Source organism: Pleurodeles waltl, chromosome 2_2, assembly GCF_031143425.1.
Source record: "Pleurodeles waltl isolate 20211129_DDA chromosome 2_2, aPleWal1.hap1.20221129, whole genome shotgun sequence".
In the NCBI taxonomy this organism is placed as follows: Eukaryota; Metazoa; Chordata; class Amphibia; order Caudata; family Salamandridae; genus Pleurodeles; species Pleurodeles waltl.
In genome coordinates, this window is record NC_090439.1 from 833,917,904 (window position 1) to 835,071,336 (window position 1,153,433).

Here is a 1,153,433-nt window from a genome sequence, read left to right on the forward strand (position 1 = left end):
CAGTCACTAGTAGGATAGATTTTTTTAAAGCAAATGCGTATATACCATGCGGCCGCAAGGAACTTGCTAACCACGCAAGTTAAGACAGGAGAAGTGTCACTCCTCAATATCCTAAGGGCAACATTACATTGTCTTATGCCCATATTCCTGCAAACTGGACGTATCCCTTTTTGCCGAGAGGAGGCATAAGCTGGACAAAAAAAACATAAAATGTGCTACAGATTCAGAAACACAATTACAACTAGGACATAAATCAAGTGTTGCTAATAATCACCATCTACCGGTAAGAGACTTTAAAGGTAAACACCCAAATCTAAAACAAGCAAATTGTGAGGATTCTCCCAAAAAGTCCCAAGTCCTTGTTTATAAAGTTATAATTCATTGACAGTTGTAAATTATATTTTTTTATGATGCACCATGCTCTGTTTGCCAATTTCTAGAAATGTCCATTCCTTACTAATCCCCTAGGATAAAAACATTATTATAGCCATTTCTGTTCATCTAACATATTAGATTTGCAGTAAACAAAACGGTTAGAGTTTAACTGCAGATTAAGATGTGTTCTGTTTGTAAGTACCCCTTTGATGATTAGAATTTGATGGCGGCATGCAGTAGTCATGGAGTGATAGGTTGCCACCTCAGGTTTTTTCAGGTAGCTCTTCAGACTGTTTTCTGAGACGATAGCATCACCCAACCCACCAACTCTCTACATGTACACAGCTGTTCACTCAACAGTACTCCACCCCCTTTAAAGTGTCTGCTACTGCTAGGAGACAGAGGACCTGAGTTAGAGTTTGGCGCACAGGTTCTCTGTCACAATCATTATGGATATCCCATCCACTGTATTACAATTCCCATAGGATATAATGGGATTGTAATTCTGTGGAAGGGACATCCATCACGCTTCTGACTGAGTAACCCTATCCGCCAAACTGTAAATCAGGACCATAGTGATTAAACTCTAAACTTTTTCCTTTCCATTCTTTCTTTTCTTATCCCCTCAACTTTAAGTCTTTAATCCAACAAAAGATCTCTTTTCACTCACTAATGCTGACCTCCTCCAAGATGGAGACCCACTAATTCACCTTACACCATATTCAAAAAAATATTTAGTCCAACTGATCCCCTCATGCTACATCCCTTTTTTAGCTCCAGCGTTTACCTAGTATTCTTTATGTCCACCACATCCATGGTGAGGTAGCAGATGCGCCCCTTAAGATCTCCTTCCATTTCTTGATCTGTGTGATCAGGGGCTCGATCAGTGCTCCACTAATGCTTAAATGTGGTTACTGTAACCTCATCCCTTTCAATCTACCTCAGTTTTATTCACATCCTTGTTCCTGTTGGAGCTGGGTCAAGGATGTTTACATATGGCTGGTTCTAATCTGGGGAGGCATGGTGGGCAAACGAACAATGGATTGACATGCTATCCCAGGCAATTGACGGGAGTAGATGAATTGCAAACATTCCTCCCATTACCTTTTGTCTGTTTGATCTCAGTTGTTTTGTACAGGGAAGAATATTGGAGTCTTTTAAATCAAATACAATATAATATTTTATGCAGTACCTCACTTGAAGGCATGTATTTCAAGGTACTCTCACATGTGAAAATGAAGAATAATTAGGTAAGGTGTAATAAAATATTTACCTAGTGTTGGACAGGCCTTTTGGTAGTGATACCTAGATTTCGCTGTCCTTTGCTAAATCCATTATTGTTAACTTTTAGGACTGTGCACTTTTCCATTCTAAACAGTGGTAACGTGTGTGGGCATTCCCTTTTAAACATGTTAAAATTGGCCTACATCTAATTGGTATGTTTAATTTACTTTTAAGTCCCTAGTATATGGTACTCCATGTAACCAGGACTTGTAAATGAAATGCTACTAGTGGGCTGCAGCATTCTTTGTGCCAGCCTGTAATGCAGTTTTAAAGTGCTGTTTCAACCTGTTTAATACATATAAATCAACTTGAAGGTAGGCCCTAAAGGCCTATAAGGCAGAGTGCATAGCATTTAAAAAGTAGGAAATTTTTTGTGTTCACATTTTACATGTCCTGACAGTGAAATCCTAAAGTTGTTTTTCACTCTTGTAAGGCCTATCTCTCTCATAGACTATCACTGGGTTGCCTCATTTTAATTAATAAGTTCTAATTCAGGTTGGGAGCAGATAGAGAAATAATGTTTACACTAAATGAATTGTAGTTTAAAATCCTCTTTAATGGTAAAGTTGGATTTTAGGTTATAATTTTGAGAATGGCACTTTCAAAAAGTTGGCAGTGTTTCTGAGGCCTTTCTAGGAGTTTCCAGCTGCCTGGGCCTGATAATGTTTCCCTCATAGAGAATGTGTATTGGGCCCAGTCAGGAAACAATGGGACCTGTGTGCAGCTTGGAGAGGGTCTTCCTGGCAGGATTGCTGGGGAAGAGCTGTACCCTCACACTCAAAGGACACTGACACCAGGCCTGCCCTTGCTTTTGTCACTCTACCAGGTACCAGGACCAGGGAGAGAACTGCCCAGAACCACGTTTGGGGTAGGCCAGGGAATAGCCCACATGAAGGCTAGCACCATGGATGAAAAGAAGATCCCCAGAGCAAAGCATCAGAGCACGACTGGATCTGTGGAGGTTTCAGAAGAAAGACTGTCCTGCTGCTTGAAGGGCTGCCGTGCTACTTGAAGGTGTGCCTTGCTGTCTGAAGAAGAAGTATTGTACATGCTTGCCTTTATCCCATGTTTCCATGCTACCCAGAGCCACTCCAAGGATCAGTTGGATGGCCTCCTGTGTGAGCTACAGGGGCACAAAATGCTTACAGAAGACTGCCCTGCAACTGCCCAGTTGACCAGCATGAACTGGCCCTGTCTGATCCCTGATGCTGGCCTCTGCTGGAGTGAGTCCTGATCCCCTAGAGCAGTCCCCCAGGTCTTGGACCTTTGTCTGGCATCAGAGTGTACTCCTTGCTGCCTAACTGAGGGTTCCACCAGATGTGATGCAAATTTTTGCAGGGTGCTGCAAAGCCACACAGCTACAAACCAAAGGCTTCTCCAGATCAGATGCCAAGCAACATGAAGCTTTGCAATACCACGCCATGCAGAGCCCGTCTGAAGGCTTCATCTGAACTGATGCTGAGCAGCGAGGAGTACCTCACAACCTCATCCCCAGCTGAAAGCTCCATCAGAAATGACACCAACGACACCAACTCCAGTTTTACTGACTGGAATGTGATTGTTTTGGTGTAATTTTATTTATTAAAAATTGCTCTATTGTTCTAAATTGGTTTGAGACTTTTCTTGTGTTTTGTTTTCACTTTATTACTGTTTTTCTGCTGCATAAATACTTTACACATTGCCTCTAAGTTAAGCTTGACTACTTTTTGTCAGTCTACTAAAGGGTTAAGCATGGGTATCTTTTTCTCTCTCGCTCATATTACATCAAACGCTAATTCTTTGTCTTTAATTCTTGGAACATGAGGCTAGAGCGTGTGTTGGCAGAGGGAAGGCATGTGAAGGCTTGGCTCGTTTAGGGCTCTAGTATCCAAGAAAACCTTGATCTAAGCCAGAGAAAGGCATCTGGCTTGAGCCTTCATTGACTCACCTCCTCTATCAGAGAATGGAAATGAAGGGGACAAAGGTATAGGATGAACATAATTTGATCATGATAAAACAATTTGGTGAAACATGAATGTCAACACCACATTGCAAGCCTTCTTGTTTTAAGGCCCATAATTTCCTCACTACAGCAGATTTTAGTAAGTGGACTCTGACACCAGGTGTTCTCTCCCTCAGAGTTTAAATTCAATGATGGTTGAGCTACTGTCCTGTTTTCTCATCACATACTTCCTATCAGTGTCTAATTTGATTTAAGTTCTTCCTTTCTCTGGAAACAAATAACAACACAGACATGTTCAAAAAGTGATTGCCCAAGAACACACAATTACCCACAAGGGGAGGCCAGGATTACTAAAAACATGTCTTCTGGTTCCCTGATTTCCATCTTGCTCATTAAACAACAACTAGGGTGTGAGTGGTTCCAGTGGCGAGGCTCAGGAACTACTCTCACCAAAGAAATGTTGTGCAATCTGCTCAGGTATTTTTAATACAGAGTTCATAACCAATATATTTTGGTAAAATGGTAAAGTCAGATTAAACATCAAGTTTCTTAGTACCTTGGCTAAAAATGTTCCCACTGTGCCTCATCTAGTGATGGAGGTTGGGTGTATGGGTCTGCCCACCTTTGTGAATTGCACAGCTTGTCAGAGATTTTTATAGCAGCCACTACCTTAACAGAACCTTCTTGTAAGCACTCCTAACGTTTAGAGGCTTGGAGACTAAAGGCATATGGAGTTTGGAAGATGTAAGAGTCTATTTCATACCAATTCAATATTCAGATTATTTCTGTTGCACACTTGACTCACTAAAGGTAGTCATAGCAAGCAGGGAAGGCTACTTTCCAAGTGCAGTAGGGGGGTCAGCAACTCAGATACGTCATAACAGTACTGTCAAATCCGATAACCTTCAAGAGACTAGTGGGTAAATTTAGGTGCCAGTATGAAATGGAACCCTCAAAGTAACTCTAGGACTCGCTGTTCTAAGCTCACATTACAACCCCTGTACCTCGACCCATGAGGGCATCAGTGCGGCTCCCAGTCACACCACAGGTCATATTTTTTGGCCTTCGGGAAAATATTTGCCACGGTGTACCCCATCTTGGTATGTATAGTCGTCATGAGGCACTTATTTGTTCCTTCTACAATGGTTGTTCCTGGTGGTACCTGACAAGGCGATGTGTTTTTGTAGCTGCAAGCTAAACATGCAGTCATTATAAATCCTTGATTGACAATTGTAGAAATGCACTCCAAAATATTCAGCAGTGTCTTACTATATTTCAACCAACATCAATGCGTTTTTGTGCTTTTTTTTTTTTGCCTTGACGAATAGTGATAGAGTGCTCTACATTGCTGGCTTTTTAAGATGTTACATCATACTGTAGAAACTGAAAACACTCTCTAGTGATAGCTTCTTAAACGAAAAACTACATATTATCGCGCAATCACTTCTGTTTTTAAAATGCATTGACACTTATCCATGCTATAAAAACAGAAGTGTTTTAGAGCTGTGCAACGCATTCAGTGGATAGCAGTTCCAGTCCATTGTGACATTTCATCTCATCATTCTCGCCGTGCTTACATTACCAAAAAATTGTATATATTTTGGTACTGGGTGTAGTTTTTGTCGTTCAATGTGAAGAAAAACTCGATAAGATGAAATGAAACAAATCGGTAGAATGCAGGGATGGGCTATATAAGTAGCACTTTAGTAAGAGCCCACTTGTATTATTCAGTCTTTCCTTTCAGAAGCTGTCACAAGTGTGCAATTTTACTTTTTACTCTATGATGTAACTAGCAGTGGGTGAAATACTCGTTTTTTCCATCTTCAGTAAACTGATAGAAATTGTTGGCAATTCAACTATTTCCGTATCCACCTATCCTAGTTTCAAACAAGCACTGTGAATGCCAATAGGTCTCGCCTATGCAAGGGCTACTGGCTTTGCCAATGTGTTTTACCCATTTTGGACACCAGCATGGCTGCAGTTCAGCGTGGCAAAAAGTGGTGCGGAGTGGAGTGGCTTAGAGTGGAGGGAGTAGAGTGAAGAAGGTTAGAGTGAGGATGACCATTACATTTGCACAGATTTACAGTTTTACTAATAAAACTATACAGCACATAAACGATAATGTGTGGAAATAGCATCACCTAGGGCATTGATTTGTTTGGATCGTATTAAAATATTTTGTTCCCACCCTACTTCAGAATTACAAAAAAGTGTGCTTCATTAGAGCATTCCTAATTCTGATATATTCTGAAATATATGCACAGTTCATATTCAGACATTTAAATTTTGTTGTGTGGTAGAAAAAAATAACATTGCACAGCCTTCCTTTATTACTTGCTAATACACAAAAGCCTCTCACCTTGAAGTAATTTCAATTCAAATACGTTATTCGGTTTCAACAAAACCATAAAAACACATTAACACAAGTTATAATAATACAATTCATGGAGTACAACCAAAAAAAACGGAATAAAAAACAGTTCATCTTAACAAGTGGTTGACATTGATCATCATGCCTACTGTAATGTAAACAGCTCACAACACACTCTCAGCACAGCTCGAATATGCTGTACCATCTTAAGTGGCAGCCACAGATACAGAACCATTCAAGGTGTATATTATAATTGTAAAATTGTAAATCAAGTTCAAGATCCATATGTACACACGCGCACACACAGAACACATTAGCCTATGTTCACATAATAAATAAGAGCACATCCCCCGTACCCTAATAAAACATTTCTTGAGCTTCTTAACCTCCACTAAAAAAATGGCTACAGAGTGGCATATCAAAACCGAATACAGTTTTTAAAGATATACCAGAAGTGGTATAATGAACTTTCTTATTAGTGTCATATAAAAACTACCAAAAAACATAAATGTAAGGTAAATTGCTCTGAAAAATTATCACAGAGGCAGGGAGGAAAATACATACCCGTCAAATGTGTCTCAGCAAAAGCAAATAAAAGATGTACAATATTAAGACAGAATCTTGTTAACACAAACTTGTGATCATATTTTTTACCATTGTAATGTAAGGTTGGATACCTGGCTGGGTAAGCAAAAGGCTGTGTGAGCAACCACATTAACTTTTTTAAATTCAATATGCTTACTCCTGGCAAGTTCAAAGAATATTGCTTTCAATCCCTTTTTGCTCCCACCAACTAGAGTGTTGGGTTCTGAGAAAACTTTTATATCGTCCATCTCCTCGAACGTGTTCCTAATAAAATGTAACCAGGGGATTTTACCCACACCAGCTAATGCCAAACAATCCTGAATCCTATTCAAGCAAGCTGCCGGCTTAATCCATACTGTTCACCACAAAAGTAGCAAGCATTTGCAACGCAAGGGGTCTCGTGTGTGCTCATGTTAGAGCTGATCGCGTTGTAAACTCCTAACCCGACTTTTCATCTATCGGCAAAAGTGCGTTTATGTGCGTAACCCGAAAAAGTGAAATTAACTGTGTAAAGCGCTCGACTTCTGCCAAGCGAAATCGCGCTAGGAAAATAGAGAAAAAAAGTAGTCCACGATCCCACAGAAAACAGCGAGCCTCGCATGTTTTCTGTACTTGGTCGCTGCACTCGAGGAGGGCTAGCCACCGGAAAAGGCATGATGTGTGCATGCCTTCCACATTGTAAGCAAGCAGATTTTACTAGACAAGCCCACAAACCAATGAAAGACACTGACGTGACGTCAACAGGGCTCCGAGCCCTTTTCTAATAACTAAAGCGTCTCTCTGCGATACGCATGCACGAGCGCATGCAACGCAGGCTCGACCCTAAAAAGGTGCAAGGTGAATCCTGCCCTCAGTGTATGGAATATCCAGTTCTTTATGACTGATAAAATTTGCACAGCTAGGGGTACTGCCAACATCCGTTTCAAACATTTGTCTTCTACGTGCTGGAGTGTTAACACAACCAACAATCCACTACACCATAAGAGGCTTCCAAAATACCTCTGCTGCTGTATATGGTGGACATCCCCTTCAGTGGTTTCGTACCAGTCTTTATGGCAAATATAAATACAGCTTCTGTGTTTCTCTCAAAGGACATCTTCCTTGCTACTAGCTAAGAGTTCCATTTATTCTGGCATTTAAAGGGTAGGCCCAAATAGGGAAAAGTATCCACCGAAGCCATCTTTTTTCCTTTAAGAAAGTGCGTACTATTCTTCTTCCAGGCAATACTAGTAGTCATTCTAAAAGACTTTCCTTGATTTAGACTCGGCCCCAAATCATCCATAAACATAACTAAATTATCAAGTAGTGTTTGAAGGGCATTTAATGTGCTAGCCATCAAGACGGCATCATCCGCATAAAGCAAGATGGGCAATGAACGGACCCAACCTGTGTCATATCATAGACTCTCACCCAAAAAGTTCTCAATGTTATGAATGTATAGAGAAAATAAGGGGCTAAAATGCAACCATCCTGCTCCCATTTTTCCACATTAAAAAGCTCTGTGCACTCTCCCTTTCTTCCATATCTAACAAATGCAGTGGTCCCTGTATACAATTGCCATAGGAGCTAGATAATTGGCTCCTCTTTATCCATATTCATCAATAGGCCCCATAATTTGTAGCAATTGATATTGTCAAAATCGCATGACAGATCCATAAAAGCCAGGCATAGGGATCCCATTTTAGCCTGGGTTTACTTGCTAATAGGAAGGTACAGGTACAAACACTGCTCTATCGAACCTAATTTCTTCTGGAAACTGTATTGAAAATCGCATACAACATTCTTCTCTTCAGCCCAGGCCTCTAGTCCTGTCAGGAGAACTCTACCCATCACCTTAAAAGTGGAGTCTAACAGGGAGATTGGCCCATAACAGCATGGCTCTTACTTATTGCCCTTGTTTAAAATTGGGACTATCACAGGCCAGCTCTCCACCTACCTCTGTTTGCCCTCAGCCAGCTCCAATATCTGCGTTCTTCCAGGCCCTCTCTCCTCTGGTGCATTCTTCTCCCTCCTTCTACTTCTGCGTCACTCTCATGTCGAGCCTCTTCCTGCTCTCTTCCCCATGCTTTTTGCTGCACCTACTCTCTGTCCCATCCTTTTTGCTGCTCCTGCTCTCTTTCCCACCTCTTTTACTGCTCCTCCTCTGTTCTGCCCTTTTTGCTGTTCCTGCTCTCTTTCCCACCCTTCTTGCTGCTCCTGCTCTCCTTCCTGCATTTTTGCGACACCAGCCCACTGCCTGCTACTGTCCCTCTCACCTCCCAGGAACCACTTAATGGCCAAAGTCAAGCCCGTCTGTGCCCGGAACGCACCCAGCACCAGGACCCTGGTCCAGCTGCCACCCACAGCTACACTTCTACCACCCTCTGCGCTCTAAACCCTGGACGACGCCACAAACAATGCCACCATGCTGCACCATACTCCACAATAGGATCTTTCACCTGAACCCTCCACATCATGCACACCCCCACCCCTCTCAGCAACACCCAACCCACTTGACGTGCAACATCAGCTACCCACCACCAGCTCGCATGCACCTTCCTCAATGCTCTTTCACTCTGCAGGCATGCCACCAAGGTATGGGACCTTATCAATAATCCTGCGCCCAGTATCGTCTTCCTAACAGAGACGTGGCTCAACCCCACGTCAGCCCCCAGCATTGCCACTGTCAAACCAATAGGGTACAAAATCATCCACCACAACCACATCAACAAGCCAGGTGGAGGAATCACCATCGTCCACAGAGACTCCATCAAATGCACCACTGCAACGAACACCACCATCATGGCAATGGAACACCTCAACTTTACTATCCAAACAGGTGAGAAATCCACCATTAAGGGAAACCCTCGCATACCATCCACCAGGTCCTCAAACTACATTCTGCAACCTCATCACTGATGAGGTTGCTGCACTTTCCATCATCTTGAAGGACTACATGTTCCTGGGCGACCTCAACTTTCACCTTGATAACATAACCAACCTTAACTCCGCCAACCTCCTTGACAGCCCGAACAACATCGGGCGCATCCAACTCGTACACAACCCCATGCATGTCCCATATTCACCTCCAGCAACCGCATCAAATACAGCCACACCACCAAACTCACTTGGACAGACCAATAGTGCACTTCTTCATCAGAACCCCCATGCTTTCCCACCCTACGCAACCCAAAGCTGCTCGTCACAGCTGGAACAAGGCCTCAGAGACCAACTGGAACAATATCCTCACCCTCATTCCACCCAAACACTACAACACTGTGAACCAGGATGTCAGAAGCTTCATCACCTGGATCCCTGACTACACTGAAATCATTGCCCCCATCGAGAACAAGAAGCACAGAAGATTCACCAAGCAGGCCAGCTGGTACAAGGAGGACTCTGTACAGCCAAGTGCCACTTCAAGCACCTCGCGAGAAGGTGGCGCACCAACAAAGACCCATCCGATAGAACCACCTACAAATCAGCAGTCGACCTATAATACTGCCAACTAAGTGAGAGGAAAAAAAGCCCTGACATCACGCATTGAGCCTAACACCCAGTGACTGTAAGGAGCTCTTCTGCATAGTCCAGGAATTCACCAACCCTGCAACGGCGAAAAGGAACATCTCTCTCTCTCCGGATCTATGTGACAGCCTCGCATATTTCTTCCACAACAAAATCGACAAAATCTACACAAACTTCAACCCCCAACTCAAGCTGGAATACTTTTTCAATGGCCATGCCTCCACACAAATGGCCATTTCAAGGCTAACCACCTGGAACCACCTCACCACTGAGGACACCATCATCATCATGAAATCCATTCACTCGGGCCTACTATAAGACCCATACCCCATCACATCTTCAACCTAGGAGCATCCAGGATAGGCCTCAAACGTTCCACCCTATTCAACACCTCACTGGATTCTGACACCTTCCCAGAAAACTGGAAGCACTCAGAAGTCAAACTCCTGCTGAAGAAACCTTGAGTGGACCCCAATGACCTCAGCAACCACAGACCCATCTCTCTGCCCCCTTTCCGTACCAAATTAATTGAAAAAGCCATTAACCAACAACTTCAAATCTACCTGGAACACAATCACCTCTTCGACATCTCCCAATCCGGATTCCGTAGCAACCACAGCACAGAAACAAGCCTGATTGTGGCCACAATTGACGTCCTGGCCCTCCTTGACAAAGGAGAGACAGCTGCCCTACTCCTAGATTTCTTAGCAGCCTTTGACACTGTGAGAGGGCGGTTCTGACTGTCAGGTCTGCCCAGATTTTTTGCTTTTGGATCACTTGTTTTTTTACCTTTTACTGCAAGGGAGCCTCATAGTTTGGGACTCACCCACAGTAAACTCATGGTAAAATAGACTGCTTGTGTTTACCGCCGGTGCCACCTTGTTAAGCTAAGGCTATTTGTGACGCAGCAAGGGTAGGAGGCCCAGGGCTGGTTACATGGTATCACGTGTGCACATCCATGTGCACCCGAGTGAGGACTGCACGGGGCGGATTCTGTCGTGGGCAGCCCAAGAACTGCACCTAGGTAGCCTGGCGCAGAAGGGACCATGCAGAGTAGGTGGTGACCTGGAGTAGGCCTTATGAGATGGGTGTACACATGTGAGGGTTAGGCAGTGTGCTTACTGTCTTTATAGTAGTGACACTCCATTCTATGCCAATGGGAAAGGCTGTCCTAGGGTGCACAGACTCCAGAGTTGCACCAATGTACACTATAACATGTATGAAAAGTACGATGCAGTAGGTTACAAAAGCATATCTGTGCAGCTTACGGGTCATCCAGGAATGTCATCTTTCTCTGACTCAGCTCAGGATCAGGGGCCAGGCCTTTGTGACCCTGCTGAGCTGGATTAATTACTGTTCTCTCCAGCTGTAGGAGCAGGGCCCTGCATCAGTCAGCTAGCTGTCATTCGGTGTCAGGAACCCGGCCTGGCCCAGACCCCTCAACAAGAGGGCTACTTGGAGGAATTGCTGGGAGAGGCGCTGACAGGAATGTCAGGGAGGAGGGGGGTTGAGACCCTCACAGCATATGTGGCAACTGACTCATGGACAACGCCATTTTGAGCTATTCTAGAAGACTGTGCAGGAAGGTTGGGACAGGAGCGGAAAAGTGATGTGGAACATCAGGATAGGTCAGAGGTGCAGCCTTGCTGCACAACAGTCTTGCACAGGGGAGAAAGCAATTTTGGGTTTGCTTTTCTGTAGAACATTGGGACTGAAGATGGGTGTGATGGACAACTGAAAAAGAAGAACCCCCTTACTACTCACTGGGGCAAGGACTCTGCCCCTGAACGACCCCCGAACCAGTGAGGCATACCCAAGGACCAGATAAGTTGGTCCCCTTACTCCCCCTGAGGGACTGTTGGGCAAGAGACTGGGTGTTGGCGCAAGGATGGCAAGCTGCCCAGAGAGAGAAAGGCATCTAAATAAAAAGCTGGCACAGGGAGTCATTGAGACTAGCTCCCCATCAAGGTGGAGACCTTTGAGACCAGGAGGCCCGAAGAAATAGTTGCAAGTGGCAAGGGCTTGCCACCAGGAGTGAAAAGAGACCGAAATCATCCAAATTAGCCCACAGGGGCCTGAGTTATGAATGCCGGAAGGCTTGTGACCTTTGAACTTTCTGGTGCAAACGGCAAAGTGCGTGGGGCTCCACCACTGCTCCGGTCTGTGCCCCCAATGTGGGCCACGGCCTGGGAGCCTCCTTCAAAAATGTAAAGTTGGCTCGGGGAAGCAGCATTGCGCTCCGGCCAAAGTGAAGGAGGGGCCCAGGACCCCATCCCTGGGCCCGAAGACTGAAGTGAAGTCGGGGAGTGCTGTTGCCCTCCCCATGTGTGAGGAGACCTCTTTTTGCATGGTGAACCGTCTATTTTTTATCTGATGTTGATGTGTTCTAGAAGTTGGTAGTGCCCAGGGTCCCTGCTAACCAGGTTCCCTGGGCCAGAGCTCTTTCCATAAATCTGTTGGGATTCTTGGCACAATTGCATACACTCTTAAATATCACTGTAAGTCCCTAGTAAATGGGTATACCTGTACCCAGGATATGGGATATTAAGAGAAGGCCCCTGAGGGCAGCAGCACTGACTGTGCTACCCTCTAGGGCCCTGCACCCAGATTACCTCAGCACTGCCAGTGCAGGCTGAGTGTCCTGGTGCAAACCTAAAATACAAACTCGACATGGCACACTCCCAATGTGCCCTGTCCACCCCACACTGCATATTTTATGCGTAAGTCACCCCTCTAGAAGGCCTTACAGCCCTTAGGTAGGGTGCACCATACTATATTTGAGGGCATAATTGCGTGAGCAATATGCCCCCACTGTGTCCTTGCCAGACCTGGGACGCAGTGAGTGAACAGAGCAGCCATTTTAAATACACGTGCTGGACACTGGTCAGACATAGGTTCCCCAGCTACATGATGGCCACTCTGTACCCTGGGTTGTTTGGTATCAAACAACTCAGAATATTAAATCAAAACTGGGACAAGTGTTGGATTTAATCTACCCAGGGGTCACCTTAGAGATGCCCCCTGCAAAAGCTAACCCTAACTGTCTTAGTTGCTGACTGGTTCCATCTAGCCTGCCACTCCAGACAACCACTATGCTCTTCCTGGGGAAGAGCCACAGCTCTCTGGTTTGTAAGACAATGCCCTTCCTGGGTGGAGGAGCTAATACCCCCTCCCTCAGGAATGTGCAACACCCTGGTGGTGAGCTACAACCCCTGAAACTCGAGCTCCCAGGCGTGCTGCTAGCAGCAGAGGGCTTCCTCTTTTGCAAACTCACACTTTTGGCAGGAGCAAAAGATGGAAACCAGACAAAGGATAGGAGGAGTGGCCTTACTGAGCATGCACCACCCCTAGGGGCTTGCAGGCGAAGTGGACCCTCAATCTCGTTTTCCTCCATGTTAGATGGTAGGAAAATATCCAATAGGGTTTAGGGAAGTGTCCCTTCCCACAGGAAGTGGTCACTTTAGAGGGTGTAACCACCCAAGGGTAAGTGTCCCATTGGACACTACCAGGTTCCCCCTAAAACGCACACTAAATTCAGTATTTAATGGGCTCCCCTAGACCAAGAAATTAGATTCACCTGGAAGACAAGAAGACAGCAACAAAGGACACGCCAAGACGAGAACAGAGGACCTGCTACATCAGAAAAGGCTCCAGGAACCTTGCTCGCTGCACCAGTGTCCTGACAATCGCAGATGCGGAGGAGCTAAACACTGAACTGATCTCAAAAGACCCCAAGGACCTCCAGGCTTCGCAAATAGCCAGAGAACTCCCTCCTGAGTAGAGGCACCACTCAAGAAACCACAGGAACTTGCAAACCGGTGAGAGACACTTCACCGACTGGACAATATCTCTGCGTCCAGAAGCTGCAGCTGCACTTGACGGTACATCAACAACAGCCCGGAAGAGACCTGCAACTGTGCCCAGATTGGTGGCACAACCCCCTCCCGTGGCCTAGTTGTGGCAATACCCCAGGTATTGATCTGTGCACATCGGACAATACCAACGACAGCTCCCCCAGAACTGCAACTGGACCAGGAGGAAGCCCTAGTCGAGAGACTTCAGTGTCACTCTGGATCTCCCACCAGAGCGCCCGTAACGTCCTGTGAGACCACGAGAAGAAGACTCACCTTCAGCTCCAAAGGGTCCCTTTGCGCACAGGATCCAAGACCTCCAAAACGTCCTACACCTGGCCGCCCTGAGCCTTGCATTGCGGGATTTGCTGTGTGCCCCCGGTCCCCAAACCCTTGCGACCTTAGCAGCCTAAGGGGACCCACAAGTACCCTCCTTAAACTTGCAGACCAGCCCGTTTTCCAAGTGGCCCCTCCAGGTGACCCAGTGCCAAGAGGTTTTCAAACGTTGCTCCCGCCGGAACCGGGAGACGCCTGAGGCTCTCCATCTGGCACAATGTGCCCACCACCCACTCCCGCCACCCTGCAAGAGAAGCGACTGGTAACCCAACTGTACAATTTTTACTCCATTTTTAAAGGTGACTGTGCATTGATTCCAATGGTGCGTAATTACGCACAGAAAGACTAATGTTTTCAAAACTTCAAAAAGCTATAGCTTGAAAAGTACTTAACGTAATCTAAAGATCTTGGTCTTAAAATTTATATAAAAGTCTGAAGTATTTTTTTAATAAATTCTGATCTCAAGTTATTCATTGAGTGTGTGTGGTGCATGTTTTGATTTGGGAGTACAGCACATCTCCTGGATTAGCCCAGTTGCTTGACCAGCTACCTTAAAAATTGGAGTATTAGGTGGTCTAATTTTTACCTCTGGAAACCAACGTTAGGTTGCCCGGATCCTCTGCATAGTGTACTCGATTTCGAACACCATATAGAGGGCCAGCCTCCTACACCATGAAGATGGCACAGAGGCCCAGGACCCCACCTCTGTTCACTGAGCCGAAATACAGCCGGTGAGCGTGGGGACCCCATCACTGGTTGGAAGTGGAGGGGGAGTGCCGTCGCACCACACCATGCAGCTAGGAATGTGGCTTCCAGCATCGCATCTGCCAGACACAGGAGACGAGGCTGGGAAGCACTGGCGCACCTCCAGGTGCGGCCTGCTTCCAGGTCACCTCCCTAATGTCTGCCCGCCAATGTGGAGAGAGCTTCATGAAACTAAATGAGTGCCCACTCCTGCGGCTGCACTCTAGTGTGCAGGCTGGGCAGAGAAACATCAGGAGAGGCCGAGGGTGGGCTCCCTGCGCCTCTCCCTATCGACACCTACTGCATGTGGGGTGTCCGGGTGGGACTGGACACCCCAAAGCCGGAATCCACTGTGGAATGAGGCTGCGAATGAAGACATCTGAGTGGCTCTCCCCGGCTCATGCACACTCCAGGAGGAGCGCCCTATTATCCCCTGTGGAAAAGTAGCCACTCATAGTGGCATTGTGGTTCCTCCAGGAGATCCCTGCAGGAGGAGTGCATCCCCCCCCCCCCCGGAAAGTTACAAATGTCCCCACCCTCAGTTTTGGGAGACTTGAAAAGGATCACCCCTCAAGGGTCCCAAAGTGTTTTTAAGCTTAGTCCCAGCTGGAACTTTTGTTCAAGGTGGTGGAACTGCACCCTTTAGGGGTGAAAATCATGACTGCAGTCCTTGTTGATGTAGGAGGGCCCGGAGTCGTGTAGGGCCTTGAACGCGTGGGTGAGTAGCTTGAACTGGCATCTCTTTTGAACTGGGAGCTATTGGAGTTTTTTAAGGTGAGGGATGGCGTGAGTGCAACAAGGGAGATCCAGGATGAGTCTTCCTGCGGTGTTCTGGATGGTCTGGAGTCTTTCAATTAGGTGGGACTCATTCCCACATATAGGGTGTTTCTATAATCCGGTCGATTGGTGACGAGGGCTTGGGTGATGGTGCATCTTGCGGTTTGGGGAAGCCACATGAAAATTTTACGTTTGTTGTCCAGGATGATACCGAGATTCCCAGCCTGCTCAGCTGGGGTTGGAGTGGGCCCCAGTCTTGTCTATATTGAACATGAGGCAGTTATTCCTCATCCAATTGGTGATGCTGGTCATGAATTGGTGGAAGTTGGTCCTGGTGGTGGTGTGGTTTTTGGAGAGGATGAGTTGTGTGCTGTCAGCGCAGGATATAATGTTCAGTCCGTGGGAACTGACTATGTTGGCAAGGGGGGACATGGAGATGTTGAAGAGGGTGGGGATGAGTGATGAGCCTTAAGGGACTCTGCAGATTATTGGTTTGGGTTTGGAGGTGAAGTGAAGAAGGTGGACTCATTGTGTTCTGTTGGTGAGGAAGGAGGCGAACCATCTGAGGGTGCCTCCTTGGATGCTTATGTCATGATGAGCATGTGGAGGGAGCTGGTGTCTGTTGGAGGGTGGGTCATTAGTTGTGTGGCCTCCACAAGTAACGGGTCCACATTCACCCACCATTGGGAACCAAACACCCCATTGTAGCGATTATTCTAGGATCACGAAAGAGAGACTATTGAATGCCCTGAGAAGGAATTACCCAGCGTCTCAACAAAGCCTCTTTTCCGCCAATCCGTCAAGAGAAAAATGTCTGTTTGTGAGGCTGACCCAAACCTATGTTAATAGCATGTGTATTGTGTACAGCGTGGGTGGTCTAGGCACCCAGGATCCACTAGGGAAAAATCTTGTTTGATTATGTTAAGTAGCTTGGATGTTTTTGGCTTCAGCTGCTTCTTGGCTTTGTTGGAGGTATCCTTCCTCAGATTTTGTATAAATTTAAACTTTCCTTCTTTCACCAGTGGCCCCTATACCTGTATTGCGAGATTATAGATTTGCTGCAAAGACTCAGTTTCAACTGATATAGGGCCATAGTAATTCAGCAGCTTTAGAACACTACCTGCTACACAGACCTTTACCCAGATCCACTTGCCCTTGATATCCCTTAATACTTCCTTTATCTGCCAGTCCACAAAGTTAGAAAATAAAATCAATACTCATCTCATTGCAACCCCTGCAGAGGCGGAATACACCTGTGAATATTTCCCAGGATTGATACTTTGGGGCAGTGCTTAATAAATAAAAACGTGTAGGTGTCCAAAGCCCTCCTCTTAAACATGGGGCTACTGCAAGTAAATGTGTGACCACAGACTACTGAGGCAGTGTAATCCTGAAGCCATCTCAGGCCTCATCAATCCGTTTACAGCCACTACCTGCCCTTCAGCTCACTCTTGCAGGTTTCTGAGTTCTCCTATTATGACACTTTTTTGTTTTTTCTCTTCCTCCATCTTTCCCATACATGTCTTTTGTTCACAGTAAATGCTTGAGGCAGATAAATAAGTGCCGGCCCTCAAAGATAAATGCTGGTGCCCCGCACTGGAAACAACAAGCACAATTTAAGCACTGCTTTGAGGGTATTATTCTTGAAATGGATTTCCTGAAGAAATATTACCACAGGGTCACATGAAGTTAATCACTTCAACAAGGATCCACATTAATGCTTATTCTCTAGGCCATTCACATTACAAGTAATAATTTTGAAATGTTGTACAGTTATCCCCTTAATTAACTAAATCTTCCAACTTCAGAGTCCATAACCAACAAAAAAAAACTTACTCTTGCTGCATTTCATTCGGAACTTATGGAGAACAAAAAACTCCTTCTTGTTGCATTTCATTCATAGTTTCACTTAAAAAAATACTTAAGAAGACATTTCCCTCTTTTATCCTGGTCTTTTTTTACTGCACTCGATCCCCATGATCCACCCCCACACATACCCATACCCCACCCTCTTTTCGAGGGTTGCCCACCTTCCCCTCTCGAGGCTCCCTCCCTGTAGCGGGTGCCATGGAACAACACCTGGTGCCCCTCTTGCGACCCACCCCGCAACCAAAGAATTAAAAAAACATAAATTTAAAAAAAACTCTTCTTTGCCCTGGCAAAAAAGACAAATCCTCCCCCTCCACGTATGGTTTTGAAATCTGGAACAAGAAGGCCTAAGCCTCTTCAACCGCTGTACACAGATGAAATTGACCATTGATGAGGACCTTTAGTTTAGATGGCTGGTCCAAAGAAGCTTGAGCTCGTGGCTAGAGAGTGATAAAAATATCCTAATGGCACCACAGAGATCCCACTGTCTTTTGTGGGAAGGAGGGATAAAAGAACAAGGGCCTTTTTTTTGCTAGCTGTACAGAGCTAGTATTTACCACTAAGCAGTACTCTTTATATATTTGAGGGTTCGCCCAATCAATGGTACGGAAAACCATTATTGAAGTTACAAGAGCAACATTTCAGCTCCCTATAGTCCTCTTTCCCTTGACTAGGTATTGTTTGTTTGATAAAATCTACAGATGCAGATGCTGTAGCTTCCAGGGACTCGATTCTATTAAAAACCAGCTTAAAAGAGTCTCTTACAAAAAATTTCAAGGAACGTAGTGTCCTGTCCTTGATTTCTTCTAAAATCTGTTTAAGACATAACATGTCTGTCAAGTTTAGATCAGAGACTCCTGCTCCTTCTTTGCTCTTCAGCATCTTCCCTTTGGGGGAGCTCCAAGATGAACCCTTTTCCCAACTATGCATCTTGTTTTGGGTGCATCTTTCAGCCTCTTAGCCGGAGCAGCCCATGGTTATCCCCTGGCGATACTGGTTCAATGGACTTCGGGTCAAATTGTACACATTTTTGGCCCCTAATGTATGGCCTGCTAAGGGATTGCGCTATACACTTTCCTCAAGGGTGAACAGTCATTCTTATTTGCCACCTCTTTGACTGCTGGATGGGGAGTCTCTCTTCAACGTTACTAATCTCATTAATGACCCCCCATAGCATTACTCAAAAAAAGTAATAATACTGGGTGTCACAGAAATCTCTTTATCTAGTTGGAGAGCTGCCCATTTTCTTTTCCCCATTATGCCAACCTGTCACCACATAACACTGGCAAACCTAATGAAAAAAAAAAACATAGGAGGGGTGCTCCGCCCTGTCCTCTAACGGCTGTTGCCAAGCACAGATGGGCTTACTCTTGGCCCAGTCTAAACCCAGGCACACACCAAAGTGTGTCCCATGCCATGGGGGACAGTGGCAGTTTTTCAAAGCGCCACCCAGCAGTTGTGCTGGTAACTCTGCCTTCGTGCCCCAGGTACAACTGGGCCACATAGTCCAGGCCCCCCAACACCGCCAAACCAGATTGTGTCCCCTTGCCAACGCTCTCTTGTTATCTCAAGTGTCATCCCAAAATCGAACTACTGTGCCTAGTAAAGCAGGTGAACCTGGTGGAGCTGATAAGATCTGCACAGGAGTCACCATTAGACTGATCAAGCTGTTGTGCTGTTAAAATTTTGAGATTAAGGGGTTAGGTCGCCTACGATACAGTGCAGACCTGTGCAATCAGTGCAGGCAAAACAGCTCAAGCAGTTGCAAGATGACCCTCTGCCTCCTGTCAGGCAATGATTGCCACAGGCTGAAAGCTGATAGCAGGGTGGAGTAGGGGGAGGCGGTGACAGGCGCATTGTCACCAAGACAGTGAAAAACAATAGCAAACCGGGAGCGCAGGATGGTACTTCCTAGTTAATGCAGACCAGACCTGACTTGGGCTTCTTCCTCTTGTGCCCAGCCCTCATCTCCCTTCAGCAATGGGGTTGCACTCCATACACCACAGTGTCTCTGCCTCGAGCCGACTTTTTCAGCGCCTGGCAATCGAATCCTGGCTCCTGATTCCCATCTGTGGCCAGCGATATCACACCATGCTTCTCCCCGAAGCCTCCTCTATGGTGTCCTATTTGAAGCAGCAGGAGCAGCAGGAAAGCAGGAAAGGGAGTGGCCTGTTTTTCAAGTCCCAGGGACTTTGAAGTCAGATAAAGTAAAGTAAACACCAAGCTCCCTAGAAAGACAGAGACTGCCATTTGACCTCTGTCTTTGAATGCACAGCAAATGTGACAAGGAAAGAACAAAATGTAAAGGCCTATTTACAGAAAGCAAGCACTCGTGATACGATACTGTAAAAAGGCTATGCTCCACAGGAGGGACAAAGACATACTGGACAGCCTTAAACAAATAAACTAAGCCAAATAAAGCCAGTAAATTGAAACCAAGCAACTGTGAGTTACAAACCACAAAGCCAATGGTAAGTAATGGGCTGAATGCATTTCCAGTGAAGCTTTCCAAATGTCCCCAAGAAGTCTTTGCAAACCAGACAGCTGTGCTGTGTGGTAGGTGTTGAATTGAAGAATAACGAAGGTAAATGACTTAAATCTCTTTATTGATTAGGTTCTCCAAATGCGGCTCACCCGCCAACAACACTCCGCACGGCACTCCAACACCCAGCTCCTTCAACCGTCTTGATGACTTTCATGGGTTTTGACCGTCTGTTGCCACCAGTCAGTGACCCAGGACATTTTATCAAAACCAAGTCCCCAACATTCACATTAGAGGCTTTTACTGCATGGCTACGATCAAAATGGAGATTACTTCTCCTCAATTTAGATAGTTCTTTCATCTTCCTTTGAGCTTCTTCAACAGGACGTCTATCAGAATCTAAAAATGTATTGACCCAACCTGGTTCAAGAATAGTGTTGGGACACCTTCCACGAAAAACAAACAAATGGAGAAACACCAGTGGTTGTATGTGGTGTGAATATGTACACACCAACCCTCTTAATGACCTCATCTTTCCAGTTAATGTTGTGAGACTTAGCCAAGCCTATGGTTTCTTTCAAGGCTCTATTAAATCTCTCAACCATACCATTCGATTCAGGATGGTAAAGAACACATTTCTTGTGCTTGATGTCACACAACCGAAGAAAATTCTCCATTTCTTTGGAAACAAGCTGAACCCCATTGTCTGTCAACAATGTCTCTGCTATGCCTTCCTTCAAAAATAAATCTTTCAGGAAGCATACAACATTCTGAGTCACAATACTTCTCGAAAAATTAATTTCAGGCCAACCAGAAAACAAATCAATAACAACAATAAAATATGATTCCTGACCATTACTATGTATAGGTCCCAGTATGTCTAGAGCGATGTCTCTCCAAGGTTTCTCAGGATGATTTCTCAATACCATGGGTTGAACTCTTGGTTTCATGCTTTTCTCACATACAGCACATTTAACACACTCCCTTAACAAATGTTCAATTTGAACATCCATACCAGGCCACCAATAACTAGACCTCAATCTCTCCTTGGTCTTGGAGATACCTGAGTGACTCTCATGAGCTATATCCAGCAATTCCTTTCTTAGTTTGTCTGGTGGCACCAGCCTAGGACCACGTAACAACAACCCTTTCCTGGTTGCCAGTTGATCCTTAACAAACCACAAATCTGTGCACAAATCACCACCTTGATGTTTGTACGTCCAACCACCCTTGATGAGGTCAATCACTCTCTGTAGTGTAGAATCATCCTCCAATTCACTACGCCACCTGTCTTCTGCAATCACACCTCAATCAATCTCACAAACTAGATCTACCTCATCCACACAACTTCCATCATTTATCGACCCAGTATCATTCTCAGACACTAACCTAGAAAGAGTGTTAGCAATGATATTCTCTACACCTGGAATATACTTCACTTCAAATTTAAACTCTTGAAGATCTACCACCCACCTAGAAATCCTAGAGGAGATAGAATCTATCCCTTTCTTGTTGGAAACCTCACACAAGGATTTGTGATCTGTCCTTACGATGAAAGTGGTGCCCCAAACAGATTTTTCAGTTTCTTAATGCCCCAATGAACAGCAAGCACCTCCCTTTCAATTACAGAGTACTTCCTCTCAGCACCTTTAAGACACCTTGACAAGAACATAATAGTGTTCTGCGGCCCACACCCACCTTGTTGTAAGACAGCACCCAGCCCTTTGAGGCTAGCATCAGTTGTAATGAAGGAACTTTTCTTTGGCTCAGAATTCCTGAGACAGGGAGCTGAAGATAGCTTGGCCTTGATCATTTTAAACTCTTCTTCACACACATCACTCCACACGAAATGTACCCCTTTCCTCAAAAGACCTCTCATATTGTACGTAATCTCAGCAAAATTCTTAATGAATTTATGATAATACTCAACCATTCCTAAGAATCTCATGAGCTCCTCTTTCGTGGAGGGAGAAGACATTGCCTGAATGGTATTTACTAGGTCAGACTTATGGGCAACACCTTCACCAGATATAGTGTGACCTAAATAATCGTTTTGGAACCATACTTACACTTTTCCAACTTGACTGTCAAATTATGATCACTCACTCTCTTCAACACTTGTCTGACCCTAATACTATGTTCAGCATGATATTTACCATACACCAGAATATCATCCTGGTATACACAAACCCCTTCTAGACCTTTAAGCACCCTCTACATGACTCTCTGAAATACGGAAGCAGCCAAGACTAAATCAAAAGGAAGCCTGGTGTACCTGAAAGTACCAAAAGGTGTTATAAAAGCAGTGAGATTCATGGAATCTTCATCAAGCTGTATCTGATGATAAGCTGAGGCCAGGCCAATGGTGTTGAAGACCTTTGCATCACCAATCATCATGAGCAATTGGGCAATATTGGGGAATGGATATCTATCCACTATCAAAAGAGGGAACATCTTTCAAAATAATTGGATTTTATGCGGCATCCGTGAGGCTCTGCCCTTGGAGGCTGTGATTGGCTCTGCTCGCCGCCAGATCATCGCCATATCTGGGACCTTTCCTGAAGGCATTTTTCTTCCTGCGGCGGAGGTTGATGAGAGACAGTCTGGTGCTCTTCTTGCTGCGTTGGTCGAGGAGACACAAGACGAAATGGTGGGCAGAGGCTGCTGCGCACGTGCATTTTCTTTTGCCTAACATGGACGTGGATGCCTCATTCACACGCTCCAGCTGGTTGCTATGTGTACATAGTAAAGCCTTTGGAGTGCTCCGTGCAGCATCTCCGTCAAGAGGATTCCCTACGCCGTCTGCATTTGCTGTTGCCATGGTTACATGGCACCCGTGGCCAGGAAAGTAAAACGATTACAGCGTTTCACAGGGCTCTCAACTGAGTGAAGTCTTTTTTTTTTTTTTGCTTTCTGCCTCCTGTTCTTGTTGCCAAGTTGACATGGCAACCATGATACTTTAAGCTGAGTTCTGCGTTCAGGTTTTTTTGGGAAATTCTGGAAGTGTTCTTTTCTACAGGGAAACCTTGCACATCTTCCTGCATATTTTATAGAACTTCTACCCCTTTGAGTGGATCGCTGATTTAAATGTGTACTTTGTTTATCTTTAAGTACTTTTACAACGCTGATGTGCACAGCTTCACAGTATAATCTTGCACATCTTTCTGTGTATTTCATTCAACTTCGAACCCTTGGGTTGGTGGATCACTGATCTGCACTGCTGGTTATTTTTGATGTGTACCTTGTGTACCTTCAAGTACTTTTCCACGCTGATGTGCACAGCTTAAGTGTACATTGCTTATGAAATAATCTTTCTTCTGTTATTTTATTCTTTCGTAGTTTACTCATTAATATTGTATGATGCAAAACGTCACAGCTCCCCCATTCTTTCTTTCCTCCCAGGGTGAACCTCCTATCAAATGGGCAAAGTGGAAAAAGGTGTTTGAGCGTTATGCCAAAGTGTGTGGAACTTCGCTGAGTGCGGAACGTCGTACTTCATTATTACTTCACTGTTTGGGGACGGAAGGTCAAGAGGTGTTTGATCACCTTCCTGACGTCCCTGATAGTGAAGCGGTAGATCTCAATTAATTTGAGATTTGCATACGCAAGTTAGATATTCACTACTTGCCCTGAGTCAGCACCATCCTAGAACGTTATTACTTCGGTAAGAGATTGCAAAGGGAGTGAGAGACAATTGAAGATTATATGACAGATCTTAGACGTCTTGCTTCCTCTTGCAAATGTACTTCTTCAACCGATGAGAGGATAATAGATCAATTTATGTTAGGTTGTAACATTGAGATGGTTTGTGAAGAATTGTGGCTTAGGGATGAGCCCTCTCTTGAAGATGTTTTGGTGGTTGCCAAAAGAATAGAACATTCTTTAAAATGTGTGGATGCGATAAAGAAAGATTCCTCTAGTGTGGTTTCTGCTGTTATGGACAATAAAAACAAAACGTTTCCTTCTAAGAAGAAAGTATCTGGTTCTTCTCTCACAGGTGGAGAAAAAAAATGTTTTTGGTGTGACAAAGTGGGGCACTTTGCCAATGATAAAAAGTGTCCAGCTCTTAGGGCGGCTTGTACCTTTTGTAAGAAGCAAGGGCACTTTTCTTCTGTTTGTAGATTGATGAAGGCTAAACAACGGATATTTGAGGTTCTTGCTGACAATGATGAGCATTTGGTCCAGGATGATTTTGACTGTGGACAAATTGTACTTCAAATAGGCAAGGGTAGAGGTCCTCTTGATTTTATTTTGGTTGAAGGTAAGGAGACTAATGTCGTTTGATTCCAGTGCGAAAATCACGATTGTATCTAATGATTTCTTCTGTCGTTATCTTAATGCCAGCATTACTCTTCTTAAACCGGACATCAGACCATGTGATTATGGTGGAGAAGTGATACATTTACATTTGCATCGATATTTTCTGGGGTTAATTGAGTATAAAGGCCGTGTTACTTCTGGGAAAATTTATGTTTCGAAAAAAGGAGTCAGTATTTTTAGATAAATGACTTAAATCTCTTTTTTTGATTAGATTCTCCAAATCCGGCTCACCCACCGACAACTCTCCGCATGACACTCCAACACCCAGCTCCCTCAACCGTCTTCTTACGAACCCTCACACAACAGCTCTGTTCCACCCCACCGTTCCAGGATAGATTTCAGATCACTACAGTAGGCTTCGACCTAATGAAAAAAAAGGGGGAAAGAAGGTGAAATAGCCTGTAGAGCATGTATTCTTAGTTCTACTCAGAGAGGAATGCACAATCGAGGATTTCTTGTGCCTCCAACACAGTCAGGGGCTAGGAAATATAATGACCTTAACTGTAATTGCAATAAATTAATTTCACTAGACGGCCTCCACCCAGAGAAGTGATCTCCTGATCCTGAATTATCTACTATTCCCCCTCAATGGAACATGTTGTTTATGGATGGAGAGGCCTTACTTATGTTATTGTGGCATGCTTCATCCTTGGCTGTCTGCCCTGCTGGGTTAAGATGATACTGACCTGACGGTCTCAACCTTAACCCGAGAAAACTTTTGTTGGGAAAGGAGCTCAGAATAAAGTATGTCTTGGTGAAGGCAGGGAACCAGATTTTACTAGATTAAAATTGTCTCAGTGCGCATCCTAAATATGTCCTTTATTAGTTGGCTTGCACATGGTAGGATTCAACCTCTGGAGCAACCTAAGAGGGGTGTCAGGGACTTCTTAGGATTCACCACACCCCCACAACAGTTGATGTCAACATGTTTCGGCCCGTCACAAAAGAATACCCGACTGGAGTGAGAAAAAACTTTTTTATTTCCAGGAACAGGGTCCTGGGCCTTCGTCGGGGCATTTCCGTCTCGGAGGTCCCTACTGTCTGTTATATATGTCAAAAACATACAGAAAAGGTAAGACTAATTCTTTCCTAGTTTTTAGAAATACACCCTGCAGAATTCATGGATACACTTCATCAGTTACTATGAGGGGTACCCTCACCTGTAGTTACACACTCGTTAAGGTGTAGATCCTGTTTCTTACACCTAAAGCGATGACTCCATTGTGCTCCCACATCCGCAAACTTCCCTGCTGGAAGTTGCTTTTGAAATGCACTGTCAGAGATCTGGGCATTCTATATATCTTAATGCAGTTATCAGTAAGATACATTCATTGCTAGGCACTGTACAGTGCTTTTAAAAGCAACTGTTCTTTTGGCTTTATTCATACCCGTGGAACAGCAGATCAGCCCCAATTCCGCTCTGCTTGCAGAAAAAAATGTGTTGAAATGTCTCGTTTTTACCTACTGCTTTGGAGTGTTCCCACCTCGAGAGGTAATATCTTAAAATGGCTGCTGGCGCATAGAATTCCATCAATATTAAGCTTAATAAGGACTGAGATCAAATACAAATAACATAGATATATGTAGTTTTGCATCCTGTTGCAAATGTACTACTTTGGCAATATGTGTTGATATATACTGTTTTAGAAATAAAGTGGTAGTCTTATTTTCAGAGTTCACATCGCTCACAGACCAGAGGACCGTCAAACTATCATAAAGTCAAATAATTGAGTAAAGATATTAGTGAAATATACATATACACAAATTACATTGAGATATTGAGGAAGCGCGTTCCATGTTGATCCAGCCAGCCTCACTGCTCGATTTATGAATCCAGCCGTGCTTAATTTGGGCAAAATGTAAAAGGCCCGACATTTCATGACGCCGGGAATAACGTGCCTGCCCCCCAACTGATTATGATCAAGAATTTGGGCGCTGGTGCTCTGTATAATATATAAATAAATAACTAAATAAATAAATAACCGTCTATGGGCTATAGCATACAGGGCGATCCTTGTATCCCAGGGAATATGCGACAAAACGCTGTATATAATACGTAGAACCCCAATGGTTTATCGTTTCATTTTCAAGTGACGATTTTTAATGACAGTACACAAAAAATAATCTCTCCAATGTTCCAGTGTCAATCATCCATAAATGTAATAAATAAACAATTACATTTATACAGAAAAATCGTAGACTCACAAAGGCATATCATGTGTCATACATGTGTATTTTCCGTGTGAAAAATTGTAAATAAAATGCACATTAAATCATAAATCGTTGCATGTAGAATAATGTTGAAAAAACGCGAGCCCAATTAGAAATATTTACAAAACAAGTGGATGCCAAAGTTAAAAACATTGCATCATTTGGCAATTCTGTTGTCATCAAATATAGAATGTAACAGACTCTTCGGAGCTGGAGGGCTTCTAAGCTCATAATACCGGTCCAAGGAGGATCGCCTTAGTGAGAGCTCCTGCCTGGTGCTCCAACTGTGAACTGCGTTCAGAAGAGGGATCACTGAATTGTGAAGCCACTTCAAGGCGTCAACAAATCATGCTCGAGATATCTCAGGAGTAGGTCAACTCAGGACAGGTCCTCGCGGGCACTTACTCGTTTAGCGGTGCTTGGAAAAGAGCCACAGACACGAAGTGAAATTCTTTGATTCATTGCCATTAGCAAGTAGACGAGTTTTAGCGCACGTGCGATCTATAAATGATATCAAGACATAGCATATAGCATTTTGAAGTTTAGCACCTGAAACATGAACCTGATATTTAAATCTGACTGCCGGGAAACCCCACGTTTCTCCTAGGCAGTACGTTTTTCTATCTCCACGGTAATGCCGTAATTAGCTGGAAGCGCTGACTACAATGAAAATAATACACACCTTTGAATCGTTAAATACATCAACGAGGTGCTCACGCCCTGCTCACTTGTCTGATTATCCACAGTATTCAACGCGGATCTGACATCCCGGGAATCCTGCAGGGGCCTCAGAGCTGGTGTGATACCCTGTAGCGGCTTGGCGTGCACTTTGACTGTAAGTGGATTTACGACGTACTGCACCACATATTCTGCCACACTGCACCAGAGCAGGCTGCCTTGTTCGGTGTGTTACACCGTCGTTGATCGTCAGGCAGTAAAGCGAGTCGCAGGATCTAAGAGTGAACATACAAGTACATATCGCTCATGTCAAAGCCTGTAGGGTTCTTCGTATTTATTTCTCTCATCGTCCCAGAGTTTATACACAAGGTTCGCCGGCTGTAATTGCCTGTGAAAATGACCAGCTATGAAGAAATAAAATGCTAACACGCTGTCATATCGAACACCTTTAAACCGGTGTGGCGTCTTGCGTGCTGCTGGATTCCGCCGTAGTTTTATATTGTGCACATCCCTTGGTAACAGCGACGCGTGCCTGTGAAGCACCCTCAGTATGTCCAAATCAAATTTATATACTTTGGGCCGCTGCCTAGTGTTTTCATGCATTGTATGTCTGGTCACGTGTTTAACGGGTTAAAGTATGATAATCCGGCATATATCACGTGACCAGAACACCTGTCCTCATTATATACAGTAACACATTGAGAGGAACTGAGGCCAAACTGGAGGTGAACACTTTTCTCCGCCTGCGCCTCCTGTTGACACAGTGAAAGTTTCCGTGCTGCAGCACCTTGGGTTTTTCAAAGAGAAGGTCGAGGCCAAGCTTATACAGTTGACTCAAACAACAAAACCCGGGGCCTCGAGGAAGGCTACCATTCCTGAAAAGATGACTGAACGCAGCAGGACGGGCGCGAAAATGTCCAAGCGTGCGGCGTGTGTGTGGCAGCGGATCTCTGCCGTCCGCGCCACAGACCTGAAGCTCTGGTGTGCAAGAAGGTTTCCAGTCCTGGAGTGGGCGCCGCACTACAGCCTGAAGGAAAACTTACTCCCAGATACAGTGTCCGGGCTGCATCTGGCGGTGTATCAGGTAACACAAGGTAATTGTAATACAGATACGTTTACAATTTCACAAGTGATGTGTGCCACACAATATGGCGTTATTGTTTTTGCGTAGTTTTTATTTATAAGAATTTGCTAAAATATTAAAAGTTGAAACGGACAACTTATTAGATAACAGATACCGGGGACTGTAAAGCATTTGTTAAGGGTGCACAGTTCTTGCTAAACATCGTAATCTCATAATGGGTTATTCCCTATGTGAAATAAATGTTGAAAATAAAGACACAACGGAATAAAAAGAATCCACACAAAGTACATTTCTTCTTAACAAGACTCCAATTGATGTTTTCTATGTATTTGTTCAGACAGGCCATCCGTGAACACTGATGCTTTACAATACCCCGAGCTTCCATGGAATGAGGAAGGTTAACCTGCAGTCACCTGGCTCTCCCTCCTCCAGTTTCTTTCACAACGCTGGGTTCTGTAGTTAGATGCATCTATCAGGGTCCAGGGGAAGGATGACCCTGTACCTGTAGCCTACTGTGAGAACGCACTCGTCTCAGGGGAAACACAAGAACAGGCGAAATTGGGCCGGGGAAGCAGTAATAACGTGCAACAAAGGCCCAGAGAACGAGACACCAGGACAAGAGATAAAAAAGGAAGAGCGAGAAAAGAGAGTAGATCTGCTCCAATCACAAGAAGTCACAACAAATATAGGGTGACACCGGCTCTGCTAGATCCAAGGAACTCAAATTAGTCCCCAAACAACTTTTGTTGCATATCATCCGTGGCTCCCTGGAACATGGATCCTCTCCTGATTCCTTAAACATTGGACATCCCATCCCTCCCCTGATGCTAATAATGTATTCCTTTAATTCAGAACAGGTTGAAACTACAGACCGTTCTCTGGGCCGCCATCTTTGAAAGATGTGCCACAAACCACAGAGTAGAGTACACCACAAAATGTCAACCTTTGGGTATTTCAGTCAGTTGTCGCTGTGGCTATATTATGGAAGCCCCTGTCCTTAGAATTGTTGGACACTGCAGTTGTCTAACAAAGGCCGTCCTTGTATCTTAATCCTTCTGCATCTTGTAGTTGCCTTTGATAAGGTGAATCATGACAACCGTCTAAATATGCTTCTCAAAGGAAAGATCGATTTCAGTATTGTCAAACAGACTCTTACAAGTTAAGGTAGGAAATTTCCCTTCGGAAGGCTCCTCTGTTCCTTTAGTCTCCCCAGAGCTCTATACTTAATGTGCCCTTTACATTAATCTCTTTGGTGACATGTTGACCAACCTTGGAATCTCTTTCCACTGATATGCCGCGGACACTGAGCTTTATGTGAAGATTGACTGTGCAAAAGGTGTATCTGTCTATTTGTCTCACTGAAATAATGGTGTGGATGGCTCGCAGGCTATGCTGAGAACCCCCTCAGTTTAGAAAATGGCAAGCTCTCAGTGGGTCGTTCCCTCCCAAAGCTGATGCCGCAGCCCCTCCTGAGTGGTCAGGGAATCTTCTATGTTTGAGGTTCGACTTTAAGATTGTTATCGTAGTGAAAACCATTGGCTGCCCCCTTACCTTCATGCCCCCTCAATAATTAGCATAAAGCTATTGCCAACAGTACCAAATACTAGTTCCAAATGATTCAGAAAATGAGACATTTCTTCTCTAAATCTGATCTAAAATCATCTGTGCAAGCAATGGTTATCTCCATGCTTAGCTACGAAAATGCTCTGAAACTGGAGTAGCCCACCCCGATTCTGTCTTTCACTTGCTGAACATCTTGTTTCCACCATTCTGAATTATGACCTCATCTCCCCTGCTTATGCCTCGCTACAGAGCCTAGCTTTGTAAAGTAGCAGCATGTTCATGTTCAGAGTAGCATGCATCATCTAGGAAGCTCTCCTTGCGGAAAATCTCAGCGATCTGACATGAAACTAAAAATCTGTAGTGGCTTGAGGTAACTGAGGAGATACTTAATAGAAATCCCTCAGTTGTGAAGAAAACACTCACCAACAATCTTTCTCAGGCAATGCTCCTGGTATCACGAAGAGGCCGCTGATGGCATTAAGCAAGCCCCGTGTCTAAATGTTTCAAAATACATCTTAAGATTCATATACTAAGTAAACTTCATATCCTATAATCCAATAAATGATGTTTGCTTGCCGTGTGAAACCATGTATGTCTATACTATCTGTCCTAGGTTATACAGTTTGCAAGTGAAACTTGAAGTATATAGTTTCTTTGTCTTACATTTGAACATTTGACATTGCCTGTCCACATTTTGCCAAAGTGTGTGTTTATTTTTCACTTTTTCAACATTGCAACCATTTTATTATATAGATTTATTTTTCTTTTTTCTCACACCAACCCTGCCTTTGTCGAATATTGTAATTTATCCAATACGTTGCCGTTATGTACATAGACCCCTGCTCCATCATTTGTGTTTCATAATACTGTATAAAAACTGCCATTTCTTCTGTAAAGCTCTCAAAGGCTACTTTGTGGGCCTGGGTCATGCTATATTAAACATAAATAAGTATTTGTAACGTTAAAGCACTTAACCCCCTGGACGATTCCCACCCTATGAAAAAATAACAAAAATAAATAAACTGATTTGAATATTATAGCGGAGTTGAGCTAGTGCATTGATGGCTTTATTCCATTTGTATTTTATATGTGAAACAAAGCCCTTGAACACACACTGGAAGCTACTGTATATGATGAATTTAATTTGCAGTGTAGCACATTTGTAAACCATGCTTTGAATTGCAAAAGACAGCAGAATATTTCAAACTAGAGAGTACTCGTATTTGTCTGTTCTATACTTCTTAGAAATAGGATTAGAAACTAAACTCCCATGATTGCCCAACATACAGTTATGTCCTCCACTGTAAGGCTACCTGTGGCTTAGCAATGGGACCATTGGTGAGGTATTTGGGCCCATACGAAATTTACCATAGTTGGAATGAAGTGGCCCCTCAGATCTCAGGCTAGTTAGGTCCCTGAGGCCTACTCTCAATTGGAGAGGGCATGTTACGTGAAAATAATCCACTCACTTAAAACCAGAAGAGTCTTTAAGGATTTCTCTTTAGATCATGTGTTGATGTTATGATGACTAACTTGAGCATCACTTCTATAACAAAAAAAAAACTGAATATGGGTCATTTTTTGGGCATGAGTTAGCAAGAACAATACGTGTTATGTACTACAGCATGGAGTTAGTATCGCTAATAAATGCAGCTATAGCAGTGTAGCGGGAGGACCACGCTGCAATCAACAAAAATGAACTCTGTATTTAAGAAGCTCAAATGATATATCGTGTGTTTATGCATTTAAAAAAAATGTTTTACTGAAGTGTGTAAAGCTGAAAAAACTGGTTACTCATATGGTATGGTTTGTGTAAACCATGCATAATCTTGAAGTAAATAAATACTGGAACCTATACATATAGCCTTAAAATCCTAGGGTGACAGTTCTTTCCTTTTCACTCTCACACTAAATATTCATTGAACCCGCCGTGCCTGTCTGCGTGGGTTACATATGTGCAGTGTATCTGCAGTGATGTAGGGGAGGTGGAAGGGGATCTTTTGAAAATAGAAGATGAGTTGAGAAGATGGAGTTAGCTTCCAGCCACTCTCAGTAGTAGTCGTGTGTGGGGACAAGTGATTAGTAGGTGTAGTTAATAAGAGTTTTAAAAGGTTTTGTGGAATGCGGCAGGATTGTTGAACTATCCTGATAAAACTGACTTTTTAGATAATTTGAGAGCTGATGCGGTCTGCATCCAGGACACATTGTGTTTGAATGATCGTGCCTTAGATTTTCTCGGGGGATACTACTGAGCAATAATTTTAGTTGGATCTAGAGTAGTTTCTCAGATTCCCAGGCAGTAAAACTCTCTCCTGTGCAGAATAAGATCGCTGATGAGTCAGTGTTATTGGTAAATGCTACATTTCTCCTGACCAAGCGCATAATTCTCTTTTTTCTGCCTTTTTGTCCTTTATAAATGCGGTGGTAGGCCAGGGAGGTGTGCATAAGTTGGGGACCTGAATTGTAAACTTTTTAACTATTCAATCAGCCTATTTTCTGATCTAGAGAAAGAAGAGGCTTTGGAATATTGGTTGTTTGCTTCATCACAAATATAAAAGCTGATAAAAGAAGTGTTCTTCTACTCCTGGATATATTCAGAAAAAATGAGCTTATAATAGTTAATGGTAGAATTGATTTTGACTCCCCAACACACTTTACCCATAAGTCAGCAACCAGGTGGTTTATAATTGACTATATAAAAAACGATTCTGGAAAAATCTGTTATCCACAACTCCACTAGCGATCATAAAGCAAATTCTTTTCTGGTAGAATTCTGTCCCTTAGTGGTGGGTCCATGGAAGCTAAATAGGAATGCAACACGTTTTAGGAAAATAGGTAGAATCCATTGGAGGACAGTTTTGATTAATGGAGTAAAAGGGCTGTTGGAAGAGATTATGATTAACAGGGTGTCCGGGGATGCTGATGCACTTTATATACTGAGACCATGAGACAGCTCGTAAGTCAGGACAATAAAAGAGAGATGACCACCAAAACCCTGCAGAAGCCAATTTCAGCCTTAATCAAAGAAATAAATAGATTAGTTTGAATTACATTTTCCTCTTTCTCTGTGGAAAGAGGGAAATTAATATCTTCCCTAAAGAGGAGAAGAAGGTGATTAAAGAAAAGGATGAAAAAAGCAGACTATGACCATGAATGGATTGAACTCAGAGAGGCAGCTTGCTGCATGAATATGAGAAAATAATGGGAAATTATTTCTAATTGCTGCGAGACAACAGCAAAATCTCACCCCCTATCCCTATATAGGAAGACCAATGGAGCAGATATATTTCCAAGTTATATGTGGCAAATGATAGGAAGGGCCCAGATACTCAAGAGGCCATTTATAGTTTGGAATTAGATTTGGTAGCTCATGCCTCCCCTTCGCCCGAGCAGCCTGAGATCTTCATTCGTACGATGATACATTTGTTGCATTGGATCCGGATTAAGTACCAATCTCAATTATAAAAAGTGAACCTGAATACTGGGGAAATTTCCTGGCTCTTGACTTTGCACATTGTTAGTCTCAGGCTGAATTTCCTCCATGATGTTTAGGAAGCGTGATTCCCCTATATAAAAAGGGGGCCTGTAACTTAACTAAATAATTATAGATACATTGACCTCCTAGATGTGGTAGGCAACCTTTCTGTGAAAAGCATCTTGGCACATTTGTTTTCCTGGGTGGAAACTGAAAAGATCATTCCATTAGAGCAATCTCGTTTTAGAAAATAATCACTTGAGATTAGATAATATCACAGCCCTTTAACTCTTAACCAATAAATGTGTGAAAATTAGAGGTTCCCGACTATTTGCGTCCTTATTAATTTCTTAGCTACATTCAATAAAGTTGACCACCCTACGTAATGGAGAAAGTTATATGATCTTGGTATTCAGGGCTAGCTGTTATGTTTAGTTATTGCATTACTTTCTGCCACATGGTGCCACATGTTGATGGGGGGAGACAAAGGGTTATCCTTTGTAATTCTAAAGTAAACATGGCCTGGAACAGGGCTGTCTTTTGACTCTGTTGCCTCTTTTCTCTTTATATGTCTGATTTGCCTCCTTTTTACAATATTAGTAATGGTGATTCTCCAAAAAAAGGGGGCATATCGGTTTCTTGCCTGCTATATGCAGATTACATTGTGATTCTGGATTTACAATGTTTGCAGAAATTTATGTGTACACAGTCTTTGAAAATTGATGTCTCTAAAAGTAAGATTCTGGTGTTTAAAAATACAAACTCCCAGAAGTATTATTATAATTACAATTGACACCTGGGTGAAGAAAAACTAGAGGCGGTTAAGTCATATCCCTTTTTGGGGGAAATCATGTTGAGTAACTTCAATGACTTGGATCATATTTCCCAGAGATTGAGTAAGGGTAGATCTCAGGCCAATGGGCTAAGAGCCTTTTATAATGCTGTGGGGAGAAGACACTTTGAGCACTTATTGTGTTATGTTATGTTTTGTTATGTTGATTTGTAGAGTATGGCTAATCACCCATGAGGGTATCCAGGCGCTGAGTAGGGCAAGCCTGAGGTGGAAGGAGAAGATCATGCCTGTTCTGTCTGGAAGAGCCATGCCTCGAGGTTCCTGCAGAAGTCCATGAGGGAGTGGGAGATTCTGAGGTGTTGTGGGAGGTTATTCCAGGCCTGGACTGTGAAGAATGAGAAGAAGCATCCTCCGGTTCTGGCCTTCTTGATGCGAAAGAGGTGTGCTTTTGCCTGGGACGCTGATCAAAGGTGTCTGGTGGGTTGGTAGAAGTTGAGGCGTGGTTGACGTACTCTGGGTCAGTGTTGTGGAGAGCTTTGTAGGCTTAGGTGAGTAGCTTGAACTTACATCTTTCGTGGACTGGAAGCCAGTGGAGATTGTTGAGTTGTGGAGAGCTATGGTTATTTCGCAGGGTGTTCAAGATGAGTCTGGTGGCAGCATTTAGGGTGGTTTGGAGTCAGCATAGAACATGAGCCGGGATTCTGAAGTCGATGGCATTTCCATAGTCAGGTCTGCTTGTGATAAGAGCCTGGGTAACTGTTTGTCTGGTGTTAAGGGGGATCCACTTGAAAATCTTGTGTAGCATTTGCAGGATGTGTAAGCATGACAAGGCAATGGCGTTGATCTGTCTGCTCATGGAGATATTGGTGTCCAGGATAACCCTGAGGTTCTTGGCATGGTCCGTAGGAGTGGCTGTAGGGCCAAGTTTGGAGGGCCACCAAGAGGCGTCCTGGGGTTGTGGTTGTTGCTGAAGATAAGGACTTCTGTTTTGTGTGTGTTGAGCTGGAGGAAGTCGTTTTTCATCCAAGCAGCAACATTGGTCATGCAGTTGGGAAAGTTTGCTTTAGTGGTGCTGGTTGAGTCAGTAAGGGAGAGGATGGGCTGTGTGTCATCAGCGTAGGATACTATGTTAATGCTGTGGGCTCTGACGATGTCCAGGAGGGGCGTTATGTAGATGTTAAAGAGTGTTGGGTAGACTGACGATCCTTGTGGGACTTCACAAATGAGTTCCTTTAGTTCTGAGGTGTAGGGGGGAAGTCTAACTCATTGAGTTCTGTCCTTGAGGAAGGAGGACATCCACAAGAGGGCAGGTCTGCAGATACCCAAGTGCTGAAGCTTTCTGATAAGTGGGATGTGAGAGACAATATCAAAAGCTGCATCAAGGTTGAAGAGGATGAGTGCAGTGTTTTCTCCTCAGTCAGGAATGCTTATTATGTAATTGGTGGCTGAAATGAAGGCTGTTTCTGTGCTGTGGTTGGTGCGAAAGCCAGATTGAGAGCTATCTAGGGTCTCATGGAGTTCTATGTAGTCTGCGAGTTGGGTATTGATTGCTTTCTCCATGAGTTTAGCTGGAAAAAACAGGAGCGAGATCGATCTGTAGCTACGAGGGTTTTGGAGTCTGCTGTTGGTTTCTTCAATAAGGTGTTGACTTCTGCATTTTTCCAGCAAGGCGGGAAGGTGGTGGTGGTATCAAGGTGTTGAAGATAGCGTTGAGCATGGGGGAGATGATGGTTCTTCCAAGGTTGTATGTGAAGTGGGAACATGGGTCTGAGAGGGCTCCTGAGTAGATGGTATTCATCAGGGTGGTGGTGTCTTCATTTGAGAGGGGCTTCCAGTTGCTTAGCTGCTGGTTGGCGATGAGGGAGGTGTCCTGCTGGGCATTTGTATCAGTGGGTCAAATGTGCTGTCGGTCTTGGCAGTCTTCTGTTTGAAGAAGTTTGAGAGGTCCTTGCAGAGTGCTTGGGATGGGATGATGTTGTTGGCAGCTGCAGATTTGGAGAACTCCTTGATGATGGTGAAGAGTTCTTACGTATTGTTGGGGCTGGCTTCGAGTCTGAGAGTTAGGGCCTTTTTCTTTGTGTCTCGTAGTTTTTGGCAGTAGAGCTTGAGGGCGGCATTATATGTGGATCTTGCAATAGTGTTTTTGTTGAATCTCCATTTTCTCTCAAGTTGTTTGCAGTGGTGCTTGGACCTCCTATGGTTGTTCGTGTGCCAGCTGGGTTGTTTGTTGTTTTTGGAGGTCTTTCTCCTGGTGGGATTTGGCGCAGTCAGTGAGCCATTTATTTAAGAGCATGGTGTTGACATTGAGGTTCCAGGTGTGGCTGGGTGGGTGTTCCTGTAGGGTCTTGGTCCAGTTTTCTTCGGATAGTTTGCACCAGTGTCTTGATGGAGCTTTGGGTTTTTCTGGTGGGGTGGCTTGGTGGGTGAGTATCTTGAAAAGTATGACGTAGTGGTCAGATCACGCGAGTGGGGTCATCTGGGTGGTGGTTATCCTGTTGTTGGAGGAGAAAATAGGTTTGAGGGTGTGGCCCGCTGTGTGGGCTGGTCCTTGGATGAGCTCAGTGAGTCTGAGGTTGCTGAGGCTATCGAGTGTCGTGGAGTTGTGGTCCAGGTGGAACTTGAGGTCTCAGAGGACTGTATTTGGTTGATGTGATGGAGAGGGGAGCAATGAAGTCTGCAATGTGGGTGTAGATTCCACTCGGGGGCCTGGAGCATGGTAGACAAGGAATCCCTTCAGGGTGGCATTGTAGGCCATTCGAATTTTGACGTGGATGTGTCCATGAGGTTGACGTCCGAGTCTGTGGACGTGGTGCAGTCTGCATATAAGGCGAAAATCACCTGCACCTTGCTTTATGCAGCACTTGTATTAATTGATGGGAAGGAATAGGATTTCTTAGACAAGAAAGAAGGGCTAATTTTGAGGAAAGTATGTGGTTTTAATACACAGGTGGCTTCCAGTAATTAGATTAGAATGTGGGGTAAAGAGTGCCTTTGTACAAGGCGTCTCTGCAATTATCCACTGGGTTATTAAGCTTTTAAGTAGTGACGAAATGTCATTAGGAAATTTTATGCATAAAGAGATCTTTGAAGTAAGCAAAGGCAATCCTTGTTCTATAGAATTTGTATTTATGCATTAAGTATGTCTGATGTAAATCAGGCGTATGTATTCTCCTGGTCTGAGCAGCAGCTAAAAGCATGATTCCTCTAATCGAGCCTGTCACGTAAACACTGATCCCTGTAGGAAAAAATGCAAATTGAAAGTGATAGTGAACTCCTTAATTCCAAGAAAGCCTCAGCAATACTTAACATGGAATGTTGACCACGGTGTTAGACATTGCTGGTCTCTACCGTCTACCAAGGTGTTAGACGTTGCTGATCTCTACTACATCAGTTAATGACTTTAACTGCTAGCTGGCATCAATTGCTCAACCGGGATAATATATGTAACTTCTGTAATTATGGTGCCCAAGATCTAAAACACGTGTCATTTGTTTGTCCTGCACTGTTTCTCTATTGCCATACATTTTTGAGACCCCTGTTTCTGAACTGTCGTGTTCAAACAACGGGTTACACTTTATATTAACTATTATCTCCTTCTAATGAAATGTTTTGAATGCAAGTTTTTAAGTTTACATTTCTATTGATTATAATGTCATGGTTATTTATCAATGCTGTTGTTCTTTTAATGTAATGTATGGATTGCACAATTTAAAACTTGGTATGTCTTTTTTATTCTGTGATGTTTGTATTGCATTGATCTTGTGGACCTCATGAGTTCCAAATCTTGAAATGAAACTTGACTTGACTTGATGTAGGGGAACGGGTCAAACGGATTAAAATGGCAAGAATCAATATGATCAAATACAATGGTTTCCTTTGCCTTCTATAGACATGCAAATGTAATCGTGTGTTTCTAAGTAATTAGTGCATCCCTCTTATATCAGCATATAAGTCAATACTTACTCAGACATATGGGCACATTACGACCCAAGTGGTAAAAACCTCCTGCTGCCACGGCGACAGCCCCCAAAAGACCGTTGCTGCCTGCTACCAGCCGTCTGCCCTATTATGACCACAGCTGGATTTCTTCCAGAAATATGGCGGAAATCCGGTTGTGGCCATGCCGGTAGATGGCGGGCAGGAGCGCCACGCCAGTAGACCGCCGCAGACCGTATCATGACCCATGATACGGGCTGGCGGTGTTCTGCTGGCGGACACTGCTGCTGGCAGCAGCGCCCCTCCCATCTCCTGTCAGAGGACCCCCTGACAACAGGTAAGTCAGGTGCTCCGACTGGGGAGGGGGGTGTTGTGTGTGTGTGTGTATGTCTGTGCGTGTGTATGCGGGTGTGTGTTGCGTGTTGTATGTGTGTGCATGTATGGATATGTGAGTGCGTGTATGTTGTGTGAATGCATGTGTGCTTGTATGTATGTCAGTGTGTATGGATGTGTGTGACTGGATGTATGCATGCATGGATGAATGTGGGAATGAGCTTGTGTATGCGTGTGTTCGTGTGTGAATGAAGGTGCATGTATGTAGTGGGGAGGTCTGGAGAGGAAGGAGGGTTTGGGGGGGAGAATCTTGGGAGGGAAGCAGGGAAGACCCCTATTAGTGACAGGGAAGGAATTCCCTGTCACTGATAGTGCCTACCTCCATGGTTTTCGTGGCGGTAAGCTTGCCACGAAAACCATGGTGGTAGGCGGGGTCATAATCCCGCAGGCAGGCAAGTGACAGCTGCCGGGCTGGAGACTGAAGTCTCCAGCCCAGCCATCATTACCGCCGTGGCGGTCGGTGTGGTACATTGGCAGTTTGGCTTTAGCCAAACTGGCAATGTCTTAATATGGAGAAAAGTACCACCAGCCTGTTGCCAGTACGTTCCTCCATATTAACGCTGTCCGCCGGGGTCATAATGACCCGCATAATCTCTTCACTTTTCATCTTCTTGCGGGCATTGGTTCTGTAGCTTCCAGCAGTGCTGCTGGAGCAATTTTCAGAGTGGGGATGCTGTCATTAATGTTGCATCACTAAACCCACAAGGGTTATGAAAAATCCAGGAGTCACATAAAGAACAAGTGTTGCAAATGAGCCAAGCCCATTGAACAGGAGAGTGGTAAGGGTGTAGTGTTTATCTGGTGGTACCTTTGGGAGTACATTGTCGCAAATATATTACTAAAGCATTGTGTGGTAGTGCATTGTCATTTACAGAGAACACATTCTCCACTGTAATAGCCACTAATTTTGGCCAGAAAAATAGTTTTACTGATATAACTACATTGCGCACAAATGATAATGTGTGCAAACAGAGTTTCAGGGAATATTTGTCATTTGCGCATCACAAAGTAAAGTGTCTTTTGAATTTTGTTTAGATCCTAATAACATCCTTGTTTTAGACACACTTCAGAATTACAAAAAAACATTAATTTTCACTTTTGAACTTCTGGTACATTTTGAAATATATGTACAGTTCATTTAATGTTATTTAATTACTTTTAGAAAAAATGACATCTTACAGCCTTTTTCACACAATCAAGATTGTCGCATAGTTCACTTTACAAAATGGTCTCACTTTGCAGTCAGAGAAAAACAGAAAACACAAATCTCCATGTTAAAAGAATAAGCAGCAATTTGTTAGAAGACATAGCCCGACATTTGACCTCTGTCTTTGAAGGAATGGCAAACCTGACAAGATAAAAACAAAATTTAAAGGCATCTGTATTGCTCATTCACCTTTGGAACCCCAGCATGGTTATTTGTGGGGGTGCTGCAGCACCACCAGCACCCCCACTTCCAGAGCTTATGACTTCCAACATGCAGTCCTGTTTTTTGTTCTCTATACTTTGGTGATTGCTTTATGGTATGCTGATATCAGCCTCTCTGGATTTCTGATCTGGGTTTCTGATCACCACACCCACTCAACTACAGTAAACTCAAGAAACCAATTATCCTGCAATGCCAAAACTGTAAAAACAAATCCAATTTGACCAGTTTAGTTTTTACATCAGAGTAATGTAACTCTCCATCCACCCAATACTTTTCTCCAGAACAGCCTATTTGCACACATGAGTGAGTGGGATGGAAATGTGAACTGAGGTAAAAATTGAGACTACAAAGAGTTCACACTATTATCACACTTCAACTTAATGTGATGGCTCTCAAAGAAACAATATTTTCTCTCTAATGACCCAGTTGTGAGAAAGAGTGGGAAGAGAAAGTCAGTATGCAATTGCATTTTTTCAGAGCCTTGAATAACTCGACATTGTTTGTGTTGTAGTTGTTTTGGTACCTGTGCGCTGTTCAAAACTGAGATCCAATATCCCTATAATAGTGATACAGACTTCATCACTGACTGATCCCTTTTAGGTCTGTTTTTTTTTTTTTTTGATAACCAACTTTAATTGATTTATATATCTAACAGCATGTTGCATGCAGGAAGACACATTTCATTTTCTCAGTATCACATTTAGGTACAGATTCATAGGTTAACAGGTCCATTTGATACATGGGTTGAGCAGAGTGTTCATGTTCCGGTCGGGCCCAGCCATGCATCCCAGATCTTATGATATTTTCCCTCACATCCCCTTGCCTGGTAGACGGGTCGTTCCATTTGGGCGCACCGATCCATCCCCCTCCTCCATTGCTGTAACGAGGGGGGGCCTCGGATGCCCAGCAATGTCCCTTTTTGCAATAAGTAGGGCCGTACCCACAAGTGTGCCTGTCGCCTGGGATCTCCCAATGTCTTCCATCACCCCCAGAAGGGCCACTTTGGGGGAGGGCTCCAGGGTGAGAGTCAGCAGAGTGGAGAGCTTATTTAGGATGTGTCCCCAGTATCGTTGGATCTTGGGGCAGGACCATGAAAGAAGTCTGCAGGTGAGTAAGAGCATCTGTTGCATTGAGAGTTTGGTCTGAGCCCAGCGCAAAAGAGTCGGGCCCGGGTCAGATAGGCACAGTGTAGGTAATACATTTGCACCATATTCAGTCTGGCTGGAATTGCGAGGACACGCAGTGCCATCAGTGTGTCCCGCCAGTCCTCCTTGTCTAAGGGGCCCAATCTAAGTTTCCCAGCGGGCCTGTAGAGGCTGGAGAGGTGGTGAAGCGTTCAGTGCAAGGGAGAGATAAATCTGCGAGATCCCCCCCCGCACCCAGAGTCCCCATCATTACCTTTGCCTCCACAGGACTGAATTCAGGTATATGAGCATTATTGTTAACCTGGGCCCGCAATGCATGTCTTAGCTGTAAAAACTTGTGGAATTGTGTCTGGGTCAGGGCGTATGCTTCTTGGAGTTGTTGTAAAGACATCATGTGTGTGCCCTCCCAAACGTCTCCCACTACCGTGATGCCTATGGCGTCCGATTGTGTAAAGCCTCCTAGATTGGCAATCTCTCGTAACCATGTTCCCCCGCCATAGAGGGGTGTGCTGGGTGACCCGGCCCCACCACCCTGTCTGTCTTTGAGCTGCCCGCCAACCATACAAGACCTGGCAGGTGACTTCTGGTGTGGCCTTGGGAATCGGATTTCTGTAGAGCAGGTCCATAAGATGTGAGAACCCCATTGTGGACAGTTCTAATCGGTAAGTTGGATCGTCCCATCCCCCTGTGAGCCATTCATTGATAGTGAGTTCCTGCGCTGCCAAATAATAGAAGTATAAGTTAGACATAGCTAGACTGCCGTTGTATACACCGCCCTAGCAAGTGTCCCAGGATAGGCGCCGTCTACCCTTGCGCCATATGAAGGAGCGAGCCATAGCGTCCACCTCTGGAAACCAATGGCAGGGGAGGTGGAGATTTTGGAGGACATACAGGAACGGGGCAGGACAAGCATTTTATAGAGTGCTATGCGACCCTTGACGTTTAGCGGCAGGGTCTGCCATTTTCCCAGTTCCGCTTTCACCTTGCGGGCAAGAGGGGTAAGGTTGAGGGCCCAGGTCATAGACAGGTCAAGAGCCACCTTCATGCCAAGGTACATAAAGCTTAAACATCGGATAAGAATGGTAGTTTGCCAATCAACCAGAGCGTGAGACTCTGAGAGTTCCTGGAATTCATCTTAAGACCAGAGGCCTCTCCGAAATGCGCAGCAACTGGAGACGCCTAGGGCTGCCTATCTCTGGTCGTGATAGATAAAGCAGGACACCATCGGCATAGAACGCTATGCGATCCTCCTCCCCACCCGCCCATCGCCAGCCTCCCAGGAAGGCATCTCGATGAGTCATTTGTGCGAATGGTTCTATGGCTAGGGCGAAGAGGAGAAGGGACAGGGGACAACCCTGTCTAGTGCCCCTCCTGATGGGGAAGACCTCTGACAGCATCCCATTTACCAGGGCACGGGCTGTCTGTGTTTGGTATAGTAGCTGAACCATGCGCCGGAATGGGCGCCCCAAGCCCGCTTTCCAAAAGACCAAGTCCAGGTAGCCCCTGTCCAACGTATTAAACACTTTTTCAAAGTCAATTAGGAGGAGAGCCAGAGGGGAAGGGAGTGCTTGTCTGTGTGCCAGAGCAACATGGAGCCTTCGCAGGCAATGTCTGGTGCTGGTGGCTGGCATAAAGCGGCATTAGTCAGGATAGATCAAGTGGCGTAGAACCGGCCTTAGACGAGTAGCCAGTATATTGGCGTAAATTTTAAGTTCACTGTTAATGATATCGGACAGTGGTCTGTACAGAACAAAGAGGGGGGCCCTCGACTTAGGCAGAACCACTGTCGTCACCTGGTCCAAGTCATGAGGGAAGGCACCCCACTAGGTCTGGGTTTTAACAGCATAGCTGTCAAACTGATCTGTAGCTAACAATAAACATACAATGGGCTTTGGGTCAGCTTATTTCAAGCATTGGCTTTGTTTGCCTAGCCTCCTTAATCCACTGGCTAGCAACTTTGACAGATGCAACTTGACTCATCCCCAGTGTAGTATTCATATGTCACCTAAACCCATTTGGATTTTTGGATGTATCTTTCTATCTGCACTCCTGTGCTTGCATTGAATTGTACGAGGGACACCTTCATATAGCACTCCCAGTCCTCTGCTGCTGGCTGTTTCTCAAGGGTCTCGTTCTATTGTGCCAACTTTCTGTACAAAAAGCCCAGACCTGTTGGCTTTACTACTCTTGCTTCTTTCCTTTCATATAGTGTAAAATGGTCTGCTCAGTCTTCAATCATTTTAATCATCACTTAACATACTACAACTCTGACATGTTACAAAACATTGCATTGGAGCAAAAATAGCGCAAATCCATCTTGCACTCTTTGATGTCTTGTGCACTGCAAAACAGAGAAAACAAATGTTGCCCTAATCCACAGAAAAGAAACAGTTTTGCACTTAAACACACTCAGCTTTTGAAACCATTATTAAATAAGTATTATGCATTGTAGGAAATTGGGTTATTAGTTGAGAGGGGTGAGAGCGACACTCATGTAATAACCTCAATCCTTGTCAGGGTGAACTATAAAAACCTTCTGGTAGCTTGGCACAAAAACAGTCAGGCCTAACTTTGAGACAATGTGCAACATATTTATGCAGCACTCAAACAGAAATGATGTGAAAACACAGCACAAGAAATATCCCAAGCCAATTTTGAAAAATAAAGTAACTTGTAGAGTAACTTGTATTAAATAAAATGACACTATCAACTTCCAATCAGTAGAATGAGAGATATGAAAATTCAAAGTTTTAGGTAAAAGTAGCACCAAAAGGTGCAAAGCACCATCTGTAGGTATCTGGTTGTGCTGGAATGGGACTCAGTCACAACTGCAGGCTGACTGAATTGAAGCACAGGTCAGGTACAGGATCGGTTCAGCCCGCTGTGAACTGTACTTTATGTCCTTGATGTGAGGTCTGTGAAGCATTGGTTTGCGCGGCTTCACGTCACTCTGCATCAGTCCCGATAGAGCTTTCAGCTGGGTGGCAAGCCATTGCATGGCTTTGAGTTGCTCAGCGTTGGGTTTGGCTCAAGTCTCTGTGTAGGGAGACAAACAGCAGGCAGGCCCAGGTGAGGGCTGCATTTGCCAGTGACAGGGCAGGCATCTTCAGATATCAGTAAGCTGGTCTTCAGTGACTTAGGCTACCCTTTTGAAGCTCAGGAAGGGCTCAGTACACCCTTAAGTCATTCTGCTCAGGAGAGGATCACTTTTCTCCATAACCAAGGTCATTTTGTCAACTGTGTGGAAGGAATATTACATTTTCTTTTTATATACAATTTGTAAGGTAGCTTGGTCGAGCAGTTAGGCCAATCTTGGGGAAGTGCAAAACATTTGTACTCACAGCATTAATCTTGCAACTCACACACTCAAATGAATATCTCAATACCAATTTATGAAATACTACAGAGTTTTATGTAATTTTTAAGACAAAGATTATCAAAATTGTACTTTTTGAGATATGAATTTTTGAAGTTTTAATAAATAAAAGACTTTTTGTGCATAATTATGCACCATAGGAATCAATGGAAGATCACTGGTAAAAATACATATAAAATCGTACAGTTGGTTTACTAAGTTCTCCTTTTGCAAGTTGGTCGAGGTCATCAGTGGGCACACTGAGCCAGCTGGAGAAGTTTGGGTGGCTCCCGATTCTGGCAGGAGCGGCAGTGAAAAGTCTCTGGAGCTGGTGCAGAGCCACTGAGGGGGACCACTTGGAAAAGCGCTGCACAGGTAAGTTTAACAATGGTTTCTTGGGGTCCCCTTGAAATGTTGTGGTCGCAAGGGGCGGAGGACCCTTAGAGCACAGCAGGTTCTTCGGTGCAGGGAGGCCAGTTGCAGAACGAATCAGGGAGCCAGGAGCTGTGTGCAAGGATTCCCTCAGGAGCAGGAGGTAAGTTGGTTCAAGGGTTGTTTGACATGGCTTCCTCTTGGTTCTTCTTCAGCCCCGGGCGGGCTGGTTTTCTTAGCGTCTTCAGTGACTTCTTATAAACTTGAAGAAGTGATGTGGTGGTCAGAAGGGTTTGGACAACATAATATTCTGCTTGGAAATAAATGTCAATTAAAAAAATGCATTCTTAAACAAATACATATAAAAATAGGACAGTTCACTTTGCACTGTTACTATCTACTTAATGCTGTACAAATGGCAATTACTACTTAGCTAAGTCAAGTCTTTTACATTTGAAAAGTATTGAAAAGCACTTCCTCTATATCTTATTCTAAGTATATAGCTCTAACAGTGGGAAATCAGTTTGGTATCATGTTTTCCCTGTGTCAATACTGTTTGGTCTATTCTTTATTATACACATTGCAAACTGGTACAAATTAATCTGCTCTTTTTAAAAACAATGCAAAATATTACGATACCATTCCAGATTCACCAAATGTAGGCATTCAAGTTGGATGTACTTTGGTCAAATATAAATACTGATGAAATAAATCAGGATTTACTGATTTTTCAGAATCCGATTCAGTTAATGTGGGCATCTGCACCAACTAGGTGGACATTTCCACAATAGCAGGTCTCTGTGGGAAGAATGTAATGAATGGAAGAGAAATATCTCACAGCAGGGTGAAATCTCTTTGTTGTTTTACCAACTTTTTCCATTGTTTTTTTTTTATGAGGGAAGCACTCAGATAATTACTCATGTGTGAGTGCATTTTCAGTGAGAGAGGCGGAACCCCCTACATAGTATGGGGATTCTAATGGAGGTAATCTTCCCAACAGACAATTTTTTTTCCATATGGAGAGAAAAAAGAAAAGTAGCATTAATGTCCAAAAGGACTTTTAGACCGTGCTAACTATTGAGTGGACATTTTGCATAATCATGGAAATCTAGGACTTGTGTTGGGAAGGGATCTTGTGAATCCAATACACTTGGTAATTCTACTCCAGAGGTACACTTGAATACACAAATAATACATTTCCACTTTTGTTCATTTTTAAAAACAAACATTTTCTTCCAGTTTATCTGTGCCCTATACTTGGTATAAATGTAAGCCACTTCCAATTGTTTAGTAAATTGCACCCTAGATGACTAGTTTCTTAGTGAAGTATCTGTAATTAGATCCTTACTTATGCACTCTTTATCTTACAAGAAATACTGTTTTCCTCTTTTTCCCCATTCGTCTAGATATCAAATATTATAGAAATATATGAGAGGAAAAATCTGTATCCATCACTGTACAAATTTAACTTTACTTCATAAATAGATGATGCTCTAAAAGATTCCAAATTCTCCCTTTTACCCTTTTTATTGTCCTTTCCCCTCTCCCTTCAATTTCAATTGTATGAATACATTGTTCAAATGTACTTTCCTCTACCAACACTTCCTTTTAGGAAGCCTGGACTCTTCCTCAACTTCATTATTTCTGCCTGTGCAGTAAATATTAAAAGGGAAAACAAAACATTCCAAAGATTATCCATCTACTCAAAATTCCTCATGAAAGAGGAAAATACATTTACAGTTTTTAACTTGTTCTCAGTATTTTTGTAATTTCAAACATTGAACAAACATATATTTTAACCGACCACCTTTTTTTAACCTTGCATATCAGCAGGTGACTATTTTTATCATTGTGAGATCTTACAACGTTCACATTTTCTGTATTGCTAATCAGAACTTGAGTTGCTACTCTCTTGTTCTTTTGCTTGCATACACCCCTGCAACTCTGCAATATTGGTATCATTTAGGATTTTGGTTTCATATGTACAATTCTTATAACATAGGTAATTCATATTCTTTTATATTTTGTAAAACTAGTGACCTTTTACAACTCACTTTCAGTTCATTCAAAATTCAAAGTATTATATTGAATCTTGTTATCCTTTATTTCTACTCTAGCTGCCCTCATTTTCTATATACTTCCAACAATCTCTGAAAAGTTTATACCATTGATTAACCAATGCTTATTGTTATATTGCCCCATTTGAGTTGTATTCCATATTTTCTCAGTCATCCATTTTTTGCCCTCCCAGTAATCTTGACACGAACTGCTCGTTGTCTATGTCTGTGGCCCAGTGGAAATGCGACGAGGTCTTGGTTCCTATAGGTTCTGCCTTGATCCAAGTAGGGGCGACCCTTCCTGGTAGCCACGGTGCTGCTGATGGAGGGAACGCCAAAGGCAGTCTGTGCCCTCCAGAAGGAGTCCCAGAGGGAAAAAGCCCAAAAAGGGAAAAATCCTCTAAGCAGGAACTCCGGGAACAAAAACAAAAGTAAAAAGTAAATCTGAACAAAAGATAAAATGACAATGAAAAAAGCTGGGACAGGCTAAGAAAAAATATAACTGACGCAGAAGAAACAGGAGCAAAGATCACCACCCAAAGGAAGTGTTGCAGCGCAAAGAGAACAGGAATCACACACCCTATATACCCAAAGAACAGGAGGTGACCAACAGGAAGTCAAAGACACCGTATTGGTTTGGGAATATAGCATAGAAACCTATAGAAAAGTCACCATGTTTAAAAAGGTTCCAAAGGCATGCAGGGAGAAGGAAGGCATGCTGGGACGGAGAAAGGAACATGGCAACTAAAGAAGGGCATAAATACAGGGAGAAACAAGGAAAGAAGAAAAGAAGAAAGAAAAAGGAAGCATAAGGCAAGTGTGTGTGTGTGGAGGGAGGCAAGAACTAGCAGGGGTGCGCCGCGCCTGTAACTCGTCGAGGCCCCATGCCCAATTTGGGGCCTTGATTAAAATATGGAATGGCAGGGGCGCGGCACGTCCTGCCACCGTGGATCGCGTCCGCGTCCCGAGCCGAATGATCGGCTCGTGCCGCGGCGTGACAAATCTGTGCACCCATCCTGTTAATCCACGTTACCAATGAGCTGATCGATTAGAACATCATTAATTAGAGGGGCTACACCGTTCCCTTCCCACTGTCCTCCTTTAAATTCTTTAAGCAGAGTTCTATATTTGGCACTCCTACCTGCATCACATTGTTATCCTTTGTGGGCACCTCCTATTTATGTTCTCATTATGTATAACATAGTATTTCTGCATCTCTAACATAAAAACATAGATAGCCTTTGACCCCTGTACTTCTTTTAATGTAGAGAGATATTACAAATGTAGCCATGTAGAACCAATCAACTCCTACCATGGGAAGGACTTTTGTCAGGTCATATTATTATCTCAGTCCTCTCACAACCAATTCATGTCTTACTTTTCATTTGCATGAGTCAGGGTAAGTCAGAGACACACAAAGTTAACCTGTGTTCACCCTCTGGAAGCTTGGCACAGAGCAGCCAGGTTTAACTTAAGAGGCAATGCATAAATTACTTGTGCAACACAATACACAGTAACACAATGAAAACACCTCAAAAAGACTCCAAACCATGTTAGAAAAATAGGTTATGATTTTATAAATAAATCAAGACCAAAACGACTAAAACCCAATAAGTCGAATTTGAGATATTAATTTGTAAAGAATAAAAATGTCTGTGGTGCTTAGAAGTAATAAGTGCCCATTTGGGATATCTGGTTGAGCTGGACCGGGGCAAAGTCAAGAATTCAGGCCGACTGCAATGGAGCGCCGACCAGATAAAGGAGCCACTCAGGCCCACTGAACACACTACCTTGATCCTGGTCACAGCAGCGTGATGTGGGGTGCATCCAAGCGATACGTTGGTGACGATTTTCTTCATGCAATGGCGTCCTTCCGTCAGTTCTGATGATGATGTGATGATCTAGAGATGGTGGATCTGTAGATGATGCCTGGGTTTTTCCACACATTCGAGGGGATATGTCGATCTTCCCACATTGCAGCGGCAGTAATGCAGCAGTTCCGATGCAGCAGTTCTTTAAGCAAAGTGATGATTCAGAGTGCGATGCACCAACCCTGGTTCCACAACAGCTAAATGGGGCAGTTCTGCTTCCAGCAGACAGGTTCTACTGGAGCAAGTACCTGGGTCCATTTCCACTGGGCCAGGCACAGGAGGAGGGGATGAGCCTTTGATATTTCTGAGACTCAAGCAGCAGGAAGCAAACCGATAAGCCCTTGGAAATCCCTCTGGTCCCAGGCAGAGTCCAGCTCTCCCTCAGCAGAGTCAGAGAGCAGCAGGCAGCAGGGCAGTACAGCAGAAAAGCAGTACTTTCAGAGCAGCAGTCCAGCAGCATGACAGTCCTTGTAAGCAGCACAGCAGTCCTTTTGTCAGAGGTTCTTTACAGGTCCGGAAGTGTCTACTTTGGTGGGGTTAGAGACCTAGTACTTATACTTTGTGGTGTCTTTGACATGGGGGTGACTTCAAAGAAAGGTCTTTGAAGTGCGCAGAGGCCCCTTCTTCCTAGCCCTGTCTCCAGACCTACTGTAGGAGGTAATCAGCCCTTTGAATGGGTAGAGTACACTGCCCTTTCAAGTGTAAGTCCGCGCCTCCCTCCCTTCCTACCCGGGATGAGCCATTAGAATGCAGATGGGCACTCAGACATATCTACCCTTCTTTTGTGTGTGGCTGTCTAGAGAGAATGCACAATGTCAAGCTGTCATCTACCTTAGATGTGTAATAGAGACAGGCTACAGGCATGCAAGGCTTGAAGAGCAGAGAAATAGCAACTTTCTAAAAGTGGTGTTTCTAAAATAATAATGTTAAATCCAATTTTATCAGCATAGAGTATTTATGATTGCCATTCCAATGATATGAAACACAACAGAAGTACTCTTTCTCAATTAGGAATTACAGCTTAAAAGTGTAATAAGGAATTCCCAATGTTAACCTATGAAAGGAGTAGGCCTCACAAAAGTGAAAAGCTAATTTAGGTGTTTTTCTTTACCAGGACATGCAAAACTTAAAAGTACATGTCCTACCTTTCACAGCACCCTGCCCTATGGGCTACCTAGGGCCTAACTTAGGGGTGGCCGATATGTAATAAAAAGGGAGTTTTAAGGCTTGGCAAGGTTTTTAAATGCCAGGTCGAGATGGCAGTGTAACTGCACACACAAACTCTGCAGTTGCAAGTGGCTACTTGAGTGGGTGGCATAAGGAGTGCTGCAGTCCCATTAGTAGCATTTAATTTACATGCCCAGTGCACAGGTAGTGCATTTATTGGGGACCAAAAAGTAAATTAAATATGCCAATTATGGATGGAACAATCAAATCATGTTTAGGGGAGAGAGCACATGCACTTTAGCACTTTTCAGCAGTGGTAAAGTGCTCATAGTCCTAAGGATAACAAAAAAGATTTCAGGAAAAAGTGGAGGGTAAGAGGCAAAATGTTTGTGGTGACCCTTTGGAGAGGGCAATTTTTCAACTATGCCTTTACATATCATGAGCCCTATTTGTAATTCTACCCCAGTAGTCTTCAAACAGTTCAATCCCATGCTCCTATTTGTGTAAAGTTATGTAGTATGTTGCCCCCCAAAATGACAATCTAAATAATTTAAGTGGGTTTCAGAGCACATCCTCTAACACAACTATAGGACGGGGTGGATATCTTATTGACATCAAAGTATTGAGTGATGCATGTCGATAGATCTTCCAGAAATGGGGGATAAAGCAGCGCTTCAGTCTGCAGCCGCCAGTTGGGAATTCTTAGGCATGGTCTGCCCTATTGGAGAACTATTTGCAACGGACAATGGTCCAATAGAGTGCGGTCCAGATACTCTAGTTGGGGAACCTGTATCCCCAGTCAGTCAGTACTTACAATCAGATCTAGTCTGGTGTGGATGTCATGAACCAGGGAGTAAAATGAATATTCATGGTCTGACGGGTGCCCCAGGTGCTACACATCATGTAGGTTATGTTAGACCATACAGCCTTAGGGTGGTCACCCCTAACATTTTGCCTGCCTCCTTTCATTTTTTGGATACTGTTTTTGCTGGTTTTTAGACTCTGCGCACTTTACCACTGCTAACCACTGCTAAAGTGCATATGCTCTCTCCCTTTAAACTTGATACCATTGGATCATACCCAATTGGATTATTTAATTTACTTATAAGTTCCTAGTAAAGTGCACTATATGTGCCCAGGGCCTGTAGATTAAATGCTACTAGTGGGCCTGCAGCACTGATTGTGCCACCCACTTAAGTAGCCCCTTAAACGTGTCTCAGGCCTACCATTGCAAGGCCTGTGTGTGCAGTTTCACTGCCAATTTGACTTGGCATTTAAAAATACTTGTCAAGCCTAAAACTCCCCTTTTTCTCCATATAAGTCACCCCTAAGGTAGGCCCTAGGTAACCCATAGGGCAGGGTGCTGTGTAGACAAAAGGCAGGACATGTACCTTTGTAGTTTACATGTCCTGGTAGTGTAAAACTCCTAAATCAGTTTTTGCACTGCTGTGAGGCCTGCTCCTTTCATAGGCCAACATTACGGATACCCTCATATACTGTTTGAGTGGTAACTGCTGATCTGAAAGGAGCAGGGAGGCCATATTTAGTAAGGCCAGAATGGTAATACAAAATCCTGCTGACTGGTGAAGTTGGATTTAATATTACTATTTTAGAAATGCCACCTTTAGAAAGTGAGCATTTCTCTGCACTTAAATTCTTCTGTGCCTAACAATCCACGTTTGGCTAGGTTCAGTTGACAGCTCCCTTGTGCATTCACTCAGACAAACTCCAAACACAGAATGCTCAGCCTCACTTGCATACATCTGCATTTTGAATGGGTCTTCCTGGGCTGGGAGGGTGGAGGGCCTGACACTTACATGTCAAAGGACAGTAGCCTGCCCTCACACAAAGGACTGCCACACCCCCTACTGGGACCCTGGCAGACAGGATTGAACTGAAAGGGGACCTTGTGCACTTCTAGGCCACTCTTTGAAGTCTCTCCCACTTCTAAGGCACATTTGGGTATTTAAACCGGGCCTCTGCCCCTACCAACTCAGACACTTCCTGGAGAAGAGAACCTAAACCAGAACCTGCAACCTGCCAAGAAGGACTGCTGACTTGCTGTTGCCCTGCTGCCTTGCTGCTCTCTGGCTGTGCTGAGAAGTGCTCTCCAAGGGCTTGGATAGAGCTTTCCTCCTGTTCCCTGAAGTCTCAGGACCAAAAAGACTTCATCTCTACAAGAAGAACTCCCTGTGCAGCACAAATTGACACACATCCTGCCAGAAACGATGCACAGCCTGCATGGCAGTGAAAAATTCACCGCACGCTGAACTGGAATGACGCAGCTCGACTTCGCAACGAGAAGATCAATGCAGCACCAGCATAGCAACCCGAAATTCAACACACAGCCCACTTGATCGATGCACAGCTGAGCCGGAATGATGCAGCCCGACTTCCAGAGAGGAATCGATGCAGCACCTGCCGCGTGGTAGAAATTTCCACGCAACGCCCATCAGATCGACGCAGCCCCTGTGACTTCGTCCTGTCAGCTCGGGATTTCAACGCATCGTCCCCGTGGCGCCCAAAAACCCTGCAACCCAATGAGGATCCACGACCGAGCACCGGAAATCGACGCACAGCCATCCCTGTGTGGAAAATAAACTATGCCTCGCCGTGTGCAGACCTAGAAATCATCGCACACCTCCCTGTTTTCTCCGCATCTCCTCCTCTGCGGTTCTTTGCGGAGATTTTGAACGCAAACCAGGTACTTTGTGCTTGCAAGAGACATTTATTGCTTTCAAGAGACTAAAGACACTTTATATCATTTTTACAGTGATATCTCAACATATACTTTATAATCGTTTTGACCTGCATCTTATCAGATAAATATTATAGATTTTTCTAAACACTGTGTGGTGTATTTTTGTGGTGTTCTACTGTGTTATTGCCTGATTTATTGCACAAATACTTTAGACATTGCCTTCTAAGTTAAGCCTGACTGCTCAGTGCCAAGCTACCAGAGGGTGGGCACAGGATAATTTGGATTCTGTGTGACTTACCCTGACTAGAGTGAGGGTCCTTGCTTGGACAGGGGCCAACCAAAGACCCCTTTTCTAACAGGTGCCAAGTCAGCCAATTGTTGAAGTGTTGCATTGCCCTAATACATGTTGCATTTGAAAAGGAGGGAGAGAACGTTCCCAGTTCCCATCTAGCACAGAGTTGAATCCCCACCCCAAAGGCCTGGCGCATGGGGATCCCAGAAAAGCGCAGGGGTAAGCTTATTGAAAAAATCTCCACTAGTGTTAACTGGGCCCTGTTTAAGAGTCCCTCCAGTATTACAGATCTGCCCTTGGCATCTAAACTGTGTTGATACATCGGACCCCTGGAGCAATCCATATAAACGCTCCTCGTGCACGTGCCATAGACCTGTCCCTGCCACTCTACGCAAACCTTCTGGAGTTCTGTGGCTGTGAGATGCGTTTCCTGCAACATGGCAATGTGTATGGCAGCGGTTGAGGTAGGTATACATTCAGTATTGTTTAGCAGGGGTTAGCAGACTGCGCACATTCCATGTTATCAAATTACTCTGTGGGGTAATACTGTCCGTGCGTGTTCCCATTATTTGGAATGGTAATGCGTGTTCCAAGCTACGAGCTGATGCTCCAAGTCGTCACGCACCCCATGTCTAACACTGCCCACACTGCCCATCGTAACCCTCTCTACCACTGATATGCACACCAAATATGCCTGACTGTAAATAAAAGTTCCATGAAAACAAACAACAGAAACAACATAACAATTGTTCCCCCTGCCCTCCAGATCAGGTGACTTCTGAGTCCCTAGCCATATGCCCTCAACAAATAGGCAAAAACCAAGGAGACTTCAATGGGCTTAACATGTCCACTTTGGAGTCTCTGTGGAACATAGAAAAGCTAGTGCCCAGCTTCACCATGGTGTGAGCCTGATTAGGAGGACTCCATATCAAGCCCACTCAAATCTCAGCAGATTATCTTGAAGATGCCCAGTTGTGGTACTAGACCAAGTGTACAGGAATGCACTTTTGGGAATGTGTTGAGGACACAGAGCCACCCTTGCCTGAGCAAGACTCTGATGGGTATTCTGCTTGTAAAAGAGCAAATGGATTTGTGCTGTAGTGTGATGCCTCTTTCACCACTCTTGCCTGTTCCACCACTACCTGATCCCAAGAGGATTGGGTTTTGATGGATCGCATTTTCGTGGTCGAAGTTGGGGCACCAATCATTCTGCTACAGTTGAGATCTCAGGAGGAGCCTGAGCCAGTCCCTTGTGTAGCCAAGTCCAAACGTCCTCTGGCGTGGGGAAGATATGGGTCATCTTGCGTCGACTGTCTTGAGTTTCACTGGCAATAGAAGTGCATATTTAAAGTTCAACTCTCTGAGGCATTGTTCGAACCTCACGTAGGAGCCACGGAGACATTGCTGTTCTCCTGTAAAATCAGGGTATGTCTTGATCACAGTATTCTCATAGTGCCAGGAGCCCTTCACTCGAAACTGTTGGAGCACCAAGTCGTTGTCCTGATAATTGAGAGGTTGGGTAATAATGGACTGTGGTGGGGCTTCCCGTGGGGGGTGGGTGAGCCTACCCAGTATCTGATGTACTCTCTCCAGAGAAGAATTTAGGCACTTTGTCCACCAGTACCGTCTACATCAGCCAGGTTTCGATGAATAACTCCACATTTGAGCCCTCAGATCGTTCAGGGAATCCCAGCAGGTGAACATTATTGCACCTTGAGTGCCCGTCTGAATCTTCTCCCCTGTGGCATAAAGAAGCCACCTGCCCACTCATTGTTTACAACTGCACCTGCAACTTTTGTACCATGAGTCTCAAGGCAGTTAGGGTACACTCTGTTTCATCCACCCGGTCAGCCAACTTTCAATGTTTGTCCCTCAACAGATTCACATCTAGGGAGACGGTGTCAATCTTGGTCTCCAACTATATTTTAGTGTCCAGAATTGCTTGAAGCACTTCCTCACAGTCAGTGGAATGTGCGTGAAGAGTAGCTTTGAGGCGACACAGAGTATCTAGGGCCTGGTCTGCAGGGATAGAGAGCGGCACTGGGCCATTGAGATCCTGTGGTAGAGACTTAGCAGGCTTAAGTTTCATCATCAGTATTTCCTTCATCGTGGCTCCTTTTGTGGAATTAGGAAAACAGCAGGTGTGTTAGCTCTCTTCTCCCCACAGTGGCACACACCCAAAGTCCAGCTGTAGAGGAACAGGAAGTTGGTCCTTGCCCCTAATCACCTGTGCCCAGACCGAGGCCATTGCCAAGTTTGAGTAAAGCCTGTGGCATCATGCTCTGCGGCAGGTATCCGGCACCTTTAACCACGAAGTCTGATCCGTAAGCCTCTGTGCTATATCAGTGTCAATAGCCCCCAATGTAATGTGCAATGTGATGGGGCAATCCGAGAATGACCTGGTCGAGACAAGCGTCCACCTTCGGACTAGCAGCACAGACCTAGGCACCACTGGGGTCTGTAGATCAAAAAAGGCAAAAGGAGCATGCATCTGTGTTAGAGGGTAACTAGTGCAGGATTCATGTATGCAACACTACTGTCCAATAAGCAAATTCTAGGACGATCAGGCACTGTAGGGGCAAGCGGTGTCCAAGAAGGTGGTAACACACTGTGTTGCCTCGAATATCTGCAGATCACTAACACCTTACACCATGCAGCATGTCCCCAACCATTCCCAGTTAGTCAGGGGCTTTGAGAGAGGAGGGTCACGGAGGCCTATGAACCATGCTGTCCCTCAGTTCCAAGGCTAGGAAGACAAACAACGGGCCAGTCACGGGGCATCAGGAGGTCTGTTATGCAGGGATCAAGTCTCAGGGAGCTGGAAGTGGAAAGCATCACTTTAGGGGACTCACCACTGTGCTCACATGCAGGCAGCTATCAAGGCATTGTCTGGTCCACACACCTCTCCCGCAGTGGAGGTCAAAGCTCCTATGTCGGACAGCCAGGTCCATGTTGGCGCCACTGCGTCCCATCGTACATGGGACCATACCATTGTCGTAATCGAGTGGGGGACATCTGCTCCGCGCAGTGCACCCTTACAAATCTTCCCAGGGCCCAGGCCTTGACAAGTGAGAGAACACACATGCAGGGGGGAGTGGTCAGTCTTGGTGGACTACTTAAGGAAATTGGAGGAGGCTGTCCATTCTCTCCCTTCCCCACGGCTTCTTCTTATTATGGACCATGTACGGCAATGGGACCACGCCACCAAAAGCCCCTCTCAAGGCCTCGCCCTTGAATACCACTCTGAGTTGCCTAAATCACTCGATTGGAGACAACGTGCACTCAACATCTCCTCAATTTGTGACCTCGGAAAAAGCGGGCAATCTGGGAAACAAATATCACTGAATTGTGGCTGGATGGGGAAGTTTAATGGAGGATTTTGCATGGGCCAGCCTCGGAGCTTGTTACAGTGCATCCAATGCGGCCGCCACCTTGTCCACGCCCCCCATTTACATTACCCCTTAACATTTATTTTCATTTATATCCTCACCCATTATTATCTTGTGCACATTAAATGGTTCATCTGCTTTCTCTTTTCCATTCGTGTCCTTGTCTGTCTTCAACAATGTCCTCCACAACCTGGTTTCAGTCTTCCTTCACCTCTCCTTTTTTATTGACCTCCGGATCTAATATTGAATCACTCTTCCTCAGGTCCATCTGCTCCCTTGATTTGCCCTTATAATGGTGGCATATTCTCACCACCCAATTTGGTCCTAAACTATTTTCCAATGAATAACCTTTGGTATTCATGGACTCTACATTTGTTATCTCCTCAAGAATCAAAATAATGTTTCATATTGTTTCCTCTAATCTTTCTCTGCATCTATTATTTTAGCACTTCCTCTCTCAAAGTCTTACTTCACTGCAATTTCTAACCTTGGAGAACTCTGTGCAATCACACACTGTTTTTTTTTTTTCAACTAGCAAAACAATTTACTCCTGTGGAAGAACGCCTTTCCACTACACCCCCACCAAATGTTTGGGTAGGTCTCTCTCTTTCCCACTCTAGAAGAAGAATTGCACCAGCCCCTGAGTAGTTTAAGACTGCCCACAAAACCCCATTTTCTTGCTATCTCCATAGTCCTAAAGCAAACCACGCGTTGCAGCTTGAAGGTCCTTCTGCACGTAAAAGCATTATGCCTACAATGAATGTTTAATTCCTGGCAGGTGTGAAAGGGTAATTCAGTTGTAAATATAGGTTTACAAGCAAATTCACTTTTGGGAAAAGGCTACAATGTGGCTTTGCTCAACTTGTAGTGCTCCTTATGTATAAGTTGCCCTCCTATCCCTTTTTATCTACATCTTCCTTTTCTTTTCTGGGCACATGTCCACTATGCCCTACAATTTTCCACCTACTTACTACTTCGCTGGCTCATGGCCAGCTCCACCTGAAGCTAATGTTTCTGCCTGTGGCATCTCACCAATATGTTCCATAGGTTCTTTATGCCGCTCCTGAGCAGCTGCCCTTCCTCCCATCATGACATCTTGCGTCATCGGGCATGATATGGCCAAACTATCTTGACCCTATGTTACAAAGTAAATCAAGAGCTACGTTTTCCTTTCTCTTCATTTGCAGCATAGTTCTTTAAATTATAGGTTTTTTCAGTCTTGGATGAGGTGCTAGAATGCTCTGTGAGAGAAGCTGTCACTCTCAAAGAAAGAAGTATACAAAGAGTGTAGGAGGGAAACAAATATTAGGGAGGTTTCTAAAACAAAATGAAGTCACCCAGGTCCTGATGTGCAAAACTTTTAATGGTCATCAGCCCTCAGAATCCGTAAGTCTGAGGGTTTGCGACTGTTGAAACACGTTTTGTAATTTACCAATAGAAGTGGACGAATCACTGAAAGCTCAAGCCTGATGCCTGGCTCTGGTTCAGCCCGAGGTTGTCTTGGACGACCTAGTTCAACACGAGCCGAGCTTTCATGTAACTTCTGCCTGAACCCACGCTGAATCCTCAAGTGCCGAAAGTGTGAAACAAACCATAAACCATGGATGTTAAAAATGACAGAAAGAGAGAACCATTTGCTGGCTAAACTGCATATTGTGAAACCCGAAAACTTAGAATCAAGTCTGGCTTCTCTGCTCTACTAAATTGTGTTATGCAGACAAATATTTTATTTCATCAAACTTTCCTTTTCTTCCCTATCACATATGAAGACAGCTTCAAATACTTGAGTTCAGGAAGTGCGTTGTAGAAACACCTCTTGTGGTTGATTTAATAGACCACGATGCTTATCCATGTCTAATAACAACTTAGGCCACCTATTTAGTGCGCATGACAACTGACTTGCCTTTTAATTCACTAAAGGTGTTGTTGATGGGGCACCTGGCAGGAATGTCTCTAAATTTGATGCTCAAAAAATAATTTTTATGAAATGTCTTTCAGTGCAGGGATGCAGTCTGATATACTAAGGTCAAACACTTCAGCGTTTTAAAGAAATACACTTTTTTTAATTTCTAAACATATTTTTCATGATGTTTGAGCCATGATTTAAATGGCAACATGGCTCAGCTGTGGTTCAACTCTCCCTGTTAATTTTGTTGGCTTTCCAACCTCTATTTACTAAACCATATTAACAATTTGGAAAAGTTTTGCAAATCATTAAATGGGTTACATGAATATTAAGGAATCCATATCTGGAAGTGGTGTGATAAGCTCGTCCCTTCCAGACATCGATTCCTTAAGAGATTAATTAATATTTTGCAACTGAAATCTGGTCACAAACATTAATATTTTCCCACCAATTCAAAATTGATGATAAGCCGCAAACGGGAAGCGATCCCAGGGAACAAAAACATGGATCACTACTTACTCCTAAAAAAGTATTTTCATTTTGTTTCAAACGTGTCCCGTTTTCCTTTCAGGGAAACGGACTGCATTTAAAAAAAAAAAAGATTGCTTTATTTCAAAGGCAATCACATACATGGTGGTCTACTGACCTCAGCAGGTAACCATGCCTGTGATTCTAACTAATCCTAGTGGGTCACAATATCCGACAGGTCTCATGCATATTAATGAGTTAAGTCAAATTGCGATCCATTACGATTTGGAATTTTGTGAACCTACTTAATAGTAGATAGGTAAGTTCACCAAATCCCTTCCCATTCGCAAAAAGTTGGTGCACAATTTGGTACCACCTTTTGTGACTGGAAAGTCGTACATCAGGCACACAGTAACAACTCGGCTTGCATCAAGAAATACTGTTCACAGACTATGGAGCAAAAACATGTTGTAAGGAATAATATTCTCCGGCATAACTGATCTAGATCCAAATATCTTCTAGGGCTTGGTCCCTAGTCTAGATAATATCAAGGAGTAGATTCCCAATTATATATAGCTGAATGAGCCCTCGGTGATTTAACACAGTTATGCAATTAGTGTACCAAGGGCCTGATTCACAATGATTTTTAGCCACCTAAGTTCTATGCAAAAAGTCAATTTGTGAGAGATAATTCCACATCCTGATTCACAGATCCAGGATTGGTGGAGATTACTCTTGCAAAATTCACTAGTGAACTTCAAAAACCACCACAGTAGTACATTTTGTGCATTTGTAAATGCAGGAGAGGTGATAGAAATGTCTCATAAATAACAGCGATCTGTATTGGAAAGTTTTAAATACGGACTGTCAGAGGTATCTGGTGAATGTAGAGAGAGGACTGTGCTGTTCCTAGATTCTAATTGATTAAGTTATTTGTGTTAAAACCTATTATGTATGCACATTTGAACTATGGATGGTAGCAAGTCATGGATACCATAGAGTGCCTACTGCTCAGTGAGTAGTGAATAGGTGCTCAAAACATAAACAGTTAAAAACTGTGCAACAAATCTTCATATGCAAAGAAACAATTGCTCCTACTTCATTTCAACAGTTCAAAGTTCTTTCACATAGAGTCACTTTGGTTACTAGAGTTGTCGACCTTTCAACCTCAAATGTCTCCAATCGGGTGAGGTCGTCACAGGACATTAGAGAGAGGGGGCTACCCATCTGGTATTCTAAATCAAAATAGGCAAAAAATAAACAAAATAGTTAAAAATAAGTAGCTTCAATGCATAGATTAAGCAGAGCTCGCATGCCAATGTCAGTGAGGGGTTCAGAGTAAACCAGTAGGCCATTATATGCACACAAGCAATTTAAAACAGAATATTCTGTGCCCCAGTGAGCAACTCAGTCACGCTTAGAGATTAAAATGCATCACATGATCAGGTTCAGAAATATCCAGTTACTATGACTTCCATGAGGAACTCTATTTGTGAAGTTTTCACTTGACAAAACACTGGCTATACAGCAATGTTCTCAGGTGGATCATGCAGACCTCATATGACAGTGTCAGTGTGAGGTTTACTGTAAACACAAGTCAAGATTTAATAAGTAAAGTACTGTACACTCCTGGTCAATTTTAAACCAAAGGATTCTGTATAAACCGAAGGATTCTGTGTCATGCTTAACCATTGGCAAACGCCATCTGATCAGGTTTAGAAGTATATACATAGCATCGTGCTATGACACCTGAGTGTGCCTCAAAGTGTGAGGATTTCACTCTGCAAAATACATGACTGAAGCGTACTGCTACCAGATAAATTGGCTGGATAAGCCATCTACTTTTGCTGCATGTTCAACCAAACCTTATGGTGAGGGAGAACAAAATATGTGCAAATTAGTCAGCAGCAGTTTATCCTTGGACCACACAGGGCATCAAATCAAAGTAATACTCTGTGTTCAAAATAAACTTGATCTTCGAACTGGTTAGACCTAGCAACAAAGCACACTGGCATGGACATTTTATAGAATGTCCCTCAGGGTCGAGGGAAGGGCAGAAGTCGAATTACTTTTTACACTGTGAGGTCCAACCTATCTAATTTCCATATCTTTAGCATTTCCCCCATGCCATATCATGCTCTATAGATACGTTCAGTGTTGTTTGCCCGTTCTGTATAGAATAAAGTACATTTTCTTTCTAAGTTGAAGCACTGGATAGACAAGCATATTATTAGGTGTTTTTTTTATGTTGCTGAGTTCTGAGTCTCTAACCCCGTACCAAATCCCTGAGAAATCCTTGGAATGCTTCACCCCCTACCTTGAGAATCAAGTGCTACTTAAGTGTAGTTAGTGCTCAGTTTTCAGGGCCATTGTAGTTAAGCCACTGGACACCGTAGACACATTAACTCACCTCGATTAAGGCCTACTAAACCCCTGAGTGCCTTGTGGCTCTCAAACCAGTTCTGACAGTTGAACATAGTGACTTTCATTGGTAGGGAATCATTTGAATGCAAGTACCAAGACGCTTTGCTGCTCATTGCACAAGGAGGTGCTTGCACAGGTGGAGGGGGGAGGAGTTAATCACACCCCCAGTGCTAACAGTGCCACACACTCTCCTGCAGCGCATGGCCATTCTCTGTGGGGATTGAAAGTCCCAGGATGCTTTGCTGCTCATCGGGCTAGGAGGTGCTTGCAGAGGTGGAGGAGAGGAGGCATTCACAACCCCAGCACTCCTAGCACCACAAACTGTCCCACAGTCCAGGACCATTATCTGTGGGGACTGCAAGTCCCAGGACGCTTTGCTGCTCATCTCGACCAGGAGGTGCTTGCACAGGTGGAGGGGGAGGAGGCAATCACACTCCCAACACTCATTGCGCCATTAACTTTCCCACAGCGTGAGACCATTCTCTATGGGGATTGCAAGTCCCAGAACGCTTTGCTTCTCAGTGCGCAAGGAGGAGGTGCTTGCACAGGTGGAGGGGGAGGAGGCAATCAAACCTTCAGCGCTCACAGTGCCACAAACTCTCCTGCAGTGCAAGCCCATTCCCTGTGGGGGCTGCAAGTTCCAGTATGCTTTGCTGCTCATTGTGCCATGAGGCGCTTACACAGGTGGGGGGTGGGGAAGAAGCAAGCATACCCCCAGCACTCATAGCACTACAAACTCTTCCGCAGTGAGGGCCGAGTGCTGGCTGCACCCGGGCTAAGCCGGGCCCAAAGGCGGACCCATCCTGCACCCATCAGCAACAGGAAGAGGCAAGACGGGGCCACCCCCCTTCGTTCTATTTTGGATGTCTTTTTACATCTTTTTTTCCTGCCCAGGGGGCCGTAGCCTTGTCCTTCATAGCTTTCTTTGTTTTTCCCCCCTTTTGTTGCGTGCGTTTGGGCCAAGGTTTGTTGTTGCTACTGGGAACCAACCGGGCCATTAGAGCTTGGTTGTTAGGGTTGTGAGGGCCTATACTCTAGTTTGGCGTGGGACCAGGGGGCAGTTGGTGTTGAAGTGTGTGTGAAGAATGGTGAAAAGAAAAGTGTCCTCTGCCAAGGTGCTGGCCCCGCTGGCTGCGCCTCATGTATCCACCATTGAGGGCTTTTTGAATCAGGCGGTGGGGTGGTATCTAAAGAAATAGAGTTGGCAGAAAGAAGGCTCTCTTTGTCCAGAGATAGGCTTCCCTTACCCTCCCACTCTTCTCCCGATTGTAGCAGGGCCGAGGGGACATCTGTTGACCAGCCTGTTGTTTGTGACGTGTCATGTCAGGGGGAGGGTTGCTAGGGGAGGGATGGGGGAGACCCCAAACCGTATTTCTCCGGTGGTGAGCCCCAGATGAAAGTGGAAAAAGGCATGGTCCAGTAACAACTCAATGCAATTCCTGGGTTAATGCATCCACCCAAACCGACCATACTTCTACCTGGTGAGAGGGAGGCCAAGTTCTGACTGGAGAATTAGTGTCTGAACTCAAGGGGCTAGTAAACGCAAAACTTGATCCAATTTTGTCCAGGCTTATCCTCCTTGAGGCGTAGATGATGAAGCTTTTGGCCCACACAAATTAGGAAGAAGTTTGTTGCAGGAGAAGTCTGCGCCAATAGTGCAGTCAAATTCTACCAATCCTGTTCATCTTGCCCCAGGTCCTTGTTCTAGCAGGACGTCTGTGGACAGGGGCTAATCCCCAATTGCCCCTAAGCCTTGAGTCTCATCAGTGGAGTCTCAAGCGGCCCGTCTCTCCCCAGCTTCAGTGAGAAAGGTAGTCAGTTCATGTAGCCCTGGTGCCCTCGATCTTGCAGAACCCTGGTGTTGTGCTCCATTCGCCTCCAGAGGCGACTCCCGATGTTGTTGTTCTAGAGAATGTTTCGCCTCTCTCCAATTGAGTCCCAAAAACCTTTTTCGAGTTAAAAAACAAGGTGGGGCATTGGTTCAACTTGCACTCTTATGGATGCTGTGGGCTACTAGAATCTATCATAATGGCCCAGAGGGTTGGGTGGGTGGGCCCAGGGCCCAGCCAGGAAAATATGGGCGGGGGATTGTGTGGTAGTTAATTTTAACAACTCTTTGACCGCTGCGGCTGTTTTGGCTGCTTTGCCCCCTTTGAGGATTGGTAACTGCTTGGCATAATTGGTCTCCCGTTTCTTTTATAAGCCAGGTAGGGTTTGCCCTCCCCCTGTGTTTTAGGCCCCCAGGGTTAGGGCCCTTCCATTCAGTGTGTGTACTGTACCTAATTTACCCTCACCCTTGAGATTTTCAAATAGTTACCCCCCTGAACAACTTAGAAGTGTGTGATTGACCATGTTCTCCTGATCTCCCCACGCTGTCTCCGGTGGCTAGTACAACCCTGTGGCTATTCCATTATTACTTGATGGGTGTAATCTCTTGTTGTGGAACATCACAGGACTTTCAGCTAAGTTTACTAATCCAAGCTGGGTGCAGTTTATTAAAATTTACCTGATCATTTACCTCCAGGATACTTGGGAGGCTAAGATCAACTTTTTCCTGGAGGGTTATATTACATATTTTTGCCCAGTGGAATCCTCAGTGACAGGAAGGTCTGGGGGAGTGGGGGGTTGATCATATTATTGCAGTGGCGTTGTATGGGTTTATCTGTGATCTGCATTGGGGAGCACAGCTGTTGCAGGGGCTGTTGATCTCAATGCCAGATTTTTCTCTGTTAGTTTTAATCAATTTTTACAATGCCAGGGGGGTTATGATACGCTCACTAGTCTTTCTTGTGTGAGTTTGTTCCTGAATGTGTTGCATGAGAGGGGTTCAGGGAAAGAATTAATGGTGGTTATGGGAGTTCTTAATTGTCACTTATGTGACTCTCCCCTTGATTCTGATGTTTTGAAACCTAAGTGTTCTTTCTGAGTGACTTCACTTTTACCACTCAAAGGAGGGCCTTAAACTCAGGGCAATCTTGGACTCCCACAATTTGTTTTTCACTATGGATAAACTGGTTTATTTTTTCAATCCTATTATTGTCCCTACCTTTAAAGGAAAAGGTTCCATGTCATTTATAGACTTTATCTTTGTCTCTGCTCCATTGTTTCAGTTTATCTCCAATTGTATCATTACTCACAGCCCCTTTAGTGACCATAATCTCCTGAGTCTGACCCTAGATGTTCCTATGGCTCCTTGGCCTGTGCAGGGGAGGTTTTCAGGGGGCTTTCCATGGTAGATCAGGGTAGAAGGCTTAATTGGTCCCGGCTGGATCCTCAGCACTGTAAAACCTCCCTTATTGCTAAATGTAAGCAGGTGTTTGTTACATGTCTGGATATAGATGCCACAGGAAGGGGAGTCTTGCAAGCATTTGATCGTATAGCTCAGGGTGCCCATAACCTGTTGAGTATAGATACCTCAAAGAAGGCCCCCCAAGTCCCAAAATGATGAAGACTGTGTGAGGGGTCCCTTTGGCTCCTGAAGCCTGCACTTTAACAGTCCCCCAGGGATAGGTGCCCAGTTGTGGAGTGCAGACAGGCCTATAAGAAAGCTTTAGCCAAATGTAAATCCACTCTAAGGGAGCTGGCTTTGGAGGAGCTTTGTCAGGCATGTGAGAGCAGGAAGAGCTCCCTCTTTGGGAAAGTAGTAAACAGGCCATGTTTTGCAGATGGTTCTGGACCTACTTTGTGCCATCATACCCCGGAGCAACAGTGGATTAACCACATTGAAGGCGTTTATAACCAGAAGAGGAGGGGGGAACCATTGACAGGGAAGTAGGGGTCCCAGTTAGTGCCCCACTGTTTTTGTTCCCTGGAAGAAGTCAATCAGGGTATTATAGCTTCATCCTGCAATAAGGCCACTGGCCCAGATGGAATTCCCCTGGAATTGTTCAGTACCGAAATGGCAGTGTGGGGGCCTCTCCTGACTCAGGTTTTGAATGCGTCCGTCCGTGTGGAGGTCATGCACTCGTGTTCTACAACTTTGATAGTGGTGATCTTTAAGAAGGGGGACAAAGACAATCCCCAATGTCACCACCCCATATCGCTAATTGATGCAGCTGTAATGGTGTTGGGGAGGGTAATTCTTAACAGGCTGTTGGAATGGGCAGAGAAGAACAACATTTTGAGTGATGCTCAATATGGCTTTAGGTTGGTAGGTCTACCTCTGACAATGTTTGAACCTGTATTTGATAATCAACAAATACACTGTGGCATGGTCTGAATCTTTGCATCTACCATTTATGGGCTTGATATCCACATTTGATAGGGTTAACCATGTCAAATTATGGGCTCTGCTCGCTAGGGTGGGGGTTGACCTGAATATTGTGTCTCTTTTAGCGGACCTGAACTCTAACACTTCTGCAGCAGTGCTTTTTTCACAGGATGCATGTACCCGGTTCTTTCCCTCTAGTAGCGGTGCCTGCCAGGGGTGTATTCTTGGTCCGTTCCTCTTTCCTTGTATGTGAACAGGCTGGAGTCTGCCCTCCTCTCTGTTAATGTGGACAGCCCTAGGGTAGGTGCCAGATTCCTTTCAGTTCTTTTATACACAGATAATGCAGTCCTTATGGCCCACACAGACAGGGGGTTGGAAGTACTTCTGGATAAGTTTGTTTCATTCATGGGGCACCTAGATTTGTCTGTTAGCTTTTCAAGATCCTACATTATGGTTGTTGGCCCTAAGTCCACCAGCTCTAAGACATTTAATGTGGCGGATCACCCCTTGGGAAACGTCTTGGCCTTTCCTTACCTGGGAGTTTTATTTGACCTACAAAAAAATTGGAAGCCGTTATTTGAGGGTAAAAGGTCTGAGCTTCTTAAAATCATGGTAGCAGGATTTAGCTCTGCCCTAGGCTTGGGTCCTGGTTACCGAGGGTACTTCTCAAGATTTACCAGTCAAATTGTGTGTTACAATTATGGTATGTAAGTGAGGTGTGGGCATATGGAAACTTGGCTAAGATCCATATTGTGAAAAAACTATTTTTGTGTCAAGTAGTGCAGGCTCCTCATTGCACCCCTGCATTCTCAGCGCATGAGGAGTTGGGTGTTAGTCATGTGTCAAACATAGCTGCCCCTAGCCCTCTTCTGTGCTGTATCAAGGTCTGGACCAGGTAGGATCTGAAGTTGAACTGTTTGATTCTTGCTGACTGTCTATCCCTTGACCAGCTGCTTAAAATTCCTTGGGTAGCGTATGTAAAGGCAGCTTTTGCCTCCCTTGGGAGACTGGATTTCCATTGACCGAATCTATTGTCCTCCTGTGATATGAAATCTGTCAGACGTTGTTCATGGAGCGTGCACAGTTGGATACAGAACAGCGGGAGCTGCAGAAACCCTAGGTGTGGGGTCACATGCTCCTCAAAACCTTTCAGGGCATGGAGCCTTTTCTATCTCCGGTTCGCTGCCAGCAAGATAGGTTTCTGTTGGCTAGGTTTAGGTTCAACTTATGTCATCGTTTATTTGCCTCTCTATCTGGCGGGGCCTCATTTGATTGCAGGTTGCCCCGCTGCTGCGACAGTAGATCTCTGCAGGACCCAATACATTTTGTTATGTTTTGTAGTTATTTTAGCAGGCCCAGAAAGCAATTTTTAGTCCCAATGTTGAAGTTGTTGACTTTCCCCCAAGTAAGGCTAGCCTTGCAGATGCTCCCCAATGAATTTGTTATGTTTGCTTTATTGTGTTTTTTACGTGCTGCCTTGAAGTCCAGGAGATCACACCCTGATTAGTTTTTATTGATTTGTACTTTTATGTGTAAATGTTTTATTGAGACGGTTTTATATTTATATGTATTCTTTTATTGTTGCTTTGAACAACCGAATAAGGATTATTTGATTAATGGGTCAAAAACAAAAAAAACTCAAAGCTTCAAGGGGCTGTATGGTGAGGTGTTTCTACATGAAGAATAACCTTTTAGAAGAAAAAGAATACAAATATTTCCACAGGATTTACCAATGCAACATTTTCAAGTTCAAGTTTTATTAAAGATTCAGGCCCTTGATACAACCCTGGCGGTCGGTGATAAAGCGGCGGTAATACTGCCAACAAGCCGGCGGTAACAAAAATGGAGCTATTATTGTGGTGGGCACAGCCAAAACAGACAGCCACTTTAACACATCGACCGCCACGGTGGTATCAACAAGCACAACTGCGGTAACCCCCAACAGCCAGGCGGAAGACAATGTACCGCCCCCAGTAATATGACACACCTCTCCACCACCTTTTCTGGGGCGTTACCAACGACATCAAAAGCACAGCAGAAACAGAACACAGAAGTCAAAGGACTCACCTCTAGAGAATCAGGGAACAACCACGACACCATGGAGCCCAAGTTGCACATATTCCCCATGTTCGTCTACCTTCTCCTGCACTACGACTACCAACGCCGGCGAAGACGACCACGTTGAGTACTGCCGCTTAGCACACAAGGGGGGGGAGAGAGTGACACACACACGCAACACCCCCAACACCATACACACAACCAGATGCAGTAACATTACATACTCACTTTGTACCCCTCAGGAATAATGCAAGGACAAAAGGAATTGATGAAAATGAATGTAATACGATAAAATGTCAGGAGAAAGTGCATGAAAATACAAACGTATATACATATTTACAAATGTTGGGACACCGCCCAGTCCTTAGTGTCCGTGGGCCACAGGGCCACATCACATAGGCCAAGGCCCAACCTCACTCCTGCAACAACACGGAGAGAACACTGCAGGGGCATCAGGTCGAAAATACACAGGCACCTCAGAGGGATGGGAAATGGGGGGCACTTCATCCGGGAATTGGTATAACGCCACTGGTCCTGGAGGGGGCTACATGCCCTGTGCGATGTCCTGAGGAGTGCAAAGCCACAGTCTCTCAAGTGGGTGGTTTGCCCACTGCTTGATCCCGGGGAGTGCAAGGCCACAGTCTCTCAAGTGGGTGGTTTGCCCACTGCTTGGTCCTGCGGAGTGCAAAGCCACAGTCTCTCATGGGTGGTTTGCCCACTGCTTGGTCCTGGGGAGTGCAATGCCACAGTATCTCAAGTGGGTGGTTTGCCAACTGCTTGGTCCTGGGGAGTGCAAAGCCACAGTCTCTCAAGTGGGTGGTTTGTCCACTGCTTGGTACTGGGGAGTGCAAAGCCACAGTCTCTCAAGTGGGTGGTTTGCCCACTTCTTGGTCCTGGGGAGTGCAAGGCCACAGTTTCTCTAGTGGGTGGTCTGCCCACTTCTTGGTCCTGGGGAGTGCAAAGCCACAGTCTCTCTAGTGGATGGCTTCTCCACTGGTTCAGAAGGGGGCCTTGTGCCCAGTGAGCTTCATCCTGTGGAGGATGGGGTGAGTGGATGGCTTCTTCCACTGGTTCTGGAGGGGGCATTGTGCCCTGTGAAGCAGATCTTGGGGAGTGCAAGGTCTCTCGCCTGTGTGTCCCACCTACAGGATTTGCAGGGCCCAGGACACACCACAGCCCATGGAGGCAGGACTACACACTGCCCGCCGGCGGTGACGTCTGCTCAGTGATGGCAGTGGCGGGGCTGGTGTCAGGGCTGGCAGAGGTGGGGGGAGGCTCCAGCCCATCCCCTGCAGCCTTGAACGGCTGCCCACTGGGGCTGCTGATGCTGGCAGTGGTGATGGTGGCAGTTAAGGCAGTGGTGGGGGGAGGCTCCCGCCCATCCCCTGCAGCCTCGGACGGCTGCCCACTGGGGCTGCTGATGCTGGCAGTGGTGCTGGTGGCGGTGCTGGCATTGGTGGGGGGGATGCTCCAGCCCTTCCCCTGCAGCCTTGGATGGCTGAACCGCCATGGTTGGTGGTGGGGGCTCAGAATGAGTCCCAACACCACGCCTCCTGTCCTTCCTGCCTGCAGGCCCCTTGCCCTTCCTGTCAGCAGCCAGGATTGCTCCTTGCCCTTTGCTTTCCCAGCTGGTGGTGCCACCTTGCCCTTCGCTCTCCCAGCTGCTGGTGCCTCCTTGCCCTTCGCTGCCCTTCCGCAATGCACCTGGTGCTGGCACACGTTCTATGCTTCTGGCTGGTGGCTGGGATCCTCTCCCACCTGCAGTAGTTGTGGACACTACTGTGGCGTGGACTGTGTGGCTGAGGTGCTCGCCTGGGTTCTGATCACCCTGGCCCGATGTGAAGAACGGGGGGGGGGGGGTGGTAGGGAAGAGGTCAAAGGTGGAGAGGAAAAGCTTCTCAGGGACATTGGGGCGGGAAGAGGGTGAAGGTTTGGGAGTGGAGGAAGAGGGAATGGTTGTAGGAGGTGTCAGTCTGCTGTGTTTGGGTGCAGGTGTATGGGCTGGATGCTGTTGTGAGGTGGATGGGTGTCTGAGTGCTTGCGTCTTTGGGAGGAGGGGGCACAGACACAGTGGGAGAGGACACAGGGGACGTGTGCTTGGATGTGGGGGTGGTGACTGCCAGTGAGGGGTGTGTAGTGATAGGCGTGCTGGTGGTGGAGGTAGTGGATAAGGATGTATTGCATGCAGGTTTGAGTGGAGACGAAACTGGGAGGGAGGCGGAGGATGAGGAGGAGGGGGCCACTGTGGAGGCAGTGGATTTTGGAGGGTCTGATTCTGGATGGTGTTTGTGTGAGTGCCTGTGGGTTTTGTGTGGTGTTTGTGTTTGCCTGAGCCACTCTTGTGTGTTGTGCTGGGGGCATGCTGGTCTGCCTGTGTTCTTGGGATAGGCTGGGGTTGAGGGAATGGGACTGGGTAGAGTAAGTTGGAGGGGGGAGTCTAGAAATAGGGACAATGGCTGCCATCAGAGAGGAGGCCAGAGCATGTATTGATCTCTGTTGGGCCGCCATTCCAGAGTGAATGCCCTTCAGGAATGCATTTGTTTGTTGCAAATGGGCTGCCAGCCCCTGGATGGCATTTACTATGGTTGACTGCCCAACAGAGATGGATTGCAGGAGGTCAATAGCCTCCTCACTCAGGGCAGCAGGGCTAACTGGGGCAGGGCCTGAGGTGCCTGGGGTGAAGGAGATGCCCACCCTCCTGGGTAAGCGGGCACAGGAAACTCGCTGAGGGCCTGCTGGGAGGGCGGTGCTGGTACGGGGGTGGCGGCTGGAGCTGTAGTTGGGGTGGCCACAGAGGTGTCCACCACCACCAGGGAGCTTCCATTGGAGGAGGTATCACTGTCAGACCTGTCCCCTCCTGTCTCTGCCGTGGTGCTCCCCTCGCCCTCCGTCCCACTGGTGCCCTCACCGTCGGTGGATTCGGCCTCCTGGGCCATGTGGGATGCAGCTCCCTCCTTCGCTGGTGCCTCTGCCCCTCCGCCAGATGATGCTGATGCACAGAAGGACAGGGTGCCAAAACAAAAAGGGGGGGGTAGAGACAACGGATAAACTTGGTCAATGGCAGCACCTACACCACCGTTGGTGTACACAACACACTCACACACAGGGAACAGCCCTACGCACTAGGCAATGCACTAACAGTCACAAGGCTAGACACCAGCCCATTGATAGGGACACCAAATGCCAATAGCAGAATACCTGAGACCCACAGAGCCCTGCACAGTAGTGGATGCTATTAACTAGGTTGGAGGTTGTTCACATCATACCCTGGCCAACATGGGACCTACCCTTCAATGTCCGACCTGGCCTATGGGCACCCACAGGCCCACATCCCCTACCCGGATGCCACCCCACATTGCGCAAGTAGTATATTGTGAAACTGTGCTCACCCCCTTGTGGCTGCTGTGATGCCCTCAAGCGCCCATCCAGCTCCAGATAGGCCACCCCCAGTATGCGGGCCATCAGGGGGGTCAGGGTTCGACGGGCACCCCTTCCTTGTTGGGAGGCCATCCCCAGCTGGGCCTCTGCCGTCTTCCTTTACCAGCGTCTCAGGTCCTCCCACCATTTCCGACAGTGGTTGCTCCGCCTGCCGTAGACCCCCAGGGTCTGCACATCCTTGGCGTTGGCAAGCCGTATACCCTTTTTCTGATGGGCACTGAACTGCAGAAAAAAACACATGGACAAAGGTATCAGTCAGACCGCCCGGCATGTTACACTCATGGCCCACCATAGCCCTCACATCCCCTTACGCACAGACATTGCCCACCATACATGCAGCACGCTGCCCAGGACCCTTACACCAACCCCCCCACACGAGGCCCTCACACACAGCACTCCATGCATTCATGCCCCCTGCATCGTGCTCACAGTGTACTCACATGTTGGTCTGGAGGCCCATACATCATTCGGTACTGGGGTAGGACCCCATCCTCCAGTCTCTCGAATACCGGTGAAAGCAGGGGCCCTTTCCCCAGTGACTCGAGTCATGGTTGGTTCCAGACACAGGTCACAGCAGCACTTGCAGTGTAGGTTCTCTCCTGTTGAAGGTTAGGTAGCAAGTGAGTGAACAGATAGAAAGTGGTGGTCACGTCCGTGGCGGTGCGTACCGTCACTGCCGGCGTACATCACCATTGGCCACTGTAACCCATAGGGGGCCAATAATAACCAATGAGGAGTTGCACGGCGGTACCTGACCGCCTCCCGCCACGGCGCACAACGTCAGCGGAATTACCTCATTTCCACATGTCCCTCCATTCAGGACAGGCGGAGGCCATTTCAGGGGGGGAGCAGGCTATGGTACCAAACTGCGTCTCAGTACACATGTGCTCCATTTGGGCTTATACAACAATATGCAGTTAACGCACAACATGCAATGCAGTGTAGTGTTTGGAAATATGGTATACTGACCAGCTGCTCACTGTTTTGCCCCCTGGATTACAACCGGTGCGGATGAATAGGGGATGGAGACATCCGCCCGTGTACAGCCCCCTGGTGGACTTGGCAACAATGGAGGACAGGCACATTATCCTCACCTATAGACTTGACAGGGCCACAATCACAGAGCTGTGTGCCCAATTGGAGCCTGACCTGATATCTGCTATACGGCACCCCACCGGGATCCCCCCTCTTGTGCAAATCCTATCTGTGCTCCATTTCTTGCCAACTGGTTCTTTCCAAGTCACAGTGGGCTTGGCAGCAGGAATGTCACAGCCAATTTTCTCAAACGTGCTGACCAGAGTGTTGTCTGCCTTGGTAAAACACATGCGCAGCTACATCGTTTTCCTCCAGGTGGAGGATTTGATCACAGTGAAAGCTAACTTCTATGCAATGGGACATATACCCAACATTATTGGTGCTATTGATGGTACACATATTGCATTTGTCCCACCCTGGAGAAATGAGCAGGTGTTCAGGAATAGAAAGAGCTTTCACGAACGAAGAATGTGCAGATAGTGTGCCTAGCGGACCAGTACATCTCCCATGTCAATGCAAAAGTATCCTGGGTCTGTGCATGATGCCTTTATCCTGAGGAATAGGGGCATCCCATATGTGATGGCTCAACTCCAGAGGCACAGGCTGTGGCTAATAGGTTGGTCCTGGTTCCTACCCAGTGGATGTTGGTGTATTGGTATGGTGTGGGCCCTCAGTGTTAGTGTGTGTCTAACAGTTGTCCCTCGATATTTGCAGGTGAATCTGGTTACCCCAACCTCTCATGGCTACTGACCCCTGTGAGGAATCCCAGGACAAGGGCAGAGGAATGTTACAATGAGGCACATGGGCAGACAAGAAGGATTATCAAGAGGACCTTTGGCCTCCTGAAGGCCAGGTTTTGTTGCCTCCATCTAACAGGTGGATCCCTGTACTACTCACCCAAGAAGGTCTACCAGATCATCGTAGCATGCTGCATGTTGCATAACCTTGCCTTGAGACGCCAGGTGCCTTTTCTGCAGGAGGATGAGGCTGGAGATGACTGTGTGGCAGCAGTGGACCCTGTGGACAGTGAAGATGAGAAGGCTGAGGATGAGGACAACAGAACTGCAATAATGTGACAATACTTCCAGTCACACACAGGTAAGACAGTGCAACTTAACATTTAATTGACAGTTTTGTGTTTGACATTGTCACTGGCAGACTGATTTTCTCACTTCTATGGCCACTCACTGTACCCTTTGGCATCTCTATTTGCAGATATTTGTGCCCCACTCTGGCTCCTGGTGTGTTGACTGCCGCCAACTACAGGTCATAACTATGTATACATTACTGTACAGTTAAATTGCAATGTTTACAGCTTGTTAAATTAATACATAGTTCAATCATTTGACAGACTCCATACTTGTATTTTTTCCAAGGGTATTTATTTAAGTGCTAGTAAGTGGAGGGAGTATTGCAATGGGCTGGGGTGATGGTGGAGGAAAGTCCAGGTTAGAGTCAAGTCTATTTGTATCACAGGTGCATTGTCCAAGGGGGCATAGGAAGGGGAGCAATGGCAGTTCAAGGTGGACAGGGTGACAGAGTGGGACACAAGGGTGATATTCAGAAGAGTCTTATTTCCTGGCGGGGGTCTTGGCAATAGTCTCTGTCTTGTGCCTGGATCACAGGGACCGTTGGCGGGGTGGTTCTCCTTCTGCGGGGGGAGGGGTGCTGGTGGCCTATTGGTCCTGTGGCGGGACCTCCTGTCCACTAGCGGCAGCGGAGGTGGAGTGCTATTCATTGGTGTGACTAGTGTCAGGGGCCCGTTGGTGTGCCGCTGCCTCCCTCATGGTGTTGGCCATGTCTGCCAGCACCCCTGCAATGGTGACCAGGGTAGTGTGGATGTCCTTCAGGTCATCCCTGATCCCCAGGAACTGTCCCTACTGCAGCCGGTGGGTCTCCTGCAACTTGTCCAGTATCTGGCCCATTGTCTCCTGGGAATGGTGGTATGCTCCCTGGATCCCTGCAAGTGTCTCCTGGAGAGTCGGTTCCCTGGGCCTGTCCTCCCCATCGCACAGTAGTCCTCCCAGCTTCCCTGTTGTGCTGTGCCTCAGTCCCCTGAACTGTGTGCCCACTGCCACTGACCCCAGGTCCCTGATCGTCCTGTGTGGGGTGCCCTGGGGTCCCTGGGGTCCCTGTAATGGTGGACACACTGCTGATTGACGTGTCCTGGGAACAGAGGTGTGGGCCCGCTGGGTGAGTGCTGTGCTGGTGTTTCCTGAGGGGGGAGGCTCTGTGGTGGTATGGGACTGTGCCTTGTTAACCGACTGTCCGAAGATCCCTGATGGGCCAGGTTGGTCATCGAGATCCAGGCGTCCAGAGCTGCTGTCATCACTGTGGGCGTCTTCTGGGGGGGGGGGCTGGATGTTGCTGGCACCTCCTCTCCGGTGACGTTGGATGGGGGACCTGTGGGAATGTAAATGCAGTGTTATTGTTTCTGCGTGAGCCATCTTGTGCATGGGTGTGTTGCCCTCTATGGTTGTTATTGCCCTGTCAGCTTTGCCTTGTGTGAGTGGTGATTTGATGGGCTAGGTGATTGTCTATAGTGTGCATGCTTTAGTGATGGGTGTCCATGCAGGTCTGTGATGGGGGTCCGTGCATTGGTGTTACATGCAGGGCTTGGTATTGGGATGGGTGGGTTGTGAGGTGGGGTGTATGTGAGGTGGTGGAATGATGGGGTTGAGGGTACGGGTGGTGGTATGTGATAGCATGCAGGTGGGGGGGGTAGTAATAAAGATTTAACTTACCAGAGTCCAGTCCTCCTGCTACTCCTGCCAGGCCCTCCGGTTGCATGATTGCCAAGACTTGCTCCTCCCATGTTGTTAGTTGTGGGGGTCCACCGCCAATCCTCTGAACTGCAATTTGGTGTCTTGCTACCACAGAACGCACCTTCCCCTGTAGGTGGTTCCACCTTTTCCTGATGTCATCCGTTGTTCTGGGGTGCTGTCCCACGGCGTTGACCCTGTCCACGATTCTCCGCCATAGCTCCATCCTCCTAGCGATGGATGTCTGTTGCACCTGTGATCCAAATAGCTGTGGCTCTACCCAGATGATTTCCTCCACCATGACCCTTAGCTCCTCCTCTGAGAACCTGGGGTGTCTTTGTGGTGCCATGGGTGTAGTGTGAGTGCTGTGTGTGAGGGTGTGTGGGGTGATGTGTTGGGGTGTGTGCTGTTAGGTGCGTGGATGGTGTGTGGGTGATGGTGATCTGTGGCTCTGGTTCTGTGGGTGCTATTGGTCTATCTCTCTCAGTTGGTAATTATTTTAGCCGTAAGGGGTTGTGGGTAGTGTGGGTATGTGTTTTATAGTGGTGTGGGCATGGTGTATGTGTGTCAGGTGTGTGTAGTTTGAATTGTCCAATGTTGTTTTGTATGTGTGTGTGTATTTTGAGAGCGGTGGTATGTACCGCCAATGGTTTATGCGGTTGTATGTCCGCCACGGTGATTCGTGGGTCATAATGTTGTGGGCGTAGTTCTGTTGGTGTAACGGTGTGGGTTTTGCTACCACCAGTTTATCACTGGTCTTTGGGCTGGCAGACTTTTGTGTGTGTCTGTATAGTGACGGATTGCTATCTGTGTGTCATAGTATGGGTAGTGGTATTCCGCCGCACCAGCGGTATGTTGGCAGTATGTTGGCGGCAGTCAGCGCGGCGGTAAGGGGAATTTACCGCCATTGTCATAATGAGGGCCTCAGTTCTTACAACGAGATCTACAATATATAAAATGTATCAATTTAATACAAATTTAAAAGGAATTTCAAAATGTAAAATGTTTTCCACGCATTCATTTATTCTCTGGACAATCTATCAATACCAGAGCAGCTTTTGCTGTTCTAACGCCACACCTTTTAAAAAGTGTTTTTTCAAAATCTCTGTTGATAAACCCTTAGTACAGGACAAACAAATATAACATGCTCAATCGTCTGTACATCAGTGTAGCAAACATGACAAATTCTTTCATCCCGGGGTATAGTCCACCAAGCATCTATTACTGTATTTAACGGCAAGCATTTCAACCTATATAACATTATACTCCTTCGCTCCTTATGTTCCAGGTTCCAATTTAAGTATACGTGTGGAGTGGCTGGTTCACAGGATTGGGTAACACTATAAAAGCGAGGTTTTACTCTACATAAATTCATATCATACAGCATTGAAGTTCTTCATGTTGCACTTTACAAGGGTTTTAAGGTGGACATAGCTCGTATTCTGAATGTCTAATTTAGACAACAAAATTAGCTGCAGTGAAAATTAAACATTGGTTTAAAACGATCCGGACTGTGCAAAGAAAACAAGACATTCCATGGCTACAAAACTCCGTAAAGTGTTTTTGCTGGCATGTAAAATACATTGATACCCTCTTAAAATAGCAGCTAAACCTCTTATATACATGCTCACGGGCATAGTTCTTGCCTTAATGCCTCTATTGAAACTATGGAATTTAAAGTGCTAATAGTGCTATGAATCTTACCTTCCACCTTATACATAAAGTGCCAATGCTTAACTTTTATTGTCTCAATGGTGAATAAGAGTTGAGGGAACCTTCATTTTGTATATGGTAAGGAGATAGTTAAAATGCCTATAGCCTGTTGCCTCATAAAGTGCCTTTAGTGCATTCCCATGAGCATAAGCCTTATTCGATATATGGGCAATATGGTCCTTTACGGCCAAATTTGCTGATATAATTCTTCCCAAATAGAAATATGACTTTACTACCTCTAGTGTATTGCTATTAAAAGACCACTTATACCCTTTGTGAGTTGGGCAGCCTTTTGGACCGCAGCTCATGACTTTGGTCTTGTTTATATTGACCTTCAGAAACTGGGCATCTGAATAGGAGGACAGAACATCAAGACGCTTCTGAAGCCCTTTAGGTGTCAAGTCTAGCAAAACAACATCATCTGCATAAAGCAGAGTCCCCAAAGAATAGGTACATAATATTTGAGCATCCCCATCAGCCTTACTCAACACAATGAGCAGATTGGTTATATATAAGGAACAAAGCAGGGGCGCCAACAAGCAACCTTGCTTTAGCCCATTTCTGGTTGAGATCTTCGGAGTCATGCTCCGCCTACTGCCTAGTGCCTAGCATAACATGACACCAGGTGCCTGTGTGAAGGGCGATAATAAGTTTTAAGAGACCCCCTGGTATACTCATGGCATCCCTCTTTTTCCAGAGAGTCTGCCTGTCTATGTGATGAAAAGTTGTTGAGAAACCTATAGAGGCTGCTTAGACAGGCATCTTCCTCCATTTCATATACTTTTCCAATAAAAGATCAATCACAGTTATATTATCTAGGGTCAAGTAACCAGCTCTAAAGCCTGCCTGCTCCAAAGGAATAATGTTTTTTTTCTCCACCCATTCTAACAGATAAGATAGGATACATTTAGCGAAGATCTTTCCTGTGGCATCTAATAAAGTATTTTGCCTGTAATTGCACTGTAGATTTATATGGCCCTTTTTGTGTAGTGGCAGTATAATACAACCCCTCCAAGAAACAGGTACCACCCCATTAAAGTAACATTAATGAAAGAGCATGGTCAAATTGGTTGCCCAGTGATCCAGATCAAATTTTCTAATAGTAATAGGTAATTGGACCTCTTGCCCCCATATTTCTAGCAGCTTTAAGATAATGCAAGACTTCCTGCCTAGAGGTGGGGAGAGGGAGAGGCACCGCTCAGCTAGTACCCTATCTTTGGACTCTATAATACTGTTTAAGGAGGTCTTGTTCACGACATAAAGGGAATGTAAGGAAATGCCTCCTTGGCATGGTTACCCCTGACTTTTTTGCCTTTGCTGATGCTAAGTTTTGATTTGAAAGTGTGCTGAGGCCTGCTAACCAGGCCCCAGCATCAGTGTTCTTTCCCTAACCTGTACTTTTGTTTCCATAATTGGGACACGCTGGCATCCAGGTAAGTCCCTTGTAACTGGTACCCCTGGTACCAAGGGCCCTGATGCCAGGGAAGGTCTCTAAGGGCTGCAGCATATCTTATGCCACCCTGGGGACCCCTCACTCAGCACAGACACACTGCTTGCCAGATTGTGTGTGCTGGTGAGGACAAAACGAGTAAGTCGACATGGCACTCCCCTCAGGGTGCCATGCCAACCTCATACTGCCTATGCAGTATAGATAAGTCACCCCTCTAGCAGGCCTTACAGCCCTAAGGCAGGGTGCACTATACCATAGGTGCGGGCACCAGTGCATGAACACTGTGCACCTACAGTGCCTAACCAAAACCTTAGACACTGTAAGTGCAGGGTAGCCATAAGAGTATATGGTCTGGGAGTCTGTCATGCACGAACTCCACAGCACCATAATGGCTACACTGAAAACTGTGAAGTTTGGTATCAAACTTCTCAGCACAATAAATGCACACTGATGCCAGTGTACATTTTATTGTAACATACACCCCAGAGGGCACCTTAGAGGTGCCCCCAGAAACCTTAACCGACTATCCGTGTAGGCTGACTAGTTCTAGCAGCCTGCCACACACCAGACATGTTGCTGGCCACATGGGGAGAGTGCCTTTGTCACTCTGTGGGTAGTAACAAAGCCTGTACTGGGTGGAGATGCTTATCACCTCCCCCTGCAGGAACTGTAACACCTGGCGGTGAGCCTCAAAGGCTCTCCCCCTTTGTTACAGCACCCCAGGGCACTCCAGCTAGTGGAGTTGCCCGCCCCCTCCGGCCACGGCCCCACTTTTGGCGGCAAGGCCGGAGGAGATAATGAGAAAAACAAGGAGGAGTCACTGGCCAGTCAGGACAGCCCCTAAGGTGTCTGAGCTGAGGTGACTCTGACTTTTAGAAATCCTCCATCTTGCAGATGAAGGACTACCCTTGGGAGGAGGCACAAAGAGGGTGTACACACCCTCAGGGCTAGTAGCCATTGGCTACTAACCTTCCAGACCTAAACACACCCTTAAATTTAGTATTTAAGGGCTCCCCGGAACCTAGGAACTCAGATTCCTGCAACCTAAGAAGAAGAGGACTGCTAAGCTGAAAAACCCTGCAGAGAAGACGGAGACACCAACTGCTTTGGCCCCAGCTCTACCGGCCTGTCTCCCCACTTCTGAAGACACTGCTCCAGCGAAGCCTCAGAGGACTGCCCTGCATCTAGAAGGACCACGAACTCCCGAGGACAGCGGCACTGTTCACCAAAGACTGCAACTGTGAAACAAAGAAGCAACTTTGCAACAACTTGCGTTTCCCACCGGAAGCGTGAGACTTGACACTCTGCACCCGACGCCCCCGGCTCGACTTGTGGAGAACAATCACTTCAGGGAGGACTCCCCGGCGACTGCGAGACCGTGAGTAGCCAGAGTTGACCCCCCTGATCCCCAACAGCGACGCCTGCAGAGGGAATCCGAGGCTCCCCCTGACTGTGACTGCCTGCTTCTAAGAACCCGACACCTGGTAGGGACACTGCACCCGCAGCCCCCAAGACCTGAAGGATCTGAACTCCCATGCAGGAGTGACCCCCAGGAGGCCCTCTCCATTGCCCAGGTGGTGGCTACCCCAAGAAGCCCCCCCCCCTTGCCTGCCTGCATCGCTGAAGAGACCCCTTGGTCTCCCATTGATTTCAATTACAAACCCGACGCTTGTTTACACACTGCACCCGGCCGCCCCCGTGCCGCTGAGGGTGTACTTTCTGTGTGGACTTGTGTCCCCCCCGGTGCCTTACAAAACCCCCCTGGTCTTCCATCCGAAGACGCGGGTACTTACCTGCTGGCAGACTGGAACCGGGGCACCCCCTTCTTCATTGAAGCCTATGCGTTTTGGGCACCACTTTGACCTCTGCACCTGACCGGCCCTGAGCTGCTGGTGTGGTAACTTTGGAGTTGCTCTGAACCCCCAACGGTGGGCTACCTTGGACCCAAACTTGAACCCCGTAGGTGGTTTACTTACCTGCAACAACTAACAAACTCTTACTCCCCCAGGAACTGTTGAAAATTGCAGTCTAGTTTTTAAATAGCTATATGTGATTTATGTGAAAACTGTACATGCTATTTTGCTAATTCAAAGTTCCTAAAGTACCTACCTGCAATGCCTTTCATTGGAAGTATTACATGTAAATCTTGAACCTGTAGTTTTTAAAATAAACTAAGAAAATATATTTTTCTATACAAAAACCTATTGGCCTGGAATTGTCTGAGTGTGTGCTCCTCATTTATTGCCTGTGTGTGTACAACAAATGCTTAACACTACTCCTTTGATAAGTCTACTGCTCGACCACACTACCACAAAATAGAGCATTAGTATTATCTCTTTTTGCCACTATCTTACCTCTAAGGGGAACCCTTGGACTCTGTGCACACTATTCCTTACTTTGAAATAGTGCATACAGAGCCAACTTCCTACAGGGAAATTAAATATTCTTGCAATTCCAAACTGGTAATATTATTTATTTTTGGCTTAATGAAAGACCCACTATTTTCCCCAATAATTTTCCAAAAGGCATTTGAATTTTTGTTATTTTACTGCCTCTGTTATCTTAATCCAGATATTATCGCAGCTATGCCTTTTTTGGATTCCTATCCATCTCATTCTTCTTCTTTTTGGACAAGAAATCCACTTGTTTCATTCTTTAGAATAATGAACAAATTGCCTTCTTTGCAGCTGGTTAATAAGCTTATTGAAGGTGAACATTTTGTTAAAGTTATTAGGTTGTTTGTATGTTTTTTACTAGAACTACCTTTCAGATGCAGAGATCTTCTCACTAGTTTTCACATATCCTCCTCAAATACATGAACTGGTAACTAGCTCGAGGGGGAGAAGCCCTCAATGATTTTCCCTAAATCTGTGAGCGATTGTTTATCTTTCTTAGTCATAAGACCTTTCTGTTAGCAACACTAAGCAACACATCATCGCTCATCATCGTTATCAGGGATCTGCCAAGAATGGCTATCCTCAGGTTTCCACGTGATGGTAAGAAGCAGAATATTGTGGCAACAATTTTTACCAAGAGGAACTTCCACTTGTGTACGTTTTGCACATGTGAATATCCTTGGAACTCTAAGACTAGTCTGAATTTCCAGGTGTACTTCTTTGAATGCAATAAGTCAGTGTTTCAATGTTTTACTTGTTCTAGAGCATAATAATTTAAAGAGATTCCTTTGCTCAGTTGTTTACATTCATAGGGCTGTTTCTCAGTTATGTCCACCTCATCTATGGAAAACATTTGTTTGCCTCCATCACCCCTGTACATACCTCATACTGTCTCTCAGGGTTGTATGCACTGCAGGAATGTGCCATAGAGCTCTAACATTGTGCTCTGGATTGAGCGAGAGTGATGCACTCTTCTGTCTATCATCGCCACCACCATTGACAATGAGAATATGCAGATCAATAGTAAAAAGATGAGAGAAAGTGAACTAATAATTGGGACTGGTTAGTCTGCCACCAAGAATAAAGGCACTAACTTGTTACATCATGCAAAAGTTTCAATGATTTTATACCTGCGCTAAACCCCTTGTAGCTATTGCATGGAGAGGACAGGCTTAACTTAGAGAAAATATGTAAAGCAGCAGTTTGTAACCTTTTGACTTCTGTGGACTCCCACTGGTCTACTGGAATCTGGGGTCTTCCAATGAGTCATTATTAGAAACTGGGGACCCCCGGTCATAGCAAATTCTATGATTTAAACCTCATAACAATGCTCAAAAACATAGAAATGAGTAAGCACCAAACAGATGCCCAAACATTTAAATATTTTTGTTAAATTAACGATCAAATATAGAAAACAAATTGAATTTTCAATTTTTTCTCCTTATTCTTATACTTTACTAGTTCTAATTAATTAATTTTAATATTATTTAATTTTGTAAAACAGTCACCGACTCCCTGTAAAGGTCTTGTGGGCACTTAGGAGTCCTGAGACCACAAATTAAGAATTACTGGTGTAAATCATTTAGAAGTGCCAAAACTGTTAAAAGGTCAAAAACATAACAGAATAAAAATCCAATTTATTAAAATATAGTAAAATTTATTATGCAAAATTACACCAAAATGTCTAAAATCTAATAAGAGGAACGGAGATATGAATTTAAGAAGATTTAAAGGAAAATATCACCAAAAAGCACTAAATGGCAATGGTAGTCTATGATCCTGAAAGACCGGGACCTAGGCAGGAATTTAGGTCGACAGCCATGGAGCTCTAGTTGGATACACCAACCAGGTTTGTCCAGCCTGAGATTTTACCTTGGGACTAAGGGCCTGATTACTATCTTGGTGGAGGGGAATGTTCCATTACAAAAGGGACAGGTATGCCTTCTGACATATTACGATCCCATCATATCCTATGGAGATCATGATACTGTGGACGGAATATCCTTCATGTTTGTGACAGAGTATTCTGTCCGCCAAGATCGGTATCAGGCCCTTAGTCTTTGTAATGAAAGTCAAAATCCTCTAGCAGGGCAAGGTTGCAGCCTGTTTCCGAGAAAAACTCCACAAGGCCAGATAGTTGTTGGACAAGGTCCTGCTAAAGTTGCTGGTTTGGATGGAAAAAGCTCTGAGTAAGAAAATTAAAATGTCATGCACAGAGAAGTCCTCTGCTTTGTGAGACACCTTTCATGCTTTGCCTTGTCAAGATTACTACTTTCTGACTTAATCTCCTTTTGAAGTTCAGAATCCTCCAGCGGGACAAGGTTGCAGGCTGCATTGGACAATCAGGAGGTGTCCAGCCACTAGGATGGATATCTTCTCACTGAGGGACCACTGAAATGATTTGTTTCTGCAGAGAAGCTAAGTGGGAGAAGCCTGTTTCTTTAACCCAGTGAACTTTGTTCCTTTGGCAGATTGGCCTGGGTGGTTCAGTGTTTTCCAGAATACGTCTCTGAATTCACTGAATTGTTCTCCAGCAACCTCTCAAGGATGCAACTATTCTTTTCTCAAACGAAATCTAGAATCCAAGTAGGAAAGTCCTAGCTGCAGCAACATTGTAGCATGATTGTCCAGCAAGGACGCCATGAACCACAAGGAAAGGTATACCCAATGATCCAAGATGGCTGTCACCATCTTCAAACAATGTGAGAGTTCAAGGACTCCTGGGAAAAGTAGTTGATCAATGGGACACTGTCACCAAGTGCGTTCTCCACATATGCAAAGCCTTATAAATGCAGTGGTGAAACTCTGTGAATAATGTCTCTGGGCCCAAATACTTCTGCTGGGGGAGAATGCAGTCACTCACAATCCTTGTCTTGGAACATAACCACAAAGGTTTCTAAATTGGGAACTGTCACAAAATCAGGGGGAGGAGATTAGGGAACGGATACTAAGGAATTAGGACCCTGTTGAGTCAGAGCATTTCACTCATTTGCTGGTTCTCCACCATATTGATTTAGGTATTAAACACTGTTAGAAATGGGGTCTTTGGTTGACAGTCAGGTCACCCCCTGTTCAAGCAAGGACCCTCACTCTAGTCAGGGTAAAAGAGAATCACCCTCCGCTAACCCCTGCTTACCTCCTTGGTAGCTTGGCAGAGCAGTAGGCTTAACTTCAGAATGCTAGGTGTAAAGTATTTGTACCAACACACACAGTAACTTAATGAAAACACTACAAAATGACACAACACCAGTTTAGAAAAATAGGAAATATTTATCTAAACAAACCAAGACCAAAACGACTAACATCCGACATACACAAGTCACGTTATGAATTTTTAAAGATTAAACCTAAAAATAGCGCTTAGAAACACAAAATGCTTCGATGAGGTGTTAACGCGGTGTTGTGACGGAGTCTTTCCCAACAAGCTGACTCCAGCGGCGCCGGACATGAAGTCGCGTAGACCCCCAAGTACAGTACCTTTGGTGAAGAGTCAAAACAAGTCGATGCACGAAGTCGGGGATCGCGGCGTCTGTGCGAAACGTTGAATTCGCGCACTTCGAGCGGCGTCGGTCACGAAGTGGTGTGGTGACTTCCACGGAGTCGCGGACTTCAGTGGGGCTGCAGCGGCGTCGGGCCTGCGAAGGTCGTCACGTTCCAGCAAAGATCATGGAGTCGGTTGCAGGCGGCGTCACCGGATTCAGCAGCGGCGTCGGTCCAAAGTCGTCCGAAGTCGATTTCCTTGGGTTTCGACCAGCTTTTCTTTCAAGGGCCCAGGGACTGGATAGAGCACCACTTGTCAGAGCAGGAGTCAGTCCAGGTGTTGGCAGAGAGACGTATCTGCTGTCCCTGAGACTTCAAACAACAGGAGGCAAGCTCTAAATCAAACCCTTGGAGATTTCTTCACAAGATGGAAGGCACACAAAGTCCAGTCTTTGCCCTCTTACTCTGGCAGAAGCAGCAACAGCAGGATAGCTCCACAAAGCACAGTCACAGGCAGGGCAGCACTTCTCTTCAGCTCTTCTCCAGGCAGAGGTTCCTCTTGATGTCCAGAAGTGATCTAAAGTCTGTGGTGTTGGGTGCCCTTCTTACACCCAATTTCTCTTTTGAAGTAGGCCTACTTTAAAGTAAAGTCTCTTTTGAATGTGAAATCCTGCCTTTCCAAGGCCAAGCCCCAGACACTCACCAGGGGTCGGAGACAGCATTGTGTGAGGACAGGCACAGCCCTTTCAGGTGTAAGTGACCACTCCTCCCCTCCCTCCTAGCACAGATGGCTCATCAGGAAATGCAGACTACACCCCAGCTCCCTTTGTGTCACTGTCTAGTGTGAGGTGCAACCAGCCCAACTGTCAAACTGACCCAGACAAGGAATCCACAAACAGGCAGAGTCACAGAAATGGTATAAGCAAGAAAATACTCACTTTCTAAAAGTGGCATTTTGAAACATGCAATCTTAAAATCAACTTTACTAAAAGATGCATTTTTAAATTGTGAGCTCAGAGACCCCAAACTCCACATGTCCACCCGCTCCCAAAGGGAATCTACACTTTAATCAGATTTAAAGGTAACCTCCATGTTAACCTACGAGAGGGACAGGCCTTGCAACCGTGAAAAACGAATTTTGCAATATTTCACTGTCAGAACATGTAAAACACATTACTATATGTCCTACCTTAACCATACACTGCACCATACCCTTGGGGCTAACTAGGGCCTACCTTAGGGGTGCCTTACATGTAAGAAAAGGGAAGGTTGAGGCCTGGCAAGTAGGTACACTTGCCAAGTCGAATGTACAGTTAAAACTGCCCACACAGACACTGCAGTGGCAGGTCTGAGACATGATTACAAAGCTAATTATGTGAGTGGCACAACCAGTGCTGCAGGCCCACTATTAGCATTTGATTTACAGGCCCTGGCACCTCTAGTGCACTTTACTGGGGACTTATTAGTAAATCAAATATGCCAATCATGGATAAACCAATCACATATAATTTACATAGACAGCATATGCACTTTTCCACTGGTTAGCAATGGTAAAGTGCTCAGAGTTCAAAAGCCAACAGCAACAGGTCAGAAAGAATTGGGAGGCAAGAGGCAAAAAAGATTCAGGATGACCCTGCATAAGCACAAAAGTCCAACAAACACTGACAAGAAGTATCCAGATGCTGGTAGTATTGAACTGGGAGGAGTAAGTTGTGCAGAGTTGGGAATCCACGTATTAGAGTAACGAAGATTAATAACGACTAACCTGTACAATTGTTTCACCATTAAGATCCCCCCATTATTGCAAGACTCTTTGAATTCTTAAAGACACCCTCAGACTATTTCATTCAGTGTGATTAAACTGTACTTTCAGCAATTAGTGATTACAACCATGGATATACACAAACTGTCCTTAAAATCCTCCTGTGTTTAAGGTTCCTTGAGCAAACGTTCTTTAGGATGTTCTGTTTTCCAAGTTCTTTCTTGCCAACTATATAAAGAAAGAGGGTCCACTGATAAGCCTCACAGACCTTGGAAACCAGTGCTCCGTTTAACAACACTCACTGGTGTTCTCATGGAAAATAACAAAGATGAGTATCAGTTACTGGCCAATGCAAATTGCACTTTCAAAATTATGCCTTCATCCATAGTCAAAATCCTGCTCTATTTTCCAAAAGAGCTTGACAATAACTCAGAGCCTTGAACCTCTTGAATTCTCAATATTTTCTGCAGGCTTTCCATGCAAGCTTGTAAACCTGTATGGACCACTCCAGGACTCACTCACCTCCTTCTGATTTCCTCAAGAAAGATCGCCTTCCTCCGTTAAGGGTACATTTCTGGGAAAGTGCTGCATTGATAAGCTGTTAGCCTCATGGCGCAGTCCCTTTTTATAGATAAATGGAGTGTTGTGGAACCTCCTTCCCCTCTGAAATCCAGGATGGCCGTCACCATGGAGAGAATCTTTTTTTTCAGTCCTCCTTTGTGAGCAAACAAATGTTGCAAACCACAGCATTTTCTGCCACACACACTTTGAGTAGCGTTAGCCCAACCACCACTTATGGCAATGGCTCCAGGACCATCAAGCCTAGCTCTGGTGCATTAACATCCTTTGTGGGCAATGTCGAATCTTTGTGGAACCCTGATGAGGCAGTGGATGAAGGGTCATGGTCTGGGACCCGTAAGTGACTGTACTGGATTTGTTTGCACCTGATGAATTTGAGACACACCACAGCCTTCCCTTCTCTGAAATGATCTCAGTGACAGCAGCTTTGAAGTATTGCGACACTACTCTCACAAAGCCTGACATGCTTCTTGACAGATTATCACCTTTGTACCTAATGTCCTGTTGACTGACCTATGCAGTGATCCCATCTGTGTGGCTTTCTGTTTGACACCTCCTCCATGGTGCCTCCCTCCTCCTTTTTCCCTCCTGAGTTTTGTATTATGGCTCCTTTTGACCCTCATCATCAATCTTCTCCCCTCCATTTGCATCACTGTCAAGAGGTTTGCAACAATTGAGCTTCCTTCACCTTGTTTGCTTGCCAGAGGAAACCGCAGATCTTTCACGTAGCCACTATGCCACTCACCACTGAGTATATAAATGGGAAAGCAGGCTGTTGTCTTTGAAAAGGGTCAGTGAATTAGATGAAAAATCCAAACAGACAAAATAAAATTTGAGGGCAAAATAAGAAGTAAGAAGGAGTACATAGCAGCCAGTTAGAAGTATTCCACGCACAGGGACTGTAGTTTCTGAAGGCAGGGCACAACAGGACTCATAATAAAAATGGGTTTGAGCTGTAACTTCATTAATAAGGAAAATAGAAACAAACAAAAGGGACAAAAATCAGAACTGAAAATAGTGATGATCATGATAAAGAAAAGGGAACTATACCTTTGAGATTCAGATTAATGAGAAGCTGAGTCCTCTATGTATTAGTAAAAGAAACAATTACATAAAGGAATTCTGGCAACTCTATTGGATAGAAATCGACTAATGCATACAATGGGGGCATAATGAACGGGAAAACAATGCAATTTTATGCGTGGAACGTTCACGTAGTGATTGCTTTCAAGGCTATGAAAATCACAGAGGAGGTAAGATGCCTTGACGAGGATCTGGCCATAACGCATGAAACACACAACTTACGTGTTGAGAGACTCATGAGGAGTGCGACCCGCTTCAGTGTTCTGGTAGCTGCAGGAATTAGACTTGCCTGTAACATTTCCTAGAAATGTTTACAGTAGCTCCGCAGGGAAACTTACGCAGGCCCATAGCCTCCAAGAAAGGAGTGCACCACAGCTCACAGTTCTGAGAGTGAATGTGACCCGTGAATGCCAACAATAGCCTTTTTTTCATTCCCTGCTTCCCCTTGCCATAGCGTATGATCATGCGATGCTGAGGCTCAAATGCTCGTGTGGGGGTGGGGCTAATGTGCAATTGACTAACAGATAGATTGCAGCTGGGTATCAGTCATATGTTTCCAATCCACTCCTTCATAATGCCATTTTCTCTTATCTATATCAATAATAATCCACCAATATTAGGGGGTCTGCACCATCACCAAGGACTCTATTCAGGGAGGAGTCTGCCCCTCTTCCATTGTTATAATTTGGAGGAAGTAACCATTCCGTCCTCCTTGGCAGTTTTTGTTTATTATTGCGACTGCACAAGCTTTGAGTATTTGAGTACTGTATGACTGTAGGCAACAATATCTAATATATTTTGCACTGTCATACCAGTCGGGTCTACACAGGGAACCATGGCATGAAACGGTATTATTAAGCTACTGGAGAAAGAGACCGACGTCTTCCTGTGCACTGGTGCTAAGCACTCACACATTAAAGACATAGGGGGTCATTACAACATTGGCGGTATAAGGCGCTTACCGCCGTGCAGAAGACCGCCAATACACTGCGGCGGCGGCGGTAGACCGCCACAGCTATTATGACACGCATAACGGAATCCGCCGAAATTCAGACACCCACACAACACCACCACACCAAAGGTCAGCGATACACTGGCGGAAACACATCCTCCACCTCCACGCCAACAGAAACACGCCCATGCCATTACGACCCACGAATCCACGTGGCGGTCTTTCAACCGCGGTATTCCATTGGCAGTACACACCGCCACGCTCAAAATACACACACATCTCCAAAACACCGCCACATTGGACAATTCCAAATACACACACCTGATACACATACACACACCACTCCCACACACCCAATACTATATAAAACACACACCCACATCACCCACAAACCCCTATGACCACAATTCACGAACGAAGGCCAGAGATAGCACAGAACAGACAACCCCATCACACAGAGGCACACAACACCATCACCCACGCAACATCCAAGCACAAAACACCACATACCACTACACTCACCACACTCATCAACACATACAAAACCCCACACATCGCACACACCACCCCATATCACGCCAAAGACACCCCCGCTTCTCCGAGGAGGAGCTCAGGGTCATGGTGGAGGAAATCATCCGGGTAGAGCCACAGCTAATTGGCTCACAGGTACAGCACACATCCATAGCCAGGAAGATGGAGCTATGGCAAAGAATAGTGGACAGGGTCAACGCTGTGGGACAGCACCCAAGAAATAGGGAGGACATCAGGAAGAGGTGGAACGACCTACGGGGGAAGGTGCGTTCCACGGTATCCAGGCACCACATCGCGGTACAGCGGACTGGCGGCGGACCTCCACTTCCTCCCCCTCAACTAACAACATGGGAGGAGCAAGTCTTGTCCATCTTGCATCCTGAGGGCCTCAGAGGAGTCGTTGGAGGAACGGACACTGGTAAGTCTAATCTTAACCATCATAGCCCCCACCCTACCTGCATGATATCACACACTCCCACCATCACACCCTCCCCTATCACCCCAAATCCTCACCTATCTACCCATGACACCAACCACCCATCCCAACCCCAAGACCTGCATGACCTAACTAAGCATGGACACCCATCACCAAAGCATGCCCACTGCACAGACCCACAACACCCCCCAACCATCAGCACACAATCCCCCACACAGGAATGCCTGCACTGGGGTTCACGAACACCCAACCATTGCACACCATGAAACACACACATGCAATAATCATGTACTTATACCCCCGCAGGAACCCGAAGGAACGTCACCACACCAGAGGGTCCAGACAACACCACTCCACCCCCAGAAGAGGCCCACAGTGACGACAGCAGCTCTGCCCCACTGGATCTTGATGACCAGCCCGGACCATCGTGGGCCTCAGGACAGTCGGTTCCCCTTGACCAGCCACAGCCCAACACCGAGCTTACACCCTCTGGTAACACCAGCACAGCACCCACCCAGCGGGCCCAAACCTCCCTACCCAGGACAGGTCAATCAGCGGTGTGTTCACCACTACAGGGCACCCAGGCTAACCCACCACCCCAACAACAACAGGGGCCTGGGGGCAGTGGTAGTGGGCACACGGTCCAGGGGACGGAGGCACAGGAACACAGCGGAACTGGGAGGGCTGCTGTGCGACAGAGGGAGAACAGGCCAAGGGAACCAACTCTCAACGAGGCCCTCTCCTCCATCATGGGAGCATACCACCACTCCCAGGAGACGATGGCCACGGTCCTGGACAAGTTGCAGGAGACCCTGCGCCTGCAGGAGGAACAATATTTGGGGTTCAGGGAGGAGCTCAGGACCATCGGCTCCGCCCTGGGCACCAGCGTAGGGGTGCTGACGGACATTCAAAAGACCTTGAGGGACACCGTGGCACTCCAAGGGGCCCCTGACACTAGCCACGACGATGAAATGCCCACCACCTCCGCCGGCGCTAGTGGACAGGACGCCCCGCCACAGGACCACCACACCAGCACCCCATCCCCTGCAGACGGACAACCAAGCGGGCCTTGAGATCCAGGAACAGGACAGAGCAAGATGGCAAGACCCCCGCCAGGAAATAAGACCACCCTGTTTGTCCCCCCACTGTCCCACTTTGTTACCCTGCCCAAATCGGAACTGACCTAGCTCCACTTCCAATGCCCAGATGTGCAATGTACCTGTGAGACTAATAGACTGGACTCTGCCATGGACATTCCTCCGCCATCACCCATCACCATTTTACAACCCCCCTTCATTTTTTTACACTTAAATAAACACCCTCGAAACACTAAAAACAAATGGAGTCAGTCTATGATTTGTAAATCTGTATTATCAATTACAGTTTCATAATGGGTTACCCATTGGAAGGCTAACATACCTATGTCACACATCACAAGCCCTTCAAGGATGCAAACAGTTGACACGTAGGTTACCACATTTGTGAAACTGAAATGGAAGGGGACAACTCAGTTAACAAATAGTGAGTGAAATGTCGGTACAGGATAGAGGTAGATGTGTGAAAGTTAATGTAATGGTAAAAATGAAAATGTTCTCACCTGTGTCTCACTGGAAATATTGCTGTATGACTGACTCCCTGTTGTCGTTTTCGTCTTCCTCAGCTTCATCCTCATCACTGTTCACAGGCTCCACAGCTGCCACAACACCGTCATCTGGATCATCCTCCTGCAAAAAAGGCACCTGGCGTCGCAATGCCAAGTTATGGAGCATGGAGCAGGCGATGATGATGTTGCACACCTTCGGTGAGTAGAATAGGGATCCACCTGTCATATGGAGGCACCTGAACCTGGCCTTCAGGAGGCCGAAGGTGCGCTCGATAACCCTCCTAGTCCGCCCATGGGCCTTATTGGAGCGTTCCTCTGCCCTGGTCCTGGGATTCCTCACTGGGGTCAATAGCCAGGAAAGGTTGGGGTAACCAGAGTCCCCCAATAGCCATACACGGTGCCTTTGGAGTTGACCCATCATATCAGGAATGCTGCTATTCCGCAGGATGTAGGCGTCATGCACAGAGCCAGGGAACATAGCATTTACCTGCGAGATGTACTGGTCTGCCAAACAGACCATCTGGACATTCATTGAATGATAACTCTTCCTGTTCCTGTACACCTGTTCACTCCTGCGGGGGGGGGGACCAGAGCTACATGGGTCCCATCAATGGCACCTATGACGTTGGGGATATGTCCAAGGGCATAGAAGTCACCTTTCACTGTAGGCAAATCCTCCACCTCAGGGAAAATGATGTATCTCCTTACGCGTTTCAGCAGGGCAGACAACACTCTGGACAACACGTTGGAAAACATAGGCTGGGACATCCCTGATGCCATGGCCACTGTTGTTTGAAAAGACCCACCTGCACGTCAGGGGGGATTCCAATCGGATGGCGGATTGGTGACATCAGCTCTGACTCCAACTGGGTACATAGTTCCTGGATTGTAGCACGGTCAAACCGGTAGGTCACGATTAAATGTCTCTCTTCCATTGTCAACAGGTCCACCAGCGGTCGGTACACCGGAGGATTCCACCATCTTCTCAAATGTCCCAGCTGACGGTGCCTAAGAAGGACAACAGCGAAGAAACAGTCACTATTCCTCCAGGTATGTACCCACAGTTACACACAAGACTACACCAGACACAAAACCCTTCCTGTATGTGTGTTGAGTGTAGGCCTCAGTATGTGTGACGCAGTTGAAAATGAATCCATGTGGGCCCCTAAAAAGGCGGCTGCCTGACCTCTAAACTGGGACAATGGGATTGTGGGGTAACAGCACTGGCGTTGCACACCATCGTGGTAGGCGGTCGTAGAGCGCGGCGCAATGCTGCATTGGTTAACATTGGACCCTATGGGTCCCAGGAGCCAATGAACAGGTGCGCCGGCGGTGATGATGCGCCCCGCCGCGGACGTCACCACCATTTTCTATCTCTGCAATCACTAGATACCTGACCTTCGACAGGAGAGGACCTACACTGCTAGTGCTGCTGTGACCTCGGTCTGGAAGCGACGATGGCTGCTGCGTCTGGGGAAAGGGCCCCTGCCTTCACTGCACAGGAGTTGGAGAAACTTGTGGATGGGGTCCTCCCCCAGTACATGCTACTCTACGGTCCTCCAGACCAACAGGTTAGTACACAGGGAGCACGTTGTAGGGGCTAGGCCTGGGTGGACAGGGCTGGCTGGAAGAGGGAAGGGGGCAGAAGTCATACTACAGCAAAGCATGGGAATAAATGGGCCACATGGTCAGAGTATGGAGGGAGCCACACACATTGATGGTGCAATTGGTAATGACTGTTCCTCTTCCCTTGTGCATGTCATGTAGGTCAGCGCCCACCAGAAGAGGGACATTTGGCGTGCCATCGCCAAGGAGGTCCGGACCCTGGGGGCCCACCAGAGACGGGGCACCCACTGCCAGAAGAGATGGGAGGACATTCGCCGCTGCAGCAAGAAGACGGCGGAGGCTCAGCTGGGGATGGCCTCCCAACGTGGGAGGGGTGCCCGTCGTACCATGACCCCCCTGATGTTCCGGATCCTGGCGGTGGCCTACCCGGAGTTGGATGGGCGCTTAAGGACATCACAGCAGACACAAGGGGGTGAGTACAACCTCATTCTGCGGACTTTGCGTGCAGTGGAGGTGTCTGGGTGGGGGAGGTGGGCTGTGGGTGTCTCTAGGCCAGGGCGAGTTATGTAGGCAAGGCCCCTCCGTAATGTAGGCCATTTGGCACTCTACCCCACCTCAGTAAATTAGCAAGTTGAGGTATAGTTGCCCCTGTGGCATCCATGTGCGCAGATTTCCACCATTGCCATGTAGGCCATATCCCAGAAATTGCATGTGCAGAGGGCAGGAGCGCGGCGTTGTGCATGGGGCTGCTGCGTCTGTCTTGTCCGCCAACGGTAGCGGTATGCCATGCACAAAAATTCTCATTGTTCTGTCTCCCCCCCTTTTCCTGCTCTCCCTGTCCTTTTGTACATCAGCATCAACAGGCGGAGGTACAGTGGCACCGGAGCACGAGGGAGCTGCATCCCACATGGCCATGGAGGGCCACACCACAGACTCTGAATACACCAGTGGGACTGAGGGCGAGGGGAGCTTCACGTCGGCCACCGGATCACCAACCAGCGACACAGACTCGTCCGCTGATGTGAGCTCTCCTGTGGTGGCGGCACCATCTGTGCACCCCACTTATACAGGTACAGCCGCCACCCCCCCTACCAGCACCGCCCCCCAGCAGCCTCTCAGCGTTCGCCCCATGCCCGCTCACCCAGGAGGGTGGGCATCACCTTCGCCCCAGGCACCTCAGGCCCTGCCCCAGTCACCCCTGCTGCCCTCAGTGAGGAGGCCATTGACTTCCTCAGGTCACTCACTGTTGGGCAGTCTACAATTGTGAATGCCATCCAGGGTGTAGAAAGAGTGTTGCAACATGGTAATGCATTCCTGGAGGGCATTCATTCTGGTCAGGCTGTCCTTCAGCGAACCCTGCAATCTCTGGCCTCAGCACTGATGGCAGCAATTGTCCCTGTGTCCAGCCTCCCCCCTCCAACTTCCTCCACCCAGACCCAATCCCCTGTACCCCAGCCCATCCCAAGCACACCTACAGACCAGCATGCACACAAGTCAACACACAAAAGTAGCTCAGGCAAACATAGGCACCACACATCCCACAGGCACTCACACAAGCATCACACCCATACAGACACAGCAACATCCACTGTCTCCACTGTGTCCCCCTCCTCCTCTTCTCCCTCCCAGTGTCATCTACACACACACCTGCATGCACCACATCTACAGGCACTAGGACTCGCACCAGGACACCCAGCACCACACGCCGCTCACCAGCACTCACCACCTCAACTGCCATATACATGTCCCCTGTGTCCTCTCCCAGTGTGTCTGTGACACCCCCTCCCAAAGTACCCAAACGCCGGCAATCACTCACCCAACATCCATCCACCTTACGACAGCCTCCAGTACCTGCACCTGCACCCAAAACACCTAAAGTGACACCTCCAACAACCACCTCCTCTTCCTCCACTCCCAGACCCCCTCCAGCTACCCATCCCAGTGTTCGTCAGAAACTGTCCCTCTGTCAAATTGACCTTTTTGCCCCCACCCCTCCCCCTCCAATTCATCAGTCCCGTCGTAGCACCTCAGCCAAAAAGCCTCCAGTACCAGGTTTTTGGAGTGCACCGTCCACCAGGGCAGGCAGTAGGACCCGGAGCCAAGGCACTGGCAGCCCACCCCCTGTAAATGCTCTGAAATTGGAGAGTGGACGTGGGACAACAAGTGAAATGGGATTGGTGAGTCAGCTGTAACTCCAAAAAAGGTGGGGAAGGTCCAGAGGAAGTCTGCCCAGCCTGTTGTGAGTGTCACGGCGGAGAAGTGCGCCATCATTTCCGGCGGTCCGGACACAACCGCCAGAGTCAGTGCCCAGGAGGGCCCAAGTATCGTAACTGGTCCAGAGACCACCGCCAGAGTCAGTGCCCAGGAGGGCCCAAGTATCGTCACTGGTCCAGAGACCACTGCCAGAGTCAGTGCCCAGGAGGGCCCAAGTATCGTCACTGGTCCTGAGACCACCGCACAAGACACAGCCCAGGAGGGCCCAAGTATCATCACTGGTCCTGAGACCACCGCACAAGACACAGCCCAGGAGGGCCCAAGTATCGTCACTGGTCCTGAGACCACCGCACAAGACTGAGACCACCGCACAAGACACAGTCCAGGAGGGCCCAAGTATTGTCACTGGTCCAGAGACCACCGCAGCAGTCACAACCCAGGCGGGGCCAGGATGCACAGCCCCGCTGGGCAATGATGGAACGTCATGCCACACACCAATGTCCAGTATGGAGATCGTCATGCCACACACCAATGTCCAGTGTGGAGATCGTCATGCCACACACCAATGTCCAGTGTGGAAATCGTCATGCCACACACCAATGTCCAGTGTGGAAATCGTCATGCAACACACCAATGTCCGTATCAGAACCGCCATGTCAAAGCACTGCTGAACAGTCCAGAACCACCATGTCAAAGCACCGCTGAACAGGGCAAAGACCGCCATGGCAAAGCACCGCTGAACAGTCCGGAACCACCATGTCAAAGCACCGCTGAACAGGGCAAAGACCGCCATGGCAAAGCACTGCTGAACAGTCCTGAACCCCCATGTCAAAGCACTGCTGAACAGTCCTGAACCCCCATGTCAAAGCACTGCTGAACAGTCCAGAACCGCCATGTCAAAGCACCGCTGAACAGTCCAGAACCGCCATGTCAAAGCACCGCTGAACAGTCCAGAACCGCCATGTCAAAGCACCGCTGAACAGGGCAAAGACCGCCATGGCAAAGCACTGCTGAACAGTCCAGAACCGCCATGTCAAAGCACCGCTGAACAGGGCAAAGACCGCCATGGCAAAGCACCGATGAACAGGGCAAAGACCGCCATGGCAAAGCACCGCTGAACAGGGCAATGCACCGGGTAGGAATGAATGGCCCACCACATCAGGCATCCTTATCCCATGTGCAGCTGGGACAGTGACAGGACACTACCTTTCACGGGGAGACTCATCGAGTCTGGGCACCAGTCACCCCCCAGTACCAGTATGGACCTGCATCAACTTGAGAGACTGTGGCTTTGCACTCCCCAGGATGGCACAGTGGGCAACCCACCCACTGTAGAGACTTGAGAGACTGTGGCTTTGCACTCCCCAGGATACATCAATGGGCATGGAGCCCCGTCGTGGATCTGGCTTTGCATTCATCTGGCTGAGGTGCCCCCCCTTCCCTTCCCCCTGAGGTGCCTGTAGTGTTTCTATCTGATGCCCCGGCAGTGTTCTCTCCGATTGTGGTCAGGTATCTATTGTGGGCCTCGCCCATGCATTTTTGGACTGGTTGTGCACGGACATTGTTGTGTACATATCTGCAATACTTCTCGGATTGTATATGTAAATATGAGTGATTTTGGAATACATATATTTGTATATTTTTGTATGACATGTATAGTGGCACATTACAAAGTTTGCCCGAAATTCGCATTGTCTTTGCATTCTTCCGGGGGGATTGTGGGTTGTTACTGTTATGTTTGTGACTGCATTGGTGAGTATGTTGTAATATGCGAGGGTGGGGGTGTTTGGTGGGTGTCCCCCTAACTTTTGCCTCCCCTCTCCCCCGTGTCGTAGGTGCAGTACTCACCGGTATCTTCTGCGCCTACGTCGCTGTTGGTCGTGAAGGAGCAGAAAGACAAGGGCAGGTAGTATTTGCAGTTCCGGGTCCATGGAGTCGTCGTTCCTCGTGGGATGTGTAGAAGGTGAGCGTTTTCCCATAGCAAAAGCTGTTTCCGCCGTGTTTTTATCCACGGTGAATCCGCCCCGGAAAGGTGGCGGATTGGCCTGTTGTGATACTGTGGGCGGTACATTGTCTTCCGCCTGTCTGTTGGCGGTGACCGCCGCGCTGCTTGTCTGTACCGCCGTGGCGGGCGGTGTGTTAAAGTGGCTGTCTTTGTTGGCGGTTTCCGCCAGGGTCATAAATCCCTTTTTTTGTCCGTCTGACTGTTTGCGGTATTACCGCATCTTTAACACCGTCCGCCAATGTTGTAATGACCCCCATGCTGTTTCCTATTAGTTGAACAGCTTTCTTTGAGGGACCTCTAGTTTACCCCCAGAGAAAATTGCATGAGATACACACGATTAAACACTAAAACAACATTACATTTAAGTAGATAAGTTAACATTTAGTTAACAAGATACAGCTACAATCTTTACAATTACACTAAAATTAACAATGTGGGCTATACATATCAAGAGTTGGTTTGAAAATCTAAAAACTCTCCAATAAGAAAGAATTGGCACTCATAATCAATGCAAGTCAATGGAATACAGTTGACTGGGGGCAAGGAACCCTGCATGGTTGGCCAGCGATTGCGCATAATCAGATGATATCTGTTGGTTCACGTAGTCAATGGCTATGGAGGAACAAGACGCCCCTTGCTGCAGGCTAGGGTGTGTGTGAAATGTGTGTAATTTGCTTTTCTGCAATTATTCAAAATTTTGGCAAAATTAATGCAAAACTGCCATTTGCCCATATATGTTAGCTTGAACTGTGTCCTTGCATCCACTTTCGACTTGAGGACACATTTTGCTCTAAAAAATATAGTGCAAAACACAAAAGGACAGCGAACATCAGCCTTTCACGCTCTGTCACTCATGTTGTTCCCATGAGTTTGTGATAAATTTTACCATGAACGGCACCTAATCATGCAATGTAGTATAATAGCGTAATTTGGGGAATTTCACATAGCAAGAGTAATGTTAATTTACCAAAATAACACCGATTATACCAGCAGAGCATAAAGGAGTTCAAATTTCGCCCAGCCCTATGTTTTGAGTTTGGTGAAAGCTGCTGGCTTGTCTTGGCCACACATTTTACCCTCATACTTAACATTTTTCTGGAGGTCGAAAATCTTCAGTACAAAAAGCTGGAATGTATAGCCCAACAGGGCTCCATAAGACCAGCTGCATTATTTTTAATCTCAAAGCTACCTTGAATTTACAGCCTAAGGCTTAGAGTGGGTCATAGCTGCAAAATGTAGCATGCAAGGCTGCATCTTTTTTTTGGGCAACTCTGGCACTTTGTCAGAGTCCCTCAGAAGTGAATTCACAACTTTTTGAAATGTTTCTATAACCTTTTCCCTGGTGCTCCAAAAGCCAACACACGTTCAGATAAAGCCTCTTAGGTACCAGTCAATGGTTTCAGATTGAGGGAAGGCTCGCTGCAGCTCCTACTCCATCCTTCCACGAGGTCTTCGGCTGGCTGAAGAAACGGAGTTGCTGGTAGCCTAACTGGCTTTCTTCAAGGAATACACAGCATCTCCTTCCCTGGACCTTCTTCACTCTCCAGCTTTAGGTAAGTAGTTCCAAAAGGCCCGTGGGTTCTCCTGGGGAGGATCTGTAACCTGTTGTCCTTTTAAATCGGCAAATGCTAACTTCTTCAGCCTTGGGGACTGCTTCTCTGCCTCAGAGAATAAAGACAATTCTCACCAAAGTCCTCGAAAAGGATGATAGCATTTTGTTCCAGCATGCAGCATCAAAGTCTTCTCCTCTTCTTTGATTCCAGTGAGCTCCCACCCTGAGAAACAAACTGAGCTGAGCAGGCAAAGTATCCGACATAATTTGTGTAATTTTTGCCGTCTATCTGTGAGTTATTTTAGCAGTAGTTGAGCTGTCTCATCACGAATGCCCTCGTCCACTCCACTCAATACATGTTTTTTTTTTTACTATAGATAGATGCGGACACCCCAGACCAATAAGTCATTCAAAATTAAGTTTGTCATTGTTGGACACTCTGGGTAGCAAGATTTCCGTTTCTGCTCCGTGCTGGTGGAAATTTTTTTTTATCTCACCAAATGAAATGTGCATAGGCGCTGGAAGCGGGGGTGCTGCAGCACCCCCAATACACACATGCTGAAGTTCAGAAGGTGAATGAGCAATAACAATGCTTTTAAATTTTGTTTTTATCTTTTCGCGTTTACTATGCGTTTAAAGACCGAGATCAAATGTCAGGCAATCTCTTCTTACAAATTGCTGCTAACTCTTTTAATCTCAAGCACATTTTTTATATTTGTGTAGTGTGATGGAAACAAGGATTTTAATAAGATCTCAACAAATCAAGGCACTTTAATTTGTGATGTGCAGATTAAACATATTTGCTGAAATCTGATCGTTTGTATGATATATAGTTTTATCAGTAGAACTGCATGTCAGTGTGAACTTTGTTACAATTTCAACTGAAAATATGTTGTCTCTCAATGACAGTGCACTACCACACGAGTGCTCCAAAATGCTCCACTGGCTACGTAACACACCCTTACCATTCTCCTGCTAGACTGACATGGCTCATTTGCTACACTACCTTTGGAAAATGGCCTCTCTGGGTCCCCTCAAACTTTTTGCCTTCCTCCTCTTCTTTTTCTGACCTCATTTTTGCTGGCTTTAGGACTCTGGACACTTTACCACTGCTAACCAGTGCTAAAGTTCATGTACTCTCTCCCTTTAACATGGTAACATTAGTTCATCCCACTTGGCATATTTGATTTACTTATAAGTCTCTAGTAAAGTGCACTACGTGTGCCCAGGGCCTGTAAGTTAAATGCTACTAGTGGGCCTGCAGCAATGATTGTGCCACCCACATAAGTAGCCCCTTAGCAATGTCTCAGGCCTGCCATTGCAAGGCCTGTGTGTGGAGTCTCACTGCCACTCCGACTTGGCATTTAAAAGTACTTGCCAAGCCTTAAACTCCACTTTTTATACATATGTCACCCCTCAGGTATGCCCTAGGTAACCAGTAGGGCAGGGTGCTATGTAGGTAAAAGGCAGGACATGTACATATGTGTTTTATATGTCCTGGTAGTGAGAAACGCCTAAGTTTTTGTTTTCCACTACTGTGTGGCCTGCTCCTTTCATAGACTAGCATCAGGACTGCCTTCAGATACATTTTGAGTGGCAGCTTCTGATCTGAAAGGGGTAACCAGGTCATATTTAGTATGGCCAGAATGGTACTAGAAAATATTGCTTATTGGTGAGGTTGGATTTAATATTACTATTTTAGAAATGCCACTTTTAGAAAGTGAGCATTTCTCTGCACTTCAAACCATCTGTGGCTTACAGCCTATCGTCAATCAACAACTGGTCTGCGCTCGTTGACTGCTCCATTGTGCATTACACCCAGACAACCAGAAACACAGGACACTCAGTCACATCTGCATTCATCTGCATACTAAATGGGTCTTCCTGGGCTGTAAGGGTGGAGGGTCTGACACTTACATTTCAAAGGCCAGTGGCCTGTCGTCACACAAAGAACTGATAAAACCCCCACTGAGACCCTAGCAGAGAGGACATGGCTGAATTCTTGGTATATAAACTGGGTCTCTGACCCCGCCAACACAGACACTTCTGAACCTACACCTGCACCCTGCCAGAGGAGCTGCCTGGCTGTCCAAAGGACTCATCTGGACTACTATGCTCAGAAGGTCTGCTGCCCTGCTGTTTTTGACACACACCAGGTACTGTGTGTAATAAAGAGACAACTGTTTATTTCTAAGGATTGAGACTCTTTTAAACCTTTTAAAAGTGATATTTCAACTTGTGCTTATTGGATCTTTGCCTTTTTGACCTTCTTTTACTCAGCTAAATATTATCTATTTTTCTAAATCTGTGTGGTGTATATTTGTTGTGTTTTCACTGTGTTCCTGTATGATTTATTGCACAGATACTTTACACATTGCCTTCTAAGTTAAGCCTGACTGCCCAGTGCCAAGCTACCAGAGGATGGGCTCAGGATAATTTGGACTGTGTTGTGACTTACCCTGACTAGGATTGTGGTCCCTACTTGGACAAAGGTATATACCTCGGTCAACTGGAGACCCCATCTCTAACACTACATTTTTGCATGGCGTTTCGATTTTTCATGATCGCTAGGACTACAGTAATGTAACCTTGATGGCAACACCCCCACTCTGAAAATTGTTTTAGCAAAAGTGGAAATGTGTTTTGTAAATTGTTTGCAAATGCCAGCATTCTTATTCATTGGAACATGGATTTGGTTGTCCCTAGCCTACACTTGTAAATGTGCATGATTACGTGCTATTTTGCGTGCAAATGGGCGCATGTTAATGTTGAAGCATGAGATGGAGGACACCTGAGAAGAACAATATCTGATGTAAATGAACCTGTGTAGACGCAATGAACCCAATAATATTTATTGCTGCTTTAAAAAGTCTGTGGCATGTTTGCTCCTAAAGTCAGAAGATGTCATGTGTGTCAGTTTGTACTTCAATACCGGGCAGATGTGGCCCACACCATGGCAGAGAATGAGGAAATTGTTATCCCTACACAGGTTGAAACATGTTCCTGTAATTACCCAATCTCTATTATTGAGCATTTTTCCAGAATACAATTCTCCAAACTCAAGGACTAAGACTATGGATGCTTGATCGTGCTATGAAGGATTAAATGTTCCCAACCAACCATTGTGCAGATAGCACAGAATAATCCCCTGTACTAACCTTCCACCCAGGTGAAACTTTTGTCTTCTCTCTATTATCATATGGACAGTGTGCTTTAAGTGGCATATACATTGCATCCTCCATAATTCAGCCCTCAACGATCGCTGTAACAATATTACTGAACGAGTTTCATGGATAGATGGGTTATTGGCTTGAGCAAGGATTGCTACCTGGATAAGGACATCTTTGAACAGCAAGATTCTCTGTAGCATGGAACCAACAACTCTGTGAACGCCCACTTAGAATGATGATCAGCATTCATGTACAACACCAGACGTGTGATAGAGAGGTATAATCAGCTCATGGAATGGAGAAACCTAAATCACTCACTAAGAACGTCTTTGAGTTGCACCACACAAATCTTAGGTTGGTGAGGCTGGAGAATGCCAGGTGGCATGATGGTATCCTGCAACCCATTTCAGTCCTTGCTGTCCAGATCCTAATCAATCAAGCAAGACCAAGACATGTCTAAGGTAACATAGGCACATGAAGGACTCTCAAACATCACAAACCTACCAATTTCCACTCCACAACCTGTTTCAGGGCCATTCTCTACAAACATTTCATACACTTACTAGAATTACCATCACATACTGCTCCCCTTCATGTTTTGCATGTATCCCAACCTTGTAAATCTGTGACGTTGCAATCCGTGTCACAGTACAACTGGTTACACACTAATTTATGAAATCCATCATCTCTTGTGCACTTGCATCTATGCATGTTAATCTTTGTTGCATAATATAAAATGTGTAACAAATGTACGGACATATGCAACCAACTACAATAACACAGTCACTGTACCACCAACAGACATACTCACACAGGATGCACAACAAAAACACAAATAAGATAATGAAAATTAAAATGTGTCTAAAATAAATGTACCAAAATGCATGAGAATTGTTAGACCCTTCGCATGTTTGACATATAGGGAGACTACACGAACAACGAAACGAAAATTACTGCCTGGGCCCAATGGGGAACCACCAACTTTGAGGAGTGAGAATCCAAATGAGTGTCCAATCAGAAAACAATTGTCAAACGTAAATGTAAACTCAAGCAATTCTAACCAAATGTCCCAAGAGTAAACACAAATTGATCGCCAAGAAATGAATCAATCAATAAATTATTCAAGGATTTATAAAGTGGGGAACATCACCTGTGAGGTTCTCAAGGCACTGGACTAGCTAATTGCTTAGTGGTGATCTGCTCATTCGAACAGCCAGGCCTTGAGTCCTTTCCTGAATTGCCTAAGAGATGAGGCAGTCCTGAGGTGCAGAGGCAGGTCATTCCAAGCTCTGGCTGCTAGGTGTGAGAAGGAACGTCCTCTGCTGCTGTGCCAGCAGATCCCAGGGATGTCTGCGAGGGAGAGGGTGACGGATCGTAGGTGTTTGGTCAGTTGGTGGAAGGTTATGCGTTTGATGTATGCTGGTCTGTTGTTTTGCAGGGCTTTGTATGCATGGGTCAACCTATTTAACTGGAATCTCTTTTGGATTGGGAGACAGTGTAGCTTCTTGGGGTGGGGTGTGATGTGGGTCCATCTGGGGAGGTTGAGGATGAGTCTTGTTGCTGAGTTTTGGACTGACTGTAGTCTCTTCATGAGGTGTGCTGTGATCCCTGCATCGAGTGTGTTCCTGTAGTCCAGCCTGCTGGTTATGAGGGCCTGCGTGACAATCCTTCTGGTGTTGACTGGGAGCCATCTGAAGATCTTGCGGACCATGCATAGGGTGTGGAAGCAGGCAGATGAGTCTGCGTTTACCTGTTTCTTCATAGGTTGCTTACTGTCCAAGATGATGCCGAGGTTGCAGGCATGGTCTGTTGGGCAGGGGGTGGGAAGAGTTCAGCCGGCCACCATGAGTTGTATCATGGCAAGGTTGAGGTAGTTGTCCTTCATCCAGTTTGTGACATCACCATATATCTGTGTCAGTTGGTTCTGGCAGTGGAGGGTCTTCTGACAGCGAGAGGATCAGCTGGGTGTCATCGGGGTAGCAGATCATGTTGAGTTTGTGCAATCGGATGGTGTTGGCCAGGGGGGTCATGTACGTGTTGAAGAGGGTGGGGCTGAGGGATGATCCATGGGGGATGCTGCAAATGATCTTCTTGGGTTTTGAGGTGAACAGTCAGAGACAGATTCTCTAGGGTCTTCTGGTGAGGCATGAGGCAATCCATTTGAAGGCACCTCCCTGGATTCCAATGTGGTGTAGTCTCTTGATCAAAAGGTGGTAGGAGATGGTATTGAAGGCAGCTGTCAGGTCCAGTAGGATGAAGGCTACCGTTTTACCATGGTCCAGGAGGGCCCTGACGTCGTTGGTGGCTGCAATCAGGGCTGCCTCGGTGCTAAGGTTGGTTTGGAATTTGGATTGAGAGGGGTCCAGGAGGTTGTTCTGTTCCAGGTATTTGGTGAGTTGCTTATTGATTGCCTTCTCTAGAACCTTTGCTGGAAAGGGGAGCAGGGAGATGGGCCAGTAGTTCTTTAGTTCTGCTGGGTTAATGGATGGTTTCTTCAGGAGGGGTGTCACTTCAGCATGTTTCCAGTCCTCCGGGAAGGAGGCCGAGGTGATAGCTCTTTGTTTCTCGTTCCTCAACAATTCCATTATCACTGGCTGGACGTGGATGTTCCTTCTTTTCTCTGTCTATCTCATTGACTGACAGTTCTGTGACCTCCACCACCTTCTCTGGAAATGGGTTGTTGACTGCTGAGGGTGAAGACACACAGGGACATAGAATATTGTGGTGACATGGAGAGACTGACAAAGAATGCAGGAGAAGATGAATGGGGTAGTCTTTGGAGGACACGAGGCAGGCCATGCCATGATGGTGGGCAGGCTGAGCATCCTGCAGGTCACAGAAACCCCTCTCTGTCAGAGCAAAGTGATTTATGGCCTGCAGGATGGCAGTTTTTTCAGCCACTTACCTGCCTCAAGAGCTCCTGGTATGGCTCCAGGATACAATGGATTGGGTGAGAAAGGGCTCACTGGAAGGCCTTGTGAGTGTCTGAGGTGAAATGCACTTCAGCAGCTGCTTTTGGATGGTAGAGGGGAGCATGGGTGTGGCAAGGTGGGCTCAGGCTGTGATGGTAGTTGAGCCTGGTCCCCCAAAATTATTACTCGTTATGTACCCGGTAACCCCCTTTTTCAATGTCCTCAATGTATGTGGAGGTCTAAAGGATACTTCTCCCACCTCTGTGTCAGCCATGGGGGAAGTTTCCTTGTGCAGTTCCCAGTGGGCACATGTTCCTATTTCTAGCTCCTGCTAGGTGTAATGAAAAGCATAACTGCTAAGAGGGGAAACGGGTATTGAACTACCCACAATCCATTGGCATGTTCCTCATTACGACCATTCTTGAGTGGGAATATCGGTTCGAAGACAGGAGATGGTATAGTGTAGCTGTCAGAAGTGCTAGAGTCTGTCATCTTCTGCAGTCAGACTTCCTGTAGGACACTGGGCCTTTGACGGGTGAAAACCCTTCTGAAGCAACAACCACAATTGATATCAGAGTGAACCACAAAAAGTCACTAAATTCACCTGTGTTTAACCTTCTGGTAGCTTGGCACAAAAGCAGTCCGGCTTAGCTAAGAGACACTGTGATAATTATTGATGCAGCACACAACCAGTAATAAAGTAGAAACATAACACAATAAAAATCCCATACCAATTTATAAAAATAGAGAAAAATGTAAGAATGATTTGACAGCAAAGTAACATAAATCCAATCTGTGGAACCTGAGTTAGGAATGTTTGAGGTTTGTAGTAAAAAATAGTGCTGCGTCAATCGTGGGCATCTAGATGTTTGAGGAAAGGGTAAAGTCGAAAGTGAATGCAGACCATGATGGAGTGAGGTTCAGATACAGAAAGTGGATTGGGTCCGGTATCGGCCTACCTTTTAACTTTGTCTGAGAAGGTACAGTTCTGCTGGGCAAGGCTGCTGGATGTGTCCAAGGAGGAGGCTCATCATAGGGGAGCCACTGGACAAAGTCATAGTGAAGATTTCTACTTTCAGACCTTGTCACTTTTTTGGAAGTCAAAAATCTCTAGCAGGACAAACCTTCAGGCTGTAGCTGAAGAGGGCTCCAAGAAGCCAGATAACCTTTCTGCGAATAGCCCCTTTACAGGATTTGCTGCTGCGGAGAAGAACATAGCGAGAGCTACAGAGAACTCAGGCTGACCAGTAATGCACCTTGGGCTGATCAGCAAGCAGGTTAGGCCCTGTTTTCTGTCACCTCTCGGGGCTCTTTTTTGGGCTGGAAAGTCCCAGGATTAGTTTTTTGGCTGTTTGGGCACCTTTAGCACAACTTCCAAGGGTCCAGGACTGGATGGGTACCATGTGGAGTCTAGGACTCGCTTCAAACAGGGTCCAGGTGCAGGGTTCAAGTTGGAGCTTTTTGTGTCCCTGTACCTCAAAAAAGAGGAGACCAGCCAACTAGCCCTTCCAGTCACTCTGGTAGTCCTGGGTTTAAGCATTAAGGCAGTCCACAAGCAGCAGGTCAGTCCACCTAGGGTACCAGGCAGGCTTCAAGTAGCAGGGCAGCCCTCTGGTAGCAGCAGGGCAGTCCTCTCGGGTACAAAGCATGCCTCAAGCAGCAGGGCAGCCCACTGAAGTACAGGGCAGGACTTCTGAGTGTCCCCTGAAGTTCCAGGCCCTATTTATATACCTGGTGCCAACCTTAAAGTGAAAAAAACACCCAGCATTTTCCCTCACTGTTGGTTCTGGAATTTCCTTCCTCCCTTCCCAGGCTCCAAGAGGACCAGGGTGGCAAAAGGCTTGTGTGCAGTTCTTTGTGAGTGTGCAGAGGCAGCTCCTTTTAAATGAGTCATCTCAAAGCCTGGGAGGAATACACAAAGGTCAGCTGGCACTCTGATCACAGGCATGTGACCCAGGACTAGGGCTGCTAGCATGAAATAATTAAGTCAATAAAATGGCAACTTTCTAAAAGTAGCATTTTCAGAATTGTGACTCAAAATCCGACTTTACCATTGAAGAAGATTTTAAATTATGATTCTTTAGAGACCAAACGTGACATTTCTATCTGTTTCTAAACTAAAGTTAACATTTATAATTTGTAATAAGATACCCCAATCAGAGAGAGAGGTCTTACAGTAGTGAAAAACTAATCTGGGAGGTTTTCACTACCACAACATGTAAAGCTTAAAAGTACATGGCTAAACTTTTAAATACACTGCACCGTGCCCGATGGCATGTTTAGGGCCTACCATAGGGGTGACATATTTGCATTAAAAGGGGAGTTTTAGGCCCGATAATGTGTTTATTGTGCCTTGTTGAATTGGGAGTTTGAAACTGCACCCAGACTTCAGTGGCAGGTCTGAGACATGTTTTAAAAGGCTACTCAAGTGAGTGACACAACAAGTGCCGTAGGCCCACCAGTACCATCATATTTTCAGGCCCTGAGTGCATGTTGTACCAGTTTACTACGAACTTCTAAGTAAATAAAATGTGCTAATCCGGTGTAGGTCAATTTTACTACATTTTAAGGAGTGGGCCTGTTGGACTTTTTGCCAGGGAGGGTGGAGGTGTCACAGAGGTGCATCTGCATACTGAATAGTCTTCCTGGGCTGAGAGAAGGGAGAGGCGGGGCACACCTGCATTTGTAAAGACTGTGCCCTGGCCTCACACAACAGGGTCGTTAACCCCCACTGATGTTTGGAGCCTGTGCTGAAAGGAGAGAGGGGGCACCCCCAGAACCAGTTGTAACTGGCTGGAACCTCCTCTCCCTACCATTGTAAAACACTGTAAGAACTGACTATAAGTACAGGGGAATTTTCCCCACAATTTGGAGACTCTTGGAATCATCTTGGAACTGGACACCAAAGGCTGAAAGGACTCACCAGGAACCGCCATGGACTGCTGCTGCTGTGCTGACCTGTGACCTGCCTGGTCACTGTGAAGGACTTGCCACTTGCTGCCTTTCCCTTGTGCTGGCCTGTAGCTGGGCCCTCCACCTGAGGACCTTGTCTTAAGATTCTGCTCCCAGGGGCAGGGTGCTGTGGCCCCTGACCCCTGCATCCATTTCTTCACGAGGGGTGCTTCTCCGTGGTTGCGACTGCCATAGCGCTGATTGCAGCACGCTTATGGAGCCTTGGGAGCTCGTAGGCTCCTTGCTGCATTGTGCCCCTTTAAATAAGATCACTGCAGCAGCCCGGGAAGCTGGAAGAACACTTGCGCACCGCATCGGGTGCAGGCGAGTGTCTGCTCGGGCCCCAGGAGGGGTCTGATCTTCTTGTGGCTTCACGGCAGGACCAGGGGAAGGCGAGGGGAGTGCCCCCTTCCCCCTGGCCTCTGCGTTAGGAGCAGGACGCTCCTTTTCTGCTGTTAGGTAAAACAGGCATTATTTTGGGGCCCCCCCTTGGTGGAAGGGCCAGTGGAGGCCCGGGGAGGCCCCCAGAGATCACGGGTCCCAGGAGGGGCCTGTCATTAAACCAGAGGGGGTGCGTGGTGCCCCCCTCCTGCCCAAAGTTGTTTTTGCTGGCTTTGGCCCCCCCCTTGTGAGAGCCGGTTGAGGTCCTGGGGGGCCCCCAGTAATCACGGTCCCCGGAGGGGCCTGTCTATAACAGAGAGGAGGTGCATGTTGCCCTCCTCTGACCCCAGAGTATAAGGGAGGCCCCCGTTTTGCGCATAGGAGCGCCAGGGGCCCCATTGTTTGCCTTCTAGGCACTGGAGGTGCCTTCATCCAACCAGGTACTGTTTAAAGGACCAATATAGTTGCAATCCAAAGTTCTTTCTACAGACTTTTGTTTGATTCATATATTACCTACCTGCGTTTGATGTTTTTACATATGTGTATGCAAATGTTCCTTTCATGAACATGCTTGCTAATATGTTTTTCTAACTTGCCATGTTTTCTAATGTTCCTACTGTGGGCATTTTATGATATTCTTATGACAAGTGCTGTGATGTAATAACGTGTTTTCCTGACTACTGCTTATGTTGCAGAATACTGAGTAACCTGTGTGTTATGTGTGACTACTGCTAGGTTGCAGAGTAACTAATGTGTAACGTTCTGACAACTGCTAAGGTAGCAGGATAGTACTGATATGTGATGTTTGGTCTGATAATTGCCTTGTGTACGACACAGTATATTTTCATATAATCTGGTGTTGTGTTTCCTTTGTGGTGGGGATATTGCGTCACATGTGTTGTGTGTGTTGTGCAAACGCTTTACACATTGCCTCCAGGTTAAGCCTGACTGCTCGTGCCAAGCTACCAAGGGGGTGAGCAGGGGTTATCTTGGACGTGTAACTCCCTTGCCCTGACTAGAGTGGGTAAGTTCTGCCTGGCTGAAGTGCATACCCTAGCCAACCAGAAATCCCATTTCTAACAGGACCCAAGCACTTTAGCATTGGTTATCAGTGGTAAAGTGCACAAAGTTCTAAAGCCAACAAAAACGAGTTTCAGCAAATACGAGGGAAGTAGGCAAAAGGTTGGGGAAAGAACACCCTAAGGCTGACAGGTGTAACGCTTCCCTTATGTGCTTTGCTCTGCTCTTCCCTATTCCATTTAATTCCATAAATGAGTTTGAGCTCAGTATTCTAGTCCCATTGTATCTATAATCGTGACACTAAAATTGATTTTGAGTGGGGAGATAAGCATTATTATTACCTCCCTAGTACGAGATAAAAACAAAACTGGGATGAGAATTATATCCATCAATGTATTCAATGTTGACATATTTCCGCATCAATAAAGCACTGTTGGATTAAGTGCATTTGTCAGGACATCAGTCAGAAAATGTCAATGCCAAGGTTGTCACTACATGTCCATACATTCAAATAAAAGGAGAAAATATCAGTAAATTTTCATTCCTGCAGCTGGACAGTAACTCCATTTCAACTCACATTCTACAGTATGAAAGTTATTCGGTTAGTGATGTGTATCTAGAAAAAACTGGTGGAAACAGTCACACACATTGCGTATGTAGTGTGTATCATAGAGAAGTAGTTTGACCATGAAATGTGTCATGAATGTTTACCCTGGCTCAGGGCATAGCTCAATGCCTTCTCTTATGTGTTTGTGGTGTCTAAAATGCACAAACAGAATTTCTCAGAATTAGTGTATGATTTTTAGACAGCTGTGAGGAAAGTAGTTTATTATATGGTATGGTTGTGCAACCCCACTCTGCAATAAAGGCACAATTATGTGTCAGGCCCAGTTAGATTTATTTGTAAAAGCTTAGCTGAGTCTTGGGTAACTGTGGCTCAGAACAGTTAAGCTTTATCAATGAAACACGTGTAAAGCATTAAGAAGTACCCAAATAGTTGAATAGGAAGAAAATGCAACACATTAAAAATTGACTGCTGGGTTCTGGAGATAAAAGTTTAATAAAGAAACAACAAATCACAGCTTTTCACTCAATGCAAAAAAATCATTGAAATCTACCATGACTCACGGTTTAGGGCTAGCCACAGCAAGTAACTTGAAAACGGCTATAATGGCATCCGTGTGGAGACAAACTCAGACGGGGAGCCAGTCACAGGGACAAAAAAGATCAAGTTGAACAGTTGCCTCTGAGCTAAACCAGTCTCCACTTCAGTTCAGGGTCTATGGGTGAACCACCACAGAACTCAGTGGAGTGGTCCTTATGCAAAAAAATGCAGTATCCTGAAGATGCTCAAGGATGCTTAGGATGCTGATCCGATGTTAGGGGTCTTTTTATGGCCACCCCTTATTCCATGAGCATGGGGACAACTTTAGCCTCAAGGATCGATGTCCCATGAAGTCCAGGTGAAGTCCAGTACCAAACCTGTTGCCACTGGTCTCTAGTTACAGCAAAGCAAGTGGTTCCCTTTAACTGGCAGTAACTTTCGTGCTAGGACACCAAACTGCACTCTACTGACTCTCCTGAATCCAGCAGACTTGGTGCAACTTATGAGGGTTGGGACTCAGTCTCCCAGCATCTCAGCATCCAATAGTGATCAGGTTTCTTAGCGCTGGGCTCTCCAAGAAGCAGACTTATCAGCTTTTATGTCCGTGTGGCTGTACCAAGGAGTCAGCCAACCAACTTGTGGAGTCATGTTCTCTGTCTGGGGCTCGGGATGACTTTTCCTTGAATGGGACACCACAGACAGAGTCCTTTCTTTGCTAGACCAAGGTGCAGCAAGTGCAGTCCAGCCTTTGGTTCAGCCTTTCTTTACTGAGTTCAGGGAAAAGCAGGATATTCTTTGTTCTGTCCTATCCCCATTATAGATGTGATGTAAGGTTTGGGTGCCAGGGGTTCCACTTTATGCCAACTATGAGCTTCGGGTGATGTAGTGACTAACTAGCTAATGGGCTACCAGGCCTCCTCCTGCCTGATGAAGACTTCCTGTAAAGTGTGGCATTTAGCTGGCCTACAACGCACCATCCTACCCACTCCCAACATGGAAGAGCTCTTCTCGTGGAGTCTGGAGCATTTTAGCGCAACCCACAACTGTGGCTAGCTGGGGACTACATGCCCTTGGGAAAAAATAGTTTGACAATGGCTTCTCCTTATCTGCCTGAGATGCCAGCCTGTATGCTAAAACAAAAAAGCATTCCCTCTCGTGGGTGACTACCATTTGCACTTCAAAGGTAGCTTTCCCTCTGAAGCTCTCCTTTTAGGCTCACATACAATCTGGACATTCTACCAGAAGCAGGTCACACCTCTACAATTGGCAGATCCTTTGTTCCTCTTCCTGAGAGTAATTTTCATCTCTCCCCAGGAGGACAGAAGTCCCTCTCATTCCATCAGCTTGTATGCATTCATAAATGGCTATGGGAATCTTTGGGCAAGAAGATGGAAACTTTCTAAAGTTGCCATTTGTGTTAAACTTACATTAATTTGACTTGAGTAATGAGTCTGGTTTAATGTAACGATTCATTTGATAACTTGAAGTACCATGTGAGTTGTCAGGATGTAACTCCATACCTGCCAATGGGGTTCCGAACCTAGCCTTTCCACACTAATAACAACAATGTAGGGTGCCTACTGTCAGGACATGCAAAGTTAACAAAAACACATGTCCATCTCTTTAGGGCTCAGTGGGCCGGCTTAGAGGAGACTTATAGTTATTAAAAAGAAAGGTCTTGGCCTTGCCATTGGTTTAAGTAGCAAAATCGAGTAAGCAGTTAAAACTGCTCTGCTAGCTGGCAGTGGCAGGCTGGGGGTCATTCTTTGCTTTGTTGCACTTGTGTTGGCCCAACAAGTGCTACAGGTCCCCCTGGTACAATATACTAAGGACTTATAAGTGAGCTAACGTATGTCAATAGTGGGTGAGCCAAATAGATATATTGTTTTAAGGGTCAGAGCACTGGCACTGGATCCTGGTGGTAGGACTCAGTGCACTTTCACAGTCGAAAATCCAGCCTCATCAGTCTAAATACTGGGGGGAAGGTCATGCAAAAAGGGGCATTTTATCACTAGCACACTTCAAAATAGAAAGAGGCAACCCTTGCTTGCTGTTTTTGAGCTGTGCTGTCTGAAAATCATGTTCTAATTTGGAAAAATATTGGGTTAAATTATTGCACTTTAGACAGTGGAAGCACATAAACACAGATGATGGTCTCTGTTGAGCCACAGCTGCTGTTTGTGATATGGCCCCCATCTCCTACTTCTAAATCATCTATGCTTCCAAACACTACTTGTTGGCATACAGAAAACAACATCAAACCCTCACAGGAGCTGACACAACTTCACCCACTTCTTCCACAACAAGATCACAACAATATACAGAAACTTTGAACCCCCACAGACCCATACCCGCACCATATCTTCAAACTTGGAAAGCAAAGGATTGGCCAGGAACTCACCACCGTGCTCAACACCTCTATCAGCACTGCAACCATTCCTGATGCTTAGAACAAGCCAAAGTCAGTCCACTACTAAAAAAAAAACCCTGCAGAACCCAGAAAATCCCAAACTACTGGCGAATATCCCTCCTCCCATTCCCAGCAAAGGTGCTGGAAAAGATCCTCAACGAGCAACTCATTACATACCTGAAGCAGAACCAGCTACTCAACACTGCTTAACCTGGCTTCCGCAGCAATCACAGCACCAAAACTACCCTGATTGCAGCCACCAATGACATCCGAACCCTTCTCGACCAAGGAGAAACAGCAGCTCTGATCCTCCTCAACCTCTCGGCAGCCTTCAACCCTGTATTCCACCACATCCTCGCCAGAAGAACCCAGAGGATACACCTCCCACCTTTCAACTCCGAACCCAAGGAGATCATCTGCGTTGTTCCCCAGGGTTCATCTGTCAGCCCCATGCTCTTCAACGCATTTATGACCCCGCTGGCCAACATTTTCAGATCCCACTGTCTCAACATAATTTCCTACGCAGACAACACCCAACTCATCCTCTCAATAACCAAAGACCCCTCCACCACCAGAGCCGACTTCCACAGATGCATTACAAACGTCGCTGACAGGATGAAGAACAACTACCTGTAGCTGAACACAGACAATAGAGAAGTACTGATCTTTACAACAGCAGCAACACATGGAACGACTCCTGGTGGCCATCAAACCTAGGTCCACACTCACTCCCACCAACCATGCCAGAAACCTCAGAATCATCATTGACAACAAGCTCACCATTACATTTCAGATCAATGCCGTCTCACCCCCCTCATCTTCCTCATTTTGTGCATGCTACATACAATCTTCAAGTAGCTACCCCTCCACATGAGACCCACAGTGACACAGGCCCTCATCACAATCTGACTGGACTACGGCAACACCCTCTACAGAGGAATCGCTGCACAACTCCGAAAGGGACTTTAGACCATACAGAATGCCACAGCCAGACTCATCCTCAGCCTTCCCCAACGAACCCACATCACACCCCACCTCAGGCAACTCCACTGGCTCCCTGTACAGAAGAGATGCCAATTCAAGCTGCTGACCCATGCACACAAGGCTCTACACAACCAATGACCCGCATACATTAACCACCACCTGAATTTCCACCAACTGTCTAGGAGACTATGCTTTATCTCCCTTTCACTTGCCCATACTCCCGCATCTTTTGAAGCAGAAATGGAAGATGATTCATCTACCCCCCCTGTTGCCGTTTGTCTCTGAGTCTTGGACACCGATTAACCCTTTCAGTAACCACAACCCCCTGTGCATCACTTTTTGTTTGTCCTCACAGAAGTTTGACCAAGGGTGAGGGCTGCTGGGGTCATCAAACTCACCAGTCAGGGGAGGAGGCTTAAGTGGTCACAGATTTCCCAGGTGGACCTGTATCAGTCCCTGTAATGTGGATGTGACACAGAGTTTGCCACCTGTGTACCCCAGACAGTAACACCGAGGACATTTTGAGGTCTTTTTCAGAGATTTCTAAGGTAGTGACTGGTTTCCTGGCAGCCCCCTTGCAGTGCAGAGTAATGGTGGCCCTTGACAGTTTGACTCTGACTGTTCCAAGGCTCTAAGGGAGCTTACACATATTCTGAGTGTTAAGCCAAGGGTCCCTGTCCTGGTTAAGCAGTGTTGTGGTGTGTACAAAAAGGAACAAGTCAGGTGAAAACATGAGGTAAGGAAAGAAGTCTGGGCTAATCTAACCGATCATGGAACTCTGAACAGCAGCTCCAAGTTCTGGGGCATTATTAATGGTTCTCTTTTTGCCCCAGAATTGGCAGATACCTGCAGGCGAATATAAGTGAAGATTCCTGGGTTGCTCACTTTGAGTATATTTATAGTTCAGTTCCCCTTGATCCGGGTGGGGGAGTTTATGAACTGACTGAGGAAGCTAAGCTGACCTTCTCTTGTGAGAAAGTGAAAAAGGGAATTTTGGGCTTATCCTCTAAGAAGGCCTCAGGCCCGATGGTATTCCTCCAGATATGTATGTGAATGAGGTGGGCCTATGGGTGCCTGTTTAGACAGCACTTTTAACGCGGCTGTGTGTGTAGGTCCCCCTCAGTCATGGGCACTGTCCATCATTGTGCTGATCTTTTAAAAGGGGGACAGGGATAGTCCATTATGTTATAGGCCTATCTCCCTACTCGACTCAGTGGTCAAGGTTGTGGGGTGCATCCTGTTGGAGAGACTTTCAGTCTGGGCCGAGGGAAACCATGTGTTGTCAGAAGCACAGTATAGGTTCCGTGCAGGACGGTCAACCGTGGACCAATACCTGAATCTATAGTTGGTTTTGGGAAAATATACAGTGGCCCACCCTGGATCTATCCACTTGGGATTCATGGATCTCTCCTCCGCTTTCGACTGGGTGAACTGGTCTAAATTGTGGCAGATTATGCTCTCTCTAGAGATGGAAAGGGATATTATTTTATTCTTAAGAGAGCTCCATAGGGGGACCAAGGCCGCAGTCTGCTGTTCTAAAGTCCTGCAGTGTTCTTGCTGCTTCTGTATTGAGAGAGGTGTGCGTCAGGGCTGTGTTTTGCCCCCCTGTTTGTTTAATTTATATATTAATCAGTCAGAGCAACACGTGGGGGAGGTGAAGGCAGATTGTCCCCATGTAGGTTTGCACAAGTTACTGTGTTGTTCTACGTGGACGACAGCATACTCATGGTCAAAACTGCGAGAGGTCTGCAGACTCTGTTACATTCCTTCACTACTTTCATGGGGGTTTGGACATGTCCATCAATGAGAAGGAATCTTTTGTGGTGTTAGTTGGACCTCGCTCCACTGAAATGGCAAGGTTCACCGTAGGAGATTGCATAGTTCCCAAGATGTATACTTCCCAAGACCAGAGTGTTTTCTTATCTGGGTCTGTTCTTTGACTCAGCTTTAAGTTTGCACCCTTTACTTAATAAGAAGAGAGAGGATCTTGCACGTGCCAGTGCTGCAAATTTTAGTTTTACCTCCAGGTTGAGCAATAGACCGGTCAGGGCTCTTTTGCAGATTTATAGGGTCAAGTGTTTTTCACAAGTTATTTATGGGAGTGAGATATGGAGTTATATTAACCTCATTAATGCAGGTAGAGGAAAACAAGTTCATACGGCGGCTTCTTTGTCTTCCACAATGTATTTCTGCGATGTCAGAAAACAACAAATTCGGTGTTCGTTTCATCTCTGACCTGGTAGGCTTTTGCGCACTTGCTTTTTGGTTGAAGGTATGGCTAAGGCTGGGGTTAAGATTAAGAAAGGAAATTCTAAGAGTCTGTCACCCGACCACCCACTTTACATCTCCTGGCTTAAGTACTTTAGGGAAACCTTTCAGAAATTAGGGAGGGGTGATCTTTTTAGTTCTCCAGAGGATATCTGCAAGGCCGATTTTATCTGGGTTAAAGAGTGCTTTTTCAGGAATAGGTCAATGGAAAGAAAGGAGTTGTAACTCGCCAAGCCTTACACTCAGCAACATATTTTGTTAAAGACCGCGCCAAGAATAGACATGATTGTTGTTTGTTAACAAAGTTTAGAATGGATTTACTTCCTTTTTTGTTGGCCTATCCTCTGGGAATAGAGGCCACAAATTATAACCCTATGGTTGTGATAACACCTCTCCACAGGATACTTTGCATTTTACCATGTTTGTTTTGTTCTACAAGTTGCCTTGCAGGGTCTATCTTGTACTTGTCTTGAAAAGGGCTCATTGTTTGCAAGTTAGACTGGCCCATTTGTATTTACAGATTCTGGGGGGGGAGATATTATCTTGAGCGTACTTAGCTTTTTAGGTCAACCTGGTGTATACTTAAGTATACTTATACTGTGGAAGGAAGCAATTTCATTTGTTGGATGCAGTGCCCTTTAAAAATTCTTGCACGCTAGTGGTCAGTTCCGCCTTTTTCTCCCTCCTTTTTCTGTTCCAGACCAGTGACCTACAACTGTATTGTTCCACGTTGGTCTCTTTATCTGTTGCTGTGACTGACTTTTTTTTACATTTCTTTTGTGCTCCCCTTTCACTGTGGGTGGTTTAGGCTGGTAGCTGCCTGCGTTTTATTGAAGCATTCTGTTCCTCCCACCTCCTCCCATGTCGCTGACATTTGTTTTGGCTTTATTCCAGTGCTGTCCTTGTAAGGGGCTTCTAAAATAAGCTTATTTTACTGAACAAATGGCTCCTAAGATAAGTTTATTTTACTAAACAAACACCATAAGCCCTCGCATCCCATCACAGAGAGTCTCTCTCACTACAGGGCCCCTCCCTGCCTGCACTCATGACTTTGCACACAGGGCATTGCTTATCTTTTTTGGGGGCCATAAATCTTCTCAGGCTTCTCTGCTAACTTTGTTAGAGCTTTGTTGAAATGGGAAGCAAAAACGTTTGTTTTAATTTCTGAAAGAGGCAAACCATGCTGACAACTTGGATGTGAGCCAGCCTCAGGCAGTAAACCTAGGCCAAATAGCTCCCGAGCAACCAAGTTTCTGCTTTGGCCAAAAGGAGAATGCATTTAAATAAAGGGAAAGATTGGAAGGTCTGTGCATCTATAGCCCTGCACATGGGTGTAGTCTAGAAGCAGGGAAGACTAATTGTATTTTAAAAATGATACTTGTAATGGATGTATAGAAAATGGTAATTCATGTTTGACAGAAGGCATGCAGGCCTACTGGCTAAATTGTTATCTGGGGTCCCAAGAAACAAAAATCTTAATCCCTATCGCCCAACTTGACCAAACTGTGTGATACTTGTCTAAACATTCTCTTTAACCCAGATCCCTTTTCAGCCAAAAACTGGGATACTGTTGAAACACTCCAACCACAAGTATTAAGGAATATAAACTAACCAAATTCCATGTATTCCTCACTACACTAAATCTTATCCTTGGTCTGTAAAAGACTGAAGGATCATTAGATATTTTACATGTTTCTAGCTGTTACATCCTTTTAAATCTGGAACATCGCCACCCCTTTCTCCCCCCTATGAAATCGGGCTTTAGTTTGTTTGCTAACAGTGTCCCTTTGTTTTTTGGTAAAGATGCAGTGTGGTATTTGGTGTCTGGGCCCTGTTATTACCAGGGTTCCACCCATGCTGTGCTTTTTAGTAGTCGCCTCGCCAGGTGATGGGAGATGGGTGGGATTCTGGCGAGCCCGCCCTGTGCTGGCAGCTGCTTCATGTGAACAGGAATGCAGGGAACAGGTGTGGGTTTATCTGTCTGCTCCCTTCGGACTCCCCTTAGTGGTACCCCTTAGCCTAGGTAAACCACCTGTGTGGCGTGTAATTCTGATGCAGATGTCTACATTTCTTACATATTCTTGGCAGTCCCTCGTGGAAGTCCTGCCTTCCGCATTGCTCTGGTTGCAGAGAGAAATATAACTGTTCGGCATTGCTGCGCACCATGTCAGGTTAGAAAAGAGAGAATAATACAAAATGTATCCAAACCAAGAAAATATGTAGTTGTTCCATGGCAAGAATTTTTTGGTTTTCAGTGCTCATGCACATTTGACTCATGCCCTATGAGTCAATTTAATCAAAGAAAAAAATGAGGATGGAACAAGTCTTTCCTTCCTACAGTGACAAAGCACAACGCAGTGTCTGTATTAGGTTGTAATGCAGTCCTGGCATTTTACCATACTGCAGCTAAATATTCATTCACATTCATCAAAAGTCTACTTTCAAATATATTCTTTCCTTTCAAAAAAGTGTTTGAACGTAGCGTTAATGAAATGATTGACCAGTGTCAGAAGCAAGTATGGTAAAGTGTCCAGGAAAGGCTCAAGGATTTTTAGCACCTAAGGCAGAATAGCACTTTACCTGCTGGAGTGCTCCCTACGCATGAAAATTTGGGACACTTTGCAGTGCTTTGGCACCTCTGGTTGGCTGCTGTCTTACCTAGTGATAGTTCATTATCGACTTGCTCATTTGCGTTGACTGAAAGGGGCGAAGAAGCTTGGCCTATGCACTAGGCGATTGAGAAACAACAGCTCACAAAGAGGGTGTTGCCTCCACTCATTTTGATAAACTCTGAGTGCCTGACCTGTGATTCCCTACACGTTAGAGGTTAAATCAGTGGTTTTCAAACATTTTAATGCCCCACCTCCCCAGTGGGGTACCCCTCAGACATTTTCACAATTATTCTATTAAGTTGGCAGTGTTTAAATATGTCTAGACACATTAACATTGCAGCTAAGTTCTGTTACCTTTTAAAAATGCAATAAATGTTTTCTGCTTAAACAAAAAAAAAGTGTTATCTGCATAATGCCGCTTTTGGCCGGGGCCTGTCGCCAACACCTGGACACCCCTGCCGGGATCACTTGATGCTCCCCAGTTTGAAGACCCCTGAGTTAAATCATAGGCAGAATAAGTTCTTTGCCGGGGCTGTGTTGCTCAAATCAGAGGAGGGTGTCTAATGTAAGCAGAAATGGGTGTCCCGTAATTCCACCTTGCCAGGTTGTTACTAACAGTATAGGCATGTTTAGATATCCAGGAGTTATAAAGAATGGAGCTTCATTGATGTTAAAGACTGGTCCTGTGGAGTGCTGTGCTGGCTTCTTCATATTCAAGTAAATGTACCTAAAGGCCTGGGCAAAGTGATTAAACTTCAATCACAATTCCCTTAGACGGCCCAGTGGAGTCTTAAAAACATATAATAGCAAAAAATGAATGCTGAAGAAAGTTCCACCACTGACACCATTATGACTTGTAAGCTATGGTCCTTTAATTTAAGAACCACTTCAATCCATTTAGTGGCGTTTGATTTAGATGGGAATGTGTTTGGTTGCTCAAATTATGTGATAGGTTGGACTCAATTATATAACAACAAAAGACAAATTAAACGATGTAATGCATCAAATTTTGTGAAAGTATTACTTCATTTTTTGTCCTTTTTTCACATTAAAATGATCTGGGCAAAGGTATCACTTCATTAGTAAACATGTAACACCTAAATGCAGTAATAAGCAACTGGCCTTCCACACTGCAACGAAACACATCACTCTGTTTCTAGTAACTTTTGATCAGTTTGCGAAAAAAACTGTTTTTTTAACCTGAAAATTATGCACCAGATGGATTATGTGGCAATGCGGCAAATCCATACCTGCGTGAAAAATGTCATGGCCCCAGAATGACATAATTTCAGTGGCCCTGCCTACCAGTTATTGTTAATATGTTCAAGAGATTTTGCATATTACTTAGTGTTAATTATGAGCTGCAGATCTATACCTTATTCACACCTATGTGTCGAGCAAGTGGATGCCATCTATAGAACAAAAAATTCCCCAGATGAAGCTTTAAAGAAGGATGGGGGAAGAGGAGTTTTTTAAGGTTGAGCGCGCAAGTGCTCTGGCCTATTGTAATCCCTCTGTGGGCTTTTAACCACGTGCACTACTGCTATTCATTCTTTGTTGTGCTTGTTTAACTGCTTCATTTTTATTGGTGCATTTTGTGAAATGCCCCTCCTTTGTGTGCTGAGTTCCCTCCCAGGTGATTTCACACAGTGAACATTTTTGTTGGCCAACAGACTACGTCACGCTTTCTCATTTTACAGCATGTGATGACCCCTTCTCTGGTTTTCATCTCAGCTGCATCCTTTGTAGACATTCACACAGGTAGTCAATATCTCTCGCGCTCAAGCTCATGGCAGCCATGGTGCTTTGAATTGACTCTCTTATGTCAAATGTTTTACCTCTTAATTTTCAATTTATGTGGTAAGAAAAGTCCAGTTAGGAATTTACAATACTAATAGCTCTAACTAGAGCAAACCTGAGACCCATTGTATTGCAAATGCTCGTTAAAAGTTGCACTGAGACAAAGGGAAAGCATGGAGTATGACTATGACATGCTTTAGGGTGTTGGTGATGTACTGTACTGCTGATTTTGCACTTTTTTTATCTGTTTTTAGATTCTTGATATGTCATTTTTAGGTATTTTTTATCTAATTTGTTGTATTTTACTGGATGTTTGTCTTTATGTTGTTTTTATGGTTTGTGCATCTAAACCAAATAAAACTAATTGGATTGAAACAGGGTCATAGTTGCATGCAATGGATGTAAACTCCTTATGGTATATAAATTGCATGCCTGCTTACCAGGTAGGAGCAGCTTTCTGTTTCTTTTCATGTCTGTTCCTTTTCCACTTTTAACTGTAGATATGTAGAATATGTTTGAGGCTGCTTCTCTACTTTGCTTGAAGATGTCACAATGTACATATTTTTCGTGCTGCCACAGGGACCATTTATGGTTTTGGAAGATCCAACATGGAATATAGTTATAAAAGTTAGTCCCTGTGTTTTTTTAATGTTTTATCGTGGTATTCTAGAAATCTTTAAAAATGCTCTGATTTTTCATGATTATTTTATGCCGTGCACCTCTAATGTGGCCTTTAGTGAAACCACTCCTAACATTAAAAAGTGTTGAAACCAATATTATTTACTTGAGCACATTTACCTTTTGCCGAAGAACGTTCAACACAACCTCTACCTGTAAAAGACACATAATATCTTGTGATAATGCCTTTAGAATAGTCAGCTATGCAACCTCTGTTCACAAGTTGTGAAAACATTTAGAACAACAACAGTATGGTTTCTTGTGACGCATATAAGAATCCTTCTAAGAAGATGTCATTTGCTCTCATCATTTAAGCAGCCTGTGTTTGTGTACATAATAAATATCCAGTTGTATGCCGACTTAATAGCAGACCATCATTACTATTGGAGTCACTTTTTCCAACACTATCCATGTTTTGACCTTCTAGACTGTGTGGGTGTTGCTTGTAATGGGTCACCAGATTTGTCATCAAGTGATTCAGTGTATGCTGCTTTTAGGCACTAAAATGTAAGACTTTATGGGTCATGTGGACATGTAATTGAATATCTAACAAAAGTGGTGTGGCAGTTCATGAATTCTTTGTGTTTCCATAAAATCAGCAAACCAACAGGTATTGTTTTGGTTGTAGTTATGTGTTTCCATTTACTTCAATTCGTCGTACTCAAGAGGTATGCCAGAGTGTGAGCTGTTCCCAGTATTGGCTAGGTTTGGACTGAGAATTCAAGGAGAGGAGCCAACTAAGTCTTCCAGTGACGCATCAAGGATGGGAACCACACTTTTGGTTTCAAAAGTCCCTTCATTGCAACAACAGCACAGTGACCCTGGACATGCCAAATCAATGACATCCTTTAACAGTGAATAAGGGAATAACAGGCAAGTGCTGATCTGCAGTAGACAATTAAACCATTCCTGTAGCATGACACCTCACCTTTCTGATGACTTAACACCCTAATTTACCCATGGTCACTATGCTGTTCAGCTTTCTTCTCTCTGTAGAGATCACTCCTTTGCAGTGTTTAGATGAGCTCAAGTCACAGAAGCCAGTGTAGAGTCCTTATGGGAGGTTTTAATTATACTGATTGTGTTTGTTGATGTGTCAAACGTGCACCATACATTTGGTACATCATGTCCTGGATGTGAAGGGCAAGAAGATTCTTTGAAATTTCTGCAGGGTCACCTGAAATGTGTTGCCTTTCCGCGGAACCCTATACTTGTTGGCTACGGAACTTTGTGCACCAGTAGTAAAGTGGGTGTGCTCCTCCTTTCAACTTGGTAACATTGGTATACTCTTGTTTGGCATATTTAACTTACCTGAACATCCCTAGCACATGGTACCAAGGTATACCCAGAATCTGTAGGTTAAATGTCACAACTGAACGGCAGCATCTACTGTGCTATTTACTACAATGACACTATAAATATGCCGCCTGCAAGCCTGCCACCAGTATTTTGTCTGTGTAGGTTTCAACTACAGATTCAACATCTCAAAATAACTCCTTTTGGCAGGCTTAAGACCTCCTTTTAAATACTAATAAGCACACCCCAAATAAATCTTACAACCCGTTAAGTCATGGTGCGTGGTATTTAAAAGAAGGACATACAAAGCTTTAATGGTAAAGACGTCCTTACAGTGACTAGTACCTCAAAGCTATTTTCACTGTAACAGGTTTGGTTGCTGCCAAGTAAAGTATTGGGATACCATATTATGTTCACTACGTTTTATCTCCACCTAGGAAACAGCTACAAATTTGATTTATTGACCTTTTGAAATGTTTATTACAGGCCCAATTCACTGGCGAAGTCAGATCTGCAATAAATATTTTAGAATGATGACTTTTAAAAAGTCACCTTTGTTCTGCCTGAAGTCCCTGGAAGTTAGATCTTCATGTTTCTCTCCCCCTTCTACCAGGCAGTAATCTGCATTTCAGTGGCAGTGAATAAAGTGTAAACTATCTCCCAGGACACAGACAAAAGGTCTTGGGTGTGGGGAGGTGTTGCTGTGCCCCTAACAGGATGACCTGTGGAGAGGGCCCAAGGCTTCATTATGTTCAAAGTGGTCTATCTTATCAGAAACATATCTAACACCCAACCCTGCACCCTTTATTTTGCCCCCCAGCAAAACCGGCTTCCGTCACAGTGGGCCTCTTGCTGACATCACAGTGCCAGATCCTGCTGGAGTGTCAAAACCTGCCTGACGGGGCTGCTGAGGTTTTTCATATGACATCTGGGGAATACCTCTAAGAAAGTAAATAGAATGCCAAAACATTGTGTGTATCCACTCTGTGGTGGCTCAAATCTCAGGTTTTTCCTACAGACTTCAGCCTCTGAGGTTCTTGGGTTTGCAGGGAATGTCTAAAACTAGATTTTAGTGTTAACTGTAGGAGGACACTATGGTTTACCATAGTACACTCCCTAAACCTACCTCCAGCCCTCAGAGCCCAAGTTTAGTGTTCCAAAGATTGTAGTCATCTTGAAAATGTCCAAACTGGGTAGGGTTAGCCCCAGGAAAGGTTAACTTATTGGTTAGGGTGCCCACATGGGTCATTCCCACTCACTAGCTCATGCATGAATGCAGCATTTCCAGGCACCTAGTTAAGAGTGCTCTTGGACCTTTATAAGATCAGAAAATGCTGAACCTACTGTCTGAGACCTGAGAAAAGCCTAAAGGACTGGACCTGCTCTCCTTCTTGTACCCAGGACAAAGAAGTGGATTCCAAGAGTCATAAGGCTGACCTCCTGTTCAAGCTACAGAGAAACCACAATCTACAAAAGGTATTTTCCTGCAACTGCCTTGCTTAACTGAGGCAACTGGAATTGGACTGGACCAGGTGTCTCCAACCAGTTGATTGTGAGCTACCAGGAGCTCCCAGACACCTTCATAATAGCTCGCAGCCTTGAGTTCATTTTTAAATAAGCATTGGTCACATTTTTCTTTGAAAGTTTAGGGAAGGCTGTGTTTACTTTACATTATCATCGGGCTGCGGATAGCAGAGCCTGATAATGAGCAGTGCTTAGATATATGGGCTAGGCAGGAATACAGATGTGAAGCACTGATGTATTTAATGCTTAAATAAAAGTCCTTGTCAACTCAATATTGCAGCGTGAGAATGCAATTTAAATGGGAGAAAATGAAAAGTTACCTTAATGATTAAACCTTCATTTTAATTTCCCCCCAGTTTGAGGTGTCACATTAACAAGCAGCAAGTCATTTGCTCCAAGTGACCAGTAGACCCTGTGCCATATTTATTACTGAAAAATAGTCATTCTTTATAAATGTGCGAAATTTAAAGTGAAGAAAATGTTTTCTATGAAAGATTAAGCCTTAATGTCTTACTCCACTTTCAATTAAGCCAATTACATCTTAATGTTTATGAAGCACATTCCATCACTCAAAATTCCTCCCGTTCAAACATACATATTTTTCTGTTATAAATATTGCACCATATCTACAGGCCACTGGGTGCATGATGCTTGGTGTTAGTAAATGTGACACTTGGAAACGGGAGAAGATTTAAATGATAAACTGCATAGAATCCATATAAACAAAGTTAACTCTTCAATTTAATTTTCTCGACACAGTGCCATATGAATAAGTGAAAGGTACAGCCATTTTTTTTATGTGGGAGAGATGTAAAGTGCAGAAAAAAGTTCCATATTCTGAAAATTGCAGAACATTTTTCTGCACTTTAAATTTCTCCCATTTGTGTTATACATGTATCAGTTACACATATGGCAAAAGGTATGTCCTGTGCCACAAGGACATACAACACTGTTTCTCAGTCACCTGTACACATATATCCCAATCAGACACACACATGCTCATACATCCCCACAGCCCACGCTCTCACTGACACATATGGCAGGCCTGTCATAGTGCCCCCTGTCAAAGTATTTTGTTCAAACCATTGTATCTGGCTCTGTGGACCTTAGGCTTAAAGTCAATTAAGCTGGGCGTTGGGGCATCTGGTAACAATGTGTGAGTTGATAAGCCCTCAGTAGCTCACAATGATTTTTACTGATAAGAAGTAGCTCCCACTACAGAAAAGGTTTGAGACCCTGAACTGGACCCTCCTGTTGGCCTTTGCCTGCAACACTGTGAATCTCTAAATGGCCCCCCTAAGATCATGGGGAGGAGGTTCTTTAGAATTGTACTCCTGTGGCGTATTGGGGTTAAAAGACCAAAGTTAGAAGGTAAAATATTTTACCAGAGTGAACATGATTTGTGTATCCAACCCGTGCTCCACTGCGAGCAGCGTCAAATTGCCCTTGGGTTCTGTTCTACAGGGACCATTGACTATCATCAGCACTTTGTGTTTTTGGTGGTTTTCTACTCAAACAATTAAAAATGCATATCTCTGGTTCCTTTTATTGAATTTGTGTCATGTTGGTGTCATTTTGTTTATTACATTTTACTCTATTGTTCTTATTTGGATTGAGATTGTATTGTTTTGCATTTTGACTATTACTATTTTGACACTGCATAAATACTTTGCACATTGCCTTAAGTTACGCTCGTCTGCTCTGTGCTGTAGCTATCAGGGGCTCAGTTCAGGTTAATTTAGAAACTTGGAGGGTTGTGATTATTCCTTGTGGTGGGCAGTCCCTCACCCCAGATAATAATTTGTCTTGCACTGAAGTATTCAGGTAGTATCTGGAAGCAGGCAAGCAGGTGCTCCACCAATGATAACACATGGGATGGTACTACCATGTAATAGGGCAGCACAATAGTGTTCACAGGTTTTCCAGCAAAAAAGTATTCACTTACTGTATTGAGCAGGCATACAGATACTCCAGCAATGATGACTCTGAGTGACTGCTATGACCCGTAACACTGGAGTGTGGTAATTAGTTGCTCAAATAGACTGATTTTATTCCTGGTGTTAGTTTAGACATTCAGGAACCTGAACAATTGGTACCACTTACATGCAGTAATGGCCAAAAAGTTGTATTGCAGGGCTGTGCTGGGGTCACTAGGGCTGATTCTACCAGGGGACAGCAGAGGTAGCGGGTCTTCCAGGACAGTTTGAAAACTCAATACTCAGGGTCCTTCACCAATCATCAACCTTTCCCTTGAGTGCCTCTGAAACAAAAGCATTGCACTTCTTGTCCTTGGCTCCTCGCCAAGGTCACCAAGTATTGCCGCTAAAACAACAGATGACTACAGTCACAAATTTTTATGTAGAATTGTTTAGCTTGAATGCCACTCAGACCAGTCAAACGTAGCTAATCAAGAAGCATGAGGCTGCTTTCTCTCCAGTATAATGATTTCGTGAAATGCCTTCAGCTTCTATAGACAGAACATGGGACTTTTCAGGGAGGCACGTCTTGTTTTTTTTTACTTGGTCAAGCATGTCTTAGCAGCCTGGATGCACCTCAGGGCATTTCCACATAGGTGGGCAATGGAAGTCTCTGAATAGCAGTAGTCATGGAGTAAATAAGCAGAAAGTGAGAACGAGAATCTGTGTGGTTTTCTAATATAACACAGCACTCTCTGAGCTAGTAATTCATGTTATGATAACTAAGGGCCACATGTACGAAGCAAAAAATTGCAAGTTGGAAATAGTGACTCAATGCGAATCACTATTTCCAACTTGCACAACGTGATGTAAGAAAAAAACGCAATTCCATTTTGCGATTCGGTGAGGAGTCGCATTGCAATTTGCAAAATCGCAATTTGCGATTTCCTAAATTGCACATGGGTGTGTCACAGAGTCACAAATTGTGACTGTGTCACAATTAGAGAACGGGTGCAAAAGAAAAGAGAAAACACACTTCCTGGTGCTGGATGATGACATCAGAACCAGGGAGTACCCCCCATGGAAGTGGGAGGAGTCTAGCCAGCACATACAGCAGAGGCACACCCAGCTGAGAGGAGCAACTTCAGCCATGGCAACTCAAACTAAGGAGGCAACCACTACAAGGAGGAAAAGAAAGGTGAAATTCTCTGAAAAGGAGTTGGAGGTCCTGACTGAGGAGTGTTGCCTATACCATGAGGTCCTGTTTGGCAAGGCAGCAATGAGTGTCCCTGACACACGAAAAAAGGAGATTTGGCTGGGCATACAGAGCAAGATTAATGCCATAGGAGTCAGCTATTGCACCATCGAGGAGGTTTGAAAAAGATGGTACGACCTCAGGTCCAGAACCAAGGAAAGGGTGGCAGAGCGGTTTAGGGATGCGCACGGAACAGGTGGAGGACCATCCACAGTTCCACCTCCTACAGCTATAGAGAGCATGGTGGAAACCACTCTAGAGCCAGAAGCTGTCGGAATTGGGGACCTGGACAGTTCAGCACCTGGAACCTCCAAAAGTAAGTAGCAAATCTCACTTATTTACACCATTCAAGGCACAATGCACACAACCACAGTCCACAAAAGCATGCATCATCCAAATTTGTTCCATGCCTATATGCCAACCTCAAGGACAGTGCATTATGGGCAATGTAGTACAGTAGTCCAACTGTTTAGGAATATTTATTTTGATACACCACACATCAGGGAGGCACTTACAGTGTATCCCCTGTGTCCCACAGGTTTCCCTCAAGTATCCACCGATGACCCTAGTGTGGAGGTAGATGACGATGCCACCATGACTGCAGACGAGGCAATCAGCATATCTGCAGGGGAGTGCAGTACCACACTGATTGTCCACTATGCACCTGAGACCACAGAAGAGACAGATGTGGACAATGAGGTATGAAACCTGACACCGGGGCCACAGATGGGTGTGAGTCGGCCACTGCAAACAGCTGGGTCTGGGTGTAGACGGCGTCGTCAAACACATGATGCAGGTGAGGAGAATGTCACAACTGAACAATTCCTTGGACTGGAGGTACCCCCTACTGAGCAGTCACCGCCTGCAAAACAAACAAATGCGGATGATGAACCGGAACCTGCTCAGAATGCAACAGACCCTCACACAGGTATTTGCCAATGTTGAATCTCAATTTTCCAACATGAACACCAACATGGTAAACCTCACCACCGCCATCAATGACCTGTGTAGGGAAATGGTTGCAGATCGGGCCCATGCAAGGCGCAGAGAGCGCAACACAGATGCACGTTTGGACCGGCTCAGTCTGTCCATTGGCCGCCTAGCCACCACAACTACCTGCCTGTCAAGGCGCACTGTCACGCTACAGGTGGAACTAGGCCATTTTGCTGGCGATGTGGCAAGGGGACTAGGGCGCATTACTGCAGCAGTTGACCTCATACATACCTCCCAGGCAGCAAGAGGTATTGGTGACACCCCTCAGGACAGTGAGGACATATCAAGCATAAGCAGTGTTTCTGTCTCAGATGCCCGCATCCTGCGTAGTACCAATGCCTGCCAGTTTACAGGGGACCAACCAGGCACAGGCCATGGTGGACGTAGCCGTAGGAAGGTGTGATGTTGTCTCCCTGGGTTTAGCCTGAGGCACATGATATTAATGTGTCAGACTTTGTTAAATTTTACTTCTTTTCTGATAGCTAAATGCCAACATTTCAATAATACACTCCTGACATTAAAGGAAAGTTCTTATTTGCACAACCTGGCTATGTGTGTCTTACATTTGTGAGTGCTGTAACGGTTGCAATGTACCTGCCAAAGTAGTGAGTTGAAATGTGGTCCCGTCTCTGTCTGCCTTCCATAGCGATGCTGCCATCCCCAGGCTGTCGTTGTGGTGGCTTTTGCTCCTCATCCTCGAATCTGTGTCATCTAGGGTGAGATGTAGCCCACGTCTGGTTGCTATGTTGTGTAGGATGGCACACGTCGTCACAATCTTGCATGCAATCTCTGTTGCATACAAGAGTGCGCCTCAACTTTTGTGCAGGCATCGATAACGTGACTTTAACATGCCAAAGGTCCTCTCAATGACGGTTCTGGTTTGCCAATGTCCAATGTTCTAGTGCCTCTCATTCTGATTGGCAGGTGTTAGATATGGGGTGAGTACCCATGGCCTCAGAGCATATGCACTGTCACCCTTGGAACAAAACAGCAGATATAAGCATGGCCTCACATGGTTATGCAGTGACACGTATTTATGACATTGGTGTGTACTACACAGTACCTAATAAATATCCTTCACCAAACTCCCCACGTTCTAGGCGTTGGTGTATCCCGCTGTGCCTGAATATGTATGCATCATGTGTGCTCCCTGGAAATTTTGTCACTATATCAGTTATGACATGGGCATCACATACCACCTGGATGTTGAGTGAATGAGTACATTCCCTATTGCGGAACACGTATTCCAGATTTGCAGGTGGACATATGGGTATATGTGTCCCGTCCGTCCACACACACCCTATTACATGGGGAAAGTTTGCAATTCTGTAGAAGTCCAATTTGGTGTTGTGTATTTCTTCCTCATTCCTGGGTAGGTATAGGTATCTGGACATGTGTGTGAGTATGGTATCTATGAACGGTCACAAAAATCGTGACAGGGCACTTTGGGACACCCCACCAGCAACTGCAGTCACCCCCTGGTAGCTACCCGAAGCCAAGAGGTGCAGTGAGCAGAGCACTTTCACATGTGTGGGGATGGAGCAGCTGCGCAATGTCTGGAGTTCTAGCTAAGGCTTCAGCAGTTTAATAATCTATGATAACTGCGCTGCTCAGTCTGTATTTATCATATATTTCCTCCTCAGTTTGTTGAAATATGGTCTGCCTGGTTCTGTATATCCTCTCCTGTCTCCACCTCCTTCTCCTCTGGTGGGCAGCCTGGACTCGTCTCCTCCATACAATCACATAGAGTGCAGCCATTTTGAAAAACCCTGTGCCTTCTGGATCTGCTTTTATACTTTAGTTCTGGTTACCACTTGTTTTGAATCAGTGCTAATCAGGGTGTGCAAAGCTGACTTTTTGCGACTATTCGCAATTTGCGACTGCCTTGTACATTCGGTTTGCGACTCGCAAATTGCGATTTCTTAATTGCGAGTCGCAATCTTGAGTCGCACATTTTTGCGATTCGGTAATGGGTCGCTATTTGGGACTCCGAAATGGCATTGGAACATAGCATTTTGCTTTCTGCATGGTCGCAAATAGCGCTGCTACCGATTTACGAGTCGCAAAACGTACGTACATGGAGCCACTGGACAAAGTCACAGTGAAGATTTCTACTTTCAGAAGTTGTCACTTTTTTGGATGTCAAAAATCTCTAGCAGGATGAAGTTTCAGGCTGTAGCTGATGAGGTCTCCAAGAGACCTTTCTGCGAACAGCCCCTTTACAGAATTTTCTGCTGTGGAGAAGCACATAGTGAGAGCTACCGAGAAGTCAGGCTAACCAGCAATGCATCTTGGGCTGATCAGCGAGCAGTTTGGACCCTGTTTTCTGTCACCTCTAAGGGCTCTTTTTGGCTGGAAAAGTCCCAGGATTTGGTTTTTGGCTGTTTTGGGCACCTTTAGCACAACTTCCAAGGGTCCAGGACTGGATGGGTACCACTTAGAGGCACGGACTCGCTTCAAACAGGGTCCAGGTGCAGGGTTCAAGTTGTTGGAGGTTTTTGTGTCCCTGTACCTTAAAACAGGAGACCAACAACCAGCACTTAGGGTACCAGGCAGGTTTCAAGTAGCAGGGCAGCCCTCTGTTAGCAGCAGGGCAGTCCTCTGGGGTACAAAGCATGCCTCAAGGAGCAGGGCAGCCCTCTGAAGTACAGGGCAGGACTTCTGAGTGTCCCCTGAAGGTCCAGGCCCTATTGATATACCTGCTGCCAACCTTAAAGTGGAAAAACCTTCCACCATTTCCCCCACTGTTGGTTCTGGAATTTCCTTCCTCCCTTCCCAGGCTCCAAGAGGACCAGGGTGGTGAAATGCTTGTGTGCAGTTCTTTGTGAGTGTGCTGAGGTAGCTCCTTTGAAAAGAGTCATCTCAAAGCCTGGGAGGAATACACAAAGGTCAGCTGGAACTCTGATCATAGGCATGTGACCCAGGACTAGGGCTGTTAGCATGAAATCATTAAGTCAATAAAATGCCAACTTTCTAAAAGTAGCATTTTCAGAATTGTGACTCAAAATCCGACTTTACCATTGAAGAAGATTTTAAATTACAAGACCAAACATGACATTTCTATCTGTTTCTAAGTAAAAGTTAATATTTATAATTTGTAATAAGATACCCCAATCAGAGAGATAGGCTTCATAGTAGTGAAAAACTGGGAGGTTTTCGCTACTACAACATGTAAAACTTAAAAGTACAGGGCTAAACTTTTAAATACACTGCACCGTGCCCGATGGGGTGTTTAGGACCTACCATCGGGGTGACATATTTGCCTTAAAAGGGGAGCTTTAGGTCAGATAATGTGTTTATTGTGCCACGTTGAACTGGGGGTTTAAAACTGCACACAGACTGCAGTGGCAGGTCTGAGACATGTTTTAAAAGGCTACTCAAGTGGGTGACCCAGCATGTGCTGCAGGCCCACCAGTCCCAATTTTCAGGCCTATTAATTTTCAGGCCCTGGGTGCATGTTATACCAGTTTACTAGGAACTTCTAAGTAAATAAAATGTGCTAATCAGGTGTAGGTCAATTTTACCACATTTTAAGGAGTGTATATCTAGTGAAAACTGGTGGAAGCAGTCACACACATTGCGTATCTAGTGTGTATTATAGAGAAATAGTTTGACCATGAAATGTATCATGAACATTTGCCCTAGCTCAGGGCAGAGCTCAATGCCTGCTTTTATGTGTTTGTGGTGTCTAAAATGCACAAACAGAATTTCTCAGGATTAGTGTGTGATTTTTAGACAGCTGTGAGGAAAGTAGTTTATTATATGGTATGGTTGTGCAACCCCACTCTGCAATAAAGGCATAATTATGTGTCCGGCCCAGTCAGATTTGTTTGTAAAAGCTTAGCTCAGTTTTGGGTAACTGTGGATCAGAACAGTTAAGTTTTATCAATGAAACACGTACAAAGCATTAAGAAGTACCCAAACAGCTGAATAAGAAGAAAATGCTACACATTAAAAATCGACTGCCGGGTTCTGGAGGTAAAAGTTTTGTAAAGAAACAATAAATCACAGCTTTTCAGTCAATGTGATGAATCATTGAAGTCTACCATGACTCACGGTTTAGGGCTAGCCACAGCAAGTAACTTGAAAATGGCTATAAAGGCATCCTTGTGGAGACCAACTCAGACAGGGAGTCAGTCACAGGGACAAAAAAGATCAAGTTGAACAGTTGCCTCTCAGTTAAAGCAGTCTCCGCTTCAGTTCAGGGTCTATGGGTGAACCACCACAGAACTCAGCGGAGTGGTCCTGATGCAACAAATGCAGGATCCTGAAGATGCTCAAGGATGCTTAGGATGCTGATCCGATCTCAGGGGTCTTCTTATGGCCACCCCTTGTTCCATGAGCATGGGGACAACTTTGGCCTCAGGGATTGATGTCCCATGAAGTCCAGGTGAAGTCCAGCACAAAACCTGTTGCCACTGACCTACTGGTCTCTGGTTACAGCAAGGCAAGTGGTTCCCTTTAACTGGCAGTAACTTCTGTGCTGGAACACCAAACTGCACTCTACTGACTCTCCTGAATCCAGCAGACTTGGTGCAACTTATGAGGGTTGGGACTCAGTCTCCCAGCCTCTCAGCATCCAGTAGTGATCAGGCTTCTTAGCGCTGGGCACTCCAAGGAGCAGACTTATCAGCTTTTATGGCCCTGTGGCTGTACCAAGGAGTCAGCCAACCAACTTGTGGAGTCACGTTCTCTGTCTGGGGCTCGGGATGACTTTTCCTTAAATGGGACACCACAGGCACTGTCCTTTCTTTGCTAGACCAAGGTGCAGCAAGTGCAGTTCAGCCTTTGGTTCAGCCTTTCTTTGCTGAGTTCAGGGAAAAGCAGGGTATTCTTTCTTCTGTCCTATCCCCAGTATAGATGTGATGTAAGGTTTGGGTGTCAGGGGTTCCACTTTATGCCCACTATGAGCTTAGGGTGATGTAGTGACTAACTAGCTAATGGGCTACCCAAGCCCCCTCCTGCCTGATGAAGACTTCCTGTAAAGTGTGGCATTTAGCTGGCCTACAATGCACCATTCTGCCCACTCCCAACATGGAAGTCCCTTCTCTTGGAGTGTGGAGCATCATAGTGCAACCCACAGCTGTAGTTAGCTGGGAACTGCATACCCTTAGGAAAAAAATAGTTTGACAACGGATTCTCCTTATCTGCCTGAGATGCCAGCCTGTATGCTAAAACAAAAAAGCAGACCCTCTCGTGGGTGACTACTATTTGCACTTCAAAGGAAGCTTTCCCTCTGAAGCTCTTTTTAGGCGCACATACAATCTGACCATTCTACCAGAAGTAGGTCACACCTCCACAATTGGCAGATCCTTTGTTCCTCTTCCTGAGAGTCATTCTCATCTCTCCCCAGGAGGATAGAAGTCCCTCTCATTCCATCAGCTTGTATGCATTCATAAATGGCTACGGGAATCTTTGGGCAACAAGAAGGAAACTTTCTAAAGTTGCCATTTGTGTTAAACTTACATTAAACCCGACTCATTCATTGCTCAAGTCAAATTAATGTAACGATTAATTTGATAACTTGGAGTACCATGATTAGTAGTCCCATTTGGATGTGAGTTGTCAGGATGTAACTCCATACCTGCCAACTGGGCTCCGAACCCAGTCTTTCCACACTAATAACAACAATGCTGGGTGTTTACTGTCAGGACATGCAAAGTTAACAAAAACACATGTCCATCTCTTTAGGGCTCAGTGGGCCGGCCTAGAGGTGACTTATAGTTACTAAAAAGGAAGGTCTTGGCTTTGCCATTGGTTTAAGTAGCAAAATCGAGCAAGCAGTTAAAACTGCTCTGCTAGCTGGCAACGACAGGCTGGGGGTCATTCTTTGCTTTGTTGCACTTGTGTTGGCACGACAAGTGCTACAGGTCCCCTGGAACAATATACTAAGGACTTATAAGTAAGCTAAGTTATGCCATTTGTGGGTGAGCCAATTAGATATATCTTTTTAAGGGTCAGAGCACTGGCACTGAGACCTGGTGGCAGGACTCATTGCACTTTCAGAGTCGAAAAACCATCCTCATCATTCTAAGTGCTGGGGGTGAAGGTCATGCAAAAAGGGGCATTTCATCACTAGCACACTTCAAAATAGAAACAGGCAACCCTTGCTTGCTATTTTTGAGCTGCGCTGTCTGCAAATCATGTTCTAATTTGGAAACATATTGGGTTAAATTATTGCACTTTACACAGTGCAAGCACATAAACTCAGATGATGGGCTCTTTTGAGCCACAGCTGCTGTTTGTGATATGGCTCGTAAATCCTACTTCTAAGTCATCTATGTCTCCAAACACTACTTGTTGGCATACAGAAAACAACATCAAACCCTCACAGGAGCGGTGGCAACTTCACCCACTTCTTCCACAACAAGATCACAACCATATACAGGAACTTTGAAGCCCAACTAACATCTACAGACTTTCTTGGCAGATACGCCCCCATAGTAACCAACACAAACCTCACACTGACCACCTGGAACATTCTTTCCACCTAGGACATCACCTCCACCATGAAATCCATCCTTTCGGGAGCTCCCACAGACCCATACCCGCACCATATCTTCAAACTTGGAAAGCAAAGGATTGGCCAGGAACTCACCACCGTGTTCAACACCTCAATCACCACTGCAACCATTCCCGAATCCTAGAACAAGCCAAAGTCAGACCACTATTAAAAAAAAAACCTGCCGACTCCTGAAAACCCCAAAACTACAAGTGAATATCCCTGTTGCCATTCTCAGCGAAGGTGCTGGAAAAGATCCTCAACAAACAACTCATTACATACCTGAAGCAGAACCAGCTACTTAACGCCGCTTAACCTGGCTTCCGCAGCAATCACAGTACCAAACCTGCCCTGATTGCAGCCACCAATGACATCCAAACCCTTCTCGACCAAGGAGAAACAGCAGCTCTGATCCTCCTCAACCTCTTGGCAGCCTTCAACCCTGTATTCCACCACATCCTCACCAGAAGAACCCAGAGGATACGCCTCCCACCTTTCAACTCCAAACCAAAGGAGATCATCTGCGTTGTTCCCCAGGGTTCATTCCTCAGCCCCATGCTCTTCACCGCATTTATGACCCCGCTGGCCAACATTTTCAGATCCCACTGTCTCAACATAATTTCCTACGCAGACAACACCCAACTCATCCTCTCATTAACCAACGACCCCTCCACCGCCAGAACCGACTTCCACAGATGCATTACAAACATTGATGACAGGATGAAAAACAACTACCTGCAGCTGAACAGAGACAATAGAGAAGTACTGGTCTTTAACAACAGCAGTAACACATGGAACGACTCCTGGTGGCCATCAAACCTAGGCCCACACTTACTCCCTCTGACCATGCCAGAAACCTCAGAATCATCATTGACAACAAGTTCACCATTACATTTCAGATCAGTGCCATCTCCTTCCCCCTTTTCCTTATTTTGTGCATGCTACATAAAATCTTCAAGTAGCTACCCCTCCACATGAGAGCACTGTGACACAGGCCCTCATCACAATGCGACTGGACTACGGCAACACCCTCTACAGAGGAATCGCTGCACACCTCCGAAAGGGACTTTAGACCATACAGAATGCCACAGCCAGACTTATCCTCAGCCTTCCCCAACGAACCACAACCCACCTCAGGCAACTCCACTGGCTCCTTGTACAGAAGAGATGCCAATTCAAGCTGCTGACCCATGCACACAAGGCTCTACACAACCAATGACCCGCATACATTAACCACCACCTGAACTTCCACCAACCATCTAGAAGACTACGCTTTACCTCCCTTTCACTTGCCCATACTCCCCGCGTCTTTTGAAGCAGAAACGGAGGATGATCCTTCTCTCACATTGCAGCAAAAACCCAGAACAGCCTCCTCATGCACCTCTGGACCATCACCCCCCTTCCAAAATTCCAAATGGCCCTCGGGTCTTGGCTGTTCGAATAAGCCTCTGGGATCTGCAAGCACCTGTATACCCTATCGGGTGACTAGTTGTGCTTTATAAATTCTGATTGATTGATTGAATGACAGAAGAGCCTACTTGTTGGTGATAACTTGTACCTCTAAATCACCTATGCTTCCAAACACTACTGGTGTACAGAAGAGCCCACTGGTTGGAGATAAAGTACTCCTGCAGTATGTCAATACATGCTTTCTAGGTTGGATCTTAATCCCACGTTCCATTCAAAGGAACAAACTGTGAATCTTTAATTGAATTACTTTTTGTAGCTACCCCCCAGTTGCTGCTTATCTCTGAGTCTTGGACACCGATAAACCCTTTCAGTGACCACAACCCAGTGTGCATCTCTTTTTGTTTGTCCTCACGGAATTTTGGCCAAGTGTGAGGGCTGCTGGGGACATCAAGCCCACCAGTCAGGGGAGGAGGCTTAAGTGGTCACAGATTTCCCAGGTGGACCTGTATCAGTCCCTGTAATGTAGATGTGACACAGAGTTTGCCGCCTGTTTATCCCCAGGCAGTAACACCAAGGACATTTTGAGGTCTTTTTCAGAGATTTCTAAGGTAGTGACTGGTCTCCTGGCAGCCCCCATGCAGTGGCAGAGTAATGGAGGCCCTAGACAGTTTGACTCTGACTGTTCCAAGGCTTTAAGGGAGCTTACACATATTCTGAGTGTTAAGCCAAGGGACCCTGTCCTGGTTAAGCAGTGTTGTGGTGTGTACAAAAAGGAACAAGTCAGGTGAATACATGAGTTAAGGAAAGAGGTCTGGGCTGATCTGACCGATCATAGAACTCTGAACAGCAGCACCAAGTTCTGGGGCATTATTAATGGTCCTGTTTTTGCCCCAGAATTGACAGATACCTGGAGAGGAATATAACTGAAGATTCCTGGGTTGCTCACTTTGAGTATATTTATAGTTCCGTTCCCCTTGACCCGGGTGGGAGGTTTACAAACTGACTGGGGAAGCTAAGCTGACCTTCTCTTGCGAGGAAGTGAAAAAGGGAATTTTGAGCTTATCCTCTAACAATGCCCCAGTCCCGATTGTATTCCTCCAAAGATGTATGTGAATGACGTGGGCATATGGGTGCCTGTTGTGACAGCACTTATTAACACAGCTGTGTGTGTAGGTCCCCCTCAGTCATGGGCACTGTCCATCATTGTGCTGATCTTTAAAAAGGGGGACAGGGATAGTCCATTATGTTATAGGCCTATCTCCCTTCTCGACTCAGTGGTCAAGGTTGTGGGGGGCATCCTCTGGGAGAGACTTTCAGCCTTGGCTGAGGGAAACAATGTGTTGTCAGAATCCCAGTATAGGTTCCGTGCAGGAAGATCAACTGTGGACCAATGCCTGAATCTATAGTTGGTTTTGGAAAAATATACAGTGGCCCACCCTGGATCTATCCACTTGGGATTCATGGATCTCTCCTCCGCTTTTGACCGGGTGAACTGATCTAAGTTGTGGCAGATTATGCTGTTGCTAGCGATGGAAAGGGATATTGTTTTATTCTTAAGAGAGATCCATAGGGGGACCAAGGCCACAGTCCGCTATTCTAAAGTCCTGCAGTGTTCTTGCTGCTTCTGTATTGAGAGAGGTGTGCGTCAGGGATGTATTTTGCCCCCCTCTTTGTTTAATTTATATATTAATTAGTCATGGCAACATTTGGGGGCGGTGAAGGCAGATTGTCCTCAAGTAGGTTTGCACAAGTTACCTGTGTTATTGTACGCAGACGACAGCATACTCATGGTCAAAACTGCTAGAGGTCTGCAGGCTCTGTTACATTCCTTCACTACATTCATGGGGGGGGTTGGACATGTCCATTAAATAGAAGGAATCTTTTGTGGTGGTAGTTGGCCCTCGCACCACTAAAACAGCAAGGTTCACCCTAGGAGATTGTATACTTCCCAAGATGTATACTTCACAAGACCAGAAAGTTTTCTTATTATCTGGGTCTATTCTTTGACTCAGCTTTAAGTTGGCACCCTTTACTTAATAAGAAGAGAGAGGATCTTGCACGTGCCAATGCTGCAGTTTTTAGTTTTACTTCCAGGTTGAATAACAGACCAGTAAAGGCTCTTTTGCAGATTTATAGGGCCAAGTGCGTTTCACAAGTTATTTATAAGAGTTAGATATTGAGTTATATTAACCTCATTAAATTCCAGGTAGAAGTTCTTACAGCGGCTTCTTTGTCTTCCACAATGTACAGGGAGTGCAGAATTATTAGGCAAATGAGTATTTTGACCACATCATCCTCTTTATGCATGTTGTCTTACTCCAAGCTGTATAGGCTCGAAAGCCTACTACCAATTAAGCATATTAGGTGATGTGCATCTCTGTAATGAGAAGGGGTGTGGTCTAATGACATCAACACCCTATATCAGGTGTGCATAATTATTAGGCAACTTCCTTTCCTTTGGCAAAATGGGTCAAAAGAAGGACTTGACAGGCTCAGAAAAGTCAAAAATAGTGAGATATCTTGCAGAGGGATGCAGCACTCTTAAAATTGCAAAGCTTCTGAAGCGTGATCATCGAACAATCAAGCGTTTCATTCAAAATAGTCAACAGGGTCGCAAGAAGCGTGTGGAAAAACCAAGGCGCAAAATAACTGCCCATGAACTGAGAAAAGTCAAGCGTGCAGCTGCCACGATGCCACTTGCCACCAGTTTGGCCATATTTCAGAGCTGCAACATCACTGGAGTGCCCAAAAGCACAAGGTGTGCAATACTCAGAGACATGGCCAAGGTAAGAAAGGCTGAAAGACGACCACCACTGAACAAGACACACAAGCTGAAACGTCAAGACTGGGCCAAGAAATATCTCAAGACTGATTTTTCTAAGGTTTTATGGACTGATGAAATGAGAGTGAGTCTTGATGGGCCAGATGGATGGGCCCGTGGCTGGATTGGTAAAGGGCAGAGAGCTCCAGTCCGACTCAGACGCCAGCAAGGTGGAGGTGGAGTACTGGTTTGGGCTGGTATCATCAAAGATGAGCTTGTGGGGCCTTTTCGGGTTGAGGATGGAGTCAAGCTCAACTCCCAGTCCTACTGCCAGTTCCTGGAAGACACCTTCTTCAAGCAGTGGTACAGGAAGAAGTCTGCATCCTTCAAGAAAAACATGATTTTCATGCAGGACAATGCTCCATCACACGCGTCCAAGTACTCCACAGCGTGGCTGGCAAGAAAGGGTATAAAAGAAGGAAATCTAATGACATGGCCTCCTTGTTCACCTGATCTGAACCCCATTGAGAACCTGTGGTCCATCATCAAATGTGAGATTTACAAGGAGGGAAAACAGTACACCTCTCTGAACAGTGTCTGGGAGGCTGTGGTTGCTGCTGCACGCAATGTTGATGGTGAACAGATCAAAACACTGACAGAATCCATGGATGGCAGGCTTTTGAGTGTCCTTGCAAAGAAAGGTGGCTATATTGGTTACTGATTTTTTTTTGTTTTGTTTTTGAATGTCAGAAATGTATATTTGTGAATGTTGAGATGTTATATTGGTTTCACTGGTAATAATAAATAATTGAAATGGGTATATATTTTTTTTTGTTGAGTTGCCTAATAATTATGCACAGTAATAGTCACCTGAACACACAGATATCCCCCTAACATAGGTAAAACTAAAAACAAACTAAAAACTACTTCCAAAAATATTCAGCTTTGATATTAATGAGTTTTTTGGGTTCATTGAGAACATGGTTGTTGTTCAATAATAAAATTAATCCTCAAAAATACAACTTGCCTAATAATTCTGCACTCCCTGTATTTCTGCGGTGTCCGCAAACAACGAATTCGGTGTTAGTTTCATCTCTGACCTGATAGGCTTTTACGCTCTTGCTTTTTGGTTGAAGGTATGGCTAAGACTGGGGTTAAGATTAAGAAAGGAAATTCTAAGAGTCTGTTTGTCACTCAACCACACACTTTACATCTCCTGGCTTAAGTATATTAGGGACACCTTTTAGAAATTAGGGAGGGGTGATCTTTTTAGTTCTCTAGAGGATAGCTGCAAGGCTGATTTTATCTGGGTTAAAGAGTGCTTTTTCAGGAATAGGTCAATGGAAAGAAAGGAGTTGTGACTCGCCAAGCCTTACGCTCAGCAACCTATTTTGTTAAAGACCGCGCCATCCTCTGAACCCTATTTGTTTTTTGATAAAAATAGCCATGATTGTTGTTTGTTAACCAGGTTTAGAATGCATTTACTTCCTTTTTTTGTTGGCCTATCCTCTGGGCATGAATAGAGGCCACAGATTATAGCCCTCTGGTTGTGATAACACCTCTCCACAGGATACTTTGCATTTTACCATGTTTTGTTCGTTCTATGAGTTGCCTTGCAGGATCTATCTTGTACTTATCTTGAAAAGGGCTCATTTTTTGCAAGTTAGACCGGCCCATATCTGTTTCCAGATATTGGCCCTCATTACAACATTGGTGGTAAAATTCTCTTACCGCCGTGCAGAAGACCGCCAACACACCGCCGCGGCCGCGGAATTCTGCCACAGCTGTTATGACCCACAGTTCGGAATCCGCCAAAATTTAGACACCCACACAAGTCTGCCGCACCAAAGGTCAGTGATAAACTAGCAATAACAAAACCTCCACCGTCACGCCAACAGAAATACGCCCACACTATCACGACACACGAATCCACACGGCGGTCTTTCAACCGCGGTATTCCATTGGCGGTACACACCGCCGCGCTCAAAATACACACACTCTTACATAACACAGCCACATTGGACAATTCCAAATACACACACCTGATACACATACACACACCACTCCCACACACTCAATACACTATAAAACGCACACCCACATCACCCACAAACCCTTACGACCACAAATCATGAACGAAAGCCAGAGAGAGACACCACCATCAACAACACTAGCATCCACAGGCACACAACACCATCACCCACATAACTTCCACGCACCTCACACAACACCCCACTACATATCAGCACACACATCACCCCACACACCACCCCACACATCACCTACACCACCCCATGGCACGGCAAAGACACCCCAGGTTCTCGGAGGAGGAGCTTAGGGTCATGGTGGAGGAAATCGTATGGGTGGAACCACAGCTATTCGGATCACAGGTGCAGCACACCTCCATTGCAAGGAAGATGGAGCTATGGCGAAGAATAGTGGACAGGGTCAACGCAGTGGTACAGCACCCAAGAAATCGGGAGGACATCAGGAAGAGGTGGAACGACCTACGGGGGAAGGTGCATTCCGTGGTCTCCAGACACCACCTGGCGGTTCAGCAGACTGGCGGGGGACCCCCACCTCCTCCCCCACAACTAACAACATGGGAGGAGCAGGTCTTGGCAATTCTGCATCCTGAGGGCCTCGCAGGAGTAGGTGAAGGAATGGACTCTGGTAAGTCAAAGCTTTACTATTACATCCCCCACCCTACCTGCATGCCAGCACATACCCCACCCTCACACTCACCCCCATCACTCCTACTCCTCACAAATATCCCACTATCACAAACCACACATCCCAACACCAAGCCCTGCATGCAACGCCAAAGCATGGACGCCCATCACTAAAGCATGCCCACTGCACATACCCATACACCCCCCTAAACCATCATCACACAAGGTCCCACACAGGAATGCTAGCACTGGGGTACACGGTCACCCAACCATTGCACACCTTGACACACACAGATGCAATAATCATGCCTTTATACCCCTGCAGGACCCCTATCCAACGTCACCGGACAGGACGGTCCACACATGTCAATACCACCAACAGAAGAGGCCCTCAGTGATGACAGCACCTCTGTCCAACTGGATCTAGATGACCAGCCTGGCCCATCGGGGACCTCGGGACAGTCGGTTCCCCACACCCAGTCACAGGCCACCACAGACCTTCCCCCCTCTGGAAACACCAGCACAGCACCCACCCAGCGGGCCCATACCTCCGTCCCCAGGACACGTCAATCAGCAGTGTGTCCACCACTACAGGGAACCCAGGCTAACCCACCACCCCAACAACAACAGGGACCTGGGGGCAGTAGTAGTGGGCACACAGTCCAGGGGATGGAGGCCCAGGAACACAGGGGAACTGGGAGGGCTGCTGTGCGACAGGGGCGGACAGGCCCAGGGAACCCACTCTCCACAAGGCCCTCTCCTCCATCATGGGAGCCTACCACCACTCCCAGGAGACTATGGCAGCGGTACTGGGCAAGTTTCAGGAGACCCAGCGCCTGCAGGAGGAACAGTATATGGGCTTCAGGGAGGAAATTAGAACCATCAATTCCACCCTGGGCACCATCGTAGGGGTGCTGAAGGAAGTACTCAACACCAGGAGGGACACTGTGGCACTACAAGGGGCCCCTGACACTAGCCTGGATGATAAACTGCCCACCACCTCCTCGAGAACTAGTGGACAGGAGGCACCGCCACAGGACCACCACACCAGCACCCCACCCCCTGCAGAGGGAGAACCACCTCACAAACCGTTTGAGATCCAGGAACAAGACAGAGAACGATGCCAAGACCCCCGCCAAGAAATGAGACCACCCTGATTGTCATCCTACTGTCTTACTTTGTCACCCTGTCCATCCTTAAACTGCCCCAGCTCCACTTCCTATGCCCATTTGGGCAATGCACCTGTGAGACTAATAGACTGGACACTGCCATGGAAATTCCTCCGCCATCACCCCTCACCATTTTGCTACCCCCTCCAATTTTGAGCACTAAAATAAACACCCTTAAAGCACAAAACAATCTGGAGTCTGTCTGAGATTTCGGAATACTGTATTAGCAATAACTGTGGCAAAAAGCTCTCATTTGTAATGTCAACATACCTATGTCACACAGCTCTAGTCCATGAGGAATCAAAGCAGATGTCACACTGTGGGACCCTGATCTGTGAAATCGTAAGGGAAAGTGACAACTCAGTGACCATACACTGGGTGAAAAAGACAGACAGTAGAGAGGTAGTAGTGTATAAGTGCATGTAGTAGGGAGGTTTGTATTCTTACCTGTGTTTCACTGGAAATATTGCTGGATCACTGAGTCCCTGTTGTCCATTTCTTCTTCCTCTGCTTCCTCATCTTCACTGTCCACAGGCTCCACAGCTGCATCAACACCGCCATCTGGACCATCCTCCTGCAGAAAGGGCACCTGTCGTCGCAAAGCCAAGTTGTGAAGCATACAGCAGGCCACGATGATCTGGCACACCTTCTTTGGTGAGTAGAATAGGGATCCACCTGTCATATGGAGGCACCTGAACCTCGCCTTCAGGAGGCCGAAGGTGCGTTCGATAGCCCTCCTAGTTCGCCCATGTGCCTCATTGTAGCGTTCCTCTGCCCTTGTCATGGGATTCCTCACTGGGGTCAGTAGCCATGACAGGTTGGGGTAACCAGAGTCACCTGCAAATGGCGAGGGACAACTGTTAGACACACACTAACCTGGAGGGATATCCCCAGACCCAGACAACCATTTCCACTGACTAGCTTCCAGGTGCTCACCTAGTAGCCACACATGGTGCCTCTGGAGTTGCCCCATCACATAAGGGATGCTGCTATTCCGCAGGATGTAAGCGTCATGCACTGAGCCAGGGAACATGGCATTCACATGGGAGGTGTACTGGTCTGCCAAACATACCATCTGTACATTCATCGAATGATAACTCTTCCGGTTTCTGTACACCTGTTCACTCCTGTGGGGGGGGAGGGGACCAAAGCCACATGTGTCCCATCAATGGCACCTATGATGTTGGGGATATGCCCCAGGGCATAGAAATCACCTTTCACTGTAGGCAAATCCTCCACCTGAGGGAAAACAATGTAGCTCCGCATGTGTTTCAGCAGGGCAGACAGCACTCTACACAACACGTTGGAAACCATAGTCTGTGACATCCCTGATGCTATGGCCACTGTTGTTTGAAATGACCCACTTACAAGGAAATGGAGCACTGACAGCACCTGCACTTGAGGGGGTATTCCTGTGGGATGGCGGATAGCTGACATCAGTTCTGGCTCCAGCTGGGTACACAGTTCCTGGATTGTGGCACGGTCAAGCCTGTATGTGATTATCACATGCCTTTCCTCCATTGCCGACAGGTCCACCAACGGTCGGTACACCAGAGGATGCCGCCATCTCCTCACATGTCCCAGCGGACGGTGCCTATGAAGGACAACAGCGAGCACAGAGTCAAACAACTCCGAGGTACGTACCCACAGCTTACACAGAACACCATTCATACTCAAAAAGTGGCCTGTATGTGTGTTGAGTCTAGGCCTAGGTATGTGTGACGCAGTTGAAAATGAAGCCATGTGGGCCCCTGAAATGACGGCTGCCTGACCTCTAAAGTGGGACAATGGGATGTGAGGTAACTGCGCTGGCGTTGTACTCCGTCACGGTAGGCGGTCTGCAAGTGCTGCTGTGATCTCGGTCTGGAAGAGACAAAGGCTCAAGTGTCTGGGGAAAGGGCCCCTGCCTTCACATCGGAGGAGTTGGAGAAACTCGTGGATGGGGTCCTCCCCCAGTACACGCTACTCTACGGTCCTCCAGACAAACAGGTAAGTACACTAGGAGCATGATGTATGGGCTATGCCTGTGTGGAGAGGGGTGGATGTAAGAAGGAAGGGGGGAGAGTGCGGCGTGCATGAAACGATGGTGAGTGCATGTGCCACATGGCAAGGGTAGGGATGGGGGCCAATTACTTTGACAGTGCAGTTGGTAATGAGTTTATCTTCCTCCTGTACAAATCATGTAGGTCAGCGCCCACCAGAAAAAAAATATTTGGCGTGCCATCGCCAAGGACGTCCGGACCCTGGGGGTCTACCACAGACGGAGCACCCACTGCCGGAAAAGATGGGTGGACATTCGCCGCTGGAGCAAGAAGACAGCGGAGGCTCAGCTGGGGATGGCCTCCCAATGTGGGAGGGGTGCCCGTCGCACCATGACCCCCCTGATGTTCAGGATCCTGGCGGTGGCATACCTGGAGTTTGATGGGTGCTTGAGGGCATCACAGCACCCACAAGGGGGTGAGTACACTTGCATTCTGCTGACTTCGCGCGCAGTGGAGGGGTCTGGGTGGGTGAGGTGGGCTGTGGGTTTCCATAGGCAAGGGCGAGTTCCGTAGGCAAGGTCCCTCCATAAGGAAGGCCCTGTGGCACCCCACCCCACCTCCGTAGAGTGCCAACTACACCTAGTCATGCCCCTGTGTCATCTATGTGTGCAGATGTCGTCCATAGCCTTGTAGGCCATTTCCCAGGAATTGAACAGTGGAGCCCAAGAGCGCGGTGTAGTGCAGGGGGCTTCTGTGTCTGTCGTGTCCGCCAACGGTAGCGGTAATGCATGCACTCAACATGTCTTTCTTCTGTCGTCCCCCCCTTTTTGTGGTCTCCCTGTTCTTGTGTGCATTAGCATCACCAGGCAGAGGAGCAGTGGCACCGGAGCAGGAGGGAGCTGCATCCCACATGGCCGTGGAGGGCCACACTATGGACTCTGAGTTCACCAGTGGGACGGAGGGCGAGGGGAGCTCCGCGGCGGGGACAGGAGCTGAGACCAGTGACACAAACTCGTCCTCTGATGGGTGCTCCCTTGTGGTGGCGGCAACATCTGTGCCCCCCATCTACAGGTACAGCCGCCCCCCCCTTCCAGCACCGCCCTCCTAGCAGCCCCTCAGCCTTTGCCCCATGTCCGCTCACCCTGGAGGGTGGGCATCACCTTCGCCCCAGGCACCTCAGGCCCTGCCCCAGTCACCCCTGCTGCCCTCAGTGAGGAGGTCATTGACCTCCTCAGGTCCCTCACTGTTGGGCAGTCTACCATTTTGAATGCCATCCAGGGTGTAGAAAGGCAGTTTCAACAAACAAATGCATTCCGGGAGGGCATTCATTCTGGTCAGGCGGCCCTTCAGCAAGCTTTTCAAACTCTGGCCTCAGCACTGATGGCAGCCATTGTCCCTGTGTCTAGCCCCCCCCCTCCAACTTCCTCCACCCCGACCCAATCCTCCGTACCCCAGCCTATCCCAAGCACACCTACAGACCAGCATGCACACACGTCAACACACAAGGGAAGCTCAGGCAAACATAAGCACCACACATCCCACAGGCACTCACACAAGCATCACATACATGCAGACACACCAACATCCACTGCCTCCACTGTGTCCCCCTCCTCCTCGTCTCCCTCCTCCCTCCCAGTCTCGTCTACATTCACACCTGCATGCACTACCTCTACAGCCACTACGTCCCTCTCCAGCATACCCTCCACAACACCCCGCTCACGTGCAGTCACCACCCCCACTACCATTCACACGTCCCCTGTGTCCTCTCCCAGTGTGTCTGTGACACCCCCTCCCAAGATACACAAACGCAGGCACACACCCACCCAACAGCCATCCACCTCACGACAGCCTCCAGCGCATGCACCTTCACCCAAAGTCAGCAAATGAACACCTCCTACAACTACAACCTCTTCCTCCACTCCCAAACCCCCTCCAGCTACCCGTCCTAGTGTGTCAAAAAAACTTTTCCTGTCCAACCTTGACCTCTTTCCCACACCTCCCCCACCCCGTCCGTCTCATAGGTCCCGAACTAGCACCTCAGCCACAACATCTCCGGGACCAGTGGTGCCTGTAGTCACCGGAACCTGGAGTGCACCGGCCATCAGGGCAGCCAGTGTGGCACGGAGCCACATCACAGAAAGTCCCCCACCTGTGAAGCATCAGAAGTTGGCCAGTGCCCGGCGGGAGAGGAGGAAGACTCCAGCCACCAAAGCCGCTCCCAGGGGTCCCGTGGGAGTGTGGAGTCAGCTGTGACACCTTCCAAGGTGGGGAAGGGCCACAAGAAACCCAGCAAGTCTGGGAAGAGCAGCACGGCGGAGAAGACTGCCATCATCCACCCTGCCCAGGAGGCCACCACCAGCACAAGCCCAGCTGCCCTTGAGGCCACCACCAGCACAAGCCCAGCTGCCGAGGCCACCGCCAGCACAAGCCCAGCTGCCCAGGAGGCCACCGCCTGCACCAGCCCAGCTGCCCAGGAGGCCAGCACCAGCCCAGCTGCTGAGGAGACCACCGCCAGTACCAGCCCAGCTGCCCAGGAGGCCACCGCCAGCACAAGCCCCGCTGGGCCACGAAGGACCGCCAGCAAAAGCTCCGCGGGGCCACGAAGGACCGCCAGCAAAAGCTCCGCGGGGCCACGAAGGACCGCCAGCAAAAGCTCCGCGGGGCCACGAAGGACCGCCAGCAAAAGCCCAACGGGGCCACGAAGGACCGCCAGCAAAAGCCCAACGGGGCAACGAAGGACCGCCAGCAAAAGCCCAACGGGGCCATGAAGGACCGCCAGCAAAAGCCCAGCTGGGCCGTGAAGGACCGCCAGCAAAAGCCCCGCTGGGCCATGAACGACCACCAGCTGCTGAGGCCCTGCAATGGAGTCCGCCGCCTCAAGCACCGCTGAGCAGGGCACCGCCACCTCAAGCACCGCTGAGCAGGGCACCGCCGCCTCAAGCACCGCTGAACAGGGCACGCCGCCTCAAGCACCGCTGAACAGGGCACGCCGCCTCAAGCACCGCTGAACAGGGCACGCCGCCTCAAGCACCGCTGAACAAGGCACCGCCGTCTCAAGCACCGCTGAACAGGGCGCCGCCGCCTCAAGCACCGCTGACCCATGAGCGCCAAGGGCACTGACGCTACTGAGTCCGTCATGGGCAGGATGAAGCACTCTGGGCACCATGCCCCCTCCAGAACCAGTGGAGATATCCATCCACTACCTCTGTCCTTAGCAGGATGAAACACTCTGGGCACCATGCCCCCTCCAGAACCAATAGAGAAATCCATCCACTACCTCTGTCCTTAGCAGGATGAAGCACTCTGGGAACCAGGCCCCCTCCAGAACCAGTGGAGAGATCCATCCACTACCTCAGTCCTTAGCAGGATGAAGCACTCTGGGCACAAGGCCCCCTCCAGAACCAGTGGAGACTGTTATCCACTTGAGAGACTGTGGCTTTGCACTCCCCAGGATGGAACAGTGGGCAAGCCACCCACTGTAGAGACTTGAGAGACTGTGGCTTTGCACTCCCCAGGATGGAACAGTGGGCAAGCCAACCACTGTATAGACTTGAGAGACTGTGGCTTTGCACTCCCCAGGATGGAACAGTGGGCAAGCCACCCACTGTAGAGACTTGAGAGACTGTGGCTTTGCACTCCCCAGGATGGAACAGTGGGCAACCCACCCACTGTAGAGACTTGAGAGACTGTGGCTTTGCACTCCCCAGGATGGAACAGTGGGCAACCCACCCACTGTAGAGACTTGAGAGACTGTGGCTTTGCACTCCCCAGGATGGAACAATGGGCAAGCCACCCACTGTAGAGACTTGAGAGACTGTGGCTTTGCACTCCCCAGGATGGAACAGTGGGCATGTGGCCCCCTCGTGGATTTGGCGTTGTGCACTCAACCGGCTGAGGTGCCCCCCCTTTCCCTCGCCCTGAGGTGCCTGTTTAGTTGCTGTCTGATGCCCCTGCAGTGTTCTCTCCCTCATGGTCGGGGATCTTGTGTGGGCCTCGCCCATACCGTGTGGGCCCAGTGTTCCACGGATTTTATTGGAGAACTACCTGGACTACTATGCTTGGTATATATTTTGTAAATGGTGTATATATAGATTTTTGCCTACTTGATTTTAATATATTACAATGGTTACACTCATTTTCTATTGTCTTTGCATTCTTCCAGGGGGGTTAGAGGGGTGTAACTGTGATGTTTTAATATGCATTAGTGTGTGTCTTGTAGTGGGTGGGTGTAGGGGTGTTGCGTGTGTATGTCCCTGTTTTTTCCCTCCGCCCTCCCCTGTGTCGTAGGTGCAGTACTCACCGTGGTCTTCGCCGGCTTTCGTGCTCCTGGTAGAGGAGCAGGAAGACTATCGCAGGTAGAATTTGGAGTTCCTGGTCCATGGTATCCTCGTTCCTCGTGGGGTGTGCAGAGGTGAGTGTTTTCCCTTCGGAATTCCTGTTTCCGCCGTGTTTATATCTGCAGTGAATCCGCCCCGGAAAAGGTGGCGGATTGGCCTGTTGTCATACTGTGGGCGGTACATTGTCTCCCGTCTGTCTGTTGGCGGTGACCGCCATGCTGTTTGTTTGTACCGCCGTGGCGGTCGGAGTGTTAAGGTGGCTGTCTTTGTTGGCGGTTTCCGCCACGGTCGTAATTACAAATTTTTTACCGCTGGCCTTTTGGCGGTCTTACCGCCGCTTTAACACCGACCGCCAGGGTTGTAATGACCACCATTATCTTGAGCGTACTTAGCTTTTTAGGTCGACCTAGTGTATACTTAAGTATACTTATACTGTGGAAGGAAGCAATTTCATTTGTTGGATGCAGTGTCCTTTAAAAATTATTGCTCGCTAGTGGTCAGTTCTGCCTTTTTCTTCCTCCTTTTTCTGTTCCAGAGCAGTGACCTACAACTGTATTGTTCCACTTTGGTTTATTTATCTGTTGCTGTGACTGACTTTTTTTAAACATTTCTTTGGTGTTCCCCTTTCACTGTGGGTGGTTTAGGCTGGTAGCTGGCTGCGTTTTATTGAAGCATTCTGTTCCTCCCACCTCCTCCCATGTCACTGACATTTGTTTGGGCTTTTTTCCAGTGCTCTCCTCCTACGCAGCTTCTAAAATAAGCTTATTTTACTAAACAAATGGCTCCTTAGATAAGCTTATTTTACTAAACAAACACCATATGCCCTCGCATCTCATCGCAGAGAGTCTCTCTCTCTCCAGGGCCCCTCCCTGCCTGCACTCCTGACATGGCACACAGGGCATTGCTTATCTTTATTCGGGGCCATAAATGTTCTCAGGCTGCTCTGCTAACTTTATTAGAGCTTTGTTGAAATGGGAGGCAAAAACGCTTGTTTTAATTTCTGAAAGAGGCATACTATGCTGACGACTTGGATGTGAGCCAGCCTCAGGCAGTAAACCTAGGCCAAATATCTCCTGAGCAACCGAGTTACTGCTTGGGCCAAAAGGAGAGTGCATTTAAATAAAGGGAAAGATTGGAAGGTCTGTGTAGCTGTAGCCGTGCACATGGGTGCAGGCTAAAAGCAGAGAAGACTAATTGTATTTTAACAATGATACTTGTAACGGATGTATAGAAAATGGTAATTCATGTTTGACAGAAGGCATGCAGGCCTACTGGTTAAATTGTTGTCTGTGGTCCCAAGAAACAAAAATCTTAATCCCTGTCGACCGACTTGACCAAACTGTGTGATACTTGTACAAACATTCTCTTTAACCCAGATCCCTTATCAGCCAAAAACTGGGATACTGTTGAAACACTCCAACCACAAGTATTAAGGAATATAAACTAACCCAATTCCATGCATTCCTCACTACACTAAATCTTATCCTTGGTCTGTAAAAGACTGAATGATCATTAGATATTTTACATGTTTCTAGCTGTTACATCCTTTTAAACTAGGAACATTGCCACCCCCGCCTCCCCCCATGAAATCGGGCTTTAGTTTGTTTGCTAACAGTCCCTTTGTTTTTTGGTAAAGATGCAGTGTGGTATTTGGTCTCTGGGCGCTGTTATTACCGGGGTTCCACCCATGCTGTGCTTTTTAGTAGTCGCTAAATGGGCGGGATTCTGGCGTGCCTGCACCGTGCTGGCAGCTGCTTCTTGTGAACAGGAATGCGGGGGACCGGTGTGGGTTTATCTGTCTGTTCCCTTTGGACTCCCCTCAGGTGACATGGTTCCGCCTAGCCTAGGTAAACCGCCTGTGTGGTGTGAAATTCTGATACAGATGTCTACATTCCTCACACATTCTTGACAGCCCCTCGTGGCAGTCTCCCCCTGCCTTCCGTATTGCTCTGGTTGCAGAGAGAAATGTAACTGTTCGGCATTGCTACGCACCATGTCAAGTTAGGAAAGCGAGAATAATAAAAAATTTATCCAAACCAAGAAAATATGTAATTGTTCCATGGCAAGAATGTTTTGGTCTTCAGTGCTCATGCACATTCAACTCATGCCATATGAATCAATTTAATCAAAGAAAAAAAATGAAGATGGGACAAGTCTTTCCTTTCTACAGTGACAAAGCACAACATGGTGTCTGTATTAAGTCGTAACGCAGTCCCGGCATTTTCCCATACTGCAGCTATGTAAATATTCATTCACATTTATCAAGTCTACTTTCAAATATTGTCTTTCCTTTCAAAAAAGTGCTTGAATGTAGCGTTAATTAAAGGATTGACCAATGTCAGAGGCAAGTATGGTAAAGTGTCCAGGAAAGGCTCAAGGATTACCTGCTGGAGTGCTCCCTATGCATAACAAATTGGGACACTTTGCAGTGCTTTGGCACCTCTGCTTGGCTGCTGTCTTACCTAGTGATAGTTCATTATGGACTGGCTTGTTTGCGCTGACTGAAAGGGGTGAAGAAGCTTGGCCTATGCACTAGGCGATTGAGAAACAACAGCTCACCAAGAGGCTGTTGCATCCACACATTTTGATAAACTCTGAGTGCTTGACCTGTGATTCCCTACACGTTAGAGGTTAAATCAGTGGTTTTCAAATGTTTTAATGCCCCACCTCCCCAGTGGGGTACCCCTCGGAAGTTGGCAATGTTTAAATATGTCTAGACTCCTAACATTGCACTTAAGTTCTGTTACCTTTTTAAAATGCAATAAATGTTTTTTGCTTAATCAAAAAAAAGTGTCATCTGCATAATGCCTCTTTTGGCCGGGGCCTGTCGCCAACACCTGGACACCCCTACCGGGATCACTTGGTGCTACCCAGTTTGAAGACTCCTGAGTTAAATCATAGGCAGGATAAGTTCTTTGTTGGGGCTGTGTTGCTCAAATCAGAGGAGGGTGTCTAATGTAAGCAGAAATGGGTGTCCCGTTATTCCACCTTGCTAGGTGATTACTAACAGTATAGGCATGTGTAGATATCCAGTAGTTATAAAGAATGGAGCTTCACTGATGTTAAAGACTGGTCCTGTGGAGTGCTGTGCTAGTGTGGCCTAAGTGACATTTTTTTTTTCTGGCTTAGTTAACACTTCTTCATATGCAAGTAAATGTACCTAAAGGCCTGGGCAAAGTGATTATAAACTTCAATCACAATTCCCTTAGACAGCCAAGTGGAGTCTTAAAAAACATATAATAGCAAAACATTAATGCTGAAGAAAGGTCCTCCACTGACAACATTATGACTTGCAAGCTATGGTGCTTTAATTTAAGAACCACTTCAATCCATTTAGTGGTGTTTCATTTAGATGGGAATATGTTTGGTTTCCCAAATTATGTGATAGGTTGGACTAAATTATATGGCAACAAAAGACAAATGAAACAATGTAATGTATCAAATTTTGTGAAAGTATTACTTCATTTTTTTGTACTTTTTTCACGTTAAAATTAACTTGGTAAAGGTATCACCTCATTAGTAAACATGTAACACCTAAATGCAGTAATAAGCAACTGAAAGGTTGTCAGCCATTGGGAAGGGCCTTTCACACTGCACGGAAACACTTCACTCTGTTTCTAGTACCTTTTGCTCAGTTTGCGCAAAAAAAATGTTTTTTTTAACCTGAAAATTATGCACCAAATGGATTACGTGGCAATACGGCAAATCCATTCCTGAGTGGAAAATGCCATAGCCGCAGAGGGACATAATTCCAGTGGCCCTGCCTACCGGTTATTGTTAATATCTTCAAGACGTTTTGCCTATTACTTAGTGTTCATTATGAGCTGCAGATATATACCTTATTCTTACCTCAGTGTCGAGCAAGTGGATGTCATCTATAGAACAAAATATTCCCCAGATGACGCTTCAAAGGAGGATGGGGGAAGAGGATGCCCACTGAGTTTTTTTAGGGTTGAGCGCGCAAGAGCTCTGGCCTATTGTAGTCCCTCTGTGGGCTTTTAACCACAGCCACTACTGCTATTCATTTTTTGTTGTGCTTGTCTTAAATGCTTCATTTTTATTGGTGCATTTTGTGAAATGCCCCTTCTTTGTGTGCTGAGTTGCCTCCCAGGTAATTTCACTAAGTGAACTTTTTTGTTGGCCAACACACTGTCACGCTTTCTCATGTTACAGCATGGGATGACCCCTTCTCTGGTTTTGGTTTGCCTTTCATCCCAGCCGCGTCCTTTCTAGACATTCACGCAGGGAGCCAATATCTCTCGCGCTCAAGCTCATGGCAGCCATGGTGCTTTGAATTGACTCGCTCATGTCAACTGTTTTACCTCTTAATTTTCAATTTATGTGGCAAGAAAAGTCCAGTTAGGAATTTACAATGCTAATAGCTCTAACTCGAGCAAACCTGAGACCCATTGTATTGCAAATGCTTGTTAAAGGTTGCAGTGAGGCAAAGGAAAAGCATGGAGTATGACTATGACATGCTTTATGGTGTTGGTGATGTACTGTACTGCTGATTTTGCACTTTTTGATCTGTTTTTAGATTCTTGACATATGATTTTTTTAGGTATTTTTATCTAATTTGTTGTATTTTACTGGATGTTTGTCTTAATGTTGCTTTTATGGATTGTGCCTAAACCAAATAAAGCTAATTGGATTGAAACAGGGTCATAGTTGCATGCAATGGATGTATATTAATAGCATGCCTGCTTACCAGGTAGGAGCAGCTTTCTGTCTCTTTTCATGTCTGTTCCTTGTCCACTTTTAACTGTAGATATGTAGAATATGTTTGAGGCTGCTTCTCTACTTTGCTTGACGATGTCACAATGCACATATTTTTCGTGCTGCCACAGGGACCATTCAGAGTCATGTTCTTGGAAGATCCAACATGGAATATAGTTATAAATGTTAGTCCCTGTGTTACTTTTATGTTTTATCATTGTATTTTAGAAATCTTTAAAAATGAGATGCTCCGATTTTGCATGATTATTTTATGTCATGCACCTCTAATGAGGCCTTTAGTGAAACCACTCCTAACTTTAAAAAGTGTTGAAACCAGTATTATTTACTTGAGCACAATTACCTTTTGCTGAGGAACGTTCAACACAACCTCTGCCTGTAAAAGACATATAATAACTTGTGATAATGTCTTTAAAATAGTCAGCTATGCAACTTCTGTTTTCACAGGTTGTGAAAAATTTCGAACATGACCAGTATGGTTTCTTGTGACGCATATAAGAATCCTTCTAAGAAGATGTCATTTGCTCTCATCATTTAAGCAGCCTGTGTTTGTGTACATAATAAATATCCAGTTGTATGCCGACTTAATAGCAGACCATCATTACTATTGGAGTCACTTTTTCCAACACTATCCATGTTTTGACCTTCTAGACTGTGTGGGTGTTGCTTGTAATGGGTCACCAGATTTGTCGTCAAGTGATTTAGTGTATGCTGCTTTTAGGCACTTAAATCTGGGACTTTATGGGTCATGTGGACATGTAATTGAATATCCAACAAAAGTGGTGTGGCAGTTCATGAATTTTCTGTGTTTCCATAAAGTCAGCAGACCAACAGTTATTGTTTTGGTTGTAGTTATGTGTTTCCATTTACTTCAATTCCTCGTACTCAAGAGGTATGCCAGAGATTGAGCTGTTCGCAGTATTGGCTAGTTTTGGACTGAAAATTGAGGGAGAGGAGCCAACTAAGTCTTCCAGTGACCCATCAAGGAACGGGAACCACACTTTTGGTTTCAAAAGCCCCTTCATTGCAACAACAGCACAGTGACTCTGGACATGCCAAATCTATGACATCCCTTAACAGTGAATATGGGAATAACAGGCAAGTGCTGATCTGCAGTAGACCATTAAACGATTCCTGTAGCATGACACCTCACCTTTTTGATGACTTAACACCCTAATTTACCCAAGGTCACCATGCTGTTCAGCTTTCTTCTCTCTGTCGAGATCACTCATTGCTGTGTTTAGATGAGCTCAAGTCACAGAAGCCAATGTAGAGTCCTCATTGGATGTTTTAATTATACTGATTATGTTTGTTGATGTGTCAAATGTGCACTATACATTTGGTACATCATGTCCTGGATGTGAAGGGCAAGAAGATTCTTTGAAATTTCTGCAGGGTCACCTGAAATGTGTTGCCTTTTTGCTGAACCCTATACTTGCTGGCTATGGAACTTTGTGCACCAGCCCCTGCTACCCAGTAGTAAAGTGCTTGTGCTCCTCCTTTCAACTTGGTAACCTTGGTATACTCTTGTTTGGCATATTTAACTTACCTAAACATCCCTCGCATATGGTACCAAGGTATACCCAGAATCTGTAACTTAAATGTCACAACTGAACGTCAGCATCTACTGTGCTATTTACCACACTGACACTATAAATATGCCTGCATGCCTGCCACCAGTTTTTTGTTAGGTTTCAACTGCAGATTCAACATTTCAAAATAACTCCTTTTGGCAGGCTTAAATCCTCCTTTTAAATACTAATAATCCCACGCCAAATAAATCTTACAACCCTTTAAGGCATGGTGCGTGGTATTTAAAAGGAGGACATAAAAAGCTTTAATGGTAAAGACGTCCTTACAGTGACTAGTACCTCAAAGCTATTTTCACTGTAACAGATTTGGTTGCTCCCAAGTAAAGTATTGGGATACAATATTAAGTTCACTACATTTGATCTCCATCTAGGAAACAGCTACAAATTTGATTATTTGACCTTTTGAAATGTTTATTACAGGTCCAATTCACTGGCGAAGTCGTATCTGCAATAAATATTTTAGAATGATGACTTTTAAAAAGTCACCTTTGTTCTGCCTGAAGTCCCTGGAAGCTAGATCTTCATTTTGCTCTCTTCCTTCTACCAGCCAGTAATCTGCGTTTCAGTGCCCGTGAATAAAGTGTGAACTTGCTCCCACGACACAGACAAAAGGTCTTGGGTGTGGGGAGGTGTTACTGTGCCCTTAACAGGATGGCCTGTGGACAGGGCCCAAGGCTTCATTATCTTCAAAGTGGCCTATCTTATCAGAAACAGATCTAACACCCAACCCTGCACCCTTTATTTTGCCCCTCCAGTGAAACCGGCTTCTGTCACAGTGGGCCTCTTGCTGACATCACAGTGCCAGATCCTGCTGGAGTGTCAAGACCTGCCTGAAGGAGCTGCTGAGATTTTTCATATAACATTTGGGGAGCACCTCTAAGAAAGTAAATAGAATGCCAAAATATTGTGTGTATCCACTCTGTGGTTGCTCATATCTCAGGTTTTTCCTACAGACTTCAGCCTCTGAGTTTCTTGGGTTTACAGGGAATGCCTAAAACTAGATTTTAGCGTTAGCTGTAGGAGGACACTATGGTTTACCATAGTACACTCCGCAAACATACCTCCAGCCCTCAGAGCCCAAGTTTAGTGTTCCGAAGATTTTAGTCATATTGAAAATGTCCAAACTGGGTAGGGTTAGCCCCAGGAAACGTTACCTTATTGGTTAGGGTGTCCCCATGGGCTATTCCCACTCACTAGCTCATGCATAAATGCAGCATTTCCAGGCACCTAGTTAAGAGTGCTCCTGGACCTTTATAAGATCAGAAAATGCTGAACCTACTGTCTGAGACCTGAGAAAAGCCTAAAGGACTGGACCTGCTCTCCCACTTGTACCCAGGACAAAGAAGTGGATTCCAAGAGTCATAAGGCTGACCTCCTGTTCAAGCTACAGAGAAACAACAATCTACAAAAGGCCTTTTCCTGCAACTGCCTTGCTTAACTGAGGCAACTGGAATTGGACTGGACCAGGTGTCTCCAACCAGTTGATTGTGAGCTACCAACAACACATGGCAACTCATTACTTGAAATAAATGCACATTCTAAATATATAAGCAAAAACTTATGAGTGCTCATACACTGACACACATCGTTGCCTTGATGTGTAAAGCCAGGTCTGCTAAAAGTAGACCGGTTCTAATAGTGAAAAAAACAACTCAGTGGGGCACATCAACACGACAAAGTCTACATTTGAAGATAATTTGATATCTTAAAGAGAAGACATGGGAAAATCAAAAAGAAATCTAACTAAAATACTTAATATATTATCTTCCTTTCCTGAGAAATGTAAACAAACTATTCCAAAATATGTCCATACAAATAGAAATTTTAATACAAAAAAAGAAAAACTTATTTAGCACATAACAAATATACATATACACAAAACATATAAAAAAACAATAGAAAGCCATCAGCCGACACGTGTTTCGTCCTGAATGGACTTCTTCAAGGCTGAGAAAATCATAACAAACAACAATCAATAACAACACATATACATGTACAATTATATACAATAATTAAAATATATATACATTTAACATTTTGTTCTTAAATTTTCCCAAAACACATCAAACACAGTTTTTTAATCAATTAGACGCACAAACTCTTATATGTATAATATGTTTAAAGTATGGCACTACATTTCAATCTAAACAAAAGACTACAAAGGAAAGGAAGAGAACCACCACCACGCAACCTTAGTGGCTAAGTGTTTTTTTCTCTAAACATCCGAAAGTATAATATAATATACTTTCCATGTCTCCAAAAACGGGTCCATTACAACCACAGCAATATTCAACCCTGCCACATGCAAACCTGAGTGAAAAGAAGATTCTTTTTTGTTGGCATAGATCGTTTAGTGTCCTAAATTTCCCTTTTATCGGCAATAAGCCGCTTTCTATCAGAACCAAACCCTCCTTGTGTAATGATAGGGAAAGAAAATCCCATACATAAATACCTTTGAATTATTTTTATGTCCGTATGTTTCTATCCCTTCTACCATCCTCTACAAAAAAGGGAGGAAAATGACAATTTAAATGCTCTCCTTCTGCTTATCAAAAAGTGTTTTTCCAGAATGTAAATATAATATTTTGTAATGTCATTACTGACCTGTTTGAAACCACAGTCAGTCCCCTCTTTTTTTTCTCCCCTTTTTTTCCTCTTCAAAATCACTCTAGAAGGGGCATCGCAGACCTCATGTGTTGAGGAACCAACTGCAATACAAATAATCGAAAATATCTCTGGTATTCTCTCTAAGAGAAACTCCATTTCAATATAATTATCATCCACCCATCTAGTAAACTCTATACCTATATTTCTACCGTTATCGTTACCGTTCAGTAATCGAGCAAACACTCCAATGAGGTTCCATTTTTCTATTCAATTACATGGAACACACTTCCCCTTACCTATAAGACAATCTTTTTGTTCTTTTAATTCGTTCTAATTCCGTTTTGTAATATATCGTGGCCAAAAACATCGAGGGCACCGTTTAAAACCTCCAACTTATACGAAATAAGGGCAAGCCCCTCGCCGACATTTTAAACGCCGCGCTCGTACTGAAAAAGGGCTTGATAAACAGAGCGGACTTACGCCTGTCCATTAGCGACACGGCGGCCATTTTGAAGTGGCTCATATTCAATACCCACTAATACAAAATATGGACGAATTAACTATGTGTCCGACGGCCATTTTTTAATGTTGATTTTGATGTATCCTGTCTTATAACTGATGCATCGGCCATATTATTAAACCCCTTATGAGTCTTCACGCTTTGTAGATAATGTGTGTAAATTTCTTGCCTGCATTTTCAGCGCCACGTTTATACTCAGATAGAACTACTGAACAAAAAAAGGGAACTTCTGCCTACCCACTATAATCACGGCGGCCATTTTAGAAAGATTCGTATTAAGTAGAAGTTACCACACACTACGATCGGCGGCCATTTTTAAATGGCGATCGACATATATCGTATATCGATCTACCATAAAACATTTTTACAGAATGCCATTAAAATAATGAAAATCAAACTTGATGAAAAGATATGAGTAAAATCTATATATCGCATTTTGAGCGCCGCGTTCAAATTCTGAAAAGATTACTGAACAACAAAAACAGACTTACGCCTATAGATTAAAGCCACGGCAGCCATTTTGGAATGGTTTGTGTTCTGTAGGAGCTATCACACAATAAGAACAACAGCCATTTCTAAATGGCAAACTTCATATATCATGTATCATTCTAACATATACCATTTCTATAGAATGTTACTAAAGTGATAAGGTTTGGACTTTATGAAAAGATATTAATTAGATCTATTTGCCAACAAAAAACAAGAAAAATAAAAATTATCAACCATCCAATGTCATAATGGCAACAAAATTCTTATCCCAAATATATGTAGAAATAAATCACATAAGTGAACATGCAAAGTCAACAGGTATCCCCAGTATGTCGAGAATACGAAAAAGAAAAAGGAGATCTGTAACAGATTGGGGTATAAAATGTCTATCACCAAAGTCAGTAACTCATACCATTTGTATGCTATTCTTCATCGATAATATACCAAATATATAAATTCAAAGGAAATGGTACAATTCGTCATCCAAGTTCATACCCATTTCAATCGTTTTTAATTTAATAATCCATTTTGCTTCATTTTTACGCAAATCCAATGTTCTATTGCCACCCCTAGCATTCGTTGGGATGTGATTTATACCCATGTATTTTACTGATGGTACCTCCATTCCTGGATGTTTATCTTTAACATGCCGTACTAGTGGTGATGTTGTGTCATGATTTCTTAAGGCTCTGATATGTTCTTGGATACGTTCCTTCAAGGGCCTTATTGTGCTGCCCACATATATCAGGCCACATATACATTCCAATAAATATACCACAAATTTCGTATTGCAATTGATAAGAGTGGAGATTATATACTTATCACTAAATTCAGTAGTTTTATGCATTGCCATACTGCACATATTGCAATTCCCACACTTATAGAAACCCGCAATGTTATTGGGAAGCCATGTTGTTTTGCTTTCCATTAACGGTGGTAAGAAACTTTTGCAAACTTCATTTCTAATAGTTTTACCTCTTTTGTGGATCATTTTGGGTTTCTTAGGAAGTAGAGCAGCAAGTGTCTCATCTGTCTGTAGAATATTCCAATGTTTACAAAGAATGCGATATATATTGGGACTATTCTGGCTATACGTAGTACAGAAACTCATTCCTCTATATGATGAGCTGTCTCGCACCTTCGTCTTTTGACTCAGTAGGGTGGTTCTACATGTTTGATCGATCTTTTTCCTCGATGTTTTAATAGTACGTTTGGAATAGCCTCTTTGTGCAAATCTGTCTTCCAATTTGTTTAATTCTATGTTACATACATTTGGATCACTACAATTCCTTTTCAATCTAATCATTTCCCCAAAGGGAATCGCTGAGATTTGAAGTTTGGGGTGCGCACTTTCCGCATGCAATACAGAATTACAGGCTGTTGGTTTACGGTAGACTTTTGTATGGATCCGATTGTCTGTGATGGATATCTCTAGATCCAAAAAGCAAACCTTGCTCTTACTAAATTCATACGTCATTTGAATGTTAAAGATGTTACAATTGATATATTCATAGAATTCCATTAGTAGTTGTTCAGATCCAGTCCAAATCATTAAGACATCATCAATATATCTTCCCCAGAAGAAAATGTTATCAGTAAGTAAAGCAGGGCCCTTTTTCCAAACATGTATTGCTTCAAAGAAACCCATGTATATGTTTGCATATGATGGAGAGAACCGTGAGCCCATGGCTACTCCTTGTGCTTGTTTAAACCATTGTCCCTCATGTAGAAATACATTATTTTCCAATGTAAATTCAATCATACACAGTATCATATCCGTGTGTTCCATATGAGATGCTGATCTTCCGGACAGAAAATTCCGCACTGCTTCTAAACCTTTATCTTTAGGGGTACATGTATATAGAGAAGATACATCTAAGGTGACCAGCATCATGTCTGGAGTCCAATTCACGTCCTCCAGCTTAAGAATAACATCCTTCGTATCCTGTAGATATGAAGGAATGTTTTTCACAACCGGCTGTAAATAGCTATCAATGAACTCGGAAAGTCTTTCCGTAGGTGCTCCTATTCCCGATATTATGGGTCTGCCTGGTGGTGAGGTGGCATTTTTATGTAATTTAGGTAATATATATATACATGGTGATGTAGGATAAGGATTGAAGATATATTTGAATTCCAAATCCGAAATTAAACCCTGATTACACCATGAGAATAACAATTTTTCCAGTTCATCAACAATCATTTTAATGGGGTTACATTGTAATTTTACATATGCACTACTATCCGCCAACTGTCTGTCTATTTTCCCAAAACACATGAAACACAGTTTTTTAATCAATTAGACGCACAAACTCTTATATGTATAATATGTTTAAAGTATGGCACTACATTTCAATCTAAACAAAAGACTACAAAGGAAAGGAGGAGAACCACCACCACGCAACCTTAGTGGCTAAGTGTTTTTTTCTCTAAACATCCGAAAGTATAATATAAGATACTTCCCATGTCTCCAAAAACGGGTCCATTACAACCACAGCAATATTCAACCCTGCCACATGCAAACCTGAGTGAAAAGAAGATTATTTTTTGTTGGCAACTAGTTAGCTCTATCTAAAATAACAATGTTTCCCCCCTTGTCTGCCTCTTTAATCACTATATCATGATTACTTCCCAGTTCCTTCAAAGCCAGTCTCTGTTTTTTCGTTATATTGAATGATTTATGAAAGTTACCACACTTGATTTATTTTTGAAGTTTAGACAAATCTTCCTTCACCAATCTCCCAAACACGTCTATGGCGTTATTACTAGGTAACTTAGGGGTGAATCTAGATTTAGGTTTGAGGCCACTATTTAAGGATGTATCCTGAACAATTTTAAGGTCGTTTAATAAATCTAACCTATCCATGTTATTATAATTCATGTTTTCCAGAGTAAGTAAAAGCTCAATATCTCCAATATCTTTGATGGTGTAATCACTTGGTGTAATACTCGTTGTGGTATCGGATATTACTTCTGTATGTACTTCAATCTTATCTGCAAAATATTTTTTAAGCTTCTGTTGTCGAAGAAATTTGAAAAAATCAATATGTACTTGCGTCATATCACAAAGATTGGACACACAGAAGCCCAATCCTTTACCTAACACCTTTAGTTGTTCTTCAGTGAGAATATGTTTAGATAAATTCACAATTGAAATGCTGCTGGCAACAAAAAAGAATCTTCTTTTCACTCGGGTTTGCATGTGGCAGGGTTGAATATTGCTGTGGTTGTAATGGACCCGTTTTTGGAGACATGGGAAGTATCTTATATTATACTTTCGGATGTTTAGAGAAAAAAACACTTAGCCACTAAGGTTGCGTGGTGGTGGTTCTCTTCCTTTCCTTTGTAGTCTTTTGTTTAGATTGAAATGTAGTGCCATACTTTAAACATATTATACATATAAGAGTGTGTGCGTCTAATTGATTAAAAAACTGTGTTTGATGTGTTTTGGGAAAATTTAAGAACAAAATGTTAAATGTATATATATTTTAATTATTGTATATAATTGTACATGTATATGTGTTGTTATTGATTGTTGTTTGTTATGATTTTCTCAGCCTTGAAGAAGTCCATTCAGGACGAAACACGTGTCGGCTGATGGCTTTCTATTGTTTTTTGATATGTTTTGTGTATATGTTTATTTGTTATGTGCTAAATAAGTTTTTCTTTTTTTGTATTAAAATTTCTATTTGTATGGACATATTTTGGAATAGTTTGTTTACATTTCTCAGGAAAGGAAGATAATATATTAAGTATTTTAGTTAGATTTCTTTTTGATTTTCCCATGTCTTCTCTTTAAGATATCAAATTATCTTCAAATGTAGACTTTGTCGTGTTGATGTGCCCCACTGAGTTGTTTTTTTCACTATTAGAACCGGTCTACTTTTAGCAGACCTGGCTTTACACATCAAGGCAACGATGTGTGTCAGTGTATGAGCACTCATAAGTTTTTGCTTATATATTTAGAATGTGCATTTATTTCAAGTAATGAGTTGCCATGTGTTGTTGATTGTATATGTTCATATTGATTATTTGCACTTCGAAAAGTACTAGATCATTATTGTAGGGGTTGCAACATAAACACTCCAAAAAAAATGGCGATGTTTGAAGATGAGAGAGATAAGATCTTTCATGCAATGTTTTCACATAATCCAAACACTAGCAATGTTACCCAAGGTACAGGCAATCGTCTAGAGGGTATGAAATCTAAATACCTACGTTTAGAAAAACTTAAAAAACAGGAACTATCCCGATGGTGGGACACCACGGTTTTGAAGAAATATATTACAGAAAAAAAGGTTCCTCGAGGCCTGAGAGTTATTATATTTCCTACTTTTGACGATCTGTCAGTACAACATATGCTGGAGTGGGAACAGTTACTCTTTGAGACTTCGAAGGGCATGATGACAATTTTAATACAACATGCAGAGGAAAAAAGGGAAAAACTACTAAAAGACATACAGGAATTAGAGAATGAAATTAAGGCTTTAAATTTACCAGATGTCAAAACAAAAAATGATAAGATTTTGAAAGAAATGCTTGACAAACATCAAATGTATATTAAGAATAAAAAATTGTCAAAATTACGAAGAGATGACGGAGATTATGAAAGTGGCAGAATATATACGTTCGCCAGGAGATTTGATAATCTCATTTACAAAGGGCAAGCTACAAATACAAAGGGCACATTGGGAGTTATGACCCATGAATCAGATTTCTCAATTACATCAGATGAATCAGATAGTACGAGCATATCCAGTGATAATACCAATTCAAATCCCAATGTTGACCGAATGCCCACTAATAGTTTCTTACAGGAAGCAAAAAGGTACAGATTAGGAAATAAGAAGTATGCTTACAACCAGCCTTTTCAAAATGTAGGGCCAAAACACGGAGAGGCAAAAGGAGAAGAGGAAGCCAGAAATCAGCCAGTCATAGGGATGCAGACCAGAGCAGCAAGGAACAAAATCAAGAACAATTAACATTTGCATCTAATAAAGAGATATCAGATGCTGCACAGGATTGTAGCAGCAATTCAATTGTGAATTTATCTAAACATATTCTCACTGAAGAACAACTAAAGGTGTTAGGTAAAGGATTGGGCTTCTGTGTGTCCAATCTTTGTGATGTGACGCAAGTACATATTGATTTTTTCAAATTTCTTCGACAACAGAAGCTTAAAAAATATTTTGCAGATAAGATTGAAGTACATACAGAAGTAATATCCGATACCACAACGAGTATTACACCAAGTGATTACACCATCAAAGATATTGGAGATATTGAGCTTTTACTTACTCTGGAAAACATGAATTATAATAACATGAATAGGTTAGATTTATTAAACGACCTTAAAATTGTTCAGGATACATCCTTAAATAGTGGCCTCAAACCTAAATCTAGATTCACCCCTAAGTTACCTAGTAATAACGCCATAGACGTGTTTGGGAGATTGGTGAAGGAAGATTTGTCTAAACTTCAAAAACAAATCAAGTGTGGTAACTTTCATAAATCATTCAATATAACGAAAAAACAGAGACTGGCTTTGAAGGAACTGGGAAGTAATCATGATATAGTGATTAAAGAGGCAGACAAGGGGGGAAACATTGTTATTTTAGATAGAGCTAACTATGTTCAAGAAATAGACAGACAGTTGGCGGATAGTAGTGCATATGTAAAATTACACTGTAACCCCATTAAAATGATTGTTGATGAACTGGAAAAATTGTTATTCTCATGGTGTAATCAGGGTTTAATTTCGGATTTGGAATTCAAATATATCTTCAATCCTTATCCTACATCACCATGCATATATATATTACCTAAATTACATAAAAATGCCACCTCACCACCAGGCAGACCCATAATATCGGGAATAGGAGCACCTACGGAAAGACTTTCCGAGTTCATTGATAGCTATTTACAGCCGGTTGTGAAAAACATTCCTTCATATCTACAGGATACGAAGGATGTTATTCTTAAGCTGGAGGACGTGAATTGGACTCCAGACATGATGCTGGTCACCTTAGATGTATCTTCTCTATATACATGTTTCCCTAAAGATAAAGGTTTAGAAGCACTGCAGCATTTTCTGTCCGGAAGATCAGCATCTCATATGGAACACACGGATATGATACTGTGTATGATTGAATTTACATTGGAAAATAATGTATTTCTACATGAGGGACAATGGTTTAAACAAGCACAAGGAGTAGCCATGGGCTCACGGTTCTCTCCATCATATGCAAACATATACATGGGTTTCTTTGAAGCAATACATGTTTGGAAAAAGGGCCCTGCTTTACTTACTGATAACATTTTCTTCTGGGGAAGATATATTGATGATGTCTTAATGATTTGGACTGGATCTGAACAACTACTAATGGAATTCTATGAATATATCAATTGTAACATCTTTAACATTCAAATGACGTATGAATTTAGTAAGAGCAAGGTTTGCTTTTTGAATCTAGAGATATCCATCACAGACAATCGGATCCATACAAAAGTCTACCGTAAACCAACAGCCTGTAATTCTGTATTGCATGCGGAAAGTGCGCACCCCAAAAGTCAAATCTCAGCGATTCCCTTTGGGGAAATGATTAGATTGAAAAGGAATTGTAGTGATCCAAATGTATGTAACATAGAATTAAACAAATTGGAAGACAGATTTGCACAAAGAGGCTATTCCAAACGTACTATTAAAACATCGAGGAAAAAGATCGATCAAACATGTAGAACCACCCTACTGAGTCAAAAGACGAAGGTGCGAGACAGCTCATCATATAGAGGAATGAGTTTCTGTACTACGTATAGCCAGAATAGTCCCAATATATATCGCATTCTTTGTAAACATTGGAATATTCTACAGACAGATGAGACACTTGCTGCTCTACTTCCTAAGAAACCCAAAATGATCCACAAAAGAGGTAAAACTATTAGAAATGAAGTTTGCAAAAGTTTCTTACCACCGTTAATGGAAATCAAAACAACATGGCTTCCCAATAAAATTGCGGGTTTCTATAAGTGTGGGAATTGCAATATGTGCAGTATGGCAATGCATAAAACTACTGAATTTAGTTATAATGGTAGTGATAAGTATATAATCTCCACTCTTATCAATTGCAATACGAAATTTGTGATATATTTATTGGAATGTATATGTGGCCTGATATATGTGGGCAGCACAATAAGGCCCTTGAAGGAACGTATCCAAGAACATATCAGAGCCTTAAGAAATCATGACACAACATCACCACTAGTACGGCATGTTAAAGATAAACATCCAGGAATGGAGGTACCATCAGTAAAATACATGGGTATAAATCACATCCCAACGAATGCTAGGGGTGGCAATAGAACATTGGATTTGCGTAAAAATGAAGCAAAATGGATTATTAAATTAAAAACGATTGAAATGGGTATGAACTTGGATGACGAATTGTACCATTTCCTTTGAATTTATATATTTGGTATATTATCGATGAAGAATAGCATACAAATGGTATGAGTTACTGACTTTGGTGATAGACATTTTATACCCCAATCTGTTACAGATCTCCTTTTTCTTTTTCGTATTCTCGACATACTGGGGATACCTATTGACTTTGCATGTTCACTTATGTGATTTATTTCTACATATATTTGGGATAAGAATTTTGTTGCCATTATGACATTGGATGGTTGATAATTTTTATTTTTCTTGTTTTTTGTTGGCAAATAGATCTAATTAATATCTTTTCATAAAGTCCAAACCTTATCACTTTAGTAACATTCTATAGAAATGGTATATGTTAGAATGATACATGATATATGAAGTTTGCCATTTAGAAATGGCTGTTGTTCTTATTGTGTGATAGCTCCTACAGAACACGAACCATTCCAAAATGGCTGCCGTGGCTTTAATCTATAGGCGTAAGTCAGTTTTTGTTGTTTCGTAATCTTTTCAGAATTTGAACGCGGCGCTCAAAATGCGATATATAGATTTTACTCATATCTTTTCATCAAGTTTGATTTTCATTATTTTAATGGCATTCTGTAAAAATGTTTTATGGTAGATCGATATACGATATATGTCGATCGCCATTTAAAAATGGCCGCCGATCGTAGTGTGTGGTAACTTCTACTTAATACGAATCTTTCTAAAATGGCCGCCGTGATTATAGTGGGTAGGCAGAAGTTCCCTTTTTTTGTTCAGTAGTTCTATCTGAGTATAAACGTGGCGCTGAAAATGCAGGCAAGAAATTTACACACATTATCTACAAAGCGTGAAGACTCATAAGGGGTTTAATAATATGGCCGATGCATCAGTTATAAGACAGGATACATCAAAATCAACATTAAAAAATGGCCGTCGGACACATAGTTAATTCATCCATATTTTGTATTACTGGGTATTGAATATGAGCCACTTCAAAATGGCCGCCGTGTCGCTAATGGACAGGCGTAAGTCCGCTCTTTCTGTTTATCAAGCCCTTTTTCAGTACAAGCGCAGCGTTTAAAATGCCGGCGAGGGGCTTGCCCTTATTTCGTATAAGTTGGAGGTTTTAAACGGTGCCCTCGACGTTTTTGGCCACGATATATTACAAAACGGAATTAGAACGAATTAAAAGAACAAAAAGATTGTCTTATAGGTAAGGGGAAGTGTGTTCCATGTAATTGAATGGAAAAATGGAACCTCATTGGAGTGTTTGCTCGATTACTGAACGGTAACGATAACGGTAGAAATATTGGTATAGAGTTTACTAAATGGGTGGATGATAATTATATTGAAATGGAGTTTCTCTTAGAGAGAATACCAGAGATATTTTTGATTATTTGTATTGCAGTTGGTTCCTCAACACATGAGGTCTGCGATGCCCCTTCTAGAGTGATTTTGAAGAGGAAAAAAAGGGGAGAAAAAAAAGAGGGGACTGACTGTGGTTTCAAACAGGTCAGTAATGACATTGCAAAATATTATATTTACATTCTGGAAAAACACTTTTTGATAAGCAGAAGGAGAGCATTTAAATTGTCATTTTCCTCCCTTTTTTGTAGAGGATGGTAGAAGGGATAGAAACATACGGACATAAAAATAATTCAAAGGTATTTATGTATGGGATTTTCTTTCCCTATCATTACACAAGGAGGGTTTGGTTCTGATAGAAAGCGGCTTATTGCCGATAAAAGGGAAATTTAGGACACTAAACGATCTATGCCAACAAAAAAGAATCTTCTTTTCACTCGGGTTTGCATGTGGCAGGGTTGAATATTGCTGTGGTTGTAATGGACCCGTTTTTGGAGACATGGAAAGTATCTTATATTATACTTTCAGATGTTTAGAGAAAAAAACACTTAGCCACTAAGGTTGCGTGGTGGTGGTTCTCTTCCTTTCCTTTGTAGTCTTTTGTTTAGATTGAAATGTAGTGCCATACTTTAAACATATTATACATGTAAGAGTTTGTGCGTCTAATTGATTAAAAAACTGTGTTTGATGTGTTTTGGGAAAATTTAAGAACAAAATGTTAAATGTATATATATTTTAATTATTGTATATAATTGTACATGTATATGTGTTGTTATTGATTGTTGTTTGTTATGATTTTCTCAGCCTTGAAGAAGTCCATTCAGGACGAAACACGTGTCGGCTGATGGCTTTCTATTGTTTTTTTATATGTTTTGTGTATATGTATATTTGTTATGTGCTAAATAAGTTTTTCTTTTTTTTGTATTAAAATTTCTATTTGTATGAACATATTTTGGAATAGTTTGTTTACATTTCTCAGGAAAGGAAGATAATATATTAAGTATTTTAGTTAGATTTCTTTTTGATTTTCCCATGTCTTCTCTTTAAGATATCAAATTATCTTCAAATGTAGATTGTGAGCTACCAGTAGCTTCCAGACACCTTCAGAGTAGCTTGCAGCCTTGAGTTCATTTTTAAATAAGCATTGGTTACATTTTTTCTTTGAAAGTTCAGGGAAGGCTGTGTTTACTTTACATTATTATCATTGGGCTGCGGATAGCAGAGCCTGATAATGAGCAGTGCTTAGATATATGGGCTAGGCAGGAATACAGAGGTGAAGATGTGAAGCACTGATGTATTTAATGCTTAAATAAAAGTCCTTGTCAACTCAATATTGCAGCGTGAGAACGCAATTTAAATGGGAGAAAATGAAAATGAAAAGTTACCTTAATGATTAAACCTTCGTTTTAATTTCCCCCCATTTTGAGGTGTCACATTAACAAGCAGCAAACCATTTGCTCCAAGTGACCAGTAGACCCTGTGCCATTTTTATTACTGAAAAATAGTAATTCTTGATAAATGTGCGAAATTTAAAGTGAAGAAAACGTTTTCTATGAAAGATTAAGCCTTAATGTCTTTCTCCACTTTCAATTAAGCCAATTACATCTTAATGTTTATGAAGCACATTTCATCACTCAAAATTCCACCCATTCAAACATACGTACTTTTCTGTTATAAATATTGCACCATATCTAAAGGCCACTGGGTGCATGATGCTTGGTGTTAGTAAATGTGACACTTGGAAACGGGAGAAGATTTAAATGATGAACTGCATGGAATCCATATAAACAAAGTTAACTCTTCAATTTAATTTTCTCGACACAGTGCCATATGAATAAGTGAAAGGTACAGCCATTTGTTTTATGTGGGAGAGATGTAAAGTGCAGAAAAAAGTTCCATATTCAGAACATTTTTCTGCACTTTAAATTTCTCCCATTTGTGTTATACATGTATCAGTGACACATATGGCAAAAGGTATGTCCTGTGCCACAAGGACATACAACACTGTTTCTCAGTCACCTGTACACATATATCCCAATCAGACACACAAATGTTCATACATCCCCACAGCCCTCGCTCTCACTGACACATATGGCAGGCCTGTCATAGTGCCCCCTGTCAAAGTATTTTGTTCAAACCATTGTATCTGGCTCTGTGGACCTTAGGCTTAAAGTCAATTAAGCTGGGCGTTGGGGCATCTGGTAACAATGTGTGAGTTGCTTAGCCTTCAGTAGCTCACAATGATTTTTACCGATAAGAAGTAGCTCCCACTACAGAAAAGGTTTGAGACCCTGAACTGGACCCTCCTGTTGGCCTTTGCCTGCGACACTGAATCTCTAAATGGCTCCCCTGAGATCATGGGGGGGAGGGTCTTTGGTCTTTTAACCCCAATACACCACCGGAGTATAATTCTAAAGTTAGAAGGTAAAATATTTTACCAGAGTGAACATGATTTGTGTATCCAACCCGTGCTCCACTGCGAGCAGCGTCAAATTGCACCTAGGTTCTGTTCTACAGGGACCATTGACTATCATAAGCACTTTGTGTTTTTGGTGGTATTCTACTCAAACAATTAAAAATGCATAACTCTGGTTCCTTTTATTGAATTTGTGTCATGTTGGTGCCATTTTGTTTATTACATTTTACTCTATTGTTCTTATTTGGATTGAGATTGTATTGTTTTACATTTTGACTTTACTATTTTGACACTGCATAAATACTTTGCACATTGCCTTAAGTTACACTTGTCTGCTCTGTGCTGTAGCTATCAGGGGCTCAGTTCAGGTTAATTTAGAAACTTGGAGGGTTGTGATTATTCCTTGTGGTGGGCAGTCCCTCACCCCAGATAATAATTTGTCTTGCACAGAAGTATTCAGGTAGTATCTGGAAGCAGGCAAGCAGGTGCTCCACCAATGATAACACATGGGATGGTATTACCATGTAATAGGGCAGCACAATAGTGTTACAGGTTTCCCAGCAAAAAAGTATTCACTTACAGTATTGAGCAGGCATACAGATACTCCAGCAATGATGACTCTGAGTGACTGCTATTACCGTAACACTGGAGTGTGGTACCTAGTTGCTCAAAGAGACTGTTCTTATTCCTGGTGTTAGTTTAGACATTCGGGAACCTGAACAATTGGTACCACTTATATGCAGTAATGGCAAAAAAGTTGTATTGCAGGGCTGTGCTGGGATCGCCAGGACTGATGTTACCAGGGGACAGCAGAGGTAGCGGGTCTTCCAGGACAGTTTGAAAACTCAATACTCAGGGTCTTTCACCAATCATCAACCTTTCCCTTGAGTGCCTCTGAAACAGAAGCATTGCACATCTTGTCCTTGGCTCCTCTCCAAGGTCACCAAGTATTGCCGCTAAAACAACAGATGACTACATTCTCAAAATTTTATGTAGAATTGTTTAGCTTGAATGCCACTCAGACCAGTCAAACGTAGCTAATCAAGAAGCATGAGGCTGCTTTCTCTCCAGTATAATGATTTCGTGAAATGCCTTCAGCTTCTATAGACAGAACATGGGACTTTTCAGGGAGGCACGTCTTGTTTTTTTTTTACTTGGTCAAGCATGTCTTAGCAGCCTGGATGCACCTCCGGGCATTTCCACATAGGTGGGCAATGGAAGTCTCTGAATAGCAGTAGTCGTGGAGTAAATAAGCAGAAAGTGAGAACGAGAATCTGTGTGGTTTTCTAATATAACACAGCACTCTCTGAGCTAGTAATTCATGTTATGATAACTAAGGGCCACATGTACGAAGCAAAAAATTGCGAGTTGGAAATAGTGACTCAATGCGAATCACTATTTCCAACTTGCACAACGTGATGTAAGAAAAAAACGCAATTCCATTTTGCGATTCGGTGAGGAGTCGCATTGCAATTTGCAAAATCGCAATTCGCAATTTCCTAAATTGCACATGGGTGTGTCACAGAGTCACAAATTGTGACTGTGTCACAATTAGGGAACGGGTGCAAAAGAAAAGAGAAAACACACTTCCTGGTGCTGGATGATGACATCAGAACCAGGGAGTACCCCCCATGGAAGTGGTAGGAGTCTAGCCAGCACATACAGCAGAGGCACGCCCAGCTGAGAGGAGCAACTTCACCCATGGCAACTCAAACTAAGGAGGCAACCACTACAAGCAGGAAGAGAAAGCTGAAATTCTCTGATAAGGAGTTGGAGGTACTGACTGAGGAGTGCTGCCTACTCCATGAGGTCCTGTTTGGCAAGGCAGCAATGAGTGTCCCTGACACACAAAATAAGAAGATTTGGCTGGACATACAGAGGAAGATTAATGCCATAGGAGTCAGCCATCGCACTATCAAGGAGGTTTGAAAAAGATGGTACGACCTCAGGTCCAGAACCAAGTAAAGGGTGGCAGAGCGGTTTAGGGATGCGCACGGAACAGGTGGAGGACCATCCACAGTTCCACCTCCTACAGCTATAGAGAGCATGGTGGAGACCACTCTAGAGCCAGAAGCTGTCGGAATTGGGGACCTGGACAGTTCAGCACCTAGAACCTCCAAAAGTAAGTAGCAAATCTCACTTATTTACACCATTCAAGGCACAATGCACACAACCACAGTCCACAAAAGCATGCATTATTCAAATTTGTTCCATGCCTATATGCCAACCTCAAGGACAGTGCATTATGGGCAATGTAGTACAGTAGTCCAACCGTTTAGGAATATTTATTTTGATACACCACACATCAGGGAGGCACTTACAGTGTATCCCCTGTGTCCCACAGGTTTCCCTCAAGTATCCACCGATGACCCTAGTGTGGAGGTAGATGACAATGCCACCATGACAGCAGATGAGGCAATCAGCATATCTGCAGGGGAGTGTAGTACCACACTGATTGTCCACTAGGCACCTGAGACCACAGAAGAGACAGATGTGGACAATGAGGTACGAAACCTGACACCGGGGCCACAGATGGGTGTGAGTCGGCCACTGCGAACAGCTGGGTCTGGGTGTTGTTGGCGTCGTCAAACACATGATGCAGGTGAGGAGGATGTCACAACTGAACAATTCCTTGGACTGGACGCACCCCTATTGAGCAGTTACCACCTGCAAAACAAACAAATGCGGATGATGAACCGAACCCTGCACAGAATGCAACAGACCCTCACACAGGTATTTGCCAATGTTGAATCTCAATTTTCCAACATGAACACCAACATGGTAAACCTCACCATCGCCATCAATGACCTGTGTAGGGAAATGGTTGCAGATCGGGCCCATGCAAGGCGCAGAGAGCGCAACACAGATGCACGTTTGGACCGGCTCAGTCTGTCCATTGGCCGCGTAGCCACCACAACTACCTGCCTGTCAAGGCGCACTGTCACGCTACAGGTGGAACTAGCCCATTTTGCTGGCGATGTGGCAAGGGGACTAGGGTGCATTACTGCTGCAGTTGACCTCATACATACCTCCAGGCAGCAAGAGGTATTGGTGACACCCCTCAGGACAGTGAGGACATATCAAGCATAAGCAGCGTTTCTGCCTCAGATGCCCGCATCCTGCGTAGTACCAGTGCCCGCCAGTTTACAGGGGACCAACCAGGCACAGGCCATGGTGGACGTAGCCGTAGGAAGGTGTGATGTCGTCTCCCTGGGTTTAGCCTGAGGCACATGACATTAATGTGTCAGACTTTGCTACATTTTACTTCTTTACTGCTTGCTAAACACCAACATTTCAATAATACACTCCTGACATTAAAGGAAAGTTCTTATTTGCACAACCTGGCTATGTGTGTTTTACATTTGTGAGTGTTGTAACGGTTGCAACGTACCTGCCAAAGTAGTGAGTTGTAATGTGGTCCCGTCTCCGTCTGCCCTCCATAGCAATGCTGCCATCCCCAGGCTGTCGTTGTGGTGGCTCTTGCTCCTCATCCTCCGAATCTGTGTCATCTAGGGTGAGATGTAGCCCACGTCTGGTTGCTATGTTGTGTAGGATGGCACACGTCGTCACAATCTTGCATGCAATCTCTGTTGCATACTGGAGTGCGCCTCAACATTTGTGCAGGCATCGAAAACGTGACTTTAACATGCCAAAGGTCCTCTCAATGACGGTTCTGGTTCGCCGATGTCCAATGTTCTAGTGCCTCTCATTCTGATTGGCAGGTGTTAGATATGGGGTGAGTATCCATGGCCTCAGAGCATATGCACTGTCACCCTTGGAACAAAACAGCAGATATGAGCATGGCCTCACATGGTTATGCAGTGATACGTATTTATGACATTGGTGTGTACTACACAGTACCTAATAAATATCCTTCACCAAACTCCCCACGTTCTAGGTGTTGGTGTATCCCGCTGTGCCTGAATATGCATGCATCATGTGTGCTCCCTGGAAATGTTGCCACTATATCAGTTATGACATGGGCATCACATACCACTTGGATGTTGAATGAATGAGTACATTCCCTATTGCGGAACACATATTACAGATTTGCAGGTGGACATATTGGTATATGTGTCCCGTCGCACACCCTATTACATGGGGAAAGTTTGCAATTCTGTAGAAGTCCAATTTGGTGTTGTGTATTTCTTCCTCATTCCTGGGTAGGTATATGTATCTGGACATGTGTGTGAGGATAGCATCTATGAACCGTCACAAAAATCGTGACAGGGCACTTTGGGACACCCCACCAGCAACTGCAATCACCCCCTGGTAGCTACCCAAGGCCAAGAGGTGCAGTGAGCAGAGCACTTGCACATGTGTGTGGATGGAGCAACTGCGCAATGTCTGGAGTCCTAGCGGAGGCTTCAGCAGTTCAATAATCTATGATAACTGTGCTGCTCAGTCTGTATTTGTCATATATTTCCTCCTCAATTTGTTGAAATATGGTCTGCCTGGTTCTGGATATCCTCTCCTGTCTCCACCTCCTTCTCCTCTGCTGGGCAGCCTGGACTCGCCTCCTCCATACAATCACATAGAGTGCAGCCATTTTGAAAAACCCTGTGCCTTCTGGATCTGCTTTTATACCTTGGTTCTGGTTACCACTTGTTTTGAATCAGTGCTAATCTGGGTGTGCAAAGCTGACTTTTTGCGACTATTCGCAATTTGCGACTGCCTTGTACATTCGGTTTGTGACTCGCAAATTGCGATTTCTTAATTGCGAGTCGCAATCTTGAGTCGCTAATTTTTGCGATCCGGTAATGGGTTGCATCGCTATTTGGGAATCCGAAATGGCATTGGAACATAGCATTTTGCTTTCTGCATGGTCGCCAATAGCGCTGCTACCGATTTGCGAGTCGCAAAACGTACGTACATGGACCAACTGGACAAAGTCACAGTGAAGATTTCTACTTTCAGAAGTTGTCACTTTTTTGGATGTCAAAAATCTCTAGCAGGATGAAGTTTCAGGCTGTAGCTGATGAGGTCTCCAAGAGGCCAGATAACCTTTCTGCAAACAGCCCCTTTACAGAATTTGCTGCTGTGGAGAAGAACATAGCGAGAGCTACAGAGAAGTCAGGCTGACCAGCAATGTATCTTGGGCTGATCAGCGGGCAGGTTGGGCCCTGTTTTCTGTCTCCTCTAAGGGCTCTTTTTGGCTGGAAAAGTCCCAGGGTTTGGTTTTTGCCTGTTTGGGCACCTTTAGCACAACTTCCAAGGGTCCAGGACTGAATGGGTAGTACTTGGAGGTGAGGACTCGCTTCGAACAGGGTCCAGGTGCAGGGTTCAAGTTGTTGGAGCTTTTTGTGTCCCTGTACCTTAAAACAGGAGACCAGCCAGCTAGCCCTTCCAGTCACTCTGGCAGTCCTGGGTTTAAGCATTAAGGCAGTCCACAAGCAGCAGGTCAGTCCACTTAGGGTACCAGGCAGGTTTCAAGTAGCAGGGCAGCCCTCTGGTAGCAGCAGGGCAGTCCTCTGGGGTACAAAGCATGCCTCAAGGAGCAGGGCAGCCCTCTGAAGTACAGGGTAGGACTTCTGAGTGTCCCCTGAAGGTCCAGGCCCTATTTATATACCTGCTGCCAACCTTAAAGTGGAAAAACCTTCCACCATTTCCCCCACTGTTGGTTCTGGAATTTCCTTCCTCCCTTCCCAGGCTCCAAGAGGACCAGGGTGGCAAAATGCTTGTGTGCAGTTCTTTGTGAGTGTGCAGAGGCAGCTCCTTTGAAATGAGTCATCTCAAAGCCTGGGAGGAATACACAAAGGTCAGCTGGAACTCTGATCATAGGCATGTGGCCCAGAACTAGGGCTGTTAGCATGAAATCAGTAAGTCAATAAAATGCCAACTTTCTAAAAGGAGCATTTTCAGAATTGTGACTCAAAATCCGACTTTACCATTGAAGAAGATTTTAAATTACGATTCTTTAGAGACCAAACATGACATTTCTATCTGTTTCTAAGCAAAAGTTAATATTTGTAATAAGATACCCCAATCAGACATATAGGCCTCACAGTAGTGAAAAACTAATCTGGGAGGTTTTCGCTACCACAACATGTAAAACTTAAAAGTACATGGCTAAACTTTTAAATACACTGCACCTTGCCCGATGGGGTATTTAGGGCCTACCATAGGGGTGACATGTTTGCATTAAAGGGGGAGCTTTAGGTCAGATAATGTGTTTATTGTGCCAGGTTGAACTGGGAGTTTAAAACTGCACACAGACTGCAGTGGCAGGTCTGAGACATGTTTTAAAAGGCTACTCAAGTAGGTGACACAACACGTGCTGCAGGCCCACCAGTCCCATTTAATTTTCAGGCCCTGGGTGCATGTTATACCAGTTTACTAGGAACTTCTAAGTAAATAAAATGTGCTAATCAGGTGTAGGTCAATTTTACCACATTTTAAGGAGTGTATATCTAGTGAAAACTGGTGGAAGCAGTCACACACATTGCGTATGTAGTGTGTATTATAGAGAAATAGTTTGACCATGAAATGTATCTTGAACATTTGCCCTAGCTCAGGGCAGAGCTCAATGACTGCTCTTATGTGTTTGTGGTGTCTAAAATGCACAAACAGAATTTCTCAGGATTAGTGCATGATTTTTAAACAGCTGTAAGGAAAGTAGTTTATTATATGGTATGGTTGTGCAACCCCACTCTGCAATAAAGGCACAATTATGTGTCAGGCCCAGTCAGATTTGTTTGTAAAAGCTTAGCTCAGTTTTGGGTAACTGTGGCTCAGAACAGATAAGCTTTATCAATGAAACACGTACAAAGCATTAAGAAGTACCCAAACAGTTGAATAAGAAGAAAATGCTACACATTAAAAATCGACTGCCGGGTTCTGGAGGTAAACGTTTTATAAAGAAACAATAAATCACAGCTTTTCAGTCAATGTAATCTACCATGACTCACGTTTTAGGGACAGCCACAGCAAGTAACTTGAAAACGGCTATAAAGGCATCCTTGTGGAGACCAACTCAGACAGGGAGTCAGTCACAGGGACAAAAAAGATCAAGTTGGACAGTTGCCTCTCAGTTAAAGCAGTCTCCGCTTCAGTTCAGGGTCTATGGGTGAACCACCACAGAACTCAGTGGAGTGGTCCTGATGCAACAAAAGCAGGATCCTGAAGATGCTCAAGGATGCTTAGGATGCTGATCCGATGTCAGGGGTCTTCTTATGGCCACCCCTTGTTCCATAAGCATGGGGACAACTTTGGCCTCAGGGATCGATGTCCCATGAAGTCCAGCACAAAACCTGTTGCCACTGGTCTACTGGTCTCTGGTTACAGCAAGGCAAGTGGTTCTGTAGTGTGGTCAGTTTTATGTATCCTTTGCGAGTTAGCTTCAGGCTTTAGGCCTTCGTGCACTTTGCCCTGGATGTATTTTATTCCTTTGCTCGCAGCTTAGAGCCTCTGTGCACTTTGCTCTAAATGCTTTTTATTCGGCTTTGTACTGTTATTTTTCAAATCAACAGTTTTGGACCAGTATTCATACTCCTCAACAGATAGTTTGGATACAAACAAATTGGAATACAGTAATTTAGTAGCAATCAATAATTTGCTTATTAGCATGCGGAGTGACTCTAAAATAACACGACTTAGCACTTTGTTGATGATGCCCAGAAAAATATGCAAATTTGTCAGAATAAGTTTTAGAACTCCCCTGTGGAGGAGTCGGGCAATGTTCCCATTGCATATACTCAAATATTGATTTAGGGCTACTGGCTTTATGAATAAAGTGGTGTCCATAATAATTGTAACAAAACATGTAACCATAATTATCTCTAAACTGGTAAGCATCTTCATTTTCATAGACAGTATAACTTTAACTGGCAGTAACTTCTGTGCTGGAACACCAAACTGCACTCTACTGACTCTCCTGAATCCAGCGGACTTGGTGCAACTTATGAGGGTTGGGACTCAGACTCCCAGCATCTCAGCATCCAGTAGTGATCAGGCTTCTTAGCGCTGGGCTCTCCAAGGAGCAGACTTATCAGCTTTTATGGCCCTGTGGCTATACCAAGGAGTCAGCCAACCAACTTGTGGAGTCACGTTCTCTGTCTGGGGCTTGGGATGACTTTTCCTTAAATGGGACACCACAGGCACAGTCCTTTCTTTGCTAGACCAAGGTGCAGCAAGTGCAGTTCAGCCTTTGGTTAAGGCTTTCTTTGCTGAGTTCAGGGAAAAGCAGGGTATTCTTTCTTCTGTCCTATCCCCAGTATAGATGTGATATAAGGTTTGGGTGCCGGGGGTTCCACTTTATGCCCACTATGAGCTTAGGGTGATGTAGTGACTAACTAGCTAATGGGCTACCAGGCCCCCTCCTGCCTGATGAAGACTTCCTGTAAAGTGTGGCATTTAGCTGGCCTACAATGCACCATTCTGCCCACTCCCAACATGAAAGTCCCTTCTCTTGGAGTGTGGAGCATCATAGTGCAACCCACAGCTGTGGCTAGCAGGGGACTACATACCCTTAGGAAAAAAAATTGTTTGACAACGGCTTCTCCTTGTGTGCCTGAGATGCCAGCCTGTATGCTAAAACAAAAAAGCAGCCCCTCTCGTGTGTGACTACGATTTGCACTTCAAAGGAAGCTTTCCCTCTGAAGCTCTTTTTAGGCTCACATACAATCTGGCCTTTCTACCAGAAGTAGGTCACACCTCCACAATTGGCAGATCCTTTGTTTCTCTTCCTGAGAGTCATTCTCATCTCTCCCCAGGAGGATAGAAGTCCCTCTCATTCCATCAGCTTGTATGCATGCATAAATGGCTACGGGAATCTTTGGGCAACAAGATGGAAACTTTCTAAAGTTGCCATTTGTGTTAAACTTACATTCATTTGACTTGAGCAATGAGTCGGGTTTAATGTAATGATTCATTTGATAACTTGAAGTACCATGATTAGTAGTCCCATTTGGATGTGAGTTGTCAGGATATAACTCCATACCTGCCAACGGGGCTCCGAACCCAGTCTTTCCACACTAATAACAACAATACAGGGTGTTTACTGTCAGGACATGCAAAGTTAACAAAAACACATGTCCATCTCTTTAGGGCTCAGTGGGCCGGCCTAGAGGTGACTTATAGTTACTAAAAAGGAAGGTCTTGGCTTCACCATTGGTTTAAGTAGCAAAATCGAGTAAGCAGTTAAAACTGCTCTGCTAGCTGGCAACAGCAGGCTGGGGGTCATTCTTTGCTTTGTTGCACTTGTGTTGGCACAACAAGTCCTACAGGTCCCCTGGTACAATATACTGAAGACTTATAAGTAAGCTAACTTATGCCATTAGTGGGTGAGCCAATTAGATATATCTTTTTAAGGGTCAGAGCACTGGCACTGAGTCCTGGTGGCAGGACTCATTGCACTTGCAGAGTCGAAAAACCATCCTCATCAGTCTAAATGCTTGGGGGGAAGGTCATGCAAAAAGGGGCATTTCATCACTAGCACACTTCAAAATAGAAAAAGGCAACCTTTGCTTGCTATTTTTGAGCTGCGCTGTCTGAAAATCATGTTCTAATTTGGAAACATATTAGGTTAAAATATTGCACTTTAGACCGTGCAAGCACATAAACTCAGATGATGGGCTCTTTTGAGCCACAGCTGCTGTTTGTGATATGGCTCCTAAATCCTACTTCTAAATCATCTATGTTTCCAAACACTACATGTTGGCATATAGAAAACAACATCAAACCCTCACAGGAGCTGTGACAACTTCACCCACTTCTTCCACAACAAGATCACAACCATATACAGGAACTTTGAACCCCAACCAACATCTGCAGACTTTCTTGGCAGATACGCCCCCACAGTAACCAACACAAACCGCACACTGACCACCTGGAACATTCTTTCCACCTAGGACATCACCTCCACCATGAAATCCATCCTCTCGGGAGCTCCCACAGACCCATACCCGCACCATATCATCAAACTTGGAAAGCAAAGGATTGGCCAGGAACTCACCACCGTGTTCAACACCTCAATCACCACTGCAACCATTCCCGATGCCTAGAACAAGCCAAAGTCAGACAACTATTAAAAAAAAAAACTGCCGACCCCAGAAAACCCCAAAACTACCGGCAAATATCCCTGTTGCCATTCTCAGTGAAGGTGCTGGAAAAGATCCCCAACAAGCAAATCATTACATACCTGAAACAGAACCATCTACTTAACGCCGCTTAACCTGGCATCCGCAGCAATCACAGCACCAAAACTGCCTTGAATGCAGCCACCAATGACATCCGAACCCTTCTCGACCAAGGAGAAACAGCAGCTCTGATCCTCCTCAACCTCTCGGCAGCCTTCAACCCTGTATTCCACCACATCCTCACCAGAAGAACCCAGAGGATACACCTCCCACCTTTCAACTCCGAACCCAAGGAGATCATCTGCATTGATCCCCAGGGTTCATTCCTCAGCCCCATGCTCTTCAACACATTTATGACCCTGCTGGCCAACATTTTCAGATCCCACTGTCTCAACATAATTTCCTACGCAGACAACACCCAGCTCATCCTCTCATTAACCAACGACCCCTCCACCGCCAGATCCGACTTCCACAGATCCATTACAAACATTGATGACAGGATGAAAAACAACTACCTGTAGCTGAACACAGACAATAGAGAAGTACTGATCTTTAACAACAGCAGCAACACATGGAATGACTCCTGGTGGCCATCAAACCTAGGCCCACACTTACTCCCTCTGACCATGCCAGAAACCTCAGAATCATCATTGACAACAAGCTCACCATTACATTTCAGATCAGTGCCGTATCCTCCCCCTTTCTTCCTTATTTTGTGCATGCTACATAAAATCTTCAAGTAGCTACCCCTCCACATGAGAGCACTGTGACACAGGCCCTCATCACAATCCGACTGGACTATGGCAACACCCTCTACAGAGGAATCGCTGCACACCTCCGAAAGGGACTTTAGACCATACAGAATGCCACATCCAGACTCATTCTCAGCCTTCCCCAACGAACCACGACCCACCTCAGGCAACTCCACTGGCTCCCTGTACAGAAGAGATGCCAATTGAAGCTGCTGACCCATGCACACAAGGCTCTACACAACCAAGGACCCGCATACATTAACCACCACCTGAACTTCCACCAACCGTCTAGAAGACTACGCTTTACCTCCCTTTCACTTGCCCATACTCCCCACGTCTTTTGAAGCAGAAATGGAGCATGATCTGTCTCTCACATTGCAGCAAAAACCCAGAACAGCCTCCTCATGCACCTATGGACCATCATCTCCCTTCCAAAATTCCAAATGGCCCCCGAGTCTTGGCTGTTCGAATAAGCCTCTGGGATCTGCAAGCACCTGTATACCCTATCGGGTGATTAGTTGTGCTTTATAAATCCTGATTGATTGATTGAATTACAGAAGAGCCTACTTGTTGGAGATAACTCCTACCTCTAAATCACCTATGCTTCCAAACACTACTGGTGTACAGAAGAGCCCACTGGTTGGAGATAAAGTACTCCTGCAGTATGTCAATACATGCTTTCTAGGATGGATCTTAATCCCACGTTCCATTCAAAGGAACAGACTGTGAATCTTTAATTGAATTAATTTTTGTATCTACCCCTCTGTTGCTGCTTATCTCTGAGTCTTGGACACCGATAAACCCTTTCAGTGACCACAAGCCAGTGTGCATCTCTTTTTGTTTGTCCTCACGGAATTTTGGCCAAGTGTGAGGGCTGCTGGGGGTCATCAAGCCCACCAGTCAGGGTGGTCACAGATTTCCCAGGTGGACCTGTATCAGTCCCTGTAATGTAGATGTGACACAGAGTTTGCCACCTGTGTATCCCCAGGCAGTAACACCGAGGACATTTTGAGGTCTTTTTCAGGGATTTCTAAGGTAGGGACTGGTCTCCTGGCAGCTCCCATGCAGTGGCAGAGTAATGGTGGCCCTAGACAGTTTGACTCTGACTGTTCCAAGGCTCTAAGGGAGCTTACACATGCTCTGAGTGTTAAGCCAAGGGACCCTGTCCTGGTTAAGCAGTATTGTGGTGTGTACAAAAAGGAACAAGTCAGGTGAAAACATGAGTTAAGGAAAGAGGTCTGGGCTGATCTAACCGATCATAGAACTCTGAACAGCAGCTCCAAGTTATGGGGCATTATTAATGGTCCTGTTTTTGCCCCAGAATTGGCAGATACCTGGAGAGGAATATAACTGAAGATTCCTGGGTTGCACACTTTGAGTATATTTATAGTTCAGTTCCCCTTGACCCGGGTGGGGGGGTGTTACAAACTGACTGGGGAAGCTAAGCTGACCTTCTCTTGTGAGGAAGTGAAAAAGGGAATTTTGGGCTTATCCTCTAAGAAGGCCCCAGGCTCGATGGTATTGCTCCAAAGATGTATGTGAACGACGTGGGCATATGGGTACCTGTTGTGACAGCACTTATTAACGCGGCTGTGTGTGTATGTCCCCCTCAGTCATGGGCACTGTCCATCATTGTGCTGATCTTTAAAAAGGGGGACAGGGATAGTCCAATATGTTATAGGCCTATCTCCCTTCTCGACTCAGTGGTCAAGTTTGTGGGGCGCATCCTCTTGGAGAGACTTTCAGCCTGGGCCGAGGGAAACAATGTGTTGTCAGAAGCCCAGTATAGGTTCCGTGCAGGAAGATCAACCGTAGACCAATGCCTGAATCTATAGTTGGTTTTGAAAAAATATACAGTGGCCCACCCTGGATCTATCTACTTGGGATTCATGGATCTCTCCTCCGCTTTCGACCGGGTGAACTGATCTACGTTGTGGCAGATTATGCTGTCGCTAGCGATGGAAAGGGATATTGTTTTTGTCTTAAGAGAGCTCCATAGGGGGACCAAGGCCGCAGTCCACTATTCTAAAGTCCTGCAGTGTTCTTGCTGCTTCTATATTGAGAGAGGTGTGCATCAGGGATGTATTTTGCCCCCCTTTTTGTTTAATTTATATATTAATCAGTCAGAGCAACACTTGGGCGAGGTGAAGGCAGATCGTCCCCAAGTAGGTTTGCACAAGTTACCTGTGTTATTGTACGTGGACGACAGCATACTCATGGTCAAAACTGCTAGAGGTCTGCAGGCTCTGTTACATTCCTTCACTACTTTCATGGGGGGGGTTGGACATGTCCATCAATGAGAAGGAATCTTTTGTGGTGGTAGTTGGCCCTCGCACCACTAAAACAGCAAGGTTCACCCTAGGAGATTGTATACTTCCCAAGATGTGTACTTCCGAAGACCAGAGAGTTTTCTTATTATCTGGGCCTATTCTTTGACTCAGCTTTAAGTTGGCACCCTTTACTTAATAAGAAGAGAGAGGATCTTGCACGTGCCAATGCTGCAGTTTTTAGTTTTACCTCCAGGTTGAGCAATAGACCAGTAAGGGTTCTTTTGCAGATTTATAGGGCTAAGTGTGTTTCACAAGTTATTTATGGGAGTTAGATTTGGAGTTATATTAACCTCATTAAATTCCAGGTAGAAGTTCTTACGGCGGCTTCTTTGTCTTCCACAATGGATTTCTGCGGTGTCCGCAAACAACGAATTCGGTGTTCGTTTCATCTCTGACCTGGTAGGCTTTTGCGCTCTTGCTTTTTGGTTGAAGGTATGGCTAAGGCTGGGGTTAAGATTAAGCAAGTAAATTCTAAGAGACTGTTTGTCACTCAACCACACACTTCACATCTCCTGGCTTAAGTATATTAGGGACACCTTTTAGAAATTAGGGAGGGGTGATCTTTTTAGTTCTCTAGAGGATAGCTGCAAGGCCGATTTTATCTGGGTTAAAGAGTGCTTTTTCAGGAATAGGTCAATGGAAAGAAAGGAGTTGTGACTCGTCAAGCCTTACGCTCAGCAACATATTTTGTTAAAGACCGCGCCATCCTCTGAACCCTATTTGTTTTTTGATAAAAATAGACATGATTGTTGTTTGTTAACCAGGTTTAGAATGGATTTACTTCCTTTTTTTGTTGGCCTATCCCCTGGGCATGAATATAGGCCACAAATTACAGCCCTCTGGTTGTGATAACACCTCTACACAGGATACTTTGCATTTTACCATGTTTTGCTCATTCTATGAGTTGCCTTGCAGGGTCTATCTTGTACTTATCTTGAAAAGGGCTCATTTTTTTGCAAGTTAGACCGGCCCATATCTATTTCCAGATACTGGGGGAGATATTATCTTGAGCGTAGTTAGCTTTTTAGGTCGACCTAGTGTATACTTAAGTATACTTATACTGTGGAAGGAAGCAATTTCATTTGTTGGATGCAGTGTTCTTTAACAATTCTTGCTCGCTAGTGGTCAGTTCTGCCTTTTTCTTCCTACTTTTTCTGTTCCAGAGCAGTGACCTACAACTGTATTGTTCCACTTTGCTTTCTTTATCTGTTGCTGTGACTGACTTTTTAAAAACATTTCTTTGGTGTTCCCCTTTCACTGTGGGTGGTTTAGGCTGGTAGCTGCCTGCGTTTTATTGAAACATTCTGTTCCTCCCATGTCGCTGACATTTGTTTTGGCTTTATTCCTGTGCTTTCCTCGTACGGGGCTTCTAAAATAAGCTTATTTTACTAAACAAACACCATATGCCCTCGCATCCCATCTCCGAGAGTCTCTCTCTCTCCAGGGCCCCTCCCTGCCTGCACTCATGACATGGCACACAGGGCATTGCTTATCTTTATTGGGGGCCATAAATGTTCTCAGGCTGCTCTGCTAACTTTATTAGAGCTTTGTTGAAATGGGAGGCAAAAACGCTTGTTTTAATTTCTGAAAGAGGCAAACTATGCTGATGACTTGGATGTGAGCCAGCCTCGGGCAGTAAACCTAGGCCAAATATCTCCTGAGCAACCGAGTTACTGCTTGGGCCAAAAGGAGAGTGCATTTAAATAAAGGGAAAGATTGGAAGGTCTGTGTAGCTGTAGCCGTGCACATGGGTGCAGGCTAAAAGCAGAGAAGACTAATTGTGTTTTAACAATGATACTTGTAACAGGTGTATAGAAAATGGTAATTCATGTTTGACAGAAGGCATGCAGGCCTACTGGCTAAATTGTTGTCTGTGGTCCCAAGAAACAAAAATCTTAATCCCTGTCGCCCGACTTGACCAAACTTTGTGATACTTGTCTAAACATTCTCTTTAACCCAGATCCCTTATCAGCCACAAACTGGGATACTGTTGAAACATTCCAACCACAAGTATTAAGGAGTATAAACTAACCAAATTCCATGCATTCCTCACTACACTAAATCTTATCCTTGGTCTGTAAAAGACTGAAGGATCATTAGATATTTTACATGTTTCTAGCTGTTACATCCTTTTAAATCAGGAACATTGCCACCCCCGCCTCCCCCATGAAATCGGGCTTTGGTTTGTTTGCTAACAGAGTCCCTTTTTTTTTTGGTAAAGATGCAGTGTGGTATTTGGTCTCTGGGCGCTGTTATTACCGGGGTTCCACCCATGCTGTGCTTTTTAGTAGTCGCCTCACCAGGTGATGGGAGATGGGCAGGATTCTGGCGTGCCTGCCCCGTGCTGGCAGCTGCTTCTTGTGAACAGGAATGCGGGGGACCGGTGTGGGTTTATCTGTCTGTTCCCTTTGGACTCCCCTCAGGTGACATGGTGCCGCCTAGCCTAGGTAAACCGCCTGTGTGGCGTGTAATTCTGATGCAGATGTCTACCTTCCTCACACATTCTTGACAGCCCCTCGTGGCAGTCTCCCCCTGCCTTCCGTATTGCTCTGGTTGCAGAGAGAAATGTAACTGTTCGGCATTGCTGCGCACCATGTCAGGTTAGGAAAGAGAGAATAATAAAAAATTTATCCAAACCAAGAAAATATGTAATTGTTCCATGGCAAGAATATTTTGATCTTCAGTGCTCATGCACATTCGACTCATACCATATGAATCAATTGAATCAAAGAAAAAAAATGAAGATGGGACAAGTCTTTCCTTCCTACAGTGACAAAGCACAACATGGTGTCTGTATTAAGTTGTAACGCAGTCCTGGCATTTTCCCATACTGCAGCTATGTAAATATTAATTCACATTTATCAAAAGTCTACTTTCAAATATAGTCTTTCCTTTCAAAAAAGTGCTTGAACGTAGCGTTAATTAAAGGATTGACCAATGTCAGAGGCAAGTATGGTAAAGTGTCCAGGAAAGGCTCAAGAATTACCTGCTGGAGTGCTCCCTATGCATAACAATTTGGGACACTTTGCAGTGCTTTGGCACCTCTGCTTGGCTGCTGTCTTACCTAGTGATAGTTCATTATGGACTGGCTCGTTTGCGCTGACTGAAAGGGGCGAAGAAGCTTGGCCTATGCACTAGGCGATTGAGAAACAACAGCTCACGAAGAGGCTGTTGCATCCACACATTTTGATAAACTCTGAGTGCCTGACCTGTGATTCCCTACACGTTAGAGGTTAAATCAGTGGTTTTCAAACTTTTTAATGCCACGTCTCCCCAGTGGGGTACCATTCTGATTTTTTCACAATTATTCTATTAAGTTGGCAATGTTTTAATATGTCTAGACTCTTAACATTGCAGTTAAGTTATGTTACCTTTTTAAAATTCAATAAATGTTTTTTGCTTAAAAAAAAAAAGTGTCATCTGCATAATGCCTCTTTTGGCCGGGGCCTGTCGCCAACACCTCCACACCCCTGCGGGGATCACTTGGTGCCACCCAGTTTGAAGACTCCTGAGTTAAATCATAGGCAGGATAAATTCTTTGTTGGGGCTGTGTTGCTCAAATCAGAGGAGGGTGTCTCATGTAAGCAGAAATGGGTGTCCCGTTATTCCACCTTGCTAGGTGATTACTAACCGTATAGGCATGTGTAGATATCCAGTAGTTATAAAGAATGGAGCTTCACTGATGTTAAAGACTGGTCCTGTGGAGTGCTGTGCTAGTGTGGCCTAAGTGACAGTATTTTTTCTGGCTTAGTTAACACTTCTTCATATGCAAGTAAATGTACCTAAAGGCCTGGGCAAAGTGATTAAACTTCAATCACAATTCCCTTAGACGGCCAAGTGGAGTCTTAAAAAACATATAATAGCAAAACATTAATGCTGAAGAAAGTTCCACCACTGACAACATTATGACTTGCAAGCTATGGTGCTTTAATTTAAGAACCACTTCAATCCATTTAGTGGTGTTTCATTTAGATGGGAATATGTTTGGTTGCCCAAATTATGCGATAGGTTGGACTAAATTATATGGCAACAAAAGACAAATTGAACAATGTAATGCATCAAATTTTGTGAAAGTATTACTTCATTTTTTTAAACTTTTTTCACATTAAAATTATCTGGGTAAAGGTATCACCCCATTAGTAAACATGTAACACCTAAATGCAGTAATTAGCAACTGAAAGGTTGTCAGCCATTGTGAAGGGCCTTCCACACTGCTCGGAAACACTTCACTCTGTTTCTAGTAACTTTTGATCAGTTTGCGCAAAAAAAATTGTTTTCTAACCTGAAAATTATGCACCAAATGGATTACGTGGCAATGCGGTAAATCCATTCCTGCATGGAAAATGCCGTAGCCACAGAATGACATAATTCCAGTGGCCCTGCCTACCGGTTATTGTTAATATCTTCAAGACGTTTTGCATATTACTTAGTGTTCATTATGAGCTGCAGATATATACCTTATTCACACCTCAGTGTCGAGCAAGTGGATGTCATCTATAGGACAAAAAATTCCCCAGATGAAGCTTCAAAGGAGGATGGGGGAAGAGGATGCCCACTGAGTTTTTTTAGGAATGAGCGTGCAGGTGCTCTGGCCTATTGGAGTCCCTCTGTGGGCTTTTAACCACGTCCACTACTGCTATGCATTCTTTGTTGTGCTTATCTTAACTGCTTCATTTTTATTGGTGCATTTTGTGAAATGCCCCTTCTTTGTGTGCTGAGTTGCCTCCCAGGTAATTTCACTAAGTGAACATTTTTGTTGGCCAACACACTGTCACGCTTTCTCATGTTACAGCATGGGATGACCCCTTCTCTAGTTTTGGTTTGCCTTTCATCCCAGCCGCGTCCTTTCTAGACATTCACGCAGGGAGCCAATATCTCTCGCGCTCAAGCTCATGGCAGCCATGGTGCTTTGAATTGACTCGCTCATGTCAACTGTTTTACCTCTTAATTTTCAATTTATGTGGCAAGAAAAGTCCAGATAGGAATTTACAATGCTAATAGCTCTAACTCGAGCAAACCTGAGACCCATTGTATTGCAAATGCTTGTTAAAGGTTGCAGTGAGGCAAAGGAAAAGCATGGAGTATGACTATGACATGCTTTATGGTGTTGGTGATGTACTGTACTGCTGATTTTGCACTTTTTGATCTGTTTTTAGATTCTTGACATATGATTTTTTTAGGTATTTTTATCTAATTTGTTGTATTTTACTGGACGTTTGTCTTTATGTTGCTTTTATGGTTTGTGCATATACCGGTAGTTGCATGCAATGGATGTAAACCCCCTATGGTATATTAATAGCATGCCTGCTTACCAGGTAGGAGCAGCTTTCTGTCTCATTTCGTGTCTGTTCCTTGTCCACTTCTAACTGTAAATATACAGAATATGCTTGAGGCTGCTTCTCTACTTTGCTTGAAGATGTCACAATGCACATATTTTTCGTGCTGCCACAGGGACCATTCAGAGTCATGTTCTTGGAAGATCCAACATGGAAAATAGTTATAAATGTTAGTCCCTGTGTTATTTTTATGTTTTATCATGGTATTTTAGAAATCTTTAAAAATGAGATGCTCCGATTTTGCATGATTATTTTATGTCATGCACCTCTAATGAGGCCTTTAGTGAAACCACTCCTAACTTTAAAAAGTGTTGAAACCAGTATTATTTACTTGAGCACATTTACCTTTTGCTGAGGAACGTTCAACACAACCTCTGCCTGTAAAAGACATATAATATCTTGTGATAATGCCTTTAAAATAGTCAGCTATGCAACTTCTGTTCACAGGTTGTGAAAACATTTAGAACAACAACAGTATGGTTTCTTGTGACGCATATAAGAATCCTTCTAAGAAGATGTCATTTGCTCTCATCATTTAAGCAGCCTGTGTTTGTGTACATAATAAATATCCATCTCTGTTCTGTTGTATGCCGACTTAATAGCAGACCATCATTACTATTGGAGTCACTTTTTCCAACACATTCCATGTTTTGACCTTCTACACTGTGTGGGTGTTGTTTGTAATGGGTCACCAGATTTGTCGTCAAGTGATTTAGTGTATGCTGCTTTTAGGCACTTAAATCTGAGAATTTATGGGTCATGTTGACATGTAATTGAATATCCAACAAAAGTGGTGTGGCAGTTCATGAATTTTCCGTGTTTCCATAAAGTCAGCAGACCAACAGATATTGTTTTGTTTGTAGTTATGTGTTTCCATTTACTTCAATTCCTCGTACTCAAGATGTAGGCCAGAGTGTGAGCTGTTCGCAGTATTGGCTAGTTTTGGACTGAGAATTCAAAGAGAGGAGCCAACTAAGTCTTCCAGTGACGCATCAAGGAACGGGAACCACACTTTTGGTTTCAAAAGCCCCTTCATTGCAACAATAGCACAGTGACTCTGGACATGCCAAATCTATGACATCCCTTAACAGTGAATATGGGAATAACAGGCAAGTGCTGATCTGCAGTAGACCATTAAACAATTCCTGTAGCATGACACCTCACCTTTTTGATGACTTCACACCCTAATTTACCCATGGTCACTATGCTGTTCAGCTTTCTTCTCTCTGTCGAGATCACTCACTGCTGTGTTTAGATGAGCTCAAGTCGCAGAAGCCAATGTAGAGTCCTCATGGGAGGTTTTAATTATACTGATTATGTTTGTTGATGTGTCAAATGTGCACTATACATTTGGTACATCATGTCCTAGATGTGAAGGGCAAGAAGATTCTTTGAAATTTCTGCATGGTCACCTGAAATGTGTTGCCTTTTTGCTGAACCCTATACTTGCTGGCTATAGAACTTTGTGCACCAGCCTCTGCTACGCAGTAGTAAAGTGCTTGTGCTCCTCCTTTCAACTTGGTAACATTGGTATACTCTTGTTTGGCATATTTAACTTACCTAAACATCCCTCGCATATGGTACCAAGGTATACCCAGAATCTGTAACTTAAATGTCACAACTGAACGGCAGCATCTACTGTGATATTTACCACACTGACACTATAGATATGCCTGCAAGCCTGCCACCAGTATTTTCTTAGGTTTCAACTGCAGATTCAACATTTCAAAATAACTCCTTTTAGCAGGCTTAAATCCTCCTTTTAATTACTAATAAGCCCACGCCAAATAAATCTTACAACCCGTTAAGGCATGGTGCGTGGTATTTAAAAGGAGGACATAAAAAACTTTAATGGTAAAGACGTCCTTACAGTGACTAGTACCTCAAAGCTATTTTCACTGTAACAGAGATGGTTGCTCCCAAGTAAAGTATTGCGACACAATAGTAAGTTCACTTCATTTTATCTCCATCTAGGAAACAGCTACAAATTTGATTTGTTGACCTTTTGAATTTGTTTATTACAGGTCCAATTCACTGGCGAAGTCATATCTGCAATAAATATTTTAGAATTATGACTTTTAAAAGGTCACCTTTGCTCTGCCTGAAGTCCCTGGAAGGTAAAGCTTCATTTTGCTCTCTTCCTTCTGCCAGCCAGTAATCTGCATTTCAGTGCCCTTGAATAAAGTGTGAACTTGCTCCCACGACACAGACAAAAGGTCTTGGGTGTGGGGAGGTGTTACTGTGCCCTTAACAGGATGGCCTGTGGACAGAGCCCAAGGCTTCATTATCTTCAAAGTGGCCTATCTTATCAGTAACAGATCTAACACCCAACCCTGCACCCTTTATTTTGCCCCTCCAGCGAAACCGGCTTCCGTCACAGTGGGCCTCTTGCTGACATCACAGTGCCAGATCCTGCTGGAGTGTCAAGACCTGCCTGACGGAGCTGCTGAGGTTTTTCATATAACATTTGGGGAGCACCTCTAAGAAAATATATAGAATGCCAAAACATTGTGTGTATCCACTCTGTGGTTGCTCAAATCTCAGGTTTTTCCTACAGACGTCAGCCTCTGAGTTTCTTGGGTTTACAGGGAATGCCTAAAACTAGATTTTAGTGTTAACTGTAGGAGGACACTATGGTTTACCATAGTGCTGAAGTAAGCCTCAGCAAGGCCTACTAGTGCAAGGGGTTCACCTTTCTCTGCACAAAGTCCTCAGACCATGTAGGAAGAAGTTGGCACAGAAACTGAAATAAAAGACAAATGTTTATTAACCTCATGAGGTGGTACTGCAGTTCAAACAGCACCCTTCGGTAATGTTTGAAGTAGCACACTGAACTGAGAGAGCATGGTCCTTTTATACCCACGCAGGGGCTAAAAGGAGGTGGTACAATTATAGAAGCAAGACTTCTATACATATAAGGTCATGTGGAAATGCACAGTCGACAGGTAGGAGGAGCTAACAATTTTCAAGGACTAACAGCTGCAGACCTTACTGAGCATGTGCGAAAGTGGGAGATGCTAAATATAACTTGTCACTAGGCAGATTTTCAAGAGTAGTTAACAGAAAGGTAGGACAGAGCACATGGTAAGAACATGGCAGCATGTGGCAAAGAAAATGGCTGCCATGAATACAAAATGGATTCTGCAAAATGTTCACAATAGTTACTAAATACAAGATGTCTTCTGCTAATGCTTAATCTAATCGCTGCTAAACTACAACAGACGACCCTTTCAGCATTAGCTGAAGACATTAGTCTTTCTGGGATAATCTAAATATTCATCTTGTATATTTATGGTCATCATTTCAGCTATTTCCTTATCTAACATGTGTTGTGCTTTCATTTCTGTAATATTTCTTTTGGTAGGCACACAAGCAGTAATACACATGGAGCAGAACATTGGACCACACTGAATACAGATACAGCATGTGAAAAATATTGCAATCATTACACACACCTGACCTTCCAACAGGTAGTTGGTAATTTCCATAGTTACCACAAACAAAATATGTATTATGTGAAGCTGTACAACTACTATTATTTACACCCTTAATAGTTAAAATCAAGGTACAATCGCTTATCCCCACTGGAATTCGCCCAATGCTATGTATACATAAATCTGCTTTAGTTTTTGTAACAGAAATCACAAATTGTTCTTTCTTGTCAAAGTCTCTTATATTTGTGAAGACATATGGTATTGAAACATTGTCCGGTTGATACTCTTCCCATTCCCATTTAGTTCCTTTGGCTTGGGGATACCCATCTTTGTCTTGGTAGCATACTTTATTAAGGTGAAAAAGTAGTCCGCCCTCTGTACGTTTTCCATATGCAAACAAAAGCGTGTACCAAGCTTGACAAGAACCATTGTGTGAAAAAGGAAGAGGAATGAAAGGTGTTCCTCCTTTCTTTTGATGCGCAGGTATCATTCCACATACCCAACATTTAGTAGTATTTGTAGCATTATGAGTATGATGCAACATCTGAATGAAGGTATTATTGAAGTACGATTGACGGTGCTTCTGCTCCTGATAGGGAAGCGTAAAGTAATAGTGATCCTCTGGTACTGGAGTAATGGCAACAAAAAACTCACGAGCAGGAGACTTCTTTTCAACAAACCAGGTGATTATTGCTATAACCACCAAAACAACAACAAACCCCATAGTACTAATGATGAGTTTGTTATTCATTTTAGCAACATTGATAATTGACCCTTTCAGAAATGAATTAAAAACAATTGTTGGAGCTCTTATCCCTGGGCAGCCGCTGATTTCTTCACCACGGGCCAAGACGGGTGTCACTACTCTAATGCATGGCTGACCCCCCCCCCCTTGCCACATTGGCTCTCCGTTTCACTAACCCAGGGCAGTAGCTCAACCAGTTTTTTTCAAAACATCTTCAGATTCTTTCCTCGGTCTCAAATTATATTGCGACACTCCAGAAGTCGGATGGTCCCTGGAAGACCTCTGCAGATTCGTCAGGTGATATAGCACGGCCTTTCTCCATAGTCAAAATCTCTCGATGATCAGTCAGCACAGCAGGTTCCACCAAGGTAGGTAGCACTCTCTTGCAGTGAGTACTATGGACACAATTCTTTCGGTTCATCACTCAAATTGCTGTCCTTGTCGCAAGGAGCACCTGTTCTGGGCCTCGCCACCTTGGTTCCAAGCTGCTTGATCTTTCAAAGGACTTAATCATCACCTGGTCGGAGTTCATGGCCTTCACCTGTAGATCTGTCAGGAAGTGCTTTTCGAACCTGTAGATGAATAGAAACCAAATTTTCGGTTAACTGTGCCAAAGAATCATTCATCAGGACACAAGGTCACCTTTGCTTGGTGGCTTAAGAACTCCCCAAATGTTCATTGGCCTCCCAAACACTATATCTTAGGGAGTAAGGCCAATTCGAGAGTATGGCACTGACCTAATAGACAATAATGCCAACAGTAATGCATCCGTCCAAGTTAAGGATGTGGAAGCCTGTATCTTCGCTAACTTCAGCTTCAAAGTAGCATTATACCTTTCCACCAACCCTGCTGATTGTGGGTGGAAAACCGCATGGAACTTCTGTTTGATCCCTAAGCCTTTCAGGACATACTTAATAACTTCCCCAACAAAATGAGGTCCGTTATCATTCCATAAAAGTCTGCAAACACCAAACCTAGTGAAAAATTCTTGCAAAAGCACCTTTGCTGTGGTAATGGCAGTATTATTGTAATAAAGTGAATCCACACCAGGTGAAGATATATGGTAGGAGGTATTTATTACAGCCTCAACCAACAGCCAGCATATCAACTGTCATGCAGAGAACCCTGCGTGACAGAACCTCAGAACAAGCTGGTTCCATGCCCAGTGTTCTGGCATGGAGCCATGTTACATCATTACACTTCTTCCTCTTTACATTAGAACAGAAATAACATGAGAACAAAAAACACATTTGAACAGAAAGAAAAAGAGGGTAGAAAGAACTACACAAAATCACGCAAATGTAAAGGAAACCTGCGTGTTCTGACACTCCTACGAGTATTATCAGACCTTAAATCAATGTCAGAGGGAAAACAATAAGAAGTATCATCTCTCCTGTCGGCCACACCACACCCCCCAAAATGTGCTACACGACTATGATTCCAAATGCGACCATCATCCGTCTTGACAGCATTTTTAAACAGCTTAATGATAGTTTTTGGAGAGGTATATTTTGACCAATTTTGACACCCAACAGGAGCTTTGACCTTTACTTTATCTCCAACCTCAAAATTTGTAACTTTTGCATTATTCCTTTTATCAACATAAATCTTCCTTTTGCTTTGCAGAGACACTTCTTTGTCTCTCCATTCCCCAATACCATTGTTTTTCAAACCCTTCCCAGCAACCATCCAGCCAGGACACAAACAAGTATTTGGAGACCTTCCCCTGAGCAGTTCAAAAGGAGTCTTCCCCGTTGATGCATGAGGAGTGTACCTGTAAGCTGTTATACGACCCTGCAGTTCTTTTCTCCAATCTAAACAGTTTACCTTTGCTAATTGTATACTCTCCTTTAAAGTCCTGTTAAATCTCTCCAAAGCACCATTCGCCTCTGGATGATATAACGCAATTTTTTTATGTACAATTCCACATTTTACAAAATACTCCTCCATCTGAGCAGAACAGAACTGCGGACCATTGTCAGAAAGAATAGAGTTAGGAAAACTCTCGCGTTTGAACACAGATTCTAAAAAACTGATCACAGATTGAGAAGTGATCTCTCTCACCAAACTCACCTCCACCCATCGTGAATACAAATCCAGCAACACCAACAGGTAAGGAGTCTGATGTTCTCCATGCAATGGCCCCACAATATCGATAGCTAATTCATCCCATGGACTTTTTGGTAAACTTCTACAAACCATAGGTGAGCATCTTGGTTTGAGTACCTTATCACTAGCTTGACAAGGTGTACACTCCCTAACAGTACGTTCCACCATCAAATCTAATCCAGGCCACCAGAAATCCTGACGGATGCGCTCTTTGGTTTTAGAAAGGCCCATATGCCCTTCATGAGCCATGTTCACGATGACTTCTCTCAAACTCAATGGGGGAATCATTCTTGTGCCCCTCATGAGAACACCATCAACAACGGCTAACTCATTCGCAACTAACGACCAAGGTTTAACCAGACTTCGAGACTTATGCTGATCCAAAAGAGACATCACAGAACACAATTCACTATCCTTTTGCAACTCATCCCTCCATTCATCTTCCTTTACAGCCCCCAGCGTAACATCACAAACTCTTATGCCACACTCAGCATCACATTGATCATTTTCATCCTGAGATTTATCATTCTCTACCACCTCCACCAATCTCGACAGACAGTCTGCCGTTACATTTGTCTTTCCCGGAATGTATTCAAACATGAAGTTATACTCCTGTAAGGAAATGACCCATCTCCTGATCCTCGAGGAAATCGAGTCCAACCCCTTCTTCTCAAAAATTTCTTTCAGGGGTTTATGATCAGACCTGACTACGAAAGAAGATCCCCACACAAATTTTCTGAACTTGTTTATGGCCCAGAATATTTCCAACGCTTCCTTCTCTATAACAGAATAACATATCTCTGCCCCTTTCAAGCATCTTGAAGCACAAGCTATTAGCACCTCTTGGCCCTTCCTGATCTGAAAAAGAAGAGCACCCAGCCCCTTTATACTCGCATCAGTAACAATGAAAGTGGGATTCCCAGGTACAAAAGCTTGTAAGTTTGGTGCATTCCTGAGATCATTTTTTACTTGTTTAAATTCTGTACCACACTCTTCCGTCCAAACAAACTCTGTATTCTTACACATCAACTTCCTTAGATTTACTGTCTTATCTGCAAAATTTCGTATAAATTTGTTATAAAATTCTGCCATACCTAAGAATGAAGAAACCTCATCTTTTGTACACGGTTCTTTTAACATTTCGATAGTGTCCACCAAATCCTTTTTAGGACTCACCCCCTGCCGTGAAATATGATGACCCAAATAGTCCAGTTCAGTGACTCCAAATTTACATTTGCTTCGCCTAAGAGATAACCCAGCATCAAGCATCCTTTTAAGCACAGCATGCACCCTCTCATCATGTTCTCTCACGTTTCTCCCACATATTAATACATCATCCTGGTAGCACTTTACGCCTGAAATGCCTTTAAAAAGATCTTCCATAATCCTCTGGAATACTGAGGCCGCAGAAACCAGCCCAAACGGCATACGCAAAAACTTGAAGGCCCCCATTGGCGTAATAAAAGCCGTTAATTCTTGACACTCTTTACTCAACGGAACCTGATGGTATGCTGATGCCATATCCAGAGTGGTAAAATAGCAAGCACCATCCAACGATGATACTAATTCCTCAATATTGGGAAGTGGGAACTTGTCAACCACCACTTCTTTATTTAAGGCACGAAGATCCACACATAGACGGATTTCATTATTTGGTTTACGTGCCACAACAATGGGAGCTAACCACTCCGTTGCCTCTACAGGCTGTATAACACCAGTGGACAGCAATTTATCTATCTCTTTTTGTACAGCGTCTTGGACACAAATGGGAATGCGTCTAACTTTTGCCACAACTGGTACTGCGCCCTGTTTCAACTTAATATGGTGATTGTACCCCTTTAAACACCCCAAGGTGTCACTGAACAATTCACCAAAAGCTCTCACAAACTTGTTTTCGTCACCCTCAATAGATTGTACCTGAACAGATGGATGTGCATTAGGATTGAGAATGACACCCAAGCGTGCTTGATGACTCCAGCTCAACAAATTATCACCCCTCTCAGCAACATAAATCCTAGCATCAGTGAACCTACCATTGTACTCAATGCAGTCATCAAAATAACCTAATAACTTAATTGGCAACCCACCATAACCCGTAGGTTTAATATTAGGTTTGAACAGTTTCTTCCTTCCTTGAAAATTCTTCATAAAAAAATCCTTTGAGAGAAACGTGATGTGAGAGCACAAATCAAATTTCATTTTGACTTCTAACATTCCCCACCAAAACCCACTCAGAGGGATGTTCCACCTCACTCTCACTAACTTGAAAACTGACTTCCTTTATTTCTGATCTAGAATCTCTCCTATTCCTCATCCTACAATTTTTTCCAAAATGTCCTCTTTTTCCGCAAACATTACAAGTAATCCTATTAGCAGGACACTCACTTGCATTAGCCATGTGTCCAAATCTTCCACATCTGTAGCAATTTCCTTGAAAAGGTGTTGCAAACCTCCTATTCCCCTGTGTCTTTCCTGCGCTATTTTCTATTACAACACCTTTCTCACGGACACCCTCATACTTTTTTTCCTTCTCATCTTTTTGTATGACTTGACACTCCACTTCTTGTGCTTTTACACTGACCTTGTCTTCTTTATGTGCTTTACTTAGTTCTCCAACACACTTTAACATATGCTCTACCCTTTTTGCAATACTAACAACCTCATCCAACGGTGGCTCGTCCTTTAGCCAGAGTTCTTCCCTCACTTTATCACTGCAACACCTCAGCACAAACTGATCTCTAATCCTTTCTTCTACCAACGCCCCAAATTTACAACTTGAAGCTAACTTCCGTAAAGCCGTAATATATTCTTCAACACTCTCCTCTTTCCCTTGCTCCCGCAAACCAAAATGGTACCTTTCCATAATAGTACTAATCTTTGGCAAATAATGTAAATCTAGTTGTCTTGCACATATTTCATATTCATTCAACCCCCTCTGATCAGCTTGCGACAATGGAGGTAGATTTTCCAACACCTCCTGTCCTTCACCCCCTAAACAATGTAACAAAAGTGCCTGCTTCCTTTCACCACTCAAATTCGTACCACACACCCTGGCATAATTCTCAAAAATCTTTTTCCATTTCTTCCACTTAATAACCGGTTCTCCTGGATCTGACAAGAAAAACGGCGGCGCCGTAACATTCTGCATACTCACAAGAGGTGTAAAACACTTCTTCCCCACAATATATTCCAAACCCTACTAGTTGCTAAAAGTACTTAAAGTCCAAAAGGTGTGCCAGTCACTGTATGTCCCAGCACGATGCCGCTATATCAAACACGTGTCTTCAGGTGTGTTTGTCACCGCAGAGACGACCTTTTCAGTTTAATTCATTTTACAACGCCCAATACTTGTATTCCACAAGTGCAATAAAGTTTCCAAAGAAATGTATATTCCCGTGACCACAAACCAATATAGTGATCCTTATCCAGTCTCCGTCTAAGTTTCAACTTCCAATAGACCGTCGATGTTCTTCTTCGATGTCCTCCAACAATTGCGCTGTAAACATTTTTTTTAACAAAAATAAAAAAATTCCTTCTTCCTCATCTAAGATGGCCGCCACGAAACATTTGGTCCGTTTTCTTGAGGCAGTTGGGCTTGCTTTCTCTTTGAGCAATCTCGGATCGTTTTCCTCACTCAAAATGGCCGCAACCAAACATCCAGTCTATTTTCTTCAGTCAATCTGGCTTGTTTTTCTCCTTCCACCACACTCAAGATGGCCGCCAACAATTCCCACAGCTTTCAGTCCTTTTCCAATTGCTCACTGACCTTCTGACGTCGTGAAGCATACAGAGACCACTTTGATCCTCAGTAAATGCTCAAACAGCTTTCCACAAAGCCCCTACAACCGCAATTTCACACTTTTCTCCGCTAGAACATGCTGCAAGACGCTCGATCCAATCCCAGCACGTCTCTGTAAGTTATCTCCGTTTTTCTCTTAAATAATCCAAGCTCTTCCTTCTTTGTTGTTGTTGAGGCTGTCCCTTCCTCTGTGTTCCTTTCTCCGCCCAAGCGTCGCCAGTGTAATAAAGTGAATCCACACCAGGTGAAGATATATGGTAGGAGGTATTTATTAAAGCCTCAACCAACAGCCAGCATATCAACTGTCATGCAGAGAACCCTGCATGACAGAACCTCAGAACAAGCTGGTTCCATGCCCAGTGTTCTGGCATGGAGCCATGTTACATCATTACAATTATCCTTTGTGGGGTACGCCTCTATCCATTTACTGAAGGCACATACCACTACCAAGACATACTTTAAATTGTTGCAGTGTTCAAGCTGAATATAATCCATTTGTAGAACTTCAAAAGGTGCAGTTGGTGTAGCAAACCCTCCCGCAGGAGTACGTGTCCCTTTTCCAGGATTGTATTGTAAACAGATCAAACAAGACTGTACTACTCTCTTAGCTGTACTGGAAATTTCTGGATGCTCCCAAACTTGCGTAAGCAACTTCGTTATTGTTGAAGCTCTAACATGTGCCAGCCCATGTGCCATCTGAACCATAGGTTTTACAAAAGCTATAGGCAATTTCCATTTATCCATCTGCTTAGTCCGCCAACAGCCCTCATCATCCAATTCTCCTTCTTCAGACCATTGCTCACGTTCTTTCACAGAATCAGATTTCGGTATATCTAATATGTCTTGTCTAGCATTATGCCAACGTTCAGCTTGTGAGTTCACTACATACATAGAAGTAGCACTTCGCTGCATCGCAGTCTCACGTGCTACGCGGCCGGCAAGGGCATTACCTTGCCCTATTTTATCGGTCACTTTCTTATGTGCACTACATTTCACAATAGCTATTTTCTTTGGATATGTCAATGCAGTCAAGAGGTTATGCACTAATTCTCCGTGCATTATCTGCATCCCGTGGGATGTGAGAAAGCCTCTCTCCTTGCAAAGCAAACCAAAATCATGAGCCACTCCAAAAGCATAGTGGCTGTCTGTATAAATGTTCACACATAAGTCAGTACTAAGCTCACATGCTCGTGCCAAAGCTATTAGTTCAGCTCGCAGTCTCACATTCATCTGTCCATGGGAGGGGCATTGGAGTATCTTTAGTCAAAAGTGCTAGCAAAGGTTTGACATTGTGTGAAAACCCTAATATCCATTGCCTACAAAAAGAAGTAAGACCAAGGAATGCATGAACATCTTTCTGAGTAGAGGGTACTGGTGTGTCTAAAATTGCTTGAATACGATTTGATGTGAGTGCACAGCCCTCCTTAGACAAAAGGTGACCTAAATAGGTTACCCTTGGTCTACAATATTGCAATTTCTTTCATGACACTTTATGATGGTGTGAAGCAAGAAAAGAAAGTAAGGACAAAGTGCACTTTTCACATTGCTCAGGGGTATCAGCTGCCAACAAAATATAATCGACCGATTGTATGAGAGCCACACCTTCAGGCTAAACAAAAGAATCAAGTTGTCCAAAGTCATAGTACAAGAACTAATTGCTCCCTCAACTTCCTCATAAAAGGCAGCTGTATTTTTCCACGGGTTAGGTAATGCTGTTTTAAGTACCACTATATCTTCCCTATTCCAAGGAGTATACACCCAATTATAAATAAAATAACCCTTAGCATCAACAGAAGTTTCATCATCACTTGTACCTGATCCTTTAGGAGGAACATACAAAGGCGCAGCCTCCCGCATTGGTTTCACGTGAACTATCATAATCTTATCTGTTCCAAAGATGGAAGCTTGCACCCCGCCGGTCTGAGATGTCCGTGCAACTACGTCCACGGCCCTTTTCTCCTCTCGCAAACGGTCTGCTGCAACACATAATTTCACCAAACGCCTGATTGCATCAGCCACCTAGGAGAAGACAAAAAGACCATCACGCATTTGCTTATGATCAGCTGCAAAATCATCCGGCTCTAACTCATCAGAATATTTCCAAAATAGTTCAATAACTTTTGTGCCAAATGCCTCAGTAAAATATAGCTGCTCCTTTTTCATCCACCCATTCATGTTATCTAAAAGTTCAGAAGCAGAGACAACGCTACGAATTGTTTTACGAGCAATAGATCTAAGCTCAGACGCACGGTCAGCAGGCAACATAGAGCGACTGTCCCGCATCTTCTGTTGCTCCGAACTGGAGACCTTAGCTAACTCATGAGGGGCAGAAGGAACGACATACGGAGGTGGAGGGCAATCTAATAACAATAAATCATCATGTGGTTTATTAAGGTTAGACTAGAGAGGTTGCCTAACGGTGTATTGGCCAGTTACCTGTAATTTACGTTCTTTCTCTTCTAGCTCCTTTAAGTCATTTATTTCTTTCTTTCTCATTTCCAATGCATTCACATATACATTCTTCCGCTGCTCTTTCTCAAGCAAGGCTTGCTCACGCTTCACTCGTCCACGCACTTCTTTCTCCCACATTCGCACACAGTCAAACATATCTTGCCTAGACTTTCGCTTACACATACATTGTTCCACATACTCAATCTTTCACAAATCAAATGACCCATGCATAGGCCAACGTAACTCAGGATCCACAAGAGTGTATTTATTCCATAATGTGCTGTACATTATAGAAAAAAGACCATATTTAACATACATATCTCTAATAGGCGTCCCCTCTGGGGGTGCCGGTTGCGATTCTTCCAGTCTCAAATTGGTACCATTACAAAAGCAACACATTCTACGAAGTGCGCTAAAAACAGGCATGCCAAAAATAGTGCAGAATATGCAATATTATAAACAAAGTAGCACTTAAGGTGCCGTTCAAATCAAAATTAAATTGGAGAAAATTCTCCTCATTACCTGCCTATATAAATTGCAATTTATATATCAATTCAAAGGACACAAATTGACTAGTCACCCAAAACACGAGAGCCACAGTAAGTAGTGCTAAACTACATTACCAAACAAAGGCATCAAAACCCACAGCAAGTGGCGTAAAACGGCTCTTACCAATCACAGGGTGTCCAGGTTCCAACTGCCAAGTTCTAAAATCGACCAAATGGTCACTGCATGACGAATGAACAAAAAGGATCTCAGTCGAGGACCGGCGCCACCTGGATGGTCAAGTCAGAAGGAAGGGAAAAACGCTGTGGTTGCCAAGACTCGGGTCTCCTCAGGCATTGATCGTCCGCAACGAGATCCCAATACTTTGTCGCGACCAATCCGTTGGGCATCCGAGTCGCCGATGAGTCCCTGTTCAGGCGCCAATTTGTTGAAGTAAGCCTCAGCAAGGCCTACTAGTGCAAGGGGTTCAACTTTCTCTGCACAAAGTCCTCAGACCATGTAGGAAGAAGTTGGCACAGAAACTGAAATAAAAGACAAAAGTTTATTAACCTCATGAGGTGGTACTACAGTTCAAACAGCACCCTTTGGTAATGTCTGAAGTAGCACACTGAACTGAGAGAGCGTGGTCCTTTTATACCCACTCAGGGGCTAAAAGGAGGTGGTACAATTATAGAAGCAAGACTTCTATACATATAAGGTCATGTGGAAATGCACAGCGACAGGTAGGAGGAGCTAACAATTTTCAAGGACTAACAGCTGCAGACCTTACTGAGCATGTGCGAAAGTGGGAGATGCTAAATATAACTTGTCACTAGGCAGATTTTCAAGAGTAGTTAACAGAAAGGTAGGACAGAGCACATGGCAGCATGTGGCAAAGAAAATGGCTGCCATGAATACAAAATGGATTCCGCGAAATGTTCACAATAGTTACTAAATACAAGATGTCTTCTGCTAATGCTTAATCTAATCGCTGCTAAACTACAACAATAGTACACTCCCCACACACACCACCAGCTCTCAGAGCCCACGTTTAGTGTTTCAAAGATTTTAGTCATCTTGAAAATGGCCAAACTGGGTAGATTTAGCCCTAAGAAACTTTACCTTGTTGGTTAGGGTGTCCCCATGGGTCATTCCCACTCACTAGTTCATGCATAAATGCAACATTTCCAGGCACTTACTTAAGAGCACTCCTGGACCTATATAAGATCAGAAAATGCTGAACCTACTGCAGTAGACCTAAGAAAAGCCTAAAGGACTGTATCTGCTCTCCCTTTTGTACCCAGGACAAAAGAAGTGGAGTTCAAGGATCATAAGGCTGACCTCCTGTTCAAGCTACAGAGAAACAACAAGCTATAAAATGCCTTTTCCTGCAACTGCCTTGCTTTCCTGAGGCAACTGGAATTGGACTGGACCAGGTGTCTCCAACCAGTTGATTGCGAGCTACCAGTAGCTTCCAGACACCTTCAGAGTAGCTCACAGCCTTGAGTTCATTTTTAAATAAGCATTGGTCACATTTTTCTTTGAAAGTTCAAGTAAGGCTGTGTTTACTTTACATTATTATCATCAGGCTGCAGATAGCAGAGCCTGATAATGAGCAGTGCTTAGAGAGATTTATGGGCTAGGCTGGGGTACAGAGGTGAATATTTGAAGCACTGATGTATTTTGCTGTAAATAAAAGTCCTTTTCAACTCAATATTGCAGCGTGAGAACACAATTTAAATGGGAGAAAATGAAAAGTTACCTTAATGATTAAACGTTTGTTTTAATTTACCCCCATTTCGAGGTGTCACATTAACAAGCAGCAAGCCGTTTGCTCCAAGTGACCAGTAGACCCTGTGCCATATTTATTACTGAAAACTAGTCATTTTTTATAAATGTGAGAAATTTAATGTAAATAAAAAATTTTCTATGAAAGATTAAGCCTTAATGTCTTTCTCCACTTTCAATTAAGCCAAATACCTCTTAATGTTTATGAAGTCGTTTCATCACTCAAAATTCCTCCTATTTAAACAAATGTATTTTTCTGTTATAAATATTGCACCATATCTACAGGCCACTGGGTGCCCGATGCTTGGTGTTAGTAAATATGACACTGGGAAACGGGAGAAGATTTAAATGATAAATTGCATAGAATCCATAAAAACAAAGTTAACTCTTCAATTTAATTTTCATGACACAGTGGCTTATGAATAAGTGAAAGGTACAGCCATTGCTTTATGTGGGAGAGATGGAATGTGCAGAAAAAAGTTCATATTCTGAACATTGCAGAACATTTTTCTGCACTTTAAATTTCTCCCATTTGTGTTATACATGTAGCAGTGACACATATAGCGAAAGGTATGTCCTGTGCCAGAAGTACATACAACACTATTTCTCAGTCACATGTACACATATATCCCAGTCAGACACACAAATGTTCATACATCTGTTCTACAGAGACCATTGACTATCATCAGCACTTTGTGTTTTTGGGTGCTATTCTACTCAAGCAATTAAAAATTCATATCTCTGGTTCCTTTTATTGAATTTGTGTCATGTTGGTGTCATTTTGGTTATTACATTTTACTCTATTCTTATTTGGATTGAGATTGTGTTGTTTTGCATTTTAACTTTATAAGTATTTTGACACTGCATAAATACTTTGCACAATGCCTTAAGTTAAGCCTGTCTGCTCTGTGCTATAGCTATCAGGGGCTCCATTCAGGTTAATTTAGAGACTTGGAGGGTTGTGATTATTCCTTGAGGTGGGAAGTCCCTTACCGCAGATAATCATTTAATGTCTTGCACAGAAGTATTCTGGTAGTATCTGGAAGCAGGCAAGCAGGTGCTCCTCCAATGATCATTACACATATAGAGAGTCAGGGAGATTGGAACCAAACAACTTTTAAGAAATCGACCCATACTATCTCCCTAAATGTAAAGCCAAAAAACACAAAACGGTATGGGGTTCAATTATAATGAGGAGCTATACCCAAGGGAGATTTTCCTGGAGCTCCTAAACCTAACTGGGTCTATGAATGGTGATTAAGTGCTGTGAAGTGGTGATGGGGGTGTTTCCTTTACGGACTAGGTGGTCTCACACACTATATAGTGTCATGCTTCATCATTTGACCACCTAGCCCACCCAGGTAGGACAATGCCACCTGGGCGGACTCAACCTCACCGTTAAAAGAACGGGAGGGAGTGCATACATTTTTTATTTTCTGGAAATTGTGGGATCCAGCTAAGCTAGGGAAAAATATAAAAACGCCTAGGCAGTTACCAGTGTGCAATCTACACTTTTAATAATGGTGTCTGCTGGTGTGTTAAAAGCAAGGATGGGACACCTTTGTGAGAACTAGGACTCACTGGGTCACCTATCTAAAAATGTCCGACATGTTTCTGCCCTCTACAATGAGCCAAGGAAGGTCTGGGGGCATTCTTCAGGCCCTAGGATCCCTTAAAGTCATGCATTGCAGAGACAGACATCCAACACTCAGTAAGAGAGTGGGTAAAATAAAGTGAGAATTAATGCGGCCTACCTGAAGCGAGGAACTACCTAGCATAGGCCTAAGGGAACAGGAACGTAATTAACGAGATTATCCTGCAAATCTTGTTAGGAGAGAATATAAAAGAGCACGGAACAACAATAGAGACCAGTTGATAGTTAGAGCAGCTCTGAGCTGCGAGAGTCGTCTTGTGAATCCAATTGCTCTGGAAAGCCCTGAGCCATAATCACTACCTTAGGAATCTATAGGGAAAGACAGGATTGTATTCCCCACTTCAGGGATTTATCAGGACATAGCAGTACTGGGTTCCCTCTGACCATGCTTACCAACATGACAGAGGGACTCACTTTTGATGATGAAGAAGTAACATCAATTCTGTCAGCACCATCACTTCTTGGTGATACAGCCCTTTCTAAAAGCCTGTCTCAGCTAGGGGACTGGGATACACTGGTAGAACTTAAACGGACACAGGTGAAGACCATTATGCATGGGGCCGTTCTAACCGAGTATTTATGTAGTAACACAGCACCCAATGGGCTCATCGTCTCCAACGAACCGCGTATCTTCCTAGAGGACCTAAAATTCAGAAAAGACTGGGCTTTGATTGCATGGAAATGCACACTGGACTGGCTTACACTGATAATTAAAACAGCAACCAGACTCTCTGAGGCTGTTCTGATACAGATCAAAACAAGTGAGAACAACCTCAAAACAGGCTCAAACATCCTTTCCTTTAAGAAACAACTGGAGGAAACTAAGAAGAGTATGAATGAATATAGGGAATATCTCACCCAACAAAAATTCTCTAAATTTCAAAAAGACCTTTAACAGTTCTCACAAGAGAAAGTGAACCCGTATACTAACCCAGAATATGTGGCTAAAAGCAACAACATGTCCGACTATTCCTCCAGTAGGAATACCAGTTCAGACACTGACAGTGATTCATCAGTACGTACACGACAGCGCCATGGACGCCGTGGACAATATCGGGGAGATGGAATTATCCACCTATGATGCCCCCTTATCCCCCTCTTAACAACCAACAATGGGGCTGGCCTGCTCATTATGGACCCCCAACCAACTATCAGCCCCCACATTTTTTAGACAGAGGCCAAGGGAGGGGAAAAGGGAAAAGGAAAGGGGTACATTGGAGACCAAGAGACGAGTCTCTCGAGACACAACGAGAGAACACCCCAGGGACAAGCAAAACGTAGCAACCTCTGAGATGATAGGTGGGAGCAACAATATTATACATTTAAGCAATAGAACTATTGACAATCTTGAGTCTAAGGCACTAAACAAAGGCCTTAATTTTGTCCCCACTCCCAAAATAGACCTTTTCAAGACTAGAACAGAAATTGCAAAGTTGTTTCGCAAAATCCGCCTCAAAACATTTTTCTTAGAAATACATTTTGTTGAACCAGAGCGAAACACAGGTCTACGTACCAAATCTACCTTCTGTCCAACAACTGGATAAATGCCTTCCGAAGTACTTGCCTTTGAAAAATCGGTGTCCCGCAAAATCAGCGGTTTTGCAGAGAGCACGAGCAACATATTCCACAACATGAGTTCAGACGAACTGGCAGCATTAAAGCATCTAACTTCTGACCCCTCTATCATTATTAAACCAGCTGACAAAGGTGGGGCAATGGTAATTTTACCACTGACAATGTATAGAGAAGAGTTCCAGCACCTACTAGAAAATGCACAACATTTTAAACGTCTGTCCCGAGATCCTACCCCAGACATCCAGGAAGAAATTGCCTTCCTAGTGAATAGAGGAGTCGAGAACGACTGGCTGACCAAACAAGAAGCAGCCTTCCTGACACAATCTAATCCCAAAATACCCTATTTTTACATCCTTTCTAAAATACACAAAGGGAAGATCCCCCCTCCTGGAAGGCCCATAGTGTCCGGAATTGGCTCTGTTCTTGAACCACTCTCCCAGTTCTGCGACTTCTTCCTTCATCCACTTGTGAAGCAGATCCCCACCTACCTGCAAGACACAACTGATGTCTTGGTTCTCCTAGACTAAATGCCCTCTGATAAAAGTGCAGAACTCCTGATTACATTGGATGTTGAATCACTTTACACCAACATCCCCCAGGAGGCAACCCTGGGGGTCATATGCGATCTCCTGGAAGCAAACAGGAGTGATTCACGGACACCCCCAGAATTCATACTAGATCTAGCACACCTTGCATTGACAAGGAACTACTTCGAATTTGAGAACAAATTCTATCTACAGATACAGGGGATATCCATGGGCAGCACCTTCGCCCCTAGTCTGGCCTGTCTGTACCTAGACAACTTTGAAAGACAGATGGTACTCCATGAGGATAACCCCTACCTGGAGCAGATTAAACTTTGGAAGCGGTATATTGACATTCTACTCATCTGGACAGGCTCCAGAGATGAGACCCAGGCCTTTTCAGCCTGGCTCAACACGGCAAACCCGTTTCTTAAATTCACTATGACTATCGGCAAGAACCAGCTGCCTTTTTGGAATCTTCTAATTAATGAAAGCAAAGGGTCTCTGGCAACAGAGGTCTACCACAAACCTACGGACCATAACAATTTGTTACAATTCAAGAGCTACCACCCAAGGTCCCTGAGGGAGAACCTCCACGTGGGTCAGTTCCTACATCTACGACGGAACTGTTCAAGTCTCTCAGACTACGATAAACATGCTAATAATCTGTCCACCAAACTACAAGAAAGAGATTATCCTGCATATCTTGTTAGGAGAGCATATAAAAGAGCACGGAATAACAATATAGACCAGTTGTTACAACCCCGTGCCAACAAACCCAAGACGGAACAGATAGTGTGTGTAACCACGTTCAACCCACTACCTAATAAGATCCAGAGGATTATCAGAGACGATTGGGAGATCTTAACATGGTGGTCTCCCGTTCCAGCAACCGCTGCACGCCTTTAAAAGAGCCACCAATATACGCGATATGGTGGTCCATACAAGACCTACCATGAAACCTCCTAACAAACAGCTGACTCTCTGGCACCTACCTCCCCCAGTCAGCCACCATCCGTGTGGCAACTGTAGTGTGTGTAGGTTCACACAGAAATCCACCACGGTGGAGCTCAGTCTAAAAACACCATGGGTGCTAAAGGCACTTACAAACTGCACCAGCAAGAATGCAATCTACATGATCAAGTGCCCCTGCCAGCTCAAATATATCGGAATGACAACAAGGAAGGTCAGCACCCGTATCTGTGAACACAGGAGCACTATAAGGTGTAAACGTGACGCCACAAAACTCAGGAGCCATTTTGTCACAAAAAATCATTCCCCAGACGATTTGAAATGGACTATTTTAGAGCAACTGCCACCCACAACCAACAACATGTCACAGAAGTTACTCTACTAAGAACAACGCTGGGTCTGGAGACTACGCACAGACACCAACGGACTAAATGACGACATTCCGTGGTCTTCACTTAACAAATGACCATACCCTTGTAACACATGCTAGCAATGTAGCATCTTGATCTGGGTATCCGTGAAAAAAGTACCAACAACCACTGGCCGGGTACATTCTGGTCTTCTTTCCCTTCTTTTCTTTCCCCACCCACCCCATTTTGTCCTCCTGCCAACCCTTTCCCTTCTCCCCCCCTTGCTCTTTCTTGCCCCTTTTCCGCGTCTCCACCTCCCCTGCTCTAGCTGTGTCCCCTTCCCTCCCTCTGTTTTGGCCCTCTTATCCCCTGCCCTCCTTCTCCCCTGCTCCTTTCTGCTACCCCTCTTTTTTCTCTATCTTTTCTCTCTTTCCCACTCCCTCCCCTCCCTCGAAGAATCCCTCTTTCTTCCCCCTTTTCTTTCCATTTTCTTTCTATTTTTTTCATTTTTTTTTCTTCTTCTTTCTTCTCTCTCACTCCCCGTTTCCCCAGGTTTCTCCTCTTTTTTCTTCTTCTTCCTGTTCTTTTCTTTGTTTCTTCTCCTTTTCTTTCTTTACTTTCCTTTTCTCTTGTCTTCTTTTATTCTCCCTCCCCCTTTCCCCCTCCTTCCCTGCTTTCCTCCTCCGGTGACACCACTCCTGTCTCGCGACCGCGAGAGGAGGCATTTTACTCCTTCCGAGGCTGGGAACTACATTTCCCAGCCTCCCGAGCGCTCCAGTGCGTCGCGTGTACTCCACATGCGAACGCTGAGCGCCGAACCACTCCCCGGCAGTAATCCGCCCGGGGCTGGCTTGAATGAGGACGTGCACCGCGTACCTCATCATCACTTAATTGCTCTTACTACTTAAACTGCCACCACACTGGACCACCTACCACAAGCGGTCCAATGAAGGGACGGATTAGGCGCACAGTGAGCGCCTTCTTTGATGCAGTGAGTGCCGGAGCATCTCCTCCTCTCCTTCCTCGGAGATCATCTTCCACGCTACAGATAAGCACTATATTGACTGGGTGTTTGTTTGTTTGATTGTTTTTGCATTCCCTTACCCAACGGCCGTCTCCCCGCCACGGGGGACATATGGTTGGGCATTTAAGTATTTAATGCTAATTTGATTAGACTGTATCCGATTTTGACCTCATATTTGGCATATGGCCTACCATACTCTTTTCGTAGGCACTCACTAAGCTGCACCAATGTTGACACAAGCTCTATACTATTTAGCTCCTTCTATCACGCTATCTTCCAGAGGTATTTTTCTGAAATGACTCTCATTGAGTATAGCAACTGACCATACGCTCTTGATTTCGCCATAGAATTGTGATTTTCTTTTTTTTTTGTATATACTTACTGCCGTCCTTGCCTACTTTTTTCCCTTTCCCTTAGTGTGTGACTATAAGGGGACACTCCCCCCTCCTGGACTCTTGGGGCAAGTAGCCTTTAGACTTAAGATGTTATGTTCATTGTAGATACATGTTACACTCTTATACATTGCATGACTTTGGTTTGCTGTGTCACCCCTGTGTGTGTTTTGCTGTGCTTTGTGTCACAAAACGTTAATTACGTTCCTGTTCCCTTAGGCCTACGTTAGGTAGTTCCTCGCTTCAGGTAGGCCACTTTATTTTACCCACTCTCTTACTGAGTGTTGAATGTCTGTCTCTGCAATGCATGACTTTAAGGGATCCTAGGCCCTGAAGAATGCCCCCAGACCTTCCTTGGCTCATTGTAGAGGGCAGAAACATGACCCAGTGAGTCCTAGTTCTCACAAAGGTGTACCATCCTTGCTTTTAACACACCAGCAGACACCATTATTAAAAGTGTAGATTGCACACTGGTAACTGCCTAGGTGTTTTTATATTTTTCCCTAGCTTAGCTGGATCCCACAATTTCCAGAAGAATAAAAAATGTACGCACTCCCTCCCGTTCTTTTAACGGTGAGGTTGAGTCTGCCCAGGTGGCATTGTCCTACCTGGGTGGGGCTAGGTGGTCAAATGATGAAGCATGACACTATATAGTGTGTGAGACCACCTAGTCCGTAAAGGAAACACCCCAAAAAAGAATATTTAGCTGGACATACAGATCAAGATTAATTCCATAGGAGTCAGCCATCGCTCCATTGAGGAGGTTCACAAAAGAAGGTACGACCTCAGGTCCAGAACCAAGGAAATGGTGGCAGAGCGGTTGAGGGAGGCACACGGAACAGGTGGAGGACCATCCACAGTGCCACCTCCTACAGCTATAGAGAGCATGGTGGAGACCACTCTAGAGCCAGAAGCTGCCGTAGGAATTGGGGACCTTGGCAGTTCAGCACCTGGAACCTCCAAAAGTAAGTAGCAAATCTCACTTATTTATACCATTCAAGAAACCATGCACACAACGACAGTTCACAAAAGCATGCATCATCCAAATTGGTTCCATTCCTATATGCCAACCTCCAGGGCAGTGCATTATGGGCAATGTAGTACAGTAGTCCAACTGTTTAAGAATATTTATTTTGATACGTCATATATCAGAGAGCCACTGACAGTGTATCACCTGTGTCCCACAGGTCTCCCTCAAGTACCCACTGATGACCCTAGTATGGAGGTAGATGACGATGCCACCATGACAGCAGACGAGGTAATCAGCATATCTGCAGGGGAGTGCAGTACCACACTGATTGTCCACCATGCATGTGAGACCACAGAAGAGACAGATGTGGACAATGAGGCAGGAAACCTGACACCGGGGCCACAGATGGGTGTGAGTCGGCCACTGCGAACAGCTGGGTCTGGGTGTAGACGGCATCGTCATACACATGATGCAGGTAAAGAGGATGTCACAACTGAACAATTCCTTGGACTGGAGGCATCCCTACTGAGTGGTCACCGCCTGCAAAACAAACAAATGCGGATGATGAACCGGAACCTGCACAGAATGCAACAGACCCTCACACAGGGATTTGCCAATGTTGAATCTAAATTTTCCAACATGAACACCAACATGGAAAACCTCACCACCACCATCAATGACCTGTGTAAGGAAATGGTTGCAGATCGGGCTCATGCAAGGCGCAGAGAGCGCAACATAGCTGCACGTCTGGACCGGCTCAGTCTGTCCATTTGCACCTAGCCACCACAACTACCTGCCTGTCAAGGCGCACTGTCACGCTACAGGTGGAACTAGGTCATTTTAGCAGAGATGTGGCAAGGGGACTAGGGCGCATTAGTGCTGCAGTTGACCTCTTACATACCTTCCTGGCAGCAAGAGGTATTGGTGACACCCCTTAGGACAGTGAGGACATATCAAGTATAAGCAGCGTTTCTGCCTCAGATGCCAGCATCCTGCATAGTACCAGTGCCCGCCAGACATCAGGGGACCAACCAGGCACAGGCCGTGGTGGACGTAGCCGTAGGAGTGTGTGATGTTGTCTCCTTGGGTTTAGCCTGAGGCACATGATATTAATGTGTCAGACTTTGTTAAATTTAACTTCTTTACTGCTAGCTAAACACCAACATTTCAATAATGCACTCCTGACATTAAAGGAAAGTTCTTCTTTGCACAACCTGGCTATGTGCGTCTTATATTTGTGAGTGCTGTAATGGTTGCCACGTACCTGCCAACGTAGTGAGTTGCAATGTGGTCCTGTCTCCGTCTGTCCCCCCATTGCGATGCTCCCATCCCCAGGCTGTCATTGTGGTGGCTCTTGCCCCTCATCCTCCGAATCTGTGTCACCTAGGGTGAGATGTAGCCGACGTCTGGTTGCTATGTCATGTAGGATGGCACATGGCGCCACAATCTTGCATGCAATCTCTGGGGCATACTGGAGTGCACCTCCACTTTTGTGCAGGCATCGATACTGTGACCTTATCATGCCAAAGGTCCTCTTAATGACGGTTCTGGTTCACCAATGTCCAGTGTTGTAGCGCCTCTCATTCTGATTGGCAGGTGTTAGATATGGGGTGAGTATCCATGGCATCAGACATATGCACTGTCACCTGTGGAACAAAACAGCAGATATCAGCATGGCCTCACATGGTTATACAGTGACACGTATTTATGACATTGGTGTGTTCTACACAGTACCTAATAAATATCCTTCACCAAACTCCCCATGTTCTAGGCGTTGGTGTTTCCCACTGTGCCTGAATATGTATGCATCATGTGTGCTCCCTGGAAATGTTGCCACTATATCAGTTATGACATTATGGGCATCACATACCACCTGGATGTTGAGTTAGTGAGTACATTTCCTATTGCAGAACACATATTCCAGATTCGCAGGTGGACATATGGGTATATGTGGCCCGTCCACACACCCTATCACATGGGGAAAGTTTGCAATTCTGTAGAAGTCCAATTTGGTGTTGTGTATTTCCTCCTCATTCCTGGGTAGGTATATGTATCTGGACATGCGTGTGAGTATGGCATCTAAGAACCATCAAAAAAATTATGAAAGGGCACTTTGGGACACCCCACCAGCAACTGCAAGCACCCCCTGGTAGCTACCCGAGGCCAAGAGGTGCAGTGAGCAGAACACTTGCACGTGTGTGGCGATGGAGCAGCTGCGTAAGATCTGGCATTCTAGATGAGGTTTCAGCAGTTCAATAATCTATGATAACTGCGCTGCTCAGTATGTATTTGTCATATATTTCCTCCTCAGTTTGCTGAAATATGGTCCGCTTGGTTCTGTATATCCTCTCCTGTCTCCACCTCCTCCTCCTCTGCTAGGCAGCCTGGACTCGCCCCCCCATGCAATCATGTAGAGTGCTGCCATTTTGAAAACCCTGATGCCTTCTGGTTCTGCTTTTATACTTTGGTTCTGGTTACCACCTGTTTTGAATCAGTGCTAATCTGAGTGTGCAAAACTGACTTTTTGCGACTATTCACAATTTGCGACTGCCTTGTACATTCGGTTTGCGACTCGTAAATTGCAATTTCTTAATTGCGAGTCGCAATCTCGAGTCGTAAATTTTTGCAATTTGGTAATTGGTCGCATCGCTATTTGGGACTCCGAAATGGCTTTGGAACATACCATTTCGCTTTTTGCACGGTCGCAAATATCGCTGCGACCGATTTGCGAGTCGCAATACGTACGTACATGTAGCCCTAAATGTTCTAATGGAAACATTTAAATTAAAGTAACTGAAGTTTGAAACAACTGGCTTTGGTAGCTTTAAGGAACTTAATATACACGTCCTGCAAGGACTGCATAATTAATACATTTCTTGAAGGCGCAGGGAGCCTTTCTTAGTGTTCTATCTTGAAACAGCGTGAATACAGGCCCCTATGTTCTGCTGTTAGTCACGTGCCAGGAGAAACACTTATCTGTATTTAAATGATGAAAGCTGTTCCACTCTGAAAATGAAAGCTTTAGTAAACAAAACAAAGGATTAAATATTGTCAATTAACCGATCATTTAAGTGCCGATTGAGGCGCATTAAAAAAACAGAAGCACAACATTGTGTCTCCTATTGCAATTTAAGATCTTTTTGAGATACTACACCTTGTTTAGGTTTATTCTTAATTTTTCGATATTTCTATTGGTTTCCCATTCACAAAACAATATTAACCGCTGACATACTTTCTTGACTTGTTGCTATGGTAGCATCGATATTTATGTTCAATGACGACAGACAAAGTGCCGATGTTGTAGGCACTATTTCCTAGGGTACGGTAGGTGAGATGTTGGACATTTTTGAAGCGTAAAATGGGTCGAAAAGTTATTACAACGTTAGATGGCGAAGTGGAGCTACCATAGTTTGAATTGCCCTGACATTTGGACGAGGGGACGGCATGCTTTCACTGATATCCAAGCACCAAGGCGGCTACAGGAATCGGCCAAGATGTTGGGGCAACCAAAAAACAAAGGAGGAGCCAGGATGGACATGTTCACCATGAACTTTCACCAAGTGTTGGCTGCATTGAGTCTTGACGGAGATTGCATCGTTCAAAAGGGTCACATTTGAGTCATATTGCAACTGCACACATCCACACAGCCCAAATGTGCTTCCATTGCTGAATTACCACTTTAGTTTTCTTTCCGAAGACCCTGAGCATACCTAAAGGGAAGCAAAGAAGCGACGTGAAGGAATGCGAGGTGGCGAACTAAATGGCAATTGCATAAGCCATGCAACTAACTAGGCTAGGCACCTTCGTACAGGGCTGAAAGCTTTAAACGCACCGTGTTTCAACCCAGAAGTGTATAACTACTTCAGAGCTACCTGGAAACTGGTTAGTGGTCTAGTCTGTCATTTCCAGTCTCTTCCTCCAGCCCTCTAAAGTCTCCTATTCCTTCCCCTGCATTTGCACCTGGATTGGTAAGGGAAGTGTGCCAAATACTGCCTCCTTTTTTGTTTTATGCATGCTTTTTACCCTGACAGTACCTGGAGTCAAGACAAGTTTACTACATGAGCACAGCTGATAACTGAGAAGTACTTTCATTACGTATCTGGGTGTATGCAGCGCATACCAGTGTAGAGAATATTCTCTTCATGTAAATATTCTTTTAGCATGTTGTGGCAGCGCTTACCACATAAAGTCACTGTTACCCATGCCAATTCTGCATCCTGAGCCAGAAACTGATAAACTGTAGTGTGTCACAAATCAAAAGCAAGAACACTAGAGGAAGGACACCGGTTTATTGTCAGAAAAATGGGGTGCCTTGCAGGAAAGATAAGCATAAAGATGAAGCTGAACAACATGCTGAGAACATTGTACAAGTTACAGAGACTCTCCGAAAATCTGTGGAATATCTTTTCACCTACTTATGTATCACATAATTCCAACTTCTTTTTGGACCATGTACAAATTCATTTAATTATACCCGTCAATATTGTGCACAATCCACCTTAAGTGTAGGTGTGCCCATTTCAGTGGCATCCCGTCATTGGACCGATGTGTGAAGCTAACCTTAATCAAATCTGCTCATACTTCTCAGCTGATACCGCCATCTCCCCAGCAATGACGCAGTAGGATTGCATGTTTATTTTGAGCAACCTTTATTGTTTGATTTCTGACATAAAAATGTATTTGTTGGTCATACAATTACTGCAGTGGAACATGACCATGGAGAAGGAATTTTTTGTCCATGTTGTCTGAGGTAAACTGTTAAAATGCATCTGAAGTAATCAAATATTGTTAGATTTGTGATGTCATCGCTATAGGGCCAAACAGTAAATGTGCAAAATAAACACTAACTTCTCTTCCTTCGTTTATTAAACATGGCTGCATTCTGCGTAGCAAGTTAGTTATAGGCTCTTGGAGGAGGTCGGTGTAAAGATAAGGATGGAAAGGTATGGCATGTATTTTTCAGATGTCTCTCCGGAGCTGCCGCCCCCTCCTCCCATCATTACTGAGAGTACCTAGCTCTAGGTGTGATGCTGTATGTAGAAGTGTTGTGTGACATTTTCTTTTGTATAATATCTATAAGTTTGCATTGTTTCTCTTTAATGGACATTGGGGGTTATTCTAACTTTGGAGGAGGTGTTAATCCGTCCCAAAAGTGACGGAAAAGTGACGGATTTACCACCAGCCGTATTACGAGTCCATTATATCCTATGGAACTCGTAATACGGCTGGTGGTATATCCGTCACTTTACCGTCACTTTTGGGACGGATTAACACTCCTCCAAAGTTAGAATAACCCCCATTGTTCCTAATTCACCGCAAAGTCATAGTCTTCTGTACATCCCAGATTCTGTGCAACACCGAGACACACAAGTATAACCTTATCAAATATGGGTACTAGTATCACAGGCTCCTCTGTGTAGACATACTGTAGTCAGAGGCCCCACCTTATTTGATATTCCTCTTAGCTTTGGTCATTACCATCTGTAGCAAAGGCAGGCATGGCAACATCGGAGACAGGTCAGACTGGACTGTATGTACTTACAAAGTAAATGACAACATACATGTATGTGCATCCGTAGTATTCATGCCACGATTCCAACAAGTCACCGGATGTCCGTAATTACGAAGACTGTCTCTTGTATTCTCATTCACTCGAAATTAATTTGGCGTCATAGATTCCACTATACTTCGACTGTACGATAGCATTATAACAAACAAACAATTTTATTGATTTCAGGGCAAATTTAAGTGCTTTACAAAAATACATATCCGTATGACTAAACCTAAATTGTTGCCTTAAAGGGATGAGCTGTTAGAATACAGCAAATAAGTTTAAACAGAAATCATTCGTGTTTTTACCATTGTTTCTGTATTACACTTTTGGTTTTAATCGATGAACACGTGGTTTCATTTTCTGTCTTCCACCACACCCTCCTCAAGAGACTTCACTGCATCTGCATACAAGAAGACGCCCTCAAATGGATCGCCTCCTTCCTGACAGGATGCACCAAGAGCGCCTGGATGTCTCCCTTCACCTCCGCTCCGAAGAGCATCATATGCGGCGTACCACAAGGATCATCCCTCAGCCCCACTTTGTTCAACACCTTCATGACCTCCCTCGCCGACATCGTCAGATCCTAAGGACTCAATATCATCTCTTATGCAGATGATACCCAGCTCATCCTCTTGCTCACAGAAGACCCCTCCACCACAGGACAATCATCTGGAACGCAATTACCAACGTAGCCGACTGGATGAAAACAAACTGCCTCAAACTCAACTCAGACAAAATGGAAGTGTTGATCTTCGGGAGAAACACATCCAAATAGGACCATGGCTGGTGACCATCCGAACTCGGACCCACTCCCACTCCTACGGACCACGCATGCAACCTCAGCTTTATCCTCAACAGCAAACTCACCATGAAATACTTAGTCAATGCAGTCACCTCCTCCTGCTTCCACACCCTCCGCATGCTCAGCAGGATCTTCAGAGGGGACCCAGTCAACACCAGAATAGTCGTCACCCAGACCTCGTCACCAGCTGCCTCGACTACAGCAACACATTCTACTCTGACATCTCCTCCCAGCTCCTCAAGAGACTCCAGACCATACAGAATGCGGGAGCCAGGCTTGTCTTGGACCTCCCCACATGCACCCGCATCACCCCCACCTCAGAAACCTCCACTGGCTCCCTGTCCAGAAGAGATGCCAGATCAAGCTCCTCATGTACGTCTACAAAGCTCTACACGATCAAGGACCAGCTTACATCAACTACCGACTAAGCCTCCACCAGCCCACCAGACACCTGCACTCCTCCTCGCTGGCCCTTCTGCACGCACACAGAATTTTGCACAGCCACAGAGGTGGCCGCTCCTTCTCCTACATCACCTCCAAAGCATGGAACAACCTACCCCTACTAAACATCACCCTCACTTGCAGATGGTATGTTATGTTGTGCTAATGAGATATATAGAGCGCATCATTACCCTAAGGTGTTGTGGCGCTAAAGAAGCAGAGCTGATATTGGCTGATAGGTTGAGACGTTGGCTGGGGGAGAAGGAGCTTAGACTTCGGACACCCGAGCTTGGAGCGCTGATGCAGTGTTGTTCTGCTCTGCGTCCTCACTCTCAATACTGGGGCCCTCTCAGGCTCCACCAGGCCCCCCAGGAACCATTGGACTTACAAACCAGTCTGGGGCTTGCAGCCTGCCGCTGCTCCCTGAGCCACTCACTTGGCAGCAGAGTGGCTGTGAAGCAGAGCGGAGTGTGGCATGAGCAGTGAGGCGGCGGGGCGCCTCGTGGAAGACCTGATCGTTGGAGCTTTGGATGAGTTGAAGCAGGCCATGAGCTGCAGTCTTGTGCCATGGCTCTGGCTCCCCGTGTGTTTGAAGTGGCAGCATAGAGCCTCAAGACAAGACTCAGACAATAGGGGAAATGGGGTGGGCAGAAAGCTTAGGCTGCAGGCAGCTCGTGCTGGGCGGAGGTGGCTGGCATTAGCCAGTGCGGCTTGCACAGGCTGAGCTGTCCTGCCCTGCCTTGCCTTGCCCTTACCCGCACACCATAAATTCAATTTCCCCTCATTTACCTGGCTCGCAGGTTGTGTTGCGATATCGGCATTAAAAAAAAAAAAACTCTTGGGAATATCCTTTGGAGAGATCTGCAGTGTGTTTGAGTCTTCCCTTTGCAATTCATTGGCTAAGCTCCGAAGGAGGCTGAAGGGGTTGTAAGAACTTTGAGGACCATGAGGTCCGGCAAAGTAAGAAAGGAGTCTGCAATTATTCAAAAGCGCAAGAAGTGCTGATGGAGTGATATAATGTGCAATGTCAATGACCAGCCGCTGCTGGATCAATGGGATGGGCTTTAACTTTCAGTTTTAAGCCCCGTTGCACCAGCGCCCCCATGGACTTCTGCACTAGATGATGAACTGCTTAATACAGCAGCCTTGAAATCTTTGGATCCCATTGTAACTAAGCCCCAATCGTCTGGTACTGTGCTGAGTTCTTCTGTGTCCCATGAGTCACCCTTGTTGGCTTATTTAAAAAAAAAAAAACTCCTGTTGTTAAAAAGGTGGACGGCGGTGGCATCCAGCAGTCTGTGAGTCTGAATGCATCTTTGATAACTGGTGCACACGGAGGCCACAGCAAAGGGGCCCCAGGCCACTTGAAAGACAAGCACAAGTACATTCCTCTTATTGCCAACTATATTTGTGGGTCACCCTGGCCTAGTAAGTAGCCTAGAGGTTGAGAAGTTAGCCATTGATGCATCGGCCTCTGAGGAAAAAACAACTCTATTGGTGTTACAAGTGTTCAATTCAGCCGCGGATTTGCTGGAGCATGAGGTTTCACCAGTAGTTCTCTCAAGTGACCTTTTCTTTGATGCCTTGGAGGTGGTTTCTTCCCCATTTGTGCCTTCGCTGCAGAATGTGCAAGTTTATCAAAGCCTTGTTTGCCAGCAGGATGATAGTATGGACCTTATCACCAGCCCACCAGCTGCACAATGAACTCACACCCCGACTGGCAGCATATTACCATTGTTTTCAAAGAAATCACCAAGTGCCGCTGGTATAGGCAATTCTCAAAGTGAATTCAATGGAAAAGAGCCAAATCGTCAATCGCTTTTGGATTTATCTTGCTTTCGTACACTCTGTGGAGTGTAGAGATACGCAGCCTAAGCCAGTGACCAATACTGTAGCTGATCCTTGTGGCCTTGTTTGGTCTCAGATTTTGCAAACTTTACAATCCACTGTCTTGGCTTTAAACTATCACTAAGAGCACAAGCATGCACTAATTTGGTCCAAACGGCTTGCTGTTGCTCCCCGATTATAGATAGTCTGTCATCCCTTCCAATTTTTCTAAGCTCAGTTTTGTCTGAAATTAAGAGATTCACACCTCATTTAGAGCCATCAGCCACTTCTGTGAATTTAGGGCATCATAAACACTGGACGATTACTTCTATCCTGTTAAGAGTTTCATAAATAACAAATTGAGCCAGCATAAAGTTGTTGGGGTTCATGAGCAAGGTACTTTGATCAGCTCATACTGACAAAAGGGCCATTCTTTCTGGAATTGAGCCCATAGAACCAGTTTGGTCCCTTCATCATCACTGTGTTCCACGAGCTGACTCATTTAAATCGTCTCCATCAATAGCCGATCCACTGGCGCAGCTCACATTAAATAAGAGAGAAATTAAAAGGCTCTGTAAACAGCGGAATAAAAGGCGGAGACTCTCTTTAGCTGGAAATGTAAATAAATGTCAACAATTGGTCCATCATGACTCACAACAGCATCCGGAGTCGATAAATTTGATTGTGCCAATACGTTCATCTCTGGCCAGTCCGGGTGGTCCGCAACCATCAAGCAAGTCTGCGCAAAGCTTACTGGCCAATACCCCAATTAGGGGAGAAGGAATCACACATGAAGGAGCATTGGGCCCCTCCATAAAAAGTAAAATTGATGACTCTGTAACATCAATCGCCATAAGTGTTAAGGGGGATAGTCATGTAAATACCCCAGAAATGTCAACAAACCATATCAAGGCTAACAAAACAATTAGTTGTGACATAGTAAGACCGAGAGTTAGCATCCCTTCTGTGATGCCCCTAAGACCTAAAGAAGGTTGCCTCCCCCAGTAGATCCAATTTATCAAGATACTCCCTCTCTTGTTGATCGCTTGCAGTTGAGGCGAGAGGGACCTAGAGGTGACACTAGGCTGGTGGGCCAGATTCATCCAAGGCCATTAACCTGTCAACCAACGCCCCTTCCTGAGTGCTTAACCACAAAGTTACTTTTTAAGCCTGAATATCGTTTTGAACGGAGGGAACTTTTTACTATTATTCACGGCTTTTCCGGAGTTGGGTGGCATTGGATCTTGCGATATTGTCTCTATTGAATTCCTTCCTTTAAAGGGCTCTCAGACAGGGGAAGCCACTGTGGTGACACTAGTCTCTGTTGCCCTAACACAGTCAATCTTCACTAGACAAGATGTATTTTATTCTTGCAGTATTGCGATCAGCCCCTTCAAGAATCCTGGTAATCCTCTATTGTTTATTAAGTAAGTTGACAACAGAACAAAACCAAACGACTACCGCACATTCCTATATTTGAGAGTATGGTTGTGGTGCTCAAACATTCTAAACACGTCCGTTGTCAAACGTGTGTATAGGTACAGGAAAAACCTGTGCCAACAAGTTAATATTAATTAAAAAATGTGTGCTCCATTCTTTTTTTAATTAATCCTCTATTGTTGTCTGAACCAGCAAGTTCAAAGGCCCTCCTTGAGTTGAAGCCATTATAAATTTTGAAAGGTGCTCAGGGGAGTTTCATCACACCCAGCTGCATAAGAAAGACTGAAGCTGGTAACCCGTTGGCGACAAACGGGGACTGGTTGCCCACATCCTTATTTCATCGGCGGCTTGAATTAACTCCGTTGGTAGCGCCTCCTAAGCCACAGTGCGAATCTTTGACATTATGTTCTTGGAACATTAACGGGGTTGCTCAGAAGATTCAATCTGCGGACTTATTGTCGTTCCTTAACCACCATGAAATAATTGTTCTGCAGGAAACCTGGGTTGAGGCAAGCTGTCTGGTGCCAGGGTTTTTGGAATTCTGGAGCGCTGCCTGCAGAGAGTATAAAAGTGGTTGTGTTAGGGGTGGGATATCCATCTATGTTGCTGTTAAATTAAAAGGTTGTACCACGCCACTTATCCTGGAGTAGAACTGGGGTCAGGGCATTGAGATCAGTAATTGGAGACTGCAGCAAACCCTCTTTTTTGATACATGTTTATATTGGTCCTGGAGTAAAGGAAAAAAGGGGGGAGTTTAATCACCCGATACAGATTTTGGGTGACCTAGCTGGTGATCAACCACACGCTGATTGTTTGGTAACTGGGGACTTTAATACAAATTTGTTTCAAGGTACCTCTGATGTTTTTGAGGGGCCCGATCTTTGTCATTATTTGTTGGTACTTGAACAGTTGAAACCAAGGGATTGCCCTCACAGCTCCTTGGGTAACAGGTGGTACTGCATTTAAATAGCATGGGATATAAAGTACTGAATGGCAATCTGCCACAAGACAGCCCCCCAAGTTGGATGAGATCTAATGGGCGGACAAGTGCAATGTGGAAATGTTCCCTTTCATTGGAAATGTTTTGATATCCACTCGGGCTGAGAGTGACCATTGCCCTCAGACCATGGTTATAAAATTCGGCCTTCATCACCATGCTGTGGCTCGGGTGGTTGGTGATGGAGCATGTATTGATACTCTAAAGCCTATAAAAGGGAGCTCCACTATTAGTGGCACAGTAATGGCTGAATGTATCAACTACCTAGACTCTGAAGTGGCTGTCAGTGTGTCTCCAACTAACTTATTGGCCAACTTCATCTCTTTCTTGTGGCTAAGATTTCATCAACCTGCAAATAATTATATTTCAATTACGCAGCCTGCCATTTCGAGGGAGACTGAGGAGCTAAAGAAAGCCCAGAATAAAACTGCTAGGGCATCCAGAAAGAGCCCAGGCTCAAAAGTCTTACTGACTATATTCAAGGAAACGCAGAAGGTGTACAGGAAGGCCATTTATGAGGGGAAACGGAGGCATTCTGATCTCTTTTGGGCAAAGCTTATAAGTGCCAGTAAGGAATCAGACTCAAGAAAATGTTGGTCCTTTATTAATAAATCGGCAAAGGGTCAAAGGGGGTTTGGCAACATTAACATCTCGGAGGGTGATAGGGCATCCTTCCTTGCCAGCCACTTTTCTGCATGCATGCTCGAAGAAGAATTGCTGGGTAAGAGGGCACAGAGCCCCACTGTGGCACCGTTCAAATTCTCGCATTTACCCTTGGAGCCCCTGCATTTTCAATCTGAAGCTATGACTTATTCCTCGCATTGACTCTGTTGTATCATCTCCAAGGTAAAACAAGACAGGGCCCGGGCTCCAGTGGCCTTCCACAGGTTCTGTTTAAGCAGAACATAACTTTTTGGGTGGATCGCCTTACGAACCTCTTTGACTACTGTGTGATGTCCTCTAGAATTCCAGAGTCATGGCATGGTGCTATAATTCATCCATTATATAAAGGTGGCTCAATGTCAGATGCAGCCAAATATAGGCTAATAGCACTGCTTGATAATGAGACTAAGTATTATGCAAGTCACCTGTTGGAAGACTGGCGATCCTGGGCTGAGTTGAAGGGGTTAATACCAGTATGTCAAACTGGTTTTACTGCTGCATCTGGTACATCAACCAGTTTATTAGTTCTGTCTGTTCTGATGGCTAAGGTAATGTTATCATGCTCTGTGCTGCACTGCTGTTTTGTGGATTTCAAGGCAGTATTTGATTGTGTCCCCAGGGGTTCTTCCTGGGCCAAATTACAAAAATTTGGAATTCCATCTGTGCTCCTGGGGGTTATAATTGAGTTTCACACTGACACTTGGGTCCGCATTAAACTTGGAGATGACCCCTCCCTCGCAACGAAAATCCCCACATCTCATGGTGTGAAGCTGAGATGTGTGCTTGTTCCCTTGCCTTTTAATCTGTTTATTGCAGACCTGTCAACAGTTTTTGATGCTTTCAATTGTCATCTACCCAAGATTTGTGGTCCCCAGATCAGTCAATTGCTTTACGGTGACAATGTGGCAATAGTTAGCTACACTAGGGTAGGCTTACAGTGGTTACTTCACCAACTAACAATTTATACAGCTTCAAATAATTTGGAAGTGAATCTGTTAAAAACAAAGGTGGTCTCCTTTGGTAGGAAAAGGCTTTCGGGAAGCAGCTGGAATTTGTTTTTTAAATATTTTTTTATATTAGTTATTACAACATATTCAGCAAGTACAGAACACTGGGTGTGCGTTACACATGTAAATGCTAAGTAAAGGAAGTACAATAAAGGAGGGTGAGGGTAGGGGGAGGAAAGTCCTGAAAACTGTGTAGCTTGATTGAAGCATCTGACATTAATCAATAAACAATATAATCATTATGGAAAAGTGCAAATTATCATAGTGTTTACAGTATTCAGTTTCAGAAGACTAAGGAATGTGTATGTAGTGTCACTAGTGGCACACGTCAATTGGATGTGCAGTGGTACAATACCAACTGAATTTTGCCTGTGTGTCTGGATGGAGAGGTGCCAGGCAGTCTGATATTACAACCTGGAAAAAAGCTGCCACTGTAAGAGGTGATAGAGCTTGCCCCCGTATATGACAGGGGTTCCTACAGAGGGGCAACGGGTGTGAGATTTTACAGGTATATGTGCTGTCTGCAATGAAGCGTGCTCCGGAGGTGCACTACTGGGACGTCAGGGTCTTCATGTGCTGACGCTTATTATCATTGTTCAGGGAGGACGGGTATCATTCGTGGCTTCAGTCCTGACTATGAAGGTGTCCCAGATCCTGTGTCCTACCACAGCTAAACCCCAGTCGCTTAGGGAGCGAAGTGGCTGTGACTCGGCCCTGGTCCACTGCAACAGCCCTCCCAGCCACTTGTTGATGTCTGGGGTGGTTGGTGCCTCCCATTGCATTGCTATGAGGCATTTGAAAAGGACAAAGGCCAGGTTTGTGAACCTGTGTAGTTGTTTGTCACCCTTAGCCTTGGTGCGGATGCCGAGTAGGTAGGACTCCGGGGTAGGGAATAGCACGTGGTTTGCCAATTCCCCCACCAGTGTAGTGATTTCCTGCCAGGCCCGTTGCATGGGCGGGCAGGTCCACAACACGTGGTAGAAAGTGGCTTCCTGTTCTCCACAGCATGGGCATTCATGTTTCATGTAGGGGAACATGGGGTGGAGCCGGTGAGGGGAAAGATACGCTTGGTGTAAGTAATTGAATTCGGTGAAGCAGAATCTCGGGTTGCAAGACACACACTTTACCTGTTGGAGTGCCTTAGTCCAGGTGGATGGAGACAATAGATTAGGGAGGACCACATCCCATCAAGTCCTTGCCCTTGTCTGACCTGTGTCGTTACAGTTAAGAAGGGCGCTATACAACAGGGATATGGCTTTTATGGGCCCCAGGCCTGATGATAATGTGTGGAATATAGGCAATGTTGAGGGTTCTGTGTTGCCATTCTGCCATGTATTATGTATGAGCTGTATCATGGCTCAGTAGGTTGGAAACCGTCCAGAGACTATGTTGTAGGTGTTCTCTATATCCGTGTATGTCATAAGTAAGCAGCTATAAAAAGGTCCCCAACCGTATTTAGTCCAGCTGCCAACCACGGCAGTAAGGTATGATATGTGTTCAAATCCCTTGCACCCTACATACTGAGTAACAGGATCCTGGGAGAATAAGGTGGTATTGGGCCTCTGTTCTATACAAATCTACGCCAACATGTTCGAGCTGTGTCCATCAGGTTATTACAGTGTAGGGGAGGGCATGGGTGGTCTGTCAACCATGTCAACATGTCTGTCTGACCTAGTCTGTCGTGTACCATTGCCCTCTCCGCTGTGGGGGTTGACCACCCCAGCCAGGTGAGAGGCCATTGTAATTGTGCCCCCACATAAAGAGCTCATAATTAGGCATACCTAGGTCCCCTTCCTCGAGTGGATGATGCGTGGCAGCTAAGGCGACCCAACGCTGATTGTTCCCCCATAGTACTTCTAGGATCAGTCCATTGAATGAAGGAAAGAATGAGCGGGCAGCACCAGTGAGAGTGCAGTGAAGTAATATAGCAGTCTAGGGAGTATTATCATCTTTTACAAACCTGTGGAAGGCCACTGGAGCCAGGGCCCATAGTGGTAATGAACCCAAGAACGGCAGCGAACCACGGATCAAATGAACCGCTCGTCCCAAATTGACCTTCCTGAGATCCTCAGCGGTGTGATATATTTGGATGCCTAGATATTTAAAGGTAACGTGCCACCATGGCAGTCGAGATACCGGGAGAGTGGGCCTTAAACGTTCCAGAATAGGAGTCAACAGGAACTGGCAGGACTTTATCCAGTTCACACTGGATAAGTTCCCGAATAGATTGAGTAGTTGAATGATCACCAGCAGTGAGGACGTGCTCTTACGCAATTATATTAATGCGTCACTGGCATAGAGGGAGATAATGTGGAATATGCCCAGGTCCGGAATTCCCAAGTGCTGCACCATAGTCGAAGGTGAGCAGCCTAAGGTTCACTTGCTATCGCAAATAACAGTGGCATTATCGGGCATCTCTGTCTAGTACCATGGAAAATAGGGAAGCTATCAGAGACGACTTGACCAGTTTTCACACGGGCTGTGGGATTGGAGTACAATATACTAATCCAGTCCAAAAGTCCCGGACCAAAGCCCATGCAGTGCAGTGTCTCCTTTAAATAGGGCCATCCAAGAGTGTTGAAGGCCTTCTTGATGTCAATGACACCGCTACTCTGTCATGTTCCCCGCTTAGGGATCCATTCAATAAGCACAAGAGCTGTCTAATGTTCAAGAAGGTGTTCCATCCCGGGATGAAGCCCGATTGATCTTCATGAATCAATTGACCAATCAACAGGAACAATCGGTTTGCAACCACTTTGCCTAGCAATTTACAGTCTAAATTAAATAACCACAGGGGCCTATATTAGTGCAAATCCAAAGGATCCTGACCTGGTTTAGGCAGGACCACTATTAGCGCCTCAGGTTGAGAGTCGGTGAGATGATCCCTCATTTATGCTTCATGCAGCACTTCCAGAAATGGTCTGGCTTGGTGATCAGAAAATGTGGAATAATACTCTACTGGTAACCTATCGGTTCTGGGCTCTTTGTTGTGTGCTAGTTGGTGCAATGCGGTCCGCACCTCTTCAATACTAATGGGTTTGTCAAGATCCATCTTTTGTAGGGGGGTGAGGTGGGTCAGGGGGAGATTAGTGAAGAAGTCCACTAATTGAGTAGGAGAGGGCTCAGGCCCTGCTTAATAGTCCTGAAAGGCATCATTGATAGATGCCTGAGTATTGACCACAACACCAAAATCCAACCTAATAGCCCCTATGGGAGTGTGGCATTGTTTGCTGCAAGTCAGCCGCTCCAGCAGCCTACCAGATCGATCCCCCTCCGCATGGAGCCTAGTGAGATAATGTAGGTAGTCATGCCTACGCAGACGTGAGTCTACTTCCTTGTGTCGAGCTTGTAACTCTCTGAGCATATCTGGGCTTGAGCTACCCCGCGCCACATCTTGTTCCAAGTTGCGCAGATCCGTCTCTAATGAGGTCAGTTCACTTACCAAGAGGCATCTGACTCCCCCAGTGGCTGAAAGGCAGTGGCCCCGCATGACCACTTTGTGGGCATCCCACTCCAAGGCCTGCGATGAAGCCGTTTTCTCATTGAGCTCAAAGTATCACAAAGTATCAAATTATCAGCTCCTGGCAGAATGGAGGGTTGGTTAGCATTTGAGGCTGTAGGTGCCACATTGATATGCTCTTGCACGGTCTGCCCCATTGAAAGTTTACCTGTAGTGGACAAAGGTCAGACAACGTCCTGGCCAGGTATTCAGCCTGCAGGACATCTTGAGCCAGATATGCCGGTCCCAGAATCAAGTCTATTTTGGTATGCTGTCTATTTACTGGGGAGTAGAAGGAGTATTCCCGCTCCTGTGGATGTCGTGGGCGCCGTATGTCTTGCAGCCCTCTATCGGACATCCAGGAACGGAACTCCTATGACGTAGTTCTGCTTGGTGCACATGACAGTGGGGGGGAGTTGGGAACTATCCATTATCACATCAGGTACAAAGTTGAAGTTGGCCCCCGATATACAGGTAATGGAAGGGTCCTGGAAAAGTGTAGGTGTGATGGATGTCAAGAATTCTCTGTGTTTCGAATTGGGAGCATATATGCCGGCTAGAGCTAAAGGCGTGCCATCTAGTGAGCCTTCCGCCAGTATGTATCTGCCCTCCTTATCTTTAGTGAGATGCTCCAAAGTGTAAGGAACATCAGGAGCCACCCAGACTAGAACCCCCCTAGCGAATGCTGATACTGTTGTGCCGTATGCTTGCCCCTTCCATTTAGTTTTGAGTCTTTGCAACTCCCCTTCAGTAAGGTGTGTTTCCTAAAGTATCGCTATGTGTGCATTGTGACGTTTCAAGAATGTGTATATCCAATGACGTTTGGCTTGTGTCGCCTTTTCCCTTACAATCCATGTTAACACGTTAAATCGTATGACCCCCATATGTGCGTGAACGTGTATACTGCGTTGTGTGCCTGGTACCTGTGTCCGACATCTGATGCGGTGTCACAAATTAATGACCTGAATTGGTCTGCACCCCCATCTCCGTGTCCTCATCCATCCGGGCCACCCAGTGTCTGTATCAAGAACTGTGAATGAACATAAAGAACCACATTAACATCAACCCCCCTAGGCAGATGGTCAACGGGCCCATAGCCACCACCCCTCTGTAATCCCAACGGGAACCAAAACCATTGGAGGGTTAACAATTGTCTATTCGGAAAGCCATGTTTGTGGCGTGAGTGTTCAGGTGGGATACTCAGAGCCGTTCTGGCCCGTTTCTAGTGCAGTCGTACCCTGCCCACTCCAGATCCCCATTGATCGCCGGACTTTTCTATTCATTTGGTGATTGCCGGGACCCCTTATTGCTGTTATGCCAGGAGTCAGCAATTTTAGTGTTAAATCACTGTTGGAGTCATAATTCTGCGAGTAAGGCCATGTTGAATCCCTATTCTGGTAAGGGTGCCTATCCTTCTTGGCCTAATTATTCACTAGTTCCTGTGCCAAGCATGAAGCAGCACCTTCACCGCTGTGGAGAGATGTCCTCATCCAAGCGCCAGGCTATGCCAGACGTGGAAGTGAGATTAAAGATCTTCTGCTGTGTGTTGAGTGACATCTGGACCCTGTAGAGAATTGATTGTCGTGCCCCTGGACTGTCCTACTGACGAGGTGGTGTCTGAAGTGTGGTCCTCGCAGAGGGCAGCGTTTGAGTTTGACATATGTTGAGTTGCTTCAATTAGTGCTTGAGCTTGGCCCTCTGCTGCTTGAGCCTTCCTTGGGCACGCCCTGTCACCAGGTCTCTTCTTGCACCGGGATCGGGGAGTCAGCCACCCCTCAGACAGGAGTTCCCCTCGGGTCAATCGTGCCAGGACCTTGGCATGTAGCCACGTCCAAACATCGTCTGGAGTAGAGATGTGGGTTTTCTCCCCGACCACCTTAGTCGCACTGACCACCTTAGTGGCACTGGAAATAACAGTGCATATCTGATGTTGTGTTCACTGAGGTGTTGTTTAACCTTTACATATGAGTGTCTCTTGCGCTGTACTTCCACCGTGTAGTCAGGATAAGCTGTGTTGGTGATATTTTCAAACATCCATGGACCCTTTGTCCGGAAGCACTGGGGGATAAGATCTTGGTCTCGATAATTGAGGAGACGGGCCATTAGCAGTTGAGACAGAGCACCAGGCGTAATGGTCTGCCCGGTATCCTATGTGCTCACTCGATCGAGAAGAAGGCCAGCACTTTGTTCCCTAGCACTGTGTCTTCAACCACTGTTCGAGGAAGAGTTTGGCATTAGGATCTTCTGCTCGCTCCAGGAACCCCAGGAAGCGGACTTTGCTCCACCGCAATCTTCCCTCTTCATCTTCAACCCAACGTTGCAGAGAGGATACCCCTGCTTGTACTTGCGATACCTGAATCTGAAGTTCCTGAACCGTTGGTTGCATAATTGCTTGGGATGACTTAGTATCATCCACTCTGTCGGCCAGTTTACGGTGGTCCACACGGTGTAAATTGACTTCCTGCGACACAGAGTCAATTTTTACTCTCTAAGGCAGATTTAGGCCCTCATAATGAAGATGGCGGGATACCCTGCCGCCAACCGTGCCGGCGATCAACAAAAGACCCCCAGTGTTGGCAGCCGGCATCCCACCAAATAATGACGCATGGTGGCTCACTGCCATTGATGGTGGTGAGGCCCACCATGTGCCATGCTGGTGGTCATTGGCAGGGGGTGGATGCTGCTCCACCCTCACCTCCACGTCACACCCTACACGCCACGCCGATTATGAAGTAGTTTTAGGCATGGCGGTGTATGGAGAGGCGACGATGGTGGCGGAGCAGCATCCAGGGAGCCCGTTCCCTCCCGGAGCAGCACGACGGATAAGGTAAGTGCTCTCCGAGAGGGAAGTGGGGAGGGGTGTGTGTGTGTGTGAGTATGTAGGTGCATGGGGGTGTGCGTGGGTGTCTGTGGGGGGGATGTGTGTCTGGGTGCATGTATGCATGTGCGCATGTCTGTGAATCTGTGGATGTGGGGGTTGGGGGACCTGTTTTTAGGGGTGGGGCATGGGGAGGGCCGGGTGGGGGACCTACATGCGGTTTTGGGTGGGAGGGTTGGGGGGTCGGTTTTCGGGGTTTGGGTAGGTGTAGTGGGAAAGGGGGGAGGGGCCTGGCATGTCACATACTCATAATCATTCCTGTCACCGTATGCATTCCGCCAGGGAATCCCTGGTGGAATGGGGATCGTACTGCCTGTTCTGCCTCCACTACCGGGCTGAATGTGCTCACAGTCGGCTCAGCGGTGGACTGTGGCCTAGTGGTGGGTGGTAGTGAACTGACTGCTTTGCAGCCAGTTCACTACTATGTTCAGAATATGGCAGTCTGCCGTTGGCAGTGATGACTGCCACTGCCGGTGTGGAGGTCCAGACCGTCATGTTCATTATGACCATCTTAGTGTCTAGGACAGCTTGCAGAAGCTTCTCGAATTGGACAGAGTGAGCTTGAAGCGTGCTTGGAGGCCGCAGATGACACTGGCATGGTCCCCTCTGAGGACAGGGAAAGCCACAGTGCTTTGGGTTTCTCGACTAACGTCCATATACCCAGTGGCTCCAGATCGCCGGTCCCAGCTTCACTGTCCTGGTGTTGTGGTCCAGTGAACGACGCCCAGGGATGACGGGCAGAGTCACTTAAGCGGCGCCAATTGGCAGCTGCGGTCACCTCCACGGGTCAGGACCCACGGCAAGAGGGCCAGTGCACCAATGCCCCCGGTGGCAGAGCCTCCAACTCCCGGCGTCCACCACAGCCACAACTCTAAAGACAGGAATATTACTGCAGTGCCTTTGGTCCCTGTGGGCTGATTTGGTCCTGGCGTCTTGGGGTCCTCCTAACCCCCACCACTGCTCTCATCAACCCCCATGCTGGTGTGCAGAGCAGCGGGCTTGTGCCCCTGGTGTAGTTATCTTCCTGGGGACCTGTGGGCAAGTCTTGTGGACCTGGAGCAATCAATCCCCCTGGTGTGCCCCAAGACCAACACCAGCCGCATTGGTGCTGGCTATTAAAGGTTTTCTGTTGATCTGCTGCACAGAGTGTCAATAAAAATGACCCAATCACCCACCGCCCATTGTTTGTTGAGGCGAGGCAGTTCTGGTGGGCATTCAGACTTTGGCTGATATGATATTGACTATAGTGGCCACCCCTCCTCCACTATAGGGGGTCTCTGCTCCTGCGGCCTATGTGTTTTAGCGATCCGTGGCGGCCCTGTCTGTCATGTCCTCTCAAGTGCACCAGAGCCAGGGCGCATACATAGCATGGTGAGTGGGCCGCGTCACAGCTCGCAATCCAGATCGGGGCCCCTGACAGCTGCAGCTGGTTCTCCCCGCAGGCGTCACTTCCCACTCACCACACGTTTCTGCGCGGCAGTGCTTTAACTCTTTGACCTCCAAGGGAGCCCCATCTCCCACCGCTGCAGCGCTGCTTGATCCCCAGCCTGCGTCGGCAGTCCAGGACCGTGGAGATCTCTCCACAGTGTCCACGTCCTTGGCTCTCCACCCCTGAAGGCAGTATCCAGGCCCCTCCGCACCACACTTTATGGTAGATGGCGGGCGTGTGCTGCGATCCGGCCGCTATCACCATCTCACTGCCCTGCCCGAACGTGGGCTAGTGCTGTCGGTGAGTGATCCGGTGTCCACGGGCCCCAGGAGACTCTGTTTTCGACTATCTGGGGATCCGGGTGGGGTTATTGCAGCAGGATATTGGCCGGGCCAGGAGCGGAGTTTGCTAAGCATTCGCTCTGGTCGCCATCTTGGCCAGGCCCCCAGCCACTATTATGAGAGCAACAAACTCACTTCAGACCATTGTTATAAATATTTAGGGGTGCATCTTGATGCCAGGGGTAGCTTTGTTAAGAGAGAAAGGAGGTTAAAGTAAAAGCTTTGACCCCTGCGGTGTTTCTTTTGAAACTGTTTAAAACTCTCAGAGGGCCAAATTTGTTACCATTGTTGGAAGTCATGGGAGCAAAGATCACTCGGTCATTGACCTATGGCCAGGAAGTCATGTCCGGTAGTGAGACCTGTTTGTTAAATATGTTGGCCACTAAGATTTTTAAGAGGGTCTTTCACCTGCCGAAATCCTCATCCCCTGCACAGGTTCGGCTTGAATTTGGCCTCTTACATCAGTGGGCAGTAGGTGCTGGTACTTCTTTGAAATTATGTCATAAGCTACAGAGGGCAAAAGTGGGCAGTCTGGAGTCATTTTTATGGCTCTAAATTAGTGCTACTGAGACAAAAAGGTCACAGACTCACTTTTAGGACGACTGCAAATGGTTATTGAGAGTAGAGGATCTTTGGGCTGATAATCCATCACAGTCGCTATTCAAAATTGGTATGGTCATTCCATGCAGATAGAGCCCTTCTTGCTAAATGTAAACATGCTTGGGCAGTAATCAATATGTACCAGCCAACTGCTCTAGTTGGCTATCTCTCTTGCACTTATGGTATTCGTATGAAATAGAAATTTATTGCCCTTGGGATGGGAAACGGTTGCTTTCCCCAGGGGTTGGTGTAAAATGGCTGTGGCAGTTGGGAGGAATCTTTTGAAAATGTGGTATGTCTGTGCCCAGCTTTGTGGAAAGAGCTTTTATGGCCATATGTACAAACACTTTTTCCCATAGACACAGAATGGGTAAAAACCTTTGCTACATCTGGCCCTTAGTTCCTTGTTGCGAAATAAGTGGAATGAACTGGGGGTCCTCTCCTGTGGGCAGGCCGGTACTGCGTTTTTAGATCCAGATAATATGATGTTGAATGTTTCGCTGACCAAATTTATTAATGCTGCCCAAAGCAAGTTTGCTAGGGGCATTGCGAGCAGTGGCATAAGAAAACTCTTTCTGCTTCTTTGGCTTTGTTTGAATTTTGCACAGTTATTGAGTTTTAGATTTTTATGGCTGCCATCCTACTGATGGACTAACTAAAGCACTTTAAAGATTTATGTAGCACTTGAATGTGAATGTGTTTATCTCCCTTGGAGAGGGTACATGGCAGGCACGGAAGCACTTTAAGGACTCATGTAGCCGTTCTAGTAATTAATATGTGCAATATGTCCTATTCATTATTGAAATGTATCCTTTTGGTGCAAACATTTTTTGCTGATGAATTCTCTACTGTTCCTCTGTGTGTAATTAATGCAATTGAGTATTTTATTGTGACCACATCACCTGGTATTAGAGTTGTGTTTTATTGATATTTTATCTGTGTATGTGTCACGAAGAAGAGGTTTTTTTTGTATTTGTAGTGACCGACTATCAGTGGTTTAAATTGTAATGAATTTTAATATCTGTACAATAAACTCTATTTCTGTTGTGGCTGTCCTGAGAACAGTAACGGGTCAGCCCAAACAGTTATTGGGAAAATAGCCAGGCCTTTAATTCCTTCCTGAAAGAGAAGAGGAGTGGTAATGCTCTGATGAATGGAGGAAGGCTGTTCCACAATCTGGCAGTTCCAGTAATGAAACTCCTGCCTCTTCAGTTGGCCTTCCTAAATCTTGGGATTGCTATTTGCTTGGCATAGGAGGAACGAAGGAGCCTGGTTGGGTTATACCACTCCAGCCTTTTGTTTAAGAAGTCAGGCCCTTCCTTGTGTAGAGCCTTGTGAGCAATGCATAAGGCCTTGAACTTGATACAGCTCCTGACAGGGAGACAAATTGATTCGGATATAGAGTGGAGCTTGGGGATGCCAAGGAGAATCCTGGCAGCTGTACTTTGGACCATTTGACGTTTGTTGAGGTATTGTTTCTGCAGACCCAAGTAAAGTCCATTTCAGTAGTCAAGTTTGGATAAAATTAAGGTAGTGACAAGTTTTTCTGCTGGAGATTGGGATAAAAGGCAGAATTTTCTTCAGCATTTTGAGTGTAAAAAAAGCGGAAGACACCACCGAGTTAACCTGACTTGCATAGCTTAGTTTACTATCAATATGGACGCCTAGGTTTTTGGCCTTTGAAACAGGAATGGGAGCGGAGCCTAATTCCTTAGGCCACCAATTTGGGGCACCAAGTGGGTGCTAAGTTTCCAAACAGTACTACCTCAGTTTTATCCGAGTTAAGCTTCAGACAGTGGGTACTGATCCATAGACTGATAGTATGTATACAGTCATGGAAGTGGGATGAGACTGCTGGATTGTTGTGAAAAACTGACACTACAGTCTGAGCATTTCCAGTATAAGAAGGTTAATGTAAAATTAAATGTTTTAATTAGAGAGTCCAGTTTGGTGACATACACATTAAAAAGAGGAGACCCCTGGGAGACTACGCATGGCAGAGTAAAGGGGGAGGATTCAAAGAGGCCCAAAGCCACAATGCTTTCTCTTCCAAAAAGGAACGAGTTGAGGAGGGCTAGAGCTTTATCTTTAACACCTAAGAGTGTGTGATCGAACGTGTCAAAAGCCACTGACAAATAGAGGAAGATAAGAGCAGCAGTGCCTCCTCTATCTAATGCCACCCTAACTTCTTCCATTGCTTTGATCAGGGCAGTTTCCGTACTATGCGCTGGTCTGAAGCCAAATTCAAAAGGATCCAGTAGGTGAATGTTATGGACAAACTGGGAGAGCTGGACATTCATTTTCTTCTCAACAATTTTTGGCGGCAGGAGATCAGGCAGTTATTTAGGGGTCTGTGGTATTAAAATTGGATTTCTTTCAAAGGGAAAGGATAGAAGCTATCTTCCACTGAGAGGGAAAAGCTCCTGAGAGGATCATGGAAATAAAGATAGTGGCAAGATTAGAGGCAATAGTTTCTAGAGAGAGCGTCAATGTATCAGTGGGTGGCAAGGGTTCTTAGGAGGGCCTTATTTAGCTGAGATGATCCTTTTGCATACCAAATCCGATGAAATCAGCTGAAATTCTAGAAAGGTTTGATCTGGGTTCATTTGAGAAGATAAAGTGCATGTTATAGTATTGTTAGATGTCTCAAATTTGAAATAGATTTGGTTTACCTTGTCTCTAGAGCCCTGGGCTAGATCATCACCGGATTGGCTGTGGCTAATTTCTTGGCTGGGTAAAGCAGAAATTTTGGAAACCACTTGGAAAAGCTCCTTTGTGGAGTTTTTAGCGGATTCAATTTGCAGGGTGAAGTTGATGCTTTTCTCTTTGTATAAAAGTGTTGTATAGTTGGCCAGTGCTTGTTTATATGTCATTTTGTTCGCCTTATTATACTGTGCGCACCAGGGCCTTTCCAGTCTTCTACAATTTTGTTTTTCTAGTCTGAGACTTTTAGTAAATCAAGGAGCTGAGGGTTTGTTTTTGGGTCTCAGTGAGATTTTAGGAGGAGCTAATATGTTAAATACTGAGTTGAGCCAATTAGTAAAGTTCAATGAGGCCAACTCTGTGTCAGATGGTTGTGACTGAAGCAGTTGGGCTTTTAAAATATCTGTGTTAATCTTACTCCAAGCCCAGGTGGTAGAAGGACATTTGGTGAGGGGGTCAGAACTGAGTTTTTGTGACATGTCAAGATTGAATAGAATTAGAAAATGGTCTGTCTAAACTAAGGGAAGAACTTTTTTGATAGTAATGCCTGGATTGTTGGTAAACAATCCATCTAAGGTGTGACCCGCTGAGTGGGTCGGTTTATCAATCCATTGAATCAGATCTAGGTTGTTCATGAGTTTGATAAGAGCTGCAGAGTCTCTATCAGATTAGGTTTCCAAATAGAAGTTAAAATCCTGGAATACTGTGATATGTTTTGCAAAAGCGTAGATTAAAGAATGAAGCCCATGTTAATTACAAATTTAGGTCTTGGGACGGGTGGGCGATAGAGTAGGATCACATGAAAGGATTGTTGATTATTGAGTTTAAAATTGAAAAGATACACTTCAAAGTCCTGTGAAGGTATAGCTTCAAAAGTGGCCATCAAGTAATCGCGAAACATCACAGCTAGTCCTCCTCCTTTTTTGGTTGGCCTGTTTTGTCTGTGTACTAAGAAGCCTTCCGGAACTGCAGTGATGAAGTCTGGGCTTGATGCTAAGTCTGCCCATGGTTCGGTAATTACCAGTATGTCTAGATTCTGGTTGTCGATAAGGTTGGCAATTTCTAGCTTGTGGATAGGACGGGAGCGTGCATTAATCATGTTGCAGCATATTGTGGCAGTTGTCTGAGTGGTGAGAATTGGGTAGGAGACTGAGGGGTTATGTTGCACATTAGGAAGTTGGGAGCTGTTGTGGTTAGATAAATGGAAGCCACAGTTGAGGCAAAGCACGTGGATGCCAGTAAGAGATGAGACAAGAATTCCAACCAGGTGCTTTTAGAGGAAGGTACACCCTAATTGAGTGCCAAGATTGCCTCACCTGTGTAAGAGCGTCTATTTATATGAAAGATGCTAGGAGGTGCAGGGGTCCTGGTGCTCAGCGCAGTCAATGGACGGATGGGGGCAGACGGGCTTGCCTTTGGTGCGCCTGTTTGTCCATTTAAATGACCCTCCATAGAGGGGGTTTGGCAGTGTTCCGGTCTTGCGAGGCGTGAGGATTAAAACAGATGGATAAATTAAAACGTGCACAGAACTGGGGTCAAGCAACACCTGCCGGTAACACAGGCTCCCCTTGCGTTAGCTGCTACTGATAAAGTACATGTTATTTCAAACAAATGGTGCGAAGCACTAATTAAATGATAAAACAAGTAAAAAAGGGAGAACACTGCCTTCTAAGATGGAGCCCACCAAGGAGCCAGGCAACTCCAAAACATAGCACCTAGTGTGCATACAAGGAAGAAAATGCGGCCTGTAATGGTGCGCTCAGAAGGAGACTCAGGAACGGGCTCTTTGAAATAGGCATTGCTCCCCAGCACCCAGATACCCCAAAGGGTGACAGTGCTGCGCTCTACAAATACTGATCGATTGAGACTGTGGAAATGCATTTTCCACATTTGGAAAGAAGGTGGTGTGTGTGCTTGTCTCTAAAAGGAGGTCATTCACATTCCACAAGCCACTTACATAAGTACCATGAGAAAGGCAGGCAGAGTTTTATTGTTATTGTAGTTAATGATAAAGCGTAACCCTTTTGCAGGACCTCTGAGCACAGGAGGTGTGCCCATTGCTTTCAACTGTGACTGTATATGCCTTATCCTCTGTTCTCTTTTTATTATCTGCGTCCTTTTGCCTCTCTGGCAATATCGCATTGTTCTTATAAGGGTGTGTGGTGTTTGCAGGGTCGGACTGGCCTGTAGGGCATCCAGACAGAACCCAAAGGGCTAGTGGGCCAGTTTTTTGTCTGTCTGTAGGCCTATTTTATTGTTTGCTAGGATGGTTATTACTGTTGATTTCCCTGATATTAAAACAAACATTGTCTGCAGCAAACTGAAATCCATGAAGTATTCCATACCTTGCAAAACACTTACAAGTTAAAAACTGTCCCAATTTGCAAATATGGGCCACTTTTTGAGTTACCTAATTCACTAAGGGGGGCACACTTATTTTTGTACCTTGGCCTATTTTTTGTGCCGCTCCGACCCTGGTGTTTGGGCTCTGCTGTCTGACTGCAACCTAGTGTATGCTTATCCTTAGCTCAGGTAAGTCCAGTTGCAGGTCCAGGCAGGAGCCTCACTGTGTGTCTCCCAGAGTCCATGTCTCCTTGTATGTGCATGGTGTCTATGCCCATGCTTGTGCACATCCATTAGTGCATCAGTGTCACTGCTACACAGTCAGTGTCTTCTTGTCTTTATTACATTTTGTTCGTCTTATCTGTTTCCAAGTGTCATTTTCGCAGTGGTGTTGTCCAGTTGCCTTGTGCCAGTGTCTGTGAATGTTTCTGTGTCTACATGTCTTTGTGTTTGACACTATCTCCTTGTCCATGCAGGAGACCTGGTGTCTGTATCTCAGTGTTTCAGAGCCTGTTTCCTATCGTGTGGATACAGCTATCTGTGTACCACTGTACCACTGTACCCATGTCCGTGTGTCTGTTCTCAGTGCCATTTTCCCAGTCTCATTGTGCAAGTGTCTTTGCCACTTTGCCCATGACCCAGAGTCATTCTTGGTACATATGGCATGTGTGTAATTTCAGACCCTCTGCTTTATTGCATCAATATGTCCATATTCCCCATAATTAATTTCACCCCTTCACATAGTGTGGACATTAAACCTGACTTAAAGACTTGCACAGGGCCTTTGAAGATCAAGGGGGTCATTACGACCTTGGCGGGCGGCTACCGCCGGCCGCCAATGCGGCCGCACTCACGCAGCCCCCATTATGACATTCCCGCCGGCCCAGCGGGAATGAGGCCGCAACATAGAAGCCGGCTCCTAATGGAGCCGGCGGTGTTGCGGCCGTGCGACGGGTGCAGTTGACCCGTCGTGCTTTTCACTGTCTGCTATGCAGACAGTGAAAAGCTGGTCGGGGCCCTGTTAGGGGGCCCCTGCACTGCCCATGCCAGTGGCATGGGCAGTGCAGGGGCCCCCAGGGGCCCCAGGACACCTCTTACCGCCAGCCTCTTCCTGGCAGTACAAACCGTCAGAAACAGGCTGGCGGTAGGGGGGTCATAATCCCCAGGGCAGCGCTGCTTGCAGCGCTGCCCTGGGGGATTATCACCGCCTTGGCTAAAACGGCGGTAAACCGCCGGCCTCGGCGGTGTGACCGCGGCGCTACCACCGCGGTCGTAATAAGGGCCTCCGTACCGCCAGCCTGTTGGCGGTACGGACGCCACATTACCCCTGGCGGTCTCTGACCGCCAGGGTCGTAATGACCACCCAAGTCTCATACCTTCTTGAAATTAGCTCTCCTAACTAGAATCAAGAGGCTAGGACAAAGATTTATTGAGAGGAAGAAGCAACTATTCTGGCGTTTGTACAGCAAGTACTGAGGGATTTTTTTTAGTTCTATACAGGTAAGCTCTTCTTAGTCATGGTCGATTTTGAATTACTAGTTCGCCAAACATTGTTTTGAAAGGGGTAACTAGCATGCTGTGGGTAGGTGATCCTAATCCAGGCCTTAATGTATTGATATTACCTACAGAGTAAACATTTTTTTAGAATAGGCCCTTTTGTGATAATTGTAATAATAAAAGTCTTGATTTATCAGCTGTTTGGTGCTTTTTAAACCATGAGAATTGGAATTTCAGTTTTTATTCAGTGGTCCACAATATTTACTCCCTTATCAACGCCTTTTCAGTCTCTTGTCATTTTATAAAGAAAGTGCGTGGTGCGAATATTGTGATTAGTATCTCGAATGTGACTTTTTCATGACTTATTGATTGAGAACCTAACTTTTAATTGCCGGCTAGTGGATTATTTCAATGGAGAAATGAATGCCTTTAGAAACTAAAGATCTCTTACTTAATTCATCTTTTTGGTATGTACTGAAGTCTTTCTTTTGTAACAAAAATGCTTCTACATGCTATTTTTTAAATCAGTCTTTCTATTTAAGAGTAGATCAGACCAGATTGATGGTTAACAATAACAATAAAGACTATTGAAGGTTAAATATTGTCATCACACTTCCATTAGCATCATTCTAACTCTAAACTCCTCTCACCGCCCTCTAAAACCTGTGAAAACCCTTGAGTCTTCCTTGTGGTCGGATTGAGTTCTACAATGCAATTTGAATCGTAGCTAACATCATGCTTCATTGGTCTATCCGCTCATTATGTTATGCACCTGGCCCTCTATAGTATTCCTGGTAGGAGAACAAACGTAATTCTTTAAATCTGCGGGGAATGTCCAACTGGGAGACCAGTTGGCAGGTTTTGCAGTAAGAATTACCATATATTTTCAAATTCATTGTATCTCCCCTAATGCATCAGATACTCTTTCCATAGCTAGGATGTTCCAAAGCCAATAGCGCCTTGCAGCCCTGAGAGAGATTCCTTATGTCTCCAGTTAAAAGCTAGCCTGGCAGCTCCTAGGCATTTCCACATAGAAGCCCCGTTTGACTTTTTCTGTTAAGTAAGTATTAGGGAATCTATGTATATGTGAGAAATTGGGTTGTTGGTGGAGCAAGCAACAGCCACAATCTTCATGAACGTGAACCACAAAAGTCAGTAAATTAACCTGTGCTTAACACAAAAACAACAAAAATCCTATCAGTAGACCCCAAGTTATACAGTTTCAAAGATTTAAGGTAAATATAGTGCCTCAAAGCACAAAGTGCCACTTGCAATTGTCTCGTCGTGTGAGACCGGATGAAAATCACAAGTTTCAGGTCGGATACAGCAACCAGGTTAGTCCTGTTGAAAAAGTCACCTTCTAAAGTCCAGCATGAAGAGTTCCATTCTCAGTGCAGGAGGCTGTGAGAAGCAGGGACAGCACCAGGGATGGTCGTCGCTGTGAAACCAAGAGCAGGCTGGGCGTCGAGGACAGTCGTCGCTGTAGTTTTGTGTTGGCCGATACCGCACACTGTTGTTGTAGTAGTAGCAGGAAGTGCAGATCTTGAGTTGCTGGTCATCGTTGGCGGTCGCTGTAGAAGGAAGAGTTGAGTTTACCAGAGCTTCTCAATGGCCATTGGCACGGGCAGCAAGATCCTGCTGCGAACAGGAATGTTCACGGTCGCAAAGAGACCAAAACTTTACAATTTAGCTTTTTCTTTAAAGAAAAGCTCAACTAATGCCACAGCAAGGACCTGGGAGGCACCTTTTGGAGATCAAGAACTCTCTCCAACAGAGGCTAGCAGGGCTCAGGGAGGTCTAGCTGCAGGTACAGGCAGGCACAGTACAGCAGGTCAGATGCACAGTTGCAAGAAGGCCTTTGAAGCTTGTTGTATCCCCAGCCTATATCATGGGGCAATGGGTCAGCGTACTTCAGTGACTGGTTACCTTCACATTGAGTGACTGCATTTTCCTCCTTCACAAGGTAGTTTCCTTCAGTGCCAGTGTTTATTTCTACTTTATAATTACTTTAGTGTTGCCCTTGTGTTTAGCGTCTGCGGTGATAGCAGGATGCTTTTTAACAGAATGTAGATGAGAGGCCAGGCCTCATTGTAGCTTTAATAGTTCCTGTCTTCTGACAATGATATTGTACCTTCTTCATGAAGTGTCCTATTTCACAGCATAACTGATTGCATCCATTTGAAATATGTTCTCTGTTAAGTTATTCTCTGTTTATTACGCATGCAGTACACAAACCAAAAGCTTGAATGTTATACATGTGAATTCATAAGTGGACAATTCTTCAGAACATGTGTATTCTTGACTCAGTTTCACCAATGGTTCTTTAATAAACTTTGCTCAGCCTTTATCGGGGTTAATTTGCAGCACTTTCTAACAGTTTTTTGTAGTTCATTCTTCCTTCTTTATTTGTTTGTTTCCTTCTTTCTGTGTTTCTTTGTGGCTTTCATTCTATCTTGCCTTTGTTCCTTCCTTCTCTTAAATGTATTTCTTGCTTGCTTTATTTCCTCCTTTGCTTTCTTCTCTTCACATCTTTATCCTTCTTTCCCTCTTCATTCGCTTCTCTTTCTTTCTTTCTTTCTCGCTTTCTCGCTTTCTCGCTTTCTTGCTTTCTTGCTTTCTTGCTTTCTTGCTTTCTTTCTTTCTTGCTTTCTTTCATTTTTTCTTTCCTTTTTTCTTTCTTTCTTGCTTTCTTTCCTTCTTTCTCTAAGGCAAGAGGCTGGCTGCCAATTCTGGAGAAATTGGCTTTTTAGGTCTATGTTAGCCAAGACCTTTTGATTTTAATACAGTTAGCATATCACATAGTTACTCACAGGATTTTTCAGGCACACTGCATCTATTTGTCGGTAGGGGTGTCATTCACATTTTAATCAAATCCACTAAAGCATTCATCAAGGGCAATACATCAGCCTTCTTTAAACTTTGGCTGACTTCACTATGAGTTATGGGTTGCTTCTCTTTCAGAATGAGCAGATTGCAGCTAGGCAACCCCATGCCACCCCTCTCCATGGCCCTCTGAAGATTTTGGTACTCTTGTTGAGACAATACGCTCTGCTGGACATAACAAAGGAGTTGCTTGAGGTCTTTTAAAAACTGTAAATTTACTATCACTGGAAGGCTTGAAATAGGTAAAGTGATCTCAGTAAGAGGTTCATTTTGATAGTACTCATTTGCCCTCAGCACGAAACATATAGAATGGAATTTTATTAGGTCACTATACAACGCTGTCATACATTTCTGCTAGTTTGCCTTGGACAGATTGTGAACTTTGGGAAAAATTTGGATCCAATTCTTTTCAATAATATTAGCGAAAAGTTGTAAACAACTGAAAGAAAATGCGCACTCATTGAGAAATAGTTGAATTTGAGGAATCTTACACAAGGAATGAGATTTCTGATCTTGAGAAGGAGATAAGATAGGTCTGGCTCCATCCTATGTCATTGATTTACTTCATCCTTCACTTTTTAAATCTGTTGCCTCTGACATATTATTGTTCACTTTATTTAGTGTACTAGTAGTTTTGAACATAACTAAAGTATTGAAGCATACCGCAACAATGGTTGATATGGAATACTCTTTAAAAGGTGTTATTTAAACATGTTGGATTCCGAGTCTTCCTAAAAGATAGGAGGTATTAGACGTGGCCCACTTTGCAGGGTCAACCCCAAACCGTTTGCCTCACCTCCTCCATTTTTTGCTGAATTAGGTTTTGTTGGCTTTAGGGCTCTCTGCAATTTACGACTGCTAACCAGTGTAAAGTGCTTATGCTCCCTCCTTAAAACATGGTAGAATCCGCTTATCCCCAATTGGCATATTTAATTTACTTATACGTCCCTAGTACAGTGCACTACATGTGCACAGGGCCTGTAAATTGAATGCTACTAGTGGACATTTGCCAAACTGATTGTGCTACCCACTTAAGTATCCCTTTAACCGTGTCTCAGGCCTACCCTTGCAGAGCCTGTGTGTGGAGTTTTAATTTAAACTCACATGCTGTCCTGACCCCATTTATACACATCCGTCACCTCTACGGTAGGTCATGGAGAGCCGCAGGGGCAGTGTATCTAAAAGGTAGGGCATGTACTGTTAGGTTTTACATATCTTGGTAGTGAAAAAGACTTACATTTGTTTTTCACCACTGAAAGGTCTGTCTCTCAAATAGGATAATATAGGAGTTGCCTTATTGCATTTTATAAGTGTAACTTCCAAATGGGAAGAGATACTTCTTTCAAGTTTGGTGCCTCTGTACTCACAATTTTAAAATCCTAACTTATGGTGAAATCGGATTCTAAATTGCAGTTCTGAAAATGCCACTTGTACAAAGTTGTCATTTTCCTGCCTTAGCCATTTGGCGCCTGTAGCCTGTCTCTGGTCATATGACTGGGTGTAGTTTGCAGTTGGGCTTTGTGTATTCCTCCTAGACAGCCATACCCAATTGGATCTCAGGTGTCACTTCATGGGCTATCCAGGGCAAGATGGGAGGAAGGAGCTGGACACAGCCTCACTTACACTTGAATAGGCTGTGTCCTGTCCTCACACAAAGGGCCTAACAACCCTGCATTGTCACTCCAGGCAGCTTGGAGCCTGGGCAGAGGAGGAAGGGAATTCCTTGCACTTCAAAGCCAGAAGCCCCCCCCCCCTTCCAGAACCAGCGCACCAAAGAATAAATACTGGGCCACAGACACCACCACTTCAGTACACTTCTGGACCTTTGGATACTCTGCCAGGAAGAAGGGCTACTGTGCTGCTAAAGGACTGCCACTCTGCCAGACAGCTGTAACTGTTTTGCTTGACTCCTGCTTTGCTGCACAGACCTGCTGCCCTCTTTCCTGGGCAACAATGACTGGACCTTCATCACTTTAACACAGAACCCAGGGTGAATCCAAGGGCTAGTTGGCTGAGCTTCTGATCTGAAGCCTCGGGGACAGAACGGGCATCCAACAACCTTGCACCTGCACCTGAACTCTGCCATCTGTGAGTCTACTCTGCCACATGGTGCCACCCTAGTCCTGGGCCCTTGGAAGTGGGCCTGAAGTGCTTACCAGCAGAACCATTGGATCCCCTCTTCTTAGGGGTGCATCTCTGAGCAGAACCAACGCATCTCCTCTGCTGAGCGACACATCTCTGAGCAGAAGTGATGCATCGCCACTGTTGCGCAAAGACTCACATAACTGCTGTAACCCAGCATCTTGGGTTTGCTGCATCACCTTCAGAACTGCCACTGCACAATCCCCTCCCGAGCAGGTCCTCATATCTCTCTTCGGTGGCAGGCTCGATGACAATGCCAAAGCTGCACATCGCAGCCTCATCGGTCATCAGACCCGACGCATCTCCTTGACTGTGCAACACATCTTCGACACTGACCTTCACTTTGCAAGGCTCATCAATGGGATCCTTGATGTCGACGCAACAGGACCACGTACCACAGCCTTGCCACATCTCAAAACTCATCCATCACCTTGGCTGCGTGACACATTTTTGCCTTGGATCCACGTAATGCTCTGCAGCCATGTACATTGTTCACCAGGCCTAGCTGGGTTCCTGTGGCCAGCCTGTGCTCCATTGTGGCTGGCCTGAACTTGTGAATTTGTCCCAGTCCAGTGCAACTAGATATCCCTATGTATGCTTTTAAGCACTTTCTTATAGTTTATTCTTTAAAAATTCATAACTCCAGGTCTTCTGATTGAATTTTTGTTGTTTTGCTCTTGTTCTATTTATCAAGTTAATTTCTGTTTTTCAAACCTGGTGTGGGGTCCATTTTGTGTGGTGCAATGCTTGTTGCTAAGTTTTGGTCCAACCCTGAGAAGTACCGTCAGGTTCAGGGACAGCCACAAGCTCTGAAATCAGTCCTGGATGTATTTCTTAGATTATGCCAGCAAGGCACTGCAGGACTGGGTGAGGGGCAGCAAAGTTAATGGCTTTACTGGGTTGGTTATTCTGATACTAAGAGAGTACATGATCAGTATCTGTTTCCAGAGCTGTGCCAGCACCTGACAGCAAGCTGGCTGACCCCAAAAAGCTTGCTGAGGAGAAGGACCTCTGGGTCAGCACCAGAGTGTCTAAGGAGGTCCCTTGGGGTGACCCCAAAAAGGGTGATTCAGGTCACCTCCAGCAGAGTGAGGGGGAGGTTAAAGATGACCCAGACAAGCTCCAGAGTATCAGGAGGGGAAAGGGTTCCCATGCTCCATCTGAGAAACAAGAGGGTGATTCTGGTGGTTGGTGGCCCAGGACAGCCCTATTTCCAACCCTGCTGCTTTGAGCGATCCCAGTTTGGACACAAACAGGGGGACTCTGTCTGGCCAAAGAAACCACCCACTGGTGGGACCTATACAGGGGTGGCCAGTGTGGCCTTAAGATTCCTATAGACTGCATTTGCGGAAAGAATTGCCCCCGGTGGCAGGAAAACTGGGAGGTGAGGCTGTCAAGGGTGCCCTGACAGTTCAGTTTTCTGGGGTATACCTGCCAAGCAAAGGGTACAGGAGCCCATACGTAAGTGCAGAGTAATGGAGGATTCACTTCTCTCCCCTGTTCAGCCTCATCATACAGACCCTGGGCTGCCTGGCCAGTCTCGGGATAACACCCCTGAACTGATGGGAGGTATAGTGGAAAAAGGGGGCAAGGCACCTGGGACTACTGCCCCCAACTCCAAAAAACCATAGAGGTTAGAGATCCCTGGGTGGCCTTGGCCCGGTTGTTGACACTGACAACTGTCAGTGACCTCTGTTAGTTGTTGTCCGTGTGTTGGTCTCCTAGGGATGGGACAGATGTCTGACCCAAAGGGTAGAATAGGCCACCTCACTTTGTTGGTCATGATGGAACAGTTTGCCTACTGGAATGCACCTGTGAGCAAGTTGAGGTTAGGTGCTGTATAGATGGGGTCCAAAGATGAAGAGAAGAGTTCCCCAGGGGTCAGTTTAGTGGTTCAGGAGAGCATAAACAGAGGGATCCAACTGAGTTCAGAAAGGTGTAGATCTGACAAGTGCCCCTGAAGAGGACCATTGCCCATGTTCTATGACCTAAGCAGGGAAGCCTTCAAGATACTGATTAGTCTCCCCTGGCTTTAGGCTGCAGGGGGGTCATATTAGACCTAGGCTTTTCTGCAGGGTCAATGCCCATGTTCTGTCACCTAAGCAGGGAATCCCATCAAGATATTGGTTAGTCTCCCTAGCTGTAGGGTGGAGGGGGTAATATTTGACCTGGCCTTTTCTGCAGAGTCATTCCCAAACGTTTTGCCTCACATCCTGCATTTCTTGCTGAATTTGTTTTTGTTGGCTTGGGGGCTCTGTGTACTTTATCAATACTAACCAGTGCTAACGTGCTTGTGCTCTATTCTTAAAACATGGTAAAATTGGCTTATCCCCAATTGACATATTTGAATTACTTGTAAATCCCTAGTAGGGTGCAGTACTTGTGCCCAGGTCCCTCAAATTAAATGCTACAAGTGGGCTTGCAAAAGAACACAAGATGGACGGAATGCTGAACAAATCAAACATTCAACCCCAGTAACAGATCTGGGTACACTCCATTGTTTTTTTGCTCTCCACACCATCCTAGTTTGGACCCAGCCATATGCAAATCAGTTGTGACGCTGCTCCCCATGGGAACAGTCCAGCCTGAAATGCCAGGATAGGATCTCCCTGGACTGAAAGGAAGCAACCTGGGACTGGTTTTGGAGTACCACCCCTCATCAGCCATACTAGCTTGAACCCAGTGGCACACTGAGCACGGGGTCCCACGTCTGGGCATTCCCTTGCCACTTAGAGCAACAAATGCAAAAAGAACAGATGAAGGACGGAATACTGAGCAAATCAAACATTCACCCCAGTCACAGATCTGGGTTTAATCCATTATTTTTTTGTTCACCACGCCACCCCAGTTTGGATCCTGCCATATGCAAATCAGTCTTCACCCTGCTCCCCATGGGAACCTTCTAGCCTGAACTGGAAACAAGCATCCTGGGACTGGTTTTGGGGTATCACTTCTCATCAGCCAAGCTAGCTTTAATCCAGTGGCACAGTGAGCACAGGTGCAATAGGCACTGGGGTGGCATGGTGAGCAAAAGAACTATGGATCTAACTCAGATCTGTTGGTGGGGGCCAGTGCTTGAAAAGTTTCAGCACTTCGTCCATCATCCTTTTGTGTTGCTAAAGTCATTGTATGTGGCCAGGGTATGCCCGGACATGGGTCCCTTGCTTGCTGTGCCACTGGATTCAAGTTAGCATGGCTGATGAGGGGTGATACCCTGAAACCGGTCCTGCACTCTATAACTCCATTGACATTCCCTACTAAATGTAAATTCTGTAAAGCCATCTTAGGACCCCATGACCTGGAGGATGAGAGTAAGAAATCAGTGCTACCTCCTCCTGTATCCAACTGGATCAATATGTAACTGTAGATCACTCTCAAAACATAGTAATGAGATCCTCACTCTCCTTGAATCTAAATCCCCGGACTCCTTGTTTCTTACCGAAACTTGGCTAAATGAAAGCTTGGCCCCTGTTATTGTCATGTCCCTTCCTCAGGGGTACTCAATTACTAGGTTTAATAAGAAAGACAAAAGAGGGGGAGGAGTAGCCCTTATCTTTAAAGATAGATATAGCTGTATAAGCACATCCATTTATATTGGAGTGAATACTTTTTGTTGCTCCATGAACTTCTGTCCACCTTCACACTCTCTGGGATCCTTATCTCTCGGTCCCTGGGACCAGCAACACAATTTGCATCAGCTTTGCCTGAAATTGCTGCAGAAAGCAGCATAAGTAAGGCAAATTTCTCCTTACGAGGTGACCTCAATCTGCATTTCGAAGATAGCAAAGATACTATGGCAACCAGACACAAGACCTTGCAGCATTACAGCTAAATCCAATTACGAGGACTGCCACACATAGCCAGGGTCACTTATGGGATTCCATCTTCCTTAACCTTTTCAGTTAGATACAGAAGAGGGAATCCCTGTCCCATGGTCAGACCATTTTGGTCAGACCATTTTATCATCCCCTTCCGGCATAGCCTTCCTATAATAAGGTGGGAAAAACTTATTATGGCAAGATCAGAAGGCCATGGAAAAAGCTCAATAGGAGTAAATGGCGCATTGCAACTAAGGAGCGAGACACGACAAACATGTACACCAATTTCGAAAACTGGCTAAGAGAGTCTCTGAACTCTCATTTCTTTTAAATCTCTGACCCCAAAATGGAGGGATGGACCGGCTCCATGGTGTACTCCGGAGCTAGCGGGGCTCAAGAAAGAATCTAAGAAAATGGAAAGAAGCTGGAGGAAGGAGTATGACCTGGGCAACAAAATGATCTACAGACAATCAGTAAAAAAATACCAGCAAGCTATAAAACAGACCAGGGTCTCTTATTTCAGTACTAAAATTGAAAAGGCCAGTAATTCATCAAAACAGCTAAACAAACTAGTCAATGCCCTCATGACAACACTGACCCATATGGCAGCCCCCCGCCCCCTTCCGCTGAATGATGCAATATGTTTGCCCTGGCTTTTATAAGCAAAGTAAAGAATATGTTAGATTCCTTTCCAAAGGGATTATCCTCTTGTCCTGCTCCCTTTGAAGAACCAATAATGACAGCTCAACTTACCTCCTTCCCGCCCCTAAATTCAGATGGTCTTTTTATCATCTTAAAGTATCTAAAATCTGGCTCACCATTAGACCCAGCACCCCCAGATGTCTTCTTAACAGAAATCAAAGATCCTAAACAGGCCCCTGGTATCCAGTAGTGTTTCCCCTGCATGAAGCATGCTATAGTCAAGCCTCTGCTTAAGAAACCACAGACAGACCCCCTGACGGTTGCAAATTACAGACCAATCTCAATGCTTCCAACAGCCAGTAAAATCTTAGAGAAACATGTTAATACATTTCTTTGTAACTTCCTAGAAAATCACTCTATTCTTCATACTACTCAAATAGGCTTTAGACCTGAAAACAGCACTGAGACCGCATTGCTGGTGGCCACTGAGGAGCTTTAGGTCATTCTTGACTGGGGTGTTTCAGCGACCATGATCATGCTAGGTCTCAGTGCTGCTTTTGACACTTTTCCTACTGCATCCTAATCCAAAGGTTGGAAAATGCTGGTATTACAGGTCCTGCACTTAAATGGATCAAGGCTTTCTTGAATAGCAGAAGTTTTCAGATTTGAGATGAGCCCTTTCTTTCAGCCTCATATCCTATTGAATGTTGAATTCCACAGGGCTCTTCGCTAAGCCCAACCCCTTTTAATGTATATGCCCTTCCGCTGGCAAAAGTTGTACAGGCACACGGCTTAGAGCTCGTTTCTTATGCTGATGATGCTCAGCTGATTCTAACACTTACACCTGAAACTAAACACGCATCTACAAGCCTACACATCTGCCTTAAAGAAGTAACTGAGTGGATGTCAGCCAGCATCCTCAAACTCAGTGGGGGGAAGACAGAAGTGCTGGCAATAATACATCTTGCTGGAACACATTGGTATGGCCCCAATGTTTGGGAGAGCGGCCAACTCCTTCTACAGCAGTAATAAGCCTTGGCTTTTGGCTGGACAGTAAACTCATATGGAGACTCAAACCAAAAAGGTGTCCACAACCTGCTTAGGATTACTATGAATACTAAGGAAAATTATACAGTGGTTTCCTCCCTCATCTAAGGGGATTGTCATACAAGGACTGATTGACTCCCGACTTGATTATGGCAATTCCTTCTTTTTAGGAAGTCTTGCACAGTAACTTTTTAAGATCCCTAAATTTCACTCTGCAGCCCTGGCTTTGGCGGCACTACATTGGCTTCCTGTGCAAAAAGGGATCCATTTTAAAGCCCTGTGCATGGCCCACTGAGCTATGCAGGGAAAAGGTCCTCTTTTGTTGCGAAAAATGCTGTGCCCATACGTATACAGGAGATCATGGCACTCTGAGATTTTTTCTCTGTTGACCATTCCTAAAATAAGGAAAGTAGGTGCGATGGCCGCTCTTTTGCCTTTCTCACCTCCGAGCAGTGGAATCCTCTCCCGGTCAAATTAAGACAATTACAGGAAGAAACTTCCTTCAGGAAACAGCTAAAGTCCCATTTATTCTAAATCTAGGCTAGATTCGCTCTCATCTTAAAGGTGTGTTTTTCTCAGCTGTGCAAAGCCTTTTGGGATAGCTGTGCACCATATGAGACACCACAAATAGAATAGAAGAGAATAGAATAGGATGATTGTTTCCGGTCCAGGGAGGACTTGGCCTGGAAGTTTGGGCTTGATTGTTCCCATGGGGAGCAGGGTCAAGGCTGGGTCCAAACTGGGGTGGCATGGCGAGCAAAAAAATGATGGATTATACCCAGATCTGTGACTGCAGGTGAGTGCTTGAAATGTTTCAGCACTGCGTCCATCATCCTTTTGTGTTGCACAAGTGGGCTTGCAGTACAGATTGTGCCACCCACCTAATTAGCCCTGTAGCCATGTCTCAGGCCTGTGTGTGCATTTTAAACTGCCATGTTGATTTGATCTGGCAAAATTAACCTGTTGCCAGGTCCGACGCTTCCCTTTTGCACTTATAGGTCACTCCTAAGTTTAGTCCTGGACAGCCCAAAGGGCAGGGGAAGGTATTTAAAAGGTAGGACATGTACTATTAGGTTTTAGATGTCCTGTAGTGAAAACATCTTAAATTAGTTTTTCACCAATACAAGACCTATCTCGTCCACAGGATAATATTAAAGTTGTCTTATTACATTTTATAACTGTAACTTCCAAATGGTAAGAGAGGATTCCTTAAAGTATGGTGTCTCTGGAATCACAATTTAAAATCCTAACTTATGGTGAAGTCAGATTTTAAATTGCAGTTCTGAAAATTGCACTTTTAGAAAGTTGGCATTTTCTTGCCTTAGCCATTTGGTGCCGGCAGCCTGCCTCTGGTCACATGACTGGGTGGGGACTGGCTTTGTGTATTTCTCCAAAACAGTGACAGCCACACACAATGGGAGCTTCGTTGTGACTTGATGGGCCATCTAGGGCAGGATGGGAAGGAGGAGCTGGGCACAGCCTCACTTACACCTCAATTGGCTGAGTCCCACAAAGGGCCTAACAGCCATGGATTGTCCCTCTGCCACCTTGGAGCCCAGGCAGAGGAGGAAGGGAATTCCTTGAACTTCAAAGTCACTGTCTAGAAGCTTCTCCAACCTTCCAGAACCAGGGCACCAAAGTATAAATACTATACCTCAGACATCACCACTTCAGTACACTCCTGGGCCTGTGGATACTCTGCCAGATAAAAGGACTGCTGTGCTGCTGAAGGACTGCTGCTCCACTGGACTGCCATTTTGCTGAGCTCCTGCTTTTCTGTGTAGACCTGCTGCCTGCTGTTCTCCTGCCTGGATGAGAAGGACTGGACCTGCATCTCTTTAACCCAGAACCCAGAGTGGCTCCAAGGGCCCCCTGACCTGAAACCTCAGGGATAGAACAGGCTTCAAACACCCTTGCACCTGCAGCTGGACTCTGCCATCTGTGAGTCTACCCTGCAAAGTGGACCCTTGGAAGTGAGCCTGAAGTGCTTACCAGCAGAACTGACACATTTCCTCTACTGAGTGGTGCATCTTCAAGTAGAACGATGTATCACTGCTGAGTGGAATAGACCCAGCGCAAATACTAACATCACCACCATATCCCCACATCTTGGGTTCAACACATCACCTTTGGAACTGCCGCTGTGTAACACCTTCCGGAGCACGTCCTTGCATCTCTTCTCGCCGATGAGGCTGCTAAAACTCCACATGGCAGCCTCATTGGTGATTTGAACCGATTCATCGCTTATACTGCACATCGCATACCTGACACCAGCCTTCGCAATGCAAGCTTCTCTGATGTGATGCTCGATGCAACCGGACCTTGGAACCGCAGCCTTGCCACATCTTGGAACAAATGCATCACCTCATCTGTGCACTACATCTTTGCCTCAGATCAAGGAAATGCCCTGCAGCCAGGATCTAAGGTATTTAGTTCAGTGGGCCTAACTGGGTCCCTGCTGCCTGCCCACATTCCTTCGTGGTCAGCCTGAACTTGTGACTTTGTCCCAGACCGGTGCGACCAGACATCCATCATTGGCGTTATCTTCTTTTAAGTGCTTTCTGACAGTTTATTCTTTAAAAATTCATAACTCCAGTTCTAGTGACTGGACTTTTGTCATTCTGGTCTTGTTCTATTTATTGCATCAAGTTCTGTTTTATTAACCTGGCGTGGGATACTTTGTGTGTGGTGTTTTACTGTTTGAAATGTTGGTCAAGTACTTTAGTCATTGCCCCTAAGTTAAGCCTCACTGCTCTGTGCCGAGTTGTCAGTGGGTTGAGCACAGGTTAATTTGAGGTTTGCTTGTGCCTTACCCTTACTAGGATTGTGGTTGCTGCTTGACGAGGGCTCAACACCAGTCAACCAATAACCCAATTGCTAACAGGAGCTTTAACCTGAGGCTAATAAGTATCTGAATGTTCTGTTGCACAACATTGTTTATAAGAATGCAGAACAGTACTAACAATTGGTAATCTTGCTGGTGTGGACTGTTGCTGAGTTGAAGAAGGTATTGAATAATTGTTATCTTGTGAATGTACAACCTGTTACATTGGCACAAGCAGGATGTGAAAGATTGTGTTTGGTTCGAACGACAAGTGTTCATTCTAGGAGCCATCACTGCTCTAATTTTATTCAAGGACCCAAAAAAGAATTCTTATCTGCAGATGTGAAAGATGGTTTATAGTTGTAATGCAATACTTGCAACTCAGACATTCACCTTAAGACAGCAGCATAAATGATAATTCATACACTTCCATGACCTGCTCATAATCTCACACATGACATCACTAATAACATCTCAAATTACATCATTGAGAGCAGGGCGTGCCCTAAGTAACTAACGTGTGCACAGTCCACACTGTGTATGGCCAAAGAACATTCTTAGTTGTTTCTGTAGAATCACGTTTTTGGAGGGTTTATGAGAAATAAATTGGAGTCTCTGCACATATTGCATTTTGCAATGCTTTCCTAGATACTTATCAAGCTTGTGGGAGGAATGGGGTATGGATACAGGATGTGGCCATAGGCCAAGATTTCCATACCACACCAAAGGCCTGGAGGAGTGTGTTCTGTGGATTGATGGCTTTGTAGGGAGCGGAAAGGGGTGTGACAGAGTTGGAAGTTATATCTGTGGTTTGAGGTTGTGTCCACTGCTTAGCATTACGTCATATTCATTTCCTTGGAAGTGTAGAGTGTGGTCTTCAACATAGCTGTGCTCTCCTCTTCTGCACACAATCTGCATCTCATATTATTTTTTGAGATGTTATCAATGATGCGATGTGTGGTCATGGGCAATGGGTGGTGTAGGAAGTGAGTTATGGTTTTCCCAGTTTCAGTATTGTTATTAGGTTTGACAGTGTATCCATAACGTTGATTTAAATGTGGTTTTAACGGAATATATGTATGTGGTCTAAAATTCTATCTATCTATCTATCTATCTATCTATCTATCTATCTATCTATCTATCTATCTATCTATCTATCTATCTATCTATCGTCACGCAGTCAGCGCAGCGATAGCAACTGTGTAGTTCTGCATTCCATTTTGAATACCTTCCATTCATATTGAATCGTATTGAATCATAGAGGCCTGAAGCCATGGCTTTATATTCTCTTCTGCCTTAAACCGTGACCATAGGCATAACGTCTTTTCTTTGCTTGCACCCTCTCACTTTCTTAGTTGTGAAATGCAGCAATACAATGGGGCCTTTTTAAAAAATGTGTTGGCAGCACTAGTAATAATCACTTTTACTGGCACACACCCACATTGTCTCTCCTGTAAACTGAAAAACCATCACAGTTTACTGTTCGTCGCTGAATCTTGCTGCAAAACCGGTTTAATGCAAATGAGCAGATAATTAGTACAATATCAACTAATGTGTCTCAGCAGCGAGGTAATTGTAATTGCTTTATTTGCAGGTCTGATATTTGCTTGTATGTCCTCAGTCCACCCAGTATTTGGACTGTACGGATCGATTATTCCTTCCGTGGTTTACGCCGTGTTTGGGACGGGCCGTCATGTTGTAACAGGTAAGAGTAATGACTTTGCAGCATTCAGCGCTCTCAAGTAAATTAGAAGGTCAAAAAGTGCTACATAAAACTTTGTAAAACATATATGCATTATTGTAAGGTGCCCCTTGTAAAGGTAGGGAACAAATTAAGGATCACATTTACAAATGCTTTTAATTTCTTAAAAGTATGTTTGTGACTGAAAATGGCTGGGCATATGCCAGCTGTGTATTCACAAAAGTGAAAGTATGTCAAGAAGATATAAATCTACTCACTCTGTGTAGTTGTACTCTAGGCAGTGCTTGAAATGGAAAAATAGAAGTGCAGGTACTCTGTACAAGAGTACTTGCTTGTTTCTGAGAAGTAACTTAAAAGTATTGCGTTTTTCTAAAATAGAAGTGCAGGTACTCTCCTTCGCAAAATAAAAAAGTGTCGGTACTCAGTACCGGACAGCACCGGCCCATTTAAAGAACTGACTCTACGACTACATGCCACTACGAGACAGTAATTCCCTTGAGTGTAAAAAGTTGTGCACTCACAGAAACATGTAATTTTGCGAGCTCTTCACCAACGATTTCCCACCCTGGAAATGGCCAGAGGTTTACTTTGGAAGGGGCTGAGTAAATCCCCTTACAGGTTGGGAAGGAGAATAGAACATCCCCAAACTTTGTGCAGCTGTAGAATAATAACATTCTTGGTGGGGAAAAATATTTCCTCAGAGGACAAAGAAATGTGAAGTGGCAGAGATCACCGCATGGTAAAGTATATGAAAACTTACAAACGTTTTATAAACTAAAAAAATATTACAATTATTTTGATGTTAAACATTACTGTGAAATAATTATATATATATGTGTGTGTGTGTGTGTGTGTGTGCGCGCACAAATATGGAGCTGAATATAATTGCTACAGCATTATTAACTTAATTTTGAATTGTCTTTAATTAATGTAACTGTATTGAAGTAAAATGAAATAATTTTTCTGATATTTTTAGAAGCAAAAATGTATTATCCTTATTTATAAGGTCTCAGTACCAAAAAACAATAGTGTAGCTGCCGTATTTTTCTGAACTTTAAATAAAAAAATTAATTCACCTGAAAGTAAAAAAAAAAATATTATGCATTAATAATTATGAAAGGGATGTATAGAATGTATTAAAAGTAATTTCATTATATTGTAATACCATTAATTTTACAGTATTTTTAAATGCGAAAAAGTTATTAAAAGATTGATAGTTAAATTCAAAATCTGGACTATTTTAATAAAAAAAATATATATATTTATTTACATTTCTCACTATTTTAAATAATTTAATTTAATTTAACATTATTTCCCATAGAGTTTTATTTTTAAGTTCCTAACTCCATTATTTTCTGTGGGGGGGTGTTGCAATACCACTGGGTGGCCATGTGCAGTGCTGGAATTACTACTGTTTGTTTAGTAGTAACTTACACTTGTAAATTGAGTGGAAAGGTGTAAATATACACATTTGAGTTACTTTGAACTTGGATTTTGTGAACAGCCAAAAGCAATAATGTTACTCAAAAGTGTAACAGTAAATTACACATGTAGATTTACTCACAGGTGTCAGTTACTTTTGTGAATAGCCTCAGGAATATTTTCACCAACAGGGATCCAAGCGCTGAGGCTAAAAAGAACACTGGTTAAGACTAGAATCTACCTTTACACCACCAACCAGTGAACCCCACCAACTCTGAAGTTCTGGCTTTTGAGCAGGCAGCGACAAAAGAGATGGATGAATTGATTAACAACACATCAAGCCCTTATCAGAACTTAACTAGAAAGGAGAGACTGGCATTCCTACAAATACCTCAGGAAAATACAAATCTGCTATTGGGGGGTACTAGTAATTGTGTCCATAAAGATGTATTGGAATTAATACAAGAAGCTGTTTGTTGATGAAAGGCTCTACAAAAATAACCTAAGATTCTACATTCGATGTAGTGGATGAAGTGACATACATGGTGGGAGTAGCCACAGATGATAACTGAGTTACAATGCTGAGGTTGAGATCCTACTGCCCAAACAGCCATGCACGCCTTATTTCTTCATTCTGCCAAAGGTTAAAAAAAGAAGGCATTCAGGCCCAGGGAGACTACTTGTTTTAGGTGTCGGCTCAGTTCCCGAACAACACTCTGCTTTTGTGGCTGGTTCTTGAAACCTTTATTAGAAAGATTGTCTTCTCATCTGAAAGACAGAAAATAAATGTTGATCATACTGGAAGGTGTTTAATTCAATCTAGAAAATAAATTAATGATCAGTATCGAAGTTGAGACACTCTAAAGACTACATGAGAAGAATCCATGAGGGTAATGGACTTCCTTCTGTTGGAACTCCACTGGGGTCACTTGACACCACATGAACTTGTGCTGAGTTGTGCCAATATGGCCTTGTCAGGAACTATTTTGAATTTGAAGGGAAGTATTATCTTCAAACTCACAGAAGAGCAATGGGTAGTACATTTGCCCTGAGTCTAGTCTGACTGTACATGCATGGTTTTGATACCAAAAAAATATATAACAACAGCAATCTATTCACTAAGCCCTTCAGCATCTGGAAGATACATAGACAACATCTTTGGTACTTGACATGGCAGTAAAATGGCAGCCCGAGAATCTGCACGTTGGTTAAATGAAATAAATCAGTTCTTAAAATTCATGTTCACCATGAGTTCTAGATAATGGTTGTTCTTGGATCTGAGGAATTTTGCACAAAAACACCCTCAAATCTGAGGTTTACTACAAACCGACTGACTGTAAAAATCTATTGAATTTAACAGCTTTCATCCTAAATCCCTCAGAGAGAAGATGCCATTTGGCTTATTCCTCAGACAGAGACCAAACTGTACTGACATGATTGACTATGAAAGACATGCTAAAAAACTCACAGCCAAGCTATGAGACAAAGATTACTGTAGTACTCATCTTCACTTTTATGTTGTTTATCATCTCAAGAGTAAGTACCTTTACCAATGCTTATTTAGTTATGAAAGGTTTATTTTCTATTGCTACTATGTTCTGTATCGTTGGGGAGGTCGAACTTAATCTCAGGTTCTAGATTCCTCTGGCGGCATTTGAGATTCTATCTTCTTGCTGTACAGTCATCTTTTGTGTCTGTCGTGGACCCTCAATAAAGGTCACATTTAAACTACATTTTCGCCTGAAGAATTATTTGGAAGACAACCCTCCCACCTCCCTACAATTACCCATAACTAATTATTATGATAGCTAAAAAGAGGGCATTGGACAAGAACTGGGAACACTTGCTATAATCTCATGCAAAAAACATCAACAAGCAAACTAATCTAATTTAATCTAATCTGATCTAATCTAATAAAGTTATGAGATTGTCAACCCATCTTGGCGTATTCTTACTTCTAGGAATTTTGGCATTAGATAACCCCATGTTCTCCTTCTGGAAAGGCAGTAGCATAAGGGATATTCTAGTGCTAACAGAACCAAATATCTCCAAGGAGAAAAGTTCCCAAAAAACGTTAAGGGACTTAGGCCCTCATTACAACCCTGGCGGTAAATGCCGCCTACTGCCGTGCCAATGGCCGCCAACATACCGTGACCGCGGCGGTATTCCGCTACGGGTATTATGACCCACACTAAGAAATCGACCACTATACAGACACCCACACAAGTCCGCCAGCCCAAACGTCAGTGATAAACTGGCGATAGCAAAACCCACACCGTTACACCAAAAGGAATACGCCCACAGTATCACGACCCACTAATTACCGCAGCGGTCTTTCAATTGTGGTAAACCATTGGTGGTACACACCGCCGCGCTCAAAATACACACACACTTACAAGACACCACCACATTGGACAATTCAAACTACACACACCTGACACACATACGCACACCACACCCACACATTCACACCACTGTAAAACCCACACCCACATTAACCACAACCCCTTACAGCGGAAAAAAAGATAGCAAGCAGAGAGAGACAAGCCAGGAGCACCCACTCAAACAGAGGCACAATACATCATCACCCATACACCATCCACACACCTCACAACACCCCACACATCCTCACACATACCACTCACACCACATCCATGGCACCCCAAAGACACCCAGGTTTTCAGAGGAGGAGCTAAGGGTCATGGTGGAAGAAATCATCCGGGTAGAGCCACAGCTATTCGGATCAGGTGCAGCAGACGTCCATTGCTAGGAAGATGGAGCTATGGCGGAGAGTCGTGGACGGGGTCAACACCATGGGACAGCACCCCAGAACAAGGGATGACATCAGGAAGAGGTGGAATGACCTACGGGGGAAGGTGCCTTCCGTGGTTGCAAGACACCAGGTAGCCGTACAGAGGACTGGCGGAGGACCCCCACCTCCTCCCCCACAATTAACAACATGAGAGGAGCAAGTCTTGGCAATTATGCATCCTGAGGGCCTCGCAGGTGTAGCAGGAGGACTGGACTCTGGTAAGTCAAATCCTAACTACTATATCCCCCACCCTACCTGCATGCCATCACAAACTCCTACTCCTACCCTCACCCCATCACTCCACCACCTCACATATACCCCACTATCACAACCCACCCATCCCAAAACCAAGCCCTGCATGTAACACCAATCCATGGACCCCCATCACAGCGCTGCATGGACACCGATCACCACAGCATGCCCATTAGAGAGAATCACCTAGCCCACAAAATCACCACGCACACAAGGCAAAGCTGACAGGGCAATCACAACCATACAGGGAAACACACCCATGCACACGATGTTACACACAGATGCAATAACACTGCATTTTCATCCCCACAGGACCCCTACTCAACGTCGCCGGAGAGGAGGTGCCAGCAACATCCAGTCCCCCACCAGAGGAGGCTCACAGTGATGACAGCAGCTCTGCACGCCTGGATCACAATGACCAACCTGGCCCATCAGGGACCTCTGGACAATCGGTTACCCTGCCACACTCCCAAACCACCACAGAGCCTCCCCCTCAGGAAACACCAGCACAGCACCCACCCAGTGGGCCCATGCCACTGTCCCTAGGACAGGTCAATCAGCAGTGTGTCCACCGCTACAGGGACTCCAGTCAACCCAACAAATACAGGACAATCAGGGACCTGGGGTCAGTGGCAGTAGGCACACGGTTCAGGGGACAGAGGCACAGGACAACAGGGAAATTGGGAGGACTGCTGTGCGACGGGGAGGACAGGCCCAGAGAACCGACTCTCCAGGAGGCACTCAAAAACATCCTGGCATCATACCACCATTACCCAGGAGACCATGGGCCAGATACTGTAAAGTTGCAGGAGACCCAGTGCCTGCAGGAGGGACAGGACCTGGGGATCAGGGAGGACCTCAAAAACATCTACACCATTGCAGGGGTGCTGGCTGACATGGGCAAGACCATGAGGGAGACAGTGGCACACCAACGGGCCCCTGACACTAGCCATACCAAAGAACAGCCCTCCACCTACACCGGCGCTAGTGGACAGGAGGCCCCGGCACTGGAACAACAGGCCACCAGCACCCCATCCCCTGCAGAAGGAGAACCACCCTGCAAACAGTTCCTGTGATCAAGGCAGAAGCCATAGAGCACTGCCAAGACCCCGCCAGGAAATAGGACTCTTCTGATTGTCACCCTTGTGCCCCACTCTGTCACCCTGTCCACCTTGAACTGCCATTACTCCCCTTCCTATGCCCCATTGGACAATGCACCAGTGATAGCAAGAGACTGGACTCTATCCTGGACTGTCCTCCACCATCACCCCAGCCCATTGCACATCCCCCTATACTTATGAGCACTTAAATAGACACCCTTGGAACAAATACAAATCTAGCGTCTGTCCAATGATTCAAATATGTATTAGTTCAACATAATCAAATCATTGCAAGTCATATGTACAGTTAAATATACTTAGGAATGACCTTTGGTGGGCAGCAGTACACATAGCAGGAGGCAGAGTGGGGCACAGATATCTGAAAATAGAGATGCCAAAGAGTACAGTAAGTGGCCATAGACATAGGGAAATCAGGCTGCCATGTACAATATCCAACAGAAAACTGGAAAGTTAAGTGAAGTTACAGTGTCTTACCTGTGTGTCACTGGAAGTACTGCTGAATTATATTACTTCTGTTGTCAACATGTTCTTCCTCTGCCTCTTCTCCTCACTGTCCACAGGCTCCACCGCTGCCACAAGACCATCTCCAGGCCCATCTTCCTGCAGAAAAGGCACCTGGCGTCTCAAGGCTAGGTTGTGCAACATGCAACGATGATCTGGCACACCTTCTTGGGTGAGTAGTACAGGGATCCACCTGTCAGATGGAGGCACCGGAATTTGGCCTTCAGGAGGCCAAAAGTCCTTTCAATAATCCTCCTTGTACGCTCATGTACCTCATCGTAACTTTCCACTGCCCTTGTCCTGGCATTCCTCACTGGGGTCAGTAGCCATGAGAGGTTGGGGTAACCAGAGTCACCTGAGAATATTGAGGGACAACTGTTAGACACACACTAACCCTTAGGGACAACCCAATACCCAGACACCTACTTATATTGGGTTGGGACCTTGGGCTCACCTATTAGCCACACCCGGTGCCTCTGGAGTTGGCCCATCACATATGGGATGCTGCTATTCCTCAAGATAAAGGTGTCATGCACAGAGCCAGGATATTTGGCATTCACATTGGAGATGTACTGGTCCGCCAAACACACCATCTGCACATTCATAGAGTGATAGCCTTTTCTATTCCTGAAAACATGTTCATTTCTCCGGGGGGGGGGGGGACAAATGCCACATGTGTACCATAAATGGCACCAATGATGTTGGGGATATGTCCCAGGGCATAAAAGTCAGCTTTCACTGTGCCAAATCCTCCACCTGGGGAAATACGATGTAGCTGCGCATGTGTTTCAGCAGGGCTGACAACGCTCTGGTCAACACGTTGGAGAACATTGGCTGAGACATCCCTGATGCCATGGCCACCTTTGTTTGGCAGGAACCACTTGCCAGGAAATGGAGCACTGACAGGACCTGCACTAGAGGGGGGGATACCTGTGGGCTGGCGGATAGCCGACATCAGGTCATGCTCCAATTGGGCACACAGTTCTTGGATTGTGGCCCGATCAAGTCTGTATGTTATGATAACGTGTCTGTACTCCATTGTTGCAAGGTCCACCAGGGGTCTGTACACCGGAGGATGTCGCCATCTCATATTCAGCTTCAGCAGTTGAAGCCTATGGAAGAAAACGGTGAGCAGAAGGTCATATTCACACATCTATTGCACTAATGATGATTTTGTTCCTTTACAGAACCAGTATGTGAATCCGACAGTCAGTTGCTGTGCCAGTGTCTGCTGTGACACAGTTAGGTTCCATGCCTTGTGCCCCCCTGAAATGGCGGCTGCCTGACCTGTGAGTAGGGACAAGTGGAAATTAGATAATTCCGAAGACCACCGAGCAACTTTGCATTGGTTATCATTGGGCCCTATGGGTTCCAGGAGCCAATGGCGATGTATGCTGGTGGTGACGGTACGCACCGCTGCGGACGTGACCACCATTTTCTCTCTGTTCACTCACTTGCTACCTGACCTTCAACAGGAGAGGACCTACACTGCAAGTGCTGCTGTGACCGGTGTCTGGAAGAGACAATGGCTCATGTGTCTGGGGAAAGGGCCCCTGCCTTCACTGCGGAGGACTTGGAGAAACTGGTGGATGGGGTCCTACCCCAGTACACGTTACTTCATGGTCCTCCAGACAAGCATGTGAGTACACTGTGAGCATGATGCTTGGGCCATGAATGTATGGAGTGCTGTGTGTGTAAGCCACATGTGGGGGGGCATAGGGTTCCTAGGTAGAGTGCTGCATGCGTGGTGGTCAATGTATGTGCGTAAGGGGATGGGAGGGATATGGTGGGCCATGAGTATGACAGTCCGTACGGTATTACTAATCCTTTTTCTGCTGTTTTTTCCCTTCAGGTCAGCACCCACCAGAAAAAGGGTATTTGGCATGCCATCGCAAAGGAGGTGCGGTCCCTGGGGGTCTTTGGCAGGCAGAGCATCCACTGCCGCAAAAGGTGGGAGGACCTGCGCTGCTGGGCAAAGAAGACGGCAGAGACCTAGCTGGGGCTGGCCTCCCAATGAGGAAGGGGTGCCCGTCACACCATGACCCCCCTGATGTTCCGCATTCTGGCGGTGGCCTATCCGGAGTAGTGGTGTTGCTGGCATTGACCAAGTGTATCCTCTATCCCTCCCCCCCCTTTTTGTTTGGTCACCCTGTCCTTGTGTGCATTAGCATTATCTGGCAGAGGAGCAGAGGCGACGGAGAGAGCTGCATCCCACATGGGCCTGGAGGCTGAATCCACTGATGGTGGGGTCTGGAATCACGACCGTGGCGGAAACTGGCAACATAGACAGCCACTTTAACACTCCGACCGCCACGGCGGTATAAACAAACACTGCGGCGGTAACCGCCAACAGACAGGCGGAGGGCAATGTACCGCCCACACTATTACAACCCACCAATCTGCCACCTTTTCTGGGGCGGATTCACTGCGAACAAAAACACGGCAGAAACAGGACTTTGAAGGGAAAACGCTCACCTCTACACACCCAACGAGGAACCAGGACACCATGGAGCCGGAACTCCAAATTTTACCTGCCATTCTCTTCCTCCTCCTCTACCAGGAGTACGAACCCCGGCGGCGAAGACCTAGGTGAGTACTGCACCTACGACACAGGGGAAGGGGAGGCAAAAAACAGTGACACACACAAGCAACACGCAACACCCCCACCCCCACCCTCACCCACTACAACACACACTAATACATGTTGATACATTACAGATACACCCCCGACCCCTCCTGGAAGAATGCAAGGACAAAAGGAAATGAGTCGAATAATTGTTATATATTCAATTACATAAATCAAAAATATTTTCAAATATATACATTTATACTATATACAATTATATACACCAAGAACACAAGTCCAAGGGATTTCACCATCACAGTCCGTGGATCACTGGGCCCAAAAGGCATGGGCGAGGCCCACACAAGATACCTGAATAAGACGGAGGGAACACTGCAGGGGCATCAGATAGAAACAAAACAGGCACCTCAGGGGGAAGGGAAGGGGGGGCACCACAGCCGGTTGAGTGCATGACGCCAGATCCACGAGGGGGCTCCATGCCCATTGATGTATCCTGGGGAGTGCAAAGCCACAGTCTCTCAAGTCTCTACAGTGGGTGGTTTGCCCACTGTTCCATCCTGGGGAGTGCAGTCTCTCAAGTCTCTACAGTGGGTGGTTTACCCACTGTTCAATCCTGGGAAGTGCAAAGCCACAGTCTCTCGTCTCACAAGTGGGTCGTTTGCCCACAGTTCAAGTCTCTACAGTAGGTGGTTTGCCCACTGTTCAATCCTGGGGAGTGCAAAGCTACAGTCTCTCAAGTGGATGCCTTTCTCCACTGGTTCTGGAGGGGGCTTGGTGCCCAGAGTGCTTCATCCTGACAAGGACTCAGGTAGTGGATGTGAATCTCCACTGGTTCTGGAGGGGGCTTGGTGCCCAGAGTGCTTCATCCTGCAGTGGCGGCCTCAGTAGCGTGGGAATCATTGGCGCTCACTGGCCTGCGGTGCTGCTGGTGGCGGTCTTGTCCTGGCCAGCGGTTCTGCTGGTGGCGGTCTTGTCCTGGCCTGCGGTGCTGCTGGCGTCAGTGTCCTGGGCAGCGGTTCTGCTGGTGGCGGTCTTGTCCTGGCCTGCGGTGCTGCTGGTGGCGGTGTCCTGGGCAGCGGTTCAGCTGGTGGCGGTCTTGTCCTGGCCTGCGGTGCTGCTGGTGGCGGTGTCCTGGGCAGCGGTTCTGCTGGTGGCGGTCTTGTCTTGGCCTGCGGTGCTGCTGGCGGTGGTGTCCTGGGCAGCGGTTCAGCTGGTGGCGGTCTTTTCCTGGGCAGCGGGGCTGCTGCTGGTGGTTCTGTCTTGGGCAGCGGGGCTGCTGCTGGCGGTTCTGTCTTGGGCAGCGGGGCTGCTGCTGGCGGTTCTGTCTTGGGCAGTGGGGCGGTTCTGTCTTGGGCAGTGGGGCTGCTGCTGGCGGTCTTCTCCTGGGCAGTGGTGCTGCTGGTGGGCTTGTCCACCGTGCTGATCTTTCCAGACTTGCCGGTTTTAATGTGTCCCTTCCCCACCTTGGATGGTATCGCAGCTGTCTCCACACTCCCAACTGTACCCCTGGGAGCGGCTTTGGTGGCTGATTTCTTTCCCCTCTCCCGCTGGGCACTGTCCAACTTTTTATGCTTGACAGGTCGGGGACTGTCCGTGCTCTGGCTCCTTGCCACACTGGCTGCCCTGCTGCCTGGTGCACTCCATAATCCGGTGACTACTGGCACCACTGGTCCCACCGATGTTGTGGCTGAGGTGCTAGGTTGGGACCTGGAGAGTCGGGCCCTAGGAGACTGAAGGGGTGGGGGAGGTGTGGGAAAGAGGTTAAGGCTGGCCAGGAAAAGTTTCTTAGGAACACTGGGACGGGTAGATGGAGGGGGTTTGGGAGTGGAGGAAGAGATAGTGGTTGTAGGAGGTGTACGTTTGGTGACTTTGGGTGAAGGTGCATGGGCTGGAGTCTGTCGTGGGGTGGATGGCTGTTGGGTGGGTGTGTGGCTGTGTTTGTGTACCTTGGGAGGTGGGCTCACAGACACACTGGGAGAGAACACCGGGGATGTGTGAATGGTAGTTGGGGTGGTGACTGCACTTGAGCGGGTTGTGGTGGTGGGTGTGCTGGTGATGGAGGTAGTGGGTGATGATGTAGTGCATGCAGGTGTGAGTGGAGACGAGACTGGGAGGGAGGAGGGAGACAAGGAGGAGGGGGACACAGTGGAGGCAGTGGATGTTGGTGTGTTTGTATGTGTGAGTGCCTGTGGGAAGTGTGGTGCTTATGTTTGCCAGAGCTTCCCTTGTTTGTTGAGGTGTGTGCATGCTGGTCTGATGGTGTTCTTAGGATAGGCTGAGGTACAGGGGTGTGGGTCTGGGTGGAGGAAGTTGGAGGGGGAGGCTAGAGACAGGGACAATGGCTGCCATCAGTGATTCCAGTCTTAGTATTATTTATCTAAGTTTCTTTCTTTCCATCAGATCCTTGAATCCCTATTGACTAAAGGATATCCATTGTTGCTGCCTTGATAATGAAACATTTCCATATTAGATACTATACCATACTGCTGTAACAGTTACTTTCCATAAAGAAATATAAAATATTAAGATCTGCTATTACCAATTTCACAGAACACTTGCATAAGTTTGGGACTAATAAGGGAAATCAATTTATAGTATGGTCCTCCTATATAGTATTCTTCTATTCTATCTATCAGTCTACAAGCACTTTACTTTTTGGCACCCAATAGCTATACCAATGCATCCTTTAAACAATATATTCTTGTATTGGTATGTCAGTAATCCTTCTTTGAGTATTATTGACTCTTTAGATTGAGTTTATTTAGGCATGGTTTGTTCTCTGGTGGTATGGACTATCACTTGTATTGTCAGTACTCTATTTTCTGAAACTGACTAAGGGTCTCAATATATAAAAGTATATATACTTAATACAACAATAAAAGCTATAATTAGAACTTATCGGTTTACATATCCTATTGATATAATTCTTTTCATTAGATATCATGTGAATCTGTGACATATACCCAGAATTGGGCACAAGACGGTACTAGAATGTCCGGCTATTGGGACTGCACCAATAATGGTTTACAACATTTGGAACTGCCCTGATGAAGGTGACCTCCATAATAGAGGAATACCGAAACCTGCGTAGGCTATAGGTTCCTTTTGAATCTAATTTGAGACTACAATATTATCATCATACCTTATGGACATTCACTCCTTCTAGATCTAAGTATAAGATCGTTATACCAACATTGTTGGATCTGTATCAATCTCTAAGTCTGTTATGTTGGATAACAATATGTAACCTTTGGATTCTATTTGGTTATTGTATTAAGTGTATGATATTCGGATTATTACATTGCCATTTTTTGTAACTTTTGCACTTTGCACTTTTTTGAGGTTTTAGCCCAGCATGAATGTGGAATGACTGAAATGGGTGAATGTTAATGTCCTTTCTTTGTATTTGGTTTTATATCTTTAATATGTTGTCAATGAACTGAATAAAAATATATCTTATTGATAGAGCTATTATCCTGTCAGTCTATCCTGTCTGTAGCCCAAAACTGTACATATATAAATTGTTGCAGTATATGACATACAAAATTATGGACATTGATATTCTTAGTGATATGGCATTTGAGGAATATCATTCCCATAATCAATTTTTGTGGTTCATAATTTAGTTTTACTCTCCAGTAGTTGCCATCAGTGCTGAGGCCAGAGTCTGAAAAGCTCGCTGAAGGGCTGCCTGACCAGAGTGAATGCCCTCCAGGTATGCATTGGTCTGTTGCAACTGCCCCTCTACACCCTGGATGGCATTCAAAATGGTAGACTGCCCAACAGTGAGGGACCTGAGGAGGTCAATGGCCTCCTTACTGAGGGCAGCAGGGGTGACTGGGTCAGGGGCTGAGGTGCGTGGGACGAAGGTGATGCCCACCCTCCTGGGTAAGCGGGCACGGGGCAAACGCTGAGGGTGGTGCTGGTAGGGGGGGTGGCGGGCTGTACCTGTAAATGCCGGAGGCACACATGTGGCCGCCACCGCAAGGGAGCACCCATCAGAGGAGGAGTCCGTATCGCTGGTGTCAGCTCCTGTCCCTGCTGTGGAGCTCCCCTCGCCCTCCGTCCCACTGGTGACTTCAGACTCCGTAGTGTCACCCTCCAGGGCAATGTGGGATGCAGCTCCCTCCTGCTCCGGTGCCACTGCTCCTCCACCTGATGATGCTAATGCACACAAGAACAGAGCGACCACAAAAAGGTGGGGGGGGACAGAAGAAAGACATGTTGAGTGCATGCAATACCGCTACCGTTGGGGGACACGACAGACACAGAAGCCCCCTGTACTACGCCGTGCACTTGGAGTCCACTATTCAATCTCTGGGACACGGCTTACAAGGCTATGGCCGATCTCTGCACACATTGATGTCACAGGAGCCTGACTAGGTGTAGTTTGCACTGTACACAGGTGGGGTGCCACAGGGCCTGCCTTAAGAAGGGACCTTAACTACTAAACTCACCCTGGCCTAGGGGAACCCACAGCCCACCTCCCCCACCCAGACACCTCCAATGTGTGCTGAATCAGCAGAATGAGAGTGTACTCACCCCCTTGTTGCTGCTGTGATGCCCTCAAGCCCCCATCCAACTCCGGGTACGCACTGCCAGGATCCTGAACATCAGGGGGTTCATGGTGCGACAGGCACCCCTCCTACGTTGGGAGGCCATCCCCAGCTGGGCCTCCGCCGTCTTCTTGCTCCAGCGGCGAATGTCCTCCCATCTTTTCCGGCAGTGGGTGCTCTGTCTGTGGTGGACCCCCAGTCCGGACTTCCTTGGCGATGGCATGCCAAATGTCCTTCTTCTGGTGGGTGCTGACCTACAGGAATTGTACAGGGGAAAAAGAGAAGTAATTACCAACTGCACCGTCACAGTCATTGGCCCGCATCCCTACCCTTGCCATGACGCACATGCACTCACCGTCATTTCATGCACGCATCATTCTCACCCCCCCTATCTTTCATCCACCCCACTCCACACAGGCATTGCCCATACAGCATGCTCACAGTATACTTACCTGTTTGTCTGGAGGACCGTAGAGTAGCATGTACTGGGAGAGGACCCCATCCATGAGTTTCTCCAACTCCTGCGTGCTGAAGGCAGGGGCTCTTTCCCCAGACAAACGAGCCATTGTCTCTTCCAGACTTAGGTCACAGCAGCACTTGCAGTGTAGGTCCTCTCCTGTCGAAGATCAGGTATCAAGTGATTGAACAGATAGAAAATGGCAGTCACGTCCACGGCGGTGTGTACCGTCACCGCTGGCGTACATCTTCATTGGCTCCTGGGACCCCTAGGGTCCAATGTTAAACAATGCAGAATTGCGTCTTGGTCTTCGACCGCCTACCGCGACGGTGTACAACGCCAGCGCAGTTACCTCATATCCCATTGTCCCACCTTACAGGTCAGGCAGCCGCCATTTCATGGGCCCACATGGCATTATTTTTGTCACACATACCTAGGTCTTGCCTAAACACTCATACAGGCAAATGTCGAATTGCTAATCATTTCTGAGTAAGCTGTGTTTACGTACCTCAGAGTTGGTTGACTCTCTGCTCGATTTTCTCCTCCATAGGCGCCGTCCCCTGGGGCATGTGAGGAGATGGCGGCATCCTCCCGTGTACAGACCGCTGGTGGACCTGCCGACAATGGAGGAGCGACATGTGATCATCACCTACAGGCTTGATCGTGCCGCAATCCTAGAACTGTGTGCCCAGTTGGAGCCAGATCTGATGTCAGCTATCCGCCATCCCACAGGAATCCCCCCTCAAGTGAAGGTGCTGTTGGTACTCCATTTCCTAGCAAGTGGGTCTTTTCAAACTACAGTGGCCATCACATCAGGGATGTCGCAGACTATGTTTTCCAATGTGTTGTCCAGAGTGTTGTCTGCCCTGCTGAAACACATGCGGATCTACATCGTTTTCCCTCAGGTGGAGGATTTGCCTACAGTGAAAGGTGATTTCTATGCCCTGGGACATATCCCCAACATCATAGGTGCCATTGATGGAACACATGTGGCCTTGGTACCCCCCGCAGGAGTGAACAGGTGTACAGAAACTGGAAGAGTTACCATTCAATGAATGGGCAGATGGTGTGTTTGGCAGACCAGTACATCTCCCATGTTAATGCCAAATTCCCTGGCTCAGTGCATGATGCTTACATCCTGCGGAATAGCAGGATCCCTTATGTGATGGGGCAACTCCAGAGGCACCGGGTGGGGCTATTAGGTGAGCACATGGACCCAATACAGTGGGAATAGTTGCCTGGGTCTGTGGGTGTCCCTATGAGTTAGTGTGTGTCTAACAGTTGTCCCTCGCCATTTGCAAGTGACTCTGGTTACCCCAACCTGTCATGGCTACTGACCCCAGTGAGGAATCTCAGGACAAGGGCAGAGGAATGCTACAATGAGGCCCATGGGCGAAATAGGAGGATTATAGAGCGGACCTTCGGCCTCCTGAAGGCCAGGTTCCGGTGCCTGCATATGACTGGTGGTTCCCTATTCTACTCACCAAAGAAGGTATGCCAGATCATCGTGGCCTGCTGTATGCTTCACAACTTGGCTTTGTGACAACAGGTGCCTTTTCTGCAGGAGGATGGTCCAGATGGAGGTGTTGTGGCAGCTGTGGAGCCTGTGGACAGTGAAGAAGAGGAAGCAGAAAAAGAGGACATCGACAACAGGAACACAGTGATCCTGCAATACTTCCAGTGAGACACAGGTAAGAAGACAACACTGCCTGCTACATCTAATTTAAATCTACTACCTCTCTACTGTCTGTCATGTTCACCCAGTGTATGGTCACTGAGTTGTCACTTTCCCTTATGATTTCACAGATTTGGGTCCCACTGTGTGACATCTGCTTTGTTTCCTCATGGACTTGAGCTGTGTGACATAGGTATGTTTACATTACATTTGAAAGAACATTTAACCACTGTAATTGCTAATACACTATTTTGAAATCACAGACAGACACCTGATTGTTTTGTCCTTTAAGGGTGTTTATTTCAGTGCTCAATATTAGAGGGGGTTGTAAAATTGGTCAGGGGTGATGGTTGAGGAATGTCCATGGCAGAGTCCAGTCTGTTAGTCTCACAGGTGCATTGTCCAAAGGGGCATAGGAAGTGGAGCTAGGGCAGTTTAAGGATGGACAGGGTGACAAAGTGGGACAAATGGATGACAATCAGGGCGGTCTAATTTCTTGGCGGGGGTCTTGGCATCGTCTTTGTCCTGGATCTCAGGGACCGTTTGCGGGGTGGTTCTCCCTCTGAAGGGGGTGGGATGCTGGTGTGGTGGTCATGTGGCGGTGCCTCCTGTCCACTAGCGCCAGCGGAGGTGGTGGGCAGTTCATCGTCCAGGCTAGTGTCAGGGGCTCCTTGTTGTGCCACAGTGTCCCTCCTAGTGTTAACGAGTTCCTTCAGCACCCCTACAATGGTGCCCAGGGTGGAATTGATGGATTTGAGTTCCTCCCTGAAGCCCAAATACTGTTCCTCCTGCAGCCGCTGGGTCTCCTGAAACTTGGCTAGTACCGTTGCCATCGTCTCCTGGGAATGGTGGTAGGCTCCCAGGATCTTGGAGAGGGCCTCGTGGAGAGTGGGTTCCCTGGGCCTGTCCTCCCCCTGTCGCACAGCGGCCCTCCCAGTTCCCCTGTGTTCCTGTGCCTCTGTCCCCTGAACCGTGTGCCCACTGCCACTGCCCCCAGGTCCCTGTTGTTGTTGGGGTGGTGGGTTAGCTTGGGTTCCCTGTAGTGGTGGACACACTGCTGATTGACGTGTCCTGGGGACAGAGCTATGGACCCGCTGGGTGGGTGCTGTGCTGGTGGTTCCAGAGGGGGGAGGCTCTGTAGTGGCTTGTGCCAGTGTGAGGGGAACCGACTGTCCCGAGGTCCCAGATCGGCCAGGCTGGCCGTCTAGATCCAGTTGGACAGAGCTGCTGTCATCACTGTGGGCCTCTTCTGTGGGTGGAGTGGACATGTCTGGACCCTCCTGCCCGGTGATGTTGGGTAGGGGTCCTGCAGGGGTGTAAAGGCATGATTATTGCATCTGTGTGTGCCATGGTGTGCAATGGGTGGGTGACCCTGTACCCCAGTGATTGCATTCCTGTGTAGGACCTTGTGTGATGATGGTTTAGGGGGGTGTATGGTTATTTGCAGTGGCCATGCATTGGTGATGGGTGTCCATGCTTTGGTGTTGCATGCAGGGTTTGGGATGTGTGGTCTGTGATATTGGGACATGTGTGAGGAGTTGGAGTGATGGGGGTTTGTGATGGCATGCATGTAGGGTGGGGGATGTAATAGTTAAGATTTGACTTACCAGAGTCCATTCCTCCAGCTACTCCTGCGAGGCCCTCAGGATGCAGTATAGCCAAGACCTGCTTCTCCCATGTTGTTAGTTGTGGGGGATGAGGTGGGGGTCCGCCGCCAGTTCTCTGTACCGCGATGTGGTGTCTTGAGACCACGGAACGCACCTTCCCCCATAGGTCGTTCCACCTCTTCCTGATGTCATCCCGTGTTCTTGGGTGCTGTCCCACTGCGTTGACCTTGTCTACGATTCTTCGCCATAGCTCCATCTTCAGCTATGGAGGTGTGCTGCACCTGTGATCCGAATAGCCGTGGCTCTACCCGGATGATTTCCTCCACTATGACCCTGAGCTCCTCCTCAGAGAACCTGGGGTGTCTTTGCAGGGCCATGGGGTGGTGTGGGGGATGTGTGCGGTGATATTTAGAGGTGTGTTATATGAGGTGTGTGGATGTTATGTGAGTGATAATGTTGAGTGCCTGTGGATGCTAGTATTGTTGATGGTGGTGTCTCTCTCTGGCCTTCTTTCTTGATTTTTTTCATAGGGGTTTGTGGGTGATGTGGGTGGGTGTTTTATATTGTATTGAGTGTGTGGGAGTGGTGTGTGTATGTGTATCAGGTATGTGTATTTCGAATTGTCCAATGTGGTAGTGTTTTGTAAATGTGTGTGTACTTTGAGCGTGGCGGTGTGTACCGCTAATGGAATACCACGGTTGAAAGACCGCCGCATGGATTCGTGGGTCGTGATAGTGTGGGCGTATCCCTGTTGGCGTGACAGTGTCGGTTTTGTTATCGCCAGTTTATCACTGACCTTTGGTGTGGCGAACTTGTGTGGGTGTCTAAATTTTGGCGGATTCCAGCCTTTGGGTCATAATGACTGTGGCGGAATTCCACGGCCGCGGCGGTGTGTTGGCGGTCTTCTACACGGCGGTAAGCAGCTTTTACCGCCAATGTTGTAATGACTACCATAATTCCTATTACCCTAAATGTGTGCATGTCAGTGGTATACTATTATCACATGCCCATTTCATCAGTTAATATTTCATACATATGTAACACCCTAATTCCAGCACTTCCTATCAATATCCTTATGGTTAAGTGGTTACCAGGTTTCAGAGCACCCAACTCAACCTCTTTGTCTACATAGATTGAATTAATAATATCTAGAATTACCATTTTCGAGCGATACATTACAAACAACACATAAAGGAGCTGAGTCTTTATAAAAATGTAAGTCATCACTTTCAACTGATGATAATATATACTACTCCTTATTTTACCAGACATATCTCTCAATTACATTGTTGAGCATTTATAGTGGATGAAACACCTTCAAAAAAAGTAATGGCACCCCAGCCTTAGACGCTGGCCATTGTGTCCTTTTTGCCTACATTTCCAAGAAGAGTAGGACCCGATGTCATACGCCTACGTGTAACATGTGATGTGTGACAGAACGTTCTACACTGCCAGGGCACCGTGAATAGGAGTGCATTAAACATTGGGCATGTCCTACAGGTAACAATTAATTCAGTAGAGGGAAGGCACCATAGGTATGATGGCAGGACATGAACGCTTGATTAAGTAAACATTGATTTGACCATCTAATTCCGGTGAGAAATATTTAACCCCTTCTGAAGTCGTATATGTGAATTATGGCACTTGCAGCTTTGAAATTATTTTGTCTGTCTTTTTTTGTGGACTATATGCTGCAGTCATTTATATATACGTATAACAAGACATGTCTGTGTGCACATAATTATATAAACAAATTCGTTATTTTAATACATTTAGAGCATAAGTGTAATGAAGCTATGTGTTCATTCACATCCCCGCTGCCACCAATGAACATTCTAGCATTTCATTGAACCACCCAAGGCAATTGGTGTAAGATTACACTTTGGTGAGGCATAAACTCTGCTAATAAGTATGAATGTGAGGAACCTCTAGCCCCTTGCTAATTGCCATACTTTTGCAAATAATGTCTGATTTCTAACCTTTCCGTCCCTAAGAAGTAGGTGACTAAAGAGGATGTCTGTTAAGACATCGTAAGATACAACTGGATTTCCTGACGTATGTGCCCTCCAAGAGTCTTTCCACACACAGAATCAAGTAGATATTGAATAAGGTGAAGCCAGACTTGAACCTTGTAGTACTTGAAAGTGTGGGAATGAAGTTAGACCATGACCTCACCTCCTACAGTGTACCTATAGAATGAAACACAAATAATCAGACCAGTACTTTTCATGTGGTATGCCGTGCCCAAGATGGCAAATGGGCACTACGTCGTCATCCAGCACACAAAAGCATCATCAGCACGTGGATAGTGGCTGGGAAAGAAAGCAGATTAATATGAGCTAAGAAGATAGTGAGAGGACAGTTAAGCTTGGAGTTGAAGAACTTTCCTGGTAAACGTTATTGGTAAGAAACCAAGCATTGTCTAAGTTTACATAAAGTTTTTTTCAAGAATACAAGAACTGCCCAATAGTAGTACCAAATCTATATTTCGGCCACAGGCCACAAAAGTACAAACATAAAAATAGTGTAAAAAGATAGAGTGCACAGCTGAGTAGCGATACTTTTCAATGTTTAGAACATTAGTTTTGACTGCAAACCACGTATAAGGTGTTGTATAAAGACTAGGGTAGAAGACAGAGTTTCTAGAAAGAATGTGGAAGGTTGAGGGGTGGAATGCTGGGGTTGGAGGTGAATTGGCAGTTGCTGCTCCGTGCCCACCCTGTTAAGATGTGTACTTGTTTAATAAACATTGTTCAACAACGTATTTCAGCGTGGCTACCTACTTCAATTTGGCGATGAGTGGAGAACCCTCGAGGTCACAGGGTGGAGCACCTTTCTTTTCTACGCGCTTCTGTCTGGAGAACATTGCCTGGGGCTGTTGATTGGGAGCAGCATGGTGGGGCGTTTGGACGTCTCCGACCACTGGATTTCAAAGCGGCAAGTGTGTCAGCAAGTTTTCCTAATTTCTATTCTGCGGTAATTTAACTCTAAAAGCGCCATCTTCACTCGACATCCAGCGTGAGACACCTTTCTGTTAGAGGTCTCATGCGTGACGTGAGCAAGCTCGCCTGTGAACTCCTCGTGCGCTGACGTAGTCGTCCTGGCACCATTGCCTGGGAAACAGATGACTGCAGCGATGCGCACCAGTTAACGCAATTTACGCAGACTTGCCCTGGCAACTGGCAAACATCTCTACTTCGACCTGTCAGCATCGTACCAGCCTGCCAATTACAAGTCATCGGAGTTCTTCTTTATTTACATGGTGCACAAACATGGCGATGAGTCAGTGAAAAGTTCTGGATTGGCGAATAGTTTTTTGGTCTTCGACGGTGATTTGCACACCAATTTCTCGGAGACTCAAACGTATATGTTTCCTTCATTGGAGGTTTTAATTGTTTCTTTTTCAAAAGTGAATTTCTACTTATCTGGTATAACAATACAATACGTTAGTCTGTGACTTTGATTCTTGTATTCGTAATAATGCATCACTCAGTTATGCCTCCTATTCCATTTTTAGCATCTGCGGGTTTACCCCCAAGTTGAGTGGGAGCAATGGAAAGAAGGTTTTGAGGCATATTTAGAAGCCATTGAAGCAAAAGTATTTACACAAAAAAAGAAATGTGCATTATTGAGGCATTCGTTAGGCATGGAAGGTAGAAAAATATTAAAACACTTGCCCCAAATTTTGGTTACTGGCGAGGTTGATGAAATAGATGAATATGAGTCAGCTATGAAAGCTTTGGATGCGCATTTTAAGAAAACAAAATTGTCATAATGTAACGTCATACGTTTTATATGAGACAACAAATGCCCGATGAATTAATAGAAGGCTTTGTGGGTGATTTAAGGGTGTTAGCTTCAACATGTGACTTTAAGATTTTTAAAGATGAGGTAATACATGATCAAGTAGTTGAGAAGTCTAACAATAAGAAAATTCAGGAAAAACTCTTGACAATAGACGATCTCACTTTGGAGAAGGCAATAGAAATTGCTAGCACCATTGAGGCGAGGACGAAATTCATGGAACTGATGAGTATTAAATCGGAAGTACACAGGGGGTGATTCTGAGCTTGGCGGGCGGCGGTATCCGCCCGCCAAGCGGGAACCGCCAGAAGACCGTACCGCGGTCAAAAGACCGCGGCGGTCATTCTGGGTTTCCCACTGGGCTGGCGGGCGACCGCCAAAAGTCCGCCCGCCAGCCCAGCGGGAAACACCCTTCCCACGAGGACGCCGGCTCAGAATTGAGCCGGCAGAGTGGGAAGGTGCGACGGGTGCAGTTGCACCCGTCGCGAATTTCAGTGTCTGCTAGGCAGACACTGAAATTCTTTTTGGGGCCCTCTTACGGGGGCCCCTGGCAGTGCCCATGCCATTGGCATGGGCACTGCAGGGGCCCCCAGGGGCCCCGCGGCACCCCCTACCGCCATCCTGTTCCCGGCGGGAGAACCGCCAGGAACAGGATGGCGGTAGGGGGTGTCAGAATCCCGCGCTCCGCCGCCATGGAGGATTCTCAAGGGCAGCGGAAAGTCGGCGGGACACCGCCGACTTTCCGTTTCTGGCCGCGGCTGAACCGCTGCGGTCAGAATGCCCAGCGGTGCACCGCCAGCCTGTTGGCGGTGCTACCGCGGTCGTTCGCCCTGGCGGTTTTTACCGCCAGGGTTAGAATGACCCCCATAGTGTTCAGACACAGAACATCAACAAACAGATTGATAAAAAAAAAACACCTTACAGAAACAATAAAAATAAATCTGTGGAGTGCTATCGTTGTGGTAGTAAAGGACATTTAGGCAATTCTCAATGGTGTCTGGCTACAGACAAATTCTGCAATAAATGTAAGAAAAAGGGTAATTTTATCAAAGTATGCAAAAGGAATTGGGCTAAAGATCCTGTTAATAATAAATCAGTGAATGCCGTAGAGGAAGGTACTGAATGCCTAAGTTACTCAGATGAAGATGGTGTAGTATTTGTAGTACAAGAAAAACAGGATATGGAAAAACCTGTCAAGAAACCTTGGTGTTCTGTTGCTATCAGTGGGGTTATGTTTGACATGATGGCTGACTCTGGGTCTTTGTTTACATTAATTAGTGCTGATGAATGGAGCAAAACACAAAAAGGGGATTTAATGAAATCGAAGGTGAAGCCGATAGCTTATGGGGGTGACTCTATTGATGTTGTAGGTGAGTTTGAGGCAACTTTGGATTTCAAAGGAAATCAAACAAAGTCAACAGTGCATGTGGCACCCAATGGAGGGAATTTATTGAGGTGGTTGGATCAACGGAAATTGGAGACTGTTTTAGATCCCAAAATTCAAGAACAAGTTTTACTACATAAGGATGTAGTTAGTTCTGTATCAGTGGATCACAGTCTTTGGGTTGAGAAATTTGCAGAGGTATTTACTAATACTCTAGGCAAAATTAAAGGATTTTGTCATAGTATTCAGTTGAAAGCGGGAGTAGAACCTGTTGTTCATAAACCTTGACATATTCCAATAGGGATTAGGGAGGAATTAGTGAATGAGTTACAGAAGTTGTGTGATCAAAATATCATCGAACTTATAGAGATTTCTGAGTGGTTATCTCCGGTGGTTCTGGCCAGGAAATCGAATGGAAAATTGAGGATGTGTATAGACTTAAGGGATCTCAATGAGAGAATTTGGTTGGATAGACATCCCTTGCCTAATATCATGGAGATGTTGTTCACTTTAAAGGGAGAAAAAGTGTTTACAACTCTTGACTTGTCGTCAGCCTACCATCACGTGGTGCTGCACAAAGATTTGCGTCATTTAACATCTTTCATCACTCCTAATGGGGTTTACAGGTTCAAACGCATGCCGTTTGGGTTGGCGTCAGCCTCATGGGTATTTCAAAGGGTAATGGAAGCCATGTTTAAAGGAACTGATAAAGTAAGGTGTTTTCAGGATGATATTTTAGTGTGGGGATCTAATGATGAAGGATATGATGAGACCTTACTTAAAGTATTGATGGTTTTGAAGGATAAGGGAGTAACATTAGAGATGTGCAAATGTCATTTTGGAGTGGAGAATGTGGAATATTTGGGGCACAAATTATCAGAGAGGGGGTAGAACCAAAGGAGAGTCTAGTTAAAGCTATAAAGAACTTTCCTTCTCCTCAGAATAAGTATCAATTGAAGTCTTTTTTGGCCTGTTAGAATTCTATGCACGTTTCTTCTGAAATGTGCAGAACGAACCAGAGAGATGCGATTATTGTTGAAAAATGGAGTCAAGTTTGAATGGATGAAGGATTGTGAAAATGAGTTCAATGTGATATGAGATGTTGCAGAAGCTGTTCCGTTGAAACCATTTGATACGAAGGATCAGAGTATTGTAGTGACTGATGTCAGTCAGTTTGGCTGAGGAGCTGTATTGATGCAATCCAGGAACGGTAGAGAAAAAGTTGTTGCTTTTGCATCTGGTGCATTGAGAGGGACTGAGTCAACATATTCAGTTATTGAGAGGGAGGCTTTGGCATGTTGGTGGGGGGGTTAATTACTTCAGAAAATATTTATGGGGTACTGAATTTATATTGCGGATGGATCACAAACCATTGTTGAATCTATTCTCAACCAAAGGAGCTTCCAAGGCAATTCCTAGGATTGCAAAGTGGCATAAGATGCAAGAATTCCAATTCCGTATACAGTATATTCCAGGTGCTAAAAACATTTTTGCAGATTGTTTATCTCGTCTTCCAATTGCATCGGATGTGATGGAAGTGGATGATGATTTCTCTGTTGTGGCTTGTACAATGTTAGATGAAAAGGAGTGTGGGATGGAGGAGGAATGGAAAGAAGCTGTGCTAAAAGATAAAGTATTACAAATATTGAGCGGATGGTTGAAGGTTGGGTGGCCCAAAACCAAGGTCGATGAAGAGGTAAAGGTCTACAAGGAGATTTTTCAGGAATTGAGTTTAGTGGAAGGTGTTCTGAGACAAGCACATTTACTGGTTGTACCTCAAGTTATGCATGGGAAGGTGATGAAATTGGCACATGAATATCATATTGGAATGAGTGCTATGAAAAGAATGATCAGGGATACTTTTTGGTGGCCAGTCATGGACATGGACATTAAGCATTGGGTTAGAGAATGTTTGTCTTGTGCATTCAGTGATAAGTCACAAGTGACTGTACCCAGTCCTGTGGAAGCAGTTCCTGTACCAGATAAAGCATGGCGTAAATTGGAATTGGACATTATTGGACTAATTAATATGCTCAACAATAGCTGTAAATTTGGTATTGTCCTAGTGGATTATTATTCTCATTGGCCTGAGGTAAAGTTTGTTAAAACAGCTGACACCAATGCAGTAATAATATTTCTATGTGACTTATTCATGAGAGAAGGTATTCCTTGTCAAATAGTCACCGATAATGGTGTGCAATTTACCTCTAGGGAATTCAAGACCTTCATATGTAAATGGGGTGTGGAACACGTTACCTCTTCTCTGTATCATCCTAGGAGCAATGGGCTGGTGGAAAGGTATGACTGTGTGATAAAAGATAACGTTCAGTTATCACTGGTGAATACGTTGGATTGGAAGGAGGAGGTGGGAGAATTGGTTTAGGCTCTACGCACCACTCCCAATGTTGCTACAGGAGTGTCGCCATTTGCGTTGCTCAGAGGAAGGGAGGCCATAAACAAACTGGTTCGTCCATGGATGAATGACTTAGTTGTGTCTGAAGAGGAAAGAAGAAAGGTAGTGGAAGGGCGGGAGATTGTTCAAAACAAATGTGTCGGGAAAGGAAGGAAAATGTTTGAAGGTAGAGGAAGGTGATTGGGTACGAGTCAGATTACCAGGAATTATAGTCAAAGGAAATTCTAAATTCTCATCCCCGAAAAAAGTGGTGTGTGTGAAAAAATGTGTGGTTAAACTGGATGATGGCAAGTGGTGGAACAAAGAGAGGTTAGCTGTACAACGTAATTTGGGTTTCACCCAAGAAAATGACAATGTGAAAGGGATCAAATGTACAATAAAAGATAACAAGATTAATGATTCGGGTGGAAGAAGGTCATTAAGGAAGAGATATAAACCAGCATGGTTGCATGATTATGTAGAATAGTATATTGTGGATCTTTATACTGTGTATATAATTAGTACTGTATCTATTCGTATTTATGCAAGTTAAGTATAGTGTATATAAAAAAACTTTTTTTTTTTTTAAAGGAGGGTGATACCAGAAGTAAATATAATGTTTTATTAACGTTATTTAAACTTAATGTTTTACTAATGTTATTTCTTGTTGAAAAAGGGGGAAATGTGTTGTATAAAAACTAGGGTAGAACAAAGAATGTCTAGAAAGAATGTGGAAGGTTGAGGGGTGGAATGCTGGGGTTGGAGGTGAATTGGCAGTTACTGCTCCGTGCCCACCCTGTTAAGACGTGTACTTGCTTAATAAACGCCGTTCAACAAAGTATTTCAGTGTGGCTACCTACTTCAACAGGTAACACAGGTCAATATACATAGGATTACCCTGATCTACAATGCAACTCCAGCAGTCCTAAAACGTAGCCCAATTAGGTGCATTTGGATTAGAACAACTCTTCATAGTTTGAAACATTTATACACAAGGATGGCATCAATAAATGATGGAAAGTGCTTTCGTGTTCTGGCATTTGGAAAACCAGAGCATAGAAGCTGAATAGTGATCTAGGTCAGCAAGAACTCACTAGCTACGATAGAAGAGTAGGAGAAGATAACACAGACAGGAGGACAAAAACCTCTTTTGGGTCCACTGTGTTCTCCTAGTAATGCATTAAAAGGTCTAACTGACAAGGCCTCCATTGGGACAGTAGCCCTACTCTATGCCAGCTGTTATAGTGCCAAGAGTCTGGTGTCTAGTATCTGGCAAGAGACTATAGGATCCATTTGGATGATTTATAACATTCAGTAACTGGTTCTGGGGAGCCGACCTTAGCCGTATATACCCACACTGAGCCAACATAATAAAGGTAGGTATCCTGACCGTTGGTATAAAACTTAAAATCTAAAATCTAGGATGTGGATTCATACTGAAGGTCTGCAGTTTCTGCCCCATCGATTCTTGCGGTACTACAATTGACCAGGACAATTGGCAATTTGGGACTGTGTTGAAAGTGCCTTCCTCCGTTTATCCACACCCTCCCCAGACATTTTGCTACAGCACAAGCAAGTGTGGGACTCAGATCTGATTTTAATATTCTGAGGGCTGCATCGTGAAGGCATGTACCCAAAAGCCTGCAAACTGGCTTGATCCATGTTAATCATGAGCGGGCATAGGCTGCACAGGAAAACAGAATATTTGCCACAGTTTCCTTAGTCTCACAACATGGGCAGAGTAATGCAGTATGCTATGGTGTAGACCATTTGGCAGTGAATGTTTTTAGTGGTAGAGATACTGTCCTAAATCGAATAAACAATTTCCTGTCCACAGGATCTGTTATGATGTTTAGGTATTTCTCGTAGGCATTGATGGATTTGAAGTTATTAAACTCCCTTGTTAGTTCCCCACTCATGTTTTGTTGTGTGTCATTCTGGGAAGCCTTCTTATAGTTGGTCTTTGGATGGGATAAAGCCCAGGTGTCAGGAGTTCCAAGCCTCATGCAAGCCCAGAGTGGGCAGGGTTCTTTTGGCATAGCCAAACCAGGCTATTTTGTGTGCTTTGTCCAGCTCAACTATTTCCTTGACCGTCTCAGTGTAGTGTGTAAGCTCTGGTGTGGTAAGAATTATTTTCCAAAACAGAAGTGGCTGCTGCCTGGATTTTGCTTGTATTGGTTTGCCACCCATGCCTAACCTTAGGGGGCTATAAAGGAGTGCTAACTGGTAGTAGTGTTAATTTCCTGAGGTACTTATTTTCTGTCCGTTAGTTCTATTGTATTGGAGAGCGCTCACAATTTGGCTCGATAGAGTGCAGCCCCCACCACCTTTGCATTGTATATCTGCAGGGCATGCCTGACTGGTTTGCTTTGAGAAGAACAACGTTCTTTCAGGAAGGCACTTACAATTTGCCAATGTTTCATACCCATTTTGTCAATGTGTGGTTTCAAAGACTTATTGCCCATCAGTTTAATGCCCAAATAGTCAAATCCCTCCACCCTTTCGAATTCGGTCCCCCACCATATAAATCTTCTCCCGGTAGAATTTGTGTGGGCTTATCACCATACATTTCACACTTGTATAGCGCACTACTCACCCGTTAGGGTCTCAAGGCGACATACCGCTGTGGAACCCCTCCTGGCTTTTCCCTGTGAGGCACCCACTCCTGGGCAACCCCCAGGGTGAAGCCAGGCATCCAAGCACTGTCAGGGCCGTTGTGGAGATTAAGCAAGCTATTGCCCAGAGTTACAGAGTGGTCTTAATTAGATTAGGCACCGAGGCAAGCATTCTGGTTCAAGGGAATTGAGCCCAAGACCCACCGAGGCGGGAATTGAACCGTGGTCCCAGGCCAGATCTCTGTATCAGGGTCTGCCGCTCTAATCATTGTGCCACACTTCTCCATATTTTGTCTTATTGGTATTTATCTCTAAATCACACATGGAACAAAGGGCCAGATGTAGCAAAGTTTTGCGAGTCGCAAACGGGCCGAATCGCTATTTGCGACAGTGCAAAATCGGAAATGGGATGCAAAAAGCCCATTTCCGACTTGCAAAAAGCGATGGGACCCGTTTGCGACTCGCATCCATTGCGACCCCATTTTGCGACCCGCAAATACCAAGTCGCAATTTGCGAGTCGCAAACCTTATGCAATTGCAACTCGCAAATTGCGACTAGTCGCAAAAAGCCCAGTTTGCATGTCCCATTTACCACTAACTCAGAGCAGGTGGTAACCATTACCAAAGTATAAAAGGAGACCCAGAATGCATCTGGGTTACACGAGATGGCGGATATATACCTGATAGCAGTGAGAAGGAGAGTCCACGCAGCCCAGCAGAGGAGGAGGAGGGGCCACAGACAGGGGAAGATATATAGAACAAGGCAGACTCTTTTTCAGCAAACTGAGGAAGAGATCTTTGACAAATACCGCCTTAGCAGCGCAGCCATACTAGAATTAATAGATTTACTCAAACCACAGCTAGAACACCAGACTCTGCGTGGCTGCGCCATCCCTACGCATGTGCAAGTGCTATGCTCACTGCACCTCTTGGCCTCAGGGAGCTATCAGGGGGTCATTGCTGTGGCAGGTGGGGTATCCCAAAGTGCAGTGTCAAGGTTCCTCAGGGCCTTCCTAGATGCCTTAGTCACGCACATGTCCCACTTCATATACTTACCAAGGAATGAGGCAGAAATGAACAGCACCAAGCTGGACTTTTACCGCATTGCCCACTTTCCCCATGTCATAGGGTGTGTAGATGGGACACACATTCAAATATGCCCCCCTGCTAATCTAGAACACCTTTTCCGCAACAGAAAGTGTACCCACTCACTTAATATTCAGGTTGTTTGTGACGCCCATTATGTCATCACGGACATTGTAGCTAAGTTTCCAGGCAGTACCCATGACTCATACATTTTTAGGCATAGTGGGATACATCAACGCCTGGAACGTGGGGAATTCGGAGACGGTTACCTCCTAGGTAGAGCCACAGACACTTGCAGACATACACGCAGGTCACTGTGCACGACAATCTGGACTTCCTAACAGTGTACTTTTTGTGCCCAACAGGTGACAGTGCATATGCTCTTAGGCCTTGGATCATGACTCCGTTTTTAACACCCAGCAATGATTCAGAGAGGCAATACAACAGTGCACATAAGAGGACCAGGAACCTCATCGAGCGCACCTTCGGACTCCTGAAGGCAAGATTCAGATGCCTCCACCGCAGTGGAGGTGCCCTCCAATACACCCCCATTACCGCATTCAAAATTGTGGTCGCATGCGCCATCCTCCACAACATAGCCACCCGACGTGGGCTACCTCTCACCCCTACAGACCCAGATCCTGATGATGAAGAGCAAGAACAACCACATCGCCATCATGGCGATAGGAGTATAGCTAATCAAGGCAGACTGAGACGGGAACACATTGCAACACAATATTTTGGACGGTACGTGTCAACTCCCACCATACTCACCTATGGACCAAAAACTCCATTTGTTAAGTGGAACAAAAATAACTGTTTTATTAGTGCATTAATGAAACTATTCACAAGTACGGATTGTCCATGGGCATGAAAATGCTAACCAGGCATGTGGCACATTCACGTCATGTGCCACATTTTATGGTCCAGGGTGATCTCTAAGACCTTCTGCCCCTCCTGCCAGCCTGGCTGGTCCCTGGTGCTTCCGTGGTGCTCTGCCTGCCACTCCTGAGCACCCTGCTGTCAGTGACAGAGACACTGCTCACTGTCGAGCCCTCCTCACTGTCCTGGGGTGTTTCCCCTGTGCCCCTCGACATTTCCCGTGTCTCCATCATTTCTATAATGTGGGTCAGACGTCCCAGGCCCCTAGCCACATCCCCAGCGAAATGGCCCATCTCCACTTGCAGCCCAAGTGTCCTCCTCGACAGGCCTGTGGTGTTCATGGCGAGCCTGCCGATGGATGTGGCCATCCTGTCCAGTCTGTGCATGAGCTGACGATCTCTGCGCCGCCCACCCTCGGCCTGGGCCAGTAGTCCTCCCGCCAGTTCCCTCATGGCAAGGGCAAGGTCCCCAGTGTTATTGCAAATCATGTCCATCCTTGTGTTGAGGTGCTGCATGCTGGCATGGTTATTGCGCACGAAGCGGTGCAGCACACCACTAATCCTCCCCAAAATTCTATTTTGTAGGCGCTGACCACGCAGCAGATGTGCCTCACTGGTGCTGGGAGGAAGTAGCCCGGATGCAGACTGCAGCCCTGATGGTATGGCCCTGCGACGCCTGCGCAGCGGTGGCTGCCCTGTGCTTCCACCTGTCTCATCTCTGCCTGTTGCTGGGGCAGCCTCTTGTGGAATTGTTGCAGCAGGTGTAGCTACTGCAGGGATGCTGCTGACCGTGCAGGTGTGGGTGCTGGCGGGTCCTGAGGTGTCCTCATGGGCCTGGCTGCTTGGAGTGTTGGTGGTGTCTTGTTGGAGACCTGTGGGACATGGGGAACAGACTGTCAGTGTCTACTATCTATTGCACACTTCATAATAAACATTTGCCTATGAACTGCCTACTTGACTACATTTCCCATAATGCATCATTCTGGCATTTGCTACCCTGAAATGGAGCTATCTTGGTTGTGCATGCCCCTGTGTACATGGTGGGTGGGGGTATGGCATTGATAGGGGTACAGGCATATCACATGGTACTCACCGGTTGATGTGCTGGGCTCTGAGGTGTCCAGGTCCCCAAATCCAGACACTGCCTCCTGCTCCAAGGTTTCCTCCACCCTTTCTTCCAGGGGTGTGGGTGGTGACACAGACGATGGTCCCCCTCCTGTGCCTCTCATCTCCCGGAGCCTTTCAGCCACCCTCTCCTTGGTCCGGGAGCGGAGGTCATACCACCTTTTCTTGATGTCGTCTATGGTCCTATGGCTCACCCCCAGGGAATTAATCTTGTCCTGTATGTCCTGCCACAGCTGTTTCTTGGTGGCTTCAGGAACATTGAGGGCTGATCTCCCAAACAAGTCATCATAGTGCTGACAGCATTCCTCTGTCAGCACCTCCAGCTCCCTCTCAGAGAATTTCAGCTTCCTCTTCCTTGGTGTTCCCTCCATGGCAGCTGCTGTTTGTCCTGTGTGAAATTCGGCAGTTATAAAAGGGTGTGGTCCTGCCTCCTCCCAGGTGTATTAGTAAACTTCCTGGCTGTGATGTCATCATCATGTGCCAGGAAGTGTTTCCAGAGTGTTCTGGAGTGGTTTCTGGAGTGTTCTGCTGCACCTGTAATCAATTTTCAAGGTAATCGCAATTTGCGACATCTACTCGCTAATTGCGAGTTCGTTTTTTGCACACTCGCAAAAAGCGACCCCGCAATCTGCGGACTTGCACACTGCGTTGCGAGTCCGGGTGCGAGTCACTATTTCGGCACGTTTTTTTTCCCTGCATTCCAATTTGCGACTCGCATTTTGCGAGTCGCATCAACTCGCAAAATGCGAGTCGCAAATTTTTGTTTTGCTACATCTGGCCCAAAGTTCCCTAAACTGGCTTAACAGTTCCTGCAAAACAGCAAGGGACTTTGAGACCAGCAGCGCGTTGTCGGCGAAGAGTAGTGTAGGATTTTTGTTTTTCTTGGCAAGAATAGAGGCATCCGTAGTACTCTGACACAGAAAGTGTACAACTCTGTTAAAGTATAGGGAAAATAGTGATAGGGTGAGCACGCATCCCTGGTGCACACCATTGCTGACTGGGATCTGGTCTGTGAGCTGCTCTTGTTCCCCCACTGGATTCAGGGAGTCGGACAACCAGGGCCAAAATCTCCTGCAGCATTCCCAGATCGCACAGGGTATTCCAGAGCTTCTGCTGAGGTACCAGGTCAAAAGCTGATTTCAATTCGACAAAGGCCACATAAAGATGGCCTATGTTGATCAGAACTGTTTTCCAGTACAGCAGAGGAACCTTAAGACCTGATCTATTGTGCTGGTATGCTTTCTGAATCTTGCCTTCATGGGAGAAAGGATGTTTTTGTCCTACAGGAACTGCCAAATATTTAGTAATATGTACTTTAGCAAGGCTGCAGTAAGGAAAAGATGAGTCTAAGAATTTGACACTTTTGAATATATTTGCTGACAGCAAAGTGAATTTAATGTTGTCAGCAGCTATTTTTCCATTCTAGTTAGTAGTTGACACAGGCGTACAAAAGGAATTTGAATAATTTATGCACAGATCTTCATAATGTTTTTGAGAAATATAAATAAATTGCATTAGCTTTGTTTCAAGAATGACAATTTGGATGTTTATAAAGGATTCATGCCAGAATTCTACCATCTGAAATCATTCTTTAAGGATGAATCATGCCAAACTAATTTTAGAAAAGGAAGAGTCATGAACATTTACATAGGATGATGAGTTGCGTACCAGAGACTGGATTTCCCTTTTCGCAATTTTTACTTTTGTTTTTAGAGATACACATAGACTTCTGGAGAGCCACTGTACCAACATCTCACCAGAATCTGAACGAAAGATGCTCGGTAGGATAGAAGCCAATGACCAGGAGAAAGAAACGAAAAACTGAATGAGTGTACTGGTCAATAGTAAGATGTTAACCTGTTTTACTGGAGGTGGTTTAGGACTGGTCTTGCCCAATCAAGCCTTAAGGAGTAAAAAACTGAGATGAAGGGTGGGCATGGTAATGGTATCATTGTACGTTAAAATCCTCGAAAAACAGTTGTTGGAATATTGAATCGTAGATTGCGAAACAAAATCAAAAATGTGTTCCAAGTGGATGGATTTTACCGGTAGCATCAAATTACGCACACGGAAAGAAATCTGGACAAGTCTGGCAACAGACCACAATACAGTTAAGTTTTTAACATCGGAGGTGAATGGTTGTGATACACATCTGGTCACAAAATTATTTTGATATACAATTGCGAGAGAAACGTTATTATGGTTACGTCCATCAGCCCTGAGAGTAGAATACCTAAGAGGAAAGATTACTGCAAACAAAGAAGGGGAATTTTAATAAAAAATCAGTAGGAAAAATAACGCCAGGAGAAAAGGAAGACATAATCTCAAAATAGAGATTGTATTAACCCCTTTGCTGCCAGGCCTTTTCCCCCTCAGGTGCCAGGCCTTTTTATGGCTATTTGGAGCAGTTTGTGCTTAGGCCCCCATAACCTTTTGTACACATAAGCTACCCACGCCAAATTTGCGTCCTTTTTTGTCTTACATTCTAGGGATTCTAGAGGTACCCAGAGTTTATGGGTTCCCCTGAAGGAGACCAAGAAATTAGCCAAAAGACAGCAAAAATTTCGTTTTAAAAGAAAACATGGATAAAAAGGGCTGCAGAAGAAGGCTTGTGGTTTTTCCCCTGAAAATGGCATCAACAAAGGGTTTGCGGTGCTAAAATCACCAGCTTCCCAGCTTTCAGGAAGAGGCAGACTGGAATCAGAAAACCCAATTTTTCAACACAATTTTTGCATTTTACTGGGACATACCCCATTTTTACTATTTTTTTGTGCTTTCAGCCTCCTTCCAGTTAGTGACAGAAATGGTGGATCCCAGAAAGCTAAACATTTCTGAAAAGTAGACAACATTCTGAATTCAGCAAGGGGTAAACTCCATAGATCCTACAAGGTTTTCCTACAGAAAATAACAGCTGAAATAAAACATATTGAAATTGAGGTGATAAAAACAGCCATTTGTCTCAACGTTTTGGTCTGTAACTTTTTCCTGCAATGTCCTGCAATGTCAGATTTTTCAAAAGCAATATACTGTTACATCTGCTGGACTATTCTGGTTGTGGGGGTAGATAGAGCTTGTAGGTTCATCAAGAACCCTAGGTACTCAGAGCCAATAAATGAGCTGCACCTTGCACTTTTCATTCTATACCAGGTATACAGCAATTCATTTGCTGAAATATAAAGAGTGAAAAATAGGTATCAAGAAAACCTTTGTATTTCCAAAATGGGCACAAGATAAGGTGTTAAAAGGCAGTGATTATTTGCACATCTCTGAATTCCGGGGTGCCCATACTAGCATGTGAATTACAGGGCATTTCTCAAATAGATGTCTTTTTTACACACTGTCTTACATTTGGAAGGACAAAATGTAGGGAAACACAAGGGATAATAACACGTGTTTTGCTATCCTGTATTCCTCCAAGTCTCTCAATAAAAATGGTACCTCACTTGCGTGGGTAGGCCTAATGCTTGCGACAGGAAACGCAACATGGACACATCACATTTTTACATTGAAATCTGACATGTTTTTTGCAAAGTGCCTAGCTGTAGGTTTTGGCCTCTAGCTCAGCTGGCACCTAGGGAAACCTACCAAACCTGTGCATTTGTGAAAACTAGACATCTAGGGGAATCTAGGATGGGGTGACTTGTGGGGCTCTCACCAGGTTCTGGTACCCATAATCCTTTGCAAAACTGTAAAATGTGGTCAAAAAACACTTTTTCCTCACATTTTGGTGACAGAAAGGTCTGGAATCTGTGAGGAGCCGCAAATTTCCTTCCATCCAGCGTTTCCCCAAGTCTCCTGATAAAAATGGTACCTCACTTGTGTGGGTAGGCCTAGCGCCCGTGACAGGAAATGCCCCTAAACACAACGTCGACACATCACATTTTCCCAAAGAAAACAGAGTTGTTTTTTGCAAAGTGCCAAGCTGTGAATTTTGGCCTCTAGCTCAGCTGACACCTAGGGAAACCTACCAAACCTGCTTGTTTTTTAATACTAGACACCTAAGGGAATCCAAGATGGGGTGACTTGTGGGGCTCTCACCAGGTTCTGTTACCCAGAATCCTTTGCAAACCTCAAAATGTGGCCTAAAAAACCTGTTTTCCTCACATTTCGGTGGCAGAAATTTCTGGAATCTGAGAGGAGCAACACATTTCCTTCCCCCCAAGTCTCCCGATAAAAATGGTACCTCACTTGTGAGAGTAGGCCTACACCCACAAAAGGAAATGCCCCAAAACACTATGTGGACACATCAAAATGATCAAATACTAAACTACCTGTTTTTGCGAGGGGGCCTGCGTATTTGGTCCTGGGCTCAGCAGCCATATAGGGAAAACTACTAAACCCAAACATTTCTGAAAACTAAACACCCAAGGGATTCCAGGGAGGTGTGGCTTGCATGGATCCCCCAATGTTTTCTTACCGAGAATCCTCAGCAAACCTCAAATTTAGCTAAAAAGAATCACATTTTTCCCACATTTCTGTGTGGGATCACTGCACCGGGACAAATTTCCTACCACTCAACGTTCCCCTCAGTGTCCTGATGAAAATTATATCTCACTTGTGTAGATGGGCCAAGTGCCAGTGACAGGGAAGAGCCAAAAACATGTCAAAATTGAGGGGACACCAAAGCGGGTCCAAAAGGGCAGTTTGGAAAAAAAACATTTTTAGTCTGACAAGTGGGGCAAAGTTTTTATCAGTATAGATGAGACAATGCTGGATGGTAGGAATTTTGTGGATTCCTGTAGATTCCAGGAGGTTCCATCACAAAAATTTGGAAAAAATGTGTGATTTCCAGCAAAGTTAGAGGTTTGCAGGGCATTGTGGGTAAGAAAATGGTGCAGGTGCATGTGAAGCACACCACCCTGGACTCACCCAGATGTTTAGTTTTCAGATGTGTCTAGGTCTTGTGGATTTTTCTACATGGCAGCGTCCTGAAGTCCAAAAAGTGCAGCCCTCACCATTCCAAGTGGGACGATTTTGAGAGTTAGCCAAGCTCTCATGGCCCAAATGTAAAACCAAAACCCAAAATAATCAAATGTCCTATTGCTTGCTTGCCGTGGGATAAGTTTTTAGTATGTGGGCGCAGAGCTGAAAGACTGTTACCCCCTTTAGTTGGGGTGGGGGCATAACCATGCCCATTCTGGTTGGTAGCCACCACCACACTATTTTTTTTTTAATTTAATGGCATCTCGTAGACTTTCTGCCCCTCCCCCAGGGTGTGGATCGGAGGTAATTGCCCCATCTGCCCAATGGTGGGCAGAACAACTTTGGCCCCATTTATTTGGGGTGGGGTTTTGGCCATACCCCCACCCTCTTATTTTGAAAAAATAAATCTTCCCTGGTCTCTTGTGGGCTTTCTGCCCCCCCTTGGGGGCAGATGGGCCTTCCAAAAAATAGGCCGATCTGCCCCCAAGGGGGGTAAATATGGCCAACAGTAATGTGCCCCCATGGGGAGCGACCCTTGCCCATGGGGCTGCCCCACCAAAACAAAACACACATACACACACACACACACACCAATCCCTGGTGTCTAAGTGGTTTCTGCCCCCTGGGGCAGATCGGCCTAATAGAAGTATGCCGATCTGCCCCCAAGGGGAGCAGAAATGGCCTAAAATAAAGATGCTCTCCCAGGGGAACGACCGTTGCCTAAGGGGTCACTCTCCTTGCCTGAAATTGATGCAAAAAAAATAAAAATCCCTGGTGTATAGTGGTTTCTTCCCCCCTTGGGGGCAGATTGGCCTTGTAAAAATAGGCCGATCTGCTTCCAAGGGGGGCAGAAATGGCCTAAATACAATTTTCACCCAGGGGAGCGACCCTTGCCTTACAAAATTAAGTAAACAAAAATAATATATATATCCCTGGTGTCTAGGGGTTTCTGCCCCCCCAGGGGACAGATCGACCTAATTATAATAGGCCTGGGGCACAAAAGGCCTAAAAATATTTTGCCCCCCTGGGGAGCGGCCCTTGCCTAAGGGGAAGCTCCCTTTATATATAAATATGAATTTTAAAAAATTCCCTGGTGTCTAGTGGTTTCTGCCTCCCTTGGGGGCAGATTGGCCTAATTAAAATAGGATGATCTGCCCCCAAGGGAGACAGAAATGGCCTACATACAATTTGCCCCCCAGGGGAGCGACCCTTCCCTTAGGGTCACTCCCCACATATAAAAAAATTAAGTAAACAAAAAGAATAGATATATATCCCTGGTGTCTATGGGTGTCTGCCCCCCCAGGGGACAGATCGACCTAATTATAATAGGCCTGGGGGCACAAAAGGCCTAAAAATATTTTGACCCCCTGGGGAGCGCCCCTTGCCCAAAGGGAAGCTCCCTTTATATATAAATATAAATTTGAAAAAAATCCCTAGTGTCTAGTGGTTTCTGCCTCCCTTGGGGGCAGATTGGCCTAATAAAAATAGGCTGTTCTGCCCCCAAGGGGGACAGAAATGGCCTAAATACAATTTGCCCCCCAGGGGAGCGACCCTTGCCATAAGGAGTTGCTCCCATACATAAAAATATAAAGTAAACAAAAAATATATATATCCCTGGTGTCTAGGGGTTTCTGCCCCCCCTGGGGGCAGATTGACCTAATTATAATAGGCCGATCTGCTCCCGGGGGGACAGAAAGGCCTAAAAATATTTTGCCGCCCTGGGGAGCGGCCCTTGCCCAAGGGGCCGCTTCCCTTATGCGTCAGTATAAAAAATGCGAAGCATTTCTCTTCATGGTTCCAGCACGATGGGAGGTGACCTCTGATGAGGTTTGCGTGCTGCCATCATCAGACATCACTGGGGAGATCGGGGGGGTCGGGATGGAAGGGGAAGCGATTCGCCTTCCATGCCTGACGGGGTGGGAGGCCCACGGGGAAGCGCTAGCGCTCCCGCCGTGGGCCGGGTGCAGGATGAGCTGGTCTCATCCTCAGCACACGAGCGCCGTGGCCGAGGGCGAGACCAACTCGTCCAAGGCACTCAAGGGGTTAAATAAACAATTCAGCAAAAAATCATTTAAACTGAGGTGCGTGCATCTGGCAGGCCAACAAAAGAATTATTCTCAGCGTAGACAATGAGCCACTCAGTGTACTTGCCACGTACTGTAGGCAGATACTTAAGCATGAAAGAATATGCATAAGAATAGGTTGAGACTGCAGGCACATTTTACACACCGTATTATTGAACAAGACGTTTGGGAGGTGCCTTCAGCTTTAATGGCCTAATGGAGTAGTTCTTAATAAGACATATTTTGGTGGCCCTGTATGCAAAAGATTGGAAGTTTAGTACCCAATTCCTACTAATTCAAGTGGCGTGATGCCTAACAATACTGAAATATGGCCCTCATTACAACCCTGGCGGTGGGTGATAAATTGGCGGTAATACCGCCAACAGGCTGGCGGTAATTACTGCCAAATTATGACCATGGCAGTGACATCTCCGATAGACAGCCAATGTAAAATACCGACCGCCAGGACGGGAGCAACGTTCACCACGGCGGTAGCCACCTACAGCCAGGCGGAACACAAAGCCCGCCCACTATATTTTGAGACCCGATTCTGCCATCTTTTCCAGGGTGATACCAACGCCATCAAAAGCCTGGCAGAAACACATCACAGAAGAGAAAGGACTCAACATTGGAGACACAGGGAAGAGCCAAGCCGCCATGGAACCCGAACTGCAAGTCTTTCCGATGATCTTCTACTTTATGCTCCACCTGGAACACCAACACCGGCGAAGACGCCGACGGTGAGAACAGACGCCTAGCACACAAGGGAGGGTGGGAGGAAAACAACAGTGACACACACATGCACCACACACACCGACATATGCACGCCATACACACAGCCATATGCATTACAAAAACAATCTGACCACGAAAATCTGCAGAATAATGCAAAGGCAACATGAATTTAGGAAAATGATTGTAATCAGTCCAACAATAAAATGAAAAATCCGATTTGGCCATGATACAGATCTGTACACGTGTATAAAAAAGGGAAACTGCCAAGTTCATAGTGCAAAGGGCCCACATGGCTAAAGGGCACAGCCCCGGGCCCCACTCGAATCCTGCACTAATCCGGATAGAACACTGCAGGGGCATCAGTTGTCAAATAGGCAGGCACCTCAGGGTGAAAGGGGGACACCTCAGCCGGATGCGGGAACAAGCCCACTGGTCCTGGGGAGGGCAACATGCCCATTGCTCTTTGCCCTGGGGAGTGCAAGGCCACAGTCTCTCAAGTGGGTGTCTTGCCCACTGGTTCTGGAAGGGGCAACATGCCCATTGCTCTTTCTCCTGGGGAGTGCAAGGCCACAGTCTTTCAAGTGGGTGTCTTGCCCACTGGTTCTGGTGGGGGCAACATGCCCATTGCTCTTTGTCCTGGGCAGTGCAAGGCTACAGTCTCTCAAGTGGGTGTCTTGCCCACTGGTTCTGGAGGGGAAAACATGCCCTGTGCTTTGTCCTTGGGAGTGCAAGGCCACAGTCTCTCAAGTGGGTGTCTTGCCCACTGGTTCTGGTGGGGGCAAGCCGCACAGCAGCCCTTGGAGGCTGGACTATATGGCGTCCGCCAGCGATGATGGCTGCACTTTGGTGGTGTTTGTGGGAGTCTCCTGCTCAGCCCCTGCACCCTCCGATGGCGGCACTGTGGTGGTGGTTGTGGGAGGCTCCTGCTCAGCCCCTGCACCCTCCGATGGCTGCACAACCACGGCTGACGGTGGGGGCCCTGCGACAGCTGCTGGTTCTGGTGGTGTTTGGCTGTCAGTTTCCGCTGGCATAGATTGCCTCCTCTCCTCCTGCTCATGGGTTGGGGATCCCTTACCCTTCCTGGCACTGGTGGATGGGCTCTCCCCTCCTCTGCCTTCTGGTGCAGGCTCCTTCCCCTTCTTTGCAGCTGCTGCAGGCTCCTTCCCCTTCCTAGCTGCTGGTGCAGGCTCCTTTCCCTTCTTAGCAGCTGGTGCAGGCTCCTTCCCCTTCAGTATTGTTTGCCTGGAATCCCTACCACCACAAGTAGGTGGTGCTTCCACTGGGCCCGTGGACTGTTTCCCCGAGGTGCTTGGCTGGGTCCTTGCTACCCTCCCCATACGTGCAGGTCGGGGGAGGAGTAGGGAAGAGGTCAAGTTGGGCAAGGAAAAGCTTTTTAGGGACGTTGGGGCGGGAGGAGGGAGAAGTAATGGGAGTGGAGGATGAGGGAGTGGTTGTTGGAGGTGTTTCTCTGCTGGATTAGGGTGCAGGTGCATAGGCTGTATGCTGTGGTGAGGTGGATGGCTGCTGGATGTCTTAGTGCTTGCGTTTGTGTTCTTTAGGAGGGGGGACAGACACAGTGGGAGAGGACACAGGGGACGCGTCCATGGATGTTGTGGAGGTGTCTGCCAGTGAGTTATGTGTTCTGCTTGGTGTGCGGGTGATGCTGGTAGTGGATATTGATGTAGTGCGTGCAGGTGTGAGTTTAGACGTAACTGGGTGGGGGGTGGAGGAGGAGGAAGAGGGGAGACAGTGGAGATAGTAGATTTTGTTGTGTCTGCAACTGAATGGTGTTTGTGTGAGTACCCGTGGGATGAAGTGTGGTGCTTGTGTTTGCATGTGACACTCTTGGGTGTTGTCTTGTGTGCATGTTCACCTGGCTGTGTGCTTAAGATAGGTTGGGGTTGAGGAGAATGGAACTGCGAAGTGGAAGTTGGAGGGGGGACGGTTGAAACCGGGACAATGGCTGCCATCAGAGAGGAGGCCAGAGCCTGAATCGATCTCTGTTGGGCCACCAATCCACTGTGAATGCCCTCCAGGAATGCATTTGATTGCTGCATCTGGGCTGCCAGCCCCTGGATGGCATTCACAATGGTTGTTTGCCCTACAGAGATGGATCTAAGGAGGTCAAAAGCCTCCTCATTCAGGGCAGCAGGGCTCACTGGGGCAGGGCCTGAGGTGCCTGGGGCAAAGGAGATGCCCACCCTCCTGGGTGAGTGGGCACGAGCAACTCGTTGAGGGACTGCTGGGAGGATGGTGATGGTACAGGGGGTGGTGGCTATACCTGCAGCTGGGGTGGTCACAGAGGTGTCCGCCATCACCAGGGAGCTCCCATCGGAGGAGGTATCAGAGTCTGTATTGTCCCCGCCAGTCTGCGCCATGGTGCTCCCCTCGCCCTCCGTCCCACTGGTGCCCTCAGCATTGGTGGACTCTGCCTCCAGGGTCCTGTGGGATGCAGCTCCCTCTGTCAGCGGTGCCTCTTGTCCTCCTCCAGATGATACTAATGCACATAAGGACAGGGTGACAAACCAAGAAAGGAGGGGAGAGAGACAAAGGATACACAGGGTCAGTGATTGCACCAACACCACCGTTGGCGTACACAGCATCCTCACAGACAGGCAACAGTCCTACGCACTATGCATGGCACTACCAGTGAAATGGCTAGTCACCAAGGAATGAGGAGGGGCACACACCACTAATTGCAGCACACCTGGGACCCACGTAGCCCTGCCCAGGAGTGAATACTAACAAGCTAGGTAAGCAGCATTTTCCATTCAAACCATTAGCCACCATAGGACCTACGCTGCTAGGTCTGGCCTAGGGGCACCCAAGGACATACAACCATCACCTGGATCCCACCCCACCAGTCGTAAGCTGTAATGATAGCCACTGTACTCACCCCCTTGTGGCTACTGTGATGCCCTCAAACGCCAATCCAGCTCAGGGTAGGCCACCGCCAGTATGCGGGCCATCAGGGGGGTCATGGACCGGCGGGCACCCCTTCCTCATTGGGAGTCCTCTGCGGTCTTCTTTTGCCCAGCGTCTCAGGGCCTCACACCATTTGGGACAGTGGGTGCTCCACCTGCCATAGACCCCTAGGGTCCGCAAGTCCTTTGCAATGGCATGCCATATTCCCTTCTTTTGATGGGCGCTGACCTGCATAGGCAATACAGACAGGAGAACACCATTAGACGTACAGTCCAGCCTGTCACACAAATGGCCCAACATACCCCTTTTCATCACTATTGGCACACACATAGCCCAGACCACAACATGTACATCGCCAAGAGGACATCCACCCACCCCCCCTTACACGAGGCCTTCACACACAACTCCAAGCATTCCAGCATCGTGCACAAGGTGTACTCACCTGCTGGTCTGGAGGCCCATACAGCAGTCCGTACTGGAGTAGGACACCATCCACCAGTCGCTCCAACTCCTCAGAAGTGAAGGCTGGGACCCTTTCCCCGGTCACACGGGTCATTTTAGGTTCCAGACACAGGTCATAGCAGCACATGCAGTGTAGGTCCTCTCCTGTGGAAGGTCGGGAAACAAGTGAGGAATCTGATAGAAAATGGCAGTCACGTCCGCGGCGGTGCATAGTGTGACCGCTGGTGTAGATCACCATTGGCCACTGGACCCCATAGGGCCCGATATTAACCAATGAGGAATTGCACAGAGGTTCACGACCGCCTACCGCCACGGCGCACAACGTCAGCGGCATTACCTCACTTTCACTTGTCCCTCCACACAGGACAGGCGGTCACCATTTCAGGGGGGGTGAACTGGCCTATCGATTATTGCTGCGTCACAGGATCAATAGGCACATACTTCACTAATTACACTGTCCTATTACATGTCGGCAAATTGTAGAGTGCTGTTGTGGCTCCATTGTTCAGTTTGTGACAGCCTCCTCACTCTTGTGTCCCTTAGATGTCTACTGCTGCGGATCATAGGAGATGGAGACATACCCCCGTGTACAGACCCCTGGTGGACTTGGCTTCACTGGAGGACAGGCACATAATGCTCATCTATAGACTGGACAGGGCCACAATCACAGAGCTGTGTGCCCCATTAGACTCTGACCTGATATCTGCTATCCGTCACCCCACTAGGATCCCCCCTCTTGTGCAAGTGCTATCAGTTCTCCATTTCCTTGCAACTGTTTCTTTCCAAGTGACAGTGGGCTTGGCACCAGCAATGTCACAGCCAATGTTCTCAAACGTTCTAACAAGAGTGTTGTCTGCCCTGATAAAACACATGCGCAGCTACATTGCATTCCCTCAGGTTGAGGATTTGGCCACTGTAAAGGGCGGATTCAATGCAATGGTGCGATTGACGGAACACATATTACATTTGTGCCCCCGCCAGAATGAACAGGTGTTTAGGAATCATAAGAGTTTCAACTCCATGAATGTGCAGATGGTGTGCCTGGCAGACCAGTACATCTCCCACGTCAATGCTAAGTATCCAGGGTCGGTGCATGATGCCTTTGTCCTGAGGAATAGCAGCATCCCAAATGTGATGTACCAACTACAGAGGCACAGGGTGTGGCTAATAGGTGGGCCCTGGTTCCCACCCAGTGTATGTTGGTGTATGCCTATGGTGTTGGCCGTATGGGATAGTGTGTGGCTAAATATTGTCCCTCAATATTTGCAGGTGACTCTGGCTACCCAAACCTGTCATGGCTGCTGACCTCTGTGAGGAATGCCAGGACAAGGGCATAAGAACGTTATAATGAGGCACATGGGTGAACCAGAAGGATCATTGAAAGGACCTTTGGCCTCCTGAAGGCCAAGTTCAGGTGCCTCCATCTGACAGGTGGATCCCTGTGCTACTCACCCAAGAAGGTCTGCCAGATAGTAGTGGCATGCTGCATGTTGCACAACCTGACACTCAGACGGCATGTACCTTTTCTGCAGAAGGAGGAGACTGAGGATCCCCCTGTGGCAGCAGTGGACCCTGAGGACAGTGAGGATGAGGAAGCAGAGGATGAGGATGTGGACAACAGAATATCAGTGGTATGTCAGTACTTCCAATGACACCCAGGTGAGACAGTGCAACTTTACATTTCTATGAGTATTGTATTCTGTGTGGCATTGACATGCTCTCATTACCCACTTCTTTGCCTTACTTACTGTTACCTCTGGATAGTAATTTTGCAGATGTTGGTGATATGACACATTCTCCTGGTGTGATCACAGCAGACAGCTACAGGTCATTAATTCTATGTTCATTCTATGTACAGTTCATTTGTAATGGTTGTAGCTGTTTCAATCAATACAAATTTGCAATACATGAATTACTAGTAGTTGATTTTTATCCAAGGGTGTTTATTGTAGTGCTAAAATCTAGAGGGGAAGTGCAATGAGATGGGGTGATGATGGAAGAAAGTCCAGGGTATTGTTCCAGTCTGTTTGTAGCACAGGTGCATTGTCCATGGGGACATAGGAAAGGGAGCAATGACAGTGCAAGGTGGACAAGGTGACTGAGTGGGACACAAGGGGGACAATCAGGAGAGTCTCATTTCCTGGCGGTGGTCTTGGCAAGTGTCTGTGGCTTCTGTCTGGTTCGCAGGGAACGTTTGTGGGGTGGTTCACCTTCTGCAGGGGGAAGGGTGCTGGTGGCCTGTTGGTCCTCTGGTGGGGCCTCCTGGCCACTAGCGGGAGCAGAAGTGGAGGGCTGTTCAGGTGACTGGCTAGTGGTAGGGGCCCGCTGGTGTGACACTGCCCCCCTCATAATGTTGGCCATGTCTGCCAGCACCCCTGCTATGGAGATCAGGGTTTTGTTGATGGCCTGCAAGTCCTCCCTGATCTCCTGATACTGTCCCTCCTTCAGCCGCCTGTTCTCCTGCACGTTGTCCAGGATCTGGCCCATCGTAGCCTGGGAATGTTGGTAGGTTCCCAGGATCTCGGAGAGTGCCTCCTGGTGAGTCGGTTCCCTGGTCCTGTCCTCCCCCGGCGCATAGCAGTCCTCCCAGTGTCCCTGTTGGCCTGTGCCTCTGTCCCCTCAACTGTGTGCCCACTTCCACTGACCCCAGGTCCCTGATTGTCTTGTGTGCGAGGTGTGGCCTAGGGTCCCTGTACAGGTGGGCACACTGCTGATTGACGTGTCCTGGGGACAGAGGTGTGGGTATACTGGGTGGGTGCTGTGGTGTTGGTTCCTGATGGGGGAGGCTCTGTGGTGGTCTGTGACTGTGCTTGGGTGTCCGACTGTGCAGTAGTCCCTGATGGGCCAAGTAGATCGTCCAGATCCAGAAGTCCAGAGTTACTGTCATCACTGTGGGCCTTTTCTGTTGGGGGACTGGATAGTGGTGGCACCTCCTCTCCAGTGACATTGGCTGGGGTACCTGTGGGGATGTAAATGATGTATTATGCTTCAGGTGTCTGACATTTGAACTTCTGTAGCTTCCCCTCTACGGTTGTTGTTCCCCTGACAGCTTTTGCTTGTGGATGTTGGTGTATAGTGTTTATGTTAGTTTCCTCTGCTGTGCATGTTTTGATGAGTGTCCATGCAGGGCTGGGAGGGGTGTCCATGCATTAGTACGGCATGGAGGGCTTGGCATTGGGATTAGTGTGATGTGATGGTGGAGTGTGTGGGATGGAGTGGAGTAATGGAAGTGAGGGTGTGTGATGGCATGCAGGTATGGGGGGTGTTAATTGTGAAAAGTTGACTTACCAGTGTCCAGTCCTCCTCCAACTCCGGCCAGGCCCTCAGGATGCAGTATTGCCAGTACCTGCTCCTCCCATGCTGTGAGTTGGGGGGAGGAGGTGGGGTCCACCGCCAATCCTCTGGATAACGAGCTGGTGTCTTGCTGCTATGGAACGTACCTCCCCCCGTAGCTTGTTCCACCTCTTCCCGATGTCGTCCCTTGTTCTTGGGTGTTGTCACATGGCATTGACCCTGTCCACAATTTCTTCGCCATAGCTCCATTTTCCTTGCTATTGATATCTACTGCACATGTGCTCCAAATTGCTGTGGCTCTACCCTGACGATTTCCTCCACCATGACCCTTAACTCCTCCTCAGTGCAACGGGGGTGCCTTTGTGGTGCCATGGGTGTTAAGTGATGTGTGTTGGTGAGGGTGTGTTGGGCAATGTGTTGGAATGTGTGATGTGTAGTGCATGAGGTGTGTATTTGGTGTGAGTGGTGTGTGTGTCTTGTTGTGGCAGTGGTCTTGGTGTCTGTCTGGTGGCAATGATTTGTATTCGTAAAGGGTTGTGGGTAATGTGGGTGGGTGTTTTATAGTGGTGTGGGTGTGGTGTGTGTATGGGTGTCAGGTGTGTGTTTTTTTAATTGTCCAATGTGGTGGTGTTTTGTCTATGGGTGTCCCTTGTGAGCACGGCGGTATGTACCGCCAATGGTTTACCGCCCTTGAATGTCCGTCGTGGTGATTCGTGGGTCATAATATGATGGGCATTGTTCTGTTGGTTTAACGGTGTGGGTTTTGGGGCTGCGACTTTAACACTGACCTTTGGTCTGGCTAATTTGTGTATGTGGCTGTATTCTGTTGGATTGGTGTGTGTGTGTGTGTGTGTGTGTCATAATACGGTGAACGGATATTCCTCAGCGCCGCGGTAAGTTGGCGGCCGTCAGCACAGCGGTAAACGGCATTTGCCACCAATGTCATAATGAGGGCCTATATATTAAACTTTAATAAGGTCACAAAAATAGTTGAATATGTCTTGCAAGGGATCCTAAAAATCCTTAACATAATACTGGGGAGAACGGGAGAGAGTAATAGGTACATGTAGGCATAGGGCGAGAGAGGTGCAGAGGGAGAAATAGAATAGACAAAGGCTTAATAGAGAGAAAGCTCACTTTCCCAGAGGATCTTTCGGAAGGTGGGGCCCTGGGCAATGGCCCACCTGGCCCATGCCTTTAAACGTCTCTAAAACAAGTACACACTATATCCACTCAGCATATCTATTTTCCCCAGGTACTGCCAAGGCTAATAACAAAGATAACTTACATATGTGAGCAAGTTACATATGTAATTTATCCTTACACTTTTGAGAAACTTTACTACATTTGGCTATCTGAAGGTAAAGTTACCCAAAAGTGTAGACTTACACAATTAATAATATCAAAATATAACGTTTAATTAATTCTATAGATCAGTTCTAATAATTAATGTTTAATACAAATAATATTTTTTTTACTGTTGGTGGGAATTCGTTTTTTTCAATTTAAACTTCAGAATTAAGTTAATAGTGCAGTAGCATTTTTTTATTTGTTCTACATTTAAAATAAACATACAAAACGAGTTTACATTAATATTTAGCATAATCATATCATTACTAATTTATAATAAAGACTTATAACCGTTTTTAATTTCCCCTCTACTTTATGTTTTACCGTGGGGAAATATCCACCCAACTGTAGAGTCTCACTTCAGTGAAATTTAAGGAAAAGTTTATTTAATTCGAAACAAAATTAGTAAAAATATTGTTATGTTAAATATTAATGTAAATTATTCTATATTTATTTTAAATTTTAAACAAAATAATGAAAAGGTTACAGCAACATTAACTTTTGTATCAAATCCTTAATTAAATAAAAAACTAAATTCCTCCCAAAGTAAAAAAATATTTTTACTATGCATTAATAATTATTAGAAGTGACATACAGAATTAATTACAAGTTATTCAATTGTATTTTATTAAAGGTTTATGTTACATTATTTATTCATTAAAAAAGGTTGTTAAAATAATTTAATTAAATTTAACATTATTTCCAATAGATTTTTATGGAAGTCCTTACCACCATTATTTTCTATGAAAGGGTCTCGCAGCACCAGATGTTGGCCTTGTGTGCGCTGGATGACAGCTCTGAGTTATAATAATTTGCTATTGTTTTATGTCCCTTTTTGGCTGTAGAACTTTAAAATGCAGTTTGTGAATAGAAATGGGCTTACTGAGTTTTGGGTCGGTGAATCTCCCTTCTCTAACCTCTCCCTAACCATTTCTAAACATCTCCTTACATAGCCCTAGCCCCCTCCCATTCAGAAGTATGTATGCCCCTTTTTCCAGCTGCTCCCACAGCTCCTTTCATATTTACTACTGAGTAAACAAAAATGTAAATGTCAGGATCACCCCACAGAAAAGATAGGAGAGGTTGAGGTGGAGATTTACACTCATAGGTTTGTGAACAGCCTTTTGTAGTACATAAGTAGTGCTATTGTAGTACTGCTAAATGTACTACAAAATGTAGCTTGTGAATGAGCCTCTGCATGTTTAAATATAAGAGTGACTACATAATGGCATAAGACCCAGGTCATATTCACAAATCAATGGACAATCATGTGAAATCAGAGCGGTCACAAAAAGTAGTGGGAAAGAACTGGTAAACTGATTGTCATTGGCCTCGAAGAGATACAGGGCAGTAATCAACCTTGGTATGGACAAAGCTAAAAACCATGCATGATCTTAGTGCCAAAAGGTGACAAAGAAAGTTATTGTGCAGAAGCTAGATAACCAGGTGCTCAGCATGCCACAGTACATGCTTCCTACTGGGAAACAGAAGTATTTTAGCTCCAATGACTAGTGAAGGCATGTCACCTTTATAATAGAAGTGTAGGTGTTTGACCATGTAGAGCAGTAGATGGGATCATGGAAATCGCGGAGCATGGAAGAGCCTTTTAGGCAGTCTACTTGTGTGTGCATAGATATTATGGTATGTAATGTTATGTGTATTTGTATAGTGCACTATCACCTGTGAGGGTAACCTGGCGCTTAGCAGATGTGTGTGTCTAGCCCTGTCTATGCTATGTGGTAAAATGGAAAGCCAGGTCTTCAGCTTCTTGCAGAATTCAAGAAGACATGAGGAGGCTCTTATGTGGAGTGGGATGTCGTTCCATGGTTTAAGAGTGATATAAGACTCTTCTTCAGCGAAACACTTTGGAGCTACACCAGTGAAGAACTGAGAATTTTGCTCCTCATCATGGGGACTCTGTTTTAGAGAGGGCTAAAAGAAGAACTAACTGGTACTCCAGATGCCACTGCTTTCTCTGGATTCTTATATCTCATGTTACTAACTGAACACAGAATTGAGGAGATGAGATTTGATAAACATAAGGGCCAGTCCGGATCTTCAACTGTTCTATCCCAAAGTTTCAGAATACCTGAGCCAAACACTGACCTCGAAACTTCACTCTAGGACGAGACCAGGTAAATTGGGTTTATTAGGGATCCTCTTTCCAATGCGAAAAAGGGCAGACAAGGCAAGAATGGCCCCTCCATTTATACTGTGGAGACCCAGGTCACCTGGTTAGACAATACCCTGACCGGCCTCCAGATTTCAAGAAAACACCAACTGCCGTCATTTATAAAGTAGAATAGGTCAGGAGATTTGTTTTCCCTAAAAATGAAGAAGTCACATTCTTGCAAATTATCTTGAATTTATGTTTGTTATATTCCTTCAGATTATTCTCGTAAACTTTGTCTCCCTCCCAGCCTTGTAGGTTTCAGGGGCTTTGGGAATGTATACAGATAAGGAATGGTCCTCGAAATATCAGTTGTCGACTAGAAGGAAGGCTTCTCCAAAGCATGTGCAGACCAATAATGGTTCTTCCTTGACATCGGGACTTGTGACTTCCTTTTTTATTTTTTATTTTTTTTTATTGGATGCCTGAGATACAGTTTATTACATTAATTACATCAATTACATCCGCAGGGGAAGAAGAACTCTCCTATACAATGAAATAACAAGACACCAAAGGTGAAAGAGTGCAGCTTAATAGATACAGCTGAGGGAAGTAAATACATAAAATACAATGTGCGTATTCCTCAAGCTCATACAATTATGCTCCCTACCATTGTTTTATTCCATACTGCCAACTGTTTAGTTCTGATCCACTCACCGAGCAATCCCCAGATTACATGCCCCTTCAGTCTTGCTTGCCCCCCCTTCCATTGATACAATGACCACTCAAGCTGATATATAGTGAGGAGGCATTCCAGCCATGCTGGAGGTTGTGCATCCAGCCATGCAGAGGCTATACATGACCGATAAATAGCCATTGAAACAAAAACAAACTTAAAGATCATAGGCCCCGCACATCCAATTGCATCAGATACGCTTAAAACTATAATCTCAGGTGTTAATTCCATATCCTGTTTAACAACTTCTTTCTTGTAATTCCCCTGCTAGTTAGCAATGGACACATAAATTGGAGTGCGGCTGCCAACTGATATAGTTTGATATTTGGTAAAGACCATCCCCCCATCTCCCTTGGTAAAGTCATGTATTTACTAGCTCTCCTAATATTGCAATACGACCAAATAAACCTCATCACACGCTGATCCATTGCTTTAAACCAAGATTTTCCAAACTCCAAGGGAATTGCACAAAATAAATAGAGCACCTTGGGAAGAAACATAATTTTAACCATATTGCATCACCCCATAATAGACATGTGTAAGTTATTCCATATGCTAAAATTGTATTCAGTTTTTTTTAAGATCGGCGTCAGGTTGATCTGTACAAAATGCTCCACATTACACTGTAGATCTAATAATAATTTCCTAAATAGACTGCGTGGTCCACCCTTCGAAAATCGCTTGTCTTAGCATGCTCTTTCACCACTATCTGAGTTGTATCTTTATTCATTAAGTAGCCAGATACCTTCTGAAAATTATGTGCTACTTTTTCGATTTCCAAGAGAGACGAATCCGAGTTAGTCGTGACAATGGCAACATCGTCAGCGTAAGCTAAGATTTTAGTGTCCCAGCCATGACGGGTTACTGGCATAATTACTGTGTTCTTTTCTAGTTGTCATAGCAATGGGTCAAAATAGAGTGTGAATAACAGGGGGGAACATGGGCACCCTTGTCTAGTAGCTCGTTCGATTTATATGACCTTTGATTGATCTCCCAGCATTTGTATCTGGGTGTTTGGATGCTTATATAAAGCTTTGATTGCAGTAATGAAGCTACTGCCCAATCCATATACCCCTAGTATTTACCACAGATCCTTCCAATTAACCCTTTCAAATGTTTTTTCGGCATCCAGCAGAACCATTGCCATGGGTTCTTCTGTGACATTGGTTGAATCGAACAGTGTAATAACTCTTCTGATATGGTCGGTAGTAACCCTCCCAGGGACACACCCATGCTGGTTCTGTGTAACTAGCTTCCGGATACAAGCAGATAAGTGGGTTGCAAGAATTTTAGAATAGATCTTCACGTCACTGTTAATAAGTGTGTTGGATCTGTACGAACTCAGGCTTAGCGGATTTTTACCCTTCTTCAGGAATACTATTATATTGGCGGATTAGGATTGCCCCCTTGCTGTACTTGAATAAACAGTTCTAACATAATCAGCATCAGCAGGGCCTTAAAGTGCTTATACAGTTCTAACAGGATTGCATCCGTTCCTACGGCTTTCCCACTGGGTAGCTCTCGGATCGCCTCTTCTAATTCCTCCATTGTAACCTCATTTCCTAATCTCTTCTGTTCGTCAGGGGTAATCCTACAGGTCTCTACAGTTCTTAAAAAGCTATACTGTACAAAGCCTGTTCCTCTACTACAGGGGCGGCTTTATATAATTCTGCATAGTACCTACGAAAGACTTCCCTGATTTGGTCACGGTCTGAAACTAGCTTACTCTGCCTATCTTTAATTTCTCTGATTAAACCGGAGGGTGCCTTCTGGTGAGTACGTACCGCCAGTAGGCGTCCCACTTTCTCGCTATACTCATAGCACTCCTCACGTCTTGCAAGGTATTTTTACGCCAATCTATCTGCCGTCCTTTTATTAATTAGTGGTTTTGCAATCGTTATCTGCTGTAGACCATCATTAATATCCCTGCCACATTCAACAGCTATAGTAAGTTGATTTTCTGCATCTCGAAGTTTTGTATATAATTCTTGGATCTGTTCTGCTGTATGTTTCTGTCGTCTTACACTGAAGTTTAGCGTTTCCCCCCTTAACCCTGCTTTCAATATATCCCATACAATTTCTGCTGGGGCGGACCCTCTATTTATTTCTAGAAACTCAGCCATGCTTTCATGTGGTGCAGGAATGCAGGATCATTCAACAGTCCTTTCTCAAAAGTCCAGCCCTTCCTGCAGCTTTTGATATCCTCCCTCTTAATTTCCAAGATTAAAGGATTATGATCTGACATAAACCGTGGATATAGTTCCATTTCTGCCCCTTCAAGTAATTCGGGAGAACCAAAAAAATAATCCAACTGGGCCAGTTTCCTGTGTGGGGCTGAATGATAAGTATACCCCGGTTCTGGTCCCCTCAATATTGGCCAGACATCCACTACTCCTACTTCCTTTTGTAGGGTATGAAGGGCTTGAAATACTCTGGGTTTACGCCTGAGTAGCTTTTACTATTAACCTCTAATATGTTTTTTAGTCCATTAAAATTCAAATCACGGCATATAAAATAAGGTACTGGCCATTCTGCTAATTCAATTGAAAGGAATTCTAAAAGTGTTGGATCATCGAGCACTGGACCATACAGAGAGCATATGGTAAAGCTCCCTTTACTCAACTGGCACTCTACTACTTCCAAGCTGATCCGCCCTGCACCGGGCAAACTCGCACTGTTTACTATTTGTTAAAATAGCCACCCTTATGGTTTTAACATTTTGTTCAGTACACACCACTAGCTTCAGCCCAAAAGTATCCAATATAGCTTTGTTGCAGTACTCAACATGAGTTTCTTGTAAACGATATATATCAGTTTTTAATGTTTTCAAAACCTCTGCTTTTTTCCCTCTCTTTCAGGGGTTATTTAAACCAGATATGTTTATAGATACTAGCTGAAGTTTAGCCATTTATATATATGCTATTGCTCAAAAGGTTCCCGGGAACGCCACATTCACACATGATCCTTCTATTCCTCCTACGGCTGTGGTTAAGATCCATTTCAACAGCCTTCTCACCTTCTCCACCCCTTGTTATGCCTTCCCTCATTCTATTGCTCTTCATCTTCTGTGCTATTCATATCTCAGGTATCCTTGTTTTGCACCCCATACTGCCCCATCAACCACCACCCTTCCCAAACCACCCATCCCTTCCCATCCTCACCCTCTCCCCTTCCCTACCACCACCCATGCCCCCCCACCGCTAGAGACAATCAGACCCCCTCCAGTCTGAATGATGTCTGTCGTGGTGTCGTCCAATAACCCCCTCCCGCCGAGCTGCCATACTTAAACGTGTATACTTATACTATAGTCATCTTCACACATTTTTTTTAACACATTTACACAGAGACCTATCAGTTCTGCACGTTCTGTGTGCTAATTTCATTTAAATGCAATTTTGCCTGAATCTCCGAAGCGAATACTTTAGTCCGTCCCTTGATTATAGTTTTCAAACGTGCCGGAGCGAGTAAAAAGGCCTCCACGCCAGCATCCTGATAGGGCTTGATCAGCTGTCCTAGTCTCCATCTACGCTCTACAGTAACATGACAATAGTCTGGCTGTGTAAAGAAGGCTATGTTATCCACTGTTTTTGGAGCATTAGGGCGCGCTTTTTCAAAAATCGCTTGCCTTACCAGAAAATTACAAAAGAAGACTAGAATAGCCTTTGGGTATTTGGAACCAGTTCTGGGCTTCCTAGATTGCCTGACAGGAAGAAACCTATGGACCCTTTGCACTTCCTTTTCCCAATCCCATTTTGTTAAATCGGGAAAGGCCTTCCGTGGTAAGTCAGTCATAAATTTCCTGATGTCGTTGCCCTCTACCCCTTTGTCAATGCCTAGAAATTGCAAGTTATTCCTCCGCTGCCGGTTCTTGGGGGTGGTGACTGCCAGTGAGGGTCGTGTAGTGATAGTCGTGCTGGTGATGGAGGTAGTGGATGAGGATGTAATGCATGCAGGTGTGTGTGGAGACGCTACTGGGAGGGAGGTGGAGAAGGAGGGGGACACAGTGGAGGCACTGGATGGTGGTGTGTCTGCATGTGGATGGTGCTTGTGTGAGTGCCTGTGAAATGAAGTGTGGTGTTTGTGTTTGCCTGAGCCACTTCTGGGTGTTGATTTGGGTGATTGCTGGTCAGAAGGTGTGCTTGGGATAGACTGGGGTTGAGGGGATTGGGACTGGGTCGAGGAAGTTGGAGGGGGGAGGCTGGAGACAGGGACAATGGCTGCCATCAGTGAGTTGAATGCTCTCTGTTTGGCTGCCACGCCAGAGTGAATGCCCTCCAGGTATGCATTTCTTTGATGCAAATGCCCTGCTACACCCTGGATAACATTCAGTATGGTTGACCGCCCAACAGAGAGGGATCTCAGGAGGTCAATAGCCTCCTCACTGAGGGCAGCAGGGCTGACTGGGGCAGGGCCTGATGTGCCTGGGGCGAAGGACATGCCCACCCTTCTGGGTGAGGGGGCACTGGAAACACGCTGAAGGGCTGCTGGGAGGGCAGTGCTGGTACGGGGGTGGCGGCTGTACCTGTACCTGTAGTTGGGGTGGCTACAGAGGTGTCCGCCACCACCAGGGAGCTGCCATCGGAGGAGGTGTCGCTGTCGTTACTGTCCCCTCCTGTCTCCATCGTGGTGCCCCTCTCGCCCTCTGTCCCACTGGTGCCCTCACTGTCGGTGGATTCGGCCTCGAGGCCCATGTGGGACGCAGCTCTCTTCATCGCCGGTGCCTCTGCTCCTCCGTTAGATGATGTTAATACACACAAGGACAGGGTGACAAAACAAAAAAAGGGGGGGGAGACAGAGAATACACTTGGTCAATGCCAGCAACAACACTACCATTGGTGTACACAACTCACAGGGAACAGCTTTATGCACAAGGCCATGCACTACCAGTTATAATGCTAGTCACCAGCCCATGGGGTACAATGCCTAACCCCATTAGCTGCACACCTGAAACCCACAGGACCGTGCCCAGTAGTAGATGCCCACTAACATTATTAGGGTTGGAGTGCATCTGAGTTTGCCCATCATGGAACATACCCTGCCATGTTCACCCTGGCCTAGGGGCACCCACAGCCCACATCCCCCACCCAGGTAATACCATATCGCTCGCCAAGTCATGATTCTGAATCTGTAATCACCCCCTTGTGGCTTCTGTGATGCCTTCAAGTGCACGTCCAACTCCGGATAGGCCACCGCCAGGATGCAGAACATCAGAGGGGTCGGGGTACGACGGGCACCCCTTCCTCGTTGGGAGGCCAGCCCCAGCTGGGCCTCTGCCGGCTTCCTCGCCCAGTGGCGCAGGTCCTCCCACCGTTTGCGGCAGTGGGTGCTCCGTCTGTCAAAGATCCCCAGGGTCCACACCTCCTTGGCCATGGCACACCAAATACCCCTTTTCTGATGGGTGCTGACCTGCAGAAAAAAACAGCAGAAAAGGTATTAGTCACACCGTCCGGACTGTAATATTCATGGCCCACCATATTCCCCCCATCCCTTATGCACATACATTGACCACCATAGATGCAGCACTTTGGCCAGGACCCCTCAGACCCCCCCACACGAGGCTTATAGACACAGCAATCCATACATTCATGCCCCACGCATCATGCTCACAGTGTACTCACCTGTTTGTCTGGAGGACCATAGAGTAAAGGGTACTGGGGTAGGACCCCATCTACCAGTTTCTCCAACTCCTCTGAAGTGAAGGCAGGGCCCTTTCCCCAGACACTTGAGCCATTGTCGCTTCCAGACACAGGTCTCAGCAGCACTTGCAGTGTAGGTCTTCTCCTGTTGAAGGTCAGGTAGCCCCACCTCCTCCCCCACAACTAACAACATGGGAGGAGCAAGTCTTGGCGATCATGCATCCTGAGGGCCTGGCAGGAGTAGCAGGAGGACTGGTCTCTGGTAAGTAAAATCCTTACTACTTTGTCCCCCACCCTACCTGCATGCCATCACAAACAACAATCCCTAACCTCACCCCCATCACTCCACCACCTCACATATACCCCACCATCACAACCCACCCATCCCAATACCAAACCCTGCATGCAACACCAATGCATGGACTCCTAGCACAGACCTGCATGGACACCCATCACCACAGCATGCACACTAGTGGCAATCACTTAGCCAAACCAATCACAATTCACACAAGCCAAAGCTGTCTTACTAATAACAAACATAGAGGGAAACATACCCATGCACAAGATGGCACACGCAGAAACAATAACACTGCATTTACATCCCCACAGGACCCCCACTCAACGTCACCGGAGAGGAGGTGCCAGACACATCCAGTCCCCCCCTAGAAGAGGCCCACAGTGATGACAGCAGCTCTGCACGCCTGGATCCTGATGATCAACCCGGCCCATCAGAGACCTCTGGACAGTTGGTTACCCAGGCACAGTCCCAACCCACCACAGAGCCTCCCCCCTCAGGAAACACCACCACAGCACCCACCCAGCGGGCCCATCCTTCTGTCCCCAGGACACATCAATCAGCAGTGTGTTCACCACTACAGGGACCCCAGGCAACTCCACAAACACAGGACGATCAGGGACCTGGGGTCAGTGGCAGTGGACACACGGTTCAGGGGACAGAGGCATAGGACAACAGGGAAGCTGGGAGGACTGCTGAGTGGCAGGGGGAGGACAGGCCCAGGCAAACGACTCTCCACGAGGCACTCACTAGCATCCTGGGAGCATACCACCATTCCCAGAGACCATGGGCCAGGTACTGGCCAAGTTGCAATAGACCCAGCGGCTGCAGGAGGGACAGTACCTGGAGATCATGGAGGACCTGAGGGACATCCACACCACCCTAGTCCCCATTGCAGGGATGCTGGCAGACATGGCCAACACCATGAGGGAGGCAGTGGCACATCAGCGGGCCCCTGACACTAGCCACAATGAAGAACAGCCCTCCACCTGCTAGTGGACAGAACTCTTTTGTGATGACTCTAGGATGTGAAAATAACAAAATACATATTAGGTGCTCTTATAGCAGCGATATTCTCGAGGTGAAAAAGGTTCGAGACACACTAAGGATTGAATTCATCTGACTCTACAGTTTCTAAAAACTCACCTGAGGTGTTCCAATATGAGGGGCCTTTCTTAATAGGTGGACCTTCCTTAGATGCTGGGGACTTCCTTTTGCGAACCGTCTTTTTAATGCCCCCTACCACGTTCTGGCTCGTTACCATGGAAGTCGCTTGTACCACAAGGGGGCCCAGAGAAAAAAAAAGATTACAATGTTACATTTACAATATAATGCACTGCCTATACAGACGCTCTGAGGGTTCCTTCGACGTTGTTTTTATGGGGTCTTTTTAGGTTTTCACAACCTTTACACAAGGAGTCCTTTTGTTTTACCTGCAAAAGCTGCATCCTGAGATATTGTGTTTGGACAATCTTGGGCCCGGAGGATTTGTTGTAGAGCCCCCAACTGCCAGCTGTAGTTATGCATCATAACTTATAAAAACACACAAACACATAGGAAGCCATTAATGGTAAAATAAAAAAAATAACAATCAAGACAGCTTTGTTTAGGACGGATGATGACCCGAATCTCTGATCTATAAGACCTCCATTACCGATAACATTGTTAGGACCGCGCGGTCCTAACAAAGCTATGGGTAATGGAGGTCAGGAGACTCTGGCGGTGCACGGTCAGAGTCTCCCGGACCTCCATTAAAAGATAATGGTGTTAGGACCACGCAGTCCTATCAAAGTTATCTTATAATGGAGGTCCGGGGGACTCGGATCGCACGCGACCAGAGTCCACCCAACCTCCATTAAAAGATAACGTTGTTAGGACCCGCACTGCCCTAACACTTATATGCATAATGCCGTCCGGGCCAGATGCTGGGCGCGGTGCGTGTTACCGATCAGCATTACAGGCAGGTGTTAGGACCCACATGACCCTAAAACCTAAATCTGTAATACTGGTCGGGGACACGCAACATGCTCGGCCCGTGTCCCCAACTGGCATTACCGATATTGTTATTAGGGACCAGGGGTCTCTACCCGGCCCTCTGCCAAAACCTCAGCAGCAACATTGGGGGCTGGGTTGAGACCCCAGGCCCTCCTCACAACACTTGCGTAATGGCAGTCGGGGTCCAGGGACTGCCATTACCAGTGTACTGTTAGGGGGCTGGGGCCCCGGCCCCCATTAGAGATGGCCTGTTAGGAACTCTGCCAGGCTCATACAATGCGGTCTTCACTAACCCGCACTACTGCCGATATAGAAAACATAGTTCTGATTTTTGCAGCCGGCTTATTAACCCTCTGCACTACTTTATAGGTAATCAAAACAACCTCTAAACAAAACTCAGGCATGAACGTTAACTACATTAACATTATAAATGCATCTAAAGACAATTTACAGTATGTGTTTTTATATTGTTAGTTTCATAAGTTATTGCTAAACATAGCAATCCCTGAGACCTGCGCCACCTTGTGCACATCACCACCAACCCTAAAGTAGACACTGCTAATAACCTTTTTAAAACATACAGTGTTTGATAAACCTATTTTATAAAAAAACAACAGAGTAATACAATTGTGTTGGCCTAAACTACATAGCTAAGGATTACAATATTAAAAACATTTTAGTCATCATGTATATTAGCCTATGAATTTAGACACTTCTATTTTTACCACAACCATTGTTTTTACGCCTTTAAACATACTGTACACCTCTACAAATTAAACAGCTCCTTTTCAACAAAATATAAATGTATGTCTCAAAATGACCTGTACAAAAACATATCATTTTGCTCTGCTAGGTATAGCTAAAAAAGGTTCGGCATAACGTCTATGTTAAACTACAATAGAACATATACGGGCACCACATAGTCTGTGCTGTGTCCTTCATATTTTTCTCCTTGAGGGGTTCTGGAAGCCGAAGCTCTACGTAAACTGCCAATATGTAGTTCAGAAAAAGAGCCCAGTGAATGTAGGGGTGTTTTTATATGTCCCTCATTGTGATAATTAAGCATAGGTTTTTGTGGAGGGTTGGGATTAGAAATAGACATCTGTTTTAGGGGGGCATTGCTTGTCTTCTGTCTATTTCAAAACTTTTTTTAAATTGACTGGTCACTTTATACTTTGACATATGCTGAGCACCTTTGAACCCAGGTTTGGGAACTGTTAGGACTACATCTGTTTTAGGCTTGCAATGTCTGTTTATTTCAAAACTTTTTAAAATTGACTGGTCACTTTATACTTTGACATATGCTGAGCACCTTTGAACCCATGTCTGGGAACTCTTAGGGCTACATATGTTTTAGGCTTGCATTGCTTGTCTTCTGTTTATTTAAAAACCTTTTTTTTAAATTGCCTGGTTACTTTATACTTTGACATGTGCTAAACACCTTTGAATCGATGTCTGGGAACTCTTAGGGTGACATCTGTTTTAGGCTTGGATTTCTAAATTGATTGGCTGGCTTTAACACAATCAATATTTGCCCAGCCCCTCTTTTTGGATTAGCCAGCAGTGTGGAGGTTTGGCCTTACACTCCCAATGCTCTGCCCTGTGAGGAGGCCCCCAAGCAGCCACTTGGTCCTGAATGTCTGACATGTCCAGACCTGTCCTCTAGGCTCTGAAACCGGTTGCACACCAGCGGGCCCTCATTTTACAGAGCCCATAGACCTAAACACAGGGGCTAGCACCCTGGCACATGACTAACACGTGACTCCCTGATGTCCCAACCCACGTGACACACATACACCTACGTCAGGGCCTACCTCAGCACAGGGCGAGGCACCCACATCATTGCCTACATCACCACGGGGTGTGGTACCTGTCAAAAGCTTGATGATGGAAGGTATCCCCCTATACTACTCTTGTCCTAAATAAATGGCTGCTAAGTTTAATGCAAATAATATCTTACCTTTTGAGTAGGCAAGTGCACTCATCTTCCTTGTCAAAACTCCTGTAATTAATTGCCCTGGATAATGCTGTCTTTTTAAAGTATATTAAAAGCAAAAAATGTTTGAACATCTTGTGGTCTATGATATGTTCTTGCCTACATTCTTCATTGTAACGTACTGTTCCCAGTAGTATCAAACACACTTTTATTACACTACTGCTATAAAAGTTCCGAATTTTACCCAACTACCGCCCTATATCTCACCTGCTTTTGTTGGCTAAACAACTGGAACATGTTATCTTTTTCCAGTTAGGAGACCTTTTAACAAAACACTCCATTCTTCACAAATGTGTTTTTGTCCCGATTAACCACCCTGGGGATATGCGGGCCATACACTGCCAAGGTACATGCTACTCTTCCACAATACCGTATTGATCACAGCACAAGACAGTGCTTGTGCCTGGGGTAGCAGAAACATACCCTCCATGTCTCAATGGAAGACTGGCATGGACTGGTGCATACAGGCGAAACGCACGGTTAGGGCAGGGTTATCCCATGAAATCTGATGAAGAATGGGTGCTAGGGAAGAATACTGGTGCCTTGGTGGCTGACACATGGCAAACTGAACTACGAGATTGAGCCCAAGGCCCAAATATGGATGCTGTATGATGTCACTGTCGGATGTTTCTTTTACATTACTGTTGTAAACCACTAAAAAGATTTAAAAAAATGTTTTCAGCCGTTCCTTAGTACTGACGTAGTTTTGTATCTACTTTAATAATGATCTATATTGTTGTGTGGAGAATCATTTGCTGCTGTGATTCCTTTAACCTCTCAGCAGCATTTGACATGGTCAGTCACAATATTCTTCTGAATAGACTTGTTTAAATTGGTATTGTGCCCGCAGCTTTCTCTTTCATAGCTGATTTTTATGACTTTATTTTCCTCATCACAAGGACCCTAGATTTCAGGGTGGCCCAAAGGGTCTCAATTTTATCACCCTTGTTACTTAACATATATGTGATACTTCTGGCTTGTTGCATATGAGCTCTTGGTTTTGAGTTTCTCTGTGTTGGAAATTATTTTAGAGATTCAAGGCAACATAGCTACACAGCTTTACTGCTACTTGTCCAGTATACAGATCTGATAACACAGAGCTCCCCTGCCCTTTCAGGCTGTCATCATTCTGGGACCTTCATTTTTGCCCTTTTTCCTTGGGCCCACAGCAGCTTTGTCGACATGTTTTTGGAATCTTTTAGTACAGATGTATTTTGCCATAGCCATGATTGATTGAAGCAGTAGTTAAACTTACTTTTTCAAACTTCATTCCTTGAAACTACTACTTTTGTTTACATTTTCTCACAAAGTGCAAATTGTCAATGCCTTTACAGCAGTGTCTTCAATATTGTAAATATATGTATCTTGACCAGCTTGTGTATCTGATTCAAAAGCTTAAAGTGTTTCATAATTCTGCCACTAGATTAGTGGAACATCGCAAGCCCAAAGATCATGGCCTTCATTACGAGGCTGCCGGTCTGCGACTGCTGTTGTGGTCCGACCGCACACTTTAAGACCCTGGCGGTCAGCCCGCTAGGCTTCCACCAGCACCGCAAGGATCCATGACCCTGATGGCCTGGAGGAGATCGTAATCTGCCAGGGCAGTGGTGCATGCAGCGCTGCACTTCACTGTGGATTACGACCTTGTTCTCTGCCACCATGAAAAGGCTTGCGGAGAGGCAGGGAGCCACGGGGGGGCCTGCACTGCCCATGCATTTGGCATGGGCAGCGCTCGGCCCCCCTACCAAGCACATTCACAATATTCACTGTCTGCCTTGCAGACAGTGAACATTGCGAGGGTGCAGGGACACCCTACGGGCTACAGCATTGCCGCCCGATTACAAGCCGGAGACAATGCTGTAGCCTGTTTCCCACCAGGCCGGTGGGCAGAAACCTAGGCTTGGCAGCCTTTTCATGACGGTCAAACTACCATGAAAAAGCTGGCAGAGAACGAGGTCGTAATCCGTAGGGCAGCGCTGCATGCAGCTCTGCTCTGGCAAATTAGGAGCTCCACTTGCCGTCAACCCATCGGGATCACCAATCTTGGCAGAGACAGCAGTACCCTGGCAGTCTTTATGTGGCGGTCAGACCTCCACAGCAATGGTGGTCCTGAGGCTGACTGATTATGACCACCAGCCTCATAATGAGGCCCTTTGTCTGAACACCGCCGTTGCCAAGATATGGAATGCTTTATCATCAAACCTGAGACACACCCCTCAGTCTATTATATTAAAACTACCAAAACATGGCTGTTGTTATAAAATTATTAGTTTTCCTTCTAGTTTTCCGCTTTACTTATTGCTGGTTTTCTTGGCACCAAGATACCCCTGTCGGGATGAAAGTCACTGAGTACAAACCAATTAACTTAAGTGAGTTCTCTATAGCTCCCAAACTTGCACAGCTAAATTGGATTTTAGCTTTCAAAGGCTTCTGGCAGATTTGAGTGTCACTGGGCGAACTGACCGGTCTAGAAATTCCTCACAATATAATAGAAATTAACATGAGGACTGTGGGCTACATTGTGGACGAGATTAGGATCACCTATCAGAGGCATTCTGGTATCTCTGAAAAAACACAATGCTTGGTCCGATTATACTTCACAAACAATCGCCTGCACACAGGCTGTGTGCCGCCTGGGAGTAACGTTCGAAGGGTTGTTCTTCCTCTGCAATGAAACTTGATTGCACAACTAGAGAAATGTAAGTTCAAATTCATAACCTGGTCGAGAGGGCTATTTGCAAAGACACATACTAAGATCCCTGTCTTCTGGAGGGAATTTTGCTTTTAACAGTCTTGAGGAAGTCTTTATTTTAATAGTCACGATAAGGTAGCTAGACAGTGTTGTTTAATAATCCAAAGTCTGCATCGGGTTTCAGTTAAACTACCTTTACCCTTTTTGAAACTTCCACGTCAGACATCAGGCTGATGTGAAATGCACATTGAAACACTGCCTCAGAAAGGCTTTTCCCTCTTCTTACCTCAAAAGTGAATGTTGGTCTAACACTTGGGTCCAGGCTAGGCTTCACCAGGATATGTATCTCGCAATTTCACCCAATTTACCTGCACCTGCTTCGTTCCCTTCTTTTGGATGTCTCAACACATTTGAGCTATAGGTTCAACATCTTTGAATGATAGGTTTGATATGTTCACATTGGTGGTACTAATTAAGGGCCAGATGTACTAAACTTTTTGCACGGCGCAAACAGTGAATTTTGCTGTTTGCGACATGCAAAAAGCACATCACAATGCCCAAACCCCGTTTTGCGATTCGGTAACCTGGTTACCGAATCGCAAAACGGGATTGCGAGTCACAATTAGGAAGGGGTGTTCCCTTCCTAAATGGCGAGTAGCACTGCAATGTTGTATTGTTTTGTGACCGCGAACACGATCGCAAAACAGTCGCAGTGAGCACCCATTTCAAATGTGAATGGCATTAAAAACATTTTTCCGGAGCAGGCAGTGGTCCTATGGACCACTGCCTGCTCTGGAAAAATGAAACAAAAACGTTTAATTTTTTAGTTTTGTAATGCATCTCATTTTCCTTTAAGGAAAACGGGCTGCATTACAAAAAAAAACTGCTTTATTTAAAAGCAGTCACAGACATGGTGGTCTGCTGTCTCCAGCAGGCCCCCATCCCTGTGAGTGCCGGGAGTCTCAAGGGGGTCACAAATTGCGACCCACCTCATGAATATACATGAGGTGGGCCTTTGTGACCCCCTTGCGAGTCGCAGATGGTGTCAGGGATACCATCCTACATTCCGATTTGCGACTCGCAAATTGCGAGTTGCTCTGACTCGCAATTTGCAAGTCGCAAATCGGAACTTTCCTACATGTGGCCCTAAGTGTTGTTTAGACTCATAACCAATTGCAGCTCATTCCACCTTAACCATGCTGAACACCTTTTACAGCTGGCCCTTTGGCTTAAGTATGCAACTGGCACACAGCAACTTTAAGCCACTATGAGAAAGTCATCCTTTTTTCCCTGTTCACCCCCTGTTTTGGACTGATACTTGTGGTTACCGACTCTGACTGTGCTCTGGGCTATGCTGCCCAGAGCCAGTGTTCTGGATAAAAAGGTATATGGTAATTATACATAATTACAATTGGTACTGACAACCTTCCTGTAAATCCCTAGTATATGGTAGGGCGTGTAGGTTTAGAGGCCCAGCAGATTTAATTCACTTAAGTGTGCGCTGCTATGTGGCCTGCCGTCATTTTAAAAGTGAGCCCTGCTTTGCAGGCTGCTTTTAAATTAAATGTATATGCAAATTCGACATTGGAATCAAAGGTTCGTCCTAAGTCTTAAACTATCTTATTTTTAAATATAAGTCACCCCTAAGGGCTCCACTAGGTGCCCAGGGGTAGGGTGCCTTGCAACATTAAGAAAGAGCATTATAAAATATGTTTTATATGCGCTGGTGAGAAAAAAACTGCTCATTCCATTCCCCCCCTTGCAGTACACTAGTTCCATAGGCTAACATGGGAATACTTTATTAAAGTATAACTATTGATAGGAAAGAGTCACAAATGTCATTTGAAAATTTAAAATGATAGAATAAATCCAGCAACTTGCCATTGTTAGATTTATTATAAATACCACAGAAAAGAAGTTATAAACCCGGATTTTCTGATGAGCTAAAATCCAGCCTTCCTGTAGCCCTGCTCTGATTGCCAGCCTCTGCCAAACTGAGCCAAGCTGTCTTAATGAGGTCTGAGGCGGCCTGCATAGAGACCAAAGGACATCTGGTGGGTGGAGATCTGCAAGCTGCAGAGCAAAAGGCAGGATGTGGGCTGGGTAGCTAAACTGATCTTCAAAGTGGGAATGACAGGACACAGGTCTACCCCCACTAACTGGACCTTATTGGTGATTGTGGTCTTATTACTGGGGATGGGTACCTACCAACCCCTTTTAATTTAATAAACCACGTTCCAATGGCCAACTGCACCAGGCTTGATGAATACAGCCTTCTGGCTTGGCCCACTAATCGTGGTTCAAACCAAGTTACAGTAGGAAGGAAAATATTCCCCTGACAATATCCCTACATCAGAGATATTCAGGTATTTTTGTACTGAGCTCCTCCTGAGAACATTAATTTGATTGGGCATCTACAATTGACCTGAATTACATTTAGTCATAATTTATATCTAAGTTGCTAAACATTACAAGCGATTAAAACATTATGCAGGAGCCTTGAGATATTTCCTCTAAACAATATATGGAAATTGATATTTACTAGTGGTTTCCAATTTCTTACAGTAAATAGAAAATATGTCACATATTGCGGAGGAGCACCATTAGAAATGTCCAGTAATTGAGAAATATATTACTCTTTAAAACCCATTTTGGCAAGTAAATTTGCAAAACACCCCTGTGAAGCATCCAATTCAGCTTCACCTCTGAAATCCTGAACACCCGCCACCCCCCATGGGCATGGGTGCTCTGTCTAGGCTACTTCGGAATGTGACTGTGCTCAGTCTCTCACTTAGCATGGAAATTGATTTTCCCACAGTTGGGGTCAAGGTCATAAGTTGCTGCTTACTGTGATGCAATTGCAATTGCAGAGCATTTGATGTCACTTCTACACTCCCTGTGATTTTGGTGACGTGACTGTATTGATTGCTCCTCAGGTGTGGGGTACTGAGCATTCTTAATATTTCAGCAGAACATTTGCTTATTAGGCTCAAAAAATCTAAAACATTAACTTTCTTACTCTTATTAAATCACATAAGTTTTCTTTTGTTTCTGCTTTTCTCTATTAGTGATTTGTGGCTGGTAAAATCCCCTTGGGAAAATAGTGTTACTGCATCCAGCATTTTTTTGCTTGCTGCGATGTTGCCTCCCCATTCTGAGTTTCTCATGTTGCAGTAGAGAATAACATGTGTTGGAGTGTGACCTTTAAAATTAATATTAACATGATAAGTTTGCAAATTAATGCATAATGAAAGCTGCATAGCAAATGTGTTACAATAATACTAATGCACGCGTTTGAAATGTGCCCACGGGAAGTGGCCACCAATGTATACGATGACTAATGAAACTGATTAATAATTAATTGATAATGTATTCATATATGATTTTATATTAGCACTAAGAGTTATGTATTAAGGTTTTGCTAAATTACTCACTAGGCCTTAGTTAGCAAGGGTTCGGGCCTAGCTGCTTGTTCTCATATTAACCGTGTTTTCTAACGTGCAATGTGCTGTCTTCCTGAAGGACACGAGGTTATACTTTTCCAGAAGCTAGAGAGATGTATGTAACCATAGTAAATTCTTTCTCATGGGACCCGACTTGCTCAAGGAGACATTCTTGCCGAATGCAACAGTGTAATTCGCAACAGATGCAAGGTCGCTTAAACTTGTAAAAGACAATGGAACTACTGACTAGAGCGACAAGTGTAACTTTTCTTACCTGACATTCTACCCGTTGAAGACATCAATCACAGGAGCCAATCTGCATGAGAACTGTCTTAGGTAAAAATTCTAGTAAGGTGAGCGACGGATTATTGGACAGAGATAACGATGCAGCAAATATTGCCCAATTGGAAATTAGAGACTTGTTCGACAAGTTTAATATAATGGCGTGACACAAGGAGAAATCAGCCATTTCTAGCCGTCCTCCCCGCCACTTTGATGCTGTTACTTATCCTCACTCTTGATACTCTAATCAAGCTGTTTGCTTTAGCTGTTTGATACTCTAATCCATCCTTACCTTACCCCTTGTCCGAGACGCCCTTCTCCTCCTTATGAGGGAAGAGCCTTTTGCTAAACCTTGTTGAGCCTTACCTGCTTATCCTGGCTGATGGCGAATCGACTGATGTCCTGAGGACGAAGACTGTCACTGTATGCCACCCCATTTGGATGGGTAACTATCTGATGATGAATTGTAATTGTCTGTTTGCCTTTCCTTTCTAGGTACCAACTGCTCTTTTGACAGAGGCCATAGTTAGATGTTTTCTAAATTCATGTTACTAAATTGTTTTGCATGAAGCCCAACATGCTGATGCTAATTAGAGATTAGTTAAGGAGTTCACTAAAATCGGGTGCAAATAGACAAATGACTGAATCCTTGCTTTGTTGAATAATGTACTAATGATACTTTGTTAAAGTTTGATACATGTTGACTTCTTGTTGTGTCCTAATGTTCATGATCTTTGCACTGATAGTCTTATTCCAGTTGCCATATTTTAATTTGTTAATGTGCTTATTGGTATTGAGACTAATGAATATGCTAGTAAGTTGTAACTAATAGAGAATAAATATCCAAAATCTTACTAGATTTGTGTGGTTATTCAAGGGCCGAAAAGTCATGGTGTGTTTCATTCTTATTACATGTCAATAATTAGTGTTATTGATTAGTTATTGCGAATATTGATTTGGTTATTGATCTATCGGCTGGGATGTTAAATAGATATCTCATCCTGAGGAGTCTCCAATCAGGGTCAAAAGATTCATTGGCCTAAAACAAGTCCCATTGTAAGTAAATTATCAAAGTTGGGACGCGTTAACAGTTCTGGTAGCAGAGGATGGTTTCGGCCCTTTGGGGGTCCTAGGACGAGGGACCATTGTTTGAAAATTGATTCTGAGATCATGCAAATTGGAGAGATGACGTGCCCCTAAGTCCCAAATGACTTTCCCAGACTCTCGGAGCCTGCCGAAGTGAGTTGGGTATGTTCTCAGCGTTCTAGTAATAGAGTGAGTGACGTAGGGTTTGCGCTTGCACAGCTTATGCATACCGCAGGTGAATTGTGAGGTTTGTGGAAATTCTAGGCCAGGTGATATTTTTAGTAGGAGTGGGCGTACTCCGCATTATGAGAGTAGAGAAGTCGGCGAACTTCATGTGAGTGTGGTGCTTTGTGGTAAAAATTGTACACGTGGTTGTTGGTGATGTACGGACCCTGCGTGGTCTAAGACTCCGGAGTATATTGATGGTTATGTTGTAATTTGCGCGGTTTAATAGGTCAATCGAGACTGGTTGATGAGTCGAGTTTGAGTCAAAGTGAGTGAATGAAAACTTCGATGGAGATTTGGGGAGTTCTAAAGTGCACTAGGATGAACCATTGAGAAGTTAAGAGTAAAATTTGCGGGTCAAATTTTGCTTGCGAGTGCGGGATCTGAGAAGGAGAGAGTAGCGGCGGAGGCTTAAAGCAAAATCTCTATAAAGTTCTGAAGCGATTGTGTTACCCTTCCTGTTGTAAGCCGGCAAATTTGAGTTTTGTTAGTGCTCGTAATATATTGCTTTAGTTTTTGTGTGAATTGAGGGTGAGGAAGACAAGCCATAAGACTTTGTCAGCCGCAGTGTGTGTGAGTGTGATGTCATTGGTGCAAATTAACAGAAAAGGATGGGAGTTTGGCATTTCCGGAGAACGGATCGTTCAATATAATGATCTTAGAGAATTTGCGGAAGGCGTTAACTGAGCAAAAGCCACCTCCGAGTCCAGCACAGTTTGAGCATTAGCAATTTGGGAGCTGATGGCCATACGTCAACGGCAACAAAAGTTTGAGAGGAGAATGAGGAAGGCAGAAAAGACACTAGCGGAAGCTAGGTGGGATAGTGAGCACAGGATGTGGAGAAGGGAGATAATGGATGGAGTAAGGCTGTTTCCAGCAATAACTCGAGAAGCCGGCACACTAGGAAGAAAAGCCACTTGTAAAATGGATAAAGGGTCTAGTAATTAAAAGGAGACTAAAAAGTCCTGGTTAGATGCAGATGACTCCGATGATGATGAGTTTCCTAATCAGTTGTACATGACCGACCACCACCATATGCCATAGATGATAATAGACCAAGTACTAGTGCAGGTCCTATAAATTCGACACAGAATCAGGGAACAACAAATGCAGCACATGTAACTACTATAGCAACACCAGCTCCGGTACAGAATAGCGTCAGTGTGTCTACTGCTCCCGAGATACAGACACAGTTGCAGCCACCGCCAGTTCAGAGGCTTTATCCTGATGTTCCAATATTGGAAACAACTACGAATTTGGTGGTGCCGTCTGATCCAGCATATACGAGGCCAAAGTTAGTGCAGATTGAGCCAACTCCAATTTTACTGCCACAAGCACAGCAACAGATGGTTCCGAATTATGCCTCAGGCACGGGAACGCATTTAGCGACAGCGCCGATAATGAATCAGAATATGGGGGCTAGTGCTCCACAGTGGTTGGAAAGCAGGCAGTCACCAGCCGCCATATCCTTACCCATTACAGTTGGTCCACTAGTACCATTGTATGCACAGGCGAAGCCTGGTGTATGCAATCAGGGAGTCATGACCCAAGAGGTGACAACAGGAGGGTTCACAGGAAGCCCTCAAGGAATAAATCCAGCGTAACAGACAATAGACAGATCTAGATCACTGTTAGACTTCAGTCCGATAGGGGTTCCTCCAGATACCATGAGACAATCAGGTTTGGGACTGCTGACTCCGCAGGTCTCAAGTGCGAATGTACCACAGATACTAATGATGCAGGCTGGTAACATCTCCTTGCAGGGATTAACTGCGCAACAACTGAATGAATGGTTGGATAAGTTAAATTCAACACAGACTACTCCTGCAACAGCAGAGCGGTCGGATAGAGAGGAGTACCTGAATTTTGTGAGGTTGGGCATGGAAGCAGCTGAGCTAGTAGAAGGGAGCATGGGAGTGAACAGACTAGAGTCGTACACTGAAGCAGAGTTGAGGTATCTGTGCCCAAAGATAACTAAAGAAGTGAGCAAAGTACACCAGAGGTTGGCGAACCTAGCAGATAAATACGGCATAGACCTAGACAATACTAAACATCTGAGGAGAAGTTACAGGTTAGATTTTGAGCCCAAGGATTTTGATCACATGAGGTCTACTGGGATGAAGGCGCACCTTAAAGAAATACTACAGAGCGCACAAGTTTGGGGAGCATTAGAAAAGTGGGAAGGCAGATGGGCTAAGAAGAGAGATAAAAGGAAAAGCGACTGCTCGGAGAAGCAGGCAAAATCAGTGCCTGACACTGGTACAATAAAAGTGTACCCCATGAGAGAGACAGCTGGAGGGGTTCTTGTCCACGTACCATGGTCCAGAGGTGACATTTTGTCTTTCACAAATGACTTCCCCGGGCTGAAGGAGAAGCCGATAAAGTGGTATCAGCAGACAGACAGGTTTGTGAAGCTTGCGAAGTGTCTTTGGGAAGACTTGAACACGCTGTTTGAGATTATAGTTCAAGCTGATTTGTGGCTTGAGTGCAAGAGGAGTGTTGACTGGCCGACAGCGGAACTGGCAAGGGACAGAACTACAGGAGCACCATCTCCTGATGTAACGAGGAACTACTATAAGGTGATTGAGTTTTTGAAACAGAAGGTGTCGGCGCAAAATATTGATTGGCAAAAGACTGACCGAACGGCACAGGAAGCCAAAGAGTCGCTACATGCCTATTATGAGAGGTTGTTGAAAGCGTTCAAACACTACAGTGGTACAGAGGTCATAGAGGCAAAGGACATGAATCACCTTGTGTTCAGGTTTGTTGAGGGATTGAGATCATAGATTAGCCAGATGATTAAGAATCATTTGATCTGTTGGCAAGCGAAGCCAATTGGTGAGGTGTTGCAGTATGCAAAATACTGTAGTGATGAAATTGAGTTGAAGCAGAGAAAGCTGAAGGAGAAAGTGATGGTGATGCAAATTAAGGCAGCACAAGCAGGGATGCAGGGAAATGGTTTACAGCAGATGGTGCAACAGCCGCAAGGAAACCGGATGTTTCAGACGCAAGTGAAGGGCAGAGGTCGAGGAGGTTTTGTGAACCGTGGCCCAGACTTGAATACTGTAGTAGCCCAAAATGATGTGCAGGGGATGAAGAAGGTGTTACTGTGTCATGCTTGTGGGGGCATCAGACACTGGAAGCGGGAGTGCCCGATGATGGTGCAGGAGAGTGTTGTTCAAGAAAGCAATGATGTCAATGCATTCCAAAATGTCCAAGAATGAGAGGTCCTAATCTGAACTTCCAGAATAACATGGTTCAGGTGCAGGGTCTCCAACCCATGCAACAAGTGCAGATGCCACGTGTACAACCAGTACAGATGCAGCAAGTGCAACAGCAGATTCCCGTGGTACCTAGACAGCAAATGCAGCTGCCCTTAGCACCAATGGGACAGCAACAGGTGATGCTTCATCAACAGGTCACTAGTCAAGGGATGAGTCAAAACAACACAGTACAACAGTTCCTATTGCGTGGTGAGAATGGAATAAACAATGAATGGTCGGATGAGAGTTCAGATGGTGAGGAGTGTAGACTTGCAGCGTCCCTAGAAGTAGATCAGAGAGGGTCCTATGTGCAAGGGAAAGTGATGGGTCACAAAGTTTCATTTTTGGTTGACATAGGAGCTACACGCTCTACAGTCAGAAGTGCAGAGGTTCCGAAATTGCCCCTTTCGGGACGTACAATAAAGGTGGTAGGAGTAGCAAATCAACTTTTGACTAACCAGATCACAGAACCGGTCCAGGTTGAGATTGGTACCTTTCAGGGATTGCACAGATTTTTGGTTTGCAACTCAAGTCCTGTGTCCCTATTGGGAAGAGACTTACTGTGCAGGACGAGGTGTTCTATCACCTGTTCTAATGAAGGGATTGAGGTGCAGACAAACAGTGACGATGAAGGGGACGATGGTCAGATTTCAGAGCCTGAAACGGAGACCACAGATGGGGAATACCCCCTGATAAGCTTCTTCCCAATGTTCACAGTGATTGATCTGCCAGCAGATTTACAGTGGACAGTAAAGGAGAAAGTATGGGATCTGACAGGAAAGGAAGTAGGGCTGATAAAGGGAGTAGAACCAGTTAAGGTTAGTGAGAAACCAAATGCTGTGTTTCCCCAGGTACCGCAGTACCACATGGCGCAAGATGTCCTCATACAGGTAACACAAATAATTGCAGACTTTGTGAAGCAAGGGGCCCTAAAAGAAGTGATGAGCAGTCCATGTAATTCACCTATAATGGGACTGCGAAAGCCTTGTGGGAAAGTTTGCATTGTCCAAGACTTGAGAAAGATCAATGACATAGTGGTGAAGTGCTGTTCAGTGGTACCAAATCCAGCTGTGATCATGTTCCAGGTTCCATGTGATGCGGAATGGTTCTCAGTTATTGATTTGTCCCAAACATTATTTTCGGTGCCTCTTCATGAGGACAGCCAATTTCTCTTCAATTTTAAATTCTTGGACAAGGTTTACAGTTGATGTCGAATCCCTCAAGGGTTTTTGGAATCACCTTCAATCTTCAATCAGATACTGAAGAAAGACTTGGAGTAATTGGAATTGCCTTTTAAATCGACTCTAGTGCAGTACATTGATGATTTATTGATTGCATCCAAAACAAGAGATGATTGTAAGTACGATACCATTGCCTTACTGAACCACTTGGGGAAGAATGGGCATAAAGTGTCCCCAAAGAAGCTGCAATATTGTCAGAAAGAGGTGAAATACCTAGGTCATCTAATTGAGAAGCGGTCGAGGAAAATATCCAAGGAAAGAGTGACCGCCATTTTGCAGATGAATCCTCCAACAACACGGAGAGACGTTAGGATGTTTCTGGGAGTGGTGGGCTACTGTCGCCAGTGGATCCCAAACTTTTCAGTCATCTCCAAGCCATTGGTAAGACTGACGGTTAAAGAGGTTAAGGATGGCCCAGATACCATAACTATGTCAGAGAAAGAGATGAAAGCATTCATCGAGCTAAGGGAGTGTATGTGTATTCATCGAGCTAAGGGAGGCATACCTAAGGCTCCAGCCTTAGGTATGCCTGATTACACAAAGCCTTTTGTCCTGTTTTGTCATGAACGTGATGCATGTTCTTTGTCTGTCCTGACACAGGTCCATGGAGGTGCAAACCGACCAGTTGCATATTTTTCAGCTACTTTGGACCCAGTCGCAGCAGCCTTACCAGGTTGTCTGCGTGCAGTAGCAGCAGTTGGTCAAAGCCCCACACAGTGTGAAGGCTTAGTGATGGGACATCCTGTAACGGTTATGGTCCCACACTCAGTTGAGATTTTGTTAAGCACATGACAAATGCCAGATTGACAAAATATGAAACCATTATATTGGGGTCACCGAATGTGACTTTAAAAAGACACACAGTGCTGAACCCGGCAACTTTGCTCCCAAATGAAAGTACAGAAGTTGAGGATGCTGATGATGTAGAACATAATTGTCCTGAGGTAACAGAACTGTGCACCAAACCGAGACCTGATATTAAAGATACCCAGTTGGAAGAGAATGACCACATTATCTTTGTTGATGGTTCATGTTTGAGAGACTCAGTAGGAGTGCCTAGAGCCGGATACGCTGTGTGTACGATCACTGGTATCTTGGAAGCTTCCTGGCTTGAAAGGGTATATTCTGCTCAAGTGGCTGAACTAGTTGCTCTTACTAGAGCCTGCCATGCGGCCGCTGAATTGAAAGTCACTATCTATACCGACAGCAGATACGGATTTGGAATTGTTCATGATTTTGGCCAACTGTGGTCACAGAGGGGTTTCCTGACCTCCTCTGGTTCCCCAGTGAAAAATGGTGAAAGGATTAAGGAATTGTTGCCTGCGATTCAGTTACCTCAGGAAATTGCTGCGGTAAAATGCAGTGCTCATGTGAAATCACAAGACTTCGTTTCAATGGGAAATGGATATGCAGATCAAGTCGCCAGGTTTTGCACATTGAACTGTATATCATTCAAGGATCAATGGCAATTGTTACCTGAAAACAGAAAATGGGACATGCACAGGTTACGCACTAAGGGTGGTTGACACGTTGGAGAAATTGAAATTGTTGCAGGGACGTGCCAGCAGAGATGAGAAACGCACTTGGGTTAAGATGCAATGTGTACAGAGACCAGATGATTTTTGGGTTTCAGATGAGGGGAAAATGGTTTTGCCGAACAGTCTTCTGTCACAGTTTGCGAGGTTTTACCATGGGCAAGCACATATTGGGAGAGATGCCATGATCAGGTTGTTCAAAATTGACTGGTTTAACCCGAAGTTCATGCAAGCCGCAGAAGTGTTTTGTCAATATCTGTCAGCAGATGAATGCGTGGAAAGGGACAGTTGTGAAATTGAGCGACATTGGGAGAGCAGTAGGTCCATTTAGCAGAATGCAACTAGATTTTATTGAGATGCCCGTGTGTGGAGGTCTGAGATATGTGTTGGTGATTGTGTGTATCTTTAGTCACTGGATTGAAGCTTACCCTACACGTAGAAATGACAGTCTCACAGTTGCGAAGTTGCTGCTCAGGGAATTGATTCCACGTTTCGGGTTTCCGATCTCTTTAGAATCAGATAGAGGAAGTCATTTCAACAACAAGGGGTTAAGCTCTTGTGTGCAGCATTGAACATTGAGCAGAAGTTGCATTGTAGTTATCGCCCTGAAGCATCAGGACTAGTGGAGCAGATGAATGGTACCCTGAAGTCGAGAATTGCAAAAATGTGTGCAGCCACGAATTTGAAATGGCCTGATGCATTGCCTTTAGTGCTGATGTCAATGAGAAATACACCCAACAAAAAAACATGACTGTCGCCTCATGAAATTCTCATGGGCCGAGCTATGAGACTGCCCGCAGTGCCTGCAAATGCTCTTGTGAATATCATGGATGATATGGTGTTGGACTACTGCAAGGGTCTGGCTGATCCGCTCTTTCTCTCACCAGGTGGAAGCCACCACATTGCCACCGATAAATGATCCAGGTCACAATCTCAAAGCTGGTGACTGGGTTGTCATCAAGAAACACGTGAGGAAGTCGTGTTTGGAGTCACCTTGGAAGGGGCCATATCAAGTAATACTAACGACTACTACTGCTGTGAAGTGTGTGGGAATTCCAAACTGGATACATGCCAGTCACACGAAAAAGGTGACGTGCCCAACTGATGAGGAAATTGAACTGTCAAAAATAACAGCTACAGAAAAGGAAGTCTCAGGGCCGGAAAGTAATTAAAGGGGAACTGAGACCGAAGGAGAGCCCGTTGAGGACGGCTTGGCCACTTCAGTAAGAGACGTGACCCAGAGGGGTGACAGTGAGCCTATCTCAACTGAGGCGCCAGGAGGACCGACCCAAAGAGAGGTTCTCCCAGAAGCAGACGGATATGGTTTCGAGGTAGAACCCCTGACAGACCCAGAAGGAGTTGAGACAGGAGAAAGTCAGAGTGTTCAGACTCCTCCTGACTTGCAAGTCCATCAGGAGAAAACACCAAAGAGTCAGAGGAGGGCCACGAGCTGCCACAAGGAAGATCAAAGTCCAAGGAGACACTGAAAGGAGATAAGTGGCCAGAATTGCAAGTGACAAATGGAAAGGTGGTTGTTGATGAAACGATGGAGGAAGAAGTTGATACTACAAGGAAGGAAGATCTCAGTGAAGGAGAATTACAGGGCAAGCGTAAGTTGAAAAGAAAGAGAGTAGCAAACCGAAGGTACGCAGGTCCTGAATGGGCATATGCAACATCAGCTGAGTGGCAACAAGAGTTCTTGGCATTCTGCTTTGATCGAGAAGTCCCAGGTCAATACTATGGTACCTGAATTTGGCCAGAAACAAAAGAGACTGTGTTAAGGTGAAATTGAGCTAAAAGAAAGCTGAGAAAAGAGACTGATAAGTTATCGGATGTGACATTGTTAACCTGAATTGACTTTTGAGAACTGATGTTGACAAGCTGGTAACCGGAATTGACAAAGATCCTGGGAGTGAATGTGGAAGCTGTAAATAATTGCTCCAGAAAGACTTTAGCTTGCTTTAACTTGCAGAGAAAAAAAAAAAGAGAAAAAAAAGTTAAACCATCCTCAGTTGGTTGTTTATACTTACAGCACTTTGCTTTCTGATTCTTTCCAGATCATGTCTAGCACTGGAGATGATAGTAGGGGAAGTAGGCGTTGTAAATGTTTGGGTGTTGTTTTGGGTATTGTGTGTGTGATATTCATTACAGTTCTCATTGTGGGTAAACCTTTGATAGATAAGGATGAAACTAACAATGATTCAATTCCTGAGCTGCTACACTAACGCCTTAGGAGACGTTCGAGCAGGATACAATGTATTGGCATGAGGCAACTAACACAAAAGGAGACCTATCTACTAATGTTTTCTATTGCTTGCTGAGTGAGTATGTTGACACTATGGATGCGAACATTTTTTATGAGTGTACACAAATTCCTGTTTCAGTACAAGAGGGAGTTACCTACCATAGTTTACCTTTGACCTATGGGATAACCTGTAGTCTGTTACTAACCTGATTCTGTAACCAGGAAGAGATACAGTACTTTTACTCTAATCATGATCTTGTGTTTTCCTACGTGCCTATCATAGAGGATCTGAATACTGTAGCGAAACACTATGCCATAAAATTTGTTAAAGGGTTCTTTGAAGCAACGTTAGCAATTAGTACATCTCATGCACACCGCAATAACCTGACATGTTTGCTTACACCTGTAGAGAAAAGCTTTTTAGATCACACTGAAGATAGGAGAAGGGCTCTAAAGGGGAAGTTAGAGAAAGGATTGCAACAACATTCTTTTATTAGTAGTGAGAGCTATGGTGCAGTTAGGGAACAAGGGAAATTAGCTTTAGATGCACTACACGTGGGAAAACTTTACATAACACGACCTAAGTCATATTATGATAATGTGTTTGTGGGAACGAGTGAATGTAAGCATGTGTTTTTGTTTCAGAGCAAGTGGACGTTCATGATAAATGGACAGGATTCAGCGATCCCTAGGATCTATTATATATGTGGACTTAATGCTTATTACCGTCCACCAAAGGGATGGTATGGGACATGTTATTTGGGGATAGTTTTTCCAAAGATATATCAGTTAGTGGATTTGAAGAAGTTTCCGAAATTGTCTGAATTACATCGTACTAGACAAAGGAGAGAGACTGCTGCTGGTGTAGTAGGAGACATATTTAGAGCAATAACTCCTTCAGTGGGAGTTATCTTGAACTCCATAAAGATTCAAAAGTTGTCTACTATTGTGGATAACATGTTGACAAATTTTACAGGAGTTATTCTCCTGATGGATACTGAATTGGCTGCGGAGAGGGCTATGACTCTTCAAAACAGGCTTGATTTAGACATTCTTTTAGCGAAAAATGGCGGAGTCTGTAAGATGCTTAATGAGCGTCACTGCTGTGCCTACATACCTGACAATAGTAATGAGATTAAAAGTATGCTTACTAACCTAACAAGAGATAGTACTGATTTGAAGGAACTGAAAGAACCAGGCGTTTCAGAAAAGGTTGGAAAGGGGCTTGCTAACGTGGGGAGTTGGTTTAGTAATATTTGGCATGGGATATTGGCAAAAATCATACTGGGAGTATTGATTGTTTTAGCTTGTTTATTTGGATTATGGTTATCATGCAAAATTGGTAAAAGAATTAGAGCAAAATTGGCGAAGCATAATACGAGGAGGGAAGAAAAGAAAAGGGAGAAAATGTTCAGAGCAAAATATGGAAATGCAAAGGGGGGGAAGAAATTGAGATGAAAGAACTTAGAAGATGAATAAATGGTGAAGGAAAAGGGATTAGTGTGATGAAAAGAGTCATCAGAGGAGGGATTGTTGGAGTGTGTCCTTTAAAATTAATATTAACATGATAAGTTTGCAAATTAATGCATAATGAAAGCTGCATAGAAAATGTGTTACAGTAATACTAATGCACACGTTTGAAATGTGCCCACGGGGAGTGGCCACCAATGTAAACGATGACTAATGAAACTGATTAATAATGTATTTATGTATGATTTTGTATTAGCACTAAGAGTTATGTATTAAGGTTTTGCTAAATTACTCACTAGGCCTTAGTTAGCAAGGGTTTGGGCCTAGCTGCTTGTTCTCATATTAACCGTGTTTTCTAATGTGCAATGTGCTGTCTTCCTGAAGGACACAACGCTGTACTTTTCCAGAAGATAGAGAGATGTGTGTAAACGTAGTAAATTCTTTCTCATGGGACCCGACTTGCTCAAGGAGACATTCTTGCCGAATGCAACAGTGTAATTCGCAACAGGTGTAAGATCGCCTAAACTGGTAAAAGACAATGGAACTAATGACTGAAGCGACAAGTGTAACTTTTCTTACCTGACATTCTACCCGTTGAAGACATCAATCACAGGAGTCAATAAACTCCATGAGAACTGTCTTAGGTGAAAATTCTAGTAAGGTGAGCAACGGATTATTGGACAGAGATAACGATGCACTGAATATTGCCCAATTGGAAATTAGAGACTTGTTCGACAAGTTTAATATAACGGCGTGACACAAGGAGAAATCAGCCATTCCTAGCCGTCCTCCCCGCCACTTTGATGCTGTTACTTATCCTTACTCTTGAGGGGTCTTTGTCGTTTAGCCGTTTGATACCCTAATCCATCTTTACCTTGCCCCTTGTCCGAGACGCAGTTCTCCTCCTTATGAGGGAAAAGCCTTTTGCTAAACCTTGTTGAGCCTTACCTGCTTATCCTGGCTGATGGTGAATCGACTGATGTCCTGAGGACGAAGACTGTCACTGTATGCCGCCCCATTTGGATGGGTAACTATCTGATGATGAATTGTAATTGTCTGTTTGCCTGTAATTGTCTGTTTGCCTTTCCTTTGGTACCTTCTAGGTACCAACTGCTCTTTTGACAGAGGCCATAGTTAGATGTTTTCTAAATTCATTTTACTAAATTGTTTTGCATGAAGCCCAACATGCTGATGCTAGTTAGAGGTTAGTTAAGGAGTTAACTAAAATCGGGTGCAAATAGACAAATGACTGAATCGTTGCTTTGTTGAATAATGTACTAATGATACTTTGTTAAATTTTGATACATGTTGACTTCGTGTTGTGTCCTAATGTTCATGATCTTTGCACTGATAAAGTTGTATTCCAGTTGCCATATTGTAATTCTGTTGATGTGCTTATTGCTATTGAGACTAATGAATATGCTAGTAGGTTGTAACTAATAGGGAATAAATATCCAAAATCTTACTAGATTTGTGTGGTTGTTCAAGGGCCGAAAGGTCATGGTGTGTTTCATTCTTATTAAATGTCAATGATTAGTGTTATTGATTAATTATTGCGAATATTGATTTGGTTAGTAATCTATCGGTTGGGATGTTAAATAGATATCTTGTCCTGAGGAGTCTCCAATCAGGGTCAAAAGATTCATTGGCCTAAAACGAGTCCCATTGTAAGTAAATTATCAAAGATGGGACGCGTTAACACATGTAGTTGCAATTTTATCACAACATATACCAGCACCTTTCCCCATTACTGACCTTTAAAGGGTAGAATGTGGAGAAAATACACTACGAAATTTCTCCAAGTTATATATTGAGGAATTTTTCACAGTTTAATATCATGAGTCAAGGTATAACTTGTACCGACCTTGGAATCAAGAACTGGAAGCAAAGACTGTTTGCTCCCCATGCTTGAAACTGAGAATGAGGGACTAAATAACAAAGACATAACTAAAGGCATGCTATTTAGGTTATCAGGCAACACACTGCTGAGAGAATGTATACCCTGCACAAGCATGCATATGTGAATTTAGCGGTGTACATTCAGGTTATCTCCCTTTCTTAAATGGCAATATCTCAGTAGAAGTTAAACTTTAGGGGTCCTAGTAACAAACTACATTTTGTAGTATGTTTAGTAGCACGATAATAGTACTACAAAAGTCACACAAAATGCTAATGACATACCTATGAGTGTAATTCTTCACCTTCATTGCTCCTATCTTTCTATGGGGATATCATCACATATGTAAGTTTACTACTTGAAGCAGAAAATGTGAGAGGGACCAGGAGGAGTAGCTGAAAAATGGGATGTACTTACTACTAAACTGAAATGGTTTATGGAGGAGTAAGGATGGGTTAATGGAGCATTAGGGAGGGGTTTAGAGAGGGACATGCACCCACCCACAAAAGGCAAGCCCTTTCTTTTTCACTAACTGCACTCCTAAAGTTACTCCAGACACAATGGAACCTAAAACAGTAGAATGTTACTCCAGTGCAGACCAGAAGTCCAGCACCACCCATGCCCAACCACTGGTACTGTCACATTTTTCGATAGATTAAATATATTAAAAACATTGATTTATATTTTAAAGAATGAATTCAATTAACATCTTTCCCATGGAGGGGGGTATTTTTTCCCTACCTCCATTATTTTCTATGGAAGGGTGTTGCAGTACCAGTGGTTGACCACATGTGGCGCTGGACTTACTACTATTTCTTTTTGTCTGCATTAATTTATGCTTGTAAATTTGACGCCACTGCCTTTTTTAGGGGGTGTAGATGTGAAAGTTTACACTTATGAATAGCTTTACACTCAGATTTTGTGAATATCACAAAGTAGTAGAGTTGCTCAAATTTTAAGAGTAAATTATATGAGTAAATTACTCACGTGTAAGCTAGATGTCAGACATTTGTTTTAGACAAGTGCCTGGTTTAATTTGTAATCTAAAATGCTTAAAGCATTTAAGATTTTTCCAGAAACCTCTGAATTACATCACTGTTTCCCCTTCACAAAATCAAGAATAATAATTTTAATTTAAACAGATAAACACGCAGTCCATTGCTAATGTTCTATTACCTGTCTTTCCAGGGACCTTTGCAATCACTTCTTTGATATCTGCTGGTGCAGTTGAACGTCTGGTTCCTCCAATTAACATCAGTTCAGCTGCTAACTATTCACCAGATTTCCTGGGCTTGTCTGATTTTGAGTTTCAAAGAATTGGAGTTGCTGCTGCAGTTTCGTTTTTAGGAGGTGTCATTCAGGTAAGTATATTCTACAGCAGACAAAACCAACGATTTATGAATTTTCAATGAAAAGTTGTATTTATTGTTTATTGGACTCGGGCAAATTTAATACAATTTTCCACAACCTAGTTCAATTACCACAATTTCTGATGCACTGCGTAAAGGTGGCTAAAGCAGCCCAGAGCTATGTTTACAAAAAATTGTCCTGCTGCTGCTTTCTTCCCTTAGAATAGCAGGTGAATGCTTGGAGGAATAAAAACATTTTGGCTTTTGCCGCTATTTCAAGGAGGCATTGTTTTTTTATGCACAACATGGTCTGGTAGTCTTAGTAGATCAGGCTTTGCATCCAAAAAATGGGTGCTTGCGCTGCAATTAGTTAAAGTTTGCTTATTAAATGTTTTGATAGCAGAAGTGTGACAGCATTCTGAGGCCTGTAATGTATGTGGGCAGCCCATGTAGGGAATTATCTGTTGCATTGTTCCTATAGTTTCGAGGGCGCATTTCAACACGTTGTCAACCTGCCTATTTAGTGTGATCTTGAAGTTCAGGATCACGCTTATTTACTTGTGTTGATGTGCGAGGATTCGTCTTAGGCCAGGCTGCAGTTGATCTATAAATGTTTGCTATTCCACAAGGTAAGAGCGCGTTTTTAAGTGATTTCTTTTCAGATTATTGTGTGACACCCAGTTGTTTACTGCCTGAAGGGTTTTAGAAAATCTAGTTATCCCAAGGTCTGCCACTTTTTCCAGTCTCAGAATAGGCTGGGTGTTGGCAGCGTCAGGTAAGTTTAAATGATTTCTGATCTCAGGCAGTGGGGCCAAGTAGTAGAAAAGGGGCTAATTAAAATATTTTTCAGCAAACTAACTGGACTGGCTGGTTATGTTTATCATCCCTAGGGTTATCATTAGGAAGTGGAGCTACTAGTCACAAAACTTCACTTCAGCGCTTAATTTGTAAAAATATACAGGTGCCAGGCTCTTGTCAGCAGGCCAGGGCAGCTTGCACAACCCACTGCCTCTGCCATGCTGCCATTGATAGTAACAACGCAACTACCAACCATCACACTACTACAAGTGAGTGTGACAATTCAAAGTATTTCAGGCCCCCAAAGCTATAAGAATAGCTTAGGCAGCAGGTAATAGTTATGTTAATATATATAGAATTACCTGTTGTAGTAGTTGTCTCTAAATTAGCCAGACATCGCCACCTTGTGGCAGACTATCACAAGCGTCAGTGTTGACCATTAAGTGCCGGTGCTGAGCACCGGAAAGTAGTGGCTCATATTAAGAACTGGTGCCTGCCCCTTTCCTACTGTGCTGAGCAAATCATGGGTAAGAAGAGCAGTTTCACATGTTTGAAGTATTGTTTAGCGGGAGAGGATGGAGCTAAATTCTTGCAGCACATGAAGTGGCACCAGGGCTCATTGGACTGTGGGGCCCACACTGAGCCCTGATTATTGCTGTATTTCACAGCTCAAACAGCAGCCAAGGGGGCCTTCCCTCTTTGCAGTAGGGCTCATGGCACACTGGCTGCACCACTGAGTATTTCACAAGCACTTTTAAGGTGCCACTTAAAATCATACACCTACGCCCAGATTTACTGCATTAAATAGTTTAGCAACTACAGTTGAGAGTATCCATTACCTTGTCCACAGATATTGAATACAAATATCAACGCACGTGATTTACCTTTCCCAAGAACCAGTCAACACAACAGTACTAACACTAATAGTGTGCTGTTTAGGGCACAGATCAGACATTGGATGTGTAAACTCTCCCAATTCAGCACAGACACAAACAAAAGTTGCCTGTGTCCATATTTTCCAAGATATACTGGTAAACATAACAATATTTGCACTGTTTTCAAAATGCATACAAATCGTTCATACCACAGTAACACTGAAATGGGCATAATACTCCCATTTGCCAACTTTCTAATGGACTTAATTTTGAATCAGCCTGGCCAGGTTTTAAAAGTGTGAAGTGTAGATCACCAGTATTTGAAAAGTAAATGCTCCGTGCATTGATCTATGCGGGAATGCTTTCAATTACCCTTCTCGGATCATCAACTCTGGACTGATTATGCAAAAAGAAAAGTTAACAAAATGCCAAAAGTGTGGTGAAGACTCCTCCCACTCACCACAGTCAGTCCGGAAGAAACAAACTGCCGTCAATTTTCAAATGTCACACAGCACCTGAAAAAAACAAGAGTATATAGTCCGATTGGTTTCATGGCAGAACAGGAGCCTCTTCTATTGGAACACTTATTTTAGCAGGTCATGGCACCATGTAGCTGGTGCTGCTTGTAATTCATTTGGTTCAGGCAGTTGAGCATGGCCTCATGCTCAGTTTGTTCTGCCCCCGCCTGCTACAGCACAAGGAGAAGTGTAGCTTAGTCTGTGAGATTGGAGAGGGGGAGGGTGTAGGGGTTGTGAGCTTCAGATTTTCCAACTATCACGCTGACAAATTATGTTAAAATACAATGCAAGTGAGTGCGGCTGTTGCATCCTATTGGACTCAAGTGTGCCAAGCAGTTAGCGTTAGGGTGGCCACCTGGCATTGAGGCGAGTTCTGGACAGGACTGTCAAAAAATCAGGACAAAGGGTCAAAATGCAAGACAAAAATTCGGGACAAAGGGTCAAAATTCAGGACAAAAATTTAAGAACAAACATCAGTTTTCAGACACATACAAGAGAGGCCATGCCTCACTATGTTACCAGTGCATTTATTTACTCTTTTTTAACATAGCACTATTTATTCACTGTTGTCTTTTGTGATTGCCTCCTGGTATGCTACATTCAGGTGTCACATTTCATCCTTGTTCAGTAGTAAACTAATGCCCTTCAGTGCTGGGGCAAGGCCATCACCCCTACCCAAATCTACCCAATCTTTCTTGAAGAGAAAATAACAGCAACATTTTTATTATGTTTCTGAGCATTTTAATACCCCTGGCAAACAGTTTGGGAAACATGAAGGTAGTTAACCTTATGCTAGTTTAAACAAATTAAACAAAAACATCTGGCTTACCCCAACCGCCCATGGACTTTCAACCTAATTTGTTTTTAAAGAGGCAGAGCAGATGGTGTTGGTGACAGTCTCACACCTAATGTCAGGATGTGAGGTACCCACAACATGTCTGTAGTCTCACAGCACTAGAGTGTATGTCTGGGACTCTACATTTATCTCAGAAATGGGAGCCCGGACTACCAATCAAAGATAATAAAAGAGGAGGATGAAATCGAGATCAAATGGGAGATCCACAGCAAGTGATTCAAGGGGTTGTTGCTAAGAACAGGATAAATAAGGAAGAGAAAAACACAGTGGGGCAATTCCTAAAATCAGACAAGATGGGTCCACCAAGACTATCGAAAGGTTTTGGGTACCTGGGGAGTTGTCTCTGCACACATGAGAGAAACAGAAGAGGCACTGTCAAGTGGTTAAACAAGCAACACCCATCCACCTTGGCAGACTCTTCTGGTGCAATGGTCCGCTGTTCGTGCTTCTGAAGGGTGAGCAGGGGCAAGAACCTTTGCAAGGTTGTGCAAGGCAATTGCCTGCTTTGTCCATGTCTTTAAATTGTTTTGAAATTGAGCAAAAGCCAAACTAGTCATCTGGGTTATCCCTAAGTGTCAAGTACACATTGAATCTTCAAAATATTTGGGATGCAAATTGCACAAACAAAATGTAAACATTTTAAAATGTAATTAGAGTTTTACCCTTTATATACAATTAGATCTCAGATTGAACTAGGAACCAATTACTTTTTGGTACCTAGTGATTAATATCTACCATTCTCCCACTGATTTACAGGATAGAAATCTCAGCAGAGCATCACGGTCCCTCCAAGCCCAGTTTGCTTTTTGGTCTTCTCTTCTGCTTTCTGTAGTAGGCCACATGGCACTAGTGAAGATAGTGTGCTACCCCAATGATAGTATTATTTTGCAAACCTTCCCCTACTCGTCCTTCATTCCTTCTTCAGACATGCCACACATCTGAAGCTACCCGTGACTGCGGGTGGATTAGGTCTTCTGGACTTAGAATGCTATTATTCAGCTGAACAGATCCAATGGGTGGCTTGCTGGCTTTCTGCCCACCTCCCTGCATGAGATGGGTTTTACCAGTAAAGACTTTTAAGGAAGGCTTAATGCACTGCTCATTGTTTCCTGCTGACCATTCTATGGATCACCATCCGGGGTTATCATGCACAGCTTTCTCTTGCCTTGATAGAACCTGTAAACTCACTGACACGAAGAAACTCTATGCTCCTGCACTGCACTACCTTTGCTTTAGCCTTCCCACACGCACAGGACGGCTGTGCTCAGAGCAGCTCCATTAGTGGCATGCAGCAGGTACCTTAAAATTGGGGGATTTGTTTCTGGATGGCGAACTACTAAATTTCCAAACCCTTGTGGCAGACTACCATCTTCACCCCGGTCAACTCCTTACTTACAACCACCTCACATAATCATTAAATGCCCTATTTCCTGTCTTCCACCTAGCACTGACCCCACAAGCGGTGTGCCAGAAGCTCCACACCATAGGAACTGGTGATAAACTGATAGAACGGGTGTACAGACCTTTCCTTCAACATGGAAACCACTCCAGGCCTTCTCGTCATACCACCTGGGTAATTGATGTGGCCAAACCTCTGCAAGATGTAGACTGGACTAAAGTACTGGACTTTCCCCACAAAGTATCCCATGGCTGTCACTTTAAGTACATTCATAGTGCTTCCTTGTGAATGCATTCCGCCCGTTGCTTGCCATCGGCCTTGTGGTTTGTAACCCTCATTTTGTTGCTTTCAGTTTGCTGGCTTTATTTGTATTAGGCTATGCAGCTTGAGTTAGTCTCTTCCCTTGCCAAAACCTTATTTAAAGTATCCGTCTGAGTGCTTGCTTTCTGTAAACAGGCCTGTAAATCTTGCTCTTTTCTCAACACATTTTCTGTGCATTCAAAGAACAAAGTCAAATGTCAGGCTCGGTCTTCGGTGGGAACATAGGGCCAGATGTATCCAGCAATTTTGCATTTGCAAACATTGCGAATTGCAAAAAACTGCCATTTGCGAATGCCTTCAAGATGTTTGAAAGGCATTCGCTGTGCAATTTTAAAATTGCGACCCCATTTAGAGAATCGCAAATTGCGATTCTCTAAATAGGAAATCGTAAATAGGGAATTCCTATTTGCGATTTCCAAAGCACATATATCAAGCATTTCCTAAATGTGAATTGGTCATTTAGGAAATGCAATTACCACCAAATCCAATTTGGTGGTAAACATGTGCAATTTAAAAAAAAAAAAGCATTACAAATGCATTTTTAAAAATGACATGTAGCGCACACATGTCTGTAAATATTTTTTTGGGGTGCATCAGAGGGGGCCTTAGGCCCTCAGCACCCTGGGATTTGCATTACCTAACTTGCAAATTCCTAACTGGAATTCACAAATTGGGAAATGCAAAACTATTTGCACCTATGTCCGACAGGCCCATGGGGATAAATGGAGTACACATTCTCTAATTGCGATTCGGTAATAGCGATTGCGAATTTTAAGAAATCGCTATTACCGAATCGCAAATTTCATACATCCCATTTTGCATTCTTAAATAGCGATTTCTTAAAATTTGCTATTTAAGAGATGCAAAATGGATCTTCGCTACATCTGGCCCTTAGTGTTTACTTTTCTTTCTCTGACTTCAAAGTGAGAGGATTTAAGCGACAATCTTGCTGGATACTGGGGTTAGGAAATAGTTTTTTCTATCACATGACAACATTTAAATAAACTTCAGAATATGTCAGAATTAGGAGTACAAATGAAGCACATTTTTGTTAATTCTGAACTGTGCTGGAAACAAATACCTTAATATGATTGAAACAAATCATTGCATTAGGTGATGCAATTTCCACACATCATTGTCTGTGCACAGTTTAGTTTGATTTGAAAAACAGTACATCTATGCAAATGTAATGGTCATTTCAATCAAAAATATGCTGTCTGTAATGGCAGTGTGTTACCACACCATACATACTCCACTCCACTCTGCTCTGCACCACTCCACACCACTGCACCCTACTCTGTATCACTCCACTTTATACCACTCCATGCCACTGCACTGCACTCTTCTCCATTCTGAACCACTCCATATTATGCCACTGCACTCTATGCTACTTCACACTCTGCCTCTCTGCTCTACTCTGTACCACTCTATTCTATGCCAATGCACTTTACGCATCTCTACACCACTGCACTCTGCTTCTCTGCACGCTATTCCACTCCAGTCTAGGCAAGATCAATCTAGTCCGCACAACTCCACTCTATGCCACTGTGCACTACTGCACTCTCTGCCACTCTATTGTATGCCACTCTACTTCACTGCACTCTATGCCACTCTTGTCTGTCCCACGCCACTCCATGCCAATGCACTCTAAACAACTGCACTGTACCCCACTGCACTATACTCTGCACCACTGGGCTCTACGCCACTGCTCCTATGCCACTCTACGCCACTCCACACCACTATGCTACTAACTTTTAGCCATGCTGAACAGCAGCTACTCTGGTGTGTAACATGGCTAAAACATATTAGCAAAGCCAATAACTCTTGCGTAGATGAGACCTATTGGCATTGCCAATTTTGTTAGTACTATGAGGTACGAAGGCCCCTTGAAAAACTGTGAATGTGTAAGTCCTTATTTTAAACATGCATTGGATGCCTCGTCAGGGATAGTAAGCGCTATATAAATACAATTCTATTATAATATAGGCTCCTACAAAATGAGGCAATACATTTCGGTTAAATAAAAAAAAGTGCTTTTCAAATACAGATTTGAATAATATACAGTTTATACCTAGTATTAAATTTTTTTATAACACTCCATTAAAACCACACACTCCAGAGCTCACCTTGGAACACCATACAGTACCACTCTAAAAGAAAATGTCTTTGCCATCAAAAAGCTTAAAGTGACTCCTTTGGCTAAAGTCAATGCAGGTTTTCAAGACCCTTTGCATTTGCAGATTTACCAGTTGCCCTCATTTGCATTTGTTTAGGGAAGGAGACACCCTGGCAAGAAGGTCTGTTTCTTATCTGTCTGGTCCTCCCTTTCCTCCCAGCACAGGAGATTCCTTGCCTTTCAGTCCAGCTGGGGAACCTGATCTGCCCATAATTTCGCCTTCCCGTCCATTGTCCTTTTGGTGAAAGGCTAAAATTACGGACAAATGCCGTCCGTTAAGCCTTTCACCACGGACAACGGATGGCAGGGCGAAATTACGGGCAGTCCATGAAATTTACGGACTGGTGGGCACCCTAGTTAGCGTGCTGTGAGGCAGCACTGGGCACAAGGGATCAGTCACTCCATGGTGCATGAAAAATGCATAGGCCTGTTTGGCGCCTCAAGCATGCTCGGAGTTGTATGGAGAAATATAGGCGATACTGGGCTGGCCAGCATAAAATCCGCACTTTTGTTTATTCTTCCTCACGTACCCTCACAGCCTAGTTCAACCTGTGCTCTCCCAGCCTGCCTTGCATCAACTCAGCCATGAGCCTGCCCCCAGCTACAATTATCCTATGGAAGGCTTAGCCTCACACAGAGTTAGGGTGCAGCAGACTCGGGGAATAGGAATGCAAGTCATTGAGTGACAAAGACTTCGTAGAATTGTGACAGATGTGATGACAACATCAATAACATGATGATACACATTCATGTCTGCCTGGACAAGGGTGGGCCATCCTTTGAAGACATACTAAGCAGCCTCCCAACAAGATATCTTGTTTATTTTACTTTGAAATTAAACTATTTATATCGAGACAACTCCCTGCGGGATCAGAAATTCATAGTCCCAGCCCTGTGAAATAAATGCCGGTGCTGAGCACAAGAAACCCCCAGTTCAAATTAAGCACTGCTTCACTTTCAAGTCACTTGCAGGGCACGAAGATAGTATTATGATTTTCACTCATGGAGTAAATAGAGACAGACAAGGGTAAGGTTGCATGTTGACTTGCATCATATGCGTAACAAGTTCCCCAAATTCCAAATTATGTATCATTTATAATGGATAACCAGCTATGAGACAGTATCTACCTGTGTGACCGCATGGGATGACTTTTAAATAGATTTAGTCACATAAATATTTTAGGATTTTTCTGGGTAATGTTGTTTGCCCTTCCATCTCCAGTGATGCATCACAGACTGTTTATTTTCCCCAGGAATGCATTTTCGGCCCTTTCTACCAGTCTCACTCTTCGATAATTTTTTTCTTCCAAGATTTTGTGTAAACATAAGCACGCTAGCTATACTTTTCTGTTTTAAAAGCCAACCTTGCAGCTGTTTTCTCAGCACAGACAACCCACGAAATCTGTTTTCTTGTCCATCCATTCAGTGCAGTTTTCTATCCTCCCACAGAGCAATTGTGCTCCTTCATGCCATTCTACTGTGTGATTCCTCTTCCCCTTGTTACACTACTATGAAGTTGTTCCCTAATTCAGGGAATCAGTGCTCCATGATTCTTACATATCCTCGTTTCATTGTTTAGTCTTCTTCCACCTGGAACTAATTAGCAGTAATTTCCCCCCTTCTCTCCTTTCAGAATATTTCCTCCTTCTGACCAGTTATGCATTGCAGTGATGCACTCTCTTACTAGCTAATTGATCACCCCCTTCGTTTTTCGCCTAACCATGATATGCAGTCCTTCTGTCTTCTGATACACAGTTTTAAATGTTTCAAATCATGAATGCTACTACCTTCTCCACAGCTCTGCCCAGGTGCCAACTTCATGTGTAGTTTTAAGGATGAGAACTAAAAACCTTCCTTGTAATTGTATTGACACCAAAGTTTCTAAGTATTATATCTTATTGACGACAAATTCTGATACTGAGGACACTCTTCAACTGCAGATCTGGTGCTCTTATGGAACATCCTTGATATAGCTTGCGAAAGATGACGAAATGCACCTCTAGTCTCCCTACTCTGTTATATCAAGAGGATGCTCTTTCCACCTGTGAGACAGGCTTTCGCTGGGGGCAGATTATAAGATTCGTCTTGCAGTAGCTGCAACCAGGGGTTTGATTTTCTAGCCTCCCATTATATATTGAACCTAGTAGCATGGACAAGATGAGATACACTTGTGTTTTTTTTATTTCAATTGTAGAAATGTTTGCAAATATCATGTGTATAGGTTGTACATTAATGAATCACAAATATTGGAAAGTGTGCCCATTGGAGATAGTTTGCCATGACTAATGGGGCACCTGTCATGAAGGTTATCTTTAATCAATCATAAACAGTATGTTTGTTTATAAGTTTCTTACAAGAGGGAGGATGGATGCTGCCCACTGAGAACAGCAAAAGACAGCCCATCCCCACTTCTTCTTTGCCTCCAAGACCAGGTGGGATTTGTTAGCACGTCTGACCTCATCTGGTTACTTATCATTAGTTTATAAGGGGACGTTTTAGAGGTTCCATGGACCTTTTGACTGCACTTAGAATAGTTCTCACCATAAGACTCCGTTCCCATACAAATCAATAGCAATACCAATCACTAACATCAATAATCTTGGGAGTCAATAATTTCCACGCACCATGACCCCTTGCCCATGAATAACCACACTTTTATGTAAAAGTTAAAATGTTTATTTCTGTATATTTACAATGCTAATATCATGTAACTTAGTCTCAAAATCAAATGGTACACATACAGAAACAATACTGGTTGACCGAACCTTCTAAAGAATCTCAATTTAATCAAAGATTGGATCATTACACATTCTAGAGTTACAGTACAAATCAATAACAAGAGTAACTGTGCAATAGAAATGGCATATATTTAGATTCAGCAAAGAAAATACATTAACTGTTGTTAATATTTAGCAAGCATCATCAGTGAGTATCCTAATTAATCTTCTGATTGGAATAGCATGTTTGGGCTTCATGCAAAGCAATTTAGTCACCAGAAATTTGGAAAAACATCTAACTATGGCTCTATCAAAATTAGCGGTTCGTACCTAAAGACAAAAGCATATAGATATAGCAGTCAGTAACATCATCTTATACCTTGCCTCAGTAAGGTTCAGCAAGCTGTGGCTGTGTTCGTCAATTGGACATCTGTTCGGTCAGCAAGACATCAGAATTTAGCATTTAAGTTCAAGATAGCAATGTCTCTTCATGCAGTTCGGAAAGAATAATAGCTAAAAATGGCTCATCTCCTCTCGGGACATTATGAAAAAATGGGACTCTCTCCTCTCAATGCAGTCTAGCTAAATTGGATTCCCTAAAAACTACTTCCCACGTTGCTATTGGTCAAAGAATTGTAAGTTTACGTTAAATCCAATGGAAATAGAACCTCAAATCTAAGAATTTACTAAACCGTTGTTCATATGTTGATAATTCACTCCTCTGCCCTGTTCCCGCCGTTGGGCTTGTCAGGTAACAAATTTGTATCAGCCTATACTCCAGTCAGTGCATCCATTGTTAATTCCTGGGAACATTGCCTTTACACATGCTAAGTTTTTTCAAAGTATCTATAGCTACTACAACATTTCTAGCAAGCAGTTCTCATGGGAAAGAATTTTTAGCTACTATCATTAGGTCAACGCAATGGAAAATGACATTTTAATACTCTAAGCGGCCATTCCATGATTTGTGTAAGCAATGCAACTTGACATGAGGCCGTGCAGCTAGGCCCAGGACCTCGCTAAATTAAGGCCTATGATTAATAAAGCGAATATATAATACATGACTATTAATATGACATACTACTACATTAATCGAAATGTGAGCTCGACAATTTACATTAATAAGCAGTTAATAAGTACACTTCGTGATTATTGATGGTCACTCAAGTAGGCACATTTTCAAACTTGTGTATTATTTTTCTATATTAACTCATTTTCTATGTAGTTTTAACATTCAGAATACATGAATATTCATTAGTAAAATTTTCAGCGTTAATAGGTTTCTGGACAAGATTTCTGGCAGGGCAGTCTCTTGTAAGTTATATTTGTCCAGATGCACATAGGCAGTAAATCTTTCAGTGTCATATGAGAAAAGGGCAATGAGTGCCCTTTCTAGAAGCCCCTCTATGAAGGGAAACTGCTCCAACGTAGTGTGTTGAACTTTTGAATGACAAGGGATGCACTGAATCTCATCAGTAATTGCCTACTGCCCAGTTATCAGGACCTGTATATTTCATCTGGTGCTCACTTACAAAAGATTTTACACAATGATGTATGGTCTCTGCTGTGGTATGTCCAGAACATGGGGCACAGTGCTGTCACATTCCTTAAGATACCAGCAGTACTAAGAGCCTTAGTGTTATTCCTCTGTTCTGCCATTTTGCTTGTGAACTGGCCACCATTAAATCCCCAGTTAGTTCAAGAAGTCCAGAGATGAGGGCACGGTACATAGGAAACTTTCTTCCTGTCACCAAAGAGGGGAGGAGGCTTGCATCAAGAATTGACTTCCTCAATTGCAGGTGAGGATTGTGGTTACTGGTCCTGCACCACACTCTATTGTTTTTGTTTCTCTCTTAACCCGGCATATGTTTCCAGGTTAAACACTTGGTTGGCCTGAGTATACCCAGTTTTTGCCCCTTTATCTAGCTGAGCTCACAAACTGTTGTCTCCAGAGGGTCAGACTGTCGTCTGCCCCACTTGTCTACTGAGGTTGGTCCACTGTAGAATGGAACCTCTGACATGGAGCCACTTGTACCTCTGGTTGCATAAAATATGAGATCATATATTATCAGCAGATTAGAATATGTCAATGCCTTGCTAGCTTCTGCTAACAAGACTTTACTTTCCAAACTTCAAGTCGTGTAATTCACGGCTGCTCATCTCATCTGAAATCTTCCTTCTGGTACTGCCTCTATACCTCTCTTGAGAACTTTGCATTGGTTGCATATTAAGAAAAGAGTAATCTTTAAAATCTGCTTTCCTCACCCATAAGTCTTTAATGGGGAAAGGCTCCAGGTATCTTATCCAAAAGCTTGATCACTATTGTCCTGTCAGGCATTTGAGATCCAGTGACAAAGCACTGCTCAGTGCCCCACCTATCAGAAAGGTAAAGGCAGTGAGTAGGTCTTTTATAGGTTTCGCCTGCACAGCGCTTGTACTGTGTTTGTGAATTCTATTGTTAATATAGATCTTCATAGGGCTTACATCCTGCCCCCTTGCTTTTCAATGCTTTTCATTGGTTCCAGTGCTTACCACTTACTTTTCCTCCAATCCCATTGGCTACTGCATACTATTTCTTGTTGTTCCTCTCGTGTGTTACTCTCGTGTGTTTAGACTTGGTCCTGAAGCCAAAGTAGTGTGTTCATCCACTTTGATGGAACTTCTTTCTTATGAGCAAGCTGTCAGCACCCCTGCTTGTTTCACTTTGTATCCAACTCGGAATAGCGTGAGCTCCGTCAGTTGTTTAGTACAGCACTACTGTAGACATGGACCTTCCGCCTCTGTTTCTGCCGTTTCATTAAAACGCAGCTTTGTAGAGTCTGCGCTTGAAGAATATGCCTCTGAACGAGATTCAAACTGGTTGCACAGCTGTACATATGGCGCCTTTGTATCTTCACTGGGAATGATGTATTACATAAACTAAAATGGCATGCTTCTTGCACTTTCCTGGTAGCAGCACAGAACAAAAAGTCTTAGCTGTAATGCGGCTTGTCATGCGAATCTGCACGTCACCTTACAAGCTCAGCTCAGCCAGCTTCTGTAGCACAGTTCCCAATAGCGCGCCTGCCTTGAAAATTAAAAGATGCCACTTGCCGGTAAGTTGATATGTTGCCCTCGTGCTCATGCACTCCTATTCAGCCAGCCACATTGAAAGAAAGCATCTGTGCACCTCATTTGATGTGTGTGCATGCATACTCTGTTGAGGCTCAAGCACTGTCATCTCTGTGAATCTGTTAGATTTCACACACAATGGGAGCCAAGGTCAGGCATGTAGAATCAACGAGGCTGTGAGAGATAATAGGGCATTATAAATGGGTGGCAAAAACTATTATTTCTTGAATGGATTTGAAAAGGGTCCCTTCCAACAGAGCACAATGGGGTTTATGAGACACTCTCTGCTGCTGAAGCGCTCATCTGGCTCAACAGGCCCTCGGTGTGCTCAAAACACAGCTCTCCAGTGTCAGCCCGAGCATTCAGGACAAAGTGCACTCAAATGGCAGTAAATTAAAGGTTCTGCACATTCATCAAAAGGAGTGGACGCCTGCAGTGTTAGCCCTCAAACGCATAGATGCATTACAGCAGCTTGACATAAAATGTAATATCTGACACCCCAGCCCTGTATCATTTTTCAAAGACAAGCAACAGGCATCTTGTGTTCATCAGTTTCACTACAGCATCCTATGTCCTTACTGTATGTAAAACACAAAGATGTACATTGCATCTGTTGGAAAATGCCCTTCTCTGAAGGGTCACCCCAAACTTTTTGCCTTCCTCCTTCTCTTTTTCTGATCTCGTTTTTGTCAGCTTTACCACTGCTAACCAATGCTAAAGTGCATGTGCTTTCTCCTGTAAACATGGTAACATTGGCTTATACCCAATTTGGCATATTTAATATACTTGTAAATCCCTAGTAAAGTGCACTACATGTGCCCAGTGCCTGTAAGTTAAATGTTACTTGTGGGCCTGCAGCACTGGTTGACCCACCCACATAAGTAGCCCCTTAAACATGTCTCAGGCTTGCTGTTGCCAGGCATGTGTGTCTTCACCCATGAGGTAGGCCCTAGGTAGCCCATAGGACAGGGTGTTATGTAAGTAAAAAGCAGGACATATGCTTGTAAGTTGTACATGTCCTGGTAGTAAAAAACTCCCAAAGTCGTTTTTCATTACTATGAAACCTGCTCCTCTCATAAGCTAGCATTAGAAATTCCCTTATATGCTTTTAAGTGGCAATTACTGAACTAAGAGGAGTAGCCTTGTCACATTTGGTATGGTTGGAATGGTAGTGAGAAACCCTCCTTACTGGTGAACTTGGATTTTACATTACTATTTTAGAAATGCCATTTTTAGAAAGTTGGCATTTCTCCGCCCTCACTGCCATCCGTGCCTTACAGCCTGTCTCCAATCCATGTCTGGTCTATGCTGGTTGACAGCTCCCCGTGTGTTTTACACCCAGAAAGCCATAAACACAGGACACTCAGCTGCATCTGCAATCATCTGCATACAGATGGGTTTTCCAGGACAGGAAGGTTGGAGGGCTTCTTTCTTAAACTTCAAAGGCCAGAGGCCTGCCCTCACACAAAGGACAGATAATCCCTCACAGGCCTTCTGGCAGAGAGGGCTGAGTTGAAAGGGGAACGTGTGCACTTCAAAACAACTCTTTGATGTTTCCTCCACTTCAAAGGCACTTTGGGTATATATATTGGGTCTATGACTTCACCAAATCAGACACCTCTGGCTCTGCAACTGGACTTTGTCAGAGGCACTGCCTGGCTGCCCAAATGTCTCATCTGGACTGCTTTGCTGAACGGATTGCTCCCCTGCTTGTTGCCCTGCTGCCTGCTGGCCCCTGACCCTCCTGGAAGGACTCTGCCTTCCTTCACAAGTGCTCTTCAAGGGCTTGGATTGAGCTTGCCTCCTGTTCTGAAGTAGCAGGGCCAAGAGAGACTTCACCAAAGAGAAGGAAATCCCCATGTGTTGACAAAATTGCAGAAATCGATGCAGTGCATGCCTTGCAGCTATAGAATTGCTGCATCGCCTACTGGATCAACTCAGTGCCTGCTTCTTTCTACTGCGCTCTGGATTTCCAATGCATTGTCCCTGGGCGTCAAGGCTGCGCTCCTGAAAATTGATACATTGCCTTGCAGCATGGAAAGAAACAAAGCATTGTCTTTGCCGCACAGGAAAATCCGATTCATCGCCTTACTTTTCAACCTATCTCCTCCTCTGTGGCCCTTTGTGTTGTTATTTTTGACGTATCCCAGGTACTGTGTATTAAAAGGATACAACCACTGATTCGTAAGGATTGAGACTCATCTAAACCTTTAAAAAGTGATATCTTGAATTGTGCAGATTGGATTTCTGTCGTTTTGGTCTTATTTCATTCAGATACATATTACCTATTTTCCTAAACTGTTGTGGAGTACTTTTTGTGCTGTTTTCACTTTGTTACTGTATGAGTTATCACAAAAATACTTTACGCATTGCCTTCGAATTTAAACCTGCCTGCCCTTTACCAAGCTACCAAAGGGTAAGCACAGGATAATTTAGGGTGTGTAGTGACTTATCCTGACTAGGATTGTGGTCACTTGGGCAAGTATAGCTACTCCAACAAGAGACCCAATTTCTAACAGCATACTCATCATGACTCAGCGTAGCTACTAGTATGTGCCAAGGTTCACTAATATGATCTAGCTCAGTGCTGTTAACAATATACCAAAGACTTAAAGACTTAGTGACAGCAGGAAGTGTAGCCTGTAACCTTAACATTTCTGTCATGATCCACTGTGCTATCAAACTGATTAAGACCACAGCCATTCTGACCCTGTAATAGCAGATTCTGATATATGTTTCCCGCACAATGTGAAGCAAATCTGTTGAAACATGCGAATCAGTGTGCACATGCCTTTTCGTGTTCTAGGCTGCCGGTCTGCATCAATATTTGACATAACAAGTGGTACTGGGGCCCAAGTGCATAAGCAGCTCACAGTACTCCAATAATGGCTATTTTATACTACTGTTCCTTGGGACAGTGGGGTAATTTTCATTGCTTACTTAAGGGCCAGTTGCATCTCCTGCTACACCACTGCCTGCTGTTTATTCTTTCATGTTCTACTTGCTTGTTTAGACTTGGTCCCAGACTTGGCGTGGAGGTTGGTAGTAGAAATACTGCAAAGAGAAAACTATGCCCACTTCCACTATGGTATCTCCCTATCAGAATCAGGGTTGCTGATCTGATGATCAGAGTTCTTCCTTTCAGGAATTAATTATTTCTCATGCTATCCCACACAGGTCTCAGAAAAGGGCAGTAGGCCGGGCAACCAGAGTAGTTGCAAAGAAATAATCAATCAATTCAACTGCTGACAAGCTCCGTGGCTCACCGTTTTCCAGTGTAATGTCCGTCAGACCGTGATATGCACTCCACAAATGGTGCAACAGTAGAAGAAGACAAGGTTTGCTAGTTTGCTTTTGAATACGAATGGACTACATGACTTTAAAACAACATCCCAGGCCCTTGCTTTCTTTTTGTTGTTCCTCTTCCGTTGCAGGTTTAGGATGTACTTGAGAAGTGTATGGTGAGCCAATCAACCATCTCTCTTCTTGTCAATCACGCTTCAAACTACCACCACTTACTGCACAATATATTGTCTTTCTCAATAAACAAGTGAAAACACTTTTATTTTATGAAGTTTCAGTAACTTATATTGCACAACTGCTCACCAAGCTAACATTTACAACAACAAAAAATGTATTATTAATCACATAGGTGAAACATAATGTATTTACCAATGCTTGTTCTATCTGGACCCCTCTTACCAGAATGAATTGCCTTATGACATCCATTCATGTACAGACCACATCAAATTTAGAAAGATGCTCAAGACAGTGTTATTTAAATCTGTGTTCTGCCTTTCTGCTATCTGTTTAACGCTGAGGTACCCCTGCCAGGGTGATTCAAGCGCATTATCATGAGAAACACATTACATAACATCAACTATTTAAAAAAAAAAAATCTAAATTCCTAATTTTCACTTGGCTCCACTTCCTAAATTACAGGACGCTTTAGATTTAATTGCATCAGTACTGTTCATTTACAGTATTGATTAACGCTGTGTTTTCTACATTTTAGTCTGTTTGCCAGCTTTGAAATTACTAGCATCATGGACTGTAAGGTTTGTGAGCTGATAAAGTAACCAGGTTTTGGCAGAAAGATTGTCATACTTCACCTTTCAGTGCAGTGTTGGTGATCAGGTAGCGATCACAAACGTTGCATATTTGTGAGCATTGTTTGAACCATCCGAGCATTTTACAGTTAACTGCGCGGTACTGTTGTAACATTTTTCAGGTGTGCTCCGGTGTTCGTGTGGAGTCTTTTTGTGGGGTTTCACTGTGCTATTGCGTGTTGCACAAATACTTTGCACATTGCTTCCTAAGTTAAGCCTGACCGCTCTGTGCCAAGCTACCAGAGGGTGAGCGCAGGTCAATTTAGGGAGTGTAACTTACTTACCATGACTAGGATTGTTGTCCCTTCTTGTACAGAGTGCAAACCTCTACCAACCAGTGACCCAGTTTCTAACATTTGTGATCAGCAGTGAGGATAGGAGTTGTGTTTTTGAAATACCATATATTAACTCAGTGTACGCTACTACCCACACAGATCAATTCAAATCAAATGTCTCTGATCCCAATTGGCATTTTTTCCTACTTTTTAATTGCCATTTTTAATTTTTCAGTTCTCTCTGATTGACATTTTTGTTTTTTCTCTAAATTATGTCTTTGGTTGGTGGTTCTACATACACCTGCAAGAATGGAGTTTGAGCTGGCCAGACTTGAGGGTTACATTATAGCCCAGCTCAAGGATGTCTGCAAATGTTATGGGCTTTCTGTAAAAAGCAGGACCAAGAAGGTAGAGCTGCAAAAGGCACTGAGAGCCTATTCAGAAGCCCATGCTGCATTAAATGAGATCTCATAGGAGAATGAGGATGAGGACGAGCTGGATGTGGAGGATTATTTGGATCAGGGCGGAGGCCTTGGACTGCTGTCTGTGGGGGAAGAGAACAACTGACTGCCAAGAATTAGGACCCCTTCCAGTGCAGGGAGCAGCATGCCATCCAAAGGCCGGTCCCCAGAGGAGCTAGAGGATAGAATGGAAGAGAGGAAATTAAAACTGGAGCTGGCTAAGCTCAAATTGGAGAAAAAGCTGGAGACCAAAAGGTTGGCTATGGAAGCAAAGAAGATGTTTGCTCAGGAGTTGAGTCTGAGAGAGTTGGGCATAAGAGCCCCATGTGAAGGTTCCAGCAGCAGCAGTAATGGTGTTAATATACCTGTAGTTTCTTCACATGCGTCCAGCTACTACATCCCAAGATGGGGTGCCTCTTGCAGTGTGAAAGATGACATAGATAAATGATTGGCAGCCCATTAAGTGGCTTTAAAAATACACAGGGTCCCAGAAGAGTTCTTAGGGGGCGGGTAGTCTTTGGCTCTACATGCCCACAGGAGAAGGGGCATACTCCTAACACTAGAGGTGAACGATCAGACCAACTACACTGCCATGAAGACCCTTTTATTCAGTAGGTTTGAGTTGACACCTGAGAAGTATAGCCAACGGCTCAGGGCTGGTCACAAACTCTCTATACAAACATGGGTGGATTTTTTGGGACCATGCTGGAAAGGCACTGAAGGGCTGGGTGAGGGGCAGCAAGGTTAATGATTTTGAAGGGCTGTACAACTTATTTTTGAAGGAGCATATGCTTGACAGTTGTTTTGAGCAGCACCAAAACCTGGTGGATAGCAAGTTGACTGACTCCAGGAAGCTTGCTGAGGAGGTGAACATCTGGGTCAGCACCCAAGTGTCCAAGAAGGTATTGAGGGGCACTCCCAAAAGAGTGGTCACGGTTCCCAACAGAAGAAAGAGGGGGTGATAAAAAGAAGAAGCTCTCTAAAGGCCCCCAAAACAACTCACAGGGAAAAGGTCTGGTTCCTATTCCCAATCTGGCCACCAGAATCAAAACTACCCTGTCAAAAGTCAGCATCCCAAAACACTGAAGTGCTATGAGTGTAGCGAGTATGGACACTACAAGGGGGACCCCAAGTGTCCAAAAAGACCACACCCTCCCAGGGGTGACTAGTATAGTTCTGAGGAAGGACTTTGCCCCGTTAATTGGGGGGGGGTGGAAGTTTAGCAAAGTTACCCTAGTGTCCCTGGGTGACAGTGAGATGGTTCCTAAGATCCATGTGTCATTACATACTACAAAGTATATGCAGTGGGTCACAATCAATGGGTAAGGTGTTAAGGCTCCGAGGGACACAGGTGCCAGTATGACTGTGCTAAGGAGTCAGCTGGTGTCTCCAAAGCAGTGATTCACAATACATTCCACCAAGTTGTGGTGGCTAAAACAGAGAGGGTCTATATCCCGTGGTCTTATTCCTTTTGAGTCAGGACAGGGCTTACGACTTCTGAAGGTTGCTGTGAGCCTGGCCACGACTGTGGACTGTTTATTGGGTAATGATCTTGTGTCCTCTATCTGGACGGAAGAGGAACTCGGCTCAAATGGAGATCTTGGGTTACCTGACTTGATCTGTGCAACAACAAGGTCAATGGCTGCCCAGCATGGGAGTCAAGAAGGGCTGGAGCCTGGAAAAGTGGTCCAGCGAGCTGCTAAGAAGGAGAAAGGCAGAGGACATGGGAAACCATCCCCTGAGTATACCCCAAGTGAGAAGGGGCTCCTGCGGTGGCAACCCTGGAGTCCAATCAGGAGGTCACTGCCTCCCTTAGTGGCGTGACTACACCTGCTGATTGGCATGTGAAAGGAGAACCCACCAAGGAGGAGCTCTGTAGGGCACAGAGGGAGTGCCCGACACTTGAAGGCATAAGGAAACAGTCCAAAGCTCAAGCAGCAGGTGATGTCTCTGGGAGCTTTCACATTTATTGGGAGGACAACCACCTTTACAGTGAGCCTAATGTTACTGTGCATGGGACCACAAGGGCCCTGATTGTTCCCCAATGCTTTAGAGCCTTCCTACCGAAGCTAGCTCATGAGATTCCCTTGGCAGGACACTTGGATCAAGACAAGACCTTTGCAAGGCTTGTCCCCAACTTTAATTGGCCAAAGATCAGGACTTCCTCAGGCATGTTCTGCAGGACCTGTGCGACCTGCTAGGCCAGTGGGGAAACAGGGGAAAAAAGCTAAAGGCTCCCCTGAAACCACTATGCTTTGTTACCACCAAAGGGTGGGCATTGACATTGGTGGGCCTATGGATTTCCAGACTATTTCGGGTCACAGGTTTTTCCTGGTTCTGGTGGACCATGCCACACGGTACCCAAAAGCCATTGCTCTGAGGACCACCACTGCACCTGTAGTGGAAGGGCCCCAGTGTGGATTTTTACCCGGGTGGGTTTTTCCAAGGAAGTGGTGTCTACAAACTTGCAGTCCATGTTGAAAGTGTGTGGAGTACCTTACAAGTACCTCACCCCTTACCACCTGCAAACCAATGGGCTTGTTGAAAAAAGGTTCAACAAGACCCTGAAAGGCATGATCAGAAGCCTGCCTGAGGGCCTGCGAAAAAAAGTGGAATATCCTCTTACTTTGTTTGTTTTTTGCCTTAAGGGAGGTACCGCAGAAGGGAGTGGGCTTCAGCCCCTTTGAGCTTCTTTACCGGCACCCTGTTAGAGGACCTCTTGGTTTGGTGAAGGAGGGGTGTGAACAAGCACCTAAGAAAGTTCCCCAGGATGTAGTGAGCTACATGCAGGCCTTCCAAAGCCAAATGCCTAAGTTGTGAGAGCAAGCTTCTGACAACTTAGAAGCCAGCCAGACTGTTTTGAAAAAGTGGTGTGACCTAAATTCTACTGCGATGGAATACCAGACTGGGCAGAAAGTGTGGGTGATGGAACCTGTGAAACCTGGGGCCCTCCAGGACCCCTGGATGGGACCCTATGAGGTAACTGAGAAGAAGGGGAAGGACACCTTTGTTGTGGACCTTAAGACACCCATGCAACACCATAAGGTGCTTCATATCAATAGCCTCAAACCACACTTTGAGAGGTCTGACATCACTGTGCTTTTGGTGACAAATGGGGCTGAGGAGGAGGAGAGTGAACCTCTGTCTGACTTTTTAGCCTCCAAGGACCAGGATGGATCTGTGGAAGGAGCAATTCTTTCCCCTGCTCTGACTCCTGAACAGCAGAGTGAATGTCGCCACATACTGGAACAGTACTCCTCTAATTTCTCCCTTACTCCTGGGATTACCCACCTGTATACCCATGGTGTGAACACGGGGACAACTTCCCTGTCAAGAACAAATCTTACAGGTTGTCTAATAAAGTGTGGGCCAGCATCAAGAACAAAGGGCCAGATGTACAAAGCATTTTTCAAGTCCCAAAGGGGCCGATTCCCAGAATCGGCTCATTTGTGACTTGAAAAATGCTTTTTTTGGATGTAGAAAGCCCAAACTGCGATTTGGTAACTTGTTACCAAATCACAGTTTGGATTTTGCGATTCAGTATTAGGTAGGGGCATGTCAAGGGCGTCCCTTCCTAATACCGAATCCAAATGGTATGTATGATTGTTTTGTGACTGTGAATGCGGTTGCAAAACAATCGCAGTTAGCACCAGTTTCAAACTGGTGTTAACCCGTTCCCATGGGACCCCTTTACCTTTGTGAATGGCAGTGAAAATATTTTTTTAGAGCAGGCAGTGGTCCCACTGCCTGCTCTGAAAAAAATTTAAAAAAACCTTTTCTTTTTTGATTTTGAAATGCATCTTGTTTTGGGCTGCCTTTAAAAAAAACTGCTTTATTTAAAAGCAGTCACAGACATAGTGGGCTGCTGTCTCCAGCAGGCCACCATCCCTGTGAGGGCGGCCATTCCCAATGGGGTCGCAAATTGTGACCTACCTCATGAATATTCATGAGGTAGGTCATTGGCGACCCCATTGGGAATCGCAAACAGTGTAAAGTGCACTGTTGTACATCCGGTATTGCGACTCGCAGTTTGCGAGTCGCAATACCAGATCTTTGTACATGTGGCCCTAAGTCTCTAAAATGCTGGAGTTGGGGTGATAGAATCCTCCAGTATCCCCTGGTCCAGTCCTGTGTTTCTGGTACCAAAAGCTTCCCCACAGGGCACCACACCTGAACTAAGGTTCTGTGTGAAATATAGCAGGCTAAACTCTGTAAAAAAAAAAAAAAAAGACTGATATTCACCCCATTCCCAGGGCGGATGAGCTGATTGACCGTTTTGGGCTGCAATTACTTAAGTACTTATGATCTCACATCAGGGTACTGGCAGATCACCCTAATAGAAGGAGTCAAGAAGAGATCAGCCTTCTCTACCCCAGAAGGCCACTATCAGTTTAGAGTGATGCCCTTTGAATTGAAAGCCGCTCCTGGCATCTTCCAGAGGTTGGTGAATCAGGACCTTCCTGGGTTGGAGGCTTCTCAGCTGCCTTTCTGGTTGACATGGCTGTCTTCAGTAAGAGCTGGGAGGATCACCTCTGGGAAGTGCTTCAGGCCCTGCAACAGGCAGGCCTGACTATCGAGGCCAGTAAGTGCCAGAAAGGGCAAGGGTCAGTCATATACTTGGGACACTTGGTGTATAGGGATAAGGTGCAACCCCTCCAGGCCAAGATTGAAACTGTCATGGCCTGGAAGCCCCCCAAAACTCAGACTGAAGTCAGAGCATTCCTGGGCCTCACTGGGTACTATAGGAGTTTTGTCAAGGGGTAATGCACCATTGCTGCCCTCTTGAATGAGCTGACCTCTAAGAAGCAGCCTAGATACGTGATTTGGATGGAGGCATGCCAGAAAGCATTTGACTCCCTGAAGCAAGCCATGTGCACATCCCCTGTGCTCAGGGCCCCTAACTTCTCCAAAGGGTTTACCGTTCAAACAGATACCTCAGAGCAAGGCACAGGGGCAGTTTTATCACAGCTCAATGAAGAAGGCCTGGACCAACCTGTAGCCTTCTTGCCTAGGAGGTTACTTCCCTGGGAACATAGGTGGAGTGCTATTGAGAGAGAAGCTTTTGCTGTGCTTTGGGCCCTGAAGAGGATGAGGCCCTACCTGTTTGGCACTTGCTTCCTGATTCAGACTGACCCCCCGGCCCCTCAATTGGCTCATGCAGATGACGGGTGAAAATCCAAAACTGTTGGGGTGGTCCATTTCCCTACAGTGTATGGACTTCTGTGTGGAATGCAGACCTTGAGTAGACCATGCTGATGGTCTATCTAGGTATTTCTGCCTTAGTGATGAGAACTCCTTAGAGGTTGGGTAGCTCTCCCAACTTTCAGCTGGCGGGGTCCCTTCTTACACCTGGCATCCTTAGGGTGGTGTTCCCCCAGACGTTTTGCCTTTCACCTCCTGTTTTCCACTGCATCTTTTTGTTGGCTAACCATTGCTAAAGTGCATGTGCTTCTCCCCTAAACAAGGTAACATTGGTGAATCCACAACTGGCATATTTAATTTACCTATAAGTCCTTTGTAAAGTGGTATACCATATACTCAGGGCCTGTAGATTGTAAGTTATTAGTGAGCCTGCAGCACTGATTTTGCCACCCACTTCAGTAGTCTTAAGTACTTCTCAGGCTTGCCTTTTCAGAGCCTGTGTTTGCAGTGTTTGCACTTCAACTTGGCATTTAAAACCTTTTCTTACATAAGTCACCCCTTTGGTAGCCCCGAGGTAGCCCAAAGGACAGGGTGCCAGGAGGCAGGACAAATACTTCTAAGTTTTACAAGTCCTGGTAATGAAAAACTCCCAAAGTCATTTTTTATTACTGTGAGGCCTGATCCTCTCATAGGTCAGCATTGGGATTTCCTAAATATACTTTTAAGCTGTAATTTCTGGTCAGAAAGGGGTAGCTGCATTATGTTTCATATAATTAGAATGGTAATATTAAATCCTCTTTACTAGTAAGGTTGGACTTATTATTACTATTTTAGAAATGCCACTTTTAGAAAGTGGGCATTTCTCTGCTCTCACTGCCGTGTGTGCCTGACAGCCTCCAAACACCCACAACACAGGGCACTCAACTGCATTCATCTGCATACTGATGGGTCTTCCTGGACTGACCAGGTGGAGGGGAGCACACTCCCACACTTCATGAGGGAAGTGCCTGTCCCCACACAAAGGGCTGACTACTCCCTACTGGCAGTCCTTAGTCAGGGCTGGGTTAAAGGGGGGACATGTACACTTCAGGATACTCCGAAGTCATCTCCCACATTAAAGGCACTTTTTATTATAAGTACTGGGGCTCTGACCCCCTGAACTCAGTAAATTACCAGACCTAGTATAAACCTCTCTGGAGTAAAGTCTGCTGTGCTGAAGGATGGCCATCTTGCTGTGCCTGACTGTTTTGAGGAACTGCTTCCCTGCTTGACTGAGCTGCTCTGCTGCCTGCTGACATCTACCCTGGTAGAAGACTGAAGGAACAACAACCCCAGAGTGACTCCAAGGGCTCGCTGGCTTGTCCCCTGTTCTTCATGAGGTCTTAGGACTGTCAAAGGGCTCGTTTCCTGCACCTCCTGTATCACCCCGGTAATGCAGAGCTCGTCCCACAAGGTAAGTGCCCCATTTCCGGAGCATGTTTTGGACTGATTAACACTTCTGCAAAGCAAGTGGAGCGGCTACTCGCAGCCCCTCGCACTGTCTTACCAAAAGTGTTTCCCTGGTGCCGTATGCTAGAAGAGCAGCACTCCCCAACATGGGTGCCTGCGGAGAGATTCAACCAGTGTGGGTGCCCCCCTCCAGTTGTCCTGACAACTTTCGCATACCGGGTGCACCATGCACAATAACTACGGGGCCAGTGACGGATTGAGTCATTCCCCTCAGCTAGCTTTGCTGCAGCATGATTCCTCACCCTGCAGCTACGAGCATCCCTGCAGGGACAGTGGGCACACGGACCAGATTGATCTTCTGCAGATATACTCTATTCTCGACCCCCGTGGTCCCCTCATCTTGTGCGGAATTTTCACTGCCACATTTTAGGATTCTGTCAAACCACTAACAGCCAGCTGCTCAACAAAGAGGAGAACTTCCAGGAGTGATACCGTAAATGTTCTAGAAGAGGCAAACTAGCCCTCTATAATCCCAAATCATCACGTTTGCTGGAAACGCTTGAAGCACTGTTTTCACTTTGGTAATTAACTTGATAAAAGTAACATCTCAGAATATATTGATTGGATTTTTGTTGTTTTGGTCTTAACTTGCTCCGATAAACATCCTCTATTTTCCTAAACCAATGTGGAGTCTTTCTGTGGAGTTTCACTGTGCTATTGTGTGTGTTGCACAAATACTTTACACATTGCCTCTTAAGTTTAGCCAGATTGCTCTCTGTCAAGCTACCAGAGGGTGAACACAGGTTAGCTTAGGGAGTGTAACTTACTTACCCTGTCTAGGTTGGTGGTCCCTACTTAGACAGGATGCAAACCTCTGCCAACTAGAGACCCATTTTCTAACAGGTCCATATGCTTCTGTATTGACTTTAGAAAGGTAAATCAAAATTTAAGATTTGACACCTATGCCTTAGCAAAAAATGATGAGATGACTGAGCAATTAGGAGAGACTCATAGCCTAACAATTAGGAGAGTTCCATGATCTAAAAGTTAGTGTCAGATGTCATTAAATAATTCAGACGAGCAAAATATAGCATTTTACACACCTATTGGCCTCTACCAATGTATTTATCTTCCTTTGAGCTTTCATGTTCCACTGGCTATCTTTCAAAGACTTTGGAATTTTTTGTTGACATTCCATAAAGGCTATGTCTCTGCATATCTAAATGATATTGTTATATACAGCAACAGTTAGAAATATCATCTTATCCATCAGCGATCTATTTTCACTAACATAAAAAAGGATTTCCGCATGTACATTCTAACAAGAGCAAATAGCTGCCATCCAAGTTACATATCTTGGTCCTTAATGAGACAGCCACATCAACTCTCAAGCATAAGACAGTAGCCATTCAAGAGATACATTTCCCCAAAGATTTGAGAGCTTTCTTAAACTGGTCAGATACTACAGGAGTTACTGTAGGAGAAATGTAACACATTTTTCACATGTAGCTGCATAACTGACAGATTTATTGGCAAAAGAACAGCAAGCAATCATTTCCTCACCTAAGTTTCTATTGTTACATCACACACATTAGAAATATATCAGGATCCTTTATGCTTCTCTAGTGAACGCAACAAGGGCAATTATGAGTTCATAATTCTCTAAAGATGAGTCCAGTGTTCAGCTGCATGTTTACATCCTTGAACCTTATTGTGGTGTTAGAATAATAATCTATATACAGGTTAGTCTTTCATTGATTTCCAAAGAAAATGACACTCTACAAGGGTTCCAAACTCTAAGAATGCTTTGCAAGATGAGGATTATACACTTGAAGGGCCTGATTCACGTTGTAATACGTTGTAATACTTTTTGTAGTACCACAGATCATACTACATATTGCAATTTATAAACTATGTGCGGAGCTTTACATCTCTGCATTACCTATACCTATACTGATGTGTGTGGAGATGTTCGCCCCAACTGCATAGTCTGTTCACATTTCAGTATACCTTTCAGTAATAAATGTGGGTGGGACTAAAGGGAGTGGGTGAGCAAAAGGGCAGATATACTACAAAAGAGGATTGGATTAGGGAGGACTAAGAGGAGTTTAGGAAGAGTCAGGAAGTGGTTCAGAAAAAGGACTGGTGGGCTTGGGGAGAGACATCATCCACCCACACAACAGCAAGCCCATTGCATAACTCTGGGGGTGAAGACATGAACTTACACTTTGGCGTGAGTTTGGTACTTTTGGAATACACAAATTCAGAGTGGGAGAGATTTGTTTAGGAGGAAACCAGCCACTTTACTCTTTGTGAGTATATGAAATTAATAAAGTCAATGTAAAGAGCAACTAGAGTGGTGATCTGTAAGCCAATGCAAGCTCCATCAAGGGTTATGAAGGGAATAGAGTAAAATTGGGTATCTAGTTGGCAGAGGTATGCACCCTTTCCAAGTAGGGACAACCATCCAAGTCAGGATAAGTCAAAACACAACCTAAATTATCCTGTGCTAACCCTCCGATAGCTTGGCACAGAGCAGGCAGGCTTAACTTGGAAGGCAATGTGTAAAGTATTTGTGCAATAACTCATACAGTAACACAGTGAAAACACCACAAAAAGTACTCCACACCAGTTTAGGAAAAAATATAATATTGATCTGAATAAAATAAGACCAAAATGTCAAGAATTCAAAAGCACAAGTCAAGATATCACTTTTTAGATATTTAGGTAAGTCTTAAGCCGTGGGAATCAATAGATGTACCTTTTTAGCACAAAGCATCTGGTATGCATAAAAAATAACGACACAGGGGGCGCAGAGGAGGTAGTGCATCGGAAAGCAATGCATTGATTTTTCTGATGTGGCTGAGGTGATGCGTCAGTTCTTTCCTCGTGGGCAAGGTGATGCGTTGGTTTCCGGGTGCACAGCATTGCCTCCTTACTGCAGTTTGGGGATATGTTGATGCCCAGGGACGATGGACCGTGTGTGGAAAATCCAAACACGCTGCGATGAAACAGGTTCTGTGTCAATTTTTGCAGGTGTTGCATTGATTTTCCGGCAAAGTAGGTTTTCTTTCTCTGGTGAAGTCTTTGATGGCCCTGAGACTTCTTAACAGGAGGCAATCTCAGTCCAAGCCCTTGGAGATCACTTGTGGGGGAAGGCGTAGTCCTTCCAGCTGTCAACATCAGGGCAGTGTGCACTCTACGGGCGACTAGAATGCAAAAACCTAATAATTTCAAGCTAACATAATTTATGCGTTGTGCTGATATGATGTTGTTTAACCTTTTGCATTGCAGAATTGAATCCTGAAGACTTATGTTCAGCATGCATATAAATACTGTTCACATGTAATGTATTGCTGCAGACTTTCAGACTGTGTCAGGGTGTGGTCCCCTTCCAGGGCCTTCTAGAAGCTTTCCCTGCAGCATGCCTGGGTGTGGTTGGTGGGCTGGGCTAAGTCCCTATAAAAGGGAGCCAGCCCAGCTCCACGTGCTCACTATTCAGAGGTCCCGGTGCAGAGCAGCAGCAACTTCCTGAGCTCCTGTTCCAGAGGCCTACTTTGATCTTCCAGACCTCGCCCTTTCACTTGGCTGAGTGATTCTTGAACAGGGCGGTAAGACGGAGGGCCTAATTTTCATGTTGAGAGATTTTACCTTGCGTGTGTGAATGTGCTCTGTTTTTTTTCCTGGCATTTACATGTTAATATTCGAATCGAATCGACAAGACGCGCAATTCGTTTCTCGTGCTTTAACCCTTGATATTCATTGTGCGCTACCATTTCTTGGCAGTTACATGGTGCCATTCGAATCGGCAAGACGCGCAATTCGTTCCTCATGCTTTAACCCTTGATATTCATTGTGCACTACCATTTCTTGGCAGTTTCATGGTGGCATTCGAATCGGCAAGACGCGCGATTAGTTTCTCGTGCTTTAACCCTTGATATTCATTGTGCGCTACCATTTCTTGGCAGTTTCATGGTGGCATTCGAATCGGCAAGAAGCGCAATTCGTTTCTCGTGCTTTAACCCTTGATATTCATTGTGCGCTACCATTTCTTGGCAGTTACATGGTGGCATTCGAATCGGCAAGACGCGCAATTCGTTTCTTGTGCTTTAACCCTTGATATTCATTGTGCGCTACCATTTCTTGGCAGTTTCATGGTGGCATTCGAATCGTCAAGACGCGCGATTCGTTTCTCGTGCTTTAACCCTTGATATTCATAGTGCGCTACCATTTCTTGGCAGTTACAAGGTGTCATTCGAATCGGCAAGATGCACGATTCATTTCTCGTGTGTAATTCACGTTATTCATTGTACGGTACCATTTCCTGACATTCATATGGTGACATTCGAATCTGCAAGTTGCGCGATTCCTTTTCTTGTGTCTAATTCATGATATTCATTGTGTGTTACCATTTCATGACATTTATTGGCTGACATTCGAATTGGCAGTACGCACGATTCATTACTTCTGTTGAATTCATGCTATTCAGCGAGCGTTACCATTTCATGGCATTTACTTGGGGGTGCTCGAATCGGCAATACGCACAATTAATTTCTTGTGTTTAAAATCACGGTGTTCATTATGCGCTACCACTTCATGGCATTTACTAGGTGGCTTTCGATTGGTAAGACACATGATTTATTTCTCGAGTCTAATTTCTGTTATTTATGGTGCACAGTCATTCCATGGTATTTACAACCTTTGTGAAAATCTGCAATGTGCGCAATTTATGTTCCGGCAATTTTTGTGAAAACAAGAAAATGCTAGAGTTCCAGATGTAATGTTGTATGTACATAATACATTTCTCAAAAAACGATTCATGTGATGGTTTAGAAATCATTCAGATTATTTCCTGATCCTCATGCAAAAGATAATACTTGAATTTGAAAGTTGCTTTAACCTTTCTTGATTCCCTCACAGGTATCCAGTCATCTTGAAGCCTAGTTATTTAAGTCTATGCTTAGGTTGTCCATGTTTTCAGAATGACAATGTTTAGAGTCATAGTCTAGTACTGATTAATATTATTTAATTTTGATATTGTGTGTTTTAACCTTTTTTGCTTCCTACAGATCTCCTTCCCAGCTGTTCCCTTCCTAATCCCCTTTTCCCCACTTGGACTCTCTTAGACTCTGTGACAATTCTAATCAGAGTATTGGAGCTGTCTTGTGGTGGAAGTGTTGGGAACGTGCACAGAACCCGAGGATCTGGTGACTCTGACACCTTCAGAGTCAGGGAGCAGCAAGCAGCAGGGCAACAAGCAGAAGGGGAAGTCCTTCCAGAAACGCAGTCCAGATGAGTCCTTTGGGCAGCATGGCTGTCCCTCTGACAGTCCAGTTGTAGGTGCAGAAATGTCTGATTTGAGAGGTCACAGACCCAGAATGTATATCCAAATGTGCCTTTTAAGGGGGGGAAATGTCAAAGAGCGGTTTTGAAGTGCTCCAGTTCCCTGTTCAACCACCCTTCTTGGTGTCACTCACAGGGACCTTTTTGGACACTCTGGTGCTAGCCCAGAAGTCTGCCTCCTCACCAAGCTTCCTGGTATCTGTCAGCTTATTGTCAACTAGGTGCTGGCGCAACTCTGTAAAACAGATACTAAGCAGGTGCTCTCTCATGATTAAATTGCGCAGCCCAACATAATTATTAACTTTGCTGTCTGCACCTGGCCATTCAGTGCCTTACTGGAGTAATCAATGCAATCTACCCAGGGTTGGTTGGGGAGCTTGTGACTGTCCCAGAATCTCTGGTGATACTTCTCAGGGGTCAGTCCAAATTTGGCAATCAAAATGGCTTTCAGAGGAGTGTACTTGGTCTGGTCCCAAACCTCTAATGTTAGAAGTGTGTCCCTCCCAAGTGTTGGCATGTGTTTCCACAGAACCGCCCCCCAGTGCTCTTCAGGAATTCCGTGTACCCTCAGTGCAACTTCATAAGCAGAAAACCACTTATCAATGTCATCTCCCACCACATAACTGGGCACCAAATCCTTGGGTATACAAACCTTCTTGTCTCCATCAGGCACTTTATGTATGCTGCCACCGTTACTGCTGGAATCCGCCTGCCTGGCCTTGACTTCTAGCTCTTTTAGACTCAGTTCATGAGTCAACAAAAGTTTCTTCTCAGCTAAGGCTCTTTCAGTCTCAGCCTTTGTCTCTTCAGCCTCCATTTTTTATTTTGCCAACTGCAGCTGGAATTCTGTCTGCTCTCTCCTTTCCTCTGCGGCCAGGCCATTACTCAAGACATTGCTTCCTGCCCTCACAGGTAGCACAAGTCCAGGGGTGTCCCCCTCGACTGCTGCAGGTAGCTCCTCAAATGAGCCATTCACATGCTCCCCTAACTCATCATACTCTTGGGAGCGGGACTCTGTCCAGGGCCTCAGCACCATTTGAAACTCCACCTTCTTGGTGGCTCTTTGGGCAGATACCCCCATCCCTTTTCAAAAGCTTTTCAACTGGTTAACTGTGTACTCCTTCAGCTTAGTCAGCTCAAACTCCATGGCTCCACCTGTAGAACCAGCCAGAGACATGATGTAGAGGATGTATTAAAAATGAAAAGCAGGGAAAATTGTAGAAGAAGAATAAAATCAAAATGAACTTTAAATGTGGGTAGAAAGTGTACACATAGCTATTGTATGGCACTTTCCAAACACAAGTCCTATCCCACCACAGCCACCAGTGTTAGAAATTGGATCTCTAATTGGCAAAGGTATGCACCCTGTTCAAGTAGGGACTACAAACCTAGTCAGGGTAAGTCACAACACAACCTAAATTATCCTGTGCTCACCCTCCAGTAGCTTGGCACAGAGCAGGCAGGCTTAACTTAGAAGGCAATTTGTAAAGTATTTGTTCAATAACTCAAACAGTAACACAGTGAAAACACCACAAAAGTACTCCACACCAGTTTAGAAAAATAGATACTATTTATATGAAAATAATTAGACCACAATATCAAGAATTCAAGATGCACAAATAAAGACATCACTTTTTAGAAGTTTTGGTTAGTCTGTATCCATAGGAATCAATGGAAGTATCTTTTTAGCACAAATTACCTGGGATGCATCAAAAATAACAACGCAGGAGGTGATGCATCAGAAAGTAAAGTGATGTGTTGAATTTTCCGGTGCAGTGGAGGTGTTGGTCCTTTCCTCACAGGCAAGGTGATGCATTGATTTCCGAGTGCTCAGCCTTGGCTCCTTACTGCAGTGTGGGGATATTTTGATGCCCAGGGATGCTGCATGGAACATCTAACAGTTGCTGCATCGATTTAGTAGGTGCTGCAGTGATTTTTCAGCCGCAAGACAGGTGCTGCGTTGATTTTGCAGGCATTGTGCCGATTTTCCAGTGCAGTGGATTTTCTCTCTCTGGTGAAGTCTTTGATGGCCCCGAGATTTTCTAACAGGAGGCAAGTTCAGTCCAAGCCCTTGGAGATCACTTGTGGGGCCAGGCAAAGTCCTTCCAGCACAGTCAGGGAGCAGCAGGCAGCAGGGCAACAACCAGGAGAGCAGTACTTCCAGAACAGCAGTCCAGATGAGTTATTTGGGCAGCACAGCAGTCCCTGCAACAGAGTACAGTTGTAGGTCTAGAAGTGTCTGATTTGAGGGGGGTCACAGACCCAGTACATATACCCAAATGTGCCCTTGAAGTGGGGGAAACGTCATAGAGTGGTTTTGAAGTGCACCAGCTCTCCCTTCAACCCATTCCTGTTTGCCAGGACATCTGTGAGGTCAGGCCACTAGCCTTTGAAGTTTAAGTGAGAGCCCCTCCACCCTTCCTGCCCAGGAAGATCCATCAGTATGCAGATGAATGCAGATGCAGCTGAGTGTCCTGTGTTTATGGCTGTCTGGGTGGAATGCACAATGGAGCTGTCAAAAAACACAGACCAGACATGGATTGGAGACAGGCTGTAAGACACAGAGAGATGCCTACTTTCTAAAAGTGCCATTTCTAAATCAGTAATGTCGAATCCAACTTCACCAGTAAGCAGGATTTCTCACTACCATTCCAATCATACCAAACATGACAATGCCACTCCTTTCAGATCAGAAATTACTACTTAAGGATATGTAAGGGAATTTCCAATGCTGGCCTATGAGAGGAGCAGGGTTCACAGTAGGGAAAAATGACTTTGGGAGTTTTCCACTACCAGGACATGTAAAACTTACAAATAGATGTCCTGCCTTTTACTTAGATAGAACAGTGCCCTATGGGCTACCCAGGGCCGACCTTAGAGGTGACTTACACGTAATAAAATGGGAGTTTAAAGCTTGGCAAGTAGTTGTAAATGCCAAGTCGAAGTGGCATTGAAACTGCACACACAGTCCTTGCAATGACAGTCCTGAGACAAGGTTAAGGGCTACTTGTGTGGGTGGCACAATCAGTGCAGCAGGCCCTCTAGTAGCTTTAAATTTACAGGCCCTGCGCACATGTAGTGCACTTTACTAGGGACTTATAAGTAAATGATATATGCCAATTGGGTTTGAGCCAATGTTACCTTGTTTAGGGGAGAGAGCACAAGCACTTTAGCACTGGTCAGCAGTGGTAAAGTGCCCAGAGTCTTAAAGCCTCACAAGGTCAGAAAAAGAAGAGGAGGAAGGCAAAAAGTTTGGGCTGACCCTTCAGAGAGGGCCATTTTTTAACAGGTATGTCTGCGTCTTAGTGTATATTGTGTAATAGTTTAGAACCGGAGCCTTCTACAATTTAAATTACAGATCGGTTGAGTCTCTTCAACCGGTCCTTTCATTTTTGACAGTTCTTTTGCCAAAAGCGCAAAGTACCTTTGGGATTTTAAATGTAACATTATGTAAATATAAGTAGTTTTATCTTAACCCTGGTGCTATGCAGAAACTCAGTGAAGTCCCCAACCATTCGAGTGATCTAGGTCATTTTCATGTCACCTGCCACTATTTGAGCAGCTTAACAATAGTCTAGACTTTTGAAGTCTCATGATCAATATGTTTGCAATTTTAAGTGTACTTTATGTTTGTGACTTAGCGGCTAACATGTATATGGCATTATACTGTAATAGGGCAGATGGGATATCCACTTATTTTCGGCAGATGCCCTCCATCCAACAAACTCTAAATAAACCTCTACATTGGTAAACTCATTCAATGATAAGAGACTCAATTCAATCAGTGCAAGTAGCATACTAGTTATTACATTGCCAATATTATTTTCCTCCTTTTTAGATGTATTTGAATTGAAGTTTCTGGGCCCAATGTGGCATCTAAGGATGAGATTTAGCTCAGATACCCTGGTGATTATGTTTTTTTTTTTTTATCATTGCAGAGTGACACAGGCTTTCTAAATGTTATATTTCAATTTACTTTTTTTCTTCATATATATTTTTATTATTTTCAGCAGTATCATGCCATATACAAACAGGATTGTAATTGTTCATTTCACTTCATTATTGTAAAGGTTAGGCAATACTCAATGTTGTAATCACAATCAAACTATTTAACACAAAACCCTCAACTGTCCACCACCCCCCATACTGCTTGTGGTATCTCTCAGGGCTTTTCATGTTGTACATCCAATATCTACTGTCTTTTGTTGTTTGTTTTTGTATCTCAACATGTTTCTCAACTCTTTAGCAATTTCATCACATTCGCTCTTTACAGGTGTCTGCATCTCACTTCCTAGCCTTCCCTCACCCCTCCTTTCTATGTGCTACTGTGAGCCCCATTAACTCTTAACACATGCATATTGTTTAGTCATCACTCATTGTATTTGGTTGAATATCTGCCCCCCTAAGGTCCAGTACCATCTGAGCCCAAGCTGTTACATCTTCTGCTAATTTGGCATCTGTGCGGACATCTTTCATCCAAACTTCTTCCGCTACTGCCCATTCAGCAAAATCTTGATACCAATCTCCATACTTCGGGGGAGTGTGGTTAAGCCATTTAATCGATGTGCGACGTTTTGCCAACAAGAGTCCCAACACCATAATTTGTGGCTTAAATGTTTCCACATATGAGTAGACAACAATCCCACTCACCTTGGGAGTACTCACCAATTTCCACGCCGCAGCCGTCTCCAAGGCCGTTATTATTCTCTCCCAGTATGAGTTCAGAGCACTACATTGCCATACCTTGCAGAAAAAATCTGCAGAAGCCGCAGCGTAGCGCGGGCAGCAAGGGGCTCGCACAGGGTATATATGCTGAAGAATATTCAGGACCAGGTATATTTGAAGATTATAGTTATATTGTATGAGTTTGAGCCTGGCATTTGAACTGCTAGTCTTAGCCCCTTCATACACTTGTTTCCATTCTGCATCTGAATGAAACCTCCTCCTTCTATCACTGCCCCCATTTACACTATGCCGCTGGAGTTATACTCGGAGCATCCTTCCTCAAAGCTTTATAAAGACGTGAAAGTAGTCTTTGCTCCTCTCCCATGGACAATAATGAATCCAGGGTGGCAGAGGCTGTGGATAAATCAGGAAATCCAGGCAAAAGAACACATGCTGTTGTCGCTATCTTTGCATATTGTAGAAATTGACCTCTGCCCAACTGAAATGCATCTACCGCATCCTGTTGTGTAATGAATTTCCCCCCAAGACAGAGATCTCCCGCTACCTCACATCCCCTGTCTTTCCATTGCTTCATAGAGATGTCCAGAGTGACTCCCGCAAAAGCCTGTATATCCCAGATGGGTAGTTCCCTAGAATAAGGTTAGCAACACATTACAGACCTGTTTCACGATGTAGGGGGCCCCTTCCCTCACTACTTGGTTCCCCAGGAGTAGGCCGAGCAGGTATGTAGTCCCCACCCATCCTGCAGTAGTCTAATCTCCCAGTTATCTTCAGGGTCAAACCAGTGTACGCATGCTGCAGCTGAGAGGCAAAATAATAAAGTTCCATATGAGGGAGCTCAATGCACCCGCGTTCCCATGTTTGTCGCAGCATAGTCATTCCCACTCTCTTCCTCCTACTTGCCCACAACAATTTCAGAATTAGGCTACCTATTTGTGCAAAGTGCGATCTAGGCACTTCGTATAGTGTATTCTGCTAGTCATATAGGCAGCGTGCCAGGATAACAATCTTAGTAATGGCCGCCCTGCCCATCAGGGAAAGCGGAAATTCCTTCCAGAGTCCTCAGTCCCTGCAGTACTCAGCCATAGTTGAGGTTATAATATTCATCAGCCGTATGTGCCAGTCGTATCCCTAGGTACCGAAGGCCCTCAGCTCCCCATGGTAATCCAACCACCCGGAGAGCATTAATTCGGTCCCTGTCTAGGGTGCCCATTGGGAACAGGTAGGACTTACGAAGACGTACGCGGACTCCAGAGCACGCCCCAAATCCCCCCAATGCCTTTAGAAGCACAGGAATCAATGATTCTAGGTGCTGCACATAGACTAGCACATCGTCTGCATAGAGGGAAACCACATGGGTAGTCTCTCCAATACGGAGGCCCCAGGGGTTCAGCAGCTCACACAAGTGTGCTGCTAATGGCTTCATAGCCATAGCAAACAGGAGTGGGGACATCGGGCAGCCCTGTCACGTCCCTCTACTCAACTGGACACTCTGCAAGACCACTCCTCCAGTCCGCATGCGAGCAATTGGGCTCCGGTACAAGAGTAGGACCCAGGCAATATACTTCAGGCCGATACCCATCATGGCCATAACCTGCCGATGATACCCCCAATTTACAGAGTCAAAAGCCTGCTCTATATCCAGGTGTGCAAACGCTATCGGCTGATACCACTGTAGATACGTGTGGTATTTGCGGGTAAGGCGACGACTATTAAACATAGTGCTGAAGTGGGGTATAAAACCACATTGATCCTCATGAATAGGGAAGGCCAAATGCAGGAGCAGACGTGCTGCCAGAATGCTGCTTAGTATTTTAAAATCCACATTCAAAAGGGATAGCAGCGGTCTATATGCAGCAGGGTCCGTCAGATCTCTTTTTAGCTTGATGATAAAGGCCACCCAAGCCTCCCTCATCGAGTCCGGTAGTCTACCACGGGCTGACGCCTCTTGGTGTACTACAAGTAGCTTCTCAGCAAGGATATTAACTTATTTTTGGTAGAACTGTGCTGGAAGACCATCAGAACCAGGCATTTTTTGATGTTTTTAACTGTTTTATGGCCTTTTGTATTTCTTCCCGATCAAGGGGGCCTCCACCAGGGTTCTGGTGGTCTGCGTCAGTTGAGGGAGTGTGACCCCATTTAGCAAGGCCGACTCATTTTTATGCCTCATCTAGACAGTGCAGACACTGTCTTTTTGAGACTTTTTGTTTTCTAACAGTGGATTTGGAGGCCATCCATTGCTTAAAATTGGTTGGCATAATTGTCAGTCTCATTTGCTTGCATTTTATTGGTCAGCTGCTGTAAGCTTCTTTCCTCTTCATGTCTTTATCCCCTAGAGCATGTTCTCATTACCTATGCCCTTTCACTCCTCACTTTATGAGAGTGTGTTTTTTCCAGCTGTCTCCCTCATGTACTTCTCCCCCTCAGTGCTCTTCCAGCTCGTTGACCATCCACTGCCAGTGTGCTTGCTCCCAGCCCCCTCATTCATCCTCTGTTGTCTGTCTGCTTGCCCCTAGCCACTCCTTTCCACCCCCTGCTGTTGGTCTCCTTGCCGTCAACACCTCACTCCCACCCTGCATTATCCATATGCTTGCTCCCAGTCCCTCCCTCCAGCCCATCTTAAACACCCTTGTTGGCCATATTGCCCCTAACTTGGCTTCCATTCCTCCGTGTTGCCCCTTACTCACACCTCCCTCTGTGCTACCTCTCCTCCTTCCCCCATGTTGCCTCCTGCCCCACAATACAAAAGTGGTACGACACGACTAGAGCTGGATGCATCATATCATCACACTCTCAGTTGTCTGTGTTGCTTCCCCCATGCACTCTCCCTCACCTACATTTTGCCTCTCACCACACTAGCAATAAAAAAACACTGACACAACTAGCGAAGACCACATCATAGCCCTTTTTTCACTTTCAGCTGCCCTATTGTACGACATGAATGCACACATTGACAAAACCAGTAGGTGTTGTAGGTTAGACCTATTAGCTTTGCCAATGTTTAAGTTGTTGCAAAGCTATTTGTGGACCTTCCTCTGTAAATGCTTTACTCTCTGCCAGGCTGACGTGATACAGATCCTACAGAACATGATCCTCACCACCAGGTTTGAGCTGCAGATTCTGTGCCGTTCATGTTGGTGGGTGAATGACCCTCCAAACCCCTCCCTAACCCTTCCGAAACCCCTCCTTATTCCTTGCTAAACTCCTCCCATTTAGTAGTAAGTATCACACTTTTTCAGCCACTACCATTGGTCCCGCCCATTTTTACTAATAAGTAGTAAACATACATGTGGGGGGATCACCCCATTGAAACAAAAGAAGAGTTGGAGGTGGAAATATACACTTCCGTTTTTTAGTACTTTAGTAGTACTACTAAATGTACTACAAAGTTCAATTTGTGAATAGGCCCCAATGTACGAAATGATGTTTCAATCAATGAAGGAATGCATTAAACCACTCACTCAGCGGAAGAGTGTCATGACTAACACCAGTCTTACCAGAAAGCAGGCAACCTGTATACTCGGACAGTGACAGCGAAGCAGCAAGATGAGCAATTTTTTAAGCACAATAGGCTTCTTGGGGCATGGAACCAACGAAAGAAGAAAATGAAGTGCAAGGAGGCAATAATGGGTAATGAAATTGAAGGAAAGTGAAACAGAGCCAACAAATCTGGGAAATCAGGTTTGACATCCAGCCTAGTAAATGTTTACTTTATATAGTGACTCTACCCTTCTTGTCCTGGAAATTCCATCCCTTAATCTGAAAGTGAGGATGTGAGGTACTCATTTCTGCTTCCAGCATATCTTTCTCCCAAGTTTCAAAACCTGGCCCCTTCTGTCCTTCAAAAACAAAGTTCTAAGATTTTCTCCTCTTTCGTAACAGACTATAAAAAGTTTGATAGACTGGGCATCTGATCCACTATTTCTATCCTAGTCGCATTTGGGGTCTTCCTCATGGATATATCCATGCAATTACGCTGTTCAGAATGTACATATAACTACTAAGAATTTTGATACAGGAGGTTGGTTTAGTGATTAATGAGTATGCAGAGAGCACCCTTATGTGCATTAAAATACAATCTCAATAGGCCATCTGCAAAACTGTTTAGATAATTTTCACAAATGGATGATAATGATCTCCCTAAAGTCAAATCCATATTAAATCTGAAGTGACCACAGTAGAAAACATCACAAATCCAAATGTAATGATAAATGGCTTTTTGAGCTCCATGGATTCGAACTGATCATGGATGATGAAACTAATTAATTTGATCTGTGGATAGGCACCTATCTGTCCATAAACACATCACAAACATTGCTAAATGTCAAGGGTCCCTATACACTCGATAAAAAAAATCTGTAAACCTTTTTGGCATTCTGTGGACTTCCATACTGTTGTGCAGATGTCTCTCCTATCTCACTTGGATTATTACATCTCCATTTTCTCAGGCATTTCTAGTTCCTCTTTAGCACTTACAAAAGCCCTTCCTCGTTCAGTGTGATCTTTCAAACTAGAATTTATGACTACACCTCACATAAAGTAAATGGCTTCCTCTAGATGCAATAATAAAATTCACTCTGACTTCCATCACTTTTAAGTCTGTACGCAATCAGCACCTAGAATATGTTAGCACTTCCCTCAAAATCCTTTAGGCAATAAAAACTTCAGAAGCATTGATGAGTTAACCAGAAAATTCAGATCATGCAGTGTTCTCTCTAATGAAACTTACTAACAGTTATTGTAAAATGTCCAAAAGACCTCAGAGAATTAGGCAAAAAGCTAAAAGCCCTCCTGTTTTAATGCTATCTGGCCCAGTCACGTTTCATCTATGTACTAATAACATGCCCTCCCCATGTTTGGTTCTATCCTCATCTTAAGGCCCTTAGTCTCTCCCCTTTTGTGTAAGTTCTGTATAGTCCAGACTCCTCTGGAATACATTCAGAAACCGTCTACTGTAATTATTGGTCCCAAGCCCTTCCTTAGCTTTCATTTCTAATTTAATTCAACACCCTTGCGTCACATCCGCCTCTACTTTTCCTCAATCTTCAAATCCACTGCTGCCCAGCTGGTGACCCTATGCCTCTCTCAATAATGATTTATTATTCTAAAACCTATCTGTTGGCTTAGAACCGTGACTTAACTTATTATTCTTGGATGGCATTCACTCCAGGCATTCTGCAGAGACCACTGTTAAATATTCATCTGTTGGTTTTGGAAGATTTACTTATCATGTACTTGTGCTAGTTCTTTGTAAGGAGTTGCTTCGTGCCCCCATATTGTTCTGATGTATAGTGTGCTGACACCTGCCCCGTTGAGATGCATTTTGTAAAATAAATAAAAAGGTTGATTAATGCCATCACAACCTGCCAGTGATTCAACAGTCATATAGGGCATAATTTAAAGGCTGTAGTGAAAGATTAATTACACTCACAAGAGTGCACAACGAAGGGTGGGATCACAGGGGAGATGAGTGGAAAAGGAATTATATCAGTATGCCAGTTTGCAGCTTCAAGGTCTTTTGTTCCTGAAGACGACTGCTCGGAGACACAAGATCCATGCCAGTCCCAGAATTGTTTCACTACTCTAGATTTCACACAATAGCAGAAACTAAGAATTGCATTCTGTGGTCTCATGCACTATGAAAAAAACGTCTGCTTTGTCACGCCGATGAGACTTAAAACCTTTTACACAGCAGGACTGTACACTTTTCAAATAGCCCTGAGTCAGTGGTGAAATCTTACCAAGATGGGCAGCTGGTTTGAGTTGAGATCTTTGAGATTGGGGATGATAATTCTGAGCCAGCCATACTTTATGCTTAAGAGTAGTGCTTGATTTGTGTTGGTGATGGAGACATAGGGCAATAGCACTCTTTTTGGGCATGAATTGATGTGAGAGACATATGTAAATATCTTACTCGCACAATAGCAAGCAGGTGCCCTGGAGGTGAATATTTCACCAGAGGAGCTGATTTAAGGCATTACTAAGTTACAAGTTGCTAAAGCTACTGGCCACAACGGCTTCTTCTCATCGTTGTTCTACAAGGCCTTTTGCCCACACAAAGCCCTATTCTCCTTTGTAATCTCCAGAATACCTTACCGGTTAGATGAGTGAGACCATAATAATGGTGATTCCTAAACTTGGGAAGGATTCCTCACGTTGTGGATCATAAAGACCTATTTCATTGCTTACTGATGACAAACTTTTTTACTGGTGTTCTGGTGAGACATTTTAGCCCACCTATGCAGGGATTGATAGATCCTGACCAAACAGGTTTCCTACTAGAGTGGGGATTCAGGGATAGCTGAAATGTATTTTACAGATCCTAAACAACATCACACAGACTAAGAAATTGCTGTTTCTGCTGTTGATTGAAACACAAAGCATGTTTGATGGAGTGCACTGACTGTTTTAGAAGGAGAATCCTTGAGGTGTTAAACATAGACTGATGTTCAAGACATGGGTCTTATGTGGATTTATGAATCCCAAGGACAAGATCAGATCAAAAGGAGTGACCTCAGAGACACTTGAAGTGAGGAAGGGCATTAGGAAGGGTTGACCCTGTCTCTGCTCCTGTTCAAACTATACATGGAATCCATGGCCAAAAGAGGCAAAAGAGTTGGACCCAGCTTGAAGTTGCAGGGATAAAGATCAGCAGGTAAAACACAAAATAGCATTATATGATGACAATGTCCTAGTCATGCTTGCAAAGTCTCAGCAGTCGATTCCCACCCTATTATCAGAGCTCCATGCATTTGGTCTTGCCTCTGGATTCAAAATGCACCAAAGAAACTTTTCACTGGTATTAGAAGAATGGCACATACGATATTTAGGGATCACAATTCCTGCCATGGCAGAAGAAAACAGTTGCTCAAAATTACTCTGATCTCTTGAAGTCAATCCGAAATCCGTAAAGACATATGGTTATGGCAATTGGGAGGAAGAAAGTGATTGGCAAAGTGATTAAAAACTGCTAATTGTGTCTGGGAGCTTAGGAACCCCAAGTGGGAAAGAAATGTGCTCACTTACCACTAAAGGAGGGAGGTCTAAGCATCAAGTTACAATGGTCAAAGAGAACCAATAGTAAAGAATAACTTATGTTTATTTATACTTTTAACTATTGTAAATAATTAAATTTCACTTAACATTATTTCTTATAGGCTTTTATATTAAGTACCTACCAAAACGGGAAAACTTTGTTTTGGGGTAGTGCTGGGGTAGGACGACATCCCCCAACACACATTTCTCCTCGCATCACACCTGGTTTACTCAGAGGAGGGGCCAGCAGCCAGCCCTATTAAAGCACCATTGAATCCCTGCAGAGCAGGACTGAAAAACATTGTTCTGGGCTAGTGCTGAGGTGGGACTTTGTCCCCCAGCATACATTTCCCCTCGCATCACGTTGGGTTTGCTCAGAGGAGGGGCTGGCAGCCAGTGCTATTAAAGCACCATAGATTCTCAGTGGAATTGAACGCAAAAACGTTGTTCTGGGCTAGTGTTAGGGTGGGACTTTGTCCCCCAGCATGCTTTTCTTCTTGCATCACACCTGGTTAGCTCAGATGAGGGAGCAGCAGCGAGCACTTTTAAAGCACCATTGAATCCCCACGGTGCGGGATGTGTGTGGGACGCACCTGGGCATGTGTCCAGGTGAAGACTGGGCAAAGAGTGGGCCTGTCTGCGCCTGTCCACACCCAGACGAGGCTGGGCCATCCCTCTTTAATTTCTAACAAGAATACAGTAAGTTACCATTTTTCTTTCCTTTCCTCTTTTGACTTAGCTACTGTATAAACATATGACGCGCCCACCTGGCACAAATGGGCAAAAAGAAATTGCTTTTGAATCAGCCCCCAAAAGGCATCCCCACCCCAGGCACTATCACAAATTTTCTGTCCGGGCAATAAACATTATTAGTAAAGAAATTGGCAATGTGTAGGAAAGACTGGAAGCCACTCAGCAAGTAGTGATAGATGCTCTCTCTATGGCCAAAAACAAGATGGACAGACAAACAAGTCCTCTGAAAGTGTCCTCTCATCCGCATAAAAAGTCACAAGCAAATCCTTGTGTTTCAGTCTTACTCCCTTATGAAATAGAAATTCTTATAACCTCACCAATGCATCCTCCCCCAGCCAAAATAAAGAAAGGGGCATTAAAGAAAGGAGTGCGATTAGAGCCATGCACCAAGGGTTCGATTCCATTGCCTCTTTGTCAGAATACCTCGCATAAGATAATTAATTGGGAAAAATTAGTACAGTCAGCAGTAGAGGGTATCAGGTGAAGATTAGATAACTTAGAAAATGGGATGTCAAAAGTGCTGGAATCTACGACAGACACAGCTAAACTTTCTGCCCTCTCATCTATTGCAAAATGGAGAAACATTAACATAATATGAAAGAACCACTGCCTATAAAATCAAATCTATGCAATGCTGGATCCTCAATTCAGAGCCAAGAGGCAAACACGGCCCAATCAATTAAGACCTCTCAAGCCCTGGGGACCAAAAGACCCACCCCACTTTGCTGCAGTGAATCCTATTAAAACACATTGCTAGAGCAACCCAGGAGGCAGTAGAGCAAGAATGGGGAATAATTCAATCTCCATATGGTGATGCTATTCACTTCCTCCCCAGAGTCTACACCTTATGTCTTGATCCAAGTAGGAGTACCCATTTTGAGTCGGTCAGAAGGGAATCTGGTGGAGAGTCAAAAAGAAAGTGGTACACTGGATCACACAAAGGACTTGTCCGGTAAACCTACTATCCAAAGAAATACTAATGGTCAGAAGAGTCCATTGGAGGAAACAGACTTTGTTGCAAATTCTACCAATCCGAATTCCACACACAAAGCAAAAGAACAAACAATGCATCATAGTGAAGATATAAAAAAACACCAACATTGTAGCAGAGGAAAACTCTAACCCTAGCGAAACAGACGGCGGAATAGTCACCACTAGGAGAATGGTATTAGTTTCTTGGAATATAGCCAGTTTGGCAAACAAACCAAAAACAGACGATTGGTTGAAATTTGTCAAGGGGGCCCCAGATGGCTCACAGATAGTGTTGATATGGATGGCTTTACTTCGCTATGTACAGCTGCAGCAGTATCTAGAATGGGAAGATCAAGGGTGGCCTAATTGTTCTGATTTCTATTGCTGTCCCTTTTAGGATATTTAGGATACTTAAAACATCCCTTGTGTCACCCTTTTACCAGCTCATTTTATTATGTTTGGATAAAAATCCTGATATCTTGATAGTAAACTATTATATTAAAATTTTTGATGGTACAAGGACAAGGTTGTAGAAGTTTTGGGCAATACATTAGAGAGCTTCTTCTCTGATAAAGCGAAAGCTATGTTTATAATATGAGCAGGAGATTTTAATTTATCCAAATGTACAGTAACTCTGAGCAAGGTTTGTGGTTTTAGTGATTCCTTCCAGGGAGATATTGAACATTTTAATCATTCTTTGTATGGTACCATTCTGAATAAAGTATGACCCGAACCTTACGGTTCCATACACTACAGGTGATAGTTGTGTTTTATCTACCTTTTTTGGACTATGAGGGCAGAGTAATATTAACCATTTGTTGGTTTCTAGAAATCACAGTGTGATACCAAATAATCTGGTGGTAGGGAACAACTGTGTCAGCGACTATAATCCCCTTATTTTAACACTACTGTTGACTTCCCCTTTGAATAATAACATGGACACAATAGCACACTTCGAACCAGTAGGGCAAAACACGGTAAGGTTTAAATGGGCAGAAGTTGATCGCTCCTATTTTATGTTAGATGTAATAAGAGAGAACAAAGATCATCTTCATTACTGCTTGGAAGTTAATGCAGATATTGCCTCAATGATCGATGCACACATCTTGATTTCCAAATCTGATAACCAATGTCTAAGCAAAGTCATTGGAGGCAAAAAACAAGAGCTAAAGAGGTGGTTTGACCGCACCTGCACAAAGGCATGCAGGAATCTCATTAAGCAGCTGCATATTTACCCAAGGGATTGGGTAGCTGTCCAAAATAGTAGAACATGATACAAACTGGCTACTAATGCAGGAAAAAAGAACTTACACGAAATAGCTTGGCCAAGCCTAGTACAGGCTGCCCACACCAAAGATAATACACTATTTTGGAAAGCTAGCAACACTCCCTTTCTTAAATATGATTGTCCTGAACCTTGAGAACTCAATTCCAGCAGATGTTTTGGTGGACCATTTTTCCTCGATCTTTACGCCCTCCATACATCAAGATCATAAAGGTGAATTGCCATTGTGCATAACCCAATCTGGAATAACCTTAATATAGAAATGGTACAGGGAGCACTAGCTAAATCTCCCCCGGAAAAGCACCCAGCCCAGATGGAGTCCCCATAGATGTTTATAAGTATCTCCTGGAACTTTGAGCCCCATTTCTTACACTTGTGTGTAATGCGACTGGGTTGGGCAGAGTGCCCCCTTCTTTGTCCCAATCCCTAATTATTCCAATATTCAAGAAGGGTACCAAACAAGATCCAAAATGTTATAGACCTATTTCACTGCCCAAATCTTCAGCAAAAATCTTAGGAAGGGTCTTATTGGAAAGATTAGAGGCCTGGGCTGAGGATTACAACATTCTATTACAAGCACAGTACGGTTTTAGAAAGGGCTTAGCAACCCTGGAGCAATGCATTAATATAAACTTCCTAATAGGGAAGTATATAAAGGCTAGGGCAGGTAACTTCTACATGTGTTTCATGGACCTAAGCAGTGCCTTTGACTTAGTTAATCACAATAAATTATGGACATGAATGTCCACATTAGAGGCCCCAACAGAGAACATTTCACAACTTGCAGATATGTATAGCAATGTGACGGCAAGGGGTAGGGTACTGAATGCAGGGGGAATTAACTAGACCATTTAAGGTATATAGGGGGTAAGCCCCTTTCCTCCTTTCATTTTATATTAATGGCATTGGTGAACAACTGTAGTCACTTGGTGTTGAATTTCCATCCAGACCCACCCTGATCCTACTGTATGCAGATGGTGCTGTTCTAATGGCATTAACTCCAACTTGCCTGCATGCCCTCGTTAATTCTTTTGGGATATTATAGAAAGTATTGATCTAAAGCTCAATCCGGGAAAACATTTACAATTTCATGACATTTATAAAAAAAGGGAAAAGTTATCCCTTTTATTTAAAGGGTAACACGATTGCAAGCATGAAGCAATTTTGTTACTTTGGCTTGAGGTTCTCAGATAATGGGGGTTGGAATCTGAATAGACTGGTTAGTGCAGTGAATATGTCTAGGAACAATGAGGGGATATCTATGTTTGACGCCAAACTAGGGAATAAACCTATACCAGTAATGGTAACACTTTATAGTGCCGAGACGGTATCTGCTGCAAAATATGGTGCAGGCATCTTGGGGCTGGGAGATAATTATATCCTGCAAAATTAAGAAGCCAAGTTTTTGAGAAGGCTGTTATCGGTACCACAATCAACCCCCAGAACTATTGTCCATATAGAGCTGGACATCCATCCTATATCAGATATCACAGAGGCCAAACTGCTGCTACTTTGGTGTTCAGCCTGGTGAAAACCAGATGCCCAACTAACCCAGGATATAATTATGCATTGCATTGGACTATGTACATAACATACCATGGCTGACTCAGATTAATAGATGTTTACAATTTATTGAAGATAAAGATACAAATTTGTGGAAGAAGCCTGAAAACATCTCACTCTTCCCCAAAAGTGTTTTAAATCAGTACGTCTGGGATAAAAAGTTTGATGGCAACCAAACTTGGGGACGAGACTAAAAGCACTGTGATGGTACACACATCATACGTTACTAATCAGGGCCTCCAGTGGTAAATTAGGTGGGTTCACAATTTGTAACATAGCTTTCTCTTGACAAGAGATAATACATACATCTGGTAGCCTTCATAATGGCAACTAAGTGGGCACACAATGATGTTAAATGCCTGTGTGATAATATCCATAATGCCATAATTGGGATGCAATGGGCTACTAACACTTCTGGGTCACTGCACCCGCTGCAGTCACATTAAATATGCACTCACAATAAATATGCCTCTGTAATCATGTGCATCCATGACTTTGTATGGCATGAGACTTCATTTTTTTGTTTTCTCGGACTGTTGCATCCATCACTTTAAATATAACTAACGTATTTAAACAGTTGTATAAAATCCAAAATACATTTTTTTTTTTTCTTAGTTGGTCAGTGGGTCAGTTTGCCACTTTCGATTTTTAATTATCATGTATATCGCAAAATACACTGTTTAATTCATTTTACTTGACATCCAAAAACAGAAAGAAATGTGGAAAATGTTTTTATAGTTGATTTAGGGCCTAATTTAGAGTTTGGCGGACAGGGTACTCCGTTGTAGGTGAGATGAAGTATCCTGTCAATCAAACTCTATATCTACTCTCCTCACGTGGAAAGGGCCAGACCATGACCTTTCAGTGGCCAAAGCCCCCTTTGGCTTTATTGACAGAAAGCTTCCATTGACAATGTGACAGAGTAGGGACCATTGGAGATATGCCATTACCCTTCCTGTTTTCTATAAGGTACACATGTATTGTGTTTTTAATTTCAGTTACTACCAGGTAAAATGGTGAGGGACAACTAAAAACAAATAATGAGCATCACACCCTAGGTGCCAACTCCCAGGTTGTGGTGGTTATGTGTTTTTTGTATTTTTAGAAACAAACACCCACTTTGGGAGTTTGGTTCTGAAATACAAAAACAGTTAAGAGGTTTGGGGCCAGATGTATCAAAGGGTTTTACCCATTCTATGTCTATGGGAAAATGTGTTGGTACATATGGCCCTTAGTGAACAACCATCAAAACTGATGGCAGCTGTCCACCAAACCTTTTGTACCTGGAAGGAGACCGCTGTGATGGCGGTTCCTTTAAAGGTACAGAGATGACCGCTAGACTGGCAGTTATCTCTAAATTTGGCAGGTGGTAGTCCCTCAGGGTGGCAGAGGTAGTGTACTCCACCCTTCTAATGGACAGAGTGCCGTAAGCCAAAGATATAATCAGGCCTTTAATCTTGTATTTAGAATAGATCTGCACTTTGCTAATGCATGAAGTTAACTCCCAGATATTAGCGTGTTGCAGGGCCTGATTCACAATTTGAATAAACCTCTGACTTTTTGGAAAATCACAACGACACTCTTGAGTATGCATGGAAATGACCTGTTTACTTACAGGTAATCTTCATGAATCCGAGATCAAGTCTTCTTTGTCCCATTCCTTACTGAATGAAATAACACTCTTGCCACAGACATTGTGCACTTATCCACGCATACACTCAAATCCACTTCAAAAATGACGTTTTTCCTCTTCATAAAAAGGTTCTACACAGGCATCACTTCCTGTAAGTAACAAATACATTAAAGAAAAAACTTCAATATCTAATTCTTAAATAATATTTTCTGGTTGTCAGTCCAAACCCTTGGTAGGACTGGGAAGGCAGCACAGAACTGTGAAATAAGAAAGACTTGAACTTGGAGTAATGATGATTACCTGTAAGTAACTGGGTTGTTACCTCCTTTTCTGTCTTCCTCGCCCTAGTCGCTACAGAATGCGCATATGCACAAGCAGTAACCAGCAACCAGAAACAAACAGATTTTACGAGGGCTATATTGCAACACCATGTAATTTAATATAAACATACCAATTTTAGACACAACTGCATTCAGAAACTTTTCACCAAAGTTCACTGAAACTATCTCTCTCACTTGCAGACAATAATGGTTCATAAGTGTATGAGGAGTAGCCCACGTGGCAGCAAACACACATCTTACATTGCTGCACCTTTCAACACTGCCCTGAATTCAGCCATGTCCCTGGTAGATCTTCCTTGCAGACGTATTGGTAAGGACATGCCCTCTTCATAAGAAAACAAAATTGTTTGTTACAGCCACCTAGTCAAAGTCGATGAAGAATGATGTAAACCTTGTCCTGTGAAATGAAATGTCACAAACATGGACTCAGCCCTTCTGAAGGAAGTCATCATCTCAACATGAATTGACAATACCCTATGAACACCTAAAGTATGTAATATCGCCTCTCTGCAAGGAAGAAATCGATAGAAAATATAATGGCAAAACATGAGTGAAATGTGGGCTTGATATCAAAAATCATTTCACAGGAGGCAACGTTTTCCAGGCTTACTACTGGGAATGGCATGTGGCTTTTTTTCAATGGCCCTTGTTCCCCTGTGTGGAGTTCTCCATAGAGGATATCTTCACTCAAATGGAATGGAGTCTCTGTGGCGAAAACACCTTCCCCATGGTGAAAGAACTATCCTTACAGCCCCAGCGTTGTGGGCAGGGCCCTGGTAAATCTATAGGACAATGGCTCACCCAAATATTGGATGGATCAGGGATGGTGTTATCCTCAAAGTATATGAGGCAAGACACACGATTCAAAATATCATTTCAAAATAGTCAATAAGAAAGTGCTGACTCAAAAAGAGAGTTCAAGATTATAATTTAGACATGCTATGAAGGTTTCTCCTGAGAATTAAATGGTACAAAACAGAAAAACTAAAATGCATCAGAAGAAATGCTAAGTCTTAACTGTGCAGCAAAACAGTAAGTAATCATGCACTTTTCCTAGGGACACAGGAAGAGTCTTCTGCCTCACCCCAAAGTCACAGGTTTATATGAATTTTATTGCATAGACAAGAGGAACTACAAAGTCAGCATGGAATGATCATTGTTCCAGCAAATCGCATTTTCACATTTAAAAAGGTCACCTGAACCTAGCAAATTAGCACTAACTCCCTACATGAATACTTTGTCCCTTCTAACCTAATGTCATTAGGAGGTGTTAGAACAAACTAGTTGCATGACTGACAGAGAACTGTGCATGATTGCAAGACAGTGTGTGAGCAGGAAAGACCTTGGAGAATGTATTAAAAAGATTTCCTCTAGCAAGCTCCTCAAAAACATTTTCATACAGAAGCAAACCACATCTTACTGCAAGTAGTAACAGGCGAGAAATATAAACACATTATGAACATCATGGTACCGCATGCGTTCTGAACAAGATGGCGTCAATCCCTAACTGTGGCCTGTTTAGATTTAACACATCACTATCTTGTTTCAGTTATAATAACTCTGTGTCAGTATATATGTGCAAACTGAGGTTCAGAGCAACTGATATTATTAATTCATATTTTTGTTTGAACACACAAAAGCTTTTACACCGTCATGGAAGAGGAGTTACTCTGCTCTTGGCTGGAGGAAATTTCTGACCATTTCCATGGTGGTTAGAAGTCGGAGAGGAGTTTGGGAATGGCCACAAATTTACATGTTTGTGACCATTCCGAAACTTCCAAAGCAAATAAAGCCTTGGAATACCCATTTCCCAACCCTTGAGTGAATTTATTACTGTACTCATGACATAAATATCTGCAGTAGTAAATGCAGTTTCATCCACCTTTTTGTTTTCCTTATAGCCGTAAAATTGTCAGTTCAGCAACCATATTACCTTCGTGAATATGGCCCATTGAGGATTGAGAAGGAAACATTTTATGAGAATGCTGATACATTGTGTGCTACTATTCTTACTCCTGTAACCGGTAATGATGTTCTGATTGTGTCTTGAGGCAAACCGTATTTGAAAGAATGGTTTATAATATTGGTTTGTCATTTATTTTCTAGGTTGCCATGTTTATTCTTCAGTTGGACAGGCTGACGTTCCTCATGACTGAATCGGTGATAAGTTCAATGACAACTGGAGCAGCGACACATGCTGTAAACGCAGTAGTCAAGCATCTGCTGGGATTAAAAATGCCATATATTTCAGGACCATTAGGGATGTTCTACGTAAGTTGAGTATATATAATGCAATAGAAAGTTGGGGAAATACTGTGTTCGACTGACAGTTACAGATTCTGCATGGCTGGTCCCTTATCGGACAAACGTTTTAAGGGTTTGGCAGTTTTCAAGAAGGTGGTGTATGAGAAAGTGGCCAGAGTGTTCTTGAAAATTAGCAACTGAGACTACGTCAGGACCGGAGGCGAGAATTATGCTCATCTTTCTTTCCTTTTAACTTTTCAGCAGTATTTAAAGACAAACTACCTTTGCCATAACTCCCATGGAAAAGAACTACCAGAAAAAATATCCAAATAAACAGTCCCGCCAATGTCCATATATACCTACTTGTTCCCTGACAGTTTCTCTTTCTTTCCTGTTTTCAGACAGATAAGCGCTTCCCATTACGTGCGTTAGTAATTGCTACCTTATTGTGTCTGTTATTTCCATACAGGTCTTGCCACGCCACAGAGTGCATTCTGGAAACACTCTGCTCTCTGTGTCCCTGGGATTATTTTCATCGGGCAAGTGCAGTGAGAATCGGCAGCCTGTAGAGGGCAGACCGGCATCTTTGACGTGCACATAGCGAGTCTCTCTGACAGGCGGAGGGTGTCTCATTCTAAATATTGGCTGATAGAAATGGGGTCTCTGGTTGGCAGTCAGTTTGCTCTCTGTCCAAGCAGGGACCCTCACTCTATTCAGGGCAAGTGAGATACATACCTAAGATAACCTCTGCTCACCCCCTTGGTAGCTTGGCACAAGCAGTCAGGCTTATCTCAGGGGTCATGTTTAAAGTATTTGTACCCACACACACAATAATACAGGCAAAACACTACAAAATGGACACAACACAGGTTTAGAAAAATAGCCAATATTTATCTAAATCAAACAAGACCAAAACAACAGAAATCCAAAAATACACAAGTAAAATTATGATTTTTTAACGTAAAAATAGTCTTGTTCCATAGAAAACAATGGATCTGTTTGTTACACAAAGTATCTGGTTTGCATGAAAAATAAAGCCGCATGGGCGTGCATACGTCACAAAAGTCAGGGATGCGTCGAATCCTTACCCGCAAGTGAGGCCGGTCGGCTAGGCAATACGTTGTTTTTCTCCCTCGCAGAGGAGCGATGTGGCGATTTCTGGACGAGCACCCTTGTGTCAGGGCAGGTCCATGTTGATTGTGACGCCCGCCGACGATGCGTGCAAAACCTGGCTGCACGGTGATGAGGAACCGCGCTGCATGGGGGTTGCGCCAATTTTAGCAGCTGCAAGCAGGGGTTTTGTCGTTTCTGCAGCCCCAATGCAGATGATGCATCGATTTTCCAGCTGCAATGCAGGTGGTGTGTCGATTTCTCAGCTACGATGCAGGTGGTGCATCGTATTTACAGCCTCATTGCAGGTGGTGCGTCAAACTTTTCCCCATGTGACTCCTGTGCACGGATTTCAGTCTTGGTTCCTCCAGCTTCACCTCTCAAGGGCCCAGGGACTGGAGTGGGCACCAAATGGCAGGGTAGGAGTCTCAGTGTCAACACCAGAGCAGTACGCGCTCTACTGGCGACAAAAATGCAAAAACCCAGCACTCTCAAAACAACGTAATTTATGCATTGTGCTGATATGTTGTGGTTTAACCTATTGCATTGCAGAGTTCAATCCTGAAATCTTATTTTTAATATGCTTACAAATACTGTTCCTTTGCAATGTACAGGGAGTGCAGAATTATTAGGCAAATGAGTATTTTGACCACATCATCCTCTTTATGCATGTTGTCTTACTCCAAGCTGTATAGGCTCGAAAGCCTACTACCAATTAAGCATATTAGGTGATGTGCATCTCTGTAATGAGAAGGGGTGTGGTCTAATGACATCAACACCCTATATCAGGTGTGCATAATTATTAGGCAACTTCCTTTCCTTTGGCAAAATGGGTCAAAAGAAGGACTTGACAGGCTCAGAAAAGTCAAAAATAGTGAGATATCTTGCAGAGGGATGCAGCACTCTTAAAATTGCAAAGCTTCTGAAGTGTGATCATCAAACAATCAAGCGTTTCATTCAAAATAGTCAACAGGGTCGCAAGAAGCGTGTGGAAAAACCAAGGCGCAAAATAACTGCCCATGAACTGAGAAAAGTCAAGCGTGCAGCTGCCACGATGCCACTTGCCACCAGTTTGGCCATATTTCAGAGCTGCAGCATCACTGGAGTGCCCAAAAGCACAAGGTGTGCAATACTCAGAGACATGGCCAAGGTAAGAAAGGCTGAAAGACGACCACCACTGAACAAGACACACAAGCTGAAACGTCAAGACTGGGCCAAGAAATATCTCAAGACTGATTTTTCTAAGGTTTTATGGACTGATGAAATGAGAGTGAGTCTTGATGGGCCAGATGGATGGGCCCGTGGCTGGATTGGTAAAGGGCAGAGAGCTCCAGTCCGACTCAGACGCCAGCAAGGTGGAGGTGGAGTACTGGTTTGGGCTGGTATCATCAAAGATGAGCTTGTGGGGCCTTTTCGGGTTGAGGATGGAGTCAAGCTCAACTCCCAGTCCTACTGCCAGTTCCTCTGGAAGACACCTTCTTCAAGCAGTGGTACAGGAAGAAGTCTGCATCCTTCAAGAAAAACATGATTTTCATGCAGGACAATGCTCCAAAACACGCGTCCAAGTACTCCACAGCGTGGCTGGCAAGAAAGGGTATAAAAGAAGGAAATCTAATGACATGGCCTCCTTGTTCACCTGATCTGAACCCCATTGAGAACCTGTGGTCCATCATCAAATGTGAGATTTACAAGGAGGGAAAACAGTACACCTCTCTGAACAGTGTCTGGGAGGCTGTGGTTGCTGCTGCACGCAATGTTGATGGTGAACAGATCAAAACACTGACAGAATCCATGGATGGCAGGCTTTTGAGTGTCCTTGCAAAGAAAGGTGGCTATATTGGTCACTGATTTGTTTTTGTTTTGTTTTTGAATGTCAGAAATGTATATTTGTGAATGTTGAGATGTTATATTGGTTTCACTGGTAATGATAAATAATTGAAATGGGTATATATTTTTTTTTGTTAAGTTGCCTAATAATTATGCACAGTGATAGTCACCTGCACACACAGATATCCCCCTAACATAGCTAAAACTAAAAACAAACTAAAAACTACTTCCAAAAATATTCAGTTTTGATATTAATGAGTTTTTTGGGTTCATTGAGAACATGGTTGTTGTTCAATAATAAAATTAATCCTCAAAAATACAACTTGCCTAATAATTCTGCACTCCCTGTATTGCTGCAGGTTTTCAGAGTGTGTTAGGCTGTGGCTCCTTTCCAGGGCCTTTCAGAGACTTTCCCTGCAACATGCCTGGGCGTGGTTCTGGGCTGGGCCAAGACTCTATAAAAGAGAGCCAGCCCAACTCCCAGTGGTCAATATTCAGAGGTCCCGGTGAAGAGCAGCAGCTTCTTCCTGAGCTCCTGTCCCGGCGGCCTATTTGAATCTTCCAGTCTTCTGCCCTCATCCTTCATTGGTGATCATTGTTCCAGGCGGTAAGACAGTGGTTGGACTGTCCCGACACCGTTATTGAGATTTTTCATATTCTTGGTTTAATTCTTAAATGAGTAACAAATTACTTGCGCGCTACCATTTCTTGACATTTATATGGTAGTTTACAAATAGGTAAGACGCGCAATTTATTTCATAAAGGTTTAACTTTGTTATTCATTGCGCGCTACCATTTCTTGACATTTACATGGTGGCTTAAGAATTGGCAAGACACGTGATTCGTCCATTGCGCACTACTATTTCTTGACATTTACATGATGTTTTACGAATTGGCAAGACGTACAACTCATTTCATGAGCATTTAACTTTGTTGCTCATTGCGTGCTACCATTTCTTTACATTTACATGGTGGCTTAAGAATCGGCAGAAGGAGCGCGATTCGTTTCATTGTACTTTGATCTTGTTATTTATTGTGAGCTGTCATTCCTTGACATTTACATAGTGTTTTACGAATCGGCAAGACGCGCAATTCGATTAATGATGATTTGACTTTTATATTCATTGCGTGCTACCATTTCTTGGTATTTTACATGGTAACACTCGAATTGGCAAGGCGCACGATTCTCTCCTCGAGTTTAATTCATGTTGTTTATTGTATGCCACTATTCTAAGATATTTGTTATGTAATATTCGAGCTGACAAGTTATGTGATTTGTTTCCTGAATCCATATTGTGTTATTCGTGGTGCACAATCCTTTTATGGTGTTTACTATATATATATATATATATATATATATATATATATATATCTGCAATATGCGCAATTTGTGTTGAAACATTTTAAGAATACTCAGAAGGCCAGAGTTTCTATATGCAATATTGTATGGTCCTAGTATACATTCTCAAAACAGGATTTATATGACTGATTTAAAATGTAGTCAGAATGTTTTTTCTGATTCTCATGTAAAGGAAAGTACTTGAATAAGAAATGTTTCATTTAATTCATCTTGATTCCCCTACAGGTATCCGGCTATTTTGAAACTTAGTCATTTTAAACTTAACTCTTAGATTGTTCATGATTTCAGAGTGACTAGGCTTAGAATCATAGTCTAGTATTGATTTCAGGAGATATAATTTTCATATTGTGTGTTCTAACCTTTTTCTTACTACAGGTCTCCTTCCCAGCTGTTCCCCTTCCTAATCCCCTATTCCCCTCTTGAACTCTCTCAGTCTCTGTGATTTACCTATCAGAGTCTTGGAGCTGTTCAGTGGTGGACGTGTTGGGAGCGTGCACAGACCCCGTGGATCTGGTGACTCTGACACTCAGCAAGAAAGTCCAGGTGCTGGCAGAGGAAGTCTTTGATGGCCCTGAGACTTCAGAACACTTCAAAGCCTTGGAGACACTTCACATGCAGGAAAACACAGCAAAGTCCATTCAGAAGCAGCAACTGCAGGCCAACCCAGCAAAGCACACTCATAGGCAAAGGAGTAGTGCTCCACCTACAGCTCTCCAGGTCTTCTCCTTGGCAGAGGTTCCTCTTTGTTCCAGAAGTAATCCGAAAGTCTGCTGTTTTGGGTCTACTACTTATACTCATTTCTGCCTTCTGCAAACTTCAAAGGAAAGTCTCTGTTGTTCACAAGATCTTGCCTTGCCCAGGCCTGGCTCCAGACACACTCCAGGGGGGCGGAGACTGCTTTGTGTGAGGACAGGCACAGCCCTTTCAGGTGTAAATGTCAGCTCATCCCTCCCCACTCTAACCCAGCAGACTCATCAGGATATGCAGGCTACACCCCAGCTCCCTTTGTGACACTGTCTAGAGGAAATTCACAACAGCCCAACTGTCAGTCTGACCCAGATGTGGAATACACAAGCAGGCAGAGGCACAGAATGGTTTAAGCAAGAAAATGCTCACTTTCTAAAAGTGGCATTTTCAAACAGACAATCTAAAAAAAAAAAAGAATCTACCAAAAGGTGTATTTTTAAATTGTGGGTTCATAGACCCCAAACTCCATACCTCCATCTGCTTCCAATGGGAAACTGCACTTAGAAGATATTTAAAAGCAGCCCCCATGTTAAAATATGATAGAGGTAGCCTTGCAACAGCAAAAAACGAATTTGGCAGTATTTCACTGTCAGGACATGTAAAACACATCAGTATATGTCCTGCGTTTAACATACACTGCACCCTGCCCATGGGGTTACCTAGGGCCTATCTTAGGAGTGCCTAACATGTAATAAAAGGGAAGGTTTGGGCCTGGCAAGTGGGTACACCAGCCAGGTCTAATTGGCAGTGCAAGACTGCACACACACACACACTGCAGTGGCAGGTCTGAGCCATGTTAACAGGGCTACTCATGTGGGTGGCACAGTCAGTGCTGCAGGCCCACTAGTAGCATTTGATTTACAGGTCCTGGACACCTCTGCTGGGGACTTACCAGTAAATCAAATAGGCCGTTCATGGATATACCAATCACCAATATAATTTAGACAGAGAGCATATGCACTTTAGCACTGGTTAGCAGTGGTAAGATGCCCATAGTCCTAAAGCCAACAAAAACTGGTCAGAAAAAAATTGGAGGAGGGAGGCAAAAAGTTTGAGGATGACCCTGCCAAAATGTCCAGGTCCAACACAACCCCCCACCAGCCTAATCCGAGGGGAGACCAATCAATACCCTGATGGACTTCCCAGATTGGGGCAGACCGTCCCCCCCAAACAGGCCAGAGTTTACCCCTTGAAACCTGACCATTCAGCCTAGGGTCTGTACTCTTAGATTGAACCACTGCCTGGCAAGCCAGGACTTCTGGGGGAGTAACCCTACCCCCCCTCAAGGTAACCACATTCCCCATGGGGTGGGCAAGATTCTGCCTAGTGCAGGTCTCCAGTCTCCTGTCCATCTGACAGTGCATGAAAGCCCCCAGGCCAGACGTGATATCACCAATGTCATTCATGCGGAGCTCTGTCCTTAGAGCTGACCCCTCACCCTCAAGGTTCTCCACTAGGGACTGCCTCCCTCTCTCACGCACCTGTCTGGTTTCCCGCACCCTCCACTCTGGAGTGGTACTGCCAGGCACCAGGACTGGCGGGATGCTGGTGTCAGCCACCCCGCAAGTCTTCCTGACACTATGGGGTCCCCTTCAGTAGATGGCCCTACGGTGCAGGCTAGCCTTCCCCTTGGCATTTCCTCATGGAGCCCTCCAGGCTCTGGGACTGGGTATCGGGCAGACTGGGACCCAGCCCACCCCTATTCTCTCTCCTCTGAGACAGGACATGGGACCCCTCACCCACCCCACTACTCAGGGACCTACCTAGGTCACTGAAAACCTCCTCCACCTCCCTTGGTTAGGGAAAACCTGAGACACTCCCTTCATGAGCATCCCTAAATGCCTTATCAGACTCTGGCACTCACCCAGAGGTCTGCCTCCAGTGCAGTTTACCTGGGGTCAGAGAACTCACACTCCACCTGGTGTTGGCATTGCTCTAGAAAACAAGGAGTAAACACTTGCTCTCCAGCAATCACATCACACAGCCCCTCACATGTGTTACCCAAACTACCCTCCACATCACCATCTTGAAAAAGTACCCCACATCAACCTCCTGAGACTGGTGAGACAGAATCTGACTGTCCACGACACTCAACCCACACTCTTCTGGGGTGTCTCCATATTTCACAACCAGGACTTCTACCTGGGGAGGAACCCCTCCCTCTGTCACTCTCACCTAGAGACAGTAGAGCGTCCCTCCCACCACTAGGAATATGACCCCCCCGCCATGCCAGTTCCTCAATCCACCTCAGGGACCCTTTGTACCACTGAAGCTACCTCAAAAACCTGAACCTCCTGGTGTATGGCATCCCCCTCCTTCAAGTTGGGCACCAAGTCTGTGGGCATGTGCATTTCTTCCTTAGTACTGGATGACACACTTTTGCTACGACCATCTGAACTGGACTCAGCCCTCATGGCTTCCAGCTTCAGCTCTCCAAAGCTCAGTTCATGAGATACAAACATGTATTTTTCTTTGGCTAAGGCTCTCTCTGCTTCAGCTCTCCCAAGCTCTTCATCCAGCTCTGTCTGCCTCTGATCACTAGCTCAGAGCCACCCCTCTCTCTCTGGTTCCTTCACAGGGCCACTGCCCTCACTTTCAGAGTAGTCCTCCTCCTCAGAATCATCTGGTAGTGTTGCTTGCCAGCATTTTAGCTCAGAACAAAACAGGGCTGACTCCAGATCCTCCCTTGACAACCTTCTCCTCACAGCCAGTCCCCTTTCCTTGCAGAAACATTTTAACTCCCTCATTGTATAGGTGCCAGAAGTTGACTTCCATTCTGACAAGGCCTCACAGATGTAACCACTAACCAGAATCCCAAGTATCAACAATACATACAGGAGGACACCATAGAACAAAGGAGGAAAAAACAGAATGTGGTCAAGTAATGGTCTGCACTGAAAACAGTAGTTGTTAGAAATGGGGTCTTTGGTTGGCAGTTAGGTTACCCCCTGTCCAAGCAAGGACCCTCACTCTAGTCAGGGTAAAAGAGAATCACACTCTGCTAACCCTTGCTTACCCCCTTGGTAGCTTGGCACGAGGAGTAGGCTTAACTTCAGAGTGCTAGGTTTAAATTATTTGTGCCAACACACACAGTATCTTAAGGAAAACACTACAAAATGACACAACACAGGTTTAGAAAAATAGAGAATGTTTATCTAAACAAAAGAACACAAAAACAACAAAAATCCACAATATACAAGTCAAGTTATCAATTAAAAAGCAAAAAGAGTCTTCATGTAGTTTTAAACACACACTAACACTGTTAGCGTGAAAATGTACCTTGCACCATAAATAACCTCGCACAGGCGAGTGCGCATCAAAAAGGGGCTTGTGATGCGTCTATTTCACTGACGAGCGAGACCTTGCATTGTTTCTTCTTTCATCGGGTCGGGACGTGTCGTTTCTTCTCTCCGCAGGAGAGCGATGTGTTGATCCGGTCAGCACTCTCAGGTCCGGGCAGGCCTTGTGTTGTTTTTACACACCCAGCACTACTTGCGTCAGAAATCCAGCTGCACGATTATCTGAAAACCACTCAGCGTGGGTTGCGATCTCACCAGCCTCCGTCAGCGATGCTGCACGTTGTTTCTCCAGCTCCGTGCGTCTATTCTTTGGTCGCATAGCAGACGAGTGTCGATTTTCATCCGCGAAGCCGGCGGTGCGTCGATTTTACAGCCGCAGATCGGAGTCGCATTGATCTTTTCCCTGCACAGAGTTCTGTGCGTGGATTTCCTCTTAGGCTGCCAGCTTCTCCTTTCAGGGTCCCAGGAGCTGGATGGGCACCACAGGGCAGAGTAGGAGTCTGTCCAGAGTCTCCAGGTGCTGGCAGAGAGAAGTCTTTGCTGTCCCTTAGACTTCAAACAACAGAAGGCAAGCTCTAAACCAAGCCCTTGGAGATCTTCACATGATGGAAGGCACACAAAGTCCAGTCTTTGACCTTTACTCTTGCAGAAGCAGCAACTGCAGGATAGCTCCACAAATCACAGGCAGGGCAGCTCTTCTTCCTCAGCTCTTCAGCTCTTCTCCTGGCAGAGGTTCCTCTTGGTTTCCAGAAGTGTTCTGCAGTCTGTGGTTTGGGTGCCCTTCTTATACCCAATTTCGCCTTTGAAGTAGGCCTACTGCAAAGCAAATTCTCTCTTGAATGAGAAATCCTGACTTGCCCAGGCCAGGCCCCAGACACTCACCAGGCGGTTGGAGACTGCATTGTGTGAGGGCAGGCACAGCCCTTTCAGGTGTGAGTGACCACTCCTCCCCTTCCTCCTAGCACAGATGGCTCATCAGGACATGCAGGCTACACCCCAGCTCCCTTTCAGGTGTGAGTGACCACCCCTCCCCTCCCTCCTAGCACAGATGGGTCATCAGGATATGCAGGCTACACCCCAGCTCCCTTTGTGTATTGCTAAATTCGTTTTTCACTGTTGCAAGGCCTGTCCCTCTCATAGGTTAACATTGGGGCTACTTTTAAATCTGATTAAAGTGTAGATTCCCTTTGGGAGCGGATGGACATCTGGAGTGTGCATTTTCTTACTTATACCATTTCTGTGATTCTACCTGTTTGTGGATTCCCTGTCTGGGTCAGTTTGACAGCTGGGCTGGTTGCACCTCACACTTTACTAGGCTATTACCAGTAAATCAGATATGCCAGTCATGAATAAACCAATCATCAATACAATTTAGACAGAGAGCATATGCGCTTTAGCACTGGTTAGCAGTGGTAAAGTGGTCAGAGTCCTAAAGCCAACACAAACTGGTCAGGAAAAATAGGCAGAAGTAGGCAAAAGGTTTGGGGATGACCCTGCAAAAAGGGCCAGGTCCAAGAGAGGCGCTCTCCCCGCATTTCGTGCCTCACAGCCCCAGTGCTTCTGAAGCCCTGATGCCGCAGCAGGGGTCTTGAATTACTTACAAACGTCAGCAGCGGACGCCCATATACAGGGTGTGTAGTTACCGGGCCTGTCTCAGGCACTTTTCTTTTTGCTTTAGCAATCGTTCATTGCACGTTGTTTTGGCTGCTAAGGGCCGTGCCCAGGCGCACCTATCATATTTATTCCCCATAAATTAGAGAGGTTGTCCCCAGGAGATTACACCATAACCAGGCTGGTGTTGTCTAAACCCTAGTTTCCTGCCATGGTCCAGGCCCTAACATTGCAGTGACTTGTCACTCCCATAATATCCTGTCTAGGTCCAGGCCTCTCTAGACCTTCACTTTGTGCTATCACCTAGTCTATATACCTAATCAGGTACTTAGTCACGTCCTGGCTCTGTCCAGCCTTCTGGTACTCTGTCACACATTATCTGCTGGGCCTACACCCAGTTGATTTTGGCCCTGTAATCAGACCAAAGTTTGCCCTTCCCTGCACTACCACCTCTGTCATATAGATATGGAGGATGGCTATGTGGAGGAGGAGACCATTTCGGTCCTCCCTATTGATAATGAGTTCTGTGAGGCCATGGATTCCTCTATCCATCAGGATGTGGCTTCGACCATTGAAGCTCTGGAGAGGTGTCTCCTACAGTTGGCATATGCGTGCCGGGTTCCCCTTAATCTTCCACTCCTCCAACCCAAGAGTCGTCCCATGGGCATAGAACAGCTGGCGCAACGCCCCCCAAAACGTAGGATTGAGTCAGGTGTGGACCTGACTGCATTTGATAGGGTTGAACAGGCTTTCCAGACTGTCCCAGTCCCCCCACCTGGGAAACTCCCTGGAAGCCTTGTGCACCCCAAAAGAAACCCTCAAAGGTTTGCCCTCAGCAGATGCAGATGACAGTGACTCACGAGGGGATTAGACCTATGAATTAGGTCCATCTTCTACTGGGTCCTCAGACTCCCCTCACGGGGTTCAGGAACTTTCTGACCTGTTGGACTCGGATGAGCTAGTCCACCCTCGGTCCTCAGAGTGGTTTCTCTCCGGCAGAGTAAGTGTGAATGTAGCTCATCAACTCAAAAAACCCTTAGATAAGGACGTCCATGTAAAATTGCAGGCCGAGTATCTCAATCCTTTTTTGCCAGGCAAAGTCTCTTACAACCCAGAGATTGACCCTAGAATGGCCACCTTCCTCCAGAAATTCATTTGGGATCCCAAGAAAGGGATCGACAGGACCTGAAAGTCCTGCCGGGACAAATTGCTGAACATCACCAAGTCTCTCACTAAAGTTCTGGAGTTGGCCCAACAGGCTAAACCCTCTGGGGTGGCATGGTGAGCAAAAGTACGATGGATTAAACCCAGATCTGTGATTGAGGGTGAGTGTTTCAAAAGTTTCAGCACTCTGCCCATCATCTTTTTTTGTTGCTAAAGTTGCCCTAAGTGGGAAGGGTATGCCCAGGCGTGGGACCTGTGCTCACTGTGCCACTGGATTCAAGCTAGCCTGGTTGATGAAGGGTGATACCCTGAAACAGGTCCCAGGATGCTTGTTTCTGGTCCAGGGAGGACCTGTCCTGGCAGTTTGGGGTGGACTGTTCCCATGGGGAACAGGGTCAAGACTGATTTGCCTATTGCTGGGTCCAAACTGGGTTGGCATGGTGAGCAAAAGAACGATGGATCTTACCCAGATCTGTGACTGGGGGTAATTGTTGGAAAAGTTTCAGCACTTCGTCCATCATCCTTCAGTGTTGCTGATTCCTCTGGCTCCCCGCTCTCTCAGAGTGTTTTGCAGTGGGCCATAAGTGCACTCATTTTTCTGGAAAATGCCAATTGCGCCCTCTTGGCGGTGAGGTGCTGGTCAATACTTATTGAACTGTACCCCAAAGTCGTGGATCTCGCTTCCACAGAGGCCAGGGCTGTGGCACCAGGGAGCCTCTTTGGCGAGCCATTTATCAAAGAACTGTCCAAATTTGTCACCGCCTTCACTGCTTTTGATAACGACCCGTCCTCAATCAAACAGGTCTTCCAACCATGACTTTTTGTTGGGGCTGGTCATGGTAGAGGGCGCTCGACTGGCCGTTTCTACATGCAAGACCTTACAAAGGGACAAGGATACCACAAAGGTCAGGACCAACCTCACTCAGGCCCTGAAGGGGCCAAAGAGGAAGAGGCATTTGATGGACTCCCAGAGGTCACCTCTAAGGATCCCAAACTGGTAAGTGTTCTCTTAGATTCCTCCTTACTGTAGTGTGGCAGCTGACAGAATTTCTCCACAATTGGGAGTCTCTTACCGCAGACACCTGGGTACTTCAAACCATCCGCTGTTTCCAAATAGAGTTCTAGGTTAACCCGGTCCAACTCTCCTGGCAATGTCTGCTGGTTTTCTCATAGGATCAAATGGCCTTGGTGGATCAAGAGGTGAAGGACCTGCTCACCAAGGAGGCTATCGCTCCTTCCAGCTTGCACCCTCAATGCTTCCTGAGTAATTTATTCACAGTGGAAAAACAGGGTTTGGGGACAATGTACAGTCATCAATCTGAGCAAGTTCAATGCCTGCTTGGTTTAGCTGCACTTCAAGACGGAGGGTATTCATCCACTTTGCGACTTGCTCCCTCTGGACAATAGGATGATACATCTTGACCTCCGGGATACTTACCTGGCAATTCCATTTTTTCCACCATATCAACATTTTCTACAATTCCAGTGGAATGGTTTGATCTACGAATTCAAATCCCTACCATTCGGTCTCTCCCCAGCCCCTTGGTGTTTCACCAAGGTACTGAAACTGGTAGTGCAACACCTACGAGTGAGGGGATGTCATCTGATCATTTATCTGAACGACCTCCTACTAATGGACCAATGCCCTTTCAGGTTGAGAGACCACCTGCAGTATGCGATTTCTCTCCTGCAAAACCTAGATTTCCTTGTCAACGCCAACAAGTCTCTGCTGATGCCATCCAGACAACTCACCTTTCTGGGGTTTGTCATCGATTTAGTGAACAGGACTCTCAGTTTGCCATCGCAAAAGATCGCAGAGATCCACAGGGAAATGCGAAAGACAATCTCCAGATCACCGACGTCCCTACATCAGGTGGCCGAGATAATAGGGCTCTTAGCCTCCTCTATTCAGGCAATTTTTCAGGGACCTCTACACTACAGGGCCCTACAAAGGCTCAAGGCTTTCCACCTATGCAGGGGCCTTCAGTATTCTGAACACGTTCCTGTGACAGAGAAGGTGAAATCTGAAATGCTTTGGTGGCTGGCCCACATGGAGGACTGGAATGGTTCCGCCATGTTTGATTCCGACCCAGACCTTATTACCGAGTTGGACACCCGTGGATCCAGTTGGGGAGTGCACTGCGACGACTTTCACTGGTGGGAAATTATCCACAGAAGAGCAATTGGAGCAGATGGAGGGCTCCTTCGCAGTTCGATGTTGGACCAAGGACAAGGTGAACAGTTTTGTACTGTTAAAGATGGACAATCTATGAGTGGTTTGCTACATAATCCACCTGGGCGACCCTAGAACCAAAGTCTTAGCGGATCTGGCGAAGGACTTTTGGTTGTACTGTATGACCAACAACATATTGGTCACAGCGGAGTACCTTCTGCGGGGCCTCCAACCAGATAGTGGACTGGTGTTAAAGAGAGTGGCCCGGCAAGTTTACGTCAACTAGATCCTCAAATCTTTTCCAAGCTCAATGCCCGTTGGGGTCCTTTTACAATGGATCTTTTCACCTCTCAATTGGATCACCAGATTCCTCTGTATTTCAGGTGGAAGCCGGACCCACAGGCAGCAGTGATAGATGCATTTCTACAGGATTGATCAAAGGAAAAGGGCTATGCCTTCCCTCCGTTCGCCATGATCATGCCGTTGGCAGCGCAAGTGAGGAGGGAGACGGTACAGGTTGTGGTGATCACGCCAGTTTGGAGATCTCAAATATGGTTTCCAATTCTTCTGGAACTTTCTTGGGATTCTATAATCCCTCTTCCCCACGAGCCAGATGTTCTTCAGAATCGGAAGCAACCGCTAATACTCGAAGGCCGTCTACCTCTGATGGCTTGGAGAGTTATCTGGAGAGATGGAGAGTCCTGGGGCTTTCACGAGAAGCTGGATGCCTATTGGCCTTGGCTTGGGTTGAGGGAACCTCCAAGTGGTACAAATCTGCATGGACTAAGTGGGTTTGTTGGTGTTTTTAACACAAAGAGGATCCTATGGGGTGCAATGTTGTTCTCATCCTGCATTTTTTAGCCTCCATGGCTTCAGAAGCCATGGCTTATCACATAGTTAGTTCTTGACAGTTTGCCATCTCTGCGGGTCATTTCCCAGTTCAGGGGTTCTCAGTGGGAGAAAACCTGTTGGTATGCAAACTTTTGAGGGGTATCCACCTGGCTTTGTCTCCGTAACATAAGTATTCTAATTTATGGGATGTAAATATTTGTTTTGAATCTATTTCAATCATGGCAGAGGAATTAATACCTTTCACGCAGAGTTGTCAGCGGAACTGGTAATGGTGCTGTGCCTGATTTCTTGTTGCATGGTCTCAGATGTCGGAGACTTGGATGTTTTGAACCGGTTGTTTACTCCTCAGGCAGTCACCTTCTATGTTTCCAGATGAACAAAAATGGTGTGAAGCTGTGCTGTGGACCCCCGCTGTGGAGTCCCTTTAAGGGGTGGAGCACATAGCCTTTAGGGCTGTGCGCTGCACTTGGATGTTTGCTCTTTGTAGTGCGTCCATTGCTGTACTCACCTGCTCTTACTTGTCAGCATTGGCATCTCTGTCCTACGGCGTCCGTTCTGCCTGCCACTTCCTCCTCTTGTGGGTCCTCGGTGTCCTCTGCTCCTGCTGGATTCGGTGGGTTCATATTCTGGCATCAGGTTCTTTGGGCTTCCTGCTTCCTCTGAATCCTTGTTCCTGACCTCTCGGCAACCTGCAAAACACAAAAAACAAGGAACATTATTTAAGCGAAAATCTCTTCAATTTTGGTAACATAATTGCAGCCTGTGATTAAGTATTTACAGAGACTTATCTGATTGTTTTTCTTTTCTGATGGAATTGGTGAAGTCAATTGTCTTAGTTTATTCTTAAAATAAATAAGGACAAGAAATACTTATTATTATTTCTTTAAAGTTTGATGAACTGACAACTATTCAATGAATTCAAGGACGAATACATATGATGAATGTATGAATTGATGAACTGATGAACATTGACACAGAAGGAGATAAACCTTGATTTAAAACTAGATTAGTATTAATGTTGATGAACTGTTGAACACCGTATACCAGGAGATGCACATGAATAGAAAACAATGAATAGCATTATTAATGAATTATAATCCTGTGGGGAATTGTTGTTAAGGTATCTTATTATCTTTACCTGTTTATATAGTTATGTTTGGAGCATGTTTCCCTGTATGACTTTTATGAATTAACAACTCTGACTTCTGTTTTTTAGTTATAGAAAATAGTGAATTCAGCCAAAAGGAACCACTGATTTACTTAAAGAAGGAAGGGACTGGGTCACATTATTATACAACATTAGTCATGTTCTAACTCTAGTTTTAAGCAGTATTATTTATTTCCTAGAAGCTGTAAAGACAACACCGATGTCGCCCAGTGGGAGACCGGTGTCGTCCTTGACCAAGCTTTGTCCCTTCATCCCGGTGGGTCAGACTTGATAATGTTTATTGTATGTTTGATTCACAGGGAAGTGGGAAACTACGTTATACCCATTTCACTCCTGAGAAAAGGTCATAGCCAGTAAGACCTGACAAATGGATTCCAGGGTAATATCTTACCGGGCTTTTGATAAAATTCCAAAACTATGTGTGGTCCGCTGCCTTAAAGCATATGAGAACAAGACGGAAGAAATTTGTCCCCCATGGGAAAGCCAACTCCTAATCTCCGTAAGGAGATGTTTTAAAGCAGTGTCATCCCCCACCACTGCTCGCTGGGTCTGCTGGGTTATGCAGGAAGTGGGTATTATTGTTACTCTCTTTGGGGCTCATTCAGTCAGAGGAGCTTTTTCTCTAGGGGCTAGACTAGAGGATATTATTAATGCAGCCAATTGGTCCGCAGACTTCATGTTTAAGAGGTTCTTTTTTAAACCAGTGCTGGAAATAGCGTCTTCGGTGGTGGATAAGCTTTAAACAAGCATAATCCTCACCTCCGATCCTGACATAGAATATAAAATTTCCTAGCTAACGTAAGGGAAAGTTTCAATTTTATTAAGGACACGGAGACCATGGTCTATTTCCACCCATGCTTTTAACCTCCCCAAGTGGGAAACCCCTAACACAGACGGCTTTAAGAGTGGGTATTCTTGTATTTTGTTTCATCTAGTTACACTAAATTATGTCTTATCAATGATCACTGTCTTGCTCATCCTGCATTAGTTGATTTTGGAGGCTCTAGGTTTAATCCATTCAGATTGAATGGTTAGTGAGTTGAGTTTTTATTTCTTGTCTTGTCCTCGGGTATCGATTCCACTAAAGGCGAGTAATGCGGACAGAAGGTTTCAGGTGTGTCAGTAAAGAGGTAGTGCCAGAGAACAAGGAGGAATATATGGACATTGGCGGGGTTCTTTTATTGGTTGTTGTTTTTTCAGGTAGTCCTTTCCGAGTTATGGGAAAGGTAGTTTGTCTTTGAATACTGTTGAATAATAAAACGGAAAGAAAGATGAGCATAATCCTCGCCCCCAAGTCTTTAATAGAATTGAAACTTTTCTTTACATTAGCTAGGAAATTTTATATTTCTAGGGTTTTTTAACATAAAGTAATATTTTGTTACCATACTTAAAGCCAACCCACTGCACATGGCTAAAGAGGGGGTTTGCAACAGGTCATTATACCTATTACTGTGTAACTGAAATTCACCAATTATTCATAAGTGACCTAAGTATACATTGCACCGTCATAGATTTCACGTCATTAGTGATGTAATACGCAAGGTCATAAGCAGTGCCAGTTATACTTAGCCCTGTTATCTGTAACTGGTGAATTTCAGTGGTTATTAGGCGTTAAAACTGTTATTAGAAGACCTTTGTTTTTTTCATTGAATTTCCAAGGTGTTTTTTTTAACCTAAGTTAAAATCATGCTGCGTTACTTACGTATAACTCCACTTTCTCCTTTGTTTTTTCACAGAATTTTCTATGCTTTTTTTTAAAGTAAAGTAAGTTCTTATTACATTATGTTTGTGATCAACATCCTGCCTACAGCAGGCCCTGCACCCAAACCCCTGCAGACAGACAACGCCCACCTCTCACTGCCTTTGGCCATTTGAGACTTGGATTTGACTGCAGGGCCTAGGCTACAACTAGCCCTCTGTCCAAACTCCATGGGCAGACAACCCCTCCAGGTGTGGACAACACTCCACAGATCTCTACTCCATGTTAGCCTTTTTTAGTTTTTTTTGCCAGTCCTGCACAGGGGCTGTGCTGGATTCCACAGGAGTCCTATGATACCATGATGATGACATGATGACACCCCCAAACTGTTTGTTTTTGTTTTGTCTCCAGGCAGGGTCCCTCTGGAACCCCACCACAAGGGTTACTGGGTCAGGGTATCATTATACTGCTCTCTTATATGTTTGTTGCATTTTTAAGGACTCAGGATTAAGTTCCCAAGTCCTGTTGTGGCAGCTGCAACGTTTCTCTTCATGTTGCAACCAGATAAAGCACATCTTTGATCAAGACCAATCCATGGGTCCAGCCGGTCAGAATGCTTTATTTTGCTGCTTTGGACCGCGGGACTCCTGTGGATGACTCACAGCAATAGACATCACTGTTTCCTAACCTTAATTGCTCTGAAATGTCTGAACAGATTTACACCTAAACATAAAAAGCACATTTTCTGGGTAAAGATCTAGATTTCTGTCAAATTTTGTGTAATTCAGTTGTTTCTGTGTTGTTGTCTAATTTTCCTTATGACAATTGTATGAGGAAAAAAGTGGATTGGGACCACCTCTTCTTCTTGGCCCCCACTTGATGGATTGCCCTTAAACTTTTCAGGAAGCAGCTGCAGTGATTGAACTTTAAAATAAAAAAGTTTCATGAAGATTCGCCAAATTGAACCACAATTATTTGCAAAACAAAAAAACACTCTTTCTCTGACCCTATGTATAACTAACTACACAGTACCAATCACCAATGCGCAACCAGGGCCAGACTGGGAACCAAAAGCAGCCCTAGCAAATTTTGTCAGACCAGCCCGCTTACTGTATGCATCACACAAGCTCAGCAAGCGCACCTGACTGCTGCAACAACGGTATGGGAAGTTTCTCCTCCAAGAATTTTTTTTAAGAACTGCAAATATGGTGTGTTTTACAAAACACTTTTCATTATTGAACATTGTCCACTCATTGAATGGATGAACGGAAACTGAAGACAGTTTGCATGGCTCAATGAATGAATAGTTGTATGATGAATAGTGAATGGATGATTGAATTAAAAAATGGATGACAGTTGTTAAAGACTTTTAGATATGTGAAGCAAATGGTCGCAATGCACTGACCAGTAGGTGCTGGTTTTCATTTCAGCTTCAGCTTCTGAGTTTTATGGTCAACCCTCACCAAACACTGCTACCGTCAATCCTTATGAAACATGCATAACTTAGATATATTTAACATGGTGCACTGATTTGGCACTTCAAGGGGTTAAGCACAAACCATTAAGCTTTGATCAAAAGAGGGAGAGGAAGTGAAATCACCAGGAAGTGGCTGAATTGCTCAAAACATTGCACTGATCTCTGCTTCCACTTGACCACATTGTATGATCCCCGGCAATTGTTTTTTTTTTACCTAGCCTCCTTTTCCTTCATTACAGGAGAACACCTTCAAATACATCAGTTCAGAGTGAGTGTTGCTCAAAAAGAAAAGACTAGAATTTTACTCCATCTACAGTAACACCCTAAGCCACTTATAAAGGACAAAGGACAGTAGTACTGTTGTCAGGACTGTGGAAGGGGGCATGAATAATTCTAAATTCATGATTAGATCCTGTCATTCCTAATGTAGTGTTATATTTAGTACACTAAAAACGGTGTTGCTAAGATCACATTAAAAATACATACACTGTTTTACATTTTGAAGGGTCCTTTTCATGTATGTCCTTGACTCTCTCGGCCAAGCAACAGCAGGGCCCTCATCCCCACACAAAGCCCTGACGGTCAGTGCTGATTGCGACCCTGCAGGAGACAGGACCACTCACATGCAAACACAAATGGCTCTGAAGCACACTTTAAAACTGTTTGTTTTTACATAATTTATTTATAAGCGTTAGAGGATGAAATGTATCCGGCCGAACTTCAGCAACAAGTCCGGCCCCCAACAGGATTGCCACTGCCCCATCCTGCCAGCCCTCCGGTGCCCGCGACTGCCAGTCCGGCTCTGTGTGCAATTTAAAGAGGTTACTTTTAGGGAGCTCCCTAATCAAACACAGAGGAAAAAAAAAGATTTGTGTTGTAAATGACAAAACATTGCAAAAGTCCATGGAACAGGCATGCGTTGTAAACAACATGCGCCGTAACAACTAATATCCAGTGAAGACGGGCGGTGAGAGCAGAGCTGACAGCACATGAAGGCAATGGCCCTTTTATTACTCTTTCACTGACCTTTATGCCCAACTTCAGAGAGGAGTAGAACAAAATAGCGCAGAGAGCCTTGCAATCTGGAGCAAGTAACTGCAGAGGCAACCTACCCAAGGGTAGGTCGCTCCCCCTGCCGCTGCAGCTCCTCCAGCTCCTCCAGGTTCGTGAGACCCACCTCACAGTAAGTACCCCCCACCTCCCAGCCCCTCGCCCTGCCCCGCGCTACTCACCCTCTCTCCTGCTCCTGGTTCTTTTTCTTCCTCTCTGTTCTTCCTCCTCGCTCCTCTTCTGTAATCTTCTTCTGTACTCTTCTTTTCCCCGTCTTCTCTCTTCTTCTGTGTGCTTCTCAGCCTCTCCTGTCGCCTCTCTTCTTCTTCATCTTCTTCTGTGGTCTTCTGCCTTCTGTTCCTCGTCTTCTGTGTCTTCTTCTGTGATCTTCTGTCTTCTGCTTCTTCGTCCTCTGTCTTCTGTCTTCTGTTCTTCTGTTCTTCTGCTTTCTTCGTCTTCTGTTCTTATGCTTTCTTCGTCTTCTTCTTCTTTCTTCTGCTTCCGTTCTTCCCGCGCCTGCGCTCCTGCTCCCGCCTCATCCCCCTCCCTCACTCGCCTCCCCCTCTCTATCACCCCTATCTACCCCGTTCGCTATCTGCCTCCCTCACTCCTCCTATCTACCAATCTACCCATCTCTCCATCTCACTAACTGCCTCACTCACCACCTCCTCCTATCTACCTATTTTTCTATCTCTCCACCTATTTCTCCACCTATCTATTTCTCTATCTCTCCCCCCCTTCCCGCCACCCCCTCTGTTACCTATCTTCATATCCTCTCACTCTACCTCTCACCCTCACCCTCACCCACCTCTACAACCCCCCCTCCCCTATCTTCCCAACCCTACTCCTATCTCTCTCCCTAATCTCCTAAACCTCCTAACACTCACCCTCTCTACCCTTATACCCCCCTCCCCCAGCTCTTCTCACTCTACCTGTCCCCCCCCTCGCACTTTCCTGCCGCGACCTCCTGCACGCCCCAGCTCCCATTCGCCCCCAGCTGACCCCTCCTCCCTCTTATGGTGGCCACTGCGCGACCGCGCTGCTGGCGCGCCGGAGGCATGCCAGAGGCAAGCCCGTCTGCGCCCGGCCGCGCCTGGCCCGCGCCCCGTGCCACGACCCCTGGTCCCCAGCTCTCCCAAGCCCCGCTGATCCGCTACGACCCCACCACCCTCCACGCCCTCAACCCAGGGCGCTCCAACACCTGCTTCCAAGCTCACCCCAAACGCACCCATGGACCCTTCGCCTGCATCTCCTGCAAACGCACATTCCACCACACAACTACCACGACCACCAGCCCTCGCGCCATCAACCACCTCAAGTGCATCCTGGTCAACGCTCGTTCTGTCCACAAGCACGCCGTTGAACTCTGGGACCTCCTGGACTCCACAGCACCGGACGTCACCTTCATCACGGAAACCTGGATGAACGCCTCTTCGGCCCCAGACATCGCCACTGACATCCCCGAAGGCTACAAGATCTCCAGAAAAGACCGCACCAACCAAGTAGGAGGAGGTATCGCCATCGTCTTCAAAGACTCCATCAGCGTCACCACCTCCACCGAAGACACCCCTCTCGCCGCTGAACATCTGCATTTCCAGATTCGCACCGACCCCAGGACCACCCTCAGAGGATCCCTCGTCTACCGTCCCCCCGGACTGCGCGCCCCTTTCAGCGACTCCATCGCCGACTTCATCTCCCTGCACGCCCTCGCCTCGCCGGACTACATCCTCCTAGGCGACCTCAACTTCCATCTGGAACAAAACAACGACCCCAACACCACCGCCCTGCTCGCCAACCTCGCCAACCTCTGCCTCAAGCAACTGGTGAACACCGCCACCCACATCGCCGGACACACGCATGACCCTATCTTCTCCGCCAGCAAACACGTCTTCTTTAGCCACACCTCCGCTCTACACTGGACCGACCACAGCTGTGTCCATTTCACATTCCGACGCGAGACCCGCCACCTCCGCACTCAACCCATCCCTCGCTGACAGTGGAACAAAATCCCCGAAGAGCAACTCTTCTCCGCACTCGCCGTCAACCAACCCACCCTCACCACCGACCCCAACGACGCAGCCCTCAGCCTCTCGAACTGGATCTCCAACTGCGCAGACAACCTTGCTCCCCTCAGATGCACGCATCAACAGGCTATCACCAAAAAACCTCTCTGGTTCTCTGACACCCTCAAAGAATCGAAGAAAACCTGTTGCGCCCTCGAGAAGGCCTGGCGCAAGGACCATACCGCCGACAACATGACCGCCCTCAAAAACGCAACCCGAGAACACCACCACCTGATCCGCGCTGCCAAAAGGAACTTTTTCACCGACAGACTGGACAAAAACAGCCACAACAGCAGAGAACTTTTTAGCATCGTCAAAGAGTTCTCCAACCCCAACACCAACGCCGTCATGCCCTCACAAGACTTGTGCAACTCCCTCGCCACCTTCTTCCATCGCAAGATCAGCGACCTCCGCGACAGCTTCGGACACCAGACCCAACCAAGCATCACCGAACCCACATCCCCGACCATCACCCTCAACGACTGGACCCACATCAACACTGAAGAAACCAAAACCATCATTAACTCTATCCACTCCGGCGCCCCATCGGACCCCTGCCCTCACTTCATCTTCAATAAAGCCGACGACATCATCGCCCCGCACCTCCAGGCCGTCATCAACTCTTCATTTTCTTCTGCTACCTTCCCCGAATGCTGGAAACACGCCGAAGTCAACGCCCTTCTAAAGAAACCTACGGCTGACCCGAGCGACCTGAAAAACTTCCGCCCCATCTCGCTCCTCCCCTTCCCCGCCAAGGTAATAGAGAAGACCGTCAACAAACAGCTGACCACCTTCCTAGAAGACAACAACCTGCTCGACCCTTCACAAACCGGATTCTGAACCAACCACAGCACTGAAACCGCCCTCATCTCAGTCACAGAAGACATCAGAACCCTGATGGACAACGGTGAGACAGTCGCCCTCATCCTCCTCGACCTCTCGGCTGCCTTCAACACCGTCTGTCACCGCACCCTAATTACCCGCCTCCGCACCGGGATCCAAGGCCAGGCCCTGGACTGGATCGCCTCCTTCCTCTCAAACCGATCTCAAAGAGTTTACCTCCCACCGTTTCGCTCAGACCCCACCAAGATCATCTGCGGCGTACCTCAAGGCTCATCGCTCAGCCCGACACTCTTCAATGTCTACATGAGCCCCCTCGCCGACATCGTACGCAAGCACAACATCATCATCACCTCCTACGCCGACGACACCCAACTTATACTCTCCCTCACCAAGGACCCCGCCAGCGCCAAGACCAACCTACAAGAGGGCATGAAGGACGTCGCTGATTGGATGAGGCTCAGCCGCCTAAAGCTGAACTCTGACAAAACAAAAGTCCTCATCCTCGGCAACACCCCGTCCGCTTGAGACGACTCCTGGTGGCCCACGGCCCTCGGCACCGCACCGACCCCCGCAGACCACGCCCGCAACCTTGGCTTCATCTTGGACCCTCTTCTCACCATGACCAAGCAAGTCAACGCTGTGTCCTCCGCCTGCTTCCTCACCCTCCGCATGCTCCGCAAGATCTTCCGCTGGATCCCCGCCGACACTAGAAAAACCGTGACCCACGCCCTCGTCACGAGCCGCCTGGACTACAGCAACACCCTCTATGCTGGGACCACCGCCAAACTCCAAAAACGCCTGCAATGTATTCAAAACGCCTCGTCCCGCCTCATCCTCGACGTACCCTGCAACAGCCACATCTCCGCACACCTGAGACACCTGCATTGGCTCCCAGTCAGCAAAAGGAACACCTTCCGTCTTCTCACCCACGCAAACAAAGCCCTCCACAACAAGGGACCGGAATACCTCAACCGTCGCCTCAGCTTCTACGCCCCCACCCGTCTCCTCCGTTCCTCTGGCCTTGCGCTCGCTGCTGTCCCTCGCATCCACCGCTCCACGGCGGGTGGGAGGTCCTTCTCCTTCCTGGCAGCCAAGACCTGGAACACCCTCCCCGCCAGCCTCAGGACCACCCAGGACCACTCCGCATTCTGGAGACTCCTCAAAACCTGGCTTTTCGAGCAGCAGTAACCTCCCCACCCCCTAGCGCCTTGAGACCCGCACGGGTGAGTAGCGCGCTTTATAAATGTTAATGATTTGATTTGATCCCACTCACCATACAGAAGTGGATCAACGCTTCTCCCTTCTCAATGTTGTCCTCCCATAGCACCATCCATTTTAGACTGGCTGCTGGAAGCCCTGCACTAGGATACCAAAACCTTTACTCATACCCGACGGGCTCCAAGCATAGCGGACTCCTGATCTACCCCCCCCCCCCCACACACACACAGCTCATTGTTCTATGCAAGACGAGGCAGAAAGGAAAAAGATCGTGGGACACTCTGCTCCAGACATGCAGGCGGCACCTTATGCCATGCACCAACTGTTTGGGAATTATCCCTGCGCAGAGCTGCAGTGCCCTTGCCTCTCTAGTACCACCCGAGAGAACTGTTTGTAGATACATTCAATAGGGTGAGGATTATTAGATGGAATTCCTTCTGCTTGACTACTGATGTTATCTCCGTGATTGTTGTCAAAGCTTCAGCCCAAAGGGTTGGATTACTTGACAGCTGAGGAAGGCAATGAAGGAGACCGTCATATCATGACAAGGTCCATTCTGAGCATTTTGTCGGAAGCCACATTTCAGAAACATCCCCGAATAAACAGATTGAGCAATACTTACCACCTTTTGCGTTCTGTATGATGTCTGTAATAACTATAAAAGAGGTAATGAGAAAATGAAAACAACTATTCTGTTGTAAAAATGTATTGCATGCGAGTTGCGACTTCACAAATCTCATTCCCAGAGCCTTCGGGATCTACAGGATTCATGAAATTGGTCACCCCCACCATATTTACACTGCTGTTTGTACAACCGAAGTGATAACAATCTCTCTTTCTGGTGAACTATATTGTCTACAGAAAAAACACAATTCAAGTAAAGAAAGCAGGAATCTCTTTGCATGTTACCGCATATTTTGAACTATATGTGCTTTTTAAAGAGACTTACACTACACTGCTTGAGATATAGGGGGTCATTCTGACCTCGGCGGTAAAAGGCCCTTACCGCCGGTCAGAAGTCCGCCATCCTACCGCCGCGGCAAACCGCCACGGTCATTCTGACCACCAACTGTGAAACCGCCAAAAATCCGACATCCAAGGAAGGCCGCCTCATCAGCGGGCCGCGGAAAACTGGAGATGACCAAACCTCCACCGTCATGCCAACACAAACACGCCCATGCCATTCTGACCCACAAATCCACGCGTCGGTCTTTCAACCGTGGTATTCCATTGGCGGTACACACCGCCGCGCTCAAAATACACACACAGCTCCAAAACACAGCCACATTGGACAATTTGAAATACACACACCTGACACACATACAAACAACACTCCCACACATCCAATCAACTATAAAACACACACCCACATCACCCACAAACCCCCACTAGTTGGAAATCGGAGAGAAGGTGATAGAGATAGAGATAGAGAGAGCGAGCACAGCAATCGAAAACCCCAACACACACAGGAACCCAACTTCATCACCCACACCACATTTACGCACACATCACCACAGATCACCACGCACATCACCACAAACACCACCCCACACCTCATCCACACCACCCCATGGCACCCCAAAGACACCCCAGGTTCTCGGACCAAGAACTCAGGGTCATGGTGGAGGAAATTATAAGGATTGAGCCCCAGCTCTTCGGCACACAGGTGCAGCACACCACTATAGCAAGGAAGGCTGAGCTGTGGCAAAGGATCGTAGACGGGGTCAACGCTGTGGGACAGCATCCCAGAAATCGGAAAGATATCAGAAAGCGGTGGAACGACCTACGGGGGAAGGTGCGCTCGATGGTGTCGCGACACAACATCGCTGTGCAGAAGACTGGCGGCGGACCCCCACCCACTCCACCCCAATTCACAGCATGGGAGCAAGAGGTAGTAAACATCCTGCATCCTGATGGCCTCGCTGGAGTACACGGAGGAATGGACTCTGGTAAGTCGAATCTCAACTACTTCACCCCCCCCCAACCACCAGCATGCCAACCCCCCCACCCCCAATCTCAACCCCCCAGCACACAACCTCCCTGCCAATGTCTCACCAGCACAGCCCACCCTAAACAACACCAACCCCTGAATGCCAACACAAACCATAGACAGCCACCACCAAAGCATGACTATTGCACATACCCATACACCCCCCCCACCACCCTCAACACCTCCCACAAGGGAATGCCAGCACTGGGGGACAAGGGCACTCAAAATGCACGCCATGGCACACACAGAAACAATAACCATACTCCTTTACCCCTGCAGGGCCCGAACGCCAACACACCGCCACGGAGGGTCCAGATTTGTCCATCCCACCCCCAGAACAGGCCCCCAGCGAGGACAGCAGCTCTGTCGACCTAGAACCTGATGACCAGCCCGGACCATCGGGGACCTCTGGACAGTCGGTTCCCCACACACAGACACAGGCCACAGCAGACCCAACCCCCTCTGGGAACACCAGCACAGCTCCCACCCAGCGGGCCCATGCCTTTGTCTCGCGGACGCGTCAATCAGTGGTGTGTCCGCCACTACAGGGCACCCAGGCTGACCCAACACCCCAACAACAACAGGGACCTGGGGGCAGTGGTAGTGGGCACACCGTCCAGGGGACAGAGGCCCGGGGAAACAGGGCAACTGGGAGGGCTGCTGTGCGACAGGGGGGGGCGGACAGGCCCAGGGAACCGACTCTCCAAGAGGCCCTCACCACCATGATGGGAGCATACCACCACTCCCAGGAGACGATGGCGACGGTACTGGCCAGGTTCACTGAGATCCAGGCAGAGCAGGAGGAACGGTACATGGGGTTCAGCAATGAACTCAGGAACATCGCTACCGCTATGGGGACCATAGTCCAGGCCCTCAACCGGATAGAAACCACATTGCGGGACCATGTGGCACCACAAAGGGCCCCTGTCACTAGCCAGGAACAGCCTACCACCTCCGCCGGCGCTAGTGGTCAGGAGGCCCCCACAGAACGACGGCCCACCAGAACCCCACCTCCTGCTGAAGAACAACCACCCCGCAAGAGGAACCTGAGATCTCACAGGAAGACAGAGTAGGATGCCAAGACCCCCGCCAGCATAAGATACCCCCTGATGTCATCCCACTGACCCACAGTGTCACCCTGTCCAACCTTGAACTGCCCCTGCTCCATCCTTCCACAGGCATATGGAAAATGCACCTGTGAAACTGAGAACTGGGCTCTGCCATGGACATAACTCCACCCTCACCCATCACCGTTTTAATATCATGTACCAATATCTAGCACTATAAATAAATCACTCATTGCACTGAAATCATTCAGGAGTCAGCCTGTATTATTTACAAATGTAACACATTACTGATCAATAATGTTCTGTTATTTTTGTGATGACAACATACCGATGTCAATAAGCATTAGTCCATGGGCTAACCAAGCAGAAGTCACGCAGTGGGTCATACAGCACTGAAAAGGGAAGGGAAAATCAAACATCAGTTTAAAAGAACTGGGTGGAAATACACAAAGTAAAGATGCAGGGGGCTTTCAGTAAATGTTAAATGGCGTGGGTGATTCTTACCTGTGTGCTACTGAAAATACTGTTGGATAACTCTGTCCCTGTTGTCTGGGTCGTGCTCTTCGTCTTCCTCCTCTTCACTCTCCGCAGGCTCCACAGCTGCTTCAACACCACCATCTGGACCATCCTCCTGCAGGAAAGGCACCTGACGTCGCAATGCCAGATTGTGAAGCATACAGCAGGCCACGATGATCTGGCACACCTTCTTTGGTGAGTACATCAGGGATCCCCCTGTCATATGCAGGCACCTAAACCTGGCCTTCAGGAGGCCAAAGGTTCTTTCTATGATCCTCCTAGTTCGCCCATGGGCCTCATTGTACCGTTCCTCTGCCCTGGTCCGGGGATTCCTCACTGGGGTCAATAGCCAAGGCAGGTTGGGGTAACCAGAGTCACCAATTAGCCACACACGTTGTCTCTGTAGCTGTTCCATCACATAAGGGATGCTGCTATTACGCATCACATACGCGTCATGCACTGACCCAGGGAACTTGGCATTCACATGGGAGATGTACTGGTCAGCCAAACAGACCACCTGGACGTTCATAGAATGGTAACTTTTCCTGTTTCTGTACACCTGCTCATCGTCTTTTGGGGGTACTAAAGCCACATGGGTCCCATCAATGGCACCAATTATGTTGGGGATATGTCCAAGGGCATAAAAATCACCCTTCACAGTGGCCAAATCAACCTCCTCAGGGAATACAATGTAGCTCCGCATGTGTTTCGTCAGGGCAGACAACACTCTAGACAAAATTTTAGAAAACATAGGCTGAGACATTCCAGATGACATGGCCACTGTTGTCTGGAATGAGCCACTTGCCAAAAAATGGAGGACTGACAGAACCTGCACTAGAGGGGGAATTCCTGTGGGTTGGCGGATGGGGGACATCAGGGCTGGCTCCAGCTGGGCACACAGTTCATGTATAGTGGCACGGTCAAGTCGGTATCGTAGTATGACATGGCGTTCTTCCATTGTCTACAGGTCCACCAGCGGTCGGTACACGCGAGGATTTATCCTTCTCCTCGCAAGTCCCAGCGGACGGTGCCTAGGAAGGACAACATGGAGCACAGAGTCAAGCAAATCACAGGTACGTTCACCACAGCATGCCGAGCACACGATTATCTATGTATTGAAAGGCGTGTATGTGTGGCAATGCAAGGCCTAGGCCTGTGTGACGCAGTACAAATTATGCCATGTGGGCCCTTGAAATGGCGGCTGCCTGACCTGTGAAGTGGGACAATGGGATGTGAGGTCAATGCGCTGGCGTGGCACACCGTGGCGGTAGGCGGTCGAAGACCGCTATACGAAGCCGCATTGGCTAACATTGAAGCCTATGGGTTTCAGGAGCCAATGATGAGGTGCGCCGGCGGTCGCGGTACGCACCGTCGCGGTACGCACCGCCGCGGGCGTGACCGCCATTTTCTATCTGCTTAATCACTCGAGACCTGATCATCCACAGGAGAGGACCTATACTGCAAGTGCTGCTGTGACCTCGGTCTGGAAGTGACAATGGCTGCTGCGACTGGGAAAGGGCCCCTGCCTTCACGTCTGAGGAGTTGGAGAAACTTGTGGATGGGGTCCTCCCCCAGTATGCGTTACTCTACGGTCCTCCAGACCAACAGGTAAGTACACTGGGTGCACATTGAATGGGCTATGCCTGTGTGGAGTGGGGTGGATGTAAGTTGGTGGGGTGGGGGGCGAATGAGGAGTGCAACGCACGACAGAAGAGAGCATGTGCCATATGGCAAGGTTGGGGAGGGGGGGACAATCGCATCTAACATGCAGAAAATTGATGAATTTTTCCTTCCCACCTTGTACATGTCAAATAGGTCAGCGCCCATCAGAAAGTGGACATTTGGCGTGCCATCGCCAAGGAAGTCCGGGCCCTGTGGGTCCACGTCAGACGGGGCACCCACTGCCGCAAGAGGTGGGAGGACATCCGCCGCGGGACCAGGAAGACCGCCGAGTCACTGCTGGGGATGGCCTCCCAACCTAGGAGGGGTGCCACTCGTACCCTGACCACCCTGATGTCCCGGATCCTGGCGGTGGCCTACCCTGATTTGGATGGGCGCTTGAGGACATCACAGCAGACACAAGGGGGTGAGTATCAGCACATTCTGCTATCTCTCTGCGCAGTGGAGGCGTCTGGGTGGGGGAGGAGGGTTGTGGGTGACATTAGGCCAGGGCGCTTTCTGTAGTGTAGTCCTCTCCGTTAGGCATGGCCCTGTGCTCCCGGCCCCCACCTCTGTAGGGTGACAAGTACAGCTATCGATGGTCCAGCATCACACATGTGCGCGTTTGTCGTCTCTAGACCTGTTGTCCTAGTCAGAAGTACTGAGTAGTGTACCCCGAATGCGCGGCTTAGTGCATGAGGCTCCTGTGTCTGTCCTCTCCGCCAACGGTGTTGACATTGCATGCACTCAACCTGGTCTTCGTTTTTCTCCCCCCACCCTTCTTCTTCATCTTCTTGTGCATGTGTGCATTAGCATCATCAGGCGGAGGAGAATTGGCATCGGAGCACGAGGGAGCTGCAAGTCACAAGGCCCCGGTGGGCCCAGGAACAGACACCGAGGGCACCAGTGATCCGGAGGGCGAGGGGAGCACCACAACGGGGACCGGTGGTGACACCAGCGACACCGACACGTCCTCGGATGGGAGCTCCCTAGCGGTGGCGGCAACATCCGGGCCCCCCGCCTCTACAGGTACAGCCGCCACCCAGCGCACCAGCCCCGCCCTCCCAGCAGCCCCTCAGCCTACGCTCCGTGCCCGCTCACCCAGGAAGGCGGGCGTCTCCGTCGCCCCAGGCACCTCAGCCCCTGCCCCTGTTACCCCTGCTGCCCTCAGTGAGGAGGTCATTGACCTCCTGAGGACCATCATTGTTGGGCAGACTACCCTTTTGAATGCCATCCAGGAGGTAGAAAGGGAGGTGCATCGGAGCAATGCCTACCTGGAGGGCATTCATTCGGGTCAGGCTGCCCATCAACGATCGTTCAATGCTCTGGCCTCAGCACTGACGGCAGCCATTGTCCCAGTTTCCAGCCTCCCTCTTCTGACTGCCTCCACCCTGTCTCTGTCTCCTGTTCCTCAGCCTATCCCATCCACACCATCAGACCAGCCTGCACACTCCTCAACACCCAAGGGCAGCTCATCCAGACACAAGCACCACAGAACCCACAAGCATTCACGCAAGCAACACCCAGATGCAGACATTCCAACAGTCACTACCACCTCTGTGTCCCCCTCCTCCTCGTCTCCCTCCTCCCTCCCTGTGACGTCTACACTCACACCTGCATGCACACCACCATCAGCCAGTGCTTCCATCACCAGCACACTCTCCAGTACAGTCCGCACACGTGCAGTCACCACCCCCACTACCATTTACACGTCCCCTGTGTCCTCTCCCGCTGTGTCTGTCACCCCCTCTTCCAAGACACACAAACGCAGGCAGACACCCACCCAACAGCCATCCACCTCACGACAGCCTCCAGCACAAGCACCTGCACCCAAAGACAGCACACCTGACTCTCCTACAACCACATCCTCTTCCTCCACTCCCATCACCACTTCTCCTACCCTTTACCTTGGTCCTAAAGAACTTTTCCTCGCTAATCTTAACCTCTTTCCCTCCACTGACCCACCCCCTCCATCTGCAAAGAGTCCCAAGAGCACCTCAGCCACCACCAGCCCAGCTTCGAGTGTCACTGTGGTGCATGGGTTCTGGAGTACACCCTTTGCCAGCAGTGACACTTCAATGAGCAGCAAGGGGACAGCCAGCCCCCCCCCAGGCAAGAGGACCAGGAAACTAAAGGGCCGCCGTGAGAGGACTGACACGGCTGCCCCCAAGGAGCAAAGTTCGCCCACTTCACCAGCCACAACATCTAGGGGAGGCAAGGGCCCGAGAGCCCCATCTAAGGAGCGAAAGGGCAGCAGGGCGGAGAAGTCAGCCAGCAGGAGCGCGGAGCAGGAGGGGCCCACAAGCCCCATCCCGGGTGTTAGGGAGGACACCAAAGGGCCCAGGACTCCGTCACCGAACGGTCCAGCAACAGCACGGTCGGAGGGCGACTGAGCAGGGAGTCCAGGCCAGGTCTGGCTCCCTTGACTCACTGGACGAGCACCGCTGAAGAGGGCCCCGCCGTGCAGAAGAGCACCGCTGAACAGGGCCCCGCCGTGCAGAAGAGCACCGCTGAACAGGGCCCCGCCGTGCAGAAGAGCACCGCTGAACAGGGCCCCGCCGTGCAGAAGAGCACCGCTGAACAGGGCCCCGCCGTGCAGAAGAGCACCGCTGAACAGGGCCCCGCCGTGCAGAAGAGCACCGCTGAAGAGGGCCCCGCCGTGCAGAAGAGCACCGCTGAACAGGGCCCCGCCGTGCAGAAGAGCACCGCTGAACAGGGCCCCGCCGTGCAGAAGAGCACCGCTGAACAGGGCCCCGCCGTGCAGAAGAGCACAGCTGAAGAGGGCCCCGCCGTGCAGAAGAGCACCGCTGAAGAGGGCCCCGCCGTGCAGAAGAGCACCGCTGAAGAGGGCCCCGCCGTCTCAAGCGATGCTCCGCTGGGCCCTTCCTGTCAAGCACCGCTCCGCTGGGCCTCGCCGTCTCAAGCACCGCTCTGCTGGGCCCTTCGTGTCAAGCACCGCTGGGCCTCGCCGTCTCAAGCACCGCTCCGCTGGGCCCTTCCTGTCAAGCACCGCTGGGCCTCGCCGTCTCAAGCACCGCTCCGCTGGGCCCTTCCTGTCAAGCACCGCTCCGCTGGGCCCTTCCTGTCAAGCACCGCTCCGCTGGGCCTCGCCGTCTCAAGCACCGCTCCGCTGGGCCCTTCCTGTCAAGCACCGCTCCGCTGGGCCTCGCCGTCTCAAGCACCGCTCCGCTGGGCCCTTCCTGTCAAGCACTGCTCCGCTGGGCCCTTCCTGTCAAGCACCGCTCCGCTGGGCCCCGCCGTCTCAAGCACCGCTCCGCTGGGCCCTTCCTGTCAAGCACCGCTCCGCTGGGCCCCGCCGTCTCAAGCACCGCTCCGCTGGGCCCTTCCTGTCAAGCACCGCTCCGCTGGGCCCTTCCTGTCAAGCACCGCTCCGTTGGGCCCTTCCTGTCAAGCACCGCTCCGCTGGGCCCTTCTGTAAAGCACCGTTCCGCTGGGCCCTTCCTGTCAAGCACCGCTCCGCTGGGCCCCGCCGTCTCAAGCACCGCTCCACTGGGCCCTTCCTGTCAAGCACCGCTCCGCTGGGCCCCGCCGTCTCAAGCACCGCTCCGCTGGGCCCTTCCTGTCAAGCACTGCTCCGCTGGGCCCTTCCTGTCAAGCACTGCTCCGCTGGGCACCGCCGTCTCAAGCACCGCTCCGCTGGGCCCCGCCGTCTCAAGCACCGCTCCGCTGGGCCCTTCCTGCATGCACTGTTAACGGTTCACTGTGCCCACCATGCCTCCTCCTTGACCAGTGGAGACTGTAATCCACCTGATGGACTGTGGCTTTGCACTCCCCAGGATGGAACAGTGGGCAACCCACCTACTGTATAGACTTGAGAGACTGTGGCTTTGCACTCCCCAGGATGGCACAGTGGGCAACCCACCTACTGTATAGACTTGAGAGACTGTGGCTTTGCACTCCCCAGGATGGCACAGTGGGCAACCCACCAACTGTAGAGACTTGAGAGACTGTGGCTTTGCACTCCCCAGGATGGAACAGTGGGCAACCCACCTACTGTAGAGACTTGAGAGGCTGTGGCTTTGCACTCCCCAGGATGGCACAGTAGGCATGGTGGCCCTTTCGTGGATCTGGCGTCGTGGACTCATGTGGCTGTGGTGCACCCCCCTTCCCTTCCCCCTGAGGTGCCTGTAGTTTTTTCATCAGATGCCCCTGCAGTGTTCTCTCCAGAGGACTCAGGTCTCCTGTGTGGGCTTTGCCCTTGTGTTGTTACACTTTGGCCCACGGACACTTCGATTTTCTTTTGATGTGCAGGACTAATTGCCTCGGTTATCCATTGCACTGTATATAGAATTATTTTGATATTGATTTTTTGGCTAGTTGACCATTACTTTTCAGAGCCTATTTTGTACATAAATTTTTATTCACAATTTAATTATGTCTTTGCATTTTTCAGGGGGGTTTGGGTGGTGTCACTGTGACTTGTTGCTCTGCATTGGTGTGTACATAGTTTGGGGGGGTGGGGGTCGCATATGTGTGTGCCGTAAGCTTTCCTCCTCCCCCCTCCCGTGTGTCGTAGGTGCTGTACTCACCGTTGTCGTCTGCGCCGGCGTTCGTACTCGTGGTAGATGAGCAGGTAGACAGAGCAGGTAGGATGTTTAATTCGGGTTCCATGCTGTCCTCCTTCCTCGTGGAGTGCGTACAGGTGAGCGTTTTCCTGTTCGTAGTCTGTTTCCGCCGTGTTTTTATCGGCGGGGCTCCCGCCCCGGAAAAGGTGGCGGATATGTGAGTTATGATACTGTGGGCGGTACATTGTCTGCCGCCTGTCTGTTGGCGGTGACCGCTGCGCTGTTTGTCTGTACCGCCGTGGCGGGCGGAGTGTTAATGTGGCGGGTTGTGTTGGCGGTTCCCGCCAGGGTTAGAATTCCATTTTTTGGACCGCTAGCCTGTTGGCGGGTTGGCCGCCGCTTTATCACCGACCGCCAGGGTTAGAATCACCCCCATAGTTTTGCAACAATTAGCAGTTACATTCAGTATTTCCATAGTACATGCCTCGAAAACATCTGCAACCATGTGTAGGAGGCTGGACTGGCTTATAGTGAGTACCAAGAGGTACTTACACCTTGCACCAATCCCAGGTATCCCTTATTAGTGTAGAGGGGTGTCTAGCAGCTTAGGCTGATAGAAAAGGTAGCTTAGCAGAGCAGCTTAGGCTGAACTAGGAGACGAGTGAAGCTCCTACAGTACCACTAGTGTCACTTGCACAATATCATAAGAAAACACAATACACAGATATACTAAAAATAAAGGTACTTTATTTTTATGACAATATGCCAAAGTATCTCAGTGAGTACCCTCAGGATGAGGATAGCAAATATACACAAGATATATGTACACAATACCAAAATATGCAGTAATAGCAATAGAAAACAGTGCAAACAATGTATAGTCACAATAGAATGCAATGGGGGCACATAGGGATAGGGGCAACAAAAACCATATACTCTAGAAGTGGAATGCGAACCACGAATGGACCCCAAACCTATGTGACCTTGTAGAGGGTCGCTGGGACTGTAAGAAAACAGTGAGGGTTAGAAAAATAGCCCACCCCAAGACCCTGAAAAGTGGGTGCAAAGTGCACCTAAGTTCCCCAAAGAGCACAGAAGTAGTGATAGGGGAATTCTGCAAGGAAGACCAACACCAGCAATGCAACAACAATGGATTTCCTGACGAGAGTACCTGTGGAATAAGGGGACCAAGTCCAAAAGTCACGATCAAGTCAGGAGTGGGCAGATGCCCAGGAAATGCCAGCTGTGGGTGCAAAGAAGTTGCCACTGGATGGTAGAAGCTGTGGATTCTGCAAGAACGACAAGGGCTAGAAACTTCCCCTTTGGAGGATGGATGTCCCACGTCGTGAAAAGTTGTGCAGAGGTGTTTCCATGCAGAAAGACCACCAACAAGCCTTGCTAGCTGCAAAGGTCGTGGTTAGGGTTTTTGGATGCTGCTGTGGCCCAGGAGGGACCAGGATGTCGCCAATTGCGTGAGGAGACAGAGGGGGCATCCAGCAAGACAAAGAGCCCACTCAGAAGCAAGCAGCACCCGGAGAAGTGCCGGAACAGGCACTACAAAGTGGAGTGAACCGGAGCTCACCTGAAGTTGCACAAGAGGGTCCCACGAAGCCGGAGGACAACTCAGGAGGTCGTGCAATGCAGGATAGAGTGCCGGGGACCCAGGCTTGGCTGTGCACAAAGGAAATCCTGGAAGAGTGCACAGGAGCCGGAGTAGCTGCAAAACATGCGGTTCCCAGCAATGCAGTCTAGCGTGGGGAGGCAAGGACTTACCTCCACCAAACTTGGACTGAAGAGTCACTGGACTGTGGGAGTCACTTGGACAGAGTTGCTGAGTTCAAGGGACCTCGCTCGTTGTGCTGAGAGGAGACCCAGAGGACCGGTGATGCAGTTCTTTGGTGCCTGCGGTTGCAGGGGGAAGATTCCGTCGACCCATGGGAGATTTCTTCGGAGCTTCTAGTGCAGAGAGGAGGCAGACTACCCCCACAGCATGCACCACCAGGAATACAGTCGAGAAGGCGGCAGGATCAGCGTTACAAGGTAGCAGTAGTCGTCTTTGCTACTTTGTTGCAGTTTTGCAGGCTTCCAGCGCAGTCAGCAGTCGATTCCTTGGCAGAAGGTGAAGAGAGAGATGCAGAGGAACTCTGATGAGCTCTTGCATTCGTTATCTAAGGAATTCCCCAAAGCAGAGACCCTAAATAGCCAGAAAAGGAGGTTTGGCTACCTAGGAGAGAGGATAGGCTAGCAACACCTGAAGGAGCCTATCAGAAGGAGTCTCTGACGTCACCTGCTGGCACTGGCCACTCAGAGCAGTCCAGTGTGCCAGCAGCACCTCTGTTTCCAAGATGGCAGAGGTCTGGAGCACACTGGAGGAGCTTTGGGCACCTCCCAGGGGAGGTGCAGGTCAGGGGAGTGGTCACTCCCCTTTCCTTTGTCCAGTTTCGCACCAGAGCAGGGCTGAGGGATCCCTGAACCGGTGCAGACTGGCTTATGCAGAGATGGGCACCATCTGTGCCCATCAAAGCATTTCCAGAGGCTGGGGAGGCTACTCCTCCCCAGCCCTAACACCTTTTTCCAAAGGGAGAGGGTGTAACACCCTCTCTCTGAGGAAGTCCTTTGTTCTGCCTTCCTGGGCCAAGCCTGGCTGGACCCCAGGAGGGCAGAAACCTGTCTGAGGGGTTAGCAGCAGCAGCTGCAGTGAACCCCGGGAAAGGTAGTTTGGCAGTACCCGGGTCTGAGCTAGAGACTCGTGGGATCATGGAATTGTCTCCCCAATGCCAGAATGGCATTGGGGTGACAATTCCATGATCCTAGACATGTTACATGGCCATGTTCGGAGTTACCATTGTGACGCTATACATATGTCGTGACATATGTATAGTGCACACGTGTAATGGTGTCCCCGCACTCACAAAGTCCGGGGAATTTGCCCTGAACAATGTGGGAGCACCTTGGCTAGTGCCAGGGTGCCCACACACTAAGTAACTTAGCACCCAACGTTTACCAGGTAAAGGTTAGACTTATAGGTGACTTATAAGTTACTTAGGTGCAGTGGTAAATGGCTGTGAAATAATGTGGACGTTATTTCACTCAGGCTGCACTGGCAGGCCTGTGTAAGAATTGTCAGATCTCCCTATGGGTGGCACAAAAAATGCTGCAGCCCATAGGGATCTCCTGGAACCCCAATACCCTGGGTACCTCAGTACCATATACTAGGGAATTATAAGGGTGTTCCAGTATGCCAATGTAAATTGGTGAAATTGGTCACTAGCCTGTTAGTGACAATTTGGAAAGAAATGAGAGAGCATAACCACTAAGGTTCTGGATAGTAGAGCCTCAGTGAGACAGTTAGTCATAACACAGGTAACACATACAGGGCACACTTATGAGCACTGGGGCCCTGGCTGGCAGGGTCCCAGTGACACATACAACTAAAACAACATATATACAGTGAAATATGGGGGTAACATGCAAGGCAAGATGGTACTTTCCTACACAACCCCCCCCAAACGAAGGACAATAAGACTAGCCATGACCTGATGAGTCTTCATTGTCTAAGTGGAAATATCTGGAGAGTCCATCTGCATTGGAGTGGGTACTCCCAGGTCTATGTTCCACTGTATAGTCCATTCCATGTAGGGATATGGACCACCTCAACAATTTAGGGTTTTCACCTTTCATTTGTTTTAGCCAAAGTAGAGGTTTGTGGTCTGTCTGAACAATGAAGTGAGTGCCAAACAGGTATGGCCTCAACTTCTTCAGTGCCAAGACCACAGCAAAGGCCTCCCTCTCTATGGCAGACCAACGCTTTTCTCTAGGGGTCAACCTCCTGCTGATAAAAGCAACAGGTTGATCCTGGCCCTCAGAATTAAGTTGTGATAAGACTTCCTCTACCCCTAATTCAGATGCATCAGTTTGGACAATGAGTTTTTTGGAGTAACGGGCTTTTCAGGACAGGTGCAGAGCACATGGCCTGCTTCAGCTCCTCAAAAGCTTTCTTACAGTTTGCTGTCCATAATACTTTTTTAGGCATTTTCTTAGATTTGAGGTCATTAAGAGGGGCTGCAATGGAGCCATAGTTCTTTATGAACCTCCTGTAGTACCCAGTAAGGCCTAAGAAGGCTCTCACCTGAGTCTGAGTTGTAGGGGGAACCCAATCTACAATAGTTTGGATTTTCCCCTGAAGTGGTGCAATCTGTTCTCCACCTACCAGGTGTCCCAGATAAACCACTTTCCCCTGCCCTATCTGGCACTTTGAAGCCTTGATAGTGAGGCCTGCCTTTTGCAGGGCCTCCAAAACTTTCCATAGGTCGACCAGGTGATCATCCCAGCTGAGCTAAAGACAGCTATATCATCTAGATATGCTGCACTAAAAGCTTCCAGCCCTTGCAGGGCTGTGTTTACCAACCTTTGAAAAGTGGCAGGTGCATTTTTCAATCCAAAAGGCATTACTGTTAATTGGTAATGGCCTCCAATGGTTGAAAATGCAGTTTTTGCTTTTGCATCCTCTGATAACTTGATCTGCCAATACCCTGCAGTCAAATCAAAGATGCTTAGATACTTGGCAGATGCCAGTGTATCTATTAGTTCATCTGCCCTGGGTATAGGGTGAGCATCAGTTTTGGTTACCTGGTTGAGACCTCTGTAGTCAACAAAAAATCTCATTTCCCTTTTACCATCTTTGGAATGAGGTTTTGGTACAAGTACCACAGGAGAGGCCCATGGACTTTCAGAGTGCTCAACCACTCCCAGTTCAAGCATTTTCTGCACTTCATGTTTTATGCAGTCTCTGACATGGTCAGGCTGCCTATAGATCTTACTTTTGACAGGCAAGCAGTCTCCAGTATCTATAGTTTGCTCACACCAAGACTTGGTGCCTGGCACAGTAGAGAAGAGTTCAGAAAACTGACCCAGGAGATTTATTCAGTGGTCTTTCTGCTCAGCAGTAAGACAATCTGCCAAAACTATACCTTCCACTAGAGCATCTTGTTCAGTAGAAGAGAAGAGATCAGGGTGAGGGTCACTTTCTTCTTCCTGTCCCTCATCTGTTGCCATGAGCAGGGTGAGATCAGCCCTGTCATAGTAGGGTTTCAGGCGATTGACATGGAGCACCCTAAGGGGACTCCTGGCAGTGCCTAAGTCAACTAAGTAGGTGACTTCACCCTTTTTCTCAACAATTATGTGGGGTCCACTCCATTTGTCTTGGAGTGTTCTTGGGGCCACAGGCTCCAAGACCCACACTTTCTGCCCTGGTTGGTACTGAACCAAAACAGCCTTCTGGTCATGCCATTGCTTTTGGAGCTCTTGGCTGGCCTGAAGGTTTTTACTGGCCTTTTTCATGTACTCAGCCATCCTAGATCTTAGGCCAAGTACATAGTCCACTATGTCTTGCTTAGGAGCTTTTAAAGGTTGTTCCCAACCCTCCTTAACAAGTGTTCGAGGACCTCTTACAGGGTGTCCAAATAGGAGTTCAAAAGGGCTGAAGCCCACTCCTTTTTGGGGTACCTCCCTGTAAGCAAAAAGGAGGCAAGGTAACAGGACATCCCATGTCCTGCGGAGTTTGTCAGGGTGTCCCATTATCATTCCTTTGAGAGTTTTATTAAACCTCTCAACCAGCCCATTTGTTTGTGGATGATAGGGTGTGGTGAACTTGTATGTCACACCACATTCCTTCCACATGGCCTTTAAGTAAGCAGACATGAAATTGCTTCCCCTGTCTGATACCACCTCTTTTGGGAAGCCCACCCTGGAAAAGATTCCCAGGAGGGCCTTTGCCACTGCAGGAGCTGTAGTGGTCCTTAGAGGAATTGCTTCAGGATATCTGGTAGCATGGTCCACTACCACAAAGATAAACCTATTGCCTGAAGCAGTAGGAGGGTCAAGGGGGCCAACTATGTCAACCCCTACCCTTTCAAAGGGAACCACAGGCAGTGGAATAAGGGGTGCCTTTAGAGTGCCACCTGTCTTGCCACTGGCTTGACAGGTTTCACAGAACTTACAAAATTCCTTTGTGTCCTCTGACATTCTAGGCCAATGAAACAAGGGGACAAGCCTGTCCCAATTTTTCATTTGCCCCAAATGTCCAGCTAAGGGAATGTCGTGGGCTAGAGTTAGGAGGAACTTTCTGTATTCCTGAGGAATCACCAATCTCCTGGCAGCTCCAGGTTTTGGATCCCTTGCTTCAGTATACAAAAGGTTGTCCTCCCAGTAAACTCTGTGAGAGTCACTGACATCCCCATTTGCTTGTTTGACAGCTTGCTGCCTTAGACCCTCTAGTGTGGGACAGGTATGCTGTGCCACACTCAGCTCCTCCCTGGCAGGCCCCCCTTCACCCAAAAGCTCAGCAGTGTCTGCTTCCAGCTCCTCTGGTGTAGGTTCTGCACAGGGTGGAAATTCTTCTTCCTCAGAAGTAGAATCCACTGTAGAGGGAGGGATAGTAGGTAGTGTTTTACCTTTACTAACCCTAGCTTTAGGGAGCACTTGGTCCATTCTTCCAGGATCCAAGTCACCCTGTCCTTTTTGCTTTTTGGCCTGAGCCCTGGTTAAAGCAAAAATATGCCCAGCATTGCTGCATGAGCCTCCAACTCCACTTCTTCCCAAGCTGATGTCTCTAAATCGTTCCCTAGTAGACAGTCTACAGGTAAATCTGAGGCAACCACAACTTTCTTTGGACCAATAACCCCCCCCCCCCCCCAGTTGAGATTCACAACAGCCATGGGGTGGCTAAGAGTGTTGTTATGAGCATCAGTCACTTGGTACAGGTGACCAAGTAGGTGTTGTTCAGGGTGGACCAGTTTCTTTATTACCATGGTAACACTGGCACCTGTGTCCCTGTAGGCCTGAACCTCAACACCATTTATTAGTGGTAGTTGCTTGTACTTATCCATGTTAAGGGGACAAGCAACCAAGGTGGCCAAATCAATGGCCCCCTCAGAGACTAACACAGCCTCTGTGGTCACCCTAATCAGACCAACCCCAACTAAGTTACCAAAAGTGAGCCCAGCTACTCCCTTGGATTGGCTATTAGTAGGTTTGCTCCCACCACCACTGCTATTACTAGGGGCACTAGGTGTAGCAGCAGGGGTTGTAGTGGTAGGAGGCTTGGTGCTTTTCTTTGGGCAACTGGGATCAGTTGTCCAATGGCCTTTTATTTTACATAAATAGCACCATGGTTTCTTTTCTTTGTTTTGATTTGAAGAGGATTTGGGCCCACCACCCCCACCAGAGTGTTTTTGTGGGCCTGATGAAGACTCATTTTTAGATTTGTCCCCACCCTTGTCAGAAGATTTACCATCCTTCTTCTTGCCATCCTTGTCACCCCCTGTATGAACTTTTCTGTTCACCCTTGTTCTGACCCATTTGTCTGCCTTCTTTCCCAATTCTTGGGGAGAGGTCAGATCAGAGTCTACCAGGTACTGGTGTAACAAATCAGACACACAATTATTAAGAATATGCTCTCTCTGGATTAAGTTATACAGGCTTTCATAGTCAGAAACTTTACTGCCATGTAACCACCCCTCCAAGGCCTTCACTGAATGGTCAACAAAGTCTACCCAGTCTTTTGAAGACTACTTTTTGGTTTCTCTGAACTTCATCCTGTACTGTTCAGTGGTTAAGCCATAAACATCAACGAGTGCATTCTTAAGAACTGTAAAATTATTGGCATCACTTTCTTTAACAGTAAGGAGCCTATCCCTACCCTTTCCACTGAAAGATAGCCATAGGATAGCAGCCCACTGCCTTTGAGGGACCTCCTGTACGACACAGGCCCTCTCAAGTGCAGCAAACCACTTGTTAATGTCACCCCCCTCCTTGTAAGGGGGCACTATCTTGTGCAGATTCCTAGAATCATGCTCTTTTGCTGGATTACTATTTGAAATACTGCTGCTGCCACCATGGGGTCCTAACCCCAACCTCTGTCTTTCTTTTTCTAAATCAAAGGACTGCCTATCTAAATCCAGCTGTTGCTTCTTGAGCTTCAGCCTGGATTCTTCCACTCTCAATCTATTGAGCTCCCTTTCTAAAACTCTGTCATCAGGGTGGGTGGGTTGGGCATGCCTTGACACAGAAGAATGGTGAGAATGAACAGAGGGAGACCAGTCCCTAACAGATGGCACTCTAACATTCTGGCCTACAGAAGTAACACTCCTACTGTGATGAGAAGTAACACTCTTACTGTGATGTGAAGTCACATTGGTACCAGCTATGCTAGGTGGCCTGCTAAGGGGCAGGTTGGAAAGATTCCCTTCTAAATCTTTAACTGGGGGTGCCCCAGAATCAGAGTGGGAACCATCAGCTAATCTCTCACCAGAAATGCCAACTAAGGTCTTATCTTGTTCAACGAACATGTTAACTAATAGTTCTCTAGAGGGATTCTTCCCTACCCCTAAACCTCTTTCAACACAGAGACTCCTTGCTGCCTTCCAGCTAAGGTGGTCATATGCAGTCTTGGTCAGATCCAGAGTTTGACCTGTACCAGACATTATAGAAAAGGTTTTAAGGGCGAGAAAAAGAAAGATAAAGTTTTCAGAACATTTTAAAGAACAGGGAAAAAAACTTTTAAATCTTTTAAAGAACTTTTTGAAAGTTTAGAGGTACTTTTCAGCACTTAGTAAAGAAGTGAAAGGAGAAAAGCAAAACTTTTTGGTTAGGTGTACATACACTGAACTTGTTTTGTATATTTTTCTCTTATGAAAAGTACAAAATGACAAAGTGGTAAGTAGTTGCAAAGTACTTATCCCACCGCTGCACAACCAATGTAGGAGGCTGGACTGGCTTGTAGTGAGTACCAAGGGGTACTTACACCTTGCACCAGGCCCAGGTATCCCTTATTAGTGTAGAGGGGTGTCTAGCAGCTTAGGCTGAAAGAAAAGGTAGCTTAGCAGAGCAGCTTAGGCTGAACTAGGAGACGAGTGAAGCTCCTACAGTACCACTAGTGTCACTTGCACAATATCATAAGAAAACAGAATACACAGATATACTAAAAATAGAGGTACTTTATTTTTATGACAATATGCCAAAGTATCTCAGTGAGTACCCTCAGGATGAGGATAGCAAATATACACAAGATATACGTACACAATACCAAAATATGCAGTAATGCAATAGAAAACAGTACAAACAATGTATAGTCACAATAGAATGCAATGGGGGCACATAGGGATAGGGGCAACACAAACCATATACTCTAGAAGTGGAATGCGAACCACAAATGGACCCCAAACCTATGTGACCTTGTAGAGGGTCGCTGGGACTGTAAGAAAACAGTGAGGGTTAGAAAAATAGCCCACCCCAAGACCCTGAAAAGTGGGTGCAAAGTGCACCTAAGTTCCCCAAAGAGCACAGAAGTAGTGATAGGGGAATTCTGCAAGGAAGACCAACACCAGCAATGCAACAATGATGGATTTCCTGACGAGAGTACCTGTGGAACAAGGGGACCAAGTCCAAAAGTCAAGATCAAGTCGGGAGTGGGCAGATGCCCAGGAAATGCCAGCTGTGGGTGCAAAGAAGCTGCCACCGGATGGTAGAAGCTGTGGATTCTGCAAGAACGACAAGGGCTAGAAACTTCTCCTTTGGAGGATGGATGTCCCACGTCGTGCAGAGGTGTTTCAGTGCAAAAAGACCGCCAACAAGCCTTGCTAGCTGCAAAGGTCGCGCTTAGGATTTTTGGATGCTGCTGTGGCCCAGGAGGGACCAGGATGTCGCCAATTGCGTGAGGAGACAGAGGGGGCGTCCAGCAAGACAAAGAGCCCACTCAGAAGCAAGCAGCACCCAGAGAAGTGCCGGAACAGGCACTACGAAGTGGAGTGAACTGGAGCTCACCTGAAGTTGCACAAGAGGGTCCCACGAAGCCGGAGGACAACTCAGGAGGTCGTGCAATGCAGGTTAGAGTGCCGGGGACCCAGGCTTGGCTGTGCACAAAGGAAATCCTGGAAGAGTGCACAGGAGCCGGAGTAGCTGCAAAACATGCGGTTCCCAGCAATGCAGTCTAGCGTGGGGAGGCAAGGACTTACCTCCACCAAACTTGGACTGAAGAGTCACTGGACTGTGGGAGTCACTTGGACAGAGTTGCTGAGTTCAAGGGACCTCGCTCGTTGTGCTGAGAGGAGACCCAGAGGACCGGTGATGCAGTTCTTTGGTGCCTGCAGTAGCAGGGGGAAGATTCCGTCGACCCACGGGAGATTTCTTCGGAGCTTCTAGTGCAGAGAGGAGGCAGACTACCCCCACAGCATGCACCACCAGGAAAACAGTCGAGAAGGCGGCAGGATCAGCGTTACAAGGTCGCAGTAGTCGTCTTTGCTACTTTGTTGCAGTTTTGCAGGCTTCCAGCGCGGTCAGCAGTCGATTCCTTGGCAGAAGGTGAAGAGAGAGATGCAGAGGAACTCTGATGAGCTCTTGCATTCGTTATCTAAGGAATTCCCCAAAGCAGAGACCCTAAATAGCCAGAAAAGGAGGTTTGGCTACCTAGGAGAGAGGATAGGCTAGCAACACCTGAAGGAGCCTATCAGAAGGAGTCTCTGACGTCACCTGCTGGCACTGGCCACTCAGAGCAGTCCAGTATGCCAGCAGCACCTCTGTTTCCAAGATGGCAGAGGTCTGGAGCACACTGGAGGAGCTTTGGGCACCTCCCAGGGGAGGTGCAGGTCAGGGGAGTGGTCACTCCCCTTTCCTTTGTCCAGTTTCATGCCAGAGCAGGGCTGAGGGATCCCTGAACCGGTGCAGACTGGCTTATGCAGAGATGGGCACCATCTGTGCCCATCAGAGCATTTCCAGAGGCTGGGGGAGGCTACTCCTCCCCAGCCCTAACACCTTTTTCCAAAGGGAGAGGGTGTAACACCCTCTCTCTGAGGAAGTCCTTTGTTCTGCCTTCCTGGGCCAAGCCTGGCTGGACCCCAGGAGGGCAGAAACCTGTCTGAGGGGTTGGCAGCAGCTGCAGTGAAACCCCGGGAAAGGTAGTTTGGCAGTACCCGGGTCTGAGCTAGAGACTCGTGGGATCATGGAATTGTCTCCCCAATGCCATTGTTATTGGGGTGACAATTCCATGATCCTAGACATGTTACATGGCCATGTTCGGAGTTACCATTGTGACGCTATACATATGTCGTGACATATGTATAGTGCACGCGTGTAATGGTGTCCCCGCACTCACAAAGTCCGGGGAATTTGCCCTGAACAATGTGGGAGCACCTTGGCTAGTGCCAGGGTGCCCACACACTAAGTAACTTAGCACCCAACCTTTACCAGGTAAAGGTTAGACATATAGGTGACTTATAAGTTACTTAAGTGCAGTGGTAAATGGCTGTGAAATAACGTGGACGTTATTTCACTCAGGCTGCACTGGCAGGCCTGTGCAAGAATTGTCAGATCTCCCTATGGGTGGCACAAGAAATGCTGCAGCCCATAGGGATCTCCTGGAACCCCAATACCCTGGGTACCTCAGTACCATATACTAGGGAATTATAAGGGTGTTCCAGTATGCCAATGTAAATTGGTGAAATTGGTCACTAGCCTGTTAGTGACAATTTGGAAAGAAATGAGAGAGCTTAACCACTGAGGTTCTGGATAGCAGAGCCTCAGTGAGACAGTTAGTCATAACACAGGTAACACATACAGGGCACACTTATGAGCACTGGGGCCCTGGCTGGCAGGGTCCCAGTGACACATACAACTAAAACAACATATATACAGTGAAATATGGGGGTAACATGCCAGGCAAGATGGTACTTTCTGACACCACGAAACATCTTTTAAAAGACGAAGCATCCGTTCACATACGAAAGTACCATCTGAACATTCTGTCAGTTGTGCACGTTGTTTTTTTGCATCCCATGTAATTCTCATGACAGCTAACGTTTTTTATGTATACTATGCGATGGAGGGAGTCCTTTTCAAAAACATATGCAAGGTATGAGGCCTTCGATAAATCATCTCCAATGTATGCCCATCCAGTTCCTAAAGTCAGCTCAGTATGTCGCTAGCACAGGGCATAGGGCTACAGCACACTTCTGGGCTCACTGTTCTTATGATACATTTTTTGTTTGAATCAAGAGCATGTGGGACAGTTGCACAGTAGACTTAATGATAAAGAAAACAGAAATCATTCTGATGCGTATAGCCAAATAGTCCAGGTTCACATAATGCGTTAGTCTATTCTAGGTTTATTTAAGATTACAGTGAAATATTAACCTCGGAATTGTTGTTTATATTTTTTTGAAAAATAGTTAATTCAAAAATTTAAAGGGGGAAAAAGGCGATAGTAGAATTAAATCAGTTTATATTTTCTACACTTTATTTACCGTAAAATATAATACAAAATCATATTAAATTAACTCCATAAAAAAGTTGGCAGATGATGCATAAATAAATATGCGATGTAAAATTCTATACAACATAAACTCTTAAGAATGTTGTTTTGATGCTACTATTTCACAATAAATCATTTTCCACGCCACGAATTGGGAAACACGTTTGACGGTGCTAATAAGAGTTTGATTCTATGCTTGCAAGCGGAACTGTAATGTCTCTCTGAACATATTTTCCTGTATTACCAAATCCCATTTCAATCATTTCCATTTCTATTTGTAGATTTACGCCTACGTTTTCAATAACATCCGGTCTGTTAAACTGGAAGCCGCTCTTCTTTCTGTGTTCGGCATTATTCTTCTTCTTGTCCTAAAGGAGGTGAATGAACATTTTAAAAAAATAATTAAAATACTTCTTCCAGTGGAACTAGTCTGGGTAAGTCTTCACTGAAGATTAAAGTATTTAATTGATGACATTGATGAATTTAATGCTCTGAGAAACAGGTGATCTCTTACTGTGGTGCACACTCAACTCTTCCTTGTGGGAAGACATATATGCTAGCTGTGCCCTCCGGTCCTGAATCATGCAGTTTTTTTTCCTCATGCTACACAAGCATTGTATGTCAGCAGGGCCGGCTTTAGTGCTTGTGGCGCCCTGTGCGACAGTTTTTTTTGGCACCCTCCACCCCATGACCACCTCCTCGGATTCACTCACTACCACCAGGGAGATGTGCTCCTCATCTCTCCAGTGACTCCCTTTCACATACATTCATTTGTTTGAAGCGCTTGTAAAAGCTGGCTTTACTAATCCACTCAGCTATCCACGTAAAATATAGTTCTGTTATTTGCAGCAGGCATATTAACCCTCTACGCTACTATATGGCGAGTCAAAGCTGCCGCTAGTCAAAACTCCTAGTTCTCTCCCTAGCAGAAACATTAACCACAAGAGGTATCTTGACATTTTCAGCAGGTGCTTTTAAATCACAAGTTTCATAAATTATTCCTAAACACAGCGACACCTAATCCAGGTCAGTACGGCCGCACCGCTTGTACCGCCCTAAAGCTGGCTCTGTATGTCAGTGAAGATAGGTGGACACATTTTAGTACACAAAAGCCAAAACAAACATTTGCAATGCAACGGGTCTCGCATTTGCTCGAGTTAGAGCTATTGGCGTTGTAAATGCCTAACTGGACTTTTAACCTCCATGTCTTTACCCCATTCCTCGCCCACACTAAGAGGGCAAGTCAGAGGGAAATAAATTTAGAGAGTGTGTGTGTGTGTGTTTGTTGTTGGGGGAGGGGTGGATGAGCATGTAGGAATAATTTTGTTTGCTGCAACGGCGCCCCCAGCTGGCCTAAAAGTATTTTGAATTCTTCTATTAGTAAAGAATGCTTTAATAGCGTGTATTGTATTTAAACACTAAAATCTTGGGGCCACTCTCAGCAGGCGGCGATGAGTGGGGGAGCATGACACAGTCCTTTGTGAGATTAGCAAAAAGAGTGAAACAAAACTGGAACATATTATCTCGTTTGAACGGTACAAGTTAGACGGTTGGGCATTCACGGTTCCATGTCGTAGAGACTGAACGGGAATGGATGCAGAAAAATTCAATATTCTGGCACACTCCATTTATAAAGACTGGGGGGGAGTAAAGACACCGGCTACAAAGGGGCACAAATTTACACACGGACAGAATATTGCAGCGAAATCTCGTGAGGCCCTGCACCAGGATACGAACCTTTAGTCCATCTGAAATGAAACTACAGTGTAAACTACTCTGGAACCTGGGGAGCATAATCTCTAACAAACTAGGCCATCTGCTTTTATCAACAAAGGGGCTCCCACTGTGCTACTCTGTCACGGTGACTCAGTCCTCGTAAGGAAACTGAAGCTCCCTGTTCGCAGCAGGTCTTACCTCAGGACAGCAGACCCTGAGTACACGCCAGTACTTATGTTCTGGCAGTACTGTACTGCACAGACTCTTACACTGTCAGAATGGAACACCAGTCAAATACAGACAACGAATCGCAAACATAACAGCAAAAAAAACATGGTTGAAGTGCAAACAGACATGGGCTGCAAGCTTCAAAGTATGGAGAACCAAAAGAGCTGGAGACTCAGCCAGAGCCTCGGTTTAAAAAAAGAAAAATCCACAGCAATGGAGAGTGAATAAAAACAAAACAGCAACAAACTTTAATAAAAACACTCTGCCCCTCACGCTCCCCTACTGTAGCTGCACATCTCTCCTCAATTCTCCAGCGGTTTCTTGCCCCACCAGTCTTGCGTGGTGCTTTTTGCTTCCTCAAACTTCATGACTGAGGCCTATAGAGCTGTCCCAGGAAGGGGCACGCCAGGGAATGGATGATTGCTGGGGAAGGAGGCACTTTGTATATTATGCCACACCCTCTAACTTGTTTTTGTTGTACAATTGGTTGAATTGATAGCAAAAACAAGTTGGAATGTGTGGCTTAACCTCTTAGCTGCTGGGCCTTCAAACCCCCCCCCACCCACAGTGCTGAGACCTTTTTTGGCTATTTGGGGTAGTTCGTGCTTAGGCCTTCATAACTTTTTGTCCACATAAGCTATCCACGCTAAATTTGCGTCCTTTTTTTCCAACATCCTAGGGATTCTAAAGGTACCCAGTTTCTGGGTTCCACTGGAGGAGACCAAGAAATTAGCCAAAATACACCTAAAATTTTTTTTTTTTTTTTTTAAATGGGAAAAAAGGGCTGCTGAAGAAGGCTTGTGGTTTTTACCCGGAAAATGGCATCAACAAAGGGTTTGCAGAACAGGCAGAGTTGAATCAGAAAACCACATTTTTCAACACAGTTTTTACTATTTTTGGTGCTTTCATCCTCCTTCCAGTTAGTGACAGGAATGGGTGTGAAACCAACACTGGATCCCGGAAAGCTAAGTGTTTCTGAAAAGTAGACAAAAGTCCGAATTCAGCAAGGGGTCATTTGTGTAGATCCTACAAGGTTTTCCTACAGAAAATAACAGCTGAAAAAAGAAATATTGAAATTGAGCTGAAAAAAACCAGCCTTTTTTTCTCAGCGTTTTACTCTGTAAATTTTTTCCTGCAATGTCAGATTTTTTAAAGCAATGTACAGTTACATGTGCTGGACTCTTCTGGTTGCAGGGATATATAGGGCTTGTAGGTTCATTAAGATCCCTAGGTACCCAGAGCCAATAAATGAGCTGCACCTTGCAATGGGTTTTCATTCTATACCGGGTATACAGCAATTCATTTGCTGAAATATAAAGAGTGAAAAATAGGTATCAAGAAAACCTTTGTATTTCCAAAATGGGCATAAGATAAGGTATTGAGCAGCAGTGGTTATTTGCCCATCTCTGAATTCCGGGGTGCCCATACTAGCATGTGAATTACAGGCCATTTCTCAAATAGATGTCTTTTTTACACACTGTCTTACATTTGGAAGGAAAAAATGTAGAGAAAGACAAGGGGCAATAACACTTGTTGTGCTATTCTGTGTTCCCCAAAGTCTCCCGATACAAATGGTCCCTCACTTGCGTGGGTAGGCCTAATGCTCGCGACAGGAAAGGCAATATGGACACATCACATTTCTACACTGAAATCTGATGTGTTTTTTGCAAAGTGCCTAGCTGTGGATTTTAGCCTCTAGCTCAGCCGGCACCTAGGGAAACCTACCAAACCTGCACATTTGTGAAAACTAGACACCTAGGGGAATCCAGGATGGGGTGACTTGTGGGGCTCTGATCAGGGTCTGTTACCCAGAATCCTTTGCAAACCTCAAAATGTGGCCAAAAAAACACTTTTTCCTCACATTTCGGTGACAGAAAGTTCTGGAATCTGAGAGGAGCCACAAATTTCCTTCCACCCAGCATTCCCCCAAGTCTCCCGATAAAAATTGTACCTCACTTGTGTGGGTAGGCCTAGTGCCCACAACAGGAATAGATCACACAACGGTCAATGTTGGTACTTACATGAGGCAACTGTTGACCCTGGGGTGATCCATTCCTTACGCAGGCAATAGGTATAGGCACTCAAGTGGGGTAGTGTTTTTATCAGGACAGGTGAGGAATCCCTGAGTGGTAGGAATTTTGTGGATCGCAGGATATTCCTGTAGTTTGTGTGACAGAAATGCAAGAAAAATAGAGTTTTTATTCAACATTTCAGCTTTGCAGGGTATTCTGGGTACAAAAACTTTGGGGAATCCACACAAGTCACACCTCTGTGGACTCCCCCGGATGTCTAGTTTCCAGAAATGTTTGGGTTTAGTATGTTTCCCTATATAGCCGCCGAACCCAGGACCAAAAACAGAGGTGCCTGCCTTACAAAACCAGTTTGTTTTGTGCTAGATAATTTTGATGTCTCCACAATACATTTTGTGCAGTGGAATTTGGGGCTGAACTAAATTGGGGAGCTCCCAAGAGAGCACCCTCTCTGTGCTTGCCCCAGCATTCACCTGCTTTCTGGGTTGGGCTAACCCACTATTGCCCTGTTGAACAGACAGTGCTTGCGAAGGGGCAACAGGACTGTCCTCATCACCTCCCTCACAATTTACTGGAAGGAGTTATCCAATGGGACTCCTCCAACTGAAAAATCACTCCCAGGGTCTGCACCATTGTCCTATACCTCAGATGCTGTCTCAGTATCTGCTGTCTCAGTCTCTGATCCTATGTCAGAGCTGTTCTCTACAACCAGAGTGACGTCAGCAGCAGTCATCCATCAAGATGCCATCTCTGCTATTGGCTAAACTGATGCTCTAAAACACTAGCCTACATAGACAGTCACAAAATTGCTGGTGTGTGTGTGTGATACGTCCAACAGTAGAGGCCACCTTACCTGTGCTTCTTCCCTCAATCAGCACGTTCTTTCAAGACACTCAAACACCTTGTCACATACCATTCGTCAGAGTCTTTAGCACCTCCTGCGCCCAGTCCAACGATAATTATTGGTGCCCCCACTCCCATGTCCTCCTCCTCGGATTCCCTCATTGCCACCCAGCAAACGTGCTCTTCATCTCTCCATAGCCACCCCCACCCCACACATACATTTCATTTGCATTATAGCGCAGGTAGTGGCTGACTTTACTAACGTACTCAGCTATTTACATAAAATACAGATTTGCTCTTTGCAGTAGTCATATAAACCTTCTGCGCTTCTTTATGGCACTAAAACTGGCACTAGACAAAACTCTGATCCTTTTGTAGCAGAAACATAATCACAAGACTTACTTGACTTCTTTATTGCTGCCTAAAAGCTACAGTTGAAACGCGTCAGTTGAAGTATGTGCACTGCTTTGAAGACGCAAGCTGCAACTGCAAGACCACTGGTGGCAAATATATATACATATACATATATATGATATATATATATATATATAGATCACTTTTATATGTGGGTCTGGTTTTCCTGGGGGCCGATTGCAGCCCCCAGGGAAACCACACATGCACTGACAAAAGTGATATATATATATATATATATATATATATATATCTCTCTACATGGATATATCTGTATATATATATATATATATATATATATATATATATATACATATATATATAGGTCTGTTAGACCTGACATGCCTTAGGGTGGTCACCCCTAACTTTTTGCCTGCCTTCCTCCACTTTTTGGACTCTGTTTTGCTGGCTTTTAGACTCTGCGCACTTTACCACTGCTAACTAGTGCTAAAGTGCATATGCTCTCTCCCTTTAAACATGGTAACTTTGGATCATACCCAATTGGACTATTTAATATACTTATAATTCCCTAGTAATGTGCACTGTATGTGCCTAGGGTCTGTAGATTAAATGCTACTAGTGGGCCTGCAGCACTGGTTGTGCCACCCACTGAAGTAGCCCCTTACCTTGTCCCAGGCCTGCCAGGGCAAGGCCTGTGTGTGCAGTTTCACTGCCACTTCGACTTGGCATTTAAAAGTACTTCCAAAGCCTAAAGCTCCCCTTTTGCTACACAAAAGTCACCTCTAATATGTGCCCTAGGTAACCCCTAGAGCAGGGAGTTGTGTCGGTAAAAGACAGGACATGTACCTGTGTAGTTTACGTGTCCTGGTAGTGTAAAACGCCTAAATTCGTTTTTACACTACTGTGAGGCCTGCTCCCTTCATAGGCTAACATTGGGGCTGCCCTCATACACTGTTGAAGTGGCAGCTGCTGATCTGAAGGGAGTCGGAAGGTCATATTTAGTATGGCCAGAATGGTATTACAAAATCCTGCTGATTGGTGAAGTTGGATTTAATATTACTATTTTAGAAATGCCACTTTTAGAAAGTGAGCATTTCTCTGCACTTAAATCTTTCTGTGCCTTACAATCCACGCCTGGCTAGGTTTAGTTGACAGCTCCTTGTGCATTCACTCAGACACACCCTAAACACAGGGTACTCAGCCTCACTTGCATACATCTGCATTTTGAATGGGTCTTCATGGGCTGGAAGGGTGGAGGGCCTGCTCTGACACAAAGGACTGCCACACCCCCTACTGGGACCCTGGCAGACAGGATTGAACTGAAAGGGGACCTGGTGCACTTCTAAACCACTCTTTGAAGTCTCCCCCACTTCAAAGGCACATTTGGGTATAAAACAGGGCCTCTGCCCTACCACCTCAGACACTTGCTGGAGAAGAAACCTGAACCAGAACCTGCATCCTGCCAAGAAGAACTGCCTGGCTGCTCAAAGGACTCACCTGTCTGCTTTCTACAAAGGACTGCTGCCTTGCTGTTGGCCTGCTGCCTTGCTGAACTCTTGTCTGGCTGCCAAAGTGCTCTCCAAGGGCTTGGATAGAACTTGCCTCCTGTTCCCTGAAGTGTCAGGACTAAAAAGACTTCTCTTTTTCATTTGGACTCCTTGTGCGGCGAAAAATTCGACGCACAGATTGCTCCGTGGTGAGAAAATCACCGCACGCCGACACTGCCCGACGCAACGGGGCGACCGGATCTTCGATGCACGCCTGCCGTGAGAAAGAAAATTCCACGCACAGCCTCCCGGAACGATGCGCAGCCGGATAACAAGCCGAGGAATCCACGCACAGACCCTGGGACATCTGGTAATCCTGCAAACCATAGAAGGAGTCGGCCCGCGTGCCGGAAAACAACGCACGTCTTCCCTGAGTGAAAAATAACAACGCAAGTTCGTGTGTGAAGGGGCAAAACTGACGCACACACCATTTTTCTTCCCGCAGAATGACGCACGTCTCCCTGCGAGAAAAATAACGACGCAAGTCCTTGTGTGAAGGGGCGAAACTGACGCACACACCATTTTTCCACGCATCTCCTCCTCTGCGGACCTCTGCGGAGATTTTCCACTCCAAACCAGGTACTTTGTGCTTGAAAGAGACTTTGGGGGTTATTCCAACTTTGGAGGAGGTGGTAATCCGTCCCAAATGTGACGGATTTACCACCAGACGTATTACGAGTTCCATAGGATATAATGGACTCGTAATACGTCTGGTGGTATATCCGTCACTTTACCGTCACTTTTGCGACGGATTACCACTTCCTCCAAAGTTGGAATAACCCCCTTTGTTTGCTTTTTAAAGACTTAAGACACTTCATATCACTTTTCAGTGATACTTCTACAAATTCTTATTGCATATTTTATTGTGTTGATATAGAAATATCCAGATAAATATTCTATATTTTTCTAAACACTGCGTGATGTATTTTTGTGGTGCTATATGGTGTTATTGTATGATTTATTGCACAAATACTTTACACATTGCCTTCTAAGTTAAGCTTGACTGCTCGTGCCAAGCTACCAGAGGGTGGGCACAGGATAATTTGGATTGTGTGCGACTTACCCTGACTAGAGTGAGGGTTCTTGCTTGGACAGAGGGTAACCTGACTGCCAACCAAAAACCCCATTTCTAACATTGGTGATCAGCGGTGAGGATAGGACTTGTATTTGTGCAGTGACATACAGTAGCTAAGTATTTCAGTACCTACCCACAGTTGAAGGTCAACTTGATTTTTATCTCTTTTTGCAAATTCGTTTTTCCTGACAATTTTCAAAAACTAAATTCTCACTCAACATGTCTCTGGCTGGGTCTCAAGTAGGAGTTTTGGACCCAGCCCTGTTGGAGACATATAGGGGGTCATTCTGACCTCGGCGGTAAAAGGCCCTTACCGCCGGTCAGAATCCGCCATTCTACCGCCGCGGCCGCGGTAAACCGCCACGGTCATTCTGACCTCCAACTGTGAAACCGCCAAAAACCCGACATCCACGGAATCCCATCCTCATCAGCGGGCAGCGATAAACTGGAGATGACCAAACCTCCACCGCCACGCCAACACAAACACGCCCATGCCATTCTGACCCACGAATCCACGCGGCGGTCTTTTAACCGCGGTATTCTATTGGCGGTACACACCGCCGCGGTCAAAATACAAATACGCTTACAAAACACAGCCACATTGGACAATTTGAAATACACACACCTGATATACATACACACACCACTCCCACACACCCAATTAAATATAAAACACACACCCACATCACCCACACACCCCTACGACAACAAATATCTGAGAGAAGGCGCAATACACTGAGAGAGAGCACAGGGAACGCAAAGCACAACACACACAGGAACCCAACATCATCACCCACACCACATCTACACACACATCACCACGCACATAACCACAAACACCACCCCACACCTCATCCACACCACCCCATGGCACCCCAAAGACACCCCAGGTTCTCTTGACCAAGAACTCAGGATCATGGTGGAGGAAATAATAAGGGTAGAGCCCCAGCTCTTCGGCACACAGGTGCAGCACACCACAATAGCCAGGAAGGCAGAGCTATGGCAAAGGATCGTAGACAGGGTCAACGCTGTGGGACAGCATCCCAGAAATCGGGAAGACATCCGAAAGCGATGGAACGACCTACGGGGGAAGGTGCGTTCGATGGTGTCAAGGCACAACATCGCTGTGCAGAAGACTGGCGGCGGACCCCCACCCACTCCACCCCAATTCACAACATGGGAGCAAGAGGTAGTAAACATCCTGCATCCTGATGGCCTCGCTGGAGTACCCGGAGGAATGGACTCTGGTAAGTCGATTCTCAACTACTTCACCCCCCCCCAGCATGCCAAACCACACCCCCACCCTCACCCCCAATCTCAACCCCCAGCACACATCCTCCCTGCCAATGTCTCACCAGCACAACCCCCCTAAACAACACCAACCCCTGAATGCCAACACAAACCATAGACACCCATCACCTATGCATGACCACTGCACATACCCATCCACCCCTCCCCCAACCACCCTCACAACACCTCCCACAAGGGAATGCCAGCACTGGTGGACAAGGGCACTCACAAAATGCACGCCATGGCACACACAAAAGCAATAACCATACTCTTTTACCCCTGCAGGGCCCGAACGCCAACACACCGCCACGGAGGGTCCAGATTTGTCCATCCCACCCCCAGAACAGGCCCCCAGTGAGGACAGCAGCTCTGTCAACCTAGAACCTGATGACCAGCCCGGACCATCGGGGACCTCTGGACAGTCGGTTCCCCACACACATATACAGGCCACAGCAGACCCAACCCCCTCTGGGAATATCAGCACAGCCCCCACCCAGCGGGCCCATGCCTCTGTCTCCAGGACGCGTCAATCAGCGGTGTGTCCGCCACTACAGGGCACCCAGGCTGACCCAACACCCCAACAACAACAGGGACCTGGGGGCAGTGGTAGTGGGCACACCGTCCAGGGGACAGAGGCCTGGGGAAACAGGGCAACTGGGAGGGTTGCTGTGTGACAGGGGGGGGAGGAGAGGCCCAGGGAACCCACTCTCCAAGAGGCCCTCACCACCATCATGGGAGCATACCACCACTCCCAGGAGACGATGGCGACGGTACTGGCCAGGTTCACGGAGATCCAGGCACAGCAGGAGGAACGCTACATGGGGTTCAGCAATGAACTCCGGAACATCGGTACCGCTATGGGGACCATAGTCCAGGCCCTCAACCGGATAGAAAACACATTGCGGGACCATGTGGCACCCCAAAGGGCCCCTGTCACTAGCCAGGACCAGGAACAGCCTACCACCTCCGCCAGCGCTAGTGGACAGGAGGCCACACCACAACGACAGGCCACCAGAACCCCACCTCCTGCTGAAGAACAACCACCCCGCAAGCGGAACCTGAGATCTCACAGGAAGACAGAGTAGGATGCCAAGACCCCCGCCAGCATAAGATACCCCCTGATGTCATCCCACTGTCCCACATTGTCACCCTGTCCAACCTTAAACAGCCCCTGCTCCATCCTTCCACAGGCATATGGACAATGCACCTGTGAAACTGAGAACTGGACTCTGCCATGGACATTACTCCACCATCACCCATCACCGTTTTAATATCATGTACCAATATCTAGCACTATAAATAAATCACTCATTGCACTGAAATCATTCAGGAGTCAGCCTGTATTTTTTACAAATGTATTACACATTACTGATCAATAATGTTCAGTCAATTTGTGATGACAACATACCGATGTCAATAAGCTTTAGTCCATGGGCTAACCAAGCAGAAGTCACGCAGTGGGTCATACAGCACTGAAAAGGGAAGGGAAAATCAAAAATCAGTTAAAAAGAACTGTGGGGAAATACACAAAGTAGAGATGCAGGAGGCTTTAAGTAAATGTTAAATGGCGTGGGTGATTCTTACCTGTGTGCTACTGAAAATACTGTTGGATAACTGTGTCCCTGTTGTCTGTGTCGTCCCCGTCGTCTTCCTCCTCTTCACTCTCCACAGGCTCCACAGCTGCTACAACACCACCATCTGGACCATCCTCCTGCAGGAAAGGCACCTGCCGTCGCAATGCTAGATTGTGCAGCATACAGCAGGCCACGATGATCTGGCACACCTTCTTTGGTGAGTACATCAGGGATCCACCTGTCATATGCAGGCACCTAAACCTGGCCTTCAGGAGCCCGAAGGTTCTTTCTATGATCCTGCTAGTTCGACCATGGGCCTCATTGTACCGTTCCTCTGCCCTGGTCCGGGGATTCCTCACTGGGGTCAATAGCCAAGGCAGGTTGGGGTAACCAGAGTCACCAATGAGCCACACACGTTGTCTCTGTAGCTGTTCCATCACATAAGGGATGCTGCTATTACGCATAACATACGCGTCATGCACTGAACCAGGGAATTTTGCATTTACATGGGAGATGTACTGGTCAGCCAAACAGACCACCTGGACATTCATAGAATGGTAATTTTTCCTGTTTCTGTACACCTGCTCATCGTCTTTTGGGGGTACTAAAGCCACATGGGTCCCATCAATGGCACCAATGATGTTGGGGATATGTCCAAGGGCATAGAAATCACCCTTCACAGTGGCCAAATCAGCCTCCTCAGGGAAAACAATGTAGCTCCGCATGTGTTTCATCAGGGCAGACAACACTCTGGACAAAATCTTTGAAAACATAGGCTGAGACACTCCAGATGACATGGCCACTGTTGTCTGGAATGAGCCACTTGCCAAAAAATGGAGGACTGACAGAACCTGCACTAGAGGGGGAATTCCCGTGGGCTGGCGGATGGGGGACATCAGGGCTGGCTCCAGCTGGGCACACAGTTCATGTATAGTGGCACGGTCAAGTCGGTAACGTAGTATGATATGGCGTTCTTCCATTGTCGACAGGTCCACCAGTGGTCGGTACACGCGAGGATTCATCCTTTTCCTCGCAAGTCCCAGCGGACGGTTCCTAGGAAGGAGAACATGGAGTATGGAGTCAAGCAAATCACAGGTACGTTCACCACAGCTTGCATAGCACACGGTTATCTATGTATTGAAAGGCGTGTATGTGTGGCAATGCAAGGCCTAGGCCTGTGTGACGCAGTTGAAATTAAGCCATGTGGGCCCTTGAAATGGCGGCTGCCTGACCTGTGAAGTGGGACAATGGGATGTGAGGTCAATGCGCTGGCGTGGCACACCGTGGCGGTAGGCGGTCGAAGACCGCTGTACGAAGCCGCATTGGTTAACATTGAAGCCTATGGGTTTCAGGAGCCAATGAGGATGTGCGCCGGTGGTCGCGGTACGCACCGCCACGGTACGCACCGCCGCGGCCGTGACCGCCATTTTCTATCAGCTTAATCACTCGAGACCTGATCATCCACAGGAGAGGACCTATACTGCAAGTGCTGCTGTGACCTCGGTCTGGAAGAGACAATGGCTGCTGCGACTGGGGAAAGGGCCCCTGCCTTCACGTCTGAAGAGTTGGAGAAACTTGTGGATGGGGTCCTCCCCCAGTATGCATTACTCTACGGTCCTCCAGACCAACAGGTAAGTACACTGGGTGCACATTGAATGGGCTATGCCTGTGTTGAGTGGGGTGGCTGTAAGATGGTGGGGTGGGGAGCGAATGAGGAGTGAAACGCACGACAGATGAGAGCATGTGCCACATGGCAAAGTTGGGGAGGGGGGGGGGCAATCACATCTAACATGCAGATAAATGATGATATTTCCTTTCCCACCCTGTACATGTCAAATAGGTCAGCGCCCATCAGAAAGTCGACATTTGGCGTGCCATCGCCAAGGAAGTCCGGGCCCTGGGGGTCCACCAGAGACGGGGCACCCACTGCCGCAAGAGGTGGGAGGACATCCGCCGCGGGACCAGGAAGACCGCCGAGTCACTGCTGGGGATGGCCTCCCAACCTAGGAGGGGTGCCAGTCGTACCCTGACCCCCCTGATGTCCCGGATCCTGGCGGTGGCCTACCCTGATTTGGATGGGCGCTTGAGGACATCACAGCAGACACAAGGGGGTGAGTATCAGCACATTCTGCTATCTTTATGCGCAGTGGAGGCGTCTGGGTGGGGGAGGAGGGTTGTGGGTGACATTAGGCCAGGGCGCTTTCTGTAGTGTAGTCCTCTCCTTTAGGCATGGCCCAGTGCCCCCGCCCCCCACCTCTGTAGGGTGCCAAGTACAGCTATCCATGGTCCTGCATCATCCATGTGTGTATTTGTTGTGCATAGACCTGTAGGCCTGGTCACAAGTACTGAGTAGTATACCCCGATTGCGCAGCGTAGTGCATGAGGCTCCTGTGTCTGTCCTCTCCGCCAACGGTGTTGACATTGCATGCACTCAACCTGTTTTATTTTTTCTCCCCCCACCCTTTTTCTTATTCTTCTTGTGCATGTGTGCATTAGCATCATCAGGCGGAGGAGAATTGGCATCGGAGCACGAGGGAGCTGCAACTCACAAGGCCCCGGTGGGCCATGGTACAGACACCAAGGGCACCAGTGATACGGAGGGCGAGGGGAGCACCACAACGGGGACCGGTGGTGACACCAGCGACACCGACACGTCCTCGGATGGGAGCTCCCTAGCGGTGGCGGCAACATCCGGGGCCCCAGCCTCTACAGGTACTGCCGCCACCCAGCGCACCAGCCCCGCCCTCCCAGCAGCCCCTCAGCCTACGCTCCGTGCCCGCTCGCCCAAGAAGGCGGGCATCTCCTTCGCCCCAGGCACCTCAGCCCCTGCCCCTGTTACCCCTGCTGCCCTCAGTGAGGAGGTCATTGACCTCCTTCAGACCATCATTGTTGGGCAGACTACCCTTTTGAATGCTATCCAGGGGGTAGAAAGGGAGGTGCATCGGAGCAATGCCTACCTGGAGGGCATTCATTCGGGTCAGGCTGCCCATCAACGATCGTTCAATGCTCTGGCCTCAGCACTGACGGCAGCCATTGTCCCTGTTTCCAGCCTCCCTCTTCTAACTGTCTCTAACCTGTCTCTGTCTCCTGTTCCTCAGCCTATCCCATCCACACCATCAGACCAGCCTGCACACACCTCAACACCCAAGGGCAGCTCATCCAGACACAAGCACCACAGATCACACAAACATCCACCCAAGCAACACCCAGATGCAGACATGCCAACAGCCACTACCTTCTCTGTGTCCCCCACCTCCTCGTCTCCCTCTTCCCTCCCTGTGACGTCTACACTCACACCTGCATGCACACCACCATCAGCCAGTGCTTCCATCACCACCACACCCTCCAGTACAGTCCGCACACGTGCAGTCACCACCCCCACTGCCATTTACACGTCCCCTTTGTCCTCTCCCACTGTGTCTGTCACCCCCTCTTCCAAGACACACAAACGCAAGCAGCCACCCACCCAACAGCCATCCACCTCACGACAGCCTACGTCACAATCACCTGCACCCAAACACAGCACACCTGACTCTCCTACAACCACATCCTCTTCCTCCACTCCCATCACCACTACTCCCACCCTTTACCTTGGTCCTAAAAAAGTTTACCTCTCCAATCTTAACCTCTTTCCCTCCCCTGACCCACCCCCTTCATCTGCTAAGAGTCCCAAGAGCACCTCAGCCACCACCAGCCCAGCTACAAGTGTGACTGTAGTGCATGGGTTCTGGAGTCCACCCTTTGGCAGCAGTGACACATCTGTCAGCAGCAAGGGGACAGCCAGCCCTCCCCCTGGCAAGAGGACCCGGAAACTCAAGGGCCGCCGTGAGAAGACTGACACGGCTGCCCCCAAGGACCAAAGTTCGGCCACTTCACCTGCCACAACATCCAGGGGAGGCAAGGCCCAGAGAGCCTCATCTAAGGAGCGAAAGGGCAGCAGGGCGGAGAAATCAGCCAGCAGGAGCGCGGAGCAGGAGGGCCCCACAAGCCCAATCCCGGGTGTAAGGGAGGACACCCAAGGGCCCAGCACTCCGTCACCGAAGGGTCCAGCAACTGCACGGTCGGAGGGCGACTGAGCAGGGAGTCCAGGCCAGGTCTGGCTCCCTTGAATTACTGGACAAGCACCGCTGAACAGGGCCCCGTCGTGCAGAAGAGCACCGCTGAACAGGGCCCCGCCGTGCAGAAGAGCACCGCTGAACAGGGCCCCGCCGTGCAGAAGAGCACCACTGAACAGGGTCCCGCCGTCTCAAGCATCGCTCCGCTGGGCCCCGCCGTCTCAAGCACCGCTCTGCTGGGCCCTTCCTGTCAAGCACCGCTCCGCTGGGCCCCGCCGTCTCAAGCACCGCTCCGCTGGGCCCTTCCTGTCAAGCACCGCTCCGCTGGGCCCCGCCGTCTCAAGCACCGCTCCGCTGGGCCCTTCCTGTCAAGCACCGCTCCGCTGGGCCCTTCCTGTCAAGCACCGCTCCGCTGGGTCCTTCCTGTCAAGCACCGCTCCGCTGGGCCCCGCCGTCTCAAGCACCGCTCCGCTGGGCTCTTCCTGTCAAGCACCGCTCCGCTGGGTCCTTCCTGTCAAGCACCGCTCCGCTGGCCCCGCCGTCTCAAGCACCGCTCCGCTGGGCCCTTCCTGTCAAGCACCGCTCCGCTGGGCCCTTCCTGTCAAGCACCGCTCCGCTGGGCCCCGCCGTCTCAAGCACCGCTCCGCTGGGCCCTTCCTGTCAAGCACCGCTCCGCTGGGTCCTTCCTGTCAAGCACCGCTCCGCTGGGCCCCGCCGTCTCAAGCACCGCTCCGCTGGGCCCTTCCTGTCAAGCACCGCTCCGCTGGGCCTTTCTTGTCAAGCACCGCTCCGCTGGGCCCCGCCGTCTCAAGCACCGCTCCGCTGGGCCCTTCCTGTCAAGCACCGCTCCGCTGGGCCCCGCCGTCTCAAGCACCGCTACGCTGGGCCCCGCCGTCTCAAGCACCGCTGGCACAATGACAGTGCCGGTTCTGTGTCGAGCTACTGTTCACGGTTCACTGTGCCCACCATGCCTCCTCCATGACCAGTGGTCTCTGTAATCCACCTGATGGACTGTGGCTTTGCACTCCCCAGGATTGTACAGTGGGCAAACCACCCACTGTAGAGACATTGAGAGACTGTGGCTTTGCACTCCCCAGGATTGTACAGTGGTCAAACCACCCACTGTAGAGACATTGAGAGACTGTGGCTTTGCACTCCCCAGGATGGCACAGTGGGCAAACCACCCACTGTAGAGACATTGAGAGACTGTGGCTTTGCACTCCCCAGGATGGCACAGTGGGCAAACCACCCACTGTAGAGACATTGAGAGACTGTGGCTTTGCACTCCCCAGGATGGCACAGTGGGCATGGTGGCCCCTTCGTGGATCTGGCGTTGTGGACTCATGTGGCTGTTGTGACTCCCCTTCCCTTCCCCCTGAGGTGCCTGTAGTTTTATCATCAGATGCCCCAGCAGTGTTCTCTCCAACGGACTCAGGTCTCCTGTGTGGGCTTTGCCCTTGTGTTGATACACTTTGGCCCACGGACACTTGGAATTTCGTTAAATGTGCAGGACTAATTGCCTCGGTTTATCAATTGCACAAAATCTTTATTTTCTTTTGTATTATTTTTATTGCTATTTGACCATGACTTAACAGAGGCTATTTTTTACATAAATTTTGTTTCTCTATTTAATTATGTCTTTGCATATTTCCGGGGGGTTTGGGTGGTGTCACAGTGACTTGTTGCTCTGCATTGGTGTGTACATAGTTTGGGGGGGTGTGGGGGTCGCATATGTGTGTGCCCGTAACCTTTCCTCCTCCCCCCTCCCCTGTGTCGTAGGTGCAGTACTCACCGTTGTCGTCTGCGCCGGCGTTCGTACTCGTGGTAGATGAGCAGGTAGACGAGAGCAGGTAGGATGTTCAATTCGGGCTCCATGCTGTCCTCCTTCCTCGTGGAGTGTATAGAGGTGAGCGTTTTCCCGTTCGTAGTCTGTTTCCGCCGTGTTTTTATCGGCGGGGCTCCCGCCCCGGAAAAGGTGGCAGATTGGTGAGTTGTGATAGGGTGGGCGGAACATTTTCTGCCGCCTGCCTGTTGGCGGTGACTGCCAGCCTGTTTGTTTGTTCCGCCGTGGCGGTCGGAGTGTTACAGTGGCGGGCTGTGTTGGCGGTTCCCGCCAGGGTCAGAATTCCATTTTTTAGACCGCCGGCCTGTTGGCGGGTTGGCCGCCGCTTTATCACCGACCGCCAGGGTTAGAATCACCCCCATACTGTCAAACAGCTAAAAGGGTTCTGCAGGGTGTTGCGAGTACCCATCCAAGGGGCCTCCAAAAAGAAGGACTTTCAAATGGCGCTGAGGGCCTGGGAAGAAGCCCATTTAGAGGAGGGTAAGGAGGAAGAGGAGCCAGAAAATGGCCTCTCAGAGGATTTATTGCCATCAGTGGGTAATGTTACAACTGCAATTATGCCACCTTCCAGACCAGGGAGCAGTGTCTCTGAGCAAAGCCTGACCACAGAGGAAAGGAGAGAAGAAAGGGAGTTCCAATTGCAAATGGCAAAACTGAAAATTGAGGCCCAACAGGAAGAAAAGAGGGCAGAGAGAGAAGCCAAACAAGCTGAGGCTGAAAGAGCAGCCAAACAGGTGGAAGCTGAAAGAGCTTTGGCTGAAAAGAAACTATTGTTGGCTCATGAACGGAGTCTCACGGAGCTGGAGATCAAGGCGAGACAGTCTGAATCCAGCAATAATGGTGGCAGCATACAGACAGGACCTGCTGGAGAAAAGAAGGTTTGTATACTCAAAAATGTGGTGCCCAGTTTTGTGGTGGGAGATGACATAGATAAATGGTTAGCTGCTTATGAAGTTGCACTAAGGGCTCATGAGGTTCCTTAAGGGCAATGGGGGGTAGCTATGTGGGGTTATGTGCCGCCATTGGGGAGGGACACACTTCTCACATTGGATCAACCTGATCAAAACACATACCCACTTCAGAAAGCCACTTTACTTGCCAAGTTTGGGCTGACCCCTGAGGGATACCGTCAGAAGTTCAGGGACAGCACCAAACAAACCACACAAACATGGGTAGAGTTCTGTGACTTTTCCAGCAAGGCACTGAATGGATGGGTGTGGGGCAACAAAGTAGATAATTATAAAGGGTTATATGACTTGATTCTGAGAGAGCATATGCTCAATACTACTTTTACAGAGTTGCGCCAGCACTTGGTAGATAGTAAGCTGACTGATCCCAGGAAGCTTGCTGAGGCGGCGGACCTCTGGGTTAGAACCAGAGTGTCCAAAAAGGTACCTGGGGGGGACACCCACAAAGGTGGTCAGGGTTCCCAACAGAAGAAAGAGGGGGGAGATAAACTTACAGATAAGGAACTCTCCAAAGGCCCCCAAAAGAATTCCCAGGGAGGGGGTGGCAGCCATTCCTTTTCCAGATTTGGGAAAAAGCCAGGGACTTATGATAAATCAGGCAGATCCAACCCCAAATGCTTAGAGTGCTACCAGTATGGTCACTATAAAGGCGACCCCCAGTGCTCCAAGAGGGCACTGTCCACTACTGGACAGACACCTGGGTTGACTAGTGTAGCGCTCGGGGGTAGATGGACCCAGATAGCTTTGGGGAGCAGGTAGAGATTTCCCTAGTGTCCCTGGGAGAAAGAGAAATGGTGCCCAAAGCCCACATGCCCCACAATACTTCCAAGTACAGGCAGTGGGTCACCATTGATGGGCAAAAGGTGGAGGCTCTGCGTGACACAGGAGCCAGTATGACTACCATCAAGAGTCAGCTGGTGTCAACAGAGCAGATAGTCCCTAATACATTCCACCAGGTCATAGTCGCTGACAAACGTGAGAGTCACCTACCGGTGGCTACTGGTTCCCTTTGAGTGGGGGGGGGGTCGTCTCTGGTACTCTGAAAGTAGCTGTGAGTTCTGCCATGCCTGTAGATTGTCTGTTAGGCAATGATCTTGAGCATACTGCTTGGAAAGAAGTAGAGCTCAGATCTCACCTGGAGATGTTAGGGTTACCTGAGTGGGTCTGCATGACCACACGGTCCATGGCTGCCCGGGAAGGGAGTCAAGGGCGTCTGGAGCCTTGAAAAATGGCCCAGACAGCTGCAAAGAGGAAGGGCAAGAGGTGCGGGAAACCCACCTCAAATGTTCCCACGGTGGTGGACGAGGCCCCTAAGGAGGAGGAGGCCCCTGAGCCCACTGGGGAGGACATAGCTGACCTGGGTAACCTACCTGAGCTTGCTGGCTGGCAAGTAGAGGGGGGGCCAACCACAGCAGAATTCTGCAAGGCGCAGAAAGAATGCCCCGCCCTTGAGGGTCTGAGGCAACAAGCCACAGCCCAAGCAGCAGGTGACGCCTCTGGCACTCACCATATTTACTGGGAGAATTATCTCCTTTACAGTGAGCGTAAGGTTCCAGGTCCTGGGGCAGCCCTTGTGCTGGTGGTCCCCCAGTGTTACCGGAACTTCCTACTGGGTCTGGCTCACTACATCCCCCTGGCAGGACACCTGGGCCAAGACAAGACCTTTCACAGGCTTGACACCCACTTCCATTGGCCCAGAATGAGGACAGCCTCCAATAACTTCTGCAGAGCTTGCCCCACCTGCCAGGCTAGTGGGAAGACAGAGAAATGGTTTAAAGCTCCCCCGCTCCCACTCCCAGTCGTTGGCACCCCCTTTGAAAGGGTGGGCATCGACATTGTTGGTCCCTTGGACCCCAAAACTGCCTTGGGCAACAGGTTTATCCTGGTTTTGGTGGACCATGCCACCCGCTATCCAGAGGCCATCCCTCTGAGAACAGTGACTGCACCAGTGGTAATCAGAGCCCTGTTGGGAAAATTAACCCGTGTGGGATACCCTAAGGAGGTTGTGTCTGACAGGGGCACAAACTTCATGTCTGCATACATGAAGTCCATGTGGGATGAGTGTGGGGTGACCTACCGGTTTACCACCCCTTACCATCCTCAATCCAATGGGCTTGTTGAGAGATTCAACAAGACCCTGAAAGGCATGATTAGTGGCCTGACTTAGGCCATGAGGCATAAGTGGGACGTCCTCTTACCCTGCCTGTTGTTTGCTTACAGAGAGGTGCCCCAGAAAGGGGTGGGGTTCAGCCCCTTTGAGCTTCTCTATGGTCACCCTGTCAGGGGACCCCTAAGCATTGTGAAGGAGGGCTGGGAGAAAGCTCCCAAGTCACCTCCCCAGGATGTGGTCAGCTACATGCTGGCCCTCCGCAACCAAACCCAATGCATCTGGAAGCAGGCCCAGAGTAACCTCGAGGCCAGTCAAGAGGTGATGAAGGAGTGGTATGACCGGAAGACCACTCTAGTTGAGTTCTCACCTGGAGACAAAGTTTGGGTGATGGAGCCAGTAGAGCCCAGGGCTCTCCAGGACCGCTGGACTGGCCCCTTTGAGACCAAGGAGAGTAAAGGGGAGGCCACTTACCTAGTGGACCTCAAGACCCCTAGGCACCCCCTAAGGGTCCTCCATCACACCCGGCTCAAACCTCACTTTGAGAGGTCTGAGGTCAGTATGCTCCTGGTCACAGATGAGGGCATGGAAGAGGAGAGTGAACCTCTGCCCTACCTCCTCACTGTCAAAGAAGGGGATGGGTCAGTGGGGGGTGTCATTCTCTCTGACTCTAACCCAGAGAGGAGGCTGCTAGGAGCTGTTAGAGCAGTTCTCCCCCTGTTCTCCCTTACTCCTGGACTGACCCACCTCTGTGTTCATGACATTGACACAGGTGACAGTCCCCCTGTGAAGAACAAAATTTACAGGTTTTCGGATAAGGTGAAGGCCAGCGTCAAGGAGGAGGTCTCCAAGATGTTGACTTTAGGAGTTATTGAGAAATCCAGTAGTCCCTGGGCCAGCCCGGTGGTATTGGTTCCTGCCCCAGGCGCGAAGCCAGAACTCCGGTTCTGTGTGGACTACCGGGGTCTCATCTCAGTCACCCGGACTGATGCTCACCCCATCCCCCGAGCTGATGAGCTCATTGACAGACTCGGTGCTGCCAAGTTCCTGAGTACGTTCGATCTTACTTCAGGGTACTGGCAGATCGGCCTGACTGAGGGGGCTAAAGAAAGATCAGCATTTTCCACCCCTGATGGCCATTACCAATTCCGGGTGATGCCATTTGGACTGAAAAATGCCCTGCTACCTTCCAATGGTTGGTTAACGGGGTCCTAGCTGGTAAAGATGCCTACTGTGCAGCTTACCTGGACAACATAGCTGTCTACAGTTCCAGCTGGGAGGAACACCTGCTCCACCTCAAGGAGGTGCTTCAGGCTCTGCAACAGGCAGACCTGACTATCAAGGCTAATAAGTGCCAGATTGGGCAGGGTTCCGTGGTGTACTTGGGACACCTAGTAGGTGGTGGCAAGGTGCAGCCACTCCAGGCCAAGATTGAAACTATCAAGGCCTGGCAACCACCTAGAACACAGACTGAGGTGAGAGCCTTTTTGGGTCTCACTGGATACTACCGCAGATTCGTCAAGGGCTATGGTACCATTGTGCCCCCCTTGACAGAACTCACTTCCAAGAAACAACCTAGGTTGGTGAATTGGACAGAGGCTTGTCAGAAAGCCTTTGATTCTCTGAAGGAAGCCATGTGCACGGCCCCGTGCTCAAGGCCCCTAACTACTCCCAGGAATTTATTGTGCAGACAGACTCTTCAGAGCATGGCATAGGGGCTGTTCTAGCACAGCTGAATGAGGAGGGCTCAGACCAACCAGTAGTCTTTATTAGCAGAAGACTATTACCACGGGAGCAAAGGTGGAGTGCTATTGAGAGAGAAGCATTTGCTGTGGTCTGGGCAGTGAAGAAGCTAAGCCCTACCTGTTTGGGACTCACTTCCGGGTCCAGACAGACTACAGGCCCCTCAGATGGCTCATGCAGATGAGGGGTGAGAATCCAAAACTCTTGAGGTAGTCCATTTCCCTACAGGGGATGGACTTTACGGTGGAGCATCGCCCAGGGGTTGACCACGCCAATGCTGATGGTCTCTCCAGATACTTCCGCCTTAGCGAAGAGAGCTCCCAGGAGGTCGGGTAACTCTCCCCACTTTCAGCTGGGGGGACACATGTTAGACCTGACATGCCTTAGGGTGGTCACCCCTAACTTTTTGCCTGCCTCCCTCCACTTTTTGGACTCTGTTTTGCTGGCTTTTAGACTCTGTGCACTTTACCACTCCTAACCAGTGCAAAAGTGCATATGCTCTCTCCCTTTAAACATGGTAACTTTGAATCATACCCAATTTGACTATTTAATATACTTATAAGTCCCTGGTAATATGCACTGTATGTGCCTAGGGCCTGTAGTTTAAATGCTACTAGTGGGCCTGCAGCACTGGTTGTGCCACCCACTCAAGTAGCCCCTTACCTTGTCCCAGGCCTGCCAGGGCAAGGCCTGTGTGTGCAGTTTCACTGCCACTTCAACTTGGCATTTAAAAGTACCTGCCAAGCCTAAAGCTCCCCTTTTTCTACACATAAGTCACCTCTAATATGTGCCCTAGGTAGCCCCTAGAGCAGGGTGCTGTGTGGGTAAAAGGCAGGACATGTACCTGTGTAGTTCATATGCCCTGGTAGTGTAAAACTCCTAAATTCGTTTGTACACTACTGTGAGGCCTGCTCCCTTCATAGGCTAACATTGGGGCTGCTCATACACTGTAGAAGTGGCAGCTGCTGATCTGAAGGGAGTAGGAAGGTCATATTTAGTATGGCCAGAATGGTAATACAAAATCCTGCTGACTGGTGAAGTTGGATTTAATATTACTATTTTAGAAATGCCACTTTTAGAAAGTGAGCATTTCTCTGCACTTGAATATTTCTGTGCCTTACAATCCACGTCTGGCTAGGTTTAGTTGACAGCTCCTTGTGCATTCACTCAGACACACCCCAAACACAGGGTACTCAGCCTCACTTGCATACATCTGCATTTTGAATGGGTCTTCCTGGGCTGGGAGGGTGGAGGGCCTGTTCTGACACAAAGGACTGCCACACCCCCTACTGGGACCCTGGCAGACAGGATTGAACTGAAAGGGGACCTGGTGCACTTTTAAACCACTCTTTGAAGTCTCCCCCACTTCAAAGGCACATTTGGGTATAAAACAGGGCCTCTGCCCTACCACCTCAGACACTTGCTGGAGAAGAAACCTGAACCAGAACATGCATCCTGCCAAGAAGAACTGCCTGACTGCTCAAAGGACTCACCTGTCTGCTTTCTACAAAGGACTGCTGCCTTGCTGTTGGCCTGCTGCCTTGCTGAACTCTTGTCTGGCTGCCAAAGTGCTCTCCAAGGGCTTGGATAGAGCTTGCCTCCTGTTCCCTAAAATCTCAGGACCAAAAAGACTTCTCTTTTTCATTTGGACTCCTCGTGCGCCGAAGAATTTGACGCACAGCTTGCTCCGCGTTAGAAAATCACAGCACGCCGATGCTGCCCGACGCAACGCTTACGGGGCGACCGGAACTTCGACGTATGTCCTCACATGGACAATGCCGTCCGCCTTCCAGAGAGGAAATCGACGCAACACCTGGCGTGAGAAAGAAAATTCCACGCACAGCCTCCCGGAACGACGCGCAGCCGGATAACAAGCCGAGGAATCCACGCACAGACCCTGGGACTTCTGGTAATCCCGCGAACCATAGAAGGAGTCGTCCCGCGTGCCGGAAAACGACGCACGTCTTCCCTGAGTGAAAAATAACGACGCAAGTCCATGTGTGAAGGGGCGAAACCGACGCACACACCATTTTTCTTCCCGCAGAACGACGCACGTCTCCCCACGTGAAAAATAACGACGCAAGTCCTTGTGTGAAGGGGCGAAACCGACGCACACACCATTTTTCCACGCATCTCCTTCTCTGCGGCCCTGTGTGGAGATTTTACACTCCAAACCAGGTACTTTGTGCTTGAAAGAGACTTTGTTTGCTTTTTAAAGACTTAAGACACTTCATATCACTTTTCAGTGATACTTCTACAAATTCTTATTGCATCTTTTATTGTGTTGATCTAGAAATATCCAGATAAATATTCTATATTTTTCTAAACACTGTGTGGTGTATTTTTGTGGTGCTATATGGTGATATTGTATGATTTATTGCACAAATACTTTACACATTGCCTTCTAAGTTAAGCCTGACTGCTCGTGCCAAGCTACCAGAGGGTGGGCACAGGATAATTTGGATGGTGTGTGACTTACCCTGACTAGAGTGAGGGTTCTTGCTTGGACAGAGGGTAACCTGACTGCCAACCAAAAACCCCATTTCTAACAAGGTCTATATATATATTTATATATATATATATAGATAGATATATCCATGTGGCTAGACATATATATAGATCTGTATTCATATTTTAAAATGCCCCCCAGGGAAACCCTACAACTACTAAAACAAAAAATTGCCCCTACAGGGGGTCGCCCTGCCTATGGGCGACCCCCTGTCAATTTCTTTTTTTTATTTTTTATTAGCCCCTGGGGTGGCGCCATCGCCCGCGATTGCGCTCCCCCAGGGGGCCCCAACATTGAAATTTTAAATATGGCCCCACAGGGGGTCGCCCTGCCTACGGGCGACCCCCTGTCAATTTCGTTATTTAAAAATAAATAAATTAGCCCCTGGGGGTAATATTGAAATTATTGCAGCTGTGCTGCGATCGAGGCCCAGGAAACGCATTGAGGAAGGCCTCGTATGAATAGGGAGAGTCTCCCCTTTCATACGAGGCCTTCCCGAATGTGTGGAAGGCCGTTTGGGGCCATTTTGCCCATCGGAGAGGAAGTGGCCCTACGGACGCTTCCTGCTCTGATCGGGAAAACAACACTGTGACGTCAGCGCGCCACGTCACAAAGGGGCGGGTGGGGCCGGGGGAGACACGGAAGCTCTTCCGTGTTTCCCAGGGTTTAAAAAAAAACAAAGGAAATCCTCGGGTGCAATGCACCCCAGGATTTTCGAACTCCCTCCCTGGTGTCGGTCACTGGTCGTGACCCGCACCAGGGAGGTAGTGCGGGCGTCGGCCAGTGGCCGACGCCCGTATTATAGGGGTTAACATACAAAGCTGCCAACTTTGGGACTGGGGGACTGTGTTCGAGTCTCAGGGTCGGCTCTCCCCTTTGCCTACAAAAAATATGCTGATCGGAAGAAATACAATTAGGAAGCAATACAGTTAAACAATGCTGACCAGCAGAAATACAATGAAGCAGTGGCGAATGGAAACAAAATCACAGATGCCGATCCAATAGGTGAACGCATATCGGATCGGTGAGTCAAACACAGGCAAAACGAAAGTCTATCAAGAAACCATAAAATATACAAAAAAAATGAGTGCAATCATGCTGTGTAAAACCCTGAATTCACAAAGGCGCACTAGGATAAACAATAGAATTAAACTGGTACGCATTAAAAACGCTCCATTACTGCCCAGTGAGATCACGCTGCCTACGAAATAAAAAGAAAAAGTAGTCCAGAAACCATACGGAAAACATGGAGCCTCATATGTTTTCGGTAGTTGTCAGGTACTCTTGGGGAGGGCTAAACACCAGAAAAGGCATGACGAAGGCATGCCTTTCACTAATGAAATCAAGCGAATTTTAAAGGGCAAGCCCATGAACCAATGAAAGTGATGGGCATGACATGGGCGTGGTTAAAAGCCCATAGGGAGATTACAACAGGGGCCAGAGCGCTTGCGCGCTCGACCCTAATGATTGTCACAATGAAAGGGAGAGTGCAGGGTGCATGGTGTGGGGGGTTGGAGGAGACCCAGTACAGGAATTTCAGGGTTCAGGGAATTGAGGGTGCAAAGGAGCACATGGTGCTAGTGCGAGGGCAAATGGTAAAGAAGAGGGCAAGGGGCAATGGGAAGAGGAAGATACAACCATTTCTGGCAGAACAGGCACAGCACTTGCAGCCGAGTGCATGCTTTCCCTTCAAAATACACACACGCGCTCACACTAACACACAGATAACACATACCAGGATCCTGTAGTATGTGGCACTAGGTACATAGGTACGGCATACCATTTCGGCATCAGCAGTGCAAGCTGATGTCCACCGTTGATGCACACACAAAACAGGTGTAGTACAGGCAGCTGAACCATAATTCTTTCTTACACACAGGCATCGCACAGGTAGTTCATAGTAATCAGGAATGTAAGCCTTCATCACACATAGAGTACAGGTAGAAGTGGCCGATAAAAGCACAGACACCACATAGGCATCCGGACTGCACACTTCCCTCACACACAGTGAAAAGGTGCAACATGGGCCTACTTGTGCGAACACCCAACAGATACAGCATGGGCTTCAATGGTGCTAGATTTTTTCATGTGCACCTAACAGGTAATACATGGACAAACCAGTGAGGACTTCCCTTACACACACACACAGAATAGGTACATCAGTGAGCACAGAGAAGGGGAGCTAAGTCTACAGAGCAGTGGCAGCCCGTTGTGGTGGGGCCATGTCACACACAGCACAGTCATAGAGACGCAAGATGGTGCATACATTCTGGAACCATCAGTTGTACTAAGAGTGTAAACTGGGCATTTCTCGCAAGCATCAGACAGGAACCTGCTTCTGGCAGGCAGGTCACTCCATACACCGCTGCCCCATGCTGCCTCCACTCAACTGCCACTGTTCTTTTGCCCATTCTCCTGAGCACTTCCTGAGTGCCTCCACTTCAAAATCCACATCAACACCAACACCATCCTCAAAGAAACTCTGATCTACAGATCCCCAAGCCCCCACTCTCAATTCTGCGACGCCATCGCTGACATCGTAAGTGCCAACGCCCTCGACTCCACAGAATACATCCTCCTCGGCGACCTGAACTTCCACCTAGAAAACAACAATGACACTAACACCACCAACCTGCTGGACAACCTCGCCAACCTCTGCTTCAAACAACTCGTCACTTCACACACCCACTCCGCAGGCCACACACTTGATCCTGTCTTCTCAGCCAGCAAGCACATCTCCTTCAGCCACACCACCGAACTCAGCTGGACAGACCACTGCTGCATCCACTTCTCCAACCAGAAACCAGTCACTCACCACCACCGCTCACAACCCCCCTGACGCAACTGGAGCAAAATATCAACGGATCAACTGATTTCCACCCTCGCCCGGGCCCCACCCCCTGGGACCCTGGACCCCCAACACAGCCACCACCAACCTGCATCACTGGATAGACTGTGCCAACACCGTCGCACCGCTAAAAAAAAAACCAAACACCCTCCACAGAATCAAGGCCAGCTGGTTCACCCCAGACCTACAGGAATCCAAATGGCTATGTCGCAGAATGGAAAAAAACTGGCACCTTGAACCTACCAACTCCAACCACATTGCTTTCAAGGATGCCATACGCAAACATCACCAACTGATTCGCAGCACCAAAAGGACCCACTTCAAAAACCGCATTGACACCAACATTCACAACAGTAAGGAGCTCTTCGGCATCATCAAAGAGCTCCCCACTCCCAGTACATGCTCCAACGAACCCCCGCCATCACAGGAGTTCTACAACTCACTCGCAACCCACTTCCGTCGAAAGATAGAAGAAATCCACAACAGCTTCAACCCCCAGACCCACCAGCTGACTACAAACACCCACGAACCCAACGCCCCAAGCAACACCCACCTCCTCCACACCTGGACCCCCGTCACCATAGAAGACACCGCCAACACCATGGCCTCCATCCACTCCGGATCACCAACGGACCCCTGCCCACACAATATCTTCAATAAAGCAAACACCATCATCGCTCCCCACCTCTGCAGCACTATCAACAGCTCCTTCGAGTCAGCCACATTCCTAGAAAGATGGAAGCATGCAGAAGTCAACGCCCTGCTGAAGAAGCCAAAGGCAGACCCAGACGACCCCAAGAACTACCGGAGGATCTCCCTCCTCCCCTTCCCAGCCAAGGTCATTGAAAAAATTGTGAACAGCCAATTATCCTGGTTCCTGGAAGACAGCAAGGCACTCAACACCTCCCAATCCTGATTCTGCAAAAAACACAGCACCGAGACCACACTCATTGCTGCCACAAACGACATCAGGACCATGCTCGATGAAGGAGAAACAGCAGCACTCATCCTCCTGGACCTCTCCGCAGCCTTCGACACGGTATGTCATCACACTCCGCACACGGCTCCACAACGCTGGAATCTGCGTCAAAGCACTCAACTGGATCTCGTCATTTCTCACAGGCATATCCCAGAGAGTCCACCTCCCACCGTTCCTGTCAGAAGCCTCCAGAATCATCTGTGGCATCCCTCAAGCATATCGCTCAGCCCCAATGTTTACATGGCCCCACTCGCCAACATCGCACAAACCCACCACATCAGCATAGTTTCCTACGCAGACGAGCTCATCCTCTCCCTCACGAAAGACCCTACAATCGCAAAGAACAACCTCCACAATGGACTTCACGCCATCGCCAGCTGGATGGAATCAAGCCGCCTCAAGTTAAACACAGACAAGACAGAAATCCTCATCTTTGGCTCCAACCCCTCAGCATGGAACGACTCCTGGTGGCCCACCTTCCTAGGATCGGCACCCTCACCCACCACCCACGCACGCAACCTGGGCTTCATCTTGGACTCCACACTCAGCATGACTCAGCAGGTCAACGCCATCTCCTCTTCCTGCTACAACACTCTCCGCATGCTCCGCAAGATCTTCAAGTGGATCCCCGTCGAAACCAGGAAATCTGTCACCCACGCCCTGGTCAGCAGTCGGTTGGAATACGGAAATGCCGTATGTGCAGGAACAACAACCAAACTTCAAACAAAGCTGCAAAGAATCCAGAACGCATCCGCCCGCCTCATTCTTGACGTCCCACGCCGCAACCACATCTCCCCCCACCTCAGAGACCTACACTGGCTACCAGTATCAAAGAGGATCACCTTCAAACTCCTCATCGACGCACACAAAGCCCTCCACGACACAGGTCCAGCCTACCTCAACGACAGACTCACCTTCCACACCCCCACCCGCAATCTTCGCTACGCCAGCCTCGCCTCTGTCCCCCCGCATCCGCTGCACCACCGCGGGAGGAAGATCCTTCTCTCACCTAGCCGCCAAGACCTGGAACTCCCTACCGCTCCACCTTCGCCAGACCGAAGACCTCTTGACATTCAGGAAATGCCTCAAGACATGGCTTTACGACAAGTAGCTCCGCCCCCCCAGCGCCTTGAGACCCTAACAGGTGAATAGTGCACTTTATAAATCCTTTGATTGATTGATTGATTGATTGAACCAGTACTGGGGAAAGCATGAGCTTAAAAACAGAACTTGGAGGCAAGTGATCATGGGACTAAACAGATACACCACTACGGACGGACAAGGATAATGGGCTAGAAAATAGGAGAATTGCCCTGGGAAAACAATACTGGGGAGAGATTGCATCCAACCAACCCACAAAATCCAAATTTGCTCATTCATTCATAAATCTGAGCCACAATAACAAGAATGTTTTTTCTTAATGGAGGCAGGATGGTCTATAACTTTCAATAGTATGTTTTCATAAGTTGTAAAGATCATAGTGACATGGGAGACATGTGGTCAACATGAAGCCACAAACACAGCTCTGATCTTTACTGAGGACATAGAAATGACTTTCACAGTGCAGCATCTCATGCAGCTCTTTGAAACTGAGATTGGATTCATAGTTAGAAAGCAAAAGCAAAGATGCAGGGGAGAATATGAAGGGAATGCAGAAATCCAATGAATGAACGATGCAAGCAAGAGATAGTGGCTAGGGACAGCATGGAGACTGATGTAGAATATGAAAGGTAGAGAGAAAGACAGATATTGGAAGAACGGAAATGATCATGGTATTGAGGAAGGGACCAGGAGGGGGAGAGAAGAAACATCAAGAAAAAAAGAGAAAGAAAGAATTACAGATAGGAACAAAGAATTGATTAGGAAAAACTGACGAAAAGGAAAAAGAATAAAGAAGAGGAACTGAGAAAGAAAGAACGGAAAATAAAAAGAAATCTGCTGTTTCAGAAGTTTGGCAGAAAAAGTTAGACAAAGAAGGTGGAGTGTTGTAGGCAAAGAGGACACGAGTGACACAAAAGTGAATAAGGAGAGAGTGACAGCTTGACAACGTGAAATACATCCTACAACTGGAAAGAGAGACAATGAGCCAAAATCGCATGGGCTAAAATAAAGTATTTACAAGCCTGTATCCTTTTTGTACACTCTGAGACACTTGGGACCGTCCCATATAAAGTGTGCAAAGGGAGTGTTAAAACACAGGTTAGAATCAAAAAACTAACTGACTGGCAATATTCACATCTTTGGTAGTAAGTAAGTCTGCGATTGCTCCAAATGACTTTTACTACCTTATTATCAAAACAGGATTCTGAAAGTGGTAATGTGTGACAAGAATGTTTGAGCATATTTGTTCTGATGCATAATTTTGTGGGAGTGTTGTGATTTGTTGTTTTTTGTGCTGTTGTGTATTTGTGCTTATAAGATATTGGGTTACTGGTGGTGAGGGAGGGGGGACCTTAATCAAGCAGCATCCACAATCCTTGTCCTGGTGAAGTCACAAGCACACCCCAAATAATCTAGTGCTCAACCTCTGGTAGCTTGGTACAGAGCAGTCAGGCTCAATTTAGAGACAAGGTGTAAAATATTTGTGTAACACTTCAGACAGTAATAAAGTGAAAACACAACAGAACAAAATTCCCACACCAAATTAGAAAAATAGCGTACAACTTAATACATAATACAAGAACAAAACAACAAAATTCCAGTCAGTAGAACTGGAGTTATGGAGTTTTAGAAATGTAAGTGAAAATAGCACAAAGCGCCTGTTAGAAATTGTACAGATAGCTATTGTATGGTACTGCACAAACATAAGTCCTGTCTTCACCACTGATCACCAGTGTTAGAAATTGGGTCTCTAGTTGGCAGAGGTATACACCCTTGTACAAGTAGGGACCACATTCCTAGTCAAGGTAAGTCACAACACAACCAAAATGATCCTGTGCTCACCCTTTGGCAATTTTGCACAGAGCAGGCAGGCTTAACTTAGAAGGCAATGTGTGAAGTATTTGTGCAATAACAATACAGTAACAGTGAAAACACCACAAAAATACATCACACAGGTTTAGGAAAATAGATCATATTTATCTGAATAAAATAAGGTCAAAACAAGGGAAATCCAATATACACAAGCACAATTATGAACTTTTAAAAGAAGATTAAATCCCAGTAAAATGCTTAGAAACTCAATAGCTCCATCTGGGTCTATCACAGCATCGTTGACGGAGTCGTTCCCAATAATCCGATGCCAGAGGTGCCGGTCACGGAATCACACGGACCCCCAGGCACAGTACCTTTGTAAATGAAGAAACAAAGATGTTGCACAGAGTCGTGGAGGTGGACTGTCGCTGGAGCCGTGGTGGGGGAGGTGAGGTGTGGGTTCTGTACTACGAAGCAGGGGAGGCGAGGTATCAGTTCCGTCCGGTTTCAGGGGGAGCTGGTGAGGCATCGGTTCCTTGAGACCCAGTGGAGTCGATGAATCCAGTCGGTCAAGACATGCTGAGTTGACCTCGCAGTGTCGCAGTCACACTGCGTGACATCAGCGGCATTGCAGCAATATCAGACTTGCATTATAGGCCGCGGTCATTGCTTGCAGCGAGGTCCATGTGGTGGGAGCAGCTACGGCATCAGTGCTGGTGTCGCTGAAGTCGTTGCAGGCGTCGCTGAAGTCGGAAAACTGGGTAAAAGCTAGCTGATGAAGTATTTGTTGGCCCTAAGACTTCAGAACAGGAGGCAAGATCAATCCAAGCCCTTGGAGAGCACTTTTGGGGAAGGCAGAGTCCTTCCAGCAAAGTCAGAGGCCAGCAAGCAGCAGGGCAGCAGCAGGGCAGCAGTCCTTCTCAGCAAAGCAGTCCAGATGAGTCCTTTGGGCAGCCAGGCAGTTCCTCTGACGGAGTTAAGGTGTAAATCTAGAAGTGTCTGATATGGGGGTCAGAGACCCAGTTTAAATACCCAAAAATGCCTTTGAAGTGGGGGAAACTTCATAGAGTGGTTTTGAAGTGCACAAGTTCCCCTTTTAGCCCAGTCTTGTCTTCAAAGATCCCTGTGGGGGGGTTATCAGTCTTTTTTGTGAGGGCAGGCCACTGGCCTTTGAAATGCAGGAGAGTGCCCCTCTGCCCTTCCTGCCCAGGGAGACCCATTTAGTATGCAGGTGAATGCTGATGTGACTGAGTGTTCTGTGTTTATAGCTATCTGGGTGGAATGGACAAGGGAAGCTGTCAACTCGGACAGACCAGACGTGGATTGGAGACAGGCTGTAAGGCACAGATGGCAGTAAGTGCAGAGAAATGCACACTTTCTAAAAGTGGCATTTATAAAATAGCAATATTAAATCCAACATCACCAGTAAGCAGGATTTTCTATTACCAATCTGGCCATACTAAACATGACAGGTCCACTCCTTTCAGATCAGAATCTACCACTCAAAAGTATATGAGGGCACTTCTAATGCTAGTCTATGAGAGGAGCAGGCCTCACAGTAGTGGACAGCGAATGTATGAGTTTTTCACTACCAGGACATGTAAAACACATAAGTACATGTCCTGTCTTTTACCTACATAGCTCCCTGCCCTATGGGTTACCTAGGGCCTCCCTTAGGGGTGACTTATATATAGAAAAAGGGGAGCTTGAGGATTGGCAAGTAGTTTTGAATGCCAAGTCTAAATGGCAGTGAAACTGCACACACAGGCCTTGCAATGACAGGCCTGAGAGATGGTTAAGGGGCTACTTATGTGAGTGGCACAATCAGTGCTTCAGGCCCACTAGTAGCATTTAATTTTCAGGCCCTGGGCACATGTATTGCACTTTACTAGGGACTAAATTAAATATGGCAATTGGGTAGGAACCAATGTTACCATGTTTAGGGGAGAGAGCATAGGCACTTTAGCATTGGTCAGTAGTGGGAAAGCGCGCAGAATCTTAAAAGCCGCAAAAACAGGTTCAGAAAAATGGAGGGAGGCAGACAAAAAGTTGGGAGATGGTCACCCTAAGGCTGTCAGGTCTAACGGTGCCACTCACAGCTATCTGGTCGTATGAGACCAGGAGAAAGTCCCAAATTCAGGCCAACTGCGGGGTCAGAAACCAACTCCAGCAGAGACCTGAAGGGCTCAGGCAGGTTCATTTGCAGGTCCAGGCTGCATGTCAACATAGCAGTTGCAGGGAGTCTCTAGAGCTTGTTTGTGTCCCTGTAGCACAGAACAGGGGGTGAGTTGGCTGACCCCTGAAGTCACTTCGGCCTGGGATGAAGTGTGCAGGTCCACTCTTCCTTCTCAGGAAGCAGGGTAGCAGGTCTCAGAGCAGCAGAGTAGCAGGGCAGCAGATTGGCAGTCCTTCAGATAACAGAGCAGCACAGCAATCCTTTTGCTGTAGTGGTCACAAGTCCAGAAGCATGCAGAAGAGTTGGTGTCTGAGGGCTGATATTTATACTTGGTGTCTCCTTTGAAGTGGGAGAAACTTATGGAGGTTTCCTTTTGAAGTTCATGGGTTTCCTGCCTCGCCTGCAAAAATGTGGACTGGGAAAGTAGTGAGTAACCAGAACCAGTGAGAAGAAATTCGCAAGATGAAATGCACTTTGTATAAGTCTTCTTGACTCTTTGGATAGACGTGGAGAGCAGCCAAGATTTAAATCAATGGATGTGTTCAAAGTGAGACTGGGCACATCAAAAACACAATTATCACAGTTACTATAAAGTATAAATACTCACCTAAGTTTGTATGGTTTACAACAATTTTACTATTGTAACAAAAATATATTAATCATATTTACAGTATAGACAGCAATCAAATAATAGAGCTCAAACAAAACACAATAAGCCAATGATAATGATAAACACTAAAATGATAAAATGAGCCAGTAGTTTTATGGTTAGAATGATATTCCCATGTACAAACCAGTCACTAGTTAAAGCAAATAGGGATTATGAGATGCTGGATAATTAATTGGGGGCAGAGCAAAACTCCCACAAAGACAATAAACCAACGTTTAGTTAGGTCAATCCAATTTCAATAAAATAACTGGACCTTACTCCGGTAGCTGTGGTACAAAGCAAGTAGGTTTTTTCTCAAAGAAATTAAAGTACAGTAATTCACCCAAACAACATTAAATTCAAGAAATCAAAGTTCCCACGTCAATTTAGTAAAACATAAAAATATGTGAAAATATGTGATACCTAAAGCAAGGCCACAAATTACAAAAGGTGGATAAAGGGATCAGGAAATACTAATTTTTGAAAGTCATGTCAATAAATGTCTGTAGGAGCAATGGTGATGTAACTGGCAAACTTAGTAAAAGTGCATTAGTGAAAGAGGAAGCCAAAGGTCACTCTTGTGCAAAAAATTTAAAACTGGTTAGCAGCAAAATGGTCTGCTTCATACAGGCTGAGATGAAGGAGACAGGAGTTGTTACCATACAGGTTGATGCATTCAAATGTTTCCATTCTTCTTGAGGAGGAGGGTTTTCACCCACGGATTCATAAGGAAGCCAGACATCTCCAAACTTGCTCGATTAGGGCCACTGACATGTTGATACTTCTTTATAGGTACTCTCTTCTCCTTAGGGCTGCAGCCAAGTGTCTTAATTTTTTCTGGATGCTGAATATCTGCCATCACTCTTAGGGTTTCCACAGTTAAGGACATTTTCTAGAGTAGCAGGTTACAGATAGCAGAGAGTGGGAATATTCAAACAGAAACTCCATGCAGGGTTCCTGCCCAGGTCTGCAGGTTCTTCTAGAAGGATGCACGTTTTGCCTTTTATGTCCCTGATATCACAAGAGGGTAGCTGGCCTGACTCTTTATAAGCACTTTCAGTTCTTGGTACAAGGGAAAGCAGTTCGGGTGTTAGTCCACTCCAAAGACACATAGAGGTTCTTCAGGTTTCGATATTCTCCAATTCCTATTGTGTTCTGAGATTCTTGTGGTAGGGGGGCTTTCTTTTTGTGGTCACCAGCCAGTGATTGGTGAGAGATTCTAACCTATTATTAGAAAATCTTCAAGCCAACCATCTTTTACAGCGCTTCTCAGGTTGCTGTAAATTCACCCAAAGAATCTCTATTTTGTGGATCTTTGAGTAAGAGAACCCCTTTACCTCTTTGTCGGGCTTTCTGAGTCCCCTGGGTTTAGACCTACTTAAATGAGAAACCTCTCTATCCCTCTCTTAGAATAGTAACCCTAAGGTACTGAGCCTATTTTCCCTCCTCTGGTGAGTGTTGACAGTGTGGCTGTGAGCAAATTAACTTCAAATGCAAACCTGACACTACAGCACTGTTTCTCATAAACATACTATTCTGGGAATTCCTGCTAGCCTTCACTTGGGCCCACCTGCTGTCCCGGCCACTCCCTTCATTTGTGTTCCTCTGATTAACTTAAAAATAACTTGCTGTCACAACCCTGTTGGTAGGTCATCTTGTCTCAGGGGCCTGTTCTCTGATTTACATAATTCCTGTGTTCAGCAGAACCTTGTGGCAGAGGGAGCCTACATTGTCCAGACTCCAGAAAGAGTTAAAATATTTTGGCAAAATCATATTTGCAGAATATTTACCCAAATATATGGTCACCATTGAATATTTTGATGAATATTACAACCGTCAGTAAATGATTTCCAAGCCAACTTATTGACATAAGCTTTTACAATAAGGTAGGGCCACTGCAACCTATACAGTGAAATTGTGGTTTTGTGTCATTTCACTGCAAGACCCCACAAATTCCAGTACATTATAATCCCATACCTTGCAGGCTTTGAGGCATTAATTATAGGTAATTTATCTAATGTTAAAAGTAGGTTTACTTTGACATGCTCCTGCAGCACCTTGCAAAAGCAGGGCAGGCCTCCAGTAGCTGACAAGAAATCTTGTTATAAATGTCACAAACCATGGAGGATGTCTAGCATTTATGCATACCACTGTTTCAATTCCCGCACCAGAGTACAGTGGCTGTGCCTAAACTATGCCAATTGAGGTTTGATACTTATTATAGTGCATGTATGGAACGCACTACTACCCAACAAAGGATTCCTCGTGCTAAAATAAAAGGAAATGAAAAGAAAAAAAACATGTAGAAACACTGAAGAACCAGTACAACTTCAAATAGGTAAATGTACTACAGGAAGGTGAAAGTTTTCAATGCTTTGTGAAAAGCAGGGTTGTCAGGGCTTTGTGGTGTTTTTAAGCCTCAGCGTGCTTTAGGTAACGTATTCAAAAGTGTAGGTGCCAGGTACCAGAATAAAGACCCCAATTGATGTCCTTTTGAGCCGTGGGATCAGGAAGATGGAGATGAGAGACTTGCATCAAGCAAGGCACATGAATGGATGTGCTATTTAAGCAGCATGGTTAGGTCAGATCTCGCTATGCCTAAAAAATCTGACTGCCAACCACTGCATTGTAGTTGTAAATGTTGTGCCACATAAACCCAGTGAAGGCTTTGATGAGCCTCGACAGCGTGGCCAGACTTCCAAAGTCTACAGACAGTTCGTACACCTAAAATCTTCACTCTCTAAAGAAGTGACATGGAGTAGCTTGGAGACTGAGATGGAAGCTGTAATTGTCAAATTCGGATTTTATGCCATATTCATAGGATACTACTTCCTAGAATAAAGTAAATGGTTTTCCACAGTATACTAAGGATGAAAACACAGCTTTGTACTGAATCCTAGTTCGTTTTAATGGGATAACAGGAGTTAGCTTAGCCTCTGGCTTGCAGACTCGTGCCCCCGTCACCTAGTGACTTTCAACCTACTTAGCTTGCTCTGTCTTAGCCCATTTAATTCTTCTAAGATGGCTGCCTTGTTTATAGTTAGGCCACTTGTTATGCTTGGCATTATCAGTGCCACTGCGCTAAGGCGTCAAGATCAAGCAACAAAAACAAACAAACAGTAGGTGTTCACACTTTGGGATTTTCCCTCTCTATACTTTCGAGGGATTGTTTATATTAATTGCCGTCCCAAGCATGTCTGTTATCTATTGTTTGGGAACACACCTACGTCAGGGGTCCTGGTAGATCTGTATAAATACAGTGCACTTGAGACAGATAATCAGAGGGATTCCAATCAGAGGGCATCCCCACCATCGCTGATACTGATGCTGCAGTCGTCTTGACGCTGACCCAGTCTTCGTGTCCCTGCGGAGTCTGAGATAGAGACCCAATTCCAAGGAGACAAGGGTTGGGGGCTCCTCTCATGGACATGGCATTGGCAGATTAGGTTTAGCAAACCCAGCTCTCCTTTAGGTAGGAGGTTAGGCCTCTCACATTAGGGTATTAGGGCATATTACATCGCGTATGTCTTTTCTATGCATTGCAAGATGGTGGGGGTCTTTGTAACAATGACTCTCGTCTTCACAATTCTGTTTCTTGCATTATTCATTACCCTGATCATTGCAGCCCATGCAACTTATCGCAAATTGCAGTTATGTTAAATAAAGACTATTGAAACTCTACTGCATCTTTGTCATTGCCTTTGTTTGTATGAGACTTGATATATCTGTGAGAAAGGGGTAATCTCCGTTTAACCACAACACTCCCTGAAATGTCTTATTCTCGAGTCCATGCGTAAAGGCTGCCACAAATCACCTTTTACTGTTATGTTTCTGGTGAGGTGCTGCTAGTGAGCCGGTAAGGTTGGGACAACAGTTGCGACTTGTTGTAGGATAGGCATAGTCACCAACAAACAAAAGTACTGTTATCCTTTAACCAGCAGTCTTGCCTAAAGCAAGAGTCCAAACTACAACAGCTTGACATGCATTGAAAGTGAAATCTTTTCACCAGTTATGACTGTGAGAGATTTTACATTGGCTACCATCACAAAAGACCTGCTCAAACTTACGGGCCTACCAAAAAGAGCGTATTTTATTTGCTATCAGACCCTGTTCAACATTGTCGTCACATGGTATGCAGGGGTTATTGTATGCAACTGTGGTGGTTGCAGTCAATTGCCTATGGTGTATTTGGGTCCATTCTACTATGGCTGTGTAAAAGGGTTAATGTACACAACTTTGGTGGTGGGAGTCATTGGCCTATGGTGTCCTTGAGTCCAACCCAGGATGGCTCTGCAAAGAGGGCCACAAACACCTTTTTCGCACTTGACTCTCAGGTTACAGTCAAGCAACTCACATTAAAATTAATTGTCCACGCCAGTACATGCCTTATTTAAAAGGAAAGTACTTTAATCTAACAACAAAACAAAATATTAAACAGGTCCCCATAGAATTTCTACAGGTAGCCCTGTCTCCAGCTTCCTACACTTCATGTCTAAGGATCCTCCCTTCGGCTTCAGGAACTGCTCTCTGTGGAAACTGTACTCAATACTCTATCTTGTACCATTAAAAACAAAAAGAAGAAAGGTAGAAATGCACATAGTGGTTCAGTGAGGAATAATGCTCAACAGGCAAGCACCACTCTGCTCACTCACACATGTGGATGTAGGTTCTAAGTCAGCCCTACACCTGTCGTTGGCAAAAAGTAGAGCGGGTGTGTGGGTACTCTGTATTTGTGTTTCTGTACTTCTCAGACTACGTAGGGCTTCCGAAGATGTGTGGTCAGCAACGGCCAAGCCAGTCAATTTGTACAGAGAATTAGTCTTTCTTCTCACTTTGAGGCACCCGACATCAATCAGGCCCACCATCGAAGAAGCACCAAAAGAGGATCCACATAGGTCGGGTGATATTGCCCTAGTTGGATTGGAGCCCCACCTTATATTTTCCATTCTAAACTGGAGGGCAGTTGCCCATTGCCAGATCATTCAAACGGTCTGAAATCCCAAACAACCAGATCAGGGCCGAACTGTCTACCGGGTGTTGCATTCTAAATAAACAATGCAAGAAGAAATGGGTTTAAAGTACTCTTTAAGCACACTTTAAAACCATTTGTTGTTGCACTGAGTATTTAGAAGCTCTGCAAGTAGGAGCAGGGCCAGCGGGTGCTCAGCAACAAAACTGGACCCCACACCAGTGAAACTCACCCCCATCATGCCAGCCCACTGAACCGCCTAGTAGCCAGTCTGGTCCTGAACTAGGTTGAAGCATGGCTCCCTTCTTCAACGCAAAGTCTTTAAATATCAGGGCTTGCCCTCCTCCTAGGAAGTACTAAGAGGGCTTGTGAATACATGGCATCTTCACCAGACTGCCATGGTGGAAATCCTTGTGCATTTACTTCAGGCAGCTCCTAGAGAGAAAGAAAGGAAACAGAGTGGAAAATGTGGGGGCAGACTGTCCTTGTTGTTTTTTTGTGGGCTGAAGCCATCCTCCAGGTTGCACTCACCATTCAAATTTCGAACGATGTTCACAATCACAAAACAGTACCCTTATTGACAAGGGCATGGAGAGTGGCTGTGTTCCTTCCTCTGTACTCATTTCAATTTTTCCAATTATTGTTGGAAAATCCATGTACCCATTTTTCAAGTAATTCACATTTATTAAGAAATAAACAATACGTGTCCATCTGCCTCAGGTCACTGGACTTAATTCAAATGGACGGCCAAAGACGCTACCCACACGTGCAGCTAGTGCAACCAAGGACTACTAAATGCTGCCCTCTTTCATACAAAATGTTTTAGTTCGGTCAACTGATGGGTTGGGAAGAATAAATGTGCTTTTCTTCAATCTTGGCACACCATGAAGTCCCTAAAGATCATTATATCGGAAATTTGTTGAAGTTTAGGGACTCCTCAAACTGTGGCAAAATGGGAAGAATTACTGGGTAACTTCCAGAACAAAGGAATAAATGTCAGGGATTGATCAGCTGCGCAGATTATCAGAGGAGTCAGTTTCCAAATGTCCATGGTGGGGAGGCTGAGCGATAAGGTATAGGCTTTGAAACCTACCAAGTCATTGGAAATGACATCGCAGGACATTTCAGTCCTGTATCTAGTACAGTGGAAGCCAGTAGAGAGGTACAAAGAGGATGGCTAAAGTTTTAAAACACCCAACACATACATTTAGCTTTCTGATTTCGTCAGTCAATTATTTTACTTTCTAAATATTATAACGTAGTAGATTACAGAAATAGTCGGAATTCAGGCAGTTTATCTATTGCGACAGGCCCCACCATATAGAAGGCTTTCTTATAGGTTGTGGGAGATAACATGCTTAGATTTGTGAGACATTTCAACAATCTGGATTAAGGAAAAAGGATGCAATGTGGACTTTTTAACACCTATCCTAATAGGAAGATTAGAAGAAGAGGAATCAACCAGGCAGATACATATCTGTCTCAAGCAGAATGATACATATGACAGTATGGAAATTAGGGGCCAGATGTAGCAAAAATTAAAATTGCGACTCGCATTTTGCGAGTTGATGCGACTCGCAAAATGCGAGTCGCAAATTGGAATGTCAGAAAAAAAAGCGATCCGATTTTGCGACTCGCAGCCGGACTCGCAACGCTGTGTGCGAGTCCGCAGTTTGCGAGGTCGCTGTTTGCGAGTGTGCAAAAAACGAACTCGCAATTAGCGAGTGGGTGTCGCAAATTGCGATTACCTTCAAAATTGCTTGCAGATGCAGCAGAACACCCCAGAAAGCATACCAGAACACTCTGGAAACACTTCCTGGCACATGATGATGACATCACAGCCAGGAAGTTAACAAATACACCTGGGAGGAGGGCTCAACAGTGAGCAGTGTCTCTGCCACTGACAGTAGGGTGCTGAGGAGTGGTAGGCACAGCACCATGGACGCAGCAGGGACCAGCCAGGCTGGCAGGAGGGACAGGAGATCATAGATAACAGCCAGGACAGATTAATGTGGCACATGGCGTTAATGTGCCACATGACTGGTTGGCATTTTCCTGTCCATGGACAATTTCAACTTGTATATAGTTTCTTCATGACATTAATAAAACAGTTAATTTTGTTCCACTTAACAAATCGTTAATAGGTGAGTATGGTGGGAGTTGACACGTACCGTCCAAAATATTGCGTTGCAATGTGGTCCCGTCTCAGTCTGCCTTGATTAGCTAGACTCCTATCCCCATGATGGCGATGTGGTTGTTCTTGCTCTTCATCATCAGGATCTGGGTCTGCAGGGGTGAGAGGTAGCCCACGTCGGGTGGCTATGTTGTGGAGGATGGCGCATGCGACCACAATTTTGAAAGCGGTAATGGGGGTGTATTGGAGGGTGCCTCCACTGCGGTGGAGGCATCTGAATCTTGCCTTCAGCAGTCCGAAGGTGTGCTCGATCAGGTTCCTGGTCCTCTTATGCGCACTGTTGTATTGCCTCTCTGATTCAGTTCTGGGTGTTAAAAACGGAGTCATGATCCAAGGCCTGAGAGCATATGCACTGTCACCTGTTGGGCACAAAAGTACACGGTTAGGAAGTCCAGATTGTCGTGCACAGTGACCTGTGTGTATGTCTGCAAGTGTCTGTGGCTCTACCTAGGAGGTAACCGTCTCCAAATTCCCCACGTTCCAGGCGTTGATGTATCCCACTATGCCTAAAAATGTATGAGTCATGGGTACTGCCAGGAAACTTAGCTACGATGTCCGTGATGACATAATGGGCATCACAAACAACCTGTATGTTGAGTGAGTGGGTACACTTCCTGTTGCGGAAAATGTGTTCCAGATTAGCAGGGGGGCATATTTGAATGTGTGTCCCATCTACACACCCTATGACATGAGGAAAGTGGGCAATGCGGTAAAAGTCCAGCTTGGTGCTGTTAATTTCTGCCTCATTCCTTGGTAAGTATATGAAGTGAGACATGTGCGTGACTAAGGCTTCTAGGAATGCCCTGAGGAACCTTGACACTGCACTTTGGGATACCCCACCTGCCACGGCAATGACCCCCTGATAGCTCCCTGAGGCCAAGAGGTGCAGTGCGCATAGTACTTGCACATGCGTAGGGATGGCGCAGCCACGCAGAGTCTTGTGTTCTAGCTGTGGTTTCAGTAAATCTATTAATTCTAGAATGGCTGCGCTGCTAAGGCGGTATTTGTCATAGATCTCCTCTTCAGTTTGCTGAAAAAGAGTCTGCCTGGTTCTATATATCTTCTCCTGTCTGTGGCCCCTCCTCCTCCTCTGCTGGGCTGCGTAGACTCTCCTCCTCACTGCTATCAGGTATATCTCCGCCATCTTGAGTAACCCAGATGCCTTCTGGGTCCCCTTTTATACTTTGGTAGTGGTTACCATCTGCTCTGAGTTAGTGGTAAATGGGACATGCAAACTGGCCTTTTTGCGACTAGTCGCAATTTGCGAGTTGCAATTGCATATGGGTTGCGACTCGCAAATTGCGACTTGCAATTTGCGGGTCGCAAAATGGGGTCGCACCGGATGCGACTCGCAAACGGGTCCCATCGATTTTTGCGAGTCGGAAATGGGCTTTTTGCATCCCATTTCCGATTTTGCACTGTCGCAAATTGCGATTCGGCCCGTTTGCGAGTCGCAATCGTTTGCTACATCTGGCCCTAGATTCTTTAAACATTTATCGGAAGCAATTCTAGATCTCTTTATGTTCAATAATAATTGGATAACATACTACTTCTTTTGTAAAGACAAATAATTCTATTCAGACCGATAAAAAGATTTTGATTGCATCCAATGCCGTGCACCTACGGGAGGTGTACCTTTGAAAGATATATGCAATATGTTTCAAAAAGTTCTCAAATTGACTGAAATTAAGCAGTGTTTACCAAAAAATGATTGATCAGGTTTCAACAGGTCCACGTAAATAATCTCTCTATCCAAAGCAAAAAATTTGACATGTCTTATAATTCAAATTTATGAGTGACATGGATCTGTTATTGTAAAGCAGACAGTGAACCTTGCTATGGTGCTGGCCAGTGGAGCCCTGCACTGCCCTTACCAAGTGGGGCCCCCTGCACCCATTCTCTGCCAGCCTTTTCAGGGTAGTACTACTGCCATGAAGCCGCTGGCAGAGAAGGGGGTCATAATCCCCAGGGCAACACTGCTTGCAGAGCTGCCCTATCAGATTAGGACAGCCACCAGCCCCTAGTCTGCCAGGATCTGTGATCCTGGGGTAGCTGGCTGTTCCCTGGCAGCCCGACTGCAGGGGTTGAAATGTGGCGATCAGGCCACCGCTTTGGCAGCAGTGCAACGGCCACCGCCAGTCTGGTGATCTAGTGACCGCAGACTCGCCATGAGGCCCAAAGTGTGTAAAGTATTCAAAAAATGAACACAACAGTAATAAAATAAAACACAGGAAACAGTTTAAAAAATCCAAAACCAATTTAGAACAATTGAAAATATTTTTATCTTTGATTTGACACCAAAACAAATAAAATCGGATAAGGGGAACTGGAGATACACATTTTTAAAGAATAAATGTTTTTTAGAGCATAGAAACTAAAAATGCCAATCTGGACATCTGGTCGCACCTCGTCCAGGGCAAAGCCAAAATTTGAGGCCGACTGCAATGGAGCCCTGCTCGGCTACAGCAAGCAGGAGTACCAGGTCAATAGTTTACCTTTGGACTTAGGGGCTGATTTAAGAGCCCCTAGTGCCTCCTTGAGTCACATTAGTGTCATATTGTTTACACTAATATGGCCCAATGAAGCCAAAATTGCAGCACCAAATTTACAAAGTGGTGCAATGCCTGCATTACACCACTTTGTAACCCTTTGCGCTACATTCTGCCCGAGCCAGGCATAATGTATGCAAAGGGAGCATTCCCTCCTTAGGGGGCTGAAAAAATGGCGCAAAAAAATCTAACAGATTTCTTTGGTTCATTTTTTTAGAACTTTTAACGCCTGCTCAGAGCAGGCGTTAAAAGGAGGCACACCATGAGTTATAATGGGCCTCAGTGGGCTTTGCAGGATTAGCTTCAACATTTTTTACACTAATCCTGCAAAGCTCCGAAGTAGCAAACAAAAAATGTGAGGCTAGTTCCCCTAACTACCACCATAGTGCACTGTATCTTTAGATAAGCTCTCCTCGATACGCTGTGCAGGAAGTCCCGGTCAACTTTTTACGTTCTGACTTTGTCCCTTTTTTGGAGCTTTTTCTCTCCGACGTTGGATGACCGTCCAAAGCAAGCCGATTTCGAGTCGACATTGTCTGATTGCTTTTCCAGGAGCCCCCGATGAAATCCTGGAAATCTGGGGCTCAGAGGTTTTTAGCAGGACAAACCTGCAAGTCCGGCCGGGTCGCGCTCAACATAAGCCGGCTTCACTCACAATGTCGGGTTTGTTCCATGATGGAGCTTTTTACCAAAAGGTCTCCAATCTTCTCCAAACTTCTGGATCTTCTTCCAGAAGGTCTTTGAAAGGTCCTTTAGGAGTTCACAGCTCATCCCAAGCTTCCAGAAGCTCTGAGTTGCTCCTTGAGGGTTAGGAATCCAACTCTCAGAATGCACCTGGCTCAAACTCAAAGATGATCACTGGATAGTGGTCAGCTGGCCAGTTTCTTCAGGATTTGATGTAGGGGACCCTGATTAGTTACTTTGTTCATGAAGCAAACAGGGAGTCCCTTCTTGAACTAGATGAAGACAGGCAAAGGCCTATTGGTGGTGAAGGCCAAGTGTGCAGCTAGTGCAGTCCTTCAGAGTGCAGTGTCCAGGTGCAGGTCAGGTGTCCAGCAGGGCAGTCCTTCTTCTTCTTGTCTTGTTCCTGGTAGGATGTTCTGAGGGTGGGTGCAGCTCTGCCATATTTATCCTTGCTCCTGTGGTGGAAGCAGAGGAGGGGCAACTGTCCAATCACAGGAAGTCCACCACCCTCGTAGATGAACACTTCCTGGGAAGTGTGGCAAAAATCAATTCCAGGGAGCAACATTTTTCAAAAAATGCAAAATGGCAGAAATTCTATTTTGGAGGTTAGGTCTGGCTGAGTCCACCGACTGGTGAGGCTAAAATTCCTTACACACCCCTTTTCTGCCCTCTCCTAATCTAATTAAGGGGGCACCTGGTGGTCTGGGTTTGCAGGAAATGGGGGCGGACCTTAGATGCTCCAAATATCCTTCCCTCCTTTGGAGACCAGTTTGGCTGCTCTCTGCCCATCCTGTTTCACCTTCTTCTGAGGCAGATCTCCTCCCCAGGCACTTCCTTTGTCCTCAGCCCAGACCACTTCACACCTCATCAAGGCAGCCTGGCCAATCAGAGAAGGGTCATTACAGAGCTGAAGTTGGCAACTTTCAGCTAGAGTTCTAAAACTCTTTCCCTAAACTAGTTACATTAAATTCAACAATGGCAAGTTGTTGGATTTGTTATAACAATCAGTGTGATACCAAACTTGAAATATCTAGCTCCTTTTGACACTTTATTAATTAAAAATAAAGTCTCCCCATTTTAGCCTATGGAGCCTATTCACTACAATGAAGGATAAACTAATTTGGCTACTTTTCCTCAGCAGGACTTAAAAGATGTTTTATAAGTCCTGCTGAGGAAAAGTAGCTGCTTATAGTTACACTGTACCCAATCCTTGGGGGTATCTAGGGCGGCACACCTTAGGGGTGACTTCTATGTAAAGATACTGTATTTTAAAAGTTTGGAAGTACTTTTAATTCCAAAGTCGAATTTGAAGGTAACTTTAATTTAAAAGTAGCTAGCAAGGCACGCCTGCCTTTAAAATGGCACTAGGCAACTCACCAGTGCAACTCTGAGTGCACTACCTATGCTGGGGTCCCTGAACCTACATGCCCTACCATATACTAGGGACTTAACAGTAGGTTGATATTGTCAATTATTATTAGCCTATTTTGCATATCCACTTTGCACAAAGCGCTGGCCCTGGGACTGGTTAGCAGTACCCAGGGCACAGCCAAGAGTCAGAAACCACCAGTATCCGTCCAAAATGTTTGGGGTGACCGGGGGGCAAAAATGAGGACTTTCCTACAATCCACAAGAAGACATGCCTTGTCCAATATCTGGCCCCCGGTGCACCAATTGCTGGTAAATGATCGAACCGGAAGGTTACCATTGCCTGAACTGCAGGTAAAGCTTCCTGGCCTAAACCTGTTGGATTTCATTGAGGAAGCATTCCAGTTTATAGGAATCCTTAAAGCCTATAAATCTTAAGGTCAGGTCACCAAGGGATGAGTAGATAACGTATAGCCCCTATAGCATGTAGTTTGTTCAGCTCTAGAAATGATCTGCCAATCCTCATCAGGCTTGTCCCACAGGCTGTATTTACCTATAAATTTCAAGCCATCCTTAATATATAACACAACCATGGGAGTCTACCTGCCCCTGAAATTCTTAAAGATCTCCTTCAGGGCTGATCTATAGGAAATCAGTTACGGCGTGGCCCAAATTAGCATCCAAAACCATAGGGGCCAGAGGCCGGTGACCTCTGCAATGGGCCTCATTCCCATATCCAGTCTAAGAGGAATCAAGGGAGTACTGGATGGGAGGCTCAATAGCTCTCTCATAAAGCTATTCTCAATATGCATAAGCTCTGACAACGGCTTGTGTCCCCATAACTCTACCCCATATTTAGTCGCCCCCACCGCTTGTGTTTTATAGATCTCAATGGCGGGGCTAACAGACTTATAAAAAGACACCCTATTCACGTTCAAAAGCCCACCCACAAACTGTCCCAACCTCAATCTTTGCCTAGCTATGTGGGAGAACCAATGCATGCATTCTCTAAGAGTGATCCCAAGGTCATCAAACATTGTAACCCTCTCTAATGGGGGCCTATTCAGCATAGGATTGGGACGCATTGAACTTGAAGGGTTAAGTATCATGAATTTAGTTTTATTCCCATTTATTTCTAAACCCCTCTCCTTGCAGAAACAGTTAAAACCATCCAAAACTCTTTGGATTCCCACTGGAGACTTCAGAAGTAAGAGGGTGTTGTCAGCAAACATCAATGCATGAACCTTAACTGACACCAAGTTAGGGGCATCATTATTTATATTAGTCAACAAGTTCACCAGCCCATTAACATACCAAGTAAATAATGTCAGCGCCAGCACACATCCTTGCCAAACCCCTCTTATTATTACAATAAGCAGGATCACTATCTTTCTTAGGAATCAAACAAATATTGGAGACTATTTACAGACTGTATTTTATAGTACTTTTAGTAGCACTGCAATATTACTACTAATGAACCACAAAATGCTATTCACTAACCTATGTGCAGAGGTCTACACTATGACTGTAGCGATCTCTGCAAGTAGGCATACATTTTAGTAGTACATGTGGGAGGGAGGGGGGCTGTAAAATTAGGACTATGGCTTAGATAGGAGTATGGAGGGGTTAAGAGGTGGCTAGGAATAGGTATAGGAAGGGACATGCACTCACCCACATAGGAATTAGCCCATTTCTGTTCAGAAACTGCACTTCCATTGTTACTACATCCAAACAAAACCACCCAAGTAAGTCCAGCACTATACATAGCCGACCACTGGTACTTCTAAACCCTCCTTTGTATGAATGAATGTTACATTACATTAACATATTTTAAGTTTTTAAGAATATAAATATATGTAATTTAATATTAAAAAGTATATAGAAAACTTAAATATTTGTGTATTATAATGCATGTTAATACCTTTAAAATTTTAAACATTAATGTACTTTATTTTTTCAAAAAATAATTGGATTATTTTTACATTAATTCTGTACCTAACTTTAGATGCTTTTACTACATAATAAATTATTATAACTTCTATACTTGAGGTGGAGGTTCTTTTATTAAAATTTAATGAAAAAAATGTAATTTAATTTAGAATAATTAAAATAATTAAAATATTTATTTAAAAATGTATGTAATAATTGTGTCCCACTTTGCATTTTATTCCACATTGAAAATTAATATTTTAAATTAATGTACAATAATAGTTCATGTTTATTTATTTTTAAGTGTACTAAACTGTTTAACTTTTCCATATACATTACCATAAGGAGAGCTCTGCCTCCTGGGGTTGAACTTTACACTTGTAAATTGAGCTCCACCCCCTGAATTCAGGTGGTGGGGACATGTAAGCTTACATGTTTGAGTAACTTTACATTCTAAAATGTTTAACATCCAAAAGTAGTAAAGTTACTCAAAAGTGTAAGAATAAACATACATGTGTAAATGTACTCATATGTATATTTATGTTTGTGACTAGCCTGCAATATCATCAGTAAAGGTACCCTTCAATTTCATCATAGTACAGAAACAATTATAGAACTGTTACAATCTAGGTAGTAGGTTATTTGCAATATTTAATTAAATGCTGAAAACAACGTCCCCACTGGCAATATTTTTTATAGGTAAACTAAATCGACTTCTTCACTGTGGATTAAAATTACTTATCCAATTTGGAAGTAGGGGTGGACAGACTTGGTAGAGTTTCATTCTGCGGCATTTCACAGAACTACATTACAATTCAGCTGAATTCCACAGAATTCCGTGAAGGGGCAGACTGGGCACTACTATGTACAGTGCATACCCCTCAGTGCCCTTATTTAAGTATGTAGGGGCACTGAGGGGTATGCAGTGCACTCCAGTGCAGTGCATACACCTCAATGCCTTTACATATGTCTGTAAGGCACTGAGGGATATCCACTCCAGTGCATACCCCTTGGTGCCCTTACATACTGATGTAAGAGCACCGAGGGGGATGCAGTGCACTACAGTGCAGTGCAATAACCCTTGGTACCCTTACAGAAGTATGTATGGGCACCTAGGGTATCTACTCCAGTGTATACCCCTCAGTGCCCTTACATACTTATGTAAGGGTCCGAGGAGTATGCACTGCACAGCAGTGGTTCAAAGTTTAATCTGCAGTGGTTTTTAAACATAGAGGGACTACTGCCCCTTCCAGCCCTGTTTAAAACATTACAGTGCTGATTGAATTCTGCTGGCGGAACAGCAGAATTTATTATTAATTCTGCGTTACATGAGTAACACAGAAATTACTACGTTATTTCAGTTCCGCTGGTGGAATAAAAAATTACGCCCACCTGTCAGCTCACAATTAGAAGAGCTTTCCTTCACTTATTTTCTGTCATCTACGTTTTATACAGAATCTTAACATCTGATAAAAAATACATTCTTCAATGCATGTATAACTTTATTTTTTCATTTAGTGGCAGGAGAGAGAGACTTGCCAAAAATGATAACTTTTTGTCCCGGTCCGATGCATGAAAACAAAATTTAAAAATCTCTGATACCTTAAGGAGGTTACTGGATATAGAGATAAATGTGACAATTCTAGTAGAAGGCCAGAAGGAGAGGGTTTTACATGTGGTGGAGGGGGGGGGCAGTAGATGAGTATCATCATCATCAGAGCTTTATTTGATTATTTAAAAACAATGATAAAAGCAACACAAACATTATACACACCATCATTAAAATACAAACATAGGGAATTAGTTACTTGTGATAAGAAAAAGGAAACAACTGATCAAATGGTTAAGAGTTTCTGTTGAAAAACATCACATTTTAAGAAGCTTCCAACATTGAAACAAACCTGATTATTGGGCAACATGCAGAAAAAATACAGAGCAAGCTTCTGTTGTTGGAACCCATAGACATTTTAAATTGGTTTTAAAACTTTCTAGTTATTGATGCGCGCTATTTACAAAAGTGCTTAAGGAATTGCACAGCAGACTTATCGCAGGGACAGACTAAAGAAGAGCTGTCATCATACTAGCCCATGGGAAAGCAAAGTAGAGATCATATAGTCCCTAAGCTGCATTCAGCTAAAAGTGATATTTTCCAAGGGCTCAGGACCCAGCTCAGATATTGCTTAAGATTGGTTGTAGTTTGTATAACAGCATAGTCATGCAAGCTGGGTTCCCAACTGGTTCCGCTCACTTGAAGTCAGGGTAATTTTCAGGAAAAGCTGTTCAGCCTTTGAGATGTCAGCTTTGCAAAGATGGGGATAAAAACATTTCCTCCCTGCCAATAGCTTAAGACATAGATCTCATGTAATTCAGCCAGGTGATGGCAAGTTCCTTTTCACAAACCAAGCAATCAGCAATAATCTCTCTGTTCAGGAAGGTAAACTTATTTGCCCAAACTGAAATCCAGAGGACAAGTGGATCCATCCTAATGAAAGGTAACACATAAGTGTTACTGATTTCCTCATGGAGAAAGTAACGCGGGTCGAAGGTGGAAGGACGAGGAGTCGGAAATTATTTTCTTCTACCTGAATGGAAGTTACCACTTTGTAACCCCAGTTCCCCGCACTATATATTAGAACAGGTAGGCATTTAGGATGAAAGACCTCGAGCAAGGGCTGGACTGGTTCATTGCCCACTCTGTTGGCAAACTCAAACAGTGCACTCACAGCATGATTAAAGTGGAGGCACCTGCTTACTGTGCGTGGCAACCATGTGAGTTTCTGGTCAAAAACAACCCCCAAGTAAGGAAAGCCTGAGACTTTCAATGTGCCTCCTTTTGATCAATAATGAGCATTCTTCTTTGATCTGAAGCTGTTAACCATATATTTCATTTTAACCAAAAGCACTAAACTGAAGTCCAACTTGAAATTATAAATCCAAAATAGTAAGGAAGCATTGAAGGCAGGTAAGTTCCAATTCCCTTTTTATCATGTGAAAGGCTCACATCTTCAGAACACAATCCTTCGTATCCTCTGCAGATGACATGTGTGTTGTCACTCTTGGGACTTTTTCAAGGCTAATGAGTTTTTTGAGTTGGTCATTAATCAAATTGCATGGTGGCCTCATGAGTCAACAGCACAAATCATACCATCAAGCCATCAATAAACTATAGGTATAAAGAATGCCCCGTAAAATATCCTCAACGTAAGTGTCTTTCCAAGTCATGTGCAAGTAGTAACTGGTAGAAAAAAGTGAAAAGTCATCTTCAAAATGTCATAGCTATCCCAATCAGCACAGACCATAATAAGTCCCAATCTTGCAAACTGTGCAGCGGTCCGACACAGTGTTCTCAAATCAGAGGCCACCCACTGATATGTTTCATTTTCCTAATTGGAGGTGGGATATCTGTACCAATTCTCCCTGTATATAATATACATATATTTAGTTTTGGCTGTGTTGATGTCCAGATCTAAACCATCCATAAAGGTGACAAAACTACTGATAAGCATCTCAAGCCATTCGAGGTACGCAACATTAGCACAGCATCATCTGCGTGAAGCAGGCCTGGAACAGGTGTAGTCCTAATCATGGGCACATCCTTCCCTACAGTTTCTAAACATGCATTCAGTCCATTAATGTACAATAAAAACAAAATGGGGCGCAAGATACAACCCTAGCTAACACCTCAATGTAACTCAAAGGAGTCCCCACCTGGCCCAAATCTAACGGATATATATATACCACAATGCAGGGCCCGAAGAAATGTAATCAGGTCCACATCAAGCCCAGAGCTTGCTGCAATTAACTCTATTGAATGTGCTGCCTAAGTCCATAGAGGAAAGAGACTGCAAGCCTCCCTTAGTAAGTGTGTGCTAACATCTAAGTGGAGATTATGACATTGCTCGAAAGTACCCAGGCCTTCCCTAAATCCATATTGAATGGGAGAATTCACGTGGTTAGTGCTAGACCACTCCTCAAACCTTCTAAGGGCCATACGCCCAATGACCTTTACCATCAAGTCCAGAAGCGAGATTGATCTATAACATCGTGGATCATCTCTGGAGCCTTTTTTATATACCAGCACAATCCAAGACTGAGAAAAGCCACATAAGGGCATATTTCTAAATAAGTTTGTAATAATCAGGGCCCAAAACTCAACATTCTCCTTATATAGGTCCATCGGGACACCATCTGGTCCTGGTGTCTTTCTCGATGGGGTTTCAATAATCGCCTTCAGACAAATCAAATTTTATGGCTGGGGAAAAAAGGAAGACAGTCCACTGATTTAGTATCCCTTGACCTCATAAAAGAGTACATAGCTTTAGAGTAGGTGACTCATTTCTCTGCACTAATGTTGGATCCCAACTCTGTAGTAAAAACTTAAGTGGGTTAGGTTTATTAATGTTTTTCAGAAGCCTCCTGTGTCTTTAATTTGGGTAGCTGCCAGCAGACCGTCTCAGGTCTCCTGTTTATTAATTCGCTTTCTGTTCCCTTTGGACATTTTTTACGCAGCTCGACATGCCACAACTTTGGCCTTATTCCCGGGAATGGATGTTAATGTGTCTCCAAGATGCTTATTTGCTAGCATACAGTCCCTATCAAACCTGCCTGGTTCTGTATTTTCGCTAATCTCCACTTGTCCAAGGAGACTTTGGGTCTCATTACGAGGCTGGTGGTCTTGAGACCTCCAGCCTTGTAGTGGCAGTCGAATAGCCGCACTCCAGGCAGTCCGTCAGTCACATTACAACCATGGTGGTCAGACCACCAAGGGACTACTGACCACACCAGAAACATGGTTCCCGACGGGCTGGGCAGCAGCCGGACTTGTGCTCAGCTACAGCGGCGTTGAGTTTAGCACCGCAGTGCTGATCACAAGTCCAGTTTCTTCCAGCCTTTTCATGGCGTGGACACCGCCATGAATAGGCTGGTGGAAACCCAGTGCTGTAGGCCACAGGGAGGGCACTGCACTGCCCAGGATGATGTCGTGGGCAGTGTAGGGGCCCCCATGCCCAGCACCCTCAGCATATGCACTGTCTGTTTTGTCAGACAGTGCGCATTCTGAGGATGCTGGGAGCACCCTCTGTGAGGAGCGAGGCCAATGCCAGCGCATGGTTTCTACTGGGCTGAGTGGCAGAAGCCTCTGATTTCAGAGGTTTCTGGAGGTCAGCCCAGTGGAAAACTTGTAATAGTGCAGGGGAGACTGCGAGCTCCGCAGCTGTCTCCTCTACAGGGGTCTGACGTTCTGGGTTTTGGACCACCAGACTCGTAATGGGGCCCTTTATTTAACCTGGGCATTTAGAGAACCAAGGGCCAGATGTAGCATTATCCGAATTTGCGATTCGGAAATTGCGAGTCAGTGTGACTCGCAATTTCTGAATCGCAAATTCAGATGCAGAACGGTGTCTCAGACACCGTCTGCGAGTCGCTATGGGGTCGCAAAGACCCACCTCATTAATATTAATGAGGTGGGTCGCATTTTGCGACTCCATAGCGAGTCCCTGCACTCACAGGGATGGTGGCCTGCTGAAGACAGCAGACCTCCTTGTCTGTGACTGCTTTTTAAATAAAACGAGATGCAAGATAAAAAAATTATTGAAACCATTTTCTTTGGGTTTTTCAGAGTAGGCAGTGGTCCATTGGACCACTGCCTGCTCTGAAAAACCCTTTTTGGCAACATTCACAAAGGGGAAGGGGTCCCTGGGACCAGTGTGACACTGGTGGATAACTGCGAATTGCTTTGCAACCGCATTCGCGGTCACAAAGCAATTTAGCATAGCGATGCGAGTCGCAAATAAACAGGGGACATCCCTTCCTATTTGCGAGTTGCATTCACAATTTGCGACTCGCAGTCACAATTTGCGAGTCGGTACCGAATCGCAAATTGTGAATGAGCATTGCATTCGGCATTTTGCATGGCGCAAACTGCAATTTTCGCAGTTTGCACCATGCAAAATGCTTGCTACATCTGGCCCCAAATGTCAAGAGTATGACATTGCTTGACTGAATTTCCACCAATAAATTATGCATAATTGTGGATAAATTGGATTTAATGAACAAAGTAAAAAATTTAGGGTAGTCCGTATCATGCCACTTAAGCTATAGTCCTTAGACATAAGGGCCTAAGCTTAACAGGGGGATCAGCACAGCCAGTGTGTCCTTAATGGGGTTATGGTCGCTAAATGCTCTAACCGGGACAGTTAGTAATAGATTCAGTGGTGTAGATGAGTAAAACCTATTATGCATTCCTAAGTGATCAACCTAACTTGGCTGATGGAAGACTTGAGCAATAGTTAACATAAAAGAAAACAACTGTATCATGATGAAATTGTGTTAAATAGTAAGGTAACATCCCACCAAATATTGAACTACTCCACTCCATTGTGTGTTGAATTGTCCAGTTGAATGTATATCAAGATGGAATAATCTCTACCATAGCCATCTGAGTTCTCTGAGGCCTAATAATATCTCCGAGCCTTATAAATTACATCTTAAACACATTTTTGACTGATTAAAACTTTTATAAGCAGGCTCTCTTTGTTGAGTATCTGCATTATCATGAAAGGTGTAACACTAGCTTCAAAGAGCGTCACTGAAAGGGCTGCGGTAAAACAAAGTTTGCATCTAATTTTAGATTCCAAGTGTAGCTCATATTGAGCATTGACCTGGGTTATATTATGCACAAATTACTACAGGTTCTTACCTGAAGGAACTTTGTGTGGAGAAAAACTTTTGTAAAAGGGAGAAATCATGCGTTTTGCCTGCCAGCAGGAGTGAAACCACATTTTGTCTCTCATTTCAATAGCTAGAACTTAAAATCACTTGAAACAACTCTGGGATAATATTGAAACATACAGTAAAAGTATTTCCCTGGACTGTTTTATTAAATCCAATCCCTTGCCACCACTGACTGGGGAATTCTATGGGATGTGTGATAATTTGGCACAAAATTGTTTGTTTGTCGGTATCAAGTATATAAATAGTTGAACAGCTCATTGAGGTGGTCAGCTGAGTAAGTAGTCTAGCTCTACCTACTTGGCAGACTTGTTATATTTGAAAATATGCTTAGTTTCTAGCATTGCAATATACGGGCGCAGGTCGGCTTATCTTTGGGACATTGTGGATATATGAATGGTTTTAGACTTAAATGGGGACAACGGTCAGATATGTTCACTGGTATTATTAGATCTCATTTGGATTATGCCAACTCCATTTACTTAGCCTTTCCAAAGAACGTGTTCCATATGCTCCAGTTTACTCAAAATGAAGCCGCCCACCTTATTTTCAGACTATCAAGGCACACTCATGTAACCTCCATCCTAAAACAATTACAGTGGTTTCCCTGTTAAACAAAGGGTTCAGTTTAAAATCTCACGCAGAACCTTTAAGGCTCTTAAATACTTGGCACAACATTTCTTAGCAAAGAGATACCTTAAATATACTCCTCTATGCAGAATAAGACCTTCCAGTGCCAATCTTATCCAGTTTCTGGGATTTAAGAAGGAATGTATGGGAAGTCAAAGTCTTTCAGTTCAGGGACCTGCTTTGTGGATTTTTTGACCTGATTATTTAAGGCAACAAAATAGCTATGTAATCTTTAGAAAAGCTCTGAAACCCTGGCTTTGTTGCCAGGCTTACATGTGCTCATCTGACTTCTAGATTCTCCTCCCTTCATTAGTCTCATAGTGACAAGAAACCACTCATGAATGTGCTCTTTTGTAAGTCCTAATAACATAACATAACATAACAACATAACTTAACATAACAAAACATCAGGCATTTATTGGTTTTTATTGCCCATCCTGGACAATTTAGCCTTTCGGAAAGCTGTTTCCAAGGCTCTTCAATGACATACATTGTGACAACTGCAATTTTTAAACACACTGTGAGGACTGAAATTATATCGCAGGGAAGAGGATTTGTAGGGAAGCATGTAGCAATAAGCAAACTCAACATAACATTTCAAAGTGGTACTTAATAATAGAAAGTGCCTTGTCAAATGTCCAATCATTTTGGACCGCTTGTTGAAAAAAAAGCAAGAGGGAGGATTTTTACAACATTGAACACAATGCCCAGCAGCAGTTGAGAGGTTAATGTGACTGAATGGGATACTATGTCTAATGACCATTATATAGCACAAGACCAGATACCCCAATTGTGATTTCCTTCATAAAGATAAGGTAGTACCCAGTGCAACTGAGGGAATACTGTTGCCTCTGCATGCCAGCTATGTTCCTGAAGCATGTGAAAAAATGTGGAAGCACATTTAGCATGCCTAGAAAAGGAACCTTTTTGAAGGGGACATTTGTGATCCTATGGCTCTTCCAGAGATCTCCCTATAGGTTGATTTAGCTTCAGACATGATCTTCTAAACAAGTTCCGGGGGTGTATTTGCACATGATGTATGCTTGAATGCTCACACAGCCAATAAATACAATTTCTAGCTCACTGAAAGTGGGCGTTTGCCATGATGTAGAACTTACATCATCTTTGAATGACAAGTTTTATGCAATGGCTGTAAAATCAGTGTAATGTGCCCTTTGAGATCGCTAGAGTGTGTTCCTCTGCTTGTTGTTGCTTAGCCAAAGGCACCCCTCTCTCTATTAAGGGTGAATTCATTCTCTCATTATTCTTTAGTGTGGGGAAAATGTATTTCCATTCTGAATATATATGCCTAAATTTGTGAGTGCAGATCTAGATTTATGAGAGGAAGGTGTATCAAAGGTGAGTCAAACTTAACTAGAACAGGGACACAGTATCCTAGCATTGTAATACAATAAAGATGTGTTAAATCCGAGCTATTAGTAGGTCATTCTGTGTTATCAGTAGCATAGTAGGAAAGTGAGATGGGGTTGGGCCCAATGAGAAATCCAAAAGATTTGGGAAGAGAAAGTACTCATGGTGAGCCCAGGACCACCATAGATCAGTCTTTACCCTTTTTAGTGATCCTGTTATGGAACTGGCCAGATTTTGGATACAAAACATTAATAAATACTGCAAGGAATCACTTTTTTGAAAAGCCACACCTAAGCACAGCCCTTCCAAAAAGTGATCACTTTTGATTTTCGAAATCCCTTTATCAACTCTGTAACATTATTGAGTTGCTAAATGGGTTTAGTATATTCAAAAAAGCAAATTTTCTTGTTGCAAACTGTACGATTTACCAAATTGTATGGTTTGCTACAAGAAAATCCATTAGTACATACAGTATGGCCGTAAATGTCAACAATGTCACTGGAAATGGATGCCCCACTACAACACTTACCGGAATCTTAGATCCTGTAGTGCATGACTAATTAGTTGATCCAAACACAAGAGGAAGGAGGACTAAGGAAATCCTCTATACCTACACAACTCTGGGCCTCACAATAGATCCTTACCGAGACTACTGGCCTTGACTAAAGCACTGACTAAAGCTGCCTTGTTTAAGGTGGCCGCTAGGGGCCACCTTCCAACTAAAGAGGGAACAAAACCCTACATTGAGTCTCAGAGCCCAATACAGATATGACACGCTGAGGACGGGTATCAGTTTTCAAGTTGAGCTAGGCATGCACTCAGACTTCAGAGTCAGCTTTGGGAATTAGAATGAGTCATGATCTATAGATCTTCGGAGTCGCTTGTTAGCAAATAAGGATTGAAATTCTACACACCAACAGACAGAAGTAGAACTTGGTATTTTAATTGTGAAGCTTTTCTCCTGTCTCTACTTGACTAATAACTATATCTTTCCTGTGTTGAACGATATAGATGGTTGCTGTATCCGTTGCTTGCTACCTTGCCAATATGGAGAATTCTAATAGCCTTGATGTTTTAGGACACATTCCTAGAGGGTAATGTAATTTATATTTACCTATTCCTCCGAATTTACTACAACATAATGTCTATGTAATGTTTGAAATGTACAGCCACCTTTGTTATTTAGCCAATAACACTTTGTAAGATTGGATTTCTGAACCCATACTTTCATTCTTAAAAAGCACTACAAGTCGTGGCTGCAGTACTCTCTCTGCTAAGACTTGCCTGGCAGAGTCACACATGGCAAGGGGCCACTTGACAGTTTTGTTAACAATGAATAGTTATTGTATTTTTCTTATAAACTTTAAAAAGAAGAGCGTGATGCATAACATATAAAGTTGTGCCTGTAAGCAATGCATGTTAGTAAAGTTAATGTAAGAATATTTACGGACTGTCCGCTACCTTTTCCTTCTTTCAGCTCCCACTGCACACAGGAAGCAAGTGCAATAGGTGCCATTGTCTAGCCCTTCTTCTATGACTCCCCCCTTACCATAATTTCTCAACTTCTGATTATGATATGGTTGTTCAAGGAGATAGTGGTCCCATTTGCTTCTCTATAGAGGTCTCAATCTTATTTTACAACTGTCCTGTAGTTGTTTTTGTTCACCCCATCCCCATTACCTAACTGTTCAGTAAAAGCCTACTAGGAAGTGAATAATGGAGTTCTGAAGGGCCATCTGAGTTAGTAACCTGGATGATTTCTATCATGTTTCTATCTCATGCCAATACTCTTAGCCCTAATTTCAGAACCCATATATTATTCCTGGGTTTCTTGTGCTCTCAAATGTCATAGGTCAGTTGGGACTGCCTGAGTTTGCAAGAGGTTTGGATCATCTGTCAGCTTCTTTAATTTTGGTGACAACTTTTTGACCTTACTCTTTATGGAGGGCAGGTCCAACCATACTATAAACATCTGCAGTTTTCACATGTCTGCTGCTCACTTTCCAGTTGGCCTGTCCCTTTCAGGAAGTGACCCTGGTTTGTAATTTTCTGAAAAGAACTGACATGCATTCTTCTCTTTACTCCACCCACTCATGGAATACCAGTTAGCTTCTAGCTCTCTTAGAAGGTTTAGATGGTTAGCCTGCTAATGAGTGTCTGAGCTGACAAGGGTTTGGATATTTCCTGACTGGAGGTTATGCTTAGGGCCCTTACCCCAAAGAAGTTTTTACCCAGCTCTTCCTGCCAGTTCTGAAATATGTGTTGCCCAATGTCCCAAGACATAGGAACAAAAATTTGAGTGCACAGGGTCTTCTCCTTAACTTTTGAGTTATTTTCAACTAATTCAGTATTACTACTGACCCTTTGGATGCATATGATCCTCTGTATGGCTGGTTAAGACCTACATAGGTTCAGTGCACAAGGAACCACAACACAAGTACTCCCTATGTCACATAAATCTGACTTGCTTGTTGTAAAGCAATTCTACGTGCCGCAAATCAGTATTGCATCACGCAGGAGTGCTTTGCTTTGTGGGAGTGTCAACACAGCAATACTCCAATACTGAGAAGCATTGAAGGGGCTCAGGGAGTCAGAATGGTAACAACCCCAAAACAGAAAACCTGCCTTCATCCCAGGGGAAGAGGAAGTTGAACTTCAATAAGTAGGAAAACAGATTTTTAAGTGAGGTGACAAAAAATGAACATCTCATATTGTCACCTCAAAATTGTCATTAGGGAGGAAGGAGGCAGTTTGGCATTCCGTAGTGGGCAAAATCAACTGTGAAGCACAAAAAGAGGACTATCCTAGAGTAGAAGAAGAGGTGGCACAATTACAAGCACAGGACCAAAGAAAATCTGTCCAGGATCCTTAAGGCAGCAATGAAGACCGTAGAAGGACCTGCTGTCCAGGAGGAGTTGGATCTATTGGAGCAGCAGGTGGCATCTATCATTCCAACAGAGCTGTTAGGTGGAGTAGAAGGGCAAGACAGTGCTGAAGTGGAGGACCAAGAAAAACTACAGGGTGAGTCAAAACAAATGAACATATTAGCAAACTGTCATGCAGGGCAACATCCTTTGCTGCTCTATCTGAAAGGGAAAGGGCAAGAATGCCCCACATGTTAACTCATCCTTCACATGACTGCCCTTTCCTTGAGCAGTACCAATTTTACTAGTCCAGTCCAGCCCTAGCACTTTTTCCAGGTCCATGCTTGACGTTCTGACCCACTCAAGGTATTATCTCTCAATACTGTGACTTATAGTTAGTGTTGTTTGTCCCTTCACAAAACAGGACTACACATTCCAGAGTACAATGTAAAAATCCTGGACTAGAGCAGCACATCATCCATGAATGGACCTGGGACACTTGGCAGATATGCCAGTGCCAATGAAGGCCCTCTTGCACCATTGTGCAATTGTAATGTAATGTAAAATTAGTCAATGTGTCTTTGTAGAGGGTCTCCAGGTGGTGAAGAGGTGTATGCACTGCAAGTAGTATCACTGAGAGAGCCAGGTGTACAATTTCTAGTACAAATCCATATTTGATGGAGCTGACCTGATGTGATGGGGGAGGTTGTCCCTAGAGTAGGCTGCCATGTATGAGAACACCCAACCTCCTGGCATGATCATATGGATATTGGAGTTGTGGGTGAGTGCAAGTGATGCAGAGCAGAGGTTCATGATTGGTTGGTGGAAGCATTGATGGTGTGTGAGCTAGGTGGCTCCCTGGTAGTGTAGTGCTTTGTAGGTGTGGCTGAGCATCTTGAACTGTCAGTGTGTCTGAATGGTGATGCAATGTAATTTTCTGAGGTGATGTGTGATTTGTGTGCCGCAAGGTAGGCTGAGTAATAATCTGGCAGTCGTGTGTTGGATAGTTTGCCTTTTGTGCAGCAGGTGTGCAGGGATTCTGTGCTAGAGGTCATTGGTGTTCTACAATCAACATGTGATGATGGCCTGGGTAATTTGGTCGTTTAGGTGTCGGGAGGGAGCCATATGAAGAAATGTCGGACCATGCAAATAAAGTAAAAGCAGGTGGAGGGGATCATGTCAATTTGAGGTCGCATGATGAGATATGTGTCCAAGAGGTGTCTGTAGAGTTGGATGCTGAGGGTTTTAGACCTAGTCATGTGGGCAACCAGGGTGAGTGCATGTTGCAGAATGTCATCACTTTTATCTTTTCAGGATGAGAATGAGCAACTAATGTCACTTACAGTTAACCAGGTTGGTCACTGGTATAATGTAACTACTGTTTGTGGTATTTGTGTCTTCTAAGACGGTATTATCTGGGTGTCATCAGTGTAAGAGATGATGTCCAGTCCCTGGGTCTGAATGATGATTGCCAGAAAATGCATGTACATGTCCAAGAGAGTGGGGCAGATTGGAACGGTTTGCTGGACTCTGCTGATGAGCTCCTTGAGTTTTGAAGGAATGGAATGAGCATGAGCTGTTGTATACTACCAATTATGAAGGAGGCTATCCCCTTCAAGGAAGCTCCTTATTTCTTAGTGTTATGGAGTCTGGAGTTGATGTATGTGTGCTAGAAAACTACAGGATTCTCCAGAAAAATTTGGATTATGACATGTACAGGTTCCTCCCCTTACATGCAGTGCAGGAAGGTGTCTTGCCGTGTAGTTATGTGGATGTTTGTGAAAGATGAACCCTAGGGCCCAATAATTCACAAATTGCATGCAAGACAGTACAGCAAGGCAGCTTTGTGTTTAGTGCTGTGAGAAAGGCAGAATGCAGGATAGTGCGAGATATAATAATATCTGACGTCTTGGCCAGTGCTGGGCTGTAAACAGATGCCTAGAGCAAATGCAGGGACCCTTGCTACACAGTGACATGGTCTCTGCAGTGCTGCTAGGAGGCTAAATTTGCAACAGTGCAAGCAGACAGCTGAAATATGTAAAATGTGGCCCATTCTTGCACTCACTCTTTCAGGCAGGCTAGGGCAGCAAGCTGTTGAGCTGTACTGCATTGTCTGAAATGTACACAAATAGTCTCCTAGTGAATATTGAAGTTGTGTTAACAACATACATGTATTGTCACGTTGAAAGCAACAATAGAACAACGTGGCATTATACACTTGTAGAAACATATGTTCCACATATCACTGTGTACGTGAAAGTGAAGTAAAATGCTGTCTGAATATTACAGAAATCATGTATGTCATAAACAATCATGGAATCCTCTTAACATATTTCTGTATCTTTCCAGAGGGACAAACAGCATCTCCTGGAGATCAGCCTGTCTGTGATGTCCACCCTGTTGAGGACACCATCCTACCCCCCATCAATCTATGACAATATTTTATATGCAATATGTAGGCTATTTGGAGGATTATATAGTAATTTAATTAGTGTACAAAGAGAGTAAATGATGTGGATAATTTTGTAATTGTAAGATCAAGTTTGGTACAGCTTATGGGCTATTCTAGACATTCAAAGATGGTGCCGACATTTGCACACTATGTGGTAGCTGGGTGATCTGATAGTCCTTCTTTTATTTTATTTTTTCCTTATGTGCATGTTGGGTGTGGTATATAGTTGGTTTGTGAGACACTCTCAATTGTTACGTGATCAAGGCTACGGCTGAAACGCGTTGTTCTGGGAGGAAGCATTGGTGAATAAAGTCTTTTGGACCTCCACTTGGTGTCCGGGAACTTTCTGCATGTAACAGGAGGATTGTTGGTAATAATATGTGGATGGCTAGGTCCATGCCTGGATCGCTACTGAAATAGCAGCCTCGGATGTCTGGCAACGTTGGTGTTTTACATATATATATATATATATATATATATAAATTATTTTTGTCCCTACACACAAAGCATTAACTCTCCATCTGCTTACAAGCTCACCGTAATAAGAACCACAATAAGGACTCACTAAATAACTACTACCTAAAAACCTAATTATCTAAAACTTATCTAAACTAAACCTACACCTACACTAAACCCTAGCTATCACTATGCCTACTACAAAAATAAATGATCAACTATGAAAACCAGGGAAGGCAATGTACAAACATAGATAGTCAGACCAGGGTGGCAATCCACTCCAGTGCATCCTGCCATGTCAATAACCATTCTCTAATGCTGGCCTGCTCTTTCTCTATGCGAGCCATCCTCCTGTTCATTCACTGCATCTGTTGGACCAGCAAAAAGTTGAAAGTGGAACTTGCAGCACATCTGGACCTCTTTTTCCATGTGCTTGCCTGCTTCGGTCCACTTGAGGATCCAGGAGGGGTCTGTGTACTGCCCTACTGCTCCTTGCCACTGTGAGATTATGTTGCCACAGGGGGCTTCTCTTGCCTGGATTTGGTTCCTGATCCCCAAATGCCACTAGTTTTCACCTTCTTGTAGATGCAGACAATTTTTCTATAGCTATGAGCAATCATACTATCATGGCCATGGCGTACTTGTCGTAGTTCGAAGCTCTTGACCATGTCTGCTGCCATGTTAGCCGGGGAGTAAATGTAAACACATATTAACTCAAGTTGCAAATTTACAGACGTTTACCAAATTTTCTCTGAAATTGTCCTACAATGATAAGTGACAGTCCACACCTACACCAAATCTTGGGATTAGATACATGCACACTATACCTTCAGTACAATGATATCTCCCAGTATAATATGTCAAACTGACTCAAGATAGGTCAGTGTAGGTGTACAACATATCGATTTAGCTACAATATAACATGCATATCACTCATACCAGCGACTCACACTCATTCAATATTGTCAATGGGAAATTCTAGACATGGCCCAGATATGTTCACTTTTGTGTTGGTCTTTCTTCATGCAAGGGGCGGGCAAAGTTTTTTGTAAAACCTACATGAGAAGTGTTAATGTATGCTAGTCCAGCTTGTGTAACTTTTCATTAAATAATTAATCTGGAGTTATGCAAGGCAGCAGACATTGCTGACTTTCCTTACTTTGCAGCAGGGAGACAGTCCATAGATGGAGTTTGGGTGTCTCACTGTGCCAAGTCTTTCATTTTTAATACTTCACTGATTTGGCATCATTTATAAACCTGGAAAAGTGACATAATGCATCATGTACAATAGAGGACCAAAACCATAAAAAAAAAGCTTTAGTTTTTGACTTTTCTGTTCACTCATTTTCCCTGTGCTTCATTCATCAGCCCACAGGAAAGTGCCAAAGACCTCTCAGAAGTGTGCATATGCAGGCAGGAGTACTCATCTAGCCAAGAACTATGTTGCCTACAATGCAGGGCCCCTTGCACCATGATGAAATGGTGCCTGTATTGGTGCTAAGCAGACAAAAGTACTCCACAGTAGGTAAGCACAATAATGTGCTGTATCCTGGTATCACTCTGCATTCCTGCATTTGAACTTTTACACAGTGCAGCAAATTGGCTTCCCACCGTGCATTTTATGAATGCTTCACAAAAATGTCACATAGTGGATGTACTGGCCATGAGGCTGGCATTGATATTCTAGTGTTTTGGTCCTGCTGGCCACACTCATGCCAATGACACTGTAACCATGCAATGGGGCCTACTGGAGCTGCATAGGTTTTACACCAATGAAATTAGTACACTGTGCTCTACAGATACACATTTGCCTAAGTTATGCAGGTTGACATCCACTTTACATCTGCTAAGCCACAGAAGAGGCCCTGCCATGTGGACGTCTGCCATCACACTGTGCATTAGACTGGCTGAGAGGTAATGATTTGTAATAGAGTAGCTCCCCTACATTCCTGTAGCTTCCAGGGTATCTGTGTAATTGGTCCTCTGTCACTCCGTTTCACATAGGTATGACACTTATGAGGCAGGCTCAGTCACCCCTGAGAAAGGATTACAACAGCCATACCTCAGGCAAGAATTCATACTCACACACCTGCAGAAACACATATTAAGATATCAATTGTACCTTTTCATGGGTCCAGAAAATATTTGGGATGTAACTGCCACATTATGAGCATCTATCAGTAGTGCAATGATTGCAATATGGTGTCTACCCTTGTGACACTGTCCTCAAAGTCTATTCAAACTGGGTTTAGGTTTGACACACAGGTACAGGAGCAGGAACAGGTATGAGTCCCCAACACTGTTACAGCTATCATGGATCACACACAGACATCACAAAGCTACAGCCATATAGTCATTACACTTGTTGCATCAGGATCCCGGAAGCTGCCCACTTCTCCACGCTTAAAAGGCATATGTCCACCTGCAAATCCATGTTTTAGAAATTGTATTGTAAATAGTGCAACTACATACAATTCAAATTCAAAACTAAACACTATGGGGGTTATTCCAACTTTGGAGGAAGTGTTAATCCGTCCCAAAAGTGACGGAAAAGTGACAGATTTACCACCAGCCATATTACGAGTCCATTATATCCTATGGAACTCGTAATACGGCTGGTGGTATATTCAGCACTTTACCGTCACTTTTGGGACGGATTAACACTCCTCCAAAGTTGGAATAACCCCCTATGACATCCCATTTTAATGGCATATTTCAACACCCTTTCAACACTCTTACATGCATAAGTGTACGTTGTCAGAACATGGAATGCAGCTAGTCACCTTGCAGAGCTGACGTGGCTGGAGGTAAAAGGTAAGATATATCTCACATCACATGCCTGAATAATGCTTCAGGCATGGGATATTTTAAGTACTGCTGGCCAGCATCATCACAGATCCTCTCGTACCATGGCACAAGGGTGCAACCGTTGACCACTAGGCAGACAAAAGTGTTCCTGCCATAGGAAAGGTCAGGAGTGCACCATAAAGGTTAAAGACAATGCATTGCTGCCCTTTCACTTTGGCACAGCGCAGCAGGGCAATTTGCAGTGCGTAATAATAATAATGGATGTGACACTTGGTGCATATGTACTAGCCTACCACACAGACATACCTTATGCCATGTACAGTTTGGATGGTGTTATGTAATGTGAATCTAGCCATAGGGTCAGTTTGTCAGACTTAGGGAGATGTGCAGGGTCAAAGTCAGCTGAGTGAGCCAAAGCAGCAATACATCATGTATACCATTACATTGACATGGCAAAACATTCATCAGTGCAGGTTATTGATATATAGTGACCCTCAGGGAAAGGGCTGCTTGGCATTACTTGGCCCCATGAGTGCTTGCTCCATAACACAGATTTTATGCCAGATGTGCTGCTTTGTGTGACCCTTTGATACTTCTGCTACTTAGTGTCACCCTTTCTTGCCGTGTGTGTCACAAGGTATCCACACATTACAGCTACATTTTGTGGTTACATTTTAAAATTACTAATATAGCAAAATTACTACATGCTGATGGTACTTACATACATATTCACCTATTGTGCTATCACATCCTCCCAACGGTGTTTGAGCTGGTAAAAAGTCTGATTTTCTTTAAAAACATGGGCCATGTGCCAGAGTACCCTCTCCCATCAGTCCATACAATCCTTAGAGGGGAGCCTTGGCTTACCCTATCCCCGGAAGCCACCATCTGTGGCAGGTGGTGCATGACCATCCAGATCAATACACCAACTTCTCCCTCGGAATAGTTCTTGCCTCTACTCTTCCCAGGCATGGCCCTATCCCTCCTTAAAACCCTAAACAAACAAATAACCCCCCCTTAAATCCCAAACTATGCCAAACTTACAAATACCCCAAAAAGGACAAACACACGATAATACAAAGACAATTACAAAATACAACACTAAGGGCCACATGTACGAAAGTTTTGCGAGTCGCTCATCGGTCGCATCGCTAATTGCGACCTCGCAAAAAGCAAAATGGTATGTTCCAATGCCATTTCGGAGTTCCAAATAGCGATGCGACCCATTACTGACTCGTAAAAATTGCGACTCGCAATTAAGAAATCGGAAATTACGAGTCGCAAATCCAATGCACAAGGCAGTCGCAAATTGCGAGGAGTCACAAAAAGCCAGTTTTGCACACCCAGATTAGCACTGATTCAAAACAGGTGGTAACCAGAACCAAAGTTGAAAAGCAGACCCAGAAGGCATCAGGGTTTCTCAAAATGGCTGCACTATACATGATTGCATGGAGGAGGAGAGTCCAGGCTGCCCAGCAGAAGAAGAGGACGCAGAGACAGCAGAGGATATACCGAACCAGGAAGACCCTATTTCAACAAACTGAGGATGAGATTTATGATAAATACAGACTGAGCAGCGCAGTTATCTTAGAGATTATTGAACTGCTGAAACCTCAGCTAGAACGCCAGACAGTGTGTGGCTGCTCCATCCCCACACATGTGCAAGTGCTCTGCTCACTGCACCTCTTGGCCTCGGGTATATACCAGGGGGTGATTGCTGTTGCTGGTGGGGTGTCCCAAAGCGCCCTGTCACGATTCATCAGACGGTTCCTAGATACCATACTCACACACATGTCCAGATATATATACCTTCCGAGGAATGAGGCGAAATTAACAGCACCAAGTTGGACTTCTACAGAATTGCCAACTTTCCCCATGTAATAGGGTGTGTGGACGGGACACAATTTTCCCACCAGCAAATCTGGAATATGTGTTCCGCAATAGTAAATGTACCCACACACTAAACATCCAGGTGGTATGTGATGCCCATAATGTCATTACTGACATTGTGGCTAAAGTTCCAGGTAGTACACATGATGCATACATATTCAGGCACAGTGGGATACACCGACGCCTAGATTGTGGGGAGTTTGGCGAAGGATATGTATTAGGTACTGTGTAGTACACACTGATGTCTTAAATACATGTCACTGCATAACCATGTGATGCTATACTCATTTCGGCTCTTTTGTCACACAGGTGACAGTGCATATGCTCTGAGGCCATGGATACTCACCGCATACCTAACACCTGCCAATCAGAATGAAAGGCGATACAGCATAGGACATGGGCGGACCAGAGCTGTCATTGAGAGGACCTTTGGCTTGTTGAAGTCACGTTTCCGATGCCTGCACAAGAGTGGAGGGGCACTCCAGTGTGCCCCAGAGACTGCATGCAAGATCATGGCTACATGTGCCATCCTCCACAATATCGCCACCAGACGTGGCCTACATCTCACCCTTGATGACACAGATTCGGAGGATGAGGAGCAAGAGCTACCACACCGACAGCCTGGGGATGGTAGCATCGCATTGGAGGGCAGACAGAGATGGGACCACATTGCAACTCACTACTTTGGCAGGTACGTGGCAACCGTGACAACACGCACAAATGTAAGACACACATAGCCTGGTGGTGCAGTACAAAAATAAAATCCCTTTAATGCCAGCAGTGTAATAATGACCTTTTGACATCTCAACAGCAAGAAAAAAGCAAAATGTAATGTCTGACACATTTATATTATGTGCCTCAGGCAAATCCCAGAATAGGTAGATCACACCCTCCTGTGACTAGGGCCACCATGGGCCAATCCTGGTTGGTCCCCTGATCCTTGGTGGGCACTGCTACTCCGCAGGATGCGTGGATCTGAGGCTGAAACGCTACTCACGCTGGAGATGTCCTCACTATCCTGAGGGGTATCGCCAATGCCCCTTGCTGCCTGGGTGGCCTCTATTAGGTCCACTGCATGGCCGATGCGCCCTAGTCCCCTTGCTACATCACCAGCAAAATGCCCAAGTTCAACCTGCAGCTTTACGGTGCGCCTTGACAGGCAGGTAGTAGTGGTTGAAAGGCAGCCAATCAACTGACTCAGTCGGTCCAAACGGGCAGCAGTGTTGCGCTCTCTGCACCTTGCATGGGCACTATCTGCCACCATTTCCCTGACCAAGTCATTGATGGAGCTGGTGAGGTTTACCATGTTGTTGTTCATGGCAGTGAATTGGTTGTCAACATTGGCAAAACCCTGTGAGAGGGTCTGTTACAGTCTGTGCAGGTTCCTGTTCATAACCCGCATATGTTTATTTTGCAGGCGGTGACTGCTCAGTAAGGGTGCCTCCAGTCCTGGAAACTGTTCACCTGTGACATCCTCCTCACTGGCTGACTGTGTTTGACGTTGCCGTCTCCGCCCAGACCCAGCTGACCTATGTGGCCGACTCCGACTCATCTGTGGGCCGGTGTCAGGTTGCCTGTCTCAAGATCGATATCTGTGTCCTCTGTGGTCTCTCGTGCATGGTGGATAAGTGGTGTAGTCATGCACTCCCCTGCTGTTACACTGGCTGCCTCGTCTGCTGTGTTGGTGGCAGATTCTCCCTGCACAGTAGGGTTGTTGGTGGGTACTTGTGGGAGACCTGTGGGACACATGGGATACACTGTCAGTGCCTGTCATATGTTTGGTGTATCACAATAAATATTTCTCAAAAGTTGGACTACTGTACTACATTGCCTATAATGCATTGTTCTGTAGGTTGCAATATAGGAATGGAGCAAATCTGGAGGATGCATGCTTTTGTGTACTGTGGTTGTGTGGATGGTGCATTGAGTGATTTTTGCTACTTACTTTTGGATGTTCCCGGTGCAGAACTGTCCAAGTCTCCGATTCCTACCTCAGACTCCGGCTCCAGAATGGTCTCCACCATGCTCTCAATGGCTGTAGGAGGTGGTACTGTTGATGGTTCTCGTCCAGTTCCGTGCACCTCCCTCATCCCCTCTGCCACCCTTTCTTTGGTCCTGGACCTGAGGTTGTACCACCTTTTGCGGACCTCATCGATGGTGCCATGGCTGACTCCAATTGTATTGATTTTACTCAGGATGTCCTGCCAGATCTTCTTCTTTTGTGTGTCAGGGACACTCATTGATGCCTTTCCAAACAAGACATCATGGTGCAGGCAGCACTCCTCAGTCAGGACCTCCAGCTCCCTTTCTGAAAACTTTAGTTTCCTCTTCCTCCCAGCAGTGGGTGTCTTTGTCCTGAGCTGACATGGCTTTAGTTGCTCCTCTCAGCTGGGTGTACCTCTGCTGTCATCACTCAGAACCAGGAAGTGTGTTTTCACCTATTTTATTTGCACCTGCGCGAAATTTGCGAGCCAGTCACAATTTGCGACTCTGGACCACACCCTTGTGCAATTTGCGATATCGCAAATTGCGATTTCACAAATTGCGGTGCGACTCCACACTGAATCGCAAATTGGTATTGCAATTTTTACCTACATCCCTTTTGTGAGTCGGAAATAGCGATTCGCAAGGAGTCGCTATTTCTGACTCGCAATTCTTTAGCTTCGTACATGTGGCCCTAAGACATAAAAAAGTACATAATATTTAGGTAACAACAGGGACAGACAAGACAGTTTACAACACAAACAGCAAAAATCTCCTCAAAACGTTTTCTTCACTCGAACAACAACCAGCTCCAGCCAACAGACACTAACAGAAAGTGAAAGTAAATTTCAGTCTTCCTACTATGCAGCCTACCATACCCGTTGCGTCATTTCCTGGGTGGAACCAGCACGTTTTCAACATTTGCGTCTAGTTTTCTGATGCATTGCTATGCAAATGTACATTGAGTGATGCACTGCACAATTGCACTTATGCGGCTACACTAAGGGCCACGCAGTGGTGGCAATGTGCCTATTTTGAGCCACGCAACAAGGGCGATGCGCTGGTTCTGACTAGTGCAACGGGGCGATGCACTGGTTCCGACCTGCACAACAGAGGCGATGTGCCTGATCTACAGAAGTGTGGCTTCTGCTGACGCAAACACTAAAGACCCATTTCCATGAGTCTGGGACTGGGGTAGCACCACTTGACAAGGCAGGCTGACAGATTGCAGAATCCAGGTGCTGAAAGGTTGGTTGGAAGGCTTTAAGGCCCTTGAGGCTTCGTAACAAGAGGCCAGGCAGACTGCTCTAGGAGTCACTCTCTTGGAGTCCAGGGGATGCATGTACAGTCCTTTTCACCCAGCCAAGGGAAGAGCAGGCTGCAGGAAAGCACAGCAAGACAGGGCTCCAGAGCTGATTGCTCCTACATAAATTTGACATCAAATTGACATCTGTATGTCAGCCACAGATATATGTGCTGGCCATCTGCCCCACTGTTCTATGTTCTTTATTCTGCCCAATCTCTCTCTTCCTGATATGTGTCCAGGCCACTCCCTTGTGATGTATCATTGATTCAGCACACACTTAGGGAAGCACAGAGACAGGCTGGCTTTCCCATTTTCTGGTGTATGTTCGACCCAGCTTGCAGCTTTGCTGGACTATCAAACTTTGACTAGTGCTGCTCGTGGTTGTCCCAAGCAGCAATAACCTTACCAACAGAGTAACCCATGGTCCTTCATGTTATGTAGCGGTGCATGCACCTCTGCACTCAGTTGATGTGATGCAATGGTGGAGCAAACCTTGAGCTCATATCTATGAGGCCACACAAAGCCACTTTGCATGGCTTTGAATGGACTCATAGATACGTAGTAAGGCAAGGCAGAGCAAATTGCAGTGTTGCCTTACTCTGCACAAGGAGACATTCCATGGGTGTTTGCGGTGGCTGGGCAACACCCATAGAGTTTGGTGCATCCCCATATTTACAAAGGTTTGTTAACCTGGGAACACGCTAAAACCCTACACCTCCCCAGGGGAGGTGCAACAAGGAGAAATATCTTTATTTCCTCTTTCTATGTGTGCTGCATTCCTCAGCACACAAAACGCATCCCAAGATTTTTTTTGTGCAAAAATGTGCTCCTTCCTGTATAAAAACAATCCTGCATGCAATGCAGACACCCTTGCTCCATGGTGAAAGGGTGCCTGCGTTGGCGCTAGGCAGCCCATTGTGCGCCAGCGCAGAGGGAAAGAACAGGAATGCGATGCATGCTATAGATAGGGTTCATTCCTGCCCTTTCATTTTGATGCAGGGCAGCGCAGCAAAGTGACTTGCTGCGCTGCCCTGCACTAAATCCCCATAGGTATGCCCCTCAGTGTACCGTCACATCACATTCAGTTACCAGTACTGTAATCCACATGTATCATGCTACCATCAGCATACTGAAATGCAGCACACACACTCAGGGGATCATTATGACTTTGGCTGTTGTTTTACTCCGTCTGCCGAAGTCCCGACGGGCAGCTTGCCGCCACTGCGGCTACCTCCCCCCAGGCCCTATTACGTATTTCCCACTGCGTCAGAGTTTCTACCCACTGGCACAGTGGGAAACATCCTACAGCATTGTCTCCGGCTTGGGATCGAGCCAGTGGCAATGCTGTAGTGTGTAGGGTGCACCAGCACCCATCGCAAAGTTCACTGTCTGCAAAGCAAATAGGAACTTTGCAATGGGGCTGGCCAGGAGGGCCCCTGCACTGCCCATGCCAAATGCCCTTGGGGCACCCTGCACTCTGTCTCCGCCAGCCTTTACATGGCTATGCTACTGCCATGTAACAGCTGGCAGAGAGGGGAGTCATAATTCCCAGGGCGGTGCTGCTTGCAGCACTGCCCAGGTGGATTAGAATCGCCAGGACCGCCAGCCCATCAGGACGTGGTGTACTGATGGAGCTGGTGGTCCAACCGTGGGACGACCATCACTGACATAATGTGGTGGTCAGATTGCTGCCAAAGCAGTCGGACCACCGCTTTGGTGGCAGTCAGACCCCACCGCGTGACCGCCAGAGTCGTAATTGGGCCCTCAGTCTGTGCATGCTGTTCAGTACTACAGTCCCTTTGTACTGTACTAAAGTGTGTCACTTTGAACACACACTACCAGCACACATGCATTAACCATGACACATTAACCATGTGCACACTGTTCCACATTTCAACCTATGTGATGGTCTTGCACACGCACATGCATTCTGCACATGGTTTTCTCTCGCACACACTTCCTTATCAACCTGATATTGGCCAGAGCTGAGTGAAACACACAGCAGCAGAACATTAGACAAGATGAGTAAGACAGTAGGCCTCACTGCAGCAACCCAGCGTTGAATGGTCATGTTCACAACTACTGATCACTATGCAATATGCTGTCACCCCCATGTTTACTCACAGTTTTGGCGAAGGCAGTAATGTACAATAACTATGAAGGTAGGTCTTTGGGTGGCCCTCCTGGTCCAACCAGATTGCATTACATGACACAGACCTATGTCATGTCACACACACACATATTTCATGTTGCTCAATATGAATAAACCAGCATTAGTGATCCAGACAACAATACAGTTGAGTAGTCAGGACAGGGGTACACACCTCTTACCATGCAGGAAACATTTCCTACTCAACACCACCATTGCACCATTTTTAATAAAATTGTGTATGTTCACAACCATTTGTGCTTGCATTGTAACATCTCCCTGAAGCGATGTGATGGTTGGCAAACATCTGCATTTTCTTACTTTTCTGCTAAATGCCACACATTGGTACTTCAGCAGATTATTATGTTTTTTTGCAGGCCTTTGAGCCTCCTTGCATTGCTCTGCAAAAGCATAGTAAATATGCATTGTAACAAGTGTGGGCAAATGTAGTCTTTCCATCAATCACCCCAGTAAAGGTGTTACATGTGTTGTTTTGTGGATCCCATGATCTGTGATGGTATCCGCTGCAACATTTGCTCCAGCAAAGTGCTGCCATTCTACAAGCTAGTCCATATTTGATACACACTACAAACAGGAGATTGCCTCAGGGACTGACTTATTGGGAGATACCCTGAGCGGCACATTAAACACACTTTGATGCTGCATAACATAGCAAGACAGCTATGCTGCACCACACTGGTTAAGAGAGGGAGGACAGGAATGCCCCCTATCTCTCAAGATATGGGTCAATCTTGCCTTATCCCTTTCATGCACTCCACTTCATCACATTTGCCTACTGCTTAGTTGAAGATATGGCCCAATTTTTATCAACAGCTCAGAAATCATGATTCCTACATGTTGAGGCCTACATCTAGTTGAGAAGATGTGAGTGACTAGATATGTTCCTTGCCATTGACACAAACACATCACAATGGATGAGTTAAAAAATATGTATTTGATGATAACTTGGCACATTTTCTGTCACTGTTACCATCATTTGCTATTCATTATGCAAAAATATTTGCCACTGTTCGGTTCCGTCTCCACCGACTTGCCATTGTTTGCTCTATGTCTTTAATTATTGTCTACATCCTCTTCCAGTTCATGCAGGGTTTGTGGCTCATAGTCCCATGGCACATTGGTTTTAAATAGATATTATGCAATATTGCTCACACAAGAGTGATTATGCACACCTTAGGAAATGTGTACAGAAGTCTTCGCTGATTTGTCCAGGCAGTGGAACTGGTACTTTAGGTCACCAAACATTCTCTCAATTACATTCCTTGTCTTTGCAAGACCAGAGTTGAATATTTTTTCTTCCTCCGTCTGTGGATTGTGGAATGGGGTCATGAGCCATAGGAGAAACCCATATTCTTGATCACCTGAAAAGTGGAAAATACCATCAGTCAATGATTTTGTACATTGTTACTTGGACATAACTGACTGTGTATATTATGTATGCAGGCAAACGCATACACAGTTTGTTCATTTTTAACAGATATGTGTTAGGTAGTTGTCCTGCTTTCCTTCTCTTATCTCATGACCGAGCTTACAGAACCTCTCTGGAATGCACTTCTGAGTTTAAAGAAGACATTTATTGTTATTATTACTTCACCACGAGGTTCCTGAGAGACAGAATTAGTAGATTGGAAGCACACGTTCAAAAGTAGTTGCAGCAATGAAAGCAAAATATATCAAAGTACTTCTCAGTTGCAATGTACACAGCAAATACATGTGATTATATTATAGCATAACTTCAAAGCAAAACATAAAAGTCAAAATTGCATCACCGTAGGGCAAGGCTGTAGGGCCTATAACAGCTTCATCTTTCTAGGGCATCAAGTTGATGACTCCAGTTCAACTGTGAGAAAGAGATTTTCTACCCAAACGGGAGACAGGCAACTGACGTCTGGTTCCTGTCTGAAGTCAAGATAGTTTCAATCTAACTCTGTTGTCCAGAGCCACCCCTTAAAAGCAAACTCAGTGTGAGAACCGAAGAAACTTGGAGAGTGGCCAATTCTCCAAGCCTCACTCGTTCTCAGACTGGATTGAGAGGTAAACACAAAATCTTCGCGCTCTTATCAGCTAGACTCTGGCGTGAAAAACACAGCTTGGTCTATCATGTGGAAAAACACAGCTTGGAAAAACACAGCTCATCTGCAATGTCTAACTCCACGGTAAAGCCAATAGGCAGCTAACCTAAATACCAAATGTAATGTCTAATGCCATGTCAAAGCCAATAGGCAGCTAAACTGAATATAGAATGTAATGTCTAATGCCATGTCAAAGCCAATAGGCAGCTAACCTGAATACAGAATGTAATGGCTAATGCCATGTTAAAGCCAATAGGCAGCTAAACTGAACACAGAGGGGGTCATTCTGACCCCGGCGGTCTTAGACCGCCGGGTCCAGGGTCGGCGGGAGCACCGCCGACAGGCCGGCGGTGCCCCGCAGGGCATTCTGACCGCGGCGGTAAAGCCACGGTCAGACCGGCAACACTGGCGGTCTCCCGCCAGTGTACCGCCGCCCTTTTGAATCCTCCAAGGCGGCGCAGCTAGCTGCGCCGCCGAGGGGATTCCGACCCCCCCTACCGCCATCCAGTTCCCGGCGGTCCGCCCGCCGGGAACCGGATGGTGGTAGGGGGGGTCGCGGGGCCCCTGGGGGCCCCTGCAGTGCCCATGCCACTGGCATGGGCACTGCAGGGGCCCCCGTAAGAGGGCCCCTACGAGTATTTCACTGTCTGCTTGGCAGACAGTGAAATACGCGACGGGTGCAACAGCACCCGTCGCACCTTCCCACTCCGCCGGCTCGATTACGAGCCGGCATCCTTGTGGGAAGGGAGTTTTTCCCTGGGCTGGCGGGCGGTCTTTTGGCGACCGCCCGCCAGCCCAGGGAAAAACTTAGAATACCCTCCGCGGTCTTTCGACCGCGGAGCGGTATTTCGGAGGGGGGAACTCTGGCGGGCGGCCTCCGCCACCCGTCAGGGTCAGAATGACCCCCAGAATGTAATGTGCTACTGGTGAGCATTGAGCAACTAATATGCGCAGTGGTGAAACACAAAGTCATTGGTCAAACACAATTAATAGCATCACAGTACTGTTGACCATTGCTTACACATGTATATTCAACTTCTATGTATCCTTGCACATATTGTTCTTTGTGTGAAACATAGAACACATCTACTTGCTGACTTTCATGTTTAGCCAGTAGATTAATATGGTAAGTACTTTAGAATGTTAATGTTTTAACAGCTGTATGTGAGTTGCATGATTTGCACTCATTATGTGTGCAACATATCAAAATCATGATCAGATTATCTTGCATACATGGAACCCTACATAGGTTGTGACAGTGCAAGCATTTTTGACATTCATAGATACATTTATCAGCTATTTGTATGTTTGAACCTAGAATGTAGGAATGCCTGAAAACATTGGTACCATATATGTACCTAGAGTTGATACATGGAATTTAGAAGTTCTTTGTCCATTTGGCTCCTGATACTTTGCTTAGCCTACCGATTTGCTGCCATGTGTGACACATATACTTAGGAACACATGATGTGTTCAACACCCATTATTTGAGCTGAACTTTAACTAATAATTCAGACTTGAAAAATCATTGCACTTACACACATCTCAAACCTAGCTAATATGTATCCTTTCTACTCATTTTGAATTTAATTATGGACCACATGAATTGTGTTTTGATTTGTTCTATATTGCAGAAAATGTGGTTCTGTTCACTCCCACAGTGTGAGATGACAAAGAACTTGCCACTGTGGGATTTTTCCTACTTTCATTGCAGGATTAGCGAGGGAAGGACACAATGGGACATCATTGACTTCATGTTGGAGTAAGTTATACCTACTATGTGCACATGAGATCCATACTCAAATGCAGAGATGGCTATTATGTCATGCATGCATTACAACTTCTTAGTTAGTATAATGTATATTTCTGGTTTCCTTACCAATGAGTAGGCATTCCCATATCTGCCATTCTGAAACCACTCATTGACGGTACTGTGGCTGAACATGTATGCATAATGTGCACTTCCTGGATATTTTGCCAGAACTTTGATAAACATTTGTTGATGACCCACAATGGCCTGGACATTGATGGAGTAGTTGTGCTTGCGGTTTCTGTACAGGTGGGATGTTGCAGAAGGGGGCACCAATTGCACATGCATGCAATAAATGGAAGATAACACATTATGGAGTCCAGCAATGGTTTTGAAGACTTGCTTGGTATTTACTTGTTGTTGGGTAGTTTTTGAGAATCGAAAGTGCCTGGGTGTGAGTTTAATCATGGCATCCAAAACAGATGGGAGAAAGGCAGAAAATGCTCCATGTGAAATTCCAACCAATCTGGCTGTTGTGATTTGAAAGGACCTGATGCCAACATGTGGAACATGCAAAAATAACAAGGTGATGGACGGAATATTTGAAATAATCTCAGCCACTGCTGATCGCTTGGGGCCACACCCCAACTTGTCATTTTTTTGTCCACTGTGCTTCCCTAGTTTGGACCCAGCCAAGTGCAAATCAGCCTTGTCCCTGCTCCTCATGGGAACAGTCCAGCCCGAACTGCTAGGCTAGGTCCTCCCTCAACCAGAAAACAAGTAACTTAGGACCAACTTCTCCCTAGTTAGGGCTCTTCAGCAAAGTATAGGTTGGTTGCAGTGGCACACTGAATCCGGGACCCATGTCTGAGCATACCCAGCGCACATAGGTTGGCAAATGCAAAAACAACAAGGTGATGGATGGAATGCTTGGTTAATCTAAGCCACTGGTGATCGCTCGGGCTGCAACCAAATCCTTCATTCTTTTGACCACCATGCCACCTCAGTTTGAACCCAGCCATATGCAAATCAGTCTTGATCCTACTTCTCATGGGAAAAGTCCAGCCTGAGCTGCCAGGCGAGGTCCTCCCTGTACCAGAACACAGGCAATCTAGGACTGGTTTCACCCTAGTTAGGGCTCTTCAGCCAGATATAGCTTGGTTCCAGAGGCACAGTGAGCCCGGGACCCATGTCTGGACATACCCACGTACTTAGGGCACCAAATGCAAAAAGAACAAGGTGATGGATGAAATGCTTAAATTAATGTAAGCCACTGGCAATCACTCAGGCCCGCATCCCCATCCATAATTGCTTTACCCACCATGCCTCCTCAGTTTGGACCCAGCCATAAGCACATCATGACCCCACTTCTTATTGGCACATCTCAGCTTAAACTGCCTGGCCAGATCGTCCCTGAACTGGAACATAAGCAACCTAGGACCAGTTTTGCCCTAGTGTGAAGCATAGCCATCAATTTTACATGTGCAGGGATGTTATTGATCCTTGCACTTTCTGCTTGGAGACTTTGCACTATCTTCTCCAGCAATTCATGGTGGGGCTCCCTCTTGAGTCTGTTGAACTGTATGACTTTCTCCTCCCTGAGTTCAATGAAGGATATGCACTGCCAGAAAACATGCTCCTTCCTCCTACGCTGCCTATGTGGTGGTGGTGGTCTTCTAGCTGCCCAGAGTTGCAGCATGACAACCTCCATGGCGTAGTTGAGCTTGCCATAGTGTACTGTGATAGTGGGATATTTGTACAGCAGCTAATGCGTTATTTCCTATGTCTGCTTTGCTGATGCGCAGCAATTTTGGTGCATTTCTAGTTTTGCGTTGCACTACTTCGCTGTGCGACGCAGTGCTGTACTCGTAAATATCACTGAGTTACTGTTGCATTGGATTTTTCGTTGGTTGATCTGGTTCTATTTCTAAACTAGAAGAATGATTGGAAATCCACCAAATAGGCTTGAGAATAGTAAACCAAAGATAAAGAAATTCATCCAAACACAGCAGCCAGTCAACAGGCCAGCTCCAATACCTTTAAAAAAATATGCTGTCCATGTTGGGTTCTATGAGTAAAAGATAGTGTGCAACAATTCTGTAAAATGCTTTGAAAACTGGTTTGCAAGCGTCTTTGAATTTCTGCCTTTGGAGCAGGCAGTTTGTAAAGTAACAAATTCTGCTGCAGAGATTAGGGATATCACGTCCTGCACTGATATCATAACTGGTTTGTATAATTTATCAAGCCACGTATTATCCATGTCTATTTTAGGCCAAGCAACATTTTCAAATATCCTACGTGGAGCAGAAAACAATTTTATACCTCAATATTTTATATTCTATCCACAGATAAGAAATAGGAGAACCTGGTGCCCATGCCGCTGCATGTTTAATTTGTTGTTTTATCGATTAAGAACCGTGACGCAGGAATGTAGGATAAGACGGGATGAATGAAACAGGTGTGACTAACAATTTAATCTTGGCTTCAAAGACTCCATACAGATTGATGGAATCACAGAGGAGTGAGTGACCTACGAGATTACTTTAATTTAGCTGTAGTTATAAATGCTGGATTGTTTTGGGTAAAACAGTGGAATTCACAAACTCAACAAACTCCCATGTCTGTTGAAGGAAAGTGTTGTGCACTTTTTCATAACAGCCCAAGGACTTCATTTTTTGACACTCATAGAAGTGAAAGGCAGTAATAGGTAGTGATGTTCCTCTATGTAGGAGCCATGAGATATGTCGGTCTTCTGCCATAGAAAATGGGGTGCTTTCTAGTTCCTCAACACTTACAAGGGAGTATGTGGCTTCCTTTTCAGTCTCTGTTCTTTGGGTGGAAGTTAAATTGTTAGTATCTAACATTCTTATGCACTCCCATGGCACATTGACAGATTTTAATGTTTGTAGTGCCCACATCTGCTGAGTAAAAGCTTCCCTGTTCATGTTTTAAAAGTCTTAAGTTTTCTTTTAGGAGATTAAGGGTGGACGATATAATGGTACTTATCATGTATACTTGTTTTGAGAACATTTCAAAACCATTGTCAATAACTTTAAAAGCTCTAATACGGGTCTTCGTTATTAAGTGCAACGTAGGCATACACGTCTTTAGGCATTTGCTTAACTGCCTTAATGTCCCATCAATCTGAAGTGAATCAAGAATTATTATATCATGTAGTAACACTTTCAAAACAAATACAATTTGGAGCAACTTAGTGGGTGCCATGATCAAGTAGGGTACTTTTTCCCCAAACTACGCCATTCAGCACACAGCACACAGTAATGTTCACAGCTTGATGATTCTGACATGCTCTCAGAGAAGAATAATGTTGTAGCAATTCCTGAACCAGAGGAAACAGCACAGTTTTACCAGGAATGACAGTTTCATTTATAAGGAACAAGATTGTAGTCAGCATGATAATCCACATTAAGAGGAAAAACGTTCTAGTAGCAATTGACAAATAGGACCACAGTGGTATAAGATACCTGTCATGAAACTAGTAGGAAACAAAAAGTAATTGATGACGTTGAGTAACTGTGGAGTGCATTTGTATGTCATTTAATTCAAAATCTGTATCAGAAACATTCTCCTACAGTACAAGTTCTTGAATTGTCATCATTTCCAATGATGTTCGCACACTGGGTGACTCATAATAAACTACAGGTTTAAGCTGTACCTTACTAATGAGTCTTAACAAAGGCAAAACCAGTTTTGAGTTGTTTTTGTTCTGGTTCGGGGAAGACCTGACCTGGACGTTCGTGTTGGACATTTTTCCATTGGAGCAGGGTCAGGACTGATTTGCATATGGGTGGGTCCAAACTGAAGTGGCCTGGTGTGCAATGTAATAATGGACTGAGATTCGGCCTGAGTAATTATTAGTGGCTGAGATTTATTTAAGCATTCAATTAATCACTTTTTTGTACACTTAAGTGTGACACCGTAAGTGGGATGGGTGTGCCCAGACATGGGTCACATGCAAACTGTGCCTCTGGAACTAAGCTATACCTGACTGATAAGCGTTCCACTTTTTGTGTACGTGGATGGGTGGAACCATCCCGAGGGGAAGTCACACAGTCAGAATTCTATACTTGCCTTAGGGTGTTGTGTGAGGATAGACCACTTCCAGCTGGTTGGTCTTGCAACCCAGAATATAATTTCATTTTATTTTATGGGTTCTTTACCCATTATTGCATTTATAGTCTGTGGAATGATTGCCTGTACAGCAACCCATGCTTGTTTTACAGTTGCTATGGGAGCTGCTCTGGCACCTGTTGTCTGCAGTATGTATTGCCTGAGTCACCTGTAAAAAGCTACTATTTGATTTAAATAATTGTTAGAAATGGGGTCCTTGGTTGACAGTCAGGTTACCCCCTGTTCAAGCAAAGACCCTCACTCTAGTCAGGGTAAAAGAGAATCACCCTCAGCTAACCCCTGCTTACCCCCTTGGTAGCTTGGCAGAGCAGTAGGCTTAACCTCAGAGTGCTAGGCGTAAAGTATTTGTACCAACGCACACAGTAACTCAATGAAAACACTACAAAATGACACAACACAGGTTTAGAAAAATAGGAAATAGTTATCTAAACAAAACAAGACCAAAACGACAAAAATCCACCATACACAAGTCAAGTTATTGATTAAAAATCAAAAAGAGCCTTTAAGTAGTTTTAAAGACACACTAGCGCTGCTAGAGTGAAAATGTACCTGGTGTGCGTCAAAAATAACCCCGCACGGGCGGGCGAGCGTCGAAAATAACTCCGCACGGCGGTACTCGAGTCAAAAATCCAGCCGCACGATGAGTTGACGATCCAGCCGCGCAGGTTGCGATCTCCCAGCCTCCGTCAGCGATGCTGCGCATCGTTTCTCCTGCTCCGTGCGTCGATTCTTCGGTCGCGTTTCCTGCGAGCGTCGTTTCTCAGCCGCGGAGCTGGCGGCGCGTCGTTTTTCAGCCGCCGATCGGATTCGCGTCGATCTTTTCCCCGCACGGCGCTCTGTGCGTGGATTTTCTTGTCTTTAGGCTGCCAGCTTCTCCTTTCAGGGTCCCAGGACTGGATGGGCACCACAGGGCAGAGTAGGAGTCTCTCCAGAGGCTCCAGGTGCTGGCAGAGAGAAGTCTTTGCTGTCCCTGAGACTTCAAACAACAGGAGGCAAGCTCTAGATCAAGCCCTTGGAGATTTCTTCTCAAGATGGAAGGCACACAAAGTCCAGTCTTTGCCCTCTTACTCTGGCAGTAGCAGCACTGCAGGAAAGCTCCACAAAGCACAGTCACAGGCAGGGCAGCACTTCCTCCTCAGCTAACAGCTCTTCTCCAGGCAGAGGTTCCTCTTGATTCCAGAAGTGTTTCTCAAGTCTGTAGATTTGGGTGCCCTTCTTATACCCATTTTAGTCTTTGAAGTCACCTTTCTTCAAAGGGGACTCACACCTACTTGTGAAATCCTGCCTTGCCCAGGCAAGGCCTCAGACACACACCAAGGGGTTGGAGCCGGCATTGTTAGAGGCAGGCACAGTCCTTTCAGATGAGAGTGACCACTCCACCCCTCCCTCCTAGCAGAGATGGCTAATCAGGAAATGCAGGTTACACCCCAGCTCCCTTTGTGTCACTGTCTGGTGTGAGGTGAAAAACAACCCAACTGTCAAACTGACCCAGACAGGGAATCCACAAACAAGGCAGAGTCACAGAATGGTTTAAGCAAGAAAATGCTCACTTTCTAAAAGTGGCATTTTCAAACGCACAATCTTAAAATCAACTTTACTAAAAGATGTATTTTTAAATTGTGAGCTCAGGGACCCCAAACTCCACATGTCCATCTACTCTCTAGGGGAATCTACGCTTTAATCATATTTAAAGGTAGCCCCTATATTATCCTATGAGAGAGACAGTCCTTGCAACAGTGAAAAACGAATTTAGCAGTATTTCACTGTCAGGACATATAAACCACATTACTATATGTCCTACCTTATCCATACACTGCACCCTGCCCTTGGGGCTTCCTAGGGCCTACCTTAGGGGTGCCTTACATGTAAGAAAAGGGAAGGTTTAGGCCTGGCAAGTGGGTACACTTGCCAAGTCGAATTTACAGTGTAAAAATACACACACAGACACTGCAGTGGCAGGTCTGAGACATGATTACAGAGCTACTTATGTGGGTGGCACAACCAGTGCAGCAGGCCCACTAGTAGCATTTGATTTACAGGCCCTGGGCACCTCTAGTGCACTTTACTAGGGACTTACTAGTAAATCAAATATGCCAATCATGGATAAACCAATCACATACAATTTCACACAGAGAGCATATGCACTTTAGCACTGGTTAGCAGTGGGAAAGTGCTCAGAGTTCAAAAGCCAACAGCGACAGGTCAGAAAAAAATAGGAGGCAGGAGGCAAAAAGACTGGGGATGACCCTGCATAAGCAAAAGTCCAACAATAATGTACTACATCCCCAATTGATAAATTTGCTAAATTAAGAAATGGTGTGAATCCGGCCAATACAGGCTAGTAGCCCCTTTACTACTTTATTATTTAGAATTCTGAAATTCTGTGGTACATGTGGTAGATGATTGTCCAACCAATTTTGATGTTTTTGGTCAGTCAAATGGACTGGTACAAAAAGCTTGGTAATCTGCTGGTACTAATGCCTGTTTATATGTATAACTATTTCACGCACAGCCTCAAAATCCCAAAATGAGTACAAAATTTAAAACATATACACAGCATGTGCGCTTTATGACAAATGTCAATGCACCCCCTGCTGCAGGGGCGTCTCTGTTCAGAAGATATTGCATGTCGACAAGTGTAATTTATACCTATCACAGTCGGTAGTTCCACCATTTTTAGTGAATAGATTTAAAAAATATGCGATCCAAAAGGCAAAGATTTCAAATTTGGAAAAACCTTTTTATGAATCAAGATTGAGAAACCTACAGAAATCATGCTCACTATTTGATACGAAGGAGATAACCAATATTCCAATGGATGTCTCCATAATACTGTAATGATTGTTTTTTTCGTTGTGTCATCAAAACCTACTGAAGGATACAGATAATTTGAGCCCCCCAGGTTTGCACCAAATGATGTGTTCTCTGTGCTTACCACATGGCCCCAGAGTCACAGGGATTATATATTTCTAACCCCATGATGCAAGGGCTATCCAGGTGGACGGCAACCCATACACATCCCACTAAGCAATACTGTGTAGGAAGTGTTTCTTTCTATTAGTCTCAAAAGATCAGTTCAGGGACACATATGAAAATGCCCATGTCATGTGCCATTTTAAGGCCAAAACTCAGAATCATGATAATTGTAGCACTAGGTAAATTATGAACACCGAATTGTTGAATATTATCAAGTGCAATAATTAGCATACAAGACATTGAGGCACTCAAAAGCAAGGCCTAACAGTACAGAGTGTCACAAAAGCCTTTAGCAAGGTCCAAGCTCTGGTGAGTGCATTTTCTTTGACACTTGCAGAAAACCCATTACCATCCCTCCTGAGTTTACTGTCTCATCAGAGCAAAGTCAAGGGTTCAGAAGGGGCCATTATTGTTTTGACACACACAACCCTGTTGGATTTTTACGTTTTCATAAAGTAACCCAAATCCTCTTGGATATCATCCAAGAGGATTAATTTCATAGGGGCAATTCTTGGCTCCCGCCAAATAAAAGCCTTTCATCTTCTAGAGAAGTGTTAGCCAGCAGATCACTTCCTGAATGATGAGACTGTGTCTGTGTTCTGGTTCCAGAGGCATCTGGAACTACATTAGTTCTGTATAGGTATGCCGCTGTGCTAAACATCATATGTGCTCTTTTTGGTTGGATGACAAATGCAAGCTTCATTATTTATTCGTATGTTTATTTATTTATTGATTTATTATAAAAAGTTTATCCAAGTTGCTTCACTTACAATTAACATTTATGGTAGAATGCTCAGTAACGATGAATGTTTCGAAAGGTGTAACAAGATAGCCTTACATTGCAACAGTCAGCAGGTGTTCCTTTAAAGGTTTTCTCCAAACAGAAAGAGTAGGATAAGAGTGAGTAGAGATAAGGAGATTGCTCCAGATTCATAGAGCAAGACGTGTAAAAGAATGAAAGAGTGAAGAAGGACATGGAGATCGGGAGTCAGAAAGACAGAATTGTGAACCAGTGTGAATGTGTGTAGAAGACATTAATGAACATAAAATGGAGCAAGTGAGTGCATGCATTTGAAGACAATAAGAGATAACTGAATTGATCATGAAGCCTGGGAAGCAGAAGATAGCAAGGACAAGTAAGCACAATAGTCAAGGGAAAATTGAAGATGGATTCTGGAGTTTGAATAGATTGAAGAGGTATAAAGACGTAGTTAGGAAAACCAACATAAGGTGATGAGAAAACAGATGATGCAAAAAAGGACTGAAGAAGCAATTTGAGAAAAAATAAATAAAGGATTTGAATTTACAGATGTTAGATGAGAGCGATGGTTCCGGACCACAGATGGAGAGTTATTTGAAAAAACTAAATGAAGAGTCAAAGATAATCCCAAGATATTTAGTTGAAGTAGAGAAATCGATGGAAATCATAGAACAGTTAAAAGAGGCAGAATAGTTATGGGTGAGATGTCGGGAAAGAAGAGATTGTCAGTTTTGTTAAGGATACGTTTACGGAAATACAACAACATCCAGTTTTGGACAGTGGAAAGACAAGCAGTGGCCCGACTACAAAGAGAAATGTTGAAGTATAAAAATGAGAACTAGATCTGAGGGTCATCAGCATAGAAAGGAGAGTCAATACCAAATGAAGAAATAATGGAAGCTAAAGGTTTAGAATAGCCAGAGAACAGAAATAGCTCAAACACCAAGCCTTGGGGGCACACGTAGAGCACAGGAAACTGAGATGATTCAGTCAGGGAGATAAGATTGTACCCATTTAAGAACTGTGTTAGGAACCCCATGATTAGAAAAAAAAGAAAATAAGAATAGTGTGTCAAACGTGCAGAAATATCATGCAGTGTAAGCACAGAGAATAGCTGATTTCAGCAACCATGAAGTATACAGTTTGAAGCAGAAAGAAGTGAATATTCAGTTGAATAGCCAGGACGAAAGCCAGATTATAAAGGAGAAATGAGATCATTGTTCAGAAGGAAGGGAAAGAAGTTGAAAAAAAGCTATACATTCTATTATTTTAGAAAGGAGCAGGGAAATATGATGAAAGTTAAAGATCATTCATGTTAAGGGTAGGTGTTTTTAAAGAAGTAGGAAGAGAGATTGATGGAAGCGGCTAGATAAAGCCTTGGCAAAGGATACCTAGATTTCACCAAAGGGGTGGATAAACGATCAGAAGGAGATTTATTAGATTTTAGCTTCTCGTTGACATTCCATCCTCGGTTCCAGATTTGTACTGGTTGGCACACACACCCAACATCTTGATGGGATGTCTTTTCTGCTTTCTTTCCCACAAAATGTGCAGTAATAGCGTCTCTTCTGGGTATGGGTGGTAGGCCCATTGTGGGGAACGCACTCTTTGTGTTTTGTGGCACAGATAAGATTCATCCTGCCAAATAACTTGTTGGAGCTGAAGGGGCCAACTAGCACAGAAGCCTCCTTATCAATGGTGAGATCAAAAGTGGTACGGATTCTTACAGTCTATCCCACAGGCCTCCTCTTGTGAGAAGACAAGAAGAGGCACCCAGTCCCCACAGTTCAGGCAGTAGAGCTATGATATCGGGCAACTGAGCACACATATTTCTGTTGGCCTTCACCTCAGTGACGTAGCGCAGGGGGTGCAGGGGGGGCCGGCCGCACCGGGCGCAACATCTTGGAAGAGACTCGAGTGCTAAAATCCACGGGTTAGGGGGCGCAAATTACTTGCCTTGCCCCGGGTTAGGGGGCGCAAATTACTTGCTTTGCCCCGGGTGCTGACAACCCACGCTACGCCACTGCTTCACCTTCAGAGGGTAGACAACACCAGATTGGATATCTTGAGCAGGGAGGGATATGCAGTATCCTCAGAAGTGGGAGGTTCACCAGGAAGGTATAGAAAGGCTTCCTTCCTAAGTAGGCGTGACAGTCAGATGTGCTTTACCAATAAAGATTAAGGTGATATGGAATTGCATTAGGGGAATAACATACAAAGAGCTCCGGATTCATTTATATCATAAAGTACCCTTTTATGTAGAACACGCTTTCCATACGAGAATGTGGATCATATTAAAAAAAAAAACATCTATGCCCTGTACCAAACAGACAAACAATAATGAAGTACCTTTTTGATATTTCCACAAAAGGCATTGAGCAAGTTCAAAACTAACTGAGTGTAATAATAAATAATCCTAAAACATTTTACATGCTATGTTGTTATAGTATGTTGTCTTATAGTGTGTTCTGTCACCGTACTTAGTCTTTTTTTTGTTTTTATAGAATACCAGCACCCCAAGCGCCGCCTATGAACATTCTGTCAGAAGTAATCATTGAAGGTTTTGGACTAGCATTTGCTGGTTATGCAGCGTCAATAGTCCTTGCACACCGTTCTGCCAAAAACATGAAATGTTCTGCTGATGACAATCAAGTAAGAAGATCCTTTTGTTAATTTCAGTACTGTGGTATTCATTTTGTTTTACAGCAACTCATGCAGCCCTAATCTTCCTCGGCACAACCCTTCACCAAAGAGGGTGACCGAACCAGTGAGACAGTCATCCCATCAGTGAGCCCCCAGCTTTTTAACGTCTCCCTAAATATATTGAACGCACCAGTAGAATTTACCACAATAAAAAGCAACTTCTGTAATCCAAAAGGAAACCTGATATATCGTGTGAGTGGGTTTTATTCCAGGAATCTGACAAAGAAGAGTACGATCATTGTACTCAAGATTATTGATAAGTAACCTTGGCATTACAGGTTGATACCTTTTCCTCACTACATTCCTCAATTCACGAAAATATAGTTAATATTTGTGCTCCATGAGAAACAGATAAAACACCATGTATCTGCTGAACACATTGCAATTTAATGCATATCAAGAAAATAGAAAAATATTGAAATCGCTCATGCCTACAGAGCAGAAGATGTAGCAATTCCGCCGCCTCAAACAATAAGGCCAAGGTACCATCAACCAGTTTACAGTGTACAATGGAGTGTTGGATGAGAGCCAGGTCACTGCTAGGCACAGTTACAGTAAAAACACTTGCCTGGAGCGGAGAATATCACCATTTGCAAAATCAAACACATTTAATCTCCGCTAAGAGAGTCACATGTCATACCCCAGGGAAATAGAAAGAAACATGCCCATCCAGTAATGGTGGAAACACTAGGGGGCTCATTTACAAGCCCCTTGCGCCACCGTAGAGTCATTTTTTTTTACGCTACGGTGGCACAGAAGAGTCCACAACCCCATGCCATATGTACAAACTGGCACAATGGTATCATTGCGCCAGTTTGTAAACCCTTGCACCAAATTATATCTGCGCCAAGTATAATGTATGCAAGGGAGGCGTTCCGGGGCAAAAAGGCCAGCAGGAGTGGCGCAGTGAAATCTACAAGATTCCACTGCATCATTCTAGCGTCATTTTTTAGCACCTGTCAGGACAGGTGTTAAAGTGACACTAAACTGTTTTCAATGTGCCTACCCGGGCTTTGCTGGACTAGTGTCAACATTTTTGATGCTAGTCCAGCAAAGCACCACAACTGCGCCAGAAATTCTGACGCAGCTATGCTAACAGTCGCAGTGGTGCACTGTACTGTAAATAAAGCCCTAACATGGTGTTGTTAGGGGGCGCAGGGCGGGGCAAGCAAACTGGTGCATTGTGATCGATACACCAGTTTGCTGTAAACGAGGCCCTTGGTGTTCTGTCCATGTTACGAGGATCAAAGGTACCTAACAATCATCCATTTTGAAAAATCTATTAAAGGACATTCTGATAGTCCTGCCCATACTAAGTGCAATCAGATCACTACATCTGAATCAGCCATCTCGGAACCCAAGGTGGGAAGTTCAACAGTTTGATTAATGTGGAAAATGGAGAGGGTCGCACAGCAAAGCTGCCAGGAAGAAAGGGCAGGTAAGGCTCCTTGCATAGCAGCTTTGCTCTCTCACCAGGTAGTAGAGAACATCAAGATGACCCTTAATGTACAAAGTTTCAGAGAAATATTTTCCAAGACTTCAAAAGTGATGATAACCTCTTGAGAGCCATGTGACAATCTTAAGTTGAAATAATGGGGGCACCTCTAAAAACCCACAAAAATGGGTATCCCCCACCTAACACTACTGAGAGTGCAAATGGTTAGTGGTTTCCAGAGAAATTATGTTATTCTCTACATTTAACCCTCCCCCATTTTAGTAGTGGCATGCTTCATAATCAGGTTCACCCTGGCCCCTAAGAGCCAAGGTGGGCTCCACCGTGTTCCAGGGATCACTTTAAATATTTTGTTGAAGAGGGACCTAAGTAATTAAAAATGTCTCATCCACACCCAGTTATCCCTTTATTAGCAGGGTGGATGGGCATAGATTAAAATCTAAAACAAGGGGCAAAAATGTATATTATTGGCCCCATGACCAAGAAACCCTGCAGTTGAAATAGCAGCAAATTTGTCGCACAGGGAGGATGTAGCTAACCATAGCAGCAACACGACCCTCAGAGAGCCAAGAATTCTAAGTGGATTACATGAGAGGACATAGAGTAATGCGTGTGAACACCATGTGCAGAATGAGCTCGATTGCACTTTTTAGGTTTTGATAGTAGCTGACCCATAAGACTGCTCTAATGTAACAGACACAAAGAAATACCCTTAACTTAAAGTCCTAACCACTCAGCCTCCGGGATGTTAGGCTTAAATGGGTCAGCAGGGGAGGCCACAGGACCAGCTACCAAAAATCAAATGAATATAAAGGCAGACGGCATTCTTCCATCACTGCCAAGAGGTGGAGAAGAGGGAATCAGGACCTGTGGGTCCAAAAGTGATCTACCAGGATGCCAGTAGACTCCACCTCCTGATCTTGTGACTGGCTTGAGTGAAAAGGGGTATGGGTAGCAAACAGCAGCAATTGAGATTGCTTGAGGGATAGCATATTTATTCCCCAGGTCCGATCTTCGTTATGCAGAACAAGAGGGTTGAAGCATGGTAGCTGTGATATGTGGCAAACAGTTTCAGCCATGGGGACGACAATGATGCACAACCATCAGTTGAGATTTCTCTGAATGGAGAGCACGGTCTCCACAAGTTTGGAAATTGTAAGTCTGAGAGGTGACATGACCGTTACCACTCCTTTGAGTTAGGAAACCCTATAATTCAGATTCAGTTGTTCGCAAGTTAGTAGCGTTTGCGTCTTCACTGACACAGCATATTTTTTTAACTGGGGATATTCATGCGAGAACAAAAAATCGATGTGGGACTATTTAACCTAATGCCTTTATATTGCTGGCAATACCACTGGCACCATTTTTACTACTGATTTAGCTTGTCTGTACCGTCGCAGAATGGGCTTTTGTTCTTTACAAAATATAACTCATATGAAAAACGTTTGAGCTTCAGATGTAATTAGTAAGTGAAATTCAAAGTTTCAGCTCCAATTGGAATACTGAACTCAGTGGTAATGACCGCGTCCCTTACAGATTTCACCAGGAAAAACCTGTCAAAATTGCTTGCGAGAGAGAAAAAAAAGGCAAAACATGAGGAAATTGGTACAGTAAGCACGATTCTGTATGCTTTGTTTCATTCCAAATGAAAAGTTTGGAATAGGAGGTAATTACTGTTATGTGTCAGACCCCATTGCATTCGTATGGAGGCTTTGGACATAAACCTAGGAACTGTAGAGGAAGCTTCACAGACAGAAACCTGCCACTATGTATACCCATTATGCATTTAAACCATAATGATATGCTTATAATGTATAAGGTTCATCAGTTAATCATAAGTATGTGCCTCAAACTTATGAAAAGTTGTAAATTACGAGTGCAGCTTACTATATGGGCTGAAAAGTGTGACACACCAAATGGTACATTTAGTGCAGGCATTATAACATCAATGCCCCTTCACTCTCCCTAGATTTATTTTTCTTTAGGTTGGTTGATCCATCGTGCAGTCTGTCATTTCAGAGTGAATTCCGGCCTTATGCAAATATGCCCATCATAGCAGCAACATAAGAAACCTACAGGAGCTACACTTCAGAAGCATTTTGGCTTCAGAGGGCCTCATCAGTGAGGTGACTTAATTACTAGATGTACATTGAACAAACCATCCTTTATGCATACCAGCACAATACTTGTACAAATACTGTGACATATTTGGTGTAGGTAACATCCAGTGCGAAAAGTGAGTTGTTTGTTTTATATGGAAGACCCTGATACATCCTCCATCACTATAAATATAAACAATATTTTGACATATTTATTGTTATTTTATTTCATTAACAAATGGAAAGAACAACCCGTGCACAGTACCTGCAATGTAATCACCTTATCATCAAGGAAAGAAATATTAATTAAAATAGAAAGATGTAACATTTTCCGTCCATTTCTAATATAGCGTTCATGAATTGCAGATGGAAGCCCCCGTCCCTCACATAAGCATTTTACAAAGAATACTATTAATTCAATCCAGGTGTTATACCCTTTTCACAGACCTGTAATTTATGCGTAAAATCTCAGCTAACAGTATAAAACAAGCCTTTTCTTCTTTCTCGGCTCTTCCACTAATGCTATTGATAACGCGTCCCTTTATGATAATTTATTCCACATCAGGACTCGTTTTAGGCCAATGAATCTTTTGACCCAGTTGAGAGACACCGTAGGACGAGATAGCTAATCAATATATCAATCAACAAATCAATAACGTCATCAATATTTATCACAACAATACATTTTACCTTAGTCTAAGTCATTAATCAATTCAAGATGCTACCATGAACTTTCAGCCATGAATAACCACACCAGTTTAGTAGAATTTTATGAATTTTATTCCCTATTAGTTACAATCTAAAATTAGGTGCGTTAACCTCAAAACCAAGAAACATAACAGTATAGTCACAATATGGCAACTTTGATAAGATTTCATTAAGGCAAGAATCACAAACATTAGAATATAACACAGTGTGAACATAGATAAAATTTAGAAGAGAGTCAATATCGCGTCAATTCAACATAGTATGTCAGTCGATTGTCTATTTGCGTCAGTTTGGTGAACACTTGTCCTAACCACTAATTAGCATTCGCATGTTGGGCTTCATGCAAAACAGTTTAGAACACCAATTTGGAAAACATCTAGCTATGGTCTCTGTCAAAAGCAAGCAGTTGTTACCTAGAAAGTAAAGTCAAACAGACAAATTACAAATGCATGGTCATAATTACCCTCCAAGGATTAGGTCAGCGCACAGGTTCAATCTTCGTCTTCAGGACATCAGTCAGATCACCATTAGTCAGGACTCAGTTAAAGGGCAAACGGGCACTTCCCTCATAAGGAGGAAAAGTGTAGATGGACAAACTAAGGGCAAGGATGGTTTTTCAATAATCTCAAGTCACCAAACAGAGTGACAGAGTTTCTGGATAAAATCAATAGCATTCCCTAACTCACCTAAGAGACCTCTCTGTGACATGGGTTTTTATCCTTTTTTTGTAGCACATTCCCCCAAAATTCTATTGGACATCTTCTATACCCCACTGTCTTTAACCTATCAAATTAGACATTAGGTAATCCTAATCTTCACCACAAATTGGTTTACAAGTCTTTGCTTGGTCCTTGTAATTGACGTCTTCAGAGGTGACACATCCGGTGTGACTTAATTTCTTGATAATTCTTTGCACATCTTTTGGTCAGCAGTTCCGTTGTATTCACCGGTTTGAATGACCTTGTACATTACATTAATCTACACTGTTTCAATTCATTTATAACATTTATTTCATGGGCATAGAAAATGCGCCTGAGAACGGATTTAACATGGTTACATTCATCTTCCAAATTTGAAGAAAAAGAACATTGCAGGGTCATGGCCCCTTGTGAGTCAGCACACTGAAAAATAGAAAAAATGCATTTAATACGAGAGCCAGGCAGCTAAACTCCGGCTCATGCTAACTTAAGGCCTATGAGGATTTTCAATACAGATTTAATAAAGCAAATGTTAATATAAGCTCATTTGAACATAACATAAACATTTTGATCATCATCATTAGTTCGCGTATACATTGGTGGCCACTCTTCGTGGTCACAATTGAAGTGCGCGTTTAAGCAAAGTCGCTATTAGTATAGTATCTATGCGGCATCTTCACACATTAATTCATAAACATTTCATGTTAATATAGATTATATAAGCTACGCTCTCTCAGTCCCTCCTCTGATGACGTTCTTCATCACACAAACCTTTCCCTTTGACCTTTCACTTAATTTTTCACTTTACGCATAATGCGCATTTCAACATCTTGTCCCTTGTGTGAACTTTCCCAAATTTCGTTCAACATTTTCTCCCTTTCACTTTCTTCATTTTTTCTGGTTCTTTTTGTCCAATTTCTTTTAATTTTATCATTAATTTTGCATGCTCCCCATAATCCTAATAGACAGGCCAGAACAATTAATAGACCCCCTAAGATTTCTGCAAGTACCCCATTCCAAATGTTGCTAAACCAGCTCCCTACTCTGGCAATTCCTTTCCCAAATTTCTCCCACACTCCAAGTTCCTTCAAATCTGTGCTATTTTTGGTTAGGTTAGTAAGCATACCTCTAATCTTTTTACTATTTATTGTCAGGTATAAATGAGCAACAATGCCGCTAGTTGAGCATCTTGCAGACCCCTCCACTCTTTGCTTAAAGAATGTCTAAAGCAAGTCGATTTTGAAGAGTCATAGCTCTTTCCGCAGCAAGTTCAGTATCCATCAGGAGTATAGCCCCTGTAAAATTTGTCAGCATGTTATCCACTATAGTAGACAACCTTTGAATCTTTTTGGAGTTTAAGATAACCCCTACTGAAGGAATTATGGCTCCAAATATATCTCCAATGACAGCAGCCGCTGCCTCTCGTTTTTGTCTAGCATGTTGTAATTCAGATGTTTTAGGTATTTGCTTTAAGTCATCAATCTAGTAAATCTCTGGGAAAACTATTCCCAAATAACATGTCCCATACCATCCCTTAGGGAGACGGTAATAAGCATTAAGTCCACAGATATAATAGATCCCAGGGATCGCTGGATCTTGTCCATTTAACATAAATGTCCATTTACTCTGAAACAAAAACACATGCCTGCATTCACTCGTTCCCACAAATAAGGCGTCTTGCTCAGAATTTGGCCTATATATACAAAGCCTCCCTACATGTAATGCACCTATAGCTAGTTTGCCTTGCGTCTTTATTGCAGTGTAAGCATAATCATTTGCAAATGTGCGTTATTCTAGCCCCTTTTCTAATCTTTCCTTCAATGCTTTGCGTCTATCATCAGTGTGATCTAAGAAGCTTTTCTCTACAGGTGCCAATAAGCAGGTCAGATTGTTGCGGTGTGTATAAGCTGTACCAAATGTAAGCGTTGGTTCAAAGAAGCCTCTAACTATTTTTATACTATGCACCTTAGCTAACTTGTTCAGAAACTCAATCACAGGTACAAAAGAAAACACAACATCCAGATTTGAATAAAAGTATTGCACATGCTCTTGATTATAGAATCTTGTTAATAGCAAGCTACAACTTATCCCGTAAGTTAGCGGTAAGCTATGGTAGGTGACTCCTTCTTGCACGGACGAAGGAATCTTTGTACATACATAACAATTTTTCGCATCCATAGTCTCAACATACTCATTCAGCAAGCGATAGAAGACATTAGTAGAAAGTTCCCCCTTTGAATTAGTTCCCTCATGCAAGTGTCTTGCATCCTGTTCAAACTTTTCCCAAGGTGTTAATGTTGTAGTCTCAGGTTTTGAAGCATTGTTAGTCACTTACTTATCCAACCACGGCATTCCTACAATCACTCCCACAATTATTATTGCACACATAATACCTATTATAAGACTTAACCAACCACACACCTTACCCTTCTTGTTACTACCCCCATTATAAGCCATGTCTGCATAGAATCAGATAGCAGAACAACAACCAACTTGAGGACAATATAAAACGTTTTTCTTCTCTCTCCCTCTGCGTGTATTTACAGCATTTTCATTCACGCTAGGACCCTTTTGTCAAATCAGGTTGGCAGCTTGTCATAATCATGTTTCCCAAAGTCAAATCAGGTTATCAATGTCTCATCCGGTAATTTATAAGTCTCTCTCTTTCGTTTTTCAGTTTTCAATTTTAACAAAGTTTTTCTTCTTTGAGTTACTTCAGGTACCGTAGTATTGGCCTGGTACTTCTCGATCAAAACAGAACGCTAAGAATTCTTGTTGCCATTCAGATGTTGTTGCATATGCCCACTCAGGACCTGCGTACCTTCTGTTTGCAGTTCTCTTTCTTTTCAGTCTGCGTTCACCTTGTAATTCTCCTTCACTCAACTCCTCTCCTCGGGATGTATCAGTCTCTTCTGTTATCGTTTCACCTGGTATGCTCCTTGCTTTTGCAGCCTGTTTCTCTGACCAATTATCTCCCTTATGCGTCTTTTTCCTGCTTGACCTTTCAGGACACTGAACAGCACCCTCCTTTTGTAGTATGGTGTTTTCTCTTGATGGACCTGCAACAGGCTCAGGGGATGCTGGTGTACTTTGATCTCGTTCTACTATTTCGCCTTCTTCTTCCTCTTCTTCTTGATCTGTAACGGGTTCAAGTTCTAACCCGTATCCGTCTATTTCTGGGAGAACCTCTCCTTGATTTAGTTCTCCTGCTGCCTCTACTGAGATAGGCACACTGTCACCTCTTTCAAACTCATTCACTGTTTGAGGGACTAGGCTGTTCTCAGTGGGCTCTCCTGCAGTCTCAGTTCCCTCTTGGCTGTTTTCTGGCTCTGAGACTTCCCTCTCTGGAACTGTTGTGCCGGAAACTTCAAGCTCCTCATCAGTTGGACACATTACTTTCTTTGTGTGACTGGCATGTATCCATTTTGGAACGCCTTCACATTTCACAGCAGTGGTTGTTGTCAAGATTACTTGATATGGCCCCTTCCAGCTTAGCTCCAAACACAACTTTCTCACGTGCTTCTTAACAACCACCCAGTCCCCGGCTTGTAGGGTGTGACCTGGATCTCCCATCGGTGGCAATGTGTTAGGTTCCACCTGGTGAGAGAAAGAGCGAATCACATCAGCCAAGCCTTTGCAGTAGTCCAACACCATATCATCTGTGATATTCACTAGAGCATTTGCAGGTACTGCGGGTAACCTCATAGCTCTACCCATTAAGATCTTGTGTGGTGATAGTCCTGTCTTCTTATCAGGGGTATTCCTCATTGACATCAGCACTAAGGGTAATGCATCTGGCCATTTCATATTGGTAGCTGCGCACATCTTTGTCATTCTTGATTTTAAAGGTACCATTCATTTGTTCTACTAATTCTGATGCTTTAGGGCAGTAGCTACAGTGCCGCTTCTGTTCGATGTCTAATGCGGCACACAAGAGTTTAATCACCTCATTGTCGAAGTGTCTACCCCTATCTGATTCTATAGAGACCGGAAACCTGAACCTTGGTATTAATTACCTAAGCAGCAGCTTTGCAACTGTGAGACTGTCATTCCTATGTGTGGGGTAAGCTTCAATCCAGTGACTGAAAACACACACAATCACCAACACGTACTTCAATCCTCCGCAAACAGGCATTTCAATAAAATCCATTTTCAACTTGCTAAATGGACCGCCAGCTCTCCCTATGTGGCTCAAAGTTACCACAGTCCCTTTTCCGGCATTCATCTGTTGACAGATGATGCACCTGTGACAGGTAACCTCTGTGGCATGTATGAATTTTGGATTAAACCAATCGATTTTGAATGACCTGATCATCGCATCTCTCCCGAGGTGAGCCTGTCCATGGTAGAGCCTAGCGAATTGTGACAGAAGACTGTTTGGCAAAACTAATTTCCCCTCCTCTGAGACCCACAAGTCGTCAGCCCTTTGTGCACATTGCATTCTTTGTCAGGAGCGTTTCTCCTCTTTGCTAGCACGACCTTGTAGTGTTTTTAGCTCATCTAGGGTATTCAACCACCCTTAATGCAAGGTTCAAGCATGTGTCATTTTCAGTTTGCGGTAACAATTCCCACTGATCCTTGAACGATATACAGTTCAATGCGCAAAACCTTGCGACTTGATCTGCATAGCCGTTTCCCATGGACACAAAGTCTTGTGACTTAACATGAGCATTGCATTTCACCACGGCAATTTCAAGAGGTAACTGAATTGCATGTAACAAATCCTTAATTTGTTCACCATTTTTCACAGGATAACCAAAAGAGGTCATGAAACCTCTCTGCGACCACAATTGGCCAAAATCATGTACAATTCCAAATCCGTACCTGCTGTCAGTATAGATAGTGACTCTCAGATTTTCAGCTGCGTGGCATGCCTTGGTAAGGGCAATTAGCTCTGCCACTTGTGTGGAAAACGCTCTCTCGAGCCAGGAAGCTTCAATGATACCAGCTATGGTACATACAGCGTAAGCAGCTCTCAGTGTTCCGACTGAATCTCTCAAACAAGACCCATCAACAAACTTAATGCAGTCCTTTTCTTTTAACTGTGTACCTTGAGTATCAGGTCGTGGCTTGGTACATAGTTCTGTTACCTCAAGACAGTCGTGCTCAACCTCCTCCTCATTATTAACTTCAGTATTCTCAGCAGGAAGTAGAGTTGCTGGCTTCAACACAGTACATCGTTTCAGTGAAACATTAGGTGACCCCAGTATAATTGTCTCATATTTCGTAAGACAAGCATTTGTCATGTGCTGAGTTTTGGTTCGAGTCAACAAACTTTCAACTAAATGCGGAACCATTATGGTTACGGGGTATCCCATTACTATGCCTTCACGCTGCGTAAGGCGCTGACCAACTGCTGCAACTTCGCCAAGCAACCCTGTAAGGCTGCTGCGACAGGGTCCAAGGTAACTGAAAAATATGCTACAGGGCGATTTGCACCTCCGTGGACCTGTGTTAAGACAGACAAAGAACAAGCATCATGTTCATGACAAAACAATAGAAAAGGCTTTGTGTAATCAGGCATACCCAAAGCTGGTGCCCTGCACATGCACTCTCTCAATTACATGAATGACTCAAGCTCTTCCTTGGACAAAGCTATGGTATATGGCTCATCCTTGATCTCTTTACCTGTCAGTTTGATCAAAGGCTTCGAGATAATTGAGAAGTTGGGTATCCACTGGCGGCAGTAGCCCACCATTCCCAAAAACATCCTGACATCTCTCTTTGTTGTTGGGGGGTTCATCGGCAAAATGGCTGTTATTCTTTCTTTCGATATTCTCCTGGACCCTTTTTCAATTAAGTGTCCCAAGTATTTCACTTCTTTCTGGCAGTATTGCAGCTTCTTGGGTGACACTTTATACCCATTCTTTGCCAAATGATTCAGTAAGGCAATTGTGTCATACTTACAGTTATCCCTTGTCTTGGATGCAATCAACAAATCATCAATGTACTGCACTAGAGTCGAGTTATAAGGCAGTACTAAGGATTCTAGGTCCTTTTTCAATATCTGATTGAAGATGGACGGTGACTCAGAAAACCCTTGAGGAATTCTGCACCAACTGTACACCTTATCCAGGAATTTGAAACTGAATAAAAACTGGCTATCCTCGTGAAGAGGTATTGAAAAGAAGGCTTGTGATAGGTCTACAACGGTGAACAATTCAGCATCACATGGAACCTGAAACATGATCACTGCTGGATTGGGCACTATGGGGCAACATTTTACCACAATCTCGTTTATTTTCCTCAAATCCTGCACAATTCAAGCCTTCCCACAGGGCTTTTTGAGACCCATTATCGGTGAATTAAATGGGCTGCTCAACACTTCCTTCAGGACTCCCTGTTTCACAAAATCTGCAATTATTTGTGACACTTGAATAAGAACATCTTGTGCCATATGATATTGTGGTACCTGGGGAAACAGTGCATTTGGTTTTACTTGTACTTTGACTGGTTCTACTCCTTTTATCAATCCCACTTCCTTTCCTGTCAGATCCCACACTTTTTCTGTCACCGTTCCCTGTAACTCAGCAGGTAAGTCGATCACTGTAAGCATCGGGAACATTGTAATCAAAGGGTAATCTTCATTTGTAGTTCCTGTCTCTAACTCTGAGAACTGACCATAATCCCCTTCATCTTCACTGTTTGTCTGCACTTCGATTCCGTCATTGGAACAGTTAATCGAACATTTTGTCTTGCACAGTAAGTCTCTTCCCAGTAAGGATACCGGACTCGAATCGCAGACTACAAACGTATGCAGTCCCTGGAAGTTGCCGATCTCAACCTGCACTGGATCTATAATCGGATTTGTCAGGTACTGGTTTGCTACTCCGACCACCCTTATGTTGCGCCCCGAAAGTGGTAATTTTGGTACCTCTGCACTTCTGACTGTGGAGCGTGTAGCTCTGGTATCAACCAAGAATGATACCTTGTGACCCAATACGTTTCCTTCTACATAGGGTCTCCTCTGATCTACCTCTAGGGACGCTGCAAGCCTGCACTCTTCGCTATCTGAGCTTTCATCCGACCACTCCTCATTCACTCCATCCTCACCACGCAATGGGAATTGCTGTACTGTATTATTTTGACTCATCACTTGACCTGTGACCTGCTGAGGAAGCATCACCTGCTGCTGTCCCATTGGAGCCATTGGTAATTGCATTTGCTGTCTAGGTACCATGGGAACCTGCTGTTGTACTTACTGCATTTGTGCTGGCTGAACACGCAGCATTTGCATTTGCTGCATGGGCTGTAACCCTTGCATCTGAACCATGTTATTTTGAAAGTTCGAGTTTTGATTTCTCAACTTTTGACCTCTTATATTTTGCAATGTACCGACATTAGTGCTTTGTTGAACGACACCATCCTGCATCTCATTCGGGCATTCCCGCTTCCAATGCCCCACGCCCCCGCATGCGTGACATGGTGACATCTTTTTCATCCCCTGCACGTCATTTTGAACCACAACAGTATTCAAGTCTGGACCGCGATTCACAAAACCTCAACCTCGACCTCTTGGTTGTGCCTGAAACACACCATTCACTTGCGGTTGCTGCTGTATCATCTGTTGAACTCCATTTCCCTGTATTCCTGCCTGTGCAGCTCTTATCTGCATCATCATCACTTTCTCCTTTAACTTTTTCTGCTTCAGCTCAATTTCGTCACTACAGTATTTTGCATACTGCAACACCTCATCAATCGGCTTCGCTTGCCAACAAATAAGATGATTCTTTATCATCTGGCTAACCTCTGGTCTCAGCCCTTCAACAAATCTAAACACGAGATGGTTCATGTCTTTTGGCTCAATGGTCTCAGTACCACTGTAATGTTTAAATGCCTTTAACAATCTCTCATAATAAGCATGAATTGATTCCTTAACCTCCTGTGAGGTCTGGTGGATTTTCTGCCAATCAGTCACCTTCGACGACACCTTATGCTTCCAAAACTCAATCACTTTATGATAGTACTTCATCACCTCCTCAGAGGGAGCTCCGGTCACCTTATCCCTTGCCGGCTCCTTCGTCGGCCAGTCTACTCCTCTCTTGCACTCGAGCCACAAATCAGGCGGAACAATGATCTCAAACAAGGTATTCAAGTCTTCCCAGAGACACTTTGCAAGTTTCACAAACCTATCTGTTTGTTGATATCACTCGATCGGTTTCTCCCTTAATCTGGGATAATCATTTGTAAAAGATAGGATGTCTCCTCCGGACCATGGCACATGAAATAAAACTCCACCAGCTGTTTCTCTCATGGGTAGTATTTTTACCGATTCCGTGTCAGGTGAAGCTTTAGCCTGACTCGACCCCGGACTGACTCCTTTCTCCTTATCTCTTTTCTTTGCACATCTGCCTTCGCCTTTTTTTAGCGCACCCCAAATTTGCGTACTTTGCACTATTTCTTTTAAATGCGCTTTCATTCCAGCAGACCTCATATGCTCAAAGTCTTTTGCGTCAAAGTCTAACCTGTAACTTATTTTCAAATGTTTAGTTTTCTCAATATTAATGTTGTACTTGTCTGCTAGGTTCGCTAATCTCTGATGTACCTTGCCTACCTCTTCAGTAATCTTAGGGTACAGATATCTCAGTTCTACTTCTGTGTATGACTCTAATCTGTTTACCTCCATTGTTCCGTCCACTAGTTCAGCAGCTTCCACCCCCAATCTTAGAAAGTTCAGGTACTCATCTTTCCCTATCCTTTCCGGTTCTACTGCAGTCACTGTGGTCTTCTGTGAAGCATAGGTCTTTTCTAACCACTCGTTCAACTGTTGTACTGTAAAACCTTGCAGTGAAATGTTCCCTGCATGCATCATTGGTGATTGTGAAACATTGGTACTTATTGTCTGTGGTGTTAACACTCCTAGCCCTGCCTGTCTCATTGCTTCCAATGGTGCTTCAACTGGGCAAAGTTCTATCAAAGACCTCGGTTTCTCAACTGCTTGTTCTCCTGCGGCCATTAACTGGGGAGTTCCTATGGACCCTCCTCTTATTGCATCTTGGGTCATTACTCCCTGATCACATACGCCAGATTTACCTTGTGCATACAATGGCACCGGTGGACCAACGGTAATCGATAATGATATTGCAGCACGTGTCTGACCTGGTCCTAAACTTCATGGAGCAGTATCTCCAAAGGTCTGTTCTAATGAAGCCGGGGCAGGTATTAATGGAGGACCTGCTACTGGGTTGTATCCTGGTATCAGTTGTGGATGCGGCTGGGGCAGCAATTGCGGAGTGGACTCAATCTGCACTAACCTTGATTTTGTATATATCGGGTCTGGCGACACTATCAGATTTGTAGTAGTCTTGAGTACCGGGACGTCTGGATAGATTCTCTGTGTCTGCGGTGGAGGTTGCAACTGTATCTGCATGTCTGGAGCAGAGGGTACACTGACACCATTCTGTATCGAAACCGTATCACTAGTCTGTACCGTATCAGTAACTCCCTTCTCCTGCATCTGGTTCCCAAGACCCACACTAGTGCTTGGGATATTGTCACTCACCGCATAAGGTGGCGGACGATCATGTAATATTCGATCCATGAATTCTTCATCATCTGAATCGTCTTCCTCTTCCCAAGGTCTCTTAGTTTCCTTAGGCTTGCTAGAATCTTTGTCTGTTTTACAAGTGGCTTTCTTTCCCTGCATCTCTTCTCCCTGTGTAATTGCTGGGAACAATTTCAATCCATCAACTATTCCCCGTCTCCACATTTTGTTCTCATTATCCCACCTAGCTTCTGCATAAGACTTTTCTGCTCTTTTTATTCTTCTTTGGAATCTTTCTTGTCTATGTTTAAGGGCCATTAAATCCCAAATCGCTAATGCCTCATACTGAGCTGGCCTCGGAGGTGGTTTTTGTGTACTTAACATCCACCTCAAATTCTCTAGCACCTTCGTATTGAATGTCCCATGTTCTGGGAACGCTAAACTTCCCTCTTTCTCTGTTAATTTGCGCCACTGTTTCATCCATAAACAAGGCGCGACACCTTTTTCCTCCATAACTATGTAAGCTGGAGTACCCTCAGGCGGTGTAGGCTCCCCTTCACTCGCCATAATGTATACATCTCCTTTCAGAGCACTCTTAAATGCCTTGACAAAATTCATCTTTGCGTTTTCTCTTATTTATATTTAATCAGGAAGTGACTTTAATTCCCAGGACACTCTTCACCCACCTTTCTCAACCTATTGCCCCTCACGGATGGCAGCCAATCCGTGCGCGACCTCTCTCGACGACTGACCTATCTCAGCGCGGCACCCCTGACGTCACACTCACACACTGCAGCTGACAAAGTCTTTCGCCTCGTCCGCCCCTCACTGGATTCACACAAACCTAATGCAAAATTTACTGCAAGCAACTTTAACAACAACACAAATCTGCCGGTTTACTACAGGAAGGGTAACACATTAGCTTCGGAACTTTATAGAGATTTCACTTGAAGCCTCGGCCGCTACTCTCTCCTTTTCAGTCCCCGCATACGCAAGTAGAATTTGACCCGCAAATCCTACTCTCGACTTGTCAATGGTTTGTCCTAGTGCACTTTAGAACTTGCCAAATCTCCATCGAAGGTTTCACACATACATTTCGACTCAAACTCGACTTGTCAACCATGCCCGATTGACCTATGAAAACGCACAGATTACAACATAAACCCAAGTGTCTCCTCCACTTGTCAATATACTCCGGAGTCTTAGACCACGACGGGTCCGTACATGAACAACCAACCACGTGGATAATTTTGAGCACAAAGCGCCACACTCATAGGAAGTACGCCGACTTCCCTACTCTCATACTGGGGAGTACGCCCACTCCTGCTAAAACAACATTTACATGGCCTAAATACACACAGATTTCACAATCACCTGCAAAAATGCATAAGCTGAGCAAGCGCAAAACCCTATACCATACATGCTATGACGCCGAGAACATTCCCAACTCACTTAGGCAGGCTCCGAGATCCCGGGAAAGTCATGGTGAATTTAGAAACACATCATACCTCCAATTAGAATTATCACAGAAAAACAATTTAAACAATGATTCTCCGTCCTAGGGCCCCAAAGGGCCAAACCGTCGCTCTGCTACCAGAACCGATAACGCGTCCCTTTATGATAATTTATTTCACATCAGGACTCGTTTTAGGCCAATTAATCTTTTGACCCAGTTGAGAGACACCGTAGGACGAGATAGCTAATCAATATATCAATCAACAAATCAATAACGTCATCAATATTTATCACAACAATACATTTTACCTTAGTCTAAGTCATTAATCAATTCAAGACGCTACCATGACGTTTCAGCCATGAATAACCACACCAGTTTAGTAGAATTTTATGAATTTTATTCCCTATTAGTTACAATCTAAAATTAGGTGCGTTAACCTCAAAACCAAGAAACATAACAGCATAGTCACAATATGGCAACTTTGATAAGATTTCATTAAGGCAGGAATCACAAACATTAGAATATAACACGGCGTGAACATAGATCAAATTTAGCAGAGAGTCAATATCGCGTCAATTCAACATAGTATAAGGTCAGTCGTTTCTCTATTTGCGTCAGTTTGGTGAACACCTGTCCTAACCACTAATTAGCATTCGCATGTTGGGCTTCATGCAAAACAATTTAGAACACCAGTTTGGAAAACATCTAGCTATGGTCTCTGTCAAAAGCAAGCAGTTGGTACCTAGAAAGTAAAGGCAAGCAGACAAATTACAAATGCATTGTCATAATTACCCTCCAAGGATTAGGTCAGCGCACAGGTTCAATCTTCGTCTTCAGGACATCAGTCAGATCACCATTAGTCAGGACTCAGTTAAAGGGCAAAAGGGCACTTCCCTCATAAGGAGGAAAAGTGTAGATGGACAAACTAAGGGCAAGGATGGTTTTTCAGTAATCTCAAGTCACCAAACAGTGACAGAGTTTCTGGATAAAATCAATAGCATTCCCTAACCCACCTAAGAGACCTCTCTGTGACACGGGTTTTTATCCTTTTTTTGTAGCACATTCCCCCAAAATTCTATTGGACATCTTCTATACCCCACTGTCTTTAACCTATCAAATTAGACATTAGGTAATCCTAATCTTCACCCCTAATTGGTTTACAAGTCTTTGATTGGTCCTTGTAATTGACGTCTTCAGAGGTGACACGTCCGGTGTGACTTCATTTCTTGATAATTCTTTGCACATCTTTTGGTCAGCAGTTCCGTTGTATTCACTGGTTTGAATGACCTTGTACATTACATTAATCTACACTGTTTCAATTCATTTATAACATTTATTTCATGGGCATAGAAAATGAGCCTGAGAACGGATTTAACATGGTTACATTCATCTTCCAAATTTGAAGAAAAAGAACATTGCAGGGTCATGGCCCCTTGTGAGTCAGCACACTGAAAAATAGAAAAAATGCATTTAATACAAGAGCCAGGCAGCTTAACTCCGGCTCATGCTAATTTAAGGCCTATGAGGATTTTCAATACAGATTTAATAACGCAAATGTTAATATAAGTTAATTTGAACGTAACATAAACATTTTGATCATCATCATTAGTTCGCGTATAGATTGGTGGCCACTCTTCATGGTCACAATTCAAGTGCGCGTTTAAGCAAAGTCGCTATTATTATAGTATCTATGCGGCATCTTCACACATTAATTCATAAACATTTCATGTTAATATAGATTATATAAGCTACGCTCTCTCAGTCCCTCCTCTGATGACGTTCGTCATCACACAAACTTTTCCCTTTGACCTTTCACTTAATTTTTCCCTTTTACGCATAATACGCATTTCAACATCTTGTCCCTTGTGTGAACTTTCCCAAATTTTGTTGAACATTTTCTCCCTTTCACTTTCTTCATTTTTTCTGGTTCTTTTTGTCCAATTTCTTTTAATTTTATCATTAATTTTGCATGCTCCCCATAATCCTAATAGACGGGCCAGAACAATTAATAGACCCCCTAAGATTTCTGCAAGTACCCCATTCCAAATGTTGCTAAACCAGCTCCCTACTCTGGCAATTCCTTTCCCAAATTTCTCCCACACTCCAAGTTCCTTCAAATCTGTGCTATCTTTGGTTAGGTTAGTAAGCATACCTCTAATCTTTTTACTATTGTCAGGTATAAATGAGCAACAATGCCGCTAGTTGAGCATCTTGCAGACCCCTCCACTCTTTGCTTAAAGAATGTCTAAAGCAAGTCGATTTTGAAGAGTCATAGCTCTTTCCGCAGCAAGTTCAGTATCCATCAGGAGTATAGCCCCTGTAAAATTTGTCAGCATGTTATCCACTATAGTAGACAACCTTTGAATCTTTATGGAGTTTAAGATAACCCCTACTGAAGGAATTATGGCTCCAAATATATCTCCAATGACAGCAGCCGCTGTCTCTCGTTTTTGTCTAGCATGTTGTAATTCAGATGTTTTAGGTATTTGCTTTAAGTCATCAATCTAGTAAATCTCTGGGAAAACTATTCCCAAATAACATGTCCAATACCATCCCTTAGGGAGACGGTAATAAGCAATAAGTCCACAGATATAATAGATCCCAGGGATCGCTGGATCTTGTCCATTTAACATAAATGTCCATTTACTCTGAAACAAAAACACATGCCTACTTTCACTCGTTCCCACAAATAAGGTGTCTTGCTCAGATTTTGGCCTATATATACAAAGCCTCCCTACATGTAATGCGTCTATAGCTAGTTTGCCTTGCGTCTTTATTGCAGTGTAAGCATAATCATTTGCAAATGTGCGTTATTCTAGCCCCTTTTCTAATCTTTCCTTCAATGCTTTGCGTCTATCATCAGTGTGATCTAAGAAGCTTTTCTCTACAGGTGTCAATAAGCAGGTCAGATTGTTGCGGTGTGTATAAGCTGTACCAAATGTAAGCGTTGGTTCAAAGAAGCCTCTAACTATTTTTATACTATGCTCCTTAGCTAACTTGTTCAGAAACTCAATCACAGGTACAAAAGAAAACGCAACATCCAGATTTGAATAAAAGTATTGCACATGCTCTTGATTATAGAATCTTGTTAATAGCAAGCTACAACTTATCCCGTAAGTTAGCGGTAAACTATGGTAGGTGACTCCTTCTTGCACGGACAAAGGAATCTTTGTACACACATAACAATTTTTCGCATCCATAGTCTCAACATACTCATTCAGCAAGCGATAGAAGACATTAGTAGAAAGTTCCCCCTTTGAATTAGTTCCCTCATGCAAGTGTCTTGCATCCTGTTCAAACTTTTCCCACGGTGTTAATGTTGTAGTCTCAGGTTTTGAAGCATTGTTAGTCACTTTCTTATCCAACCACGGCATTCCTACAATCACTCCCACAATTATTATTGCACACATAATACCTATTATAAGACTTAACCAACCACACACCTTACCCTTCTTGTTACTACCCCCATTATAAGCCATGTCTGCATAGAATCAGATAGCAGAACAACAACCAACTTGAGGACAAAATAAAACGTTTTTCTACTCTCTCTCTCTGCGTGTATTTACAGCGTTTTCATTCACGCTAGGACCCTTTTGTCAAATCAGGTTGGCAGCTTGTCATAATCACGTTTCCCAAAGTCAAATCAGGTTATCAATGTCTCATCCGGTAATTTATAAGTCTCTTTCTTTAGTTTTTCAGTTTTCAATTTTAACAAAGTTTTTCTTCTTTGAGTTACTTCAGGTACCGTAGTATTGGCCTGGTACTTCTCGATCAAAACAGAACGCTAAGAATTCTTGTTGCCATTCAGATGTTGTTGCATATGCCCACTCAGGACCTGCGTACCTTCTGTTTGCAGTTCTCTTTCTTTTCAGTCTGCGTTCACCTTGTAATTCTCCTTCACTCAACTCCTCTCCTCGGGATGTATCAGTCTCTTCTGTTATCGTTTCACCTGGTATGCTCCTTGCTTTTGCAGCCTGTTTCTCTGACCAATTATCTCCCTTATGCGTCTTTTTCCTGCTTGACCTTTCAGGACACTGAACAGCACCCTCCTCTTGTAGTATGGTGTTTTCTCTTGATGGTCCTGCAACAGGCTCAGGGGATGCCGGTGTACTTTGATCTCGTTCTACTATTTCGCCTTCTTCTTCCTCTTCTTCTTGATCTGTAACGGGTTCAAGTTCTAACCCGTATCCGTCTATTTCTGGGAGAACCTCTCCTTGATTTAGTTCTCCTGCTGCCTCTACTGAGATAGGCACACTGTCACCTCTTTCAAACTCATTCACTGTTTGAGGGACTAGGCTGTTCTCAGTGGGCTCTCCTGCAGTCTCAGTTCCCTCTTGGCTGTTTTCTGGCTCTGAGACTTCCCTCTCTGGAACTGTTGTGCCGGAAACTTCAAGCTCCTCATCAGTTGGACACATTACTTTCTTTGTGTGACAGGCATGTATCCATTTTAGAACGCCTTCACATTTCACAGCAGTGGTTGTTGTCAAGATTACTTGATATGGCCCCTTCCAGCGTAGCTCCAAACACAACTTTCTCACGTGCTTCTTAACAACCACCCAGTCACCGGCTTGTAGGGTGTGACCTGGATCTCCCATCGGTGGCAATGTGTTAGTTTCCACCTGGTGAGAGAAAGAGCGAATCACATCAGCCAAGCCTTTGCAGTAGTCCAACACCATATCATCTGTGATATTCACTAGAGCATTTGCAGGTACTGCGGGTAACCTCATAGCTCTACCCATTAAGATCTTGTGTGGTGATAGTCCTGTCTTCTTATCAGGGGTAGTCCTCATTGACATCAGCACTAAGGGTAATGCATCTGGCCATTTCATATTGGTAGCTGTGCACATCTTTGCCATTCTTGATTTTAAGGTACCATTCATTTGTTCTACTAATCCTGATGCTTCAGGGCAGTAGCTACAGTGCAGCTTCTGTTCGATGTCTAATGCGGCACACAAGAGTTTAATCACCTCGTTGTCGAAGTGTCTACCCCTATCTGATTCTATAGAGACCGGAAACCCGAACCTTGGTATTAATTCCCTAAGCAGCAGCTTTGCAACTGTGAGACTGTCATTCCTACGTGTGGGGTAAGCTTCAATCCAGTGACTGAAAACACACACAATCACCAACACGTACTTCAATCCTCCGCAAACAGGCATTTCAATAAAATCCATTTTCAACTTGCTAAATGGACCGCCAGCTCTCCCTATGTGGCTCAAAGTTACCACAGTCCCTTTTCCGGCATTCATCTGTTGACAGATGATGCACCTGTGACAGGTAACCTCTGTGGCATGTATGAATTTTGGATTAAACCAATCGATTTTGAATGACCTGATCATCGCATCTCTCCCGAGGTGAGCCTGTCCATGGTAGAGCCTAGCGAATTGTGACAGAAGACTGTTTGGCAAAACTAATTTCCCATCCTCTGAGACCCACAAGTCGTCAGCCCTTTGTGCACATTGCATTCTTTGCCAGGAGCGTTTCTCCTCTTTGCTAGCACGACCTTGTAGTGTTTTTAGCTCATCTAGGGTATTCAACCACCCTTAATGCAAGGTTCAAGCATGTGTCATTTTCAGTTTGCGGTAACAATTCCCACTGATCCTTGAACGATATACAGTTCAATGCGCAAAACCTTGCGACTTGATCTGCATAGCCGTTTCCCATGGACACAAAGTCTTGTGACTTAACATGAGAATTGCATTTCACCACGGCAATTTCAAGAGGTAACTGAATTGCATGTAACAAATCCTTAATTTGTTCACCATTTTTCACAGGATAACCAGAAGAGGTCATGAAACCTCTCTGCGACCACAATTGGCCAAAATCATGTACAATTCCAAATCCGTACCTGATGTCAGTATAGATAGTGACTCTCAGATTTTCAGCTGCGTGGCATGCCTTGGTAAGGGCAATTAGCTCTGCCACTTGTGTGGAATACGCTCTCTCGAGCCAGGAAGCTTCAATGATACCAGCTGTGGTACATACAGCGTAAGCAGCTCTCAGTGTTCCGACTGAATCTCTCAAACAAGACCCATCAACAAACTTAATGCAGTCATTTTCTTTTAACTGTGTATCTTGAGTATCAGGTCGTGGCTTGGTACATAGTTCTGTTACCTCAAGACAGTCGTGCTCAACCTCCTCCTCATTATTAACTTCAGTATTCTCAGCAGGAAGTAGAGTTGCCGGCTTCAACACAGTACATCGTTTCAGTGAAACATTAGGTGACCCCAGTATAATTGTCTCATATTTCGTAAGACGAGCATTTGTCATGTGCTGAGTTTTGGTTCGAGCCAACAAACTTTCAACTGAATGCGGAACCATTATGGTTAGGGGCTATCCCATTACTATGCCTTCACACTGCGTAAGGCTCTGACCAACTGCTGCAACTTCGCGCAAGCAACCCTGTAAGGCGACACTATCAGATTTGTAGTATCCTTGAGTACCGGGACGTCTGGATAGATTCTCTGTGTCTGCGGTGGAGGTTGCAACTGTATCTGCATGTCTGGAGCAGTGGGTACACTGACTCCATTCTGTATCGAAACCGTATCACTAGTCTGTACCGTATCAGTAACTCCCTTCCCCTGCATCTGGTTCCCAGGACCCACACTAGTGCTTGGGATATTGTCACTCACCGCATAAGGTGCTTTTTATGGGTTATTCACACCAGTTTTAGATTTCGTTAAATAAACGTAAGCCTGAAAAAAGTTTGCTTGGGAGTATAACTTGTCTGGTTTAGTCCTGCATATGGTATATCAAAGCATATCTGGGAGTTCCACTTTCACAAAGTCCACAGAAAATTGCTTGCCCATTAAGACCCTCAAAGGGAGGCATTGTGAGAAACTTACCCTAGTGGCACAGGCAAAATACATGATCCAGTTTTCTATTCATATGGATAAACTTGTTTCATATTCTCTCACTTTCTTTGAGCCAAGTCTGCATAATTAAATTAGGTATACGAAATACAAATATTTCATAGCAGTGTCCCTTAGCACACACTTTTCCTTTCCTTGTGCATCAAAACCTATCATTAGCTGCTGTTGGATTGTTCACAATCCTGTATCAAGAAAAGTGTGCATCATTACCTTGTGCCAAACCTTATACCAACACCAATTGCTGTCCTTATGCTAATTAAATACCAGCATTATTATTTTGTCACTAAGTCACTGTATGAATACCATTTTTTGTGTTTATCTTTCCTTATGAGCCTTATTTACAAATGTAAATTTGCATGTGTAGATTTCCTCTTGTGTAAACTTAGTTAGTACTGCACTTAGTAGTGTCATAACAATTTTTTGGTTTTTATTTCGAAGTGTACATTTACTTCTAGGTTCAGACATACATATCTCCCATCCTCAAAAGAGATGGTGGAGACTGCTAGAACAGAATGTATGATTGTAAAGTTAGTACTTTTAACTTTTCACATGTATGCATAGATATCCACAGCCGCTAGGTCAGAGATCTCTCTATAGTAAAGTACAGGGGAAAATATTAAACATCAATACTCCAAGTCTGGGCTGGAGTACAAACATGACTGTTTAGGGTGGTTTATAGTTGCAGAAACTTTAAGAAGTGCCGTTTGTGAATAGCAATGGGCTTATTCTCTTGTGGGTGATTTGTGTTTGCATTTACATGTTCCTCCCTAAACCCATCCCTACTGCTTTGTAGCTACTCTTTAGCCCTTCCTTATCCCATCCACTTATTTAGGACTGTCTACTGTTATTGTGCCAGGTTAATATTCTAAGTGTCCCTTTTGTACAGTCCTATTGTTTATATTCATTGATTGTGTAATGTTGTTTGGTTGTAACTGCTTCCTAAGCTTTTATTTCTGAAGATTGTTGTTTATGCTAACCTAAACGTCTTTGTGAGTGACTCACATCATTAGTATTAACTTTTATCCCTAGGAGTTATATTTTGGTCGTATCATTAAATGGATGATATACTCATGGATATGTGTGATTATTTTGGAACATGTTTAATTATGCAGTTGTGAGTATTTAGAAACTTCCACTTTTGCACTAACACATTCTATAGCATATTGAAAGTTGAAGATGTTAGCATTTTAACCTTCACATATTAGTGCTTTAAAAGTAAACAATTTGTTCATATTTGATTTCACAGGAGCTACTGGCGCATGGCCTCAGTAATGTAATTCCTTCCTTTTTCTACTGCATACCAAATGCTGCCGCCATGGGCCGTACCAGTCTTTTACTAAGCAATGGTGCAAAGACACAGGTAAGCAAAAATAGATTTAATATAATTATTATTGTTGTTGTTGAAATTATTTTTAATATTATTCATACCCAAAGCAATTCTGTTCTAAACACTGAGTGAAATACCGCTAAAACATAAAATGAGCTGAAAATAAGGTCTACTGCCATAAAGAAATTAAAAATATGTGTGAAGATTGGATAGCTAGTCAAAAAAATATATATATTCTTAGGAAATAAACTCAAATTACATTGTTGTGATATCTATCCATTCAATAACTGAACTGAAGACATTTCTATAGTGCATACTAATGGCTGGGTCTCTTGGTTGATTGAGAGATGTTAAGGTTCTTTCACCTATTATTCGGTCAATTGTTTATTAAATGTATTGCGGACACATTAGGTAATTACATTTGGCATTGGTAAAGAACAAGTAAATGTCCCCTTCGGGATAATTTTCAAATTAATCAGTTCATTAATGTAGAAGAAAAATTATACTTTTTAAAAAAAAACAGTTCTTTACCCCTGTGTATAAATACTTCATGACTTTAGAAGTTTAATTCTTGGTTCAACATTTTTTTTGTAGAAAATATACTTGCATGTAGAAATATAAATGCATGTAGAAATGTAGGATACACCAATTTGCTCACAAAATCAACAAAATGAAACATTTTTAATTCGAAACAATTTATTATATAGTTTGTTGTATTTCTTTGAAGTTTAAAATTGGCCCAAAGGGCATCAGTTTGCTTTACATAAGCAAAATGCATGAAGAAGAAGTATGTAATGAAGCATTATAACATTAGATTATAGATTGCTTGTTGAACAGCACAAAGTATTGCCACTTTAAATCTCAGGTATATATAAGGAACAATTGATTCCAAGAACAAAGAGAAGTAGCGCACATTAAGGGGACATGCATGGGGTTGGTACTGTACAAAATTACAGGAACTAAGATTAGGGTCTTTGGGCCTCATTCTGATTGTAGCAGTCTTCAGACCACCACACTTGCGATGGTGCTGGGACCATCACACTTCAGGTGGTCCCAGCACCACATTACGACCCTGGCAGGTGGGAACACATAAAGACCACCGTCACTGCCAGGAACATTGCTCCTGATGGGCTGGCAGCAGTCTGAGTTGTGCTCAGTCATACTGGCACTCAACTCAGCGCTGCCGTACTGATTACAACTCAGCTTTCCACCAGCCTTTCCATGGCGGTCACGCCGCCATAGAAGGGCTGGTGTAAAGTCAGAACAGGGGGGCTCCCTGCACTGCCCATGCCTGTGGCCTGTGGCATGGGCAGTGCAGGGGCCCCCCTGTCCAGCACCATCAGATTCTGATGGTGCTATTCTGCTACGGTATTTGCCTTGGCTTCCTTAAGGGAGCCGAGACCAATAACATAGCACTGTTCCCGCCGGTCAGCCTGGCGGGAACGTCATAATACAATGTCCCTACTGATCAGCCCGGTGGCAACATTATAATGCGACTGGAGGGGTGCCATCGGCATGCTGGTGGCGGCCTCTCTGCTGCATTGGCAGGCCCAATATCCAATGTCATAATTAGGCCCTTCGTAACCTAACCGATGCTTGTTAAAAAGCTTGCATTATGCCATCAGTAGAACATGATATGCATAACCGTGACCCAATCTACTCTCCAATCTACTAGAAAAAACAATATAGCTAAATACAAATCGAAGTGGGCTAGAATCCATGGAGTGAAGAAGCCTGAAAATAATGCAGAAGGAAAATCAAATCTGATAGAGGTGTTAGAGAAGAAGAGCTTCCAGGTACTCTTTCAATACACTGAAGCATAGATAAGTCCAGAGGACAAGTAGCAAAGAACCAGAAAAGGTTGGGGCACTCCCTTAGAAACACTGAAGAAGAGTAGACTCTGAGAAGAGAATAGTTTAAAAGTATCCTTGGCTTCAAGCGGAAGCCATTACATAGTGAGGAGTGGGGGGTGGTGAAATGAAATCGTTGGGTCCTTGTCACTAATACTTCTATGGCATGTGTCATCCATCATATGAAGATCTTATTTGCACATACATCACTGACAAACAATTATAATAATATAAAGCAGCTTCTTGCTGAACACCCATATACAACACATTTAATTTCAAATCTATTATGCAATCAATCATCGTCATTTTCGCTTTCCTACAGTAAAAATTCTAGCAACCCAAGTCTGGTAGCTCCCATCCTTACAAGAAAGACTGTCCTACATGTAAAGCCTGTCCTCGGCTTAGACAAAAGTAATAACTTCACAGACCATCTGACAACAATGAATACATATGTCCTTTCATTCCACCCACATAAATTACCCATGTACCCCTACTTTCAAAGACATTGATTAGTATATTTGGTTGAACTTCAACATTTTTTTTATTCCTGCTAATTGGATAAATAAGTGCAGAACACAAAAGCAGCTGATCAAACTATCTTTGAAATTCTTATAGTTTTCCACTCCAATGCTAGTTTTCCACAACATGTTAGTTGTGAGCATTCATAAACTCTTTTCCGACTCCTACCCAGCCTGTCAATGGTCGGAGATTTACACCTGCCAATAGCTAGCATAAATCCATTTAAACAGAGGGAAGGGAAACAGAACATCGTCAAGCTTCATGGGGCTAAGCTGGAAATGTATTTCACCATGGATTAAAAACAAATAAAAGAAATGTGGAATTTTCATGGAAACTGCCTTTTTTTTCCAATGATGAACTGTACTCTGTGCCTTTGAGAAATGCCTGTGTAACAAATAGGTCACATGTATTTCCCAGACATATGCTGATCGCAGGTTTTCAGGCATGCCTTTTTGTGAGAAATTGGGCAGTTGGGTAAGTGAGGTGTGAGCCTTTCTCAAGCAACACACCCACAATCCTTGTCAGGGTAAACCACAAAGTCACTAAATTATCCTATGCTTAATCCTCTGCTAGCATGGCAGAGTCAGGCTTAATTTAGAGGCAATGTACAAAGTATGTATGCAGCCCACAAACAGTAATTACATAAAAACACAATAAACATCCCAGACCAATTTAGATAAATAGAGTAAAAATGTATAAATGATTTGACACCAAAATGACAAATCTCCAAACCAGAGATATGCAAAATCAAACATTTAAGATAAGTATAGTGCCTAAAAGCAGAAAGTGCCACTTGCAGTTAATTAGTTGTATAAGAGCGGGTAAAAGTCACAAGTTCAGACTGACCACAATGGATTACAGGCCGGATACAGGGACCATGTTAGATCGGGTAAAAAAGTTATCTTTTAAAATGTAATGTGAAGAGTTCCATTTGTAGTGGATTGTCGTCACGAAGAGCAGGCCGGACATCTTGGATGGTCATTGCTGTAGCCTGAACATCATATCGGGCGTCATGGACAGTTGGTACTGGAGCTTCACATTGGTGGTCACTGTGGGCTCTTGGTGATGTCGTGTGAAGTGCAGATCTTGTGTTGCCAGTCATCATTGGTGATCACTGTGTAGCAAAAAGTCACATTCACCAGAGCTTCATGGTAGCGGTCAGCGTAGGCACCAAAATCCTGGTGTGAACTGTCTTGATCGTGGTTGCAAAACCAAGGGTCCAGACCATGAAAGGCACCTCTTGAGGATTAGAAACTCACTACAGCAGAGGCCAATAGGCTCAGTCAGGTCCAGTTGCAGTGCCAGGCACATCAGCACGCAGGTCAGCTGGGCAGTTGCAGAGACACCTTAGGAGCTTTTTGTATCCCTGTTGCTCAGAACAGGAGGCCAGTCAGGTGACCTTTCGAGTCACTTCAGCCTGGGGTCGAATGAAGGATGCAGGTCAAGTCTTCCTTCCCAGACACTAGGGCCGGCCTCAAGCTGCAGGGTAGTCCTCTTGCTGCAAGTCAGTCCTCCTCATGTAGTATCCACAAGTCCAGGAGTGTACTGAAGAATGGGTTCCCTTTTTATAACTGGTGCCCACTTTGAAGTGGAAGAATCTTCCAGAGTCTTCCCCGTACAGAAGTGTCTGGAATTTTCAGTCACCCTGTCCTGGTCCCAGTCTGTATGCAGACACAAAAGGCTACTGTTAAGTCCCTTGTGTGCGAGCTGAGGCAGTGTCTCTGAAGTGCAAGCAGGATAGGTGACAGCTCCACCCCTCTCATCAAGTCAGGATGCCCCATCCTGCCAACGCCCAGTCTCAATTGTGTGGTTGTCTGGGAGGAATACACAAAGACCAACTGCCAAATACACCTAGTCATACAACCCAGGAACAGGCTTCAAGCACCAAATAGGGCAAGAAAAGGCCAACACTCTAAACGTGGCATTTTCTGAATTGTGATTTAAAATTTGACTTCATCACTAAAGAGGGTTTTAAATTATACTTCCCAAAAAACACCAAAATGACATTCCCACTGGCCACCACACAAAAGTTTGCATTTATTATATAATAACCCAATCTTATCCTATGGGAGACATAGACCTCACAGTAAGCAAACATGCATTCAGAGTTTTTCTCTACTAGGGCATGTAAAATTTACAAATATATGTCCAACCTTTTAAAAACAATGCACTCTACTCTAATGATGAGTTAAATGTATTCAAAATGAAGCTTTAGGCTTTGCAAGGTTTAAATGGCAGTTTAAAACTGCACACACATGCGGCAATGGCAGGCCTGAGGCATGTCTAAAAGGCTACTTAACTGAGTGCACAATGAGTGTTGCAGGCACACTAGTATCATTTAATTTACAGGCCATGGGTACCTGTAGTACCACTTTACCTGAGTCTTAGAAGTAGATTAAATAGGCCAATTTTAACATTTTTACAGGAGAGAGCACACGCACTTTAGCAAAGTCAACAGAGTCCTAAGGATAACAGAAATGCATTCAGCAAAACACGAGTCAGGGCAAAAGTTTAAGGGGAAAACCACCCTAACTCTAACAGGTCTAACACTTTGGAAAGTTTTGTGAATTTGACATGTGTGAAAGTATGTTCAATCAGGAAAGGAAATCTCCAGGCATGAGTTTGCACTGGCAATAGAGATTGGACTGACAGACATACACAAACTAACAGATGCCTGATAGTTTGATGATTTAAAAAATATAGTAAAACACATAAATTGTAGTTGAAGCCCTGTGCCAACGGATGATCTTCTTTTGCGAATCAGCCCCAGAGTTGTTTTAAACGTGTTCGTCACCTGAGCATAGCACAATGTAAAGGTTTTTCTTCTTGCCATTGACAGAAGAAATATGTGATTAGTCAGGCAGAGCGAACTACCTTCAAACGTTTTTTTAAATATCGTTAAGGCCATCATAATAATTAGCCCAAGCAGGAGTGTGATATAAATCGCAGAATATTAAATCCTGCACTGCGGAAATTAAATAGCACCTAATACGAGATTTCCCCTAATACTGGGGAATTACATGCAGATTTGTGTGCTTCTAGCATTATAATCGGCATGTCCTGATAATTACCTGGCATTTCCCTAAGTGATTTGCAGGTTTTACCTGCCAAAATGTAACATGGGATGCAAACTTTATCTCACACAGGAATTATCGGGTGCAAAATGGTGTGCACCATTTCCACTTCCGATCCCTGCACAATCAAGTGTTTGCGCAGGGATTGCACTTATTATAGTCACTCACAGTAAGGGCCTTCCAGTGTTACACTTTACTGGTATGATTGGTATGATTGTATATAAATACAAATCCGTTTATAGGTGCAAATTCATATCATTTATTAACGCAATTTCACATAATTCGTAAACTCCTTAATACATTTCCATCAACAAATGATGCTGTTTGTGGATCTCAGTGTCGCTTTCGTTTGCCGGTAGCTTTCTGAATCGAACGCCACCTTCCAATTCCAATTCCTTTGCGGCTTTGTGCATGAAGGATTAAGCGGGAGTGTCAAGAGGGGGTGAGTCTTAGAGCGGGCACCAGAGGCCTGGCTTCCTCTGAAATGCCTATGACGCTACACCTTAAAAGAATGTCAGATGTAAATATCCGGTGATGCTTGTGCAAAGCTCGATGTTGCCACTCAAATCTCCTTGGCCACATGAACGTGCCCAGCACAATGTTATCAGATATTTAGTTGTTCAAAACTACGAAACCTCGTCTCACACTCGCAAAGACAATATGTAACTTGTTTGCCAAGTTCACATTTTCCAACAAAAGTGAGATTTGTTACCATTATTTCATGTATACAATTGAATAGATTACAGACAGGGTGTTATTTGAATGTGTTTGCACTGACCGTGTGTCATTTAGCAATGTTGACTTTTATCTTGTATTTTTTTAGGTGGCTTCCCTCGTATCCTGTTCTGTGATTCTTCTCCTGATCTACGTAGCAGACACATTGCTCTACTGGCTACCAATGGTGATGATTTTGATAATCGGTATTTCTACAGTAATAAGTACTGGTTTGGAGGCAGTGACTTAGAGCCAACACTAGATGTCATTGCTTGCAACAATTTGAGCGCACAGGCTATTGACTATTTTTAGGTTTGACTTAATGAATGTCATATCCTTTTAAAGGTTAGGAATAAGGAAAAATCACTGCTGCTAGTGGAATTGCTAGATTCGTGATTAGTTGAGCTGCTGCTGGCATTCTTCATGGATGGATAAAAGCTTCTTTTCTATACCGTCAAAAGGAATCTGCTAGTTTCATTTTTCTGGCACTGGTAGAAAAAGAGTTTTGTCTTGAGAGCATTTCAGTGCATTTAAATAACCATTGGAAAGACTCGATATTAAAAAAAATGGGTCTTTCTTTGCGGCTTATTGCATAGATTTATTGCATAGGCCAATTACATACAGACATATACACTGCTATTGGACAAACCTAAACAAAGAGATAGATTGCTGAGCAACCGGAAGCAATGTAAATGTTTCATCTACTTCGTTGGAAAATGCCATAACTTGTTCATTTTGTGAGCGAAAGCTATAAACAATAAATATGTATTTAAAATAGAAAATTTCACTTGCTATAGATAACATCAAGGAAATTGTAGCATGCAACTATGTTTTCAATCCCTGTATGCTAAACTCTATGGCCCATATTTATACTTTTTTAGCATCGCATTTGCGTCATTATGTGGTGCAAAAGCGGCGCAAACTTACAAAAATATAATTGTATTTTGTAAGTTTACGCCGCTTTTGTGTAAAAAAATTACTGAAATGCGGCGCTAAAAAAGTATAAATATGGGCCTATGTTTCCAGATCTTGGTTTTAATTTAGCAGATCATTGCTTTTTGAGAGTTGTAGTACGTGTTTTCTTAATTGAACACTTTACAACATTGATTTATAATATGAAACCCTAGAGCTAAGTACATGGTGTTGGTAAATGAGGTGGTCAGACAGCACTAAGGGCCTGATTTAAACTTTTTTAGCGTCGCTTTTTGACACAAAAGCGGCACAAACGTACAAAACATAATTGAATTTTATAAGTTTGTGCTGCTTTTGCATAAACAGTTTTCGCAAATGCGGTGCTAAAATAGTATAAATCAGACCCTAAATGTGACCTTGTGAGATATAATGAGCTTGCCATGTAAAGAGTGCAAGGACAAGATTTGCATGGGGGTTAAATTTTCAATCACTCAAAACTGATTTCTTAAAGAAAGGTCAATTGACTGACTATATTCTACATTTTGAATGTGATTTCCTGTGCAGATAGATTAATAGTTAAGTGGGCTTAAAGCCTAACGATCGGATTCAGGAAGATAAAGTTAGACCAAAAGTCTAACTTAGACCAAAAATCTAACTTTACTACTTTTCGGCATTTTCAAAGGATAGTTATTTCTCGCATAATTACTAGTAGTAACTTACCTTTGTGAATACCAAAAGGTAGTAAAGTTAGGCTTTTGATCTAACTTTACCTTTCTGAATCAGGCTCTAAGTTTAGACCTAAAGTCTAACTTTAGACATGAAGACCCATATTTATACTTTTTTTGTGCCGCATTTGTGTGACTTTTTGACGCAAAAGCAGTGCAAATTTACAAAATGTAATTATATTTTGTAAGTTTGCGCCGCGTTTGCGTAAAATAATTACGCAAATGCAGCACAAATTAAGTATAAATATTGCGTGAAGTTTAAACTTAGACTTCAGGTCTAAAGTTAAACTTCAGGTCTAAGTTTGCCTTTGTGAATCAGACCTTTAGACCAAAAGTCTAACTTTACTACTTTTCAGTATTCACAAAGGTATGTTACTACTGGTAACTTTACTACTAGTAATTTTACTTGTAGGAATTTACCTTTGTGAAAACCGAAAAGTAGTAAAGTTGGACTTTTTGTCTAAGTTAGACTTTTGGTCTAACATTAGCCTTGTGAACTGGCCCTGAGTTTCCCTAACATAAATTAATCATTCAGCCATCTGTATACCTGCCCATCCCTCTTTTTTTCAAGTTACATTTTTGTTTCTGCAACAGTACATGACAACTTTGTCATGAGCCTGCAGGAATGAGGGATTTCCTGTAGATAAACAAAATATGATAACAGATAAAGAATACTTTTACCATCTGGTATGCCCATTTAATCTCTATCAACAACACAAGCAATACAACGTCTCCAGCTTTGCTATTTCTTGCACATATGTTTGTTCTTGTAGATCTCTGTGCAGATACCCTTTGAAATATTTTAAATGAGGTTTAGTTCCTTCTTTGAGATATTTTACTTTACGTTTTGTGCCACTCCTCTTCTGAGGCTGTACATACATTCTGCAACCTTTTTGTGACGATATGTTCAGTGTTACTTATTACATGCTAAGCTACGGCACCCACAACTTAGAAATCTTCAAGATTTATTACCAATTTCCTTACTAATCCTGAGGATACAGTAAGATTTTCCATCCATCACTTGGTAATCTGTCCAGCTGGAAAATGAACTGACACACCTCATGCCATGTACTCCTTCATGTATTTTGCACTCATAATTTCAACTTTTTTGTATTTCAATCATCCCACTGGCCGGGCACAGACACTAATGTATTTTATCACCTATTATCAAAGAGGTGTCAAGGATTGAATGGACTTCTGTACTCCAATCTTTTCTCCACCTCGAATTTTACTTCCTCAGGCGAAGAGTTAATGATTAAGGGTACCTTAAGCAAGGATCCATCTGCTCATCCATCTCTAAGTCTGTCCTTCTAAGTCTGCTTGTGTTCTTTTTAAATGCAATTGTACCACTTCCAATATAGGCAGGGATAACTGTATGCCCAATGTTGCATGAGGGACTGCATATGCATCGTACATGTGGTTTGGTAGTTGTACGTCTGTTGTCTATATACACAACTCATCGCCAGGGCATGGGAACAGCCTACCAAGAACCAGCACCACATTTTCAATTAAAACAGCAATTTTATGAAAGAATAATTCTATTATATCTAAGCATAGGTGGTAAAGGACAGAAATATTTTGTATATGTCGTGCGAAAAATGTTCAATCATAACAAAATGATAACAATATGTGTAATTAAATTTTCAGTACTGTTGAAGGAGTGGCACAGAGAAAGAAATTTGTTATGAATCCATAACACATGACCGATGTTAGAGTGCCTCAAAATATTTGCCACAATATATATGAAGTTTTAGAGCCTCGTTAAGAGTTTCCTGGTGTGAGAGGTGTTAAAGTCACCCCTCAGAGTTATCAATACTGGGGCGTCCGTTAATACCAGTGGAGTGAAATGAACAGCTTGTATGGCTTGAAGCATGAGAAGCTCTTGGGAAATGAGGTACTTCCACGTTTGGTTTAACCAGTAATTCCTCATTCTCCATGCAGTTTCCCCTGGACATCTCAGTTGCTTCCAGCCACTGAAATCTCTGTGGGAAATATGACAGTTGTAGTATGTTTCCACACATCACGTAATTTCCCGTGGAGCTATCAACGTGGTTACGATCCCCATCAGCAACTTCCGGTAACTCACAGTGAAACCCTTAGACATACGAAATTCTATTGTGTTTTCTAAGCTTAGGCACTGTAGTCATCTTGTTACCCTTTGATGTTGTTGCACATGAGGCTATGGCCCCTTCCAGTCATACTTAGTCTTCACTTAGATTTTTGTGTCGCAAGAGCACCCCCATGAAATCAGCGGCGCTCTTGCCACACCTCATCTGGGGTTTCTCCTTGCTGTTTTAAGACACGGGAAGCACTGTGTTTACACCAATTAGGGTCTGCTGTCTCTGCCAGTGGAACCCTCTGACCTGGTGGCTCATTACAACTGAACTGCTAGGTGACAATGACAGTCATCCCACTCTATTGCAGGGCTACCATCAATCATTTTCCCTGCCTGTCTCTGTCCTGCAAAGCCCAGAAAATATGGGTAGGGAAAATGTAGAGTGACCCCATGTGCAGGGAGTAAACGCCATGTGGGCCATCACAGTTTATTTGGGGTATTAAGAAAACAAAATCTTGTGTTGGGAGTTTATTTTCTCAATACAAATAAGTTGCTAAGCATACGCTCTAAACATGGAGTCCGCTCGTCAAATATGCAGTGATGAGAGGGAAGCTGTGGCAGCTCCCCTGACTGCAAAGATATCCCACCTAAGAAGGTGGAGAACGCTAAGTAGCGCATACAGTCCACCCAATGGCAGACCATCCGCTAGTCACTCAGACTTCTACTAAACTGGTGGCAGGTTTTCCCATTGGAATTGTGTCTAAGCTGTGTGTCCATTGATTTGTAAAGTTCACCTTCCTGCTTTTCATGCATCCTATTTTTCTTCCATACCTCCTCACATTTCCAGTTTCCTCTTGACCACAAGGTACATTTTCTGTTGTCTATCACCATCTCCTATACGACTAATTCCAAGTCCATCTTTTTTAGAAGAAACCAACCGGGCTCTATTTCTAATTCTTTTATCTTTCAGGATTTTGCTGATGATTTTCAAACCCTCATATTGCCACCATCTGCTTCTTCTTTCACAAAGTGGGCAGTTTCTTTTCCTCCAGCATCTTTGCTTTTTACTTCCTATCCTGACTCTTGGCCCACTTATGGTTCAGTCAGGAGTCCACAAACATACACAGTTGCTTATTGATTTCATGCATTCAAAGTGTCATTCCTATAGCCCAGGCACAAATACAATAGATGTGACTGAAAGGAGGTATGCACCATGTTTTCTTATCCGATAGGTGCCTCCCTGCTCACCAAAAACCTGCGTTTTACCTGAAAAATAATTTCATAATAAAAGCAGAACAAAAGGTGTAATGAAGACATAGGCAGTGGCTTTTAATGTGAAAAATCTCACACAGTGGATAGTCTTCCTAGCAGTATCAGTCTATGTTATCATTGACAGACTATGTAATTGTATATTTTCCTTTGGTCACTGATGTTATAAACACGGTATGATGTATTTAGTACACTAAAACATGGCCGATATGTGAACAATGTGGTGAACATTTTCAGTCTACCATATGCGAAAACTCTTTCTTTGTTTTTGCTAAATGCACTTGACCCAGTTATTAAATGGCCTTGCCTCACCGTAGTAGAATCATGTGTTGACACTATTTTATGAACTGTTTTGCATAGCGTGGTGTGTGATCTCTCGGTTATACTTGTGTTCTGCTTATCTTTGAATTAATTTTCCTGGTGAAAAATAATGAGAAAATAATGTACCTGATTTTTAATTTACTAGAAATTAATTTTGGAGATTTATTATGAAACTGGTTAATGTCTTGTTGTTTATTTGACCAATAGAACAAGCATTAACCCAAGAACTGATTACTGATATTATTAAAATGTATGTGTGACTTCTCATAAAGTATGGGATGGAAAAATCATGTGAGAAACGCCAGTGTCTCATAAAGTACTCAGCATTTGGCCGTAATGCCGTTTACAAATGTGTGGTATCTTGTATTTCCTGTGTTGGTTCATCCCTGGCCCAGGTGTCCCCTCTGACCCTTATCATAATGGGCTCTCCCACCAGGATTCCAGGAGGAGAGCTGAGACTGCTGGAGGAGATCTGAGGGTGACAAGGACTGTGATGTGAGGTGGCTGGGGCGTTGCATTATTAAACTTATCATTTCACTGTCATCGCTTTCCTGTGTGATCATTGGCCATCTCCACACTGGCGACAAGGATGGGATCCTGTGATGCAAAAGAGAACACGCCCCAACACGGCAAGTTCTGAACAGCACATACGAACTGTGAAGAAGGATTAATTGAGCGCTGTGGTCCTGAGACAGATTCCGGTGAGGCAGTGTCTTTTACTTTTCACAAGGAATGGTGAAATTTAAATGTAACCCTGCAGTGTAGAGGTAAAGTCATCGGATGTGAAAGCTTGCGCAACGACACAAGTGACCATCTGTCCTTTTAGCCAGCACTCTCGCACTGGAACATTAAGGCAGTCTTGTCACATTTAATTAAGGGACATTACTATTTCTGTCCAGCTCAGGGTGTGAGGAAAGGTGTAGTGGCTACGAATGTCAACTGTTTGTTACCTGGAAGTCTCTATATTTAGCAGCTAAATCGTGGAAATAACTCTCCAGCTAAAGATCAAAGGTGTAAAGTGGTTTAAGTCCGAATTATATCAATAATTGTGCCTCGGGGAATTCACCACAAAGGCCAACAGCTATAAATCTGCAGCACGCTCTGGGCGTTTCATTTAGAATGTTCATATCACCTCAGGGAATTCCTCTCAGCTGAGGCAGAGCGCACGCACTTTGCAAGTATAACCCAGGAAGAAACAAATAGTTGAAGGAATCTTCATGCCAATATGACTTAAACAACTGCTGTATTTCAAAAATGTGTAACATTTTATAGAACTGAACCTTAATAAGGGACATCAAGTCGTTTTTCTCAAGATACAGCTGCCATTTCTCCATAATAGAATTTATGTGCTATTAGCACCATCTAGTGGAGAAACTTGAAAGGTGTCAGGCATCAAGAAAATAACATAGGAGGTTTCAGCAGACCTCTGTGTCTGAATCGAACACATTAGAACAGTGGGCACTAAAGAGATACAGTGATCCACACACTAGAAATATTCAGAGTACAAGGGAAAGAAATGTTTGCATAGTTAACAACAGTTGTATTACTCAAATTACAAATAATAAGATTGAAGGCACCCTGATGTATTACAATACAATTACATATGCTGTGTGTATTGATTACTTCAGAATTTAATAATAGAATATTCATGTGAAGTGCAAATAAATGTAATCAATATATATATTTAAAATCAAGTGAAGAGCTACAATTGGATAAAATATGAGGTTGTAGGTGCATATATTGTCAAATAGTTTAGCACACAGGGATTTGACCAAGCACATAACTCGAATAGCATCTAACCACATAGTGTCCCACCATGCAAAAAATCACGCAACCTCCATTCTTCTTAAACACCCCAGGGGAACCATCAATGACATGGAATAAGTGGAAAAAGGTTTTTAATAACTACCTTATAGTGTGTGGTCCTAATATAAATGTTGAGAGAAAAGTTGCACTACTAGCACACTGTTTGGGAGCGGAAGGACAGGAAGTCTTAGAACACCTTCCAGGTTTGTCAGATGAGGAAGGAAACAATTTGAATGCATATGAAATATGTATAAAGAAGCTAGATAAACACTACCTACCCAGGATTAGTACAACTCTAGAGAGGTATCATTTTGGCAAACGCTCACAGAGGGAGGGGTAGAGCATAGAGGACTTCGTGTCTGAGCTAATGAGATTGGCTTCACCCTATAAATTTGGTGCAACCTTGGAAGAACGCATTCGTGACCAGTTCTTATTAACTTGCAACATTGAGAGGGTCCGTGAGGAGTTATGGCTCAAGGATGGCCCCCCCCCCTCAATGAGGTATTAATAGTATCAAAACAGGTAGAACATATGCTTTCGTGTGTAAAAGAACTTAGAGTTGAGAGTAAAAGTGTAATATCTGAGAATAAAGCAGAAGTAAACGTGGTGAAAGAGAAAAAGAAGGAAACTCAAAATACACCTGATAAAGAGTTTAGAGGACAGTGTTTCAGATGCGGAATGAAAGGTCACATGACCTACTGGAAAGAGTGCCCAGCATGGAGGGCAGTATGTAAAGGGTGTGGCAAGAAAGGTCATTTTGTCGCGTGTTGTAGATATAAGAAAAATGATAAAAGAAATAACACTGTCAAAGTTTCTGAGGTTTATTATGAAATTGTGTTGCAAGTGAACGATTCAGGCGAAGGTAATCCCAAAGGCATCATAAAAATAGATAACACTAAGGTTGAAGCAATGTTTGATTCATGTTCACGTCTAACAATCATTTCTGACCAGGTGTTTTGTAGAAATTTTGCAAACAAAGTAAAATTGTATGAAATGGACATACAACTCGGCGGGTATTGGGGTCAGCCAATAGCCATGAGAGGATACTTTTGGGGAACTATTCAATATGGAGAAACAGAAACACAGACTAAAGTCTATGTAGCAGAAAGGGGTGACAACATTTTAAGCTGGCCTGTTCAAAAAAACTTAGGAGTTATCTTGGACCCTAATGCATCACCTCAAATCAAAGTTCAAGAAGTACAAGAAAATTACTTTGTAAATACATTTCCAGAAGTTTTCACTGAGAAACTGGGATGCCTCAAAACATACATTCACAAAATAAAACTGAAGCAGAATGCAATCCCAGTTGTTTCTAAAGTCCGACGACTACCAATAAGTATCCTAGATGCTGTGAGGGATGAGTTAGAGAAACTTTGTAAGCAAAATGTCATTGAACCTGTTGAAGCAACGGAGTGGCTTGCTCCGATTGTAGTGGCTCGCAAAGCGGATAATAAAGTGTGGACTTGCGTGCACTAAACAAGGAAGTGGTAGTAGACAGATTTCCCCTACCTACTATTGCAGAAATGTTCACCGCCCTAAAAGGAGCAAAGGTCTTCTCAACCCTAGATCTGGCCTCGGCATATTACCAATCAGATTACACCCAGATCCCCTGTATACTTGTGTTCTGCTTATCTTTGAATTAATTTTCCTGGTGAAAAATAATGAGAAAATAATGTACCTGATTTTTTATTCACTAGAAATTAATTTTGGAGATTTTTTATGAAACTGGTTAATGTCTTGTTGTTTATTTGACCAATAGAACAAGCATTAACCCAAGAACTGATTACTGATATTATTAAAATGTATGTGTGACTTCTCATAAAGTATGGTATGGAAAAATCATTCGAGAAATGCCAGTGTCTCATAAAGTACTCAGCATTTGCCCGTAATGCCGTTTACAAATGCCAATAGAATATTTAGAAAGTCTCTTAAGACCTGGCTGTTTGAACATGAGTGTTAAGATCTTGTCTGCCTTCCTTCCTTTTTAGCACTAGGAAGCCCTGTTGGGTAGCCATACTTTACAAATACCAATACAATAGAATAGAATAGAACAGAATGGGCAGAGAAACCTTCATCAACAATATGCTCTTCCTGGTTGTAAATTCATACGTTTTCATTAAAACAAATGACATACTTTTAGTAACTTTTATGCCCCATTGTCCAAATAATACGTTTCAACATATTTTGGGTAGTAGCTGCTTTACCAAAGTTAATTGTGTAGTCTTTAAGATGAGTTATCTAACTTCAAATTTGATAATTTGAAGAGACTAAAGAGACTGATTCACAAAAAAGTCCTACATCTCTGACTTTCACACATATTCTCCCATAAAGGAAATGTATTAGTTGATCCTCATAACCTAAAGAGCCAAGGAAAGTTGTGACGCTTAAACATATCTGGGTGTATGCTTAAGTAACATAACAATACGCCTTTCTGTGTTCCTTGTTGCAGAAAATGTGCAGACATTGGGTTAAGATGCATGTGATCTTTCACATTTCAGTTTTTTTCTCCATATGGGCCATGTTTGCTTGTTGTAGGTTCTCTTTCCCTACATTACGTAAAGGTGACGACGTTTCATGGTGTTTCTCACTCTTTCAGCACCACCTATGTTTGGGGTGTATGTTTAGACATGCATGGTTGGTGTGTTGTTGGACTTTTTAGCTTATGCAGGGTCATCCCCAATCTTTTAGCCTCCTGCCTCCTATTTTTTTCTGAACTGTTGCTGTTGGTTTTTGAACCCTGAGCACTTTACCACTGCTAACCAGTGCTAAAGTGCATATGCTCTCTGTAATTTGTATTGTTGATTGGTTTATCCATGATTGACTTATTTGATTTACTAGTAAGTCCCTAGTAAAGTGCACTGGAGGTGCCAGGACATGTAAATCGAATGCTACTAGTTGGCCTACAGCACTGGTTGTGCCACCCACATAAGTAGCTCTGTAATCATGTTTCAGACCTGCCATTGCAGTGTCTGTGTGTGCAGTTTTAACTGTAAATTCGACTTGGCAAGTGTACCCACTTGACAGCCCTAAAACGTCCCTTTTCTTACATGTAAGGCACCCCTAAGGTAGGCCCTAGGAAGCCCCAAGGGCAGGGTGCAGTTTATGGTTAAGGTAGGACATATAGTAATGTGTTTTATATGTTCTGACAGTGAAATATTGCTAAATTCTTTTTTCACTGTTGCAAGGCATGTCCCTCTCATAGGTTAACATGGGGGCTACCTTTAAATCTGATTAAAGTGTAGATTCCCTTTGGGAGTGGATGGACATGTGGAGTTTGGGGTCTCTGAGCTCACAATTTAAAAATACATCTTTTAGTAAAGTTGATTTTAAGATTGTGCGTTTGAAAATGCCACTTTTAGAAAGTGAGCATTTTCTTACTTATACCATTTCTGTGACTCTGCCTGTTTGTGGATTCCCTGTCTGGGTCAGTTTGATAGTTGGGCTGGTTGCACCTCACACTAGACAGTGACACAAAAGGAGCTGGGGTGGAGTCTGCATTTCCTGATGAGCCACCTGTGCTAGGAGGGAGTGGAGGAGTGGTCACTTACACCTGAAAGGGCTGTGCCTGTCCTCACACAATGCAGTCTCCGGCCCCCTGGTGAGTGTCTGGGGCCTGGCCTGGGCAAGGCAGGATTTCACATTCAAAAGAGACTTTACTTTGAAGTAGGCCTACTTCAAAGGAGAAATTGGGTATAAGAAGGGCACCCAAAACCACAGACTTTAGAACACTTCTGGAAACAAGAGGAACCTCTGCCTGGAGAAGAGCTGAAGAGCTGAGGAGAAGTGCTGCCCTGCCTGTGACTGTGCTTTGTGGAGCTATCCTGCAGTTGCTGCTTCTACCAGAGTAAGAGGGTAAAGACTGGACTTTGTGTGCCTTCCCTCTTGTGAAGAAATCTTCAAGGGCTTGATTTAGAGCTTGCCTCCTGTTGTTTGAAGTCTCAGGGACAGCAAAGACTTCTCTCTGCCACCACCTGGAGTCTCTGGAGAGACTCCTGCTCTGACAAGTGGTGCCCTATCCAGTCCCTGGGCCCTTGAAAGGAAAGCTGGTGGAAATCCAAGGAAATCGACTTCGGACGACTTCGGACCGACGCCGCTGCTGAATCTGGTGACACCGCCTGCAACTGACTCTGTGATCTTCGCTGGAATGGGGCGACCTTCACAGGCCCGACGCCGCTTCAGCCCCGCTGAAGTCCGCGACTCCGTGGAAGTCGCTGCACCACGTCATGACCGATGTCGCTCCAAGTGCGCGGATTCAACGTTTCGCACAGACGCCGCGATCCCTGACTTCACGCATCGGCTTGTTTTCACTCTTCACCAAAGGTACTGTACTTGGGGGTCTATGTGACTCCGTGTCCGGCGCCGCTGGTGTCGGCTTGTTGGGAATGGCTCCATCACAACGCCGTGTTAACACCTCATCAAAGCATTTTGTGTTTCTAAGCGCTATTTTTGAGTTTAATCTTTAAAAATTAATAACTTGACTTTTGTATGTCGGGTTTTTGTCGTTTTGGTCTTGTTTTGTTTAGATAAATATTTCCTATTTTTCTAAACTGGTGTTGTGTCATTTTGTAGTGTTTTCATTAAGTTACTGTGTGTGTTGGTACAAATACTTTACACCTAGCACTCTGAAGTTAAGCCTACTGCTCTGCCAAGCTACCAAGGGGGTAAGCAGGGGTTAGCTGAGGGTGATTCTCTTTTACCCTGACTAGAGTGAGGGTCCTTGCTTGAACAGAGGGTAACCTGACTGTCAACCAAAGACCCCATTTCTAACATGTGTGATGGGCTTTGAAACAGTTTCTGAATACCCACAAATTCAAATGTCGTAGGTATTCATAGCATTTGAATTGCCCTCACATTCCTTCGTATATAGGAACAAAGGTAGCTGATATCTATGGCTTCCAGAAACTTTGCATATCGCACAAATTTTCTGTAGTAATTTGTGATATCCCAAAATGTCAATATTCACCCAGTCTGACCTCGTAAAGCAGGATGTGGTGTCTGCGAGCCATTCCGATTATTTCCACATGAAGGTAAAAAAATTTCGTCAGGATAATTTTAAGTTTATTCATGAATTTAGTAAGTGGTATTTTATTTTTCCTTTCAGTGTGTTCTTGCGAGCATCGTTGTGGTGTCACTTAAAGGGATGCTTATGCAATTCTGCGACTTGAAGAAGTATTGGAATACTGACAAATATGATTGTGTAAGTAAATTTAAAACTCTCAGTATGCTATTTTAAAATATATTTTAAACTGGACAGCATCAACACTACGCTTTCTTTTAGAAATAGAATATGGAATATTGGGTTAAATTCAAAAAGGTTGTGCTCCTGGTTTATTCCTGAGTTCCAGGAGTGCTTCTGGCTTACTCGTGCAATTCATATGTCACTGCTTACATTCTACCAAGGGATGGGGTTTGTGTGTTTCAAGTTTAATTTATTCATGATTCGGAACTCTGAAGAGGTCTATAAAACAATACAATACAATAATGCACTTTCCTTTAAAGCAATAAAAAGAATTCCGTACGTTCATTGAGAACATGAAAGTTTTAATATCACTAGCCTGATATTTCCAATAAAATCAGTATAAATTTAAAAAACATTTGTTAGATCTAGCCGTAGGGTAGTCATCCTCCAACTTTTGCCTGCTTTCCTCTGTTTTACTGACCCTGTTTTTGCTGGTTTTAGGACTCTGCGCACTTTATCACTGCTGACCATTGCTAAGGTGCATGTGCTCCCTCCCCTAAACATGGTAACATAATATTTAATTTACCTGTAAGTCCCTAGTAAAGTGCACTTGAGGTACCCAGGGCTTGTAAATTAAATGCTACTAGTGTGCCTGCAGTGCTGATTGTGTCACCCACATATGTAGCCCCTTAACCATGTCTCAGGCCTTCCTTCGCATTGGTATTTAAAACTATTTACCAAGCCTTATACTCCCCTTTTTCTACATTTAGGTCACCGCTAAGGTAGGCTCTAGGTAACACATATGGCAGGGCACTATGTAAGTAAAAGGCAGGACATGTACTTCTGTGTTTGGCCCTGGTAGTGAAAAACTCACAAAAATGTGTTTCTCACTACTGTGAGGCCTGCTCCTCTCATAGGCCAGCATTAGAGACTTCCTTACATACTTTTCAGTGGTAGATTCTGATCTGAAAGGAGTAGCCTTGTAATGTGTGGTGTGGCCAGAATAGTAATAGAAAAGCCTGCTTACTGGTGAAGTTGGATTTCATATTACTATTTAAGAAATGCCACTTTTAGAAAGTGGGCATTTCTCTGCACTTACTGCCTTCTGTGGCTTACAGCCTGTCTCCAACCCATGTCTGGGATGTGCTGGTTGCCAGCTCCCCTTGTGCATTCCACACAGACAGCCATAAATACAGGACACTCAGCCACATATGCATTCATCTGCATACTGAATGGGTCTTCCTGGGCAGGAAGGGTGGAGGGGTTGTCACACGTCAAAGGCCAGTGGCCTGACTCCACACAAAGAACTGATAACCTCCCACAGGGAACCTGGCAGACAAGGATGGGTTAAAAGGGGACCTTGTCCACTTCAAAATCACTCTTTGAAGTTTCCCCTACTTCAAAGGCATTTTTGGGTATACTGGGTCTGTGACCCTCCAAAATCATACACTTCTGGATCTACAACTGGACTCTGTCAGAGGGACTGCCTGGCTACCCAAAGGACTCATCTGGACTGCTTTGCTGGAATGGCTGCTGCCCTGCTTGTTGCCCTGCATGCCTGCTGCCCCCTGGCACTGCTGGAAGGGCTCTGCCTTCCCCACAAGTGCTCTCCAAGGGCTTGGATTGAGTTTGTCTCCTGTTCAGAAGTCTCAGGGCCAGAAACACTTCACCAAAGATAAGAAAATCCCTGTAGGTCGGAAAATCGACTCAACTCCTGCAGAAGTCAACACTGTGCCTGCCTCACGGCTGAAAATTGCTGCATTGCCTACCGGATCGACGCAGCACCTGCTCCTTCTCACCAGCTTGGCAAGGATTCTCAACACATCATCCCTGGGCGTCAAAATATCTATGCATCGCAGTGAGAAACCAGGGCTGCGCTCCTGGAAATCAACACATCACCTTGCAGTGTGGAAAGAAACAACGCATTGTCTGTGCCGCCGTGAAAAATCCAATGCAGCTCCTTATTTTTCAACGCATCTCCTCCTCTGTGACCCCTGTGCATTGTTATTTTTTAGGCATCCTAGGTAATGTCTGTTAAAAGGATACAACCACTGATTCGCAAGGATTGAGACTGATTTACACCTTTAAAAAATGATATCTTGACTTGTGCATATTGGATTTTCGTTGTTTTGGTCTTATTTTATTCAGATAAATAATATCTATTTTCCTAAACTGGTTTGGACTACTATTTGTGGTGTTTTCACTGTGTTACTGTATGAATTATTGCACAGATACTTTACACATTGCCTTCTGAGTTAAACCTGCCTGTTCTGTTCCAAGCTACCAGACGGTGAGCACAGGATAATTTTGATTGTGTTGTGACTTACTCTGACTAGGACTATGGTCCCTACTTGGACAAGGGGTGTATACCTCTTCTAACGAGAGACCCAATTTCTAACAGCATTTAAAAAAATAAAAAATGTGTGAGGAAAACAATTAATTAGTGGGATCAATTAATGACTGTAAGACTTCCGAAGACAATCGAGACGACAATTTCAAGAAAATAGGCCACAGTCATTTACGACGGTACAATTGAAGAGCAGGGCAGACAAATAAGACATGTTTGAAGTCCTGAACACAATTCTGGCAAAAATTACAGACTTCAGAGGTTCCATGCTGTGTATATGTTACACAGTTTAAAGGCAACATATCCCACCGCAGCAATGCCCAGAAATATCGAACCCCATGGGGCATACTTCATGTTACATATGATTGTGCTTTTTTTCATTATGATGGGGTCTTTTACCTTTTGATAAACCCCTTTTCTTACTACAGGCCTTGCTGTTCAGAAGCCTGTGAGGTTTGTTTTAGGAAAGCATTAAATTGGGGGGGCATTTAGAGAAAGTGAAAGTACTAACCATTGATTAAGGTCAAGTTGGTCAATGCCATGGTTTACATTCCTATAGAATAACGGCTTATCTTTTTAATCCTTATAGATTTCCATTCTCATGCAACACCCTTTCAGTCTTCTAGGAATTGACATCCCACCGGACAATCCACGCCAAGAATTGAGCAGAGGTGCTTTTAATTCACAATCCCAGCCTCAGTGCTGCCACCGATATTGCGGTATTACAAGAAGTCAGTCTTCTCAAAACCTGCCCCTCAGTTTTATTCAAAAAGCGACATCTAGTTTTGTCAATAAACTCCACTGCATATAATAGAGTAGCTAGAATCTTGGTCTGGTAAACGGCTAAAAGGGGAGAGGAGTGTCTTCTACCCGTGGCCCTATAGAACGCACCCAAAACCTTAGCCAGGGACTGGGCTTTACACGTTATTTAGAATGTGGTCACTATCGCTCAGTTTACTACACATTATCTTTCACAAAAACATAAACGTTTTTTCCACTTCTAATTTTTGAGAGCCTAAACACCAGGGGAAATTAGCATATTTAAGTTTTTTTCTTACTTTTGAAGCAGACTGTTACTTTTAGAGGCATTCGTTTTTAATTAGTGTGTGTTAGCATAGTTTTGTAGTACCCCCAATTGATTTTTTAGACCCTTACGGGTAGGATCCAAAATCACTATGCCATCCACATAGGGGAGACATGAAATCGACCATTCCCCAATACCTGGTGGAAGACCCACACTTTGTGAAAGGGCAGCAGGCAGGTCTAATAGTATATGAAGAAAAAAGCAGCAGGGAGAGGAGATAACCTTGTTTTAGACCATTCTGCGTTAGTATTACCCTAGAAAGACCTGGATCACCTTCTAACAGGATCCTGCACCATGTGGAAGAGTGGAGAGGAATAATTAGGTGCAATAAGGATCCTGGCACACCAAAGTCTAACAGATTTTTCCACAGCACAGAACAGTCCACCTTATCAAAAGCCGTCGAGAAGTCTACAAATGCAGCATATATTAAATAACCTCTAGCACCCACATTCTTCTCGTTGATTAGTTGTAAAGCAGCTATATTATCTAGGGCCCCATTGTTTTTCCAAAAAACCTGTCTGCTTGAGTGGTATAATTTAATTTTCCTCTTCCCAGGTGTGCCAGTAAACATTTGGTGAAAGCTTTACCCACTGCATCTAATAGGGCAATCTGACAATAGTTTAGAGGAGTAATATAGCCCCTTTTTTATAAATGGGGACAATAATGCTTCCAATTCACAAAGTGGGTACTGCCCTATTCGCAGAACAATAGTGTGGCCCAAAGGGTAGCCTCCTGTTTTACTACAAAATTTGGACTTCATCTGGACCCATAGCCATGAAGGATCGTATTTCTGTAATAGCAGCCTCAATCTCCTTTATAGTAGGTCAATTATAGGAAGATTGTCAGAGTCACCAGATCCTCAGGGTCTGCGCACGTTCCCAACACGTCCACCACTGAACAGCTCCAAGACTCTGATAGATGAATCACAGGGGCTGAGAGAGTTCTAGAGGGGAAGAGGGGATTAGGAAGGGAACAGCTGGGAAGGAGACCTGTGGGAAGCAAAAGATTAAACAATACAACATCAGATTCAAAACCCCATTTAGATTCATAAAAACTCTCTGTTGAATCTAGGATTCAATGATACTTGGAACATGAAGTAACACTCTATTGAGTCCACAGTTCAGAGATACTCAGAACATGAAATAACACTCTATTGAGTCTAGAGTTCAGTGATACTTGAAACATGAAATAACACTATGTTGAATCTAGAGTTCAGAGATACTCAGAACATGAAATAACACTCTGTTGAGTCTAGAGTTCAGTGATACTCGGAACATGAAATAACACTCTGTTGAGTCTAGAGTTCTGTGATACTCAGAACATGAAATAATACCTAAACTAAGGAAACATGAATGGCCTAGAACTAGACTCTAATTAGGCCTCACTAAATCTAGGTACCTGGAGAAGAATAAAAAATGGTTAGTACAATGTTTCATATGGAAATTTCATGAATTGAAACATACTGTTCTAGGAATACAAGAACCTTCCAGAACAGTGTCACAGAACAAACACGGCCTCAATTACATGAGGATAAAGGCCATCCAAACATTCCTTGGAAAACAATAGGAATTGTACTAAAGACCTTACATGCACATAGGATATAACATCCAGAATTCTAGCACTTTAGATTCTTAGAATGCAAGAACATGAATTGTGCACATTGCGGATTTCCACCCGAGTTTGTAAATGCCATGAAATAGTTGCGCACAATGAATAACATGAATTAAGCACAAGAAATGAATCTCGCGTCTTGCCAATTCGGATGCCACCGTGTGAAGGCCGTAAAATGGTAGCGCACACTGAATACCATGAATTAAGCACAGGAAATGAATTGTGCGTCTTGCCGATTCGAATACCAGCATGTGAATGCCATGAAATGGTAACGCACAATGAATATCATGAATTAGACACAAGAAAGTAATTGCGCTTCTTGCCGATTTGAAGGCCACCATGTGAATGCCAAGAAATGGTAGCGTACAATGAGTAACATGAATTAAGCACAGGAAATTAATCGCGCTTCTTGCCGATTCGAATACCACCTTGTAAATGCCATACAATGGTTGCGCACAATGAATTTCTAGATTTGTTCTCGAGTAAAGAGTTGCGCGTCTTGCCGATTCGAATGCAACCTTGTAAATGTCATAAAATGGCTGCGCACATGAATATCAAGATTTGTATCCGAGGAAAGAATCGCGCATCTAGCAGATTCAAATGCCAGCATGTAAATGCCATTAAACATCAAGCGCACTTTCACACGCACAAGAGCAAAATAGATTTATCATGCTAATTAGGCCCAAGAACTAGAAATCCTTCGAGAACGGGATCGGGGGCCCAGCCCGACCTCCGTCTTACTGCCCTGATCAGGAAACACCGACAAAGTGAAAGGGCAAGGCCTGGAAGATCAAAGTAGGCCTCTGGAACAGGAGCTCAGGAAGTTGCTGCTGCTCTGCACCGGGACCTCTGAATAGTGAGCACGTGGAGCTGGGCTGGCTCCCTTATATAGAGTCTTGGCCCAGCCCACAAACCACACCCAGGCATGCTGCAGAGGAAGTTTCTAGAAGACCCTGGAAAGTGACCACACCCTGACACTCTGAAAGCCTGCAGCAATACATTACAAATGAACAGTATTTACAAGCAACTTAATTATAAGTCTTCAGGATTAAACTCTGCAATGCAAAAGGTTAAACAATAGCATATCAACATAATACATGATTTACGTCATCTCATAAGTGCGGGGTTTTTGCATTCCAGTCGCCCGTAGAGCGCGCACTGCCCAGATGTTGGCAGTACTCCCCTCTCCCAAGCGCACTCTAGGGCCTGGTTTGTCTGGTTTTAGGCGATAAAAACGCCTCACTAATCGTAGAGAATGAATGTCAAAAGCAGAGTCCCATGAGTCTCTCTTAGGACCATCATTTTTCTGAGAGAGCTGCAGTTCATAGGTTATTGGGTTGCCTTGTTGAAAGATGGTGTAAGGACCGGTGAACTTGGGACTAAACATGTGGCTTTTCTTGAAGTCAATATGTCGTGTAGAAAGCCTCATTCTATCCTCTGTTTTATATTGAGGTCCTTCACAGTGTTTCTTGCCGTGATGCTCTGCATGCTTTTGTCTGTCTTTATTGCAGTGCGATAACACGCCACCACTTGTTCCATATGGAGCATCTGTTTATACTGTGACTGGATGGTCAAGATCAGGATGAGACAAGACTGGGACGGTGGAGAAGTCTTCTTTTTCAGCATCCTTGGTTGTGTGCGCTTGTTGAGGATCTATACCACTGGATGTCTGGAGACAGTTTTCTGTGACAATGAAACCTTCAGCCCCTGAACGAGTCAAGATAGGAGTACTGGAAAAGACTTCCTTTGAAATCGAAAAGGCTTTATCGGCTTCTGGGGACCACAAGAAGGGCTCTCCGTTCTTCCTTGCCCCCTCCACACCAGTACATGATCCGCTTTGTAAAGGCAATGTAATTTCCTTGGTAGCAACCATAGCTAACGGAGATTCCCTCAGATTGAGAACATTCAAAGTTTTAAGACATCTTGTCTTACAAAGGGATGACTGGAATATTATCTTCCTCTCCTCACTGTCTATCTGAGGATTATGGTGACTCAACCAGGGCATCCCGAGGATGATTCCATACTGAGGAGCATGAATAACATCAAAGGTTGCTAACTGGACGTGTTTAGTGTCATAAGTTTGTCCATCACAAGTTATTGACAGGGGCAGGGTCTGTAGAGTCACTGGACTTCCAGTGAAGAGTTTGCCATCTGCGGTCTCCACTAACCCCGGTGTTTTCTTTTTCTCACACGTGATCCCCCATGCTTCCACCAATTGAGGGCCTGATTCTAACTTTGGAGGACGGTGTTAAACCGTCCCAAAAGTGGCGGATATACCACCTACCGTATTACGAGTCCATTATATCCTATGGAACTCGTAATACGGTAGGTGGTATATCCGCCACTTTTGGGACGGTTTAACACCGTCCTCCAAAGTTAGAATCAGGCCCTGAGTGTCTATGAAATTCTCAATAGCACCTGAGTCCACTAAAGCTTCTCTTAGGTAGGTGTGTCCTTCTACTTGAATTTCTAGATCCAATTTCAAGTACTGTGATTTTCTTAATGGTGGTGTCTCTTTCTGAGAAAGGTCTGAGGTGACTCCCAAGACTAAACCTTCCTTGCACTCTGGGGATTTTAGTTTTGTCTCAACCTTTTTAGCAACAGCCAATCTGCTCTTTGGTTTTACTGGACACTCTTTAACAAAATGACCTTCTTGGCCACAATACAAACATTGTCTCCTTTTCCGACGTAGGTCTTTCTCGGCAGTCGTTAAGGACCGTCTGATAGTTCCAATTTCCGTTGGTTCCTCATTGTTCTCTTCTTGAACTTGTGATTCTCTGTTATCATGAACAAGCCAAGGATCTTTTTCAGTTTTTTTGCGTGTTCCCCTTCGTTCTGCTAAACGATGATCCAGTCTCAAAATGAGATTTATCAGGTCTTGACAGTCTGTAGGCTGCGGGTCTATTTGAGCTAGAATATCTTTTAACTCCTCTTTGAGTCCCTTGTAGAACAAAGCCGCTTGCTTTTCTTCAGGCCAGGATGTCTCGGCTACCAGCTGGTTAAAGTTGGCTAAATATGATACTAAATCTTGATTGCCTTGTCTTAAGTCTAATAATTCACGATTTGCTGACAATGTTACAGTTCTATGATCAGATACTTGCTCAAAATCATGAACAAAATTTCTCCAATTGTAAAGCAGGGGACTGTCTTTACGCACCAGCGGAATTGCCCAGGTGGCTGCGTCCCCAGTCAGGTATGATAACAAGAAGTCCACCCTGGATTGGGCATCAGGGAAAACACTTGGTCGACAGGTAAAGTGCAATTCTACTTGCATCAGAAAGGATTGTGCTTTCAAAGGATCACCTGAGAACCGTTCTGGAGAAGCCAGAGGAATGGCTGAGGGAACGTTGAGAGAAATGTTAGTTGGGGGGTGACCTCTAGTACCTTGAGGAGGAGGACCAGGCCAACCTGCACCCAAAGGACCCTGCTCAATCTTTCCCACTCTTTCCTGCAACTGACTCACTCTCTCAGCTAAATTGGCTGTTAGATCCCTTGATGACACTACCTCTGCTTGGAGCTGCGTGATAACCTTGACTAGCTCGTCCAGTGTAGCCATGCTGAGAACACACGCAAACCAGGAGGATAATAATTTGTGGGCTCACTATTCTGTCAGAGTCACCAGATCCTCGGGGTCTGCGCACGTTCCCAACACGTCCACCACTGAACAGCTCCAAGACTCTGATAGATGAATCACAGAGGCTGAGAGCGCTCTAGAGGGGAAGAGGGGATTAGGAAGCGAACAGCTGGGAAGGAGACCTGTGGGAAGCAAAAGATGAAACAACACAACATCAGATTCAAAACCCCATTTAGATTCATAAAAACTCTCTGTTGAATCTAGGGTTCAATGATACTTGGAACATGAAGTAACACTCTATTGAGTCCAGAGTTCTATGACACTCGGAACATGAAATAACACTCTAGAGTTCAATGATACTTGAAACATGAAATAACACTCTGTTGAATCTAGAGTTCGGAGATACTCAGAACATGAAATAACACTCTGTTGAGTCTAGAGTTCAGTGATACTCGGAACATGAAATAACACTCTGTTGAGTCTAGAGTTCTGTGATACTCGGAACATGAAATAATACCTAAACTAAGGAAACATGAATGGCCTAGAACTGGACTCTAATTAGGCCTCACTAAATCTAGGTACCTGGAAAAGAATAAAAAATGGTTAGTACAATGTTTCATATGGAATTTTCATGAATTGAAACATACTGTTCTAGGAATACAAGAACCTTCCAGAACAATGTCCCAGAACAAACACGGCCTCAATTACATGAGGATAAAGGCCATCCAAACATTCCTTGGAAAACAATAGGAATTGTACTAAAGACCTTACATGCACATAGGATATAACATCCGGAATTCTAGCACTTTTAGATTCTTAGAATGCAAGAACATGAATTGCGCACATTGCGGATTTCCACCCGAGTTTGTAAATGCCATGAAATAGTTGCTCACAATGAATAAAATGAATTAAGCACAAGAAATGAATCATGCGTCTTGCCGATTCGAATGCCACCGTGTGAATGCCGTAAAATGGTAGCGCACACTGAATACCATGAATTAAGCACAGGAAATTAATCGCGCGTCTTGCCTATTCAAATACCACCATGTGAATGCCATGAAATGGTAATGCACAATGAATATCATGAATTAGACACAAGAAATGAATTGCGCTTCTTGCCGATTCAAAGGCCACCATGTGAATGCCAAGAAATGGTAGCGTACAATGAGTAACATGAATTAAGCACAGGAAATGAATTGCGCTTCTTGCCGATTCTAATACCAGCTTGTAAATGCCATAAAATGGTTGCGTACAATGAATATCTAGATTTGTTCTTGAGTAAAGAATCACGTGTCTTGCCGATTCAAATGCACCCATGTAAATGCCATAAAATGGTTGCGCACAATGAATATCTAGATTTGTACTCGAGTAAAGAATTGCGCGTCTTGCCGATTCGAATGCAACCTTGTAAATGTAATTAAATGGTTGCGCACAATGAATATCAAGATTTGTATATGAGGAAAGAATAGCGCGTCTAGCCGATTCAAATGCTAGCATGTATATGCCATTAAACATCAAGCACACTTTCACACGCACAAGAGCTAAATAGATTTATCATGCTAATTAGGCCCAAGAACTCGAAATCCTTCGAGAACGGGATCGGGGGCCCAGCCCGACCTCTGACTTACCACCTTGATCAAGAAACACCGACAAAGTGAAAGGGCAAGGCCTGCAAGATCAAAGTAGGCCTCTGGAACAGGAGCTCAGGAAGTTGCTGCTGCTCTGCACCGGGACCTCTGAATAGTGAGCACGTGGAGCTGGGCTGGCTCCCTTACATAGAGTCTTGGCCCAGCCCACAAACCACACCCAGGCATGCTGCAGAGAAAGTTTCTAGAAGACCCTGGAAAGTGACCACACCCTGACACACTCTGAAAACCTGCAGCAATACATTACAAATGAACAGTATTTACAAGCACCTTAAATATAAGTCTTCAGGATTAAACTCTGCAATGCAAAAGGTTCAACAACAGCATATCAACATAATGCATAGTTTAAGTCATCTCATAAGAGCGGGTTTTTGGCATTCCAGTCGCCCGTAGAGCGAGCACTGCCCAGATGTTGACAAAGATGTACAAAGTTCTGGAGAGGGGGCCTCTCTAATTCACCATTTGACACATATGATATGGAGATAAAATTGACCCAGCTGTCTTCTCCAGTAGGAGAAAGGGTGGGTCTAACTTGTCCCAGAACCTTCTGCCTCTTTTCCCCCAGAAATCCTCATGTGGTTCTTAGAGGCCACCTCTCTTAGCTCCTCCCAAGTACAATCAATGGCTTGCTTTTTTCAGACTACTTTTATAGAGCTTTACTTCCTTTTTAAAAGAGAAATGCAACTATGTCTCATTAGAGAACAAAATGAATTGTTTCCTCACCAGTCTGTTTATTCCTTTATTCATTTGGAGAACTGGAAGAGGAGCAGACATTGTTAGAGCATTAGGCGGTCTTCAGGTAGAATTTCTTACAATCTGCTTCATAAACTGATTGAACGACTGCAAGAAATCAACCTCCCGTAGATCTAGGTAAGTAACTGCCTTTTCTAATTTATCTTTTAGAATAGTTATCATTTTCAGATCTCAGTGGGTTCTACCTGATTGTGTTTTAAATTTTCCAGTAGCCCTGTCGAATTTCCAAGAGCCAACAGAGGTTTTATTCACCTCTAGCGTGAAGACCAAAGGTCGGTGGTCACTGTGAATAGAATCAGATATATTTAAATCACCTAGCAGATGGAAAGAAGTATACCTAATAATAAGATAGTTCAATATAAACTCACTCAATGGGGATTTATGGGTATATTGTGCAGGGGAGTCAGAGGGCAGTCTCCTGTTAGCTATTAAACAATCATTGCTTCACAATTGATCAAGGAGGATCTTACCTCTCCTATCGGTGCTAGTTTTAGATGGAAAGGATATGGGGTATAAGAAAGACTTCCTCTTTTTTTACCTCTCAGAATAAGTCTAAAGCATGGTTGGAGATTTTCCAGTTTTGATCTCCCACAAAAATTACACAGAGGCCATTCTCATTGTCTATAGCATTTTTAATACACAAGGAGTTTAGAGGGGGCATCAGGTGGAAAATAAGCATTCATCAGTAAAATAGGGGATGATGTATTCCCCACCTCCATTGGGGGGATGTTATAGCTAAAAAAAAGATTTGCAAGGTTCTTAAAGATCACAGATTTCCAATTAATCCTATTTGTAAGAAGAATTGCTAACCACCCTTTTGCATGGCCTTCCTTAGGCGGGCAGCTTTACAGTCTGTAGACAATTGTAGCACACTAACACACCAGGTCTCCTGAAGGCAGATTATATTAGCATCTAGGTCCCTCAAAAAGGGCTGCTTCTCTTGTTTTTTCATTATTCCTGCCACATTCCAGGGGACAGTTTTTAATTCATTGCTAATTGTAACATTGTATTGCAGGTGGTGGTACACAAGCATTATTTAAGGCACTTGCCAACCAGTTCTTGTTTTTGAATTTTATCATTTACACTATCATCGTGAGCATTAACATAATTCCCATGTCACAGTCTCTCATAGGTTCCTATACGAACTTGCAACCCCCTCCGGTCCACCAAAGATCCCCCCTCTGGGGAACAAAGCTGCCCATCACCATGAAAATGATAAAATAAATCAGACCCCTTATCTTGACAATTTACTTCCTCATAGGCAGGAAACACATCAATACCTCTACATTGGAGGTAAAATGTTCCCCTGTATTTATACCTGGCATCATATATATCAAAGACACCATTAAGATATCACTGCTTTGGCTTAAATTCAAGGTCTTAATGTCTTCAAAATATGTAAGTAAAGTTGCGCTATTCAGGATCAAATCAAAATCAGAAAGGGGCACAAAGTCTAGCATGTGGATATTAACAGAAGCAGAAGAAGTTGAGTTGTCTTCCCGGACAGATGGTATCAATGTTGCTTTCTCTTCACAAGGGTCCACAAATGGGGTAGCCGCCAGACTGAGGAATGAAGAGCAAATAGTAGGCCATGCAAGGGGTGCCTATTCACTGTACTAAGATCCTTCCTCGCTACACGAGGAGTGATGATAGGGGCCAATGGGCCCGAGTTCAGCCTTTCCTGCTGAATACCTTTGTTGGATACCTAAAACCTTTTTGTAACATTCTCCTCTTCTTGAAAGCAGTGTTTTTTCAGGGCTTTTTTGACATTTGCCAATTGTATTTTTTCTTCCCTCTCCATTTTTCTGTTTTGCCTTTGCCTTCAGGCTATGCATTCTCTGCTGAGGTGACCACATTTTACTCTGGGAGAGTTTGTCTTAAAGATAGGAAAGACTTCAAGCTCAAGGTTTGAGAAAGTCACATTTGATCCAGGAGCAGCAGAGGCCACAGAACAGAAATCAAAGAGGTATCTTATCGCAAGTGTATGGCTTTCCACCCTAGATCCTGTTTTAGAGAAATCCCAAGGGGCCTTAACAAGGGGCTTTCTTGCTTGCGAGCAGAAATCAAGACTAGAAGCACAAGAGCCAGGAGCATTAATACAAGCTTCTTGAGGCACCCTAAGGGATTCCATTTGACAAGGGACTTTCACTTTGCCTTGATTAGCCTATTTTCCTATCTTCCTTGGTACTGGTTGGTAACTTCAGGATCATAGTAACTGTGTCCTGAATAGAATCTGAACCCACTACAAATTTTCTAGAATAGAATAGAATACTCTCTAAACAGAGTAGTGAATCTGAAACGTGTACCTTTTGGCCTGTAAGGTTGCATGATGAATTACCCATTAGTTCCAGATCAGGCGTCGCCGATATTTGAGACATTACCCTAGAGTGCTCTGAAAGCGTACTACTGAAAAGTTGCAGGCCTGTTGTAAATGGAGGTGTAAGCAGTGTTTTTGGGTTGTTATACTTCTCTTGTGCCCTGCACCGTTAGTTAAGCTCTGTGTCTATGCCTGGGAGGGTAATGCTCTCTTTCAGAGAGTAAGGCATTTCCTCTTGGATTATAGTCCCAGACCCCCCTGCAGGAGTGCTTGGAGGCCTAAAGGGAACAGAGAGATAATCAGCAATTCGACTAGGTGGGGTACCCACATTTACATTTACATCATCTAGTTTTTTTTCTTTGCCCCAAAGGGTTAGATTTATTTTAACACAGACCCTTTACATAATCAGTCAGCCAGAGTGAAGTGTGGTCATTTTTAGTCAATACCAATTCTGACCGGTCAACGATCCTGTTTCACAATTCCACAAATGGGCAGGTCCCCTTATAGTTTCCTTTTTTCTAACAGAGCTAAAAACTCAAAGCTGCTGAAAGGTGTGGCTAATGTCTCTGTGGAAATCCATGCAAGATAAAAAAAGAGGAGGTGATAATAGGGAGGGCTCCGGGCTACAAACTGCACCAAGTCCTAGCTCGGCCGCCTTTGCTATTCACACATTAACCCCCCCAGATGGAGTCTCTCTAACAGAGGTCTCACACCAAGTAGAGCACTCTCCTCACCTCCTCTCTGCCTTCGCTTGCCAGGTGGTCCTCACCACTGCATCCCAGGAGGGCTCCCGTCGCTAAATGACTGGAGCAGGGCAGGACATTCACTTGGGCAGGTTCACAAATACTGCAGCCGCTCCAGCCACCGGGCCGCGTAACAGAGTTGAAGCGGGTGGCAAGGAATGAGAGGTGGGGAGCAGATGCACGAATGAGCACTTAACCCTCTCAATTTTCTCAACCCGGCACTGCACACCACGTACCACCCTCGGCCACTCAGCTGAGCTTTAGCCACTCTCATGTGCTCTGACACGATTAGGCAATCAGGTTCTGGCACGCTCAGGCCCGCATTACAGCCTAGTGCCTCACTCCTTACCATGCCCATTGTACGTCCATCTGTCTCACTCTTGCTGACTCGGGCTGGCACAGCGCTCTGCTCTGGCATGGTGGACACAGAGCCCTGCCTTCTTCACCTGATGAGTTATTTGTGTTTTTCCGATTTGTGAAGTCTACTAAGCTTGACATGTATGCTGCCTCATCTAATGGTAGCAGATAGAAACAAACAAAAGTTGGTGCATGATAAATTACATACTGGAGTATACTTCTATAGCCCACTTGGACATTAAGGTGTTCTATGAAAAATACAAAGGTGATAAAATGAACATGTTAGCAACAACCCAGAACTGGTTAACTGTAGGAAAATCACCTGTAGGTTCATAGCAAGGGATGGAGGAGTAAATCATAGATCCCTGGCATACATAGAAGCTCGATGTTAATGTTTCCGTTGTGACCAGAGTTACACTAAAAGTTTGGAATAGTTTAGGCATCTGGGACCATATTACATATATGGCGCAGTTTTCCTGTTTGCTCTATGGTGCACCTTTAAGTAGGTGCGCCAAGTGCAAAAAGAGAAAATGCGCCCTATTACAGTGAATGCACTGTCCCCAGGATACCTGCAAACTTGTGCTGCCCTGGGGCCAGTGCATTCAAGAGAAATGCGGAGCAGTTGCTTCAAAACCACTCTGTGTTTCACTGTGCAGGCAGAAACCTGCCTGCACTTTCAGGGTGATTCGAAGATCTGTTTGCAGGTGCGTGCAGTGAGTGACTGAACTCGCCAGCATGGGGATGTGTAGGGGGTCCATGGAAACCCCTTTCCCCCTTCTAGAGGGCTGCCTCCTGATAGCTTCTTTGCCTTTGTGCCTGCTTCCATAACGTGGCATAGGTGCAGAGGCAAAGAGATTCCCTCATTTGCATGGGGCCGTCCCCCTTGCAAATGAGAGAACCCCGTCTTGAGGTAGCGCTGGCACAAACCTCTGTGGCCCCTTCTGTAATACCCAAGGGCGCCTTTGGGTGCACAAAGGAGCTCACATGCCCATTGAACCCCCTGGACACTTTCAGTAATATGGTCCCAGTTGCAGGCAAACAAAATTCCCATCACCATTATTTCCATTATGGGGCAATCTAGATTTCACACCTAATTTAATAAGGCAAGCCTTTGAGACCTGGAGAGCGAGAGTCGTGCTGAACCGTAACAGTGAGTGGAGGACAAGCATTAGATCAAGTTTGAGAGCACATTTTGGATTGCTGGAGAGAGAAAGGCTTACACATATCTGCAGCCGAGGTAGTGGATATGACACCTATAGGCAAAAGGGGCAGGGGCAAAAGGGCACTCACTCTCTTCAAAAAGCTTCTGTTGTACTAGGAGGATGCGCAAAGTTGTATCTCACATTAATTGGACTTTTACCAGTCCTATAGCAGAAGAGAAACTCCCCTTTCAAAGAGTGTTGGAAAGAAAACTGGGAATAATGCTCAATTCTTATCAATGGGAAGACGTATTCAGAAGAAATATTTTTTTCCATGACATGCAGAAGTGGAGACCCTTTTTACAATCCTATGTCACTGGAATTACATGCTGACAACATTTGGGACAGTAGGACATTTGGGTTGGGAGCATTTAATGTTGGAGAGTATATGGAATGATGTGTACACCTCTGCACCTGCTATGGTCTTGTCACCACCTGACATCTTTCTGTAAATAGCTATTAAAAGGAATTGGAGATGTTACAGGATCACAGTTAGTGGAATGCATTGTGTCATTTTGTTGAGCAGGCTTTCTGAGACAATTTTCCATCTACATACTAAAATGATGAAAATCATCTCACATGCAGCTGGAGGCAAAACAATTATCTTTCAATGTGGTTCCCTGCAACTTACAGCTCCACCAAAAGACATGATGAAAACAGCACATGGAAGAGGAAAAGATTTCAGGAAGCACTGGAGCATTCTCTTAAGTCATTTTCATAAGGACTTAAAAGGGCTACAGTGCCCTAAGATGATGTGTGTCTTGTACATTCTTTTTTCTTATAAGAGAAACATCACAGTATACAAGTGAATAAAACAGAAAAAGGAAAATCACCAAATTGCAATAATTGTTGCATGATAATAGTAATAATAACAAAGTGCAGTGTTCATTATAAAATGCTTAAAGACTTCAATGAGATAGAAATCCAAATGATACAATTCATTATGAAGGTAAATTTCTACCAGATAGCACCTCTGACATCCATTCTTTTATCGGGTCTCCTATTCTCATCAGTCTGGAATGCCATCTGTAGCTTTCTAAAATGGAGATTTCTTCCCTGCAGCCACTTACAAATTCAAAAATTCTAGCCACCAGATCTGTGGGTGCCTTGTGTCACTTTATATATAGCCAATGTCAAGCTAGATCTAACCTTCCAGTGAGATAGCAAAAAGAACATCGAGACTGGAGGATAAATGTCCAAGTGTGATCATTTTGTTACCCCAGCCAATATCAATCTGCATTAACATATTGAGTTTTTGGAAGTTAGAATCCAAGTGCCCACAAATCACTATACAAGCTTAGAAGATACGTACACTGTTGGCACCGCCCACCTCACACCTAAAACATATTCCATTGTGCTTTACCCTCATTTTCTTAAAGCAATGTGGAAAATAAAATAACATTCAGAAATTGAAACTATTTCACCCTAATTTGGTAAACATTCAAAACAGTCTCTGATTAGATATTAAAGTTTTAATATCATCATGTTGCCTCTATACCCTGATACTCCATTTAATTGCTCTTAGTTGAAATGTATCGCTTTTTCCTCATTATTTTCCTCTGTAAGTATTTTATATGTCTGTTTTATATGCCCAATCATCCCCGCCCTTGGGTAGATGAGGCACTGCTAGTTAGCCAGAGCAAAACCCAGACTGGGGCGACAGGTGTCACCTGTAGTGGGTAAGACTCAGTCTCCCACACCGCAGGCGATTCTGCCGCTCAAATCCAGTAGTCCCATTAGAATAATGAGAGCCTACATGACACCTGCGTGTCACTTTCAGAAAAAACATTCTGTGATCAATTTAGATCCTCCACCTCCATGCTTTGTAAAAAGCTATCAAGTTGAAGGGACACAAAAAATCCTTGTCTGGACAGGGCAAGCACTTGCTGTAGTGCCTCTCAGGACTAAAGTGTTTCGTCATTACAAACCTGACCAAGAGTATGGAAGTCTAAGTGAGCCCAACAACCCTAGAAACTAGTATGGACAGCAAGGGGTAAATTAAGATTATCTCCAAGGAGTGTGTATTGATTATGGGAATAATACCAAATAGTTTCCTAGCACAAACCCAAATTTGATGATATATCAGTAATGTTTTGAATCTTGTTTTTCTAAAGTATGCTGTGTCAATTAGGCTTGTAAATGGTTTAATGCCACAGGTAGCCAAGAAATATCTGACAAAGAGACAATTTCTCTCTGCCCATAACTGCTATAAGGCTATACAGCGAAATGTAAAGGCTGCAATATAATACACCATAAAACTGGTAAGGACATACCACCACTGCCCGCAGTAGTTGAAGATGCTGTATTGTGCACCAAGGTTTCTTAGAACTCTATATAAACTTCTGCCAGCTATCTTCGATCTTCTTAAAGAAGGCTTTGGGGAGATAAAGAGATATACATCAGAGTAGATATAAATAGTGTGGTAGTATAACCACCTTTATAATATTGCATCTTCCAATAAACTCCATATGCAGTCTATTGTATTTCTTAAATTTTTCTATAGAATAAACAAAGAACATCATGTAATTTAGATCAGTTATTTCCTCTACTTTCATGGTCATCTGTACCCCCAGGTATGTTGCAGACTGAACCCTTGTGGCATCTAATGCTAAGGTGGGAACTTTGGTAATGACCTGAGTTTTATTGGCAATAAGCCTATAGCCCGAGACCTTTCTAACTTTTTTCTGCTAGTTTTTCAACAGCTGCCACCATCCCAACTGGGAAGATGTCTGAATGGCAACATCATCTGCATGGGCTAAAACCTTTAGGTTTAGACTGTATGTATGTAAAGGCTCTATATTAGGTTCTAGATAGAAACTGTTGAGGTGAGATAAGGCAGCCCTGCTGAATACCCCTGGTGATTTGAATTGGGTCTGAAAAACAGCCCCACAAGCGACCCTGGCTGTTAGTTCACTATACAAGTGTCTAACTTGTAGTGTAGCTCTTTACAGACTCAGAGGGGGCTATCAATAAGCCAACAGTTGACCCATCACCTGATTGTTTTCAAATCGTGACAACTCAGTTGCACAGATTTTCTGTTGACCCTGTAACCAGTATGATTTGTAAGTCCACCTTTTGTTCCAAAGCCAAGGCTATTTACAACAGATCTAGTTTGAAAATAGTTTGAGCTAATTCAGTCTCATCCTGGCTAATAGACAAACCTGTCTCAATTAGTCTATCTGCCTTCTGTTGTATGACAAATCTAAGTCTGTCCTCTGGAGAAGGCCTTAAATGCATTACAAACCAAGGTTATGCAGGCTGAGGTCAAATTTGCTTCCATAAATTCCCCTATCTTATTCTCCATCACTCGGATATAATCATTATTTAACAATAGCTCATGATCAAAAGTTTGCAGGGAGTGGTGGGGAATTGGCAACTTCAATCAAACCTAATGAACACAGATAATGAATTGTGATCAGAAGTTACTCTAGCATTTAATCAAATGTTAACATAAAACTGTAATTAATGGCTAGCAAAGAACATATTGATCCGTGAAAGAGATTTATGGATGGCTTAACACAAAGTTAATCCACTCTCTTGTAGTCTACAGCTACACCAGACATCTATTAGTGCATAAAATCTTAAAATTTGCTTTAAAAAGCCCCTCAGATAGTTCCTGTTTGTAGTGCTCCATGGCCCAGTGATACAGTATTGAGCCCTGTTTGTAAGGAAATATTAAAGTCTCTAAATAATACTATGGGTTCCGACCATTGATGTAATTCTCCTAGCAGATAGTCAAACATTGATACGTCATCTTCATGAGGCCCGTAAAGTGAGCAAATAGCAAGTTTAAGATTTTCCTTTTTGATCTCCGCGATCAACCATCGCCCCACCCTGTATCCACCTTAAACTTTACTACCACCCATTTTTGATCCCACACAAGAAGAGCCACACCCTGTTGGGTGGAGTTATAGCCAGAAGTAATCAAGACCCTATATCCTACTTCACGGAAATTAAGTATTTGCTCTTGAGAAAAGTGCATCTCCTGGAGACAAATGATATGAGGTTTAATGGTATGTAGTATTTCCTTGATTAACTTAATTTAATTTGAAGCTCTCGTACCATTGGTATTCAAAGATATTATGTGAAGGTGTTGGTTCTACACAAGTAGGAAATGAATCTCCCAAAAAGTGCCCCTCTACTACCATGCAGCCACATCACTTGTATCCAACTTGGCCTGCACCTACTGCCTTTCTGCAAAACACCTAAGACTCACCTTCCCGTCTGATATCTAGCACATCTTGTAGTGGCTCTAGTAGATCACCTACTGGCAAGGCTTCCACATCAATCTTACAAACCCAGGTTTGTTGCACTGAATAACAGCCAGGGTTCTATCTTGAATCTATATGTCACTAGATGTGCACACAAATATTGACACTTAACCATTCTCAAAGGTGGCCATCAGCAGCATGCGACACTTACAAATGCCCCTAAATAAATAAATAAATAACCATGCTCAAATAATTAAAAGACAAAGTAATATTTTTAATTGAATTTTTTTTGCCATATTTTGTATTGTCACAGCATTTTAATTTTTGTCATAGAAAAAATACATTATTATTGTAACAATTGGTGCAAACTATGGAAGCATGCTATGTCTTGTTTATACATTCTAAAACGCACAATTTTTATTTTGTGAACTGAAACCTCCTTATTGTGCTTTGTATTTTGTTTTCTAAAGGTCATTTGGATATGCACCTACGTGGTTACAATATGCTTTGCTGCACATATAGGATTGCTTTTTGGAGTTATTTTTAACATAGTGGTCGCAGTTGCACGCCTAACCAGGTGAGGAACACTGTCATGTTGGGTTTATTTCACTTGGTGGCAAACCCACTATATCAGAACATGTTTTGGAAATATTCCCCACATTAAATGGAGAAGAACTGCTTCTGCAATAATGCGTATAGTGGTATATGAGTAAAATGTATCTTTTAGTATTTATAGTTTGCTCTGCTATACCATCACAAATATAGATCTTGTGAAATTAGGACCATATTACAAACACTTTGTGCTTATGTTGAAAAGCCATGAAATATAGAAAGAAACAAAAAGAATGTATTTAATCAAAGGGTTTTACCAATTCAAAGCTGGGATCACATATGTACAGTGTGCACCCACTGACTGTGTTGAAGTCTGATCTTTCTTAGAAAGCACCTGAACTCCTATTCAAATACGCATGAATCATGCCTGCTTTCTTGCATGGCTTCCTTTCTCTGCCTTCCTGTCTCACCTTCCTGTGTCTGTCTTCCTTCTTGCCTTCCTGTCTCTGCCTTTTAGCCTGTCTACCTATTTTCATACTTTTTTCCTTGTCAGGTGACTGTATTCACATGTGCATAGTATACTGATACAAAAATGAACTCATGCCAGCATTAGGTTTGTGCCTATCACGGAGATGAGTGCACATATAGCAGAGACAGCTGACTGCTCACCTTTGGACCCATACAATTCACCAACAGACAATAAATTAATTATTTTCATTTTCTAGGTGCACTGTCTCTCTTTATATTAATGGATTGCTGCTGCCATTTTCTGTCTTGCAGAGCCAAAATATTACACCTTGAAACCTTTGATCAAAACAACTGCGACGTGATTGAAAACATGACCTGCGTAAGATATATTTCTATTTTACAACTTCTAGTATATAATCATATTTAATCTTTCCAAACTCCATTTTATAATTAAATTCAAAATAGTGCCATATCTACAATCCCTTGCTCTACCGCAACCACCAATCACAGCACGGCACCTCGTGATATCGCCCACCTAACAAAACGTGGAACCACACCAGCCGACCTATACCAGCTCAGCACACTGTAAAGTAGTCCTCACTCATCGCATCAGTTCCTCCTACTTTACAATCTGTACTCACACTTTCTCTTAAACAACACGTGGGTACAAAATACAATACAGTAAACTCTTGTCTGCTTTACTAAAGAATAAGCAGTTTCAATCACACAAGATAGTTCACAATCAATTCTGATGAGGCCTCGACCTGTGGAGTAACATCTGAACTGGTACAGTTTCTCTATGCGCAATAAGATCCACTATACCAATTCGTTCACCTTTACAGAAAGTGAACTTCTTTTTCAGCCTAGTCATTGATGACTTCCCACAATGACCGCAGATCTTCAGCAGACAATATAATATGGTGTCTGCTACACCTTTTAAACTATTCTGGGATCTTAGGCCACGTCAGACCCGATAACCATTTCATTTAAATTTCTCGATAAAATCACCACACTCACACAACATTTAAATCATCTCTGTAAAACAGCATCCAACTTTACAATCACCGCAATCTAATCACAAGCTGCTACACTCCCAATCCTGTTAATACTCACTAATTCGCTGCCAGATCAACTCTCTTCCACTCTTCTGAGACTCTGCCGATTTTCCACCTCTGGGGATGGACACTGGTAACCGGGCTGTGGGACCTACCTGCTCTAGACTATGGTTCTAGTTCTCTCCACTTTGGAAAGAGAACCATCTGTTACTGCTACCATCTGATAGAGCCTGGGGCCCTTTCATTTATTCTGTGGTCCGATGAATCTTTTCATCTCAGTTCAATTTCATTGAACCGTTTCTTTATAACTCAAATGTCACATAATAACATTCGGAGTCAGTTCCTCAGGTTAAATGGGTTTATTACAGACTCAAACTCAACGTTACATAAATGAGTCTCAAAACCATAGTATAAACATATAATATCACTAAAGGAGAATTAAAGTGTTGCACAATGTTAAGCTTAGTTAGCATATACAAGACTAAAACTTCTATTGAAATGATATCAAAGATCAGGAAACACATATGATTCTTGGTCACTAGAACCAAACTCTTCTGGCTAACCATCTAAACTAAACTCTGAGCATCCTAATACTAAAAGCATTGAGAAATGCCTGTAAGCACAAATTCAGTAGAATATTCTTTTAAGAGAGTTGTGATGGCATGAATCTACACAATGTATGAGGTCTATACCTCAGAAGGGTTCGTCTAGCCCTAAAAATAGGAAAGGGTCTGAATCTTAACTAACTAAGCCCTCCTTAAATCACAATTTCCCAGGATGTTGACATCACGTTCAAAGTTTCTCCAATTAAACCCTAATTACATACAATTAGAAGTTGCAGTTTCCAACCCCTGACGCATCCCATCATGATACTTTTCAGTCTCAGCAAATTGAAAAGCGTTATGACTGCTAAGTTTCCAGAACACTCCTCTCTTCATCCTTGCATAGTTTATCCCAGGCTTTCTTTTCTTTCACGCACAATGAGCTTCTTGTTGACTCCATCTCCGCACTTAACACCTGGATCTCAAAAGAACATTTAAAAAAAAAAAAACTCCGCAATGTTCAGCGAAAAAAAGGAAATAATATGTGTAGGCCTTCACTCCAACCAAGTAAATAAAACACAAATATATTTTCAAATTATATGCATTCTGAACATAAAAGATGAATATGCAAAATAATACCATTAAAACGTTAGTCTCGAAAAGATAATCATAAAATGTTGATTATATATCATAAAAAAAGATGCACTCCACTCACATGCTTACAGTACAATAATTAAATGAATCATATTAAATGTTACACAAAATGTGGCCACCATCTGTGATCACCAGAAAATGATCACCCTTTCACGTTCTTTTTCCCAGAGACATAGTGGCACAGCCACGCTACTCTTTCAACCCCCCCCTCTGATGACTTATAGACTCATCACAAATCCCTTTTCATTCTTGAACGAGACTCTCTAAAACCTAGTTGTTTTAAACAACTTCCACCTAGATTATTCAAGACGCTTCATATCATCATGTCTACACTATCTTCCACTTCAACTTCTGCTCTCTTTCTTTTCCTGCTTTGTTGAACCTTCATTCCCTGAAACATTTTGTATCCCACACACAACACTATAGCTACCACGAAAAGACCCAACAAGAATCAGCACAAATCCCAATATTCCACTTCCAAAGCTACCAAACCATTTGCCTTTAGCAGAAAATCCACTCCTAATTACCTCCCATGCACCTGTTGCTTCCAATTCCTTCAAATCTTTGGTCAGCCGTGGAATATTCTGAATATACTTCTGCAAATCTTCACTTTTATCTGGGTTAAAAGTGTAGCATTGTTGAACTTTAAGTATCTATCGCTAGTCGATTTTGCAAAACCATTGATCTGATTGCTCTCATCTCAGTATTGATAACCAATAGTACTCCAGCAGTACCAGTGGCCAATTTGTCCACTATAGTAGACAGTCTTCTGATTTTCAGATCATTCAAAATCACTCCCACAGAAGAAAAACAATTCCTAAATAACATGTACCATACCATCCTTTTGGTACTGTAAAATATGCTCACCTACCACATACAAAATAAACACCAGGGATCACTGCATCTTCCCCATCCAAATATAACTTGAAATTCCCCCGAACTTCAAATGTGTGTTCACATTTACTCTTTCCCATTAACACATCGTCAGTGGTGGACATCTCCATCCAGATGCACAATCTCCCTTTATGTTTCCAATCTAAAGCTAAAGCAGCTAAGTTTCCAACTAACTGATGTTCTATTTCTTACTTTGTCCATTTGTTCTGACTTAGGAATAAGTAATTTGTCTGTGATCTAGTAAAAGACAAATTAAGTTGTGTCTATGTGCATACACGGTAGAAACAGGTTTAAAGAATCTTGCAATGATTTTTATTTCCAAATGATCTGGGCATCTATTTAAATGTTCAGTTATAGGGATTTCTGAAAGAACCATGTCATAATTGGAGAAATAATATTGATAATATCCTGTCCCATAAAATAAACTCAACAACAAACTACATGACATTCCATAAGTCACGGGGATGTGGTGATAGGTAATACAGGCAATTGTGTACATACATAGCAGTCCCTTGCCTTCATGGCCTCTACATATTCATACAGCAGGCAGAAATATACAATTGCAGAATAATCTCCTCTAGATACATCTATGTGTATTGCTTTCTAGTTTAACGTATTTCCTTTCCTAGAACTAATAGTTTGTGAAGAAATATCAGAAGAAGCCCCCCCCGTCTACAGAATTTGTGGGGGAGAACACTCCTCCTAGCAATATTATCAGTAAGATAAGCAGAATAAGCAGTAAAGCGCCTATGATACATCTACGCCTATTTCTTTGATTGATCTCCAGTACGTCTTTAGAATCAGATCTATTATCAAGCAAAATATGACAGCAATTAATGTCCCTTTCTTGGTTATGTCAATGCAATTAGGAAAATAAAGCTCTACAGTACAGCAGTTCAAGGTTCATTCAGTATCAGCACATATAAATCTTCGTGCTGCTTCCTTACCCTACTCTGTGTTCTTCTAAGGGGCAACTGTCTTTCTTCCACTGGGTCTTGGGCGTCTTTCCAAGTTCTTGATCCTAATCAATATAAATGTCTCTAATATGTGCACAAACTACGCTACCTGATGACAATGAAAGGTCCAAATGCAGCTCAATCACAACGTCCAATTCACTGAGGCTCAGCTGAACCTGTATGCTGATGCCAACATTCCCAGAATTCTTGATATGTGTAATTTGCAAAGTAGGTCCATTCAGGTGAAGAGTACCTGCAACTTGGTACTTGTGCTCTTTTTGACTTTCTCAGTTTTACACTTTCATCTGTACTTTCATTCAAATTAGAATTCTGTTTCCTCAGCAATTGTTGATGACACACTCTCTTTAGACAGTGTCACTCCTCCTTGCCCCTGTCGTCCACGCCATTGGTCTCTGGCTTCCACTCGCCTTCCAATAGCACTTGTTCCCTCCTAGTGGTCTGCTTCCAAGTCTGACTCCTGCTCCTCAGGACAAACTTTGATCTGTTCTGTTTCAGTGTCAGAAGTGATTTGCTCGGGACCCTCTTCTGTTTGGTTGAGCGCTATTTCAATCTCAGCTTGGTCCCCGACAGTTTGATTGACCTGTTCCAGTTTTCTTTCACACACTACTGGCTCTTCCTGAACAGGCACTCTTTCATCGATGGGGCACTCCACCCTGCGAGTGTGAGAAGCATGTATCCAGTTAGGCAGACCTCCACACTTGACAGCAGTCGTTTTCACTAGAATCACCTAATAAGGCCCACGCCAATGAGATTCCAGACACATCTTTATTCCGTGTTTCTTCACCAAGACCCAATGACAGGGACAGAGGTCATAGCATTGTTCTTGTTGTGGGAGGCTGTGACTGTTCCACCTGATGAGACACAGAACGCACCACATCAACTAGTCCCTTGCAATAGTCTAGAAGCATGTTGACAGTTATATTCACAAGTGCATTCACAGGAATTGCTGCAGTTTCATTGCCCTCCCCATCAGGATTTCGTGGGGGGAACAATCCAATCTTTCTATCAGGTACACTCCGAAGACTCATCAACACTAGAGTCAAAGCATCAGGCCACTTCAGAGATGTTGAAGCCCACACTTTTGCCAACCTCGATTTCAGCTGTCATTCACTTGTTCAAAAAGACCAGACGCCTCCGGCATGTAACTGGAATGTAGTCTCTGATCCACCTGCAATCCTGCGCATAAAAATGTTAGTACCTCATTAATGAAATGAGTTCCTCGATCTGATACCAAGGAGGTCGGGAAACCAAACCTTGGGATGAGCTTGCTCAATAATAGTTTTGCCACAGAAAGACTTCCATTTTGCCTAGTTGGGTAAGCTTCACCCCAAGTGGAAAAGACATACGCAATTACCAAAACGTACCTCAATCCACTGCACATGGGCATCTCAATGAAATCCATCTGAATTCTGTTAAAAGGTCCTCTTGACTTCCCTATGTGACTCAATGTACTGCAGTCCTCTTTCCAACATTGTTCTGTTGTCACACAGCACACCTGTGACACAGAGCTTCAGCCATTACTATGAATTTAGGATTGAACCAAGTCGGCCTGAACAACCTCACCATAACATCCCTACCAGTGTGAGGAGGGCCACGGAAATGTCAAGCCATAGATGACAACAGACTATTTGGCAACACTGTCCTCTCAGCTACTGAAACACAGATGTCATTATCTCTCTTGACACACCCTGCTCTAACTCAACCTTGCTGTTCTTCCTCGTACACTTCCTCCTGTAACCATTTCCCCTCATCCTAGGTGTCAGCTGTTGTCAACAAGAGGTTAAATTTAGTTTCATTCATTCCTTCATTTATGAATTGTCTGTTAAATTTGCAAACATTATGGGCACAATACCTTGCAATCTGATCGCCTTAATGATTTCCCAAAGTCACAGGATAATCTCCAGAGCAGTGTGCAGAACACTTAACCACCACAACCTGCTTGGGCAATTGGAGTGCGTTGAGATTTTTCACCTGTTCACCTTTCCGGATTGGTGATCCAGAGGACGTCATATATTCTCACTGATACCACAGTTGTCTGAAGTCATTAATGACACCAAAGCTATACTGATATCAATAAAAATTGTCACTTTTAATTGATCGGAAACACAACCTACTCTTGTAAGAACAATCAGTTTGGCCACTTGAGCTGAAGATATTCCTTGAAGCCAAGAAGCCTCGACAACTCCAGACAAAGTACAGACAGCATAGGCCGATCTCAGACTCCCTCCACTGTCTCTCAAACATGAACCATCAACATAAAGGACAGAATCAGGTTTGAGCAACAGTTCGTCTCGTATGTCTGGTCTGGGTTTTGCACATAGTTCAGTGACATCAAGGCAATCATGGTCTCCTTCACAGTCTCAACTGATCCTTGACCCACTACTGGCAAAAGATTGGCAGAATTCAAAATTCTGCATCGTTTAAAAGTAACATTCTCCGGAGCCAAAACCACTTGCTCATGCTTAGTAAGTCTGCTGCTGGTAAAGTATTGAGTGCATGTCCTCATCAATAAGAGTTCAACTGAATGAGGCACATACACTATTAATGGATGTCCCATAAAAACATTTTCACACCTCTCCATTGCAGTGCTAACTGCAGCTACCCGCTTTAAGGCAGCCAGGCAAAGCAGATGCAACAGGATCCAACATAACAGAAACATTTGCCACTGGTCTCTTGGCATTTCCATGCATTTGTGCCAGCACTGAGAGAGCAAAGCCCTCCCTCTCACGGCAAAAAGTACAAAAGATGTATTATAATCGGCATCCCTAGAGCCGGGGCATGACAGAGAGATTCTCTCAGCTCAAGAAATGTAACAAGGCAGTCTTTGTCTCCTGGTACCAGATCAGGCATATCCTTGTGTGTCAGCCTCTGTAAAGGCTTGGCCACTAGAGAAAAGTTGGGTATTCACTGTCTACAGTAGCCCACCATTCCTAAAATTATCTGGCCTCCCTCTGTGTAGTTGGTGGATCTATTTTCAGTATAGCTGAAATCCTCTCTTGTAATACCTTTCTCACTCCTTTCTCAAATTAATGTCTAAGGTATTGAACCTGATTTTGACAATACTGTAATTTTCCAGGGGACACTTTGGCCCTCATTATGTCATTGGTGGTAAATCCCACTTACCGCCACGGTAACGGCCGCCAACATACCGCTGCGGTGGCGAACATCCATTCGCCATATTGTAACACTCACACACTAAACCGACAGAATACTGCCACAAACACAAATTCACCAGCCCAAAGGTCAGTGCTAAAGTGGCGGTACCAAGACCCACACCGTTACGCCAACAAAACAACGCCCACCACATTATGACCCACGAATCACCACGGCGGACATTCAATGGCGGTAAACCATTGGTGGTACACATCGCGCACTCAGAAAGGTCACCCTAATTCAAAACAAAGCAACATTGGCCAAAACTAAACAAACACACCTGACACTCATACACACACCACACACACACCCACCCATAGCACTATAAAACACACACCCACATCACACACCACCCTTTACGAATACCAATAAGCATCACAAAACTAACACGAAGACCACTGAGACAACTACACACACACACCACAAACACCCATACATCCATCACGCACACCGCATCCCACACTCCACCACATCAGTCAACACCCACTGCACAACACACACCACACAACACCCATGTCCCCACAAAGGCACCCCCCTTTCACAGATGAGGAGTTGTGGGTCATGGTCGAGGAAATAGTCAGGGTAGAGCCACAGCTGTTTGGAGCACAGATACAGCAAATATCCTTTGCCAGGAAGATGGAGCTATGGCGGAGAATCGTGGACAGGGTAAATGGCATGGGACAGCATCCAAGAACAAGAGATGACATCAGGAAGAGGTGGAATGACCTACGGGGAAGGTACGTTCAGTGGCAGCAAGGCACCAGCTCGCCATCCAGAGGACTGGCGGTGGACCCCAGCATGGGAGGAGCAAGCCTTGGCAATACTGCATCCTGAGGGACTCACTGGAGTAGCAGGAGAACTGGACACTGGTGAGTCAATATTTACTACTTATCACCCCCCATACCTGCATGCCATCTCACCCCTCACCCTCACCCCATCACTCCACTCCACCCCACACACTGCACCTACAGATATGACTAGCCCCAATGCCAAGCCCTGCATGCCATACCAATGCATGGACAGCCCTTCCAGCCCTGCTTGGACACCCATCACCAAAGCATGGACAGCATGGAGAACTAACAAGCACACAATACATCACCATACACAAAAAAAGGTGGCAGGGCAACAGCAACAATAGAGGGGAAGCAAGGGTTGTACAGTATTTCACAGACATGAAGTATAATACATCTCTTACATCCCCACAGGTGCCCCAGCCAATCTAAGCAGCGAGGAGGTGCCACGACTAACCAGTCCGTCAACAGGAGACGCCCCCAGTGATGACAGTAACTCTGGACTTCAGGATCTGGATGAACAACTTGGGACAACTGGTCAGTCGGCCACCTCAGCCCACTCACAGTCCACCACAGAGCCTCTCACATCAGTATCGAACACCACATCACCCACCCAACGTTCCCACACCTCTGTCCCCAGGACACCCCAATCAGCAGTGTGCCCACCTGTACAGGGACCCCAGGCCACACCTCACACCCAAGACAATCAGGGACCTGGGGTTAGTGGCAGTGGGCACACCGTTCAGGGGGCAGAGGCACAGGGCAACATGGACACTGGATGGACCGTTGTGCGCCAGGGGGAGGACAGGCCCAGGGAACCGGCTCTCTAGGAGGCACTCACCAAAGTCCTGGGGGCTTACCAACAATCCCAGGACAAGATGGGCCACATCCATGCAGGAGAAGAAGCAGCTGCAGGAGGTACACTGTCAGGAGATCAGGGAGGATTTGCAGGCCCTCAACACCTCCATGGTCTCCATAGCAGGGGTTCTGGCAGATATGGCCAACATCATGAGGGAATCAACAGCACACCAGCGGGCCCCTACCACTAGCAAGTCTACTGACCAGCCCACCACTTCTCCTGCAGCTAGTGGGCAGGAGGCCCTGCCACAGGACCCACAGGCCACCAGCACCATTCCTCCTGCAGAAGGCAAACCACCCTGCAAACGTTACTTGTGACCCAGACAGAAGCCAGAGACACTTGCCAAGATCAAGACCACCAACAGGAAATGAGGCCCTTCTGAATGTCCCCCTTGTGTCCCGCCTTGTCACCTTGTCCACTTTGAACTACCTTTGCTCCCCTTCCTGTGGCCCCTTCGACACTGGACCTGTGCTACAAACAGACTGGAATACCCTGGGCTAACCTCTACCATCACCCCATTCCACTGCACTTTTCCATCATTTATTTGCACTACAATAATCACCCTTGAACACAACCTACGTGAAAGTGTTTTATATGATAAAAATGTGCATATATGGAAACAGTTACATCTTGTTCAAATCATCTGAAGACAGTGATAGCATACATTTTAAGACCTGTATCTGTCTGTAGACATCACATCAGTACACTGTTGTCATATCACCAACATCTGCAAAATGAGAAGCCATAGGTGACAGTTAGTAGAAATGCAAAGGAAGTGAATGCCATCCTGCTATACCCACACAGAACGCATCAATAATCAGAGGAATGGTCAGTTCCACTGTCTCATCCGTGTGTCATTGGAACTATTGACGTATAACTGATGTTCTGTTGTCCACATCCTCATCCTCTGCCTCCTCATCCTCACTGTCCTCAGGGTCCACTGCTGCCACAGATGCATTTCCAGTCTCCTCCTCCTGCAGATAAGACACATGTCATCTGAGGGTCAGGTTGTGCAACATGCAGCCTGCCACTACTATCTAGCAGACCTTCTTGGGTGAGTAGCACAGGGATTCAGAGGCATCTGAACCTGGCCTTCAGGAGGTCGAAGATCCTCTCAATAATTCTCCTCGTTCGCCCATGTGCATCATTAAAACGATTCTCAGCCCCTGTCCTGTCATTCCTCACCAAGGTCAGGAGCCACGATAGGTTTGGGTAGCCAGAGTCACCTGCAAGTATTGAGGAACAAACATTGGCCTTACACAATGGTATTGGGTCAACACCAGAAGGCATACACTGACATACATTGGGTGGGGACTCACCAACTAGCCACACCCTGTGCCTCTGTAATTGTGCCATCACATGTGGAATGCTGCTATTCCTCAGGACGAAGGCATCATGCACTGACCCAGGATACTTGGCAGTGACGTGGGAGATGTACTGGTCAGCCAGGCACACCATCTGCACATTGAGTGAGTGGAAACTCTTCTGATTCCTGAACACCTGTTCATTCTGGCAGGGGGGACAAACGCAACATGTGTACCCTCAATCGCCCCAATAATGTTGGGTATATATCCCACTGCATAGAATCTTGCCTTCACAGTGGCCAAATATTCCACCTGGGGGAAAGCAATATAGTTGCACATGTGTTTCACCAGGGCAGACAAAACCCTTGCCAGCATGATTGAGAACATTGGCTGTGACATTCCTGCTGCCAATCCCACTGTCACTTGGAATGAACCAGTTGCCAGGAAATGAAGCACTGATAGAACCTGCTCTAGAGGGGAGATCCCAGTGGGATGACGGATAGCTGATATCAGATCAGGCTCCAATTGGGCACATAGCTCTGTGATTGTGGCCCTGTCCAGTCTATTAGTGAGTATGATATGCCTCTCCTCCAGTGTAGCCAGGTCCACAAGGGGTCTGTACACGGGGGCTTGTCTCGCCCTCCGATTCCTCAACAGTGGTAGGTATCTAAGGGACACAAGAGTGACTAGGCTGTCACAACTTAAACAATGGAACCACCGCCTCAGTGTACATGGAGCAGGAACATGATGGGACATTGGGAATGGCAATGTATGTCCAAAAAATGGAAATGACGCAGTTCTCGATTATCTGAATATTGTCCACCACCATAAAATGTCGACCGCCTGTCATGTATGTAGGGACAGGTGGAAGTGAGGCAACTCTGCCGGCGTTGCTCCTCATTGCGGAAGGCGGTCTTGCACCGCCGTGCTATTCCTCCTTGGATAACATGGGGCTCTATGGAGTACAGTGTCCTGGAGTACAGTGTCCAATGGGGATCTCGACAGCCATGACAGCGTACACCGCCGCGGTCGTGACCACCATTTTCTGTCCATGACCTCACTTGATTCCTGACTTTCCACAGGACAACACCTACACTGCATGTTCTTCTTTGACCTGTGTCTGGATCCTACAATGGCCTGTGTGACCGGGGAAAGGGCCCTTGCCTTCACTTCGGAGGAGCTGGAGCATTTGGTGGATGGGGTCCTACCACAGTATGGGCAGCTGTATGGTCCTCCAGACCAACAAGTGAGTACACCTTGGGCACGGGGCATGTAACAGGGTTGCATGGAGATGTGTGTGTATGCATCGTGTCATTTGGGGGGTCGTATGTCTAGTTGTAGTGTACATAGTGGGTGCTGAGTAATGTGTGTGCCAATGGGGATGGAAAGGGATTTGTGGGCCATATGTGTGACAGGCTGGATTGTATGTGTAGTGGTGTCCTTGTGTCTCTGTTTCCTCTGTAAGTCAGTGCCCATCAGAAGAAGGGATTGTGGCGTGCCATTGCCAAGGATGTGCGGACCCTGGGTGGTCTACAACAGGCGGAGCACCCACTGTAGAAAGAGGTAGGAGGACCTGTGAAGCTGGGCCCGGAAGACCAGGGAGGCCCAGTTGGGGATGGCCTCCCAACGAGGGTGGAGTGCCCGTCGGAACCTGACCCCCCTGATGGCCTGCATACTGGCGGCGGCCTACCCAGAGCTGGATGGGCGCTTGAGGGCATCACAGCAGTCACAAGGGGGTGAGTACAGTGTGCATTACAACTATGATTGGTAGGTGGCATGGGAACCTGGTGGTGGCTGTCAGTTAGTGGGTGCCCCTCAATGCCAGCTCAGAGAACACAGTGTGATCCTGCTCAAGGGTAAAGGGTATATTGCTAAATCTGGTAACATAGGTAGGTTGCATACCATGCCAGACAGGGCGTAGGGGGTCCCAGGAGGGGTGCAGTTGGTGGTGTTTGGCTCTCATCTTGCTGTGGTACCTAGCCAATGTAATGCCAGTGCGATGCATGGTGCTCAATCCTGATCCTTGTGCGTGACAATATGTGGTGTTGGTGCTGTAATTGACCCAGTGCTCCCTTTTTCTATACCCCACCCTTTTTTCTTCTTTTCTTCTGTCATCCTGTCCATGTGTGCATTAGCATCATCTGGTGGAGGAGCAGGGGCACCAGTGACAGAGGGAGCTGCATCCCATAGGACCCAGGAAGCAGAGTCCACCGATGCCGAGGGGACCAGTGGGACGGAGGGGGCAAGGAGAGCACCACGACAGAGACAGTAGATGACAACACTGACTCTGATACCTCCTCCGATGGAAGCTCCCTGGTGGTGGTGGACACCTCTGGGACCACCCCAGCTACAGGGAAAGCCACCACCCCATACCAGCACTGCCCTCCTAGTAGCCCCTCACTGAGTTGCCCGTGCCTCCTCACCCAGGAGGGTGGGCATCTACTTCGCCCCAGGCACCTCAGTCCCTGCCCCAGTCAGCCCCGCTGCCCTCAGTGAGGAGGCTATTGACCTCCTCAGAACCATCTCTATAGGGCAGTCAACCATTGTGAATGCCATCCAGGAGCTGGCATCCGAGATGCAGCAATGCAATGCATTCCTGGAGGGCATTCACGGTGTATTGGCGGCCCAACAGAGATCATTCCAGGCTCTGGCCCTCTCTCTGATGGCAGCCATTGTCCCTGTTCCTACCGTCCCCCTCCAACTACCACTTCCCAGTCCCAATCACCTCAACCCCAACCCATCCCATGCACACAAACAGACAAGCATGAACACAAACCATCACACAAGAGTGGCACAGACAAACACAGGCAGCACACTTCAGGCCACAAGCACTCACACAAACAACAGACAGTTGCACACACGACAACATCCACTGCCTCCACTGTCTCTCCCTCCTCCCTCACTGTCACATCTGCACTCACACCTGCATGCACTGCCTCAACAGCCACCACCACCATCACCACACCAAGCAGCTCACACACCTCACTTGCAGACACCTCCACAACATTCATCCAGGCGTCCCCTGTGCGCTGTCCCACCTTGTCTGCCCCCACCTCCTAAGAGACACAAACACATGCACACAGACACCCAACAGACATCCACCTCACATCAGCACACTGCCCATGCACCTGCACCCAAGTCCAGCAGACATACACCTCCAACAACCACTCCCTCAATCTCCACTCCCATCCCTCCTCCCTCATCCCACCCCACCATCCCTAAGAAGCTTTTCCTTGCCCAACTTGACCTCTTCCCTCCCCCTCCACCCCCGTCCTGACTGTAAGAGCACGGTCTCAATGACCCAGCCCAGCACCTCAGCCAAACAGTCCACGGGGACAGCGGAGGCACCTCCTAGTTGTGGAGGCAAGAGAAGGAAGGATCCCACTCCACCACCCAAGAGAGGGAAGGATCCCACTCCACCAGGCAGGATAGGCAAGGATCCCACTCCACCGGTAAGGAAAGGGAAGGATCCCACTCCACCAACTAAGAGGGGCATGAGCCGCTCCTCCTCCAACCCCCCAACAGCAGTGGTCAAGGTGCCCTTACCTCAGGCTGGGACACAACAGCCCTCACCTGAAGGATGGATCCCCCTCCAGAACCAGTGAGCAAGTCCCCCAACTCAGAGACTGTGACCTTGCACTCTCCAGCTAATTGTAATGGGCATGGAGCCCCCTCCAGAACCAGTGGGTAAGTCCCCCAACTCAGCTGAAGTGCCCCCCACCCTCCTTCCCCCTGAGGGGCCTGGCCAGTCTCACCATGATGCCCCTGTACAGTGTAGCGCGGATTACGTCAGGGAAGGAGTTGGGGCTTGGACTGTGCCCTGTGGCCATGTGAGCCTTTTGTACTTTGGACTGGCCATTGGCCCTTTCTGCACAGTGACTCATGTGTATTTTGTCACTTGGACAATATGGTGGCTGTTTTTGAGGTAATTACCGCCATCCTGTTGGCGGTATTACCACCACTTTATCACTCACCGCCAATGTCATAATGACCACCTTTATGTCCATTCTCAGCCAGGTGGTTCAACAATGTAACAATATCCTGTTTACATGCTTCTTTAGTATTCAGCGCCACCATAAGGTCATCGATGTACTGAATCAAAACTGAATTGCAAGGCATAATCAAGAATTCCATACTTTTCTTTAAAATCTGATTAATGATCAAAGGAGATTCAGTATACCCTTGTGGGACACAATACCATGTTAAGGCCCTGTTTCCGAGCCGGAGCGCAAAAAGGAACTGACTGTCTTCGTGCAGCAGTGTCGAAAACAAGATCTGACACAAGTCAATAACAGTGGACCACTCAGCCTCACATGGAATTTGAAGCAATATCACAGCTGGATTCGGTACCACAGGGCAACAGAGAACAATGATATTGTTTATTTTCCTTAAATCTTGTACAATGCTGTACTTTCCATTCGGTTTATGAAGACCCATAATGGGAGAGTTTTGAGGACTTCCCATTATCTCCTTCAGAATTCTTTGCTGAATTACCGACTCGATTACAGGAGTTATTCCAGCAATTGTCTCGGGTCAAATTATATCGCAGGGTTTTTGTAAACTCATCATTTGGTTTGACAGTGATTTAGACAGGTTCTACACCTTTTATCAGTCCAATTTGCTTTCCAGCAAAATCCCACACTTCATGCTTAACAGTTTCCCTCAAATCAAAGGGCACATTTTTCATCAATTACAAGGCAGCATCTTCATCTTAATTATGAGCAACTACGCCTGCTGGGGTACAGTAAATTACACAATTTAATTTCGCCAACAAATCTCTTCTCAAGAGATTCACTTGACTACGGTCACATAATATGCCTGCCTTCAAAGGATCTTATTTTAACTGAAACTGTAGTGGTTTCCTCAACTGTCACCTGTTTTCACACTAACAACTTGGATTGTTGTTCCCAAAAGGGGTTGGTTTGGGACTTCTACTGTTCTCAGAGTAGAAGGGGTAGCACCAGTTTCAACCAAAAATGACACAGGTTGGCCATCCACTTCACTATCTAAGAATGGTCCACCTCTAAAGCTGCACCAAGTGTGCAGTCTCTCTTCTCTCTCAAGCACCGTCAGGATGACTGATCGGACCCATTTCCTTCTCCTGTATCAAACAACGAATATTGCTGAAACTGATTTCCATTCTGCATTCCATTCACATTTATCCACAGACCTTGATTTGGATGTTGATGTATGCCCGTAACATTTTGCTGTGGCATCGGAGGTTGAGGGATTTGCATGGTCAGGGCCTTGGGCACATTAAAATTTTGACTCCTAGGTCTTTGAACTCCCTGCATCTGGTTAAAGTTATTGTTCTGTGAAGGTACACACCCTGCATTTTGAGCTTGATTAGCAGGATTTAAACAACATTCCTGCTTCCAGTGTCCCAGTTTGTTACAAAAATGACGTGGGGTTGACCTCCTTAAACTATTTACATCCATTCCTTTCTAGGATCTATTGGGAGACCTCAACCTCTCCTTTGTGTTTGATTTTGTGATTTTTGATACACTTGCATTGTGTCTGCATCACTCACAGCTACGGGCATCCGATAAGTTCTGTGAGCTGCTTTCATCTGAGCAAGCCTTAACTTCTCTTTGAGCTTTTTCTGCTTCATTTCTATTTCCTCTGGCACTATTTAGCGTAACACAAAATCTCATCAATTGTCTTATCCTGCCAACAAATCAAATGCTGCTGGATCATCAAACAAATCTCTGATCTCAAAACCGTCACAAGCCATGGCACAAGCTGTCCCATATCCTTTCCATCTAAAGTCTCAATACCACTATACTGTTTGAATGCCTGTAGCAATCTCTCTTAATAGGCATGTAGCCTCTCGTTTGGTTCTTGAGTTGTCCTGTCAATTTTTACCCAATCAACATTCTCAGGGGGCACCTTCCCTTTCAGAAATGTTATGACTTCCTGATACTTCTTCATAACCAATGGTGAGGGAGCCTTAGTTATTAGATTCCTAGGTGGTTCCTTCTCGGACCAGTGGATAGCTACCTTACATTCCACCTACAAATCACTCGCAACGACAATGTGGAACAACATGTTCAAATCAACCCACAACATCTGCAAAATCTTCACAAACCTTTCAACTTGTTTGTACCATTCAGCTGTCTTCTCTTGCAATTTTGAGAAATCATTGGTAAATAATGCAAGATCACTCCTACTCCACGGCACTTATACATACCCCCCACTAGTCACCTATCTCAAAGGGAAAATTTTGATGCTTCCCTCTGCTCCAACAAGAGGTGGTTCACCAGAGGGTTTCTTCACCTCTTTCTTTTTCACCCATTTGGTCTCTCATTTATCCAATTCATTCAATTTCCTAATGTTATGAATCAGTTCCTTAATCTGGGTTTTTAATCCTGGTGTCCATCTCAGAAATATCTTCTGTGCAGGTTTTTTGTTTTATTCAAATCAACCTCATAATTCTGTGCCAATTCTGCCAACTTATCATGTACTTGGCCTGCTCATTTGGTAATGTCCCTACACATGAAAGCACGCTCATCTTCTTGGTATGTATCTAGCCTCTCCAACCCAAGATTTCCAACAATCAACACGTCCAGATCTACCACTAACTTAGTCACATATGTAGTTCTTTCCTTTGGGGGTGATGGAATTGTTCCCTCATTTACCTCTGTGCTTGTACTCTTAGATGGAGTATTTCCATTAAAGAATTGTACCTATTCATCTATTTCCTTGGCACTTATGGATCGTGTAATCACAGGAATTTTCAGGGTGGACTCATTTCCCTGACTCAAAGATGATTCTTTCCCAGGCGAGAGTAGTGTGAGAATGCATCTTTTGACCCCATAGAAGCACATCCTGACATGTTCATTGTTGTATCTGCACTCACCCCACATGGAGTACTAGCTTGAGTTGGAATTGAAGGAACAAAATCTTTGGTACTCGAACCATTGCCTTTCAGCGTTCCCAGATACATTCAGATTATACATATTTCTCAAAGGATCTTCTGTCTTATACATAGGAACTGACTGCAACTGTAAGATCATCCACAGTACTCACTGTAGAATCAATTGGAACACATTCTCCTTCTCCTCTTTTCCGAGACCCACAAGCTGCCCCAGTAGAAGTTACTCCCACCGGGTTAAGGGTCGAATTTGTTGGGGTAGTCGCAATAGCAACTGGACCACTACCACCAACATTCTGATTTCCAGTCTTGTCTCCATTCTCATTATAAGGGGGTGGAAGTTCTGAAAGTAACACATCCAAAATCACCGCACTCACACAACATTCAAAACATCTCCGTAAAACACCATCCAACATTAAAATCACTGCAATCTAAATACAAGCTGCTGCACTCCTCATCCTGTTAATACTCACTAGTCTGCCGCCAGGCCAACTCTCTTCCACTCTTCTCCGACTCTGCTGATTTTCCACCTCTGCGGATGGACCCTGGAAACCAGGCTCTGAGGACTACCTACTCTAGAATATGGTTCTAGTTCTTTCCACCTCGGAAAGATAACCATCCTTACTGCTACCATCTGATATAGCCTGGGACCCTTTCACTAGTTCTGGGGTCCGATAAATCTTTTCGTCTCAGTTCAGTTTCAATAAACAGTTTCTTTCTAACCCAAATGTCACATAATAACATTCAAAGTCTATTCATAAGGTTAAATGGGCTTATTACAGACTCAAAGTCAATGTTACATAAATGAGTCTCAAAACCATAGGATAAACATATAATATGACTAAAGGAGAATTAAAGCGTTGCAAATTGTTAAACCTAGTTTGCATATACAAGACTAAAACGTCTATTGCAATGATACAAAAGATCAGGAAAAGCATATGATTCTTGGTCACTAGAACCAAACTATCTGGCTAACCATTTAAACTAAACTCTAACCATCCTAATACTAAAAATATTGAGAAAGGTCTGCAAACAGAAATTCAGTAGAATATTCTGTTAAGAGAGGTGTGATTGCATGAAGCCACACAAAATATGAAGTCTTTACCTGAGAAGGGTCAGCTAACACTAAAGATAGGAAAGGGTCTGAATCTTCACTAAATAAACTCTCCTTAAATCACAATTTCCCAGGACTATGACATCACAGTCGAAGCTTCTCAAACAAAACCCTAATTAAAATTAATTAAAAGTTACAATTTTCAACCCCTGATGCATCCTATCCTGATACTCTTCAGTCTCAGCAAACTAAAAAGAGTTACAACTGCCAAGCTTCCAGAACACTCCTCTCCTCGTCCTTGCATAGTTTGTCCCAGGCTTTCTTATCTTTCATGCACAATGAGCTTCTTGTTGACTCCATCTCAGTTCCTAACACCTGCATCTCGAAAGGAACATTTGAAAAAAGCAACTCCACAATGAATGTTAAGTGAAAAAAGAAAATTATATGTGCCAGCCTTCTCTCCAGCCAAGTAAATAAAACACAAATATATTTTCAAATTATTTGAATTCTAAACACTACACATATGAACATACAAGACGGATGTTGAAAATAATACTATTAAAACGTTAGTCTCAGAAAGATAATCATAAAATGTTGATTATATACCATAAACAAAGATACACTCCACTCACATGCTTTGCAGTACAAGAGTTAAATGAATCAGATTAAATGTTACACAGAATGTGGCCACCATCTTGTGACCACCAGAAAATGATCACCCTTTCACATTCTTCTTCCCAGTGACGAGGTGGCACAGCCAAACTACACTCTTACACCATCAATTCTTCAAAAACCTACTATAAGAAGTACAAAGAGAAGAATTACTTTTAATTAGCTCCTGCAGCCATTGTCTTTCATGCGTTTTTCTTGAGTTGCTATTGTTTCAGTAGACTGTCCATCATGGCCATTGAACTCTGTTAAAGGCTACAATTTCCCCTTTGTGTTTCCCTTAGTCTTTGGTGATGGTGCTCAAGCAGTGGCACCTGCCACCAATCAAAGGTGGTGAGACACGAGGGGTACAGTTGAAAGGGGGTGGGGGGAGGGTTTAAAAATATATATTAAAAAACTTTCCTGCCGCCCGATCCTCGACGCCTCTGTTGCGCCTCTTTTCCCGACAGTCACTGGGGTGCAGGCTCCCAATCCAGACACTGCTCTCATGCTATACCAAGCATGAGAGCAGTGCCGGGACTGGCCTGAGCAGGCTAGTTTGACACTCGCTCAGGCACAGGAAGCCTGTGCCATTTCTCCAACCTGGCTGTGTAACACCGCCAGGTTGGAGAAATGCAAGTGCGCATGTCAATTTGGCCGTCTCAAGATGGCCAGCAAAAATGACACGCACCTTACAGTGCCCATCACTGCTCCTACCTATGGCCCGGCCCTGCCCTAGACTTGCATGGCTCATTCAGACAGTGACAAATAAAATGATAATAAAATTATTTTATTATCATTTTATTTGTCACTGCCTGACTCAGCAGGGGGTTGACTCCCCTCCGCTATTACAGAGGAGCCACCCCTGTACTCAAGTAGTTTTTTTGCTAGACTGCAGATGCAACTTGGTATTTAGCCTGTAAGTCAGAGTCAGTTCTCTGATGGGTTTACTTCACTGACGCAAAGAAATTTTAGTTTTGATTTATTGCTGTTTTTCTTCATTACAGGCAAAGGCATCCACAGTGATATTTATTTTAGCAACACACACGGGTCTGATGTACAAAATCAGTTTGTGCTCACAAACCCTGCCATTTGCAAAATAAAAGGGTTTGTGACTGTAAAATGGATTTTTGCTACCTATTAAACCCCTTTTGTGAGCCTTTTACGAATCACCACAGTAATTTATAGACTCATTCCCAATCACCATTGTAGCCATTTTCAGTGGATTGCAAATAGCGACCTCTCTAATAAATATTGATTAGGCAGGTCAGTCTGCAACCCCAGTGACAGAAGATTTTACAACATGACCTATCTGCACATAGGTCACACCTCAAAAATCAAACACATGTTGCAAACAGTTGATGAACAGGTAGTGTTCACTATGTGCGGCCTCTCTCTTTTTGGACATCAGGAACACCGGCAGCCAACTATTACCACAAAATCTGCTATCAAAAAAAGCTATACCCATTGACCTATTGGCTTTGCCAATGCTTGTTGGTTTTAGGGGTGAAAATGACAACATTCTGACTTGGTGTATATTAAAATAGTACTCCATTAAACTCAATACCATAAGACTCGATGTAAGGTAATAATGTTTTAAAATTAGTTCCTCACGTGATTCTCCATTCTAAGAATACCTGTTTTAAGACTTATGGCCAGATTTAGATGTTAGTGGCAAAGGTCGCTCCTTCCCAATGTGACAGTAATCCCCTCCACCTTATTACAAGTGAAATAGGATATAATGCACTTGTAATAAGTCAGATGGTATAGTCATCACGTGGCAGAATAACCTGTCCATCAAACTCTAAATGAGTCCTTTAGAAATTGAATATTTGAAATGACCAAATCCTTCTGTAGTCCTACTATAAAGCTGAATTGCAAAAAAATTATTTCTTTTTGATTCATAAACTTTAACTAAGTATAGAAAGAGAGAGAGAAGGTAAAGTTCAGAAATTGAACACAATTTTCTTGTCATTTTCCTTTATGGTTGTTGACAATTAGGGTGCACCCTCTCACAACCTGACCTAAAATAACCTTCTACAGTCATTAACAGTTTAAAGGTGTGTGAATTGCCTCTGGATGGAATGAGTTCATACCTTTCTAATACATGGGATTGGAATCCCTGCATAGAAGCCTGCCTCTAATTACCTTGTGACATAGCTGCTCTACTGCAATATCTTATTACAGCTGAGTTCTGAGGTCATGATGCCTGCTACCCGAGCATGATTAAAGCTTCAGTTTCAACAACAAAAACAAAATGTGGCTTTTCCTTCTTCTGCTCTGTTTTTCTAGATGAACAGAGATAAACAGAAAGGTGGTATTTATGGCAACACGTTTATTTTTCCACACTCTAGGTAAATATAGGAAAGGTATAATCTCCCTTCATGTGTCCACACATTCCAAGCAACAGTTTTGTTTTTAAATCTGACTTGTATAAACTTATTCTAATATAATTTTGCAACAAATATCTAACTGCGCTTTGGTGTTTTTCATTTTGCACTTCGGAGTCTAATGTTTTCTTAAGGTTTACAAACATCCTATTTCTGTCAAATAACTAGTATTTAAGTGTTTTGTGGGAAGGCTGATCGTATAATCATGTTATTAAGGAATAATATAGCCCAGTGGTGGCTACTTGTCAACGGGGATGAGGGAGTGGGGAGTACAAAAAAAACCAAAAAAAAAACGTACCTGTCATGTTGAGAGACACAGTTCTGTCTCTTCTTCCTCCTCATCTCTTTGCGACTCCCGGAAGCACATAGGCTTCCAGACTCCCTTCCAATCACGACGCTGCTGTCACCAACAATGTCTCAGCGGCCTGCTTTGGCTCTCAGACAGGAAGTAGGGCCCTGTGCACATTCTCTTCCTGGCTGTTCAATACAGCCGGGTGGAGAAATTCAAAGTGCACATGACTGGCCAACCCAAAACGACCGGCCAAAGCCTCATGCACACTTATGTCCATGGACCACTCCTCCAGCCATCCTCCTCCAGCACAGCCCTGCCCCGCACTAACCCAACTCCAGAGGAAAAATAAAATGATAATAACGCTTCATTATTATCATTTTATTTCCTCCCTTTCCTTCACTGCATAAAGCAGTGGGGCAAAGCTCCTCCACCTTAGCGGAAAAGCCGGTGCTGATGTACCCCCTATTGTACATATTAAGAATATTGCAAGTCATCTCGGTGTTCTATGACCTCATAAAGAAACTCAGTCTTAAGCCAAGTTCCTCTATAGGATCACTCGTCGTGACTTGCAATATCCTTATAATGTACAGTAGATGGTATTTTATCCAATACATAAGAAGGCATAAGCTAATATCATCAGTAGTTACTGTAAGAAGTTACTGGTTTGTGTCAGAGTGAAGCCGATACAAGCCCAAAATTATCCTGTGCTCAACCCTCTGGTAGCTTTGCACAGAGCAGTCAGGCCTAACTTAGAGGCAATGTGTAAAGAATTTATGCAGCGCTTCAAACAGTAATAAAGTGAAAACACAACACAAGAAATATTGCACACCAATATAGAAAAATAGAGTAAAATTTTGTAAATATTTTGACACTGATACAACAAAACTCCAACCAGTATAATCGTAAATATGCAATTTTAAAGATTGAGATGAAAAAAATCTAAACTGCCACTGCAGCTATCTGGTTGTGCAAGACCGGAAGAAAGTCACAAGTTCAGTCTGAGGCATGGAGCACAGGTCAGATACAGGAACCAGGTTAGTCCCCCTCAAAGAGTTAACATCTCAGTCCAGCATGAAGAGTTCCAATCGTAGTGCAAGGGGCTGCGAGGAGCATTGAGATCATTGTGGACTTCTGTCGAAGTTGTGTGAAGAGCTGATAGGGTCTCACACACGGTCATTGCTGTAGTGCGACTATCCTGTTGGAGTCACGGACGGTAAGTGGCATTTTCAAAATTGTAACAAAAATCCAAGTTCACCATAAAGGAGAATTACATTCCAACAACACCAAACATGAAGTGTTTACCTGTTCCCCTTTTTAAGGTACAGTTTAGTAAATGTACCAAAGTAACTAAAATGTTCCGCTGCAGGATAATTAGTCCTTGCAATAGTGAAAAATAAATTTATAGTTTTTTCACTATCAGAATATGTAAACTTCAAAGTGCATGACCTACTTTTTAAATACACTGCATCCTGCCATTTGGGCTGCCCGTGGCCTATCCTAGGGGTGATCTATATGTATTAAAAAGGAAGGTTTAGGTCTGGCAAAAGGTTTTTTTTGCCAGGTCAAAATGGCAGTTTAAAGCATGCAGGCCTGAGACGTGTTTGGAAAGGCTTCTTAAGTGTGTGGCACAATCAGTGCTGCAGGCCCACTAACAACATTTCATTTACAGGTCCTGGGTACACTTATTACCAATTTACCAGGGACCTATAAGTAAAATGAATATGCCAATGGGGAATAAGCCAATGTTACCATGTTTTCAGGAGTGAGCACATGCATTTTAGCACTGGTTAGCAGTGGTAAAGTGCAAAGAGTCTAAAGGCCAGAGAAAAGGAGATCAGCAAAAAAGGAGGGGGAGGCAAAATGTTTGGGAGAAAAACATGTTAAGGCTGACTGACAGTTCGAACAGTCACACAACAGCTCAGTTGGGTGCAACAGGTGTCTCTTTTCAGAAAGATCTATATGAAAATGTAAAATGCAAAAGGGCTTTTCTTTTAAAGTGGCCATACTTTAAAGTATATAATCTTGCACTTTTCAATAGGAGAACTTTAATAAAGAAATTTCTAGATCTCCACTTAGGAAAATGAAAGATTAGGAAAATGCAGATATGCAAAAATGCAGATCAATTTTCTGGATCAAACAATATTGGTTGTGTAGGTTTTGGATTGTTTTAGACATATTTCAGAAAAAAAGGTATTGCGGGGTTGAATAGAAAAGTTAAAATGTATAGGGTCTTTTTTTTATTTAGGATTGTTAAATAGGTTTCATTATTGAATGTAATCTTAATTTTAGAATACAATATACATATAATTTATTGGTAAATGAAGTGTGTTTGATGAGAATGAAATGGGAAGGTGCTTTTAAATTAGATAATAGTAATGATAGACACATAATCTGATGTATAAGCATGAGACAGAAATATTCAGAGATAACAAGTACATTGGGTTCAGTAAATCAGAACAACACAACAGAGTAGGGAATACAGGTGACAGAGGCATCCATCACAAGGTGGTAGTCAAGATTAATAGATGTGGAGGAAAAAATCAAGTCTTCCACATCATTAAGCTATAACAGCAATTTTAATCTATTCTCAGGATTGTGTGAAAGGCCAAAAGCCGATTCAGAGTTCGGTGAACGTGTTACTCCATCACAAACGTGACGGCTATCTAATCTGCGCCTTACAAGTGCCATGCAATATAATGCACTTGTAATTCGGCAGACGGGATATCTGTCACATTTTTGATGGAGCAACTCCTCTGCAAAAATCTAAATCAAGCCCCAAGTTCTGACAAGGCCTAAACAGCAGAGAAGTCCAAGGGAGTGAATCAACAATCTTTCAAGGGGAGTAGGCACACCAAAGAAGCCAGCAGCATATGGTAGTAGGTTCTAAAAGGAACGCTAAAGTGATAAGAGGAGGAGAAGATCACAATGGACAATTTAGAACACGATTGATGGGTTTACTTTGAGAAATGTTGTAGTTACACAATGGACTACATTGTGGGAGATGCACAGCACCTAGAAGGTGCATTGGGCTTTGACATCCAGCCAGTAATGCTTCTTCATCACAGGGATAGCTTAACAGTGAGTAATGATGTTGCACTGTCAACTTCTAACCACATCACTTGTTGAGGTTCTTTCTTCTCTGAAACCTCGCCTATGGAAAGAAGGACCTCTTGTGAGCTAGAGTGGTAGAGGTCCCTACTCAAGCTTAGCTGCTGTTTTTTTAAGGTTGTTTATGTGTCACATTCTTATGGTTTCAGTTCTTGCCTGAATGACTTTCCACAGTCAAATGTGTGACACTTTGAATGACACTTTCAAAGCAATGACCAGTATTTGAGTGCCTCTCTGAGTTTTCGTTCACTAAATCCAGACATATCACACAACAATCAACGAATGCCTAAATCCAGCCAGACAATGATTGTGTCATGAATAAATAGAATTGAAATTGTTTCCTGTTCTTCCCTTTAAACCCCTGCCATGTGTTGTCTCTCTTTCTCTTGGTACTGGCAATATTTCCTCAAAGGTGTACTTTGTTTACACAAAATGGCAATTACAGTTAGCATACGTGTGGCAATTGATCTGTGTACTCTTCTGTGAGTTTGGATCAGGATGTAGTCAAACAATGTTGAACCAGAACTACAGCACTTGGTCTCTCATAGCGGAGGTATAATTATGAGTGACATTTGCATTTTAGCACAGTGATGTGGACACCAGCACTAAAATTCATTAGCCTAATCCTTTATGTGTGGTAGTTGTCAGGATTGCTCGAGTTAGAGCCGGCATTTCTTTTAGTCCAGTGTCTGCATGCCCAACTTTCCTCTGGCTACCACACACACTTGCTATTAGCTGCTGGTAGCTGCTGCTATGTTTGGTCTGGCTGCACTTAAGTCATTGAGCCATACTGTTGCTATATGCTATCACATTGGTGTCTTTCACCCTCAACTATAATGTCACTGATTGCATCAGTTTAGTTAAATACCACTATGGACAAACCCGATAGCAGCAAGCAGAGGAGACTCCCAGGGTAATTCTATCTTCTCTGAGATCTACTAAAACATTTGCAAACAGAATTAAACTGAGAACAGCTAGCAGTAGCCAGCAGGTTTCCACATAGCCCTGCATGATTTTGGTAGCCCATTGACCCAATGACTGCCAGACCTTGCCCAGAACCATTATAATTGGTGGACAGTAGCTAATGAGAATGGTCTAAATGAAGACTAATTCTGATTGGTTGAAAGACATTCAGTGAGAACTGGTGAAGCAACCTCTTGTTCTCGCAGTTCTAATTGACTACCCTTCAACCAAGTCCACATGCTAGAACTGTTTTGATCGACTTAGTCAAACGATAACTGTGGGCAGTGTGTGCATCCCAAAACCACTTTTATCAGTCCAGTTTGGGAAGGCCACCCCTGATAAGAGATGTTTTGAATTTCACGTACCAGGATTTGCCCCTTTATTTATGTCCGTCCAATGAGCTGATTTTTACGGTTTAAGGAACTAAGAGCCTGATTTACACTTTGGCAGAGGGGTTGCTCTGTCACAAATTTGACAGATACTCTGTCTACTGCATTACAATCTTCATTGGATATAATGGAATTGTAATACGGCGGACGGGATATCCGTCATGTTTGTAGTGGAGTAACCCCGTCCGCCAGGATCGTAAAAAGGCCCTAAATCCACTGCACAAGAGACTATATACAATTATTTGTGCCTAAATAATTCACTCACCCCTAGAGCGAAGCTGCTTACCTCCTGCTTCTTCTCTTACATTATATGCTGTAAGAAATTAATGGGGCAAAGAGTCACCAGCATACTACTCGTCCTTTAGGTTCAACCAAATCAATTAATTCACTTCACTTTAAGTATTTGTGACTATAGGTATTATTATTGTTAACATTGTTAATACATAACAAAAACAATTCTGTACATTTATAATGGCCACAGTCTTTTCCATTTCCTTTCTTCCAATGTAGCTTACAAACCTTGGAGAAATTATCTCTAGCATAACAATAGCCACTTCCCTTTCGATCTCCTTTCTAACCCAGCCCATATGACAGAAACAGAGGAGCACAGCATCCAACTTTTGTAAGTAGGATTTTTTAAAACCTACGTGATAAGACAGAATAGGGCCTAACTCAAAAAGATATGATTGCATCCACACGTGAACAAACAAGTCCACTTATCCTGCAGTTTTAAAGGGGAAAAATGAATGCTGCGTATTATGTTAACACCCTTGGTTGTCTCTCTGCATACATACGTAATGTCTTTTAAAATGCCCATAATAAGTGGCTTCCTTCTAACAGGCCTAAAACCTTGAGGAATCTCAAGGAGATTCTTTTCATGGTGTTGAGTATCTATTTGATGATTTCATAGGAAAACACGATCCTGTGAAATTCTTCATGTCCTTTCATGCATGGCTATTGCATAGTGATCTATGCACTCACATAAAAGCTAATTCGTTTCATGTGATTGTCTGTAATAGCTTGATACATCTTCTGATACAGTTTAATTATTGGACAATTCAGCCAGCTTAGAGTAGGTTTTGATTTGTATACCCATAATTCTCTCTGCCATCACAGAGATCTTGCCAATGCTAAGCAAAGAAATGGTACGCTAAAGCCAGTTTCTTACAGGAACAACTGAACCTGATGTGGCAAATAGGCCTCTTTATCTACGACCTGCATAGCGGATCAGGTCTTGAGCCATTGAGCACGGCCCTGGCATGTCTTTAGGCCTTTTTTGATATCCACTGTAATATTCTTTGAAATGGACGTGTCCAGTATACTGCATTTTCTTCCACTTGCGAAGCAGGGACCCACTCAGTTAAAAAACATGGGGCCTGATTTATACTTTTTTAGCGCCGCATTTGCGTAATTTTTTGGCGCAAAAGCGGCACAAACTTACAAAATATAATTGAATTACAGAGCTAAAACAGTATAAATCCGGCCCATGGTGTGTAGACAGTGTATTGAACATCAAATCACACAGTGTGTTAGATAAGTGGTCTCTTCAAATATCATTCTTATTTTTCCACAGAAGAGTAAAGGGTGTGCTTTTCTTCACACATTTCCACTGCCAAAGAATATTCTTGCGAAGTTTGAGATATGCCACCAGCTAACAGTCAACACGGCCTCACACCAAAACCTTTGCTGTGACCTCTAACAAAAATTAACTACTTTTTCAAAGATGCCCATAAAGCTCCACCACAAGATCTTGCAGTCACATTCTCGCAAGAGAAAGAACTTAAGACAGCTGCTTCTGTCCTAATATTCATGTCCTGTGGTCTCCTAAGGTGATGACTGACAGATGAGCCCGTCACATGAGGGAAACACCTCAAGTCTATACTGTATGTTGATTAAGCTGCTGAAATACATAGCTATCAAACACACATTTGTGAAGAGAGAAAACAACATTGCTCAGAAACCTACTCATATTCACTGTATTGAAGTCAAATGCTGAATCTGATGGAAAAGTGGAATAATGCATCCGCTACAGTGAATGGCAGGTCCACTGAGAATATAATTTCTGTAAAGTCAATAAACAACGAGTACATCTCTGTCATAGCCATTTGTTGTTCAGCAAACAGATGCCCCACGATATGAATGTGTGCTTTACAAATACAGATGTCATAGTATGGCTAGTCCACTAACCCAGGTTGATTCTGTTATGTTATAATATGTAGATTTATAAAGCACTTTTCCACCGTGGAGGGCATCCTAGAGCTGAGCATGTGGAAATCTAGCCAACCCTAGTACTTTTTGTGATTAGTTGAAAAGCCAGGTCTTAAACTTTTTGCAGAATTCAAAATGTGGGAGTGGGTTGGATGTGTAGGAGCAGGTCATTCCATGGCTATTCTCTTCACCATATAGTTTTATAAAGGAGAGCAATCACACAAGCTATTTATGAAGTTTAATCAAAGATCCTCAGTACATTGTTGTACAAGAACACAATATATGGAGAGTAGCAATGACAGAAGGGAAAGCTGGTCGCACCTAGAGTGTTCCTGCAGATTTTAGTGGTTTTCAAGCTCTACTATCATTTCATTTTTAATTCAATCCATTATTTATCCATTATTATTATTTATTAAGTGTTAGAGCACAGCAGGACAGCAAGGAACGTTGCTGTGCTACATTGCACGATTGGAAGAGAGCTGAAAAATGCCATATCTTCCAAGGCATGGCTCTCTTCAGCTCTCTACCTGTGCTGGTGCACTTAAGACTGCCTAGCGCCAAGGCAGGCACCCTTTTGCCATGCTTCAAGAGTGCCTGTGCAGGGAGGGATGCTTTCCTGCACAAAAACAATCCTAAAAGGAAATTTCCTCTTTCTATGCATGATGAAGGATGTATCTTACATAAAAAGAGAAAGTAATGAGGAAAAATAAATATATTTCTCCTCGTTATGCCTCCCTGTGGTAGCCGTTTACTACCTTTAGCAAATCTGGGACTGGGTCATAATCCATGGGTGGATGTATAGGAATGCCCATCTTCCACATTGAAATGTAACACAGAACAAGCCAGTGCTTTGAATTAAAGTTTTTTACAAAGTCACGCAAGGCAGCACAAATAACCTCTTGTGTGCCTTTGTAAATCCCAAGTACAATACAAGTCCTTAATAAATCTGGGCCTTGACCTTTATCAACATGGGTTTTGTTGTGCACCAGAGACTTGGCCAATAGCACCAGTGGTTTAATAATACACCAGAATCTTGGCCAATGGCATCAAGAATTTAGGTTACACACAGTACATGATCAACAGGTTATAGTATCAAGAGTATTGGGTATACTAAAAATACATACTAAGAGGGACCAGGGTTTTAGACAGCATCACAGTTTGAGTACACATTTGGTAGCTAGCCAAAGGTTTTGGTGTACAGTTGAGACTAAGGGCCAGATTTAGAACTCAGCGGACGGGTTACTCTGTCACAACAGTGATGGATGTCCCATCCGCTGAAATCTAAATCCCATAGAATATGTAGGGATTTAGATATCGGTGGACAGATATCTGTCAATGTTGTGACGGAGTAAACCATCCACTGAGTTCTAAATCAGGCCTTAGGTTAGTACACGCAATAGATTATTTGCATGCAAAAGACAAACCAGTAAGCAGAAAAGTCATACCAGTAGGAAAAATGGTTTTGCTATACTTCAGTAGAGTCATGAATTAGGGATGCAATTCAGAATTAGAAAAAAGCATAAAGGATTTATGAGTTTCCATGGCCAGTAACATTATGGATGTTGGTGTACAATGAGACTCGATCAATACATTCTGGAAAATAATTGGGAACTGAACAACTGGCTAAAAATTTCAAATGCTTAGATTTGATCTTAAGATTTGACAAATATGCTCAAATTGTTGAGGCTCTCTGGAGACAAAAGGTGGCATAGGTTTATGTGTGGTTTGTAGTTATGTATGGAGGAACAGGCCAGCAGCATTAGGTAACAATGCGCACACAAATTATTTGTACCAGCTGGGATGGGTGGTTTCCCAAGTTTCAGGAGTAAGAATAATTCTTACTCCTGATACTTCAGTTTCACTTGCATTCTATACACCTCATTCCCAATCCTCCATGCACCCGTCACAAAAATGTCAGTGCTGCTGCCAGTTAATTATTGACTTCAGTGAGTTCCATGATGTGTTTGTTGGCCTTGTTTAGTTCCATTTGATCGCCTGCAAAGCCAGCTTTAGGACTGGTAACCCCATTTTTATATTTCTCAGTGCCATTCCCTAAGTGGTTAAAAGTATGGCCTGATAGAGGGCCTGTGCTGACTGTGCCACTGGGGCCGAACTGCACTCAATTGACGAGACCCAGCTAGGGCAAACAGGTCTTGGGTTTCTTGTGTTCCTGTTTATATAGGACCTGGCTCAGTAGTTCAGACTAGACTGTTCCTGTTAGGGCAGGACCCAGGCATAATATTTGTATATAGCTGGGTCTAATCTGGGGTGGCATGATAAACAAAAAAAATTGACTGGAATGCGTCCCTGACTAACTACCAGTGGCTGAGATTCATTCAAGCAAAAGTGTATTCCTCCTTGTAACCCCATTGTGCACCATTCTGGGTCACTGTCTTCAATTTACAGTATTTCTGTTGCACTTGGCCCTCTCTGCAGGGTCATTGCCAAATATTTTGCTTTCACTCCTCCTATTTTTTTGTTCAATTCATTTTTGTTGGCCTTAGGCCTCTGTGCACTTAATCAATGCCAACCAGTGCTAAAGTGCTTGTGCTCTCCCCTTAGACATGGTAAAATTTGCTTACACCCAATTGGCACATTTCATTTACTTGCAAGTCCCTAGTGAAGTGATACTGCATGTACCCAGGACCTGTAAATTAAATTGTACTAGTGGGCCTTCAGCGCGTATTGTGCCACCCACTTAATAGGCCTTTTTCAAACATGTCTCAGGTCTGCTATTGCAGTCTGTGTCTAGTGTTCTTAATTGCTATTTCGACCTGGCAAAATAAACAATTTGCCAAGACTAAACCTTACTTTGTAATACATGGAGGTCACCCTTAGGGTAGGCCATAAACAGCCCAGAGAAGGGGCCGTTGTATTTAAAAAGTTAAACATGTACTTTTAAGTTATACATGTCCTGGGAGTGAAAAACTCTCAAATTCATTTTTCACTATTCCAAAGCCTATTTCTCCCATAGAATAACATTGAGTTACCTTATTAAATGTATTAAGTGATAGCTTTTGGTTAGGAGCAGGTTGGAAAGTCATGTTTGGTGCCTGAGAAATTGTGATTTAAAACCCTCTTTAATGGTAAAGTTAGATTTTAAGTTACAATTCTGAAACTGGCACTTTTAGAAAGTTAGCATTTTTTATCCAAGTCCTTGGCACAAGCAACCTGTTCCTGGGTCACATGACTAGGTGTACCTGGCGGTTGACCTTTATGTATTGCTCCCAAACAGTATCACAGTAGAGGGTCTTGTTGTTTGCAGGGTGACGATTCTGACTTGATGGGGGGGCATACCTGTCACCTATCACACTTGCTGTTCAAAGGCACTGGCCCAGCTCACATACAAAGGACTTAACACTAGCCGGTTGTGCCCCTTAAACTAGGACCAGGGCAGGGAGGCAAGAAATTCCAGACAATTCTGTGGTGGGGACTCCAGAAGCTTCACCACTTTCGTAGAGGGCACCAGGAATAAAATGGGACCCTCATATCTAATCTTCAGTACACTCCAAGACCTGTGGATACTACAGATGAAGCACTTCCCTGCTGACAGGGGACTAGCCTGCTGACTGAGGCCTACCCTGCTATCTGAGAAGTAAGACTGGACCTGCACTCCTTCATCCCATACTCAATTAACTCCAATGATCAGCTGCCTAATCTCATATTCTGAACTACAGTGACACAACAAACTCCAGAGGCCTCTCTGCAATGGCCCAGCTGACTTTCTGCAACTGGAGCTGCCTGAGCCCTGCTGACTTCTGCTGGAGTGAGTTCCTGATCCCTGAGGGTTTCATCTCAAATCCTGGACCCTTAGTGTGGCATCAGTTGTACTCCTCCTTGTGGGAAAGAAGAACTCCTAAAGTTTTGCGCTCTATACAACCGCTAATGGACCCATACATGCCAAAATCTAGCCGCCCGTGCTGATTGCCAATGTGAAGCACTGATGAGCCTGACTCTTTTCACTACAGTGATTTCCAGCTACAACCAGCAACACAAGATCTGCACTTTGTGCCACCACATTGACACTCCATGGTGATCTGCAAAACGAACCTTCAGCAATGACCCGCTGCGACACCCAAGAGGATCTTCTCACTACAGCGATGACAGTCCATGATGCTTGGCCAGCACTTCACGCTACAGCGAGCACCATTCACAACGCTCTCCCTGCTCCTCCTGGCCTCCTCTACTGTGACCGGAACTGTACATGCTGGACTTAAGAATGTAACTTTTTCAGCAGAACTAACCTGGTCCCTGTATCTGGCCCGCGCTCCTTCGTGGTCGCCCAGAACTTGTGACTTTCACCCGTTCTCATCCTACCAGGTAACCAAGAGTGCTGCTTTGTGTCTTTAGGTGCTCTTCTTACCTGAATAATTTCTACTGATTCGATTTTTTATTGTTTTGTTGTCGAATTAATTATTCAAATGTATTTTATTTTGCTAAATTGGTGTGAGATGTTTCTTGTGTTGTGTTTTCACCAAGCTACCAGAGGGCTAACACAGGCTAATTAGTGACTTTTTATGGTTCACCTTGACAATAATTGTGGCTGTTGCTTGTGCAGGGTTTCACCTCCCCATCCAATAATCCAATTTTTCACACTTGCCAAAGTAATCTGCCAATGAAATAGCCATTACATAGCTCCACTAGGGTGGGGCACCAGTGGTGAAGAGGTGAACCTCTATCACTGTTCATCACTGTCAAAAGAGCTAAATAGGAACACCAAACAAGTTCCATCCTTCCCTTGTATGGTGACTTCACTACAAAGAACTCTTAGGTCCTCTCTAGAATTGACAGAGGAGATCTGCAGAGCTACAGGCTTTGCCTGGTTTTCCCAGCAGTGTCCAGATGATAATTGAGCACCATACTGAATAACACCAATACTGTATGAGACAAATGCTGGACAGGCACTTTGGAAGATGCTAACAATGGACTGTTCTGCTACAGGTTACCAGGAATGAATGGGCCCACTGCATTACAAGGCCATTATGAACCTCAGTGTCTGTCAGATCTATTGCAAGCTAGTAATACATGACAGGTCCACTGAATCCACTTCAAGGTAGTCACACTACACCAAACACCATTAATCACATTGCTTGTCAGCACCAAACGTGATTTGACTGCATATACTGCTGGGTAAAAGCAATAGAAGTCACAATTGTTTTGATTGGAGAATGGAAGTAAGAGGAGAGCAGATGTACTACAGGAAATATTCTTTTGGTTATTCATAGTCTTACATGGGACCAAGTCCATCTAATCCAATTTCAGAGTTTTGCTTAATGCATATTTAAAACATATACTTTACTTTTGAGAATCCATGAATATATACAGAGTTAGCAATTTAGAGAGGCTAGCTAAGAGAGCAATCCTCTGCTGCACCTGATGCGCCACAAGACCCAGATAAATGGTCCCCGACACAAACCTCCTGCCTGAAGCAACTATGACTCAAGGAGGAAGAACAGAGGGGATGGGATGTTCTCAAATGAGCATTGAAGGCTGCCATGATTTAATTGTCAGAGCAATGCCTGTGATCTGCAGCTAGTATGGAAGACATCTGGAAGAAAAAGAGGGCATTTATTGGATAAAGTTTTATATTTAGGACGAGGGTGATGATAGGGCTCCCCTCTACAAATTCAATGCACCCAGCAGGGAGAGAACAGAATTGTGTCTTCTCTAGAATTGACAGAGGATCAGCAGAGATATGGACAATGCCCAGTGTTCCCAGTAGTGCCCAGATGAAGCTTTGTACTAAATATGGATGCTGAAACAGAATCCCAAAACTTGGCAACCCTACTGATAGATACAGGCTACTACTTTTACTGCAATGCAGTAGCCTAAAGGTATTTACCAGAGAAAGTAATTGATTGAACCTGTTAATAGGTAGAACTAAGCTTCTGGAGTAGGAAGAACATTACCAAAACCCTTTCTTGTATAATTCAGTCATCTAAAATGCATTCCTCAGAAGACCTTCTAGAGTCATTAAGTGACAACAAAAATGTGGTGACGATGAATGGGATACTGAAGTCAAAGCTTTACACAGTGCACAAAGGTCACACATTTATGGGGCCATGGCCTAGTGCTGAAGGAGTGAGCAGCGTGATTTGCGAGCTCCTCGTGGACCCTTGGCCACCCAACACCATCCTACCAAATTATCTGCCCTACCGCCTCAAACTTACCAGAGACTAGTATTTGCCAGCAAGGATGTACCCCCTATTTGCTCCCTGGATGAGTGCCGACACAGCCAGGGCTGTTGGCGGGCCTGTGCTGGCACTGCAGTTAACAGAGAGGGACACTGGGAGAGACGCCAGAGTATTGTGAGACCTGCCCTTGCCACCTGAGGGGAAAATGAAGTGCCTGGGGGCTACATTTAGTGCACAATACCTGCTCTGATACCTGCCATGGGGCCTGCGCAATGCTGTGGTGCTGTCTAGAATCATCCCCAGTGAGGTGAGGATGTCTTGCCGGCATGTGCGTTGTGTTCTGGGATTTATCAGGTCCTGATTCATGTGGTTTGCAGAGGCTGAGGTGTACATGAGACCTAACCCAGTTGTTTATCACCCACTCTGACCCCTAGCGGCCAGGAGTGATTACCTAATGGAGCAACAGCTGTGCAGTCCTGCCCTGCTTGACATAAGCATGCCACTGTGCATACCGGCTCAGAGTGCTGACAGGCTTGAGATCTAGGACATTGAGAACTTGCACGCATTGAGCCATGGGGGCCCCAGATGAGAAGGTGACTGTGAACCCCTTTTGGAGCACTGGGGTAGGGGAGCACCCCGAGTCAGCTCTGAATGCTCCTCCCCTGAGTCAGCTCTGGATAACACATTGGGCTCCCTCGGTGCATAATCTCCCCTCTCTCTGGGGATCTTCCACTGGACATTTGAGAGAGTGACAGACCTCCTCACTTGCCTGGCACTGCACAACCCCTACTGGCTATGGGGAGACACACGAAGTTTTGGGGGCAAAGGTGGCGCACCACAATTGTTCCACACTCTTTCAGCAAAGTGGAGGAGGGGGCTTACTCATGCTTCTACTACTCCTTCCGAAACAACATTGGACTCCATCCTCCTCACCATCAATTAATCCAGGGAGGCACTGGAACACAAAATGGATATTGTAGTGTCAGACCTCGGTATCATCCTGGACGACCAGTGCAAATTACCAGAGAGCCTCGCCACCACGGAACTCACTGTTGGAGAAGCACAGATTGTGGTTGGGTCCCTCAAGGACCGCATGACTGATGTGATGGAGAGACTTCAGGTCCTAGAATATAGTGTGGAAGATGTAGAAGGAAGGGCATGCAGAAATAACATATAGGTGTTTGGCTTACCTGAGAGGAGTGAGGGGAAGGGTATTGTTACCTTGCTCGAGACTTGGCAGAAAGAGACTGTTGCACCTGTGGGTCTGTCCCCCTTCTTCGTGCTCGAAAGGGCCCACAGGGTGTCAGCACCCGCCCCCTCACCCTGCCTGGGGCTCCAGCTCATCGGGTGATGGCGATATTGCTGCATTTCCAAGACAAGGATCACATTCTGAAGGAAGCTCGTAACACGGAGGTACTTATGGTTGATAATCATAAAAAGTGCTGATATTCCCAGACTTTAATATGTTGGTCCAGAAACAAAGGACTTCATTTGTGGACACCAAAAACACCTCCGTCAGTTAGGGATCAGGTATGGCGTGCTATTTCCTGCGAAGCTGAAGATCATGACTGAAATCAATACCAAGTTTTTCACTGAGCTGCAGGCCATGTGGGACTGGATAGATTTATTGCCATTTGTGTGGATGACTCACCCCTACGAGTGCCACGCCACCCATGATGTATAGCCAGGTGCAGGTCTGTGAAAAGAAATTTGCTCACAAGGGAGCAGACCCAGTGGGATTAAAGGAGAGAGGTCCAGGCCATAGCCAAAATGGGCTCATCTAATGCTCCATCTCCCCAGGTAAGGAGGGAGGGGTCCGTGGAGGAGACGGATTTGGACCCAGACTTGGATTCAACACTACATACATCCTTGGTAACTGAGCTGCCATAGGTCATGCCGGTATCAGCGGACGACTTGGACTGAGATGGCGCTTCTATAAGCGATGGCGAGCCAGCTTCATTACACAATATATTTAGCCTTTTCCAGAAGCGTTTATATATGGGTGAGATCAGGTGTAGCCTTCCAGGCCTTTGATGTGGACACTGACAGAGGGTCGGTATGTGGTAATTAGCAGGTGACTTGGGAGCAGAGATATCACAATTGTTAACTTGTACACACCCAACACTGACCAAGTTTGATTCTTTGACAGAATTTCAATAGTAATGACACCGCTCATGCCACACACCATTCTCCTTGGCGGCAACTTTAATTTCATCTCTCGTCCCTCACTAGATCGCTCACATCCCCTGCTGAGGCCCTCCCCTGTGATGAGGTTAGTGGCTAGATTTCAAACTCTGGCAGGCTGACAGGAAGCTGCTGGACACATGAAGTCGGACTCATCAGGACTTCAGGGACTACTCCTTTCATTCCTCATTACATGACCTACGTGTATGTTTGGATACCTCCCTGTGTGCACCCACTACTGACTCACAACAAATATTTGGCTAGAACCATATCTGACCATAACCCACTGCTCCTGAGGTTGGGTTGGGTGCTGACCCCGTCTAGCATCCCAACTTGGTGACTCAAAAGTGAAAACTTAGAAAACCTGGATTTCGATCACATTATATGAGAGGGAATCCATCAATACTTCACAGAGAATGCGCAAACAGCTTCCTCTATCTTGATGAAATGGGAATCCTTTAAGGTAGTGGTCAGTGGGCTGTGTGTAGCGTATGCGGGTGGGGTTTGAAAAACTGTTGTTTGTGAGTTCCAAGACCAGTCAGCTGCAAGGCTACTACCAAATTTATCGAACTTGTGTTGATATTGGCCAAGAGACAAATAACTGTTAACTGGAAAAGCACCATGGGTCCACACTTCACAAGATGGCATAACGACTTCACACCTTGGGCTAAGTATGAGAGTATAAAACTGATGATAGATGCCAAAACTGTAAGGGTCCCAATGAAGGTAGCCCACACCTGGGAGGGTCTGCTGGATTTACTGAAGCAGATAAGAATCTTGACCCACAGGTTCGACAATGCCCTAGTTAGACCTTATGACACTATCTATAAGTAGCACACAAATTCTGGACCAACACTACACCCAGCCTGCTGGCATTCTCTGTGGCAACTCTAGGCATCAGCTCAAGCGAGGTCCCCCATCTTATACACTCACTGTTTCATAATAGACGTTGGCATTACAAGAACACTTCTACACTTCTATACTCTTCCGCTTGGGTGATAAATGGATGGGGTAAATGGGCTGTGGGCTTAGAAGTGTTGTTTCAATTTTCATAAAAGATGCCATTGTTGATGCTATAACAGTGCATTGCTATAGGAACTAATGTAGCACAGGCCCTGTCGTGAGCATGCAGTACATTGAACAAAATGTGTTTTTTTAAGGCCATGGTTTTGTGTCACCATGTATTCCTCTTGATGTTGACTGGATTAGATGCCAAAGGTTTATTTCATATGATCTGGATATGTGATGTGATTCCCAGTTATGTACACCTGTTCAATGTCTGCCTTTTTATTATTCCAGACTTCTTCTCTGTATGTTGTCTAGCAATCTTGCACACTACCTCCTTGATCTGTAATCCTGTCTGCCCCTTGCACTCCTTAACTGTCATCTGCAGTGCCTTCCTCTATGCTTCTAACAACTGCTCTCCATGCCCTCTACCCTGCCTTCCTACCAAATATCTTGCCTGTCCACTCAGCATCATTTCTACTGTGTAATCTGCTCTGTTGTCTGCTCTCTAACCAATCACTTCCTCTAGTTTGTCTCAAATCACAGCCTAGGCTCCTGTAACTCACCCTCTACTTTGATTACATATTTGTAATGTACTCTATGTGGATTCTTCCTTCCTTATCCCTGTACTTTCTACCTGAGGTGAGTCGGTCCCTCATAAATGACATCTCGCTGACTAGACTAAATACAAAATTCTCACTCTAAGACCTTCCTAGGCCCCCATAACAGGGGTTGTGGGATGAGGGCTCGGGGTTGGGGTAGTCGGCCTGTAACTCCCCAATTGTATTACCAGAGCGCACCGAAGGTTGAAGCGGTTGAGTCAGTCATCAGTGAGGGGTGTAAGGAATGGGGCAACAGAGAAAGAAGCAGAAAAATAGAGATTTGGTCGAAAGATTGCTGACTCTTGTTGGGATTCCAATTTTTAGGGTTGAGCCTGCGAGTGCATGCGCTGGTGCATGTGTCTCTCATGCAAGACTCTGTTGTGTTGCGTAAAGGGCTTGGAGCCCGCCTGTCCCTCACCATTTGTTGGTTTACGTGGCACCCTTCCTTAAGAGCCTCATAAATCATCAAGGCACTCTGGCATCATTTCAGTTCCTCTGTGTGGAGCAGGGATCAAACACTAATTGATATCAACTCAATTTGTGCCCCTCTGCTGCTCCTGATGTGATTGCGATACTATTTGTTCTTTAACTTAAAGTGCCCCCAAACAGAGCTCTTGTGGCTGGCAAAAGCGTTCCCAGAAGACCAAGCAAAATCACAAAGTTTTATTTTTGAAAATTAACTTTATTTTATTTTGTTAAGTCGTTTTTCCCCAGTTTACACTCATTTTTCTCTCATTTTTGTTTATACTGCCTTTAGAAGTGCCAGTTTGTTTATTTAAAGGAGCGCAGAAAAGGGATTTTTGTTTTCTGTAAAGCAAGCATGGTTCATACATTAACATTGCATTTTTGAATAAAGAGCACTTTGGATGTACTGAATGTCTGATTTGTTGACGTCTTGGGAGTCATGGAATAGTAGTATATAGCCCGTGTGAACTCCACGTGGTTTAGTGCATGATTTTATACTCGTGAAATTACAGTGGAATTAAACTAATAGCATTTGAGTAGGTCCCGAAACAAGGCGTTCGTGTTCAAGCAGCCCAAAGTAAGTTTGATGTCTTCATTACTAAGCTTTTTACCACAAAACTGAATGACAGATGACAACTGCTTAGCAACGGAAATTCAAGACGATGCAACATTTTATGGCACTTTTCATGTCCTGTTATTGGGCGGTTTTGTTATACACACAATGGAGAACGTGGACTAGCATATGTTAGGGTTTCTTTATTTTCTTTATTTTATGTATTAATGTCAAAGTTAACCGTGTGGTACTCTCTCAATTGAAAACAATTCTATTGTTTGAGCGTTCCTGTGCTTTTCGCAGTGCAAATTCGGCGAATAAACAATGTTATGAAAAAGGGACCCGGATTGAGTAGTAATGATGCATCCAGACAACTATTACAGGTCAAACACTTTCGCTTCATGGTTTAAATGTCTTGTAGGCAAGACCTTTGTAGTTGTCATATTCATGCTTTGTGGTGGTTTGGTGTGCAGAATAGCTGTATACATCTTTTTTTCTTACTTAGACACTCAGAGGATCTATTATTCCATGGCAGTTTTGTTATCTCAGATTCTCTTATGTGTACCACATGTTTGTACTAGAACCAGGTATGGTTCGACAAACAAACACCATTTGTAATTATGCGTAACCGGTTGTCTGGATCATCTCTACAGGTACTGTCTCATCAATCGGTCAGGTAAGCATTGTAGATAGAGTACATGTTGGGATATTTTTGTAAAATTAAAAAGTCGACCACTTTTTCAATTTTCTGGATTGGCAATTTATTGGACGTTGCTTGTCCAGATTTTAGCCCTGCCGTATACACTCGTCAGAGTCTGCCTACACTTCTTAAACGTTTGTTTGGCACAAATTATATAAGCATCTTTTTGATACTTTTGTGCCATGTCAAAACAGACTTTCTTTTTATTACTGACTGTTCAAACAGATAATTTAAGTTATCAGCACTGAAACACACTATTATTGAGCAGAACAATTATTTGTGGTTATGTTTTTAAGACTGAAAAAGCCCTTTTTCTGCCCTCTGTGGTCCGTTTGTTTTGTCTGTGGGTTTTAGTTTTCCCAGCCTTTGTGGTCTGCCTTAAGATACATAGTTAAAATAAAGCGGACGGCTAGCTTAAAGAGTTATTCATTTTTGTATTGCGTTTATGGAGAACACATAGGCTAAAGGTTTCTTGTTGCTTTAGGACTTTTTCTGGTGAAATATTTAGTTTGACTAGACCCATTCTTTTTCAGGTAGAGCACGCAAGCGTTTTGACCTGTTGTAAGTATTGTTGGCTTTTAGTTGCGCCAACCTCATGCCCATCACTTTCACTCATTTGTGGGCTTGCCTTTCAAAAATCCTTTGATATCATTGGTAAAGGCGGATTTGTTGACGTTTTGCAGACTGACCCTGTTACATGGATAATTGCACAATTGCCGATATGTTTGACTGTGAACTTCTTTTTTCTTTTGTGACTCTCCTTCGCGCTTATGCTCATGGCGGACATGGTGCTTTGAATCGGCTTATAAATGTATATGTTTCATTACATCGTACTCCCGTTTTCTGCTATTTCCTGCGTGTAATGTTCTCTCACGCCCCTCTCCTGCTCTGAGCCTGGCTCTGTTATCTGCCCAGGGTCTTTCAGTCTTCTTTCTCAGGAGAGTATCTCTCCTTTTGCCCTTGCTCTGCCCCCCCCTCTTCCCAATTGCTCAGTATTGGCTGCTCCTATCTCGGCACGTGCTCGCCCCCTCTCCACCTGGCCTCCTTCTACAGTGCCCCTTTCATGGCCATCTCCGTCTGACAGATCAGCCTAGGACTCTATTATTCTAGCATCTTGAGTCTGCCCCCTCTGGTGTCACCACACCAGAAAGTGAGATTAAATATTTACGAAACTGAAATGAAGAAGCAAGTCCCTCAAACAATGGAAGATGGTAGAGCTCCCCACCCCCACTTCTTACTTGCAGCATTTATTCACTAGACTGTGATTTCCATACAAACCCTAGCTTTATCTTAAAGCGCCTTCCTCTTCTTTAGCAAAATAATGTATTCACATCTGGAGATCAAACTTCAGAGCTGTTGTTGTATTGACATCAGCATCTGCCACATGATGCTGCCTTCAAGGTGATGTGACACAGCCACACTGGCTGACCCCCTGGTGGATAACCATTAACTCCCAGTGGAAATAACTCATTTCATAGTGCAGTTAGCAACAGGTGTTACAATTACCCCTTTAAATAGTTCTGAATGTATTACAGTCAGAGTTGGCCCTGTCAGGTTTCGAACTTGTGAACTAAGTCGCACACAGGAAGTTGCTTAGTTGCTTGCTGAAGCCCATTGCTGGACGTTTCTTCATGGAGATACTAAATGGTGCCTCAGACTCCACCTCCTTCCACGCTATGACACACGTGGACGTTGCTTATTCTTTATTCTAGTTTCCCCTTTGTTATTTGATTTAACACTGACAAATGTACTCCTAGCCCATTGAGTCTGCACCTCTTCAGACTATGAAATTTGTAGATAGAAATTAATTGGAATCAAAGCTCGGGGCCAAAGCGAAGCCTGTGGCTACCATTCTGACTGACTATATTTTTGTAGGAACGACCATCCTGGTGGTGTTATGGCATTGATCCAAACATGGCATAGTCAAGCAGATAACACTTCAGCTATTTCTTGAATCTTAAGCGAGTGGTTGAGAATTTTATGTCTGGAGGTAAGGAATTCCACAATACAGGACCCTGCACTGACAACGCCGAGCCTCCTTGTGTCCAGGGATTATATTTACAGGCCATTGCAGTAGTTGTATTTTTGCTTCATAATAGGGTATCCACATGCTGCTTCCCATTAGAAGAAAGTGTTGCTGGCATAAGTTGTTGGAAGTGTTTGTACTTAATCCATAACATTTTAAATCTAGATCTGGGAGCCAGTGCAGAACTTCTCAAGATGCTCAGAAGCATCCCTGTCTGCTGTATTCTGGGACCTTTAAAACCAAACCAAAAGTGTTTTATGAAGGCCAATGCAAATTCCATTCTGATAATCAAACTACCATTGTTCAGTTTTTTCAGGATAGCAAAAGGACAAGAGGTTTAAGTCAGTAGATCTGAAAGAAGCAGTTTTTAGGTTATCTATCTGTGGGTTTTTAACCGCACCCACCTCACGCCCATCAATTTCACTACTTCGTGGGCGTGACATTCAAAAATCCCTAGATGTCATTGGTAAATGCTTTACGTTTGTCCCGCCTTGCAGTGGTTTTGTTAGTGCCTTGCAGACTGACCCTGTTACATGGATTACATAGATTAATGCACAATTGCCGAAATATACTTCAGCATGGGCAAACAATTTTTTCTTTTGTCTCTCCCCTTCGCTCTCCATGACAGCTATGGCACTCACAGTGAAAACGGTGCTCACAGTGCGAATAGCGCAACTTCAATCGGTGGTAATGGAGCGCTGGTCACATTGTTCACACTGTTACCTAATAGGAGTAATTTCTTTAGGCTCTCCCCTTCATGCTCCATAGCTTTCTCAAAACACTTGTAATTGATAAATGCTTTACTAAAAAACACAGAAATCCACAACATGGCTCTCCTGACACAGTGGGAGAGCCCATATTACAATATTCACTGCATTCAAGAAAATCTGACCCATTATGCTTTGCAAGAAGTCTTTTTCAAAAAATTTTAGACATGATATTAACGCCTTCCTCAAATGCAGAGGCACACATTGTAGGAAGTTGGCTCTGTATGTACTATTTCAAAGTAAGAAATAGCATGCACAGAGTCCAAGGGTTCCCCTTAGAGGTAAGATAGTGGCAAAAAGAGATAATTCTAATGCTCTATTTTGTGGTAGTGTGGTCGAGCAGTAGGCTTATCAGAGGGTAGTGTTAAGCATTTGTTGTAAACACACAGGCAATAAATGAGGAACCCACACTCAGAGACTATTCCAGGCCAATAGATTTTTGTATAGAAAAATATATTTTCTTAGTTTATTTTAAGAACCACAGGTTCAAGATTTACAAGTAATACTTCAAATAAAAGGTATTTCACTTAGGAACTTTGAATTAGCAAAATAGCATATACAGTTTTCACATAAATGACATATAGCTATTTTAAAACTAGACCGTGCAATTTTCAACAGTTCCTGGTGGAGGTAAGTGTTTGTTAGTTTTTGCAGGTAAGTAAACCACCTACGGGGTTCAAGTTTGGGTCCAAGGTAGCCCACCGTTGGGGGTTCAGAGCAACCCCAAAGTTACCACACCAGCAGCTCAGGGCCGGTCAGGTGCAGAGGTCAAAGTTGTGCCCAAAACGCATAGGCTTCAATGGAGAAGGGGGTTCCCCGGTTCCAGTCTGCCAGCAGGTAAGTACCCGCGTCTTCGGATGGAAGACCAGGAGGGTTTTGTAAGGCACCGGGGGGGACACAAGTCCACACAGAAAGTACACCCTCAGCGGCACGGGGGCGGCCGGGTGCAGTGTGCAGACAAGCGTCAGGTTTGTAATTGAAATCAATGGGAGACCAAGGGGTCTCTTCAGCGATGCAGGCAGGCAAGGGGGGGGCTTCTTGGGGTAGCCACCACCTGGGCAAGGGAGAGGGCCTCCTGGGGGTCACTCCTGCACGGGAGTTCGGATCCTTCAGGTCCTGGGGGCTGCGGGTGCAGTGTCCCTACCAGGCGTGGGGTTCTTAGAAGCAGGCAGTCGCGGTCAGGGGGAGCCTCGGGATTCCCTCTTCAGGCGTCGCTGTGGGGGCTCAGGGGGGGTCAACTCTGGCTACTCACAGTCTCGCAGTCGCCGGGGAGTCCTCCCTGAAGTGATTGTTCTCCACAAGTCGAGCCGGGGGCGTGGGGTGCAGAGTGTCAAGTCTCACGCTTCCGGCGGGAAACGCAAGTTGTTGCAAAGTTGCTTCTTTGTTTCACAGTTGCAGTCTTTGGTGAACAGAGCCACTGTCCTCGGGAGTTCGTGGTCCTTCTAGATGCAGGGCAGTCCTCTGAGGCTTCGCTGGAGCAGTGTCTTTAGAAGTGGGGAGACAGGCTGGTAGAGCTGGGGCCAAAGCAGTTGGTGTCTCCGTCTTCTCTGCAGGGTTTTTCAGCTTAGCAGTCCTCTTCTTCTTAGGTTGCAGGAATCTGAGTTCCTAGGTTCTGGGGAGCCCTTAAATACTAAATTTAAGGGCGTGTTTAGGTCTGGAGGGTTAGTAGCCAATGGCTACTAGCCCTGAGGGTGGGTACACCCTCTTTGTGCCTCCTCCCAAGGAGAGGGGAGCACATTCCTATCCCTATTGGGGGAATCCTTCATCTGCAAGATGGAGGATTTCTAAAAGTCAGAGTCACCTCAGCTCAGGACACCTTAAGGGCTGTCCTGACTGGCCAGTGACTCCTCCTTGTTTTTCTCTTTATCTCCTCTGGCCTTGCCGCCAAAAGTGGGGCCGTGGCCGGAGGGGGCGGGCAACTCCACTAGCTGGAGTGCCCTGGGGTGCTGTAACAAAGGGGGAGAGACTTTGAGGCTCACCGCCAGGTGTTACAGTTCCTGCAGGGGGAGGTGAGAAGCACCTCCACCCAGTACAGGCTTTGTTACTAGCCACAGAGTGACAAAGGCACTCTCCCCTTGTGGCCAGCAACATGTCTGGTGTGTGGCAGGCTGCTAAAACTAGTCAGCCCACACTGGTAGTCGGTTAAGGTTTCAGGGGGCACCTCTAAGGTGCCCTCTGGGGTGTATGTTACAATAAAATGAACACTGGCATCAGTGTGCATTTATTGTGCTGAGAAGTTTGATACCAAACTTCACAGTTTTCAGTGTAGCCATTATGGTGCTGTGGAGTTTGTGCATGACAGACTCCCAGACCATATACTCTTATGGCTACCCTGCACTTACAATGTCTAGAGTTCATCAGGGGAAAGCCTCTCTGCAGGTGTCTCTGGTACGGTACTCCGAGCCGCTGCAGCAGTAGCTCTGCCCTTGGCCATGGCCACCAGGAAGCCCTCATGAGGATTCAGGAGGCAGAGACGTGGATGGCGCCTAATGGGTCAACCCGCGCCTCTGACAGCGGGTGCATTTTTTTTATTCTTGGGCCTCATCTCAGCGTGACGCACGTCCGCCCTGGCCATAGTAGAAGGAGGTTCTGCCCAGGGTGGGTCACCAGATGCTCTTTTGTGAGCCATTCCCATGTGGATGTTGGTGTCTCAAGAAACCATGACTTGTCTCTATTGACCATTCTGAGCGGGCCAGAAACAGGAGACAGTAGGTCAGGCCCATCGCTTTGAGTTTTTGTTTAACTTCAAGGTATGCCTGCGTTGTTGTTAAACCTCTTTGGTGTAGTCTGGAAAAGGACTTTAGCATTCCCGCATCAGACATCATCGCGGGTCCGGGCCTCTTGTAAGACTGCATCCCTGTCTTGAAAGTTGAAAAACAAACAATCACTGGCCTGGCTATAGCCCCAGTTGGAGGCCGCATGGTCAACACCCGATGGGCCTGCTCATTGGCAATCAGGGAGACAGGCAGGTCAAAGGCATCCAAGATTTGAACCAGCTTTCTTGATAGTCATTTATGGGCTATGTCTCCATTCCTTCGGGGATACTAATTATGCATACATTGTTATGCCGTGACCGGTTTTCAGCATCTTCAGCCCGACGGTGGAGTTCTGATGTGCACACCAAAGGAGTTGAGACCTGGGATTTGAGGTTTTTCACCTCATCTTTGACATCGGATATTTATGTTTTGGCCTCTGTGAGCCTGGTAGTGGCATTACGGAGATCTCAATGAACCAGTGCAACATCCACCCTGACCTCTCCAATCTTTGTTTCAATCACTTCTCTTGATGACTGGATCACCTGAAGGATTCTAGCAAACTCCTCGGATGGGTGGTTTGTCGCACTGGATTCATTTCCCCCTGTGGAGGCCGTCCGCAGGCCAATAGTAAACTGGTCCATATGTGTCTGGGCAGATGAGGAGCGATGTGCTTTATCTTTGCCCATATTGAGGTCACCACAAAGATGCAGTGCAGTCACTCAACCTGCTTGTCATCCTCCTCTGACAACACGAGCAGTTGAGCCCAGGAGACAAAGTCGGCATTCTGGTCTCAGGAGGCAGCGGCAATCAGAAGCCAGAGGTGTATCAGGCTGCCAATTGCCGGGAGGTCAAGCACTTCTCAGTGCCCTAGAGCATGGCCCCCTTGCCCAGCACCATGCACCCCAATTAGTGCTTCCCTGTTTGCAGCCCCCCTCATCGCGAGGGGCCCGCATCACGAGAGGCAGACCTGGCAACAAGGGATGGGGCTGCCAGGGGAGACTCACCGCCGCACCTCTGGGGCTCCTCGCATGCACCAAGTGGCCACCTCAGGCAGTTGCTGCTCGCGAACAGCCGCAAACCCTCCACCCCTCCAAGTTGGCCAGCTGCAGTCTCGGAGTTCCGGGGGCCAAGGACGCCTCGGGATATCCCTTTGTCGGACATGAACATAGGCGGGTGATGGAAGGGTTGGGAGCACTCTTAAGGTGTGTCACCATCATGACGCCATGACCCCTCCACATTTCCTCCTTTTTAAATTCATTATTTATTGATTTATTTGATTGTGCCACTAAATATTGATCTCCAGCAGACTATGGTATAACAATTCCCAGGCCTTAATATTGAGGGAAAAATTATTGAAAGATAAGTGCTCACAGGGAGAATAGATTTACTATTCCTAATTCAAAATCTATGTACTTTGGTTGATATATGTATATGCATCGTAGGTACATATATGTGGAGTTAGTTACAAAAAATCTAGACTTGCTTACTTGTACTTTTTTCTTTATATTTTGTCCGCAATATTGTGTCCCATAGATATTCCGGGGTAGATATTGAATCATTTATTTTATTTATGTTTTTTACAAGGACCCAACAGCTGTAACGTACTGTAAGGTAACTTGCTTAAATTGTTTGTGCTGGGGGGCAACTTTTAGTGATTTTTCAGTTTTTGTAACGTTTCACTTACTGTTCTCAATTCACCAATTTTCATGTGAAAACAACAGATTAAAAATAATAAAATAACCACCAAGAGTCACAATTCAAGTGCTACACTGCACATGCACACATTATGCTGCATGCCTACACATAGTTTTTCTTCTTAAAATGGGTATTCATTAGTAGAAAACACATTGCAAGATTGCCAGCCCTGTGCTTGCATGTGGCATAATAGCTGTGTTTGCATGCAAATGGCAAGGAAAAGAGTATTAGCAAAGGCAATTGGTCACCCTTTTAGAACCAAGATCTACTGACTTTGCCAATGCTTATTATAGGACTAATGTTGATCTATTCACTTGAAACAGTAATTCTGAAGTGGTTGGACATGTAGTGTGGTGCCTCTTTAGAAGAGGGCAATGCCTAGAATGAATAACAATTCACCTACATGCAACCCATAACAACATTCTAAATAAAGAACCTAAAATATTGTGGCAGCTTTAAATGCATTTTCAATATATTCAATATCCTTTCACTGCCAACTTTTCTGAGTACACACTATACAACCAACTGCTTCGTAATGTTAATTATAGTTGCATCCTTCTAGAGGTGTATATTAAGCATTCTTTTTGAGTAGTCAGTGAAAGAAAATGTCTCTTTTGAAATCATCAGTTGGACTAATTCTGTTGGATTTTGGACTCTGCACAAGTAGGCCCTGCTAACGAAGCTCCATTGCATGTGCTGTGACCCCTACAAACTTGCTGAATTGACTCAAATCCTGATTGCCGCATATAAGTCACTAATGGCCTGTGTATCCAGGGTCTGTAAGATAAATGTCACTAGTAGACGGCAGCACTTATTGTGCCACCACCAAAGTGGCCATGTAAAACATGCCTCTAGGCTTGCTACAGAAGCCTACCTGGGCCGTTTTAAAAGTGTCATTTTGGCCTGTTAAAATCATCCTTTTCACAGACCTAAACATTTATTTTAAATAGTAGTAAGGAACCCCTATATTAGGCCTCACAAGCCCCAAGGCAGTGTGCATAGCATTCAAAAGACCGACATATGTATTTAATGTTTTACATTTCCTTACATTGAAAAAGGGCCCAAGCCCGTTTTTCTCTGTAGGAAGGCTGGCTGTGCTATAGGAAACACGTGGTTACTTTAATACACTTAATCAAGTTAACTTCATATTGGCCTAGCTAGAAAAATATTTCAAACACTCTTTTTTTATAGTTAAACAAAATCTGACTTAATTCCAAAGTTGAATTCTGTCTAACTATATCAAAAATAGTTTCTTTAAAAAGTCACTATTTTCCTGCCTCCAGCCTCCAGTAGCCTTTTCTGAGTTAACCCTAAATTGTAACTTGGCAGCCTGCTGCCCCCCTGGAAAGAGGTGTGACTGGCTCCCAGGAATGGGCAAAAAAGAGCGTTGGGTGGCAGGAGGTGTGACCTCCTTCTCGATGGACAGCCTGGGAATGTGCATACCGAATGCTCACGCTTCAAGGGTGTTTTCCCTGCCACAGACAGATATAACTCACACCTAGGTCTGCCCTTTCCATTGTCCAGATAGGCAGTATGGCACAAGTCCCAATGGGGCAGAAAGGTGTTTTAGAACTGATTGGCAGGGGAAGGAAGATTCTGCCATTTTGGATTTTGGCAGAATAATGCACTGTGAGATGAATTAGGGCCAAATCCCAGGAACTGAAGTCAAAGTGGGTGGAATTGTCTCTTCTCTACTGGTCAGGCAGTTGCCCCCACCCACAGGCAGTACCAGTCAGAACACCTTTGGACCTGTGGAAGCAGAAGATGAACTGAACCTGCTATTGAAACTTTGGAGCAAACCCCCAAGGGCTGGACCTGCTTCCTACTTGTACCCCGGACAAAGAAGTGGGTCCCACATGTTAGTTGGCTAGCGTCCTGTTAAGCTTCAGGAACACAAAAGCTGCAAGAAGCCGCACAAATCTCTGCTGAGCCCTGCTGACCAACTCCAAGTAGATTTGCTCTGGTCCCTGCAGGTGGCTTCCGGTAGATAGAGTCTTAAGCTCCAAGTGGTGCCCAAAAGGTCCTAGGCTAGTATTAGAGTGTACTGTTGATTACTTCAGAATTGCAAGACTGGGACTTAGAAACTTTTTTTCAACTTTTTTCAAAAGACCTAGCGATTGCCACCGGACAACCAGCAAGCCCGTAGTCAATGATGTCAAACTGCCAGTCGGACTAAACTTGCTGGTTTGCCCCGCTGAAAGGACCTTGAGTTCCAGAAAAGTTTTGTATGTGAGCATGTGGGACTTCACTGGGACCATCATGAAGCAGCACCCAATCAATGATGACACTGTCCTATGCCTGTACGTCAGACCTTGCCCACTGAAGTCTTTCCGACTGTTGAATGTTGAGAGCCTCAAACTTTTCATTGGAGCTGTAGCTCCCATCGAGGTGCAGTGCTTCCGCTGGCTGGAGTTGACGAGCTCCTCTTAGGATCCAGCCTGCAATCCAACCTGCCCGTGACCTAATTGACGAGGACTTTTCTCCAGAAAAACAACTAATTCAGAAGGTAAACTATTCATTGAGATGAACCTGGTCCCTGTATCCGACCCATGCTCCACTGAGTTCAGCTTTCACTTTTGAACTTTTGACTTTGACCCAGTCTAGCATGATTAGATCCTCGAGGCTGGTGCTTTGTGCTTTTTATTTCTAGAAACATTTGAAACATTTAACAAGCATATCTCTGGTTCCCTGCACTCACATCTAGTTGTTTTGGTGTCAATTTGTTCATTAAATGATTCTCTATTTTGATAAATTGGAGTGGGATTTTTATTGTCTTGTGTTTTCTACTTCTTAACTATTTTGGAAGAGATAAGTGCTTTACACATTTCTGCTAAATTAAGTCTGTCTGCTCTGTATTACAGCCACTAAGGTTTGACTTCAGATTTAAAATATTAAGACCTAACTGGACCTAGTAAAGAATAGTGTCATTATTACTTAAATAGTAAACTCCATGTCACTTAAGAATCCAGTTTTGCCATCAGTATCTAAAAACAAATAGAGCAGCACATGGCAGCTGCATTTATCCTGTATGACACTGCTTTAACAATGACAAGATAATCTATTATGGCAGTCCATTTACTGATTCTTGGATTCCAAGATGCAGCCTTGAAATTGGTCTCTGTCTTCATAGAACAAATATTCTTGCTTCCTACATGCTACTCCTAACCATTCCTGTTTTTCAGTAATGTCCCCCAAGACTCTACACAATCTACCTCAAGTTGAATGCCTACTTCACCACCTCTATCCACCGCTGTCCAAACTGTTACACTCGGCTACAAACAACTACACCATCCACATATGCAAATCATAATAACAGTGAAGAAACTGTAAATGAGACACAGGAATGGCAACCGCAAATTGCTCCTGAAGGAAGTCCACTAGATGGCCCAAATCAATTTCAAGCTATATTGGGATAAAGAAGTGTTAGAAAGGTGGTCTCTACTTGGCAGTCAGTTTATACCCTGTCCAAGTAGGGACCCTCACTCTAGTCATGGTAAGGGAGATACCCAGCTCAGATAACACCTGCTCTGGCCCTTGGTAGCTTGGCGTGAGCAGACGGGCTTATCTCAGAGGCAATGTGTAAAGTATTTGTACTAACACACACAGTAACACAGTGAAAACACCACAGAAGCACTCAACACCACTTTATAATAATAGCCAATATTTATCTGAGTAAAACAAGAACAAAACAACAAAAATCCAAAATACACAAGCAACGTTTTGAATTTTCAAAGACTAAACTTCAATATAGTGCTTAGAAACACAAAAGCTTCAATTTGGTGTTAACAAGGCATCGTGACGGAGTAGTTCCAAACAATCTGACGCCAATGGCACCGGTCACAGAGTCACACGGACATCCAGATACAGTACCTTTTGAAAGTGAGGAAACAGGCTGGTGCATGGAGTCCGGGAAGCAAGGCGTCACTGGATCTGGTGCGGTGTCGATTCCGATGCTGCAGAGCAGTGGAGCGGAGGCGTTGGTGCGAAGCATCAGGTCCTTGCTGTGGAGTAGTGGCAATAAGGCTGTGTCAGTGTGAAGTGTTGGTTCCTTACTCTCTGGCGGGGTTGATGTTCGGCGGGTCAAGGTGCAGTAGGGCCACCTCACGGGGTCGGGGTTGCGGCAACACCACGGGGCTTCAGGCTCCATGGCGGAGTCGGGTGTCACTGACATCGGTGACACAGCACTCGGGACTCACAAAATCACAGGCGTCAGTGAGGCTGCGGTGGCGTCAGTCCTGTGATGTCAGTCGGGGTCCTGTGGGGACCACAGCTTCGGTAGAGGTGGCATCGCAGGGTCAGGCAGCGGTGTCAGTCCGGGCCTCATCCGGCATTGATGCACTTGGTTTTCTTTATCTTCAACAAGCTTTCACCCAAGGGTCCAGAAACTGGAATAAGCACCATCTGGCGAGTTAATGTCCACAGCAAGCGAACACCGAGGCTGGTAGGTGAAGCCTTTGCTGTCCCTGAGACTTCTTAAAAGGAGGCAAGCTCAGTCCAAGCCCTTGGAGAAAATTCACAAGCAGGATACACAGCAAAGTCCAGTCTTTGTCCTCTCTAAGGCAGAAGCAGCAACTGCAGGCCAACCCAGCAAAGTACACACAGCAAAGGGCCAGTATTACTCCTCCAGCTCTTCTCCTGTACAGAGGGTCCTGCTGATCCAGAAGTATTATAAAAGTCTGTGGTTTTGGTCCACTGCTTACGCTCATTTCTGCCTTTGAAGTAGGCAAACTTCAAATTAAAGTCTCTGTTGTTCACACGATCCTGCCTTGCCCAGGCCTGGCCCTAGACACACTCCAGAGATTTGGAAACATGCTTATGTGAGGACAGGCACAGCCCTTTCAGGTGTAAGTGCCAGCTCCGCCTTCCCCACTCTAGCCCAGGATACTTATCGAGGTATGCAGGACACACATCAGCTCCCTTTACGTTACTGTCTAGGGGGGATTCACAAACACCCTAACTGCCAGGCTGACCCAGATGTGGATTCCAGAGGCAGGCAGCGGCACAGAAGGGTTAAGCAAGAAAAGGCCCATTTTCTAAAAGTGCCATTTTCAAACCGACATTCTAAAAACCACTCTACCTAAAGATGTATGTTTAAATTGTGAGTTCAGAGACCCCCAACTCCAGATCTTCATCTGCTCTCAATGCACTTAAAAGATTTTTAAAGGCAGTCCCCATTTTAACCTATGGGAGAGATAAGCCTTGTAATAGTGAAAATCAAATTTAGCATTATTTCCCTATCAGGACATGTAAAACAGGCCAGTACATGCCCTACCTCTTAAATATAGTGCACCCTTCCCATAGGGCTACCTAGGGCTACCTTAGGGATGACGTACATGTAGTAAAAGAGACAGTTTGGGCCTGGCAAGTTATACTTGCCAGGGCGAATTGGCAGTGCAAGACTGCACACAGAGACACTGCAGTGGTGGGTCTGAGATCTGTTTACAGGGCTACTCATGGCACAACCAGTGCTGAGGGGCCCACTAGTAGCATTTGATTTACTGGCCCTGGGCACCTCTAGTTCACTTTGCTAGGGACTTACTTGCCAATCAGATATGCCAGTCATATATAAACCAATCACAAATACAATTTACACGGAGGGTATATGCACTTTAGCACTGGTTAGCAGTGGTAAAGTGCACAGAGTCCTAAAGCCGACAAAACCTGGCCAGAAAAATAGGAGGAAGGAGGCAAAACGTTTGGGGATGACCCTGCAAAAAAGGCCAGGTCCAACAAGAAGGAATTCTGCTCTGCAGGAAAACTTTGCACTCATGTTCTCTATCTGCCCCATTTGTGGTGTCCTGCCGGATACTTCAGGATGGTGACCCTGTGAATAAAAGGGGCCAGGAGCACTGGCCTTGGGACAGTTCCACATGCAGACTACCCATTTCTGTGTCATCATTTCACTAGCATGTGGGACTAGAGTCCCACGACTCTACAATGGCAACAAGGACTGTTTCTCCCACCATGCCCTGACACCGTCTCTTCACTCATTCCAGCACTGCAGGTGAGGTTGTGGCCTGTCATGCCCCACCCGACAGAGGACTGCTGGGGCCACCACGACACATCGTTACACACCCCAACCCTGCAAAGAAGTAATGTTGCCTTCTGTGTGATGCATGCAAGAGGCCCGTCGTAGCCCCATAACGTGTGGAGTTGCCACTAGTGAAGCCATAGGTGAGCATGCCCAAGCTATATAGGGACCCATCCAGCGTGAGCAGGAACCGGTGGAGCTGCCTACAAATGATTCCTCAGGCAGAAGATTTCGGTAAGCAGCAGTGCTCCCACAAGACACATGGCGCCTATGCCCACTGCAGGAAAAGGCAAATGGCTGGGGTCTACCTTCAGCACCTCACACACCTGCTCTAAGCGACCACACTTGTGAGAAGAGACAATGGCAATGTGAGGCGGCGTTTGCAGCTAGCTGCTAGATGACACTGGTGCCTCACTAAATTAAAGAAAAAGAGACGTCACCAGAAAGGGCTGTTTTGCATCAGAAGGGGATATGTGCTATCCCTGTGTGCCACTGCCTCTGACAATACTGGACTGGGTGGGCAAAAGAGGTGAGCACTGCAGCCCAAACCCACAAGAGGGACCCCCAACAACAGAGCACCTGACTTATCAGGAGCAAGAAGACGAAGCAGAAGCCAATGGTGCACCATTGCCACCCCTACTACAACATATCCTTCCTGCCAGGAGGAAAGAGACATACTTGGGGAGATTGAACTGCAAAAGGCTGAAGTCCAACTGCAGGGTCTGCACACACATTACCATCCTGCTGGTCTGCCAGAGTTGCTAACCAGTCTACCAGTAAGATAGTCTAGACTTAAGTGAGGAAATTGCACAATAAAGAACAGATTGTCAGGCATCACAGATAATGAATTCAACTGGCACAGTTGTTTTTGCATGAAAAAAGATAGTGGTTTAGCAGCCCCTTCAATAACTCCATAGATTTGTGTCCAGCACTGGTGCTGTTGGACCAACACCAAAAGATAGGCAAACGCTTCACACAAAGGGCACAAGGCCCCACATAGAAGGGAGAGGAACAACTCAAGCACTGCAAGCCATCACAGAGACCTGAAGAGGACGCAAGTGTGGTACTAACAGATTGAAACCTCTATAGCTCATGCCCAGGGGGAGTAAAACTGCCAATAGCACAGGGCACACAAACAGGCTGTATTACCCAATCGGTCAAGTCCAACAGGTGCAGTATCAAATGCTATCCCTACTACTGTGCAGTGGTACTGCACCAGGTCATCTCCTGCTAAACTTAGTAACAAAAGTAAGGACACTTTCAAAGAGAGACAATATAAGCAAATCAGGGTGTTGTTAGAAATGGGTTCTTTGTTTAGCAGTCAGGTTACCCCCTATCCAAGCACTCTAGTCAGGGCAATGGGGAAACACACTTAGATAACCCCTGCTTCCCCTCTTTGGTAGCTTGGCACAAGCAGTCAGGCTTATCTCAGAAGCAATGTGTAAAGTATTTGTACCAACACACACAGTAATACAGTGAAAACACAAAAAATGGACACCACACCAGTTTAGAAAAATAGGCAATATTTATCTAAATCAAACAAGACCAAAATGACGAAAATCCAACATACAAAAGTCGAGGTATGAATTTTCAAAAGAATAAGAGTCTTACTCCATAGAAAACAATGGAAACAATGATTTTGCACAAAATACCTGGTTAGCATCAAAAATAAAGCCACAAGGGAGGCCGTGCTTCATTTCTTCTCCGGTCGGGTGGGCGATGCGTAGTTTTTCTCCCTTGCAAGAGCGTGCTGCATCAAGTTTGGGGCGGGGCACCTCAGATCCGTGCAGATTTGGTTTGACTTTGACTCCCAGGGGACGATGCATGGAAAATCCGGTCGCACAGTGTTAGAAAACCGCATTGCATGGAGTTTGCGTCATTATGAGCAGCCGCAAGAGGGTGTTGTGCATCGTTTCTCCAGCTGTGATGCGTTGATCCCCCAGCCGCGATGCAGGTGGAGTGGCGATTTCAGCCGCAAAGCTGGCGGTGCGTCGTTTATCAGCCCCATTGCAGACGGTGCGCAGAAAATTTCCCTGCGCGGCGTTCTGTGCGTGGATTTTCAGTTATCGGTCTGCCAACTTCACTTTTCAAAGGCCCAGGGACTGGATGGGGCACCACTTGGCAGGGCAGAAGTCTCAGTAGAGAGTCCAGGTGCTGGCAGAGGAAGTCTTTGATGGCCCTGAGACTTCAAAACTGGAGGCAAGCTCAGTTCAAGTCCTTGGAGCAGAAATATACCACAAAGTCCAGTCTTTGTCCCCTTTCACAGGCAGAGGCAGCAACTGCAGGATAGCCCAAAAAAGCACAGTCACACACAGGGTCAGCACTCCTCCTCAGATCTGCAGCTCTTTCCCTTGGCAGAGGTTCCTTTTGGTTACAGAAGTGATCTAATTTTCAGGGATTTTGGGTCCAATACGTATACCCCTTTCTGCCTTTGAAGTTGGTAAACTTCAAAGGGAAGTCTCTCTTGTTTACAAGATCCTGCCTTGCACAGGCCAGGCCCCAGACACACACCAAAGGGTTGGAGACTGCACTGTGACAAGTGAGGCCTAGCCCATTCAGGTGTAAGTGACCACTCCTCCCTCCACCGTAGCACAGATGGCTTATCAGGATATGCTGGCTACACCCCAGCTCCCTTTGTCTCACTGTCCAGAGGGGATTCACAAACAGCCCAACTGTCAAACTTACCCAGACACAGAATCCACAAACAGGCAGAGTCACAGAATGATTTAAGCAAGAAAATGCCTACTTTCTAAAAGTGGCATCTTCGAACTACCAACCTAAATACCAACTTCGCTATTTTTAAATTGTGAGTTCAGAGACCCTAAACTCCCTATTTCTACCTGCTCTCAAAGGGAATCTGAACTGTAATAATAATTAAAGGCAGCCCCCATGTTAAGCTATGAGAGAGATAGGGCTTGCAACCATGAAAACAGAATTTAGCAGTATTTCACTGTTAGGCCATGTTAAACACATCAGTACATGTCCCACCTTTAACATACCCTGCGCCCTGCCCATGGGGCTACCTAGGGCCTACCTTAGGGGTGCCTTACATGTATAAAAAGGGAAGGTTTAGGCCTGGCAAGTGGATACACTTGCCAAGTCGAATTGGCAGTTTAAAACTGCAAACACAAATACTGCAGTGACAGGTCTGAGCCATATTTACAGGGCTACTAATGTGGGTGGCACAACCAGTGCTGCAGGCCCACTAGTAGCATTGATTTACAGGCCCCAGGCACCTCTAGTGCACTTTACCAGGGGCTTACTAATAAATCAAATATGCCAATCATGGAGAACCAATTACACAGTTACGGAAGACCACGCCAAGGATGCCAAGTCTAACAGGGTGGCAAAAACCCCCAGCCTAGAGCCTACTGCACCAAGGTTCAGTCTTGCTGCACCATCAGAGTGTTGGTTTCAGAGAGCAAGCAAACAAGAGCCTGTCTCCACAATAAGGTGGGAAGAGGCTTAGAGAAGCCAAGCAGCGAAAGGGGGGAGAGTGCTACAACCCCAGCATTTAGGCATAAGAGGAAAGGGGGCATCACAAGAGGACACCCAGATCATGAGGTGCAATCTACAAGTTGCCACCCACTAAAGAAACTGTGAACTCCAGAGACACCACACTGGTTTTTCACACCTGACAGATGGACAAAGCACCAGGCAAGAGAATTCCCAAGGAAAGTGAGGCCGGACCTGAAGGTGGGTAGAAGCACAGAATGATGCCACTGTGGTCCAGACATGAGGGCCACATCGCCCTGCACCCAGATAAAGTATGTAAGATCCACAGCTCCTCCCTTCTCACAGTAGAAGGTCCCAGAAGAGGGAAGATCCCGAAGTAGGAGCTCCAAAACGATTCCTGAGGAGGGAATGTGCGACATGTGACATGACATCACACCAACCAAGAAAAGAAGAGGTCGGGCAGGGGAAGACCCTTGAGAAGAGCGCCAGCCACAAATGACGACCTATGGAGTAGGAGCTCCAAGAAGATCCAAGAAGATCCCTGAAGAGGGGCACGCTACACATGGCCAGATGCCACACTGCACTCAAGAAGAAGAAGAGAACCGGATGAGCCACTGCCCTGATCATCACCAAGCCGGAGCACAACACCTGAGGCTGGTGGCCAGACTATAGAGACAGTCACCCACTGAAAGGTCCTGTTGGCCGGCCCTGAAGAAGGTGGATGCCGCAGCACCCAGACAAAGATGAGACTCAATCGACTAGAAGTCTCACCTGCACAGTTCTGAAGCTCGTGCATGCTGCTGCACATGTAAGAAGAAACACGAGCAATGAGAAGTCTCATCAGCATAAGTGGCAAGAAGATGTATGTTGAAGCACCAAAGAGAAAGAGTAGAAAGAAGTGTGACTGGCTGCTCCACACTGGAAAACCTGATGGCCATTCAAGCCCAGTAGTGAATGTCAAGAGAGGCCAGGCCTGAAAGGACCACCCAAGTAGACTCGAGCTGCTGACGAAGCACATCTAGACACACAAGCAGCAAGCCAGTAAGGTGAAATGAGGACAACCTGGCGACAGCAGAGCAGGAGAACTGAGAGTAAGCTGCAGGTACCCGTGAACAGAGTCCCTTCCCCATGCTTCCCAGAGTATCTGTCCAAACACAGTCACCTATGGCTCAGCAACTGAAAACATCCAGGCACAAGGATGCAGATACCTCCCCAAAAGAAGAATGGAAACACCTGGCCCCCATCACTCCCAATTGTCGACCCGAAAAAGAAGGTCTGCAACCCTAGAGTCAAGTTGTCCCCACTTGCCGTACATGTTCACCACAAAACTGGAAACCCCAGTATGCCATCCCTTGTCTAGTGCATCATCACAACTAACATCCATGGGGCAGTGAACATCCCGAGTGGAGTCCAGCACCACTATCTGAACTACAGACAAGAAGCACCAATGACACTCGGAAGAGTCAGTCAACCAGACACTGCCTGCACCCTGATCCCAGTGGCGAGAGTGACTCTTGACTAAGATGCATCTACCCCTACAGTTGCATAGGTGTCTAGGCAGTGGCTCTTTGGTAGTCTTGCAGTGGCCTAGACTCAGCTCATACGCAGCCCCAGCGCAGACCACATGCAGTTCTACGGCAACCCATCCAAGGGACCTCCACAAGTGAGAGAGATGGACTTGACACTGCCCCACTGTTGGATACCAGAAGGTGGCAAGGACTTGCAGCGGGGACCTCAACAGATTGTAGCATGACAAGACGGTCTTCAGCAGGCCAAGCAACATCATCAAAGTATGCTTCGTGATTGAAGCTTTACAATGGACTCTAACAGTGCTCCTAACGCACCCTGTATTAGATTGTTGACTACAACCACCAACCATTCTGAGCATTAGCAGAGTGGACCAACTCCACATAATGGACATGATTCCATCTGGTTTTCTGCCAGATGGTCCCTGACGTCTCCGAGCCAGTGCTTGTGTTCTGAAACTCTGAGGTTAAATTATGAATGCAAGAAGAGATGTCCTTCTGCAGCTAGCTTCATTAGTCCATGCATCCACTGCTGTCCTGCAGATTGACTAGAAATTGATGGACTACTTGGTATCCAGTTTATATTTGCTTTGTTTTCACAGGTTGGACTTATTGTCCTTTCATTTGGATTTTGGGAGGAATGTAGTGTCCTGCCAGACACGTAATGATGCAGCCCCTCCCTGGAGGCTGCCTTAACACCCTTAACACCCAACATACACCCATCCAGCACAGACATCACCAGTCTCGTCACCCTGAGAATAAAAGGGGCTAGGCACACATGCCATGGGCAGCTCCACACCCAGACTACCCATGTCTATCTCATAATTTCACTAGCATGTGGGCCTAGGCCCCATTACTCTACACCTGTCTCTAAAGGAAAGGAAAGAACCTACACATTTTGATGCACTACTGAGAATCATTTGTTTTACTCTGTATTAATGTGTACTGAGGGCCTTAGCTTGGGGGGGATGTGAGCTTCAGACTTTCCAACAATTAAAATACTGGCATATAATGTAAAACTACATTATACCATACGCAGGGCCCACGAGAGGGGTTAAAGGGACAGTAGAAAGGGATACAATGCGGATTAGTAGGGTACTAAGTGAGAAAATGCAATACTTTAGAAAATAGCCAACATTTTTTAGACTTTCAAAACAGAGAGGGAAAGAGTGTGTGAGCGTTTTTGTCTGTGTTTATGTAAATATTCATAGTGAAATCCGACAGACACCTCATCATACCCGACTGAAAGCACCTGAACCTAACTATTTACCAGAAAATGCATGCACTGGGAAGGTATACCACCCCAAACAGCCCTCCGCCCCCACCACCGAAGCTTTGGCCCCTATGTACCGGGAGAAGCTAACATAGCCTCATCAATATTTTCAAGAAGGAAACAAAAATCCAGAATGCTTCATGTACTCATAGGGGCCATTTGCTACCAGTTCAAGAAGACATAGCAAATGTCCTCAATTGCACTTTCAAATATAGACTGTTTTCATTTCAGCAAATGCCACAATCCTGTTTTCCCCGCTTCAGCACAGCTATTAACCCAGCGCAAAATTAAATCTCTTTACATAACTCTTAAAGTTTCATGCCTCCACCAAGTAACAAAAATATTTATTTTATTTTTCCAGTTTCCCAATATCTATATTCTTGCCCTAAGGATTGCTTAGAAAATGAATGGTGATTGCATTTTCTGTAATTTTCCCTTGTCCCATCCCAACAGTGAGAAGCAGAGGTTTACATCTAAATGTTGCCAGCGCGTGAGTAAGCGTTGTTGTAAAATTAGGCTTTGGTCATGATTTTAATTGAGAAGTCATTTTAGTCTATCTGAGGAAAAATGACCGCGAAAAAGAGCGAAGTAATGTTGCTTATTTTAATTAGTGTGCTTTGAAGGTTTTTTTTTCAATACTCATCGTCCAAGGCGAGGCCCCATTCTGGCTCCTATGTAGTGTAGCCTTATGCATTGTTCACAGAGCCCTTCGAGATGAGGGTCCGATGTTCTTTAGAAAACTCCTATATCTTTATACGCCCTCGCGAAGTCTGAGGTGCTCTTCCTCCCGACATGTGACCATCTTGCGGTCTAAGAGAGCCTGGGGGGCCAATTCCTTTTCCACCAAGGCCGCTCGTCTCTGGAACGATCTCCCCTCTGAACTTTGTTTTGAACCCTCAGAGCAGCTTTTTAGAAAAAAACTCAAAACCATTCTTTTCTGTAGATAACTCTCTGAATTCCTCCTGTTGCCAACACTGGCCATGTCTGGTTAGCGCTGGGATGCCTTAGGGTAACTATGCGCTTTATAAATCCTTAAACTAAACTAGTGTGTGTTGATGCTCTACATTCGTCTGCTTTAAGTAAAGCTGTATATAATGTTGACGTCACTTTCCTGGGCCGGTGAGTTCCTCGTCTACTTCAGTACGCATTGCGCATTCTTTATCATTTTTATTATTAACTACATCCATTTCAGACAGACGCTCAGAAACAGTGGGAGTTTGGTAATCCCTGTAGTTCTTGCCTTCCCATCTGGCCATTGGTTACATGACCATGCTACCTTGCTTGTGTTACCTTCATGTGTCCCGAACAGCCAGACATTTTGGGTAAGGCAGGCCTTGTGATAGCCTTTCAAGGCATCATTTGGCTATCTCCGATTCCTTAAGAAAAAAAGAAACATTATTATTGTGTGTGCGCGGTACTGCCTGCACTGAATTCAGAAAGACTCATGCTTTCTGTTACAGTTTTAACTACTCAGTAGAGACATTCATTCATTTTCACTGCTCCCATATTCCTGGGCTCTCATACATCTCCTTTTTGCTATTCATAGCTGTTTTGTTCTTTTACCCGATTCATCTAGTCCCTAGGTACCCTTGAACCCACCAAAAATACTCCACAGCATGAAAATTCTTGTCACATAGCCACATGCCTTTGACTTCCCTACTTGAAGCTCTCATCTACTTAACCTATCCCCATAATGGCACCTTAACCTGGCATTCTTGTACAGGGCAGGTGGGTTTTGGGTGGCTTCCAGATGTGACTACCCTGAAGTTTAAAGCTGACTTTCCTGGAGGTTAATGACAAGTTACAGAGGTGCTTTGCTTGTTCTGACCTTTTAGGGCCAAGACGGTTTGATACCCAATTCCCAGCCCAAATAGTCCCTCTTCTTTAGAAGCGCAATATAACTGCGAATGGTATGCAAACCTCACAGTTGGCAGCTTTGTAAAGTTGTGATTTCCAGAGGTTGCATCTCAGCCACGCATCTTCTTTCACTAGATCGCAACTTTGTCACTCCCAAGTGACAACCACAAGGCTCTCATAAACTGAGGGCCTGATTCACAAAGATAAACATACACTTTTGTGTTTTACTGTTAGGAATTCACAAACTACGGGCAGAGGTTTACGACTCTGCACTCCCGATAATTATGTGAGCAGAGTTCTCTGCACCTGGGGACTCCATATGTAAAAATCCACACATAGTTTGTGATTTGCATATTGTAGTGTGTTTTGTAATGCCACAAAATGTTCTACAAAGTGCAGTTTGTGAATCAGGCCATAACTGTTTTTGTAAAGATGTGTAACTTTACTGCTTTTGGCTATTAGACAAAATCTGAGTGTAAAGTTACTCAAAAGTGTAAACTCACATGCCTCCACATCTTGAAAAAGCAGGGGGCGCTAGTAGTGTCAAATGTGTGAGAGTTAAGCTATTAACAAAAAAACTAAGAAAACAGTAGTAACCGCAGCACCACACATGGCTACTTGGTACTTTAACACCTTCCCAAAGAAAATAATGGCGGTAGGGATTTTATTAGAAATCCTACAGGAAATAATATTAATTTAAATTAAATCATTTAAAATAGTAACAAATAGGACACCATTTAATTTAATGCTAACAAATAGACTTATCTCATTAATATTCATGAAGTAGGTTGTGCTTTGCGACCCAATGAGAATCGCAGAACCTCACAAGGATGCTGGGCTGCTGGGGTCAGCAGACCACCATGTCTGTGATTGCGTTTAAATAAAGCAATCATTTAAAAAAATGCAACGTTGTTTCCTTAAAGGAAAATTTGATGTCTTCAGAAAAAGCAAATAAAAAGTTTTCCTTTCATTTATTAAGAGCAGGCAGTGGTCCATAGGTCCATAGGACCACTGCCTGCTCTTAAAAATGCTTTTACAGAAATTCACAAAGGGGAAGGGGTTCCTTAGGGACCCCTTACTGTTTGCAAATGGGTTACCACCAACTGGAGGTTGTTAATAACCTGCAAAAGTTTTGCGCCTACATATCGGTCACAAAGTATTCAATCATACCACTGCAATTCAGTTTTAGGAAGAGATGCCCTAAACACACCCCTTCCTATACCTAATTGCAGTGCCAAATTGCGATACGTTAACAGGTTACCGAATCACAATTTTGCATTTAGAACATGCCAAGCAGCTTTTTAGCTAAATAGCTTTGATTATCTTGCCCCAAGTTTCTAGTGTTGTAGCAATGCTTTAGTTCTACATTTAAAAACATTTCAAATTAATTGACATCAATATTTAACATTAAAATATTTTTGGAGGCTTTTTCCAAGTTTAATAAACTTTTTACGTTTCCCTTTACCATGAGAAGATCTCTTCCACTGCCACAGGTAAAGAAAATCACGTCTCCCCGGCCCAGATTGCTGTGGTGGTAGCATTGCAAATGTTGGTTGGGCTCCCCGTTACTATTATTCAGCACTTACCTCCATCACCATAAAGAACTTCACATGCACTCGGTCAGCATATGAATCAGCATACAGTTTATTTCTCCGTCAACCCAACACCCAACATAAACAGCAGCATAGGAGATGGCAAAACCCAACACTTTTCAGCGTCTTCCATGCCTTGACCATGATTATTTAATTTAATTCAACATTATTTTCTATGGGTTTTTGTTTTAAGTCTACTTCAATTTTTTCACATCGGAGTGTGTTGCAGTATAAGTGGTTGGCAATGTGTGATGCTGGAATTACTTCAGCTCTGATCTCAAACAATTTATTTTTTGGATCCTTTTTATCTGTTGTACCTTCAGAAGGCCAGTTTATGGATAGCAATTGGCTTATTCTTTTGTGGTTAGGTATACTTCCCACCCTACACCCCTCCTTGACCCTCACTTTACTCATTCTACTTGGTCCTATGTCCATCCCCTTTAGTAGTTCTGCATGGATCCTACACTCAAATTAACTCAGTGTTTTTTGGAAACTACACCTTGAAGTGGTTACATCTCTGATGTCCTGAAAGAACCCAACCCATTTCCACCCAGGGTCCCCACTACTGCAACCCTCAAACTATACCGCAAGTGACAAAGAATTGTTTCCTGCCATTCACATCTTTCCTTTACTCTCAGTCTACACCCTACTGCCCTCACTCCAACCCTCATTAGCTTGCCCTATTTTCTCTCTCCCTCTTTTTAACTCTCCTGTCTTTATCTTTCCCTGCTCAACCTGCATAGTAGCAACCCCCTTCCTGCTCCCTTTCTCTTTCTCCTAAACTGAAGAAATCATTTCTGTGCCTTCTTGAATCTTATGCCTTGAACCGCTATTAAAAACCTCCTTGGGCAGTTTGATGTATTGTTATCTCAGGTCTCTTGAAGGCCACAGAGATGGCACTTACATGCTCATTGTGAGGTCTATTGAATTAACATTTGATGATGTCCAATATAGGCATTTTTAAAGAAAGCAATCCACTAGTGACCACATAATGCCAAGTTAGCCTGTTAACTTTCAGGAACTTCATACTCGAGTGTTCTACAAGGATGCTGCTTTGCATTTGCCCAATGGAGAGCTGTGGAGGTATATTTACTATTTCATTTGAATCAGCTCCCACTATTACAAATAACAGAGACCTGACAATGTGTAACATTGTACTATCCCTAAAGGAGGTTTAGCTTAAAGTAAGGAGAGTTCACCAAGAATGTGTTGCTTGAGTGCTCTGAACAAGTGAATAAAAAAGGAGACCCATCATGTCATAAGCTACATATCAATCTACTTGTTAACAGCAAGGACTTGCACTATCTTTTGCACTGCCACCTCCACAGCAAACCTATTTCCACTGTATGTTTTAAAGATCATCCTCATCACAAATTCTATGGTACCCTTAGGCAGAGCCTTCATCAATGAATCCTTGATATCTAGCAAGCTCCCATGTGTATTCTCAAGACCTCCCTTATTATAAACATTTTTAAAAATTATGATCTTATCCCATAGACTTGTCTAACTTACAACTAACCTTCAATTAACTCTCCTTGGACAACTGAATTGAACAATTATCTTTAACACATATGTCAACAATAGGCCCAGGCAGAGGCATTGACTCAAAACTGGCAGCCTCTGTGCAGACCATTAGAACACTGCTATTTTGCTACTCCTTGCTTCTGCTTTTAGTTTTGGCTTGGTGCAAGACATCACCCTATTACAAACACTGAGCATTATTGGATTTGAAAGGAGTGCGCTTGACTAGATCTCTTCCTACCTCACCGAATAATCAAACAAAATCTCCCTTTCAACTTTTTCCTTGTTACCTTCAACTCTGTCAGTTGTTCTCTTCTCTTCACTGCAAACCTCAGGCTTCTCATTGACCTCATCAAGTCTTTCAGCCTTACCTGCTACAACTATGCGGGTAATAACCAGATAATCCTAAAGAAAGTAAACACCTCACAACTGGATTTATGCCCTCTAGTCCAATGCCTGCCAGCTGTGGAGCAAAGGTTGTTACTCAGTTACTTCAAACTGAACTCATTGAACACAAGGATTCTCACATGTGGGACCTGTATCACTCCTCTTCCATCTGACCTCAGGAACTCTGTCATCCACCAATACCTTTGATGGAATTGAGGAATCCCAGATTGATCATGGGATCCATTATGTCTCTTGCAATGCAGGTACACCAGGTGCCCAAACATGCTTTCTACACCATGCAAACATATCACCACATCCTCCTACATCTATGATTCCTTCAAATGTTACAGATCATTATCACCTTAGTCCTGTGATGCCTGCGCTATACCAACAGATTGTACCTTGAAATCCTATGCTTCTTCCACAGACTCCTACTTCCCACACATGCATAACCTTGTTTCACTAACACTGTAAGCTCAAAACTGGCTGTTGGTGGTCAGGCTTATTTCACTCAAGTCTCTCTGTATCACTCAAAGAGAAATCTATGTTGTCAGGCCAACCATTCTGCAAATATAACCTCTGATAATTCAACTCTGATTCTTCCAGACTGACTCCTTTTCTAGCCACCCCCCCTTCTAAAAGTTCTGCAACAGTAGTTCAGTTCAGTTCAACTTCATTAATGTTTAGATAATTGTCTTTAAAACAATAAATACATAATATACACATAAAAATGTAACCCCAATCCTACCTCCCCCCAGACCAATCTAAGGTCCAAAACACAATCTACTCACTGGACCCCACAAAGTTCAATATGAGCAAGGGTAAAATGCACATGCATCACTATGTAGCGCTTCTATAACTTAATCCATTGATTTAGACTTCTTCTATTCAAACAGTCTAAATTCTACAAAATTCTGCAATGTCCCCCTCGAGCAAGGAGGCTAAACATTAAAACCTGTTCCAAGCAAGAATAAAGATCATCCATAACATCTTAACCCCGCACTTTGATCAAGATCTGACTGTTCCTAAACAGATAACCAACTACATGCACACACTAAATAAAGAATGGTGGTATGTAACTGCAAACATGACTGTATTAATTAACACTGCTCTGCTTCATATCAGACATATATATCTGTAACAATGTTTCAATGGGTATTATTCATAACCCAACTTAAGAAACCTCAAAGAAAATAAGGTTAACACAGGGAAGTCCGTGTATTCAAATTAATGTTTATATTATTATTTAGATAGCCATAAAAATCAGTAAACAGCAACCACAATTCTCATAGCCAAATTGTATAAGTGAACACAAGGTGCTTGTGAATCCTGCTTGTGAGCAGTGCAAGTGATACACAAAAGTTATATATAAAAAAAAACCAATAACATATATTAGGGCACATAACCCAAGCACCAAGATTCAAATTATAAGTTTGAGGCAACCACACAACGATAATTCAAAAAGTAAAGAAAAACAATAATTTTCTTGGTAAAGAACACATAGTCCAGGGACTCAGTTCACTAGAGGGGACAGAAAAACCGTCTAAGGGGTCCTGATAACTATACAGGTGGAATTCAAAAAGCTGTGGTGTTCCATTCATCTAAAGTATTCGGACCATGGTTGATGGAGTCACATCTAGAAATCCATTGACGTTCACAGCGTTGTAACAGATGTGTCAAACTTCCACCACGAAAAGGGAGGTCTGGCTGGTAGATGACTTGTCAGAAGAAATTGGATTCTGCATGATTGTTCATGAGTAAATAAAACACCAGTGATGCTGTTTCCACTTTGCAACATATCCTGCTTTTGTGTTGGATGATACTCGTCTTCACCATCGGTGTTGTTTGGCCAATATACAACAAATCACAAGGGCATCGAATTGCATTAACAACATTACTAGTACAGCAGTTACTGATGTTTTAATGGATACACCTGTGTGCCAACCTTGAACTCTTTTACATTACTGGTTTGACCACAGACACTACAGTTCTGACACCTGAAATGCCCAAGGACTGGTGGGAGGTAAACCCAAAGAGGTGATGATAGATGAATCACCATTTCTTTGGGGGTTCCAAGTTACAGCATATACTAGATGATCACCCGCATTATTACCTCTTTTATATGAGAAAGGGGAGGGTTCTGCAAAGATAGTATAATTACACAACATTGACCAATTTTACTTGATAATCCTACTCACATGGCTGCTTGAAGGGCAAGACGTGGAGGCAAAAGGAATGCTTGTATTAGGAGTTGGTATTCTGTGGGTAAGTAGATTCTCCCTGGTACAGGACCAAGCCCGTTTCATGGAGCGTTTGATCAATCGCCTTGGGTAGCCATGGAGTTATTCAGTCTCATCATAAGGCCTGAACCATTGGATACTCTTGCAATACAATGAAACCATCAGCACAAACTGGACCATGGTAAATGATATCCATACCACACTTGTCTCTATGTAACCATTTCCACACACATTACACTCTTGTGCATGCATATTCACCCACCAACCCTGGACAAGAAAGTGCATTTACTGCCCAGGCACTGGGCAAACCCCAGCACTTCAAATTTTACATGTAATGCGAATGCCTTCAAATGACAAAACCATGCTTAACCTCACTCATTCAACCTCACTGTAGACTACACACAGTACACAGCAACTGTTGAATTACTCTCACAATCCAGACAGTTAACACTCCACACCAGACACATTCCACGTGAAGGCAAATGTATCCTTCCACATCTAACTGATTCCTACAACTTTAAAAACGTTCTCAGCACAACCCACCTTGTCCCAGCACATAACCAGAGTAAAGCCACTGTGTAATCATTCTGACTGTGTGATGCTTGCAAACCAGTGAAACACAACTACAAGGCTTTTCTAAGTTTGCAATACAACACAAGTGACATTAGTTAGTGGGTTTTCCATGCAGCACCTGCAGCATATGATGTAAATGCCCTGCCTACTCTTGTGCACCTTTGTGTTCCTGATGAACGTAAATCCTTCATAAAGCACTGCATCGCAGCTTGCACACCATCAGTGTGTACTAAGCTGCTGCCTTCACGGAAGCTGGAGAGCTAAAGTCATACCCTTGGACCACCCACAACCCCTCTCTGGGACGCCATGCCCCATATGCAAGGAAAGTGTTATTTTATTGCGGTGTTGCTAAAGAGAGCCTAGGCTGTTGGTCACAGATAGCATTGTACATAGACTGAGCTTTGTGTCGGCCCATTGCTCATAATTAGATGGCTTTCTTACCTGTTTCAGTTCTCTACTCATTATTGGTTGGTTTTCCATTCTTTCCGAAAGCATGCCTTCTTTACACTTGCATTTCACTGGATGAGGTGTATCCTTGTCCATCTGATGTCACTTCTTTTTTTCCAAACTCATTTCTTATTCTTATTTAGCACTCCATGAAAGTGCATATTTCAGCTCCTTCCTCTGCTTGGGAGCACCCTCAAGTTATTTCCATGCTTCCCAAACCTCCCCCACACTATTGTCTCTCCACTCCCAGCCTTTCTCCGAACATTTCTCCATGGTATGCCAGTCACCAGATGGCCAGCTTGAAAATGTCCAGCATGTTGTCCAGCAGCACTCTTCTTGTCCTAGTGATGCTCTCCTTTTCCCAGTCTACTCACTCCCCTACTGCCCATCTCTCGCTCCATTATGTTTTCTATACTTTCAAATTGGCTGCCTGATTGCCTCATCATGAAACATGGCTGCCGCCCTGAAAGTTTTAGAAAGCGGATTACCATTATTGGTTTTGCCAATTCCAGCACATTTTAAAAGCATCTGCCATTGGCAAAGCTAATAGAGGCAATGACAGAGCTTTGGAAATGCGGGACAGATTGGCTTTGCTAATGCTTGTTTGTCATTTGATCCGTGGGTGCAAGTTGATGTTGAATTCAAAGGGAACCCAGCGGTGTAGACGCACACCTTTGTTGCAGTCTGTCAGGGGTAAGATTAACCTTATCCTGTTTCCTCACGTGTTAGGCTACAGATGAGCCTATCAATTAAGATATTCATGTTGACAAAAAGAACACATCAGCATATGTGAAGAACAAACAAAACAACAAACTAACACAAAGGCAGAACAACATAGCACAAACGTAGCACATAAACACGACTACAGCTCAACAAAACACCAATCCAACATGTAACACAGAAACATAGATGAAACACAAAACACAACAAAACAACACATCATAGTGCAGCACGCAAACCCACTATACCAACACAAAAACAAAATATATGGTATCAATGTAACAAGATAACAGAATATGACAGTCAAACAGCATACTAACCCAACACAAAAACAGAACCTCAGCAAAACACAATGACATAATATACCAACACAACACTTCGAAAACACCTAACATCAATACAAAAACACAACATAACATAAAAAGACAACACATCATAATAAAACAACAGCAATATAAAAGATGGCTCCAGCATATTAACATTCCAACAAATTTCAACCCCATACCAGCACTTCCATCATAAAATCACAAACATCTGTAGTGCTATTGTGTTAGCTAGTGCTGATGAGTTTAAGTGCATAAGTGTTTTGCTTTTTTGTATGATGTCATGAGATGTGTTGTGCTGCTTTGAATTTATCATTGTAGATTTGTAGTCTTGTGAGCATAATTGTCTTATTTTGTTACTATCCTCATTTACTGTTGTTTAAGCAGACTTTGAATATGTGCATGCTTGCGGTGTTATTCCTGCCATAGTGCGTCTGTTCTTAATGTTAAGATCCACCTCTGACATGTAACATAACATAACTGTAGAAACCTCAAAATAAAAATTAAATAAGTGCTTTCTGATTTAAATAATCGCGTAAGTCTAAATAATATACGTGTCTTTCCGTAGGTACAATGTCAAAAGGTGAAAATTGTTTCAGTGGGAATGCCTCTTTTTTTCCTGAATGCGAAAAAGTTCCATGCAGATTTACTGAAGATACATTTAAAGAATTCTGAAGAGTTACAGCTGCAGGAGGAACCCAGTAAGGTGAGGTTTTAATGTGCATGGTCTGGCTGTATGTCTTCTCGATTGAGCAGTGTTATTAGGGAGGGCTGTGTTAAATATGGGGTACTGATGATATTCTCACCTCACATTTATATTCCCATAAAGACTTTTATATGCCTGTAGGTGTTGACAAGAAGTGAAAGCCGGTTAAGGTAGACGTAAACATGTGATAGATTTGTCTCCAGCACTACTAAAACGTGAGAGAGTTGAATAGTTGTACTGTGGAGTGATTCAGAAAAGGGTTTCACTGCACATAAATGCTTAGTTAAGGGTACTCAGGCCCAATGATGCAATACCTTCGGTTAGGGTATAAAACTGTTTAATAGAACTAGTGCCACACCCAACAGAATGCATTCGTCCACGTATAAACATTTTAAAAGTGTGTACTTAAATGCATCAGTTATTTTAAAAAGTAATGGGTTTCAAAGTTTCCTCTCACCTGAAAGAAACAACTTGGAACGTTATTTTTCAAATTATGTTTTTTTTTAAAACAATATCTATGTCGTGGAGCTAAATGTCCTAAAAATCGTTTAATTTTCCCTCACTCATTTGCTTGTTTGTAAAGATCTATTTATTACGGTAGATGTAAAATATGAATTTAAAAAAAAATTACTTAATACGTAGTCATGCCCATTTCAATGCTAGCTATCTTTTATGTGCCTACTGAAAAAAATTTGATCAGTGACAAATGTCAGAGGTCACAGCTGAAAACCGATGGATGTTTTATGCAACTGTATGCATCATCCAGCAAATTAACTGACCTCACAAGGCTGGTATGAGGACTGCAGACATTCATATTCCTGCATCGACTAGCAAGCAGTTTTCAACATGGTCACATTCGTACCCAGTCATTTTCTGCTGTCAGCCACGATGACAATCACCATCCATGACCGCTACTCAGCAGCAGTGTTCCACTGTCAAATGTCCAACCTCATCACAGCAGCATCCATTAGCTTCTAAAACATTGAAGCATTGGCGACCTCAGTCTGGCCACTGGTGAAACTACTTTTCACAGCATGCTGCCTTCCTACACTAAGAAGAACAATGTGGACTTCAAAGGCATGTTGCCAAAATCGCCATACTTGACCGGTTATACAGCAGTCATCTTTGACCTGTTACATACATTGTCCACGCAGAAAGGACTACCAAAGTTAGTGAAAACGATGAACTGAACAGGTCGTTCCTACCATTTCGACAGATGTGCTGCCTATCATCCTGGACTTGTTGGCAACCACAACGGTTCCCAGCAGAGATGGTGATACGCTACTGAAAGCTTTTAGCCTCACCCTCCAATAGACAGCAGATGCTCGTGTCAGAATCAAGCTAAGAGAGATAGTGGCCATACGTTTTGTCCCATGCTACAGTCAGGTGCTACCCACTAGTAAATGCATCATCAGATGTCAATAAAAGATATAGAAAATGTAGATGGTAGAAGACATGACAACACTGTAAAACCACACATGGGCAATGCACCACTGGTGCAACGGCCACCCACAACAATGACAATCAAGCACTTTATAAAAGCCATGCCTGTTCCCGTACTCATCCATGCTAAGGAGAAGTGAACAGCAACCAATAAATAGTTCGAGAATTACAGGGACAAAATCCTGTAAGACATCAATGTCACATCCGCTCTGTACATGACATCCAAATAGGCAGTTTTTTCCACCATCTCCATTGATGATTGGATGTTACTCCCTCTGTCCCATAAAGTCAGTCACATACACACAACGTAAAGCCATCTTTCCTTTTGAAAATCTTTGGGGAAGCCTTGAAACTTTATCAATGCATCACTAAGTCAAAACGTCTTTCTGGGCTCTAGAAGAACAGTAGGAGTCTGCCTGTTCTGAAGAAGCCTAACATGAACTCAGATGAACCTAGTAAATATCGCCCAGTCACTCACCAAATATTAATTGAGAAGATCATTGGGAAGTCCATTGTTACCTAGCTTCACATGAATGTCAAAATGAAGATCATCCTGCATAGTTACAATCCTATATTCAGTCTACAATGCAAGGCCAAGACAGCCACCGTTCAAGTGGTTAACAACGTATTTCTGATCTCTTGACAGATGTGACTATGTTCTTGTCCTTCTTTGGCTCTCCGCACCTTTCAGTGCTGTTGATCAGCAAGCCCTACTCAACAGCTTTGCATCCCCATGGGCTCTGATGGAAACACCCTCAGTCAATGGCAGGTCATAACATTTGAAAGTTGTGGTAGCTTAAAGCTCTTTGTCAGTTTTGGGCAAATGAGCAGCAAGCAAGACAAGTGAGCCTGACATCCTTTAGTGAGGTTTGGGTATTGTCCCCTAAGAACACGTTGAAAAAAAGAGGGCCAAAGAGTACATTTTGCAGCACAATTTTCACATAAATTAGGTACAGATCCAGGAGTGTAGAACGCCAGCGCAAATAAGACTCCATTAAATAACTAAAATTCGATATTATGTACAACTATGTTTAAAAAACGTTATCAAATACTTAACAGTGAATTTCTTGCATTCTTAGTTCTGTCCTACAATATGTTTGACATAATATTTTGACACAATATTTGTGTCTCCCGATATTTTTTTAACTATATTTTAGCGGGATACTCTGCAAACATATATCACTAATCTGATTCATACAGTAGTATGTAAAACATAATAAAAGCTTTAGCAATGTAGAATAAAATATTTCCACACAACTCCTAAAATAACAAGCTTTAAAAATATTTTGAAAAAAGCAACAATTATTTTCAAAACATCAGCTTGCCAGTTTAAAAAATTACTGACATTTCACCATGGCATAAGAGTAGTCTGGGAATTGTAGTACTCGTGATGTGGATTACCATTTGGATCCCGAACTTTAATGCCAGACTCAATAGTGGTTACAACAGAACCATTCTCATAACCACTGACTAACTCACCTCAGTTCTCAGCACATCCTTTTTCATGCTACTCTCATACTCATCCTCTTTATTGGACACCACTTTACCCATGCCTATTTCACCACTACCATTGAAAGTGAATATTCCACTTCCTTTTCAAGTCACAGTTAGTTCCTTCTCATCATGTCCATCTGAACCCACAATTTCATTGTTATCTGAAAGCCACCAACAATCTCTTTCCTGAGCATTACCATCATTGCTCATCAATATCCCTAAACACCCTTGATGACTTCAATCTACTAATTCTAAGGTGTCTAAACTTTCTATAATCGAACTCAACAACATTCTTCAAAACATGCACAATTCTCTTGGGTTCTCAAAACATGTTCTCTTCTTTGACAACCTTACGAGCACACTTTAGATATGTCAGCTGTCCAATACATGGGCAACCATTTCCTTCATTCCATATTTAATATCATAACGACTCGTATACTTCCCTTGCACAACTTCACCATGCTTCTGTCCATCCTCCTGATCCCATCAGCAACACCAGCTTTTCTCATCCATTCCAGGTTGAACTTTGAATGCATAACCCTTCCTTTCATTATGGCAAATGGACTATGACTGGTTGTACCATATGGTATAAGTCTGTGGGATCTGCCATTCTCCTCCAGTCTTGCCAATTCCTCTGCCATTGTGTGGTATTTCTATTGTGCCCTTGATCATGTGAATAAACCATTCAACAGCACTGTTTCCACTTGAACAGTACAAAGTCATCCTCTATTCAGTGCCAAAATACTTTAGAAATTCCATCATCTCTGTGGACTTAACCTGCATTTCAATTATCAATGAACACTCTTGCAAGGAAACCGTCTATGATGAAAACTTTATCCAAATCCTCAATTGTAGTAGCAGTAGTCACCCTTTCCAAATCTTTATCACAAGCCATTTAAAAAATAAATCATTCGTTACAACAATGCACTTCTGAATTCCGTCTTTCATAATACAGGAAACATAGGGCCTGATTACGACTTTGGCGGAGAGGATTACTCCGTCCCAAATGTGACTGATATCCCACCCGCCGAATTACGAGTCCATTATATCCAATGGAACTCGTAATATGGCGGGCAGGATATCCATCACATTTGAGACGGAGTAATCCCCTCCGCCAAAGTCATAATCAGGCCAATAGTATCTAAGGAAAGAAAGTCCCATACTGCTACTGAGCACTGTACTTGACTTTGGGCCTCATTATGACTTTGGCGGTCCTAAAAGCGAACCCCTAAAGCCATGGGAGGACACCACTATCATATCAGTGGTGTCCCACCTCGCGTATTACAATGTTCCAGATGAGCTGACCGGCGGGAACATTGTATTACATGTTCCTGCCAGGCTGACTGGCGGGAACAGTGCTACAATATTGGTCTAAGCTCCTTTAAGGGAGCCAACGCCAATATCGTAAGGCACCATCAGAATGCGCACTGTCTGCAAAGTAGACAGTGTGCATTCTGATGGTGCTAGGCGGGCGGGGGCAGCACTGCCATGCCATAGGCAGTGCATGCCCCTGTGGCCTGCTGCGCTGGCTTTCTGCCAGCCTTTCCATGGGGGGGGGGGCCCTGCCATGGAAAGGCTGGAGGAAAGCTGAGTTGTAATTAGCCAGGTGGTGCTGAGTTCAGCATCGTCCTGGCTTAGTACACCTCAGACCGCCATCACCCTGTCAGGAATGAAGTTCCTGGCTGGGATGGCGGTCTCCTAGTGGGTCTGCCCACCAGGGTTATAATGTGGCTGTCGGACCACCACAGTTGCAGCGGTCTGACCGTCACCATGAGGCTGCCAGTCCTTGAACTGCCAGCCTTGTAATCAGACCCTTAGTCGCAGATGGAGGGTCTCATTCAATTTGTCTGATCTTTCACAATCCAGACATTCTCTCACAACCCTCTCTACTCCTAAATCTAAAGCCACCATCAGTACAATTTTTTTATCAGTTATTTTGGTCTTGTGATCCCTACATGGCTTTCATGACCTGATGCTACGATCCTTGTTGTAAGTTTCTAGGGAGGTATCACCTTCTTCCCTCTTACTATAAACTACTTATTTGCAAACAACTCATCCTTAACTTCCCAAAAATGGTTATATATGCTGGTCAATAGTATCCTTCTTCAGACAGCCTGATAGTGCACAACTCTTGAGTTGAACCAATGTAATATCTTTGACATAAACTTGCATCTGTTTATTCTTGGATATATCATTCACATACACTTGCCACATCAAACTCAGTTCGCTCATTCTTATCATTGCCCGTTGTATATATAGGCATTCTACTTAGGAAGTTGGCAACCATATTTTAACACTAGAAACATATTTCACTTCATATATAAAACCTTGTAACTGCATACAGAGTCTCGAAATTCTTACAGATCTCAATTCAAACATCAAACCCTCTGTGATTAAAAGCATAACTGATGGCTTATTATCACATATTAAGACACAGGTCTGATTTAGATATTGGCAGATGGGTTGTTTCATCACAATGGTGACAGATATTCCATCTGCTGAAATCTAAATCCCATTGGAAATAAGGGGATACCCATCACCGTTGTGACGGAGTAACCCGTTCGCCGAGTTCTAAATCAGGCCCCAAGTTTGTTCCCCAAATAAATGGACAAAATGCTATAGAACCCGCATGCAGACTAAAGCCTCCCTTTTAATGACAGAGTATTCTTCATCTGGCTGGGACAACAAACCAAAGGCAATTGTAACATTCTTCTTTGAATGTTCTACTTAGGTAAGGACTGCCTCTAACCCTTTGCCATTGACATCTGTGATCATGATAGTGTCAGTTAGAGGATCAACATCTTACAAGAGCTTTGGCTTACTTATTGCCCTCCTAATCATCTTGAAACTCCACCTGCATTCTTCATCTTATATGAATTTTATTCTTCAGTAGTTGATGCATATGATAAAGCTGCTGCACTGTTTTGCCTGAATGGAACACCATAACAACATCATATCTACTAAGAAATAGCTCTGTATCTTTCTCCCCTGTGTAGGGTAAACTTTAGACTGCTTTGTACTACGCACACCATAAGGGTGTGTGAGTGATGTCTAGCATAGGCTTTGTACTGGAAGAGTACCCTGAGGAGGTGTACATTTTTGGTGCAAAGTCCTGTCTACCTTTGTTTATAGCTAGGAGTTTGTGCAACAAACCATAAGTAAGTTGCATGGAAACGCCAATGCTCCACTCATGGTTCTCCCCCTTGAAACAAAGTAATGCATAATGCTGCTTTTCATTACATCATGGTTACATTCCCATACAGAACAAATTTTGCGTTGGAAAGTAAATCCCAATTCAACACTTTGCGCTCATTTACGTTGATTTTAGAACACAAACCTGGTTAAAAGTATAAGTACATCTGGGCCTTTATGTATTAATTTCTTCTTCTTAAACACCTTCACAAAATGTAATTTGAGATCACATTTTAAACATTCAGAGGGTCATTTTGAGTTTGGCGGATGGAAAACTCCGCTGCCAAACTCCCGACAGGGGGGCAGCTGCCTATGCGGCAACTTCCCTATCAGAGTTATTAAGGGTTTCCTACTAGTTCAGCGGGCGGAAACCTAAGTTTCCACCCCCTGGCCTAGCAGGAAACAGGGTACAGCATTGTCCCTGACTCATAATCGAGCCAGCAGCAATGATGTAGCCGGCAGGGTGCACAAGCACCCTTGCAATGTTCACTGTCTGCAAAGCAAACAGTGAGCATTGCAATAGTAATGGGTAGGGGGACCCCTGCACTGCCCATGCTAAGTGATACCCTGCACCTGTTCTCCGCCAGCCTTTTTATGGCAGTGTTACTGCCATGAAAAGGCTGGCAAGAACAAGGTTGTAATCCACAGGGCAAAGCTGTCATGGAGGATTAGGATCTTCAGCACTGCCAGACTGCAGGGATTCAAGATCCTGACGGAGCTGACGGTTGGACCGCCAGGGTTGTTAGGTGGTGATCAGACCACAAGTTTGGCAGTTGTAAGACTGCTGCACTCGTAATCAGGCCCTTAGTATCCAATGTAGGATTATTCTTACATTTAATTCTATTGCTACTTTTCCCACACCTGTAACACAACATTGAGTTCTAGAGATTATTATTTAGTACTTTGGTTTTCTTGCCTCATTCTTTATTACATTTACTATTCTGTTTCTAGTTATAAATGTTATTTAAAAAGCCTTGTACTTTTTTAGGTTCATTTAATAAAGGCAATTGAACAACCTTCCAGAAATGTCTGCCTTTCCTCTCATGGTCATAACATCTTTCAGTTGTGACTCACAAATTGTCCATTAGGTATCTGGTATCTCTTGATAATTTGTAATGCATAATTATTTGACCATGAATGAATTGCTCTTGAAAGTTACAGAAATTACATTTGATGGCAATATTTTTTATGGTCAATCACATAATCATCCACGGTTTCATTGTTAAGAGACTTTCTCTGGCAAAAATTGTATCTAATAATAGTAATAATAGCTGTTGGTGAGTAATGTGCATCAATATCAGCCATGACGTTGGCTAAAATATATCTCTCTCCAGCTCCCCTTTCTTATTTCCATTTGAATGAATATCCCCAACTGACAAATTAAAGAATGTGGGGGCTAGTATAGAATTTACTAATATCTATATTGCTAACCTTCCTGCTGAGGCAGCCCTATGTCTCTCATACTCTTGGCCCCATGCCCATCTTTGCCTACAAATCATCACCTCCTCCATCTCTTAGTCTCCTATGCTTAGCTCCCTTACCCTATTGTACAATGTATATTTTACAGTGTTCTATTGCTTCACGACAACATTGAGCTATATAAGTCAAACAATGACAAAAGCATACATATATAGGTTGTGAGTAAAGGTAACTGCAGGGCTAAAGTGGTTGTTAATGTTAAAAGTCCTGACTTCTTATAATGTATGTAATACCAGCACATGCAAGCATATGCCCATGACTTGTGAATATTTCTGACTTTCATCAAATTCTCAAAACCCTTAGATGAATGTCCAGCAAAACTGTAATTTGCCTAGCTTTCCCTGGTGAGATCCTGTTTGCCTTAACAATATGAGTGTAGATTGAACATGTGGAGGACAATATGCAGTTGAATGGCAAAAGGTCACATGCAGTTTCTCACATTTATTGCACCAGGCTGGGCAAATCTACTTAGGTCTAAGATTGTAAATGCAGATCAGTGTGTCAAAGGATTTTCTAATATTATTGAATAACCACAAAGAATCATTTTGTGGGCTCATTACAAGTTTGGTGGTCTGACCACCAGACCTCCATGTTGGTGGTCCTGAAAAGACCGTCATGTTCGCAGTCTTACAGACCGCCCTATTAAGAGTTACACAGGCAGGACCTCTGTCCGCCACCCAAAAAAGGCAGACCAGCAGCAGCGCCGAGTCCTGTAAATAGGAGGTCCGACTTCCAGCCCCGACACCACAGCAACCAACCACTGATGGATTACAAGCCGAAAGTCGCAGTGGCGGGCAACCATGGCGGTCAGCCAATGGCAATCGGAACCACAGCAGTCCGTGGTCACCAAAGTAATACACAAGTGCACATTAAAAGGACTTGAAAACAACATAGCTGACACACATTGCCACACTGTACACACCTGCAAAGGACACTATAAACCACACTCCTTAACACACCACAATCCTTTGCATTTACACCGCAACACACTGAAGCCAGAGTGACCTTTGCATACAGAACAGATATCAGGCACCACTTTTTTCTCATCTCTTTTCACACCAAGCACACACTTTTGTCCAGTGATGCCCTTTTGCACTACCCCCTTTACTATGTCACTGTCGCTCTTCTACAATTTAAGTATTTTTTTTCCACCATGTCACGTTCAAATAATTCCTGTTTCACAGATGAAGAGTTAAGAGTTATGGTGGATGAAATCATTAGAGTAGAGCCACAGTTGTTTGGAGCACAAGTCCAGCACACTCCTCTCAGTAGGAAAATGGAAATGTGGGACAGGATAGTCGACAGAGTCAATGCTGCAGGCACCACCCTGCACGCAAAGCAGGACATTAGTAAGAGGTGGAACGACCTTAGGGGCCAGGTCTGTTCCTTGGTCTCCATGCACCAGGTACAGGCCAAGAAGACTGGCGGTGGCCCTCCCACTACCCCCTTACAACTCTATCCCTGGGAGAAGGTCTTGGCCATCCTGCATCTTGAGGGCTTGACAGAAATACCTTGGGGAGTGAAGTCTGGTAAGTTACAACACTAACAATGTCACCAAATTGTAATGTCATGCATGCTCACCTTTTGTCACCCTCACTGTCAGTCCACTCACCAGCCCAGTGTCCACCTGTCCAAAGACCCCTGTCTGGAATCTCACAATTGAGATAGACTCACATGGGGGAATAGCATCTGTGTATAGTGTGTATATTACAGGGAGTTATATGACTACAACTCCCAGCTGGCACAACTCCAAACACCAAACCAGTGTTTCCTTCACCAAATACCTAAGTTTGTCAACTCCCAATTGAAGTATACCCACCTGGGAGGATAACATTTGCCAAGTGTGTGTAGTACAGGGACCAATATGACTTCAAGACCCAGCAGGCACTGTTACTCAAACCACCAGCACAGTGTCACCTTCTCCAAATACCCTTGTTTATTAACTCCCAATTGTAGTGTACTTGCCTGGGAGGATAACATATGAATAGTGTGTGTAGTACATGGACTGACATGACTGCCAAGGCCAGGCGGCACTGTTACTATCACTCCACTCAGACAGCCCTGTGTCCTCTTTACCTAATACCATTTGTATAGTGAGTGTACTAGAGAGAGTGACATGACTGCAACTCCCAGCAGGCCCAGTTTCTGTAACTCCAACCACCAACACAGTGTCCTCTTCTCCAAAGACTCTTGTGTCTCAACTCTCTCTTGACGTGTACTCACCTGGGAGAAAATCATTTGTATGCTGTCTGTGTACTCACCTGGGAGGATACCTATTGTCAAGTGTTGGGAAGTAGTGTGAGTGACCTGAGTGCAACTCCCAGGAGGCACTGTTCAAGTGAATCCAAATAGCAGAACATTGGTCACTTGTCCAAAAACCCTTGCCTGCTAACTCTCAATTGAAGTTTACTCACCTGGGAGGGACCAAGATACAGATCATGCTCAACTCAGAGATGTGACTGACCACCTATCTCCATCTTGAACTGCTAAGCCAAGATTAAACTATTGAGGACAGGAAGGAGAACTTACCCAGTGTGCAACAAAAATGATACCCAAGGCCTCAAGATGCATCACCACAATGGAATTGGCAGCAGACACATTTACATTGCACTGACCACATGATGACTCCAAACACATATACAACCAACTCCTGGATCTGCCTGTATAACAATCAACTAGGCCTCAACATGGTCAAAGCTGCATCCTGCCAAGCCACTGTTTTACCTGCACTGGTGGCACGATGTAATTTTCAGCCCACTGTCCCAAGTGCTAATGACCTGCACAATTCAGCAGCTGCTTGACCATAATGGAATTGGCATGCTTCACAAATGTCAGGTCAATACAACCAATAGCATGGGTACCTGTCACAATAGGATAACCTGCAAATCAACTATGTACAAGGGCTTTGTAAAATGTCACTATAAACTTTTGGTTGTAGATGTCACAATCCAACCAGTAACATTGTATCTGTCACATCAACAGGCTGAGCTGCCATTGGCCAAACAGAGTTCACAGAAGAGACTGCCACTACCCTAATCGCTGAAGCCCTCAATGAAGAAGACACTCTTCTTGTCCATGTCTGGACATGGAGAACAGTTCAGGCCCATCTGGACAACCTGGTCAGACCCCAACTGTGAGTCTCACTGTGACCACATCAACATCTCCATCCCGGTTGCCTCAACATCACAGCCATTCGCCCCACAACTTCTGTCCCTAGCACAGTGGCAACCATCTTTTGCCCCCCACTCCAGGATCCTGAGTCGCAGCACCACACCTTGGACAATGATGGTCCTGGAACCAGTGGGAGGGTGAATCTTGTGGCAAGGGCACAGGCCTGTAGGGGTAGGGTGCATGGGAAGGATGTTGTAAGCCAGCTGGGTGAGACGAATGGGGATGCTCCAGGCCAGGATACCGTCAGCCATGTCCTGGAGTTCCATCAGGGGTCCCAAGGCATGATGGGCCTGGTACTTGAAGAACTCCGGGTGATCAAGCTGCTGCTGAGGGACATCCAAAGGAATATGCATGAACAGTGGAGGCCGACAATATCAATATGGATTCCCTAACAGCAGTCTTGAGGTACATTAACACCATCCTGATCAGGGATTGTCAACAACAATCTACCCCTTCCTTTGGCACAACAACACCTGACCCTTCATCAGTGCCAGTCACTAGAAGGGAGGCCTTGTCAGGGGAAGAACCCACCCCAGATACCCCTGCCTCTGTAGCAGTAGATCACCCCCCCCCACACGCAAACGAGGACATCCAGCAAAGACTCCAGGAGGTACAGATGGCAAGACACCCAACACTGCCAGCAGGTGACCTCTTTCTAAAGAACCTCCTTTGTGTGCCACAGATTCAGTTTCATTCATTTTGCTATGTAGAGATGTAAGGCCATGTGAAACAAATGAGAAAGACACGGGATATTAATTTAAGGAGGTATTTGTTACAGGTACAGTGTTCTGGTAAGGATTACTAACAACACACACAAACACATTGCTACAAGTGTCTGGTCACATCAAACATTTTATTACACTGTACATCACATAGGATGTCCCTATGTCTGGACTGCCTGAGCTAAGAATGGCTGACTCATATTGTGTCAAGGTACATTTACCAAGGTACAGACCCCCAGACCATAGTAGGAAGGGCCTTGTCAGACACTGTCCTGTAGAATAAGCAAACAGAAAAGTGAATGGTGTCACCAGCTTGAGCCTTATCACATACCAAACCAAAGTTATCCAAAATCACATAAACCAAGATACAGAGGGAAGTAAAACAGTCCCTGATCACAGTGATCATCATAGTCTAATGACCTTGCATCTGGTGGTATGACACAAGTATATGTCAGTGTTGTGGCACAGGCACTGTGACCCGCAATGATGAAACACATCTACAGGTCAAACAAGAAGAGTGATTAGCCTATGTAAAGGGGGAATGCCATGCTTGCACTCAACAACATATATCATGGACACATGATCATACACATCATGCAATCGGCCCAACACAGCACAATAAACAGGTACAATGTGCACTTCTGACCTCCCACCCATACACTGCTCAAGCTGGTATGGCACAGTTCTCCTGCACCCCAAATCTGTGACCCACATTACCTGGAACAATCAGTGTCCACTTCCTATGTCGGAACAGCATCAGATACCTGCCACTGTCACAACTGTGAAAGGCCAACATGAGGATGTCATGGTAAAGGTACCTGGACAAAAACAAAATAAGGAGTATAGGCTTGAAAAAATCCTATTACACGATTTATATGGCAAGCATCTTGAAAGGAATTTTCATTACAATGAGACTGACACAAACAATGTAGCTACATCAAGAGGGGGGTATGTTAAAGGCTAACCCTTCAACTTCCCTTTGGCTGAATATTGCATAGCATTTGCTCCCCAGAGTTAGCCAAAACACTGTACTCTACACATTCTGACAACTACAGTTCTTCATACAGTCACAGCCATTGCATCACATGACATACTAACAATCAGTAAAAGTAGCTATTGATGAGATATTCCCTCACGCCAGCTCCTTCCTCTTCACCACTGTCATCCTCTCTTAGGATTTCAAGATGCTCACATGATTGCACTGCAGACTCCCCCTTCTCTGGGATGTGAGGGATATTCCTTCACAGGGCAATGTTGTGGAGCATGAAGCAAGCCACAGTAATCTGACACACTTTTCTGGATGAATACAGGAGGACATCCACCAGTACGGTCCAGGTACCTAACTTTGGCCTTCAGGAGCCCAAAAGCCTGCTCCACTACCTGCCTTGTTCTTCAATGGGCCTCATTGAAGCAGACTTCCCCTTGCATAGTTGGATTCCTTATTGGCGTCAGCAACCAAGGAGAGTTTGGATATGCAGAGTCTCCTATTAAGGAATGGGACATATGTGCAGCAATGGGTCCCTCTTATCAGAAATGTGGCACCAGACAGTGTACACACAAACATGCCAGATGTGACTAACCAACCAGTCAGGCCCTCTCTGGGTACAGTTGTGACATCAGCTGGGGGATAGTACTGTTCTGCATAATGAATGAATCAGGAACTGAACCCAGATAATGGGCACAGACCTGTGAAATGTATAGATCCCCCAAACATACAACTTGCACATTGATGGAATGGAAATTCTTTCTGTTGTGGTATGCTTGTTCATTGGCATGCTGTGGGACCAAGCCAACATGTGTGCCCTCAATAGCCCCCACCACATGTGGGAGGTGTGCAAAAGCATAAAAGTCAGCCTTCACATGGGCTAAATCCTCAGGTCAGGAAACTGAATATAGCTGTCCAGGTGTTTCAACATTGCTGAAAGGACATCCTTCAAAACCAGACTGAACATAGGTTGGTACATTCCAGCTGACAGGGCCACTGTATGTTGGAAGGACTCTGTGGCTATGAAATGCAATACTGACATGACTTGTACAATGGGTGGCATCAGAACTGGCTCCAACTGATGACATAAGTCCCCTATTGTTTGCCAGTTCAGATGATATAGGAGTATGGTGTGTGGTTCTTCCATGGTCTGAAGATCTGGCAGTGGACGGTAGACAGGTGGTTGATGCATTATGTTTCTCCTTGGGTACCTATATATGACGAGAAATGAGTTCTGACATTAGTCATTGTGTCCCTAGCTACATACTTGATGTATATCAATAAAAAGATGTGACAAGTCATTTTAGGAGGGATAGACATGGCAAACAGTACACATTACAGCTGCTAAATACACAAGGGTCACATGTGACCCCCATGGTTTGCCACACATGTGTCCACATCATGTATCTGGACCAAAATCAAATATGTGCATCACAAACGCTCCTCGAAATGTGAGTCGATATCCCGACCGCAAAAATGACCTTTGACAGGAGTGAACTGCGCCCCACTGTAAAATGCCATCTGTGCCCTGCGACATAGGACAATGGTGTTTGAGTGGTAGGACCTACATGACGAGACAGGATAAGCATGTTTATGACCTCAAAACAAAAGTTTCAGGAGTGTGATGCAGTTTGTGAAGCTTAATACTCAAGCCTCTAAAATAGCATCTGCTTGACCTACTCCACTGGACATTAGGAAGCGACTGCCCGCGGAAGTCGTCATGGCGGTAGGCAGTTGCAGCTGCGGTGGACACAGCCATAGGCTAACGTTGTTTCCAGTCGTGGGCCAATGGCTGTGTCTGCCAGCGGTGCTGAACACGTAATTGACGGATGTGACAGCCATGTTCTGCATATTCACTCACTTGACTCCTGACACTGCTACCAGCAAGACCTCCACTACTGAGCTGCTGTGTACTGCCTCCGGGAGCAATCATGCCAGGCCCAGCAGGTAATAGGGCCTCTGCCTATTCTCCAGGGGCGCTGGATAATCTATTAGATGAGGTCCTACCCATGGATGGACAGCTGTATGGTGCACCAGAGGAGCAGGTAAGAATCTCATGTGTACAGTTGTATCTGTACTTCACCATCCTTTCCCTCCTCACAGGCTAGAATGTGTCTATGTGTGCCTGGTTGACTACTCAAGTGCCTGTGTGGCATCAATGGGAGGGTCAATGTGTAGGTCTTGCTAGCCAGTGCCATATGTTGAGTTCATTCACATTGTGGTGTGTGTTTTTTTTGTGTTTCTAGATCCTCCTTGGGTTGGATGCACATAACTAGGTGAGTAGACATTATAGCCATCTACTGACATCACTTTCCTTATGATTGTTGTGTATGCCAGACTACATGTATGTGCATGACAGCATGAGCTGAGTATCCATGTTGTATGTGTCAGTCGTGAGTAATGTCAGCCATGTGTATGTTGCCACAGAGATTTCTTCACACATCTGCTCTTGCTAGACAGTTGTTTGGAAGGCATATCATGACTATCTGTGCCCTTCAGGTTGCCACACACACCACATGCCAATTAGCTGTTGGCTACATGATGTACTCTTATGCGTGGAAGTGATGGAAATGTAGTGTCCTGTAGGTTCTGTCTGATCAGACTGCAGAGACCAGGTCTGCCACATGTATCTTCCAGTAAGGGTCCTAGTCTAGGCTGGGGTGGTGTCACTATGGCTATGCAACTGTGACACTGTGCCCTCTCCCTGTGCCCCAGCAGATCCTGTCATGTGGGCAACATGAGGCTCAGGTGCAAAATCCTGCCCAGAAAGCCTCATTCCTTTAATCAGATTTGGAATGGGTACAGAGGCGTGTTACTGATCCATTGCACATGTGTACTTAGCATCATTGTCAATGTGTGTCTCTGACTCATGACAGGTTCCTTACTACCACAGCTCTGTTTACACCTTCACACAGGTCATATTTGTCCTGCGCAGGCTTATTGCATCACTGACATTCCCATAGTGGAGACAGTCGGTTTATGCCTGAGAGGCCATGATATGTGCCTCAGTAGCTTGGTAACATTGCAGAAACTGTACAATGCATGCCTTTATTTGTTGGATGCCATCTCTGTAGGATGGACACATATGTCCAAAAGTGTGTTATGTGGTATAGGTACATAACACAGAACCCCAACCACTGAAGAGGCATAAGTCTGTATTTGTTAGCTTACATGTCTACACATAGACATGGTAGACACTTTCTGAACCCACCATGCCAGTCCCTTCATTGTTAACCATGTGTGATGTTGAGTTTGTACTCTGGCAGTAGCTTGTAGGGACTTTATGCAGAGAGTCATTCTCACAGAGTGTGGATGTGTTGGTCCATTCATGCCTAAGGAGTTTACCCTTCAGAAGCCACAGAGATGTGATGTGTCTCATAGTGGCTCACATTTCAGCCAGGTTGCTAGAGCATGTTCCTCATGATGTCAGTAAGCTTGCTTAGTAATTTTAGGGCCTGGGCAGGGTGGTGGGTTGGACTGCAGGTTGAGAAATGTATGTCTGTAGTAGTGTCCCTGTATTTATAGGCTTGTATGTGCCACAGTTGGAGAGTATTGACAAATAGGAAAGTTCTAGCTTGATGTTACTGTATGTGACTCAACCATTTCTGATGAGACTTGTGAACATGATCTCTTGATGTGTCTTTAGCATATGTGCAGACCAACACCCATCAAAAGAAGGCAATATGGAGAGCCATTGCCAAGAAAGTGCGTACCCTGGGGATCCACAGCCGGCGGAGCGCCCACTGCAGAAAATGTGGGAGGATCTGAGACGCTGGGCCTGGAAGATCGCAGAGGGCAAGCTGGGGCTGTCCTCCCAATGTGGGCAGGGTGACCATCAGATCATGACCCCCCTAATGACCCGCATCCTGGCGGTGACCTATCCGGAGCCTGATGGGCATGTGAGGGCATCACAGCAGCCACAAGGGAGCGAGTACAAGGGAAATTCCTGTCTGTCCCATTGCCAAGTAATTGAGTGAGGTTCTGACAGCTCTCCCTGACAATTAGGGATGAGCCATGTGTCACACAGTAGATGAGTGATTGTTTGTGTTGACATGTCATGTGTTGTATACTTATGTGCCTTGCCTATTGTTGCAGGACCTAGGACACAACTAGGTGGAATCCACAAACCACTTGCTCTGCAGGGACGACATATGGCTGTGTACATTGATCAATTAAGTACTGTTTGTTGTTGTGGTGGGTGTAATTACTATCCAACAGACCACTACTCCTAAATGTCCTGGGCCAAAGGTAAGTAGGTGAGGGGTCACTATCCTGTGCCATATGTCTGGGCAAATGTGTAAATAGGCATCTGCCACCCAGAAGCTATTTGTCTTCATTGTGGTAGGTGCTGGTGCCTGATTGCAGTCTGTAATGTGAAGATGTCCAACATACATGTGACAGGGATTGCACTGATCTTTTAATCCAGCTATGGGTCATTACTTTCCCTTGGTAAGTGGGGAATGTCTATTGACATGATTTATGTTCCATCACCTTTGCCAACATTTATTGTGCCTACATGTCAGCATGTGTCCCTTTCTCCTTAAATAGTCATTTGTGAGCTACAGTTTCATGCATGGTCTACCTATTTTGATGGTATGATGTCCGTATTCCCTCACAAATATGTGCATGCCAAACTGTGTGTGGAATAGGATATTTACAATGAGGGTACATTTCATGTTGTGCCATATACAGGAGTGTGTCACCATTGTTTATTGGCTGAAACATACCCTCAGCGGTCATAGCATGTCATTCGGCATGTACAACTGCAGTAGCAATGAGGGACATGACAGGCAGGCCTGGAGTTTCAAGCCACGATGTGAATATCTATGCCCTTGTTGTATGTGGCATCAAGTAGAAAAGTGCAGGGCACATGTGTAATGGGTAATGTATGTGCCCTGACTGTTGGCATGCATCATGGAGTGACTTACAATTATTTGTAAATCACATGTATTTGGGTACAGGCCTTCATCCACAGACAGATATCCAGCTTGCATGACCAAAATGAGGAGTGTGATTTAGCTTCCAATTGGGCAACATGTTGAGGACCATCAACAAGTACTTGCATATCGCAGGGCCTCTCAAACATTCAAGGGACTAATGGCTTCTGCTGATGCATTCAGAGTATGTCATAGTAAAGACTACCAGACATAAGTGGTGATTACCATGGGGCTTGCTGATTCATTGTGTTGTGATTTTTGGGAACATCTCTCCCTACAAATTGCACATGATGTCTACAGTGTCCATTTTCTTGCCGAACGTGTGGCCTATCTGGGAAACATTAATACTATCTCCATGACTCTATTGGGACAAATTTCAGTTGGTGGAGTGAACATTGGTACATTGTTGATATGTTTCCATAGTGACATGGGTATTTCCATGTTACCCTCTTCTGGCTATTGTACTGTTGTCATTAACATGGCATGATTTTGTATCATCAGTTATCACTGTTGGGTCATCATGTAGGTGACAAATAGATGTGTGCTTGACCTTGCGTGGGATCTGTGGAAATGCATTTTGCATTGGCCTGCTATTGAACTCCAACAGGTGACTGTGGTCTGCTCCATGGGCCAACGGTTTGAGGATTATGGTGTCTCCTAATGGTTGAATGGGCATTGTGATTGCACAACTTCAGCCTTGCAATTATAGTTTTGTTAGATTGTGATTTTCCTGTGGGCAGTTGACAGTTCAATTGGCAGGCATGCATTTGGTTTGGCACATGTATGGACCACTTAGGTGGAGTTTGTTGCTGGGGCCTACTTGGCATCATGGCACTGTCTGTTAATCCGAGCTGTTGTTCAAGTATGATCATGGACATGTGATGACCATATTTCTCTTTTGTATTGCAGCATCAGCTCTGGCAAGCCAAGAAGATAGGGCCCAGCTGAGAGGGAACGCATCTGGTCACAGGACCTCAGGCCAAGACACCGCTGACACACAGGAACCCCATGGCCCATAGGACGAGGGGAGTGCCACGGGGGAGACCGCAACATCATCATCATCGGATTCTTCCAGTGGACACTCCCTGCTGGTGGTGGACCGATCAGGGAATCCCACTTCACCATCCTTGCCTGCCACCCCATTCTATCACTGCTATCCCTGTTGCTTCCCACCCAGTTTGCCAGTCCCGCTCACCCAAGAGGGGGGGTGTCTCCTTTTCTACAGGCACCTCTGCCCCAGCCCCTGTTACTCCTGCTGCTCTCAGTGAGGAGGCTATTGGCCTCCTGAGAAGTATCTCTGTGGGTCAGACAACCATTTTGAATGGCATCCAGGGATTGGCAAGTCAGCTACAACAGACCAATGTATTCCTGGAAGGCATTCATGGTGCAATATCTGGCCAGCAGAAATCTTTTCAGGCTCTGGCCTCCACACTGACGGCAGCCAGTCACCCCTCACCTTTCATCCCCCCTCCACCTCCCTCTTCCCAATCCAAATCCCCCTTTTCCCTACCTAGCCAAAGCACACAGACAGATCTGCACGCATCCACATCAACACACAAGAGGAGCACACACAAAAACAAGCATCACAAAACACACCGGCACACAGGAAAACAGCTACCTATGGGCACAACAACAGTCACAACTTCCCTACTCACTCCCACCTACCCCAGTATCACACACAACATCCAGCATACCCACAGGCACCACACCAACAGTCAGTGGCACACACACCACACCCATCATACCCACAGATACCACCCCACCAAACCCCAAGACATCCACCACAAGCAGTACACCTGAAGAGACCACAACTACAGATACAAAAACATTCACCATATCCATCATACCCACAGTCACCACCCCAACAGCCATACACACATCCACCACTCCATCCCCAGCTCCTCCACCTCCCAGTTCCCCAAGACACACAAAGGCACTCACTCACCCACCCAACAGACACGTACCACACACAAGCATACCTACCAGAAGCACCCACCCACAACATCTACAGCAACGCAGCTGACAACCACTCTCTTGGTCCTGACCCCCTTCTGCTGACCGTCCCCAAGAAAGTTTTTTTGTTTGACCTGGACCTTTCCTTTTTCCCTCCACCCTTATCCGAAACTCAAACAGCTCTCATCCAGCTCCCAGGCCCTCCCTTCCACTTCCAAGGCCTCCCCTGCCCTCTTGCAAGCGCCCACACCCCCTGAAAAGAAGCCCACCCCTCCCAAAAAGAAGTCCACCCCTCCCCAGCCCTAGCCCAAACCTCCCCCTACCAAATCTGCCCGTATCCTGAACGGGTGATCCCTGAGGTACCTGCGTGCCTCTTTGATACCCCTTACTGTGCAGGTTCCCTGGCAGTTGGGAGTCAAGCTTTGGCACAGCACTGTGCCAATAATGAACTTTATATTGACTGGCCAATGGCCTTTGGACATGACAATATTTCAAGTTAATAAACCCAAACAGTTCATTTTTTTGGAGATTCATTTGTCCTTCAATTTCTTTTCTAGCTTTATGTTGTTCCTGAGTGACTTGTGTTGTGTGCATACAGTTGTCTGTGTTTTAGACTGCTTGCTGATCCAAATGCTGTTTTATGTGGTATCTGACTTTGTGGGCAGTGCTGGCGTCCCCCAAAAAGAAGAGTATATATTGACTGTATGGATATGTGGGTGTAAATGCAGTGCTAGTGTCATGGCATTGTGTTATGTTGTCGCGTGAGCTCTCATTATCCTAATGAGGCTGCTGGATTCGGGCAGCAGTATCACCTGATTTGTGGGGAACTGAGTCCAGTCCCACACCATATGACAGCTGTGGGCCTAATCTGCTTCCGGCCAACTTTTCAGCCCAAGAGCAGGGATGATCTGTGGCAGCAGGCGCATGACAAGAATGACTTCTCAGTGAAATCGTGGTGTATCAGATCTCATCCTTTCTCTCAGTTACATTAGTCTCACACATGCAAAGAGAAACAGAGGCAGAAAATGGTTCATTAGGATTTATTGAAGCAGCTGCGTCTTAGATAAAATGGCATGAATTGCAAAAATTAGAATGATGAAACACGCTGAAAGCAAAATGGTGACAAGAAAAGTGAAACACAGGAAAATTCCCACCATACTGTCACTATGCATAATATATATGGTTCCTACCTGAGTTATGATAGAGCACAGTGTGATAAGCCCTAATCCGCCCTTCAGGATTCCCCCCTGGGAAGACATCATCCCCCATACCTGAGCAAGGAAACCTGTTGTCTAGAGATACACGATCCCCATGTAGGTCAGGGAACTGGTGGCCTTAGCAAGCAACTGTAACAAAGTCAATCAGCATGCGGTTGTGGCCATCTGGCTGGACTCTCCCTCTAAGGTGCATGGGACACAGAAGTGCTTTTATAATAAAACAGCTGATGTTCTGAGAAAATGTCCCCACATAAGGATGTGTATGTTTCTGTGAATATTGGCGACACAGTATACCACTTTGCCGGCAACCCTATCTTGCTGCAGCCGTGAGGAAAACACAAAGTGAAAAGAATGTCTTGCTAAGAAACGCAATGCTTTCCTAGGCAAAAGAACAACTAGATAAAGAAAAGAAAACAGTACCACGAATGTGGCTAACTCTGAAATTATAAAAATGAAGCATAATAAGATGTAACTGGGCTAAAGGGCACAAGCGGCAGGCCCAGTTGCTAACATAACATGCTGAGAAGCATTACTAAAATGACTATACAGCAATGTTTGGTACAGTAAGTATTTCATCTTGTGTTATCCAATGTGAGAATGTATGGTGTTAGACTGGTCCCCCTGATATGGCTTGTGGATTTACCTAATGTGTGTCAGCACGAGTTTTGTTTGTGCAGACATGAAGTGTATGCAGTTGTGTTACCTTTGCTTGCATTTGCTTGTGCATGTGTCAATTTAGCTGTGTGTACCATGCAGCTAGTTTCTGTAGAAGTATGTCCCATTCAGTTGGAATTGTATGTGCTTTGTTGACTTGCACTTTCACATTGTGCAGATGGGCATGTCATTTGGGTCTAGTACTGTTTGTTCCTGTGACACGTGAAAGGCCATTTACCGGGGTGTAAATGTTGTTTGATGGGCATGTGCAATGTGATATGTATTCCAGCGCAGCCTCCTTCCCTGAGTGCTCCTGATGCCCCCATCCCTATTGTGCAGATATTGTTAGCATACTGCCCTTTGTCTCCCTGTCTATTGTGCATGCCATTGTCCTTCCACTGTGCTGTGATGTGGGTGTGTGTCCATTGCAAGGCTGCTTACTGTGAGTGGTGTTTGTGTTTCAAGCCACATCAATACATTGGTGTATTTGTATGTGACGACAGTCCCTGGCCTTTGAGGAACGTGAGTGTGTGAGTTGTTTTTGTATGTGTGATGTTTGTGTGTTGTTGGTGATTTGTGAGACAATGATGTGTAGTCTTTGCTATCCCTGTGCCTGGGATGTGTGAATGTGTGTTATTGTGTAGTGCTGCTGTGCAGTAGGAGTAACCTGACCAAAGGGGGCCTATTGGGACTGTGAATGGGTCTATCTTTATGTATAATTTGGACTGTGTACACAATGAGTCATGTACTTGGTGCCCATAGCGTGTCCCCCATATGATGTAGACAATGGCGCTATGATCTTTTGTTATGGGAAATTTCACAGGTAGGTGTCTGAACTTACAGTCGGTTGCACCCATGGCGGCTTGGATTTTGTGCTCTATCAATGACCAACAACAGCAGCAGGACGTGATGGGTTTTATAGCGGCATCCTACTTGTAAAGCTGCCTGCAGGTGAGTGTCTCTCTTTATATTGTCTGTTTCCACCTTCTGAGACATAGTGGTTGGACAGCCATGGTCACAATGGCGGCGTGCAACCTCGTAATGCGTCTGGCAGAAACACTGTCTCTGCCGGCCTGTTTCTGCTGCTTTGTGACTGCAGCAGTCTGTGCTGTCTGACGGTGCCCGCAGAACCACGGCGGTATTTGCTTCATAGGCCAGCATGACTCGTAATACAGCGGTCTGACAGCCATCCTGACAGCGGTCGGACTGCTACCACCAACATGGTGGCCATTAGTCTTTACCACATTTGTATAAATCTACACTTCTCTGACACACGCAGCATGACTGGTTTCCTGCCAAAACCATTTTAAAAGGAAGAAGCCAAGCAACAGGACTTCATTTCCCATCATCCATCTGCAAAGACCGTGACATAACTGTATTTTCCAATCATCCATCTGTACAGGACGTAACATCTGTTTTCCTGCCAAAACTGTCTTTTAAAGGAGAAGCCAAGCAAGAGGGTATCATTTTCCATCATCCATATACAAACTGCCTAGCACCCACTGTGCTCCTTCTCCTTCGTGGGACCTACTTAATTCCAGTCACAGCATGGACTCGCAGTACGTGCACTCAGCAGGCGAACTGAAGATGCTCAAAGGCAAGCCCGTTTGCACCCATCCATGTCTAGCCTGCACAAGGAACCCTTGCCTCTCCCTACGCACCGCTACCCTACCACACTCCTCCATGCTCTGAACCCCGACTCCACACATGCTAGTGAATAGTATCCTTCTTCGGACAGCTTGACAGTACACAACACTTGAGTCGACCCAATGTATCATCTTTGACATAAGCTTGCATCCATTTATTTTTAGATACTTCATTCACATACACATATCAGTTTGCTCATTCTTATCATCTTCCCTTGTTTCACTTCACATAAAAGACCTTTTAACTGCATAGAGTCTCGGAATTCTCACAGAATGTCAACTCAAACCCCCTGTGCTTGAAAGCATAACTTGGGACTTATTATCACACATTAAGACAAAGTTTGTTCCCCAAATACATTTAAAAAATACTATAGACCTTGTAAGCAGACTAAAGCCTCCCTTTTAATGACAGAGTAATCTTCTGTCTGGGACAACAAACCAAAGGCGAATGGAACTTCCTTCCCTGAATGTTCCACTTGGGTAAGGACTGCTCCTAATCCTTTGCCACTGACATCTATGACAGAGGTTAAAAACCTTACTAGAGTTATGGCTCCCTTATTGCCCTTTTAATCGCCTTGAAACTCCATCTGCATTCTTCGTCCTATATGTGCTGTCACAATGCACCAAACGACATGGAAAAAGTGTTCTCATGTGCCTCCTGCAAGTTCTCATGCACTCTCCCACACCTTACACCCACCCCGTCTACACCAACAGCACCCAGCACCTCATCTGCTCAGTCTCACGCAAACTAGCCACCCGCTCATGCACACATAGAACAACCGTCACACACGCAACTCAACACACTTGCATTCATGCTCCTTAACACCCACTCATTCACCAAACACACCATGAAAATTTGGGACCTACCGCAGATCACACTCCAGACCTGGTCTTCCTCATAAAATCAGAGCTAAACTCAACCTTTGCACTGGACATTGATACAGCCAGCTCTGTTGCCTAAAAGATCACCAGGTAAAACCATGAGCACAAGCCCATGGGTGAAATCACTATCATATTCAAAAACACTATCACCTGCACTACTTACACTGACACTCCCACCATATAGTGTTTTGTTCATTCTATTATGTTATCAGTACCATTTAAAATATTAGCTCTGTAGGCACAAGTCCTTGCATATACGTAATGTGAAGAGTTAGTTCATCTCATGTTTGTGATACAGTTAGGCGAGATATGTATGTAGAGTGTATGTATTATCAGGAAAGCCCAACCACGTGTCAAGGCGCCAAAAAGACATTCTAAAGTAGGAACCAATACCTACATGATTCCTGAGAGAATGCAGAAATGTATAGTGGGAGACAGTAAAAACAGGTTTAGATGATAGTTGAAGAAGTTAATATAAGATAAATATTGTGGTATTTATGAAGGGAAGCAAAGTTCTTAGAGTTAGGGACAAGTGTGCCTTTCGCCACAGCGATATTTCTTCTCATTTAGTTGGGACTGTGAAAGGAATTGAGACGACCTGGAAGTGAGTAACTTTTTTCTCTGCAGTAACACTGTTTGTGAAAATGAAATACTTAATTCCCTTCTAAATATAAAACCTGTGATGTTGGCATCTCTTATGGTGGAAGATTGTAAACATGAGCAACACGCTTCGTAAGTACTTATGATTTGAATACATTTACAAATTTGTGTTTTAGAGTGAACAGAGCACGTTACTCATGCCCCTGACAAATGACACTCAGAATGGTACGTATATTCTGGCAACAAGTTACTTTTGTGGGGGGTCATAGAGGGAAGAAACTTGCATTTACCAACTGACTTGAAAATTGGACATGCTCATTGGTTGTCTTCTCTCTGATCCAAAGGGGATTTGTGCTTATAGTAAAGAAAATCCTTTTTTTCTCACATTCACATTACTTTTCTGGCCCCATAATTATTTGTCTGCTATTTAGTTTACTGTGTGTTCTTCATTATGGTTAATATCAGAGTTACAAACTTGGAAACAAACTCACTTTGGTTCAAATAAAGCAGAGTAATAAAATAACCCCTTCTGGAATATAGTGTATTTTATTGTAATTGCATTCATATAGCATGTACTATCCCTGATTAGTGGTGTGACTAACACAAAATAAGCATCAAACCTAGTTTTCACCTCCTCACAAAGGCCATTGTATTAATAGCTCTTCTTTGTTTTCCCACCATTATCTCCTTGAAAATCATTTTGTTCTCCTTATGTTGTCCATAGCTTCTGTGAGAAATTGGGTTGCTGGTTGAGGACCTTCTCAAGCAACAGCCATAATCCTTGTCCAGGTGAACAACAATAAGTCACTAAACTAACCTGTGCTCTACCCTCTGGTAGCTTGGCACAAAGCAGTCAGGCAATTAGTAAAGTATTTATGCAGCACACAAACAGTAATAAAATGAAAGCACAACACAAGGAAAATCCCACACTAATTTAGAAGAATAGAGTAAAATTAAATAAATTATTTGACATCAAAACGATGCTTTAGGTCACAGTATATACTGGCACTTACTCAATTGTCTCCATGTCTCAGCCTTTGTGTGCCCCTGCTCCCTTCAGCATGCAGGTCGTGCTTGATCACAATCTGTTTTGTTGTTTGTGCATGCAAGCTGAAAACTGGTGTCCTGAAGCATGCACTCCTTTCGTACCTTCAGATTACAGGTACCCAGTAGGTCAGTACCCCACTCACCACTGCTACAGAAAGGTGGTGAAGTCACCAGCTCACACCACTAGAGGTGCCCGTTATTGAAAACTGTAGCTCCTTCCATGACTTTTTTCTATAATGTTCACTGGGGACTTTGAGAGACATTCCGTACCTATATATATATAGTGTATTTTCCGCAACACATCTATCTGTTGCAGCTGGTTTGTGGGCTCAGCACAACATGTCATATTTACCAGGGTCCCAGAGCATGGCAATAAACTCAAAAGAAGCAAAGGGTCTCAGGAAATAATTCTTGAGGATATCATTTATGAGCTGTTCATGACGAGGAAGAACTGTTTGAAGATCTGACAGCCACCTAGAAGAAACATGTTATTCATTCAAAACTTAGTGGAGCACCAACAGATCCTAAGGAGGTGACTAATGCATATTTTATAACTAGAAACACCGGATAAATAGTCAAGGACTCAATCAATAAAGTGACACTGATGCAAATATTTAGATGAGAATGCACTTGGAACATACTTCAAATCTAGACACATGAGAAAAATCAATCAAGAACAAAAGTTACTTTGTATGCTGAATTCAGTTAATATGTTATTGATTGTATATATTAATTAACCCGTTTTATTACTATATAATACCGTGTATCCTTTTGTGTGGCTTCGTTTATTCCACAAACAGACGTTTTATATACACAAATAAAATAAATACAGTTTTAAAACTTAGATGTGTTGCAGCGGCCAATTCACAACGTTTCACCACACATTTGTAAGGTTGAATAATGTCTGGGCAGTTTTTACTCCATGATTGAATGTCCGTAGACATACAGGTGAACTGTCCTTCCATGTTAGCGCAGCCGGTGTACAAATCCAGAAATATTCCTTCAGGAGAAGAATGATCGCCCCTTTGGAAAAACAGCTGGAATGATTAAGGTAGAGGGAGGTTGTGAGAGGTGTGGGGAAATTTTGATCGGGAGAAAGAACAGTATCAAATGTTTCTATAGCAGAAACTGATCTTTTATTAAATCATATGAAGGTTAGGAACTGTAGCTTGAGCAAAATAGAAACGTTTCTGCATGAGTGCACTGTGAAGATTAGTTACTCTTGACTAATAATGAAATATACTCAAAAACTGAAAATATAGATCGGGGTTCTAATCTACGACGCATATATAAAATACAAATTCAAAAGCTGAATTTTTGATAATCATTATTAAAAGAATGAATGGGAATAAGACTTGTTCGCAGAAGGGCAGGACAACTATGTAATTCTCGTAGCAGACTATTGATCACAATAGCCTCTGTGTGGCCCTCCCAAGCATAACTGCTACTAGTAACTTTGAAGATTCTTCTAGTAACTATACAGCAACAGCTTGAGCTCACATGTTAAAATTCCACTTCATGCATTTTAAAAAGAAATGTAAATCTGTCAGTGTTATTAAACAAAACTGTTTCATATACCCTGTCGTTCGGAGGCATGCCACAGTGTAGTTATATAACATTCTTTGTGACTGTAAATCTGTCAGACTGAAATCATGAGTCTTTTTCCGAGAACCCTATAGTGGACTGAGCTTCAGCTAAATTGTAAATAGTAACTCATGGCCATAACTGACGCTTACCTCATTGATATGTTCTATACATTATTCACGACGAGTAATCTATGAAATGCAGCGGACAGTGACTGCAAATGGTTCCACTGACACTACCAGTACTACCCCTGTGCTGAGGAGCAAGAAGGAAAGGGAAGAAGGGTTCTTAAAGACATGTTTAATTTGTGTCGTTTCCTCTCTTTACCCGCATACTTGACCCTCAGCAGCACACAGCAGACAACTGAGGGTCTACCTATGGGTTAAGGGGTTAACTTTGTGATGTCATCATATATTTCACTTCTGCTATCCCTTACGTTCTGAGGAAATCAACCTCATTGTGGATTCAGGAGTTTGTAAAGGAATCGGAATTACCACCTGGAGTATTTCCACAGGGTTTGGTGTTTACTATATGCAGTAGTTACCACAGTGGTCTACCCTCCTAACTGTTTTTCCAGACAGTTTGCCAGGAAAACCCTGCTGAAATCTGGCAAACGAAAACAGACAGTCAAAACCTGTGGAAATAGGTGCAGATGAGAAATACCTCACTGTCCAATAATGGTGTTTTGCAGGTGTGGAATATGTCACACCCTATTCTGCACTACCCATAATCAGGGCCCATGTGTGCCTTCATGCTGCTCAGTCTGTTACTGCATTGATCCTTTCACTAACACATTTCAGAAACGAAAGTGTCAAGTATTTTTAATCTTAGTTAATACTAGGTCAAGAAAGAGTAATGAACAAAAAAATAGGGGAGGCAGGCAGAAGAACATGCAGCATTTGAATTGTGGTTAGCTCAGAGTGAAGTTTCTGCTCTGAGATGGAAATAATACACCTCATTGAGAATTTCCGTTTTCTGTCTGTATTCATGATGGAAAAAATAACAAGAAAGGCAGACGATTAAAACAGACGACTCACAGAAAGAAGTATTGCCGAAGTAACTATCAATATATAATTGCCATTCCACAACATTTTAAAGGAAATCTTTGTAAAGCAAAGTAATGCAATTGATTCTCCATTCCAAATGTGCTGAAGTGAAGACCCATCAGGTGTTTCCCTTTTTTTTCAAAGCATTGCAAGGGGTCGAATTGTAGGTGATTTTGTCTTTGTTCCATAGGAAATTCGGATCACCCTCAAGGAACCTTTACAAATGGCCCCTTAGCCCGGGAGGGTGCCACTCTTGCACCACAGAACTGCACAGTGAGAGACACCTTAATCCTTGACTGCGCAGGATTATCTTTCTTTGACTATACCGGCCTATCTACGCTTGTTGAGGTATTTAAACAGAACATTTAATTATACTTATTTCATTCAAATCTCTGCTCATTATGCATATTTGAAACCTGCAACATGTAGTACTTCTTTCCACCACTCTTGTATTAAACATTCTGGGCCTGATTCTCAAAGGTAAATATACATGTTGATTTACTCGCATGTATATTTACCATTACATCTAGGTGTAAGTCTACTCTTTTTGCTATTCATTATTTTTTACTGCAGTGCAAGTCTACACTGCACTATTCACAATGTCTGAGAGTAGATTTACACCTAGGTGTAGACTTGCATATCTCCACCCAATCAAATCGGGGAATGGAGCTTCCTACAGCAAGATTTACGAGTGCAAAGTTACAGCTAGTAACTTTAAACATGTTGATAGATATCCCTGCTACCAGGGTGTGAGAGGGAGTGAGTTATAATACGTGATTTGCCATGTGTGGTGCTTGACTTACTCTAAAGCTGAGGACATTTATATCTGTTTCAACACATGTAGGGGTATAGTACCATTAGACATTTTACGTTTTTTAAATTTCAATTGTCTTACTCTTTCGTGGGTGTGTAAGCATTCTCCTCCCTAAACCCTGCCTTAAATTTACCAAACCTCCACTCCCATTTCACCTTTTTTGAGTGTAGATTTACACCTAGCTTTCAGAGCTCATTTAGTTCAAGGGTGGGGGTTTGAGCAATTTACCAAAAATGTCTGGTACTTTCCTATTAAATGATAGAAACCTAGCTGAAAAGTAGTTGTAACATTCCCTTTTCTTAAAGCAGCACTTTCCCAAAGTGCTGATTCTGTGCTATTAAAGCATATAATTCCTGATAGGAAGTGCTGCTACTGTCCAAATACATAATATTAGTCATACAGCCTATCTGACAGATTCCACAACCTGTCTTCCTTGAAAATAAAATAACAATATTTAGACCCTGACAGCACCTGCCAATTGGCCCTCTGCTGTTGGAGACTGCTTTACATCTGGTTCTCCAGAGACTAGTGTGTAATTCAACACAGAAGGAGTGTGAGCCATGATTCCACCCCTTTCATGGAGAGTCCTAATCATAATGTGTGACTGATATTCTAGATGGAAGAAGTTGGAGTAAAATGATGTGAAGAAAGTTGCTGCATATGTTTTAAGAAATGAAATGTCATGTGGCGCTACATAACTAAAATTACTTGTATATAACCTTTATCCATACCTTAGAGGCCATTCTGTTGAACATCCCGCTGCTTTTACATGATTCTTTCCAATGCATTCTTATGGATGGTGAACCTTAATACCCCTGGAGGAAGAGCAGCCTGGCTAGCAGACCACTAGAATGATGAAATATTTAATTAGTAAAACTTTAGAACATTTTAATTTTTACCCATTGTATGTGAACATTGTTCTACAGAATACTATGTTGCACTACCTTTTCTTGAACGTTGTTGGCATAGAAAAAACACTCTTAAGGTCGGACTTTCTCAGAATCAATGAAGGTGTTTATACCCAACTACTTTCCATGTTAACACGCTGCCAATGGTTATATATATTAGTTATTATTTTCTTTCTTTCCTCTCCTTTCTCTTCTTCTTCTGCTTCTTGTTCTTCTTCATCTTATTACTATTCTCAAAAGTATAAATCATCACCCTAGAATTATATTAGGTATAGGCTAAGGGGGCTGTGTTAGTATTAAGATTATTCAGGTTTGGGAGTTAAAGGTAGATTCAGTGGCTGAAGATTGATTTAGGCAAATGGACCGGGATTACTGCAAGGTTTGTGCTTGGTTGTATGTCTGAATTAACCTTAAATCTAGCACAAATAAAGCTAATCTAAATGATCTGTTTCAAAATGAATGTGCCCCAATGATTCGCATAACTTTGAATGTAGCCCTAGTTTACAATGTAATTATAATTATGCACCAGTATAAAGAGCTTCATCACATATTTAACAAAGACATATGTATTTATTCAGATTTACACAGATTTCACAAACAGAGCTGTGACTGTGCTACTTGTGGGCTGTAAATGTAAGTACAGTTCAGATGGAAAATGTTTCTAATGTGTCTAATGATTTCAAAGTTCAATGCTTTGATGATATTTTATTTCTGTTTTAAAGCAACCCAGATTAAAGCATTGCACTACCGTGGTTTAGAATCTGAAAGCAATATTTTCTTCAACTCAGTATCCTCTGCTGTCCGAGCAGTACACTTACACAAAGTAAGTTGCTTTTGAAGGTAAAGAACAATATTTTATTTAAATATTTGACTCCAATTCACAATTGTATACTTTATTTAAAATATTTTGGAAATATTTAAACATCCTCAGACACAGGGACTCATTACAAGTGTGGTGGCCTGAGGACCAACGGCCACATTCGCGGTGATGGTCGGACTGCTGCACTCCAGGAAGTCCGATCACCACATTACAACCCTGGCGAGCAGGCCTGCCAGGAGACCACTGTCACTGCCAGGAACATTGTTCCCAACAGGCTGATGGTGGCACTTCTGCACTGATTACAACTCAGCTTCCCACCAGCCTTTCCATGGCATGGACCCCGCCGTGGAAAGGCTGGTGGAAAGCCAGTGCCGGGGGCAAGAGGGGGGCCAATAGCATGGGTAGTGCAGGGTCCCCCTATGCAGCACCATTAAAATGTGCACTGTCTGCTTTGCAGTGAGCCACGAGTCATACATGAACTAGACAGCCAGAAGCTCCCTCTGTTAATGGTATCCTCCAACCCCCTGATTTCTGTGGCACAGAATTTTACCCCCAAAGCGATAGGTCTTACAAATATATCCAAGGGCACAGGCACAATAGATCTGCCAGGAACTGTATTGAGCACTGGAAATAGGGGCCCTATAAAAGGGCAGGTAAGGGAGGCCCAAAAAATAGACCACCCTAGTGGGTGGCATACAGTCACCAAGAAGAGACCACCGGGTCTCATTCCAGATGGCCGACGACCTATACAAAATCCTGAAGCATCTGAGCAGTTCACCCTGAACCCCCAGAAGATCAGGTCTGCCCACCTACATATGAGAGCAGAACTGCCTACTATTAATCTACCACCAGAGTGTTTCCCTTATGTCATTCTGGCCAATGTCCCCCCTCTACGGCCTTACCTGAGTGAACAACAGGGGGCCCTGAAGAATAAGGTTATGTATGGCTAGTGCAGAACAATTTATTCTCAATGGACTATGCCCACCAGATAATTCTAACTCAGAGAGTAGGGTGGGTGGTCCCCCTAGTAAAATACCATAGGGGGGATTGTATAATTATAAATTTTAGAAGTCCTCAGCTGGTGAGGGATATCCTGTCCTGGGCTTCTTCTCACCCCCAAGCTAGCAACATCCCAGAATTTCTCCAGCTGGTTGTATCCTATAGACACTTGACAGCCAGGACATAGACACTCGCATCATATGCAGTTTTGGATTACCTATGCACACTTAGGCTCCTAACGTATTGATAATTTACATTTTACCTCCCTGTTACTTCTAAGAAATAAATACCAGGCATTAAGTTCACTGGCAGATAATGACTGCCATACAAGGGTTCTGTAGACAGCAAGATTAGTATAGAGGGAACTGACAAACGTAGGATGGTCGTGAGCCTCAACAAGTCACTCTTAGTACAGTAGGGCACAGATGGTATGGAAGCTGTGGATACTATCCACAATCAGGAAAAGGAACCAACAGAAGTAGCCCAAAAAGCAGCCACCCTCGGAAAGGAAGGTTCGGGGAGTCAGGTGCTTGTTGATAACACTAATGGGCACAACTATTTTGCAACGAGGAATGTGCAGGGATTGTGTGGTAAAATTGAGACAGAAGAGGGGGCCCCATAATAAGCAAGTTAGATGTGGTTTGCATCCAAGAAACATGGTGCGTTTCACCTGTCTATGTGCACGGATTTACCTCACACCTCCTGCCAGCTGTACCATCACAATCTGGGAGAGCCAAGGGGGGCTCCTGGTGCTTATCTCTAATAACCTCCCTGTGGTGGTAAAAAGACTTATCTGGAGTCCGCTTACTTCCAATTGTTGTGGCTTGAGTATAAGAATATGGCTTATGTGGTCATGATTAATTATTATAATGTTTTGACTCTACTCGCTGTAGGGTTGTTCATACATTGGACCAAAGTTTACACAAGATTTTACGCCCTAACTGCTCTAATTCCATTATATTCTGGGCCTGAGATTTTAATATCCTGCCTTGCTATGGCACCCTTTCTTGATCCTGTGGGCTTACCACCCCTGATGGGACAGGGTTTGACCACTTTTGCCACAATGAGTATGGGGAGGCCATTAACCTGATGTTGTCCACATTTGATTTAACGCTTATGAAACGTTAGCCAGGAGATAATGGCGAGATAATTCCAAGAGGTGCCAACTCATCCTTGGTTATAGACCATATTATTGTGTCATCCTTTGCACTAAATGGCTGTGACACACCCTATACGGGGCTGACCCTACTTAGTGATCATGTTCATGATCCGAACATCCTCCCAACAATTTTTTGGGGGTCAAGGGATGTGTTTTATTCTACCCCTAATCAGGTTGAGGCACATAGAACCAATGGGGTTAGACGGAAATGGGAAGATATCGAGCCTGTTGACTTTCTGCGGAATGTCATATGTGGCGGCTCGCAAGAGGTTACTGCTTATAAGAAGATATTGAAGCACCAATGTTACTAGGGTGTTTTAGTATAATTGCAGTTTATATACAGGGGCTCCTGACCTATAACCCTCAACATAGGCGGCCTATGTATAATAAGGGGTCGTTCAAGGAAGAACGAATGTAGGGAAGAGGTATGGTCTAAACTAACCCAGCGACAGAAACTAACAACGTTAAATTGTTTTGGGAAACAATTAATGCCCCCTTCCTCTCAGAATGTGCGCCACCGGATCTGGGATCTAGTGTACCTTGTACAACTTGGGTGGCCCACTATTCAGAAGTCTTCAAGGAAGGGACTGGGACAGTAGATTTAATTGGGCAGTTCGAGCTGGGGAACCCCAATTATCCACAGGTTACTATGGATGAGGTTTATTCTGCCAACCTATCCAGCACTGAGGGTAAGGCCCCAGGACCTGATGGGGTACCAGTGGACGTCTACAAACATAACACCAATTTTTAGGTACCAGTTCTGACCAGACTATTCAATTTGGCCGTATCTGGGGATATTCTGTTGTCTTGGTACACCTCCATTGTCATACCGATGTATAAGAAGGGAGACAAGGTCAACCCTAAAAATGATCGCCCAATATCATTGTTGGATTCTTCCCTGAAAACATTTAGTAGAATTATTCTGGTAAGAATAAACAAATGGGTCCTGGAAAATAACATCCTGTCCCCTGTACAGTTTAGTTTTAGGAAAGAATTAGGTACCATAGAGCAATGTGTTAACCTAGACTTAATAATAGGGAAGTACACGAAGGCCAAAAATAGTGTTCTATTTCTATATTTTGCACACCTCAGTAGCGCCTTCGACCTATTGGAACATGCCCTTCTATGGCCTACATTTTTAGTCATGGGTGCCTCAAGGTATATCATCAATTTTTTGGCTCACATATATAGAGGTATGACAATCAAAGTTTGCTTCGGTCAACTGGGAGAATGCACCACCTCTTTCAAGATAGGAAGAGGTATTCATCAAGTTTGCATCCTTGCCCCATTATTGTTCTCCCTATTTATTAATGGAGTAGATAAATGTTTGCAGGGACTAGAGGCCGATCCCCCCGTAAGTGTCCGGACGCCCTGTGCCTGCATTACTTTATGCGGATGATGTTGTCCTAATATCCAGAACACCCATAGGGCTCCAGAAGTTAATGTGCAGCTTTGAACAGTTCATGTCATCAAGGGGTATGATAATCAATAAATCTAAACCATTTACTATGGCATGGGGCAAGAAAGTAAAGAAATGTAGGAGTTTTTACAATTCAGCACATGGAAATGAGTACTTTCAATTGCTTTAATTTCTGAGTGTATTGTTCTCCAGTAATGGGCAGTGGGATCAGCTGGTTTGTGTAGGAACAAGCTAAGAAGAAATTCAGGAGCTATATTTAGATTTGCCAGTAAACTAGGGAGCCGTCCCATAGGCACTATGCTGATCATTTACAGGGCTAGAGTTGTTTCCACTGTAGCAGATGGTGCAGGGGTGTGGGGATACACAAAAAGCACTCCCCTACAACTAGAGGAGAACTGTTTTCTAAAACGTATGTTATGTTTACCCACCTCAGCCTCTAACTGGATTACACATCAAGAGATGCGTATACAATATTTGAAAGATGTGCTACAGGTGAGACCTTTGCTTTTATGGCACAGCATATGGTCTAAGGAAGCCACTGTTTTTTTACTAAAGAACTCATATTAGACTGCATGAAATTGGAAAATGCCATGTGTACACCATGGCTAGCTTTTATTGATTCCTCTTTTAAATCTGTTTTTAATAGATCTATAAAACCTAATCCAGAAGACGTGCTGTCATTATCTAAAAAAAGTATTAAGGACACATTTATGTCATATAAGGTGGACGATAGGAAGTCAATCAAATCTACTAAAACCACTGTTGGCTTTTACATGTTTTGGATGCAAGTAGGTTTGGCTATCTCTTCATAGTCAAAAACATGAGAGGGACTGGGAGAATTATGGTCCAGTAGACAGTCTCCCAAGACATAGATACGAAAATAGAAATAGTACACTGTTCCAATATATGTACAGTATATATGCACTCACATACAGGAAGACGTGGGAGTCAGTATTGTCAGGAGAGCCCTCAAGCATCCACTTGAATGCTGAGCATCATCATTGGGCTAACTCCTCGTCAGGCTGGCACTGCAATGTCTGGCGGACCACCCACCACACGGTGGCGGCACACAACCGGAGAAAATCTAGCAGAAGTGATGGGTCTGTGAAAAATACTGACAGTAAAAAAGGAGAGACAAGTGAATTAAAATTGACTCTGAGCCTTAAGCATCATGATTTAATAACTCAGAAACAGGATCAGACCAAGATTAAAAAAGAAACAAAAGGAGTTAATTCGGGGTATAATGTCCCACTGTACTCCATGAAAAGGAGGAAAAGGAGGTGTACCTAGTCTGACGAGGAGTTAGCCCAATGATGATGCTCAGCATTCAAGTGGATGCTTGAGGGCTCTCCTGACAATACTGACTCTCCGTCTTCCTCTATGTGAGTGCATATATACATATATTGGAACAGTGTACTATTTCTATTTTCGTATCTCTCCATAGTCACCAACATGGAGCACCGGTTTGTTTTAACTAGACTAAGACTGGGTATTGCGCACTTCCCCAAACTAGGTACTGCCCGCAAGAATCAGCTAGATGCCTCTGTGATGGAGTTAACAAACAAAGTACATTGCAATTTGTTTTATTTTGTAAATTCTATGAACATCTTAGAATTTTCTACCTCAAACCGCTCTTTAATTAATTTAATATAAGAACATACCAGGATGCAATGGAATTCCTGTTAGCCTTAAACTCCCCAAATGTGTGTTATAGAGTGGCACAATATATTCTAAAAGCCATACAAGTTAGGAAAAACCTTATCGAACTCTAGAAAACCTGATTAAAAGTACCTATTGTATTATTGCAATTGGTGAAAGAATGCAGCATGAAGATTTATATATTTTTTTTATCTTAAATATTTTTATGAGTCTTATTGATTTACTGTTTTATGGTTACTGTTGTACTTTTACTGTTTATGTGCTTTTATGGCTTACTGCTGGTATAGCTGAATAAAGATTAAGAAGAACTAGACAGCTTCTGGGAACTGGACAACTAGGTCAGAGTGAGATGGAGCCAAACACTTGAAAAAAGATAAATGAATGGCTAATTTGATAATGAAATTGAAAAACTCTCTGAAGCCATCATAGGAAATCCCAACCCTCTCCCAGTCTGGCTGTCCAACTACAAAAACCTTCTGACATCTCTGCTACCACATCCATGCAGCAAAAAACACAAACTCAGAACGTTCCAAATAAGACTATGTGGTTTGATGATGAGCGAAAATCATTCATAAAAGATCTGAAAACCTTTATACACCCCAAAGCAGACCCTGGAGAAATAAGGAAAGCAAGAATCCACTGCAAATCGCCAATTCAGAAAAAAGGAAGATACCCCTGAGAACCGATGGCTGGACCTGGAAAAAGCTGTTTCAAAAAGATCTCCAGTCCTTCTGACAGAAAATCTGTAGGTGTCTTGGGGCAAAAATGAGCAACCCAGAACGAAACAACCTCTGTTAGGCACTTCTCCTCTTTATTTGTATAACCAGGTCAGCCTTCCAAACACGATGCCAAATGTTTCTTAAAGATTTCACCAGAAACCAGTGATGCAGAGCCAGACCTAATCAGCAGAAGAGGCATCATGGAAACAATTTTCAGTAAGGGCAAGATACCGACAGAAATAAAGAACTTTGCTTAGAAAAAATACCAGGCCCAAATATGACTCCAGTAGAGATCTTCAAACACTGTCCGGCATGGTGGCAAAAAAATCTAACTATAGTCTTTGCAGCTAACAGCGATTTCCATGACAAATACCTGCACACCATCCTGGCAAAATAGCATGATAGTAATCCCTGTATGTAACAAAGGTGACAAAACTGACAGAGAGACAGACATCACTACACAATTTAGGCTCAATCAGAAAGGCCTATTAGGTAAGACATTTGTAATAGTAGATGGAGTAAAACAAGGTTTTTACGTGCCCACTAATAGTTTCATTGTAAACAAACACCTCATACAGGGATATTTTGAAAGATTCACTGGGCATTCCGAGATCTTCCTAGTACCTGCATTTTTATGTACATAACTCCATCCTGATTTCACCAAAAAGCCTCCGAGCCCAGTCTAGAGCAATAACCGAGTACTGTCAGCAAAATGGTCCAATTGGAAACACCCGATAGATGAAGATCATGATATTTAGAAAAAACAGGAACGCATGCAAGGTCTTCCACATCAACAACACAAAACTGGAAGAGGTAAACACGTTCTGGTTAGATTATTCACATCAGGGCAACAGGTGTGTCGTAGAGTATGAACAGCATAATTTTGAGACTTTTGCAAGACAACAGGATGTGCATTATCTAGACCATTGTTGTCTTTTGTAAAGTAGTAAACACATTTATTTACCTGGAACTAATTTACTACAAACAACTGCTGATGGGACAACACATAAAGAGGGCATTCGAGAAGCCAGACACTATTATCCTCAGAATGGTTTGGGTACATGGATATTGCTCCTCAACAAACATGGAAAAAAGGAGTCAAGGCAAAAGCTAGGAGCTAAATTGCACACGGAGTGGAAATCTGGAGCCTGGAAAGAAATGTATCAGGAAATAAATCTGGAAAACCTATTGATTATACCCACAAGATTCCCCACTGTCACACTAGAGGCAGACCCCTGCAACACCGCCATTCAAATTACATGCCAAATGGCTTCTACAAAACATGGGCTAAAGAGACTGAAATACCATGGAGTGAACCTGATCGACAAAGCCTGACAGTAGTCATCTGCGAATTATAATTTGATTACTATATATGTTATTATTTCAATCAGCTTTGATAAAGTCCGCATTTGGATGAAACATGTGTCGGCTGGTCTGGAGATTTCAACTAGGTTGATTCGTATGACCACAAGCAGCATCTTCTTTAAATGGACTATACTAGGAGATGAAAACTTCTGATCTACAAGCAGGAATGTGACACGTATTGGATGGACTGATTCTGTTTTCTGTTAACTTTTTGTTTGGAGTTATCACTTTAAAACTTCAGAGGTCATATAAATGTATGGAGAAATTTCACAATATATGTGTTCAACAAGGTGTTCAAACGTGTATTGGATCAGTTTAGATTTTTGAACAATTGGTCTTCATTGTCTTTTTTGTCATTTTTTTCTATAAATAATTTATATATCCACTTATGATTAAACACTTGATACATGTCTTTGCCACATTTAACTCATTGAACATATTCTATTCAATTCTATGATGGTTTAAATTAATTAAGAACTGTATATGAATCCATTATATTGAAATATTTAAAATGTATATTTCTTTCGAGTGATCCACAGGAGGTTCTTACATGTGTGTATTTACTGATGTAAGTTGATTCTTATCTCAGTATACATATTAGGCAACAAATATGTTTTCCTGTGTATGAGCACCATTCAGTACAATTTGTATTTACAGGGGAGTGTGCGGCCCTAGTTAGGTTTTGTGTTGTTATATATAAAGTGTACTGATCAACAAAGCATCAAGAGAATACTTCAACTATAGCCAAAGAGCCACACCAGTCAGTTTGGAAAAAAGGTACACCATCCTGGAAAGTTCTTGACACCTGGTTGCCTTGCTCTGAAAGTCAACCCCGAGAATAAAACTGCCGTAAGCAAACAATTTACCACCCAGAGACTGAACGAAAATTACAAAATGCTAGATAACTTTCGCCCAGCAGGGCTCCAAGTTTTGTTCAAGGTTTGTTACTAAGCCCAACACTATTTGACCCAGCTTACCACCCACAAGGAGAGGAAACTCCTCTCACTTTGCAGGAGTGGAATTCGTCCAGGAAACGCGATGCTACAAAACAGGAAGGCATCAACCTCTCCAAATTGTCTCTATGGCAAATTTGAATACTGCGTCCACTTTTTGCTGAAATACTCAATGCACAATCATATCAGACGCTACAGAAGCCACACTAACAGACAGACCCTTGGAAAAGAACATCTCGAATAAGGTGATGCCTATTTATTCTTTCTAAATGACATATATTTGGTGAAAAGTTGGGAAGAAGTTGGGATTTACAGGAAAAAAACTGAGATTAAACAACTGAACTGAACTCACAAAGGTCCCTCCCAAACACCAGCATTATCCCAGAAACGCCCCACCTAAAGTCTGTGTAGGTAGCAGTCTCATAGAGAGACATATAGGGCCTGATTCTAACTTTGGAGGACGGTGTTAAACCGTCCCAAAAGTGACGGATATACCACCTACCATATTACGAGTTCCATAGGATATAATGGACTCGTAATACGGTAGGTGGTATATCCGCCACTTTTGGGACGGTTTAACACCGTCCTCCAAAGTTAGAATCAGGCCCATAACTTTGTTGTTGGCAATATACAGTACTTCGATCTTTCTTTTTTTTATTCTAAGTGGTTTTAACTCATAAAATCTGTCCTGTCCTTATTGTGCGAAAGGGAGTTCTTTGCAGAAAGCACAAATAAAAAATACAATTCAAACAAATTCTGCCAAAGGCTGCTGGTATAGCAGAAGAGGTATGGTGCTTACATATCCAGGGAACTTTCTTCCGGGGACATGTCAACCACCAAAAATTAGTACACAAAGGTAATGTCATGAAATAAACTTTGCCACAGTTGCCAACATACTGTACATGCCAACTTCTTAATTAAGAAGTAGGACAGGAGGATAATGATGTCATCTAGAAACTGTGAACGAAGTCTCTAAGGGCTACTATTAGGAGCTCCTCGCCGCCTCTACATCTTCCTTTGTCTGGGACCGCCGTGAGAACAGGAATTACAACAAACTGCTCCATAAATGAATGAATCAATAAATGAAGACTTTTTTTTATAGGGCGTGAATAGCTACTTCCGAGACAAGTGTCTTGTTACTAAGCCATTCACCTATCCCTCATTCCTCTAAAGCTCTCTAAAGAGAAAAGTCTTGAGACCTTTTCTAAAAGCCGATTCCAGTTTTGTCTCCTGTAATTGATTTGACAAGGCATTCAGGAGTCGGGGCACTTGCGAAGAAAGATATTCCACCTCTTCTAACTTTGTCCCTGTTCCCTATGAATGCATAATACTGGTTAGCAGATCGAAGTGCCCTAGGATGGAGTATACACTTTAACTCTTTCCTGAAGGTAGATAGGACCTTTGCATGAGAGGCAGATTTAAGAGCACCTAGCGCATCCTTGTACCACATTAGCATCATTTTTGTTTATGCTAATGTGGCCCAACAAGGACAAAATCGCAGCGTCAAGTTTACAAAGTGACACAATGCATACATTGGGCCACGTTGTAACCCTTTGAGCTACATTATGCTTGCACCAGGATAATATATGCACAGGGGTCGTTCCCCCGGTAGGGGGGGGGGGGGGCTGAAAAAATGGTGCAAAGAAACCTAAGAGATTTCTTTGCACAATTTTTTTGGCACTTTTAATGCCTGCTCAGAGTAGGCATTAAAAGGAGGCACACCACTGTGTACAATGGGCCTCAATGGGCTTTGCAGGATTAGCGTCAACATTTTTTATGCTAATCCTGCAAAGCGCTGAACTAGCGTAAAAAATTATGACGCTAGTTTCCATGGTGCACCATATATTAAATACGGCACACACATGGTGACGTTAGGGGGGCGCTAAGGGGTGCTAGAAAAGTGGCACTGCACTAGGTGCAGTACCACTTTTCATAAATCTGCTCCTAAAGCTTTAAATTTGACCTGTTGCCTTATTAGAAGCCAGTACAGTGGCCGCAGTCCAAAATCAATTGACTGCCTTTTAGGGACATTCAGAATTAATCATGCAGCTGAATTTTACACCAATTGAAGTCTGTTAAGCAGTTCCTCCGGTGCCCCCAAATACAGCATATTAGTTAAATCTGGCCGTAATGGGATCATGGATAATATGTTTGCATGTGTGCACGGGAAAGTATTTGATAGTGTTTTTAAGAGCTTTAAGCAATGGTAAACAGGTTCCTGTCAGAGACAGCATCTGTGGTTTAAAGGAAAAGCCTTTATCAAGTATATACCTACGTTTTTCACCATCTCTGCCATGATGGGGAGTTAAACTAATCCTGCTGGTCAGAGTCTTTTTATGTCCAAGGGGGAAGAACCACAAAGGCCAAAATCTCTGACTTATCTGAATTCACTTTATGGCTGTTTATATACACCCAATTGGCCACTGCCATAAGACAACCCTGGAAGTTTGCTACTATAGAGTAATCTAGTTGATGAAATGCTCACTTCAATTGTTTAGCATCAGCATAGAACAAAGGCTCCTCAACTTGCGCCACAGGTGTCATATAAATATTAAATAGCATGGGGCTTAACGTAGTGCCTTGTGCCCCCATTATCTAATTTCCCTAATTTACGAGGTGAATGGAGCTAAAGACACCACTAGGACTCTATTTGACAAAAACGATATTAGTCACCTCCTGACTGTGTCCATAATTCCTGTCTCTTCTAATCTTGACATATCACTTGACACCGTATCAAACGCAGCTGATAGGTTGAGCAGAATAATCACTGCTTTTTTTCCCTTGTCGACATTATTTCTAATAAGTTCAGTAACTTCTAGCAGACCTACTTCTGTGCCAAGTCCAGAATGAAAACCCAATTGCGAGGAATCAAGAAATCCCATGTCTTCATGAAATTTGGTCAACTGACTATTTAGCAGTTTTTCCAATGCTTTTCCATGATCTGGTAATAGTGAGATGGGTCTTTAGTTACTCAGGCAGCTTGGATCTGCATTCGTTTTTTTACACAGAGGCAGTAGCAAAACTTTTTTCCATGCAGCAGGCACTACTCTTTCTTCCAGCGACATGTTGAATGAAATGAAATGAAAACATAATTTCTAAAGTGTGTCAAAGTGCTAAGTCAATCAAGAAACATGCGTCAGTCACAGAAGGAGATTCTCACAGATTCAGATAGACCCCCGGCCCTAAACCTTAAACCCCAACCCCCAAACAAGAAAATACCCCGACCCCCCCACCCCGGCCCTAAACCTTAAACCCCAACCGCCCACCCCTGCCCCCAAACCAGAAAATACCCCAACCCCCCACCCCCAGCCCTAAACCTTAAACACCGCCCTCCCACCCCTGCCCCTGAACCAGAAAATACCCCGACCTCCCACCCCCGGCCCTAAACCTTAAACCCCGAAACCCCACCCCGCCCCCTGACCCCAAACCAGAAAATACCCCGACCCCCCTACCCCGCCCCACTTACCTGAGTCGTCGCCACGTTGTGTTGTCCTCCTCAGCCGACTCCCTTGTTTGTGCCTTAACCACGCATGTGCGTGGTTCAGCACATGCGTGGTTAAGGCACAAAACAACAAAGTCGTGGTTAACAAAAGCGTTGTTCCGCTTTCGTTAAAGAGGACTTTGTTATTTAGGAGTCAGCGTTGAGGGCATTTCCCCTTTTAACCTGAACCTTCAGTCTAAAGGAAGGTGTATGTAAAGTGCCATCCTTTACATTTAAGGTTCACGCTAAATGCACTTTTTCGAAAGAGTACCTAAAAGTTAAAGTATCCAATTTAGCAAGTCCTTAAAAATTATCATTAAACATCCGCCCATTCTAGCGGGTCAGTCAAGTGTAGCAATCAAGTACCCTGTGGGGACTGCTTCAACAAGGTCTGACACTGAGACTTTTTTTGCCCATGTCTCTGTAATAAAGAGACAATCTAATGCCATGGATTGAACTAGGTTCATGGCTTCATATTTATGCTTAATTAGAGAGCCCTCATTGATTAGGGCACATTCAGTCTTAATTTTGCCACCTGGCCCTTTCGTATTAATCCCTTAGCAGGGAGAGCGGGAAGAGCTATACAATGTGAAAAGCACAATTAGAGCAGAGTCTCTGTCACTTCCCCTAAGCTAACAAGATGGCAAACTTCTGCCTTACCTTTAGGGTGACGGTCCAACAACTGAGCTCAAGAGTACGTCAAAGATAGTGGGGCAATGGGTTCTGACCCACAACTGGCAACATCCCTCGTGCCTGGTGCAATCTGGGCATGGACGGGTAATGGGTACACACAGGCTTGCCTTTGGCGTGCCAGAAGCGTGCACGCTACACAATTCTTGTGTGCAGACGCACTGGCATGCTGAGTATATAGTCCATCCTCGAAAGGTGGCCAGGCAACTTCAAAAAGTGGTGAATGTGCCATAAAAGGAAAACAAAGACCAAGCAATGCGGCAGCTTGGCGCAAAGTCAAGACAATGGTGAGGGCGAGTCCAGCCCAGCAGGACTGCTCCCAGTAGTTTAGGTAAAGTCCCAGATGGCTGCACTGACCTGCTGGCATGCCTAGTATGTATTCCAGACTATAGCGGGGGCATGGCTAGCCAGGAGGAGACGTATCATAAGGTAGGTTGGGGGGACAAAAAAGTGACCTGGAGTCCAGCAACTCCCACCTAAGAGTGAAGGCTCCCCTTTGCAGTAGGAATAGTGGAAGAAAAAAACAAGTAAGAATAACAGGGAGAAAATAAATTAATAAAATAAATAAAACATCTAAAATGCACTCTCCAAGTACTGCTAATATGGTGCTTCTATAGGGAACCAGCCAGCTCCAAAATAGCTGTGAATGCGACGCACAAGGAAAACAAAAACGAATCAATGTGGCATCTTGGTGTGAAGTCGAGAGAACTGTGAGGAGGAATCCCAACCCAACAGGACTGCTCCCACTGATTTAGGTAAAATATCCCAGATTGCTGCGCTGACCCTCTGGCATGCCTAGTAGGTATCCCAGCCTCTTACAGGAGCATGGCTAGCCAGGAGGAGACATGCTTGTAAGGTAGGGGGAAACAAAAAAGCGACCTGGAGTCCGGCAACTCAATCCTACTAACGACGGCTCTCCTTCGCAGTAGGTATAGTGAGAAATAAAAACATACTGATTTTAAAAGTGAGAAAATCAAGTAATAAATTAAATCAAACATCCTAAATGTACTCTCGAAGTGCTGCTAATATGGCGCTTCTAAAGTGGAGCTAGGCAACCCTGCTATGCTATGATCTTAGCAGGACAAGCTCAGCGGGTAATCCTGAGCTTACTTTCGAGGTGATGACTAGAGAGTGTTCCAAAGAGATTTTCTCGAATGCTGTAAGCTTTGTATCACTGCCCAGAGCCTGTCCATCTACTTCAGTCCTGACCTGACATCGTCTAGCATTCATCTAAAAATTGGAATAGATTTTATCTACTTTCTCTGTCAAAAATAGCGAGAGGTTATCATACAACTATTGAGAGGCTGGGATGGATTGTTGGTCTATATTGGAATTTAAAAATGACCTGGCTATCTTGAAAATTACTCTAGAGGCATTCTCTACTGCTGCTTTTTCCTTTTCAGCTTTTGCTTTTTTATCTTCATACGAAAGGATTAAAGAGCAGCTTTATAAAGTAATTTATCTGATTGGTGTTATGGCCATCTCCAGCTTTTCCCCCTTTGTTTTGAATAACTTTTCTCAGCTAACAGCTCTGGGGAGAACTAATTAGCTACAGGGTGCTTCTTTTGGCTGTGCTAGATTTTAGGATTAAATTTGTTTATTAACATTTTATCTTATACAACTATTCCACCTACAACCACTGGCTGGTGGATATAAAAATAAAAAAGGAAACAAGAAACCAAGCATAATGCCCCCGTACCTATATCTCTACATTGCGATAGAGCCTGCTCACCCCCCCCCCTTTTGCATAGGCCACCTTCCAACTCATGTCGTAGCTGTTTCTTCGGTCAGGTCTTTAACTAAGCTAGTCAGACGCAGAACGCATAAGTAGCGCGGGCATGTCAGCTCCCTGAACTCGTCCGAGAGGTAAGAGATACAGGGCCCCCATATCTTATCAAACTTAGGCAGGGATCCCGTGGCCATTGCCGTCAGTTTTTCCATCCCCAATATGCCCCACAATTTGTGTTTCCAGTCAGTATGTGAGGGAACCGCCTCTGTACCCCATTGAGCTAAAAGCAGCTGTTTAGCGGCGCTGATCGCCAGTGTAATGGCTCCACCTTTCGGAGCCCTGAGAGGGTATGTCTGTGGGTTCGGTAGTCCTAATAAAATGTAGCTAGGGGAAACGAGGCACGGCTGTGTCATATATTCTGTCTATAGAATTCAAGGTGCTCTCCCAGAAGAAAGCTAAGCGTGGACACTGTCATGGGATCTGTCCACACCCCCGCCAGCAACAGTCTGTGGTGCCCTTCTGCCATCCGGCCACTCATGCCAGAGTGTAGTACCAGTAGTGCACTATATTCAAGAATAATTCCTTGGTGTTCATATTACAAGCTGTTACACGCGCTCAGTGTAGTATATCCTGCCATTCCCTGTCCGCAAAGGCACGGCCACATTCAGCTTCCCACCTATGCCTTGCAGGCGTCCGGGGTAAGATTGGCGGCACTGTCAGGAAGACATAGAGACCTGAGATAAGCTTCTTATCTGTCTAATGCGTCAGCAGCCAGCGCCTTAAGGGGAGTTGAGGTCTACCTGCAGGGGGTTGGACTGTCGGAGATAACACCCAGTGTCTGATCGCCAAATACTGCCAATAAGCTTCTTTTTTGTGTTGTAATTTTTTATTACGTAAAACAGCAGGTAAAATACAGTATAAAATACAGTATGACATAGCCTCATGGGGCAAGTAAATAAGCCATATGAATAAGGCTAATAAACAGCAGTTTGTGCACAATATGGTCCAAAAAACGCAAGAATATTGCCTGAGGTATGGCTGTAAAAACATGGCATATGCATCAGCATCTATAGAACCTAACGGTGTCAGGGAAAGAGAAAGGAAAAGAAGATCAGAGGGAAATAACAGGGATGGGGGCGACAGGGAACGAGTTGGTCAGTACTAAGAAAGGGGAGGGGGAAGGAAATGAGGGGTGGAGGGAGGTGAGCGGGGGATGCAAGCCTTTCAGAAATCTGCTGACAAAAAAAAGGGGACGGGGTTGGGGGGAGATCGTCCAACAGATTAGGACAGTATTCCGAAATGTATCCGTCGCACATGGTCCCTACGTCTCTGTGTAACATCTCCTCCCTCATTATGGATTGATGTGAGTAAATAATCATGCATTTGTCGCAAGCAGGATCTGTCTTGCAGCAAAGGCTATTGGACAGGGCATGTGTGGGGACAAGGGAAGCCGCTCCATGACAGTTGGGCAATTCGAGAGCAAGAGGCAGGTGTGGTAGAAGGGTAGAATGTCCAGGTCTTGCAGGGTTAATCAGGAGGTGGATAGAGAGGAGAGAAGAGAAAAGCAGGGCAAAAATGAAGGAAAGGGAGATGGTGTCGAAGAAAGAGAGAAAAGGGAGAACATTAAATTAGAAATAAATATAGGTGGGAGGGGAGGGGTGGTCGAGGAGTGAGGTGGGTGAGAGAAACCAGATGGCCAAGTGCAGTGGTCCCAGGGCTAGGAGAACAAAAAGGGGGAAGGTATGCAGAGGGAAAAGGATAGGGGGGGAAGGGAAAGGAAAGGGAGAAAGAGAAAATGGGAGGTGCATGAGGTTAGCTGGGGAGCAGCAGTAGTGACAATGGTACATTCTAGACGTCAGTGAGGAAGGGAGCCCATACCTGAGCAAAAATGGCAGCCTGGTCCTGAAGGTTGTAAATGACTCTCTCATGTGTGGCTATGCTAATCATAGCTACAATCCATTCCTCGGGCGTAGGGGGAGTTGCGGATCTCCAGTGTCACAGAATACATATTTTCGCAGTTGCCAAGGCTGTATGCAAAAGTCTTTTTTGGGGTCGTGATAAAGCCGGGAGGGAGGCCGTGTCGTGCAACATGAGCAATGAAGGAGGTAAGGGGATTGGAAGCAACATGGAGTCCGCCAGGACATGTTCCACCGCCTTCCATAGAGGCTGTACCGACGGACAGCTACTGAGTACGTGAAGTAGATCACAACGCGGGTCTGCGCAGCGCCAACATGATGCATGCGGAAGAAGGCCAGTCCTATGTAGTTTCACCGGGGTCCAGTACCAGTCGTGGAGTATCTTGAAGAGGCAGGACTTTAAGCGAGCCTCGCGTGCACCTCTGTCTAACACTTCCACCCTGTTTGCCCAGTCCTCCTCTTCAAAAGTCTGCTGGAGGCAGGTTTGCCATTGCAGATGCAGCTTATCCAGGACCGGTCGTGAGAATAGATGACTTATAAGGACTTCGTACAGGCCAGCCATAACACCCTTGTGCTTCCCCCATGTCGTCAGGTAGGCTATTATAGGTGAGGGTTGTAGTCCCCGACGAACAATATCAGGGTTTTGACGCATACAGTGCTAGAGTTGCAGGTATTTCCACTCCTGTGCAGAATGGAGGCGGAATTCCTCCCTCAGACTAGTGAAAGGTTTGAGCCTGTCGGTCTCCAGCACCTGGTATGGGCGAGTTATACCGGTGTCCCTCCATTGCGGCCAGTTTATGGCCATTCCCCATATGCGTATACTGTCATTGGCCACAAGGGAACCTGGGTGTGGAGAAAGGGATGAACCCCTAGAAGGCAGTGGGCCCTCTGCCAAGCCACACCTGTCGCCTTCAGAATCGGATTCGGGTTGCCAGGGGGGACAGAGGTCGTGCGGTAGAGCCCGTTCAGGCCTCCTCTGTGGGAGAGCAACTCTCTCTCCACTGATATCCACTGTGGCGACTCTGCAGGGCTAGACAATGTGGCAGCCAATGATGATAGGTGGAGGGCTAGAGCGTAATGTTCCACGAGGGGAGTCCCATTCCCTCGTGTGATCTGTGTGCTATTAGCTTGGCCGATGCTAGGCAGGGGCGCATAGATCCTCACACAAAGGTCCTGATTGCAGCGTCTACCAGTCTCAACATGGAGAGGGGTATCTGGAGGGGGAGAAGGCCCAGTACATATGTGAAGCGCGGTACCGTGACCATTCGCACCACCTGCAACCTGCCCCACATGGAGAGGCCCAGATGGGCCCATTTGTCAAAGTCGAGTCTCATACGTGCAATGAGAGGATCTAGGTTGTCCTCTGTCATTTGTTCCAGGCTGCGGTTAACAAGGACCCCCAAGTATTTAAGGCGCTTCAGAGTCCAACGGAATGGGAAGCCCAGGAGCACTGATTTTGTCGTCCCTCGTGACAGAGGGAGAGCTTCGCTCTTGTCCCAGTTTACCCGATTTCCAGAAAGAGGAGCAAAGCCGTTAATAATCTTCTTAAGGGCAGGCATTGACCGGTCCAGGTCGGTTAGGGTGAGTAGGACGTTGTCAGCATACAAGTAAAGTTTAGAGGTGATATCACCCGGCAGGGGAATGCCTGCTATCCCAGGGGATGCGTGAATCGCAGCCGCCAGCGGCTCCAACGCCAGCAGAAACAAAAGAGGGGAAAGAGAGCATCCCTGCCTTGTTCCCCTGCAGATAGGAAAAGGATCCGAAAGAAAGCCCCCACAGTTGACCCACGCCGTAGGATGGTCATATAGCAGACAGACTTTGGAAATAAATTGGTCTCCCAGGCCTTATTTTGTCAGCGTTGCAGAGAGGTATGGCCATTCTATGAGTCAAATGCTTTTTTGGTGTCAAGGGACAGTGCTTGGGTGAACTCAGGGATGGCCCGAACCCCCCAAAGGGCGTGGCATAGGGTACGAAGATGATTCCTTGAGCTGCGACCTGACACGAAACCAACCTGCGACTGGTGTATGAGAGACGGTATGACCTTGTGCAGGGGGGGTCGCCAAAACACTAGCCAATATCTTAATATCGCTGTTCAGAAGAGATATGGGTCATTAATTGCCGCAAAGCAGAGGGTCTTGGCCAGGCTTTGGTATGACAGCGATTATGGCGGCATTGGATATCGCACCCAGTGAGTTAGTCTGACAAGCTTCGTCCAGTGCCCCATGCAGGACATCTAGCGTTTCCTCCCCCGCCCACTTGTAGAATTCCGCTGGGAATCCATCTTCTCCAGGCGACTTGTGATACGGGAGACCGGAGATCACCTGCAGAATTTCCTGACCGGTGATGTCCCCCCCAGCAGTTCCCGGCCCTCGTCGGAAAGTGAGAGCAAGGTGACAGTACTGAGGAAATCCTCTATCTGGGCAGGAGAGGACTGTGATTCTGGGGCATAAAGGCAGTGGTTAAAAAGTCGCAAATTCACCCACTATATCCTGTGGATGCATGAGAATCTCCCCCGTTTGGGCCTTATTGGCCTGTATAGCTAGGGTCGCTGCTCTCTGGTGAAATTGTGCGGCCAGCAAGCGGCCAGCCTTCTCCCCTTGTTTGTAATGCCGTTCCTGCAGGCGCTGCAGCGCATATTCAGCCTGAGAAGTAAAAAGTTCATTCAAAGCCATGCGGGCTCTCTCCGACTCCCTGCGGGTGGAGAGGGAGGGGCGGGCTGTGTAGTGCAACGTCAAGCGTTCAATGTCAGTTTCTAAGGACGCTTGCCGCACCGCCCTGTCCTTGTTTGCCAGTGCGGCGTCACGCATCATGTGGCCCCGTATCGTTGCCTTAGCCGCAGCCCTGGTGACCCTCCTGGACGCCACTGACCCAAGGTTGTCACGGACGTATGTGGATGTGTGTGCCTGCAGCTGCGCCTTCCCCTGAGGAGTTCGGTAGCGGTGGACAGCGAATCGCCATGGATTGCAGCCTGGGGACACCATGCCCACCTGAATGACTAAAAGAATCGGGGAATGGTCCGACAAACTCCCACTCAGTATGTGAGAGTCCTGCGTGTGTGCCATAAGGTTGTGTGAGATAAGAAAGTAGTCCAGTCGGGATTGGGTACCATGGACCGGGGATAAGAAGGTATATTCCCTATCACCTGGGTGTGTCAGTCTCCAGAAGTCCACCAGGCCGTTGCCCTGCATTGCGTCAGACTGCAAGGCTCTGTCTCCATTGTTGATGGTGTCTAGAGGTCCAGTCCTGTCCAGTATGGCATCACGAGCCAGATTCCAGTCTCCGCCGATAATGTACCGGGAAGCTCCTATCTCCGTCAAGAGACGGTTGATGCAGAGAAATAATTGCCTTTTGGGACCTATTGGGGTATAGATGGATCCCACACAGAGTGAGGCGCCTCCTAGCTTCAGTTTGGCAAATATATATTGCCCCTCTCGATCAGCCCATGATTTGGTAACTGTAAAAGGTAGACTCTTTCGCAGCAGTATCGTAACCCCGCATTTCTGCAAAGCACCACTCTGTTCATCCAGCGGGGGTGCTACAACTGGACAACGCAGTCCCCACCCAGTCTCTTCGCAGCTTATGAGATTCGAGCCTGGTCAAGTGGGTTTCCTGAAGGAGAGCTACATCCACCCGCTTGGTATTGAGATACAAAAGTATTTTCTTCCGTTTAATGAAATGGTTGAGGCCATTGACTTTCCAAGAGACAACCTGTAGCGGGGTAGGTGGGGCATACGGGTGTCCAGCCATGGGGAAAAGCTAGAAGGAGCAGCGAGGGCGAGAGATGTGGAGAGGTGAGATAGAGAGATAGGGAAGGGGGGAGGGGTACAGAGCACTGTATAATATAAGACTGAGAGAATTGTGAGTGGGGGAAAGGGGCGTGAAGGAAGATAGAAGTAGGAAAGGCCGAAATATAAAGAGACACTAGAGGGAGGAGAAAAAAGAGGAGAGCAAAAGGCGGAGGACAAGAATATAGAATATAAAGTGTAGGAGGGAGGTAAGATGGGAGGTAGGAGGGGAGGGAAAAAGAGAAGGTATGAGGGAAGGGGTGGGGAGAAAAGCGGGGCGAGGACAAACAAAGAATCAGACACAACAAAACAGAACCAGTACCGATCCAGGGAGGGAGGATAGCAAAGAGTAGAAAGAAAAGAGAAGAAGGAGGACCAAAGAAGAGAAGAGTCGAGGAAGGGAAAGGAAAGGAGGTAGGCAGGAGAGAGAAAGAAAAAGGGAAAGAAGAAGAAAAACGGAGCAAACTAAAGCCCCAGAGAACCTAAACTTTAATCTGCGGGTCTATACCCGGACCTAACAAGTCCCAGTGCAAGGTAAGGCCGGCGGGGTCACGGCCAGGAGCGGGGGTGCAGCACAGGGCCACCATTGCCCATTGGTACTAACTTCCCAGGGTCCCAGAGCCGGGTTCCCCAGGAGGGTACGACACAATGTGATGTAATTTGACTTGGTATCCCCCAGCAGGGAGCAAGACATCACAGCGTAACACAACTGGAGAACAAGCCCGCCGAGGGACGCCGCAGTGGAGTCACCAAACCTCCCCAGGGAAGGATGGGAGGGGGGAGGTGGAGAGGTGAAGGGGCGAAGGAGGGTCAGCGAAGGCTGTGATTGTGTCAGTGTTGCTGCATGCACATCGGGGGGAGGAAAGGGGGAGAAGGCGGAGCTGAGTGCAAATAGAAAGGAGGAAGGAAAGGATGCAAAGAGCAACACAAGAACCCCAAAAAGGGAATACGACAGTGAAGAACAATCAATCAATCATCATTATATTAACAGCTATTACTTTAGAGTAATTGTGGGGCTACTAGGCCTAAGGAACATGTATTATCCCACATACCATCAGACCCAACGGGGCTGGACAATCCTCATGAGTCTGCTTGACCCCACATTATGTCTGTAAGAAAACATTGCTTGACGAGGATAACAAAGGAATAACAAGACACCCAACAAACTGTACTCAGCCAGCCGATGGGTCAACAAAGGGTTCGCCATCACCAGACCGGGGGATGCCATGATCGCCAGGCTCTCGGTTTCCTGCAGTCCAATAGGGTATAGCAGGTTCAAGTGGGCTCCGCTGGGGGCTTCAAAGGGGAATGGGATTTGGCTCTGTCCGCCACCTGCGTGTGGAGCGCCACAGCGTGCAGCACCTGCCCCCTGTCATCGTGGCTGTTGAGTCTCTCCAAGTCCCGTCCCCTGGGGTAGGAGAGAGGAGGATGGTAGTCAGACCCTGACCCTCCTGGAGCAAGGTCTTGAGAGGGAGTATTCTGATCTGCAACCGTTCGATCTTGGTGTGGAGTCGGGGTGGAAGAGTCCATGAGCGACAGGCCATCCAAGAAGGACCGTAGGTCTTCCGGGTCATAGAAGTCTTTGGATGCACCATTTTTTGTTATCCACCTTCGCGCCGGGTCGAACAGGCCGTATTTCACCTCCATCTGACGTAGCCGAGGGCGGAGGGCCAGGAATGCCCTTCGACGTTCACTGGTTTCCTTGGAGAAGTCTACCGATATTCGGATCGTGTGCCCGTCCAGCTGGCAAGAACCCTGTGTGTGTGCTCTCTGTATAAGTTGGCGGGCTTGTGCATGACGGAGAGGGCAGGCTATGATCGGTCGAGGAAGGGCGTCCGTGCTGGGTCTCCTGGGGCCCAGCCTGTGAGCTCTTTGGAACTCCAAGGGTGGAGCAAAGGTAATACTAGTCAGCCTGGGTAGCGTATCTCGCAGGAATCCATGAAGGTCCTCTCCCTCAATATTTTCAGGAAATCCTAGGAAGCGGACGTTGTCCCTCCGGCTCCTGTCCTCCAGGTCTGTCAGCTTACTGCGAAGAAAGAGGAATTCCTGGTCTCAGTCCAGAAAAGAAGTGGCTTGGGCCTCCACTGTTGACACCTGTTGTTCCAACCCCAGTATGCGGGTCTGAAAGCTTGCAATTTCCATACTGATGGATTTCGTTTCCGCAGTCAATGAGACCATTGCACTATCCATCCCCTCCAATCTACGGCCAACTGCCGAAATTTCCTGGAGGATACGATCCATTGTGGATTCCTGGGCTGAGTCCACCATATCGTGGTGTGTGGCAGATGGCAGCGCCGCCGACGTGGGGGGGGGGTGCTTTCGTCTGAAGTAAGGCCTCAAAAAAGACCAACTGTCTTGCCGGCTTGTCCGAGTTCTTGAGGGACGACCGGCCGCCTGCCATCTCTGGCCCTGTCGCTGAGCCTAGCAGCGGTGGTGTGGGGAAATGGGGGTCCCAGGGGTCCGCTCTTGAAGCTGGAGTTGATCCCACTCTGTGTGATCGGGCAAATGGATGGGGGGGGAGAGGCTGAAGGGCCCCAGCTCCCACAGCAGCGTGGCACAGTCCCAGCGGGGTCCGCAGTGCAGTCCGTGCTCTAGTAAAGGAAGGAGGTCGCAGCCCGGAGATAAAAGGCGTCCATCTGTGGTGATAGAAATGTGACGACAGAGTGAGGGCCTCAGTCTCAACGTGCAGGAGCAAGGGTATTCCGCTCGGCAGCGAGGACCTGCTCCTTACATGTTGTGTCGTGGGTCATCTCCTGAAAGTCCCTGCGGTAGATGATGCGCCCCTCCACACTTGGCCCTCACAATGATGAAAGAGGGGAGGAGGGAGAAGCAGGAGGCACGAGTTATATTCATCGCCTCAGTCACTCGGTGCTTGACCACCAAGGGTCCCGGCAAACTCCTTAGGGGACGGCTGTGAGACCTATAGTGGATCTACTAGGCCCCGTCCAAAGTAACTGGGCAAAGACAAAGCCCAGAAGGCAGCCTAGCGGGGGTGTCATTGAAGCCATGGCGGTAGACTCCATTTCGCGCTCCCCGGCACTGCGCACCAGCTCCGTTTGGGACTTTTCTAGGGCTCCCAGTTGTCGCAGTTAATGAGGGGGGCGCGGGTGTACCAGGTCCAGCAGGCATGTCAGGGCACCCAGCACCAAGAGAAGACCTACCTGCCCATCTGTCCTTTGTTGCGGTCTCCAGTGGTCCACAGCCCCCCTCCGTGACAGCAGGATGGGGGGATGGCAGGCAGGTGCGGGGAAAGAGTGGATGAACCTCCAGTAGGGGGGGGGGGGAGGGTCCCGCAGGGCCCTCAACACAGCGCAAGTCCTTCTGCAGTGCCCGGCGCCAGCCCCTCCTCTTCAGCTGGAAGGGCAGCGTCAGGCCTGGTGCAAAAAGCAGGCCACAAGGGGTCAAGGTTCCGGACCCCCACTGCAAGCTGCCCACCAGTGGCAGAGAAGGAAGCTGGTCAAAACGGCGGTGGGGGGGGGTCATCAATGTTTAGGCGCCCAGGAGCGCCCGCACCACTCCTGGGCCGTCTGGTCGTCCTCGAGAGCTCTGGGCTCCGAGAGGACTGGAAGACGCGGCTCCGGGTGTTCTCTTAGGCCGCTCCAACGCAGCGCTGATCACTCCGGGGCCGCAAGCCTGCGGCACTCACAAGAAGGGTCTTCGCCATCGCTGCATCCTCCGGTCGCCTCCACGCTTCCGGGAAGAGGCTCTGTGCCCCCGCAGCGCCCCCGTCCCCAGGCCAAGCTGCCTCACAGAGCACACGCTTCAGGCGGCCATTGCGTTCCGTGGCCCGACCTTGCCCCCACCAATTAGCTTCTTGTGGGAGGCCATAAGCCTCTCTGAGTTGAGGGAAATCCATGATCCCCTGCGCATCAAACAAGTCCCCAACTCTTTTACAATTGGAGTCCTGCCAGGAATGGTACGAGGACCCTTTGAGTGCTAGGGGGAAGTCCGGATTGCCAATGATTGGCGTTTGTGGGGATGTGGGTGAGGACAGGGCCTTACGTATTTGCACTTTGTCCCATACCTCCATGGAGGCTCGCAGGACTGGAGATACATAAACACCTGGTGGGCGACATGCCCTCGGTAACCAGGGAACCTTCCAGATGTGTAGCCCTGCAACAGCCTGGTCTATAAAGCACCAGTGCTTTTCAGTGCTTGCACAAGACCGTTCCACCAGATATATCAGCTGGGCAGCTTGATAGTACCCAACCAGGTAGGGGATTCCCAGACCCCCCTCCGATTACAGGAAATAGACCTGCTCTTGTGCCATTCTCGCCTTCTTTCCTGCCCAGATGAAGTCCCATATCAGCCTCTGCATAGCCTCTAGTACCTTAGGCGGGGGTTGTAGTTAGAGGGTCTACATGATGAACGGCACTTTGGGTAGAAGTGTAATCTTCAATGCTGCAAAATGTCCCAACCACAATAGGCCATACCCCCTCCACCTAGCCAGGGCACCACGTGCCCCGCTTCGTAGGGGGGCATAATTACGTACCGCTATAGCAGCTGGTGTGGTGTGGATTTGTAAGCCTAATTATTGTCTTTCTTGTTGGGCCCAAACAAATGGTAAGAAGGGTCTCAGGCCCTCTGCGTCCACCTCCAACACCGTCAAGTTAAGGATAGAGGATTTAGACAGATTAGCCTTAAAGCCCGCCACCTCCCCAAAAGCCCGCAGTTCATCTAACACTACTACAAGTGATATCTGCTGTTCCAGCAAGTAAAGCTGAACAGCATTGGCATACAGTGCTATTTTATGAGATCTGCCCCCCATTGGAATACCCCTGATGTCCTGGTTTTGCCGTATATGCTCCACGAAGGGTTCCATATATAGGGCATACAACAGCAGTGACAGCGGGCAGCCCTGCCTAGTCCCCCTGGAAATAGAAAAGGTCTCAGACAGACCACCATTTATGGTCATCCTGGCCTGGGGAAGACGGTAGTTACTCCGCACCCATCCACAGAATCGGGGCCCCAAACCACAATGGGGAAGTACCAAAAATAGAAAATTCCAGTGGACCCGATCAAAGGCCTTCTCTGCATCGATAGAAAGCAGTATCAATGGGATATTGGCCAGCTGCATCTTATCTAAAAGGTGACAAAGTCTCCTAGTGTTATCCACACATGTTCTCACTGGAATAAACCCAGTCTGATCTGGGTCTATCGTTCCCTGCATATGGGGGCTTAGTCTATGCGCCAAGATGCCAGTAAAGAGTTTAGCGTCCATGTAATTGGGCGATAGGACGCACATAAGATTGGATCCTTGCCAGGCTTCGGGATAACCGCAATGGTACCCGTCAGCATCGACCTGGGCAACAGTCCAGTAGAGGCAAAGCTGTTCAACATTCGTGCCAGCACCAGAGCCAGAAGTTCTCCAAAAAACTTATAGAATTCTGCCCCAAACCCATCCTGCCCTGGTGCCTTGCCCGTGCGGTGTCACTGGATAGCCACTAAAACCTCTGCGGGGTAATATCCTTGTCTAACAAGCTGTCTAGTGGTTTAGGGATTCGGGGCAAGGGTATCTCGTCTAATATTTTGTTATTGCCCCATCATCTAGTTGTTCCGCCATGTAGAGTGAGGCATAGAAATCCTCAAATTCTTTCAAGATCAGCTTCTCATCTGTAGTGACCATGCCCCCTTGTGTCTGTATTGAATTTACCCGGCTCTGCGCCACCTGTGCACGCAGCTGATGTGCCAAGAGTCGCCCTGCCTTATTGCCTCCCCCACATAATACATCTGCTTAGTGCGCAAGAGGGCGTATTCCGCACCATCCTTATCTAGTGCTTTCAATTGTTTACGAGTCGCCACCAGCTGTCGGTTCACCTTCTGCGCACCCTCTACTCTGTGTTGCCCCTCCAGCTTTCTTATCCTGACCTCTAACTGCCGCCGCTTCCCCCTCCTGAGTGTATTAGCGCGGGATGCAATAGCTATAAATTGACCCCTAATCACTGCCTTCAACATCTCCCAGACTGTTACCACAGCGGTCTCTAGCGTATCATTAATTCTTAGGTATGATGTAATTGTATCCTTTATTTCTGTGCGTATTTCTTCATCAGCAAGAAGCTTAGTATTTAGCCGCCATAGCCGCAGTCTCCTGCTCGTGTCAGTCATAATGTGATTGGAGCATGGTCGGACATAGACGCCACTCCAATTTCTGAATGAGTGATTGTGTGTAGTAGGCCCTTGGGGGCCAGAAAGAGGTCAAGTTTCGCATAAGTCTGGTGCGCAGCTGAGAAAAATGTATATTCTTGAAGTGTTGGGTTATGTGCTCGCCAAACATCAGTCAAACCACCCTCCTCCAACCACCTTCGGAAGCCCACTGAGTAAGCCCCTGTCTGTTCACATCTCTGTGCTGATCTGTCCACGTGAGTGTTAGGGACTATATAAAATCATCCCCCCCATGAGAATGTCCGCGTCAGACGTAACCACCACCCGCCCAATGGCCTACTTTAAAAACTCCTCTTGATGCTTGTTAGGGCCATAAATGCAGGCTACTGTGATGTATGTATGTATGTATCCATGTATGTCTATGTGCAGGGATATACGTCTTCCATTCATCTCAGCCTGTATGCCTATTAGTTTCCCTGGGAAATGCGTAGCTAGCAATAATGCCACCCCTGCCTGCCTCCCAGGTCCTGATGAGTAATATTGTCTGTCAAACCATTTTGTTCTCAGTTTCTTCCAGTCTGTTCTCAGCAAGTGTAACTCTTGTATCAGACATATATCCCCTTTGGCTTCCCCGCGCATCGCTATCAAAGCCTGTCTCTTCACTAGAGAGTTGAGGCCCCTGGCATTAAGGCTAATTACCTTGACCGACAAGCATGTTATGGGAGTTAAAGTGGGTGGGCCTTGGGGGGTCCCACCTACTGCTAAATGTTCCGGCTACTAACGCTGCCAGATATGTCGCTAGAAAATGAGGCATGGGGGTGCGTTCAACCTAACAACTAGCTAACCTAATATAAAAGTGTAAACACAACTTGTTCCCTACCTGGGAACCACGTAGAAACCCCTGGGGGGGTACATCTAGATGCACCAAGTCTTTACTTATCCAGCCATCTTCCTCCAACGTAGGCACTCCGTCATCTCTCCTTATCTATATTCTTATTGCAGCTGTCACACGTCACACCCTGTCTTTTGTTTTCCACACTCAGGACTCCTGGCTATAGAGCAGGAAAGCCACATGTGTCGTCGTTAAGACCTCCTCGCCAACTGGCACCGATAGATTGTTATAGTCCTGTCTCCTGTAGACCCTCATGGTGCTGCAAACTGCGGAGCAAGTCCTCTCTTTCCCTTTTGCTTTCCTTTTCAGATGGTTTGGGTGGTTTCTTCTTCCATTGTCGAGCTGCATGACCATGATTCCAATGTGGCACCCGCGAAATCTCTGAAGAACCCCCAGGAAGGGGGCTTCTCCACCCCATGTCCATTTCTGGAAGGGTTTTAGCCTCTTCCAGTGTGCGTATAATGCGCATCTCGTTCTGCCAAACAAATTGGAGACGGAATGGATGGCCCCATTTGTAGTGAATTCCTATTCCCTGAAGCATAACTGTGACAGGCAGCAGAGCGCGCCGGCACTGCAGTGTCAGTTAGGAAAGGTCCTGGAACAGGTATAGTTTGTGGCCTTCGAAGTCTATAGCATTCATGTCTCGGACCGATGTCAAAATTTGCTCCTTCTGTTTATAGTAGTGAAGGCATGTGAGTATATCCTGTGGTTGGCCTGGGGACTGGGAGGGGCACCCAGACCTGTGTGTACGGTCCAATATTATGTCTTGTTCGTTAAGAACTGGCGCCACCTGCCTGAACAGACAGATCACAAAGTCTTCCAGGGGTCCCGCTATTGCCTGTATTGGAACTCCTCTAATGCGGATGTTGGATCGCAGGGATCTATTCTCCAAGTCCTCAAGTCTATACTGCAGATACCTGTTGCTGTCTTGGAGAGAGATAATCTCTTGCCTGTGGTTGTCTAGTTCTTCTTCCTGCATGTCACATGTATGTTCCACCGTGTCCACTCATTGACCCAACTCCGCCACCTCTCTTTGAGCTCTTTGACGGCTGTGGCAAGCTCCTGTCTGAGGGTAGTGAAATCTTCCCGGAGCACCCCAAATAGTTGCTCAATAAAGACTTTTGTCACTAGGTTGGCATCTTCTTCCCCCGTTTTGCCATTGTGGGCCCTGCCGGGTTCCGTCCCCACACCGCGAGCGGGTTCCTGCTTCTCTGCTGGTGCTTTAGCAAAGAGGTCTTTCAGACTACTGTCTTTCTTGTCTTGTTTCTTGTCTTTGTGTCGCCATTGCCTCCTGGTTAAGACTGCCTCTCCTCTGACTGATTTGGGCACTCTTTCTGAGACCACCCCAGGCAGCCTCATCAGGGCAAAAAGCTGTTCCCCCCAAGCTCTAGAACCTGTCCTCAGGCTACAAGTGCTCTGTTCTGACGGGAGTCTCTTCTATCTCCACCTCCAGCCAGGAGGTGTAGTCCCTCTCCGCAGGCTCAGTTATGGCATCCCAAAGAGAAGGCCACCCCTCCATTGGTGCCTCCAGGCCTCCTAGAACACAGCCTCTTCACTCACATGCCGGTCAGATCTGCACTCTCCACGCACCTCCATATGCTCTGTGTGCTCTGCATGCCCTCTTCAACTGGCCCCCTGGCCACCTGGTATCTTGCCTCTCCCACCAGCCAGTCCGTTGTGATCTTCAAGGGCCACTCTGCCCCGCTGGGGAACCCAGGAAGGCCCCCCGGCCTCCTCGCCTGCCTCTACCTCACAGGGCGAGGTGCACCGCGCCGACGCTATGCCCCTGTGTTCTTGTGCTCCTCTCCGTCCGACACTCTCCCCTGACTTTCACTCACCCCCCCAATCTGGGGGAGCACCACGTTGCTGCTCTTCATCCACCACATGGAACGACAGTCTCTTCCATCCATTCACCGCCCCGCTCCAGCATTCATGACGCTCACCTCTGCTTTCTCTCAGCCTCAGCAGGTGGGAGCGGTGTCTCCCCCACTGCCCGGATGGGCCAAGGTGCGGGTCCCTATGGCTTGGGACCACCCATCTCCCGACCTGGCCACTCTATCCGCGCTCAGCTGCCGTGGCTGCATCTTGTCTGTGGCTCCGCAGTGCCGTCGCTGTTTGCCGGGCACCTTCCCGCCCTCCTACAGGGCCACAAATGCCTGCAACGCAGCCCGGAGTGTCTCCCGCAGGTCAAACTCGAACCGCGGGGTCCATCCTTCTTCTTAGCTGCTCTTGGCCTGCATCAGACGATGGAGCTCCATGATGGTGCTCCTATTCCGCCCCCATCTTGGCTCCTCCACCTGTGCTAGATTTTGAAGGCAGCAGCTTGTCCAGTCCTTGCTCAGGGCTGCATTAAAAGACACAAATTCCTCATCCACCCCTTCAGTTGTTTCAAGTGGAATTTACTTTCTTCTGTCTGTATATATGTATCTTAATTGCCACAATGTTGCCTGACAAAAATATTGTTTCCAAAATATAATTTTTATAAATATTGTTCTGTTTGATCAAGACTTGGGGTGATATTTTTGTAAATTATATTTAGGACATAATATTTCTGTCAATTGACATTTTGGTTAAGCAATTCTGGTACTGTTCCCCCGGCACACCTCTCCACTCTAGCCTTACTCTGAAGAGGAGAGGTTAGGGAAAGATTGTTTTTCTTGTTCAGATAGCTCCAAAGGTAGGTTCTCTGACTTCTTACACTGGGGGCTTCAAGAGCTTTGGACAGCTTGTACTTCTAGTAAATTGGCAGGCAATCTCCCCAAGGCCTTGCATGTGTGATCTAGTTTTGATATGAATATTTTAATATTCTATTCTCTGATGGGTGTACCTTCTTCTTTCTGGCAGCCATGTTCTGGAAGTCTCCACCAGAGCACCTGAAACATTGCCCTTGTGATATTAATTTTAGGATTTTGGGAGAAGGCTGAAAAGAGGCTTTTCACAGCCAACTAAATTTCTGGCTTTCTAGTTTACCTTCTCAGTTCCAGGACACACTTTGTATGGGTATTAGTTGTGCCTTAAACATATTCATTCATTCATTCATTCACTGTATACTGGACAACTGCCATTGCACATAACATTTTGGAGAACAGTGTGCCTATACATGAATTGCAAAAGAAGCATGGCACCATGCCATGCTCAGCTCACTGGGCAGGGATGTTCTTTGTCGTTGTGTGTGTCAGGTGCACCCATGTTGAGACTTTTTCACTTCATCTTATATTCACGAATGTTTCCTTTAATGATGCATCTTCTGTGAGCCTTATTAGATGACTGTCTGTAGGCTGATGTCCTGTAGTCAACTACTGTTTCCAGACACATGTTGTTTTATACATTTTGCTTATGTTTTGCTAGGGCTTTAAAAGAGAATGATGTTATAACTTTAGACTATAACATTTGCTAGACAGACCTCCATACTTGATATCTGTCATGGATATGGCAAAGCAGTCAGATAGTAAGAGCTGGATGTAGGCATTTGTACAAATATACATGTGGCCCAATGAACTGCCCTATATTGCCTGATTTGATTATGTTTGTTTCCTAGGTTTAGTGACCTAAAAAGCACTATGCAAAAATATTTAGTGGCCCAGGTTAACAACGCACAAACCTTTTGAAACTACAAGCTTAATTTTATATAACGTACTTATTAAAATAGCCTCATAAAAATAAGAACGGATAAGCTTTGTTTGATAAATAGTGTACAACATTGTTAAGCTCTCTCTCTTATTCCTTTTCAGTGTTACATCCAAAAACCCAGCGATGACAGTGCTGTTTGATGGTGCACACTTGAGCCTGTGAACAACTCATTCTGAGGAAGCAGGATAACTTTTATGTTGTCATTTTCATACCCTACCTTTTTCACCAATGGCACTTTTTTATTCATTAAATAATTGAACTGCCAGTAGATGAGAGCAATGTGTCTTGAAAAATAGTAATCCTGCCATGAGTTAGCCATACGTTGCATTGCTGCCAGAGTGTGTGTTGTCTTATTTGTTTACACTTTATGAAAAAAATCTGTATTCTGCCAAAGAAAGTGTAATTGTCATGATTCTGATATAACCTTAGCAAACAAGGAAACCCCTCACCCCAACAAGGTTGTACATGCAATACTCAGAGGCTGGCGGGGCTCTGAGGGTATAAATAAAGGGGCACAAGACCGCTCATGGTCTTTGGCATGTAGTAGGTAAAGAGTGTGTGCTTCTGTTTATTGCCCAGCACCGCACGGCCTTCCACCCCTGCTAGGCTCGCACAACACTGCTGATAGGTGTTGGGGTGCACAGTGCACCTGCAACCCAGCACCTCACAGAGATCATACCTCTACAGCAGACTGCTCCCACTCAGGAATAGATCCCCTCTGTGGTTCTCTTCAATGGTCTATTCAACAACCACACCCCACCCATGAGCACCTGTCCTCTTGCGCACCCTAGATGCCTTGGCCTTCAACCAGGTGATTCAGCCTCCCACACCAAGCTCAGAATAACAACATTGTCCTGAACTCTGCCTCTAACACCTTGCTGAGGCTGGCCTGCAGCATCACGGTCCCAACACACTCAAATTGAGCCCCCCACTGCATGTGTTACCCCTTCAGACAAGCACCTCAGGCGAGAACAGGATCTGACACTACTTCTGTTGTCTGAGGTGTTCCAGCACTTCCCGTGCTGCACTCCAAGAGCACTGGCCACACCCTGTTGTGACTCCCTCTGGGCAATGGACACTGCATCCCTCACGATCCTTAAGTTTTCTTCACCCATCCACCATGTCCGATGATGCCAACAGGGCCAGCATGCTGTTTCAACGCCGCAGATGGCCCACACGCCTGGGGACCACCCTCACCCCCCCCACCACAGCTCTGCTGTCATTCGGTGAGTTCACTGACCATGCCAATGCTGATCCTTGATGGAAATCTCAGGTGGGCTACCTGAACAACTGAAACCGACGGGGACACTCGTGAAGCCGATGGGGCAGTAAACTGATCCCACTATTCGGGGGAAGAATTCTACAAAATGTTTGAACTCCTTCCAGCGACTAGTGCAGATGACTGCAAAGCAGCGGTGAGCACTCTTAAGGTCCATTTTTACCCCCAGCTCAACCCGGATTTCAAACATTTCAAGCTATGGCAAGCACGCCAATGGAACGGGGGGTCCATCAATACCTTCTATGCATGCCTCCTTGAGCTGACCAACACCTGCACAGATGATGATCAACAGAAGGAGGTACACAAGAAGCTCATCCAGGGATGCAAGTCAAAGACACTCAGAAGCCTGATATGATGACACGACCAGGCATCAGTTTGGAGGACATACTTATCCTCGCCTGGTTTCATGACCTCTCTGCAGCATGGGCAGCTGAAGTGGACTTGACACTATCGGCTGTCACCCATGGAGTCCCTCAACCCCACCAGCCAGGTGCTATAAAAACTGAGGGGCTAGGTGCAGTACACTGACCCCCGAAGATGGGCACCCCTGAGAGAGAAACACTCACCATTGACTGGGGCTGTAGTCACTTCCATCTTTACCTATATGGTGACATTGTTGCATCATCACAGACCACCAACCATTGGTGCTCCTGTCCAAGGCTACGGCATCACACCTCACCTCACCTCCCATTGAGCACTGACCATACAAATCAAATCAAATTAGCTTTATTCAGTTTTGAGTGTACAAACCATAAAAACAGACACAATAATACAAGGCATCCAATAAAAACAATAATAAAAAAAGACAAGAATGAAATAAAAACATCAAGCATCAAAGGTCTAAAATCTGTTCTGTGTGTGCAAAACCAATTATGCAATATATCATAGACATCCTAGAGCAGTGGTTCCCAACCTTTTGATTCGTGAGGACCCCCACTGAATCCCTACTAGAAGCCGGGACTCCTAAGTAATTTGTACAATTTACATTTCAAACATGAAAACAGTAATTTACAAAAAATACACACCAAACAAATACTCAAATTACTAAAGATATAATTATTTTATATTTAAAAAATATTCAAAAATCAAAACGTTTTAATCGGAAGGTGGGCGCTGCATCTTGGGTCTCTAACTTTTCAATGTTTGCTTTTATTTAGGAAAACTGACTCTTTAGGTCAGATTCTACATTTGCCAAGCAATTTCTGTTTTTATTTTAAGGTAGATAAGATCTGAGAAAGCTTTTTCACACAAATATGTGGAGGGGAATTAAATAAAATCATAATGGCCTCTCATATCTCCATATCACCTGTCACATGTAATTAACTTGTTTTATAGCACCTCTCATAACATTGTAGGGTGTCGGAGCACCTTACAGGGGCTACAAGCTGTAGGATTCACAAATCATCCACTCTGAGAGGCATTTTCTAAGAGTACTTGGTCTGGAGAAGCACAAACTCAGGATTCAGAACATAACACAGTGGTTAGCATTGACTGTAATAATAAGAATGTATTTCTACACAAACAAACCTTTTTTAGCAGAATAAGGATAATGAAAGACTGGGAAAAATGTTCTAATTTATGCCATGCAGTTTGCATGCAGCTCTTTGTTGGTGGTTCATAGCTCTCTGTGCTAAAATTACGGTTATAACTTATGAATGGCAGTAACTAAAATATCTCTGTGACAAAAGCAATAACCCACTGTGCCATGCACATACAATACTTTTCTTTGCATGATACAAGTTCTTTGCAGCATGCATATTAACTATACGCGCTACCTTAGGTGAGTCAAAACTGCTACTAGACAATACTATCTCTCTCCAGCAGATACATTAATCACTAGAGTTATCTTGACACTTTTATTTTTGCCCAAAAGTTGACGTTTGTACAGGGAACCTTGCAGTGTTTTTAAAACTGTTGCACAAATTGAGTCTTAAATGTAAAAGCACACACGTATTTCTGTCAAGAGGTCCAGCCCCAGGCCTGTGGACCCCCTGGGAATGTGTCACAAAGCACTGGGGGTCCGCGGACCACAGGTTGAGGACCACTGTCCTAGAGCTTATCACAGTTACAATTGTTACCATTCTTTAACTTTACAGCAACTTTTAAAAAACTGAGTATACTCTGAACAATGCCTCCCAGCAGCATCTGTAAGTACATGAGAGCCGGCCTAACTTGTGAGAAAAGTTCCCTTTGGTACAAGATAGACTTCTAGGGCAACACATAAAATGGCGGAACATAGTAAAATGCAAAGTACCCTGTGTAGACCTATTGTGGCAACCACAGGTTTCTAATTTATGCCCTCAATTCGTGCCCCGCCGATAAGCCAGCAGAAAGGGGTATAAATCCAATCTAAATCTAGTTAGCAGAAAACGATTGTATCTATTCTTAACCCAAAGAAGGTAGGATTCGGTAGTTGGGTCTTCAACATATTGCGTTGACCGGCACAAGGCTTAGCAAGTTCCAACCCCTCTCTATCAATAAGCCTTTGCCTAAAAAATCACTCTTTGACCCAAGTAAAATCAGCCTCACAAATGCCCTCTGGTGAGATAAAAAGATCACCCCTACCTAAGTTCTGGAAGGCATCCCTGATATACTTGAGCTAGGGAATAAATAGTGCATGGTCAAGAGACAGGCAATCTTTCAGAATCTGCTTCCTTAATTAAATTTCCTGCCTTATCCAGATATTCAACCAAAGTGCGAGAGGGCGAAATACTGCAAGATCTGAAATGTAGCCTACACCTATATCCTCATGTACCAACACAGTTGGCCTACATTGAGTAATCCATAGCAATTGCCATAAAAACGTATTTTCCTCCCCTTGCAACTGAGTATGGTTGACATATCCCCAAATTTCACTCTCGTTGGTGGCTATTGTTAAACATTTTTCACTGTAGGTCTCCAGGAGGGCCCTAACAGATCTACTGCCCAAGCTAGAAGCAAAACTGAAAACTGCAGTTTTGGCATATGAGAAATACTCTTTTTTTGTTTATTAAAAGATTCCAACTTAATGCTTAATCAAACAATAGGCCCTATTAGCTAGGGCACAAGATCCGAGGTTGAACCTTAAAGATTTAGTGGTGTGAGGACCAACTATCATCACAAATGATTTCTTCTCATTAATCGATAAATTCAACTCTCCCATGAACACAGCAAAGGAGTGCAACTGGGCCTGCAAGCCTTGGGCAGCTTTAGCCATTAGAACTGTGTCATCTGTGTATAATAAAACCGATAAACTACACGAACCCCCTAGCGGGCAGTCGGTTTTCACATCCATCAGGGCCTGCTTTAGACGATTAAAAAATAAATTAAACAAAAGGGGGGGCAAAAATACAACCCTGTCACACTCCTCTATTAATACAAAAACTATGGGAGTAATGTAAGTCTTTGGAGTAACAAACTGAGGCCTTAGTGTCCCTGCAAAGATCTCTTAACAACAAAACAATATCCCACTCTACAGCCATTGACAGCATAATTTGCCACTGTTTTGACCGGTTAACCCGATCAAAGCACAGAAAAGATCCTTACACCCTAGGTGATTGGAACCAGGCTGAGTGACTGTATGTTTTCCTAATACCAGGTATAAATTCAAGCTTTGGTCCACAGTAGAACTACAAGCATGAAACATGTACTGGGCTTCTGAATGCACTTTATTCTCCTCGGCCCACACCGAAAGTCTCTCCAGGAGTTTTCAGCCAACAACGCTGACCACTGAATCAAGAAGGGAAATGGGCCTGTAAAATAAAGGACTATCCCGGTCCCCATTTTTGAAAATTGTCACGATGATGGACATGGCCCATGATTGCAGGGGGCCTGCCCACATTGCCACAAGCCACAAACATAAGGGCAGTCAAAATAGATACCCAAACACCCAACATAATTTACATGAATGTCTGGTGGAATGCCATCGGAGCCTGGGGCCTTATTAGATGACAAGCCCAAAATTGCCTTTTTTACTTCCTCGCAAGAGAAAGACAGAGTGGTCACCTCTGTTAGCTTGTGATCCCTCTCACATGAGTCTAGCAATTCTGAACTCAAAATGAGCCACACAAGCATCTTCGATGATATGTGCCTCAAGGGATTCTGCCAATTTGGGGGCAAATAAAGCTCCATTAATAATGCCCCACAGTTTAGAACTGTTAATTAAAGTGCATGCATCAGTTAGGTCTGCCCAAGCCTCCTCCCTTAAATCATGTTTACGCTTGGCTTGTTCCCTTTGATACTCACAACAACAGTTTCTTACCAGGGCAAGATCCACAGACTTGTGACTCAGTACAACGTAAGGTCCCCCAAGGCCTTTGAACAAGCAGATTCAAACCATCTTGGAAACATATTGCACTGTTGCATCATGGGTACTTCCAGGTGACCAGACACTACTTTAGAGATCTTCGAGAAGGACCTCAGAATATCAAGTGGACTACTTGTGGGGAAACACAGGTAACAAACAACCTTTTTGCATCTAAAGTACAGGGACTTATAACAGTCCTCAGGGGTTATCTAGGACCACTTGAGCCTCCTTCCCTGACTTACAGATTTGATAACTTTGTAGCATCCAAACTAGGATGGATAATCAAGGGGGACCAGCAGAGGGACATTCAAACTGGGTTATAATATTTGAAAGGGATTGTCAGGATCCAGGATTTGAGAATATGTGACAGGAGAGAAGGTCACTCCCTGGTATCCCTGGCATCCTGACGTAAGAGAACGCATGCCATGAGGAGTTGTGACAGTAGGTCTGGACTAAGGTTGTCATTGGAGTGGGGGGCTATAAAGAATGAGGAAGTACCCTAAGAAATTGTTTACCGCCAGTCAGAGTGTCTCCGCAGTACTAAAATGGAAGTAAAGAGTGGTGCAGAGGCGCTTGGCGGCGACAGCTTGTAGAAGCATGAGTCCCCGGCGGCAGTGAGGATGTGACAGGGAGACCCCTGACCTCTAGTCAAGCCACCCATTTCCCTCATACTGAACTTCTTGGCCACTTGTCAGGGGATACCTCTTCAAGGTCTTTGACTACTATAACCACTACAACTTCTCAAGTACAGCCAATGTCTCAGAGTGGGATTGAGGAAAGGCAGGTGCCCACCGAGTAGGTGCCTCTCAGGTAGGTGCTGCCAAGGAGTACTTTCTATTTCAGAAAGCGGTAGCAGCCAGGGAGACAAGGAGCCAAAACAGCAGGCTCTACAAATTGAAAAAAGTGATAAACCTGGGTACAGCTACCCATATAAGACTGAGTGATAACCCTGCAGTTGTTGAAGGTGATCTTCAAACGTTAGCCGGTGGAGGTGGAATGGGATTGATTAATGCAGCAGCAGATGGGACCTCTGTAGTTGCTAAGGGTCAGGTCCATTTTCACCAGGGTGTGCCGGCGGGCAGCAGTGAAAGTTGTAATTGGTCCTCTGTGCTGCATACAGAATCTGTGAAAGTGTTGTTTGAGACTACCCTTGTTGAGATCCATGAACTAAGACAGCAACAGGTGTGGGAGACAGAGAAACTACAAGAAAGGCTGACCAAGATTGAACAGCAGATAGGGGAAGTACCAAAAAGACTGCAAGAAGCAGAGCAAAGAATCTCTGACTTGGAGGATAAACTTGGCTCTTTTGATAAAGTGATGATGGCTGAGCAAAAGAAAATCTGGTACTTAGAGAATAAAGTTAAGGAAAAGGAAAATCATGTAAGACGGTCAAACCTTCGATTCACTGGGATTCCAGAAGGGACTGAGTCACAAGGCTTGAGCCAGAACATGATTCCGCTGATAGCGCTCATCAGGAACCATGTTTTAGTGGATTCACCAGGGACTTGACAATCATGAGGGCACATAGGGTGCCATTTCAAAGGCCTGCGAATAAGAGATACCAGGGAACTGTCTTCCGATTACCATATTAAGGAGAAGATTTCAAGGGCAGCAATCATCAAAAAATAATTTGTCCTGTCAGATAACAGTCATGTGAGGCTGTTCTCAGATTTATCAATCACAACAGCCCAGCGACGAAGAGCTTTTCAAGGATTGGTCAAGGAGTTTGATCTTGTAGGGGCGCAAGCCTCATCATTTCAATAGTCTAAGTTAACTTTGTTGTTCCGTGGGCAGCTGCATGTGTTTTCGAGTGTTAAGGAAGCACAAGTTCTCTTATCTAAAATTGTTAAGACCTGAAAAAATTAGCATCTTGGGAATGTCCTCTTGAAGTGGTGTGACATTCTCAGGTTGAGTATTTGTGGATATTTTGGTGAAAATTATTTGTTTTGGGGGGTATGTCAAATGAACGCGGGGGCAACATCAGGACATAAACCATGGCTAGGGATGTTGGAAAGAGAAGGCGGGGAAGCCCTGGATCCAAGGATAGGACAGGATAGGGAAAGGGAGGTCGGAATGGGAGCAGTGGAAAAGAGCACAGTAATAAGGTGTTTGGAAATGTTAAAGTTTACAAGGAAGACAATTGTGCTTTTGATTGTTAGGGTTGGAGTCTGGGGAAAATGTAAATGTACAGATCCGAGTAATGCACAAGAAGAATGTGGTGGGATTAAAAAAAATAAAAATAAAAAGAATCATGAAATGTTAGTGGTCTAGGAAATAGGCATAAGTTTGGAACTATGATTAAATGGCTTATTTCTGTTAGCCCGGATGTTATTTATTAACAAGAGACACACCTCAAAAGTGACACTCCAAGTCTGCATCTTCCAGAAAGATATAGCCAAGCTTACTATGCCTCAGCAGGAGCAGCAGTGAGGGGCAGAGCAATAGTCTTTACAGGCTCAGTGGAATGGCAAATTAAAGACGTGGTAAGGGATAAAAATGGTAGATGGATCTGTGTCACAGCTCTCGTGAAGGACTGGATAGTCAATATTCTTAATTACTATGAGCCTGTTATGGATGATTCACCGCTATTGCAGCAAATATATGATAAAGCCATAGAAGCAAAGGGTGTATTAGTCATGGGGGGTAGTTCACTTTTATTCAAGATATCGTGAATCTATAACTGCAAAAAAAAACAACGCTGAAACCTAAAACATCTAAGGTGTTGACAATAATTAAACAGGACTTGACTCCTGTTGATCTCTGGTGGATGAATTATCTGGATGTTTCACAATATATGTGATATTCAAGCAGATTTAGTTCTGCCTCTTGTCTAGATTCTTTTCTTGTCACACATTCTTTGGAGTGGGGCGAGGTCGAAATTTGTGCAAATTCATTCTTTGACCATTCAATAATGCTTATGCATTTAAATCTGAGTCCACTTCTGAAAACACAACCAAGGTGGTTCTTTGGTAGATCGCTTCTCTCAGATCTGGGTTGGGTTGAAAAGATGAGGGGTTTTATAAAGGATTTTTTTGAGTTAAATTGTAATACCGCATGTGACTTCGTGGTCTGGGAGGAATTCAAAGCCGCTTTTATAGGAGAAGTAATTGCATATAAAGTAAGGTGTAAAAATCTCTGGTTCACGAAAATTCAGTTGCTTCAAGCACAATTAATGCAGCAATGAAAGACTTTATGGCAATTAAGAGGAAATCAGGCACCATGGATGAATATTGGGAAAAGATGGATATGCTTGATAAGGCTAAACAATAGTTTAAGGATTCTTTTCTATTAGAGGACATTTCAGGGGATAAGGCCTTTCAGCAAAAGTTATATGAGCAATTTCAACAGATTGGGATGTTTTTGGCATGGTTTACCAAAGTTAAAAAAATAGTCAAATGATAAAATGATATGATAGCAAAATAAAAAACAAAACAGTACTGATGGATGGGAGGTGGAGGAGGGACCAATTCTGAAGGTGTTCCTACAACACTACAAGTCTATATTTAAGGAGGCTCAGGCTGTCCTCTGAGTTAAGCAGGAGCAGTATTTTGAGACAATTGGGCTGCCTCAATTATCCAGTTCACGAACATTGGTGTTGACTGAAAAGATTCCATTGAAGGAGGTAGTTAATGCTCTTAAGAAGATGGCGAACGTGAAGGCCATGGGGTCAGACTGGATACTAGTGGAAGTGTATAAAATGTTTTTAAAAGAACTCCTCCCATTTTTAACTAGATTGTTTATTCAAATTAGTGTAGGAACTCAGATACCAAATACGTTTAAGGAATCTTTTATAATTAGCTTTCCCAAATAACTTGTATCGCCTTACCAGTCTACTAAATGCAGACTAGAAACTTTTCATGAAAATCTGGGCTAAAAGATTTGTGTTAGGTTCCAAAGAGGTGATTCATAGAAATCAGTGTGGTTTCTTACCTTAAAGGTCAATGGCAGTGAATACGTAGTTCTTAATGCAGGCAATAGACTACTTCTCAGTCAATGACCAGAAAGTGGCAATTTTAATGATGAAAGCATTCAATCTAGTTAATTGGCAGGGCCTGTTGTTTTATTTTGGAGAAGTCTGGGATCCCAGTCCAAGTTGTGGAGATGATAAAGAACTTATACGAGGGGGTGGAAGCAAAGGTTATTGTTAATTGTAAAGAGTCAGGGAGAGTTTGGACTAACTGTGACACCCTCCCGGGATGCCCTTTAGCCCCAATTCTTTTTACATTGTTTATTAAACCATTAGCAATTAAGATTAAGAACAATGATAGGTTCCCCTCCCCACCAGTAGGTGGAATGTCCAAAATAAGATTGTTCACTGATGGTATTATACTTGATCTAAAGGTGGAGAGGGGGAAAATACGGCGGGTGATCGATGAGATTAAGGGTTTACCAGCATGGGATGGTATAAAGTCAACAAGGCCAATATAGATTTTCTATTATTCAATTCATCAAAATTAGATCTTCCTGGTACCCCACCAGCTTTACCTCAGCACCCTATACATTATCTAAGAATTTACGTGACTAATCATTTTACCAAACTCTTCCAATTAAACTAAAGGACAATTTTCAAAAAGATTAAAACATTACTAGAAATGTGGACTCTGCTATCTCTTACATTGATTGGGAGGTTCCTTTAATTAAAATGTCAATATTTCCACTGCTAGTTTTTCTTTTTATAAATCTCCCGCTTTGGTCCCTACTGCATTTTTTAACTTCTCTTGATAGCATCTTCCAGAAATGTATACTGAACAGCAAAAAATCCAGAGTGAAGAAAGCAGTTTTGGAATTAGAAGTCAAGCAGGGTGGGATAGCATTACCACATTTGCTGGTGGGGATTGCTTTTTGCTGAACCACATGGTTTATGAAAGCAAGATTAAATTGCCGGTATTTTTGAAGACGGCAAAATTATAGAAAAAAATAGGTATAAAACTATTACAGTGTTAGAACATTGTCTCTAGACGGTTTTCAAGATCTGGGAAGTTCCAACTTGCCATGTGTATAATTGGCTACAGTATAGTCATATTTGGGGATTGGCAGTATCAAACTTAAGGATACACCATTTATATGGTTCTAATTTAGTAACATGGGATCAAGTGATTCAGAGTTTAGAGTGTGATAGTTTGGGCCTCCAACTTAGCTTTAGACAATAAGAGATTTTTTGATGGCAAACTATCAGGTAATGAAGGTGGAAACTAGCTTGTTGGTGAAACAGTTTTGGGAGAATAAATTCCCTGGAGTATGAAATTAGTATAGAAAATTGCAAAAAAATTCCAGTCAAACAGTGGTATCGGATTTTTTAGTCAGAATATATGAGGAGACAGAATGTAAGGTTTTGATGGGTGAATGGCAGTATATGTGCGAGTTAGGACATAAGTCATTATGGGTCGCTAATTATAAGAGGATGCCTTTTCTTTCCAGGTGGCTCGCTTATTATACACCATTACACCATTACAATTACATAAAAGATATCAAAGATATTCGAACCAGTGCTTTTGTTGTGACGCAATAGGAGGAGGCGATTGGGGACACATCTTTTTTACGTTGTCCTAAACTAAACCAGTTTTGGGTCAAGATATTCCAAGAAATTGTCAAAAACATACAGGTACCAGTTGTCCCTACACCTATTCTGGCCTTATTTAGTTCCTCTCCTGCTTTGAGAAGTATCAGTAAGAATCTCCAAAGATATGTCTCAATTGCAATAGCAGTTGCACATTCTCTTATATTGCAAAATTGGAGATCAAGTCATGTCCTTACTTTCGAGATATGGCAAGAGAAAATGTGCAGGACCAACATCTTTGAGGAAACCTATGCCAGAAGAGTGGGTGCTCTTTCGAGGTTCCTGGCAACATGGGGGGGTTAGATACTAGTAATAGCTTCTTCAACAGGTTATTAATCATCGTTATATTATGTGCATGTTGATCTGTGATAATAAGCACTTTATGAACACAGGCACTTTGAATTATGAAATGATCTGATTATGTAGATGTTTGATAGTATACCTATTGTATAACTAGCTTACTCTAAATCTGTATATTACAGTGATTGATCCTCTAAGAAACATGGTGATATTCCGAAGAGGCAGTTTATGTGTATAGTTGCACTTTTTGTCTTTATCCTGCACATTGGCACTTTAATACAAGTTTATTGATATAAAAGTATGTATTTTGTAAGCACTTTATTGGCTAGGAGGCTAATATTTATATATAAATATATATATATATATATATATATATATATATATATATATATATATATATATATATATATTATGTATTTACTTGTCTTGGTGTCCAACATTATGTAAGATGTCTTCTTTTTATGCGTGTATATGAAATGTACATCAGATGGATTCTTTTGTTACTGTATCTCCTGCTGAACAAAAATAAATGTTTAAAAAAGAAGAGAAGTGGAAAGAAAAATAAAATCAATAAAGGTCTCACTTCCTCTGCCCGTAAACGTGGGATTTATGGGCCAGATGTACTAAAATGCAATTTTGCATTTCTTAAATAGCCACTTCATAGAAATTGCTATTTAAGAAATGCAAAATGCCATGAACAAAGATACCGATTTCCTAATAGCGATTCCTACAATGTAGGAATCGCTATTAGGAAAGCAGTATAAAGAAATCCCATTGCATTTGAGTCAATGGGCCGGTTTTGCATTTCCTAAATAGCGATTTCTTATTAAGTAATCGCTGTTTAGGAAATGCAAAAAAGGGATGGCAAAGGGAAAAAGGGCCCCTTTGGTGCAACCCCACAAAAAGGGGTTGTTGGACTTTTTTGCTTATGCAGGGTCATCCCCAATCTTTTTGCCTCCTACCTCCTATTTGTTCTGACCTGTTGCTCTTGGCTTTTGAACTCTGAGCACTTTACCACTGCTAACCAGTGCTAAAGTGCATATGCTCTCTGTGTAAATTGTAATGTTGATTGGTTTATTCATGATTGGCATATTTGATTTACTAGTAAGTCCCTAGTAAGGTGCACTAGAGGTGCCAGCGCATGTAAATCAAATGTTATTAGTGGGCCTGCAGCACTGGTTGTGCCACCCACATAAGTAGCTCTGTAATCATGTCTCAGACTTGCCACTGCAGTGTCTGTGTGTGCAGTTTTAACTGTAAATTCGACATAGCAAGTGTACCCATTTGCCAGGCCTAAACCTTCCATTTTCTTACATGTAAGGCACCCCTAAGGTAGGCCCTAGGTAGCCCCAAGGGCAGGGTGTGTGGTTAAGATGGGACATATAGTAATGTGTTTTATATGTCCTGACAGTGAAATATTGCTAAATTCGTTTTTCACTGTTGCAACGCCTGTCCCTCTCATAGGTTAACATGGGGGCTACCTTTAAGTCTGATTAAAGTGTGGATTCCCTTTGGGAGCGGATGGACATGTGGAGTTTGGGGTCTCTAAGCTCACAATTTAAAAATACATCTTTTAGTAAAGTTGATTTTAAGATTGTGTGTTTGAAAATGGCACTTTTAGAAAGTGGGCATTTTCTTGCTTATACCATTTCTGTGACTCTGCCTGTTTGTGTGTTCCCTGTCTGGGTCAGTTTGACAGTTGGGCTGGTTGCACTTCACACTAGACAGTGAAACAAAAGGAGCTGGGGTGTAGTCTGCATTTCCTGATCAGCCATCTGTGCTAGGAGGGAGGGGAGGAGTGGTCACTTACACCTGAAAGGGCTGTGCCTGTCCTCACACAATGCCGTCTCCGACCCCCCTGGTGAGTGTCTGGGGCCTGGCCTGGGAAAGGCAGGATTTCACATTCAAAAGAGACTTTACTTTGAAGTAGGCCTACTTCAAAGGAGAAACTGGGTATAAGAAGGGCACCCAAAACCACAGACTTTAGAACACTTCTGGAAACAAGAGGAACCTCTGCCTGGAGAAGAGCTGAAGAGCTGACGAGAAGTGCTGCTGTGACTGTGTTTTGTGGAGCTGTCCTGCAGTTGCTGCTTCTGCCAGAGTAAGAGGGCAAAGACTGGACTTTGTGTGCCTTCCATCTTGTGAAGAAATTTCCAAGGGGTTGATTTAGAGCTTGCCTCCTGTTGTTTGAAGTCTCAGGGACAGCAAAGACTTCTCTCTGCCAGCACCTAGAGTCTCTGGAGAGACTCCTGCTCTGACAAGTGGTGCCCTATCCAGTCCCTGGGCCCTTGAAAGGAAAGCTGGTGGAAATCCAAGGAAATCGACTTCGGACGACTTCGGACCGACGCCGCTGCTGAATCCGGTGACGCCGCCTGCAACCGACTCTGTGATCTTCGCTGGAACGCGACGACCTTCGCAGGCCCGACGCCGCTGCAGCCCCACTGAAGTCTGTGACTCTGTGGAAGTCGCCGCACCACGTCGTGACCGACGCCGCTCGAAGTGCGCGGATTCAACATTTCACACAGACGCCGCGATCCCCGACTTCGCGCATCGACTTGTTTTCACTTTTCACCAAAGGTACTGTACTTGGGGGTATACGCGACTCCGTGTCTGGCGCTGCTGGTGTCGGCTTGTTGGGAACAACTCTGTCACGACGCCGTGTTAACAACTCATCGAAGCATTTTTTGTTTCTAAACGCTATTTTTTTGTTTAATATTTAAAAATTCATAACTTGACTTGTGTATGTCGGATTTTTGTTGTTTTGGTCTTGTTTTGTTTAGATAAATATTTCCTATGTTTCTAAACTGGTGTTGTGTCATTTTGTAGTGTTTTCATTAAGTTACTGTGTGTGCTGGTACAAATACTTCACACCTAGCACTCTGAAGTTAAGCCTACTGCTCTGCCAAGCTACCACGGGGGTAAGCAGGGATTAGCTGAGGGTGATTCTCTTTTACCCTGACTAGAGTGAGGGTCCTTGCTTGAACAGGGGGTAACCTGACTGTCAACCAAAGACCCCATTTCTAACATTGGTGATCAGCGGTTGGGGTTTGGACTTGTATTTGTACATGACATAAAGTGATTAAGTGTACACTACTGTTTTGATCTCAGACCACTATGTGACCACATACTACTTGTTTGGTGATCTTCCATTTTTCTCTTAAGGACTCCTTTTTGTTCTACTTCCATGATTTTGCTGATCCCTTGACTGATTCTTTTTACTTCATTGGGAACTTGTTTTCTGCCGTTGGAACTTTGCACTTGTTGCCATCATGTCTCAATCTGGAGATGCTACAGCTGGAGCTGTGTTTGAATTAGGGAAACTGAAGAGGTACTCAGTTGCTGAACTGAAACAGTTCTGTGAAGATCTTGCCTGTCCCGTTAAGAGCTCCGCCAGGAAGGGGGAGCTACAAGAGGCATTGAGGGCCTGGGTGACAGCCAAGGAAGTTGGGGGCACACACAAGATATGGATGGGAAAGTGCAGAGTCTGCACCATTGGTGTATTAGAGGTACCTGTTACACCTGGGGGAGGGTCTCCAGGAGTGGTAGCAGTAGGTCCTCTAAGGGTCTGACTCCTAAAGATGTGCAGGACAGACAGGCAGAAAGGGCTCGCCGGTTGTTGGCAGAAAAGTTGAGGATGCAAAGGGAGTACGACAAGTGGAAAAGGGACTTCGAGACAGAAACAACGATTTTGGCTTATGAGCTAGAAGTGGAAGAGCTGGCAGTCAGGAGGGCTGAGTCCAGTTGGAATGGTGGCAGCAACAATTTTATATCCAGTGCTGCTGAAGAAGTGCACATGCCCGGAGATGTGGTGCCCTACTTAAAGGAGGGAGTTAACACACACCAGGAGGTTCAGGGGTATGAGATAGCTCCAGTGATGCACAGGGTCCCCGAGGTGGATTGGGGAACTGGCATGGGGTGTCATATTCCTACTGGTGGGAGGGACACTTTACTGACTCTAGGTGAGAGTGACAGGGAGAGGGGTTCCCCCCAGGTAGAAGTCCTGGTTATGGAGTTTGAAGACCATCCCAGAAGAGTGTGGGTTGAGGGTCAGCCACAGTCAGGTACTTTCTCACCAGTCTCAGGAGGGTGATGTGGGATGCTTTTTCAAGGCTGAGTCACTGGATGGTTGGGTGAAGGGTACTTTGGTTAATTCATGTAAGGGGGTGAGTGATGTAATTGCTGGAGAGCATATGTCTAGTCCTTATTTTCCAGAGCTACGCCAACACCAGGTGGAGTGTGAGTTCTCTGAACCCAGGGAGCTTACAATGGAGGCAGACTTCTGGGTGAGTACCAGATAGTCTGAAGAGGCATTTGGGGGTGCTCCTGAAGGGAGTGGTCTCGGTATTTCCCAACCAGGTGAGGTAGGGAAGGATTGTAATGTCACAGGTAGGTCCCAGTGTAGTGGGATGGATGAGGGACCCCACGTCCAGTCTCAGAGGAGAGGGAATGGGGATGGGTTGAGGCCCAAAGTGCCCGAGATCCGGGCCCAGGTCCTGGAGGGTTCCATGAGGGAACACCAGGAGGGGAGCCTAGCCTGTACCGTAGGGCTATCTGTTGAGGGAGACCCCACAGTGTCAGGAGAACTTGGGGGGGCAGCTGTAGCCATCGTCCCACCAGTTCTGGTGTCTGGCAGTACCACTCCTAGTGAGGGGGTGCAGAAGTCCAGACAGGGGGTTGAGAGGGGGTTGTGGACCCCAGTGGAGAACCTGGAGGGTCAGGGATCAGCTCTGAGAGCAGAGCCCCCCCAAGAATGACCTTGGTGAGACCATTTCTGGGTTGGGGGGAATCCAGACTCTGTCAGATGGGCAGAGGTCAGGATACCTGCACCTGTCAGACTCTTGTGTGGCCCTTGGGGACGGTGTGTCCCTTGAGGGGGATAAGTGTGCCCCCCTGGAAGCCCTGGTGTGCCAGGCAATGGTTCAACCGCAGGGTGGTGACTCTGGGTTGAATGATCAGGTTTGGGGGTAAACTCTTACCTGATGGGGGGAAAGTGTGCTCTCAAGGAAGTCCTGGCAGCCAGGCAGCGGTTCAACCGCAGGGTTGTGACTCTGGGTTGGATGACCAGGTTCAGAGGGTAAACTCTGACCTGGTGGGGGGTAGGTATGCCCCCCAGGAAGTCCTGGGTTGCCAGGCAGTGGTCCAGTCTGTGGGTACAGACCCTGGGCTGGGGGATCAGGTGCAGGGGGTAAACCCTGACCTGAAGGGGTGGGCGGTTTGCTCAATCACCCCCGGTATGATTTCAAGGGGTACTCTCCCTGATGGCGGGGTGCAGAACCCTGAGAGTAGGGGCAGGGGAGAGAGAGACTCACCCCTGACCCCAGTGCAATCTAAGGGTACAGACCCTGGATTGGAAGGCCAGGTTCAGGGTGTCCCCCCTGACCTGGAGGAAGGGGCTACTGCTAACAGTGCCCCTACCATGTTGTCTTCTGGGAGGGCCACTCCTTGTTGGGGGGTGCAGGACCCCAGAAGGGAAGGCAAGGAGAGGGAAGCCTCACCCCTGGCTCTGGTCCAACCTGAAGGTACAGACCCCAGGTTGGAGGACCAGTTGCAGGTTTACATCCCTGTACTGGTGGCAGAATTGTGCAGGACTGCTTCTACAAGCACCCTGACAATTTTGGACTCTGGGGGTGCCGGTTCTGCAGGGAGGGTACAGAGCCCCAGAAGGGAGGACCAGGGTCAGGTTGTCATCCCTGGCCTGGTGGAACAGAGAGTGGTCAAAGGGTGCCAGGCACCTGGGGCTACCGCCCCCCCACTCTCTGCAGTCACAGTGGTTGGAGAGGCCTGAGGTCGGGCTCTCATCCCTGACAGTTGTCCCGGGCCACTGTGGCTTGCTGTCCTGGTGGCCAGAGTTGCCCCTTAAGTTACTCTGTGTGTTGGTACAAATACTTTACACCTAGCACTCTGAAGTTAAGTCTACTGCTCTGCCAAGCTACCAAGGGGTTAAACAGGGGTTAGCTGAGGGTGATTCTCTTTTACCCTGACTAGAGTGAGGTTCCTTGCTTGAACAGGGGGTAACCTGACTGGCAACCAAAGACCCCATTTCTAACAGGGGTGCACCTGTAGAGCACACATATGCCTAAGGGACATGTATGTGCTCTATTGCAATTTTAGAAAAGCACCTTGGGGTGCTTTTTTAAAAATTGCAGCTGGTTACCACCGACTTCAAGTTTGTAGTAATTGCATCTCCAAAATGCCCAAATCGCATTTTAGAAATGCAAGGTACAATAGAATAGGAAATCACTATTTGCAATTCATATTCTATGAATCACAAATTGTGATTTCTACATGGTAGAAATCGCAATTTGCAATTCCTCAAAGGGCTTTGTACATTAGAAAAACCCAATTTGCATTTCTTAAGGAGCCGAAAAACTGATTCGGACAGTTCCAAAATGCAAACAGGCTTCGTATATATGTCCCTATGTCTCTTCTAGACAAAGACGTCTTCTCCATAGTAAGAACTAGGTTGAACTGATTAAGCAAGATATTTAAGCTAGCATCCTGTAGACTATGCGCTAAGTGAGCTCCAGACTTAAGGGGCCAGCCACCGCCCAAAACGCCTGTATCCCTCAGGTTCCTGCACAAATGGACATTGAAATCAGCTACTACCATAAAAAATACTGAAGATGACCTAGTGCTCATAGTATTTTTCAAAAAGGAGCCCAAAGCTTGAACATTACAGCCCTCCAACCAGGATGATTTAGTATTATAAAAACATATCATTAGTAGCTTATTAGGGCCAGAAAATAACAAGGCCTGCAAAGTAGTGACACCGGTGGGTAAGACCTCCAACCTCCCCTAAATTTTCAGTGAAAGAAAGACAATCAGCCCCACCCAGATTCCCTGGACCTTGATTCTGACACTGGTAAAAAACAAAAATTTTATCCCCCTGCAAGACATAGCAGTTCTCTGTTGCCCAAGTCTCTTTGAGACAAATTACCTCAAACCCTCTAATAAAATCGAAACCATTTTGGGTCGCCAAATTTCCCTGCAATGCCCACAACATTCCAGTGAATACCTTTACAGACATTCCTAAGGGTACAATCTGGTGGCACCATAGTATGAGGCAATGGGAAGACTGTCATGGAGACTGGCGCTGACAGTGCTGGTGAAACCAACACTTTGCTGATTTTCAAGATATTCTGACTGACGACTATGTGTCAGTCACATGCATCTAAACTATACAGGGAGGTAAACCTGTTAGAGAGAGATTTAAGGGCCGGCCTCCCTTCATCTTTCCCTGCCGTCTTAGAATCTGCCAGGGATTGAGAATAGAAGTGCACATAGGTGGTTTATAAAAGAAACCCAATGGAAGCACCCTGATCAGTGAGTCAGGACCATTAGAGGTGGTGCACCCAGTGGCGTAGTGTGGGTTGTCAGCACCCGGGGCAAGGCAAGTAATTTGCGCCCCCTAACCCGGGGCGAGGCAGGTAATTTGCGCCCCCTAACCCGTGGATTTTAGCACTCGAGTCTCTTCCAAGATGTTGCGCCCGGTGCGGCCGGCCCCCGTGCACCCCCACGCTACGCCACTGGGTGCACCTAAAGAAGTCTAAGACCACCCATACCATATGAGGTCTGTTAAAATTAACAACTACACAATTGCCCTCAGGGGTTTTCTCTCCATTCCCCAAACAGCTGACCTGACAAACCTTGCTAATACGGGTTCTGGCACAGTCCCTCAGAGCAGTGTTCAAACCCAGCCAATGTACAACTTTGTTCCACAGTTGATAAAGATTCTCCTGAGTGTCAGCCATGAGCATGGGAATATTACCCAGAATGACTACATATGGGGTTGCGTCCGGTGGTAAGTCACGGGCCACCGATTTAGACAGAGAGGGTCTCCTAGGCCGACTTTTGGAAGTAGCTACTTTACCCCGTGACAAGTCAACTGGCCTAGGACCATGTGACTGTGCAAGATCCCCTCCCACCACACCATCCCCCACAAGCATGGATGGAATGGGGGCAAAGTTTTTGCCATCACTGTCAGCCCATCCGCCCTCGACGGCTCAACAACTGTGGGACCGGCTTTACCCCTGCGAGTGGCTGACTGGAGCATGGCAAAGTGGTACTAGGAAGAACAACAGAAGGGGCAGTAGATGGGGCTTCCATATGCTGCCATGAACAATTATTAGGAGAAAATGGATAGCATTCCAAATCAATTGCTAATAAACGTTGGCAAATGGGCTTCAGCCTAGTGTCCAAAGCTGCAACAATAATAGACTGAATAAGAGTCCATTAGTGATTCCATATTAACTTGGCCCGCATCCTTGAGAGTATCAGTCCAATGTAACTGGCCAGAGTTAGGACTAGGGCACTTAGATTTTCTACAACGCTCCAATCTCTTCCTCTAACTGCACTAGGACCTGCACTGGATCCTCACTCCAAAACTACTGAGGCTCCTCCGCAGCTGCCACAAGTGTAAGGCTCCTCAGATGATGAGACAGCCAGTTCCAGGGGTAGAGATGAAGAAACCCCCTGTCGGCAGCATGTACCAGGTGGGGAAGGCATCATACCCGAGCCCCAATTAACAGACAAAGGGGTACCCGGCCACTCTGAAGGCTGAATCTTAAGAAGGAGGGAGAGATAACCTGCAGGTAGCCAGTTCGATTTCTTTAATGAGGATGCCAGTGGCCCTCTTCAGGAAGGCATCCGTGGTTGTTACTGGATGAATTGGGGCTTGTGCTTCACCATGCCGGGCCCCAAGGAAGTGCCTTCAATCAAATTCCTGCGAGGTAGAACAGTCAGCCGAGCACGCAGAGTATATGGAACAAAGGCAGATATTAGAGGACTCCCTCTAGCGCTAATGATACACACACAACCTGGCCCCAACTAATATCCAACTAGACCTACCACTATCAAGCAGAGTTGCCAGGCTGAAGGAAAAATAAACTGGCGACCATCAACAGCTTTCCCACCTCCCCATCAGATCTTCGAACCAAGGCACAACAGCACATCAAACATCCCTCGCAGCTGGGAATTGCAGTCCACCTCATTTCAGGGCCACCAACAGAACAGCAAACGCCTCAGGTGTGCATTTTTGCCACAATCTGATGTATGCAATTGATAAGCAACGAAATACATGCCAAAATAATTCAAAGGTGTATAAATTACAATGAGCAGTTAAGTCAGGGCTGGCGCTTCCGGCCACGAAGTACAGATTACAGAAGTTGACTAACCTGGTTACACTCACCCACAAAGTGCCAGAAACTTTGTAAAACCTGCTGCTGCTAGGGGATCGGGAGATCCTTTAGGTATGAGAAAAGGTAGTCCGGCAGGCAATGCACAGGTAAGCAGACTTTTTTGATTATTAATTTAATCCATTGTAGAGAAGTTTTAGTCTGGGTCTCAAGAGACATGGGCAGATTCGAATCCTGTCTGACCCATGGCTGGCTAATGTTCCCATGCCACGCGGATACATTTAATCAGCCCTGGCTTTTTTAGTTGAAAAACTGTGCCATACCGCTGCAACAATACAGGCTACAAGTGACATACAGACATGGTTCAGGGAACCTGGAAGACTTCGTATCACACCATCCAGTACAAATGGAAGCCCAGGTCATCAATGATGATGCACATTCAGAGGAATACTTTAAGCTGGTAAGCCAGGGGGATTGCCCACAAGGTTTGAGCCTGCAAGAAATAAGTCACAGCATCAGATAATGTCCTCCAGAACGTTGTCAGCACCCTATAAGAAGGCACATCGAAGATCAGTCAGCCCTGAAAAAGAGAGGCTTACACAATTATGGAGGGTCAGGTATGAGCTAAGCACCGCCCCATATGCTCTAGTGTTGAGAGGAGATCGACTAGTAATAGTCCCAATGGATTACTGAGCAAGCTCATAGTGGACATCAAGGTGCTGCAGAATGAAACATCAGAAAGAAGGTGTGGTTCCCCAGAATAGAGGGGAAGGGGCCTTGTAAAACAATGCATGACACGTTAGATGACGGGCAAAATGGAAAACCCCGTCTCAGTAACAAACGAGGAACACTGTAATTCCTCATTGGAAAAAGCCAGTCTAGAATTTTGAAGTTTTCTTTACGGGTGATGATGGACAGCCATTAGAAATACCCATTTGTGAAGCTAATCAAATCTACTGCCTTCCAAATAGTCGCCCCTTGGCTGGTGAGAATATTTGCACTGTTTGGGCTCCCAAAGGAAATCAGGACTGACAATGGCCCACCATTCCAATTGCCCAGGTTCCAACAATTCTTGGGTGAACTTGGCATCAAGCATAGGAGAATAACCCCTCAGTGGCCGCAGGTCAATGGAGATGTAGAATGCTTCATGCACACCTTAAATAAGGCGCTACGGATAGCCGTACAAGAGAACTCAGAATTAGAGGCCAGCCATAGCAGGTTCCTTAGAGAATACTGCAGCACTCCACACTGCACAAAAAGGTCTTCACCCTGGGCACTGATGTTAAGAGGACACTGACGAGACCTAATCACCACTCATCCAAAATAGGAAACCCCAGACTATGATCCTCATAACACCCAGAGGCGACACAGGCAGACGAAGAAGGCCAGAGGCAAACAGAAGGCCCATGATTGCCACTTAAAATCAGGGGACCAGGTTCTCATATGTGATCGTTAGCTAGGATGGAAGTTCAGAATGCCTTATGAGCAAGGTATTTGACAGAGGTCTGAAGGACCATGGCGACAGCTCGTTGAGACTCCAACAAAGTAAATAAAGTAAAGGAAAAAAAAACTGTTTCAGTTAGTTAAAACCTTTACAAATGGATAAAATCAATACTAAAAACACTAATCAGTAAAGAAAAATATTGTGATTCCTCGTATAAAATATCATACACTGATATAAAATAGAAAATAACTTAGCCAACTCAGCCACTGGAAGGGAAATAAAAAAATTCTCTATGGGACTGAGAGCGTTTACGAGTTGTACAATTCGCTGTTGCCTCAAAACTGAGGTGCAATCCCTCATTTCTAAGAATAGCTCCTGGTTTAGGCAACAATGCTGAAACGGAGGCCAGTGAAGAGGACAACGAACTGGACCCTGGAACACCCATGAAACATGATCCTGAACCACAACAACACACTGCAGGGAGGTCACATGGCAGACAACAGCGGCTCAGCAGGCAGGACTGAGCTGGTGATCCCAGTTGATCCTGAAGTATGTGGCAGTCACGTCAGAAGCCAGCAGAATCAGACCAAACCCCCTGGTCTGCCAGCAGCTGAAGGACCCCCTGGGCAGGCAGAAGCTGAAGGACTTTGTATGCACAGCAGTGTTTAGGCACCACAGTGACTCAGCTGGTGAAGAGGACCAAAGTTAGGGAAGATGTAGTGAGCCACCCGGTCACTACACAGAGACCCCTGACCTCAAGAAGGTTGTGCACACAGCCCTCAGACCCAGTTGCGTCTCTGAGAGTATAAAAAAGGGTTGGGGGACTGTTCAACATCTTAAGCCCAAAGTCAGAAAAAGGGTGTGTGCGTCTATTTAGTGCTAGCACTTCATGGCCTACCAACTTCACTAGACCCGCACAACAGAAACCAGGAACTAGATTACATGCTGTGTGCATATATTTGCACACTGCTTTTTACTGGATTTGTGATCATGGGCAGATAAGCAATCAAAAGCAATGCAGGCAAAAATGTTCAAACCTTCCAATGATGCACCTTCAGAGTGAGCGAGGCTGGCCTTCAGTAGGTGATTTAAGAAGGTGAATCCCCTAAAGACAGATTTAGAAAAAATGTGTCCAAATGGTGTTTATTGCAGCACAATTGTAAGAATATATTACCTTAAAGTCCTTGGTACTTACAAGCTTTTCTGGTGAGGAATAATAAAACATTAGCACCCAACAGCAATATTATTGTAATGTTGAAAAATATGTATGTGCCTATGACCAAAATCGATACCGGATACAGACAAGCATTTGCAAAGCCAGTAGGTCTGGCACTGCCAGCAGCCTTTTGACTTTGTCAATTCTTATTTTCTTCTGTCATGGTTTTTTCAAAACGTTGTTTTGGGGGAAGCTGCGGAGCCCTGATTGATTTTTAAAACCAAAAAGAACATTCACAAAAGGCACAAGTATTGTTGGGTCTCAGAATCCCTTGCACTGAAGGGAACACTTTGTGGCGCCAATAACACAAGATGGTAGGGAGCACACTGCTTGGCATAGGAGCCCACAATTCACCAAGTTAAATTGTGGTAAGTGCAGAGCATAATAACACTCACTTTAGTTGAAAGTTTTGGTATTCACCAAAGTTAGTGTGCCACTGCTGGGCTGGGTATTTCCTGACACGTTTCAGGATTCAGTAGAGTACCACCGTAAATCTGGGGGTCCTGGCAATGCTGCCCGCAGTCTTCTCAGGTTTCTGTACCACTCCCAGAGCGCAGATGCATCCATATGAGTTCATCGGTCCCATACCCTAATGGTGCCAATCACAGAAAGGGGGGGGCAAAAGCACACTGTCTGGCATATGAACACACAATTCACCTGAATGCATTGTGGTACATGCAGTGCATAATAACATTTTCTTTAGTTGAACGTCTTTAATGTTTACCATTGTTGGTGTAGCCACTCCTGGGTATCTCTAGACACATATTTCAGGTTATTTGCTCTTCTTTGGAAAAGAGTTACACTTTCATTTGGGGCTATTGTCCCTACTGCTGACAGTCTTGTCAGGTTCTGTACAACCCCCAGAGCGCAGGTCCATCCTAATGACCACATCAGCTCTATAACTTAAAAGAGCCAATCGCAAAAGGCTTGAGAGAGCACACTGCCTGGCCTATAAGCACACAGTTCATCAACTTACATTGTGGTAAGTACAGCACATAATAACTCACTTTGGTTGAAAGTTATTTTCCACCCTTGTTGATGCAGCCACTGCTGCGTATCTCTAGACACGTTTCAGGATATTTGGCCTTCATCAATAAGGAGTAGCACCTTAGATTTGGGGGTGCTGGCAATGCTGGTCGCAATCTTCTCAGGTTTCTCTACCACTTTCAGAGCCCAGGTGCATCCCAATGCCCAACACAGCATGCTGGAGTGCCTGGAGGAAAATGTGAAGGAAACAATAGTAGACTAATGGATGCAGCCTGTCTGAAACCCCTATAACTTACTAGGTTAAATACACAGTTTCAGTAAAATGTAAGTTTTTTTGGCTAACGCCAAACCTAAAAAAAGCCATTTATTCTGGCAGTGGCTGACAGCCTCTTGCCTATACTAATTATTTTTGTAAATCATAATTGCAAATAACTAGTAAGGATCGAAAAGATAGATAAATAGAGAGGTTTGCAAAGACAGAGAGGTTTGTATAGATAGTGTTGCATAGCTATTTAGACAGGTAGACCCTTGGGTAATAGATAGATAGATAGATAGATAGATAGATAGATAGATAGATAGATAGATAGATAGATAGATAGATTGATTGGTTGGTAGACAGACATGTAAATACATAGACAGAAAGATAGGACCGGAAAGTGAAAAAAAACGTCACAGCTTAAATTATAAAGTCATATATTAATTCAATGTCTACATAAGCACAAGAACAAAAGCACTGAAAGCACACTAGAAAACCATGCAAGCAGAACATACATACTAACCTGGTTTATAAGTATAACTGTAGTTCTCAATTAAAATACATACTGTCACAGCCTACAGCAGGTATAAATACACTTCATTGCATGCATATTAAAAAAGAGGAAACCTTTATAAAGATCAGGTACAAATGGACACAAACTGGCATGCTGTGAAATAGAACCAGTCATATAAAAAAGACCTCTCCAAAAGGAATTTAAAACAGCATTAGCAGGACACAGAAACCAATTAAGCAAGGATGTAACTCATGATTACATCAAAGCAAGATGAAGAGCTAGTAGAAACATAAACAGAAAGGCAAAGCTAAAGGAATAATAAAGTAAAAAACAAAGGCACTGGCACTGAAGGGAATTGCCTTGTGTGCATGAATGCTTCTTGTGAAAGATCAAAATGCAGTCACTTAAAGTGAAATTATTCAGTGGCTGAAGTCGGCTGACCCCTGTGTATGCTCTAGTGGGTAGGAGCAAAATGTGAATGACACAACAGACCAATGGATGATGAGAGCTGGTTGGAAGCCCCTTTAAATAAGCATATTACACGTATTATTTCGTAAAATCAAAAGGTCATGCTAACGCCAGACCTAAAAAAAACTGGATGCAAAGTAATGTTCACATTTGTGCTGCAGAACATACACTGCTTGTATGACACAGCGTACCCACTGTGTAAATTCCCCTGCAGAACCCAATATGACAAGTTATACCATCAGTTTTGAATTCTGTGCCAGGTTATAGAGCCAATATCTGCCATACTCGCTTGGGTGCCACTCTTCTATACCAGAGGTTAATTTGTCATGTCATAAATTAGGTATGTTCAGTTTTACAAAGATCTCAAATCATGCAGACCTTGTGCTTCTAAGACAGACATACTAATGATTAGCATGTGTGTTCACACAATGCTAAACTGTAGTTCATGATGCACTGTGCTGATCAATATTCTTGAACAAAAGGAATAAATGTGCCTGGGGCTGATGTGAGCACATTCTGTTAATCTATGTAAGGTGGTGTAATGGTGCAGGACTAGCACAAGCTTCCCAAATGTCTATGCACAGTTAGAACAACCACAGTACTATAATTTGACTTTGCATGTAATCCTAACTGCAAATGAAACAATGCACAAATAATGAACGAGAGGCATATTGCATGATATATCCACATGTAGTATGTAATTTATGTTCAATTATACATTTTAGCAGCATACTGTTGGGAAATTGCACACAGAAATTTGCCCTGGAGAGTATGCTGTCTCACACAAGGCTGGCATTTGCAGCTTGGCACAACACAGAGTTGAACTACGACCACATTTTTTGCTGTAGCACGACTGAGGACATCATGGGTGTGCAAATCTTTGTAACTATGTATGTTGCTGTGCAATTTTGATAACATTTGTGCGAGCAGTAGTGTAGAATTCCAGATAGCCCCTTTCTGCCCGATAGTTAGTTCATATGGGGCATAGTGCACTATGGAATCGGAAATAACAGTAACAGATATAATCCAGCACCTAATGAACATGGAGGAAACCATTTCTAGGTGCATGCAACTGTGAATAATGCAATGTAAAATGGTAGGGAGAGAGAGACACACAGAAAGAGAGGAATTGGTGAAGGGGAAGTGACTATAGGAAGTACAGTGTACTAATATATATTTTTTAAATATGTGCGTAGGCCCTTCTCAGAAGGTTACGGCAGCCTGCACCACCCATTGTCCCTACTAGCTGCCAAGTCAGTACCATCACAACTAACCATCACACTCATACAAGTGTGACAATTCAGAATTTAAATATACATTAAAAAGACCAATACAGGCTTGCCAAGCTAACCTTATAGTTTTTAGTTGCAGGTATTGGTGATTTTAATTTTATTGCACGTTTTTTAAGTCAAGCCATCCATTACCTAGGGCACCATTCTTGGAAAAGGATTCCTAGTTAGATAGATTCTTTGGCCGCGCCCCATACGCAAACTCCCCAACCTTTTAATCCCAATTAGAAAAACAACATAATTCCGTGAATGGGAATGGATGTAACTTTCCTTTAAGTGCTGGCCAGAGAAGCACTTCTTTGCCTCCTGTGTGTCTTCTGTGTAGCTGTTGAAGGTATGACTTCAGTTTTCAGGGCTGCCGATTGGGAAAATGAGAAAAAAAACCAACTGAACGCTATATCCACGCTATTACAGCAATATGAAAAGCCCAATGAGAAGCCATTATAAGGTAATGTAAGAAATTGGAATTCCTTCTATTTCAGATACGCTCCCGATGAAGCAACCCATGTCATTAGTGATTTATCATGTCTGGTTTGATTCTATCTTCTTCTGTTTTATTTTAGTCTAAACTGTTGTGATATAATGCTCTTTTATATGCCTAATTGTCCACTTTCTTGTGAAGCGCCCTAAAGCCCTGGAGCTAAAATCGCGCTAGAAAAACCCTAAAAAAAATTAAAAAAAAAAAAAAAATAGAAACGAGTTGGATTTGTGTTTTCCGATGATGAGGTTTTCTAAAATATAGTCGTTTGCATTTCAAGAAATATGATTAGGTCGTCATTGTCTAGATGTAATAGGTCTCACTTTTTAACGGTGGTGACAGCGTGCCATCTAGTGGTTATTTTAGGGCTGAAGTCATATTTGATTAGAGTTAGCTGAAAGGGCCGTTCTGTGCACCGAAAAAATACTTTACTTGTGACACAGTGCTGCATCCTTAACAGTCACCAACAGGCAGTCTAAAATGTTTCTTTGTTTGATTATATCAGCTGGCTTTTTGACATTGTTACATAATTCACTGGATGGCACATTCATAACTTTCTTTAGGGTATCTCGCAACTAAAATATACCTCAAACTACAGGTCGATCATTTCGTGGCACCTTAATTTGCCAAACAGTAAAAGAGGTCGGACTGGCTGATAGGGCAGTCTAACAGTGCCAGAAAAGCTAGTCAGATAGGTCAGTGTGTAGGGCAGTTCTTGGCCGTTTCTAGGCCTTTTTATGGTCTGATGGACCTATTTTTACTGTTGATTTCTCTGATATTGCCACAAACACTACCTGCTGCAAGCACATGTGCATGAAATGTACGATATTCTGCAAAACACCAATACAACGTGTTTTTTCACGTTGAAAACTGCCCGAAGTTTGAAATGTAGACCACTTGTTTGGCCTATCTTATCCTCTAAGGGGAGACAATTTTATTTTGGTGCTAGGGCCTATTTTTAGACCAAGTCCGACTTGGGGAAAGGATTAATTTGTTTATCAACATGATTAAAGATTACCCATTCATAGGTGACCACTGCCTCATCTGTACGATCCTCTGTTCAGTCTCCAACTGTAATATGTGATAAAAAGTTATTGGGTATGATTTAAAATCACACCACAATAAATACATTGAAAATATATCAAGATTAAATTGTCATCTTTATACAATGTCAACTTAAAAACGTTTGGGTGAGTCTTTACCCCAAAAGACTCATCAAACACTCGCCGAAAGTTGGGTGGATTCCGGATGAAGTTAAGCCGCAATTTCAAGAGGCAACACGTCCCAAGTAAGGTGCAAAATCTGCATATCAAAAATACATTCAAGTAAGTAAGGAAAGAGTAAAAACGTGAGTTCTCTGATGATGTTCTGAAATGTTTTTTGAGGGGGCAACGTGAACATTTTCTTCAGAGCCGCTTGTACAAATGTTAGAATTTCAATAGGTATTGTTGCAAGCGGGAAACTGAAGGTGGACAGATTTCTTATTCCTGTGTTGATGTTCACTATTCTATCAGGTTGTCCTTGGAAAAAATGAGTGTAGCCTATCTTCCTGCAGAAGGCTGATAGTTCACTTTGCAGTCTGAGTGGATCCTCTTTGAGTGTTGATACAAGGCTTAAGAGCTGGCTTTAGGGGGGTGCGAGCGGTACGGCCGCACGGGGTGCTGACCTGCATTGGGGGGGCGGGGGCGCTGTGTTTAGCAATGACGTACGATTTAAAAGCACCTGCTGGAAAGTTCCTTGTGCGTCCAGCCTTCAGGAAGCAATTAAAATGTCAAGATACCTCATGTGATTAATGATCCCACTAGGGAGAGTTTTGTCTAGTGGTAGCTTTGACTCGACATAAAGTAGCAGAGAGGTTTCATATGCCTGCTTCAAAGAACAGAACTATATGTTATGCAAATAGCTGAGGGGATTAGACCCACTCTGCAAGGCCTAACCCATTGTCCAGAATCTTTGCTTTCTGTGATTTGTTTCTTTGATACATTGACAATTAAGCTCTCTTTGTTAGTTTGGTGTCTCTAGTTTTGCTCTTTGTGTGGATCTGATTCTCTTATGTCCTTTGGACATGCAGTTGCATTCCTTTTTGCTGCATTCTTCCTCTTCCTTTGTCCTGGCTTCATCATAAAAAAGACTGGAAGTTATGAGCCTACATATATATCACAAAGGGAATCCAACTGACGGTGGCTGTTAAACTGGGGATGGTGGATAATATGATGATCCTTGGTGGAAACTAAAATTACGCAGTGGTCTTGGGAATTCATTGCCACTACTCCACTCATTGCAGCTTATTGTCCTTCTAATTGGATTTTGTCTTTTGGTTGATGCCCTTTGTCATGTTGGCTGTCTGTGGATATTGGTAGCCCTCACTTGTGCACGGGTACACTTTTTCAATACTGATTTTTTAAATCTCTTTTTGCAGTTTATTTTTTGTTGAGTAAGGTATTACCTATTTTTATTGATTAACTTTTTAACTTCTTCCAATCGCTTCTTGTATAGTGTTGTTTTAATGAATTCTTGGGCCAATATTTATACTTGTTTATGCAAAAACAGCACAAATTTATAAAATACAATTGTATTTTGCAAGTTTGCACCGATTTTGCATCAGAAAATGACGCAAATGTGGTGCTAAAGAAGTATAAATATGGGCATTGGTTTGTATTTTCTTCATGAACAGAGCATATGATAGTGTTTTGGTATATTGATGATTAGAATTTACCAATCTCTGGTACACTTCCAAGCAATCTGTGCAAATCTTTTTGGAAAATAATATAATCTATCAAACAATTCTCAGGTCGTTTGTCAAAATTAATCTATCAATACTGTATTGACTCGCAGGTATTCAGTCAAGATAGCTCAGTGTAGGTCTGTCTTTATTTGTTTTTTCTTTAGTACGGAGAAGGAACCCCATTCGTCTTGGAGGTTACTTGATGGATTACTGGTGTTGAACCCTAATGATGGGTTATACAGGATTCCTGTGATTATGTCGTTGTTATAGCTCAAGGCTTGAAATTCAGCCATCTTGCTGGTGCTGTTGGACTAGATTCTGTAAATTGTATCAGATTCGAAAGAAACAATTGTTCAGTTTTTAAACATTAATTCCCACAGTTTTGCTGCTTTGCTTATATCTCACCCAAAAAAAGGAGAGAAAGGAGAAGGATTTTAAAAGGTCCAGCACATGTCCTCCCCCATGATATATTAAATTCCAGAATTGGTGTGCTGGTCCACTAATCCACTGAATCTCAGCGACAGAGTGTAAATTATACAGTCACTGGGGGCATCTTATGTAGGATGCACAAGACCTCACCCACCAAATGTGCTATCTTCGGGTTGTGCTCCTCGCTGGGTGGGAAGTGCAAAAACCAGAGGGCCCCACAAGGGGACTCTAAGGAGATATTTGGAAATGTGGGCCAACTTTTTAGCTGTCTGATCCTCTAATGGGATCCACTTTTATTTTGGTGCCAGTCCAAACCAGGCTGTAAGGAATAAGTAATGTATTTATTGGAATTATTAAAAACAGCCAATTCATAGGTGACCCCTGCCTCATGTATATAATTGTATGTTCATTCTCCGACTGTAATATGTATTAAAAACATGTTATTGAGTGTGATTTGAAATCACAATACAATAAACACATTTAAAAGCTATCAAGTATTTGTTAAACAAGTTCAACGTAAAACTGTATGCGTGCTATACCCCATAACTCTTTACGCCTCAAAAGACACCTCAAATATACAGTCACTGGGGGCGGATGTGAGAGGGCGTTAATCCCCAATCTCAGGAGGCACTGAGCCCAATACAAGGTGCAAAATCAGCATATAAAAAATAATGACAAGTAAGCGTAGCAGGCAGGCCCACTATGTAGTGTGCAAAGCTACGCACACTGTGCAGGGGGTCAGGCAACCACACATTGGTTTACAGAGGTTAAAACTAGACCATCTAATGCTCTAATTTTTATGGTAGCTTGGTTGAGCAGTTAGGCTAATCTTTGAGAAGTGCAAAGCATTTGTTGTACTCACAGTATCAATAAATCGAGGCACACACTCAAAAGCATAACCCAAGACCAATTTACATAACTACTTCAGATTTGTATAAACTTTTTAAGACCAAGATCATCAAGATTGTGTAAATGCTTTTTAAGTTATTAATTTTTAAATTTTTAATGAAGTTAGGGGCATGTTTCAGAAACGTGGCGCTGCACCTAGTGCAGGGCCACTTTCCATGTGTCCCTTAACACCCCCCTACCGCCACCATGTGTCCACCATATTTAAAATATGGTGCACCATAGCGCAGGGTAGGGGGCAATAGCATAATTTGTTTTGACACTATGGCTGTACTTTGCAGGAGTTGTGCCAACATTTTGGCTCTACCCCTGCAGGTACATAGGGGCCCATTATAAATAATAGAAACCACCTTTTAATGCCTGATCTGAGCAGGCGTTGAAAGTGCCAAAATAAAATGGCACAAAAAGTCTCATAGATTTCTTTGCGTCATTTCTTTGGTCCCCCTAATGGGGGAACGCCCCCTTGCATTCATTATGCCCTACGCAGGCATAATGTGGTGCAAGGGTTTACAAAGTGACGCAATGCATGCATTCTGCCGCTTTGTAAATATGGCGTCGGGAAAATCTCACTTTAGTGATGCCTTAGCGTAAAAAACATGACGCTATGGCGGCACTAAGGTGGTGCTAGGGGCTCTTAAATCTGCCCTGTAGTCTTTCTGTGTGTAATTGCACACCATAATAATCAATTTAAAGAATACTTTGAAAATTCACAATAAATCAGGCAATGCGTTTGTTGGAAATGGCCTCTCTGCAGGGTCACCCCCAAACATTTTGCCTTCCTCCTCTTCTTTTTCTGACCTCACTTTTGCTGGCTTTAGGACCCTGGTCACTTTACCACTGCTAACCAGTGCTAAAGTATATGTGCTCTCTCCCTAAAAACACAGTAACATTTGATCATACCCAGTTGGCATATAATTAATTTACTTGTAAGTCTGTAGTAAAGTGCACTACATGTGCCCAGGGCCTTTAAATTGAAAGCTACTAGTGGGCGGCAGCACTGGTTGCGCCACCCACATAAGTCACCCCTTAACCATGTCTCAGACCTGCCATTGCAAGGCCTGTGTGTGCAGTTTCACTGCCACTTCGACTTGGCATTTAAAAGTACTTGCAAAACCCTAAACCCTTTTTCTACATGTAAGTCCCCCTAAGGTAGGCCCTAGGTAACCCATAGGGCAGGGTGCTATGTAGTTGAAAGGCAGTTCATGTACATGTTTGTTTATGTGTCCTGGTAGTGGAAAACTCATAAATTGGTTTTCCACTACTGTGAGGCCTGTCCTTTCATAAGATAGCATTAGGGCTACCCTCATATACTGTTTGAGTGGTAAATCCTGATCAGAAAAGGGTAACCAGCCCATGTTTAGTATGACCAGAATGGTAATAGAAAATCCTGCTTATTGGTAAGGTTAGATTTGATATTACTATATTTTAACATACAGGCCACCTGTAGCAGAATCCGCACTCATTTCAGTCATTCTCCTAAAGCCCGGAAGCAGCTGAGACTCATTCGGCATACTAATAGAGAACCAGTTAAAGTCCTCATACAGGAGGTGCCAAACACATTGGAACACAACCTACTACATGCTAAAATATCTGTTTGAATAGTATGAACCAATTGCATCTGGTACAGAATCAGTTGAAAAATGTGGGGCAAAGGTTTGCCGGTGTGAACAAAGTAGCATAAGAGTTGGTTTCGAGGTTAAACCTTTGCTTGGCTGTTAATCCAAGGCTACAAAGAGCGAAAATTTTATCCAAAGAGCACATATCTGCCACAATACTTGATCCATACTACAAAAATACTAGCCATCTTCATTCCTTTTTCAAAAGGGAACGTTTCACTTTACAAGACTTGGATTGTCAATCAAATGAACGACCTGGAAGAAGAATGGCTGAAAGTAATAGACCCGGGCAGAAGTTCTGGTGTGCAGCCTTCAACCTCCAGAGAGCTTGAACCACCAGCAATATCAGCAACGGAAGAATCTGACCCAACCTTTGCAATGGCTTTGTTTGAAGTGCAGATGTGAAAGCAACAGAGGTCAAGCAAGAGGAAGCACCAATGACCATTCAGAAGATGGCCCAATACCATCTGGATGACCCAAAAGAGGTCTACCTGGAACAAGATCCATTGGTCTATTGGCATGGAATGATGTGACAGTGGCCAGAGCTCAGCAGGCTGGCAAAATACCTATCTGGCTTATCCAGTGGACAGTGTGTCTTCTGAGCGTGTGCTCGGGGCAGCTGGCACAGTTGTCACAGTCAGAAGGATCAGTCTCTTGCTGCCAACACCAGGGCAGTGCGCGCTCTATTGGCGACTAGAATGCAAAAACCCAGCACTCTCAAAACAACGTAATTTATGCATTGTGCTGATATGTTGTTGTTTAACCTTTTGCCTTGCAGAGTTCAATCCTGAAGACTTACTTTTAATGTGCTTACAAATGCTGTTCATTTGCAATGTATTGCTGCAGGCTTTCAGAGTGTGTTAGGGTGTGGTCCCTTTCCAGGGTCTTCTAGAGACTTTCCCTGCAACATGCCTGGGTGTGGTTGTGGGCTGGGCCAAGACTCTATAAAAAGGAGCCAGCCCAGCTCCAAGTGCTCACTATTCAGAGGTCACGGTGCAGAGCAGCAGCTACTTCCTGAGCTCCTGTCCCGGTGGCCTATTTGATCTTCCAGACATCTGACTTTTATTCTTTATTTGGACATCCTTGTTCTGTGCGGTAAGACGGTGGTTGGGCTGGCCTCCTGACGCCGTTATCGAGAACTCTCATGTTCTTGGGCCTTGGGACGCGCAATTCGTTTTATGATAATTTAATCTTGTTATTCATTGCACGCTACCATTTCTTGACATTTGCATGGTGGTTTAAGAATCGGCAAGATGCGCGATTTGTTTTATGGTGTTTTAACTTTGTTGTTCATTGCGCGCTACCATTTCTTGACATTTACATGGTGGCTTAAGAATCGGCAAAAGACGCGCGATTCGTTTCATTGTACTTTGATCTTGTTGTTCATTTTGAGCTGTTATTTCTTGGCAGTTACATCGGAGCCAGCCCAGCTCCAAGTGCTCACTCTTCAGAGGTCATGGTGCAGAGCAGCAGCTACTTCCTGAGCTCCTGTCCCGGTGGCCTATTTGATCTTCCAGACATCTGACTTTCATTCTTCATTTGGAGATCCTTGTTCTGGGCGGTAAGACGGTGGTTGGGCTGGCCTCCTGACGCCATTATCGAGAACTCTCATGTTCTTGGGCCTAATTCTTTTATGATTTGACAGAGTACTTTGCGCATGTGAAATATGCGCTTGAGTGTTTGTGACATTTGCAGGGTGACTTGCGAATCGGCAAGACGCGCAATTCGTTTCATGATAATTTAATCTTGTTATTCATTGCACTCTACAATTTCTTGACATTTGCATGGTGGTTTAAGAATCGGCAAAAGACGCGCGATTTGTTTCATTGTACTTTGATCTTGTTGTTCATTATGAGCTGTTATTTCTTGCCATTTACATCGTGGTTTACGAATCGGCAAGACGCGCGATTCGTTTAATGATGATTTGACTTTGATATTCATTGCGTACTATCATTTCTTTGTATTTTACATGGTGACACTCGAATCGGCAAGACGCACAATTCTCTCCTCGAGTTTAATTCATGTTGTTTATTGTATGCCACTATTCTAAGATATTTATCATGTAATATTCGAGTTGACAAGTTATGTGATTTGTTTTCCTGAATCCATATTGTGTTATTCATGGTGCACATTCCTTTTATGGTGTTTACTATTTTATAAATATATATCTATATATAAATCTACAATATGCGCAATTTGTGTTGAAGCATTTTAAGAGTACACAGAAGATCAGATTTTCTAGATGCAATATTGTATGGTTCTAGTATGCATTCTCAAAAAAGGATTTATATGACTGGTTTAAAATTTAGACAGAATGTTTTTCTGATTCTCATGTAAAGGAAAGTACTTGAATAAGAAAGTTGTCATTTAATCCATCTTGATTCCCTTACAGGTATCCAGCCATCTTGAAACTTAGTCATTTTAAACTTAATTCTTAGATTGTTCATGTTTTCAGAATGACTATGCTTAGCATCATAGTCTAGTATTGATTTCATGGGATATAATTTTCATATTGTGTGTTCTAACCTTTTTCTTACTACAGGTCTCCTTCCCAGCTGTTTCCCTTCCTTATCCCCTCTTCCCCCCTTTAACTCTCTTAGCCTCTGTGATTTATCTATCAGAGTCTTGGAGCTGTTCAGTGGTGGACTTGTTGGGAACGTGCGCAGACCCCGAGGATCTGGTGACTCTGACACTTGCCTCAAAACTTAGAGAGACTGACCATGATTAAGCTGTCCAAACACTTCATACTACTTTATACTACAAGATTACAGTGTTCCAGACACAGTGCAGGGGGAGTATGGGTGCAGTTTGTCAAACTCGCATGTGTTAGCTAATGAACCTTTGGGTGAAACCCCTGAATTTAAGGACAAACTCAACTTCCCTACTAAGTAGCGCATAACAGAACTTGCATAAATATCGTCAAACTGCTTTGAAAAAAAAAACATGTATTTATATATTTTCCACTTATGCTGACTCATTTAGTCACATGCATGAAGTGAACCAGTGTGCACACAAGAAGCCTCCATTTGCTTAAAGGACATGAAGGCAATGCCTCTCATCCTTATACTTCTTTTTTTCATTTCCTAGCTGGTCTGCCAGTAAACATCATCAATTACACAAGTCTGTCCTTGTGTATCATTTCCATGGCAAAAGTGATACAACAGAGAAATGTGCACCAAGTTACAACAGGTAACTATTGCACCAATGAGCGGTCCATTGAGGGATTGATGATTCACGTGGTGGCTGGGAGTGTGTTGTAACTAATTTTTAAACCTGATTTGTAGTATTTGGGGCCTGGGGGATGATTCAGCCTGAATTCTTACCTCAGTTTCACATTTCACTATAATTATTTACATAGTCCTTTCGTGTACTTCTGTTTTACTTCAGGTTCTTCCAAAACCAGTCAATTCAGTTACCAAAACCACTCAAAATACTAAAATTATTTTGCTTTTTTTGTTCTTGAACATTCTATCTCATTCAGGTTGGACTCAAAACGGGAGTCGTGACAGGACTACCACAACAGCCAGAAGAAGGAATTTAGGAACAATGCCCATCGACTTCATTGGGAAACATGACACAAAGAATAAGATGCCTACTCCTGTGGACTGGAGAGAGGTGCATTGATTAGGACTAGTGGCTCCAGTGTTAAAATCCTAGTGGTTGTTGTCTTGAGGGTGATTGTCACTGACATATATCACATTATAGATGAACACAGCTAAATAGTATTGACGTTTGTGAGATTGATCAGTCAGGTACATGCAGCTACATGTCTGGGATTGGTGGAGAGATTGTTCTCACTTCTTAGTTAGTTGCAAATGAATGCACTGGCCTATACTGTGCCCTCTTGATCTCATCCACTGTGAATCTTACCTGTCCTTGCCCTTGACCTTACAGTACTGAAATTTACTTTCTTGCATTCCACAGGCCTTCTCTTCTTCTGCATGAAAGCCTGCTCGGACTGGTTCACCCCCGCTCCTAAGAAGATGGATATTCTGAGAATGCAGATGCGCCATCCATATTTGCATTTTTATATGCAGTAATATTTTTCTTTTCTTAACAATAACAACTTTTAGAAATGGGTGTGTCCTCACTGTTTTGTATTTTCCAACAATAGTTAACATAACAACTAGACAACTTGGTACTCAGGGGCTGCAGGACTGTTTGCATTTGGCAATGAAACTGTCTTCTTTCTTCCACAACTGATGTAATGATGATGTGCTGTTCATCAACTTGATAATGTTGTGTTTATTTTTGTTTCATTTTTTTCCCCAACTCCCCCTTTCCTGTCTTTTCAGGAAACCCCTAACCATCTTCCCCCAGGTTGTGTGACCTACTGGGCTGTGACTCACTAATTTACAACATAAATCACACATTTGGCCAGGCAGATGTTGTTAAAGCGTCACCAACTGTTACAGGATCCTTTTAACTCATGCCACCCCTACTACCGACCTGGCATGAAATGGACATCACTATAGTGCAAAGTCTTAGGGGCATATTTATACTTAGTTTGTGCCAGATTAGCATAATTTTTTGTATGCTAATACAGCGCAAACTTAACTCCATATTTAAACTTTGCCGCTACACCCGTCTAGCGTCAAAGTTTTGGAGTTAAACTCATTTTTTGCATGCAGAAAACTACCTTGCGTCAATGAGATACAAGGTATGCATTCCTGGGCAAAAAAAGACAATATGGCCTTAGCACCTTATTTATCCCTAGTGCTAAAATCAAGCATGGGGATGGGGGCCTTAAATAATGACGATATGCTTGCTTAGAGTCATTATTTAATGCCTGGGTCAGGGCAGACACCATGGAAAGAGCCCACATGTGCCCTTCCCTAGCCCCAGGGACACCCCCACCCAAACCTGAAGTCCGGTGTGTGCAGGTGAGTTTTTTAAATCTTTTTTTTAAATTGAATCTGTCCCCTGGGCATGGTCACTGGGATGGTGGGCATGACTCCTGTCTTAAGTAAGACAGGAGTCATGTCCATGGGGTTTTAATGTTAGAAAATGACACTAGTCTGGTTTGAGGCATTTTTTATGCCTCTGCCCGTACTAGCATTATCCTTTGACGCTAAACCCCCTGTTCCCTCTATGCCTCCCCACCTGGCTAATGTCCTTTTTTATGACGCTAGCCGGGCCTTACTGCCGGCTACCGTCATACCATAATATGACGCCTGGCTGGCATCTTGGAATAGCGATACCTGGCGGTATACTTTTTCACGCAAAACTGCGTTAGTGCAGTTTTGCGTGAAAAAGTTTAAATCAGGGCCTTAGAACAATGTTGGTCCAAGTATAGGTAGGACTAGTGTGCACTATGGCCTGATACGCAAAGGTGAAGTTATACTTTTGGTGTACATTATTCTTGCTGTGTAACTGCATTATCAGGAACTTTAAGAGTAGTAAGTAACTAACTTTACGATTGGTAATTAACCAGTAGTAACTCCTTTTAAAATAATAGGTGTTACTTGCTACTTGTGAATATACTACTTGTAAAGTTAGAGAGGAAAAAGTTACTAGCCATAAACTCACACTACAAGAGTAAAATAACACCAAAAGTGTAACTTTACCATTGTAACTCAGGTCTTTTGTTGCTTACAAAGTGTATTCAAAACAGAGTAACCTTATCCGGAGTCCAGACTAGAGGTACATGTAAGTTTATTTTTTATTTTTTAAATAAATTAAATACGAGCTCCCCACGTTGCTTGCTAGTTGTTGTTTGTTTGACGTTTTTGTCATTGTGGTCTCAATCTTGGATTATCGACTAACTCTGTGTTTTCTTTCAGTGTAGTTGCCTGTGATGGCTAATCCTTCTGAATAATCCAACAGTTGGAGTTCACCTTCTAAGAATCATTCAGAATAGGTGGGACCTAATTTTTATGATGTCTTTCCTTTTAGTACTACCACCAGCATTAAGAGGGCTCTTTGGGAAACCCTCCATTAAGGCTTGTGAAGATTGAGAGAGGCAGCAGACATTGCTTAATCTCTTCAGGTACAAACTAGTTAAGAAGTTAGTAATTAAGTTGTTCTCAGGAAGTTGAGATGGGGTCTTATGTATGTTGTTTGCACTTGACGGACCCTATTTGTGGCCAGTTGTTACAGAGGGTAGTACAAGGGCAGTAGCTAACTAATATACAAGTATTACTGACAGGTGGCTGGGTGCTGCAAAACCTTATCAAGCAATGGAGTCAAACATTTATAGTATAGTCAGTTTTCCCGTTTTCACTCTGGTAGCAGGGTACACTGGACTGCAGGAAGAGTAAGTACAACCCACTGAAGAAGAAATACATGACAAGGGACTTTAGGAAGGGAAAGCCTAAAGGGACAGTAAAATTGAAATTGTCACACATTATAATGCGTGGCAGTTTCAAAAGACAGCTTCTTGTCTCACTCTTGTCACCAAACCACAATGCTACACTAGCTAGAAATGCAAAGGGAAAAACTAAAGATAAAGGCCCCTTTGTTTTTTCACATGGGAAACCCACCCTCTATACCCACAACAGGCCCAACCCCCTACATAGAAAACTCTCCAAATTTCCCTTTCCCCAACTCCACTTGCTATCCTCTCCACCCACAACAGGACCTCCCACCAAAAATGTTCAATAAAAGAGGTCCTTAAGGGCATCTAGGTCCTTTCAGACATGGACCCTGTCCCAGGCCAGGTTTTGCTGGCAATACCTGATGAACACCAGCTCAAAGAGGATGTAGTGGAGGAGTCGATTAGTTGATGATGATGAGCGGGGGCCCTGGTTTTCTGGTCCTGGTTAGCAGTTGTTAGCAGCAGTGGCATTGCCACTGGCTTGGTGCAGGTCTGGCTGTTGGCCCGAAGAACTATAGACCCATGTATTCTCCTCCTCCAAGGTGAATAACCGGCAGTATTAGACCACCATGGCCTTGAACCTTTGGCGCAGCAACCAGGTGGCTATCTCCCACTGGGATTGTTGGTCAGCTCCAGCAACAGTAATAGCTATATGATGAAGAAAGGAAAAAAACACAGTTTGTGATGCTCAGCCTAAACACTTGTTTATACTTATACTGTCTATAGTGGCACAGTAGTATAACATTGCTGGTCCCATAGGACCATTGGACTTTTTTATGTTATTAGTCACAAGGCCAGTCACTTGCATCATAAACTGCAATAGCACTCCAATAGCACTGACTGCAAGTAATGAAGCCGAATCACCAACATAATGAAAAAGTGATTTTAGTTCAAAGGAATTCTTCGGGTGAAACTGAACAGACACTTTGAGCCTGATTACGACCTTGGCGGATGGGATGCTCTGTGACAAATGTGACAGATATCCCATCCGATGCATTACAAGTTCCATTATATCTTATGGAACTTAAAAAACGACGGGCGGCATATCCGTCACATTTGGGACGGAGTATCCCATCCACCAATGTCATATGTAGGCCATTTATGTGTTAAGTGAATTAACTGCCATTAATGAGTAAGGCATATTTATGCTGTACAATTACTTGACTATATTTGCAGTATTAATGGAGCCATGCTTGTGGGTCTGCTACTCTGCAACATGTTTATTAGGCAGCTGAAATGACATATTACTCACTTATTATTATTCACCCCAATAACTCTTTCCTTCTGCTACTCCTACTTCAATTCTACCCTGAGTCCAGACTCCAAACTTAGGGTCTGGCAGAGTCTGGCAGAGGGGATACTTCGTCACACATGTGGTGGATAATGGACATCCTGTCTGCCGTATTACAGTAGACAGTGCATGGAATATAAATCATGCACTGTAATACAACATAAAGAATATATTATTTTATTTGTCATGTCATTGTCATGTCTTTCTCAACTGCCAAAATGTACATACGGCTCTTACCCCCACATTACACCCTGGCTTCCATCACAAATTATTTTCAACAAATACCTTCACATGGCAGTGGGGAGGTAGTCTGCTGGTAAGGAAATCTATAGGGACTGGGGTAGGTAGAGGTTTAGCTATGGAATGGGTGGGTGTCATTGATCATTTACTATGCTTTTGCTTAGTCTCATTTGGTTGACAAAAGGAAAAAATTGGAACCGTAAATTCATAATAGAAGCCATAAAATATAAGTCACTTGGACTGAAAAATATGGCAAATGCCAAAATGGAATTTAATTTTTTGGGAAGACTGGGACAGTAAGAGTGATGAAGTAAAATACTAGTAGGTGACTGAGTGGGCACTGGGAAACACACTTTGTCATTCGTTTGCATGCATTGCAGACTTTGTGCCATGCTGTTAACTGAAGCAGATGTACATTTCACTGCGTACACTGCATTAGTCACTAGAGTAATTATTATGAGCAAGGTACAATAGCAATACCTTACTAAAGTTCGGTTAGCCATCAGTATCTTCTATCAAAATTATCACTTTGGGAGTTCTTGTTAAGCACATTTTAAAAACTAGGGGCCGTATTATACAAAGTGCCCCAGGGTGCAACGGGAATGTGTGCACACTTTGGGTGCCCCGGGGCACTTTCATATTACAGAAAGGGCCACAGACGCTTGAGACAGTGGAACTGACCATTCCTCTGACTGTTGGTGTTTTCAATGTGGCTGTAGCAGGATGGCATTCACTTCCTTTGCATCTCAACTTACTGTCACCTATGCCTTCTCATTTTGCAGATGTTGGTGTTATGACAACTGTGTACTGATGTGATGACTGCGGACAACTGCAGGTCATTAAGTGTATGCTATTACAGTGTTCAGATCATTTGCACAAGATGTGACTGTTTCCATTATTGCACATTTTCATCACATAAAACACTATCACTCAAGTTGTGTTCAAGGGCGTTTATTTTAGTGCAAATTATGGATTGAATAGTGCAACAGAATGGGGTGATGGTAGAGGTAAGTCCAGGGTATTGTTCCAGTCTGTTTGTAGCACAGTTCCAGTGTCCAAGGGGCCATAGGAAGGGGAACAAAGGCAGGTCCGAGTGAACAAGGTGACAGGGTGAGACACAAGGGGGACATTCAGGAGGGTCTCATTTCCTGGCGGTGGTCTTGGCAAGTGTCTCTGGCTTCTGTCTGGGTCACCGGGAATACTTGCAGGGTGGTTAACCTTCTGCAGGGGGAGGGGTGCTGGTGGTCTGTGGGACCTATGGCAGGGCCTCCTGTCCACTAGCTGCAGCAGATGTGGAGGGCTGGTCAGTGGACTGGCAAGTGGTAGGGACCTGCTGGTGTGCTGTCCATATCAGCCAGCACCCCTGCTACGGAGACCATGGTGGTGTTGAGGGCCTGAAAATCTTCCCTGATCTCCTAATGGTGTACCTGCTACAGCTGCTTGTTCTCCTGTATGCTGGTAAAGATCTGGCCCATCTTGTCCTGGGATTGTTAGTGGGCACCCAGGACATTGGTGAGTGTCTCCTGGAGAGTCAGATCCCTGGGCCTGTTCTCCCCTTGGTGCACAGCTGACCTCTGACCGTCCCTGTCCCACTGTGCCTGTGTCCCCTGAATGGTATGTCCACTGCCACTCACCCCTGGACCCTGATTTTCTTGGGTGTGAGGTGTGGACTTGGGTCCCTGTACAGGTGGGTACAATGCTGATTGCGTGTCCTGAGGACAGAGGTGTGGGGACGTTGGGTGGGTGCTGTGGTGTTGGATACTGAGGGGGGAGGCTCTGTAGTTGCCTGTGAGTGGGCTTACTGACCAGTGGTCCCTGAACCTGCCAGGTAGTTCATTTAGATCCAGAAGTCCAGAGTTACTGTCATCACTGGGGGCATCTTCTGTTGGGGGACTGGATAGTTGTGGCACCTCCTCGCTGCTGGTATTGGCTAGGGCACCTGTGGGGATGTAACTGATGTATTAGGCTTCATGTATGTGACATATTGTACATCCCTAGCTTCCCCTTTGTTGAAGCTGTTGCCCTGCCACCTTTGTTTATGTATGGTGATGTACTGTGTGCGTGTTAGTTCTCCATGCTGTGTATGCTTTGGTGATGGTTGTACATGCAGGGCTGGGAGGGCTGTCCATGCATTGGTATGGCATGCAGGACTTGGCATTGGGGTTGGTCACATGTAGGTGCACTGTGTGGGATAGAGTGGAGTGATGGGAGTCAGGATGAGGGGGTTAGATGGCATGCAGGTATGGAGGGGTGTTAAGTAGTAAGTATTGACTCACCAGTGTCCAGTCCTCCCGCTACTCCAGCAAGTCCTTCAGGATGCAGGATTGCCAAGACTTGCTCCTCCCATGCTGTGAGCTGTGGGGGAGGAGGTGGGGGTCCACTGCTAGTCCTCTGGAGCTGGTGACTTGCTGCGACGGAATGTACCTTCCCCTGTAGGTCATTCCACCTTTTCCTGATGTCGTCCCTTGTTCTTGGATGCTGTCCCATGGCGTTCACCTGTCCACGATCCTCCGCCATAGCTCCATCTTCCTGGCAATGGATATCTGCTCTACCTGTGCGCCAAACAGCTGTGGCTCTACCCTGACAATTTGGTCCACCATGACCCACAATTCCTCATCAGTGAAACGGGGGTGTCTTTCTGGGGACAAGGGTGTTGTGTGGTGTGTGTGTTGTGCAGAGGGTGTTGAGTGAGGATGTGGGGCGTGGGGTGTGGAGTGCGTGACAGATGAATGGGCGTTTGTGATGTGTGTGTGTAGTTGTCTGTTATATTCATGTCTGTCTCATGGCAATATTTGGTGTTCGTAAAGGGTTGTGGGTAATGTGGGTGTGTTTTATAGTGCTGTGGGTGGGTGTAGTGAGTGTATCAGTGTCAGGTGTGTGTTTTTGGTATTTGCCAATGTTGTATGGTTTTGTATTTGGGTGGCCATTGAGACGGCGCCGGTGTGTACCGCCAATGGCTTACCGCTGTTGAATGGCCGCCATGGATATTCGTGGGTCATATTCTGGTGGGCGTTGTTTTGTTGGTGTAAAAGTATGGGTGATAGTACCGACACTTTAACACTGACCTTTGGTCTGGCAGATATGTGTTTGTGGGCAGTATTCTGTCGGTGTGGTGTGTGTGTTTCATAATATGGTGAACGGATGTTCACCTCTGCAACGGTATGTTTGCGGCCGTCACTGCGGCGGTAAGCCGCATTTACAGCCATTGTCATAATGAGGGCCTTAATGTATATGAAACCTAAATAATCATAAAGTCATGAACCTGATCCTGGGTCACATCCAAAAATTAAAAATTAACCAGACTTGGAAACATCAAAATAATACGGGCACATTGAAGTCAGGATGAACATAAAATATAAATATATGTGAGAATCCATCATATCTGTATATCCCCTTGTCACCATAGAGTGTGCTAGAAGAAAAGGGTAGGGGGCACCTGTCAACTGGCTGTACCATATTGCATGGAGATTACCCTCCTTTCCCCCATGCACAAAATAGGGATAATTAAAACAAATACAAATGAAATATGGCAGAAATACAAATTATAATTGACTCATCTCCCAGATAAACCTTCAAGTCCTCTTCAACATTCCACCCCAGATGAGCCTTTGTTTTTAAATCAATAATGGATTCCATATGTCTTAGAGCCAAGACTTTGTTGCCACCCCTGATCATGTTTGGCAAATGGTCAATAATATAATAGATTAACTTGTTTCTGTCACCAAAATGTCTCCCAGCAAAATGTTTATCCATTGGGGATTGAGGGTCTGTGTTGTCGATAGCACACATGTGCTCACAAATCCTTATCTTGACATTCCAAAACATAGACAACAAATAACAAAGTGGGAAGTCCAGATGAGGAATTTGGTTATTCTCTTAGTTCCCCGTGCTCAAGGTACTTCATATTTAGTTTTCCCTATGCTATGTTTACAGGCTGTACTCCTCTTTCAGGGTAAATACCCCTTACGGCCTTCTAAGATGGTATCATTTCTGAGGGTAATGTCACTGTGGACAAGAATATCTCTCAGAGATCTACTCTTCTGGTATGTAATGCTAAAGGTATGATCAAGAGTAGGACCAGTGTTCTGATCATTAGAGCGAACCTCCCAGTTTCTTTTTAGAATTCATTCAACTTCCCTGGACTGTCTACTGAAGGTAGATACAAAGCTTCTGCCACCTTCACCCTCAGTATCATGCTCATGTGTCTACTGAAATAAGAAGTTCTCTGTTTTTGTTTTTCACCTTATCAACAACTCTCCTGAGAACCCATGAAGGGTAATCTGTAGCCCAAAATCTGATTAGTGCAGTGACCCATCACAGTTCCCCTGAATTGCTGGTAGATGACCCCATTGAACATAACAATATTGTTGGATAAACAGTACTCAATCATCTCTAGGATCTTCTGTGTGTGCGATAAACATGTATTGGTCTCGCCCTAAGAAAGTGCCTGAAAGCCTGTATGCTGTGGGTGTATTGCATGCTTGTATAGAGAAAACTGACATCTAACGTCATGAGATAAAATCCTCTTCCTAATCGATGCCCTCAATTTTCTTAAGGAAATCTTTTGTGTCTCGAGGTTATGATAGTAACGTAGACAAAAAGTAAAGAAAAAATCAAAGTATTTTCAATAGCACTCCCTCTAGAGGGCCTCTAGAGGAAGCAATGTTCCTGCCCGGTGGATTACTTTTATTTTTGTGGATTCTTGGGAGCGGATATAGTAGAGATATATGGGAGAGAATTTTTTTTCATATATTCAAATACTTTACCTCTATCCTTCTAGTCCTCATGTTTTTGCCAAAATTGTTCAATGGTCTTATTGTACTCATCTTTAGACATGGATGTGTAACATTCAACATCTCCCAATTGTGTAAGTACCTTTTTAATATACGTCTCTCTAGTTATGATAACTACGCTGCCCCCTTTGTCAGCAGGGCGGACAAGTTTGGTTCGCTCTTGATCAAGATTCTTAATGGCCACTCTCTATTCCCTGGTAATGTTATGTATTCTATCCTGTTGTCTATGTCTCAAATTTTTTAATTCTCTGGTAACTTAATGCCAATTTTGATTACTTCCAGACTCGCATTGATATATTCATTCTGATTAGAAAATTAAAAAATGGCACATGCTGAAACAGAGAAGTAGAACAGATAATAACAAGAGTCTGGATACTAATTCCAATACTGATATAAATATCAGGAATGTAGATATGATGATCCATGAATCTCTTATACAACTAGGCTCCTTGATGAATTAGGGGTTGTGTATGACAACGCATCCCCTACTAATTTCAGGCCTACATCCACATTCTTTCACAAATGCTGCATGACACAATTGATATGTTTCATGACCAATTTACCAGAGAATTTAAGAAACCCCAACATTTAAACATTTAAAATACTATGCACTGTTAATTACAAAAGCAATTTGATGTCATAGGGCCTGATTCACAAAAGTAAACTTATATTTTTGTGTACGTTTACAGTTGTTTGCTATTCACATATAGAGTTGCAACTAGTATATTTGCGAGTGCAGAGTCTCTGTACAGGAAAATAAAGGTCTTTTTATGTGCAGAGACTCCTCGCTCATGAAGATACTAGTAGTACTTTCCATTGTGAACAGCAAACAATGGTAAACATACACAAAAGTGTAAGTTTACGTTTGTGAATCAGGCCCATAGTGAGACTAAAGTTGTAAACATCTTCAGTGGCTATGAGACACTGTTTTCCAACATTGTCTCATGATGGGTTGCATGACACTCCTTGCATCTCCGTGCTTCTTTTGCGATTACTCCAACAGTATTGAATACACACTGGTAAGTATCTGTGTTGAGTTGTATATAGGATTAGTAACATATAACAGATATGTGCTCCAGTTTAGATATATCTCTTGTAATTGTGTGGGCTGTTTCTCAAGAGGCAGTTTAGTGATATGTCTTTCATATCTACACCATAGTACAAAAGTTCCTGTGTACTGTCCTGGATTTTCCATGCTCAGAAACAGAATCCTTTATGTGTCCAACCACAAATCAAGGTATAAACTACTGTATGTATAATGATGGATGCATCACATACACAAATCTTTGTTTTCCAGCTCGACAAGCGGAGTCTCTGCTCCGAGTGAGTAAGCTCCACACCCGGGGCGGAGACTCAGCAGTTGGGCTGGGACCCAAAGATATTATACAGGAAATGACAAACAGGAAATAAACAGCAGAATATGCAAGCAGGAAGATTCTGGCAGCTATTTTATGGTCATTCTGAGCCATCCTCACCTCCAAACATCCTCTTGGTGGGATTAAAACACTATGCAAATGGTTACGGCTGCTATTGGAATGTAATGTGCCCAAGTAGCCTAAAAAACATAGATGATATCAGGTCAACATGTTTTACGCCAAAAGGTCAAAAGTATAGTGTTAGAAATGGGGTCTTTGGTTGTCAGGTTACCCCCTGTCCAAGCAAGGACCCTCCATCTAGTCAGTATAAATCACACATAATCCAAATAATCCTTTGCCCACCCTCTGGTTGCTTGGCACTGAGTCATGCTTAACTTAGAAGGCAATGTGTAAAGTATTTGTGCAATAAATCATACAATAACACCATATAGCACCACAAAAATACACCACACTGTGTTTGGAAAAATATATGATATTTATCTGATAAGATGCAGGTCAAAACAATTTAATTAAGTATTTTTTGAGATATCAGTGAAAAGTGATATAAAGTGTCTCACGTCTTTTAAAAGCAAATAAAGTCTCTTTCAAGCACAAAGTACTTGGTCCGCGTGAACAATCTCCGCTAAGAACCTCAGAGGAGGAGTTGCATGGAAACAAAGGGGTGTGTGTAGATTTTTTCGGACAGCACACGGCGATGCGTCGTTTAGTTTCTACGCAGGGATGGCTGTGCTGTGATTTCCGGCGCACGGTCGTGGACCCTCTTCGGGTTGCAGGGTTTTCAGACACCCTGGGGGCAATGCGTGGATTTCCTGCGCTGGCAGGATGAAGTCACAGAGCTGTGTCGATCCGGTGGGCATTGCGTCAAATTTTCTACTGCACGGCAGATGCTGTGTCGCTTCCTCTCTGGAAGCCTGGCTGCTTTGTTCCAGATTGGCTGTGCATCGATCCAGTGGGCCGTGCATCAAATTTCCAGTAGCTAAGCTGGTGCTTCATCAATCTTCTCGTTGCGAAGTCGGGCTGCGTCATTCCGGTTCGGCGTACAGTGAAATTTTCACTGCAGTGCAGGCTGTGCGTCATTTCTGGCAGGCTGTGCATCAAATTTCGCCACACAAGGAGTCCTTCTTGTAGAGATTAAGGCCCTCATTACAACCCTGGCGGTCGGTGTTAAAGCGGCGTTAATACCGCCAACAGGGCGGCGGTAAAAAAAATTGAATCACGGCCATGGCGGAAACTGCCAACATAGACAGTCACTTTAACACTCCGACCGCCATGGCGGTACAAACAAACAGCATGGCGGTCACCGCCAACAGACAGGCGGAAGACAATGTACCGCCCACCCTATTATGAGAGGCCAATCCGCCACCTTCTTTGGGCGGATTCAACGCAAACAAAAACACAGTGGAAACAGGACTTGGAAGGGGAAAGACTCACCTCTACACAACCCACGAGGAACCAGGACTCCATGGAGCCAGAACTCTAAATCCTCCCTGTGATAGTTTTCCTACTCCTCCACCAGGAGCACGAGCGACGGCGGCGATGACCACAGTGAGTACTGCACCTACAACACAGGGGAGGGAGGAAGGAAAAGAGAGGGACACACACACGCAACACCCCCACCCCCACCCTCACCCACTACAACACACACCAATACATGCTGCAACAAAATATTTACACCCCTCAACCCCCCCTGGAAGAACGCAATAACAAAAGTAAATGATTGTAACGATTGTAATCAATAAAAATCCATTAGTCAAAACTTTAAATACAGTATAAACAATTATGTACACCAACTATACAAGTCCGGATAGTGCACCATTCGAAGTCCGTGGACCACTGGGCCCAAAATGCATGGACGAGGCCCACACTCGATACCAGACTGCAAACGGAGAGAACACTGCTGGGGCATCAGATCGAAATGAAACAGGCACCTCAGGGGGAAGGGAAAGGGGGGCACCTCAGCCAGATGAGTGCACGATGCCAGCTCCACAAAGGGGCTCCATGCCCATTGATGTATCCTGGGGAGTGCAAAGCCACAGTCTTTCAAGTCTTTTCAGTGGGTGGACTGCCCACTGCTTTATCCTGGGGATTGCAAAGCCACAGTCTCTCAAGTATTTTCAGTGGGTGGGTTGCCTACTGCTTTATCCTGGGGAGTGCAAAGCCACAGTCTCTCAAGTCTTTTCAGTGGGTGGGTATGGGTGGATGCCTTTCTCGACTGGTTTTGGAGGGGGCTTTGTGCCCAGACTGCTTCATCCTTTCAAGGACTGAGGTAGTGGATGCCTTTCTCCACTGGTTCTGGAGGGGGCTTTGTGCCCAGAGTGCTTCATCCTGCCAAGGACTGAGGAGGTAGTGGATGCCTTTCTCCCCTGGTTCTGGAGGGGGCTTGGTGGCCAGAGTGCTTCATCCTGCCAAGGACTGAGCTAGTGGATGCCTTTCTCCACTGGTGGCGGGCTCACTGACTGCGGTCCTGGCCGCAGTGTCAGTAGCGGCGGTGCTGGTGGTGGGGTAACTAACTGCGGTGCTGGCGGCGGTGTCAGTAGCGGCAGTGCTGGTGGCGGGCTCACTGACTGGTGCTGGTGAAGGGCTCAGTGTCTGCGGTGCTGGTGAAGGGCTCAGTGCTTGTGGTGCTGGCAGCGGTGTCTGTGGCGGCGGTGCAGGTGATGGTGCCGGTGGCGGTCTTGTCCGCCGTGCAGGTTGGCGTCGACGTGGACCTGCCTTTGATTTTTTGGCCCTTCCCCACCTTGGATGGTGGCGCAGCTGTCTTCCCACTTTCCACTTTTGTTTTGCCTGAGCCCTTGGTGGCAGGTGTTTTCGCCTTCTCCCTCTGGGATGTGGGCAACTTTTTCTGTTTTGGAGGTGGGGAAATGTCCATGCCCTCGCTCCTTGGGACACTGGCAGCCCTGTTGCTTGGTGCACTCCAAAATCCCGCTATTGCTGGCACCACTGTGCCCGGTGATGTGGTGGCTGTGGTGCTGGGTTGGGACCTGGAAAGGCGGGCCCTAGGGGACGGACAGGGGGGGACGAGGTGTAGGGAAGAGGTCAACATTTGATAGGAAAAGCTTTTTAGACACACTGGGACGGGTAGATGGAGGGGGTTTGGGAGTGGAGGAAGAGGTAGTGGATGTAGGAGGTGTACGTTTGCTGACTTTGGGTGAAGGTGCATGGGCTGGAGGCTGTTGTGAGGTGGATGGCTGTTGGGTGGGTGTGTGACTGCGTTTATGTACTTTGGGAGGAGGGCTCACAGACACACTGGTAGAGGACACAAGGGATGTGTGAATGGTAGTGAGGGTGGTGAGTGCACATGAGCGGTGTGTGGTGATGGACGTGCTGGTGATGGAGGTAGTGGCTGAAGATGTAGTGCATACAGGTGTGAGTGGAGACGAGACAGGGAGGGAGGAGGGAGACATGGAGGAGGGGACACAGTGGAGGCAGTGGATGTTGGTATGTGTGCATTGGTATGATGCTTATGTGAGTGCCTGTGGGATGTGTGGTGTTTATGTTTGCCTGAGCCACCCTTCTGTGTTGAGGTGTGTGCATGCTGGTCTGATGGTGTGCTAGGGATAGGCTGAGGTACAGGGGATTGGGTCTGGGTGGAGGAGGTTGGAGGGGGAGGCTGGACACAGGGACAATGGCTGCCATCAGTGCAGAGGCCAGAGCCTGAAATGCTCGCTGTTGGGCTGCCTGGCCAGAATGAATGCCCTCCAGGTATGCATTTGTCTGTTGCAACTGCCTCTCTACACCCTGGATGGCATTCAAAATGGTAGATTGCCCAACAGTGAGGGATCTCAGGAGGTCAATAGCCTCCTCACTGAGGGCAGCAGGGCTGACTGGGGCAGGGCCTGAGGTGCCTGGGGCGAAGGAGATGCCCACCCTCCTGGGTGAGCGGCCACAGGACACACGCTGAGGGGCTGCTAGGAGAGTGGTGCTGGTAGGGTGGGGTGGCGGCTGTACCTGTTGATGCGGTGGGCACAGAGGGGCCCGCCACTGCAAAGGAGCTCCCATCAGAGGAGGAGTCGGTGTTGCTGGTCTCTGCTCCTGTCCCTGCCGTGCAGATCCCCTCGCCCTCTGTCCCACTGGTGACCTCAGACTCTGTTGTCTCGCCCTCCAGGGCCATGTGGGATGCAGCTCCCTCCTGCTCCGGTGGCACAGCTCCTCTGCCTGATGATGCTAATGCACACAAGAACAGGGAGACCACAAAAGGTGGGGGGGGGGAGAAAGAAGAAATACATGTTCTATGCATGCAATACCGCTACAGTTGGCGGACACTACAGACACAGCAGCCCTCTGCACTATGCCATGCACTTAGAATTCCCTAATTAATCACAGGGACATGGGTACAAGGCCTATGCCCAATTGCTGCACACATGGAAGTCACAGGAGCCTGACTAGGTGTAAATGGCTCTTACCACTGGTGGGGTTGGGGTGCCACATAGCCTGCCTCACAAAGCGACTTTGCCTACAAAGCTAACCCTGTCCTAGGGTAACCCACTGCCCACCTCCCCCTCCCAGACACCTCGTAATGCGCACAGAGTCAGATGGATGTGACGGTACTCACCCCATTGTGGCTGCTGTGATGCCCTCAAGCGCCCATCCAACTCCAGATACGCCCCCGCCACCACCAGGATCCAGAACATCAGGGGGGTCATGGTGCGACGGGCACCCCTCCCACGTTGGGAGGCCATCCCCAGCTGGGCCTCTGCTGTCTTCTTGCTCCAGCGGTGAATGTCCTCCCATCTTTTCTGGCAGTGGGTGTTCCGTCTGTGGTGGACCCCCAGGGTCCGGTCGTCCTTGGCAATGGAACGCCAGATATCCTTCTTTTGGTGAGTGCTGACCTAGAGGAATAGTACAGGGGAAAAGGATGATCTTTAACTGTCCGGACCATCACAGTCATTGGCCCACGTTCCCACCCTTGCCCTTATGCACATACACTCACCGTCCGCTCATGCAGGCCTCAGTCACCCACCCCCCTCTATCTTCCATCCACACCACTCCAAACAGGCATTGCCCATACAGCATGCTCACAGTGTACTCACCTGTTTGTCTGGAGGACAGTAGAGTAGCGTGTACTGGGGGAGGACCCCATCCACTAACTTCTCCAACTCCTCCGAAGTGAAGGCAGGGGTCCTTTCCCCAGACACATGGGCCATTGTCGCTTCCAGACACAGGTCACAGCAGCACTTGTAGTGTAGGTCCTCTCCTGTCAAAGGTCAGGTATCAAGTGAGTGAACAGAGAGAAAATGGCGGTCACTTCCACAGCGGTGCGTACCGTCACCGCGGGCATACAACATCATTGGCTCCTGGGACCCATAGGGCCCAAGGTTGACCAATGCAGGATTGTGCTGCGGTCTTCGATCGTCGACCGCAATGGTGTAGAACGCCAGCGCAGTTACTTCATATCCCCTTGTCCCACATTACAGGTCAGACAGCCACCATTTCAGGTGGCCACATGGCATTATTTTTAAATGCGTCACACATATCTAGGCCTTGCATACACACAGTGACAGGCACATAGTGGATTGACAAATGTGTGCAATAAAATCTTTTTTTACTACCTCAGTGTTTGCTGACTCTGTGCTCGCTGTTCTCGTCCATAGGGCACGTCCCCTGGGGCAGGTGGTGAGATGGCGGCATCCTCCGGTGTACAGACCGCTGGTGGACCTGTCGACAATGGAAGACAGACACATCATTATCACTTACAGACTTGATCGTGCCACAATCCAGGAACTGTGTGCCCCGTTGGAGCCAGACCTGATTTCAGCTATCCGCCATCCCACAGGAATCCCCCCTTTAGTGCAGGTCCTGTCAGTACTCCATTTCCTGGCAAGTGGGTCTTTTCAAACTACAGTGGCCATTGCATCAGGGATGTCCCAGCCTATGTTCTCAAACGTGTTGTCCAGAGTATTGTCTGGCCTGCTGAAACACATGCGCAGCTACATCGTTTTCTCTCAGGTGGAGGATTTGCCCACAGTGAAAGGTGACTTCTATGGCCTGGGACATATCCCCAACATCATAGGTGCCATTGATGGGACACATGTGGCCTTGGCACCCCGACCGCAGGAGTGAACAGGTGTACAGAAACAGGAAGAGCTACCATTCAATGAATGTGCAGATGGCGTGTTTGGCCGACAAGTACATCACACATGTGAACGCCAAGTTTCCAGGCTCAGTGCATGATGCTTACATTTTGAGGAATAGCAGCATCCCTTATTTGATGGGGCAACTCCAGAGGCACAGTGTGCGGCTAATAGGTGAGGACAAGGACCCTATACCCTGTGAATAGTTGTCTGGGTCTCTTGTTGTCCCTAAGGGTTAGTGTGTGTCTAACAGTTGTCCCTCGACATTTGCAGGTGACTCTGGGTACCCCAACCTGTCATGGCTACTGACCCCAGTGAGAAATCCCAGGACAAGGGCAGAGGAATGCTACAATGAGGCACATGGGCGAACTAGGAGAGTGATCGAAAGGACCTTCGGCCTCCTGAAGGCCAGGTTCCGGTGCCTCCATATGACAGGTGGTTCTCTCTACTACTCACCAAAGAAGGTGTGCCAGATCATTGTGGCCTGCTGTATGCTGCACAACTTGGCTTTGCGACAACAGGTGCCTTTTCTGCAGGAGGATGGTCCAGAAGGAGGTCTTGTGGCAGCTGTGGAGCCTGTGGACAGTGAAGAAGAGGAAGCAAAAGAAGAGGATATCGACAACAGAAACAACGTGATCCAGCAATACTTCCAGTGTGACACAGGTAAGAAGACATCACTGCCTCCTACATTTCACACAATTGTTAGACCTATCATATGTCTGTCACTTTCACCCAGTGTATGGACCCTGACCTGTCACTTTGCCTTTCCATTTCAAGATGTGGGTCCCTCTGTGTGACCTCTGCTATGTTACCTCATGGTCTAGAGCTGTGTGATATAGGTATGTTGACAATACAATGGTCATTGCTATTTTCGTTAGTTATAGCAAATACACATTTGTGAAAGTACAGACTGACTCCAGATTGTTTTGTGATTCAAGGGTCTTTATTTAAGTGCAATTTAATGGAGGGGGTAGTAAAATGGTCAGGGGTGATGGTGCAGGAATGTCCATGGCAGGTGCATTGTGCAAAGGGGCATAGGAAGTGGAGCTAGGGCAGTTTAAGGATGGACAGGGTGACGAAGTGAGACAGAAGGATGACATTCAGGGTGGTCGCATTTCTTGGCATGGGTCTTGGCATTGTTCTCTGTCTTTGTCCTGGATCACAGGGACCGTTTGCGGGGTGGTTCTCCATCTGCAGGGGGTGGGGTGCTGGTGTTGTGGTCCTGTGGCGGTGCCTCCTGTGCACTAGCGCTGACGGAGGTGGTTGGCTGTTCATCATCGAGGCTAGTGTCAGGGGCCCCTTGTTGTGCCACAGTGTCCTTCCTGGTAATCACAAGGTCCTTTAGCACCCCTACAATGGTGACCAGGGTGGTGTTGATGGACTTGAGTTCCTCCCTGATCCCCAAATAGTGTTCCTCCTGCAGCCTCTGGGTCTCCTGAAACTTGGCCAGTACCGTTGCCATTGTCTCCTGGGAATGATGGTACGCTCCCATGATGTTGGAGAGGGCCTTGTGGAGAGTGGGTTCCCTGGGCCTGTCCTCCCCCTATCGCACAGCAGTCCTCCCAGTTCCCCTGTTTTCCTGTTCCTTTGTCCCCTGAACCATGTGCCCACTGCCACTGCCCCCAGATCCCTGATGTTCTTGGGTTTGTGTGTTTGCCTGGGTTCCCTGTAGTGGTGGACACACTGCTGCTTGACGTGTCCTGGGGACAGAGGGATGGGTCCGCTGATTGGGTGCTGCGCTTGTGTTTCCTGAGGGGGAGGCTCTGTGGTGGCATGTGCCAGTGTGTTGGGAACCGACTGTCCCGAGGTCCCAGATGGGCCAGGCTGGTCATCTAGATCCTGTTGGACAGAGCTGCTGTCATCACTGTGGGCCTCTTCTGTGGGGGGGGTGGACATGTCTGGAACCTCCTGTCCGCTGACGTTGGGAAGGGGTCCTGCACGGGTGTAAAGACATGATTATTGCATCTGTGTGTGCAATCGTGTGCAATGGGTGGGTGACCCTGTACCCCAGTGGGGATCTGTGTGGGTATCTGTAGTGGACATGCTTTGGTGATGGGTGTCCATGCTTTGGTGTTGCATGCAGGGCTTGGTGTTGGGATGGGTGGTTTGTGATAGTGTGACGTATGTGAGGTGTTGGAGTGATGGGGGTGAGTGTGGGGGTATGTGATAGTATGCAGGTAGGGTGGGGGATATAATAGTTAAGATTTGACTTACCAGAGTCCATTCCTCCTGCTACTCCTGCGAGGCCCTCAGGATGCAGAATAGCCAAGACCTGCTCCTCCCATGTTGTTAGTTGTGGGGGAGGAGGTGGGAGTCCGCCGCTAGTCCTCTAAACTGCAATCTGGTGTCTTGAGACCACGGAACGCACCTTCCCCCGTAGGTCGTTCCACCTCTTCCTGATGTCATCCCTAGTTCTTGGGTGTTGTCCCACTGCATTGACCCCGTCTACGATTCTGCACCATAGCTCCATCTTCCTAGCAATGGAGGTGTGCTGCACCTGTGATCCGAATAGCTGCGGCTCTAACCGGACGATTTCCTCCACCATGACCCTGAGCTCCTCCTTTAGAGAACCTGGGGTGTCTTTGTGGTGCCATGGTGTGGTGTGGGTGGTGTGTGTTGTGTGAGGTGCGTGAAATGTTGTGTGAGTGATGGTGTTGTGTGCCTGTGGATGCTAGTTTGTTGATGGTGGTGTCTCTCTCTCTGCTTCGTTCTCAATTTTTGGTTGTAAGGGTTTGTGCGTGATGTGGGTGTGTGTTTTATATTGTATTGAGTGTGTGGGAGTGGTGTGGGTATGTGTATCAGGTGTGTTTCTGGAATTGTCCATTGTGGTTGTGTTTTGTAAATGTGTGTGTATTTTGATTGCGGCGGTGAGTACCGCCAATGGAATACCGCGGTTGAAAGACCACTGTGTGGATTCGTGGGTCGTGATAGTGTGGGCGTATTCCTGTTGGCGTGATGGTGTCGGTTTTGTTATCGCCAGTTTATCACTGACCTTTGGTGTGGCAGACTTGTGTGGGTGTCTATATTTTGGGGGATTCCGGCCTGTGGGTCGTAATAGCTGTAGTGGATTTCCGTGGCCGCACCAGTGTGTTGCCCGTCTTCTGCACGGCGGTAAGCGGCATTTACCGCCAATGTTGTAATGAGGGCCTAAGTCTTTTTGATCCTGAGACTTCAGGGAACAGGAAGCAAGCTCTATCCAAGCCCTTGGAGAGCATCTCCTCACCACAGCCAGAGAGCAGCAAGGCAGCAGGGCAACAGCAAGGCAGCAGACCTTCACAGAAAGCAGATAGGTGAGTCCTTTGGGCAGCCAGGCAGTTCTTCTTGGCAGGATGCAGGTTCTGATTCCATTTTCTTCTCCAGGAAGTGTCTGAGTTGGTAGGGGCAGTGGCCCTATTTATATACCCAATTGCGCCTTTGAAGTGGGAGAGACTTCAAAGAGTGGCTTAGAAGTGCACAAGGTCCCCTTTCAGTTCAATCCTGTCTGCCAGGGTCCCAGTAGGGGATTTGTCAGTCCTTTGTGTGAGGGCAGGCCCTCCACCCTCCCTGCCCAGGAAGACCCATTCAAAATGAAGATGTATGCAAGTGAGGCTGAGTATCCTGTGTTTGGGGTGTGTCTGAGTGAATGCCCAAGGAGCTGTCAACTAAACCCAGCCAGACGTGGATTGTAAGGCACAGAAAGATGCTCACTTTCATCTCTAAAATAGTAATATTAAATCCAGCTTCCAGTCTGCAGGATTTTGTATCACCATCCTGGCCATACTACATATTACCTTCCTACTCCTTTCAGATCAGCAGCTACCACTCAAACAATGTATGAGGGCAGGGCCAATGTTAGCTTATGAAGGGAGCAGGCCTCACAGCAGTGTGAAAATGAATTTAGGAGTTTTACACTACCAGGACATGTAAACTACACAGGTACATGTCCTGCCTTTTGCCTTCACAGCACCCTGCCCTATGGATTACCCAGGGCATACCTTAGGGGTGCCTTATCTGTAGAAAACGGGGAGTTTGAGGCTTGGCAAGTACTTTTACATGTAAAGTCGAATTGGCAGTGAAAGGGGAGTTTTAGGCTTTGCAAGTACTTTTACATGCCAAGTCGAATTGGCAGTGAAACTGCACACACAGGCCTTGCAATGGCAGGCCTGAGACAAGGTTAAGGGGTTACTTAAGTGGGTGGCACAATCAGTGCTGCAGGTCCACTATTAGCATTTAATCTACAGGCCCTGGGCACATATAGTGCACTCTACTAGGGACTTATAAGCAAATTAAATAGTCCAATTGGGTATGATCCAATGTTACCAAGTTTAAAGCGATAGAGCATATGCACTTTAGCACTGGTTAGCAGTGCTAAAGTGTGCAGAGTCTTAAAACCAGCAAAAACAGTATCTAAAAAGTAGAGGGAGGCAGGCAAAAATTTAGTGGTGACCACCCTAAGGCTGTCAGGTCTAACAGATGGGATTGGTGGAGCTTCTTCATGACCAAAAGGAAGAATATATGTAAATATTCCCCGCACCTAAGAACTCAGGGGCAGTTAAGGTATTCCCCTAAAAAGATAATACCTGTTGTCTTGTAAAGTGGATATTGCAACACCAGTACTACGAGGAGCATGCCCTATGGTGAAGCATGACATCCCTGTGGGGTGTGTGAGGGCACCACAAAACAATCCATAGGATTCCCTTCCCGAATTTGTCAATTGTTCTAAGTCGATCCCCCTCTTGATAGGAACATTACCTTCCTTTGTATAGAAGATCTGTTTACCTAACCTGCCCCCAATGTGGCTGAGGGATTTGAGGACAAGTTTCAGTGAGACTGAATTGAGCATTCTAACTGAGGGGGTGCTTGATAAGTACCCTCAGCTTTAGGGGGGTCCAGACGAGCAGCTGAGTATTGCAACAAGCAACAGATTCTGGCAATAAGTTGCAGCACGGTGCAGTGAGCGTTTACCATCGCCAGACCTGGATGTGTCACAAGCACTGAAACCTGCCATGCTGGGCGTGAATGAGGTGCCGGTACTTATTGGGCCTATCCTCCTAGCCCCACTTACAGAGGCCCCGCCTTATCCCACAGTACAGAAGGGTCTTTAAGACAGCCTTGCCAACCCTCAAAGCTCAGCTGGAGGGATTTGAGCAGCAGAGACCTGGTAAGCACATAAACTGCAATGTGTCTGGTAGTATGATGTGAGTGATGAAAGAGTTGTAAAATCCTGTTTTTTTTGGTCACATTTTACCCTATCTGCATAATAACTACAGTACCTAGCAATTGGAAGGCTGCTTTTTTAAGACATTCTGGGACTTTAAAGGCCTGATTTATGAAAAGTTAGTGTCACCTTTACATTATTTTTTACGCTAAAGTGGAGCAAACTTAGAAAGTATAATTATATTTTGTAAGTTTGTGCCACTTTTGCTTAAACAAATGTTGAAAAGTGCTAACTTTTCATAAATCAGGCCCTTAGTGTTATAAACACAACTGGCATAACTTTCCCTTACAGTTGCATTTTATTGATATAATGCACTTACAACATCATGACTAGTCAACTAAGGCCCATATAACTGCTATATCCAATGGTAAAGGAATGGCTTGCACAATGTCTAGTGTTGGTATGTGAGTGGTTTGGGTATTGGATGTTGTACCATGCATGTTTTTTTGTGAGTGTCTTTTACCACCTTTCACCTTCTCTGCAAAATGGATGCAGTATTTATAAGGTCTATGTCTTCTTGGAGCGATTGGAAAGCTGCTTTCTGAGGGCATTCTGGGACTTGTAGTGTTCTAAACCACGTTTAGGTGTGGATATATCCCTCCAGACTGTTTCCCATCTCTACTTGTAAACTTACATTGGAAGATAACTATGTTTCAATGTCAGGAAACTAACATTGCACTAATGCTTCAGGTGATGGTTAGTAAATACTGAAGAGTATACTGACCAAAATTGATAAAGAAGGTATTGTGTGAGTAATTTCAGGACATTACAGTGATAATGCACATATGTTTGGGCTCAAAAACATTTAGGCCCATATTTATACTTTTTTAGTGCCGCATTTGCGTCATTGTCTGATGCAAAAGTGGTGCAAACTGTCAAAATATAATTATATTTTGTAAGTTTGCAATGCTTTTGCGTCAAAAAATTATACAAATGCAGTGCTAAAAAAGTATAAATATGGGCCTTAGTTGGTTAGTACAAAAAGGAGTACAAAGCCATCACTTGCTTCATGTTTTCTTGAGCTTTGTTATAAATTTTACAGTAACTACATAATTGTTTGCCTTCTATTTCAGTGAACCTGACTGACCAAGGAACATCTGGACAGGACTAGGGGCAGACCAGTGGAACCTCAGGTCCGATGGTGGGCTCAGTCTCCGGATAGCACCAGCAAGGAGGAGGGGGGAGACCAATGTTCAAACCAAGCCCCTCCATGGCTTGTTGCTCCTGTGGCTGCATTCAAGGAAGTGATGGTGACATCATAGGTTGAACAGAATGTGTCCTCTCGGATCTTACAGGAACTCAAGGACAAATTCCATATGGTCTGAGAGGCACATTCCGGAGAAATAGCCAACCTCACTGCCTTCATCACTTCCTTGGGTGCAGCCATATTTTCTGCATTGGCCCAAAAACCCACCCGTTGTAGTGTCTCCCAGTACATTTTCTCTCTCGGTTTCCTCTGCTACTTCTCTTACCGCTCATGTTTGCCGCTCCCGTGGGGTGTCTGATCCTGCATCAGCTAACCAGAGTGGGTCCATAGGACAAGAGGACTTGAGCATTATTGTCAAGGAGGACATTGAGGATGGGCAGTAGCTGGACATTGTTTGGACTGTGGACTTTTGTTTTACCCCTTGTACATAGACTGGTTGCCCTGACGCTTTTTTATGTGTTATATTTAATTTTCCCACCCCTCTAAGTATTCTTGCTCAATCTGCCATAAGATTTTATTTGATTTAATTTATCCCTTTCCAATAGACAGCTTTTCATTTAATTTATTTACTACAATATATATTTTCCTGATACAACATCTATCTTGTGTTTTTCATTATATATTCTGGACTCAAAGTATGAGATTCTACATCAGTAAGTGTGTAGCTATGCTTTCCACATGATACCTTGGTACACAGATGGTCCTACAAATCTACATCTTACTCACACACATTTATTATCACACATATGGCCTACAACCAGAGTAACCAATTGACCATTATCAACTATTACTCAACTCAGTATTGAAATGTGAAAAACATGTTTTATTTACAAATAATGGTAGGAAATATATTTTACAGTGATCATGGGGTATCTCTCTTGTGACGTCGCGATAGTGGTGGTGAGGATCTCTGTGAGCAAGTGTGTTTACTGTGTCGCTGTTGATGTGTGAGTGTCCGTGATGCATTTGCTATGTAGATGTGGGGAAAGTGCCTGTACGGAGTGTTTTGCTCAATGGGCCAATGTTGGTCTCCTGATAATACAGGTCATCCTCCATGACCAGTGCATAATCGTCTTCTTCCTCCTCATCCTCCTCTTCATGAGCATTGCTGGATTCTGACATTGCTGCTTGGAGAAGGATTGGATTTTCTCCTTGGATTGTCTGCCTCCGTCCACTGGTGGATGTTTCAGCTTCATCGACTCATTATGCCCAGCTCCTGAAAGACAGAGGTTATAACATATAAAGTATATGCCATAGTATATCATGTGCTACAACACAATTGTTTGAACAATTTTTAAGTGCATCAATCTAAAGTTCCATATGTGATCTGGTTTGTGTAAACCTACATGTGACAACTCACACTTTAAAGAGGTATTCATAGAAGACGTACAATGCAATATCACACTCAGCAGCTCCAGCCACAGATCTGTATGGTATTGAGATCCCCTGTGATGCCAGCTGGTGAACCTGGCTCCTTAAGTATGTAGTAGAAGAGATGGTCATCGATCCAGGAGCTTCAGAAGGAAGTGAGACCATAATTAATGTTCTGCATGTAATATATATGTGAACATGCACAAGTAACACAGACATCACAGATTATATTAGGAACAAATCACACACCAACATCAGATGCTTCAAAAAAGTGGCAATATCTACTAATATCTTTTTACAAGGAATTGGTTAATCTGAACTATTTGGAATCAATACTTTACAACACAATATGGCGCACTTACCTGACAGATGGATGATAGTAGGTCTGACTGCTACAGCTAGAATGTCTTCCAAATCCCTGGATGAGATGCTTTGGATGACTGAGGATGTCCTGAAAGCAGCTGTAATATTCCATACATATCCATATTCAATACAACGGATGGTGTGAATCATTTTACATGAATATGTCATAGATATAGACTTTCAACCCACTTTTGGCTTCATATAAGCAATGTGGTACTTACTGTAAATGTTACTGTTAGAATTTGGGTTTATGGTATGCACCCTTTTGAAGTAGGTACTACAATACTAGTCAGTTACAACACCAAAATTAACTTATGCTCCTCCATTGGGAGCTTGGTACAGAACAGACCAGCTTAACTTGGAAGGTAATTCCTAAAGTATTTGTGCAACACTTGAAACAGTAACAGTGAAAACACCACAAAACGACTTCACACCAAGCTAGAAAAATGTATTATATTTTATGAGTAAAACAAGACCAAAAAGACAAAAATCCAATATGTAGAAGTTGAAATATGAATTTTTAAATAATATTTGCAAATGTAGTACTAAAAAAACTCAAAGCGCCAACTGGGGTATCTGGTTGCGCTAGACCAGGGAAAATTCAGGCTAACCACCATGGAGTGCGGGCTGGCTACAGAGACCAACCTTGTCCTGGTGAAAGAGTACCTTTTATGGAGGGTTTCATCGAAGTCAAAGATCTGATGCGAGGAACAAGGGAGCCGATGTGAAGGTGATCCAACGGTTCTGGTCTGCACAGTCAGGGATGTTTTGTCATTGAGCCACACAGTCATTGATGTGATGTTCTCGAAGAGCGGCATCAAGCTCTTTACAATGAACGCGGTGTCAACTTTGCGCTGTGCAGCCGGCGATGTAAAGGCAAGACTTTGGAGGCAATGGCGATGCATCAATTCTGAGCCCCACAATCGGCAATGCAATGTCCTCGTCCTCGGCAGCTGTGGTGCTGCGTCTGGGTGGGATGCAGTGGTTCCAATCACCACATTGTCAGCGATGCTTGGATTCTCCTGGATCAGCACTGGGAAACCCACTTCCAAGGGCCAAGGACTAAATTGGCACCACTTGGCAAGGCAGAATTTACAATTGGCAGAGTCCCGAAGCTGTATCAGAGGTCTGTGAAGTCTTAGATGTCCCTGAGACTTCAGAGCAGGAGGCAAGCAAGCAAACCCTTGAACTTTGTTGGGTTCTGGGGATGTAGAGATGCAGGTCCAATCCTTTTCACCCCCAGGCAAGGAGGCAGCAGGTAGCAGGGCAGGCACAGCAAAGCCGTATTCCATCAAAATCCGGCAGAATTCCAGCAGAGTGAAAGTCCCTTTAGATGCACAGCAGTTCTTCTTACTGGCAGAATGTCCTGAGGTCCAGAAGTGTACTGCTTTGGTAGGGTCAGAAATCCAGTTGTTATACCCAGTGGCGCCATTGAAGTGGGTAAGACTTCAAACAGAGGATTTGAATGGCATGACGTCCCTACCCTTCCTTCTCTGGCGCCAGACACACTATAGGGGGTTATGCAGCCCTTTGTAAGCATCAGCTTCTGCCTCCCATGCTGCCGAGGATGGCCTATTAACATCCATGCAGAGATTGACTCAGTCATACCTAAGATCCCTTTGTGTGCAGCTGGCTGAGGGAATGCACAAGAGTCCAGCTGTCACCACCCAGACATGTATTTAGAAACAATCAGAAGGCACTAGATGATTTAAAGTAAGAAAATGGCAACTTTCTGAATTTGGCATTTTCCAATTACAATTTAAAATCCAACTTCACCATAAGTTGTGATTTTAAATTGTGATTCCAGAGACACCAAACATGGGGGTCCCATTTTTTCCCAATCAGAAATTATACTTTAAAAAATATAACAAAGCAATCCTAATGTTAACCTGTGGGAGAGATAGTCCTTTCAGTAGTGAAAAACAAATGTAACAGTTTTTCACTACCCGGAAATGTAAAACTTAAAAGTACATGTCCAGCTTTTTAAATACAGTGCCCCCTGCCCTTGGGGCTGTCCAGGACCTACCTTAGGGATGTCTTATATGTATTAAAGAGGAAGGTTTGGGCCTGGCAAGACAGTTAACTTGCCAGGTTGACATGGCAGCCTAAACCTGTACAGGCTCTGCAATGGCAGGTCTGAGTCATGTTTAAAGGGCCTCCTAAGTGGGTGACTCAATCAGTTGTGCAGGCCACTGGTGCTATTTAGGACCATATTTATACTTTTTTGTGCCGCATTTGCATCATTTTTTTATGCAAAAGTGGTGCAAGCTTACAAAATATAATTGTGTTTTGTGAGTTTGCTCCGCTTTTGTGTAAAAAAGGGACACAAATGCGGCACAAAAAATGTATAAATATAGGCCTTAAATTACAGGCTCTGGCCATAGGTAGTGCAGTTTACTAAGGACGTATAAGTAAATTAAATATGCCAATTGTGGATAAGCCAATAGTAACATGTTTTAGGAAAGAGCACATACACTTTAGCACTGGTCAGCAGTGTTAAATTGCACAAAGCCCTAAAGCCAGCCAAAGTCAGCAAACAGGAGGTAAAAAGGCAAAAAGTCAGGGGAAACAATGTCAAGGATACCAGGTCTAACAGTTACAAATAAAATTAGCATCATCTTTTCATTAGCCAACATGTTATAAAGTGGTAAACTCTTACGAGCCACATCTGAGCATACGAAGACAAGTGACAACAAGGATGTTAGTCACACACCACATAATGCTGACATCATGCAATATTTAAGACTATGATTGTTTAATTAAGCAATATTTAAGTGTACTTACCAGGGTCTACCATCCACCCTTAGTGTTGTGCCTGACCACATGTCACACCTGTACGTGGAGCAGAGATCGCTTTAGTAGATGTTTTTCTGGTCAATACCACGGGGCCAAAAATGATTTGAGTGTATTTAGTTTCTGTTCTAGTTGACAAGTGTAATGAACAACATATCCTAGTTACAGTTCACATGTTTGAGGCTATGGATGGATTCTATGTAAAGAATAAATTGGTTGTCTGATCACAATACAATAAATAGGACCCTTTTTTGGCCATATTGATGCACTAGTTCATGCAGGTGGTGTGGGTTGATGTGCCCTATGACTTTGCCTGCTCCATTAATTGAACCTCTTCTCACTGAAGGTGGCAATAAAAAGAAGTCAATAGACAATACCAGCACATGATGATTATGTACAACCTTTCTCATATTCACTCAATTGCATTTGCAAGACAACTGTGACGGTTACTAAACCAGTCACATTTTCTAGGGCCACATACCAGTGTAAAATAAAATCACCAGCAGTGATGGGCCACTGTTTGTGAATGAGGAATTGAAAGTTAACATTTCCATCACAAAGGATATTGGAACTTGTAGTGTGATAGGCAAAATAAGACACACTGATACAAAATCAGATTTTGAAGTTACATTTCCATCACAAAGGATTCTGGGACTTGTAGTGCAATAGACAAAATGAGACAGACTGAGACAAAATGTGAGTCTACATTACAATGAATTTTTTGCACACACTTGAAGTGGCTTACATAGCCATATTTTCATTGTATTGTACACAATTATCACTTGAATTAATTGATTAAATCGTCCCATATTACCTGGCATCAAATTAGGGTCATGATTAACAGGCAGCCCATTCAGCAGCTGGGAGTGCCTGGTGAAGACGACGTCCTTCTCAAGTGGGGCGAAGCAGAGACGGGTTGCAGTTTGTCCTCCAGGGAGAGCTCTGGCTACCTATATCCTGGTAAACGTCTCCTTTACCTGCTTTCTGTCATCCTGCTACTTCTTTTTGATGTCTGTGACAGACCGGACATCATCCCTCAATGCGCTAACTGTAGTAGCCAACTGTTGCCATAGAGCTGCCTTCTGTGTTGCACTGCTGAGGTATGGAGGTAGACCATGCAGTTTTTTGTACTTCCTCACTACAAAGGTCACAATTATATTGGTTTCCTCCTCAGTGTATTTTTTCTTCCTCCTCACATGTGGCATGGTGATAGCAAGGAGCCGCACAGGCTGGTGATTTGTGGATGTTGAAAAGCCAGAGCCTCGAATGTCTGCTCCTTTTATTTGATTTGTAGTGCAAGGATTGCAGGTGATATTAATTGTCTGCATGTGCATGAAATTAAACTCACTCTGCCCCAAGTGTGGAGTTTCTGTCCCAAGTGCAGACATGCTGCTCTGGAGATTTTATCCCGAGTGCAGAACCTCTGTCTAAAAATATGACTTGTAAGTCCTTTTGTGCATACTGAAAGTCGGAAAGTTAGACTTTTGGTCTAACTTTCTCTTCGTGAATTGGGTCCTAAGGGTTTACGTTACCATCATATATTCAAAGCACAAAAGGTTTCCTTCAGAAAACTGAGGGCATCGACTGGGAAGAGGATTGGGTCCTCATGACATTAGAAATTTGTTTTCTCTATATCAGCATACAACACACCCATGGCCTACAAGCCTGCAGACACTTCCTGAGAGCGAGACTGATACATTATTTGTCTCACACAGAGATGATCTTGGAGATGACTGAGTGCTGTTTATCTAACAATATTTTTATGCTCAATGAGGGGTCATCTACCATCAACTCAGGGGAATTGCAACAGACACCTGCTTTGCACCCAGCTACAACAACCTTTTAATGGAATGATGGGAGGAGCATGTGTTCATTGCCGTATACAAAGCAGAAGACATGGAAAAGGCCATCTTCTAGCTCTGCTACATCGATGATTTATTTATCATTTGCAAGGGGGTTGGACGATTCAGCTAGAAGATTTGTTGCTAAGTTGAAGGATAATGACATCAATCCAAACTTTTCTTGCAATATCAGTAAGGACAGGATTAAATTTCCTGATGTTCTCATCTATGCTCACTATAAAACTCTTCTGCAAACCTACAGCTGGGAGGAGCCTATTACATGCATTAGGTAGTCATCCAAATGGAACCTCCCTTGTGGGGAATTACTGAGAGCCAAGAGAAACTGTAGCTCCAATGCGGCTTTCTTGAAAGAACAGGAGATAATGCTCAACAGATTTTGGGCTAGTGGCTAACTTTCATGGGTTTTAGGAGATCTGGTGATAAGGTGAAAGACAAAACCTGAGAGAACATCTTCTTTCAGCAGACACATAAACATTATACTGAAGGTGGAGATGTCATTAGGGCCCAAATTTAAACCTTTTCAGCCCAGCATTTGCGCTGCTTTTTGATGCAAAAGCGGCACAAACTTACAAAATACAATTGTATTTTGTAAGTTTGCGTCGCTTTTGCAGCAAAAAATGACGCAAATGCGGCGCTAAAAAAGTATAAATATGGGCCTAGATTTGTAAACTACCTTCAATACGCAGTGCAGGGAAGTTGTAATAATTCTAAGGAGAAACTAGGAGATTCTTTCTAATGACCAGAACACTGGCCCTACTCTTGATCATAACCCAGCAATACATCCTGGTAAAGTAGATTTTGAGAGATAATCTTGTCCCTGGTAACATTACCCTTAGACCTGATACCAACTTGGGAGCCTGAAGGGGTTTTTCCCCAGCAAGAGGTGTAAAGCCTGTTCTCATAGCATGGGGTGAACAGAATATGTAGTACCGTATGGACAGGGAACCAAGAGAATAACCAAATTCCTCACTTGCACTTTCCAATGTGTTGTCTCTCTTTTGGAACGTATGTGCAGTAAAAGATATGTGGACAGCAGAGTACATGCTGTCAAGAAGAGGGTTTTTGAGCACACGCATGCTATCAACAACAAAAATCCTCAATACCCCATTGCTAGATTTTGGTTGTGATCCAGGTTCAGGTTAATGGCTTTTTGATTATTTTGGTTTCATATGCATTACATCTTTAAATTGTATTCGAGTTTATAATACCCATTTGGGTATGACTCTATAGTGACATAGGTACCTTTTTTGTACCCTGGGATCTCCCTTTGACATTTTCCTTGAATGTGGAAATGTTTGAAAGTTATATTCCTCTCATTATTTCAACATTCGTTGGTACTCACTATTAGGATGAACTTGATTTAGTTTTTCACTGTTGGTATTTTTTCTTTTCTTTTTCTGTTTTGCTAGTAGGAGGTTTGTTTGCATCAGAATGTGAATATTATGCATTGTGGGTGTATTGTTACTTCAGCATCTAGGAGCATCCATGATTTAATGTGCCCACTGGGGCATGATTCCATGGTTCCTTACCATTGCACTTTGTGCATTATTCTCTGTACATATGAATACTTCCTGTCATCAATAAGAATTGTTCTTTTGCATCAAGCAAACAGCATTTGTTTGTGTTTGATTTCAATTATGTACTTCCGAGGTGGTGCTCACAAAATCAACCTGTCCATTTTCTATGTCTGGAAAGTATACTTTGATATAAGTCCCTGGAGGGATCATGCGATCAAGGCATGTGGGCTGGAATAGGTTTTGTTTGTTTTTGAAGAATAAACAGCTGCTTTACAGCACTTTCCAATGTGAGCATTTCCATGGTGTTTGTGACTAAAAATTATGGCTGGTTCACTCCTCCAGCCTTTAGTGCTCCCGCATTAAGGTAGTGAATGCAATTTGGCATCTATCTATCTATCTATCTATCTATCTATCTATCTATCTATCTATCTATCTATCTATCTATCTATCTATCTATCTATCTCTCTCTCTCTCTCTATCTATCTATCTATCTATCTATCTATCTATCTATCTATCTATCTATCTATCTATCCAGCTTGTAAAGAGTAGTTAAATAATATTAGAATGTTAAGAAAACAAGAATGTTACTCACTGAGCCTCTCAACCTAGATGCATAGCAGGTCGAGCAGGTCCTGTTCATGGTCCAAAATATCCAGCCAGCGATGCGTGAGTGCTGCTGCAGGTGCAGGACACCAGTTGTGCGGCACATACAGTGCCTCACTCAGCCCCAGAGAACAACATGCTCCAGGAAGGTGTAATCCTTTCCAGGCCTGCTGCCTGCTTCCAAAGTGCAGGGGAGGTGGCAAAAAATGCACACATGGAAAATCAGAAACCAGTAAAAATAAAAGTAAAGAAAATGTGGGCTTGCTTGAGAAAAGTGATCAGATGGGATGGATTGGATGGGACTGGAAAAGCAGGAGACGGCCAGAAGAATAAAGCTAGGACAGGCTACATAAAACAAAGTTGCTGTGTGCTTGTGCATTATGTGGTGCCATTTGTGCAGCACAGGACATGCTACCAGCGCTAAATCGCAGTGTGAGCACCGCAACTTACATTTTCTGCCTGTACTTAGAACTCTGAGTAATGTTGTGGAGTTTTTGTGCTACTCTGTGGAACTCTTTGGAGTAAAATTCCACAACTTCCACCCAGGCCTAAATAATAGATAAAATCAAAAATAGACAAAGTCCCAAATTTTCAGTAAAATCTTTTAGAAATTGGACAGCTTCTCCAGTAGCATTAGAACGTCTTTGGCCTCACCCCAAAATAAAGGGTTTATCAATTAAATGTGCCCATAGATAAGAAGGGAAAGTGCAAATTTATCATGGTGTGAACAAAAGAAATACATATTTAGCAAATCAGGATAAAGACTTCTGAGTCATCGTACAGCTTTACAATCGAAGCACTGACCCACTACCTGAATTTTGATTCAGCTTCCTCTAACCTAATATCATCCAAAGGTGTCACAACAAAGTACTTACATTAACATAATTAAACCATTGTGAATTAATGCAATACCATGTGAAGGCAGAAGAACCTTGGAGAAGAGATTCAACACTGAGCTCATGCTATAGTCCTCGTCAAGAACAATGCTCATTCAAAAGAAACAAACGTGACTTGCTTGACTACTTGAGGTTGAAATATTGAACAGAGCATGAACGTGATGAGGTATACATTTTGAACAAGATGGTGCTGAGGCCTACCTGAGTCCTAGTTGGCACAGCCAGAAAAAAATGCGCCTTAACAGGTACCATCAAAATGGGTTCAAAAGCAATAGCATCACATCTGTATACACATGTGAATTCCAGTGTAGATTTATATTCGGCATGGTATTCATAATGCATTTTGCTTATTAATGCACAAAATATTCAACCCTCCTATAATTATTGTATAATCACTAAAACTCTCAAAATTGTAATAAATTCTGTATCACTTCCTCTTTCTTGTATTTCGATTCTTCAACCCTTTCAATTGATTGTATTCTTGATCTCTAGCCTCTTCTATCTCCAGGTTATACTTCTTTCGTTGGGACAACATCTTTTTCTCTTCACACCCGCATTTTGAAAATATGAATTCAGAAGTTTTGAACAAGAAGAGCCGAACAATTTCAAAATTCAAAACAGTAATCACATTTGTTAGTATGGTCCTTAATATCACCCCACCCAAGCTTTCAAACTACTCACCAACCTTAATAAAACCTTTTCCAATCTCACCAACCCTGGAACCTACAGATTCCTATAAGCCATACTCTTCCAAAGCTTTGACTTCACAAGAAAGACTGGGAATATTAGTAATATTGTAAACATATGCCCCTATACGTTTACTGTTATCTGGGATGAAGGGACAGCATTCTCTCACCTTCAAAACCCTGAAACACCACCTTCCTTCACCAGAAGGATATCTAGTGCTAGATCGTTTTTCATTATTGTCATATGCGTATCAAATAATTACTTATTTGCACTAATAAAGGCCAATCACAGTTATTACTATCACTATTAGTGAAATACTGCTAACAATTATTAGCATCTGCTGTATGACATATCTATTTTGATCAAAAGCAAACATTAATCAAATTCAGTATTCAAAAATCAGTGTTCCAGAAACATTTTTTCAAAACAATAACAAGTCTTCTTATTGTAAAAAAAGCATTAATAAAAAGCAAAAATTAAACTTCAGTATTCTTGCTTTTTTTGGAAGTTCACTTGTTCAGTTCCAGACTCAGGACTCTATTTCTTTATCTGTAATTGTCTTGCACTGTTTTAAAAAGCTTCAAAACTTTATAACCATCAGCATCTGGAAAGATTCAGGGTAGTTCTTCTTTTACTCTGTCTTTAATGACAAATTGGCAGCAGTTTGTTGGATCATATACTTCAACATCTGCTTCGTCTTCTTTAAACACAGATGTCAGATATGTCCATTCGGGTACAGTGGACTTTATTTTCGAGATTCTTTTTCTTGTAGGTCTCTTAACAGGTGATTCATTGCCACTTTTTTCAGAATCTATTTCAATTATTGGTGAGCCTTTTCTGATTACTACTGACCTTCTTTTTTCCCAAAGTCTTCTTTCACAAAATCTATTTGCTGCCTTAGATCACTTATCTCCTTAATGCGCTCTCTCAACTCTTGTTTCTTCACTTCTGACTACAGATGAGGTTATTCACTTTACAGTTGAACTAGTACTTTGATCAACATCTTGACTTTGGGTTGCTTCTTTCCCTTAGGAGTTCTTAAAACCCGAATACTCACCTGGTTACAGTGGATGACAGTGAGTTTCTTTTGTCTGTGCAGTTGCCAAATTCACCTAATGAGAAACACCTTCACCACATCAGCTAGCCATTTTCAGCAAGCTATCACAATATCATCAGTTACTGAGACAACTGTTGCTGAAGGAATGTACGCCACTCTCATAGCTATGACCATAAAAACTTTATTGGACGAGAGACCAGTCTGTATGTCTGGAGTCCTTCTGAAAGAGAAAGAGCATCTGGCTACTTAATATTTGTGAAGGCACTCACCTTAGCCAGCTCATTTTTGATGGTACCATTCATCTTCTCTACAGCTCCTGATAATTGTGGGTGATAACTACAGTGGATCCTTTCCTCAATCTGGAAAGCTGTACATAATAACATCAAGATCTCAGTTTTAAAATGAGTTCCACTATCTTTCTCAATAGAGATTGGCATGCCAAATCTTCAGATTTGGCTATATGGCTCATAGCAACAAATGGCACCTTTCCCTGATTGTATCTCTGGTAGGTAACACACCTCTGGCACAAATACTCTGCCATACTACTGAATTTTGTATTGAACCATTACGTTTTGGTAGTCCTGTTCATGGCATCCCTCCTTACGTACTTATGGCCATGCAAATTATGACCCATTTAATGTAACACAGAATCCGGCAGCACATTCTGATCTTCTGGAGTCACCCACAAATCATTAAAATGTTATGACAACCAATCAAGTCCCACTTATTCCCTTGCCCTCTGGTACTTCCTCTTAGAGGTTCCTTTGTCAATTTAATTTTATCTGTATCAGATTTAATAGGAAACAATTGTCATAATTTGGATTTTCAACAACTTTTGCATTGCTTTCACATTGGTTTGAGCCTTGCACTGTGATCTTCTCATTTAATTTCACAGTCAAATTTCCAAGGGCATAGTAGTTTGCTACCTCATCTGCATATCTTTTGACCATAGTGACTATGTCATCACCGACTTTGTGGACAGTACATTTGACCACTGCAATTTATGTTAGTTGTTCCAAAAACTTGAAAATATAAGAACCATTCCTGATGGGAGTCCCAGAGGATGTCATGAAACCCCTTTGTGACCATAGCTGCATAAAATAGTGTTACACTCCAAATCCACTCAGGCTGTCTGTGTAAATTGTCATGCCAATTCATCCACTAACCAGCAAGACCTTGTCAGAGCACTCAACTCTGCAACTTATGCTCGGGTTACATCAGACAAGTGTGATGCTTCCATGATTTTGGAAATGAAACAACCTGCATAGCTGCTTTTAGTGCTCCTTGATGGTCTCTCAAACAAGAACCTTTTATAAACAAGATTGGATCTGCCACTTCAAGAGGAACATCTTTGATATCTAGTCTTGGCTTGGTACACAACTCTGTCACAATAGCACAATCATGGCCAGGATCCTCATCATCACTGTGGTCTGAAACAGGCAGCAGTGTTGCGGGATTTAAAGAATTGCCCATTCTAATCAAATTGTTTTCAGCTGTGTTAGAAATGGGGGTCTTTGGTTGGCAGTCAGGTTACCCCCCGCCCCAGCAAGGACCCTCTCTCTAGTTAGGGTAAGTCACACACAATCCAAATTATCCTGTGCCCACCCTCTGGCAGCTTGGCACTGAGCAGTCAAGCTTAACTTAGAAGGCAATGTGTAAAGCATTTGTGCAATAAATCATACAATAACACCATATAGCACCACAAAAATACACCACACAGAGTTTAGAAAAATATATAATATTTAACTGGATAAATGCAGGTCAAAGATGCAATAAGTAAATGTAGAGATATCACTGAAAAGTTATATAAAGTGTCTTAAGTCTTTTAAAAGCAAACAAAGGCCCTCATTATAACCCTGGCGGTCAGTGTTAAAGCGGTAGTAATATCGCCAATAGGCTGGCGGTTAAAAAAATGGGATCATGACCACGGCGGAAACTGCCAACACATACAGCCACTTTAACACTCCGACCGCCACGGCGGTAGCAACAAACACCACAGTGGTAACCGTCAACAGCCAGGCGAAAGTCAATGTACCGCCCACCCCATCACAACCCACCCATCCACCAGTACCAACGCCATCAAAAGCACGGTGGAAACAGTATCCAGAAAGGGAACCACTCACCTCTAGACACTCAACAAAGAACCAGGACGTCATGGAGCCTAAGCTGCAGGTCCTCCCCATGCTGGTCTACCTCCTCATCTACCAGGAGTACAAACGGCAGCGGTGACGACCACGGTGAGTACTGCACTTAGGACACAGGGAGGGGGGGAGGAAAAAGAGAGTGACACACACACACGCAACACGCAACACTCCACCCTCACATCATACACACTAACACCTGCATCAACATTACATTTACACTCCGTAACCCCCTGGAAGAATGCAAGGACAAAAGGAATAGAGTCAAATCAGTGATATTTTAGAAATAGTCAGATATACGTAATAATTTAAAAAACAGTATTTACAAAAATATACAATATGTACATAAGGCGGTACATTGTCCACTCAAAATGTCCATGTGCCACTGGGCCAAAACTCATAGGCCTAGCCCACACTTGACTCCTGCCTCAATACGGAAAGAACACTACAGGGGCATAAGGTCGAAAACACACAGGCACTTCAGGGGGACAGCGAAGGGTGGGCAGCTCAGCCAGAAGATGGAATAACGCCACTGCTCCTGGAGGGGGCTCCATGCCCACAGCGATGTCCTGGGGAGTGCAAGGCCACAGTCTCTCAAGTGGGTGCTTTGCACACTGCTTGGTCCTGGGGAGTGCAAAGCCACAGTCTCTCTAGAGGGTGGGTTGCCCACTGCTTGGTCCTGGGGAGAGCAAGGAAGTCTCTCAAGTGGGTGGTTTGCCCACTGCTTGCTCCTAGGGAGTGCAAAGCCACAGTCTCTCAAGTGGGTGGTTTGCTCACTGCTTGGTCCTGGTGAATGCAAGGCCACAGTCTCTCAACTGGGTGGTCTGCCCACTGCTTGGTCCTGGGGAGTGCAAGCCCACAGTCTCTCTAGTGGGTGGTTTGCCCACTGCTTGGTCGTGGGGAGTTCAAAGCCACAGTCGCTCAAATGGATGCATATCTCCACTGGTTCTGGAGGGGGCTGTGTGCCCAGTGTGCTTCATCCTGCCAAGGATAGGGTGAGTGGATGCCTTCTTCCACTGGTTCTGGAGGGGGCTTTGTGCCCAGTGATGCAACACTTAGGGTGTGGCAGTTCACAGTCCCTCACCTGAGTGTTGGAGGCACGAGATTTGCAGGGACCAGGTTGCATGATAGTCCATGGAGGCAGGGCTAGACTCCATCCGGCGATGGCTACGGCTGCAAACTGGTGGTAGTGCCAGTGCTGGTGGGGGTGCTGCCAGTGGTGGAGGGAGGCTCCAGCTCTTCTCCTCTAGCCTCAGACGGCTGTCCACTGGGGCTGCTGCTGCTGGTAGTGGTGCTACTGTCATCGGTGCAGGTGGTGATGCCTGCGGCGTGCTAGCGGCGGTGCAGATGGCGGGTCTGGCCATGGTGCAGGTGCTGGTGCTGCCAGTGGTGGAGGGAGGCTCCAGCCCTTCTCCTGCAGCCTCGGACGGCTGCCCACTGGGGCTGCTGCTGCTGACAATAGTGGTACTTGCGGCGGTGCAGGTGGCGGTGCAGGTTGCGGTGCTTGCAGCGGTGCTAGCGGCAGGGCTGTTGGCGGTGCTGGCAGTGGTGCAGGAGCTGTGCTGGCAGTTGTGCTGGTAGCCGCCAGGCCTTCACCTGCAGCCTTGGACGTCTGAAGTGCCTTGCCTGGTGTTTTGTGCCCCTTCCTCACCTTGGCAGATGGTGGTGTGACCTTGGGTCTGGTAGCTGGAGTCTTTGAGGTGGCCTTGCTGGGTGGTTGTGGCTTCTTCCCCTTGCTGGATGCTGTCCCCCTCTTCACCTTGCCAGGTGGCGGAAAGGTTTTGGCCTTGGCAGGGGTAGGTGGCACACTGGCTGTGCTAACGGATGCCCCCTTTGAGCCTCTGATAGCTGCAGGAACCACAGCGGACGTCAACTTGATGGCTGAGGAGCTGGGCTGGGTTCTGGCCACCATGGGCAGAGGGGAAGGACAGGGGGAGTTGTAGGGAAGAGGTCAATATTTGGCAGAAAAAGCTTCTTAGGGACACTTGGGTGGGAAGAGGGAGAGGGTTTGGGAGTGGAGGAAGAGAGAGTGGTTGTAGGAGGTGTCTGCTGAGTTTGTGTGCAGGTGCATGGGCTGGATGCTGTTGTGAGGTGGATGGCTGTTGGGTGGGTGGGTGGGTGCTTGAGTTTGTGTACTTTGGGAGGAGGGGTCACATACACAGTGGAAGAGGACACAGGGGATGTGTGCATGGATGTCGGGGTAGTGGCTGCCAGTGAGGGGTGTGTTGTGATGGGCGTGCTGGTGATGGAGGTAATGGGTGAGGATGTAGTGTATGCAGGTGTGAGTGGAGATGCTACTGGGAGGGAGGTGGTGGCGAGGAGGAGCTGGACACAGTGGATGTTGGTGTGTCTGCATGAAGATGGTGCTTGTGTGAGTCCCTGTGAGATGAAGTGTGGTGCTTGTGTTTGCCTGAGCAACCTTTGTGTGTTGATTTGGGTGAATGCTGGTCTGAAGGTGTGCCTGGGATAGGCTGGGGTTGAGGGGATTGGGACTGGGTAGAGGAAGTTGGAGTGGGGAGTCTGGAGACAGGGACAATGGCTGCCATCATTGCAGAGGCCAGAGCCTGAAATGCTCTCTGTTGGGCCGCCACGCCAGAGTGAATGCCCGCCAGGTATGCCTTTGTTTGTTGCAAATGCCTCTCGACACCCTGGATGGCATTCTGAATGCTTGACTGCCCAACAGTGAGGGATTTTAGGAGATCAGTAGCCTCCTCACTGAGGGCAGCAGGGCTGACTGGGGCATGGCCTGAGTTGTCTGGGGTGAAGGAGATGCCCACCCTCCTGGGTGAGCGGGCACGGGAAACACGCTTAGGGGCTGCTGGGAGGGCGGTGCTGGTAGGGGGGTGGCGGCTGTACCTGTGTGTTGGGTCCGGCACAGAGGTGCCCGCCACCACCAGGGAGCTTGCATCGGAAGAGGTGTCGCTGTCTGTGGTCTCTCCTCCTGTCCCCGTCGTGATGCTCCCCTCACCCTCCGTCCTACTGGTGCCTTCACCCTCGGTGGATTCGTCCTCCAGGCTCATGTGGGATGCAGCTCCCTCCGTCCCCGGTGCCTTTGCTCCTCCGCCAGATGATGCTAATGCACACAAGGACAGGGTGACAAAACAAAAAGGGAAGGGAAGAGACAGAGGATACACTTGGTCAATGCCAGCAACAACACCACAGTTGGCCTACACTACACACAGGGATCAGCCCTATGCACTAGGCCATGCCCAACCATTTACTGAGACAGTCACCAGCCCATGGAGTATAATGCCTAACGCCCGCATCTGCACACCAGATACCAACAGGACCCTGCCCAGTGGTAGAAGGCCACTTACAGCATTGGGGTAGGAGTGCTTGGGAGCCTGCCCAACAAGGGACCTACCCTGCCATGACTGCTCTGGCCTAGGGGCACCTACAGCCTACATCCCCCACCCACCTACCTCCTAACGCATGCAAAGTCAGCTTTCAGAACCTGTACTCACCCCTTGTGGCTGCTGTGATGCCTTCAAGCGCCCATCCAACTCCAGATAGGCCACCGCCAGGATGCGGAACATCAGGGGGTCATGGTGCGACGGGCACCCCTTCCACGTTTGGGAGGCCAGCCCCAGCTGGGCCTCCACCGTCTTCTTTGACCAGCAGTGCATGCCCTCCTATCTCTTGCAGCAGTGGGTGGTCCGCCTGTGAAAGATCCCCAGGGTCCGCACCTCCTTGGCGATGGCTCGCCAAATACCCTTCATCTGGTGGGCGCTGACCAGAGGGAAAAGGCAGCAGAAAAGAATATTACTCACCCGTCTGGACCGTCAGACTCATTACCAGTTCCCACCCATGTCCTGATGAACATACACGGACCACCTTACATGCTGCCCTCTGGCCAGGATGCCTCAGCACCCCCCAACATATGGCTTACATCCACAGCACTCCAAACATTCATGGGCCACGCCTCCTCCAAACATTCATGGCCCACGCATCATGCTCACAGTGTACTCACCTGTTTGTCTGGAGGACCGTAGAGTAACGTGTCCTGGGGGAGGAGCCCATCCACCAGTTTCTCCAACTCCTCTGCAGTGAAGGCAGGGGCCCTTTCCTCAGACACATGAGCCATTGTCGCTTCCAGACACAAGTCGCAGCAGCACTTGCAGTGTAGGTCCTCACCTGTTGAAGGTCAGATAGCAAGTGAGTAAATAGGTAGAAAATGGCGGTCATGTCCACGGCGGTGTGTACCGTCACCACCGGCGTACATCGCCATTGGCTCCTGGAACCCATAGGGCCCAATGATAACCAATGCGAAGTTGCGCAGCGGTCATCGACCGCCTACCACGAGGGCACACAATGCCAGCGCAATTACCTCATTTTCACCTGTCCCTCATCACAGGTCAGGCAGCCACCATTTCAGGGGGGCACAGGGCATGGCACCTGACTGCGTCACATCACACATTGGCACATCAACTGACTCTCAAGTTCACATACTGCTTCTGTAAAGTAAATACATCAAATTTAGTGCAATAGATGTGGAAATGTGACCCTCTTCTCACCGCTCTCTTCCATAGGCTTCAACCGCTGAGGCAACATATGAGATGGCGGCATCCTCCGGTGTACAGACCCCTGGTGGACCTTGCGACAATGGAGGACAGGCACATTATTATCACATACAGACTTGATCGTGCCACAATCCAAGAACTGTGTGCCCAATTGGAGCCAGACCTGATGTCAGTGTCCGCCAGCCCACAGGAATCCCCCCTCTAGGGCAGGTCCTGTCAGTGCTCCATTTCCTGGCAAGTGGTTCCTTCCAAACAACAGTGGCCATGGCATCAGGGATGTCTCAGCCAATGTCCTCAAACGTGTTGACCAGAGTATTGTCTGCCCTGCTGAAACACATGCCCAGCTACATCGTGTTCCCCCAGGTGGAGGATTTGGCCACAGTGAAGGCTGACTTTTATGACCTGGGACATATCCCCAACATCATTGGTGCCACTGATGGTACACATGTACCATTTGTCCTCCCCCCAGGAGAAATGAACAGGTTTACAGGAATAGAAAAAGCTATCACTCGATGAATGTGCAGATGGTGTGTTTGGCGGACCAGTACATCTCCCATGTGAATGCCAAATATCCTGGCTCTGTGCATGATGCCTTTATCTTGAGGAATAGCAGCATCCCATATGTGATGGGCCAACTCCAGAGGCACTGGGTGTGGCTAATAGGTAAGCCCAAGGTCCCTACCCAGTATATGTTGGTGAATAGGTATGGGGTTGTCCCTAAGGGTTAGTGTGCGTCTAATAGGTATCCCTCGAATATTTGCAGGTGACTCTGGTTACCCCACCCTCTCATGGCTACTGACCCCAGTGAGGAATTCCAGGACAAGGGCAGAGGAACGTTACAATGAGGCACATGGGTGTACAAGGAGGATTATAGAAAGGACATTCAGCCTCCTGAAGGCCTGGTTCCTGTGCCTCCATCTGACAGGGGGATCCCTCTACTACTCACCAAAGAAGGTGTGCCAGATCACCGTGAAATGCTATATGTTGCACAACCTGGCCTTGAGACGCCAGGTGCCTATTTCCTGGCGGGGGTCTTGGCAATGTTCTCTGGCTTCTGCATGGATCGCAGGGATCGTTTGCAGGGTGGTTCTCCTTCTGCAGGGGGTGAGGTGCTGGTGGCCTGTTGGTCCTGTGGTAGGGCTCCTGTCCACTAGTGCAAGAAGAGGTGGAAGGCTGTTCCTCGGTTTGGCTAGTGTCAGGCGCCCTTTGTTGTGCCACTGCCTCCCTCATGGAAAGACCAATCATATTGGAAGAGGAAGTCTTTCTCACATAATGTGGCATACTTCATCATAGGCAACCTCTGGTAGGACCGTACCACCAGGATGGACTCAACCTACTTGTAAATCTGACTTAGTATAGGGCAGAAACATGCTGCCGATAAGATGGTGGTCTGAGCCACTGAGCTCTCATTCCATTATGTAGTTGGTTTTAGATGCACCAGAAGTCACCACTTACGAAGGTGAAAACCCAGTTACCTCTGGGTACTTTTAACTTTATCTGGATCTCTCTGTTTTGTCCAGGAAATTATCTTATTTAAAAAGTCCCTCCATTGGGTTTACCAGGAGGTTGAGTCCATCCTTGTGGTATTGTCCTACGAGAGTGGGGAGAGGTTGCCTATGATGAAGCATGTCACATTATGTGAGTAAGACTTCCTCTTCCAATATGATTGGTCTTTCTTCTACTCTTGGACCTACCCCATCCATGACAAAACCATAGCACTGATAAAAATAGCATTGTAGAAGCCACCATACCTTTATGTGTTTTGGGTGTTTACTTTGGGAGGATGTGTTGTTGGGTACACGCTCCCGCTCCTTTTGTGTTTTGAGTGTGCTGGGAAATAGCCCTGTCACTGAGGATCGCTCTGCTGGGAATTTGAGAGAGGTTGGAAGGGACGAGTGCTGATCTGTCATTTGTCAGAGTAACTGCAATGTTTGCAAAATGGGATATAGCCCAGATGTGGAAAGTGGTCATCCCACCCTTGTTCTCTCAGTGGTGTTGAATGGGTGGATTGGTGGGCATAGCAGTAGAAGCCAGTGTATGAAGCCAGGTTTTCCCATAGAAACACAAAACGACATGGGGTAAATGGTGCGACCACTTTGAGTTTAGTTTTTATTGCCTCTTTCAATAGGATTGGTCTTTCCTCTCCTCTTGGGATCACCCCTATCCACCTCAGAATCTTGGTAATTTAAGTATCAAGGCTTTGTACCATAACACTGATAGAAATAGTGTAGCAGAAGCTATCATACCTTTATGTGTTATTGGCTATTTCCCAGCTGAACACTCACAACAGCGTCTGTCCCATCTATTCCCCAGAATCTGGTGATGATCGGGCACAGCTTTATCATGTAATAGAAGTCTGCAGGTTCATGATACACCTAAACAAGATGGGACTGGAGAGGAGGTGCACACAAAATAGATGGGTAGGAGTGATATAGGCATGGTGGAGGTAGTATAGCTGCACTAATCTTCACCTGGAAGAGATGGCGATGGTGCAAAGAACCATCCTGGCATCTCACCAATCCTTCTCCTCCAAGGGGCCGACCCGCTCCTTTCACTGGGTCTGTAGTGGAGCAACATATTTAGGGTGTTAATGACCAGGAAGCAGTAGATTTGGGAACTCACACCCTTGGACAAAGTGCCCATCAGAAGCTTGACCTCTAGAGGACTGTGCTTATGGCGCTCCATGTGAAGAGCAACATATGCCTGTAGTGCATGTCTCAACTAAAGGTACTTGTGGAGTTGTGTGGGCTACAGCTCGACTACCAATTGAAGCTCCTGAAAAGAGTGTATATGATCACCAAACCATACATCCTCCAACAGGAAGATACCGATTAAGTCCCATTTGGCGAAGCCGCTTAGGCCAGCGGCCTCATGCAGCCAAATCCCTCTCAAGAGGGGAGTCTTTCTTGTAAGTTTAGTATCTAGGCCTGTGTACTGGAGCGCCACACACCAACTAAGTAAGACTACCTGGGTGTCCTTGGGAAGCGTCCAAGGAATGGGAGTACATTATAGCACCCCCATCACGGCATCAAAGCCCATTGAGGCTAAATCAAACCTGTACACTGTTTTGGACTAACTCCCACTATGTTTGAGACACTAGATATTACAATAAGAGGTTAGTCATGCCCATGCCTCCATTGTATTAGGCCTGTTGGCACTTCGACAGCACAATTCTCTGCCTGGACAATCTCCACAAAAATGTCTTTGTGATAGTGTCCTTCTTCCAAACCATTGATGGGGTATCACCTGTGGATATTCTGGAAAACATATGGGAACTTTGTCAAAACCACCATTTTATATAGGGCAACCCTACCCATCACATTGAGGGGAGTGACTCCCACTTCTTTAGGTCAGCTTTCATCCTTTGAACTAATGGAGGAAAGTTAAAGCTCGATTCCAGTTCAGGGAGGAGGGCTACTTGAATTTCTAGGCATCGAAAGCTGAAAATGCATATAGGAATGTATCTCTGCCATGTAAAGCAATCCCAAGTGGGGTGGAGGAGGACCAACACAGATTTAGCATGGTTGACGTGCAGATCTGAGGCCTCTCCATTTAGATGTAAGATTTGCAAGCAACACTGGCCAGTCATGTGTGGATTAGTCAGGTATAGTAGGACGTCATCTGCATATAAAGCAATGCAGTTTTTATGGCCCGCCTCCCATATGCAGCCCTGTACTTGCACATAACAATAAATAAGTCTTGCCAGTGGCTCAATAAGTAGGGCCAAAAGGAGGGGGAGAAGGGATAGCCCTGCCTGGATCCCCATTGAATAAGGAACGAATCGGAGACCACTCCATTAATTTGCACCCTTGCAGGTGCCTCAGAGTAAAGCAGCTTGGTGTTCCAGCAAGAACAACCAGAAACATCCTACATTAGAACAATACAAAACAATACAATACAATACAACCCCCACCCCAGCTTCTACCCAGAAGCATCTGTCACCCATATAAACACACCGCTAAATATTCTCACTGACTAGATGTGGAGTGGTGGACCCCCTTCTGAATAGGATCACTGAGAATCTACTAGAGCCATATCAAATTCAAGTTCAGTCCAAGTTAAAGTTCATGTTAACCCCAAATAAATGAATAGACCATCAAACAGGGTCACAGACTGTTACCAAGTATCAGTTCAAGTTTCTTCGGAATGTGGAGGGAGTGAATCTCCCAGAGCGTCTGTGAGTGGCACGGGGCCAGAGGATACTGCCTCCTCTGGTGCCAGATGTGGCTATGTCTCAAGCTGGAATGTAGATATGCCAAACCCCGAGGAGGCTGAGCTGCCCATGCTCAGTCCATGGCCTCTCTAGGATCGGGTTTGGATTCTCCGATGCAGAGGGCTATGCACCAGCCCACCCTAGAGACTTTGATCCTGCAGTTCTGATTGGAGTGAGTAATCAGGCAGATGTGTCTATGTTCAGTTTGCCAGTCCCATGCAGCCTCTGGAGTGTCAAAGAATAGTGTCTTACCATCAAATATAATCTTCAGATGTGTGGAAAACAAGCATATATATTGTAAGTCCATGGATTTTAGTTTCAGCTTGACCTCCATGTACGACAACCGCTTCGGTTGAACTGCCATGGTGTAATCAGGAAACACCAATATCTTAGAGTTGTGATAGCTTAGATCTTTGGCTTGCTGTGCCTCCTGGAGGATAGCGCCCTTGTCACAGAAGATCAGGATATGAGCGATCAAGGCCCCATAGAGGGCGCTTGGGCATCAGCATTCTATGTTCTCGCTTCACCACAAATAAGGCTGATAACTTAGCAGGTGGCATCTAGGATTTTAACCATTCCTTCTGGAACACCTTTGGATATGGCACTTCAGAGCCCTCGGTAAAGCTGACGAACCGGAGGTTGCTGCGTCTGAGCTGGTTCTTGGCATTTTTTAGCCCGATCGTGCAACTTTGCAGACTGAGACATTAGTTTGGAGACCCTCTTCTTTAACCCTGCCACATCGTCTTCAACCACCAATATGCAAATCTCTGCCTCTGTTACCCTGCTAGCCACATTGCGCAAGTCTTGGTGCAGCAACACCACATTAGTAGAAACCTCAGCAATTTCTTTTCCACCACTTACTGTAATGCATGGATGGCCTGCAGGATATTGGACAAGTCCCTTGAGTCTGGACATGACTGGCCCCTCACGGCTCTCCTGATGTGAGGGGGCCTCCATAGTGAATTTGGTGACGTGGGTTTGGCCGAAGTGGACTTGGTGGTCCTTTCCCCATACTCAACATAGTTATACTCACAGGTAGAAATGTTCAGCATGTTGTTGCCTGGCCAACTTACCCCACAGAGAGCAGAGCAGCACAAGCAGTTGAGGGCAGAAAGGATGACATGGGAGCAACAGCCCCACAGTCTGAAGGGTAAGAGGGGGCAGACCCAAAGAGGACCAGGACCATTCTCATCACCATTCCACTGCAGTCTGTGTGGCAGTTGCTGCTGAAGTGGGGAAGGAATCTGCATCTGGGTCCCAAAGCCCTCTCCTTAGAGCCAGAGCTGCATGCCAGGCAGACAGTGCAGGCCTCAGTTGTAGGGAAATTGACTAGGACTATGCTGTCAATCCCACCCGCCACAGTGGATGTTGCCCCTTGATGGATGAAAAGATAAGGCACCAGGAAAGATCACAGGCTGTGTCCACCTCACAGCAGTGTGGAAGGAAGGAAGGACTGACTACTCCCACCAGAAGCAGAAAGCATGTAGCGGGTTCATAAGCACTAGTTGATCAGTTGCAACTCTATGGAGCAGCAATAGCAGCCCGAGCCGAGGTCGTGGGGAAGAAGGAGCCATTGCAGGTGCCCCCTCCACAGGTCCTGCACCAGCACCACAGCTGCACTCTGCCACCAATATCAACTGACACATGTCCCCAGAGTTGGGTGGCAGGCAGACACCCCGCAGCAGGATCTTCATGGTCCCCTGCTCTGCCACAGGCCCAGGGGAACATTTATGTCTAGATATGTCCACTGCTGTCCTGGGAGCACCCCTCAGGGTGCCCACAAGGGTCTGCTCACTCCTAAGGGTACCCCACTCTGCCTGATTGACAGACAGTAGGAGGGCCTCCCCAGACATGAATGAAGCACACTGCCACAAAGTCTTACAGCGCCCCCCTTCTCACCTCCAGGGCTCAGTGGGCTTAAGTCCAACTCCAAGTTGCCACCAGCTGGGGGTGTGATGCAACAGCACCTCAAGGGAAAGCATCTCTCGCAGAGCTGTGGATGCCGGGCTAGGCGCATCACCGCAACAGGCTAGCTCTCTGCAGCCCCTTGACTCTTGCAATCGGCCACCACAGCTAATTCCTCCCCTCATCACTTGAAGAGTGCCTGCCGCCAGGCTAAGGGGCAAGGAAAAAAGCAGGTAAGTCACTCTCTGGATGCCAAGGGATCCGCCATCTTGTGTGCTCACTGGGCTGCCAGTAATTCTCTCCCTCCTAACTCCTCCCAGAGCCCCCAGCTTCCGCTACCACTCTAGGTGGGAAGGGCCAGGGAAACTTATGAAACAAGCAGCTTTTTGCTGCAGGTGACGGAGGAAGTCCAGAGCACTCTCAAAGTGTGACCGCCATCTTGACACCCTAAACCTCACTACACCTGCTACTGTTTTTATGAAAATCAGGGTTTAGTACTTACCTGCTACTCAATGTCCTGGCCAGCATTAATCTTTTAGCTTCATCCTGGAGGTTAGTATCCTGGGCTACTTGGTTGTAGTTCTTTGCCTGCACTGGAAACTCTATAGAACCTGCAAGAACAAAGCTGAGAGAGCCCTTACTAAGACATGACTGCAAAATAAAGGTGGTAAGGTGTGCATGGAATTTATTTTGTGCATTTGTTCTTGACATACTGGATATCCTGCTTGTGCCCTTTTGTATCCGGATTTATTTTTTTAAGTTTCTGTAACACAACAAGACAGTACTTGGTTGGATTGTAAAACGCGCACTTGTTTCTTCAAGAGAAACCATTGACCTAATTTGCTATAAGGATGTTAAAAACTATATTTTGAATATCATTAGTATTGGCCTGCAGTTATTATCTGCCTTAAGGATAGGATTGAGAGACTTGTTGGGTATGATGAGATAATTCCCATAAACAGATTGTCATTTGCAATTCCTTCCTGAGAAAAATATAGGTAACCCAAGAGAATCCCTAGAAGAACATTTCTGGCGAAGCAAACTGCATCTGCGTTTGATTTGTGTGTCACTGCATTTGGGGAACCAAATCACTTTAGATTCAAACAGAATTCTTACTTAACTTGTGTTTACATTTTTACATCAGTATTCTTCCTCAGCAAACTAGTATTTGCACTCATTCCAGAATTATTCACATTCACTCTACCACGACCATGAGCCTGCATCACCTTATTTTTCATCCCCAGTCTTTTCCTCCCTTGTGCCCCACTCATTCCAGAATTCTCAGGCTGCACGAAATCTGAGTTAGAACGCATCATTTGATTTCTGTTGAAGCCAGTTAGTACATTGTTGCAAACCTATTGTGCCAAAACAGTTTCTAAAGCCACTTATGTAAGTGAGATTTGAGGGTATGTTAAGCATCACTACCACTAGGTTGCTGAAAATAAATGTTTGCATCGGATGCTTCGTGTTCTGCAAGGCACTGCTTCCTGTATTGTACATGAGGAACTGGGGTGTAGATATATCGCTGATACCATTACCCTTTGCCCTCTTTATCATGGGTTGACTTGTGGCCAAAAGGAGCTCATTTGAATAGGGAGATAGTGGAAGACTGTCTTTCCCTTGACCATACAGTGCAAACTTTCTGGCTAAAATAAATCAAAAATGAACTTCAGGGACTTGGGAGGGGGGAACTTTTCAACTGCTCTTATAACATTGTGAAGGCTGACCAGGGCTGGCGTAAACATAATTTTTTAAGACACAAAGGGGGTCATTCTGACCCTGGCGGCCGGTGGCCGCCAGGGCCACCGACCACGGGAGCACCGCCAACAGGCTGGCGGTGCTCCCACGAGCATTCTGACCGCGGCGGTTCAGCCGCGGTCAGAAGCGGCAAGTCGGCGGGCTCCCGCTGACTTACCGCTGCTCGGGTGAATCCTTCATGGCGGCGGAGCGCGCTCCGCCGCCATGAGGATTCTGACAGCCCCTACCGCCATCCTGTTCATGGCGGGAAACCCGCCATGAACAGGATGGCGGTAGGGGGTGCCGCGGGGCCCCTGGGGGCCCCTGCCGTGCCCATGCCAATGGCATGGGCACGGCAGGGGCCCCCGTAAGAGGGCCCCGCAAAGTATTTCAGTGTCTGCCTTGCAGACACTGAAATACGCGACGGGTGCAACTGCACCCGTCGCACCCCTGCAACTACGCCGGCTCAATTCTGAGCCGGCGTCCTCGTTGCAGGGGCATTTCCTCTGGGCCGGCGGGCGCTCTTTTGGAGAGCACCCGCCGGCCCAGAGGAAATGTCTGAATGGCCGCCGCGGTCTTTTGACCGCGGTGCGGTCATTTGGCGGCGGTACTATGGCGGACGGCCTCCGCCGTCCGCCATAGTCAGAATCACCCCCAAAATGTCAGCAAGGGAAGCGGAGGCCTTGCAGAAATCCTCATGACAGAAATATATTCTGTTGAAAATCAATTCATCAATACAGCCCTACCTTATTTTGGTAACTTCTAGTCACACATGGTATCTGTTAACAAGATTTAGGCTGAATATGTAGCCACAGTTACTAGCATTTCTCCAAGGGTGGTCAGAACTTCTTTCCATAGCACCCTGCAGCTGCGACCAAAGGTCTCTTCAGGATACCATGCATTTTACTCTCTTTTGCAAATACTATGAGGTCCTAAGGAAGGCGTATTTAATCCCCTTTGTTAACGAACAAGGCTTTACGCAGTTTTGCTCTGCTCTTTTATTCTTGCAAATGCTCTCAGAAAATGTTGTTTTCCATGTTGCTAACTTTTTAAATACCATGGTGCTCTCAAGGGACTCAGTGAAGGACTGATCCTGATTTATTTACTATGTATGCTTTTATGGTTGTTATATTATAACAGAATAAAGCTTTCTTGATGATGATGATAATTTCTATAGTTTCACTGAATTTGCTTTGTCTGTTTCGTTTAGTATACTTCATTCTCTGTCACTATCTTTTTCAAATGTTCTATCACCACTTTGGATTTTTCCATGACCACCTCAGCTGGAGCATTCTTAGGTGGAACTCTAGTTGATTCTTCAGTTGGCCAAGGAACACAAGCCTTGCATTCTGTCAACATATTACCAGGAACAGCCACTTTAAATAATATATCAGAATGAATCCAAAGCATTTTCAAAATGGTCGCCATTCTATCAACCTCATTATACCACTTGTCAGGTTCCTTGCTCAATTTTGGACAATTTTTAAAAGCATTGAAATCACCCCTTATCCCTGCACATGCACATAATTCCCCCCTTGGACCGCATGGCCTACATCCCCTTTAAAAAAAAAAAAAGGCCCTGGGGATGGAGTCCCCTGGGCCTAATAAGGCTCAGGGTGGGGGGGGCATGTGGCCACCTTACCCTTTAAAATACATATAGCCCTGGGGGATAGGGTCCTCAGGGCCTGATGAGGCTTGGGGTGGGAGCCATGTGCCCGCCCCCCCTTTAAAAAAAAAGCCCTAAGTGATGGGGCCCCCAAGGCGTAATGAGGCTTGGGGAAGGGCATACAGCTCCCTCCACTTTTTAAAAAAAATATGGCCGTGGGGAATGGAGTCCCCAGGGCCTAATGAGGCTTGGGGGCTCATTACCCCCTTCCTCTTTAAAATATATAAGAAGTGTTTGGCAGGGGCTCAAGCTGCAGTTTACTATAACTGGTGAATTTTTGTGTTTGTTTTAGTTCAAATCATTATTGTCATAACAATAAGTATACCATTACTTTACCCTTTGCTGTTTTTTTTGTGAATTAAAAAAAAAAATTAAACCATAAAGCCATCTTTTTACTACACTTAGCTATAACTCTACTTTAATCTTTGTTTTTTTAGTGAATTTCTAGGGTATTGTGACATAAACTAATATTTAATTACTATATGGAAATCCAACCCCTGCCAAGCATGGCCTTGGGCTGTGCACAGCAGGGGGTTGTCCTCAGGGCCTTATGTTTTTTAAAGAGGAGCGGTCGATGTGCCCTCCTCTCTGAGCCCTATTATGCCATGGGGACCCCATCCTCCAGGACCTTTTGTTTCTGAAAGGGGAGAGCGCTGTGGCCTCTGTCTCCAACCCCGCTGCACACAGAGAAGCTAGCTGCCTGGGGGGGCTTGGCACAGGCGCTGCGGCCAACCCTATGCTGTGCAGATCTGAAGGACGTTACGTATAGTAATAAAATATTACATTATGTTAAGTATCTTCAGAAATTCACTGAAAAAATAAAGGTCAAAGTGGCATCATAGTCTGGTTAGGTATGGTAATTATATCTTACTTTGCATTAAAAAAACCTTGGAAATTTACTGAAAAGATCAAAGGTTAAAGGGACGTTATAACTTGGTGAAACCTTTAACTCGTACTGTAAAGTAACCAAAATATAGCTCAATTTTGAGGTTTTTTTGAGAAAATAGGAAAAAAAAAGTTATCATACCAACATTTGCGCTTTCTTGCCTCTTTGACATTAATAGCCAGGGCCTGAAGCCTAGCGGAAACAAATTTAGTGACTGAATCCTTTCTAAAAGGAAACACACTTGTAGTTGAGTGAGATTTAGAATGGTAAGCCCTACTCTCAACAAGTACACCACATCAATTGTTCCAACTAATGTGGTTTGACTATCCTCTTTAATTGATTCATTTGCTCTTCTGATAAGGGAGTTTAATTGAACGCTATATCACACCTCGAAATGATGTTCACACCACAAGATTTTAGAAACCTTTTCACGACCTCAGATACAACATGAGCTCCATAGTCAGTCTATAAAACATGTTTTGACTGTTCCTGAGCAGGTATGTTTTTTAATGTAATGATATTTTTAACTTAATGTTAGGTGAATTTAGAAGGTTATTTTTAGCTCACTTTGAAAAGTAATCATTGAGGGCAGTTGCATACTTTTGTCTTTGGGCAGTGTAGATATGGGCCCAGCGAAAATTATGGGTAATTGCTCTTTAATGTAATGCCTTCAGACGCCAACAAGTGATCGAGATAATCTACTTTGCCATGTAAAAATGTGCTGTATCCTGTTTAGCTGTCATTTATTTTTCTACAGTAAACTCTCTAGAACACTGTTCTACACATGCGTAATGCACCACAACAAAATGCTTTACATGTTGAGAATAAACATATTTATCAAAAATAGAATAATTACTAATTCAACAATATGCAATAACTAGGAAGACTATAACACGTACTGCAAGCAGTGAGAACTTGGGTTAACAGATACCACGGTGAGTGAACCCCATGGGTTTGGAGCATTCTTCTAGCCCAATGAAACTAACTCAAACCAGGAATATTCACTCTTACCTTGCTCTAGATTTCAAGGAAGAGGATAACTGAAAAACGACATCCTCCAACTCATATAAGACAGAGAAGCTAAACAAAAGATCTAGGGAAAGACCTACACTATGGCACATGAATAGCCTTCCCATTTTATTGAAACTAAAGACAAGGACTGATGGATTTATATTAAATGTTTAAGGTCATGTTCCTTTTTACCTTCTTGTAAGTCGTTTTCCATTTTTTAAATGTTAGATCCTATTCAATCTTTGTTTTTTTCCTTTTCATTCACATTCCGCCTTACATATTTGTACACAAGGGCTATAAACTAGTCAAATGACAATAAAAAAAATGTAAATTACATTTGAGACGAGGAGCACCAGTATTGTGGTACCTGACCAGATCAGATCCAATGGCCGATGACTCCCACATTGACTGAACTTATGAAACATATTGAGCCCTTTGAGAAAGGACAATGGTTTGTAGCACCAATGGTTCAGTAAGGTCGATGCTTGCAGGTAGTAGGAGGAAGGCTGCTGGGGTCTTAAAAGAACCTAAAAATGGATAACATGAATAGTCAGTGTGAAATTGGACAGGTATCAAGTTCAGGAGGTTAAGTGTGAGTCCTAAAAAAGGGCTATGTTGATGCTAAGTGCAGCTATTCTGCCTCACATGGTTAATTTCATCATACAGTCTGCACAGACACACACACATACACACACCATGTTCACTTCTCACACTTCTAATTGTTATTGCTACTCATTCACCCACTTGTCCCCATTCCACCACCATGCTGTTTTGCTGAGGTGAAGCTGCCCTTGGATCAATAGATGTTCAGTCCTGAAGTAATCCAGTTGTCTGTCATACAAATGTCCAAGACGCCACCCAGCTACAAAAACAAAGAAACGTTCTGCAGATAATTCTAAAATGTGCCGAAGACTTCCTCTTTTTGCCGTCTCTGATTTCTGAAAAAGTTTTTAACACTCTGGTGGTAACGTCCCTAGAAATGGAAGCTGCTAGAAGGTTGATGTAAAAACTGTAGGTAACGGGCTAATGTTGTCTGTCAAGTCCGGACCGCCTCCAGTTGTGAAGTGCAGTACCCAATCACTCGAAATATGCCCTGTGCCCTGGTCAGGCATGAGGAGGAAAACGAGGCTGCAAGTAAAGAAAGAAATAGAGCTGGAGCTGAGCCCCTAAATAATGTTTGGGCTATTTCGGCGATAGCACATTGAACTGGGATATTCATATTCAGTAAAATCATGTTTGTGAAAGACAAGGATTTCCCTCATGCCTGAAAAGGCAGATTTTCTACAATTATCAATAAAGAAATACAATACAAAAAAGAAAATGTCCACAGAATAGCTGGATTTAAAAATATTTCTTTCTTTTGCTCAGTCGTTTCTGTAATTGCGTGTTATCCCTTATCACTCATCCACTTTTGAATTTCATTCTATGCCATTAACTTTATAGTACAAAATATCCGGTGTCAGAACTACAGGGAGTGCAGAATTATTAGGCAAATGAGTATTTTGACCACATCATCCTCTTTATGCATGTTGTCTTACTCCAAGCTGTATAGGCTCGAAAGCCTACTACCAATTAAGCATATTAGGTGATGTGCATCTCTGTAATGAGAAGGGGTGTGGTCTAATGACATCAACACCCTATATCAGGTGTGCAGAATTATTAGGCAACTTCCTTTCCTTTGGCAAAATGGGTCAAAAGAAGGACTTGACAGGCTCAGAAAAGTCAAAAATAGTGAGATATCTTGCAGAGGGATGCAGCACTCTTAAAATTGCAAAGCTTCTGAAGCGTGATCATCGAACAATCAAGCGTTTCATTCAAAATAGTCAACAGGGTCGCAAGAAGCGTGTGGAAAAACCAAGGCGCAAAATAACTGCTCATGAACTGAGAAAAGTCAAGCGTGCAGCTGCCACGATGCCACTTGCCACCAGTTTGGCCATATTTCAGAGCTGCAACATCACTGGAGTGCCCAAAAGCACAAGGTGTGCAATACTCAGAGACATGGCCAAGGTAAGAAAGGCTGAAAGACGACCACCACTGAACAAGACACACAAGCTGAAACGTCAAGACTGGGCCAAGAAATATCTCAAGACTGATTTTTCTAAGGTTTTATGGACTGATGAAATGAGAGTGAGTCTTGATGGGCCAGATGGATGGGCCCGTGGCTGGATTGGTAAAGGGCAGAGAGCTCCAGTCCGACTCAGACGCCAGCAAGGTGGAGGTGGAGTACTGGTTTGGGCTGGTATCATCAAAGATGAGCTTGTGGGGCCTTTTCGGGTTGAGGATGGAGTCAAGCTCAACTCCCAGTCCTACTGCCAGTTCCTGGAAGACACTTTCTTCAAGCAGTGGTACAGGAAGAAGTCTGCATCCTTCAAGAAAAACATGATTTTCATGCAGGACAATGCTCCATCACACGCGTCCAAGTACTCCACAGCGTGGCTGGCAAGAAAGGGTATAAAAGAAGGAAATCTAATGACATGGCCTCCTTGTTCACCTGATCTGAACCCCATTGAGAACCTGTGGTCCATCATCAAATGTGAGATTTACAAGGAGGGAAAACAGTACACCTCTCTGAACAGTGTCTGGGAGGCTGTGGTTGCTGCTGCACGCAATGTTGATGGTGAACAGATCAAAACACTGACAGAATCCATGGATGGCAGGCTTTTGAGTGTCCTTGCAAAGAAAGGTGGCTATATTGGTCACTGATTTGTTTTTGTTTTGTTTTTGAATGTCAGAAATGTATATTTGTGAATGTTGAGATGTTATATTGGTTTCACTGGTAATAATAAATAATTGAAATGGGTATATATTTTTTTTTGTTAAGTTGCCTAATAATTATGCACAGTGATAGTCACCTGCACACACAGATATCCCCCTAACATAGCTAAAACTAAAAACAAACTAAAAACTACTTCCAAAAATATTCAGCTTTGATATTAATTAGTTTTTTGGGTTCATTGAGAACATGGTTGTTGTTCAATAATAAAATGAATCCTCAAAAATACAACTTGCCTAATAATTCTGCACTCCCTGTATGACCCTCAAGGAATAAATCACTAAGGAAACAAGACAGAAAGAAAATGAAGCTCTTCCTCCAAGGCAGCAACTTCAAAACTGCTGCTCATGTTCTCATACTCTTTAATTTGGATTGTTATAGTGCCATGCTCTACGGCCTTCAAGACTCAACATTGGCACCTCTTAAGGGCACCCTACATGCTGCACCATATCTAATGAAGAGCCTAAAGAAAAGTGACACAATCACTCCTACAATGATGGAACTCTGCTGGCTTCTATTGCTGGCTCACACCACCTTTAAAATCAGCTGCTTCATCTACAAACCCATCACAACTGGCACCCTACGTATTTCGCTAACTATTTACCCATGTATTTTGATTTTAGGCACACCCACAGCCAAACAGCTATCAGACTCAAGATGATGTTTAAAGAAAAAAAAACAAGGTCATAGGCCTTTTTTATCTCTGCACCTAGAACAATATCCCTTTATCTATCAGGACCTACCCAAACCTACTTCATTTTTAGGATTCGCTTGCACAGCAGTTGTGCTGTGCTTGCGAAATTTCTTTGATTAAAAAAAAATATTAAAAGATGCTCAGAACACATTCAATACTTACCTGAATTTATAATTGGTTGATTTCAAATTCACTCTAATTTACATGCTTCTGATTGGTCAGGACATGGACTCTGCATGCCTTCCTGCTCTACTTTGCCTGTCCATGTTGTGGTGTAGAGCTTGGACCAAGTACAGCTTCAGGTCACTGGCTAAAGGCCAATGTCCTTACACTTCACAGAGAAACCTCAGAAAGCGCAGATTAAAAAACAGCTCAATTAAAAAAGCCTTTCCCTCACTCCCACCCTCATCCTTCCCTCTTTTAGAAATTACCTTTGATTTTACTGGTAATCAGTTCGACCTGCATTTTTATTCTTACCTAATTCACTAACGTGCTTCCAAAATAATGTCTTCCTCTAAAAATCAAATTGTGTCTGTTCGCTTGTGCTCCCATTCAATACAGCCATCCGATTCTTGTGGCATCAAAGTCTGTCTTTCCTTTCTCAAGTGTGAAATAAACTTTGGAGCCTGCCACTTAATGCCCCTGTGAGCTCAGCTGCTGCTCTTGCTTCGTGTTTCTTTTTGTTGGATAGTGTCAGCAGAGTGTTGATGTTGTGGCTAACAAATTCCGCAATGGACAGAGGATACCCATTCCACCCACCAATCTGAACTAGTGCCACAGCCCATTTCTTTTATTCAACTATGCTCCGAAATATTTGCTTTCTGATTTTCTGTTATAATGTTGCAGTGTGGGGAGAGGACTTTGAAGGGGAGCTTGTGCTCAGGGTCTGTTTAAAGCTTTCTGGCTCTGTCTTGAGATGTGCAAGGAGCTGCCTTTGTTAAGTGTTTATTGTCAACACTTCAATGAAGGGGGAAGAAGTCTCTTGTAAGAGAATTTTCTTGGCTGGGTGCTGTCAGCTCTCCGTTTCAGTCTGATCAATGCATGTGAAAGTTTGTATACATTATGTGGTGGTGTGGAGGCGATGCTGCTTCTTCTGTAATTACTGGGGCTGGGGATCATTTTTATGCACAGTGTTTCTGCACAGTGATGGCCTTTTTGGGTGATGTAAAGACCTGCTATCCTGGCACATCTCTGGGTGACTACTGCTTGTAGGGGAGCCCACTTTCAAAGCTTGTTGGTTGGCTCAGTGAGCTGAACTTCACTGTTGACTAATATGGTTAGGTTAAGCTCCCATGTCCCAATCTCAGTAGGGCATGCCCAGCCTTCCATCCTCTGGAGGTTGGTAAACTGAGTAGCATACAGGGCTATCTCTAGGTCAGTGCGATTGGTGCCACTAGACCAGATGCTGACTTTGGGTTGGAGTGCCTTGCTTGCAAGTATATTATGGTTTTAAAAGCACCTACTGCAGCGTTCCTTGCCCCAATCAATTTTCAAACTACAATAAAAAATATCAAGATAACTCTGGTGATTAATATTCTGCCTGGAGAGAGTTTTCTCTAGTGGAAGTTTTAAGGTAGCGCAGGAGGTTAATATGCCTGCAAAGAACATATACCATGCAGATCACAAAGTGCATATAACGCAAATAGGTCAGTGAGTTACTGCTTTTGTCAGAGAGGTCCTTTTGTTACTTGCAGTTTACAAGTTAAAATCCTAATATAGAACAGTAAGATATTAACTGTCATAAGAAAACTGCATGATTTCCGCAAGGTATAGATTAGAGGGTTATGATTTTTTCCAGTCTTTCATTATCCTAATGTTGCAAAAAGGGTTCCATTGAATATAAATCAATTTATATTAGTAAGAGAACCCCCAACCATAGTGTTACATTTTAAATTCCAAGTTTGTTCTTTTCCAGGCCAAGCACTCTTAAACTATACAGCCTAATCATATGGATGTCATGTGACTCCTTCACCGTATAGTCCTCTGTCTTATGTAACATTTGTATACACTGATTTACACACTTATGATAGATTGTCTCTGTGTAATGTGTGTGCGATGTAAAGTGCTTTGCCACCCTACACTGGTATGAGTGGCACTATAAAACTAATTAAATGCATCTGTGAGAGAGTGGTTATGGAGACTTGATGGGCACTGTTAAAGGGTGGTAGTGAGGGAATCCATTGGCGAGGTGGTCACTGAGTGCGCCAAAAAACATTGTCGCACAGGATGGCACCAGTGCTGAAGCTGGCCCTGGTAGCATAGCATGGATAACAGTAGTACTTATTATTTACAGCTATGAGAAAATCTTCAGCCACCACCTGTGCCCTCACTTGCGTCCCCGAAAGGTTTGCGGTGCTTTACATAAGCACCATTTACATTACACAGGCACTTTCATTTTTCTTAAATGTATTACAAATGGGGGAATAAGTGATCTGCCCTACATCATAATGACCCAGAGGCTCATACCAAGACTCATACCCAGCTCCCCATTTCCAGGGTCGTCAGCTCTGCCTTTGACATGCATTAATGGTGTTAAACAACCACCGTGCCCTACCACCACCATTGTTTTTAACACCCCCCTATGCTATTAAAGCACCTCCTCCTCCCACTCTCTGTTGATTTACCCACCCCCGTACTAGACAAAAACATTGAAATCTCAAAATGCACTGTTCATTTGAATGCACTGTTCAACTGATTACTCCCAAATGATAGTATTACAAGCACTGAAAAAGCCACTAGATATTACATAGGAGAAACATCATGGCTTTCCAAATGCTTGTTGGAAGAGGTGATCAGACATATCTTTAAAGTAAACTACATCATTGCAAAATAACAGTCCCTTCGGCTTGCACAATACAGCTACCATTCCAATAATTTCTTGACTGTATCTATACTTTTAAAACCTTTGCGATGCTCTACTGCGTGTTGGCTAGGTTTGTTCCATGCAGATACTACATCCATACAAATATATATACATAGAGTACTGCTGAGGTTCATTTAGCTTAATATGCAGAAATATGATTAGGATATTTCAGCTTCCCTACATTTAATTGATAAAAGAATAATTGGTAATTTATTTTTTTGTAAAACATATGAAATGTACACTGGGTACGAGAATTGAAAAATAAACACTATTTACATTATGATTTGGTCATTCTTTGAAGACCAGATCACCCAACAAATCCAAGTAAAATAAATGAATTATTAGGGATCTTTTTGCATGCATGCTTTCAGGTATTTAGTCAATGGAGACCATTTGTTACAGTACTGAAAGTTGCTTCCCACACCTTTTGAAATAATATGTTAAAAAAAGAAACCATCCACTTCCTGTAGCTATTAATTAACTGTGGATGATACACAATCAAGAATGTCCCACAATGGGATAACCTACCTAATTGAAATTAATTTAAATTATTAAAAGACAATTGGCAAACATGACTATGAATAATCTTTTCATCAGTCAGAACAAATGTAAATCTTTCTTATTTTATTGAAATTCCATTTAAGACAGGTTAAAGTACATGAGATTTCACAAAGACGTGTACTGGGTCAGTAAACTCTTTCCTATACCAGACATAAGTAGAAGAATATTTTATTAATATGTATACTTTTTCAACTGACTACAGTACACTTAATAGGCCTAATTCACAAACTGTACTTTGTTGTGTGTTTTTGTAGTACTACAGTAGTACTATTACAAAACTTGCTGCAAAGAGTAATTCACAAACCGGCCTTTTGTAGTAACTTATACTTTTGAGTGAGTTTACTACTTTTATGTATTCACAAACTGCACTTTTGTAGTACCATACAATTTTGTAGTCTTACACAATTGTAGTAAGTCCCTACTGACATTGTTTCATGTGGGTCAGTGTTGCAGTACCAGTGGTTGGCCAAGTGAAGTGATTAATTGATGCAAAATTGTAAGTTACTACAAACGTGTTGTTTAAGAATTCCGAAAAGTAGTAAACTTACTATAAAGTGAAAACGCACTCAAAAGTGTAAGTAAACTTTGTGATTCACTCACAGAATATTTGGTACAACTGTTGCCAAAAGTTATCAGGTTTTTAAAAAAAGTATCTCACCAGTATGGGTGGCTAATCACAAAGGCCTTTTGGGGTACGTAAAGAAGTGCTCCTACAGTTCTCATTTACCTGCTCTTACATGCAATCATTGATCAGTCCCAAAACATATAAAACAGGAATATTCACAGAAGATTCTAATTAGATTCAATTGAAAAGACAGTCTACTCTTTGCACTTTTACAAATAGGGAGATGGGAGCTTTAGGGCCAATTCACAAAGAAATATTAGAGTACGTAAAAGAGTACTCCTGTAGTACTACTTAATATGGTAATAAAAGGTTTTATAAAGCGGCCCCTAGGAGTTCACTAAGTTCTCTTATGGTATGTTTTCTGTCTGTTTCTCAGCTAAATTGGTCAAGTTGTTTGGGACAAACTAACACCATCCTGTGCAATATTCTCCAATCATACTCATTTGAAAAAAACAACAACGTTCTACATTTCTCTCTGGCGGTGTTCAGCATGGATGAACTATGTCTCTCAGACTGAAACCCAAACTTGTCCTATGTGTGAAAAATGTAGAGATTAAAATTGATTCTGCTCTAATGCTAGCAATCAAGCCAATGCTGTTGTCAATGTGTGCCTCTTCCAAATGTACACATTTAAGAGAATTTACAATCTGTTCTCTTTTCTGCACAAGAAGACATTTCTAAATGCCTTCATTTTAGTTAGGATTGACTATTGCAAGGTGGCCTATCTGGCACTACCAGACTACTTTATTCAAAAGTTTTAGACAATCGAAAATTACACAGCGATGTTTGCTCTCGACCTCAGAGGTCGAGTGGCTACCTCTCTGGAGCCTTGTTCTCCCTTTGTTGGCTCCCCATTAAAAAACACACATAATTTAAAAATCCCTGCATCTCATTCACAAGCCCATAAATTCAAAGATTGATTCTTCTCAGATTAGGGGCCTAATGTATGTATTGGTGAAGAGGGTACTCTATCACAAAAGTGATGGAGCTCTTTTCCCACCAAAATAGTGGTCTGCCCACCACATTTACATGAGGGCAGACCTTATGTTTAATCACAGTGGATACTGCTTTGTCTCTGTAGTGGTTAATCCCGTCCAACAGCCCTGGGGAGTAAGGGGCATCAGAGAGATGGCTACACATCCGGTGACCCCATTTAGATGGCTGGACATGTAGTCATTTTTCACTGCTCCTAAACAGTAATACCTGGTCGTAAGGGACCGTAAAACCATACTAATGCTCCCCCCGCCATTGAAGAAGCCTTCTACGGCAAGGGGAAAATAACTTTTTTTTTCTTTTAAAAAAGAAAATCCTGTGTCAGGATTTTCTCTTTGAAAAGAAAAATAGAATGCTGTTTGCTGCAGGGCTATGTCCTTCCGACGTAAAAATGTATTGACAGGAACCGCCATCATGGCAGTTCCTACCAATGCCTTTATAAAAGACTGCACATAAGCTAGCATTTATAAATCTGGCGGGTGGAGTAGTCTCAGCTTGGTGGATGTAAAGTCCTCCACCTGGCCAAGTGAGAATACTCCATCTGTCAGAACATAAATCACGTCCTCATTTTTTGGCATAATGGCATTGGTCCCATTACCCACCAATCTTTCCTCACTGTTCTCCACCACAGCCATTTTTCTTTAGATAGGTGTGTGTTCACTGTTGTTATTACTGTTTGACACTGCAACACCTTCAATCTCATCTTTGGAAAGAACCAAGGGCCAGATACACAAACATTTGGAAGTGCGATTTCCAAACTGTGATTTTTTTCTGAATCCCAATTTGTAAATCTCAATGTATTAAAGACTTCTTTTTAACATTTAAAACTCCTATTGGGGGCGTAAACCAACACATCTCATTAATATTAATTAGGTAGTTTACAATTTGTGACCCACATAGAAATTACAGAAATCAGAGGGATGATGGCCTTCTGGGATCAGCAGACCACCATGTGTTTGACTACATTTTAGCAAAAAAAATGTATTCATATGCAGCCCATTTTCATTAAAGGAACCACTACCTGCTCTTTATTTTTTTTTTATTCTCAAATGGGAAGGGGTCCCTTAGGGTCCCCTTTCCCATTTGTGAATGGATTACCTCGTCCTCCAAGCTGTCAATAAAATATGAATGTCCTACAGCCCAAAATTTGGTGGAAAAACATTAATATATACCACTGTGAATTGGTATTTGCAAGAGACTCCCTACACTCTAAACATGCCCCTTACAAATACTGAATAGCAAACTCAAATTGTGATTCGGTAACAGTTTACCAACTTGCAATTTGGTTTTTGAACAGTTAAAAAAGCTTTCTTTTGATCGAAAATTCGCCAATTTGGTGAATCAGGTCATTTGCGACCTCAAAAAACCTTTGTATATGAGGATCGAAATCTTTTAAAGTTGGGTAGATTATTGACATCCTGTTTATTCCAGAATTCTTACTGCACTGGAATTTGTTGACAGCCATTTTGCTCCAGGATTCAGTTAAGTTTTTTGGCATTTGGGACCACCACAGTAGGGGTAATAAGTCGTGCTCTACAAATTCTTTATCATAAATAAATAGATAAATAAATATTGAAGCACTAGTGAGTCTTGGAATCCCCACCCACTACTGAATGGGCTCCAGTCCGAATTACCATTCACATCGTAGCTGTGTACAATTTCGATAGATAGGCTGATAGCAACCCCATGAACATATTTGTTCTCCTTGGCATCTAGGATTCCCTCGCAAAGCATTTCTCTTCCAATCACGTGGAGGAGGAATGCAAAGCATTTCTCTTCCGATCACGTGTAGGAGGCCGGAGAGGCTTCAAAGGGAAGGAAATGAATTTCCTTCCCTTTGAAGTCTCTCTCAGCGTTTCAAAAGCTGGATTGTAAAGCAATCCGGCTTTTGAAACGCCCATTAGACACCAGGGATTTTATTTTTATTTGAAATTGGCATAAGGGAGCGACCCCTTGGGCAAGAGTCACTCCCAGGGGGGGGCTTTTTTTCATTTTTTTTTTTTTAGAGGTGGGGAGCGACCCCTTAGGCAAGGTCGCTCCCCTAGGGGGCAAATTACATTTAGGCCATTTCTGCCCCCCTTGGGGGCAGATTGGCCTATTTTTATGAGGCCAATCTTCCCCCAAGGGGGACAGAAACCACTAGACACCAGGGAGTTTTTTTTTTATTCGTGAATTTCACGCAAGGGGAGTGACCCCTTAGGCAAGGGTTGTTCCCCTGGGGGGCAAATTTATTTTAGACCATTTCTGCCCCCCTGGGGGGCAGATCAGCCTATTTTAATTAGGCTGATCTGCCCCCAAGGGGGGCAGAAAACACTAGGCACCGGGAATTTTGTTTTGTGTTGTTTTACAGATGGTGAGCGACCCCTTAGGCAAGGGTCGCTCCCCTGGAGGGGCAAATTGTATTTAGGCCATTTCCGCTGCCTTTAGGGGCAGATCGGACGATTTTAGGTCAATCTGCCCCCAAGGGGGGCAGAAACAACTAGGCACCGGGGATCTTTTTTTTTTGCGCCAATGTCACGCAAGGGGAGCGACCCCGTAGGCAAGGGTCGCTCCCAGGGGGGTTTGGGGGGGCGGTGAAATTTATTTTAGGCCATTTCTGCCCCCCCTGTGGGCAGATAGGCCTATTGTTATTAGGCCAATCTGCCCCCAGGGGGGACAGAAACCTCTAGGCGCCAGGGCTAATGTTTTTTTGTGTTTTTTTTTTATTGTTTGTTTTTCTAGAGATGGGGAGCGACCCATTAGGCAAGGGTCGCTCCCCTGGGGGGCAAATTGTATTTAGACCATTTCTGCCCCCCCTTGGGGGCAAATCGGCCGATTTTAGGTCAATCTGCCCCCAAGGGGGGCAGAAACAACTAGGCACCGGGGTTGGGGGGGGATATTTATTTTAGGCCATTTCTGCCCCCCCTGGGGCCGGCTGAGCTAGAGACCAAAATCTACAGGTAGGCACTTTGCAAAAAACACCTCTGTTTTCTGTCAAAAAATGGGATGTGTCCACGTTGTGTTTTGGGGCATTTCCTGTCGTAGGGGCTAGGCCTACCCACACAAGTGAGGTATCATTTTTATCAGGAGACTTTGGGGAACGCTGCGTGGAAGTAAATTTGTGGCTCCTCTCAGATTCCAGAACTTTCTGTCACTGAAATGTGAGGAAAACTTGTTTTTTTAGCCAAATTTTGAGGTTTGCAAAGGATTCTGGGTAACAGAACCTGGTCAGAGCCCCACAAGTCACCCCATCTTGGATTCCCCTAGGTCTCTAGTTTTCAAAAATGCACAGGTTTGGTAGGTTTCCCTAGGTTCCGGCTGAGCTAGAGGCCAAAATCTACAGGTAGGCACTTTGCAAAAAACACCTCTGTTTTCTGTAAAAAAAATGGGATGTGTCCACGTTGTGTTTTGGGGCATTTCCTGTCTCGGGCGCTAGGCCTACCCACACAAGTGAGGTATCATTTTTATCGGGAGACTTTGAGGAATGCTGTGTGGAAGTAAATTTGTGGCTCCTCTCAGATTCCAGAACTTTCTGTCACCGAAATGTGAGGAAAACGTGTTTTTTAGCCAAATTTTGAGGTTTGCAAAGGATTCTGGGTAACAGAACCTGGTCAGAGCCCCACAAGTCACCCCATCTTGGATTCCCCTAGGTCTCTAGTTTTCAAAAATGCACAAGTTTGGTAGGTTTCCCTAGGTGCCGGATGAGCTAGAGGCCAAAATCTACCGGTAGGCACTTTGCAAATAACACCTCTGCTTTCTGTCAAAAAATGGGATGTGTCCACGTTGTGTTTTGGGGTATTTCCTGTCGCGGGCGCTAGGCCTACCCACACAAGTGAGGTATCATTTTTATCAGGAGACTTTGAGGAACGCTGCGTGGAAGTAAATTTGTGGCTCCTCTCAGATTCCAGAACTTTCTGTCACTGAAATGTGAGGAAAAAGTGTTTTTTTAGCCAAATTTTGAGGTTTGCAAAGGATTCTGGGTAACAGAACCTGGTCAGAGCACCAGAAGGCACCCCATCTTGGATTCCCCCACGTCTCTAGTTTTCAAAAATGCACAGGTTTGGTAAGTTTCCCTAGGTTCCGGCTGAGCTAGAGGCCAAAATCTACAGGTAGGCACTTTGCAAAAAACACCTCTGTTTTCTGTAAACAAATGGGATGTGTCCACGTTGTGTTTTGGGGCATTTCCTGTCGCGGGTGCTAGGCCTACCCACACAAGTGAGGTATCATTTTTATCGGGAGACTTGGGGGAACGCTGCGTGGAAGTAAATTTGTGGCTCATCTCAGATTCCAGAAGTTTCTGTCACCGAAATGTGAGGAAAACATGTTTTTTAGCCAAATTTTGAGGTTTGCAAAGGATTCTGGGTAACAGAACCTGGTCAGAGCTCCACAAGTCACCCCATCTTGGATTCCCCTAGGTCTGTAGTTTTCAAAAATGCACAGGTTTGGTAGGTTTCCCTAGGTGCCGGCTGAGCTAGAGGCCAAAATCTACAGGTAGGCACTTTGCAAAAAACACCTCTGTTTTCTGTCAAAAAATGGGATGTGTTCACGTTGTGTTTTGGGGCATTTCCTGTCGCGGGCGCTCGGCCTACCCACACAAGTGAGGTATCATTTTTATCAGGAGACTTGGGGGGAACATAGAATAGCAAAACAAGTGTTATTGCCCCTTGTCTTTCTCTACATTTTTTCCTTCCAAATATAAGAGAGTGTGTAAAAAAGACGTCTATTTGAGAAATGCCCTGTAATTCACATGCTAGTATGGGCACCCTGGAATTCAGAGATGTGCAAATAACCACTGCTCCTCAACACCTTATCTTGAGCCCATTTTGGAAATGCAAAGGTTGTCTTGATAGGTATTTTTCACTCTTTATATTTCAGCAAATGAATTGCTGTATACCCTGTATAGAATGAAAACCCTCTGCAGGGTGCAGCTCATTTATTGGCTCTGGGTACCTAGGCTTCTTGATTAACCTACAAGCCCTATATATCCCCACAACCAGAAGAGTCCAGCAGACATTACGGTATATTGCTTTAAAAAATCTGACATTGCAGGAAAAAGTTACAGAGTAAAACGTAGAGAACAATTGCTGTTTTTTTCACCTCAATGTCAATATTTGTTTTTTCAGTTGTTATTTTTATGTAGGAAACCCTTGTAGGATCTACACAAATTACCCCTTACTGAATTCAGAATTTTGTCTACTTTTCAGAAATGTTTAGGTTTCTGGGATCCAGCATTGGTTTCATGCCCATTTCTGCCACTGACTGGAAGGAGGCTGAAAGCACAAAAATTTGTAAAAAAGGGGTATGTCCCAGTAAAATGCCAGAATTGTGTTGAAAATTTGGGTTTTCTGATTCAAGTCTGCCTGTTCCTGAAAGCTGGGAAGCTGGTGATTTTAGTACCACAAACCCTTTGTTGATTCCATTTTCAGGGAAAAAAACACACGCCTTCTTCTGCAGCCCCTTTTTCCCATTTTTTTTTTAAAAAGACGAAATTTTCACTGTATTTTGGCTAATTTCTTGGCCTCCTTCAAGGGAACCCACAAAGTCTGGGTACCTCTAGAATCCCTAGGATGTTGGAAAAAAAGGACGCAAATTTGGCGTGGGTAGCTTATGTGGACAAAAAGTTTTGAGGACCTAAGCGAGAACTATTCCAAATAGGCAAAAAAAGGCCTGGCACAGGAGGGGGAAAAGGCCTGGCAGCAAAGGGGCTAAGGGCCAGATGTAGAAAGCTGTTTGCATGGTGCAAACTGCGAAAATCACAGTTTGCGCCATGCAAAAAGCCTTTTGCGATGCACATTCACAATTTGCGAGTCAGTACCGACTCGCAAATTGTGAATGCGACTCGCAAATAGGAAGGGGTGTTCCCTTCCTATTTGCGACTCGCATCACAATGCAGAATTGCTTTGTGACCGTGAATGCGGTCGCAATGCAATTCGCAGTTACCACCAGTGTCACACTGGTGGTAACCGATTCGCAAAAGGGAAGGGATCCCATGGGACCCCTTCCCCTTTGTGAATGTTGGCAAAAAGGGATTTTCAGAGCAGGCAGTGGTCCAATGGACCACTGCCTACTCTGAAAAACCGAAACCAAACGGTTTTGTTATTTTTTTTATTTTGCAACTCGTTTTCCTTTAAGGAAAACGGGCTGCAAAATAAATTAAAAAACTTCTTTATTTAAAAAGCAGTCACAGACATGGAGGTCTGCTGACTTCAGCAGGCCACCATCCCTGTGAGTGCAGGGACTCGCTATGGGGTCGCAAAATGCGACCCACCTCATTAATATTAATGAGGTGGGTCTTTGCAACCCCATAGCGAGTCGCAGACGGTGTCTGAGACACCGTTCTGCATCAGGATTTGCGATTCTGAAATTGCGACTCGCACCGACTCGCAATTTCAGAATCGTAAATTCTGACACTGCTACATCTGGCCCTAAGTTACTTAATTTGTTTACATTTTGTTGTCCGACCATCTAAGGCTATCATTCAAATTTCACATAACAGTATTTAAAACAACTCATACTCAATAATAAAACGCTATCCAATATTCCAAATGTGGTTAGACTTTTGAATAAATATTCAAAGTATGTGCCTTAAATAGCAACACTTAGGCATTTTGTAATAATTCACATTCGATCTTTTAAGAATTCCTAGCCATTGAAATCTACTCAGAGACAATGGAAGCCCACTTACCAGAGGACAAAAAACCTAGCATGCAAGTGCCTATAGATGTCATGCTGGTAAAACAGCAAGAGGTGGACTGGGATGCCCAGATATTTTCAGACTCTGCAGGAGGAATGGGCTTTGGCCTATACTGGCAGGGCAAATGGTGCACAGAGGAATGGCCCCAAGAGTGGAAGAGGGCTGGGTGCAGTATTGCATGTTTTGATCTCTTCTCATTGATACTGGTAGTGACATTATGCAGGAGACAGCTAGCACACAGTAGAGTACTGTTTCGGATTGACAATATGTTAGTTGTACAGTTGGTAAACAGACAGTTTGCAGAGATCCATAAGTGTTGAAGTTACTCAGTTACTGCAAATGTTTGTGCTGGGGTGCCTGCAACATGACATTGTATTTAGAGCTAGACATGTACCAGGTGTGGACAATGACATTGCAGATGCTTTGTCTTATTCAGAGTGGGAGATATTCCATGGGCTGGCCACGGAGACAGAAAAAGACAGTACCCGAATGCCTCAGGAATTATGGAAAGTAGGTGACAGAGGATGCTTCAGTTGGAGGTAAACTCATTAGCAGTTTCAACGAGGACAGCTCATACAGTCCTGGTCAGAATTTTTAAATAGTGGGGCATAAAGGTGGCAGGAGGAGTGGGCCAAGACGGAAAACATGCTTCAATTTATATTGATGTTGATTGACAGAGGACAGTCGAGGGTGACGATTTTTGGGAAATTGACAGGCATAGCCTTTATGGGCAAACTGCTATGGGGATACGCCCCATCAGTGGGGGAGTTGGGCAGAAGAATGCTCGAATGGTGGGTTAGGGAGGCAGGTCGGATCGGGCCAAAAAAGAGACCATTACTGTTGGGTCTGTTAGGAGACGTGCTTTCGGTTTTGCCCACGCTTTGCAGGGGGAAGAAGAGATCTTACTGTTCACCATGGTTTACTGTTGTCCTGGTTGTTTTTTGGGCCTTTTCGGGTCTCTGAGCTATTGCAGGGTAGCAGTGCATAGCAGTGCATATGGGATACAAGTGTGGTTACATAGATTTAAGACAGATCAGAGGGACAAGGTAAAGCCATCTGGGTTCGGGCTTACCGCGTGGCAAATATTTTCCCGGTAAGATAGGGTTGTCCTTGCAGGCTTAGAGTGTCACGGGAAAAGGTAAGGTTATTCAGCATGGTGATGGCAGGCCAAAGACGGCATTTCAGCCGTTGGCCATCCTACGCAAGGCGCTGAGGTTCTTCAGATTTGGCACTTCAGAGTATGGTATGCACTCTTTCCGAACAGGGATGGCAACTAAAGCAGGCAAGAGAGGTTGGAGCAGGGCGAATGTCAAGGGAATGGGCAGATGGGCTTCAGACTGTTTTCTACTCTGTGTTGGGAGGAGGGAATGACTGTTGAATCATTGCTAGTTGTCAACTGTCTGTTTCTGTTTTTCAGGTTCGGTTCCAGGCCCGGAGGCTGTTGGCTTGTCATTGTGGATTCCGGGACATTCTTTCATTAAGTGGGTGGAAAGACAGGCAAGAAAAAGCAGTGTAACCTGTCGTAAACCTGGGCCTTGACCCCAACGTGGACCTATGTGCTGGAAGGTCAGAGGGGGCATGTGTTGGAGGGAGTTTTTCCCATGTTTGAACAGGTTGTTAGTGAGGGGCCAGTGCCCGGACGTGGTGCTGTTACATCTCGGTGAGAATGATTTAGTTGTAGAAAAAGTTTTGGCTTAGCTGAGATCAATGAAGAAGGACTTGAAGAAGATTCAAAGTCAGTGGTCAAGGTGCCACATTGTTTGGACAGAATTTGTGCCCAGGAGGATTTCACATGGTGCCATTCGGCCTGCAGCTATAGACCGGGCCAGGTGGAAACTTAAGAGATGTAAGCTTTTTGCAGGGACAGAGGTATTGTTAGGATCAAACATTCAGATTTAATCACGATGATGCTGAGTTTTTCTGTGGAGATGGGGTGCACTTGTCTTATTTGGGTAAGGACCTATATCTGCTACAGTTGAGAGAGGTGCTAGCTGAGGTGTTGAATGTCCAATAGAGGGCTAATGGAGGGGGCAGAAAAAGCCTCATCAAGGCCTTTTTCTGGGTGACGATGAAGTTGGCATGGTTTACAGAAGTTTATGGTTGTTGACATCAGCAATCCAGGCTGAAAGGGAACGGGTAGACAAGATCTCGCCTGGACAAGCCAAGAAGTTAAAGATTCATTAGGAAGTTAAGTTAGTTAGAGGTTAATAGTTATACTAAACTAGAAGGGAGTTTAAAGTTAGCAGTTTCAGAAATGAGCTCTAGAGAAAATACAGTATTGCAGTATTATAGTGTTGTGGGGGAGGGAATATTAGAGGTGGGGGTACTTAACACAGGTGAACTCTTTGTATAGTGAGGTTTTTATTTTTGTAAGGCGAAAAGCTCAGGATTGTTTTATGAAGTGTGTACTTGTTTCAATAAAGAAGACTTTTCGACCTTGTGTCTGTGGTCGGTACTGCGCCCCCTCGTCCCCAGTAGACTCTCAAAAATACAACATAACCATATGACCAGCCTGAACCTTAAGTAGTGTGAACAATTATAACCAGACTTGAAGGTTTTACATTAGTGGCCAGTAGATGCGAGCATCGAGTAAAAAGTGTTCTGCTCGTCCAAAAGAGCTTTGGGGAACGCTATCGTCCCCTTTAGAGGGGAGAGACCAACTGCATGTACTCCAGGAAGGGACTGAACCGTGAAGTGTACTGGCTTGGTTTCCAGCGAACCAGCTGTACATGGGAACTGACCTCCCAACCCCAATGTTTTGGGGTTTAACACACATTTTCATTGTACACTAAGCTTTCCCAGACTAAATACACACATCCTTCTTGGAACAAAGGTAAAAAGTGTTTAGTGCAGATCATTTCATCTCTATATGGGCCATAATATAACCTATATATGAGCTCATATTCTAATTATAGTGATGACTACGCTTTTGAATGTACATACTTCTTTTAGTAAATAATATATCTTATGCATTAAAACTCAAGTGCAATAGATAACCTCATTAAAGAAGAGTGCAATCTTGAAAGCTAATGCACAATTTTAACAGCATGTGCGTTGTGTTGGTCCGCAAGGAAGGATCAAAAAACGTAAAAAAATACGTAATTCGTACATCGGCCACTCTGTCGACAAGCTACTTTTGTCAAACTGGATTTCTAACTTCACAGATAACACGAATCCTACAAAAATTAGCCACACAGTGTCGCTGTTACCCTTTTATACATATGTATAAATAAATAAAACACTGTCCCTAAAAACGTAAAACGTTTTAAAAACGTAATTCTTTCTTTAAACCAGCGGATTCCTTTTGTAATTGGTAATAGAGTCTTAAGCGGTGCTGCTCCATTAGATTACACGATTTAGCCTCCGATGGAGGAATTCTACTTATATATGAAATCAAAAGTAAATAAATTCGTAACTGTTCATTCAAAATTATGAAATGTGTGCTTTCACATACTTCTATTATTTTAGGCTCTTTTTGGCAAGAAATGCACGACTGTCCTGTTTTCCCTTTTAAATAAAATAGAATTCCTTATTTGAGTGTGCCACCCTTAATAGTAGTGTCGAATTTCGCGTAGCTCGTTCGCGTGTACAGCGCATTACCCCAAAAAGTCAGTTGCTGGTTCCAGCACAGGATTCTGCTGAAACCCTGGATTCAAAAGCATCACAGTAACCTATGCGGACAGCAGTTTCGTTTGCCTCTTGCTGAATGGATGTTAAGATATGCTGCTCGCTTTACGATGCAAGTTCAGACCAATTAATTCCATCCTAGTAGAAAAAATACAAAACTAAAACTGAGCCGAGTATTATATCGTATTGCACTAGCCAGCGATAGCTCTAAAACGTATTTCTCGCATGCCTATTCATCATATAGCGGTAAAAAATAGCCTCTATGTGGCTTCGGCTACATTCAATAAGGGTCTTTCCTTAGGGCCTTATGACATATTGCAAATTTCTAGCCGAATTTATGCAATGACGTTTTCACCGATCACTTTTTGCAAAAAACGCACTTAGGCCCATATTTATACTTTTTTGGAGCGGCATTTGCGTTGTTTTTTGACGCAAAATCAGTGCAACCTTACAAAATACAATTGATGGTATACAAATTATTCTTTTGAGCCAGCATATAACGTGCAAAAATATGTTTGTGCTGATCGTTATGTAGATATCAAGGTGCAGTTTTGCCCTACGTGGTTTTGTCCCACTCATTCGTCTTGCAAGTTTTTTGAAAATACGCAAAGGCTATGAAAACATGGTGTGAACCATGAGTTGAACACCTTCACCTTCCTGGCAATTTAATTAGAATATTTTATTTACAGAACCGGGAGTTCGTGATATTATCCCATTACCACTGCTTCTCGTGAAATTGGAGACATTTAAAAAACATGATCAAATCGCATATGTCTTTTTTCAGGCGTTCCAAAGAATATTCTATTTTGATTCCTAATTAGCAGTTCTCTATCAGTGTTGTCAGGCTCAACTCTATCCCGACGCTTTGTTAATTGAATATAAAAAAGAAAAAAGGCAAAAGCATCAAACTCTAATAACAAGAGTATGAGAATAAAATTATTCAGCAAAAGAGAAGCAACCTGCGGAAACAATAAATGACAAAAAGAGAGCACAACACGTAAAACGTTGAAAGGATATTGTTGCAAGGCACGGGGATCTAGAGAAAATGTAATCACAGCCCAAACACATTTACAGTTGAGGTGCTGCTGCAGTGCATGTAGGCACACTAAGAGCAGAGTCAATGGCAAGAAACACTAAACTTTGAATTCAATAGACATTGTTAACATCCTCATTGGCATATCAATGTTTTTTTCAACAAACATGAATTAGTCTGTTTGCTTATCGATAATCCTCACAGGCTTTACTAGATGTGATGGATCCTTACTTCATATACACTCAATTCACAAGCCCGCTTTTTAAAAAAAGTCTCTATCATTTTTAGGTCGAGCGTTAGCGTTTGACATGTCGTATACTTAAGTATACTTATACTGTGAAGAAAAGTTATTTGATTTGTTAGTTGCAATGTCCTTCAAAAATCCTTGCATACTAGTGGTCAGTTCTGCCTCTTTATCCTGCCTTTTTTCACTTTGGGACCAGCACAAAGTACTGTGTAATTATGCTATGTCCTGCTTATCTCTTCTGTAAGGGACTTTTTTGGGGCATTTGCCTGTTTCACCTCAACAGTGTGGGTGCTTGTTCAGTCCCTCCTCCCCACCAGCTCCCTCTGCAAACATAATAAAACAGAAGGAGGGGGGGGCTTTTCCAGGGCCAGCTCACTCTCACCCTCTTCCTCTTGTTATTTTCAGTCTGTGTCAAGAAAAGTTCAGTCAGTAATGCTAAGAGTTCTAACATGACACCATTGCATCCCAAATGCTTGTTTCACAGATCTTTTTTACTGTCTGGCCGGCCTCATAACCATTCAGGTTTTGTGCTTGTGAGAAAGGTAATTTTCTCACCAAATTATTGAAGGGAGGAAAGTAGCCCACGAAGAGCACTGTAACCCCGAAATATCCAACGAACGGAGGGGCATATTTATACTCTGTTTGCACCGAATTAGCGTCATTTTTCTTACTCTAATTCGGTGCAAAACTAACGCCATATTTATACTTTGGTGCTAGACCCGTCGAACACCAAATTTATGGAGTTAAAGTCATTTTTTGGAAGTGGAGACCTACCCTGCCTTAATGAGATGCAAGGTAGGCGTTCCTGTGCAAAAAATGACTTTTTGGCCTCCTCTTTTCACCTTTACGTTATCCATGTCACAAACCTCTCACGGGCGAAAAGAGAAGCTCTGAACAGAATTTCAAACCTTTCAAGTTCTGATGACAACTATTTCTTTTAAATAATTGCAAACATATTACAGAACGTGAAAGTCCATCTCAGTTGCTGAATACCGGAATTATACCCGGTGTGGCATTTTTTATTTGTCTGAATTCATTAACACCTCCATGTGAATGCTCATTGCTCTATAAAGTTTTGGTTACGTTACATTAGCTAACATTGCAAAATAAGAATTTTAAGGCCATACCCTGTCTCCCTTCCTTGAATTCAACAACCTTGCCTCTTTGCCTATTGTTACTGAACATTGCTGCTAAATGGAAATCATTACTTTATGATCCACTTTTACTTTCAAAGATTTTTTTTTTTAAATCTTCAAAACAGGAGCACTTCTTCAGCTAGCAAAGCCAGTGGTATGTTTCACTTAGAGACCTTTTCCTCATTATTGACATTTTGTGTCACCCTCAAACTATTGGCTTGAGTTGAACAAAGCTGTTTGGTGGGATAGTGGCTGTGAGCTTTGCCCCTCATGAAAGAAGAAACTTTGCCATGCGCAAGTATGTTGGCCAAACACATAACGTGGCAGGAGACTTGATTCTCCCCTGGAAATCAATGAAGAATTAGGATGTGGGTTAAGATGTGATCACCAACCATTATGCGAGCTTCTGAAGCACTTCAATGCGTCGTCAGGGGTACTAAGTGGAATATAAATGCAGTTTATTTTAATTCTGCAGTGTACACAAAAGATACACTGCAAATCAATACAGCGAGCTGCCTTAATCAAAGGAAAAATTGCAAATGTGCTCGTAGCTGCTCCTCTGGCCTCAGGACTCAAGATAGGTTTTGGTGGAAAGGTCTTTTCCAGTTGGGATAGTCTGAGGTGCTAGCCCTGTCCTCGGTCTTTTAGGGATAGCTGCCATATACATAACTGAGATTTTTTCAGGTTTTGCTGAAGCATGGCACAGTCTGACTTCTGCAGGCCATATTGTCGCTGGCCACAAATCCGGTCAGTCTCTTATGAGCATTGCATATTTCTTGTCCAAATTCAATTTCAGCCAGTGGCTAACTATCAAGTCTCACACACTTTTAACATGCTGTACTGGAAACAATCTGACAGCACGCCTCCAAACCCCATCCCCAAGCCCACAGAACAGAGAAGCAGCTGGGTGTTCCCCAGTTTGTGTGTGTAAGTGGTTGTGATGTTTATTCTAAATGGGAATTGGCTGTAATGTTTATTGTAAATGAGAGCCAGTGGCTCAAAATAGATGATCTGCAGATCTTCAGAACTCCGGGTGAAGAGGTTTTTTTTGTTTTTGTTTGTTGTTTGTTTTTTTGGCGGTGATAGTGGGGAGGAGGGGGAGGAGAGGGGTAAAGCTACTCTTTGAAAGCATTTAGTATGGTTGGAGGATATCCAGTCTGGGGCAATCCTGGCATGGCTCACCTCTTGAAGATGCCAAAGGAAAATTAATAGTCTGTATTAAAAAAAGGGTGGCTAGATCTAAAAGCATAAAGACTGAGACACCACAATGACGGCTACCATCTTGAGCTCATGGAGGGCGACAACCAGAATTGAGTGGGTTCCTCTATTGGGCAGTTCCCCGTTGTAGCCCACTTATAACTTTTTATCTCGGCAAACAGAGAACTACCAGAAGGAGATAGATTGGATGAAAGTTGAAAGGTTCAGCCACATGTAAGGAGGCTTTCTTCCTGAGTGGTTTAACAAATAATTGCTTGATGCAGAAGCAAGTAACAGTGAGATGTTAATTACTTCCAGTAATGCACTGCCCAAATGATAAAAAATGTTACAACCCCTCATCTCCAGTCAAGGATCCAGAGAAGACCCAGATTTAATTTACATGTACCAACAGTATTATTGTTCAACTCTAGAGTACTCATTTGCCCCCCAATAAGTAAAGCAATGCCCTGAAACCTAATTTCCTTTTTCGATGGTGCTGAGTGTTTCGGCCCACTTTTTTATGGGCGAGCACAAAGCACTCGGTCCCATGCTGTAATCTCTCTTTGGGCTTCTAACCACGCCCATCAGTCACTTTAATTGGTTCCTGGGCTTGCCTTTTAAAATAAAATCCTCTTGCTTTCATATGTGAAAGGCATGCATACGTCATGCCTTTTCCGGTGTTTAGCCCACCTACACAGCACCGGTAAACTACTGGAAACATATGAGGCTCGATGTTTTCAGCCTGGTTTTCAGACTACTTTATCTTTTTATTTTCCACGCAGCGCAATCGCGCTGGGGTTTACATAGCGCGATCGTGCTGCATTTTTCCGTTTTCAATTTCAGCGCGATCACGCTGCATTTTACATAGTGTGATCACGCTGCATTTTTCTTTTTCTTTTGTGTGGCAAGAAAAGTCCAGTTAGGAGTTTACAACGCTAATAGCTCAAACTCAAGCAAATGCGAGACCTATTGCATTGTAAATGCTTGTTTTCCTTATGTCACCTGCCCTTCTGTGAGTATATTTATCAACCCAGTAGGAGACAGCATGATATACGAAACAATGGCTTGGCTATTTACTGGCAATGTTCATTACTCCTAGTCTGATGCATGCCCCAGTAGATATTTGAGGGTAAATCCGAATTTTGATCTTGAAGAGAGGATACAATAATTCCTCATACAATGTAGATAACTAAAGACACCAACAAATATTCGGTTTTAGTCCCTTTGCTACTTGTGCTACAAATATACCTTCTATCTTCCCATATAACCCATTCCCTCTAATAGGGAGGTATGAGAAAGTAGCCTCTTTCTAGCCTTGTTACCCCCACTTTTGGCCTGTTTGGGAGTATATGTCAGGGTGTTTTCATTGTCTCACTGGGATCCTGCTAGCCAGGGCCCAGTGCTCATAGTGAAAACCCTATGTTGTAAGTGTGGTTGTTATGTGTCACTGGGATCCTGCTAGCCAGGACCCCAGTGCTCATAAGTTTGTGGCCTATATGTATGTGTTCCCTATGTGATGCCTAACTGTCTCACTGAGGCTCTGCTAACCAAGACCTCAGTGGTTATGCTCTCTCTTTACTTTAAAATGTGTCACTAACAGACTAGTGACTACATTTACCAATCCACATTGGCATACTGGTACACCCATATAATTCCCTAGAATATGGTACTGAGGTACCCAGGGTATTGGGGTTCCAGGAGATCCCTATGGGCTGCAGCATTTCTTTTGCCACCCATAGGGAGCTCTGACAATTCTTACACAGGCCTGCCAGTGCAGCCTGAGTGACATAACGTCCACGTTATTTCACAGCCATTTACCACTGCACTTAAGTAACTTATAAGTCACCTATATGTCTAACCTTCACTTGGTGAAGGTTGGGTGCAAAGTTACTTAGTGTGTGGGCACCCTGGCAGTAGCCAAGGTGTCCCCACATCGTTCAGGGCAAATTCCCCGGATTTTGTGAGTGCGGGGACACCATTGCACGCGTGCACTATACATAGGTCACTACCTATGTACAGCGTCACAATGGTAACTCCGAACATGGCCATGTAACATGTCTAAGATCATGGAATTGTCACCCCAATGCCATTCTGGCTTTGGGGTGACAATTCCATGATCCCCTGGTTCTCTAGCATAGTACCCGGGTACTGCCAAACTGCCTTTCCGGGGTCTCCACTGCAGCTGCTGCCAACCCCTCAGACAGGTTTCTGCCCTCCTGGGATCCAGGCAGCCCTGGCCCAGGAAGGCAGAACAAAGGACTTCCTCTGAGAGAGGGTGTAACACCCTCTACCTTTGGAAATAGGTGTGAGGGCTGGGGAGGAGTAGCCTCCCCCAGCCTCAGGAAATGCTTTGATGGGCACAGATGGTGCCCATATCTGCATAAGCCAGTCTACACCGGTTCAGGGATCCCCCAGCCCTGCTCTGGTGCGAAACTGGACAAAGGAAAGGGAAGTGACCACTCCCCTGACCTGCACCTCCCAGGGGAGGTGCCCAGAGCTCCTCCAGTGTGTCCCAGACCTCTGCCATCTTGGAAACAGAGGTGTTTGTGGCACACTGGACTGTTCTGAGTGGCCAGTGCCAGCAGGTGATGTCAGAGGCTCCTTCTGATAGGCTCTTACCTCTCTTGGTAGCCAATCCTCCTTCCTAGGTAGCCAAACCTCCTTTTCTGGCTATTTAGGGTCTCTGCTTTGGGGATCTCACCAGATAACGAATACAAGAGTTCATCAGAGTTCCTCTGCATCTCCCTCTTCACCTTCTGCCAAAGGATCGACCGCTGACTGCTCAGGACGCCTGCAAAACCGCAACAAAGTAGCAAGACGACTACTAGCAACCTTGTATCGCTTCATCCTGCCGGCTTTCTCGACTGTTTCCAGGTGGTGCATGCTCTGGGGGTAGCCTGCCTCCTCTCTGCACCAGGAGCTCTGAAGAAATCTCCAGTGGGTCGACGGAATCTTCCCCCTGCAACCGAAGGCACCAAAAGACTGCATCACTGGTCCTCTGGGTCCCCTATCAGCACGACGAGCGTGGTCCCTGGAACTCAGCAACTCTGTCCAAGTGACTCCCACAGTCCAGTGACTCTTCAGTCCAAGTTTGGTGGAGGTAAGTCCTTGCTTCCCCACGCTAGACTGCATTGCTGGGTACCGTGTGATTTGCAGCTGCTCCGGCTCCTGTGCACTCTTCCAGGATTTCCTTCATGCACAGCCAAGCCTGGGTCCCCGACACTCTAACCTGCAGTGCACAACCTTCTGAGTTGTCCTCCAGCGTCATGGGACTCCCTTTTGTGACTTTGGGTGGACTCCGGTTCACTCTTCTTCCAAGTGCCTGTTCAGGTACTTCTGCAGGTGCTGTCTGCTTCTGTGAGGGCTCCCTGAATTGCTGGCTGCCCCCTCTGTCTCCTCCTCCAAGTGGCGAAATCCTGGTCCCTCCTGGGCCACAGCAGGACCCAAAAACCTCTACCATGACCCTTGCAGCTAGCATGGCTTGTTTGCGATCTTTCTGCATGGGATCACCTCTGCAAGCTTCATCGCGACGTGGGACATCCATCCTCCAAAGGAGAAGTTCCTAGCTCTCTTCTTTCATGCAGAACTCCAAGCTTCTTTCAATAGGTGGCAGCTTCCTTGCACCCTCAGCTGGCATTTCCTGGGCTCCTGGCCACTCTCGACACTGTCGCGACAATTGGACTTGGTCCCCTTGTCTTACAGGTACTCAGGTCCGGAAATCCACTGTTGTTGCATTGCTGGTGTTTTTTCTTACTGCAGAAACCCCCTATCACGACTTCTGTGCTCTCTGGGGGTAGTAGGTGCACTTTCACCTACTTTTCAGGGTCTTGGGGTGGGCTATTCTTCTAACCCTCACTGTTTTCTTACAGTCCCAGTGACCCTCTACAAGCTCACATAGGTTTGGGGTCCATTCGTGGTTCGCATTCCACTTTTGGAGTATATGGTTTGTGTTGCCCCTATACCTATGTGCTCCTATTGCAATCTACTGTAACTTTACACTGCTTGCATTACTTTTCTTGCTATTACCTGCATAATTTTGGTTTGTGTACATATATCTTGTGTATATTTCTCATCCTCATACTGAGGGTACTCGCTGAGATACTTTTGGCATATTATCATAAAAATAAAGTACCTTTATTTTTAGTACTTCTGTGTATTGTGTTTTCTTATGATATTGTGCATAAGACACCAGTGGTATAGTAGGAGCTTTACATGTCTCCTAGTTCAGCCTAAGCTGCTTTGCCATAGCTAACTTCTATCATCCTAAGCTGCTAGAAACACCTCTTCTACACTATTAAGGGATAACTGGACCTGGCACAAGGTGTAAATACCTCTGGTACCCACTACAAGCCAGGCCAGCCTCCTACAGGAGGTCGTTGTTTCCTGTACCACTGAGGAGAATAGGACTTTCATGTACATAAGTCCTCTGTGCTTGCTTTAGTGATTCTAGCTTCCTGTTCACCACTCCCTGCTCCGTGTTTGGTGGCTGCTCTAGCATGGGGAGGGGAGATACTGAGGGGAAGCATGTCTCCGTAGAAGTCCTAGCTCCAGGTGGAACCATCGCTCCTCAGCGAACACTGTGGGGCATATTTATGATGCCCTTAGATCTACTTTGTGCCACATTTTTGTATGCATATGTGGCATTAAGGTGGCATTTCCCACATGCAATATTTACAAAGTGGTGCAATGCAAACATTACGCCACTTTGTAAAGCCTTGAGCCACATTATGCCTGCACAAGGAGTTTAGGAGTAGCTAATCAAGGTGTGGAAGGAGGACTTTGACAGAAGCTACGGAAGCAGAAGGAGCTGAAGGGGCGGAGCTTGCAGTGGAGCGGAGCTAGCAGCGCTGGCGCCCAAACGACTGCTGACTGTCTAGAATCAAGGCTCAAGGATTGCTGGAGCCTTGAATTTTTCCCAGAGGCGTTCGCGCGTTGGCCCCCCACTCACAACTGCTTCGAAGGTGGAGTAGTCTCGGAGGTGGCTTGGACCCGGAGGTGGTTCGGACCCAGTGAGACCCGGTGAGACCCGCTGGCATAGTTGACCCTACCAGGAGGGTAGGAGGGGCTAGTAAAAAAATGGCAATAAAAAGCAATAAAGCAAAAAAGCAAATAAAGGCAAGTAAATTCATTGGGAGCGGCAGGTTGATGGACTGAGGAGCAGGATGATGGAACAGTACTGTAGTACTTTTGTAGAAATATTGGAGAGTAGAGTGTGGAGAGTGGAGAGGCAGGAGTTCAGGATTATTCTCACTAAACTTGCTAAACTAATAACTTTCCGCAACCTAGCCCCCCATGCTACCGTCTCATTGACAGTTTTTGTTGGATGCTCCATGTGTCTTACATGACCTTTAGCTCATACTGTTTTAGCCTGGAGCTCTTACTCTGGTTTACTCTGGTTTACAAAATTTCACAAGTTGGAAATAAAAGTGCAGAACAAGAGCTGATAAAGAGTTTGAGATAGCTGAAAACAGGGGTTGAGAAGGTAAAAGCTCAGAGTTGTGGACCCCTGAGGTAGAGCAGAAGCAGCTGGCATTAGGCCAGTGTGACCTGTTCTTCCTGGAGGGGCCATCCTTCTCAGACCTCCCCAGTACTCAGTACTCATTGGCCTCGTACTTGGAGTGTTTGTTCTTCCGGAAAAGATTCAAATTGTACATTTCATTATAGATCTATTTGTTGGCTAATTCCTTAAGGTAGTCTATCTCCTGAATACGACAGCCAAAACGTCTTTGAATGGGTAGAGCTTTCATTAACCGGGCATGCAAAAAGACTAAGTTGAATCCCCTAAGAAATAAGGGTATTTCTCACTTAAATACAAAAAACTCATGCACCATTCTTCCTTTTTTCAAAAGGAGCTACTTGATGAACCAGCATCCAAGGAGGAAGCTAATTCAAATTCTTGATACCTCTGGAAAGGTTATGGCCTCAACTCCTTTGATCAGTAAGCCTCTCTCCGTTGGGGGGAGTCGGAGAATATTATTTTTCCCTCTGCCAACCAGGGATCCACTCCTGATGTAGGGGATTTAACCCTGCCGGGCATCGAAGTGAATGGAGCGCAAGATATAAAGAGCCTGTCCTCCTGTTGTGTGACCCCGCCCTTCGATGGAAGAGATAATTCTCCCAGCCTAACGCTCATTAGCAGTACACCTTTGGATCCTACTTTATCTCCAGTATTTTCATTATTGAAACCTGATTTTATGCTTCCTGAGAACTCCCCAAGTGTATCTTCGGATCAACACATAGTAATCTCGGAGTCCATTAAATGCGTGGAGAGAATATTATAGTTTATTTTAGCGCTTTTAGAAAAATCAATAAATAATCTTGATCATTCTCAAGACACTCTCTTGGTTATATTGAAAGCTTTGACAGGACAAAAGAAGGATGGGCCAATCCTGGATGAGAAAGTCTTGATGCCTACAAAGGAAGTTCTCAATAAATTTGGGTGCCGTGGTCCTAGTACACCGTCGTGTGCCTTGGAGACAAGTTTGAATGTGAACTTATCCAAATACCCAGATCACACAAATAAGGGAACCCAGGCAGGTAAACCACAAGCGTTCCTTTAACCTTTGAATTGCAAGGAAACCCTTCAACCACAAAGTGTTGACTCTTCTTTGGAAAATCTATTTTCAACTGCAATTCCTCATTCGAATATTTTGGTTCCAGCAAACCTGGAGGAAAAATCAACTTTCCAGTGGTCTCTTTCCCTATTTTTCAACCGCAGTCTAAGATACGCTCTAATTCCTCGATGTTGAGAACAATGGGAATGTATCTAATCAGCAAGTAGACAATGAAAGGAATTTGGGAAAGTCAATAAAAGGGAAAAAGTCAGGAAAAAAAGTTAAACAGTGAACCCCCCCCCCCAAAAAACCCAAGAAAAGTAAAGTTCGATGACCTCGTACCTGCAGGAAGTCCCTTTCCCAAGGAAGATCATGAAACGGTCACAAGGAAGGATAGGTTTAAAGACTTGGAAGACGTAGGATCTTCCCCACCGAGGGAAGAACTCGATCTAGCACCCCCATGGGGTCCTCCTATGGACAATCTGGATGACCTACCTATTGTAAAGAGGGTTTCATCCTCCCTAAATCTGTGTGCTGATCTGTTTTGTAACGCAAAATCAAATCCAGTGACTTCGAACTTAAGTTCTGACACCTTAAGTGGTGGGGATGTCAATTGTGAGATGGAGAACATCTCTTGGCATACAGAGATGACTTTATGTCTTTTTTTTAATTTAAAAAAATATATATATTCTTTATTATAGGTCAGGTAACATTACAAAGGAAGGCTGAACAGCCTTTATCAAGAGTTAGGCACATCATAACAGTTACAACTGTGATGGAAACGCATGTAAGCTTATTACTATAAAGACCAATGTGGGAGGGATGGTGCTTAGAAGAAGACAGGTAGGGATAAGAAAAAAGAGGGGGGATGCTAGGGAGGCAGGGGAGGGGAAGAGGGGGTTGAAGTGAGGGGGAGGAAAGGTAATGTTGGTGACAGTGTGAACGTACGCTGTAGTAGTCAGGATAGTCAGAGTAGTTTGAGTGATCAGGATAATCAAAGTGGTCATAGTAGGCCGCGTGGTCCAAGTGGTCCGAAGGGGTTACCATGTAAGGATATATAATTGTAAATTTTTAGGAGTGGGTATCAACATGATGTATAGCATGTCGCACGCCTTAAAAACTATTGGGTATAAGTGGTTTGGCCGGTCCTGACACATTGTTGTCCTACATGACAGTAAGGAGGGTAGTCAAGACGAATAGCTGCGTTGTCGCCCGCTAGTAGACGGAGAGTGGGTCGGTCGGATCATCTGCCATCGTTAGTGCTTATTGCTTGAGGCTCATCCCCAAGCGGTTATGTGAGGGAGCTCATGAAGGTCCAAGTCAGAGCATACCTTTAGGGCATACCCCCTAGTTGACAGGGCAGGGTGTCCTACACTGAGCGAGTGGATAACACTTGATAGATTTGGGAAAGGGTGAGGAGGAGGAGAGAGTAAAGAAAAGGCATGAAGGGAAGGTGCTGAAGGAGACAGACATGGCCTGTGGGTAGTTGAGAGCTAAAGAGATGAACACAGTCGTAGGGTGGAGGATATGGAGCGTGACTAGACTGTGAATGATAAACTGTGAGTCTAGTATGTCGCATGGGATAAACGGTGTATGGGCAGGAAGGGGAGAAAATACTTAAGATTGCAGGATAGGATGATTTTGTTGGATTCTCAAGGTGGATATGAGAGGGTACAAGAGAAGATATAGGCAAGTGAGTAGGGAGGGATGGCGCCAAAGTCTTACCTGCAGTGGTATTGATTGGGAGGGGAGGAAAGGAGGAGCGGACAACGATGGAAAAATTATGACTATGACAGTCCTGTAAGAAATGGGGTCCAGACTTTGTTGAACAGGGCCGCTTGGTCCTGTAGGTTGTAAATAACCCATTCATGTGCAGCTATTTGGATCATAGCAGTCATCCACTCTGCTGGGGTTGGGGCAGTACTTGATCTCTAGCATCTAAGAATGCAAATTTTGTCGTTGCAATTGCCGTATGTAGTAATCTCTGTTGCGGACGCGATAGGGTAGGAAGGGGTCCTGTGTCGTGTATGAGGATGAGTGAAGGGGACATCGAGTGTTGTAGTGGTAGGGAGTCCGCCAGAGTATGGTACACCGTGTCGCACAAGGGCTGAAGCGATGGGCGTTCACATAAGATGTGAAGTAGGTCGCATCTACACTCCACACATCGCCAGCAGTTCGCGTGTGGGAGAAGGCCTGCCCTATGCAATTTCAACAGGGTCCAATACCAGTCGTGTATGACTTTAAAAAGACAAAAATTCAGTCGGCCTTCTCGAGTGCCTCGATCAAGTGCGTCCAAAATATCGGACTAGTCCGCCACAGTGTAATTTGTCCCTAGTCGGGTCTGCCATTTACATCGCAGCTTTTTAAGAAGGGCCTGTGAGTAAAGATGGCTCACTAACACATCGTAGAGGCTTGCCATTACGCCTTTGTGGTGGCCCAAGGTTTGCAGATAGGCAACGATTGGTGAGGCCTTGATCTCCCACTGGAGATAGTGCTTAAGTTGTAAATAACACCATTCTTGTCTGTGATGGATATTGTACTTCTCTCTTAGTTTGTCAAATGACTTGGGCTGTCCCTCGTCAATGACTTGGGCTATGCAGTCAATACCAGCCAGGCTCCATTGCGGCCACCTGAGGACAGTTCCCCCTATTTCTATATTGTCATTACCCCATATGGGGGCTTGGGCATGTAAAGAAGGGTGTATACCTAATAGACGTGGGCCCTACGCCATGCCGCGCGGGTCACCATGAGGATCAGGTTAGCTGGATTGATCTGCGAGGGGCTTGCACAATACAGGCCTCCAAGTCCTCCGCGATGGGCCAGCAAGAGCTTCTCTGTGGTCACCCATTTCGGCGGATCGGGTGTTACAGGTAGCATACATGTCAACTGGGATAGCTGAAGGGCAAGGGAGTAGTGCTCCACTGAGGGGAGTCCTAGACCCCCACAGGAGCGGCTTGCAAGTTTTTCTGCTGGCGTAAGTCGAGGAGTGTGGAACCCCAAACAAAGGCCCTCATTGTTGCGTCTATCAGCCGAAGTGTTGAAAGGGGCACCTATAGGGGAAGTATGCTAAGAACATATGTAAATCGCGGAAGTGTGATCATTCTCATCGCCTGTACTCTGCCCCACATGGAGAGACCCAGGAGTGACCATTTTGCAAAGTCCTGTTTCATACGAATCACAAGAGGGTCCAGGTCATCCACAATCTTGTGCTCCAGACCCCGGTTGACAAAGATCCCCAGATATTTGAGGCAGTTTGGGGTCCAGCAGAACGGGAGGCCATGGATCACGGCTCTCATCGTCATCCGCGAGAGAGGCAGTGCCTCACTCTATTCCCAGTTCACCCGGTAACCAGACAGGATCGCGAAACCTTCTATGGTTGCCAGTAAAAGTCCGCAGAGATCTTGTCAAATCAGTTAGGGTTAGCAAAATGTCATCGGCGTAAAGGTAGATTTTCGAGGTCCCGCTCGCCAACTGAATTCCTAAGATCTGTTGAGAGTGGTGGATGGTAGCCGCAAGGGGTTCCATTGCCAATAGGATCAAGAGTGGTGATAGAGGACAACCCTGCCACATACCCCTATAAATGGGGAACAGGTCTGATAGAAAGCCCCCGCAGTTGACCTGCGCCATGGGGTGGTCGTATAGCAAACGGACTTTGGAGATGAATTGTTCTCCGAGACCGAATTTGGTCAGCGTGGCAAACAGGTAGGGCTATTTGATATGATCAAACGCCTTTTCTGCATCTAGGAATAGGGTTAGAACCTCTTCTGGCATGTTTAGGGCATCGCACAGGGTATGGCAGAGAGCGCGCATGTGATTTCTGGAGGTATGTCCCGGTACAAACCCCTCTTGAGTGTGGTGGATCAGGGATGGTATGACTTTACGCAAGCGCGCTGCCAAGATACTTGCCAATATTTGGATATCTCCATACAGGAGAGATATGGGCCAATAGCTGCCACAAAGTAGAGGGTTCCTACCTGGTTTTGGTATAACGACTATTATAGCTGTGTCAGATATTACTCCTAGAGAACCCTCCCGACACGCCTCTTCGAGTGCCTCGTGGACAACGCTAGCCGCTTCCCCACCAGCCCATTTATAAAATTCTGCAGGAAAGCCATTCTCACCCGGGGATTTGTGGTAGAGAAGATCCGAAATGGCTTGTACTCTTTCTGCTCTGCTTATTTCACCATCCAGGAGGGCTCGACCTGCTTCCGAGAGACAAGGTAGGTTAGCGTCAGTGAGGTAGGTCTCTATTTAGGTGGTGTCAGCCACCCATTCCGGGGTGTAAAGATGTTGGAAAAGGTCGCCAATTTGTCAACAATGCCCTGTGGGCATGTAAGTATCTCTCTGGTGGAGGATGTTATGGCCGGGATGGCTGTAGCAGCTTCTCTCTGGCAGAGTTGTGCTGCTAGCAGCCGTCCAGCCTTTTCACCTTGCTCGTAGTGCCGACCACACAAGCGTTTCAGGGCGTATTCGGCCTGGGAGGTGTGGAGCTCGTTATGTGCCATGCGGACGCATTCCAGAGAACGGCGTGTTGCAAGAGACGGCTGGGCAGTGTATTGCATCGTAAGACGCTGTATGCCGTCCTCAAGGGTCCTCTGATGGGCCGTCCTATTGTTACGACTCTGTCATCCCATCTATAGGGGGCGCTGTAAGGGGACAGTCAGAAGCCTGAAAATCACCTTGAACAGTCATCTAGAGTTCCTTGCTGACTCCGGTTTGTTTCTCTTTTGGTCATGGTCTGCTTGTGTAGTACTACATTTGCTTCCTGGGACTGCAAATCCCATAATGCACAGCCTGGTAGTCGGGAAAGCCCGGATTCTGTTTCCCATTGTTTTCTATGGGAGGAGTCCAGTTGCTCCTTTTCACCGGATCCTCCCCTCCAGGACTTGCAAGTATCTGAAACTACACACACCTGAGATCTCTCCTGTGTAGCCCAGCTTGGAACTGCTTATAAGCTGCCATTTCCTCAAGATCCCCGTTGTGCATTGGAGTTCGATTCCTTTGTGTTACATACCCCTTATCGGATGGTGTTCCAGTTTTGTTCCTGTTCTGTTCCAGATTGATCCTGTTTCCTGTTTTTCTGCCCTGCTCCTGATTGTTCCAGCCAGAGCCTGCTCCCTATCTCTTAGTCTTGTACCTGTTTGTTTCTTCCAGAGCCTGCTCCCTGTTTCTCTACCCTGCTCCTGCCTTGTTTCAGCCTGAACCTGCTCTCTGTTTCCCAGTCCTGTTTACTGCATATTCCAACTCCCTGTATGTCAGCCCTGTCCTTGCCTGTTCCAGCCAGAGCCTGCTCTCAGTTTCCCAGTCCTAGCTCTGTTTGTTGTAGCGCCCTGTTTTCAAGTCCTAGTCCTGCCTTTGCTTCAGCCTGAGCCTGTTCCCAGTTCTTGCCTCTGCCTCTTAGTTTGTTCCCTTCTGTTTCTGTTTCTTCTTGGTTATTTGTGTATGGTAAGTGTTCTATCAGTCTTCACCATTGTATAAGTGTCCTCCTTTGTACTGGGGTTGACTCCTGGTTTCCAGGAGGCAATTCCAGCCCCCATCCTTGTCTAGTGTTATACGTTGTCTTTCGTGCCTAACAGTGACAGTGTGCTATTGCTGTTGTTCCTGGAATCGCAACTGTGTTTCCAGCTGGACCCACAAGAGCTTGTCGTGTGTATGTAAGTACTATCCTTGTTTGTGCTCTAGGGTCCAGAGACAGAATCACTTCTGCTGCCTCCTTTCTATGGGGCTTGCAGGGTGACTATCTGTAAGAGCAAACTGCACAGAGGCATTGACATTCCCTGTCACTGTGGGAGGTTCTGCGCCCTACTCTGTGTACATCCCCAGCATGTTTGTCCATTAGTAATCCGTTTTCTATTTGTTCACACAAGGGTTGCTCTGCTTTTATTTTCCTGTTTCCTGTGCCTGTCTATAGCTGTCCTTTCTGTGTATGCCTTTAGCTGCTCATTTGCCCCAGCACACTACCTCTTTAGGATATTCGGTGACCTCAAGGGGTGTCCCAACCAAAGTCCTGATCAGACCCGCCCGAAACCGTGACACCTATCCCTGTTGGCCAATGCTGCATCACGCATCATTTGGCCTCTCAGGGTCGCTTTTGCTGCCGCCTAGAGGATCTGTTTGGAGGCCACAGTGCCGGCGTTATCAGACATGTATATGGACACGTGGGCCTGCAATTGTACCTTACCTGGGGGGATCGGTAGTGGTGTACATCGAAACGCCACGGTTTACGACCAGGGGACACTAGACCCATTTGGATCGACATCTGGATAGGAGAGTGATCGGAGAGACTGCTGTCCAGTATGCGTGCATCTTGTAATTGGGCCACCACAGTTTGTGACACCATGAAATAGTCCAAACGGGATTGGGTGCCGTGAACGGGTGACAGGAAGGTGTATTCTTTGTCCGTAGGATGGGTTAGCCAACAAAAGTCCACCAGTCTGGTAGCTGTCAACACATCCATTAGGAGAGCCCTATCATGATTATTACTCACATCTATGGGACCCGTCCTATTCAGTATTGCATCCCGGGCCAGATTCCAATCTCCCCCTACTATATAGCGGGTTGTCCCTATTTCAGTCCGAAGGTGATTTAGTTGCAAGAAGAAAAGTCGCTTAGAACCGGTCGGCGCATACACAGAACCCACACAAAGAGAGGAGTATGTCACTTTTAATCTGATGAACACGTATCTTCCCTCTGGGTCGTCCCACGTTTTAATGACCGTGATGGGTAGGGTTCTGCAAAGCAGTATCACTACTCCTCATTTTCATGGAGTTCCACCACCTGCCTCCTGTTGTGTAGGCCAGCAGCTAAAAAGCACCCTTCCCATCCAGTCTCAGTGTGGTTTACTGGTTTCCACGCTATCAAGATGTGTTTCATGGAGAAGAGCTATGTCCGCCCTCTTTGATTGGAGGTAGGACAGTATTTTCTTCCATTTTGCGAAGTTCGTCAGGCCATTCACGTTCCAAGAGAGAATCTGTAGTGGGTGAATCATGTGGGGGGTGGTTCCTGACATGCTGGCAAATGGAATGAGTGTGGGGAGGGAGGGGGAAGGGTTATGGTACAGATGAAGGCTGTACAGGTAGGGAGGGAGGAGGGACTTCTCACTGAGCGTAGTAAATGTTAGTTTAATGGATGAGGGAAGGGAAAGCTGGTGGATGCCAGACAGCCCCCTCTAGTAGGGGGTGAGGGAGGAAGAGGTGATAGTAGAAAGGGTAGAGGGGTGGAAGGAGGGGAGAAGAAGGGGGTGAAGGTGGTGGGATAGAGATGAAAGGAGGGATGAGAAAAAGAAGAAGGAGTAAGAGAAAGAGAAAGAAGTGAAAGAGAGGAAAAGTATCTGTAAATCGTCGAAGAGACCTAGGGAGCTAAGCCCCTGGGGGTCAGATCTGTGGACTGCGGGTCCTAACCTGTGGGGCCCCTATACTCAGCTAAATGGGCCCTGGCTCGGGGGCACCCCTTACCCGTCGTCATTTGAAAAGTGCACTGAAGTTGCCTGCGGAGGGTGATATTTCGTATAGGGACGGGAGGAGGAAAGAGAGAAAAGAGTGGTCCGCCTTGAGAGAGAGACTTGAGCAAGAGGGAGGGGTAAGCCGTCAGCACAGCCCGTCACCCCCCTATTGGAGGCGAGGGGCAAGGGATATGGAGAGGGAGAGAGTGAGAGAGGGGAATGGGGGAGTGGGTGAAAGAAACAATAGTGGTCCTGTGGACAGGATATCACCCGTTGGCCAAGAGTAGCAGTACCGTCCCTGTGCCACACGATAATTGGAGGCAGGGCATGAGTGGTAGGAGAGGGGTGGGGGAGTTCAAGCTTCAGTGGACTGTCACGAGTGTTGACTGTCAATGCTACTGTGGAGATGTGTCATTGCATCAAATTGTGCTCCCCTCAGCACACTAAATGGTGGTTTTCAGTATGTCTTTAGTCCCTTTGTGGTATCATGTCATGGCTAAGGGACAGTCGCTCACGTAGGGCGCTACTTCATAGCTGAGAAACAGTGTACCTTCCATAGGTCATCTGCTAACTACTAGACCTAGCTGTCCATTTGGGCAGTGATCATCTCTGTGAAGGCTGTAGGGCGGGGGGGCGTTGGATAGGGAAGATGGTAGACTTATAGGCTACGAGGTCAAAACAATACCATGCAGTAAGCATCAGTGTAGGAGGCTGGCCTGGCTTGTAGTGGGTACCAGAGGTACTTACACCTTGTGCCAGGTCCAGTTATCCCTTATTAGTGTAGAAGAGGTGTTTCTAGCATCTTAGGCTGATAAAAGGTAGCTATGGCAAAGCAGCTTAGGCTGAACTAGGAGACATGTAAAGCTCCTACTATACCACTGGTGTCATATGCACAATATCATAAGAAAACACAATACACCGATATACTAAAAATAAAGGTACTTTATTTTTATGACAATATGCCAAATGTATTTCAGTGAGTACCCTCAGTTTGAGGATGAGAAATATACACAAACCAAAATTATGCAGATAATAGCAAAAGGAAGTAATGCAAGCAATGTGAAGTTACAGTAGATTGCAATAGGAGCACATAGGTATAGGGGCAACACAAACCATATACTCCAAAAGTGGAATGCGAACCACGAATGGACCCCAAACCTATGTGAGCTTGTAGAGGGTCGCTGGGACTGTAAGAAAACAGTGACGGTTAGAAAAATAGCCCACCCCAAGACCCTGTAAGGTAGGTGTAAAGTGCAACTACAACCCCCAGAGAGCACAGAAGTCATGATAGGGGGATTCTGCAAGGAAAACCAACACCAGCAATGTAACAACAGTGGATTTCCGGACCTGAGTACCTGTAAGATAAGGGGAACAAGTCCAAGAGTTGCGACAGTTTCGAGAGTGGGCAGGAGCCCAGGAAATGCCAGCTGAGGGTGCAAGGAGGCTGCCACCGGATAGAAGAAGCTTAGTGTTTTGCAAGAACGAAGAGGACTAGGAACTTCCCCTTTGGAGGATGGATGTCCCACATCCTTAAGAAGCTTGCAGAGGTGTTCCCACACAGAAAGACCGCAAACAAGCCTTGCTAGCTGCAAGGGTCGCAGTTAGGGTTTTTGGATGCTGCTGTGGCCCAGGAGGGACCAGGATGTCGCCACTTGGATGAGGAGACAGAGGGGGCGCCCTCCAAGTCAGAGAGCCCTCACAGAAGCAGGCAGCACCCTCAGAAGTACCTGAAGAGGCATTTGGAAGAAGAGTGAACCGGAGTCCATGCGAAGTCACAAAAGGGAGTCCAACGACGCCGGAGGACAACTCAGAAGGTTGTGCACTGCAGATTAGAGTGTCGGGGACCCAGGCTTGGCTGTGCATGAAGGAAATCCTGGAAGATTGCACAGGAGCCGGAGCAGCTGCAAATCACACGGTACCCAGCAATGCAGTCTAGCGTGAGGAGGCAAGGACTTACCTCCACCAACCTTGGACTGAAGAGTCACTGGACTGTGGGAGTCACTTGGACAGAGTTGCTGATTTCCAGGGACCACGCTTGTCGTGCTGATAGGGGACCCAGAGGACCGGTGATGCAGTCTTTTGTTGCCTGCGGTTGCAGGGGGAAGATTCCGTCAACCCACGGGAGAGTTCTTCAGAGCTCCTGGTGCAAGAAGGAGGCAGGCTACCCCCAAAGCATGCACCACCTGGAAACAGTTGAGAAATCGGGCAGGATGAAGCGATACAAGGTTGCTAGTAGTCGTCTGGCTACTTTGTTGCAGTTTTGCAGGCGTCCTTAGCAGTAAGCGGTCGATCCTTTGGCAGAAAGTGAAGAGGGAGATGCAGAGGAACTCTGGTGAGCTCTTGCATTCGGTGTCTGAAGAATTCCCCAAAGCAGAGACCCTAAATAGCCAGAAAAGGAGGTTTGGCTACCTAGGAAGGAGGATTGGCTACTAAGAGAGGTAAGAGCCTATCAGAAGGAGTCTCTGACGTCACCTGCTGGCACTGGCCACTCAGAGCAGTCCAGTGTGCCAGCAACACCTCTGAATCCAAGATGGCAGAGGTCTGGGGCACACTGGAGGAGCTCTGGGCACCTCCCATGGGAGGTGCAGGTCAGGGAAGGGGTCACTCCCCTTTCCTTTATCCAGTTTCGCGCCAGAGCAGGGCTGGGGGATCCCTGAACCGGTGTAGACTGGCTTATGCAGAGATGGGCAGCATCTGTGCCCATCAAAGCATTTCCAGAGGCTGGGGGAGGCTACTCCTCCCCAGCCATCACACCTATTTCCAAAGGGAGAGGGTGTTACACCCTCTCTCAGAGGAAATCCTTTGTTCTGCCTTCCTGGGCCAGGGCTGCCTGGACCCCAGGAGGGCAGAAACCTGTCTGAGGGGTTGGCAGCAGCAGCAGCTGCAGTGCAAACCATGAAAAGGCAGTTTGGCAGTACCCGGGTTCTGTGATAGAGACCCGGGCGATCATGGAATTGTCTCCCCAATGCCAGACGTTATTTCACTCAGGCTGCACTGGCAGGCCTGTGTAAGAATTGTCAGATCTCCCTATGGGTGGCAAAAGAAATGCTGCAGCCCATATGGATCTCCTGGAACCCCAATACCCTGGGTACCTCAGTACCATATACTAGGGAATTATAAGGGTGTTCCAATGTGAATTGGTGAATTTGGTCACTAGCCTCTTAGTGACAATTTGGAAAGCAGAGAGAGCATAACCACTGAGGTTCTGGTTAGCAGAGCCTCAGTGAGACAGTTAGTCATCACACAGGGAACACATACAGGGCATATACCTATGAGCACTGGGGCCCTGCCTGGCAGGGTCCCAGTGACACATAGACCAAAGCAACATATATACAGTGAAATATGGGGGTAACATGCCAGGCAAGATGGTACTTTCCTACAATCAGGCATTAGTATACGCTACAAATATGAATACGTATAACATTTATAGGTATGGTTCAATCAAGATCCGATTAGTGCACTCTTGGCGCATGAACAAGGATAACACAACTGCATGGCAGTATAATATTAACATCAATATCAATAACAAAAATATCCAGGCAGATACTCATCCATCTGGTCTGTAGTAGCATTCCTGGGCTCTCGGTCGAACTCCGGGTCCCTGATCATCTCACAGCGCAGCTACAATGCTAAGTAGGGGCTGGGCCCGGTTTTAAAGGAGAACGAGATTTGTCCCTTTCTTAGAGTTGGGAGTGGAGCACCACTGCTTGTAACACCTGACCCCCATTGTCGTGTGTCCTCGCAAGTCTCTCTAAATCTCTGCCTCTGGAACAGTGATCCGGATTATGTCGATCCACCCCTCCCCAATCGGATGTTGAGGGTGGCGTATTATGGCTGTCCTTGGGTAGCTCTTGTGGCCGAGCTGAGGTTGCTGTGTCCATGGGTTGGTGCTGAAAAGTGTCCAGGAAAAGTCTCAGATCTTCTGGATCATAGAAGTCTTTGGATACTTCATTTCTGGTGACCCACATTCTCGCTGGATCGAAAAGGCCGTATTTCATCTCCAGTTGGCATAGATGGAGTCTGAGATTCAAGAACGCTTTCCGGAGATCATTGGTATCCTTTGAGTAGTCAGCTGTTATGTGAATGTCATAGCCTTCCGCCCGGAAGGGTCCATGCGTTCGGGCTGCCTGGAGGAGTTGATGGGCCTGCCCATGTCTCTGAAGGCAAGCAGTGATCGGGTGGGGTCTGGAGGCCCCGTCCGGACGTCTCAGGCCCAGCCGGTGCGCCCCTTGTAATTCTAATGGTGGATCAAAAGTTAGAGCAGTTAATTTGGGAAGGACTGACCTGAGGAAGGTTTGGATGTCCGGACCTTCTTCGTTTTCTTGAAATCCTAAAAAACTGACATTATCTCTTCGGCTTCTGTCTTCCAGATCCGTTATTTCACTGCATAAATATAGAAGGTCCTGGTCTCTGTCTTGGGCAGTATTCATGTGAGACTCCAGGGTCACCATGTGGTGTTCCAGCCCCGTTACTCTGGCCTGGAAACCTGCTATATCTGATCGCATGGATTTTGTCTCCAGCGTCAAGGAAGCTATGGCGGCATCCATTCCCTCAAGCCTGTGGCTTACTGCAGTGACCTCCTGAAGTATACGTCCATGGTCGTGGGCTGCTCCTTGTCGGAAATGTTGGGTGGCTGTGCAGGCGGGTGGAGTCCCACAACAGGGGATACGGGTTGCTTAAATTGGAGGGCCTCAGAAAAGAGCAGCTGTCTCGCCAGTCTGCCTGAAGATTTGTCCATCGCCTTGCCACTGGGCATCTCAGGACTATTGTGTGGATGCAGCCTTCACAATCCTAGGGGGGAGGGAGCCCCCCGTCAAGTCCTCTCCCTGTCCTGGTAGTAGCAAGGGTTGGCTGTGTGTAGGCCAGACAATAATTAGCCCTCTTGTCGCTATCAAATGTAGATCTGGTGCCATCCGTAGTATGCCAAGACCTTCCAAATATGCCAATAGGGAGGCCTGTGCTGGTTGAGTGAGGGGTGGCATCGCTGAAATCTTGGGCCCGATGGGTCGGAGGGCACAGCGTGTCAAAGCGGCGCTAGGCAGCTGAATACTTGATGCCAAAGTCCCAACGCAGCCTCCACTCCCTGTCTGTAGTGCTGTGCAGGTTGGGCGCAAGATCACTAAGAGAACTGGAGGGATGTGTTCCGTTTGCATCTTACGCGATGGTTGGGCGAATACGGTAGCATGGGGAGAAAAAAGAAGGACCTATGGTATCGCCCCGGAGTTAAGTGAGGAGGCTGACCCCACTGGTTGGCAGTGGCCAGCTTAGAGAAAGGACCAGAGGTCAGAGGATCCTCAGAGATAATGGTAGCAGGCAAGGGTCATTGCTATGCCTGTTATTGTGTTGTTATGCACTCAGCAGCGGGGGCGGGGGATATCTGTACAGCAACTCTGTCTCATCCTTATGATTCAGCATCGTAGGTGCAGATCACCCAGGTCGCGAAGCAGCTTATCCCATCTCTCAGGTGTTCCCTCCTCCGTGTGTGGCCCCCACCCCCGTATAGTACCGTTCTCACCCCGGCTTCCAGGGGATGACAGAAAGCCGCGGGGATCGCTCCGGAGTTTAGGCAAGAAGAGTCAAGCGGCACCATTCGTCGCCATCGCTGTGGTAGACTTCGTGCGCCGCTCCATGAGGCTCTTCCAGTATGAGAAGGAGGGGAAGCGGGAGGGGTGGGAACAGTGTCAGCAGCCGCTCAGCATCACCGCTTCCCACTACAGGTCGGGGCTCTGCCCTGCCTCCTAGGCCTCTGCCACTGTGGTGTCACACGGCCCGCGGCACGCTCCCGCCTTCAGTGGTTGAGTGCTGGTAGGTGGTTGGGAGCCTCCGAGGCTCACATAAATAAGTTTACAGCGACCACAGTGCCCCCGCTCCTGGCCAGAGCCCACCGCGTTGCGGAGCTCCCGGACTAAGCGGCCATCTTCCGCCGTGGCCAGACCACGCCCCAACAACTTTATGTCTTGAGTTTTCTGTTTTATTTCATTCACCAGATCCTCGGGGTCTGTGCATGCTCCCAACACTTCCACCACAAGACAGCTCCAATACTCTGATTAGATTTGTCACAGAGTCTAAGAGAGTCCAAGTGGGGAAAAGGGGATTAGGAAGGGAACAGCTCGGAAGGAGACCTGTAGGAAGCAAAAGGTTAAAACACACAAGTATAAAAAATAATCTCTCATGAAAACAGTACTATACTATGACTCTAAGCATCATCACTCTGAATACATGAATAACCTTAAGAATGAATCTTGTAAAGACTAGACTTTTTTGATGACTGAATACCTTTGGAAGAAAGCAAGAGGAGTTAAATATAACTTTCAGATTCAAGTACTTTCTTTAGCATGAATATCAGGAAAACTATCTGAGTAAATTCTGAACCTTCGTATAATTCATATTTTCAGAATACATATTAGGAACACACAACATTTCATCTAGAACTCTAGACTTCTTTGTTCTCTCTAAATGTTGAAACATGAATTGCGCACATTGTAAATTTCCACATGGGTATTTAAACCCCCATAGAAGGATTGAGCGCCATGAATAACACCACATAGATTCAAGGAATAAATCATGTGACTTGTCAACTCGAATACTTCCAAGTAAATGCCTTAGAATGGTAGCGCACAAAGAACAACATGAATAAAGCACGAGGAAAGAATTGCGCGTCTTGCTGATTCGAAAACCACCATGTAACTGTCAAGGAATGGTAGTGCACAATGAATAACATGAATTAAGCACGAAGAAAGAATCACATGTTTTGCCAATTCGAGTGCCATCATGTAACTGCCAAGAAATGGTAGCGCACAATGAATTTCATGAATTAGAACACCAGGGAAAGAATCACGCGTCTTGCCGATTCGAATGCCACCATGAAACTGCCAAGGAATGGTAGCGCACAATGTATATCATGAATTAGTACACAAGAAAAGAATTGTGCGTCTTGCCGATTCGAATGCCACCATGAAACTGCCAAGGAATGGTAGCGCACAATTCATATCATGAATTAGTACACAAGAAAAGAATTGCGTGTCTTGCTGATTCGAATGCCACCATGCAAATGTAATGGAAAAGTCCAAACACACATTCACACACGCAAGAGCAAATTATTTTAGCAAGAAAAAATTAGGCCCAAGAGTTAAAGCGTCATTGATACGGTGTCGGGGGCCCAGCCCAACCTCCTTCTTAACGCCCTGATCAAGAATCACCCGAGTGAAAGGGCGAGGCCTGGAAAATCAAAGTAGGCCACCGGAACAGGAGCTCAGGAAGTTGCTGCTGCTCTGCTCCCGGACCTCTGAATAGTGAGCACGTGGAGCTGGGCTGGCTCCCTTTTATAGAGTCTTGGCCCAGCCCACAACCACACCCAGGCATGCTGCAGGGAAAGCTTCTAGAAGGCCCTGGAAAGGGGCCACACCCTGACTCACTCTGAAAGCTTCCAGCAATACATTGCAAATGGACAGTATTTATAAGCACCTTAAAAATGATTCTTCAGGATTGAATTCTGCAATGCAAAAGGTTAAACAATAACATATCATCACAATGCATAAATTACATTATCTTGAGAGTGTTGGGTTTTTGCATTCTGGTTGCCCGTAGAGCGCGCACTGTCCTGGTGTTGACAGATTTGAATTTAATTCTGAACCATTCTCTTTTAATTTCTTGCTTTAGAGATATACCTGAGTTAAAATTAATTGAAAGTAGTGATATCTCCCCTGTGTTCCTAGTGCAAGGTCTCGGATCAGTAAAGACAAAAGCCTTGTTTTATTCTAAAACAATTGTAAATTTGATTTTAGTCAATTGTGAACAATTGCAGCGTGGAGGCATAGACGTGGTTCCAGTTAGGAGAAAGGACTTCCATTTGTTTAGACTGCAGTCCCCCACTGTTCCATGTGCGAATGGAAGTAACCTCTTTCATGGGCGAGAGCCTTCTGCTTCCTCCCTGGAAAACGTTAAGGTCTCTCTTTTCCATGGAGAAAGAGGGGTGAAGCTCATTGAAGATGGGAATAAATCTCGTAAAGAAAATAATTTCTCCTGGTCCGTGGGTCAGCAGAGGTTGGAGTGGGTGAAATCCTACTGCTTCCTGGGAAAAACCTTATCTTGTTTACTTAGTGATCGAGACCATATACGTAATAATGTTAGCAAGGCTCTATTTCAGGCACACAGTATATTGGCCTTTCATAATTCAGTTGGCCAGCGGCATTTCTCTCATCTATTAACGGTTTATCAAGCATAGATTCCGTCCACCTTTCTGTATGACATAGAAGGAATTACAATTTCTAAATGGGAGTTTTCAAATAAGATAGAAGGACAGATCGTAAGAAGCTTGGTTTCTTGCAATAATTCGGTATCTGTGGCAGCCTTAAGGCTTGAATTCGGCATTAAGAGTATTTATACATAGGGCCTAGCTGTGGTAATCCGGAGGGCCTTTTGCTTAGCTCATAGTGCAGAACCTACCCTAAGACATTTAACATACACAGAAATTTTCGGTATGCTAAGAGAAAAATTGCAGTTTTTTAGAAATTATAACCTTGCCGTGTAATTGCTTGAGTTAGATGTTTATTTTATCTCAACCACCCTTGTCATTTATGTATTGTTTTGATGATTTGTGTACCTGTGGACCTCTTTGGAGTTCCAAATCATGAAATAAAATTAATTGAATGTATGCAAGGGGTGTTCCTACATAGGGTGGCCCAGAAAAATGGTGCAGTGAAATTTATTAGATTCCACTGCACTATTTTCAGTGTCATTATTAACGATTGCCTAAGGAAGACGTGAAGATGACGCTGCCACTGAAAACAGTGGGCCTCCCTTTGCTTTGCTGCATTAGCGCCATAACTTATGGCACTAAGCCAGCAAAACACCACATTATCACCATTTGGACACAACTGCCATGGTACGCCGAATTGTAAATACGGCGCACATATGGAGTCATTAGGGGGACTCAATGGGGTGCTAGAAAAGTGGTGCATCATAAATGATGCACCACTTTTCCATAAATATACCTCCTTGTTTTTTTTGAGCAAGAGGACTGGCTTGTGTCAAGGAGGGAAGTCGGTGGCTCCGAATGGTTTTAAGTAATTTTACATCATCTCAAGAAATGTGCAAAAATGTGTATGAGTGCTGTCTTGGGGTACTTTACCACTAGCTAAACAGGATCTCATTCTGTGAGCATCCATGGAGGGGCAGAAACGTTTTAAAAGACATTGGGGCATATTTACAAGCCCCACACTGCTCCGGTGGTGCTGTGGTGCTGTGCATTACACATATTTACAAGGCTGTGCTAAGCCACTTTTTGTGGCTTAACGCTGCCTTGTACAAATGTCTCCCACGCAGTTTTCTGCAGCCGAGGGGCGTGCAATGGGTGTTGCTGTTGGCGTTCCACTGCAACACCCATTGCTTTTGACACTGCCCCAGATTTACAAGAATCTGTAAATATGTGGCAGCGCCAAAAACTAACACCCCAGGGTGGCATCAGCATGGCACAATGAGGAAAAATGCTTTCATTTCTCATCATTTTTTCTTTTTCTATGTGTGCAGCATTCTGCTGCACAAGTAGAAAGAGGCAAACTGCCATGAATGATTGTTTATTGGCAGGAAGGCATCACTTCTTGCACATAAACAATCATTAAATAATGATGATTAGGTACTTCTATGTGTGCTGCATTCTGCAGCACACATAGAAGTGCCAGATCGCCATTGTAGATTGTTTATGTGTGGGAAGGGACACCTTCCTGCACACAAATAATCCTTCCCTTCAATGGAGACATACTTGTACTATGGCGCAAGGGTACCTGCTTTGGTGCTGCCAGCTAAATCTAGTGCCAGTGCTAGGAGAAAAACAGGAGTGTGCTGTATTTTCATAAATACTGTGCATTCATGCGTTTCAGAACTGATGCAGCACGGCGCTGCCAATATGGGTGCAGCACCGCCCTGCTCCAGTTCATTGTAAATTTTCCCCATTATGTGGAGGAGGTGGAAGCTGATTTCTCCAGAATTGCTCTATATCCGGCAAAGTTGCAGGAGGTTGTGGGTATGTTTTTGAGTGTCTTCGGAATCTCAATTGAAGCAACCTCGTTTGGATCTAGATATTCGGGATGGTCTACAGGAGACCGATTCAGCACCCCACAGGGGAATGTTGGTCGAGGGCTCTTGACTATTTGATGTCATTACCTGTATAAGGGAACATTTAGGGGGTTTAAGCTTCAGATATGAATGCAGATTAATGGGTTTTTCTCTACAAATGGCCCATACTATGAACTGTTTAGCAAGTCACATGTCCATTAAGAATGTTTTGAAAAGAGATCAATACGACTGGATTTCCAATGTTTTTGAGCCTGCAATTTCCTTTGGAATGGCTTCATGTTGAATTTTCTCAAGTTGTGAAGGTTAACATTCTGTTTGAAGCTTGCTTTCTTCATTGAAAATAGAGGACTGTCTCACTAATTATTCAGTTGACAAAATGTGGAGGAGTGCTAAAAAAGCACTTAGTGCACCAAATTCCTTGCTTTGGTGTCCTGACTAGGTAGCCTGTCAACCACTGAAAGACTTTCAGGCACGTTATGAAGGCATATAGAAAGTGGAGGACTGCATGGATATGCCTGGCACCATGGATTTAATGGATGTAGGGAGGACGAGGAGTAATGGCAAATAGGGGAGTAACTGTATGGCTGTAGGACAGTTCAGAGGCAAATAAGAAAGCCTCAGACCAAGCACAATTAAAATTGCTATTTGCAGTCGGTAATATAGGTGTTATGGCTTGTTTGCCTTCCTCTTACCAGCCCTTACAAGATGGGGATATGTCAAGTTGTAGTACTCCCTCATTTAGCTAGAAGGGGAGTGTGGCCACTAAACAGTTGTACCACCAAAGAATGCACTAAGCAATGATAATCCCTACCACAAAGATAATGCATAGATGACTTGTAGTGAAGAGACTTCCATGAAACAATTTCATCACAGTCTAAAACCTGCAGCAAATAAATGCCTCACAGTTCATATTCTCAAAATGTAGGGTCCTTTTTTTGCTCTACTGATAAGGACTCACATCCAGCCTGAGAATAACTTAACTCAGGCGAGATAATGCAAATAACATCTTCTCCATATGACTTCCTTAGTGAGGGTACCATATGAAACCCTTCGCTGAAGAATGTGCTGAGTCTCAATTACATACATCACGGTTTTACTGGTATCTCCAAATGTGTTCCTAATGCACAACATGCACTCCTTCCTGCCCTCCCCCCACCTGCCTGAGCTCAAGCTCCAGCGACTGTGGAGGACCATTCTCACATTACTAAGTGATGTTTGTGTTGTGTACTGCCAGTTTTTAATCATCGTATTAGGATGTCTGTCAAAGAGGATGCATTACACTTCCTTTTGTCTATGGGTTCTGATGCTTGCTGTGCTAAAAATGGTAATAAAATATTTAAACAATAAACTATGGGGGTCATTACAACATTGGCGGTAAAAGCCGCTTACCGCCGTGCAGAAGACCGCCAAAACACCGCCACTGAAGCGGAATACCGCCACTGCCATTTTGACACACAGCTCGGAATCCGCCAAAATCTAGACACCCACACAAGTCCGCCACACCAAAGGTCAGTGATAAACTGGCGATAACAAAACCTCCACCATCACGCCAACAGGAATAGGCCCACACTATCACGACCCACGAATCCACGTGGCGGTCTTTCAACTGCGGTATTCCATTGGCGGTACACACCGCCGCGATCGAAATACACATTCACTTACAAAACACAACACATTAGACAATTCGAAATACACACACCTGATACATATACACACACCACTTCCACATACTCAATACACTATAAAACACCCACCCACATCACCCACAAACCCTTACGTCAACAATTGCGACAGAAGGCCAGAGAGAGACACCACCAGAAAGAACAATAGCATCCACAGGCACTCAACACCATCACTCATACAACATCCACGCACCTCACACAACACACTTCTAAATATCACCCCACACATCCCAACACACACCACCCCACACATCACCCACACCACCCCATGGCACCGCAAAGACACCCCATGTTTTCTGTGGAGGAGTTCAGGGTCATGGTGGAGGAAATCATCCAGGTAGAGCCACAGTAATTCGGATCACAGGTGCAGCACACCACCATAGCTAGGAAGATGGAGCTATGGCGAAGAATCGTGGACAGGGTCAACGCTGTGGGACAGCACCCAAGAACAAGGGATGACATCAGGAAGAGGTGGAACGACCTACGGGGGAAGGTACGTTCCATGGTCTCAAGACACCAGATTGCGGTTCAGAGGACTGGCGGCGGACCCCCACCTCCTCCCCCAGAACTCACTACATGGGAGGAGCAGGTCTTGGCTATACTGCATCCTGAGGGCCTCGCAGGAGTAGCTGAAGGAATGGACTCTGGTAAGTCAAACCTTTAACTACTTCACCCCCAACCCACCTGCATGCCATTACATACCCCCACCCTCGCCCTCACCCCCATCACTCCAACTCCTCACATATGTCCCAATATCACAAACCACACCTCCCAAACCCAAGCCCTGCATGTAACACCAAAGCATGGATACCCATCACCAAAGCATGTCCACTGCACATACCCATACACCCCCCTAAACCATTATCACACTAGGTCCCACACAAGAATGGAAGCACTGGGCTACAGGGTCACCCACCCATTGCACACCATGGCACACACAGATGCAATAATCATGCTTTTACACCCCTGCAGGACCCCTACACAATGTCACCGGACAGGAGGGTCCAGACGTGTCCACTCCACCCGCAGAAGAGGCCCTCAGTGATGACAGCAGCTCTGTCCAACTGGATCTAGATGACCAGCCCGGCCCATCTGGGACCTCGGGACAGTCAGTTCCCCTCACAAGGGGACAAGCCACTACAGAGCCTCCCCCCTCTGGAAACACCAGCACAGCACCCACCCAGGTGGCCCACACCTCTGTCCCGAGGACACGTCAAGCAGCAGTGTGTCCACCACTACAGGGAACCCAGGCTAACCCACCACCCCAACAACACCATGGACCTGGGGGCAGTGGTAGTGGGCACACGGTTCAGGGGACAGAGGCCCAGGGAAACAGGGGATCTGGGAGGGCTGCTGTGTGACAGGGGGAGGACAGGCCCAGGGAACCCACTCTCCATGAGGCCCTCTCCAACATCATGAGAGCCTACCACCATTCCCAGGAGACGATGGCAGCGGTACTGCCCAAGTTTCAGGAGACCCAGCGGCTGCAGGAGGAACAGTATTTGGCGTCCAGGGAAGAACTCAAATCCATCAATTCCACCCTGGGCACCATTGTAGGGGTGCTGAGGGAACTCGTCAACACCAGGAGGGACACTGTGGCACAACAAGGGGCCCCTGACACTAGCCTGGATGAAGAACTGCCCACCACCTCCGCCGGCGCTAGTGGACAGGAGGCACCACCACAGGACCACGACACCAGCACCCCACCCCCTGCAGATGAAGACAAAGCGGTCCCTGAGATCCAGGACAAAGACAGAGAACAATGACAAGACCCCCGCCAAGAAATGAGACCACCCTGATTGTCATCCTTCTGTCCCACTTTGTCACCCTGTCCATCCATCAACTTCCCCAGCTCCACTTCATATGCCCCTTTGGACAATGCACCTGTGAGACTAATAGACTGGACTGTGCCTTCCTCCACCATCACCCCTGACCATTTTACAACCCCCTCCACTATTTTGCACTTAAATAAACACCCTTAAATTACAAAACAATCTGGAGTCAGTCTGTGCTTTCGAAAATGTGTATTAGCAATAACAGTGGCAATAACAGTGGCAAAATGCTATATCCAATGTAATGTCAACATACCTATGTCACACAGCTCTAGTCCATGCGGGAAGAAAGCAGAGGTCACACAGTGGGACCCACATCTGTGAAATCGAAAGGGAAAGTGACAACTCAGTGTCCATACACTGGGTGAAAATGACAGACAGATGAAAGGTAGAAGAATTAAATCAGATGTAGCAGGCAGTGTTGTCTTCTTATCTGTGTCTCACTGGAAGTATTGCTGGATCACTGTGTTCCTGTTGTCTATGTCCTCTTCTTCTGCTTCCTCGTCTTCACTGTCCACAGGCTCCACAGCTGCCACAACACCTCCATCTGGACCATCCTCCTGCAGAAAAGGCACCTGTCGTTGCAAAGCCAAGTTGTGAAGCATACAGCAGGCCATGATGATCTGGCACACCTTCTTTGGTGAGTAGAATAGGGAACCACCTGTCATATGGAGGCACCGGAACCTGACCTTCAGGAGGCCAAAGGTCCTCTCTATAATCCTCCTAGTCCACCCATGGGTCTCATTGTAGCGTTCCTTTGCCCTTGTCCTGGGATTCCTCACTGGGGTCAGTAGCCATGACAGGTTGGGGTAACCAGAGTCACCTGCAAATGTCGAGGGACAACTGTTAGACACACACTAACTCTTAGGGACATCCCCAGACCCAGACACCTAGTCACACTGTATTGGGTCCATGTCCTCACCTAACAGCCCCACTCGGTGCCTCTGGAGTTGCCCCATCACATAAGGGATGCTGCTATTCCGCAGAATGTAAGCTTCATGCACTGAGCCAGGAAATTTGGCATTCACATGGGAGATGTTCTGGTCTGCCAAACACACCATCTGCACATTCATAGAATGGTAACTCTTCCGGTTTTGGTACACCTGTTCACTCCTGCGGGGGGTACCAAGGCCACACGTGTCCCATCAATGGCACCTATGATGTTGGGTATATGTCCCCGGGCATAGAAGTCACCTTTCAGTGTAGGCAAATCCTCCACCTGAGGGAAAACGATGTAGCAGCGCATGTGTTTCAGCAAGGCAGACAACACTCTGGACAACACGTTGGAGAACATAGGCTGGGACATCCCTGATGCTATGGCCACTGTCCTCTGAAAAGACCCACTTGCCAGGAAATGGAGTACTGACAGCACCTGCACTAGCGGGGGATTCCTGTGGGATGGCGGATAGCTGACATCAGGTCTGGCTCCAACTGGGCACACAGTTCCAGGATTGTGGTACGATCAAGTCTGTAGGTGCTAATTACATGTCGCTCCTCCATTGTCGACAGGTCCACCAGCGGTCTGTACACCGGAGGATGGCGCCATCTCCTCACCTGCCCCAGCGAACGTGCTCTATGGAGGAGAACAGCGAGCAGGGAGTCAACCAACACTGAGGTAGTAAACACAACTTAATCAGAAAATGTTTTAAAATCGACATATGGCTGTATTAGTGTTGACGCAAGGCCTAGATATGTGTGACGCAGTCAAAAATAATGCCATGTGGCCCCCTGAAATGGCGGCTGCCTGGCCTGTAATGTGGGACAAGGGGATATGTGCTGGCGTTGTACACCGTCGTGGTAGGCGGTCGAAGACCGCGGTGCAATCCTATGGGTCCCAGGAGCCAATGACGATGTACGCCGGCGATGACGGTATGCACCGCCGTGGACGTCACCGACATTTTCTGTCTGTTCAATCACTTGATACCTGATCTTCGACAGGAGAGGACCTACACTGCAAGTGCTGCTGTGACCTCAGTCTGGAAGAGTCAATGGCTTGTGTTTCTGGGGAAAGGGCCCCTGCCTTCAGCACGGAGGAGTTGGATAAACTAGTGGTTGGGCTCCTCCCCCAGTACACGCTACTCTACAGTCCTCCGGACAAACAGGTGAGTACACTGTGAGCATGCTGTATGGGCAATGCCTGTTTGGAGTGGTGTGGATGAAAGATGGGGGGGGAGAATGAGGCGTGCATGAAACAACGGTGAGTGCTTGTGCGTCATGGCAAGGGTAGGGATGCGGGCCAATGACTGTGACGGTGCGGACGGTTATATCTTCTCCTTTTCCCCTGTACTATTCCTGTAGGTCAGCGCCCACCAGAAGAAGGATATTTGGCGTGCCATCGCCAAGGAAGTCTGGACCCTGGGGGTCTACCACAGACAGAGCACCCACTTCCAGAAAAGATGGGAGGACATTCGCCGCTGGAGCAAGAAGACGGCGGAGGCCCAGCTGGGGATGCCCTCTCAATGTGGGAGGGGTGCCCGTCGCACCATGACCCCCCTGATGTTCCGGATCGTGGCGGTGGCGTACCTGGAGTTGGATGGGCGCTTGAGGGCATCACAGCAGCCACAAGGGGGTGAGTACACTCTCATTCAGCTGATTCAGTGCACATTGTAGGTGTCTGGGAGGGGGAGGGGGGCTGTGGGTTCCCCTAGACCAGGGCGAGTTTAGTAGGCAAGGTCCCTTCATAAGGCAGGCCCTGTGGCACCCCACCCCACCTGTGTACAAAGCCAACTACACCTAGTCAGGCTCCTGTGATTTCCATGTGTGCAGCAATCGGGCACAGCCTTGTAACCCATGTCCCTCTGATTGATTAGGGAACTCCAAGTGCACGGCGTAGTGCAGGGGGCTTCTGTGTCTGTAGTGTACGCCAATGGTAGCGGTATTGGATGCACTCAACATGTCTTTCTTCTGTCTTCCCCCCCTTTTTGTGGTCTCCCTGTGCTTGTGTGCATTAGCAGCATCAGGCGGAGGAGCAGTGGCACCGGAGCAGGAGGGAGCTGCATTCCACAATGGCCCTGGAGGGCGACACAATGAAGTCAGAATCCACCAGTGGGACGGAGGGCGAGGGAAGCTCCACGGCGGGCACAGGAGCTGAGACCAGCGACACGGACTCCTCCTCTGATGGGAGCTCCCTTGCGGTGGCGGACCCCTCTGTGCCCCCGCATCTACAGGTACAGCCGCCACCCCCCCACCAGCACCGCCCTCCCAGCGTTTGCCCCATGGCCGCTCACCCAGGAGGGTGGACATCTCCTTCACCCCAGGAACCTCAGGCCCTGCCCCAGTCAGCCCTGCTGCCCTCAGTGAGGAGGCCATTGACCTCCTCAGGTCCCTCACTGTTGGGCAGTCTACCATTTTGAATGCCATCCAGGGTGTAGAGAGGCAGTTGCAACAGACCAATGCATACCTGGAGGGCATTCATTCTGGTCAGACAGCCCATCAGTGAGCTTTTCAGACTCTGGCCTCAGCACTGATGGCAGCCATTGTCCCTGTCTGTAGCCTCCCCCCTCCAACTTCCTCCACCCAGACCCAAACCCCTGTACCTCAGCCTATCCCAAGCACACCATCAGACCAGCATGCACACACGTCAACACACAAGGGAAGCTCAGGCAAACATAAGCACCACACATCCCACAGGCACTCACGCAAGCATCATACACATGCAGACATACCAACAGCCACTACCTCCACTGTGGCCCCCTCCTCCTCATCTTCCTCCTCCCTCCCTGTCTCGTCTCCACTCAATCCTGCATGCACTACATCGTCAGCCACTACCTCCATCACCAGCACACCCACCACCACACCCCGCTCACGTGCAGTCACCACCCCCACTACCATTCACACATCCCCTGTGTCCTATCCCAGTGTGTCTGTGAGCCTACCTCCCAAGGTACACAAACGCAGCCACACACCCACCCAACAGCCATCCACCTCACGACAGCCTCCAGCCCATGCACCTTCACCCAAAGTCACCAAACGTACACCTCCTACAACCATTACCTCTTCCTCCACTCCCAAACCCCCTCCATCTACCCGTCCCAGTGTGTCCAAAAAACCTTTCCTGTCCAACCTTGACCTCTTCCCCTCACCTCCCCCACCCCTTCAGTCTCCTAGGGCCCGCCTCTCCAGGTCCCAACCCAGTGCCTCAGCCACAACATCTGCGGGAACAGTGGTGCCAGTAGTAACCGGCTTCTGTAGTGCGCCAGGAAGCAAGTCAGCCAGTATGCCAAGGAGCCAGAGCACGGACAGTCTCCCACCTCAAAAGCACAAAAAGTTGGCCAGTGCCCGGCTGGAGGGAGGAAAAAAATCTTCCACCAAATCCTCTCCCAGGGGTACAGTTGGGGGTGTGGAGACAGCTGCGCCACCATCCAAGGTGGGGAAGGGGCACAGTAAAACAGGCAAGTCTGGGAAAACCTGCACAGCGTGCAAGACCGCCACAAGCACCGCTGCCAAGGACACCGCCGCCACAAGCACCGCTGCCAAGGACACCAACGCCACAAGCACCGCTGCCAAGGACACCGCCGCCACAAGCACCGCTGCCAAGGACTCCGCCGCCACAAGCACCGCTGAACAGGACACCGCCGCCACCAGCACTGCTGAACAGGACACCGCAGCCACCAGCACCGCTGAACAGGACACCGCCGCCACCAGCACCGCTGACCAGGACACCGCCGCAACAAGCACATCAGGTCAATGAGCGCCAAAGATTCCAACGCTACTGAGGCCGCCACGAGCAGGATGAAGCACTCTGGGCACAAAGCCCCCTCCAGAACCAGTGGAAATTGGCATCTGCTACCTCAGTCCTTGGCAGGATGAAGCACTCTGGGCACAAAGCCCCCTCCAAAACCAGTGGAGAAAGGCATCCACTAACTCATTTCTTGGCAGGATGAAGCACTCTGGGCACAAAGCCCCCTCCAGAACCAGTGGAGATTGGCATCCACTACCTCAGTCCTTGGCAGGATGAAGCACTCTGGGCACAAAGCCCCCTCCAGAACCAGTGGAGAAAGGCATCCACTACCTCAGTCCTTGGCAGGATGAAGCACTCTGGGCACAAAGCCCCCTCCGGAACCAGTGGAGAAAGACATCCACTTGAGAGACTGTGGCTTTGCACTCCCCAGGATAAAGCAGTGGGCAACCCACCCACTGGAGAGACTTGAGAGACTGTGGCTTTGCCCTCCCCAGGATGCAGCAGTGGGCAACCCACCCACTGGAGAGACTTGAGAGACTGTGGCTTTGCATTCCCCAGGATAAAGCAGTGGGCAAACCACCCACTTGGGTGACTTGAGAGACTGTGGCTTTGCACTCCCCAGGATAAAGCAGTGGGCAACCCACCCACTGGAGAGACTTGAGAGACTGTGGCTTTGCACTCCCCAGGATGCAGCAGTGGGCAAACCACCCACTGGAGATACTTGAGAGACTGTGGCTTTGCACTCCCCAGGATAAAGCAGTGGGCAACCCACCCACTGGAGAGACTTGAGAGACTATGGCTTTGCACTCTCCAGGATAAAGCAGTGGGCAAACCACCCACTGGAGAGACTTGAGAGACTGTGGCTTTGCACTCCCCAGGATAAATCACTGGGCAAGCACCCACTTGAGTGACTTGAGAGACTGTGGCTTTGCACTCCCCAGGATAAAGCAGTGGGCAACCCACCCACTGGAGAGACTTGAAAGACTGTGGCTTTGCACTCCCCAGGATGCACCAGTGGGCAAACCCCCCACTTGAGTTACTTTAGAGACTGTGGCCTTGCACTCCCCAGGATACATCAATGGGCATGGAGCCCCCTCGTGGATCTGGCGTCGTGCACTCATCCGGCTCAGGTGCCCCCCCTTTCCTTCCCCCTGAGGTGCCTGTTGTATTTCTATCTGATGCCCCAGCAGTGTTCTCTCCGTTTTGATCAGGTATTAAGTGTGGGCCTCACCCATGCATTTTGGGCCCAGTAGTCCACGGACTATGATGGTGGAATACCTTGGACTTGTATTTTTGGTGTATATATTCGTTTCTAGTGTAAATATATGTTTATGAATGTATATTTTTTTTATTACTCTTTTTGAAAAGATTACAAACGTTTGACTAATTTCCTTTTGTCCTTGCATTCTTCCAGGGGGAGTTGGGGGTTGTTAATGTAATGTATGACATGTACTTGTGTGTGTGTTGTAGTGGGTGAGGGTGGGGGTGGGAGTGTTGCATGTTGCGTGTGTGTGTCACTCTTTTTTCCCTCCCCTGTGTCATAGGTGCAGTACTCATCATGGTCTTCGCCGCTGTCTTTGTTGTTCCTGGTTGAGAAGCAGGAAGATAAAGGCTGGCAGTATCTGGAGCTCGGGTTTCATGGCGTCCTGATTCCTCGTGGGGTGTGTAGAGGTGAGCGTTTTCCCTTCCAAGTCCTGTTTCCACCGTGTTTTTATTTGTGGTGACTCCGCCCCGCAAAAGGTGGCGGATTGGACTGTTGTAATACAGTGGGCGGAACCCTGTTTTCTGCCTGTCTGTTGGCGGTTACCGCCGTGGTGTTTGTTTGTATCGCCGTGGCGGTCGGAGTGTTAAAGTGGCTGTCCATGCTGGCGGTTTCCACCATGGTCGTGATTCCATTTTTTTTACCGCCGGCCTGTTGGCGGTTTCACCGTCGCTTTAACACCGACCGCCAGGGTTGTAATGACCACCTATGTGGCTTGCTTAGCAGGACATAAATATAAGCAAGAAAGGAAAGGGAAACACACCAAAAGCTCACTAAAGAGGACAGCAGTTACAAGGGGAGCTACCTACAGGTGTCACTGCAAATTTCTAATATTGCAAATGCCTAAAGTGCAGACCATGACATAGAGCCTAAAGTACTAATCCACATGCCTAGCCAAAAACCACAGCAAACAGGCCTTCTTTGACGGAACGAATCCTACTAGAAAGAAACAGGATTTTCATGGAAGAGGCTGCCGAACTTTAGAAGGCTGGAAAAAGGAAACGGGGAAGAAATGGATCCGAAACCAATGTCTTCACTTAAGATTGAGCTTTCATGGAAACAGTGACCAGACACAAGACCAGTTCTTCATTCCAAGAACAATATTGATCTTTCACAGTAAACCTATAAAAGCTAGCAGCATAATATGGCAATGCCAGACAAATTGAACTGTAAGTAGTTCTTTAGACTGAGTTAGAGCAGTGGTTCCCAACCTTTTGGCTTCTGTGGACCCCCACTTTATCATTAATGGAACCCAGGGACCCCCGCTGAGTCATCATTGGAATCCGGGGACCACCACTGAGTCATTACTGGAAGCATGGGACCTAATTTGTCAATATTTGTTAATATTTTTTAATTTTCTAAGCAGTCGCGGACCCTCTGAGAAGGCTTCGCGGACCCCAGGGGCCCCGGACCACAGGTTGGGAACCACTGAGTTAGAGGATGCCTTAATGCAAGTGGCAACCTCTTGCAATCATACCAATGAACATAAGAATGACATCAGTAGAACACAACATCTGAAAAAATTTGACTCCGAGATCAGTGAAGATCCCACATGACTTGCAATTCACTTTACAAAACACATTGTTATATTTAGTTATCTCACTCAGCCACAGTACATTGATGTTGGTGGTCGGTTCAGAGTTATCAAACTACTTGATAAATATTTGCTGCTAGAATAAGAATATGTTTCCACTTTTTCACATTGGTTCTTGTTAAAACAGAAAAGAAACATGCTTACTCTTTACCCTTGTCTCATTGTTAAAAAAATTTCCCTCCTCAATTCAAATTCCAACCTAGTGATCGGTCACAGAGTCAGGGTAGTATTGAAATATCAAGGACAACACAGACCGGAAAGAAACTGAGAGCCCAATTCACAAATTAGATTTTGCAGTACATAAACTAGTACTTTTATTTACTACAAAATGAAATTCACAAACATGCAAGTATAAATTTCCACCTCCAGCCGGCTATTTTTTTTAATGCGGAGATCCTCACACATGTAAGTTTACTTCAAAATAGTAAAATTCGGAGGGGCCAAGGGGAGTGGCTGAAAAAAGTTGGCATACTTACTACTAATGGAAGGTGTTTAGGGAGCCGTAAGAGGGGTTTAAGGAGGCATAGGAAGGGTATTGGGGGGAGCATTCTCCTACCCACAAAAGAGTAAGCCCATTGCCATTCATATACTGCATTTGCAAAGAAACTATAGACAAAATGGAATCAATATCAGCTGAGAACTGGAGTAAGAACAACATCACATAGGGTCAGCCACTAGTACTGCAACATCTTCCCATACAAAGTAATGGGGGTATGGACTTAAAATAAAAAGCTATAGGAAATAATGTTCAATTCAAATTAATTATTTGAACTAGTTAAAAAAAGAAATCAATGCAATTTAATGTTACAACAATTATCAAAAATTAAAAGATATTTATGATTTTATTTTTTAATATATTAATAACGTTTTTGCATTTAACAATTAATGCAACATTAATTAACATGCAATTATTAAAATATTATGACATTTCGTTTAGTTAATTCTATACATCACCTAACAATTTGTAATAACTAATACAATACATTTATCTATCTATCTATCTATCTATCTATCTATCTATCTATCTATCTATCTATCTATCTATATATGATATATAGATATATATGTATTTATTTTTACTCTAGGTGGCATTTTTGCCAAATTGAAACTTCAGAAGAATAATTTTAATTTGATTTCATATATTAAAATTGTTATGTTCAGAATTAAAAGTAAATTAATAGTTTTCTAGCATGTTTCTTGTTTTAGACTCTACCTTTCAAATTAACATATAAAATTGATTTACATTAATATTAAAATTTAACAAAAAACATTTGTATAATTCTTTTCATCTTTAGTGAACTTTTTCTTTCTGTTCCCTATAATTTACCATAGGGAAATTGCCTCCATCTACACTTTTGAGTAACTTTACACTCATAAATGGTGAATAGCAAAAAGTAGTAAAGTTACTCAAAAGGTAAGAGTAAACTTACTTGTGTAACTTACTAGTTACCTTTCTGAATAGCCCTGATATTTTTTATACCAGAGCACATTTGCTCATTTCACCTTTCAGAGATTACTCAGAACACTGTTGGACAGAAACCAACCAACCCTTGAACTCCTATTAACCTTTAATCCTTACCTAGTGCTCTATTCCTGGCATTTATCAGTCAAAAGAAAGAAGGAGTAACCCAAAGAAATTGATCCTCACTTTGTGCCATTAACTTGTTGGCACCATGCCAAAGTTTTACGGGTTAGAACAGGTTATGCAGGGCAATGGTGGAATGACTTTGAGGGCTGTGGGCAGTTACAATGACTGGTGAAAGGGTAGCAACCAGACCAACAGTGCGAACAGAAAATAATATGAGCAATTGATGGAGAGACAACCATTGGCCCAATAAGAGGAATTTGCCCATCCATGACAATATGAATACACACAACCACAATGATTTTGCACTGAAGATGTTCTTGATAATCAAAAGTCATTGTCTAGAAGTGGCTACAAACAATCATATGAAAACAATCATGTAAACAATAAAATAAGTACACTAATTACAAAAATATACTGTTGTGCACTCTCTGATAGAAATTGAATTAGCTCTTCTGGATCAAAAACTCGTTTGCATTGATAAGGATGCTGAGTATTTCTGCTGCATAGAGAAATGTAACTACTGCTTCTGTAATTGAGAGCATGAAAGCAATCCATCCATCCAGTTACCATACTCCCGTTCTGCAGTGTCCCTGTTGTCATGGAAGTGAAAGCACACCACCATCTGATTTCTATTGAACAAGGTTTTGCCACTCCCAAACACATCCTTTGTGGAGTCCCAATGAAACTCAGGCTTGAGGAAAGAAACTGGAAGAGTAGCCATTGGATTTCAAAGGTAGCGGGGTGAGAAAGCAATTCTAAGGAGCACAAAGAAGTCAAGAAAACAACTGTGTTTGGATGTGTCCCATCATTGCGATTCAGTAATTTTCTTCATATTCATAGAATCCTTGCAAAGTGGCAGCACATCCCTTCATTTACAGGCACATAACAACACACCAACATTCATACAGTACTCAGGGTGAAGTGAGGGGTTGTTGTTATGGTAGACTGAATGAATTTAATGCAACCATGGAAAAGGTCTTGTCTACAATAATAACACAGACAAAATATTGTGGACCAAATTATTGAGGAGGTAAGTGCACTAGATTTGCAATTCTTAACTCCACATTCATGCATATTGAAAACATATATATTGTCAAGTTAAATATATATATATATATTAAACTGCTATACATATTTATATATATATATATATATATATATATATATATATATATATATATATATATATATATATATATAAGGTTAAGTGTAGTAAACCTATATTTGCCTATCCTAGTTATACATACCTTGTCAATATTTGTGTTTACAATTTTTTGGCAATTATGTTAGTGTAGGAAAATATTTCCTACTGGATATTCTGAACCTCCACCTGTTCCTACAGTTTTAAACAAACATCATATAATACTCAGTAATTCCCAGAAATATTTTCATCTGTGACTGGGTCTTGGGAACATCCCAGTCTTCAAAGCATGAACATTTGCTACAAGAAGTTGTATTTCTCAAATACCCACCAGGTGCCCCATACTTCACAAACTGGCACTTGATTATCATGATTTTCAACTTCATCTTCTGCAGTGGTTGCAGAAATCTTTTTTGGAGGCAATGACAATTGTCCTAGCTTTAAAGGAATGTTGTATGGTAATGTGAAGCATTACAAGTAAATAACATGGGAATTGAATGTATTTGTGTGGAAGCAAAGAACGGTAGAATAATATTGGTGTAGGTTAAAAGGTCAGGTGACAGTTGCACTGTCAAGCCAGACCTAAACATCCATGTAGGTTAATGACCACCCTCCTCCCATCTGTTGCTACTAGAGAAAAACATAATAAATTATCTAGTTATCTAAGACACACTAATAGTATTACAGTGGCATGTGTGTGCCCTTGAAAGTTCAAACTCAGGCAGCTGGATAAATAAATACAATGATCACAGCTGTGTGGAGGGCAAACACCTTGTGTAGAATCCCACAACCTTTCCCAGTCAAACTGTACTCCTTGCTCCCAACATGTGGGCATAGCCAAAGCCTCTCTCCTGGTGATTCTCACATAATTATCTGGTGACAACTGCACTGTCAAGCCGGACCATAAAAACTACTTTCAGGGTGTCATTTACAAATTCATGGTAATTCAGGCAAAAAAGCCTCATCATCAGGGTTGAATTATGTAAGAGGGCACAGAGTCCATGCCTGAGCCGGACACACCCGCAATTGGGTACGCATGATGCAGACAGGTGGTGTGCCATATTAGATTCTGAATGTGCTACATTAAACTTTGGACACCTTTCTCACCTAGGAATCCAGCATCAAGAAGCATATCTGTACCTGTAGGTTCTAAATTCAATATGAGGACTAATTCCTTTGTTCCTTTGTTAATGTCATATGGGCATATAGATGTAATTCCTGGGGTCACATGTGAGAACTGTCTGAAGTCTTCTCTGTAGTTGTCACACCTGGAAAGTTTTGCAGCCCCTCCACTGAGTCAACTCTGGGTTTTTCTAAGAGCAGGTCAACATCGGTCCTCCTTGTTATTTTCTCAGCTACACAGACAGCAGTCATTTCAACCATGCATTAGTATGACTTCACCCTCTTTACGTGCAAGACTTATAGAAGCTGCATTGATGTACTTATCTTTTGCTTGCCACAAGAAGTATTTTTATTCAACAAGACTTGATATTTGTTATTATTGAGAGAATTTCCATTGCAAAGCATACTTTTGCATACTTTAATCCTCCAATAATGCATGTTGTTACAGATGACGGGCAATAAAGGGAAACAAGCATTTTACTTTTGGTGCTTACAGTACCAACTTCCTCATCCTGTTCTCCAGACTTTTGTCTCATGTTTATTGACAGACTGGACATTTTTAATTTGAATACTGGAAAGGATGCGTCAAAAACAGACTGTGGTGGTCATTCTGACCCTGGCGGTCTTTGACCGCCAGGGCGGAGGACCGCGGGAGCACCGCCGACAGGCCGGCGGTGCTCCAATGGGGATTCCGACCGCGGCGGTAAAGCCGCGGTCGGACCGGCACCACTGGCGGGGTCCCGCCAGTGTACCGCGGCCCCATTGAATCCTCCGCGGCGGCGCAGCTTGCTGCACCGCCGCGGGGATTCCGACCCCCCCTACCGCCATCCAGATCCCGGCGGTCGGACCGCCGAGATCCGGATGGCGGTAGGGGGGGTCGCGGGGCCCCTGGGGGCCCCTGCAGTGCCCATGCCACTGGCATGGGCATTGCAGGGGCCCCCGTAAGAGGGCCCCTACATGTATTTCACTGTCTGCTGCGCAGACAGTGAAATACGCGACGGGTGCAACTGCACCCGTCGCACAGCTTCCACTCCGCCGGCTCGATTCCGAGCCGGCTTCATCGTGGAAGCCTCTTTCCCGCTGGGCTGGCTGGCGGTCTGAAGGCGACCGCCCGCCAGCCCAGCGGGAAAGTCAGAATTACCGCCGCGGTCTTTCGACCGCGGAACGGTAACCTGACGGCGGGACTTTGGCGGGCGGCCTCCGCCGCCCGCCAAGGTCAGAATGAGGGCCTGTGTCCTTATCTGGAATTTCATGAAAACTGAAATCATAATAATAGCTGACACCATATTCATCCATTTATTGCATTTTGCTCTTCATACTGTGCCTATATTATACATAGCCTGTTTTTCTCTCTCACTTCTGAAGTTCTCAGCTCACTCTCGTGGTTGCCATTGCAAAGAGAGGACTCATAAGTGACTATCTCAGCATCTGGAGCCTTACATTTATTGTATCTTTTTATAGTCCTTTTTTGTTCTTCTTATGAGACAGCTATGTACCTAATTATTAGTTTCAGTTTCTGGCACATGTACTTCTATTTGAAGCAATGTATGATGAAACCTATAAAAGTCTTGCAAATTGGGAAGGTGTTAGCATTAGCTGCTCTCTGTTATAGAGGGGGGCATGCTGTCCCTTTACATAGCAATATTTCATTTTTGCTGAATAAACTGGTACAGACTTCAGTTAACTTGTGCATGTTTTCGTCTTATCTTTATCAATCTGGTGCGTTGGCCAGGAACTGCCTACATTCAACTGAGGTGGGGAGAGAGCTCAACTAGATTCAACATGATGACCCAGGCACCAAAGGTAATGCAGAATGTTATCAAGGGGAACTGGGTTGGAGCACAGCCCAGCCCTCGACCAGCTTAAGCAGTGTTAGTGCTAACACAGATGTCTTAATTAGACATTTTTAATGAATGTTTATGTGTTTTGAATAATGACTTATGTAGAAAAATGAATAACGTAGAAAATAATGTGCACATTTGAAATTGTGACCTCAGAGATTGGCCACCAGTGTTCACGAAATGTACTAATTAATGATTAATCTATATCAAATATCAAAAATGTATTAGATTAATGTAGTAATATGTCGTTTAAGGGTTATGAATTATGCTCTTGCTTATTAAAAGTAGGCCTTAACTCAACGAGCGTCCTTGCCTACTATTGCCAGGCCTCATGCATAAGCTGAATTTCTGAGCGTCTAATAAAAATGCTGACAGGGTGAACCAACTGTGAAATGCTCATTGTTTTAATAAAATGCTTAGCAGAAGCTTTCTGTGAGAACCGACGGACAGGAGAAGATGTCTCTAGCCATGTATCTAATAGTGTGTAATGTACATGAGATGTACTTTCCTAGGACGCGAACAATGAAGACACTAACTGGAGACGAAGATGCAACAATTTCAATACCTGACGAGCCGGATGATGAGAACATCGTAAGACCAATCAACGACATGTGAACTGTGAAATAATAGAATTCATAGATTTGGTAAAAGGAAATTTATTGGATAGAGTAATAATGTATGATTAATTGACCAATAGGAAACTGGGGGAAGGTTTGGGGAACTTTGATATAACAACGTGACAGAGGGAAAAGACTTCAGATGAGGTTAGGAGATTTTACTGCGATATTGAGAAGAAGAGATTCGAGAGTCTGTCATTGGGCTCATACTCTCTGACTGAGAGCCTGATGCGTTGCTGATCGACTGATGACCTGAAGACAAAGACTGATTCTGCTTGCTGACCCATACCGAGGATAGATAGATATGACAATGACTGAATTGCATTTTTATACCTTTTCTTTCTATGTACCAACTGCACTGACCTATTACTTTTCATTAGGTAGATGTTTTCCAAAATTTGTGTTCTAATTTGTTTTGCATGAAGCTCCACATGCTGATGCTATTTAGAGTTAGTTAAGGTTATTTACATGACGACTGAAAAATTACAGGGACAAATGATTGCCAAACTATCTTGCTGAACTTGATGGATGTCTTGGACTTATTGAATTGGGTTTTGCTAATGTTTTATGTTGATGCATTAGAATGTCTTTTGATTCAAGCTTTGATTAGGTCACGTCTTCTGCGACTTGCCAATTAACATGTATCATTAGAATTGTTTTGATTAGTTTTGGATGATTAAAATTCATGACTTAGTATTGTTAACGAATAGGGAATAAAATTACTAAACTTATACCTAAAGGTGTGGTTATTCATGACTGAAAAGTATTGGTGTGTGAAAATTACTGACTCCATTGATTGTTGAATAGACTAATAGTTATTGATTATTGTGTATTGATTTCTGATTCTGTATCGAAACTATGGTAAGAACACTCAGTGGTCTCCAAACTTTTTAATGCCGTGTCCCCCCAGTTGAAAAATAAAAATCATTGGGCCCCCCCTTAGAATTTTTCACAAATATTATATAAAGGTGGCAATGTTTAAATATGTCTAGATGTATTTAAACATTGCAGTTAAGTACTGTTACAGTTTTAAAATGCAATAACATGATTCTGCTTAAAACAAAACAGTGTTACCCTTGTAATGCTTCTTTTGACCAGAGCCTGGCATCCCCCCCTGAAATCACTTGAGGCTCCCCTATGGGGGCCGACCCCCATTTTGAAGACCTCTGCTCTATACGAATCAAAAGGTTCATCGACCTATACACGTCCCCTTGTAAGTTTACTTACCAAGTACCGGCGTGCTAACAGTTATGGTAGCAGATTGATGATTAGTTTCTATAGGGGCATGCCATAGGTGTTCGATACAGAGTGACAGGTATTGACAGTTGTGCTAGGAGACTGATGGACAGGTGTTCTTAGTTATGGTAATAGTTTGAAGATTAATCCGTTTGAGAGTTCAGTATTATTGACATTTAGATTTTGTTTTCAAAATGGCATTTGTAGAGAGAATGATGTTCCCTTAAGCCCAGAAATGACTTTCCCAGATCCTGGATCCTGCTAGTAGTGTTGGGTATGTTCCCGGCATTCCAGTGATAGAGTGAGAGAGATAGGTTGCGCTTGCACAGCTTATGCAAATTACAGGTGGATTGTGATGTATGTGAGGGAATTTAGGGAATCTGCGTACTCCAGATGAGGTTTTTAGTAGGAGTGTGTGTACTCCGCAGTGTGAGAGTAGGGAAGTTGTCGAACTTCATATGTGTGTGGTGGTTTGTGCTAAAAAATTGTCCACGTGGTTGTTGATGAACGGACCCTACGTGGTCTAAGACTCTGGAGTATATTGAAAAGTGTATGAGACACTTGGTTATGTGTTGTAATCTGTCTGGTTAAGTAGGTTGATCGGGCGTGGTCAACAAGTCAGTGTGTACGTTAAGTGAGCGAGAGAAATTTTTTGACTGAGATTTGGAGAGTCCTATGTGCACCAGGACAGACCCATTGATCAGTTGAGAGTAAAATTTGCAGGTCAAATTTTGCTTGCGAATTTGGGAGACCAAGAAAGAGGAATAGCTGCATGAGCGAAAGGGCCATCAGTGAAAATCCGTAAGATTTCTGAAGCGATTGTTTTACCTTCCTGTAGAAAACCAGCAGATTTGTTTTTGGTTATTGGATTTTGGTTAGTGCTTGCAATAATTTTCATTAGTTTAGTGTGAATTGGAGTTTAGCAGGACGAGCCACAAGATTTTGTCAGCCGCAGTGTGTGTGGGTGTGACGTCACTGAAACTGCGCTGGGATAGGTCGGTTAGAGAGAAGGGTTGCGCATGGATTGGCAGCTGTCCGTGAAAGGAAATTGGTTGAGAACATGGGGGAAAGGCATCTTGGGAGTAAAAGTAATTACCTGATCCAAATTTGAATATACAGTAGAAAAGATGAAGTTTTTCAAGGCATTAAAGAGTGCCCTAAAGGAAGATACTTACATTAAAGCGAGCGTAGGAGAGACTACACCGCCCGAGAATACTCCGGCTTACATTTTAATGGAGGAGCGAGGTGTCGCGCCATGTGTTTGGTTGAAGCAGTGGTGCAAGTTGACAGTGAAAAATGGGAGCTTAGCATTTCCTGAGAATGGGACATTCAATTTGAGAATTTTGTAGCAATTGCAGATGGCGTTTTGTGAATCAAAGCCCCTTCCGAGACCAGCACAGTTTGAGGCATTAGCCATTTGGGAAATGGTAGCTAGACAACAAGAGCAAGTGAAATTTTAATGGAGGGTGAGAAAGGTAGAGAAGTCACTAGCAGAAGCAAGATGGGATGGGGAGCAGAAGAAATGGAGAGCAGTGACATTGCAGGATGTTAAGTTGTTTCCAGCGATTACGCAGGAAGATGAGACAGAAGGAAAGAAATCGACTAGAAAGTCAAATTAGGGGTCATCTGAAAGTAAGGAAGCAAGAAAGTCTTCTATAGTGGAGGAGGACTCTGATACTGAGGACTTTATTACACAGATACTTAGAGACAGACCACCACCGTATGTGGTGCATGATGATGGTCCAAGTACTAGTGCTGATCCAACAGCCCCGGCACAGGCAATGGGGACAGTGAGTCTGGTACAGGTTAATACTAGCCAGGCACAGGGTGTGGTGCAAGGAGCTAATGTGTTGACTACTCCAGTAGTTCAGACACAGATGCATCCACCACCCATACAGAGAATTTGCCTCTCTTAGAGACGACTTTGAACTTAGTGGTACCTATAGAGCAAGTGGTTCCAAGACCACTGTCGGTTCAGACTGAGCCGACTCTGATTTTGTTGCCCCAGGTACAGCCACAGGGAATGCCGAGGTTTCTGCCAGTTACAGGGACAGAGTCGGACTTGACACCATTTAAGAATCAGAGCATGGGAGTTACTCTCCCACAATGTTCAGGGCTTAGAGCAGCCCCATATGCAATATCACTGCCGGTTACTGTTGCTCCAGTGGTACCATTACTTGCGCAGAATAAACCAGATGTGAATGAGCAAGTGGAGATGTCTCAGAGTTTAGTGAGGAGGGGACCAATTGAACAAGTGCAGGTAGTCTCATCTATGTGTCAGACTTTTAGTGGTTCAAGATCACTGTTGGATCTCAGTCCACTCGTCGCTCTTCCTGAAACTGTAAATGGACCTAGTGCAGGTCAGAGCCTGAAAATATTGACACCACAGGCACCAAGTGCAGTGGTACAACAGGTGCCACTGCTGAATGCGAGTAGCATTTCTTTACAAGGAGTGACAGCTCAGCAGCTGACCGAATGGTTGGACCAGCTGAATACCCCACAGAATGCATCCAAGGATGAAGAGCAGATCAATTGTGTAAGACTAAGCACAGAAGCGAATGACCTATTTGAGGGCACAATGGGGGTGAATAGATTAGAGTCAAACACCGAGGCAGAGTTGAGGTACTTATGCCTGAAAATTACAAGTGAGCAAGGTACATCAGAGGTTAGCAGACTTGGCAGAAAAACATGACATAGAAATTGAGAAAACAAAGCATCTGAAGAGAAGCTACAGATTGGATTTTGAGGCAAAGGATTTTGAACACATGAGGTCAGCTGGAATGAAGGAACACCTCACGGAATTACTGCAGAGTGCTCAGGTTTTGGGAGCAATAGAGAAGTGGGAAGGCAGATGAGCAAAGAAGAAGGACAAAAGGAAATGAGATTATGTAGAGGTGACTGAGAATGTACAACAGGACAAAGTTCCAGTGGAGATTTTACCGATGAGAGAGATTCCAGGAGGGCAGTTTATTCATGTACCTTGGCATGGGCGTGATATTCTGTCATTCGCAAATGATTATCCAAAGTTGTGGGAAAAGCCGGTAGAATGGTATCAGCAGACAGACAGATTTGTGAAGCTCTCAAAATGTTTGTGGGAAGATTTGAATACCTTACTGGAGATAGTGGTTCCAATGGATTTATAGGTCGAGTGTAAAAGAACCGTAGACTGGCCGACAAGTGAGCCAGAGAGGGATAAGAATATGGGTGTACCATCACCCGAGGTAATGAAACATTACTATAAGGTGATTGAGTTCCCGAAGACAAGGATTTCGCCTAAAAATATCGATTGGCAGACAGTTGATAGGACAGTGCAGGAGGTGAAGGAATCAATGCATGCTTACTACGAAAGATTGTTGAAGGCGGTCAAAAAGTACAGTGGCAAGGAAGCAATTGAGCCAAAAGACATGCTGCATTTTTTGTTTAGGTTTGTGGAGGGACTGAGACCTGAGATAGGACAAATGATTAAGAGTCATTGGATTTGGTTGCAAGCGATGCCGATTGATGAGGTGTTGGAGTATGCAAAATCGTGTAGTGACGAGACTGAGTTGAAGCAGAAAAAGTTGAAAGAGAAGGCCATGGTAATGCAGATTAAGGCAGCTCAAACTGGAGTGCAGGGGACTTTTGTGCAACAGATGCCACAGCAGCAGGAAAATGTCATGTTCCAGCCTCAAATGAGAGGTAGGGGTCGCAGAGGCAATATGATTAGTGGTCCGGATTTGAACACCGTAGTGGTGCAGGGTGATGTGCAGGGAATGAAGAAGTTATTGCCGTGTCACATCTGCGGGGCCGTGGGACACTGGAAGCGGGAGTGTCTGATGATGGTACAGGAGGGTGTTGTTTAGCAAACTAATGAAGTCAATGCATTTCAGACTATGAGAGGACCGAGATTGAGGGGTCCTAATCCAAATTGTCAGAATAATGTGAATCAAATGCAGAATTTTCAGCCTATGCAACAGGAGCAAATGCCCTGTGCACAAGTGTCACAATTGCAGCCGATGCAGTAGCAGGTCACTATGGTACCTAGACAGCAAATGCAGAAACCTCAAGCTCCGATGGAGCAGCAACAGATGATGCTTACTCAACAGGTCACAGGTCAAAGACAAGACAAAAGTAGTAGTGCAGTACACCAATTCCCATTACACAGTGAGAATGAATTAATTGTTGACTGGGTGAATGATAGTTCGGATGAGGAGCCATGTGTGCTTGCAGCTTCCTTAGAAGTGGACCAGAGAGGAACCTATGTAAGAGGGAAGGTTATGGGTCACAAGGTCTCATTTGTGGTAGACACGGGAGCTACACGCTCTACAGTGAGAAGTGCAGAAGTTCCAAATTTGCCCCTTTTTGGTTGGACAGTTCAGGTTGTAGTGGTAGCGAATCAGTATTTGACAAATCCAATTACAGATCCAGTGCAAGTTGAGATTGGCAATTTCCAGGGGCTGCATAAGTTCATAGTTTGTGACTTGAGTCTGGAATCCCTACTGGGAAGGGACTTGTTGTGTAAGACCAGGTGTCTGATTACTTGTTCAACTGATGGAACTGAGATCCAGACAAATAGCGATGATAAGGAATCCAGCCACAGAACCCGAGTGTGAGACTACAAATGAGGAGTATCCCTTGATTGAGTTTTTCCCAATGTTCACAGTAAAAGAGCTGCATTCTGATGTGCAGGGAACAGTGCAAGAAAATGTGTGGGCCTTGACAGGGAAGGAAGCAGGTTTAATCAAAGGAGTGCAACCGATTAAGGTCACATTAAAGCCGAATGCAGAGTTTTCGCAGCTTCCCCAGTAAAATATGATAAAGATGTACTGATGAAGATGGCTCAGATAATTGCAGATTTTGTAAGGCAGATAGTTTTGAAGGAGGTGTTGAGCAGCCCATGTAATTCACCAATAATGGGGTTGAAGAAGCCATGTGGGAAAGTTCGAATTGTTCAAGATTTGAGAAAAATAAATGACATTGTGGTCAAATGTCCCGTAGTGCCCAACCCAGCTGTAATAATGTTCCAGATTCCATGGGATGCAGAATGGTTCACAGTGGTTGATTTGTCACAAGATGAGGAGAGTCAATTTCTCTTCAGTTTCAAATTCCTAGATCGTGTCTACTGCTGGTGTAGACTTCCTCAAGGGTACACAGAGTCTCTATCCTTGTTTAATCAGATCTTTAAAAAAAAATTGTAGTCATTAGAATTCCCTTTTCAATCAACTGTGGTACAGTATATTTATGATTTGTTGACTGCATCAAGGACAAGGAACGAATGTAAGTATGACTCGATTGTCCTACTGAATCATTTGGGAAAGTTGGTCATAAGGTGTCACCATTGAAGTTGCCGTACTGCCAGAAAGTAGTAAGGTATTTGGGTCACCAGATTGAGAAGGGGTCGAGGAAAATATCCAGGGAAAGGATCAAAATGATACTGCAGATGAATCCCCCTACTTCACAGAGAGATGTTAGAATGTTCCTGGGAATGCTGGGCTATTGCCGCCAATGGATCCCGAATTTTGCGGAAATCTCAAAACCATTGCAGAAGTTGACTCATAAGGATGTCACAGACCCCATAGAATTAGATGAAGATCAGATTAAAGCGTTCACTGAATTGAGAGAGAGTTTGTGCAGAGTGCCAGCATTGGGTATGCCTGACTACACAAAGCCATTCACCTTGTTTTGTCATGAGCTTCATGCATGTTCATTGTCTGTCTTGACGGAGGTCCATGGAGGTGCTCATCGCCCAGTAGCATATTTTTGAGAAACCCTGGACCCAATTTGCAGCAGCCTTACCAGGTTGTTTACAAGCTGTTGCCGCAGTTGGTCAGAGTCTTTCACAGTGTGAAAGAGTAGTGATGGGATATCCCCTGACTGTCATGGTCCCTCACTCGATTGAGATTTTACTGACAAGGACGAAAACTCAATACTTGACTCCTGCTAGACTGACAAGATATGAGACGAGCATTTTGGATGCTCCAAATGTGACACTGAAAAGACGTACAGTGCTGAATCCAGCAACTTTACTTGCAAATGATACCACTGAAATTGAGAAAGAGGAGGATGTTGAACATGATTGTCTCGAAGTAACTGAGTTGTGCACGAAACCGAGACATGACATTAGAGATACCCGATTGGAAGAAAATGACCAAATTGTTTTTGTCTATGGTTCTTGTCTTAGAGACAGTACAGGGACACTGAGAGCAGAATATGCAGTGTGCACAATTACAGGTACCTTAGAAGCTTCCTGGCTTCGAGGAGTGTATTCTGCTCAGGTAGCAAAATTGGTCGCGCTTACTAGGGCGTGCCATGTTTCTGCTCGGTTGAGAGTTACCATTTACACAGATAGCCATTACAGATTCGGAATAGTTAGTCAATTGTGGTCACAGAGAGGTTTTCTGACCACTAGTGGGTCACCAGTGAGAAATGGTGAGAGAATAAAGTCATAGGACTATGTGTCCTTGGGAAATGGATATGCGGATCAAGTCGCAAGGTTTTGCGCATTGAACTGTATATCGTTCAAAGACAAGTGGGAATTGATATCTGAAGAAGACACTACATGTACAAGCTTTGCATTAAAAGTGATCAATACATTAGAAGAGAAAAGGTCATGGATCAAAATGAAGTGTGTTCAAAGACAGGATGAGATGTGGGTATCTGAGTATCTGAGGAGGGTTAGATGGTTTTGCCAAATAGTTTGTTGTCCCAGATGGCGAGGTACTATCATGGACAGGCGCACATTGGGAGGGATGCCATGGTTCGTCTGTTCAAAATTGACTGGTTTAACCCCAAGTTTAGGCAAGCAGCTGAAGCAGTATGCCATCGTTGTGTCATTTGTCAGCAATTAAATGTGGGGAAAGGGACCGTGGTGAATTTGAGCCACATTGGAAGAGCAGGAGGTCCATTCAGCAGAATGCAATTGGATTTCATTGAGATGCCTGCATGTGGAGGTCTGAAATATGTGTTGGTGATTGTGTGCATTTTTAGTCACTGGATTGAAGCATACCCTACTAGGAGAAATGATAGCCTCACAGTAGCAAAATTGTTGCTTAGGGAACTGATACCACGTTTCGGATTTCCAATCTCTTTAGAATCAGATAGCGGAACGCACTTCAGTAACGAAGTGATGAAACTGTTGTGTGCAGCACTGAACATTGAGCAGAAGTTGCAATGTAGTTACCGCCCTTAAGCATCAGGACTAGTAGAACAGATGAATGGTACCTTGAAGTCAAAAATTGCAAAAATGTGTGCAGCCACAAATCTGAAATGGCCAGATGCATCACCTTTGGTATTGATGTCAATGCGAAACACACCTGACAGGAAGACTGGATTGCCACCCCACGAGATTCTCATGGGCAGAGCAATGAGGTTGCCAGCAGTTCCAACCAATGCACTTGTCAACATAGCAGATCGTATGGTGTTGGACTACTGCAAAGGTCTGGCTGATGTGGTTCACTCTTTCTCTCGGTAGGTGGAGGTCATCACACTGCCGCCACTCCACGATCGAGGGCACAACCTGAGGTCGGTGATTGGGTTGTTGTATGCAGGACGTGTTTCGAGCCTCGTTGGCGGGTACCTTACCAGGTGATCTTAATGACTATGACAGCTGTGAAGTGTGCAGGGATCCCAAACTGGATTCACGTGAGTCACTCGAAGAAAGTGGCATGTCCACTAGATCACGAAGAAGCGTTGTTGAGAGTACCAACAACTATGAGACAAATTACAGCACCGGAACCGGAAAAGGAGCAAGGAAGAACCGAAGCTGAACCTAAGCTCATTGAGGAAGTTTCTGTCACCCAGGTGAGAGATGACAGGGAAGAACTCCAGTAGGGTGCAGAGGAACCCATTGCAACTGAACCCGCAGAAGAGTCAAGTACTGAGAGGGCTTTCCCAGAAGCAGATGATTCTAAGAGACAAACAGAGCAAGTGTCAGACCAAGAATGAGCGGGAGTTGAACAGGATCAAAATCAAAGTTATCTCACTCCTCCCGAACCTGTTGCAGGTCCATCAAGAGAAAACACCACAGGAAAGGAGAAGAGTTTGAGTCCAATCCTGAAGAGAATACTAACAGAAGGCCCACATAAAGAAGATAAGTGGTCAAATTCGCAAGTGGAGAAAAGGAAAAAGGAGATTGTCGATCAAACAATAGAGAAAGAAGTAGACACTATAAGAAAAGAAGAACTGAGTGAAGGAGAGTTAAGTGGCGATCGAAAGTTGAAAAGAAAGAGAATAGCAAGTTGAAGATACGCAGGTCCTGAGTGGGCATATGCAACTACAAACGAATGGCAACACAAGTTTATGTCTTTTTGTTTTGAGTGGGAAGTTCCAAGTCAGTATTTTGAAGTGACCTAAAGACGATTGATGAACTGAAACGTTGAAACAATCTGAGAATCATTTTTGAGAAAGAGACTGATGAAATAATGAGATAAGACATTGATAACCAGATTTGACATTTGAAACTGATTTTGACAAAGCTGCTAATTGATTTTGACAAGGAGGAGGGTTCCTGGAAGTGAAACTGAACTGCTGAAAGAAGAATTGTCTATTATTGATTTTTTGCTGCAGTTTTCTGAAGTTTCTTCTGCTTTCTGTTTCTTCACAGGTCATGGCTAATGTAGACAAGCAAATTAGGGATGTTATATATGAGCATTGGTTTGGTAATTATGTGTTCCATATTGTTTATAGTGCTGATTGTGGGTATGCCTGTCCTTGATGCAAAAGGAGCCAACCATACTTCTGCTTTAGAGACTACTACATTAACAGCTTTAGAAAGATTAAAGTTAGATGACAAGTATTTGAACGAATTTACTAATGCTCAAGGAGAACTTTCTTCTAATGTTTTCTATCGCTTATTGAGTGAGTATGTTGAGAAAATGGATGCAAGGGATTATCTTGTGTGTACACAGATTATTTCATCAGTCGAGGAAGGAGTCACTTACCATAGCCTTCCACTAACCTATGGGATAAGTTGCAGTCTGTTACTAACAAGATTCTATAATCAAGAGTACATTCAATGTTTTTGTTCCAATCACGACCTTGTGTTTTCATTTGTTCCTATTATTGGGTATTTGAGTAGAGTAGCTAAGGATAATAACATAGAATTAGTTAGAGGATTCTTGGAACCTACACTAACATTTGGGACTGCTGATGGTCAAAGGAATAACCTCACATGCTTGCCTACATCTTTAGAAAAGAGCTTCTTAGATCACACTGATGACAGGAGAAAAACACCTAAGGAGAGATTAGAAAAAGGATTAGAGAAAAGGACTTATCAGAATGATTGTGCTTATACTGCAATTAAAACACAAAGAAAATTCGCTTTAGATGCATTACATGTAGGGAAGCTTTGTGTATATATAGGCCTAAATCACACATTGACACTTTATTTGTGGGTACGAGTGAAAGTAGGCATGTGTCTTTGTTTCAGAGTAAATGGACATTTATGTTGAATGGGCAGGACCCTGCGATTCCGGGGATCTACTATATTTGTGGACTTAATGCTTATTACCGTCTTCCAAGAGGATGGTGTGGAACATGTTATTTGGGGATAGTGGGCCAGATGTAGCAAACGTTTAGCGAGTCGCAAACGGCAAAATTTGCCGTTTGCGACTCGCTAAACGCGTATCCCAATGCAGAAATGCATTTTGTGAGTCGTTACCGACTCGCAAAATGCATTTCAGACTCGCAAATAGGAAGGGGTGTTCCCTTCCTATTTGCGAGTCGCATTGGGATGCAATACCATTTGCATGCGGTCGCAAATGGCATCGCAGTTACCATCCACTTCAAGTGGATGGTAACCCAATCGCAAATTGGAAAGGGTCCCCATGGGATCCCTTCCAGTTTGTGACTGGACCCCAAAATATTTTTTCAGGGCAGGGAGTGGTCCAAGGGACCACTCCCTGCCCTGAAAAAAAAAAGAAACTAAAGGTTTCGTTTTTTTTGAAGTGCAGCTCGTTTTCCTGTTAGGAAAACGGGCTACACTTAAAAAAAAAAAAAAACTGCTTTATTGAAAAGCAGGTCGTAAACATGGAGGTCTGCTGACGACAGCAGGCCTCCATGTTTGCGAGTGCCTATACTCGCAATGGGGCCGCAATTTGCGACCCACCTCATGAATATTCATGAGGTGGGTCATTGCGACCCCATTGCGAGTCGCAGTCGGTGTCTGAGACACCGTACTGCATAGCAATTTGCGACTTGCAAATTGCGAGTCGCAGGGACTCGAAATTTGCAAGTCGCAAATTGCCGACTTGCTACATCTGGCCCTTAATTCCCAAAGATTTACCAGATGGAGTATTTGAAAACATTTCCGAAATTGACAGAATTACATCATAAGAGACAGAGGAGGGAAATCTCTTCTGCAATAGTGGTAGATATATTTGGTGCTGTGATTCCTTCAGGGGGAGTCATCCTAAATTCGATTCAGATTCGGAAGTTGTCTACTATCGTGGATAACATGCTGACAAATTTTTTAGGGGCTATAATCCTGATAGATACTGAATTGGCTACAAACAGAGCTATGACTTTTCAAAATCGTCTTGCTTTAGACATTCTTTTAGCGAAAAATGGCAGAGTCTGATTAACTCTAGGCATTGTTGTTCTTATATTCCTAACAATAGTAAAGAGATAAGAGACTTACTTATTATTCTGACTAACACTAGTAGTGATTTGAAGGAGTTGAAAGAACCAGGTGTTTGGGAAAAGGTTGGCAAAGGGTTTGCTTCAGTAGGAAATTGCCTTAGTAGTATTTGGAATGGGGTACTATTGCAAATCATACAGGGAATATTAATTGTCATAGTTTGCCTATTAGGAATATCGGGATTATGTAAATTATGCAAAAGAATTAAATTAAAGAGGTCTAAAAATAATCAGAGGAGGGAAGAGAGAAATAGGGAAAGAATCTATAGGGACTATTCAAGGAGAAGCAAAATGTCGAAGAGATTGAATTGTAAAATTGTGGGTGGTAAATTTTGTGTGATGGCACATTTAGTCATCAGAGGAGGGATTGCTAATGCAGATGTCAATTAGAAATTTTGAATGAATGTTTATGTATTTTGAATAATGACTTACGTAGAAAATGAATAACGTAGAAAATAATGTGCACGTTTGAAATTGTGACCTCAGAGATGGACCACCAGTGTTCATGAAATGTACTAATTAATGATTAATCTAAATGAAATATCAAAAATGTATTAGATTAATGTATTAATATGTCATATTAAGGGTTATGAATTATGATCTTGCTTATTAAGTGTAGGCCTTAATTTAGCGAATGTCTTGGCATAGTATTGCCAGGCCTCATGCAGAAGCTGAATTTCTTGGCGCCTAATAAAAATGCTGACAGGGTGAACCAACTGTGAAATGCTCATTGTTTTAATAAAATGCTTAGCAGAAGATTTCTGTGAGAACTGATGGACAGGAGATGATGTCTCTAGCAATGTATCTAATAGTGTGTAATGTGCATGAGATGTACTTTCCCAGGACGCGAACAATGAAGACACTAACTGGAGACGAAGATGCAACACTTTTGATACCTGATGAGCCAGATGATGAGAACATAGTAAGGCTGACCAATCAACGACATGTGAACTGTGAAATATTAGAATTCATAGAATTGGTATTGGATAGAGTAATAACGTATGTATAATTGACCAATTGGAAATTGGCGGAAGGTTTGGGGAACTTTGATATAACAACGTGATAGAGGGAAAAGACTTCAGATGATGTTAGGAGATTTTGCTGCGATATTGAGAAGAAGAGATTTGAGATTCTGTTATTGAGCTCATACTCTCTGACTGAGAGCCTGATGCGTTGCTGATCGACTGATGACCTGAAGACGAAGACTGTTTCTGCTTGCTGACCCATACCAAGGATAAGTAGATATGACAATGACTGAATTGCATTTTTATACCTTTTCTTTCTAGGTACCAACTGCGCTGATCTATTACTTTACTTTAGGTAGATGTTTTCCAAAATTTGTGTTCTAAATTGTTTTGCATGAAGCCCCACATGCTGATGCTAATTAGAGTTAGTTAAGGTTACTTACATGACGACTGACAAATTACAGGGACAAATGGTTGACAAACTATCTTGCTGAACTTGATAGATGTCTTGGACTTATTGAATTGGGTTTTGCTAATGTTTTATGTTGATGCATTAGAATGTCTTTTGATTCAAGCTTTGATTAGGTCACGTCTTCTGTGACTTGACGATTAACACGTCTCATTAGAATTGTTTTGATTAGTTTTGGATGATTAAAATTCATGACTTAGTATTGTTAACGAATAGGGAATAAAATGACTAAACTTATACCTAAAGGTGTGGTTATTCATGACTGAAAAGTATTGGTGTGTGAAAATTACTGACTCCATTGATTGTTGAATAGACTAATGGTTATTGATTATTGTGTATTGATTTCTGATTCTGTATCGAAACTATGGTAAGAACACTATTCAAATCAAAAGCTTCATTGACTTATACGCGTCCCCTTGTAAGTTTACTTACCAAGGACCGGCATGCCAACATTAGCGTGGCTAAATCTATAAAATATGATTTCTGTGCTTGTTTATTTTGTACTTTATGAACACTAAGAAAATTGTGAAGTGTTCTCTAAGTAGAAGATTGTGGGTCTAGCTGGTGTAGGGTGGGTGGGTCTTGCCAGATCTTCAAGGACTTAGTAGAGTGTGAATTCAATACATTGGAGGGAGCAACTAGGCTCTAGAAATAACAAAGAAATGGAAAAGATAAGCAAAAGTGCCAGGACCCTATCCCAGACCCTAAAAGGATGAATGTGCATATAACAGAGGCTCACTGATTCAACTGCCCTGGAGATTCCATGAGCTTCATAGCTGAAGTGAGGCTTCTTAAATCTCAAACGTTGAATATAATCATCATACAAATCCTACCACTGGTCGTATGGTCCTTTTTTTGTTGTCAAGGAGAGGGTCCTGAGACAAATCATTTAAGCATTCATTTACATATACATTGAACACAAATGATGAAAATTGAAGTGAGTTTAAAGGGATTTGTTACCAATTTTAGTCATGTTTTGGCACTGGTAATCAGATAATTAAACATTGAGCAATATTATTACAAATTCAATTTGGCAAAAAGCTAATATTTTAGCATAAGATAGAATATGATAGGACTCAAAATTATATAAAGAACAAAAAATATTTAAAAAGTGTGTGAGAGAAAGAAAAATCTCAAACTAAATTAAAGAAATATCAGTTGGAAGGGGTAGTAGATTTAGGTGCGTAAGGTGTCAGCTTCAGAAAACCAAATGAAGGTTTCTGATGAAATAATAGGAATGCTTAGGCATCAAGCCATTGCACTTTGGGCTAGATTTACAAGGTCCTATCGCCACCGGAGCGTCACTTTTTGTGATGCTCCGATGGTGCAATGTCCTGCACCGTATTTACATAGTGGCGTTAAGCCACTTTTTGTGGCTTAATGCCACCTTGTAAATACGGCCCCTTCAAGCCCAGCACTTTGCATGGAAGGGGCGTGCAATGGATTTTGCTGTGGGCTTTCCACAGCAATACCCATTGCATTTTGATGCTGCCTCAGGTTTATGATATTTTGTAAACCTGAGGCAGCGCCAAAATCTAACGCCACCCCATGGGTGGTGTTAGAGTGGCACAACGAGGAGAAATGCTTTTATTCCTGCTCCATTTTTTGCTCTTTTTATGTGTGCTGCATTCTGCAGCACAAATAGAAAGAACAAATCGCCATTTAAGATTGTTTTTTGTGCAGCATGGAGCAAGTGTGGCTGCGTTGGTGCTCGGCAGAAAATGTAGTGCTGGCACAGGGGAAACACAGGAATGCACCATAGTATATTAAAAAATGCACATATCGGCATTTTGAAAATGACTGAGTGCAGCACTGCCAAATTTGGCACAGCGCCACGCTCTGTCATTTTCTAGTAAATCCAGGCCTTAGTCTGTGCAGATCAGAGGTGAGAAGGGTCTTCTCAGATCAAAGCCAGCAATCATCTCTCTAACACACAATAGTGTGAATGAGAGAGTTAAGGAATATGGATATATTAGTGCTAGTAGAAGGAACACAGACTATTATATTTTGACAAAAACACTAGCTGCAATGTTTCAGCTCGTTCAGACTCTCAGGAACCACTCAGTCTTCTCCAGACTCTGGGACTGGGTAAACTTCCCTCGTTCTTATGTTATTACCAGAAACCCAATTCATTTAATTGGCTATAGAACCTCCCATACTCTTGTGGTGCCATTGAATTCTGGGAGAGCGAAGGGGGGAATTTGTATTTATATTTCAAACTCCCTGATGGCCTCCAGCATAACTATGTTGCCTTAACAATCTTTTTATCAGATTGTAATGGTTGAATTTTTAGCTACATGTGTGTTGGCATTAATTAATTTTTATAATACTATCCTGAAGGCTGGGGTAAAATCAATTTTGACCCAATTAAAAAAGGATTTTGGAGCTGTTAGGAATGGGATCTACAAGGATGTGGTATTTCTGTGGGGTGGGGATTTTAATGTTGAACTATGTACTAAGGGTTCAGCTAGGATCTGTGGCCAAAGTGAAAGTGGGAACGATGGGCATTCACAGTTCATACACACTGACTATGGTGACAGATTGAATGAGTTTCTTTTTAATATTGACCTGGCCTTCTGTAATGAGATTTGTTTCCCACCAGTTCCATTTATGTATACATTTAAAGGACAAAGGACAAACTCTGTGATAGATTATATGTTGGAAACAAACAGACATGCCTCAAGGGCTTGAAATTTGGCAAATAGCACCATAGCTTGAAGTGACCATTACCCATTCAGTATTGACTTAGATTTATTGTGTAAGGATATGTTAACTCAGTGCTGCATCCAAAATATTGCACAGTGGGTGACATGGATATTGCGATGTGTAAATGGTATACCTTGTGATGGTCCCAGATTAATTCTCAAGAGTTTAAAAATAAGTTGATTTCTTATAATAATCAGGCCTTTGAGAAATATTTAGGTATGGGTACTAGCCTTGGGGATATCATTGAGGGCTTCCAGAGGATTTCTAGGGTCATTAAGGATGGACTGGTGGTTTCCAGTAGAGGCAGCAACAATAAGAAAAAGTGGTGGTTTGATGGGTCTTGTATTAATGTCCACAGTATATTGAAAACAGCTTTACATAAAAACCCATGCTGTATTCACGAAATCCAGGCTGCTACGAAAAACTATAATCACATTTTTAATTCAGAGGAAAAAAGTGTTTAAAAGAAGAATTGTGCGATAAATTGCAAGAAACCGGCCTTAGTAAAGATTCTGCTTCTTTTTGGAGTATAATTAATTCTCCATTTCTCAGTTCACATGAATGGGCCACGCCTGGAAATTGCAATTTGTGAGGCAGATTGGATCTCACACTTTTCGGCCATCTATTGAAATCCTTCTGATGGGTTAAGTTTAGCTGATGATGAGGCCTTTGATAGATGTTCTCTTGCCCCTGTCAACTTTCCAATTAATCTTGTATTTACCCTGGAGGAAGTTATTGCAGCTGTAAATGCAAGTAAAGATGGTAAGGCACCAGGGCCAGATTTAATCCCTGTAGATTTATTTAAGGTCAACACTAGTCTCTGGGGACTACTGCCTACACAAGTTCTAAACGCATGCTGTAAAGTTGTTTTTTTTGGATCTTGATCAGAATCTCTCATTGTGCCAATTTTTAAAAAGGGGGACAGGAATAGACCAACTTGTTACCCTCCAATTTCTTTATTACACTCCATGGTGTAAGTGGCTGGTCGCATTGTCTTGGAAAGATTACAGGATTGGGTTCAGGAGAAAAATGTTTTATCAGACTTACAGTATGGTTTCTGTGCGGGACTGGGGACTGTAGAACAGCGCTTCAATCTTAAGATGCTGATTGAGAAATATTATATTATCAATATTATCATATTTATATATTAACAGTCTAGGCAGTACGTTAAGTGCTGATGGTAAAACCTTGCCCCAAATAGGACACTGCCCTAACCCCGCCCTGCTTTATGCCAATGATGCCGTGCTCATGGCACATAACCTCTTGAACTACAGCAGTTATTAATGTGATTTGTATCGCATACGGAGGAATTATGTCTATTAGCCAATAAGAGCAAGACATTTGCTATGAGGTGTGAAAAAGCGATATTGAAATCCCATAGTCTATGATAAAAGGCACTAGAATTGATTATGTTAAATCCTTTTCGTATTTGGGGATTAGGATTGACCAGGACGGGCTATAGTCGATGGCAATTAAGACCAGGAGGTTACACTTTCAGAAAACTATTACATTGTTATGTAGCTTAAGAAACCCCTTAGGGAGCTAATAACAGTCTATAAGGCTAAATGTAAGTCAACAGTCTTCAATGGGGCAGGCCTATGGGGTTATGTAAACAGTGAATTCCTGCCAGCTATTGAAAATGCTTTTCTAAAGTACAGCCTCTCTCTTCCGTCCAGTAGCTCATCATACATATGCCAAGCTGAATTAGGAGTCTTTTTTATTTTGAATATAGTTAAGATTCTGCTGATTATATTATGGCACAAGATATGGACTTCTGAGCATACTAGGTTGAATCAAGAAATTATTGGGGATTGTATGAGATCCACTCAAGTAGGAAAAGTCCAGTGGTTAGAATATATTAAGAACTTTATGACCGACCTGGGGCATCAAGATTATTTTTATAAAGCTGTATCTCTAAGGGCTGTAGCAATTAAATCCCTGAAGAGCGAGTGCCTATCACATTTGGAAGAATTAAGGTTATCCGCTGAACTTCTTATGCCAAGTTTTTTTAAAAAAATCAGCCCTCTTTAACCTATTTTGGAATGCAATTGTACTTAACTAAGGTGAGCAATGACCTGCACAGATTTGTTCTAACCAGGTTTAGACTGGATATTTTTCATCACCTGATGAGCTTTCCAACTATGAATGACTGGTCGCGGCCTATGGAAAGTTGCCTATGTGACAAGGAGACTGACCAAAACCCCTTTCATAAAATGTTATTCTGTAACTTGTACAAGATACAAAGAAAGGCACTGTTGTTACCGCTGTTGAGATCAATGGATCTGGTACAATATCGTCCATCTTAAGTGTTTTTACAATCTTTACCAACTATTTATATTTGGAATGTTATGTCCAAGTTTTTATGGGCAAGTTTAAGGCATAGAAAGACGATACTTCTTAAGGAGAGTGGGAGTTAGACTATATTTTAGCTATTAATGGATTGGTGTTTTAACTATTTATTACAGTTTCTTATTGTGCGCTTTAATGATTTTAACAAAAAAAAAAAAATAAAGCTGATTCTAATTCTCATTCTGTTATTACAATGGTCCATGCATGCCTATGTCCTTGAATTGTTACACTGGACAGACTATCAGGTATAAACTGCTCTTCCCATGAGTCTTTTATCCTGCCTTTTTCTCCTTGTTCGATGGCAACCTCACTATCAGTGATCTAATACAGAACAAAACAACTATAAGCTAAATAGTAGGAAGCTTCTGGGAAAACACAGTATCTGCAGTGGACGGAATATATAACATGCAGAACAAGAGAAAGAGAATTGTGCAGGCTTCTTGTTTTTATTTTTATTTTTTAATTATTTCAGGTATACATGTACATACAAATAGACATTAAATAAACCTAATTAGCACAAATCCATAACAATCGATATTCTTTGGCTGGTGGGATTGAAATAACCTTGGTATCTGTCTTTGTTTAATGAAACATTCATTCAAGTCTCTTTCCAAATTATAATCGCAGCAAGATTTTGATCTTTTTATATCTATATTATGCATTGATATACAGTATTCAGAAGCAATATTTCACATAACTGCCAGCTTTCCTTGTTCATGGCTTGTTTCCGCAAAATACTTCCATATAGCTGTGAATTTTTTTATGCTCCCAACACGTTTTGAGTATGCTTCCTCATACGTCTTCGTTCTTAACATTTTATTCCACCAGCTATACATGGTAGGAACCATCGGAGTGCGCCATAATTGAAGTATTAGTGATCGAGCTACCGCTAAAACAATCACTATAAAATATTGTTGATTTTTCACTAACTGGCATGTTTTCTCAGCGGCTCCAAACAAAACTATGCTTAGGTCTATCGCAATCCTAGTGTTAGACTACAATTTATTACCTCCTCTATTTTCAACCAAAAGAGAGTTATTTTGGGGCAGTTGAAAACAGACATGAAGCCAATTCCCCCTCTCATCGCGTTGGCAATGAAAGCATTGATCGGGGATTAATGGATACATTTTATGTATCTTTTCAGGAGTGTCATGGGCCATCCATCTGGAGAGAAAAGCCATTCTTTTGTAATTAGCTGCCCTCAAAGATTTATGGCCCATTTCCAAAATAATTTTCCAGTCTTCGCTAGATAGTACAAATTGTGTTGTTCGGAAAATACTATCTCTGAATTCTGTAATTATTGCCAGGGCAAGTCGTTCCACTTACAGTCTATATCAATTCCCTGAACCAAATACTCTACTTCTAATTAGGGCCCGCCATATTGGATGTTCTGTGGTATTTTCATGGGGTAGACTAGCATTAAGGAAGTATGAGATCTGGAAAAAGCTCAAAAAGAGTCTATTTGCCGCAGCACCGATTCTAGGTGCGACCTCTTACCAAGTGATGTATCTATTTCTTAGTATAAAATCCCCCATCTTTTTAAACCCATTGCTATTCCATAGGGCTATCACCTTTGCCGAAAGGTGTAGACCGTAATATTCACACTCTTGTAATTGAAGATAAATATAACCCGGTAGGATTTGATATGCTTTGCTTAAAATCTCTACTTGTTTACTAAAATTGTGAATATATTTATAGCGAGGTTTTTTTGGGGAGTTTTGTAGTTTTAATGAAGGCTGGGAGACTTATTGCTGACTCTTTGATCATTCTATTAATTAAAACAGTATCCATAATTTCTACGATAGCCAAGTGCCGTGCTAATATATCCTGCAATGTGGCCTAATAGTAAACATGAAAATTTGGCAGTGCGAGGCCCTCTTGGTTTCTGTTCAGCTTAATAACTGAAAGCCTCATTCTGGGGTTTTTCTTCCTCCATAAAAAGTGATTTATCATAGAATCCAGTTCATGAAAATATGAGCTATTAATTCTTATTGGTAAGTTATTGAATTAAAAAAGAAAAAACAGGAGAATTGACATCTTAATTAAGGAGACTCTCCCTACCACAGTCAACGGCAGAAGTATCCACTTGTCTAAAAGTGCTTGTACTTTTGCAAGCATCCTATCATAATTGAGGTAAAACAAATGTCCATAATCCTTTCTAATGTAAATCCCCAAGTATCTAATAGGCTCGGATGAATTAGCTTTCTGTTGCAAAGCATAGAGAAGATTCTCAATTCCTGCATTAAAGAGAAGAACCTCTGTTTTATTTTCATTAATCCTGTGCCCTCCTATTTGAGTGAACTCATTAATCTTATTGAGAACTCTTTGTACAATATCAATCTCTGGTTTTAAATATAAAATGATGTCATCAGCAAAAAGCTTAATTTTGGGCACATCCGGTATCAGTGCAATAATTTTCTTTGAATGTATTATCTGAGCAATAGGCTCAATAAAAAAGACAATGAGTATAGGGGAGAGAGGGCATCCCTGTCTAGTACCTCTTTTTATCTAAATTGTGCCTCTAACCTTTGAATTAATGACAGTACTAGCCTGAGCACCCTGGTACAAAGCCTTATCATTGAAGTAAATTGCGAAGGGAAACCAAATTCGGTTAGACTGTGTACAATGCTCCCAATTAAATAGGTCGAAGGCTTTGTCTGCGTCTAACATTAGCGTTACTGCAGGGATCCTATTAATCGAAAAATTGTCGATTGCCTGTACCTAAAAGTTTGTATTGGCAGACATCAATCTGCCAGCTACAAAACTGTTCTGATCTTTATGTATTACTTGTTGTGCAACTGGTGTAATCCCGATAGCCCAAACCTTTGTTAAAATGTTATAATTTGCATTCAGCAGACTAATTGGGCGATATGCACCAGGCTTCAGTGGGTGTTTATCTTTCTTTAAAAAACTGACTATTATTGATTCATTCAACGTTAGAGGTATTTCTGCTCCCTGAAGTATTGCATTACACAATTCTGTCAAAAACAGTGCAAGCTCTTCATAGAAAGTTTTATAAAATTCTATTGGAAAACAATTGATACCACAAGCTTTTGCACATGGTAGTCTCTGGATAGCTCCCTTAATCTCCGATAACATGATCTTCTGTGCTACTGCATTCTGAATCTTTTGCGAAATTTTAGGTCCCATGAAAGAGTTGTAATACCGTTCTAACTGTGAAAGTGAAACTGCATAGTCTAGCTCATATATCCTAGAAGAATGTGACATAAACACACACGCAATATCCTTGTCCTCATTAAGATTTGAACTAGTCCTGGGATCCTGAATCTGATGGATTGTCTGCTTTTCTTGTTTTATACGAGTGGACCAAGCTAAGTGTCTGCCTGTCTGTTGACTTTCTTTGTAAACCTGCTGCTGATAAGCCCTCGAGCTAGTGACTTCTTCAAGAATAAAAAAAAATCTTTAAATTTAGCCCTCATTTGATTAAGATTATGTCTTAATGCTTCTTGCCCTCCTGATTTCATACATTCATCTGTCGCCTTATCTACTGCCATCTGGAGTTTTTTTATTTCTAAATCTTGCTGTTGTGTTTGTGCAGCTTTAAAATAGATTATTTGCCCCCTGGTTGTAGCCTTAAATGCTTCCCAAACATTAAACAGAAATGCTGAATTCTGATTGAGCTAGAAGAACTTCCGTATAAATGTACTCATATCTGTGACTCACTGCTGATTAGATAGCAAAGATCTATGAAGCTGCCATCTGGGTCTCTCTTTGTTAGGGGCCTCCATTTCCATCGTCATTATGACCGCTGAATGATCGGAAAAAGCATTCCCCCAAATATGCACTTCTGTCTTCTTCAAAGAATGGGATATTAGAAAGAAATCTGACTGCCAACCCAGATGAAGCAAAAAAAAGCTTCTGAGAACTGCTTTGGGATATATATTTTGGGGCTGTTACTTTTTAGATGGGTTTCTTGGAAATAAAGATCGTCAGGATTAAATGATATTAACCATTTTAGCATTGCTTTATATTTATGCCGATTTTAAATGCCATTTGCATTGCAGGAGATAACCTTAAATTTGGCCATACTTGTTATTAGTTATCCTGTTCTTCAATCTTATCCAACCAGGCACAGTGTATGCTGCTTCTTGAAAAACATGCATTTTCTCGACCTTTTAGTCCCCCCTATGTGAACTCCCTTACTCTGACCCTGAGACCACCTACATCCCTCCCCTTTCTCCATGAGCACTCTAACCTTGAGGCCCTCCCACCTATCGGCTCCCCGAGCGTTCCACTCCCAAGAAGCTCCCCCTAATCCTTCCCAATCTCCCCTATCCATCCCTCTACTTATACCCCTAGGTAGGTGCCCTGACATAGCACCTGATCGTCAGTAGTGCCAGAGGGTGGTCAACATACAATAGCTTAGTGCGCTGTGGTCATATTAAAAAAAAAAAAAAAAAAAATGTTTCCCCATGATGCTCATCCCTCTACATACTGCCTTCCTCAACCCACTCCCTCCCCATTACTTATAGCAAGCAACAAAGTTCTGGCCGTATCAACTGTGTGGACTATTTTTGAGTGGCGCTTGAAAAAGACTTTTAACTTTGATTGTTGTACAAGCCCCACCAGAGCTCCTGCTTTTTGAAATGCAGGAATCATTTCCTTGAGCTCCCTACCCCTACGTGCCGCATCAACTGACATGTCTGCATAAATTCTGAAAGTGTAATTGCCAGGTATCTGATGTGCTCTTCTCTTGATCGCCTGTTGTAAGATGCGTTCTTTAATACGAAAGTCACCAAAATTCACAAGTATTGTTCGTGGATATGTAGCATTAGGTCATTGGACTGCCGGTACGCAATGAGTTTTCATAATGGAAAGATGCTGATGGCTTTCTGCCAGATCCGGAAGTACATGTTGTTTCACAAGGCCGGTAATCAATTCCATAATGTTTTGCCCATTCGTGCGGCCTTCAGGCACCCCAATGAATCTTAGATTGGATCTTCATGAATGATTCTCCGCGCCGTCTATCCGAATCTGTAATTCGAGCAGGTCCGCTTGACATTTAGAAATTGTAGGAGCCAGGTGAACTCATCCATCCTCCAAGTCTGAGACATGCTGTTCTACCTCCATAATACGAGAATTAAGTTGCTGGATGTTGGCATTTATCAAGTTTAGCTGTGTCTCTGTTTTGTGGTTTGCTTCCGTTTGTGAATTTTTTAGAGACTTTAGCTCATTTAATATTTGAAGCAGGAGGGGTTGCGAATGAGTATTGTCCCTGCCATCTGCTTGGTCCTGGCCTTCATTGGGTTGTGGATCTGCCTGCCGACTCTCCTGTCCCTGCTTACAAGTCCTGTTTTCTATACATCATTTAGAGCTATTAGATGCACTTGTAGAGGGGCTGGTGGCGCATGCCTCCCTCACAGTACACATTTCTGAACTGTGCTAAACAGAGGGGAAAAGGGTGTCCTCTACAGAGACGACATTGTGGCTGGAGGGCTGGGATCCCAAAAAATCCTCCTTTGACCCTCTGCCCGACCCTCCTCCAAATAGCAGATAGAGTTGCATAGGGGCACCGTCGCTCTCCGGAATTCTTCATTTTCGAGTAGCAAACTTGTTGTCACCTTACGCTGGCTACAGAGTTTATATGATTTGTCTTGTGTCCTTTGCGATGTATCCGGTGAACCGTTGTTGCCCTGTTCTATTGTAACATTGTCACAGGGGTTAGACTGGGCTGAGTCTATCACGCCGGGAGGGTGAGGCAGTCGAGAGATAGAGCCATTAGCCTGTTGAAGGCCACTAATATTCATGCTTAACTCAGCTTTCACCATTTTATCTGAAGGTACTGGACGCTTATTTTTTGTGCTCTGTGCAGATCTAAGAGTCTTTAATGAGGAACGGCCCTTGCTCTGGAGGTCTCGGGGAGAGCGCCGCATTGCCAAAAGGGAATGACTCCTGAATACTTGGGAACCCACTTCTGAGTATTCGAAGACAGCTGGCAGGGCCACAACCAGTTGCTTCCCTAGCCCTTCACCGCATTGCTAGAGCTAAAGCCTAACAGGGAGATCAGGTGTTCCTTCCTGCTGGGGGAGGTATTCTTTGTTGTGTTATCAAACTTTCTGTTGTTGTTTTCGTGGGCGGGTCGGGGGGTTCTATGTAATGTTATAATCACTTCTACATTAAACCTCCTTCACCCCCCCATTTTATCCTGACATCCTTGTGCCTTTTTGTGACCTCTGCACTGCGGGATGAATCGCAGCCGCGTAGGAGCTCCCGCCATGCTCCGTGGCTGAGACGTTAGTCGGCCAGCCAGAGGGAAGACGCTCTAATGGAGACGCTCGCACTGTAAACGCCACGTAAATTCCGAAGATGTACCAGCTCGGAGGGAAGAGGCTGCCTGGCATTTGGAGCACCTTCGTGCCAGCATCAAGGCCTCTCGGATTCTCCGAGTTCAGAAACGCGCTGCAGCTCGTTTTGACCATGAAGCACAAGCAAGCAGCAAAATAAAGGTACAGAGAGTGAGGAGGGCAGGGGTGGGGGGAGTGAAAGCGGCCAGCAGCAGGAGAACTCTCACGGTCCATAGGAGGAATGGGCCCCTCAGGACTTTTGCTGAGAGAGAGAGGAAGTGACACTGCCCACCCCCAACTCAACCCACACCAGAATAATGGAAATTATCTGAAGGAATCATATAAGCAAGTCCAATAGGAAAAAAACTGAAGAGAGCAGGGGACAAGAAAAAAAGAAAAAAGGGAACGGGAAGGAAGAAGTGTAGAAGCGAAGAAAAAAGGGAAAAAGAAATTAAAAAAGAAAAAGAGGGGGAAGGGAGAAAAAGAAGAAGGAAGAAAAAGGAGAAAGACAGAAAGAAGAAAAAAGAAAGAAGAATGAAAAGAAAAACTTTGTGACGTAACCAGGGCATTAATAAGAAGCCTTTATAGGAAGAGAAGGAGAAGGAACAAGCAAGAAAAAAGGGAAAAAGAAAAAGGGGAAAAGAGAAAGGGAGAAGGAAAAAAAGTGCAGGCTTCTTGTTGACAGGTTGAAATTCAGAAAGGCATTAATATTAGGCTAACTTAATCCATTACAACATGTTAAATCAGATGTTGCTTATAATAACTAAATGTGGTCACCTACTGCAATTTATGCACTTAATATCTAAACATTATTTATCATTATAAATCACATATTGTTAAATAATACATTTAATTATGCAAATTGCACTGTTCCACTGGGACCATAACATTTCTGAAAGCAATGGAGTTAATGGGCGTGATTGGCAGATTCGTTTTGTCCTCCCTACGGAAGAACAGTTCGATAGATAACTCCTCTTTTTTCCTTTTTCCCTTCTACCCTTCTACTCTAACTCCCTCCACGGAATGAGCTGCAGCCTAAAGCTGACAGACCCATTACATGTTCCTTATAATCAGTGTGCAGTCAAGACGGAAAGATGGTGATTAAAAAAATATAATGTCAAAGAAGTCCCTATCAAAAGAAGCTCTTGCTCTTGCTATGTACCATCAATATGGAAAATGCAAGTGTAGGATTTTAAAATAGTGGGTGGGGATCACAAATGAAGATGGAAAGAAACCCATTCCAGAGTGTGATACTTTTAAGTGAGAATACCTAAACAATTGAAAATGGAAGGATGTACTAAACAATGTAGATAACACAAAAGTGGATGGCTTTTCTAAATTGCTATGAGAAAGCAAATGAGAGCACACATTAGCCACAAATAAGCGGGATGAAGCAGACCCACAGGAAACTCCAATTCCAAATTAGCCAGTTAAGGGTCAGAGTTAGGGTTTATGGTCATGATATTCTGCGTTCTTCTTGCTTATTTGCTCAAATTACTAATGAGAAATCGAAACCCAAATGTATGAAATAGGAGGATATACTGGATGTTTTAGGGTTCCCTTTGCCAGTGGGTGATGCTGGGCCTACGTCCCTCATACCCACCGTTCCCTCCTGATGGTCTTGATTTGCTTCCAAATGATGATGTGATTGTAATATTCTTCAGGAAATTCATTTCTATCTCCACAATTTCTGTTCCTGGTGAGGCTATCAAGCAGAGTTGCATATCTTCAGTATGTAGGTGAATTTTATTGTTATCCATTGACAAGTGCCCCAAGGGGCTCCATGTGGAGATTGGAGGTGACTGGGGACTGGATGGAACCCTGGGTGACTCTGTAGGTGGTGACAGGAATCTTCAGGACCTGGAGGCGCCCATGTGAATGAAATGGTGTTGGTTGGAATGGTAGAGCTGAACCAGTGAAGGGCATTTGATGGAGTTAGCTTCTGGTCCTTAAAAGACACAACGTTTTAGTATTACTAAATTTGTAGGTGGGACCAACAAGAACTTGAAAGCGTACAACCACTAATGTGTGTCAATTGGCAACCAAAAATGTGTCTTATTAATAAAAGTATCATATCTGCAAAACCTATGATGTTTTAATAACAAGAAACTGCAAATGTTATTGTGGAGAAGATAAGTGGGTTTGGGAAGTGAAAGACAGACTCATTTTGGTGATATTTTACATTTGGATAGCAAGTTGGGTGGTACTGCTAGAGAACTGTAAGAGGCAACCACACATTCCAGGCTGTTGAGTCAATGGTTGGGGAATCAATAAACTTAGGAGAAAAGGAAGATGTTGAAGAGGTTTGAACAGGGGAATGTGCTGGGCGGTATGTCTTATGATCTTAGCACATAAAGGAGGGCTACTTTGAGCACATGGGCAGGGCTGTCCAGGTTGCAGCTGTCAAAGAGAAGGATTAGTGCAGTTATAAGGAGTGTGTCTGTGGCTAGGAGGTGCTCCTCAAAAAATGCAACAACTGGACGAAAGGGGTAGAGGCAGAATAACAAAACGATCAGCGTTGTGTAAAGTGATGTCAGACTTTGAGTAGAAATTCAATTGCATCAAAGATAAAAAAAAATACATAAAGTAGGCAGTTGATATATGATTACGTATTGGTAAACTGCAGATTAATGAGGACAAAATAAAATATTCTGATTTTGAAAAGCATCAAAATTAGTAATGCAGCAAGTTGTCATTATCTGTCTGGTCCTTCGTGGAGGGTCTAGCCTTTTTAATTCCTTCCTTTGCTGATGAGTAGGCAAGTACACATGCAAAAATGTATAATTCTAGTTAGTACTGGAGAAGCACCTCAGAGACCATCCTGTTTAAAATGCAAAAGCGAGGAAAACATTGCTAATTATGGTACTATAGACTGAACGGATGAGAGTGATTTAATTGAAAACATCAGTAGTCCATGAGACTAATTACACTCTGTTCTCTCCAAATGTTTCAGTGGTAGTCAGGTTGAGGGGATATGCAATTTGTTCCAATTTGGTATTCAGTTTAGCGCGCATCCCCCGTCAAAACATTGCCTAGAAAATGACAAGTGCAGTGTGTCCACATAAGCCCTTGAAGGACATTTTTTGTTTCATGGTGCGATATTCCACGCTTTCGTAAGAGAGAAAAAGACAGAAAGACAGAGCGTGTCTTTAATTATTTATTTGAAAAACAGACAAAAGTATCCTAAACCTAAATTATATCTGAGGCATTGTTTATAAACATGTCTAGACTTTTCTGTCTCAGTGATTTATTGATTAAATGCAATAAAACAAGTCATTTCAAACTTTACAAGTCACAGCCTCACACAGGCCCTGTAATAATCTTGTTCTGGGCGCGTATACTTCATAGGAAAATATGGGCTGGTGAATGGCGAACCTGGCATAATTTTAGGGATGTGACAGGTGTGGCATAGCTGTGTCACTTGGGCTTAGCGTCCCCCGAGCCCTTCCTGTCTGTTTGCCTTATTATTATTACGGCATTAGTTGTAGGGTGACCGGACGTCCCGGATTTGCCCTGACAGTCCCAGTTTTTCGGTGACTGTCCCGGCGCCCCGACACGTTTTGCAAAAACACATAAATGTCTCGGTTTTGAGGGAGGGCAGGCTGAGCACGCACATTTATCATTGTGCCCTGAAGGCTCAGTTTAACCAGCTCTCTCATGGCACCAAGCATAGAGATGTGTGTATTTAAAAGGCGCTCCGCTGTGGTGCCTGACTTAATTCAGGCAGAACAGCAGGATTTAATTTAGGGAGTTAACCCATGCAGAGCCCACCACCAGGGGCGTAGGAGACACTAAATTTCTGGGGGGGACAGGGACAACCTTGAGGTGGGCCCCATGCACAAAGTTTGCACCCAGAAGGGTTGCCGTGGTGGGGGGAGATGGGGAAGGCGGTCGCTTCCAGTCGAGTCCTGCCTGTGTGGCCTGCAATTCCCTGTCTGCTGGGCCCTTTGCTGCCTTTTAGGCAGCGAAAGGCTCTGTGATGCTGTTCGCCTGTGTGAAGTCCTAAGAGGCCTGTACTGCCTGCTGGGCGCAGTGCTTCCTGTCGATTCCGGTGCTGCCTGCCATGCACTGTACTGCCTGTTGGAAGCTTTCTAGTCAGGCTGTGTCAGTCTCTGTGCGTTTCGCCTGCCTATGAAGGCCAGTAAGGCCTATGATTGCTGCTAGGTCCTTGTCTGACTGTCAAGTGGCAGTCTCTGTGCTGCTGTGTTCCTGTGAACTGCTGTGCTGTCTGATAGGGCCGGCCTTAGTGCTGGTGGCGCCCTGTGCGACATTGTTTGTTGGTGCCCCCCAGTGACCACCTCTGCCACGGATTCCCTCACTACTATCCATCCCCCACTTTCTCTCAGATGCATTTCATTAGTCTTATAGCACCACTCATACCGGGAAATATCCCTTACAACGCAATCAATGCAATGCAATGCATTGACCACGCTGCCATTTCCACAGATATGGGTCTAGCACGCATGCCTTTACCACACATATCTTTACCACACATATGCGTGGTTACAGCATAGAGAGCGGTCTAGCTGTCCGGGTGGAACAGGAAGAAGCAGAGGAGAGAGAGGTAAGTAGGGCTGTGGCCGGGTTTAGAGTAGGAGGTTGGGGTCATTTTTAGGGCAGGGTAGGGTCGGGGTCGTTTTTAGGACAGGGTGAGGTAGGATTTAGGGGTCAGGAGTAGCGCATGGAGTTCAAGTAGTTTTACGACAGTGTCGGGTAGGTTTTAGGGTACAGGGTAGGGGTCATGTATTTAGGACAGAGCGGGGTAGGTTTTAGGGTTCATGGTGGGGGCAGGGGCATAAAGGTAGTTTTTAGAACAGTTCAGGGTAGGTTTTAGGGTTCAGAGTGGGGGTCGGGGTAGTTTTTAGGACAAGGCAGGGTTACTTTTAGGGCTCAGGGCAGGGGGGTTTAGGGCTCAGGGCAGGGGCAGTTTTAAGTGCTTGGAGGGGTGGAGTATGGTATCAGGTGTAAGGGGGCAGGGTAGGGAGAATTTACCACACATGTTCCTTTACCAAACATGGTTTTACAACGAAATTCGTTGTAAAGGCATGCGTAGTAAAGACACGGTCATAGTTGAGACTGCGATGTTAAGGCATGCACGATATACGCATGTGTTGTTCCATCATTCATCCCTCATACCAGTCTAGGGTGTCAAAGCACTTTACATCACACAGACATTACGCAGAGACAATCATCATATATGTGTGAATCATTGTATATGAAATGTTACATAAGACACGACTACAAGGTGTAGGTGTCACAGGTCATCCATACTGGTAGCAGGTATAGTTTCAGAGTGCTTTATCTGGAGAAGCGTAAACTCAGAATTTAAAACATAACACCATGGTTGGGGGCTCTCTTTAATAATAAGAACTGATTTGCGCTAAAATCAACCTGTTTTGCAACATTAAGTTAATCAAAAAGTGGGGGGAAATCATAACGCTCTAATCTATACCTTGATGTTTGCATGCAGCTCTTTGATGAGTTCAATGCTCACGGTTTTCATTCAGTTTTCTTTTATAAATTGCAGGGGACAAAAAAGGAGCTCTCTGATGTAGGAAGCTAGCCTGGTGTGTGGTGAGTACCTATGGTATTATCACCTTATACCAGGTCCAGGTATCCCCTCATTAGTGAAGTGTAGGCAGTATCTAGAAGCCAGGCTCTCTAGAGGTAGCTGTGGATGATCAGCCAAGACTTATCTAGGACACATGCAAAGATCATGCAATACCACTGTAGTCACACAGCACTTACACACATGAAAGAAGCACGTGTTATGAAAGTAAAGGTTCCTTATTACAGTAACACAAACACTAAAACACTAGATAGGCAATACTCCAATAGGATGTAAGTAACACACTATTATATGTACAGCAGCAATCACAAAATTGGCATAAAAAGCAATAGAAAACAGTGAAAAGCAATAGGCAATACTGAAGGCCTAGAGGGGACCAGACCATATACTAAGAAAGTGAAATGCGAAAGCCGGGTCCCCACCCAAGGAAGTGGAATTGGTAAAGGGGAGCTGGAGTAACTAGGAAACCCCAAAGGTAAGTACCAGAGTGCCCCCCAGTGACCAGGAGAAAAGAGGTAAGTTACTGTTTTTTCCCTGACCCACCAAAAGAACTTCAGAGAAGGATATTGCAAAACGCAGACAAGACTGCAAGAAACTAGAGGTGGATCCTGGAAGAGTAAGACCTGGAAAAGAAGGGCACCAAGTCCAGTTTACGTAGTATGGTCCGGTCTTGGCAGGAGCCACTACCCACGCATCTGTGGATGCAGGAGTTGGTCGACGGGGAGACGAGATGGTCAGCAATGCAGCACTGGAGCACATGAATAGTTCCTAGGTGATGCAGTCGACGTCCCATGCCAGATGAAGAATTGCAGTCAGTCTGTGGTGTGGAAAACCCACCAACAAGCCTTGGCAAAAGCAAATGTCGCAGTAGGAGAAAAGTGGAGCTGCCGGGGACCAGCAAGGTCCAGGGGGGCTCAACCCATGGAGGGGAGTCCCAGGTGACCATCAGCAAGGCAGAGAGTCTGGAGGAGGAGAGGCAGCCCCCACAGAAGACCTACAGGCAAGGAGCCCAGGAGCTGCAGAGAGGCCCACAGCACACCTGAAGAGAGGTCCCACTTCACAGGCGAAGCACGTTGAGGGCTGTGCTTCACAGAGAAGAGTGCCGGGGACTGAGGCTACACAGAGCCTGAAGATCCCTTGGAGGAGGTAACAACAAGCCTTGGTAGCTGCAAGAGACGCAGTGCATGGGGGTACTATCCTGCATGGGAAGGCAAGGACCTACCTTCTCCAAAGTTGGGCAGCTGGTAGAGAGGACCAGGGAGACCACTCCAGACTACCACCCCTGATGCAGGATCCACGCAGCTCAGGAGGAGAGGAGATCCACGCAGCCGGTGTTGTTGCAGTTGGTGCCTGCAGAGGCAGGTAAGTGACTCCTTCACTCCAAGGAATTTTCCTTCTTTCTTCTCATGCAGACTGAAGACTTGCTGCCCTCAGAGGAAGCACAGCTGGGCAAATGTTGCAGTTGGTGGAAGGAGTCGGAGAAACAATGTTGCGCAGCGAAGTCGTTGCTGGAGCTGTAGATTGTAGGTTCCTGTGAAGTCCAGTTGCGGTTCCAGTGGCCAGAAGTCAAAGTAAATGTTGCTGAGGAGCCCTGCTGGAATCTTGCACGTCAAATCTGAGGACCCACCCAGAAGGGAAACCCTAAATAGCCCAGAAAGGGGGATTGGGGGATTGGTCACCTAGGAGGGGGCTGTGATGTCACCTCCCTGATCTGACCACTCAGATTCTCACGGAGGCCTCTGCCAACCTTGGATTCAAGATGGAAGAATCAAGTGGCCACCTGGAGGAGCTCTGGGCACCACCCCTGGGGTGGTGATGGACAGGGGAGTGGTTACGCCATTTCCATTGTCCAGTTTCACGCCAGGGTAGGGGCTGAGGTCCGTGAACTGGTACAGACTGGTTTATGCAAGGAGGGCACCAAATGTGCCCTTCAGAGCATACTAGTAGCTTGGCGAGGCTACCCCTCCCAAGCCTTGTAACGGAGAGGGTGTTGCCAAAGGAAATCCTTTGTTCTGCCTTCCTGGGCATGAGCTGCTCAAGCAGCAGAAGGAGGGCAGAAATCTGTCTGAGGGGTGGCAGCAGCAGGGGCTCTCCGGAAAACCCCATAAAGCTGGTAGGAGCAATGCTGGGGATCCTCTAAGGAGCCCCTAAAGTGCATAGAATCATACAATCAATACTGACAATAGTATTGGGGTATGATTCTGACATGTTTGTTACCAAACATGCCCAGGTTTGGAGTTACCATTATGTAGCTGGACATAGGTAGTGACCTATGTTCAGTACAAGCGTAAAATGGCGTCCCCGCACTCACGAGGGCCAGGAAAATGGAGCTGGAGTTCGTGGGGGCACCTCTGCTCCTGCAGAGGTGCCCTCACACACAGGTACTTGCACCCTGCCCTCTGGGATAGGACGGCCTACCATAGGGGTGACTTAGAGTGACCTGGTGCAGTGACCTGAAGTGAAAGGGTGCAAGCACCTTTTCACGCAGGCTGCAATGGCAGGCCTGCAGACAGTTTACATGGGCTCCTATGGGTGGCATAATACATAATAAATGCTGCAGCCCATGGGGAACCCCTGATCCCCCAATGCCCTGGGTACCTGGGTAACATATACTAGGGACTTATAAGGGGCACCAGTATGCCAAGTGTGGGGTGTGTGTGGTCCAAGCAACCAAATTTAATGGGAGAGAGAACTGGGGTCCTGGTTAGCAGGATCCCATTCAACACAGTCAAAACATACTGACAACAGGCAAAAAGTGGGGTAACCATGCCAAAAAGATGGTACTTTTCTGCATCTGACAAAAGCAGTAACCCACTGACCTATTCACATTAGGTATACTTTGTGATCTGCATGTAGACAGCCTTTGTAGCAGGCATAGTAACCCTGTATGTTATGATGAGTCAAAACTTCCACTAAACAAAACTTCAATCTGTCTCCAGAATGACCATTAATCACCGGAATTATCTTAAGATTTTTATTGTTGCCTGAAAACTGTTGGTGGCAAGGAACATCCAGCAGGTGCTTTTAAAGTCACAATATACTTGCAAACATAGCACCCCATCCTAAGTCAGCACCCAGTGCGGCAACACCAGTTGTATCACCCTAGCTGCCTTACCTAGCCCTGTCCATCTGGTTCTTCCTGGGACCCATGCTGTGTGCTGGTCTCTCCGCTGTCTATCCAGCAGTGTCAGGCTCTGTTCCACCACAGCCTGTGAAGTCCTGTAAAGCCTGAGAGCGGCCACAGTGCTGGCTTCGCATCCACAGGCCATTGGCTGGAAATGAGATTTACAGACAGCCATTGCCCTTCAGAGCGGGCTTTCACAAATACCAGGAAGGCTGAGGGAGAGACAGGGGACCGAACTGTTGGGGGGGGGGGGCAGGATGTCAACTTAGGGGACAATAATTAGCACTGGGGCAGGCAAGCTAGAGACAGAGGAGAGAAGAGAAGAGAGTAAGAGAGAGGTGACAGAAAGGGGGGCCCTAACAAACATTGTTGCATCAGCGCGCTAAAGCCTGCCCTGCTTATATCTCATAGTAACTCAACAATACTGTTTTTAGTAATGAAGATACTCTGCAACACAGCACTGTATTTAAAAAGAAAGGGAGTTACTTAGCAATAGTTTATTTAACTACCCAAACCTCCTTACCTTCTTCAAATCTTGCTGCTGTATTCATGGTTCGTTCTTCAAGAGACAGGAAGGGTAGGGCTCAGGAGAGACGGGATGCAGACAGCAATCAACAAAGGGCCTCTCTCGTCTTCCTTTGTTCTCAAAAGTGCAGACTGCAGGGGGCTGTGGGGCAAGGTGAGAAATAATCCCTTGTGTGCTGCAGCACAACAAAAGGGCAGAGGGCAAGTGTCCTGGAGCCAGGTCACAGGTCGAGTGCAGGGCCAGTATAGGTAGCGCTTTCATGCGCTAATGGCCCTGCGAATTACAGGAGAAGGGAAAATTCTTCTGTCCCCTCGTCCCCCCACCCTTGTCCCCCGTGTCCCCCCCACTCCAAAATCTGGGGGGGACATATCCCCCGCGTCCCCCACACTTCCTACGCCCATGCCCACCACCCCAGGCCAGATTCACAAAGCCTCCCTTGCAAAACATGGCAGGATGACCAAGGAAGTCTTTAATTTTGGTGCTACAGAGGTGTGTATTTCTGTAGCATGAAAATTAAAGACTTCTTGGCCATGTATATTATTATATATATATATTTATATATATATACACACATATATCCACTGACATAGAAATAGGACTAATTGTTGGAACTGGTCAGTGCAGTGTCAACATTTAGTCCTATTTCTATGTCAATAGCTGTACCGTTTTTTAATTCTGGAAATCTGGTCACCCTACTTAGTTGTAGCAGCATGTGACGCCAGAGGGGACTGAGATATCTTAGAGGAGAGCACTCGCACTGAAAGTTGGCTGTTCCTCTACAAAACCTATTTTTGTTGGGAGCATTGGAACAAAGGAACTTCTGATACTACTGGTAAATTGATGCAATCGTGTGTCTAGCTGAAGTGAGTGAGCCACACACTCTCAGGGTGGAGATCTCCCTTTAGCAGATTATTGGGAAAGTTAAAAAAGTTTATTTAAGTGTATAGTAAATTATTAAAAGTATTTTCGTGTTAAATATTATTATAAAATATTCTTATATATTTATTTTAAATGTAGAAAACAAGAAATAATGCAACAGCACCATTAATTTAGGGCCTGATTTAGATCTAGTGGTCATGGTCCCGCTGCTAGTTTTCTGTTGGAAAACCCCTCCACCAACTTGGCCATTCGCCTGCCTGATTTAGATGTTGGAAGTAGCATAGGCGAAACACTTCCCGAGTCCTGCTAACTCTAGCAACCTTTACCACTGAGCAGATTTAGATGTGCCTTACTGCTAAGCCAACTGTGGCAGTTCGGCCTCCACATCTGAGTTGGAGGACTGGGGGGGGGCAAAGGGGCACAAAACCTTCCTTTTTCCATGTTTCTGCTTTGGACTGGACCCGACTGGACATCACCTGCCGTCGCTGCTGCTACTGGACCTCAAGGGCACAGATGACCACACTGTCTTCGGACTCGAAGGTAGGGATACCGCATGTGCTATGTATGTTGTGTGGGCACTGAACATGAACTACCGACCTCTGCAAAAATATACATTCCACAGGAATTTTTTAAAATATATCTGACATGCATAAGTCGGGAATGCATTTGTGCCAGTGATTGATGGGACACACCGGTACAAGACAACTATTGCACGATTTTTATTGTGGTGTGAGTATTCATTGCCAAATGAATGCTGGCATCACAATAACGATGGCATCACACTTGTCACCATGTCTATGTGTGCACATTGCAAGTGAATCTGTACCTGTGATACTGTGAGTCCAGCTGGTATGTGAGATTGGATTGGCTGGTTGAGGTGGAGTGGGCTGGAGCGGGTGTCAAGTGTGTGAAGTAGAGGGACTGACCTTACTGCGACTCCCAGCAGGCCCTGTTTCTATTACTACAAACACCAGACCAGTGTTCCCTTGTCCAAAGACTCCGGTTCCTTAACTCTCAATTGAAGTGTACTCACCTGGGAGGATACAGTTGGGAAGTAGAGGGAGTGACCTGACTGCAAATCCAAATAGGCCCTATCTTAATCCAACCGCCAGCACAGTGGCCACTTGTCCAAATACCCTTGTTTGTCAACTCTCAAATGAAGTATACTCACCTGGGAGTGATCAAGCACACATCATGCCGCAATCAGAGATGCAGCTGTCAACATAGCTCCATCTTGACTTGCTAACCCAATATGAAGTATTTGAAGACAGGATTGACACCTTACCCAGTGTGAATAAAGTGTATTCTTAAAGCCTCAAAATGCCTCTCCAGAATGGTATTGGCAGCAGACACATTCTCAGTGCAATGTGCACATGATGACTCCAGTCACTTCTACAACAAAGTCCAGGGTTTGCCTGCATCACACTCAACTAGGCCTCCAAATGGGCAAAGCCATATCTTGCTGTGCCACTGTTTTTCCTGCACTGGTGGCAAGATGTCATTTTCAGTCCATCCTCCAAAGTGCAAATTATCTGCACATTTCAGCAGTTGCTTAAGTCAAAATGAATTGGCAAGCTTCACACATGTCATGTCAATACACCCAATACCATGGTTACTTGCCACAATAGGATTAACTGCAACTTAACTTCATACACGGTCTATGCTTACTGTATCTCTAAACCATTGGAGGTAGATGTCACAATACAACCAGTAACACTGTATGTTTTACATTAACAGGTGGAGCTGCCGCTGGGCACACAGAGGCCACAGAACAGACTACCACTAGCCCCCTGGATGAAGAAGACACTCCTGGCTGTCTGGACGTGGAGGATGGTTCTGGCCTATCTGAGGAACCTGGCAAACAGCAACAGTGAGTCTCACTGTGCCCACATCCTCATCTCCCAGCCCAATTGCCTCAACATCACAGGCAACCATTTGCCCCCAACCTGTGTACATAGCAGAGTGCCTAACATCTCGTGTCCCCAGTCCTATATCCTGAGTTGCAGCACAACACTTTCAACAGTGAAGTTCCAGGAACAAGTTGGAGAGGGCACCCTGTGGCAAGGGCACATGGGGGAAGGGTGCATGGGAGGGATGCTGTGGGACAGCAAGGTAAGGTCACTGGGGCTGCTTTTGGCCAGGGCACCATCAGTCACATCTTGGGGGTCTATCAGGAGTCCCAAGGCATGATAAGCCAGGTGTTGTCCGTACTCCGGGAAATCAAGCAGCTACAGAGGGACATGCACAGAGACATGCAAGAACAGATCGAAGCCCACATTAACAACATGGCCTCCCTAACTGGGGTGCTGAGGACGTACATACCACCCTGTGCAGAGCTTTTCAACAACAGTCTACCCCTTCCTTTGGCTCATTAACACCAGGCACATCAACATCAGTGCCAGCCACTGGAAGGGAGGACCTGCCAGAGGAAGAACCAGCCCCAGACACGCATGCCTCTGCAGCAGCAGACCCCCTGCCCCCGCAACTGGGGACGTCCAGCAAAGAATCCAGGAGGTGCGAATGGCAAGACACCCACCACTGCCAGCAAGTGACCTCTTCCTAAAGGACCTCCATTTTATGCTACACATTCACTTTGCTGACTGATTCTGAACCACCTACCACAGTGTTTTCCAACCATTTGACTCTTGAGGACCCCAGTGAATCACTACCCCTAAGCAATTTGTACAATTTAAATTTCAAATATTAAAACAGTAATTCACAAAAAATACACAAACAAGTACACACCAAACAAATACTCGAATTACTAAGGATATCATTATTTTATATTGAAACAATATGCAAAAATGTAAACATTTAAAGGGAAAGTTGGGGCTGCATCTCGGTGACTAACTTTCCTATGTTGGGTTTTATTTAGGAAAGCTGAAACCCCAGGTCAAAATCTACATTTCCCAAGGAATTTATGTTTTTATTTTTTAGGAACATAAGATCTTATAAAGCTTTTTCACATAAATATGTGTTGGGGAAAGGAAGTAAAACCATAATGGCCTCTCATCTCTCCATAGCCTATCTGTCACATGTAATTCATTTGTTTTATAGCACCTCTCATACCAGTGTAGGGTATTGGAGCACTCTACAGGGGAATACAAGGTGGAAGATTCACATGTCATCCATACCGGTAGGCATTTTCTAAGAGTGCTTGGTCTGAAGAAGGACAAACTCAGGATTCAGAACATAACACAGTGGTTAGCATTGACTTTAGTCATAAGAATGTATTTCCACTCAAGCAAACCTTTTTTGAGCAGAATAAGGATAATAAATAACTGGGGAAAAAAACATAACTTTCTAATTTGTGCCATGTAGTTTGCAAGCAGCTCTTTGATGGCAGTTCATAGTTCAATGTGCTAGATTACAATTGTAACTTATGAACTGCACAGAACAAAAGAATTTCTGTGACAAAAGCAGTAACCCATTGTTCTATGCACATAAAATAACTGTTCTTTGCATGATACACGTTCTTTGCAGCAGGCATATTAACCATCTGCCCTACCTTAGATGAGCCAAAACTGTCACTAGACCAAACTCCCATCTGTCTCCTGCAAGTACATTAATCACCAGAGTTATCTTGATGCTTTATTTTTCCCAAAGGATGCTGTATGTACACGGAACTTTGCCCTGCTTTTCAAACTGCTGCACAGATGAAGTAATAAATATAAAAACAGGCAACGAGAGGCCTCAGCTGGATCAATCAATCATTGGATTTATAAAGCGCACTACGTACCCGTGAGGGTTTCAAGGTGCTGGGGGGGGGGGGTTGCTGTTGTTACTGGTCGAAGAGCCAGGTCTTGAGGAGTCTTCTGAAGGTGAGTAGGTCTTGGGTCTGTCGCAGGTTGGTGGGGAGGGTGTTTCAGGTTTTGGTGGCGGGGTATGAGAAGGATCTGCCGCCGGAGGTCTTTCTTCGGATGCGGGGGCGACGGCGAGGTTAGTGGAGCGGAGCTGACGGGTGGGGGTGTAGAAGTTGAGTCTGTTGTTTAGGTAGGCCGGTCCGGTGTCGTGGAGCGCTTTGTGAGCGTCGGTAAGAAGCTTGAAAGTGAGCCTTTTGTCCACGTGGAGAAGTGCCTTCCTGCCGGCCCGAGCCTGGGGACCCCATGGGAATGTGTCATGGCCCCCAGGGGAGGTGGGGTCTGCGGACCACAGGTTGGGAACCACTTACATACTGGTTCCAATGGCAGAAGTACTTTGGACTTTGGACTCCCAATGTTGTGGCATTTACTCCAAAGATTTCATTCACCATGATTGGCCCCATAACTTTACATTTTTCTTCCTTTCTGTCCAAGATGTATGTTCTGCATTGAATTAAATTCACCCATCACAAACTCATTGTCTGCTTGCTTGGCTCTCTCATTTAGCTATGTAGAGATGTATGGCCATTTGAACCATCCAATGAAGATAGAAGCTATTTGTGCAAGCAGTAATATATTACATGTACGCAGTGCCCAGCTCAGGATTACAACCATTGCACACCAACACACCCAGACCATGAAGGAAGAGATTTGTCACACATTGTCCTGTAGAACAAGCACACATTAAAGTGGTTGATGTTAGCAGATTGAGCCTTATCACATGCCACACCAAGTAATCCAACATCACATAATCCAAGATACAGAGAGCAGTACAACAGTCCCTGATCACAGTGACATAACAATCCAATTCCCATTCATATGACAGTAGGAGACAAATATATGTCAGTGTTGTGGCACAAGCACTGTGGCCTGCAAGGATGAAACACATCTACAGTTATGTATATGTCATAAAAAAAGAGTGTGAAGGAAACATGACTTGGTCAAAATCTAGGATTACATATTTTCTGACCACATGATGATACACATGATGCATCAGGCCTACCACAACACACAAACCAAGTGCAATGGGCACTTCTATGCCTCTGCCCAAACACTGTGCCAACTGTCTTGGTATAGGTCTCATTCAGCCAAACTCTGCAGCCTACATTACCTGGAACAATCCATGTCCACTTTGTATGTCAGAACAGCATCAGATACCTGCCATCCTCTCAACTCTGAAATGTCCATATGAAGATGTCATGATGAAGGTACCTGTACAAAGAACAAAACAAGGAGTATAGGCTTGAAACCATACCTATGACACACGTCACATAGCAAGCAACTAGAAAACAAAGTACATAGCAAGAAAACTGACACAAACAAACCAACAGCATCAAGGCGGGATGTGTCAAATGTTACCTTATCAAACAGCCTTTGGCTGAATATTGCAGAGTATCAGCTCCCTAGCTGTTTCTAAAATGCTCAACTCCACACATTCTCATAACTACAGTTACTTGTACAGTCAGAGCCATTACATCACATGACATAATTACGGTCATGAAAAGTAGCTGTTGATGAGATCTTCTCTCAAGTCAACTCCTTTCTCTTCACCACTGTCATCCTCAGTTGGCATTTCAGAAGTCCCACCCAGTGACACTGCAGGCTCCCCCTCCTCTGGGATGTCTGGGGTATTCCTCTGCAGGGCGATGTTGTGGAGCATGCAGCATGCCACAGTGATCTGACACACTTTCCCGGGTGGGTAGAGGAAGGCTCCACCAGTCCTGTCCAGGCACCTAAATCTGGCCTTTAAGAGCCCAAAAGCCCACTCCACTGTCCGCCATGTTCTTCCATGGGCCTCATTGAAGGGGACTTCCTCTGGTGTAGTTGGATTCCTCAGTGTCGTCAATAACCAGTTCCTGTTAAGGAATGGCACATAAGTGCAACAGTGAGTCACTCACTTCATGAATGTAGCACCAGACGTTGCATACAAACAATCGGGACAGACTTGACTTACCAACCAGCCAAGCCCTCTCTGGGTACAGTTGTGACACCAGCTTGGGTATGGTGTTGTTCCATGTTTTGAAGGACTCATGGGCTGATCCTGGATAATGAGCACACACATGTGAGATGTAGAGATCTGCCAAACAGTCAACTTGCACGTTGATGGAATGAACGTTTTCTCTGTTGTGATAGACTTGTTTTGTGGCCTGTGATGGCACGGAGCCATCAATGGCCCCCACCACATGTGGAAGGTGGGCAAAGCCATAAAAGTCAGCCGTCACATTGGCTGAATCCTCACGTCCGGGGAGCCTAATATATTTGCCAATGTGTTTCAACATTGCTGAGAGGAAAACCTTCAACACCAGACTGAACATAGTTTTGGACATACCAGCAGATAGGGCCAACGTATGTTAAAAGGACCCTGTGGCTAGGAAGTGCAATACTGACATGACTTGTACAATGGGCGTAATGCAGGTTGTATAACTAATATCTGGCAACAAATCTGGCTCCTACTGACAGCATATGTCCACTATTGTTTGCCTTTCCAGGCGGTATAACACAATTATATGCCATTGTGCCAACGGCTGGAGGTCGGCAGTGGATGATAGACAGGAGGTTGTTGCATCTTCCTTCTCCCAAGGTACCTATGTGTGACAAAGCGTGATTTGTAACATTAGTCAGTGTGTCCACAGCAACATACATGATGCATGCCAATAATATCATGTGACAAAGCATTTCTGACAAGATAGACGTGACACTCAGTACACATCATAGCTGGCAACATGCAAGGGTCACATATGAACTCCATGGTTGTCAACACATGTGTCCACAATATGGATTTGGATGAAACTCAAAGATGTGCTACACAATTGTCCCTCGAAATGTGACTGTATATTCCGACCGCCAAAATGACTGTCGATGGTGGGGGATCATGCATCGCCACCAAATGCCATCTGTGCCCTGCAACACACTACACTGGTGGTTGTGTAGACGGGCCTACATGACAAGACAGAATAAGGATGTTTGTGATGGCACAACACATATATTGTGGGTGTGACACAGTTTATAAAGCCAAATACAGTATTTCAGGCCCCTAAAATGGCAGATGCCTGACCTACTCCACTGGACATTAGGACCCTCCTGCGACCGCCGATGGAAGTTGTCAGGGCGGTAGGCAGTTTCAACCACACACAGTCATAGGCTAATGTTGTTGCCTGTGGCAGTCATGGCCCAGTGGTTGTATAGCCCGGCGGTGATGTCTTCATACGTGACCTCCACGTTGTGCACATTCACTGACTTGACTCCTGACACTGCTGCCAGAACACCTCCACTATCTGAGCTGCTGTGTGCCACCTCTGGGAGCAGTCATGGCACATTCATCAAATGGCAGGGTCCCTGCCTTCTCGTCAGAGGAGCTGGAGAAACTTGTTGACGAGATCCCACTCCTGTATGGACAGCTCTATCGCTTACCATAGGAGCAGGTAAGAATCTCATAGGCACAATTGATTCTGTTTGAAACCATCATTTTCCTCCTCAAGGCTACAATGTGCTCTGTGTGCCAGTAAGACTTCTTGTGTGGTTGTTGTTGCAGTCTGTGTGGCATCAATGGGATGTACTTTGTGCAAGTATTGGTGGCCAGTACTATATGTTAAGTTCAGTCACATTGCGTTGTGTGAGGGTTTTGAGGTCTCAGATCCTCCTTGTGTTAGTGCATATAACTAGGTAAGAAGACTTTACTGCCATCCAATAACATCTGTTTCTTCATGTTTGTTGTAAATGTTGGACAACATGTAAGTACATGACAGCATGAGCTGTGTACGCATCTTGTAAGAGTCATTTGAGGATCTTGTAAGCAATGCGTATAGTACCACTGATCTTTCAACCCACATCTGGCCTTGACAAACTGTTCTCTGGATTCCACAACCTGGCTCACTCTGTGCTTCGGGTTGCCACGTAAACCACATGCCAAATTGCTGATGGCCACATGATGTGCTGTCATGCATGAAACTGATGGAAATTTGAGTATCATGTAGGTTCAGTATGCTCAACCTGCAGAGACCAGGGCCTGTCAGTTGTATCTCCCAGTATGGGACCTAGTCCAGGCTGAGTAAGAGTCACTGTAGCTATGCAACTGTGGCACTGTGCCCGCTCCCTGTACACCAGCAGATCCTGACATGTGGACAAGATGATGCTCTAGTGATAATACTTGTCCTGAATGCCTCAGTCCATTGACAAGATTAGGAATCGGTACTGAGGTACATCCCAGAAGTAGTCCATATGTGCATTTTGCCTTGTTATCAATGTGTGTCTTTGACTCATGACTGGTCCCTTATTCCCACAACTTTGTTGTCACCTTTACTGAAGTCATATTTGTCCTGTGCAGGCTTATTGCAGTAATGACAGTCCCACAGTGCCGACAGTGTGTTGAGGCCATGATATGTGAGTCAGTACCTTGGTCACATGGCAGAAATGGTAAAATGCATACCTTTATATGCTGGATGCCACCCCCGTAGGATAGGCACATATGTCCAAAGGGGTGTTCTGTGGTATAGGTACACACCACAGAACCCACCTCCTGAAGTGGCACGAGTCTGCATTTGGCAGGCCACATGTCTACACATGCACAAGGAATGCACTTTCTGTACCCACCATGCCAGCCTCCTTATTGTCTCTCAAGTGTAATGGTAAAGTCTGTACTATGGAAGTTACCTGTAGAGACTGTATGCAGTAAGTCAATCTCGCAGAGTGTGAATGTGCTGTTCCATTCAGGCCTAAGGATTTTACCCTTCAGAAGCCACATATGTGTCTAGTGTTTCATTGTGGCTCACATCACAGTACATGCTGCTGGAGCATGGGCTACCTGATGTCAGTAGGCTTACTTAGTTACTGTAGGCCCTGAGCAGGGTAGTGGGTTAATCTGCAGTTGGATATAAATATCTGTGGTCATGTCCTTGTACTTATTGGCAGGTGTGCCTTACACTTATGGTGTGTTAACAAATAGAACATTTCTAGCTTGGTGTTTCTGACATGTGTGTGACTCAACCATTAGTGCAAAAACTTGTGATTGTAATCTCTTAACCCCTTCGCTGCCAGGCCTTTTCCCCCTCCTGTGCCGGGCCTTTTTTTGCCTATTTGGGGCAGTTCGCGCTTAGGCCCTCATAACTTTTTGTCCACATAAGCTAACCAAGCCAAATTTGCGTCCTTTTTTTCCAACATCCTATGGATTCTAGAGGTACCCAGACTTTGTGGGTTCCCTTGAAGGAGGCCAAGAAATTGGCCAAAATACAGTGAAAATTTCGTTTTTTTCAAAAAAATTGGAAAAAGTGGCTGCAGAAGAAGGCTTGTGGTTTTTCCCCTGAAAATGGCATCAACAAAGGGTTTGCGGTGCTAAACTCAGCAGCTTCCCAGCTTTCAGGAACAGGCAGACTTGAATCAGAAAACCCAATTTTTCAACACAATTTTGGCATTTTACTGGGGCATACCCCATTTGTGCAATTTTTTGTGCTTTCAGCCTCCTTCCAGTCAGTGACAGGAATGGTCATGAAACCAATGGAGGATCCCAGAAACCTAAACATTTCTGAAAAGTAGACAAAATTCTGAATTCAGCAAGGGGTCATTTGTGTAGATCCTACAAGGGTTTCCTACAGAAAATAACAGCTGAAAAAGAAAAATATTGAAATTGAGGTGAAAAAACCATCAATTTTTCTCTACGTTTTACTCTGTAACTTTTCCCTGCAATGTCAGATTATCGAAAGCAATATACCGTTACGTCTGCTGGACTCCTCTGGTTGCGGGGATATATAGGGCTTGTAGGTTCATCAAGAACCCGAGGAACCCAGAGCCAATAAATGAGCTGCACCCTGCAGTGCGTTTTCATTCTATACCGGGTATACAGCAATTCATTTGCTGAAATATAAGGAGTAAAAAATTGCTATCAAGAAAACCTTTGCATTTCCAAAAAGGGCACAAGATAAGGTGTTGAGGAGCAGTGGTTATTTGCACATCTCTGAATTCCGGGGTGACCATAGTAGCACGTGAATTACAGGGAATTTCTCAAATAGATGTCTTTTTTACACACACTCCTATATTTGGAAGGAAAAAATGTAGAGAAAGACAAGGGGCAATAGTACTTGTTTTGCTAATCTATGTTCCCCCAAGTCTCCCGATAAAAATGGTACCTCACTTGTGTGGGTAGGCCTAGCACCCGCGACAGGATATGCCCCAAAACACAACATGGACACATCACAGAAAACAGAGCTGTTTTTAGCAAAGTGACTACCTGTAGATTTTGGCCTCTAGCTCAGCCGCCACCTAGGGAAACCTACCAAACCTGTGCATTTCTGAAAACTAGAGACCTAGGGGAATCCAAGGAGGGGTGACTTGTGTGGCTCGGACCAGGTTCTGTTACCCAGAATCCTTTGCAAACCTCAAAATTTGGCTAAAAAAACACATGTTCCTCACATTTCTGTGGCAGAAAGTTATGGAATCTGAGAGGAGCCACAAATTTCCTTCCACCCAGCGTTCCCCCACATCTCCCGATAAAAATGATACCTCACTTGTGTGGGTAGGCCTAGCACCCGCGACAGGATATGCCCCAAAACACAACGTGGACACATCACAGAAAACAGAGCTGTTTTTAGCAAAGTGACTACCTGTAGATTTTGGCCTCTAGCTCAGCCGCCACCTAGGGAAACCTACCAAACCTGTGCATTTCTGAAAACTAGAGACCTAGGGGAATCCAAGGAGGGGTGACTTGTGTGGCTCGGACCAGGTTCTGTTACCCAGAATCCTTTGCAAACCTCAAAATTTGGCTAAAAAAACACATGTTCCTCACATTTCTGTGGCAGAAAGTTCTGGAATCTGAGAGGAGCCACAAATTTCCTTCCACCCAGCGTTCCCCCACGTCTCCCGATAAAAATGATACCTCACTTGTGTGGGTAGGCCTAGCGCCCGCGACAGGATATACCCCAAAACACAACGTGGACATATCACAGAAAACAGAGCTGTTTTTAGCAAAGTGACTACCTGTAGATTTTGGCCTCTAGCTCAGCCGCCACCTAGGGAAACCTACCAAACCTGTGCATTTCTGAAAACTAGAGACCTAGGGGAATCCAAGGAGGGGTGACTTGCGGGGCTCGGACCAGGTTCTGTTACCCAGAATCCTTTGCAAACCTCAAAATTTCGCTAAAAAAACACATGTTCCTCACATTTCTGTGGCAGAAAGTTCTGGAATCTGAGAGGAGCCACAAATTTCCTTTCACCCAGCGTTCCCCCACGTCTCCCGATAAAAATGATACCTCACTTGTGTGGGTAGGCCTAGCGCCCGCGACAGGATATGCCCCAAAACACAACGTGGACATATCACAGAAAACAGAGCTGTTTTTAGCAAAGTGACTACCTGTAGATTTTGGCCTCTAGCTCAGCCGCCACCTAGGGAAACCTACCAAACCTGTGCATTTCTGAAAACTAGAGACCTAGGGGAATCCAAGGAGGGGTGACTTGCGGGGCTCGGACCAGGTTCTGTTACCCAGAATCCTTTGCAAATCTCAAAATTTGGCTAAAAAAACACATGTTTCTCACATTTCTGTGGCAGAAAGTTCTGGAATCTGAGAGGAGCCACAAATTTCCTTCCACCCAGCGTTCCCCCACGTCTCCCGATAAAAATGATACCTCACTTGTGTGGGTAGGCCTAGCGCCCGCGACAGGATATGCCCCAAAACACAACGTGGACATATCACAGAAAACAGAGCTGTTTTTAGCAAAGTGACTACCTGTAGATTTTGGCCTCTAGCTCAGCCGGCACCTAGGGAAACCTACCAAACCTGTACATTTCTGAAAACTAGAGACCTAGGGGAATCCAAGGAGGGGTGACTTGTGTGGCTCGGACCAGGTTCTGTTACCCAGAATCCTTTGCAAACCTCAAAATTTGGCAAAAAAAACACATGTCCCTCACATTTCTGTGGCAGAAAGTTCTGGAATCTGAGAGGAGCTACAAATTTCCTTCCACCCAGCGTTCCCCCAAGTCTCCCGATAAAAATGATACCTCACTTGCGTGGGTAGGCCTAGCGCCGGCGACAGGAAACACCCCAAAGCGCAATGTGGACACATCCTAAATTTTGGAAAAAAACAGAGGTGTTTTTTGCGAAGTGCCTACCTGTAGATTTTGGCCTCTAGCTCAGCCGGCACCTAGGGAAACCTACCAAACCTGTGCATTTCTGAAAACTAGAGACCTAGGGGAATCCAAGGAGGGGTGACTTGCGGGGCTCGGACCAGGTTCTGTTACCCAGAATCCTTTGCAAACCTCAAAATTTGGCTAAAAATACACATGTTACTCACATTTCTGTGGCAGAAAGTTCTGGAATCTGAGAGGAGCCACAAATTTCCTTCTACCCAGCGTTCCCCCAAGTCTCCCGATAAAAATGATACCTCACTTGTGTGGGTAGGACTAGCGCCCACGAAAGGAAAGGGCCCAAAACACAACGTGGACACATCACATTTTTTTATAAAAAGCAGTGCCTACCTGTGGATTTTGGCCTGTAGCTCAGCCGACACCTGAGGAAACCTAGCAAACCAGTGCATTTTTGAAAACTAGAAACCCAGGGGAATCCAAGATGGGGTGACTTGCGGGGCTCTGACCAGGTTATGTTACCCAGAATCCTTTGCAAACATCAAAATTTGCCCCAAAAAACACTTTTTCCTCTCATTTCGGTGACAGAAAGTTCTGGAATCTGAGAGGAGCCACAAATTTCCTTCCACCCAGCGTTCCCCTAAGTCTCTCGATAAAAATGGTACATCACTTCTGTGGGTAGGCCTAGCGCCCACAAAAGGAAATGGCCCAAAACACAACGTGGACACAACATATTTTTTCACAGAAAACAGAGGTGTTTTTTGCAAGGTGCCTACCTGTGGTGTTTGGCCTGTAGCTCAGCCGGCCCCAGGGGGGGGGGGGGCAGAAATGCCCTAAAATAAATTTGCCCCCCCAACCCCCACCCTCCCCCGCCGGGAGCGACCCTTGCCTACGGGGTCGCTCCCCCTGCGTGACATTGGCACCAAAAAACAAATCCCCGGTGCCTAGTGGTTTCTGCCCCCTTGGGGGCAGGTTGACCTAAACTCAGCCAATCTGCCCCCAAGGGGGGCAGAAATGGCCTAAATACAATTTGTCCCCCAGGGGAGCGACTTTTGCCTGATGGGTCGCTCCCCATCTCTAAAAAAAGAAACAACAAAAAAAAAAACACACAAAAAAAAATTGCCCTGGTGCCTAGAGTGTTCTGCCCCCCGCCCCCTGGGGGCAGTTCGGCCTAATAATAGGCCGATCTGTCCCCCAGGGGGGCAGAAATGGCCTAAAATAAATTTGCCCCCCCAACCCCCACCACCCCCCCGGGAGCGACCCTTGCCTACGGGGTCGCTCCCCCTGCGTGACATTGGCGCCAAAAAACAAATCCCCGGTGCCTAGTGGTTTCTGCCCCCTTGGGGGCAGATTGACCTAAAATTGGCCAATCTGCCCCCAGGGGGGCAGAAATGGTCTAAATACAATTTGCCCCCCCAGGGGAGCGACCCTTGCCTGATGGGTCGCTCCCCATCTCTAAAAAAAGAAACAACAAAAAAAAAACACACAAAAAAAAAATTGCCCTGGTGCCTAGAGTGTTCTGCCCCCCCCCGGGGGCAGTTCGGCCTAATAATAGGCCGATCTGTCCCCCGGGGGGGCTGAAATGGCCTAAAATAAATTTGCCCCCCCAACCCCCATTCCCCCCCCCGGGAGCGACCCTTGCCTACGGGGTCGCTTCCCCTGCGTGACATTGGCGCCAAAAAACAAATCCCCGGTGCCTAGTGGTTTCTGCCCCCTTGGGGGCAGATTGACCTAAAATTGGCCAATCTGCCCCCAGGGGGGCAGAAATGGTCTAAATACAATTTGCCCCCCCAGGGGAGCGACCCTTGCCTGATGGGTCGCTCCCCATCTCTAAAAAAAGAAACAACAAAAAAAAAACACACAAAAAAAAAATTGCCCTGGTGCCTAGAGTGTTCTGCCCCCCCCGGGGGGCAGTTCGGCCTAATAATAGGCCGATCTGTCCCCCGGGGGGGCAGAAATGGCCTAAAATAAATTTGCCCCCCCAACCCCCACCCCCCCCCCCCCGGGAGCGACCCTTGCCTACGGGGTCGCTCCCCCTGCGTGACATTGGCGCTAAAAAACAAATCCCCGGTGCCTAGTGGTTTCTGCCCCCTTGGGGGCAGATTGACCTAAAATTGGCCAATCTGCCCCCAGGGGGGCAGAAATGGTCTAAATACAATTTGCCCCCCCAGGGGAGCGACCCTTGCCTGATGGGTCGCTCCCCATCTCTAAAAAAAGAAACAACAAAAAAAAAAAACACAAAAAAAAAATTGCCCTGGCGCCTAGAGTGTTCTGCCCCCCCCCCCGGGGGCAGTTCGGCCTAATAATAGGCCGATCTGTCCCCCGGGGGGGCAGAAATGGCCTAAAATAAATTCGCCCCCCCAACCCCCCCCCCGGGAGCGACCCTTGCCTACGGGGTCGCTCCCCCTGCGTGACATTGGCGCCAAAAAACAAATCCCCGGTGCCTAGTGGTTTTTGCCCCCTTGGGGGCAGATTGACTTAAAATTGGCCAATCTGCCCCCAGGGGGGCAGAAATGGTCTAAATACAATTTGCCCCCCCCAGGGGAGCGACCCTTGCCTGATGGGTCGCTCCCCATCTCTAAAAAAAGAAACAACAAAAAAAAAACACACAAAAAAAAAATTGCCCTGGTGCCTAGAGTGTTCAGCCCCCCCCGGGGGGCAGTTCGGCCTAATAATAGGCCGATCTGTCCCCCGGGGGGGCAGAAATGGCCTAAAATAAATTTGCCCCCCCAACCCCCACCGCCCCCCGGGAGCGACCCTTGCCTACGGGGTCGCTCACCCTGCGTGACATTGGCGCCAAAAAACAAATCCCCGGTGCCTAGTGGTTTCTGCCCCCTAGGGGGCAGATTGACCTAAAATTGGCCAATCTGCCCCCAGGGGGGCAGAAATGGTCTAAATACAATTTGCCCCCCCAGGGGAGCGACCCTTGCCTGATGGGTCGCTCCCCGTCTCTAAAAAAAGAAACAACAAAAAAAAAAACACCAAAAAAAAATTGCCCTGGCGCCTAGAGTGTTCTGCCCCCCCACCGGGGGCAGTTCGGCCTAATAATAGGCCGATCTGTCCCCCGGGGGGGCAGAAATGGCCTAAAATAAATTTGCCCCCCCAACCCCCACCGCCCCCCCGGGAGCGACCCTTGCCTACGGGGTCGCTCACCCTGCGTGACATTGGCGCCAAAAAACAAATCCCCGGTGCCTAGTGGTTTCTGCCCCCTAGGGGGCAGATTGACCTAAAATTGGCCAATCTGCCCCCAGGGGGGCAGAAATGGTCTAAATACAATTTGCCCCCCCAGGGGAGCGACCCTTGCCTGATGGGTCGCTCCCCATCTCTAAAAAAAGAAACAACAAAAAAAAAAAACACAAAAAAAAAAATTGCCCTGGCGCCTAGAGTGTTCTGCCCCCCCCCCGGGGGCAGTTCGGCCTAAAAATAGGCCGATCTGTCCCCCGGGGGGGCAGAAATGGCCTAAAATAAATTTGCCCCCCCAACCCCCCCCCCCCCCCCCCCCGGGAGCGACCCTTGCCTACGGGGTTGCTCCCCCTGCGTGACATTGGCGCCAAAAAACAAATCCCCGGTGCCTTGTGGTTTCTGCCCCCTTGGGGGCAGATTGACCCAAAATTGGCCAATCTGCCCCCAGGGGGGCAGAAATGGTCTAAATACAATTTGCCCCCCCCAGGGGAGCGACCCTTGCCTGATGGGTCGCTCCCCATCTCTAAAAAAAGAAACAACAAAAAAAAAAAACACAAAAAAAAAAATTGCCCTGGCGCCTAGAGTGTTCTGCCCCCCCCCGGGGGCAGTTCGGCCTAATAATAGGCCGATCTGTCCCCCGGGGGGGCAGAAATGGCCTAAAATAAATTTGCCCCCCCAACCCCCACACCCCCCCCGGGAGCGACCCTTGCCTACGGGGTTGCTCCCCCTGCGTGACATTGGCGCCAAAAAACAAATCCCCGGTGCCTTGTGGTTTCTGCCCCCTTGGGGGCAGATTGACCCAAAATTGGCCAATCTGCACCCAGGGGGGCAGAAATGGTCTAAATACAATTTGCCCCCCCAGGGGAGCGACCCTTGCCTGATGGGTCGCTCCCCATCTCTAAAAAAAGAAACAACAAAAAAAAAAAACACAAAAAAAAAAATTGCCCTGGCGCCTAGAGTGTTCTGCCCCCCCCCCGGGGGCAGTTCGGCCTAATAATAGGCCGATCTGTCCCCCGGGGGGGCAGAAATGGCCTAAAATAAATTTGCCCCCCCAACCCCCACACCCCCCCCCGGGAGCGACCCTTGCCTACGGGGTCGCTCCCCCTGCGTGACATTGGCGCCAAAAAACAAATCCCCGGTGCCTAGTGGTTTCTGCCCCCTAGGGGGCAGATTGACCTAAAATTGGCCAATCTGCCCCCAGGGGGGCAGAAATGGTCTAAATACAATTTGCCCCCCCAGGGGAGCGACCCTTGCCTGATGGGTCGCTCCCCATCTCTAAAAAAAGAAACAACAAAAAAAAAAAACACAAAAAAAAAATTGCCCTGGCGCCTAGAGTGTTCTGCCCCCCCCCCGGGGGCAGTTCGGCCTAAAAATAGGCCGATCTGTCCCCCGGGGGGGCAGAAATGGCCTAAAATAAATTTGCCCCCCCAACCGGCACACCCCCCCCCGGGAGCGACCCTTGCCTACGGGGTCGCTCCCCCTGCGTGACATTGGCGCCAAAAAACAAATCCCCGGTGCCTTGTGGTTTCTGCCCCCTTGGGGGCAGATTGACCTAAAATTGGCCAATCTGCCCCCAGGGGGGCAGAAATGGTCTAAATACAATTTGCCCCCCCAGGGGAGCGACCCTTGCCTGATGGGTCGCTCCCCATCTCTAAAAAAAGAAACAACAAAAAAAAAACACACAAAAAAAAAATTGCCCTGGCGCCTAGAGGTTTCTTCCCCCCCTGGGGGCAGATCGGCCTAATAATAGGCCGATCTGCCCCCAGGGGGGGCAGAAAAGGCCTTCCCAAAAAATTGCCCCCCCTGGGAGCGACCCTTTCCAAAGGGGTCGCTTTGTTGCGTGACATTCGCGCGCAAAAACAAACTCCCTGGTGTCTAATGGTTTCTGCCCCCCTTGGGGGCAGATTGGCCTTATCAAAATAGGCCAATCTGCCCCCAAGGGGGGCAGAAATGGCCTAAATATATATTGCCCCGTAGGGGAGCGACCCTTGCCTAAGGGATCGCTCCCCACCTAAAAAAAAAGAATTCATCACAAAAAAAAAAAAAAAAAAAAAATGGTCCCTGGTGCCTAGAGGTTTCTGCCCCCCCTGGGGGCAGATCGGCCTAATAATAGGCCAATCTGCCCCCAGGGGGGGCAGAAAAGGCCTTCCTAAAAAAATGCCCCCCTGGGAGCGACCCTTGCCCAAGGGGTCGCTCCCTTTTGCCAATTTCAAGAAAAAAAAAAAATCCCTGGTGTCTAGTGGGGTTTCAAAAGCCGGATTGCAAGCAATCCAGCTTTTGAAACCTGTGAGAGACTTCAAAGGGAAGGAAATACATTTCCTTCCCTTTGAAGCCTCTCGGGGCCTCCCCCATGGGATTGAAAAAGAAATGCAAAAGCATTTCTTTTTCAATCGCGCTGGAAGCTCTGCTTCCAGCGCGATGGGGGAGACCCTGTGACTAATCAGCGCGCGCTCGCGCGCTGACGTCACAGGGGGGGTTGGGGGGGGTCGGGGGTGGGAGGGGAAGGGCTTCCCCTTCCATCCCTGACTTGGGGGGGTGGGGGGGGAACCCCACAGAGGGAGCGAGAGCGCTCCCTCTGGGCTGTGTGCCGAGGACGTATTGGTTACGTCCTCGGCACAGCAGCACTGTGCCGCAGGACGTAACCACTACGTCCGCGGCACAGAAGGGGTTAATTTGTCACTTGCAACCATGCATGTCAACACCTAACAGAAGAAGGTGATATGGTGAACCATCGCCCGGAAGGGGCTGAGCCTGGGGGTCCACAGCCGGCGGAGCGCTCACTGTTGCAAGAGGAGGAGGACCTGAGATTCTGGGCCCAGAAGATTGTGGAGGTCCAGCTGAGGCTGTCCTCCCAACATGGGCAGGGCATGTCGGACTATGACCCCCGTAATGGCCCGCATTCCGGTAGTGGTGTATCCAGACCTTGATAGGCAGACCTTTGAGGGCACCACAGCAGCCACAAGGGGGTAAGTACAGGGCATATTCCTGCCTGTCACATTGCAAAGCTAATCTGTTAGGTCCTGACATCTCTCCCCGATGACTAAGGATGAGCCACGTGTGACAGTAGATGAGTTGCTGTTTGTGTAGATATGTCATGTGGTGCATACTGATATGCCTTGCCTATTGGCCCAGGGACCTAGGACACGACTGTGTACAATCCACAAACAATTTGCTCTCCAGGGAGAACACGTGGCTGTGTACATTGATCAATCCAGTACTGTTTTTTTGTAGTCAATATAAATCCTATGCAACAGACCACTACTCCTCAGTGTTATATGCAAAAGGTAAGGAAGTGATAGATCACTGTCCTCAGCCATGTGTCTGGTCAAATGAGTATATTGGCGTCTGCCACCCAGAGGCTACTTGTCTTCAGCATGTGACGGGTGCTGGTGTCTCACTGCTGTCAGTAATGTGAGGATGGCCATCATACCATTATACATGTGACAAAGCATACATTGTTCTTTGGGCACAGCTACAGATCAATACTATCCCTTGGTAACCGGTGCCAACATTCCTTGTGCCTACATGTTAGCATGTGTCACTTTCTCTTTTGACAAAATGTATAAACTGATGTGTAATTCATGGTCTACTTGTGTTAATGGGATGATTTCTGTATTCCCTCACATATATCTGCATTCCAACCTGCGTGTGGAATAGGACATTTGCAATGGGGCTACATTTCATGTGTTGCCACAGACAGGAGTGTGTCACCATTGATTGTTGGCTGACATATACCCTCAACCATCATTACATGTCATTTGGCTTGGACAACTGCAGTAGCAATGAGGGTCAAGATGTGTCTCACTAGATTTTTTGCCGTAATGTGCATTTCAAGGCCATTGATGTATTATCATGTAGCAAAATGAACTGCATATGTTATAATGGGGTAGGTTTGTAACATGACTACATGAAGTGACTAGAAGTTACGTTGGAATCGCATGTGGTTGGGTACAACCAATCATCCACAGACATCTGGGTTTGCAGGACCAAAATGGATAAAGTGATGTATCTTCCTGTTGGGCAACATATTGGGGTCCTTCTACAAGTACTTGCAAATATCTGGGCCTCTCTAACATACAAAGGACTTATGGCGTCCAGTGATGCAATCAGAGGATGTCATTTACATTTTTTTTTTTTTATCTGTTTATTAATCTTAATGAAAAGCGTCAGTACAATTCTCCATTAATTCTGATATACTGTTTACACACGTATATAATCTTATATAGTGCAGTTCGTATATTATTGTACTGCGAGATAACACAACAATAAACTGTTAAACTACGTCACTTTAATATCCTTGGTGTGGGTTACTGGATGCGTGGGGTGGGTTGATCTGCCCATGTCTTGGGTAGGGAGGTGGTACACTGTGTGCGTCGACAGATCGGGGGAGGTTTAGTTTAACTTGGGCTGTGTAATATTCTGGAAGTGATACTGTCGTGGTAGTGGGCATTTCCTCTGCAAGGGAGACATAACACATAAGTGGCCGTGCGTCTAGCGAATGTGGGCCCTAAGTAGTGTGTGGTGAATGTAATACCTGGGCTATCTATGGTGACGTTTGGGTAGATGCTTGGCAAGAAGGCATAACGGGTTCTATGTTGTGTGGTTTACTTGGGACTCATGGCGGATATGTATCGCTCTTAGCCTCAATGTCCACGACAAAGGATTCCATATGTCAGCACCACCCTGGATCAATCCCCTATATTGCAGCTGGTGTAATGTCTGAGCCTCTGCATGTGAGCACCTTAGCAGATCGCCTAGCCAAGTGGTATATACCAGGGCGTGTGGAGCTTTCCAGTGCGTAGCTATCAAGCGTTTGAACACCACAAAGGCTAAGTCAATAAATGTATGGAGCTGCTTGTCACCTTTGCCACGTCGACGTATTCCCAGTAGGCAAGATTCTGGTGTTGATTTTAGGGTATGCCCGGTAATGTCAGCTATGGTGTCGGTAATACTTTGCCAGGTTGTGTTCACGGGGGGACAGCTCGACACCATATGATAAAAATCTGTTGCTGGGGTTGAGCATCTGGGGCATTCTGGGTCTGAGTTCGGGTATATCCTTTTTATGCAGGACGGGGATAAGTAGGAGTGGTGTATGTAATTAAACTGAGTGTAGCGCAGTCTAGTATTGCGAGAAACATTTTTGACCATTGATAATGCAGCGGACCAGGCACTCTGGGGCAAAGGGGAAGGGAGAGCCACATCCCAACGGGCCTTAGCATGTGGCAGTTCAGGGCAGGCTCCGGCTAGGAGCAACCTATATAGTCTTGATATAATGCCTTTTGTATTACCCATTGTGAGAATCATGGTGAGCAGTTGTGATTCCTGTGGCTCAGTGTTACTGTGCTCCCATATCATGTCGAGTAGCAATTTGATTGTGCCATATGTTAAGAAAGCCCCTGCGTGAGTCCCCTTTGATTCCATAAGTTCTCTAAAAGATCTTAATGTAGAGCCCGAGTAATATTCGCCTACACTTGATAGCCCTATGCTTCGTGTATCATGGTGCATGGTTAGCATTTGGGCCCCCAGTAGTTGTGCCAGCGGCAGCGAGGGAGAGTATGGGATCACAGGGCTTCTGCCATGAACGTATCTGTGCCAGCATGATCTGGCTACATCTAGTATGATAGGCCCTCTTTGTGGGCGATTGGGGCTATCTAGTAGCAAAGTTAGGATCGAGAACGGTGCTAGTGATTCCTTTATCGCTTTACGCTCTTCTGAGGGGGTCTCGCTGAGCCATGTGGACGGCCATTGCAGTTGAGCGGCAGCGTAATATAATTTGAAATTTGACATGCCCAGCCCTCCCTCATCCTGCGGGTATTGTGTTATGGATAGTGCGACTCTGTGCCTGTCTCTACCCCAGAGTAGGTCAGTCATTAGGGAGTGCAAGGATTGAAAGAACGATCTTGGTAAGAATATTGGGAGCGCGGCGAAATAATATAAGAATCTCGTAAGGATAAGTATTTTGGCAATGGCCACCTGTCCCATAGGGGATGGGGGAGCGACCCCCAGAATGGTAAAGAACTTCGGACAGAACTGAGGACTCTATCAATGTTGCCCTCTTTGAGATCTACCATAGAGTGATATATCTGTATGCCTAAATACTTGAAGGTGGAGTGGGACCATTGTAATTGATAATCTGGTAGTGCTCCGCGTAGTTCCGGTGCTATGGGGGAGAGAGGGTAGATGCATGACTTAGTCCAATTAATCCATAGGCTGGAGATAGATGCAAAGGTGTCCAGTATCATCATTATCCCAGCTACAGAGGTGGCATGATCTTGCAGATATATCAGGGCGTCGTCTGCGTATAAAGAGATAATATGGTATGTGTTGAGTTCTGGGATGCACCATAATTGGGCCTGGTTGCGAAGCTTGACCGCTAATGGTTCCATGGCTATCGCGAACAATAGAGGGGACAGTGGGCAACCCTGCCTAGTGCCTCTACCTATTGGAAATGAGTCAGAGATAACTTGTCCTGTTTTGACACAGGCTTTAGGTTTAGCATATAGCATTTTAATCCATCTAATGTAGCCGGAACCGAATCCCAGCGCTTTAAGTGTACTCACGAGGAAATCCCAACTCAACGTATTGAACGTTTTTTCTATGTCTAGTGACAGTGCTACTGCTTCCCCGCACTTGCTGTTGTGTATTATACGAAGTAACCTTCTAATATTTAAGAAGGTGCTTCTCCCGGGTATAAATCCCGATTGATCTCCGTGGACCAAACTTGGCAGATAGGGGAGAAGTCTATTTGCTAAGATCTTCCCCAAAAGCTTGCAGTCAGTATTGAGCAAGGAAAGAGGGCGATATGATCGAACATCTAGAGGGTCGCGGCCCGGCTTCGGGAGCACCACTATTAAAGCTTCGCGCATTGAGTCTGGTAGTTGCACCAGATCATACGCTTCATTAAACATCTTAAGTAATGGCTGCAAAAGATGAGCTGCTTGGGAATGTAAGTATTCCACTGGTAGTCCGTCTGAGCCAGGTGTTTTACTGCGCGCCATCTGTGACAGTGCCAGACGTACTTTGTCCATATTGAATGGGCCATCCATTGCGTTTGCTTGTTCAGTCAGCAGCCGGTTCTGGGGAATTGTCGACAAGAATTCGGCCCTTTGCTGTGCGGATGAGGGAGTGAATATAAAGAACGGTAGTATGCATAAAAGGTGTCATTAATTTCCAATTGAGTATTAATTATTTTCCCTGAAAGCAATCGGATCGCTCCAATGGGTAAAGGTTGCAATGGTTGGCGAACCAGCCACGCCAACAGCCGTCCTGATCTATCTCCTTCTGCGTATTGACGTGCCGTGTAGTGTCTGTGATCGTGTTTACACAATCTAGTGCCTGCCTCCCTATGGCTAGCCCTCAATAGTTTCAGCTCTTTCACTGACATCTCATCTCTGGAGACCGCCACCTCTGCCTTGCATAGCTTAGTCTCTAATCCTTTCAGCTCTTTGATCAACGTCCGCTTTACCCCTACTGAAGCTGCTAAGCAGTGACCTCGCACCACTACCTTGTGGGCATCCCAGTCGGTTGCACGTAATGCAGTTGTGTTATTATTCAAGGAAAAATACGTGGTCAAGCACTGGGCAAGTTCTGCGTCGAAGGGGGGGGGTCTGCGAGTGCCTCTGTTTGCAGGCGCCTTGTGGGAATTCATGTGTGTGTGCGACCCCAATCTAGTTTTGAACGTAAAGGGCTGTGGTCTGATATGGTGCGGGCCAGATAGTCTGATGTGTATATCTTGTGAATCACTGCCGCTTATGCGAGGAGCATATCTATCCTTGTGTGTAGGCGATGCACTGGGGAGTAAAAGGAGTATTCGCGGTGTGTTGGGTGCCCTGATCTCCAAACATCCCTCAAGCCGTTTCTCGACACCCAAGTTGCTAGATCGCGTGAGGTGCGATTGGACGGGGCAGTAGTGAGTGGAGGGAAGGAGCGATCCATGTGGATATCTAAGACGCAATTAAAGTCCCCGCCCCATATACTGTCTACTGCCGGGTCACAAAAAGTCCCAGTTGAAATTGTGTGTAGAAAGTCGTGTTGGTTGGTGTTGGGGGCATACAACGCTACCAGCAATAGGGGTAAACCGTCTAGGACGCCCTCCAGCACCACATATCTGCCGTTAGGATCAATCTGTGTGCGAGTAATCACATATGGTACTCCAGGGGCAATCCAGATCGCCACTCCCCGGGCAAATGACGAGGATGTGGTCCCATATAACTGCCCCTTCCATTTTACTCATGTGTTTTCTGGTGTGGCATCTGAAAGGTGTGTCTCTTGTAGCATAGCTAGGTGTACATGGTGTCTCCTGAGATAAGCATGTAACCGCTGACGCTTATGCGGTTTTGCCATCCCACTTATGTTTCATGTAAGCACATTATAGCGTGGGATGTGCTTTTGTCCTTGAGCAGTCATGTGAGGTTGTAGAATGTATCTTTTCGAGGATCTGTCAGGACCCCCATCCCTTTCGTATCCGATAAACACACATTGCTACCCAACACAGATATATTTGCACCCCCGGTTCTGTCAACCGCATATCGACTTGTAGGATAAATGTGGCGTGTAACGTTGGTAATATAAACCCATGTAAACGTCATGGGGAAAACCCATTAAATAATAAAGAAACAAACAACAGTGTTAAACATTAGCATTATGTGTGTCCTAGCGGGGAAAATTCCACCGACAGACAACTGGTGAAACTGGTCCATATGGAGCGGGCGTGTATAATGTTAATGAGGACTGGTTGTCCGAGCGCCCGGCCCTCCAGGCAGCAGTCCTCGACCCGCCGCCTGAGACCCCAGCTGCAGGTGCCATAAAGGAGAGCCATGTTACAGGTCCTCTACATCATTCGGCCTGGTGATTGGATTTCTGCTTGATCAATTCCTAGGGTCTGCGGGCCCATCACGGCATGATTTACATGAGTGTCGAGGCAGTAGGTATATATCAAATATCATCAGCTAAGCGCGGAGTGAGGAATGGGCCCTTGGGGGAGTCCACGGAATCAGAGCGAGTGTCTTGGTCTGGTTCTGCATTTGTTTGGCTGGACATAGTTGTCGGGGATTCAGTTACAAATCACGACGTGGCCTGTAGCAGCCGGGAGCGCTCTTCAACCAATTGTTCTGGTGTGGGTTTAGTTCCTTGTCTTTTTCATTGTCTGCATTTTGCCTTTGGGGGGGACCAGCTTTCCTCTGCATTTTCAGCACCTGCAGATCCAGCCAGGCCCTTGGCGTGTAGCCAGGTCCAGGAGTCTTCCGGTGAGGTGAAAAAATGTACTTGAGAGTTATCTTGCACACAAAGCTTGGCCGGGAACAACATCGCATATTTGATATTATGCTCTCGGAGTCGCTCCTTTACCTGGTAGAAAGAGTTGCATTTCCTTTGTACCTCAATGGTGAAGTCTGGATAGGCTGTGATCGTTACGTTTTCGAAGCGCACAGGTCCTGTTTTGCGAAATAACTGCAATATGAGGTCTCTGTCTCGGTAATTAAGTACCCGTGCTATCAAGGGGCAAGGTTGCGCTCCAGGTGGTGGGGGCCTGCCTAGTATTCTTTGGGCACGTTCTATTGAGAAGAACTTCGGGATCTTATCCTTTAATACAGTTTCCGTGAGCCATTGCTCCACGAACAGCTCTGTACTGGGGCCTTCAACACGTTCCGGAAACCCCACCAGATGGATATTATTGCGCCTCGACCTTCCTTCTGCATCTTCCGCTATGCGTTTTAGGTCATCTATCTCCATTGTCAGCTGTCTCATCTGTGCTTGTAGTTCTTTCACAGCCGGGTGTAGCACTGCCATGTCTTTTTCCAGCTCGACCACTCGATCTGACAGTGCATGTTGGTCTGCCCGGAGTATGCTAACGTCCGCCGCCACTGTTCCTATTTTTGCCTCTAGAGTAGTCCTGGTGTCCATGATGGCCTGTAGTACCTTTTCAAACTGTGATGTATGATTGTGTAAGGTAAGTTCCATTTTCTGTAGCGGTTGATATGTCGCATTTTGATCTCCTGGGGGGTAGCGGTTGATTCCATGGTTCCAGTGGACCCCCCCGGAGTCTTCGGCTTGCCCATTTGTCGCCATCACCAACAGAAAGAGTCTGAGGGTATTGAGCGCTCAACCAGTTGCTTCCCAAGCGAGACAACACAGCGGGGATAGAGCAAGGTGGAAAGTCTCTGGTGCTCTGTTTAAACTATCCATCTTATTTTATTGGTGGTGCACATTCGTTTTTTCGTGCGTCTTGTTTCCAGTTTGCTTATCCTCTTGGTGGGAGTCTAGACAAACCCAGGGGGGGTAGTGCTGCCGGGGCTTGGCAGGGATGGGGCGTGGCTCTGTGCTGGTTAGTTGTCAGTTGTGCGTCGCTGGGGAATAAGTGCGGGCTTTTATTACGTGTCGGGCAGTATCAATTGTTCCTCAAAGTGAGGGGCAATTCAATCCTGATTGTGGTGCAGAACTCATAGCGCCTACTGCGGCTCGGTCCGCGCCGCCGACTAAGCTCTTCCAATGGGCTGCTCTCACTCCCATTTATCTGTGGTTGCGTCCAGACTTTGTCGGGGTAGGGCCTAAGTCCTGGTTTTTTCCTGCTTCTTGCTGGGCAGCACACAGCAGCTTCGCCATGTCCGTTACTCTAGTGCGGCTTCAGTCCCTTGTTGCACGGGCTGAATGCAGCTAGGCTGCAAGCCTTATTTTCCAAGTCCTCGGGAGGCGCCCTCAGCTCCTTTGCCTTGCCCCTCCCCTGGTCCTCCAGTCGCCGGGGTGTGAAAGACAAAGAGGAGAGAGTTGGGGAGAGAGGGAGTATTAAGCCCCACTCACAACCGACTTCGGAGGTGTCCCGGGAGGTGGCAAGGCAAGATTCTTCCAATTGGGGCCTAGGGGGTCTCTTAAGCTGTTACAGGTGCCCCCTTCGATCGCGCTGCGAGCCCCAGCTTGTGGATAATCAAACCGATCCAGAACAGGGATCAGGCAGCGGTACGTGCGCCGCTGCTCGATCCGCACCGCCGAGCAGGCCCACGTCTAATTCTATTCTCTAGTGCTGACGTTCACAATCGCACCTAGGCCCGCTCGGGCTGGAGCCCGCTTTCCGGTCCCACTTATCTGTAGCCGAGCGGGACCGGAACTCACCGCCTTTATAGCTTCTCAGCGGCCGCACTGTGTTTCGGCCCCACAGGCGGTGCGTGCCGTGGGGCGCGTCCTTCCTCCGCGTGAACCGCCGTTTCTTCTTCAAGGCGCCTTCGCCGACGGGGCAAAGACCGTCTAGCTCCTCCAGATTATGCTGCCGCTCCGGTCGCCATTTTGGTCATGCCCCCCCTCAGAGGATGTCATTGTAGGGGGTGCTTTCCCTGGGGCCTGCTGATTCATTGTGTTGTGGATTTTAGGGACAAATCTCCCTGTCAATTTGCACATTATGTCTACATTGTACATTTCCATGCCAAATGTGTGGTATATCTGAGCAACATTAGTACTACCTCCATGACTCCATTGGGACAACTTTCACTTGGGGAAGTGTGTATTGTTGATATATTTCTAGTGTGACATGTGTAATTCCGTGTCTCCTTCTCCAGGCTACTGTCCTGTTGTCAGCAACATGGCAAGTTCTGGGAGCAGCATTTTACATTGTTGTGTTATTGTATATGTGACAAATAAATGTCTGTTTTGGAAAGAGACATCCAGGATCATAAGCATTGTGTGAAATTTATGAGAGCTACATACAATGCCCCCTGATCAGCTTCTGATCCCCTGGCAACTGTCTGCCTGTTCAGTGTCTTGAAATCTTAATTCTGGATTCCAGAGGTTGAAACATCAAGGTTGCCTAGGAACCAGCATCACTGAACCAAGGCAAAACACTTTACATAAAATCTTGCATTAATGTATAACTTACATTCATGTATAACTTAACTCATATATAAGTTAACTTACATGTTTAATCCTTGGAATATAACACATCCATTTCCATAATAACAATACACTGCATAGACAAGTACTCACATAAACAAGTTCACTCACAAGCAAAATATTTTAGCCATTTGGGTTTAGCTTTTATTCTGGTAGTAGATTTTGATTGTTTTTTTCTGTTGGGACCTCAGGCTTTATTACACTAAAATCTTTACAAAACTTCAACCATGCTCATCGTTCTGTTTCATTAAAAATCAGTATTTTCCTCGCATTCCACCATTTCCCATCTGACAACTTGACATTGTTCCCTTTCACCTCCAACACTTCCTTGGGACGAGAAACCTTGGAGCAACTTTTTCTAGCCCTATTGTCAAGAAATACTCTCACAAACATTCCTGGCACAATTTGTTTGATGTTTTTCTTTATCCCTTCATTATGTCCCCGCCCATATGCAACTTGATATTTCTTAACCGTCTGACTCAACTCATAATGGTTCAGTTTTTTGTTGCTTGACCTGGACATCCATGACGGAACTGCTGCTGTGCACAATAAGTAAAAACGTGTCTCTCCCATTTCCGAATGAGGAGTGGTTCTATAGTTCTACAACATATCCTTAACATTGTTTCTCCAACATATATTTCCCACAGTAGATAGCTGAATACTTTCCACCAACACTCGGTTAAATCACTCTATTAGACCATTACCTCTGGGATGATGTACTGGGGTTTTACAATGTTTGATTCCCTACTTCTTTAGAAATGTTCTAAATTCCTCTGATACAAATTGGGGACCATTTCCTGCCAACATTACCGCTGGGTAGCCCTCTCTATGAAATTCATCCTCACAAAATGAAATTACATTACTCAATTTTAACTCCTTCACAAATCCCACCTCAGGCCTCTTTGAATAGTAATCCATCATGACTATGGCGTATTTTTCACTCACACTCCATCCATCAAATGGATCTCATATTTCCATCGCTTGGGAAACTCCATCAGAATTATGGTTGTTTCTTGAACCATGTGCAACTTATCACTACAAGCACATAAAATGCAATCACAAATAAATCTTTCAATTTGCCTATCCATGCCCGGCCACCAGAAATCCATGCAAGCTTTTCTTTTCATGGTAGACATGCCTCCATGTCCCTCATACAGTAGTTTTATTAATCTTTCTTTTAAACTGAACGGGACAACCAGTCTTTCACCTCTCCTCACAGCACTTCCTTCAACTGATAATTCTGTCCAGACATTTTTGAACATCTCTAGATATTAATCTAACTTCTTACTGTGTACTTTAGGCAAACCTTCTATGACTTTCCTTAACAATTGGTCTTCTGAACATGCTTCTCTCCATGCATCTTCATGTATCGCATCACATATGTCACTAACCTCTGCCACTATCCATTCATCCTCTTCAACTTCATTGACGTTTTCCAACGGTAATCTGGATAAGTAGTCTGCATTTATGTTCTTTAGACCTGGAACATATTTTGAAGGTGAATTCTTGGGGGCGATATAACCATTTTGCTATATGTGGCCTTTCTGGACCTTGTGGTGGAAAAGATCCACCAAAGGTTTGTGGTCTGTTCTCAGTTCAAATTTTATACCACAAACATATGTGCAGAAGTGTTGTACCCCCACCAACAAGTCAGCACATCTTTTTCAATGGCAGAGTATGGTTTTTCTGCACCCCTCAAAGTGCGTGATGCAAACGCTACAACCCTCTCACATTGTTTTGTGTTTGTCCTAGGACAGCTCCGAGTCCATAATTACTAGTGTCAGTCACTATTATGGTTCTGTCCTCAGAATCAAAAGGTTTTAAAGTTACTGCTTTAGTTAGAGATTGTTTTACCTGGTCAAATGCTTGTTGGCATTCCTCTGACCACTCAATTGTTTTCCCTTTTTCATTAAGTCTCACAAAGCCTGCACTTTATCGGTGTAATGATGCACAAATTTTCCATAATATTTAGCAAGACCGAGAAATGATCTCAGCTGATCCTTGTCTTGTGGAGCAGGTGTGATAAATGATGTTAAATGTCTGGAGCCCTTTCCTAATAGCACCTGATGATACACACTTGTGAGATCTAAGGTGATAAATAATTTTCTATCCTTTGCTGTGGATAACATTTTATTAATGTGGGGAGAGGGGTGCCGGTCAATCCAAATATTATTGTTTAAATCTCTCAGGTCTACACACATTCTAATTTTCCCATTGGGCTTCTTGGCAATTACTATCTGGCTCAGCCATTCCAAGGCCTCAATGAGTCCAATAATGCCATCTTTGCATAGTCTCGGCAACTCTTCTTTTAACAAACCGCTTAACGCAAATGATACACTTTAGGTACTATCCCAGTTTTTAGTATAACGCGGTGCTCAAACCCCTTCAAGCAACATAGTTTTTTAATGAAAAATGCTGGATATTTATCGACCCACTCCTTCTTATTATTAGATGTAGTTAACAATAGTTGTTCAGGATAGTTGGGATTTAAAATCATATTCAATGCACGCTGTTCCTTCCATCCCAATAAGGCTATCCCTTTCTCCACCACATATACTTTTCCTTCAGCTATTCTATCATGAAATCCCAAATTTTCTGTAAAATATCCTAAAACTGGTAATTTCCCACCCAATGCCCTTCTAGTCCTATATCAGCAGGAAACAATTCATTAATACCCAAAGCTTCCCAAGTACTTTTATCGATGAGGGTAAATGGGGAACAAGAGTCTGCCGATAGTTGTATTTGCTTTCCATTTATTTTAATTACACACTTGGAAGGGCAATAACATCAACCTTCACTCTGTTCCCTTCTCTTTCTCTTGGTTCCATCCCACACACTACTAACACGTCTACATCCTTGTCATCACTTCCACATAATATTTCTTCACCATCTACTCCATGTTTTTTGTCAACAAAATTCACCGTCTTCTTGAATCTAGAAATATCAGACATCTTATAGATTTTTGCAAAATGCCCACATTTTGTACATTTATAACTTTTGCTTCTAGCTGCAGGACACTGATCTGTCTCGGCAGTGTCTTTAAGACTACCATACCTACTTTTTAGTGTTCTCAGGCACTAGGGTTCTCTGGACCCTCTCTCTGTCCCCTAGTGAGACAAGGGTCATTCCAGCTGGCTCCCACCCACCTGGAACCAACTGCTCGCCAAGCGCTACACTAGCCAAACCCTGGGACTGAGCACAAGTTGGTGCCAGTGTACTGTTGGGGCATTTGGGGTCCCCCCTCACATGACCCGGCTTGCTGTCAATTATGTGCTGGCGCAGGTCTGAAAAACATAAACTGTACAAGTGCTCCCAAGCAATTAAATTGTAAAGACTTACTGCCCTTCACCCAACCGTCAAGTGACCTACAAAAAGAAACAACACACTCCAACCATGTTTGGGATTCCTTCTTCTTATAGGACCTAAACTGCTCAGGGGTGAGACCATACCTTGTGAGTAGGGCATCCTTGATGATAGAGTAGGTGAGCCCCTGAGGATCCCCTAAGGATGTCAGAGTATCCCTCCCTCAAAGTGCTTCCACAGTCCCGACCCCCCATTGAGCTTCAGTGACCAGATTCAAATGGAGAGCAGACTCATACTCCTTGACCACAAGAAAATGTCATCCTCCCTTTTGTAATCTTTTACAAGGTCTTTAGGAATGTGCACCCTCCTCTCAGGCTGCACTGTGATATTGCTTCCACCATCCCTCCTAGACTGGCTCCTCTGATCCAGCTCCCTCAAGCTGAGATCATGAGCCAGCAGTATCTTCTTCTCCTTTATGGCCATCCTCCTTTCTTCCATCCCCCTTTGCATCCTAAACTTTTCCAACTCCAGCTGGTGTGCCCTCTCTGCCTGTCTGTCCTGTAACTCTGCAGGAGTGAGACCCTTGGATGACACTCTGCTACCTGCCCTGGAAAATCTCTCCCAGGACATAACAGGCCCACCCATTATACCATTGTGTATGGATTGCACATCCTCCCCCTCATCCTCTTCCTCCCCCTCTGTATGCCCCTCAGCTTCCTTGGCTGTCACCCAGGCCCTCCGTGCCTTTTGCAGCTCCTCCTTCATGATGGAGCCCTTAATGGGACAGGCAATATTTTTGCAGAACTGCCTCAACTGAGCAACTGTATTGCTCTCCAGTTTCTCCAAGTCAAAAGCAGCTCCAGCTGCTGCATCTCCAGATTGAGACATGATGAAGAATCAACAAAAGTGCAAGTTCCAAGGCAGAAAAAAAGAGTTCCCAAGAAAGTTAAGTTCAAAAAGTCAATCAAAGATCAGAAAAATATGGAAGTAGGAAAAAAACAATCCAAAAGCGAAACAGCAGAAACAAGCTGTATGTGGTCATGTAATGGTGTGCACTGAAAACAGTAGTGTACACTTAATCACTGTATGTCAAGCACAAATACAAGTCCAATCCTCACTGTTGATGACCAATGTTAGAAATGGGTTCTTTGGTTGGCAGTCAAGTTACCCCCTGTCCAAGGAAAGACCCTCACTCTAGTCGGGGTTAAGGCCTCTAAATCAAATGCTACTAGTGGGCCTTCAGCACTGGTTGTGCCACCCAAATTAGAAGCCCTGTAAACATGGTTCAGACCTGCCACTCCAGTGTCTGTGAGTGCAGTTTTAAACTGCCAATCGACTTGCCAAGTGTACCCACTTGACAGGCCTAAACCTTCCCTTTTTATACATGTAAGGCACCCATACGGTAGGACCTAGGTAGACCCATGGGCAGGGTGCAATGTATGTTAAAGGTGGGACATGTATTTATGTGTTTTACATGTCCTGACAGTGAAATACTGCCACATTTGTTTTTCACTGTTGCAAAGCCTTTCTCTCTCATAGGTTAACATGGGAGCTGCCTTTAAATATTATTTAAGAGCAGGTTACCTTTGGGAGCAGATAGTCATGTGGAGTTTAGGGTCTCTGAACTCACAATTTAAATATACATATTTTAGTGAAGTTGGTTTTTAGACTGTGTGTTTGAAAATGCCACTTTTTAGAAAGTAGGCATTTTCTTGCTTAAACCATTCTGTGACTGTGCTTGTTTGTGGATTCCCTGTCTGGGTCAGTTTGACAGTTGGGCTGTTTGCACCTCTCCTCTAGACAGTGGCACAAAGGGAGCTGGGGTGTAACCTGCATATCCTGATGGCCATCTGGGCTGAGGGATGGGGAGGAGTGGTCACTTACACCTGAAAGGGCTGTGTCTGCCCTCACACAATTCAGTCTCTAACTCCCTGGTGTGGGTCTGGGGCCAGGCCTGGGCAAGGCAGGATTTTGAAAACAACAGAGACTTCTCTTTGAAGTAGGCCTACTTCAAAAGAAGAAAGGGGTTTAGGAAGAGCACCCAAAACCCCTGAAAATCAGATTACTTCTGGAACCAAGAGGAACCTCTGCTCGGGAGAAGAGCTGGAGGAGCTGGAGAAGGAGTACTGTGACTTTGCCTGTGACTGTGCTTTGCTGGGTTGGCCTGCAGTAGCTGCTTCTACCTGTGAGAGGACAAAGACTGACGTGTGTGACTTCCCACTGATGAAGAATCTCCAAGGGCTTGAACTGAGCTTGCCTCCTGTTGTTGAAGTCTCAGGGACAACAAAGACTTCTCTTTGCCAGTACTTGGGCTTTCTGCTGAGAGTCCTGTCTGCCAAGTGGTGCCCTAACTTGTCTCTGGGCCCTTGAAAGGTGCAACTGGTAGAAAAGGACAGAAATCCACCCAAAGACCGCCGTGTGGGGAAACGTTTGACACACCACCCACCTTGCGGCTGATAAACGACAGGCCGCCGGCCTCGTACTAAGATCGATTCTCCACCTGCATCGTGGCTGAGCAACATGGCTGGAGAAATGGCACGCAACATCCTCAGCGGCTGCTGTTAATGATGCAAGCCGCCACGCAGCGTGGTTTCTTGACACTGTGCGACCAGATTTCAACGCAACACAGCTGGGCACAGAAAATCAAAGCCAAGCCTGCCTGTATCCAAAGTGCCAGTCTGGAATTGATGCATTGCTGTCTTGCGGGAGAGAAGAAACAATGCACGCCAACCCGACCAGAAGAGGAATGATGCACGTTTTTGCTTGCAAGTGAGAAATCTATGCATCACTGGCCTTTTCTGATGCACACACACCCGTGCAGCTTTATTTTGATGCTACCCAGGTACTTTTGTGCAATAACACTGTTCTCACTGTTTTCTTAAGGATTTAAGCCTCTTTTTCTTTTTAAATTCATAACTTAACTTGTATATGTCAGATTTTTATCGTTTTGGTTGTTTTGTTTAGATAAATATTACCTATTTATCTAAACCTGTGTTGTGTCCTTCTGTGGTGGGCTCACTGGGTTGCTGTGTGTGTTGGTACAAATACTTTACACATTGCTTCTGAAGTTAAGCCTGCCTGCTCATGCCAAGCTACCAAGAGGGTGAACGGGGGTTAACTGAGGGTGATTCTCCTTCAGCCTGACTAGAGTCAGGGTCCTTGCTTGGACAGGGGGTAACCTGACTGCTAACCAAAGACCTCATTTCTAACACTCGCCATAAACCTTCAGGGCCAGCGACAAATGACAAAGACGACAACCGTAAGTACGCTTAGCACAGAGTGGAGGAAATGGCAGTGATACACACCCACACATAACACACATTCCTGGCATGGACAGCGAAAGCCACACACACGGATTCAAATGTACCATAACAGCACACACATCCACACACACACACATGCACACTCAAAATACTTAAAAGACAAGTATCAAATACACACACAAAGCCAAGCAGAGATGTCACAAACATATAGCACAACGCACACAAACACCATCAACACAGCCATACACATCCAAACACAACACCTCATAACCACTCATTGACAACTAGACCACAAACACCTCAACTCAGGCATAGACTGGCATGGTGTGAAACACCACACATACACACACAAAGAAACTGCATGTAGCAGTGCAATACATTCAATAGCAGTGAACAGACATCCAAACAATGACACAGGTGATACATCACACACAACCAACATACAAGGAAATCCACAGATGCAGCACCATACACACAGATGCACACAACACCCCATACAATCCCACAAGCAAGCAGTCAGACACATAACAACATGCACATGGCACAACCCATCTACCCAGCGCATGCAACAACACAGACACAACCCATACACCGACCGCACACACTGTTGCACACAGATGTCACACCACCATGTAGAAGGAAACCAGGACAAGTATCTCAACTTGCCAACCACAGCAATGAGGGACGTATTTAGAACTATTACAGTGATATAAACTATATGCAAAATGTGCGAAATGGCAAGTCCAGTATCCAGAAAATCAGGACACATTGTCTAGACATCATGGCCCCAACTTGACTCCTGATAGCAAATAGGCCTCCATGTCATGGGGCATCAGTTGGTAATGCAGGCACCTCAGGGGTTTGGGGTTGGTAGGGGTGGGGGTGGCTTGGAATTGGGAGGGGCATGTTTCTGTTTTGGCTTTGGAGGGGGGAGTTTGGATCTGGGAGGGGTGGGTTTTTTGCTGGTTGGAGGAGCAGCGGAAACACCAGAGGGGACACCTGAGGAATGGGAGGTAGAAGGGCCTGGGAGGGGGACATGATGTTTAGGGGTAACATGGGGTGGGAGAGGAGTGGGGAAGAGGTCAAGGGTGGCAAGGAAGACTTTCTTAGGTACACAGGGTGGTCACATGAATGAGGGATGGGAATGGAGGTACAGGGAGTGCTCGTGTGACGTGTTGGTGTGTTGTATGTGGATGCTGGTGTGTGCAATGTGTGCATGTCTGTGGTGGGTGTATGTTGGGTGGGTTAGTGGTTATGTGTGCATGTTATGGGAGGAGGAGGTAGAGATGCAGAGAGAGGGAATAGAAGATGTGTGAGTGAATGTTGGGGTGGTTTGTGCAAGTGAGGTGGATGTGCTGCAGGTGGTAGAAAAAGTGGTTGTGGTGAGTGCGGGTGTGGGGTGGGTGTCTGTGAGCCTGCTGTTGTGGTGATTGAGGGGATGACAGGAATGCTAGCAGGACCAGCGTGTGATGATGCAGTGCTGGCAGGTGTGAGTGGTGATGTGACTGTAAGGGAGGCAGTGTGGGAAGTGTCTGTTGTTGTGTATGCAGATGTGTGTTGTGTGTGTGTATGCCTGTGGGTTAGTTTGTGGTGCTTATGTTTGTCTTTGCGTACCTTGTTCATTGTAGTGGGTGCATGGTGGTCTGTAGGTGTGTCCTGGATGGGTGTAGGGAGAAGGGTTGTGGATTGGGAATAGGCAGCTGGAGGGGGAACGAAAGAGGAACGGTCACCGGCTGCCATAAACGAGGAGGCCAGATCCTGAAACAATCTCTGTAGGCCAAACAAAGCACTGTGAATGCCTTCCAGGCAGGCATTGGAGTGCTGCATCTGGGATGCCAGTCCCTGGATGGCCTTCATGACGGTTGTCTGCCCCACAGAGACAGACCTCAGGAGGTCAATAGCCTCCTTATTGAGGGCAGCAGGGCTGACTGGAGCAGGGGCAGAGGTGCCTGCGATGAAGGAGACCCCCACCCTCCTGGGTGAGCGGGCACGGGCAACTGGGTGGGGAGCTACTGGGAGGGCAGTGCTGGTAAGGGGGTGGCAGACAAGGATGGTGCTGTGGTGGTTCCAGACGGGTCCACCACCACCAGGGAGCCGCCATCAGAGGAGGAATCTGAATCAGATGTGGTGGTAGCTCTATTCTCCCCCATGGTGCTCCCCTCATCCTCCGTCCCACTGGTCCACTCGGCTTCACTGATGCCAGCCTCCTGGGTCCCATGGGCTGCTGCATCCCCACTTGCCGGTGCCCTTCCTCCTTCGCCAGATGATGCTCATGCACACATAGATAGAGGTGGAGAGAGAAGGAGCGTGGGAGAAACAGAAAGGGAGGAAATGGTAATAACCCATACATCCACTTCACATACAAACAATACGTACATTTGCCCCTGTAAGGAAAACAAGAGACCATTTAGCAGTCATGAACAATAGAGTCCTGTAAGATGTACCCAAATTTATCACCGATCACCTCATCCCTGCAGCCTAGATATCTGATTGAAAAGTCCTACATGCCTGTCAACTGGCTAAATAACTGATCCAACAATTCAACCCATTAACATACCCAACCACATGTCAGTAATGACAGGATGAAAGAAATCTGACCTCAGAGGATCTGTGCACACAAACTAAATGATAGGAATGTGTGGAGTACATTTGGTACAGAGGTCCATTGATGTTGCAATTGAAGCAATTGCAATGTTAACAAAACATACCTGTCATTACCCAAATACAGTGCCAATAAAATCACCTTGTACTACTACAGTACGCGCATGCCTAAACATTTGAGCATCCCATATGTAGAGTATAATGTGTGTTACAGTACCACCACTTCTGTTCCTGCATGGCTCTACATAGCTAACATGTCACACTCCAAAATGATTGGTGTGACAACCAGGACTGTACACTCCCCAAATTTAATCTGACCATGTAAATTCCAAGTACAGTGAGGGTCACAGTACACAACCATGAAGAAGTCACCTAACAGTCTACACTTACCCCCTTGTAACTGCTGTGCTGCCCTCATGCGCCCATCTACCTCTGGATAGGCTACAACCGGTATGCAGGCATTTAGGGGGATCTGGGTCCAACGGGCACCCCTTCCACGTTGGGAGGCCGTCCCCAGCTGGGCCTCTGTGGTCTTCCGGGCCCAGCGTCTAACCTCCTCCCACCACTTCCTGCAGTGGGTGCTCCGCCGGTTTTGGACCCCCAGGGTCTGCACTTCCTTGGTGATGGCTCTCCACAACCCTTTTTTCTGGTGGACGCTGGCCTGCATGGGAAACATTCAGAAAATGGGGACATGATGTAAATGATACTAATAGAGCTGGAACCTTTGGCGACACACAACATACACAGACCATGCACTCTGCCAATATACCACACACATCATGTGCATGCAGAACCCCAAATCAGTCATCACATGTCAATGTGCATATATATTCAATGTCAAACACTACCTGAAATGTGGGCCAAAGGACGTTGTACACACCTGTTGCTCTGGAGCCCCATACAACTGCCCATAAAGGGGAAGGACCCCTTCCACCAGTTTCTCAGACTCCACAGCTGTGAAGGCTGGGGCCCTGTCCCCTGCAGTGCATGCCATCGTTGCTCCAAGATTCAGGACACAGCAGCACACAAAGTGGAGGACTTCCTTGCCCGAATGTCAGGAGTCAAGTGAACTTGCCCATACAAAATGGCAGTCATGACCGCAGCGGTCATGACTGTCAGAGCCAGTGGTGATCGTCATTGGTCCCAGTTTCCCATAGACGTCAATGTTATCCAATGAGGCGTTGGACGGCGGTTCCGACAGCCTTCCGCCATGACGACTGCCGCTGGCAGAATGAGGTCACTTCCATCTGTCCAATGCATGCAGGACAGGCGGATGCCATTGCAGTATGTTACATGACTGTCCTAGGTTTACACTGCATCATTACCTACATATCATCACAATTAGATTAATTTAAGTTACATTTTGTGGATAATCACATATGTATTGAGTGTAAGGTGACATCGCCACACTTCTCACTACATATGTCTGTATTGACAATACATATGGTGGAACACATGGAAGGTGTATGTTTACATGTCCTGTACACGCCCCTTGTGACAGGGATTATGTGGCATTGTCTGGCTAGGAATGGAATGTGGAGTAATGTGTCTTTCCACAACATAACAGCCAACTTACATGACCAATACTTTGTGATTGTCATATGTCATACTTGGTGCACAACATTGTGTGAGATGCCCAGATTGTTGTTTGTCTCACTGCCTAGATACTGCCTAAATTGAGTCATGAGGAATGTGCCAGTTTACCGGCCACTAATAGATCTTGGAACCATGGAAGAGCGCCACATCAGCCTGAACCGTGTGTCCATCAGGGAACAGGTCGCCCAGTTGGAGCCAGACCTCCTGCTGGCTTTGAGAAATCCCCATGCCATCCCTCCAACAGTCCAGGTGTTGGCAGTCTTGCATTTTCTGGTGAGTGGCTCTTTTCAGGTGACTGTGGTACTGGCTGTAGGGATGTCACAGCCCAAGTTCAGTAATGTGCTGGATGCCCTACTCAAGCATGTGAACAAGTACATTAGGTTCCCACAATATGCTGAATTGCCCACTGTTAAAGCAGTCTTCTACAATAGTTCACATGTCCCACATGTAATAGGGGCCATTGATGGGACTCACATTGCCTTGGGACCTCCAAGGGCCAATGAGCAGGTCTACAGAAACTGGAAGAGTGCATATTCGCTCAATGTACAAGTGGTGTGTCTTGCAGACGAGTACATACCACATGTAAATGCATAATTCCCATGATCGGTACATAATTCCTACGTCCTGAGGAACAGCAGTGTCCCTACATTGATGTTACAGCTATAGGTACAAAGGGCCTGGCTAATAGGTATGTGTCCTGCTCTCCATGTCAGACATTTGATACCCACCCCTACATAGTCTGCACTCTGCCTAGCATTGTTGCCTACCGTCATATCTCCTTTTCCACACATGTGACTGTGGATAACCCAACCTGCCCAGGCTCCTGATACCTGTTAGGCATCCAACTGCAGGAGGGGAGAACAGGTACAATGAGGCACATGGCCAGATGAGACAAGTGATTGAGAGGACTTTCATCCTCTTGAAAGCTAGATTTTGTTGCCTCCATGTGCCCGTGGTGCCTTACAATAACAACCAGGAAAAGTCTGCAAGATCTTTGTTGCATGCTACGTCCTTCATAATCTGGCCCTCAGAAGGCATATACCACTGTTGGAGGAGGGGGACATTGATGCTGGAGAAGTGTTTGGGGCTGGTGACTTTGATGCTGAGGAGGAGGCATATGAGGATGAGGCACATCACAATAGGACTGACCTGATTTGTCACTAATTTCAATGATGAACAGGTATGTGCGATTTCTATGTCAACTACACTTGGACTTTAAATTGGTATAGCCAGTCTGTACCCAAATTTTGCATGCATCAAGGTGTGTGTGGGGACTGCTGCCTTCCATCTTGGTCTCCGAGCCTGAAAGGAAGCTGACTTACCATGAGGGGTAGTGGAAATGCATTGCTGCTAATGACGTGTTACATGCTGGTGGCATAATGGAACAAGGGTGTAGAATTCTCAGTCTACCTGTTTGGGTAAATGTACGGGGGACTTATCAGTCTTGCCCTGCTGTGTAGGTCTATCATGCTGCATTGTCAGCTGCTGTGGGGAATCTGCCTGTTCCTGACTACTCAGGGAGGTGAACAGAAGAGGATGTTACCTATGTGATATCTTTACTTTCCTACCCACGTGTGTGAGTGACAATGCTGGGGCAGTCATCATGTATTTGTGCTCCACTGCTGTTGATGTATGACTATTGAGAACATGCCTAATTCCATGTCTGGTCCTCTTCAGGTCACATGTCTGTTTGGAAGCTGCTTACTGATTTGCCTGTTAGCATCGTTGACACTGGATGTTACTACAACATGGATGTACTTACACACCTGCTGGAGATTCCCACTACATCTGTCACTTTGACATTATTGTGGTGCTGACGTGTATATGATTGTTCCTTGTAAAAAATAATTTCCACTTTAAACAATGAAGACACATGCACCATGACTTGTGCAAATTGGTGTTTATTGAGTGTTTTACATGATAGTCCAGAGGAGTGGGGACATGGTTTAGGTGAAGATCAGAGTGGGTGGTACAGCTGTTTGTTTCACAGGTCCTTTATCCATTAGCCTTGGTATGATGGGAACTTGGCATTGGACAGCCAACAGGGTGTAACAGTGGCACACAAGGGTGACAGCTCAGGAGAGTGATTACTTCTTGGTGGGGGGATTGGTCTTTGCCTCAGGTCCTGCAGGATGTCTGGAATAGCCAACCTCTTTTATGGGGGGGGGGGGTTCCTCAGTGCTGGTAGCCTGTGGGTCCTCCTGTTGGGCCTCCATTGCAGTAGCAGGTACTGATTTAGAGGGCAGTTGCCTGACTATTGGATAGGGCCTGCTATTGGGTGGAGGATGTCCACAGGATGTTGTTGAGTTCTATGAACTCCCCTAACATGGAGACCATGGTGGCCTTGAGTACCTGCCACTGTTGCATGGCCTCCTGGTGGTATTCCCCCTGCAGCCTTTGGGTCTCCTGCAAGGTGGTGAGTATCTGGCCCATCTTTTCCTGGGTTTGCTGGTAGTCTCCCAGGACTCTGGAGACGGCCTCCTGCCAGGCGTGTCCTGTTGCTGCTTCGTCCCTTGGCCCACGATTGCCCTCCCACTGGACCTTGCCCTCTGTGCCCCTGGTGCAGTGTGACCCTTCCCAATGACACCAGGACCGTCATTGTCTTGGGATTGTACTGTTGACTCATGCCCCTGCCCTGTGGGGCACACTGATGTTTGATGTGTCCTCTGTACACAGGTTTGGGAAGGTGGGCTCTGCTGTGCAATGGATGCCACAGGGGAGGTGGTGTCAGTGGTGGACTGACCACTCATGCATGATGGGCTAGGTTCGTCATCCAAATCCAGACATCCAGGGGATTCCTCCACTATTGGACCTGCTTCCAGGCCTGGGCTTTCTGTCACTGGCATCCTCTGCTGTGTGGCAGTACTTGGGAGACCTGTGGAATGAGAGGTATTTTGTCACATGATGGTATTGTACAAGTGATACACATGGTTGTATGCCATCATTGACTGGATTTACAGGGCAGTAATGTCATTGACAGTTACTAGACTACTGCTTGTTTTTTCATCAGTGGAATGTTACAATGGTCCTATTTTGTGGAATAGTTTGTATTTGTCTTGCTACTGTCATTGCCATGTACTGATGTGTATTCCAATTACTTGTTGGTGAAGGGGAGTGACATGGTTTAACGTGCCAGTGCAGAGATGTGAAGTGGATGTAGAAGTCATGTAAGGGTAGGCAGTGTTGCATTGTGGTAGTTGTAGTACTTGCTGCAGTATGGGGTATCCATGCACTAGGTGGGCCTGTGGGGGAATGGTGTTAGTAGGGAGCTGTGGCATGCAAGGGTGGGTGTAGGGCCCATGGTGGGTTTGTGCACGTTATTGTGGTGTGAGGGGGTGAGAGGGTGGTGGGGGTACATGTTGTGCACGGGGACATGTTAGCTGGGGAGTGTAGTTGACTTACCAGTGTCCACTCCACCAGGTGTTCCCATCAGCCCCTTTGGGTGTAGGACGGCAAGGTCCTCCTACAATGATAATTCTGGGGGAGGTGGTGGGGCCCACCACCAGTCCTCATGATGGCGATTTGGTCCCTGGAAGCAACGGCCTGTTCTTTCTCCCGTAGGTCATTCCACCTCTCCCTGATTTCCTCCCCTGTGCATGGATGGTTCCCCACAGCGTTCACCCTGACGACGATCCTCTGCCATAAGACATTTTTCCGGGCTGTGGATGTCTGCTGGACCTGTGCTCCAAACAGTTGCGGCTCCACTCTGAGGTTTGTGTCGACCATGACCCTCAACTCCTCGTCTGTGAATCCTGTTTTTTTTGTGGTGCCATGGTGGTTGCGCTGTGAGCGGTGGGTTGTGTGTTGTGCAGTGATGCTGGGTGTGCTATTTGTTGGTGTGAGTTTGGGTGATGGCATGTGCGTGTGGTTTGGGGTGTTAGTGTGCAGTGGTGTTGTGCTTGTTGTGTTTATCTTGATTTTGTGTGTTGTGGGATGCGTGTTCAGTGTGATGGTGCCTGTGACATCTAGGTGCAGTGCCTTCTTTCAGTGTGCTCTTGCCTCGCTCTGTCAAACTTTCTGGGTGCAAAGAGTTCTTGGTATGTGTGGGGGGTGTTTTGTAGTGCTGTGGTCAGCTGTGTGTATGTGTATCAGGTGTGGGGTATTGGTATTTTCCAATGTGGTGCAGTGTTCTGGTAGAGGTGCTTTTTTCCCGTGGTGATTCGGACCACTAATGGAATGTTGCCATGCTAAGACCGCAGTGCTGATCTGTGGTTTGTGATTTGGCGGGCAGGATGTTCCCGTCATGGCGGTGCTGGTGGTGCAAACGCCTCTTTCACACCATCGTTTAGGCCGCTGGTGTCGTTTATTTGTATTTTTTGGGCGGTGTTGTGTTAGTGACTCGTAATACGGCAGTCTTCAGGCTGCCATCACTGGTAGTCTTTTGGCACCTGCTTACACAGTGGTCTTTGGAACATACCGCCAAAGTCAGAATGACCAACTCAGTCTATTAGCATTTCTTTGAGCAAAAGAAAAAAATGCAAAACATGATCTGCACAACAAAAATGTTGTTCTAGCAACAAACTTCCTTAAAAACAATGTGCTCGTCACTGATATATTGTCATTAGTGGTTGGAAGTGGTGGCTATTGTGTACCCATTACCGACTCTCCGGACATTCGGTTTTGACTTTGGTGTGCCTGTCACCGAACACCGAATGGCAGGCAAAGCAGATTTCCTGTTGATGGTGTGCATGTCATTGATGTTTCCTATTGTGTTTATCTTCACATTCTTCCATTGAAAGGCAAAGTTAATTTCCTGACGACAGTGTGCCTGTCACCTTTGTTTCCATGCAGCTCCAGAGCGCTATTATGTGCTATATCTATCCAATCACTATGAGAGCGTGTACACTGGCTGCCAGGCAACTGTCACAGTAAGTATTTTTGCAACACGCACTCTGATGTGGTCAGCGTAGGGTGTCCTACTACCAAGTCAAAGATCAATATGTCTGCCACAGGCTGCTGCACCAGCTGGGGAATGCACTTCTTACAGGAAAATTCAAACAACGTGATCTCCGTTACTTGCCTCTGGCAGGAGAGCATGCATATTTTAACAAATGCCAAAAGGTTAGTGCGATCTCCGCAGGCAGTGCATCAAATAAAGTTTACTCTCTCGCTCCCACTGCACTAGAAAAGCTGCACACTACATCATTCATGCGATGACTAGCATGATGTGGCATGCTTTCATTCCTAATGCTTGTACTCCATGGTGGCACAGGACATGTAACATTGCCTGCAGGTGAGTTGCTCCCTTTATATTTTCCATTTCCGCATGCTGGGACGTGGTGGTTGGACTACCATGGTCACATAGTGATGTGCAACCTCATCATGTGTCTGGCAGAAACACAGGCTCTGCCGGCCTGTATGTCCTGCCTTGTCACCGCAGCGGTCTGTGCTGCCTGGCGGTGCTGGCTGAACCAGGGCTGTCTTTGCTCTATAGGCCTGCATGTCTCGTAATACAGTGGTCTGGCCGCAAAGCCAATGACAGTTGAACTGCCACCGCCACCATGGAGGTGCACAGACTGCCAAACTCATAATGAGGCCCTAAATCTCGTTCTCTCTTAACTTTCACCTTCAACAGAGACCCCTCACATGGGTTCCTCCACTGCTGGATTTACCAATGTATGTTATGCCATTTTTTTAATTATTGGTTGTTGTTTACCATTGGTTGTCACACACACAGCTCGTTTTTACTGCAGGTGTCTACCTTCTTTCCAAACATAGCCATTTCTCCTGTACCCACCATCAGAAACCCAATACAAACGAAGGCACCTTTACGCTTCACACTTTGTCTCACTTAACACATAAGATTTGAACTACCTGATTCAGCATTAAGCCCTTTTGCTCTGTCCAAAGGAGGTGTATGTGCGTTGCTCCAAGAGGCCCATCTTCTTGGTGCCGATCTTAAACACCTTCACTCCTACTTGTATCCAGTGCAGTTTCACTCCTCTTGCTCCCGCAAGACACAAGGAGTAGCTATTCTATTGTGCACGGACAAAACCATTTTGGTGTCATGCTCTCATTAACCCTCTATCCTCTGGGAAAGCACCGGGTCTGGATGGCTTCCTAGCCTCCTTTTTTAAGGCTTATGCCTTGCTGCTAGTAGAGCCTCTGGGAAAGGTATTTAATTATTTCTTGGAGTCTGGAGTGGTTACTGATACTATGCAAGGTTCCCACCTGGTTCTGCTTTTAAAACTGGAAAAAAACTCTAACTTTACTATAAGTTAGACTTTAGGTCCAAACTTAGACTTTAGGTCTAAACTTAGACTTTTGGTGTAAGTTTACCTTTGTGAATCGGGCCCCAAGAATTTAAGGGCTTCAGGTATATGTGTCCTCTCAGATGCCACCTCTTCTAATCAACCAGCTCAAGGACATTAAGGGGGTCATTACGAGTTTGGTGGTTCCAAGACCACCAATTAGGTGGTGCATTCGTACCACCAACAGGCTGGTGGAGAAGGCTGCCAAATTATGACCATGGCGGACAACACTACAGAATGCAGCCAATTCGCTGCCAGCACCACCAGAGCGGTCAGGCGGGAAGCACCTTCAGGCCAGCGGAGAACATATTTCTGCCAGACAGATTACGAAATTGCACAACGCCAAGGTTTCTGCTGTGGTTACACCACCACGGAAACCCTGGCGGAAACCAACAGTAGAAATGGAGACACTTACCTTCAGGAAGTCATACCTGTCTGGAGCTGCCATGGAACCTGAACTAGACGTCTTCCTGCTGCTCCTGCTTGCCCAAATGACTCCAGAACCAGCAACGACGATGGCAGCAGCCGTGAGTACACACACTTACCTGTCACTGTTGCATAATGGCAAGGTCATGACGCACATGTGTGCCTACACTGAAACGCACATTCACACACAGCTATATACACACACACACAGACAGACTCAGGACAATCACTACAGCTAACCCACACTATCAAAACACATACAGAGCCGAAGACACACAGCACCGGCAATGTCAAAACACAACCACAACACCTCAAATGCACCGTCAATATGCCACAACTCACACCCCACCTGACAATACATATATACAACACAACGTAACAACACCATTGTACCAAGACAGACAATCACACAGCCATACATGGAGGCATATTTCACACCACGGAAGCACACCACATAGCGTTTCGGACATACCAATCACCACATATATGCCCACACACAGTACGACCACACAAGGGCACACCACACTCCATATCACAATAGCCAACACATTCAATGCACACAATACCAACCTAAATGTATGTCCCACACACATACATGCCCAACACACCATACCCAGCCATTACTGCGGGACAACTGCAAAGCACACACCCACACAATCAGCTCAGAAACAACAGGCAGCAGAACTACCACACATACATAACACACTCACACACAATATGAAGGAATAAAAGGTAGGACAAAGATGACAACGTTGGAACCAACAACTGGTTGGCCTAAATGTATGTCAATAAATAATGATAAAAACAGATTAGATGTCAATATTTACAATTCTAAAAGGCCTTAGGCCAGTCCCAAAACTGAAAGTGCAACATGCACAGCTGGCATGTCAGACTGCCCCAACTTGACTCCTGACAGCTAAATTACCTCCATGGGTAGGGGCAGAAAGGGGGCAGGCAGGCACCTCAGGGGTGGGGGTTTGCGGCTAGGTTTGGGAAGGGGGTCTTTGGGCTTGGGAAGTGGGGGCTTCGGATGCGGCTTAGGGGAGGGCTAGGAACACTTTGGAGGGGTTGGCTTCTTGGTGGGGGATTGGCATGAGAACTTGCAGGGGGGTCATGGGAGGACTTAGAGGTGATAGGGCTGGACTTGGGGAGGGAAACAGATCTTTTGGGGGTCACACGGGGTGCAAGAGCAATGCTTGCGTGTGCTGGGTGTCTGTTGGGTGGGTGAGTGTGGGTGTTTATGTATCTTAGGAGGAGGGGGGTGGAGGAGATGGGAGATGCTGTGCTGGAAGGGTGAGTGTCTGTTGGGGTGGTGACTGCAGGTATGGTGGATGTGCTGCATGTGGGTGTGTCAGTGGTTGTGGTGGCTGAAGATGTGGTGACTGTGGGTAGGATTGGATTTGTGGCTGGATCTGTGAATGTTGGTGTGGTGTCTGCTAGTGTATCAGGTGTAGTGTTTGTGGAGGTTGGGGTAGTGGGGAAGTCTGTGCAGGTAGTAGCTGTTGGTGTGTCTTCAGGTGGGTGTTGTCTGTGTGCATGCCGGTGGTGGGTCTTGTGGTGCTTGTGTTTGACTGTGGAATCCTTGTCTGTTGAGGTGAAAGCATGCTTGTCTGTCTGTGTGTCAACACCAGAGCAGTACGCGCTCTATTGGCGACAAAAATGCAAAAACCCAGCACTCTCAAAACAAAGTAATTTATGCAGTGTGCTGATATGTTGTGGTTTAACCTTTTGCAATGCAGATTTAAATCCTGAAAACTTATTTTTAATATGCTTACAAATACTGTTCCTTTGCAATGTATTGCTGCAGGTTTTCAGAGTGTGTTCGGGTGTGGCCCCTTTCCAGGGCCTTCCAGAGACTTTCCCTGCAACATGCCTGGGCGTGGTTCTGGGCTGGGACAAGACTCTATAAAAGAGAGCCAGCCCAACTCCCAGTGCTCACTATTCAGAGGTCCTGGTGCAGAGCACCAGCTTCTTCCTGAGCTCTTGTTCCGGCGGCCTATTTGGATTTTCCAGTCTTCTGCCCTTCATCCTTCATTGGTGATCATTGTTCCAGGCGGTAAGATGGTGGTTGGACTGTCCCGACACCGTTATTGAGAATTTTCATATTCTTGGTTTAATTCTTAAATGAGTAACAGATTACTTGCGCGCTACCATTTATTGACATTTATATGGTAGTTTACAAATAGGCAAGACGCGCGATTGGTTTCATAAAGGTTTGACTTTGTTATTCATTGCATGCTACCATTTATAGACATTGGGATGGTGGCTTAAAAATCTGCAAGACGCGCGATTCGTTTTATGGTGTTTAAACATTGTTGTCCATTACGCGCTACTATTTCTTGACATTTACATGATGTTTTATGAATTGACAAGATGCGCAACTCGTTTCATGAGGATTTAACTTTGTTGTTCATTGAGCGCTACCATTTCTTGACATGTACATGGTGGCTTAAGAATCGGCAAAAGAAGCGCGATTCGTTTCATTGTACTTTGATCTTGTTATTTATTGTGAGCTGTTATTTCTTGACATTTACATCGTGTTTTACGAATCGGCAAGACACGCGATTCGATTAATGATGATTTGACCTTTATATTCATTGCGTGTTACCATTGCTTGGTATTTTACATGGTGACACTCGAATCGGCAAGACGCACGATTCTCTCCTCGAGTTTATTTCATGTTATTTATTGTATGCCACTATTCTAAGATATTTATTATGTAATATTCGAGTTGACAAGTTATGTGATTACTTTCCTGAATCCATATCGTGTTATTCATGGTGCACAATCCTTTTATGGTGTTTACCATATATATATATATATATATATGCAATATGCGCAATTTGTGTTGAAACATTTTAAGAGTACACAGAAGGCCAGAGTTTCTAGATGCAATATTGTATGGTCCTAGTATACATTCTCAAAACAGGATTGATATGACTGGTTTAAAATTTAGTCAGAATGTTTTTGTGATTCTCATGTAAAGGAAAGTACTTGAATAAGAAAGTTTTCATTTAATTCATCTTGATTTCCCTACAGGTATCCGGCCATCTTGAAACTTAATCATTTTTAACTTAACTCTTAGATTGTTCATGTTTTCAGAGTGATTAGGCTTAGAATCATAATCTAGTATTGATTTCAGGAGATATAATTTTCATATTGTGTGTTCTAACCTTTTTCTTACTACAGGTCTCCTTCCCAGCTGTTCCCTTCCTAATCCCCTCTTCCCCTCTTGAACTCTCTCAGTCTCTGTGATTTATCTATCGGAGTCTTGGAGCTGTTCAGTGGTGGATGTGTTGGGAACGTGCACAGACCCCGAGGATCTGGTGACTCTGACACTGTGTGCTCTGGCTGGTGCAGGGAAGAGGGGTGTGGGATTGGGTAGAGGAAGATGGCAGAGGGACAGAAGACAAAGGGTGACTGGCTGCCATTAGTGCAGAGGCCAGAGCATGAAACGATCTCTGTAGGCTAGTGCACAGTGAAAGCCCTTCAGGAACGTATTGTTCTGCTGGACTTCAGTTGCAAGTCCCTGGATGGCATTCACAGTGGTTGACTGACCCACCGAGATGGACCTCAGGAGGTCAATAGCCTCCTCACGGAGGGCAGCAGGGTTGACTATGGTAGGGGCAGAAGTGCTTGTAGTGAAGGAGAGGCTCACCCTCCTGGGTGAGCGGGCACGGACAACTGGGTGGGTAGCTACCGGGAGGGCAGTGGTAGTAAGGGAAGTGGCAGACAAAGATGGTGCTCGGGTGGTCCTAGATGGGTCCACCACCACCAGGAAGTGTCCAATGGAGGAGAATTCTGAAGATGGTGATGCAGAATAACCTCCCCCATGGCACTTCCCTCACCCTCCGGGCCACTGGGTTCCTCGCTGTCGCTGGTTGCAACACTCCAGGTCCTGTGGCCAGCAGCAGCCCCACTCACCTGTGCCACATCTCCTTCGCCTGCCGATGCTGATGCACATAAACATAGAGAGAGGGAGCGAGAGACAGAGAGGGAGAGAAAGGGTTATCACATTCCTTACATGCACACATGTAAATATGCACAACACCAGGTGAACATGTCCAGGCTAGGCTATCTCCATTGGCATTACACATATCCTACATCATGTCACATCATGTTACTACTATCCACCTCTTCATGTCATCCCTCCCACCCACATCACATTCTGAGTAAGCTAGCATGACTGGACTAATCCACCTGTACACCTGTAAAGCCATGTCGGCATGCTACTCATGCCCTTGCAGAAGTAGATATATCATGCATATTCCTGATTCTATTTCTCCATACTCCTATCACCTATTGGAAGACAGGTGAGTGATCACAACACATCATGCATGTTACCTGAAACTACGCTTGACCAGCACTTGCAACAGTGCCAGGAGTCAAGTGAGCAAAACTGCAGAAAATGGCGATCACGGCTGCTCCGTACAGGACGGTCACCACCAGCAGTCATCGCCATTTGCCCAAGTCCGCCATAGGCAGCAATATTAACCTATGACAAGTTAAACAGTGGTTGCGACTGCCTACCGCCATGATGACTTCTGCCGGCAGACTTAGGTCACTTAAATCTGTCAAGAAAAGTAGGTCAGGCACCTGCCATTTTGGGCACATGTACTTGATGCATGTGCTTAAATAAGTGCGTCCGACACCTGATCAACGAGAAATCTATGTCACCCAATGTTGTGACTTCATGATTGTGCTACATAATGGGACAATCATGAGAAAGTGACGTGTTGAGCCTGTATATATGTGGATAGTTCTGTGTAGCTACTCTGAGGTACATAGGCGTCTCATAGATAGAGGTTAATTTAGTTACATATGTGTAATCAGTGCAGGACTGCACAGTCACCCACACATTTTCACGTACATATGTGTCATATGTCCTACCCGACTGACTTTCCAGCCAATGTGCTGCAATGACAGTGTATGATGTGCATTTCCATGGTCTGTAATGTTTATGTAAGCACTTCTCTGCATCCCCTACACATGTGTAGGTGTCTGTAAGTTTACAATGTGCTGCTGTCGTGTGCCAACTGCATTACTTATTGTACATTTTCCACTCTCAAATTAGATATCCTGCCATAAGGGAAATGAGACAACCACCAGTGTACCGTCCACTGGTAAACCTAGCAACTATGGAGGACAGGCATGACACCTAGACGTACCGTCTGAATCTCCAGACCATCATAGATCTATGTAGAAAGTAGGAGCCAGATCTGATGCCAGGCAATCACAATCCCTATTGCATACCTCCCATTGTACAAGTATTCAGTGCTACACTTCCTGGCCACTGGTTCATTCCAGCATATTGTCACTTTAACAGCAGGGATGTCTCAGCCCATATTCGGCCTTGTTTTGAGGGATGTAATGTGTGCTTTCTTGTAACGCCTGGACTGCTACATCAGGTTTCCCCAAAGAGCTCATATGGCCAGTGTGAAGGGTGACTTTTATCAGATGGGACTGATTCCTCATGTGGTAGGGGCCATTGATGGCACCCATGTATCCCTGATCCCTCCCACTGTCAATGAACAGGTGTATAGGAATAACCAGAACTACCACTTTATCAACATGCAGGTGGTGTGTCTGGCAGACCAGTATCTCCCAAGTGACTGCCAAGTTTCCTGGATCAGTGCATGACTCCTACATTATGCGGAACAGCAACGTCCCAACCATGACAGTACGACTACACACAGAGAGGGCCTGGCTGGTTGGTGAGTATGCATTGTTATGTGTTTGAATGTAATGTGACCTGTCATCACAATCTGCACACTCACAGTACCTTTATTGAATTTGTTTTACAATTGTGTTCACAGATGACTCTGGCTATCCAAACCTTCCTTGGCTGTTGATACCTGTGAGGTACCCAGCCATGTTAATGGAACTCCGTTTCAATGAGGCCCACAGGAGGACAAGACGTGTGTAGAGCGTACGTTCTCCTCTAGTCACCCCACAAAGATATCCAAATCATTGTTGCCTGCTGCATGCTCCACAATCTAGCCCTCAGGCATCGGATACCATTGCTAGCTGATGAGGGTGAGGCAGCGGTACCTGTGCCTGCAAATGGTGAAATGGAAAGTGATCAATCAGTACTTCCAGTGATATACGGTTATGTGAGGTGGACCATTTCATGTCTTGTCAGTGCACAATCAGAAGTGGATAGCTGACATTACACCTCCTGACCTTTAGCAAATGTTATGGTGTAATGGTGTCCAATGCCTGTGTGTGAGTTGTGGTAGCAGACAGAAAGAATGTAAGGTGTACAGTATTAGTGGTTCTGCCCTAACATGTGTTGTAGCAACTGATTCCAACATTCATTTCTCTCATGGACTGACCAGTTTAGACTGGATTTCGTGCATTCTCCTATTGCCAGCTCCTCCCACCAACAGGCTGTGGATATCATCTGTGGGTCTGCCACCTAGGGATTGGGGTATACATTGTTGGTGGTCAATGGTTGAAGAGTACTGTTCTGAGAGGTGTTCAAGACAAATAGCTTGTTAAAATGATACTAGGAAGGCCCTGAGCTTTGTGCTGTATAGGTCCTATATGTGTGCTCATGAATTGGAGCCATACTACAATAGGCACACAGTCAATTACCTGCATATGTGCTTACTAGTGTCATCATGCCTTCCATCCTGATGGTTCTCTCTGTCTTGCTCTAAGTGCAGATGGCTCAAAGGTCTGTACCCTGAAGTTACTGTGGATTTCAAATTTATACCATGACATCTGCCAAGTGACATTACTGTTGTCATGTGTGTCCTGCTAAGGGGCCCTTCATCTGATGGCTCTTTCACTGCCAGTTAGTATCAGGGGGCATTACCAGACCACATTTGTGTAAAAGGACATATTTTGTTTTACCATTAAACACACATGTACCGTAGCTGTGTCCATAAGTGTTTTATTGTGCATATCAGTTTTCTGAGGAGTCAAATAAAAGTGAACAACATAACAAACAGGTGACGAGTGGAGTCATGGTAGATGGATTGATCAGAGTTGGGGCCAGATGTACGAAGCATTTTTCTAGACTCGAAAAATGCTTTTTGGGATGTACGAAGCCCAATCTGGATTCAGTACCACATTACTGAATCGCAGTTTGAGTTTTACCAAATCGCAGTTTGGGTTTTGAGATTAGGTATTAGGAAGGGGCGTGTCAAGGGCGTCCCTTCTTAATACCGAATCTAAATGGTATGTATGAATATTTTGTGACCGCGAATGCGGTCATAAAACAATCACAGTTAGCACCAATTTCAAATTGGCGCTAACCCATTTGCAAAAGGGAAGGGGTTCCCATGGGACCCCTTCACCTTTGTTAATGCATGTGAAAACATTTTTTCAGAGCAGGAAATGAACAAAAAACTTTTCATTTTTGTTTTCGAAATGCATTCTGTTTTCCTTTAAGGAAATCACGCTGCATTTAAAAAAAAAAATACTGCTTTATTTAAAAGCGGTCACAGACATGGTGGTCTGCTGACACCAGCAGGCCACCATCCCTGTGAGTGCCCCATTCCCAATGGGGTGGCAAATTGCACCCTACCTCATGAATATTTATGAGGTAGGTAATTTGCGACTCTATTGCGAATCACAGACAGTGTCATTGACACTGTTGTACATCCAGTTTTGCGACTTGCAAATTGTGAGTCGCGAAACCAGATCTTCGTACATGTGGCCCTTAGTCACACAGGTCCTGTGTCCTTGCACCATGGGAAAATGGATTTAAGATTCAGAACAGTCAACAGGGTGTATCAGTGGCACTCAAGGGTGACAAAGCAGGAGAGGTTCACTTCCTGGCAGTGGGTTTAGTTGTAGCATCTGCTTCAGCCAGGTGTCTGGATGGACGTCTACGTTTGTGAGGGGTTCTTCTGCTACAGAGGGAGGTGTGTCTGAGGCTTGGGGTTCCCTTGGCAGGGCCTCCATTCCACTAGCTGCTACTGATGTAGAGGAGGCAGATGTTACATTGCTAGTGGAAGGGTGTCAACATCAGGGCAGTGTACGCTCTGCGGGCGACTAAAATGCAAAAACCCAACCTTTATGCAAGGACCTAATTCATGCATTGTATTTATATGCAGTAACGTTTTGCATTGCAGACTTTAACCTTGAAAAACACTATTAATGATGTTTGCAATAACTGTTCATTTGCAATGTATTGCTGCAGGCTTACTGAGTGTGTTAGGGTGTGGTCCCTTTCTAAGACCTTCTAGAAGCTTTCCCTGCGGCATGACTGGGTGTGGTTTGTGGGCTGGGCCAGACTCTATATAAGGGAACCAGCCGAGCTCCACGTGCTCACTATTCAGAGGTCCTGGTGCAGAGCAGCAGCAACTTCCTGAGCTCCTGTTCCGGAGGCCTACTTTGACCTTTCCAGGCCTTGCTCTTAATTGTATTGGTGATCCTTGAACAGGGTGGTAAGACGGAGGTCGGGCTGGGCCCCCGACCCCGTTTTCAAAAGGCATTTGAGTTTTTGGGCCTAGTATTCATGTTGAAAGTTTTTCCTTGTGCGTGTGAATGTGCTTGTGGGTTCTGGCATTTACATGTTGATATTCGAATCGGCAAGACGCGCAATTCATTCATGGCATTTGACTTTTGAGATTCGGGTCGGCAACAGTGTGCGCGACCATTTCTTGACATTTGCATATTGACTTTCGAATCAGCAAGAGGCGCGATTCATTCCTTGCATTTAACTCTTGATGATCATTGTGCGTGACCATTTCTTGGTATTTGCACGGTGGCATTCAAATCGGCAAGACACGCGATTCATTCCTAGCATATAACTCTTGATAATCATTGTGTGTGACCATTTCATGGCATTTGCATATTCTTGTTGGAATCGGCAAGACGCACAATCCATTTCCCGCATTCAAACCTTGATGTTCAGATCGCTTACAGAGTGCGCGATCATTCCATGGCATTTGCATATCGTTGTTGGAATCGGCAAGACACGCCATTCATTCCCGCATTCAAACCTTGATGTTCAGATCGCTTACAGAGTGCGCAATCATTTCATGGCATTTGCATATTCTTGTTGGAATCTTCAAGACGCGTGATTCATTTCTTGCATTCAAACCTTGATGTTCAGATCGCTTACAGAGTGCGCGATCATTTCATGTCATTTGCATATTCTTGTTGGAATCGGTAAGATGCGCAATTCATTCCCGCATTCAAACCTTGATGTTCAGATCACTTACAGAGTGCGCGATCAGTTCATGGCATTTGCATATTCTTGTTGGATTCGGCAAGATGCGCGATTCATTCCTGCATTCAAATCTTGATGTTCAGATCGCTTACAGTGTGCGCGATCATTTCATGGCATTTGCATATACTTGTTGGAATCAACAGTGTGTGTGATTCATTTCCCTCATTTAAACCTAGGTGTTCAGATCTCTTACAGTGTGCGCGATCATTTCATGGCAATTAAAACTTTGATGTGTAGTGTTTCCTGAAGTGCAACAACACTCCAGGGCTTTTGAATTTTCTGCAAAGGTGTTAAAATTCAAGACGTTAGATTGTATGTGCATATTAAGTCCTTAGTACAATTCCTATTGTTTTCCAGGGAATGTTCAGATTACCTTTTGTCCTCATGTAGAAAGACAATGTTTGTCCTGGAAACATAATTCTAGAAGGTTCTTATATTCCTAGACAATATGTGACATTTCATGAAAAGTTTATATGAAAAGTTGTATTAACCATTCTTGATTCCTTCCCAGGTACCCAGATGTCATGAGGCCTAGTTATAGTCCGTTCCTAAGTTATCCATGGTTATAGTATAACAATGCTTAGAATCATAGTCTAGTGAAAAGCAATGTGATAAAATCTTGATATTGTGTGGTTTAACCTTTTGCTTCCTACAGGTCTCCTTCCCAGCTTTTACCATCCTAATCCCCTTTTCCCTGCTTGGACTCTCTCAGGCTCTGTGATTTTTCTATCAGAGTTTTGGAGCTGTCTAGTGGTGGACATGTTGGGAACGTGCGCAGACCCCGAGATCTGGTCTCCCTGACAGAATAGTGAGCCCACTAATTAATTATCCTCCTGGTTTGCGTGTGTTCTCAGCATGGCCACATTGGACGAGCTAGTCAAGGTTATCACGCAGCTCCAAGCAGAGGTGGTGTCATCAAAGGATATAGCAGCTAGCCTAGCTGAGAGAGTGAGTCAGTTGCAGGAAAGGGTAGAAAAGAAGGAACCAAGTCCTTTGAGTGTGTCTTGGCCTGGTCCTTCTTCTCAAGCTTCTGGAGGTAATCCTCCTACGAACATTCCCCTCAATGTTCCTTCAGCCATTCCTCTAGCTCCTCCAGAACGTTTCTCAGGCGATCCCCTGAAAGCGCAATCTTTCCTGGTTCAAGTGGAATTACATTTTACCTACCGACCACACACTTTCCCTGATGCCCAATCCTGGGTGGCCTTCTTGTTATCATACCTGGCTGGGGACGCAGCCACCTGGGTAATTCCTCTTGTGCGTAAAGACAGTCCCTGCTTTACAATTGGAGGAATTTTGTTCGCGAGTTTGAACGAGTGTTTGATCGTAGAACTGTGACATTGTCGGCAGATCGTGAACTATTAGACTTGCGACAAGGTAACCAAGATCTAGGCGGTCATTCTGACCCTGGCGGTCAAAGACCGCCAGGGCGGAGGACCGCGGGAGCACCGCCGACAGGCCGGCGGTGCTCCAATGGGGATTCCGACCGCGGCGGTAAAGCCGCGGTCGGACCGGCAACACTGGCGGTCTCCCGCCAGTGTACCGCCGCCCCATTGAATCCTCCAAGGCGGCGCAGCTTGCTGCGCCGCCGAGGGGATTCCGACCCCCCCTACCGCCATCCAGATCCCGGCGGTCCGACCGCCGGGAACCGGATGGCGGTAGGGGGGGTCGCGGGGCCCCTGGGGGCCCCTGCAGTGCCCATGCCACTGGCATGGGCATTGCAGGGGCCCCCGTAAGAGGGCCCCTACAAGTATTTCACTGTCTGCTTGGCAGACAGTGAAATACGCGACGGGTGCCACTGCACCCGTCGCACAGCTTCCACTCCGCCGGCTCGATTCCGAGCCGGCTTCATCGTGGAAGTATCTTTCCCGCTGGGCTGGCGGGCGGCCTGAAGGCGGCCGCCCGCCAGCCCAGCGGGAAAGTCAGAATTACCGCGGCGGTCTTTTGACCGCGCAGCGGTATTCTGGCGGCCCCCGACAGGCCGGCGGCGACCGCCGCCGGTCAAAGTCGGAATGAGGGCCCTAGTGTCTTACTTAGCTAACTTTAATCGGCTGGTAGCTGAGACATCCTGGCCTGAAGAAAAGCAAGCGGCCTTGTTCTACAAAGGACTCAAGGATGAGTTAAAGGATATCCTTGCTCAAATAGACCCGCAGCCTACAGATTGTCGACATCTAATAAACCTCGTTTTGAGACTGGATCATCATTTAGCAGAACGAAGGGGAACATACAAAAAGACTGAGAAATATTCCTGGCGTGTTCACGACAATAGAGAATCAAGAACCCAGAAAGAAAGAACTCCGGAACCTATGGAAATCGGAACAATCAGGAGGCCTTTGACCAAAGACGAAAAGGACCTATGTAGAAAGAATGGACAATGTCTTTATTGCGGACGCAAGGGTCATTTCGTCAAAGAGTGTCCAATCAAACCAAAGAGCAAACGAGGTCCTGTCCAGAAACTTGCAGCCAATGCAAAAGTTGAGCTGGAAAACTAAATCACCCAAGATGTAAAGAAGGGTTGCTCTTGGGTGTTACCATGGACCCTTCACAGTCTAGACATCTCAAGCTCGGCATTAAAGTTCAAGTAAAGAAAAATAACTATTTCAAGAAGGCCCTCGTAGATTCTGGGGCTACCGGAAACTTTGTTGATGCCCAATTGGTTTGTGCATGGGGGATCCCATGCACAGAGAAAAAGACTACAGAAATAATACAAGCAGTAGATGGAAAACTCTTGACTGGAGGCCCAGTAACTCTTCAGACTGTCCCCTTGTCGGTGATCTGTGAGGGTGGGAATCAAAGAACCAAACATAAAGAGAAACTCATCTTTGACATGATCCATGCTCCTCAGTATGGAATCATCCTTGGCTTACCCTGGTTAACTTATCACAATCCTGAGATTAACTGGGCAGAACGGAAAGTCGTGTTCTCTTCCGCCCTATGTAATAAAAAATGCTTCCAGACGTCTCTAGTCGCCTAAAATTGCAACTCTTACATAGCCACTGCAGCGGAGAAAGAAGTAAATTTGCCCAGACAATATTCATCCTATGAAGATGTATTTGATGAAAAAGAAGCAGAAACCTTGCCTCCTCATAGACCTTATGACTGCCAAATTGATCTAACTCCAGGTGCGATACTCCTCAGCTGTCGTGTATACGCCTTGTCAGGACATGAAAATCAACACTTACGAAAGTACCTAGATCAATTCTTAGAGAATGGCTTCATCTGCCCTTCCAAGTCTTCTGCAGCCTCTCCTTTGTTTTTTGTCCCTAAGGCGAATGGGGACCTTCAAACCTGTATTGACTATAGGGGTTTGAACAAGGTCACAATCAAGAACAAATACCCCTTGCCCCTGATTCCTGTCTTGTTGGACCAAGTGAAAAAAGCAAAAATCTACACTAAGCTCGATCTACAAGGTGCTTACCATTTAGTCCGAATGAGAGAAGCCGATGAATGGAAAAATGCGTTCAAGACAAGATATGGTCTCTTTGAATATACCGTCATGCCTTTTGGCCTGTTCAGTGCTCCAGCAGCATTTACATTTTTCCTGAATGACGTTCTTAGAGAGTATCCCGACATATTTGCAATAGTTTATATCGATGACATTTTGATCTACTCTGACAATGAAACCGAACATGTACAACATGTCAAGAAAGTTCTCACAGCTCCCCGAAAGCATAATTTATATTGCAAAGTAACCAAGTGTGAGTTTCATGTTACCACACTTGAGTTTTTAGGGGTGATCCTTACCCCTCAAGGTGTGGTCATGGCAGAAATGAAAGTACAAGCTGTATCTGATGGTCCCACTCCAAAGACTGGTCAAGATGTACAATGTTTCCTGTGGTTTGCAAACTTTTATCGCAGGTTTATAAACCATTTTTCTCAAACAGTGGCCCAAATCACTAAGTTATTGAGAAAGAAAGAAAAATGTGTATGGTCTCCACAAGCTGACCAAGCCTTTTCAACTTTGAAAGAATCTTTTTCCACTGCCCCAGTTTTGACTCACCCTGATGTGGATCGTCCATTCATAGTAGAAGCCAATACCTCAGATGGGGCAATTGGTGCAGTCTTGTCACAACGAAGTAAAGACTCTGGCCAACTTCATCCTGTAGCCTACATGTCTCGAAAGCTGAGCGAAGTCGAACAGAACTATGTCATTGCTGAAAAAGAGCTTCTGGAGATCCGTGACGTCTTTAAATAATGGAGACATAATTTATTGGGTGCAAAGTACACTGTCACAGTATATACTGATCACCGTAATCTCCAGTTCATGAGCTCAGCCAGACTTTTGACTCCTCTGAAATCACGCTGGATGTTGTTTTTTGCTGAATTAGATTTTGTGGTAACTTTTTGTCCTGGTAAAGATAATCGCAAAGCGGACGCCTTGTCCCGCCAAGAGTCTACCACATTGCCTACAGTACAACCTTCCAGAGCTGTCATTGCTCCAGAAAAAGTCCTATGCATCACAAAAACCGAAGATTTCTTTGAAGACATCAGTAATTCCTTCACCATTGAGAAATGGCAGGCATGGGCTCAAGCAGATCCCAAAAGATCAATCAAGCAAGGACTACCTTTCCATGACGCTCGTTTGTTCGTGCCCACCACCAAGCTTCGCAAGTTAGTATTTCATTGGTTGCATGGTATACCTATGACAGGTCATCCAGGTACTCCTAAAACTCTTGAATGAATCCAGTGCTACTTTTGGTGGCCTACTCTGACAAAAGACGTCAAAACAATGGTGAATAACTGTGAAGTCTGTGCTTGCATCAAGACAAGTCATTCAAAACCGAAAGGTTTGTTGCATCCGCTCCCAACTGCATGTCGACCTTGGGAACACATCTCTTTAGTCTTCATTACAGGACTATCAGTAGTTCAACAACACTCAGTAATCCTTGTGGTGGTAGATAGTCTCACGAAATATGGACAATTCATTGCCTGTAAGAAATTGCCCACCTCCAGTGAACTGGAAACCATCTTACTGAATAGAGTGGTCCGTTATCATGGGCTGCCGAAAATGATTCTCTCAGATCGAGGGTCACAATTTGCCTCCATTTTCTGGAAAACGTGGTGCAAAACGCTTTAGGTCACGTCCACATTATCTACTAGCCATCATCCTCAAACAGATGGTCAAACTCAGAGACTGAATCAGACATTGAAGCAATATCTGTGTGCTTACGCTGAGAAAGCACTTCATTCCTGGACATCAATGCTCTGGCTAGCTGAGTTAGCCTACAATAACTCATTTCACACCTCCACTTGTGTTACACCCTTTTTTGGTTTGTTTGGCTATCATCCTGACACTTTGCCCATCACGATTCCTCCAGAAAGTTCTCTTACCCCAGCTGTGTTGGAAACGATTCAACAGCTCAATCGAACCCAGGAACTGATTCAACAGCATTTAGAAAAAGCTAAACAAAAATACAAAAAGCACTACAACAAGAAACATTGTGAAGGACCTCAGTACCAACCAGGAGATAAAGTGTGGCTTTCTACAAGACATATAGGCCCTCATTACAACATTAGCGGTAAAAGCTGCTTACCGCCGGGCAGAAGACCGCCAACACACCGCCGCAGCCGTGGAAATCCGCCACAGCTATTATGTCCCACATTTCGGAATCCGCCAAAATTCAGACACCCACACAAGTCCGCCACACCAAAGGTCAGTGATAAACTGGCGAAAACAAAACCTCCACCATCACGCCAACAGAAATACGCCCACTATCATGACACACGAATCCACGCTGCGGTCCTTCAACTGCGGTATTCCATTGGCGGTACACACCGCTGCGCTCAAAATGCACACACACATACAAAACACAGCCACATTGGACAATTCAAAATACACACACCTGATACACATACACACACCACTCCCACACACCCAATACAATATAAAACACCCACCCACATCACCCACAAACCTCTACGACAACAATTGAGAAAGAAGCACAGAGAGAGACACCACCATCAACAATACAAGCATCCACAGGCACACAACACCATCACCCACATAACTTCCATGCACTTCACACAACACCCCACTACATATCAGCACACATATCACCACACACTCCACCCCACACATCACCTACACCACCCCATGGCACGGCAAAGACACCCCAGGTTCTCGGAGGAGGAGCTCAGGGTCACGGTGGAGGAAATCGTCCGGGTAGAGCCACAGCTATTCCGAGCACAGGTGCAGCACACCTCCATTGCAAGGAAGATGGAGCTATGGCGAAGAATAGTGGACAGGGTCAACGCAGTGGGACAGCACCCAAGAAATCGGGAGGACATCAGGAAGAGGTGGAACGACCTACGGGGGAAGGTGCATTCCGTGGTCTCCAGACACCACCTGGCAGTTCAGCGGACTGGCAGCGGACCCCCGCCTCCTCCCCCACAACTAACAACATGGGAGGAGCAGGTCTTGGCAATTCTGCATCCTGAGGGCCTCGCAGGAGTAGGTGGAGGAATGGACTCTGGTAAGTCAAATCTTAACTATTACAACCCTCACCCTACTTGCATGCTATCACATACCCCCACCCTCACCCTCACCCCCAGCACCCCAACTCCTCACATATGTCCCAACATCACAAACCACCCATCCCAACCCCAAGCCCTGCATGCAACAAAAAAGCATGGGCACACATCACTAAAGCATGCCCACTGCACATACCCATACAACCCCCTAAACCATAATCACACAAGGTCCCACACAGGAATGCAAGCACTGGGGTACACAGTCACCCACCCATTGCACACCATGACACACACAATGTAATAACCATCCTTTTATACCCCTGCAGTACCCCTACCCAACGTCACCGGACAGGAGGGTCCACACATGTCCACACCACCAACAGAAGAGGCCCACAGTGATGACAGCAGCTCTGTCCAACTGGATCTAGATGACCAGCCCGGCCCATCTGGGACCTCGGGACAGTTGGTTCCCCTCACCCAGTCACAGGCCACCACAGACCTTCCCCCCTCTGGAAACACCAGCACAGCACCCACCCAGCGGGCCCATACCTCCGTCCCCAGGACACGTCAATCAGCTGTGTGTCCACCATTACAGGGAACCCAGGATAACCCACAACCCCAACAACAACAGGGACCTGGGGGCAGTGGTAGTGGGCACACGGTCCAGGGGACGGAGGCCCAGGAACACAAGGGAACTGGGAGGGCTGCTGTGCGACAGGGGGCGGACAGGCCAAGGGAACCCACTCTCCACGAGGCCCTCTCCTCCATCATGAGAGCATACCACCACTCCCAGGAGACGATGGCAACGGTACTGGAGACCCAGCGCCTGCATGAGGAACAGTATATGGGCTTCAGGGAGGAACTCAGAACCATCAGCTCCACCCTGGGCACCATCGTAGGGGTGCTGAAGGAACTTGTGAACACCAGGAGGGACACTGTGGCACTACAAGGGGCCCCTGACACTAGCATGGACGATGAACTGCCCACCACCTCCGCCGGCGCTAGTGGACAGGACGCCCCGCCACAGGACCACCACACCAACACCCCACCCCCTGCAAGGGAGAACCACCCCGCAAATGGTCCCTGAGATCCAGGACAAAGACAGAGCACAATGCCAAGACCCCCGCCAAGAAATGAGACCACCCTGATTGTCATCCTACTGTCCCACTTTGTCACACTGTCCATCCTTAAACTGCCCCAGCTCCAGCTCCACTTCCTATGCCCATTTGGGCAATGCACCTGTGAGACTAATAGACTGGACTCTGCCATGGACATTCCTCCACCATTACCCCTCACCATTTTACAACCCCCTCCATTATTGAGCACTTAAATAAACATCCTTAAAGCACAAAACAATCTGGAGTCTGTCTGTGATTTCGAAATAGTGTTTTAGCAATTACAGTGACAGATGCTCTTTCAATTGTAATGTCAACATACCTATGTCACACAGCTGTAGTCCATGAGGAATCTAAGCAGATGTCACACAGTGGGACCCACATCTGTGAAATCGTAAGGGAAAGTGACAACTCAGTGACCATTCACTGGGTGAAAACGACACACAGTAGAGAGGTAGTAGTGTTTAAGTACATGTAGTAGGCAGGTTTGTATTCTTACCTGTGTCTCACTGTAAATATTGCTGGATCACTGAGTCCCTGTTCTGCATGTCTTCTTCCTCTGCTTCCACGTCTTCATTGTCCACAGGCTCCACAGCTGCAACAACACCGCCATCTGGACCATCCTCCTGCAGAAAAGGCACCTGACATCGCAAAGCCAAGTTATGAAGCATACAGCAGGCCACGATGATCTGGCACACCTTCTTTGGTGAGTAGAATAGGGATCCACCTGTCATATGGAGGCACCTGAACCTGGCCTTCAGGAGGCCGAAGGTCCACTCGATCACCCTCCTAGTTCGCCCATGGGCCTCATTGTAGCGTTCCTCTGCCCTTGTCCTGGGATTCCTCACTGGGGTCAGTAGCCATGACAGGTTGGGGTAACCAGAGTCACCTGCAAATGGTGAGGGACAACTGTTAGACACGCACTAACCTGGAGGGATATCCCCAGACCCAGACAACCATTCCCAATTACTTGCTCACCTAATAGCCACACACGGTGCCTCTGGAGTTGACCCATCACATAAGGGATGCTGCTATTCTGCAGGATGTTGGCATCATGCACTGAGCCAGGGACCATGGCATTAACATGGGAGATGTACTGGTCTGCCAAAATACCATCTGTACATTCATAGAATGATAACTCTTCCGGTTTCTGTACACCTGTTCACTCTTGTGGGGGGTACCAAAGCCACATGTGTCCCATCAATGGCACCTATGATGTTGGGGATATGTCCCAGGGCATAGAAATCCCCTTTCACTGTAGGCAAATCCTCCACCTGAGGGAAAACGATGTAGCTCTGCATATGTTTCAGAAGGGCAGACAACACTCTGGACTATACGTTGGAAAACATAGGCTGGGACATCCCTGATGCCATGGCCACTGTAGTTTGAAATGACCCACTTGCAAGGAAATGGAGCACTGACAGCACCTGCACTTGAGGGGGGATTCCTGTGGGATGGCGGATTGCTGACATCAGGTCTGGCTCCAACTGGGTACACAGTTCCTGGATTGTGGCACGGTCAAGCCTGTATGTGATAATCAAATGTCACTCCTCCATTGTCGACAGGTCGACCAACGGTCGGTACACCGGAGGATGCCGCCATCTCCTCACATGTCCCAGAGGACGGTGCCTATGAAGGACAACAGCGAGCACAGAATAAAACAACTCAGAGGTACGTACCCACAGTTTACATAGAACACCATTCATACACAAAAGGTGGCCTGTATGTATGTAGAGTCTAGGCCTAGGTATGTGTGACGCAGTTGAAAATTAAGCCATGTGGGCCCCTGAAATGGCAGCTGCCTGACCTGTAAAGTGGGACAATGGGATGTGAGGTAACTGTGCTGGCGTTGTACACCGTCGCGGTAGGCGGTCGAAGACCGCGGCACAATCCTGCATTGGTTAACATTGGACCCTATGGGTCCCAGGAGACAATTACGATGTACGCCAGCGGTGACGGTACGCACCGCCGCGGACGTGACCGCCATCTTCTATCTGTTCAATCACTCATTACCTGATCTTCGACAGGAGAGGACCTACACTGCAAGTGCTGCTGTGACCTCGGTCTGGAAGATACAATGGCTCGAGTGTCTGGGGAAAGGGCCCCTGCCTTCACATCGGAGGAGTTGGAGAAACTCGTGGATGGGGTCCTCCCCCAGTACACGCTACTCTACGGTCCTCCAGACAAACAGGTAAGTACACAGGGAGCATGTTGTATGGGCTATGCCTGTGTGAAGAGGGCTGGATTTAAGAAGGCAGGGGGGAGAGTGCAGCTTGCATGAAAGACGGTGAATGCATGTGCCACATGGCAAGGGTAGGGATGGGGACCAATCAGTTTGACGGTGCAGTTGGTAATAACTTCTCTTTTTGCCCTGTACATTCCATGTAGGTCAGCGCCCACCAGAAAAAAGATATTTGGAGTGCCATCGCCAAGACGTCCCGACCCTGGGAGCACGGAGCACCCACTGCCGGAAAAGATGGGAGGACATTCGCCGCTGGAGCAAGAAGACAGCGGAGGCTCAGCTTGGGATGGCCTCCCAACGTGAGAGGGGTGCCCGTCGCACCATGACCCCCCTGATGTTCAGGATCCTGGCAGTGGCCTACCTGGAGTTGGATGGGCGCTTGAGGGCATCACAGCAGACACAAGGGGGTGAGTTCACTCTCATTCTGCTGACTTTGCATGCATTACGAGGTGTCTGGGTGGGGGAGGTGGTCTGTGGGTTCCCCTAGGCCAGGGCGAGTTCTGTAGGCAAGGCCCCTCCATAAGGCAGTGCATGTGGCACCCCACCCCACCTCTGTAGAGTGCCAAGTACAGCTAGTCATGCCCCTGTGTCATCTATGTGTGCAGATGTCGTACATAGCCTTGTAGGCCCTTTCCCATAAACAGAACAGTGGAGCCCAAGAGCGCGGCGTAGTGCAGGGGGCTTCTGTGTCTGTCGTGTCCGCCAACGGTAGCGGTAATGCATGCACTCAACATGTCTTTCTTCTGTCTCCCCCCCCCCCTTTTTTTGGTCTCCCTGTTCTTGTGTGCATTAGCATCATCAGGTGGCGGAGCAGTGGCACCGGAGCATGAGGGAGCTGTATCCCACATGGCCCTGGAGGGCGACACTACGCAGTCTGAAACCACCAGTGGGACGGAGGGCGAGGAGAGCACCACGGCGGGGACAGGAGCTGACACCAGTGACACGGACTCGTCCTCTGATGGGAGCTCCCTTGTGGTGGTGGCAACATCTGTGCCCCCCACATCTACAGGTACAGCCGCCACCCCCCCTACCAGCAGCGCCCTCCCAGCTGCCCAGGAGGCCACCGCCAGCACAAGCCCTGCTGCCCAGGAGGCCACCGCCAACACAAGCCCTGCTGCCCAGGAGGCCACCGCCAGCACAAGCCCAGCTGCCCAGGAGGCCACCGCCAGCACAAGCCCAGCTGGGCCATGAAGGACCGCCAGCAAAAGGCCCGTTGGGCCATGAAGGACCGCCAGCCCCGCTGGGCCATTAAGGACCGCCAGCAGCTGAGACCCTGCAATGTAGACCGCCATCTGAAGCACCTCTGAACAGGGCACCGCCATCTGAAGCACCGCTGAACAGGGCACTGCCATCTGAAGCACCGCTGAACAAGGCACCGCCATCTCAAGCACCGCTGAACAGGGCACCGCCATCTGAAGCACCGCTGAACAGGGCACCGGCATCTCAAGCACCACTGAACAAGGCACCGCTGAACAGAGCACCGCCATCTCAAGCACCGATGAACAAGGCACCGCCATCTGAAGCACCGCTGAACAGGGCACCGCCATCTGAAGCACCGCTGAACAGGGCACCGCCATCTCAAGACTGCTGAACAGGGCACCGCCATCTGAAGCACCGCTGAACAGGGCACCGCCATCTCAAGCACAGCTGAACAAGGCACTGCCATCTCAAGCACAGCTGAACAAGGCACCACCATCTGAGGCACCGCTGAACAGAGCACCGCCATCTGAAGCACTGCTAGCCCATGAGCGGCAGGGGCACTGACGCAACTGAGTCCGTCACAGGGTGAATGAAGCACTCTGGGCACCATGCCCCTCCAGAACCCGTGGAGACTGTCATCCTCCCCCTCTGTCCTTAACAGGATGAAGCACTCTGGGCACCATGCCCCCTCCAGAACCAGTGGAGACTGTCATTCACTCCCTCTGTCCTTAACAGGATGAAGCACTCTGGGCACCATGCACCCCCCAGAACCAGTGGAGACTGTCATCCACTACCTCTGTCCTTAACAGGATGAAGCACTCTGGGCACCATGCCCCCTCCAGAACCAGTGGAGACTGTCATCCACTACCTCTGTCCTTAACAGGATGAAGCACTCTGGGCACCATGCCCCCTCCAGAACCAGTGGAGACTGTCATCCACTTGTGAGACTGTGGCTTTTCACTCCCTAGGATTGAACAGTGGGCAAACCACCCACTGTAGAGACTTGTGAGACTGTGGCTTTTCACTCCCTAGGATTGAACAGTGGGCAAACCACCCACTGTAGAGACTTGAGAGACTGTGGCTTTGCACTCCCCAGGATTGAACAGTGGGCAAACCACCCACTGTTGAGACTTGAGAGACTGTGGCTTTGCACTCCCCAGGATTGAACAGTGGGCAGACCACCCACTGTAGAGACTTGAGAGACTGTGGTTTTGCACTCCCCAGGATTGAACAGTGGGAAGACCACCCACTGTAGAGACTTGAGAGACTGTGGCTTTGCACTCCCCAGGATTGAACAGTGGGCAGACCACTCACTGTAGAGACTTGAGAGACTGTGGCTTTGCACTCCCCAAGATTGAACAGTGGGCAGACCACCCACTGTAGAGACTTGGGAGATTGTGACTTTGCACTCCCCAGGATGTTACAGTGGGCATGTGGCCCCCTCGTGGATTTGGCATGGTGCACTCAAGCGGCTGAGGTGCCCCCCCTTTCCCTCCCCCTGAGGTGCCTGTTTTATTGGTATCTGATGCCCCTGCAGTGTTCTCTCCGTCATGGTCGGGATCTTGTGTGGGCCTCCCCCATACTGTGTGGTCCCAGTGTTCCACAGACTTTCTTAGTGCACTACCTGGACTCCTATGCTTGGTATTTTTTTTGTACATGGTGTATATATTTATTTCTGCCTACTTGTTTTTAATATATTACAATGGTTACACTAATTTTCTATTGTCTTTGCATTCTTCTGGGGGTTTGGGGGGTGTAACTGTGATGTATTGATATGCATTTGTGTGTGTTGTAGTGGGTGAGGGTGGGGGTGTTGCGTGTGTGTGTCCCTGTTTTTTGCCTCCCCCCTCCCCTGTGTCGTAGGTGCAGTACTCACCGTGGTCTTTGCCGCCGGCATTCGTGCTCCTGGTAGAGGAGCAGGAAGACTATCGCAGGTAGAGTATGGAGTTCCGGTTCCATGGTGTCCTCGTTCCTCGTGGAGTGTGTAGAGGTGAGCGTTTTCCCTTAGAAATTCCTGTTTCCGCCATGTTTTTATCCGCGGTGAATCCGCCCCGGAAAAGGTGTCGGATTGTCCTGTCATAATAGTGTGGGCAGTACATTGTCTTCCGCCTGTCTGTTGGTGGTGACCGCCGCGCTGTTTGTTTGTACCGCTGTGGCGGTCGGAGTGTTAAAGTGGCTGTCTAAGTTGGCGGTTTCCGCCACGGTCGTAATTGCTATTTTTTTACCGCCGGCCTGTTGGCGGTTTTACCGCCACTTTAACACCGTCCGCCAGGGTTGTAATGACCACCATAGACTTAAAAAAAGCACATGTTTAATCCCAAATTCACAGGTCCTTACACTGTCCTCCAGCAAATTAATCCGGTGACCTATAAACTGCAGTTGCACCGGTCACTGCGTATTCATCCAGTGTTCCATACTTTCCTCCTGAAAAAAGCAGTCCAGAAGGTACACTCACAACCAGCTCCAGTTCTAGTACAGGGGGAAGTGGAATAGGAATTCAAACAGGTGTTGGATTCCAAACTTCGAGGTCGTAACCTGTGGTATCTGATCTCTTGGAAAGGTTACGGTCCTGAAAGTAACTCATGGGTTTCCACATCAGATGTTCATGCTCCACGAGTAGTGAGATGTTTTCATCATCTTAACCCAGGCAAACCAGGCCCTAGAGCACGCTTGGGAGAGGGGAGTACTGTCAACATCAGGGCAGTGCGCGCTCTACGGGCGACTAAAATGCAAAAACCCAACCTTTATGCAAGGACCTAATTCATGCATTGTATTTATATGCAGTATGGTAACCTTTTGCATTGCAGACTTTAACCTTGAAAAACACTAATAATGATGTTTGCAATAACTGTTCATTTGCAATGTATTGCTGCAGGATTACTGAGTGTGTTAAGGTGTGGTCCCTTTCTAGGACCTTCTAGAAGCTTTCCCTGCAGCATGACTGGGTGTGGTTTGTGGGCTGGGCCAGACTCTATATAAGGGAGCCAGCCCAGCTCCACGTGCTCACTATTCAGAGGTCCCGGTGCAGAGCAGCAGCAACTTCCTGAGCTCCTGTTCCGGAGGCCTACTTTGACCTTTCCAGGCCTTGCCCTTCATTGTATTGGTGATCCTTGAACATGGCGGTAAGACAGAGGTCGGGCTGGGCCCCGACCCCGTTTTCAAAAGGCATTCAAACTTTTGAGCCTAGTTTTCCTTGTGCGTGTGAATGTGCTCGTGGGTTCTGGCATTTACATGTTGAAATTCGAATCGGCAAGACACGCAATTCATTCTTGTCATTTCACTTTTGAGATTCGGGTCGGCAACAGTGTGCGCGACCATCTTGACATTTGCATATTGACTTTCGAATCGGCAAGACGCGCAATTCATTCCTTGCATTTAACTCTTGATAATCATTGTGCGCAACCATTTCTTGGCATTTGCATGGTGGCATTCAAATCGGCAAGACGCGCAATTCATTCCTTGCATTTATCTCTTGATAATCATTGTGCGCGACCATTTCTTGGTATTTGCATGGTGGCATTCGAATCGGCAAGACGCGCAATTCATTCCTAGCATTTAACTCTTGATAATCCTTGTGCGCGATCATTTCATGGCATTTGCATATTCTTGTTGGAATCGGCAAGACGCGTGATTCATTCCCGCATTCAAACCTTGATGTTCAGATCGCTTACAGAGTGCGCAATCATTTCATGGCATTTGCATATTCTTGTTGGAATCGGCAAGACGCGCGATTCATTCCCGCATTCAAACCTTGATGTTCAGATCGCTTACAGAGTGCGCGATCATTTCATGGCATTTGGATATTCTTGTTGGAATCGGCAAGATGTGCGATTCATTCCCGCATACAAATCTTGATGTTCAGATTGCTTACAGTGTGCGCAATCATTTCATGGCATTTGCATATACTTGTTGGAATCAACAGTGTGCGCGATTCATTTCCCGCATTTAAACCTAGGTGTTCAGATCGCTTACAGTGTGCGCGATCATTTCATGGCAATTAAAACTTTGATGTGTAGTGTTTCCTGAAGTGCACACAACTATCCAGGGCTTTTGAATTTTCTGCAAAGGTGTTAACATTCAAGACGTTACATTGTATGTGCATATTAAGTCCTTCGTACAATTCCTATTGTTTTCCAGGGAATGTTCAGATTACTTTTTGTCCTCATGTAGAAAGACAATGTTTGTTCTGGAAACATAATTCTAGAAGGTTCTTATATTCCTAGACAATATGTGACATTTCATGAAAAGTTCATATGAAAAGTTGTATTAACCATTCTTGATTCCTTCCCAGGTACCCAGACGTCTTGAGGCCTAGTTATAGACCTTTCTTAAGTTATCCATGGTTACAGTATGACAATGCTTAGAATCATAGTCTAGTGAAAAGCAATGTGATATAATCTTGATATTGTGTGGTTTAACCTTTTGCTTCCTACAGGTCTCCTTCCCAGCTGTTCCCATCCTAATCCCCTTTTCCCCCGCTTGGACTCTCTCAGGCTCTGTGATTTTTCTATCAGAGTTTTGGAGCTGTCTAGTGGTGGACATGTTGGGAACGTGCGCAGACCCCGAGGATCTGGTCTCCCTGACAAAGGGACCTGATAGTGGGTAGCTATATAACGCTGGGGGGTGTTGATGTCCCTCAACACCCCTGCTATGGAGGCCATGGTGACACTGTGTGACTGACACCGCTACATGGCCCCCTTGTGGTATTCCCTCTGCAGCATTTGATTTCCACCCACCATGGTGATGATCTGGCCCATCCTGTCCTGGGAAGTTTGGTATGATCCCAGGACTTGGGAGATTGTTTCCTGGTCAGTGTAGTGCCTTTGAGGCACCATCTTCTGGCCCACAGAATCCCTCCTACGCCCCTGCTCAAGGTGCCTGTGCCCCTGCACGGTGTGCCCACTCCCAGTGTTAGCAGGACCTCCATTGTCTGGGGTGTGAAGGTCCGACTCAGGTCCCTGTACTGTGGGGCACACAAACTGTCCTTGGGACAATGGTTTGGGGCCGTTTGCTTGGCTGGGATATCTGAGCAACTGGGGTGGGGACGAATTATGTAGGCAGGTTGAGGCTGGGAGTCGTCAACTGACCAGATGTCCTAGATGGGCCAGGTAGGTTGTCACTGTCGAGAAATCCAGGCGTGTTGTCCTTATTGGGGCCTGCATCCTGAGGAGGGTTGGCAGTGTCTGGATGGAGTGAGTCATAGAGTACAGTTTAGAAAGTGTGTTTGGTACCCTCTTTGTGTAATACAGACAATGGCTTTGCATGATTCCAGGCACTGACAATGACAATTGCTGCACAGCATAGCTTGGTGGTACATAGAAGCCTTTGACAGGAGTGCCATACTCCATGTTGTGAGCTGTCATCAATGATTTGTACATATGGTACTGCTGATGGGTTTCTGTTACTATCTGATATTTGACATGACTAATAGACTCTGCTACCTGGTGATTAGTCAGACTTGGTATTTGTCACACAATATGGCTGAACATTGACCCATAATGTCCCATAGGGAACAGAGTATGTGGGTATGCACAGCTAATACTCCTGTCTCCTGTTTATGTGCATGGAGACTGGCATCTTACTTTTCTCCTCATGGTCAGTCCATTACAGGCTTGGGGATATGGATCAGTGTTCATTTGGAAAAGCTACATGGCTGTAGCTTGCCACTGTGGTGTGCCATTGCATTGCATATTACTCTCATTGCCATGTACTGGTCCTCAGCCATACATTATAGTTGGCATAGACAGTACAGTAGTCATACATGCATGAAATGTGACATTATGTGCACATTGCAGGTTTTCAAATTAATGGGTTGGTGCATTGTGGGAGTCATACTGATTGGATTAGGCTGTGGTATCCTTGCCCTTGCTAAGGCATGCAGGACAGGGGCATTGGGTGATTGACAGGTAGTTTTAGTGGGGCATTCAGTGAATTAGGAGGTATTTGGGTGGTGAGGAAGCATGCTGGAGACGAAAATGGTGTAACATGGATGTAGTAGGTACTGACCAGACTCCAGTCTCCCAGGTATTCCAGTCAGACCCTCAGGATGCAGTATCTTCAAGACCTTCTCCTCCCAAGATGTGAACTGTGGGGCAGGAGGTGGAGGCCCACCGCCAGTCTTGTGCGCGGCTATTTGGTGTCTCGATGCCATGGAACGCACCTTCCCTCTGGTCGTTCCACTTCTTCCTGATGTCGTCCCTTGTGCGTGAATGGCTGCCCACTTAGTTGACCCTGTCGACTATTCTTTGCTATAACTCAATTTTCCTGGCAATTGATTTCAGCTGGACCTGTGCTCCAAACAGTTGTGGCTCGACCCTGACAATTTCATCCATCATAATTCTCAACTCATCATTTGTGAATCGTGGGTGCTTTGTGGGGACATGTTTAAGATTGTATTTACGATGTGGGGGGGTGTTTTGTATGAAAGGGTGCAGTTTTGGGTGAATGATGGAGTGTGAGTGGTAGGTTGTGAGGGATGGACAGTTGTAGCGGCATGTGTGTGCTTGTTATGTGTGTGCTGTGTTTGTTTATTTGATGTGTGATACGTGTGATGTCTGTGTAGCTACAGTGTTGGAGTGCTCTCTCTTTGTATGTGCCTGCTCTCAGTGTCACTGAATGGCGTTTTAGTTGCAAAGGATTGTGTGGGGGGGTGCTATGTAGTGGTGTGTGTAGGTGTGTTGGGTGTGTGGATAAGTGTCAGGTGTGTGGTATTCAAACTCTCCAATGTGGTGTTATCTACTGTCAGTGGTGGTTTCTGACTGCGGCGGCTTGCACCTCCAATGTTTTACCACCATGGAAGAACCGGGCTGATTTGTGAGTTGTAATCTGGTAATTCAGGCCCCATCTACCTGAAAAGTTGCATCACCTTCCACTAACCACCCAGACACCTCCGCTCTGCAAGGCTACTATTTGCAGACATCCCATCCATACACAGAAGCAGATTAGGAGGGCAGCGTTCTCCTACGTAGATCCTAAAGTGTGGAACAACATGCCACTCCACAAAAGAGCCTCCTTCTCTCTTCTTGAATATTGCAAAAAGCTGAAGACTTGGCTTTTCAGTTAACCAACCTACTATAGACAGGGCTTCGCATATACACCTGCTCAGTGCCAGGATGCCTTCAGGATAATAGTACGCTTTACAAACACACAATATAATATTATCAGCATAGCTGCTACATTGACACTGGAATGAGTCAATACATTTTACCCTAATGAATGTGCTAATTGATCTCATTGTGTGGTTATGGATATGCAAGCTTCATACATATGATCTGGGAGTGCCCTAGGATTAGGGACTACAAGCGACATATTACCTGCCAGCTCAATAGGGCACAAGGCTGTTGTGACCACTGTGATAAATCCCATACTGACCTTTTCTGTTCTTAACATGCTTTTATTTATTTCTATTAGAAAGTGTGAAGTTTTAGACATGTGAAGAAGTGTTAGCATCATGTCTGCCTCCTATCTAGGCTGACTTGTTTCTGTTGATTATATTATGGTCGATGCCATAAAATCATGGATGTTTACAATGAAAGCTGACATGTTTCTATTATTTTAGTTATAAGTTATCACCAGATAAAGTGAGATAATGCATTTATCTATAAACAAATTTTGCCTTGTTGGGACTTTCTCCAAACTTAGAAACATGAGAAAAATCAGTGATCATACAGTATAAAAACTCAGTTATCTGACCATTAATTGGAGTGCCATCATGTCAGAACACTCACAACAGGTCATGCTGGTTTGCTACGGGAACCAGCCTCAGTCAGGGGCTGCTTTAGGAGCAGTGCAGAGAAGTGGCCTTTAGCTCAGCACATTTTACCATACCTGGGCAGAGGTTGTGATAGAAAATAGCTAAATAGCTCTTTTTTACTGAGAAAAGTGCTATTTATAAGCTTGCTGTTTTCTGCTTCTTCTAATTTTTAGCCTAATGTTTATAAGTAATGAATGGCTGTTACGATACTAGGAACTTGCAAACCATGTTTTGGGACTGTTTGTATTGTTTTCACTGGCCGTGTCATGCATGGCTGCATTTTTTCAATCTGTGTGGTTACCTTTCATATTTTATGCAGTTGGTTTGGGTTTTAGGAATAAACATTTTAAAAGTTTTATCCTGTGTTTCTTAGTGCATTTTTGAGTGCATTATTTATTTTCTGAATAAGATTTTGGATATTCACTGTGTCCCTGAGTAGTGAGACTAGTAGTGACCAGAAAGCACTACCTACACAGCATTGCTCAGCAGGTTAATAATGTGTCGCAGTCCAAATAGAATTCTAATTCATGGTGTTGCATTGAGCTAAGCAAATTAAAAACCATGAAGGGTTTCTTAGGGTGGTTGAACAGACATGATGAGTTTCTTAAGTTCACACACACACACCATATGCAATGAAGAATAGGTATTTTTGAACCTAAATATCATAGCCACGCAAGGGGCTCTAAGGTCCGTGATTTATGCGAAACCAAAAGCAAATAACTGCCTACTTCTGTATGACTGTTTCCATCCCCCCACCTAAAGGAAAATCTTCCTTTTGGTCAGATCCACAGACTGAGGAGGATCTGTGCAGAAGTTAGAGATTATAAAATACAGGCAGGCCACCTAGCAGTCAAACTGGAGGCAAGGAAGTACTCACCCAAGATGATAACTTAGGCAATACAACGGGCACGTAATAACAACAGAGAAGCCCTACTAAAAAACGTTCCCCGAAGGAAAGGGTGGACAGACCAATCTGTATCACAACATTTAACAGTACTTCAAACCAAATGAGCAAAATGATAAACAAGCATTGGCTCATCCTCAATAGCGGCTCACTTTACATTCCTAAACCAATGTTCTCCCATAGACATGATTAAAGTCTTAGGGATATGTTAGTACACACATGACCCCGGAAATGGATGGTAGAGAGGACAAAAGGACCATGTGCTCTACCCCTTGTAGTGACCCATCACCCATGTGGGAGCTGCAGTGTATGCTACCTTACTAAAGTTATACGAATACTAACCTTTAATAACAACACAGCATGGTATCTCAGAGATTTCACCAACTGCAACACGCAACAAGTGGTATCTTTAATAACATGCCCTTGTAATCTACACTATGTAGGGATGACCACCCGTAAGATAAAGACTAGAATGAGCCAACATTGCAGTAACCTCAAATGCAGACGAACCACAACAAAAATGTCAACCCACTATATAGACAAAGGACACACTGTACAGGACTACCAATACATTATTTTGGAACATTTGAAATATATGACCAACTGTGGGTCAAGATTGTTTAATCAAGAATAACATTGGGTGTTCAAATTGGAAACACATGTTAGAGGTCTGAATGGGAATATCCTATGGGGTCAGCTAACATAATGACTTAGGACCCTGCCTCCAACACATCACACATCATGAAGGCCATCCATTTCTTACTAGAAACAGCCTTGCCTATTTAGAAAGGACACTTACTTGGGTTGGGTCTCTTCCCACATTAGTAACTTCTTCCGCACAATTGTTTGTGATCCAGCAGCCACTTATTATTTAATGCACATAAGTCACACTCTAGGGCCATCGGAGAAACAGTATTACCTGCTTTAGCCTGGCCTTCTCCTGTGCAAAAAAAACTACAGGGATCACCATAGTAATTGAAAGTGATTGTTGACATTGCCTCAGTATAGTATATGTTAGGGCTACCACAGTAATTGATTGACACTTCCTTGTAAACATGAGAAGGTACTATTCCACCTCCCAACTTTGAACTTCAATCCATTTTTTGATGAGACACCAATACAGCCACCTATTTTTGAGGTGATAAGTGTGGAACACAGAAGAAGTTCCACATAGCATCCGTTTATCTTGGAAGCAGTGAGTGGTCTAGTGCTCATAGGCTGCTGGGAGGATGCCAAGTCGTCCGAATTCCTGGCATGCTTCCACAACATAAGGACACCGCAAGTGGGGAGGAAGGTAACTTTTGGACCCCGGTAAGGAAACTTGCAGGTTTGAATGGGGGAGTGACTCTTTGGAGTAATAAATACCATTATTTCTTGTTTGTTGCAGCATGAGAGAGGATTACAACGAGAAGGATGAGACATGCTGTAATTCATCCTTCTTCTTGTTTTTTTTTAGAGTGTGACTACAAGCTCACCACTCCACCGGAGAATCCTTGATACATGAACGTAATACTAAAAATGTATGTTGTGTGTTTACCATACAAGTGTGCTGTATGCCATTTGTCTTGTGTTGTGCTTTATGCTACTCAGGCATCACTGAATGTGACCACTCCTTGTGATATTAAGTACATTTATCACAAGTGATTTTCACTTTTAGGGTGTTTTACGTAAATCATATTTGCTTAAGTGCGGTGCATATACCTGAGCAAACTTAAATACTGCCATGAGTAGGGCAGGTTAACTCTCTTGTTTGTGTCTTTACAGGCAATTACCAAGGCACGACAATGAATAGGTGCAGTATGCCTTATTACTAGCATGCAAAGGGGGGTGCATTAATACATTTGTTCTCAAGGAGTGGCACCAGGGAGTCATCCTTGGTTCTGATGAAAAGCCTAGGGGTAGGCTTGAAACCTGTAGACCAGATATATTAGAAAGGCAGGTACATTAAATACCCCTCCTTTCCACTCACCCCATTTTTAATCATACCGTCACTAGGGTGAGAAACAAAACAATGTTTTTCCTGAAAGGCATATATTTTTAAACCTTTTTGCACTTATGCAAGCCCCCCCCCCACTTCTATTCTTTGCCAGAATAGTGGAAAATTTGATAAGTGCTCCCACGTAATTCGTAGGGCACAGCACACCCGGTTCCGTAGTGGAACGGTAAGGAGCCAAAGATGAAGCATGCCACCAAGGGGTAACCCTGGTGGATGATAGTTTTCTATAAGAATCCCAAGGTTTCCAAAGTTGATCGGAGGGTTAACATTTTGTATAATGCCTGGGCTTTCTGTTTGGTTTTTCTGTATTGTAATATTGCCCACAATGGACAAGTACTCCAGCCACATTAAAAAAATATCAAAGATGTGACAACCATCCTCATATAATTAAAATATAAAATAACATACCCATGTCACCCAGTGTCACTATCTATGATGTCATGGAAGAATAAGGTAGGGGGTTTCAGCAAAGCATCCTCTCATATCCCAGCAGAGCCAGGTAAGAGTTCCTCCCACTCCTCCCTGCAATAAAGAATGGAAAGAACCATTTGACATAAAATATAAAAGAGGCTGGTTTGAAACAGTACAAAGGACTAATCGTTAAATAAAGATTTGAATTAAATTCAGTTCTAATCTAGATGAACATAAAGCTCATCATCTCAATTTAGGCCACATGGGGTCTTGGTATTGAGATCTATAATTGTCATTCTCTTTTTCTCAGTCTGGATACTCTATCTCTCCTTCTTGAGTCTTGTGCCAACTGTTCAATGCCAAAGAATTTTAAGAGCTTCCAGTTACTGTAATAGTGTCTCTGAAAATGACTTGCTACTGGGTAGTGATTGTCACAATTAGTGATGGCTCACATATGTTCCGAAATTCTCTTCTGCACTGTGTGTATTGTACTACCAACATATTGAAGGCCACAGGGACATTGTAGAACATAGATAGCAAAAGTGGTGCTACATGTAATGAATTGTGATATCTTTCTATGTGGTATATGGAAGTGCAAACTCCTTACAATTTGTGGAAAATTGACATGCTTTACATTTCCTACATGTTTGAAAACCTCTTAGTTTGGACTCTAATACAATGTTGTCACTCCTCTTCACAAGCACCTCATTTTTGAATAACATCCCTCAGGGATCTGCTCTTTCGATATGCCACTTTAGGTCTCTCACCTACCACATTACCAATTACAGACCCCAGTTCTTAGCTAGAATCCCCCGGACTGCACCTGATTTGCTATTGAATGTTGTAATTTCTTTGGTTGAGTCTTCTTCATTACTATTCCCTTGGTTATTCCTAGGGCCAAACAAAACCTAATTTATCAATTGCATGATCACTAGCTGTATAGCTTTATCTAACATCCACTTGGGAGAGCCACATTAGATAAAACATTCTACCCTAGCACTCTATTCAACCAGGAAATTTATATTCACTGCTACAATTCATTTTGGCATGCATTAGTTCACCATATGGAATGCTACATTTGATCTGGCTGGAATGACTGCTTAAAGCATGGAGCAAGCTGTTACTCACACTTGGCTTCCTATGTTAACTTGATGTTACCTGGATCTGAGCTATGATGACCTCAGCGTCCTAGAAGACAATCCATTCTGTATCCATGTTGCAAGTGAATTCTAAGTTCAAATTATTGTTGTTCAAACATTCCACAAAATCACTGTCTCCCTACTCGCTGCTCTGCCATATAAGGAAGCGGTCATCGATTAACCTTACCCACAGTACTATCTTTTCCATGTCTTCAACAAATTCACCTGCTCCTCCCACTAGTCCAACAGCAGATTTGTGCAGGTGGGGGAAAAGCAGGTACCCATCTTAGTCCCCTAGGTTTGTTCGTACAGCATCTCATTGAAGGTAAACATGTTGTTTTTCCCAGAAAAGACCATCATCTCCATGAGTATATGTGTGTGAGCAAAATAACAAACAGGTTTAGCCCTAAGGAAATGTTCACAGACCTTCAATCCATCACTATGTTGTATACTGGTGTAAAGTGACTTGATGTCTAGAGTCAGCGAAAGAAAGTCTTGTCACTATCCTCTTAAAAAAATCCTCAATGTGGTATGCAGGGCTCCAACAAAAGGAAGCAACAAATAGTCAATGTACCTGGATGTATTTTCAAGAAGGCTGTATCTAGATGACTGGGAGTTTGTGAGTGTCTTATGTATTTTAGTTAGCAAGTACAAAATTGGTCAGTTTCAACCAAACCTTTGGTTTTCCACATGTTGTTTTTCCCAGAATTGTGAAATGGTACTCCTGTACTCTGACTGGTTGATTATTTCATAGCAATTCTTGTATTCTGCTTGTTTATATTCTTCTTAGATATACATATCAGTGGGCATAATCATGATGCCTCATCCCCCATCTACTGGGCATATCACAATGCTTTTGTTGTGGCACAGGTATTCAATTGCTTGTATCTTATCCAAAGTAATGTTCTTCCTGGTTCTCCTTCCTTTGAACCTCAACTTCTTCAGGTCACAGAGTACTTTCTCATGAAAATTTTCTATCATATCAAAACCCAGCATTGAAATGAATTTACATTTAGCTCTACATTGTTTTTGACCCCAATGCACAAACTGATTGTGGAAATCGGTTTGTACATTGCGGTCAAAAACAATTTCCTGATCTTGCAGCATTTGCTTTACGTTTCTTCCTTCATTATCCTGAAGTTCCACCAGAGTTATGAGAAAATCTGCATTTCCCATATATAGCTGTTCCAGGGCAGAGGGACCAGTCATTAATGTTGCATTCTTCTTGGTCATAGAACCAGATTGAAAAAAAATTACGAGTTTGAGGTGCCTAATAAGTTTAAAAAGATCAATTCTCATGGTCATAAAGTGAAATTTTCATGACTTGTTGGTCCCCTGGGCTAGGACTTCATCTCCCACGGAGCTTTGCTGCTGGAGGTGGTGAGGCTAGGACAAACTTTTTCCTATAAGCGATTCAAGGCCCCAGCGGTACCGGCGCGCCTGGGCATGTGCCCGGGCAAAGACTGGGCCAAAAGTGGGTCCATCTGTGCCTGTCAGAGCCCGGAGGTGGCTGGGCTGGGCCCACATTCTGTCGCAGAGTTCCCAAGGGTGAGTCTCTCAAAGCGACTAATCTCTATTTGGTGACACTGACTATGTTGGTTTTATTTCCCTTTGTATGTTTTTAATGATGCTTGTGGCTTGGTGATGAGTGTCCTTGCTTTGAATCTATTTTCACAAGATAATGGTGAGGAAGAAAACTGTGGGTGGTTTCTCTAAAAATTTACCCTCCCCAAAAATAACTACCATTATTGACAAAATGCTGCAGAGGAGGTTATCGTTGGGTGGTCCTAATGAATTATCTATAGAACAATCCCCTCAATGCAACACTGACCAGCCAGCTTTTAGTGATAAGTCAGACTGTTCTCCATCAGGCAATGATCAATGTAGTAATGCTGGTGAGATGCAAGTGCTGGTATCAACATGTGCACACCCTCAAATTGGTTTCCAGCCTTTGCAACTCACAAATGATTCAAATTCACATCTTACCAGACAAAGCCCAGTAGTGGCTGCAGACTCTAGTGGTAGCAATGGAGTGGGTGTTTTGAGTCCAGATGCCACTGCTCCGGAATGGCTTGATCAACTTCCCCTTAGGTGGAGAATTTTTTGGAAACCCTTTTACGAAAATTTGAAGACCTCTTGCATAAGGAGCATATACCTGTATTTATCCATCTGGAAGCCACAGAAAAAGGCTTAGATGTTGTACTATCACATCATAAGAAGTCATCTGTACCTCCTCCTGATGCGTTCAATTTACAAGTGGGCGCTCAGAATTTCTGCTAATTTGGCTAAACTGGACGGTGTCCCGCTTTTAGACCACCTGGACATTGGGTTAGCCATGGTCAGGAATTCCTCAAACCTGCATGTTGCGGGTGGAGGCCGAACTCTGGTGTCCGAGGGGTCCAGGGCTTCTGTAAGGGTAGGTGGTACAGGGAGAGTTTCAGGTGGTGTTAGCCATTGGCCGTGAAGAGGCAACCTGTGATTGATCTTCCACCAGCCTTGTGCCCTCATGTGACAATTTTAGCTGGGGTCCCTCAGTTGCAAAATAACCATAAATAGGACCAAAGTGATTTGTACCATAGGTGTATCAACTGGTTAGCCCTCCTTAAGGATTTTCCTCTCACTATGGCCAATGAAATTTTACTTACATATCGGGATAGTTGGGTGAGCGCTGGTCCCAAAGATATTATTAGTGATTATTATTTCATCAACTTTTGCCCCCCCCCCAAGTGGTGCACAGGCTCCTATTTCCCCCCACAGGGTGTTCCTTGAGGCAATCCAAGTTGGTGCTACTACTGATGGGCTATATCTTTTGAGCCTGGCTGTAGAAGGGGAAAGGGTCCTTTGGACATACACCAGTAAACTGGGTTTATCTTGTTAAAAATCCCTTCCCATGGCCCTATGCCAAACAAGCACCTAGTAGTGATGGTTTCCTTCTCTCACTCTCTAATCAGTTTGACATTCTGGACAAGGTAGATTGACTTGCCCCCCAAGCGGAAGGTTCTGCCCTGTGGCAGTTAAAAGTAGGGCAGGTGAAGGAAGGGATGCGGGCGAGGGTGGGGTGGCAGAGGTAGAGTGAAATCCAGTGGGTATTAGAGCATGACCATTCCTTCCAAGTGGGCTATTGCTTTGGGCTCTGTAGGAATTGTGTCACAGGGCACTGAGGTGGCTAATGGCTGTGTAGGGGTTGCGAGGCCCATTCTTCCTCTTGTACAGGCAGGATATCCGCATGAAGAGTAGTCCTTCCGTGGTTTCCAACCAACTTGTATTGAAGTTTGCCAACCTGCCGGTGTTAACTGCGGGAAAAGGTTCTTCGATATAGGCTCCCTGAATGGTGTTTGTGTATTGCCTGCTCCTTTGGATAGCAATTGTGTCCTTGGGGGGCTATCTATCCAGGAGCAGCCCCAGCCCAGTGGTTTAAAAACAGCAGGGAAACTGCTGCCATGGAATATTGCAGGGTTAGCAGTGAAACTTAGTTTTCCCGAATGGACCAGGTTTGTTGACCTGTATGCTATATGTTTATTTCAGGAAACCTCTGCAGGTCATCCCCTGCACTGTTTCCGGTTTGCACATTTTAGCAAAGTGCCCATATCCTGTGGGAGGGGTCACCCAGTGGGTGGTTAACTATCTGGGTTCAGACAAGCCTTCCTTGTAAGGCAAGAGAACTATCGATACCCTCCTAGGAAATCCTGTGTGTTTGTTTGAGTACCACGTCCCATGTGATATATCTTTATAATGTGTATCTAAGGCCTGGTGGAGCTAACAAAGAATCCTCTACTATGGAATTTTCTGAAGTTTGTAGGTGGGGACTTTAATCGTCAGTATGAACCCTTAATTGATACTGCTGTCCCACTGACCTTAGAACTCGACAATGTCTGGTCTATACCCCTGTTGACAATGGCACCAATCAAGAGATAGTCTAGCTTGGCCATGCAAATTAATGCCTTTGCAATGAAGCATGATCTGAGAGCATGCAATGGGAGAACGAGGTCTGACAAGGAAGGAAGGCATACTTTTAACTGAGCCCCTGGCGCTAGTCTGATTGATTATATTTAAGTAGATGTTAGAATTTGGCTGTCATTCGTTGACATGATCATTATTTTACGCCAGGATAGCAATCATAATGCTTTGAGTCTTGAACTGGACTTCCAGGTCCTGGGAAGGGAGGGCAGTGCAAGTGACGCTTTAGCTTTTAATCTGCGGTTAATTAGTAAGAAGCACAGGCTGAAATGGGCCACTTTGCTTGGCTCGTTGGAAATGCTAGGGGGTATTTATGCTAAGATCACTGCTAGTTTAGATGCCCTCCTAAGAGGTGAGAGGGCCCTTAACCAGCAGGTTTGTGGAGAGTGGATTTGTTCAATTCTTAACAATTTGCTTAGTGGGTTAAAGTATGTTTTTTTATGTGGCCGGTCGAAGATCCATAGGTAGAAGGGCTCCCCAATCATGGTACAATGGAGCCTGTAGGGATGCAAGCTCTGCTTTAATTGCTGCAATCAAAGCGCATGACAGGGGTGAAATCAAAGCCCCAGAGGGTATTGTATAAAAACATGTATTTCAACTGCTAAAAAAGAAAGGGAAGGGGCAGGGTGGGAGAAGATAATTGTTTCTACTAGGGATGGAGACGCACGTGGATTTTGAAACTTTGTTTCAACAGGGCGTAGAGAAGGTGGCATTCAATAGGGGACCAACGTTCTGGCAGTAGACTGAGTTGCCCACTTTTTTTCATTATACACAGTTGGGGGGTGCTTTCCCTTCAAACACCATCCTTTGGGATGACAGCTAGATGGAGGGGGGTCTGGCACTTATAATAGCTTGGGTACCTCCCCAATGACTGAAGAAGAGCAGCCATTACTAAAATAAGACCTAATAAAGCACCTGGTTGGACAAAGTCCCCAGGGATCTCTATTTAAGCGAGCCAGATGTCTAGACCCCATATGTTTTGGTTATATTTAATACTATTTTAGTTGTTGCACAGATCCCTTCATCCTGGGTAGGGGCAGAGATCATCCCCATCCATAAATAGACTCTAGTAATGGTCTGCAGAACTATAGGCCTTAATTGATTGTTCCCAAAATCGATTGAGTTCTATTTTACTTGATCAATTGCAGATGTAGATGGAGGACAATAACATCTTGACCGATCTCCAAGTGGGTTTCAGGGAGGATGTCAGTACAATCGATCAGGTTTTCAGACTCCAGCTAATATACTGGAAAACAGTGGCTTTGGGAGGGGGCAGTTTATAAATTGCTTTTGTTGATTTACTGTGTAAGTTTGACCTGATTCCATGTCCTAAGCTTTGGCAGCACGTGACCAAAATGGGAGTTCCCCCTGACCTGCCGACTGCTATAATTAGTCTACACAATAATAATTATGCCCAAGTGGGGTATGGACCATGTGGTGAGCTGACTGATCCCTTTCCAGTAGATCGGGGGTCAGGCAGGATTGTGTCTTGGCCCCCACTCTTTTTACCTTTTATCTGAAGGATTTGGCTGAACACCTGAATACTTTTAATGGGGATGCTCCCCGGTTGGCTAACCTCAGAATTCATGCTCTTTTGTTGGTAGATGATACCCTTCTGTTATCTAAATCACCCATGGGGTTGCAAATAATTTTGGTTAATTTTGAGAGTTTTTGTGTACAGAGAGGTTTAGAAATTAATATAGAGAAGATTAAATTTATGATATTTAAAAAAGGTCGTGTTTCAAGATCAAACCCTAAGCTTGGGGGTCTACCCTGGATCGGATCTGTGTGTTTGATTATTTGGGTTTGACCCAGACAGGGAATTTAGACTGGAATGCCCATATTGAAAAACATTGGCTTACATTGGTGCAGTGGGGTGATTTTGGGAGCACATCACTCTTCTTCTTTTCACCCAGTAGCCCCTCCTTTACAAATTTATAGATTGCAGGCCTTTGGGAGTGCCCTCGTTGGGGCTGAACTTTGGGGACATCAGGATGTGAGTGAATTATTGGTTGCTGAGAACTGCTTTTTACGTAAATTAGTTAATACTCCCCTTCTCCAGTTTAGACTCAATCTAGGCCTATGGTCTATCAAAGAGGAACCAGGGGTTAGGCCCCTTCTTTGTTGGTGAAGCCTTTGATCCACTCCTGCGTTGTATTCCTATCGTGAGGGCCTAAAAGAGGTACTAGGCCTTCCCAGATGAAACCATTTGCCCTGGCTCAGATATAATAATGATATCCTCTCAAAAATCGATTGACTCCCGAGTCCCCTCCTCTTATTTGAAAGGCTCTTTTTACGAAGAGATATTGGGAATATATTACGGGACGGGTCCTTCCACACTCTTCAGGTAGTGCGTTGACCCATTATTTTTTATAGTTTAAGGATGTGTTTCGTCTGGAACCATCTCTGTGGTGAGGGAATTGTATCTGCAGTTTAGTTACAGCACGTAACCAATTGCAGCTTTTATGGGTAACTGGAAGGGCAAGAAGGATTCTGCTTCTTTTTCTTGTGTTCTGTGTGGGGCGGCCAAGGAGATGGAAGAGCATATTTTATCTTTCTGTACAGCGTATTGAAAGTGCATGAAGAAGTGGATTGTTCCCGTGTACCATTTGTGGGGGTAAGAGAACTTCAGACTGCGCTATGGATTCTAAAAACTGATGATAAGCTTTGCCTGGCTTTGGCTGTCTGATGCGGAAAATTAGGCAACATGCACGTCCTTAGTTACTGTTTTCTTATTATGTATTGCGGTTGTGGGAATGTACTCCTAGGGTGCTACAGGATAGCGGAAGTGTTTTGGTGCTAATTTGTGCTCTTTTTTAGCTGCCTCTAGTACACTATGGCGGTCATTACAACATTGGCGGTAAAAGCCGCATACCGCAGTGCAGAAGACCGCCAACACGCGGCCGCGGAATTCCGCCACAGCTATTATGACCCACATTTCGGAATCCGCCAAAATTCAGACACCCACACAAGTCCGCCACACTAAAAGTCAGTGATAAACCCCAGGTTCTCGGAGGAGGAGCTCAGGGTCATGGTGGAGGAAATCGTCCGGGTAGAGCCACAGCTATTCGGAGCACAGGTGCAGCACACCTCCATTGCAAGGAAGATGGAGCTATGATGAAGAATAGTGGACAGGGTCAACGCAGTGGGACAGCACCCAAGAAATCGGGAGGACATCAGGAAGAGGTGGAACGACCTACGGGGGAAGGTGCTGTGAGAAAGTAGCCTCTTTCTAGCCTTGTTACCCCCACTTTTGGCCTGTTTGTGAGTATATGTCAGGGTGTTTTCACTGTATCACTGGAATACTGCTAGCCAGGGCCCAGCGCTCATAGTGAAAACCCTATGTTGTAAGTGTGGTTGTTATGTGTCACTGGGATCCTGCTAGCCAGGACCCCAGTGCTCATAAGTTTATGACCTATATGTATGTGTTCCCTTTGTGATGCCTAACTGTCTCATTGAGGCTCTGCTAACCAGAACCTCAGTGGTTATGCTCTCTCTGCTTTCCAAATTTGTCACTAACAGGCTAGTGACTAAATTTACCAATTCACATTGGCATACTGGTACACCCATATAATTCCCTAGTATATGGTACTGAGGTACCCAGGGTATTGGGGTTCCAGGAGATCCCTATGGGCTGCAGCATTTCTTTTGCCACCCATAGGGAGCTCTGACAATTCTTACACAGGCCTGCCATTGCAGCCTGCGTGAAATAACGTCCACGTTATTTCACAGCCATTTACCACTGCACTTAAGTAACTTATAAGTCACCTATATGTCTAACCTTCACCTGCTGAAGGTTGGGTGCAAAGTTACTTAGTGTGTGGGCACCCTGGCACTAGACAAGGTGCCCCCACATTGTTCAGGGCAAATTCCCCGGACTTTGTGAGTGCGGGGACACCATTACACGCGTGCACTGTACATAGGTCACTACCTATGTACAGCGTCACAATGGTAACTCCGAACATGGCCATGTAACATGTCTAAGATCATGAAATTGTCCCCCCAATGCCATTCTGGCATTGGGGGGACAATACCATGATCCCCCGGGTCTCTAGCATAGTGCCCGGGTACTGCCAAACTGCCTTTCCGGGGTCTCCACCGCAGCTGCTGCTGCTGCCAACCCCTCAGACAGGTTTCTGCCCTCCTGGGGTCCAGGCAGCCCTGGCCCAGGAAGGCAGAACAAAGGACTTCCTCTGAGAGAGGGTGTAACTCCCTCTCCCTTTGGAAATAGGTGTGAGGGCTGGGGAGGAGTAGCCTCCCCCAGCCTCTGGAAATGCTTTGATGGGCACAGATGGTGCCAATCACTGCATAAGCCAGTCTACACCGGTTCAGGGATCCCCCAGCCCTGCTCTGGCGCGAAACTGTACAAAGGAAAGGGGAGTGACCACTCCCCTGACCTGCACCTCCCAGGGGTGGTGCCCAGAGCTCCTCCAGTGTGTCCCAGACCTCTGCCATCTTGGAAACAGAGGTGTCTGTGGCACACTGGACTGCTCTGAGTGGCCAGTGACAGCAGGTGACATCAGAGGCTCCTTCTGATAGGCTCTTACCTCTCTTGGTAGCCAATCTTCCTTCCTAGGTAGCCAAACCTCCTTTTCTGGCTATTTAGGGTCTCTGTTTTGGGGATCTCACCAGATAACGAATGCAAGAGCTCACCAGAGTTCCTCTGCATCTCCCTCTTCACCTTCTGCCAAAGGATCGACCGCTGACTGCTCAGGACACCTGCAAAACCGCAAAAAAGTAGCAAGACGACTACTAGCAACCTTGTGTCTCTTCATCCTGCCGGCTTTCTCGACTGTTTCTGGGTGGTGCATGCTCTGGGGGTAGCCTGCCTCCTCTCTGCACCAGGAGCTCAGAATAAATCTCCAGTGGATCGATGGAATCTTCCCCCTGCAACCACAGGCAACAAAAGACTGCATCACCAGTCTTCTGGGTCCCCTCTCAGCACAACGAGCGTGGTCCCTGGAACTCAGCAACTCTGTCCAAGTGACTCCCACAGTCCAGTGACTCTTCAGTCCAACTTTGGTGGAGGTAAGTCCTTGCCTCCCCACGCTAGACTGCATTGCTGGGTACCACGAGATTTGCAGCTTCTCCGGCTCCTGTGCACTCTTCCAGGATTTCCTTGGTGCACAGCCAAGCCTGGGTCCCTGACACTCTATCCTGCATTGCACAGCCTTCTGAGTTGTCCTCCGGCATCGTGGGACTCCCTTGTGTGACTTCAGGTGGACTTTGGTTCACTTTTCTTCTCAGTGCCTGTTCAGGTACTTCTGCGGAAGCTGCCTGCTTCTTTGAGGGCTCCCTATGTTGCTGGGTGACCCTCTGTCTCCTCATCTAAGTGGCAACATCCTGGTCCCTCCTGGGACACAGCAGCATCCAAAAACCCTAACCGCGACCCTTGCAGCTAGCAAGGCTTGTTTAAAGTCTTTCTGCGTGGGAACACCTCTGCAAGCTTCTTCACGACGTGGGACATCCATCCTCCAAAGGGGAAGTTCCTAGTCCTCTTCGTTCTTGCTGAACACTAAGCTTCTTCCAACAGGTGGCAGCTTCCTTGCACCCTCAGCTGGCATTTCTTGGGCTCCTGCCCACTCTCGACACTGTCGCGACTCATGGACTTGGTCCCCTTGTCTTAAAGGTACTCAGGTCTGGAAATCCACTGTTGTTGCATTGCTGGTGTTTGTTCTTCCTGCAGAATCCCCCTATCATGACTTCTGTGCTCTCTGGGGGTTGTAGGTGCACTTTACACCTACCTTTCAGGGTCTTGGGTGGGCTATTATTCTAACCCTCACTGTTTTCTTGCAGTCCCAGCGACCCTCTACAAGCTCACATAGGTTTGGGGTCCATTTGTGGTTCGCATTCCACTTTTGGAGTATATGGTTTGTGTTACCCCTATACCTATGTGCTCCTTTTGCAATCTACTGTAACTTTACATTGCTTGCATTACTTCCTTTTGCTATTACTTGCATAATTTTGGTTTGTGTACATATACCTTGTGTATATAACTTATCCTCATACTGAGGGTACTCACTGAGATACTTTTGGCATATTGTCATAAAAATAAAGTACCTTTATTTTTAGTATATCTGTGTATTGTGTTTTCTTATGATATTGTGCATATGACACCGATGGTATAGTAGGAGCTTTACATGTCTCCTAGTTCAGCCTAAGCTGCTTTGCCATAGCTACCTTCTATCAGCCTTAGCTGCTAGAAACACCTCTTCTACACTAATAAGGGATAACTGGACCTGGCACAAGGTGTAAGTACCTCTGGTACCCACTACAAGCCAGGCCAGCCTCCTACATTGTTGGCAGCGGTGGGATAAGTACTTGTAACTACTTACCACTTTGTCATTGTGTACTTTTCATAAGAGAATAATATACAAAACAAGTTCAGTGTATGTACACCTAAACAAAAAGTTTTGCTTTTCTCCTCTTACACTTTCTACTAAGTGCTGAAAAGTACTCTAAAACTTCTAAAAAGTTTCTAAAAATTTGAAAAAGTTTTTTTTCTCTGTGCTTTAAAAAAGTTCTGAAACTTTTTCGCTCTTCTCACTGTCTCTAAACCTTCTCTTATCATGTCTGATGTAGAGTCTGCTCTTAAAATGGTCAATACTACCTATGACAATTTGAATTACAAGAGCTTAAGGAGTCTCTGCTTAGATAGAGGTTTAGTTATAGGAAAGAACCCCACAAAAGAGTTTCTATGTAACATGCGAATTGTGAATGATGAGTCCCAAGCAGGCACTTCAAATGAGAAGTTAAAAGATGGCTCCCTTTCTGACTCAGGGGATCACCTTGAGAGAGGTGGGGAGGGTTCTGTTCCAAATCTGCCCCTTAGCAGACCACCTAGTAATGCTGGTAGCAATGGAGACTCCCATCATAGTAGGGGTGTTTTTATTCCTGGAGGCCAGGTTGTTAGAGTCCAGTCAGTTAGGGACAGATCTCCCTCTATTGTTTCCAATTTATCTTCTGTGTCCAAGCATTCCCAACCCACCCACCCTGAAGACAACATGTTAGAAAGGGAACTCAAAAAGTTGAGAGTAGAAGAGACCAGACTGAAGCTTAAACAGCAACAGCTGGCTCTAGACAGGGAATCCCTAGACCTGGAGAAGGAGAGACAGAGATTGGGGTTAGGACCCCATGGTGCCAGCAATAGCAGTATTCCTGATAGTAATCCTGTTAGAGAGCATTATTCCAGGAATCTGCACAAGATAGTTCCCCCTTACAAGGAGGGGGATGACATCAACAAGTGGTTTGCTGCACTTGAGACGGCCTGTATGGTACAGGGGGTCCCTCAAAGGCAGTGGGCTGCTATATTGTGGCTTTCTTTCAATGGAAAGGGTAGGGATAGGCGCCTTACTGTTAGAGAAAGTGATGTTAACAATTTTGCAGTTTTGAAGGATGCACTCTTAGATGGATTTGGCTTAACCACTGAACAATACAGGATTAAGTTCAGAGACACCAGAAAAGAGTCCTCACAAGACTGGATAGACTTTGTTGACTGTTCAGTGAAGGCCTTGGAGGGGTGGTTACATGGCAGTAAAGTTTCTGACTATGAAAGCCTGTATAATCTTATTCTGAGAGAGCATATTCTGAATAACTGTGTGTCTGACTTGTTACACCAATATCTAGTGGACTCAGATCTGACCTCTCCCCAAGAATTGGGAAAGAAGGCAAACAAATGGGTCAGAACAAGAGTGAACAGAAAAGTTCATAAGGGGGGTGATAAGGATGGCAAGAAGAAAGATGGTGAGAAATCTCAGGATAAGCATGGGGATAAGGGTAAAACCAAAGATCCTTCTTCAAATCCTAAACACTCTTCAGGGGGTGGGGATACATCAAATTATTCCTCTTCTTCACAACATACACACATTAAAAAGCCTTGGTGCTATGTGTGTAAAAATAAAGGCCATTGGCAAGGGGATAAGTCCTGTCCAGGTAAACCCCCTGAGCCAACCACCACTAATACATCAAACTCTAGTGCCCCTAGCAGTAGTGGTAATAGTGGTGGGACTGCTGGCAACAGTCAAAGTAAGGGTGTAGTTGGGTTCACTTATGGGTCCATCATAGAAACTGGGGTAGTCAGTCCCAAGACAGTTTCTGTCACAGCTAGTGGCATTGGCCTTGCCACACTGGTTGCTTTTCCCCTTACAATGGATAAGTACAGACAGACAGTTTCCATAAATGGTGTTGAGGCCCAGGCCTACAGGGACACAGGTGCCAGTATCACTTTGGTGACTGAAAACCTAGTGCCTCCTGAACAGCACATCACTGGACAACAGTACAAGATTATTGATGTCCATAACTTCACTGAGTTTCTTCCCTTAGCTATAGTTCAGCTTAGTTGGGGTGGAGTTACTGGCCCTAAGCAGGTGGTAGTGTCACCTAGCTTACCTGTAGACTGTCTCTTAGGTAATGACCTAAGGTTGGGCTGAGGTAGACTTTAAAAACCCATGCAGCCATGCTGGGTATCCCTGAGGAATTGCTTCCTCTCATTTCTACTGAAATGAAAAAGCAAAGGAGAGGAACAGGCCTGAAAACTCAGGATCCTTCTCCAACAACAGGTAAAAAGGGCATCACAGTATCCCCTACCCACCCTGCCATTCAGGATACCATTCCTGTGGTAGGAGAAACCTCTCCTGGGGTGGCACCTGTACCAAGGGAACCATCAGCTGGCACAGCTGTACTCCCTGAGGTGGAAGTACCTCTCTGGGGGATAACTAATATTGGTGAGAAAAAGCCCACCATTGTAGTTAGCATGGAGCATCCCTCCAACCATCCCAGAGAAACTTTAGTGCAGCAACCCTGCACTGCCTCACAACACTTAGGACAGTAGCCCTGCCCTAGTGTGGAGCTCATATGACAGTATCCCTGTCCTGCTTCAAAACAAGAGAAACAGCATCCTTGTTCTTTCTTACAGCCATATGGACCCAGTTTTTGCCCAGCTATGGCTTTACTGAGACAGCTTCCTTGTCTGGCATTCTTATCACTAGAAATAGGTCCAGTGGACAATTCCCACTGTTCTAAACTACAACTTACTGATAGGAACTCTGAGAATATATCTTCACATTGTTGGTTAGCTAAACAACTTCAAACAGGGTGGTTTACATCTCCACAGGAAGGTAACCATATAGTGGATGATGAAGGGAGTACCCAGTCAATTGCAGAGCTACTCTCTACTTATCACCACTTAGACAATAAAGACTCAACTGGCCAAGGTTAGCCTTATTGTCCTTCATTTGGGGGGGGGTTGTGTGAGGAAGTAGCCTCTTTCTAGCCTTGTTACCCCCACTTTTGGACTGTTTGTGAGTATATGTCAGGGTGTTTTCACTGTCTCACTGGAATACTGCTAGCCAGGGCCCAATGTTCATAGTGAAAACCCTATGTTGTAAGTGTGGTTGTTATGTGTCACTGGGATCCTGCTAGCCAGGACCCCGGTGCTCATAAGTTTGTGACCTATATATATGTGTTTCCTGTGTGATGCCTAACTGTCTCATTGAGGCTCTGCTAACCAGAACCTCAGTGGTTATGCTCTCTCTGCTTTCCAAATTTGTCACTAACAGGCTAGTGACTAAATTTACCAATTCACATTGGCATACTGGTACACCCATATAATTCCCTAGTATATGATACTGAGGTACCCAGGGTATTGGGGTTCCAGGAGATCCCAATGGGCTGCAGCATTTCTTTTGCCACCCATAGGGAGCTCTGACAATTCTTACACAGGCCTGCCATTGCGGCCTGCGTGAAGTAACGTCCACGTTATTTCACAGCCATTTACCACTGCACTTAAGAAACTTATAAGTCACCTATATGTCTAACTTTCACCTGCTGAAGGTTGGGTGCAAAGTTACTTAGTGTGTGGGCACCCTGGCACTAGCCAAGGTGCCCCCACATCTTTCAGGGCAAATTCCCCGGACTTTGTGAGTGCGGGGACACCATTACACGCGTGCACTGTACATAGGTACCTATGTACAGCGTCACAATGGTAACTCCGAACATGGCCATGTAACATGTCTAAGATCATGGAATTGTCACCCCAATGCCATTCTGGCATTGGGGGGGACAATTCCATGATCCCCCGGGTCTCTAGCATAGTACCCGGGTACTGCCAAACTGCCTTTCCCGGGCCTCCACTGCAGCTGCTGCCAACCCCTCAGACAGGTTTCTGCCCTCCAGGGGTCCAGGCAGCCCTGGCCCAGGAAGGCAGAACAAAGGACTTCCTCTGAGAGAGGGTGTAACACCCTCTCCCTTTGGAAATAGGTGTGAGGGCTGGGGAGGAGTAGCCTCCCCCAGCCTCTGGAAATGCTCTGATGGGCACAGATGGTGCCCATCTCTGCATAAGCCAGTCTACACCAGTTCAGGGATCCACCAGCCCTGCTCTGGCGTGAAACTGGACAAAGGAAAGGGGAGTGACCACTCCCCTGACCTGCACCTCCCAGGGGAGGTGACCAGAGCTCCTCCAGTGTGTCCCAGACCTCTTCCATCTTGGAAACAGAGGTGTCTGTGGCACACTGGACTGCTCTGAATGGCAGTGCCAGCAGGTGACGTCAAAGGCTCCTTCTGATAGGCTCTTTTTTCTCTTGCGAGCCAATCCTCCTTCCTAGGTAGCCAAACCTCCTTTTCTGGCTATTTAGGGTCTCTGCTTTGGGGATCTCACCAGATAACGAATGCAAGAGCTCACCAGAGTTCCTCTGCATCTCCCTCTTCACCTTCGGCCAAAGGATTGACCGCTGACTGCTCAGGCCGCCTGCAAAACCGCAACAAAGTAGCAAGACGACTACTAGCAACCTTGTATCGCTTCATCCTAACGGCTTTCTTAACTGTTTCCAGGTGGTGCATGCTCTGGGGGTAGCCTGCCTCCTCTCTGCACCAGGAGCTCTGAAGAAATCTCCTGTGGGTCAACGGAATCTTCCCCCTGCAACCGCAGGCAACAAAAGACTGCATCACTGGCCCTCTGGGTCCCCTCTCAGCATGACGAGCGTGGTCCCTGGAACTCAGCAACTCTGTCCAAGTGACTCCCACAGTCCAGTGACTTTTCAGTCCAAGTTTGGTGGAGGTAAGTCCTTGCCTCCCCATGCTAGACTGCATTGCTGGGTACTGCGTGATTTGCAGCTGCTCCGGCTCCTGTGCACTCTTCCAGGATTTCCTTGGTGCACAGCCAAGCCTGGGTCCCCGACAGTCTATCCTGCAGTGCACAGCCTTCTGAGTTGTCCTCCGGTGTCGTGGGACTCCCTTTTGTGACTTCGGGTGGACTTTGGTTCACTTTTATTCTAAGTGCCTGTTCAGGTACTTCTACGGGTGCTGCCTACTTCTGTGAGGGCTCCCTACGTTGCTGGGTGCCCCCTCTGTCTCCTCATCCAAGTGGCGACATCCTGGTACCTCCTGTGCCACAGCAGCATCCAAAAACCCTAACCGTGACCCTTGCAGCTAGCAAGGCTTGTTTGCGGTCTTTCTGTGTGGGAATACCTCTGCAAGCTTCTTCACTACTTGGGACATCCATCCTCTAAAGGGGAAGTTCCTAGTCCTCTTTGTTCTTGCAGAACACTAAGCTTCTTCCAACAGGTAGCAGCTTTCTTGCACCCTCACCTGGCATTTCTTGGGCTCCTGCCCACTCTCGACACTGTCGCGACTCATGGTCTTGGTCCCCTTGTCTTACAGGTACTCAGGTCTCGAAATCCACTGTTGTTGCATTGCTGGTGTTTGTTCTTCCTGCAGAATCCCCCTATCATGACTTCTGTGCTCTCTGGGGGTTGTAGGTGAAATTTACATCTACCTTTCAGGGTCTTGGGGTGGGCTATTTTTCCAACCTTCACTGTTTTCTTACAGTCCCAGCGACCCTCTACAAGCTCACATAGGTTTGGGGTCCATTTGTGGTTCGCATTCCACTTTTGGAGTATATGGTTTGTGTTGCCCCTATACCTATGTGCTCCTATTGCAATCTACTGTAACTTTACATTGCTTGCATTACTTCCTTTTGCTATTACTTGCATAATTTTGGTTTGTGTACATATATCTTGTGTATATAAGTTATCCTCATACTGAGGGTACTCACTAAGATACTTTTGGCATATTGTCATAAAAATAAAGTACCTTAATATATCTGTGTATTGTGTTTTCTTATGATATTGTGCATATGACACCGTGGTATAGTAGGAGCTTTACATGTCTCCTAGTTCAGCCTAAGCTGCTTTGCCATAGCTACCTTCTATCAGCCCTAGCTGCTAGAAACACCTCTTCTACACTAATAAGGGATAACTGGACCTGGAACAAGGTGTAAGTACCTCTATTTGCCACTACAAGCCAGGCCAGCCTCCTACAGGTGCGTTCTGTGGTCTCAAGACACCACCTGGCGGTTCAGCGGACTGGCTGCGGACCCCCACCTCCTCCCCCACAACTAACAACATGGGAGGAGCAGGTTTTGGAGATTCTGCATCCTGAGGGCCTCGCAGGAGTAGGTGGAGGAATGGACTCTGGAAGGTCAAATCTTAACTATTACAGTCCCCACCCTACCTGCATGCTTTCACATACCTCCACCCTCACCCTCACCCTCACCCCCAGCACCCCAACTCCTCACATATGTCCCAATGTCACAAGCCACCCATCCCAACACCAAGCCCTGCATGCAACAACAAAGCATGGACACCCATCACTAAAGCATGCCCACTGCACATACCCATGCAACCCCCTAAACCATCCTCACACAAGGTCTCACATAGGAATGCAAGCACTGGGGTACACGGTCACCCACCCATTGCACACCATGACACATACAGATGTAATAACCATCCTTTCATACCCCTGCAGGACCCCTACGCAACGTCACCGGACAGGAGGGTCCACACATGTCCACACCACCAACAGAAGAGGCCCACAGTGATGACAGCACCTCTGTCCAACTTGATCTAGATGACCAGCCCGGCCCATCGGGGAACTCGGGACAGTCGGTTCCCATCACCCAGTCCCAGGCCACTACAGACCTTTCACCCTCTGGAAACACCAGCACAGCACCCACCCAGCGGGCCCATACCTCCGTCCCCAGGACACGTCAATCAGCTGTGTGTCCACCACTACAGAGAACCCAGGATAACCCACCACACCAACAACAACAGGGACCTGGGGGCAGTGGTAGTGGGCACACGGTCCAGGGTACGGAGGCCCAGGAACACAGGGGAACTTGGAGGGCTGCTGTGCGACAGGGGGCGGACAGGCCAAGGGAACCCACTCTCCACGAGGCCCTCTCCTCCATCATGGGAGCCTACCACCACTCCCAGGAGACGATGGCAACGGTACTGGCCAAGTTTCAGGAGACCAAGTGCCTGCAGGAAGAACAGTATATGGGTTCAGGGAGGAACTCAGAACCATCAGATCCACCCTGGGCACCATTGTAGGGGTCTGAAGGAACTTGTGAACACCAGGAGGGACACTGTGGCACTACAAGGGGCCCCTGACACTAGCATGGACGATGAACTGCCCACCATCTCCGCCGGCGCTAGTGGACAGGAGGCACCGCCACAGGACCACCACACCAGCACCCCACCCCCTGCAGAGGGAGAACCACCCTGCAAACGGTCCCTGAGATCCAGGACAAAAACAGAGCACGATGCCAAGACCCCCCGCCAAGAAATGACACCACCCTGATTGTCATCCTACTGTCCCACTTTGTCACCCTGTCCATACTGAAACTGCCCCAGCTCCACTTTCTATGCCCATATGGGCAATGCACCTGTGAGACTAATAGACTGGACTCTGCCATGGACATTCCTCCGCCATCACCCCTCACCATTTCACTACCCCCTCCAATATTGAGCACTTAAATAAACACACTTAAAACACAAAACAATCTGCTGTCTGTCTGTTATTTCGAAATAGTGTATTAGCAATTACAGTGACAAAATGCTCTTTCAAGTTGAATGTCAACATTCCTATGTCACACAGCTCTAGTCCATGAGGAATCTAAGCAGATGTCACACAGTGGGACCCACATCTGTGAAATCGTAAGGGAAAGTGACAATTCAGTGACCATACACTGGGTGAAAACGACACACAGTAGAGCGGTAGTAGTGTTAAAGTACATGTAGTAGGCAGCTCTGTATTCTTACCTGTGTCTCATTGGAAATATTGCTGGATCACTGAGTCCCTGTGGTGCATGTCTTCTTCCCCTGCGTCCTCGTCTTCACTGTCCACAGGCTCCACAGCTGCAACAACACCGCCATCTGGACCATACTCCTGCAGAAAATGCACCTGTCGTCGCAAAGCCAAGTTATGAAGCATACAGCAGGCCACGATGATCTGGCACACCTTCTTTGGTGAGTAGAATAGGGATCCACCTGTCATATGGAGGCACCTGAACCTGGCCTTCAGGACGCCGAAGGTCCGCTCGATCACCCTCCTAGTTCACCCATGGGCCTCATTGTAGCGTTCCTCTGCCCTTTTCCCGGGATTCCTCACTGGTGTCAGTAGCCATGACAGGTTGGGGTAACCAGAGTCACCTGCAAATGTTGAGGGACAACTGTTAGACACGCACTAACCTGGAGGGATATCCCCAGACAACCATTCCCACTGACTTGCTTCCAGGTGCTCACCTAATAGCCACACACGGTGCCTCTGGAGTTGACCCATCACATAGGGGATGCTGCTATTCCGCAGGATGTTGGCGTCATGCACTGAGCCAGGGAACTTGGCATTCACATGGGAGATGTACTGGTCTGCCAAACATACCATCTGTACATTCATAGAATGATAACTCTTCCGGTTTCTGTACACCTGTTCACTCCTGTGGGGGGGGGGGGGACCAAAGCCACATGTGTCCCATCAATGGCACCTATGATGTTGGGGATGTGTCCCAAGGCATAAAAATTACCTTTCACTGTAGGCAACTCCTCCACCTGAGGGAAAACAATGTGGCTCCGCATGTGTTTCAGAAGGGCAGACAACACTCTGGACAATACGTTGGAAAACATAGGCTGGGACATCCCTGATGCCATGGCCACTGTTCTCTGAAAGGAACCACTTGCAAGGAAATGGAGCACTGACAGCACCTGCACTTGAGGGGGGATTCCTGTGGGATGGCGGATTGCTGACATCAGGTCTGGCTCCAACTGGGTACACAGTTCCTGGATTGTGGCACGGTCAAGCCTGTAGGTGATAATCAAATGTCGCTCCTCCATTGTCGACAGGTCCTCCAACGGTTGGTACACCGGAGGATGCCGCCATCTCCTCACATGTCCCAGCGGACAGTGCCTATGAAGGACAACAGCGATCACAGAGTCAAACAACTCAGAGGTACGTACCCACAGTTTACACAGAACACCTATCATACACAAAAGGTGGCCTGTATGTGTGTTGAGTCTAGGCCTAGGTATGAGTGACGCAGTTGGAAATGAAGCCATGTGGGCCCCTGAAATGGTGGCTGCCTGACCTCTAAAGTGGGACAATAGGATGTGAGGTAACTGCGCTGGCGTTGTACACCGTCGTGGTAGGCCGTCGAAGACCACGGCGCAATGCTGCATTGGTTAACATTGGACCCTATGGGTCCCAGGAGCCAATGGCGATGTACGCCGGCGGTGACGGTACGCACCGCCACGGACGTGACCGCCATTTTCTATCACTTCAATCACTCAATACCTGATCTTCGACAGGAGAGGACCTACACTGCAAGTGCTGCTGTGACCTCGGTCTGGAAGAGACAATGGCTCGAGTGTCTGGGGAAAGGGCCCCTGCCTTCACATCGGATGAGTTGGAGAAACTCGTGGATGGGGTCCTCCCCAGTACACGCTACTCTACGGTCCTCCAGACAAACAGGTAAGTACATTGGTAGCATGCTGTATGGGCTATACCTGTGTGGAGAGGGCTGGATGTAAGAAGGAAGGGGGGAGAGTGATGCGTGCATGAAAGACGGTGAATGCATGTGCCACATGGCAAGGGTAGGGATGGGGGCCAATCACTTTGACGGTGCAGTTGGTAATAACTTCTCTTTTTCCCCTGTACATTTCATGTAGGTCAGCGCCCACCAGAAGAAAGATATTTGGCGTGCCATCGCCAAGGACGTCCGGACCCTGGGGGTCTACCACAGACGGAGCACCCACTGCCGGAAAAGATGGGAGGACATTCGCCACTGGAGCAAGAAGACGGAGGAGGCTCAGCTGGGGATGGCCTCCCAACGTGGGAGGGGTGCTCGTCGCACCATGACCCCCCAGATGTGCAGGATCCTGGCGGTGGCCTACCAGGAGTTAGATGGGCGCTTGAGTGCATCACAGCAGACACAAGGGGGTGAGTACACTGTCATTCTGCTGACTTTGCACGCAGTGGAGGTGTCTGGGTGGGGGAGGAGGGCTGTGGGTTTCCCTAGGCCAGGGCGAGTTCCGTAGGCAAGGCCCCTCCGTATGTCAGGCCATTTGGCACCCCAGCCCACCTGTAGAGTGCCAAGTACTGGTAGTCATGCCCCTGTGTCATCTATGTGTGCAGAGGTCATCCATAGCCTTGTAGGCCATTTCCCAGAAATTTAACATGCCGAGCCCAAGAGCGCGGCATAGTGCAGGGGGCTTCTGTGTCTGTCGTGTCCTCCAACAGTAGCGGTAATGCATGCACTCAACATGTCTTTCTTCTGTCGTCCCCCCCCCTTTTGGTGGTCTCCCTGTTCTTGTGTGCATTAGCATCATCAGGTGGAGGAGCAGTTGCAAAGGAGCACGAGGGAGCTGCATCCCACATGGCCCTGGAGGGTGACACTACGGAGTCTGAATTCACCAGTGGGACGGAGGGCGAGGGGAGCTCCACGGCGGGGACAGGAGCTGACACCAGCAACACAGACTCGTCCTCTGATGGGAGCTCCCTTGTGGTGGCGGCAACATCTGTGCCCCCCGCATCTACAGGTACAGCCGCCACCCCCCCTACCAGCTTTGCCCTCCCAGCAGCCCCTCAGCCTTTGCCCCGTGCCCACTCACCCAGGAGGGTGGGCATCACCTTTGCCCCAGGCACCTCAGGCCCTGCCCCAGTCACCCCTGCTGCCCTCAGTGAGGAGGCCATTGACCTCCTCACGTCCCTCACTGTTGGGCGGTCTACGATTTTGAATGCCATCCTGGGTGTAGAGAGGCAGTTGCAACAAACCAATGCATTCCTGGAGGGCATTCATTCTGGTCAGGCGGCCCTTCACCGAGCTTTTCAGACTCTGGCCTCAGCACTGATGGCAGCCATTGTCCCCGTCTCTAGCCTCCCCCCTCCAACTTCCTCAACCTCGACCCAATCCCCTGTACCTCAGCCTATCCCAAGCACACCTACAGACCAACATGCACACACGTCAACACACAAGGGAAGCTCAGGCAAACATAAGCACCACACATCCCACAGGCACTCACGCAAGCATCACACACATGCAGACACACCAACATCCACTGCCTCCACTGTGTCCCCCTCCTCCTCGTCTCCCTCCTCTCTCCCAGTCTCGTCTACACTCACACCTGCATGCAGTACCTCTACAGCCACTACGTCCCTCTCCAGCACACCCACCACCACACCCTGCTCATGTGCAGTCTCCACCCCCACTCACACGTCCCCTCTGTCCTCTCCCAGTGTGTCTATGATGTCCCCTCCCAAGAAACACAAACGCAGGCACACACCCACCCAACAGCCATCCACCTCACGACAGTCTCCATCGCATGCACCTTCACCCAAAGTTACCAAACGTACACCTCCTACAACCACCACCTCTTCCTCCACTCCCAAACCCCCTCTAGCTACCCATCCCAGTGTGTCCCAAAAACTTTTCCTGTCCACCCTTGACCTCTTTTCCACACCTCCCCTACCCCGTCCGTCTCATGGGTCCCGAACTAGCACCTCAGCCACAACATCTCCGGGACCAGTGGTGCCTGTAGTCACCGGAATCTGGAGTGCACCGGCCACCAGGGCAGCCAGTGTGGCACGAAGCCATAGCACAGACAGTCCCCCACCTGTGAAGCATCAGAAGTTGGCCAGTGCCCGGCGGGAGAGGGTGAAGACTCCAGCCACCAAAGCCGCTCCCAGGGGTCCCGTTGGGAGTGTGGAGTCAGCTGTGACACCTTCCAAGGTGGGGAAGGGCCACAAGAAACCCGGCAAGTCTGGGAAGAGCTCCACGGCGGAGAAGACCGCCATCATCCCCGCTGCCCAGGAGGCCACCGCCAGCACCAGCCCAGGAGGCCACCGCCAGCACCAGCCCAGCTGCCCAGGAGGCCACTGCCAGCACAAGCCCAGCTGCCCAGGAGGCCCCGGCCAGCACCAGCCCAGCTGCCCAGGAGGCCACCGCCAGCACCAGCCCAGCTGCCCAGGAGGCCACCGCCAGCACCAGCCCAGCTGGGCCATGAAGGACCACCAGCAAAAGGCCCGTTGGGTCATGAAGGACCGCCAGCAGCTGAGACCCTGCAATGGAGACCGCCATCTGAGGCCCAGCTGAACAGGGCACCACCATCTGAAGCACCGCTGAACTGGGCACCGCCATCTCAAGCACCGCTGAACAGGGCACCGCCATCTGAAGCACCGCTGAACAGGGCACCGCCATCTGAAGCACCGCTGAACAGAGCACCGCCATCTCAAGCACCGCTGAACAGGGCACCGCCATCTGAAGCAGCGCTGAACAGGGCACCGCCATCTCAAGCACCGCTAGCCCATGAGCGGCAGGGGCACTGACGCAACTGAGTCCGTCACGGGGTGAATGATGCACTCTGGGCACCATGCCCCCTCCAGAACCAGTGGAGACTGTCATCCACTACCTCTGTCCTTAACAGGATGAAGCACTCTGGGCACCATGCCCCCTCTAGAACCAGTGGAGACTGACATCCACTACCTCTGTCCTTAACAGGATGAAGCACTCTGGGCACCATGCCCCCTCCAGAACCAGTGGAGACTGACATCCACTACCTCTGTCCTTAACAGGATGAAGCACTCTGGGCACCATGCCCCCTCCAGAACCAGTGGAGACTGTCATACACTTGTGAGACTGTGACTTTGCACTCCCCAGGATTGAACAGTGGGCAACCCACCCACTGTAGAGACTTTTGAGACTGTGGCTTTGCACTCCCCAGGATGGAACAGTGGGCATGTGGCCCCCTCGTGGATTTAGCATCGTGCACTCAACCGGCTGAGGTGCCCCCCCTTTCCCTCCCCCTGAGGTGCCTGTTTTCTTACTCTCTGATGCCCCTGCAGTGTTCTCTCCGTCATGGTCGGGGATCTTGTGTGGGCCTCGCCCGTACCGTGTGGTCCCAGTGTTCCACGGACTATCTTAGTGCACTACCTGGACTACTATGCTTGGTATATATTTTGTACATGGAGTATATATATATTTCTGCCTACTTGTTTTTAATATATTACAATGGTTACACTAATTTTCTTCTGGGGGGTGTAACTGTGATGTATAGATTTGCATTTGTGTATGTTGTAGTGGGTGAGGGTGGGGGTGTTGCGTGGGGGTGTCCCTGTTTTTTCCCTCCCCCCTCTCCTGTGTCGTAGGTGCAGTACTCACCATGGTCTTCGCCGCCGGCGTTCGTGCTCCTGGTAGAGGAGCAGGAAGACTATCGCAGGGAGAATTTGGAGTTCCGGGTCCATGGTGTCCTCGTTCCTCGTTAGGTGTGTAGAGGTGAGCGTTTTCCCTTTGAAAATCCTGTTTCTGCCGTGTTTTTATCTGCGGTGAATCCGCCCCCCGGAAAAGGTGGCGGATTGGTAGGTTGTGATACTGTGGGCGATACATTGTCTCCCGCCTGTCTGGTGGCGGTGACCGCCTTGCTGTTTGTTTGTACCGCCGTGGCGGTCAGAGTGTTAAAGTGGCTGTCTTTGTTGGTGGTTTCCGCCACAGTCGTAATTGCAATTGCTTTACCGCCGGCCTGTTGGCGGTTTTACCGCCGCTTTAACACCGTCCGCCAGGGTTGTAATGACCACCTATATATCTGTCTATTCAGTCTGTTGAAAAAATGCTGATATAGCTTCTGGATTAGGTATCATTTTAGATAGCGGGGCTTCCACTCTTTTTGTAGGGTCAAAGTAAACTGTGAAATTGAATTGGGTATTGTTTTTTGATCTGGCAAATTTATTTTTATAGTTGATGTGATGACACATTTTATATTGGGATTATTTTATGTAAGCTCTTATTTGTATTATTAGAGAGAATTAAATAAGCCTGTCTTAATTTCTGGGTTTTATTTATTAAATTGCCCTGTTGTCCTTGGATGGATATGTGCATTTTATGAGACTCTCCTCTCTTTTAAGTTGTATGTATTGTTTTATTTATATTGTGTTTTTATGACATTGCTGAGTGAAATAAAGTTTTATGATGATGATGATGATGACGACATTTTCTTGTGGAACAAAAAGATAACTCAAAACATATAACATTCAGTTCTGTCTCCATAACCTCTCTGTTAGACAGATTAATCAGGGTACTGTTACCTTTGTTCATTGTCCTGACTGTTGGGCCCCCTTGTGTGTTCCCAGAGGGATTATTTCTCCTTCTCCTCTTTTATCTCTGTATGTTCTTTTTTTGTCTCTCATGCCACTCCTGCCCTCTTGTGCCCTTTCTCCAAGTGGATTGTAGGTTTGCGATTCATCCTCATTCTCAGGAGGCAGAACTATTCTAAAAAAATCACATTCCTGTTCTCTCCTTCTGAGTTGCTAGTCTCAGCAGTTGTTGAGGTGTCTGTATCAATTGGAGAGTTGCCCTCTGTTAGCCATTGCTCTTGCCAGTAAGTACAAATCATCTATATTACTCTTAGTATTGCTGTAAATATTATCAAACTTCTTAATGGTTAAGATATGCCCCATTTCATAATCCACCAAGTCCTGTGTGTATTTACTCTGCATAACTTGATTTCAATTTGTCTGATCTCTGTTGCATTTCTGCTCTGCTGTAATTTGATCCAGCTTTTTTGTATCATTAGCCATGACCCTATCTCTGCAATCTCTTTCAGGGCTTTTTCCTGGTCATACCAGGCATATTTGATTAAGATCCCCAGCATTGTCATAGAACAATATATATAGACTTGCTGTCAATTCATTGCCCAGATTCCTGTGGGTTTGGCTGCAAAGGTATGCTGATACTCAAGAGGTCATACAACACTTGCAGTGCCTAGAAGCAATGAGCACAGTTCACACCTTTTATTCAGACCACATCCCTGTTTTCACTGTAAAAGCGTTCAGGGGTGGTATATGTGCTCTAGTAGTATGTCTGCATTACTCACACCTGTTTTAATCAGGGAGCAACAGATTAATAGAATGCATCCACAATATGCCTAAGCAAGCCTTGACCTCTAGGGCATTGAGTACAGGACTGAGTTGGCTGCATAGTCTGTATGGCGCTCAGAGAGCATTAAATAATATGCCTAGAAGAGCATTAGGTGGTAGCACTTCATATAAGATGCTTCTTGAGGTATTTATGCATGTGCCCAATCTTGATAATTCTGGAAAAGTGGTAGAAGAAAAAGAATTTCACCTGGGCCAACATTTGAATGTCTTGCAAATTGCTTAAGTCAGAGACAAGCTATCTAATTTGGGGCATTCCGATTCTGCCACCAGTGAAAACAAGGTTCTGGATGCTGACAGGTGGCTCTCTAAGGGCCTGATTTATGAAAAGTTAGTGCTGCCTTTATGTCATTTTTTGATGTAAAAGTGGTGCAAACATACAAAATACAACTATATTTTGTAAGTTTGCGCCACTTTTGCGTCAAAAAATAGCGTAAAGGTGGCGCTAACTTTTCATAATTCAGGCCCTAAGTTTGGTGAGCTAGTTCAAGAAAAGATTATTAATGTTTGGGCAGTCATATAGACCACCTATTCCAGATCTTGAGGTAGAAGGGACATAAACATTAATCCTGCTTCCATTGCCTGATTCTAAACTAAGCAGGAAAGACAGGAAAGTGTCCATTGATCATTTAAAAAAGTGTTATGTGACCAATTCTGTTCAGCAGATCCATTCAACACCAAAAGTCTTCAGAATAGAGCCTTACAACATTTCCTTATTCTGAAAGAACTACTCAACAAAGAGAGCACTCAAGGGCAACATACCTATAATTGACGCAGACCTTGGGGCATAGGATCCTGGGGACAAAATAGGTTCAAGGAGGGTGGGTGCATGATTCCCCTCCCTTTTTGAATAGGATACAGACAGGGTCTCGGAGGGGGGGGCTGCACTGCCTCTTCCTCTATTTAAATGGTGGCCCCAGGGACGGGATGCCCTGTGTTTTAGTAGGCTTAGGGAGACTATGGGGGGGTATCTATCTATCTATCTATCTATCTATCTATCTATCTATCTATCTATCTATCTATCTATCTATCTATCTAGCTAGCTACAGCTCTATATATCTGTCTCTCTATATTTGTATTTGTGTTGCTAATGACTTTGGCACCATTTGATGAATATTCCCTGAGAGAGAACATATATCATGAGGGTGATGGATGTAACATCCCTCTACATGTCAATAAAACATGAGTGTGGGATTAATGCATGTACATACTTTATTAGCGCTCGCCCAAATAATTTTGTAGACCACACCCAAACAGTTATGATTATGCTTCAATACTGTATTACCCATAATGTGTTCCTCTTTGACAACAAGATATGCCTGCAGAAACAGGGAACCGCTTTGGGGACTACTTTCACACCCATTTATGCCAATTTATTTATGGGATGGTTGTCAGATGACTCCTCCACCACCCTTATTGAGAAAATAGTATTATGGGTGCATTTCATCGATGATTTATTGGTGGTCAGATGACTCCACCACCCTTGTTGAGAAAATAGTATTATGGATGCATTTCGGCGATGATTTATTCATAATTTGAGATTGGGAAGAGTCATTATTAATAAAATATATTGTCAGGCTAAATGTCAATGAATTCAAGTTTCAACTGACTGCCACATGGAAGAAAACCAAAATGATGTGCCTTTATATGTTGCTAATGAGAAACTGAATTCTTGTATTTAGCAAAACGAAACTGCGTGTAATTTGATACTACATGGAAATAATGGGGACCACAAGGCACTGAAATGGAGCATCCCCTTTAGTCAACTACTTAGAGGTTGTAGAATCTGAGAGAGTAATGGTGATTAATAGAATTGTGGAAAGAGGATATCTGAAAAAGTATGCACACAGAAAACAGAGGAGCTAATATACAGTATGGAGCAGAGACAATCTCAGGATATACACTCAATGGGCAAGTGGACCACAACAATCCCTACACTAGATTCTTTATGAAATACAACATGAAACATCAACATATAAGGTCACTCTTGGAACAAAACTGGCATATTCTCCAACATGATGAACATCTGAACGGAAAACTGAGTCAACATCCACAGATCACATTTCAGAAAGCCAATTCAAGTCCTGGGGGCATTACCATCATGAAATGCGGAGAGCTGCCAGGCTCCACCTGCAGCCCCAGGGACTGCCATCTCTCTATGGCTTTGAAGAATTGTAATGGGGGCTGCCTGCCCCCCTCAAATCCCCGAGGACCGCCACTTCTCCTGGGCTTTTACCAAATCTAATCCAAAACTAGAAATTCACTGAAAAAAACAGAGGGTAAAATAATGTTATATTTAGGTGAATTTGCCACTGACAACATTAACTTTTTGGACTAAAAAAATACAGAGATTCACCATTTAAAGTTAGCAGAGCTAACAATAACTTGGACACCCACAATACACTGTCTTTGACCTCACATATTACATCACTCATGACGTGTTCTGTGACATAATTTATGACTTCACTGATGACATCTCAAATGACATCATTGGTGACATCGCTGATGGCATCATCCAATGAGTGTGTTTGTTTGTTTTATAGTTTACATAGTGGCAAGTAAGTACCATATTACTTTTCCACCTAATTATTTTTACAGCCTGTGTCCAGCTAATGGGTATAAGTTTTTACAAAACACATGTACTCCTAAAGCACCATAGGTGTGTAGATGTATCGAACATGTTATAATTCTTTGTATTGAAGAGTAACTCTACGGGCAAGTGACAGCTAACCTGTGTTCATTATGTTACACATAGGTTTTTGGTACTGCAGAAAAGGTTTCCAGCAGGGGAACGATTCTACGTACTACAAACTAAGGCCCTCATTACGATCTCGGCGGTTAAAACCACAGAGATCCGGGTTGGCGGTCAATAGATGACCGCCAGCACGACTACCCCCCGCTGGCCGTATAATGTTTTTCCCGCTGGGCTGGTGGGGAAAGGGCCATAACATTGACAGCTGCACCAAATGGAGCCGCCAGCAATGTTGGTGTGCGGCAGGTGCAGCTGCACCCGTCACGCAGATCACTGCCCGTAAATCGGGCAATGACCTGCACGATGGGGCACTGCACGGGGACCCCTGCACTGCCCATGCCAAGTACATGGGCAGGGCAGGGGCCCCCGAACCTGCCAGGGCAGAAGGCATTATTATCCAAGGGGCAGCACTGCTTGCAGCGCTGCCCTGTTGGAAAATGATTTCCTCCACCATCAGGCTGACTGTCGGCGGCAGTCTGGTGGTGGAGGAGGGCCGCCATAGGCGGCCCTCACTGTGTCCATAATATGGTGGTTCAAACCGCCATGCCGGTGGTGGTCTTTGTCCCCGCCGCCGGCATGACCATTTCTGCTTAAAATAGAAGACTGAGTGCACCAGGTACTAACGTATGTACACATGCTTCAGAAGAGGGGCTATCTGTAAAGTTCTCACCACAGTATGAAGGCTGCAGGTTGTATGATCTTTAGCACTTTCAGACCTTGGTTATTTTAAGTGAATAGTTACTCTCTGGACATGTTCTGCATAGAGTGTACACTGTACTTAGTAGAAACTTTCTAATGCTCTGTGGTGTATTTCTCATAAGAGTTTCACTGTTTGAAAACAGTGTGGTACAGAGTAAGCTCTCTCCATAGTGTAAACAGTGTTAACAGTACCCGCTTTTCTATTCTTACCCACTTAATTTCTCATTGTTGGTTCAGTGACTGTCAGTGGTTTGATACAGATAAAGATTAGGGGTTGGTGATAAATTCCACCCATCCAGCAGAGTTGACAGAATTTTGGACACTCCACATTATACTTGTAACACAAAGTTTCATACCAAATTCTGCCAACTGTCATGTGGTGGAGTTTTTTCTCACGCTCAGATTGCCAATGTTAAATTGGTGAGCATGAGCAAGATTTGGTGTCCCCAATGCGATTATGGTTGCTAGGAGGGAATATAGCAAGATTTCTCCAAAACAAGTGGTCGCGGCTGGTCACGACAATTCACTGTAAGAAAGCTACAGCTTGAGTAAAAAATCTACTTGAGCAGCAGCAAAATCTCTTTGAGAAGGAGCACCCTGCATGGTGCCGTTCACTCTTATTTTCAGCACAAAAGGAGTTCCCGGCCCTAAAAATCAGCACAGCATAATTCCACCAATCACAGAACTCCACAGAATCACATTGAGTTTTTATGTAACTCAACGGATTTCTGCAGAGTGAAACTCCTGAGTTCCACCCACCTCTAATAAAGGCTTTCCATAGTAGGCCATTAGTAATGTGACAGGGCTTGGGTGTGTGGAGAAACTTAGGTCCTTATTTACAAAACAATGAAACACTACTTTTGCAGCACAGCGTTACATCAAACTTTTTAACTCCTTTGCAATGACAGATCCTAACGCCATGCTTGCGCCGTGTCATAAACCAAAATGACGCTGGTGCTGCAAAAGTGACCTCAGCCGGATTAGCGGCACATAATCTAATGCTAGCCAGCCTAGCGTCACTTTTGCGTGTAAAAGAGTAATCAAAACAGCCACAATACGCCGCTTTGGGGAGAAAAAAAACAGGAGACAATGTAGAAGCAAAAATGGAGACCCCTGGAGACCAGAGGCCCCAGAACAACCCTAACAACCCCATTACCAGTCGGGATGTTCAGACAGACCCCCAGAAGGGGAAGAGGAAGGGGTAGAGGAAGTGCAGGTTAAGTGAGGAGGAGAAAAACATCTTGTTCAGTGAGGTAATGCAGCTTTAACAACAGCTCTTTGTCACCTCCAAATTAATGTTAGGGAAGAGAGAGGCAATATGGCAGTCCATAGTGGACAAACTACCAACAGTGTGGCAGAGGTGAAGGGGAGAGTCATCAACTTTAAGATGTGCTGGCATGAGTGCAAGTGCAGAATAAAGGAGAAACTGTCCAGCAACTCCAAGGCAACATTACAGACCAGATGGTTTTTCATGGCCTTGTAAATATCAACACCTTTCTTGCATACCACTGCGTGAAAGGGGCATGCCATGGGTGTTTCTTGGGGTGTTCCCGTGCAACACCCATGGAACCCCAAGAAACCTGATACATTCACAAATTTACAAGGGTGAGAATGTGTGTCATTCCTATGCCACCCAGGGGTGGCTTAAGAATGACGCAACAAGGAGAAATATCTTCATTCCTCCCCTTTTTTTTTTTACCTATTCCTATGTGTGCTGCTGAATGCGAACATAGAAAGACGAAAACACCTCTTGTGATTGTTTTTGTGCAGGAAATTCTCCCTTCCTGCACAAAAATTATCATCCGCACGACCATGGTGCAAGGGTGCCTGTGTTGGTACTACGCAGCAATTTGTACATCAGTGCAAGGGGAGAGGGCAGAAATGCACTGTATCTTGTAGAGAAGGTACTTGCTGCGCTGCCCTGTGCATCTGGCCACGTAAATGAGGCCCTTTGTCCGTCATGTATGAGGAAATGGCACCGTGCCGCATAGCCAGCCAGCTCGCTGTGCTGTATCATGTAGAAAGTGTAGGGATACATTGTATGCCCTCCAATTCAATGCATCCCTGTACTGTTCTCAGTGATGGTGCACAAACTGCTGCCTAGCTCTAATGCAGGCATCCTTGCACCATGTAGCTACTCAGTCTCACTTGGGCCTATGCACACTAATCTAGGATTTAAATCCTCTGAATTGGAATGGTTGTGTCACAGGACAAGCAACTCATTTGTGAGTGATCATCTGTGGGCGATGGGAGGCATGTACATATAGAGACATGGCAAGAGACATGTCTACTGTACCCTTCATGAAACTAAATTACACCCAGCTGACATGGCGGGCAGGGGAGTGCACATAGGTGTCAGCTGCCATGGGAGGGACCACAGGAACTCATCACAAATTATCAATTGAATGGTGGGTGATGTGAAAAATGTTCAACACTGGACCTTGTGACTACAAACCTATGATCATGTGTGGGCATGATGGAACACTACTACTGCTCTGCATGGTAGGTGCTGACTCCTCATGGCAAAATGATGGCCCTCATTACAACATTGGTGGTAAAAGCCGCTTACCGCCATGCAGAAGGCCACCAACACACCGCCGCTGCAGCGGAATTCCGCCACAGCTATTATGACCCACAGCTCGGAATCTGCCACAATTCAGACACCCACACAAGTCCGCCACACCAAAGGTCAGTGATAAACTAGCGATAACAAAACCGACACCGTCACGCCAACAGAAATACGCCCACATTATCACGACACAAGAATCCATGCGGCGGTCTCTCAACCGCGGTATTCCATTGGCAGTTCACACCGCCGCGCTCAAAATACACACACATCTACAAAACACAGCAACATTGGACAATTCGAAATACACACACCTGATACACATACACACACCACTCCCACACACTCAATACAATATAATATAATACAATATAAAACACACACCCACATCACCCACAAACCCTTATGACCACAAATCACGAACGAAAGCCAGAGAGAGAGACACCACCATCCACAACACTAGCATCCACAGGCACACAACACCGTCACCCACATAACTTCCACGCACCTCACACAACACACCACTACATATCAGCACACTTATCACCCCACACACCACCCCACACATCACCTACACCACCCCATGGAACAGCAAAGACACCCGGGTTCTCGGAGGAGGAGCTCAGAGTCATGGTGGAGGAAATCGTCCAGGTAGAGCCACAGCTATTCGGATCACAGGTGCAGCACACCTCAATTGCAAGGAAGATGGAGCTATGGCGAAGAATAGTGGACAGGGTCAACGCAGTGGGACAGCACCCTAGAAATCGGGAGGACATCAGGAAGAGATGGAATGACCTACGGGGGAAGGTGCGTTCCCTGGTCTCCAGACACCACCTGGCGGTTCAGCGGACTGGCGGCAGACCCCCACCTCCTCCCCCACAACTAACAACATGGGAGGAGCAGGTCTTGGCAATTCTGCATCCTGAGGGCCTCGCAGGAGTAGGTGGAGGAATGGACTCTGGTAAGTCAAATCTTAACTATTACATCCTCCACCCTACCTGCATGCCACCACATACCCCCACCATCACCCCATCACTCTAACTCCTCAAAAATGTCCCAACATCACAAACCACACATCCTAACACCAAGCCCTGCATGCAACAACAAAGCATGGACACCCATCACTAAAGCATGCCCACTGCACATACCCATACAACCCCCTAAACCATCATCACACAAGGTCCCACACAGGAATGCTAGCACTGGGGTACACAGTCACCCACCCATTGCACACCTTTACACACACAGATGCAATAATCATGCTTTTATACCCCTGCAGGACCCCACCCAACGTCACCGGACAGGAGGGTCCACACATGTCCACACCACCAACAGAAGAGGCCCACAGTGATGACAGCAGCTCTGTCCAACTGGATCTAGTTGACCAGACCGGCCCATCAGGGACCTCGGGACAGTTGGTTCCCCACAACCAGTCACAGGCCACTACAGAGCTTCCACCCTCTGGAAACACCAGCACAGCACCCACCCAGCGGGCCCATACCTCCGTCCCCAGGACACGTCAATCAGCATTGTGTCCACCACTACAGGGAACCCAGGCTAACCCACCACCCCAACAACAACAGGGACCTGGGGGCAGTGGTAGTGGGCACACGGTCCAGGGTACGGAGGCCCAGGAACACAAGGGAACTGGGAGGGCTGCTGAGCGACAGGGGGCGGACAGGCCCAGGGAACCCACTCTCCACAAGGCCCTCTCCTCCATCATGGGAGACTACCACCACTCCCAGGAGACGATGGCAACGGTACTGGCCAAGTTTCAGGAGACCCAGCACCTGCAGCAGGAACAGTATTTGGGCTTCAGGGAGGAACTCAGTTCCATCAATTCCACCCTGGGCACCATCGTAGGGGTGCTGAAGGAAGTACTCAACACCAGGAAGGACACTGTGGCACTACAAGGGGCCCCTGACACTAGCCTGGATGATGAACTGCCCACCACCTCCGCCGGCGCTAGTGGACAGGACGCCCCGCCACAGGACCACCACTCCAGCACCCCACCCTCTACAGACGGAGAACCACCTCGCAAACGGTCCCTGAGATCCAGGAAAAAGACAGAGAACGAAGCCAAGACCCCCGCCAAGAAATAAGACCACCATGATTGTCATCCTACTGTCCCACTTTGTCACCCTGTCCATCCTTTACCTGCCCCAGCTCCAGTTCCTATGCCCATTTGGGCAATGCACCTGTGAGACTAATAGACTGGACTCTGCCATGGACATTCCTCCACCATCACCCCTCACCATTTTACAACCCCCTCCAATATTGAGCACTTAAATAAACACCCTTAAAGCACAAAATAATCTGGAGTCTGTCTGTGATTTCGGAATACTGAATTAGCAATAACTGTGGCAAAAAGCTTTTTCATTGGTAATGGCAACATACCTATGTCACACAGCTCTAGTCCATGAGGAATCAAAGCAGATGTCACACAGTGGGACCCACGTCTTTGAAATCGTAAGGGAAAGTGACAACTCAGTGACCATACACTGGGTGAAAACGACAGACAGTAGAGAGGTAGTAGTGTTTAAGTACATGTAGTAGGCAGGTTTGTATTCTTACCTGTGTCTCACTGGAAATATTGCTGGATCACTGAGTCCCTGTTGTCCATGTCTTCTTCCTCTGCTTCCTCGTCTTTACTGTCCAGAGGCTCCACAGCTGCAACAACACCGTCATCTGGACCATCCTCCTGCAGAAAAGGCACCTGTCGTCGCAAAGTCAAGTTGTGAAGCATACAGCAGGCCACGATGATCTGGCACACCTTCTTTGGTGAGTAGAATAGGGAACCACCTGTCATATGGAGGCACCTGAACCTGGCCTTCAGGAGGCCGAAGGTCCGCTCAATCACCCTCCTAGTTCGCCCCTGGGCCTCATTGTAGCTTTCCTCTGCCTTGTCCTGGGATTCCTCACTGGGGTCAGTAGCCATGACAGGTTGGGGTAACCAGAGTCACCTGCAAATGGCGAGGGACAACTGTTAGACAGACACTAACCTGGAGGGATATCCCCAGACCCAGACAACCATTCCCACTGACTTGCTTCCAGGTGCTCACCTAATAGCCACACACGGTGCCTCTGGAGTTGACCCATCACATAAGGGATGCTGCTATTCCGCAGGATGTAAGCGTCATGCACTGAGCCAGGGAACATGGCATTCACATGGAGATGTACTGGTCTGCGAAACATACCATCTGTACATTCATCGAATGATAACTCTTCCGGTTTCTGTACACCTGTTCACTCCTGTGGGGGGGTACCAAAGCCACATGTGTCCCATCAATGGAACCTATGATGTTGGGGATATATCCCAGGGCATAGAAGTCACTTTTCACTGTAGGCAAATCCTCCACCTGAGGGAAAACGATGTAGCTCCGCATGTGTTTCAGCAGGGCAGACAACACTCTGGACAACACGTTGGAAAACATGGGCTGGGACATCTCTGATGCTATGGCCACTGTTGTTTGAAATGACCCACTTGCAAGGAAATGGAGCACTGACAGCACCTGCACTTGAGGGGGGATTCCTGTGGGATGGCGGATAGCTGACATCAGGTCTGGCTCCAACTGGGTACACAGTTCCTGGATTGTGGCACGGTCAAGCCTGTATGTGATTATCACATGTCTTTCCTTCATTGTCGACAGGTCCACCAACGGTCGGTACACCGGAGGATGCCGCCATCTCCTCACATGTCCCAGCGGACAGTGCCTATGAAGGACAACACCGAGCACAGAGTCAAACAACTCAGAGGTACGTACCCACAGCTTACACAGAACACCATTCATAATCAAAAAGTGGCCTGTATGTGTGTTGAGTCTAGGCCTAGGTATGTTCAGTTGAAAATGAAGCCATGTGGGCCCCTGAAATGGCAGCTGCCTGACCTGTAAAGTGGTACAATGGGATGTGAGGTAACTGCGCTGGCGTTGTACACCGTCGCGGTAGGCGGTTGAAGACCGCGGCGCAATGCTGCATTGGTTAACATTGGACCCTATGGGTCCCAGGAGCCAATGACGATGTACGCCGGTGGTGCGGGTACACACCGCCACGGACGTGACCGCCATTTTCGATCTGTTCAATCACTCGATACCTGATCTTCGACAGGAGAGGACCTACACTGCAAGTGGTGCTGTGACCTCGGTCTGGAAGAGACAATGGCTCGAGTGTCTGGGGAAAGGGCCCCTGCCTTCACATCGGAGGAGTTGGAGAAACTCGTGGACAGGGTCCTCCCCCAGTACACGCTACTCTACGGTCCTCCAGACCAACAGGTAAGTACACTGGGAGCTTGATGTAAGGGCTATGCCTGTGTGGAGAGTGGTGGATGTAAGAAGGAAGGGGGGAGAGTGCGGCGTGCATGAAACAACGGTGAGTGCATGTGCCACATGGCAAGGGTAGGAATGGGGGCCAATCACTTTGACGGTGCAGTTGGTAATAACTTTCTTTTCCCCCTGTATAAATCATGTAGGTCCGCACCCACCAGAAAAAAGATATTTGGCGTGCCATCGCCAAGGACATCCGGACCCTGGGGGTCTACCACAGACGGAGCACCCCCTGCCGGAAAAGATGGGAGGACATTCGCCGCTGGAGCAAGAAGATTGCGGAGGCTCAGCTGGGGATGGCCTCCCAACGTGGGAGGGGTGCCCGTCGCACCATGACCCCCCTGATGTTCAGGATCCTGGCGGTGGCGTACCCGGAGTTGGATGGGCGCTTGAGGGCATCACAGCAGCCACAAGGGGGTGAGTACACTCGCATTCTGCTGACTTTGCGTGCAGTGGAGGGGTGTGGGTGGGGAGGTGGGCTGTGGGTTTCCCTAGGCCAGGGCGAGTTCCGTAGGGAAGGACCCTCCGTAAGGCAGGCCATGTGGCACCCCAGCCCACCTCTGTAGAGTGCCAAATACACCTTGTCATGCCCCTGTGTCATCTATGTGTGCAGATGTCATCCATAGCCTTGTAGGCCATTTTCCAGGAATTGAACAGTGGAGCCCAAGAGCGTGGCGTAGTGCAGGGGGCTTCTGTGTCTGTTGTGTCCGCCAACAGTAGCGGTAATGCATGCACTCAACATGTCTTTCTTCTGTCGTTCCCCCCCCCTTTTTGTGGTCTCCCTGTTCTTGTGTGCATTAGCATCATCAGGCTGAGGAGCAGTGGCACCGGAGCACCAGGGGGCTGCATCCCACATGGCCGTGGAGGGCCACACTACGGAATCAGACTTCACCAGTGGGACGGAGGGCGCGGGGAGCTCCACTGCGGGGACAGGAGCTGAGACCAGTGACACGGACTCGTCCTCTGGTGGGAGCTCCCTTGTGGTGGCGGCAACATCTGTGCCCCCCATCTACAGGTACAGCCGCCACCCCCCCTTCCAGCACCGCCCTCCCAGCAGCCCCTCAGCCATCGCCCGTGCCCGCTCACCCGGAAGGGTGGGCATCACCTTCGCCCCAGGCACCTCGGGCCCTGCCCTAGTCACCCCTGCTGCCCTCAGTGAGGAGGCCATTGACCTCCTCAGGTCCCTCACTGTTGGGCAGTCAACCATTTTGAATGCCATCCAGGGTGTAGAAAGGCAGTTGCAACAAACAAATGCATTCCTGGAGGGCATTCATTCTGGTCAGGCGGCTCTTCAGCGAGCTTTTCAGACTCTGGCCTCAGCCCTGATGGCAGCCATTGTCCCTGTGTCTAGCCTCCCCCTTCCAACTTCCTCAACCCCGACCCAATCCCCTGTACCTCAGCCTATCCCAAGCACACCTACAGACCAACATGCACACATGTCAACACACAAGGGAAGCTCAGGCAAACATAAGCACCACACATCCCACAGGCACTCACGCAAGCATCACACACATGCAGACATAGCAACATCCACTGCCTCCACTGTGTCCCCCTCCTCCTCGTCTCCCTCCTCCCTCCCTGTCTCGTCTACACTCACACCTGCATTCACTAGCTCTACAGCCACTACGTCCCTCTCCAGCACACCCACCACCACACCCCGCTCACGTGCAGTCACCACCCCCACTACCATTCACACGTCCCCTGTGTCCTCTCCCAGTGTGTCTGTGACGCCCCCTCCGAAGATACACAAACGCAGACACACAGCCACCCAACAGCCATCCACCTCACGACAGCCTCCAGCGCATGCACCTTCACCCAAAGTCAGCAAACGAACACCTCCTACAACCACAACCTCTTCCTCCACTCCCAAACCCCCTCCAGCTACCCGTCCCATTGTCTCCAAAAAGCTTTTCCTGTCCAACCTTGCCCTCTTTCCCCCACATCCCCCACCCCGTCCATCTCCTAGGTCCCGAAGTAGCACCTCAGCCACAACATCTCCGGGACCAGTGGTGCACTGGGAATCTGGAGTGCACTGGCCACCAGGGCAGCCAGTGTGGCACGAAGCCACAGCACAGACAGTCCCCCACCTGTGAAGCATCAGAAGTTGGCCAGGGCCCGGCGGGAGAGGGGGAAGACTCCAGCCACCAAAGCCGCTTCCAGGGTTTCAGGTGGGAGTGTGGAGTCAGCTGCGACACCTTCCAAGGTGGGGAAGGGGCACAAGAAGGTCAGCAAGTCTGGGAAGAGCAGCACGGCGGAGAAGACCTCCTTCATCCCAGCTGCCCAGGAGGCCACCGCCAGCACCAGCCCAGCTGCCCAGGAAGCCCCCACCAGCACCAGCCCAGCTGCCCAGGAGGCCACCGCCAGCACCAGCCCAGCTGCCCAGGAGGCCCCCGCCAGCACCAGCCCAGCTGTCCAGGAGGCCCCCGCCAACACCAGCCCAGCTGCCCAGGAGGCCACCGCCAGCACAAGCCCAGCTGTCCAGGAGGCCACCGCCAGCACCAGCCCAGCTGCCCAGGAGGCCACCACCAGCACAAGCCCCGCTGCCCAGGAGGCCACCGCCAGCACCAGCCCAGATGCCCAGGAGGCCACTGCCAGCACAAGCCCCGCTGGGCCATGAAGGACCGCCAGCACAAGCCCTGCTGGGCCATGAAGGACTGCCAGCAAAAGCTCCGCTGGGCCATGAAGGACTGCCAGCAAAAGCCCAGCTGGGCCATGAAGGTCCGCCAGTAGTTGAGCACTGCAATGGAGACCGCCGTCTCAAGCACCGCTGAACGGGGCACCGCCGCCTCAAGCACCGCTGAACAGGGCACCGCCGTCTCAAGCACCGCTGAACAGGGCACCGCCGCCTCAAGCACCGCTGAACAGGGCACCGCCGCCTCAAGCACCGCTGAACAGGGCACCGCCGCCTCAAGCACCAGTGAACAGGGCACCGTCGTTTCAAGCACCGCTGAACAGGGCACTGCCGTCTCATGCACCGCTGGCCCATGAGCGCCAAGGGCACTGACGCTACTGAGTCCGTCACGGGCAGAATGAAGCACTCTGGGCCCCATGCCCCCTCCAGAACCAGTGGAGAGATCCATCCACTACTTCTGTCCTTAGCAGGATGAAGCACTCTGGGCACCATGCCCCCTCCAGAACCAGTGGAGAGATCCATCCACTACCTCTGTCCTTAGCAGGATGAAGCACTCTGGGCACCATGCCCCCTCCAGAACCAGTGGAGACTGTTATCCACTTGTGAGACTGTGGCTTTGCACTCCCCAGGATGGAACAGTGGGCAATCCACCCACTTGTGAGACTTGAGAGACTGTGGCTTTGCACTCCCCAGGATTGAACAGTGGGAAACCCACCCACTTGTGAGACTTGAGAGACTGTGGCTTTGCACGCCCGAGGATGTAGCACTGGGCAACCCACCCACTGTAGAGACTTGAGAGACTGTGGCTTTGCACTCCCCAGGATGGAGCAGTGGGCAACCCACCCACTGTAGAGACTTAAGAGACTGTGGCTTTGTACTTCCCAGGATGGAACAGTGGGCAACCAACCCACTGTAGAGACTTGAGAGACTGTGGCTTTGCACTCCCCAGGATTGTACAGTGGGCATGTGGCCCCTCGTGGATTTGGCGTCGTGCACTCAAGCGGCTGAGATGCCCCCCTTTCCCTCCCCCTGAGGTGCCTGTTTTCCTGCTCTCTGATGCCCCTGCAGTGTTCTCTCCGTCATGGTCGGGGATCTTGTGTGGGCCTCGCCCATACCGTGTGGGCCCAGTGTTCCACGGACTTAATTGGAGCACTACCTGGACTACTATGCTTGGTATATATTTTGTAAATGGTGTATATATATATATATATATATGTTTGCCTACTTGATTTTAATATATTACAATGGTTACACTCATTTTCTATTGTCTTTGCATTCTTCCGGGGGGGTTGGGAGGTGTAACTGTGATGTATCAATATGCATTAGTGTGTGTGTTGTAGTGGATGAGGGTGGGGGTGGGGGTGTTGCGTGTTGCGTGTGTGTGTCCCTGTTTTTTGCCTCCCCCCTCCCCTGTGTCGTAGGTGCAGTACTCACCGTGGTCTTTGCCACTGGCGTTCGTGCTCCTGGTAGAGGAGCAGGAAGACTATCGCAGGGGGAATTTGGAGTTCCGGGTCCATGGTGTCCTCGTTCCTCGTGGGGTGTGTAGAGGTGAGCGTTTTCCCTTCAGAATTCCTGTTTCCGCCGTGTTTTTATCCGCAGTGAATCCGCCCCAGAAAAGGTAGCGGATTGGTGGGTTGTAATAATGTGGGCGGTACATTGTCCTCCGCCTGTCTGTTGGCGGTGACGGCCGCGCTGTTTGTTTGTACCGCCGTAATTGCAAAGTTTTTACCGCCGGCTTGTTGGCGGTCTTACCGCCCATTTAACACCGTCCGCCAGGGTTGTAATGACCACCTATGTTTGGTTTGAACAGGGAGTCTGTTCATACGAGGAGGTGGAAATGGACATGTATACTACATGGTACTAACAGAAACACACATGCACCCCTGGGTCGGACTGGGCAACGCTTGTGGCATACCTGGGGAGGGATGGCCGAGAAAAACCCATTGAGGGACCACAACCTATATGTCACGTGGACTGGGTGAGCATTTGGCACATGTCAGGAATGAGTATGATGAACTAATGTCTCATGGTGCCACATGTACAATTTGGAGGATGTCAATCAGGGATTCAACAAAGGGATACCAAGAAACACTTAACCACCACAAATCATGGGACCCATGGAGGAACTTAGGCTGGAGTGGGTGGGCCCACTGATGTGGGTTACAGATGTAGGGACTTGCCATCACTCCCATCACCACTGAAATGTGGGGTGAGGCCCTAACAATTGCTGTCTATGACAAAAGAACATGTAGTCCCACTGGATATGGACATGCAAAATCAATGTGTTGTACAGTATATATGTGAGAATGAACGTATGAGTTGGGTAGGATCACTGTGTAATCTGAGGATGTCTGAACAGATACAATGTTGTTAGCCTGAGTCATATGACGTGTGACACTCAGCAGATAAACAACTCACATCCGGATTTAATGGGGGGAATGTAAGTGAGCTAAACTATAGTAGCACAGAGCCCACTCAACCACAGCAGGCTCTGTTAGTACAGTCCATTTGTAATGTAAATCATGGGAAACTGTTCATCAATACCCAGGCCCAACAGGTGTAATACACATCACTGTCCAACTCAGGGCCCCAAGTAAGCGGAAATGATGCAACATGGTGCTGCAAGCCAGCTTGCTGTGCTGCATCATTTTGAAAGTGCAGGGATGTGTTGTATTTACCAAAATGCAACACATAACTGTACTTTCCTCCATGATGGTGTACTCACTGATTCCTAGCACCTCAACAGGCACCCTTGCACCATGGTGTAGGGGTGCCTGCATTGCAGGGATGATTGTTTCATGTGCTGAAAGGCACACTTTCCTGTACTTGAACAATCATGATTGTTGTCTTCCACTTCCTATGTGTGCTGCGGAAAGATGCACACACTGAAATAGGAAGAAATGGGTACCAAAATGTCAAATCTCTCCATTGCACCAATTCAAAGCCACCCCTAAAGTTGTGTAGGAATCTGACGCTTTTCCAGATATCTAAATCTAGGAATGTGTCACTTTCTTGTAAATTAGGGGCCTGCACACTGTGCCACTGGAGCATCAAATTGAATGACACTCCAGTTGTGCAGTGTAATGCTAGGGGCTTGGAAATGAGGCCTTTAAATTGCTCCCTTGGAAACCTTGATTGTTAACCTGATGAATAATGTCAACATCTAGCAGTGCTCAACATTAACTTACCTCCATTTCGTAGGCACATTATTTGGCTCCCGTGCCCCTTTCAGAACATGAGCAATCATCCATGCAACACAGGCACCCCCAACCATGGTGCAAGGGTGCCTGTGTTTGCACTAGGAAGCAGAGAGTACACCATCATGGAGGAAAGCACCGTTGAGGCAGTCCAGAGGTACCTCAGTCTGAATAAGGACAACTCAGCTTCCATACGAGGCTCCTACTCTTCACTTTGTAGCCTTCTGTAGTTCCTAGCTGACATTGCTGTGCCACGAGGCAGGGGAATGTGCAAATGCCTAGCTAAAGTGCCACCAGTGAACTTGGCAACAGCCTGGGGGCAATACAAAATGTCTGGGAGTCCGTGGAGAGAAAGCAGGACTCCCTCAGTACCACCTTGGGTGCCCTTCATTGTGGCATTGCTGAAGTGTTGTAAACTCTACAGCTCCTCTTTGCTGCTGTGCTGACTCATGTGTTCCCACAGATGAGAGCTTCCATGGACAGGGCATCCCCATCTTCAGCCCCTAGGGTGTTTGCCTTCCTCTACTTCAGCACCTACAACAACCCTGTCATGGGAGACACCACATACATCAGAGGATGAAGATGTGGAGGGAGAATCTTATACCCACAAAACTTCTAGGTATCTCTGTGACACATGGCCCCTTTCTCCTTTGCTTAAGATCATGCCAGTGTCAAAACACCTGGTACTGACCTCAGTTGGAATCTCCCACTGTTGACCTCTCACAAATGTAGACTGTCATTGTGGTCACACTTCCCTAATGGCAATGTGGTCACTAAAGCACTACTCTCCTACACATGTCCCATGACATGCTCACCCCAATGGACTCTATCTGGGCATCCAATGGCTAAAACCATCTGTTGGAGTTGTTGTCTCATGGAATGTACATCAGTGCTTCACGTAAATTAACACATGTAATGTAAATAAAATCACTTACTAAAACCTTGGTGTTGTATGTGTGTCTGAAGCAGGAGCAATATGAGCATGTTGCATTGTATGAAGCTAATACACTGACTGCTTAACAAAGGGATATATGTGGATTGCAGTTCAAGACAAAGCCACACAGACTGAGTGAGCATACTTGATGAATATAATATGTATGTTGATGAAAAAATAGTTTCTGAGTCTCCTAAGCATGTAATACAACAGGTATCATGGAGTCATTGTGACAGCTGATGTAACTCAGACCACAAGGGACTGGTCTAAGTAAAGACAGTAGCAAAAATCTCACATTGCTGTGACAACAAATGAAATCTGTGAAGGGCATGCATTAGTGTGTGAGTAACAAATCCATGATTTAGGGTGAGTGAAATGACAACAACATTCCACAAACGCATGTCCCAAGACTTACTAATACAGAACAAATGCACATGAATACCAGTTATGTGATGTGTATCTATTCACATCCATATGTCACTTACATTGCTAAATGATGTTTGTAGATGACAGATGGAATCCCAATGCAAACCTGACATGTATTTGCCCATAAGCAATACACCTTGTGACACGTTTCCAATTACTGCTTGCAAAGCCAAATGCATGTACCTAACATGATTTGTGCAGACATGCTAAATCCTAAACAGTAAATCATGATGGAGACCATAATGTATGAAACTATTCAGGTTTTATAAAATTATTAATCTTACACTAAAAACCACCTCAACTACCTAACCTAACTATCCTTGCCTATCCTACACTACCTTAAAATACTTCATTACTACAACGAACTTAACTTAACTTAACGTATCCTATACATTTAATGGCACATGATAAACATCAACCCCTCCCCCGCTCCCTTAAAGCACATCTGTAGACAAGGACAACAGTAACTACAGCTATACATAAAATAACTAAACATCTAGGCCTAAACAAAGATTTTTTTAAATGTACACAGACCTAAAACATCACCCCCTAATAACACCCAATAAGAAGAAACCCCTCCAAAATGTACTCAGCCGTAATAAGAACTCCTAAGTACTTAAACTACCCTATAGTACACTAACTTACCTAATACTATAAAAAAACATCAACCATAAAAAACTATATACAAGGGGAAGGAGGTAAATGTCTAGTTGGGCCATCCTGTTCCTCATTTCCTAATCATAGCGGCTTTAATATCCCAGAGCATGATGAGCACCTGGTCATGCTTGTGCTCCAGGTTTGACAGATGCAATTTTGCTCCGAACGTTCTGTTCAAAATTCAGCCCAAGTACATGTTATGGGGCCTGTGGTATGGATGGGACAGTTGTGGTGGTGGTGGTGGAGGTGGATAGAACTGCCCCTACAGGCCCACCCCTGTCCTTGGCCCGCGACTTGCCCTTTCCATGGTGGGTGGAGGTGGCTGGTTCCATGGCTGGAGCCCTTTGGGGAAAGGCACTCCAGGACCCCTATGCTCTTTCCCAGTCATAAGTCATCCCCATCCAATTGAAAGCCCTTTGTACATGGCAGATGTGGCAATATTGGTCAGCCCTTTTCTCTAAGTTCCTCTTCTGGGATAGGGTCATGTTTCCTTAGTAAACAGAAGGAATACATGTCATACAAAAGTTCATTTGGCTAATGAACGTCAAGCATTCCATGTAAATACTATCTGCAGATATCACATGATGCACATCACAAATCACAATGACATCTTGGAGGGCAAAGTGAATAGACATCTACCCAATATCTATCATCTCCACATTGATTATGGTCAAGATAGCAAGGCCAAGCGAATGTTACACAATAGAAATGACAGTTTTGGGACATCTTGGAATGACCATGTCATCATTGACTGGTTATTATAAATGCTGTTTTATGATCATGATATGGCACACTCATCATGTTGCATTGTTCATCAATGTCCCTTCTGCATGCTCCATTGCCCCTGGATCCATTGACATTTAGCAAAGTCATCTGAGTAAGGACTGTAAGTTAGCTTGCATGTCTCACAACATTATGGTGGGTATTTTGACCCTGGTGGTCTTCTGACTGCCAGGGTAAATGTGGCTGGCCCACCACCAACTGGCTGGCAGTGCAGACAGCCACATTATGAGTGTGGCGGGTTGGCCGCTGCCAACCTGCCACATCTCCACTCACCACCATGGTGGTCAGAACCACTGGACCAGAGATGAACATCTCCGACCCGGTGGTCCACAGAATACCGCTGGCGGTATTAGGAGCTGCTTTTCCGCCATGTTTTCCACGGCGGTAGCCACTGCCACAAAACCCCTGGTGGACGAAATTCCCTGTCACCGGTAGATGACTCTCCCGCCCCTCCCAGCAAGCACTAGACCCCTCCTCCCCCCTCCAGGCACAGCACCCCCCTTTCCTCACCCCCTCTAGATGCAGTGCCCCACCCCCCTCCAGACACAGCGCCCCCAGCCCCTCTCCAGACACAGCACCCCCTCCCTGCATACATGCACACAGACACCCACATGCACCACGCATACACTCATTCTCCTACACTTACATAAACGCATTCACTCACACGCATCCATACACACATTCACTTCAACATTCATATACACATTCAAGCATGCATACTCAGACCCGTCCAAACACACATACTCATACCCATCCAAACAAGCATTCACCACAACACTCACACTTGCATACACACACGCATACATGCACTCACTTCAACATTCAAATAGGCATACGACCACGCATACACACATTCACGCACACATGCAGCCACCACACACACGCACGATCACCTTACCTGGTCTGGGGAGAAGGTCATCCGGCAGGGAACAGGAGTGGGCGCTTCCACCGCCGGCAACACCCCACCAGCAGGACACCACCAGGCCATATTATTTCCCATAATATGGCCTGTGGAGTCCTACTGGCAGTCCTATTGTGAGAAAACAGGGCTAATTGCAGAGGCCCCCTAACTTTTTGCTCCCATTTTTTACTCTTTGCTGGTGTTTTCCTCAACCACGACCTGGCCTGACTTGCATTTTCATCCCTGTGAAGAAAATCTCCAAAAAAGTGACTAAGTCCAAATGTAGAAAGTTGACCGGGACCTCCCAGGCAGTGTATTCGAAGAGGGCTCCAGGGACATCGGATCAAGATTCAGGTTTGCCGAAGTCGAAGGACTTTCATCTCGAAAAAACAACTAAGTCCGAAGGTAAAAACCTACACCGAGGGCCCCTGTGATGTGTATCCGAGGAAGAGTTCTAAGAGGTCGGATTGAACTGGCGACTTGGTCCTGCTGAAGAAAATCTCCAGAAAAGCTACTAAGTCCTAAGGTGAACTTTTGACCGAGGCCTCCCTCGAGCTGCAGCCGAGCAGGGCTCCATCACGATCGGCCTCAAAGTTTGTCTCTGGCCTGTTTGAGGTGTGACCAGATGACCAGATTGGCACTATTTGTTTCTAAGCACTAAAAAGCATTAATTCCTTAAAAACTCATATCTCCGGTTCCCCTTATTCAATTTTAATCACGTTGGTGTCATTTTAAAGATAAAAATAATCTATTTTTATAAATTGGTGTTGGATTTTTATTGTGTTTTGTGTTTTACTTATTTACTGTTTTGTGATTTTTAAATGCTTTACACATGTCTCCTAAGTTAAGCCTTGCTCATTGCCAAGCTACCAAGGGTTGAGTGGGGTTTAATTTATTGAGACCTAAGGGAAGGTTAGTGGCCTATTGCTAAGTGTAGGTACTTACCTGCCCTTACCAATAACCCATTTTCCAACATTTTTGGTGCGCAGTCGTGGGATCCAGGACTTGGGTTTAAAGTCCCACTTCAGTTTTAAGTAAAATAAGTTAACAATCCTCTTAATTGACCTCAAGCAAAAGTATTTTTGACTTTTCAAATTTTGACTACTTTTTTAATTACTTCCTTTTTTATTATTCTAAATTGTTCTGATCAATTGGTGCCAAAGTTTTTTTTAAGTGACACAAAACTTAAGGAAAACCACAGAGCTTGATCTGGCTAGCCTACCCACACTTACTGCAGCTGAGTGTAGGGTGTTGTGTAGAAAGGGGGGATTACCCACTACTAACAACCTTAGGAAGGCTGTGATGGTCAAGTCCCTTGATGCCTGGGTAGTGCAGAAAGAGACAGAGAAAGCTTCAAAGGTAGGAAGGGAGAGGGAAGATGTCCTCTCCGACCTCCAGGAGGAGGAGGAGGATGATTGCCTCACTGTAATTTCAGCAGCTAGGGCCCCATCAGGAGCTAGTGGGAGGGGAGCGTCTGTGGCATCAGACCAAGAAGAAGCAGAACTGGACCTCAGGGAAATGGAACTTGAGGCCCAGGTCGCCCTCATAGCTTTGGAGGCAGAGAAGTTGGCCCTTGAGAAGGAAAAGTGGGCAAGAATTGAACAGAGAGATGGTGGCAGTGACATAGAAGTTGAGGTGTCCATGGGTAGGGTTTTTTGCCCCAGATTACCCAAGGGGGTGGTTCCTGCTTATAAAGAGGGAGATGACATAGACAAGTGGTTGGAGGCCTTTGAGAGGGCCATTCAGATGAGAAGGGTTAAGCATCAATACTGGGGTTCACTTCTATGGGAGTTGGTCCCCAACTTTGGGAGGGATAGGCGCCTGACCTTAAGTGGGGATGAGGCAGATTCATACCCTAGTATGAAGAGGCGCTTAACCAATAAGTTTGGTCTGACCACAGAGCAGCATAGGATGAAGTTCAGGGACATCCAAAAGGTCAATACCCAGTCTTGGGTTGATTTTGTAGATACCTCACTTTAGTCACTAGAGGGCTGGATTCATGGTAACAAAGTAAATACTTATGAGGGGTTATACAATTTGATCATGAGAGAGCACATCTTGGCCAATTGTATCCAAGAAAGGTTACACCAGCATCTAGTTTACTCTAAGCTGACCAATCCCAGATACCTGGGAGAGGCAGCTGATGAGTGGTTGAGAACCAGGGTGATTGTCAAGTCCCAGGGGGGAGACTCCAATAAGATGGGGTCAGGTCCCCAAAAACCTAAGGAAGGAGGGGCTAAGCCCACCACAGAGACTCCCTCTGCACCCCAGAACCCTAAGAAGGATGGGAGTAAATCCCACTCCCTCTCAGACAAGCAGAGGCAGAGAGACCCAGGGTTGAAAAAGCTCTTGGACATTAAGGCTTGCTTTGACTGTCAGCAGACAGGTCACTTCACAGGAGATGCAGCCTGTCCAATGAAGGTGGTTAATACTGGGCTGTCCAGTGTGGCCATGGAGGAGGACTCCTCAGATGATGAAGTTCTCATAGCAGTGGGCTGGGAGACAGGACCAGATGGTAAGCTGGTGATCCCTGAGGGTGGGAGTTTGCACTTTCACCCACTTCAGGTGAATGGGATCCCTACCACTGGCCTGAGAGACACCTGTGCCAGTCACACCATAGTGAGTGAGCGGTTGGTGACCCCAGACATGTATGTCCCAGGGGAGACTAGGAAAGTCAGAATAGCCACAGGAGAGGTCACCTCCAATCCTGGAGCCATAGTGCCCCTAGAGAGGAAGGGTATCCTTGACTGGTTTAGGGTGATAGTCAGTCCTGATCTCCCCCTGGATTGTATCCTGGGAAATGACTTGCCAGAAGTGAGTCTGGTCCTTGATGGGGAGGTTGCCCAGGGTACCGCAAACCCAAAGTCCTGGGGAGCTAGTCCCTACGGTGAGGAGACAGGGGTCCCCAAGAAAAGGAAAGAAGAAAAGGAAGGGTAGGCCACTCTTAAAGAGAGATCCAGGGAGCCAAAGGCCTTCTGCCCCAGTAGGAGGGGAGCCCAGAGTTGGCACTGGTGAGGCTTCACCTGACCCCAAGGAAGTCCTGAATAGTCAGGCAGCTGTCCAGATGCAGGGTGTTGCCCCTGCGCTGACAGAAGGGAGAGTGGAAGGAGGGTGTCAGCCACAGGATGTGGTAGTCCCCCACTCTAGACAGCAAGAGGGGTGCCAGGACCCCACAGTTACTCCTAAAGCAGCTCAGCCACCTGTCAGAGGAGAGCTTAGGGTGTGGTTCTGGGTGCTGGCAGCTGTCAGTGGCCTCTGCTGGGTGCTAGCCTTCATGACAGCACTGCACTTGGCCTGGGAGGCAGACCTCAAGGCCAAAAGCAAAGTAGGCCCCCTGACCCTGGTTGGTCATGGTGGGGTTGCTCAAGTGTTGGGTAACCTCTTTGGGTAAGCTAGGTGTTGCCCTAGCAAAGGTAGGGATAGGGGATGTGGGTAACTCACTACCCAAGTTGGCAGAGAGAGAGGAGGAAGACACCCCCTAGAGAGATGTTTCAGTTTAAGATGGGTCCTTTAATTGTGGGGATGGGTTCACTACCCAGAGGGAGTGATCATGACAGGAGGGTGTAAGGCAGAGTAGGCCCTGCAAAAGGGACAGCCAAGTTTCTTCACTGTCTTCATCGCCTGACAAGCCAGGAAGACTCTCCCAGGGTTGGGCTGAGTCTCCTGGGCATGTGGGCTGGGGGGGCTTGTGTGAGAAAACAGGGCTGAGTGCAGAGGTCCCCTAACTTTTTGCTCCCATTTTTTACTTTTTGCTGGTGTTTTCCTGACTCTGTTGGTGCCCTGGGTACTGATAACCAGTCCCAGGGCCTGTGCTCTGTATAAAATGAGTATGCAAATTAGACTAATTATAATTCGCTAAGTCAACCTACCTATAAGCCCCTAGTATATGGTAGGGCATGTAGGTTTAGGGACCCCAGCACAGGTGATGCACCATAGGTGCACTGCTGAGGTGCCCAGCGTCATTTTAAAGGCAGGCCTGCCATGCTGTCTGCTTTTGAAGTAAAGTTACATGCAAATTCGACATTGGAATTAAAAGTACTTCCAAAGTCTTAAACTACCTTATTTTTACACATAGGTCTCCCCTAATGTGTGCCATGTGTGCCCCTACGGCTGGGTGCCATGTACCTATAAGCAGGGACCTTATAAAAGTAGTTTTATAAGCCATGGTGAGGTAAAAGCCAAACTAGTTTTTCCCTCATTTTAGTGAATGGCCTCCATAGGCTAGAATGGGGAGACTTTATTTTAATTTATAAAGTCCCCTTAAGTGATTGATACCTCAAGTTTGGTATCAAATTAACTGTAGTAATAAATTCCACAACTTGCAATTGCTGGATTTAATATAACTTGTTCAGGTAAAGAGTTTTAAACTTTACCTAAAAAGTTGCTAACTTCAGCCCTGTAGTGCTTTGCTCTGATTGGCCAGCCTCTGGTAGCCTGGCCAGGCTGCCTTGATGAGGTGTGAAGTACTGAGTACTGGGCTGAACAACACAAAGGAATGTTCCTGTGGGAGGAGATCTTCTCTCAGCAGTTGGAGAAGCAGGAATGGGGGGTGGCTGCCAAACTGGTCTTCAAAGGCAGGGAAGGACATTTGGAGCAACCCAGCACCTCCCCCACATCCTGCAAACCCATACAATTAGGTGCCCCCCTGATTAGATTAGGAGAGGGCAGGAGAAGGGTGTATTTAAGATTTGTAGCCACATAAGTGAGTGGGCTCAGCAAGATGTAAGCTCCAAAAATCACATTCAGCCATGATGGATTTTTGAGGAATGTGGTCATCACAGGGGGGAGGACGCTGCACCTGATTGGAGAACCAGGACCCCCCTGTTTTTCATCCAGGAGCAAGGATAAAACTGGGAGATCTACACCCACACACCAGATCCCTACCAGGTTCCAACAAGGAAGAACTATAGAACAAGAATGACTGCCCTGCTGGACCCCTAACCTGCCCTGGGACACTGCACTCTGGAGGGCTGCAAACTTGGGCTTCACCACAAGAAGGACTTTGCTGGCTTCCACTGGTTCAAGGAGGGGCTCCATGTTTGCTGCAGGTGAAAAATTGCTAACCAGAGTCCCCTGCACCACCTCCTGAAGAAACTGACCAGCTGACCACTGTCCAGTGGCCAAAAAGTAGTTTGCTCTAGGTGCATTCTGGGAATTGTAATCCACACCCTCAAGGAGAATCTCAGAGCTTCTGGAACCTTGGGGGAGATGTGGACATCAAAAGAGCCTTAAAAGAACATCTGGAAGAAGATCCAGACGTTTGGAGAAGTTTAGAGAACTTTTGGAAAAAAGCTCCATAAAGGGACCAACCCACAGCGGCAACTCTAGCCGGCTTGCCTCAACCGCGATCAAGCCTGACTTGCAGGTTCGTCCCGGTGAAGAAAATCTCAGAAAAAGTGACTAAGTCCGAATGTGGAAAGTTGACCGGGAGACCCCCGGCAGTGCATCCGAAGAGGGTTCCAGGGACGACGGATCAAGATTGAGGCTTGCCGCGGTCGAAGGATTTTCATCTCGAGAGAACAACTAAGTCCGAAGGTAAAAATCTCCACTGAGGGCTCCCGTGATGCGTATCCAAGGAAGAGTTCCAGGAGGTCGGATTGGACTGGCGACTTGATCCCGCTGACGAAAATCTCCAGAAAAATGACTAAGGCCTAAGGCAAACTTTTGACCGAGGCCTCCAGCAAGCTGTAGCTGTGCAGCACTCCATTGCGGTCGGCCTCAAACTTTGACTTTGCCCGCGTTGAGGTGCGACCGGATGACCAGATTGCCATATTAGTTTCTAAGCATTAAAAAGCATTAATTCTTTAAAAATTCATATCTTGTGGGTTAGCACAAGGGACACGTACAGGAATATGCCATATGTCATATTTACAACACATTGCTGCACTTGTCAGGAATGTTGTTTAACATAGTAACATGACTTGCAGCCCTGCCCTCTGTCCAAATTTAGTGAAGGAGACCTTATGGGCAGCAGAAATCTACTTGCAAATGCGATACAGGAATCACTCACATAGAATGTGTACTAACCAACAGTTCCACCAATCTCTATCCTGAGGTAATCCAGGAGGTCACTTTCAAGTGAGATGATATCTGCCCATTGATGCTTGAGTTGGTGGGTTGTGTCCACTCCACCTCAAAGATCCGCTGCATGGTGAAGTGGACCTTCCCCCACCACAGCTTCCGTGCCTCGTCCTGTAGCCCAGGATCACTCGCCCACCCATGGCCTCCATATTTGGCAGGTAGTGGGTGACAAACCATATGAAGCCCCCCAACTCCTCCTCACTCATGCCACAGCCCCTTTGCTTCCCTGACATGTTCCGCCCCAGACACACAACTGATGAAAATTTTAAAACACCCCCAACAACCCCTACAAACTAATCTACCCCAAGGACAAATACCTGACAATACACAGTAAATTACAACACAATATACAACTACAAAGGACAAAACAGATTTCAGGGACACAACAGGGACAGCAGACAGTACAGAAAACTCAATGGGCAGCACTCCTCACTCCACCAACAGCACCACACAACCTCTCCCAAGCACAGACAGAAAGACTGTGAGTGTAAGAGAAAGTGAAAGTAACTTTACAGTTCCTGGTTTGCAACATGGCTGATCCATTGCATCACTTCCTGTGCTGATGAGGCACTTTTAAGCCAATGCGTAGTTTTTTTGACACTACATGTCAGTGCGTGGATTTTTTAGGATGCATGACAAAGCACCACGAAGAAGTTCTGACGCATCGCATGGTATGCTTCAATTTTTTGGCCTACTCGATTGCTGAAAAAACATGCATTGACTCAATGGATCAAATATGTGTATCTGTGTAAGGTGTCATGTGGGATTCAATTTTATGGTTATATGGATTGTTGTGTTGCCTGTGAATAGTTGCGGTGTACACTCTCCTCTCTTTCCATGTGTCCAGTGCATGCTTTGAAAGTGTACGTGGGTGAAAGTACATGCATTGGGCACATTTCCTATGCATTTTTTGACACTACACTACACCTTTGAAGGGTTGCCCCACGTGCCAACTATGTGTTGGCACCTGAATCAATTGCTTAGTTTACCCACAGGGATGCCTAGAATGTGGGCCTCACACTCACATCTAGGACAGTGCAGACGTCTGCCAATATGTGCTGTGTCCCACAGTGCAGGCACTAGGCTGTCAGATAATGGGGGGGGGGTGATAAGGTTACAGTCTCCAGTGCAGACAAGTGTGGTGATGGCAAGTACACACATGAAGGGATATGTGAAGGGTGCAATTTGCTCATGTACCTCCCATCCAGGGGCCTGGCATCAGCGGATACATTGCCAGTTTGCCTCCGGAGATTGGTTCTGCACCTGGTATCACATTTGACATACAGCACAGTCAAAACTTCCCTGCCCTATTATCTACTAGGGACTTGTAAGTAGTTTGACTCCCCCTTGCCCTATTATCTACTCTGGACTTATAGTTTAATTCCCTCTTGCCCTAATATTTAATAGGGACTTATAGGTAGTTTGATTCACCCTTGCCCTATTATCTACTAGGGACTTACATGAGTCTGTTGTTGGCAGTTTTACTTATTCCACTTCTGCATATGCCTTTTACTCAGAGTAGTGGCCCTACGCCTGGTTAGCAGACCCAGGGTACAGGCAGGGTCAGTCACCCAGATTTTCAGTAAGTCAGAATTGGCTGTATATGCAAACAAGATGACTTTCTCATACTGTGACTGGGTAGGTAATTTGGCTACACACTGGTTGTACTGATATGTGTTATCTTACATACTAACACTTTTTTTTTGTAATCACACTCTTCTGACTATGGCTGAGTCATTCACGCATGTACCACACATATGACTTGTATATGGTACCTCAGCAATGCTGCTTCTATTGATGTTACATCTTTCCTCATCTTTACCATACTCATCGTGCCATTCTTCATTCTCCTCATTGTCAATAGGCCATGGGAGATTATGCCCTGCATATGTTTGCATTTTTGCATCACACTAATATTAGTTTGGTTGTTCTTGGTGGCGAGTAGGTTAATTGGCCCCCAAATATATCCCAACGTCCGAAGTAATACTTGTGTACTTTGGAAGTCCCCTCCAGAATGTAGCATGTCCTGTTTGCGACATGATTATGACTCTGCTGATTTTATGTATGGGTGTGCTTGTGAGGCGCACTCACAGCTGAAGTCTATGGCCCTCATTTCGACCTCGGCGGTCTTTTTTAAAGCCCGCTGAGGTACCGCTGTGCTGAAGACCGCCAGTGCAGGTGGTTTTCCGTACAGCGTATTATTACTGCTGGCAGCCCTCTGTCCTTTTTCGGATGGAGAGCCGCCAGCAGCCATACTGGTGGTCGGCGGGGAAGTGGAGGCTGTTCCACCTCCACCTCCCCGTCATCAGAACACCGCCCACCGAATCACGCCCCATGATTCGGTGTGGCGGTGTTCTGGTGATGTGGTGCTGGCGGCGGAGCATCCCCCATGAATCCCGTCCCCTCCCGGAGGATCAACGGACAAGGTAAGTTGATCGTCCGTTAGGGGAGGGGGTTGCGGGGGTGTTGTGTGTTGTGTGCATGCATGGGGGTGTGCGTGTGGGTATGTAGAGGAGGTGTGTGAGTGCGTTTATGCATGCGGGGGTGTGTTGTGTGTATGGGAAATGTGTGCGGGTCGGTCTGTGTGCATGTCTGTTTGTATGTGTGCGGGTATGTGTTGTTATAGTGTATGTGTGCGTGTTGGGGTGTGTGTATGTGCATGTTGGGGGTGGGGGTGGGGAGGGTGTCTTTGTATGTGCATGTTGGGGGGGTGGGGAGGGGGGTCCTGCCACCTTTGGGGGTGGCAAGGGGTGTGGGGGGAGGACTCGGGGTGGGGGAGGGGGGTGGGAGAGACCAAACCACACGAAATCCATGGCGGTATGCAGGGTCCTGATACCGCCGGCGGTCTGGTGACGGCCGCCGGGCTGGGGACCGAAGTCTCCAGCCCAGCGGTCATCACCGCCCTGGCGGTCAGAGTGGAGAAGTGGCAGATGACCATGGCGGTAACCGCCATGGTGATGCTTCAATTTTTGCTTCCGCCGGCCTGTTGGCGGTATTACCGCCACTTCTCCCCCATCCACCAGGGTCGTAATGAGGGCCTATATCCTTTGTCAACTGCATAGTGAGTAGGGGTGGATTGGGGGAATGATAATTACAGCTAATGGTCCCGCATACATTGACAAGTCATTAGGGTGGTCATTACAACCCTGGCGGTCGGCGTTAAAGCGGCGGTAAGACCGCCAACAGGCCGGCGGTAAAAAATTTGCAATTACGACCGTGGCGGAAACCGCCAACAAAGACAGCCACTTTAACACTCCGACCACCACGGCGGTACAAACAAACAGCGCAGCGGACTCCGCCAACAGACAGGCGGAAGACAAAGTACCGCCCACAGTATCACAACAGGCCAATCCGCCACCTTTTCCGGGGCAGATTCACCATGGATAAAAACACGGCGGAAACAGGAATCCAAAGGGAAAACGCTCACCTCTACACACCCCACAAGGAACTAGGACACCATGGAGCCGGAACTCCAAATTCTCCCTGCGATAGTCTTCCTGCTCCTCTACCAGGAGCACGAACGCCGGCGGCGAAGACTACGGTGAGTACTGCACCTACGACACAGGAGAGGGGGAGGGAAAAAGCAGGGACACACACACGCAACACCCCCACCCTCACCCACTACAACACACACACTAATACATGTAAATACATGATAGTTACACCCCCCAACCCCCCTGGAAGATTGCAAAGACAAAAGGAAATGAGTGTAACCATAGTAGTATATTAAAATCAAGTATGCTAAAATATATATATACACCATTAACAAAATGTACACCAAGCATAGTAATCCAGGTAGTGCTCCAATCAAGTCCGTGGAACACTGGGCCCTCACGGTATGGGCGAGGCCCACACAAGATCCCCAACCATGACGGAGAGAACACTGCAGGGGCATCAGAGAGCAAGAAAACAGGCACCTCAGGGGGAGGGAAAGGGGGGGCACCTCAGCCAGTTGAGTGCACAACGCCAAATCTACAAGAGGGCCACATGCCCACTGTTCAATCCTGGGGAGTGCAAAGCCACAGTCTATCAAATCTCTACAGTGGGTGGGTTGCCTACTGCCATATCCTGGGGAGTGCAAAGCCACAGTCTCTCAAGTCTCACAAGTGGGTGGGTTGCCCACTGTTTAATCCTGGGTAGTGCAAAGCCACAGTCTCTCAAGTCTCACAAGTGGGTGGATTGCCCACTCTTCAATCCTGGGGAGTGCAAAGCCACAGTCTCTTAAGTCTCTACAGTGGGTGGGTTTCTCACTGTTCAATCTTGGGGAGTGCAAAGCCTCAGTCTCTCAAGTCTCTACAGTGGGTGGGTTGCCCACTGTTCAATACTGGGGAGTGCAAAGCCACAGTCTCTCAAGTCTCTACAGTGGGTGGGTTGCCCACTGCCATATCCTGGGGAGTGCAAAGCCATGGTCTCTCAAGTCTCTACAGTGGATGGGTTGCCCACTGTTCAATCCTGGGGAGTGCAAAGCCATAGCCTCTCAAGTCCCTACAGTGGGTGGGTTGCCCACTGCCATATCCTGGGGAGTGCAAAGCCACAGTCTCTCAAGTCTCTACAGTGGGTGGGTTGCCCACTGTTCAAACCTGGGGAGTGCAAAGCCACAGTCTCTCAGGTGGATAACAGTCTCCACTGGTTCTGGAGGAGGCATTGTGCCCAGAGTGCTTCATCCTGCTAAGGACAGAGGTAGTGGATGTATCTCTCCACTGGTTCTGGAAGGCGGTTTGTGCCCAGAGTCCTTCATCCTGCTAAGGACAGAGGTAGTGGATGTATCTCTCCACTGGTTCTGGAGGGGCTTTGTGTCCAAAGTGCTTCATTCTGCCTGTGACGGACTCAGTAGCGTCAGTGCCCTTGGCGCTCATGAGCCAGCGGTGCTTGAGGCGGCGGTGCCCTGTTCAGCGGTGCTTGAGGCGGCGGTGCCCTGTTCAGCGGTGCTTGGAGCGGCGGTGCCCTGTTCAGCGGTGCTTGATATGGCGGTGCCCTGTTCAGCGTTGCTTGAGGCGGCGGTGCCCTGTTCAGCGGTGCTTGAGATGGAGGTGCCCTGTTCAGTGGTGCTTGGAGCGGCGGTGACCTGTTACAGCGGTGCTTGAGACGGCGGAGCCTTGTTCAGCGATGCTTGAGACGGCAGTGCCCTGTTCAGCAGTGCTTGGAGTGGCGGGATCCTTTGCAGTGACTCAGCTGCTGGTGGTCCTCTCTAGCCCAGCGGGGCTTGTGCTGGCTGTCCTCTCTGTCTAAGCGGGGCTTGTGCTGGCGGTCCTCTCTGTCCCAGCAGGGCTTATGCTGGCGGTCCTCTCTAGCCCAGCGGGGCTTGTGCTGGCGGTCCTCTCTGTCCCAGCGGGGCTTGTGCTGGCGGTCCTCTCTGTCCCAGCGGGGTTTGTGCTGGCGGTCCTGTCTAGCCCAGCGGGGATGATGGCTGTGGCCTCATGGGCAGCGGGGATGATGGCTGTGGTCTCCTGGGCAGCGGGGATGATGGCTGTGGCCTCCTGGGCAGTGGGGATGACAGCTGTGGCCTCCTGGGCAGCGGGGATGATGGCTGTGGCGTCCTGGGCAGTGGGGATGATGGCTGTGGCCTCCTGGGCAGCGGGGAAAATGGCGGTCTCCTCCGCCGTGCTGCTCTTCCCAGACTTTCCTGCTTTCTTGTGGCCCTTCCTCACCTTGGAAGGTGTTGCAGCTGACTCCACACTCCCACCGGGACTCCTGGGAGCGGCTTTGGTGGCTGGAGTCTTCCCCCGCTCCCGCCGGACACTGGCCAACTTCTGATGCTTCACAGGTGGGGGACTGGCTGTGCTGTGGCTCCGTGCCGCACTGGCTGCCCTGGTGGCCGGTGCACTCCATATTCCGGTGACTACAGGCACCACTGGTCCCAGAGATGTTGTGGCTGAGGTGCTAGTTCGGGACCTATGAGACGGACGGGGTGGGGGAGGTGTGGGAAAGAAGTCAAGGTTGGACAGGAAAAGTTTTTTGGAGACACTGGGACGGGTAGCTGGAGGGGGTTTGGGAGTGGAGGAAGAGGTTGGGTGGGTGTGTGCCTGCGTTTGTGTATCTTGGGAGGTGGCGTCACAGACACACTGGGAGAGGACACAGGGAATGGGTGAATGGTAGTGGGGGTGGTGACTGCACGTGAGCGAGGTGTGGTGGTGGGTGTGCTGGTGATAGCAGTAGTGGCTGTAGATGTAGTGCATGCAGGTGTGAGTGGAGACAAGACTAGGAGGGAGGAGGGAGATGAGGAGGAGGGGGACACAGTGGAGGCAGTGGATGTTGGTGTGTCTGCAGGTGTGTGATGCTTGCATGAGTGCCTGTGGGATGTGTGGCGCTTATGTTTGCCAGAGCTTCCCTTGTGTGTTGACGTGTGTGCATGCTGGTCTGAAGGTGTGCTTGGGATAGGCTGGGGTACAGGGGATTGGGTCTGGGTGGAGGAAGTTGGAGGGGGGAGGCTAGAGATGGGGACAATGGCTGCCATCAGTGCTGAGGCCAGAGTCTGAAAAGCTCGCTGAAGGGCTGCCTGACCAGAATGAATGCCCTCCAGGAATGCATTTGTTTGTTGCAACTGCCTTTCTACACCCTGGATGGCATTCAAAATGGTAGACTGCCCAACAGTGAGGGACCTGAGGAGCTCAATGGCCTCCTCACTGAGGGCAGCAGGGGTGACTGGGGCAGGGCCTGAGGTGCCTGGGGCGAAGGTGATGCCCACCCTCCTGGGTGAGCAGGCACGGGGCAAAGGCTGAGGGGCTGCTGGGAGGGCGGTGCTAGTAGGGGGGGTGGCGGCTGTACCTGTAGATGCGGGGGCACAGATGTTGCCGCCACCAGAAGGGAGCTCCCATCAGAGGACGAGTCTGTGTCGCTGGTGTCAGCTCCTGTCCCCGCCGCGGCGCTCCACTCGCCCTCCGTCCCACTGGTGAACTCCGAGTCCGTAGTTTCGCCCTCCAGAGCCATGTGGGATGCAGCTCTCTCCTGCTCTGGTGCCACTGCTTCTCCGCCTGATGATGCTAATGCACACAAGAACAGGGAGACCACAAAAAGGGAGGGACGACAGAAGAAAGACATGTTGAGTGCATGCATTACCGTTACCGTTGGCGTACACGACACAGAAGCCCTCTGCACTACGCCACTCTCTTGGGCTCCACTGTCCAATTCCTGGGAAATGGCCTACTAGGCTATGGACGAAATCTGCACACATGGATGACACAGGGGCATGACTAGGTGTACTTGGCACTCTACAGAGGTGGGGTGAGGTGCCACATGGCCTGCCTTACGGAGGGACCTTGCCTACTAAAATCGCCCTGGCCTAGGGAAACCCACAGCCCACCTCCCCCACCCAGACACCTCCACTGCGCGCAAAATCAGCAGGATGAGAGTGTACTCACCCCCTTGTGGCTGCTGTGATGCCCTCAAGCGCCCATCCAACTCCGGGTACGCCACCGCCAGGATCCTGAACATCACGGGGGTCATGGTGGGACGGGCACCCTTCCCAAGTTGGGAGGCCATCCCCATCTGAGCCTCCGCCGTCTTCTTGCTCCAGCGGCGAATGTCCTCCCATCTTTTCCGACACTGGGCGCTCCGTCTGTGGTAGACCCCCAGGGTCCGGACGTCCTTTGCGATGGCATGCCAAATATCTTTTTTTCTGGTGGGCACTGACCTACATGATTTGTACAGGGGGAAGAGAAACTTATTACTAACTGCATCGTCACAGTCATTAGCCCCCATCCCTACCCTTGGCATGTGGCACATGCATTCACCGTCGTTTCATGCACGCCGCACTCTCCCCCCTTCCTTCTTACATCCACCCCTCTCCACACAGGCATAGCCCATACAGCATGCTCCCAGTGTACTTACCTGTTTGTCTGGAGGACCGTAGAGTAGCGTGTACTGGGGAGGACCCCATCCACGAGTTTCTCAAACTCCTTCGATGTGAAGGCAGGGGCCCTTTCCCCAGACACTCAAGCCATTGTCTCTTCCAAACCGAGGTCACAGCAGCACTTGCAGTGTAGGTCCTCTCCTGTCAAAGATCAGGTATCGAGTGATTGAACAGATAGAAAATGGCGGTCACGTCCGCGGCAGTGTGTACTGTCACTACTGGCGTACATCGTCATTGGCTCCTGGGACCCATAGGGTCCAATGTTAACCAATGCAGCATTGCGCCGCGGTCTTCGACCGCCTACCGCGACGGTGTACAACGCCAGCGCAGTTACCTCACATCCAATTGTCCCACTTTACAGGTCAGGCAGCCGCCATTTCAGGGGCCCACATGGCCTAATGTTTAACTGCGTCACACATACCTAGGCCTAGACTCAACACACATACAGGCCACTTTTTGGATGATGATTGGTGTTCTGTGTAAGCTGTGGGTGCGTACCTCTGAGTTGTTTGACTCTGTGCTCGCTGTTGTCCTTCATAGGCACCGTCCGCTGGGACATGTGAGGAGATGACGGCATCCTCCGGTGTACCGACCGTTGTTGGACCTGTCGATAATGGAGGAAAGACATGTGATCATCACATGCAGGCTTGACCGTGCCACAATCCAGGAACTGTGTACCCAGCTGGAGCCAAAAATGATGTCAGCTATCCGCCATCCCAGAGGAATCCCCCCTCAAGTGCAGATGCTGTCAGTGCTCCATTTCCTTGCAAGTGGGTCATTTCAAACAACAGTGGCCATAGCATCAGGGATGTCCCATCCTATGTTTTCCAACGTGTTGTCCAGAGTGTTGTCTGCCCTGCTGAAACACATGCGGAGCTACATCGTTTTCCCTCAGGTGGAGGATTTGCCTACAGTGAAAGGTGATTTCTATGCCCTGGACATATCCCCAACATCATAGGTGCCATTGATGGGACCCATGTGGCTTTGGTCCCCCCCCACAGGAGTGAACAGGTGTACAGAAACTGGAAGAGTTATCATTCGATGAATGTACAGATGGTATGTTTGGCAGACCAGTACATCTCCCATGTGAATGCCAAGTTCCCTGGCTCAGTGCATGATGCCTACATCCTGCGGAATAGCAGCATCCCTTATGTGATGGGTCAACTCCAGAGGCACCGTGTTTGGCTATTAGGTGAGCACCTGGAAGCAAGACAGTGGGAATGGTTGTCTGGGTCTGGGGATATCCCTCCAGGTTAGTGTGTGTCCAATAGTTGTCCCTCGCCATTTGCAGGTGACTCTGGTTACCCCAACCTGTCATGGCTACTGACCCCAGTGAGGAATCCCAGGACAAGGGCAGAGGAACGCTACAATGAGGCCCATGGGCGAACTAGGAGGGTGATCGAACGGACCTTCGGCCTCCTGAAGGCCAGTTTCAGGTGCCTTCATATGACAGGTGGATCCCTATTCTACTCACCAAAGAAGGTGTGACAGATCATCGTGGCCTGCTGTATGCTTCACAACTTGGCTTTGCGACGACAGGTGCCTTTTCTGCAGGAGGATGGTCCAGATGGCGGTGTTGTTGCAGCTGTGGAGCCTGTGGACAGTGAAGACGAGGAAGCAGAAGAAGAAGACATGGACAACAGGGACTCAGTGATCCAGCAATATTTCCAGTGTAACACAGGTAAAAATACAAACCTGCCTATTACATGTACTTAAACACTACTACCTCTCTACTGTCTGTCGTTTTCACCCAGTGTATGGTCACTGAGTTGTCACTTTCCCTTACGATTTCACAGATGTGGGTCCCAATGTGTGACATCTGCTTTGATTCCTCATGGACTACAGCTGTGTGACATAAGTATGTTGACATTACAAATGAAAGAGCTTTTTGCCACAGTAATTCCTAATATACTATTCCAAAATCACAGACTGACTCCAGATTGTTTTGTGCTTTAAGGGTGTTTATTTTAGTACTCAATCTTGTAGGGGGTAGCAAAATGGTGAGGGGTGATGGTGGAGGAATGCCCATGGCAGAGTCCAGTCTATTAGTCTCACAGGTGCATTGCCCAAATGGGCATAGGAAGTGGAGTTGGGGCAGTGTGGTCTCATTTCTTGGCAGGGGTCTTGGCATCGTTCTCTGTCTTTGTCCTGGAACTCAGGGATCGTTTGTGAGGTGGTTCTCCCTCTGCAGGGGGTGGGGTGCTGGTGTGGTGGTCCTGTGGTGGTGCCTTCTGTCCACTAGCGCCGGCGGAGGTGGTGGGCAGTTCATCATCCAGGCTAGTGTCAGGGGCCCCTTCTAGTGCCACAATGTCCCTCCTGGTGTTGAGTACTTCCTTCAGCACCCCTACGATGGTGCCCAGGGTGGAATTGATGGCTCTTAGTTCCTCCCTGAAGCCCAAATACTGTTCCTCCTGCAGGCGCTGGGTCTCCTGAAACTTGGCCAGTACCGTTGCCATCGTCTCCTGGGAGTGGTGGTAGGCTCCCATGATGTTGGAGAGGGCCTCGTGGAGAGTGGAGAGTGGGTTACCTGGGCCTGTCCGCCCCCTGTCGCATAGCAGCCCTCCCAGTTCCCCTATGTTCCTGGGCCTCCGTCCCCTAAACCGTGTGCCCACTGCCACTGCCCACAGGTCCCTGTTGTTGTTGGGGGTGGTGGGTTAGCCTGGGTTCCCTGTATCTTCCTTGCAATTGAGGTGTGCTGCACCTGTGATCCGAATAGCTGTGGCTCTACCTGGACGATTTCCTCCACCATGACCCTGAGCTCCTCCTCCGAGAACCTGGGGTGTCTTTGCCGTGCCATGGGGTGGTGTAGGTGATGTGTGGGGTGGTGTGTGGGTTGATAAGTGTGCTGATATGTAGTGGTGTGTAGTGTGAGGTGCGTAGAAGTTATGTGGGTGATGGTGTTGTGTGCCTGTGGATGCTAGTATTGTTGATGGTGGTGTCTCTCTCTGGCCTTCTCTCAGTAATTGTGGTCGTAGGGGTTTGTGGGTGATGTGGGTGTGTGTTTTATATTGTTTTGGGTGTGTGGGAGTGGTGTGTGTATGTGTATCAGGTGTGTGTATTTCGATTTGTCCAATGTGGCTGTGTTTTGTATGTGTGTGTGTATTTTGAGCGCAGCGGTGTGTACCGCCAATGGAATACCGCGGTTGAAAGACCGCCACGTGGATTCGTGGGTCGTGATATTGTGGGCGTATTTCTGTTGGCGTGACGGTAGAGATGTTGTTTTCGCCAGTTTATCACTGACCTTTGGTGTGGCGGACTTGTGTGGGTGTCTGAATTTTGGCGGATTCCGTGCTGTAGGTCATAATAGCCGTGGCGGATTTCCGCGGCCGCTGCGGTGTGTTGGCGGTCTTCTGCACGGCAATAAGCGGCTTTTACCGCAAATGTTGTAATGACCGCCTATGTGTCCTGATGTACTCAGACATATTGGCAACATTATGTCACATGCTATGGCATTGCTTGGCATCCAGGAAAAATGTTAAAAGATTTGTCAGACACTTTGCTACACATACAGTTGTACTGTCATCTGTGACACACTTACTATTTGTCATACATATGAGTGCAAAAGATGTGGATGTTTTGAGTTTTCATCTGTGTCATGACTCTTTCACCCATTGAGTTGCCACCATATCTCACACTGATCCATTGTTGCAGTTTATGTCTACAATTTAGATACATTGGCATACAGTCTGGTCCTATTGCATGACATGATGATTCATATCTATCCATTTTCCTTTTGTACCGACAATTCATTGTTGAATATGAGTATTTTCAGTTCAACATGTTTATTTGACAGGCAATGAATACATTATACACTACACTTTTCAGAAATCAGTGCATTGTGTCTGGTACTCTAAGGATGATGACAGTGTTCATACTTGATTGACAACTGATGTGGCGTACTAATGGATTCCTGGATTTGAGTGTGTTTTCTTTAAGTGGGACTGTGACAGACACTCCAAGACACATGTTGGCTTGACTCATTTATTGACATGTTTGGCAGCCTCTACCTTCAGTCACATGTGCTTAACTAAAGAATTTCTGCACAGTATGTGCATGTCTCCGTGCACCTGCAGCAGTTTTCTGGAGGTGAGGTTGATGTGGTGGCTCGTTATCCTCCTCTTTCCTTGGTGCCGCCTGATCTTCATCCCAGGGGACATTTGTCCTGACACAAATATTGTGCAGTATTGCATTGACCAATATTATTTTGCAGGCCGGGCGGGGAGCAGTGGAACACATGAATCCCCAAAACGTCCAGGCACAGAAACCTGCCCTTGAGTTGACCAAAGGTCCGCTAAACAATGTTTCTAATCCAACTGTGTGCCTGGTTGCAAGCCTTTTCTGCCTCAGTTTGTGGGTTTCCAAATGCTGTCATGACCCACTGTTGGATGCCATATCCTTGGTCAGCTAAAATGTAAAATAAAAGACACAATGCCATTGTTTTACATTACTGTATTTGTATACTTCCTGCCCATGTGTGTTATGTGTATAAGGTTTATCATGCTCTTCCCCCAATTATGACCAAATGATATGTCAAGCATGTCAGTGTACTGCAGTTTCCAGGGGCCTGTTCACTCACTGTATGTTATGTCAAAAGCAGTGCATGGGCAGATACATTATACAATTCATCTTCCTGACTGTCATATTTCTTCAGCAGACTTAGATGGAGGCTGATTCCCATCGCTCAAATCCACTCAATCTTTTGTGTTCACAATACATGTGTGGTGAGACAGAATGTGGATGGGAATCTTTTTTTAGGTCTAGGCCAGGTTTTTGGTGGCCTGCCAGACATGGCTGACACCGAAACATGTATAGGTCCATGCTCATCCCCAAATGTTGGTGTTGCCATACATTACATTTCTCTATGCCTTTGATTTCCCTACATTGTCCATGACAGTTGACATGATGCTGTCCACACAATATGCACTCACACATCCGAACTGAATGCCTTTCTCTAATCCATGTTTGCATGTCATAGTGAGAGAACATTGTGTACATGTGTTATGGCATTGTGCCCAATTGGTGTACACAACACATGTATCCTGCCAATTTGTTGGCGGTCATCTGCAGTCCGGCTACACACCTTCCTGAACTCGGCCACATCTCTAAGATGGGGAACTGGTAGACCATACTTAGGGCCTCCTGCAGATTTGGGATCCATACAACTAGACTTACACACAAGTTACCTATCAAGTACACATTCACACTTGCATCAGGGGTTGTAGGTGGTATCCCGTGCTTTCAGGATAGAATTTGTGCATGTGGAAGCACCTTCCATCCAAGGCTGCTGCCTCATAAGCATGGTAGGTGATGTCTGTGTGTAGCATTACATTTCACACGTGTGACATGGGAGTTATTGCACATACCATTATACATTTGTACATGTTACATGTCACCTGTCCATGGGCCGTGCTTTGTTATCTGGTACATAGGGCCTCATTTATGGGGCACATGGCACATAACTGTGCTGCAAGTGCCTTGGTGTGCTGCAATGCGCCACTGGGAAAGGCCATAAATGCACTGTATCTGCAAGATATGGTGCCTTTCTGTCCTCTCCCCCTGCAGTGGCATACAACTTTCTGTGATGCGCTAACACAGGCATTCTTGCACCACTGTGCATGGTGCCTGCATTGTGGGGATAATTGTTTTGTGCAGGAAGGGCCACCTTCCTGGCCAAAAATAATCATAAGAGATGTTTCTCTCTTTCTTTGTGTGCTGCAGAATGCAGCACACATAATAGGAGGATGATACAGGGAGAAAATAAATATATTTCTCTCTGTTGCGTGACTCTTATGCCATCCCTGACGTTTCGTAAGTTTCTGCTGCATTCCTAGCCTTGTAAATCTGGGAATACATCAGATACCTTCGGCTACCATGGGTGTTGCATGGGTACACCACAAGCAAAACCCAAGGAATGCCCCTTTCATGTAGTGTTATGCATAAAAGGTGTCCATATTTACATGGCATCGCAAGGTTGCTTTTCATGGCCTTGTAAATATAAACTGGCACACTGTGCCACCGGAGGGTGAGTAAAATGTCACTTAGGTAGCACATGGTGCCGATAGGGCCTTGGACATGAGGCACCTAGTTCCTGATGTGTGAGCCATGACCCATCTGATGGCCCATGAGTGTTGCATGTGACCACCCCCTAGTTTGCATAGTACATCTCCCTTGCACACAGAGATGTTGGACATATTTCCTAGCTGCAATGCATGGCTGTGTGCCTTTACAACATGCAACTTGTGAAATACTGGGTTTAGATGGCTTCATCTGTCAGGGTGTTTTGCATTATATATGTGTACCGGAGTATGGTGAATGTATGTGTCAGAGGCCTTATCCTGCAGTCCCTATCTATGCAGGCAGATAGTTATCTGTGTATTTTGTCACCCATATCTATTTGTTATTGTGTCAGTTAGGTACTTGCTTTTTGCTTACCTACAAGCAAGCCATTTCCATATTGTCCATCCTGGAATCTCTGGTTAATGATGGACTGTCAGAAGATGTAAGAATCATGTACACTGCCCGGGTATTTGGCCACCGCATTCAGGGTCAACCCACAATGGTCTACAATGGCCTGTACATTAATTGAGTGGGTATGTTTCCGGTTCCTGTACAAGTGTTCAGTTGTAGCAGGAGGAACGAGTTGCACATGTGTGCAGTCCATGGTACCCAGCACATGCTGAAATCCACCAATGGCATAGAAGCCTTGTTTTATTTCCTGCTGCAGTTGCTGGGTGTTAGGGAAGAGGATGTGGTGGGGTGTGGGGCAGATGGTGGCATCCAGAGGGAGGAATGCTGACAGGGATGGCTGTGATACTCCTCTCATTCTTGCTGCAGTGGTCTGGGAGGAGCCTGATGCAAGCATATGTAGCCTGGGCAGGAGCTTGGTCAGTGGTGGTATTTTGGTGACCATGTCGACTATGGCCCGCAGTCTGGGTGCAATGAGGTGAAGCAGTTGCATGATGGACTCTATGCGCAGCCTGTGGAAGATGATGACCTCTTCCTCCCAGAGGGCAATCAGGGATGTCTGCTGGGGATAGACGCCCTCCTTTCTCCTGCGCTGCCTCTGTGGTGCAGGTGGTAGTGATTGTGGTGGGGTTGGTGGACGTGGTGGTGATAGTGGGGGTTGGGGTAGTTTTCTTGATGCCCAAAACTGTAGTAAGAGTAAATCTGTCTTGTCCACCATGTTGCCAGGGTGCTTTGTGTGTGTTCTCCTTACCTGTACCAAACAGTCATTTTAACACCTGGTCTGACCAGGCGTTCAAATGTTGATGCTAGTCAGGCTTAGCGTGACCTTTTCATAGTGTATGTCATTTTTCAGAAAGCTTATGAAAGCAATGTGTACAAAAGAAGCTTGGATGACACCATCAGTGATGTTATCAGTGATGTAATTTAAATGTCATCAGTAATATCAAAACTGATGTCATAGAACATGTCATGGGTGATGTCATATATGAGGTCATAAGCAGTGTACGGGGGTTCAAGTTTTGGTTAACTCTGCTAACTATAACTGGTGAATTTGTTTATTTTTTAGTTCAAAACATTAATGATGTAACTGACAAACTCACCCAACTGTAGTGTTATTTTAACTTTTAACCTTTGCTTTTTTAGTGAATATATGTATGTAAAGGTTTTAATGCAATTTAATATTTTTAGAGTATTTTTTTTTTATTTGACAATAACTGGTTTTATTTAAAACTTTTTACTCATTGTTCTGTTTTCTTATTTATTATTAAATATTTGTATACTCATTTTAGGAACTAAATTAATTATTTGGTATGTTTTATTTTTGTTTTTATGTTTTTTTTAATAGATGTGGAATGCATAAGAAGTATTTTTTAATGTTAGTATTTTGTGATTTTGTTTTGGTGAAATGTTGATGTTTATGTATTAAAAAATTATATTTAAGTTATTGGTTAGATAAAGGCTGTTATTACGAGTGTGGCATTCCGAGGACCGCCACACTTGCGGTGACAGTCGGACCATCACACTACAACCTTGGCAGGTGGACCCACCTAAAGACCGCTGGCAGATAGTTTCTGACATGGTGTTGGCAGTCTGAGTTGTACTGATCTCAGTGCCACCTGGCTGATTACAACTCAGCTTTATGCCAGTCTTTCAATGGCGGGAACCCCACCATAGAAAGGCTGACAGAAAACCAGTACTGGGGGCCACGGGGGGTGCCTCCACTGCCCATGTCCTCAGCATGTCCACAGCATGTCCGCCTGCCCAGCACCCTCAGAATGAATTCCGAGCGTGCTGGAGTGCTACCATATTGGCCTTGGCCCTTTAAGGGACCCAAGACCAACATTGTAGCACTGTTCCCACCAGGCAACCCAACGGGATCCACATATTGCAATGTTCCTGCCAAGCAGGAACATTGTAATACACTTGTGGGGATGTCACTGCCATGGTAGGGTGTGCTCCCCGCCAGTTTGGCGGTCCTGTGGTGGGAACCCCAAACTCATAATGATGCCCTTAATCTAAAAATGTTACATTTAAAGATATTATATTAGTTAAACATTTCCTTGCATTAAAAAATCTAAAACATGTAAAATGAAATGATTTTATAATTAATGTGTGATTGTGTTTATATATGTATGTACATTTGATTTATTTGGTGATATAATAATGATTTAATAATTATAAGTATATTATAAAAAAAAGCATCCTCAAAATTATATTCTATTTGGATTATGGTTTGGTTAAAGTAGAAATGTTTAATATACCCCCTTGAATGCCTAACCCTATGTTGCTTAGATTGGAGTGGAAATAGTAAGTTTCAACCCCTTCAATGTCGAACATTTTCCTCAATGTAGCTTAAATTGGAGTGGGAAAAGTAAAAATAACCCTTTAATAAGTTCTCCAATTTAGCTTAGATTGGAGTGGTAATGGTAAATGTACCCCTCTTTTTATCCACCACCTCCCCCAATGTAGGTGAGGTAGGAGTAAAGTAAATGCATCTCTTTTACAGACCAATTCCTTCTCCAAAGTACCTAAAATTGGAGTGGTAATAGTACATTTAACTCCTACAATATTCCCCAATGCAGCTTAGAGTAAAGTAGGAATAGTAAATCTACCCGTTGTAAAGTTTAACACCTTTCTCTATGTAGCTTAGATTGGAGTAGAAATGGTCAATCCAACCCGTTCAATGTTCATCATTTTCCTAATGTAGCTTAGATTGAGGGTGAATAGTAAATCTACCACTGGTAAAATCTAACTCCTTCCCCAGTGTAGCTTACAATGGAGTGAGAATTGTAAATCTAACACCTTCAGTGCCCAATCTTTTCCCCAATGTAGCTTAGATTGAAGTGGGAAAAGTAAGTCTACTCCTGTTAATGTTCAACACATTACCAATTGCAGCTTTAATTGGAGTGGGAATAATAAATCTAACCCTTTCAATGTCTCACCCTTTCCCCAACATTGCCCATATTGAAGTGTGAATAGTAAATCTACCCCATATACGTTTGAGCACTTTCCCAAATGTACCTTATATTGCACTGGGGGTAGCAAATACAACCTTTTTAAAGTATATAGGCTACCCCATGTAGGATATACTGCAATGTTGTTGCATAATTACAAATAATTTTTAAACATCAGTTTTATTTTCACATAATTAATACTTTTTTATGTAAACTTTCACATTTTACATACATTTCACATATTTAACATTTTGTATTCATTCTCTAAACATTTTCATCACACATTGTAATAAACATTAATACATTTGCTTTTATATTTCTGCTGGGTAGTTATAGTGTTAGTTTTAAACAAAAACAATCAACGTATATATTACATTTCACAATATCATATTTTTTCCATATTTCTAAACAATAATTTTTAACAAGCACATTTTATTTTTTACATTAACATTTGTTAAACATTTTTGAAAATGCAAGTACTCATATATTGATAAGTAGTACAAAATAAAAAATATACTTTTGGTAGTACTTTTCAATACTTTTACACTTTTTTATTTGTATACAATTTATATATTTTTATATTATGTGTTCAAACATTGTATAACACTTTTTTGACCTATAATATATTTTAAAACTGTATTATTTTATTCTCCTTGTTTTTTTATGGCTTCGTAGTCTATTTTTATGATAATTTAGCAGACAGTTTTTCTACTGCTACTGTGCTTTTTTTAGTCAATTCACCTTGTTTTTGTCGTTCCAGATTTCTAAAGATTGCTGTTCCTTAGTGTGGCTCTAAGGATCAGGAAAGAGCACTTTAGGTTACTTTTTGGATATTTTGGGGGTTATCTTTAGGGTTATTATAGTTAGCGTAGGTAAGTGTTTTGTTGTTGTTTGATAGTTAAGTGGTAGTGTGCATTTTTTATTTTAGTTGTGTAGTGCAGTAGGCATTCCTATGTCATGTATGGTTTAATGTAATATTTTGCTATAATCGATTTTATGCATATTATTTTATAATTATTGTTATGATATTCGCAATGTATATGGGTTAAATTGGTTTGTGTCAGTGGGTATTTCATGCTTTGCACAGGTTTTTGGGTGCATTTTTTATTTGTATTTCTTGGCTCTCCTGGAGCAGTTCTACATCACTTTATTTGATTTTTGATGGATTACTATGACTACGATTTTACCAGTGGATATTTTTTGTATTTATTGCATTTTAGCATTTTTAAGGAATTATTTTAGTAATGTTTTGTGGATGTTTTTTGTGTGGATTCATTCAAAATCATCCCCATCAGCAACAAACCTGTAAGTTAAATTTTATTTTATTATTAACATGTGGGAAATGTTTATTTTCTTTATGTATTTTATTGTGGTGGGTAATAGGTGTTGCATTTTAAGAGGTTTATGTTTTTCTTTTCATGTATAATAATGTATTAGACATTATTGCATTTATTTTTACTTTTTAGTCTTACTGCATTAAGTTTATTTTCAAATACATAGGCCCTGATTATGACTTCAGTGGTCCGACCGCCAAACCTCCAATACGGAGGTCGGGAGGATGCTGTCAAGCTGGTGGCCTCCCCACTGCCGCATAATGACACTACCACCGGGATGGTGGTAGTGTCTGCAGCAGTGTCACTGCAGCGGCATCCTTCCGCTCAGAAAGTGAGCCTGAAGCACATTCCACCTCAATGCAGCACCAGATGCACCTCAGGTGCACTGTTGCCATGCACATTAGTGTGCATGGCAACAGTGTGCACTGACAGTGCAGGCATAGGGAGGCACCTCATGTTACCCCAGCCACGCTGCACAATGGGAAAAATCACCCTGGAGCCCTATTTGAGACCCCTTCCCTGCCTTTCTGCCGAAGTTTTTCATGGCTGGGTCCCTGCCATGAAAGCTCGAAGGAAAGGCAGGTCGTGATCATCATGCCACAATTGACCACGGCTGCCCCTGCCTTTGCCTCCATGGGATCCAAGATCCTGGTGGCTGTGGTGTTCTTGTGGCTGTCTGACTGCCATTCTCATAATCTGGCGGTTGGACAACCGAGAATGTGGCAGTGGGACCGCCACCACAGGTGCGGCGGTCCCAGTACCGCATACTCATAATCAGGCCGATAGATTTTGATGAATAGTAAAAAAATATTAAAATATATTTATAAATAAATAACTTTGTTATGATTTTGTTAGTTATACTTTTATTTTAGGTTTATTTGCAAGATTGGAATTTTTTAGGGTTGTGTTCTTTCTATTGATCCTATGTATGGTAGGTTGGTAACAAATGGTTATACTTTGTGCTGTAGTATTTGATACATTTCTTTTGATACTTTAGGATTTAGTTAAGTAATACATTTTTCTATTCTCAGTTGTTGGTCGCTTTTTTCTTTTTTTCAAGATTACTAGGACTTGGTAGAGGGTAGAATGGCTTCAGCCTTGTGTGCATTGCAAGGTGTTGTGCCACCCTTCCATTGTGTTGTTTGTTGTCACTTGTTGATCCACGGACCTATTCTACACGTTTTAACATGGTATTTGACTCTTGTGTTGGTGTTTGAGACAGTAACGGTGCAGTCTGCCAAACCAAGTATGTTCAAAGTAGTCCATTAGGGGACTTAGAGCCTGATTTAGATTTTGGCTGACGGGTAACTCTGTCACTAACATGACAAATATCCCATTTGTAGTATTACAAGTTTATTATCTGCAAAGGCATTTGTAATATGGTGGACAGGATATCTGTCATGTTTATGATGGAGTAACCCCTCTGCTGAACTCTAAATTAGGCCCTTAGATTGTGTTTGTGTGTTTGGTAGAAAAGGGGTTCTAATAGGAGAGTGTAGTGGTTTGCTACTTCTGTAGATTGGGAACGTGCTAGGAAAACTATTTTATTTATTTCACAGGCAAATTGAGCATTTGTTATGTACTCCAAACTTTATGTACATTTTCTAGAGGTGTCTCCAAATACTCTGGTTGAAGTGATAGCAAAGCCCTGTGTGGTTGTATGGGTATATGCTTTTAATATGGAACTAAATAATGCTTTTTATGATCATTTGTTTGAGGGTAGTAGTTTGGGATTTTAATTGACTTAGGGGTTTGTAGTATGTAGCACTTTGTTTGTTAGGCAGAAGTACATTCACTAAAGGTCTGATTGTCTTGTGGTATTCACAGGCTAAGCCGTACATTTGTGTGAATGGTGGAGGGCATGGTTTAAATGTGGCACACATCATTCATGTACTACTTTGTGTTAATCTTCTGTTGCATAAGTTATTATTATTCTGTTGATTGTAGTGTTACCGTACATAAGCAAGGGCCCCTCACTATGGGACTCATTGCAACTCTGTCAGTCTTAAGACTGCCAGTGCCGTGGTGGTGACTGGACTCCGCCAATGTGACGGTCTGACATCCACAATTACGATTGTGGTGGTTGCGTCATGGTTGGACCACCAGCACCGCTACTTCTCTTCCACTGGAGGGACTGGTGATGCTGGCAGTCCTAATCAGTACTGCCCTGAGGGTTTACAACCCCCCTATCCGCCAGCTTTTACATGGCGGTAGCACCGGCATGTAAAGGCTGGTGGAGACAGGGGGCTTGGGCAGTGCAAGGGCCCTAATGGCCAGCCCTGTAGTGCTTTTCACTGCTTAGCAGGCAGTAAAAAGCACGATGGGTGCTAGTGCACCGTACGCACCCCAACATTGCCACCAGCCGGTGTCAATGTAGTGGGTTGATTCCCACTGGGCTAGAAGGCATAAACTTTGTTTTCACCTGCTGACCCAGCAGGACACTAATAATAGGGACCGCGAGAAAGGGACACTGGCGGTATCCTGACCACGGGACTTCGGCGGACGGTGTTAAATAGGGCCTATGTGTTGTTGTTGAGTTATTGAGATACTTATGTCTTGAATTGTTGTAGAAGGTTTCTGGTTTGTGCCATGAGTGTTTTTAAGTTTGGCATGCCTGGGAGTTTCCCAGTGTAGTGCAGTGTAGTAAGGAATTTTTGGCATTATATTTTATATAATAGTTTGTGTGGGTTCTTGGGAAATAGTGTTTGGTTCCCTAAGGTCTTGCAACACATTTCTAACTTCTATTTTTGCTACGTTTATCGTGTGGTTTTGTTCTCTAACATTTAGTACTATCTTGTTTCTAGTCATAGCCCTTCCATAACGTGTTCAAATAGTACTTTATGCATTTCCAGTAGATATTTGATGTGTGTGTGTGCTCTCAATAGAAGTTTTCCTTTTTGAGATGTGATAGAAGTGGCTGTTTCTGGCATTATATCTGTGGATTTTAAAGGTATATCTTAGTTAAATGTTTGCACTAAGAAGATTTGTAATTAGCATGAATATTTAATGAGTATTGATTTTTTTAACATTTCATACTTGGAGGTGGGGTCTTCTTTAATTTTTGCCTGTTATGGGACAGATTTGTGATTTTTGCCTGTTTTAAGAGGAAGTTTTTTTTTAGAATTATATGCTTGAAAATGGTTTTGTCTTTTTCTAGGGTTTATTTATTCTAGTTGTATTGTTAAATTATACAGTTGTTAGAGTTTAATTTCATTGGTTGTTTTGGTTCATATTTTAATTGTTTTCTCAGTTTCATCCTTATTTGGTGGACGCTAATTAGTATCTATTTGTTAATGTGATAGATAGATAGATAGATAGATAGATAGATAGATAGATAGATAGATAGATAATGTATTTTTGAAGCTGTATTTTTGAAGTTTATTTAGATTAATGTAATATTTTAATATAATTATGGTAGCTGTTGCATTGCTTGTGTTAATTTTAATTGTATTTAAAATGTTAGGTGTATACTTATTAATGTTAGTTTAAAATTAGCTTGTTATATTTCATAACATATTTAGAAAGATTATGTTTTGTGTTTATATATTAACTAATACATTTAAATATTTATTGTGTTGTTTATTAGTTTTTGTCATTTTAAAATAGTAATTCAATGGAATTAAATCACAAAAAGGCCCTATGCGCCTCTCTTATGAAATAAAATACAAACTTCATACTTGTGATGAAGTAACCATGCAGACAAAGTCTCTGCAATAAATTGTTTCTACTGTATTGAAAACATATTAGAAAATCCAAAATGGATGTGTTTGTCACTTAATGACCTACATTTTAGGCTTTTATGAAAAGTGCACTTTTTTGTGTACACATCATGCATATAACTCTGAATTTAATGTACAATCTTTGGACAGACAAGTGTAAGAGAGACAGGCAAGCTTTGCTCACTGTTTCTGACTTATTCTGCTCTACGTTCACTCATTAACTTGGAGAAATTCCCTGGTATATACGTTGGGGCATATTTATGTAGCTTTCACGCAGCGAAGTGCAGCAAGCTACCGTGCTGTGGTTTGTGAAAGGACAGGAATGCACCACATTTAACATATTACAATGTAGATTTTCTATTTCTATGACGGAAAGTCTTAATTTTATTAAAGACACGGAGGCGAGTATCATGCGTTTCTTTTCTCACTTTAATAAATAGCAGCAGTCAAGAAACATACTACAATTCCCAGAAGGCCAGAGAACGAGAGCCAATGGGAATAAAAACGTAGTCCAAATACTGTACACCAATCATATTACGAACATATGCATTGTGACATCACTTGACTGCGAACAGCCCTCTTTTCTTGCGAGAGAGTCAATTGGCATTAAACAATGGAAATATGGTAAAGAAAATAGAATTGCCATAAGGAAAGATAGAACATCAGAACAAAAGTTCAAAGTCCGGGATAGCCACAAAAGATCCTGGAAAGATCGTTCCACAGAAAAAGGAGCAGTGAATGGCGTCTTGTCAGTATGAGGAGTAGGAGACCAAGCATGAGCCGAAGTCCTAGGTAGAAGGTTGAGTGATGGCCAATGGTGCTAGAGAAGGGGGGGGGGAAATAAACAAAGTTAAGATAAGTGGAGGGATAATACTCGCCTCCGTGTCTTTAATAAAATTAAGACTTTCCGTCATAGAAATAGGAAAATCTACATTTTATGACAAGACCGGAGGCTCATATTATGCGAGTTCAAAGCATATTAATTACATTCAATGAAACATTATCGACAGGTTTGCAGAAAAAACTTTAAATACATTGTCATTAGACTAATCTGCAGACTTGAGAATATCCTCTAAACGGGAACCCACCCAAAAAGCTTTGGAAGCCATGGCACCTCTGGAGGAGTGGGCTCCAAACATGGAAGTATCTATACCAGCCAAGGACATTAGCCATTTAACCCACCGGGCTAATGTAGCAGCCGAAACAGGATTGTGAGGTTTCCTGAAGGAAATTAGTAATTGAGAATGAGAGGGAGTTCTCAAATCTGCAGTCTTTAGTTCATACGCTTTTAAACATTGTCCGAAACATAATTTGGGATGGTCAGGAAAATATGGGTAAAAAAATGAAGATAAATTGGTTTTGGTTCGGCTAACCACAGTAACCAAAACTCCAGATGGAGTGAACTGATGATTGGAAATATCTAGCGCTTTGACATCTGAGACGCGTTTGATAGAAACAAGGCACAATAGCATGGTTAATTTCGCAGATAACATTTTCAGAGAAAGCATGAGATTATCAGGCCATGACAATAGAAATTTCAAAACAATATTAACATCCTATAATTGACTGTATTTAGGAAAATGAGGATTGGAAAAGTTTACTCCCTCTAATAGACGGCAAATAAGAGGGTGTTCTCCAACTGTTTTCCCACTAACGAAAGAATGGTTGGAGGAAATAGCTGATCTGTACAAATTGATAGTACGGAAAGCCTTACCTTTACTCGCTTCTGCCGCTAAGAAATTCACTATAAAGATTACATCTGCTGAAACGGGATCGATGTGTTTTCCCAGACACCAGCTGTGCCAAATAGACCAGGCTGATTGATAAGCTTTCTTTGTACCTGGGGCCCAGGACTGAGAGATGTATTTTGAAGCCTCTGTGAAAATGCAAGGGAAAAAACTGGATTGCCCGATATTTTCCATGCGGAGAGTGTCAACACATTGTCCAGAATGAGAGGATGAGGACGGCCCAAGGGGTCTAGCAGCAGATTTGGAAAGGAAGGAATCAACAGTGGGAAATCTATTGACAGCTCTAAGAGGGTTGGAAACCAAGCTTGTGATTGCCAAAATGGGGCTATGAGCACTAGAGAGACTTGTTGGCGTCTGACCTGAGCCAATACCCTGCTGATCATGAGGAAAGGGGGAAAGGCGTAACTGAGGGTAGGAGACCAGTCTTGTAAAAAGGCATCGGAAGCTAAAGCCAGTAGATCTGGGCGCCAACTGTAGAATTGAGGAAGCTGAGAATTGAGACGGGATGAGAAAAGATCGATTACAAGAGGACCCCAAATGTGTTGAAGGTTTTGGAAAATGGAAGCATGGAGTTTCCAGTCGCTTGAATCTCGAAGATGGCGAGAATGCCAATCTGCCACTGAATTCAGAGATCCCGGAAGATACTCAGCATGAACCGAAATGTGGTTTAAAAGGCAATATTCCCAAAAGCCCTTGGCTAATTCCGTCAGAGGTTTGGATTTTGTGCCTCCGAGATGATTGATATATCGAACTGCAGAGATGTTGTCCATTCTGATAAGGATGGCACAACAAACTCGGTTTTTTGAAAGGCTTTTGATCCCAGAGGAGCCGGCAAGCATCTCTAAACAGTTGATATGCATTTTGGACTCCTCTGATGACCATATACCTCCAGTCGAGATTGGTCCACACCGGGCCCCACAGCCGGTTCGGCTTGCATCTGATTCTAATACTAGATCTGGGGTGATGCGAAGATAGTTCTTCCGTTCCAAGTATCTAAATGGTCTATCCACCATTGGAGTTCTGTGAGTGCATCCACGTCTAAGGGAATGACATCTGAATAGGAGAGGCCTTTCCGTAAATGTCGAATTTTTAATCTCTGAAGGGCTCTGTAATGCAGGGGACCCGGAAAAATAGCCTGAATTGATGAAGAGAGGAGACCTACAATTCGCGCTAACGTCCTGAGAGAGATCTGAGAACTCCGCAGGATTTGAAGAATCTCCGACTTTATGGTTTTGATCTTTGCAGAGGGAAGCATGAGGGTGGCTGAAATTTAATTTATCTGAAAGCCTAAGAATTCTATAGTTTGAGAAGGTATTAGGATGGATTTTTTCTTGTTTATGATGAAACCTAGCTCCGAAAGAAGGGAGCACGTTATGGATAGATGAGTCAAGAGAGAATGTGGAGATTGGCTCATTAATAAAATGTCGTTGAGGTAAATGATGAGTCTGATTGCTTGAGCCCTGAGAAAGGCCACTACCGGTTTCATGAGCTTGGTGAAACACCATGGAGCCGATGATAGCCCGAAGGGAAGAGAGGTAAAATGAAAATACTGGTTTTCCGCCGAAGAACAACCCTTCAGGGCCTCAGGGAACACGACATCATACAGAGGTACCGGTTGAACTGGCAGGCCATTCAGCAGCTGCTGCGAAACATTGAACAGCAGTTGGCCCCCACTTTCGTAACACCCCGCACCATCCCAACAGAAACAAAGCTGCTTGCCGTACTTCATATGCTGGCAAGTGGCTCTTTTCAAACAACTGGTTCCCTGGTTGGCAGAATATCACAACCATCATTCTCCGCCTTTTTGCCCAAAGTACTGGACGCCATCATTCGACTGACACCCCGCCACATCTGCTTCCCTAACACACTTCAGAAGCAGCAGGAAACTAAACAGGGGTTCTATGCAATCAGTGGCTTCCCACACGTCCTTGGTGCAATCGACTGCACACATGTACGCCTTGTGCCACCTGCTGCAACTGAACACCTCTACCGCAACAGGAAGCACACACATTCCATCAACGTGCAGGCCATAGTCGATCACCGGGGATTGATCACCAACATCGTGGCTAAATATCCTGGGAGTGTACATGACTCATACATCTTCCGTCACTGCACCATCAATGAACACTTCCAGGATGGACGGTATGGCAATGGACTACTTGTACAAAAACCTACATATATATATATACACTGCACAGCAACCCTCTAGGACACACAACACATACACCACAACAGCAACATGTGAACAGGAACACACTGAGGTCGTGACATCGCTAGCCATGTTTCTTAAGTCACCATTGAACCTGTCACACATTGGAATTTACTGTACAGCCTAATGTGAAGACGTCAATGAGTGTGGTTGCCTAAATGTCACCTTGCACATTGTAAGTGTCCCAATGACCTTTACATTAATACATTGCCTAAGTCTAAAGGTATGGGATGTCCAGGGTACTTTGATATGAACGTGTTAACAACACTTTCAATTTTAACTGTGCATGGAACTATCATCTCACCCCCAGTGAAGACACACGGACACCTGTATCACAAGTCACAATGCTAGGGAGGGCACACTGTACTGCAAATCCCAAAACATACTGCTGACAAACGGTTAGCAGACAAACACTTGTTCAGCCAAGGAAACAACACAATGCAGATGGTATAGCCTACAAGCATAGGATGTCACATTAGTACACAAAAGAGTCACAGACAACACAAGACAACTACTGCCATTAGAGGTCTTTTCAATAGTGCCAGCTACATCAACATGATCCCATAAATTTTCTCTTGCAGCTGATCAGGGGTATGGCATCCAGCCATAGATTATGACACCATTTGGCAACCCGAGTACAGCTGCAGAGCGTGCATACAACGAGGCCCATAGGAGGACACGCAGCATTGTTGAGCGGACCGTCGGCATCCTCAAGTCAAGGTTCCGCTGCCTCGACATCACTGGTGGTAGCCTCCTATATTGCCCCGAGATGGTCTGTAGGATCATCCTCACATGTGCAATATTGCACAACATTTGCATCAGAAGAAACATTCCCCTCCTGGAACCAGAGCCACACATGCCTGAAGAGGAGGAAGAGGAGGATGCTGGCCTGCAACAGGAGGGGGAACTACAGAACACAGCTGCTGGTATACGCAGGCAGCAAACAGATTGTAAATAATTTCTTCTGAATATGATCACCTTCACCACTTTAGTTAACTATTTTAAATAAACACCTATTATAATCACCATATCATGTTCTGGATATTCCTTTTTACACACCTTCATCTCTACTTATCAGAATAAGTGTGTTGCCTCATGGAGCATTGCTGAGATACTGAGTAGGACACAGAACATCCCAGAGCTTATGTGATGCCTAACATACAATGGTCACATACACACACACTCTTAATGACATATATCATGTACATATGTCCTTTGAAGGCCTATAGCAGAGGACCACAACTATTTCACACATACATGTTGAAAGCAAGGTCCAACGCAGCAAATGGCACACAACTATGACACCATCACTCAATAAGGGGAAAACAAGCCTCATACATGAGGCAGTCAATGTGCTTTGGCATCACTAACAGGATTGTCTGACAAGACCCCTGACAGCAGTTAGTTCAACTGCATCCAATATTTGCAAGGAATATCTGTGACTAGAGTTCCATAGAAGCAGAACATAGACAGCACAAGTGCCACACATATGACATGCATTGCGCACATGACATTCCATGCACATGTCAGCCCATTTCCTAACTCCTGACACACCCATGCACCTGGTCACAACCCACCTGTCGGAAGAGGTCCCTGGAATACAAAGATGTGTACCCTGATAATACCTCCTCTACACACACAGACCAACTTTAGCAAACCAGTGTGCTACACCCTTTCCTAAGGTATGCCATTGTCATAGAACATCTGACTGCATGGACGTCAGGTCAATTTATACACTGTCTTCTAGTTTCAAAGCCCTGTTAGCACATGTAGATTGCTTCCCCTTGTGAAAATGTCTGTTGACCCTTAGAATGCAAGTCTCACCTACAGGACTGGTGAGAAACAGATGCAGCCCACACCTGTGATCACCTCCATGAACACCACCCATTACAAAAAGCACTGCCCCTGGTGATGCCTGGAACAGCATAGGAGTGGCCATTATGTCAAATACACCGTCAACCATTGATAGTAATTAAGCCGTGTAACACAGCCCTTGGGTTCATTTGTCACCTTCAAAAACACAGGACGTATACAGATTGACATGTCAACTGTCTAGTTTGTCCTCCAAACAGTCTCAGTCAGACCACTGATTATGTAACTTGTCCAGCAGCTGGCTCCTGAATCATCTTGCATTCTGTCAGCCTAACTGGCAAATGTCTGTGCGTCACACTAAAGTATCCCTGTGTCTACATATGTACCACACTTGCGTTAGCAAACCTGCCATTCATCAGGGGGCATTGGGCATGGGCTTCTACCATGCATACACAAATACATTGTATAGCATCATCTGCCTTTTAACTGTACCATTTGAGTTAAATCCTCTTGGAAAAGCAAAATTCATGGCCCATCCCTTGTCTGGGTTGCATTTATGCATGAATGACAAAGTGTGACAGTGTCCCAGGGTCATAGGCAGGGATTGGGTACGGGGCTTTCAGCACAACCAGCAACCTCTGATAATGTACATGACTAATACACAAATGTCAGAACCATGACAGTTCACACACAGCATCACAGTGCGCACAACATAGTGATGGGATGTGTGTGCTGAATAGCTGCGAGAATAAACAGCATAGAGGCTATGATGTTTCCAGATGCAGTGGGAAGTGCAGAGGCCAACCTGTGTACAAATGTTGTAATGACACCTGCCGGAACATGACAATTGAGACATTATCTCACTCAGCACACCAAGGTTGCCCTGTTGACTGTCTCATTACACGTCTTTAGTGACAGGGTGGGACCATCCACATGTTGGTTCACATGTCCACATCTACTTTACTCACATTGATCAACCAAGGATACTCAGTAGTTACAGGAATAGCTGCCACTGACTCATGATGAGTCCTGGTCCGAACTGTGACAAATTACACCCCCAAAAATCTACAGGATCATCATTGGACCACACACATGAACAAGACACCTATGTCCAATTGATCACTGGAAATATGTGGACACGTGCTGTCTTGAATGCTGGTCCACCACAGCCACTTGATAGTTGGGGCTTACTTCTATGGCCTCAACTGTGGTGTCATCATACATATGAGATTGACCCTTGTCTGTCTGTGCAAACAACATGGTACCCACTTCCCCAATGCATGTATATGACTCACTGTGGGATTCATCAACTAGTGCCTAGGAAGCTGTTACCAATACTCTAGGACATAGGATGTAGAAATTGTGGACCTTTGACATGAACATGCATCTGCCATCCATCTGGTGCATGCTATGTCACATGTGGTGTCTACGTGACCCTAAAACTTGGAAGTATACTTTGCAGGTGTTGTTACATGTATGACTAACACATGCCCTTGCTCATTCCAATTTTTACTTGCATCTTAGGTTTGGACACATGGAGGTCACATTCATACAACCAAATGTACAATAATGCTTCATGTGATGTACACACACACTTGGTCAACCAACAAATTAGTTGTCAAAGCACACACTTTGAGCCAAAGGCAATTAGGTATTGTACATATGTGCGTCACATTGCTATCCTCTCCTTATGGCAAACATGCACAATTTGTGCCACACATATATGTAGGGCACACTTATGACCATCTATGACATCAGCCAACTGTAAACATACTGTCAAGGGTGTAGTGGATGATGTTCCGCTGCAGTTTGATGTCACACATGTGAACATACACCATCAACACCATACTGTCTTCAATTAGCCAATCTCTGATGTGTTCCAAATGTAAAATAACCAGAAAAGAAGTAAAAATGGCCCAAACCAGTTAATGCACTGTAATTTTGACGTCCCTAGTGGTGTGCGTAATTTTTTGTTTACCAAAACTGTATTTGCGTCATTTTTTTTGACGCACAGGAGTGAAATTTAGCCTGCATCCAGATATTTGTAGAGTCCATGTATCAATATGTGGATGCGGGTTAATATTCAAGTCTGTGCGTCAAAAAAATGACGCAAATACAGTTTTGTGCAACAAAAAATGACGCATAACGCGAAAAAAGCCGGGACTTTTCATACAGGAAATGATGTAATAGGATATCCTGTTTACAGATCATGTACAGTGGGTGTACTTTCACTTTCACTTTGCAGTCTATGATCCTTCTAGACTGTGTGGCTGTGTAGAGAGTGTTGTCCAGAGATTTTGTGCTGTATTTGTCCTATGTGCTATCTGTAAAGTCCTTTTGTGAAATAAATATTGTTTGTGTATACTGTAGTACTGTGTTTTGTCTACATTTGTCCATTTATCTTGTGTATTTCTTGTTTGTGGGAGTCTGTTGTGGGTAGTGTTGGTTTGGGGATAGTTGGGCTCTTTTAGTGTTTAGATTTACTTTTTTTCTGTCTTTTTACCCCTACTTTCACCCATTTCCCCTTTCTATATCTTTTACCCCTATTCCTTCTCTTCAATTATAAGTATGTCTGGTAGGCCACGTCTTGGCAGGATGGGGAAGAGGAGTTGGGGGCCTTCATCTGGCTGGTGACACATATCTTGCCGCTCATGATCCAGGCAGGGGACAGGGTCATACAGGGGTACCCGACAGAGGCGCGCAGAATCCGGTGGGGAAAGGCGCTGCATCACCTGCAGCGTGTGTATGCCAGCCAGAGGAGTGACCACCAGCTGAAGCACCGGTGGGCTGACCTCATCACCAGGGAGCAGGATCTCTTGGACCACCTGGGAATCATGATTGGTGGCACTGTTGGTGAGTACGACTATTGTTATTGTGCACAATTAAATGCTCTGTAGTGACATCAGTGGATTAGTGCAATGTCTGCCAGCTAACTTGATGACTGTGTGTAATTTTGGGGAAATATAAGGGGATCATTGATGCACTATGGCAAGGATCACAATTGCTAGCTGTCCGGTAGCACGTGCTCAGCAAACTTACAGGTAACTTTACCATGAAGGAAATTGGTGCGGCCTTTTTGTCAGCACAGCTAACAAAATAGGAGCCAATCATGTCTACATAGGGTATTATTGACAGAGAAGTACAGATGTATCAACATTTAGGCCAACTATTTTGATGCAATTGCTAGACTGACTTTAGAATCACTACATGATGCTGAAAATGAATGCTGCTTTCACGTCAATTGATAATAGCAAAGTGGCTCAAACATTGGTCTCATGTTAGTCTGGTGAGTGTGGAAAGAAAGCGTTCACAGAAGTACTATGAATGTGTGGGATTATTGTGTTTCTTGATCTTTTTGGATACATGCCAGTTCATGATTTGAAAACATCGTGAAAAGGTGTAAGGTGCCCTCAGCTAACATCTTAAGATGTTTGTTGGAATCGGTTGAGCCGCAGTCCAAATAAAGATGGCAGTCCAAGTGTATGCACATGGCTTTACATCTCCATGGTTGGTGCAAATCACCATAGCTGGGCCACATCATTTGACTATACTGTAACAACAGGATGGCTTACAGGAGTCCCTGCCCCTCCCTCTGTACATTGGGCCTATGTGCACTAAATGTGTCATGGCCACAAGGCATGTTTGACTGGTAATGCAGTCCTCAAGTAACCAGGCGTTGGATGTTTCTCTTGTATGCACATGATGAGACGATTACACTCTGTATTTTTTAGTGCTCACCAATTATGGGGCAAGTTTGCAACCACATGATAGTTAGGGCCAATGTATGTGTGCAGATATGTGTGTAACTGTCACAGGAGACCCATGCTATGTACAAGTTAGCCGTGAAATATCAGATGCAGTACCATCATGTCTGAATGGCTGCCATTTCCTTATTCATCCTACACATTGTAAATGATACTGAAATTGTTGCACTGTGCACAGATTTTGAGCACATTTCTTTCTTCCATACCTTACAGGTGGACCAGCGCCCTACACTGTGGGAGAGGGGGCGACATTTGAGGACCCCGACCACTACAGTAAGTGTTGATATGTCTGTTATGTGTTGTGTTTGCTGGTTATGGACTCGTGTGAGTTGGACGCATAGCAAGGTGTGATGCGGTTGGCAAGTTTTTCACTTGTTCCATGAGTGGGAATGCAGTTCTCACATGTTTTGAGTTAGCAATGCGTATCCAATGGTATCATGTAGGGATTGTAGGACATCCCTGTAGGCCCCACTGTGAGTACAGGGGATAGTCATGTCTCTGACACTTGTATCACCAAGAGTCGCAATGGAAGTCAGTCCCTATTTAGTCAGCCTGTCAGACCCACATTCTCTAAGATTGGTGGAGCTAATAGCTTCCCAATAGACATCTGCTTCACTATTTACCTACGTAATTTTGAAACAGTAGGTAGAACCTCCTAGCAGCATGTACTTCCACATGTAGTGCATCAAGTCTGTGGAACCTGAGTGTAATGGCCTAGGTGTGCATGCAATTCATGATCATGGGTGTTCTAGCAACTCTGTGTCTGATGTAAGTCAGGCCTCACTGGAAGTATATGTTGTGTACTAAGTTCTGATTTTCCTGACATGTCTGACCCTATGAGTGCTCTAGGGTTTGCTGACTCCAAATTGTAGATAGACCTTACCTGTGGTGTGTCTGTAGAGACAAACATGTGTGGATTGGCCTATACACTCCTCGGTGTACATGTTGTTGGCAAATTATAGTTGTGTATCCACCGCCCCCCTCAAACACGGCCATGGGTTTGTGAATGGGGTACCTAGTATTGATGCTACCAGTATGTTACACATACCTGTGAATAAGTGACGGTTTGGTTGCATAGTAGTATGCACACTCAGGTTTGGCACTTGGTACCATACTGGAAAGTCCAGTTACAACTTGCAGACCATGTGGCTTTAGTTTTGCTTTCCGTACACTGACATTTGTAGCCCAGCTCTTGGTGGAGGATATGCAGCATGATTCTTAGATGTTAACTCTTAGAACTCAGATTGCAAGTCAAGGCCAGTTGTTACCCATCTTGTGGGTTATGAATGTGCTTTGTGTGATGTGACCTTTGTTGTCTGGCCTGCCATGTACTTCCTCAGGGACATTCGATGCTCTGTATCGTGATATGAGCTGTTAGAAGTACAGTAGATGTAATGTCTGATTAACTTGCTGTGCCGTTTCACACAATGCAGTTACTAATGTGGCATATCTGCATTTGTCTTCACAGCAGCTAACATGACTCCAGACCAGGTCCGTGAATTTCAGCGTCGGGCCATGCGATACCAGCACATCCTGCTGGTGGAGTCGAGGTTCCGGAGGATGGCCCGGCGATATCGCCATGAACGTGCCTCCGGGGCATGGCGAGCCTTCCCACAGGGTGGGCCTACTGTGCCCACCACAGCCACGACAGAAACAACCACCAATCAGAGCCAGGTGGCCCCACCCACAGCTGCCTCTGTTGAATCTACATCTGCAGGACTTCCTGGCCCCAGCATTGCCACCGGTGCAGGACAGCCCACACAGACCTCCTCCACCGGTACCCAGACTGCCACTGCTCCAGCTGTTGACCCTGCATCCTTCAATAGACTTGAACACAAGATGAACAAAGTGCTGCGCAAGGTGAGCCACCTGAGCCGGGACGTGCAGCACATTAAACGGCGGGTCAAGGATATCAAGAGGACCCTCCAGAGGGCCAACCTCTAGACAGTTGAATAGATGGACATGATACCCTCCCCTCCCTCCTCTTTCCTTGTTCTTATAGTTAGTGGGCTTAGCGGGCTTAGTGTTAGGTTAGTATAGGCTGTTAGTTTAGTCAGTGTTAGTGGGTGGGGGGTAGGGGGTCCTGCTTGTTTCTTTTTTGACTTATTACATGTGTGGGTGGGTGGGTGGGGGGCTATGTTGGGGTTATTGTGTGTAAAAAAAACTAAAAAATACCCCCAAAAAAGCAAAAAACATTTGTAAAAAAAATTAGCAAAAAAATATATATTTGTTTAGGATAGTATAGTATGTGTTTAGATTAGTATGTGTTGTCCTCAATGTGTCCCGTCTCATAAGGGGGTTGGGGGGTAGATGTTTAGAACGTTTCGTTACATGTGATAAGTAAGTGTAGCTTAGGTTAGTTAGGGACAGTTGTGGGTAATGAGTAGTCAGGGTAGATTAGGGTAGGTAAGATTTTTCCTTCAGTTTCCTCATCTATGGTTAGCTTTTAATAAATATTTGGTTACCCCTTAATAGTATGTGTTGAATGGTACTTGATCGTGGGTTTGGATTCCGTGTACATCTCTTTTGTACTATAACATCTGTGTCCAATGCTATAAACAAATCCCAACTGAGCTGTACGATTGGCAGCTAACCCAGAGCTACCTTGCAAAGTGTCTACCCTTTGTTGCAACCACCAATCACAGTTAATATGGATGACAATGTGTTTCTGTTGATAAGTGTGTTTTCAAAGTCACTAACAGTGCTTCCAGACTTGATATTGGGGAAACAGTTTTAGGTCTGACTGCAGTGTGATGATCATGCACACCCTTATAAGATGAGTTCTCATTGGCAGTCTTGTATTCTTGTCTTCATGACCCTCATACATCATTTGTGACACAGTTCGGCATGATTACCTATCTGTATGTTAACTCAGACACCTTCATTTGTGCAGTTTTTTTTTTGTATTTACTTAGATTAGTGTGGCATGTTTATTGTTTTTGCATGTTGACAACATTTAGCGGGCACTATTTGATGACTTAGTTATCCCCTGAGGAAGCATTCTTCTGTCCAATACAGCATGGTGGTGTATGGTTTCTCACTTCATCAGATTATTCCCTCAGGATGGGCAGAGTATGATGCAATCATGGTCACTGTGCAGATTTCTCTAACTACATAATATCTGGACAGTTGTATTGACAAGCTACGTTATTTGACAGTAGGGACCTTTCAATTATCTACAGTGCAGTTGATATGTCACATTACCCAGAGACAGATTTGTTGTGTAAGTGCTATTTATTGAAAAGTGCTGTAGTGCTATATGTATATTGTCCATGATTGTGAGTCCATTATAGTGCTATCTTCCAGTGTGATCCAACACAAGGGTTTACCAAAATGCTTTTGTCATGCTGGGGTTGCTGTTTCAGACAGTGCAGAGGGACAGACTTAGCCAATGAGTAAGAGAGAGACAATCACTGGGCTGGGTGACAAGTTATACAGTGGTTAGCAGAACAGTGCTTGAGTACAGTTGTTGTAAGACTGTCATGTTTCAAAACGCAGGACTTTGGTAATAGTTGGCCATGTGGCAGGGACTAGTGCTTCCGGGTACTTTTCCTTGTGAATGTGATCTGTTGCATGTCTTCTTCTTCTGATGTGTGTGTTGCCTGCTTTGTCCTTGTTGTTGTTGGTTGTGAAGGGGCAACACACACCTCAGTGTTAGAAGACGTGGAGTCAGACATCCCGGTGGATGCTCCCTGTGAAGGTCTTAAGGGCAGTACTGCTGCAAGGAGGGCCTACTGGTTTTTGAGAATAGCAGCCACATTACGATGGTAGGCAGCCAGGTCGGCCCTGAGGGGTTCAATGTTGCATTCGTGCACGCGTTGACAGGATTGCTGTTGTAGGTGTTGGGTCAACTGTATTACAGCTGTGCTGATTTCCTTCTGGGTTTCCTGCAGTTCCTGCAAGATAGATGTTAGGGCTTGCATAGCTGCTGCCTGATCTGCAGACGACATCATGCACGAACACATCCCCTCAAGGCTGGCTGCCATAGTTTGCATCCCCACCCGCACCTCCTTGGCCAGCTCCTGCTGTACTCCAACTACAGTTCTCTCAAAGCTGGTGCCAGTGTCGTCTGAGTCCTCAGCTGTATTGGAGCTGGCAGGTCTTACAATTGGGGTGGTGGGTGGTTCCTCTGCGATGGCTGCTTGTTCTGTGCTCCTCCTTGTGACTGAAGGTGGGGTCTGGAGGGTTTCAAGGACCTTTTGGATAGTCTCCTGGGTAATGTTTATCGGCTCGTCATCCATGTCATCAGGGAAATCTGGGACAGGCATATCGGCCAGAGATCCATCTTCCTCTGCAATGAAACACTTAGTGTGTCTGTGTTGTGACAATTTTGACGTGACGTGCCTGCCTTTTGATGAATTCACTTTGTGATCTTGCTTTGTATTAATATATGCAGTCCTTCAGATGGGCATTGTTTCAGGCCTATGGCCCACCTGTGTGTCACATGTATGTTATTGAGTTATCAGACTTGTCAGCCTCATCGCCTCTAGGTGTTGGTTTATGCCAAATAGAGAATAGCCCCCTTCTTGTCCTACTCGACCCTCCGTGTATATCCATTCTCATGGTGAGACCTTTCACTGGCTGTGGGTGTTCTGATGGCACCAGCAGCACACTTAACTATCAGGACCTGCCCCAATCCCTGATCATTCACATTGACTTAAATGTAATTGACATGTTGCATATCCTATGCATGGCAATGTTATGATCTGATATGGATGTTGTCATTGTTAATGGGTCCTGCAGATGTTGGGTAATGTGTGTTACATTGGATTGCCCTGATAGTCGTATCAGTGTCCTATTTCGTCCTCTGACTGTGCAGGTGTATTTCAGTGACCAGTTACATGTGTCCCCTCCTCAATGCTGTTGTCTGAGCAGTATGACATTTGGGATGTTGCCTTGTTACCCAGGCACAGGATGGACCCTGACATATGCAGCATGGGTGTGTCCTTAGTGCTGTGTCGCTCCTATTGTTGTTTACGTTGGCTGATGTTTGTGACAACTATGGGCATTGACATTTGAGTGTACTGGGGCCTTTGTCTTGTTTCAGGGGATTGTTGCAGATGTCATCATCAGCCCCTAATTTAGGTGTGTATGTTCCATGGGGAGGTTACTGCCATTGGCTACTTGAGCTGCACACAGATCAGAGGTGGTAATGGCAACTGTTGTCGCAGTTACATTGCAGTTGTCGGTTTGGCTAGAGGATTGCTAATAGGGCCCTAGTTAATGTAGGAGGTATGTTGGCTGACGAGTGCCAGGATGTCAGTTTGACGTAGTGGCCTTCCCTCCTGTCGTGGATTTCCCTTTGCTCCATCGTTGGCATGACAGCATGCCCCCATGGGACTGTTGTTGGTGTTGTGTAATGGTGTGCCCCAGGTCTTCTCAGAACGGGCCATACTCCCATGCCGTGCCCCTTTACCCATGCCACTCCATGTATTAGATGACTTCCAATCATTTAGTGGTCGGTATCTCCCCCCATGCTCACAGTTGACATTATTGCATTATAATTCCCCATGCGACTTACCCTGCATGTGCATTGTGTCCTGGTAGTCTGCGCTGTCCTGTCCTTGAATCCCTGTGACGATCTCCTCAGGGATGACGGCTGCAACCATCTCCTCCATGTGGTCCAGGGCCTCCTTGTGTGCTGGACTCCCACCTCCAGTCTGCAGTGCTGCCTTCCTGTTCCTGGCCCTCTTTTCCTTGGTCCTGCGTTTGCAGTCATGCCAGCGTTTCTTGCACTCGATGACTGTTCTGCGTACTTCTGCCACACTGTTTATCTTGTCAACAATTTGTTGCCATATAGCCTCTCTCCTACTGATTGGCAACCTTGATGTGACAAACAGTTGGTGCTGGTGTTCCGTCACCTCTTTAACCAGGATTTCCTGCTCCTCTGCACTGAAGCAACACTTTCTTTTCTTCTTAAAAGTGACATGGTTCTTGTGTAGGTCCTCCTGGCTGGTTCCTGGTCTGCTGTCATCTTCCTGGGGCCTGTAGTGGCATCTGGGATCCATTTTAGTCTCTCCTCTGGTGAAATGGCTGTGTTTGCTGTGTTTTTTGATGCTATTGCGTAAAAATAAATGGCGCATATCCGGTTTGTGGTGTCGTAAATCGACCCACAGTCATTTCCGCTGCGTTAACGTCATTTTCCTTTACGACTTGACGCCACGGTGTGCGTCAAAAAAATGACTCCCACCTGTTGTTTGCGCCGCCGTGCGTCAAAGTATAAATCTGACGCCCGCACGGCGCACCAAAATGGCATTAGCCGGCGGTAATATTTTTGACGCAAAACTGCGCCGGCGCAGTTTTGCGTCAAAAAGTATAAATATGGGCCTCAGATTTTAATTTAGATCTAGTTTGTTTGTCTAATGGACAGAAAATTTTTGCGGAAACATTGGGCAACGTGATCAGCGGGAACCCACTCAGTAGAATTGGTATGAAGGATATTTGAAGGGTCAAACATTGGGAAACCTTCAGGGTCGAGAAGGGAAATAGGGGTGGAAGAATGGATAGAGGTCAATTTAGATTTCTTTGGTGGAGGAGGGGAGACAGAAACGTCGTCCCCAATGTCCGAAACGTTGGAGTCAGAGTCCAAATCCGATACATCATCGTCCGTGTCACGGATGGACGAAATAAACAAAGGGGTAATAATATTTTTTGATTTGGATTTATGTTTCAAACTTGATTTCCCAAAGTCCAAATGTTTATACTCTTTGGAGGGAGCCTTTTGAGGAACTGCATCCTCTGCCACATGTGAGGTAGCCTCACTTCTCTTTTGCGCCATTTTGCGTACTTTTTTGGGATTTTTTGAGGGAGAGAGCCGCTGACTGCATTCCCCCGCAGCCTGGGCCGACATGGATTTAGAAATCATATCTGAAAATGAAAATTCTAAATTTTTTGTAATTTTTTGTAAGGAAGAATTTACTGCCTGTTGGACACAAGATTTTATAAAGGCAGAGAGCTCCTGCCTAATGTCATCAGCATCTTGTAAACGGGGGGAGTTATCTGGTTCTATAGTAAAGCAAAAAAGGAACTGGCAATTATGGGGTTAGTGGGAAAGAAAACTACAAAGGAGCTAAAGCCCCTGCCTATGTGCGTCGCTGGTGAGCAGAAACCAGGAAATCCCAGCCTTATCTGAATGCAGGGAAAAGGGCATAGCAGGACGTGTTATGGAAGGCTCCGAGGTGAGCCAAAGCAAAACCGGAGAGCAAGGTATTTGCAGTAGATAAAAGGAAAAGGGTGCGCGCTGAAGTAAAAACAAATGTGCAGCACACCGAGCGATGCCTCAGGCGCTTCGTACCAACCGCCGTGAAGGAGAACGTTAGGCGGTTGGAAATGAAGCGTGCGAGGCGCCGCGCGCCAACCCGATGCTGCAACTTGCCGACTGGGAGAGAAAGTAAATAAAGCATGCGAGCAGCGCGTAAAACACGTTAAACAAATAACCGTAATTATAAACAGTAATAAAATATATATATAGTCTAAATACGACCAATAAATTTATGGAGAAGTGAAAAAGGGTACTTAACTTGACTGTGAGCAGCAAGAAAAGAGGGCTGTTCGCAGTCAAGTGATGTCACAATGCATATGTTCGTAATATGATTGGTGTACAGTATCTGGACTACGTTTTTATTCCCATTGGCTCTCGTTCTCTGGCCTTCTGGGAATTGTAGTATGATTCTTGACTGCTGCTATTTATTAAGGGGAGAAAAGAAACGCATAATATGAGCCTCCGGTCTTGTCATAAAATGCATTTTTTTCCTTTCCTTGCGCTGACACCCGTTTGGCTGCATAGCACCAGTGCAGGCCCCCTTGCGCTGTGGTTCATGGGTGCCTGCATTGCAGACAGGATTATTTTTGTGCAGGAAAATACACCTTCCTGCCCAAAAACAATTCGCCGATTATTTTACCTCTTTCTATGTCCTTATGCCTCCCATGGGGAGGTGTAGCATTTTACTGCATTCCCAGGTTTACCAGTGTTGGTAAATGGAAAAATGTTCCAAAATCCATTGGTAGATGCATGGGAACACCCACACTCCACTCATGGAACTCCTCCCTGGGGCAGAGTAATTCAAAGCAGTTATTCGTGATGCATTGTGTTACACTGAATTTATCAAGCCAATGCAGGACCACGCAAGGTGGCCTAACAAGGCATGATAAATCCAACCAATGGCGTAACTAAACTTGAGGGGGCCCGTTGCAAACTCCCTGGAGAAGGCCCTCTCCCCTCTGGACCCAGTCAGGGTCCTGCCGCCCGTGCTCATTGCCGAAGGGGCCCCCTGGAGCTTGGATGCCCCCTTCCGCATCCCCGCACCGCAGGGGCTGCGGGGGTCCTTTGTTACGCCACTGAATCCAACTTAGGTTTTGGGTCACTGTAGGGTCCTCTTGCGTGGCGCAATGGCCACGCGAACACTTCACAAATATGCCCCATAACTGTAAACACCTCAAGCACAAAAGATACAAGAGCTCGCCTCTGCGCGAAGCCGTCATGATACGGTGCCAGTTGTAACTGGAAAGGAAAGAGTTAAATCCACAGAATACGCCATACAACAAGCAGAGCAAACAGAACCCACTCCACCCAACCGAGAGCAAAGCAGGGCCAACCAACAACACGCCTCGTCTGCTCGGTGAAACCCAGTGATCGATAAGGACACGGGATCATCCGCGGCGCGCGCCGAAGTGCTTTCGGTAATACGTGCTGCACTTAAATTAGGCCGAAACTTCAGAAGACAGGTTTTAATCAACGTAAAAATGGAGATGGAACATTATGTTCAGGATCTAGAAAATAAACAGGAAATTGGTCTATAATTGGAAACCAGATCATTTGGCGGCGTTCGGTTCTTCACTTATGGAAAATACAAGGAAAGAGGCTGCTTCTTCTCAACCTTCCTTTTATTTCAGGGCGCACCGATCTACATCTGCAGTCAATGTTTACACATATGGCAGAACTTTCTTTTTTGAGATTAGCTCTGCACTTCAATAGAGATTTCCATGAGGGATAAGACTTTGCTTTTGAAGTTCTTTTATTACAAGGTTAGGGAAATGTCAGTATATTGCCTATTTAAATGTTCATGCCTTCAGAGCAGTACAATGCCATTTTTTACACGTTTTTATTTAGTGTAAACATTTTTCAGAAAGATTTCGGAGATTGCTAATTTACATCCTTCCTCTCTCTCACTGCTTCTCTCTTACTCTGACACGAGTGACATTCACTTCAACACACAACACAAGGATTAAAAAAAGTTCATGATACAAACCCCCAAAACTCACCAAAATGACCGTTTAAACTTGCTAAGTAGTTTCTGCTCCACCACTGCACAGCTCCTACATGCCACTGGAGATGATATTGTGACATAACATCTACAGTATCATTAATGGTGGCATCACTGGTGACAGTCTATCGCAGCAGGAGCGGCTGATGTAGCTTTAAAGCTCGGCTTTTTCCACTGGGTTCTTAGGGGTTCTCTTCCTGAAAATGGTTTTATACCTTTGAAAAATGGTATAGTTTCCCGCGCACGTGCTTTAAAAAAAAATGACAACAAAATTAGTACTTACAGCATTTTTAAAGGACAATTAGTAAAATATTTTTGTACAACTTATGGTTCTCCACTCGAATCAGACGTCCCCAATGACGTGGACACGAGGCTGAAGAGCTTGGAATCAACACGTTTAGTGTTAAATGGGAGGGAGACAGAGACAGCGATCTGATGTCTAAATTGCAATTTGAAACCAGGAATACATCCTAGCTTCCCTGCTTGACCAAATTGTGTGATCCTAGGGAATTGCCTTATTTGACTGTACCTCTTTGTAATTTTTTTATCACATTTGAGAGCACCTTGAAATACTATACAACAAGATGTGCACTGCATTAAAGCCTTTCTTGTAGATGTTTTATGCTGCCCCATCTATGATAACAACCTAGCCCACATATAAGGTACATTATAACTGACTTGCTGTTAGTTTTTTCCTTCCATTGTCATCCGAGGCATGGATATTTTGTATTGAAAAATATCCATCTAGTGGCTGAATTGCACAGCGTGAAACCAGGAATCCTGGAATCAATTCTGACCTGCCCCCTTCACCAGATTATGTGATCCCAGCCAATTGCCTTATTTCAGTATGCCTCTTCCTTTATCATCACATTGTGTGATTCTTGGCGATTACCCTATTTCACCAAAATGTGATGATAAAGGACACAGAGGCATAGTAATATAAGGCAATTGCCTACGATCATATAATCTGATCAAGATGGAGGCTGAAACGGACGCGTGAGGTGCTAAAACTTCTTTTGCGGTTTTTAAAAGACTACAGTAATGCTCCATCATAATCGCAACCTAGACCACATCTAAGGTGCTCATGATAAACCACCTTTATATTTTGCAAGTTTGCCCCTCTTTTGTGTCAAAATGTGATGCAAATGCGGTGCTAAAAAAGTATAAATATGGGCCAAAGTGTTTTTTAACATACCGAAGGGTGTCACTTTAGTGCATTAAATTGTTAGCACGCTAGTGGCAGCAGTGTCATAATTAAGTGCACCAAACCTAAATGCTTAAGCGTATTAAAGAAATACAGCCTTTCTTAGCATGCAGATGTGTTTCAGTTTAGTGCATTAAATTGTTATGCTGTCAGTGGAGGTAGTGATAACATTTAATGAACTAAACATAAAAACTTTGGCATGTGAAAGAAAGAAGGTCTTACCTGTGGGCAGGATGCATGACTGAGGACTTGGTGCTTATGTTGCGTGCTGGATCATGTGCAGTGAGGCAGAGTTAACTGCATGTGAACCTGAGGCCAGGCAGCAATGATTGGCATGCAGCCCCCGGCAGGACAGGGTTAAAAAGACCAAAGCGCCTGGGGCTGCCTTTGCAAATTACACTTCTGCGAGTCACCAAAGGATGGCTCTAAAGACCCACCAAAATGGCACACCTGGCTTGAAAACAGGTAAACTCTTACCCTGTTGTAAATAATGCACTCAAAGCCAAGTACATGCGCACTTGAGCATGTGCATGTAAAATAGTCCCTTGCCCAAAGCAAGGGTCAGAGATTGATAACCAGTCAATAGTGCATTAAGGCATAGTTTTTTTTACAACTTTACCACTAATTTAGAAATGCTATTTGTAAGGAAATGCCTCCTTGGCATGGTTACCCCCTGACTTTTTGCCTTTGCTGATGCCAAGTTATGATTTGAAAGTGTGCTGAGGCCTGCTAACCAGGCCCCAGCACCAGTGTTCTTTCCCTAGCCTGTACCTTTGTTTCCACAATTGGCACACCCTGGCATCCAGGTAAGTCCCTTGTAACTGGTACCCCTGGTACCAAGGGCCCTGATGCCAGGGAAGGTCTCTAAGGGCTGCAGCATGTCTTATGCCACCCTGGGGACCCCTCACTCAACACAGACACACTGCTTGCCAACTTGTGTGTGCTAGTGGGGATAAAATGACTAAGTCGACATGGCACTCCCCTCAGGGTGCCATGCCAACCTCACACTGCCGATAGGCATAGATAAGTCACCCCTCTACCAGACCTTACAGCCCTAAGGCAGGGTGCACTATACCATAGGTGAGGGCATAAGTGCATGAGCACTATGTCCCTACAGTGCCTAAGCAAAACCTTAGACATTGTAAGTGCAGGGTAGCCATAAGAGTATATGGTCTGGGAGTCTGTCATGCACGAACTCCACAGCACCATAATGGCTACACTGAAAACTGTGAAGTTTGGTATCAAACTTCTCAGCACAATAAATGCACACTGATGCCAGTGTACATTTTATTGTAACATACACCCCAGAGGGCACCTTAGAGGTGCCCCCTGAAACCTTAACCGACTACCAGTGTAGGCTGACTAGTTTTAGCAGCCTGCCACACACCAGACATGTTGCTGGCCACATGGGGAGAGTGCCTTTGTCACTCTGTGGCTAGTAACAAAGCCTGTACTAGGTGGAGGTGCTTCTCACCTCCCCCTGCAGGAACTGTAACACCTGGCGGTGAGCCTCAAAGGCTCACCTCCTTTGTTACAGCACCCCAGGGCACTCCAGCTAGTGGATTTGCCTGCCCCCTCTGGCCAAGGCCCCACTTTTGGCGGCAGGGCCGAAGGAGAAAATGAGAAAAACAAGGAGGAGTCACTGGCCAGTCAGGACAGCCCCTAAGGTGCCCTGAGCTGAGGTGACTCTGACTTTTAGAAATCCTCCAACTTGCAGATGGAGGATTCCCCCAATAGGGATAGGGATGTGCCCCCCTCCCCTCAGGGAGGAGGCACAAAGATGGTGTAGCCACCCTCAGGGCTAGTAACCATTGGCTACTAACCCCCAGACCTAAACACACCCCTAAATCGAGTATTTAGGGGCTCCCAGAACACAGCAAGATAGATTCCTGCAACCTAAGAAGAAGAAGGACTGCTGAGCTGAAAACCTGCAGAGAAGACGGAGACACCAACTGCTTTGGCCTGTCTCCCCACTTCTAAAGACACTGCTCCAGCTATGCGTTCCACAGGGTCCAGCGACCTCTGAAGCCTCAGAGGACTACCCTGCATCTAGAAGGGCCAAGAACTCCTGAGGACCGCGTCTCTGCTCCACAAAGACTGCAACTTTGCAACAAAGAAGCAACTTTGAAACAACACACGTTTCCCGCCGGAAGCGTGAGACTTTGCACTCTGCACCCGACGCCCCCGGCTCGACTTGTGGAAAACAAACACCACAGGGAGGATTCCCCGGCGACTACGAGACCGTGAGTAGCCAGAGTTGACCCCCCTGAGCCCCCACAGCGACGCCTGCAGAGGGAATCCCGAGACTCCCCCTGACCGCGACTGCCTGCTTTAAAGACCCGACGCCTGGTAAAGACACTGCACCCGCAGCCCCCAGGACCTGAAGGATCCGACCCCCAGTGCAGGAGCGACCCCCAGGTGGCCCTCTCCCTTGCCCAGGTGGTGGCTACCCCGAGGAGCCCCCCCTTTGCCTGCCTGCATCGCTGAAGAGACCCCTTAGTCTCCCATTGAAACCTATTGCAACCCCGACGCTTGTTTGCACACTGCACCCGGCCGCCCCCGTGCCGCTGAGGGTGTACTTTTTGTGCTGACTTGTGTTCCCCCCGGTGCCCTACAAAACCCCCCTGGTCTGCCCTCCGAAGACGCGGGTACTTACCTGCTGGCAGACTGGAACCGGGGCACCCCATTTTCCATTGAAGCCTATGCGTTTTGGGCACCACTTTGACCTCTGCACCTGACCGGCCCTGAGCTGCTGGTGTGGTAACTTTGGGGTTGCTCTGAACCCCCAACGGTGGGCTACCTTGGACCCAACTTTGAACCCCGTAGGTGGTTTACTTACCTGCAAAACTAACAAACACTTACCTCCCCCAGGAACTGTTGAAAATTGCAGTGTCTAGTTTTAAAATAGCGATATGTCATTTGTGTGAAAACTGTATATGCTATTTTGCTAATTCAAAGTTCCTAAAGTTCCTAAGTGAAGTACCTTTCATTTAAAGTATTACTTGTAAATCTTGAACCTGTGGTTCTTAAAATAAACTAAGAAAATATATTTTTCTATACAAAAACCTATGGGCCTGGAATTGTCTCTGAGTGTGTGTTCCTCATTTATTGCCTGTGTGTGTACAACAAATACTTAACACTACCCTCTGATAAGCCTACTGCTCGACCACACTACCACAAAATAGAGCATTCGAATTATCTCTTTTTGCCACTATCTTACCTCTAAGGGGAACCCTTGGACTCTGTGCATACTATTCCTTACTTTGAAATAGTGCATACAGAGCCAACTTCCTACACTATTTTTCAAAATTAGTGTTAAAGATGACAATACATAATGAGGCACAATAATTCAGAAAATACAAAGAGAGGAGACCCCATGCTCTAAAGCAGCAGCCACCTCTACATCTCAGTATTAAAACATGGCATAAGGGAGTTCTCAAAGTACTACTTCACTAATATTATATTGTACTTTCCAAGATCCAGCACTTAATTTGAGCCAGTTGTTTCTATTTTCAGGACCAGCACTTACTTTTCAACATCAGATATTTACCAGGAGCAAAAAATGGGGAAAACACACAAATTAGAAAGATGAAGAAAGAGGGAAAAAACATCACAACAGGAGAAGCACATGCACTTTAGCGCTTGTAAGTAGTGGCAAAGTGCATGTGCTTCTTCCCTAAACTTGGTAACATTGGTGTATGCACAATTGACAAATTTAATTTATATGTAAGTCCCTTGTATAGTTCCTTGTAAAATGGTTTACCATTTACGCAGGGCTTGTTAATTAAGTGTTACTAGTGGGCCCACAGCACTGATTGTTCCATCCACTTAAGTAACCTGGTAAACATGTCTCAGGCCTGCCACTGCAGAGCCTGTGTGTGCAGTCTCACTGCCACCTCAACCTGGCATTAAAAACCTCTTGCCAAGCCTTAGACTCCACTTTTCTTGCATATAAGTTAGCATTGGTTAGCAGTGGTAAGGTGCTCAGAGTCCTAAGGCCAACAAAAAGTTCCAGAACCAAAACAGGAGGTGAAGACAAAAAGTCAGGGGCAAGACCACCCTAAGGATGCCAGGTCTAATATGGGGAGAGTTACCTAACCTCTAGGGAGTTTTAATCATTAAGGTGGCAAAACCTAGGTAGACCATCAGCAATGACATGACCTAACCCAGGTCTGTGTTCCACCCTGAAGTCCATACCCTGTAGGGAGATGTACCACCTAGACAGTTTTTGATTTTTTGCCCCTTATGTGCAGGAGCCACCTGAGGGGCCTGTGGTCAGTCTGAATCAGGAAGTGAGTGCCAGACAGGTATGGCCTCAACGTCAGTATGTTGCTCCAAGATGAAAGGAAGATGCCAAAGATGTAATCCAATATAAGTTTATTCCAATGACAGAGGTCCCATCCAAACACATCCAACTGCCAGCTTCACTGTCTCAGCCTCTTACATCACATCCCACAGTTCTATGACCTAACCCAGTTCTACACTACCCCTAAGGATTCTCTTACTATTCTCTGATGCATACTACACACCTCCCCCTTTTATCAACTAACAAACAAAACAAAAACAATAAGAACTAAAAGTAAAACAAAAATTGCTATATACATTTGTTCAAGAATAAGTATCAAGAAAAAACAACATTGCTACATACATTTGTTCTAATTAACATATTGGTGAAACAGAATTAACCAAACTATCATTAAGAGTCTTTCTAAATTTATTACATTTGAGAACCACCACCCGATTAAGATTCCACATCCTAGAATCTTCTGTTCTTATCGCATTGTTGAACACTTTAACCACTCTTACAGGCTTAGATTTATTCATGCCTCTCCCTTTGTTCAAAGGTCCACGAATAAGTACCCAATCACCTACTTTAACTTTAGTTGTTTGTGTTGACTTCCTTGAATCAAAATATTTTTTCCGAGCTTCTATTTTCTTTTGCTCCCTCTCTCTCCAACATCCATCTGATAATATCACACCTGTCCTTGACTCCATATCATTCACCCACCTGGGAGACAAAAAGGTATTAGGGTGTCTGGCTCTGAGTAATTCAAAAATGGTGTTTTACCTGTAGTGGAGTGAGGTGAGACCCTGTAAGCCTCAACCCTTTTCGTCACTTCTTTCCTCCAATTCAGTCCACTACCCTTGGCCAAAGCTATAGTCTCCTTCAATACCCTATTGAAACGCTCTACCATGCCGTTGGTTTCGGGATGATAAAGCGCACACTTCTTGTGCCGTATGGAACAGTCCGCTAAAAATTGTTCCATCTCTCTAGACACTAACTGCACACCATTGTCAGTGAGGATAACTTTGGGAATACCCTCTCTGCCAAACACTTCTTTCAGAAAACCAATGACGTGTTTTGTCTCAATGCCCCTAGTAAATTTGATCTCCGGCCACCTTGAGAACACATCCACCAGCACGAGGAGATATACATCACAACCCTCTCCACGAATAGGCCCTAAAATATCAAACGCAACTTCCTCCCACGGCTGAGTGGGACGATCTCTAATCTCCATGGGTTGAACCCTGGGTTTAATAGATTTCTCGCTCATTACACACTGCATACACTCTCTAATGATTCTCTCTACCTGACTGTCCATTCCTGGCCACCAGTACGTCAAACGCAATCTTCCTTTGGTTTTTGAAACACCTTGATGACCCGAGTGGGCAAGGGAAATAAGCTCCTGTCTTAATGTGATGGGACGAATTAGTCTTGTACCCCTAAACAGCAGACCATCTCTACTTGACAATTCCCCTCTCACATGCCAAAACTTCTGAGTCTCCAAACTCCCTTCATTCCTGTTCTCCCAACCTCTCTCTATCAAGGAAAGTATTTCAACCATTGTGCAATCTAACTCGCATTCTCCCCTCCATCTTTCTTTAGTCACAACACTGTTATCAAAACCACTTTCTTCAATTTCACATACCACTTCATCATCAAAGTCCTCTTCACTCCCTTCTCCCAACTGGTTATCTTCTGTGAACCGTACCAGCCTTGATAATGTGTCAGCCACCCTGTTTTGCGCTCCAGGAATGTATCTAATCTCATAATCAAAGTCCTGTAATGATACCACCCACTTCGTGATCCTACTTGATATCGCATCAACTCCTTTCCTTTTAAAGATCTCACAAAGAGGTTTATGATCTGTCCTAACCTCGAATTTGGTGCCCCACAGCAAGTTCTTGAGCTTCTTCACAGCTCAGTGTACCGCTAAAGCTTCCTTCTCGATTACCGAGTAGTTCAACTCCGCATTCCTTAGAGCTCGCGACAAAAACAAAACCACTTGCTCAGACTTATGATCTCCTTGTTGCAGAACAGCTCCAAGACCTTTTGCACTGGCATCAGTGATCAAAACTGATGAAAGATTAGGATTAAAATTCTTCAATTTGGGAGCCCTAACCAACTTCTCCTTAATTTCTTTAAATTCACTTTCACACTCCTCACTCCATACAAACTCTACACCTTTCCGTAATAACCTCCTCATATTCACACACATTTCAGCAAAATTCTTGATAAACTTCCCATAATACTCAGCCATCCCAATGAATTTCATCAGTTCCTCTTTATTAATTGGTGACTGTAACTTCCTAATGGTATCTACAAGCTCTTTCTTTGGTGATATACCTCCTCCAGTGATCGTATGTCCCAAATACTCAATGGAGTCCCTTTGAAATTTACACTTCTCCACTTTAACGGTCAAACCACACTCTCCCAGCCTCTCCAAGACTTCAAATACTCTTCTTTCATGCTCAGAACTATTTTTCCCAAATACCAAGACATCGTCTTGGTAAATCCTAACACCCTCCAAATCCTTCAAAACTTTTTCCAACATCCTTTGAAAGACCGAGGCTGCAGATATCAACCCAAATGGTAACCTGGTGTACCTGAATGTTCCAAACGGAGTGACAAAGGCAGTGAGATCTTTAGACTGTTCAGTTAACCTAATCTGATGATATGCCGACGTCAGATCTATTGTGGAAAACACTTTTGCTCCTTGCATCAACATCAACATATCTGAAATGTTTGGTAAGGGATATCTATCTACAATCACATGTTTGTTTAATTCTCTCAAGTCCACACATAAGCGAAGACTCCCATTCGCTTTCCTGGCTGCAACCACTGGTGCCAACCATTCAGTTCCCTCAACCTCTTCGATGATCCCTTCCTTCTGAAGCCTCCCCAGTTCCAATTTCATTTCTTCACGCAAAGCTACTGGTACACCACGATCTTTGCTGCATACAGGTTTCGCTCCTTCTTTGAGGCGAATATGACGTACGTAGTGTCGAAGACACCCCAGTTTATTTTGAAAGATCAAAGGAACTCTCAACTTAAGTTTTGCCACAAAATCATCATCACCTGTGGTTTGTTGAGCAGTAGCCCCTCCAGGTTCTACAATCTCATTCACCCCCACTTGATCTCTAATTTTCACAGGGGGGTCATTATTTGGATCAAGTATCACATCCAAATCTTTCTGATGGAACCAACTCAGAACACTATCACCCTTCTTGGACACGTAAATCTTCGCATTAGTATATTTGTGTCTGTATTGAAGTATACTCCAAAAATAGCCATACAGCTTAATAGGTTCTCCACCATATGCATGAGGCGTTATATCCGGTTTGAATAACTTTACTTTGTCTTTGAGTTTTCCCAAATAGAATTCTTTCGAAATGATGGTTATCTTTGCTCCAGAATCGAAAAGAACCTTGGTTCTTTCACCATCCACCAAAACTTCATCAACAGGTCCTTTCCTTCTCTCTCCTCCAACCTGAAGGACGATTTGGCCACACTCGAATTCATCTCCATCATTGGTGTCTGAATCATTATTAACACCATATACACTATTTTTAGTCTTGCACACACTAGCAAAATGCCCTTTCTTTTTACACAAGTTGCAAACCACCTTAATTGCTGGGCAGTTCTTATCATTTGCCATGTGACCCTGCTTGCCACAACAAAAACACTTCCCTTGAAAAGTAGCTCTCTTTTCCTTTCTATAACCCTGCTTTACTGGAATCTCTCGTTTGTCCTTGACCTGTTGTACATTTTCACTCTTGTTCTCTTCCTTCTTTGTTGTTTCAACACACATGAGTGAGTGTTCAATTTTCTTGGCTAACACTAAGACTTCATCCAATGATGGATCATCCTTTTGCCAAATTTCCTCCCTAACTCTTTCTATGTTACAGCCCAACATAAACTGATCTCTGATCCTCTCCTCTGACAAAGGTCCAAACTTGCAAGATGAAGCTAATTTTCTAAGAGCTGTAACATAGCCTTCCACAGTTTCACATTCTCCTTGATTCCTCCTGCCGAAATGATATCTTTCGAGTATGGTGCTAATTTTCGGAATGTAATGTCTATCTAGTTTTTCTATGCATGTCTCATATTCATTTAGGTTCTCATCAAAAATGTCTAGAAGATTGTCAAACACTTCCAGACCCTCTGAACCTAAACAATGTAAAAGTAATGCAGTCTTCCTTTCAATGCTTAAAGATGCGCCACACACCTTTGCATATCTCTCAAAAACCTTCTTCCACTTTTGCCATTTAATAGGTGGTTCTCCTGGCATGGCCAAAAAGAAAGAAGGTGCAGTGACATTCTGCATCATGAAGAACTTCCGTTTTAATGAAATCACAGCTTTCCAAAGTGCAAGTCTTTTAATGTCACGACACTGTTGAAAAACAATTTAGAAATGTGGTTTCCAATCTTTATTCCTGTGTGTTTACAAATTCACAGTTCAAATCGTGAATTATTATCCCTTACAGGCTGTCCATCTGCTTTGGTTGTGGCATTTACTGCCCAGTACTGCTATTTGATCCCTAGTTACTCCTTAGATTACTGTAGAACAATGTAGAGGTGCTTGAATTTCAAATTTGTTGCTCCGCTTATAGCTTACAGCTATAAGAACACAGACGACGCAGCTGGCGCACAGCTCAGCTGAAGTCTTTAAATATCTGTTGCACGCAGCAAATTCAGAATACAGATGATGCAGCTGGCACGCGTGTTAAATATCCATGGAAACGCACGCGGCACAGCTGACGCGCGGCACGTCCCAAGCACACAATGTAGCTGCCGCGCGGCTGAAGCTATGCAGTCTCCATAGAAATGCACGTGAGACAGCTGGCACGCGTTCAACTGCCGGACTCAGCTGAAAGCGGCGAAATTGTTCTTTTTTTTTTTAAATGAACGCGCTTAGAGAAGAAAATGTCAAACTTCCTAAATACGGAAAAAGCGCTCACCTTTCTTGTGCTTCGTGTCCTTAAAGTTCCTTGTTGAGACCTCTGTTCCCCCGTGTGCAATGAAATAATGCCACTGGGTTAAAAAAAACTTGCATCCCATCCCTCGTCGCCAGTGTAATATCAAGTATGTTGCTCCAAGATGAAAGGAAGATGCCAAAGATGTAATCCAATATAAGTTTATTCCAATGACAGAGGTCCCATCCAAACACATCCAACTGCCAGCTTCACTGTCTCAGCCTCTTACATCACATCCCACAGTTCTATGACCTCACCCAGTTCTACACTACTCCTAAGGATTCTCTTACTATTCTCTCATGCATACTAAAGGCTTCCCTTTCTATAGCACTCCACCTCTTTTCCCGGGGAAGTAACCTCCTAGAGATAAAGGCCACAGGTTGATACAGGCATTCTTCATTGAGCTGTGACAATACTGCCCCTACACCATGCTCCGAGGCATCTGTTTGTACAATGAACTCCTTGGAGAAGTCAGGGGCCTTGAGCACAGGAGCTGTGCACATTGCTTTGCTCAGGAAATCTAATGCTTTTTGGCATGCCCCTGTCTAATTCACATTTATGGGCTTCTTCTTAGAAGTCAGCTCAGTCAGGGGGGCAGCAATGGTGCCATATCCCTTGACAAACCTCCTGTAGTACCCAGTGAGGCCCAAGAATGTTCTGACCTCAGTCTGGGTTTTTGGGGGCTTTCAGGCTATGATAGTCTCAATTGTGGCCTAGAGGGACTACACCTTACCCCCACCCATCAGGTGTCCCAAGTACACAGGGCCTAAAGCTCTTCCTGGATGTGACAGAGGTGGTACTCCCAGCTGTTACTGAAGAGAACTATGTCATCCAAGTAAGCAGCAGAGAAGGCCTCCAACCCAACCAGTACCTGGTTCACCAGCCCCTGGAAGGTGGCAGGAACATTTTCTCAAAGAAAAGGGCATCACTCTGAACTGGTAGTGGCTCTCTGGAGTGGAGCAGACTGACCTCTCTTTACCTCCTTCAGTTAGGGTGACATGTCACTAGCCCGATGTAAGATCAAAGGTACTTAAATACTTGGCAGCCCCTAAACTATTAAACCATGCATCGGCCCGGTGGTATGATGAGCATCAGTTTTGGTTACAGGATTTAGCCTTCTATAATACACACAGAACCTCAGTTCAGATGTGATGCCCAGCAGGGCAGGTTTTGGTACCAGAGCCACAGGACTGGATCAACGGCTACTGGAGAGTTCTGTCACACCAAAATCCAGCATTTCAGTGACCTCGCTTTTGATGCTGGCCCTCACCTTATCCGACAACCTGTACGTTTTGTGTTTGACATGGAGATTGTCCTCTGTGTCCACATTATGGGTACATAGGTGAGTAATCCAAGGAGTAAGAGAAAAAAGAGGAAAACTGTTCCAATACTTGGTGACAGTCCCTCTGCTGTTCAGGAATGGGAGTGGGAGAAAGGATCACTCCTTCCACAGGCCCACTTATCTCCTTTTAGGTTAAAAAGGTAGGAACAGGTTCACTCTCCTCCTCATCAGCTCCATCAGTCACTAGCAGCATAATGACCTCAGACCCTTCAAAGTGTGGTTTGAGGCGAATGATATGAGGCACCCAGTGGGGTTGCCTGGGGATCTTAAGGTCCACCACATAGGTGGCCTTAACCATCTTTTCCATCACCTCGTAGGGCCCCATCCAGCGATACTGGAGGGCCCCAGGTTCCACAGGTACGATCACCTATACTTTCTGCCCAGGCTGGAATTTCACAGTGGTCAAATTTTAGCTGTAGCACTCCTTCATGACAGCCTGGCTGGCTTCTAAGTTATCAGAACCTTGCTTCCACTACTTAGTCCTTTGTCTACGGAAGGCCAGAATGTAGCTTATTACATCCTGGGGGACCTTCTTGGGAGCTTTCTCCCCATCCTCCTTCACCAAGCCAAGAGGTCCTCTGACAGGGTGTTCATACAGAAGTTCAAAGGGGCTGAAGCCCACTCCCTTCTGCAGTACTTCCCTTTAGGTAAACAACAAACAGGGCAAGAGGATATCCCATTTTTCCTCAGGAAGACTTCTGATCATGCCTTTCAGGGTCTTGTTGAACCTTTTAACAAGCCCATTAGTTTGGGGATGGTAAGGGGTGGAGAACTTGTAAGTCACTTCTCACATCCTCCACATGCACTGCATGTATGAAGACATTAAGTCGGTGCCCCTGTCAGACACCGCTACCTTAGGGAACCCTGCCCGAGTAAAAATCCCTGCTAGGGCCTTTGCCACTAGAGATATAGTGGTGTTTCTCAGCGGAATGGCCTCTGTGTCCTCTGTGGCATTATCCACCAGAACCAAGATAATCCTGTGACCAGAAGTGGTCATGGGATCCATAAGCCCACCAATGCCAATACCCACCATCTTAGAAGGGGTAGTAATGACTGGTGGGGGTCCCGGCGGAGATTTCTGCTTCTGCCCTATCTTCCTACTGGCCTGGCAGGTCACAGAGGTCCTGAAGAATGTGTCTAAGGAAGCCCTGCAAAGGTCTTGTCTTGATCCAAGTGCCCTGCCAGTGGTATCGCATGAACCAACTCCAGAAGGAAGGCTCTGTAGTATTGGCAGCCCACCAGGGCCCTTGTTGTCCCATGCACATGAGCCTTAGGCTCACAGTAAAGGAGGTTGTCCTCCCAGTAAATGTGATAGCTACCAAAGACATTACCTGCTGCTTGGGCTTCAGCCTGTCGCCTCATGCCCTCAAGTGTTAGTCACTCCCTCTGTGCCCTACAGAACTCCTCTTTGATGGGTCCTCCTTTCACATGCCAGTCAGCAGGTGTAGGCAGGCCGCTAAGGGAAGCTGTGCTCTCCTTATTGGACTCTGGGGTGCCCACTGCAGGTGCCCTACCCATCTCACTAGGGGTACACTCAGGGGCTGGCTTACCATGCTCTCTTCATTTCTCCTTTTTAGCAGCTGGCTGGGCATTGGGAATCACCTGCTGTGGGAACACCACCTGAATCCTTACCATAGCCTAGTCATACTGGCACCTGTGTCCCTCAGAGTTTCAACATCTTGCCAATTGATGGTGACCCATTGCCTATACTTGGTAGTATTTGAGGGCACATAGATCTTGGGGACCATCTCACTGTCACCCAGGGACACTAGGGTAACCCCACTAACCCTCCCCCCATAAACTGGGGCAAACTCCTTCCCCCAGACCTATGCTAGCCACCCTGGGTTCTTATCTCCAGTGGGAGGGTGTGCTTTTTTAGACACTTGAGGTCTCCCTTGTAGTGGTCATATTCACCACACTCATAGGACTTAGGCCTTTTGTGCCGCTGACTTTTGTCAGGGTAGTTTTGTTTCTTGTGGCCAGATTGGGAATGAGAACCACCCCCCTTCTCCTGTAAGTGTTTTGGGGCCTTTGGAATACTCCTTCTTTTTATCGACCAACATCCTTTCCTCTGGTGGGAACCCTAAACACCCTTTTGGGAGTGCCCTCACAGATACCTCTATGAACACTCTGGTGCTGACCCTTATATTTGCCACCTCAGCAAGCTTTCTGGGATCAGTCAGCTTACTATCCACCAGGTGTTGGTGAGGTTCTGTAAAACAACTATCAAGGATGTGCTCCTTCAAAAACAAGCTATGCAGCCTATCAAAATCATTAACATTGCTGTCCTTCACCCATCCCTTCAATGCCTTACCCACATAATCTAGAACATTTACACATGTTTGTGTGTTGAGTTTGCAACTGGCTCTGAACTTTTGCCTGTACTTCTCCAGTGTCACACCAAACTTCTTGATTAAGATGGCTTTCATAGCAGGGTAGTTGGTCTGGTCTTCCACCTCTAAGGTAAGGAGGGTGTCCTTCCCCAGTGGGTGCACGTACCACCAAAGACCACCTCCCCAGAACTCCTCTGGGACCCTGTGTACCCTTAAAGCCAATTCACAGACTTCGGACCACTTATCAATATCATCCCCCACTCTGAAACTGGGTACCACATCTTTTGGGATGTGGATTTTAGACTCATTTCAGGACACTGCAGTTATGCTGCAACCATTTCAATTGTCAGGCCCCACTTCCAGAGCTCTGATATCCAGCTCTCTCAAACTGAGCTCATCGGCCAACTTCTTCTCCTCAATAACTAGTTTCTTTTCCTCACAGCCCTGCTCAAATCTAGCAAGCTCCAGCCAGAGTTTTCTTGTCTTCCTCCTCTGGTGACAGGTTCCTGGAGGAGACAGTGCTCCATGGTCTGAAACCCACTCTTGCTCCTGGCAAACTGTTGGCCCTTTCAACAGGTGGTTCCACTTCCTCATGGGAATCCAGAATCAGGTCATCCTCCTTCTCCTCACAAATTTCCTGCTCCTCCTTTGAGATGCCTTCCCTTGCAACCTGGGCCTCCTTTCAGACCCTCAAACCTTTTTGCAGTTCCACCTTACTGGAGAAACTCAAAAGTCCTTGCAGAAACCCATCAGCTGTTGCACAGTGTAAAAGTCCAACTTGGTCAGCTCAAATTCGATAACTGCAGATGCAGCTTCTCCAGAGTGAGACATAATTTAACAGAAAAACTCAAAAAGGCCAATTAGGGAAAATTGAAAAATCAAAAATGCCAATTGGTACAGGTTGGGCAACAATTTTGCCAATCAGTAGAAATAGGTTCAAATTGGTCTAAGTATAGACTTGTATTGAACACTGAATCACTATATGGTATTGCACAAACACAAGTCGTATCCTCTCTGCTGAGAACCACTGTTAGAAAGTGCCTCTAGTTGGCAGCGGTATGCACCCTGTCCAAGTAGGGACCATAATCATAGTCACAGTAAGTCAAATAAATGACCTAAATTGACTTGTACTCACACTCTGGTAGCTTGGCACAGCAGGTAGGCTTAACTTAGAAGGCATTGTCTAAAGTATTTGTACGACCACCCCTTTACTAATCACACTGCGAACACCATAAAAAGACTCCACACTGTGGTAGGAAAATAGATACTTTTTATTTATTTACAGGATAAGACCCAAGCGACAAAAATCCAATTAAGATATCTCACTCTTCAAAATTAACAAAAGCAGTGCTTGTAGCAGTTTAAGTTGTAAAAAAGAGGATGGGGGCATTGTGCGATGCAAGTGCGCTTTTTTAAAGTACAGAACAGTGATATTCCGGACACAGTCTTCACCCAGAGTGGCTGAACGTTGTGTTCTCGAGTAAACCTCTCCCTAGCACAGTGACAAGGAAGCTGTCAAGACCACGGGGGAAATCACCGCCATAGCCACAGGTTGAGAGGTAAGGAGGGAGTACGGCTCTGCGATCCTTGGCAAAGTGGGTGACTGGTTGCAGGGAAGCCTCTCTGTGATCCTTGATAAAAGTGGGCGGCAAGCTGCAAGGATGCCTCTCTGTGATCCTTGGCAAAGCAAGCAGCGAGCTGCAGGGAATCCACTCTGTGATCTTTGGCAAACTGGGTGGCAGATTGCAGGGAAGCCACTCTGTGCTCCTTGGTAAAGCGGGCGGTGACCTGCAGGGAAGCAGCTCTTCGATCCTTGATAGAAAGCTGGTGGGGAGCTGCAGGGAAACCGCTCTGCGATTCTGGATAAGATCTGTCAGTGAGCTGCACGGAAGCTGCTCTGTAATATTTGATAAAAGTGGCGGCAAGTTGCAGGAAAGTCACTTGGGGTCTTTGATGTCCCAGAAACCCTTGTTAGAATCGGAGGCAGGTCAGAAAGCCCTTGGAGTCACTTTTGGCTTAGCTGTTGGTTCTTGGGTTACAGGGCAGAGATCAGCAGGCAGTAGGGCAGCAGAATGAGGCAGAGCAGCAGTTCCTGAGAACAGTCAATCCTGGGAAGGTGGCAATCCTGGCACACAGCACTCTTTACTCCACACGGTAGTCGTTTACTCCTTAAATCCAGAAGTATACTGATTTTTGGGGGTCATAGACCTAGTACTCATACTAAAGAGTGCATTTGATTTGGGGGATGACTCCAAAAGGTTTCTGTGAAGTGCACAAGTCCCCTTTTTTAGCCCAGTGTGGGCTCCAGACTATCAGTGGGAGGTAATCGGTCTCTTTATGCAGGGTCGGCTCCTCCGCTAAAGGCAGAGGAGCATCGCCACACTGGTTTTTCCAAAAAAGAAAAATAAAATGATAATAAAGTACAATACATTACCATAACTTTTATTTTCCTTCTATGGCGGGACTTGACTGGGCTGGAGGGAGGGGGCTCGAGGAGGCCAAGTGCACACTAAGTGCACATGTTCTCCCCCTGGCTGTATAGCACAGCCGGGTAGAGAACATGCATCGGCTCCCACTCCCTGTCTGAGTGGTGAAGAAAGCTGCTCAGACCAATCACGATGCTTCTCTGAGCAGCTTCGTGATTGTCTGGGAGCCTGTGCAGCCAGGAAGCCTTTGGGTCCTGTCCCGCTCCACCACCCCTGTTCAGTGGCAGCTGCCACTGTCTTTATGTGGGCTCCGCTCTTTGAAATGTAAGTGGGAGCCCTTTCCAACTTACTCCCCAACAAGACCCATGAGATGAATGCAGATGCAGTTGTGTATGTTGTAATGTGGGTGTCTGAAGGGAATGCACAAGTGTAGCTGTCACCTGGCCCAGGCCAGACATGAATGGGAGACAGGCTGTCGGCACACAGGACAGTGAGGACAGACAATTGCCTACTTTCTAAAAGTGGCATTTCTAAAATAGGAGTGAAAAATTTGACTTTACTAGTAAAGGGGATTTATCATTAGCATTCCATTGATACTGAACATGATGCTGCTACTCCTCTCTGATCAGAAATTACAGTCTAAAAGTATTTTAAGGCATTCCCAATGCTGGCCTATGAGGGGAGCAGGCCTCACAGTAATAACAAAAATGACCTTGGAAGTTTTTCATTACCAGGACGTGTAAAACTAAAATGTACATGTCTTTTCTTTTACTTACATGGCATATCGCCCTATGGGCTACCGTGGGCCTTCTTTAGGGGTGACTTATGTGCAAGAAAGGGGGAAACTAGGGCTTGGAAGTTGTTTTGAATGCCAAGTCAAGGTGGCAGTGAGACTGCACACACAGGCTCTGCAGTGGCAGGCCTAAGACATGTTTACAGGGCTGCTTAAGTGGGTGGCACAATCACTGCTGCAGGCCTACTAGAAGCATTAAATTTACAAGCCATGGGTATTTTTGTTTATATGGTAAACCACTTTACAAGGAGCTTACATGAACACTAAATACACCAGTGTTACCAAGTTTAGGGAAGAAGCGCATGCACTTTAGCACTAGTTAGCAGTGGTAAAGTGCTCAGAGACTTAAGGCCAACAAAAAGTTACAGCACCAAAAAAGGAGGTAAATGCAAAACGTCTGTGATAAGATCACCCTAAGGTTGCTTTTCCAGATCTCATTTATTTCATAAAGAATGGCAGATTTACTAACACTTTGTACTGATATTGTTTCACAAAAGCGGCTGAATTTGGTGCAAAATGTTCTTAGGAATTTACTTTCCAGGGATGAATGTGTTTGGTGCTGGAAAACTGCCTCAAAGTAACGCAAAGCGGACTTTGCACGGCTTTGCATTACTTTGTGTTAAGGGGGCTTTCCATGGGGCATTAATCAGAGATGCAAAGCAACCACCCCTGTGTATTGCATTAAAAAACATGAGTTTTTGTCGACTAACAATAGTAGACAGGGATTTGTACCAAAAAATAATTTCTCTTTCAAGCAGATGTAAAAAGGACAACTATATTTGTATCTCCTAATTTTCTGAGTTTCTCTGTGTGCGGCACTATACATCACACATCCAATGTGGGGAACATTTTACAGTTCATCTAGGCAAAGTATTGTGTACTGGAAGGATACCCTTCCAGTACAAAACTTATGCCAGACATGATGTAGGTACCTTTGCACTATGGTGTAAAGGTATGTGTGTGCTGATTGTGTGCCAGCACTAGGGAAAGAGCAGGACAGTGCCATATCTTAGTTGAAATGGCACTAGCCTGCTCTCTATCTCTCACACAGTGCAGTACAGCAACTTTGATTGCTGCAATGCATTGCATGACAACTTTGTTTATCTGGGCCACTGTTCTTAAGAGCTAGCATTTGTCTGCAAGATAAGTAGGGATGCCGATTGTGATAGCTTTGCAAATGATGCAGCTAGTTTGGGAGATGGCAATGTCCAGCAGGAGGAATAAATGGAGTTTCATCAGAATGGGGTGATGTGATCATATTTATTCAGGCCCTTGATGAGATGTGCAGCAACGTGTGGGATGCCCTAAGGGCTTCCAGTAGGAGTCTGTGAGGCCTTGGATTAGGGCATTGCCACCATTCAGATGCAAGAGTAGAAAAGCTTGAACAGCAGTTCTGAAGTTGCTTTCTGGAAGAAATGGTTTGACTTTCTTTAGAAGAGAGAGACAATTTGGTACCAGACTGTCATTGTGTTTTTTTGGCGAAGTGTTTCTTGAGAGTGAGGTTAATGTTCAGAGTGAATACAAGTGACTGACATTGGGTGTAAATTAGGGCTCAAAGTCTCCAAGGTTCAGGTCATTGAGCCAGGTTTGTACTGTATCTTGTTTATCACTCCTGTCAATTATCATGAGGTCTGATTCAGTCTTGAATGGGTTGAGCTTGGGATACTCACAGAGCATTCAGGTCTGGATGATGTGAAAGCAGCGCTTGAGGTGTTGGATGGCTGAAACAGAATAGATTTTCTTGTTGAGTTGTGTATGTAACTGAATATAGGTGATTATTGATGCTGCTGCCTGTGAGTAGAGCACCAAATGGCTCCATCTAGAGACTGAGAATAACAGGAGACATTATGGAGCCCACGAGGACTCCACAAGTAACAAGGATCTTTTTTAAAATGGACATGCCCATGTGAACAAACTGTTGTCACTTGGAAAGAAAGGAGGAGACTCATTGAAGGACAGTGCAGGTGAATCCCTTTAAAACTTCAAGGGGCAGATTTAAGGGAAGTGGCTCTGCGCTGCACTGTGTGCAGTGCCACTTTCCTTGCACCCCTTAGCACCCCAGTACCGCCACCATGTGTGCATCATGTTTAAAATGCAGCACACCATAGCACAGGGTAGGGGATAATAGCGTCACTCGTTGTGATGCTATTGATGTACTCTGCTGGAGTAGCGCCAAAATGTTGGTGCTACTCCTGGAGAGTACATAGGGTCCCATTATAAATAATCGTATGCCCCTTTTTAATGCCTGCTCTGAGCAGGCGTTAAAAGCGCCTAAAAAATGGCGCAAGGAATTCTCTTATATTTCCTTGCACCATTTTCTCGGCCCCTCTAACAAGGGCATGCCCGCCTGGTAAACATTGTGCATGGCGCAGGCATAATGTGGCACAAGAGTTTACAATGTGGCTAAGGTGGTGCAAGAGACTCTTAAATCTGCCCCCTAGTGACTTAAGAAGGTGGGATTTGTGGCATAACAAAGGCCCCCACAGTACCCAAGGTGTGGGGGGCTCTGAGAGTTCCTGAGTGAGTTTGGAGGGGACCCTCTGGTGGACTGGAATGAAGGCAGCTAAGCGTTCCAGCAATATCAGGAATCAGGGCTCATCTGTGGTTAGGAGGGCTTTGTCTACAATGTGTAAGGTTTCGATCTGTATTTTGCGGCTTGATGTGAATCTAGACTGGTAGTCATTCAGGAGATGGTTAGTATTGATCTGGTCTTGCAGTTGAACATAGACTGCTTTTTTTAGTGACCTTGCCTAGGAATGGTAGGTTAATGATGAGCTTGTAACTGGCGAGGTCATCATCGACTAGTGTTTTTTTTTTTTTAAACTGGGACAATCTGGTCTGTCTTGAGAGTTTCTGGAAAGATGCCTTGAGTGAGAAAGCCGTTGATGAAGGCTGATGGTAAGACATCATCTTCATAAGCAATGGCTTTGAGGCAATTGACTATGTCAGTGAGATCTGGGAGAGAATGGGCTTTGAGGGATGACCAGTGTGGGATTCTGTGGGAATGGGTGGGTGCAACAATTGAAACAGGCTTGGTGTCGTAATACTGAGGAAAGTGTTTTTTTATATGGTGTGGTTGTGCAACCTCACTGTGTAATAAAGTCACAATTATGTATCCGGTCTGGTCAGTTTTGTCTGTAAAGGCATAGCTCAGACTTAGATAGCTGGTACCATATACTAAGGACTTATAAGTAAGTTAACTTATGCCAATTGTGGGTTACCCAATTAGGCATACAGGTCTTAAGGACAGAGCACTGGCAATGCGGCCTTTTTGCCAATACTTAATGCACCTTCAGAGTTTAAAAACCAGCAGCATCAGTCCAAAAAGTTGGGGATGATCATGTAAAAAGAGGCATTTCTTTACAGGTGTGCTGCCAGATCTTATGCATTTTATTATGGAAGAACTGTTTGATGGCATTGCGCTTCCCTTTAAATTGAGGAATAGGTGAGTCCAGCAGGGGACTGATGCAGTGCTTGATTGCCTTGAACAGCACTCTGCTTCTGTTGGTGGCTCAATTATGGTGTTGGTGTAGTACTTTGCTTTGGCTGATGTGATTAGCTGTCTGTGTTGACTTCAGTATCAATAAGTTCCCTGAAGTTCTGCTTTTCTTCTATTTTCTTTCCTGTTGTTTATTGTCAGCAAGTTCTTTAAAGTATCAGAGTGTTCTAGCCATTGGCTTGCACTTGTGCAGTGTAATTGGGACATGGATGTTCACATAGCTTTCCAAAAGATGTTGAAGTTGTTTAGAATGTTTTTAGAGTTCGATATAGAGTTGAATGTGTGAGAGATGAGATAAAGCATTAGGTTGTGTATGGAGAAGTATGTGAAGTATCTGAAGATTTAGGGCCAGATGTATCAAAGCATTTTGCATTCGCAAACAGTGTGAATGCCCGTTTGTGAATGCAAAAAGCCCTTTCAGAATGTATCAAATGCATTCTGAATGCAATTTTAAGGAATCGCTAAAATAGCGATTCCTTAAAATTGCGACCCTCTTTAGAGAGTCGCAAATTGCGACTCTCTAAATAAGAAATGGCAAATAAGGATTCCTTATTTGCGATTTCTAAAGCACATGTATGAAGCAATTCCTTAATGCAAATTTGGCATTAAGGAATCGCTATCACCACCAAGTTGAACTTGGTGGTAACCATGTGCAAATTTAAAAAATGCATTTAAAATGCATTTTTAGAATTTACATGTAAAGCACACATGCCCTTTTGGCATGTGTGCACCTTACATGTTGTTAAAAACTGTTTTGGGGTGCAGCAGAGGGGGCCTTAGGCCCCCAGCACCCAGGACTCTGCATTTCCAAAAATTGCAAATTCGAGTTAGGAATTCGCAATTTGGGATATGCAAAATATTTGCAAATATGGGCCGACAGGCCCATAGATGCGAATGGGGGCTGTAACGCAACTTGCGATTCGGTAATAGCATTTGCGATTTTTAAGAAATCGCTAATACTGATTCGCAAATATGATACATTGCATTTTGCGAATCAGAAATATCGATTTCTTTAAAATCGCTATTTCCGAATCGCAAAAGGCTTTTTTCATACATCTGGCCCTTGGTCTTCTCTTTTGTGTTGACATTAGTGTGCTGGCTGGAAGGTAGGACTGGATATAGGGATAGAAAAGTAGTCGGTCCAGCCCAGGTGTATGACTGGTTTTCGCTGGAGTGTTGGTGATGTTGAGGAGACAAGGATGAGGATGTGACTTTTCGGTTGTGTTGGTTGTGTAACATGCTATACCACTTTGAGTGTACCAGTGAGATCGAAGAGATTCTCTCTTGTTTTTTTGAGCTTCTGTTGTCTTGGAGTTTGAACTGACAGAAGCAGGTGGTGTGGGTATGTCAAAGAGATGAGGTGGTGATGAGATCTGATGATTAATCAATTAAGTTCTTGTCCTGCCTAAGAGGCCTGTATGTAGATGTAGAAGTTAGCGGTCTGAGTTGAGGAAAGTTGGAAATGCCATGGCAGGATCTCCATGAAGTTGATTTTTTTTTTGCTTTCCAAGAGTAGAGAGCCAGGAGAACCTATGGATGACAGTGAGGCCTCCTCCCTTCTCATCTGCACGGTCCATAAGATTGATGGTGTAGCCTGTGGGAAGGAGGACGTTTAGGATTTCCAAAATTGTGGGCCTGAAACATGCTTCTGCGATGAAGAGGCTGTCAGGCTTGTGATAGGTGATGAGATCTGTGATGTCTGGTGTGTGAGCTACTTCAGAGCCAGGTTTATGAGCATGAGTCGGAATGTGTGTTCTGTAGTTTAAGTACATGTGGTACTTAGTGGGATGTGTACAAGGTTGGGTCTATGTGCTGTGCAAATGCTATGTGTATGTCTGGGATATCTAAATCTGGATGTGATTGGTGGGATTAGCAGTATGTGTGCTGGTTGATGCACAAGATGTTATCTTACCATATAAGTTTTATTGCAACAGGGGTGCTGGCCCAAGGGCTAATCTGGCCTTAACAGACCCAAACAGGTGAAACCGTTGTCAGTGTCCACCCTTTGATTGGGGCACCTAGATGATAAGATGCCCTGATGAGTTGATTGAAGTAAGGAGACGGCAGGAGGTGATGTCCCCTCCTGTGCAGATGGATGATGGGAAGTGAAATTATGTCACTTCATTAGCAGAAGGATGATGGGAAGTGCAGTGGTATCGCTTCCTGTGTAGATGTTGATGTGAAAAGTGTAGATGCTGCTCTGTATCTAGCATTTGGGGTCTGGATTGACAGCTCAAGACCTATGTATTTGAGCTATAGAGGAACCAGGTCACATGCTGTACAGGATTACAAAAAAAGAATGAACCAATGTTTTCACTACACTGTCAAGTACCATGGATGCATCTTTTTGAACTTGATAGAGTCATTACCAAATTGGATGAGTTACTGCCACAGGAAGGACGATGCACGCTACATGGAGGTCGAGGAGGAGCAAAGGTGCTGAGCGAGTGAACGGAGCAGAGCAAGTCTCCCATAGCCCTCTACCCACTGTCCGTAGCCCACCATTTTTATCTTGTGACCCCTTCGTTCCGCGACCTCAACCCGTGACTCACCCGTGACCCGAGACTTGGTACTCAAGTCAGAGAACCAGTGGTCCCAGTGCACCCCAGGTTCTCGCTGGAGGTAGCTGCTGGGGACAGTGGGGTCGGCGGGGGAGGTCGGTGCTGGTGGTAAGCTGTAGACCTGCAGTGAGTGGAGTGGGAGAAGGAGAAAAAAAGGAAGAAGGGAAAGGAGCCCCCCATGTTCTTTTTGCGTTTGTCACCCCAAGTGGGAAGGGTATGCCCAGACGTGGGTCCCGTGCTCACTATGCCACCAGTTTGAAGCTAGCCTGGCTGAGGAGGGGTGATACCCCGAAACCGGTCCCAGGTTGCTTGTTTCTGGTCCAGGGAGGACCAGGTCTGGCAGTTCGGGCTGGACTGTTCCCAGGGGGAACAGGGTCAAGACTGATTTGCATATGACTGGGTCTAAACTGGAATGGCATGGTGAGCAAAAAAACTGATGGATTCAACCCAGATCTGTGACTGGGGGTGAATGTTTGATTTGTTCTACATTCCGTCCATCAACTGTTCTTTTTGCGTTTGTCACCCCAAGTGGGAAGGGTATGCCCAGACAAGGGTCCCGTGCTTACTATGCTACCAGATTCAAGCTAGCCTGGCTGAAGAGGGGTGATACCCCGAAACCGGTCCCAGGATGCTTGTTTCTGGTCCAGGGAGGACCTGGTCTGGCAGTTCGGGCTGAACTGTTCCCAGGGGGAACAGGGTCAAGACTGATTTGCATATGACTGGGTCTAAACTGGAATGGCATGGTGAGCAAAAAAACTGATGGATTCAACCCAGATATGTGACTGGGGGTGAATGTTTGATTTGTTCTACATTCCGTCCATCAACTGTTCTTTTTGCGTTTGTCACCCCAAGTGGGAAGGGTATGCCCAGACAAGGGTCCCGTGCTCACTATGCCACCAGATTCAAGCTAGCCTGGCTGAAGAGGGGTGATACCCCGAAACCGGTCCCAGGATGCTTGTTTCTGGTCCAGGGAGGACCTGGTCTGGCAGTTCGGGCTGGACTGTTCCCAGGGGGAACAGGGTCAAGACTGATTTGCATATGACTGGGTCTAAACTGGAATGGCATGGAGAGCAAAAAAACTGATGGATTCAACCCAGATCTGTGACTGGGGGTGAATGTTTGATTTGTTCTACATTCTGTCCATCAACTGTTCTTTTTGCGCATCACCGAGCATCAGCCGGGCTGAGGTGAACCGTGGTTTTTTTTCCAGTGCAGAGGCATAATTGGTTAAAGCCAGCAGGTGCTAGCAGCTCGGGGTGGCAGGCTCAGAGCCGCAGTCCGACTGGAGGACTAGAAGTGGCCAGCGTTAGGCTAGTGTGGCTTTCTCTTGTGGCAGTGCGGCTCCGCGTACTACCCCCATTCTTCAGCACCTCAGCATGTGACCTTAGTTCATTTACCAAGCCTTACTGACATCAGCTCACTCAACAAGCATATTGCCATCTTCTTGGCAACTGACCAACCCTAGGACTTTTTAGGCTTTTGAGACCTGCATGTAGAGCGTGCTTGTGGCCCCCTAGCCCAAGATGTTTGGAGAGTGGTGAGGTGGTGCTCTAAGGGGGCAGGGTCAAAAGGGTTTTGAAGAAGCGTAAAGAAGCTCCCTCTTTCTTCAGTCTCTCCTTTCAGGCTCGTTGGGGCTCTTGTGCTCTTGTGCCACCCCCAACGGGCCTTGCAGACCTCAACCACCCCCTTAAGGTGTTGAGAAAACCTTAGCATGCTCATGCCCCCCTAGGCCAAATGTCAAGGGCTAAGAGGTGTGGTGGCGCAAAATGGTCTTGCATGGAAGCTACTTGAAGCACATGATTTAAGAGAACAGTTTGTTTGTACAGTTTGTTTGTGCCCTGAGTGTTGTGTATAAAGTTTTTTGAGCACCTGTTAAGTCTTTTTTAGGAGGGCTTATGCCATTTCAAGAGAGGAGGCTCATGCCAGGTCTGCTGACCGAGTGCCCACTGGCACCATGTGGCACCATCAAGATCAATGAGACCACTGAGACAATTTCCTAAGTCAAAAAACCACAGAGGAACTCCCTTGTTTGTGTGGGAAATTGGGAGCTGGCCAACAGAATCTTTGCTGCACGCAGGGACCGTACAATAACCAGGAGGCCGTCAATGGCCAGCCAAACAGACCTATACACAGGCCGAAGGTGCTGGTAGAGCCCTGTCATCTATAAAAGGAAAAGAAGAAGAAGAAGTAGGACAGGTGGTAATTGCAAATAGGGCCTTGCTTGACATGGGGAAAATGGGGCTCCATAGTGAAAATGAAAATGAAACTGAGATGGATCAGTCACAGGGGTCAAGCCCTGTAAGGGGGACAAGGTAGGTTTCAAGGGCAATGGGCTTCATGGTCCGAGATTGACTACAACCAAAAATTCAATCCATAACTACTTCAAGAAAGCAAGAGGGGAGGGAGGTAAAGATATTAAACCTTTAGGTGGCCAGGAAACACCATTGGCCTCTGAACCTAGTTGATTAACCCTACAGATAGCGCCCCCACCGGAGCTCAGACTTGGGACAAGCCCTACAAATATTGCCAATGAACAACATTACAGAGGGGCTATGCCCAAATAGAATTTCAAGTTCCGCTGTCAAGAATAGAGGTGGGCCGTTAGTGGTCAACCAGGGCTCTCCATTAAGAAAACAAAAGCTATTAGTAGAAGCAATGATACATCATCCGGTTGCCTCTCAATTAGATTAATTCTATGATCAAGGTGCCATAAGCAACAGCCAGATTTGCTCCACCACCTTAGGAAAACCAATGCTGCAGCTCTGGAATACCTTCACTGCACGACCACGAGAGCACAGAAATGAGGTCTAAGGTGTGAAAATGGAGACGGGGAATGCACTTTGCTCAGATATCATAAAGGAACATTCATCTAGTATGGAGGGCGGCTGGTGGAGAAAGCCCAGATGGCATTATAAATACTGTAAATGCTTTGCTGTTAGCATCAGTCAAAGTCCTCACCTATCACTCGCATAAGGAGCTGGCTGCTGCAGAATGAAGAGTCATACAGGATGCAATTCCTGCCAGGTGGGCCACGTCTTCAAAGACTATACAAAATTACGGGACCACATGGACAAGGAATCTTGCAGGAGGTAACCTGCCCTATAGAGATTATGTTGTCGGAGAATGAGCAAGACTCGGGCCAAGGGCATGACCTCCGTGTAAGATCAATGCCCTCAACCAATTGACTACCAGATTGTACAGACAACTTAGAGCGCCTGAGCCTGCATGGTCTTGGCCCATGCAGGCACAGTATGGGAAAATAAGCTGTCAAGATAGCCTAGGCAACAAAAATTCCACTAGAAAAACTGAAACGCCTGCTTTAATATTCACCCTGCAGTATGTCAGATGGGGGTCCTGGGACATTCTCAATAGGTCTAACATCCCGCGCCTACTGCACAACATACCATCCTCTCCAGCCTCACCTCAGGGCATCTGATTTTGGTAAACTTCAATGTTAACACCTGGATTAGTCAGAGAGAATCCACACTGACCATGCAGACTGATCAGAGTATTGTTGAAAGGATTCTTGAAAAATCTAATCAATTCAAAAGCTGGGGCATATCAATTAGCAAACAGGCAAAATAAAAGTATCCCTTTGTCTTATCAATGGGGAAACAATTATTGCACACAAATAAAGAAACAATCATCATCTTGAGAGGAACACCTTTGATAAGTCCTTTGATAATGGACAAAAGAAGTACTATACAACTGGCAAGCGGAATAGGTGACTTACAATGCACAGAGGTGTTAACAGAACATAGGGGGTCATTATGACCCTGGCGGAAGGCGGAGAAGCGGCGGTAAGACCGCCAATAGGCTGGCGGTCTTTTTTTTAGTATTCTGACCATGGCGGTTACCGCCATGGTCATCCACTGCTTCTCCGTTCCGCCCGCCAGGGCGGAGACGACCGCCGGGCTGGAGACCTGGGTCTCCAGCCCGGCGGCCGTCATAATACCGCCGCCGGTATTTTGACCCAGCTTACCGTCGTGGATTTCCAGCATTAGGAACCGCCATGAAATCCATGGCGGTAAGCACTATCAGTGCCAGGGAATTCCTTCCCTGGCACTGATAGGGGTCTCCCCCACCCCTCACCCCCACCCGACTCCCTCCCCTACACCCCCCACCACCCCAGCCACCCCCCAAAGGTGGCAGGGCCCCCCTCCCCACCCCGACCCCCAACATCACATAACTCACACACACACGACACGCACGCAGGCACCACCAACACACACATGCACACACACCGACATACATGCCTGCATCCACACACTCAGTCAGACACGCACACCCATATTCAGACGTACACGCACACATCCATACAGACATACACGCACTCATTCCCAAAACACGCAACACACCCGCAAGCATACACGCACTCACACACCCCCTCTACATACACAGAAGCACACCCCATGCACCCACACACCACACAACACCCCCACACCCCCTCCCCTAACGGACGGTCGACTTACCTGTTCCGTCGATCCCCCGGGAGGGGACGGGAGCCATGGGGGCTGCTCCGCCGACACCACACCACCAACAGAACACCGCCGCTCCGAATTACAGGACGTGTTTCGATGGGCGGTGTTCTGTTGGCGTGGCGGTGGAGGTGGAGGGAGCAACCTCCACTTCCCCGCCACACGCCAGTATGGCTGTTGGCGGCTCTCCGTCCTAAAAAGGACGGAGAGCAGCCAACAGTCATACTACGCCGAGCGGCAAACCGCCACTACTGGCGGTCTTCCGCACAGCGGTCCCTCGGTGGTCTTGTAAAAAGACCGCCGAGGTTGTAATGACCACCATAGTTATCAAGGGCCCCGGAATTGGACTTGGCTTCTCGCAGCCCTTGTCTACCAAGGGAAGGCTGAATCTTTAGCCATAAAGAGACAAGCCCAGATCTTTTAGAGGTATGATAAAACTAGAAAGCTTGGCTTTCCTCATCACAAGCTCTACTACCAAGGAGTTCTTAAACTATGCTGATATTTTGTGCCTCCAGGAAACCAGGTCGACAGAACCATTACCAATTCCAGGCTTTTTAAGAACTCAGACGTCCGCGCAAAAGAAAAGCCTGTTTGGCAGACACATAGGTGGACTTGCAACATATGTAAAATTAGATGTACAAGTAAAGGTAGAGATTTAGGATAGATCATCATGGGATGTGCACGTGGTGAGCATATATGGCCTGGCATTCAACGAGAAGGCCACCTTGGTTTCAATCATAAATTTGTACATCAACCCCTGCAGGGAGAAAAAACAGGCAAATGTTAAACATATCACATTTCTGTTAAAGGACTTTTTTATGAGCACCCGAATCATGGGTGCGTGGTAGCAGGAGATTTTCAATTTTTTCAATTTGGGCTAGGCTGATGAGCTCTTAGGGGACCCAGTAAGAACCACCTTAGGAAACATCTTTGAGGAATTTGGCCTGATAGTGATCAACCAAAACATAATCGTAGTTGGCCCACTCACACCAACCTTCAAAAACATGTCTACACCAGACTTTGTAAATACAGCCTTGTGGGCTAGACCATTAAACCATCAAGTTATCCACAGAACTGAAATCGATCACAACCCGGTGGCAATTGCGATCAATCTCAGGGCAACGAGGCACTAGATATATACAGCTAGTGGAAAGCCGTTACCTACAAATTTAGGCCCATTAATAAAACTGGCTAAATGGGGCACGGTCTGCTCGACTAAGTATGCACAATGGAAACTGGCCCAAGGTTTTCCAACTCCTGCAAAGGGCACAAGCCAGGTGGTGTACCAGTGGGGCATTACTGTTACTGCACTCCATGATGCACAAACTAGCATCGGCCAGGATAGAAGGTTTAAAAGAAGTGGGACCCACTCATTCTCTGTGTCCACGGAGTATCAATGGAGCACACCATCATGCCGGCAGGCTGAACTACTGCACAGTAAAAAGAAAACAACCCACACAGAAGAAAAAATGAAGCAGGAAAAAGGAAAGAACATAGGAAAGTAACCCAGAAAATAAAATCAAAGGATATAGAGGAATGCTTGAAATGAATACATGCGTTGTTATCACCAAATAAAATCAGAGAATTTGGGGGCTAAATTAATATCCTGATTCATTCATCCACTAGTAAGGATAGTGTGATCTCAGCCTGTGATTGGGAGAGCCATGTGAAAAAGCTATATATGGATCCTGACCATGATGATGCTCATAGTACCTCCATGCTACACATGCACTACATCGCCTTAACAATAGCACCCTAATTGTTGCACCAGAGACTGTTCAAACCATCTTCAGGAGAATCTGATGTGATGGCGCACCAGGACTAAATGGTCTTCCGGGGAGTATTTTCAAGAAAGACCAGGACTTCTGGGCTACTTCCATGACAACCCTATTCAACGAATACCTACACTTGTCTGTGGTACCAGAAGCTTGGAAGGGGTCGATCCTGCATCTGATCCATAAAAAGAAGAATGTCACTTGAACCGAAACCTAAAGGCTAATAGCCCTACTGGATGTGGACGGCAAGGCATTTGCAAATGTTCTCCTACAAGAACTTGAAAATGGAATAATAGAAAATAACATCATACCTATGTACCAGAATGGTTTTAGAACCAATTCCTCTACTATAGATAATGTACTAAATGTCTCCTATTTCGATGTCAAGGTACAGAAAACCTCATCCCCTCCACTGAACACTTGTTTAATAGAATACAGTGAAGCTTTTGCCGCAATTAACCGTAACACCCTCTGGAAAAAATTGGCAAAATGGGGGATACCCAAAAAGCTCATGGTGGCCATAACTGCTTTATACATGGACACCTGGGTGCTCATCAAGATATTGCAAATGCACACAACAGAGAAAATTCACACTAATCGAGGCACAAAACAATGCTGCATTATTGCCACTACTCTTTATAAGCTATATACTGCCGACCTAGATGCAGAGCTGCTCAAAGGGAACACATTACCCCCAAACCGGGCCAGACGAGCCTCCCTATCATTCAGTATGCAGATGATCTGGTCCTGCTCCCCCAAGTTCAGATAGTGATGAAAAGGGGCCTGGAAATACCCCATTGGTACAACTTAAAGAACACTTTGTAGGCAAACACTGCTAAAACGAAGGTCCCAATTTTTGGTTGTCATTAAAAAAAACACCTAATGGAATGGAACCTAGGCCCGCTAAAGGTAACGATGGCAAGTAAATATAATTACCTTGAAGTTTGGATATCAGACACAGGCAAAACTATACATAGGGCAGCTGTGCTGGTACAGAAAGCCAAGAGAATCACCAATGCTCTGTTCAAACTACATCATAGGCTTAAATTTCCCTCTGTAAAGGCAATCAGGAGAGTCATCAAGGCCAAACCTTTACCAACAATCACTTATGGCAATCTTGCATCCCCTGGCAGGCTCACCATGCTGCTTGAGAGTTGCCATCTGAAAGCCTATAAGAAAATACTTCAGATCCAAAGTTTCACAAAACACACAGTGATTCGCCTGGAATTTGACTTGATGAGGATGGAGATAGAACATGATCAAATTCAATCACCCAGCTAGTTTGTGTGGGACCTTGAAAGCAATTGTTATACTCAAGATATTGGGCCAGGTATCTACGGAGTGCAGAGGAATCCTTCGATATGGTTCCAACATATGTGCAAGATCACCTTATAAAGGTGCCCCTGCCAAAGAAGACCTTAAAAGAGCAAGGGGTCAGGGCCTCAAGAAAAGGTGACATTGTGTGTATCAGAAACATTAGAGACACAGAGGGCCTTGTAGAGTCACATGTGGACACGAGCTGTCAACCATATTTAAAGTTGGCTATTGGTGGTCATGCGTTCAGGAACATACTGCTGATGTGGCTTCGAAATCTTCACACATGGGAATATAGGTGCGATTGGAAGTCCTCACATAGTGCTCAGAAACAATGCAGGTTGTGCAAATATCACATAGAATCAGTAGTTCATCTTGCATGCTGCTGTCCAGGACTTTTACAACAGAGGTGCACACTCCTAAAACCTTTATTCCTGAAACACACGTTGAGAACATGTCAAGAGGCACTGATGTACATGTTCACAGTGGAATTCCCAATGGAACTTGCCTGCTTTGGTAAACTGTTTGCTGAAGCAGGCAGCGTTCTTCAGGAGGCAAGGGACAGGGACTGGGGGCCCCCCTGCCTGAAAATAGGGGTTTAACTATTAAACACTCAATACTCATTGTTGGACCTGGTCCTTTTTGCAGGGTCATCCCCACTCTTTTTTCCTCCTTCCTCCTATTTTTTCTAACCTGATTTTGTTGGCTTTAGGACTCTGAGCACTTTACCACTGCTAACCACTGCTAAAGTGCATATGCTCTCTGTGGAAATTGTATTGGTGATTGGATTTTACAGGATTGGCCTATTTGATTTACTAGTAAGTCTATAGTAAAGTGCAGTATAGGTGCACAGGGCCTGTAAGTCAAATGCTACTAGTGGGCCTGGATCACTGGTTGTGCCTCCCACATGAGTAGCCCTGTAAATATGTCTCAGACCTGCCATTGCAGTGTCGGTGTGTGCAGTCCTGCACTGCCAATTCAACCTGGCAAGTGTACCCACTTGCCAGACCCAAACTATCCCTTTTTCTACATGTAAGGCACCCCTTAGGTAGACCCTAGGTAGCCCCATGGGCAGGGTGCTGTGAATGTTAAGGGTGGGACAAGTATTGATGTGTTTTGCATGTCCTGACAGTGAAATACTGCTAAATTAGTTTTTCACTGTTGCAAGGCCTACCTCTGTCATAGGTTAACATGGGGGCTGCCTTTAAATAACTTTAAAGTGCAGGTTCCCTTTGGGAGCAGATTGAAACTTGGAGTTTGGTGTCTCTGAACTCACTATTTAAAAATACATATTTTAGTGAAGTTGTTTTTTAGATTGTTAGTTTGAAAATGCCACTTTTGGAAAGTGGGCATTTTCTTGCTTTAACCACTCTGTGACTCTGCCTGTTTGTGGATTCCCTGTCTGGGTCAGACTGACAATTTGGCTGTTTTTGAATCCCCTCTCGACAGTGAGACAAAGGGACCTGGGGTGTACCCTGCATATCCTGATGGGCAATCTGTGATAGAGTGGAGGAAGGAGTGGTCCCTTACACCTGAATGGGCTGTGTCTGCCCTCTCATAATGCAGTCTCCAACCCTCTAGTGTGCGTCTGGAGCCTGGCCTGGGATCTTGTGAACATCAGAGACTTTCCTTTGAAGTTTGCATATTCAAAGGCATAAAGGGAAGTAGTGGACCCAAAAACCCATACTTTAGATTTCTTCAAAATTACTTCTGGGATCAAGAGGAACCTCTGCCAGTGAGAAGAGCTGGACTTTGTTGTGCATTCCTGCTTGAGAAGAATCTCCAAGGGCTTGAATTGAGCTTGCCTCCTGTTTTGAAGTCTCAGGGCCATCAAAGACTTCCTCTGCTAGCACCTGGACTCTCTGCTGAGACTCCTGCCCTGCCAAGTGGTGTCCTCTACAGTCCATGGGCCCTTCAGAGGTGAAGTTGGCAGAACAAGGACTGAAATCCACGCACAATGTGCTGTGCGGGAGATTTTTGATGCACCACCTGCAACGTGGCTGAAAAACAATGCGCCACCCGCTTTGCAGCAAAAATAGATGCTCCACCTGCATTGCGGCTGGGAGATTGACGCATTGTGGCTTGATAAATGACACAACACCCACTTGCAGCTGCTGTGAACAATGCAAAGCCCACGTATCGCAGTTTTCCATCACAGTGCAGCTGGATTTCACATGCATCATCGATGGGCGTCAAAATTAAACGCAAGCCTGAGAAAGATCAGAGGTGCCTGTCTGGAAATCGACACATCACTCTCGAGAGGGAAAAACTATGCAGTTCCTACTTGACCAGAAAAGAAAACGACACACGGTCTCGCTTGCAAGGGAGAAATCCACACATCACTGACTTTTTCGATGCACGCTCACCCGTGCAGCTTTATTTTCAATGCAAACCAGGTACTTTGTGTAACAGCAAAGTTTCCATTGTTTTCTATGGAGTAAGACTCTTATTCTTTTGAAAATTCATATCTTGACTTGTGTATGCTGGATTTTTGTTGTTTTGGTCTTGTTTGATTTAGATAAATGTTACCTATTTTTCTAAACTGGTGTGGTTTCCATTTTGAAGTGTTTTCACTGTATTACTGTGTGTGTTGGTACAAATACTTTACACACTGCTTCTTAGTTAAGCCTGTCTGCTCGTGCCAAGCTACCAAAAGGGTGAGTGGAGGTTTAACCAGGTGTGTTTTTCCTTTGCCCTGACTAGAGTGAGGGTCCTTGCTTGGACAGGGGGTAACCTGACTGCCAACCAAAGACCCCATTTCTAACACTCATACACTATTGTCGCTGCTCTTAGCCTAAAATTGATTAGGCGTTGCACATGACACTTAAGACTTTAGACTGTGCTCTAATTAACCTGTATGTAGCTAACATAAAAACATGCCGCTGAAGTAGGCCAAGCTTGCTACTGTGGTGTATATGATGTACGCTGGGACTTTTTAGCTTATTTTTTAGGTGAATTTTATTTATTGCTTTTGATTATTGCGATTTAGATATTAATTTATTTTAGGCTGTCAGTGAGGCTAGGCTTGTGGGCATTCTGCGTGATGAAGTAGGGTAGTCCGTGGCAGTAGTGTACCTTATCTTTGTTTTATATTTGCCAGCAGATGATTTGCAATGATTGTAAGCACTTCTATTGCACACTTTATTTACATTGCCTTGTCTTTTTATCTCTGTTTTACACTTGTTAAATTATATTTTGGAATGATTTTAAGTAATTATGCAATAAAGTTATAGCACCGAGCAGATCTACACCACTATGTTCAAATTGCATATTGTGCAAGTGAACATTTTGCAACAGAACTGATGTATTAATAAGTTACATCGCAAAATGGTTATTCACAAGAAATCATAAATCCTCCCCAGCTCGATTATTAATGACGAAGGTGGTAGTTTTGTTTGTGTGTATGACATAACACTGAGAAAAAAACATTGTGATACAGATATACTATGAAAAAATATTTGTAATTAAAAATAGTGTGTTTACATGCTTTGTATATAAACTACAAAACATTGCTGACCAGGTCATCAAAAAAGAGGAACGTATACAGATGTTACTATGAATACCATTATATTTATTTCCATTTAGATATTAGAAATAATAACACAATCCTATATCTACAAAGAAATTGTGCAATTCTGGTTCCTCAATGCACTGGCATACGCCAAAGCAGGCACTCTTGTGCTATAGTGCAACAGTGTCTGTGTTGTGGTCTGCATAGTTTGTGTGCAGAAAAGCATCCTTTCATGCACAAAATCAATGCTTTCAGGCCATATCCCCTTTGTATGTGTGCAGCAGAATGTGACACACATGCAAAGAGAAATTAATGTGGAGAATTAAAGATATTTTACTCCATTACATCAGCATCAGGTGGGCAACAAACTAGGGTCTCAATCCATGTGTTTAAGAAATTGGGTTAATATTTGGTTGTTTGTTTTTTGCCCAACTACTTGCCACTTAGGAGCACAAATAGATGTGTGATCTGGACCTTATTTAATGTAGTACAGTGTCTTATCTTTCTAACTAGAAGTAAAACTTTGTGAATTATGTATGCAAGAAAAAACCTTTACTAGCAATGTTTTGTGGCACATTGTTGTTGGACCTTGCCCTCTCTGCAGGGTCACCCCTAAACTATTTGCCTTCACCACTTCTGTTTTCTAAAATTGCTTTTGTTGGGGTTTAGGACTCTGTACACCATACCAGCCAGTGCTGAAGTGTGTGGTGTGCTCTCTCCTTGGTAAAATTGGATTACACCCAATTAGCATATTTAATTTGCTTATGGGTCCCTAGTAAAGTAGTACTACAGGTAAGAAGGCTTAGTATAATAAATGCTACTAGTGGGCCTGCAGCACTTATTGTGCAACCCACGTAGATAGCCCTTAAAACCTGTCCAATGTCTGCCATTGCAACCTGTGGATGCCGATTTTAACTGCCATTTCAACCTGGAAAATCTAAACCTTCCTGATTAATACAAATGCCAACCCTAGGGTTGGTCCTAAACTGTCTGTAGGGTCAGGTACACTGTATTTAAAAAGGTGGGCACGTACTTTTAAAAATTACATGTCATGGTAGTGAGAAACTCACAAATTCATTTTGTACCATTGCAAGACCACTCTCCCCGATAGGATAACAATGAGTTATCTTATTATATTTAACAAGCGATAAATTTTGATTGGAAGCAGGTAGGAACATCACGTTTGGTGTCAGCAGAATTATATTTTAAAACTCTATCTAATGGTAAAGTCAGATTTCATGTCACAATTCAGAAAATGTAATTTTTACAAAGCTGACATCTTCGTGTTGTAGCCATTTTGCGCCTGCAGCCTGTTCCTAAGTTGCATGACTAGATGTAATTGGCAGTTGTCCTTTATGCATTCCTCCTAGACAGTATCACCTTAGGAAGACTAGATGATGGCAGGATGGGCCACCTCTGGCTTGATACGAGGTGGAGCTGTCATTTATAATGCTTTCACTACAAAAGCACTGGCCCAGGTCACATGCAAAGGACTTCACACTAGCCTATCATGCCCCCTGACAGACTGGGACCAGGGAGGGGGCAAAAAATTCCAGACCTCTCTGTAGGGGGAGACCTGTATAAGCATTTCCCACTTCTAAGTGGGCATCAAGAATAAAAAGGGGACCCTCAGATCCACTCTACAATACAGTCATGGACCTGTGGATACTACAGGAAATGACTTTTTGCTATTTGTGGCCTGCTCTTCCTGTTGAGAAGAAAGACTATACCCCCACCCTTCATGCCAGGCTGAGGTGATTCCAAAGGCCCACTGACTGACTTGTTCTGGGATACAGGGGCACAACAACCTCCAGAGGTCTCTCTGCAACAGGCCAGCTGACCTGCTGCATCTGGACCTGCCTGGACCTGCAACTAGACCTGCTTGAGCCCTTCTGGCCTCTGTTGGAGTGAGTTCCTGATCCACAAGAGGTGCTTTCTACAGTGTAGGCCCTCGATATAGCATTGGTTGAGCTCCTCAATGACTAAACGGAGAAACCCTAAAGTTTTGGACTCTTCTAAACTGCGAATTATGCCCATTTGCACCATGATCCTGCTGCCTGCATAGACCACCAATGTGAAGTCCCGGGAAAACTTTGTGCTACAGTGCCCCCCAACGACGAACAGCAATGAGAGATCTGTACTTTGCTTTACAGCAACTGCTAGCGACAACCAGAAACTCAAGATCTGTACTTCGGGGTTCGGGGACAACAAGCGATGACCGTCAACATGCGATCTGTATTTTGCTTTGCAACATCGACAGCCCACAGTGCCCGCTAATGCACATTTCCAGAAAAGACTGTCTATGACACTCAACAGAAGCTTTGCACTATGTGACAAATGTCCATAACACTTCTCATAGCTCTTCACTATACAGTGACGACCATCTGCACTGGTGTCTCTGATACTCCTACCATCTGCAATGGTCTCCCTGTTCCTCATGGCCTCTTCCACTGTGAACGGAACTCTTCACGCTGGACGTAAGAAGGTAACGTTTCAGCATGACTAACCTGATCCCTGTATTCAGTTGCCTTCCACTGCAGCAGACCTGAAATGGGGACTTTCACCCAGTCTTGCAAGAACGGATACGTGTGAATGGCACTTCATGTTTTTCTGTGCTGTATTTAGCTTAGATCTTTGAAATTGCATATTGATTGGATTTTTGTTGTTTTGGTGCGTAATAATTTACTACAATTTACTCTATTTACTCACCTTCGACCATGACATGACCTCGGTTTTATCATGATTTATTTGGCATCCCATGTCCTAGAAAAACTCCTCAGCTAAAGGCTAAGGCCTGGGGATTGTGATATGTGGGTTTGTGGTATACATAAGAAGATTGTACACATAAAAAGCCAACTTTAAAGAAAGAGACTTTACTGTGAAGGGGAGGATTTTAGGATCTTAGTGGATCGCCTGCGTGAATGGTCCTATACATAGGTCAAACAACAAAGGCGATAGTGAGCAGATTGCTGAGTAACCCTTTTTATAGTAATTGCTCGAGATAGCTCTTCATTGACTAGAACTCTGGCACTTGGAGAGCAATACAGCTTTTAAATTGCCTTAATCATGGCTTCAGAGAATTTAAAGCATCTGAGAACCTCCTATAGATAGGGCCAATAAACCGATCAAAAGCTATGGCTGCATTTAAAGTCACAATTGTTAATGAATAATCAAGTTTTTTGGCCATATCTATGGCTCCTATTAACAGGTAGGTTAATTCATTCAATTGCCTGCTCGGAATAAACCCCTTTTGATCGCTGTGTATTAATTGCTGTATATGGTTAGCTCTCCCTCCTGTCACTATTTTAGCAAAGATTTTGTAGTCATTATTCAACAGCGACGTGAGCCTGTATGATTCTGCACAACTTGGTGGTTTTCCTAGTTTTAATATCACTACAACTCTTGCCTCTGCCCAGGAGGATGGCGGCTGTTGATGATGCAGATAAATTTAGTTAAACAGTCAGCTCTTCGAAGGGGCACTATCTTCTTCCAGCAATTTATAGTATTTTGCAGGAATCACGTCTGAGCCCGCTACTTTCCCATTCTTTAGTGACTTAGGGCCTCATTATGAGTGTGGCAGTCTGACCGACCAATTACTTCCCTGGTGGCTGGACCCACCAGGGGACCGCCGTCCCCACTGGGAACATGGTTCCTGACAGCATTGCGCTGCCTGGCTGATTACATCTCCCCTCACCATCAGCCTTTCCATGACAACTTTGCCATCATGGAAAGGTTGGTGGAGAGGGTGTGCTTGTGGCTACGGGGAGCCCCTAGACTGCCCATTGCCATGGCCATTGCCCCTGCCTAGCGCCTTAGCAATGATCACTGTCTGCCCCTTCTGAGCTATGAGATAGCACCCAGTAAGTGAGCCGAGTGCTATCTCGTAGCACTGTTCCTGCCTGTCTGTCCAGTGGGAATGCTCTATTGCAATGTTCTCGCGGGTCAGCCCACCAAACCGTTGATGAGGCTCTTAATTTGGGCAATGATCTCTTCTTCTGTGATCTCTCCTCCCATTTATTGGATTTGAGATTTTGTATGTTGGGGGAGTACTTTTCCAGTGACCCACCTCTTGACATTTTTATGGTCAAGCATTAACTCTTCTTGGTATATCAGTCTCAGGCTGTTAGCTAGCTCCTCCTTGATCTCTGCAATTGTGGAGAGCTTTTCTGCTGTTCCTGCTTGCTCCATTATGTTGATGTGATTCCTAGCATTGTCAGATCTTGTTTCCCATGCTGAGAGTTTTCAGCAGTTTTCCCCATAGTCAAAATGCTGGAGCAGACTGACATTCCATTTGTCTAGGGATTCCATGTAGAAATATGATTTATATTGGTTTTGTGTCTGCTCAGGCACACCAATTAGTAGATCAGAAGTGCCCAAAGAGAAGGAGGCATTTCCTTGTAGTTTTCTAGTTTTTAAAGCCACAACCTCTCCTTTTGTATGGGTGCTTTGCAGTAGCTTGATGCCACCACTTTTATTTAAATCCCCGCATGAATGTATTATAGGTGTCCCACACAGCTGCCAAGCCAGTGGAGCCCAGATTTTCCTTGATTCTTCAACAGAGTTCTATCCTACGTCTGGGTCTTAGTCACTGTGTTGTAAAGGAAATTCATAAAGTCACTGCCCCATGATCTGAAATTGAGGCCTGATGATGGGCCAAGTTCCCTCCGACAGACATCCATGAGATCAAACTCCTTCTTCATGTCAATGATGTGTACTCATATTTTCTTAAATGAACTCCCCTTATATTTAGACCTTCTGTCCAATGTCTCATTGAGGACGACGTTGAAGTCACCCTCAATTAGCACTAGTAGTCTGACTTCCAAGATTTTTTATTTTGTTCAATGATGTTTAAATATGGATGTTTGTCTGTATTCAGGCAATTATAACCACAGCAAAGAAACTCTGATGCATCTGTTCAATAATCTAATGGTTGCAGATCTGGGTTATTTGAAATAATAATATTTACCATCCCCTTCGTAGCTCCGAGATGTTCCAATGTAATGATGTCCTGGACCCTGGGAAGTTTAGAAACGCTGGCTCTACACTCTCCTCTCTGTAGATGGGCCTACTGTAATAGGGTTATTTGGGCTGGGCATCCATATTCTTAATGTACTGAATTACAGTTATTCGGTTCCTCTTTTCCCGCAATCCATTAATATTCCATGATAGGATTTTTATTGTATTATCCATACTATTCATGGCTGCCAGTATGAAGACATATCCAAAGGCATCATGGTGATATTTGATATAGCTCAGTGATTTGATGATTATTATTTTCATTTTGTTCCCCTGTACTCCCCACCCTTGTGCTCCCTCACTGAAGAACCCGACCCTTTAACCTATGCAATTTCTTCTTGCTGTTACATTGATAGAGCAGAAGGAGAAAATAAAAAGTGTGAAAATGAATAGTGAGAAAAGAAAATCAAAGGAAATGGAGAAAACAGAAAATGATCATTCTGTTTAAAGGACTGGGTGAAAGCAGGACCTTGATTGTTCTTAGTTGTCATTCAGAAGGTAGTCTAACCAGTGTGTAGAAAAGAAAACACTATTCATCATGGGACCAATGTCCAGAGACTACTCTAAGAATTGGGCTTGATCTTTCTAATTAACTCATCTGTCTCCTCTACCCCTACTATAATATGCATCTCGTTTTGCAACATTGGTTTCAGCACAGCCGGAAACCTAAATTGGACCAAAATGCCCAGTCTTCTCAATTCAACCATCTTGTTCCCAAGCTCCCAGTGTTGCTGGGCCTTTGCTCGCCCAACATCAGACCTGATCTAATACATGAAAGAACCATGTTGCACTAAGTACTCTTTCTTTTAGAGTGTACGTATAGAGATTAACTAGTATCTTCTGGGGGGACGTACAGCTGGCATTTCCTCCGAAGGGATCGCTACGTATCCTTTGAATATTGCTTTCCAAGTTAAAATCCCCTACCACCTCCTTAAAATCTTCCATTAAGATTGTAATAATAAACCCCTTTATGTCCGAACCTTCCAGGTCCTCTGGAACATCAAACAGCTTAGGGTTGTTTTTTCTCGAGTTGATGTGAAGTCTTTCCACGTCTTGCTGCAATTGACGCTTTGCTTCCTTTAATACTTTGATGTCCTGCGTGTTCTCTTTCAGCATGGTGTTTACAGCTGCCACTTCTTCCTCCAGTGCCCTAGTACTCTGTGCTACTACATCTAGTTTACCCTGAAGTGTCTCACAAGCCTGGTGGATCTCCCTTTGATTATGTTCAGATGTACTGAATTTCTCCATTTTCTGGGGCTTTAATAGGAGCAGAATATATTGAATGAAAGGATTACCTTTTCAGGAGGAATGAGACCCTTTGCCTCAGGGGAGGTGTGATTCTGTGATAATGCCAGGGGGTATACCTGTTTGCCACCTTGAGTGCAAGGGCCTCAGTGGGGGTCTTGGTTTGATTGGGGAGCGGAGCAACACAGTGGAACAAAGGAGGCTCTCTACCAGGGGAGACACCTCAGCAGATACTAGACTAACCAATGAAGTTGACCCAGGTGATAAATCCACACCAACTCAGTTTTATTCTCTACGATTGTAAAGTAGGTAGTAAGACATGGGGTAATCCTTCTGTAGGCTTCAATTAATTTGTAAAGGAAAGGAAGCCTGCCCACCCTTACTGATGCTTTCACCTCCTGCTTCTTCTTTGAGGTATTCCATGGGTGTATAGGAGCAGAAGATCTTCTTACAGCCCCCCCCCCCGGCATTCAGATTCACCCTCAGGTCTCTGGTTAGACAGGGCAATGGACCTTTGTGGATATCGGCTCAGGTGGAGAGTGACTTCTGGGACCACAATCCTAAAGTAACAGAATCCCTCTCCTGAGCCTTTCTCCACTGCAAAGCATCTATGGAAGTCAGTGGCTGGTGTGGGGCCAATTGCAAATTAAATACTTTTGACTCACCTCTTAGTTTCTTAGTCTCAATGAAGCTGGATGATGTAGCTCCTTTTAATACAACTATAGTTGCTAAAGAAATTAACCTACTTTTGCAGAAGTGGAGGAACCACCCTTTAAACCTATATGGCAGAATAAACCTGATAAAAATGATGATTCTGCCAAAACTGACCTTCTGTTTTAACTACATACCACTAATTGTCCCTAAAAAAGTGATTAAAAGATTGCAAGTGAACTCCTTTATGTTGCGGTACAGGACATCTAGACTGTGAGAAAAGCTCAGGAACAAACTAAAGAGTGGTGTTTTAGCACTTCCAGATTTCCAAGTATATGCATATGTTTTTCAGTTTAAGAATTTCCGTACAGCCCCTAAGTATTCTACTATAGTGTATGTTTTCAGCAATGTTAGAAGGGCAAGGACAGGATGAGTTCCTGTAGAAATTAGGGAATCCAACATTTTTCAAAAAGACCAGATTAAAGATACTCATTTCTGCTCTCCAAGTATGATGTATATTAAGGAACATGTTTGGAATACCTTATTAATCAAAGATCTAGCCAATCTAGGATTCCCCCTGAACACCTGATTATATGAAAGATAGTCTCACCATTCCTCTTAGAGAGGCTGGCTTGTAAACCTGGGGAGATCTTAGAACAGGATCCCAATTAATGTCCTGGCAGGAGGGTCTTGCTAGAACAAGGAGTACACTTTCCAGGTTAACGTTTTTACCAAATGCTTCCTGATGGTCAGCTCAAGCATGGAAAGAGCAGGAAAGTGAGGAAATTGAGGATAAGGTGGTCTCCAATCTAACATTTTGGAAAGAATGCCACTCTGGTGCTGGGAAGTTTTTGAAGCTGAGAATGTTAAAGGTAGACAGCTCTCTCTAACATGGGCAGACACTGTTCCACTCCAACGTCTTGAAGATCTTTGGTTCAAAACCTTTAATTTACTATATGAAATAGTAAAACCAGCCTCTCTAAAGCATATCCATTTCTTCACACTACATAGATTTCACTGTTCACCAAACAAAACTGACAAAAATCACAAAACAAGCATAAGTATGCTTAAGGTGTGCCTTAGGTGGGGTGGATGATAAGCACCTCTTTAGCACATGTCCAAAGCTGTTTCTATTCTGGAAGTATGTGAGTAATTTTTTGGTTGAGGTTTTCAAACATGAGGTATAGTTGGCTGAAACCTTAATACTATTTTGCACTGATCCTATGCTTAGTGGGAAATTAAATAGAACAGAGGAGCAGCTGATTTTCTATTTGATCTTGTTATTGCATCTGGAGATTTATAAGAAGTGAATATCTGCAGACGCTTCATGTGGGGCTCTTGTGGCTAAAGCAGTAAACCAGGGTTCATATTTAAGAGGGCCTAGCAACATTCTAACAACACATTATCATCATTTTTTTTACACTGATGTGGCGCTAGATGGCCAAAAATGCTACTCCATATTTACAAAGTTCTGCAATGCCTGCATTGCGCCACTTTGTAACTCTTTTCGATACATTATGCCTGTGCCAGGCATAATGTATGCAAAGGGGGCATTTCCCCGTTTGGGGGGGGGGCTGGAAAAATGGTGCAAAGAAATCTAAGAGATTTCTTTGTGTAATTTTTTTCATCACTTTTAACGGCTACTCTGATCAGGCATTAAAAGGAGGATCCCATTGGTTACAATGTGCCTCTGGGTGCTCTTCAGGATTAGCGTCAACATTTGTTACGCTAATCCTGTAAAGCACCGAACTAGTATAAGAAATTCTTATGCTAGTTCCATAACTACTGCAATGGAGCGCCGTATATTAAATGCAGCCCACACGCGGTGGCGTTAGGGGGGCGCTAAGGAGAGCAAGGAAAGTGGCGCTGCACTAGATGCAACGGCTCTTTTCATAAATATGCCCCTAGGTTTCTCAGTTGATGTGGAAGTTAATCAATTTGTTCCTGGCATTACTCTAAACATGTAATCTTCTAATAGCATACAACGAGTGAGTCTAATGGATTACTGATGCCCATGAAGCCACCAAGCACCACAATACTCAGTATTGAATTATGTTGCATAAATGAAATGTTGTGTCATTCTTGGTAATTGTAATTTTACTATTACGAGACAGAACACTGCTGACAAAATGAGAAAAAAGGCTTTCACTTCATTGTGTTGAGCTCTCTAAAATGAAATTCATTAGATATAATAGTGGCTGACAGTGTCATGGATAACGCCTTTTTGGGTACTCGTGCCCAACCAAAATATTATTTGCTTAATTTTCCCCTTATTTTTTAGATTTACCATCTAGTATTCCGCAATCCATTAAAAATCCATGATTGGAATTGTATTGTATTATCCACAGCATCTATGGCTGCCACTATCAGGGCATATCCTAAAGCATCTTGGTGATATTTGATATAGCTTAGTAAGTTGAGGTTTATATTTTCCTTTTGTTCTCCTGTGCTCCACACTCTTGCACTCCCTTCCTGAAGAACCCGACTCTTTAACTTATGTGATATCTTCTTGCTGTTAAATTGTTAGAGCGGAAGGAGAAAATGAAAAATTTAAAAATTAATAATAGAAAAAGAAAAGAAAGACAAAGGAAATGGACGAAATAGCAAATGATCAGTCTGTTTAAAGGACTGGGTAAAACAGGACCTTGATTATCCTTAGTTGTCATTCAGAAGATAGTCTAACATGTGTGGAGAAAAGGAAACACTCTCCAACATGGGACAAATGTTTAGTATTCTATACTAGTATTGATTACCATATTCTGAAGAAATTCTCCTCAAACAAATTTGTAATGAGATCTTATCTAAAACTCCTACTCTCTACTCATAATCATAGAGATTTAATCTCAATGTAAATCCTACTGCCTCTATTGTTTGACTTGTATGTGTTTTAAAGACGAACAATACATTTTCTGGCATTACTTTGTCACCTAGTGACATTATTTTGTGTAACACACAATAGGACACAAAGTTGGACTCTTTAATACCCATAGACTATCAAATGCTGAAGACTGGGCATAAGTCGACAATCCATTTCTCTACAAAACCCTTAAATTAATACATTGTCCCAAAAAAGCTGGGGAGTATAAGGACAGTCCTGTGATGTGATGGTGATGTAGACATCACAGGCATGATTTCAGAAGTCCAATATCCTCTCAAGAATTCCACCCATTGGCATATATGCTCTGGTACAGCTCAGTGGTCACCAAAAGGGGGTCAAGGACTATGTTTAAAGATGGTAGGCACTGTCACCTGTATGAAAATGCTATGCATCAGCATATGGCATCTTTCAAACTGGTTGTATCTTAATTCCAGTGTATGCAGCCATATTTCCGTATTCAGGGAATATAGGTACCATTAACTACTTACGTTAGGGAAATGTCTATTTCAGATGCTTGTACACTTATGAAGTAGCCATGTTTTTAGGTGGTCTGTAAACTAACATCACAAGTACTTTCTGCATTGCTAGAGTGCCAGCAGTAGACATTCGAAGCAAGTTCAATAGGTAGTAATGGTTGTAATACAACACATATGTAATCAAGTGTTGCAAACACATATGCAACATAGTTCATAGTCTAGAAATGTTGTGCTGCATATCCCCTACTTTGCATGGACTTAGGCACGATAAAGGATTGCTACACTCAGTTGTTGCTACCTTAGCAGCAGCTATATGCTAACAGAGTTGCTAGTCAGTGAGAAGCCACCTGACATCCCACCAGTCATCTGAAAGAAGGCAGCAGCCTAGAAGAGGAGTGCAGTGCAACAATCACCTGACATAAACACGACAAACCTTGTGCGTACAATTTATGTGCCCAACTTGGAAATCTCAAGCCATGTCCATGGTCCTTTTTGTGTGCCTAAAGGTGATGACAATTGGCCACACCATTATGGCCTTTTGCAAAACTCCCACCATGATTCGTGCTGGTTTTATACATTTTGCCTGTGCTGGACTCTTGCATGGACAAATAGTGTTGCTGCATTTGGAGCAATTAGGCATAGTTTTCACTGTAATGACGTGATCGGATTATCCCATACAAAGGTTCCTTTTAAAGTATCAGTGTGCTGCAATATACATTGACAATGTAATCTGACCCATCCCTGCGTCACCTTTTCAGGTATTCCGTGTTGGGTGTTATTTGTTTTATGCTGTTTGTCAGCATCCCACCTCTTGCCTTGCACCTGACTCCTCTTGGATCTAGACATGGCATGGCTAGACAAGGTGTAAATTAGGATTGCCCAGGATTAGAGAGCATTATATATAGCCATGAACATAGTTCATGGAGTTCTGCTATGTGGAACTCCACGATGTGGCGAAAGATCTATGCCATGATGCACAGAGTTCCCCGAGCAGTAGAGTTTGGGTAAGTTCCGGTGTTCGTGTTGATTTTCAGCACCAGGAGTTTCTCCCGTGTGGTCAAATGAGCTTGAATAGCATTAAGCGGTGCACCGGAGGGCGCTAAATTATTTCTGTTGCTCGAGTAGATTTTCTAATTGAGTGGTAGCTTTCTCAACGCGAGCGGCAGCTTTCTCAAGGCTGGCAGTTGCGACCTGCCATGACTGCCTGTGTTCAGAAATCTCGCTCGCCAACACAGAAAAAACTCCATTCTGCGTCACTTTCTGGAGTTTCAGAACTGTACGCTCCAGCGGAGTGGGCAATACTCATGAACTCTGCTGCGGAGCGGAATTCTTCGCTTTCCCCAAGTTATGAATTAAGAAGTGGGGGTACATTTAATTATTTTCAAACATTTTAAACGTACCTTCTCCACCTCTGCACCGCTCCTCTTGCCCCCTTCGGTGCAGGCAGGCACAGGCTCCCAGCCTGCCCTGCGGCCAATCCTGACGCTGCTCAAAGCAGCATCAGGATTGGCTGGGAGCGCCCAGCCAGGCTGCTCCCAAGCAGACTGGTGGCCTGTGCAGGCTCTCTCCAGTCTGACAACTGTGTTGGTGGGCTGGTGAGAGCCTAATGCACATGTGAGTTTGGCTGGCCCAAAACGGCTGGCCAGCACACATGCGCTCTGAGGGGGAGGGCACTCGCCCTCACTGCTAGTCACCCCCATGGCCCACCCCTTTCAGAATGAAAGGATGATAAACAAAGTTTTTTATCCTTTGGTTCTGAAAGGTTTGCAGCTTCTGCTGGTGGCAGGGGGGTGATGCTCCTCCCCCCTAATGGAGGAGCCGCCCCTGAGCACAGCCAGAGTGATTAAGCAATGACCATAGCGATGAAAGACTCAAGAGGAAAGACCACAAAGGGGGAATTTTTCACCTGTCCCTATCACATAGCTCATTCCCAATCTTTCCTCATATCAAGTAATGCTTGTGACATATGTGGTGCAAATGTGTTTGTGTTTTTGCAAATGCTAAATATTAAATCCTGTTAATTAAATAAGCAGTTGAGGCAGCATTGTTTGTGTCTGCCTTCTTTGCAAAGCAAAACCTTGATATATTATGGATGTATTGTGTATATTTATGTATATTGTGTACTAAAGCTGTCAAAGTTTAAAGTGCTGTTTCCCTTTGAATGGTGCCTTTTGGGCTTTCTTGTGCTCTTCAATTTTGTATTTTATAACTTTTTGCCTCGTTTTGTTTAACTTGAACTTGCTTCTTTCCCTTACGTGTTGCCTAGTCATGCAACAGCATGAATTATGCTGAGCTCTGCTATTCATCTGAATAAGAAATAATCCCTGCTCGACAGCCAGCCTCCGAGATCGATGCCATAAATTTTCCATTCTGCTTGAAAACGAATTTCGAAAAATCACTGGGGGAAACTGGAACTTTTACAAAGCACATTAAAGTGCATCCTATCTCCGTATCAACAAATTGCAGACCTCAAACCAGATGTGTGTACGGTTCACCTGGCAGACACTCCGCAGTTCGGGGTTTATGCCTCGTCCAGGTCCTTTGCATTTGTATAGAAATGGAGTAACGCTGCGACATATGATGTCGTTTACATTAACAAAATGAGTTCTTCAGCGTGCTCAAATAAACCATTTTTTTGATACTTTCTCAATACGATCGCTGAAAACATCATTTTCAATATAACATTTAAAGCAAATCCAAGTGCACTGAAAAGGAACTGGAGGAACAATTTAATTTAGGGCAGTAAGTCAAAACTCCTCTTCGTACCATATGATGTGCTCCATAAAATGCTACTGTGCCATTGTGTAGAATCACTAATTAAGAATTATTCAATGAGTATTGCACTAGGGGATCAAAAAGGCACATTCTTTAACAGAGGTATCACTCTGTCACTCATAAATGTAGGTTTATGGCTAATCTTAACTTTTTACGACTTCACCAAGGAATTACTGGCAGTAATAACCAATATACAGGTGTGAAGATCTGTGCCTCAGTTGCAGAGTTTGCCACACCTGTAAATTCCACTAAAGGGTTGAAAATATAGAAGTTCCAAGGCATGGCTGCCCTGGGATGTTCGTAATAAACAGGTAAAATTGTGTCCATTCACAAAATCATCTCATTCCAGTTTCCACCCTTGAAATAGGAGGATTTTAATTCAAGCGAAGGGTTGGTATGAATCCCTTTCCAACAAAGAGAAATGTGCATTGGCACAGAGATCCTATTCCCCCCTGTGGAGTTTTCCTCTACTGAGAACACGGAGAGTAAGACCCGTTTGGTAAAGTCACATGACATTCCCAAGCGTCAGCCTGGGAACCTGCACCTAGTGCAACATTCTAGGGTTATTCTTTTGAATCTCTGATTTGCAGAATGTCCGAACATTACTTCCACGCATAGACGGAGATCTCTGCCTGTAATTGTCTGGCTTTCTTTGTGAATCAGGCTCAGAACATCTCCAAAGGCATTTTAATCACTAACTCTGAATGAGTTCATGCCCCGCACATGCACAGCATGCATCAATGCAAATGACCCATCTTGCAGTCACGGTTGGTGTCGAGGCAAAGTGGTGGGCAGGGGTTGTAGGGGTGGTGGGGTTACAAAACCAAAACCCAAACACATTAAAAAAAAAAAATCCTTCCTCAATGCCCACCACATCCCCACTCTTCTCGCTGGAATGCACAGGCTCCCAGACTGCCCTACCACCAGTCCTAATGCTGCTCTCATGCTACTGGTAACATTAAAGCAGAGTCAGGATTGGCCTGAGCACGCTTGATTTGCTCTCCCAGACAGACTGGGAGCCTGTGCCTGCTGTCTCCAACCCGGCAACCCAGCTCTTGATGGAGATAGCTTAGTGTGCATGTCAGTTTGGCTGTCCTGACACGGCTGGCCAAACCCACATGCACACCAACAACAGTGCTCACCACTCCCCCTCATGCCTGTCAGCCCCCATGACCCCAACCCGTAAAAAAATGTATTACTGTTTTATTTTTACATGTTTTCAGATGCTGCTGCTGGTGGGTAAAAAGGGGTGGGTGAAGTTTCTCCGCCATAGTGGAGGAGCCACCGCTACCATCTTGACAGTATGCAACTTGAGTCTTCAGGCCCCACCTCAAGGATTGAAGGCACCATCAACTAAACACAGAGTGGAGGATGCGCTACCACACTGTCTATACAGTTGTGCCTGCAGCACTCATGACATCACCACTTGGTTACAAATCCACCACATTGAAATTATTGTAAATCTTACTGTAATTAAAAAAAATGACCAAGAGAAATTGTCATCTCGTCAGGTACTTCAGGAGTTTCCTGAACTTCTTACAGCACTTGCTAAAGCCTGGATGTAAGACTTTGCAGCCTTACCGTGGTCTCCCCCATCTTTTTTCCTGCTCCGTCCATTTTTCTGATCTTGTTTTCCTGGTTTTAGGACTCAGCACATTTTACCACTGCTGACCAGTGCTAAAGTGCTTGTACTCTCTCCCTTAAACATGATAACATTGGCTCCTACCCAACTGACATATTTAATTTACCTATAAGTACCCTTGTAAAATGTACAAAATATTCCCAGGGGCTGGAAATTAAATGCTACTAGTGGGCCTGCAGCACTGTTTCTGCCACCCACATAAGTAGCCCCTTAACCATGTCTCAGGCCTGCCATTACGAGGCCCAGTTGTGGAATTTCACTGCCACTTCAACTTGACATTTAAAACTACTTGTCAAGCCTTAACCTCCCCTTTTATTTCATATGTCACCCATAAGGTAGGCCCTAGGTAGCCCATGGGGCAGGGTGCTATGTAAATAAAAGAGTAGGGCATGTATTTGTAAGTTTTGTATGCCCTTGTAGTGAAAGAAATGGTTGGCAGTCAGTTTCCACCCTGTTCAAGCAGGGACCCTCACACTAGTCAGGGTAAGAAAGATACACACCTCAGATAACCCCTGCTCACCTCCTTGATAGCATGGCACGAGCAGTCAGGCTTATCTCAGAGGCAAAGTGTGAGGGATTTGTACACACAACAATAACGCACTGAAAACACCATGAAAGCACTCCACAGCAGTTTAGAAAAATAGCCAATATGTAGCTGAGTAAAACAAGACCAAAACTAAAAAAATCCAACATACACAAGAACATTTATACATTTTTAAAGTTAAAAGAGTCTTAAACTATAGGAATCAATGGATGTGTAGTTTTAGCACAATGTATATGGTATGCATCAAAACTAAAACCCCAGGAGAGGTGATTCATCAGAAAAGCAAGCGATACATTGATTTCTTACTTGCAAGTGAGGACGTGCGTCAATTCTTTCCCCACCAGTTAGGCGATGCATCAATTCTTTCCCCGCAGGACAATGATGTGTTGATTTCTGGCCTTGCATCCTCGGTTCCTTACGCTGATGTGAAAGATTTGACGCCCAGGGATGATGCGTGGAAAATTCAGCCGCATGGCAACAAGGGTTCCACGCTGAAGCAGGTGATGCATCGATATTGCTGGTGCTGCATTGATTTTTCATCCATGGTGCCAGCTCTGCATTGGTTTTTCTGCCGCAACAGCTGCAGTGGGTGTATTTTACTTTAGGTCACCAGCTTTCACTTCCAAGGGCCCAGGGACTGGATTAGGCACCACTTGGCAAGTCAGGACTCTCAGCAGAAGAGCCCAGGCACTGGCAGATGAAGTGTTTGATGTTTGATATCCCTGAGACTTCACAACAGGAGGCAAGCTCCATTGAAGCACTTGGAGAATCTTTGTAAGCAAGATGTAGAAAGCAAAGTCCAGTCCTTTCACTCTCAGGGCAGAAGTAGCAGCAGCAGGCCAGCAAAGCAACAGGCAGAGTGGCAGGTCTTACTTAAGCATCCAGCTCTTCTTCCTGGCAGAATGTCCTCTGCCTAGGTGTGTTCTGCAGTTGTGGGGTCAGCAGTCCAATACTTATACTCATTTCTGCCTTTGAAGTAGGCACACTTGAAAGGAAAGTCTTTGTAGTGCACAAGACCCTGGCTCTCCCTGTTCTAGACCCAGGCACACTCCAGGGGGTTGGAGACTGCTTTGTGTAAGGACAGGCACAGCCCTTTTCAGGTGCAAGTGTTAGCTCCTCCCTCTACTCTAGCTCAGGGAGATCCTTCAGGACATGCTGGACACATATCAGCTCAATTTGTGTGACTGTCTAATGTGAATTCACAAGCAGCCCAACTGTCAGTCTGACCCAGACATGTATTCCAAAGCCAGACAGAGGCACAGAATGGTTAAGCAAGAAAACACCCACTTTCTAAAAGTGGCACTTTCAAACTTACAATCTAAAACCAACTTCATAAAAAGATGTATTTTTAAATTGTGAGTTCCGAGACCCCAAACTCCACTCTCTATCTGTTCCCAATGGGAAACTGCACTTAAAAGATACTTCAAGGCAATCCTAATGTTAGTCTATGGGAGAGATAGGCCTTGCAATAGTGAAAACCAGATTTAGCAGTATTTCACTATCAGGACATGTAAAACACACTAGTACATGTTGTACTTTTTAAATACACTGCACCCTGCCAATGGGGCTGCTTTGGACCTAACTTAGGAGTGACTTACATGTAATGAAAGGGAAGGTTTGGGCCTGGCAAGTGGATGCACTTGCCAGGATGAACAGCAGTTTAAAAACGCACACACAGACACTGCAGTGACAGGTCTGAGACATGGTTACAGGTCTACTCATGTGGGTGGCGCAATCAGTGCTCCAGGCCCATTAGTAACATATAATTTACAGGCACCTCTAGTGCACTTTACTACGGACTTACCAGTAAATCAAATACACCAATCATAGCAAAAAAACAATCATCAATCCAATTTAGACAGAGAGCACATGCACTTTAGCACTGGTTAGCAGTGCTAAAGTGCCCAGTTCAGCACATGATCATAACAGAATGTCAGAAGCCAAAAAGACAGGGGAAACCACACCAAGAGCTGACAGGTCTAACATACTCCCAAAGTTGTTTTTCACTATTGTGAAGCCTGTCTCTCTCATAGGCTAGCATTGGAAATCCCCTTATATACTATTGAGTGGTAATTTCTGATCTGAAAGGAGTGGTTTGTCATGCTTGGTATCGTTGCAATGGTAGTGAGAAATCCTGCTTACTGGTGAAGCTGAATTTAACATTTCTTTTTTTTAGAAATGCCACTTTTAGAAAGTAGGCATTTCTCTGCACTCTGTGCCTTACAGCCTTTCTCCAATTCACGTCTGGTCAGTGCCGGTTGACAGCTCCCCTCGTGCATTATCCATAAACACAGGACACTCAGCTGCATCTGCATTCATCTGCATACTGGTGGGTCTTCCTGAGCATGAGGGGTGGAGGGGTCTTCACTTACACTTCAAAGGGTAATAGCTAGAACCCACACAAAGGACTGATAAGCCCCTACAGATCTCATGGCAGACAGGGCTGGACTGAAAGGGGAACTGGTGCACTCCAAAAGCATTCTTTTAAGTCTCCTCCACTTCAAAGGCACATTTGTAAATATATATATACTGGGTCTGTGACCCTCTGAAAATCAGACAGTTCTAGATCTACAACTGGGCTCTGTCAGAAGGACTGAAGTGCTGCCCAAAGGACACAACTGGACTATGATAAAATCAACACAATGCTTATTTTGTAGCTGTAAAATTAACGCAAGGCCTGCAGAATGAATGTGGCACCTGTCGCAAGGCTGAAAGATCAATGCAGCGCCTGCAGAATGGACACAGATCCTAATTCACTGTGATTCCATCATCATAGGACGTCTGGATTTTCCACACATCATCCCTGAGCATCAATTTGTCATCAACCCTCACCGGAGTAAGGAAACAAGGCTGCATGTCTAGAAACCGACACATCGTCTCAACTGTGAGGAAAGAATCGATGCATCACCCCCTGTGCACAGTGAGGAATTGATGCATTGCTTAGCTTTCTGGCGCCTCACCCCCTCTGCAGCCCGCATCGTCTTTGTTTTTGACACATCCCAGGTACTTTGTGCTAAAGAGATACATTCATTGATTCCTAAGGATTAAGACTTACTTAAATGTCTAGAAAGTGATATCTTGACCTGTGTATATTGGTCCTTCGTTATTTTGGTCTTGTTTAATTCAGATAAATATTTTTTTTTTTTCTAAACTGGAGTAGAGTACTTTTTGTGGTGTTTTTACTGTGTTACTGTATGAGTTACTTCACAAACAATTTACACATTGCCTTCTAATTTAAGCCTGTCTGCTCTGTGCCAAGGTACCAGAGGGTGAGCACAGGATAATTTAGGTGTGTTGTGACTTACCTTGAGTATGATTGTTTTCCCTACTTGGAAAGGGGGCATACCTCTGTCAACTAGAGACCCAATTTCTAACACTGGAGCGCTTCCTGCTTCTTCAAATAGATTTACAGCAAGTACCTGCAAAAACAACCAGGGTTTATAACAATAGGCAATTGTTTGTATGGATGACTTCAAATCATTTACAAATATAACAAAATATTAAAACGCATAGTAATAGTGACATATTTACTGGGTGTAGCACTTGTTTAAAATAAAAACTGGAAGTAAAATTGCTCGCAGTCGTCTTCTACTTCCATTCTAAAAAACTGCAGAGCACAGAATTATATGCATAGCTATTGCTGTCCAGTGCTCTCTCTGCTAAAAACTAAATTGCACTACTGCAAAGTTCAAAATCTCATCCGCTGAGACTTTGTGGAGCCGTTTCAATTGGCCATGTCAGTTTAGAATCTCATTCTTAAGCACTGATCTACTTTCACGTAAGTCCACATAATTGTAACAATAAAACAACATATAAACTACACTGAATTTCATATTAATGCCACGTCACATATCTGCAAAGCTGCTATAAAACTCCACTTGGTCCATTCGCATGGGTATCATCTTAGCTGTAACCAACAGCTTTGGATTGGATTTTAGCTTTGTGCCACTCACAGATCCCCTCCCCTCTGAAAAAATGACTCAGCCTCATTCTCATTTTGGGTTGTGAGTTGGAACATTTCTGAGAGAAATCACCACAGGTCAATAGGGCCAGCAGGATCAGCTTGCTTCAGATATCCGAACTTCAGTTCCACAGCAGTGGCTAAGTTTCAGTGGTGATCTGAAGGGAAGGATTTTTCTACTAAAAAGTAACAAAACACCATTCTGCCTCTAGATGTACAAAAAATATCAATGTTTTTCTTCAAGAACGTGACAATGTCCCTTTCTGAAGTTGGACTTAGAGACTTTTCACATTTTTTGACTTCCATACTTTCACTGGAATCTGGTGTATCCTACGTGGGCTCTATTGTAGTCAGTCTGAAATGTCACCTTTTTCCAGGTCTACCACAACCATTGACTTACATTTGGGTTTTACTTTTTCTTAGTGGTTTTCGATTTAAATCTTTGAAAATTCATATCTCTGGTTCCCCTTTTTTATTTTTGCTGTTTGGTATCATTTTTCTTTATATTTTATTTTATTTTTATACATTGGGGTGAGAGTTCTATTATATTGTATATTTGGCACTTTTGTTTTGATTCTTCAAAATACTTTGTACATTTTCTTCATGTTAAAATTTTCTGCTCTGTACCATATCTCAAAGGGGTTGGGCTCTGGTTTAAATTACTGTAGGCTTTGACTGAACCTATCATGTGAGTGGATTTATTACTTGTGTGGAACTCCATCCACCCACTTATTAATTCATGTTTCTGCTGGCAGGAACTGCTCAAACATAGAGGCGTGTAATATACAGCCTGAGCACCTCACTAACAAACTTTTAGACAGGGACTACCCTGAAGAAATAGGACAAGATCCAGAAAAAGGGCTAGATAAAATAACAGGGATACAATTTAATCAACATTATGGTACCTAGAATATGTCGTACGTGCCTGTGTGGTAACTGTGGAGTCTGAAGTTGCACCTCTCCAAGCACTGACTTGATTTGGGATTCAGAAAGCTATGTGTTGGAAAATGAGTTATTGGTAAAGGCAAGTAAGTACCTACACTTAGCAATTGGCTACTAACCTACACTTAGCTCCAGTTAGGTCTCAATAAATTAACCCCAGCTCATCCCTTGTTAGCTTCACTTAGGAGACATATGTGTAAAGTATTTCCAAATCACAAAACAGTAAATAAGTAAAACACAAAACACAATAAAAATCCATCACCAATTTATAACAATTGTTTATATTGTTATCTTTAAAATAACACCGAAACTATTAAAATTGGATAAGGGGAACCAGAGATGTGAATTTTCAAAGAATTAATGCTTTTAGCGCTTAGAAACTAATAGTGCCAATCTGGTCATCTGGTCACATTTCGACCCGGGCAAAGTCAAAGTTTGGGGTCGACCGCGATGGAGCCCTGCTTGGCTACCGCTTGGGGGAGGCCTTGTCAAAAGTTTACCTTTGGACTTAGTCGTTTTTTAAAAGATTTTCTTCAGTGGGACCAAGTCTCCAGTCCAATACTTTCTCCTGGAACTCTTCCCAGAAACGTGCCGCGGGAGCCCTCGGTTGAGATTTTTACCTCCTGACTTAGTCATTTTTTCAAGGTAAAAATCCTTCGACAGGGGAAAACCTGAATCTTGATCCGACGTCCCTAGAACCCTCTTCGGATACACTGCCTGGGAGGTCTGGGTCAACTTCCTACTTTTGGACGTAGTCACTTTTTCTGAGATTTTCTTCACCAGGACGAACTTGCAAGTCAGGCCAGGTCTTGGTTGAGGCAAGGTGGCTAGAGTTGCCACGGCGGGTCGGTCACTCTATGACACTTTTTTCCAAAAGTTCTCCAAACTTCTCCAAAATTCTGGATCTTCTTCCAGAAGTTCCTTTAAGGTTCTTTTGAGGTCCACAGCTCACCCCAAGGTTCCAGAAGCTCTGAGATGCTCCTTGAGGGTGCGAACTACAACTCCCAGAATGCACCTGGTGCATACTCCTTTCTGGCCAGCGGACAGTGGTCAGCTGGTCGGTTTCTTCAAGAGTTGTGCACAGGACTCTGGTTAGCAAGTTTTCACCTGTAGCAAAGAGGGAGTCCCTCCTTGAACCAGTTGGAGCCAGGCAAAGTCCTTCTATGTGATGGAGCCCAAGTGTGCAGCTGGTGCAGTCCTCCAGAGTGCAGTGTCCAGGTGCAGGTCAGGGGTCCAGCAGGGCAGTCGTTCTTCTTCTGTAATTCTTCCTTGTTGGAATCTGGTAGGGATCTGGTAAGGATCTACGGTGTAGGTGCAGGTCTGCCAGTGTTATCCTTGTCTGGGGTGAAAAACAGGGGGGTCCTGGTTCTCCAATCAGGTGCAGGGTCTTTCCTCCTGTGATGACCACTTTGTGGGAAGTGTGGCACAAATCGATCCCAGGGAACAACATTCCTCAAAAATCCATCATGACTGAAAGTGATTTTTGGAGGTTACATAAGGCTCAGCCCACCCACTGGTGTGGCTAAAAATCCTAAACACACCACTCTCCTGCCCTCTCCTAATCCAATTAGGGGGCACCTAATTGTCTGGGTTTGCAGGATGTGAGGGAGGTGCTGCATTGCTCCAAATGTCCTCCCCTGCCTTTGAAGACCGGTTTGGCAGCCCCCCCCCTTCGTGCTTCCCTGTCTGCTGAAGGAAGATCTTCTCCCCCAGGCACATCTCTTTGTGTTGAGCCAAACCACTTCACACCTCATCAAGGCAGCCTGGCCAGGCTGGCAGAGGCTGGCCAATCAGAGCAAAGCAGCAAAACATTGCAGGGCTGAAGTTGGCAACTTTTCAGGTAAAGTTTAAAAATGTTTACCTGAACAAAGTTAATCCAACAATTGTAAGTTGTTGGATTTATTATAACAATTAATTTGCTTCCAAACTTGTTTTATCTGTCACTTAAGGGGACTTCATTAATTAAAATAAAGTCTCCCCATTCTAGCCTATGGAGGCCATTCACTACAATGAGGGACAAACAAATTTGGCTGTTTCACCTCACCAGGGCTTAGAAAATTATTTTTATAAGGTCCCTGCTTATAGTTACATCACACACAACCCTAGGGGCATGTAGGGCACTTCTTAGGGGTGACGTATATGTAACAATAAGGTAGTTTAAGACTTTGGAACTACTTTTAATTCCAAAGTCGAATTTGCATATAACTTTAGTTTAAAAGCAGCCAGCAAGGTAGGCCTGCTTTTAAAATGACACTGGGCACCTCAGCAGTGCAGCTATGGGGGCACCACCTATGCTGGGGTCCCCAAACTTACATGCCCTACCATTTACTAGGGACTTAGAGGTAGACTGACTTAGCCAATTATAATTAGCCTAATTTGCATACTCATTTTTTTTTACAGAGAACAGGCCCTGGGACTGGTTAGCAGTACACAGGGCACCACCAGAGTCAGGAAAACACCAGCAAAAAGAGAAAAATGGGGGCAAAAAGTGAGGGGGCTTCTGCAATCAGCCCTGTTTTCCCACACCATGGAAACATGCTACAAACACCAATTGCAACACAAACACACGCAACACTGAATCAGCTGCGTAGATGATTGCATGCCTTGTAACTTGCGTAACATTGGAATTAATTCACATAAAGTCAAAATCCTAATTATCGAACATCAAATTAACATCCGACTGAGGAAATTGACAACCATGTTTGTAACTCACTACAAAGAGAAACAACACATTGACAGTGACTTGAAATTGCAGTCATTGAAAAGGTTCATAGTGAAGACACCCTCACCCTTTATACATATGAACAGCAATAGGTATTTTACTGGAAACAAAAGAGGGGTTGAATGACAAGACTGAGTGGAATCATGTCTAATTCTATACTAAATGACTAATCCTAGTAATAACTGTTCATTTAAACCCTTCCTTGTAACCTAAGGGTTGATGATGTGGTTATAGGCACCAGTGATAGGATAGATCAAATGTCTTTTATTAGGAGATATACCCTACATGGGGAACAACCTTCATAAAGACTTTGTGAGATATTACCCTAATAAATACTAGGCAGCGTCTTTATTTAAAAAAAATAATTAAAACAATTAATAGTTAACCACAGGATTGTACCATAGGCAAAGGTGAGGAGCTGAACCATGCAGGGGTAAGAAATCACATCCACTGAAAAAAGCACACTACTGCAACATTAATAACCAGTGCCTACAAATATTCAATATTTATTATTTATGAACGGGTTAATCTCATAACATTCTCTTTTTACCGGTTGCAGTTATCTCCTGTAAATACCTTGATGCCACTTCTCTTTTCTTTCAGTAAAGGAATGACTATGACCATCTCTGACAGCAGGGCTGAAATTGCTGTCATTGACTAGTTTAATACATATAGCTCCCCACCTTAAATATCTCTACTGGATCCTTGGATTTAGGTATGTCACCCCCATGAACTCTAATACAACACACCGATTTGTTGTGATCATTAATGACCACCTCTTGCCCCTTCACTGTGCTCCCAGAACTGAATTTCTCCTGCTCAGCATATTGTTCATGTCATCAGATAAACTCTGATCATAATCTTCCCCTTGTTATTGTTTAAACAACACATTTCTCTGCAAAATAACTAGTAGTACCACACTTGTTAAACTCCCTGGTGAAAGCAGGACACTGTTTGTGGGAAGCAATGAGAAATTTGGATATACGCTGATAACATATATCGTCAGAATGAAAAGATTTTCTTCTTTCTACAGCTTTGTTTTTTGTCCATGGCTTTGTTCAAATAAGATTTGTTGCCTTTAATTAACAAAACAGCATCATCAGTGTTCTTAAATTCTTTAGCTGAATCCTTCTAATCTTGAATTGCGTTGGATATCTTTACAGCGTCATCTAGTGGCAGATTATCACAAGTAATTGATCCCTCTTGCATCTTTTTATTATGACACCTAGGGGCTGATTACAACCTTGGCGGAGGGTATTACTCCGTCCTAAATGTGAAAGAGATCCCATCCGCCGTGTAACAAGTTCCATAGGATATAATGGAACTTGTAATACGCCGGGCGAGATATCTGTCACTTTTGGGACGGATTAATCCCCTCCGCCAAGGTCGTAATCAGGGTCCTAGTAACAAGTTTATGCCTGATCAATTGATCAGTGAAATTCCCAAATTCACACTTAGCTTTCAAATCACATAATGACACTACATAAATGTCTACAGATTTAGTAGCAGATTATTCCTTAGAAAAAACTTATGTCTCCTCAAAAATAAATTTTGTGGTTGAAAAAAATGCTTTTCCAACCTCTTTATCTCCTCATCATACACATCCAGCTGTTCATCATACCCAGGTGTGTATACAGGAAGATGAACAGATATTTCCTGTCCTTCATTGTCCAAAAACTTATCAAGTAACCATCTCCTTCATTCAGGCTTGAATGTAAATACATCTATGGCACAAAGAAATGTGTGAAATGCTCTAAACCATTCTTTCCAATGTATGATGGGCTCCCTTGGAGATTGTAAAAATGGTGGAGTGGGATTAATGGCCTATATATTTACGGTTTTTACAAATTAAATTTTGACAAGGTAAAAAGAAGATTATACACCAGAACATCAAATAGGCAGATGAGAATTTGTTATTTACAAATAATGACACACAAAAAAATTGGACTGTGGCAGTACACTTAAGTAACAGACGGAAGCAATATTCAGAAGGTGTACCCGTCACCGCAGTATGCTTAAGTAACTGGCTGAAGATATATTAACAAGGTGTGCCAGTCACCGCAAAACACACCAGCAACATGATGCGTGGTTATTGAATATAGTTTGTCTGCATGCAGTGCATAAAAGACAATACACTCTTTCCCAGTAGAAGAAACTTTAAAATATTGTGCCTGTCACTGATACCTGTACTCATATGGATTCTCCTCATTAATACATATGATAGACCATACAGCAAAACATTTGATGAAGGTGTGCCTGTCACCGCAGTATACTTAAGTAACGGGCCGTAGAAATATAAATGAAGGTGTTTCTTTCACTGCAAAACACACCAGTAACAGGATGTAGTATTAGTGAAAATAGTTTGTCTGCATGCAGTGCATATATGACAATTCACTTTCCCCCAACAACTTAAGATGACTGCAGTGCATCACAAAAATGTGTTATTTCTACAGTCGATGGGGCATATTTCGTGCTACCTGACTCCTCAGACACAACAGGCAAGTGAAAATGACCATCAAGCATGCATGCTGGAACTAACAGCAATCGGCTACCAGTGCTGCTAGATTGGGTGATTTCCTGCACGAATGAGTAACATTTTTCCCATTTTTGTGGGAAAAAACAATGTGGTGGGTGACTTGTGTGGGTTGGTTGGGCCCTTTGTGCATTTTTTTGTAGATGCAGGAGCACCTCACTATTTTATATCTCTCTGGTTGCACTGAAAGTGGGCACAATCCCCTAAATTCGGCTGCTGTGGCTGGTCTCCTCGTTCTGTTTGCCTGCTCTAGCTTGCAACCTCCCCCAGGCATGTCCTCACCCCAGCTCTGACTATGCAGTCTGTTGCACACTCACACAATGATACAAGTAGTTACATTAAGGCATGATGACATATGCACATTATTGTTACTACTTTTATCATTGTTTACACCACCCCAAGTGGTGTATATTTGCAGGGTTGCCAATCTATTTCAGCACAGACAAGCGCTTCAAATGACGACCCTGCTTGAAGAAAATCACTGGTGTCTGCCAATGCACAGTGTATGTCCAGTTCTCCAGTGAGTTCACAGACTTATTCGCTAGAGGATCTGGAGGAAAATGACGATTCTCCAATTATAATGCAGAGATAATATTGATTTAATTAAACACAGCGGAGGCTATCATTATGCAAAATCCTTTATTGCTGCCCCAACATGCAGCCCTTTAAAGAACAAACATACATCATAACGAGAAACAAAATGTTCCACTGTGAAACCCTGTAATAGTATTCAAGTCCATAGCAACATTCATCTTCCTCTTTTAGGCTACGATACTAGATAAAAAACTTGATCTTGAACCAACATGAAGCTAAAGTGTTAATCTGCAGGATACAAGCAGATCCACTTTTATAGCCCAGCTATGAAATATTCCCTACCTACGAGAAAAAAATAGTTTAAAAACTATCACCAGAATAAGGTGCAAGAAAAAAATATACATCAAAGCAGGAAATTTCAACATATGTGTCAACACAGCTTCCTTTTTTTCAATAGTCTGAGTAATACAAACCATCTCCACCTGTAGTAGGATGACAGGATGGGTGGGTGCCATAATGATAGTATCCATTGTCTTTAATGAAATCAAGATTCTCTCTGCATGTTAATTGGAGAATCTTTATTTCATTACAAGAGGTGACGCAATGTTTAATGCTATCCACAACTAAGCTACTAACATGCTTCACAGGCTCCAGATAGAAATTAGTAAAAGTATTGGCATTTGACCAATCTGCCGCCTTTAGAATTTCAGAGATTGTACCACCAGTCCAAAAAAACCTTACTGGCCACAGAGCTTTTGCCGAATGGGCACCGAAATGTGATAGGTCTATGCCTGCCTCACACATCACTGCCCGAATCCACCTGGCAATTGTGGTTGTAGAGAAAGCGTTATGTGGTTTCACATAAAATATCAAAAGTTGGGCCTCGCTATAAAGTCTAAACTCTAACATTTCTGGTCCTTACACTTTCATGCAACTTACCCCACATAATTTGGGACAGTCCTGGAAACAAGGATGAAAAACATGACTATATATATTCTTTGTCCTTTTCTAAATGTCAAAATAAACACCATCTACTGAATAGACCCTGTTACATATTTCAAAAACTGTAATATCTGAAATCCTTCTGAATTATACTAAACAAAGGAGTGTCACAAGCTTTTGTGAGATCTGTTTCAAAGAAAGGTAACAATTACTTGGCCATAAATCGAAGAGCTTGAAAAAAACATTAACATTGCAAAGGGAAGTACAGGGGGCCTGGGAGGCCTTTTGATCCGGATACCTTTAATCATTCTACAAATTAGTGGATTATTACCAATTGTAGTGTCACCCATTAGAGCGTGGCCAGCTGAGACGCCTGATCTGTGGAAATTAATTGTCCTGTAGGATAAATCTGACTGAAAGAGTTCAGCTAAATAGTATGCTAAGTCAGTCACAGGAGCCTCCATGGGATCCATACCCCTTTCCATGCACCAACTACACGATCTGCACCATACACCCTTATATCTTGTCCTAGTTCCTGGTGCCCCTGACTCATCAAATAAGTCTCTAGCCTTTCCCGAAAAGCCTGAGAGTCTTGTAGAACCCCTGATATTCTCCAAACAAGAAGTCCAGCTTTCGCTCGACGACTAAAGGATGTTCCTTTCCATCTGAACCTATCTACAAGTTCTGATATACTGGGATAAGACGTGGTTCCGGCACCGCTAGCTCTTGCACCACTGGAAACCAAACATGCGAACTCCAAAAAGGGGTGACCAACACCAATTTGCACCCCTTTTGCCGAACTTTCCAAAGTACCCTCTGAATCATGTCGAAAGGAAGGAAGGCATAGCTTCCCTCTTGGTTCCAATCCTTGATAAAAGCATCTACTGCCATAGCCTCCAGATCTGGTCTCCAGCTGAAAAACCTGGGAACCTGATGCATGTGCCAGCTGGCAAAAAGGTCCAGGTCTATTGGCCCCCAAAGCTTTTGGATCTTCCTGAAGATCTGTGGATTAGATTGCCAATCGCTGAAGTCCGTGAGGTGACAAGAATTTCAATCTGCCCTTAAATTCAAACTCCCTGGAATGTGGGTTGCTGACACCACAGTCGCGTGTTTCCAACAAAAATACCGGATTTCTTTCGCTAATTCTGCTAATTGCTTTGATCTCGAACCCCCCAAGCAATTGATCAAAAACACAGCTGATGCATTGGCTAAATGAGCTTTGAAGCTTCTTAGACCACTCAAACCTGCCAATATTTTCAACAAATTTATGTGTAAGGAACTCTCTGAATTTTGCCAAAAACCACCTGTTTCTAAATTGTTCAGATGGGCTCCCCTGACTAAAGAACTGGCATCTGTCTCCAAAGTAAACTCTGGCATTCCCAAAAATTGCTTTTCCTTTACAGCACTCTAGGTCGTCCAGCCACCATTCCAAATCTGAACAAGCCTCTGGGGATAAATCTACTAGATCCACATACCAGAGTCCCTTGTGTAGACCAGATGTCATCAACCTCTGGAGAGCCCCGTAATGCAGGGGACCTGGTGAGATAGCTTGAATCTATGAGGAAAGTAGACCAATGATCCTTGCTAAATCTAGGATATTCACAAACTGTCTTCCTAAAATGTTTCTCACCTCCTTATTTATTTTGGTTATCTTTTTCTGAGGTAACAGAAGTTGAGCTTGTACTGTGTCTACCTGAAACCCCAGGAATTCCAATGATTGACTTGGGACGAGATCTGACTTCTCTATATTGATAATAAAACCCAGGTTTTCAAGATGTTCCCTTGTCAAGCGTAAGTGATCTAACACGTCATCATCAGTAGAATGTTGTCTAATTATATAATGAAACAAATTTCTCTTTCTCTTAGAAAGGCTACCAAAGGTCTCAGCACCTTGGTAAAACACCATGGAGCGGAAGAAAGACCAAAGGAAAGACAACAGAACTGATACAACACCCAACTCCATCTGAAGAGGAGGCACCTATGTGTACTCTCTGCCATAGTGATTGTAAAATAAGTATCCTTCAGGTCTAGTTTCACTAGCCAGTCACCTTGCTGTAAAACATTCCGTAACATGTGTATCCCTTCATTTTTGAAGTGATGGTAAACCAGATATTTGTTTAATTCTTGTAGGTTTATAACTGGACACCATCCCTTGTTTTTCTTTTTCACCAAAAAAATTGTACTTAAAAACCTCGGAAATCTCCCACGTCCATTATTACTCCTTTTGTATCATTTGGGAAACCTTGACATCTACTAGGTCTATTCTTTCTTTGTCAAAGACAATATCCTGAGGTTGAGATACCTGGCAGGGAAGCTTTCAGAAATCAGTACTGAAACCTGCCACAGTTTTTAGAACCCAGGTTTCGTTTGTTATAACCTCCTTTACTGGGGAAGAACCAGAAAGAATAACTCCATCGGCCTTCGGAGGTAGATTCATGTGATCTTGTCCTTCCTCCTCTAAACCTTGATCTTCCCTTTTGTGGGCAAAATGTTGCTGAGGTTTGGGAACCTCTGCCATAGTATTTGAAGACGTGAGAGTACTGATGATTTCAGGAATAGAAATGGGACCTGTTAACAGCTCAGCTGGCAGCCAGTGCCCTCCTGTCAGACCCAAACACGTGTCTCAGATTGTAATGAGCTTTACTTAGAATGGCAAACGTGGACAACATATTTACTTAATGATTTTATGAAGTCTTGGCCAAACAGGAGACCTCCAAGTTCCCTTATTGGCTAAACCAGCTAATTTAGGACTCATCCTCAAAAGGAGGGGCTTCTTCCTTTCCGTTATGAGTGCTGCATTAGCATTCCCTGGTATTCAGATTGCCCTCTGGTCCCGACCTCTGATAAGCTCTAGATCTATTTCAGAGTTGCTAATGAGCACATCTTCTGTCATATCAAGAATTCTAGCCAGGGGCCCCATAATATCTAGGAGGCGGTCTTGACATAGTTTTAGGCATTGCTCTGGACCCTGCTGTGAGTCCTTACCGAATTTATATAGGTACGTGTTAAGGTCCGGATCTCAATTAGGTGTCTGACAAGCTTTATCATCAATGCATCGTCTTGGGCATTCTTCCTTCATCACATTTCTCTGGTGACTCTCTAGGGGTCTATGACCCAATGTTTGATAAACTTTGCCACATGTGAAAGAGGCCACCACTCTGAACTTTGGGGGTGTTTAATGGAATCCGGTGAAAACATTTAGTTACTCAATGGGTCCTTGACCGGTTTATGACAAGAAGTGCTGGGTAAGTCATCATCTAGACTGCCCAAGTGCCTGGGTCTTCTTCTATATAAAAAATAAATATATCAAGGTCTTTTAAATTATCATTGGCATCAAATATATCCAGGCTAAGTGAGTCCTGGTTGTCTATTGTGCCGTGGAAGGTACCATGGTCTCTTGTGTCTTGCTGGAGACCAATCTTTTTTGTAGCACTGTGGCTACCCTCGTCTCTCATAGCCCTTAGTCTATCATGCATTCAAGACCGGGTGTCATCCCTTGATGCCCTTGACCCTGAATCATGGGGTTTCTCAAGATGCCTTGTTTTGCATAGGGCCTTACCAACTTTTATGGGAATATTGGATGTCTCCTCATCCAAAATGTAGAAGAAATCATCCTCTGAAGGGGTACTCATTTTTCTTTTATTCATAGTGGCGTCCAATGCCTCCTTAATGGACAGTGTAGGTCCAGTCCTCCAGTGAGTTTGGAGAATGGTTCTCTAGAGGTTCTGGAGGAGAATCGTGATTCCAGCTTGGCAGCAACTCTTTGGAAAGCCTGAAAGAAAACTCTCCACTCCTTTGATCATATCTCGCAGGTTGTGCTTAAAGGTCCGCTCGAGAGAAAAGGTGACAAAGTGCTGTGCTCAACCACTGGTGGTTGGTGCTGTGCTCATCCACTGGTGGTTGGTGGCAAAACACTATCAACAAATCTGGAGCTGCAGGTGATGGCTGAGGCTGACTGCTGTATACAACTGTTACAATGTTCGTGCTGCTGCCCATCGCCAGCATAAGTCATAGACTTCTTGTGGCAAATGTCTTCCAAAACAACGCAGAGTTGCAGGCGAAGGAAGGAAGTGATTAGTGTTGCCACCTGGCCAGTTTTCTACAGCACCACCACTACGTTGATGTTTCACTAGTACAAAAGTAAGCAGAATCCGAAGGCCAGTATCTTTACCTCTCATCTATAATTACTTCAAACAGAGAATATAAATAAAGCACTTTAAAATATGTTTAGGATCTGTGTTAATCATCCCTGGCTAATACTTAAAGTAAACAAAAGCAGAAAAGTAATTTTACAAATAAACATACATGATTTTATTTAGAGTACCCACGCTTTTGCAGAGTCTTAAATGGCTGGTACTTTTCTGTTGGAAAGGTGAAAAACCTAGGAGTGATGTACGCCTGCATGGTGCTGGCAAGCACCTGCTTTGCTTAATCCAAACCCCAGAGAGGGTGGTGAATCTGTTGCTTTTCTGGACATGGCTTGATGAAATGGCCGATAGATAGGAAAGGTGGGATAAATTTAGAAGAAGTACAGCTCTGGGGCATCTTGAGGCCATTCATATTTTAGTTTCACCGATATCCAAAATAAATACACTTGTTTCCATATTTAAGAAAAGTGGCGCTGCACACAGTGCAGCGGCACTTTGTTTGCACCCCTTAGCACCACCATGTGTGCGCTGTATTTAAAATACGGCGCACAATGGTGGTAGTTAGGGGACTAACATCAGAATTTTTGATGCAAGTCCGGCGCTTTTCAGGATTAGCGTAAACAATTCTGACGATAATCCTGCAAAAGAATCCAGAGGCCCATTGTAAGCAATGGAAGCCTCCTTTTAACGCCTGCTCTGAGAAGACATTAAAAGTGCAGAAAAAAATGGCGCAAGGAAGTCTCTTGGATTTCCTTGCACCATTTTTTTGGCTGCACCATTTTTTTGGCTTCCCTAACGGGGGACTCCCCTTTGCATACTGGCATAATGTAGCTCAAAGGGTTACAGAGTGGCACAATAGATGTGTTGCGCCACTTTGTAAATATGACGCTGAGTTTTTGGTCTTCTAATGCCACATTAGTGTCAAAAAATGACACTAAGGTGGCGTTGGAATGGCATTTGGGGCTCTCAAATATGCCCTTTGGTCTATTAAAGCCTCAATTTAAATAGAAATGCTGAAGTGCTTGTCCTCACTATCCCTTAATACTTGATACTACTAGAACTGGTACTCTCCAATTAAAAGCAGTGCACCAGCGCTGAGCAGTGCAGGTACACTCTCTTTCAAATTAAAGCAGTGCAGGTACCTGACAATACCTGCCCATTGAAAACACTGACTTAAAGTGCTTGTTGTCAGGGGAATTATTCCTGAGTAAATGGATTCACTAAACAGTGTGTATCTTCCACATGAGCATACGTTGAAGATAAGTAGTTTGTGAAACTGGGTCATGCATTTTTTGCTGCTTCAGTGCTCTTTTAGTGTCTCTCTGCCTCACCTAAGCACATCGTGCAGCATATTTCTAAATGTAGCAGGCTATATGAACATGCTAGCTGTGCACCATAGCAAAATAAAACAATCACACTCCTCCCCAGGTAGTCCCTATTAGGGCCCAGACTAGTAGTGCTTCCTAGCTGCAGCTGTGACAGGGTTGCATCGCTACCAGTTAAGGCCAGCACTGCTACTGGAGTACAACTGCAAAATACATATAGCTAAAGTAAACTTTCTGAAATGTGTCATGCCTTTAATATTTGTGGCCATTTTAAGAGGAGATACGTTGCACTCTGTAGATTGTAATTTGGTGGGCATTGTGTTGTTGTGTGATTAGTTCTTGGTGTTATGTTATTTGTGTGCTGTGTGTGCCCCCGATGCAACCTCAGAGCTCTGAAGAGGGAGAAAAGAAAAACAAGAGTAAATGTGGGAGATAGACATGACCCTCGTTTTTAGCCAGTGTATTGTTGATGGGACTTGAAAGCGCTGTTGATGGGGCAGGAGTTATTGATGGTGGGAATAGGAGAGACAGAAGGTGCAGCATGATACATTATGTTTTGCTTTTTATAGCTCTAAAGCTACACTTGAGCTTCCTCACTATGCCAATGGGTAGCAGGAAGAACGCAGTATACTGTGCAGTGTAGGTTGACTGTATGATACTCTTGTCACCCATAGACTACTTCAAAAAACTAAGAAAGAATAGGAGAAAGAATGAAGGACTCTGTGGTTTGGAATGTAGAATGATAAATGGCTGGCCTTGGGGAGAAAAGTGATGCTAGGGCATTTGTGTAAACTGGATGTTGTAGGATAAACAAAACCAGTTGGTATATGAGAATGAACCTTCTATTTCAATTTGCACGTGTTTACAAGTCCCTTTTGTTATTGAGAAATATTTTTTGATTCTGCTTCCAAGTAGGCACTTTTGTCATTTGAGTATTCCATGTTAAATACAAATGTTGTTTGCTAATATATGCCAGCCTTCACTTTTGGTGAATCGTTTTATCCTAATATTCAACTACTGAATGGAAGGGCAGGCGAAAAGCGATATATGGAAAGAGTTTGTTACTTAACATTAAGGCCCCCTCTTTTGTGAATAAAAGCGTCATGCATTTTGGCATGTTTAAGTACACAGTGAACTTAATCCAAAGGTGCCTGGAGGCTCTTTGATCACTGACTACCCATATATTTCTTGAGTTTACCCATTTAGTGAACCTGTTTGATCCTTGTAGCTGGCATCCGCATTTTTTAGGAAAGTACATTTTTGAGCTTTTTCGGGTGTGTAGTGAGTGCCCTCGCCCCATGTTCTTTGAATGGCCTCCTCTCCACCTTCTGCATGCGCCCTTTCCCTGAGTGCAGTCTTCTCTAAGTCAGAAACATGTTTGCATTAACCTCTATCCCTGTTTTTCAGAAAATGCTGCATGCCCGATCAAAGATATGAACAATGGACACCTTGAGGACCTAATTCAAAGAGTTTCAGGAGCTGACCCACTGAAAGCCCTTGCTAGGTCACAGGTGTAAAGGAGCTGCATAGGCTAACAAGACTACGGAGGTAAGTGGGACAGCGCTAATAATGAAGGGGAATGGAATAGGACAAGTTGAGCAATGATGGTGTTAGCAGACATGAGGGAACAATAGTGCTGAGATGTTAGAGGAGGGTTCCACGGAAGGTTTTGGGAAAGGGGTCTTTTTCTGAGCCACTCCACAAGCCTTGCTTTCATTTGGTCCCCAAACAAACTCATCTGCTTCTTGCCAAGGCACCAACCTTTAGTCTACTATTTGCTGCAACACAAAGGCAACAACATAGGTCCTGAATAATATTTAGTGTAAGAGTAAATGGTCATGGTGAAAAACTTTGGAGTGAAGGGCAGGGGAAGGGTTAGAGTAAGTGACTGTCTCTTTACCAGCCTTGATACATTTTAACTAGCAGTAGCGAGCCTCTTGTCATACTGTGAAGACCCTCACAGCTTACCAAACAAGTCATGCTGGAATTGCTTTAATCCTAGGGTTGGTTCTATGCACGTATATTTTTTGTGGTGCAAATCCTGTGAGATGAGATCCATTGAGTGTACTGTTTTGGGTTTCAATGTTACAGCTCTTAGACTTCGTTAGGATGGGCTATAGTCTGCTTTAGTAAAGATCATTCATGGCAGGTTTGGGTTTAGATTTGTGGTGACTGAAGCGCCAGTTAGAAGATCATAGGGGGGGAACGATCTTCAAAATCAGTAGTTAATAGAATTTGGACATGTTTGCAGAAGTGCATAGGTGCCTATTGAATATGCTCACATTGTAGACATATTGAATATAAATTAGAATTGCGCTTAGAATGTTTCCTAAAGGCTGTTTTTGCATAATTGGTGGGTTGCAATGTTGGGCTGTTTTGTGAGCTGATACTGATCTGCGTTGGGCTGAAATTGAGCTTGAACTTGGCCGCCTTGGGATGGGCCTCACAATTTGGCAACACTGTTGGCCACTTGCGCAGTGAAACTGATGACAGTTGAAGACATGTACCCTGCACATCATGCAGCTGCCCGTAATTAAATGTAAATGCGACCTGAAAAAATTTCTCCTTCATGATCTCTTGTTACTCCTCACATAAGTGAACACTGCTTGTTACCGCAAGGTTTTTTCCCAACGCATCTCCAATGTTGCGAAGAGTAACATGCAGTAAGTTTCTAGGAGTGTTAAGTAATATTTAACAGTCAAGTATATAACATTACGGGCAGCCACTTGCGGACACCTGCACTCTGACACCTTCAACCGTCACTCTGCTCTCATAACATTCCAAACAACTGTCATGGCGAGCAGCACAGTGCAGAAGTGTCTCGAGCCAGAAGTGTCACAAGGAGAATAAACTATAACAGGGAGGGATACATATTCCATCATAAACTGCTCCAGGTGGTGCCCAGCATGTGAACCCTCAGGATCCAAAATGAGTAGAGGCCCAATGATGAAGCTTTCCACTTTAAAGTGTGAGGGCCTTTGTTGTTAGGGAATACCCCTACGGAGGCCAATATCCCATTGGGTACCAGTGGCAAAGGATCCCAATAATCTTGATCATTAAGAGTCAGAAACACTGTGATAAAAAGATAAATGATAGTACTCACAATGACAATGCCCTCAAACCACTGGCTACTTACTACCTGAAGGCCCAGTGAAATGGCCCCACACGTACCAATCACTTGCCCTCACAGTAATTCCCCACCATATTCTGGATTCTGTAATTGAGCATCAACGGGATCCCATTACCACACTCCCTGAGTAAGCTAAGGCCAATACCGCCATACTGTTTTCCCCGGGCTGACCAGTGCAAACATTGTAATATGACATTTCAGCCGGTCAGCCTGATGGAAACATTGTAATACAACGGTGGTAAGGCAGCTTTGATGGCCGCCTCACCACCGTATTGGAGTTGTGGCAGTTCAACCGCCCAACTAGTAACCAGGCCCATAATCTCTGTAAAGTGTCCACTGCTAATTGTCTCATATATGAAATAATGAAAATAAAACACGCACCATTTGCTTCCTTTGCCGTAATTATTAAAAAGACAAAAAAGGCAGTTTTAACCTGCCCCATGGAGCAGGATGTCCTCCAAAGGTTTATTCATGATGCCTCCATCCCCCCTTACTTTAAAACGATTATTCGAATGAACAGCGAAAGGAACACACACACTTAATTCCCAGCTGTCTGGGATGATACACTTGAATACACGAAGGTGAAGTTGGAAAGTTCAGTTAAAAACAGTTTGTGCACCTCTCTATTGTGTTATTGTATACACCAAAGAATGTTCAAGGATGCATTTGTATTGATTTAAAAAACAGCCACAAATGCCAGTTATTCATGAGTAAAATCACTAATTTTGGTGTACATAATATCACTAATGAAAATATCATTAGAAAGTCTAAAAAATGTCCACCCACCCCCAATATCCCATTTCCCATTCAGATTCCCAATTAGATATAGGAACCAATGAGGTATACAAATATCAGCGTGGCCGACATAGTGAGATTTAGTAACATGACCGTATTTGTTACACAATTACATCTATGTGAGCAATGCAAGGCGTTGTCATTCCTACATGCAGAAACCACAAAAGCAACTACTACAGTCAATCAACTCTGTTCATGGAAGTGCAATGCAAGCAAAAACTAGCGAATTCCAATGCCGCGAAAGTACTATATAAACTATTGAAAGATAAGCGATGCAATTCGAGCATCTTGGAGGTCGTTTTTCTGACTCGGAGATGAAAACGTGATGAAGCTTGTGGGTCAAATCTTGCCATAATGACTCTGGTGCAGAACTTGCTTGCACGCCTATAATCAGGAACCAGTCATTGAAGTGCTGTGAATGCAGATAGAAAACTGCTCCCAAGCAGGCATTCATCTGTGAATGGGTATTTACAAGAATGCACAATAATGGGTAGAAGCCTGCGACAATATTCACCCTAATCACCAAGAGCTGTAGCTACTTAATTGACTCCTCTGTCAAACCTATAAGCCCTTGTCAGAAAACTAAAATACATGTGCAACAAAAATCACACATCAACAGATGGAAAAAAACACAAGCATTCAGCAAACATAAACATCGAATTGAGAGTTGTTTTTGTTTGTTTGGCTAGGGAATTTAAAAAAACGACCTTTCAACTTCTTAGATTTTTTTCCCATACTGGAGGAGTCCTACACAAGTGTGGAAATGGTCAGATCCACCACATAAAAAGATATTCAGAACAATAATATACAATGGTGGTCATTACAACCTTGGCTGTCGGTGTTAAAGCGGCGGTAAAAAAATTGGAATTATGACCGTGGTGGAAACTGCCAACAAAAACAGCCACTTTAACACTCCGACCGCCACGGCGGTACAGACAAACAGAGCGGCGGTCACCGCCAACAGACAGGCGGAAGACAATGTACCGCCCACAGTATCACAACATACCAATCCGCCACCTTTTCCGGGACGGATTCACCGCGGATAAAAACACGGCGGAAACAGCCATTTCAAAGGGAAAACGCTCACCTCTACACACTCCACGAGGAACGACGACACCATGGTGCCGGAACTCCATATTCTTCCTGCACTGGTCTTCCTGCTCCTATACGAGGATCATCAACGCCGGCGGCGAAGACAATGGTGAGTACTGCACCTACGACATAGGGGAGGGGGAGGCAAAATACAGGGACACACACACGCAACACCCCTACCCTCACCCACTACAACACACACACCAATGCATATCCAAACATTACAGTAACAACCCCCAACCCCCCCCCCCCCCGGAAGAATGCAAAGACAAAAGGAAATGAGTGGAACCATTGTAATATATCAAAATACAGTAACCAAATAAATACATATATATATATATATATATACACATTAAACAAAATATACACCATGATTAGTAGTGCAGGTAATGCACCATTCATTGTCCGTGGACCACTGGGCCCAAAATGCATGGGCGAGGCCCACACTAGATACCTGATCAAAACGGAGAGAACACTGCAGGGGCATCAGATAGAAATACAACAGGCACCTCAGGGGGAAGGGAAGGGGAGGCACCTCAGCCGGATGAGTGCACCACGCCAGATCCACGAGGGGGGGGCTCCATGCCCATTGATGTATCCTGGGGAGTGCAAAGCCACAGTCTCACAAGTCTCTGCAGTGGGTGGTTTGCCCACTGTTCAATCCTGGGGAGTGCAAAGCCACAGTCTCACAAGTCTCTGCAGTGGGTGGTTTGCCCACTGTTCAATCCTGGGGAGTGCAAAGCCACAGTCTCACAAGTCTCTGCAGTGGGTGGTTTGCCCACTGTTCCATCCTGGGGAGTGCAAAGCCACAGTCTCTCAAGTCTCTACAGTGGGTGGCTTGCCCACAGTACCATCCTGGGGGGTGCAAAGCCACAGTCTCTCAAGTGGATGCATGTCTCCACTGGTTCTGGAGGGGGACTGGTGCACAGAGTGCTTCATCCTGTTAAGGACAGACGGAGTGGATGCATGTCTCCACTGGTTCTGGAGGTGGACTGGTGCCCAGAGTGCTTCATCCTGTTAAGGACAGACGGAGTGCATGCATGTCTCCACTGGTTTTGGAGTGGGACTGGTGCCCAGAGTGCATCACTCACCCCGTGACTGTCCCAGTTGCGTCACTGCCCCTGCCGCTCATGGGCTAGCGGTGCTTGAGTTGGCAGTTTCTGACCTGTTCAGCGTTGCTTGCCCTGTTCAGCGGTGCTTGCCATGGCGGACTTTGCCCTGTTCAGCGGTGCTTGAGTTGGCAGTTTCTGACCTGTTCAGTGGTGCTTGCCCTGTTCAGCGGTGCTTGCCATGGCGGTCTTTGCCCTGTTCAGCGGTGCTTGAGTTGGCAGTTTCTGACCTGTTCAGCGGTGCTTGCCATGGCGGTCTTTGCCCTGTTCAGTGGTGCTTGAGTTTGCAGTTTCTGACCTGTTCAGCGGTGCTTGCCAAGGCGGTCCTTAATTGCCCAGCTGGGCTGGGGCTGGCGGTCCTTCATTGGGCATCTGGGCTGTGGCTGCCGGGCCCTCCTGGGCAGCTGGGCTGTGGCTGCCGGGGCCCTCCTGGGCAGCTGGGCTGTGGCTGGCGGTGGCCTCCTGGCCAGTGACGATTGGGCTGGCCTCCTGGGCAGTGACTCTGGTGGTGGCCTCCTGGCCAGTGACGATCGGGCTGGCCTCCTGGGCAGTGACTCTGGCGGTGGCCTCCTGGCCAGTGACGATCGGGCTGGCCTCCTGGGCAGTGACTCTGGCGGTGGCCTCCTGGCCAGTGACGATTGGGCTGGCGGTGGCCTCCTGGGCAGCGGGGATGATGGCGGTCTTCTCCGCCGTGCTGCTCCTCCCAGACTTTGGCGATTTCTTCTGCCCCTTCCCCACCTTGGGAGGAGTCACAGCTGAGTCGACACTCCCCCTGGACCCATGTGAGTGGCTTTGCTGGCTGGAGTCTTCCCCCTCTCCCGCTGGGCACTGTCCAACTTCTGGTGCTTCACAGGGGGGGGGGGCTGGCTGTGCTGTGGCTCTGTGCCACACTGGCTGGCCTAGTGCCCGGTGCACTCCACATACCTGTAACAGGCACCACTGGTCCTGGAGATTTTTTGGCTGAGGTGCTAGTACAGGATCTATGAATTTGAGGGGGGGGAAGAAGTCAAGCTTGGTCAGGAAAAGTTTCTTAGGAACACTGGGACGGGTAGCTGGAGGGGGTTTGGGAGTGGAGGAAGAGGTAGTGGTTGTAGGAGGTGTACGTTTGGTGACTTTGGGTGAAGGTGCATGCTCTGGAGGCTGTCATGAGGTGGATGGCTGTTGGGTGGGTGTGTGCCTGCGTTTGTGTATCTTGGGAGGGGGCGTCACAGACACACTGGGAGAGGACACAGGGGACGTGTAAATGGGAGTGGGGGTAGTGACTGCACGTGAGCGGGGTGTGGTGGTGGGTGTGTTGGTGCGGGAAGTAGTGGCTGTAGTGGTAGTGCATGCAGGTGAGAGTGTAGACGAGTCTGGGAGGGAGGAGGGAGACGACGACGAGGGGGACACAGTGGAGGCAGTGGATGTTGCTGTGCCTGTATGTGTGTGATGCTTGCGTGAGCACCTGTGGGATGTGTGGTGCTTATGTTTGCCTGAGCTTCCCTTGTGTGTTGACGTGTGTGCATGCTGGTCTGATGGTGTGCTTGGGATAGGCTGGGGTACAGGGGATTGGGTCTGGGTGGAGGAAGTTGGAGGGGGGAGGCTAGAGACAGGGACAATGGCTGCCATCAGTGCTGAGGCCAGAGTTTGCAGAGTTCGATGAAGGGCAGCCTGACCAGAATGAATGCCCTCCAGGAATGCATTTGTGTGTTGCAATTCCCTTTCTACACCCTGGATGGCATTCAAAATGGTAGACTGCCCAACAGTGAGTGACCTGAGGAGATCAATGGCCTCCTCACTGAGGGCAGCAGAGGTGACAGGGGCAGGGGCTGAGGTGCCTGGGGCGAAGGTGATGCCCACCCTCCTGGGTGAGCGGGCACGGGGCGAAGGCTGAGGGGCTGCTGGGAGGGCGGTGCTGGTAGGGGGGTGGCGGCTGTACCTGTAGAAGTGGGGGGCACAGATTTTGCCACCACCACAAAGGAGCTCCCATCGGAGGACGAGTCCGTGTCGCTGGTTGCAGATCCTGTGACCGCCGTGAAGCTCCCCTCGCCCTCCGTCCCACTGGTGTATTCCGAGTCCGTGGTGTGGCCCTCCATGGCCATGTGGGATGCAGCTCCCTCGTGCTCCGGTGCCACTGTACCTCCGCCTGATGATGCTGATGCACAGAAGAACAGGGAGACCACAAAAAGGGGGGGGACGACAGAAGAAAGACAGTTTGAGTGCATGGCTTACCGCTACCGTTGGCGGACAATACAGACACAGCAGCCCCCTGCACTACGCTGCGCTGTTGGGCTCTACAGATGCAATTCCTGGGATATGTCCTACATGGCTATGGTCGACATCTGCACACATAGATGACACAGGGGCATGTATACCTGTACTTGGCACTCTACAGAGGTGGGGTGGGGGGCCACATGGCCTGCATTACGGAGGGGCCTAGCCTACGGAACTCGCCCTGGCCTAGGGAAACCCACAGCCCTCCTCCCCCACCCAGACACCTTCACTGAGCGCAAAGTCCGCTGAATGATTTTGCACTCACCCCCTTGTGTCTGCCGTGATGCCCTCAAGTGCCCATCCAACTCAGGGTAGGCCACCACCAGGATCCGGAACATCAGGGGGGTCATGGTTCGACGGGCACCCCTCCCACGTTGGGAGGCCACCCCCAGCTTAGACTCCGCCGTCTTCTTGCTCCAGCGGCGAATGTCCTCCCATCTTTTCCGGCAGTGGGTGCTCCGTCTGTGGTGGACCCCCAGGGTCCGGACATCCTTGGTGATGGCACGCCAAATATCCTTCTTCTGGTGGGTGCTGACCTACATGAAATGTACAGGGGAAGAAGAGAAGTCATTACCAACTGCACCGTCGAAGTGAGTGGCCCACATCCCTAGCCTTGCCATGTGGCACATGCATTCACAGTCCTTCATGCACGCAGAACTGTGCCCCCTTCCTTCTTACAACCAGCCCTCTCCACACAGGCATAGCCCATACAAGGTGCTCCCTGTGTACTTACCTGTTGGTCTGGAGGACCGTAGAGTAGCGTGTACTGGGGGAGGACCCCGTCCACGAGCTTCTCCAACTCCTCTGCAGTGAAGGCAGGGGCCCTTTCCCCAGACGCACGAGCCATTGTCTCTTCCAGACCGAGGTCACAGCAGCACTTACAGTGTAGGTCCTCTCCTGTTGAAAATCAGGTATCGAGTGATTCAACAGCTAGAAAATGGTGGTCACGTCCGTGGCGGTCACGTCCGCGGCGGTGCGTACCATCACCGCCGGCATACATCGTCATTGGCTCCTGGGACCCATAGGGTCCAATGTTAACCAATGCAGCAATGCGGCGCGGTCTTCGACCGCCTACCGCAACGGTGTAGAACGCCAGCGCAGTTACCTCACATCCCATTGTCTCACTTTAGAGGTCAGGCAGCCGCCATTTCAGGGGCCCACATGGCTTCATTCACAACTGCGTCACACAGACCTAGGCCTTGTCGCACAACACAAAAACAGGCCATATTCTGTGTATGAATGGTGTTCTGTGTAGATTGTGGGTACATACCTCTGAGTTGTTTGACTCTGTGGTCGCTGTTGTCCTTCCTAGGCACCGTCCGCTGGGACATGTGAGGAGATGGCGGAATCCTCCGGTGTACTGACTGCTGGTGGACCTGTTGACAATGGAGGAGCGGCATTTGATCATCACATACAGGTTTGACCGTGCCACAATCCAGGAACTGTGTGCCCAGTTGGAGCCAGACCTGATGTCAGCAATCCGCCATCCCACAGGGATCCCCCCTCAAGTGCAGGTGCTATCAGTGCTCCATTTCCTTGCAAGTGGGTCATTTCAAACAACAGTGGCCATGGCATCAGTGATGTCCAGCCTATGTTTTCCAACGTGTTGTCCAGAGTATTGTCTGCCCTGCTGAAACACATGCGGAGCTACATCGTTTTCCCTCAGGTGGAGGATTTGCCTACAGTTAAAGGTGACTTCTATGCCCTTGGACATAACCCCAACATCATAGGTGTCATTGATGGGACAAATGTAGCTCTGGTCCCCCCCCACAGGAGTGAACAGGTGTACAGGAACCGGAAGAGTTATCATTCGATGAATGTACAGATGGTATGTTTGGCAGACCAGTACATCTCCCAGGTAAATGCTATGTTCCCTGGCTCTGTGCATGACGCCTACATCCTGCGGAATAGCAGCATCCCTTATGTGATGGGTCAACTCCAGAGGCACCGGGTGTGGCTATTAGGGGACTCTGGTTACTCCAACCTGTCATGGCTACTGACCCCAGTGAGGAATCCCAGGACCAAGGCAGAGAAACGCTACAATGAGGCCCATGGACGGACTAGGAGGGTGATCGAACGCACCTTCGGCCTCCTGAAGGCCAGGTTCAGGTGCCTCCATATGACAGGTGGTTCCCTATTCTACTCACCTAGGAAGGTGTGCCAGATCATCGTGGCCTGCTGTATGCTTCACAACTTGGCTTTGCGACGACTGGTGCCTTTTCTGCAGGAGGATGGTCCAGATGACGGTGTTGTGGCAGCTGTGGAGCCTGTGGACAGTGATGGTGAGGAAGCAGAGGAAGAAGACATTGACAACAGGGTCTCAGTTATTCAGCAATATTTCCAGTGACACACAGATGAGAACACATTCCTGCCTACTATAAGTACTTTCACACTTCTACCTCTATCCTGTCTGTCGATTTCAACCAGTATATGGTAACTGAGTTGTACATTTCCATTACGGTTTCACAGGTGTGGTTTCCAACGTGTATCATCTGCTTAGATTCCTCATGGACTTGAGATGTGTGACATAGGTATGTTGACATTACATTTGAGAACGCATTTTGTCACTGTCATTGCTAATACACATTTTCGAAATCACAGACTGACTCCAGATTGTTTTGTGCTTCAAGGGTGTTTATTGCAGTGCTCAATATTGGAGGGGGGTTGTAAAATGGTGAGGGGTGATGGTGGAGGAATGTCCATGGCAGAGTCCAGTCCATTAGTCTCACAGGTGCATTGCCCATATGGGCATAGGAAGTCGAGCTGGGGCAGTTAAAGTATGGACAGGGTGACAAAGTCAGACAGTAGGATGACAATCAGGGTGGTCTCATTTCTTGGCGGGGGTCTTGGCATCGTGCTCTGTCTTGTTCCTGGATCTCAGGGACCGTTTGCGGGGTGGGTCTCCGTCTGCAGGGGGTGGGGTGCTGGTGTGGTGGTCCTGTGGCAGTGCCTACTGTCCACTAGCACCGGCGGAGGTGGTGGGCAGTTCTTCGTCCATGCTAGTGTCAGGGGCCCCTTGGAGTGCCACAGTGTCCCTCCTGGTGTTAAGTATCTCATTCAGCACCCCTACGATGGTGCCCAGGGCGGTGCTGATGGTTCTGAGTTCCTCCCTGAACCCCAAATACTGTTCCTCCTGCATGCGCTGGGTCTCCTGAAACTTGGCCAGGACCGGTGCCATCGTCTCCTGGGAGTGGTGGTATGCTCCCATGATGGAGGAGAGGGCCTTGTGGAGAGTGGGTTTCCTAGGCCTGTCCGCCCCCTGTTGCACAGCAGCCCTCCCAGTTCCCCTGTGTTCCTGGCCCTCCGTCCCCTGGACCGTGTGCCCACTACCACTGCCCCCAGGTCCCTGTTGTTGTTGGGGTGGTGGGTTATCCTGGGTTCCCTGTAGTGGTGGACACACAGCTGATTGACGTGTCCTGGGGACGGAGGTATGGGCCCGCTGGGTGGGTGCTGGGCTGGTGTTACCAGAGGGTGGAAGGTCTGTGGTGGCCTGTGACTGGGTGTGGGGAACCGACTGTCCCGAGGCCCACGATGGTCCGGGCTGGTCATCTGGATCCAGTTGGACAGAGCTGCTGTCATCACTGTGGGCCTCTTCTGTGGGTGGGGTGGAGATGTCTGGACCCTCCTGTCTGGTGACGTTGGGTAGTGGTCCTGCAGGGGTGTAAAAGCATGATTATTGCATCTGTGTGTGCCATGGTGGGCAATGGGTGGGTGACTGTGTACCCCAGTGCTAGCACTCCTGTGTGGGGGCTTGTGTGATGATGGTTGAGGGGTGTGTGTATGGGTATGTGCAGTGGGCATGCTTTAGTGATGGGTGTCCATGCTTTGTTGTGTCATGCAGGGCTTGGTGTTGGGATGGGTGGTTTGTGTTATTAGTACATTTGTGAGGAGTTGGAGTGATAGGGGAAGGGGCGAGGGTGGGGGTCTGTGATAGCATGCAGGTAGGGTGGGGGATATGATAGTTAAGATTTGACTTACCAGAGTCCATTCCTCCACCGACTCCTGCGAGGCCCTCAGGATGCAGAATAGCCAAGACCTGCTCCTCCCATGTTGTTAGTTGTGGGGGAGGAGGTGGGGGTCCGCCGCCAGTCCGCTGTACCGCGATGTTGTGTCTGGAGACCACGGAACGCACCTTCCTCCGTAGGTCGTTCCACCTCTTTCTGATGTCATCCCTATTTCTTGGGTGCTGTCCTACTGCGTTGACCCTGTCGACTATTCTTCGCCATAGCTCCATCTTCCTAGTTATGGAGGTGTGCTGCACCTGTGCTCCAAATAGCTGTGGCTCTACCCGGACGATTTCCTCCACCATGACCCTGAGCTCCTCCTCCGAGAACCTGGGGTATCTTTGCCATGCCATGGGGTGGTGTAGGTGATGTGTGGGGTGGTGTATGTGGTGATAAGTGTGGTGATATGTAGTGGTGTGTGGTGTTTTGTGCATGGAAGTAGTGTGGGTGATGGTGTTCAGTGCCTGTGGTTACTAGTTTGTGGATGGTGGTGTCTCTCTCTGTGCTTCTTTCAGATTTTTTGGTCGTAGGGGTTTGTGGGTGATGTGGGTGTGTGTTTTATATAGTACTGAGTGTGTGGGAGTGGTGTGTGTATGTGTATCAGGTGTGTGTATTTCGAATTGTCCAATGTGGTGGTGTTTTGGAGATGTGTGTGTATTTTGAGCGCAGCGGTGTGCACCGCCAATGGAATACCGCGGTTGAAAGACCACCGCGTGGATTCGTGGGTCGTGATAGCATGGGCGTATTTCTGTTGGCGTGATGGTGTAGGTTTTGTTTTCGCCAGTTTATCACTGACCTTTGGTGTGGCGGACTTGTGTGGGTGTCTGAATTTTGTCAGATTTCGGGATGTGGGTCATAATAGCTGTAGCGGAATTCCGCGGCGGTGTGTTGGCGGTCTTCTGCACGGCGGTAAGCGGCTTTTACCGCCAATGTTGTAATGACCCCCAATATATCTAAATATAGATCATTTAAATTATCAGTGGTAATCGCGAAACTCTGGTATGGAATGGATCCGGCTCTTGTGAAGTTATGTTGTATACTCTTGGGGACATATTTATGAGGTGATGCAGATATGCGTTGCGGCAGCACTGAATCCAAAAACTTGCACTGCGGAGCACCATTTCCTTGCAACGTGTATGCGCCAGACTTATGGAATGGCACACCATGTCATAAGGTCCAAAGGTGAGACAACAATTTTGATGCATCTTTAAAAAAAGATGCAATGTGACATAAGCCAACTGGCCCCTATGTGATGCAAAGCTTATTTGCCTGTTGTAAAACACTTGTAAGTGCTGCAAATCAACATTTCGTCACTTAGGAGTGTATTGCTTCATGGGATGCATTAAAAAATGACGCATTTCAAAAATCTGAACAGCAGACCAAAACAAATGCACAAAATTGAGGAAGCACCATCTACAAGTCAGTAAGGTAGCAATCCCAACCCCTGCCAAGATGACCAGACAGGAAGTCAGGGAAGAAGGAAGTGGAAGACCAATTTCAGTGAGGAGCAGAACCAAACATTAATAGATGAGGTGACAAAAATGAACACCTTCTCTTTGTCACCTCCAAATTCCATTAGGAAAAATGGAAATCATTTGGAAATTCATAATGGACAAAATCAACAGGGTAGGACAAACAAAAAGGACAGTGCTGGAGTTGATGGCATGTCTATAAGTGCAGGACCAAAGAGAAACTGGCCAAGAACCTGCGGACAGCCATGTGGACCGGAGGAGAACCTGAGGACCAGTTGGATTTGGACCTATTCGAGGAGCAGATGGCGTCACTCAGTCCAACAGAGTTGGAGGGACAGAACAATGTTGGGGTTGAGGACCAGGAAGCTCTACAGATTGTGTCAACAAGTGACAATACTGTTAAAAATGTTGTGCAGTACAGCAAGACACTTTACTGCATTGCACTGCGCTGTGTGCAAGGGAAAGGGCAGGAATGTCTAACATGTTAACTCATACATCACATAAATGTAAGTATCTTGCCCAGTGACAATTTGTCGAATCCAGTTCAGCCCTGCCATGTTTCTCAGGTCCAGGAATGATGTGCTGCCCCAGTCCAGGTTGTCCTTTGAATACTACGACTTGTAGTCTAATGTTTAACATGAGTGACCAGGACTACAAGTCCCACAGTACAAACTAAATAACCTGGACTGGAGCAGTACATTATGAATGGACCTTAGAAACCTGCCCAACCCTACTGTGACAATACAGGCCTGCTTCCACCATACGGCAAATGTGTTTGTCTTGGGGCTACACAGCCAAAAATGAAGTGTAAAGTAATGGAATGGATTGAGGTTGTCACAGGATTTACTTCTCACCTGAGAGGGGATCCTAGTGTTGAGTATGTTGAGTGTCTCCAAGTAGGATCATGTGAACAGCTGAGTGTACTGTCACTAGCATGAAACCACATTGCACGCAACTGTCCTGATGTGCTGGCTCAGATCTCACGGGTGTTGGCTGCCATGTTAGAGACCACACTACCTCCTGACTTGCACAAATGATTGGGGGTGGAGGTGAATGCAAGTGATGCACACCACAGGTCAGTGAGTCTTTGTCTGAAGCATAAATGGTGTGTGAGCTTGGTGGATCCCTGGTAGCGTAGTGCCATATAGGTGTGGCTGAGCACATTGAACTGCCAGTGTGTCTGAATGGGGTGATGTGTGATGTTTGTGCCACAAGGTAGCCTGAGTGATAGTCCTGCACTGATATGTTTGGTAGTGTCACACTTGTGTAGCAGCTGTGAAAGGATGATATAGAAGAGGGTATCAGTGTACTACACCTGACGTGATGTGGATCTGACAGAAGGTGTAGCAGGTGTCAGGGGAGAGGCGTAAGAAGAAAAGACACACTATGCTACATATGTCAACGCAAGAGGATATGAAACAGGGAATTGTGAAGTGACAGGATGAAATAAGTTTCCAGGATGACAGACAGGTTTTGGGAATAGTTTGAGGTTGAGGTGTCTGGGCCTAGTTGTATGGGTAACCAGGATAGGAACACTTTACTGATTATCATCACCACTCTCTTCTGAGGTTCAGAATGAGCCATAGCTCTCACAGACAGGTAGGAATGTTGGTCATTTGCATATTGTAACAAATGTTGGATGGTGTAGGTGTCTCCTGAGAGTCAATGTATGATATGGGTGTCATCAGTGTGTGAGAGTAGGTCCTGACCCTGGCCTCAAATGATGACTGACAATGGAGTCATGTACAGGTACAAATGAGCAGGACTGAGTGAAGAGATTTGTGATACTCTGCAGAGGACTAACTTGGGTAATGATGAAACAGGGTGAGCTTCAATGGTTACATTTTTCCAAGTGTGATGGTGTTTATCCCCTTCAGAAATGGTTCACAGTGCATATTGTTCTGGACTCAGGAGATGACTGTGGCCCTAATTATAACATTGGCGGTACATGCTGCCTACCCCCGTGGTGACGGCCGCCAACATACCGCCATGACAGCTACCATCTGTCTTCCATATTATGAGCACAGCCTGACCACAATAAGGGCAGAAATCCAGCAGTGTTCATAGTGGCGCAAGGTCGTAACCTGGCACTGCTAACTCCAGCACTGCCACACAAGTAGAACGCCACCAGCCGTCTTATGACCAGTAATATGACCTGGCGGTGTTCTGCTGGCGGGGCGCTGCTGGTGGTAGCAGCGCCCCTTCCCTGCCGGAAGACCTCCTTGCCCAAGGTAAGTTGGGCTTCCGACAGTGGGGGGTGTTGTGAATGTGTGCATGAATGTGTGAGTGTGTGTGTAAATGCATCTGTGTGTGTTGTGTTTGCTTGTTTGTATGCATGTGAGTGAATGCGTGTAAGAATGGTGAAGTGAGTGTGTGTCTGCATGTCAGTGTGATTGTGTGTAAGAATGTATCTGAGTATGTCTGGAAGTATGCGTGTATGTCAATGTATGAATGAATGCACGAATGTCAGTGTGTGAATGAATATGTGTATGTCAGTGTAAGTGAATGAGTGTATGCCTGGTGCGTGTGGGTGTCTATGTGCGTGTATGCAGGGAGGGGGTGTGGTGTGAGGGGCGCTGTGACTGTAGTGGTGGTGAGGCGAGGGGGGAGATGTGTGCGTGTGTGGCTGTGGGGGTGGGGCCAGTTGTGTGCATGTATGGGGGTGGGGGACTGTGTGAGTGGACCGAAGCGGTGGGGGTTAGTTTGTGCATAGGGTGTGTGGGGGTGTGAGTTTGGATAGAGGGGGTGGGGCATCAGGTGAGTGTTGGGGGTGGGGGAGCCATCTACTGGTGACAGGGAAGAAATTCCCTGGCACCGGTAGGGCCTACCACCATGGCTTTTGTGGCATTAGTAACGCAACGAAAACCATGATGTTAGGCCGGTGCAAAATGCCATGGGCGGTACTATGTTGGCCGCAGCCAACCCGCCAATCTCATAATGTGGCGGCATGTACCACCAGCCTGTTGACGCTCATACCACCACATTATCCCTGGCCGCCAGGGACATAATGACCACCTGTGTGTGCTAGGAATTCACAGGACTACACACAAATAAGTAAGACATGGTAAGACATGCTCTTACACATTCCTGCAGTGTAGCAAGGCTGCTTGCTGCTTAAAGTTGTATGGATGTGTGTCAAAAAGGAGGCCTTGACCATATGAATGCGCAGATTGCATACAATACAGCACTTCAAGGCAGATTGGCGTGGTGTACCGTGTGAAAGGCAGAGTGATGGACCAAAACAAATAGATTATCAAATGAACATGTATTGTCAGGAGCTGTGGGCTAAAGAATGGTAATGGCTAGAGGGAATGTAGGCTTCCTGGTGACATGGTGCAATGTTCTCAGTAGTAGTGTCGATGAGTCCATCTTTTGCATCAATATAGCAATGATATGAAAATAAGCCAAGCAACATGGTAAATGGGGCCATTACCTGCATTCACCCTTTCAGCAAGGGCAAGTCAACAAGCTGTGTAACTGGCCTGCAATGTGTGGTATGACATAAAAATGGCCCCATTGTCACATATTGGTTGTGTAAACAATGTGCAGATATTGCCAAGTTCAAAGCAAAAGCAGTGTAACTTGCTCTCATTTACTATTAGTAACACATGCTCAATACATCTATGTGTAACATAAATGTAAGGATAATAAAGTCTGTTTGTCACCTAAATTACTACTGTCAATGTCTATCATAGATCATCACTAAGATATTACAATTTCATTGCAGAGGGACAAACAACACCTCCTGTCCAGCAGCCTGTCCCGGATGACCAAACTATTGATGATGGCACCCCACCCCCATGGATGATGACACCTTCCTGCAACTCCTGGACTTCATAGAATCTCAGTTTCTGGACATGGTATAGAATGATAGTTTGTCAGGATCTCCAGAGGAACCACCTCCCACAGGACATGCCCTATCTACCAGTCCAAGACAAGCTGAAGCCTTTGAGGACCCCCAGTTGTCTTCCAATGATCAGAGGTAGGAGCCCAGCAGCAGCAGGTTGATTAGGTTCTAGTGGGGATGGAGACCATACTGGCCACCCTATCAAGTTCCTCTGTCCCAATAAGGATACATCTGAGGCAATTAAAGGCACCTACACTTGCCTCCACAGTACAATTGAGTCCATAACTGACATTGCTGGTGTGATGAGGTGGAGGCAAGAACAAAAGGCATCAACATCTGACACAAGTAAGGATGCCATCAACATCATGGCATCTATGGAGTGCAAGTTAAACTCCTACATAACAACAACGGGTATCTTCCGTTGAGACCCTTGTCAGTGCTGTTTTGCCTTCTTTGCTGGCACAGACAAATGCTGGCGGGGATAGGGGAGCCACAACTTTGGTCCCTAATGTGTGTATGCCTCATATGCCTCCCACACGAACACCAACTGCAGAGGAGGACGATATGGACTTCCCCAATTTCCATTGAAGAACTACCAGGTAGCATTTGTCTGTTTCCCTTGCCCAGTTCCCCAGTGGTCCTATGTTTAACATTGTTTCACTTTTTTTGTCACCTAGTACTACACCTTTTTTGTGTACCTGTAAATGTTATCCACTTGTAGACTGTTCAAAAGGCCTACCTTCCCTAGTGGCAATGTGTACCCTTTCACTGAAATTCTGCTCATCTCGACATGTCGCATGACATGTCTCCCAAATTTACTCTGACTGGACATGGGTTGCTCACTATGAATGATGATGTTCTAAACACTGCAAATATGCTCATGCTGACCATCCACATGTGCAAATAATTTCACTCCTACCAACGAGTGTTGTATGTCTGTAGCAGAAAGGACAACTTATACCATGGTGGATGTGTATTAACAAAACCCACTTCTTAGCATCTCAAGGAGAGCGGGCTAAAATCACTATCACCTGCTTTCTCTATATATGCACCAACATCAAGTGCATCCACTGAGATGGCATTATGCGGAATGTATTGTCTCTAAATGGTACGTCATAATGGGACAATAAGCTTCAGTTACTTGACAGGCACACAGTGGAAAGACCTTACTTAACACACAAATTCCTATCTTGCAAAACATGGGCCTGGGAGACATGTGAGCCAATAACACTCTTTCACCCATCCAAGCATATTTAGCTCAGTGAACATGATAATATGAACAAACACATTTGATAGCCTGAATGCTTACACTGAAGAGATCCTAAAGTACGTATATTACCATGCTTGCACAGATAATCTGCAGGGACTCATGCCCAGACTGCTTCTGAATTAGCATCATGACTGTGCCTCACTAGGTTTTACTAGGGTAGCCGTATACCTTGGATGTCAGTATGCAAGATATGCAAGGGATCTTTGTTGGGCTTCTGTGTCAATTCATAAATGGTGTAAAAAGCTAAATTGGGATACGTGGGATAAATGTGTTCCTCTGCCCCTGAGAGGCATCACCTGTTTTGAGTGTGAGTATAACCACACATTATATAAATTGTACAATATGCATACAAATTACTGCATAGTAGCCAGAGCACAGAACCCGGAACAAAGCAACAGCTTACCGGGGTAAGAGAAAATGGGAGACTTATGGTTTTCAATCTTTGCAAGTAGTTGCACAAAATTACGTGCATGTAGTGCCACACTTAGCAAGTACTCAATGCCAAGGATGATTGAGGTTCTCCAGGCAGGGCAGGGGGGAGACACATTCATGATTTGTAACAAGCCAACAACAATTATCTACTTGCACAATGGCCAAAGTGTGTGTGTGTTAGTGGCAGGCACCCGCGTGTGTCCCAGAACAGCCAGGAATCTGTAATCTGTAGTGGCAAAACCATCCAAAATATACATGCTGTGTCTGTCACACACAGTGCTATAGTAGGTGACTATCTGTGTTGGGCTGTGTGTCAGATCAAACCAAGATAACTAGTTACAGTGCATAAAGAATGCTAAAGAATCTTGAAGTGACTCAAATGCGAGGTACACATACTCTTGACCATAGTCATCTCACAAAACAACATATACCTTCAAAGACTGTAGGGCAATAGCTACATCATGCACTCAACTTAACCTACTCAATGATAAAAACTCTTGATGATGCAATGATTGCGATGTTGTGAAAGTATAAAAAAACAATTAACACTATGAATTCTAAGTAAACAAACTACAACTACCTATACTACACTAACCTAAACACATCCTTACACCATCTAAACTTATCCTAATCTACCTACATCTACCTATCCTACACTAATTAACCTTAACACTACCTTCTATAAGCTTAAGGTATCCTAACCTATCTTAAACACTAAACAAAATAACATGTTAAACAGCAACCCGACCCCTTAATACACATAGATTGGCACAGTACAAATAGCAACTACACCTAAACATATACTAATTAAACATATAAACAAATATAATTATTTGGCATTTTCTATTTCTATTTTTTTCTTTTTTATACAAATCCTACACATCAACCTCCACCCACTTAAAAACTTAAAAGCATTAAAAAAGATATAAAAACATTTAACTATAAAAATATGTAAACGCTAAAACCTGATTACACTAAACATATCCTAATTGTTAACTTACTCTATGCCTAACTACTTGAAAAAACAAACAAGAAAGGTAACAACACAACAATATTTTCCAAGGTAGAGTCTATAATAGTTGTGACACTTGAACCAGGGCCTCCTCCATTGTCTTCATACATTCATGCAGACTGGTCTGCTCCTTCTGAATCCCATCCAGCCTCTTTGTAATTTTGCACAACTTGCATAATATTTACTATCGAAAACAGGCTCTCGGCTTCTTCTGGGCCTCCTGGACTATGTGATTGAGAGATGTGTGGCTGCAGGTGTAGCCACTGTAGCTAGGGTTAGGGTGGCTGCTGCTGGCTTTGTCCACCCATGGTTGGGGTTGTAGCTGATGTAGAGGCAGAAGATTGTGTTGTTCTATTGACATTCCAGGACCCCTCAGAAAATGCATGATCGAGTAGCTTGCCCATTTTTTGATAGGCCTTACAAACATTTATTATGTGGCTGTAACAGTCCTGGTGCATCTGAAAGATTTTAGGGCCAGATGTGTCAAACAATTTTGCATTCGCAAACAGTGCGAATCGCAAATTTCAGCTGTTTGTGAATGCAAAGATGCCTTTCAAGATTTAAGAAAGGCATTCGCAGTGCAATTTCAAGGAATCGCTAAAATAGCGATTCCCTGAAATTGCGACTTCGTTTAGGGAATCGCAAATTGCGATTCTCTAAATAGGAAATCGCAAATAGGGAATTCCTATTTGCGATTTCCAAAGCAAATGTATCATGCATTTCCTAAATGCGAATTGGGCATTTAGGAAATGCAACTACCACCAAATCCAATTTGGTGGTAAGCATATGCAATTTTTAAGAATGTATTATAAATGCATTTTTTTAAATGACATGTAGCACACACATGCCCCCAGGGCATGTGTGTGCTTCACATGTCCATAAATATTTTTTGGGGGTGCATCAAAGGGGCCCTTAGGCCCCCAGCACCCTGGGGTTTGCATTACCTAATTTGCAAATTCCTAACAGGTATTTGCAAATTAGGTAATGCAAAACCATTCGCACCTGAGGGCCTACAGGCCCATAGGGATGAATGGAGTCCCATTCCCTAATTGCGATTCGGTAATAGCGATTGTGATTTTTAAGAAATCGCTATTACCGCATC

General features: G+C 45.3%; 1 protein-coding gene across 1 annotated transcript; it reads left to right on the forward strand.

The window, feature by feature from the left end:
• Positions 1-28,004: 28,004 nt before the first annotated feature.
• On the forward strand, positions 28,005-647,858 carry SLC26A7 (solute carrier family 26 member 7). Its single transcript, XM_069219229.1, has 14 exons — positions 28,005-28,423; positions 252,965-253,075; positions 332,434-332,606; positions 382,519-382,683; positions 428,661-428,813; positions 485,279-485,361; positions 514,411-514,558; positions 538,623-538,736; positions 544,970-545,047; positions 557,051-557,146; positions 577,441-577,547; positions 578,303-578,369; positions 647,547-647,684; positions 647,826-647,858. Exons 1-14 carry the CDS (start codon positions 28,213-28,215, stop codon positions 647,856-647,858), a joined length of 1,677 nt encoding a protein of 558 aa, XP_069075330.1. The 5' UTR covers positions 28,005-28,212.
• The last annotated feature ends 505,575 nt before the right edge of the window (positions 647,859-1,153,433 follow it).

What these genes read in the sequence shown, in the direction of transcription:
- SLC26A7 (XM_069219229.1), top strand. Translation starts at nt 28,213, where the DNA reads ATGACTGAACGCAGCAGGACGGGCGCGAAAATGTCCAAGCGTGCGGCG. An exon ending in GACCATTAGGGATGTTCTAC is followed by an intron (nt 382,684 to 428,660) that starts GTAAGTTGAGTA and finishes TTCTATTTGTAG; the next exon opens with ATTTACGCCTACGTTTTCAA. An exon ending in GCAATGGTGCAAAGACACAG is followed by an intron (nt 538,737 to 544,969) that starts GTAAGCAAAAAT and finishes GTATTTTTTTAG; the next exon opens with GTGGCTTCCCTCGTATCCTG.